Below are 1,136,450 nucleotides of genomic sequence, written 5' to 3' on the forward strand. Positions count from 1 at the left end.
GGGCAGAGGAGTTGGGGGTTAGCGTGGGTTAATGGTTAGGTGCCTGTGTGGTGACTGAGTGAAGACGGGGGATTATTGATGCTGGTCAATCCAATTCCCTTATGGTGAAATCTTAACATTCAAATTGAAATTACGTTCATGTTTTCAACCAGGAAACATCACGCAAAATAAATGCCTAAGTCTAAGGAGGCTGAAAATTTAAAAGTCTAGAATAAAAGGGAATTCTAGCAGCAAATGCAACTAAGTATCAGGACAGATGATATGAAAAGATAAGCCTGGAGAAAGAGGATTCTGCAGTAGAATCTGACAAAGTAAGATTGTACATCTTTTGTTTTACAGTTAGCAAGGCTGGTTGGCTTTTCATCTAACTTTTTATTTATTATTCCAGGAACTCATCATAATATCCAAAAATGACTGGGCTGAGGTATGCAGGTGGGGTCTGAAACACAGCAACACCACCACTCTGCCTTCCCCCTGCCCCCAACTCCTCCAGAACATCACGCAACAGCATCATAGAACCATATGCAATTCAGGCAATCTCCCATGCTGCTTTAAGCCTCTGTACCCATGCCCAGAGTTCCATTCACTCTGACAAGAAATTGTTTCTTTCCCCTCACTCTCCTTCCACTTTCTCCACACCCTAATCACTGTATCTTTCAAAAGCCAGGTTTTGTCCTTTGCTTTCCTGAGTCCCCTCTCACCTGTAATCCCCCGTGATGTCGGTCTATACTCGCTGCTTCATATAATTTTCTGTTTCTTCCCACTGTATAATTATTGGTCTCCTCTTCTAGATTGCAAATTCCTTGAGGCAATACCATACCCTGAATTCCCAGGACCCAGTACAGTCCTTGTCTTACTGATGAACGTACACAGTCTTTGGACTGGTGCATCATGTTGTCGATAGTGTATGCCACGCCTCCTCTCTGTTACTTCATATTACAGAGGATTAAGTCTGCTCTGACATTTTAATTTAATTATTTATGCTTCTGGACACCTCCTCCTTGGTTGTCTTCTGTCCTACTTTAGAAAGATAACTTCCTTCTTGATATAGCCACTCAAAGAGAGAAAGACCAGGTAGATCTGAGGGAGGTTTAGTAAGAATCCCTGTTGCAAAAACCTACTTTTACCACTGATTTTACTGTTACTCCACATGAATTTGCCCAGTTGTCGATGGGATGAATTGTGATGACCACGTCTAGGGATGTGTTATCGTAGAAGGCAGCAGTGACCAAAACTGCCCTCTCACCACCTGGGGAAGGTTTTAAAGGACTGGTGTCTGGCCCCACTCTGAACCTCCTGAATTAGGATCCCATAGGTGGGGCCTGGACAGTGGGCACTTACTCTGAGTAGGTGTGAGCACACATCCCTGTACCTGAGTGGCAACCTTCTTTGAAGTTTTCAGAGTAACATAATAGGTTAGGCTGAAATGTAGCAGAAGAAATAAAATATTTCTAAAATATTAGAGACCCTTCTCTTTATTCTCAAAAGTCCTCTGGCCACCCCCAACAGGAATTCCTCATTTACACCTATTACTCGGAAGGCCATGTATCATCTCCTCATTTCTCCCCCTCACAGAACCTGGAAATAATTTCCACCTCATTAAGCAGGGCAATTATATGTAAGTTTTAAATTTCTCCAGCAAGATTCAGATGATCAGCTAGGTAGGAATTTAACATATTTAGAAATACTGGCTTTCAACTCTGCCTAAACACGGAATCTCCTCAGGTGCTTTTGAGAAACAGCAATGCCTGGGCTCTACACCAGACCAATTAGCACAGAGCCTCCGAGCAGGGCCTCTGGGAGGTGTGGCCCAGGCATCGTTTTTTAGAGCATCCTAAGATGATTCTAATGAGCAGATAAAGTGAAAAAATCACTGTTTTATAACCTAAGAGAGAGAAATACATATGAAAAAGACATAGGAAAATCACAAAGAAATATCTGAAAACAAAAACCAATTATAGGCTTTTCCAAAATTAATAATGAATCAGTGACATGATTAAAGCCAGATGAGTTTTTCTAAAGTAAACTTTATAAAATAACATAGGCTATGCTATAATACAATACATATAATATGCTATAATGTAATATGCTTACTGAAAAATCCATGAAATAAGTTTTGAAGAGGAATATGAAATATAAGGACATGATTTACCAGTAAAAAATGTTTCTTTGCATTTGCCATTTTCATTCAGGGCACTGGTTCTCAGCCCTGGCTGCACACTGGAAGCACCTGACTCTACTGCCAGGGATTCTGATTTAATTGGTCTGGGAGGCAGGCAGGGATTGAGAGTTTAAAAGCTCTCCAAGTGATTCAAATGCACAGCCAAGGTTCAAAACCACTGACTTAGAGGCTGGCAGTATACACACTCACATTTACCTACCCAACCAACCAACCCAAAAGAAGAAAACTGAATAGGGTGTAAATAAATTGTGTGCAACGCATTATATTACTGTCTTTGCTTATGTGTATCTTTGAAATATTTAATAAAAACTTACAAAAGAGAGAATTATCTAGCTTAGGTTTCTCCAGCAAAGTCTTATTTCTATTTGTATATTCTCATAACAAAAGGGAGTTGTGCGTAGGTGGGCAGTGCAACATCCACTACACTTCATGCAAATGCTGAATAAAACTGCAGTCTTAGTTGTTACAAACATTCCATTCAAGGTTTAAATTAGGATCAAATAGTAAAGGAATTTAGACCCCAAAACATTAGATGGACTTAGGAAAGCCTTAGGGTATGCACTCTCTGCAGTGTTGCCAAATAAAATATAGGATGTCCAATTAAATTTGAATGTCAGATAAGCAACAAATAGTTGGTTAGTATAAGTATGTTCCAAATTTTGCATGGGGCATACTTATATTAAAAATTTATTGTTTATCCCAACTTTAACTATTATATTTTTCTTTGCTAAACCTTGCAACAATAACTCTCTGTAGGTCAGGAAGAGACAGAGAAAAGACGGGATTCTCAAATTTTTGAGGTTTTAGGACCCTGGCTACAATCTATGTCCTCCTTGAGATATCTGGCAGTTCAAAGATGTCTCAACTGGGAAAGAAAAGGACTGCTGAGAACAGTAAAGGAGAAGAGGATGTTATAATGAAAGGCTGTCCTATTGGGGAACTTTTTATGTTCACCACAATGATTAAATAATTAAAGCCTTGAAGGCTATCAATAACCACCTCATCAGAAGAAGAGAGGCAAAGTAACCAAGGGACCAATGCAGGAGATCAAATGACCAGACGCTTATCTGACAGATAATGAGCTTCAAGTGTGCTGATTGCAACTATAAATCACCAAGTTGTAAGACTAAGTACATAAACCCTCACATGAGAAAAGTCACCTCTCAGATGGCCCAAAGGGACAAGTCTTCTGGCAGGCCCTCCAACGAAAATACTAATAACAGAAAAGCAAATTGATCTAGACATTCAAGCCCTGCTTTCCACAGCTATGAAAGAAGGGATTTAAAAACAGTTTAGAACACCTTTCAACATAGATTTCTAGATCTGAAAGTAATCTTGCAAATCATACAATTTAACTCCCTCACTTTGTGAGAAAAGGAGCTCATCTTCACTCACCTGACTTATCCAAAAATATTCTCAGAATGCAAACTTGTTTCCTATTCAAAGTAGTCATCAAATATAAAAGGCTCAGATATTTATAAATAAAAATGTAAAACTACATTTTTATTTAGAACAGCAGCAACATTTTAAACTTCAGACTAAAGGCAAGAATTAATTGCTTGACAATTATGAAGATTCACTATGCTTTTGTGGAAGATGCTCCAAACTGGAGGTTGGGGGCAGGGTCTGGCCCTAGTTCTGCCTCTCAATCATCTGAGCTATTCTATACTGTTATGACAGGATCAACTAGACCAGGAGTCCCCATACTTGGAAGCACATTGGAATCACATGGAGAGCGTCAAAAACCACAGATTTCCAGGCCCTCTAGAAATTCTGATTTAGTAATTCTGGAGTCTCTATTTTTCAAAGCTCACAGAGTAAGACTATAGTCCAGAAAAGAATTACAGTCCAGAAATAATTTTTCTTTCACCTATGACATTACCAGCCTTTCCCTGAAAGCAATTTGAAAAAGCTGCTTCCTCTTTTCTACACTTCTGGGACTTTTAGCATAACCAAGATAAATTCCCTGCTTTTCCTTATTAACAACCACTGATTAATTAAAGAGGCCCAATATGTAGAAAGGCCATGCAAAATCCATGCAAACTGGTCCTGAATGTAGACTGTAAGCTCCATGAGGGGAGGGCCACTGTCTGAACACCTAGCACATAGTGGCATGCAGCTTGCTGACTGAATGCTCCGGGAGTGTTTTTGAGTGTTGGGGGCCAAGGTTGCTGGAGGATGTAGCCTGGGGCTCTTCCCATCCTTTCCCTCTTCTTTTATAATTATCTACCTCCCCTGAGGAGGAGGCCACCTACCTCCTCAGCCAAAGGATTCTTAGATTAGTATCCAGAGAGGCAACACCGTATGGTAGGCTTTGGGTTCGGAGAGACTGTGTTTGTAGACTGGAACTGGCACTCGATATGTGTTTTTTGCAAGCCTTCATTTGTTTATCTGTAAGTGGAAGTTCGGAGCATAGGCTGTGAAATCACACAGATCTAAGTTTCGGTACTGGTACTGGCCTCTTGCTAGGACATCTAGCAAGTTACCTAACCTCTCTAAATAGGGTGACCATAAGTCCTGGGTTATGCTTGCTGTCCCAGAGTAATTCTTACTTCCAGAATGTCCTGGATTGGAAAATAAATTATATGTTTCCTTCCGATTCTTCAGCTATACCACTCAGATAAAACCTCGTTATGTATCTGTGAAAATAAATTAGAAAATGTTTCTAAAGTACTTACATGGGGCCTGGCACACAGTAAGTGCTCAATAAGTGTGACCGTTACTACTGTGGAGAGGGTACCTAATTTCCTTCAACTTCGGGTTGCTCATTTGTAAGTGGGGATAATGGTTTTCCTTTGTTTTCATTTATTGTCTTTTTGAATCACTGACATATTCACAAGGCTCAAAAATTCATGTGCAAAAAGAATTAAAGTGAAGTTACACTGCCATTCCGTGGCTGGGAGCAATCATGGTGTCAGTTTCCTGTGTGTCTTTCCAGAGATATTTTCTACATAAGCAGATATGGGTATATGGTCTTCTTCTTATAAACGGTAGCATGACTTAACCCCATTCTACACCTTGCTTTTTTCACTTACTATATCTTGGTGATCTTTCCATATCAGTACAAAAAAGTTTCCTCTTTCTTGTGTTTTTAAACAGCTGCATACTGTGCTGTTACATGGATGTTCCTCGATTTGCTTGGCCAGTACTAGTAGTGTTACACTGAGGCTTAATGTAAGAATTATGAAGCGCTTAGGATAAGGCACTCAATATTTATTATTTATAATTACCATTACCTTTTAGACAAACCTCACATTTATTTCCTTTCACCTGCTCCATTTCTCGAGGCCTTGGGTCTCCCTTTATTCATTCGTTCCAATACAAACCTACTTAGTCTCTACTTATATGTTTGGTTGAAACATGCAAGTTGACTATGCTTACAGATTAATAAACTATGGTACATGCCCTCAGGGAACTTGTTATCTAATGTCTTTGCAGCAATCTATATCCTTTTAAGGATGTCTTACAGGTGGCTAGGGGCATATGAAATAATGGAACATACAGGGGAACATAGGAGGCTCTGGGGATGGGGGCAAGAGATCATTGGTGAGGAAATACAACACTTAGGAAATCAGGTCAAGGGCCTTTGATATAAAAGTCATGTTACTTTTTTCCTTCTTTTTATAAAAGTAATATATAAGCACTGTGAAAATTTGGAAATTTTCCATTTTTCTCATGCATAAATGATACATAGTAAATGTATATTGCAAATACATATGTTTGTATGTATGTGTAATGTATATTTACTTGGCTGAAATAGTCTTAATAGTTTTGCATTAAAATTTTTTTTTACTTAACATTATATCATAAACATTTTGCCATGTCAATAAACAACTTCAGGGACTTCCCTGGTGGCGCAGTGGCTGAGAATCTGCCTGCCAATGCAGGGGACACAGGTTCGATCCCTGGTCTGGGAAGATCCCCCATGCCGTGGAGCAACTAAGCCCCTGCGCCACAACTACTGAAGCCCACGTGCCTAGACCCTGTGCTCCACAACAAGAGAAGCCACCGCAGTGAGAAACCCGTACACCACAGCAAAGAGTAGCTCTCACTCACCGCAACTAAAGAAAGCCCGCACACAGCAACAAGGACCCAATGCAGCAAAAAATAAAGAATAAAATTTAAAAAAATAAACAACTTCAGAAGATATTTTTTAATGATTTTATAATATTTTCTAATATATATGTACCATGATTTAGTTAACCACCTTCCTTATTATTAGACACTTAGGCTACTTCTAATTTTCTGCTATCACAAGTGAGATTTTGTTTTTCGATCTGAGTTTATGTGTGTAATGGTAATAAAATATAGTTCATATTTAAACAATGTTAAGCTCATTTTAAGTAGTGGATAACTTACAAAGTGAGTACATAAAAACTTCAAATTGACTTAAAAATATTATGAATGATTGACATTTATGTGAGCTTGTCTATACACAATAATTAGTCATTATAGTATAACATTTATTGACACTCTGCCATTGAAGAATCACAGTATCTATGGAAGGTAGGAATTACCCACATTTTTCAGGAGTAATAACAGCTGGGATTGGAATTTAGGTCTGCTCACTGCAGAAACCATGCTCTTATGCTATGCTGTCTCATTAACTGTGCATCAGATTAATCGTATCAAAATGTTTATCTACTTTTATCGAAATTATATTAATTATAGGCATATGTTGTCACTTGTGATTTGTTGCTTAGGAAGCATGGTGGTCTTAACCAAATTAGAAGCAAGATTAGAGGTCAAGCAAGGTTTCAGAGAGGATACTGCACTGGAAGTAGCTCTTGAGGCAAAAAGTGAAGGTGTGTGACTCTGCACACAGAAGTGAAAGGTAAAAATTAATAGGACCTATTCACAGAATACCAAAAGCACTGGTAACAACTTTGTTTTAGGTAGTTATAGGAAATGAAACTGGAGAGGTCGAATAGGATGAGGTCTCATAGGACCATAAAAGGCAGGCTACACATTCAAATGTGAAGCCATATGCTCTAGCTATTTGAACATATTCCCATCCTCCTTTGTCCTATACAGAACTACTGATCAAAACCACCATACCAGGGACTTCCCTGGTGGCACAGTGGTTAAGAATCCACCTGCCAATGCAGGGGACACAGGTTTGAGCCCTGGTCTGGGAAGATCCCACATGCTGCGGAGCAACTAAGCCCGTGCGCTACAACTACTGAGTCTTCCCTCTAGAGCCTGCGGGCCACAACTACTGAGCCCGCGCACACCTAGAGCCTGTGCTCCACGACAAGAGAAGCCACCGCAACGAGAAGCCTGCACACCCCAACAAAGAGTAGCCCCCGCTCTCCACAACTAGAGAAAGCCTGTGGGCAGCAACGAAGACCCGACGCAGCCAAAAATAAATGAATAAATAAATTTATAAAAACCACCATACCATGGAAAAATTATTCAATTCCACTAAAGATACTGAATCTCTTCCAGCACTAATTTTCTGTGACTCCTTAAGTTGATAAATTGCAAGATTTATTTTCCAACTAGGAACACATGAAAGATCATTAATAGTCAGAAGATATGCCTCCAGAATCTTCTCTGGGACAAAAAGCTCAGTAAATCATATTGGTGCTTAAGTTTGAATGACAGATATTTTAATAAGGAGTTCTCTAGTTTAAGTGAAAATGAAAGAACTACTGGCTTACCACTCATTTCCTTTTCTAAAATAATAACTTTAGTCAAAATAATACAGACATGATAAAAATACAAGTATTATGGAAGGGCTAATCACAAAAATAAACAGTTTTCCATCCCTCTTTTCCCCAACTCCAGCTGTATTCACTGAAGCGACCATTTTCTTAAAACCAGTTTTTGTTTTTAGTTCTTCTTGTGGGCTTATTTTTAACTCTAAATCAGCATTTTCAAAAAGAGTGCTATTAGTATTTTGGGTGGGACTTGTGTGGAACTGTGCTGTGCACTTTGCATTTTCATCTCCGATACTAAATAAATGCTAGTAGTGCCCTCCAGCCACTATGATACATTTCCAAATCTCTAGAATTGAGAACTACTGCTCTAAGTAATATAATTATATGGCTATATATGTTGTAACATCTTTTTTGGAGTATAATTGCTTTACAATGGTGTGTTAGTTTCTGCTGTATAACAAAGTGAGTCAGCTATATGTATACATATATCTCCATATCCCCTCCCTCTTGCGTCACCCTCCCTATCCCACCCCTCTAGGTGGTCACAAAGCACCAAGCTGATCTCCCCGTGCTATGCAGCTGCTTCCCACTAGCTATCTATTTTACATTTGGTAGTGTATATACGGCCATGCCACTCTCTTACTTGGTCCCAGCTTACCCTTCCCCCTCCCCGTGTCCTCAAGTCCATTCTCTACGTCTGTGGTCTGTGTCTTTATTCCTGTCCTGCCCCTAGGTTCTTCAGAACCATTTTTTTTTTTTTTTTTTAGATTCCACATATGTATTAGCATACAGTATTTTTCTCTTTCGGACTTACTTCACTCTGTATGAGAGACTCTAGGTGTGTCCACCTCACTACAAATAATTCAATTTTGTTTCTCTTCACGGCTGAGTCTATCTTTGATTTATCAAAATTAGACATTTATAAATGCTTACCATGAAAAATGAATATTTAAGTCTCCACATTGCCTGCAATTTTTTGCTAGATTGTATTACTTAAAAAAGAAAAATTTATTCATTTTTGGCTGCATTGGGTGTTCGTGGCTGCATGCAGACTTTCTCTAGTTGTGGTGAGCGGGGGCTTCTCATTGCAGTGGCTTCTCTTGTTGCGGAGCACCAGCTCTAAGCACGTGGGCTTCAGTACTTGTGGCACGCAGGCTCTGTAGTTGTGGTACACGGGCTTAGTTGCTCCATGGCATGTGGGATCTTCCTGGACCAGGGATCAACGCCGGGTCCCCTGCATTGCCAGGGGGATTCTTAACCACTGCACCACCAGGGAAGACCCTGTATTACCATTTAATTTGTTGACCTATATAACCAATATAGGCTAAGTCATTCTCTCTATTCTTCCCTTCTGGAATTTCTATTAGACATTTGTTGGAGCTTCTCATTATACCACTGTGTCTTTTAACCTCTGACATTTTCCATCTTTTAAACTCAATGGGTTGATTCTAGGCAATTTTCTCAGATTTGGCTTCTAGTTCACTAATCTACCTTTGGCTCTAATATGTTGTTTAGTTAGTACATTAATTTTTTTAAAAAGCCTATATTTTTCGTTTATCTTCTGTTTGAAATATGCTTTTTTGTGCACTATTTTTTTCCTTTTTTCTATTCTTTTTACCCCTTTAATAATTTTTTTTTTTCCCCAGTACGTGGGCCTCTCACTGCTGTGGCCTCTCCCGCTGCGGAGCACAGGCTCCGGATGCGCAGGCTCAGCGGCCATGGCTCACGGGCTCAGCCGCTCCGCGGCATGTGGGGTCCTCCCGGACCGGGGCACGAACCCGTGTCCCCTGCACCGGCAGGCAGACTACCAACCACTGCGTCACCAGGGGAGCCCACTCCTTTAATAATTTTTAACACACTTATGATTTTTTTCACATATTTCTATTATTTTCAATTCTTTGGGATGTGATTCTTCTATTTGTTTTGTTTGCTGACACTCCCTTATGGTGGTTTGTAGGTTTTTAAAATTGTGAGCTCATATTAAATGGGAGGGAGGTGAGAAGAGGTTCCCTGTCTCCTTGGGCCTGAGGTCACGTCTTCCTTCCAGATTTAAATGGCATGATCCCATCCCCACACCCCAGGATCTGTATCCCCCAGAGAAACTGCTATGGTTGTGCTGAGTATAAGCTTGCACTTAGTGCTCTTTTAAACCATTTCCTGCATTCTTCTGGCAGTCTTTATTTTAAAGTTAACTACTTATTTAAACATGTCATTGTGTTTTATTCTTTATTTTTGTATGTTTGTACTGAAGGGAGGTCTGTATGACTCAGTTTAGTTCTCCAGGTTGCTAGATGTACTGTTATTATAACTCTGTGAATATAGTTCATTACTGGTTCTATCTGTTGAACAGAAATTACTTAGTTCTTCTTAAAGTCATTCTTCTTGGAGTTTACTGACTACTTGTTTTAATTTGTATCAATTTCTTTCTAAGCCTGGTACAAAGCTGCCAGCCTAGGATTGCATTTGGGGAGTAACACTCTTATTTCACATGTTCCTCCTTCTTACTTTTTACTCTCTTTTTGCTAGAGCACATCCTTAGGCAACTGTTTCAGAAAGGGTACTTGCAAGTAAATTGCCTGAGTCTTTGCAGATCTGAAAAGGTCTTCATTTTACTCTCACACTTAATAATTTTACTGGCAGTAGAATTTTAAGTTCAAAATCATTTTCCCTCATAACTCTGAAGGCATTGCTCCACTGTAGTTTAGTATCCAGTTCAATGATGAGAAGCTTTACATCAATCTTGAGTGACTTTATTTTCTCTTTCAGAAAGTTTTAGGAACCTCTCTGTATCCTTGACTCTGAAATTTTATAATGATTATATCTCTATATAGATATTTTTCCATTCATTTAATGGATCATTTTTATCTCACGCTTTTCCTCAACTACAGGAAATCTTTTCCTAGTATTTTTTTGTCAACTTCTTCCCTTCCATTTTGTTTTCTCTTTCTAGAGCCCCAATAGGCTGAAAGTGGACTTAATGGACTATTTCTCTATGTTTCTTATCTTTTCTAGCATATATATTCCCCATCTCTTTGACATTTCATTGTACATTCCAGGAGATTTCTTAAACTTTATCTTTCAGCTGCTCTAATAAACTAATTTTTATTTTAGCAATTATTTTTAAAATTTATTTATTTAAAATAAAATTTATTTATTTTAAAATTTCAAGATCCTTTTTTGCCTGTTTTTTGATTATACTTTTTCTTTATAGAATTGTGTTTTTGTTGTATGGAAACAATATCTTTTTAATCACTGAGGGAACTCACATTTTTTTAAAGCTATTTTCTTTCTGTTTTTGATAGTCCTTAGATTTTTATTTTATTTTTTTAATTGAAGTATAGTTGATTTACAACGCTGTGTAGCTTTACTTCAGGATGAGGAGGCAAGAGCTGGCCTTCAGGCTAGGGGCACCTCTCTTTTCAAATGCCAGAAACAGAAAGGGTTTACTCTTCAATGCCAAACGCCCAGTCTCTCTGCTTTCAGGCCCCCCTGCTTATGCCTGCTCTCTGTCCTTGCTGACTTCATGCTCAGAGCTTCTTTCTAGAGGGTCACTCTCCCTCCCCTGGTGGTCCTTCCTGATCCTGGTGGTGATCCAAATCTTGGTTCTGTTTCATCAGCAACTTGCCTCCAAACATTTCGCTATCCCATTCTCTTCAGAGTTCTTCCTACTATTTGTAAAATGTTACAGCCATTTAAAAAGAGTTATAGGACAGAGGGAAGGCAAATGCCTGTCCTTAGTCTGTCATCTTTCATTTTTACTTATTTTTTTTTCATTTTGCAAATTGGGTGATTGTGTGCTAAATTTTACATAGTAAACGTATTTTAAATATAAAGTATATATAGATGTATGGAGAAAAATGTGAAAGCATTTATCACAAAATGGTAAACAGAGGTTATGTTTGGAATTGTGGGTAATTTTATTTTCTTCTTGCCTGTACTTTCTAGGATTTCCACAGTAGACCCTATTATTTTCATAACATAATAAAAGTAAGTTTTAAGTGCTGATAATAGGATTGAAAGGTACTTTCTGTTATACTTTCAGAGGAGGAGTCTGCAAACATAGGCGACCCTTACATTTGAGAGGAAAGGTGAGATTTATGTTCAGAGACCTCTGAGAATCCCAGATTTGAGAATACCGCTAATTGAGAGATGGATGGACCCAAGCTACCAGATTTATGTTTTTGTTACATGCTTCACATGCAACCCGAGGAGGCAGGTAATAATTTCTCCACAGCCAGTGACGCATTATCAGGCCCTTTCAGATTTGTTCTCTACTGATAATTGAAACCAAAACCACTACTGCAGGAATCACACACCAATACCACCTACAGGGGCCAGGTAGGTAATGACAATGATTGAAGTGAACCAGGTGAGTCTGTGCCAATCTCAAGAGCACATGCCAAGTCCGAAGTGGTCACTGCTAGTCAGCTCTCACTGAATGTTGGCTTCCATTTTAAACTTTCTTCATACTGAGGTTCGACTGACATATAATGAACTGCACAGATCAGTGTTTGGTTTAATGTGTTTTATCATGCATTTCAGACTACTATGCACAGAACCTTTTCATCATCCAGAATTTCTCCTAGTGGCCCTACCTAGTCAATCCCTGCCACACCCCCATGTCAGGGAGCCTCAGTTCCGATTTCCATCGTCATAGATTAGTTTTGCTCATCCTAGAACTTCATATAAATAGAACATTCAATTTTCAAAGAGAACTTGAAACTGTATTTTAATGAAAACTTTCTTAATTTTTAAATGTTGGAAACCAACACAAATTTTTATAAAACAATATGCAGACCCAACAAATCACACAGGCTACATTCTATTCGCTAGCAATGCAACCACTTTTTGTCTGGACTACAGTATAAACCAAGGATATACATTGTATAAGTTTATTAATTTGCCTCATGATTGTTGGTTTTGGTACTGACCATTTTTGTTTCTTATTGACTAGTGGCATGTTCTTTAAAAAGGAAGGGCAAGCCTAATCTTCAGGGCATCAAGAAAGCAAAGATGGGAAGACTGAATCCCACTCCAGAGCCAACCTTGGGGATAAAGAAACCACAAGGGGAAATATCGGTATCACCTGATTTGATGAGGAAACAAAAACTGGTTAACATCCAGTGGGTGTAACAAACTAGAAACAGAGATCACAGGGCTTCCGTTGTTTTGGCTAACCAGTAAGAAGCCGCATCTTCATTTCACCATAGAAGTATCACATGGAAAAGGCCCTACGAGATCTTCCCCACCCTCCCAGACTCCATCACACAGCCACCCCTTTCTTTGCTGATTTCATTTCCTTCCACTTCCCCCCTCATCACTCTGCTCCAGCCACTTGGACCTCCTTGCTGTTTTGTGTATGTGCCAGGCCCACACCTGCCTCAGGGCCACTGTGTTGGCTAGAAAGCTCCACTCCCAGAAAGCTCCATAACCTATTCTTTTCTTTTTTTTTTCTTTTTTTTTTTTTTTTTTAAATCATCTTTGGGTCTAGTCTCAGGGTCACCTTCTCAGGCCACCTTATTTTAAATATTGCCCAACCAACTCCTCCACTGCCTTCCTCCCAGCTTTCTTTTTCTCCACGGCACGTATCACCATCTAACTCACAATGTATTTTACTTCTTTATTTTCTGTCTCCCCTCCTGCCTTCACAAAAATGAAAGCTATAGGAGGACAGGTGCAAAGCAGAAATTCATTAGACACCTGTTGAATGGATAAGTGAATCAAGGAAGGAAGGAAGGAAGAAACAAAATACCCTGCTAGCTTTGGAGACTGTTGTTAAAAGTGTTCAAGAAAACAGGGACCAGTTAAGAAGATGTTATCATTTCTAATTACCTTGAGGAAGTAAAGATTAAAAAGCAAACTAATGATAATTGAAACCAAAACCTAAGAACCAGACCAACCCTGATTATACTTACTAGCTTCAAAAATTAGATCTGTGGGAGGACAAATGCTTATATATAAACACATAATTGGGTGTTTGAGTTTAGCAAGAATTAAGTTTTTCATTAGATTTAAAGTTATGATGATAAAACCATCTTTTTCTAGCACATTTGTTCCTATCTTAATTCATTTTAAGACGTAGATAAAGAATAAATTGTGAAATAAAAAAACAGCCTGTGCCCAATACCACTAAATCTTTGGGAACAATGATCAGCAATAAACATATAAAACAAATCCAATCTTAGAATTTTTTCTGAGTGCAGCCAGCTCTAGGAGGATGGAGAGTGCGGGGCTGAGCTGAATCTGTGGTTCTCCATCACATTTTTGACTCCAGGTAAGGGCAGCTCTGAGACACAAAAGTAAAGAGCCCCAGAGCCAGTAGCTTTCCACTCCAGAAGAAAATATTCCCCAACCTAAGACATTATTTAGGATTAAGTCGGGCTCTGGGATTGGTCAATGCTGAATTAGACCAAGTATGTCCAGGCTGCCAATTCACCCATGAAGATACCACTCCACGTACTGTGTATGGAAGATGCAGGGAACACGTAGGGATCATGGGCCACAAGCCCACATCTACCAACACATCTACCAACACACAGCAGGTGGGATCCGATTTGCCTAAAGTTTAGAAAACTTGAGAATAAATGTGTGGGAGCTCTAAGACCACTAGCAGAGAGAAAAGAAATTAAGTGTAGCTCCTTGCAATCCATGAGGCTCCTTAGCCTTGTTTTACGTTTCCTTCTTAATGCCTTTCCATCTTTTATCAACTTAGGTCCATTTCCCTTTACTGATCTAACAGTCACACATACACAGTTTTTTTTCTTCTTCTAAGTGTTTTGGGATACGAAGGGCAGTGGGAGGGAAAAAAGGGTAGGATAAAGAGAAATAAATTTCACGGATTACACTTTAATAACTCCTATCTCTAAACTGAAGAATAATTTTCAAAGTGTGAACATGTACAGAATTTACAATGTAATGGCAACAAGATTAGGTCCCAACAACTGATGAAAGTACACAATGTGCTCTTATCTCAGTTCTGGTAACTCGATAGTCTACAACTACTTGAGAAGGTGTGAGGATCATTTTTTTATCTCAGTTTGGACACAGAAGCTCACATTTCAGCAACGATCGATGTGATCATCCTTATCCCTTGCTGACACCTCCCCAACCCCAGAAAGTCACAGATCACCTCTAGGAGAAACTTTCAATAGGCTAGTAAACACTGGCATGGATACCGAGAGAAGAGAGATAATCGTCTCTGGGGACCTTCAGGAACAGCTAATCATTTTAGATGGGCAGAGTTACACCTAATTCAGTCCATCAAAACGAACGAGGTGCCGAGAACTCGCAAAGCATTGTGGGAATATTGAAACCACGAGAAGGCACAGCATCTTCCCTGAATAAATTTAAATTGCTTGATTTGGACTGCTTCTTAGAAAGGTGTGTTTAGGCTTGGTTACCATGGAGTGGACGTAATGCTGGGCCAAGCTACGCATGAAAGCAGATTTTACTGCTTTTAGGTTACACAACCTTAGAATCAGTTCTTAGCGTTTATTTAACCCAGTGATTCTCAATCTTGGCTGGACATTAGTGTTTCCTGGGGGTGTGGGGGGACTTGTAAAAAACAGAGATATCTGGGCCTGCCCCAGACCAATTAAATCAGAATCTCTGACCCAGTGTATACACATATTTTAAATAAACTCTCCAGTTCCATCAAATGCAGGGAACTACACAGTAGTTGAGAACCACTGATCCCATGACACACACTTCATCCATAGAAAAATTACGGTCCAAATAATTTAATTGATTTGTTACTTAACCAAGATCACATACCTAGTTAAGGAGAGAACTTGGATTAAAACCATGATCTCCATTAATTTAGTAATCCAGTTAATGTCTATCAATGACATTCTAGGGTTGTGACCAGTTACCTAGTTGTCACTCAAAGGTAAGATAAGTTAAAACTGGTTCATATCTAAGGATCAGTTAGGTTGGTCCTGATCCAAGTTAAAAGGAGACAGTAAACCGTGATGGTTCTGGCATTCTCTTTCTTACCATTTTCTTCCAAATAGTGCTACATGATATAGGCTTCTGGAAATATTAAGGAATCTTGTAGTCCAGGTAAAATTCATCACTACCTATGACTCACTCTCCCATTTTACTAGTTCCAGGGGCCTCTACTTACCCAGATCCAATGTGCAGCACACAGAGCAGGGGGCAGGGTCCCCAGATGGGAGGTCTAGTGCAGCTCAGTGAAATCCTGATCTGTGAGGCTGAGAGCTGGAGATGGGAGAGCTTGCTCCTTGGCCCTGGGGATAGAAGAAGGAAAGTTAGTCCACTGATTACTGTTTCTTTTTAAAACAATTTATGTCCAAAATATTCTTAATGCTGTCCACTCATTCCTAATACTAACCAACTCTCTCCAAGACACAACCACTGCTATCACAGTGGTTCACATTGAATATGGTAATTATATGATATATCTATCTCCTTCCCAAAGGTGAACTACTAGTATGTGTTGTGTGAGAGTAAGTTCAAATTTTGAACTCAACCATACCCATATTAGAAAAGTTGGCAGGTGATAAACGGTTCTGAATGAGGCATCAGTGCTAAGAGAAAAATCATCTCAGAAACACTTTCCTTGAGAAGAAAAAGAAAAATTGAAAAACGAGATTCATGATGTTCAAGATAAAAGCTGATCTTGAGCAACTAAAAAATTAATAGGACTAATTTGTCTTCAGTCTTTTACAACTAATTATTACAACAATTATTACTTCCCATTCACAGAACACTTACTCAAAAGGCCAGGTATTTATTCCATTTGAAGTAAATTAAAATATATCTACAGTCTGTGGATTTACCCACATCCTTGCTTCATTTCCATTTTCCTCCATCTACCTACCTTCTGACTTATTTACTGCTCCTGTTCTTTTTTTGTTTTTTTAATAAATTTATTTATTTATTTATTTATTATTTTTGGCTGTGCTGGGTCTTTGTTGCTGTGCACGGGCTTCTCACTGAGGTGGCTTCTCTTGGTGCAGAGCATGGGCTCTAGGCGCACAGGCTTCAGTAGTTGTGGCTCGTGGGCTCTAGAGCACAGGCTCAGTAGTTGTGGCTCACGGGCTTAGTTGCTCCACAGCATGTGGGATCTTCCCGGACCAGGGCTCGAACCTGTGTCCCCTGCATAGGCAGGCAGATTCTTAACCACTGTGCCACCAGGGAAGTCCCACTGTCCCTGTTCTTAAGCAAGATACCATGAATCCTCCAAAAGATACACAACATTCTAAATGAGTGTGCATTTTTTCTAGGGATCAAGTCCCTAGCTTTGGCCAGATTTTAAAAAAGGCCTGTCCCCTCCCCAAAAGTCCCCTAGAATACAACTGTTTTCAAGGGTAAAATTGGGAAGCTGATGATGATGTTGATGGCTTCTGGTATCTACAGTTAAAGGTTTTATGAAGTTGGTCTCTGGAACTATCTTTCAAAAGAAGGCTTGAAAGATTTCCTGAAACTGGATCTATCTCCCAAAAGAATGGACTTAGATAAGACAGTTTGGAAAGCACCAGAAATTAAATTTATTCATGCTGACTCTGTCTTCTTTTGTGCAAGATTTCACTAGTTTGAAACCAAAGGAAAGGAAAATCAACATCTAATTTTTCTTGTTGATTTTGACTTCATTAACTTAACGGTAATGCAAAGGCTAAGGAAAACGTACTTTCTTATTTAGTTGTATTACTTAGAAAACCTTTTACTTTGGAATTACTAAAATGCAGACCACCTGCAATGGCACGATAAAATTGCCAAATGATTAAGTTATCAGGGGCTACACATGGCATTTAGCATGAAGAGAAGCCCAGCTGTTTTTGATTTTAAATTGAACAGGCACCGCATCTACACCTTACAAATCAGTCCACTGTTGTTGTTGTTGTTGTTTTAATTACAAAGTTCCACCATCTTCCATTCTTCTGCAGCTCTTAGCAAAGCACCTCATACAGGAAAGGTGCTCAAATTCTTGTTGGATTGAGTCAATTCTTTTGGTATCACTCATAAATTAATGAGGAACGTGTAACTCTGTATAGTTTCAGAGTAGTTAAAGAGAGAAAAAAAAAAAGAAAGAAATGCTACGTAACAGAATTGGGGCTTCAGGTGTTACTTAACAGGCTAGAATGCTTTCCAACAGTGCACTTAAGATATCAGCCATAGCAACCTTACCTACGAATTCTTCCCCCTGTTTCTTTCTAATGCACATTGGCTTGAATTTCTCTCTCCTGCCTCCCGTCCCCTGCCTGAAAGTCTTCAGAAACAAAGAAACACTACAGAAATAATTAGAAGGATTGCCTGGCAAAAACCTATTTCAAATTTCACTTCAGAAAGGCTTATGCATCCTATTGCATGCTTCAAATTCCTCTCCATTTCCAAGCTCACCTTAAATGATACATTTATATAACACTAGAGATTCCCAGTTCTCAGATAAGAAAAAGATGAATCAGTCCACCCTCCACCCCGAAATTGCCATTTTTGTTGTGTTTCCATTCAGGTTTTGAAAGTTTTAGACCCCACATTAATACATAGTCCTCATCACGGGGAGGAAAAGAATCTCCCCACCTGCCTCACAGCCTGTGTGACCGCCGCTTTAGGGTTTCCATCCTGCTTCATCGTGGGTCTGGCCCAGAGTGCGCCCCAGCTAGGCAGTCAATGCAAGCGAACTGATTTCCTGATGAACTGTTTTACAAGTCAGGGCTTTCGGAGGCCATCATATCAGGGCGGCTATTACGGTAGAGCGCCCACTGCTTAGGCCGGAGACTTGTCTTAGGCGGGAGGCCACCACTACCAAATTCTAGGGCAGGAAGGCTCTCAGCAAGCCCTCCGCTCAGGGAGAGGCCGGAGACCCGAGGTTCAAACGTCCCCCGGGCGCCGGGAGGAGGCGGGGAGCAGCCCAGTCTCCGAACCACAGCTCCCCTGGGGGAACCAGAGCCGTCCAAGCGGCGAGCGCACCCCGGCTCCCGGCTTGGCCGGGGGCGGCGCCGGGCTCCAGGAAGAAGACGAAGGGCAGCACCGGGGCTGGGCTACACGCGGCCTGAGGCTACGCACAGCGGGTTAAGGCGGAGGGTTCTGGGCGCCTGAGAGGCTACGAAAACAAAACTGTAAAGACCAGAGGGTTGCGTTAGAACCACAGGGACGCACACGTCCAGTGAAGACGCAAACGTCGGGTGAAGAAGCTGTGCGGCCGCGGCCTCGGGGGGGCGGGTTGGCAAAGGAAGGCGCTTCTTCAGACTTTATCCTGTCAGGGGTGAGAGACGGCCAAGGCGTGGGCACGTCAAATGTTGAATTCGTTTTAGGAAAGGGGTTTTCGGAGAGGTAGAGAGCCCGAGACACAGAGCGGAGCTAAAGACGCCGGGAGAGACGGCGACGCAGCGAGCCCCGTGGGCCCCCGCGGACCAGGCGGGGGGCGCTCCGCGCGCGCCGCGGCCGCTCCCGCCCCGGTCCCGGCCCGCGCGCACTCACCGGCCGGCGCTGCCCGGCGCTGCCCTGGGCGGAGCCGCCGCCCCGCCGCGCTCCGGAGCCGCTGCCGCCTCGACGCCGCGCCACTGCTCCCTAGACCGGCAGTGGAGGCGCGGCGCCCGGCGCGACCCGTAACCCGAGCCCGCCCCGCCCCCCGCCGCGCCGCGCGACCCCTGCGACTCAGAGCCTCCTCTCGAACTTCTAAGGTGGAAGGAAAGCCACACCCCGCGCGTCCAGCCCAGTAGTGCTGCGCGAGCCACACCCACGCTCGTCGCCCGCGGCCTACGGACTCCTCAAGATGGGATTCGTGCAGCAAGCAGAATAGACAAGCGAGAGTATTCAAGCGGGAAACATTTCATTGCTTACTGTCATTTTTTTTTTAATGAAAATACCCTAACAGATATTTCAAAGTACACTCATTATGGAGACTCACGTTGACACAGGAACAATGACAATACTGAATTGACATGCAGTTGTTTTGTTTTGTTTTTGCGGTACGCGGGCCTCTCACTGTTGTGGCCTCTCCCGTTGCGGAGCACAGGCTCCGGACGCGCAGGCTCAGCGGCCATGGCTCACGGGCCCAGCCGCTCCGCGGCACGTGGGATCTTCCCGGACCGGGGCACAAACCCGTGTCCCCTGCATCGGCAGGCGGACTCTCAACCACTGCGCCACCAGGGAAGCCCTGTTCTGTTTTTTAAAGCTTTGACGAATTGCCTCGGATGAACACTACCTGCAAACATGCGCGACAGATTCTTTCCCAGGCATTCGAGTTAGAATTTACAAATCAGCTTTTGTTTTTTATTAAGTAATGCAACATAATATGCAATTTAGGAGAAAGGAATATAAATGGAGGGGAAATGGAGGCTGGAAAGAAGGAAGGGATAAAAGAAGAAGCAAAGAGGGAAGGAAAGAGCCTGTTTTATTTTTAACACCTAGGATAAAAGAGAGCACCGTGGCCAGAGTGCACGAATCCAAGAAGATGAGGGGTAGAAATGATTTAAATATAAAAACTTTCCTCTGGCTTTGTCTTAGCAAGGATTATGGTTGGTTCATTAGGGTCATTTTTTTTTTTCTTTCTGCTTTTGTGCGTTTCCAGAGTGCATACTGTTGTGACACATATGATGAGCTAGCTATTTGGCAGCGGGTCTTAAAGCTGAAAAGCGCGCTTGGAGACCCAGTGGCGTCTGAGCAGAGACCGGGTATCACCCTCGCAGCGCGGGACGGGAGAACTGGAAATTTCCTCTTTACTCCATAGGAGGGCACTCTCGTCAAGAGCACCACACCAGCCTAAGAGTCCTGTGATGAGGAAGTTACTGGTATCTCGGCCTGTGTGTAAAACCAATTTTGCTTTTCTTCAGGCTTTGATCATCTCTGAATAAATCCTAACAGAGTGAGATACTGAGAAGGAATGGGATTCCTGTGACATGAATTTCTATTGTCGTCCATTTGACACTGGTCTTTGCCATTTTAGGAGATTACCTTGTCACACACAGGTCCTGCAGCCCAGTACTTAAACTATAATGTACATGGGAATCACCTGAGGATCTTGTTAAAAATGCAGATTCTGATTCAGTCGGTCTGGGTTGGGCCTGAGATATGCACTTCTAACAAGCTCCTAGGTGGGGCTGGTGGGCCAATTGGAGGACCAAATATTGAGTAGCAACACTGTAGACAGGTGGATTATAAACTATTTTTGGAAGTAGTGCTCAGGTACCTAATATAATAACAATTGTAATAGTAATACTGAGTAACACTTATTCAGTGCTTGGCACATGTGCTTGGCATTGTTCTAAGCACCTTACCTGTATTAACTTATATCACAACAACTTCGTGAGTTAGTGCTATTGTTTCTAGTTTAGAGATGAGTTTACTTTCAGTTTGGTGGCTTGATTTAATTTTTGAACTTGTAGATTAACATTGACCTCCAAAGTGAAAGCTATACAAATGTTAATAGTCAGAGAAATGTCTTCCCTCCTTTGTTCCACTCATGCCATCCAATCCTCCTGGGGAGTAACCAACTTCATGATTTTCTGTCTTATTCTTCCTGGTTTCTCTCCATAAAGCTAAGCAGGTATAGCTATGTGTTCTGTTTCCTCTTCTTTCTTAAAGAGTGACTGTAAATGCTCTTTTGTGCTTAGCTTTTTTCACATCCCAATATCTATGGAAATCACTCCATATCACTTCACAGAGATTATCCTCATCCTTTTTTACAGTTACATAATACTCCATTGTGTATATGTACCACACTGTGTTCAAACACTCATGTATGTTTGGATATTTATGTAGTTTCCAACATTTTATAGTTATATTTTATTACAGTTAGGAAATTTAGAGGAAGACCAAATAATCAACTTCGAATCACCTAAACTATGAACATGAAAGAAATTACATTAAAATTAGGAATGCCTGGGTCTCTTCAGTGTTTAAGGGAGTTGTTTAGTTTTTGTTACGGTGATTGCAGAGGTGGTGAAAAGCGCCTGACTTATAGTATGTCTGTTTTCCATGGATAGTAACATTAAGGGATTCTTATAATAATTTTGCTGTAAGTTATTTTACTGTCTCTAGATTTACTGAGGCAATATTTCTTACACACAGTTTCTGTGCCTTTTTATTATTCACATGTATATCCATATATTATTCAACCAGTATTCTCTCCATAAAAGTCATGTTTCCAGACTTAACTTTTCTTTCTCTGCTGTATTGGCATGGTTTCTGGACACTGGAACCAGGGGCTGGAATAAGGTAATAAGGCCGCTGGAGAGAGGCAGACTTTCCCATTGTCATTGCATGGTCTTCTGTGTCTATAAAGACAGCATCCATTTCCATCCATGTTGGGTTTAAAAAATACTGTAAAAATTCATTTATAATAAGCACCCAAAGGACTAAATAGAAGATACAGTTATGATGACAAGGTCCTCTCACCTCTGAACTGGGATTCTTTCAGTAACAGCTATTTTTTTTCTTTTCCTTCTGCACAATAAACACATAGTCACTTTTTGTATTTACTACTATATTTTGTATGTGAAGCAGTTTGTAGTTTCTCTAGAGAAGTATGAATCCTTAGCAACATTCTTATCAGACAACTTAAAATTATTCCTCAGCTGTTGTCCCAAATCTACCTGTTAATTCCAGTCTCCCAGCTTCTTTTCTTAACTCCAACCCCTCTCCACACTCTGGTCAGAGTGGACTTATCCCGGTGCCTCCTAGGTAAAGCTGAATTTTGTTAGTTTGAGAAAGTACTCCCCTTCCCTCCCTCCTAAGGCCCCCAGCAACCCTGGACCCTGACGTCTCTCCAGGCTGCTCCCCGGCACCCCTCCTCAAATACAAATGAGCTTTGACTCCCCCAAGGAGCCAAGGTGCTTCCCGTCTTTGCATTTTTGCACACGCTGCTCTATTGCTAGAATATATTTCCCCATTGAATCTGCCTGACAAAGCCTATTTATTCTTTTCTTTTTTTTGGCCGTGTCACACAGCTTGCGGGATATTGAAACCAGGCCCCCAGCAATGTGAGCGCCGAGTCCTAACCGCTGGACCGCCAGGGAATTCCCTATTCTTTTTTTTTTTGCTATAATATTTAGATCCTCACATGAGAACAGAAATATGACAAGCCCATTTGTACGCACACAACTCATTCAAGTCTTAACGTTATATTATCTTTTGACTTTTAAAAAAGAAATAAAATATTTTAGATACAATGTCTTCCACATCCCCCACTCTGATCTTATTTCCTCACCCGAGGTAACTACCATCATGCATTTGTATGTATCACTCCCATACATGCTTTTATAGTTTTGCAACGTATGCATGTATTCATAAGCAATATACAGTATTTGCAAGTTTTAATATTTGATAAATGGCATCATACTACATTTATAATTTTGCAACTTTTGTTGTTATCATTAATAGGTATACTCTAAGTTTATCCATTTTCACCACCAATGTTCTATTATGCAAATAAATCACAATTTATCCATTCTCTTGTTGATGTACACTTGGATTGCTTCCCATTATTTGCCAGTACAAATAATGCTGCTGTGAACATTCTTGCACAAATCTCTTTGTGTATACATGTGAGAGTTTTACTATGGTAAATACCCAGAAGTAGCTTCGTCATGCTGTATACACAAATACAATTTTTACTGATATTGTAACATATTCAATGTTACTAATACTATACTACTCTCTACAAAGATTTGTATTAACCGTATTTTCTTATTTTCAGTATTCTTGATGTCCTAGCATCTGGGGTCTTGCTGACATATACAATTTGCTGTCAAAACTATCAACTGGAAAACATTAAAATGAATGGGTACATGTTTTAAGTGATCCCCTCTAATTCTTTCTTTAACCTTGGAACATACGGAAGAGAGTGCTAGTGACAACCTCAGTTTGGGGAATTTTTAAAGTAATATAGGTGTTATTTCTTAGGTAAAATACGTGTGATATTGAATATATTTAAATTAGATATGAGTGTAGTTTACATTAAAATGTACAGTGAATAAGAGACAACAGTGTAGAAACCATGGAAACTTGGCCATACAAATACTTTTTATCAGTTACTAAACTTTGTTTCCTTTACGTCAGTTGAGCCAACAATACTTGAATTCCTACTTTAACTGTGTTTTCAAATTAAATAAACCAATAGATGTGAGTCCCAACTTATGCTATTAAAATTTCGAGGAGATGAATTGGTGGGGAGTTCAAATCCTGTTCTGACGGCGAGACACGTGGATGGGAGCACTGAAAATATCTCAGCCGTAGGCAGGGGGTAGTTCTATGGCACGTATAAGTTACTTGGAAAGATGAGGCTTTGGGAAAAATTCAACCCCTCGTACCAATGAAAAAAATGAAACAAAAATACCACCAAATGGTGAACCAGCAGCAGATAATCTGTGAACGAAGAATCAACAATTAAGATACAATATTTAGAAATATTTATGGGCCACATATGCACCGAATTATACAATATGTCATATATTAGTTAGAAAAAAGAAGGCCTTGTATCTCCAAGGCAATGATTTACAATGGATTTGATACCAGACTCAAAATAAAATTTAACTAAACTTCTCAGTGAGAAGTTTCAATGGGAAATCCAATAATCTCCAATCTCATTGGAGATCATCCAATGAGAAATACTACTGCCACTCAGCCCTTTATTACCTGGGTATATTTTTTTAGCCCTCTGGAAAGCCAACAAATTCAACAATATCAACATATTTATTTTTTTGTTGATGTTAAAAACAAGCAGGGAAAATGTCTCAATCAGCATTTTTATCCTTAACACTTAGCACAGTGCCTGTCAAATAGCAAGTACTCAGTAGATATCTGCTGAATGAATGCATGAGTATTTATTATGAGTACTTATTATGAGTACTTATTATGAGCTAGGAATTACGTCAGCAGCTAACAAAATTTTCAGGAGTTAAATAATTTTCAAAATTCTCTACTGGCTTTTCTTAGTGTAATTACAGAGTGAATAATAGAAAAAAACTGAGTAAGAGAAAAATGGCAACATTGAGAGTGTGGCTTCATAATTGCTATTATCAATGATGAAACAAAATAAAAAAACAGTAAATATATTTGACACTGTTCTTTCCAAACCTGACCAGGCTTACAAATCCTACAGAAAATTTAATTAACAGTAAATAAAGACAAATGAACTTCCAATGGCTTTTGAACATAATTTTTATTTAAGCATGGGCTTTTAGCATGGTTCACCCTAGAGTGCAACCTTTTCGTTAAGTTAATAGAGAGTTCAGGGCTACCGGGCCATTATAATGTTGCTGGTGTTGGTACAACTTCATCAGAAAGGTATGAATATGACCCGCAGGAAAAACAATCCACAAAGAGAACACAATGAAAACATCCACTGTTTCACAAATCACTCTGTTACCACAGACACAAAATGGCAGTTACTGTTAGTAAATCAGCCACAGAACACTTTAAAAGAATCTTTAGACAAGGAAATGGGAATTCCTTTGTGGGAGACAGGGTCTTCATCCACAATTTTTAATTAGAAAATATTTCAAGGTCAGGCATCTTTCTTATCCACAAAACAACGCTAAGCCAACATACATTTCAAGGGGTGTATTAAAGGAGATACCATATCTTTACAACTATCTTCTTGAGTAGGTATTTCAATGAATTTTCTGCAGAATATAAGTAGCCTGAAATTCAGCAGCAAAATATTGCAACATAAGTAAATACAGTGTCAATGTGTTGTTATATTGTAGAAGAGAATACATAAAGGACAAACAATGATAATTTAATCATATGAAACATGATACATAGCTGAAATACAGTCCACTTAAATAGCTTTGTGACCAAGAATGTTAAATACTGTACTAAATGCCATTTTAAACATAAAATCTCTTAAACTTTTGTGCTTAAACTTTTTTTTTCTGTTAAACTATTTCTTATTTTCAATACTGCCACTGTAACTGATATTACCACAGATCACAATTTGCACAGACACATCAACATGAAGACATTTACTTATGAGAAAATAAGTCACTTGTCATTAGTTCACAGTGTGGGAAAGTGGTGTATACTCAGTCTTGAGAAGGGCTTTCAGTTAATCACCAAGTCCTTCACAGAAATTTCCTGATATCAGATGCAGTACAAGATTTAAAAGAACGGAAAACAACACATCACAAGTTGGAAGGAAAAATAAACTTTTTGATTCCTCATGGGTATCGTCTAAGTGACCTTCGTCTTCTGTTGTAGAAGTGCCTGAGCCCATGTTGTCGTGAAAAATTCATCATGTAATTTTGTTTGCGAGTGCTGTTAAAATCAGAAAGGATAGAGGCAGGGGAGGGAAAGGAGAAAGAGCATGTAAGTCCCATCATTGAAAGCACAATCTAGGACCTTAGTCTAGGTCCTAAGTTACCCTGATACTTATTTGACAATTTTCAGGGTTAACAGGTCATGCTGACATTACCACCCCAGGACAGAAGAACTAAAGGCTGACACCTGAATTCACTGCCTTTGGCCTTGAAGAAATCCCCTTCTTTTCATGAGTGAGGTCCAAACCAGAAAAAATGGTAAATTCTCTTGATTCATTGCAAAAGTGGACTGAAACTCTTTGGATCTTTAATTTTATTCTTGAACTCTTTCTGAAAACATTTACTTGGATGGAGTTCATTTGAGACAAAGTGTGTGCTGTACCCATTACCTTATTTAAATACACCTTTAACAAGTAGAAAGCATAATTTGATTCTTTCAGCAAACATTTTCATTTAAAGCTTAAAAAGCAGAAACAAACAAAGGGAAAACAAACTTGTTATCTGAATCAGCTTGACCTTCCTATTTTATGCAGTCTCAGGGGCAAAATAAGGAAGTAAGTTTTTTTCTCAGAAGGTCGGATTCCACTGCCTTCCTCAAACAACAAGCAGCTTGGGTCATATTCTATACACATGGCCTTATGAAGGAGACACCCCACTAAAAAAAGATCATAAAATACTAAGAAAGTATAATTCAATGTATATGTAAATATATGTGTATATATTCCCCCATGTATGTACATACACGTTCATGCATACATACTCTACGTGAAGCTGATAAAAATACTGAAAATGGATTTTAGGAGCCTGTAGGAATATGCACGATACTGGTAGAGACAACTGTTAAAGTTCTGGTATGGAAAATGTAATTTAAAAAGGATCATTATCCATGAGGTCACTGACAAGAATCAGACTCCTTTCACACATGGACTGGAGTGACAACATGTCTCTATGTAGCACTGAAGTGTGGTTTTTAAGTGTGAGCCTCTTAGTATTTTCCAAATTCACTGAGTCTCTTGAATACTGTCTGGTCCTAAAGTCTTTTCCTCCTTAATTTTATGGGAACATAAAATGCGTATGGAGCAGGACAATGTCATGTGATGTGCTATCACCATGAAGGTCAGTCAATATGACATGAACTTGAGTCACGGTGAAGAGGTGGGAATGGATAATTTTGCACCGAGCAGTGTATTCTTCTGAGTTATTAATGATCAACAGACCAGGCAAGGTGTAAAATGATACTGTTTTACCTAGGATATTATACTAACACTTGTAACATACAGAAACCTTTAAAATAGGATTTTCTAGATGTTTGATCATTCGAAAAGAAGATTTATAATAAAATCTCTCAAAGGAAAATGCATAAAGTGAACTTCATCAGATATGTTTAATCAAAAAGCAATAGTATCTGTGCTGAAAACTTGATAAAAAGAAGACATCACATTGATATATATTTTGCAAAATAAAGTGCTAATAACTTTTCACCCTGGATTTCTATACTATAAAAATGCTAACTAGAAACTATAGAATGGAAACAAAATATACTCTGAAGACACTGTAGAGAAAAAGAAAAAAATCAGGTTTCGTCTTCAGGTAGCTTGACTATCCTCCTTGCTCCCCTGTCACAGTTGAAGAAGGAAATGAACGTATCCATTATTCATTAGCTGCTAAAAGTACTAGTTGCTGCCTATGTAAAGTCTAGTTACAAAAAACGGACAACGACCTAATGTACTGAACTAATCAAGTGTCAGGAGAAAGAATCCTCTCACCTCTTTGGTCACAGTAGATTGGGACTGGCACTAGCTGGCTTCCTGCCAGCATCCTAGGACATCTTGTGGCCCTTTCCCTGAATTTCCCTGAGCTATTACAGTGGCCCCCCAAGCTAGCCTCCACATTCTCTCCCCTTATGAAAGAAACACCACTGAAAAGATACTATGAAATACTAAGAAAGTATCACCGAATGTGTAATTGTATGTATGTGTGTGTGTGTATCTTCCCACACATACGTACAATTAATTTTGCGCACCAGTTTCAGCAAACTTTCCCTCAAATGCTGGCTTTATCTTGTTAAAAAAAAACAAAACAAACAAAAACAAAAACAACCCCATTCATAATCCTTGTAAGTCAACTTCGCCAGCTATTTCAAGTCCTCCACATGTTTCACCTTACTCTGTTTTTCAAGTCCTTTCACCCGCTACACCTCACACAGTCATCTCTATTCAAACTCACCTTGAGCCCCTTCCATCTGCCTTATTGGACAATCCCCAACACAGCTTCCTCAAATTTCTACTTATTTTTCAAGTATCACATTTTCTTTCTTGCTCACCCCCTGCAGTAGGGATGTTCCCCCCTCCTGTGAACCCTCATACTGCTCACTTTCTGCTTTGCTTGGAGATGATTTGTGTTCACATCTTGGCTCCCCATGACTAAACTGCGGTGGGTGTCGTGGATGGGCCCCACTCCCTCCAGCCCCACATCATAGCGCTGAGCCTCCTGCCTGACCCCTGGGGGGTCAAGGCATGTTTGTTGAACTTATGGTGACTTACTGATTGGATTCCTGTTGTAAATCATTACTCTTTAACTATAAGGAATAATTGCAAAGTTAAAGCAATGAAAATATTCTGTTGAAAACACATTTAACGATATAAGGTACTCAAAGAGAATTTAAAATAGTTAAAATATCTTACATGGAAAAAAGATAAACTCAGAACACTCAAGATATTTAGTTACCTTAATGTGACCGAGATGGACATGAAAGTGACCTCAATATCCGGGAACAAAGGAACATTTAATTTGAACAAAAGTTGATGTGCATGTTTAATGGCGTTAAAGCAACTTCTCCATATAACTATTTACTTACTATGGACTGATTTAAATTCTTCATTTTTGTATGTGAGAAAATAAATATTAACAGGTTGCAGATCTTTTAATACCTTGATAATCGATCAGTCCAGCTTGGAAGCTGACTTTTACTTTAGGAGGCATTTTGATTCATTGGATACCCTTTAATTTTGAATACATTTTCGTATCAGTAGCATATCTTTGGATCTCTGCGAATGTTGATATGCACTCAGCATTTGCTATAGATGTCTAGTGTTTTGTAGTCACATTAGAAATGGCCACATTTTCAAATCACACTTGAAACTAACTAGTAATTTTGTTATGTAAAGCATAAATATCTCTGGAGACAGTTAAGTTGGAACCTAACAAAGCAGACTTTTCCAGTTCATAAGCTTTTGAAAATCAAGCACCATGGGAAGCTATACCGAAGTGCTGCCTGCTTCGAAGACCATTTAATAAACTGTCATGGTTATTAAACTTGTGGCTTCTAAAATGTCTAAGTTATAGGATTGGGCATTAGGGGAATGTTAAACAAGTTTAAAGATCTCATGCTTATTATCTTCTTTTGTGAAGCAGATCTGAGAGCCTATTTTTGGTTTTGATACATGTAGATGTATAGTTATAGATAAACTTGTAACCAAAATAATTAAGGTGTGGTGGAAAATTTTAAGGATTTATTTCTTCACTGTGATTATAGGGGAAAGTATTTTTATTATAATTCCAGTGAAAGCAGGTAATATTCATCCCAAGGCATATCAACTACAGTACTTGTCAATTTGCTTTGATTCTGAATAGAACTAGGTCCATTTATAAACTCCCATTAATGAGTTAAGTCACTGCAGGAAGGGAGAAGGATGACTTCTTGGAAATGCTAACTTAAATTTCCATTATCACTGAGGGAATTTGGGGACTTTAGACAGCATATGGAATAATAAAATGTTTCCCTGTTTCTGCATAGGAAATACGGATATTGCAAGTTTTTTCAAGAACTAGTGACTGTTCTCTCGAACTGCTCTTCTTCACTGGAGCCACTATCTTAGGTTATTATTATGAAAAAATTTGACTGATTTTTAATTGATTCTAAAGGAAATGGGGAAGATAGAGACTTGGCAGAAGTTAATTTGAACTCACAGAAATTTAGGCATTTTTACTGTTCGGTAATTTATTTTTCATCAAAACAAAATGATACAATAAATAATATTTTATATTAATGCAAAAATAAGAATCCAGTCACTGCCATTATCTTTCAGAGAAATACTGATGAGAGTAGAATGGTAAGCTGCCACTGAAACTAATCAATGAAACTGCCCTGCATATAAAAAAGAAAGTACATTTTACTTTCAAGGCCATGTGTTTTCAGGAGGGCTACATGTAGATTAGTGTGGGCTCATATATCTCACAAATGTAGAAGGTTTCATTTTTCTTTTCCCTGCTGACTGGGGATAGGAATAATATCTGATATTGTGTACCTTGGGGAATTGTAAGGATTAAATGAAAGCTTCTAGTAGAATATGCAGATGTTTAATAAATGATAAACATTTTACCTTCTTTCCTAAGTTTTAAAGTATCTCTATTAGAGAGCAAATGGAAATATATACTTAAAAAGGCCAATCTTACCTAAGGATATCATCTAGAACTCACAAATATTATGAATAAACCCATTCCCTTTTGCCTGTTCGTTTTTTAACTTAGAATAGAATTAAGAAGTCTAGGCATCCTCACTCATGTCCAGCACAAGAGATCTTTTGAAAGACACTGCATTTAATCAAAGCCCCGAGCTCTTTTCCACACATTCCTATGTTCACTTTCCCCTCATAACAAACTTACAAACTGTTAACATTTCAAGAGCACCTAACAAAATCCCAGGCACAGAGTCAAACATTCAAATGAAGGAATGCTGACTGGTACTCTGATCTATGCTCTTGTGCCCCTTATTGTATACATCAGAAAATTACCACAATTTGGCTGAACTCCGAGTTTACATGATCTATAGGTTTCAAGTGTTCCAGTATATTTCAGTATCCCATATAACTTTGTTTTCACAGGTTTTTTTTTCAGTTGCAAAGGTCTTCTACAAAACTTCTCAGTTAACGTAGGTAACACTGATGAAACTATTAGTAAACAGTTCCCCGGAATTAGTAAGAAGACTTACCTTACTCTAGTGGAAAACCAATGACAGCAAATAATGAAATATAACACAAGTTAAAAAATGCCTTTCAACACATGCAGCACTGTGATTAGTCATAAAAGTCTGATCAGGTTTAGATGCGATATAGGATTTTTCATCTCTTTTGAAAATAAAAATTAAAGAAGTTATTTCTTATTCTTCTATACCTAATATATACATATATTTAACTTTTCTATGTAATGCAACATGCAATATTTGCTCATAACCGTATGTCAAGGTACATGTAGCTATAGTACTACATTTGGCATAAATGTTGCATATAAAGTATAAATATGAAAGTAATAGTTTAATAACTACCATTAATTTTATTATTTGATTTTTCAATTATTTACATTTTAGAACATACTTATTCCTGAATATATTAAGGAATGGGCTCTTAAAAATACGTAAGTCCTCTATATCAAACAACACAAATTTAATAAAGGATAAATATGCTTTGCAACAAATGTAATATGCTGTTCTCCATAAATCATTTGTGCCAAAAATGTGACAGTATCTTGATAATGAATACATGAGGGAATGGCCATGATGGAACTCATATTATAAAATCTGATAAATGCCTTTAAGATCATAGTTAGCAGCATATTCATTTCCAATTCTCAGCAAATGTGGTAATAATTCACTTTTTAGTAAATCAGTTCACAAAGGCTGACTCTTTACCGAGCAATTTGCTTTCAAGGTACACATGCAAAAATTGGCCCGCTTCATTGTACACATGACAGGTTGTGACTTAGACACGTACACAGGAAATGTGATGTGTGAATGAAATGCAGAGTTGGGTGAGGGAGATTCTTAGGGTAGAAGGATGAGTGCCCGGCAATAAGACAAAGGATTCCCTTTTATCCTAAGAAGAACCCCACCAGCATGGATCTTGTGAGGGATCTGCCCAAATGTATTCAAAAACATTTACTGAAAAACAAATATTCTACACTAGCCAATGAATTCAGAAAAATTAGGTTTCTGATGCTTGATTGTCAATGACTGTGTTAAGCTGCATCACTCAGACTTTACGGATGAGGACTTTTTGTAAGCTAGTGAGGCTGGAAAAAAGTGATCTGTCAATTCAGTTCATCTGTTCTGTGGCAGATTAGCAAGGGCTTATCATCATGAAGTGCTTTTCATGTGCAGGTTTTATTGAAAAACATCATCAGAGTGGGGAGATTACACTCTCAAACAAGCATAAGGCATAAGTGACTTCGCTTGTTAAATGCTAAAACTGTGGTTTTTATCTTTATGGTGTGGGGCTTATTCTGTATATCCATATTTATGAAACTCAAATCCTTCTGGATGGAGTATTTTAGAATTAAACCATTAAATTAAAAATATATTCTCTATCTTGCTCATTTAGGATGTACTCCTAAACTCTGAAATATTTTCAAAAGTGCTACATTTTTTTCTCATCAAACTCATGTATCTTCTTGGTTATTATGGGCAGTACTGACGTTAGACTCAAGATACCATGCGTGACCACAGTTTTTTCTTTCTAGGAGTTTTTAGCATGTGTCCTTAGTGCACATGCACAAAAGCTAAACTATGGTAATAAAGCTAGATTAGGGCCAATCTTTACTCAGAAAAGAAAATATGTTCTAAAAATGTATACCCCCAACCATTGGTTGCAAAAAACATATTAGTTGCCCTATCTGTGGCATTCAATTAGGCAGGGCTTGTATCTCTTGAGATATGCACCTCAGCCTCCTGTTCCCTCCACACTTAAGGAGTTAACATTACTAGTTCCTATAACTAAGTGTTATTATACAAAAGTATAGTTAATTAGGAGGATATTTTGAATTTAATAGGGTTTTATGGGAGTATTCCACCTCTCCATTTCTAAATATACATCTACTGCAGCAAAGTTATAATTAGTAATATTTGTGAATTGTGACATGAACCTTGGCTGGCTTCTTTGTGCTTTACTTGGTTGCAAGACACTTGGAAAAATTATTATATTTTATTTTTCTGAATTATCTGGAACTTCATTTTTAAGCTCATCAAATGAATGAATTAAAGTAACTGTTTTGTAGAGCTACTAAGGGCATATTAACTAGCAAATGCCTTAAAACTTTTTGCGACTCTTCTGAAAATAAGCAGTTTGAAAGAATACAGTGGCATAGAAATATTAAAGCCTAAGACAAGAGCAAAACATCAAAAACATAGTTCTGAAAATATAATTTCTTTGTACCGTATTTTTTAAACAACTCATTGATTGAACTCAGCTTTATGAAGTATTTCTTCTTTCCAAAAAAGAAGGAAAACAAAGTGACTCCTTTAGTTTTAACGAATTTTAACATATTATATAAATACACACACATATTTATATAAATATATAAAATTTTACGGTTACACGTGTAAAGTTATAATTTAAAATTATTCACCAGAAGACTGAATAAAACTCAAGTCATGCAATACTCTGCATGTGTGGCAATGCTCTTTTCTCATTTGAAATGTTTTAGTGCCCTGAGACTTTGAAACAATCATGCAGAATAAGAGCAGACAGGTGCCTACGTGCTAAATTCTTCGAAGTCTTAAAATTCTGGAGATGGAATAAAAGTGAAGTATTTATAAATACAGATTATTGCTCCAGAAGAATACCAGAAATGCTAGGTTTCTGGTATCTTATATAATCTGACCTTATTCTTGTAATAATATCATGATTCTGGTTACTGCTTATAAAAATTAATACCAACAGCAGGTATACCAGAAGGTTCCCTGGGGAGCTGTGTGGTGAGAACCTCTGAGGCAGCAGGTCAACTCTGTTCTGCTCCCAAATTGTAAAGGGGTTATTTTACACCAGGGAGTATATTTGTACTTCTGACGCCACCTACTCTTTAATCTTAGTACACGGGAGGGAACTGTGGTGATAATATGCCTTTGAAATCCAAAATGGGTAACTGCAATTGCTTGGTTGGATGGGGGGATAAGAAATATCCTTTCAAACACATGACATGTTAACAATTGTCGTATCTACCCAAGGTCAGTATTAGCATCCTGCCTTCTATTGAGGACTGTCAAGCTTTGAACTTTCCATAAAAGTTGGTAATGCTTTGTCAGGCACAGGAAGCCCCATTAATGTAAACTGTCTTGGCAAGAGACTTGAAAGATAAAAACTGGTTATTGACTCTAAATTTGATTCTCAACCAGTTTATTTGAATGAACTGAGGTGCTTTTAAAAAAGACCGATGCTCAGGTCTCACTGAAGGTCAATTTAAAGCAACTAACCCGTAGGTATGGGCATGGACATCGGGACACTCATTGATGCTTCCAAAAGCTCCTAAGTAATTCTGATGTTCAATCAGATTGAGAAGTGCTGCTCTGAAAGGAAAGTAGCCAGAGCATAATGGCTAGAGGGTTGGGTTTTGGTCTGTCTGGATCTCGCTCTCTCTGAACTTACCATACATCATTCGTTTTAGAGCCCAGGTTAGTCTATTCTCCTGGAATAATGCAGTCTGAGGAAATCAAACTCTAAGTAAAACATCAGCCTCATAATATAGATTCAAGTGAGTCTGGACTGTTACTTTAAACTTCAACTTTATCTTATGGAGGCAGAGCCCAGCAAGTTGTCCAAAGCAGCAGAGCGCACAGTGGGAGCTTGTGTAGGAACCGGGTTGCTCTTGGATTTGGGGATTGACATGGATGCCATGCAAGCAGGTGCCTCAGTGAAAACTAAGACGAGGGCTAACTCAAGACTGAAAGATTCAGCTCATGGCTATGATTGAAAGAAAACAAATCTGGTAGGTTTCCTACCAATTAATCACTTAAATTTGCTTTCAAAATGACTGAAATCAGCCAAGGGACTGATTTCGTTTTCGATCTGGTAAACAGAATGAACATTTGAACCTATCTACCGAGAAGATTCGCCTCTCCTTGCCAACCACTTGGAGCCATCAGTCCGAACCCGTCGAGACATAAGCATTCCAGTTCTACAGGAACTAGATTGTTAGAGAAAAAGCAAGTCATCTCACTGTGGAACAGTCAACCCAGTTAGGTGAGAGCGCTGACAACTTTATTCTATGGGAAAAACCATGGGGAACACCCTTGATTTCTTAGGTGCTGGGATCGGTCACGAGGAATCTGAAACCACAAATTCTTTCTTCTCGTTTTGACCATGTCATTAAATGGAAGAATGCCCCAGGCATCTGTTGCTAGGACAGGTGTTTGTTATTGGGCACATGTCCTAGTGATACTCTGTACATAGACCAGTACAGATCCTTTTTCTTTTCAGGATGTCATTCCATTTTATAAGGTAACTCAGATCTGGTAGTAGGCATTGTTTCCCATTTACCTGGAGACTTCTGTTCGATGCAATTTAATTAATATTGTCAAACCCTTAAATAAACCTTTGCTTATTGAAGTTTCTAAGTTATATTAAATTATATTTGGGGCTTTGTTATTTCACTGTTGATTAGAGCTGTAGTTTGCAATTGTGGAAGAGTATAAGCCAAAGTGGTCCCATGGGGGTTTCTCATCAGGGACAGTTCTTACTGAATTAAGGAGCATGCCATATCAAAGAAATTTCAAACCTTTCTGAAATGGACATGAGATGCTATGTATCAGATACTCACAGGACGACCTCCACATGGTCCAAAGCCCATTGATCATGACCTGTTCCATTGTGGCGTGGCTGCCACCAGCGCAATAAAACTCCTTTCATCCGTGCCTCCCTGGGTCACAGATAGAAGGACAGAGAGATTAAACACTAGAACACAGAGAACTTTCTGGTAGGTGACTTCCAGACTTCAACTACAATAGTCTAATCTTAATCAACATAACTTTGGGTATGGAATTTAGATTTGCTCAGGTCATAGTATTCTCCTAAGCAGCATCAAGTGTTATTGGCTACTCAAGGATTTGCAATCCTTCTACATGTCTCTCCCTTCTTCCCCTTGCTCCACTAGTACCTGGAAGAGTCACATCTTTAGTCAACAAATGTGACGTGCCTTCTATGTGACGGGCACCGTACTAGACGCTGGGGTACCATGCCAGGCAAAACTGACTAAGCTGCCTATCCTCAGCAAATTTTTAAACCGGTGTACCCAACAGAAGATTAAAAATGTTGTTTCCTAAACGACTAGAAACACTGGTTACTGGGAGGGAAATATGCAAACACACCCTTGTATTTAATTGCTTTTCTCTCTTCCCTCTCGACCTTATCCTGGCTCCCAGTTGTGCCTGTTGTCCTAATAGAAAACGGTAACACAACTCTGGAGATCTGGATTAGTCTTGGTTCTGCCACCACCTACTTTTGCGGCGCTGGTTCAGTAACTTCACCAAACTCTGTTTATTGTTAGGATCATGTGTGACACCATGCTTTTGCTCTCTGACCGCTTACAGGGGGACGTTGTAGGACACCCTCTGAGCCTGTGTGAAGTCCTTCGGCTGGTGCTGCGCGATGACGTGCCAGGTGATCCCGTTGTTGACACTGTACTGCAGCAGCACGGCCTTGTCCACGGAGTGGGGGCCACTCAGGTCGCTGTTGCAGCTGTCTGTCTGCGATGTACTCCCAATTTGCAAAACAAACATGATTTTGCTGAACAAACACAGGGGAAACCACGTGTAAACAAAAGTCAGGAAGTATTCAAGGAGTTATACGTTCTACTTTTTTATCTTTCTCGTTCCTAAAGTCCATAATTTTCACGTTCATAATATAGTAAAAAATAGAAGCATCCAGTCTTATGACTAAGTCACATAAATAACAAAATTTATTGAACTTATCTTTTACATCATACATATGAAAAATAAGCCCAGAAGGCTGGTGTTCTACACGGTGAAAATTTTGACTTTCAAAGATCTTTTTTCTTCTTATGATATTAGAAATCTAGTTAGAGTATTTCTCCTGAAACACCTTCTGTTCTCTGCAAAGTGATATGGGCCAAATAGGCAGCTGAGGACATGGAGAGGACAAGAAATAAAACCACAGTATTTATGCTACATGCTTTTTACAAATAGCTTCAAGCTGGACAGAATCTGGACAAGGATAAATCATCATGTTTATTTTAGGAAAGGATGTCTGGAGATCAGAGCAGAGGGAAAACTGAGTTAGACGCACAGGCTCTGGACAATATCTGCTATCGTGTTTGAGGTGTCCTTTTGTTTTTCACAGGCATCTTTGCCCTTAGAAGATACAGTTTTTAAACATAGGAAATCTATCCTCGTAAGATTCCTAGTGATTAACAGGTGGTCAAATAAAGAGCCTGACTTAAACTGGTAAATGCATTATTTAAATGCATTAATTAATTTAAAGCAAAGTTACTTGCATGACATGGTGTGCAATCATTAACTAAGTGGCTAGTTGTAGCTATATATGGGGTCAAGGAAGACATCAGGTTGATCTAGATGAGGTACATCTTTTTGGTAGGAAAAAAATTGGGGATGGGTGGACACAACAACTTCTGGCGTCTATGGTTAGTTATATGGTTACTCTACAGGAATTAATTTTTTAATATTTTTATTGTTTATCATATTGAAGGCCCCCCAACCTGCCTTTCTGCCTCTGAAAATACATTACTAATATTAAGCTTCAAGTAAACATCTACATTCCAACTAACCCAACATTTAATTCTCAAAAATACTCACACACTTTTCAGCATTCAGTGAGTAGTCTAGTATTTTGCAACCTTTATAAAGCCTTGGAATCTCTTCTTGATTTACACAGACAATAAGCTGTTTTTGTTCTGGCTAAGGTGGTAGAGCTGGGAAGGGCAGGTGGGGAAGGAACCCTCTTGGGTCTCTTTTTCTCTGTCCTCTCTATTCTGCATTACCGTGCAGCTCAGAAAGCATGTGAACTTTTAAAGTTCCCAGCCATCCAGCCATCGGTCCTCCACTTCCTTTTATAGCTACATATGCTAAATACAGGAATATGTATGTTTGCATTACTACGAATCTTCTTCACATTCACAGTTATATTTACATGCTTGCATATGTTCCATATTAAATTATCTAGATAGATTATTCATAACCAATTATTTATTTTTGCCAACTTTATTGAGATACAACTGGCCTCTAACATTGTATAAGTTCACGATGTTCAACATGTTGATGTGATACACTTATCCATTTCTTATATTTGGCCATTTCTCCAGGCTTATGCCTACATTACCAACACTCAGCCAGTGTGTGTGAAGAGATACAAGGTAATTCTACACTAAATTTAAGCAAAGCATAATTCTGAGTTGTGAAAACATATAATGCTTTTTCATACCAAATTCAGATGATATTTAGGTTTCCACTGCTTAATGACACCTGTGCCATAAAGTTCATGATCATGGCTGACAGCAGACAATGAGGCACTTGTGACTGATTCTATGTCTGGACTACAACCTGGGAGTTGTATTACCTTGCTCGAGTGAGATCCAGAGGTTTGGTGGCAGCTTGCCTTATTTGACAGCCATTAAAATAGAGTGAGTCTCCATGGGCATAGGGTGCCAGCTGCCCACAGCCACTTCCTATCACTCCACCTTGAATAGTCTCCCAGTTTGCCTCAGTGACTCTTGCGGACTCAAAATTATCTTTAATATAACTGGGAAGATCATGACTGAAAACAGAGCAATCATCTCCTAGAGGGAAAGGAATAGTTGCAAAAATTAGCTGGAACAAGCAGAATCATCAAAGATTAAGAACAAGCATTCAATTTCAGATTTAATCCAATCAATTTCAGATTTATTGTAAGAATGACAAAATACCAAGCAGATATAGACTCCCAGAAATACATGTTTCTCTTTTATTTCAGTTGACTTGTGTTGCTGAAAAACACCATGATCTTTGAGTCAATGTTTACTAAAATATGTAGGTGCTAATGTGCTTATTTCTTGTATAAGCCCATTGTTAAAAAACTACAGCATCTGGTTGGGCCTGTATGTTTACCAATGACATATCTCCAGAGGGTGATCTCACCCCGGCATTAGAGACAACCTAATTTCTGGTCCCCTAGCATGATTTTGTAGCAGAAAATAAGTCATGTTCTTGTTCTCCTTCTAGCTCTTACATTTGATGATTCTTGACAGCAGAGTCTATATTTTATTCATTGTTGGATCCCAGCACCTAGCACAATATTGAGCACATATAAAATATTCCATCATGAAGCTGGGATAAATACATGAATAAAAAACTGGAAGTGTCTCTCAGAGACCACAGATCTGAAATATGGGCATTTAAGGAAGGTGCTACTTTAGCTACTGTGTATGTCTTCGCATTTCTCCTTCATTGCAACAGCACGACTTTTCTCAACGTGTACAACAGTTCAAAATCAAAAGGTCATAGCTCTGTTGGATCAGAGAAGAGGGCAAATTCCAGACACCTAGGACTCCTTGTGAGACATCTGATTTGTTCATTTGCCTAAAGTTCACATTCTCCAGCTAATCTACAAACAGACCCAGTTGGTCTCAGCGGTAATGAGACCAGGGGAAAAAGATGGCGGCTAAGTCATTTCTAACCTCAGAGATGTGCAGCGGTCTACATTTACCATACTCATTTCACTCGGAGGCAAGGAAGTAGTATCCACCAAGAAATCTAAATGGATTCTACTCAATTCAAATCGATGGGTTCTTCCATTGTACCCTTGCGGAAGCTATATAATTTGGTCCTCTTTGGATAACTCTCTCAGCTCTGAGAGACAGCAAGGCTGACTGGAAAGGACAACTTGAGTTCTGGTCTTCTTACTGACATGTACTTGCTATGTGACCTCAGGCAAGTCACTTAACCTCCCTGAGCCTCAGTTTCTTTACCTGTAAAGTGGGAATAATGATATTAACCATAGCTAATTTATGGGGACTATCATAAATACTAAATGACTCTGCTGAATGTATTGGTGGATACTGTGTAAATGGTAAAGGATGAGGCAGTGCAAGGATTCACTCAGAAAAGATTTACTGTGCATTGCTATTAGGCTCCAAGGGTATAATGGTAATTGGATAGAGTGAACTTTGTAACATAGAGGCTGAAACCTATGAGAAACATTGCATCAAAAGAAAGCAGGGCTGCAGGCCTTCAAACAGGCTGACATAGCAAGCTCCTGTTAGGAGTTGACTGAATACTCTGCCCCAAATACACAGTTAGCCTCTGGAAATTCAAGCAGTAAAAGTATATTTTTTTGAGTCATGAAGGTTTTTTCGTATGTGACAGAGTGACCTGGGAAACAGAACATCTTGAATTGTCGGCTCCATCTTGGGAGGACAGTGGCTGCTCCTTTCCCGGTCCAGGGAGAAGGAATATTGGTCCAGTATCTAGGGACAGGCAGCCAGGCCAGGCAGAAGAGAGGTCCAGAGTGGAAATCAAGTGTGAAAGGTAGGGGTTGGAGCAGGGAGTTATATGGAAGTTGGAGAATGTGAGGTACCATAGAATATCCTGGGAGGATAAAATCTGCATTTTTAAAAATTCAAGGAACATAGCATAAAATTAACCTTGGTAATTCATGCCAGAGGTAAATATCTATGTGATCAAAGAGTGTATCATCTATCTCAAATCCCTCAGGCCAGAGTTTCTATCCATTTCCTAGCAGCCTTTGCACACATGTTGAGATGAGAACTCCATGGTCTCCTGTGTCAAGAACGACAAAATGGGATTCTGACCTTGGAAACTTTCATCGCAGATGCAGATGGCGCCGGTGGTGCAGTACCCGTGCCCACTGCAGAGCTTGGGGCAAGCCTCTCCGATGTACACGTGGTCAATTGCCCAGCTCTGCTTCTCCGTTTCTTCGCCCTTCTGGATCCAGCGAAACTGGGTTGCACTGAAAGTCCCACAGAGAGCAGAAGGGATCCAGGAGGCTGTTATTTTCCACGGCTACGTCCAGCATCCAGCCTCTGGGAATGGGGGCTATTTCTAAGAAAAGGGCTTCCCAAACTTCTCTCCGAAGCATCCGATTGGTGGAGGTGAGTGGTGTACCCCTCACATTCTAGGAGTATATACCCCAAAAGCCCTGAAAATTTTACGTGAATTTCCTATTCTGTTCCATAATAAACCTATTTTTCCTGTAGTGGTGTATCACTTTCAAATCTTTGAGGAAAATAAATGCTGCTCTAGGAAGACTGTGCTCCATTATATTTACCCTGCAGCTTTGCGTAACCCAACCAGCCTGGCAGAACCCAGAGGGCACTGATTCTGCGAGGAGCAGCACAGCCTTTGGGGGCACAGAACACCGGGGCAGATACGGTGCCAAGTCCAAGTCTCTGGGCATTTGTGACTCTGGACCTGTGATTGAGTTTGGTGTGTGCTGTGGTATTTAATCAAAAGAAAATCTGACGTGTATGAATCATTTACCGACAAGATCCTATTTCTTCTTGGGACATGCAATTGCCATTTAGGGGCATGAGTTGGTGAGAGGAGGGGGAGATGAGGGGAAAGGGTACTAGGGCTGCAACTAAAAGTCTAGCCTCATTTTATCAGTTGCTCTCGCCTCACTGTATGTGCTCTGCCGAGACAGGCAGATGATTCCACCAAGTTGACCTTAGTACGCAACCTACCTGGAGGAGACATGGTCAGGCAGCTGGATGGTGATTCTCTTCCAGCTGGAGCTGTTGACAGCATTGTAGATGGTGGCTTCATGGAACTGGAAGGGGGAACAGCCAATGCTGTTTGAAGAGGAAGGAAGGCATTGGGTCTGAACGAGCTGCCAGGAGTCGGACCTGCAGAAACCAAAAAGGCTGCATTAGACAGCTCTTCAGAGAAGTACATGACCTGTCTTATGTCAAGGGAATGCTTTAGGGCTGGGTTAAATTAAGACATTTTAATGTAACTTTCCTATTTCCTATATATATTTATAATTACAGATAATAAAAAGAAAAATTGAAAACTATCTCATATGAGATAGATCCTAACTCTTTTCAGGCACATTAATATATTCACAGATGACAGAATAAAATGATGGCAGGAACAGAGTGGCATTCTAGCGACTTCCTCCCACTGATATTGTTACAAGAACTACACCTGGAGTCGACTGACAAAGTTCTCTATCTACCCAAACTTTCTCACTATAATTCATTTTTCAAAGTGGTGGTGAGAGGCAGGCCTGCCAGCACCAACAAGGCAAACTTCCTCTGTCAGACTGATGCTCAGTACTGCTACTATGCTTTAGGAGGTGTGACTGTAGCTAGAGCATGTTCAGACCTTTCATTGATCTATATTTTTATTAGGGCTGGTTGAGAACAAGCAACGTGAATAAAAGAGGGTTCTACTTTGAGGACAAACTTAGTGTCTTACTTAACTTACAATGTAAAGTTTGTTGGCTGCCGTGTAATATAACATTGATTTTTCTTGGTTTGAAGGAAAAATGTGAAAATAAGATACGTGTGTGAATTTTATACAAATGAAATTTTTACATGTATACACAGGAACTGCCACTTTTAATACATAAGAATGCTCCCCTGTAAGCAGCTGCCTTAAAAACAGACAAACATTTGAATTGTATATTCTTGTTTGGAGGAAATGTAAAACATTGTTTCACAAACCTTGCATCCTTAGTGTACTCCAACATTACGGAATGAAGGTCACCACAAGAAGTAGCTTCACAACCCACCACAATCTAAAACAAGCAAACAATCGATATGTGTCAGGCTAGATTAAATAATACCTCTCATTAATTAGAAATCCCATCTCTGTTCATTATGACTCTGAAAAGTAATCAAGAAGTATTCAGAGAAGCTTTTACAGAGCAGCCTGCCAGGACACCAAGAACACATTCTTTTGAGCTTTGTTAAAGTCATGCCATTTTGCAAGGAGACGAGAATTAAGGTTAAAAATATACTATTTCTATTTACTTAATTAGTATAACATATTAATCATAAATTTGGGGAAGATAAATTGGTCAAAAGGAAAGCAGTATTTGGAGAATTAAAGGAAAGAAACAAAGTATCATTGGTTCAAAACATTTTCATTGATATCCTATCTTCATTGATGCTACCATTAAATTTTTATTTGTAATTAAAAACAGTAATTTTTAATTACTTAAATTTATTCCTAGTCTTTTTCCATTTCCATGTGAATAAAAGCATTCCATATTATGTGCAATTAAATGCTTGAATCATCAATAATGCATAAATGCTAGAAAAATTTGGTGATTCAAATTTAAGTTCTAATCATCTACTCAATAAGTCCTATTTCAGTGCTGATAGTAGGGAAGGTTAATGCTAAAAACTTTAGACTATACGCTTATTCATAAAACAACCCTGGTTTCAGAGATAGAATACAAAGTATATTCCAACAGTAGAAATGGAAACCAGAACCCATACAAATAAAATGCTGTGGTGCTTCACAGGAAGGAGAGATTGAATCTTATTAAGTAGGTTAGAAAATAGTTCATCAGAAGTGGGAGATCTAAATTATTCCAAATACAAAAAGAAAAGATAATTGTGTGATGTGATAGAGGTGCTAATTGTCACTATTGTGGCGATCATATTCCAATATATAAATGTATCAAATCAACATGGTGTATACCCTAAATTTACACAATGCTATATGTCAAATATATTTCAATTAAAAAAATAGAAAAGAATTCATCAGGTAGAGTGTATGTGAACTGTCCCTGAAGAATGGGGAGAGTCTGAGAGGTAGAGACAGGAGAAAGATATTTGGGTGGGAAAGCACTGTGGCATGTCTGGAGTGCAGCGTGTGGTGTGTTTTGGTCTAAGTGTAGAGTATGTGGAATATTGGTGGAGGAGGTTGGAAAGACTGGTTGAGTTTGACAGACCATGAGTTGCAGTCAAAGGTGTTTGATCTTAATTTGGTAGGCAGTGGGGCGTCATTAAGGGTTAATGAACAGGGGAATGATGGGCTCAAAGCTGTGCTTTGTAAGGATCAATCTGACTGTGCTGTTGAAGACAGGTGGGAGTGGAGAGAGATTAGAAAGGAAAGGACTACTCAATGGCCTACTCATTTAATTAGGGCCAGAATAAAGGTGGTAATAGTGCAAACAGAGGAGATGGGATGGGTGCCAGGAACACTGGGAGTTAGAATTTAAAGGATGTAGTAACTGATTAGATGTGAAAAGTGAAAAGTCAAAGACTAAATTAAAATTTAGAGCCAGTGAATAGGTGACAGGCAGTGCTATCAAGAGAAATAGGAAAATCAGAAAGAGAAGTGGGCATGGGGCAGGAAGATATGAAGTTCACCGTTAGACATGTTGAGTTGAGGTGCCAGTAAGGCAGAGGTGTAGAAATGTACACAGGCTATTAAAAGTACTGAATTGGCTGCTGATGGGCCAGTCAAGGTTGGATATGCAGATTTGGGAGTTGCTCTTAAAGGTGTGATATTTGAAGCCAGAGGATGAATGAAGTTTCCAAAGGTGAGAATGTCTGTGAAGAGAGAAGAAAGCCAGGGAGAAGTACTAAGAAATGCTGATATTTACCAGGTTGAGGGAAGAAGAGGAACCAAAAAGGAGACAGACGTGGATATCAAGAAGGTAAGAGGAGAAGCAGCAGCCAATAGCAAAGAGAATTTCACGAGCTGGAGAAGACAAGGAAAAGAGTGCCAAATAGTACAAAGAAAAGGAAAAATGAGGAATGGGTGAAAGCTGAAAGCTGTTATGGATATGGTGTTTAGAAAGTCTAGGGTGACTTTATTTTTTAAACTTTTAATTTTATATTGGAGTGTAGCCGATTAACAATGTTGTGACAGTTTCAGGCACACAGCAAAGCACCTCAGCCACACATACACAGGTAACCATTCTATGGTGACTGTAAAAATGCAGATTTAGGGGCACTTTAATCATGAAATTTCTGGGGACAAGCTTTTTTTTTTTTATGAAACAAATTGACTTGGCTAGAGAAAATTTCAGTCTCTTCAGTTCTGGGTTGATAGAAGAAGCAAAAGAGGAGGTCCCAACCAACTTAATCAAAAAATGCTCTGATGTGAGCCTGGTAGAGGGAAAGCCTTAAGGGACATGGCTTGGAATTAGGGGTGGTATAACACTGGACATGACCTTGAGCATCCTTCATGTCACTAAGTTAAAGACAGTCCTGAGGGAGTGGTAGCATTTGGGGGGCTTGCCTCACCACCCTACAGTCTCTGAAGGAGAGTTTAATACAGAGCTGAGGAAACCAGAAAATTTGTTTGTTTTTTCAACATATCTCCAGGAATTTTTCATCTTGCAACACTGAAACCCTGTACATAATAAGTCCTGATTTTCCCCTTCTCCCAGCTGTGAATACATTTTTATTATACTGATAAGGATTCTTACTATTAATTGTGATTATAGCACATCTTTTTAAAAAAGGGTATTAGAACTGATCTGTCTCTTTAAAATGATCTAGTAATAAACTGCATTTCTGTAATGCCCCTTTTTAGTGTGTTCTTCAGTAAGAAAGACATTAATTGATATTGCTTTATCTTTCTCTCTAATTGTCTATTAATTACCTCCTATGCCTTCCCTTCCATTCTTCTATATGAATAAAATATGCAATTTTAAGAAGTGAGAGTCCTTTTCAAATCTTTGAGGATTTGGGAAGTTCCAATTGGGCTAATGTACAGGTTCGTTTTTGGAAGTCAGAGACAAAAGAAAAATGGAAAGACATAATGAAAAAGGATAGATAAAGAAACAAAGTGGGCCTTCCCTGGTGGCGCAGTGGTTGAGAGTCCGCCTGCCGATGCAGGGGACACGGGTTTGTGCCCTGGTCCGGGAAGATCCCACATGCCTTGGAGCGGCTGGGCCCGTGAGCCATGGCCACTGAGCCTGCGCGTCAGGAGCCTGTGCTTCTTAGCGGGAGAGGCCACAACAGTGAGAGGCCCGCGTATGGCAAAAAAAAAAAAAAAAAAGAAAGCAAAGTGGCTTGATGTATGAAATAGGCATAAAGAGAAAGTGGTAGAGAAATGGAGGAGAGAGACTGACAGAAAGGGGGGACAGAGACAAAGAAACTAACAGGCAGATGTGCCTATTTGAGCTTTTTATTTCCAAGTTTGGAAAAGTGAACTCAAGATTACATATCTGAGATACAATACAGTTACATTTCTTGCCATGTCCCAATATACTTAGATTTTAACCTGTGTTCAAATAATCCTACAAGATAAAGGTCTTTGTGAAAGATAACTTCTTTTATTGATAAAGTCTCTTTTAATGAATGAAATCAATCATTTCCTTGGAGTTGTTCAAATAAGTATTCTCTCTATACCCCCTCCCTGAAATGTAATGCAGACTCTGGAAGAGCTGCTTCCCCTTACTTTAAACTGCATCATGTATCCTGGCTGTATGATGAGTTCTCTGGAGGAGAGAGCATTGTGAGTCTTGTCCTTCTTTTTATTTGGCCAGTAGAGGTGGAAGGATGGATTGCCACAGAATCCTGCTGTCCTCACTGCATTAGGGTAAAAACTCCAGTTTTCTTCATGGGAAGTGCCTTCTGTTAAGGTAAATTGGAAGCAATATGGCATGTTATTCTCTTGAATTAATTGGTTTAGTGTTGAACTACCTGAATGTCTATGCTCTAGCTCTTTGCTTACTCTTTAAGATTGACTTTTATTTTATTTAATTGGTATAATATACAAATCCAAGATGAGAAATCACATCTAGAAAAGATTATTAAATGCTAGGACAATGATTACTCAACTTTTAAAATGTAATTGCTAGACCGGTAACTTTCACCACTGCAAAATTTTTCCTGGTATACTTTCAAACCAATACAATGTGTATCTCTGCACAGAAATTCCTAAAGAAACAGAAATTATTTTGGGCTACTGAAATTTCAAATTATACTTAGAGCGAGACATTTTGTCTTTAATGAGATTTATTAAAGTCTTAGTTGACATTTCAACATAAATTCTTAGTTGACATTTCAACAAGCAGCCAACCTTGAAGATGTATAAATTATTGGGCAAAATAATAGCTAACATTCGTTGATCAGTAAATATGTGCTAGGAACTCATCTAAAGGCTTTTCATATAGTAACTCATGTAAAGACATAATCAGACAAAAGACTCACAGGAAAGATTGTTCAATGTCTTGTTTCTTACCATCATCAAAAGTGTCGACCAGTTGACTGGGATTGATTTCTGCTCCACCAATCAAAATGTTGTCTAGTGCCCACTGAGCACGCTCTACCCCGGAGACCACAAGTCCATTGCTGATCACAAAAGGCTGCCACCAGCGAAGTCGAGTTGTGTTGGTGAGGGCATCCTCGGGGAGAAGGATGTAGTCGTGTCTGACAGAAATGTATTTCTGATAATCCATCTCATGGAGCAAAGTCCAAGTAATTCCTATAAAGCAAATACACCAAAAAAGTAACATATCTGGAAAAAACACCACAAACCACCAGTATACTGCAGTTACCGTAAATTTCCCAAAGAAATCTTCAGCCAGATAATGAGAACTGATTTCACTGACTTTAATATAAGTGTTCCCCACTTATACATACTGCTTCAAAATGAGGCTGATGACATAAGGGGAAGAAGGGTATTTAGAAATACTTGGCCACAAATCGAAACACTTAAGTAAAAATTATATACTTTCTGCTTCTAAAATTTTGTTCTCGATTCCTATATGCATTATTTCTCATAAATAATGAGAAACACCCATGTTTTGCATGTTTCTGGACAAGAACTCCTAGTATTTTTAAATATAGCTATTATAATTCTATGCAATTTGTGATTTGTTGGACGAATATGAAGCTTCTGTCATCAACTGATAAGAGAGTAGGTGGAACGTTTACGTTACTTAAGAAAACACTTTTTGAATACCCTAAAATACTTCGGGGTCATCTATTTATCTGCCAGTTATTAAGAATGATACCTATCTGCTAAAGCTGATTTTCTAAAGACCTCATGGTACTACTGGCCTGGTTTCAGCTACTTCAAAATAATGAAACAGAATCTTGTTAAAAGTGTGACAGACTCACGAATTGACTATCTTTTTTCACAACTAATGACGTTTTCTTGTAGCTCTTCTATAGCATTTATTACATGCTTGTTCACACAAAAGCTTTTTAAAACACTTTAAAATGTTTTTAAAATTATCTTTTACTTGGAAGACCAAGCAAAAATTTATTTCTTAATTGTATCATTTATAATCAAGCTTCAGCTAAGCATCGTGATTATTTTCTTTATTCATAAAGTTTGGAGTTTATTTTTTTTAATGTGATTTCTCTCTTGTCCCTTTTTGGGTAGATTTTGTATAACACAGAAGTCACACATATATAGAACGTGTAATGCAACTAAGGTCTGTAGCTTTCTCTTTGTGGCTTTCACTATTTGCACTGCCAGGTCAGCAAAGCTTTGCAGGGACTCTGCTGAGGGGCACTGGATGGAATGTGGCAATCTGCTCCAGGGCGTGGCTTTCACCCCCAAAACGTGCCTCCATTGGTAGAGTAGTCCAACAGCACGCCTTCCTTCCGGCAGATGGGCCGATGGCAGGAGGTCATGTTATTCTCACTACCGATGCGCCCCCAGTATTGCAGGAATCTGAACGCAAGCACATATTATCCGTCAGAACAGTTAATTAGAACAAATCGTCTACTCAAGTCCTGGATAACAGCTTCTTCCACACGCGTTCTGGTTCGGGGGCCAACTTACTAAGTTGTGACAAAAATAACAAAAAATTGACTTACTTTGCCCCTCTGAGATCTAAATCTTGGGTAATAGCTTGTCTCACTGTGGATCCCCCAAAATAGAGTGCAGTGTCCTCTGCAAGAATCCCACACTCAGTACAAGTACTTCCACCTTCCAAGGACATCCATAAATCAGGCTTGATTTCTTCACTGTCAAAGCGTTCCTTCAGGAAAGTCTGGAAAAAATTAAGTGGCATGTATTTAAAAGTAACAATTTTAAAGAATAATTATGTAATAGTTAAGACAATACAGAATTACATCTTGGACTTGAAAAGAATTAGAGCTGATTTCAAATGCTTTTCCAAAAGATATTAAAAGAAACCCAACAGGATACATCCATAGTATTCTTTTCCATCATATATTGAAGATCATTTAAACTGCTTAAATAATGTTTAATAATTGGAATTTAAAATCTAGAATCTTAAAATAAAACAATTGTAAAGTTGAGTATAGTAATACTCCTACTGGTAAAACGTTACTTAAGCATGTACTCTCAAAATATACTTATTTATTTATATATTATATAAAAATACTTTTGTACTTTATTTTGTTTCTATGAAACATGAACAAAAATTGAAAATTTAAAGGAGTAAGATAAAATAAAACAGTTTTAGCACTTTCCCCCCAATATTCCCTGATTATCTTGTTCTCCCTGGTAGTACGCGCCCCCGACCTTGGAGATTGATTTAGGAATCCAGAACCCTTAAACCTAATACATATTTTTAAAGTTTCCATACAAAGGACTTATTGACTGGGGGCCCCAAAGAATGTGGTAATAAATTATTAGTCTCACTCTTTTATTTAATTTTTTTTATTTTTGCGGTACGTGGGTCTCTCACTGTTGTGGCCTCTCCCGTTGCGGAGCACAGGCTCCGGACGCGCAGGCTCAGTGGCCATGGCTCACGGGCCCAGCTGCTCCACGGCAGGTGGGATCTTCCCGGACCGGGACACGAACCCATGTCCCCTGCATCGGCAGGCGGACTCTCAACCACTGCGCCACCAGGGAAGCCCCTAGTCTCACTCTTAAGTTGGTTCTTGATGCACGGTCCGCAATGAGAGTACATGCTTCCTTCAGGGGCTTTAACGTTACCTTCAGAGTGTGAGTCAAGTAGCAGTTTGGCCCAGAGTATCCCGGATCACAGATGCACTGTTCCTTTAAGCAGTCCCCATGGCCTCTGCAGTTGTCCAAGCATTCAGGGCCCAGGTAGAAATTGTCAATTGCCCACTGAGTATCTGAGTGCTTCTGATAGAACCTAAACCTTACAGGACTATTGGCAACACAAGAGCAAAGGAGTGAAGAACAAAAGTTAACTTTACTCAGGTCCATTTTCCTGCGAGTATATTCAGTAGTCAAGAGAAAAAACATTTAAATCATTCTGACAAGATGAAATGGGTTAATAAAAGATGTCTTCAGAGTACCACTATCTTTCTAGAAATGCAAGTTTAAAGCCAGTTCAATTTACATTTTAAAATACGTGAGTAAACTTGTAAAAAAAACCCCACCAAAACCACAGTGGAATCTCTATTTCAAGCAAAAGGAACATTTAAAAATGCAAATCCGTAACTATCATAAATCAGGTGGCTTATGAACTGGAGTCCAGTGGCTGTGACACAATTTCGATTCATTAATCGTATTCCTGAAATTGTACAGAAGGTGAATCAATCCTTTGACAGAGCCTTGTCAGCATACACACGGCCCTCAGGTGGTTGGGAAACAGCAACTTCTGAATTCCTCAAAGATAATGAATATTCTCAGAGTAACTGTGCTAATTAGAAGACAATTTTGAAAGGGTTATATATTAAAGGAAAATTTCCCTGAGATTTCAATTTCATCATTGCTCTTCTCTTCTTCTGGGGAAAATACAAGCCTCATAATTAACCTTATATTAAAATATGCCACCCTATTTTGGTGGAAAGAGTTCACAGTGCATGAGGGAACATTCTGGGACGATATGAATGTTCTGTATCTTGTTTCATGTGGTGGTTACGTGGGTTATACAATGGGAAGAACTCACTGTGAGGAACAATTAAAATGTGTTCATTTTACTGAATGTAAATTATACCTCATTATAAAAAACAGAGTAGAGACTTCCGGGAAGATGGCGGAAGAGTAAGACGCGGAGATCACCTTCCTCCCCACAGATACACCAGAAATACATCTACGCGTGGAACAACTCCTACGGAGCACCTACTGAACGCTGGCAGAAGACCTCAGACCTCCCAAAAGGCAAGGAACCCCCCACGTACCTGGTTAGGGCAAAAGAAAAAACTAAACAGAGACAAAAGGATAGGGACGGGTCCTGCACCAGCGGGAGGGAGCCGTGAAGGAGGAAAAGTGTCCACACACTAGGAAGCCCCTTCGCGGGCGGAGACTGCGGGAGGCGGAGGGGGGGAGCTTGGGAGCCGCGGAGGAGAGCACAGCAACAGGGGTGCGGAGGGCAAGGCAGACAGATTCCAGCGCAGAGGATTGGGCCGACCGGAACTCACCAGCCGAGAGGCTTGTCTGCTCGCCCGCCGGGGCGGGCGGGACTGGGAGCTGAGGCTCCGGCTTTTGTCGGAGCACCGGGAGAGGACTGAGGTTGGCGGCGTGAACACAGCCTGCAGGGCGTTAGTGCACCGCGGCTAGCCGGGAGAGAGTCCGGGGAAAAGTCTGGACCTGCCGAAGAGGCAAGAGACTTTTACGTCCCTCTTTGTTTCCTGGTGCACGAGGAGAGGGGATTAAGAACGCTGCTTGAGAGAGCTCCAGGGACGGGCGCGAGCCGCGGCTGAGAGTGCGGAGCCTAGAGACAGACATGAGACGCTAGGGCCGCTGCTGCCGCCACCAGGAGGCCTGTGTGCGAACACAGGTCACTAGCCACACGCCCTTCCGGGGAGCCTGTGCAGCCCGCCACTGCCAGGGTCCCGGGATCCAGGGACAACTCCCCCGGGAGAACTCACGGCGCGCCTCAGGCTGCAACGTCACGCTGGCCTCTGCCGCCGCAGGCCCGCCCCACATTCCGTGACCCTCCCTACCCCCCGGCCTGAGTAAGCCAGAGCCTCTGAATCAGCGGCTCCTTTAACCCCGTCCTGTCTGAGCAAAGAACAGACGCCCTCCGGCGACCTACACGCACAGGCGGGGCCAAATCCAAAGCTGAGCCCCTGGGAACTGTGAGAACAAAGAAGAGAAAGGGAAATCTCTCCCAGCAGCCTCAGAAGCAGCGGATTAAAGCTCCACAATCAACTTGATATACCCTGCATCTGTGGAATACCTGAATAGAAAACGAATCATCCCAAATTAAGGAGCCCTGTGGATGAAAGGCTCTTGGTGCTGCAGCCAGGAGTCAGTGCTGTGCCTCTGAGGTGGGAGAGCCAACTTCAGGACACTGGTCCACAAGAGGCCTCCCAGCTGCACATAATATCAAACAGCAAAAATCTCAGAGAGATCTCCATCTCAACGCCAGCACCCAGCTTCACTCAACGACCAGCAAGCTACAGTGCTGGACATCCTATGCCAAACAACTAGCAAGTCAGGAACACAACCCCACCCATTAGCAGAGAGGCTGCCCAAAATCATAATAAGTCTACAGACACCCCAAAACACACCACCAGACGTGGACCTGCCCACCAGAAAAACAAGATCCAGCCTCATCCACCAGAACACAGGCACTAGTACCCTCCACCAGGAAGCCTACACAACCCACTGAACCAACCTTAGCCACTGGGGACAGACACAAAAAACAACAGGAACTACGAACCTTCAGCCTGCAAAAAAGGAGACCCCAAACACAGTAAGATAAGCAAAATGAAAAGACAGAAAAACACACAGCAGATGAAGGAGCAAGATAAAAACCCACCAGACCTAACAAATGAAGAGGAAATAGGCAGTCTACCTGAAAAAGAATTCAGAATAATGATAGTAAGGTTGATCCGAAATCTTGGAGATAGAATGGACAATAGAATGGACAAAATGCAAGAATCAGTTAACAAGGACCTAGAAGAAATAAAGATGAAACAAGCAATGATGAACAACACAATAAATGAAATTAAAAGTACTCTAGATGGGATCGATAGCAGGATAACTGAGGCAGAAGAACGGATAAGTGACCTGGAAGATAAAATAGTGGAAATAACTACTGCAGAGCAGAATAAAGAAAAAAGAATGAAAAGAACTGAGGACAGTCTCAGAGACCTCTGGGACAACATTAAACGCATCAACATTCGAATTATAGGGGTTCCAGAAGAAGAAGAGAAAAAGAAAGGGACTGAGAAAATATTTGAAGAGATTATAGTTGAAAACTTCCCTAATATGGGAAAGGAAATAGTTAATCAAGTCCAGGAAGCACAGAGAGTCCCATACAGGATAAATCCAAGGAGAAATACGCCAAGACACATATTAATCAAACTGTCAAAAATTAAATACAAAGAAAACATATTAAAAGCAGCAAGGGAAAAACAACAAATAACACACAAGGGAATCCCCATAAGGTTAACAGCTGATTTTTCAGCAGAAACTCTGCAAGCCAGAAGGGAGTGGCAGGACATATTGAAAGTGTTGAAGGAGAAAAACCTGCAACCAAGATTACTCTACCCAGCAAGGATCTCATTCAGATTTGATGGAGAAATTAAAACCTTTAGAGACAAGCAAAAGCTGAGAGAGTTCAGCACCACCAAACCAGCTCTACAACAACTGCTAAAGGAACTTCTCTAGGCAAGAAACACAAAAGAAGGAGAAGACCTACAATAACAAACCCAAAACAATTAAGAAAATGGGAATGGGAACACACATATCGATAATTACCTTAAATGTAAATGGACTAAATGCTCCCACCAAAAGACACAGATTGGCTGAATGGATACAAAAACAAGACCCATATATTTGCTGTCTACAAGAGACCCACTTCAGACCTAGAGACACATACAGACTGAAAGTAAGGGGATGGAAAAAGGTATTTCATGCAAATGGAAACCAAAAGAAAGCTGGAGTAGCAATTCTCATATCAGACAAAATAGACTTTAAAACAAAGACTATTAGAAGAGACAAAGAAGGACACTACATAATGATCAAGGGATCGATCCAAGAGGAAGATATAACAATTGTAAATATTTATGCACCCAACATAGGTGCACCTCAATACATAAGGCAAATACTGACAACCATAAAAGGGGAAATCGACAGTAACACATTCATAGTAGGGGACTTTAACACCCCACTTTCACCAATGGACAGATCATCCAAAATGAAAATAAATAAGGAAACACAAGCTTTAAATGATACATTAAACGAGATGGACTTAATTGATATTTATAGGACATTCCATTCAAAAACAACAGAATACACATTTTTCTCAAGTGCTCATGGAACATTCTCCAGGATAGATCATATCTTGGGTCACAAATCAAGCCTTGGTAAATTTAAGAAAATTGAAATTGTATCAAGTATCTTTTCTGACCACAACGCTATGAGACTAGATATCAATCACAGGAGAAGATCTGTAAAAAATACAAACACGTGGAGGCTAAACAATACACTACTTAATAACGAAGTGATCACTGAAGAAATCAAAGAGGAAATCAAAAAATACCTAGAAACAAATGACAATGGAGACACGACGACTCAAAATCTATGGGATGCAGCAAAAGCAGTTCTAAGAGGGAAGTTTATAGCAATACAATCTTACCTTAAGAAACAGGAAACATCTCGAATAAACAACCTAACCTTGCACCTAAAGCAATTAGAGAAAGAAGAACAAAAAAACGCCAAAGTTAGCAGGAGGAAAGAAATCATAAAAATCAGATCAGAAATAAATGAAAAAGAAATGAAGGAAACGATAGCAAAGATCAATAAAACTAAAAGCTGGTTCTTTGAAAGGATAAACAAAATTGATAAACCATTAGCCAGACTCATCAAGAAAAAAAGGGAGAAGACTCAAATCAATAGGATTAGAAATGAAAAAGGAGAAGTAACGACTGACACTGCATTAATACAAAAGATCATGAGAGATTACTACAAGCAACTCTATGCCAATAAAATGGACAACCTGGAAGAAATGGACAAATTCTTAGAAAGGCACAACCTGCCAAGACTGAATCAGGAAGAAATAGAAAATATGAACAGACCAATTACAAGCACTGAAATTGAAACTGTGATTAAAAATCTTCCAACAAGCAAAAGCCCAGGACCAGATGGCTTCACAGGCGAATTCTATCAAACATTTAGAGAAGAGCTGTCACCTATCCTTCTCAGACTCTTCCAAAATATAGCAGAGGGAGGAACACTCCCCAACTCATTCTACGAGGCCACCATCACCCTGATACCAAAACCAGACAAGGATGTCACAAAGAAAGAAAACTACAGGCCAATATCACTGATGAACATAGATGCAAAGATCCTCAACAAAATACTAGCAAACAGAATCCAACAGCACATTAAACGGATCATACACCATGATCAAGTGGGGTTTATGCCAGGAATGCAAGGATTCTTCAATATACGCAAATCAATCAACGTGATACACCATATTAACAAATTGAAGGAGAAAAACCATATGATCATCTCAATAGATGCAGAGAAAGCTTTTGACAAAATTCAACACCCATTTATGATAAAAACCCTGCAGAAAGTAGGCATAGAGGGAACTTTCCTCAACATAATAAAGGCCATATATGACAAACCCACAGCCAACATCGTCCTCAATGGTGAAAAACTGAAAGCATTTCCACTAAGATCAGGAACAAGACAAGGTTGCCCACTCTCACCACTCTTATTCAACATAGTTTTGGAAGTTTTAGCCACAGCAATCAGAGAAGAAAAGGAAATAAAAGGAATCCAAATTGGAAAAGAAGAAGTAAAGCTGTCACTGTTTGCAGATGACATGATACTATACATAGAGAATCCTAAAGATGCTACCAGAAAACTACTAGAGCTAATCAATGAATTTGGTAAAGTAGCAGGATACAAAATTAATGCACAGAAATCTCTGGCATTCCTATACACTAAGGATGAAAAATCTGAAAGTGAAATCAAGAAAACACTCCCATTTACCATTGCAACAAAAAGAATAAAATACCTAGGAATAAACCTACCTAAGGAGACAAAAGACCTGTATGCAGAAAATTATAAGACACTGATGAAAGAAATTAAAGATGATACAAATAGATGGAGAGATATACCATGTTCTTGGATTGGAAGAATCAACATTGTGAAAATGACTCTACTACCCAAAGTAATCTACAGATTCAATGCAATCCCTATGAAACTACCACTGGCATTTTTCACAGAACTAGAACAAAAAATTTCACAATTTGTATGGAAACACAAAAGACCCCGAATAGCCAAAGCAATCTTGAGAACGAAAAATGGAGCTGGAGGCATCAGGCTTCCTGACTTCAGACTATACTACAAAGCTACAGTAATCAAGACAGTATGGTAGTGGCACAAAAACAGAAATATAGATCAATGGAACAGGATAGAAAGCCCAGAGATAAATCCACGCACATATGGTCACCTTATCTTTGACAAAGGAGGCAGAAATGTACAGTGGAGAAAGGACAGCCTATTCAATAAGTGGTGCTGGGAAAACTGGACAGCTACATGTAAAAGTATGAGATTAGATCACTCCCTAACACCATACACAATAATAAGCTCAAAATGGATTAAAGACCTAAATGTAAGGCCAGAAACTATCAAACTCTTAGAGGAAAACATAGGCAGAACACTCTATGACATAAATCACAGCAAGGTCCTTTTTGACCCACCTCCTAGAGAAATGGAAATAAAAACAAAAGTAAACAAATGGGACCTAATGAAACTTCAGAGCTTTTGCACAGCAAAGGAAACCATAAAGAAGACCAAAAGACAACCCTCAGAATGGGAGAAAATATTTGCAAATGAAGCAACTGACAAAGGATTAATCTCCAAAATTTATAAGCAGCTCATGCAGCTTAATAACAAAAAAACAAACAACCCAATCCAAAAATGGGCAGAAGACCTAAATAGACATTTCTCCAAAGAAGATATACAGAGTGCCAACAAACACATGAAAGAATGCTCAACATCACTAATCATTAGAGAAATGCAAATCAAAACTACAATGAGATATCATCTCACACCAGTCAGAATGGCCATCATCAAAAAATCTAGAAACAATAAATGCTGGAGAGGGTGTGGAGAAAAGGGAACCCTCTTACACTGTTGGTGGAAATGTAAATTGATACAGCCACTGTGGAGAACAGTATGGAGGTTCCTTAAAAAACTAAAAATAGAACTACCATATGACCCAGCAATCCCACTACTGGGCATATACCCTGAGAAAACCATAATTCAAAAAGAGTCATGTACCAAAATGTTCATTGCAGCTCTATTTACAATAGCCCAGAGATGGAAACAACCTAAGTGTCCATCATCGGATGAATGGATAAAGAAGATGTGGCACATATATACAATGGAATATTACTCAGCCATAAAAAGAGATGAAATTGAGCTATTTGTAATGAGGTGGATAGACCTAGAGTCTGTCATACAGAGTGAAGTAAGTCAGAAAGAGAGAGACAAATACCGTATGCTAACACATATATATGGAATTTAAGAAAAAAAAATGTCATGAAAAACCTAGGGGTGAAACAGGAATAAAGACACAGACTTACTAGAGAATGGACTTGAGGCTATGGGGAGGGGGAAGGGTAAATGGTGACAAAGCGATAAAGAGGCATGGACATATATACACTACCAAACGTAAGGTAGATAGCTAGTGGGAAGCAGCCGCATAGCACAGGGAGATCAGCTCGGTGCTTTGTGACCGCCTGGAGGGGTGGGATAGGGAGGGTGGGAGGGAGGGAGACGCACGCGGGAAGAGATATGGGAACATATGTATATATATAACTGATTCATTTTGTTGTGAAGCTGAAACTGACATACCATTGTAAAGCAATTATACTCCAATAAAGATGTTTAAAAAAAAAAAAAAACAGAGTAAAGACAGGAAGGGGAAACGAGGAAATGAGGTTGTGGTGGGTCCCCAGCATCCCTTTCAGCACAGATGAGTCATATGAGATAATCACTGTAATATAAGGCCCCTCACTATTGACGGAGTCAGGAACGGGCATTCTTGAACTAATTTGTACCAACGGGATGCAAGGAGGCACTTGCTCCAGCTCTGTTAGAAAGAAAAGCGACTCTCTCTCTCTCTCTCTCTCTCCCATTGGACACAGGTAAGGATACACTGTGCTCCAGCTTTCTGGAAGTCATCTATGTTCACGAGGAGAACCAGCCTGAAGACTGAGTGTGACATCCGTGTGTGGACAGTGGAGCGAAGAGTAAGAGTAAGAAATAACAATGTCCTTGAAGACACTGTTGAGCTTGTCAATCAACCAATCCTAGAGTCCACTTATCTTTGGGTTTTTTTTCATTATAGATATAATACATTTCATCTTCAATTGAGCCAAATTTAATCTGAATTTGAATGGAGTTTTCTGTTACCTGCAGCTGAAAGTATCCTGATTGTTTTCTAGCATGTTAATTGACTAAGCCCTTTAGATTTGTAGCAGAAAACTGTGAGTGGTCATGTAATAAATGATCTCTAAGGGACTTTTTTTTTTTTTTTTGGCCATGTGTATTCAAAGGATCTATATGTTCTGGTCCTATATCCTAACTCTGTTTTACAAGAAGGATCTTCATTTAGCCAGAAACTGTGATTCATACGGTAGAAGTATACCTGTCATCTTCATTAATGTATCTTTCCCCCTAATCTTATAGTTGAAGGGAAATTTTTAAAAAACATATATTTATTTATTTATTTGGCTGCACCGGGTCTTAGTTGCAGCATGTGGCATCTTTGGAAATTTTTTGTAATTGCCTAAATTAACTTATCCACATACTTTTCAAAAAACAGTTTAATCATCTTGGCTCACTACTGCTCCAGGCTAATTACTTTTCACTGCAGGTGCAGAACATAATGCTTTGATAAGAAAAAAATGAAACCTACCTACAAACTGCATTTGTACAAATAGCATGAAGAGTTAGGATCTGCACAAATAGCATGATGAGCTAGGTTTTGTTCTTGGCTCTATCATGGATTGACAAGGCAGTAATGTGGAAAGCGTAGGATGTACAGTGGACCACAATTTACAAGGTGCATAAGGTAGCATACGTGTTTTCAACTGGCTCCAAGGCCATCACTATTGCTCTGTCCCCATTTTCAGACACTGAGGTATGGACAACGGAAGGGCCTGTCAAGGCCTATCTTGACAAGTCTGAGGATTACAATTTGAGGTCTCCTTAAATTAGCTCATCATGGAGGTCACCAGTTAGAGAACCCTTAGAGTTAGGGAGGAAGAGAGCATTTCATCCACAATTACACAATACTTTCAGGCTGACCACAGTGTCCCTAAACCTATGTCTAGTGCTTGGAACTAGGCTTTATTTTAATTTTCTACTTACTTTCCAACTAAACTTTCAGGAAGTGGGTAGGTGATCCTTTTCCATCCTTTAGTTGGAAAGAATACAGATGGCTGAGAAATACTTCCAGAGCATTTTGGGTCTGCAGGTAAGCACTGAGGGACCAGGTAACTCCAGCTCACACCAAAGTCAGTAGAGTACTGCACGTGAATTTGATTCTGGGTGACTTTTTCAGATACTTTACATCCAACAGAGATCTAACAAACGGAAATGCAAGATTATTGAGGTATTAAAACCATATTACATGTTTCTGCTCTAAAGACTTGGTAGCAAGAAAGTTGCCGATCACTGACAGACAACCACATCTGTCCTGTATTTTCAGGTTCATTATTTGCTCTGCTGATAGACGGCGGAGTTGACATGGTTGTCCAAGGTGACAGATTATAGAAAGTGCCACATATATTGTGCAGGGAGTTTGGAGAGAAGCTGAAATCTGCGCTCCTGCCGTGGCTGGCTGATTGCCTTGGTAGGCCTGGGCCTCCTCTTACAGATTGTTGTTTGTTGTGCTAATGGGCTGGCACTTCTGTTTGGCAGAATGCTCGACCAAGAAGGATTACTAACAGCTTTACCAAGTTTACTGTTTTGTTATACAATTTATGACTCTCAGTAAATCACTTTTAACTACAAGTAAGATGCAATGAAGTAATTACAGAAGGTACTTTCGACCCTAACCCTTTGTTGATGGAGATAGTCATAATGCAACATTTGTTGCTAATACAGTGGGATTGAGGTAGACAGAATAAATTGATTGAAAGAAAATCTTGGCCAAAATTGATGTTGGCATTAATGCTAATCATGCCTTTGTTTTCTATAATTTTCTTTCTCCAGAAACACTGAAATGCTTTTGTAAAGAAAGTAGGTATATAAAAAAAAGTAGGTATAACCGCAATAGCTTTAATCTTCTCTTAAAGGAAGAAAATTGCCTAAATCATATAATGATTTAGACTCAGGGAATTGAAATCAGTATCCTACATTTTTTTTTCCTACATTTTATTTATCAATATTTTGCTCTATCAGTATTTAATCCCAGACAGAAACACATTTACTCTTATGTAAGTTTCATCTTGAAATAGTTCAAAAATAAAATACTTTTAATCATTAAGTTATATATAGTTGGGATGTATTGATATATTATCTTAATATTAAATTTCATTTTTCAAAGTATGTATTAAGTCAATAAAGTATTGTATGATCGTTGTCTCCACAATTTTTTTCATTTTTATATTGCTGGTGTATGGCTATTTATGTAATTGAGGTCATCACATTTTCACCTTGAATTGCATGATCCAGCCTTCAGTGGGGGTCAGGTCATGGGTCACTGCATACACTTCTCTTCCATCGTGACTACCACAAATCATGACACCATCAGGGGAGTCACAGAATCTTTCTACTGTACAATCATCATGGAATAGCCAGTGCTCATTTACTTAAAAAGAGAAGAACAAAAATTTTATGACAGATTTATGACAAAAATACTTTGAAACAAATTTTCACTTTAGGCAACATCTAGAATTATGTTAAGTAGAAATCTCTCTTCTTACATAGCATCCACAGACAAAACACTAATGTAAGCACATCGTTTTAGGAACATGGATACTGAGAGATTGAGATATATCAAGTACCAATACTAGCTAAGTCTACATTTAGAAAGAAAGAGTGTATTGTATGTGTTACAGATGAAAAGCAAAGGAAAATGTATACCCATTTCTTTTTTCTGACAGGTGTTTAACTTTTTAGACAGAATCTAAAGGAGGAAGATTTTTAGTAACATGATAGAGGAAGATTTTTAGTAATATGATAGCCAAGTGAGTTAGCTATTTCTACTCAAATTTTGGTAGTACCTTCTGGGCAATTAAAGAAATTGTAATAGTAAAACTCATAGAACCAGAGAGTAGAATAGTGGAAGGGGGAAATGGGGACTTGTCAGTCAAAGGGCACAAAGTTTCAGTAATGCAAGGCTGAATAAGTTCAGGAGATCTACTGTACAACATGGCGCCTACAGTTAACAATTCTGCATTTCATACTTAAAAATTTGCTAAGAGAGATCTTAATGTTAAGTGCTCTTACTATAACAGAAAAATCAATATTAAAAAAGGGGGGGGCAGGAGGAAACTTTTGGAGGTGATTGATAAATTATGGCCTTTATTGTGGTGACGGTTTCATGGGTGAACACTTATCTCCAAAACTCATCAAATTGTATACATTAAATATCTAAAGCTTTTTGTACATCAATTACACCTCAATAAAGTGATTTTTTAAAAAAAGCTTCTAGGAGTCTAAGGAAAATTTAAGCAGCAAGGTTATGATCTGATCAGTGTAGAATAATCCTATTGTCCCTCTCTCTCAAACACACACACACACACACACACACACGTGTGTGCGTGAGCACACATTCGTGTCTGTCACAATTCCCTTTCCCTTTCGGAAGAGGTGGTTTGTTTGTTTTTTTAGTAAATTTATTTATTTAATTAATTTATTTTTGGCTGTGTTGGGTCTTCGCTGCTGGGCGCGGGCTTTCTCTAGTTGCGTCGAGCGGGGGCTACTCTCCGTTGCGGTGCACGGGCCTCTCATTGCAGTGGCTTCCCCTGCCGCAGAGCACAGGCTCTAGGCACGCGGGCTGCAGCAGTTGTGGCACACGGGCTCAGCAGCCGTGGTACACAGGCTTAGTTGCTCCGCGGCATGTGGGGTCCTCCCGGACCAGGGCATGAACCCGTGTCCCCTGCATTGGCAGGCAGATTCCCAACCACTGCACCACCAAGGAAGCCCAGAAGAGTGTTTGAACATAATGATTTTACCCAGAAAGGTTAGAAATGAAACATATCTGTAAATCTCATCTAATTCATGATACACTTTGATTTCATAGGTCCAACGTTTCTCTGCAGTTTCCTGGTTAGCTCCAGCATTCACAGTGAAGACGAATAGGTGCAACTGGAGGCTTGGGTTACTGTGCAAATCACAGAGTTGGCTGGCCTCAGAAGAGTCAGAGAAGAGACCAAACAATTTAATTGGAATTGAGCCTTCACTAGTGTTGTGTCTTTTTGATTTTGTCTGAGCATAACATATGTCTGTAGAACAAGCAGTTTATCTCCAGGACTCAAATGGCTACCACAATGCCATTATCTGTTAAGTTTTCATTCCATGGGATTTGGAGCTACATTTAGTCCTATAGCACAGATACAGGATTCAAGAATCAAAAGGCACAGAAATTTGAATTCCAATAAGAATACCCTGAGTTTATTCTGGGGTACATATTTTGTTTTATGCTAGAACTCTGCAATCTTGATGAAAAAGGGCTTACATTAATCAGCTAACACCAATTTCTTCCACAATACAATAAACTACTTGTATAAGTAGATATTACACTTTCTAGGAGCACCGTCTTTGCAAGACAAGCAGGAGCTTAATTGTACATCAAGAATTAGTCTAAAGTAAAAATCACTATTTTAGGTACTTGAAAAATACGTATTTGCTTTTATTCGTACAGAAGTTGTACTAAAATTATTCTCTGATCATAAACTCACTTATGTAAACCATTACATAGGGAAAAATAAATGAGTACTTTAGCAAAGTTCTGAATCAGATCTATGTAAGTCTTCTCAATAACCTTCTTGAAAGAGTAAGACTACTTGGAAGTGGTGAAGAACATTTTAAGCTTTTTCTATTTAAAAGGGTGATTTTTATTAAATATCTGCAGTTATACCACTGTGCCATGTGAAATACTAATAAATAAATTAATAAGAATAATTAATCTAAATATTCAATGTTTAAATGATAAAAATTATAACAGAATATTATACAGCTATTAAAATTATATTTTCAAAGATACTTAAGGACAAGAGGAAATGGTAAGGATTTAATTCTAAATGAAAAAAGCAGGCTACAAATATGTATAATTTAAGATTATAATTTTGTTAAAAATACGATTATAGGGCTTCCCTGGTGGCGCAGTGGTTGAGAGTCCGCCTGCCGATGCAGGGGACATGGGTTCGTGCCCTGGTCCAGGAGGATCCCACATGCTGCAGAGCCGCTGAGCCTGCACGTCTGGAGCCTGTGCTCCGCAACGGGAGAGGCCACAACAGTGAGAGGCCCACGTACAGCAAAAAAAATACGATTATACAGAGGCATAGAAAAAAAGACTCTAAGAAAAATATCAAAATATTGATGATGGTTATCTTCTGGGTGATTTTCATTTTCATCTTCATGATTTTCTGTATTTTCTTAATTTCATACTTTGAACATGTGTTGCTTTTAAAATAAAACACTAATAATAATTAAGTATTTTAAGTTATTAAAATTCCTCACATTTCAACTGTCTTCAGCATAGATTCCATTCCTCCAGAAGGTTCTTATCAGTCTTATTATTGTAAAATACAACCAGATTGTCCTTTCTATGCAAGAGGCTACTGCAGAGTTGGACATGGCACAGTCCCACTGTCTGATGAATCTATAGTGGTACAGTATATCTGTTCGATAGCACTTGCAGTGTTGATACGATATGTGTAATTAAACATCACTACTTCACCTGAAGATACCATGTTTTATGTAGTATAACCAAGTATGTGGCATGACAAAGCCATATCCTTAATATACGACACCACTTAAAAAAAGGTGACCAGAATAGTGTCGCAAAATGAAAAGAAGTCGTTAAAAATAAGAACAGCATGGAGAGATCCTTGACAGTTCACTGGGGCACGGTGATACTCCTATCAGGAATGAAGAATAACAAGCATGACCTTGGACACTTCTGAAAACATGAAATACCATCACAAACGCGTCTGACATGCAGCAAAACAAAACACTTGTCCTTGGAGAATAAAAAAATGTCCAAAAAATGTTGGCTTTCTAACCAAAATAAAAAACAAGAAACGTAGAAATGAAAATTTTTAAAAAGAAAATTACCCTGTTAATAAAATTATTGAATGCTATTAAAACAAACTTGCTGGCTTGACCGAAAGAAAAGATTTAGTTACAATGTAAACCAGGAAGGTTGAGAGAAGCAAAAGGGTGACACCCTTTTCACTGTTTCTGTACCACTTGAGAATCTGTAAAAGGTTCCACATTCCACTTTTTGGAAAAGACCCAAATGGATTTTCATTTAGCATCAGTGAAAAATTTACCTGCAGTTTTGTCCTCCATAAACATGTCGAAAGCAATTCTTCCCACAGGGCCAGCATCCGAGGGTGAACGCTCGTGCTGGGGCACTGGGGCGCTGCTGAAGGTGTCCAGCATGACGGTCCTCTGGTCCGCAGACCCTGAGATGAGGACGTTGTCAATGGCCCAGTCGTTCTGGTCCAGGCCGTCGTGTCTCGGCTGCCACCAGCGAAAACGAGTAGCAATCTCTTTAGCGTCAGAGGGGAGAAGGATATTCACGAATCTGAAGAAAATGATGGTTGGGGTGGCGGGGGGAAAGTCTTGTCAAATATCTCATGCGAGGAAGGGATGTGCAACCAGAGATAAGATATTACATGTCACATGGAGGATGAGGAGAGGACGTTAGCTAAAATCGTTTTTAAAAACCACGATAAATTTTCTTAATTTTACAAAGTCTCACAAATCACTAAATTGGGGAAACAGAATGTGAACAAATTCAAGCATCCTGGAACTACCCCCTTGCTCTAACTGTCCCTGGGCAGGACTGAGAGGGACCCTACAGTTTTCTGCTTGTCTAGAGACCCTCCAGATCGGTAGGCATAGGGTATATGCACTTTGGTAGACACAAACCGATACTGACTTTTTTTCTGCCACTCAGGGGCTGGTTTCATCTGTTTCCTTCCCCTGCCACCTTGATTTTATTCCACTCCCATGTGTACCAGAAATTTGCTTGGAATTTGGACACTAGATTGTGGCAGGACATTTGGGTTCTCAGCCTGAGAGTACCAGGATATATGTAATTACTTCATCAGTTCCCTGGTTTGACATCGACTTTATGCTTTATTGAAAACATTATACTTAGAAATGCTGAGTGAGAACCATGGGCTAACAAGCCCAGCAGGCTGCCCCTGACTCAATCACCAAAGACAGACATGGAAACACATGGCTCCACCCTCCAACATGAATCTTAACCAGCTACAAATAAGGTTGGAAATACCCCTTAATCACAATGATGCATTTAAACCTCAGGAAGATATCAAACCCCTTCGAAATGATATTCACAACTCATAAAGTCTGTTGGGGAAAATAATTCCCTGAGGTTTACTCTCTCCTAAAGTCTCATCTTTTTATCCATGCTGATCTACCTCCCTTTACATTCCAGGGCTGCCTCTGCGTGTTAGCACTGCAGTTCATCCTGGGAAGACCCCTTAAGCAGAGGGCTTCAATATGACCCCTGGGTTTTCGTCTTTCACATGGAAGAGGTTTTGTTATTTTAGTTTTGCCTACATACTATCTCCTTGTTGATTTTATGTTCCCTTCTTCTTCTCTCTTTGATGTCTTCCTTGAAGTATAATGACCAGAAGAGTAGGAAGTATTCCAGATGAGGGGCAATCAAAATCCATTCAAGGCCAGGATGTTATTAGTTGGATTTCCAGTACTTGGATTTTAAATACTTTTTAAAAAATATTTATTTATTAATTTTATTCATTTGGCTGCTTTGGGTCATAGTCACGGCATGCAGGATCTTCAGTTGTGGCATGTGGACTCTTAGTTGTGGCATATGGGATCTAGTTCCCTGACCAGGGATCAAATCTGGGCCCCCTGCATTGGGAGTGCAGAGTCTTAGCCACTGGACCACCAGCGAAGTCCCTTAAATACTTTTTTTGATTATGTCCATCATTTTGTGCACCCTTTGGGCCATGATAACTCAGTGGATCTTGGTCTTAGGGAAGGGAAGTGTAGACTGTGAATCCCAGACCCTCAGCTGTGTAGTAACTGGCAGTTTGGAGACCATGGGTCTTTAGGTAAATAATCTTTTCCAAAGTTAATTTCCTCATGCATCTCAGTTTTGAAGCTCACCTCTGCCCCTCCCTTCCCTCTTTTTTTGTATGCTCACCTTGTAAGATCTTTCTATAATTTTTCTCCTTTGAATGGGCATGTTTAATTAACATTTTAAAAAGTATTAAATAACATCAGAAATCTATCCGTTCCTTGAGGGACACACAATCACACTTCTTTATCCAGAGCAACAATCTTTTATCTTCATTTCTCTATCCTGATAAATCCTTGACCACATTTTAAAATCCTTTGGAGTGGAAATTTATCCAAGGCTGCTGAAAAGTGTAAATAAATTATGACCACTGTTCCAGCCTTGGTGAATTTGTTTCTCCTTCAGAGAACTAAAGTGGATTAGACAGTTAGCTTTTACCCTACAGAAACATAACTTCCTTCTCCCTGTATATTATGCTGTTAAAGTGTTCAGGAACTCATATGTGAGAGTCATTATAACTTTCTCCATAAACAGTTTACTTGCCTTGCCTACTATCTCCTACTAATAGGTGAGCACATTTTTTTGCACTATTACACTGTGTACCACTTAGTTTCTATCTGGAATCCTTTATTGGTGTCCAACTTTAATGCAAGTGCAGTATTTAAAACTTCTGCTTATGGCAGAGACGGCTGGCATTTCCTCAATTGCCATATTCCCCATTATCCCTTCATATTAGGAGCCTATCTTTTTAGCGAGGCGAATAATCACCCAGAATAAAGACACCATGCCCAGACTGCCTTGCATCTGGGTGTGTCTCTGTGACTAAGTTCTGGCTATTAGAATGTGAAAGGAAGTGTGGACAACTGTTAGGAAGTGTCCTTAAAGAGAGACAGCACACTGCTCTTGCCCCATCCTCCTGCCTGCAGGCTGGAATGTGGGTCCTCTCAGACCAAAGCGTTGAGTGTGGCAGAAGTACCAGTTAGAAGGAACCTGGGTCCCTGGTCCTGGTGGAGCCGCTGTAGCAGCTCTGGGTTACTTCCTTCTGGATCTAACTTACATACGAGAGGAAAAAACACCTTTTAAGTTATTTTAGGTTTTCTGTAATTCACAGTTGAACATATTCTTGACCGATAGGTTGAATTTAAATTAGCATTTACAAGATTCTTGATTGTTTTTATTTTACATAATTTTTAGCTTGTACCTGGTTTGCCATGCACTGAGATTATCTATGTTTCTCCTTTTATTTATTCTGTTTCTTGACTGGGCTGCAATCACTCCTCCCCTTCCCTCCTTTCTCCTCCCCTCCCCTCTGCTCTGCTCTCCTCCAACCTTCTCTCCTTCTCTCTTTCTCTCCTATATCACCTTCCTCTTCCCTATTCTCCTCCTACTTTAATAAATATGCTCTTTTCCTTTTTAACAACCTTTGGACTTTTCTAATCAGCCACAATTGTTTTTTGCCCTTCAAGAGTATATTCTTAAAAATGACCCATACATTGTGTTTCTTCAGGGTTTTTCAATAAGGAATTTAAAAATAGACTCTAGGCTTCTTAAGGATATTTACATTTTGTGTTTATTTTCTAGCCCCCAATTCTCTAAAATGGAGTGAACACTATATAAACAAACAAATAAATTACTTTTCTGTTTCCACTTTCCCAAAATGCTGTTGAAATTAATTATCATATATTCATTAATTTATATGAGTTTTTACAGTGGATCTACTCATTACTGGCATTGTGATTGTGTATTTTATCTTATTTACGGATTCACAAACTATTTTTTTTTGAAATAAAAACCCCAAACCAGCTGCTTATCTAGCTCAGAAACCTTGTCTTCGTGTTGGTCTCAGAGGCATCCTCTACTGGTGAGTGTGGTCCAGGTCCCCTGTGGTCCCTGTGATGGATTGCTGGCAGGCCTTACTAAGCATCTTCGCTCAACATACTAGTTATAAGAGATAAAATAGAATACAAACCCAGGTTTACTGTACTGGTCATAGAAGATTTCCATTAGCAGGTTCCAGGTAATGCCTCCATTGACAGAATATTCCAAGAGAACACCTTGGTTACGGTTGTTTGGTGTGATCAGGCATCCATACATGAAGTAAAATTGGATAAACTCAGAATTAGTGAGGTTTAGATCCACTGTGACCAACAGCCGACTGCAACCCTAAGGAAAAGAAGCAGAATGCAACAACACGGTGATAAGGAATCGTCATTACAGGTTCTAGGTATTCTCTGGCTTCCATCCTTTCTTTTGCAATACAAGTCACACAGTATTGCAATAATGATTTTCTTATCTCTCCTATTATACTAACTCCTAGTATGGCCTTTAGCATACAGTAGGTACACAGCAAATATATGCTGAACTTTGAAATTTCAGTATTAGAATTTACTTACAAAGGGCAATGTATTCTAAAGAGATTCTCTTCTATTTTCTTCTAAGCAATACGAGAGCTGAAATTAAAATAACTATTCTATATTTTTATTAAATTATTTCTAGCTATTTATAGATATCTTTTAGATTTTTAAAAAGGTATCAGCTATTAACAAAATAGTATACTGAGATGACTATTTTAATATGCAATTTAAAAATGATGTCCAAAAATGTAATACAACTTAATTATGATTAGCAATATTAGTTGTAAGCTTTTTAAACTTTTATAGTTGATTTTAATGTTTTCTATATTAATTCATTAACATAGTCATTTTTTAGTTGAACCTATGAAGAAAACTAGGCCTCTCAGAGTTCCATCTAAGCTAGGAGGAGTACTGTGAACACTGCATTCTTTTTTTTTTTTAACATCTTTATTGGAGTATAAATGCTTTACAATGGTGTGTTAGTTTCTGCTTTATAACAAAGTGAATCAGTTATACATATACGTATGTTCCCATATCTCTTCCCTCTTGCATCTCCCTCCCTCCCTCCCTCCCTATCCCACCCCTCTAGGTGGTCACTAAGCACCCAGCTGATCTCCCTGTGCTATGTGGCTGCTTCCCACTAGCTAGCTATTTTACATTTGGTAGTGTATATATGTCCCTGCTACTCTCTCACTTCGTCCCAGCTTACCCTTCCCCCTCCCCGTATCCTCAAGTCCATTCTCTAGTAGGTCTGTGTCTTTATTCCTGTCTTGCCCCTACGTTCTTCATGACCTTTTTTTTTTGTCTTAGATTCCATATATATGTGTTAGCATACGGTATTTGTTTTTCTCTTTCTGACTTACTTCACTCTGTATGACAGACTCTAGGTCCATCCACCTTACTACAAATAACTCAATTTTGTTTCTTTTTATGGCTGAGTAATATTCCATTGTATATATGTGCCACATCTTCTTAATCCATTCATCTGTTGATGGACACTTAGGTTGCTTCCATGTCCTGGCTATTGTAAATAGAGCTGCAGTGAACATTGTGGTACATGACTCTTCTTTGAATTATGGTTTTCTCAGGGTATATGCCCAGTAGTGGGATTGCTGGGTCGTATGGTAGTTCTATTTTTAGTTTTTTAAGGAACCTCCATACTGTTCTCCACAGTGGCTGTATCAATTTACATTCCCACCAACAGTGCAGGAGGGTTCCCTTTTCTCCACACCCTCTCCAGCATTTATCGTTTCTAGATGTTTTGATGATGGCCATTCTGACTGGTGTGAGATGATATCTCATTGCAGTTTTGATTTGCATTTCTCTAAAGATTAATGATGTTGAGCATTCTTTATGAAACACTGCATTCTTAATCACTGTTGATGATTATAAAAATCCAACATAATATATGTCCTCTTGCTACTCTTGGGCTAAAATACTAGTATATTTCATTGGCACAAATGTAAACTCTAAGGCAGGACGTGGTAGGGCAGTAAAGAACTGATAGTGAATTTGTAGTTTTTAAAAATTAAATGGCCTGTAAAGGGTATTTAATTATAGTATTGGAGAAATTCTACTTTTAAACAAGTCATCTTTGGCAGCAATGCATAATGGCTATAAAGTTTCTCAAAGCAATTTGCTAACATTGCTGCTATCATTCACAAAATAATCTGCTATAAATACACGTGTTTAGTAATTACTAACAATTACTCTTTCTTGGATAATTTACATAAGGGATTAATTATTGTTAATAAATTCAGGAAACTGAAGCTCATTTTCCAGATTTTTGGCTCCCTAAATCCCAAATCTGTTGCAAGCTCAGGAATTTTCAATTAGAGCATCATTCAGGTGGAAGACCCTCACACATTGTGCAAGCTCTCTATCCCAGGCTGGAAATTCGTTTAAGTCCTTTTTAAATGTGTACTTAAATGTGCCTGTGCTGACACGACCCTGAATAATTAAATTGTCGCAGCTGATTTGTGATACGAAAGTGTTGAAAATAATTAGCATTTTCTGATTTGTAGAAAGTTGTGAGTTCACATCAGAGTTGTGCATTTAGAGTGTCTAACTCTGCATCTTGACTTGCCAATTAAACTTCAAAAGAGACTCGACTTTTTGGGAGGGAACTCAGAGGATGCAGAAATGAATAAACAGTAGCCAAACACTAACCCCACTGAAATGCAGAGCCATTCCCGAAGCCACAGCTCCACACACAGTACTTAATTTCCCTCCATTCACAGTCAGCCAGTTCTGGTTGGATGGGGCCCGATTGAAGTTGTCTTTGAGTTGGGTTGGAAGGGAGGTCTGGGGCTCATCACAGTACAGACCACCCCACTGCTCGTCACAGCTGGGAGTGGAAAAAGAGAAAAGAAAAGTCAACATCAAACAAAGCCCCTGCAAGTGTTCTCTCAAATTAGCGAAGCCAACTCCTTTTCCCAGTCCAAGATGATGAAAGGTTAGTTATCTTCACAGAGCTTGCTGGAATTCACCTGCTCTCCTTAACAGTGCTTTAGGTTAGAAATAAGCTGTGAATTAACTGCCTCTAGGCTTTCCTAAAGTAGTGACTTGGGCTTACAGGTGGAGAGAGAAGCAATTTGAAAGAATTTACTAAAGCCCTGTCCCTGCATTACACAGCTCTGGATGGCTGATAAGGAACTGCAGCTACCAAAGTAAACTGGTTGGTCCTAATAATTCATGAAACTGGTCTTTTTCATAGAGACTTTGAGCCAATCAGGAATCCAAGAGGCCACGTTCCAAATAGCAGAGGGTACTTTGGATAGCATCTGCCATCTTTGACCACAGAAGTGAATTCCCTGTTCAATGTTAGAGGAAATATGAATATAGGACTGGGAGGCTCCGGGATCTCAGAGGTCATGCTGGATATGGGCTAGAATCATTAATCAAAGGAAAGACTCCCCAGGTGTACAGGGATTAGTGGAGAAGGAACTGAATTCTCTATCAGCATTTTCATTCATAGTATCCCATCGAACAGCAGTCTTTGAAAATAAAGCACAGAGCCCTGTAGTACACAACACACACACACACACACACACACACACACACACACACTCTCTCTCTCTCTCTCTCTCTCTCTATTTAGATCCTTCCAAAGATACTAAGGCTCTCTGAGTAAAATTGTAGGTCTCTCCATCAAATACACCTGGCAAACTGATCAGGCATTTATATACTTCCTTATGCAAATACCACAGGAATACCATTCAAACCACAAGTAAGGCATATCACTACATACATTCAGACCTAAGTGAGAAAAATACTTAGGATGTATTATTTTCAGTCAGAACATATGAAACTCCTGAACTTCTTCTAATGTCTTTTTCAAGGCTCAGGTATATCACAGAAACATAGAAGAAAATAAAACAAGTCAATTATAACTCAGCCTTCTCCCTACAAGATATTGTTCAGTTCCTACTCTCCAAGCAAGAACAAAGATAGCCATAAACTCCACAGTTAGCTCAAGGTCAGATTTCAGGAAAAATGTATCAATATAACCTAAAGCAGCTTGGAAGTGATTAAAAAACCAGTTTCAGAAAAATTTCCTGGCCAGAATGTGAGTCAGGAACTTTCTGTAAAAGGAAGGAAAAAAACCTACTTACACACAGTTTCCTTGGATGCACCTTCCGTGGCCACTGCACATATCTGTGCAGCCATCCCCGATATAGACATTATCTATTGCCCACGTCTGCTGCTTGTCAAAAGGAGCTGGTTGATGCCAACGGAAACGAGTGGCTTGGGACCTTTGAAGAAAAAGAGAATTATAATGAAGGATGTGGTGGACAAGAGAAAGTGTTCTGGTATGTTTGAACAAGTGCATGGAGGAGTGTTACCCAAATGCACGTACATCCTCACCTGTGTTCTGAAAAATGTATTCATTACGGCCAATTCTTTGCCAAACTTTGATTAAGAAAACCAAACCAAACTGAACTGCAATAGCTTGAGAATATACTGTGTTGGCCGAAAAGGTCATTTGTTTTTTTCTGTAAGATGGCTCTAGTACCGCTTAGCTCTAGTACCGCTTAGCTGTCTTTAACTTCATTTGAAACAATTTTGTTAGATTGTACTGGGACAGCTGTCATATCAGTGTGGCAGAAGGTAGTGGAACAAAGCGGTGAATATGTTGTTCAATAAAGTTCTTGGTGAAAATAAAAAAATGTGTCTTTTGTTTTTACTTAAAAGCTAAAGGAAAGTTTTGGCCAACTCAATATTTTAGGCCAATGGGCTTTCTGAGCCTTGTAAAAACAGACTAGAACAGATACTAAAACTAATGCTAAAATCAGTAGCCTCATGGGACCAGTGAGCCCTGAATTTTGTGTGGAAATCACTGTGGAGGGACAACAGGGCTGCTGCCAAGTTGTATTTGCATTTTAGGAAAAGATGTGTGTCCTTGAGCAGCCATAACCCCTCTGCATTTGAGTCGGGGAGAGGATTTCAACTCCTAAGCGCTCCCTAAGGCCAGACACTTTTGTACAGGAGGCAAACTGGTCAGCATTTATGAGGAATTCTCACAATGAGAGCCTTAGGAAGACTGGGGGTGTATATCAGAAGGATCAGTGAAACCCTAGATAAGAAAATTGGACAGAGAAGAGAGAGGATAGTAAGACTCTGTTAGTAAGGATAGTAAGGATAGTAAGCTCTGTTACTCCCAGACTTATTTTATATTGATTTAAATGCAATGTAAATAAAACCCAAACAGAGATTCTCCCGTTCTGGAGAATATATATTTGCTCATTTGCACAGCTTGGGGGAGTCTTGTTCATAAGGACAAATAAACTTATGTGTTTAGGGACACTAGATGGCAGTAAAATCCAGACAATGCCTGAGGCTCAAGTGAGCTTGAACATTCAAAGACCTTGGAGGAAATAATTAGCCAAAGCAACTCGTTTTATGGATTCATATACTTTTCTCATTAAGAGATATGCTAACCACTTGACTGAAAGATACCTGTTTTAGGCAGAACCAAAGACCAAATAACAGCAAGGATGTAAAATTATCCAACTGAACACATTTATATTAAGTTTAGAAAATAGAAAAGAAACAACAGAACTCAAATCTTCACTCTGAAAATAAATCGTTCAGTTTGATATCTGTTTGCTGAGCAGCTATGCACTCATTTCTCCATAACCTGTCTTGCTCGCCAGCTCCCATCTGTTCGTCTCAGCAGAGAAACGTCTACCTAATACCCTCCTGTCACTTGCTATTGCATTTAACTTCAATTCCAAGCTCCTCCTTGGCCCACAAGGCTCTGCCAGAGCTGAGCCCTCTCCTCTGGTCCCTCAGCCTCCCTTCTGGAGCCCGGCTCCTCCTCTCAGCTACTGAAGCTCCTCCAACTCTTTCCTGCCTTCTGCTGACATGTTATTCCTTTCTGCCTGGTTAACCTCTGTGTGTCCTTCAGGTCTCAGAGGGAATGTCAGGTCTTCATAGAGAAATATTCTTTCAGATCCCTTTAAAAACTACATTTCTTCCATAGCAAATGGTTCTTTTCCTTTCATAGTATTTATCACAACTTTAGTCATATATTTATTTGCATATGTATTTTTTTTTTTTTTGCAGTACGCGGGCCTCTCACTGTTGTGGCCTCTCCCGTTGCGGAGCACAGGTTCCGGACGCGCAGGCTCAGCGGCCATGGCTCATGGGCCCAGCCGCTCCGCGGCATGTGGGATCCTCCGGGACCGGGGCACGAACCCGTGTCCCCTGCATCAGCCAGTGGACTCTCAACCACTGCGCCACCAGGGAAGCCCTGCATATGTATTTCTTAAATGTCTGTCTCTTCCTCAGAAAAGTTGTAAGGGAGGAGGGTTAATATCTTTTTGTTTAACATTATACACTCAGTGTACAGCACCTAGCCCTTAGTAGGTGCTCTAAGGTGCAGTGAGCTGGTATTCTCAGAGTAAGTAATATGAAGATGGCCCCGCTGTGGTTGTGTAACTCAGTGCTCTGCTCATCAGTTAATTTTTAATGACTAAATTTATTAATAGCTATGCCTGGTACATGCAGCAACATCTTATGAATAACATAGTGGAATATCGTATTTCCCATAGTACATCATTACTTGGATTATAATAACAAGTCAACACTTATATACTTATTCTGTCCTTTAGATTATATGTTGCTGAAGGGCAGGAAGTATCTCTGTATTCCTTCAAGGAATATTGTTTTATATCTTCAGTGTGCATAGATAGTGGGCAAGTAATAAGATTTCCTTGTTCCCCTAATATTTTATATATGCTCCATTACCTTTAAAATTTTTTTAAATTGAAGTATAGTTGATATACAATGTTTCACGTGTACAGCAAAGGGATTCAGTTTATATACATATATTCAGTTTTTTATATATATATATATATATATATATATATATAGGGTTGGCAAAAAAATTCGTTTGGGCTTTTCTGTAACATCTTATATGTTCTTTTTCATATTCTTTCCCATTATAGTTTATTATAAGATATTGACTACAGTTTCCTGTGCTATACAGTAGGTACTTTTTTTTTTTTTTTGCGGTATGCGGGCCTCTCACTGTTGTGGCCTCTCCCATTGCGGAGCACAGGCTCAGGACGCGCAGGCCCAGTGGCCATGGCTCACAGGCCCAGCCGCTGCACGGCATGTGGGGTCTTCCTGGACCGGGGCACGAACCCGTGTCCCCTGCATCAGCAGGCGGACTCTCAACCACTGCGCCACCAGGGAAGCCCCAGTAGGTACTTTTAAAAATCTATTTTATATATAGTAGTGTGTATCTGTTACTCCCAAATTCCTAATTTATCTCTCCCCCCTCCCTTTCCCTTTTATAACCATAAATCTGTTTTCTATGTCTGTGAGTTTATTTCTGTTTTGTAAATAAGTTCATTTGTATCATTTTTTAAGATTCCACATATAAGTGATACCATATGATATTTGTCTTTCTCTTTCTGACATATTTCACTTAGTACGATAATCTTCTGGTCCATGCATGTTGCTGCAAATGGCATTATTTCATTCTTCTTTATGGCTGAGTAATATCCCATTGTGTGTGTGTGTGTGTATATATATATATATATATATATATATATATATATACCTCTCACATCTTCTTCATCTATTCATGTGTCGATGAGCATTTAGGTTGCTTCCATGCCTTGGCTATTTTAACAGTGCTGCTATGAACATTAGGGTGCATGTATCTTTTTGAATTAGAGTTTTTGTTTTTCCAGATATATGCCCAGGAGTAGGATTGCTGGATCACATGGTAGCTCTGTTTCTAGTTTTTTAAGGAAACTCCATACTGTTCTCCATAGTGGCTGCACCAATTTATATTCCGACCGACAATGTAGGAGGGTTCCCTTTTCTCCACATCCTCTCCAGCATTTATTATTTGTAGACTTTTTGATGATGGCCATTCTGACAAATCCATCACCTTTTATTAAAGCTCTTATCACGTTTTAATAAAAGTGCCTATTTATGCATAGTTGCCTCTGTTGGATTATTCTCCTTACTTACCATTTTACTGTTGGTGACTCCTATAGATGGGGCTTCATAAACCTTTACTGAAAGAATGTTTAATTGGCAGCAATAAAGGTGGCCAGAAAGAATCAAATAGGAGACGTCTTGAGAGTGGTTGGGCAGGGGCTGGGGGTCAGTGGTGGAGACGGCAGTGATATGATGACTGTTAAAGGTGGGGGAGATCTTCCTAGCAGTTGGGAGATGGCAGAGCTGCCTAGCATGAGGTGGCCCTACCCACGAGAAAGACAAGATCCAGCCCCACCCACCAGAACACAGACACCAGTTCCCCCCACCAGGAAGCATACACAAGACACTGAAGCAGCCTCACCCACTGGGGACAGACACCAAGAACAATGGGAACTATGAACCTGCAGCCTGTGAAAAGGAGACCCCAAACACAGTAAGTTAAACAAAATAAGAAGACAGAGAAACACGCAGCAGATGAAGGAGCAAAGTAAAAACCCACCAGACCAAATAAATGAAGAGGAAATAGGCAGTCTACCTGAAAAAGAATTCAGAGTAATGACAGTAAAGATGATCAAAAATCTTGGAAACAGAATGGAGAAAATACAAGAAACATTTAACAAGGACCTAGAAAAACTAAAGAGCAAACAAACAACGATGAACAACACAATAAATGAAATTAAAAGTACTCTAGATGGGATCGATAGCAGGATAACTGAGGCAGAAGAACGGATAAGTGACCTGGAAGATAAAATAGTGGAAATAACTACTGCAGAGCAGAATAAAGAAAAAAAGAATGAAAGGAATTGAGGACAGCCTCAGAGACCTCTGGGACAACACTAAATGCACAACATATTCAAATTATAGGGGTCCCAGAAGAAGAAGAGAAAAAGAAAGTGTCTGGGAAAATATTGAAGAGATTATAGTTGAAAACTTCCGTAACACGGGAATGGAAATAGTCAAGCAAGTCCAGGAAGCGTAGAGAGTCCCATAAAGGAAAATCCAAGGAGAAACACGCCAAGACACATATTAATCAAACTATCAAAAATTAAATATAAAGAAAAAATATTAAAAGCAGCAAGGGAAAAGCAACAAATAACATATACGGGAATCCCCATAAGGTTAACAGGTGATCTTTCAGCAGAAACTCTGCAAGCCAGAAAGGAGTGGCATGACATTTTAAAGTGATGAAAGGGAAAAACCTACAAACAAGATTACTCTACCCAGCCAGGATCTCATTCAGATTTGATGGAGAAATTAAACCCTTTACAGACAAGCAAAAGTTAAGAGACTTCAGCACCACCAAACCAGCTTTACAACAAATGCTAAAGGAACTTCTGTAGGCAGGAAACACAAGAGAAGGAAAAGACCTACAAAAACAAACCCAAAACAATTAAGAAAATGGTAACAGGAACATACATGTCGATAATTACCTTAAATGCAAATGGATTAAATGCTCCAACCAAAAGACACAGACTGGCTGAATGGATACAAAAACAAGACCTGGGGCTTCCCTGGTGGCGCAGTGGTTGAGAATCTGTCTGCCGATGCAGGGACACAGGTTCACGCCCCGGTCTGGGAAGATCCCACATGCCGCGGAGCAACTAGGCCCGTGAGCCACAACTACTGAGCCTGCGTGTCTGGAGCCCGTGCTCCGCAACAAGAGAGGCTGCGATAGTGACAGGCCCGCGCACTGCGATGAAGAGTGGCCCCCACTTGCCACAACTAGAGAAAGCCCTCTCACAGAAACGAAGACCCAACACAGCAAAAGTAAATAAATTAATTAAAATATTCAGGGGACAAAAAACTTTAAGAAGTATAAGGCCAATAAATGTCTAAAAAATAAAAAAAAACAAAACAAAACAAATAAATAAATAAATGTAAGATTTATTTAAAAAAAAACAAAAAAAAACAAGACCTGTATATATGCTGTCTACAGGAGACTCACTTAAGACTTAGGGACACATACAGACTGAAAGTGAGGCGATGGAAAACGATATTCCATGCAGATGGAAATCAAAAGAAATCTGGAGTAGCAATTCTCATATCTGACAAAGAGACTTTAAAATAAAGACTATTACAAGAGACAAAGAAGGACACTACATAATGATCAAGGGATCAATCCAAGAAGATGATATAACAATTGTAAATATTTATGCACCCAACATAGGAGCACCTCAATACATAAGGCAAATGCTAACAGCCATAAAAGGAGAAGTTGACAGTAACATAATCATAGTAGGGGACTTCAACACCCTACTTTCACCAATGGACAGATCATGAAAATAAATAAAGAAACACAAGCTTTAAATGATACCTTAAACAAGATGGACTTAATTGATATTTATAGGACATTCCATCCCAAAACAACAGAATACACTTTCTTCTTAAGTGCTCATGGAACATTCTCCAGGATAGATCATATCTTGGGTCACAAATCAAGCCTTAGTAAATTTACGAAAATTGAAATTGTATCAAGTATTTTTTCCAACGACAACACTATGAGAGTAGATATCAAATACAGTAAAAAAAATTTTAAAATACAAACACATGGAGGTAAACAATACGCTACTAAATAACTAAGACATCACTGAAGAACTCAAAGAGGAAATCAAAAAATACCTAGAAACAAATGACAATGAAAACATGACGACCCAAAACCTATGGGATGCAGCAAAAGCAGTTCTAAGAGGGAAGTTTATAGCAATACAATCCTACCTCAAGAAACAAGAAAAATCTCAAGTAAACAACCTAACCTTACACCTAAAGCAATTAGAGAAACAAACAAAAAACCCCAAAATCAGCAGAAGGAAAGAAATCATAAGTATCAAATCAGAAATAAATGAAAAAGAAATGAAGGAAACAATAGCAAAGGTCAATAAAACTAAAAGCTGGTTCTTTGAGAAGATAAACAAAATTGATAAAACTATAAGCCAGACTCATCAAGAAAAAAAGGGAGAAGACTCAAATCAACAGAAATAGAAATGAAAAAGGAGAAGTAACAACTGATACTGCAGAAATACAAAGGATCATGAGAGATTACTACAAGCAACTATATGCCAATAAAATGGGCAACCTGGAAGAAATGGACAAATTCTTAGAAAAGCACAACCTTCCAAGACTGAACCAGGAAGAAATAGAAAATATGAACACACCAATCATAAGTAATGAAATTGAAACTGTGATTAAAAATCTTCCAACAAACAAAAGCCCAGGACCAGATGGCTTCACAGGTGAATTCTATCAAACATTTAGAGAAGAGCTAAAACCTATCCTTCTCAAACTCTTCCAAAATATAGCAGAGGGAGGAACACTCCCAAACTCATTGTACAAGGCCACCATCATCCTGATACCAACACCAGACAAAGATGTCACAAAAAAAGAAAACTACAGGCCAATATCACTGATGAACATAGATGTAAAAATCCTCAACAAAATACTAGCAAACAGAATCTAGCAGCACATTTAAAGGATCATACACCATGACAAGTGGGGTTTATCCCAGAAATGCAAGGATTCTTTAATATACAAATCAATCAGTGTGATAAACCATATAAACAAACTGAAGGATAAAAACCATATGATCATCTCAATAGATGCAGAAAAAGCTTTCAACAAAATTCAACACCCATTTATGATAATAACTCTCCAGAATGTAGGCATAGAGGGAAACTACCTCAACACAATACAGGCCATATATGACAAACCCACAGCCAACATCATTCTCAATGGTGAAAAACTGAAACCATTTCCACTAAGACCAGGAACAAGACAAGGTTGCCCACTCTCACTGCTATTATTCAACATAGTTTTGGAAGTTTTAGTCACAGCAATGAGAGAAGAAAAAGAAATAAAAGGAATACACCATTGTAAAGCAATTACACTCCAATAAAGATGTTAAAAAATAAAAAAACAAACAAAAAAACATGGTCCACACCACCCCCCCCCAAAAAAGGAATACAAATCAGAAAAGAAGAAGTAAAACTGTCACTGTTTACAGATGACATGATACTATACATAGAAATCCTAAAGATGCTACCAGAAAACTACTAGAGCTAATCAATGAATTTGGTAAAGTAGCAGGATACAAAATTAATGCACAGAAATCTCTTGCATTCCTATACACTCATGAAGAAAAATCTGAAAGAGAAATTAAGGAAACACTCCCATTTACCACTGCAACAAAAAGAATAAAATACCTAGGAATAAACCTACCAAAGGAGACAAAAGACCTCTAGGCAGAAAACTGTAAGACAGTGATGAAAGAAATTAAAGACGATACAAACAGATGGAGAGATATACCATGTTCTTGGATGGGAAGAATAAACATTGTGAAAATGAGTATCCTACCCAAAACAATCTACAGATTCAATGCAATCCCTATCAAACAGCAATGGCATTTTTCACAAAACTACAACAAAAAAATTCACAATTTGTATGGAAACACAAAAGACCCCAAATAGCCAAAGCGATCTTGAGAAAGAAAAGTGGAGCTGGAGGAATCAGGCTGAGTTCAGGTTATACTACAAAGCTACAGTACTCAAGACAGTATGGTACTGGCACAAAAACAGAAATATAGGATAAAACAAAAACAAAAACAGGATAAAAAGCCCAGAGATAAACCCACGCACATATGGTCAACTTGTTTTTGATAAAGGAGGCAAGAATATACAGTGGAGAAAAGACAGCCTCTTCAATAAGTGGTGCTGGGAAAACTGGACAGCTACATGTGAAAGAATGAAATTAGAACACTCCCTAACACCATACACAAAAATAAACTCAAAATGAATTAAAGGCCTAAATGTAAGGCCAGACACTATAAAACTCTTAGAGGAAAACATAGGCAGAACACTCAATGACATAAATCACAGCAAGATTCTTTTTGACCCACCTCCTTGAGAAATGGAAATAAAGACAAAAATAAATTAATGGGACCTAATGAAACTTAAAAGCTTTTGCACAGAAAAGGAAACCATAAACAAGATGAAAAGGCAACCCTCATAATGGGAGAGAATATTTGCAAATGAAGCAACTGACGAAGGATTAATCTCCAAAATATACAAGCAGCTCATGCAGCTCAATATCAGAAAAACAAGTAACCCAATCCAAAAATGGGCAGAAGACCTAAATAGACATTTCTCCAAAGAAAATATACAGATTGCCAACAAACACATTAAAGGATGCTGAACATCATTAATCATTAGAGAAATGCAAATCAAAACTACAGTGAGGTATCACCTCACACCAGTCAAAATGGCCATCACCAAAATAATCTACAAACAATAAATGCTGGAGAGGGTGTGGAGAAAAGGGAACCCTCTTGTACTGTTGGTGGGAATGTAAATTGATACAGCCACTATGGAGAACAGTATGGAAGTTCGTTAAAAAATTAAAAATAGAACTACCATATGACCCAGCAATCCCACTACTGGGCATATACCCTGAGAACACCATAATTCTAAAAGAGACATGTACCACAATGTTCATTGCAGCTCTATTTACAATAGCCAGGACATGGAAGCAGCCTAAGTGTCCATCGACAGATGAATGGATAAAGAAGATGTGGCACATATATACAATGGAATGTTAGCCATAAAGAGAAACGAAATTGAGTTATTTGTAATGAGGTGGATGGACCTAGAATCTGTCAAACAGAGTGAAGTAAGCCAGAAAGAGGAAAACAAATACCGTATGCTAACACATATATATGGAATAAAAAAAAAAAACCTAGGGGCAGGACAGGAATAAAGACACAGATGCAGAGAATGGACTTGAGGATACGGGGAGGGGGAAGGGTAAGCTGGGACAAACTGAGAGAGTGGCATGGACATATATACACTACCAAATGTAAAACAGATAGCTAGTGAGATGTAGCTGCATAGCACAGGGAGATCAGCTCGGTGCTTTGGGACCACCTAGAGGTGTGGGATAGGGAGGGTGGGAGGGAGACGCAAGAGGGAGGGTATATGGAGATATATGTATATGTATAGCTGACTCACTTTGTTATACAGCAGAAGCTAACACAACATTGTAAAGCAATTATACTCCAATAAAGATGTTAAAAAAAGAAGACAACATTATACAACATAGAAGCTGGTGATTCAGTGTGAATTTTCTGTCATTCATCAGCATTTTAACTTTGGAATGTGTTTTTCTTTCTCTCCTTTTGTTAATTAAATAAATGGCTAAAAGAAAAAAGAACTTGTAATTCCCTTGACTATTTCTCCATGATTAACCCAATAAATATTATGTTTAGTTATTTGGTTTTCTTAGAATAAGACCTTTTCTTTGCAGTTACAGTAGTTGGGAATATCATTGAAATATCTCCTCCTACTCTAAATTTGTTTACCTGCCAAAAGGTACAGACTCCTCCAACCCCATTCCATCACTCCAGTCCTTCCACAATCTTTTTGCCCCTTCTTGAGCTTATCACCATTCCTTTAAACTTCCTGCACACATGGAATAGCTTCTGTGCTGTGGCTAAAACCACCTGGCTTCCAAAGTGTAGTAGTTAATCTTTAAAGCCAGTGGTATCGGCCAGGTCATTAGGGCCAGTAGAAGAGAATGGATCATTTTCAAACTGTGACTTTAAATAGCCAAGTCACACCTGAGCCTTCCAGTGGCAGCTCCCACACCCCACCTTTCTTGGTGGATTTGTGTTACCTGCCCTTCCACTGACTCACTCTGGTTCTCAGGTGACATTTCAAGAATGATGCCACTTGAGTCACCTTTTATTTTTAGGTCTGGGGTTAGTAAAGGAGGAGAAGGAGGCATATTCAGAGTAGGGGCTATGAAATTGATTTTGGCATCTTCCTATTTTTTTCAGCCTTTTTCAAGAACGCCTGGCATCCTCCCTTTCTATTTCTTCTCGGACCATATCTCTTAGGCAAGCAATGAAGATGTAGAACTAATACAGTGGTTAAGCCCATGGGCTCTGGCACCAGACAAGCTGTATTTATTTCCAGTATCTCACTGAAACTGTTCTTTTGAAGGTCATTGACTATCTCCTTATTGAAAACTCTAGTAAATTTATTGTGAAACTTTCTTCTTCTTGACTCTGTGTAGCATTTGTCACTGATTTGATCTATCCCTGCTTGATATTCTATTTTCACTTGGCTTTTGGATACCACTTTATTCTGATTCTCCTTCCCCCTTGACTGCATCCTCCTGGTTCCTCTAATAGCTATTTCCACTCATTCTGCTATTAAATTTAGGGATCCTTTCTTTTTAAATGCTCTCCTCTGGAGAGCTGCTGCAGTTTTATAGCATTGCCTATGACCTCTATGTTCACGCCTTCAAGGTTTATTATCTTCCCCTGGGCTCCAGTCTTCATAGCTCTGTCAAAAGGATATTTCCATCACATTTAATTCAGCATCGTTTGATTAAATCTGCTGTACTGTCCCTCCTGGAATCAGCTTCAGCTCACTCCTCTCTTCTCCTCACCACTTTCTCAGGCTTCAAACCTTAAAGTCATCTTTTGATGTGGGCAAGGGAGAAGAAGTTAGGGACTGAGTTTTATCAATTCTTTCTCTGAAATGTCCTATAATATCTACTTCATCCCCCTCATGTTAGCTGTACCCCAGATCCTTGTTACTATGTACAGTCATTATCACAATACCTTTGTCTTTCTCCTACTTGAGTCTCTCTTTTCTCCCAATTTTTTTTTCTTGGAAGAATTAGTCTCAGCTCAAAACTCACCATAGTTCATTTTCCCTACAAGTCTAAACCCCTTTGCCTTGCTTCAATGCTTACTATAAATTACCCCAACTCTGCTAACAAACGACTTCCCATAACTTACGGATACGAGCTCCCTCTTTAATCAGCAACCTCTGTGCTTCTCCCAGACTCACGTGCCCTGTTCACGTTGTTCCCCTAATTTAGGATGTTCTTTTCCTTACCCACCTAAGTCCTAGCCATCCTTTGAGGCCAGGGTCCATCTTTTCCCGAATCCCTAACTCTGGCATTCAACACTGTCTCCCATCTCTCAATACCTACAGCATTTCCAGCCCATTCCTCAGTGAAGCTCTAAATTTTACTCAGCATGTATTATTTTTAAGTTGTTTATTTTCCCATAATCAGATTGTAACCTCCTCCAGGGCAGAAACTTAAGATAGTGTCCTACCATTACTATGGGCTCACTCTTGTTAAGTTAACTGAGGACGACTTCTTAGTCTGACTGAAGTCTGGTACTACACTTGAGCTATGGTTAACAAATGTGATTATGTAGTTAACTCATAAAAGTAAAAACGACTTACCATTTAGTAAATGTTTACAATGTCCCAAACACTTCCAGGCACATTGATTAGCTTTTTATATGGTAAAAAATATCTTCATTTTTCAGATAAGGAAACTTAAGCTTAGGGACGTGAAATGACTTGCTTAGAAGCTCACAGGGCTGAAAAGTGGGAGCCCTCCACTAAACTGCAATACTTTCTGGTCTTTTTCTTTTCTTTCTTTCTTTCACGAAGATCTAACTTCACCAGTGTAAATGGGGAGGATTAGAGACTATGGTTCTATCTACCCCAATTTATTTAGGTTTCAACAGCACAATGTCTGGAGCACAGTGTGATATATCTTGTGTTTAGTCTCACTGTTGCTTTCCTGATGAAAAGCACCAGCATCCGTTCAGTTTTGCAACTCAGAGACCAGGGAGTCATCTTCAACATTGCCCCTTCCTTCACTGTCCCACATGCATTTCATCATTAAGCTCAATTTTATTGCCTCCATTTCTCTTGAACTTCTTCACTTCTCTTCATGTCTGCCACATCTTAGTCTAAGCTACCAGCAGTCACTGTCTCTTTAAGGGCCTCCTTACATCTACTCTTATCCTCCCCAATTTGTTCTCCAGTTAGAAAAAGCTTTTCTGAATGCAAATCTGATCATGTCTCCCCATCCCCAAGCATTTTAGCAGGTTTCCAGCATCCATATAACAAACCCCTAAATCTTTTTTTTAAATTAATTAATTGATTTTTGGCTGCGTTGGGTCTTTGTTGCTGCACATGGGCTTTCTCTAGTTGTGGCGAGCGGGGTCTACTCTTCGTTGTGGTGCGCGGGCTTCTCATTGCAGTGGCTTCTCTTGCTGCAGAGCACGGGCTCTAGGTGCGCGGGCTTCCTTTGTTTGTGCCTCACGGGCTCTAGAGAGCAGGCTCAGTAGTTGTGGCACACAGGCTTAGCTGCTCCACGGCATGTGGGATCTTCCTGGGCTCGAAACTATGTCCCCTGCATTGGCAGGTGGATTCTTAACCACTGCACCACCAGGGAAGTCCAACAAACCCCTAAATCTTTAGTATGACCGACTCTCCATGGTCTGACACCATCTTACACCTCACTTCACTTTCTCTCTTGGTGTCTGATCCATTCTATCAGCATCTCAAATATGCCTGTTTCTTCCTACTACAGGGTGTTATCTTTACCTGGAACACCCTTCCCCTTCCCCTTCTCCTAGTTAACTCGTATCCTTCCTTCACATCACACTACAATTATTTTCTCAAGAAAGTGTTTCTTGACCTTCTTGACCAAGACAAATCTCTCTATGATGTATAATCTCTTAGCACCATGCAAGTATCCTCCATCAGTTATCAGAGTTGAATTTCATATTTACTTCTCTGATTACTAGTGATTTCTGGTTAATACATCTTTCTCGCGCTAGACTAAAAGTTCCTTGAGGCGGGGCTAAGTTCAGCCTCTCACACGGACCTAGGTAATAATGAAATACTTAAAAAATACTTGTTTAATGAACGGCTTAATGCATGAATAATCACTACTGATGACTACTAGTCATTTCAGTTTGGTTAATGGTTTGATGTCAATTTGTGGACACCCAACCTCGGTTGACTGTTTCCACCACTGTGCCAACAATACTGAGAGCCTAGCTCTGTGGTCACATGATAAGTGAGCGGACAAACTACAATTGGCACATTGTCACAGTCACTCCTAATTCCTACTTAGCTCATAGCTTTAAGTTGTCAGCATCATGTTTGTTTATAGTGAAGAACTACAAACTAAAATCCTCAATTCTGTCCTGGCAGATGACATAAACACTGATGTCCCAGTATTTTGCAGATGTTGAGGCAGTAAGTTCAACTCAGAATAAGGAAGCACCGCACTTAAAAAGCAACTGGATGAAAGAGCAGATATAGTATAGATTAGCTATCTTGAGTTTGAGGCAAAGTGCTCTGAGTCTGGCACATTGTTCTAATGATCTTTGGCGCATGGCAAAGCACAGTTAGAAGGGGGTCTGGCTTGGGTTCCAGCCATGCTCGTTTCTTTCTGAATTACCCAAAGGGCCTTGTTATAAAGCAGTGTTGCCTTTAAGACCATTGTACAACATGAACTTTGAGGGTAATATAATAAACAAACTGCGTATTTTCAAAATGATTACAAGATGAAATGCATGCTCATCAGATTTTTAAAGTATCATTTGAAAGGGTCAAAATTTTTATGGGTATGTGTAAGAGACAAAAGATAGATTAAAAGATGAGGATTAATTATTTTTCTTGAGTAAAAGACTCAAGGGCATAATAACGAGCTGGAGTATATCTTAGAATGTCGTTTGCTTGCAAAATGCTACCATGTTGCTGGGTAATAATTCACAGAATTCATAATGACTTAAAAGACTACCACCTTAATAGAGTTTTTTTTTTCTATTTTACTTATTAAGATCACCTTAATAATTCATGCATGGCAATACCTTTAACGAGCAACAAAATCTCACGTATCTCATTTAAACTTGGCAACTCTGCTGACAGTTGATATAGTCTTGCACCCCTGAGCCAGCAATTGTACAGGAGCCCTAGGCTGTTAGTAAGTGAACCCATCCCATTTATGATAATCCCAGGAAAAGTTAAGTCCTAGATGAACGGCTGAATTTTACGATCATTTGCTAGGAAGATTTATTCATTCTTCATTTGTGGGGAGGTGAGAGAACAATAATGAGCCCAAATTATAACTCCTGTTCCACAGACTGCATTGGTGGCTTTGCTTCTTTCTTAACGGCAGCAACTGATTACCATTTTCTACTTAGATGGTGAAAAGAGAGAGAGGCATGTAACACTATCCCACTAGGCAAGGTGAGTTCTCTGCTTTACTCAAGCAGGAGCGCAAATACAGAGATAGTTTAGACTTAACTTCTCTACCAGCATCTACCAGGCAGTTTTATTAAGACACTGTCATTTCTTAAAGACACAACGAAGGAGCATTTACAATTGTTTTTCACATAAAAGTACATTCCAGGTGATAATTCTCAAGATACTGTTCAAAATAAAATTTCAAAAGCAGACAGTAATTTTAATACACATTTTTATGCTACATCCGTTTATATGATACCACTCACTGCTATATTTACAATAGTCTGACTGACAGAAAATAGACTCCATTTAAATCCATTAAGACTTGTTCTTGGCCTAGTGACTTAAGTTGGAGAAGCTCACTGAGCTGGCCACTATTTCCTTTCATATGCCATTTTAAAAAATATTAGAGTTAAAAGTCAGAAAAGTCCTGGATTTAGGGAAAACACAGGACAATGTCACCACAAAAACTGGTTTCTTTTTTACGTATTAAGGTCGCTTTAATAATTCATGCATAGCAATATCATCAACAAGTAACAAAATCTCATGTAACTAATTTAAACTTACTGTGCTGAAATTGGACATGGCAAATTATATCACATTCGGGTTCACTACATGCAGAAACATCCATACCTGGTGTACGGTGGGAGAGGCAGAGTAATTCTGGTCCATTTGTTGAAAGTATCTGACACCAGGATCCGCTGCAGGTGATAGCGATTGCATTCAACATTGGTAGGCAGACAGTCCCTTACCAGTGGGTGCCATGACAATCCAAGGTCTACTGAGTATTCCAACTCAATAGCTGAAACAGGAAGCATTATTCTGGTTAGAAATACATACCTGCAGATCCAGGAACCATAATTACTTATGTTTTCATATGTTTTAATTTCAATCAAATATCATTTGATTTTCCCCAAATGTATTTCCTGGTGTTATTTTTTCCTCTGTATACTACTAGTGATTATTTTTAACTTTCCATATTAAAATAATTTTTCTGTTAAGGGGATATGATCAAGTGAAACATAAAGTAAATTTTCCTGAATCACTTCTTTAATTGCGAAATTTTCAGAACAATTCTAACAAATCAATTGCTTCACATGCAGTTAAAGCAATAATAATAATAGTTATAATTTATATATATTTATTATTTAATCTAATAGTTATAGGATATATATTGTATAAATACATTATATAAATTAGATATAATTTATGTATTATAATAACTATATTTTGTCTGTTTATTTAAAGGTTAACATACAAATACAGAACGTAATAACCATATGTTATAATGACTACTTTTTAAATAGTTAAAAATATTGAGCAGCCTTCTCAAAATTTCAGCATTCTATAGGGATCCTGACCAACTTATGCCAAACTTTCTCTGGTATAGGTGAAACTCCTAAGAAATTGACAAATCGGGCTTCCCTGGTGGTGCAGTGGTTGAGAGTCCGCCTGCCAATGCAGGGGACACGGGTTCGTGCCCCGGTCCGGGAAGATCTCACATCCCACATGCCGTGGAGCGGCTGGGCCCGTGAGCCATGGCCACTGAGCCTGTGCATCCGGAACCTGTGTTCCACAACGGAACAGGCCACAACAGTGAGAGGCCCGTGTACCGCAAAAAAAAAAAAAAAAAAGAAATTGACAAATCTCTTTTACTTATATATCCTGCTTTGCTGTGTCATGGAATATACTGAGAAATCAGAGAAGCATAAAGAGGGAGCTGAAGGCCATGTAGTTCGTGCCAAAGCAGGAAGTCAGGCTGTGGGTCTTATGGAAAGAGATTTCTTTCTTTCCTTTCTCTTCTTCCAAAACATTCAACCTATACGCTATGTTTTATATTTCTCTCTCTGGTCCCTTCTCAAGACTTTATAAACTACTTCAGCCCATACCTCCCTACTGAAATTTCCTAAGACCATGATTCTCAGTCTTGGCTGCACACTGAAATCGCCTGGGTACCTTTAGAAACTACTGATGCCAAAGTCCCACCTGCAGAGATTGGGATTTCACTCTTGTGGGGCAGGCCAAGGTGCTGGGAGCTTTTAAGTTTCCCAGGGGATTCTCCCATGCAGCCAGCGTGGGACCACTCACTGGTCCTGGTGGCCTAAGTTTCCTGGTGGCCTTTTCTAGTTAAATACAATGGCCTGTCTCAGTCTTCATTGTTCTTGCCCTCCCTACAGCCTTGCACATTATTGATGACTCCCTGGTTCTTGAAACTTTCCTTTCGTTTGGAGGACATTATTCTGAATCTCCTGTCTTATTTCCCTCTGACTTCTGTGCTAACTAGCCCAGCTATGGGTATCTTTCCGGACTCCATTTCTGGCCTTCTATTCTACACCTATCTTCCTTGGGCTTCAACTGTTATCTCTGTGCCCAAATCTCCCAATTTTACATCTCAAAATTGATTTTATTCATTCAGCAAATGTTTATTCAGCCTGGCATTGTCCTGGATGCTGGCATACCGTGATGCACAGTATAGACAAAGTTCCTGCTTTCTACACTGCAAGCCCTCCGCACTAAAGAATACCACCACTTAAAATTGTTTTCACCAAACTAGAGAAAGACTCATCATTGTCCCTCATAAATAAACATCTCTTCTTAACTACCAAATGCTATCAGTGACAATGCTTTTGCACTAGTTTTCTGGGTTCAGAATTTAGAAATTATTTTAGAAATTTTACTCCTTTCTTCTTTACCCTCTATGTTCAACATGTCACCTGGTTTTGAGGTTTGCTTCTTCTTTCCTTTTGGTTTGCAGTGTCTCATACTAGTTTTATCCATGCCCTTTCTCTTCATGCCACGTAATTCAGGTTTTCATCACTTCCTACAGAGACAACCACTGACACCTTTTTGTTGGGATTCTTCTCTACCCACCTTCATTGGCTCCTGGGCTAATCTCCCTAAAACGCACCATGCCAGTCCCCTGCACTTGTGCCCTCTTTTTTTTTTTTTTTTTTTTGCGGTACGAGGGCCTCTCACTGTTGTGGCCTCTCCTGTTGCGGAGCACAGGCTCCGGACATGCAGGCTCAGCAGCCATGGCTCACGGGCCCAGCCGCTCCGCGGCATGTGGGATCTTCCCGGACCGGGGCACGAACCCGTGTCCCCTGCATCGGCAGGCGGACTCTCAACCACTGCGCCACCAGGGAAGCCCTGTGCCCTCTTATTCATGACCTTGTCAAGCACAAATTCCTGTGCCTGCCTTTTAATGCCCTTCTTAATTTGCTGCCAACTCTTCTTGGCCACTTTCCTCTTTCATTTTTTTATTCAGTTCCATCTTTTCAAGAGGTTTACCCAGCCTACAGAAGAAAGCACATGTGACTGGGCTTATGAAGGCAGAGTTTCAGTCCTGGTTCTGCTGCATGCTGAACATGTCATAACTCACCTCCCTGGTCTCTAGATGACTTCCTATGCTAATGAGGAAGTGGGTGTCTAGGACCCTGAAGTCCCTATTTATTTTCAAAATTAGCACTCTACTCTCCTCCGGTAGATGCAAATATTATCTGTTCAGGCTGGTCTGCTCATGGTTTACCCATGGACCAGGAGAATCCCCGCTTTATGCTGCCAGCCAGCCTGGGGTGTCCTCTCTTCCCCATTCACCCTTCAGATTCACTCCAACCATCAATGCCCACTTGAGATTTAGCTTCTTTGTGAAATCTTCCCAAACTTCTTGGACTGGCCATCCATTGGTTATCTCTTCCTCGGCTGAACTCTCATTACATTTTGCATTAGTACCACTCCATACAGCACTGGATTTAGTCATTTATTGGACTCACTTTCTGAAGTATCCCCTCAACTAGACTGTACCTAGTGAAGACAGCCTGTGTATCTTATACTTTTCCAAGTTCCACCTTTACTGACTAGTTTAGTGTTGACTGATTGAGTCTGAAGTAGAAAGAGTTCTTCTGGGCTTCCTTCTTAGATCTGTCCATTAAATTCAAACTAATGGAAATATGAAAAATCTGGATTTTGCAGGACCTTGGAAGTAACCAAGTTCTCCAGATTTTGGACCGCAAGAATCTAAAACATTCTAGTGTGAACATTCTAGTTTGGATCTCTTGGAAGAATAGTGATACAGGGTGATGCAAGACCAGAAGGTCCCCAGAATCCTGAGAGATCTGCAAATTCCAGTGAAGGGTCCAAGTATGCAGAGATGTCAGTTTTTAAAGCTCCTAAGATAGGCTCGTGTGTGTGTGTGTGTGTGTGTGTGTGTGCGTGCGCATGCACGCGTAAGGTATGCATAACCTAGAAGATGCAAACTGGTCACAATCACGGTGGTTTAGAATATGCTATGACCCACGGTGGCAGAAAGTATCAGACAAAACAGGAACAACAAAATTTCATGATTCCTGGGAGATGGAAAGGAGACAATAACTGGACTAATCTAAAGCCCTATGAATTAAAACCCATGTAAATACAAATGTATGTGTAAATCCTATTGCTTATTCTGACATTCTCTATATGACGAGAACCCCTTATTCTGTAAATATGATCCTTAAAAAAATCTGGATTTATAAACGGAGATAAATTGGGGGCTATTGTTTATAAAAAAAAGAAGTCTTCATGGACATATGCTTAAAAATAAGCTCACATTCTGAGGTTTTAAAAAATAAACGTCTAAAACTCAATTTACACACAGCATTTTCAAGAATGCAGTTAGGTTTTGACCGAAAGCACACTTGTGTTTCACTTACAGACTTCTTGGAGGTGTAGTATAGTCCTTTGACAGAGGCAGCCTTGGATGCCCATTTACTCTTCTCTGTCCCTCTACCTGGAAAGGGAATACTTACCATAACAAGAGTCTGTGACCGAGCAGGAGGCGGCAAAATCTATCTGTAGGAATGAATCCTCATTCACAGCAATGTCTGTGGTGACCACATAACGGGTGCTGGCCTTTTCGATGAAGACTAGGGCATCACCAGTAGAGCCACACACAGGCATCTTGGTGCCTCCGGGGTGAAGCAGCCATTTCCTACTGTCCAGAGTTGTGAAATCATCCTCCAAGACTGTATTACCAGAAATATTTCCTCCAATAAGAATCTGAAATATATGTTTTAAAACACAACTTTTCAGTTTGGTTTCGAGATAGGAGAAAGTTCGTTTCTTTTTATTTGTTTGTTTTCATCTGTCAGATCGCTCAGAACTGGCGTTATACAGCAAGCTTAATGTTAGAGGGCCTTTCAGCATGTTCCTGTTTCTGTGGTCTGCTTGCCCACCTGGCAAAAAGCTACAGAAACAAATCGAAAGACTGACAAAACCATTCACAGCCTTCATGGGCCAAATTGTGCCTTTGGAAACTACACGTACCCAAACTGGGAACGCAATGTTTGGCTTACATTATTTTCCATGTAAAATTTCTATTTAAGGACAGTAGTACCCTAAGGCATTTCAGTTCCAATTCTTTGCATGGATTCTACCGTCTGTTAACAGGTTCTCTGAGTTCTTTTTGATATGCGTATTATTATGTATGAAGATCCTTTAGAACTGTCCATAGGGATGTTAGGGAGATTTATTTATTTTTTCTTTAAAGGCTAGGAAAGAGGATTGGGCAACTACTGCATGTGGCACCAATGCTAATTTGCACATTTTCCTTTTCAGAGAATTATAGCCTTGTATCACGCTTGATAAGGTCCCTCTATCCATATGGCAGAATCCTCTTATGAGCAGAACCTGGGCCTTCTGTTGTGTCGTTTGTTTTTATAGGCTCAGGCAGTTGAAGGAATAGAGAATGAAAGGAACCTAAATGCCACATCTAATCTAGCCGTGTGCCCTTGGGTAAGTCACCCAACTGTGGGTACTGGGCTTCCTCTACTGAGCGAGGGGTTGGACTAACTGCTTTCTAAAGCCATATTTAGCTCAAGTGACAACATTGTAACAGTTAATCCTGAAGGGACTGACCTGGTCGATTACCCAGGGACTGTAGAAGTGCCCATTTTCAGATGGTTGCCACCAGCGGAGACGTGTAGAAGCAGAACGGGCTTTCAAAGGTATCTCCAGGGCTATGTACCTGCCCACGTTGCTGGAGTTGCTGAAAAGGAACTCTTGAAGGAGACTCCACGAGAGGCCACCATTGAGAGAATACTGTAGAAGTACAGGTTGGCTCCTGGGGTCTGGAACACCTTTACCACATCCCAGTCTCATGAAGAACTGCACAAATCTGATACGAGTAAAATCTACTGTAGACTTTTACTTGAGTGAAAATTCACACCATTAACAAAAGACAAGTGCACAGGATAATAGGGGGAATGTATAGCTTTAACGAATATCATGATTTACGAATGTCGGAAGCAATTGTTTCAAAGCCTGACTTCCCTTTTTAATGTGAAAGGGAGTTAATACAACGTGAAGTCTGAAAAAGGGTATTCTGTACCCATATTTATATTTGGCACTACTCCAGAGGGGAGAGTCTGAGGGAAGTGAGCATTCACTGCACCCTCTGGCTATTCTATAAGAAGATGGGAGGGGTCCAAAGGCTGTCCAAGTTTGGGAGTGTCTATTGCTATCTATTCAAGATAAATTCGTATCCTTGTCCTTAGTACCTGAAACTGGAAGAAAGTAATCAATGTAGTTTATGCCGTTTATTGGCAAAATCATCCATTCCCTGGTTCTGCCAGTAGTTTTCCAGATCTCATATTGTTGGTTTTGTGAGACACATTTAAATTCACCAGTTGTAGCACCTCCCTGCGAGAGGCCAGGCATCTTTTGCAAGAGGTGTGTCAAACCTGAGCCTCTTTTCTGTGTTTTGCGCCAGGGGCAGGAAAGCATGACTGTGGGGTGGTGGTGGTGGTGGGCTGTGCCAGGCTCTGACTGTTGCTGGGTCTGGGATGGGTGATACTGGCCATCGAGAACTGTGGCAGTCAGCCAGTGGCAATCTTCCCAGCTGGCAGGGAGGTGGACAGAGTGGCAGCAACCAGCTGGGGTGCCAATGAAAACCAGCTCACATGTTATCTTTGGCAGGCGAGCTGCTGGTGCCTGGTCTGGCCGCTGTGCTAGCTGGTAATGCAGAATGAATTTCACATGCAACCCAACACACATACCCAATTATGGATGCGTGTCAAACATATGAAATATATTGGGGCTTACGATAAAAGTTAGCAGTTCCATATATAAAATCATGCACTCTTCATGGGTTCCTCCCCTCCCCCATCTCCACTAACTGGGCATTCATTTACCTCATAACCCTGAGAAAATTGGGATTTTATATGGAGGTCAATATATGCAAATCTTATACAGCATGCTACTGAGATGAGATAAATAATGGAGCTTTTAACATTGGATTAATGACAAAAATACATGGTTAGTGCCTTGTGAAGTTTATATCTATAAAAACAATAATCATTTACAGAGAAACACTTTTAGCACATTGTCTACTTGTATTGGGAAAATGGTTATATTAATTTATAGATAAACCATGTTAGAATTATTTGGAAAAATCTAATAATTTCTAAATTAGAGAACTCAGCTGCCAATGATAAATCTTAAATAAAGAGAAACAAACTACGTGCATTAAAATAGGATGGAGATAAATAAAATCTTGCTTTCTATAACTGTAAAATTATTGTCTCATAGATAAGAGTTGTATTTTCTATGAAGCATGATCAAATTTATAATTCAATAAGTGAAAGATTTAGGAGGAAGAAGAGGATAAATATGTTACAGTGTATGTTAAGATACTCTGAAATGTTTCAAAAGATGAAACATGATTTCTTTGTTCACTGGCAAAAATAGGTCAGGGTTCCATTTTATACATGTTAAACTGTATTTTCTATTTTACTGGCTAAGTTTTTGGCTCATCAAATGATCAAGGGATACACATCTTGACAGGACATAATCCTCTGAGCCAGTTTAAAATGTTTGTTTCTGAGTGACTGTGCTCAATTTAGAAAATGAGTGCTTTGAATGTATGAGCAAATCATTGGAAAGAAATGCTTATAAACAATAAGGCTACACTTTAGATGTTCTTAAATTGCTAGTGGATATAAAATTAACTGTGAATAATTTGTGCATGTATTATATTTCAATTAAGCTTTCTCCTAAGAATGGTAAAGAAATTCTGCATAGTCCAAGTGCTAATGAAATGTATTCTGTAGAAGGTGGATAAAGATGTAACGTTACTTTCTTGAAGTTAAAGTGAGTTAAACGTTGTCATTTCCTGGTCATCCACCATGTAGAAGACCAGGTATAAACCTCTGTCCGTTTAGCTGTGTTTCATTTCTGATCCAGTTATTGTTCAAATCTCTCTCAGTTTTAGAATGGAAATTATATAAATTGTGTCTTAATGGAGTCTTTGACAAGAGAGAAGCTCAGCATTTACAATGGAAGGCCTTGTCCTTGAGATCTCTGTTTCTTTCTGATTTGATTATGTTCTGCTACTTTATATTACAAGGTGGCTCTTCAACAGCATTTAAAAATGATTACCTAGCATGTGATAAATCCAGATCTCGTGTCATCAACATGCGTAAGCCATCTTCATTGAAAAAGAGGTTGTTTCCACTGGAAAGGATTCCACACTTCCGAGATGGCTTTCCACCACTCATTAATAAGAATCTATCAGATTCTAGCTGACCTGAAAAAAGTGGAAAATGTGGTTTACCTATGACCCCAAATACAGTCATATTATTTTTTTAAAGGAATTTAGTAAGTGCTTTGTGCAGTTTTAAAATATGAAGTCATGAATATTGAAGTCATATATTTTGGGGATAAGAAGTCTCTTCAACATTTTAGCTTGTCTGAACTGTTTAACGTTGGCTGTATGATTTAAGGGTCCACGTGACAGAAGGAGGAGGCCTTTTCCTGAGTATCTACGGTCCAGCCAAATTGTTCCCTCCTTCTGCTTCTCTGCACTGCAAAACAAGACACTGGCTCAAGTCAGAGTGGTTCAGCCCAAAATTTAAAAAGGGTAATGAGACCTTTCCACTGGTCTCTTTACTGTGTCCTTGCTACTGAGAGGACAGTATCAGGCCAGTGTTATATAATATTTTAAGAAACACAAATTAAATGGGAGAAATTTCAGTATAATTTAATATTTCCTATTAAATAATGTCTTTCAAAACCAGCTTGCCAATCTCTTTAGATATTCACCTTCGATCTAATTTACTTTTTTGATTGTGGTAAAATGCATATGACATAAATTTTGCCATTTTTACTATTTTAAAGTTAATGATTCAATGGCTTTCAATACATTCACAATGTTGTAAAACCACGTGTTGTGCTAACTAGCTCCAAGAATTTTTTCATCACCATAAAGAAAACCTTGTACCCATTAAGCAGTTACTGCCCATTTCCCCCTCACCCAGCCACTGGTAACCACTAATCTTTCTGTCTCTATGGATTTGCCTATTTTGTGTTTCATAAAAATGGGATCATGACATGTGGCCTTTTGTGTCTGACTTCTTTCTCTTAGTATAATATTTTCAAGGTTCATCTATATTATAGTATGTATTAGTATTTCATTCCTTTTTATGGCTGAATAATATTCCATAGTATTGATATACCTAAACCTAATTCTAAAATATACCTTAAAACCATAGATACATTATAAAAAATTTACAGACAACTTGGGAAAAAGAAAAAATCTTTTTTTTCTTTTTTTTTTTTGCATTACGCGGGCCTCTCACTGTTGCAGCCTCTCCCGTCGCGAAGCACAGGCTCCGGACACGCAGGCTCAGCGGCCATGGCCCACGGGCCTAGCCGCTCTGCGGCATGTGGGATCTTCCCGGACCGGGGCACAAACCCGTGTCCCCTGCATCGGCAGGCGGACTCTCAACCACTGCGCCACCAGGGAAGCCCAGAAAAAAATCTTTTAATCTCACTATCCTAACAGAGATAGCTATTACATTTATTTAAGACTTGCTCTTGTGAGAATGTTTTTCCAGTATTATCAGAAAGCATATCCAATGGATATACAACTAACTGTGAATAATTTCAATCATTAGAGCACGTACATTTTTCTACTTTGTCACGTATCTTCATACATAATGACATTAGATTCTAGGTATAACTGAGGTGCATAAAGTGACAAAAGGCTGCATAATGAGTTGGTGATAAAGCAATGACAAGAATTTATATTTCCAGAAACTTGTTCCTTCTACCCAAGATTAACCCTCTATAGGCATTTCCAAAATTATCATTGATCAGAAATTACATGTGATAGAAAAAAATGGCTAAAATAGCCTTAGTTCTTCTCAATTACGGTCTTGTTCACTCTCACTGACCATTGTTTCAAGAATGGAACCCTATGAAATTCAGAACTAAATGAAGCCTTGGGTGGTCCCAAACGTAATGATAAATAATGAAATATCAGAGTAGAACTTAATGATTACTTCTACATTACAAATTGTGCTTAATGTATACATTCTTTCACAAAACTACATAGATTTTATATGAAGAAATTACCTTCAAAATCATCCTTGAGAAAATCAGGATTTTTGGTGCTTATTTTACAGGTTGGACCTGAGTAGCCAGGATCACATATACACTTGGTTCCATTGATACAACTCCCGTGTCCGTTACACATCTCTTCACATTGAGGACCGATATAAACATTATCAATGGCCCATGTCACTGGCTGAGAGCCAGCAGGATAAAATCCTTGGTACCATCTGAAACGCACAGATCTGGAAAAGAGATACAAGCCCTTCAAAATCTAATCAACACATTAATGTAAGTAAGCACATCTGATCAATGAGCAGTGGGCAGTTACTACCGCTGCACCACACTCAAGAAGTACAAAACATGGTTCAACATTTCAGGACCATAAACTCCATTCCTCAAACTCCAGGATTTTGCCAATAAAGTTCCTGCTTTCTATAAGCCCTTCCCAATCCTAGCACTATGTCGAAGTTCCACTTGAGCTTCCACCTTTTTCTATATTGACTTTTCTTGGTAAGGATTTTTCCATTAAATACTGTCTATGTTCTACATAACTAATCTTTTTTTAATGTAGGTAAAATTCGCAAAGTATAAAAGTAATAACTAACCATTTAAAGTGTACATTTTGGTGGTGTTTAGTACTTCCACAGTGTTAGCCAGCTATCACCTCTATCAAGTTCCAAGACACTTTCATCACCCCAAAGGAAACCCTGTGCCCATTAAGTATTCTCCCCTACACCCAGCCCCTGGCAACCACTAATCTGCTTCCTGTCTCTGTGGACTTACCTATTCTGGATATTCCATATAAATGGAATCATATGCTATATGAGCTTTAATGTCTGGCTTTAGTCACTTATCATAATGTTTTCAGGGTTCATCCATGTTGTAGCAAGTATCAGAATTTCATCCTTTTTTATGACTGAATAATATTTAATTGTATGGCGATATCAACTTTATTTATCCATTCATCAATTAATGGACATTTGTTTTGTTTCCACCTTTTGGCTATTGTGAATAGTCCTTCTGTGAATATTCGTGTACAAGTATTTGTTTGAATACCTGTTTTCAATTTTTTTTTGTAGAATCATAGTGGATTTGCTGGGTCATATGGTAAATAACTCATCCTTTAATTTCTCTCTCTTCCATAATTTTGCTGGAATTTCCATTATTATAGTTACAGCTGGAGGTATTTAAAAGCACACCTATTTGCCTCATTGGCTATGAGCTCCTAGAGGCCAATGCTCATAACTCTTTCTTTTTTGCACCCTTTCACGGTGACCAGTACAGTGTTTCACACATAGCAGATGCTCAATGAATGTTTCTTGAATGTCATTTGTTATGGAAAGCCTTAAAAGCCAAACTAGGGTGTTTTGGATTTTATCCTATTGGCAACAGAAAGTCCCAAAAGATTATTTTAAAGAGAGGAGTGACAGAGTCAGATTTATTTTTAGTTCAATGTCTCTTATTTCTTAATTTCTTTTTAAATGAAACACAGTTTTCCTTTTTAGGATGATTGTCCTATCATGTTGCTGACGATAAGTTAGCTCCTTAGAAATAACCTACATATTTAGGTAGCAGTCCAGAAATAGTTGAGTATATTTTATTATGTACAAAACTCAGTTCAAAGAAAATAGACTTTATTTCAGAGGAGCTAGATATAGAGATGGCATGTGCACTCATAGTTGTACCCTGTGAATCTGTCCAATTTTCAATTATATAGAAACCAAATTCAGAATAGTTCTTTTTATTTGAGAAACAGAAATTAGAAGTCAGTATTAGAAGCATTTACTAGACTTCTAAAGTTTAGCAGATAGTAAAGCAGATGTCCCACATATAATTTTAACCCTAATTTCATTGTTTATATCAAGACTCCAACTATATTAAGCTGCCCCCAAAATGCCAGTTCATAATTAACTTTTATTTTCTAGTACCTGTCAGAGTTTAGTCTTGGCAAGAAGCACTTCCTACCTGTTGAACTTTCAGTCTGCTGAGCTGAGGGAAACGGCTGGAGTTTTCCTTTGAACAAAGCCTACCTCGATTTTGTTTGAACTTCTTATTTATTCAAATGTTCTGAATACAAATGAACCACCTTGGTTGGATATTTATTATTGTTCACCTGTCTTGACACAGAAACTGCAGGCACTATGATAAATGGACTGAAGGGTCTGGTTTCACTGTGGTTCCCAGTCTGCTGAAATCTTATTTTGAAAATTTCTCACTGCCACCCTCCCTGGTGAACGTCAGCATCTGTTCTCCCAAGCCAGTGGTACCCAAAAGAATCTGTTTTTTTAAATGTAAACTTAAAATTTCAAGCACACAGCAGTGTTTTCATTAAATAGGGGTTTTGGTTGACTCATTATGAAACTGCATAAAGCAAAAGCAATTAGGAAGTTTTAAAGACAAAAAGACTCTAAATGAAAAAGACACAAGGGTGATGTGAATAAAATTCGATGGAAGCTCAATACTTATGCTGCAAATGTGAACTGACTATATGTAAAGGCAAGAAACAGCCATTTCTGCACCTGAAACATTTAGTATAGTTTTTTGGTACCTAGTGTCCTGTGAGTACACAGAGAAAGGCAAGTTAAACACGGGTAATATATTTTTTTTAGCATGTAGCACTTGTGCCATTATTATGTACCATGCTGAATGCAAACCAAGGCATGGTTCATTGAATTGGAGAAAATTTAACTTTTGCCTTCCAGCAATTCATGTCTGTGTGGGTCTTAAGAAGAGTGCTAATTGTTTTCCTGAAATAAGGACTAGACAACACTTCTAAGGCAAATTCTTCTCTTTGCAGAAGCAGTTGAAGGCAGTTTGAAAGGTAGGTTTACACCACTGTGAGAGTGGGCATGCCTCCTTAACAGATTTACTTTCCTTTCATAGAAATGAAAATCACATGGAATGTAAATAACATGATGGTTTAAGTTCTGTACCTTTATAATTAGAGGAGGTATATTTCAAACTGACTCCCAATATACCAGTCAGTGAAAATACAGATGTCTGCATTTCTCTCATTCAAATTACATCTCCATGCCTTATGTGTAACCACAGCCTAGTGGACAAAGCCAACTGGTAATGATGCAGGCTCCATGATCCTGGAGCACTGTCCTGGGGTGGGTAGTTTCATTTAGTACCTCTGGTTGGCAGTGACTGTATATCACACGCCTTTAAATCAGATTATTTTCATGTGGGAACTTGCGGAAGCAAGTCTCAACTGTTAAGACAATCTAAAATCATGGCCTTCACCCTATCTTTAGGGTTGTTTTCTATTTAATCTAATTCTTAGCTGAGCAACTGGGAGAAATTAGCGGTCCACTAAAAAGGAAACCTGGAGCTTTTCACAGTACCATAATGATCATGGGTATTGGTCAAAGGAGCCGAAGTGATTGTTCATCCAGCCATTTTCCCCTGCCTGCACTGCCCATAAGCACAGATTTTTGGAATTTATGTTTCTGTTGCAATGCTTGGCCTTCTGGCTGTAGCTGATTTGCTCAGATTTTCTTTTCTAGAAATGTAGAATTAAGAGTTCCAGAAGATGAGAGCTGGAGTTTGCTGACTGACGTTAACATAGCATGATAAAAAGGAGGATCATGAACTCCTTTTGCTGATGCCCCCAAACTTCCTGAGTGGAGTCCATGCTCTTCCCCAGTATTTTTTTAATAAGTTCTTCCACTTTTTCGGTAAGCCTCTTTATATTTCTCTCAACATATGATCTTAAATAACACGACTGATTTTGGATAAAAAATTTTTCCTGAGCTATTTCCCCCTGCTCAATTCTGCTATAGACACGTTCACACCCCACCCCCAAACACCCCAATAGCAGCTTTCCGGTTGTGCTGGCTGAGTCTTCACCTCTATTTATTCCTGGTCTTCAGAGATTCTCCTTGCCTCCTCAGCTGTCACTTCGAAAGAATCTTGAGGAGAAGGGCTTCCCTGGTGGCGCAGTGGTTGGGGGTCCGCCTGCCGATGCAGGGGACACGGGTTCGTGCCCCAGTCCGGGAAGATCCCACATGTCACGGAGCAGCTGGGCCCATGAGCCATGGCTGCTGAACCTGCGCTCTAGAGCCTGTGCTCCGCAACGGAAGAGGCCACAACAGTGAGAGGCCCGCGTACCGCAAAAAAAAAAAGAATCTTGAGGATGTTTTGCTTAGTAATGCTTGTTTTTAAAAAACAATTACATTTTCTAATAGAATAATATCCTGGTGTAATAGTAAGAATTAATAAATTACTTACTTGATAACACAAAATATTAGTATTTAGTAATCAAATTATAAAAATTTTGCTAATGATATGATGAGGAGTGAATGGATTTATGTTCAAAGAGAATGAAGACTTTTTTTTTTTTTTTTTTTTTGCGGTACGCGGGCCTCTCACTGCTGTGGCCTCTCCCGCCGCGGAGCACAGGCTCCGGACGCACAGGCTCAGTGGCCATGGCTCATAGGCCCAGCTGCTCTGCGGCATGTGGGATCTTCCCGGACCGGGGCACGAACCCGTGTCCCCTGCATTGGCAGGCGGACTCTCAACCACTGCGCCACCAGGGAAGCCCTAGAATGAAGACTTTTGAAGATTCACTTTCACCCTTTTGGAAACGTAATAGGTGTTAGCAGTTTTGCTTGAAGACTCAAGACTTCTAATTATGCTGAGTTTCACATCAGGAATGTAAATCTATCTCCATCTTGAAAGTATGATATTAGTACTTCCTTCTTTTTTTGGCATGCCCTTAAGTTTTTATTCTGAGAGAAAAGACAAATTCTGAGGCAGACTGCTTTGCTGACTTCCTCTCTTTGTTCACTTATACTATTAGTTTTATTTTTTTGAACTATACTTTTCATTTCTATTGGAATTGAAGTCCTTTATCTCCAAATAGCTTTTCAACAGAAGAGTCAAATATATGTAACAAGAATGCTGAGAAAGGTTGAAAAAGTAGAAATGCCTGGGGAAAGAGCACTAATAATTTTTTTTTTTTATGAGACACCTGGAATATTCTGCAGGCTTCCGTCCTCCATATGTGCCCTCTCCTTGCACGAAAGACATAGGCAGATGTTCGAAAGTAAAAATTCTAACTGCATTTATATTGTGAGGTAGGGAGCAGAAGGGAGACAGATTATAACACTAGGGAAACCATATTTCTGTTGCTTCCTAACTGATCTAATAAAGACCCATGGGGATATGAACCCCAGGACGGGGTGCTGCCCAGGGTGTGCTCCTTTAAATCTATCTTCAAACTATGAATTAGTAGTATGTCAGTTTCCTATGTTTTAAACATCCACTGATCTACTTTCAGTGGAGAACTAAGGAAGAAATGTAAAGTGAAAATTTCCCTGATAAAGTGGCAAGGCAACCATGACATCACGGAGAAAACTGTGAAATGAGAAGAACATGGTGCGAAGCAGCAGGTCCTTACCCGCAAAGGTGCAGCTTCCCAAAGTGCACAACCTCCCTCCTCCAGCCCTGGGTGGTCCCCGCATAGTAGGTGCTGCTCGGGTGGTGCTCTGTGGAGCACAAAGAGCTGACATGGCTGCTGCTGTGGTAGCAGAGGGGGAGCAGCAGGTGCCAGGTTGCCCCAAAGTCCCTGGAAAATTCCAGTCTGACCGGATCAGCAGAGGAGCTATCAGTTGAGCATCCGACATTGATCTTGGTGAAGAAGAAAAAATGATACAAATTACCTCAGAGCAACAAGCCTTGAAATGATTCACCACTTCATTATTTTCTCGAGAGTCCATTTTCCTGGGAACTGTCTTGCTGAAATACTTAACACCATGAAATTCTGTTTTGCCTGAGTAATACTGCATATTACTTTTAAATAACACTTTTTCATAAAGAACCTCAAAGGGCCTCATAAAAAATTTACTTTCCCTCATTTCATAAAAAGCTAGGAAGTGAATAAGGCAGAGGTTGGCATGGAATTCCAAATTTTACCTTTAGCCCACTTTCACTGCCAAGCCAAGCAAATCGTAAGGAAAAGACTGCTTCCCGAATCCTAACCGTTAGCTTTTTTTTTCAGACTGCTGGATGGAAAGAAGACCTTCTACTTTCCTTCCTGTGATACCTTCAAATAATACCCAAAGTACTGAACATGGAGAATCTTCAGTATGTTTTCAGTCTTAAAACAAACAAAATACAATTATTGTCACTATTTCCCTGGCATAGGGAGAATATTCTCTGAAAGACCTTTTTAACCATGAGGGAAATAACCACTCCACTCCTTTTTCATACTTTCAAGTGAATTAAACTAAAACTTAAATAAAGCATGTGATTCTTTCTATGAAAAAATTTTCCCACTTCCAATTGGGGTCAACATTTTCTTGCTGTCAGAGCAACCAGATATATTTATATAATATTTGTTGTTGTTGAACTTACTCCTCTTACCTTATGATGAGTAAACTATTGACATTTGATAAACTTTTCAGCTATAGGCATTTGTCTCTACCTAGATTCTTCTGATAACTGAACTCTTGAAAGGGCCACAGGGATTACTTTTTATTAACATTTAAAGCATAAATGTTAGAAAATATAACAGAAGGTTATATAAGTAACTTAAAATAAAATCAGAAAATATAACAGAAAGCTTAAAATAGAGAATAATTTTTCCACTAAGGCATCATTTGGTCTCTGACTTTAAGATGAAAGAAACAACTCTAATTTAGAGTATGCAGACAGTTAATCTAGAGCAAATATTCAAGCTTTTTGATGAAATTAGGCACTGTCCAATGGTTGGTATAGATTTCAGCTATGAAACAAGTATCTTCAAAAGTTAATGCGGGGGGGGGGCTTCCCTGGTGGCACAGTGGTTGAGAGTCTGCCTGCCAATGCAGGGGACACGGGATCGTGCCCTGGTCCGGGAGGATCCCACATGCTGCGGAGCGGCTGGGCCCGTGAGCCATGGCCGCTGAGCCTGCGTGTCCGGAGCCTGTGCTCCGCGACGGGAGAGGCCACAGCAGTGACAGGCCCGCGTACCGCAAAAACAAAAACAACAACAACAAAAAAGTTAATGGGGGGCTTCCCTGGTGGCGCAATGGTTGAGAGTCCGCCTGCGATGCAGGGGACATGGGTTTGTGCCCCGGTCCGGGAAGATCCCACATGCTGCAGAGCGGCTAGGCCCGTGAGCCATGGCCGCTGAGCCTGTGCGTCCGGAGCCTGTGCTCCACAATGGGAGAGGCCACAACAGTGAGAGGCCTGCGTACCACACACACAAAAAAAGTTAATGGGGTCCTCCCGGAAGGCCTTGGGGCACAGCGGTCCCACCCCCTGTGCCCAGAATAGAGCCCACATTTCCACAGAGCTGGAACTCCTGGCTCGGGGTCTCTTCCCTCCACTGTCACTGAACTGCCCCGGAGCCTGAGGGGAGGGCGGCCTCACTGAGGCTGCCGGCTCTGGAGGGGCCCCTGAAGCCGAAGCCACGACAGTCCTGGGGACCGCGGGCTGGATCAGTCATCCTGGGTTAAGCCAGCTGCCATGTCATGAGGACACTCAAGCAGCCCTAAGGAGAGATCCATGTGGCAAGGAACTGAGGCCTCCTACCTACAACCGTGTGAGACATGAAAAAATGTTCAACATCAAGAATTATTAGAGACATGCAAATTTAAACTACAAAAAGGTATCACCTCACACAAGTCTGAATTGCCATCAGAAAAAAATGTCTGCAAACAATAAATGCTGAATGGGTTTCCGAGAATGGGTACCCTCCTATGCTGTTGCTGGGATGTAAACTGGTAACAGCCACTAATCAGAACAGAATGAAGGTGCCTTTAAAAGGTAACAATTGAGCTACCATATGATCCTGCCGAACCACTAATGGGCCTATAACCCGAGAAGACCAGAATTCAGAAAGACACAGGCACCCAAACGTGCACTGCAGCGATATTTACAATAGCCAGACATGGATGCAACCAAAATGTCCATCTACAGATGAACAGACAAAAAAGAAGTGGTCCATGTACACAATGGAATATTAGCCATGGGAAAGATGAAACAGTGCCATTTGCAGCACCACAGATGAGCCTAGAGATAATCATACTACACAAAGTAAGTCAGAAAAAGAAAGACAAATATCCGATGATATCATTTACTAGTGTTATCTAAAAAGTGATACCCATGAACATATTTCCACAGAGAAAGGCCCATACAGACTTAGAAAAAGGTGAAAGGAATGGAAAAATTAGGATGTTGGGGTTAACATGCATTTAATAATTCATATAAAATATATAATCAAGAAGGACCTAATGGATGCCAAGGGAGGTTTACTCAACGCTCTGTTAATGACCAACATGGGAAAGAGTCTAAACCTGATTAGATATATGCATACGTATGAATGAACCAGATTCTGTACACATAGAACAAACACAACATTGTAATCAAATTTATTCTGATAAGAAATAAAAATTAAATTAAACAAGAAAAAGAAAAAAAAAGTTAATGGGAATTCCCTGGCAGTCCAGTGGTTAGGACTCAATGCTACCACTGCAGGGGGCATGGGTTCTATCCCTGGTTGGGGAACTAAGATCCCTCATGCCATGTGGCGTGGCCAAAAAAAAAAAAGTTAATACTATTGAACCCTAGCACAATGTACCTTTGGTTCTGCTGATTTTATCTAAGCTTTTGAAATATATAAACGTTTTTCTTTTATACATTATTAGTTTGCTGTCTTGAAAAATATGAGTCCGTGAATATTCATGAAATACCCAGAAATGATAAGAAACAGTATAGTATTATTTTATCTGTAAAATTCATGACACCATGATAAATATTATATAAATGTGCTGGCATGGTATAGTTACATTGACCTGGATCCTAAGTAATATATAAAAATTGTGACTATAATACTACTAGAATAGTATGGTCCTTTTCATTTTTATAATGTTTGAAATAAGCTATTTTGACAATTTCCCATTGTAGTAGGTGAGGAGATTATGTCATAAATAAAGGAGCAAAATTCAGAAATAAACCTTAGTAGAACAATTGGTTCTGCTAATAAAAGTGAATTATGATGTAAAATCTCTTTTGTCCTTGCACAAAAATGGAAAGTCATAACGCATGAAATCATCTGAGATTTTCCTCCTCTTTCCTAGCTTTTGTTCAAGATAAAATTTAAAGCATTTCTAATAGAACAAAATCAAGTACCTCAAATTGTATGATGGTGTTCTCATTCACATTCAGGTCACGAGTAGTAATGGAATGCTCACCAACTTCATTTGAAACAAACACCATAGCTGAATCTTCCTCGCTGTTATACAAGAAAACACCATTTAGGCAAAAGATCATTGTGACCTGTATAGAGCAGGGGTTTTATTTTTACCTTCTCAATTAAGTACTTACGGTGCTCCTTTGGAAGAATATGGGCAATAAAGACCAATGTTACCACCAGGGTAGAAAAACCAATTGTCTTCTCTGGGCCCAAAGTCAAAAGTATCTAGAAGCATCACAGGGTTGTTTAAATTATTTCCATCGATGATGAAGTCATCAACAATCCAGATTTCTTCTTTCTTACCTAAGGCATTTTTGGATAAAGCAAGTTTTTTCAATGGTGAAAATCAGGTGGACATTTTTGCTCATTGGAAGAAAGTAAAGGACAGAGGGAACTCAGTAACAACCGATTAAACAAATGCCTTCTAGACAAAGAAGCACAAACTATGTAAGTGTGTTTACACGGATTAAAGTGTGAAAAAATTAAGCTTTCAGGGCTATTAAATTGACACTGCACGAAGCAGCTTCAGTAATTTCAGAAGGCTGGTAAGAGTCTGCTGCCCTTCCTGTCACAGTGGTGCTATGGACCCTCCACCGCAAGAGTGGGCTTTGAGTTATGCTTTCACGGTTTAGGGGACTCTGTAAGATACCGGCATCTGTGAGGATGGGTGGTCAGCCTGTGGATTTAGTACTGAGTTACACTAACTAGTCTATTCACGGAGTAACTCAGGACTTTTTAGAGTCAACCCATGACTTAGAATCATGCTTCCTTCAGGCTGAAGGATCATGGCCATTATAACACTGGCTTGATGCACAATTTTATTTAGGTGTTAAAAACTACACAGAAGAAAATATTCTGTGTTATATAATACTTTATTTTCCCCTTAAAGCATCTCAAAACTTGTATGTTTAGTTGAAGATATGTGGGGACATACAGAAAACTAGGAAAATCACTCCTTAGGCTGTCAGAATTTGACTCAGCGACTTAGGCAGGGTGTTTAAGGAAGATATAACTGAGCAGATAAGAAGGGTGAGCTCAGTGCTTTTGTAAAGCATTGCTTGGATTTAACTGGAAACAAGGTGATAAGACCATACCAAGCAGAAACAAGATTCCTCAAGGATGCTTTTTCACTGATTCCTACTTTTAGTAGAATTCTTACAAAATATAAAAAAGGATCTGTAAAGAGGAGCCTGTAGAAACAACCTGATGATTTAAATGAAGTCACATGTGCCTCTCCCTCTCTAATCCTATCACTGCTCTAATCCTAGTAGCTTTCTTCCCTTTTCTTATTTTGGAAGCAGTTGGTGAAAACAATGAAGAACAACTGGTGAGCATTCCAAACATAACATGAAGACAACTATCCTCTGGACTGTGAAACTGGTTGCATTTCTTTTTTTTTTTTTTTTTTTGTGGTACGCGGGCCTCTCACTGTTGTGGCCTCTCCCGTTGCGGAGCACAGGCTCTGGACACGCAGGCTCAGTGGCCATGGCTCACGGGCCTAGCCGCTCTGCGGCATGTGGGATCTTCCCAGACCGGGGCACGAACCCGTGTCCCCTGCATCAGCAGGCGGACTCTCAACCACTGCGCCACCAGGGAAGCCCAGGTTGCATTTCTTTTTTGGACTTTTCCTCAGTGATTATACAAGATTATTTTTTCTGTTCACGGTAAATTAAAATTATTTTTTGACTTACTAGTTATAAAGGAAATGTTCAGGTTAAATTTTAGAGATGGAAATACATCTTTCTTATCCATTTCTGTGTTACCTCTGCAAAGAATCTGCTTAATATGACGTCTCTGTGCTTACTTAGGCCATTAAATGCATAATTTGGTAGAGTCTGGTCCTTTATAATCAGTAGTTAGTAGAATTACAGGAAGCAATAAAACATTATAAATTTGTAAAATCCTTCTCTGTAACCGCCATTTGAAAATACTGTTAAATTATACATTCACGTTAGCTTATCACTAAGGCAAGTGTATGTGATAAGAATATTTTATCTCAGGCACTATCTGCTTTGTGTCAGTCCCTCTCACTTTGTCACGGCTTTTGCTGTAATGCTGTTCTATCTCACTAATGAAGTGCCATACTCAGAAGAACTATGGGGACTTCCCTGGTGGTCCACTGGTAAAGAATCCACCTTCCAATGCAGGGGACACGGGTTCGATCCCTGGTCGGGGAACTAGGTTCCCACATGCTGCGGGGCAGCTAAGCCCATGTGCCACGACTACCGAGCTCGCGTGCCTCAACTAGAGATCCCAAGTGCCACAAACTACAGAGCCCATGTGCTCTGGAACCCGCGTGCCACAACTAGAGAGAGAAAACCCGCACGCCACAACTAGAGCGCGCCACAATGAAAGATCCCACGTGCCGCAACTAAGACCCGAGGCAGCCAAAAAAAACCCCCCCCAAAAACAAAAACACATAAATATTTAAAAAAAAAGAACTATGTATTCCTAAATGAATTCAGTAAAAAATGTAGTTACAACTGATGAATACCTAATGGTAGAGCTGGGTTAAATTTTAAAAACCTTCGCTCTGTGACAGTATTTAGCTGTATTTACATCAAGAGAACTTAGGAGTCAAGCCCGAAGACAATACATAGTCAAGTATGAAGATAAAGATATATAAAGCTAAATATTCCTTGCGACTCCTCAGAAGCGAAGCATGTAAAAGGTACTGTGGATAGCGAAGCCACTCAGCTGACAAACCCTGCCTCCACACCTGAGGAGCAAGCATGCTAACGTGCAGCAGTCAGTTTTGATCACAGGAGAACATGTGCATTTTTACCATTGTTATAAGGTTGCCAGAGTCTGAATCTTGTAGCGTTGGTTTGGGCAGTGTATGGCAAGGGAACATTAATGAAAAGTATGTTGGTCATTTGAGGAAAGTAAAATTCATCCATCAGGTGCCAGGTGATTCCCCCATTCGCGGAGAATTGTAATAGAATAGAGTGGGACCTCTCTGGGGTACCTAGAAAGAAGGTAACAGAGGCATGAACACATCATTATAAAAATGGGGAAGTGGTATGATCTTAGACTATTTTTTTTGTATTGATGCATAAGCTGACTTATATTCACATAGACACCTTAGAGTCCAAATGCTTCTGAGGCAACTTAAAGTGATGATGGGTTGGGATTTCTGTATAAATATATCTCAAAACACACACCAAATCTTGCATTTTCACACAATAGTATCTCCCTGTTTTTCTTAGATATGAACACATATCTTTCTGTATTTCATCTAGGAAATAGTACATCAAAATTTTTTTATTCTGTAGGCATCACAGTTCTACAAAGGGCCAAACATTTAAATCCCAGAATACACAGAAAATCTACTTGAGAATTTATTATATCCAAATGGCATTACTTGTCAAGAAAATTAGTTAGTTAATATGAAAGGTCAGAACGACAGAGTTGACTTTTGGGGTTCACCGTTCACATCTGCGAAAGAAAATCCCAAGTTTCCATAAGTTAAATTTCTTAAATTTAAATTTCTTACGGCTAGAAAGAAGTGGTGGAAAAAAGACTCAAGGACATGATGATAAACTTAACTACCACAGGACTAGTATGATTACTACATCTGTATGAAATTATTATAAAACAAGTAGTTATCTTACCCTTATATTAAAAGGAATATATAGTATAGAACATTTGTGAACACTATGTACTCAAATTTATGTTAGCTCTCCCATATAACAAAATTAATAGGCCTCAAATCTGTTACTTCTCTGTGGAGGAGGAATTATACATGGGGAAATTTGCTTGAAGGGAAATAGTGAATTCATACTCATAGAAAGGCTTACCTTTTGCTATAAATCGAAGTGAAAACTGAACATACATTGTATTGGTACAGTCTAGATCTCTTGAAATGAGCATCCTTAGTCCTTCCTGTAAACAAAAACACATATGTTAGGCAATCTCATTTCATTTGCAAAATTATTTTCCTTTGATTTTATACATCTAACTTACATTAGCTAAATGATACATAATGATCAAGAAGCAATACTTGGTCCAGTTTGGAAGGAAAAATTGATCATTTCCCCTTTCAATGGCTTTCATTCCCTATGCCTAACTAACAATATCTCATTGTCTCAACTCCAAGTCACACTTTGCTGTGACTTATAGAAAGCAGTGCAAGAATGATAGCATTACATATCTACAGGCCTTTTTAAAAAACAGCCTCCTTTGATCACAGCATGTTGTGAGAGGAATAACGAGGAAACAGACGGAAAATGTGCCAAGTGCTCCTGCTGGAAGCTGGGAGCTAATAGGTAACTTTTTCAGGGTTCCATAGAGTCTTAGGAACTTACTCATTTGCGTGCTGTGACGGCCCTGGGAAGCTCTCATTCAGGCTGACACAACACCCTCCAGTTGGTCAAGTTAAATAAGGCATAACTAAGCAAGTCCCCAAGCCCAGGCTGGAACCATTCATGCAGAGAAGCCAAGGAAGGCGGAAAGTGATCATATTGGCTTTAGTAATTTTTTCTGCTAATTAACTATTTCTGGTTGCCTGGGATTGACAGCTCCATAGCTTGTTTTCTCCGTGTGTACACAGGGTTGCGGTGACAGCCAGTAAAACAGAACTTCACTATGCAGATGTCCTAGGTACAAACAGGCCTTTCGGTTTCTCAGGTCTGACTCTGAATGAAGTGGCTCTTTGGTGGTGTGGGGCTGTGTGATACTGAGTGGACACTGTCTATTGATTTCTTAATTATCAACTAACAAATACCAAATGGAATCTTAGGTAGAGAAAGCAAATTCTTCCTCTTCTTCTTAACATTTATTATAGAGTACATTCTTCAATAGCTGAAAAATTTTAAATAGGACTGATTTTGTAATAGTAACCATATATTGAGTGCCTACAACATGGTGGGTTCTAAAAGAACCACTTTACTCCTTTAAGAAGCACCTATCACTCCTAAGGGAAATATATTATTATCTTCCTGTTGCAGATAAGGAAACAAAATCTGAGAGGGACAGTAACTTACCCAAGATTGCAAACGTGAGGATAGCAGGATTTGAACTTAGATGTGTCAGATTCTGAAACTTATCCTCCACCCTTTAAGATACCATTATTTTGTTTATTAAATTATTTTTTGGTTTGGGGAGAGATATCCAGCTAATGTTAAATTTAGAATTTGAGAATTATTTGATATGGTAATGAAAAAGCAACTGCATTTATACCCACCCTTGAACTTCACAAAGCATAGATTCAAACTTCCTGGATTAAAGGCTGCTGTGTAAAAGCCTTATATTTCCAGTCTTATTTTTCTTTTATCATAATAACTCACTGCCCTGCTCAGTCCCTGATGCTTGATCACTGCATGTCTTTATATCCTTACCCTCTGCCTCATACACTTACAAACAGAAGGCCTTGGATGTTTTTACAGCTTGGCGCCATGTAGAGGTTAAGCTTATGGGGAAAGGTCACTTCTTCATCTTATCAATACAGTGAAAAAGCTTTGAGGTGGGTAGTTAATAGATCCAGTTCATAAATATCCCTTGACAACATCAAGATAAAGGAATATGATTGTTCTTCCCCCTTGATTATGGAATGTGAGTATAAAATTGTTCCCATGGGTCAATATAAGTCAGCCATAAAAGAACCCATTTTATAGTGTATCTTGTAGGAGCAATTTTTAAAAAATTTATTTATTTTATTTATTTTTGGCTGCATCGGGTCTTAGTTGCGGCACACACGACCTTTGTTGAGGCAGGTGGGATCTTTCATTGTGGTGTGCGGGTTTTCTCTTCTCTAGTTGTGGTGCGCAGCCTCCAGGGTGTGTGGGCTCTGTAGTTGTGGTGCGTGGGTTCTAGTTGAGGTGCGCAAGCTCAGTAGCTGTGGCCCGCGGGCTTAGTTGCCCTGCAGCATGTGGGATCTTAGTTCGCTGACCAGGGATCGAACCTGTGTCTCCTGCATTATAAGGCAGATCCTGCATTATAAGGCCAAGGGAAGTCCCTTGTAGGAGAAATTTTGTTGAAAGTTGGCATGATCTGTAATTATGAAGGTATCTTTCTTTCATATTTAAAATTTTGTTTATAGTTAAGCCCTTGATATTGATAATTGCCCAGTGGAACTGTCATGCCCAGCTTCTGTATATATTCTAGTTCATACAGATGTTTTTTTCTCATCCTCTTCCAGATTCAGTAATCCATTGTGCTAAAAGTGAAGCTATTTTAATAGTGGATAGCACTCCTGAATCTATAAACATTAAAAAGAGCCTATCATTTCCTTTTTCACAAAAGAATGCCTTTCTAGGTCAAACTACAACCTACTGAATGGCACACGCTAAGCCCTCTCTGCATCTTGCAGAGCTGATAGATAATATGTCCAACACATATAATGCTTGGCTGCCCTTGCATTTGGATGGCTACAGGGAACATATAAAAGACTATATGTCTTCCTTGTTTATAGGATCTAGAGACCAGTTTAATTCTACTGCTTAAAATTTTATCAGGTAAAGATATTTGAATCACAGGACTTTATCTTTTTTGGTCTTGTCAACTGCTTCAAGTAGATAGTGGCAATGAGAGCTAAAGTCTCAGACAAGACTTAAAAACATACACACAAAAAAACAGAAGATTCCACCCCGAAATGTCCTGCCTCAATTTCTTTTGGCCCCTTATAGCACTCAGGGACTTATAAATCTCTCTGACCCTTAAAGTGCTTTTTCTATCTCATCTAAAACTTGAGAAGAATTCTGGATTCAAACAAGGATGACAGTCAGCATCTATTAGCTATAATTGAAAAAGTTCCAGGGTGTCTAATTTTCTAACTGTTAGGTGTTAATTATTAAGGATGTACAGAAACCCATGCAGATTTTTGTTAAAGATTTCATTTGCACACCTAGATTAGCCGATTTCCCCAGCTGAGTGAGACAGGATGTAGCATGTATTCACATATGAAGATGTGTCAGCTCAGCACTGTTTCACACAATTGTTTACCAACCCTCTAACCAACATCTAGGTTGAAATACAAAAAATACACTAATGATGTTTGAGAATGTTATTTAACTTGGCTTAAATGTTTGGTTTTCTTAAAGTCACCAACTGGTTGTATTGGTAGGAGGAAAAGAAAGAAAGTGAAAGGAAAAAGCAAAGACCTTCCGTAAAATCAATTAAAAAATATTCTAAGTTAGATACTTAATTACACATAAAATGCTACATTCTAGAAGTCAAGATTCTAGAAGTAGTATATATATAATTTTTACATATATAATTCCAGCAGAGAGGAAAGAAGGTCTGATTACCAAAGCAAAGGAAAAATTTTATGCCTAAGTGATCATAAAAAGTGACTGCAGTGAATATAAGAGGAAACATTTTTTGTTGTTTTTGTTGACATGAGCATATTCATGTTCCTTAAGGACCCTTTTTTACTGAAATATAAATTACATAAAGGAAAGTATCAAATTATGATGGAATTATCACAAAGTAACACAGCTACGTAATTTCCATACAACTCAGGAAACAGAACATTACCAGCAGTCCAGATGGCCCCTAATTCTCTCTTCCAATTTATACCTCATTTTCTTCTGCCCAAACCAACACTATCCTGACTTCTAAAACCATGATATGTCCTAGAAGACAATAACTATATATAAAATAATACATCATCTGAACAGAAATGCATGTGTGTGGAGCAGTGAGTGAAGTAGGGAATTCAGTGGTAGTGAAGAAGAATCTTATCTGACCCCCTTAAAAATGAGCGATGTTCCAGATTTGATGGTTTCACCATTCAGATTCCCCCTCTCTGCACCATATACTTCAGGCCAAAGGTCGGGATGTAAGTTCCCGTTGAAATCATCTTTAAGAATCGAGGGCAGAGGAACGACAGGAACACAGTAGGTTCCACCAAAGCCCCGGTCACACCTAAGAAAAAAATGAACGGAGAAAAGGAATTATCTGTCGTGAGATCAAGAAGCCATCTTTATCTCTGCATTACAAAGAAAGAATCTGCCAGTTTTATTAACTTACACACAGCGTCCAGCATCACAAATCCCTCGTCCTGAGCACATCCAAGGGCACCCCGAGGCCAGCACAACGTTATCAATAGCCCAGGAGTCAGCCCCCATGGTGTAGTTGGCTTGGATCCATCTGAACCGGGTCCTGGGAGAGCTAAGCAAAAACAAACAAACAAACAAACAAAAGAAAACAACCAAAAAAAAAAAACCCACACTTGGTTTGAATGGCAACCTTCAAAGCACAAAAACATTTATTTTAATTCTTTCCCTTTAAAGTGCCCTCTCTGGGTTCCAGTTCCCTCTTTATTTGAGACACTTCGTTTTCATACCAAGTAATGGATGTTGTTTACTCTTGACCCACAAACAGGAGAGTAGAAAACATGCTTTAAAAATATTTCACCATTTCTTTCATACAAGAGCCTCTGAACACATGTGAGATGGGAGAGTTACTTTGAACTATCACTTTATTCTGTGTTTGAACTACACGCAGAACCTTAGTTTTTGCTTTCAGGCTTTTACTACTTTTCAGTACTGGGAAAGAGATTGAGGATGATAAACATGCGTATAAGTTGGAATCTTACAAAGGTCTTGCCATGAGGTCTCTGTTCTACTGCTCCCTAAATGGTTTCTGAGGTAGTAAATGGAAGCCCTATCCAACCTCTGCCTCTATTTTGGTTCCTGAGGGCCTGGCTCCCTTAAAGGTGAAGACTAGAATGATGTGATGTACTCCCATGTTTTTTATTATATTTGCAGTCTGTTATTTGGAATATACTGTCAGAAGACCACTTTATCCAGAAATATGTGCAGCCTTACCAAACAGCAGTCTCTCACTTAGGAACAGATTGCACAGTAGAAATGTGTTAGTTATTTGGAAAGGAGAACACAGCTGACTTGAAGTGGAATTTCAACAGTAAAGTCTCAAGTGCTATAGTTTCCCCTACACAAGTTCTCCTTCAATGCAACACAGCTGCCAGCATGGTGGCTCTGAAACAGAAATCTAGTCACATCGACACTCAGCTTTACACCCTTGAAATGGTTCCCCAACACATGCAATGTCAAGGCCAAACCTCTAATAAATACACGGCCCTTTCATTGTCTGCCCTCTGCCCTTGCCTCGTCTTCCCCTATTGCCTCACAATTATACTCTGATAGCATGGAATCCTTGCACTTCCCCATAAACTCTTGTTTCTTCTGGCCTCTGGGATTCTATTTCGGTTTACAACAGCACATACGCCCCTCCTCCCCAACGAGTGCTTTTCACTCAGACAAGCTCTACTCACTTATTTAGACTCAGCTCAGACATCAGTTCCTCCAGAAATCTCCCTCCGATCTCCCCAAACTGAGTTAGGTAGTATCTCCCTGTGTTTCAATAATACCATTGGGTTTTGCTTCTGCTATCATTTTATAAGATAACTGTTTAGATACCTGTTACCCTAAATAATATATTTGGATCCTGGCATCAACTTATTCATTTTGTGTCAGAGATCTAAAACATAACAGATATTCAATAAATGTTTGTTGAATAAAAATAAAGTGAATAAATGAGCTACAAGTTAGCACTCTTTAAAGCTCTGGGGTCCACAGGAAACTATTTTGGGTTATATACTAAAACGCTTTGATTTCCTGTGTTTGTTTTTTTTTTCTCTGCCACTTGTTTGTGCCTCTCTGAATCCAAATTGAACGAGGAAAATGGAAACCACTGTAAATATTTAACACAGAGGGAATTTAACACAAGGAATTGGATGCACAGTTCATGGCAGAGCATGGGGGCAGTGAGGAAACCAGAGTTTAACAAAGTCAGAAAGCACTACAAGTCCAAAGATGGAGGGACATAAGAGGAGATGAGGTTAGTGCCCAGGGGCCAGTGTCACATGGAAGGACATCTCGGGGAAGCTAGAGCTGCTGAAGTTGGCCAAGATGCACTTGAGATAGAAAGGGAGGGGAAGGAACACCCTGGCTTAACTTTATTTCCACCCTCCAATTTCTTGCCAGTATCTGCTACTCTCTAAATCTATCAGGAAGCCAGCAAACACATGCAGCTGGCAAATGCAGCTTACAGAGGACAATTTGCCTACAATTCAGAGCAGAGCAGTGGAAGGGAGATACAGGGATGTGCGGGGAGCAGCCCCAGGAGGGTACAATCTCTACCACCCACCATAGTACACATTGGTTCCTAGAAAGATCCCCAAATTATGCAAATGCCTAAACCACAAAAGTGGGAGCCTGCTGTAAGCCCTAATATAACACCTGAATGTGATCTGAAATACTGTGGAGGGGAAGAAAGATGTAAAAGGATATGAGCATCCCCAAAGAACGAACCTTTTACTCTTATTCCGGTACTGAGATTAAAAAAAACCCAAACAGGGGCTTCCCTGGTGGCACAGTGGTTGAGAGTCCGCCTGCCGATGCAGGGGACACGGGTTTGTGCCCCGGTCCGGGAAGATCCCACATGCCGCGGAGCGGCTGGGCCCGTGAGCCACGGCCGCTGAGCCCGTGCGTCCGGAGCCTGTGCTCCGCAATGGGAGAGGCCGCAACAGTGAGAGGCCCGCGTACCGCAAAAAAAACAAAAACAAAAACAAAAAAACCCAAACAACTAAGGATACTCTTCCACATGTGATGATTTCACAAACTGCTTCATGTGGATAAGTATCAGTCTGGTTATTGGGTAGATATTTGTTTTTACAACAGTTTAAAAACTGAATCTGGTGGGCAGCCTTCACCTTGCTGAAGAACAGAAAAGTTCAGCCTTGGAAAACTCTCGGAACTCTTAACCACATTTAAAAATTTTTCCCAAGCACCTTGAACTTTTCTTTCCCCCCGGTATACTCCATGCATGATTATCATGAGAGAGTAATAGAATTGCCAAGTGGCATCATAATTATTTTCCAGTTAGGTGATAGAAACCCGAAGTTCTGACATGTAGCCAAATGACAATTCTCACATGGTGGAGAGTGGAAGGTAGACAGTGATCCGCTTCCAATTCTGGAATCTCTCAGAGGTGTAAACTGAACTTTCTGTGTAGTGCAGACAGCCAATGGTTGGAGGAACACACTCTTCGGTGACAAGATGCCAGTCCCTGCCATTGTTCAGAGAATACTGGAGCTGTACACCGTGGGAGTCGCTAAAGGGCTTGCTACAGCCCATGCTCATTTCAAACTGCAAGAAAGTCGATGCTGACACATGAAAGTCCCAGGTCTCAGCATAACGAGGTTTTCCTACAAAAAAGGAAAAGTTTAATGGCAGCACATAATTGTGCTCTTTTCTTATTTGGTGTTTCTGCTCATCATGCTTTCAGTGGCAAACAAAACTCATGTCTTATCTATAGTGTCTCACATGTGCTTTGGCTTTTCATCTCACGTTGACTATTTTTATCTAGTTAGCATAGACTCAGAAATATGGAAGGCTTCTAACTTGAAAAGCTTTACCATCTTGAGACAGGCTAATAGAGAGTCTGCAAATTGTAATACTGCAAATTATGAAACATGGGAATGTTTTCAGATAGGTACTTTTGCCCCACTTTTAAGAAACCTTAGTCATATTATGCATGCCATGAAAGACAGTTCCTGCACAAACTGTTATTGGGCTCACCAAGTTACATTAAAGGACAACACAGGTCTTTACTTCCAAGAGCCCCCCTCAGTGCAGGCAGTTATGCACACAGTTTTGCATTAGAGAATCTGCTTTTGGGTTTTAGTTAATTTAATCCTCCAGTTAATGAAATATTCTCCCTTTATCTGGTGAAAACGTATACCTATGTTTTCAGTGAATATCAGAGCAGTATCCATAGAGAGACAGTCAGTATTGACTTGACCTCCTTGGATTCGATACCAGTTGGCTTGCAGATCTAAAGAGCCATCGAATTTGTCTTGAAACCCAGTTTGCGAGCTGTCGTTCATTCCTATAAGGACGTCATCCAAGGCCCACTGGGCTGAGTGCTTCCCTGAAATCAGATGAATAAAGGCAGTCAGAGAAGGTTCATTATATAGCAATAGGAATATCTTTATGACTGTGGCTTTAAATCAAATTATCTAGAAATCGACAGCAAATTAAGAAACACACAGCACAACGTGGCTTTAACTGGATGATCTAAACGCTACCAGGAAACTTGGGGTGAGCAGTAACTTGCCATGTTGGGGTTGCCACCATCGGAAAGCTGTTGCAGGTGTCTTTGCCTCTCGTGGAAGGTCGATGGAAATGATCTGTGGTTCCAGAAATGACATGAAGTCCAACTCTCGAAGCAAATGCCAGAGTATCCCATTGTCATTTGAATATTGAACAACAAGCCCTGAGTTAAAAGACATAAATCCAGTTACTTAGACAGCTCTCCTAGAGGCAAAAAAGGCAAGGGACAGTATTATTTGAAATGGCAAGACTGCAGGATTGCATCTCATAGGATGAGGGCACATTCATCTAACTTCCAAGGAATGAATTCGTAGACCTGAAGGCTCATCAATTTCTTGACAGTTTCTAATGCACTGACTCCTAGGAAGTGGGGGGAAAAATACATAAGCTCTTTTTAAAGACCACTCAGCTTTGTATGGGTGATGAGTAGGTTGGTAAGGGGGACATAAAAATCCACTCCAGATTACGTATTTGAATGTTAGATTCTGTCCTGAACTTTACAAAGTCTCATATCATTATTATATACTCAGAAAAAATATCTCAATCTCCCAGTACAAAACCAAGAAGTGCTCTTTGCCACCAGTGTACCAGATAGGAAGCACAGCCCAACGTGAAGGTCTGTTAAACAGAACAGAATTTTTACTGGCACTTCACACTTTGTCAGCCCTTGGTCACTGAAGACTGAATAAAGACAAATTATTAAATAGCAAAGCAGAAGAACTCACTCCCATCTGATGGTTCTACCTTTCTTTCTCTACCTTTCTAGTTCTACCTTTCTTTCTCTGTGTCATCTTTCCCCTTCACTTACCCCTTCTACCCCCCCTCCCTCTGCCTGTCACCAGGTGTGATTTAGGGAAATGCATGTTAAAGTTTAAGATACTTCGTGTGCTATTCCTGCTATCTATCCCAGAAAAATTTTTCTTTTAAAAGAGGACACAGGGAAAGGGTAATGTTGAATGCAAAGGAAAAAGTTGCTAATGATGAAATGGTAGGAATCAACAGGATATATATATGATCATTAGCAATTAATAAAAAAATATATTTTACTTGATGTGGGGGGGGGCAGAGGGCTTTCTTGGCATCTATCTGATTGCTATTCTATAACTGTTCCTAAGACTGGCACTGCATATTCATAATTATGACTGGGGATATTGAAGTGCTTTCTGAGTATTCACAGAAATTATGTTCAGTAAAGTTGCATTTGTTATATTAATTTTATTATGCTCTAATCTTTTTGTAATTGCAATAATTCATGGTTCTTACAATAACTTTTTAGTTTCCTCATTATTGACTAACCAGAACATCTCAATCCCTCTGTCATGTTGCACAGCAAAGAGTTTACTAAAATTAAGTTTCAAGAAATAATATGATAAAATATAGAACTAAAAGAAAGCCTTTTAAGGTTAATTGATGTTACATGGAATTACTGTCACCACATCTGACAAGGGGTGATGCCAGAAATAATAATGACTAAGAGGCAAAAAAATTGGAAATCTCAGGAGAATTAATCCTACCATATTTAAAATACAAGAAATCATCGTGTTTGACGAGAGGATAAAAACAGCTCAAAGAATAGGAACTCTCTGGGGAGACAGTATGCTGTGTATGCGTGTAGACATGCGCAGTTGGAGCTTCAGTGGGTGGAGGTGAGACCCATGTGCTGGAGAAGGGAGAGAACCACACCAAAGTTCATGAAGAACACTGAAGCTAGGCTCTTTCTCATTTTTATTCTAGTCAAGGTGAGGAGCATCTGAGAAAACTCCAGTCTCCAACCCTCGATGTTTTCTCAAAATATAGTTTGTCTTGTAGATATTAATTTGTTTGATATGGTTTATATTTAATAACATAGGGGAGAGAGAGAGAGGGAGAGAAAATGAATAATTTAGATAGTTATCTGGGTGACCTATTTAGAAAGCAGATACAGTACGAAGAAATGAAGCGTCACAAGACTAAAATCTCACTGGTGGTCCTTTAGCACCTTCTACTCAAAGTATGGTCCAAGGACCAGTGCTTGCATCACCTGGGAACTGGCTCTACCTGTGGTGTTTTTACATGTCCACAAATTCTTTGACACTCCTCCCATCAAAAGTGAAGCTTAATTCTCTTTTTGAGTGTGGCTGGACTCAGTAACTTGCTTCTAATAGAATATCGTAGAAGCGACAATGTGTGACTTCTGAGAGTACGCCATAAAAGGCGCTTGCACTTTCTTCCCTGCTCTCTCATGGTGGTCTTTCTCTGAAGAAAGTCAGCTGACAGGTAGTAAGGACACTCAAGCAGCCTATGGCTAGGTCCACTGAAAGAAACAGGCCTCTTGCCAATAGCCATGTAAGTGAGCATCTTGGAAAGAGATCCTCCAGCCCTGGTTGAGTCTTTAGATGACTGCACCGTCTTGGCTTTTATCTTGCATACAGCCTCATGAGAGGTCTGGAGCCAGATCCACCCAGCAAAGCTGTTCTTGAATTCCTGACTCACAGAAGCTAGAAGATAACAGATGTTGCTTTAGGCCACTCAGTTTTGGAACGATTTGTTACGCAGCATACCACCCAAGTCCTACTGAATCAGAATCTGCATTTGAAAGCCTCCTAAAGGATTCAGATGTACACAGGAATATGAGAAACACAGCTCAAGAGGTCCATACTCCATTTGGTTTCTTCTTGCTGCCTTTCTCCTCATTAACTTTTTCAGGAGTGTCACTTATACCTTCAGGCAGCCACAAGATCTACAGAGATGAGGGCCCCAATTCTGCAGGACAACGAAGTGCCTTGCAGATAAGTATGAAGGGATGGAGAAATGCAAGACAGGGAAACAGCAATATCCATATTTTATATCAATCGCTGAGCCTCTTCAGCTGTGTCATCTAAACACTGTCCATCTGAATACACCAAGCCATCTTAGCTCATCTACTGAGTGTTTAAGGAACATAAAACATTTTCCTTTTTAAATTACAATTTCATCTACAATCTTCCCAGTCTTATTGAAGATAGCCTAATTTTGATTTTAATTCCAAATATGTAAATTGAGGCTTCAGCTTGAGTATGTAAAAAATTGTGACTTTCATCACTAGAAGAGATTTGTTCAAGGATTTAGGCAGATTTACATTTTAACAACCACTTTTCAATAAAAGACTGAGAAATGCCTGTGGGATGTAAATTACACAGGCAGCAGTGAGTTCAAGAAAATGGCTCAGAGTCGTCCAGAAAAAGTTGTGTTCTTAAAGGAATCCTAAGGGAATAAGCCCAACAGGGCAGACAAGAGCATTTGTAATCAGAGGTTAAGTATAGAGCAGAGCTTCAGGTCAGTAAGTGGATGCTTCCCACTGTACTCTGGCCAGAGTTGGTCTTTTTTTCTCATATACAAATAGGGGTACGGATTTGTAATTTTCAGAAGAGTCATGCACATATGCACATGCACACAGTTGCTACACTGTGCCAACCACAAACTATTTTTAAATAATAATTTTATTACAAGGGTCAAGGACAACATTAAAGTGCTCTACCTCTCCAATCAGCTAGCAATGTCCTGGGACAGGACCCCATCTACCTTTGCATCCCTCAAAGCTCCTGTGTCTGTGTGGGCGGAGAATGTGCTCTAGAAATACTCCTTTGCTTTGAACTACATATTGTTTCCGCAGGGTGATCCTGTAAAAACTTAAATCAGGTTACGTCACTACCTGACCTAAAAGCCTCCAATTGGTTTCCCTGACGACAGTGGATTCCGACCCCACCTCCCTACCACTGACCAGCCAGGTCCTGCCTGACTGGGCCCCTGCCCCTCGCCCCCAAGCACTCCTCGACCTTCACATGCCCCAGGCCACCTGGCTTTCTTTCTGTTCCTCCAATACCACAATTCTTTTCCACCTCGTGGCCTTTGCTGTTTCTTCTGACTGGAAAACCTCCCCTGAGCTCCTCCTGTGCTGGCTCCTTTTCACCCTTTAGATTTCAATTTAAATGTCACTTCCTCAGTGAGGGCCCTCCCAGACCATTCTATCGAAATCTGTATCTGCCCCTGCATAAGTTTACTTTCCATCTCATCAGCTTATTTATTTCTGTCTAGCCCATCAATCTAACATCTTGCTTATTTCTTTTCGTTACCATTGATTTTCTGACTCCTCTTACTAGAAGGTAAGTTCCCTTAAGGGCAGGGCTTCTGTCTGCTATGCTCATCATTGCCCCACTAGTTCTTCCCATCCTGGCATGTGGTAGTCTGCATGTCTTGTCCCCTTTACCACACACTCTCTTTCCTTCTGCCACGTGGCTGGCAACATCCAGAAGCTCCCCAGCAGCTGTTTCATTATCCTGGGTGCTGGAATGAGGACCTCAGATGACCCATGAGGAAAATGCAGCACAAAGGACAAATCCTTTTTGTTTTAACCCACAGAGATTTAGAGGGTTGTTTGTTATTGCAGCATAACCTAGCTCATCATGACTGATGCATCCGTCTTTCAGTGACACTGTGTCGGTGCCACCTAGAACTGTGTCTAGCTTAGAGCAGATTCTTAATAAATGTTTGTCAAGAGATTAGGAAATGCAAAATAGTCTATATAAGTTTCTAGACTGCTGCTTCAGTAAACAGATTATCTGGATAATTACTAGACTAAAAGTACTGAGATACTTAGAAAAAGTCATGGAAGCTTTCAGTGATGATATGGCCAAGGACATTTAGAATTGATGAACAGAGCTATTGGTAGCTCTATTGACTAACAGGTACTATAGTGTTTAAGCCAATATGTTTTACATAGTCATGCCTGAGAGAATAACAAACTTAGAAGCTGCAAAATTCTTCATATACTATTTACGAGGTCAATGTTTGGAGGAAAACCTATCTGAGAAGCTCATGGATTTTGTACCAGGAACCAACTCATATGCGGGGTCCCTTAAGGAATCCGTCATATCTGTAGAGCAACTGAAGGCCATCTATGTATGTTTCAAGCCTTATGAATTTCTTTCAGCACTGAATCATGGAGGCAGAAGATGGTATGGATGCCTAGAGAGAGGAGAGTTCTGGGCAAGGAGAGAGGCAGTGTGCATGGTGGTTAAGGCATAGGCTCTAGAGCCAGCATGAGTGGTTTGACTCCCCGCTTATCTACTTACTGACTGAATGATCTTGGGTAAGTTACTTGACCTCTCTGTGCCTCAGCTTCTACATGTGTAAAATAGGACAAATAATAGTACCTATGGCAAAGAGGTATGGGGAGGATTAAATGCATTAACAGATAAAACACTTGGTACAGTGCCTTGCATATAGTAGGTACTCAGTAAAAGTTCATGTTTATTACTACAAGAACTGCTCCTTCCACCAAAGGATTCTAGTACCCTCAGGATGCTTACGGGCGGGAAGCAGAGTATGATCCGCATTCAGCAATACCCTATGCAAACAAGTTCCTAGACCTAAACCGTGCTGAATGTAAGAGTCTCTGCAATTTCGTTTCCTCCCGTGTAAAGTTATAAAGGAACAGGTTTCCCTGTTTACAGGCTTAAGGATCTGGATGAGGAATCTTAGAGACCAAGGCTCTATGTAGTTACCCACTCACTGATAGAGGAGAGAAGAGAAGGAATGATCTAAGGTAGTGTATCAGTTTACAAAATCCCGGCCAAACTTTGGGAGGAGAAAGAACTAATTTGCTAGTAGTAACTGTAATTTCTATGGAAATATAGCAGCTTACCTTCATTTCTAGCTCGTGGTTTGATGCAGGTAATTCCTGAAGTTTTGCTTCCAATTTGTATATAAAACTGAACGAGTCTGGGGGAAAAAATCCCAAAACACTTCAGTTTACTTACAAATAGATGAGCTCAGAAGAGATTTAGCCCTTTGTATTTTGACACATTAAAAAGTAAAACTCCTATAATTCTTAGGTACTACTTTTAAATTCGAAGGGCATATGACAAACAGAAACTACAAAGATTATATAGTAAGTTAATTCTGCAACCATTTGAAAAAGTTAATTAATATGACCATTAATTTTATTCTGGAATAATTACTGAAACAAAAGGAAACAGTTTAATTCCACTTCATTGTGACAGTCTGATATGATTTAATGAAATCACTGAAATGGGAATTCCTTTAAATTGAGATGATACTATCCTTGGAAACTCAGGAGGAAAAATCTAACATTAAAAAGTTGAATGCTGGGACCTCCCTGGTGGTGCAGTGGTTAAGAATCTGCCTGCCAATGCAGGGGACACGGGTTCAATCCCTGGTCCAGGAAGATCCCACATGCTGCGGAACAACTAAGTCTGTGCGCCACAACTACTGAGCCTGCGCTCTACAGCCCGCGAGGCACAAGTACTGAGCCCGCGTGCCACAACTACTGAAGCCCGCGCGCCCTAGAGCCCAGGTGCCGCAAATACTGAGCCCACGCGCCGCAACTACTGAAGCCCGCGTGCTCTAGGGCCCACGTGCCACAACTACTGAGCCTGCGTGCTGCTACTACTGAAGCCCGTGTGCATACAGCCCGTGTTCCGCAACAAGAGAAGCCACCACAGTGAGAAGCCCGCGCACCGCAACGAAGAGTAGCCCCTGCTCGCCACAACTAGAGAAAGCCCGCACACAGCAACGAAGACCCAATGCAGCCAACAACAACAACAAAAATTGTTAAAAAAAAAAAAAAAAAAGTTGAATGCTGTATTTGTTTAGGGCCAGATAGTTACCTGTATTACTGATTTAGACTCAGATGGTTTAATTTTTCACAACTGACACTCACTCAGTGTGATGTAAACCATGCCTCAGCCCACAGTAAACCAACCTACATGGCAGGCACACCTCTGTGACAAGGACTCAGAAGGAAGGGAAAGAGATCGAAGGCAGAAAAACTATGACACAGAACCCCAGATTTTAGTGAGAAGAAGGTCTAAAAGTTTCAAACATTTCTTTGGTTTCCTTTCTTCCAATTCTAAAATAGTTTGACTAAAAATAAAAACGCACAGTTTTATTTTAGGTGTGCTACTATTTCATTTGCCCTTAAAACTAAGCATTTATTTATTTTACCAGTAGGTGTCAGTGTAGGTATTTTAAATTTCTGGAACAGTTTTCAATAAGTGAATACAAATAAACTTAGATAAATGGGGGTCATGACATTTTTGGACACAGAATTTAAAGTTGAAAAAAATTCTTTGTTTCTCCTGGCATATATTAAAATTAATACCAAATAGTTTTCATAATAACACAGAACTTTAGAAAACCAAGCTGACATATATTAGACACACAGGCCTTGGTGATGACTGTACGCTGATTAATGAATTGGAGTATAAGTTTTGCAGAAACTGCCTATTTTATTATAAAGTTATGCTTTATTTTTATATATCAGAATCTATATAGAGAAACATTACTATGTAAACCCTCAATAACAGAACAGAGTGTTGTAGGTTAGAACACATGGCACGGTAAGTACTATGTTCATGGAGAAGTATACCAATTAACTATTCACCTGATATTCCTGGTGTCCAGAGGGATGGTCCTTGCTTCCCTTTTTCCGGGGCCACTGAAGTACAGAGACTTGCCATCGTTAAGTGTTCCACAGCCCGTTCCAATCTGGCCTCCGGTTATCTTGTACCACAACGGACTGAGCTTCCCCTCAAACCTATCGAACATCTCACTGTGGTTAGGGACAACAGACACACAGGTTCCTTGTGTGGCTTCCGAGAAAAGAAATACACAGGAGAGAGGTTTTGTTAAAATCATGAGACGTTGGAAGTTACATTCAGTGCATGGGCAAAAGAAGCATTGCCACAGGTGTTAGGGGAAAGAAACCACATCAAAATCTGAATCTCCCAATCATCTGTCTGAAATACAGCCATCACTTCTAACATCAAAAACACTATTCTGCTCCTATAATTTTAAATTTTTAAACAGAGAGACATCAGGAACCACACATTTCCATGATTCTTGTTACTCAGAGGATTTGTGTAAACTGAGAAATAGATTTTGTCCACAACAAAATTGGTTCATTTGTTCTTTGTATTAGTGGATCAATAAGGGGAGTTAATCCCAGATTTAAAAGAAACACCCTGAAACCACGAGTGACAGCACTCTCTACAGAAGGCCTGCAACAACATATGTTTGTCTTTGGTCACGCACCAGATGAAGGGCAGAGCACTGAAAAGCTGGGAAGGATCCTTTGAAGTTCCCTCCAGGAAAAATTCTATAAAAAGATTTCGGAGCTTATAATATTTTCTCCAATTTTACTGTTTAATCTCAGCTTCCTTTTTATTTTGCTTGTAGCAACATCCAAGGGTGACTGTGGTCAGAAAATACTTCTCTTGTAAAGTTCTCTTTTGGCAGTCTTGGGTTTATCATTTCATAAGTTGATTTTTACTTTAAATGTATACAATTACATTTTGTATAAAAGCAATGTAAAAAGCACAGGCAGCCAAGTGGTTAAGAGCTCGGCTGCCAGGGTTTGAAGCCCAGCTCCAGCAGCTCCTAGCTTTGTGACCTTGGGAGAGTTACTATACCTCTCTGTGTCTCAGTTTCCTCAAGTGTAAACAGGGACAATAACAGTACTACACTATAGGGTTATTTATTGCTAGAATTAAATGAGGTGAAATAAAAACACCTACTATAGTGTCTGGCATGAAGTACGGACTCAAGCGATGTTAATTATTTTTACTATTAATAATAAATAAATATACTTTAGGAATGAAATTTGTGTTGTCATGCGTTTCCTTCTTAGGCAGTTCAAAACTACAAAATATCTCAGCACCTCATTTGCCTGGGTTACAAATTCCTACAATTAGGACTTAAAGAAGAATAAACTCAGAATCTATTTCCTTGGAAGAAGTGACATGAAATATAGTAACTAGAGACGAATATTTTACAAACAAATCATCAGACATGTCTGCAGCCTTACCGGTATACCCCAGGTCGCAGAAACACACCCCTGAAACGCAGTCCCCATGGCCACTGCAGTAACTGGGACAAGGCTCTGATATGTACACGCCATCCAAACCAAAGGGAGGCACATTCTTCTGTGAGCTGCTCTCTTGGATCCATCGGAATCTGGTCTTACTGTTGGGAAAAACAGCACAGGTGTTTCTTGTACCAGTATCTCATAGCAAAGCACTGAAATACAGAACGTTTCAGAAAAACTCAAGAGAGATTTAATATTTATTTGGAAGTCACATTCACTTGATTGGTCACTTCACCTTCATACGGTGTTTCTCAGATCTTTCTCAAAACTTCTTGATTTTTTTCTTCAGCATAAATATTTCAATATCAGGAAAATCAGATAAAGAAGATTCTGATGGCCAGAAACATATTATATAGGTTTTTGCTTGTACATTTTAAGAGGCTATTTGGGAATCTTTGAAACCATCAAACAGAATGGTCTTTGTTAGGACAAATGAGAGGACTCTGGCTATTTGCCATTCTCATGATTCCGGGAGGACAGAGTCCAGTTCGTACTGACAGCTCTATTCCCACCTGTTGCCTCTTCTTCTTACCTTCAAATCTCCAAGATGCTCATTCTATAAACTCTTAGCAACCAGCTGGGCTGCCAATGAACACTGGTAACTGCCAACAAACAAAAGAGGGACCTGGTCCCAGTGCTTCAAAACCCTGGAACACCAGTGGCCTGGGCTACTGCCCAGTCCTATTTTCCCCACAACAGTTGTGAGGTTGCCAAACTAAAACTTGTCCCAGTTGCTTTCTAACCTTTCCAATCCCTTCAACACATCTCTTTTCTTTTCAAATATATGGAAATCCACACACATCTATAATTTCATACCAAGAAAACACCTCTTCCTTCTCAGTCCTACTGACATTAAAGAGGGAAGATGGATTAGGTTATCTGGATACCAGTTAATTCTGCTGCCAATATTTATAGACTTTTGAGTGAATTCAGTTTCTTAGTAAACAAGAATAAAAAATCTTAAAGATTAATGAAGATTGTCAAAGATAACTGTAGACAAAGGTTCCTTTTCCCCTCTATTATTGTGAAAATAATACAGCAGTATCAGAATGCATTTCTTTCTGGCTCTTCAAATAGCTTTGGTAATTTGGCAACACTGAATCATAACCCTGGCTTTTTTTCATTATTTTAAGTTACCTACTTTTAGCAAATTTGCAAATGTAATTAACGATGTTGTTTTCTAGGTTTTAACTAATGCAAGTCTTAACACATTCCTCATTGTGTCAAGAGGAAGGTGAACACATCTTTTATTTACTTTGGAAATAATTCAAAATATATTGGTCTTATTTTTTAAGGCAAAAAGACAATTGAATTGAAGATTAGAAAAACAGAGCAAAAACAGAAAGGAAAAGAAAAAACTCATGGGCTTTGGGAAAATTCCTCCCAATAAAGTTGTAACATTATTTAGCCTGTGAAGATATTTTTCCTTTCAAAGGAAATAAATGGAATTGATGAACAGCATCTTTTGCCAATTGCTCATAAGAAAATGGTAAGCCCTCTATGCCCCTTCCAGAAGATAAGCTGCATATCTATGATAAAAGAGGAAAACATACCAATTCCCTGATAGAAGTCTTCTTTAATTAGAAGTCATACTTGCCTTTTCTTTTACGATTCTATAATATAAATAGAACCCAGAGAAACATGGATCTATGATTTCCGCCACATGGAAAGTGAAAAAAGGGGTAAGAATAATTTCTTTTCTTCACCTAGGCTCTCTCACCTGGGCAAGATGAGGGCATCTCTCTATCAACTGTTCTGTTTCATGGAAGAAGCAAGTTCAGACTGAGCCCCAGAAGCATTCAGAAAGTTGAAGAATCCCAACTGTAGGTAGAATTCTAGAAGCTTTGGTAATTCGATAGGGAGAGAAGGGTAAGTAAAGCCCTTTGACTCATCTCTGATTCTTGGGGTCCTGTTGTTGTCATTATAAAAATAAAATAATCAAGGTCTGGTCTGGCCAGAGAGATGAGGCACCCTTGTTTGTAGATTCTAAGGCTGCTATAGACCCAAGAAACAGAGTAGGCTGTTAGATACTTGAGAAGGCAAAAGACTTCAGGAGCTCAGTATTAAGGCATCCATATTTAAATAAAGTTTTAAAAAAGCAAAATGACTAATCATTTGATTAATAAGGTGTCCAGGACATGGTGAATTATAGCTGAGAGTCCCAGCTGGACGCCCATATTTCAGAGTGAAAGGGCAAGAGATGGCACCTTTTCCTTCTTCTCATCTTTGTTAGTTGGCTTTTAGTTGGAAGGTACAAATCAAAGCAACAAAGATTTCACTGATCATGACATAAGCAAGCTTTGCTTTATCTCCATTTCTCCAAGTTATGCCTGGTTCCTGATGCCTACTGCTTTTCTGTTCTCTTAGGAGCACAAGCTTGGAAATGAGCACAAGTAATTTAGCAACCTTAGGGCTGCCTGAAGAAGAGGAAGAACTAGTAAGGAATTTACAGAAAAACATAATCATAGACCGTCGGAAGAAGGGAGGAAATAAGTAGGCCGAAGTTAGCTAATAGCATGTCTAGATTCCACATAGTTAATCCTTTTTTTTTAAATAGAGGAGATGTAGCTTTAAAATGATTAATATTATGAATGTGTGTGTGCACATGTGTACATGTGCTATTCATATCTTTTCAAGGAGACACAGCAGAATGCAGAACAATGATTTCTTGCTGAGCAGCACTGAATTTATTTTGGAAAACATTTTAGAAAGGGAGGTGTCTTCAATTAGCTAATCACCTGTTGCTGGTCCTTATTCTTCATTCAACCAGCATTTACAAGTGCCTAGAACATGCCAGGCGGTGCCAGGGCTGGGCACATGATGGGGAGCAGAATTCCTGCATGGTTCCTACCTTTATGATGCCCACAGTCGAATGAGAAGACACATTTAATCAAAGCCCTGCACAAAGAAATGTAAACGTGCAACTCTGATAACTATCACCATTAAGAAGGACATAGAGCCAGGAGAGCATGAGTCTTAGAGGTCTTTGACCTGACAGTCAGGAAGCTCTGGGAAGGTGTTATAGGACGTGATGATTGAGGAAAAGACAGAATTTAATCTTATGTAATTTAACTAGAAATAAACCAGAGTGCAATTCGACTATTCATATCATTGAACAAAACTTCCCCTTTGCCCTGCATGTTCTAGATTAGGAAGAAATAAAAGGTAAGACTCTTTCTCTTTGTTCTCTTCCCCAACTGCCACCTTTGTTCAAAGGATGCCTGAGTGATCAGGAGAACCAGTTTCTACCCCTCTCCCTTCCACCACCACACTTCAGAGGGGTGTTGCATCTGCCTCTCAAACCAGGAAGGTGCATGTGCACCTGCTTGTCCTGCGATAGGTGGTGGTGGAGGAGACATTCTGCAGCATAGTAAGCAACGGTGTTTCTAGCCCTTTCCAGAGACATCGACCTTTTGCATTCTGCACAGGGAGCCTAGAGCAGGCTGAGGGGCGTGCTGTGTGGTTGGGGAGACAGTCAGGAGGGATGTACCAGCACATATTTGCCACCACCAGTGTCTCTCCTCTGTAGGCAAGAACCAAGAGACTTAACATGAGCACAAACTACTCCTTTGAGAAAATCAGCTTCGAAATATTCGTCAAAGAGCAATGTTTTAGTAACTATTACAAGCATGTTGCCTTGTGGCAAAATAGGTCCAAACTTTAACAATTTTCACACTTAGAATTCTCAGCTTTCCAACACTGCATTTGGAGATATCTGAGTTTAACATATTGCAGAAGAAACAACAACAGCTCATTTACTTGGGTTGAAGTAGAAACATGTTTACTATTCTGTAGCAGAGAGCTCTCCATCACAAATGCCATCCACCAGCAAGCTGGACGGTATTCAAATGAACCACGAAGCCAGATGCTAATGAACAAGATTTCTTCTTCCAAAAGCTGAGGTCCAAGAAAATATTGATAAATTGGGAGCCTCAGAATGTTGGCTCACTTTGTGATGTTAAGGACAACCTTTTTTTATTTCTCAGATGTGGCTTTACCAACCGGGTGTTTCCACTCAGCGTCAAACAAACTGCAGTTTCAGATTCAACTTCGTATTATCTGGCTCTGGAGTATTGCACCAGAGGTGTGTTCCTTGGTTCCTGATTCTATTGGCTACTTTCACAGTGATGTCTTCCAGCATCCTGGTATCCTAGTCATTGCAGCAAATATGCAGCCCTTGATGCACTCCGGGTTCATGGCATGCTGCACTTGTCTATTTGGAAGAGATGTGGTTGGGCCACAGTTTCAGAAAAGCATGGGGAAGAGGCAGGCAGTGGTGGAGGAGAGAATTACAAGGGCTGTACTTTACATACCTAGCTTGAAATGGGCAGAAAGCAGGATGAAAGGGCTATTTAGCTGCAAACACAGATATGTTCTTATGGACAGATGTCTCAGAGGATGAAGCCTAGAGGGCAGAACCAACAGCTGAGAAGAACAACAGATTAGGGAGCCACTCGTAGAGAGCAGAATTATCTCAATCAAGAAAACTTTCTTATCCTGGACATTGCTCGTGGAGGAGGGAACCCTAGTAACAACAATCTTGCTAGCTTTCAGAATCCCTATGAGCCAGTGGTTGCTATGTGATTCCCATTCTTTTCTCTCTTTTTGAGTTGGGGTGTCTATTGTGTTTATCTTGTCATTGTCTCACTGTTGTATGTTGGGTAATGGGTGGGGTGGATAACTTGTTTCTTTAGGTCATAGGTCAATGGGTCAAGAGGAGCCATATCCAGGGAACTCTGACTTGATAGAAATCATGAAATCAGTGACTTAGTACCTGATGCTGTGATGAGATGAGCATTTGGGGGTTTTGGGAGGAAAGTGAGTACATCTGCCTGGGGGAGACATGTGAGTCATTAGGGCTAGGACAAAATATGGTAGGTTGTTACAATAATGACCCGCAATGGATCCTACTAAATCTTCTTCTACAAGACTTCCCTGCACTTCTTATCAAAAAGGGGAGTCTGCTTTCTCACCCTCTGAATCTGGACTGGCCTTGTGACTTGCTTTGACCACTAGGATGTGGCAAAGAAGACAGGGTCCTGCAGCTTCTATTTTTGTTCTCTGGGAAACACCTCACTGTGGAAACTGTTATGAATACTGGGATGGATACTGGGATGAAGACCACTATAGAGAGAAAAGTCCTACTAATCCCAGACACTAGTCAATCTACCAATTGAATGCAGCTACATTATAAAGCTTAGGAGAGACCAGCAGAAGAAATACCCAGCCAGTTCCATAAAACCATGAGAAATAATAAACCACTGTTGTCTTAAGCCACTAAGTTTTGGAGAGGGATGTTGCATAGCAATAGGTAACTGTACAAATATTATCCTAGGCTGTACTGAGGAATATGAAAAAGGAATAAAGATGATTTTTAAAAAGTAATGCGTCTACGCATTCCTGATCTTTTTGCCTTCCACTGGTTAAGAGATGACATGGTCTGGAATAGCTGCCTTGGATCCAGAGATAGAAGTTGTGTGTTCAGAATGGCAGAGACACCCTGTAAACTCTGAAGTCCTCACCTGTGGACCATTATGCAAGAAAGAATGGATTTTTAACTTGTTTAAGTCTTGTTAAGCATTTGTATTTGTTACTCTGTTATAGTAGCTGGGCCTGTATCCTAACTAAAGCAGAATGCAAGTCAAATTATTAAATTTCACTAAAGAAGGTCAACTCATCAACTCTGCCACATACACATCAAATCATTTGAGTCCCTCTTTGATACATAACGAAGTACACTGGCATGTAAAGACAAAAAAATTCCTTATAAGTTGACTTGGATCCACTGACTGATAAACCATTTCTTGGAACAGCTGGCATTTAAACATTATGTTCCAAAGTTTAGTAGATTACCACACAAACTTATACATCCTGACCATACTTCTTACCCATTTGGGAAGTCTGTGTACCAAAGTCTAAGGTGTAATTTTTGGAGGTATGCACATCTAAGTACTGAGGGAGGCAGATGAACACAAGCAGCATATCCAGCTAGATGCAAATTTGGTCATCAACTAGGTGAAAGATTATAGACAGAATGGTCTCCACAAACATTAGAAGTAAGCCACTCCTATAGATTTTCTAGCTTTTATCACTGTATCAGTCAGGATGAGATGGGTTGCCAGCCTAACACGCAGCCCCTAATCTCAGCGGCTTAACCCAACAAAAGTTTATTTTTTGCTTATGCTATAATGTCCAGTATAGGTTGTAAGAAAGTCTGTTGATTGTAGACACTCAAGGACCCAGACTGATGTAAGCTTCATCTCAAAAGAGGCTTTCATGAAGCAGAGAAGATAGCAAAATGCACATGAACTCTGAAAGTCATATGTTTAATTTCCACTCACATTTCATTAGGCAATGCCAAACTTTATTTTTTATATAAATTTATTCATTTATTTATCTATTTATTTATTTATTTTTGGCTGCACTGGGCCTTTGTTGCTGTGTGCGGGCTTTTTCTCTGGTTGTGGCGAGCGGCGGCTACTCTTCGTTGCGATGCACGGGCTTCTCATCGCGGTGGCTTCCCTTGTTGAGGAGTACGGGCTCTAGGCGCACAGGCTTCAGTAGCTGCGGCACACAGGCTCAGTAGTTGTGGCTCGTGGGCTTAGTTGCTCCATGGCATGTGGGATCTTCCCAGACCAGGGCTCAAACCCATGTCCCCTGCATTGGCAGGTGGATTGTTAACTACTGCGCCACCAAGGAAGTCCTGGCAATGCCAAACTTTAAAGGGTGTGGGGAAAGTATAATCCTATCATATTCCAGGAAGGAAGTAAGCTGGAAATATTGATGAATGGCACTAATGAGTATCTCAACCATATATTAATTTACATCACCAGCAGTGCCAGTAGTCTTCTTATACCATCTCAGCTCTGCACAGAAATGCTTTGACTGAGTCACAATTGAATGTTATGTTCTAGGATTCAATTAAGAAGTGTCTACTTGAAGAATGCTTCATCTTTTGAAAAACTATAGAGTTAAAACACTGATTTTCATGTTACCTACTCTACCTGACACAAAGATACATATACGTACTATAAAGGTATTCTAGAATACTGAGTGTAGAAATATATGATATATATATCTGATATATATTGTCAGAATATATGTATTTTCTTTCTTTTTACCCAACAATGAGAACCAAATGACCCTATCCCCTGACCTCCCACACTATGTCCTAGCTGCCAGGAAGCTAAGAGTTAAATTTGTTGCCCTATTACTGAAACTAATTTGCTTCAAGTTCTTGATCCATTTATCTTATTCTTCTGTCAATTGATTTTAAATCTTTTTCCCTATTGTTTTAATTATTTACCTTAATGGTCATTTAAAGGGATCTTTTATATTGTAAGATATCTCAAATTGTCTATTTAAGGAGGCATTACATTATCACAAATCTCTATATAGTGAAAGTCTGATACGATAATGCCTTATAACTCCCTTAGCTTTTAAACATCTTTTGTTCAGGGCTGTAATCCAGTGCCCAGAATAGAACTTGGCATAGGTAGGTGGCTCAATAAGTATTTGTTGAATGAATGAATGGATGAGCGAGCGAGTGAACTTTTTCACAAGTATGAGCGTCATTTCCTCAAGAGTCCTTACAGCTAGAGTTTATGAATTCTCTTAGGTTATTGAGATAAATGAGATGAAGATACTGAGATAAATATATGCTCCTCAGAAATGGCAACTATGGCACATAATAAGAATGGTCACTTTACCTGGATGCAAGAGACCTTGGAATAACAATGGTGATTCTCGTCCATTCTTCAAAGTCCCCTGTGTGATACAGGGTGGGCTCACTCAGTTCTCTGGAGTTTCCTTCACATCCTTTGCCTGCAGAAGCTGGGTAACAGCCTTCTTTCACCAGAAACCAGGACATCCCAGCATCGTGAGAGTACTGAAGAAGAACTGGGGCAGCGCTGCTGAATTGATTGGCACACCCAATGTTTAGCTGTTAAAAGGAAAGATAAAATTATACAAGCTTTTGGTTTCAAGTCATCATTTAACAAATTAGGTGCTACAGCCATCAGGGCTCTTTCTACTGAGTTTGCACTAAATTTACAATGATAAGACGTGGGCAACTCAATTCCAACCAAGACCCTTTCAAAGGTTCTGGAAATCTCTGTATAGGCAAGCAATAGGGGATTTTCAATAGAAAGCGGGACCAGTTGCCCATTTTGTGGATTTCTTGAGATTATAGAAGCGAAGAGAGAAGCACAGATGGGACTGGAGTCTTGGACAAAAGATAGGAAGCCAAGAAACTGCTTTTTTTTGCTTTCCCAGACAGAGGGTATAAACAGAGGGAAGCAGACGATAAAGGGCTGTCCTCTTCAGAACATGAAGGTTACTGAAGCTGTCCTCTGCTTTCAGTGGAACAAGCAATTTTACCCTGGTTTCTTACAAAAGCTCAGTAAGAAATCATTCTCAGCTTAGATGAAAGAGCTAAGTTCTTGTCACAGCATCAAATAAGCAATGTAATCCAGAAATAAAACTATTACTCTTCTGTGTACTTGTGTAGATGATTGTCATCACAGGATTAACAATATTCTAAAAAAAATTATAAAAACATGCAACCTAAATCCCAATGCCCTAGCACAACCATTTTTATTCTTGTTTTCTCTTCTAAACTTTATAAAGAAGCATATCAATACCCAGAAGTAGTATTACTGAATCAAAATGCAGAAACACTTTGAATTTCCTATTTATATGTGTTCATTTTGAATCACCTGGGTTCAAATGAATCAGTTTTACACAGCACTCAATATTATTATAATTTTAGACAGTTTCTTTCTAAATTAATAAATGATTGTATTACTGTTTTAGTTTATATATATATATATATATATTTTTTTTTTTTTTCTTTTTTTGCGGTACACGGGCCTCTCACTGCTGTGGCCTCTCCTGTTGCAGAGCACAGGCTCTGGACGCGCAGGCTCAGCGGCCATGGCTCACGGGCCTAGCCACTCCGCGGCATGTGGGATCTTCCCGGACCGGGGCACGAACCCGTGTCCCCTGCATCGGCAGGCGGACTCTCAACCACTGCGCCACCAGGGAAGCCCCTAGTTTATATTTTTTGATAATTGTAAATGTCAGACTCTTTTCCTGGTATTTAATTACATGCTATCTTATATAAATGATCTATTCATATCTTATTTCATTTGTTGGTTGGTGCCACCATAGAATTTTATTGTAAAGACTTTATAACTAAGAATAGTCAAATTTTAAAGAAAAAAATTGAAGAACTCAAAAGAACATAATCATGACCAAAAAATAAAGGACGCAGGAAAGGTAGGCCCATAGGCAAATAACATTGGGTCAGAGTTCAAGGGCCAACCAGCTCATCTTTGTGACTATAAGGTAGCTTGAGCCAGTCTTTCAAAAAAGGAAGACTCCATATTTTCCTTAATTCCATGCTCAGAGCTAGAAAGTGTCTCTCAGAAGGATTTAAAAATGTGGCCAATGGCAATTTTATTGTGATTCATTTCTCCAAGTTTACATAGTTAAATGTCAAGAAAATAAAGACTTGACCCTCTCAGATGCCTGATTACCTTTTGTAACACAAACCCTTTTATTATATTACCAGTTAGTAAGCACAGCCTTCGGTTGGCACGTGGTGACAGCATCCACACTGGGCACACATAGTTATTTAGCTTTTTGTCTTAGACTTATTATCACTGCCACTGTTTCTAAAGTAAGCAAGTCGATGGAACTTTCAGTTCTGTGACATCTTTGTGATTTTTTTTTTTAATTGACCTGCCTCTTAACTGTTGATGTCTTCTAGAATGCAGTTCTTGGTTTTCTTATCTTTTTACTTCATACTTGCATCCTAATCTCATTCACAATCATAATTTCAGATTCCTTCTCAATCCCTATGACTCCCAGATATGGTCGCTCTCAGGTTCTCTGCACAATGTACATAACTACTTCCTGTACATCTGCCCTTCAGCAATCCACAGGCATCCCTAAATCCTATATTTGCAATTTCAGTGACTGGAGGTAGAAATGTGGGAGTCATTCTAGAATCCATTTTATCACCCAATAGGTCACCCAAACCTGTAGACTACTCACCTTTAACATCTTTCAGACCCATCCATTTATCTCATAATCCCAGGCTTCACCTTAATCTGGCCTCCTCATTTCTTACTTTGATGACTGCTCTAGCATCCTCACTTTACTCAACATATGCCCGACAATCTGAGTACTTCTCTCTGCCTCCTCTGCTATCCCACAGGTCCAAGTTCCCATCATCTATTATTGGGATCACCACAATAGTTGCCCAGCCAGTCTTTCTATCTCTGCCTTTGACTCTGCCAGTGTACTCGCAACACAGTCACTGGAGTGATTCTTTTTTATTTTTTTTGCGGTACACAGGCCTCTCACTGTTGTGGCCTCTCCTGTTGCGGAGCACAAGTTCCGGACGCGCAGTCTCAGCGGCCATGGCTCACGGGCCCAGCCGCTCCGCGGCACGTGGGATCTTCCCGGACCGGGGCTCGAACCCGTGTCCCCTGCATCGGCAGGCGGACTCTCAACCACTGCGCCACCAGGGAAGCCCTGGAGTGATTCTTTAAAAGCCTAAGTCAGAGTATGTCACTCTTCTGCTAGCCATTTTATTTAGAGCAGAAGTCAAAGTCTGATCTTATTTTTTTCTACCTGTCTCCCCTTCCTCACTTTGCTCTAGTCACAGTGGCATCCTTCTGGTTTCTTGAACTTTTCCAAGCACACTCCTACTTCAAGGCTTTTGTCGTTTTTGTTCTCTGTGCCTGGAGTGCTCGCTGCATGACTCCCTCCTTCACTTTTCACAGGTCTCAGATTAAAACTTATTTTATTAGTGAGGCTAACTTGACAACCTTTTACAAAATAGTAATTATCCTACACCACCCTAGTCAAACTCTCTATTCCTAGTTATTCTCATAGCCTAGAACTGAGCCCGGAACATAGTAGATGCTTTACAAATATTTGCTGAATAAATGAATGAAGGTACTTGTTGATTCCAGTTTCCCCTCCTGTTAAGTCAACAGAATGATCTTTCTAAAACACAGGTCTGATTTTTACATTCAATGTATTAAACATCTTCCATGACTCATCGCTCTTGGGTTAATATCCAAGTGACTTAGAGTATCATATAAAGCCCTTTAGGACAAACCTTATCTCTTATTTCTGTGGCAAATACTCCAAACTCCTTAAATTTCTGACATTTCCATTCTCACTTGCACTTTCATGTATTTTCACATATTTGCACATTCTGTTCCCTCTAACTAGAATCCCCCCACCCTCTCCACTTTTCAACTGGCTAAGTCTCTGTATTTCCAGAAACTTCCAATTTCAACTCATCCATCCATCCATCCATTTATTCAACCAGCAGATAATTTTGGAGCACCTGCCACATGCCAGGAACTATGTCAGGTACTCCTATAGTATCAGAGGCTCTCTCTACCACAGCACTCCAGCGACTGTAATGCAACTGTTCACTTTTCTGGCTCACTTGCTAGTTTCTGAGCTCCTTAAGGGCTTGGGCTGTATTTCTCATCTCTATATTCCTAGAGCTTAGTGTTGACACATGGCAGGCAGTCACAAAAACTTTACCAGCACCGTGCCTTTTGTAAAAATAACACCAAGTTCTTATTACAGATCCCAAATATACATTAATTATCAATCCCCAAATCACTCATATTACATATCTATTATCAACTGATAGCCACAAATCAACAGTTTTCTGCTGGTGTGATTCGAGAATTGAGACTTTTCTTAGGCATTATGTATTGTTGCTGGTTGTTTAAGTACTTGAAACATTTAGTAATGTTTTCTCTATTTAGATTTCTAAACTTCAGAATACCACCTTGCAGAGTTCAACACCTACACGCTATCATGATTTTGTGACTAATTAATTAGAAAACGTGCAAGATGAGAAAGAGCATATTATTCTGGCAATGTATTTGCTATTGGTGTTATTTTGTTCCCATTTTAGGCAGTACCAACAAATTAATATAGAGTCATATACTGTTATGAGTGTTCTTTCCATGGCAATTTAGCATCAAAATCTAAACAGAGAAGGACAACACTTCACTAATCATCTTATTTATGACTGACTTGTTTACAGACCTCTGGAAATTATATTTGAAGAGCTTCCTGTAAACATCTGATCTCTTTAATAATTCCATTTGTAACTTATTTAGCATCTGCATCCTGCCATTATGCAAGGACCATGTACTTGTGCTGGCTCATTGAAACTGCATTACTTTCAACCCCAGAATTCACCAATGGGATTTTATTATAAACACAATGAAATTTTGATTAGGGTTCTGAAAAGAGAGCTTGTCAAAGTAAATACTTGTTATACATATTGACATGTTATCACAGCACAGAAAACAAGCAGCTTTTAAGAGAACAATGAAAATTAAAGTAAAAATTTACTCAATCAAAGGAAGAGAAATTGTTTGAAAACCCCATAGTAAAAACATAAAATTACTCATGAGTCCAAAAAGCACTAGTAAGCTGAAAAGGAGAACTTTTCCATTACCATTCAGAAGCGTGGGATTTATTAAGTCACAATCACATTGAAATCCTCAAAGTCATCTTTCTTTTTAATTCTGGTAGAGTTCCATGAGCCCTTAAAGAAATACAATGACATAGCCACAACTCCTGGGGCTCATTAAAAACTGACAAGCTGTTTCCCTTATGGGTAGAGCTAAAAAGCTTTGCCATTCTAAGATTGTTGGCAACTTTGTTCAGATGAGTCCCTACTTTACTAGAATATGAATATTTTGTGTTCTTTGTGAATTTCATTTATAAATCTGGAAGATGGCTGCTCCTTAACCTGCAAGAAGTTTGTGCATAAATACCTTAAACTGCAGCACATATCCAGGCTTCAGCGTCAAATCTCGAGTTACTGCAAATCGATCCCCATCTGATTTTCCAAACACCATGGCTGATGGCGTGGCAGAGCAGAAAGTTTCATTTTTAACCATTCCTTCATTAGCCAACATCAACCACACACTCATTTGATTCATAGGGTAATCAAAAGCCGGCTTCTCATAAAAGTTCTAATAGGAACAACACAAACAACACAGAAAGGCAATTTGGTAGCTTTGAAAACAAGAAAGGAATTTTCAGTTCATGACATGCAGGGCCATGTACTACTTGTATTTCTAGGAAAATACAGCAGACTCTCTAAATTAACTTTTTTTTTGTTTTTTAAACTGCCATGAACTTTTTCTCCTGATTATTTAACAACTGAATATATTTTGCCACTGCGTATCTAATCATTTCATAAACACACTAATAATCATATTTAATGACGTGGCCAAACTTTCTAGTCTTGTTTTTTGTTTTGTTTTGTTTTTTTAACATCAAAATAATCTATGAACTAGTAGCATAGAGAGGTAAAAAAGTTAAGTGCAAACACAGAAAACTAAACTACATGTTCAAGTGTCAAGCACTAAATCTTTGGGGGAGTGAGTAGTTATTTGATCCCATCCTCTTTTACCATTCTATGTCTTCTTGGAGTTCAGACATAATAAGAAGTACCTGGGGTAAAGTTGGGTTGACAACTGGGATGATTTGTTTTTGCTTCTCGGACAGAATGATGATGTCATCGACTGCCCACTGGTCATAGCCCTCCCCTGAGAACACAGGCTGCCACCAGTGGAAACTGGTGCAAGGGGTCTTGGCAGCAGCTGGCAGCTCCAGATAGACAAATCTGCATAAAAGCAAATCATTTAGCGTTGGGAAAGGAAAAGCTGTGTTTTTCTTAGCAGCTGTTAAATAACACGAGTAGCAACAAGAGAAAGTTATGTTTTGTTTGATCTCTTGGTATTTTTGTAAAGTTTCTAAGTTTAGACAGATAAGACAAGAGGTTTAAAGTTGTAAGCAAGCTTAGTCCTGATCCTGGTTTTTCCGTTTGGAATTGTATCTTTCGGAGGCAAATATTTCAACTGCGTTTGATCCATTGAACAGTGTCTTTTGACTACTATGACAATGGCCATAATATTTTAAAGAAACCCTTAAGAAAAAGCTGTTCCTCTGTATGTTATTGCATTAAAATAGCATTACAATTTTTTCAAGGCAGTTCTTACTTATTGGGGGAAAACATAAATAAGCATTAAAAATGAAACATATATCACCCATAAGCTACTGCATGGGGTTGGCCTCTGTTAACAATTTGATGTATATCATTAAAGCATGTAATCTTTTACATAGGTGAGATATATGTATGATTCGGTATCTTACAGTTTAAAACTTAACATTATATCATAAGCACATTCTCATGTCAATAAAGTAAGTTCTTAAGATCATTTTACCGTTTATATAATTTTTCATCACACAGATGTGCTAGTATTTATTTCACTTTTCCTTATTATAAATAATTCTGTGATGAAAAATCTTTATGTATAAAGCTTTATGTATACCTCAGTTTATTTATTTAGGGAAGATTCTTAGAAATGGAATTACCAGGTCAAATAAACTGGTCACGTTTAAGGCTCTGGATTTTTCCAAATTCCTTTCTGGGAGGGTCATGATGGTTTGCAGGATGACATGAGAGGACCTGTCTTGCTGCTCCATGTGGAGAGAGCACTTGGTGTTGTCATTAAAAAATGACCATTTGACTGTTGAAAAATGGTATCTTTTTTATTGCCACAGAGGTTGGATATTAATCATATTTTATTAAACATATGTCTTCCCTGTTGTGTAACATCTACTCATTCCTTTTACCCATTTTTCTATTGGGATCTTAGTGTTTTTCTTGATAATTTGTACAAGCTCTTTACAGGAACACTGATCCTCTATTTCTCGTATTTGTTGCATATATTTTCTCAGTTTGCTTTCCTTCTTTTCATTTTTTTTCTGTTTTCTTTGAAATATATGTGTTACATGTGTACTTAGTTTTACATCTGTATGTAGTATATTTCTGTGTAAGCAGTCCTTTTCTTTGTTAATTCTTGCGTTGAACTTATGTTTAGAAAGTTCAGGTCTTTTTCCAAGATCAGATAGCAACCTAAGTGTTTAAATCTTTAACCAGTCTTTAACAGTTTTTGCTGATGTAAGGTGATAATCTAAATAGGTACTTTTCCCCAAGAGCCTACCCATTTTTTTCTAACACCATTTGATTGAATAACCATTTCTTTATCATTGATAGTTGATGTGTCTTTTTTTCATATATGTTTGTACAGATATCTGAGTCAATTTCTGGGTCATCTATTTGGCTTGATTGTTCTATCCATGCACTGGTATCATTCCACTTTAATACTGTAGCTTATACAATATGTTTTAATATTGTGCAGGGCATCCCTCTATATTTTGTCAAAAGTTTAAACTATTTTTGCCAGTTTATATTTCCAGATATAAAGCTCCCCCCCAAAAAGTGCCACTAAGATTTTGATTGGAATAGCATTAAATGTAAATTAAGAGATTTCTTCATATCACAATGTTCAGTTTTCCTATCCAGGGATGCTGTATTATTTTCCATTTATTTGTTTTCTTTTATATCTCTGAAGGAAGTTTTGAAGTTTTATCATTTCCTTTACAGAGATTCTCAGTATTGTTTCTTAAACTTATATTTATTTATGTATTTGCCATCATGGGGTCTTCTTCTGATATCTTCCAATTCAGAATTTCTTAACCAGTTTAGTGTCATAGAACTCTTTGAGAACGTGATGAAATAGCCCCTAAAGAAAAACTCCCTTAAATAAAAATGGAATATCTCTGGAATTTGAAAAAGCTAGTGAATTTTTGTTTGTCTATATAGTACTCTAGTTGCTTTACTGAATTCTCAGTAATTTCCAGATGGACAATGCTATTACTTGGAAAAAATAATTTGAATAGTTTCAAACTGTTGTTTAAACCAGTTTGGCCCCATTATCAATTCCCGTTTGGCCCCATTATCAATTCCCCTTCTACTGTATGGGGGGAATCTCACCAGGCTCCATCTCCCACCCACCATCCCTGACTCTCTCCTTGGATGTTATGACTCTTGTTAGACCCAGTTGCCTCTTCTCTGGTTTCCACCTCTCCCCCGTGTGCCTTAGAAGAAATGCTTTGGGTTGGTCTGTCTGCATATCTAATTGTGTTATATTATGGAGAGTTATGTCACCTTGAAATAACTCAATGTTTTAAAACAACGAACTTATGAACCTTCAATCTACAAAATAGCTCTATTGTAAGTATTATATCTAAAATATATTTAATTTGTAAGAATTGGATATACATATTTTTCAATAATTTTTTTCCAATAAAATAAGGTTCAGTTGTAAAATGCAAAACAGGGATATTAGTATGGTAAGGCCTAATAATAATCAAGGAGATAATAATTATTATCGCACTGGAAGGAGATTGGAGCTGGTTACCTGGGTTTGCTGAAGTCTGAGAAGTACATCTCCGCCAGCAGGTGCCACTGGATGCCCCCATTGTTGCTGTACTGGAGAAGGATGCCCTCCTCTCTGCTGTCGGGCTTGTTGCACGCAGCACTCTCTCCACCGATCTGTATGTAGAACTGGACAAAGTCCACCCAGGAAGTATCCAGATCCCAGCTCACCAACCGTCTTTTTCCAGCCTTTCGGAAGAACAGGAAAATCACAGATTCAATTATCTGGGAGCAATTAGTTGTTTCCGTTTCAAATTCATATGAGCATCCTAGCACTACGTGGAGATGATCTTATTCTCATTTATTGTTGAGAGGAGCAGGTTATGCCATTTAACTGCTCCTGGATCCATTCTATTAGTCTCTACATCACTGACTCCCAGATTCGGTTATGAGATACTTGAGAACTGCTAATTCCACCAAAGGGTACTGAAAAGTCTTTAATAATAAAGCAAAATTCATTTTAATGAAAACACTCCCAGCATTCGCTTTGGAAATCTCCTCCAGGCAGAGTCATGGAGAAGAAAGACCACATACATACTTTGAAATCAGCTGGAGCTGGGTTTGAATCTCAGCCCATGATTCATGCTGTTCACTAGCTGTGTGACCTTTCTGAGCTTTTATTTTCCTCAAAGTTATAACATGAGTAATAATACCTTCCTTACGGTGTTGTGACAATTAGATGAAATAATATGTTACATAACTTGCCTAGCACACGGCATCTCTTCCTGAGGGGACAATCTCTTAATAGATATGCCCCAGCTCTCCTCCTCCCTGGGAATTGAGGTAAAACAGGCAAGACACAAACTTCTTGACAAAAAGAGAGTACTGAAGTCTCTCGGGCTCCCAGTCAGTTTATCTCTTAGACATAGAGAGGGTGGGAGGGATCATTAAATAAGTTTTTGCAACCATTAAATGGTCTCTTTGTGTCTTAAAAATGTTAAAAACTTCCTCAAATCCAGCAACTTGCTTCTTTTGCTTAGTGCATCCCCTGCCTGTCACAGTTCTGTTGTGAGGTATGAGATACAAATTGACAAGGTTTGTTATCATTTCTGTTGTCTCTAAACGGTTTCATGCTAACAGGATTGAAAAAAAGTTTGCTGATAAGATTCTTTCACCCAAACTGATTCTGCCAAAGCTAATCCATGGACTGCACTGAGTGGTCTTAGAGAGTTTCCGAGGAGTTCAATTAATATTTGGGAAGAAAACCTGAGACAGAATACACAGTATAGAGAAAAGCACCCCTCACACTTATAATTTAAACCCTACTCTAATCCACTAAGTTAATTAAGAAAGGGTTTCGGTTATTAGAAGTCACAGGGGAAATACTTGGGGATAATTACAGGAGTACACTGTTACTGATAAATCTAAAGCCAATTAAGAGATTCCAAAATAGACAAGGGTGCCAGCAAAAAGAGAACTGAGGTCAATCCTGAGACAGAAACTCATTTTTTGGAACTCTCAATTTTATGTATGTATTAGAAGAAATCTTAAAATATGCATTTTCAACGTGTTAGATGTGCTTTTCATTTTTCTTGCTGTTAATTTGAAATAGTGTTAAGTGGAAACAACCCAGAGATTATTATAATCTGACCTAGAATTTTCGTGCCTCAGGATCAGTACAGGAAGAATGAATTTGAGAAGAACCTAGCTGGTTAATTCCCACCCAGCAAACTTCTATGAAAACCCTGGCATGTGGAAAAGAGCCAGAATGATAAAGATCTAAGGTGAGGAGAATGATAAAAATCCAACTATCACAATTAAATGGTTGGAATGATTGGTCACTTGTGAAATTCACAAAACAGTGTTGTTCTTCCAGAAGATTATGGTGTTGCTCTATAGAGATTTTGAGAGTGTTTTGTGGGATTTTTTTTTTTTTTTTTTTTTTTTTTGCAGTATGCCGGCCTCTCACTGTTGTGGCCTCTCCCGTTGCGGAGCACAGGCTCAGCGGCCATGGCTCACGGGCCTAGCCGCTCCGTGGCATGTGGGATCTTCCCGGACCGGGGCACGAACCCGCGTGCCCTGCAGCGGCAGGTGGACTCTCAACCACTGCGCCACCAGGGAAGCCCTGTGGGATTTTTTAAAAATGAAAAATATCATACAAATGCTTGGTTTGGCACTGAAGATGTTTTTTCCTAGAGAGTAGTACAAGTCATTTTCTTTTGTTTGGTGACCTGAAATGCTGAACATTGTTTTAAAGGGGGAAAAGAGAGAAAAAGGAAATGGCTCAGGGCAAACTATTTTGTCAGAATTTAGAATCAGATGTTAACACACGGTTTGCAGTTTTTCTACTATACTATGATCAATGTATTTATGTATATGTGTAGATATATATAAACATGTAATATGCGTATACATGTGTTGGAGTAATAGATTAAGGACCTTCTCATTCCTAGAGTGTGGAAAATACCCTCCAATTTCCCCCAGCATTCTAGGTTAAAATGTCTTCAGTGTTTAGATAAAATAATACAGAATTTAAAGGTAACGCCTACAGAGTCTAGAGCCTTTATAACAAAACCTCTAAAATGCTTTATAAAAACTTTACCTTTTGACTTCCATTAAAATCTTCTTTAATCAAAATGCCAGTAGAATAAAAGTCTACTATATTTATTTGAAAATAACCATTTCTTTATAACTTTCTGTTGTTTTCCAATTTTCTTTCATCCATTCATTGATTTCTTTCTTCAGCAAATAATTACCGGTTGCCAGTTATACCAAGCTCAATATCACGTGTTATAAAAACAAACTTGAAAGGAGAGTCCACAGATACGTACGTGCAGGGAGAGTAATAACTTAGGGCTGCAGACCAAGTTCTATCCCTTGTTAAATCCCATTTGGTCATATGATTAATGATCAATGCTCCAATCTATTCAGTCTCAAGGGTATTTATTGATATGTAAATGCCTAACGCAAAGCATGCATTTCTGAGTTGAACATCTTATCTAGAAGTTTGGCTCAGTCAGTAAGACTGTGCATTTTGCTGGGTACTGTGAGAATAAAAATAAAAATATGATCTATACATGTAGGGAACACAATGAGAGGGGTAGTCAAAGAAAGGAAAGATCAGTGTACTCTGCCCTAGTCCCAGAAAGCCCCATGGAAGTGAAACTGAGCAGGACCCTGTGGGGCTTCTGGGCACAAAAGCCTTTCTGTGTGCCCCACTCCTTGTTTGTAGCGAATAGACTCCAGCCTCTATGACCTTCCCTGAGTCCCAAAGGACAGATTCAAACAGTTGTCAATCAGGGAAGGGAGGGTATGCAGAGACAAGGGAGGAACGGCCAAGAAACAATAATGCAGCCTTGGCGCAGGGTTGTGGTTCTGCCTCAAGGGATACACATTAACAATATCTTTTGAGCTCTTTATAGAACTAAAACCCAACAAGTGGCAGATGTCAGCATTCTTCATACCAGAGAAGACCACCTGAGGCCAGATTAAAGGAGCCAGAGAAGCCTATCAAGAGATCACCTGAAATGAGATTAAAAGAGTGCAAGGGGCTTCCCTGGTGGCGCAGTGGTTGAGAATCTGCCTGCTAATGCAGGGGACACGGGTTCGAGCCCTGGTCTGGGAGGATCCCACATGCCGTGGAGCAACTAGGCCTGTGAGGCACAACTACTGAGCCTGCGCGTCTGGAGCCTGTGCTCCGCAACAAGAGAGGCCGCGATAGTGAGAGGCCCGCGCACCGCGATGAAGAGTGGCCCCCGCTCGCCGCAACTAGAGAAAGCCCTTGCACAGAAACAAAGCCCCAACACAACAAAAATAAATAAATTAATTAATAAACTCCTACCACCAACATCTTCTAAAAAAAAACAACAATAAAGAGTGCAGGCCCTGCACACACGCTAATCTTATCAGCAACCCCACCCTTGAACTATTGCTATAAAACTCCTCACCAAATCCTCCTGGGGTGGGACACAGTTTTTCAGGGCAGGAGCCCACTGTGTCCCCCTTTGCCTGGCAAAGCAATAAAGCTATTCTTTTCTACTTCACCCAAAATTCTGTCTCTGAGATTCGATTTGGCACCAGTATACAGAGGCCAAGCTTTCGATGTCAGAAGCAGCAGGATTTGGGCAAAACACTGCAAGGTTTATATGGATGTGAGAGGCCGTGGAAGGCCTAACGGAAAGCAGTGGAGGCTAAGCAAAGAGGGAAATTGGCAAAATCTGGGATGATGAGGAGAGCTTCCTGTTTGGAGCAGAGGACTCATGTTTGGAAAAAGAAAATAAGTTCTGTAGTTAGGGCAGCAGTATTGGAGACTATCCTGAACACTGGTGATGGAAGAGTGACAGGACAGAAGCATGTTTTTAGAGAAATTAATCTAGGGTGGTTTGCAAAGGTCTCAGGAACACTTCCTTTGGGTTATTACCCCTTCTTTACTTCAATTATGCTGGCTGGTGGTAGGTGCCAAATTGTGTATCCCACCTCTCTGCCAAAGGAGCGAGTACATAACTCTGGCCATGCCAATCATATTACGCCATTCCCCGGACACGTGACTGGCCAATCAGAAAGCTTTCCCACATTTTCCTATGGAGTTGCTTATAGAGCTCTGTGGCCATGGTTTCACTCTCACGACGACAGCTGACCTGAAAATAGAGTCTCCTCTTAAGGAGAGAGTTCTGTGGGCATTTGTGTTTCCAGCTCCATGTATCTCTGAGTCAAGTTTCATCTAAGCCCTCCCTGTTTTGATTAGAAGAACCAATTTTCCTTCTTTTTTGCTTAAGCTAGTTTCTCTCACTTAGAATTCAAAACAGATCTGACTGATAACAAGAGAAAAAAGTAAAAATATGATCCTTAGATATTTTGACAAAAATTTAGGGAGAAAGCTGGTTTCGGAGAGGAAGAGAATGATTTTATTTTTGAAATGCTGATTTTGTTAGTGGCAGGGCGTACATATGGAAATATTCAATGATACCAGTTTGAAATTTATTTTCATAAAATGTAATTATGATAGCTAACACTTATAGGTTATTTCTATATGCCCAACACTATCCTTTATTCTTTACCTGCATTAACTCACTCTCAACATCCTACTTTACAGTCGAAAAAACTGTGACACAGAAAGATGTTATAACTCTGCAAGGTGAACCAATTAATTAGTTTTGGAGCCCAGGTATATAGCCAGGTAGCTTGACTCCAGACATAATCTTGAATTAAGTGTTAGAAATATTGATATGTAACCTTTATATGTTTAAAATATCTGTGTGTATGCACACATGTTTACTGGGGTGTTTGGGTAAATATTGGTTAAGGATTCATAATCTTGTTTTAAAATTGATGGTTATGGGAGACACAATCTTTTCATTTCTGCATGATTATACAGTGTACCCAGATCTATGCAATGAATATTGGTCACTTATTGACTATTATCTCTAAGAATAATGACATGGGGATCTTAGATGTCAATGGATAAGAAATATCATTAAATGGAATCCGTCCCTGATTTTCTGTCATTTTCCAGCTTGTTTACTTTGTTATTTACATTTTCTTGTTTACATTTTCTATCTTGTTTACATTTTCTATCTGATTCTTTGTTCTGCACCTGCCTCAAAACGAAAGCTGTACCTATTTTTGCATTTGCATACATTAACTTGTTTTGGATTTCTGCCCAAACAGGTTCTGCAACACATCAGCCCTATGGTATATCACCCACCTTTGTGTACTTGCTATGTGACGTGGAATGGGACATTTTCAGTTGTCCTAGAATTGGTGGCTATAGTCCCTGCTGGAAAGAAGTGGTGCTGGTCACCCCACATTCTAAAGAGAGCTGCCAATAATTAGGGTTGAACACATTGCTCAGGTTGGAGAGCTGGACCTGCTCCCCTCTGCAGTCCTTTCGAAAACTATATGAAGAGATGAACTGGAGGAGGCACGAAGAAAAGAATGTCCTGTCTGGACTGTAGCAAGGGAGGAGAGGAAGGTGGTTCTCTCAGCCACATCCCTCACCAAGCAACACGGGTTATGAGTGTTCCAAGAGAATCAGGCACCTCTATCCCTAGTCGGTATGTACTGATCTGTCTGCTTCCACTGGGAAAGCTGAACCCTGCAAGAAAACCTTCTACTCAGAGCCCCTGTTATGGGGTGCCCCCAAATTCATATGTTGAAAGGTTAACCCTTATAGGGATCGTATTAGGAGGTGAGGCCTCTGGCAGGTAGTTAAATGATGAAGGTGGAGTCCTCATGATGGGATTAGTGCCCTTATAAGAAGAGACAGGAGAAGGCCTGCTTTCTCCCTCTCTGCTCTCTCTCTCCACCATGTGAGGATACAATGCAAAGATGGCCGTCCTGCAAATGTGGAAGCAGGCCCTCACTAGACATTGGATCTGCTAGTGCCTTGATCTTGGACTTTCCAGCTTGCAGAACTGTGAGAGAAAAACGTTTGCTGTTGAAGCCACCCACTCTATGGTATTTTGTTATAGTAGCCCAAGTTGACTAGGACAGTCCCACATCAGCTGATGCCACCAGCAGCCACCAAACTGAGCTGAAATAGGACCTGAGATGTCTGCTCTTGATGTAGAGCTGGCCAGTACCCTAGGAATGGCTTTGCACACCCCTACCTTCACCTTTATTCCTCCTTCCTCCAATCATATTCTTGGGATTAATGGATTGACAAATTGAATAAACATTTCTAGAAATGTTTTCTACATGTTAGGTACCGTTCTACATGATTTACAAGTACTAACTCATTTAACCTGCATAATAACCCTAATGAGGTAGATACTCTTTTACAAACGAGGAAGCCAAGTCACAGAGAGGTTAAGGTATTTGTTCCAAGTCACACAGCTAGGAAGTGGCAGAATCAGACTGAAACAGGCAGTCTGGCTCCAGAGTTGCTGTTGTTAACTTCTAAGCTCCACTACCTCCACCACCACTCACGTCCTCACCCCCAGGCCCGCGTGCTCACACACCCTCCAAAGCCTGGTATGAGAACGGGCCAAGACCCTGCCCCACTCAAAGCCCCCCAAGATACAAGCCTGGCTGGCACTGGAGGAAAGGAAAGCAATGAGCTTTAAATCAGGTCCAAGAAAGGCAGGAATTTTAAACCGGCCTATCTGGATTTGTAGTAAGCAAAGACAAGCATAAAACTATGAGTTTCCCAAATGGAGCTAAGGCATAGAAATTTGACAAAGTTCAGTCAAAAGCAGGGAATGTAGGGAAAAATAAAACTGCGTCATATTTGTACCTTCTGAGTTCAGACAGCTACAACATCAGTCACATATTGAAATAGCCACTGTCCTGATCACTTACTCCTGGCTCTTAGTCCTACCTTGCTGAAATACAGAGATGATCCAGAAGAGATGACTCCACACCCTTCTTCTGGTTTTACAATTTCTCCCCCAATAACTTCTTGCCAGTCAGACTCCCAAGCATTTGGGTTCTCAAAGTCCGACATGATCGTGGAAGGAAGGGTAGCTTCTGGGTGGCACTCAGTGCCTTGGTATCCCTGGTCACACCTACAAGAGAGGAGGGCCGAGTGAACAAGTGATGGACTCCTCTGTGAATGCCACAGCCATCTGACCTGCAACATTTCCTATATCTCACTTTTGTTCGGGTATGGGCATCTGTACTAGACTTTTCTCTACAGTGTAATCTTTGAAGATGGTGGTAGCAACCTTCAGTTTTGCACAAGGGGGAAAAAAGGGATAGAATCCATTCTTAAAACAAATAGTGCTGTAACAGTAGAGATGAGGCATCAAGTAGTAATGAAGGATACAGGCGTGTGTGCACATGTGTGATGGGGGGAGGGGAAGGATCGTGAGATCTTCCCGTAGGCTTAAAAGGTCACATATAAATGTTTGTCTGCTCACCCAACATTTAATTGTGGCCGTGTTTTACAGTTCCTCTTTCTGATTAGATTATGTCTCTTTTAGAGTCTTTAAGTATTCAAGTGTGTTCCTATCTCATCCTCATTAGCGATAATCACCATCTCCCACCGTACACAACCTTAGGCTTCTGGTGAAGTGCTGTAGGAAAGCGTGTAGCAGCTGTTTGACTAGAGCTTTAAGACTATCAAGGGAAGGAGGGGGGAAGCAATAGCAAGGCTCTGTTAACTAACAAAGAGGACTTTGGGGCTAATGGATAAACTCTGAAATTTAAACCCAGGAGGTTACATTTTGAGGTTTACAATCTATGGCTTTATACTTATTGAAATACAACAATATCTTTTACATCTAGAATAAAGACAGAAAGGAGGATCGTTTTCCTTTGGCGATCTCATTATTTATCAGGTGATTCCTATAACTGATGACAGCTGCTGTGGTATGGCTATAAACACACAACCAGAAAAGCAGAGTCAACCAGGCCTCCTGACGCACGTACCTGCACACGCCGTGGTCGCAGGAGCCGTGCCCACTGCACATGTTTGGGCACTGCTGCCCAATGTAAATGCTGTCTAACGCCCACTCGTCTTGGGCAGTGTAATAGCTCTGACTCCAGCGGAAGCGGGTGGCGCTGGACCTAGAAACAAGGCACAGTAACAAAAACAGTATTTTAACTGACATGGGACCGTATAGACAAGGAACGGTGGAGCTCAAAATCCTTCAGAGAACGAACTCTCTGGAACTTGAATTTAGCTGCTAATCATCCACCGTGAAGGAAAGCCTGTTTTGTATATACCTCGATCTTAATTTATTTGAGACTACATTTAATTAATAAATTTGTATTTTAAAGAAAAACACAATATCAGATTTATGTTGTTGTTGCACAGGGATTTGATGCGCGGAAAAGAAAGGAAGTAAAACGATATCTTTTAAAAATAAAAATTTGTAAGAAACTGTCTCTTTCACAGATGAAAATGCACAGTGTTTAACTTAGAGTAAGGCAGTTTCTTAAAATAAACGTATCAGTAGTTATTGGAAGACTTCCAGTTAGCTCTCAATGCAAAACAAAAGTTTTGTTTGGAGGTATGGTTTTGGGGTTGAGGGGATGGGCTACAATGTACTATTTTACAAGTAAGAACATCTGGGTGCTAAATCCTGCTTCTTATTTCTGAAACATTAACTTGCTTAGGTTTCACGGACAAGCTGATGTTAAGTGGAGATAAAAACTTTAAAACAGTCCATTACACATAGAGAAACACTTGGGGCCCTGATTCATCTAAACTACATATAAAGTCTAAAGAAGAGGATGTTTTGAGAGCAATGCCAGGAAGGTTTTCATTCACTGACTACCATAAAAAAATTCTTTTAAAATCACATCATACTTTTCACCTCTAGGAACTTTCAGGGATCCATGATTAGTTCTTTCTGGTCAAAGTGCAAAAAAAAAAAAAAAAGAAAACAAAAAGAATTTGCAGAATTAACGCGCATGCTCAGTTCCATTAATTAAACCCTCCCCAAGTACACTATCTACAGATACGCTTGATCTTAATGGCTCTGAATGATCCATTAAAGTCTACTGCATCAATTACCCACATATTGAATACTCCCTAAGTACATAATAGGCTGTTAAAATCCAGACTAAGCCTTTACTGTTTATTTTACTAACGATCTGTGGCTAATAGGTTGCATTTTTATTCCTAGTAGGATGATTCCAGGATTCACTGAGGTGCATCCACTAGACACAGGTTAGCAGGATATCAGTGTTCTTCATGGTACATACAATGAGACAGATGCACCTCTTCTATGGTAATAGTTTATATTTGTAATCTAACAGCCATCACAATTTTCACAGTCCCATTAAGAAATGTTTTTTAGAAAAGTCTACTATAAAAGTAAGTACATTATCTTAGAGCCCCACAGAAAACAAATAAATTAAGACGCATGCACCACTGTCATTTAAAGGAGAGATGACTATATTTCTTTTAAGATTGATTACAATCTGAGTCAAGTCTAGGGTCACACATATCTAGACGGTGAACTCCTTTGGGGACAGGGATATGTTTTTGTCTCAGTAGTCTGCACAGGAACAGAATAAAGTAAGTGTACAAAAACAGTCTGCTAAAAAACGAGCCGATGAGTGGAGGGACAAGGCCAGGAAAGGGCAGCCTGTTTCTGACTTCTGCAGGTAACAGTGTGAAGAAAGTGCTAGGAGTCAGGCGACCGGTCCCCCAGGACCCTGGCTCTGTAATTTATCAGCTGTGTGATCTTTACTGGACAATTTAAGACTTCAGGGGCTTCTAGTTCCTCACCTCTCAAATAAATAGATTGGGCAATCTGATTTCTAAGATCCCTTCCAGCTCAAAAATGTAATGATTGCTCTGGTGGTTTGTTGACCGAGGTGATAGTTTATTTTCTTTAGAGTCACATGCTTACATGAAACCCATGGCATACATTATTTTGAAGTTTCAAACATTAAAATGGGGTTGGAGGGTTTCAGAACCTGACCTAGATTTCTCAATTTATGCTTCTAAACAGTCACATGTAAACACTCTCCAAATTCTTTTTATAAGTAAATTAATCCTTACATGTACCTATGAACTCTTGAAAAGATATTTCCTTAAGATAAAAAGCTTAAAAAGTGAATTATTCCATTTAAAGTGACAATCCACAGTTTCATGTACTGATGTTAATTAACAGAAAAGAAAGCAAAAGAGGTTGAATATTGGCTTCGTTTTTAGTGAGAAAAAAAAATTAGTTGTGTGAGCAATCTCCAGCTGGTCACATGTGAGAACACAAGGTGTGATCTCACTGATTTGCAGCTGCATCACTGCTAAATATCGCCCTCAATACAAATATTTAATTTGCCAATTTTCTCTTTCTCTCTCTCCCTTTCTCTTTCTCCCTGCCTCTGCCTCTCTCTCAAAACTAAGTATTCTTAGGAGGAAAATCTTGTGTACTTTGGATTGAGTCTGGAAATAGCACTACTGCTGTGTGGATCATGAAATGAAGTTGACCTACATTTAAAATTCAAACTATGGATTCTCAAAGGCAACATAACTTGACAGTCTTTTCTTTATTTGATTTTTTTCCTCTTATCAACTTCTAGACTGAAATAAAATACCATTGAGTCATCTCTCGATAGTTAGGTAACTGAGGAATCAAGGTAAATGAAGTCCGGCTAAATTGTATTTTCTACCTTCAGAGTGACTATAATTACATTTACCCAAATATCCTGAAACTCATTCAGTCATCAGGTGTTGATTTGTTCATGAAGTCAGCAACTGACAGCCGTTTGGGTCTCATTAGGCCCTGTTCTTATGTAAATGTCTCTCACAAAAACAAAATTAATTTTCATTGGGTAACAAATGTTCAGTTCATATACAAAATAATTTCTCTGAGCAGGTGTATACATGTTCAGTATTCCACTCTAAGTTGTCCTATCTAGCATTATCTTCTAAAGTTAACAGATCTTTGACAGTGCAGACCAAATTTGCTCGTCTACGTTCAATTTATAGTTGCATATGCTGGACAATCAAAACAGCAGAAGAAAGATTCACCAAAAGGAATATTGCCTCACACTAAATTGTACTTCCTTGCCCCAATGCTTGGGAAAAACAGGCAATCTGCAAAAGTTTGAAATGCATATAATAAAGTTATCAAGAATGCCAAAGAGAATAAATGTACTTTATCTTTATAGCAGAGCTTTAAAGCATTACAGATCCGAAAACAATGATAATAACCAGTTGAACACTATTTTTTTGAAATACTATAGCAATAATGTTTAGTTTACGTATCAGTCAGTAGAAATGTTAAAATAAATATCCTATTGGGTGGTTTGTTTTTAAGAAATATTTTTACTTTCTTTACCCAGGGCTTTGAGGGAAATCTGGAAAAGCAGAATTCAATTATTTACCTACATGTACTTAAAGGCAAATTGTCAGAGGAATGATCTAGTAGATTTTTTTTTCAGTTTGTAAAAAGAGATGGTTTGTAATAAAACACCTCTTTAGTTCATCAAGGCACACTGAATTGAAATTTATTTAATTTCCCAACATTTAATGAGCACCTCTACAACATGACAGGCTCTGTGTTAAAACTAAAGAGTTTAAGGATCAATATATTTCCTCTCAAGTGCTGAATAAACATTGACAAGAACGAGACCTTTTCTTACTATACTAAAACTTTCAACCTAGTGGTACTTTTTTTTTTTTTCTTTTTCTTTTTTTGCGGTACGCGGGCCTCTCACCACTGTGGCCTCTCCCGTTGAGGAGCACAGGCTCCGGACGCGCAGGCCCAGCGGCCATGGCTCATGGGCCCAGCCGCTCCGCGGCATGTGGGATCCTCCAGGACCAGGGCACGAACCCGTGTCCCCGCATCGGCAGGCAGACTCTCAACCACTGCGCTACTAGGGAAGCCCTATCTTTTAAGCTAAGAAAATAATAATGCTACATACAATCTCAGTGTAAAATAACCTGCAAAGGCTTTTTCGATAAAGGACGATACTTTTTGGATATTGCCTAAACTATATTAATTAAGAATTATAATTTAAAACTTTTCTGGGAACAAAAGGACATCTCTAAAATACACTATCAGTATTATCTTGTCATCATAATTTTGAAATTGTACCCCACATGTCAATGAATAAAAATCAGTGTTTTTTAAATAAATGAGGGTAATATACTTAATGGCAAAATAATGGGGGCAAATTAAATAAAAGAAGCTCAGTAGCTTTGCACCAAGTATGACCAGTATTTCAATTGTTTGATGTGTCGCTTTTTATAATCTTGATAGATATGCTTGGAATATCATTGAAATTAAATAAAAATCTTGATTATATTCCCAGCAGTAGATATAAAAAAGTAGGATGTTAGAAAAAGTAGCAACTTGTTATACAAAGCATTAATAGAGTATCCAGGAAATGGCTCACAGTTGGATATAAAAAAATCTGTGGAAATCAAATTTCAAGCATTTTGTTCCAACCGACATAATGATGAATCCTTAAAAATAATCAAGGAGACATTCTTCTATAATGTAGTAATTCAATCTTCAACTAAAGGAGGTATAATAATAATTCTAGGTAGTTATCTAACCAATTGTTTTTTTGTACAGCCTAACTTACAGAAAATAGTCTGAGAAGGGTTGATTTAGTAATTTTTTTTACAAAAGGGGTCTTGGAAGGCAGATACCACAGAAAAATATAATTTTTGTCTCTTTTATGCTTTTTCTGCTACACAAATCACAGAATCTTAGAATTCCAGAACTGCCAGGGACCTTTTAAGATTGTCTAGTTCAACCTCTTCATCATACACATAAGGAGTCACGTTTGAAGAGGTTAAATGGCTAAAGCATGTAGTCAATTGGTAGAGATTTACTGAGAACTCAGCCCTTCTAATTTCTAGTCAAAGGTTCTTTCCTGGGCAAGCTCATCCTATCCCAGGGTTTAAACAGGACTCATACTATTTAACTTTTCAACCCAAACCTCTTTTCTGAGCTCCAGATTCATAAGTCCAATTGGCTTCTTGACACTTCTGCTCGAGTAGATAAGTATCTCAAACTTCACATTACAAAACCTAAGAAGCACTATGCCTCTTAATTCTCTGCCCTAAATCCACTCCTCCAATCCCTCCCATCTCAGTCAGTGGTATTACCATCCAACAATGTTCCCAGGCCCAGACTTTAGAAACTGCTTTTGATTCTTCCATTCTACCTTAGCCCCAATCTGGTCCATCAACAAGCCCTATTTGATTAAAATACATTTCATAAAAGATGTCTCTTTCCACGTTGTTACTATCATACTCCAAGCCACCTAAACATCTAATGCCTGGACCTCCCCCCTCCCCACTGGAACTGGTCTCCTGTCTTCACTCTTTATCCTACAATCTATTCCTCACACAGGCCTCAGTCTAACATGAAACAATGTAACATTTGGGGAAAATGTGCTTTTCTCTTCCATATTATCAAATGTTTAACTTTCTCCCTAGTTACTGAGGCTTCTGCTTCCTGGGGGATGATTTCCATTGTTACTGAAAGAATGTGAATAGAGAAAAAGAGTGTATATTAAGTTTTTAAAAGCAAAAGAAGGGCTTTGAACCAAGAAAACAGCCTTGCAATCCAAACTGTCTTGACATAAGAGTTTTTAGATTCCTGTATCATTCTCTTTTTTTTTTTTTTTTTTTTTTTTTTGCGTTACGTGGGCCTCTCACTGCTGTGGCCTCTCCCGTTCTGGAGCACAGGCTCCGGACGCGCAGGCTCAGCAGCTATGGCTCACGGGCCCAGCTGCTACGCGGCATGTGGGATCTTCCTGGACCGGGGCATGAACCCGTGTCACCTGCATCGGCAGGCGGACTCTCAACCACTGCGCCACCAGGGAAGCCCTGTATCATTCTCTTTTATATGTCAAACCCAAAGGAACTGGATCATTGAATTTTCCCAAAAAAAGAAAAGTTGAGGCAAAAGGGAGATGAGAAAAAGCCAGGACAGTTTGGAAACCAAACTTTCATTGACTCTATTTTTCAAATAGCCTAGGAATAAAAGAAAGATCTTTTGATGCTGAAAAAAAAGAATGCGTCTTGCCACCTTGTGCTTAATTCTTCTTCATATTCGTCATGCTAAAAGAGATAGAAAAGTTAAAGTGACAGCCATATCTGAAGATGTCATCTCTCACCAAGTTTTCTGGGGAAGAAGCACTATGACTCTTTTCCACTGTGTGAACTCACTGGCATGGTAAATACTTGCTGATGTAAATTCCTGACAACTCGGCATACTTGGAAGGCATTCCTAAAAGAGAATCATGCAAAAATTCAACTCAGCTTCTGTTTCCTCCAGGGCAATATGTTTACTCTCTCAACTCAAGTGAAAAAGACCTTGGAGAAATCTAATGTTACAATCTCAACCATTTGCAACATGAATGCAATCTATAAATTGTCCTTCTGTGAAGCTAAAATATTTGGGAAATAATTTAAATGAGATCTCACAGTGGAATTAAATGTCTTCCAATTCTCACATGGAAAAACAGAAAATGGATTAGGATCCATTTTTTGGCCTGTTAGCATAACATTGGCATTTGGTAAAATTATCCTATTCACTATGTATTTATGCATTTATTGCAATATCAGACCACCAGTATGTATATATAAAGAAGTACATTTTATTCCAAGAAACTGGAATTATGTATTTCTTTTTTAAAACAAGAGATACCATATTCTTAATATGATCTACCTGCAGGTGAAGAGACTTAGAAAAGAACAGATGAAGACATGCTATAGAGAAAGAAGAAAGAGACATTTATAGAAAAAGAGAGCTAGAGAAAATAATGTCGAAAACACCATCCCAGTATATCTAGTCCTGAAGTTATTCCCATTTTTAAATATTTTCAATTGCCCTTTAGTATCTGATAATGCAGAATGTGGCATCCTTATAATCCACTGCTGACTTGATGTCAATTCTGTTACAAATAACATTGTTCCTTTTCAACCAAAACTAAACTTTTAGAATTGCAATTCTTTGCTTCCTGTGTTAAAACGTGAAGGCTACCTAACACAAACTTTAGAAAAAATAGACTTACCTCTTGTACGAGGTGCCAGGTGAGGCCATGGTTGGTTGAATACTCTAGTTTCACCTGGTTGTCCATGTGTGGAGTGTATTTCTGGCCACAGCCCATCACCAAGCTGAACTGAATCATGTAGGATGCTCCTATCTGCATTGATTGTGTTTCCACATAGCGCATACTTGAGGCAAGTTTAGAATCTCCTGTAAAACTGAAAGACAGAGGTGGAAATCAGAAAATTAAAAACAGCAATATATTAGGGAAAAATTAAGCTCTTCGTTTCATATCATACATCAAAATAGTTTCATTTTACTTATTTAAACCTTGCCAAGCTCTAGAATGGATTTTAGTTCATCTAAAAAAGGCAATTTGAAGGCTTCCCTGGTAGCACAGTGGTTAAGAATCCGCCTGCCAATGTAGGAGACATGGTTCAAGCCCTGGTCGGGGAGGACCCCACATGCTGCGGAGCAACTAAGCCCGTGTGCCACAACTACTTAGCCTGCCCTCTAGAGCCCACGAGCCACAACTACTGAGCCCACACACGCCTAAAGCCCGTGCTCCGCAACAAGAGAAGCCGCTGCAATGAGAAGCCCACGCACCACCACGAAGAGTAGCCCTGGCTCACCTCAACTAGAGGAAGCCTGCGTGCAGCAACGAAGACCCAATGCAGCCAAAAATAAATAAATAAATTTATTTAAAAACAAAATCTTAGAAAAGGCAATTTGAAACAATCTGCCTATCAAGGAAGCAATATTTTCTTTTAAGTTAATACCTACAGTTGTCAAATATATTTGAAAATGGGTACTCACTCATATACTGCTCATGAGTATAAACCCTTTGACTCATTTCTTGGAACCTATCCTAAGGAAATAGTCCTAAATTCAAAAATAATTTTATAAAATACGATGAATATTGCAGGTTTACTCACAGTAGTAATTGGCAACAATTTAAATGTCAAACTATAGGGAAAATGGAATGCTTTAGTAAATTGGTATAGTCACGATAGATTGTCCATATTTCAAATATTAATGAAGGTTATATAATCAAATTAACGTGTATGTGAAAAAGTAAGTTTTTAAAAAATCCACAAAATGATGAATGAAGGAAATTCACCAGAATGTTTGCAGGGGCTGTGTTTGATGGTAGGAAATGGGACAATTTAAAACTTCTCATTTTTCTTATTTTCCAAATAGTCTTTAATGCTCAGCCATTAAATACTGAAAACATGATAATGCAGTTCTAATGGTTGTACCTCAACTCAAAAATTCCCATGTCTTACTCGTCTCAATTGAGTACTACGGGATTAGAAACTGCTTGAAGGCCTGCACAATTACTTTTTCAGAGAAAAGTGCTCAAGGAATTTATAACCTACCAGAGGAGATTAAAATATGGACATGTTTCACTGTAGTTAATATGGGTCAATGTAAATATTCCCAGGGCCAGCCACACTGAGGTTTGTCTGCCACAGTACTTGGTACTGCCATTCTGAAGCAGGTCAAGTACCACTGTTCAATGGTAAGGGGGCTTAGCTGACAAAGGAGATAATGCAATACTCCATGAAATCTTTGAGGCACTTAATATTTTTTCTTAATTCCCCTTTGCTGAATCAGCAAAATAAGAAGCTACTACTCTGATTTGCTTCTTGCAGAGTTTAAGATGTTATTATTATTTTTATTTTAATTGTAATTTTTTTTTTTTTTTTTTTGCAGTACGCGGGCCTCTCACCGTTGTGGTCTTTCCCGTTGCGGAGCACAAGCTCCGGATGCGCAGGGTCAGCGGCCATGGCTCACGGGCCCAGCCGCTCCGCGGCATGTGGGATCTTCCCGGACCGGGGCACGAACCCGTGTCCCCTGCATCGGCAGGCGGACTCCCAACCACTGTGCCACCAGGGAAGCCCTAAGATGTTATTTAAAGATGGAATTTTGCTTATATGGAAGATCATCATGGGTTTGGGCTCAAGGCTATAAAATTTAAGAAGCTTTTTCCACACAATGACTAATTACTGTTTAGCTAAGTTTTAAACACTTGAACAACAAATAGAGTAATAAAATGTAAGAGCCCTAATCTCTGCTTTAGTGTACTATTCATAAATGAAGGGAAAATTCTTATTTAGTACTGCTAGGCTTACAAATCCAGTGCTACAACTTGTTTGTTGCTATTATAAAGATGCCCACCAGTTGCTGAGTTAGGCCTATATCCTAAGACAGTGCTAAGCACAATACGCATATTACAATACATCCTTACAATAACTCTATGAAGTAGAAACAATTACCTCTAGTTAACAAATAAGGAAATGGGGATAGTAAATGGTACAGACTCAATGAGAAATCAGCTTTGCCTGACTCCAAAACCTCTCAACCAATACACTATCTCTTTGTCCTTCTGTTACTCTAAGATGGAGAAGAAAAAACACTGTCGTTTTTTAACACTGTAGTTTTGAATAATTTTCAGTTATACTTAATTTAAAAAGCATTAACTTTCTGTTACTATGCACTGATGCTCCGATGTTAGAGATGTAAAACCATGACTGCTGCTATGTGTTAGGGCATACAGGATATGATCTAGAAAATATGAAGCTGTAGGATGCATTTTTTAGCAATATTACAAAATAAATCAACATAGAGCAAAAATAATAGTAAGCTATATAGGCACAAACTCATCTATATAAATTCCAGAGTCTTTAAAACAGGCAAAAAAATCCCAAATGCTTCTCCCTGTGAGAAATGAATGCCGCTTTTTGCTTCAAGGGTTATATCCTTTATGAGAAAGGCAATCAGAGGCAGCCAACTAGGGTTGATTTAACTTTTTACTTTAAAGGCACATATTCCCTGGGCATCTGGTAAAAAAACCACAGAGTGCATGGAAGCACACGGGCTGAACGGTCTACAGGCCACACAGAGGCACTAAAATTTTCTCACTCGTGTCATGTACATTGTCTCTCCACCCCAGCATTTCTGAAATAATTTAAGATTATTTTCACAATCAGCTCCTTTTAAATTCCTCCCTTCTGAGATGGTTTAGTGTCCTGGCAATTCTACACAGATTCAGAAAGAAGTGCTACGTTTTGTAAATAGTGCCTGCACTCAAATTTTGCATAGTAACAAATTAACCATGAACTTGGTTGGAAAGAGGAAGCATTCAAACCTGAGAAGTGTGTGCTCTGTGAGCTACCCTGATGATAACGGCTTTTAAAGGTGCCAAGACACCAAGAAAGAAACAAGACAAAAAGTATAAAAGGACAAGTTAAGAGGCTAAATGAGGACAGTTAAACAGTGACAATAAAATTCTTATTTAGCATGAATGTTTGTTCCACTGGTAATTGTGGGCAGATATTGTTGGGTAGGCTGATCAGCTGCCATCCACAGCCCCTCTCTTCCCCAGTCACCTTGTAGTGATTGGTCTGGGGGTTGCCCAAGTCCATCGTAAGTCTCACCAATGAGACGTAAGTGAAAGATGCTAGGTGGGTATACTCACTCAGCTTTAATATAAGCTTTTAAAAAAGAGACAGATGGAGTTGGCTGGCATGTCCTTTTGCCTGTTGCTCCTACTGTTTTCCTTCCTCCCTAACGGGGCAGCAGTCAGCCTATGAACAAAAATATTCAGTTGGAGCTCTCTTTGCTGAGATGGTGGAGTAGAAGGATGAAGAGAACACGGGTCCCTGACGGCCTTGTTAAGCTGCTTACCAGCCCTGGATTGCCAGTCCTAGGACTGCTTGTCACAAATGACAAATAAGCCTCTTCACTTTTGCTTATGCCACGGTCAGTCTTTTCTGGTTGTTTTTGTTACAACCTAGAGCTGAATGCATTTCTTTCTTTCTTTTTTTTTTTTTTGCGGTACGCGGGCCTCTCACTGTTGTGGCCTCTCCCGTTCTGGAGCACAGGCTCCGGATGCACAGGCCCAGCGGCCATGGCTCACGGGCCCAGCCGCTCTGCGGCATGTGGGATCTTCCTGGACCGGGGCACGAACCCGTGTCCCCTGCATCGGCAGGAGGACTCTCAACCACTGCACCACCAGGGAGGCCCTGAATGCATTTCTGATACACCTGCCATACTTCATGGTATTGCAGGATACCTCTCCTGATGTCTTAATCTGAAGCAAAATAACCCAAGAAGATCACAGACATCTGTGCCTTAAAATCTTTTTCTTTTTTTTGTGCCTTAAAATCTTGACCATTCATAGAACAAGTTCACTCGAATGTTTATGATTTATTCAAGACTGGCTGAAAGCCAAGTGATATTAGGTCTGACGTTTTCCTCCTGAATACTCTGATGTTCATACACAGATGGAATTTTAGGGGAGAGAACTTGAAAGCCTGCAATCCTTTAATTTACAAAACTGCTCCTCTTTGCTGCTTGTCTAAGTCAAGATACATTTATAAAGGCAAAACTGAAACTGAACTTCTCTGTTGCAATCACAGAAACAGAATAAAATTGTCCACATCAGCATTTTGGGGAGAAATTCCGGAGACAGAATGCCTTGGGAATTGGAGGCTCAGTTCTATTCATGTTGATTTGCAAGAGTGCCTCAAAAATAAAGGAACAATAAAAAAAGTCCTGCATCTAACTACAAGATTTAATGAGAGAATAGGGATAACACTTTCCATTAGGACAGGCTTACCTCCCTGTGCCTTTTCATTTCCACCCCTAAGAAGGCTAGTAGGCTCTCTGTTATGACACTGGTAAGTGGACGACACCATAATGTGACTAAGCCTCCTTAGTCGTATCTTAGTCCAGAGTATAGGTCCTTCGCCTCCCCCTTCCTTGCTTAATCTCCGGTACTGCTGAGGATCTATTGTCCTGACCAGGCTGGAAGCCTCTCTGCAGGGAGAGGTCACATCTTGTTCACCACTACATCCCTCACAGCACTCAGAGCCTTGTGCACCTCAAGAAGCACCTGGTGTTAGCGCACGACATCGTGGTTTTCTAACAGCTGGATTATTTCATTTGACCTCTGAGTCAAGACCATTTGGGAGATACCAGGGATCCTCAACATTGTATTACAGAGAGGGAAAACTGGGAGGTTGAGCTGTTGGCCTCCAGGGTCACTCAGTTACTAAAAAGCTAGAAACCAGGTCTTCTGATTTCTACTTTGATGTCCTTTCCACTATGTCATGCCTACCAAAGGCATGTAAAGAATGTTAAATAAAATGAGCACATGAGTGGGGTGTCTTGATGGGAGAGAAGGCAAGTTTTCCAAAACCACAGTTACTTAAATGCTGTAATGAACACAGACAAGGTTTTGAGGTTATCCTCACTTAAAGAAATTGCTTTCTGTGTTTCCCTAGAGCCTCATTCCCATCTCCAGAAAAAAGGCTCTTTTACATGAAAGGCAGATACATCTAACTAAACAGGAGAATACTCAGGCCACCAAGTTCTTTAAAAGCAAATTCATGTAAAACAGCCAAATCACCTAGCGACTGAGCCATTTTTGACAATTGATCCATCTCTTTCAGAATAGTTTGGTAAGTAAACAATGTGGCTGTAGTGTCACTACCCATGGGCCACAAGAGAAGACAACGCACCAATATTTACATTTCTTAGAAATCTAAGCAGTATTCTATCATTTTCAAGAACCCCATGGAATAGAACAGCTCTGCAGAACTCATTTTCAGAGAAGTAGAAGACCAACACAAAGCTGTTTTTAGTCTGATACTATTCGGAAGTTATATTAATTTGCAGAAGGACATGTGAATGAATTTAAGCCTCTCCATCATCCTTTTTTGGGGGGAGGGGGTTTGTTCTTGTAATCATCAAAAAATGTTTACTAGAGTTGACAGAAAAACTTGCTGATACTGTGGAATTAAAGGTGGCATTTAAACTCATTTGTTATTTCTATAATATTATGTCTCAAAACAGAAATAACCATGATTTTAGTGGATTATATAAGTTTTACACTTATTGGAAAAAAAATCTGACATTATAGAAGCATTTTTTTAAAAAATAAAAATTCACAATTCTACCTAGAGATGATCACTGCTAACATTTTAGTGTAAGTACTTCCAGACTTTCTTATGTTTACACACACACACACACTTTTCTTTCTTTTAAAAAAATCATAAAATTGTAATAGTCCTGTTTTTTTCTTTCTAAAAACTGTTTCATTGCTGTCTTTCCAGATCGAAAAATATGGTAAGACACTGTCATTTTTAATGAATAAAGCCAATCTCCAATTATGGAAATCTTTGGAGGTTGTTTCCAGTTTTCACTGTTATAAACAATGCTTCTATAATATGTATCCTTGTATATCTTTGTGTACTTGTCCAATTATTTTCTTAGGATAAATTCCTAGAAGCAGACTTACTTGGTCAAAGCAAAATTTAAAAGTTAGCACTTATTGCTAAGTTGCCCTTCAAAAAGGTTGTACAAAGTTACACTTACCAAAAAATATTAACAACGACGGACGGAGCTGCTGATTCTCACCACATATCAACACTGAACATGCACAATATTTTTCATTTCAGCTACTCTATGCAGTCTTTTAATCTACGTTTATTTGATTACTAGAGAAGTTAACATGCTATTTATGTTAACTATTCATTGCCTATTTGTAGTTTTTTGGGGTTGCCTTTTCATGTACTTTGCCCATTTTTACAGTTGGCATTTATCTTTTCCTTACTTATTTGTACAAGTTCTTCACATATTTGGGAGAAACAGTCTGTCATATACGTTGCAAATAGCCCCTTGCTCCCAATTTCTTGTCATGTTTTGTTTTCAGGGAGGTCACCCCCCCGTTCACAAAAACAAGTTTAAAAATTTCAAGTGCTGGAATATGTGACCTTAATGGGCCCTGCTTTTGGTGTCATGCTTTATTGGTATCTATTAAGTCAGCCTCAGAGCCTAGTTCATAATCATTTTTTGCAAATGTCTAATGGACACATGAAAGGGATTTGTATTTTTTATTTGTAGGGTACAATTTTTTTTCTTTATCGATTAAACCACCCTTGTTATTTACCTCTCATACATTTCTCTAGGTCCTCACCTATTTTTTGTTTGCTTCACCCATCAAGGACTCAAACAAAATATTGACATCACATTCTGGATTACGGTTGTTGTAATTTTCCCTCTGTGATTCTAACGGGTTTTGCGTTATGCTCACCATTCTGTGGTATTCAGGGTGTGGAGGCCCCTGACTTTTCATATTTCTGTGGACATCTATCCCTCATGGCATCGCCTGTGTTACTGGTCTCTAGCCCCAGCTTCAGCCTTGAAGAGTTTAGTGGGGCCAGGTGCGAGGGTCCACCCAACATTTTTTTTTTTTAACATCTTTATTGGAGTATAAATATTTAAAATGTTGTTAGTTTCTGCTGTTTAACAAAGAAAATCAGCTGTATGTATACATATATCCCCATATCCCCTCCCTCTTGCATCTCCCTCCCACCCTCCATATCACACCCCTCTGGGTGGGCACAAAGCACCGAGCTGACCTCCCTGTGCTATGCGGCTACTTCCCACTAGCTATCTATTTTACATTTGGTAGTGGATATATGTCAATGCTACTCGCTCACTTCATCCCAGCTTACGCTTCCCCCTCCCCGTGTCCTCAAGTCCATTCTCTACATCTGTGTCTTTATTCCTGTCCTGCCCCTAGGTTCATCAGAACCTTTTTTTTTTTTTTTTTTTTAGATTCCATATATATGTGTTAGCATACGGTATTTGCTTTTTTCTCTTTCTGACTTACTTCACTCTGTATGACAGTCTCTAGGTCCATCCACCTCACTACAAATAACTCAATTTCGTTTCTTTTTATGGCTAACATTCCATTGTATATATGTGCCACATCTTCTTTATCCATTCATCTGTTGAGGGACACTTAGGTTGCTTCCATGTCCTGGTTATTGTAAATAGAGCTGCAATGAACATTGTGGTACATGACTCTTTTTGAATTATGGTTTTCTCAGGGTATATGCCCAGTAGTGGGATTGCTGGCTCGTATGGTAGTTCTATTTTTAGTTTTCTAAGGAACCTCCATACTATTTTCCATAGTGGCTGTATCAATTTACATTCCCACCAACAGTGCAAGAGGCTTCCCTTTTCTCCACACCCTCTCCAGCATTTACTGTTTGTAGATTTTTTGGTTATGACCATTCTGACTGGTGTGACGTGATACCTCATGGCAGTTTTGATTTGCATTTCTCTAATTAGTGACATAGAGCATCCCTTCATGTGTTTGTTGGCAATCTGTATATCTTCTTTGGAGAAATGTCTATTTAGGTCTTTTGCCCATTTTTGGATTGGGTTATTTGTTTTTTTGATACTGAGCTGCATGAGCTGCTTGTAAATTTTGGACATTAATCCTTTGTCAGTTGCTTCATTTGCAAATATTTTCTCCCATTCTGAGGGCTGTCTTTTCATCTTGTTTATGGGCTCCTTTGCTGTGCAAAAGCTTTTAAGATTCACTAGGTCCCATTTGTTTATTTTTGGTTGTATTTCATTTCTCTAGGAGGTGGGTCAAAAAAGATCTTGCTGTGATTTATGTCATAGAGTGTTCTGCCTATGTTTTCCTCTAAGCGTTTTACAGTGATTGGCCTTACATTTAGGTCTTTAATCCATTTTGAGTTTATTTCTTTGTATGGTGCTAGGGAGTGTTCTAATTTCATTCTTTTACATGTAGTTGTCCAGTTTTCCCAGCACCACTTATTGAAGAGGCTGCCTTCTCTCCGTTGTATATTCTTGCCTCCTTTATCAAAAATAAGGTGACCATATGTGCATGGGTTTATCTCTGGACTTTCTGTCCTGTTCCATTGATCTATATTTCTGTTTTTGTGCCAGTATCATACTGCCTTGATTACTGTAGCTTTGCAGTATAGTCTGAAGTCCGGGAGCCTGATTCCTCCAGCTCCGTTTTTCTTTCTCAAGATTGCTTTGGCTATTGGGGGTATTTTGGGATTCCATACAAATTGTGAAATTTTTTGTTCTAGTTCTGTGAAAAATGCCATTGGTAGTTTGATAGGGATTGCACTGAATCTGTAGATTACTTTGGGTAGTACAGTCATTTTCACATTGTTGACTCTTCCAATCCAAGAACATGGTATATCTCTCCATCTGTTTGTATCATCTTTAATTTCTTTCATCAGTGTATTATAGTTTTCTGCATACAGGTCTTTTGTCTCCTTAGGTAGGTTTATTCCTAGGTATTTTATTCTTTTTGTTGCCATGGTAAATGGGAGTGTTTCCTTCATTTCTTTTTCATATTTTTCATCATTAGTGTATAGGAATGCAAGAGAGTTCTGTGCATTAATTTTGTATCCTGCTACTTCACAAGACTCATTGATTAGCTCTAGTAGTTTTCTGGTAGCATCTTTAGGATTCTCTATGTATAGTATCAAGTCATCTGCAAACAGTGACAGCTTAACTTCTTGCCCGATTTGTATTCCATTTATTTCTTTTTCTTCTCTGACTGCTGTGGCTAAAACTTCCAAAACTATGTTGAATAATCGTGGTGAGAGTGGACAACCTTGTCTGTTCCTGATCTTAGAGGAAATGGTTTCAGTTTTTCACCATTGAGAACGATGTTGGCTCTGGGTTTGTCATATTTGGCCTCTATTATGTTGAGGTAAGTTCCCTCTATACTTACTTTCTTGAGGGTTTTTATCATAAATGGGTGTTGAATTTTGTCAAAAGCTTTTTCTCCATCTATTGAGATGATAATATGTTTTTTTCCTTCAATTTGTATATGGTTTATTATATTGATTGATTTGTGGATATTGAAGAATCCTTGCATTCCTGGAATAAACCCCACTTGATCATGGTGTATGATCCTTTTAATGCGCTGTCGGATTCTGTTTGCTAGTATTTTGTTGAGGATTTTTGCATCTATGTTCATCAGTGATATTGCCCTGTAGTTTTCTTTCTTTGTGACATCTTTGTCTGGTGTTGGTATCAGGGTGATGGTGGCCTCATAGAATGAGTTTGGGAGTGTTCCTCCCTCTGCTATATTTTAGAAGAGTTTGAGAAGGATAGGTGTTAGCTCTTCTTTAAATGTTTGATAGAATTCACCTGTGAAGCCATCTGGTCCTGGGCTTTTGTTTGTTGGAAGATTTTAAATTACAGTCTCAATTTCAGTGCTTGTGATTTGTCTGTTTATATTTTCTATTTCTTCCTGGTTCAGTCTTGGCAGGTTGTGCTTTTCTAAGAATTTGTCCATTTCTTCCAGGTTGTCCAATTTATTGGCATATAGTTGCTTGTAGTAATCTCTCATGATCCTTTGTATTTCTGCAGTGTCAGTTGTTACTTCTTTTTCATGTCTAATTCTATTGATTTGAGGGTTCTCAAAGACTCAAGAAAAATCTTGATGAGTCTGGCTAATGGTTTATCCATTTTGTTTATCTTCTCAAAGAACCAGCTTTTAGTTCTATTGATCTTTGCTATTTCCTTCATTTCTTTTTCATTTATTTCTGATTTGATGCTTATGATTTCTTTCCTACTTCTAACTTTGGGGTTTTTGCTCTTCTTTCTCTAACTGCTTAGGTGTAAGGTTAGGTTGTTTATTTGAGATGTTCCTTGTTTCTTGAGGTAGGATTGTATTGCTATCAACTTCCCTCTTAGAACTGCTTTTGCTGCATCCCATAGGTTTTGGGCCGTCGTGTTTTCTTGTCATTTGTTTCTAGGTATTTTCTGATTTCCTCTTTGATATCTTCAGTGATTTCTTGGTTATTTCGTAGCATATTGTTTAGCCTCCATGTGTTTGTATTTTTTACAGACTTTTTCCTGTAATTGATATCTAGTCTCATACTGTTGTCATCAGAAAAGATACTTGATACAATTTCAATTTTCTTAAATTTACCAAGGCTTGATTTGTGACCCAATATATGATCTATCCTGGAGAATGTTTCAAGAGCACTTAAGAAGAAAGTGTATTCTGTTGTTCTGGGATGGAATGTTTTATAAATATCAATTAAGTCCACCTTGTTTAATGTATCATTTAAAGCTTGTGTTTCCTTATTTATTTTCATTTTGGATGATCTGTCCATTGGTGAAAGTGGGGTGTTAAAGGCCCCTACTATTACTGTGTTACTGTCGATTTCCCCTTTTATGGCTGTTAGCATTTGCCTTATGTATTGAGGTGCTCCTATACTGGGTGCCTAAATATTTACAATTGTTATATCTTCTTCTTGGATTGATCCCATGATCATTATGCAGTGCCCTTCTTTGTCTCTTGTAATAGTCTTTATTTTAAAGTCTATTTTGTCTGATATGAAAGTTGCTACTCCAGCTTTCTTTTGATTTCCATTTGCATGGAATATCTTTTTCCATCTCCTCACTTTCAGTCTGTATGTGTCCCTAGGTCTGAAGTGGGTCTCTTGTAGACAGCATATATACGGGTCTTGTTTTTGTATCCATTCAGCCAATCTATGTCTTTTGGTGGGAGCATTTAATCCATTTACATTTAAGGTAATTATTGATATGTATGTTCCTATTACCATTTTCACTGTTTTGGGTTTGTCATTGTAGGTCTTTTCTTTCTCTTGTCTTTCCTGCCTACAGAAATCCCTTTAGCATTTATTGTAAAGCTGGTTTGCTGGTGCTGAATTCTCTTAACTTTTGCTTGTCTGTAAAGGGTTTAATTTCTCCATCAAGTCTGAATGAGATCCTTGCTGCGTAGAGTAATCTTGGTTGTCGGTTTTTCCCTTTCATCACTATAAATATGTCCTGCCACTCCCTTCTGGCCTGCAGAGTTTCTGCTGAAAGATCAGCTGTTAACCTTATGGGGATTCCCTTGTATGTTATTTGTTGCTTTTCCCTTGCTGCTTTTAATATTTTTTGTTTGTTTTCAATTTTTGATAGTTTGATTAATATGTGTCTTGGCGTGTTTCTCCTTGGATTTTCCTGTATAGGACTCTCTACGCCTCCTGGACTTGCTTGACTATTTCTATCCCCATGTTAGGGAAGTTTTCAACTATAATCTCTTCAAATATTTTCTCAGAGCCTTTCTTTTTCTCTTCTTCTTCTTGGACCCCTATAATTTGAATATCTTGGTGCATTTAGTGTTGTCCCAGAGGTCTCTGAGACTGTCCTCAATTCTTTTCATTCTTTTTTCTTTATGCTGCTCTGCGGTAGTTATTTCCACTATTTATCTTCCAGTTCACTTATCTGTTCTTCTGCCTCAGTTATTCTGCTACTGATTTCATTTTTAATTTCATTTATTGTGTTGTTCATTGTAGTTTTTTTGCTCATTAGTTCTTCTAGGTCCTTGTTAAACGTTTCTTGTATTTTCTCCATTCTATTTCCAAGATTTTGGATCATCTTTACTCTCATTTCTCTGAATTCTTTTTCAGGTAGACTGCCTATTCCCTCTTCATTTGTTTGGTCTGGTGGGGTTTTAACTTGCCTCTTCATCTGCTGTGTGTTTCTCTGTCTTCTCATTTGTTTAACTTACTGTGCTTGGGGTCTCCTTTTCCCAGGTTGCAGGTTCGTAGTTCCCGTTGTGTTTGGTGTCTGCCCCCAGTGGATAAGTCTGCTTCAGTGGCTTGTGTAGGCTTCCTGGTGGAGGGGACTGGTGCCTGTACTGTGGTGGGTGGGGCTGGATCTTGTCTTTCTCGTGGGCAGGGCCATGTCTGGTGGTGTGTTTTGGGGTGTCTGTGAGCTTAGTATGATTTTAGTCAGCCTCTCTGCTAATGGGTGGGGTTGTATTCCTGTCTTGTCAGTTGTTTGGCATGGGGTGTCCAGCACTGGAGCTTGCTGGCCGTTGGGTACAGCTGGGTCTCTGGGAGAGCTTTTGCCGATTGATATTACTTGGGGCCTGGAGGTCTCTGGTCGTCCAATGTCCTGAACTTGGCTCTCCCACCTCAGAGGCTTAGGCCTGACACCCAGCTGGAGCACCAAGACCCTGTCAGCCACAGGGCTCTTGATGTCTGTTTTCCTTCCTGCTACCTTCCTTCTTCCCATCGCTTAGAATCCTTGGGCAGCCATCCTGTCACGGAGTCACCTGAGGGCTGGGTGTTGGGTCTGAGTCATGCGGGGTGCTGGGTGCTCTTCTCTGCTCCAGAGCACAGTGTCAGGGGTCTTGAGTGGCATCTGAGGGCCAGGTTATGGATTCCACCCAGATTTACATCTGGGTCCCCCGTGCAACTTTCACTCACTCCACTCTCATCAACAAACTTTCCTCCCACACCCCACTTCTTCCAGAAGCTCATTCAAGTTTCAAATTCCAAAAATGGTTCAGCATTTTCTCTGTTACATTGCCACAATCACTTCAATGAGGAGTTTAGAGAAAGAGTATGTAAAACATGTGGGGTTAACATATTGTATTCATATGACAGTCTGATTTATTAACTTTCCCCTTGTTTTCCTGACTACATTCTTTCCACCAGTTTCTCAACTGGAGTAATTCTCCATGTAAGAAATTTCTAGATACAAATTTATTTTATGACAATATTTTTTTAAAAAATAAATTTATTTATTTACGTTTGGCTGGGTTGGGTCTTCATTGCTATGCACAGGCTTTCTCTAGTTGAGCAGGGTCTACTTTTGTTGCGGTGTGTGGGCTTCTCACTGCAGTGGCTTCTCTTGTTGCAGAGCACGGGCTCTAGGCATGCGGGCTTCACTAGTTGTGGCTTGTGGGCTCAGTAGTTGTGGCTCATGGGCTCTAGAACACAGGCTCAGTAGTTGTGGCACATAGGCTTAGTTGCTCCACTGTATGTGGGATCTTCCCAGACCAGGGCTCAAACTTGTGTCCCCTGCATTGGCAGGCAGATTCTTAACCACTGTGCCACCAGGGAAGTCCCTGATAATCTTTTTCACTTACTTCAATCTCTAGCTTTGAACAAATCTGGAATTTCTACATGTAATGTATTTTGTCATGTATTTACTCAATACTTCGTTTTAAAAATCCTTATGGATTTCTAAGTGACTAAACCACTCTGTATTTATCTTGTTAGGCTGAATTGGCAATAGAAGATCTTTTGGAATACATGTGCTTTTCAGTATGTATTTCAGGCTCCTTTTATACTTTTGTTCCTAGCATCTGCTTTATTTTGCTTATTGTTACCATTCCTACTTAAAGTACATAGTTTATATTCTTTAGCTTCTTCAGTGTCATTTCCATTTTCTCAGTTTGGAAATTTACACATGGTTCTTTAAGTCAGGACTAACACTTTACTTTAAGCTATATGATGCTTAAATTGAGCTGCTTGGCTGCTGTTTCTTCAGCTTTTACAGAAAGCAGCCTCTTGGCAAACAAAACTCAGCAAAATATTGGACACTTAGTAGCAGTTTTGTCTCAAGGATCAGATAACTTTCTGTGTGGGAGATAGAATAGGGGGGAAACGTGTCACCTAGGTTAGACATTCAGGCTGTTGTACACAGTGGCTGTTACCACAGTTCTCTCTTTATAACCAGGTTGCATGCACGTACACGGGTGCTACGTGAGATTGGCGGGTGACTCGCCTTTGTTGGGAGTCCGGAGGTCCATCTGCACCCCAGTCACCCACCTTTGTCTCCTGTGAAACTAGCTCAATTCTCCCAAACCCTACATGCCAGCAGCTAATTCCAATAACTTAAAAAAAAAAATCTAGTTTTAATGTTTATAGAAATTTAAAAAGTTTACAGAAATTTGTTGGTGAGGTAATGCTTTCAAAGATTTCTGTCGAGTCTCAGCTGAATCTTCTTTTTGTCCACCTAACAGCAGTTTTAGGAAATGTTCAGCAGCTGGAAGTAAACTGCGGCAGAGAAAGGGAAATGTCTGCCACAGTCGTTTCCCTTAAAAGTCAGAGGGGGAGTCAGCATGAAGCACAGCCTGGGCTTCGGCCCCCAAAGAGAAGCAGAGAGAGAGAGGGAGACAGAGGGCCAGAAAGGGGACAGACTATCAGAGAGCGGGGAGATCAAGGACCCAGGGGAAAATAGCTCCTCTCAACTCTCATAATGCTTGCCAGTCTCTTGCCAGGAACCTCTGGGTGTGTGAGTAGTCAGGGACCCAACAAGACTTCCCTCCTCTTCTGGCGGGAAGAGAGGAATCAGAGAAGCTTTAGCTGTTTCCAGCCTCTGTTAATAACTTCACCTCATCTCAGGTCTTTGGCTATCCAGAACCTCCTTCCTCCTGTTATTCTTCCATACTAACTCCAGAACCAATTTTGGTTGAAGTGAACTTACCCAACCCATATTTACACTGCTTATAGTTAGGGCTTGCCTTTTCAACACAATCCTGTTGTCTCTGTCATCCCTTTCCTGTTTCCTTTTGCACCTCACTTCCTTTCAGGAAGGAACACACTGGCCCATGTAGTTAGGCCTGAGAGCCCTGAATGAAAATATTTAGCTTGGAGGGAAGAGGTGAGGCGAGAGAGAAAGATACATGAGGAATCTTTGAAATTCTCTCTTTCTTTATCCTTCCAACTATGTGCAGCCGTACAGTGTGTACTAACTTAGTACTGAAGCAGGGCCATTTTAAGACTTTCATAGGACTTTGACACTTTTAATTTTGGAAACTCCATCACACATCATGGCAAACATATTAAAATGCACCCATGTCTCACATTACATATGTATTTTTTGTTGCAAAAACCTTCAAGTGGATTTTATAATTTTGCCTTTAAATTTTATTTGGCTACTGGTAATGCATGGAATATACATTTGCCTACGATTTCTCAACATACTCAGGAATCTGACCAAAGAATCATTTCCAATAGCATCAAATTTCAGGAATATTTAAATTTAGCAATTAATGGGGTTGGCATATGTTGTGTTTTGTAGATATTTAATTTAAATTTATTAATTTTAGTATTGTAATTTTCTTATCATATTTCTGAAACAATATTCATTTTCCAAGCCCCTGGACTTCTTCCAGTTATCTGGAAAACTTGGAGGCCTGGCACTGAGACTAATGAAAGAACTTCCTAGGAAGAGGCATAGGCAATGCAAAGGTGCTGGGAGAGGAAAGAGCTTGGCTCATTGGGGTAGAGTAGGAAGAATGATGTGGTTGGGCAGGATTGAGTGAAAGGCAGGGAGGCAGGAGAGGCTGACCAGGTCAGGCCACCCAAGGCCTACCACGAAGCTTTGTGAACCACTGTCCATAGAAGGTAACTACCTCAGCCTATTAAGTTTCTTTTTCAATGAGCCAGACATACCTTCAATCTAGATCATGAAAGGCAGATTTCTGTTATTAATTTGTTTAGTGGTACGTTCTCCTACTTCTGAAATCTTACGTAGCCACTTAGTCTAAAGGGAGATTTTTAGGAAAATCTAACTTTGGAGAAATAAATGACTCAAAAGTCAACGGTTTGGACATGAATCTGGGAACATGGCCATTTTATTCATTCCTTTGGCAGGTCCTAAGCCTCTGTTCTCTGATATATATTTTCAAGTGGTCCATCAGCCTGTTCCTTGCAACATTGTAAGCATATGTGGATGACACTACTGGCCTCTGAGCTTAGCTCCTTCTACTGCTTCTCCTATTATCATTACCATCTATGCTCACACAGCAGTTACAATTATATTAAAAATATGATCACATCACTCCCTTGCTTCAAATTATTTACTGGATTCCCGTAACACTTAAAATCCAAAGTCTCTCTGTTGCTCTATAAGGCCCTAACATAATCTATCAATAGTTTCCTTGCTTGCCTCAGGACCTTTGCTCTTGCTGTTTCTGCCTGTAATCATTTCCTTGCACACTTTCACATCAGTGTTTCTTTCTCATATTCTGGTCTCTACACTCCCAGGAAGGTTTCCCTAAACATTTTACCTAAAATAGTCTGACTCTCCACTTATGTCATCTAACATTCCATTCCTTTATCCTCACAGCAATTACCACTATCTGGAATATTATTACAAATTTGTTTACTTGCTCAGTTTTGATTTTCTCCTCTAGAAAATAAGCTCCACAAACAAAGGGCTTTTCTATCTTCACCTTTAGTACCAAGTGCTATACCTTCAGGACAAACAGCACTTGTAGTGCAATCAATAAACAGTTGAATGTATAAATTAGCCTATCAACAAATGAAAAATTTCATGTAATGAAACCCTCAGGATGAAAAAGCCTAATAAATAGGATTTATTTTAGAAACTCATTTATAAATTTATTTGGGGGTATATTCAATTATATTACCAATTTTATAGAGGCACTGATTCCCCTGGGTACTGAAAATACTTTCTTCATAGCTGTTGAAAATAATAGTGACTTTTCAGTTTGTCACTCAATGTATTTACCTTATCTTTTTGCTAAGCTTCCTAATCACTTGCTGAGAAATGGTAGTTGAAGTGGCTCTTGGGAGCCAGTTCACCCCAGCTGACTTTCTTCAGCAGCACAATTTGAGTTGATTTATTATTCTAATAGTTTTTGTAAAAAATAATCCCAAGAAGACTCTAGGCTTACTAATAAACAATTTAAGCTGACAAAATTTCTATGTAAATTATGGGTTGATGTTCAATGAAAGAAAAATCCTAAAGATATTTACTTGGCTATCATTTTTATTCTATAAGCAAATTCATTTTATAAAGGGATAGTTATAAATTTGTTTCTCTTGTGACCTAAGGGATCAAGGCTGTCCAAAGTTTCAGCAGGGCACTAATCCAACCTCTCCTTTGTCAATGTTTACCAATGACACCTTCCTTGTATTAGTATCAGGCAACCTCTTTGACTATTTTCATGAGACCAGTCCAAAGGAATAAAGATCTGCATGTAGAAAAGACTCTTGACTCTTAACCCCTGCAAATACATATTCCTATTTTTAAAAATTAACCAAAAGGTAGCAGAAGAAAAGGTAGATCTCGTTAAAAAGTGTTTCGCCCACTGCTTGCTAAATGTGTATTAGATCTGCCTGTGGGCTTGACAGTCCCCACAAATGCATGTCAGGTTTGTGCAAGCATGAGCTCTGAAGGGATTTTTCTAGGCCAGTTAGGAAATCTTTCTGTGTTATCCATTACTACACATTACTGTTGATTCTTGATGGTTCTTATAATCTAGAAGTATCTTAACAACCACTTTATAGCTCCTATTGTACAGCTTAAAACACATTCCACTCATTGTTCAGTTCTGCTATATTATTATATGACTATTATATAATGCTAAATTATTGATTTTCTTCAATTGGTAATAGAGCCACAGTACTATTTCCTACCTTTTACTGCAAGTGAATTGTGTTTAATTTGTATTATGAGATAAACAGGCTTTTAGGATCCTTTTAGTCTGGGATTTTCCCCTAGGCAACTATTGCTTCTCATAAAATATACAAATTCTTTTTTGTTGTGCATGTTTATAGATGCCCCATGAGATATGAACATACATTTTTTGAATCCAGTTTTATTGAGATATAATTGCCATATGCCATTGTATTAGGCATACAACACAACGATCTGATATATGTATATGCTGCAAAATGATCACTGCAATAAGTTTAGCTAACATCTATCACCTCACAGTTACAAAATTTTTTCTTGTGATGAGAACTTTTAAGATCTACTCTCTTAGCAACTTTCAAATATAAAATACAGTACTATTAATTACAGTCATAATGCTGTACATTACATCTCCAGAACTTATTAATCTTGTAAGTGAAAAGTTTGTGCCTTTTGACTCACTTCACCCATTTTGCCCATCTTCCACCCCCCAACTCTGGCAACCACCAATCTCTCTCTGTATCTATGAGTTTGTATTTTTTTCAAAGTCCATCCATGTTGTCACAAATGGTAGAATTTCCTTCTTTTTTATGGATGAAAATACTCCATTGTATGTATCATACTGTCTTTATCATACATTCACACATCGATGGACGCTCTTGTTATCTCCGTGTCTTGGCTATTGTAAATAATGCTGCCACAAACATGGGGGGGGAGGAACAAATATATTTTCAAGATAGTGATTTCATTTCTTTCAGATACATACTCAGAAGCAGAATTGCTGGATTGTATTTTTAATTTTTTGAGGAACCTCCATAAAGTTTTCCATAATGGCTGCACCAATTTACATTCCCACCAACAGTGCACAAGGATCCCCTTTCACCACATCCTTGCCAATACTTGTTATTTCTTGTTTTTTTTGATAATAGCCACTCTAACTTGTGTGAGGTGATATCACATTGTGGTTTTGATTTGCATTTCCCTGATGATTAGTGATGGTGAGCATCTTTCCATGCACCTGTTGGTCATCTGTACATCTTCTTTGGTAAAATGTCTATTTAGATCCTTTGCCCATTTTTTTTTTTTTTTTTTTGTGGTACCCGGGCCTCTCACTGTTGTGGCCTCTCCCGTTGCGGAGCACAGGCTCCGGACGCGCAGGCTCAGCGGCCATGGCTCACGGGCCTAGCTGCTCCGCGGCACGTGGGATCTTCCCAGGCCGGGGCATGAACCCGTGTCCCCTGCATCGGCAGGTGGACTCTCAACCACTGCGCCACCAGGGAAGCCCCCATTTTTAAAAAAAAATTTATTTATTTATTTATTTTTGGCTGTGTTGGGTCTTCGTTCCTGTGCGAGGGCTTTCTCTAGTTGCGGCAGGCGGGGGCCACTCTTCATTGCGGTGCGCAGGTCTCTCACTATTGCAGCCTCTCTTGTTGTGGAGCACAGGCTCCAGATGCACATGCTCAGTAGCTGTGGCTCACGGGCCTAGTTCCTCCGCGGCATGTGGGATCTTCCCAGACCAGGGCTCGAACCCGTGTGCCCTGCATTGGCAGGCAAATTCTCAACCACTGGACCACCAGGGAAGCCCTGCCCATTTTTAAAATTAGATTGTTTAGGGGTCTTTATATATTTTAGATATTAACACATCAGATATAGGATTTGTAAGTATTTTCTCCCATACTGTAGGTTCCCTTTCCATTTTGTTGACAGTTTTCCTTGCTGTGCATAAGCTTTTCAGTTTAATATAGTTAATATAGTCCCACTTGTGATTTTTTGCTTTCACGGCCTTTGCTTTGGTGTCAAATGCAAAAAAAATAATTGCCAAGACCGATGTAAAGGAGCTTACTGCCTATGTTTTCTTCTACGAGTTTTATGGCTTCAGGTCTTATGTTCAAGTCTTTGATCCATTTTGAGTAAATTTTTGTGTGTGGTTTTGTGTAGTCCAGTTGTTTTCTTTAGTGTTTCGCTGTTCAGTTTTCCAAACACCATTTATTGAAGGGAGTCCTTTCCCGATTGTATATTCTTGGCTCTTTTGTCAAAAATTAATTGATCATACATGGATTTGTTTATTTCTGGGCTCTCTTTTCTGTTCTCTATTGATCTACATGTCTGTTTTTATGCCAATACCATACTGTTTTGATTACTATAGCTCTGTAATATAGTTGGAAACCAGGGAGTATGATGCCTCCTGCTTTATTCTTCTTTCTCAAGATTTTGTTGCCTATTTGAGGGTCTTTTGTGGTTTTTATACAACTATTCGGATTGTTTCTTCTATTTTTGTGAAAAATGCCACTGGAATTTTGATAGGGATTGCACTGAATCTGTAGGTTACTTTGGGTAGTATGGACATTATAACAATATTACTCATTCCAATCCATGAGCACTGATTATATTTCCATTTTTCTGTGTCTTCTTCAATTTCTTTCATCAACGTCTTACTGTCTTCAGTGTACAGATTTTTCACTTCCTTGGTCAAATTTATTGCTAGGCATTTTATTCTTTCTGATGCAATTGTAAATGGAATTGCTTTCTTATTTTTTCTTTCTGGTAGTTCATTGTAAACATATAGAAATGCTATTGATTTTTTGTGTATTGATTTTGTATCCTGCAACTTTGCTGAACCTGTTTACTAGTTCTAGCAGTTTCTGTGGAGTCTTTAGTTTTTCTATCTATAATGATATAATATCACATCATCTGCAAATACAGACTGTTTTACTTCTTCCTTTCTATTTTGGAGACTTTTGTCTTTCTTGCCTAATTGCTCTGGCTAGGACTTTCAGGACTATGTTGAATAAAAGTGGTGAGAGTGGGCATCCTTGTCTTGTTCCTGATCTTAGAGCAAATGCATTCAGCCTTTCATCATCGAGTGGGCTTGTCATAGATGGCCTTAATTATGTTGAGGTATGTTCCCTTTATATGTACTATGTTGAGAGTTTTTATCATAAATAGATTTTGAAGTTTGTCAAATGCTTTTTCTGCATCTATTGAGATGATCATATAATTTTTATCTTTTTTTTTTAAATTTTATTTATTTTTCTACAGCAGGTTCTTTTTAGTTATCTATTTTATACGTATTAGTGTATATATGTCATTCCCCATTTCCCATTTCATCCAACCACCACCACTACCCCTGCCACTTTCCCCACTTGGTGTACATACATTTATTCTCTACATCTGTGTCTCTATTTCTGCCCTGCAAACCGGTTCATCTGTACCATTTTTCTAGGTTCCACATATATGCATTAATATACAACATTTGTTTTTCTCTTCCTGACTTACTTAACTCTGTATGACAGTCTCTAGATCCATCCACATCTCTACAAATGACCCAATTTTGTTCCTTTTTATGGCTGAGTAATATTCCATTGTATATATGCACCACATCTTCTTTATCCATTCGTCTGTCGATGGGCATTTAGGTTGCTTCCATAAGCTGGTTATTGTAAATAGTGCTGCAATGAACTTTGGGGTGCATGTGTCTCTTTGAATTACGGTTTTCTCTGGGTATATACCCAGTAGTGGGATTGCTGGATCATATGGTAATTCTATTTTTGTTTTTCAAGGAACCTCCATACTGTTCTCCATAGTGGCTGTATCAATTTACATTCCCACCAAGAGTGCAAGAGGGTTCCCTTTTCTCCACACCCTCTCCAGCATTTGTTGTTTGTAGATTTTCTGACGATGCCCATTCTAACTGGTGTGAGGTGATACCTCATTGTAGTTTTGATTTGCATTTCTTTAATAATTAGTGATGTTGAGCAGCTTTTCATGTGCTTCGTAGCCATCTGTCTGTCTTCTTTGGAGAGATGTCTATTTAGGTCTTCTGCCCATTTTTGGATTGGGTTGTTTGTTTTTCTAATATTGAGCTGAATGAGCTGTTTATATATTTTGGAGATTAATCCTTTGTCTGTTGATTCATTTGCAAATATTTTCTCCCATTCTGAGGGTTGCCTTTTGGTCCTGTTTATAGACCAAAGCTTTGCAAAAGCTTTTAAGTTTCATTAGGTCCTATTTGTTTATTTTTGTTTTTATTTCCATTACTCTAGGAGGTGGATCAAAACAGATCTGCTGAGATTTATGTCAAAGAGTGTTCTTCCTACGTTTTCCTCTAAGAGTTTTATCGTGTCTGGTCCTACATTTAGGTCTCTAATCCATTTTGAATTTATTTTTGTGTATGGTGTTACGAAGTGTTCTAATTTCGTTCTTTCATATGTAGCTGTCCAGTTTTCCCAGCACCACTTATTGAAGAGGCTGTCTTTTCTCCATTGTATACCCTTGCCTCCTTTGTCATAGATTAGTTGACCATAGGTGCGTGGGTTTATCTCTGGGCTTTCTATCTTGTTCCATTGATCTATATTTCTGTTTTTGTGCCAGTACCATATTGTCTTGATTACTGCAGCTTTGCAGTATAGTCTGAAGCCAGGGAGTCTTATTCCTGCAGCTCCGTGTTTTTCCCTCAAGACTGCTTTGGCTATTCGGGGTCTTTTGTGTCTCCACACAAATTTTAAGATTTTATGTTCTAGTTCTGTAAAAAATGCCACTGGTAATTTGATAGGGATTGCATTGAATCTGTAGATTGGTTTGGGTAGTATAGTCATTTTCACAATATTGATTCTTCCAATCCAAGAACATGGTATATCTCTCCATCTGTTTGTGTCATCTTTGATTTCTTTCATCAGTGTCTTATACTTTTCTGAGTAGAGGTCTTTTGTCTCCCTTGGTAGGTTTATTCCTAGGTATTTTATTCTTTTTGTTGCAATGGTAAATGGGAGTGTTTCCTTCATTTCTCTTTCAGATTTTTCATCATTAGTGTATAGGAATGCAAGAGATTTCTGTGCATTAATTTTGTATCCTGCAACTTTATCAAATTCATTGATTAGCTCTAGTAGTTTTCTGGTGGCATCTTTATGATTCTCTATGTATAGTATCATGTCATCTGCAAACAGTGATAGTTTTACTTCTTATTTTCCAATTTGTATTCCTTTAATTTCTTTTTCTTCCTTGATTGCCGTGGTTAGGACTTCCAAAACTATGTTGAATAAGAGTGGCGAGAGTGGACATCCTTCTCTTGTTCCTGATCTTAGAGGAAATGCTTTCAGTTTTTCACCATTGAGACTGGTATTTGCTGTGAACCCATGTCATATATGGCCTTTATTATGTTGAGGTAGGTTCCCTCTATGCTCACTTTCTGGAGAGTTTTTATCATAAATTGGTGTTGAATTTTGTCAAAAGATTTTTCTGCATCTATTGAGATGATCATATGGTTTTTATTCTTCAATTTGTTAATATGGTGTGTCACATTGATTGATTTGCATATATTGAAGAATCCTTTCATCCTTGCAAATAATTCCACTTGATTATGGTGTATGAACCTTTTAATGTGTTGTTGGTTTCTGTTTGTTAGTATTTTGTTGAGGATTTTTGCATCTGTATCCATCAGAGATATTGGTATGTATTTTTCTTTTTTCTAGTATCTTTGTCTGGTTTTGGTATCAGGGTGATGATGGCCTCATAGAATGAATTTGGGAGTGTTCCTTCCTCTGCAATATTTTGGAAGAGTTTGAGAAGGATGGGTGTTAGCTCTTCTCTAAATGTTTGACAGAATTCACCTGTGAAGCTATCTGGTCCTGGACTTTTGTTTGTTGGAAGATTTTTAATCACAGTTTCAATTTCATTACTTGTGATTCATCTGTTCATATATTCTAGTTCTTCCTGGTTCAGTCTTGGAAGGGTATACCTTTCTAAGAATTTGTCCATTTCTTCCAGGTTGCCTATTTTATTGGCATAGAGCTGCTTGTAGTAGTCTCCTAGGATGCTTCACATTTCTGCGGTGTCCATTGTAACTTCTTTTTCAATTCTAATTTTATTGACTCCTCTCCATCTTTTTCTTGATGAGTCTGACTAAAGGTTTATCAATTTTATTTATCTTCTCAAAGAACCAGCTACTAGTTTTATTGATCTTTCCTATTGTTTTCTTCATTTCTATTTCATTTATTTCTGCTCTGACGTTCATGATTTCTTTCCTTCTACTAACTTTGGTTTTGTCTGTTCTTCTTTCTCTAGTTCCTTTAGGTGTAAGGTTAGATTGTTTATTTGAGATGTTTCTTGTTTCTTGAGGGAGGCTTGTATTGCCATAAACTTCCCTCTTAGAACTGCTTTTGCTGTATCCTGTAGGTTTTGGATTGTCATGTTTTCGTTGTCATTTCTCTCCAGGTATTTTCTGATTTCCTCTTTGATTTCTTCAGTGATCTCTTGGTTATTCAGTAACATACTGTTTAGCCTCCATGTGTTTGTGTTTTTTTAAAGTTTTTTTCCCTGTAATTGATTTCTAATCTCATAGCATTGTGGTTGGAAAAGATACTTGATATGATTTCAATTTTCTTAAATTTACTGAGGCTTGATTTGTGACCCAAGAGGTGATCTATCTGGGAGAATGTTCCATGTGCATTTGAGAAGAAAGTGTAATCTGCTGTTTTTGGATGGAATGTCCTATAAATATCAATTAAATCTATCTGGACTATTGTGTCACTTAAAGCTTGTGTTTCCTTACTAATTTTCTGTTTGGATGATCTGTCTGTTGGGTTAAGTGAGGTGTTAAAGTTCCCCACTATTATTGTGTTACTGTTGATTTCCTCTTTTATAATTGTGAGCAGTTGCTTTATGTACTGAGCTGCTCCTATGTTGGTGCATATATATTTATAACAGTTATATCTGCTTCTTGGATTGATCCTTTGATCATTATGCAGTTTCCTTCCTTGTCTCTTGTAACATTCTTTATTTTAAAGTCTATTTTATCTGATATGAGTATTGCTACTCCAGCTTTCTTTTGATTTCCATTTGCATGGAATATCTTTTTCCATCCACTTTCAGTCTGTATGTGCCCCTAGGTCTGAAGTGGGTCTCTTGTAGACAGCATATATATGGGTCTTGTTTTTTTATCCATTCAGCAAGCCTGTGTCTTTTGCTTGGAGCGTTTAATCCATTCACGTTTAAGGTAATTATCGATATGTATGTTCCTATTACCATTTTCTTAATTGTTATGGGTTTGTTTTTGTAGGTCCTTTTCTTCTCTTGTGTTTCCCACTTAGAGACGTTCCTAGAGCATTTGTTGTAGAGCTGGTTTAGTGGTGTTGAATTCTCTTAGCTTTTGCTTGTCTGTAAAGCTTTTGATTTCTCCATTGAATCTGAATGAGATTCTTGCCAGGTAGAGAAATCTTGGTTGTAGGTTCTTCCCTTTCATCACTTTAAATATGTCATGCCCTCCCTTCTGGCTTGTAGAGTTTCTGCTGAGAAATCAGCTGTTAACCCTATGGGAGTTCCCTTGTATTTTATTTACCATTTTTCCCTTTCTGGTTTCAAAATTTTTTCTTTCTTTTCTTTTTGCCAAATTGATTACTATGTGTCTTGGTGTGTTTCTCCTTGGATTTATCCTGTATGGGAGTCTCTGTGTTTCCTGGACTTGGGTAGCTATTTCCTTTCCCATGTCAGGCAAGTTTTTGACAATAATCTCTTCAAATATTTTCTCTGGTCCTTTCTCTCTCTCTTCTCCTTCTGGGACCCCTATAATGCGAATGTTGTTGTGTTTAAGAGGTCTCTTAGGCTGTCTTCATTTCTTTTTATTCTTTTTTCTTTATTCTGTTGCCCAGCAATGAATTCCACCATTCTGTCTTCTAGGTCACTTATCCGTTCTTCTGCCTCAGTTATTCTGCTACTGATTCCTTCTAGTGTAGTTTTCATTTCAGTTATTGTATTGTTCATCTCTGTTTGTTTGTTCTTTAATTCTTCTAGGTCTTTGTTAAACATTTCTTGCATCTTCTCGATCTTTGCCTTCATTCTTTTTCCAAGGTCCTGGATCATCTTCACTATCATTATTCTGAATTCTTTTTCTGGAAGGTTGCCTATCTCCACTTCATTTAGTTGTTATTCTGGGGTTTTATTTTGTTCCTTCATCTGGTACATAGCCCTCTGCCTTTTCATCTTGTCTATCTTTCTGTGAATGTGGGTTTTGTTCCACAGGCTGCAGGATTGTAGTTCTTCTTGCTTCTGCTGTGTGCTCTCTGGTGGATGAGGCTACCTAAGAGGCTTGTGCAAGTTTCCTGATGGGAGGGAATGGTGGTGGGTAGAGCTGGCTGTTGCTCTGGTGGGCAGAGCTCAGTAAAACTTTAATCCGCTTGTCTGCTGATGGGTGGGGCTGGGTTGCTTCCCTGTTGGTTGCTTGACCTGAGGCAACCCAACACTGGAGCCTACCTGGGCTATTTGGTGGGGCTAATGGCGGACTCTGGGAGGGCTCATGCCAAGGAGTACTTCCCAGAACTTCTGCTGCCAGTGTCCTTGATCTCACAGTGAGACACAGCCACCCCCTGCCTTGGCAGGAGACTCTCCAACACTAGCAGGTAGGTCTGGTTCAGTCTCCCCTGGGGTCACTGCTCCTCCCCCTGCATCCTGATGCGCACACTACTTTGTACGTGCCCTCCAAGAGTGGAGTCTCTGTTTCCCCCAGTCTTGTCAAAGTCCTGCAATGAAATCCCACTAGCCTTCAAAGTCTGATTCTCTAGGAATTCTTCCTCCTGTTGCCAGACCCCCAGGTTGGGAAGCCTGACATGGGGCTCAGAACCTTCACTCCAGTGGGTGGTCTTCTGTGGTATAAGTGTTCTTCAGTTTGTGAGTCACCCACCTAGCAGCTATGGGATTTGATATTATTGTGATTGCGCCCCCTCCTACCATCTCATTGTGGCTTCTCTTTTGTCTTTGGATGTGGGGTATCTTTTTTGGTGAGTTCCAGTGTCTTCCTGTCGATGACTGTTCAGTTAGTTGTGATTCCGGTGCTCTCGTATGAGGGAGTGAGCACACGTCCTTGTACTCAGCCATCTTGAACCAATCTCTATCTTTCATTTTATTAATGTGGTGTATCACTTGACTGATTTTCACATGTGGAATTACCCTTGTGTCTCAGGAATAAATCCCACTTTATCATGGTATATATTCTTTTAATGTGTTGTTGAATTAGATTTGCTAGTATTTTGCTGCGGATTTTTGTATCTATGTTCATCAGGAATCTTGGTCTGTAATTTTCTTTTCTCATGACACCCTTGCTTAGTTTTGGTGTCAGAGTAATGCTGGCCTTGTAAAATGGGTTTCGAAGTATTCCTCTCTCTTCTATACTTTTTGGAGGGCTTTGAGAAGAACTGGTATTAATTCTTAGAATGTCTAGTAAAATTCACCAGTGAAGCCCTCTCTTTATCTTTTGTGTATCTACTCTGAGTTTTTACTTTGTGGATACCATGAGGTTTATATAAAACATCTTACATTTGTAACAGTCTATTTTAAACTGATAACAACTTAAGTCAAATGCACACTAAAGCTCTACATTTTTACCCCCCTCCACCATGTTTCATGTTTTAGGTGTCATAATTTACATCTTTTTTATCTTGTCTATCTGTTAACAAATTATTATAGTTACAGCTATTTTTTTTTTTACTATTTTTGTCTTTTAACCTTCATACTAGATTTATAAGTGATTTACTCACTACCACTACAACATGAGAGTATTTTGAAGTTAACTATATATTTACCTTTAGCTGTGAGATTTACACTTTTATATCTGTTCCTGTTATTAACTAGAGCCCTTCTGTTTCAGCTTGAAGACTGTCCTTTATCACATTTCTTGTAAAGCCCATCTAGTGGTGAACTCCTTTAGCCTTTGCCTGTCTGGAAAACTCCTTATCTCTTCTACTAAAACGAACTGCCAATTCTAATATGCTATGATGACCATACCCTCATAGTTTTACAAATTTTGAAACCAAAACTCTAGATAATATGATAGCAATGTCCTTTTCACCTGTACACTTAGCTAGTCTACTAGATAAGACAGAGGAATGTAAAGGTCCCTTGGTATTATCACTAATAGTATTAGTCAAATAATCTTTAATAAATCTCAATTAAAATAACTCCCTTAGTGATCTTAAAATATATGGAAGAGGCTTTAAAGACTATTTTTAGAACACAAAGCAGACAGAGGTTCTGATTTCAGATACTATGTATGGAAGAAAGGAAAGTACTACAAATAATTAAAGGCAATTCATTTCCCCATGGAAAAATGTGCTCTAAGATGACATATTGTAAAGTGATTTATAGCATATTGACTGTAGTTCTTCTAATGAAAAAACAATTGTCCAAGTTTTCCCTGGAGAACACTCTCAGTAACAACAATCCATGCTCATGAAAAGCCACGAGTTAGAAAATGAGAACCAAATGAACTCTCAGCTGGCAAAAGCCAACAATAATTAATTTAACACCAGTCATTTGTAGAGAACGTGTATACATTTCAAAATTTCCCTTGAGAAAAACAGGTCATTGAACGGCAGAGGCCACATATTTGAATATGTTCAAAGAATTTTAACTTAATAACATGCTCCAAAGGTTTTACATTAAAAAAACCCCTTGTTTTTAGGACTAGGTAGTTATGATAAATAGTTGGTCAATATCATCATTTGAATTTCAGTATCGTAATAAGTGTTTCTGAAAAACATCGCTAAAGTGAGTTCACACTGAACTTGGAACTTGGACTATATATTCTTCAACAGCAGCAGAGAGAAAACGGTGTCATTAAATGGGGCTTTATTCTGATTCATTGGCTAAGAAAATGGGAACAGTTTGAAATCTTCCATGTTGTTTCATTTTAATGAGCAGAGAGCATTTTTCATGTCCTTATTAAAGCGGTTAATGTGTTTCTCTAGTCTCATTATCACCACCAGAGTATAGTCTCTGTTGTTTCATAGGCAAGACAACTCCTTTTCGTTTCAGAGAAGTCAAATTTGATTGCTCACATGTGGTTGTTAATAAAACTCCTATGGCGCTGCTCAAGGTGCCCATGGGGATTGTACAATTATTTATATTTTCTTATGGTTTTCTATAATTATTGTGATTGTACTTTCACAGAGTAAATGTATCTCCACCAATTAAAGCAGTGGTGGGTTAAGAATATTCATCAGACTTGTGTGAAAGGATATTGTTCTTAGGGTTTTGCAAAGCACAGAAATTAAACTGCTGTTATCATGTATTCAACCCAAGTGTTAAAATTAAAATGCTCAGCAACTTTGAAGTTTATCTGAGCAGATGTTAACTATTTACAAAAAAATAAACATTATACAGGACTTGCATTCATGATATGATTCTTTGTTGTATTCAAAGTGCTGGAAAGAAAAACTGCTACACAAACTTGGGGGATAGTTTATGGTATATGACCAATTTGGATTATTGTTAATTTAGGTCAATTTAAAATTGCAGAATCATAAAGTTCCAAGAAATCTCATTTTGCTTTACATCTTTGTATCTTACTTGCTTCACCCCTTTATTTTCTTTGAAGACTCCAGGACTAAGAAACAGCATGCATAAAAATAAGCATCTGAGGCTATCAACTAGAAAACACACAATATAACCTTTCATATTTTGTCATAGAGAAATTTCATTCTATCTAGTTTGACAGTGCTTGCAGCAAAAGTGATCAGCTGTACTTCCATGCAATTAGCTGTCATTTTGATGCTAGAATTTTAGCCTGCTGTGTGTGAGATGTGATTGTCCATGCACAATTCCCATCAAAGGTAATTTTATGTGCAATGGTGTGTAAAATTTACCTTTAATTATGATAAGGTCACTGATGGGTCATTTATGATATGTTCTCGGGAGACAATTGCAGTGAATAGCTTTTGGCAAGATTCATCTGGAGAAATTAAATTGGTCTGACCATGACTCAATAGAAAGTAAAAGACTCTTAGAAAATTATTCCTCAATCATGTTTAAAGTTCTAAAGGAACCCAAAGAGGCGCAGTTTGCACAGTGGTGAAGGTTGTGAGTTTTGAAATTATACAGACCTGAGACTTAACCTAGGATCTCTATGCCTAGAAAGTCCTATCTGATCTGGCTTCTGCATATCTCTTGGCTTCTATTTCTGACATTCACTCCCTCATTACCTGGGCTCCAGCACCGTTGGCCTTCTTCCTGGGTTTTGAACATGTCACGGTCACTAATGCTTTGGGAGTCTTTGCACCACAGAGTTTCCTGTAGTTGTACGCTCTTCCTTCAGATCTTCATGTGCCTGGAACTTCCTGCTCTTTTACTTCCCAATTAGTGTAATGTGTTGTATCCACTCTCTGAACTACCCAAACACAGCCTCCTCGTCTCTATCTAAAGTTGCCACCTCCTAACTAGGTAATTACTATTGTGTCATCCTACTGATGGTCTTGAAGTACTAATCATAGTCTTAAGTTATTTATTTACAGCTTAATGTATAATTAAGTTTGCATATGACGATAGGGAGAAAAAAAATCTAAGAATGAAAGGTATCTTGACTAGGAAATCCCACACTCTTGAAACCCCACTGACATTAACTATACAAGTCACTGGTCCAATATTGCTTGATAAAATGGACTAAAAAGAATATCTTTGGGTTGGAGAAACTTCTTGGACTTTATGTAAGACAGCATGAAAATAAAACATGTGATGAGAAGTTTTTTTAAAGTAGTCATTAGAGTGATTTCACTTTTCACTATGATCATGATGGACCTCCATGAAGGGAGAATACGTTAGTCACTTTAGTTATTAACACTTCTTGAAGAGGGTTTTTATATGTAATGGTGGGAAAATGAAAATTTGAGATGAATAAATATAGTGAAATTTTGTATTTATTTAAATCTATCAGTGTTTTGTTTTTAGTCTTCTTTCCCAAGATAACTTACTTGTAGACATAACAGCAACTTTTCAAATGGTTCATGTTCAGCTAATATTTGTCAACAAACGACTAAGTGCTGGATGGACTGGAAGATCATCTTTGGGTTTCAATCCTTAATGCAAATTGTAACAATAACCACAAGAACAAAGATGAAATTCTTACCAAAGGGTCCAGTCGTGGCCACAGTACGGCTGAACATTTCCAAGGTAGAATCCCAGAGATTGAGTGACCTCCACAAGATTGGTAAAGTCAAGACTAATGCTATTGAAAAGTACAGATGTCATGATAATCTCATCAATAGCCCATACATCCTCTCCCTGGGAAGAATGATATGGTTGCCACCATCGGAACTGAATTCCAAACTGTCTTGCATCATCTGGTAATTCTACAGAGATTATTCTAAAGGAGAAAATAGAAGTAAAAATTCAGATTACTTTGATTATCTTAAAATACAAGCATTTATAGCAGGATCTTTTCTTCCTACAGTATAATATTTGAAAAAATAATTCTCCCACTATGACAAACATTCTTGAGATTTCCAATTTCCTGTCTGACTCCAACAAAGTCTTCTCAACACATCTAAAACTGTGACTTTGCTTGCACTCAGCTGCTCTCAGAAAAGCGAACTCAATAAAACATAGTTGTCAATGTGGCAGGATTTGCCTAAGTCTGGTAAAGGATCTTGGGCAGCTTGTTACACATGTTATACTTTTGGGCTGGTTGGAACCATGGCACTTCCTCATTCCCAAGAGTTCAGCATAGTGTGCGAGGTCACTTGTTGTGTCATGGTGGCTATGACAGTAAACCTGTATCTGACAAATGGGGAAGAAAATTAAGAATAATATCTAATTTCCAGGAGCAATCATTGTACACAGCAGCAAGAACTATATATTAATTGCCACTGCAATGACATCTGCTTGAAAGCTCCATAAATCATAGTACCATGCTGCTCAAATCCGTACACAAGGTGCGATGTGAAACAAATGGCAAATGGAACATTTATCTCCATCAGTGTACAATTATACACCAGGAGAGGTGTTTGCAGTAAACGTACACTGAGGTGACTGAATCTTCTTCCTAGTGAGCAAAGAAAAACTCCCTAAGACAGGTGACTAGCTGGGTAACTTAGAAATAAATTATTTAAAAACTTCAATGTCTAAGGCTGGATTTACTGAGAAATTAGATTGATTTTCATATTTGTATTATGTTCATCTTTAGTTATTACACAAAGAAACATTAAATCACATCTTGAAAATGTAATTTTTTGCATACTGAAAGTTATTAAAAGTAATATCTATTTTTACTTTAAATAATCTGCATATGAAAATATGGGGTGGAATAACACGATTATCACCATTGATTATTTAAACAGTAAAAAATTGGTAGGACTTTTTGTAATGTGAGAAAACATACTTTTTAAATGATGAGAAATCAATGTTCAAATACAGAAATATAAATTAAAAAACATTTCTTAAACTAAAAAGACATAGCTATAACAGGTTTATGATTTTTTTAAGTACTTTCCACAATCTGCTGAATTTTTTTAACCAATGTGAGTTTATTAAAAGAAAAGTACTTATTAAATACTTAATTATTTCAGTAATTTTCACTTTTATTTTCTAAATATTTATTTATTTATTAAATAATTAAATAATATTTAAGTTTACATATCAAATATAGAATAAAATAAACTATATTCAAACTGGCTCAACAATGAAAACATCATGCATTAATTTAATAATTTAATTTGATTAGCATTGTTACTAGAAAATTATAATTTTCTTTTAATATTAATAATTTTAAAAGCAGTTACTGTTCTCGCTGATGAAAATAAATATAATATTAAAAATTAACAGCTGAGAAGTAGAATTTTTGGGGCAACTTTAAAGGAAAATAAAGTGCATATGTGTGTGAGAACAGTAACTGAAGGGCCCAATATTTTCCCCAGCAGAGATGTGAAGACGGTGAGTCTGTAGTCAGACTCTTGGGTTAAAGTATGCACTTTGTCACCTCATGACTGATAACTCTGCAGCTTCAGTGAAGGTATTTAACTTGTATGTGCCTTAGCATCTTCATCTGTGAAACTGGGAAAATAATATCCTTATGGCAAAGTCAGAGACTTTTTTCTATTTTTCACTATTGTATCTTAGCACCTAGAATAGTGTCTGGCGTATAAAAAGAGTACCTTCTTGCTGCATAGATGAAGTACATATTATCAGTATACCCTGACAGAGATTCAAACACAGAGGCACAAGGAGGTTAAAGATTTTCTTTTAGGTTAAGCAGCTTTTAACTGACAATGCCAGGCTATGGACCTAGGGAACATGGCTCTAGAGTCTGCATCCTTTACCTCTACGTTATATCTTGGAGTGGGGTGGGAGTCTCTGCTTTACCACTCTATGCATACTACAGTGGCTGGTTAGAATGGCTATGGAGCCATTTGATCAGAATATTCCTAGATGAGAACCCAGGGACTTAGGTCAACTTTCTGTCTCAAACTTCCTTTTTTGGATAGGTACTAAGCTCATGGATTTCCTGTAATCAAATATAATAATCAAGACAAAAATAAAATATAATTAGACTTCACAATAATTTTAGAATAAGAAACCAAGCCCTATAATTAAGAAAAATCTAGAATAATTTGTCTCACCAAAAATATATAGTTTTATATTAATAAGAATGCCAATTAGTTCACAAGGCAGTCTAGTCAGTTAGAATTAAAAGATTAACTTAGCTATATTTACAGACTTTAACTTTTATTAATATCAAGCAGATAGAGTTCTTTCACTTACTGAGTGAATTATACGTAAGGAAATTATTAGAAATCAGCTAGGAATAACAGTAGTTAGCCAACTATCACATCTAATTTATGGATCACACTTCATTTTCGAGCAACCATGGCAGAAAGGAACAATATGGAATTCACAGCAATTACAGACAGCAATTTATACTGAAGAAAACACAGCAAATGGCTAAAGGCATCAATAATTAACTGCCTCATGGAGAGTTTACATGGTTTGTACTATTTCTCATATAAAACATAATTTAGTGCCTAGAATATATCAAATTCTACTTCTGCCATGTCACCTTTTATTAATATTTATAAGAGAGAGGGGGAGGAGGGAATAGTCTCTTGGACAGAGGCAATATATATAAAATGAAAGTGTTCTTGGTTCCACTACCACGTTCTCCTTTTAAAAAAATCTCCCCTCTGATCTTAATCTTTCAAGCTGTGCACATACCTAATGCTGAAAAGCCACCTTGGTTCTGCTTAGAAGAAAAATGTTGCTGTCAAATGGCAGACAAGATTAAATGTACCTTTGCAATAGTACATTAAATGTATAATTTCTTTTCATATCAACCAAGATTAATTAAATTTCATGCTACAAATTGATTACTGAATTTTGAAGCTGTCCATCCTTGTTAGAAAAAATTGTGTTTTGGGCCAATTTAACTTAGGACAATGATATTTTCTTCATGCTTTCATCATTTTTATTATCACCTTGATTTTTGCTTAATTTTCTTTTAATGCTTATTATGGAGAACCTATGAAATGTTTCTTTGGGATTCATATGTCTCTACTGAGTGAGAAAGTTGAGTTTAGTCTTACATTTACCCTTATAGGGAAAATACTCAACACATCTGGTGCATTCTCTTAAATTTTACAACATATAGTATTTACCACTCATAATAGTTGTTAACTATTATCTCTGTTACATGCTACTTCATCTTCTAATGAAAATAAAAGTTCTCATCTATTTGCAAATACTTAAATGAAGGGATAGCTCTAGGCAGAATTTTAAAGTATATAAACTCTATCATCATTGCCCCTGTCCTTCTGCCATGGTGCCAATGCACACTTCAGTGCCCAAAGTCCTCACTTTTTTTTTTTTCTTTTGCGGTACGCGGGCCTCTCACTGTTGTGGCCTCTCCCATTGCGGAGCACAGGCTCCGGACGCGCAGGCTCAGCGGCCATGGCTCACAGGCCTAGCTGCTCCGCGGCACGTGGGATCTTCCGGACCGGGGCACGAAGCCGTGTCCCCTGCATCGGCAGGCGTACTCTCAACCACTGCGCCACCAGGGAAGCCCTCCTCACTCTTTTTCACATCTTTCCATGATCAACATGTATGTACTTCCAGGAAGGTAAACTGTATTAACTCTTTATATCGGAAAGTGAATGTAAGTCACAGTGATACCTCCTCTAGTGCTATTTTAACTTTCCCATCCTCCTCTTCTCCTGCTATTTTAAAGGAATTTCAGTGAGCAAGTCAATAAGTGTTCTAGAAAAGGAGAGGACTCTCTGGACTCTTCTGAAATTGTATCACAAATACTGATTACCCCTCTCCCAAACTGAAGGATGGCCCTACTTCAAGTAAAACTTAAATCTCACAATTGTGACTATATATTATGAAATATATAAGCCAAAGAAAAATAGAAGTGGCCTGAAGAAAGGGCTTTAAATACAGCCTCCACTCCACCTTTGCCAGGGACTCTATACATGCTAGAAAAACTTCTTTATACTCATTACTTAATTATATTACATGCAAATTGGTCATCAGATTTTATGAGTTATTATCTCATATAATTTATTATAATATATTATCATACATTGCTAAAAATATTTATCAACAGCATTTATAATTTAGTACCATATTAAAATCGTACCTAATAGTTTGCACTATAGTTGAATAAGGAAAGTAGTGTTAGTTATTTTTCTCTTTCCTAGGTATCAAAATATTTCCCTTAGATGCACATTTCAGAATATGAGAATAAATTTCTTCAAATTACCAGAAGCCAGTAGGGCAAATGAATTACAAGAATGCAGCTTTCTAGCTTTTCATTGCAAGAGGCATCAATCTTTGTCCTCACCATCTCTCAATGCAAAAGCATCTGGACTCTTACACCACTTGAATGATGATCTCCCCAGGAAGGAGATATCACCCTTACCATTTTTTCCAAGTGTTTTCCAACATACCTGGGCTCATGATAGTTGAGATATGAATAATGCTCCAAGAGTTTCCAAGTTATCCCATTATCATAAGAATAATGCAATAAAACACCTTCACCAGGCTGGTCAGGGGCTTTGCATGTGCTCAGAACAGACTTGCTCCCCAGCCTCAACGTGAACTGGAGAAACCTAGACACGAATTGTCTAGAATTAGTGTGCATAAACATTTGAAATCATAACATTCATTTTGGCTTTTAAAGAATTTTGAACAAATTTAAATAAACTACTCAAAAGCTGTAGGTTTCCACTCATCCCTCTTCTATAAAATGTAAGTAATTTCACTGTGAGATGTATGAATATATGTAGAAGATGAGGTCACTGCATGTGTTTTGTAGACAGATATATCTATACAAATATAACGGTATGTTTATACATATTTGTATACTACATACTTGTGTACATACAGTTAAAACGCCAATCATTCCTTTGCTGCATTATTTATTAAGCACTGGGGGAAGGAGAGATGTAGAGTAAATCTAATCAGCCTCTGCAAGCTGTCAAATAAATAAAACTACATAAATAATTAACTAGCCCTTGGCTTAAGAACAGTTTTGATGCTAACAGTTCATATTTTAAAAAATCTAGTCAGTCATTAGTATCTTAACGTCATCAGTGAGCCTGTTAATTTATTAAAAACCAGGGCAAATTAACTCTATATAAACTATAAGCTTCCTCCCAACCTGGTTGAAAATCAGAAGATATATATTAGTAAAAAAGAAAAAATTGAAAATTAATAGATCTGAATTCAACTGTTATCTCGTTTCTGTATGTATTCCACCCTGCTTTAACTCACCTGGATTGTGAGCTGTCAAGGAAAGATGTAATTAGCTGACGCCTCCCATCTTTGTTGAAAACCAGGGCCTTACCACTGGCCAAGACACCACAGCCAAAGCTCACTTCAGCACCACGGATAGAGTAAAAGTTATGGTAAGAGGAGAGCCTGGAACTGCCGAAGCTTTCAGAAATAAACATTGGGAATGTCTGGGATGCCATTTCACAAGCTGGGCCAGAAAATCCAGGGTCACACCTGAAAAAGAAACCATGATATTAAATCTTAAACTGTTGGCCCTTTCAGGGATTCCTTTATCCACTTTGGGGATGAGGAAGTCCAGAGGCCAGGACTGGATTGAATGGTAATCAAAGCTCATTCGTCTTTGGAGAATACTGAATGTGAAGACTTGATATGGGAGAAGTAATTGTAAATATCCCAAAAGAATACAGCCTTTGCACAGTCCTGCTGTAAAAAAAAGCTTATGATTAAAACAATAATTCAGCACTCACCTTCAACCAATGCCAGTAATTTATCTGCAAATGCATCTATGCTTGTGCACATTTCCAGTTTAAAATCTTTGTAAAAGGTATATTATATGTATATAATTTTATTCACAATGATGTTCATTAAATTTGTAAAAGAAACAACATAAATAAAATACTTCTATACGATATCTAGAATAAATTTCCTTTATGAACAAATGTAAAAATACACATTCTGTTTTTGACAGTAATTACTGGAAATATTTGGAAAAGATTGGAAACTAGATTGGCATTATAAAGGGAATGTATACACCCTTGACCTAGATAAATGTCCTTAGCAGAACTGTGTTGTCTCTCAGTGGAATTCCACATTAGTGGTGCTTCAAGAAACACACACACACACACACACATACACACACACACACACACACCCCAGCCTGCCTGCTGCCATGTAAGGATGTGCTGTATTTATGTTAGCTGACTAGAATATATATGGAGCTCCCTGAGTCTTCTGTCAGTGAGAAAACTCATCACAGATGACTTAATAATTGAATATCAGAAACTTTCTATATTTTAAGGAGTTTGCTCATCAGGAATTAGTTTCAAATTCTTTATTTTTACTGCACTATTTCTTTCTCACTATATTTACTATGTTTCCCATTATAAAATTAAATTGGTGTCTTTTTGGGTGGGTGGCAGGTTCTCATCTAAGCATTCAAAACACTCTAAAATTTGAAGCAAGCCTTTTATTTTTATTTATTTTTAATTTTTTATTGAAGTACAGTTGATTTATAATGTTGTGTTAGTTTCTGGTGTATAGCAAAGTGATTCAGTTATACATACATATATTCTTTTTCATATTCTTTTCCATTATGGTTTATTACAAGATATTGAATATAGTTCTCTGTGTTACACGATAGGTCCTTGTTGTTTATCTATTATATATATAGTAGAGTGCATCTGCTAATTCCAAACTCCTAATTATCCTTCTACCACCCCTTTTCCTCTTTGGTAACCATAAGTTTGTTTTCTATGTCTGTGAGTCTGTGAAACAAGCCTTTTATAAAGCAAGTGTACCAATGAAGTGATATTATGGCACAACTCATAAGGTTACTTCTTTAGCACTAGTGCAGAAACTGGGATCTATGCTGGCCTCACAGAGGGTCCATGGAGTGTGTGAATGTCCTGAAATCAAATGCCAAATTTTATGTGTATTGGATATTCTTTGGGGGGGGGGTTATAGTTATCATCATTTTATCAAAAAGGTTGCACCTTGGGCTTCCCTGGTGGCGCAGTGGTTGAGAGTCCACCTGCCGATGCAGGGGACACGGGTTCGTGCCCCAGTCCGGGAAGATCCCACATGCCGCGGAGCGGCTGGGCCCGTGAGCCATGGCCGCTGAGCCTGTGCGTCTGGAGCCTGTGCTCCGCAGCGGGAGGGGCCACAACAGTGAGAGGCCCGCGTACCGCAAAGAAAAAAAATATATATATATATACCTATATGTGGAACAATTCTCATGGAAAACTAACCGGAAACTGGCAGAAGAACTCCTATACAGCCAAGGCTGCAAAGAAAGATGGCCATGTAACGAGGCAGGGTGGGAAAAAAAGGCATCAGTTTGGGACCTGTACCTCTGGGAGTGGTCTAAGAGGAAAGGAAGGACTGTATGGTTGGACCCTCACCCTGGGAAGTGAGCCACAGACTGGGCATCCCAGTCCTGGGGGTCCTACATGGAGGAGACAAGCCCCCTTGGCTGCTGGGAGAACAGCTGGGACAGACAGAAGGGCTGGAGAAGCCTAGACTCCACTCGCAAGGAACGCACGGGTGCTGGCTTGCCAACAGACAGGGCAGAGCGAGCTCTGGACCAGTGGCTGCTATCTCGCCGTGCTCCCCAATCCAGGCTAGGTGAACAGTCCGGTCCTGCTCACTCTGCAACATGGCTTGGCATGGGATCTAGGGCAACCAGGACCTGGGAAAAGACTCCATCTAGGGACGCAGAAATGGCCTGGGGTGTGGTCTCGGTAGGGTAGCGGCCATTGCTGCTTCTTACTAAACAGTGCTTCTGAGGCAGCCCAGATCCCCGGTGACAACACAGCTCCTCCAGCCCCCACGCTCAACACACTGTGACCCCCATTCCCGGCTGAACAAATGCTCCAACCCTGCCCACATCACAGCTTGGCATTGGATCTAGAGCTGCCAGGTCCTGGGCGAAAACTTGATATAGGGGCACAGGAGCAGCCTGGGGGGCCTGGGGTTTGGGTGGGGCAATGCGGCTTACTCTGGCAGCACCATGAAAGCAGCACAGACCCCTGATGGTAGTGCAGCTGCTGAAGCCCCTGCGACTGGCTCCCAGCCAAGCAAATGCTCCAGCCCTGCCCACTCCATGCCACAGCTTGGTGCTCGATCTGGGGAAGACAGGTCCTGGGAGAAAACTCGATCTAGGGACAAAGAGGAGGCTTGGGGGCTTGGGGTGTGGTCCATGTGGGGCGGCGGTGGCCATTGTTGCGCTTACACACCCCAGAAGCAACCCAGACCTCTGATGGCGGCTCAGCCGCTTCAATTCCTGCAACCACAAGCACCGAGCCCCAGTCCCAACTGAGCAAACTCTCTGGCTCCGCTCACTCCATGCCACAACCTTGCACTAGACCTAGGAAATGACAACAGGCAAAGGATGCAAACTTGGGTTGCATCTGAGCAGAGCTGCAGATACCTACACAAGCAGCACATCAGACTTCTGTAAGTGCAGTAGCCTCACTTACTTCAGCACTCTCCTCCACTGGGGCAAAGGCCCCAGTGCCAGGAGAAGGTATAACGTACACTTAAAGGGAACAGAGCCAGCTGGAGCCCTACCCTCAGGTCTTCCCCTCCAGCAACTGTGGAGCAGACCCCACCCCTGACATGGCTCCAACACTCATGGAGCAGAGAGGAAGTCCCGCCTCACACCTTGTGCAGGCTCTAGCTCCTCCAGCATCAACAACACCCCCTATCAAGGTGATAGTGGCCAGCAGACCCTGAGGAAAGATGTGGGTGGCATCCATGTCAAATCCAGTCCTCACACCAAAGACACTGGGCACATGCAGTCTACATGGGGATGCTCTCACATAAAAACACCCCCTTAGGCTTCCCTGGTGGCACAGTGGTTAAGAATCCACCTGCCAATGCAGGGGACACAGGTTTGAGCCCTGGTCCAGGATGATACCACATGTCGTGGAGCAACTAAGCCCATGCGCCACGACTACTGAGCCCGCGTGCCACAACTACTGAAACCTGCACACCTAGAGCCTGTGCTCCACAAGAAGAGAAGCCACCGCAATGAGAAGCCCGCGCACTGCAACGAAGAGTGGCCCCCACTCACCGCAACTAGAGAGAGAAAACCCCTGAAAAAAATAATGGAACAGAAATAATTAGTCTACCAGACACGGATTCAAAAATTTGGTAATAGGGACTTCCCTGGTGGTCCAGTGGTTAAGACTCTGCCCTTCCAATGCAGAGGGCGTGGATTCGATCCCTGGTCAGGGAACTAAGATCCAACGTGCCACGTGGTATGGCCAAAAAAAATTTATAAAAGATAAGAAAATGCTTAAAAGTCAAATCACAACTCTCACGTTGTGCATTTAAAAAAAAAGTTGGTAATATAAATGCTAACTGAATTAAGAAAGACTATCAATATAAATGCAGATCATCTTAACAAGGAACTAGGACCCAATCAAAAACAGATAATTCAATTTCTGAGATAAAAAACACTCTAGAAGCAATGAATAGCCAAATAAATAATACAGAAGAATGCATAAATGATCTGGAAGACAGAATAATGGAAATTAATCAGAACAGCAGACAGAAAAGGAAATGAAAGCAACATATGAGATCTATGGGATAATATAAAACATGCCAACATATGCATAATGGGTTCCAGAAGGAGAAGAGAGAGAAGGGGATCAAAAATGTACTTGAAGAAATTATGGCTGAAAACTTCCCCACCCTAAAGAAGGAAACATATTCAGGTGCAGGAAGCACAGAGGGTCCCAAACAAGATGAACCCAAAGAGACCCACACTAAGACATATAATAAAAATGGCAAAAGTTGAAGATAGAGAATTCTAAAGACAGCAAGAGAAAAACAGTCATACACAAGGGAAATCCTATAAGGCTATCGGTTGATTTCTCTGCAGAAACTTTTCAGGCCATAAGGGAGTGGCATGGTATATTCAAAGTCCTGAAAGGGAGAATCTGCAACCTAGGATACTCTACCCAGCCAGATTATCATTTTAAACAGAAGGAGAGACAAAGAACTTCTCAGAGACGCAAAAACTAAAAGAATTCAGCAATACTAAACTTACCCTAAAATAAATGTTGAAGGGTCTCCTCTAAATGGAAAAAGAAGCAAGAACCTACAGGAAAGGGAAAATCCCAATAGGAAAGGAAAATATATAGTGAGGACTGAAGATCACTTAAATAAGCCAGTATGTAGATTAAAAAACAGAAAAATTATAAAAGCAACCATAACTACAATAAACAGTATAGGGATAAGCATGAAGATGTAAAAAATGACAGCCAAAACACAAAATGTGGGTGAGGAGAGTAAAAAATGTAGGTTTTTTAGAATGTATTTGAACTTAAATTATCAGTTTTATCAGTTTAAAGCAACATATATGAACCCACAAATAAAACATATAAAAGAGATACACAAAAATCAAAAAGAAAGAAATTCAAGCATACTACAAAAGAAAATCATCAAGCTACAATAGGAAAAAGAAAAAGAAATGAACAAAGAAGAACTATAAAAACAACTGGAAAACAAGAAATAAAATGGCAATAAGTACATACCTATCAATAATTTTGGAGAGGATGTGGAGAAAAGGGAATTCTTGTACACTTTTGGTGGGAATGTAAATTGGTGCAGCTACTTGGAAAAGAGTATGGAGGTTCCTTAAAAAACTAAAAACAGAACTACCATATGATCCAACAATTCCACTCCTGGGTATATATCCGGAAAAAACAAAAACTCTAATTCGAAAAGATACGTGCACCCCAATGTTCACAGCAGTACTATTTATAATAGCCAAGATATAGAAGCAACCGAAGTGCCCATTACAGATGATTTACATTAGAGGATGTGGTATATATAATATATAAAATGGAATATTACTCAGCCATAAAGAAGAATGAAATGCTGCCATTTGCAGCAATGTGGATGGACCTAGAGAATATTATGCTTTTTGAAATAAGTCAGAAAGAGAAAAATACTATATGATATCACTTATGTGTGGAATCTAAAAAATAATACAAATTAATGTATATAGCAAAACAAAAACAGATTCACAGACACAGAAAACAAACTTGTGGTTATGGAAGGGGAGAGGGAGAGGAGAGAGACAAATTAGGGGTAGGGGATTAACAGATACAAACTACTATATATAAAATAGATAAAACAAAGATTTACTGTATAGCACAGGGAACTAAATAACCTATAAAGAAATATAACTTGCAAAAATACTAAATCACTATGATGTACACCTGAAACTAACACAATATTGTAAAGCAAGTATACTTCAATTAAATAACAAAGTTAACCCGACACTCTAATCTCAGTGGTGACCAATGTCTTGCCTCATATATATAATTTCTAAATGATCAGGTTCAAAGCACTTTTATGATTTTTTAATGATTTTTAAAATGAGTTTTCCATTAATTAATTATTTAACTGGCTAATTAATGACTCTTTTTTGTTTGGAGGACAAGAAGAGAGACTAGATGATTCATTGTTGAAAACTTATCTGTATAAAAAAGACTGTGGTTTCAGTAATTCTCAGGATATCTTATAATTAAATATGATAGGTGAATGACATAATGACTATCCATTCTTGCTATAAATAAATATAATGCAATGCTCCGATGGTGACCGGATATTAAACTGTTTATGTGTAATTTCATACTTCATATTCAACATCATTATTATATAAAATTCTTTATATATCATTTTGAAGACTCAAAAGATTTTCAAAAGTAAGCAAGATTTGAAGTTACATTTAGAGATGATGAATTTTCTTATCAAATCTGTTAATTTGGCCCACTCCAGTTTCCTTGAACATTGGGTCTATGGGTCATTATTGATTTTTATAATTCATTTACAAAGCATGCCAGGAATTAAAATATGACTCATGAACACTAGAACAAGTTTATGGGGAAATACCATATTGAAGACACTAAAGATGGAAAAGGCAGCCATCAAACTATGAAGAATTCCAATTTGTTCACGAATTTACATGAAGTATGCTACATGTGTTCACAATTTAGCCTAACAGAAAATGTATTTATTAAGCAACTTCCACTTACAAAATACGTTTAATATTCTATTACACTTAAATTCCATTTGGAGTATGCTACTTTTAGTCTTGCAAAGACCTTAAAAGCCTAAAAAGGAAATTAAAACAAACTAATATGACCCATGGTTTCAGTAGATAAAGCACATATCAAAAAAGAGAAGTATAGATATGACTCAGAACTGCTTACTTGCAACCATGTCGAGTGCACTGTCCTCTGCCAGAACAGAATTTGAGACACGATGGACCAACATAAACTGCAGGGCAAAAGAGAGCATGTGAAAGATGGCAAAATCACTGGAAAGACGACCAAGAACACCGTCAGCATGTGAAACAATTTTGTGAAGCAATACCCATGAAATCTCGTTCCTTGTATGTATGTTGTGCACAGGAATCCAGATGACATATAGAGTGCTGCGTGACAAGGTAAGTGCTTAGCTACAAATCTGCCAGAACTCTTTTAACTTAAATAATCCTTTCAAGATTTTAATCTTTCATAGCAGAGAAAGAAGGGCCATGTGATTTGGGTTCCTTAATGGAGTCTCTTCCGCTAACGTGATTTCAGGCAGAATATTAGTGCTTCTGTTTTGAACTCTCCACAAAGTTTATATTCTTCAGGTGGAAATAAAGAATTTAGAAAGGATCAATTTGATATATCAAAAAATAAATAGATTATAATTTAATTTAAAAAAACTATAATTTCATTTTCATCTGAGGAAAATCTATACCACGGCAGATGATTGTTATATGTATTTCTAAACATTAATTCATCCTTCCTGAAGTGGGGAGTTAAAATCGGTGGTTGAGCATAAAGTCTTCTTTACAATGCAGACCTTTTTTTAAATGGTGGGCTTGACTGATAATGATCTTACAAACCTAAATTCTAACCTTGGGAATGCTGAGAAAAGGGCCCCTGACTGTCGAATGGTAGGTTCTGAGATACTCAGACTCAAATACATTTAAAGATATTAAACCTTTTGATAATCAGTACAATCAGTAATACACCAAACAGTGTGAAAGTGGGACAAACCAATGAGGAATTAGAGACGCAATGGTTACTGAGACCTCCCGTATTCAATTTCAGGCATAAACAAACTTACTATTCATTATCATTTTCTCCTCTGTCTTGTAATCACAACAAAAGAGTTAAGCAATTCTATTTTTTAAAAAAACTTTCCTGTGGTCTATGCTTCTACAAGCGTTTAATCCCTGGAAGTCAGTTAACAGGTGCAGCTGTTAGGGAAATGAGAGCTAATGAGATGCAAAGCAGGCCAGTGGAAAAACTCTTTCTCAAGGAAACTGTTGGTTTAGGAAGAGATTAGATAGCAGGCTCAGTTGTTCAAAAGGTATTGGTTTTAGGTGACAAAAAACCCTGGATTCAAATTTTAGCTTCACCTGGGAAACTGTGGATAAGTGATTTATCCTGTCTAAGCCTCGGTGTCCCTATCCTTTAAAGTGGGATAATATTCCTTGAGGAAAGAATAAACTAAATGTTTCATGCCTGGAACCTGGCACCATATGGTTATGATCATCATCTCATACTGGAGTCAAGTATCCTTCGCCACCTTCCTGCCCCACCTGCTTTGATGGCTCCACTGGACACCGAGTGCTGAGGAATCAGAAAGGGGTTTCATCCTTCTTTAGCATGGAAGAGTGTATGGATTGTTTTCCCAGCCCTCCTGATTTTGTGGCTGCTGTAGGGTTTGCTCTAAGTCCTGTAAGCGGTTCATTGCATTCTGCGGGGCTGCCCTATAGTGTACCAATGTCATACATCACAAAGTCCCCATCATTAAAAAAAACTCAACAGTAGAATAAGACTTTCCAAGTCGATGAAAAAATTGGAAATAAGAATTTTGTTATCATCTTTCCCTGCTAATGAGGAAGTCATTAGGACTTGCAGTATGAGTAAATGTACAGGCTCTGTTTTTCTAAGAGTGTGAAAAAGATAGTTTTCTTCACTATTATCATTGATGCAATCAAGTTTAAAAAATTAAAAAGTGGTAATAAACATATTGGGCTCTAGGATCTTCCATTTTGCTAAGAATTTCAGGATAATTTCCAATATTGATCTGTTTTTTTCTGTTTGTTTTCTTTGATGTAATTCTGAAATTCCATAGTGAAATGGAGGAGACTTCAAGGGTTCTTTGGCAAGTTGACACACATTTCCCTGGGGAAGGAGTGACAGTGTGTCCTCCTCTTGCCTTTCGAAGAAATCAGAGAGCAGGTTCTGCTTCCGCGAACGCCTCATGTATAGAATAATGTCAGAATTTAAGAGATTCTGCCTCTAGTTCTGCATTCGACCCACACTCCTAACCATGCCTATTCCATGTATTTTTATCTTTTCTCATTCTACTCAAAGCTTGATGTTGGGAACTCAGGTCTTTCTGACTTTCTGACTTAGAATCATGTTGTATTAGCCTTCTTTAGGAAATATAGATATTCTTTTCACAGGCTTATATGACTTCACTTGTGCTCTTAGTTTCCTTATATGCTTTATTTCATTACTGACTTTCCAATTTCTTTTATGATAATTTAAAATAATCTAAGTTCATTATAGGACCATTGAAAAGTATGACAGCAGGAAAATGTCATCCATATCCCATAATCCAGAGGCACATACTCATTCCCTAGAGCTAATTAACAGGTGTAGTAATTCAAATACTATGCAAAATAGTCTACCAATGGAGAAATTCCATCTTAACAAATTCATCCTTAGACATTTTTGCAAATACACTATGTTTGTGTCCATATGTTTATATCCATACAGCTCATCAGGTCTTTGAAGTCTGGGTCTTTTATTAGTCTTCTTTGAATACAGATTGTTTAAAAAATTTACATTGGCTCATCAGCAAATTATCTTGCCTGAAGTTACTCCTGAGTTTCAAGAATGTAAAACTTCTTGAATTATGTATCAATTTTTAAATTTTCAAAAATAACAAAAATATTATTAAGAGATGGAAAATCAGCATGAAACAACAGTGTAGGCTTTTCCTGCTTTATAAAATGGACACAAGTCAGTGGCTATACTACTAAATTTGCTTAAGTATTGATATTTTGTCCTTCCCTCCTTCCCTCTACTTCATTGTAGTATAACTCTTCAGTCAGATTTATATACTCTCTGAAAATAGGGAATCTATGAATCTGCCTGTAATGAGAATTATTAAGAGTTGGCTATTAATAAAAAATATAAGAAATTTACAGTCATGCACTCCAATAGATTAAATATTATCTTTTCTCAGTGCACTTGTCATAAGTGATATTGGCTTTAATGTAATGCAACAACATTGTTTATCAACAATTCACTTAAAAATTAAAGATAACAGGATATTTTATGTATTTCTGAATTTTCCTTTTATACTGTTTTCTGAAAAAGAGGTAAAAGTTTCACTTCAGAAGTTTCATTTTAGAGATGACGTTTCCTGATATGTGGTGTCTGCATCTACAGGAGAAGCATTCCAGATGTTGTGGTAGCTACTAAGAGAAGAATGGGTCTTATTTTAATACATGCAGGATGGTATGTATGTTAATTTTGTAGAAAACATTCAGGGAAAATGTTAGGATATCCCTTGTCATCAACTACAAGTCTGAGTTTCACGACTTTATGCATTTTAAAATAATGTATGTTGCAACATTCTAGCCTCTAATATTGCTGACTCCGCTGTCTTTTTTTCTGATTGTGCATCCCTGGGCTTCTAACGGAATGCAAAGGAGAAAGGGAAGAAAGGGCATTTAATGAATCGCGAGACCATGACTTAGAACGGTGATTAAGTCTGTGCTGATGAACAAAAGCACAGAAAGATGCTACATCAATGGCATGTGATTATGACAGACATAAACTAACCATTATCAATTGCCCACATGTTTCCAAGGATTGGTCCCATTTGTCTCCAGCAAAGTCTGGTATCCCGGGTTAGTGCTGCGTTAGGAAGAGGAATCGTTATTCGGTTCCACCTGCAAGAAATTTAGCACAAAAGAGCTTCTTAGCACAAAACAGCTTCACATCCATGTTCACATCTTTTGAATCTATTTTACATGCTTTTGAAGTTCTAGTCTCTGTATGCTTGAGATAGCACTTAAGTTTGGTAATGAACTCTTTAAATTCACCTGTGGAGTTTGTTGATCTATTTATCTAGTGCTTATCCTGTAAAGTGGCAAGTATTTTACATAGTCATCTTTAATTCTCTTAACAGTCCTTAAGGGGGTGAATCATTGTCCTTAATTTACGTGGAAAGTTAGAGTAAATAGCATTACACAAGTATCAATAGCCGGCAGAACCAGGATTTGAGCCCAGGTTCAATTCCAAAGCTTGACTTTCTTCCACTTGTCTATCTTTTCTTAAGTGAGTATTTTGGCAATAAGACTTATGGCAGTAACTATAGGGTCATCGTATAGAACTTAAATTTATGTAATCCAAAATATAAAAGCCAAATACCTGAAGAGTGAATGACTCTACAAATTGTGATCTTGCATCAGATTTAGCAAAGTTACTGTCTGTTTTAAAAATGAGATCACTACTAAATCAGATGAAAAAGAGAAGGCAGCTTCCTTACCTGTTATGCCAAAAACACTAATCTCAGGCTTACTCATCGACTTTGAGTCTGCAACATGGATTCAGATCTCTTGCTATGTTAGAATGCACTCACCCACTGTAGTTTTCTGAGGAGTAGATCGTGCTGTGGGGAAGGTGCGGTCCAGCACAGATCTCAGGCAAACATTCAGTGTGGAGCAGGGACCAGGAACGCCCATGGTTGGTAGAAAACTCTAAGCTGACACTGATAACACCAGACCAAGCACAACAGAAAAGGGGCAAAGATAACAAATGTAATGAAATGACTCATCTCTGGCGAGGTACATTAAACATCTGTAGAACTACTGTACAAATTAAGATGCTGTTTCCAAAGCATCTTCCGTTCTACTGAAGTCTGACCAGCTTTCAAAAGGCAAGCAGTTAATTTACTGCTATAGAAACAAAATATGTTTTAAAGACAGCGAATGCGAACTTGAGTTTGTGCTCCTGAATCTGATAGATGGCAAGGCAATTACCATGTCTCACACTGCCGTTTCATCCTGTGAATGTCAGACTGACAAAATCCTTAGAAAGGACAAGGGCAACACTTCAGCAAGTGAAACCGAGAAGTCATAGCTCTTGAAGTGCTAATTGATTTCTGTGCCTATTATTACGGGGTCACTAACCAACTGGGGTCAAGCTTTTCTTTGGTTGTTTTTTCTGCTCTCTCAGCAATCTGTCGGAATGGATGGCTGCCACAGCTCCTCCAAACACCTCTGATACCTAAGACCAAGCTCTTAGAATAAAGCCATTTCTAATCAAAATCTATCTAATCATACTCTACATATTAATTGAAGAACTTTTTTCTTCCTTTGAGGGAAAGTGTGTATTTTGTTAATGGATATTTTATTAAAAATTCAGCTGAAAACCTACTGAGAAGTTGCTCTGATTTAATAGCCAGGTCCACGTGTTTATTGTTAATTTGTCCACAGGCGCACAGAATGCGGCTTCCTACCTGTTCCCAGGTTGCTGTGTTCCACATCCCAGATTAATGGAAAACTGTATCATGTGAGACATTGTAGAAGGGAGAACAGGTAAGACGTGGAAAAAATCTATGGCCCAGACATTCCTATTATGTCCTTGATGGTTCTTTTGTCTGAGACAAAATCTGGTAGCAGGAGTCTGAAGTTCAGGATTGATGACTACAGAAACCAAAGATGGAACCTTCAAAACAAAGGAAACCAAAATCACTCATAACCTTCCCTACGGGAGTCTGTGAATTCTCCTAAATTCAATCTTGCAATTACTATGTACATAACTGCTGTTGATTAAGCACCAAGCAATATTCTGTATGTTCCATTTGTAATTTCATGTAGAAGATGCTGGCCTCATGGGGCACTCATTTTAGTCACTCAGAATTCCTCCTTTGCAGACACCTGGAACTCCCTGTGTGTGATCAGGCCCTCTCTACCTGAAGATAAACTGGTTTAAGGTCTTTAAAAGTTACCAAAGCATATGTATCCATTTTATCTACCTTAGCACAAGATAAAAGCAACTTATTTACATTTCGTCATCAGTCTTCTTTTAAAGTGTATTGTATAATATGAATTCTTTGCCGAACTAGGTATTCTGAAAATAGGACTCTAAGTGGACACAGCCAGAGCAAAGAGTTAATCCACGATAACTGACGTATTGATTTGGTCTGAGGCATGCAGCTGCCCAGAGCGGGTGGAACCCTACCTAGTCACAGCTGGAAGAGTGGTCCATTATGAAATCCCAAATGGTATAACTTGGGTGACCGTAGCATGTGGAGTGTACTGGGTACTTTCTTTGGTTGTTCCCTATTCTAGCCTTGATGCTTATCTCCTGTCTTCCTAACTGAAGCTATGAGATGCTAGAGGCTGGCTGTGTTCAAGCTTTTTAAAGTCCCGAAGGTGTCATCAACGTGGAGGGAAGGCTAACTAGTAATGAATGTGTGAGTGTACTCTCAGCACAAATACATCTACTATTAGAAGAGGATAATTTTCTACCTTGTGATAAGCATCACATAATTTTGAAGATGTTTGCAAATAACTAGAGCCAACATCTGTCCTAAATCCAAAGGGCAAATCCAAAGACTCCAAAGACTCAATCTCTGGCTCAAATTATCAAAGAAAAAAGCAAAGGTAATAGCAATCTGTACTTTTACAATGTCTTCTGCCTAGGAAACCTCAAATGCTAAATTAATAGTCACTATGCCTGATGCCAAGTCTGTGAAGCTGCATAGTTAGAGCCACTTTTAGGGCTTTCTTAGGGACGAGAATAATTGTCAGAGTATTGGGCTCCTCCTTATTGTCTCTAATGGGCTGTAATTCACTCCTCCTGATAAAACCTCACTTTTTGTTTGTATCAGGAAAAAAAAGTGAACGCTAAAATAATGTCCATGTCACTGTTTTAAAGAAATGTGGCAACTTTCTGGGCTGCCAGAAGAGAGATTTATCCTCTAGCACGGCATCTAGCATGGTCTTCATGGTTTTGACCTGGACTGGGGTGGGGCCATCTGACACACAGATTGGCATGGGTACCTTATATGAGGAATAGGAAAGGGTATCCAGTGTAATGTGCTCTTTTCTTCCTTCAGTCTTTGCATACAGGATGATATCATTTTCATGAGACTCTCCAGGGTCACAAATCCCTCCTGCACAAAAAATTTTAAGTGTTAGTACCAACTTGCATCCATTAACATGTAAAACGTAGTGTTAAATTTCAGGATAAAAAATAATTATGAAACCCAGATGTCACTTAAGAATGACCCTAAACAAAGGTAACCAGACCCAAAGGAAAAATTTATGAAGATAGTTCAGATAGGCCATGCTAAAGATCAAAGACTTGACATTTGTGAAGGCCAAACTATTTACTTAATGAGATTACTCAAATAATAGTCTGCAACAAACTGTGACTACCTGTCCATATCTTAACTCTCATTAAAGAAGTGTGCTCTGCTTTTTAATAAACCATTACTTCCTTATATTTGAGGTCTTTATAGCCCAAGTTCAGAACCTATTGATTACGGTTTTAAAAAAACTGTGGTGACTCACTGAATCAAGGATTTCTGAAGCAGTGTGTTACTTAAACTGTTGTATGTAGTATCTTTAATATTTTAGCACATATTAGGTATTTGCTTTTTTTTTTTTTTTTAGTACTTAGGAAAAAGATTTTTTTTTTAACATCTTTATTGGGGTATTTGTATTTTAGATGCAGTTCATTTTACATTTTTACTTTTGGTACTTCATTTGATTCTTGGAAGCTATATAGAGTAGTTTACTCTCTATCACACTACTTTATAGTCATATGAAATGATATAAAGTTAGAACTGAGAGGTAGTTAAGATCATCCTGATGATGCAGCTGAATAACAGAGCAAGTACCTGAAACTGAAGATAATTTAACCAGTTGGTGGAAGAGCCAGGAGTTGATGTTGATGTCTCAGCCTTTGACCCTCTATTCTACCGCATTTGGCCAATAATCCTTATTACTGCTGGCTTCTATCAATTGTCTGCTTAACCTGGATTTTAAAGGATTACATGTCTAACCAGAAACCTCTCCCCACTCACCATTATCCTTCATAACAGCACCAAACATAATAGCAGGAGTGGTGATATGTACATGGATTTCCTGGCAAATATTCTACCCCTAAGGTCCAAAATTTATAACATTAACTTTTTATTATTATCTTTTAAAAAGACCCTCTTCCAGTTCTTAAATCAACCACCATCAATGTTAATTTTTATCTACAGGCAATTTTTGTTGCTAATACTCTATGGTGACAAAAAAGCAACCTCAAAAACTCTAGAATAAAGTTACCCTTTAAGAGTTAATCTAGTAAAATCAATAAATAATGCCTGAGGGCTTCCCTGGTGGCGCAGTGGTTGAGGGTCCACCTGGCAATGCAGCGGACACGGGTTCGTGCCCCGGTCTGGGAAGATCCCAACTGCCGCAGAGCGGCTGGGCCTGTGAGCCATGGCTGCTGAGCCTGCGCGTCCAGAGCCTGTGCTCCGCAACAGGAGAGGCCACAACAGTGAGAGGGCCGCGTACCGCAAAAAAAAAAAAAAAAAAGCCTGAGACTCACCATCTGTATAAAAAAATAAAGTGTCAATTACTGCAAGTGTCTGGCTTAACCTCGATCTGGGTAACTGGGATCTGATCCTGGGGAGAAATTACTGAAATGTGATGTTAGGTAAGAAAGCTAGAACCTGACCAGTACAAGAAAGACCATGATAACAGAAGTAACTTGGATGGTGGTATTTGTGAAATCTGTCAGACATATGTAACTTGGCATATAATAAATATTTACTGAGTTAAGTAATCTGAATTGAGAATAGAGAAGCCAGATATAGGGATAATGTAGACCCCATCCTAAAAGATGTTTATTGTTCAATGGCAGCAACCTGTCGAGAAAAATCTCATGGTTTTGACAACTGATATCATATTTTTAGCATTTCATTACATACTTTAAGATTATAGTAAATATAGCAAGTAAAGCCATTCAAAATGACAGTCTGGTGCGGGGGGGGAGAGGTGGGGGAAAGACCTCCATGAAAATTAAATTCTCTTTTTTAAAATGTAACTTTTAAGAATTGACTATTGAGCCCATATTAAAGACTTACCAAAAAAGAACAAAAAAAGGTGAAAGGTCACAGGCAGTGTGGGTTTAAAGCACCACATCCAGAGAGACATAGGAACTGAAACAACAATTCTCTCTAATTTCATTAAAATTTGTTCCCTGTAAATCCTCTCTGCTCTCTCAAGAACAGTTCGTGAACTGCACCTGAGTTTCAGAGAGAACAGAAACCCACATGGGAGGCTCATCCAGCCCAGAATGACAGAAGAAGAAAGTCCAAAAGGAGCCAAGACTTTAAAATGATGACAGACTTTAGCTGAAAGATCCCTCTTGGGGCAATTTATCAGTTCTGTGAAGTTTCAGTGACAGCAGCTCCTACAGAAAGACACGGATTCTTCTTCAGCTTCATTCACTTTGATGTATTGTGGAAAGGTATGACTCAAAGGGCGTTTTGTACAGCAATTAAGGTACAGAAAATTTCAATAGAAACTAGATGGACAGTTAGTTTTAAAGTATTTTAAATCCTGTTTTAAGTAGATTTAAGACACTCATTTATATTAAGAAAGTGATCTTTCTTTTAAATTGACTATGTGCGGGACATTGGGCCTAAAGGGGAGATAAGCCCTGACCTCAAAAAGTTTGTAATTTAGCAAGTAACTAATACACATGTCTAATATACATGAAAGAATGATGATTAGCAGTAAACTGTGTTGTGCTGCCATAACTGCAGTCAAAATTCAGAGAAAAGAGATACAAGTGTAGGCTAAAAGGGCTGGGTATATAGGAGATGCTAAGTAAATATCTGTTGAAGGAATAATAAAGAAAACAAACCAAAAAACCCAAATGAATGATGTATATTACGTTATTTTTGTCATGTTCACTGCATTCTGGCTCTAAGAACAGTGCTGGATACTAGTCCTCAAATAATTTGTGTTGTATAAATGAAAATGTGTGAATGAAGGAAATAGAACTTGAACCAAACTTTGAAAGTTGAGCAAATTTTCCAGAAATGGTAGTCACAGCAGACTGATATGAACCAAAGGATGAAACCAGGAAGACCACGTAGGCAGTGTCTAAGAAGAAAGGAGTGTGATCTGGTCTAGATTAACAATCAGTCACTGATTTTCCTAAGGCACCATACTTAGTGAGGGGTTACTTATAAACTGTCTATCATATCTTAAATCTCTTCCCATACTGTTTTCTTTTCTATCAGCTACCAAACTTTTGAAGTCTTTTCTGTAGAATCCAGTCTTATCCTACCTTATCCTACTGTCATCCTGTCCTAGACTAGCCTAGCCTAGCCTACCCTATCCTATTCTAAAAACACCTTTGCTGATTCTGCTTTCTCCTCAAGGTCAGACCCCATTTCCTTCCTTGTGTTTACTGGTGAACTTCCTGAAAGAGCAGTTCTCAGTCAGTGCCACGTCTCCATTTCTTTTAACTCTATGCTCTTTGGCTTCCCAGGCACCACATCATGGGGAGTCACAGGTGGGCTCTCAGCCCTGTCCTGGTTGACCTCTGACCTCTGTCTCTGTGGCCTTCCTACACTGCTGATCACCTCCCTGTCATCCCACCCCTGAACCACTCTCTTCCTTTCCCTCTTTAGCATAGAACCACACCCTCCTCCTGCATTTCCTTATGCCCTTTCTCAGCATCCTTTGTCTACTCCTTTTCCTTCTACCTATACTTAGGTGAGCGTTCTCCTTAAGGAGTTTTCATGTCCTTTGCTTACTCTGTCTCCTGCTTGGGAGAACACAGCAACTTTAGTGGCTCCGGTTATCACCTGTATGCTGACAACTTTCAAATCCGATTCAGCCCCTGAGTAGAATTTCTGCCTTCATATGGCCTTTCAGAACCCTCAACCTCAACAAATCTAGTCTCAAAATCCTCTACTGCACACTTGATCTTTATTGTGATCATACTTATTTTTGACATTTCCTATTTTGGGAAATGGCACCATTCTTCCAAACATCCAGGAGAGAAATGTGTCCTCTCAAGACTGTTCTCATAGTCCCTAGTCAGTTGGGTGTGAACTTCAGTTGGTTCCTTCTCCAGTTATTCTATCTCTGTCCCCTCCTGCACATTATTGCCACCATCATTGCCATACTTCCTTTGTTGCTTGGACCAGTGCAATAGCTTCCCTAATTTAGGGTTGCCAGCTAAAATACATTGCATGACCAATACTTATACAAAAAATTATTTGCTGTTTATCTGAAATTTAAATTTAAATAAGTCTCCCCCACCACTCACTAAATCTGTCAACCCTATCCTACCTGGTCTTCTATCCTCTAATTTCTGATTATTTCAGTCTTTCCTTCACACTATGCCAGAATTATCTTTCTAAAACAAAGATGAGAATATATTATAGAACTGACAGAAATCATCTGATGGCTCCATGTTGCCTAGAGTAGGAGAATCCAAATTCCTCTGTATGATGTTAAAGAAAGTCACTCACTACTCTGGCTTCAGTTCACTTTTCTATTTCCAGTTTATGTCTTTCCTTTCAACTATACTGGGAAAATCACCCAGCCCCAAACATGTCATATACCTTTATACTTGTGATTTTTCTCAAAATGCTGGCTTAGCTTGAACCTTCAAGGCCAGTTCAAATACCATCTCCTTCGTGAAACTCTACCCTAATCCCTCCACTACAATACCCAGAGCTTCCTCTGCACTTCCATAACATTTTCATTCCATTACAGCCAAACTGCAATCTCTTTTATAGTTAAGTGTTACTTGTGGGCAAGGGCTCTTAAGTAATTTTTATACATAAAAAACCAAAGATATATTGAGTCTTAAGTATTTATTAGACACCATTTTGAAGGCTTTGCATGTATTAACTCATTGATCAGCAACTCTGTGATTTAGGTATCATTATTTTCCCCAGTTGTAGTCTCCATATATGCTAGCTCAGTGCTCTACATTCAATAGGGACTCATTAATTTTTTTAATCGAATGGAGATGCTTTTATTTGGGATAAGGTACGTCAGGTCTATCCAAGTGAATGTTTTCCTCCGAGTCAATATAATTTTAATTGATTAATAATCTGCTTTGTTCTAGAAAGAATTAAAGATGACTTAATCTCTTATATAGAGATGACAATCTCTTATATAAAGGCATCGAATGGTTTGATTTACCGTAATTTACTACTAAAAAATGAAGAATTCAAATATATTTTGTGAAAAATGAACAAAAAGGAAAATACTTAAATTAGACAGGCATATTAAATGTTTATTACAATTTGCCAGGGGGTGAGGGCAGTTCTTAAAGTTTCCCAGGAATCACTCTTAATAAAATGAGAGCCAGTTTGAATTCTAATTATTTAAAGGAATTGAGGTCTGGGTCTTTAAATATACAACTCATTTCAGAGTTAAGGTGAGGATATCCTTATGGCAGGAAGATTATATTATTATATTTTATATCCACAACTTCCCTGTTTCCAAACAGATCATTATTGAAAATGAGGTAGCATCACACAGGCAACGTATTTGAGAGCATGATACAATCTGAAGTGTGCTTTGCCACTCTGAGCTGTAGGAGGTGAGGAATGTGAGAAAAATAATAGGCACTGCAGAAGCCTAGACTTGGAAGTTCTGTTTGTCCTGATGAATTGACATCTTTGCTAGTAAGGTCAAAGGTGGACAGTGTTTATTTCCTGTTTCACTTCCAGGTGTTGCCTGTGCTTTTCCAGTCATTTAACAAAAAGGCATGTGACACCTACTCACATTTCTGGAATGACATCTAGTGAAAGAGTATGTAACTGTGGCTCTTGCTGACGAAAATGATAAATTTCAGAGGACGCCCATTTCAACCCCCTAATTCCTCCTTGGGTATTTTTCTAAACTTTTAAGTATTTATTTGCTCTGCAGTCATCTGAAGAAAAATAACATCTTATAAGCACTTTTTTCCTTTATGTGTTTGCCAACATATTAGAAAGTAGAGAATAGTATTAAAGCAGTAAAAAGTATAATAAATCTGTTTCTTTCTTAGCTTCCTACAACGAGAGTTATGCAATGATGAGATATCCATGAAAACAAATGATTCACCTTGATAATTGTATTTGGGGGAGGCTAGAGGCTTTGGACAAAGGAGTTACTTTGTTCTTAGCTTCTCTCTTGTTGTCTTTTCAGCTATGACCATTGCAGGAAAGGTGGAAGGAAGGTCTAAAGGCATTTTGTCTTTAGGCCTAGTCATGCAAGAACAAGACTAGCTCTTGCACAGGATGGTTCCAGCAAAGCTGGTGTGAGGCAGGTGTGAGCACCACAGACTTTTGCTCAACCAGTAGAACTCATAGTTCATGAATTTTAATTTTATATTGTAGACAACAAACAATCTTACTTCCTCAGGAATAGGTGCTCATCTAGAATTTGCCCTAGGTCAATAAAATTTGTTCAAAATGTACCTACCCATAACAAAGTAAAACCTCAGGTTCCCGTAACCAGTTGTGTCCAGGTAAGGAGTGCATATTTTCCTCTCTCCATCTTTGAGGAAGACCATTGATAAACCTGATTCTATTGTTCCACATTCTGTACCAATGACAGCTCCCAAGATGTCCCACCTTTAAAAAATGACAATCACTACGAGTTAAAATAGTAAGTCAAAACTTTATAGAGTATAACATTTTATTTTTAATGAGGAACATATACTTAGTAATGAATAATTCTGAAATAAAGATGTGGTGCTACAGGCACTTCCCTGGTGGTGTTGTGGTTGAGAATCCGCCTGCCAATGCAGGGGACATGGGTTCGATCCCTGGTCCAGGAAGATCCCACATGCCGCAGAGCAACTAAGCCTGTGCACTGTGACTACTGAGCCTGTGCTCTAGAGCCCACGAGCCACAACTACTGAGCCCGTGTGCCACAACTACTGAAGCCCGTATGCCTAGAGCCCATGCTCCGCAACAAGAGAAGCCACTGCAATGAGAGGCCCACGCACTGCAATGAAGAATTGCCCCCGCTTCCCACAACTAGAGAAAGCCTGAGCATCAATGAAGACCCAATGCAGCAAAAAATTTAAAAATTAAAAAGAATAAGATGGGGTACTACAGATCATGGGTAATGAACAAAGTTTAAAACACATTCCATTCACAATTACAGTTTTTCTGTACAGGATAAGTTTAATCAATACTACGTATAGTTTGTCTACTACATGATAGCCTTTATTCTCAAAGCACTTACAGTTGAGGTGGGGAATCAAATTTGAACTAAGGAAAAAGGAAATCATAAAAGATAGTGCCATAGTATCATAAATACTTGTATGCTGTTTGGCACATTAAAAAATAGTCATAGGATGAAAAGTCATACAAGCTGGAAAGAATCTAGCAAGTTTTCAAAAAGGGGACGGGATTTAAACTGTCAAATAGGTATTTGAATATGTAGGGAAATAAAAATATCTAATATATAAAAACTCTTATATCTCCTTAGTATTTATCTCTGCTCATGTCTAATTTGGCTACCGCTTTTCACACAACTAACTTGCTTACAGACAGAGGAAACTGGGACACACAGAGGTAAGTGGCTTGCCTAAGGCCGACTGCCTGTTCGGTTTTAAATTGAGATATTTTGTTTCTTAGTTCACTGTTATTTTAGTAGTTACAGTTCTAAAGAGGACACTGTGCCAGGACAATTATGTTGAACTGGTTGAGACCAAGACGTTTAGGAAATGCTTAATTTTTTGTCTTTTAAAAGATTATTATCGGGTTTCCCTGGTGGCGCAGTGGTTGAGAGTCCGCCTGCCGATGCAGGGGACACTGATTCGTGCCCCGGTCCGGGAAGATCTCACATGCCGCGGAGCGGCTGGGCCCGTGAGCCATAGCCGCTGGGCCTGCGCGTCCAGAGCCTGTGCTTTGCAACGGGAGAGGCCACAAGAGTGAGAGTCCCGCATACCAAAAAAAAAAAAAAAATTATTATCAATCATTCAAGGAGAAGCAGCTCTTTTTCCTTTTCATCTTTCAAAAAACTTTTTATTGCAGATACTCTCCTTGTGTTACAGTCTTTCAGATTTATCATTTCTTTTCTTTTTTCTTTAATTGGAGTAAAATTGCTTTACAATGTTGTGTTAGTTTCTGCTGTACAATGAAGTGAATCAGCTATTCAAGGAGAAGCAGCTCTTAATAGTACTGGACCACTGTAAGTACCAGGAACCTCTCTCGACTCATACAAGAAAATTTCACACTGGTTCATTGGTCTTTCACCTGCTCCATTTATCCCAATAAAGCCACTCAGCCTACTCCTCCATAAAGCAAGTTAAGGTTATAAATGATGCATATGATGACTCCTTGTAGGCATCCATCTGCTTTAGGGTATTTTTAAAATGAAAAATTAAATTGGAAAAGATCAGATTGTCATGGACTGAAAGAACGTTTTATTCAAGTGAGAAATGAGATTAGTAGTCTTTTTCTCTTATTAGTTGTAAATGATTAACTCTTTTAGATTAATCTAAAGAAATTATTTTCATTGACTTCTACCACTGAGAGGGCTATATGAGATATGATCCAGGCTATACATTTCTTTTTAATCTTTATTTTAAAGTCCAACATATTCAATTTTACTCCAGTCTTTATTTATCCCACTGTAACGGTTGGAAGATAACAAAAGTGAGGTTATTTTCTTTTGAAACCCAAATATTTAAAATCAAAGGCTTGATTTAGTTGGCTCTGAAGAAAAAAAGCAGAGAGAAATCTGAAAATCATTTTGTAGAAGTCTCATTGCTTTAAATAAATTATCTTGCATTTATTAAAAATTCAGTAGGAGCTTCTTGTAGCACAAGCTCATTCTTCGTGAATTTGTATAAACACTGGCTCGAGCTTAGTTGGAGGCAAAGTATCCTTGAGGGGATCCCAGAGCTGCATCAGCTACTGAGGGACCTCAGAGATGCCCTTTCACCTGCCTGGACTTCAGAATCCCTCTCTGTAAGGTTGCAAAGTTATGGTCTTTTCCAAGTACAAAAATGTCATGGTCTCTGACTCTCTCTTAATATAATAATTACATGAAGTAAAATTATAGCACGACCAAATCTTTGAGGCCAGCAGTGGTATTTAAAGACCTCTATAGTTTGGGCAATATCTTGGATGGCGCCACAATTTCCCTGAAAAGGAGTGTTACTTTTCTATGGTTTAAATTATGTTTTCTCCAAGGAAATGTGGTTCTTTGTGAACTGCCTCTGAAGGAATGTCTGCTAGAGGGGAGAACTCTCTGCAACAGAGCAATTTATATTTATCTTTGATGGCTAATTCTAAAAAAAGATCCCTTACATTATTTATTATAAATGCATTGGTATCTATTATTTATAATAGAGTGGGGCGAAGTTGGAACACACAAAAAAGTTTAATAATCAATAAAATGCCTTAAGGCAACTTCGTTCCTTAGAGGTAGAAAGGTCACAATAATATTTAATTTATATTTTAAAGTATGTCCTTCTACTTTCTGTGTCAAAAAGAGAGTTCTTTTTGTAAGCAAAAATAATTTAAAGAAGTTTCTTAGCTGGAAAGCTGATGATTCTCCCTATCAGCTGCTTTGGAATGCTTTGAGAATAAAATTAATTATGTTTGCATTAGCTTATACTTTAATAGTTTTAAGAATGATATGAGAGTATACGTATAACCGATTCACTTTGCTGTACACCTGAAACTAACACAACATTGTAAATCAACTATACTCCAATAAAAATTTTTAAAAAAGAATGATATGAGAGAGTAAAACTTAAATGTTCTCACCAAAAACACCCCAAACAAACAAACAAACAAAAACAGATAAATATGTGAGGTGATGGATATGTTAGTTAACTAGATAGAGGGACTCCTTTTACAATGTGTATGTATATCAAATCACCACAATGTACACTTTAAACATCTTACAACTTTATATGTCAATTGTATCTCAATAAAGCTGAAATTAAGAATATTTTCTTCACAAGCTTAAAAAAAGAATGACGCATATTCTTTGAAGGGCAATCTGGCAGTAAATATCAAAATGAAATTACATACATACATATATATGTATATGTACACATACATGTCTGATTCTCTAATTTTCTTTTAGGAATATCTCAGAAATACTTTAACAAGTATACAAAAATTTGATTATAATATTCTTTGTCTATTAATAGAGGTTTAGTTAGATAAACTGGTATAGTGCCTTTCTGAAATAATGATATATATTTACTGGCAGAAGAGATATTCATAATATATTGTTAAGTTTTAAAAAAACAAGTTGTGGGACTTCCCTGGTGACGCAGTGGTTAAGAATCCGCCTGCCAATGCAGGGGACACAGGTTCGAGCCCTGGTCCGTGAATATCCCACATGTCGCGGAGCAACTAAGCCCGTGCACCACAACTACTGAGCCTGCGCTTAGTACAGCCCGTGAGCCACAACTACCAAAGCCCGCGCGCCTGTGCTCCACAGCAAGAGAAGCCACCACAATGAGAAGTCTGTGCACCGCAACAAAGAGTAGCCCCTGCTCGCCACAACTAGAGAAAGCCCGCGTGCAGCAACGAAGATACAACGCAGTCAAAAATAAATAAATTTATAAAAAAATAAAATAAAATATCAAGTTGAGTATAGTAAGGGAAATGTGACTCTAGTGTTTTTTTTGTATAGCCAGCAAAATTTCTGAATGATATATGCCAGAATATATGCCTACATTTCAACAGTGTGGAGTGGGATTAGCATTGGAGGACTTTTAGTTTTTACTTTACACATTTTCTTTTTTTTGCAAAAGGAAAATCATTTTCAGAAAAAAGAAAGGTATTCAATTTATAATTCAGAATGAAAACTTAAATGATCTCATCATAGGTTGATAAAATTACTAAGAATATGAACATAGGCAATAGAGGTCTTACATTTTAATCACTTTTTTCCCTACAAATATTGGCATAAAAGGCTCTAAAGGGTAGTGGAACATTTCACATTATCTATGAAAATTTATTTATTTATTTATTTATTTATTTATATATTTTTTTGCGGTACGCAGGCCTCTCACTGTTGTGGCCTCTCCCGCTGCGGAGCGCAGGTTCTGGACGCGCAGGCTCAGCGGCCATGGCTCACGGGCCCAGCCGCTCCGCAGAATGTGGGATCCTCCCGGACCAGGGCACGAACCCGTGTCCCATGCATCGACAGGCGGACTCGCAACCACTGCGCCACCAGGGAAGCCAAAATTTTTTTATTATATTTCCCAAAATATATTAAACCACCTAAAGTTGGTGACTTTAGGTTTGAACTAAGATATAGAATACAGCCTGGCTATTAAGATCCTACATTTACCAAATTCATAAGGTTTTTTTTATCTACTAGATATTCTCTGAGGTTGAATAAGTTCATTACATCCATAAGGTCTCTCTCTATTTGGGATGAATTCTCTGATATTTAATATGGGATGTGCCATAGGAAAAGACCCTCCACATTCCTTTATATTCATGAGGTTTATCTCTAGCATGAGTCCTGTGAGGTCATTTTGACTAAAGGCTTCTCCACCTTCATTGCATTTATAGGTTTTTCCTCCAGCATGACAGCTTAGGTGAAGGTAAAGGATAAGTTCTATTTGAAGGCTTTCCTGCATGCACTGCATTTCAAAAATTCTTTTCTTCAATTGGTTCCCCTATATTTCACTCAAATTCAATTTTGCTTTAGGTTTTTATTACATGCATTGTATTTATTTACACTCTTGCTGGAATAACATTAATAAAGAATATTGGCTTCAGAATGGTAGAAAGCACTCAGCTTTCTCACTAATAAGACAGAAATATGACCTAGACTGAGGATGTTTAGAGAAAATGATGTACTGCCTGGCGTATTACAGTTTCAATAAATGTTAGTTTCCTTATCTCCCCCTGTAAAATGTAGTACTATTTTTGTTTTAAAATAAGTGAAAGTGGCAATTCAAATGAACTTCTAAGTTATAATGAGTGTTTTTATTTTTTTCACACTAGAATTAGCAGAGCAGCAATCTTAGACAATGTTGTAGTACAATATGCAAAGGGTAACTGCTTAAACAATTTAAGCTGAAAGAAAAACTGTACTTTCTATCCGTGGATTTTTTGTACAGTTTAAGATTTTGGTTACAAATCTATCGGGGTGCTTAAACTTATTACTTATGTGATCTAAATAGTCAAGTGGGTTTTACTTTAATAATAATGAACATGCCTGTAAAAAAAGAAAGACCCACTTAATACAGTGTTAACTCAGTCTGTCAGTCTATCTTAAATTCACTTACCCTGAATTAGAAGCTTAAATAAAATGCCAGAGGTAACATAATTCTTCTGGGTAGGATAGAGGGAAGAACTGTAGAAAATAGCAAGAAGATGCTCAAACTGTTCTGAAGAGTTCTATGTAATTTTAAAGCCAATTTTTAATAAAAGCATCAACTGACATTGAAGGGGCTATAATGGAGATTGTTCTTGTTGGTCTATATGCAGTTTTGGTTTTCAAGGTATATGTAACATTCTTTGGAACTATCTCCTCAGAACAAGGAAGCCAATATACATTTGTTTTATTGAGTTTATATTGCTTTTTTCTTGGTTTTATTCCAGTGGATAGCATTGAAATTTAAGAAAGACATTTTGAGTCAGTTTCAGGACTGACCCTCTTTTCTAAGCAATGCCATTAAAAAACATAACTAATACTTGTATTTTGGTCTCTTTATAGTAAATCACCTATCAGAGACTAAGTCATGGCTGACCTGAGGAAAACATTATCTGTGCTCAAATTTTTTTCTATAATCTTACATGAGCTGTTTTAAAATATATTTCTTGAAAGAGCTTCTTCAGAACAAATTTATAAAGCAGTTAATAGGGTGTGACAGTAGCAGAGCAGGATTGTTAGGACTGGAGGTTGGAGAGAACTGGAAATAGTCAGGTCAGCAGTCCAGAGACTAATCTCTCTGACCATTGGATAAGTCCTGTTTGCCCTCTGGCATCTTTTCTATGTCTTGCTGGTACGTGGGAGAATTCTGGGTATTCCATCTATTTGTTTTCTAGTATGATAGCAATATTCTCATTATTGGAAAATTGGAAAATAGAAAGAGTAGAAGAAAAAAGTCACCCATAACCATACTACCCCAGAGACAAGAACAATTTCTATTTTACTATATTTCTACTATTTTATATGTATATTTCCAAGCGGTCATGATAATATTATACAGATGGTTTTGTATTTTGCCCTTTTTCATTTACATTAGTAATATACACATTTTCCAGGTTACTATTAACTCTTTATAAATGTGTCACATAATATTTTATTACATATATGCCAAACTAGTCATTATGCCATTCTCATGTTTCAAAATACACAGCTAAATAATTATACTACTTAGCATACTTTATGGGGCTGAGGAATTAATTCTCAATTTCCTAATGCTCCTGAATATGTTCTAGATAACCTGGAGCTATGTTTTGTGAGGTGTCAGAGCTCTGCTTTTCCTTCGTATAAACTCCTACATATTCAGGACTACCTTGTGGTCAGTGTGCAGCAGGTGAACTACTGAGGAAAGACTACAGAAAATGAAACATGCTGAAGAAGTGGGCATCTGAACATTTCAGTGCCAGCAGCCTCCTCTAAAGCCTTCTACAGAAAAATCCTATCATGGGCTAGTGTTATGCCAAGCTGTGAGGAATTAAATCACTTTGGGAGGATTCAGATTTCATTCTCTTCTTTCTGTGTCTTCAGTAAAGAGTGTCCTCTCTTGAAGAGGGAGTGAGTTGCTGTATTCTGGATGCTCACAGGGACAGCTGGTTTGGAGAGGGGAAGGGGTTATTAACCAACTCAAGAATGGCAGTGCCAAAAGCAAAGATGTACACATGCTGCAAATTAAAGAAGGGTTTAAAATTTCTATGAAGGAATTCCAGAACAATTTTAGCATACCTAATCATATGAACTTATTCTTTTATTATTGGAAAATTTACTATGTTTCAAAACAGAAAAACAATCTGTGTAAACAGAAAGTAATCTTAGAACCCACATCAAAAGCAAACCAGAACAAGTAAGACGTCTTTTTTTTTTTTGCAGTACGCGGGCCTCCCACTGTTGTGGCCTCCCCCACTGCGGAGCAACAGGCTCTGGACGCGCAGGCCCAGCGGCCACGGCCCACGGGCCCAGCCGCTCCGCGGCACGCGGGATCCTCCCAGACCGGGGCACGAACCCATGTCCCCCACATCGGCAGGCGGACTCTCAACCACTGCGCCACCAGGGAAGCCCAAGAAGTCTTTTAACAGCTTGCAACAAGTTTACTCTGATCCACTTTAGCACTTCCATGGTTTTAAAATATATCCAATTATCATTTTAACTAATACTGTCTTTTTTAAAATGACATTTCATTGGTTTATTTAGAGAATCCAATGTAGGTTTCACTGGACTATTCAACTTTGTGTTTCTTTCATATCTTATTAGTTACTATGAATATAATTTTTCTTTGAGTACCACTTTGGTCATATCCCATTACCGATAGTAAGCATACTTGGAATAACAACCAATTTTTAAGTCTTCTGATTGCTTATTATATGTCATGCGTTGTGCAAAGTGTTCTTCATATACTGTTGCATAGGAAATTGAGTCATCTGTGGTGATGTGGATGGACATAGATTCTGTCATACAGAGTGAAGTAAGTCAGGAAGAAAAAAACAAACACCGTATATTAATGCATGTATATGGAATCTAGAAAAATGGTACTGATGAACCTAGTGGCAAGGCAGGAATACTGACACAGATGTAGAGAACAGACTTGTGGACACAGTGGGGTAAGGGGAGGGTGGGACGAATTGAGAGAGTAGCACTGACATATATACACTACTATGTGTATAATAGATAGTTAGTGGGAAGCTGCTGTATAGCACAGTGAGATCACCTCGGTACTTTGTGACAACCTAGAGGGGTGAGATGGGGAGGGTGGAAGGGAGGCCCAAGAGGGAGGGGATATAGGTATACAGACAGCTGATGCACTGTGTTGTACAGCAGAAACTAACACAACATTGTAAAGCAACAATAATCTAATAAAGATGTAAAAAAAAAAAAGCCACACACACAAAAATACTCCTTTTTAGCCCTTTTAATGCTTAAATCTGAATTCTACTTTATCGGATTTGAATATCTGAAATTAATATGCCTCCTTGCTTCTTTTGCTGCATTTATCTGGTATACTAGTTTCTCTTCTTTGACTTTCAACTTCTTGTGTTGTTCTAGTTTGAGTCTCTCATAAATAGCAAACATATAGCTGATTTTTTAAAAACCTACTGTGAAAATCTCACTTAATAAATGAATATATCTCACTCAAATTTATTGTGTACTGGTATGTTCAGATTGTACTGATATGTTCCTGCCAAATTGTTTTCTGTTTTCTATTTACCCTGTTTTTTATTGTTTATTTTTTGTCACTTTCCTGGCATTTGTTGGACTAAGTATTCTTTGTTTTATATTAACCTAATACTTTAGAAGTTATGTAGCCTATAAATTGCAAATTTTTTTTGAATTTTTGTATTTTATTTAACTTATTTTTTTATATAGCAGGTTCTTATTAGTTACCCATTTTATACATGTTAGTGTACATATGTTAATCCCAATCTCCCAATTCATGACACCAACACTTTCTCCCCTTGGTGTCCATACATTTGTTCTCTACATCTGTGTCTCTATTTCTGCCCTGCAAACCGGTTCATCTGTACCATTTTTCAAGGTTCCACATATATGTGTTAAAATACGATATTTGTTTTTCTCTTTCTTACTTACTTCACTCTGTATGACAGTCTCTAGATCCATCCATGTCTCTACAAATGACCCAATTTCATTCCTTTTTATGGCTGAGTAATATTCCATTGATATATGTACCACATCTTCTTTATCCATTCGTCTGTCGATGGGCATTTAGGTTGCTTCCATGACCTGGCTATTGTAAATAGTGCTGCAATGGACACTGGGGTGCATGTGTCTTTTTGAATTATGGTTGTCTCTAGGTATATGCACAGTAGTGGGATTGCTGGGTCACATGGTAATTCTATTTTTATTTTTTTAAGGAACCTCCATACTGTTCTCCATAGTGGCTGTACCAATTTACATTCCTACCAACATTGTAAGAGGGTTCCCTTTATTCCACACCCTCTCCAGCATTTGTTGTTTGTAGATTTTCTGATGATGCCCATTCTAACTGGTGTGAGGTGATACCTCATTGTAGTTTTGATTTGCATTTCTCTAATAATTAGTGATGTTGAGCAGCTTTTCATGTGCTTCGTAGCCATCTGTATGTCTTCTTTGGAAAAATGTCTGTTTAGGTCTTCTGCCCATTTTTGGATTGGGTTGTTTGTTTTTTTGATATTGAGCTGCATGAGCTGTTTATGATTTGGAGTTTAACCCTTTCTCCGTTGATTCATTTGCAAATATTTTCTCCTATTCTGAGGGTTATCTTTTCATCTTGTTTATAGTTTCCTTTGCTTTGCAAAAGTTTTAAGTTTCATTAGGTCCCATTTGTTTATTTTTGTTTTTATTTCCATTACTCTAGGAGGTGGATCAAAACAGATTTGCTGTGATTTATGTCAAAGAGTGTTCTTTGTATGTTTTCCTCTAAGAGTTTTATAGTGTCCGGTCTTACATTTAGGTCTCTAATCCATTTTGAGTTTATTTTTGTGTATGGTGTTAGGGAGTGTTCTAATTTCATTCTTTTACATGTAGTTGTCCAGTTTTCCCAGCACCACTTATTGAAGAGGCTGTCTTTTCTCCATTGTATATCCTTGCCTCCTTTGTCACAGATTAGTTGACCATAGGTGCGTGGGTTTATCTCTGGGCTTTCTATCCTGTTCCATTGATCTATATTTCTGTTTTTGTGCTGGTACCATATTGTCTTGATTACTGTAGCTTTGCAGTATAGTCTGAAGTCAGGGAGTCTGATTCCTCCACCTTCATTTTTTCCCCTCAAGACTGCTTTGGCTATTCGGGGCCTTTTATGTCTCCATATAAATTTTAAGATTTTTTTGTTCTAGTTCTGTGATAAATGCCACTGGTAATTTGATAGGGACATTGCTCTGGCTAGTATAGTCATTTTCACAATGTTGATTATTCCAATCCAAGAACATGGTATATCTCTCCATCTGTATCATCTTTAATTTCTTTCATCAGTGTCTTATACTTTTCTGCATACAGGTCTTTTGTCTCCCTTGGTAGGTTTATTCCTAGGTATTTTATTCTTTTTGTTGCAGTGGTAAATGGGAGTGTTTCCTTCATTCCTCTTTCAGATTTTTCATCTTTAGTGTATAGGAATGCAAGAGATTTCTGTGCATTAAATTTGTATCCTGAAACCTTACCAAATTCGTTGATTAGCTCTAGTAGTTTTCTGGTGGCATCTTTACGATTCTCTATGTATAGTACCATGTCATCTGCAAACAGTGACAATTTTACTTCTTCTTTTCCAATATGTATTCCTTTTATTTCTTTGTCTTCTCTGATTGTCGTGGCTAGGACCTCCAAAACTATGTTGAATAACAGTGGCAAGAGTGGACATCTTTGTCTTGTTCCTGACCTTAGAGGAAATGCTTTCAGTTTTTCACCATTGAGAATGATGTTTGCTGTGGGTTTGTCACATATGGCCTTTATTATGTTGAGGTAGGTTCCCCCTATGCCCACTTTCTGGAGAGTTTTTATCATAAATGGGTGTTGAATTTTGTCAAAAGCTTTTTCTGCATCTATTGAGATGATCATATGGTTTTTATTCTTCAATTTGTTAATATGGTGTATCACATTGATTGATTTGCATATATTGAAGAATCCTTGCATCCCTGGGATAAATCCCACTTGATCATAGTGTATGATCCTTTTAATGTGTTGTTGGATTTTGTTTGCTAGTATTCTGTTGAGGATTTCTGCATCTATATTCATCAGTGATAGGGGTCTGTAATTTTCTTTTTTTGTAGCATCCTTGTCTGGTTTTGGTATCAGGGTGATGGTGGCCTCATAGAATGAGTTTGGGAGTGTTCCTTTCTCTGTAATTTTTTGGGAAGAGTTTGAGAAGGGTGAGTGTTAGCTCTTCTCTAAATGTTTGATAGAATTCACCTGTGAAGCCATCTGGTCTTGGACTTTTGTTTGTTGGAAGATTTTTAATCACAGTTTCAATTTCATTACTTGTGATTGGTCTGTTCATATTTTCTATTTCTTCCTGTTTCAGTCTTGGAAGCATATACCTTACTAAGGATTTGTCCATTTCTTCCACGTTGTCCATTTTATTGGCATAGAGTTCCTTATAGTCGTCTCTTAGAATGCTTTGTATTTCTGCGGTGTCCGTTGTAACTTCTCATTTTCATTTCTAATTTTATTGATTTGAGTCCCCTCCGTCTTTTTCTTGATGAGTCTGGCTAATGGTTTATCAATTTTGTTTATCTTCTCAAAGAACCAGCTTTTAGTTTTATTGATCTCTGCTATTATTTTCTTTGTTTCTATTTCACTTATTTCTGCTCTGATCTTTACGATTTCTTTCCTTCTGCTAACTTTGGGTTTTGTTTGTTCTTCTTTCTCTAGTTCCTTTAGGTGTAATGTTAGATTGCTTATTTGAGATGTTTCTTGTTTCTTAACGTAGGCTTGTATTGCTATAAACTTCCCTCTTAGAACTGCTTTTGCTGCATCCCATAGGTTTTGCATTGTCGTGTTTTCATTGTAATTTGTCTCTAGGTATTTTTTGATTTCCTCTTTGATTTCTTCAGTGATCTCTTGGTTATTTAGTAATGTATTGTTTAGCCTCCGTGTGTTTGTGTTTTTTACGTTTTTCCCGTGTAACTGATTTCTAATCTCATAGCATTGTGGTCAGAAAAGATGCTTGGTATGATTTCAATTTTCTTAAATTTACCGAAGCTTGATTGTGACCCAAGATGTGATCTATCCTGGAGAATGTTCCATGTGCACTTGAGAAGAAAGTGTAATCTGCTGGTTTCGGATGGAATGTCCTATAAACATCAGTTAAATCTATCTGGTCTATTGTGTCATTTAAAGCTTGTGTTTCCTTATTAGTTTTCTGTCTGGATGATTTGTCCGTTGGTGTAAATGAGGTGTTAAAGTCGCCCACCTTTATTGTGTTACTATTTCCTTTTATAGCTGTTCATATTTGCCTTATGTATTGAGGTGCTCCTATGTTGGGTGCATGTATATTTATAATTGTTATGTCTTCTTCTTGGATTGATCCCTTGATCATTATGTAGTATCTTTCCTTGTCTCTTGTAACCTTCTTTATTTTAAAGTCTATTTTATCTTATATGAGTATTGCTACTCCAGCTTTCTTTTGATTTCCATTTGCATGAAATATCTTTTTCCATCCCCTCGGTTTCAGTCTCTATGCGTCCCTAGGTGTGAAGTGGGTCTCTTGTAAACAGCATATATATATATATATATATATATATATATGGTCTTGTTTTTGTATCCATTCAGTAAGCCTGTGTTTTTGGGTTGGAGCATTTAATCCATTCACATTTAAGGTAATTATCAATATGTATGTTCCTATGACCATTTTCTTAATTGTTATGGGTTTGTTATTGTAGGTCCTTTTCTTCTCTTGTCTCCCTCTTAGAGAAGTTCCTTTAGCATTTGTTGTAGAGCTGGTTTGGTGGTGCTGAATTTTGTTAGCTTTTGCTTGTCTGTAAAGCTTTTGATTTCTCTGTCAAATCTGAATGAGATCCTTGCCTGGTAGAGTAATCTTGTTTGTAGGTTCTTCCCTTTCATCATTTTAAATATATCGTGCCACTCCCTTCTGGCTTGTAGAGTTTCTGCTGGGAAATCAGCTGTTAACCTTATGGGAGTTTCCTTGTATGTTATTTGTCATTTTTCCCTTGTTGCTTTCAGTAATTTTTCTTTGTTTTTAATTTTGTCAGTTTGATTACTATGTGTCTCGGTGTGTTTCCCCTTGGGTTTATCCTGCCTGGGACTCTCTGTGCTTCCTGGACTTGGGTGGCTATTTCCTTTCCCATGTTAGGGAAGTTTTTGACTATTATCTCTTCAAATATTTTCTCCAGTCCTTTCTCTCTCTCTTCTCCTCTGGGACCCCTGTAATGCGAATGTTGTTGCATTTAATGCCCCAGATGTCTCTCAGGCTGTCTTCATTTCTTTTCATTTTTTTTCTTTATACTGTTCCATGGCAGTGAATTCCACCATTCTGTCTTCCAGGTCACTTGTCCATTGTTCTGCCTCAGTTATTCTGCTATTGATTCCTTCTAGTGTATTTTTCATTTCAGTTATTGTATTGTTCATCTGTGTTTGCTCCTTCTTTAATTCTTCTAGGTGTTTGTTCTTTAATTCCTCTAGGTCTTTGTTAAACATTTCCTGCATCTTCTCCATCTTTGCCTCCATTCTTTTTCCGAGGTCCTGGATTATCTTCACTATCATTACTCTGAATTCTTTTTCTGGAAGGTTTCCTATCTCCACTTCATTTAGTTGTTTTTCTGAGGTTTTATCTTGTTCCATCATCTGGTACATAGCCCTCTGCCTTTTCATCTTGTCTATCTTTCTGTGAATGTGGTTTTTGTTCCACAGGCTGCAGGAATGTAGTTCTTCTTGCTTCTGCTGTCTGCTCTCTGGTCTAATCTATTTTCTTTACCACACATATTTACCCTTAAAGTTTTCTATTAACATTAAGAGTTACCCAAGATCTATATCCTCACTCCAAGCAAGTTAAGAACTTTGGCAGTATTTTAATTCCTTCTTCTTCTCTTCTTGTCAGTCTCCCTCTGGACCTCTCATATTGAGGTCATCTGGGCTTTAATTCCAATTTTTATTAAAAATTTTCAATAATCAATACTTTTTTCAGTCTGAACTACAAGCTTTACTTTTTTCCTTGCTCACTCCTCTTTCTTGAATCTATCATATTTCTCTTGGATTAATTTCCAGGTATACATCTTCTAGTAATTCTTTCAGAGAGCATTCAGGAGTAGTAAACTTTCTGAACCCTGTGTGTCTGAAAATTTTTATTTTTCCCCAATACTTGAATGATATTTGACTGGAGGGGAATGTTATGTTCCAAATAATTTTCTCTCATAACATTAAGATAACTGCCTCATTTTATAAAATTATGCTTAGTGTTACTAAGGAAAGTATTACACAGTGAATCTCATCTAGAAGCTTTTAGCATTTCCTCTTTTTTCTGCATTCTAAAGTTTCTCCCTGATGGTCTAGGACTGGATATTTTTCCATCCACCTTGCTAAACATTTTCTTTCTTCTTCTTTTTTAAGTATTGGGAACTTGTCTTCAATTATATTTTTGAATATTTCATTCCACATATTCCCTCTGACCCTTCCTCCTTTTGGAATTCCTATTATTTCTAATGTTAGAAGTACCAATCTCCCCCGTACACTTTACATTTCTTTTTCTTACATCCAATAACTCTAAGTTTTGGAAAGATTTCAAGACTCAAATTTCCAGCTCATTAATTTGTTCTTCAGCTATGCTAATGCTCATATTCAGAGGGAAAAAAACCATTAAATTTGTTTCAACAATCATATATTTTCATTTCTCACATCTCTATTTTTTCCTCACAAAATCTGTTTTAATTTCACAAATGCAGTGTGCTCTCTTATCTCTCTGAAGGTATCAATTATACTTCTTATAAAATCTCCATTTGTTTATTCTGCTACTTCTATTTTCTCAGCTCTTAGTTCTCTAGTTTGATGAATTTTTTTTAATGGAGTGGATTTTCCTCAGATTTGATGATTCTAGACCATTTGCTTAGATTTGTATCTGCTATTCTTCCTTAGTTTTGGTGTAAAAATGCCCACCAATGGGAGCAGATGTGCCCTTGGGTGGGGGGTACCATAGGGGTCCTGGAGGTTTCCAGTTTCCTGGCATTGCCCTGCTTCTCCATTCCAAGTGTCCACATTCATTGTTTGTTCCTAGGGGCAGACATGCCTGCACAGAAGTGTGTGTAGTCAAAGACTCACCTACTTAGCAATCTCGACAGCAGGACTCCAGAGACCCATCTGATTCCTGTGTTCAGTACCTAGGACCCTTTTGTAGTGTGTCATTCAATATATGTTTTGGGTTATAGTTTCCTCCTTCCATCAGATCCTTTTCTCCTCTCTCTTTCTCTCTCTATTTTTTTTTCTTCTTTTGTGCAACACTTCATAATTCCTGACTCAATTAGGGCACACTCTGTTGTCATTATAGATTCATTTGCTTGTTTTCTGTAGTTTCCAAGGATTTGGGGCAGGTGGGGAAGACTAGAGCACGCTGTGTTGATTCAATAGTCTAATATTCAATTATACAGCCATAAAATATGAGATAATGCCATTTGCAGCAACATGGATGTACCTAGAGATTATTACACTAAGTGAAATAAGTCATAGACAAATGTCATATGATATAACTTATATGTGGAAGTTAAAAAAATGATACAAATGAACTTATTTACAAAACAGAAATAGACTCACAGCCATAGAAAACAAACTTACGGTTACCAAAGGGGAAAGGTGGGGAGGGATAAATTAGGAGTTTGGGATTAGCAGTTACAAAATACTATATATAGAGACTTCCCTGGCGGTCCAGTGGTTGAGACTTTGCCTGCCAGTGCAGGGAGTGTGGGTTCAATCCCTAGTCGGGGAGCTAAGATCCCACGTGCCTTGTGGCCAAAAAACCAAACCATAAAACAGAAACAATATTGTAACAAATTCAGTAAAGACTTTAAAAATGGTCCACATCAAAAAAATCTTTAAAAAAATACTATATATAGAATAGATAAACAATAAGGTCCTACTGTATAGCAGAGGGAACTATATTCAGTATCTTGTAATAACCTATAATGGAAAAGAATCTGGAAAAAGAAAAGGAAAAAAAAGGATCTGAAAAAAGAATATATATATATATATATGTATAACTGAATCACTTTGCTGTACACCTGAACCTAATACAACATTGTAAATCAACTACACTTCAAAAAAATAGTTTAATATTCATTACATGTGTGGAGCTTCTCTAACATGAATACTTTGGTGACAGCAAAAAAACAGATATTTTTTAAAGTTATCTGAATAGTTAAAAACATACAATGTTTTCATTTGGGATGAAAGACAAGTATACAAATTCCATATTCTAGTAATATGTTTTTCTACAAAGCCCCCTCCCACCCAAAGACAGCCTCAGATGGGTGAGATATGGTAGTTGCTAACTAGATGTGTTTGTGAGGTTAAGCCAAAGTTCAGAAAGGCTCACATAAATTAACAGTGTATCTATTTAACTTTCTCTCTTGCTGAAGTAACAGATGTGTCTTTAGGAAAAAGAAAAGAAACTTTAAAATCCCACTTAAAATAAACCTATCAACATACAGCTTTATGATGTAAAAGGCAAACAGCTTTTGCATCCTTGTGATCTGAGATCAAATAATTTGACTCAAATGGAAAGAAAACAGGAATATTTGGAAAGTGGTTTCCAAAAAAGTCATAATGACACTGGCTTTTTTTTCTTGTCATTCATATGAAATGTTTTGAAGCTATTATTAGAGAGGACTGCATATTCTTTTTTCTCTCTCATAATTCTTTTTTTTTTTTTTTTTTTTTTTGCGGTACACGGGCCTCTCACTGCTGTGGCCTCTCCCGTTGCGGAGCACAGGCTCCGGACGTGCAGGCTCAGCGGCCGTGGCTCACGGGCCCAGCCGCTCCACGGCATGTGGGATCCTCCTGGACTGGGGCACGAACCCATGTCCCCTGCATCGGCAGGCAGACTCTCAACCACTGCGCCACCAGAGAAGCCCTCTCTCATAATTCTTATGGGAGAAAAATATAGTTAAACGAGATGAAAATATTATATCCATATTAATAATCTAATTTTTCTGTCTTAAAAGAAAGTGACCTCAAAGCTACAATCCAATCAATTTAATTGGTCACTCTTGAATAGAGTGGGGATTTACCACCTACATTTTATGTCTATTTTAGCATGTGAGCTTTTGATGATAAATTCTGTGGGTGGTGATGGCTGAGGGGAGGAATGAGACAAATATTCAGTAAATCTGGCTGATAAAACACAACAAGAATTTCACTACCAAGTTCCTAATCTGTGTTTCTTTGTCAGCTCGTACCCTAGGTAAAAATGCTTCATGTTAATTTGATTGTGACAGGATTTTTTCCCTGGAGCTTTGATTATAAATTATTATAACAGCTTTCTTTCTCAGATCAATAAAGCATCGTTTGAGAATGCGTGGATGCGGAGAGGGGGCATACACACACACATTCACATACAATGCTATGGATTAAAGCAGCATTTTACCATCATCCCCAAACAGAGAAAACACTAGATAGTCTCATTATCCTTTTATACCTTTTTAAATAATATAATGCCAATGTGGATGAATGGTTCACCAGATGAGAGCACAAATGAGGTAGTTCTGAGGGGGGGCGGTGTGGTCTGATATCCTAGGGGAAAAGCTACAAATAAACCCAAGGTGTGGTTGCTAGAATAATTAAGCTGCTTTTAGAATTAAGGTGAATTAATTGTGTTCTAATTAGAGTGGCACAGGTGCTTTTGTCGAGCACATTATTCTACCTTATCGGAACAGAAATCTGCTGACAATGTCACAGCCTGAAAGTATTGGCCTCTTATCTGTGACCAAAACCTGATATATCTCAGTACTGAGAAGTGGCCAAAGAAACCACCTGAGTCACTGAGCGAATGGAATTTGCACTGATGTTCCTCTGTATCTGTGTTGAATTTAGCTCTTTTTTTAAGCATAAATACTTTTAGTTCATTTTGTTTGTTTTGGGAGATGAATATTTTGGTTTAGCCACAAATTCTCACATCAGTAGTGCTCTGAGATAGCAGAATGTCTGATCTGTTAATTGGAATATATTTTTTGCCAGCTATTTTTCTGGATTAGTACATTAATTTTCTAAAATGTGCTTGGTTTCTTCTAATATCAAATCTATTCCTTTCTAAGCTTAATTCATAAAGGTGTTTTTGTGTGTGTTTGTACTAAGTCTCCACTAATGTTAGTAGCAGAGAGCTGTATGGACCATTAATCCATCCAGTAAGCATTCTTTTGTTCTTTTATAGATGCTTTTTGATAATACAACAAGCTAAAACAAAGAAGAGGGCATTCTAGGAGAGGGAATATGTGGATATGAAGGCCATAGGTAAAAATAAATTGTATCTCTTCCCAAAAGAATAAGAGGACATTAGGACTTCGAGGAAAGAGATAACTTGGTAACTAGCTAGCCAGCTAGCTACATAAATAACAGGAAAGGGTTCACGCATGTATCAGAATGGTACCACTGGAGACTTGTGTTTCTCTCTCTGCTTTAGTGGGATGGAGACTGGGTATCTGGACAACACTGTGGCATCATTTGTGTTCCTAGAGGATGTAGGTCTCACTGAAGAAAATGACCTACAACTGCTGCATAGGTGGTATTAGCTTGGAGAGGTGAAGGAGTGGAGGTCACGAGTCTCTGGTGCTTCAAAATTTGGGACCCTCTCATAGGCAGTTAAGCTCCATCATCAGGAAAGGGATTTGAATTGGTCTTTTATATCAGGGGTCAGAAAGAAAGAACTGATATGGTGATGTAAAGCTGGTGATGGATCTTTTATCTCTAGAAGGTAGGTAAAGAAGACTTGGCATGCACTGTCAAAGTTCTAGACCCCATCAAAGCCCATGGGTCTCTGAGGGGAGTGGAATGAGCCCTATGTAGTACAAGGGCTACAAAGGAAAGCAGCCAGGTTCCTGGGGAGATCCTGGACACGAGAGAGAGGAACAATGGTTGCTGGTCCCTCAAGGAGACACCACAGCCACACTGGACATGGCACTTCAAGAGTGACAGGAACCTTGAAAGAGAAGGTTCTGTGGACTGAAGGGCTTGCGCATCACTGCTAGGCTTGGAAAGGTCAACAGTGCACCCTTGAGGGGGTGGGGTCCCTCAAAGTGTCAGTCTCCTTCAGAGGCTTCCCACAGCTGGACTTCCCTGAGGTGGGGAAGAGCAGGGCTGGGTCAGCTGCTGTAGAAATCTAGCTTTCAACAGTGAGAGACCTTGATGTGGCAGCAGAAGGTCAAGAAGCAGTAGCAGTGGCTTAGGCTGCTGGTCAGACTTCCCTTTTATTGGGTCCAAATGCAGCTTCTGGGCAATGCATAGGAAGTGGGGAACCCAAGAGGTCATCAATAGTGGCCTTCTCTCCCCTCTGACACTTAGAATCCCATCCAATTTTGATGGAATTTGTTGAGATCAGAGGGACGTGACTATCTCAAATGTTGTGTTCTGGGAAAGTTCCTCGTAGTTAAGCACTAAATTATTGCTATTTCATATCCATCATGAAATTACACTTTATGTTAATTTCATTCATCTTCATCATAGTCTTAGAAAACATACACTAAACAGCAGTAAGGACCTGGTGTTATGATTACAAGTGTATACTGCAAAAAAAAAAAAAAAAAAAGCCAGGTGCAAACCAGAGAATTTCTAGAATTTCTTTCCAATTCATACTACCTTATAAATTTTGTTTCTCTGAACCTATTAATTTTTTTCAACTTGAATTTCTGAAAGTGCTACTCAATTAATAGGAAATATCTTAGGGTCACTGGACCCAGAAGAAGTCACATAGTTCAGAATGGCCAGAAAATACTACCACCAAACCATCCTCATTGTTTCAACCTCAACCCCATATTCTTTCTTTAAATATCTCTCAGGGACTTCCCTGGTGGTCCAGTGGTTAAGAATCCCCCTTCCAATGCAGGGGACGCAGGTTTGATCCCTGGTCAGGGAACTAAGATTCCCACATGCTGCAGGGCAACTAAGCCCACACACCACAACTAGAGAGCCTGCACACTACAACTAGAGAGCCCATGTGTCACAACTACAGAGCCCATGTGCTTTGGAGCCCGCACACCACAACTAAGAGAAGCCCACACACCTCAACTAAGACTCGACACAGCCAAAAATTAAAAAATTTAAAAATATTTTAAAAAATCTCTCAAAGATTAAATTTTACCCCCTAAATCAATTTTTACAGATCACAGCCACACTCCACTGAAAATCAGGTAACAGCATCTGTAAATCTCAGACCCCAGGAAGACAACTGAAAGTCTCAATATAAAAGTAGTGGAAAGATTTTATATTCTATACGCATTGAAAAATAAAACACATTTTCCCAGTAAAAGCTGAAGAAACAAAGATGAGATATAAGTGATTCAACTGAAGTTAAAAGGTATTTGCAATCACAAAAATTAGTATGCATAAAAATAGTTGATTACTTAATAAAGAATGTTTAACATAAGTGTACCCCTTTTGGCTTGTCTATGATAAGGATCACCAGTGTTAAGTATACTTTTGCTATTTAACAATATGCATTTAAAATATTTCCAGTGGAATAAACGTAAGTGCTATACACAGCATGGGAGATAACAATTACTTACCCTGTAGGCTGGCTCTCAAATTCTTCTGACCACTGCTCTTGAATATCCTCTGTAGAAAGATCTACATCCCGGGTGGTGGCAAAATTGAACTCACTGCCTTCATTTCCATGGAAATAAATGGAGTTCCCATCTGACTGACAGCTATGCTGTAGATAAAAAGAGAGCACGGGGTGTCTGTTGAATTGGTTTTGTAGCTATATCTGTCTTACTCATGTATAATTAGAGTTTTTAGAAAACTCATTATGTTATTCCCTCTATGGTGGACTCCGAAATCAAAAGAAATTGTTACCTCTTTTTTTTTGGTCTTGTTTAATTCAATTACAGTTTCTCTCTAGCTTATTAAGTTATCACAAAAAAGGAGTCAAGAGGCCATTTGAGCTTTGCCACCTCAGCCTTCAGTATGAAACAAGAATATTTTAATTGGCATAATTTCCCATCTTTACCACAGTCCTTGTTGTGGGAATTAAGTGTGATAATGACTTGTCATATATTTTCAATACTGTGGTTACAGGCTAAATCACACTGACCTTTTCAATATTCCATATATTTCTGGCTTGCCATTCAAGCCTTTCACAATTTGTCTATAAATGGGATATGAGCCGAATAGCTTGCTAATCAAAACATGGAATACAGAAAAGGTCAAAGTAATCCCTGATATGATCATATATTCTCAGCCAGCTTTTGAGTAAAAGTGTCTGACAAGACCTAGGAAGTGCATGATGTCCCCAAGGAGGAGCTCATAAACAACAAACTTTGTTATTCTCCAAAAGAACACCAGGCTTACAAAGAATAAAGAAAAATAATTTTTTGTGATGCTTTTTTTATAACCTACATTTTTTCAGCTTAAAGTGAATAGTCAAAGGCAAGATCCAACTCTGGAGCTGAGTAAACTGAGTATTTAGTTTTAAAAAATATGATAAGTTTTTGCATTAATCATTTTTTGGTAATGTCACACATAGAGAAATGCTAAAAAATGAAAAGACCAAACATTCTTTTAAGTTTTATATACTCTTAAAATAGGAATGAAGAAAAATAACTGGACAGAGAGTATCAGTTGGGCCCAGTGACTGTAAGTTCTGCAGGGCAGGGGTCATGTCCCTGTATTCCAGGTTTTAGCACAGTGCTTGGCATATGGTAGGAATTCAAAAATATTTGTTGAGTAATTCAATAAATGAATAAATGAATGATATGGTTATGCCTTTCAGGTAATTAACTAATCTGTTATGGAGAACTCATGATGTAGTAAGCGTTAAGGAAGGTACTGGAGGGAAGGGGTTTATAAGAGTATAATAATATCCAATCTTTGCTCTACAAAATTACAGTCTAGTTGATATTTATCAAAGGCAGCATATGGAAAGCTAATGAGTGGAGGAAAGTAGGAATCACTGTGTCCAGGGCTCTAGATGTGCAGGCTTCATGTATGAGCAGGTCTTCAATTGGCTTTAAAGGACTGAGAAAAATCCAAGTTGGATGACAAATATGAATAAATTACATAGGTGATAAGTAGGCATAATTTTGAGAATTAGACTGGAGCCTGACCGTAAAGGATCTTTAATGGTAATCTAAGAGATCTCTGCAATATGCCATCAGCAGTGATGGTCTAAAATAGAGCAGTGATGTGTGCAAAGAAATGTTTTATGACTATTAAACTAATTATGGCAGGTAAAATCAATGGGGAGGGATATCAGACTTCTATACTGAAAGAGTAAAAAAGCCTTCAGAAGCTTCCAGAAGTTCAAGAGAATTGGAGCATATGATCTTGGGGGAGTCATTTCACAGCACTAAGACGTAAGGCATACCCACTGGGCCTGCCATCAGCTTAGATAATACTGTAGTGTGTGGCAGGCTTCACCTGCCTGAGGCTCTTCTTCACACCACAATGAGTACAGATTATTCACGGATGTTAAATTGAGCTCATTATATATGATCCTTAACCCAGATACATTGATCAAAACTAGGATTCAGGGCTTCCCTGGTGGCGCAGTGGTTGGGGTCCGCCTGCCGGTGCAGGGGGTGCGGGTTCGTGCCCCGGTCCGGGAAGGTCCCGCGTGCCGCGTGAGCCGTGGCCGCTGGGCCTGCACCTCCGGAGCCTGTGCTCCGCAATGGGAGGGGCCGCAGCAGTGAGAGGCCCGCGTACCGCAAAACAAACAAAACAAAACAAAACAAAAACTAGGATTCAGTTTATTTAGACAATAGATTTTAGAAGTTTCACTACAAAAAGAAAAGTTGTAACTACGTGAAGTGATGGATATGTTAACTAACATTATTGTGGTAATTATTCTGCATTAAATACATCTATCAAAAAACCCCCCAAAACAAAACAGTAAATAGAAACTGTCAAGCAATGACAAACCCAAGGATCCTCTACTACTATGCACTCTGTAAAGATAATGAATGCTAACTAGAATAACAAAGATTACTTTCCTAATAATAAATCCACCGAGCTCTAAATAGTGGTTTTCACAGTTATCTTCCCATTCTGGAATCCTGAACAACTATGGCCTATGTTTATTTAGAATTAATATAAGGACTCTGACACTGATGCAAATGACATTAGGTCACTGTCCAAGGAAAGGGCATATATGAAATATCCATACATGTGAAAACAGAATAATCTATATTACAATTTAAAAGGATATATTTGTGTAATGAAAAGAGTGACTTGCTTAACATAAAATCTTGGTCATTTCTGGCTAAACATCAATTTAATTATTTCCATTTTGATTCTGTTTACCTCAGAATTATTTGTTAATATTTTAAGACTGTGTTATACATAACTATGCTTTGCTACTCTTCCAAGATTTATATTATTAACATATTTGATGCATATTTTAATTTAGTTGAGATAGAAAATTTATGTAAAGAAACACATCATTATGAAACTGAATACCATACTGTTAAACTCACTTTACAAAATTAAAATGAGTTGGTGTTTTAGAAAAACTGAAGTTTTTTTTTTTAAGATTTATTTATTTATTTTTGGCTGCGTTGGGTCTTAGTTGCGGCACACAGGATCGTCGTTGTGGTGCGTGGGCTTCTCTCTAGTTGTGGCATGCAGTTTTTCCCTTCTCCAGTTGTGGCGCGCAGGCTCTAGGGCGTGTGGGCTCTGTAGTTTGCGGCACTTGGGCTCTCTAGTTGAGGCGTGTGGGCTCAGTAGTGTGGTGCATGGGTTTAGTTGCCCCGCGGCATGTGGGATCTTAGTTCCCCAACCACGGATCGAACCTGCGTCCCCTGCATTGGAAGGCAGATTCTTCACCACTGGACCACCAAGGAAGTCCCTTAAGTATATTTTAAAGGATCTTTTTGTTAGTTATTTGGCTGTTACCAAATACATTTGGTAGTTTAGTAGATCATTTGTAATTATACAACTATTAAAAACTGGCTATCAAAAATATATTTTTTATCTTTAATATTGTATCTATATGAAACGATGGATGTTCACTAAACACTGTGTTAATCATTTCATGTATGTTAGTCAAATCATTATGTTGTACACCTTAAAATTCTACGGTGTTGTATATCAATTATATTTCAATAAAACTGGAAGAAAAAAATTAGCTATCAATATACCTTTCTGTCATTATAACTGCTAGCGCCAGCGTATGAAATACAAGTAATATTTACCATAACAAGTATGAAGAAAACAACCTGAAAAAAATGAACACTCATTTTGAGTGTTAACCAATTTTCATAATTGCAAATCTAAAAACTAGTAGGATGTCTTTGCCAAGTTTCCATGAAGGACAGCATGGTATAGTTTTTTACATAGTTTATTTTTATAGGGAAGGAGCTGTTCTTCACCAATTGGCAGTAAGAGGACAATACTCGAAGTCTAAATTCAAACAAACAGGGCAGTGGTTTATAACAGTCAGTGCTGGACTTGCACTGAAACATCTTAACCCTGTCTGTCGAGTTTAGGGGAAGATTCATATTCCACTCTATTCTCTCTTCCCAAATGGGCCCAATGCCCTTTTGGGTGTGGAGGGGGAAAAGTATTGCTCTTGGAATGTTTTCTTCATCATAGTCTTAGTACATCAACACATTGCTAAAGAAAGTCTGTGACAGACCCAAAGCGAACAGCCACAGCTCAGCGTGAAGTGAATCAAATCCCCCTGTCTCTTAGCAGGATGGGGCTGCCAATTTCAGGGCAGCAGGGCCTGGAGATGCACTGAGTGCACACACTACAATGGACGGCTTGCTCTGCTCCCCACCATGCTAAGGAGATCAGGACATAATTTCTGCCTCAGCCATTATGAGTAGAACAGATGTTTTCAAGGTTTGGAGTAAGGGTAATATAAGCCAGCTGGGTACTATTGGGACTATAAAATAGGGGATAGTCTGTGCAAAACTGGTGAATTACTGAGCCATTTGAGCAGGAATGGGCCTACCAAGAAGTTGATTATGTATAATCCTTACATTTAGGAATCCTGGGAAAGATAGGGGGCCAGTCAGGGTTCTCCTTCTGAGGACTCCTGCATCAATTACAAGGCTAGTTAGAGTTTTACATTAATTCTACTTTAGAATTGGTCACAGGGGGCTCAGTGTCTTAGTATTGGACTGGTTTCCCAGATGCTCTCCAAACTAAGAATTTATGCCTGACTACATTCAGATTGAGATAGAGCCCCTGTGCCTCTGCTTGTTTGAGATTGCATCTCTGCCTCTGAATGGAAATCCACCACCTGTGTGGGTAGGGGTGCTTGAACTTTCCCCTAGAACCCAATTCAATTAATTTAGCACTTACATGAGCTGAGGTGATTAAGGTTAGAAAAAACCCCACAATACTGGAAACCAAAAACATTCTTGACAAAGAATGAAAACTCAGTTACTGTCCATCCTCAAGGAGTTTGGGGATTGGAATCAGAAGGCATGTTCCGATGCATTTTCTCTACTGAATGGCTACATGGTTTTGCACAACTCATTTAACCCATCTAGGCCTGTTTCTTAGGCTGTGGAATGGGGCCAATAATATCTATTTCCTAGAGACGCTGTTAGAAGCACAAATTATATTTTATGTGGAAGTATTTTTTTGAAATCTCTAAGTGGTATAAAATAATTGTTATTTTATTTCTAAATATGCACTTTTCCACAAATTTCTAAATATGCACTATTATATTCCCTTTGCAATATATACCCTTGGCAGTAGGTTATAGAGAAATAGAATATTTAAATCTATTTTAAATTGTTTCTCATTAGACTAGTCACTAAAATTCTTCAGATCAACTTAAAACCTTTAGTAAAATGTAAAAGAATATGTTGCACAATACAATATGGTAAAATACTACAAACATTCACTCATTTTCAGGGCATACTGAACCATCAATTAGAACTTTAAAAGTTCTCCAAACTTTGGCAGATTACCAAACATTTTCCTTAGGAAAACTTAATAATGCAAGATGTGTGCCGCCACTTTTCTTACAGATGAAATGTATATCTATGTATTTATGTTAAAGAGCCAAACAAAATGTGAACTGAAAGAATTTCAGAAAATTGCTCAGTGATTTTAATACCCAGCTGTTTTTGTTCAGCATCTATTCAAACTCATGTCATTTGCGAGACAATTAAAATCTAAACAACTTCGTAAGACAGTTAAATGTCTAACTCTGTGAGATACGTGAGCTTTAATATGACAAGAAGAATACTTTGGAATTCAGGGCTACTTTATTTTGAGTATGGTAAAAATATAGCAGGTTTTCTTGAGTAAATGATTACAAATAACATGTGACTTCCTGAGTCTTAGCTTTTTTTTTTTTTAACTGTTGAATTGGAGACAGTTTTAATAACTGAAACGTCCAGCATAAATGAGGGTACAAGAAAAGAAGACTCTATTGGTTAGGATATAAATTGACAGGATTATTTTGGTTGAATAATTTCACAGTATCTATTTTAAAATTTTAGTGTTTAATGCAACCGTACCCAGAAATTCTACTTCTAGGTATCTGTGCTATAGACAAAAATAGCATGAGTGCTTGAAAATATATGTACAAGGCTGTTTACCACAGCATTTCTTGTTATAGAAAAAAAAGAGGACAAATTTCCATAAATAAGGAATACTTAAATGAATTACAGTAGAGCCACATGATGAATACTACACAAACATGAAAAAGAACAAAATTGATCTGGAAGGTGGATGAGCTGCTATCTTAAGTGGAAAACACAATTAACAGAACATATTATCATGTGAGTCTTAGCTTTTGACTGACTTATGGTGAGTATATATCAGGTAATTAAGAATTTATTTTTGGTAAAATAAAGGTATAAATTCTGCAGATGGCTCTATATATTTCTTTCTATCCCTAGCCTTCCTAATTACATTAATGATGATGTTAATTATCATTATTTTTACTTCATTATTTTAGCATTGACCAATGAGTTTTTAAAATCACTTAAATATCATCCTTATTTGTTTCCATCTGTCAATCAAAAATATTTTTCTACTTTGCTGTTAAATGGGTTTCCTTTACTTGAAAAGCAGAACACCCTGTAACTGACAAGAATTTGCCATTCAGAAAAGCATCAACAGGAAACATCAGTGAAAATTCCTCAGTATAACAAGTCTTTGGCCACAATTCAAGATAGCATTTTTCTAAGGCTGCTCCCTATACGCTGCTGGAAATGTTAGTGATTTCACCTCTGTACTTGTAAAAGTACTTACAATTGCCTTCACCATAGTTTAATTAGGTTTTCATCAAAGATGAACACTGAGGCACCCCTTAATATTATCTCCCTGGGGTCTAATGGCCCTAATGATTCTTTCAGACATCTGTAGCCTTACAATTTAGTTTTGACGATATCCTTTTAGTTGGAATGAGTATATTGGGCATTTGGGCAATGCCAGCTTGCAGAGAGCTGGTGGCAGATGGAATGAAATCTGCCTGGTATGCCTTCCCCTCCACATGAGCAGAGAGCCATCCATTTCCTCCATTAAGGAGTTGTCACTCAGCCCACCCAGCTGGAAGACCATTTTTGATAGCCAAGCTGGCTGATGGCAGACAATTCAGATACAAAGCACACTTTAAAAGGAGCTAAAACATCATTTGTAGGAAAATTGAAAATGCACAGCTTCCACCACAGCCAATTTTTTAATGACTGTAATATTTTAAGTGATTATTTTTGCCACTTCAGATTGCTCCTTAGAGAGGAGAGGTTTTTAAATTAAAATCTAGGCAACGCATAACAGTTGAGATATGAGGAGCAGAGGAAAGAGAAATAAGATGAATAAAATTAATTAAAATGGCATTGTTGGCAGAGCCATAAATTAGCCCCTGGTTGGAAATAAAATATATTGGTATAGGAGTTTCTGGATTAAACTGGTATGTATGACTGAGTGACTAGAAATGGACTGATCTACACCCTACAAATCATTGTGTTTCCTAAGCCTTTCACCATGCTATAGCTATTATCATATAGAAATATATATATTTCCTACATCCTGGTTCAATGGTCTTTAATGGTACAGACTTTCATGCTTATAAAAAAAATAGGAAGAGAATGATTTCTCTCATGAGGCAAAATGAATTTCTGTCATTTTCCACACATTCAATTTCTAGGTAATTTAATGCCAGTTAAAAAACTGAAAACTTGGCTATAAACACAGTCCAGGTGCAGGAGGGCTGAAGTGCATTTTCTCTAGTCAACACAATAGATTCAACCACAGTGAGCAAATTTTAGGGAGCTTAAAAAGTGTTTCTTTCTTATTATTTTATGGATTCATTAAGCATTTGAATCACTTTGTACTACGATTCATAAAGATTCAATTCACGGTATATTTTGTAACAAGTGTGTAATTATTTGGCAATAGTTATGACAACTCTAAAATGGCAATAGTGACAGATTTGAATTGGAGTAATGAGAGAAAGAATAACAATGTAAAATTCCATAGGGCAGTTGTTAACCTTGTCTGTAGGGATCAACTTAACTTTCAGAGCATCTGAAGTTTTCAGACTGGCCTCCTCAAATTAAGGCCAAGAATGCCAGGCGCAATGTGGGAGGCTGCAAGATACTGAGGAACAGAAGGGCTGGGGCTTTATAATACAATGTAGTTGGCTTTGAAAATCAAAGCTGTTTGATCTTGGAGAAGCCACTTAACCTCTCTGAGCCTCTATATTTTCATCTGTGAAATGGGGCAATTGTGAGGATTAGATGAGATAGTGTTAAGTAACATGCTTATTCTAAAGACTGATGAATCTTAGGAAATCAGTAAATGCTAATTCCCTTCCTTCTTTCGTCCCCTATCTTCATTCATTTATTTAAAAAACCTTACCTTAATGAGTGCCGCTATGCAAATAATTGGGCTATGTGCTGTGCTAAGTACAAAGATGATGGGTAATGTTACTATGTTTTGGATGTTCAGACAGAATAAAATAAATTTCACATTGAATAACGTATTAACTTAATTAGTGATTAAACGTGTCAGCTTCAGACCATAAACAAACAAGAAAAGGGTGCATAGTCAAGGAGGCTCTGGGGATTTGTTTGGTTATTTTTAGTAGAATTTATCGAAATTATTTGTTTCTGTGTTACTGCCACTCTTGTCATGGTGATTTGGCTCAATTCCATGTTTCACTAATGCTATTCCACATTAATTACTGTACAAATAGGCTGCATTGGGGGGAAATTGTGAAAAGCACACTACTTATGTTTAACCCTTCATCCCCAAAGTACTCTTATTAGCTTAAAATATATTCTGGCTCATTCTACAATATCATGTAGCCACCTCTTGGGGGAAACATGACACTAAGAGCAATGCAATCCAAAGTGAAGAACATCCCAAGCAAAGGGAATTTACAGAGACAGCATGCAATTAACCAAGTTGGAATCTGGCCAGAAAATCATAGGTAACATTCCGATTCTTAATGGAAAAAGACGTGGGAACATGGTCTCGCCACAAGTCTTACTGAGCTCAGGTTTATCCTCATTAGAAAGCCGGTACTCAAATCCCTCAAGTTACAGACCAGATAGTTTCCAGTACAGCGATTTGCAAAGCACATTTCTGGAAAGCATATCTGATTTCCTCCTGTTTGTCCTTACATTCTAAAAAAGGAAAATCACTGAATGGATTTTTTAAACCTTTTTCTGGGGTGCCCAATTCATGGAAGACAAGTTAGGCATTATAGTAGGCAGATACTGTTCTGCCAGGGGATTATATTCCCAAAAAGCACATTTAAAAATAAATTCTGCTTTGAATGTGATCACCCCTTTCACCATTTGTCTTTGACTTTTTTCACTAGCCTTGACTTGTGTTAAGACTACATTTTCAGGCAAATAAATTTACATTTTTTTCATAATTTGGATATTATAACCTTTATTCTCCATTAATGATTCAACAGTTTGTGACAATAGTATTAGACAGGTGACAGCAGAATTCCAGAATGAAAGCTCCGATTTTTATTCAGGACTGGAGATCTGCCTAGTGTCCACTGGGACAAGGAATTTGGCAAATGCATAATGTACAAGAGCTATAAGAAAATTAATAGACTCTCTTGCTCTGACTTAATTCTTCTCCTTAATGGGTTGTTGAGTCACCTGATGGCTGTTGTCTTCATTAGGGCCTTTTGGTGTTTGTTCAACTAGGAAAATTGACACTATCATTGGATATTTATCAACAGTAAATGGAGGAGAGAGGAAGCAGTCTAAGTGAAAGTAGAAATACTTCTAAATTCTGTATACTTAGTTACTCCCAATCCTTGGCACAAATCTGCAAAATTTAATAATTTACTTTTTAAGAAAATTTCTTTTAAATACATTTGAGCACAGCCTATTCTAAAGGACAAACCTTCACAACAGAATCTGTGACATTTAGTACTGATTTACTTCTCAACACAAGTTGACATAAAAGTGTAAAAGGAGTAATCTGGAATTCTTTGCTATCCATACAATGAACTAGGGTAATAAATAGAAAAAGATTAGCAGATACAGGCACAGAAATCAGAGTGGGAAGATTTCTTAAAAATAAAAAAATACGAGGAACAGCCCATATCTCCTAGTGATCTGCACTTAATCTGTGAGTCAACTCCAGAGTTGACAGAAGCCAGTGATTTATGCCTTTGCAAGCTGAGGGTAACCAGGCTAGCTGAGCAGATATGAATATTTATTAACAGTGAGTGAGCAAAGTGTGCTCTCTCTTTCTCTCTCTCTCTCTCACACACATGCAGATATCAAGGAGTTGTGGATGATTCCTGCTTTCAAAATACAAATTTTGGCTGCCACCAAAGATGGGAGTGAACAAACAAACAAAATGAAGCAGCTGCTTGACCAATATTTACATCCATGGCATATTGATCCATCTGGAAATTCTGCTTCATTGGGTACTATTAAAAGATGAAGAAAACAGAAAAAAACAAAAACCAAAAAATCTGCTCATAGCTCTGTCCAAATCATTTGTTCCTGGGTTCTCCTCTGAGTACTTTCCTGACCTTTGCAGCTCTTCTCTCTAAGAGTGAGTTACAGAAAGCAGGTAGCTGTAGCAGCTCCAGCCTGACCCTTTAAAATCCTACATTTAGTGTTTTTCTTTGAACTTGAAATTAAGGACATTTTCAGATTGCAGGATGTGTTTTTGAGGAGTTGGGAAGAGATGACTTTGATGGATTTGTCCAGATGTTTCAAGAATGACTAAGGACAATTAAGCACTAGGTACTCAGGGTCTTCACAGACATGCAATGTTCCCCTACCACAGATATAAAACTTGGAGGATAAGGCCTTCCTCATAGTGCTGGCACCTACAGATGATTCATGAAATGTCACCATTACTACTGCTGCTGCTGCTGCTACTACTTATAATTATGGTTATTATTATTTATTATCCAGTATCCATGCTACTCAATGGAGATGGACATGAGAATCCTACCCAAGGTGAAACATTGATTCTTGATTCTATATGTCTTAAATGGAAGGGGCCAAAACATTCATTTCCCTTAAACCTTGATGACAAAACCAAGACCGTCTGCAATGAGTTGGAGCACCAGAAGTTGCCCTGAGATTAATCATTCCCCCATTTCAGGCAGGAAGAACGTGCCTCCCACTATTAAATGTGGCAAAACACCCACAGCCATCTGATAGAGAGCAGTGCTGTCAGGGGATGGCAGCTGTGGCAGCAACAGCCAATTCTAGCAACTGCAAATGATGGACTAACAGAGTATATTCCGTATCTTTAGAATAGACACAACTGACACAAATAATTCTTGATTAGTTTAGAAATTGTATATAAAAGTAATTTAAAAAAAGGATGCAATATTCTGTAAAAGAAGGAAATACCATCGTAACTAATAATGAAGGCAGGTGTTTCACTGTCAAGTGGGTTCAGGCTCCTTGCCTTGCTGAGTCCACAATGGACCTGCTGTGGAGACTGCTAATGAGGCTGGTGCTGTGGCTAGCTTTCTGACTTGCGGTACTAGACTTATTGGCATTCAGACCCCCACCTATTTGGTTATGAACAGAGGCCTGCTTAGGGATTCATGGGAAATAAAAAAATTATGATGGTAATTAGAAGCACGATAAGAATGTGGTGCCCCTTTTCTTCCACGTGGGCAGGTTCTCTGGGAAAACACTGGAAGCTGAGTCAGGCAAGGCCATGACCTTGTAAAGAGAATGGAGGAGAAACACAGACAGCTGTCTAGGAAGAACATATTAATTCTGTAACCTCTTACAGTCCTCTTCAGCTTACCAATACAAATAAAAAAGTGCAACAAACATAAGGTCGGGTTCTACATTAAAAGCCGATACTGTTAGACATCTACTTCCTATTAATTACTAAAGAGCCAACAGATGGTAATGGCCTTCTACCAGCCCAGGGCAGATTTAAACTGGTGACCTATAATTGCAGTTCTCCAGATCACATAACTCCTTAAGTTAATTACTCCATTTGGTCTTCTATCATTCTGCCCTACTTGAGATAAACAAGGACAGGCTCAGATGAAATGAATTAAATAGTACCAAAGAAATTGAAAAAAAAATCTCAAGAAGATAAGGAAAATATGTACTATGAATGCCAGTGACTCATTTTTATATTTCCTATTTGACCTGCCACCCTCAAACATTATTTTCAACATCAACTGGACACTTTACATACTCACTACTCTCTATTACCTTATTTTAGGAACGGTAGCACTTAAAAAATCACTTGTTGTTAATAAAGGAAACTATTAATATTATAATTACATGAATGTCATTTCAACTTAATTCCAGTGGAAACTATTTCTTATTTTGATTGCCAAAGTTACACCTACGGGCAATACTTGTGTCCAACCTAATCAATTTACTGCATTTGATTTTGATATTACTTTAATGACATATAAGGATGACATAATTTATGAGTTCTGTATTTTTTCGATCGTTATCTCCCCCCACTGTAGCTATCAGCTCAATCCTTTTGCCTTTTACATATTTTTCTCCATATTCACTTCCCTGTAGAGTTTATTTGTTCTCAAAGTTTTCAGTGAAGAGGACACATACTTACTAGTCCTTTATATATGCCAGGCACTGTTCTAAGGGTTTTACATGTATCTTCTTATTTAATTATCACAACATGAGATGGATACTATTACTATCCCTGTTACAGGTGAGGACGCCAAGGAACCAAGAGGTTAAATAACTTGCCCAAAACCACATGGACAATAAACTGTGAAACCAAGATTTGAACCCAGTTAAGCCCATTTTCTTAACAGTTGTGCTATATCCAGTCCCATTCACAATATTTTTAGCTGCCTGCATGTCATCGCTGAATATAAAATTTATTTTCTTTCCCCACAAACTAGAGCTTGATATTTTTTCAGCTTTTCATTCGTTCAATTAGCACAATGTATCATGTACCAATACTGGAGATTCAAAAATGGTAGAAACAGTTCCTGAGCTTAAGAAGCTAACACGCTAAACAGGGAAACAGAAACATAACCACAAAGCAATGTTGTAAACACTCTCATAGATGTATATTTACGGCATAACAGAATGTTGAAATGGAACTAGGTTAGTGTTGGATTTGGTTAAGGTGCCAAGAAAATAGGTAGCAACTGCTCCACATTCCAAAGAGAGGTGATGGACCAACTATAAGGACTTAGCAAAAGAGGCGGTAAAATGGCTTAGCCACTTACTCAAATTGAGAGCACACAAGCCTGAAGCTGAAGTATGTAGGCAGCTGGAAAGCAGAGACATGATTCCTTTAGAGAGGGCTGTTGGTGAACTGTGGGTCACACCCATGCCCTCGTCAGGGGAGGAGGGTACCTTCCCCTTGCCTCAAGCCTGGTGATCAGGACTTCAAGAACACCCCTTGGAAGGGATGCTCTAAAGGCTTAGACTAGTGCCCGGGGCCGCCTGGCAGGTAGCTGGGTAACAAGAGGGCTGCACTTCAAAGTAATTAACTTCTCTTCTCCCAATGATGGATTCAAGGTGAATGTTTACCATAGACTAGAATTGGGCCCATGCACACAAGAGGCAGTCCGGTTTGTCTAAGATCCTGCCCCCAAGGCCTTCCTGGAGGGGCAAGGAGCCCTTAGCAGAAAGAGGCTCAGGTCATGAGTCAGAGGCCCAGTGGCTAGGAGTGGAAGTAGACATGACCTGAGAGATGTATTGGGGAGCTACAGGTGAGAAATCCCCAGTTCTGGTGAAAAGGAGGGGCATTTCCAAAGAGCTTTTTGGTAGAACCAAGAGAGAGCCAGCTTTGATCACTTGCCAGACCAAGGGATCAATAATTCCGGCTTACAGTGTCTGCCTCTTGATTCTTCTCCTGCCTCCTGACCCAGCCCTGGATAGTTCCGAGGCTAAAACTCATGGCGGTTAGCGAGGAGGGAGAAGGAGCTGACCTCTATCTCTATCCCTACTCAGCAGACCTAAGCTGGAGGAGAGGAGAAGCTATGGGCAAAGCTTGGAGTTTGCATTATTACGGTGAACTATGTGGTATTCGTTATGGAATGGAGACTGGTGACTAAAGTGACTGATTGCTTTTTTGGTCTAACAGTAGTCTGGGGACCTGCCTTAGGTTTGTGCAAAAAGGATAGAGATTTAAAAAGCTGTCTGAGTGAATGTGAATGGTCACTAGCGAGGAAGGAAGAATGTTTTTTTGTAGCCAGTCTCCAACCTCAAGTCCTGCTTATTCAACCTCATGGTTATAGCAGCACAGAGAGGAGCCAGATGTTAACTATGCAAAACTTCACCCAGACAATGACATTTGAACTGGGCCCTGAATGATGCTGGGGAATGACTAGGCATAGAAAAAAGAAAGGTGGAAAAGCACGTCTAAGGGGGTGGGAGTGTGAAATTCTGTGTTGTGTTTGTGAGGCTGGCACACAGGGAAGCAGGAGATGAGGATGAAAAGTTAGGCTGGGCCGAGATTGGAAATCGCCTTGAATTACATGCTAGGGAGTTTGGCTTGTCTCCTCTAGGCCTAAACAGGAAGCCATCAAAGGTCTTGAGTATGGAGGGTGCATGATGTAATTTCTTTTAAGGAATGACCATGTCATTTTTTTGTCAGTGGTGTCCCTTTGTATGATCCTTGGCTCCAACATCCTTGTCACAGGAAGTCTGCTACCATGAAACTGTTGATTTCTCTTTCTTTAGTGTCCCCCTGTTCTCACTCTATTTCACCTTCCCTATAGATTACTGCAAATGCCTCTTACCTCCATATGGAAAATATTTTAATACTCCTTTCTCCTTAAGTTCCCTTTAGGTCAGCAGTGGTGGACCAGTAACTATGATTGTGAAAATAATATCAGCTGTTGTAGTGTGGAAGAAAAGGAAGCAACCAGTGCTTGGCCTGAACTTACTAAATTCTGATGTATCAACATCTGTCACCCAGAGAAAGGAATATATAGTACAAATGGAATAAAGCTGGAGTGAGATCAAGAAATATGAGAAAAACAAGAAGCTTTCAGCCTATAGCCAGAGAATGATGGTGAAGAAAATAGGCAGATAAATTAACAAATAGATGATGGGAAGAAACACAGGACCAATAGGGAGCATGTCAGTTTATATTTACTACTTGTAAGAGCAAAGTTATGTGGAGCTGAGAGTAAGAGTTCTGAAGTTGGATTCTGTGTTTGAAACCTGGCTCTGCCACTGGAAAAGGGGCATTCTGGACAAGTTACTCAACATCTCCATGTTCACTTTCCACATCTGTAAAATGGGGCTAATCGAGCAAATTTTTATAGGTTTATAAAGATCAACTATATGAGATTATACATATATAATCTCACACACACATCTGGAAGAGCAAGTCCCTAGAATAATAAGTGAACGATAAAAAGTAGCTGTTCAGACTTCCCAGGTGGCACAGTGGTTAAGAATCTGCCTGCCAATGCAGGGGACACAGGTTCGATCCCTGGTCTGGGAAGATCCCACATGCTGCAGAGCAACTGAGCCCCTGTGCCACAACTACTGAGCCTGCTCTCTAGAGCCCGCGAGCCTCAACTACTGAAGCCCGCATGCCTAGAGCCCGTGCTTCGCAACAAGAGAAGCCACTGCAATGAGAAGCCCGCGCACCGCAACGAAGGGTAGCCCCCGCTCGCCGCAACTAGAGAAAGCCCGCGTGCAGCAATGAAGACCCAACACAGCCAAATAAATAAATAAGTAAATGAGGAAATTGTTCACGTTCAGAGCAATTAAAAAAAAAAAGTAGCTATTATTATTTAACCAAAGGGTATCCTATCTGTGCTTGGACAATTTTCCTTGAATAAACTCTACTTTGTAATGATGCACACTTTTTTGATTGCTGTTAGACTCGATCTTCGATTTAGTTAAGATGTAAACATCTTGGAGAGTTTTAATGAATATAGAAAAGATAACGTATAGGTTGAACAAACAAACACCCTCAAAACTAAAAAGTCCAAAATAAAGCAATGTTCAAAACATGTCCTATGACCAATAGGAACATCGAAATATGCCTTCTAATTGGTTGTATTTGGTTTTCATCTCAGAGGCCACCCGGTAAAGGAACAATATTTGGTGGAGAAATTGCATACAATTTAAATAAACAATTTTTATTTCTAGAACTCCAAATCACTTGGCAAAAGCAATTTTTCATGCTTAAATGTTTGAGCCAAAAAGCAAAAGGTTGGTCATGCAAATGAGTTAAAATGACAAACTCTTAGATTTTATCATTGCACTTATTTGAAATTTTAAAAAGAAATATCAGAGAGACTTCCCTGGTGGCCCAGTGGTTAAGAATCCACCTTCCAATGCAGGGGACGTGGGTTTGATCCCTGGTCGGGGAACTAAGATCCCACATGCCGTGGGGCAACTAAGCCTGCACGCCACAACTACTGAGCCTGCACGCTCTAGAGCCCGCGTACCACAACTACTGAGCCCACACGCCACAACTAGAGAGAAACCTGCACGTTGCAACGAAGAGCCCTCCTGCCACAACGAAAGATCCTGTATGGGGCAACTAAGACCCGATGCAGCCAAATAAATAAATTAATTAAAAGGGAAAAAGAAACATCAGAGAAAAGTTTCTACTTGATAGCCAAAGACCCTTGTATAAATCATTACTACAATGACTTTTTTCTTAGTAGGCCTAGGTAACTAGGCAAGTCTGAAACATGTGATTAGTAAGCTTATGAGTAAGATGAGAGACCACAAAGCAAAAGTATACTCCACACAAAGTTGTAATTTAAGTAACCATTACTATGAAGCAAAACCACACTTCATGCATTTTTATCATGGGTGGTACCAAAGTACAGTGCATTAAGGCACCAAAAAGCTAATTAGATAAGTATAATGATGACTTACAAAACAAGGCATAAAAAGTACATTTATATAGTAACGGGAACTGAGACCAAATAATCACCGATGATTATCACGGGAAAAGGATGTGAATCCCAGGCCCTGAGGTCTCCATGTGTTTCCTGGGTTTCTTCTTGCCAATGTTGAACAGTGACAACAGAAATCTTTCTCTTCATCAAGTAGTAGTGGGATATGACATGGGATATCCTTACAAAGGTTCTTTTCCATACCCATATGAAGGCATCCATGGACTCTCTTTAAAGGAACCTAAGTTTTAGAGTCTTTGTCAAAACAAATTTCCATAAGGTTTCCTGGGTGTTTTCTCATGCTGAGCAAAGATGATGCCTGTTCCTAATGCTAGTCAATTGGTGTCATTTCATCAACTTAAAACAAAACATCTAGAGTTTGATTTGTTAAGCAACAAGTTATTGTGTCAGGGGAGTTTCCTAAAAAGGTGAAGGTTTTCTAAATAATTTGGAACCATTTTGGACCATGTTTCTAGAATTCAAATAAATTATTCAAAGGAGATGAGCATCTTCGATCTTTATATTCTGCTTGGGACTCCTCCTGCGACCTCACCCCCATGCAGCACAGGATATTTTTTTGTACCAGTGAGTCACATTTTAAAAAATTCTCCAATCTGCATCTGTACTTTATTTGTATATACTGGAAACTTCAGAGAGTCCAGTTGAGGGTCTAATGGTATTTTAAAATATTGCCTAGGCACAATTTCTTACTCTACACACTCTCTGGACAGACAAGCTCATGATTTCAATTCTCATTCAAAAGGTTGATAATTGCCAATTTTGGATCTTCCTCTGAGTTTCTGATCCATACATCTAACCTCCCACCAGATGCTGCTTCTTGCCTGCCCCACCCCCCAGGATTATCAAAATCAACATGTCCAAGGTGAATTCAGCTCCTGTAATCCCGTTCCTCTTCCTGTTTCCTGTTTCAACAAATGGCATTGTTGTTGAAACGACGATGCCCAAACCTTGTCCTTGACACCTCCCACTCCATCATCATCTCAGTCAGTCCCCAATCTTCTCCATTTCCTCCTAAAAATCTCTGAATCCATCCATATTTTCCCATCATCTCTCCCCTACTTCTGGTCAATGTGATCACCCATTGGACTACTGTTTGCAGCCTTCTATTTGGTTTTCCTGTATGCACTCTTTCCCTTCCATTCTGTCCTCCAGGCTCGAAGGGATATTTCAAAACTCAGATCTAATTATCTGACTCTTATTCAGAGTACTTCAGCGACTCCCTATCAACTTCAGGATAAAGTTCAAACTCTACAGCAGCTTTCAAGAGCTTTAAGGTTTCATCACTGGCCATATCTTCAGACTTCATCACAAGTCTCAACTCAAAATCTGTTAGACAACTATTTGGAACATTGTCCAAGGCCTCTGCTTTATGCTATCACCTTCCAGCCTTTATGTATGTGATTTATGATTCTAGAAACACTATTCCTCCCTCCTGGCCAATTTGAAATTACCCTTCATTCTCTGCTTGTATCCCTATTCTCCTGGATAGTCTTCTTAATCCCTCAAGTCTGGATTTGGTACTGTATGTTGTATTTCCACAGCACTCTAAACTTTCCCAGCAAATCAACAATGATGCTACTTTGCACATGCATGTTGACATGTCTAACTCCCCCACTAAACTGACAGCCAATGAAGGGAAGAGACATATCTGCCTTTTTGTGTTTATATTCTCTAGGTTCAGCCCAGTACATGGCACCATGGATTCTCAAAAATACTTGTTAAAGGGACAAATAAATGAATGATTTTCCATGCTTACAAGGGAGGGTAAAGTAATATTACCTGTTCTTTTAATAGTGGCTTTAGTAAAACTGTTATCTTTGTACAATTTGGTTTACTGAGCTTTAAGTTTTAGAGGAGAGGAGAAGGAACAAAAGAGAGATCAAACCTTCACTGTAGCTCCTGGGAAGAAAAGCCAGTTGCCCGTGTCTATTGGATCCAGATTATCTTCTAAAACAACTTGTCTGTGAGCTGAGTTGATGACCAGGACGTTATCTAAAGCCCAGCAGGCTTCATATACTTCACCTACTCGGAGATTTTCCTGCTTCCACTGAAACTGGACGTTCTCCCCTTTGGCGTCTTCAGGAAGGTAGAGGATATGGACGATTGTGCTGACATTGGAAGGGGCTCTGGAGAGACGAGAACTGGTGTCACAATAAAGTTCAACAGTGTCCACTTTACTTTTCTTAGAGATCCTTTTTGTTTCTTAATTAAGACTGTGGTTTTCTTATCTTAAAAATATTGTACACATTACAGATTAAATACTAACAATCCCATACCCCTTAAATCTTTTAATACATGCTGATTATTAAGATGTTCGTATTGAGTGATTAAAGTTTAAATAGTAAATGTCTTAATGAGCTTTACGTTTAACACAAGGCAGGCAGTAAGCATATTCAGGCAAGCCAGCAAAGGGATAATTGAAGAGAAAATGGTACACAACTGCCATGGCTCCTGTAAAAAATCAAAGTGTATCCAGCACAGTTTTTTGTGAATGGTAGACACTCAATCTAAAACCATATACTTGGGACTTCCCTTGTGGTCCAGTGGTTAAGACTCTGTGCCTCCATTGCAGGGGGCACATGTTCGATCCCTGGTCGGTGAACTAAGATCCCGCATGCCGTGAGGCCAAAATAAATAAATAAAAGCACTTTAAAAAAAATAATAAAAATAAAACCATATATTTTTTATGATACTGAGAAGAAAAAAAGGAGAAAAACTATAAAATTATCTTAATTTTAATTCTTATTTTGAAATTTTGCATCTATTAGAGATCATTGTATGCTATATGTTTCATAGTCAGTCTTTATGTAATAGTTATTTTATTTCTAGTAACCAGATACATTTTTGTTTTGAAAATGTCAGATTTGCCATGAGAATTAAATGCTCTCATTTTGAATTCTTTAGAATTCCATGCAGACCAGTCTTTAAAAACATGATATAATTTAACATGATTTTTGTATTACATCTGTTACATCTAGGTCCTTTTGCTATATATATATATATATATATATATTTTTTTTTTGCGGTACGTGGGCCTCTCACTGTTGTGGCCTCTCCCGTTGCGGAGCACAGGCTCCGGACGCGCAGGCTCAGCGGCCATGGCTCACGGGCCCAGCCGCTCCGCAGCATGTGGGATCTTCCCAGACCGGGGCACGAACCCTCTCAACCACTGTGCCACCAGGGAAGCCCTGCTATATAATATTTTTATTAGACATTTTATTCTACTAAAGTAGAAACCTGCTACAGTAAAAATGATGGCTTTAGCCAAGATTAAAAGTAGTACTAAAATACAAACTAGTATAGGGCTTACTATAAATCAGTTTTGAAAGGACTAGAGAAAAGCCATATTTTTCACTCACCAATGAAGCACACAGAAATCCGCAGAATTGTCTGTGCAGGTTATGAATGGTGTACCTTACCTTTGGGGGTAATCAATTCCCCTTTCCTTTAAAATATTTAATGATGACTATGTTTTTAACTTCAAAAAGAATTTAAACTAATGAAGATGCTACATTTTAGTTTTAGGAAGTGATTGAAAATATGTCCACTCTGATCACTAATAGTAAATTTGCATTAAATGAGTATGATAGTTTGGTGCCTGGACTAAAATTGAAAGTCTCATTTAGTGAAAAATAAATGGAATCAACTGAGTGTGATCTTTATATCTTGTAATTAAATGTGTACACTCACTATTTGCCATATCAAAAGCGTGTAGCTGTTTTTCAGCAAGAAACGGCACTACAATTTATCTAAACTATGGTGTATAACTATTAAGAGAAAAAATGGAGGCATGAGTAAAACTTCCAATACTTATGCTGCTTTGCTTAAAGCCATTTATATAAATCAGTATTTAATATGAATGCATTTTCATAATAACTACTAGAAATTAGAAGGAAGAGCAAAATGCTCTGTTATAAAATTGGCAAGTGGCACAGCATGTCAGAGCTTGGCTTGTACCAGGTGTCTATAAATAATATCTTATCCTGCCACAGAGGGAGACAATCTATTAAAATCCATGAGTTAGAATCATTTTTCTCAGTTTTTGGTTAGACTAGAGCTTGAACGTGTGAGACTTTTATTTTTATTTGAAATACTACTAGAAACTTTGGACAGATTGGTTTAATATTAAAGACTAAGAACCTAATATTTATTCTTCTCCCCCAAATAAATCACAATTCTTTCAATATGGAAAAATGGTAAGGAAAATAGTGTGAGAAAAGAAAACTGTCACAGAACTGATGGAAAATGTTCTACATGAGTCATGCTAATTTAAGAACTAAACTGATCAGAATAACCACTTAATAAAATTTCAAGGTATTTTTTCCTTTAAATACCTCACCATACCTGAAATCAAGCACCCATTTTGAATTTTATTTTATGATTTAAACTACACAGAAATAGTTAACATAGTTTGAGTTTTGCTAAATGTAATCAAATATTTTCAACCTGAATGAACTTCTCCCTCTTTAAGCATCAACCTAATTTTCTTTTTTCAAAGGAATATTTTTAAAATAAAGAAAATGTAATAAATGATTACAAGTCGCATCACAATTATGATAACAGAATTTTAGAACTGGCCTTAGGGAATTTAGAAGGAAAATGACAGAACTAGAGATTGGATCCAAAAGGCTATTAACTCATTATCATCACAGACTGGAAGGAATTTAGGTGGTAATCTGATATATTCCTAGGCCTATAAACCAGGCCACAGCCAGGCCACCTAAAGAGATGGGTGGTGATGTTATTTTGGGGAGAATTCCATCAGAAAGGTTAGTATCTCAAATGTACTTTTACCAAAAATAAATAGTTTGTTATAGCTACTACTGACAGTGTTAAGTATTGAATGGAAAATGACACTTTTAACAAGCTTGTTCAAATAGAGCAGGTAATAATATGTGCATCAATGTAATTCAACATAATTAACAACCAGAGTACTTTTAACCATGAGGAATAAAGCCAGTGGTAGAATGAAGGTAAACAGGGAAGCAGAAATCCACCTATGTCAAAATTTATGAAGATACTTTAAATGACAACAAACCTAATTTTCTCAAGCTGAATCCAGTCCACAGTATTATTCTTGGCATATGACACAATGATGCAAGGGTCTGAATAACTAAAGCGACATGAACCTGAACCTGTAAATAGCAATAACAATAAATTTCAAAGTTAATACAGTGTAATTACATATTATCCTTCCTGATAAATACGCTAGATAATTTTCTAACCACGTAGATAGTTATCTGATCATTTCCCCATTCTTCTAACTATGCTAAAATTTCTTGTAACCTGTTCTGATAAACATTATTTGATAAATAATTTTAAGAGTTGAAAAAAGGTAAAAAAGGTAAATTTCAGGTCTCTTTAGAAATCCATGAACTTCTAAATTAAATTTCAATATAAGCATTCAGTTCTACGCCAAGAAATATCTAAATATTATAGAATGATTAATATGGATCTTACAAGTTAATATCAATAATGATTTCATTTAATGGCATGTGAGTCATTCAGCTGTATGAAGAATAAAAATAGCATTCTTCTTCTGTGTGTGTGTTATTTAAATGATGAGGCAGTATGTGAGGAACTAAAATACTGCAAAGTAAATTCAAGTACTAAGAATGAGAGCTATTAGAGATATGATTGATATTATTCTACTACAGCCCAACATTAAAGATTTAAAAGAGAGACGTTATGTCCCATTGTGGATATCCGGTCATTGTCTTTCACTATTATTTTCAATACTGGAGATATGACTACCAAAGAAAGTTTTAAAACTCTGATAAGAATTTGTTTTTACATGTTCATTGAATACATACAAGAAAGCACAATTTGACTGTAATATCAAAGATCTTCATAGATTCCGAAACCAGCCATGAAACATAAGCCAGGAGTTTATTGTAACTCAATAGCAGGGTTTTTTATACTATATTAAAAACAAATGAACCAAAATAAAAAGAAATAGCGCAATTTATTTTTAACTCTCATCCATCTGCTAGAGGAGCCCTGGTTTCAGCAAATGGCATCTGTTGATGGTTTTTACATTTGTAGTACTCAGGAGTTCCAAGCTTTAATCAAACTCATTTATTTTATTTCAGTGGTGTTTAGTACAACACCAGTTAGTGTGCAATTGCCAAAGTTGGCAGTGTGCTAAAAAGGCCAAACAGCAGTTTTCCTAGATTTATTCGCACAGCTAAGATGTAGATGGAAATGCATGAGAGAAGGCTACTGAAAGGAAAGTTCCACAGCAACCCTGAGCTCAAACAGAAACCTACTTTATGCCATTTTGATCATTGCTAAGTTCCACCTTTCTTAAGCAGCTGCTTAAAATAAATATCAAACTGTGGCGCCGGAAATGGAAATAGCTAGGATTATGTGAGACAAACTTCAACACCAAGAAATATGAGGTCTGGCAGACAATCTGTCTTTCCAAAAGACAGTTCAAACTAGCCTAAAGAATGTAAATGGTATTTATGTGCTTCCTTTGTGTTTTACACACCATAAGTACTTAAAAGCAAATGTATAAGGTGAATCCCAAAAAAGGAAAGGATAGAACAAATGATAACCAAAAAATGTTCCTTACAGAAGCAATTCGGTGGAAATTATTTACAAATTGAAAAAAGAGAAGGAAAGCTGATAAACATGAAAATAAAAATGTGTCTAAATATGACCCTGATGACCAATATGACCCCTTTCCTGTCTATTTTCTTATGTTACCATCTCAGTGTTGCAAGAATAAGTTTACTATGCACCCATAAAACAAAAAAGGTACCTGGCCAGTGACTCACTTTTCCTTAGTCATTAAACTCTTTTGTACCTCAACTATTAATATCTTCTGAACTCATCTCCTCCTCACTATTGTCAATGGACTCTCAGTAGCTCTTGCCAAAACTTTTTAATAATGATTAGCTGGTCTCCCTGTCTTCAGGTTTACATGTCCTCACCCAGCCCCACTCTTGCCAGTGCTCTTCCTACAAGTGAACTGAATTGTTACCTCCCTGCTTATAATCCTTCAACAATTTTTCAGTCCCTTCAGGAGAAAGCAGTACTTCTACCCCAGTGAGATAATGGTGCACAGTTTCTAGAGATCATATGTGTACCCTGGAAAACAGAACTAGCCCAGGGTTCCCATGTGAAAAGATAGCTCAAAAGCCACAGGGACTCCCAACAAAGGAGTGGACAACTAGAAGACCAGGACTGAGGTGTGCGGTACGAACGGACAGCCAGAGGCGAGGTACTGCCCATGCCAAGGGAACTTCCCCTCCTGGAAGAAGCGCCACCCAAGAGAACCAGTCAGCTTTGGATAGTTGCCTCCCTCTGGGAGCACTCCCCATCAAACTACCATCCCAAATGGTGCCAAGCCAGTGAATAAATGATTCTCCATGCCCACTCCTAATACAGCTGTTCCACACAGACTGGGTGAATTTCTTCTTCACATAAGCCCTTCTGAATTGCAGCCCCACTGTCACATAGACTTCTGTCAACAGAATAAGATTTCCCCTTGCCCAGGTTGACAACGGTTGCTTGACTCTGTCTGTGATAAAGGGAGGAAAGAGTTAATTTACGTCCACGTGCCCAGATGCCTAAGGCCACCCCCACCTCCCGGCCCCCAGATCCTGTGGTGCAGAGCTATCACATACCTCAAAGCACCTCTGATGCAGTGACCAGACAATAATGAGCAGGTGCCACCTACAACAGGTACTTCTTTCTTTCCCCTCTTAAATCGAAGATGTTTAATTGCCAAAGCTGATATTTAACACCAGAAAGGAAAGACAAACCCAAGTGAAAAATGCAAAATATCCTCTCACTTGCAGATCCATTTTCTCTCCTTCAGATCACTTCCAATGTAATTGTAATCCTTCACTCTAAAGTAGTAATTGTGCAAGGATTTAAACAATTGCTGAAGGAGGGAAGATACTTTAGAACCATGGTTATAAAAGTATGGCCTGAGAACCACGATGAACTTAAACAGGTCTAAAAATTCAAACTCTTTCTTTGGTTCTTACCGACAAATGAGGAAATTCCATATATTTTCATTTTGACCCACATCAAGGATACAAGTAGCCTACAAAGTGATTAAGGGTTCCTAAAGTTTGATACTCATAGATAAAACTGATGAACTTCTAGAACTTACTGAGGACCCCCATCTAACAGTCTAGGATATCTGGCTCCAGTGTAGAGCTACAAACACCAGGATTACTGCAATATCCCCAGTTTGGGGGAGGACAGGATATTTTGTATTAAAGGTACCTCATGAATGTTGTTTCCGGTTGGTCTTGGTTGTCAATTCTTGCTTTTAAATTGACAAATAAATTGATAAATGATAAAGATAAACCTACATGAATTTACTGTAACTGTCATTTACATTATTATTAATTATTTAGTCAACCCCACAGTACATAACGGTGGATACTTTTTTCAGCAGCATTTCTGGCCTATTATTGTCTTACAGTTTGTCCTATGGCTTAAGACATATATGCACTGCAATATAACTACAAGCCATCTCTACTCTTCTGCGAAAGGAGATATCTACATAATGCCTTGAAACTATATTGCAACAAAACCACCTTTCATTGATGATGTCCTGAATCTGTGCTATTGAATTTGTGCCTATGAATTTATGCTATTTGAATAACTTGCTCTGCATTATCAAATTATGTATAAAAATACTGGGTTATTTTTTAAATTTTTGGAATTTTAACATACAATCCTATGTCTAAGTTCCTTTTTATTAGGTTAACAATGCACCATGTATAGTTAAGAAAAACAGAGACCCAGACAGTAATGCCCTCATCCTTTCAACCACTGCACCAGTGTTTTCTGCCTTCCTCCTGTTATACTGGATGAAGTGTTTCTGTTCTTACCAATGGTGAACCTTCTCATGTGGTCTAGATCCCATCTTCTCTTGTTCTTTAAGATTTCCCCTCTTTCTCTTGTATCACCAATTTCTGCCAATGAGTTTCCTGGATCATTCCTATTGTCATACAAACATCATAGAAACATACAAAGCATCTCCCATCTTAAAAAAGTTTTTTTTGATGTCACACCCCTAACTTCTGTTCCTTCCAATCCTATTTTTGTTTCCCTTTATAGCAAGACTTCTCAGAAGGGCTGCCCAGTGATTGCCTCCACTTTGTCACATCCTCCGATTCCCTTTCCCTTCCACCCCGAAACTGCTCTTGGTTAGGTGTCTGGGGAGTCCGTGTTGCCAAATCAACAGATCATTTCCCCATATTCAGGTTACTTGACTTCTCAGCAGGATTTGTCCCAGTGCATCCCTCCTTTTTTCTTGCATACTTTCTTCTACCACCTTCTTGATTTTTCTCCTGCTTCACTGACTGCCGCCTCTCAGTCTCTTTCGTTGCCCTTTTCCTTCTTGATCTCAAATTGTTTTGGTAGCTTTCTCTTCTCTTATCTACATTGCCTCCTTTTACTTTGAAGCTTTAAATAATATCTATAACAGATAATACCCAGAATTATATTTTCCATGAGATCCACACTTATAGATCCAACTGCTACTCACCATCTCTAATGGACAACTCAGACTCTTTAAGTCAAAATTAGAATTATTGGTTTTCCACCCCCCAAATATCTAGGATACCCTTTTCATTTCAAATGACACCACCCCAGATGCTCAAACAAAGCACTAGGTGTCATCTTTGGTTCCTCCCTTTGCTTCATTGCCCACTTCCAACCCATCAGCCTGGGAGTTCTGACTCCAAAATATTGTTCAGCTTCTATTCCTCTCTACTGCTACCACCTTAGTCAAGTCAGGGTCATGTCTTGGTGGTTTTCTTACTCCCTTTTTTATCCTCCTATAATCCATTATCCACACAGCAGTAAGAGGTCTTTCAAAAACAGAGGAATCTTCTAAATTGTTTTAGCGATCATGTCATTCATTCGTGGCTTAACATCCTCTCAAGGCTTCTCAGCCCACTAGGAATAAAAGGTTGAGCTCCCTCCGTGACGCAGAGCTTCCCTTGTACCACTTGTCTCGTTTACTGTGTTCCAGACACTGTGGACTTTCTTTCTCCTCCCTGAACACTCCATCTCACGGCTTCCATGCCCCTTCTCTCTGCCTACAACTACACTGATTATGTCAATTTCCTCATACTCTATTCTCCCCTCATTCCATTCATATCTTTCCCCACAGACCACCCCTTGGCTGGGTCCATCTTCTCTCTTGGGGTTCTGTGCAAACATCACCTCCTCAAAGAAGCCTTCCCTGCGCATTCAATGTAAACACCTCCATCCCCCAGGGTCCAATCATCCTCCATCTTATCACTCCATTTTAAGTTATTCATAGTACTTACCACTGTCTAAATTTACCTGTTTATTTACTTGTTCACTTGATCATTGTTCATCTCCTGTTAGAATGCAAGCTCCACTGAAGGAGGAACATGTCTGTCTTGTTTACTACTTGTGTCCTTGGTACCCAGAATAGTGCGTGGTGCACAACAGAAGCTCAATGAACTCTGGCTGGATCATAAATAAGTTTGCTGTAATTTCTCCATTTCTTTGTTTTTGCTGTGTTATATTTATACTAGAAAGGGGAACTATAACCGTAGATCGATGGGACTTAAGGACTTTCGATTTGCCTGAGTTGGGTCAAAGTGAAAAGGCATCTGAGAGCCGTGCTGTAGAATATCTGGGCTGTATGTATCCTTACCACAGATTAACTTTGGTACTGTTATATAGTCAACAGGGCAATAATTCCCCCATGTTAATTAGAAACTGCCCTTAGATGACTTAGATGGTTACAGAATCCAGTCTGCTTTTAGAATAAAAATATCAGAGACAGATTACATGAGTAATTATGGTACATTTTTATCAGCCAGATAAAGTAATGTGAGGAATAATGAGAGCCAGATGAATTATTTTACTTATTAGTAAAGTCATAATGGCCCAGCATAATTAAAAATAAGCAATTTGCAAAGTCATACAAAGTACTCAAAAGCCACATAGAATACCATCCCCAAGGCACATGTTTTGACCTCTCCATCAGGAATCATTTTCTACTGCATTAAAAAAAAAAAGAAAGTTTCTCAAATGTAATGTCTTCTTTTTTTGCGGTACGCAGACCTTTCACTATTGTGGCCTCTCCCGTTGCGGAGCACAGGCTCCGGATGCACAGGCTCAGCGGCCATGGCTCACGGGCCTAGCCACTCCGCGGTGTGTGGGATCTTCCCGGACCGGGACACGAACCCGTGTCCCCTGCATCAGCAGGCGGACTCTCAACCACTGCGCCACCAGGGAAGCCCAAATGTAATGTCTTCTTAATGGTAAGACATTATCTAGTCCTTTCAAGTTGATTTATTTTGTGTCTGTTTGAATATTTAACTAGATTAACACACTGTTCTAAGGGAGAAAACCCACTTTTATGTCTAGGAAGAAACCTAATAAAATTGTAACCTTATAGAAAAATGTTACTCTAAATTGTAATGTTATAAAATCTTTGATGATAGGTACATCTTATCGTCATATAACCTTATCATCACATAGCCTTAAACAGATCTTATTTAATCTTTCTCATCTAAAGGAATTCTATATGATAATAAATTCAATGCTTGTTAGTATTACTGATAATTCTATATAATTTTTTAAACTTCAGTTTTTAGAGTAAAATTCCCTCTGATATAAGTTATCTTCCAGAGAGAAAGTATGTGTAGGGCTTAGGAGAGTGAATGGTGGGGGCAGGCTGCCAGGTTTGCAATCTGGGCTCTGACACTTTTTAGCTGTATGACCTTGGACAAGTCGCTTATCTTTCCTGTGTCTAGTTTCTACATTTGTTAAATGTGAATAATAATAGCAATCACTTCACAGAACTGTTGTGAAGATTAAGGCGTTAACGCATTAAAAGTGCCTAGAAAACAAATCTTGGTCCACGTTAAGAGATTTCAGGGGCTTCCCTGGTGGCACAGTGGTTGAGAGTCTGCCCGCCAATGCAGGGGACACGGGTTCGAGCCCTGGTCTGGGAAGATCCCACATACAGTGGAGCAACTAGGCCCGTAAGCCACAACTACTGAGCCTGCGCGTCTGGAGCTTGTGCTCCATAACGAGAGGCCGTGATAGTGAGAGGCCCGTGCACTGCAGTGAGGAGTGGCCCCCAGTTGCCGCAACTAGAGAAAGCCCTCGCACAGAAACGAAGACCCAACACAGCCATAAATAAATAAATAAAAATTTTTAAAAAAGGCAAAATTCCTTTAAAAAAAAAAAAGATTTCAGGTATGATTCAGTATTTTTGTTTCATTTCATAAATTCATTTACCCCAGAAAAAGGAGCAATTATTTGTTTATGGGCTAAATATTAAGTTGAATTACTGCTTAACAAAGAACTTATGGCACATTTTTCCCCCCATCGATTCTTTGGTTTGGGGCTATTTTCCAGCTCTTTAATGGAAACGCTGTAAGTTCAACCTGGAGATGAAAACTGAGACCCAAGTGAGTAATCTACCTGTTTGTTAGCATCACTGTAAATGTGTTAGAAGGGAAGAAAGTTGTCTACTTGATAAGAAAAAGAAGACACTTTGGGATCAGTATAATGAAATATACTTTATAAGGTCTTTACAATTGCTAGAGTGGAAATTTGATTTTGCAGTTCCTAGCATCCAAAGAAAACAGAAAATCTGATCTAAGTTTTAGTAGTATCCACAAAGAAAAAAAAATTCTAGTAACTCAAGAGAGCAATTAAGGTTTCTATGAGCAGAGAGGTACTACTCTGTGCATGTCCACTTTATAGGTAAGGGCACGGAGGCAAAGAGAGGTTAAGCGATTTACTCTAGACCCAAATGGGATTCAGAATTGGGTAGACCAGAACCCATGCCTTCAACTACTTCACTATACTCCTTCTGGTGCATAAAGCACACTTTAAAAAAAACAGACAAACAGTGCTTCATTTTCACATGGTCAGAACATGTTGGGACAGGCTTTTGTGCTTCTGCTTCTACTCAGGCTCCTGACTTGAGCCAGATGGTCCTTTTTGGGTAAAACCTAAAGGACTGAACCACCTCTAGCCTCAATATCAGGTTTACTCGGGCATCACTTTCTCTGCAGGTTCCCTGACCATTCCCCTCCTGTCCCTGCCCCTGTAGCCAGTCACCCAAATCTGCACACCCTCCACCTGCAAATTTATTGAATCTATGCCTTTATTTTACTTTCACCACTACCTCCTGAGGCCATCTCTCACCCACATCAGTGTGATAACCTCCTATCTGGGCACTCAGAACAAACACAAAAGGTATTGTAAAGAACATTTTTTTGTCATTTGCTTTAAAAATCTATAGAAAGGCATTTAAAAGAGATTTTAAAGAATAGTTGTATTCCAAAGAAGTAAATCCTAACACCTCCCAACTCAGAAAATTTTAACTATGTGGAAAGCATTAACCTGATATAATATTACAATCAGGATTAAATTTAAGATAACAGTATAATCCACATTTGTATCAACGCATTCCATAATATCTTGTAAATCTGTTTCTGAAATAATCATTTTACTATAAGGAAACAATTAATATTTACAAATGTAAAACAGTGCCTAGTACTTCTTATTTAAAAATAAAGAAATAAGAAGAATGGTAAAGCTTATTTCTAAAAGGTTGCTTCCTTTCACTGTTAGAGAGACTCATCACTATGATTCTAAGAAATATTTTTTTGTAATCTCGGTTTGATCTTTGAACCACTTATTCAATTTAAAATTGCAACTAAAACTGGTATCAACTTTTACCCCCCCGCCCCGGGTTCTATTTAAATAGTATCATCCCTAGTATAATTTAGAAAACAATAGATAAGTAACTTTCCACTTTTTTTATAGGGAGTCAGGCCAAGATGATCAATCTAACAGTCAATCAATCAATCAATGAGTCAACCAATTATTAAAAATATTTCTTATTTCTGAGGTACTCAGAAGGCTAGTTATTTTCTCGTGATTCAGTCCCACTTCCCTTGACTTTGGCTGTCATTCAGGAAAAACTAGGAAATGTATACACTTTGAATAGCCTTTCCCACTTAAGAAGTAAAATATCATTTAGAACTGACATTTACATAAGCTGTGTGGTGATCCGTTAGCAGTCCACATGCCTCTTATGTTGGCCGTTCCCTCTGCTGGGCTACCTCTCTGACACAATTCAAGCCTTTGATCAATGGTTACATCCTCAGTGGCTGCCCCCTGGCTGCCTCCAACAAAATGCTACTCCTCATTTGATGACCCCTGATTAATTTTCTTCATTGCATTCATTATTCCCTGACATTCATTTGTTTGATATTCATCAGCATGTCAGCCCTATCAGGGCAAAGATTTTGTTTTGTGAATCCTGTCTCCCCAGTGCCTTGAGAGCTACTTCACACAGAATAGGAGCTCAGTGAATAGTTGTTGAATGAACGAATGAACGAATGAATGAATGCAATTTAGGAAGCACTTTAAACTCTAGGAAGAAAGTCTTTTGGAAATGCAATGATACCATTATTATTATTGTTGTTGTTACTGGCTCTTTTGTAGCATTTCTTTTCAGCAGGATAAGGAGATGGAGGTGATTTATAGCCTCTGTCCACCAGCACAGAGACTGTCACTCTTCTGGGAAAGCTAGAGGGGCAGCACATTTGTTCTCCGATGCTGAGAATTGTTAGGGCAACAACACTGCATGGTTTGGCTGATCCTGCTTTTCTGTTCCTCTACTTAATATCTTTCTCTGATGGCAAAACAGGCTACAAGTATAAATTAGCTACAATTGGATGAATAAATGTATCAAAGGCAACCTACTGTGATATTTCTTGTGGGGCCCCCCTGAACTAAAACAGACAACATCATAACCATATTTTCAGACAAAATGTATTCCTGGTTAACTCATAGTTCACTCTTGTCACCCAGTTCTAGGATTTAGGACTACAGTGGGAAGACATTTAAGAGATCATGAAGATGTACACTCTCACTTTACAAACAAGTTGTCAGGGGTTCACACAGGCTCCACCACTTCCCCAAAGTTACATGACAAGGCCAGTTGGCAGAGAAAGGACGATATGGCCCGACTCCCAATCCAGAGTTCTTTTCCCTTCCCCATTTATATCAACAACAAAAGTTGTTTATCAACAAAAATGAGTCACAGAGACATGGAAATATTCTCAATGAAAAAATACATGGCTTAAAATATCTACATTGAAAAATTTTTTTTCTTATTTTGCATTAATGACTATTATTTACAGGGAATCAGAATACTAGGTGGAGCAGTGTATGGAAATCTCCATGATTCCTACGTATGACTACTGAGATAGGCAAAAGTAACAGAATATTAAATAAAGGGAAGGTGATAGGATGTGATTGGTATTTGGAAGGGAAGTTGAGGCTTTCCCATGAAAGAAGTGTGAAAATGACAATAAGTTTATTATAAGAATGCAAACACATCTTTATCAGTATAACGTCTATAAATATAATGCTCAATTCTAACATGTTAGTGTAGACAGTGGACAGGGCAGACAGAAGTGAATTTACCATGAAGCTCATGGAGCTTAAGCTTCAGGGCTCTGCACTTGGATGAGCACCTTCCAAGGCCCTGGGAGGAACTCTAGCCATGTGTTCACATGACCATGTTTTATAACATTTGCAACCAATTGAGACTGCTGCCTCCATTCTTGACTACTGCCTTACCATGTTACCCTCATGCCAGGTGGTGTTGGAGTGGCCATGGCAGCTTTTGGGATCCATTTAAGGGGAAGTTGAGTTGGAGATATGTTATGTGTGTGTGATACAGTTACATAGTTATGCAGGTCACTTCTATTCCATAGTGCAGTCATCCTCAGCGTAGAAAGAGCTTCTAGGAACATGCCTACCACCCACTGTGATGAAGTACCTATGTCATCATGACTCAAGAACAGTGGTAATAAACTGTTCAGTGAGTGACATCAATTCAGAGTTGCTAAGATTGGTCACTGTGCAAGAGAAGTCAAAATGCCCTGCAGTCTTGTGGTTCATACATGAAAGAAATTAAGACAGAGATTTTTACAATTTGCTAATGATCCTAAAGATGTACATGATATATCAGTAAGGAATTGTGAAGGTAAGATGTTAAATAAATGAAAAAAAAAACCCTCTGATCCACCAAGCTAGAGGCAGAATTATTTTTCTAGTCGCTAAATAAAAATATTATAGAATTGTCATATGCAGAGGCAGTTTAAGAATATGCACCCAAAAGTCGTAAGAAAAGAGTATTTCAGGTAGTTAACAAAGACGTTATGTTATATTTTTGGATTTTGTGATGCTTGTGGTATTGTCAACTTCTAAAGATTTGTAATTTGTTGTGATTTCTTTTCTCATTCTAAATAAATATTCACATTTGTACCTAATTTTGAATGTGTAATTTTGTATTCTTTTCCTTAAAGACAACCTAGCCCTCACCCAAATTGTGTAAGGTTCAAACATGGACCCACAAAACCTAGACCCACCCCTGTACAGAGCATGCCCTGAAGCGTGTTCCTGCACATTTCACCAATGTCTTAACTCACACGGGAGCACCAAGGTCTAGATTACATGGTTCACTTTCCACTCTGCTTAACATGGCACATTCCAGTGACAAATGTATTGTAATGCAGGACAACAATAAAAAGAGAATGAGAAGATATGGTTCTTGAAACTATTTTCCTTCTCTATTACTTCAGGCAGATCTGGCTCAATTAAAATATTCTTAAAAGGAAACTATCACATTACAACTAGATTAGGATGGATGAAATGACTTGTAAGTAATTGTTTGCTTACATAAGAAACATGCCATTCATTTTTGGACTGTGTTGGAGACCACCTGGGTGAACCTCAGGAGCTCAACAAAAGCCAGTGAGAACCTGTACCTTCCAGGATTTACTAAGTGGAGTGTTTCTGTGCAGTGCTGGCTGAGAGGCTCTTAAAGGGCTGTTAGGGTTTATAATGCCAAGAATACACAAGCACGTGAACAAGTACCAATTATGTGCTAATCAATGAAGCCCATATTAAGCACACTGAAAACCTGTTCATTGTGCAGTAGCCCATTAACCATAATGTACATGTCTGGAGGAGATGCTAGGGAACTTCCTAGAGACAGCAAATTCCCAAAATTCACAAATAAACTTCTTCCTTTCTTCTCATCTCTCTTGGGTGGTTGCCATAAAAATAAACAACTTAAAAAATAGCTTGATTTAGTATAAAATCAAGACTACTTAAAAAATAGATATATTAGTCATTTATTCTATTAAGAATTCAAGAGTTACTCCCTTTCTCAAAATAACAGTCATACAAGTCCATAATCCCTTAAGGTAAGATAAACTTCAGGATCCAAATTACTTACTTATTTACTTAATTTACAGATTTCAGAAAGGTAACATGGTAAATATACCATATGTTATGAAACATCCCCAGCAAGGTCTGAGGCAATACCCTATAATGAAACATATTAATATTTCTACAGTGAAATACATGAAGATTCACGTAAGTAGTATAAATAAAGATTATAAATAGCCTTAAATCATTTCAAGTCAGGTTTGGCTGCCAAATGAATTCAGGTCATGGGAGGCTTTGCCATTGCATAACTATTAAAAAAAAAAGGTTTGTGGTTTTTCCGAGAGTTTTTGTATTGTAATATGGAATTACAGATTAGGAATTGTGAGCCTGTGTCTCCAGTAGCCCTCTCTATTTCTTTATTTCTTTTTACTTTTATAGTAAAAGGATAAATCAATTGGTTTTAGTCTCCCAAGCCCAGGGTAGTTTTATTCTTATTTGGTTATGCCCTTCTTCACAAAGCCCCAGACTTTTCAAAGTAAATCAGAACAGAAACAATAGAAGGAGCTACTGCCTCTTGGGGGTTCGGTAGTGGTTGCCGGGAGCAGGCTCTTTCCTCAAAGCTCTGCCTGAAAAACAAGCTGCCTTTTTAAATGTGGCACAGGGCCACAGAAGGAGAGAAGTGATCTCGCAGAATTTATAGATGGGGAAAAGCACTGCCAGAAATCATGCCTCTAGATAGTGGAGCGGGACCCATAAATACTGAAGGCTCGAGGAGTGTCTGGACAGAGCCCTGCTGAGGATTCTTGCAACCCAAGCGCTGCTGCTGCCATTCCTCAAAACGCAGACCTCAGAGACAAGCAGGGTGCCCAGAGCTGCATGGAAACAACAGCATTTGATATAGAAAGATCATAAAGTGATGAAATTGATGTAATCAGGCTACTTAGAACTCCCTGCTAGGACTGGAGCAAATCTTAGCAGATTCAACCCATCCTTTCATCTTTTCAAGGTAGATAAATGGAGGACAGGGCCATTAACTAGAGGTTGTAGTGAATGGAAAGAGAGAAAGAGATGAATGAGGAACTTTTAGAGAAGCTTTTAAAAGCCAGACACTGTCACTCCCAGGGGATTTTACATGTTACTGTAGGCTAAGGCATTCAAAAAAGGGACTTGCCTCATTCTATATAGTGAAAAATGTGATGAGCAACATGAAGATATTGGTATAATAAGCAGTTCTGGCAATTATCTATATTTTTTTCCCCCAGAGAGATTTTTAAGGACAGTACTACTCACTACGGAGAAAAGGCTCATTGTATCCACAAGCACTGAGAAACACAGTAAAAGCTTATTTGCCACCGGGCAATTCTTCTAAGTAATTCTGCCACAAGCAAGTCATGGACCGTTATACAGATGATCAATATTTTGATAGTTGCACAAACTTCTGCTCAAACATTTCACTGGAGGCAGCTGTGCATGTTTATTTTCCAGTAACAACAATGATGTAGAACAATGATTATACTATACTTAGGTTTTTATTTCCTTCATTACCAAGTCTTCCAGAAAAATCCTAAGGGCGTTAGCTCTCCCAGCCCATGGCATCAAAACAACCTACCATAAGTAGAGCAAAATCTTTGTAATACGGCTAGTCTAGAAGAAGTACTACCTAATGCACAGGACCTAAATTGTGACTGCCGGTTTTAAGCAGATAATGCTGTAATTTCCAGGATAACCAGTTTTATATATTTCTTAGTTTTCATGTTTGTTTTATTCCTCTCCTAGTAGAAGAACCTAAACTTTTATGTACCTGTTCATACTATTTTGCAATGTGGCACATCTGTATAAATCTGTTTCATTAGCTTATACATTTTGTAAAAACTGTAAGCAAGTTTGTCCTTCAGCAGTGAGTTAGCTTCTTGCCTGGTTTGCCCTTTGAAGCCAGTTGTTTTGGTTACTTATTACCTTCATGGACCTCAGGTATCCACAGAGTACTTGGATACTGTTCTTGGCTGAGCACCAGTCTCCCTGGCTCCTCTGAGGCATTCTAGTAGCTGCTGTCCCCACATCTAACCCTGTCCACACATCCTGCCATGCAGCACTGCTTCAGGCTCTCATAAAATACAGGCTCAATTCGCCTGGCCTGGGCCTGCACAGAGACAGCAGCTCATGCCTTGATGAAGTTCAGAGACTGTAGCCAAAGGGGAAGCAGTCTGATTTGTGGGTAAGAGGCAGGGAAGGAAAAAATGGTTACTGTATCGGATAATGCTTTGTGGCAGCCCAGGCGGGACGCGTCCTGGGGCTTCTCAGTCCCAAATGACAGGGATGGGAATTGTGACTGAAAGGAGCCCACAGATATTACTTTAATTAAGAATAGTTCCATTCCACACAAGAGGAAATTCTCAAATTACTCTTGGATCTGTCAAGAGCAAGTGAATTCAATTTTGGTAAAATATGATGACCGAAGTTGAGATAAATCATTATTTTATTAATAGAAATTGTCGGTTTAGAGAAATCAACATGTCCAAAATCTTCGGCTGCCCCAAAAGATCAATTAAGCAATTATTTGAATATGAAAATCCAGAATTTATGTCTATAAATCTGTTTTGCCCACCAAAAAAATACCTTTGGGGGGAATTAAGCATATTTTTAAATGAAGAAACATATTTCAAGGATAGTGTTGCAAAAAGGACCATTATATGAAAGTAAAATTTCCATTTTAAGCATCTACTAAAAACTGATATTAAGGATTAAGAGAGGTCAAATAAAGTAACAGTAAAAGAAATCCTAACAAATATTCTATATTTATGCTATACACAGGCTAAAAACACGCTACCTTGAATGAAACTCAAAAAACCTCTCTCATAAAATATAGAAAAAGAGCCAGGTTTTAAAAGCAACTCTTCTTCCCCTTATGCTTTATATTTATTTTTAAAATGAGGCTACTAGTAATAATTTTTGTTTTGACTGACTTTATTAGCAAACAGGCTATTAGATCTGCAAGCCTTTCCTTCTGAATAAATGTGACAGTATGTGATTTATTGTACTTAATATTTTGCTCCTTAGTCACTTCCTTGGCTGAAATTCCCAAACCTCATTAGGTGACTTCTTTCGGTTTACGGCAGACGGACAATGACCACAGGATATAAAATGAACAGCTGTCCTCCTCCCCTTTGTACCTTTCTCCCTTTCATTCCTATTCCCCATTCCCTCACTTCCAAAATATTTGTATTTTTTCCTTTTTCCTGCCACTCCTATAAGAGAGAAAGGGACCAATTCCCTCCTGGTTTATAGAACGCCATGCCATTTCCAACCAATTTCAGGTGCCCAGCCCTTTGCAAGTTCCCTCCCAAGTCCACAACATAGAGGTTTCATCAGATCTTATGTTGAGAAAAACACAAGGAAGACAAATGCAAAATGTGTCAGGCTTTGCCAGGTTCCCTGCTGAGCAGCCCTCCTTCCCTGGGGTGGAGGCCATAAACCAAGCCCTGGTGCTCAGGCCTGGCTCATTTTCTAGGAGGATTGATCCCCACCTTTGGCAGCAGGTGCTAAATAACATCCCTCTCCACCCCCAGCAATCTGGAGACTCAGCATTACCACCCTTGTTGCAGTTCGGGCTTTGACCTTGGTCTCAAGGTCTTAGAATGGCCACTGCCTTATCTCCCTGAAGGGAGCCATCGCTCTAACCTTCCTTGTGATGCTGAGTCTCTGGGGCAGTACCACACCTGCTCTTGTCAGTCTCCCTCCCGAATGATAAAGTCCTGCCTTTGGATCTCCCTCTTTCCTGGACTTTCCAACAGGCTTCCCTCTCACCCTCCTCTGTGGTCTGCACCCCTCCGTTTCTTCTCCCACATGGACTTCCCCTCCCCCACCTCCACCTATTTGATAATAAACTTCTGGAAGGCTGGGCAGTTTCTTAGATTTTGCTTTCCCTACAGTGGATGTATTCACATCCTAAAGATCTGTGATAAAAGAATCCTTGATCAAGAGTCCTTGATTGATAAGAAAGTGAAAACTGCTGGCTCAGACCAGGTTTTAATATTGCCCATGGATTTCATTCAGCATGCCCCCTTGCCTCAGCAGTCAAGAAGGGTCTAGTATTGAGCACCAACATGGAACCTCACTAAATCTCTTTCCTAACCTAAGAATAGAATTCAATTCAGTTCATATTTATTTAGTTCTAGTCGTGAGTAAAATTCTGCCCTAAATACAAAGAGGGATCCTTGTACCCTCCTTAGTCCTCACGGAACATTTAAGCTATAAAGGGTGAAAGTGGATGTGCATAAATGGCCAGAGTATATAAATCAATGCAGAGTGAAGTAGGCATCACAAAGTAAATACAGAGGAAGTAGGGGTTCAGATATAGGAGGATGTGGCAATGAGATGAGTTTTCATGGAGGAAAGACCATTTAATCTATATCAATGATCAACTGCTTGTCATCCTATTGTTCACTGTTTTATCCCTTCTACTAGAACAGCCTTCAATAAATATTAGTGAAACATAGTTATGAATGAATTATTAATATTTATTTTTAAGCCTCATCAAGATGAGTGACAATGAAATAAATATTTCAAAAGAGAAAGGGTACAGTATCTTTCAAACTGTATTTTAATTCACGTAAAGACAACTCTTTAGTTATCAGTTTCAATAATGCAAAGACATAATTAATCTCAACAGTCTTTGCCAGAACCTTATACTTAGTAGCATCTTACAATATTTCAGAATATTCCCCTTTATTACGTAAGATAGGACTTAAGAACTTGGGGTGAGATGGATTTGAAAAATATATAAAGTTCATATAAAGTGGTCTTTTAAATATACATTCCCTAAAAAGGTCAACTGCAGGATGAAGAAGAAGGATAACCTGAATTAAAATCAGTTCCAAACTTTAATTATTAAATAGATAACCCAGAAGTGTTCCATATATAAATATTTCAATTTTTATGTTAATATAGATTCCTGAAGATCTAAAAATCAAGTAATAAACAAATCTTATTTTAATATCTTTTATATCCAAGAATCTTAAACTCAAATAAAACATGTATTTAACCTTAAAAAAGCACATGTGTTAAGCTAATTTTACCATTAAAATTTTCTAAACTTCTGTTTTTATTTATGTATGTTTTGAGCTCAAGTCACCAGAGATTTTTTTAGCCTCATACTCAGAGATTCCCGTGTTTTCAAAAGAGTTTTTCATGACTTCATAATAAATTCCCCAAGGTCTTACTTACTTACTAAGGAAAGTGACTCTTAAAAAAAAGGGAGAGTCTGATTTAGAAATATATCTCAGGATATTCACAACAATTCCTACCAAGATATAAGAGGGCTCAATTTCTCCTCCTTCTGAATTAGCTGTTCCAAGAGTTGAGGGACAGTTTCTCTACTGAATCAAGTTCTAAGTAATTAAGATGTTTGTGAATCAGGCTTGAGGGAAAAACTTCCCCCATGCTAAATGCAATATAATACCTCTTATAAGTGGCATTTATTCATTACATCTATTTGAGAAAGATCTCTTTTCTTTTACAAAGCAATCTTCCAATTCAGCAATGAATACCTCTAACTTTGTAATTTTCTGGTTTTTATTTTTCAAAATACAAAATGAGTAGCTCTCATTTATCTCAGAGACTCGGTAGCATGTACAGCACAAAGGAGAATAATTCAGGCCTAAGAACATTTTCATATCTTAATCTGTAAATATAAAACATTTATGATATAATGCCTTTCCTCTGCTTGAGGTGATTAAAAACAAACAAAAAAGCAGTGAAAAAAAAACCAAATAAACAAAACTACACAGGACTTCCCTAGCGGTCCAGTGGTTAAGACTCCACGCTTCCAATGCAGAGGGCCCGGGTTCGATTCCTGGTCAGGGAACTAAGATCCCACATACCGCAACTAAGGGTGTGCACCACAACTACTGAGCCTGCGCACTCTAGAGCCCGTGCGCCACAACTAGAGAAGCCCATGTACCTCAATGAAGACCCAGTGCAGCCAAAATAAATAAATAAAAAACACACACAAAACCCAAAATTTTTAGGATATTTATAAGTAAAACCAAAGAAAAAAGATACTAACTCTATAAATTATGAACAAATAAAAGATTCTAGCTAGTTCAATAATAGCAAACTGATAAACACATGGATATGTATTTTCATCTACTGGCTTCACTAAAAGCATAGTTTATTGGTGATTCTCTGTTTCCTTCTGGGTCACCTTTTCCATTGACTGAGGTCCTCAGATCACCTCCCCCAAATTTCTTGGCGTGAAATGTCTGCATCATACCAATTTAGCACTTGGCTACATAATATTACAGATGTCTCTGTAATAGTTACTTGTCATTCAGGCAAGAAATATTTATGAGCATCTACTAATTTTGAGTCCCTAGGCTAGGGGCTGAGAATAGCATGATGGACAAGACAGATTTACCTCCTATAGCAAACCGTTCTTCATAATGTATGTTTTTAAATGCTTTACTTTCAATCCCCATTTAGCCAATGGATTCTATTAATCTGAAAAAAAGAGCTGGGCTAAACTGAACAAGCATATTACTTGGCAATTTCTTGTTGAGTGAATCAATGCAGATTTACATTAAGGAAGGGACAAATCCATTCTTAACACAACTGATCTTTCTTAAGGAAGATCACACACACATTAAGAATTAATTTCATTATATTTCTTTATTGCTCAAGAGAGAAAGAGGTCCTTTTTCCGACCTCTATTTCCTTCTTAAAACTCCCAGCTGATGCAGATTAGCTCTTCAGATGGACACAAATGTTGTGACATTTCTCACAGCCACCCCAGGCGGTCCTCCTGCTCTAGGAGAGCACTCACGTTCCCATTTTAAGCCTTGCTTATGTCACTCTACCTCCTTAACTGGAAAAACTTTGTCCTTTCCACTGACTCATGCTGTTGACTTTCAGGGATTCTCCTCTCTAAGAAGCCTTCCTGTATTGCTCTACTCTGCAGGACCTAACACCACGGGGACGTGTACACACGTCCATCTATGTTTATAACAGTCTGGCAATTCTCTAGACGTTTCATGCTCCATATGCATCCAGAGGCTTCTACCACACACTAAACACTGTGAAAATGTTGTTTTCTCACTTTTTTGTCTTTCCATAGTTAACGTTGGCTCATAAAAGCCTAACCAGACAACAAATAGTCAGTGAAATTTTGTTAGGTGCATAATGGATCCAAAGCACTACCAGCACTTCCCTTGGACCGAGGACCCTGCCTGGGAAAACAGAGTTTGGAGGCATCTGTAAAATAGTGGTTTACAAGGGCATCTTCTCAAACTTTTCTTCCTGTCCCAGAGGAAATCTAAAGGAAATGGGTAAATGCCCCTAAGCTTACAACCATAAATTCTACAACTTGAATCTAATGAATCAAGTGAGGATTGTAGCAGATCGATGCCTCAGCACAGAAATGGATATGAAATCTTTCACTGGAATGGAAAAATGAAAAGTTGTTCTAAGAATATTTTAGGACATCTTTCAAGATGATTTAGCTGTTGATAACCTGGTACATTTCAACTTGCAGAACTGTGTTTTCAGGATGCTTTAACTTTAAAATTCATTGGGTTAAGATAGTCTGTATATTTATGTGTGTGTGTGTATTTAGAAAGAGTTGGGATAGCATTGGTGCTACACATTGGCATGATAGAGTTTATTTGAGACACTCCTTAGTAATTCAAGACATTTCTATATGGACTATCTTGGATAACGCTTGTGATGAAATTAAAATGTTTATAAGAGCAATATAAAAATATCAAGACAATAATTTATTCAATTGTGGTTATATAGCCATAATTATGAACATACTTATCATTGAGGCCATAAATAATGACAGAATCCCCTAGAAAATGGTCTATATTACATCTGAATCATCATGATATACAATGAACATTTAACATCCCAGAGGACCCCTTAAGGAGTGACTCTAAATCTGACCATATTTAACCACACTATTTGAATAGATTTGGAAAGTTCCACAAGACACAAATAAATATAAATGTTGAACTGTCTATACACAGTGGGTTTTTTTATAACACACTTAATATAATGTTTGAAGAGAATATGAATTCAGTGGCTACTTGGCTGCGATTGCTACTTTGGTTATTGTGGGGCTTGTGAAGCTCAGGATGAATATACACAATTATGACGTTTCTGGAATTTGTGTATGTGCCCCAGTCTAGTCCTCACACCACACATACAAACAGAAGAATACTACTCCAAGCATTCATCATGAGATACACAGAACCATTTCTGGAAAGTTCTGCCCGCTATGCCTATTTACTACAACACCATACAGCTCATGGTTTGCCACTACATTGTTTCTCAGCCACTTTAATACTTCTTAGTTCCCAAGAATTTTTATTCTCAAAACGCAGTAAGCAAATTCCCCAATGAAGTCGCTAGGCAGTAAATTATAATTTCTTTAACTAAATATTTTGTTTCATTCCCAAACAATGACATGTTAAAATTTCACTTTTTATTCTAAACCTCCCACTCAAAAAAGATTTCTAAGTGTATTTTTTAGTTATAAACTTGACATAGCTATCTATCTATCCATCCATCCATCTTTTTGCAACTCCCTGATTCAGTTACTCTTCCAGTCTTCTAACCTGGTATTCAAATCCATGCTTTGTATAATACAAGCAACTCTCTGGCTCACTGAGCTGCAGCCCTCTGGCTTGTGGGGAAATCAAGGATTCTTGCTAAGTCACATTTTTGGGTCTAGTCTCAAGCCTCTGGGCATGGTGCTTGCTCTGGGTTTTGGGTCTCAGGTACCAAACCTTACATTCTCTGATAAACACACCTTCTTGGTCCTCTTTCATCAGCTCTATTGTTGATGGTAGGGTGCTGTTGAAAGGTGGGGAAATGAATCTATGCCAGCTCCACAGTATACTCTTTACTATTTACAAAAATAGAATTTTTTTTTCCTTTAAGGAAGGATAATTTGATTGGTGCTGGATCTCTGCTACCATGACTAAAATTTAAATATAGTAGAATTGTGAGGCGTATATTTTAAAGAGGATTCTTTTGTGTTCTTTAATTGCATAAAGATATTATCTGAAATTAATATTCAAATAAATACTCAGAATACAGATAAATAAAAAATCTAGCTTATATTTTATATTAATAGCATAATGAATTTAAACACATTTGTTCTGGTTAAGAACCTCTAAGTTACACTAGCCCGTCATGCTAGAGTTTTAAAAATCTGTTTTTGTAGCACCACAACTTTTTAAAAATGAGCTTTTTTTCTGATTATAGAAGTGTTACACGCTCATTATAGAAAATTTAGGATACACTTGTTAATAGATCAAAATTTAGGATACACTTGTTAAGAGATCAAAGAAAATCGTCTTTACCAAAAAACGCATTATTTTGTTTTTGCCAATGCTTTTCTTATGACCACACATGGACTTCTGAATAGTTTGTAAATTGTTATAGGTAATGCTATCAATGTTAGAAGAAGAGTCCAAACCGTAGTCAGGCAGGTTCGCATTTTTACTTACAGAAGCTGAAAGGAGGCAACCTGAGGAAAAAGTGACAACTGCAATACATGACTTGAAGAAAATTGTTCTTAGGCACAATCAACCACAGTGGCTGTGAGAGCACTGATTTGCAGTTAGGACTAGAAGGCTAGTGAGGGAAACAGTCCTTTTGCTAACGGGGGATGCCCAAAGATATGAGGGTGAAGACAGTGGAAAGTGGAGGATGCTGTCTCAGGGGCATGGCTGCTAGCAGTCCTCATGTCATGGAGAGAGGCCAGGAGGTTTCCATGTTAGGAGACCAAGACCAATAAACTAGCCCCCATCTAGAAGGCAACATCTTTCTTTACCTAGAACATTCCCTTTGGAAACTTGTGTTATTTATTAATATACACCTTTGAAAATTCAAATGGAAAATAATATAATAGACAGCAAAACTATAAACACTTGATCAAAAGATACCTGATTTTACTGAACGCTTTGGGTAGAAATTTTTGGCTCTAATACAAAGGCACTTAAAAGAAATACTGCCAGATACAGTCATTTTAAAATTATCTGTGTCTGAATTAAACATAGATTATTTATGTCAAGCATGAAGCCTTAATCGGTTTCTCTGAACCACCAATGATTATCTTTTCCACTGCCATTCAGTAAGAATGCAGGAAATTTAACAGATTTCAATCTTAATCTGAGGAAAACATTACTAGTAAGGTAATTCTGTATAATATAAAAACCCAATACATTCAAAATCCACATGTAAATACCTTTAAGATGTTTCAGATTATTTGGATTATTTTTAAATACCACTTGCTGTCAGAGAGAAGTGAGAACAGGATGTAGCATTTACAATTTTTTTATTTCACTTCAAAAATGTTTTAAATTATTTACTGCAGCGTTAAGACTTACTCTCCTCTAAATCTAAAAGTATTTGGCACCATAATCCTGCTAATACACTATGATTAAACAAACACTTCCAAGTTAAATTGCTTAACTGCTAAAAAACTTACCAATGGAAAACTGGAGGACAGAAGCTGTTGTTGTATTAAGGCCTGTGGTAATCTAGAAAAAGGAATATAACAAAATAAGACAAGATAGAGAGGAGGAGAAAGAGCAGAAGATTGAGGAGGAGGGAGAGTATAAAGGATAGAAAGGAACCATAAACAGAGGTTACGTTTATCCAGCGGTTAGCTTACTTCTATCGACATGTCAGAACACAGATGTATTTCTCTGTGAGATCCTCACTTAGGCACTGCTGGTACATTTCTCAGGGTCCTATCGAAAACTCTTTTTTAGTATAATTTACCAGGCACGTAACACAGTCCCCTCCACTCACCCCACCACCTCCTCTCTGTCCTCATCAACAGACCTGGGGCCCAAGAGAATATCATAAAAAGTGACCAAACAAAAATTGGGACCAAAATTAAGAGCAAATGAGAAGCGTAAGAACGTTTTGAAAAATAAATAGAATTACAACAGGTAGAAGGTGCAGGATATCTTTGGGGGAAGATGAAAATGTTATAAAATTGATTGTGGTAATGGTTGCATAATTTTGTGAATAAAGTAAAAACCTTGAACTGTATACTTTAAATGAATGAATTGTAGAATATGAGGATTATTTCTCAATAAAACTGTTACTCCCCCCAAAAGTAATCAAACTATAGGCCTAGAAATACTCTTCCAACACATTTCTATTATTTTCCCTTAGTTTCATGAAGAAGCATGCCTAAATAGTTTTCCCCCTTTTAAAAAAAGGAATGGTACCTTATTTAATTTTAAATAAATTAAAATTTTAAAAATATTTATTTATTAATTAATTCTTTTGTTCATTCATTCATTCTTTCTATGGAGTAGTGACTTTGACCCATACCAGCTTAAGTAAGATGGGAAATAAGGTTCTCATTTTCAATGACTCTTTTGTTGAGTTTCTGACCCCATAAGGTAAGGAAGGTATGGGATGCCTCCCATGACCGCACCTTATAAAACAAAAAGTGTATAACTGTGTTTTCAACATGGCAGAAGCAGTAGACTTCTTAAATGTCATAATAACATCCTTAGACTTGTCCCTGCACTGTGTTAGCCCCCATGTGATGGAGCCCACAATGCAGAAGAGTCAAGAGATACCCAGTTCATGAATCACCATGGGAATTCGTGGACAAACAGTGAGCCAGCCTCTTGAAGTGCTAGAATTCAGCTGAGATGTGAATATCAAAAAGTTGAATTGCACTTCCCATTTCTACAGCACAATTTGGAAACATGACTGAGCATGTGTTTTAAATATGTGGCTTTAAAGTTCATGAAGAAGCAGAAAAGGTAATAGAGGGGAGGGCAAGACAGCCCATTTTGTAAGTTGTCTAGATATCAGTATAGGTATCAGCTCCTAATTGATTTTAACCATAGCAAAAATCACTAGTGTCAGGATGTCAGGTAAAATTCTCTATTGAAATCTCTCATTATCACAGAATATTTAAGAGAAAGTTGGCCCACCATGCTCGGAACTGTTTCCTACTTCCTTCCTCTCACCAGAGTCGTTAGGGAAAAATGCACTAATAGAATTTTCTTTAAATAACAAAAATACTAGCTCCTTTTCAAGATTCCTTTAGAAAAGGTTAGCAGACATTTGGTGCTGTCCAAAATGCCCAAAAGACATTTGGTCCACTACAAAAAGTCCTTGATATTTGGTCCTGTCCAAAGCAATTTGATGTGGACCAAACAAGCTCATGGATGTTTTGGATAGATCAAACTTCAAGGACCCTTTGGTGTGGACCAAATGTCTTATGAACCAAATGTCTCATGGATGTTTTAGACAGAACCAAATGTCCTGCGAGGTTAAAAGAAATCTGTTTTTTTCCCCGCATAACTTTTAAAGTAAGTTCAACTACTTATCCTCATGGGTGTTCCACTTGGAAATTTTGATCTTAAAGTCCAAAGAGGCACATGGAAATTTTAAAAATTTTTCACAAAATTGAATGAATGCTCTTTTCCCCCTCTGATTTTATGTAACTGAGTAGATTCCCAGATGAGTTATGAAACACTCCTGAATATAAGTTCTTTGAAACAATGGTATGGTATTATATAAGTTAAAAGCACCACGGCTATTGTTATTGCTAGTGCATTAAACAGACCAGAGCGTCTTTGATACTTATGCTGGGGGTGTAATAAATGACGCTTTTGTCACCTGGGTGATCAAGTTTCACAGCCGTGACCTCTGCTAGCAAACAGTAAATCACTTGAAATAGTGCCAAATTTCAATTACATGTGCTAACTGAGGGTGACCCTAGACTTCGATTAGTCATTGATTCCACACTTTTTTTTCTTCACCGGGGAAGCTAAGGACTGTTGACTCCCATTCTTTTACCTTTACCCATTTAGTTTATTAGTAACACTGTCAGCTACGAGAAAGAACAGGAAAGATGAAGAGAAAAAAAAACAATGAAGCATTGCCTATAAAACCTATTCACCTATATTCACATTTGAGTATTATATTTATTATTCTTGAGTTCAAATATATGATTTCAGTCTGCAAAGTTATTAAGTCTTTACATGGGACATTCTGAAAACTAAAGGACCTCTTAAAGAGATTTTGATGAATATTACAGCGACTATGAATGTCTGAGAGAGAACTTTTCCCCTACCAAATCTCACTGCTCTTAAATTATCAAATCAACTCCAAATTATAGAAAATTAATATGCTGACTAAATGAATCTGAATAATTCACTGCAGGCTGAGGCTGTTCATTCTATGCTTCTTCGCTGCAAATTTTCACTTAGTTTAATCCTGTTTTAGCCCAAACTCCTCCTTGTAACTAAAATGCATTTCCAAATATGAGAGAATAATTGAGCAAATATTTTATTTTTAAAAAATGAAGAGTACCATGACTACTTTTGTTTTAAGCTCTGAGAGAGCACATTTTCTCTTAAAGGAGTGGGTAAATGAATTCCTCATTACCTTCATTTCAGACTAGCAAAATGAATCAAGTTAGGTGCCACCCCCTGAAATATGGAGACTTCCCTGAAGTAGTGAAACGTGTGAGGGCTGCACAGCAGAGCAGCAGTGGCAACTGAAATGCGTGGTGTGCCCATGTGTAAGCAGGTACCACCTCTCACTGGCTCTGAGTTTTATTGAAATGAAATAGCCATTTGACTAAATTCACAAAATGGAAATGCTCTTTTAGGCATTTTAAAAAATAAAGCATTAACCTACTAAGGTTCTTTACCTGTGGTCGGTGGTTCTTTGTTTCACAACTTCAGTAAGAATTGGATTTATGAAAAATTTTAAAGGATATTTTTTTAAAAAGTGATGTTTGGGGCTGATAACTTTCATCAGTTCTCACACACAACTGTTTTAACTGGATTCGGTTTTGAAGTGCCGTGCAAATATTTGAATTTTAGTGGACAACAGCATGTTTACTGACCACTGAATTCATCACTTTTCTTTCGATTGATCTTTGTCTTGTAAACACAACTTGGGTACAATATATATTTCTGCTCCTGGGAGGCCAATATGGTATAAAAATTATTGGAAATTAGAAGTTGCCAGTGTGTAAAATGTAGATGTCATCCTTATCTTTGTTAATGTATCTTCATTCTATTCCCTTTGAGTCTACAACACAATTCATCCTAGGAAAATACTTATGATGAAATATAAATCTGTGTATGTTTTTTCCTTTCTTGGATAAAGAAAATTATTTTGAATATTTTCCTTTTTAGTCGAAAGGCTGATCTCACATTAATTATATAACACAATTCAAAACTAGCCCACTGGGTGTATAAACTCTAATGCTAAATAAACTGGGATACAGTGAAACCTTCAGGATTAAATATATTACATGGGATCAAATAAACTAGATACTTCAGTTTCTATGCTACAGACATATGAATTCTGGTATTATATTCTTAGATATGTTTATTTCTTATTAATCAGAAACAAAAAAGAATTTACCAAGCATTTCCAGAAATATTACTGAATGGGTGAACATTCTAAAATAGGCATTTATTCTAAGCTTGATTAACTATGACAAAAATTTAATTTTGTTTTAAGGTTTATAGATAATTAATTCAGTCATGGTACATTATTTAAGATGTACTAGCAAATCTATTTTTTCAAGGAGAATTTCACTACAGAGTCACATTTATCTGCAGGAATGTTATAATATCTTGTTAAGAGTTGAATTATGAGCACCTATTATTTTAATTTGCATCCAATTAACTCTGTTTGTGTTCTAATTTCAACTAAAAACTCTTCAATTTATCAATGTTCTGAAGCTTGTATGTTTAATAAATTAAATTTATTTATTGCCATGAAAGGAGTATTCAAGCAGCATAAAATAAGAACCATGTTATAAAAACTAATTGACTTTCACAATTTGATAACTAAATCTTATTTTAATTACCTAGCAAGGTTTTTTCCTCCTTTTTACTGTGGAAGCCAGTCTTTTGGCCACTTTTTAAATTAATGAATTGGAAACATAACGTGTGGTGGAGGGGTGAAAAACACAACTTTGTTACTAAAAGTTCCATCATAAGGAAGATGTGGGACAAAAAAGGAGAGGCATTGAAACTCAAGTCAAAAAGCAGAAAAGCAAAGCAAAAGAGATGTTGCGAAAAGAAAATTAGATGCAAAGAAACTGAGCTAGAAGTACAACACAACAATTGCTTTTATATCCTTTTTCAAGAATGTGAAATGAAGGTAGTCTTGGTGCCAGAAAGAAGTAGCAAGTGACAACAAAAGGCTCACTAGCCACATGCTGATGGCTAGTGGTTTTATTGCTTTCAATTTAGAATGCTCATGTTTCATTTTACATATGATCCAAGGACTTACCTTTGGCAAGCAAAATCTAATCATCTAAATTGAAGTAACCTACTACTGAACAATTTGGCATAAACCAAAATTTTTAAAAAACTGGTTTATTCAGTGTGCTCTTTCATTTCAAAAAAATTCATTAAAGTTCCTAGGTGGTTAGGAAACAAAGTATAAAAATAATGTGATAAAATTGCTCATCTAATATTTTTGGCTTGCAAGGAGAAAATAAGAAGTGTAAAAGTAAAGCTTTATACAAGAACTTATAAAGACACAAATTATTTAGCTATGATATATATATATGTGTGTCATATATATATGTCATGCCTGTCATACCCATATTTTTAAAAAGGCATATAATCACAAAGATGCCCTATGTTTAATGAGATCCATTGATGCTGCCAGTTTTATGACTGTATTCTTTATTTTTTACATTTGAAAATAAATTAGAAAATCACTGCTCCTAATTTTGAGATATTTGCAATAGGACTCATAAATAATACTGCAAATTTTCATCTGAACTGGAATTGGGTAGGAAAACCTTTTGTTGGCAAAAAGTTCAGTAAAGACTGTATTTGGAATAATGTACATAAATAGCACATACTTACCAATTCTCTTGGACCATATGGCTCACAGAAGGTGACAGCATTGCCATGCATAATTGCACCACACTGTTCTCCAGTCTCACAGTTGTTACATTCAACCCTGTGGGAACACAGAACACAACCTCAGGTTGTGAACTAAGTAGCACAATGTGGTTTATCACTCAGGTAAAGAAAGATGTAATAGTTGTTGTTATTCAGTTGAAATCAACATTTCAAGGAAGATAATGGTATTTTGTATTGTGACATGTTAAAGAAACATAAAAACAAAAGGATTTGAACTTCAATCCCAATTCTTTCAGTTACTCGTAATGGTGGGTAAGTTACTTAACCTCCCAAAGTTTCAGTTTTCTCATCTGTAAAATGAGGAAAATAATATGGACCTAAATATCACATAGTTATCATGAGGATTAAATGAGAGAGTGTACATAAAACACAGAGTACAGAATCAATCTCACAGTAGGCACTTAATGGCCGCTGGTATTATTATCAATCATTACATAATATACTATGCCCAATACAAGTATTTTGCTAATATGAAAGATAAGCAAAGTAATATACACTTATATAATGAACTAAAACCATATATCTCTGAAATCAAAAGGTGTTTTACAAATTTTAAACCTTTTTCTTTTGAGTTATGATTAATGTCAATGTTTAAAATAACTGTCCTTAAATAGATTTGCATGTCTATGAAATATACTATGTAAAAAATAATGGAATCAGATTGTACTTAATCCACATAGTAATATGAAATAAACACAAATTCTAATTCAAGCAAATTTTGGAGACTGAGTTAATGTTAACCTTGTAAATAATTTAATTAGTTGCTTTATTATTATAAAGTGAAGTGGCTAATAAAACCTTAGAACAGAATCTCAAAAATAAATATATTCATGTCTTCAGTATAAATTGATAATATGAATATTCTGGATTTGACTTTGCATATTTACAATAACATTGACAATGATTTGCATCCTGATACTTCAACCTAGAATCATTACATGTACAAAGAAAGAATTATGTTTCCTCAGTCTGAACCTCAAAGCACATGAGAGCTGTATTTCATGCAGAAAGGACATTTTCAAAGACTCACATTCTAGGTGCCAAACATTATTGAAAGGGCACCATGCCCTTTGTTTCTGAAGATCATTGTACCAGGCCCTTTTAGCTGTTTGCTAATCTCAGAGAAAAAAGGGAGCAGGAAGCCCTATTCAAATAGGAAGAAGACAAAAGTGTGAAAAGATACCAGGTAGCCCATAAAGCCAAGAGGCAGAAGCACAATAAGTAAGTAAAAACGTGGCCAAAAAATCGAGGTATTTCCTATATGTGTATTGCATGGAATAAATTATTCTAATCTTTTGAGCTGTGTTCCTATACAAAGGCGATCAACAATGTCAAGAAGCTTTGCTTTTTTAAGAATAAACAGAGAACAACTTCTGATATAGAATTTTTAAAGGTAGTATCTCAAATCTTAGTAGGAGATTTAAATCTTCTCTTGATTACCGTGAAGCAAGATTCTAATAACATGTCCTTGACATTAGAAGAGGCATAGTAGTAGCTTCATAAAGGCAACAAATATGTCTCTTGTTCACCATTTTATGCCTGGCATGCTGTATTCCATAAATATTTGTTGAATGAGTGAATAAATATAAGGCAACTTCATAAGCAGAACTATTATTAGGGCCTGAGATCTAAAGCACTTCAAATAGAACCTGGCATACGTCAAATAGAGCAAGCATGATGTAAGCGTTAGCATAAGTGTTAGCTATTATTATTATTATGGATTTCTACCATTGTCATCCAGAACAGGTATATTAGTTTTTTCCCCACACAGGGAACCTACTATATGAACTTCTTACTACTATTTTTCTATTCTTAAAACTACACATTGGGGCTTTCCTGGTGGCGCAGTGGTTGAGAGTCCGCCTGCCGATGCAGGGGACACGGGTTCGTGCCCCGGTACGGAAAGATCCCACATGCTGCGGAGCGGCTGGGCCCGTGAGCCATGGCCGCTGAGGCTGTGCATCCGGAGCCTGTGCTCCGCAACGGGAGAGGCCCGCATACCAAAAAAAAAAAAAAACTACACAATTTTTCCCAAGGAGTGTGATTATGATAAAAGTACAGAGAAGTAGCACTGAACTTATAGTATGCTTCTTACTTATTGATAGATGAGGATTATTTGGCCTCCAAGGCATTGTGAAATGGCTCAAAAGAAATATAAGCTTTGACAGAGAGAAATTAAAAGATTGTTCAACCCTCACAATGACTATCTGCCATTTTCCTCCAGTGATTCTAAACTAAAAGCATCATTGTTGATGTGAAGTCCGAGGTCTGATATTTGAATCCTCATAGCAATCATTCTCTCTATAAATATTGATCAGCACTCCCCAAATCAACTGTATATCAGAAAAACTGTATCTGTATAAATACATGTATTACAAGTCTCCATCACCTACAGTTTTGATTAAATAGGATTCATGTGCAGCCTAGGCATCTGTATATTGTTTAAAGGTGATTCTAGCATAGGTAGCCTACAGCCTGGCACTCGGGAACCAGTGAATGGACCACAGATGTTTGATGTGTTTGGAGAACCACTTCTATTTTGTGGAATAACAGGAGTTAAAAAAACAATAAACACAAGAAAAAGGAAATCAGATACAGCTTTGTCCCCACTTGGCTCAAAAACCCCTCTGGACCTTTCTTTGTTGTGCTGTATAGCTCCAGAAACTTAGAATAAAATTACAAAGGCACTGGTACCCTGTTGAAACTTAAAGATTCAGAATTACCAGCTATTATTCACTAAGTTGTTGCTACCTGGAGGTACAATGGCTTCATCAAGGACTGATGAAACAAATCTGTTAGCTTCTTGTCAAGGTCTTTTAAATGTCCTTTGCTTGAATTTCTCACAGTATGTCTGGGTTTGTCAACATAATTTATTTTGAAAGCACGTCCCTCTGGGTGGTCAAATCCAACCCACTCTTAGATGCCAATGGTGTTATTTATTCATTTATCATTCATTAATTCATTCTTACAATTAACAACCATATGTTGAGAACCTATAGGCAATATGATGAGCTTTAGTGGTACAAAGACCAAAACAAAAACAGTATTATTTTCTTCCAGGAGTTTATACTCCAGAAGGAAAGGCAGGGAAACAAGCACACAATTGAAATATAGGGTGCCAACGCAATGATAGCTATTTACTGCATCCTATTATGTGCCAGATATTCTAAAGCCTGTTTGAATCTTTCAACTTCTCTATAAGATAGTTTTCAGTGTCCTCGTTTTACTAATAAGAAAACTTCGCTCCAAAGAAGTTAAGCATTTGCTTGAATCCTACAGCTGTAAAGTTGACAGACTGGCAATCTGGACCCAGGACTTGCTAATTCCAACACCCATCACGTTTTCCATAGCTCTTCACTCCTTATAAAAGGAGTACGTGCTGGCTGTGATGGTACCTAACTTAGACTAAGGAAGTAAGGGAGAGCTTCCAAAGGAGGTGGTCCCAGAACTGGTCCTGAATGAGAAATAGGAGTTAGTCAAAGAAGAAAGGTGATGGTGTCATAGGGCACAAGGAATGCAGAGATTATGATACAAGTAAAACTGCTACTTCAGTGTGTTAGTGTGCCTGGAACCACACTGGTACATGAAGAGGGTGGCACAGGATGGGGCTGGAAAGTGGCAGCCAGTTCATGGAAGGTGTCATGCGCCATTTACCAAGTGATAGATACTGCACTAGGAACTCTACAAACAGTGCCTCAATTAATTCATATATCCCGCCTTTATTTTTATCCACATTTAGAGGATGCTAAAACTGAGATTTAGAGACATTAAATGATTGTCCAAGGTTACACAGATTGAAAATTATAGAACTGGGATTCAAACTCCCACTATTTTGCTTCCAAAGTCATGATACGATCCAACTTTTAGGAAAATTACTCTAACAAATAATGGATTAGCGGTAGAAAAGACTGGACTGTTGATATAACACAAGTAGGACACAATAGTGCCTTGAAATAAGGTGGAGATGAAGAAAAGAGTATCACTTTTTAATAGAAACATAATATGATCCACATATGTAATTTTCAACTTTCTAATGGCTACAGTAAAAATAAAAAAGGATAGGTGAAATTAAGTTTAATAATATGTTTTATTTAACCCAGTATACTCAAATTATATTTTAACATGTAATTATACAAAATTATTAATGATATAATTTACATTCTTTTTTCATAAAAAGTCTTCAAATTATGGGGTGTATTTACACTTACAGCACATCTCAATTCAGACTAACCACAGTTCAGGTGATTAATAGCTGCATGTGACTAGTGGCTACCATACTGGACAGCTCAACTCTAGGGAATTACAGGGCTTAGAAACTGACTGCTCTTCTGGTTATGCTGACAACTGGAGATGACCAGCTGACAATGATTATATGTATTTGAACTTCAGGGAAAGCAGATCAGCACTGACAGGACAATTTAAGATATGGCTGAAATCATAGGAGTGCATATTATTGGGGGCCAGGGGGAGAGGGGAGGATATACTAAGTGAGAAAAGTAGAGGTCCAAGAATGGATCCCTGGGGAACAACTATATCCTTAGTCTGGTTTCTGGAAAGCTCCAACTATCATCGTGACCCTTCAGTGTGTATCAATCTGAGGCTATCCCTGCATACTTTTCCATGATTATTGGCAGTGGGTTCATTTCTGTTCATGTTCCTAACAATCCTAATATTTTTGTGCTGCCCATCAAGGTGACTTTTCTAACAGTGAGTCTATAATATGACCTTCCTAATATTTTTTCTACCATTAAAGTTAAGCATTGTACAACCACTTACATGAATGCCATCATCATAAAGGAAAAGAAAAATCACAAATTCATGATGAACACAATGACTCTGATGGAGGCCAAATAATACAAAGGGCAACTAGGAGTCATGGCTTCCCAGAAGGAAATAGTGATCCATTTCAGAAAAACAAGGTAAGTTTTAAAAACCTACAGATGTAAATAAACATCCAAATTTCAAGAACAGGAATTCTTGGCTCATCCCAGAATCTACAGCAATGCCTAAGTGCTCTGAGTGCCTGAGCTCTTCCCTCATATCTTTCTCAGAATGCCCCTGCGTCTAACAAGTTAACTTGGTTGAGTAGGGTTAGGTACCTAACCCCAATGGGTGCTCTCTGTGAATAATACTAGTAGTCTAAAATTCTACTCTTCCCTTATGAGTTGTTCCTAAGAATAAGGGTTCAATTTGCTGGATAATGAGCAGTCCAATTTTCTTTAGGCTCGGAGCAAAAAAAAAGTGCTATTTATTTCTAACATTTAAACTGTGGTCTCCCAACCAAATTTTCTCAAGAAAATGATGGGCTCTGTAAAGTTAGGTAACATATTCTTCAGAGATTGGTGGGAAGAAGAAGTTTTAAATAATCCCAGTTAAATAGACTTTTATTTTTCAATTTAAAAGGAATGTGACCTCCCAGGCTAAGGATTAGAAATGAATTGCTTCTCTGCTTAAGAGTAAAAGTAATACCGAATATTTCTCTAATCTAAGAAAATGTGCCCCCTCTTTTTCTTTTTCTCAATATGAAAAACAGAACATAAGAATCTGACAAATACCACAGCCCATCATACGAATCGCCCACCTCAAAATATAATCTGCCATGAACAGTATGATTAAAAGACAATTTAAGGGAAATGCTTGCTATCCCCGAAGACCAGGCAAAGCCTGAATATATGGAGCCCTCTCTGAACCTATTTATCACATGCTTAGGTACCACATGAATCTCACCTATTACTACAGTTCACAGATCATTGGTCATTCGAGTTAGAGGGCATCTGAAGTATCACCGAGTCTCAATCAGCCCCTGTCATTTTACAAATGACAGAACAGGATTAGAGGCTAGATTCCCTGACTCCTTGTCCAATATTCTTCTTACTCCACTCTAATGCAGCCAAGAAGAGAAAAGAACTCTAATTCTACAAAACTCATGTGCATTTCAAAAACGTTTGTCATCATTTTTACTGTCAGAGTTTATCTGGAAGAGCTACAATGTCTTTTCTTAAAAGTTCTTTTTTCATTTATAGGATAAGGGATTTTGCTTTGCTGATGAAAATGTACAAAAATAAGAGAAATGTCATGGACTTCACAGAAAATGTTCAGAATGAATTCACTGGACTAAAGTACATAATCAAATTCAATATTCCTTTGGTTATGTACATCCTTACATAATTCATCCCTATTTTATATATACACTATCACACTACCATTTTTTCACTAACAAAAACATAAAGGAAACAAACAAAACCATAAAGGAATCAGTAAGGATGAAGGCAGGTACTTGTTGACCAGCACATCTAGGGTCCAACTGGAAACATAAAAGAAAAAGAAATGCTTTGAACCAAGATTTGTTTTTCACTCTAACAAGCTCCTTGGCAGTTTGAAACTTGTTATCTTGGTGTCAATTCTCTGTCTTTGTTTTTTATCATTTAGGTGGCTGTTTCTGTTTAGGAATTGTATGCAATGTGCATTTGTGTTAAAGAGAGCACACTTCTGAAGGTATAATTCTGTTTTTAATCATGACTTTAAAATTAATAGGCTGGAAAACACACCAAAGCCCCTGTTCAGGAGGCACAGAGGAAGCTGGAGTGAAATGTCCCTGGAGTGCCCCGCAGTCCCCATGTCCTGCAGTGACTCACACAGGACTTTCAGGACACTGGCAAGAGGAGGAGGATTAATGAGAAAATTGGGCTCCTTCGCACAACCACAGACTTATGAATGGTTGGTGGTGACATCATGCTGATAACAATAAATAAATAACTAAAATATTATTTTCTCAAGAGCAGTCTCATTATGCAACTCATTCTTCTTTTTAGATCAGAGTGAAATCACTCAGCCTTTAGTCAGTTACTCTGCTGAAACAAGTTAATCACCTGGAAACTCAGTGACAATCAGTTATCATCAAATTCTCATTTGAGATACGTGCTGTTTGTCCCCAAGACCGAGGACATCGTATTATCTATCCATGATTTATTGCCTCTGAAGGATTCAGTGTCTGGTATTCTATGAGTTGGAACTGTCTATTCACTAGCATTTCTGAACAGAGATATTAAAATAATTTTAATATTTGATCTGATTATAAAAAGTACACTAAAAATGGAAAGAGAAAAGAGAAATCTCTTGTAATTTCCTGACCCAAAGATAACAAGTCTCTTCCCCCAGGTACAGCTCACACTGCATGTGCTGACACCATCTCATGTGTGGGCTTGCACAACAAGGCCAGATCAGGGACTGGTGAATCCACCAAAGTAAATAGGACCCTGCCAGCCCTGTGGGAGCTGGGCAGTCAGCTGACTTCTGGAGACGTCGGAGCTCCTTGTAATTTCCACTCAAACCTCAACAAGGAATCAACTATACTCCAATAAAAATTAAAAAAAAAAACCCTCAACAAGCAGAACACTCAACTTTTGACCATATTTTATAGCAAAGAGACAATGTTTTATAGCAGAAAGGCACGACTATTGTGAAAGATCAAGCTTAAAAAAAACCCTCGTGGGCTTCCCTGGTGGCGCAGTGGTTGAGAGTCCGCCTGCCGATGCACAGGACATGGGTTTGTGCCCCGGTCCGGGAGGATCCCACATGCCGTGGAGCGGCTAGGCCCGTGAGCCATGGCCGCTGAGCCTGCGTGTCCGGAGGCTGTGCTTCGCAACGGGAGAGGCCACAACAGTGAGAGGCCCTCCTACCGCAAAACAAACAAAACGAAACAAACCCCTCGTAAAATCCTCTTTTCTTTGTAAATGTGGAATACTTTTAGAAAAACAGCAAGGAAAGTTCACTCTATAAGACTGAGAATAATATCACCTTCAACAATGTCATGCCTTTTTTCTAAGGAGCTAACATATGCTCTAAATGTGAAAATGACAAACTCCATTTATAGCTCATTCTTTCTCATTACTTCTCACTAAGGAAGGTAAGAGAACTCTTCTTATTTCACCAGGGAGTTTAAAAATTTGATCTTTCCTTTGCTAGCAAGTATAATGGCAAATATTATTTGGATTAAAAATAATCGTTCTATACCCTACTACTGCATGCAATACTCTGACCTCCTACTATGCTGAATTCCACTACATACTGCTTGAGGAAATATTTTATCACTTGTTTCAAATGTACTTGACATTTAATTCCATTGAGTGAGTTCTTATTTCTGTCATGTAAAACAGAGCTTAAAGAAGGAAATAATAAGCCTCCAGATTCACACCTTATTTTATTAGTAGGACACCTCCTGGTTAACCTTTCTATTGTAGATGAAGTTTTCCCCAGAGCAATTACATCATGGTAAGAGGAAGGAGGGGGAGGAAGCAAGAGACGAAGGTTAGAGGAGAGTGTAATAATAAGAGAAAAAAGTTATTAACAAAAGAGAAGAGAGAGTGAGAGAGAGTAGAAAAAGGTGAGGTCAAGAGGGAAAACATGAGAGAAAAACTAGAAAAAGATGCACGTAAGATCAGAATATTGGACCATTAAACCCTAAAAATCAAATTATAATTCCACAACCCCAAAATACAGTGATATATTAGAAGTTCTGGCAAAGGTGTGTCATCTGATAAAATATTTATTTTGCCATACTTTTCTCACCTACTCACGATCTCCCGTAGTCACCTGGTCTTGAAAACTTGTAAGGTGTATGTTCCATGTTACATGGGTAAGCCTATTTGGTGATATGTCTTCCAAGTGATCAGTATTACAAAAAAGTCCCTTGGACATCCTTCAGCAGTGATGTGGAGCCTTTGATGCCCGTGGTTTGTGTTCCCCTTCACCCAACACTGTCTTCCAAATCTTACTGCCCATTGGCCTGGTGGACATTGAGTGGATGCACTTTTTTTTTTTTCTTTTTTGCGGTACGCGGGCCTCTCACTGTTGTGGTCTCTCCCGTTGAGGAGCACAGGCTCTGGACGCGCAGGCTCAGTGGCCATGGCTCACGGGCGCAGCCGCTCCGCGGCATGTGGGATCTTCCCGGACCGGGGCATGAACCCGTTTCCTCTGCATTGGCAGGCGGACTCTCACCAGGGAAGCCCGTGGATGCACTTTTATCCAGTTTTTTCCCAGTGACATTGTTCATCAGACTTATTAATACTTTGTTCTGATTACCTGGAAACTCCATTTACATTGTGGTTCTCATACTTGGCTACTAAATGGAGTCCCCTCTGCTGTAGTTCTCAATGGGGGCTCCAAGATACTAAGGAACTTTGAAGTAGTTTTACTCTTCACTTGACTTCTTTTCTCTTATGGGCTAATCTACTAATCACTGAATAAATAAAGCTCCAGCCAGAATAACTCACCCCCGAACTAAATTTCAGTCTTTTTAGAGTCTTTATTCAGATAATTATTTTTCTCAAAGCAAATAAACTTTAATAAGCCAAGTCACCAAACTTTTTGCTCCATTTCTGAATAATTTCTCCAATAAATTTGTATTTTCAAGAAAATATTACATGCAGCAGAGTCTGTGACCTCAATTTCTCTAGTCCTGCAGTATGATCTTTTACATATAAAAATGGAGATGTCCTAGTCTTTTCTTGATTCAAGCAACCCTATGCAATGCCAGCCACAGCTTTTTGGCTTCCTTCGCTGTAAATTGTGGGGCTTTCTGTATGATAAGCCAATTGACAGACGTCTTCATTTGCCATAGGATCTGAGACAACTTCATCTGTGTCTTTCTTCTTGATGTCTCATATCCCTGTCGGCATCACAACTTATTCATCTAAGATGCTTCTTCTGACGAGTGACTCTTGTTCTTCCCTGATCTCTGCTGAATAGAACATCTCTGCTATTATTATTGTGCTGGAGGGGAAACATCTGTTGTCTTCTAGTTGCTATTTGTCATCATGTTTTCTAACAGTCCCAACATTTCCCACTAGAACATCAGAGCCTAGTGATATTACAGCTCTGGATGCCTTCTGTGATCTTCAGGAAACAAGCATTAAAGGGATAATCTGTTAAGCAAAACAAAGATTCCTTCTAGACTTTGTAAGTCCTTAGAGAGTAAAGACACCTCTTAAGAAAACTTAAAATGTTTTTAAAAATTCATTCACTTTTTTAGTTCCTTTAACTCTCTCTCTCCCTCTCGTTGAACTCTTTTTAACCCAAGTTATGAATCAGAAATGTCTCCTATTTCTTAACTTTTCTCACTGTTTTTTTTATTACTGTTGAAATTTTTAAAAATTTATTTATTTTTTTGGCTGTGTTGGGTCTTCGTTGCTGCGTGTGGGCTTTCTTGCGGGGCAAGAGGGGGCTACTCTTTGTTGCGGTGCATGGGCTTCTCATTGCAGTGGCTTCTCTTGTTGTGGAGCATGGGCTCTAGGCGCGGGCTTCAGCAGTTGTGGTGCATGGGCTCAGTGGTTGTGGCTCGCGGGCTCTAGGGCGAGGCTTTGTAGTTGTGGCGCACGGGCTTAGTTGCTCCGAGGCATGTGGGATCTTCCCGGACCAGGGTTCAAATCCGTGTCCCCTGCATTGGCAGGCGGATTCTTAACCACTGCGCCACCAGGGAAGGCCCTGAAATTTTTTATTGAGGTAAATTTGCACACAGTGTAATATATGGATCTCAAGTTTTGACAAAGGTATACATCTATGTAACCCATGCTCCCTCAAGATTATATATAATGTATTAATCACCCCAGAAAGTTCCTCATGTTCCTTCCCAGTCAAGTCCCCATCCCTGAAACAATCACTAATCTAATTTCTAGCACTTTAGATAATTTGGTCTATTATAGATTTCGTATAAGTGAAATCATACAGTAAGAACTATTTTGGGTCTGCCTTCTTTCATTCAACATAATATTTTTAAAATCCAACCATGTTGTTTCAACTATCAATAATTCATTCCTTTTTATTGCTGAGTAGTAGGCCACTGAATGGATGTATCATTGTTTATCCATTCTCCTGTTTATGGGTACCTGGGATGTTCCCAGTTTTGGGCTAACAGGTGTATTTCTTTTTAATTAAAAAAATCAAGATTTCTCTCCATTCATATGGAATACTGGCAGTGTTTATATCATACTAAAATAGTTAATATATAAAGAGAAACGATGGGGACTTCCCTGACAGTCCAGTGGTTGGGATTTCGCCTTCCAATGCAAGGGGTGCAGGTTCAATCCCTGGTCGGGGAGCTAAGATCCCACATGCTTTGGGGCCAAAAAGCCAAAACATGAAAAAAAAAAAAAAAGGCAATATTATAACAAATTCAATAAAGATTTTTAAAAAACTATAAAAATGAGGGGCTTCCCTGGTGGGGCAGTGGTTGGGAGTCTGCCTGCCGATGCAGGGGACACGGGTTCGTGCCCCGGTCCGGGAAGATCCCACATGCCGCCGAGCGGCTGGGCCCGTGAGCCATGGCCGCTGAGCCTGCGCGTCCGGAGCCTGTGCTCCGCAGCGGGAGAGGCCACAACAGTGAGAGGCCTGTGTACCGCAAAAAAAAAAAAAAAAAAAAAAACTATAAAAATGTAGTTGAGACACAAGTAGTAGATGTTTAAGTGAAATGTTGAGATACAGCGTATTTGTAGGTTCTTACTTTCCTTCTAAATTTAGTTATATGAGGTTTTTCTTCCTACCTTTTTTTCTTTTTGGTTGTAGGGCTGTCTCTACAGGAACAAGACCCTACTGATCCCCCTCCACCTTCAGGAGTGTAATCACACTGAGCACACGATAATGGGGAATTGTCAGTAGTGCTGATAAGTCGGTGTTGCTCCATCCACATTCTCTCTCACCCCCTTGGGTTCAATGGCACATTTGAACAGAAGAAGTTACTATTGTGGTTCAGAAGTCTACCTGCATGCAGCCCAGCATCAGGGCAAAGTTAAAGTGGAGAAGCCTCACCCTCATCAAGCCTAAGGTGCCACTATATTCCCATGAAGGGGTTTTGCTGTTGTCTTCATTTGTAACTTTACTTCTCATCTTTCATTCAAGCAAAGCAATCAGAAGTGCCTGAGAGAATGGGAGATAAAGGTCACTTCTCTGGCAGAGCCCCAAAGAGATCTGGGGGGCAAAGAGCTGAAGGAGCCTATACTCTACATCTCAGAGAGGCAGAAGGACCATAGCGGCATGAGAGCACATCGGAGCATCACAAAGACACCCACGGTCCAGGCCCAGGAGCAGCAGAAGTTTTCATGCCCTCAAGCAGGGCTCAAAACAGAGCAATTGCTATGAAGGAGTGGTTAGGACAGGTGCGAAGGCTACCTGTGCGGACCAGTCACCAAAAACTGGATGAGATAGGGAAGACTCAGTGAGCACCTGCAGGAACAGAGGACTGGGGGACCAGAGGTACATCCCCACCCTACCCCTTGCTTTTGAACTAATAAGCTCTCTGAAACTTAGCTACAACACCAGAAAAATGGGACAGGACAAGCCAAAGTTGACTGAAATTAAAGTTTTCACCACTGGTAAAAGGGGGACAGTGAAAAGAAATTAAGTTGGATTATAAAAAAAATAAAGTTTTATTTCTCTGATACCCAAGTTTGTAGACAGAATTCATAACTGTGACACCTGCGTAAGCCTAAACAATTTCTGGAAGGACTGGCAGAAACTGGTAACAGTTGATGCCTCTGGAGGGAGGGAATATAGATCTAGTGTAGGAAGGTTTATTTTTATTATTTTTTAATATTATTGAACTTTTCACCAAGTACATTTAATTTTAAAATCGAATCTAATATTTAAACTAAGCAGAGAGACAATACATTCAATATTGAGTTGGTGTAAAAAAGTTTCTTGGCTCTATTCCAACTGCCGTCATACACTTGGAATAATAACTTGGTTGTTATGTTCATTCATAATAATAGTAATATAATTTTATGTTCCTTGTTTTTTGTGTACAGTCATTTGTACAGAAGATAAGATATTTGGATATCAAAAATTACATGAGGGCTTCCCTGGTGGCGCAGTGGTTGAGAGTCCGCCTGCCGATGCAGGGGACACGGGTTCGTGCCCCGGTCCGGGAAGATCCCTCATGCCGCCGAGCGGCTGGGCCCGTGAGCCATGGCCACTGAGCCTGCGCGTCCGGAGCCTGTGCTCCGCAACGGGAGAGGCCACAGCAGGGAGAGGCCACAGCAGTGAGAAGCCCGCGTACCGCAAAAGAAAAAAAAAAAAAAGTTACATGAAATAAAGTGGAAAAAAAGTTGATTTCATTAGATGAAGTCAATGGAAGCAAATAAGCTGTGAGTGATTAACTTTTAAACTGATCTCTCTCCCGATCATTGCACAGACGAGACTTCAGTTTCATAATTTCTCCCTTTGCTTATCCTTAAAAATTACAAGTTAAATAATGCATATGATGCTTTTCAAATTCCATGGAAGAAATATGCTCATAAAAGCATGTTTTTCTCTTGTAGCAAATTATTGAGTGATTATTAAGTCTCGGGAATTTGTCCAAAAGCAGCAAACCAGGCCTCATGCTTCTTTCTATCTGGTGGTGAGTGGTAGTGGCAAAGAGTTATAAGTTGTCAGCAAGGATTCTCCTTTTCAGTTGCCACAAAGCTGCCCAGTGGTTTCTAATCCCATGAGGTAAAAAAATCAAAGACAATATCATAAGGGACAAAACTCCCATGTCAATATGTATACCAAGAGAACAGAGATGTCAAGAGAGTGAAAACTGCCTATGAGATTCCAAAACAACACAGGACTTTGTTACTTTATTGGAAACATTTCACTGGAATATTTGATTGTATTTGTTTCTAACTTTAGGGAGCTTATGTCTATTTTAAGGGGGCTTAAGCATCTAATACCCTCATTTTCCCCTTCTCTCTGACTCTACTATATTGTCATTAATATATATTCCATATATTATATAATACAGATATATTTAATTTGAAGTCTGTTTTTCGTCCAAATACAACGAGGGAAGACTTGGGGACTCATTTACATAAATTGGCTGTAGAGTATTTTAATAATAATGATTTGGGGTCATATCTGGGCTTAGGAGAGGCATGTAGACCAATGTGCAGATATTCCACAGGAGGAAGAAAGAAAGGGAAAAAGGGAGGGAGGGAGGGAGGGAAGAAGACAGAAAGGCAGGGAAGGAGAGAGAGAGAGTAAGAGAGGCGGGGAGGGAACTGATTTGTACTGAGCAGCGTCAATACACCAGGCGAAGTGCCAGACCTTTTCAGGCTCATCAGACTTTAAAACAATGCTGTTACGACAGTATTTGGCTCACTTTTACTGACAAGGAAACGGAGCTCAGAGTGGTAAAGCAAGCCTTTTGCTTTTCTCAGATACCCAGCTGGCAAGTGGTTAGCTCAGGAGTCAAACCAGACCAGCCTGATCTCAAAACCCCTGCCACCTTTGTTCAACAAAGCCATCTCTCAAATGATGAGAGCTTCATGGTTTTTGTTTGTTTGTTTTGTTTTTTTAATCTTAAAGAGGCTAGATGAAGGAGATTGTGGGCAATAAGGGATAAAGTAAAATTACTCTGAAGCACATTTGATAGAAGACAGAAGTATGTAGCTTTTTAAAGTAAATAAAAGGTTTTTTAAAACATTAGGAAAAACCATAGCATAAGTAAAAGGGACATAAAATCCATAACTTCGGTCAAGAAAGCATCTATCAGATCAGTCATGAAAATGGGTGAAGCAAAATCAATCATGTTTTATTGATTTTAAAAACAGCAGAATTTGGACCACATAAAAGTCACATTTTGTATTTGTCAAGAAAACTCACTGAAGAAAATGAATTAGCTTGACAGAAATGAACTTGCCTTGAAAGAAACAAATCATCTGATAACATTTATACTAATGGGATATAAAAAAGCCAAATGTGAGGAGAACTAGAGAATTTTTCTTGGGTAAAACTAGTGCTTAGAAAATTCTTTTTTTTTTTTTTTGGCTTTTTCTTAAAAAAGATTTTCAATTTATTTTAGGAAATTTATATTTAGGATATGTTCAGAGGGAAGTGAAATTTTGTTGATAAATTATTTCTTTAAATGGCATATCAATTTTAAGACTTTATATCTCTGTCTAGTCTGAATTTTTTGTTTATTTACATTCTCTAGATCTATATTTCTTTCTAGAAAAGACATAAAAAGTTTCTCTGTCTATATTTAAGCACCAACACTCTCTAAATCTGTATGTCATCTTCAACTGTCAGGTCAAGGACCACTTTCTCCAAGAAACTCTCACCAGAGTCATCCCTCCTTTTGCAGAACTGCAGTATGCTATTTGTAATCCTCTATTACACTTAAGGATTTCTATCCTGGATTATAAGCTTTTTAAAAATATGTTTTTAGTGTCTCCTCTACAGAACTATAAGCTATTTGAGAGAAGGAACCACATCCCTTTTTAATGTACTATATAAATAAAATAATTACTGCTTGATATTTGTTAAACAATGAAAATAAGGAAAAGCAAATGAATATCATACTCTGACATTTGAGGATGAAGTGGTTTTATTCTCTTTCTAGTCTTGAGTATCGCTTGGATTTTGGTTGCAACTTGATTACATTAGAGTTTCTAATTTATCTTGAACTCTTAATCATGTACACAAAAACATTTAGCACCACAGAAAATCCACATTCATATATTCTCTCAAATTACGCAGACTATAGGTCTGGATGGATAGTTGCATTTCTTCAAAATCAGCAAAAATACAACAAACTGCCAACAAATTCGTGCATCCATTTATGTGTCCAACAAGTTTCTAATGAATGCATTTTGGTTCATTATTTCTTTGCCCTCCAAAATCCCATGGAGTTGCCCCTAAACAGTCTTGGAAGGAAAGACTGGAGTATAAATGAGGTAACCCAATAACATAGAAGCTATTTGGAAGTATGACTCAAATCATCTGTCATTTTCAGATAAACCATTTCCCTTCTTTCGTTTGGCAAAATGCAATTAATAGACATAGTAAAGCATAATGTTTTCTATGTAAAGAACTTATACAACTGAAAAAAAAAACTGATCACACCGATGGCTTTGAGGGGCACCTAGATTCAGTTCTTAAAGAAGTCAAGAAACAGATATTAAAAAAAAAAAAAAAAAAAAGAAACAGATATTCTTCAGCTCGGTGCTTTGTGACCACCTAGAGGGGTGGGATAGGGAGGGTGGGAGGGAGACGCAAGAGGGAGGAGATATGGGGATATATGTATATGTATAGCTGATACACTTTGTTATAAAGCAGAAACTAACACACCATTGTAAAGCAATTATATTCCAATAAAGATGTTAAAAAAATGAAATAAAATAAAATCACCATGCTGAATTGGAAAAAAAAAAAAAAGAAAGAAATAGACATTCTGCAGGCGACAGTAAGCCCAGTTCCCTAGTTGAACAATTCTCACTGATACCTTAGAGCTAAAGAGCAATTTCATTTTATGCAGTCAGAATCATTTTTTAAATTAAAAAAATTTTTTTTGCATTATACAGACCAAAGTGAGGCATGTTCGTATAACTTACCATATGTTTGGATTCAATTCCTTTTGGTGGTAGGAGTCAAAGTCATCTCGTAGGATAATACTGTCGCTATGAATTTCAGCTAAAAGAAGAACAAAAATTTAGAAAAGGATTATACTAAACAATAGATTTAGCTACGCAAAAGAGTCAACATGCTGCATTTATGAGGAATAACAGTATTTTAAATTAAAACTGGATTTTAAATGAGCAGATGATTATATTTGCTTTGTCCCTAAACTACTAAGTGAAAAAGTAACTCTGTTGTTTAGAAGTCTGGAAACCAGAGCCCCCAAAAAGAACCCTACCAAGGTGTCACCAGGCTGCAGAGGTGGGAAGACCAAGGTCAGCACTAACCTACAAGGAGATGTCACCCAAGACTTGCCCCTCATAGCTCGACACACCCAGAACAAGGTCAGTGTCTAACTCATTTTAGAGCATTGAAGGGAACAGAACATTGTGACTATTTATTGTCAGCTAACATTGCTGGTATTTACTAACCCATTTCCTCTTCTCTTTCCTACTATCCCTCTTGCCCTGGCTTGCTTTCTCTCATTCCCTATGTTCACTCATTTTTTATTTAATGTGTTTCAAATTGTTAACATTTTTCCCCCTTAGAGCTGCACAGGAGAAATTATCTACATGAATAAGTAAAACTCCCAAATAAAGTCATGTTAGAAGTCAGGAAGAATGCTAGGGAACCATCCATAGCCTTAAATATATTCTCATTACACTTGAGATTGTATTAAATACTTATTTTTAAGCTACAGAAGAACTCGAGTCATGCCAAAAGCAAAGAATGTTTTCATAAACTGTAGAGTATGTGATATTTCCACTGAACAGAGGGTGGACAAGTAAAAACAATTTCATGACCAACTACAATGTAAGTAGGCTCATTTTTAAGGTTGTATGAGGAATGATAATTATTTCTACTCAAGTTGTAAAAAATGAATTTAGTGCTCAAAAAACCTCATCTGATTCCCATGGTTTGCTGGGGAAATTTGTTTCAGCTAATATAAATTCTCTGGGTCTGTATAAATTTGTTTGGACTAGTTTACACATGCTTTTCGGGAAAATTAAAATCATATGATCTGATTAATAAAACATAACCAGAATTTTTTATTTTTTTCAAAAGTGACATTTTACCCTTTTGGGGGGGCTCACTTGAATATAATTCACTGAAATCACTGGGTAATTAAAATCACCTCCAAATATCAGGAAGCACACTTCCAAATTCTCTTTGCCACCTGCAGCCATCCTCGCCCTCTTTATACCGGGTATGCCAGCAGGTAAGCACATAACAAAGTCCGGGAAACCAGTGAATCAGCATGTATTGAGAGAAATGGCTGTTCAGACTCGAAGCCTTAGGCCTGACAACAGGGAGGATATGGATTTACACTGGAGAGAACACTGTGATGTCTTCTGTGTGTGGGAGTGATTTAATGACTCCTCTGAGCAATTAGATGCAGTGCCTGAAATGCCTACAGGGTACCGCTCTCTCAAATACCCAACCTGGTCGAGGCTCAGCTGGGCCACTGCGGGTCACCAGCCTGCCTCGGCTGCTAGAAGGCATGCTTCTAAGTGCTTGCGTTCATCTGCCAAAGAAGAGGAGCCCCAAGCTGTAGTATTACATAAAAGTAGAGCTTCTCAAGGCAGATTTTCCAAAGAGAAAAATAAATTAATTGGGTTTATAGGTTGAAAGAGAAAGCCCAAGAGACAAATACTGATCCATCTGCAAGTCCCACAGTGAGAGACATCTGAAAAAGCTGGAGCCAGCTAGGATGACTTCTTTTCATTTTTGTTAAATAGTGTGTGTAGGAAACTGCTTTTAAAATAAGTCTTCACTGTCACCTATGAGAAATTTAACTCTTAAAGATTATTTACTTTCTAGAGATATTTTTTAAAAGGCATGGGTAAGCCTCTATGGTTATTTGTTCATGTATTTATTTCTTTACAAACATTATTATATCATTGACTATATACTTTACAAATATGAATTCATTTAATCCTCATAACAACAATAGGAGGCAGGTACTATTATGACTTCCATTTTATAGATGAGGAAACTGAGGCACAGAGAGGTTAAATAACCTGCCCAATATCACGTTGCTAGCAAGTGGTGAAAGTGAGATAAATCCAGTTGGTTTGGCTTCAAATCTGTGCTATTAAGCACTATACCACCCTGCCTCAAGAACTATGGCCCACTAAGTACATGGCAGAATGAAAAGTTCATGAGAAAAATGAGAGGTGGCAACTTTACATGGTGCCATTAAAAAAAGCATTTAGTTATTTAAACAACCTCATTTTAATTTTTGAAGAAATGGCCAAATTATTTCTCTTTTTACAACCCAATACATATCTCAGACCTGAAATGATCTCAACTCCTCCATACTCATAGCTCCTTGCCCATTGCCTCCATGCTCTACTATTTATGATGGGTAGGGGCTCTGGGGAAATTTCAGCATTAGAACACTGTGTCAAAAGATCACACTCAACAGGATCCCAAGGATAAATGTACTAACACGTTCAAAAGTCCCTCCATTAACCCCAGCTGGGCAGCTGGATCACCTCATAAGGTGAGGTCCCGGGTTCAAGCATAATCTGGACCTGAGTCTGATTTCAGTCAATGATCAGCGAATCAGAGAGGGCAGAGAGTTTCCTCACCTCTGTATCATCTGCTCACATGGCAGAGGACTAAAACAAGTAGATCTAGTACTAAGGTCAGTGACATCGGGGTCTCAAACACTTACCTAGATGCGGGTGCATACTGGCCTCTGTTGGAGCTGGACCGAGAGAGAAGAAGGGAAAGATGATTGATTAGCAACAAGAGCAAAATCCATTAATAAATAATCACAAATTCAGTTACAAAACTTAGTCATACTAAACAAATTAAATGGCTAGATAGAACCTTTTTAGAGGAGTAAGAAGAAAATGCCAATTAACATCCTAAAATAAGACGGCCAACTCAAAGTGAAAAGTAGAACCCCTTACATACAGGGCAGTTATTTATTATGCAAGTTAGTCAGGTATCCCTTGAAACACACAATATAAATGTGATGTGAGCACCCGTTACATGACATGGGCTGTTGTGGGTGTGAGGTGTAGAGACAAAAAGCACCATCCTTGCCTTCAAAGAGCTTACCATCTGGTGGAGACAACTACAATATAGTGTAATAAGTGCTATGGGAGAGTGTTCAGAGGTCCTGGGGTGAAAAGGGGGACAAGGGAGGGATACTAATTCCAGGCTGCCCAGGAGAAGAGGGTTGTCAGGAGGGGCTGCTGAGTTTTGAAAGACTAGCAGGAGGAAGATAGGTGGGGGTAAAGGAGGGGAGATATGCTTCTTTCTGGAGTGAAAGTGAAATGGCATTGAGAGGTAAAAGAGAATGGCCTTTCACAAGAACTACAACAATTTCAGCATGACTAGAAGGAAGTTTAAGAGGAGGGGGTGGAAAAGTGAAGTTGGTAAGATAGAGAGGCCAAGATCATGGAATTGAATGTTAAGCAATTTGGATTTTACCATGGAAGCATGATGATCTCCTGAACATTTATCAGCAAAGGAGTGCATGTTCAAATATGCATTTTACAAAGGGGCACTCTGATAAGAGTTAGGAAATAAGGGACACTGGCCAATTAATACTTTGGCTATGTTTTTTCCTCAAAGGACTTCCAAATCTATGAAGAAATATTGCCAGTTCACTATCTAAAAATTAGAAATCATGACAGATATTTTAAAATCTTTTACATTCATTAAAGAAGAACTTCAGCTGGATATTAAAAAAAATTAGTTTCTATCACGATGGTCAGTGCTTCAGTTATGTTAGATGAAAAATCCAGACTTAAGAGCATTTTAAAACTAGAGACTGATGTTTGTCTTACTGCTGCATACCAACATATTACATATATTGAAAATACTTGTGCTCAGCTGTATGAACTAGATTCTGTGGAAAGTGTCATAGATACAGTTGTTAGAATACACATGCAAATGCTCTGAATCATCACTAGTTTACAGAAATCAAGAAAAAACAAAAAACCCAGAAGAAAAATTTAATGATTTTGTGTTTTACGCCAAAGGTTATTGGTTATGAGGAGTTTTACAAGGATTCACTGAACTGTTAACTCTAAGATTTTTTTGAAACAAAAGGAATAATTGCCAATTACCCAATAACCAATGACAAAAACAAGGCACACGGATGCACGTTCCCTCATTAATATCACACTACATATGTGTGAACTGAACTTGAAGCCTCAAGGAAAGCAAGACTTTACTTGCAAGGTAGTTGAAAACTTAAGAGAATTCATGTTGAAATTGAAACCTCCAACACACAAATAAATAATGATTTTACATATTTTCCTAATATGATCAATATGCAGATTTTAATTGCAATTTTCTAATTGTCTGCAAAAGAACTCCAAAAATATTTGAAGAATTTCTCGTGGATATTGATAATTTGGGAGTTGCTTTTCAACTTATGTAATATTCCTGTGAATCCCATGTTAATAATACTAGGCTGACACAAGCGTAAATGAATTTACTTGAACAGACATAGTTTTCAAACTGACATTTTTTGTATCAAGGTTATTTAACTCTTCTGAAAAAAGATGGACAAATCTTGTCAAGGTGGGTGTGGATATTAAAGGAAAATAATTTTTTTATACTCGACTCAGTTACTGGAAGACCTTTAAGTAGATATGGAATACTTTGATAGGTCAATTCAGTTTTCAAAGGTAAAATTTACAAAATCTTAATACAGGGCTCCCCTGGTGATGCAGTGGTTAAGAATCCGCCTGCCAATGCAGGGGACACAGGTTCGAGCCCTGGTCCAGGAAGATCCCACATGCCGTGGAGCAACTAAGCCCGTGCACCACAACTACTGAGCCTGTGCTCTAGAGCCCGTGAGCCACAGCTACGGAGCCCACTTGCCACAATTACTGAAGCCCGCATGCCTAGAGGCCGTGCTCTGCAACAAGAGAAGCCACCACAATAAGAAGCCCGCACACGACAACCAAGAGTAGCCCCTGCTCGCCGCAACTAGAGAAAGCCCTCGCGCAGCAATTAGGACCCAACACAACCATAAATAAACAAATAAATAAATTTATTTATTTGTTTATTTATTTTTAGAAAGATCTTAATACAGACCAAGTATTCCAATACTTAAGATGTGCTGTAACACTACCATATATAAAATAGATAAACAACAATGTCCTACTGTATAGCACAGAGAACTATAGTCAGTATCCTGTAATAACCTATAATGGAAAATAATCTGAAAAAGAGTGTGTATGTATATATATGTGTGTGTATATATATATGTGTGTGTATATATATGTGTATGTGTGTGTGTATATATATGGAACTGAATCACTGTTGTACACCAGAAACTAATACAACATTGTAAATCAACTATACTTCAATTAAAAAATGTGCTTTAAGTGTAAAATACAGACCAGATTTCAGATAATTAGTACAAAACTGTAAAATATCTCAATTTTTTATTGATTATATTATATTGAAATACTTAGTATTTATATATTCTGTGTGAATTAAACTGCATTATTAAATTTACCTTTTTTTTTTGGTTTCGTTTTTTAAATGGGGCTTCTAGAATATTTAAAATTACACCTGTGGCTCACATTATACTTCTATTGGACAGTTCCAAGCAATAGCTAGGAGGGAGATCTGTACTGTTCATCAGTTAAGGAAAAATTATCACGCAGGAGGTGGTGAAGTCATGGAAGCAGACCAGCATGTCACTCAGAGAGAGAATAGGAAAAAAAAAAAAAGAGTGATATGAAGAGGTAAATGTGCATTTTAGGGACTGGAAGAACAGGAGCTAGCAAAGGAGACCAGGAAGGACTGCATTTCATTATGGATATAAGGAAAAGAGAGAGTTTTAAGAGAGAAGAGGGTTAAAGGAGAGGCCAAAATAATCCTAATAAAGCTGGTATCTACTGAGAACATCCTGTTAGCAAGGCACAGTGTTAAGCAGGGCGTGTAGATGAACCCAGGGAATTTGGCCTCAGTGACAACTCTCTCAACTACTGTACAAACTACTTTTTCAAGAAGGTTCACTGCAAAGACAAGAAATGAGATTTTGTAGCACCTAACAAGGGACTTGGACCAAAGGCATGTTTTTTCATTTGCTGTGTTTCTTAGGATATCATAGTATTTTACCATGTTCAATATTAACTACCTTACCAAAGGGGGTCTCTGTATTCATGGGATAAATTGTTAAGATGGGCAGGAAATAATACTGATATTTGTTAAATGTGTAACTTGAAAAAAACTGGGAAATAAGTTAGTTAAATTAAGTATAAAATTTATGGCAATTATCAGAAATATTTTCTAGTCAGTACAATGGGTAGATAAGTGTAACAAAATGTCTGCAGAGGCATCAATTAAATTACCTACTTGACTTTAAATGACTCTGGTGACTAAGGCCTGGATGCAATAAACAGAATGTTATGTTTTAGTGTACTTTAATCTAAGGAGTCCACCCAAATTGATATCTCCCTTTCCGAAATTTTGGCACATGGCATCTTTCACTGAACCACCTCCAATCTAATCATCGGGAGGGGCCATTTAGAAATGACCCTCTGAATCAGAATCTCTGAGAACGGAAACTCAGAATTTGTATTTTTAAAAACCTCCTCAGCTGATTCTGATAAAAAGCCAGCTTCAAAAACCATTGTCTTAATCCCCATAAAGTTAACAGCTGATTTTTCAGCAGAAACTCTGCAAGCCAGAAGGGAGTGGCAAGACATATTTAAAGTGATGAAAGGGAAAAACCTACAACCAAGATTATTCTGCCCAGCAAGGATCTCATTCAGATTCGATGGAGAAATCAAAAGCTATAACTATGAGACAAGCAAAAACTATGAGAATTCAGCACCACCAAACCAGCTCTACAACAAATGCTAAAGGAACTTCTCTAAGCAGGAAACAAAAGAGAAGAAAAAGACCCACAAAAACAAACCCAAATCAATTAAGAAAATGATAATAGGAACATACATATTGATAATCACCTTGAATGCAAAGGGATTAAATGCACCAACCAAAAGACACAGACTGGCTGAATGGATACAAAAATAAGACCCTTATATATGCTGTCTACAAGAGACCCATTTCAGACCTAGGGACACATACAGACTGAAGGTGAGGGGATGGAGAAAGATATTCCATGCAAATGGAAATAACAAGAAAGCTGGAGTAGCAATACTAATATCAGACAAAATACTTTAAAATAAAGACTGTTACAAGAGATAAGGAAGGACACTACATAATGATCAAGGAATTGATCCAAGAGAAAACATAACAATTGTAAATATTTATGCAGCCTACATAGAAGCACCTCAATATATAAAGCAAATGCTAACAGCCATAAAAGGAGAAATCGACAGTAACACAATAATAGTGGGGGACTTTAACACCCCACTTACACCAATATTCAGATCATCCAGACAGAAAATAAAGAAGGAAACACAAGCTTTAAATGACACAATAGACTAGATAGACTTAATTGATATTTTTAGGCCATTCCACCTGAAAGCGAAGAATACACTTTCTTCTCAAGTGCACATGGAACGTTCTCCAGAATAGATCACATTTTGGGTCAAAAATCAAACCTTGGAAAATTTAAGAAAATTGAAATCGTATCAAGCATCTTTTCTGACCACAACACTATGAGATTAGAAATCAATTACAGGGAAAAAACAGTAAAAAACACAAATACGTGGAGGCTAAACAGTGTGCTGCAAAATAACCAAGAGATCACTGAAGAAATCAAAGAGGAAATCAAAAAATACCTAGAAACAAATAACAATGATAAAATGACGATCCGAAACCTATGGGATGCAGCAAAAGCAGTTCTAAGAGGGAACTTAGAACATAGCAATTCAAGCTCACCTCAAAAAACAAGAAAAACCTCAAACAACCTAAGGTTACACCTAAAGCAACTAGAAAAAGAAGAACAAAGAAAACCCAAAATTAGTAGAAGGGAAGAAATCATAAAGAAAAATGGAGAAAGTCCGCATCTGCAGGCGGACTCTCAACCACTGCACCACCAGGGAAGCCCCGTACTGCTTTTTTAAATTCCATATATATGCGTTAGCATATGGTATTTGTTTTTCTCTTTCTGACTTACTTCACTCTGTATGATAAACTCTAGGTCCATCCACCTCACTACAAATAACTCAATTTTGTTCCTTTTTATGGCTGAGTAATATTCCATTATATATATGTGCCACATCTTTATCCGGTCATCTGTTGATGGACATTTAGGTTGCTTCCATGTCCTGGCTATTGTAAATAGTGCTGCAATGAACATTGTGGTACATGTCTCCTTTTGAATTATGGTTTTTTCAGGGCATATGCCCAGTAGTGGATTGCTTGGTCATATGGTAGTTCTATTTTTAGTTTTTTAAGGAACCTCCATACTGTTCTCCATAGTGACTGTATCAATTTACATTCCCACCAACACGACAGGAGGGTTCCCTTTTCTCCACACCCTCTCCAGCATATATTGTTTGTAGATTTTTTGATGATGGCCATTCTGACTGGTGTGGGGTGACACCTCATTGTAGTTTTGTTTTGTGTTTCTCTAATAATTAGTGATGTGGAGCATCTTTTCATGTGCCTCTTGGCCATCTGTATGTCTTCTTTGGTGCAATGTCTATTTAGGTCTTCTGCCAATATTTGGACTGGGTTGTCTGTTGTGATATTGAGCTGCATGTGCTGCTTGTATATTTTGGAGATTAATCCTTTGTCAGTTGCTTCATTTGCAAATATTCTCTCCCATTCTGAGGATTGTTTTTTCATCTTGTTTATGGTTTCCCTTGCTGTGTAAAACCTTTAAGTTTCATTAGGTCCCATTTGTTTATTTTTGTTTTTATTTCCCTTACTCTAGGAGGTGGGTCAAATCCCTTGTTGTGATTTATGTCAGAGAGTGTTCTGCCTATGTTTTCCTCTAAGAGTTTTATAGTGCCTGGCCTTACATTTAGGTCTTTAATCCATTTTTAGTTTATTTTTGTGTATGGTGTTAGGGAGTGTTCTCATTTCATTCTTTTACATGTAGCTGTCCATTTTTCCCAGCACCACTTATTGGAGAGGCTGTCTTTTCTCCATTGTATATTTTTGCCTCCTTTATCAAAGATAAGGTGACCAAGGCTTCCCTGGTGGCGCAGTGGTTGAGAGTCTGCCTGCTGATGCAGGGGACACGGTTCGTGCCCTGGTACGGGAGGATCCCACATGCCGCAGAGTGGCTGGGCCCGTGAGCCATGGCTGCTGAGCCTGCGCGTCCGGAGCCTGTGCTCCGCAATGGGAGAGGCCACAGCAGTGAGAGGCCCGCGTACCGCAAAAAAAAAAAAAAAAAAAAAAAAAAAAAAAAAAAAAGCAGTACGGATGAACCTAATGGCAGGGCAGGAATAAAGACGTAGACGTAGAGAACAGACCTGAGGGCACAGGGATGGGGAAGGGGAAGCTGGGATGAAGTGAGAGCATAGCACTGACGTATATACACTACCAAATGTAAAATGGATGGCTAGTGGGAAGTTGCTGCATAGTTTCTAAGAATGAGAGACAACAAAAATGTTCCTAAAGAAGTAGGCTTTGTATTTAGAGAAAATAGGATACAACACACATTTAACAGAAGTAAAGGTTTCTTCCAGGTGTCTCTGCATTGTGATAAGAAGACCAGGTCAGATGATGACCACAGATAGACACAAGGGAGGATGCACTGGCAGTGAGGGCCCTGGTAGTTGTCAGAGGGGATCGAACTGGAGAGAGGGGAAGATAGTTTGGAGTGGTTCTGTACCCAGAGAGGTGACTAAGGGGAAGTTTCATAATATGGTCCTGATTTAGCTTCACTGGTGAGACCCATAAGACTATATATAAAGGCTGGACAGAACTTTACACTGTGAGGCACTCACTTTTTATTTTAACACCGAGCTGTTAACAAATCTGGATATTTCTAGATTCACAAAAACGATCAGTTGTACATCTTACACTATAGAAAAAATTCACTTCTGAGAAAAATACCAGGATTTCATTTTGGTTTACACAAACCATTGATTAGTTATGAAATCATTTACCTTCCCATAAATGTTGGGGCAATTCAGATTAATATGAAGTTTCTACCAATAACTTGTAAACTCTCATAAACAATGCAACAGTTAGAGGCGAAACTTTCAGTGGTGTTTTAGAATTAAAGTACAATGATCATGGGATACCATATCTTGCAGTTGGATTTCACTGATCACTCCAAGGAGCTCCATGAGTATTGGCAATGGATAAATAAATCCAACTCATAATTCTGAATATCTATTTATTTTTACTAATCCTAGGCAAGATGACAACATCTATGTTAATAGACGACATAACATAAAGAATAAATAGATTCATGTTTCAAAGAACTCTAGATCTCATTCAAAATATTAGCACATCTTTGTAATCTTTACCCACAAGTTAATGTCACTGAAATCCACAAAAATGTAAAAACTATGTCCTTTGTAAAGCTTGACAACTTCAAGTAACCGGACTAAATTGGAAATTGAACTTAAGTTGTATCTTGATAACTTAAGGAGTATGCCAATGTCATCAAAATGAATCAACTTAGTCAAAACCACAGATATAATATGAAATGCTAAACAGGCAAGTTAAAATGAAGATTATACTTTGCTTAAAAAAATAAAGTAAAAGCAAGCCAACAGAATGCAAGAATCATGATGGCAGTCTCACTAAAGCCTCCACGTTTTTTAAAAGCATGTTTCCAGCAAAGCATTAGCAATGAAAGCATGGCATACTCTGACTTGGTTTTAGTTGAAAAAGCCAAACACCTTTAAAACTTTAAAATTATCAACACAAATTGGTAGCAATTTTCCCAGGAAAGTATTAAAAAATGAGGATCTATGTAATATCATTAGTCAAATATCTCCTGAAAGCAGGTAAACAAGAAAAAAAATGGGGAAACTTTTAATGTTTTTGGTTTTTTTTTTGAGGTATGCAGGCCTCTCACTGTTGTGGCCTCTCCCGTTGCGGAGCACAGGCTCCGGACGCACAGGCTCAGCGGCCATGGCTCACGGGCCCAGCCGCTCTGCGGTATGTGGGATCTTCCCGGACTGGGGCATGAACCCATGTCCCCTGCATCGGCAGGAGGACTCTCAACCACTGTGCCACCAGGGAAGCCCACTTTTAATGTTTTAAGCATAATACAGTCCTTTCATACTAGATAGGTAACAAATGTTCTTAAGAGTCAAAATCACTCATAACTGTGCACTAACAATTTATTTTTCCAGATTCCTTTCAGTGTTTGTGATGGAGCCACTTAAAAGTTATTTGGGGACTTCCCTGGTGGCGCAGTGGTTATGAATCTACCTGCCAATGCAGGGGACACGGGTTCGATCCCTGGTCTGGGAAGATCACACATGCTGAGGAGCAACTAAGCCCATGTGCCACAACTACTGAGCCTGCGCGCCACAACTACTGAAGCCCGCGCACCCTAGAGCCTGTGAGCCACAACTACTGAGCCCACGTGCTGCAACTATTGAAGCCCATGCACCTAGAGCCCGTGTTCCGCAACAAAGAGTAGCCCCCACTCACTGCAACTAGAGAAAGCCCACACACTGTGACGAAGACCCAACGCAGGGAAAAAAATTTTTAATTAATTAATTAATTAATTTTTAAAAAGCTATTTGTCCTCCAAATTCTGTAGTAGGACCTATCCAGGTTATTTGTTCTGGTAAAATACAAAGGTTTACATCAATAATGAATATTCTAGGGCTTTGCTTAGTCAAACATTTTCCTAGATGCTAGGGTATTATTAAATGACCTGAATATTAGGTATATAATTTCACTAATGTTTCATGGGCTATGTAAAGAAGACAAGAATGGATCTTTTTAATTGATAAGTTAATACAGTTGAAAATAAAAGAAACCTGAATTATTATTTTCAGAAGATACTTTAAAATTTCTTTGAAAAAATATATTTCTTGGAGAGCTTCCCTTTTACTTAGCTGTGCTATTCTTGAAATGGTTTATTAATCTCCATGAGTTATAAGAAAAAGACTGGAATTGCCTTGAATGAATACAAGAACTCATACTAATGCAAATGTGATAAAGATAATTATGCCAGGAATAGTGAATGTGAATGATTATTATGTGAAACAACTGTAAAGAGATCCCACTTACAAACAAGACAGTCAATTCACATCATACAGATTGAGGAGGTCTAACCTGAAAAAAAGTAAATTCGGTAGCAAAGTTTTCAAAGAAAAATATGCTTCCTGGTCTCTTTAAACAAGACTATGATTTATCTGTTTAAAGTACAAGTACAAAAAGCATGTACTGACACTTTGTTGAGTAAATGTAAAAAAGCACTCAGCCCACATATGTTAACACACCTTTGTGCTGGTGCTGGTTCTAGAGTTGGCAAGAGTTGAAGTTACTAAGGAATATGTTTACTTTTTTGGAGGGTGAGATATATTTTTAAAAGCTCATTGTTTTCCACTCACTGTAAATTAATCTGACCTTCACTACAATATGAAAATAACCGGTAATCAATCCCTTTCCAAACTTTTAAACACAACTAATGTTAAATATCTATTGTTTGGCACTAGATAGAGTTACTCCGTTAATACTGCCTTTCATTTACTAAATATATTTTCTCTATTATCCCCAATTATTTGGAGAATCTCACAGATTATAATTAATAATTTGTCCTTATGACACTAGCAACAGAGCACTTGCTGAACTTTGCAGATAGTCAAATTCAATGGAAGATCAGAAAATTTCTGTAAACTTCAACAGGAAGCAATTGATTTCATTTGGACCTTAGAGCTCACAGCCATCCTTTTCTTAATTACATTCTAACAGGTTAAATCTTTGGATGTTTTTAGAAAATATCACAAACATGGATCATTATATGGTTTCTCAATATTAAATCGAAGCAGAAATCCTTCCTATCATCAATTCAATTTGTCCAAGAGACAAATTACATGCTGAAAGTAAAGAAAAGCTTCATTTCTTATAAAGCATTTCTGTGTTTATGCTCTTTCAAAGGTTGAGGTCACCAGCATCTCCTGAGGTCACAGCAACCTAAAATAAGCAAAAGAATGGGGTCGCATTTAACTCCTCCAAAGGCTGTTCTTTTGACAAAAGTGTTTTTCTTTCAAATGCCTTATTTTGGAGGAAACTTTTGAGTAATCATGTGACTCCAAAACATATTTTGGCCAATTTGTTCAATAAATTATTCACTGCAAAGGACAGAGATTTCAATATGCTGGGCAGAAAAAGAAAGGAATGTCTGGAAACAAATTGAGGGAGTGGTTAATGAGCTTTGTGTTAATATTATTGATTATTTTTTTTAAAAAGCCTTTGAGTCAGGCAAACACTATAATATGGCGGATGATAGGCATTTCTTACAAATACAGGTATTATGTTATGGGAGCTATAGCTCCTGAATCATTTTAGAATTTAAAGGCCCTAGGTAGTTTTGCCTCAGGTATCTCTTCACCTAATTTGAAATTCAAATGTATGAAACTTCCAAAGCTAAATATGACAAATTAGACACAGTCTGTGAAGTTACCATTTAATGAGCTATGAACCTAGACTTTCATCTCCCCAGGAATAATTTCTTTATTACTCTTTGTATTTTATTGCAATAAAGTACCATTTGACCTTCAAGTATGATAATTAAGCTTCCAAAAATGTTATAAATTTAGAGTGAGAATACTTCTCCCTGTGTTCAGGAATATACTTATGATCAGTATAAAAGATTACTTAATATTTAAAGACAGCTAAATTATACACAGAACCAGCAATATTAGAAAGCATTTTTCTCTTCCCTTCCTCTCCTATATCCCATCTCAATTTGAATTGTGTCTCATAACAACTTATCATCACTCATATTCTAAAATATATGGAATAGGTGCAAAACTAAAATATATCTTTATAACCTACAACTGGGGGAACAGAGCACTCTTTCAGGTAAGACTTATTCTACTAGGAGCTGTCAATAATGAGATCTTAAACACTGAAACTTGTGATTCATTGTCTTGCCATGCTCGTGCCTTCACCTTTTCTAGGGGAGATATTCATATATTTTTTCAAAACTTTGCCTATGTTATGAATAAAATCTTAAGTGAAAGATCAGAATGTAAAACAATATATCATCTGAATTGTTTGTGAAGAGATGGAGATGATATATTCAAGATGAACTTGAAGAGATGAAGTTCATAGATGGGGCAGAGGAGAGGAAGTGCAGCTATAAACTGACCTGTAGCCTGAGCATATATGGCCTTTAAATAGCTTTCAGAGGTGGGAAGAAAAATCATTAGGATCATCATCATCACCAAATAATAATAATAATAACAACAACAGCAATATTAATACTACTACTAAGAAGAACAGGAAGAAGAAGAAACCTTGTTGCTAATGTTAGCAGAAATTTGTTAGAGGTCTACTAATATCTATTCTCCCCTTCTTTTTTCTCACTGGACTGTGGCCCCCCGTTAGAGGTATATTTCTCAGTATCCCCTGCAGCTCCTGAGACAAAGGAATCAAGTTCTGCCCACAGGGAGGTGAGCAGAAGTGACCTGGGTCACTTTCAGAGCTGGGTCATGCCCTTTAAAGGAACGGGCATGATTCTTGGCCCTCTACCCTTCCTGCTACTAGGACATGGCCCCTGGATATGGAAGCTATGTTCTGTACACAGTAGAGCCACTCCACCAGCCCTGGACCATCTACCCCCAGACTGGTTTATGACTGAGAAATAAACACACTTCTAGTCATTTAAGCCACCTGCAGTTTGAGGCACATGCCAAAGAAGCTTCATCTATATTCTAAAAGAGTTATTTCTTGTGGGCTGGGGAATGGGTCCCTATTGGGGAAGGGTATCCTCTCTATCTCAGTCATAATCCTAAAGGCCAGAGTGTAATTTAGAGCTGATAAGACTGTGAGTTCCTGTGAGTAGAGATTTCAATTTGTATATCTCTGCACCCCCATGCCTAGCACAATGTTTGGCACACAGCTGCTCCAAAAATGTTAGTTGATTGGTTACTGATAACATCAATAAGGTATTATTGCTAAAACCATTGCTGCTAGAAAATTCTAACGTTCTAATGCTCTCCTCTGTTCCCTCCCCTCTTAGTTACTTGTACATATGTTATCGTCTTCATTTTACCTTTTCACTTTCCTTTATATACTTAAGGATAAACTGTACAATTCGCCTTGTTCTAAAACAGATGTAAGGCAGCTAACAAAGAAAGGCAATCGAGCAAGACAATAACGTGGGAAAACAGGATAACAAATCAGGGTTGGAAAAATATGTCCAGTGGAGATAAATATGCAAGATGCATGCTCTGACATTTTAACTTTGGCTCTGAAGCTCTAAAGTTACAGAAACTGAAGAGTTGAAAACATGAAAAGCACACATATTGCTCAGGAGAAGCGTGGCTATTTCAGATGCAGAGACTTAAGAGAAGCTTCTCCTGCGGTTTCTTACAAAGGGGACACTGAGTAGTGCAATGAACATCATTTAAAATAACATCCATCCAACTGTGAATTTGATAGGGCTATTCCTAATAAAGTCCATCAAAGCAAAAGGAGCGCATAATGTTTAAGTATGATTGTAAAAAACAGTTATGCGGATATAGGAGGTGAAGGTTGGCTGGCAATTAAAGAAACAATATTGGGTTGGCCAAAAAGTACCTTCAGTTTTTAAGTAAAAATAAAAGACACATTTTTCATTTTCCCCAAGAACTTTATTGAACAATGTATTCACCATTTTGTTCCACTACCTTCTTTCATTTTTCAGGCAACTTCATAATTCCATCGTCCCAAAACTTTTTATCTTTTTGAGCAAAGAACTGTTCCAGGTGCCTTTTACAGTCTTCCAGGGAATTGAAATTTTTTTCCATTAAGAGAATTTTGTAAAGACCGAAATAAATGGAAATCAGAAGGTGCAATGTCTAGTGACTACAGGGGATGAGTCAGAACTTCCCCGCCAAGCTGTAACAGTTTTTGCCTCGTCATCAAAGAAACATGCAGTCTTGTGTTATCCTGATGGAAGATGATGCCTTTTCTGTTGACTAATTCTGGATGCTTTTTGTCGAGTGTTGCTTTCATTTGGTCTAATTGGGAGCAGTACTTGTTGGAATTAATCGTCTGGTTTTCCAGAAGGAGCTCATAATAGAGGACTCCCTTCCAATCCCACCATACACACCACATCACCTTCTTTGAATGATGACCAGCCTTTGGTGTGGCTGGTGGCAGTTCATTTCACTTGCCCCACGATCTCTCCCGTTCCACATTATTGTACAGTATCCACTTTTCATAGCCCATCGCAATTTGTTTTAAAAATGGAACATTTTCGTTCGTGTAAGTAGAGAATCGCAGGCAGAAATATGGTCAAGAAGGTGTTTTTCGCTTAACTTATGTGGAACCCAAACATCAAAGTGGTGAAGATAACCAAGCTGGTGCAAATGATTTTCAATGCTTGATTTGGATATTTTGAGTATGTAGGCTATCTCCCACGTGGTATAAGGTTGATTGTTCTCAATTAATGTCTCAGTTTGATCACTCTCAACTTCAACTTGTCTACCCGACCATGGAGCATTGTCCAGAAAGAAATTTACAGCACGAAACTTCGCAAACCACTTTTGACACGTTCAATCAGTCACAGTACCTTCTCCATACACTGAACAAATCCTTTTTTGCATTTCAGTTGCATTTTTACCTTTCTTGAAATAATAAAGCATCATATGCTGAAAATGTTGTTTTCTTCCATCTTCAATATTAAAATGGCTACACAAAAATTCATCAATTTTGATGTCTTTTTTAAAATGCACGCTGATATGACAGCTGTCACACACAATGTAACAGAATTGTTTCGAATGAAGTTAAAGACAACTAAGTGCTACCAGAGCCATCTTACAGAAAAAAAAGAATGAAGCTTTTGGCCAACCCAATAGTAATTAGATAATTTGTGATAGGTATACCTGCTCTATATGGTTCATCCATTCCTTCAACTAATAGTTGAGTACCTACTAAGTGCCAGACACTGCCAGATTCTGGGAATGTAAAAGTGATCCAATATCTGCTTGATCAAGGGTTTCAAAGGGCAGGAGGAAATACATGTAGAAGTTAACACATGACAATGCAATAAGATAAACTAACTTCAATTTGTAACTATAAGGTGGATTAGGGTTAAAAATACATATGATGGAGGAGGAGAGATTTGAACTGCATCTTTAAGGATGAGTGTAACTTCATCAGTAATATGGAGAAGGAGGTAATGTGGAGTGTATTCCAGGGAAAGAAACTGGCATATATATAAGCTACAGAGATAGGGGACAGGACAGCATGTTTGATGAAGTCAGTGCTTTTTACGGCTGAAGTAGAGAGTTTGGTATTAGGTGAGGGTGGGGAATATGGAGAGAACCTACATGCAATGAGGTTGGAGAGAGGGGCAGGGTCAGATCATGGAGGGCCTTGAAAGCAGGCTAAACTGGGCAAATGGAGGCAGTTATAGGGTTTGAGGCTGGGAGGAAAAAAATGAGGTTTGTGTTGAAGAACATTTTGATAGATGTGTGGAAGGCTTGAACCAAAGATATGGCTGTAGATGCAGAAATAAAAGCATTTGTTTAGGAGATATTGAGAAGATAAAATAAATTGGTTTTAGAGACACTGAGTAGACATGGAAGAAAGAAAGGAATGAGGAAAGAAATATTACCTAGATCTCTGTTTACTGACTGGGTCGAATATGTCACTGACTATAACTGCAATGAAGGGGACCAGTCTGAGGGAAATGTCAAGTTCATTTTAGAATATATTGAGTTCAAGGAATCTAAGGAATCCAAATGTCAGTGCCCAGTAATAATAATGATAGCTAACATTTATAGAATATTTATGTGCTAGCCACAGTGCTATGCACATCATTATTGCACTTAATTCTCACAAGTTCACTAGGTTTCTTCTGGGCATAGAATATTGTGCCAGGCTCTGGGGAATGGCATGGGATGACCAGAAAAGTAGGTACTATTATTTTCCCTATTTTACAGTTAGGTAATTGAGACTTTGAAAGATTACATGGCTAGAAAGTATCAAATTAGAAATTGGAGACTTCACTGGTGGCGCAGTGGTTAAGAATCCACCTGCCAAGGCAGGGGATATGGGCTCGAGCCCTGGTCCAGGAAGATCCCACATGCCGTGGAACAACTGGGCCTGTGTGCCACAACTACTGAGCCTGTGCTCTAGAGCCTGCGAGCCACAACTATTGAAGCCCGTGTGCCTGGAGCCCATGCTCTGCAACAAAGACAAGACACCACAATGAGAAGCCTGCACACCTCAACTAAAGAAAGCCCGCGTGCAGCAACTAAGGCTCAATGCAGCCAAAAATAAATTAATTAATTAAAAAAATAAAAGAAATTGGAACCCAGGGGCATATAGCTCCAAACTCTACTCTCTCAACCACTTTGCATTAGTGACTCAGTAAGCATGAAGCAAATGGACAGAGTTCAGGAGATGAAAATCACAGGTGTGAGTGAGATCACCAGGGACAATGTAAGAAGTCTAAAAGAAGCTGCAGGACAGAATCACTGCCAATCCCAGATTGTATCCATAGGAAGCTCAGGAACTCATTAAGGAAACTGAGAAGGAGTAGGGAAGTCAGGTAGGGTGAGGACCAGAGTCCTTTGGATTGGTTGGCACCTACTGGGTTACTGATGACCTGGAGGATGACTGTTTCCATAGATTACTGGCAGTAGAGGTCAGATGGCGGGGTTAGGAGTGAAGCCTGAGAACACACATGACTCTTTCAAGAAGCTGGAGTGTGAGGGAGAATGATGGCCAGAGGAGTACTCACAGTCAAAGACAGCGTTCCTGCTCAAAGTTGCAGTGGCTTTGGCATGTTTAAACCCTGAGGAGGAGGGGATGGTGAAGAGGAAGAAGCTGACGATATGGGAAAGAGAGGGCGAAACTGTTGACCAAGACCTCAGAGGAGATGGGGGGAATGCCATTCCACTGAGTTTATGTTTTTCCTGTAAATGTATTTTGGACTTTCTCTTTTAGGTTTGGACCAATATATAAACTATTTATGAACAGGATGTGAAACTGCCTTATATTGCCACACATTCCCATGCATCTGGTATAATGTTCCACATATACCCATAGGGGACACAGCATAATATGTGTTACTATTAATGAATTCCAACTCTTACAAACATGATTATGAAAATTTGTATTAATTATTACATTAAACAACTGAACCTTCAATGTAAAACTACGGTTGGATTAATTGGTTGCATGAAATAATACTTCACAAGAGCCACAGTAAAGTTGTAATTTACGTGTGTTTACAACAGCTTTGCTCTCCCCCAAGTAATTATACAGATGCAAACCTAGGCTTTGTCCTCCAGAATGGGGGGGAATCCAGCAGATTACACACCAGCTTGAGTAGAAAGTGTACTTCTATGGGCATCCAAAAGAAGTCAATGTCAAATTCTTGTCAGGCATAAATCTTGGTGTTTTGACTCTGGACTAGATAAAGCTGTCAAGGGGGAATGTATAGAGCCCTGAGAGCTGAAAAGAAGCCTGTTTAAATCTGTGTTCAATCATCTTAGAGCAAACAGCACCAGCCCAAAATACTATTCTTTAGGAAATTAAAAAAGCAGTCAGACCCACCTAGAGCCATTAGCAAGGAATTTTACTGTGGCCCTATGAGTCAGCTCTTCCCCTTAATCTTGTCTGTTGTCAAGATCACTTAGGGACACTTTTTGCCCGCCACTGCCCCAGGAGGGCTTCAGTTCCTTCCCCTGTTGGGTAGTTTGTGAGACCCTGAAGCAAGACTGGGGATTCCTGGATGATTTTACCAGAGCATCTTAATTCAGCTCTCTTTGTTTGTAAATTACAAAACACAGGATATCAGGAACAGCAGTTGCAACTGCTACACTGACAAAATAGCCACAGGGAAACAGATGTCTTTTTTTTTTTTTTTTTTAATTTATTTTTGGCTGCATTGGGTCTTCGTTGCTGTGCGTGGGCTTTCTCCAGTCGTGGTAAGCCGGGGCTACTCTTCATTGCGGTACACGGGCTTCTCATTGCGGTGGCTTCTCTTGTTGTGGAGCACGGACTCTAGGCGTGCAGGCTTCAGTAGCTGTGGCACATGGGCTCAGCAGTTGTGGCTCACGGGCTCTAGGGTGCAGGTTCAGTAGTTGTGGCACACGGGCTTAGCTGCTCCACGGCATGTGGAATCTTCTCGGACCAGGAATCAAACCCATGTCCCCTGCATTGGCAGGCAGATTCTTAACCACTGTGTCACCAGGGAAGTCCCAAAACAGATGTCTTTAGCTAGCAAAAGTTTTATCAATGGGAACATTCAAGTGAAACACATCATTCATTATTTTTCACTTCATCAGTTAAAGTGGATATGGTAAAACCCAATTCTGACGCTTAGTCAATTTTGACTTCTTTAGTCTGAATTAATAAAAAATTTACATTTCAGGATACTGGAAAGACATTTAGTAATACAAGTTACTAAGCATTCAAGGATAGCCAAGGGAAGTTTCTGGTAGATGTGACCTACAATTTATACAATATTTGGGTATAAAAGGTATTCTTTACTTTTCACCAGATTTACTGAGATATAACTGAAAAATAAAAATTGTATATATTTAAGGTATTCAACTGGATGCTTTGATGTGTATACATATACATTGTGAAATAATTACCACTATCAAGCTAATTCACATATCCATCTCGTCACATTAAAAGGCATTCTTACTGGACAGCTAAGAATGTAAAAGAATGAAATTAGAACACTCCCTAACACCATACACAAAAATAAACTCCAAATGGATTAAAGACCTAAAGGTAAGGCCAGATACTATAAAATTCTTAGCGGAAAACAAAGGCAAAACACTCTAGGACATAAATCACAGCAAGATCCTTTTTGACCCACCTCCTAGAGAAATGGAAATAAAAACAAAAATAAACAAATGGGACCTAATGAAACTTAAAAGCTTTTGCACAGCACAGGGAACCATAAACAAGATGAAAAGACAACCCTCAGAATGGGAGAAAATATTTGCAAATGAAGAAACTGAAAAAGGATTAATCTCCAAACTTTACAAGCATCTCATTCAGCTCAATATCAAAAAAACAAACAACCCAATCCAAAAATGGCCAGAAGACCTAAACAGACATTTCTCCAAAGAAGATATACAGATCGCCAACAAACACATGACGGATGCTCAACATCAGTAATCATTAGAGAAATGCAAATCAAAACTACAGTGATGTATCACCTCACACCAGTCAGAATGGCCATTATCAAAAAAATCTACAAACAGGGCTTCCCTGGTGGCGCAGTGGTTGAGAGTCCGCCTGCCGATGCAGGGGATGCGGGTTCATGCCCCGGTCCGGGAGGATCCCACGTGCCGCGGAGTGGCTGGGCCCGTGAGCCATGGCCGCTGGGCCTGCATGTCCGGATCCTGTGCTCCACAACGGGAGAGGCACAGCAGTGAGAGGCCCACGTACAGCAAAAAAAAAAAAAAAAAAATCTACAAACAGTAAATGCTGGAGAGGGTGTGGTGAAAAGGGAACCCTCTTGCACTGTTGGTGGGAATGTAAATGGATACAGCCACTATGGAGAACAGTATGGAGGTTCCTTAAAAAACTAAAAATAGAACTACCATACGGCCCAGCAATCCCACTACTGGGCATATACCCTGAGAAAACCATATTCAGAAAGAGTCATGTACCACAATGTTCACTGCAGCTCTATTTACAATAGCCAGGACATGGAAGCAACCTAAGTGTCCACTGACAGATGAATGGATAAAGAAGATGTGGCACATATATATAATGGAATATTACTCAGCCATAAAAAGAAACGAAATTGAGTTATTTGCGGTGAGGTGGATGGACCTAGAGACTGTCATACAGAGTGAAGGAAGTCAGAAAGAGAAAAACAAATACCATATGCTAACACATATATATGGAATCTAAAAAAAAAAAAAATGGTTCTGAAGAACCTAGGGGCAGGACAGGAATAAAGACGCAGACCTACTAGATGTGTGTGTTTGAAGAGGTTATGCCAAGCAGTTCACAGGCCAATGAGTATACACCCACTCCTGACCATGCCTCCACCGTGATCTGTGCACACTGCGGCACCAGCAGTGGCCACGCTCGATACACTCACATCTGCTTGACACTTGCCACCTTTGTCTTACAAGGGCTCAAAAGTGTGTGTTCTCTCCTGGGTGTTCAGGGAATTAAGGCAGCAGTGGTGATCTTGTTTATTGAAGTTGTAATTCCTAAGGCTTTTTAATGTTGGAGTTTTTAAATTTAAGAATCTACTTGGTAAAATGGAACCCACCTTGGGCTGTGAGTCAGCCAGAGATTTGGATTCTAACCCTGCCACTCGTAAGTGGTGTACAGTTTTGTCAAGTTAACCTTCCTGGCTTTGTTGCTAATCTACACATAAGGAAGCTACAGAGCTAGGATCAAGAGCATACATTCAAATATTAGTCCTCATCCTCAGTCTATACATACCACATACATTAACATTTTCAGCAGAAACTCTGTTTACATGATTCTGAGGAATATGGATTAGGTCTGCAGCTCTTTCTAGACTGTTTGACAATAAAACTTCTTGCAAAAGACTGACTTCTTCCAGTTCCTTTCAGGTTTTCAGTCAATTCTGAAATTGCCGCAATCCTTTGCTTTGATCACCTCTAAGAGTAGTTCACAAAACACTACCACAAAAAAAAAAAATGGTCATGAAGAATCTAGGGGCAAGATGGGAATAAAGATGCAGACTTATTAGAGAATGGACTTGAGGATTCTGGGAGGGGGAAGGGTAAGCTGGGACAAAGTGAGAGAGTGGCATGGACATATATACACTACCAAACGTAAAATAGATAGCTAGTGGGAAGCAGCCGCATAGCATAGGGAGATCAGCTTGGTGCTTTGTGACCGCCTGGAGGGGTGGGATAGGGAGGGTGGGAGGGAGATGCAAGAGGGAAGAGATATGGGGACATATGTATATGTATAACTGATTCACTTTGTTATAAAGCAGAAACACACACACCATTGTAAAGCAGTTATACTCCAATAAAGATGTTAAAAAAAACAAAAACAAAAGGAACCACTACCACATCTGTCTTTAAAATCACCTAATGACATTTTGGGCAATCCCACAGATACCTTCTTGGTCTTTGCTATGTTACTTCCCACTGAGGCCTGCCTGACTTACCTGCCACCCTATTTAAAATTGCAAACTGCCTTTCCCCCTTCTACCCAACTGTGTAATTTTACGCTGCCCTATTCTGAGGTCTTTTTTTTCCCTACAGCACTTGCCACCTTCTAACATGGTATCACATTTACTCATTTATTATATCTCATATTAATTGTCTATCTTCTCCACTACAGTGTAGGCTCTAGTAAAGCAGGGATCTTTGCTCTGTTCACTACCATATCCCAAGATCTAGCTTAGCCTGGCCCATGGCAGGCATTCAAAAATCCTTTGTTGAGTACTGAATGTTAAATGAATTCACTTCTTTATTCTCTACTGCTGGTGAATGAACCTAAGCATCTTCCGCTTTCAAAACAATTGGGAGTATACAACCTGGCACCCGCCTACCCCACACCAGACTGGACATGAGAAAACTCTGCTTCCTCGTCTGTACTACCTTGTCAGCAGAATTCAGCTGGATATGTGTTTATAATTACTTAGGACCTCAGGATTCAAGGTGAAGACATAAAATCCCCAAACCTGATTTATGTCCCAAGAGCATTCAGGGGACTCATTAGTGTTTAGATGGAAATCTGTGAATAGTTTTCAGATTTCTTAACGCAATGATTCATCATTTTTCAACCTGAGGTCAGTGTAGAGAACACTGCTTCGGTGACAGCCACACTGCCTCATGGTGTTCCGCAGCAAAAGTTCAGGGTTAAAGAAGATTTTTTCAAGAAACAGAGATTTTTCAGATGTATAATGTTTAAGGTGATATTCAGCAAACATTTAGAGTGTCTGTTTTATGCCAAGCATTGTTAGATGTTAAGAAAAACAAAAAATTAAGTCATGGTTGCTGGGCTCAAGAAGCTTCAAGTCAGGGTGATGGGGTGGGCATGAGTATTTAAACAAATAATTATAACAACATAGACCAATCACGTTAAGGGAGACAGGCAAGACCTCACACAGGAGAAGACACGGGAGCTGTAATTCAGAATTTTCCTTCAGTTCTTAGAAGTGATTTATTCCACCTGCTTCAGCAGAGTTGTCCCTCCTTCTTCATAAGTATAACCTTATATTTGTTGTGTTTTGGGGAAACATACATTATAACCCAAATAATATAAGCTCACTGTAAAAAAAAATATTAGAAAATACAGATAAGTTCAAAGAAAAAAATTAAATGTCCATAATCTCACCACACTGATCTACTTCGTCTTTTTATTTCCTCCTGGCTGACCTTGAATAAAATTTTGCTCCAGCAAGATGCCTTCCCTTTATCATTTACTGAGCTTGTACTTTGTGCTAGGGATTCTGGAGAGTATGGTCACACAAAGCCTGGATCCAGACCTACTTCTCCATGATTCAAAAGTCCTCGTAGGGCTTCCCTGGTGGCGCAGTGGTTGAGAATCTGCCTGCCAATGCAGGGGACATGGGTTTGAGCCCTGGTCTGGGAAGATCCCACATGCCGGGGAGCAACTGGGCCTGTGAGCCACAATTACTGAGCCTGCGCGTCTAGAGCCTGTGCTCTGCAGAGAACAAGAGAGGCAGCGATAGTGAGAGGCCCGCGCACCGCGATGAAGAGTGGCCCCCACTTGCCACAACTAGAGAAAGCCCTCGCACAAAAACGAAGACCCAACACAGCCATAAATAAAAATAAATAAATTAAAAAAAAAAAAAAAGTCCTCGTAAAGGCTAAATCCAAAAGGAAATGACTGCCTCTTAGCATCATTCTCCCCTCAGGCCTCAAGAAAGGAAAAGCAGCTCCTGACATCCAGGAGCTGGCCTGGCACTCACAGCTGGGCCTTGGTGCTCTTCCAGTGAACAGAAACAATTTCACAGAACATCAGCTTCAGACAAAGCCACTCTGTGATCATGATGGGTCAAGACAGACAAAGGACCACTTTATAATCACATCTGAATGCAAGCACAACCAGAACATTGTCCAACTCACAATATACCATGCATCCCTCTCTCCTGGCTGATAGGAGTAACTGCTGCTTCTTTATCAATTACAGCCTTAGCCTGGCTCTGCTCTGCCCTCCCTATGGATAAGATTTATTGAGATCCCCAACCATAGAATACCCACACTTGCTAATAGCATCCAATCCAGAGCAAAGCCCCACCTCCTTAAACCTGAGCCCAAATTACAAAATATAGGCCCAAATATCATAATGATTCCTTTTATAATTTCCACTTACTGACCCACACCATAGTTCCCAATGATGTACCTTCTCCTATTCTGGAATGAGCACTAAACCCCATCTGTTCAACTCTAGGTGTGTGCCTGATGGTCTTTGTCTACAAGGCAGTGAAAGTCTATAAACACTTTGTGTGTGTGTGTGTGTGTGTGTGTGTGTGTGTGTGTGAGAGAGAGAGAGAGAGAGAGAGAGAGAACGAACCCATCTTTCCCTTGAACCTGCTTTCCACTCGGGCTGCCCTTTCTCTCCTTTTAATCTTAGATTTTTTCAAAGCCTCAACTTTAAATACTTCTCAACTCACAACAATTTGTCTTCCCTTGACTGTCTGACTCCAAACCCTGGGCAACAGCTTTCCAACCTGTAAGGCTTTAACATGCTTAGATGCTCATGTAGTCTGGCCTCTCCCGAAACCATCCTCACTTATAAATTGCCAATGACCTGTTAATTGAAAAATCCTATAGCATTTTTCTTGTTCTCCTCACCATTCTTTTGGAAGCCTCTGTCCCTTTTGAACGCCTCTCCCATGTTGAAAATTCTTCCCTAGTACCCCTATTTCTGAAGCTTGCCCCTTCTCCCAGAGTTCCCTCTTCCGTCCCTGCAATGGCTAGCATTCCACACTGGGCCCCTTCCTCCCTTCTCTGGGGAACTCCCTGGATGAGTACATTGCCTCCTCAGCATCTATATCCTGATGTGTCTCCAAACTGCCTCTCTACTCAGCAGGCTGCTGGAGAGCCCTGTGGGACGGAAAGCAGCTTCCTCAGGCCAACACGTTGAAATCCAACCACTGTACTCCAACTCTTCATTCGTTCAATAACATTTATTGGGTGCACACTATGCACTGCACATCGTGGAAAGCTTTAGAGATTCAGCAATAAAGAGCACAGTCCCTACCCTCAAGGAGCTTATAGTGAACAGCAGACAAGGCATGTGCGTTAATGCTCTTATTACAACACACAATGAATAGTTATCAGATGAACGAATGCATGCTTAAGGAAGAGATTTCTTTGAAAGGCAATGTAATATGAATGCTAATACCGTGGGCTACTGGCCAAACTGCCTGGGATCCAATCGCAGCTTGGTCAATTTCTAGCTGAGTGACCTTAAGTTATTCTCACTGTGCCTTTGTTTCCTCATCTGTCAAGTGCAGATAATAATAGTTCAGGGGGCTGCAGTAAAGCTTAAACGAGTCCATGTTTGTGGAGTGCTGAGGGTGCAGTCTGACACATAGTAGTGCTAACAGTGTTTCCATTTGCATTATTCCTGCGCCTTCAGAGTTATGTCACCATGCACGAGAGTCACCAAGACCAGATCAAGGAGGACTGTAAAGGGGATCAGAGACTTTTTTTTCAGGAGGAGGTAATACCAAAGCAGGGTCTGAAAGCCTGAGCTAGACGAAGAAGACAAGAAGATGAAAAAGGGTCGACCAGGCAAAGAAGACAGGGAGGGTATACAGTACCAATAACACTGGTGATCAAGGGACATGCATGCCAGGAATTTTAAGGAGAAAAGAAAGGATGACAAGAAATGAGGCAGGGGAGGAAAACTGAGGCCAGATTGTAAAGGATTTTCCTCGTATAGCAGTAGGGATTCTACTCTGAAGATGAACTGTTGCCTCCAATTGAGATATTGAAGGGTTTAAAGCAGGGAAATGATAGAATCCTATTTCCATGTTAGCAGCTCTGTATAGAGCACAGAGAAAGTGGGAGCAGGGAAACTAGGGAAGAGGCTAGTAAGCAATTCCCCACAGAGGGGATGGGTCCTCATCTAAGGTGGGTCAGTAGCAATGGGAAGGATAAGAGAGATGGAATCTTCCCTCCTATTTTTTCTTAAACTGCGGTTGACCCTTCAGGACTTGATCCTCGGGATGTCTTTCCTAACCACCCCAGGCGAATCTAGCTACCTCTGTGATCCCAGCCTTCAAGAACAGGAAATGGCTGTTTTTACTTTTATATCCATATTTAGCACTGTGCACTAGGACAGGGGCTTGCAGGGGCTGGATACATGTTTGCAGAATAAAATCCTTCACTGAATGCCTTTTAAGGAAGGGGATCAAGATTACATGCCATCTAAGACATCATTAGTATGTTTTCTGATTCTTTTACTTTTTTAATATGCTTAGATGCAAACTATTATATATAGGATGCATAAACAACAAAGTCCTATTGTATAGCACAGGGAACTGTATTCAATATCCTGGGATAAACCATAATGGAAAAGAATATAGAAAAGAATGTATATATATATGTATAACTGAATCACTTTGCTGTATAGCAGAAATTAACACAACATAGTAAATCAACTATACTTCAATAAAAAAAATAGTTAATATGCTTAGCCAGCAATCATCTTGTAATAAGAGCTATCCTCAAGCTCCACAAGCAAAATTTTTGTTTAAATTCCTTAATTTAATTAAAATCAACAAACCTACCAAGCACGTTGTGACTGAAAGGCATTGTCCTATGGTAGATATATAGAGACTGTCATTTTACTCTCTTTAATACTTATATTAGATATTCCTCATCCAATGCATGGGATATTATTACATGTTAAATTTATGTTATTTTATTTGAGGAGATAATTGACGTTTTAATTAAAAGTGGAGAGGGCCAAAAGAAATATATGTTTTATAGCACCAATTATTTCCTTTATTATTCCTGACAGCAGGAAGCAATCAATCTTGTTAGCATCCTTTCCACCCTATCTTGGATGGATTGATATGATTTCAATTGATCAGGTGCTGTTGAAAAAGCTCAATGTTTTCCTCTGGTCCTGGGCTGAATAGAATTTTTAATAACATCCCAGTCTACCATCATGTAAATCATGGTCATGTGTAACATTACTATTATGTAAGGCATTTTTTTCCCTCACTGGTTGAGAATTTTTTCCCACTGATTTTTCTTGGTTTTTCCTTTTCATTTCAAATGAACCCAATCCCAACAATTCATTTACAACAGAAGAGACTCAAAAACTCAAGGCTTAAAAGAAATCAGCTTTTAGGCAATGATAAATGTCAGTAAAATTAGACATGTCTTTTCCTGACACTATGCAGTTTTCAGGATATTAACGTTCACTGCTATATGGTGTTCTATATTTTCAGTAACGCGAACATTTTTATAGTCTGGAAAAAGATTTACATTGTGGTAGATTTCTTGAGCCTACACAAAGGCTATCACACTTTTGCATTCTCAAAAGTCACAGAATACAAATCTGTTCAAATAAACTAAGAACACTGATAATATATGTGAAACTAGAATTAGAATGGGGTTTTCAGATTCAAGAGTTATTAGGTAAACAATCAGCAGTTTGCCAGTAATGGTCATCAAGTGTCTCATTACTTAGATAAAGCCATATTGGTGATATATATGACTATAAATAACAAATGGTACTTTCTTAAGCCTTTCAAAAATCCACATAATTTTCCTAATTGATGTCTTAAACCCATTAGAGTCTCCTTAGTAGAGAGATAATTAGTAGAAATTTCCTTTACATTCAATAATGTAATTCTTAAGTTAACAAGTTTCCCCCAAAATAGAACTCTGTAAACAAAAATCGATAATATGCCTATGATAATGGTGAAAATGGGATGACATTTTTTTCATTGTGTGCATGTGCATACGTTCACATATGTGCATCTATGAGACTTTGGCATGGGTGAGAGTCTGGATGTGTATGAGGCAGTGACAAAGCTTAATGTGACTACTTAATGTACACTTAACGCATCTGAAATGATGTTGCATCTGAAATTAATAGTGCACACAGTTGAAACAAGCATATCGATACTACATACACGATCATCTATAACACACTCAAATATTAAAAGCTATAAACAAATATTTTCGACAAAGTTAACAAGAAATTTAAGTGGTAAATTACGCAGATGTGTTTTTGTAAAATTCTAAAATTAGTAAGATTTTATATTTACAGGACAACTAAATATAACTCATTAGGAAAAAAAACTATGAAAAGAATATAAATTTTCTCTGGTTTATTTCACTCACACTTAGTATCTTCAGAACTCTACAGACCTTTATCAATAAGTAGTAACTAAATAATTATTAGAGATATTAAGGGGTCAATAATTCCATTTTTAAAGTGCCATGATCAAGTAATAGTCATGAAATGCTTACTCAGTACATAGGACCTACCATGAATAATTTTGACACAACCAATACGAAGAAGTCAAAGATGATTCTTACCTCCTTGTTCACACAGTTGCTGGGCTAAAGCATCTTTGAAGATAATCTGGCCTTTGTGTGTTGCTGTAGCCCTGGAAATGAATAGAAAAAGGTTAATACAAATCTTGTAATATGTGTGGTGATAACAATGTATTTTTAAAACTTTTTTAAAACCTCTTTTTTTTTTTTTTTTTTTTGCGGTACGCGGGCCTCTCACTGTTTGTGGCCTCTCCTGTTGCAGAGCACAGGCTCCGGACGCGCAGGCTCAGCGGCCACGGCTCACGGGCCCAGCCGCTCCGCGGCATGTGGGATCTTCCCGGACCGGGGCACGAACCCGTGTCCCCTGCATCGGCAGGCGGACTCTCAACCACTGCACCACCAGGGAAGCCCTAAAACCTCATTTTTAAATGTTATGTGGATATAATTTTTTTTTTTTAAAAAGTGCCTCTGAAGAGAGATAAAAATGAACAATAGAGTCAAGGCTTAAACCAAGTCACCTGGGTTGAGAATTATCTTCTGATTGGTCTTATTTTGTAAAGATACTGTAACATTTGTGGGCTTATTCTGAAAACTGCAGATGTGAGCAAATCTTGGGTAGAAGAAGAAGTATGGAAAGGATATTTATTAAAATTTATTCTTCAAGAGACCTTTATATAAAATGTTTTGTGGTGCAATAATGATATTAACACTGGAGGAAGATGCTCTTAATGTACATTTTTCTGAAATCAATAGTCACCATAACAGATTTGAGATGGAGAATTATATTTTTAAAGTTTTTTTTTTTTTAAAGAGGCCTATTTGGAACTTTCATAATTATAAAGTCTGTCATAATAAAATACACCTTTTCCCCACTGGGTCTAATTCACCACTTGAAGGAGATGTGCATCTTTTGCTTCCTCTAATCAGAGCTGTGCACATGGACTGGTGAAAAAAATAACATCCTTGCAGCAGATGTATTATTCAATGGTTATAATAGGAACTGTCTTATTAAAGAAAGAATTATTTATGCTTTATATTTGAAGTGTTTTTCCTTAAAAAAGATTCTTTTCCGGCACAAAAGGTATTATTTAAATGAATTTAAAACAGGAAATCATGCCTCTTTAAAAAATTTGATTTCAGAAAATAAGCCATACAAAATCTTTTTAATAACTAAAATATATTAACATTAAATCTCAAGTTTAGTTCTAGCCAAAACCAGCCTAGGACAAAAATAATTTGATTCAGCCATCACTTACTGAAGATGGATTATGTACAAAGCACTGGGCTAGGTCACAAAAGGCAACTTTTGGCCTCTGCAATTCCCCTCCATATGTGCACCCCTCAGTCAACATCTTGCCCTTTGTCCAGCCCAACAGGACCTCATGGTTGCCCACATCCCCACTCTGGTCTCCAGGTGGATGCACACTCCTCCTCCATGCCGCATACCTTTCTGATTTCTATCCCCCACTGAACTGTTACAAGTGTCAGTCCCCCAGGACTTGAGTCTCTGGAAGTAGTCTGATAGACTAAGCCATGATGAAGTGTTAATGGGTGATATTGCTCCAAGCTAACATATTTCAGCTGTGAAACTGAAAATATTATACTTTAACACACACACACACACACACACACACACACACACAATGACACAGTAGTGAGAGTTTTGAATGGTGGGAGGGAAATATAATTGAAGAGAAAAATCACTGGGCAGCTGTCAACTCACACTATATGTGAAGTTTATAAGTGTAATCAGCCCTTGTTGTTGCATATTAATCATTATTGAAATTACAGATAAACAGATGCTACCACTCTCCCTATATATTCACATATGTTTATAGGTTTTCCATTGCTTTTAGCAAGATGAACATGAGAGGAACTAAATTTAGGGCCAATCTAAGCCATAAACATGACCCACAGACTCATCAGTTACAAGCTTTATTTCCAGAGAGAACGTGGAAACTTGATTTACCTAAACACGCTTCATTATTCAAATCTCAACAAGTCAAGAGCTTTTTCTTTTCTTTTTTTTTTTTTTTACAGTACGCGGGCCTCTCACTGTTGTGGCGTCTCCCGTTGCAGAGCACAGGCTCAGCGGCCTGTGCTCACGGGCCCAGGCTCAGCGGCCAAGGCTCACACATGGGCCCAGCCGCTCCGCGGCACGTGGGATCTTCCTGGACCGGAGCACGAACCTGCATCCCCTGCATCGGCAGGCGGACTCTCAACCACTGCACCACCAGGGGAGCCCAAGTCAAGAGCTTTTGAGCTCACATATACTTCTGATAGCAACACGGCAATCATAGATGTATAATTTTAATTTGACATTTACTTTGCAAGGGATATATTTTCTGAAATCACTAACCACCAAGAAAAGTCCTGCAACATACAATGTTTAAATAATTGTTCATTTTAGTTGTCTTCAGATTTTAAGTATATACTATTCCTACAGTAATATTTCTCGTTGGTCCACAAACTTATTATCATTGTGCCAGTGTATGCTCCCATGAACACAAAAAAACCAAAGTATCCAAATAAAATTCATGTCACAGAGGTTTTGCTTTTTCCCTGGATATCAGAGATACTGATATATATGGGTCACTGCACAGCACCTTGTGAATCGTCCATACTGCTTCCTCTATTACTCAGTTTCTTCAGATTTAGAATTTCATTCATGCTTTTACTTCTTCTACTGTGGTTCAGTGAGTGAATTTCTGAGAACTAGAGAACAACTGAAACTGAAGAAACTTTTATCATCTACTCAAAATTTCTTTAGCAGTGGTACTCATTCTTCAAACAAATATTACAGAACTCCGATATATGAACAGGGGAGCCCTGTTGGAAGTTGCTGGATTCCCTCTCCTCACCCAGCATGCTCCCTACCACCCACTCCCCAAAAGGGCCTGGTGCACTTCTCTGGAACACTTGGGAGTTTGAAGTGGAAGAGTTTGAAAACCGTTGAACTAGTCTAACTCTTTACAGTGTATGGATCAAGAAACAGAGGCCCAGGGAACACCTGCTGAAGGTCACACAACCTGTTAATGGCAGATGGAACCTGATTCCAGGTCTTGATGCCAAGCCTTGGATTCTTCCTACCACATCAGCAGTTTTCAAAATGTGCTCCATAGTGGTACCCAGGGGTCTCCATGGGAGTCAGAGGGATGGGCAGCAGGGAATGCTTCAGGCACCATTAATTCAACCAGAGCACCTGGTTCTAATACTTGTTCTAAGTATTTAATGTTGTTTGAAGAAAGGGCTCAGCAGTTCAAAACTGGATTGAGAAACATACTATGTGCTCTCAGAAAGAGAAAGACAAACACCGTATGCTAACACATATATATGGAATTTAAGAAAAAAAAATGTCATGAAGAACCTAGGGGTAAGACAGGAATAAAGACACAGACCTACTAGAGAACGGACTTGAGGATATGGGGAGGGGGAAGGGTGAGCTGTGACAAAGCAAGAGAGAGGCATGGACATATATACACTACCAAACGTAAGGTAGATAGCTAGTGGGAAGCAGCTGCATAGCACAGGGAGATCAGCTCGGTGCTTTGTGACCGCCTGGAGGGGTGGGATAGGGAGGGTGGGAGGGAGGGAGACGCAAGAGGGAAGAGATATGGGAACATATGTATATGTATAACTGATTCACTTTGTTACAAAGCAGAAACACACACACCATTGTAAAGCAATTATACCCCTATAAAGATGTTAAAAAAAAAAAAAGAAGCATACTATGTGCTCAATGTCATTCTCTGAAGTCTTTTGCTTGGGAAAAATAAAAGTAGTAATAATAATAATAATGTGACTGGTAGAGGTATATATAAGGCATATATATATATATACACACACACATACACACACACATGTGTCATGTATATATATAAACCATGCATATATGGTTATTACTATTATAACACATATTATGAATTGAAATTGACCCCCTGCTAGGCACTGTTGTAAGGGTTCTACATAAATTAACTCAATTAATCTTGACAACAACCCTACTAGGTAGATACTATTACCTTCATTTTCCTGGGACATAGATCTATTGTTTGATTTGACTAATGTCATGTAACTGGTGCTAGGCCAGGATTCAAACCCAGGCAGTCTGAGTGCAGAGTCCTCACTTTTAACTGTTAACATTAAATTGTCATTGATCTGGTTCAAAGGTGGGATGGTAGCTTGTGATGTCTTTTCAGAGGGAGAGCCTGCTTTCCAGGCCTGATCTTTAAATTCATGCCTCCTTGAGACTGTGCTCTCGATTCCAACTTTTCAGTACATTTCTCTTGATTGCTTCTCCTACAGTGTTCTGAGTCCTTGGGCTTCCAGTCAGCTCACTGCAGTTCCCTTTCAACTCTATCACATTTCCTCTATCAGCCCCCACATCCCTTGCATCGCTCCTTTTCTCCACCAAATATAAGAGCGCTGGATGCTAACCTCATCAACATTGCTGCGAAAACCCTGGAAGGATACACAGGACACACACACACACACACACACACACACACACGTGTTGACAGATAATCATCATGTACATCACCTTCTTTACAAACCTTTAAATCCCTCAGATCACAGTTTAATATAAAAATGCCCAACCCTACAGTAGGTGAATGGTTAGTGATTTTAAGGGTCTGCTTATTAGCACCTTATCTTTGGGGGAAGAAAGAGCAGAAGCCCAGGTGACCACCAAGCACATAAGTACCGTTGCTTTTACCCATGAATGTGTCTGCTGTACATGCCCCAGGGTGTGACATGTCAAGAATGGCAAGTCTACTTTGAACACATTTAGAGCTATGAAATAATTCATGGTGGTTTACTTACAGAAGCACAGTACTTACTTCAAATATTCTACAGAAATATATATTTATACAAATATATATTTAAATATAATATGTAAATATATAGTTTAAATATAAACATAAATATATACATTTAAATATAAAAATATATTTATGTATTCAAAAATTGCTAAAGTCACAGTAACTCAGAGTCAAAAGTCCCTAGAGGTCATGTCCTCCAATTTTTAACCCATAATATATTTTTCTTTTGTTATAATAAGATACAGCTATGATATATGGTGACAGGCCTATTTGTTTTCAGAATTATATTATGCAATTTATAGCTCTCTTTTAGGAGGACGTCTATCAAATTTGTGGTGCTAATAACTATGTTGGTACTACCTGTACTTAATTTTCCATAATTACCAGTAATTTTTTAGAAGAGTTCAGAAGCTATCCTCATTGTTCACTGTCCTGGGGAGTAGACCAAATTTCTTAAATATAGTTTCTAATAAGTACTTATCTTCTTGGGAGATGCATAGGTTTGTAGAGCAAGTTTGCCAACAAGAATCCCTATTAACTAAGTAATTTTAAAAGTTAGGGGGGCTGTTATGATCTATCATTTGAAAAGCTCCACAGATTCTGCCAAATGAAGAAAGTTCATTATGATCACCATATTCAGAGCTTGAAATAGTCTGAATTTAAAAGAACACGCCATATTCTAGTTTTTACTGCACTCCTAGAGCAACTGTTTGCCCAAGCCATTTAACAGTAAGTATGTATTGTAATGAGGCACAAAGCTGAAGCTCACAGTTCCTGGAATCAGAAAGACCAGTGCGTGACCACAGTGAGCTGCCGCTAACAAGCTCTCTCTCTTCGTACTTCTTTATTCACCTGCGGCTTCAGATTCTCTATATGAGGATAGGGTTAATAATAACAGTTATTTAAAGACAATAATATTCACTCTTCTGATACTTAAAGTCTCTCTACCTAAACGGATTTCAAGCTTCTGGAATAGTAGGAATAATTAAAATTATCTCCCACCAAGGCACCTGTCATAATGATCTGAACATATAAGGGAATCAAAACTATATTTTTTCAGCTCACAATGTGCTTCTATTGTGCAATATTGCCATCCAGTTTCCAAAACAGGACTAAAAAGGGGTTTAAATGTAGTTGCTACAATGCCTACCCAAGTGTACTGTTTCGTTACTTCATCAATCAATTTGCTCACAGATTAACCTAAAGAATCATTTTTAAACCTAGGACGATGTGCTTTACATCTCCAGTGGTGGGTGACTTTCCCACTTTTCTCCCTGATTTTCCAATGCGGTCTGATATGTTCCTGTGTCTCGTCCATTGACAATTGTAAAGGCATTCATCTGTCAGCAACGTGACGTTAATCTAGTGTAATATCAGCGTGCCTGTGCCAACTACCCTCCAGGAAATGTCAATAAATATGTGGAACATGGGAAAAGAGAGAGCGGTCCAAGTTTGGTCAATTTGATCTTCAAAGGAATCAATTCACTTACAAAGATTCTTGACCCCTTTTCATCAGCAAATTACTGTACCTTCTAATTAGGTTGAGGATTTAGCTTGACCATTATTAAAACAAGAAAAAAATACCAAATTATTTAAAACATGTAAAAAGGAGTAATGAATAACTTCAGGGAGAAATTATTTTTATATTAAACTCTCAAACCACGTCAAGGCCATTGCAAAATGATAAAAAAAATGTGGATGTTTTCATAATGCTTTTGCTTTTCAAAGCTTTACTGGGCTCTTTGTTTTTATAATTACATCTTTTATTCCTAAGTCATAGCATTTTCCTTCTGTTAAATGTATAAATACTTTCTCTCCCTCCAAACACAAATTTCAGCCTTAATGTTTTTATGTGCTTATCCAAAAATCACAATGTCTCCATGTTCTTAAAAATCACCAAATATATGAATTTATGATATTTTCTGATCAAGGTATAATTTTCATCAGTAAAACAAAGAACATATAAATAAAATAATTCAAATAGGGTTAGTAAGTTAATGGTTAATGGCAACCATAATGGTTAATCCCTTTCAAGAGACTCAGCAGAGCTAACTACTCAAATTAAGATGTAGCGTGTTGGGCTTCCCTGGTGGCGCAGTGGTTGGGAGTCCGTCTGCCGATGCAGGGGACGCACGTTCGTGCCCCGGTCCGGGAAGATCCCACATGCTGTGGAGCGGCTGGGCCCATGAGCCATGGCCGCTGAGCCTGCGCGTCCGGAGCTGGTGCTCCACAATGGTAGAGGCCACGACAGTGAGACACCCGTGTACCGCAAGATGTAGCGTGTTAATCAAAATAAAACCAGCTAGTTCTATTACTTTGGGAGGTAACTTAACCTCTCCTGATTAATTTCCTGATTTGTTTAAAAAAATAGTAACAGATGATCTTCAAAATTCCTATAAATTCTAAACCTCTATGATTCCATAATTCAAGATTAAGTGAGCACATATGAGCATGTACACACACACACACACACACACACACACACATGCTAGCTGCAGCCTCTATCGAGAGAAGTGCTTCCCAAAATCATGTGGCACAGGTCACAGGTAACGGTGTGCTACAGCAAGCTTGCATCACCTCATGAGAGCTTGTTTTTTAAACAGTTATATTTTTATTTTAATGTGAAATTTAATATATGTGTGTGTGTATAAATGGGTTTTGCATGTATATACTATAACTACTGCAGCTATATCCCCTAACTCATGTAAAAATATAAACTTTATCCTAGTCATTCACGTCAAAAAAGTGAGTCACAGACTTAACCTCCTCATTCATCAGCAAATTCTGTCAATTTTATTTATTTACTCTCCAATGTACCCTTTTTCTCCATCTCCACAGCCATGTTTTAATTCAGGACTTGATAATTTGTCATCTGATAAGCTGCAACGCTCTCTTGATTGGAATCTCCCTCCAGATTCACCCCCATGCCAATGCAGCTTTCACATTGTGCCAGTTTTCTTTCTAAGATCGCTAGAAATCCTTCTGCAGCTCTCCAACATTTAAAGGAGTCTGTCAAATTCCTTAGAATGGCCTAAAAGGTTCTTCAGGTTCTGGTCCCTGCCTGTGTATCCAGCCTCACCTCCCACTGCACCCTGCAACTGAGCCACAGAGTAGTCTTCACGGGTTCTAGAATGCACGATTTATTTCATACCTGCCGAATTTTTTATGTCCTGTCCCCTGTGTGTCGAAGTCTCTTGCCAAAAATCTTTTATTCATACTCTAAAATTTATCCAGGAATCTCTTCCCCTTACAAAACCTTCTTAGATCTCTCAGGTAGCATTAGACACCTTCTCCAAGGATAGCACAGCCTATTTTCTCAGCTCTGACATAGAAGCTTCCTAATTTAAGGTGATCTGACTTGCAGCCCAGCCCTCTCTTTTCACAGTCATTCATATCATAAATTGAAACAACATGGTAAGTAGCAAACTCGTATTCATGACTGCCTAACAACCTCAACTAACACAAAATCAACGTTGATGCCTTCCAAATCCACCAAGACTAAGCCTCTACAATCCACAGTAAAAGGTTAATACTATGGAAAATTAATCAGATTAAAAAGGAATTGATTGCCTGAGTACATGATAAGATGCTATGAATCCACATATCTCTGAACCTGGCAAGAATCTGGTCAAAGGCATTGTCTGTCTTTGAAATTTTAACAACATGCTTAATTAAAACATTAAATAAGGAACTTTCAGTGCTACAAAGGATGCTTTTATCTGTTCAAGGAGAGAAGTAGTTGGTCTATAGTCAGATTTCTGGGATGGAGTATTAGCACTGATATATAAAAATGAAATATTTTTCCAGAAAATTTAACAGGAAACCATAGAAAAGAAAGATTGTTGTATATAATAGGAGTTTAACTTCCATTAAAAAGTGAGCAAGGCAAGGCTTCCCTGGTGGCGCAGTGGTTGAGAGTCCACCTGCCGATGCAGGGGACACGGCTTCGTGCCCCGGTCCGGGAAGATCCCATATGCCGCAGAGCGGCTGGGCCCGTGAGCCATGGCCACTGAGCCTGCGCGTCCGGAGCCTGTGCTCCACAACGGGAGAGGTCACAACAGTGAGAGGCCCGCGTACCGCAAAAAAAAGTGAGCAAGGCATAACTAAAAAAGATTCCATGAAGGATCTTCCTTATCCAACATTTATCATTCAAAGACTTTCAGAAGCGTTCTGCATATTGAATCAATAATGGGAATTCTTCAAAGAGTGAATTCCAACTTTAAATGTAGTTTGAAGTTCCTTGGGAAAAAAAAAGAAAGGAAGGAAGGAAGGAGGGGGGAAAGAAAAGAAAGAGAAAGGAAAAGGAACAACAAGAAAAGGGAAAAAGCAAAAGGGAAGAAAAGTCTGGGCTTACAAGAAAAAAGCCATTTTCTCTACAACTAACATTAGATTTAGCCCATGACAAAAAATTCTCCTAAAGGAGTATTTACAATATAGATTTTAGATGCTTTGCTTTTATACATAGTAATTTTAAAGGTATGCATTTGTATTTTATTTCTATACACAATTTTGATATTTTTAGTGTGTGAAAAGAGATTTCAGGAATGAAAACCCAACTGATAAACTTAGGAGTTTGAATTGAGATAGTCTGGCATGAGACCAGGCCTAAAATCCTAACTCCTTTCCTTCTTTTGATAACTTTTCCACAACAATTTTATGTTTCTCATATCTGGGAGCATCTTACTATACACATCAGAAGAAATTCATCAGCTTCCCAGAAGAGATGTGGGTTGTGACATGACCACCACTGCCTGCCTATGTGGGAATTTGGCAAAATATAAATGGTCTGTGTTCATCTGGCAGTTATGTTCATCTATGGTGTTGTATGCACTCAACCAAATGTAATTGAAACCCTGATTTTCACTTAAAGTATTTTCAATAACACTGCTATGTGATACTGCATTGAAATAAAGAATAATCATTTTGGTGAAAAAGCACTGATAGTTGCAGGATATATAACACTAAAGAGAAGCAAACATTTATCACTGGCAGAGTTTTATCCTTTGTTTGCTTTGTAAATCAACAGCAAAGTGGATTTAGGGAGGGAAGATAACCTCTGAGCAGGCAAAACTATGTTTTGTCTTGTCAGTGTGCAAAAGGATTGCTCTCAACAACTACTAAAAGAAGCAGAGATGCCAAACTTCTCAGGATTGATCACAGAATTTTAAAGTAAGGGAAGGCTGATAGGACTGATTCATGTAGCAAGAAGGATTATACCCAGGTGCCAAACATCTTCCAAAGCTCCCAACTCACATGCCACTTTTCAAAAACTGAATGGAGGAGTGCTGTACACCAAAATGAAGGACTTTTTATTGTCTAAATTCTAAATAGCTTGAGTTTAATCAAGAATTGTTCTGGCTCAGAAAACCACAAGTACAACAAGAAAAGACGTACAACTTTTGTTAATAAAAAGATCATGTTCTGTCTGCCTCCACTAAATAATTATTCACAAACCCTTAAGGATTATGAACTTGATGAGGTGCTAAGGTAACAGCCTGCTTTAGGTGCTCACATTTCTTAGTCTGGCCCTGTTGACATATGATAGGTGCTCAGCAAATATCTTTTGAGTTAATTTGAATTGTGTCTTCTATAGTAGGCTATGTGTACACTAGGCACAGGAATTTTTGTCTATTTATTTTCTTTATATTGTGTTCAGTGCTTGACATATGGTAGCCACGCAGTAAATGTTCATGGAATACATGAATGATTAGTTTGCATTATGATTACTATACAATGTTAAAAGGCTTTAATAAGTAACCATAAATTATGCATAAGAAACACTTAGAGAAAGATGGTTAGGTGATAATAATAGATCGTCAAGATAAACATTACTATAAGCAAGATTTATCCCAGAAATCAGTTAACAGCAAGAGCAATAAAAGTAAATAGGCTAATGTATTTGTTTTACTATTGCAACATGTTTTCATGATGTAACATCTCCCAGAGTATTCTTAAATCACCTGTAATCCAGAAATGCCTTCTAAAACTTCAAAACAAAAATGCTTTTCATACCACCTTTTAAAATCACTAAAACTCATCAAAGAAAAGAGTTTGAGTGGCTTTGCTGCTTTAAACGCCTTTTAACTAAGTAAGCCTGTGTCAACTTGCTTCAGAGGCATCCTTAGGCAATGCAAGGACTAAACTGGTAAAATAGTAAACCAATTCTAAGAAAACCTTAGTAAAAATTGGAATTTTTTTATTCATTGGATAGTGAATTAAGGAGTCTGTATATTTGTTGAAACATTCATGCTAAGTATTTAGGTATCATCTCCGAGGGGACAGATAGAAAAAGTACTAGTTGCAGATACAGAAGAGGAGATTGTCCTAGGTCTGGCGCTCATTATCTACATGAATTAGGCTGTATCACTTAGCTTCTGTGTCTCATTTCTTTAACCTATGAAATAAACTGACTGGACTGGATAATGTCTAAAGTTCAAACAGTAGATCTGGAATCTGAAGATGTGGGTCAGCACCACAACTCAATGGTTTATGTTGACCCTAGACGAATGTTTATTTTTTGAGAGAGGATTTAAAAACTTGCACTACTTCTTGTTCAGGGCTGTGGTGAAAATCAGAAGAAATCAACTCCATGGAAAGACTGTAAAAAATGTGAGGAATTATGATGATAACGTTCTGTCATTTTGGAAAATACTGGCACAAAACTGAAAAAGAATTATGAAACATATAGCCCATAGGAAAAGTCACCCCCTTATCCTCCAAAAAAAATAAAAGGGCTGTAAACTCTAAAATGTTTTATGGCTGTGAGAAAGCTGATGAAAGCTCTAATGAAGCACAGGATTTCTAACCTAGTTAATTAATCATAATGAATTAGAACAATATTGGTGTATTGATATAATACGAATATTCTTGTAAAATCCTGCCAAATTACATACAATGGTTACTTTGGAGGAAACAAGTTATAAGGCAAGCCTCTATCATAGGCAACAGTATTTAGTATTTTTTTCTGTTCTAAAAATAATTTCTGTGTATTATGAAAATTTTAAAATACAGGAAAGTATTAATGTGAAAATAAAATTACTCATATTCATGCCTAGGAGAGATAATCACTATTAACATTTCAGTAAACTATATATAGTCTTCTAGTTTTAAAAATTAGTTTATGAATACAAAGATTTTTAGAAAATTACTTGCCTAAAAAGTAGGTTTCTATTCCTTTATACTTAATATTTATTATAAATAGTTCCTACATCATTAAATATTTTTAGAACAAGACGTTGATAGGCTAAATAATATTCTACTGTATGGCTATATCATAATTTATTTATTATACTATTGTTGGAATTTTGTTTCTGTTTTTTAATATTTTAAATAATAAAATAAATACGCTTTGATCATATCTTTTATTTTTACCTCTCATTTTACTGAGATATAATTGACATGTAACACTGTATAAGTTTAAGAATGTGAACGGTATTAATTTGATACATTTATATATCGCAAAACGATTACCATTTAGCGCATTAGCTAACACATCCATCCTGTCCATAATTATCATTTCTTTTTTATGGTGAGGACATTTAAGATCTACTCTCTTGGCAACATTCAAGTATATGATACAGTATTGTTAGCTATAGTTGCCATGCTATACAAAGACCCCCAGAACTTGTTAACTTTGTAACTGGAAGTTTGTATACCTTGACAAATATTTCCCCATTTCCCCTACTCCCCAAACCCTCGTAACCACCATTCTACTGTTTCTCTGACTTTGACATTTTTAGCATACCTTGCATTTTAAGATGGATTTCCAAGACTGGGAAACTAAATTAAGGGCATAAACATGAAAGCCATAATTCCAAATAGCATTTAAGGAAAGGTACATGTCCCCATCAGCGTCCTAGAGAGCAACCATCCCACAATACCTCTGATGGCAATGAGCATTATCAGTCTATCAGTTTTCATTTCAAAGCTGTCATGCTACTTTTAATTTCCATCCCACTGATTATTAGTGAGGATACTTTGCATGTTTGTTGGTTACATTTTTCAGCTTTGGGAATTATATATTCACGTCCTTGCTAATTTTGCTATGGGTTTTGTTTTTGTATTGTTTTGTTTAATTTTTTGGCCACACCACATGGCACGTGGAATCTTAGTTCCCTGACCAGGGATTGAACCTGCACCACCTGCAATGGAAGCGTGGATTCTTACCCACTGGACTGCCAGGGAAGTCCCTTCTCTGGGTTTTAATGCTTTTCTAATTGATTTACAAGAGCTCTTTAAATGTTAAGGCTATTAATTCCATGCTATATTTGTTGCCAATATTTTTTACGCAGTTTATAGTTAGTCTTTTACTGTCTTTATGATTTTTTTATTTTTAAAAGTTTAAAAATTTTGTGTAATCAAATCTTTCAATCTATTGCCATCTAATTTTTTCTAGCGTTTTCATGCTTAGAAGCTCTTTCCCATTCTAAACTCAGTTAAACAGATGCTTGCATCCATTTTCTTTTGGGAATTCTTTCTACTCATCTGGAATTTATTTTAGTATACAGCCATTCAGTGGGGATTTAATTTTTTTTCATTTATTTTAAAATGTCTTTGCATATTTTATTGGATAATCTTTGATCAACCTATTTATTATGGAACGTTTTCTATATTGTGTTTTCAGCATATATCAGAGTTATTTTCTGAAATATCTATACAGTTCCATTGATGTGAAAGCCTTTGACAATTTTCCACACTAAATAATTTCCACACTAAACTCAATTACATGGATAGACTAATCAGGGACTTGGGAATAATGTTTTCTCATGATTTCTGACTTGATCAGAAATAGACAATTCTTCTATTAGCCATAATTATCATGAAGAGGAAATGCACAGTGAAAATTTCAAATCCACAGATTATGCTTATTTCTAGTTGTTAAATATCAGTTGATTCAGATAATTATAGGGAATAATTCCTATGGCAGTCTGAGAATACAGACTTGTCGGTTGAGTATTTATGTGGGTGAAAAGGAATTAATTTGAGGAAAATTTAATAAATCTGAGTCTTATTCTCTAGAAATATTGTATCAGAGAGTGTCTGGAATTTAGACATAAGGTACAATATAGGGGGCTAAAAAGAGGAAGATGGAGAGAAACGTCTGGCATGAAGAATTGGACTGCCACCTATTTCTTTTACCTTATACACATTATCAAGAAATTGAAAACCAACAAGGCTAAAAAGAGGATCCTGAAAGCTTCCAGAAAAAAGAAATAAAAGAACTTTCAAAATAAGAGAAGAATTGCCTCATTTTCATGCACTCAATTACAGCACTAGACGCTTTCAATATTTTCAGAGAATATTACTTTTAATCTGCAATTCTATTTCTAGCCAATCTGTCATCAAAAATAAGGAATCAAACATTGTACCTCCCATGTATACTTTCTCAGGAAGAAATTGAGAAAGTGATCCAGAAAAAATGACAGTGTAAATTAAGAAAGAGAAAAAATCATTAATCCAGGAAAAATAAAAAGTTGTTCAAGAAAGAAAAAAATTTATAATATACCACTTGGTTCTGCAGTGAATAATATTTATATAATTATTGATTGAAACACTGATGACTGATTTTATGAACTATGTGATATATTTATACTGAGAGGATGTGGGGGATAAAAGTTGTGTGTTTGGGGGGTAATGATGTAAAAGATGTATATCTTCATCTACCACAATGTGAAGTAACTTGATTTAAGTATAATATTTAAAAATATAGATACGAATACCAGAAGGAGCAGCAAAAAATGATTACAGTGACTTACTCTGGGAGCACTACCAGGAGGAGTAGAGAAGGAAAGTCTTCCTTTTTATTATGAGTCTTTTCCTATTATATAATACTTAAAACTTTTTTTGTCAAAATAAAATTTCATTTAAAAAGAAATTAGGGGCTTCCCTGGCAGGGCAGTGATTAAGAATCCGCCTGCCAATGCAGGGGACACGGGTTCAAGCTGTGGTCTGGGAAGATCCCACATGCCATGGAGCAACTAAGCCCATGCACCACAACCACTGAGCCTGCTCTCTAGAGCCCGCGAGCCACAACTACTGAGCCTGCAAACCATAACTACTGAAGCCCACGTGCCTAAAGCCTGTGCTCCGCAACAAGAGAAGCCCCTGCGATGAGAAGCCCACACGCAGCAACCAAGACCCAATGCAATAAAAAAAAAAAAAGAAAGAAAGAAATTAGTATCAAAGCAAGCAGAAGGAAGAAAATAATGAAGATTAGAGCAAAAAATGAATGAAAAATAGAATAGAAAAACAATAGAAAAAAATCAATGAAACCAAAAGTTGGTTCATTGAAAAGAACAACAAAATTGACAAACCTTTAGCTATACTAATCAAGAAAAAGAGAGAGACAGAAAACAATTTACTAAAATCAATAATGAAAGAGGGGACACTACTATTGACTACAGAAATAAAAGAATTATAAGAAAACACTATGAATAATTAATATCAACAAACTAGATAACCAAGATGAAATGGCAAACTCCTAGAAAGACATAAAGTACTGAAACTGACTCAAGACTAATTGAAAATCTGAATAGACCTATAACAAGTAAACAACTGAATTGGTAATCAAAACTTCCCACAAAGAAAATCCCAGGTCCAGATGGCTTCACTGGTGAATTCTATAAAACGTTTAAAGAATAATTAACACCAATCCTTCACAAACTCTTCCAAAAAGTAGATTAGGAGGGAATACTTTTCAAAACATTCTTCAAGGCCAGTGTACTAAAACTAGACAAATACATCACAATAAATACAAACTACACAAATATTACTTATGAATATGGACACAAAAACTGTCAACAAAATACTAGCAGATTGGAATCCAGCAACATATTAAAAGGATTATACACTAAGACCAAGCCAGATTTAACCCAGGAATGCAAGGTTGGTTCAATATACAGAAATCATTCAGTATAATACACCACATTAATAGAAAAAAGACCAAAAAATGAATGATCATCTCAATAGATGCAGTAAGATAACCTGACAACTTCTAACATCTTTTGATGATAAAAATCATCCAACAGGGCTTCCCTGGTGGCGCAGTGGTTGAGAATCTGCCTGCTAATGCAGGGGACACGGGTTCGAACCCTGGTCTGGGAGGATCCTACATGTCGCGGAGTAACTAGGCCCGTGAGCCACAACTACTGAGCCTGCACGTCTGGAGCCTGTGCTCTGCAACAAGAGAGGCCGTGATAGTGAGAGGCCCACGCACCATGATGAAGAATGGACCCCACTTGCCACAATTAGAGAAAGCCCTCGCACAGAAACGAAGACCTGACACAGCAAAAATAAATATATTAATTAATAAACTCCTACCCCCAACATCTTCTTTAAAAAAAAAAAAATCATCCAACAAACTAGGAATACAAGGGAACACCTTCAACCTGATAAATGTCATCTGTGAAAACTAAGAGGTAATGTCATACTTATTGGAAAAAATGAAAGTCTACCCTCTAAGATTATGAACAAGACAAGAATTCTGTTCTTACCACTTTTATTCAACACTGTAATGGAGGTTCTAGCCTGGATAATCAGGCAAGAAAACGAAATACAACGGATCCAGATTGAAAAAGAAGAAGTAATGTCATTGTGAATGACATAATCTTGTGTACAGAAAATCCTAAGGAATCCACAAGAAAATTATTAGAATTAATAAGTAAGTCCAGCAAGGTTGCAGAATAAAAGACCAATATACAAAAATAAGTTGTTTTTCTATGCATGCTTAATGAGTAACCTGAAAGTAAAATTAAAAAAAAAACAATTCCATGTACAGGACCATCAAAAAACCCAGAATACTTAGGAAGAAATTTAGCAAAGTAAGTGCAAGTCTTACACATGACAAGATACAAAACACTGTTGGAAAAAAACAAAGAAGATCTAAATAAATGCAAAGAAATCCCATGATCATTGATCAGAAGACTTAATATTGTTAAGATGGCAAAAATAACCAAATGAATCTACAGATTCAACACAATATCTATCAAAATTCCAACTTGGTGTTTTCTAAAAATTTTGCAAGCTGATCAGTGGAATAGAACTGAGAGTCCAGAAATAAACTTTCACATTATGGTTAATTTATTTTTGACAAAGGAGCCAGGACAATTCAATGAGGAAAGAGGTCTTCTCAACAAATGGTGTTCAGTCAACTGGATATCGACTTGTAAGAGAATGAAGTTGGACCCCTACCTCACACCATATTAAAGAAATTAACTCAAAATGGAATACAGACTTAAATGTAATAGCTAAAACTATAAAACTCTTAAAAGAAAGCATAGAGGTAAATCTTTCATGACCCTGTATTTGGCAATGCTTTTTAAAATACAACATGGAAAGTGCAAGCAAAAAAGAAAATAAATAAATTGGACTTCATCAAAATTAAAAATTTTGTGCAACAAAAGATACCATCAAGAAAGTAAAAAGACAACCTACAGAATGGGAGAAAATATTCACGAATCCTGTATCTGATCAGAGACTTGTATCCAGTATATATACAGAACTCTTAAAATAGTAAAAGAGAAATAAACCAATTTTAAAATGGGCAAAGGATTTGAATAAACATTTATCCAAAGAAGACATCCAAATAGCCAATAAGCACATGAAAAGATGCTCAATACCATTCTCCATTAGGGAAATAAAAAAAAAAAAACCCAAACTGGGTTACGCTAGACCTACAGTAGGATGGTTAAAATAAGAAAGACAGACAACAATACGTGTTAATGAAGATGTGGAGAAATTGAAACCTCATGTATGCTGGTGAGACTATAAAGTGCTGTAGCCATTTTGGAAAACAGTCTGTCATTTCCTCAAAATGTTAAATATTGATTTACTGGATGACACAGCAATTCCATTTGTAAATGTATACCCAAGAGAATCGAAAACATGTGTTCACACAAAAATATGTACACAAATGTTCCTAGGAACATTATTCACAATAGGTCAAAGGGGAAGCAATCTAAATGACCATGAACAGGTGGATGGCTAAATAAAACATGGTATATACATACGACAGAATGTCATTGAGCCATAAACAGGGATGAAGTACTGTTGCTATAACATGAAACTTTCAAGGGTGAACCCTGAAAATGTGGTAAGTTTAAAAAGCCAGCCACAAAAAGCTAGATGTTGTATGATTCTATTTATATGAAATATCCAGGATAGGCAGGCATATTCATAGAGACAGGAAGTAGATTAGTGGTTTCCAGGGGATGGGGAGATGGGGAATGACTGCTATGGATGCATGGTGTCTTTCTGGGGTGATGAAAATGTTCTGAAATTTTTGATGATGATTGCACAACTCTGAGAAAATACTAAAGCCACTTAATCGTATACTTTAAAGGGATGAATTTTATGGTATGTAAATTATATCTCAATGAAGCTCTTATTAAAAAATAAAATTGAAATATATTCTAGAAGGTAGACAAGCTAATAATAGATAGGCATATAATCATTAAGGACAATCATGAGCGTTTTGGGGTTACTTCTGTTTTCTTGAGAATGATGTTTTAATGGACAAAACGAAGTGTTTTGTTGCTTGAAACAACCAGAGAGCAGAGGTAAATTAGTATTTTTTTTAATGCTGCCATCCTTCAATGCTTCATTAAAAAGAATACAATAGGTGGCCCAAGGAAACTATAAAGCCTCAAACTGCAACCAAATGTCAATTAAACCCAAGTTTCATTTCTGCATATTATATGCAACTTTGAGCCCAGGGAGAGAATAATTTTTCTCTTCCAATGTATAAGTAGTGCTTCTCTTACCTGCCTCAGTACACATTTAGATGAAAGAAAAACACATTAGATTACTGATGTAATGATTAACTGAAAGTCCCCTTAATTGTCTAGCATACTTACAGCAAAGCCCTTTGGCCCGATTCAGGCAACTACAACTACAACTCTTACAAGTACATTCAAAAGCAGTCATGTGTACCATTAAAAAAAAAAAAGAATTATACTATTGAAGTAAGCACAATGAATGCTTAGGATGTTGTCTGGATGAAGGCTGATTTTTTTCTGTGCCCTTCTCACCTAGAAATACACTCCTTTAGGTCAATAAAGAACCATATTTGGACTGAATCTCCTAAGTGTTTCAAGTAAATTCCAGTACTGCTGGGTGGCTGGGTGGAGTGTGCAAGTGGGATTCCTGGTGATGTCAACAGTTCTGTTACTAGTGAGTCTGATTTTGGAATAGCACAAATTTCAGCACAAATCTAACAAGAACCATTTACTAGCCTAATCAGAAACAGTCAGTGGCCCCAGTGAGAAATATAAAATCACTGCCAAGTGTAAGACTCAGGCAGGTGCATTTTTAGGGCAAGCAAGGGGAACGGGAGATGGGAATGGACAGTAAGAATGGTAGTGGTCATCATGGGTAGGACAAATGAAATCTTGCTAGACAGATAATTTTTTTTTATTTTAAGGGTGTTTAAAAGACTGATTCTAAACCATCTAGATTAGTGCTTTCAGAAATCGGAAGCTTTAAAAATATACAGGGCTTCCCTGGTGGCGCAGTGGTTGAGAATCTGCCTGCCATTGCAGGGGACACGGGTTCGAGCCCTGGTCTGGGAAGGTCCCACATGCCGCGGAGCAACTGGGCCCGTGAGCCACAACTACTGAGCCTGCGCATCTGGAGCCTGTGCTCTGCAACAAGAGAGGCCACGACAGTGAGAGGCCCGTGCACCGCGATGAACAGTGGCCCCGCTCGCCGCAACTAGAGAAAGCCCTCGCACAGAAATGAAGACCCAACACAGCCAAATAAATAAATAAATTTAAAAATATACAGATTACCAGGTCCCATCCAAAAATTAAAAAATAAGATAGATAACCAACAAGGACCTACTGTATAGCACAAGGAACTCTGCTCAATATTCTGTAATAACCTAAATGAGAAAAGAATTTGAGAAAGAACAGATTCATGTAATACATGTATAACTGAATCACTCTGCTATACACCTGAAACTAACACAACATTGTAAATCAACTATACCACAATATAAAATAAAAATTTTCAAAAAAATTTATTCAGAATCTCTGGGCAGAGGGCTCAGGCACAGGTGATTCTACTTGTAGCCAGGCTTTAAAACTACTGGTCTGAACAGTTACACTGCTGTACATTTTTCCTTATGAGTCAGAAATGTTTCGCTCTCCCTCTTAGTAACATCTGGCACTGTGGTAACAGCCATCACTATCAGCAAATTATTTTATTCCGTCTTTCTCCAACCAAAGACCCTTTAGTAAGGATTAAAATGTATCCTGCTGATCCCGGCAGGACACTGCCCCTCATTTCTCCTCCATTTTTCAATGTCTTTGGTTTATGGGAATCACATGTATATTTCACTCACAACATTAGCCAGAAAGAGTAATTTTTCAGTGAAGAGGGATTCCCCTATTAACCTAAAACTGTATGAAATGCTGTATTTTTAGAGTTGTCTCCAGTATAGTCATTCACAAGCTGGTGTATAGGCAGGATTTCTCAATGTCAGCACTACTGACATTTGAGCTAGACAATTCTTTGCTGTAGCGGGTTGTGCATGGTAGAATATTTAGTAGCATCCCTGGTCTCTAACTACTAGATGCCAGGTATGACCAAAAAAAGTCTTCAGACATTGTCAAGTGTCCCCTGGGAGCATAGGCAAAATTGCCCCAGTTGAGAATCACTGGTGTATAGGTTTGTAAGAACTCAGCCCATATCAAAATTATAAGATTCACACTGAACCTTCTGTTTACCACATTGAATATCATCCATTTTGACATTTATACAAAGAAAAATATTTCAGATTTGGCTTATGTCTAGGAGTTTAATTATATATAATATCCTCTAATGCCAAATAGAATTTTCTATTGAAGTCAATTTCTGCGGAACAGTCATAACTGGTTTCCTCCATTGCTCTGGGCAAAAGAGAAAAGTAAGATCCGACACACATTCTGCAGTAGATGTCTGTATAAATGGTCCTTGCTGGCTCAAACTAAGTCTCAGTTCTAGGAAAATTGTTCTGTCTGACTCACATTTTCTGTGACTTTACTCTTTGATTAACACAGCCCTTGGGGTTGGGGAAGTTGTAGTGGGTAGTGTTTTTGTTTAAAAGCCCTTTCCTGGAATTGAACACGTTGTTAGAGAAAACCCAGTGTGGATAAAAGAGAGTTCATGAAAATATAAGGCATAAACATTAAAGTTCAAAGTCAAGAACATACCACAAAGGCCAGGGATTCCCTAACAGAGCAAAGAAAATTGAGTAAATTAATCAGAAAATCAGGTATTTTACAGTGGAATTACGTGAGTCAGCATATTTTTCCTCCCTTTGCTAGGAAGACATGAACAAATCATCCAATTTCAGGAACTTAAGCTAAAAGAAAGCCTTCACTGCAAACAAAGGCAGAGCCAGTATAGTCAAAAGTGAAAAGTAAGTCATGGAAAATGAATATATTAAAATTCCTCTGGAATTACAAGGCACTGCCCCCTGACTAACAGCACAAAAATGATGGCCCATCATAATTTTGCCCATTATTTGAATTACATTCTGGGTAAAGTAGCAACAAGGAAGACCATTTTGACACAGCTTGGGTTCTTATAATGTCATTCTCTGCCTTCCTGTGAATATTCCATTTTTGTATAATGCTGAAGAAATCACATTTTCATTTTTCTATAGTTCATTATGGCTCATTGCTGTAGCAACTGCCAAACCAGTCAATTTGTACAAATAATAGAACAAGCTTCCATTGTCTCTCATCTGACACAGCGCCAACTAGTCGGGCTACCTTTTCCAAGAGGGAAATCATGTTTTTAAACTCTTTATCTAATTTTAATGTCCCTGGAGTCATACACGGTAAATTCTTTTGGAACACTGAACTGAGCGTTATGTACTCAAGCACTTACCCCTTTAAATTAGGTCATATAAAGACTACTGATTTCCATGTTGCCATTATACAAAGGACAAACCCTATATGAGTATTTGAAAGCCCAAGTGAATTTGTTTTCCTTCTGATATTTTAAAACAGTGGCAATTTAGTGACCTTGGTTGTTCTAAATTATCCATCTCCCAGCACATCAATTAGTGTTTGCTTAATTCAGATTTCTGGAACCAATCACCCTTCCCTGAAGAGGAAAAAAATGGCTGTGTGCTTCTTGTTTTGCAACTTTAATTCTCAGCTTGGTTTTTGTCTTTTAGCATCATTTATTGCAGTGAGAAGAATAGAATCAATCCTCTTACACTGGATACAAGTCATAGCATCCAAAATGTACAAAATAGAAACATTCAATGGTTAAATAAGCTAAGGGTCTGTAGAAAGCAAATGGGTACACAGCTATAGGGGCATCCTTACATACCTACATGATATGACCTGCATGCCTGAAATTCTTAAATAGAGATTTATTCCTTTGAATAGTAATTGATCTCTCTATAAGGTCCCTCTACTTTAAATGTTTTATATGGGGATTATTTTAGACTTATGGAAAAGTGGCCAACATAGTACAAAAGAGTTCCCATACACTCTTCACTCAACTTCCCCTAAATGCTAACTCCTCACATAATCCTGGTACATTTGTCAATACTTAGAAATTAGCATTCAGATTTAACCAGTTTTTCTGATAATGTCCTCCTCCCGCCCCATAAGAATCCAATCCAGGATACTACATCATATTTGGTAAGATCTCTTGTAAATATAAAAATTTCCAGGCAGTGTAATTTATTAAATTACAAACCAACTCTATTATGAACTCATTTATTATATAAATTTTCTTCTGGAAGGAAAAGATAAGGGCAGCATAAAGATCCTGGGCATGTGAGGATACATAAAGGAATTGTGGAAGGAAGGAAACGCTGCCAAGAAAGGAGGAAACAAATCAAAGCTTTGCAAAGACATTCAATTTTGCCTGGGGCAGGCCCCCGTGCAGCTATGTGTAATTAGCGTCCTGGATTACTACATCTGACAAACTAATTTTCATTTGAGAGAAAACAACAAATCATTAATTATGGTAATAAGTCATGGATTAAAATCTTTGTGTGTGGATTCTACATGCTCTGTGATTTGTGCCCTGGGTCCGCCACCATTCTGCTCCCTCAGCCTTTCCAGCTCCTCACTCCTGGGAGTCCTGTGTGAAGACATCTCTGATTGCCCAGCCCTGGACAGCACCACTCACCGACTCTGCAGAACCAATTCAGAAGGAACTCTGCTACTGGGCATAGCAAATCCTCCCTGTGATGCCCTTAGTAGCTACAGTCTTTGTTTTGACAGCTACTTGAAAGCAGAGATGTCCTTTAAGAAGCAGCAAAGTGTTGTCATTAAGTGCCTGAGCTTTGGGCTCAAATTTGGGTTCAAATCTTAGCTACCACTCAATAGACTTAATCTTGGGCAAATTAAATAACCTCCCCATACCTCGATTTACTCATTTATAAAATAGGAGCAATAATAGAACCTAGCTATCTTTTGGTGGAGATGAAATGAGAAGATCCCCATGAGTATGTAGTCATCCCTGACACCCATAAGGTTTATTTCATCCCTGTTCTTAAAACCAATCCTGGAGTTAGGCAGGACAAAGGACATTGTTTCAGAAGTAGGGTCTCAGGGAACAGCCCTGATTCTTGGGAACCCATGTTGTTCTCTATATCTCCTTCACTGTCAGGCAGATCTGGGACCCTTTCCTCACACGAACATCCCTCCTTCTCTCCCTTCCACACTGACTCAGTGGACTTCAGACTTCCACCTAGGCACATGCTCTAAGACCTCCTGGTTATAACGCCAGGCACTACTCCAGGCACCAGGGATAAAGCAATGAACAAAAGACGTTTTGTGCCCTCAAGAAGTTTACATCATAGTCTCCACAGCTAGAGTTCCAGATGCAAACCATCATTTCTCTAGGTTCCCAGGGTTGGCTGCCCAGATTTGTCATTGGGCTCCAATTAAGGGAAACTCCAACGTTAGTGTCCCTTGGTCTGTGCTGTCCCCTGCCTGACGTAGAACCTCTGGCTAGTCTCTGCCATAGAGTCAGTGTCCTGAGCTTTGGTGTCAGACCTATCCCCTCCTTTCTACTTGCTTTCCACATCTCATGGGTTGCTGTGACCACCACACCTAGTACAGAGTTGCAATTTATTAGAGCAATAAAAACATCCATGGGGCTACAACCTTACTATTAATAATAAACAGTGTCAGAATTATCCACCTTAAGTAAATGGTTTATAGATTTAAATACTTTGTACCTCCAGGTTTCTTCAATCTTGAATGGGAAACACTTGGGGAATGACAGCTGATGATATTTCTACTTTTAAATCATGCATTGTCTATCAATAGTATGCATTTTAAATGAATATATCTGATTACATATAAAGCAACTATAATTAGAACTATGGCAAAGTTATATTGTTGAACAAATTGTGCCTCTGTGGGGAGAGACCACTGCTTCTGGAGTACATGCTGCTCTATCAATATTCCTTTATTACCTATCACATTTACGGCCTAAGGTCTGCTTTTAGTTCCTCTAACCACCTAACCATTTCCTACCTCAGGACGTTGGCATGTGCTATGCAATTACCTTTGGAGAATTCTCGTTGACAGGCTCAATCCTCATCATTCCGGAGGCCTCACCTTTAACACCTTCCTCAGAAGAGGCCTTCATTACCTCCCCGACTAAATCAAATTCCTTGTTATAGCTGCTCATTATAGCTTTCGCTCCTCCTTTGTGGCATCTGTCACAACTATAATTATTTTATCTGTGGGACGTATAGTAGAGTGGTCAAGAGAACTGAATGCCTGATTTAAATCTGATTTCAGTACTTATTGGGGTAAATCACATGAATAAATGACAATTTCTCTGTGCCTCACCAATAACAGTACCTACCTCACAGAGTTGTGGTTAATTGTTAGCTACACTAATTATGATTTAATATAACAACAACAACGACAACAATAATAATACAAGTTCTATGGCAGGGACCAATTTTGTTTGTTCACTCGTATACTTCTAGGGCTTGGCATAATCTATGGCACATAGTAGATGGTCAATAAACATCTGATGAATTACTGAATGGATGAGAAACAAAATAAATAAAAATCAAGTTTCTTCTTGGTCAGGGTTTACTGTTTAGAGGGAAAAGTTGCTAATGCATGAAATTAAGTAAGAAAACAAAGGCAAGAGCAACATGAGAGATCAATAACTTTCACAAATTCAGGGAGAAAAAAATAAAAGAAATAATTTATCCCACTCAAAATTTAGTCACAGGTTCTTGAAAAAACTTTTTAGAGAGAAAAAAGGAACAAAAATGATCATGTGTAAAAAATTATCATTTTCAGTAAAAAAATACAATGAGATATGATCAAATAAACAAGTAACATTGATATTTGCCTTATATGATGTTATGCATACATTCCTTAGCACGTATATGAGGGTGTTCAAATATTAAGAGCACAAAGGAAGACTGCTAGTTAAAGGAATAGTATTGTAAAATAAATCACAATCCTCTAATTGGTCTTTTTCTATAAACTTGGATTTTCACATATTGGATTTAGTCTTAGACCAAGGTTCACCAGAATTTAAATTAATTTAAATATACAAGTGCTATAAAAGTCACATAAATTTAAGATACCCAAATGTAAAATTTTGAGAAGCATTTTGTTTAGTAGCAAAGGATAATATTAGCACTGTGCATTAAATCCCTAGGAAAATAAACTAAGCTTCTAAGTACCAACATAATTGCAAGTCTTCTTAGGAAATCAGAGTGCCAGTTCCATTCAAACACTTGGATTAGCTTCAGGAATAGGTATATAACTACATCTGAAATATCCAAGCAGGGATTTTGAAAAAGTGTACCTTTCATATAAAGTGTAGATACAAGAATTCCTGCAATGCTTGTTTTACTGAACAAAAATAAAGCCTCCAAAGTAACCACGGTCACGATAAAGCTATTTTAGGAGTGCTGGCACTTTTTAAAATGAAGTAAACCAACAGCATTTGGTTCACATGGTAATATATCCTATAATGAGTTGTTTTCATATTTCCAATCAATACGTAGGAAGAACATTCCCAGGCCCAGTTTCCAAGTGAGTTTAAATTTGGGTCAAAATGGAATCATCCACACAGATATATGAACACCAAAGTTTTGAGTCTCTCTTGTGGGTCAAAAAAGCTCACTTTTTTCCTAAAACCCTTTCCAGATTTATGATTATAGGACTAAAATACTCCATCTTTATTCCTACTCAAACTCACACTTTATAAACACATTCCCAGTTTCTGCTTTTTCACCTGCTATTTCACTAAAGGTATTTGTCTTTTGTTCATACCAATGACTCACAATGATAATGATTAAAACACCTATTAATATATCTAGCACTTTTAAATACATCTTAACTCTTTACTTATTCCATTCATTGCCTTCACTTAATGCCTCTTCATATGCTAGGTGTCTTTAATATACTTAGTGTTCTCTCCTCATATAATAAACTCTTATACGTTGAGGTAATTAACACTATGGGATAATAAAAGACACCTGACAGGAGTGACGATAATTGAAAAATCATGAGAATAACTCCATGACTTTGCCTAGTGCTCCAATAGTTGATTCCAAAAATATTTATTCTTTGGCACCTTCTAGATGTAAGGCTTTATGCTACATTCTATGGGGCACAGATACACAAACCTCGTTAAATTGCTTCGAGATTGCAGCTCGATATCTAGTTTCTAAGGCTAGAAGGAACTTAGAGACATGTACAATTTTACAGGAACTTCTGCAAATTATAATGGGTGAAGATCATTATGAGACCTGACGACAACTTTGACTCTTACATTTCCAGGACAATAGGAACAGGCAAGATTATAGATCTTAGGATGCTGTCATTTTTTTCTTCTGCTCCTCTCCTAGCAACAGATGCAGTTATGGGAAATGCTTTAGATATTGGGGTTCATTAGCTATTTTAAAAGGTGGAAACTTTTATACAGGGGGGAAATCTCACCCAAAACAATCTCAAGGCTATGAAAACCATTGAGAATCTCTGAGTTCTGTGTCTAGGGGGAAAACTGCACCCAAAAATATCTCAAGGCTATATGAAAACCATTGAGAATCTTTGAATTCTGTGTCTAAGATCTTCAAATGATGTGTAATCAGAAAAAAAGCCCTCCATCACGTAATTAGCTTTACCTTCACTCCTGCCGAGGGAGACAGAGTCTATCACACCCATTTATTTCCCCTTCTTGTATGGGAAAAAATTTCCTACTGTTGGAATATTTTTAAAATGTTCATATCTTTATTTTTGAGACTTGTGTCTGTTTACTGACAGTTTTGCAAAACTTGATTCCGTTTGGGGGTTAAGAGAAAGGTTATTTCAAGGACATCTAAGAATAATTCTAAATTACGTCTAACTCAACCATCATGATTGATAATGGAGGCAAAATATTAATGAGGCAAAATCTCAAATTTCATCAGAAGTTGCTAGACAGCTTTCCTATTTCAAATAGAATGTCACTAAATAGTCGTCTGAAAAGAATCCCATAATTTATGCTCTGAATCTCTGACAAATTAGGAGTAATGCCTGATACACTATGCAGGTCACAGCCTGTCAGGTAAGCATTTCTTACTGTGTGGCAGCGACAATGCATATATTAGCTATGTAAATGTGAAATCTACACAAAATTTCCAGGTTAGAATATATTTAAAGAATATGGTCATAAATAATGCGTAGTAATACCAACCCTGATTCTGCGACGTCTGGGCATCCACGAATTATTTACAAGGAATAAGAAGCAAATCTTTCAGACAGATCTAATGAACTAATACATGACATCACTAAGAAATAATGCAGAAACTAGTGATAGGTTATTTCTTGCTAACAAATGAAACTCCTAAATCTTAAATATTAGTTGCCAAAACAAGTTAGAAAACAGCATCCCAAGTTACTCAGTGCAGAGTGGCTTTGCATAACGCATTTTCTCTCCATTCTTTTATGAAAGTCACATCCAGCCAAGATAGTTTTAATTTGGGGGAGTGAACAAATGGTCATGGATGAAAGAGCAAGTTTGCTGATCCAGTGGTCTAGCAGGGACTTGGCTTTCATGAAAGAATTTAAGGTTGAGTAAAATAATACCTCAGGGTCAAGGAGTAATTCAAGGTCTAAGAAAAAAAAACTAGACTTTGCCCTTGGTTTTGTAGCTAATAGTCTGGGCGAATGAATCTGGGCAAGTAGTATAACTTGTCCAAGCACCAGCCTTCATCTGTAAAATGGGAGCAATAGCTGGCCTGCCTATTTCACAGGTTGAGATGGATATCAAATAAGGCAAACGATATGAAAGTGTTTTGTAAGCAGTAGAAGACTCAATACATGTAGAAAAGTAAAATCTAAATCCCCAAGAATCAATGTTTTTTCCAACTCTAGATACATGAGTGTGCATGGCACATGGATACATAACTGTGGGCACACATGCATAAAAACATACAAAAGGCATATGTGCTATCAACTTTCAAATTTGTAAAACAGTCATCAATATTTGAATGCTACCTCCATTTTCAATGTTCTACTCCTCTGGTCTAAGTATTTAAAACAATGTACCATGGTGTGTGTCAGAGGAAAGAGCGGGTCCACCCCCCAAATACTTCTGAATATGCCAGCTAACTTCCAGCAATTTGGATTTTTTAAACCATTTTTTAAAAATTAAAGTATAGTTAATTTACAATGTTGTGTTAGTTTCAGGTATACAGCAAAGTGATTCAGATATGTGTGTGTGTGTGTGTGTGTATACATATTTATTTATTTATTTATTCTTTTTCACTACAGGTAATTACAAGATAAAGAATATAGTTCCCTGTGCTATACAGTAGGTCCTTGTTGTTTATCTATTTTACATATAGTAGTGTGTATATGTTAATCCCAAACTCTTAATTTATCTCCCCTCCCATCCCCTTTGGTAACCAAAGTTTATTTTCCATGTCTGTGAGTCTATTTCTGCTCTGTAAATAAGTTCATTTGTATCATTTTTTAAGATTCCATATATAAGTGATCATATGATAGTTGTCTTTCCCTGTCTGACTTACTTCACTTAATATGATAATCTCTAGGTCTAATCTAAGGGTTCTTCTAGTAGCCATTGGTCTGATGACGGCTTAATCTTGGGGGTGTGAAGATTGTTCGCATTTTCCTAGGTCACAGGCTCTTTTAACTTATCAAAATGTGCTTTAATTGGTCACACAGTGACTTTTAAAATGAAGAATAAGCCAAAATGGTTGGTTTTTTACTTAAGGGACATGCGGATATGGTCACAGAGGTGTCTAGAAAAATGCTGGATAAGCAAAGAGGAGCTGGAAGGGACATGGAATGTTTTCCCAAGTGTTTTTCTTATCAGATACTCCATGGGGATGAACACTGACTCACTATAGTTAATAAAAGTTTTTATTTTTCAGCTCAAAAGAAAAAATATGTGGAAGAGAACATACGGATTCTGAGTTGCTGAATAAGGAAAAATCAAGAGTATATATCTTCAGGGAAATTTTACCCATCTTGAAAAAAATGCCCTACTTATTGATAAAGAAAATATAGTATGTATTTTTCGAGAAATTTAAATAAAGTCATGCTAGTGTTTCAAATGAAGTCATAATACTACAATATGTTTTAAAAATAGAGAAAGAACCAAACATTTTGCTAACATCTGAGGTAAGTGCTAGATAACCAGTGTATCTATAGTTACTGGAGAGAAGGAAAAGGGGACTTCAGTTAAGCCCACTGGTTAAAGTAATTATCCTTGGTATCAAGAGATAATAGAGCTCCCTGTAAGTACTTTCTTAATGACAGCCATAAAATATAATTTGCCTCTTTCACATTCTAAAAAAAGAAGAAAAACAAACCGTGAATTGAGTAACCATCAAGAGATTCCTAAAAATAATCTCTTTTTTAAAAAACACAAAAATCAGTTTGTCTTTTTCTTGGCCTTAAAAATCAAGTACCACTGCAACCAAAGCCTTAAGAGTCAGTATAATCTCTTCAGGATAGATTTAAGTCAGGAAAAGTATCTCTTCCTTAGTATCCTAAGATCCAGGCTCAACCATTCAGTTAATAAGTACTTCCTGGCATCTACTGTGTTACAGGCTCCAGCAAGTGCTAGAGATAGACAAATAGTAGGCAGCTTTCAAGTGAAAGATCTCACAGACTAATGGAGAGAGACACATGAAATGACAATTATAACGGAATGAGGTAAGTGCAAGGGCAGCACAAAACAAGGACTTTTAATCTGAATGGGGACACTGAGAGGTGATAGCTGAGCTTAGTTTTAACTGGTAACTGAGAAGTCGTCAGGTTTTAAAGATGGTGGATTGAATGCAAACATCAACTTCCACTCCTTCCTGAAACCTCACTAAAACACAGTACAAGATTTTAGACAAAGGCATAAACCCAAAGAGCCAAAAAGACAGGAGAGGTGACAACAACATCAAAATTTGGGAAACTGGAAAGCAGATGGATGAGTTGCAACTAACCTAGCACACACTGAAACACTGAATCCAAAGCCAGCAGTGGAGTAGGCTGAAAGAGACTCGGAAATTAGTAGCACTGGACACCTTCTGAAGTTAGAAACTCTTCGTTGAAGTCCTGTTTAAGAAGCTTCTTTTAAGAGTGCCTCTCCTCAGTTCTACATAGCTCAGTGACAGGCCCTCATCATACCAGCAGAAGACTGGAGGTTTACTCTACAGAAACCCTAGGCACCTTTGAGGCCAGAGCACCATGCTGCAAACAGGAATAAACAAAAGTTTACTACTAAGTGAGACCCCCAGCTTTTTTTCCCTTCTTGGCTCCCATAACGCTGCAGACCAGGTGTATACCCTCCCTCGAGAGACTGGAAGATCCTTTTTGTAAACTCTGACTTGCCTGAAAGAAAAATCTAAAGATACTAAAATCTGAGACCCTCAGGGAATTAGCCAAGCCAGATAAACCTACAGTGAAAACAACTACCACCAACCTCTCTCACTACCACCCCTACCCCTCCTCACTTCCCCCACAGAAATTCTGGGTGATTTTATAGGGTCCTTTAGCCAAAGATCACAGGGCTTTTGAGGAAATTCCCCATTATGAAAGAGAGAGCAAACAAACAGGCAGAAAAAAAATAAAGAAAATAGATTACACATACCCACAAAGGAAAAAATGGTGCAGTTAAAATATTTCTATAAAAAATGGAAAGATTCAAAAGGAAAAATGTATTAAAAATTTGAAATATTGGGGCTTCCCTGGTGGCGCAGTGGTTGAGAGTCCGCCTGCCGATGCAGGGGACACGGGTTCGTGCCCCGGTCCGGGAAGATCCCACATGCCGCAGAGCAGCTGGGCCCGTGAGCCATGGCCGCTGAGCCTGTGCGTCTGGAGCCTGTGCTCCGCAACGGGAGAGGCCACAACGGTGAGAGGCCCGCGTACCGCAAAAGAAAAAAAAATTTTTTTTGAAATATTATAGCAGAGCTGAAAGGCCAATAAAAGATTTGGAAGATAAAGCTGAGGAACTCACTCAGAAGGTAGAGCAAAAAGACAAAAAAGATTGAAAATAAGAGCAAAAAGTAAAGAAAACTAGATGGTTTGTCCAAAATGTCAACTGTCAGGTAGAGGCATACCAGAAGGAGAGTAGAGAATATGGGGATGGGGATGGGAATGGGACAAATCCTCAGTGACATAATTCAGCAGAATTTCCTAGACCTGAAGAGCAAGAATTTGCAGACAGAAGAGCCCAGTGAGGTTCCAGTACAAATGAATAAAAACAGAACCATAACAATCTATATCATCATGAAATTCCACAAACCCTAGAAGTCACATAACTTTATAAAGAAAAACAATTTTTCAAGAAAGGGTCAAGATTCAGAATGGCCTTGGTCTTCTCAAGCTATACTGGGGGCTAGAAGGTACTGAAGTATTGCCTTCCAATTCTGAGGGAAATATTTCCAATTCACAATTCTATACACAATCAACCTATCAATCAAGAGGTAGGATTAAGACATTTTCAGACCAACAAAGTCTCAAAACTTTGTTTTTTCTACTCAAGAAATTACCAGAGGATGCTCTCCTCCAAACAGCAAAACCACAGTGACAAAAGTGGAGGAGGGCTTGCAGGGAGTATATCAAGAAAGAGGAATATGTAAAATAAAGGAAACCAGAGAAGCAAAGCAAGAGAGAGAAAGAGGAGATTCCAGGGTACTGGCTGTGCAGCCAGCCTAGGGAGTGGCCAGTCCAGATTAGAACAGGCCAGAAGCCTCCAGGAGATTTCTTTGAGAAGTTTAAACTAATGGAAAACCTAATGGGTTTGATTGTGTTGAGAGAAGGTTTCACAACTAGGGAAGAAATACATACTCAGAAAAGAAAGCAAATAAAAAAACAAGGAAATTATTAATTCTGGGGAAAACAAAAACTTAAGCTGGAAAGGAAAAGAAATTACAGTACAGTATATGACTCAGCTGTGAACGGTCTTTACATAATCAATACTATAGACCATTACTATTGGTCCAACCAAAATCACAATCCAGTCTCCCAGTGTAGAGAGTCGAGAGATAATGCTTAAAACTGGAAAACCAAGAATTGGCAAAATAAGCATGCTATGTAGAGATATGGAGGAAAATTCTAAAGAATCAGCTAAAAGAGGATTCCTGTTGTGACCTCAGACAGCAGAAACACACACGTCAGGAAATATGTGACATTAATGACTTCCTCGGTAAGCAAAAACAGACTTGCAAAACAAGTCAGGTTTTCTCTTATGTGTAGTAAAACCTACTCCTAAATGATACAAATTCCGGTAGATACTGTTTACAGAAATTCACTACTTTTAATAAATCGTTAATCTCACTGTTCATACAAGAAGGAACTACCTCGATTATCCTGCTGTTACCAATCCCCCTTCTTTAGTAATTTTCCCCTCTGAGGCACCCTATTCCCCAATTCTCCTACTTTCCTTCCCTTCTGCTGACATGCCCGAGGCCTCCTCTGCTCTCCTGGGTGCATTTACTCTGCCCTTTGCCCCAAGCGTTATGAAATCAATTACTTATTACACTACTAAGTAACAGTCATTTCCTCTCATTCTTTTGTCAGTGGGGCCTTGAAAGCAATAGCTCATCCATCTTCTTTTCAGAGCAAGGCCCAAATAAGTGGATCTTAAAATCATCACGACCTCAAGCTAGGTCTAATCAACTGGAACGAAAGGAAGGAGGGGAAGACATTTGTGTCAGTTTCTTGCATATGTTGGAATTATTTTCTTTGGCAGGAACATATCACATTCTTTCTTTGTGACAGTCAGCAGAGCTGATTACAGGGCTCCACAGCGGGCCAGTGATGAGGCTCGACAACCTGGCAATCTCGCGATTATCCCAGCGCCCTGTCGCAGCACAGCTGGAGTCAGATTACCCTTCTCTTTGGGAGAAAAAAATCATGTCTTCTGCATGGATTACAGTGCACTCACAGTGTTTGGTTCAAAGAATAAATATCGGGCATTGTAGCAAGGATAACAACAATGCCAGTAAAATTCTCCTGACACTAGGAGAGCTCACTTTTGTCACCCTCTTTTTTTTTTTTTAGGAAACTGACATATCTTGATTTCTAGTTTCTGTACAGTTTGCTTCCAAACAAGCAAGGGACTGACTTTCCTTGCAGTAAACTGTAATATTTTCCTTTTCTTGGGCTGGACTAACAAGGAAAGATAAACAGGCCTGTCCTCCCATAGTTAGTTATTTTTAAAATTATTACTGAAAAGAAATTTTAAGGCTTAAAATAAAAACTATTTTGACACAGCATGAATGTTCAATTTTTTTTAAAACTTGTGCAAAAATAGATTAAAAAATAAACTGTAGTTATTAATTCACATTGAACTACCTAAATAAAGAATATACACGAATTACAAACTCAGAGCAACTGTTTTTTCATTATACTTCTCTTAGTGTTACTTTCTAAAACATATCCCACTGGTGGGGCAACAATAGAAACCAGTCATACCTAAATCAAAATAAATTGCATTTATCTGAAAAATGACATAGTGTAGAGCAACCTATTATTTTTACCTGGTGCATAGAGTCATATGGAAAAGCCTGGATTTAATCACAAGAAGTACTGTAAAATACATTTGTGACATCCTCTAACCTAACTCATGCCTACATGAGAGATTGGTACATCTTATGAATTAAACATAAGTCCTGATTTATGTTCAGTTATCCCTCATATCAAAAACTACAGTAGCAGAGCTCTGTCACTGTGAATTCATTTAATGATATTGATGAGACAGCCAGCACAGAGACTGAAAAGTAACTGCCAGTGCATAGCACGGCCCTATAAATCACTCCTGAAGAGTGGCTGAGCAATAAATAACAAGTCATTAATTCACTGTAAGTTATGCTAAGAAGCTCAAACTACATATGTACCAGGCTGTAAATAAACGTCTCTGGTACAATATTTGGAACAGGCAATGTCTGGCATTAAAACAATTTTATAAGAGCAAAAATTCATTGAGCAGAATTAATTCACTGTGAATTTCCCTTAGCAGACATAACACAGAATTTAAAAAAAAAAAAAATCAACCCCAAAACTTCTTTCATCCAGAGTGAAACACATTTCAGGTATTAAAATCCAATGGAACTTTTTTTAGTGCCCCAAATTATGAATCTATCCCATGAGTGATATAATGGTTCTGCCATAAAGCCCCTGAATGAGCTAATAGCATTTCTGTAAATAATAAACTGGTAAGAATGAGGCTAGTTATTCAAATGGTTTGCCTTGTTGCCTCTAGAGGATCAGCAGAAAATAGGTAGCTCTTTACTACTTTGCTTTCTTAGGTGAGTCAGAAAACGTTTTGAGTTCAAGTGACTTTCACTAACCTCTTCCTCACCCACCAGCTCCCACCTCGTGAGAGCTCTCCAGCTGCTCTTTCCCCCTAGCCCTCTAGAAACAGGCTCTCAAGCTGCCCAAGGGGACACCATCTGGCCGCACCCGGCCCTTCCGACCTTTGTGCAGACCCCAGGGCCATACAACTGTCTGTCCTGCCTCCTCTACTCAGACTCCTGCCTCTGCCACTTGACTGCTAAAGAGTCTTTCAAACAAATTCATTTCCAGATTTATTCTTTCCAGGTAATGAGTGTACAATTTAATGGGAACAGTTAGAATAGAAGCCTAACTGAAAGTGGTGGATCTAAAGATGAGAATCTCATGCACTACTGCAGACAGGTAAGGGACATATTTTGAAGGAAAAGAAGCCTTTTTTTGTAGTTTGTAGCTGCCTAGCGCTGGATTTTCTTGGGCTTGCATACATATAACAAAGACTAATCTTTCCTTTTTCTTATTGCTTTGTAATCTGTAATCAAGGAACTCTAAATGAGGTCTCATCAGCAAAGACTGTTAATCTGATCCTTTATGCAGAATCTGAATACAAGGGTCCTAGATACAGTATCATTTTAACTATATTGCATTTCAAGCTGATATCTAATTTTCTGCGTAAAATCACCTTACGGCGATCTTTTATCACCATTGCATTCTAATTCTAACTTATCTAATATCAGTTTTTAAATGACTTCCTCCCTAGATACATCTGCTTGCATTTTTCAGCTTCAATATTGTTGTTATTTCCCGACTATCTCTAACATTCTCTAGGGACCTTTTGAATTTTGTCTTCTCACTGGTATTTAGTTACAAACACTTATCCATTTAGCATCATCTGAGAATTTAATTAACTTAACGTTCTCTCTTGTTTCAGGTCAATAATGAGGATGTTAATATAGATGTGACATTAGTCTCCCTGGAAGGTCACTGGGAACCTGTTCTCTTGCTACACACACAGCCAATTATCCTCTATGATCCTCTGACCAGTTGTTTTGTTTACTGTTATGTGGTTACATCCATATCCTTGTCAGTCTGAAGTAAAACTGCATGGGAACTGAGAAAAGATAACAGACTACAGACAACAGACTGTAGACTACAGACTTCATGTCTTTACAGTTACTGACACCCAGGAATATCAAGGAGGCATACACTGAATCTTTATGATTTTCCCTAAATGAATTAGGATAATGCTAAATAGAAGTAACTTTGTCTCCAGATAAGGAAACTGAAGCAGAGACGCCAATGACATCAGAACTTTAACAAGTCAATCTGATTACTTCTGTCTTCACTTTTTTTAAAGGGAGGATACATAGTATTTTTAAAAGCCAGTATATACATGTATACAAAATGCTCCATTATTTAGACATAGTTGGAAAATTGGATTTTCCACATAAGCAAAATTTCCAGATAAGCCCAGAAAAATGAAGCTTATGCCATGAGCATAGCAAGAAAATCTGACACTTGGAATAGTAGTAATGTATCAGGAAGAAGGTCTTTGAGGAAAGGAGGAAGATTGAAGATCTCCTTTCCCTGTATTTTTCTCATCTTTTTTTCTCTATTTTTCTACCAGTTTTGACTCCTTCAATGAATCAGAAGACCATGTCGTTTCTTGTATTTAAATTTTTTCTTTTCCCTTTTTTCTCCAAATAGTGGTTTACCTAAACACACAAAATAATACTTCTTAATAATTTATTAACCATTACCATATAAGTGGACTCCAAACTGTAATATTTTAAAGAGGGTTTTTTTTCTTGTTTGTTTGTTCTGCATTTACATATAGTAATGATCAACTTCGTGTGGTCATTGGAAAAGCATCAGTTAAGGGCCCATATTAGCCCAGGCTAAACCTGAGTTGCAGTCCTGCCTCTTAGTAGCTGTATAAACTAGCTGCGTAATGAGAAAGCTATTTAAGTACCCCAAGTCTCTGATGCCTCATCCATAAAATGGGGATAATAATACTGCTTATTTCATAAGAGTGCTATGAAGATTAAATAAGAAGAATGAGGTGAAGGGCCTAGCATAGTGGATGACACACAGAGAGACACCTAGGGAATCATGTATTCTTAAATAAAAATAAAGCTGCATAATCTGACAAAAGATTTTCTTCTGATTTGGAAGTTTGTTCTGATTGACATTTAAACAAATGAAGATTAAATTCTATACATTTATGAGTTAGTGCTATATATTTAACAAATGACCTTATTGGAAATAATAGTTACCTGAAACTGAGCCTGTCCCAGAAAATCCAGGATATAAATCACAGTCTATGTAGATTAATAAATCCAAATAAAATATCCCCATTTTCATCAGTAATCAGGGATCAGTATTGGGTTTAAGTGTAACTCCTCACTGTCTTTGCTGCATTGTTAATATGTGAAGGAAAGATGGAGAGCAGAAGGGTGGAGTTCAGCCTGCAATGCCCTCTGAGGGACCAGAGGACCAATGAGCTGAAAGATCAGCATGGTGTGGTGAAGGGGGAAGGAAGCAGAAGCCTTGGGTTCTACTGCAGGCTGTCATCATCTAGCTTGGTGACACTGAATTAATAACCTCTCTGGGCCTCAGTTTCCTCACCTTTAAAATGAGAGTTTAGGTCTTTCTAGCTAGTCTTAGAACTTGAAGTTTTTCCATGCTAAGAAAACTCTCCTCTTATCAATAATACAACTTCTTGGTAATGTTTCTAAAAAGGTAGCTTTATCCAAGTTAACTTACACACCTTTAATTATCCAGAGGAATGGCCAGTTGAAAAGGCAATTAGGGATGGAGGAAAACGAGAAAGAAATTGTTGTAGGATTTTTCATTGTCAACTTTCAGCTGCCCAACTGTCATGCAAGCAACTTTATATACTGAAAAGATTTGTTCATGAAAGTGACTGAATTTGTAGTAATGCAGACAAATATTATTACAGAGCTATTTCTGACTTGGTTTTGCAATGGAATTATTTTCCATTTTCAAATATTTATTCGAGAAATTCAACTCAGCCATATCATCATATTTTTGTTAATATACGACCTTGTAAACTTTTACACATTTCATGATAACATACAAAAGTTTTACTCTTTCCAGGTAAACAAAATAAATCTTTGCATACGTGTTGAAGTTTCTAAGACAGGCAGCTGGGTGGATGTCTTTAAAATGTAATTTTCCTTAGATTTTAAGTAAAGTCATGAGTTTGACTTGATACATCAAATGAAAAGTAAGTTATCTATGAAAATTTAAGTATATGAGTATCATTACTGTATTTACTACAGTTTTATTAATTGAACCATTTGATTTACCAATAATTCATACTTCTTGGCCAAATACTGTTATTGTGACACTTTCACACTTAAAAATGAAACTTCCACTTGTGGATTAGCATTATTGGTGGTGGGAAGTCATTCCTGTGAACTGGCAGAGGTGCAACAAAAGTGCCACAAAAATAACAGCTTGGGTAGTTACTTTGTAAGTTAAAATTTTAAACTCAAAGACTAAAACACTGGCACACCAAAGTACGTTACTTTGAAAATCTCCATGAGAAAACAGCAATTTTTTTTAGAGATACTAATTATCCAAGGCCATGCTCATTCCCAACACTGCTGTACTGAAAAGCTCTGTGTAAACGGATCTGAAACAACAAAAATGTATTTCAAAGGTGTTTGATATATAAATCCCCTGATAAAATCTTTCATTAAAAACACTTTGTTTTTAAGTTCAATCATGTTATAATGGCTCATAAGCTGAACTGTTATACATCAAGTTCTCCAAAACAGAATAAAAGGCACTTCTGTATGCTCTAGAATTTTATCTTTATTTTCTCAATGTAGAATTAGCAAAAGGGGGCTATAGCTCTCAAGACAGGTATCATCATGCTAAAAAAATTTAAACCACCCTTTATTTTGCATAAAAATATAAAAAGATCAGATGCAGAAAGTTATCTCCAAAACAGAAAAAAAAGCTGTCTTATAGTCGCTTTCCAGAGACTTCTTTCTCTGAAAAGACACACACACACACACACACACACACACACACACACACACACTTGCCAACGTCTTTCCATCAGGACTGATATCATATAGACTCCATATAAATATAATTTTATCTGACACTGCAACCACTCTTCCTGGGACTGCTGCCTGTGAGACCATCACTCTCTTCTCAGTGGCACTTGAGGGGCTTCCCAGAATTTGGAGGATCATGGAAACCACAAGAACCCTGTCTGAAGTTGGAGACAGAGTCCACGATTGCTTCTAGGGTCTACCTCTTGGAATAAAACTGATAACTCACATATCATCATTTTGTAATAACAGCTGAAATTCTATTTCCTCTTACATTTCTTTAATTTGTCTGCACATTGATACCAATTTTGTCACTCTTCTGCTCACTCATGTTTACAATATCATCCTACAATTTATACACATGAAGTCAGCACTTCATTCCCTGGAAGAATCTAGCATACCCATAAACTTGAATATTTCACTGTGAATTCTCACTTCTAGGTGATTTATACGTCCGTGTACTGAGACCAAGGGTAGACAGACATCCAAAGCTGAAGGCCATGGTTCTAAATATGTGGCCAGGCCCTCTCTATTTGATGCAATGCCTTGTTTTTGATATAGCAGTTGCAGAGATAAAGGTGAAAAAGGCATTACCCAGATGAAAAAGACATTATTTTACAGATTATTCTACATGGTTAAAATGGTCAACATTAATCATGCTCACATTTGTGTTTGTATAATAAACTATGATGTCTAAGAATCAGTCTGTAGGATTTCCTTTGGGAAAAGCTCAAGGATATTTATATTAAGAATTTACTTTCCCAGTAAAGACTAATTAGAATATGGAAGAAGGGATAGACAATGACAATGCTATAAAAAATATAATTAAGAAATAGAAAAGTGTATGTGTCATCACTCATGACAATTTTAAAGGCTCTACTACGGGCCTATAACCATTAAATAATTAAGAATTTAGAAAGTGAATATTTATATAATATAATAAAGCCACTCTCATTTATTAGTGAAATTTACATTCTGTATGTTTTCCTTACACAAGAAAAAATGGGAATGTTACATTCAAATTATACATCTGAAATAACAAAGATATTTAAAAATATATAAACATTAGACTAAGTGGCTCAGTCACTACCAACAAGTTAGTTGCAAGGCTATGCATTCCAGGGAGCTTTGGGAAAGGGACTGAATGTGTTGTTTTCAACTGAATTAGTTTGCTTTATAAAACAGACATTTAAAAGGCATTTAACAATGGAACAAAAAATATTGCAAAGTGAGAGACGATGTTTTCTTTTTTTTTTTGAGACGATGTTTTCTTAAAGTGATGACTAGATAGAACAATGATAAGGAAAGTGACATTTATCTTAATCTATCAATAACTATCAAATATTATTCTATAGAACTACTACTGTTAAAAGTTGAAAAGTTAACTACAGTAAGTCTTTGTGATGCCAGCCTTAGTACAAAAATCATATGATGTTATTTTAATCAGGTTGACTTCACAGCTTAACTTTTCATTTTAATGTAGTTGACTTTATAGTTTAATATGAAAATAATATACTTTCATAATTAGTAGTGTGCAAAGAGCATTAACTATAAAGTTGTTCATCATAAAGCTGTTACAGTAGTGGACACTGGAAACATGCAAAATGTCCATAAACAAGGGATTGATTAAATACATTATAGTACAGCCATATAATAGAATACTATCCTGATAATGTTGTAGATGGATGTTTATTAGGAAAACATTTACAGTGTAACACTAGGTTTAAAACAAAGCTAGATTAGAAAATAGAATGTATGACAGAACCTCAATTTTATAAAAAATAAAATTGAACACATATATAAATCTAGAAAAATATACCCCAATATACTTAGTATTCTTATTTGTGAGGTAGTAGGAGCATGCATATGTGTGTGTGTGTGTGTGCATGTGTGTGCACACGCACGCACGCATGCAGGGGCACAAGTGTCAAGGTGCATGTATGTGTGTATACAAACATAGGTATTCACCTAGCTGTAGTTTTAAATGCTTTCTTCACTACATGAGCATTGCTTTCACAATTATAAAATAAAATTATTTTAAAACATTTAAAAAGAAGTCGTTTTTATTGTCAAGTTTAAGAAAAACAAAGCCTGTCTGCAGCATATATTTATTTACTGTCATTCTTTTAAATTGTAAGTCCAAATCAAGGCATTTTTGCATTCTCACTCAAACATAAAATACAGAAAGCCAAAAAAAATTAACTTGACATTTTTACAAAAAACAGTGTCTGAAACAAACAATTGGAAGGAAAAAAGGATATATTCCAAGTATAACGCTTGGATTAAAAAATATATCTATTTTTTAAAGTCCGATTTGAAGTTACCAAAGGGCAATATGGAGTTGAAATTACAGAATAAATACTCCTTGAGAGAAAACTCTGATTCCCTTTGATCTTCAAAGAGGTCATCTCATGCTCCAAGTGAGCTGTTGAGAAATCTCCCCTTGCTATTTATTTGTATGGGATACCTGATTGCACAACATACCTAAGATCCATTGTACAAAAATTTTAAAACCTATGTTTCAATGGCAAAATATAACATTTTAAAATCAGGAATTATTTCTCTTGCATTGATGATTTACTACAGTTATTTATATTCTCAGTTTCTTCTAATAGATTTCTATTTTCCTGTAAGTCCATAAATATTGCTTTAATTCCCTGTATCCAAGATCTTTAAACAGAAGCAGACACTAAACCCATTCTATTTATAAATTCTGATGATATATAGATAACATAGATTCAGTTGTTCATCTATAAGATATACAATATAAAGATCCTTGTAAAACTATCCATTTCAACATATTTTTAAAAATTTCTCTACTATGGCATTTATTACCAACTAGAAAGTCTGAAAAATATCAAATATTTTATTTTAAATTTTAGAGTTAAATGTTACCATTTAAAATGCCCTGAGATATATTTACTTAGATTCTTTATCAAAGTATAAAAATAGTAATAGCATTTAACTTTAACACCAAAAACTAATGAATGTCATGGTTGGTATAATATTTAAAAGACTTTATGTTTTCACCTAACATGATTCTAGGTACATTTTTCTGTTCCATTTTTCCCTCCCCCACACAAAATGATTCCATGCCAAATCCCTTAAATTCCTCTTTTGAAGTTTAAAATTAATTCCCATGGTTACTCTTCTATAATCTCCCATCTTTCTGAAAATACAAAATATGCTCATACTTTTTGAGAAATCAGATGAAATCCCAAATATCCTATGAGTATGTATTACGCTTTTAAAAAGAAAAACCACACACTCATTCTCTAAAAAACTATTCATCAAGGAATATAATTCTGTAATTAATACAAATGAGGTAACAATTTGCTTTAAGTGTCCATTCATAATTTTAAATCAGTGTTAAATTATAAAGAACTTCCATGGAAATACACAAGACATATACATTGATTCTAAATGAAATTCATTATAAGCAGCTCTATTACACTGAATGGCAAATGAATTCTTAGTAATGAGGCACTTGATGTGTTACCGAGAACTGGGATTGACAAGAAAAGCACTTAGCTCACTTTCTAATAATATTATAGCAAGTTACTGATAAAGCACCTATATTTTTCAATTTGGAAGAAAAACTTTAAAGAGGATGATGTTTTACCTAACCTTTTTAATATAGTCTGCTTCCTGTACAGAGTTTTCAAAGGTTTTGCTCTTTTATAAGCTCATCTTGCCCATACCATCAGAAGTCTATAAGAGCAGATGCTGGAATAATTAAAAACCTATCACTATAGACTCTTCCATCACATCACAGACTAGGAAAATGAAGGCGATTTATGGGTGCCCTTGTCTCACTTTATCCACCTCTTCATGGTTGAGGTGTAAGCTTTAATGTGCATCCTTGCACCTCTCCTCCATCAGGAAGCCTGTCTCTGGGGATCACTTGCAGAAAATAGGACACTGAGTCCATAATTAAAGTAATCTCTTTCCAGGCAGATGCTGCAGTTGGCTCTGTTATCACATATTACAAAAGCCATCTTGAGGGCTATAAAATGTGCAGCAAATAGCTTTGGAGATGAGAAACAGCAATTTTTCATTTAATTTTGATCCATAGACATGTAAGCACTGTGTTGCTACTTTTTGGTTTTAAGCCAAATAACTATTATGGTTCTGAGATGAGCCAGGCAGTAACCAAAATTAAAGAATACTTTAGCTTTTATCCTCAAAGTGAGGAAAGCTCTTTTGTAACCATCTTTGCACTTAGCAAATAAGGATGCCATCTCATATCTGAGCATTAATGCCTGCAGGCAGATTTAGAAGAAAGGCTTATGTAGCTTAGCTTTACAGCCATACTTTCAATATATTTGCTTAAGTTAAAACCAGGGGTTGATTAAGGGACCAACCATCTTATCTCCTTTGCAACTACAATGTACATTTTTAATTAGAAGCATTTCTACTGTTTATCTTTCGTATAATATTTTAGGGCATTGCTCTTTGAAATACATGTCAGCCCAGATAACTAATATGTTCATATTATTCATAATCTCTTCTATAAATACCAGTAGTGGAGACAAATGGTGGAGATTTGACTAACACATTTTTGTTTCCAGCTTACGACTTGTCAGTGTGGGTAAGCAAAACCTGATCTCAATATTGTGAGGTGCTAAATGGAGATGGAAATAATTTTGTTTAATATTTATTTCTCAGTGTTAAACATGACAACTTCTCAATACGAACTGATTCAATTTTAAAAAAGGTGATCTTAGAACTCCAGAAAATATTTTTATTTCCTCAAACTGCTTTTTTCTTTTTAAAAAAAATTTTAACAGCAAAGTTTTATGTAGACTTGGGCCTTTCAAATTAAAATGTCATACCAGGGTATATGCCCAGTAGTGGGATTGCTAGGTCGTATGGTAGTTCTATTTTTAGTCATGTACCACAATGTTCATTGCAGCACTATTTACAATAGCCAGGACATGGAAGCAACCTAAGTGTCCATCGACAGATGAATGGGTAAAGAAGATGTGGCACATATATACAATGGGATATTACTCAGCCATAAAAGAAATGAAATTGAGTTATTTGTAGTGAGGTGGATGGACCTAGAGTCTGTCATACAGAGTGAAGTAAGTCAGAAAGAGAAAAACAAATGCCGTATGCTAACACATATATATGGATTCTAAAAAAAAAGAAAAATGGTTCTGAAGAACCTAGGGGCAGGACAGGAATAAAGATGCAGATGTAGAGAATGGACTTGAGGACACGGGGAGGGGAAAGGGTAAGCTGGGACGAAGTGAGAGAGTGGCATGGACATATATACACTACCAAATGTAAAATAGCTAGTGGGAGGCAGCCACACAGCACAGGGAGATCAGCTTGGTGCTTTGTGACCACCTAGAGGGGTGGGATAGGGAGGGTGGGAGGGAGACGCAAGAGGGAAGGGATATGGGGTTATATGTATAGCTGATTCACTTTGTTATACAGCAGAAACTAACACAACATTATGAAGCCATTACACTCCAATAAAGATGTTAAAAAAAGAAAAAAGAAAAAAAACTATGAAAATAAATAAATAAATAAAATGTCATAACATAAAGTCAGATGCCACCAGTACATGCCTGGAAGTTTAAATAACATAGTATAAACCCTAATTTTCTAACATGATCTTCTGGTACTTTTGTGCGTTAAGGCATTTTTTCATTCATGTATTCATGCATTCACTCAACCATCCAACAAATAATCTTTAAAGAATTTTTTTGCTCAAATAATTTTATAATACTACTTGCAAGTGAAATATTAGAAAATATGTACTCAGTATTCTGCCACCTCAAAGCCAATTTTCAATTTTACATGTTTCTTTCAGCTCTGTGTATATGCATGTTATTTTGTTTTTAGGTAATTACTTTGTCCCTAGCATTATTAACTTTTGCTTGCTTTGTCTGATATTAATATAGTAACACCTGTAAATCAACTATACTTCAAAAACCAACTTTCTTTTGGTTAATATTTTCCTGGTATGTCCTTTTCCTTCTCTTTCCTTTTAATGCTTTTGTGCCATTATGTTTAGGTTTGTCTCTTGGAAGAAGTATATTGTTGGATTTTTGAAATTGCCTTCTGAAAGTCACAGCATTTTAGTTGGTGAATTTAATCTGTTTACATTTATTGTAAGTATATATGTGTGTGTATGTGTGTATATACACATACACACATATATATAATACCTACATGCTTATGTTATCTTATATTACATTTCACATTCCGATGCTTTTTATATTTGCCTTTTCTCCTTTCTTCTGGTGGATTAAGTTTTATTTAATCCTTTCCCCATCCCATCCCCTATTTTGGAAGTTACACACTTATTTCTGTTCTATACATTTATGTTTCTAACAATCATCCTTAACTAAGCCTTCAGTCTTCTTCCAGAATAACTGGAGGACCTTAGAAAATGTTAATACTGATTTCCCTTATACACTGATGTTGCTTAGTATTTTGGTTATTCTTTGCCTTTAAATTCTATCCTAAAATAGTTATTGCTTTATATTATATATATAAATTTATTTGTATATTCAGTGTTCATTTAGAATTTCTAACATGCTTACCAATGATTATTTATTATTGGGTCACACCATAATTTCATGCATCCTACACCTTCTGAGTTTTTCTTTTTACTAAAGCACATTCTTTTAAAACTTGCTTTAAAATGATGTCTATGTAGTAAAAACAATTAAACCTTATTTCTTTGAAAATGTCTTTATTTTGTTTTCACACTTGACTGATAATTTATGAAGGTACAGAATTCTGGGAAGATAATTATTTTCCATCCTCACTTCGAAGATACTGTTCCACTGTCATCTGATGTCTCTTGCTGCTGATGAGAAAACCACTGCCAGACTAAATTTACAGGTTATCTGCTTTTTCTTTTCAGTTGTCTTTGAGATTTTCTCTGTCTTTGACATTCTGAAGGTTCACTATGATCCATATCATTGCTAATTTATTTTATTTATCTTGACTAGATTAAAAAGTTTCATATCTTCCTTAATTCTAGAAAATTCTCCTCCATGATCTCTTGAAATATGCTAGTCTTCATTCTTTCTATTTTCCCCTTCTAAAACTTCTATTAGATGCTAATTTATTAACCAGGTGTTCTGTACCAGGACAAAAATGTAAAATTAGACTCCTCCCAAGCTGAATTTTTGTTTCCCATGAGTGACTTATTTTTACCAAAGGCTCCAGTCAAATGACAAGCTTCTTTGCTGTTTTCCCAGATAGAGTTGGATAATATTTTGATACTCTAGGCTTCATGTAATAGGCCCAGTTCCTGCTCCCTCTCCTCTCCCATCTCATGGCAATAGCTACAGGCCCCACTCAGGTTAAAACTCTAGACGTGGGACCTATATCCAGGATTAAAATACCCATAGGCCACCACAATGTGGGCTGCCACTTCCTGATCCAACTCTGATAGCTCCCTTTTTTCCCAGAATTGTGTGCTTTCTTTTTCTTTCAAACCAGTTTTTTAATATATTTTAAATGTTTACTCATTTTATCCGAAATTTCTGTGTGATTTCAGCGGAAAGAGTTTTTGCCATGCCAGCTCAGGGTTCCATGATGCCAAAAGTCCTCTGCAAACATAATTTTAATGTGCCTGAAGTTGTAAAAATAACTTTTTTATGATTTTGTCATTTAATATTCTAAGCATCTCCCAGGTTGCTATACTGTCTTCCATAATTACTATTTTAAAAGTGACATAGAGTGGTAATACAGAATAGTAGTTAAAAGGACATGTTTTGGATCAAAACAAACCTGTCTCTGAGCTCTTCAAGTTCTTCCTTCAGTAATGATTCTAGGAGAGGAGAGGAATTTAGTAGCCTGCCTGGTACACAGGTACTCACTAAATGGAAGTTGCTATTTTTACTACTACTATCATTATCATCATCATCTTCATCATCATCAAATGGTATTCCAAATTTCATTGTCACTCATTTTCCTATTAATGATGATTAGCCTTCCAGACCAGTTAATTTTAAATATTAGGTACATGGTGGTAGATTTTCATGGCATAAGGGCATAATGGAAAAGGCTCAGAACTTAAAACATTATGGCAGTGGATGGGGGGAGTGGTGGGTTGGCAAGGTCAGAGCAGGAGCTGAGGCCCAGGGGTGGGGGCAGAGAGAGCCCAGGGCAGCCAAAGAGTAGCTCTGAGGCCTGAGCTCTGTATGGGAAGGTAGCCAGAGGGAATCCTCACCTGTCACACTTTGCCTACCATTGCCCACAAAGTTAAGGACCATAGAAATTGCTGCACTGACAAAAAAAATTAAAATGAACAGTTTGGTAACTAGCTTTTTACATATAACTGCCCTACTTGCTCAGGTTAGCAGTTATGGTAATTCAAGTTCATAGGACAACTGCAAAATCTTAGCTTTACTTTACTCCTTTTGTATGTCCTTTGAAGTACATGGTTACATTCTGTAAATGTTAAGATAACATTAGAGGAAAAAATAATTCATTTGATCCTCTAAATCAGTGCTGTGCACTAGCACTTTATTTTTTTTATTTTTATTTATTTTTATTTAACATCTTTATTGGAGGATAATTGCTTTACAATGGTGTGTTAGTTTCTGCTTTATAACAAAGTAAATCAGTCATACATATACATATGTCCCCATATCTCTTCCCTCTTGCATCTCCCTCCCTCCCACCCTCCCTATGCCACCCTTCCAGGTGGTCACAAATCACCAAGCTGATCTCCCTGTGCTATGCGGCTGCTTCCCACCAGCCATCTAGTTTACGTTTGGTAGTGTATATATGTCTATGCCACTGTCTCACTTCGTCCCAGCTTACCCTTCCCATGCCCCGTATCAAGTCCATTCTCTAGTAGGTCTGCATCTTTATTCCCTTCTTGTCCCTAGGTTCTTCTGACCATTTTTTTTTCTTTTTTTTTTTTTTTAGATTCCATATATATGTGTTAGCATATGGTATTTGTTTTTCTCTTTCTGACTTACTTCACTCTGTATGACAGTCTCTAGGTCCATGCACCTCACTACAAATAACTCAGTTTCGTTCCTTTTTATGGCTGAGTAATATTCCATTGTATATATGTGCCACATCTTCTTTATCCATTCATCTGTTGATGGACACTTAGGTTGCTTCCATGTCCTGGCTATTGTAAATAGAGCTGCAGTGAACATTGTGGTACATGACTCTTTTTGAATTACGGTTTTCTCAGGGTATATGCCCAGTAGTGGGACTGCTGGGTCATATGGTAGTTCTGTTTTTAGTTTTTTAAGGAACCTCCATACTGTCCTCCATAGTAGCTGTATCCATTTACATTCCCACCAACAGTGCAATAGGGTTCCCTTTTCTCCATTCCCTCCCCAGCATTTACTGTTTGTAGATGTTTTGATGATGGCCATTCTGACTGGTGTGAGATGCTAGCACTTTCTATAATGATGGAAATGTGCTAGATCTGTGCTGTCCAATACAATAGTCACTAGACATATGTGGCTAATAAGAACTTGAAATGTGGCTACTGCAAGTGAAGAAATGTATTTTTAATTTTATTTGACTTTAATTAATTTAAATTTAAGTAGCCACATATAGTTACCACGTTAGAAAGTACAATTTTAAACAAATTTTAGAATATGTGTGTGTGTATATGCACATATGTGTATGTATATACATATGTACGTATATACACATATAGCCACATGTATATATATACACAAATATACATCTGTATATAAATATACATATAATGTATATTCAGATAAGTCACAGAGGACAAGATAAGTTCTTTAAAAAATTCTTATCTGGAAGAAGCAATCAAAATTTTATTTCATATTTGTAATAATGTCTTAATATTCAGAGATTTTACTAAAAGCAGAATTAAAATGCTTTTGCTGGTATGTATTATCCAAGTGACTAACTATATTGGCAAACTGTGGAGTTGTTGTTGCCATGAGAAAAGCTTATTTACCTGTTTCCCAGACATTTTCGTCATCACTACTTTTGACTGTGTAGGCAGTTTAATGAAAAGGAAATAATTTCACGTTTGGAGCTTCTAAAACTGGTTCCATCAAATTCTACTAATAGAGAAATAACTCAAATCTCTGCCCACATCTCATTTAGGAAATTTCTGTCAGATATTGAGAACTCCTAATAATTGTAATATGTAAAGCTTTTAGATTTACTGATTTCGATCTTTCTGCTTTCACAAGTGTTCCGTGTGTTTTCAAGTAAGAAGTGCCAAGTGGAGTTGTAATCCCATCTAAACCACAAGGCCTTGTAATAAGAAGCATCTCATGGATTCCAAACCTCAGTCCATTTACTTAAGTACCCTCCACAAGGTATGATTCCATTACAGGAATGGAAGGGATGAAGGGAAGGACGGATTTGCCACATAGTTTTGTTTTGTTCTGTTTCTAGACTTAACATTAGGAAAAACTACTATTTCTATATAAAAAGAAAAGAAACAAAAAAAAATCACTAACAACTACTGATATTTACTGTGGGACAGAATTTCATAGATGCAGGTCCATCTTTGGGCCCTAGTTAGAAATACTTCATTACTGAAGTAGACAATTTTCTCACTATAAAGCAGTTCTACTTCTCTGTTGGTCTTAAGGTTTTGATGCAAAGAAAAGTGTCATAGTGAGATTCCAGTAGATTTCCCTAATATACCCAGTGCCATTTACACAGAGGCTTTTTACAAGAAGGAGACACAGGAAGGGAGAGAGGAGACAGGAAAAAATGAAGGGAATGGTTCTACTTTTTTAATATCTGTAAATTTTTAAAAAATATGTTGTATAATTAATATAACAAAAATAATTTCTTCACACCTTCCTGGTGATTAATGGATATATTTTATCTCAACATTTTACCATACTCCCTAAAATTAAGGATTAAATCCCCAGGAAGCACCTTGACCTCATTTACCAAAATGTTGATAAATAAGAACACACATTAGTCCCTGAACTTAGATTATCTCCTTGTCCAAGCCTAACTGGCTATTTAACTCTGATGAAAAACAGGCCTATGGGGAAATGAGAACTATCAGGCTTCTAGCCACTCACTTTTAAGGGTAGATAATTTTTTTTTTTATCCTGTCATTCAAAGGTATGTTTTTGAGCATCACTGAAATCATTGTCTCAAGTTGGGGAATGTCTGTTTAAAAAAACAAAACTGGACCATCAGAAAAAAATCAACACACTTATGACTTAGGAGATAGATGAAATTCCTCCTTTGTAAAACAGCATAGCTGGTTTTATCAAACAGTGTGGATACGATCATTTCAGCCTTCCATGAGCAGTAATTTATCTTTGCAGTAAGCTATGCATAACCTACAAAGTAAAATAACATTTCTGTGTATCAACTGTTAGCATCCTTATCTATAGGCATGAATGCACTCCCCATAAATGCACCCATGGGCAAGTTCCTGATCTTATTTTAAATGTTTAAGTAACAAGGCAAATATCTCCAGTGTTTTCTTCTGATTGATGGGAATAAATGGGCAACCACGCTATCTTTCATGGGAATCATCCAGAAAGACTAGAATGGCTCTCATCAAAAATTAAAGGCATCAGAGATATACTCAAGGCAGCATTTCAAATCTCTGCCTCAGTATTACTTTGAGCCTGTTCAGTGTTCAGAAAGTACCAGTGTCTTCAATCCTCTAAAATGATTTTTTGTCTTCTTGCTAGTGTACTTTTAAAGCCTCTCTAGGAGAATCTTCCTTTCAAATATCAAATGTTCAAATATGGTCCACCTGTATACCTCTTTGCTGCCCTGAGTTCAATTCTTTGTTGTTGCTTCAGTATCTTAAATAGAACATTGCTTGCTTCATTCTGTTCTCAGTTGTGAAGGAGTTCACTTAAGGTTAAATCAGCATTAATTTAGGCACAAATCTGATCTTCTTTTTGTTCCATTTTTATTCTAATATTATCCTAGCATCTGTCCAATCAGTTTAACTTAAATCTAACAGTATTCAATTTTGCCTTTAATTCACACATTCTCTCCCTCTATGCAATCCCCTTGTGACAAGGGATGGGTATAATCAGGACCCAAAGAATGAACCTACATCATACATATCAAGATCAGGCCTATGTTTGACATATGAGTCTACTGTGTTCTCCACATTTCAGAAGTTTAAATCATTGCCTTAGGATATTTGAATGAGTTAGATAATATTATAATATCTCATACAGAGATAGATTTCAAAATGAGGATAGGAAACACATGTTGTCACGTTAAAAAGTTTGAGAAATTCTGATACCCCATTAAAAACTCTAATTTTCATCATATCAATATCATGGGTATTTTATCCTATAAAATAGGTGATGATTTTAGAGGCAAATGTAGTAAAGTGGCAAAAATCACCTGCTTGAAACTGGACTGTCTTCTAAATCCAGGCTGTGTCAATCACTAGGTGAGTTATGTTAGGCAAGTTATATAACATCTCTGTACTTTGATTTACTCATCTGTAAACTGAGAAAATAATAGCACTTCATAGAATTACTGTGAGAATAAAATGGGTTAAAAGATGTCAACTACTTAGAACAGTGACTGGTGCGTTGTATATTTTCAAAAATATTAATGAATTTTGCAGTTGTTATTTTATGGCCTTCTTTTCTTTTTCTTGTTTTTTTTGCGGTACACAGGTCTCTCACTGTTGTGGCCTCTACCGTTGCAGAGCACAGGCTCCAGACGCGCAGGCTCAGCGGCCATGGCTCACGGGCCCAGCTGCTCCGCGGCATGTGGGATCTTCCTGGACCAGGGCACGAACCCGTGTCCCCTGCATCGGCAGGCAGACTCTCAACCACTGCACCACCAGGGAAGCCCTAGCCTTCTTTCCTTGTTAGTTTCTCACTAACTTTTCGGGTTAGAGGCCCTGAAACTAACTTTCTCACTAACTTTTCGGGTTAGAGACTTCCTTCCATCCTTTCTTCCCTCCATCCCTACCTTTTCTCCTCTTCCTCCTCATCCCCCCCACCCTCTTCTTCTCCTTCCTCTTCCCTCTTTTCTCTCTGTACCACCTCCTGACCCTTGGGAATTTTTTTTTTAACTTACATCCAAAAACTTCAGATAATTAAGCTTACTAATCATTAAAGACTAATCAAATACAAAAGTAAATACAAACTTACTGTCATAAGATCTGCATACTAAGCAGATCTCTGGATGAACTTATCACTTAAAATGTAAATGTCATCAACTGGTGTCAAAAAACTAATGACAAAATAACTTCAGTTATTATTTGATCCATTTGATATATCTGTACCAGTACAACCAGCAACTTAATCCTCAGGCCATCCTCTTCTCTGTGTCTCTCACTTGATTATTTTTAATGGGAAAGGCAGTAAAAAGACAGTCCAGGGAAGACCTTCAAGATGGCAGAGGAGTAAGACGTGGAGATCAGCTTCCTCCCCACAAATACATCAGAAATACATCTACATGTGGAACAACTCCTACAGAATACCTACTGAACGCTGGCAGAAGACCTCAGACTTCTCAAAAGGCAAGAAACTCCCCACATACCTGGGGAGGGCAAAAGAAAAAAGAGAGACAAAAGAATAGGGACGGGACCTACACCTCTGGGAGCAAGCTGTGAAGGAGGAAAGGTTTCCACACACTAGGAAGTCCCTTCACTGGTGGAGACAGGGGGTGGGTGGGAGGGAAGCTTCGGAGCCATGGAGGAGAGTGCAGCAACAGAGGTGCAGACGGCAAAGTGGAGAGATTCCCACACAGAGGATCGGTGCCGACCGGCACTCACCAGCCCGAAGGCTTGTCCGCTCACCTGTAGAGCCCATGCTCCACAACAAGAGAAACCACTGCAATGAGAAGCCCGTGCACCAAACGAAGAGTAGCCCCTGCTCTCCACAACTAGAGAAAGCCCGCGTGCAGCAACGAAGACCCAACACAGACAAAAATAAATAAATATATAAATAAAAAAAGTAAAATACATTGTCATAATTGTAAGATGCCATCAAATGTAAGACGCAACTTTAGAGATACCAAAATGTAAAAGAAACTTCTGTATTTTAGAATCAATGAAATATGTCATTAGTTATTGAGAAATATTTATTGACTATACTCAATATTTTGTAATAACCTATAATGGAAAAGAATCTGAAAAGGAATATATATGTAATATGTATATATGTATGTATGTATATATATATCTGAATCACTGTGCTGTACACCTGAAACTAACATGATGTTGTAAATCAACTATACTTCAATAAATAAAAATAAAGCAAGAAAAAATATTTATTGAGGACTTTCTATTATCTATAGTTCAGTATTAAGAACTATTAGATATATAAAAATACCTAACACAGTCCCTGACCTTGGGGGATTTCAAACCCAGTTAAAAAAGAAAAAACACATGTGAAAAATTAAATAATGATATGAATTAACTAATGATATGAAAACCTCATACAAAATACATTACAAAAGCATATAACCCTGGTTGAATTTTAATTTCTAAAAACTAATTCTCCCTACCTTAAAAAGTAAAAGCTTTAGTTTTGGAAGTTAGAAAAGAGAGAATCAGAGTATATTTATATTCAAATGTCATAGGTGGTTGTTTTATTTTATCTTTGTGAAATGTTTACATTAATGTTGAACATTAGCAATCCTCTTCAAGTACTACTGGGCACATACTAATTATAGATATTAACTCTTACATATACCTCTACTGAACACATAATAAATACTGTAGTAAGAAACAAAGGTAAGAAATTGCAAGACTTTAGTTCAGAAAACTTCAAATGAATTGTTCAGTGGTCCACGTTCAATCATCAGTTTTCCTGTACTCTCTCACAAACTAATTAGGAAAAGAGATCAACAAAAACATCTTGCCCACATAGGAAGCAACTACTCTATGTAAGATTCAACATAGTCATGGCTTACAATAAGCAGAGACTCAAACATTTATTAAGAATGCTAAAAAGTGCAAATTGCATCATCAAAATTTTATTATGAAATACAAGTGAGGGTGTCTAAACTTCTTTGTAATCAGTAAAAATTACTTCTAACCAAACTGTATTTTTTTTACCAACTGCTAATAAAACACTGTTTGGGGCTGACCTAAAATACCTACATTATGCTTTCCAAGTCACTTCTGACTATAATTTGGTTTCCAATATTACTGATACCAAAAAGAGGATACCCTAGATGACAGATATTTTTTTTAAAAAAAACCTGAGAACTAAAAATATATATTTCTCCTCCTACCATAAATCAATACTAGAATGACAATGTATTAAACTACAATGTTTCTCAGACTTCTCTGGTAAGAATCACCTGGAGGGTGAGTTTAAAATATAGATCCCCAGACCCCCTCTTCTGGAGAATATGATTCTCTGGGACAGGGAATTTGTATTTTGGCAAATTCCCCAGCTAATTATTGTCAGAGAATGTGTGGATAAAAACACTAAGGTAATACCTTTCCAGTACCTTGGTTATTTTTTTTAATACATTAATGTATAAAAAAAAAGAAGCATTAACAGATATAAAAGCACTGGGACTTTGAGCACTTAAAACCAGTTGATTTGGAGGAGCGCAAATCAGACATATCAAGAAAAAAACCCCAATATTTGTCATTTTCAAGATCCATTTATCTTTTATAGGTAAGAAACTATATGACAAACCTTTCTAAGTATTTAGCAATGTACTTCTCTGCTCTTTTTTTTAATGTTTATTTATTTATTTATTTTCTTATTAGTCATCCATTTTATACACATCAGTGTATACATGTCAACCCCAATCTCCCAATTCATCACACCACAACCCCCACCCCTGCCACTTTCTCCCTTTGGTGCCCATACGTTTGTTCTTTACATCTGTATCTCAATTTCTGCTCTGCAAACGGGTTCACCTGTACCATTTTCTAGGTTCAACATATATGCGTTAATACACGATATTTGTTTTTCTCTTTCTGACTTACTTCACTCTGTATGATACTCTCTAGATCCATCCACGTCACTACAAATGACCCAACTTCATTCCTTTCCATGGCTGAGTAATATTCCATTGTACATATGTACCAATTCTTCTTTATCCATTCATCTGTCGATGGGCATTTAGGTTGCTTCCATGACCTGGCTATGGTAAATAGTGCTGCAATGAACATTGGGGTGCATGTGTCTTTTTGAATTATGGTTTTTTCAGGGTATATGCCCAGTAGTGGGATTGCTGGGTCATATGGTCATTCTATTTTTAGTTCTTTAAGGAACCTCCATACTGTTCTCCATAGTGGCTGTATCAATTTACATTCCCACCAACAGTGCAAGAGGGTTCCCTTTTCTCCACACCCTCTCCAGCATTTGTTGTTTGTAGATTTTCTGATGAGGCCCATTCTAACTGGTGTGAGGTGATACCTCATTGTAGTTTTGATTTGTATTTCTCTAATAATTAGTGATGTTGAGCAGTTTTTCATGTGCTTCTTGGCCACCTGTATGTCTTCTGTGGTGAAATGTCTATTTAGGTCTTCTGCCCATTTTTGGATGGGGTTGTTTGTTTTTTTAATATTGAGCTGCATGAGCTGTTTATATATTTTGGAGATTAATCCTTCATCCGATGATTCATTTGCAAATATTTTCTCCCATTCTGAGGGTGGTCTTTTCGTCTTGTTTACGGTTTCCTTTGCTGTGCAAAAGCTTTGAGTTTCATTAGGTCCCATTTATTTTTGTTTTTATTTCCATTACTCTAGGAGGTGGATCAAAAAATATCTTGCTGTGATTTATGTCAGAGTGTTCTTCTTATGTTTTCCTCTAAGAGTTTTACACTGCCTGGTCTTACATTTAGGTCTCTAATCCATTTGGAGTTTATTTTTGTGTATGGTGTTAGGGGTGTTCTAATTTCATTCCTTTACAAGTAGCTGTCCAGTTTTCCCAGCACCAATTATTGAAAGACTGGCTTTTCTCCAGTGTATATCCTTGCCTCCTTTGTCATAGATTAGTTGACCATAGGTGCGTGGGTTTATCCCTGGGCTTTTTATACTGTTTCATATATATTTCTGTTTTTGTGCCAGTACCATATTGTCTTGATTACTGTAGCTTTCTAGTATAGTCTGAAGTCAGGGAGTCTGATTCCTCCAGCACCGTTTTTTTTCCCTCAAGACTGCTTTGGAGATTCAGGGTCTTTTGTGTCTCCATACAAATTTTAAGATTCTTTGTTCTAGTTCTGTGAAAAATGCCATTGGTAATTTGATAGGGATTGCATTGAATCTGTAGATTGCTTTCGGTAGTATAGTCGTTTTCACAATATTGATTCTTCCAATCCAAGAACATGGTAGATCTCTCTGTCTGCTGGTATCATTTTTAATTTCTTTCATCAGAGTCTTATAGTTTTCTGCATAAAGGTCTTTTGTCTCCCTAGGTAGGTTTATTCCTAAGTATTTTATTCTTTTTGTTGCAATGGTAAATGGGAGTGTTTCCATAATTTCTCTTTCAGATTTTTCCTCATTAGTGTATAGGAATGCAAGAGATTTCTGTGCATTAATTTTGTATCCTGCAACTTTACCAAATTCATTGATTAGCTCTAGTAGTTTTCTGGTGGCATCTTCAGGATTCTCTATGTATACTATCATATCATCTGCAAACAGTGACAGTTTTATTTCTTCTTTTCCAATTTGGATTCCTTTTATTTCTTTTTCTTCTCTGATTGCCATGGCTAGGACTTCCAAGACTATGTTGAATAACAGTGGTAAGAGTGGACATCCTCGTCTTGTTCCTGATCTTAGAGGAAATGCTTTCAGTTTTTCACCATTGACAATGATGTTTGCTGTGGGTTTGTCATATATGGCCTTTATTATGTTGAAGTAGATTCCTTCTAAGCCCACTTCCTGGAGTGTTTATCATAAATGGGTGTCAAATTTTGTCAAAAGCTTTTTCTGCATCTATTGAGATGATCATATGGTTTTTATTCTTCAATCTGTTAATATGAGGTATCACAATGATTGATTTGTGTATATTGAAGAATCCGTGCATCCCTGGGATAAATTCCACTTGATCATGGTGTATGATCCTTTTAATGTGTTGCTGGACTCTGTTTGCTAGTATTTTGTTGAGGATTTCTACATCTATATTCATCAGTGATAGTGGTCTGTAATTTTCTTTTTTTTGTAGTATCTTTGTCTGGTTTTGGTATCAGGGTGATGGTGGCCTCACAGAATGAGTTTGGGAGTGTTCCTCCCTCTGCAATTTTTTGGAAGAGTTTGAGAAGGATGGGTGTTAGCTCTTCTCTAAATGTTTGATAGAACACACCTGTGAAGCCATCTGGTCCTGGACTTTTGTTGTTGGAAGATTTTTAATCACAGTTTCAATTTCATTACTTGTGATTGGTCTGTTCATATATTCTATTTCTTCCTGGTTCAGTCTTGGAAGGTTATACCTTTCTAAGAATTTGTCCATTTCTTCCAGGTTGTCCATTTTATTGGCATACAGTTGCTTGTAGTAGTCTCTTCGGATGCTTTGTATTTCTGCGATGTCTGTTGTAACTTCTCCGTTTTCATTTCTAATTTTATTGATTTGAGTCCTGGCCCTCTTTCTTCTTGACTCTGGCTAATGGTTTATCAATTTTATCTTCTCAAAGAACCAGTTTTTAGTTTTATTGATCTTTGCTATTGTTTTCTCTGTTTCTATTTCATTTATTTCTGCTCTGATCTTTATGATGTCTTTCCTTCTGCTAACTTTGGGTTTTCTTTGTTCTTCTTTCTCTAGTTCCTTTAGGTGTAATGTTAGATTGTTTATTTTAGATTTTTCTTTTTTCTTCACATAGGCTTGTATAGCTATGAACTTCCCTCTTAGAACTGCTTTTGCTGCATCCCGTAGGTTTTGGATCGTCATGTTTTCATTGTCATTTGTCTCTAGGTATTTTTTGATTTCCTCTTTGATTTCTTCAGTGATCTCTTGGTTATTTAGTAACGTATTGTTTAGCCTCCATGTGTTTGTGTTTTTGTACATTTTTCCCCCTGTAATTCATTTCTAATCTCATAGCGTTGTGGTCAGAAAAGATGCTTGATATGATTTCAATATTCTTTAATTTACTGAGGCTTGATTTGTGACCCATTATGTGATCTATCCTGGAGAATGTTCCATGTGGACTTGAGAAGAAAGTGTAACCTGTTTTTGAATGGAATGTCCTATAAATATCAATTAAATCTATCTGGTCTCTTGTGTCATTTAAAGCTTGTGTTTCCTTATTTATTTTCATTTTGGATGGTCAGTCCATTGGTGTAAGCGAGGTGTTAAAGTCCCCTACTATTATCGTGTTATTGCCTATTTCCTCTTTTATAGCTGTTAGCAGTTGCCTTATGTATTGAAGTGCTCCTACGTTGGGTGCATATATATTTATAATTGTTATATCTTCTTCTTGGATTGATCCCTTGATCATTATGTAGTGTCCTTCCTTGTCTCTTGTAACATTCTTTATTTTAAAGTCTATTTTTATCTGACATGAGTATTGCTACTCCAGCTTTCTTTTGATTTCTATTTGCAAGTAATATCTTTTTCCATCCCCTCACTTTCAGTCTGTATGTGTCCCTAGGTCTGAAGCGGGTCTCTTGTAGGCAGCATATATATGGGTCTTGTTTTTGTATCCATTCAGCAAGCCTGTGTCTTTTGGTTGGAGCATTTAATCCATTCACGTTTAAGGTAATTATTGATATGTACGTTCCTATGACCATTTTCTTAATTGTTTTGGGTTTGTTTTTGTAGGTCCTTTTCTTCTCTTGTGTTTCCCACTTAGAGAAGTTCCTTTAGCATTTGTTGTTGAGCTGGTTTGATGGTGCTGAATTCTCTTAGCTTTTGATTTCTCCATCGAATCTGAATGAGGTCTCTGCTGGGTAGAGTAATCTTGGTTGTAGGTTCTTCCTTTTCATCACTTTAAGTATATCATGCCACTCCCTTCTGGCTTAGAGTTTCTGCTGAGAAATCAGCTGTTAACCTTATGGGAGTTCCCTTGTTTGTTATTTGTCATTTGTCCCTTACTGCTTTCAATAATTTTTCTTTGTCTTTAATTTTTGCCAACTTGATTACTATATATCTCGGCGTGTTTCTCCTTGGGTTTATCCTGTGTGGGACTCTCTGCACTTCCTGTACGTGTGTGGCTATTTCCTTTCCCATGCTAGGGAAGTTTTCGACTATAATCTCTTCAAATATTTTCTCAGGTCCTTTCACTCTCTCTTCTCCTTCTGGGACCCCTATAATGTGAATGTTTTTGCATTTAATGTTGTCCCAGAGGTGTCTTAGGCTGTCTTCATTTCTTTTCATTCTTTTTTCTTTATTCTGTTCCCCAGCAGTGAATTCCACCATTCTGTCTTGCAGGTCACTTATTCGTTCTTCTGCCTCAGTTATTCTGCTATTGATGCTTTCTAGTGTAATTTTCATTTCAGTTATTGTTTTGTTCATCTCTGTTTGTTCTTTAATTCTTCTAGGTCTTTGTTAAACATTTCTTGCATCTGCTCGATCTTTGCCTCCATTTTTTTCGCGAGGTCCTGGATCATCTTCACTATCATTATTCTCAATCCTTTTTCTGGAAGATTGCATATCTCCACTTCATTTAGTTGTTTTTCTGTGGTTTTATCTTGTTCCTTCATCGGGTACATAGCCCTCTGCCTTTTCATCTTGTCTATCTTTCTGTGAATGTGGTTTTTGTTCCACAGGCTGCAGGATTGTAGTTCTTCTTGCTTCTACTTTCTGCCCTCTGGTGGATGAGGCTGTCTAAGAGACTTGTGCAAGTTTCCTGATGGGAGGGACTGGTGGTGGGTAGAGCTGGCTGTTGCTCTGCTGGGCAGAGCTCAGTAAAACTTTAATCTGCTTGTCTCATGATGGGTGGGGCTGGGTTCCCTCCCTGTTGGTTGTTTGGCCTGAGGTGACCCAACACTGGAGCCTACCCGGGCTCTTTGGTGGAGCTAATGGTGGACTCTGGGGGGGCTCACACCAAGAAGTACTTCCCAGAACTTCTGCTGCCAGTGTCCTTGTCCCTTGGTGAGCCACAGCTGCCCCCCGCCTCTGCAGGAGACCCTCCAACACTAGCAGGTAGGTTTGGTTCAGTCTCCTATGGGGTCACTGCTCCTTCCCCTGCATCCTGATGCACAGCACTACTTTGCATGTGCCCTCCAAGAGTGGAGTCTCTGTTTCCCCCAGTCTTGTTGAACTCCTGCAATCAAATCCCGTTAGCCTTCAAAGTCTGATTCTCTAGGAATTCCTCCTCCCGTTGCCGGACCCCCAGGTTGGGAAGCCTGATGTGTGACTCAGAACCTTCACACCAGTGGGTGGACTTCTGTGGTATAAGTGTTCTCCAGTTTGTGAGTCACCCACCCAGCAGTTATGGGATTTGATTTTATTGTGATAGCACCCCTCCTACTGTCTCATTGAGGCTTCTCCTTTGTCTTTGCATGTGGGGTTTCTTTTTCAGTGAGTTCCAGTGTCTTCCTGTCAATGACTATTCAGCAGTTAGTTGTGATTCCAGTGTTTTCGAAAGAGGGAGTGAGAGCATGTCCTTCTACTCCGCCATCTTGAACCAACGTCCAGTTCCTTGGTTATTTATCAGCATCTTCCAATTTTGTTTTTGGTTTGGGGAGTCCCTGATTTGAGGCTGATCACCTCTGCAGACTCTGGACTTCCTGCAAAGCTGAGGACTAGATCCAGGACTCTGCATGCTCATAACAACCCTTTTCAGGAAATTATTACTAACCTTATATAATGGGTGGGAAAATTAAGTCTCAGATTCACTTGGCCCATACCATGTATTTTGAGGGCACCCCCCAAAAAATACCTACATTATTTATCAGAAGAGAATACAATTTGATATCCCAGCAACAGTGAGGCCATAAGCCATCAAATATCATTTTAAAACAGGTTAAATGAGTAACTATATCTATTTGGACATAGGCAGTTCTGTATTGCTGGCATAGATTTAATTTGTGTTCTTTCAAAAAAGTAATTCTTGTTTTAAATGAAGAAGTTATGCATGGCAAGAATTTAAATTACCCTAACAAGTGCCAACATGAGTAAGATAAAGCATGCCAAAAGAGAGAGTCAGAGCTTACTATTAAACTAAAGAAAAAGACAACATTGTACATCAGATATAGCTGGCCCTCCGTATCCCCGGATTTTGCTTCCATGGTGGGTTGAATCTCTGGATGAAGAAACCACAGATACAGAGGGTCTGCTGTACCATGCCGTTTCACATACAGGACTTGACCATACATGGGAGGTCCTAGAACCAATAACCCCCACCCTCCCAGGATACAGAATTCAAAGGGCATTTTCTGTGAATTCTATGTATAATTCCTTGAGCCAACTGTGGAGGAATCACGAAGAAATAAGAATTTGCCCTTATCCAATCTAATCTAATAGAAAAGGCAAGAAATTAACTCAAATAAATATAGAGTAAAATATAGTCAGCATTATAATAGAGTTACAAGCAAAATGTGACAATACACATCACTTCTGTTGCTGATGTCTTAGAAGCTTTACAGAAGATTTTTTAAGAATGCCAGCTTGGAGAGAGAGGCATGGACATATATACACTACCAAACGTAAGGTAGATAGCTAGTGGGAAGCAGCCGCATAGCACAGGGAGATCAGCTCGGTGCTCTGTGACCGCCTGGAGCGGTGGGATAGGGAGGGTGGGAGGGAGGGAGATGCAAGAGGAAAGAGATATGGGAACATATGTATATGTATAACTGATTCACTTTGTTATAAAGCAGAAACTAACACACCATTGTAAAGCAATTATACTCCAATAAAGATGAAAATAAATAAATAAATAAATAAAAAGAATGCCAGCTTGAAGAAAGAATAGGAATTTAACAATTGAATTTGAGAGAATAAAGCGTTCTAGGCTAAGGGAAAAGCATGGCGAAAGAGAGGAAGTCATGGAATGTATAGGGAATTGTGGGAAGTACTGCCAATTTGTGCCCATCAGGAGGTGCAGGCTATGGGAGACGAGAGAAGATGATCAACAGCAAGATTTGGAAGAACCTTGAAACCAATGTCCAAGGGCTGGCCTTTAGAAGGAAGTCTTAGGATATCCAAGTTTTGAGCACTTGTGCCTTAGAAAGATTAACTGGACAACAATGTGCAAGATGGACTGGATGGAAAATAGGCTGGAGGTGAACAGACCAGTTAGGAAGCTACTGCAATAATCTTAGCAAGAGGTACTGGAAGGAAAGGGTTCAAGTGTGAAAAACTTTCTGAGGGAGAAAATGATGGGATTAAATGTCAACCACCTGGGTGGGATGAATCTCACGTTTGCAGCCTGAGTAACCCAGAGCAGTGGTCCCCAACCGTCTTGGCACCAGGGACCGGTTTCATGAAGACACGGGGGGGTGGGGGGAGATGGTTCAGGCAGTATGCAAGTGATGGGGAGTGATGGGGAGCAGCAGAGAAAGCTTCGCTCCTCACCCGCTGCTCACTTCCTGCTGTGCGGACTGGTTCCTAACAGGCCGCTATCAGTCTGCGGACTGCGGGGGGTTTGGGGACCCCTGACCCAGAGGATAGGCAGAGAGAGAGTAGATAATCAGTGATGTGATATAAACCCTTGACATTCAACTGTGTATTATTAAGGGAGAAGAAAAGGTAGTGCTAAATTTTGGAGTATGCAGGTTTTATGGGATTTTGTTGTCTGAATAGAAGGTTGGAATAGAACACTATTCAAGATGAATTCCAGCTCTGTTTCACCTGACTGCCCATAGAATAGCTGTTTCTGAACTGCCTTTGACCTTGTTCCATTGGCCTACTCGTCCATTCAAGAAATATTTAGTAAATGCTTACTGTGTGTGCAGAGACTGTACTAGACAACTGGGGCAAATCAGTGAACAAAATAGAAATGCATTCTTGCCTTCAAGGAACTTGCATTTCAGCAGGAACAATCACACAATAAATAACATACATGATTAAATAAATGAAGTATATCATGTGTTAGAAGTGAACAAAGGGCTATGAGGGAAAAAAGAGACGACTAAGAAAGATGAGAAGCAGTGATTGTAAGGCAAGGGTAGGGGAACAATCTATATTGAGAGATGTCACAAGTCACAGACTTTGAACCGTAGTTCAGAGTTTATCTAAGGATGCTGTTGGGACATTGCTCACTACATTTCCCTGTTTCCTCTTAATGAAAGCAAAGGAGAGATTCAGTAGGTTTCTATAGAGTTCTGACTCCTTACCACCATGAATCAGCTAACTGATCACATTTTCCTCTTGGCACTAGTGGCTAGAAAGCTAAAAGCTAAATCTCTAATCTGTGGTCTTCTTCTAAACCATGTATGGAGCCTCACAGCATTTTTTTGTACCTGTTTTCATCTTATTTTCTGAATATCATTTTCCTATTGCCTTGATTTCTTCACATACTTTTATCTTATTGTGTATTTTAATCAGCTAAAATCCAATTTAGATCTCCTGAGGTATAAATAAATATGCAAAAATAAACTGCTAAAATTACTTTTTTTTTTTTTTTACAGTTTTGGCCTCTTTTGACACCAAAATGAGAGGCTTTAATGTTAAATCTGTTAAAATAATACATTTAAATAGTGACTGTATATGTAACCTCATGAGAGGTATATTTGTAACCTAGCCGGACCCTATGGGGCCTTCCCAGGACAGACCACCCCATGTGCTACACCTGTCTCTTACTTGTAGAAAAACTTTAGCCTCCTAGGCCTTCCCTGAGTGCCAAAGCATAAATTTAACCAGAGAAGTAAGAAAATACGGAAACAAAGGCAAACAGCCAAGCAAGACAAAATTATAATAGTTTAGTCAAGGACCTTTAGTTCCTCCTCAAGGGCTACAGATAATATTCTGAGCCATGTCCTCTGAGCTGCTGTGTAGATACTGAAACCCCCACCAGGTGGTTAACTGTATGCTGCCCACAAACACCTTGACCCCACACCAGCTGGAAGCAGAGGTTGATAATATCAACTCCTGTTTACCTCGCCATCAACCAATCAGAAGAATGTCCATGAGCTGATCACGTACCCCACAACCCTCTCCCTCACCCTGTCTTTAAAAAACCTTTCCCTGAAAGCCACTGGGGAGTTCAGGTCTTTTAAGCACTAGCTGCCTGGACTCCTTGTTTGGTGCCCTGATATAAACACTGTACTTCCCTTCACCACAAGCTGGTGTCCACAGATTGGCTTTACTGTGTGCAGGCGAGTGGACCCAAGTTTGGTTTGATAACACATTTGCCTTCTGTACCAGTCACAGACATTTTGGGTACTTACATGAAATTCACACAGCCTGTGCCAGCAGGTGGAGCAATCCAGACGAAGCTGAGGTTGGTTGTGGGCAGATGACTCACATGAGAGGCCACCACACTGCACATAAACTGGTTACCAAACTGGTGGTCAGACATGATCCCTGACAAACAGAAAGGAAGGGAAGTTGTTATAAAAACAATAAAACAAAGTCCTTAGGATGGCATAATAATATTTTCTGGACATTTTTCTTTTATGTTAAGATTCAACATGTTGTTTGGTTTCCCTGTAAGTTATGCAATTTTCTACTTCCTATTGTCAGAAGGAAATGAATCATTTAAAACATTATTGCTAAGGAGCAATCTACTATATATTGCTATAGTATTTGCTTCATTTTGATTTTGTTGACTGGTCTTTGCCCATCAACAAAGACCACCAGGAACACGGTATAACAAGGTTGGATTTATTGGAAGTGTTTGCAGCAATGGAGACCAAATACTATTGGGAACTTGGAGGTATCTCAGTATGAGGATGTTAGGAAGAGCTTGTTAAAATATTTGGGCTTGTGTTAGGTTATTTTAGAGAGTAGGGTGATCAAGCTGGCCCAGGAATTTCCTGATTGTAGTACTGAAAGTCCTGCATCCTGGGGACCCCCTCAGTCTTGTTGGGGAGGTTCCAGGTAAAGGTGGTTTTGCCTCTGGATTTGGTACTATCAGAAAGTGGGAGCAATTTTATCACTGAGTATCTTAATTTTTATCTATGAGACATGAGGAATGGAGTAGGGCTAAAGCTGAGATCGATAAAAAAGCAGCGGCAGTCATGTTAGCATGGAGAGGGGATGTTGGTCATTTTTGTGGTTTGCACAATGTTCTTGCTTTTTTTGTCTGTGTTCAGGCATGATTACAAGGTGATCTTGTTTTTGTCTCAAACCACAACTGTCTCAGAGTGGATGACCTATGAAACTGCTCATGTTCAACACGAGAACATCATGGCCTAGCTGAGTACCAAGTCAGCTCCCAGCTGAGCTATCAGGAGATGCTTTTTTCCTTTTTTAATAAGGTGATTCTCGTATGTTTACCTCAGATATAAAATATTAATAGATAACTCAACACTAAGAAAATGAATAACTTGATTTTTGTAAATAGGGAAAAGATCTCACCAAAAAAGATATATAGATGACAAATAAGCATACAAAAAGATGTTCAACATCATATGTCATTAGAGAATTGCAAATTAAAACAATGAAATGCCTCTACACACCTAATATCCAACAAAAGTCCAAAACACTGATAATTCCAAACGCTGGTAAGGATGTGGAACTACAGTAACTTATTCATTGCTGGTGAGAATGCAAAATGGTATAGCCATTTTGGAAGACAGTTCGGTGTTTTCTTACAAAAATAAACATACTCTTACCACATAATCCAGAAATCACACTCCTTGGTATTCACTCAAATAAACTGAAAATTTATGTCCACTCAAAAACCTGCATACGGATGTATATAGCAGTTTTATTCATAACTGTCAAAACTTGGAAACAACCAAGATATCCTTTATTAAGTGAATGGATAAACTGGTACATCCAAACAATAGAATATTTTTCAGAGTTAAAAGGAAATGAGCTATCAAGCCATGAAAAGACATGAATAAATAAGTGCATAGTACTAAATGAAAGAAGCCAATATGAAAGAACTACATGTTATATGATTCCAACTATTTGACATTCTAGAAAAGGTAAAATTATGGAGATAGTGGTTGCCGGGGTTAGGAGGGAAGGAGGGAGGTATGAATAGGCAGAGCACAGAGGATTTGTAGGTCAGGGAAACTATTCTTTATAATATTGCAATGGTGAATACACAACACCAAGAATGAAACCTAATGTAAAGTATGGACTTTGAGTGACAATGATGTGTCAGTGTAGGTTCATTTGCTGTAACAAAGATATCACTGTGGTGCAGGATGCCTGGGAGGTTGAGGGTGGGGTGGGTGGTATATGGAAAAACGTTTTACTCAATTTTGCTGTGACCTAAAACTGCTCTAAAAATAAAGTTTATTAATTAACAAAACACTACCAGGAGTGGTCAGTTAAATAAAAAATTAATTTGTTGGCTTTGTGAACTTGGGCAAATGGCTTACTCTCTCTGAAATCCAGTTTCCCTGTCTTTAAAATGAAAACACATGTCCACTCCACCCTAAAGTTATTGTGAGAATTAAATGACTCAATACATATGACAGCATCTGGTACAGTAACCCTGTATGTGGATAGGTGCCCTGCCTACATGTCATCACAGCAGTTCACACATTGCTCCATCATACCCTGGACCATCTCTCCAGGGAGTCTATGAGGGACTAGGTCTTTAATCTTTATATTTCAAGCGACTATCACAATGTCTGGCACATCACAGATACTCAAGAAATATTTTCTAAATAAATACAAGAATAATTTAACTATAAAAATAAAAGACAATGTAAATTATACATGTTACCTCAACTAATGAAATAGAATCTTCTAGAATAGCAAGTTGTTCAGAATAGGTCATACTGGCCAAAGAAATAGAACAAGTCTATATTTTGACATATCCTAATGATGTTACTTTTCTCAAGTGTATATATATATAGGTATTTTTAAAGCTGTATCTTGAGACAAAAGGATGAAAGTCATCAAGCCAGAGAAACCACAAGGTTAGAGAGGATGACAGACTCCAGACTCCCAAGGAAATCACAGAGTGCTGAAGGAGACTCAGTAGTCGTGACTCAGGAATTGCCACTCCCCTCTGGTCGGGCAAAAAGCAGGGATCCAGTGTATGGAAAATGATACATCTGCAGGAGTCAGCCTGGCCAAAAATGAAAGCAAAAGTTCCAGCCACAATCATGTGGGAATGGAAATGAATCAAACAAAATAACGTTTCAGGGTCTCAGAGTCTTGCTAACAGAATGCATGTTCAAATATCTCCTCACTCCTCAAAGCTCCTCTTAGAAAGTGAGTCATGTCTAGACTGCATATTACTTGACAGAGTTTTATAAGGTAGCTATAGAGTTGCAATTGCCTAATTCCGTACCCTGGGTAAATACCCTACAGGACGACATTCTTGCAATCCAACCGTCTAGCACAGCAGTTCTCCAACTTGGCTACACAGAAGCAACACCTAAAGAGATTGAATAAATACTGGTTCCCAGACATTCTGAGTGAACCAGCAGAAAAAAACAGTATTTACAGAATCCCTGTGTTGCATCAAACACTGGGTTAGGCCCTATGGAGGTACACAGAAGAAATATAGAACATTGTCCCTACCTTGAAATGACTTCTGCTGGGACGAGAAAACTGGAATAAACTAACATTATAAACAGAACAACTAGAAAATAAGTAAGTGCTAACTGCGTGGTATTTGCGAAAAATACAAAAGAGGAGAGAAAGAGTGATTAATGTGGACAATTACAATAATGACAACGAATGTTTATTGAGCACTTACTATGGCCTGACACTATTCTAAGCGTTTCATGAATATTTACTTGTTTAAGCCTCTTAACAATCCTATGCAGTAGGAGCTGTTATTTTCTCTATTTTACCCATGAGGAAACTAATATGATGAAGATAAATACTTGCTTACAGTTATACAGCAAGGGCAGTATAGCCTGGATTCAAACAAGCATCCTTGCTGCACAGTCAGAAATGGCACTGTAGACAACAAGGTCCTACTGTATAGGGAACTATATTCAATATCTTATAGTAAACTATAATAGAAAAAGAAAAAAATGACTGTTGAAGAGGGAGACTGGAATTGAGTTTTGAGGGAAAAACTAAGATTTCCCATATTTGTTTTTATGCACATGAGGCAGGAGAGTATAAGCACGAGATCGTACCCTCAGCTCTGTCACCCGCCGCTGCATGACCTTGGTCAGGTTGCTCCCTCTCAAGCTTCAGTTCCAACATCTATAAACTGCTGGTCCATGATCTCTAAGACTCCTTTCAGTGCCTTAGCTCTCTGAGTACAATTTAAATGAACAGAAGAAAGATGGGAGGACAGCTCACAAAGGCAGACATAATGAGCAGAGGTACGCATATAAAATGAGAACAAGGAGGAGAGCAGTCAGCATCAGCTTCCAGTGTTCTGTGAAACACAATTTACTGCATCTGCCACAGTGATCTCCTTAATGGCTTCTGTGTCATGAAAGACATATGCCATCTAATATATGTGATTTGGAAACCTATTCTTGGATAACTTTAATTTGAATTTGATAATGAATTTAAATTTACGATGGTGCTTTCCCTTGCTGCATGCTGGATAATAGGATATATATATTGAGTTTTAATATTACTTGAAAAAGGGAAAATCAGATCTATGATAAAAGAATTTAATTACACTGTGTATCTCAGGGAGATATATACATATAAAATATATATGTGTGTAGTGTAGCTATAATAAAGATTTTATTTTCATTGTTGTGGCTATGTGTAAACTTTCATACAAAAATTTTTTCTGTGGAATTTCTTCCCCCGAAAAAGAAGCTATTCTTTTCCAAGAGAACTGGACTATGAGAGAAAGAAAGCACTTCAAGAAGTATGGCTCTCTTTGTCTAACTTTGGATGAAGAAGTAAAGGGTATCCTTCAATCTGTGAGGTTCTATGAGACCGATAACTGTCCTGATAGATTTTAAAGCGTTTACGTTATAGATACATTTTCCTTTTGAATATTGTGTACACACATTTGAAAAATAGGAATATTGACAATCTAACTATAATTTCTGAATCAAGAAATAACCAAGGTAACTTTTTAATATAACTCTTCCTTTGACAAAGTATGAGTGTTTTAAATTCATTAAATTCTTCAAACCATTGGATATCTAATTTAAAATTATCTAGCACCTGTCTTCTTAATCAAAGTTGTGGTTAAAGGATAGGAATCTATGCCAGAGCTTCCTTTATCCACATTATACTTCTGCAAGATTAGGCTCACGATGTCTTTAATTGTTCTAAAGTTGCTTCCATGATCCCTTTTAAGACAGTGATACTCATTTCTGTGCCTTCCGGGATGTCATTTTCCTTGACAAGTCTTCAGTTATTTTAAGTTTGTGACTAAACCTTGTATGAACTCCATTTTCCCTCAGGAATACTCTTCTATGCTTTTAATGTGCATACCTTGAGTCTTCAGAACTTTAACTAGAATTTCTATGATTCCCCCATTTTGAAAATAAAATGTACACATCCTCATAAAAGTGTAGGCTATTCGCTTCCAAGAAACACCCTAAAGATGCTATTACCAAAAATAACCAATGTACTAGGAAAATTACACATTCATGTTGGGTTTATTCTATATTTTATAGATTAAAGACGTGGATTACTAAAATCGGTTCAGTTTGTAATTTGCCATAGTTAGGGTTAAAGTGGGTAGAAGCATGTCCTGGTTTTTTCATGTGATTCAAGAACTAAGATATCTGTGGATGGGATATCACGAAATAAAGGGAAAGTACATTAAGATTATAGATTTTTGGTTTGTGATAAATGTAACCTTCATATATAAAAATTATGAAATCTTAAATATTTTATTGTTTCAAACACTTTCAGAAAGTATGGCAGAATATTTTGTCAGGAAGTTTATTAAATTCATTAACTTATGTCTGTATAAAAAGTGTAAGAACAGACAAATATTTAAGATGATTTGTTTCCTTTTATTTTCATCATTTTCTCTTTGTTTCAAAGGGATATCTAAAGGCTTACATGAGTTAATAAAAAGTAGACTGTTCTGAAAATGTAGTCTGGAAAGTTAGTGTTATATTTTAAGTGAAGAGAGAAAGTGAATTATGGAGTTCCTTTATGTCATTCTTTAATCTTTTCATTTGATTCAAATATGAATAACTGTTTACTTGCAGAATTTGACTTGTCTATTATTTGCCTTCTTTGCTAGGTCAATGTACACAAATATTTCAACAAAGCTAAACATGATTTTATATGCTGAAAAGTAATCACCGAACTTCCTGAAAACATACTTATTGCAGCTTATCTGTGAAGTACCAGCCTGATGAAAATGGATATGAAAATAATAGCTTTCAAGTAGTGATGCAAGTTAATGAAAAGTATGGGCACCCACACTCACACATATGCACTGGGTATATTTAACTTTTAAAGCATTGATTTGAAGGCATTTGGTTTCAGATTTAGGTCTAGAAGGAAAAAAGTACGAAAACCTTTTAAAACTCTTTCTGGAATTGTATGTCTCTGGGTATACATTAGAAATGTATGAGGATCCATGCTATTCCCATACGTCTTGTTGGTTATACACAAAGAACTTATTCTAAGTCAACCTGATTCTTTCCTCACTCATGCAGTTACAAAGGTGAGAATTCTTGCTTTTGCCTTCCCTCTTCATCCCTCTTCCGGCACTACTGTTTATCAAATGCCCTCTCTGTGCCAGGTGTTTTCCCCATGTTATTACCTTACTACTATTATAGAGGCAATAGAGGGGAAAGGTTGAGAGCACAGACCCTGGAGGCAGTCTGCCTGGGTTCAGATCTTTGCTCCACTACCAAGGAATTGTGGAATTTGGGGCAGGTTACTGAAACACTGTTCCTCACTTTCCTCTCCAGGAAAATGGAGATGATAATAATAGGGTGGCTCTGAAGATGAGATGAATATATGCACATAGTTAGCACTCTATGTGTTAGCTGTTACTATCATTCCCACTTCAGAGATAAATGAGAATTATCAAGAACCGGTGGATTTAAGTGACTTTCCAACACTTAAACAAGTGTTGATAACAGAGCTAGTGAACAGCACTGGAACACAGATCCATCTTCTATCTTACACTGTCCACTGGATTCCTCCCTCCTTGTGTCCATAAGAGGCAGTACCTCAATTCCGGGACAGACCCCTGTGTCGATCCAACCTAAATCCAAATCCAGTGATGAAATGCAAACCATCTGAGAGTGAGCATGAAGAGGGCCCCTGCTCTAGGAACAAACTCAGGTGCTGTCCTCCCCCCACCCCACATTCCAACCCTCTCTCTCCAAAGATGTCAATTTCTTATCAGACAGTTTTTGGATAACCTTTGTCCTCTTGCTAGACACATCCCTGAGTTAGGTACAGACGTGAGTGAGACATCTTTAGGTCAAAAGTGCTCCCCTAAGGGGCAAAGCCATCCAGTTACACTTAGGTCTATGTGGCCACCGAGTTTGACAGAGCAGCATCCTTTCCAAAGAGCTATGTAAAGTCTGCACTGTATTTAACTGAAGCTCTCTGATCCACTGTTTCAAAGCATATCTCTGCTGCCTTTCCTCCTAACACTGCATACTCTGCCTCCCCTCTTAAAAGTTGCTTGGTGGTAGATAATCTCTACACGTTGTCTGCCCCCAGCCTTTCCAAACTAACTGCACCATGCTGGCTATGTGTCCAGAACTATACTCCCCTCCTTTTCACTGCTGCACTTGACTGAATCTAGATTTCCCCACACTTGGTCCTCACTTCATATTGCATTCTTCTATATTCAAGTCTCATGAGCGTTGGTCTAGTAGGTGGAAACTAAGTTGCATGCCTTCACCCTAGAAAGGAAGTATGAAAATTCTATTTGGGGACGGTGGTACTAACAATATGGGAAACTGTATAGAAATGGTGGCCAATCATAGATGCCTTATGTCTACTTCAGAGGGCAATTTCAAAGTCTATAAAGTTCTGGATTTCTTGATCCAAAAATAGCTAAAATAACTGATAGTCTTAAAAGACCACAGCTTTTAGGACTATTTCCATGAACTCTACATTGAGTTCTTTACCCTTGACCTTGAACGGGCTTTCTGTCACAGGAAAAGTACTGCTCATAGCAGTCAATCTATTTGATGGACAGGAGCAAAAGCTCCCCATACCCTTCCTGCACAGCCTAATAGATTTCCCCAAAAGTCACATAAGGAGAGAAGATGTGCCTCTGGTTTCTGACTCCAGAGGTGTAAATCTGGAATAAATGACAGAGTTCCTGCTAAAGGAGGAACATCAATGAGCCAGCATAATATTTATTATCTCAGCTAAAGTACACTACCTACCTAGTCTTGGAGTCACTCCAATCAATCATCAACTCTTTCTGATGTTACCTCAAAATTTTTTCAACTGTGTCCCTCTTGCCTACCCTTCCCACCATGGCTTTATTTCAGGCTTTCATTAGCTCTTTTTTTGACCAGTGCCAATAGCTCCCAAACTGGTCTCTGTATTCAGTTTTGCCTCCTCAGGTTAATTCTCAGTACAGGTATCTTTCTAAAATGCAAATCTGATTTTATCATTCTACTGATTTAAATCCTTCAGTGCAATCCAAACTTGACAAAATTAGTCCTAAGTACTTCAACATGAAATTCTGTCCTCTATCTAACTGGGCTCATCTATCATGACCCTTACTCAAACTTCATACCCTACAAAACCAAACTGAATATAGTTGTATGTACTTATCTCTGGCTTTGCTCCTGTTCTTTCTGCCTAGACCAGGGGTCAGCAAACTATGACCCACTGGTCAAATCTGGACTATGGTCTGTTTTTGTATAACCACTGAACTAAGAATAGTTTTACATTTGAAAAGTTGTAAAAAAAAATGAAAAACATGCAAAAGAGACCTACTGTTATAACCTGAAAGGCCTAAAATGCTAACTCTCTGGCCATTTACAGAAAAAGTTTGCTGACCCTTGACCTAAAGTGCCCTTTCTTCCTCTGGCTTGGCTAGACCATTACTTTTCACTTAATACACACAAGATCATAAACCATCTCCTCCACAAAATTTTCCTGTACAATTCCTCCTGTATCCAAGGTTAATGTTAGGAACATTTGCATGTTCTCATAATACCCAGAGAACTGTTCTGTTATTGAAGTACTCATTGCATTACAGAGAGTTATCTGTCTTCCCAATTAGATAAGTTAGTTATATTATAAATTATTTTATCTATAAAAATTTATCATACGCACATAATAAATGTTAATGGAATGAACTTTGCTGCATAAAGGCATTGCAATTGACATCATATGGTATTACAGTAATTTAAATGATAGGAGCTCTCCGTGGTACTGGAGAGACTCTGCCTACAGCTTCTTCCCATACAATGCCCAGAACCTTTATATTTTGTGTTTCTCAGTTACCTTCACCAGCCTCTATCATGACTTCATGACTTTGTCTGCTACTTTCTAGTCAACTTTCCATAGAATCCTAACTAACTCTTGTCCAACTCTCTTCTGCTCCAGTTAACTGTACATACCTTTTTGGTCACGGCATTTGGTGTGCACCAGATAGCCATATACTCACACACAATTTCTAGCCTCTTTGCAGTTCAAGGGCCCATGTGAATAATTTTGACCAACGGGATATGAACAGAAGTGAAGTGTATTATTTCCTACTTGAAGCACAGAGCAGAGACTGTGAGTCCTCTAGCTTCCTTTATTCCCTTGCCTTGATAGCAGTGGAAGCCACACACTGTGATAGTATAGCCACAATATGGAAATACCTTAGATTGCTGAGTCCCTGCATGGAGGACAACTACCCTGAAGAGTCTTCAACTCCTATCAGACTATTGAGATAAGCTGCAACTTGGGGGTTAATTTGTTACCAAAGCAAAACTGAATTTCCCTGATTAATACATCCTTTTAATATAACTCTTATCACACTTCATTTAATTCTATTTCCTTTATTAAATTTTAAGTTACTTGAGAAAAGTGGTTTGGTCTTACATTGATTTTGCACAGCATCAGTCAATAATTGTTTGCTAAATGAGCAGACTTCTAAGTCTGCTTTCCTCTTCTCCATAGTATTTCCTACTGTCAAAAAGAACAATAATCTGTTTACTTTACAGCAGTCAAAGGAAAACTGTGATGAATGTAAGCTGTATAGCAGTAGTCAAGAGAAAGGACTCTAGAGCCAAACTGCCTGGGTTCACGTCCCAGTTCTGCCATATGCTAGCTATGTCCTTGTTAAATTATGTAAACCCCCTGTGCCTCAGTTTCCTTACACGTGAAATATGGAAAACAAACAATATTACCCATCTCATCAGGTTACATAGTTAACGCATGTAAGTGTATAGAACAATACCTAGCCCATAATAAATACTACATAAATGTTGGCTTCTTCTACCTCATTAAAACTTCTTGTTAGGGGCCCTAAATTTCTATCCATGTCTCTAGAAACTTACAGAACAAAGATATATTTTTCTGGTAAAGACATTTCATTCAGTAACTTCAGGCTTTGTTTTCTTACAGAATTAACTAATAAGTTAAAAAATATTAAATCATACAATATAAAAAAATTACAGCTTTGTAAAACATTATAATTATGACAAGCACTTTATCTATATACATCATAGTGGCAGTTTATGTGCTGTAAGAAAGCACCGTCACTTAATGAATGAATTGATGATCTATATTTCATCACGTTTTCAATTCTACTGATTCCAAATCAGATAAAATAAATATCAATAAATTTTTAAAGACAGACCACAAGGAAATTGCTTTCAAATATGATGTATACTACTTTCATTTAAATTTTGTTAAAATTCATACTCCACTGAGGCAATAATTTGAATATTCTATCAGAAAAATGAGTTTTTCATATTCCTCAAGGCTAAATGACTGCAAAGTAGTCTTAGAAATTTAAAAATTCCTTTCATATTTAAAACATATTAGAAGGGGGCAGAGTCAAGATGGCAGCATGGGAAGACGCAGAGTTCACGGTCTCCTCACAACTAGGGCATCTGCTGGACGCTGGTGGGGGACCTCGAAGCCCAGGGAGATGGGAGGAACCCCAAAGCGAACCGCGTGCGGGATCTTGGTTCACGAGCCGGGGGTCAGGCCAAAGCTCCTGCAGTGGGAGCTCTGAGTCTGAACCACTGGACTAACAGAGAACCTCAGACCCCAGGGAATATTCATTGGAGTGAGGTCTCCTGGAGGACCTCATCTCGGGACCAAGACCCAGCTCTACCCAACAGCCTACAAACTCCAGTGTTGGAAACCTCAGGCCAAACAACCAGTAAGACAGGAACACAATCTCATCCATCAAAAAAAAAAAAAACAATGAGATGGCAAAAAAATATCTCACAAATGAAGGAGCAAGGCAAAAACCTAGAAGACAAAATAAATGAAGAGGAAATAGACAATCTACCTGAAAAAATTCAGAGTAATGATAGTAAAGATGATCCAAAATCTCGGAAGTAGAATGCAGGCACAGATTGAGAAAATACAAGAAATGTTTAACAAAGATCTAGAAGAACTAAAGAACAAACAAACAGAGATGAACAATAACTGCAATGAAAAATACACTGGAAGGAATCAGTAACAGAATAACTGAGGCAGAAGAACAGATAAGTGAGCTGGAAGACAGAATGGTGGAAATAACTGCTGAGGAGCAGAATAAAGAAAAAAGAATAAAAAGAATTGAAGACAATCTCAGAGATCTCTGGGACAACACTAAACACACCAACATTCGAATTATAGGGGTCCCAGAAGGAGAAGAGGAAAAGAAAGGGTCTGAAAAAATATTTGAAGAGATTATAGTGGAAAACTTCCCTAACGAGGGAAAGAAAAGAGTCACTCAAGTCCAGGAAGTACAGAGAGCCTCATACATGATAAACCCTAGGAGAAACACACCAAGACACATATTAATCAAACTAACAAAAATTAAATTCAAAGAAAAAATATTAAAAGCAGCAAGGCAAAAGTAAAAAAATAACATACAAAGGAATCCCCATAAGGTTATCAGCTGATTTTTCAGCACAGACTCTGCAGGCCAGAAGTGAGTGGCAGGATATACTTAAAGTGATGAAAGAGAAAAACCTACAACCAAGATTACTCTACCCAGCAAGGATCTCATTCAGATTTGATGCAGAAGTCAAAAGCTGTTCAGACAAGCAAAAGCTAAGAGAATTCAGCACCACTAAACCAGGTTTACAACAAATGCTACAGAAACTTCTCTAGGCGGGAAACACAAGAGAAGAAAGAGACCCACAAAAACAAACCCAAAACAATTAAGAAAATGGTAATAGGACCATACATATCGATAATTACCTTGAATGTAAATGGATTAAATGCCCCAACAAAAGACACAGACTGGGATGAATGGATACAAAAACAAGACTCATCTATATGCTGTCTACAAGAGACCCACTTCAGACCTAGGGACACATACAGCCTGAAAGTGGAGTGATGGAAAAAGATATTCCATGCAAATGGAAACCAAAAGAAAGCTGGAGTAGCAATACTTGTACAGATAAAATAGACTTTAAAATAAAGAATGTTACAAGAGATAAGGGAGGACACTACATAATGATCAAGAGATCAATCCAAGAAGAAGATATAACAATTATAAATGTTTATGCACTCAACATAGGAGCACCTCAATACACAAGGCAAATGCTAACGACCATGAAAGAGGAAATCAACAGTAACACATAATAGTAGGGGACTTTAATGGCCCACTTACACCAGTGGACAGATCATCCAAACAGAAAATAAATAAGGAAACACAGGCTTTAAATGACACAACAGAACAGACAGATTTAATTGACATTTATAGAACATTCCAGCCAAAAGTGGCAAAATACACTTTCTTCTCAAGGGCACATGGAACATTCTCCAGGACAGAGCACATCTTGGGTCACAAATCAAGCCCTGGAAAATTTAAGAAAACTGAAATCGTATCAAGCATCTTCTCTGACCACGACGCTATGAGACTGGAAATCAATTACAGGAAAAAAACTGTAAAAAACACAAATACATGGAGGCTAAACAGTGTGCTACTAAATAACCAAGAGATCACTGAAGAAATCAAAGAAGAAATCAAAAAAATACATAGAAACAAATGACAACAAAAACACGAGGACTCAAAACCTATGGGATGCAGCAAAAGCAGTTCTAAGAGGGAAGCTTATGGCAATTCAATCTCACCTCAAGAAACAAGAAATATCTCAAATAAACAATGCAACTATACATCTAAAGCAACTAGAGAAAGAAGAACAAAGAAAACCCAAAGTCAGTGGAATGAAAGAAATCAAAAGTTCAGAGCACAAATAAATGAAATAGAAACGAAGAAAACAATAGCAAAGATCAATAAAACTAAAAGTTGGTTCTTTGAGAAGATAAACAAAATTGATAAACCCTTAGCCAGACTCATCAAGAAAAAAAGGGAGGACACAAATCAATAAAATTATAAATGAAAAAGGAGAGATTACAACTGACGCTGCAGAAATACAAAGGGTTTTAACAGACTACTACAAGCTGGAGGAAACATACTCCCTAACTTCAAACTACACTACAAAGCTACAGTAATCAAGACAGTATGGTACTGACACAAAAACAGAAATATAGATCAATGGTACAGGTTAGAAAGAACGCAATATGGTCACCTAATTTATGACAAAGGAGGCAAGAACATAGAATGGAGAAAAGACAGCCTCTTCAATAAGTGGTGCTGGGAAAACTGGACAGCTACATGTAAAGAATGAAATTAGAACACTCCCTAACACTATACACAAAAATAAACTCCAAATGGATTAAAGACCTAAATGTAAGATTAGACACTATAAAACTCTTAGAGGAAAACATAGGGAAAATACTCTTTGACATAAACCACAGCAAGATATTTTTTCACCCGCCTCCTAGAGTAATGAAAATAAAAACAAAAATAAACAAATGGGACCTAATGAAACATAAAAGCTTTTGCACAGCAAAGGAAACCATAAACAAGATGAAAAGACCACCCTCAGAATGGGAGAAAATATTTGCAAATGAAACAACGGAAAAAGGATTAATCTCCAAAATATACAAACAGCTCATGGAGCTCAACATCAAAAAAACAAACAACCCAGTTAAAAAATGGGCAAAAGACCTAAAGAGACATTTCACCAAAGAAGACATACAGATCGCCAAGAGGCACATGAAAAGTTGCTCAACATCACTAATTATTACAGAAATGCTAATCACAACTACAATGAGGTATCACCTCACACTGGTCAGAATGGCCATCAAAAAATCTACAAACAATAAATGCTGGAGAGGGTGTGGTGAAAAGGGAACCCTCCTGCACTGTTGGTGGGAATGTAAATTGTTACAACCACTATGCAGAACAGTATGGAATTCTTAAAAAACTAAAAATAGAACTACCATATGACTCAGCAATCCCACTACTGGGCATATACCCTGAGAAAACCATAATTCAAAAAGAGTCATGTACCACAATGTTCATTGCAGCTCTATCTACAATAGCCAGGACATGGAAGCAACCTAAGTGTCCATCGACAGATAAATGGATAAAGAAGATGTGGCACATATATACAGTGGAATATTACTCAGCCATAAAAAGAAACGAAATTGAGTTATTTGTAGTGAGGTGGATGGACCTAGAGTGTGTCATACAGAGTGAAGTCAGAGAAAAACAAATGCCGTATGCTAACACATATTTATGGAATCTAATAAAAAATGGTACTGATGAACACAGTGGAAAAATAGAGCAGGAATAAAGACGCAGACATAGAGAATGGACTTGAGGACACGGGGAGGGGGAAGGGGAAGCTGGGGCGAAGTGAGAGAAGCATCAACATATATACACTACCAAATGTAAAATAGATAGCTATGGGAAGCAGCAGTACAGCACAGGGAGATCAGCTCTGTGCTTTGTGATGACCTAAAGGGGTGGGATAGGGAGGGTGGGAGGGAGGATTAAGAGGGAGGGGATATGGGGATATATGTATGCATATAGCTGATTCCCTTTGTTGTACAACAGCATTGTGAAGCAATTATACTCCAGTAAAGATGTATTTAAAAATAAAACATATTAAGAAAAGAAAAAGAGATAAAACACAGCTGTTTTAAAATTTATTATAATCTATTAACTCAAATTTAAGCAAAGCATACTGGTGTGACTAAAAAAAATGATGCTGGGATTACTTGAATATACACTCACTTGAATGTTCACCAGCAAGGTTCTTAACAAAGCAAGTTATTGGCTAAAGCTAAATTTAAATTTTTTCTCCCCTGTAGTTTTCATTTATTTTTAATAAATCATGCCTACTTGAAGCCTTCGAAGTTTCTTCTTTACGTACAAGTTATACCATTCCAAGCTTCAGTTTGAATGATTATGTTTCCATTGTATGGCTTCTTTTAGGCTTTATGTAAAATATATAATCTTTAATGTGAACTTGTAACCATAAGTCTTATATTGCTGGTAAAGTTTACATCATTTCCAGTTTGTATTCTTTGAGAGAAAGAAATTTAATTTTAGGTTAGGAATTATCTATCTACAGTTTCTAACTGAAAAGGCAATCACCTAAACATTTTTTAAAAGAATCCATTTGTATACCTCTATTCATAGTTGGGAAGGAAATATTAGAATTTTTATATTTTTACATCAAATGTGTATGTTCTATAATATACAAAGTAGGTAAGTACAGGAGTATATGTACAGAATTTAGAAATTAAAAGTAAATAAATAGGAAAATAAATAATTATACATTCATGTTCAAAAATTTTACTAATAGAGGAGTCCAATTAAAAGAAAAATTTTGCTATGCTTGGTTTAGAGCCTTCACTAGGTCAGGGAGGAAATTAAGAGATTTAGTGTGAATAACTGTCTCTCTTGTGACTTTCTGACATCAGGGAATCATCAGACTCTTAACTTATTCTCCTTTGGTTGGTAAGGAGATACAAATAGTGATGGGAATAAGGACAGAAAAGGCTGTGATTTGAGCCCATTGCTGTATTTTTCAAGGGAATGTAAGGCGAACATGTCAGGGGAGCATACCAGAAGCCTGAAATCAGCAGAATGTGTTTCTGATTAGTCTGTTATGGAATTATGATCTACCCTGAAGATGCCAGATTTCTGCCAACAAAAGTTAAAGATTCCTTGAGGGCTTAACACAATGGAAGACTCATGCACAGATATTGGTAATACAAAGCAAACTACTCTAAGGATCATTATTTTGTGAGCCCAAAGGGATAGCAAATGCTTTGGGGACAGAATCAATAAACAATGACAGCAGCCTTTCAGCTTGGTTTTGAAAGGGAAGTATAATTCTGGAGGGGGGCTTGTTGCGAAAGGAACAGCATGCTCGAAGTGGAAAAGTGCTGGGAGAACAAGGAGAAGTGGGAGTGGCTGGAATACAGTGCCGTGCATAGCAGGCACAAGGCGGGGGAGGGGGAGGGCTGGAAAGGCAGTCGAGGCCAGAAAGGAAGGCCCTTGAATGCCTCACTTAAAAATTTGCACTGCTGCAGGCACAATGAAGAGTGATTACTGGAATTTTGTATATGCAGAAGGAAATATTAAAATGGTAGTGGTGTGTAAAATGGATGGGTACAAACCAAAGAGCATAAAGGACAGTGCCTGGAAAATTACTGCAAGAGATCCAGCAAGGCATGAGAAGGGTTGGAATTCTGGTGTTAAGAGAAAGGTTTTTCTTTGAATTCATTGCTTTATGCCTGGTATTAGTGTACTGGGGCTGCTGTGACAAAGTATCACAAGCTGGGTGGCTTAAAACGACAGGAATTTATTGTCTCACAGTTTGGGAGGCAAGAAGTCCAAAATCAAGGTGTCAGCAGGTTGTTTCTTTGTGAGGGCTGTCAGGGAAATTTTGTTGATGCCTCTTTCTTAGCTTCTGGTGGGTCCAGGAGTTCCTTGATCTATAGGTACATCATTCCAATCCTCCACTGTCACATGGCATTCTCCCTGTGTCTCTGTATCTTCTTACAATTAGGACTTTATAACACAACTCAAATAAATGTAGAGGGTCATGAGGAACTGCAGTGCTCTCACTCAGAGAAATATGTTTGTGATTAGTGTTCTGTGACTCAGGGTTAGGTATTGAGGCAATGCTTTATTAAGATGCTACCATATAAGAATAACTCATTTTCTAAATATTGATTGATTTTACAATTCAGATTTGCCTAAAATGCAAAGTATAACAGAATGTAACATCACATAAAATAATGAGGGGTATTACTTAGAAGCGTGGGCAGCAGGAGGGGGAGAGATAATTTACATCAAAAAACAAATATATTGACAAAAAGGTCTAGAAAAAAAGTTCTAGATTTGCAATTGGAAACTGCATGCAGGAGTCCACATGACTTTTTGAAATTAATATGTATCTTTACAGAGAGGTAACCCATTGTCATCCATACAATTTTTTTTTTAATATTGAAAATCACTGGCTAACATAAACTCTAAAAGAACATATAAACAGTTACAGTATAATGATAATCAAACATTTCATTAAAGACCTTCAGACAGGAAGAAGTCATTTGTACCTAGCAAAAGTTATTAGTAAAAACTATCCTAAGTTTACTTGCCAACACAATTAATTACACTACCCCCCCCCCGCAATACTGCCACCCCACCCAACATGTTATTGATGAGAGCCAGGCAGAGTTTCGGCTTACATGACAATATGATTCTTTACAAAGATGTCACAAGAGGTGACATCAAGATCTCTTTCTAAAGACTGGAAATATGACTAACTAAGCTATCATTGAATGTAAACTTTAGGAATTTTTTTTTAAGCAATGAGAAGTTCTCTATGAAAGACTGAGATTGCATTTCATGAAAGAGTGTGGTTGCAAAAAGCCCACCCACACTGTCCAGTTTTTAGAGGAAGTTTATTTGGCCTCTTTTAAGCAGACTGTTTTTTTCCTTTCCATGCAAATTACAGGGGTGTAATAGTCTCACCTGGGGGTATAGGGATTTACAAACACAATTCCAATTACAAGGAACAGGATTTGCCCACGTAAGGGCCTGCTCAGAGGGCTTCTAATTTGTAGTGTCCCACCCCCACCTCCGCCCGAGGCTAAGCATAATTCTATCCACATATGGAGAGTGCGTGGATGCCTGTGACCAGTGCACCAGGTGGGAGGCTTGGAGCTTGCAGTCAGGGAGGCTGAGCAGATGATTTACAGCTGACGTCTAAGAGCTCCATAGAGAACCTCCAAGCACTGCACTAAATGCCGCCAATCAGACAAACCCGGTGGTGGCAAATGGGCTTGGCATTAACAACAGAAATAAAATATGCTAATCAGTTGTTCTGCTCCAGGAAAACAGGTCACCAGGGAAGCGGTTGGGAGGGAAGCCACATCTTTAAGGATATGCAGAAGTTTTTGGTTAAATTTCGACATTTATCTCTAGTCATGACTTCACTAATATTTCTACCTCATTTACGACCTACTAATGTTTTATGCAACTACCCTCTTCAGCAGTCTCCTTGGAAATCTTCAAATCCACTTCTATGGTACCAGCAGCTACCATAGCTACCAGCGGCTACAGCAACTGTGGCATTTAAAATACGTATAACATGTGTACTTCATTTTAAAATATCCTCTATGGGATGCAGTATAGTGTAACAGTTAAGTACAACAGAGTCAGCACTAGGCAAACTAGGTTCAAATCCAGTCTCTGCCGTTTAATAGCTGTGTGATCTTCGTCAACTTAAAATCTCTAGGCCTCCATTTCCTCACCTATAAAATGGTAATGTAATAATAACTAATTTTTAGAATTACTGAGAGAATTAAATGAGTTACTATAAGCATAGCTCTTGGAATGGTACCTGGCACACAGTGCTCAACAAACGTTAGCTACTGTAATTCAGTACACTGTTCACCTTTGACATGATAATTGCATTCTTAAGTATAATACTATAAAATTTGAGTATTCAAGCCAAATACTTTGATGGCTTATAGTGGGGTCTAGGAGTTAGAAGTATGCAGAAATAAGAGGTAATGGGAGCATGGTGGTTTTTTGTAGTTGTAATTATATAGTTACAGAGCCTAAACGTCATGAAAACATAAAGTATTTGATTAAACTTAGACTATTCACAAAAGCCTTTCCTTTCTGACCTGAACCAGCACTGTCATTAGTGTATCCCTTACTGGATATCTTTATTGCATCACCTTGATTACCCATTGCTTTATTACACAAACACAGAGACACTCCAACAATGTAGCGATGGTGCTCCCAAAGCTTTTATTCTTCATTATAGCAAATGTTGACGATGTGACTCAAATTTTATTTACTAATTAACTGATCCTATTATGTCCAACTGGCCTTAGAAATGATTACTAGCCCCCTAGGAAAAAAAATCCTTGTATGTTTTATTACACATAATGAAGACCTGAGCCCAGGCTTGCCAAAGACAATAGAAGACTGGTGATAAAAGACCTCAATTCTATATTTTCAAGTCTTCACAACTGTGGGGCAGTCATTGAGATTGCAGCAAAAATTTGTGGTGCAGTCGCTGAGATTGTAGCAAAAATTTGATCCTTTTAGCTTTAAAACTGAAGGGTAAAAAGAGGGGAGTGGATAGAGGGGAGGGGCAATAGAGGGGTAGGGAATTAAGAGGTACAAACTATTAGGTATAAAATAAGCTACAAGGATATATTTTACAACACAGGCAATGTAGCCAATATTTTATAATAACTATAAATGGAGAATTACCTTCACAAATTGTGAATCACTATATTATACACCTGTAAGTTATATAATATTGTACAGCAACTATACTTCAATTTAAAAAAAGCTGAAGGGTGGAAAAAAACTGGCCAGTTGAAAGGATAGAAAAAAGTAGAGAAGACTATAGAAATTATCAGATTCGTTTTAGTGAGAAAAAAATGCATGTTTTGTGTACCTTTTGAGTGTGTGCAAAAAACCCTGACACTAATGCTACTCAAAAAATGGCCACTCCAATTTCACCATGATGATGCTCTGCACTTTTGGTACCTTTAAAGGTTTCACATTTAGTCTTACAAATACTGGATTATATATAATGTAAGTATAATGTTAATTGAATTTTTAACATGGCGCACAACGTATACAATTTTATTTGATTTCCCCTCGTAAAATAACTTTATGGCAACTGAACTTTTTTTCACAAAACCTAGAGTCCTAATCTTGATTTTGTTTCTGTGTCAGATCTATAGCAAGCTTCCCAAAATTGAATAAATGGAGCACAAAACATAGTGACAGAGGTTTTAGGATTTGTCTGACTTGCTTTCAGCTCACTGAGAAAAGATTACAGAGCGAAGATAAGATATCCAATGTTAAGACACTGAGACCACTTCAGTTTTTTTTAAATGTGCACAATGACAACAATTAACATTCCTCAAATCCCCATGAACAAAATGTCAAAAGCAATATAAGTAAACCATTAAGCTATATCCTCTAAAGGCATTAGTACAATTACTTATTTTATTGGCTTTGAAGATGCAAGCCAAGCCATGACAAACTGAATTGGACATATGCTGTTCATTATATCATAACTATAAATGGAAATATTTATATTTCCCCAGATGTTTCTATCAACAGCAGAAGGTAATTAATTATGACAAGACTAAAAAATAATAAGAACAAAAAAAACACCGAAATAACTTTACACTCCCCTCAAAACACTTAATATTCATCAGATTATGAAATCTGTGAGGCAAATACTTCAACACTTCTTTGCTATGTTCCCTAAGGGATTAAGGTATTTAAGTTTTTATTTTAATTATAATGTGTAGCAAGCCAATTATTATACGGAGTAAGTCAGTGAATGGGATCACACTGCTTTATGGGTCCTGTGATAGTACTGAGAAATGAATGTTTAGATGCTGGAAAACATGTAATGAGGAAAAACCTGTTGAAGGAGTCTCTGAAGTGATAAGAGTCTCATTAGGCTAGAAATAATAATAAGAAGAGTAAGAGCTACATTTTTTTTTTTTTTTTCCGGTACACGGGCCTCTCACTGTTGTGGCCTCTCCCGTTGCGGAGCACAGGCTCCGGATGCGCAGGCCCAGCGGCCATGGCTCATGGGCCCAGCCACTCCGCGGCATGTGGGATCCTCCCGGACCGGGGCTCGAACCCGTGTCCCCTGCATCCGCAGGCGGACTCTCAACCACTGAGCCACCAGGGAAGCCCAGAGCTACAATTTATTGATGCTTACTCTATTACCTGCACTTTTTCCCCCCCAATAAATCCTCACAACAACTCTGTGAAGTGGCAGCGTGGTGTGATGGAGCTGGCTTATACAGGCTACAGAACGCTGCTGATTGAAGCTGAATGTCTCTTCCCAACTCTTCCCAATTCAGTGACATCACACTGGTAGCTTGAAACTGGCCATGGTGTGAGGCTTTACATCACAGAAACTGCCACATTATACAAATCAAGATTTCTTTTCCCCCGGAGAGTGGGTTCTTAAACGTTTACCAGCACACCACTGACAATAGGTATGATTATTCCCATGTTACAGAGGAGGCAACTGACACTTAACATGGTTAAGTAATTGGATCAAAGTCACAAAATTCAAGCCTGAGATTTGCCTCAAAACAATCCAGTGGGAAAAGGGAAAATGAGTGATGTTCTGAGTTTGATGATCGTTGAAACTGGGTGACAGATGCATGGGGGTTCCTTGAGCTATCATGTCTAGTTTTATACTGAGTAAAATTTTCTACAACACACACACAATACTGACACTTGAAGTAACAAATCAATTTAACATAATAAGTCACCCACTGAATCAGAAGTTGAAGAGGTAGGATTCAGTAATCTTTTTTAATGTCAAAAGTTGATAAACACTGCTTTACACTACTATTTATTTACAGGAGAAAAAAAACCTAGAACAACCCAAATGACTATTAATAGGGGATGATGAATAAGTATGGTACACACAATGAAGTACTATACAGCTATAAAAAAGGAACGACAAATGTGTCTATACATTACTATTGATCGGTGTCCTACAGATATTAATTTTTTTAAAACAACATAGATATAGAAATTATGTATGTATATTTATGTTTAGATTATTGTTATCATTATTTATCTATGAGGGGGAAGAAGATATACAGATACAGACGTTGATACAGATATACACAAATAGAGAGACATTTGTTTATATTATAAAACAAACAAAAAACCCAATAATTTTTTAAATGATTACATAGAGGGGGAGGAATGAAACACAAGAGAGAAACTAGACTTCTTAGAATAAATCTTGTTTTGTGGATTCTATAGATACTTTTAATCATGTGAATTATTTGTGTAATTCTGAAACAAAATTAAATAAAAAACAATCTCTAATCATCGAAAGTAAAATTAAGCATATTAATTAACTGTATATTTACTTGGTGGCACAATTACAGAGAAAAACTCTGTAATTTTCTCACACATCCCAGCAATTCTCTGGACACCAGCTGGGTGTCCCACAATTCAACTCAATTTTGACACTATCTACCTGGAGATAGCATCAGATCCCACAGGTTAAGGGTCAATCCTATAAAGAATGCCCTCACTCTGCCCTGACTTCACATGCCAATTGCCTATGCTTATCACCTATGCTTCTGGAACAATCAGCTACAGATTGGAGGTTCCAAGAACCCCTCCTTGGACTTCAGACACTGGTCTCAAGTCCAGGTAGTTACCTGTACTTCTCAGTAACTGGCTACAAATCAGAGGTTACCAAGACCCCCTCCTAAGGTTTGATTTATTTGCTAGGGCAGTTCACAAAACTCAGAGAAACATGTTACTTACTAAATCACCAGTTTATTGTGAAAGGATATAACTCAGCAACAACCAGATGAAAGAGACGCATTGGGCAAGGTATGAGGAAGGGGCACAGAGCTCCCAGGCCCTCTCCAGATGTGACAAATTTCCACCTGGAAGCTCTCTGAGCCCTGTCCTTTTGGGTTTTTTATGAAGAATTCATTACACAGTCACGACTGATTAAATCATTTGCCATTTGTGATGATTCAACCTCCAGCTCCTCTCCCCTCTTGGGAGGTTTAGAGGGGTGGGAAGGTTTACTGAAAGTGCCAACCTTCTAATCACATGGTCACCTCTGCTGACAAACAAGCCCCATCCTTAGGTTACCGTAGGCCTTTCTAAAAATCACCTCATTAACATAACAAAAGACATTTAAATGGCTCTTATCGCAGGAAATTCCAAGGGTTTTAGGAGCTCTGTGCCAGCAACTAAGTCAAGAACAAATATGTATTTCTTATTATAAATCACAATATCACATATGCAAAAATAAAGTCAGATTTTGCCAGTAGGGGACTCATAAATTAACTCAGTGGTTACCCCTCAGGTTTAGCTCCCTCTGATTATAACTCTAAACTCTCTTGGATAAGACCAAGACACAGGAAGTCCAAGAAGCAAAATGAAATATAACAAGTACAAATTTTCTCACTAAAGAAGGAAAACCTAAGATTTTTCGGGTAGTACAAAAAGGTGATCTTTTTGGGGTTTTTTTTAACATCTTTACTGGAGTATAATTGCTTTACGATGTTGTGTTAGTTTTTGCTGTACAACAAAGTGAATCAGCTACATGTATACATATATTCCCATATCCCCTCCCTCTTGCGTCTCTCTCCCACCCTCCTTATCCCACACCTCTAAGTGGTCACAAAGCACCAAACGATCTCCCTGTGCAATGCAGGATCTTCCCACTAGCTATATTTCGTTTGGTAGTGTATATACGTCAATGCTACTCTTCCACTTCGCCCAAGCTTCGCCCTCCCACCCCATGTCCTCAAGTCCATCTTCTATGGCTACCTCTTTATTCCTGCCCTGCAACTAGGTTCATCAGTACAATTTTTTTTTTTAGATTCCACATATATGCATCAGTGCATTTGTTTTCCTCTTTCTGACGTACTTCACTCTGTATGACAGACTTTAGGTCCATCCACCTCACTACAAAGAACTCAGTTTCATTTCTTTTTATGGCTGAGTAATATTCCGTTGTATATATGTGCCACATATTCTTTATCCATTCATCTATCGATGGTCACCTAGGTTGCTTCCATATCCTGGCTATTGTAAATAGTGCTGCAATGAACATTGTGGTACATGACTCTTTTTGAATTATGGTTTTCTCAGGATATATGACCAGTATATACTTTCATCAGTAGTGGGATTGCTGAGTCATATGGTAGTTCTATTTTTAGATTTTCAAGGAACTTCCATACTGTTATCCATAGTGACTGTATCAATTTACATTCCCACCAACAGTGCAAGAGGGTTCCCTTTTTCCACACCCTCTCCAGCATTTACTGTTTGTAGATTTTTTGATCATGGCCATTCTGACTGGTGCGACATGATACCTCATTGTAGTTTTGATTTGCATTACTCTAATGATTAGTGATGTTGAGCATCCTTTCATGTGTTCGTTGGCAATCTGTATATCTTCTTTGGAGAAATGTCTATTTAGGTCTTCTGCCCATTTTTGGATTCGGTTTTTTGTTTTTCTGATATTGAACTGCATGAGGTACTTGTAAATTTTGGAGATTAATCCTTTGCCAGTTGCTTCATTTGCAAATATTTTCTTCCATTCTGAGGGTTGTCTTTTCGTCTTGTATATGGTTTCCTTTGCTGTGCAAAAGCTTTTAAGTTTAATTCGGTCCCATTTATTTATTTTTGTTTTTATTTCCATTTCTCTCGGAGGTGGGTCAAAAAGGATATTGCTGTGATTTATGTCATAGAGTGTTCTGTTTTTCTCTAAGAGTTTGATAGTGTCTGGCCTTACATTTAGGTCTTAAATCCATTTTGAGTCTATTTTTGTATACAGTGTTAGCGATTGTTCTAATTTCATTCTTTTACATTTAGTTGTCCAGTTTTCCCAGCACCACTTATTGAAGAGGCTGTCTTTTCTCCATTGTATATTCTTGCCTCCTTTATCAAAGATAAGGTGACCATATGTGTGTGGGTTTATCTCTGGGCTTTCTATCCCGTTCCACTGATCTATATTTCCATTTTTGTGCCAGTACCATACTGTCTTGATTACTGTAGCTCTGTAGTATAGTCTGAAGTCAGAGCGCCTGATTCCTCCAGTTCCCTTTTTCTTCCTCAAGATTGCTTTGGCTATTTGGGGTCTTTTGTGTTCCCATAAACTGTGAAATTTTTTGTTCTTTCTGTGAAAAATGTCATTGGTAGTTTGATAGGGATTGCACTGAATCTGTAGATTGCTTTGGGTATAGTAATTTTCACAATGTTGACTCTTCCAATCCAAGAACATGGTGCATCTCTCCATCTGTTTGTATCGTCTTTGATTTCTTTCATCAGTGTCTTATAGTTTTCTGCATACAGGTCTTTTTTCTCCTTTGGTAGGTTTATTCCTAGGTATTTTATTCTTTTTGTTGCAATGGTAAATGGGGGTTTTCCTTAACTTTCAGATTTTTTATCATTAGTGCATAGAAATGCAAGTGATATCTGTGCATTAATTCTGTATCCTGCTACTTTACCAAATTCATTGATTAGCTCTAGTAGTTTTCTGGTAGCATCTTTAGGATCCTCTATGTATAGTATCATGTCATCTGCAAACGGTGACAGTTTTACATCTTCTTTTCCGATTTAGATTCCTTTTATTTATTTTTCTTCTCTGATTGATGTGGCTAAAACTTCCAAAACTATGTTGAATAATATGGGTGAGAGTGAGCAACCTTGTCTTGTTCCTGATCTTACAGGAAATGGTTTCAGTTTTTCACCACTGAGAATGATGATGGTTGTGGGTTTGTCATATATGGCCTGTATTATGTTGAGGTAAGTCCCCTCTATGCCTACTTTCTGGAGAGTTTTTATCATAAATGGGTACTGAATTTTGTTGAAAGCTTTTTCTGCATCTATTGAGATGACCATATGGTTTATATCCTTCAGTTTATTAATATGGTTTATCACATTGATTGATTTGCATATATTGAAGAATCCTTGCATTCCTGGGATAAACCCCACTTAATCATGGTGTATGATCCATGGTGTATGTATGTGCTGTTGGATTCTATTTGCTAGTATTTTGCTGAGGATTTTTGCATCTATGTTCATCAGTTATATTGGCCTCTAGTTTTATTTTTTTGTGACATGTTTGTCTGGTTTTGGTATCAAGGTGATGGTGGCCTCATAGAATGAGTTTGGGAGTGTTCCTCCCTCTGCTATATTTTGGAAGAGTTTGAGAAGGATGGGTGTTAGTTCTTCTCTAAATGTTTGTTAGAATTGGCCTGTGAAGCCATCTAGTCCTGGGCTTTTGTTTGTTGGAAGATTTTAATCACAGTTTCATTTCAGTACTTGTGATTGGTCTGTTTATAATTTCTATTTCTTCCTGGTTCAGTCCCAGAAGGTTGTGCTTTTCTAAGAATTTGTCCATGTCTTCCAGATTGTCCATTTCATTGGCATAGAGTTGCTTGTAGTAATCTCTCATGATCATTTGTATTTCTGCAGTGGCAGTTGTTACTTCTCCTTTTACATTTCTAATTCTGTTGATTTGAGTCTTCTCCCTTTTTTTCTTGATGAGTGTGGCTAATGGTTTATCAATTTTGTTTAACTTCTCAAAGAACCAGCTTTTAGTTTTATTGATGTTTGCTATTGTTTCCTTCACTCCTTTTTCATTTATTTCTGATCTGATCTTTATGGTTTCTTTCCTTCTGCTAATTTTGGGTTTTTTTGTTCTTCTTACTCTAATTGCTTTAGGTGTAAGATTAGGTTGTTTAGTTGAGATATTTCTTGTTTCTTGAGGTAGGATTGTATTGCTATAAACTTCCCTCTTAGAACTGCTTTTGCTGCCTCCCATAGATTTTGGGTCTTCGGGTTTTCATTGTCATTTGTTTCTAGGTATTTTTTTATTTCCTCTTTGATTTCTTCAGTGATCTCTTGGTTATTCAGTAGTGTACTGTTTAGCCACCCTGTGTTTGTATTATTTACAGTTTTTTTCCCTGTAATTGATATCTAGTCTCATAGCATTGTGGTCGGAAAAGATACTTGATACGACTTCAATTTTCTGAAATTTACCAAGGCTTGACTTGTGACCCAAGATATGATCTATCCTGGAGAATGTTCCATGAGCACTTGGGAAGAAAGTGCATTCTGCTGTTTTTGGATGGAACATCCTATAAATATCAATTAAATCCACCTTATTTAACGTATCATTTAAAGCTTGTGTTTCCTTATTTATTATCATTTTGAATGATTTGTCCATTGGTGAAAGTGGGGTGTTAGAGTCCCTACTCTTATTGTATTACTGTCGATTTCCCCTTTTATGGCTGTTAGCATTTGCTTATGTACTGAGGTGCTCCTATGTTGGGTGCATAAATATTTACAACTGTTATATATTCTTGGATTGATCCCTTGATCATTATGTAGTGTCCTTCTTTGTCTCTTGTAATAGTCTTCATTTAAAGTCTATTTTGGCTGATATGAGAATTGCTACTCCGGTTTTCTTTTGATTTCCATTTGCATGGAATATCTTTTTCCATCCCCTCACTTTCAGTCTATATGTATCCCTAGGTCTGAAGTGGGTCTCTTCTAGACAGCATATATACGTATGGCTCTTTTTTTGTATCCATTCAGCCAGTCTATGTCTTTTGATTGGAGCACTTAATCCATTTACATTTAAGGTAGTTATCGATATGTATGTTCGTATTACCATTTTCTTAATTGTTTTGGGTTTGTTATTGTAGGTCTTTTCCTTCTCTTGTGTTTCCTGCCTAGAGAAGTTCCTTTAGCATTTGCTGTAAACCTGGTTGGTGGTGTTGAATTCTCTTAGCTTTTGCTTGTCTGTAAAGGTTTTAATTTCTCCGTCAAATCTGAATGAGATCTTTACTGGGTAGAGTAATCTTGGTTGTAGGTTTTTCCCTTTCATCACTTTAAATATGTCCTGCCACTCCCTTCTGGCTTGCAGAGTTTCTGCTGAAAGACTGGCTGCTAATCTTATGGGATTCCCTTGTATGTTATTTCTTGCTTTTCCCTTGTTGCTTTTAATATTTTTTCTTTGTACTTAATTTTTGATAGTTTGATTAATATGTGCTTTGGCGTGTTTCTCCTTGGATTTATCCTGTATGGGACTCTCTGTGCTTCCTGAACTTGACTACTTCCTTCTCGATGTTAGAAAGTTTTCAATTATAACCTCTTCAAACATTTCCGCAGACCCTTTGTTTTCCTCTTCTTCTTCTGGAACCCCTATAATTTGAATGTTGGTGCATTTAATGTTGTCCCAGAGGTCTCTGAGACTGTCCTCAATTCTTTGCATTCTTTTTCTTTATTACGTTCTGCAGCAGTTATGTCCACTATTTTATCTTCCAGGTCACTTATCCGTTCTTCTGCCTCAGTTATTCTGCTATTGATTCCTTCTAGAGAATTTTAAATTTCATTTATTGTGTTGTTCATCATTGTTTGTTTGCTCTTTAGTTCTTCTAGGTCTTTGTTAAACATTTCTTGTATTTTCTCCATTCTATTTCCAAGATTTTGGATCATCTTTACTGTCATTACGCTGAATTCTCTTTCAGGTAGACTGCCTATTTCCTCTTCATTTGTTTGGTCTGGCAGGTTTTTACCTTGCTCCTTCATCTCCTGCATATTTCTGTGTCTTCTCATTTTACTTAACTTACTGTATTTGGGGTCTCCTTTTCACAGGCTGCAGGTTCATAGTTCCCGTTGTTTTTGGTGTCTGCCTCCAGTGGGTGAGGCTGGTCCAGTGGCTTGTGTAGGCTTCCTGGTGGAGGGGACTGGTGCCTTTGTTCTGGTGGGTGGGGCTGGATCTTGTCTTTCTGGTAGGCAGGGCCATGTCTGGTGGTATGTTTTGGGGTGTCTGTGAACTTCTTATGAGTTTAGGCAGCCTAAAATCATAAGCCTGCTAATGGGTGGGGTTGTGTTCCTGACTTGCCAGTTGCTCGGCATGGGACCTCCAGCACTGTAACTTGCTGGCTGTTGAGTGGAGCTGGGTCTTAGCATTGAGATGGAGATCTCTGGAAGAGCTCTTGCCAATTGATATTATGTGGGGCTGGGAGGTCTTTGGTGGTCCCATGTCCTGAACTCGGCCCTCCCACCTCAGAGACTCAGGCCTGACACCAGGCCAGAGCACCAAGACCCTGTCAGCCACACGGCTCAGAAGAAAAGGGAGATAATATGAAAGAAAATAAATAAATAAATAAATAAATGAGTAAATTTTAAAAAATTATTAAAATAAAAAAATATTTTTTAATAATAAGGAAAGAAAAAAAAGAAGAGAGCAACCAAACCAATAAACAAATCCACCAATGATAACAAGCGCTAAAATGTATACTAAGATAAACATAAAAATCATAAACAAATCAGTCGCAGATAGCAAACCCCAAGTCTACAGTTGCTCCCAACTTCTACCACCTCAATTTTGGGATGATTCGTTGTCTATTCAGGTATTCCACAGATGCAGAGTACATCAAGTTGATTGGGGAGATTTAATCTGCTGCTCCTGAGGCTGCTGGGAGAGATTTCCCTTTCTCTTCTTTGTTCGCACAGCTCCTGGGGTTCCGCTTTGGATTTGGCCCCGCCTCTGCATGTTAGTTGCCTTCAGGCATCTGTTCCCGCCCAGACAGGATTGGGTTAACGCAGCAGCTGATCAGGGGACTCTGGCTCACTCGTACAGCAGGGAAAAAGGGGTATGGTAGTTATAGTTGGAATCTGGGGCAAGCCTGTGGCAGCAGAGGCCAGTATGACATTGCAATAGCCTAAGGCGCAACGTGTGTTCTCCCGGAGAACTTGTCCCTGGATCACGAGGCCCTGGCAGTGGCGGGCTGCACAGGCTCGCGGGGGTGTGTGGATAGTGACCTGTGCTTGCACACAGGATTCTTGGTGGCTGCAGCAGCACCATTAGCATTTCACGCCCGTCTCTGGGGTCTGAGCCGATAGCCACGGCTCACACCCGTCTCTTGAGTTTGTTTAGGCAGTGCTCTGCCTTCTGTGGGCAGACAAGGAAGGAATCCCCTCTCACACACCCTGAAACAATGGTCTCTTGCCTCTCAGGCAGGTCCAGAATTTTTCCCGGACTCCCTCCTGGCTAGCCGTGGTGCACTAGCCCCACAGGCTAGTTCACGCAGGCTGTGTTCACGCAGCCAACCCCAGTCATCTCCCTGGGATCTGACCTCGGAAGCCTGAGCCTCAGCTCCCAGCCCCCATCTGCCCCAGCAGGTGAGCAGATGAGCAGACAAGCCTCTCTGGCTGGTGAGTGCTGGTCAGCACCAATCCTCTGTGTGGGAATCTCTCCGCTTTGCCCTCTGCACCCCTGTGGCTGTGCTCTCCTCCGTGGTTCCGAAGCTCCCCCCCCCCGCCCATCCCCCATCTCCGCCAGTGAAGGGGCTTCCTAGTGTGTGGAAACTTTTCCTCCTTCACAGCTCCCTCCCAGAGGTGCAGGTCCCATCCCTATCCTTTTGTCTCTGTTTATTCTTTTTTCTTTTGCCCTAACCAGGTACGTGGGGAGTTTCTGGCCTTTTGGGAGGTCTGAGGTCTTCTGCAGCGTTCAGTAGGTGTTCTGTAGGAGTTGTTCCACATGTAGATGTATTTTTGACGTATCTGGGGAGGAAGGTGATCTCCATGTCTTACTCCTCCGTCATCTTGAAGGTCCCCTCCAGAATGGTGATCTTTTGGTGTATGAATGTGAAAATGCTTGGCTGTCAGTAAATATGAAATATTGCAGCACTGAGTATTTCTACTCGATTATGGCTGATACATAGACTTCAGGAAGATGAAAGGCAATGATAACTGGAAATTAATTTTAGTTATTGTATCAGTCATCCTACTGTGGTACTGGTCTCCATTTATGCCTTTATCTATCATCCATCCATCTATCTTTCATCTATCTTTCTATCTACCTACCTCATCTCTCAATCTCTCTTTCCTCCCCCAGGCTGGCCAGTCTCTCTGTCTCTTTCACTCCCATGCCTCTTTCTCTTTTTTTTTCCCATTCCTCTTTTATGTTTCCACCTTTCAGGTGCCCTAACTTATGGTTCCCATGTTTGGAGCATGGAACATGACAGGTCCTCACTATATTCCTAGTGAAATAAAGAATTAAAGTTTTGCTTTATGAACTCTTCATCTAAAGTGAAACATGTGATGATTCCTAGATAAGGGACCAAGGATGAAGGGGATATGACTGAAAGGCAGAAAGGTCAGCAGTAGTGAAACATAAAGTGGAGAAGGAACAGAAATCTAAGCCTTGGGCAGCCTTAGGCACCCAGGATGCTCTCTTCCAGCAGATAGGAAGCAAGGAGCAGATGGTCTAAAAGATGGTAAAAATGTTTATCTGATCCAAAACAGTCAGCAAATCAGATAATGGGCACATCCCTTTCCCCCAGTTGAGGAATGTAAAGATTTACTTAGGGAGAGCCACATATTTGAGTGAACATCTATTCAAGTTCACATCAACACTTACTGGGGAGTGAGAATGTCCAACAGGCTAGGGACCTGAAGAGCTGAAACAGGCCAAACACAGAGAGGGTAAAAGGAAGAAAAGATTTAAGAACTCGGCCATCTGCTATTCAAATAATAAAGCCCAGCAAAAGAGACTGAAAAGAATAAGCAGCAATGTGGGCCACCTATAATGAACAGTTTGGCAACTATGAAAAAGAGGTGTGTCATTTGGTGGGGGGGGGGGCACGCTGCAGGGCGTGCAGAATCTTAGCTCCCCAATTGAACCCGTGCCCCCTGCAGTGGAAGTGGGAGTCTTAACCACTGGACCACCAGGGAAGTCCCAAGGTGTGTCATTTTGAATGAAGGTATTAAGATGCTTATGACTCTAAGAAGAAAAGACACAAAGCATAAAAGCAAAAGGAATAATAGTGATTATAGTCTCTACTGAAAAGACAACCGTGACACCATGTACCATGTGAAAGAATCAGAATGTTAGAGCCAGAAGTGGCCCTGGAAGCATCTGATTTAATCCTCTCCTTTTACAGATGAGGAAACTTGGGCTCGGGCAGGTAAAGTGATATGTCTAAGGACACAGAGATCATGAGTGAGAAGTCTGGGGTTAGAACCCAGGACTCAGAGGCCCAGACTGCTATTCTGAAAATCACACACCCCTGAAAAAGGGGGAATCCTTTTAATGGCCTGACATTTGTGTTCTCTTTAATGGCCTCACATTAGTGTTCTCTTTTCATGGGACACTGACTCTTAGAGTTTTGAAGATTTTTTGAAAAAGCTACAGAATGGGGCTTAGAGTGGGGGCATCTAGAGGGTGGAATACAGAGGGTGGCAGACTGCTCAGTGGGATTAGACTAAATAAAACATTCAATATTTATATATCCTATATCTATAGAGTGATTTTTTTCAAGGTGCTTTTCTGTACATCTTTTCAGCTGAATCTCCTTTGAGACTGGTAAAAGCTCCATTCTTCAATGAGGACATTCCACTCCAAGACAGTACAGTGGAGTCACATCTTACATTTCACATAAGGTAACATCACTTATAAGCAATATTTTCCCTTTAAAAGTCCCCTGAGTTGCTCAGCATTGGAAGATATCACTGTTTTGTTGGCTGAGCACTGAATGTGGTAGTTGGCTTACATGAATGTGATATGTTTTGCAAAACACATGCATCCTTAAACAATAAAGTTACACTGAGCCCGGGGGATGTTCACACTACTGAAGCCATGAAGAACTCAGGCAAACTGAAGCAACAGCAGATTGACATCTCATATTTTGCCTCCCCTCAGAGGTATATGCTGTTTGGATGGGAAGATAGGTAGAATCACTTGTACCATTTATTTTTATTCTTCCTTCTGTCTCTCTCAACTATAGTAGAATTCTCATAACAAACATATATATGACACTACTCCACTCTAAGTGACTAACCCAAGGTCACAAGGCTAGTTAGTGTTAGTTCAGGCTCTTAGGTATATGATATCCTGAAAAAAGTTAATGAAAAATGTATATTTTCAAAGGTAGAGAGTGGAAATCCCTGAACTTGCAGTCAAGACACCTTGATTTAGTACCCACATCTGATGTTTGAAAGCCATGGAACATTAGTCAATTTGCCCAACCTCTCCATATTAGTTTCTTTACCTGGAAAAGGGTTAATATTACCAATCTTTTAATTATAGTATGTTATATGGATCAAATGGAAAAAAATGCCAGGTAGAATATTTTGTAAACAGAACAGCCATAACAAATGCAAGAATTATTGTTATTTAAAAATATCAGTTGCTGTCTTGGAATTGATCCTGGAAATGTGATAAACTTCTCAGTCTATTACTAGAAGCAAGCAGTGAGCACTATTTCATCCCACGTGAAAGAGCACAACAACTTAAAAAAACAAACAAACCATGATTAAAGTTGGCAAAAACATATCAAAACAGATTTGCTTTGTCTTCCTCGTTCTCCCATCGAATCAAGGTTTATTTGAAAGACCCACTACAGGGCATGTTTAATAGCAGGTGTGGGCTTGCTTCCTTTTAGGAATGGATGTAGCTTTGGTAACCCAATTTATTAAATGTGCAATTTATTATATTTTTAAAAACTAGATATTTGTGATTGTACCCCTGAAATCATTTAGACCCCAGTAAATCAATTAGATAACCAGAGTAGATATTACAAAGTAGTTATTTTTCTCTTATTTTCATATTTTAAGTCAAAAAGAGAAGTGCTGTAATTGAATTTAATCAGGCATTCCTACCAGTAAAATACTTTTGGAACATGTACCACAGTACTGGGTCTTTATTTTATAAAATATATACACTTATTACTGCACTATTATATTTTACACGTTATAAAATACATAAAATTAGAAATTGTAAAAGGATAGGACAATGACAAAACTAACAGTATAAAAACATAAGTTCTAATATTTTCTTCACATCATCCAGTGGATCATCTTCTCTGCCCCCTATGACATACACATAGCCTCCCCCATCCCCTGACATACACACACGAGGGACATAGAACTAGATTGTTTTTGTTCATTAATTAATTAGAGAAGGAATTATTATCTATCCCTAATTACTAGCTTAATACGTCAACAAATTTCACCTATTAAACAAAACAAGGTGATACATATAGTTGTATTTTAAAATTAAATAACCCCAACCAAAAATGAGAACTAGTTAACACTGAAATTAGACTGCTTCAACCACACAACTGTACCTGAATACATGTTAAATATTACATAAGTTCCGCAGCAGGTAGGTAAGTGATAGTTAATATTTACTTGAAGCAATTTAACTAAGCATTTCTGTGTGGATCTTGTCACAAAATAAACATTATTTATGTACTCTTATTGTTGCACTGTGTGCATGAGGAAGTACCTTCATCTAAAAGAGAAACTCGATAAACCAGACCATTCATATTTCCCAGTTTGATAACAGTACCCCACAAGGTCAACTCTTAAGAGAAAGATAGTTCATTATATTGCCTTACTGAAAAAAAAACAACAAAAAAAACTCACATACAAGTTTGTTATGTGTACTTTGGGCATGAAAATAGAAAGTCACAGAAGATTCTATGTTACTTTTTTGTTTTGGAACATATATTACAAACCATTTAAAATGTGCTATATCAAAGTGGCTGAGCTTTCTATGCAGCTATCACACTTAAACAAAAAAAATACAATTTAACAGAGAATATCTAAAAATATTTCCTAGGAGAAAATCAATATTTATTCCACTGAAATATCTAAATTAATTCTTGGCTCAGAATTCCTACATTTGAATGTTATTTAATAAAGAATCTTTGGCGCTGTTCCTGATTTGGCATATTTTCCTCTATGTCATCTTGAAATTTAATTTCCTCTTGACTGCGGGAGGCTATAATGTTTAGTAACTATGCAAGTAGATACACTATTGATTTCATTTTACAGAATAGCAAGGGGAAAAAAATCTACCAATTTTCTTTGTGTGATAAAACAATGTGTACCAATTGCAAACTGCCTAATTCATAATCCAAACCAGAGCAGACTCCAGGCAACGCTGTGAAGTCAGCCAAATTCATCCACTGCGTCCTCCCACCTCTCTCTTCAATGCCTTTTTTCCTCCTGGCGCCAAGTGCTCTTCCGCTCTGTCCAAGTGCTTGACAAAATTCAAAGCACTATTTTAAGAAAAAAATTTGGCCCTACCCAAAGGCACCCCTAAGGTCACCTCCATACACAAGTGGGATGGTGTTCCATATGGATACGGATACAAAGAGAGTGCCTGAATTTTCATAATGAAATGCCACCTGCATCCCTGTAACCTAAAACACGCAGATCTCTTTTTAATCAGAAAATAGGATATCAGGAACCAATTTGAAAATTCAGCCTCTGGCTGACCAAGCTAAACCATCTGAATTTAAAGAAAGCTTATAAGGGCCATGTTAATATCTTTAGGCATCCTAAATCCTATTTCTGGGTTAAAATAAACTTAAAAAGCAAAATAATGTTTTCAAAACCTACCTCCACAAAGCAATTGATTAAAGGTATTTTATTAAATTTTATTTTATAGAAAATGTTAAACAAGGAAATGCATTTGAAGATTATTTCTGTATCATTTCAGAACCTTAATCCATAAGAAAGTGTCCTTAGTTAAGTATCTATATCATAAAATCCCTCCCAGAAGTCAGTACCAGAGAAAGTATGTTCATCCAGATCACCCTCCAGTATCCAGACAGAACTAGTTAACAATTACGTTTCCCTTTTTGCCTGGTATGTTATGGAACTCAGACTTAAAATCTCCCACTATGATTTTGGATTTGACTATTTCTCCCTTAGGTTTTGCAGTTTTATGAATTTTGAGACTCTGTTAAATGGTGTATACATACATATTTAAGATCATTACAACTTCTTACTGAATTGCACCTTTTATCCTCATTAAATGTTCCTATTTATGTTTTGTAATAATTTTTGTCTTGATATTTTGTGTCATATCAACATAACCACACTAGTGGGTTTTTTTTGCAGTATGCGGGCCTCTCACTGTTGTGGCCTCTCCCGTTGCGGAGCACAGGCTCCAGACGCGCAGGCTCAGCAGCCATGGCTCATGGGCCCAGCCGCTCCACGGCATGTGGGATCTTCCCAGACCGGGGCACGAACCCACGTCCCCTGCATCGGCAGGCGGACTCTCAACCACTGCGCCACCAGGGAAGCCCCACACTAGTGTTTTATGTGTGCTGTTTGCATAGTATATTTTTTCCATCCTTTACTTTCAATCTGCTCATATTTTTCTATTTAAATGGCACCTCTTGCAACAGGATATATGTGGATCTTAATTTTTATATCCAGTCTAACAATCTCTGCCTTTTAATTAGAGTGTTTAGTCTATCTATATTTAATGTAATTATTGATACAGTTAGGTTTAAGTCTATCACTTTTTCACTTGTCCCTTTGGTTCAGGGGAAAGTAATAACCTTACAAATTTTGTGAGGTATGGAATGTGAAGTTTAAAGATGTGAAGAAGCCAAAAAATGTGAAAAAGGATGTGTAAAGGGGCAGGTGTGAAGTGGTATAATAAATAAGCATTTGAAACCTCACATCTTAATGTAATTAGTTTTTCTTCTTTCTTTTATTTTAGGATATTACAAGGAGAAAAAATCTACTGTATTTTATATTCACCCACTTTTACATCATTTTCAGTTTTGTTCTTTACACCTTCTTTATTTCATACAGATCCAGGTTTCCACCTACTATTATTTCCTCTTAACTGGAACCGTGTCTTTTAGAATCTCCTGCAGTGCAGATCTGATGACAATGAATTAGTTTAGCTGACACTTATCTGAGAATATCTTTTTAAAATTTATTTTGAGGATATCTATATTGTATATAGAATTCTGGGCTGACAGGTTTCTTTTTTCCTTTCCTCACTTTAATGATGAGATTCAAGTCTCCTGGCTTCCATTATTTCTGATAAAAAGAAAGCAGTCACTCTTACTTATCTTTTTTCTCTGGCTGCTTTAAAGGTTTTCTTTTCATCCTTGGTTTTTAGTTGTTTGACCAGTGTGCTTACATATTAATTTCTTTGTATTTACATCACTTGCAATTTGTTGAGCTTTTTGAATCTGTAAATTAATGTTTTTCATCAAATTTGGGGACTGTTTGGCAATTATATCTTCAAATATTTTTATGCCCAACTCTCACTCTCTTCCTCTGGAAATCCTATTATTCATATTTTAGACCATTGGCCCACAGGGCCCTGAAGTTTTTCTTCAAACTTTGTCCTATTTGATGTGCCAATTGACTAATTTCTACTTTTGTCTTCAGATTCACTGACACCTTCTTCTGCTTATCTAATAAGCTGTTAAGCTGAACCAATGAATTTTTCATTTCAGTGGTATTTTTCAGCTCTAGAATTTCCATTTGGCTCTTTTATTACAATTTATACTTCTCTGTCAAGATTCTATGCTAAATTCACTAAGACCATGTTTTCATTTAATGCTTTAAACATATTTTCCACTACTTCTTTGTACATTTTTATAATAGCTGCTTTAAAGTCTTTGCTAAATCCAACAGCTTGGCAATCCCAGGATTGATTTCTATTGACTGCTTTTTTTCTTAACTGTGGTATGAAGTAAGAAAAGACTAGAATTGAGAAGAGGAAGACAGAAGAGCAAAACAACATTTCAGTGACCGCTATGTCTCTATAATAATATCTGTTCCTCTTTGGAAGGGAGGGTGATCCCTAGCTTTATAGTCTGGCTTCTTCATTTGTATATTTCAACATTTCTACATCCCAAGATAGGGCAGTAACAAGAGGCTTTAAGTAATAGAGTCTATGCTAGAAATAATGTATCCATTTCTACCAGTATTAGAAATTAAAACAATGAGATATAATGCTAACTCAACCATTTATTACTGACACTGCAACAATATATGAACTTTTTTTTTTTTTTTTTTTGCAGTATGCAGGTCTCTCACCGTCGTGGCCTCTCCCGTTGCAGAGTACAGGCTCCGGACGCGCAGGCTCAGTGGCCATGGCTCACGGGCCCAGCCGCCCCGCGGCATGTGGGATCTTCCCGGATCGGGGCACGAACCCGCATCCCCTGCATCGGCAGGCGGACCCTCAACCACTGTGCCACCAGGGAAGCCCGAACATATTAACAGAAATTTCAACTGTCTTAGAAGACCACATTTTGAAATATTGTCCAAATATTAAACACAGGTTGGTTCTATAATTAAAAGAGTTTTAATGTGCTACCGTGCCAAAAAAGTGGTAGATATTAATTGCAATCTAAGCAAACTTACAATGCCTTGTTAAAACTACAAAGTGGATATAAACCTGTGACTTAACTTCTTAAACGACTACAGCAAAAAAAAATACACACAAGACAGAAATTTTTTCCAGGCATAGTCTGGAAATGTCAAAAATTGCAACCAGTTAAAACTCAAAACCCTGAATCTCTCTTTTATAATTGATGGTTGGAAAGCACCTCAGGTCCTTCTAAATGAAATTTCCTTGGAGTAAGATGATTCTGAAGAGATCCAAGAGACTTAGGGCATAATTCATATTTTAAGTACATGTGAGAGGCAACCCCCAAGAGTCTATGTACCATCACATACAAGCCACTTTCTAGCAAGCATACTTGAAGAAGCATTCTAAAGAGAACACAACAACATGAATTCCCACAGTAACCATGATGTTCTTGTTGCAGTATAGCTATTCCTTTGTTTGATTATGTACTCCTAAGGGACTACTGATTCTAGTTTCTGTCTCTCACTTTCTTTAACAATTGGCCATTACTGATACTTTTTTAGGGTTAACTTGTATACGAAGACTGGGGAAAAAAAGGCATTTCATTAGGGATTCAACTAACATGAAATGTCAGGATATATCTTTTTTTATTCCTCTAAATATATGTTTGCTTCACCTCCTATATACATATACCTATGAAAGGTTGTATGTAAGGGCAAGCCCACACAGGATAAAGATGTGGAGTATTAACTTTGGGATTTACTATACCGCTGAAAGCTCTGAACACAAAGATTTTAAATGACTATTTTCCCTACTCCCAGTTACCTCCTGTCCTTCCAAAAATATTTGATTATAAGCTTTTATTCATGCTTAAATGTATACAGAAGTACAAAATGGTATTTAAGTTATTACTATTATTAAGTTCTTATTGCTTTTGTACCTTTTCTTGACATTAGTAATACTTTATATTATAATTATGCTGAGCATTAAAAGGATAAAACCTGATGCCTGGTTGATTTTACTTTCACTGTGTGAACTAATCTCCATCTAAAAAGTTTAACAAAGTGCACTCTTCAGAAGCATACCATGTGATACTTAATGTTATCTGAAAAAAAATTCTGATTCAAAATATGAAAAGAAAATCAAATCATATGCTAAAATTGTGGCTATTTAAAAAGACTCCTTGGTTAAAAAAAAAAAAAAAGATTCAGGCTTCAAAACAGAAATTACAAGGTTTCTCTCGTGGCGCAGTGGTTAAGAATCCACCTGCCAATGCAGGGGACACGGGTTCGATCCCTGGTCCAGGAAGATCCCACATGCCGTGGAGCAACTAAGCCCACGTGCCACAACTACTGAGCCTGCGCTCTAGAGCCCATGTTCCGCAACAAGAGAAGCCACCACAATGAGAAGCCTGCACACCGCAACAAAGAGTAGCCCCCGCTCTCTGCAACTAGAGAAAGCCCGCATGCAGCAACAAAGACCCAATGTAGCCAAAAAAATAAATAAAATTTAAAAAAATAAAATAAAATAGAAATCACAAAATTAGCTACCTTTACTTACTGCTTTAGCACTTGGGAAGTTTCTAGACACAGAAAGTCTAACTCAAGGTCATTGACATCTCTGTACCACTAAACCCTTTCTCAGGCTTTATTTCATTTGACTTCTCCACAGGTTTGACCTGCTGACTTCCTCTCCGCTTCTGGAAATGCTCTCTTCCTTTGGCTTGTGGGATACCCAACCACTCTGTCTCTCCTACCTCTCACCTGTCTCTTCCCTGGGTCTTTTGCAAATTTCTCTCTGCCCCTCCCGTAAGTATCAGTATTTCTCAGAATTTAATCCACTCTTCTCTTTTCCCTTCCCCCTCCCAGGGTGATCTCAATCACTCCTATGGTTTCAATTGCCACCTATGGAAAATAGCTCATTCCCAATTTATATCTTGAGCCAAAAACCTTCCCTGAGTTCACTATTATTGCATGTTGGACACTTTCATTTGAATATCCCAACACTGTTTGACTCAACTCATTGTCCTTGATTGTTTGAATAAAGACCGTCACCTCCTACCCAGGTCAGAAACCTGAGCGTTAGCTTTGACGCATCACTTACCCTCAGCTCCATCTTCCTAACCTGTGGATTCTATTTCTCTAAAATCTCCTATAGATGCTCTTCTCTCTGTTCCCTCAGTCATCACTGTGGCTTAGCCCCCATTACTTCTCCCATGGGTTACTGCCAAGAATGTCTCTCCTCCATTCCTGTCCTTCTCCAAATAACCTCCATATCCTGTGTCCAGAGTGATCTTTCTAAAACGCAAATTGGTCATGTGACTTCCTTGATAAAACATCCTCAAATCCAGACTCCCCGATATGGCCCATAATGTTCTCTCCTACCTCCAGAATCAGCCTATGCCACAGCCTAGAATATCCCCCTCCTTCCTGATCCCTCAATTTCACACACACAGTTAAGCAGCCTTCCTGTCTAGCTAAGAAGAAGCTTTGCCCCTTTTACATGCTCCCTTAACATTTACATGCTCTCTGACCTTTGCAACTCTGCACAGCCAGTTTACCCTCAGATTAGGATTGCGACTTATTCAACACTGTTTCTCTGCTGTCTACTTTGGTAAACATTTATCAAATTGTTGAATGTTTATCAATTGTTGGTGTTTGCCCCCCTCTTCTCTCAACTTTCAAGTACATACACCTTGAAGCTGCTCCATTCATGAGAAATGACTCATGCAGTAACGTGACAGAGATGCCTCTGCCTACTTTGAAGACAAGAGTAGGTAGAGGTCACTAGAGACTCCCACCTGAGGGCAGCCTAGAGGTGGGTGAATGGAGCTCCTCCAACTGCAGTGTCTGACACACTGATGGGAACGCATGACAAAATTTCCTGCTTCAAAAATTTTAGCTATAGGGCTTCCCTGGTGGCGCAGTGGTTGTGAGTCCACCTGCCAATGCAGGGGACATGGGTTCGTGCCCCGGTCCGGGAAGATTCCACATGCCGCAGAGAGGCTGGGCCCGTGAGCCATGGCCGCTGAGCCTGCGCGTCCGGAGCCTGTGCTCCGCAACGGGAGAGGCCACAACAGTAAGAGGCCCACGTACCGCAAAAAAAAAAAAAAATTTTAGCTCTAACAGATCATCAAAACTGCAGAATCATTTGTGCCCAGGATGGGAGTGGGATATTCAAATACTAGAATTCAATAAAGAAATAATACTGAACTTATTTTCCTGTCTTCAAGTAAGGTAGATTCACAAAGCCCTTTCAAAAATATAGCCAGGGGCTTCCCTGGTGGCGCAGTGGTTCAGAATCCGCCTGCCAATGCAGGGGACACAGGTTCGAGCCCTGGTCTGGGAAAATACCACATGCTGTGGAGCAACTAAGCCCATGTGCCACACACTACTGAGCCTGTGCTCTAGAGCCTGCGAGCCACAACTACTGAGCCCACGCACCACAACTACTGAAACCCATGCACTCTAGGGCCTGCGTATCGCAACTACTGAGCCCGCGCACCTAGAGCCTGTGCTCTGCAACAAGAGAAGCCACCGCAGTGAGAAGCCCACGCACCGCAACAAAGAGTAGGCCCTGCTCACCACAACTAGAGAAAGCCCATGCACAGCAACGAGGACCCAACGCAGCCAAAAATAATAAAAAATATATATAGCCAATACTTTCTAATAACTATAAATAAAGTAGAACCTTTAAAAATTGTTAATCACTATATTGTACACCTATAACTTATATAATATTATACATCAATCATACTTTAATTAAAAAAAAATCTTTCCAAATGTTTGTCTCCATCAGATATATGCTTCTGATTACAGATTAAACCCAGATTCATTTTCTATTATTTACCTCTTTCCCTACAAGTGGGCAGATGGTCAGGCTTTGACTCTATTATTGGTCAATTTTCAAACACTGGACTTGAAGTCAAGCCATAACTCAGGCTTTTACTAACAAAATGAGCCTCAAGCTGAGACCCCAATGCTCAGCAAGGCAAAAGAAAATAGACATGTCTAAGCTATCTTGAATTTCAAGCCATTTGCAAAATATCATCAACCATATCCTCTTCAGACATGCAAAGGAGTATAACTTTATGGTTAAGAGACTGAGCTCTGCAGTTAGAGACACCCTGAGTCTATGCTCAGCTCATTGTCTGTCTGATTTTGGGCAAGTCACTCAAACACTCCTAGCTTTAATTTTCACACAGATTATATCTTTTCCAAAGCATTTTAAATAGAGTATGAGTAGTTGAGCTCATACATGCAAAGCACTTAGCTACCTTCAGTAAGCTTGCTACCATTCCTTCCTCTTCTCTTTTACAGGTCAGGTCAAGCAGAGATAACTGGAGTTAGCAAGGAGGGGTAAGGGAGAACATCTCTTGGTTTTTCATGTTCTGATATTTGCATTAAGTGCTATGGGATTGGCCACGACAGTGAGGGAACCAAACCATACCTCCCTATTCCTTTGGAAGGATGGTGCACCGTATGCAGACCTCTGATGTTAAAACATTTGTTTCATTTTGATTCAAAGGGAAGAGAATGACTTGCCAAAACACCAACGACTATACGTCATGCAACACGTGAATTTCTCTGACAGGTGTCTCCATTCCCAACACTGACCAGGCCAACACTAGCTAGAACAGATGGCCCAGCTGGCAGCATATGCATTTTCATCTTTTTGCAGTTTCTCACACGTGTGATGGGGTGGGTGGGGTAATGCAGTGTTTTCTAATGTTTTGATAACCTTGACTGCTGTTTTTCCCATGGGCCAATTTTGTCTTGGACATATTTCTAATTTTAATATTTGACAACTGAAGACACTGAGAGGAAAAATAAAAAATGCTTTTCTAAAAACTGATCCTCCATACATGTTATCACACAGCTGGCTCCTTCCCAGACTTCATTAATTTCCTTTCCCTTGAGCCATTTTTCCCACCTACATATCATTGCAATGTTTATCAAAATATCATAAAAACTGCTTCTAAGCATTTTCCACAAGCTGTAGTTTAATACAATAGTGTATTTAAGTAAGACATTCACCCTTTTCTGAAATAAAAAACTATAATAATATATTTCTTCCCAACAGTAGCCCACCTGTTCTTCATCTTTGTTACTTCCAGACTATAAACAGATGGCTGATTTAACAAGTAGGCAATTTTAACATCCACCATCACAAGCAGAAAGGTGGCATAGCACATCTAGGTAGAAAAGCTTACACATCCTAGGTGCAATTTATAAGTAACTTTTATTTAGAACCTGAAAACCGATTTAAAACACAGATTTAGAATTTTATACATGCAAATACTTCACATCTTTTTAAAGCTATTTTTACCTATTCTTTTATTTTTAGCTCAGTTGTGATGTAGATCATGAATCTTTACCACTATAAAGCTACTATTTCAAATGTAAGAAAATTAAGACACCAATAATTATAAGCTGCATATATACAATGTCCATTTCAGTAGTCAAAATTCAGAGGAAGAATCCTCCCCCTACCATCATTATCACTATAATCGTTGTCATCACCATCATCTTACATAGTGGTTAAGAGCACAATAGTTAAGAGTATGAGCTCTAGAAAGTGAGATCTAGGTTCAAATCGCTTCTCCTTCCCTTCCTAGCTGTGTGACCTGGAAGAAACTGCTTAATTTCTCTGAGCTTCCAATTCTCTCCATCCCCAACTCCCTCTACTACTGTTCTTTTCTCCTCCTTCTCATTTCCTTACTTCCTATTAAGTGCTCAATCTATTGTAATTTGGCTTCTGCTTCTACTAAAAGTGGTCTGAGGTCACCAACTACCAGTTCTCATTGCTAAATCTAACAGACACTTCTCATTCCTCATCTTCTTCGACCTCCTGAGACCACTTGATCTTTCTGGTCATGCTGTCCTTTTGAAAACTCCCTCCTTTGATTTCTGTGATAACCCTCTCTCTTGGTTTTGTTTCCTTCCTTTACTTGCTCCTTCTGATTTCCTATAAATTCCTCCTCCTTAATAGACCCTTAACAATTGGCACCATCAACATTCTCTGCTTTGGACTCTTTCTCATTCAACAAACATGATCCTCTGTAATCTATCCCTCCTTACTTCTGTAGCCTCAGTTCCTACAATTAACCACATACTTTTATTTCCGGCCCCCTTCTTCTGGCCTCTTCATGCTATTGATCTACTAGAAGCTCCCTGAATGCCTCATATTATATACTATTTCTCAGTCTTCCATATATTATTTCTTCTTTTTTAAAAATGTTTCTTTCTCTTCCCTTCCCTTGTCCTTTGTCCTTCAAGGTTGCTTGTTGGTTCAAGCATCACCTTGTGCTCCAGCCATCCCAGCTAAGGCACCAGATTTGTGAGTGAAAAAGTCAGTTTGGATGTTCCATCCTAAAGAGATGTGTCATAGAAAAGAGACAAATTTCCCCATTAAGCCCTACCCAAATTACAGAATCATTAACAAATAAATGATGGTTATTATTTAAGCAACTAAGTTTTGGGTGGTTTCTTAGGCAGAAACAGATAAACAAAACACTCCCAACCCACTAAATTAAAAGCTCCTCAAATGCAGAATCATATCTTGTTGATTGTCTTCAAACCAATACATTCCCTGATTCGTGAAGGTCCCATGAATGAATGAATGAATGAATGAATGAACCAATCAACCAACTAACTAACCAGTCAGCCAGTCCATCAATCAAAAGTCCTTAAATTTAGTATTTTTCCTTTGTTTTAATTAAATGTTTCTTTGAACGAAAGCACAACAAAATGGGAAGAGGGAAAGATAAATGAAAAAAAAAAACTAATGCTACTTAAATTCATACCCATGGAGGACCCTCCCAACTAAAGCGCTAGCTCTGATCTGCTTCTACAGCTACAGTCTCACTTTTTCTAGTCCTTACTACATAGGGCCACTCGGGTATGTCCCCCTCTGTTACCTCAAACTGAACTTTTACAAACCCTCCAAACCTATTTGATCATTCTGGCTGTATTAAAATAATTGTTCATTCTCTAAATATAAAAGTTACCTTTGACTTCTACCGTCATCTCCTCAACAGTATCTCCAGTCTCTAGTTCCCACCAGTTTGGTTTGGCTACTTTTAAAAAATTCATCCCAAGGGCTTCCCTGATGGCGCAGTGGTTGAGAGTCTGCCTGCCAATGCAGGGGACACGGGTTTGTGCCCCGGTCCAGGAAGATCCCACATGCCGCGGAGCGGCTGGGCCCATGAGCCATGGCCGCTGAGCCTGCGCGTCCGGAGCCTGTGCTCCGCAACGGGAGAGGCCACAACAGTGAGAGGCCCGCGTACCGCAAAAAATAAATAAATAAATAAATAAAAATTCAACCCTTTCTTTAAAATCCTTCTGTCCCAGCCTAGTTCTGACTCTCATCATCCCACCTCTCTCACTTATATGTGGAATGTTAAACATAACAACAATGACAACTAAAAAACAACAAACAAAAAACTCCAAAAACCCTTGTAGAAAAAGAGAACAGACTTGTGGTTATCAGAGGTGGGGACTGGGAGGAGGAGAAATTGGAGGAAGATGGTTAATCCAGTTATAAGATAAGTAAGTATTAGGTATGCAATGTACAACATGATGACTATAGCTCACACTGTTTATGATATACAGGAGAGCTTTTAAGAGAGTAACTCCTAAAAGTGCACATCACAAGGCGAAAATTTTTTTTCCCTTTATTCTTTTCTTCTTTCATTTCTTTGTATTGTATCTATACGAGAAGATGGATGTTAGCTGAACCTATTATGGTAATCATTTCACAATACACGTTAAGTCAAACCATCATGCTATATGTCTTAAACTTAACACAGTGATGTATGTCAATTATTTCTCAATAAAACTGGAAAACAATGGTTATCTCAAAAGGTGGCACTTGATTAGTGTGGCCTAATGTAACATGTGTGCTCCCCCCAAACCAGATTATATGGACAATATTTTATTCCTCTCTAATATAACCTGTAAAGTATTGAACATTGCTGAATATGAACCAAAAAATACAATAAAATAGTAAAATGCATGGAGAGCCTTATAGTTGCATTTCCAAGTCACAGGTGTGTCCAACGTAAAGGTCTTTCATAAGCTAAACATTTAATGTAAAGCTAATTAGGTCATTTGTTTTTCGGAAGAAATGGTGATTATTTCAATAGCCATCTGCTCTTGCAAAAACAAATTACATTATTTGCAAGGGTGAAAGTAAATAGATCTTAAAAATAATTTCCGTGAAGTGACTCAATATTAAAGCCTATTATTTAATGAGTTTTATTCATGAGCAGTGCTATAAGAATAGGTGAGGTGATAGATGATGTTTGCAGTGAGGAAGCAATTTAAACTTGGTTTTTGTTAGTCTTAAAAACCAAAATTAAATCAATAGACAAAAGGAAAGAAAACAAAAAGTTGGAAGCCCAGCTCTTTGGTATACACAGCCTCTGTTAATAGGATAGGGAATTCATTATCCATATCAAGAGGAAATGGACAAACATTTTATGCCTGATAAGATTTTTTATTTATGCATTAAATTCTTTAAAAGATACCAACTGAAGGATATTCTTCATCATGGGAAGTTTGGAGAAGGGATTTATCCATATGCTAAAATCTATCAAAGCTATTTCCTGAGTCTGTACTAACAGACGCTAACCCCAATTAGCCTTTCTCAATCAAGGGATTATCTTTCATGTACAAATTAATTCACATCTTGATTTTTAAGCTATGGTGAGTTATTTGTTTTGTGGGAACATAAAAGTCATTTTGATATTCAGAACAGCAAAAAAAGTAATTCTAATTAAGCAAATCCTAAAATGTTATAACCTTATCTAGGAAACAGCTATGAAATAAGGATAGCTGTTTATGGACTAACAATTGTGATAACAATTCAGGTCACCTAAACTTACCACTCCCTAATGAAATGTAACATTTCCCTGTCATTGTAAGGATGTATCTCATCACCAGTGACAATTCTATACCCACAAGATATCTGTCTTCATATTAGGTGCTATGGAGTTTATACTAGGCAGCTGTCACCCTTGAACAAATTACTAGCAATCTAGTGGCAATATAAAGTGAGCAAGGAGAAAATAAGAATTGGAATAAACTATGTAGCAAAACAATATACAAATAAAGACAAAGTAATAAAAAGGACAATGTGAGGACCAGTACTAGGTGATTTTCTGCTTCATGCAAATGTTGTTTATGTCCAGATTTCTATTAAGGGATCTTTATTCATTAACAGAATAGTTACTCCACAACCTCTGATTGTTCCCATCCCTGGGTCCTGGCAATGATTTAATTGCCAAAGATAAAGCATATCAGTCATGATACAAGGTAGCCACTGAAGAGTTGGTGGAACTCAGAATCCACTTCCTCTTCTAACTTCAATATTTGACACCCCTGACAACCTCACAGTTTATACAAATATTGGTATTGAATGGTGAATAGTTATACAGAAGTGAGGATTAGCTGAATCCCCTATGACAGGTCTTAGGTGCATCTAGGTGAACAGAAGAAAACTGCCTAGCCATTGCACCTAAAATGGAGAATGGAGGAGTCTGATCCTGATACAGTGTACAAGAACAAACCAAAAGGTGAGTTGCAAGAGAGCTGGAAGCTTGCATGCATGGGAGAATATTAACCCAAATGTTGACAACTAGTAGGGAAATTACCTAGGGGAGAGCCAAAGTGCTAAGAGAGAGCTACATCTCCTATGCAACAAAAAGTCAAAAGAAAAATAAGTGGAGTGTGTAACATAATTACGCTTTGTGGTCTACTCGTTGTGGCAGTCAGGATGGGAGGAAGGGATGGTGAACTAAGAGCTGGATGTTGTATGATTAAGAGCTTTCTGTGGTCAGACGAGATCAACAGAGTCTAGACAAGAAGACATGCACAGAATGTCATATGCAGAAGAGGTGCTGTGTCTTTGCTCTAATTAAAGTGTTTTGGTGTGTACATGGGTGTCACTGGCGGAAAGGAAGATGAGTGGTTGGATATAATGAAGAAGCACCAGAATCGGGAAAGATCTTCCATTTCCTTACCCTTGCCTTTGACAGTCTCAGAAGAGTTCTAGGAAGAATATAGTCATTTCTCACCTTATACATCGACATAATATGGCAAAATAACTAGGGTTGAACTAGCCCACAGAATTCTGCAGAAAACTTTCAGTGGTATGGATCAACTGTGCTCCTTTTGTTCCAGAAGCTAGTGGTAAAACAGTAACTACTCTCAGGACTCCAGCATTTTCATTGCCTTACCCTACCCTGGAGGGGTTCTCTATTGCTTCCAGATATCCCAGGACATGATGAGAGTTCTAAGCTTACCCTCTGGTCTGTCCGGAAGAAATCTCATACAAATCTTCTTTCCCTTAAATAAAATCACCTGGCCTCTGAAACTGATTTCTGAGCTCTCCTATACCAGCTCATCTAAGAAAAAATATATATAACCTGAGAACCTGGAATCAAACAAGTATTTATGGAGTGAGGGTATAGAGAGACCTAGAGAGGAATCACAAGGAACTGCTGTGGCTCTTCCCACCTCATTGGGGATTTTCAATAGCCTCTTATCACAGATGGGGCCTTAGAACAGGATCTCTGCGGCTGGCCATTGAAAGCCATAGAGAATCCCAAAAGTTGAAGCAGAAACTGCTTTAGGGTTTACATTTCCTTGATATTACTCCATTGATAATATTTGGCATTGCCCAATCCCACTTAATCACTTAAATTTTCTAGCGACCACTTATTTAACCTCATGCTAAAGAGATGGTCTCATTTTCTTTATCCATCCATCCACTGATGGAAATTTAGGTTGTTTTCATATCTTGACTATTGTGATAATGCTACAGTGAACATGGGAGTGCAGATATCTCTCTGAGATCCAGACCTCAATTTCTTCGGATATCTACCCAGAAGTGAGATTGTTGTATCAAATGGTAACACTATTTTCAATTTTTTGAGAATCCTCCATACTATTTTCCATAGTGGCTGCACCAATTTATATTCCCACCAACAGTGTATAACGGTTCCCTTTTCTCTACATCCTCACCAACAATTTGTTCTCCTTTTTCTTTTTCATTTTTTTCTTTTTTTTTTTGCAGTATGCGGGCCTCTCACTGTTGTGGCCTCTCTCGTTGCGGAGCACAGGCTCCAGACGCGCAGGCTCAGCGGCCATGGCTCACGGGCCTAGCCGCTCCGCGGCATGTGGGATCTTCCCGGACCGGGGCACAAACCCGTGTCCCCTGCATCGGCAGGCGGACTCTCAACCACTGCGCCACCAGGGAAGCCCCTTTTTTTTCTTTTTAATGATAGCCATACTAACAAGCATGAGGTGATAACTCAGTTTTGAATTGCATTTCCCCAATGATTAGTAATGTGCAGCACTTCTTCATACAATGTAATATTATTCAGCTTTAAAAAAAGGAGTTATACAGCAGAAACGAACACAACATTGTAAAACAATTATACTCCAATAAAAATATTAAAAAATAAAAGTTCCAGATTTGGAGGGGAAAAAAAAAAAGAAGGAAACCCTGTCATTTTGACAACATGGATAGACTGAGAGGACATTGTGCTAGGTGAAATAAGCCAGAGACAGAAAGACAAATACTGCATGATCTCTCTTGTATATGAAAGCTAAATCTCAAATACATAGAAGCGGGGGTAGAATGATAGTTATCAGGGGCTGGGAAAGGTGTAAATGGGAGGTGTTGGTCAAAGTTTCAGTTATACAAAATAAATAAGTTCTGGAGATTTACTGTAGGAAAAAAAAAAAGGTCTGAAAGTATAGTAAGAAGATTCTCTAGCAAAGCCATTGCTACCCTACTCTTGGCCTCTGCAGAAAGTAGACCGATATCCCCTCCAGATGTATGAAGCCCCATAGCCCCACAGCATGGTAATCCACAGGTGCTTTTTCCTGGAAGACTAGCTCCTGCACCAAAGCACAAAAACTTGGCAAGCACAACAGAAGCCAGATTTCAGCCCTACTTAGCAAGAGGCTTTGGGTAAAGTACAGACTGCTCAGCCACTGTTCACAGAACCTCTGTTCTCCAGTTTCCAGCCACTTGTCTTATGTCTCTAGTGACTCTTACTGACCCACCCTTATCATTCTGGCTTTCTGGTTCTCAGACCCCCGGGGACTCCTGATGTTCTCATTTGGCCTGCTGGCCACCGACCCGCAAGCCGTGACCTCTGCGTGCCGAGGACTCATGAGTTGCAGTTCCTTCTCCTGATCCCCTGTCACCCAGCCCTGATTATGACAAGAGACAAAAGGCAGAGGCCAAAACAGCCAATTACACAAGTTTATATTTATCGAGGGTGATAATGTCTGGAGTAGAGAGACAGTTTATACCATCGTTTAACTATTCTAAGCATGAAGATCTCAGTCTGCGTTAGAAGGTGAAAACAATCTATACTTCATGCCATGTAAGTAAGTGAAACACTCTTGCTTTCTGACCTCACACCTTTAGGAGGTTATTAGCTTTGCTGGCCGCTCTTGAGCTACATGGGAATGCTGCTAGCAAGTAGGCAGCCGATTACACCCAAGGAGAGCACTAACGACAGAGGACTGAGGGCCATCACCCTTATTTCTCTTTTGAGAATGCTGCCAAGAATCGAACATGTAACTTATGAGCTAAAGTGCACAACGCATAGAAAGTATGAAAAGCCATATAAAATTTTATACTTCTGAACATCAAGAGGGTTTAGTGAAGAAAGGCCTGGTGAAGGAGGCCCTTTTTGCTTTTCTCATTCTTCAGTCATTACTGACAGGATCAGGCTTAAACGGAGTCAGAGGCTCCCCCCAAGTCAGTACATCTTTCCAGGAGTTATCTTATTCTCTCCACCTCATGAAGACAGATTAAGAGAGAAAGAAAGAGAGAGGAAGACAGACAGAGAGAGGCAGGCAGGCAGACACAGACAACAAATGGGGATGACTTTCTAAAAATTGGTGAAGGTTCTCTCAGATGGGTACCTTTTCTGCAGCTATCTACAAAGACTCAAGTGCTTCCTCGTTGGAGAGGAATGAGGCACTATTAGATGCACTAACCCCCAAATCCTTGTCTAACGGCCTGGCATAAGAAACATTTTCCCAGCCTTCTCCAAGTAGGTAGGACCGCACAGAGTTTGTGCCAGCGAAAAACGTGACCTTTCTAACACTGACTTAGCTGGCACTTTTAGGGTGGGCTTCTCTAAGCTCTGGACAAGAAGTTACCACAATTCAATTCTATTTTCAATTCTATAACTTTTTGTTGATGTACCCTTCAATTCTCTTTTGTTTCCTTGATTTTACACCAGTCCCTTCCATGGCACTTCTGGCAATAGTTTGGGCACTCTGCTGGCCCCTGTGCCTCTGGTTTTCCTCTCCCCGTGTCTTTTATGCACTGCAGCTGTACCCATGTCTTGGATCTGCTTGGGCACAGTGGATGGCACTCAGAACTGTTTTTTAATCATTTTTCTTTCTAGTTAAATGAGACTCTGTCATTTCATCTCATTGTAGCTTTAGCACAATATGTCTATCAACCTGTAGAGGACTGTCTTTGGGATCCACACTGTGAGACTCTATTATGGGGAGACCAAGACCCTTTTGGTATTTAAGCAATCAAGCTCCCTAAACACTACAGAAAATGGTATGATCCTTGAGTCCCATTCTCTCTCCGAATCAAGAAATGGATAGTAGCAACTGAAAGTGAAATTCCATCAAAGTCTTTATTTGCTTGAGAAGAAATTAACCACTGATCTAACTGAGCCGTCCTTCATGTGGCTCTAAAAAGTCTTCCTTAGCCACTCTGCCTGAGTTAGAATAAGAAGTGCCCTTGCATCTTGAAAACAACATTGTGTTCAGTTGAGACACTTTCCAGCTTATGTTAGTGGGATTACGTGCCTGACACTGGTTTGTAAATTGTAGCATATCCTACAAATGTGCTGATTGGGATGGTGATTCTCATCTCATTGTGCTATATGTGGTAAGTAATGTTGCTGGTGAGGCAGGAGACTTATCTGCAATGGGTGTCCAGTGACTTTGCATCAGGCTCAGTAGTCTTCCCTCTAGCACTACATCTTACAGCCTTTCCTCCCAGCTCTACAGCGAACTCAACGCCAGTCACTCCGTGGCAGCAGTACTTCAAAGGATACGTTGGACCTTTCCCTCACCTGGAATTATTCTACTTGTGAAGTATTAGCTCCTCACATCCCAACTCTGACCAAATGCTCCTCTTCTTCCCGTTCTTACTACTTTACCCCTACCTTGTTGTTTATTCATTAGTCATTTATTCAACAAATACCTACTGCCTTTACAACCTCATCAAGCCCTCTGATTCCTTTACTTCTCTTGCTAATGCCCATGTTTAGGACTCTCCAGGTCTCAGCTGCTTTCTCAACCAGTTCAGACCCACTGTGCATCACGTCATCTGAACCCTGGACACTCTCTCACCAGCACCTTAGCTTCCCTTGCTTCAACCCAGGGGAACAGAGTGAACGAGAGGAAGGAAGAATATAGTGCAGTGGAGTAAAGGGTAAGAAGCATCTCACTGTCCGCCAAGAGTCATGCTCCCCCTGACACAGGACAGAACTGTTGCTGAGAAGCAGCTGCCCCATCTAGAACTACGTCGTCCAGTATGCCTCCTCCCAACCTCATCGTATCCAGGTGAAGCCATATGACTAGTTTTCACTCAGGGAATGTGAGTAGAAGTGATGTATCATCCCTGGGCCAAAGCAGTTAAGTAACTGTACCTTCTTTACTCTGCTTTCTCTCTTCTATCAGCTGGCAACTGATGCCCAAGGTAACCTTAGAAGCCTTAAGAAGATAACAGAGCCTCTGTCAGTCATTCAGGTCTGAATAAGCCTGTGGAGCAAACCCTCCACATTGACCAGAAACACCCACCATGGACCGATACACAAGTTAGGAAATAAATTCTCTAGTTTTAAGCCACTAATATTTTGCAGGTATATATGACAGAACCTAGTGATTCATTAGCAAATTTAAAGGGTGAAAGCAGAGATGGGAAAACAATCATTGAGAGTACATGTTATATACTAGGTAGTTTATCTCTATAATTACACTCAGTTTTCACCACAGCCATGTGAAGATTCATTTTCTAGATGTGTATTAGGGAACTGGGGTAACTCTTTATAAGATCACAACCAACTCTTCTCAGGTTTGTTTTGAAGTCTTTAAAAATTATAGAGGACTAACACATTTGTGATATTTTGTACTTTGGAATGCATAAGGTATCTCAAATATTTGAAAGAAAAATTATGAACAAGGAGCATAAAACCTTATTCAATAGTTTTAAATATACTTTAAAATATACTTTTATAATATATTTATTATTTTAAAATGTAATTTGGGCTTCCCTGGTGGCGCACTGGTTGAGAGTTCACCTGCCGATGCAGGGGACACGGGCTCGTGCCCCGGTCTGGGAAGATCCCACATGCCATGGAGCGGCTGGGCCTGCGAGCCATGGCCGCTGAGCCTGCGCGTCCGGAGCCTGTGCTCCGAAGCGGGAGAGGCCACGACAGTGAGAGGCCCGCGTACCACAAAAAATAAAATAAAATAAAATGTAATTTAAAGTATACTTTTTTTATTCACATTATGACCAATCACCTGACAAGGTCTCACAATTTCAGCCTTTCACCTAGGGCTGCCATTTCTCTGCATTCTTCTTGATGTGCCTTCATAAACTGCTCTGCTCCTGACATGCTGTAAATATGGGCCACGCTCTGCTTGATTATAAAAAAAAAAGCCAGGAACCTAAATACTATCACTCTGGACAATCCAAGTGAGTAAATGCTGCTTACATAATGAGGGAAGGGATGAGGGGACAAGAGTAGAAAGTGAGCTCATGCCAACATAAAAGACACACTGAAGAGAGGAAGAAAAGTGGGGGCAGGGAGGAAAGAAGAGAAATACAAGACTAAAGGAAGGATAAAAAGGAACAGAGAATTGAAAGAAATGAGCAACCACTTAGAAGCAGAAGCACAGAAAATAAGTAAAAGCACTGAAAAGGGGGACTAAAAGGAAACCAACAACAAAATGAAAAGGCAACCCACTGAATGGGAGAAAATATTTGCAAATGTGGTGAGGAGTTAATACCAAAAAATATATAAAGAACTTATACAACTCAATAGCAAAAACAGAAAAAAACCCCGATCTGATTTAAAAATGGGCAGAGGTCCTGAATAGACATTTTTCCAAAGAAGACATATAGATGGCCAACAGGTACATGAAAAGATGCTCAACATGACTAATCATCAGGGAAATGCAAATCAAAATCACAATGAGCTGTCACCTCACACCTGTCAGAATGGCTATCATCAAAAAGATGAGAAAGAATAAGTATTGGCGAGGATGTGGAGAAAAGGAAACCCTTGTACACTGCTGTGGGGATGTAAATTGGGGGAGCCACGATGGAAAACAGTGGAGACATTCCTCAAAAAATTAAGAACAGAACAACTGTATGATCCAGAAATTCCACTTCTGGGTATAGAAAATGAAAACACTAACTTGAAAAGATATGCACAACCCTATGTTCATTACAGCATCATTCACAATAGCCAAGATATGGCAACAACCTAAGTGTCCATCGATGAATGAATGAATACAGAAGATGTGATACATATCATATATAAATAGTTATTATTTAGCCATAAATACATATATATACATATAAATATATGTTATCATCCATAAAAAAAGAACGAAATCTTGCCATTTGCAGCAACATAGAAGGACCTTGAGGGCATTACACTAAGTGAAATGAGTCAGACAGAGAAAGACAAATACTGCATGATCTCATTTACATACGAAATCTAACAAACAAACAAACCAAGCTCATAGATGCAGAGAATAGATCAGTGGTTACCAGAGGCAGGGAGGCAGGAGTCAGAGAAATGAGCATTTCTGCCATGAATGTTATATTGCAAATCTGGGGAAATGTAGTCAACCTATCAAGAGTGCAGTATTTCATTGTCCTCCTTGTTCTAGAAGCCAAAACCTTTCCATCCCTACAGAGAAACAAAGCATCTATGTTGAGATACATGTTTTTTGTTCAATTAATTTGAGATCGTCCTAAAGACTTTATACTGTATTTTCACATGCACAAATCTACCCATTAGTGCTTTCTGGAGAGGGATGGGGGGTGGGGAAGTGCAAAATAAAGACTATTGGCTATTTCATGTAAAAAAATGGGGCAAAATGGGTGAAGGGAGTCAAAAGGTACAAAGTTCGAGCTATAAAATAAATAAGTCATGGGATGTAAGTTAGAGCATGGTGACTACAGTTAATACTGTATTGTGTATTTGAAAGTTGCTAAGAGAGTGATCTTAGAAGTCCTCACCACAAGAAAAATAATTGTGTAACTATGTATGGTGACAGATATTAACTAAACTTACAGTGGTGATCATTTTACAATATATATAAATATCAAATCATCATGTTGTACATCTGCAACTAGTATACTGTTATGTCAATTATACCTCAATAAAAAAGTAAATAAAAAACAAATGAGTAGCCACCTAGAAGCAGAGGGAGAGAAAATAAAGCACTGAAGAGGGACTAAAAATAGGAGTTAAAAAAAAGAAGTGGGGGGTTTGCCTGGTGGGACAGTGGTTGAGAGTCCGTCTGCCGATGCAGGGGACACGGGTTCGTGCCCCGGTCTGGGAAGATTCCACATGCCGCGGAGCGGCTGGGCCCTTGAGCCATGGCCGCTGAGCCTGCGCGTCCGGAGCCTGTGTGCCACAACGGGAGAGGCCACAACAGTGAGAGGCCCGTGTACCACAAAAAAAAAAAAACACTTAAATCTTAAGCAGTGTGTATTATATACTTGGCACTAACCACTCATTCACTAGTCCAAACGAAAAAACTTAAAATATATTTAAAAGCATGATACTATTTAATAAAAATATTAACTTTTAAAAAACGGTTTAATCTATGCATTTTTTAATTCTTTTGAAGAGTAACACAATGGTAACTTCTGCGGTAAGAAAAACAAAGAAAATTGGGAGTCAAGTTTTTATTTTCTCCTTGGTGAATCTCCAGCTAACCATTTCATGCACTCAAGTTCTAACTCTAATAAGCCGAAAAACACAGAGGAAGCTGTGGCCCAATTTCATGAGGATATTTAAAGGCTGAGAAAGCCCATGCAATTATTAGGGTCAACAGAAAAGCACATTAATAAAGCTTCAAATCTTATGTGTTCGCAGCAGAATAGCAACCAGCAGTTGGAGTTTTTAATATTTAGAACCAAAGAAACTAATTCTTTAATGTAATGACAGTCCACTTTAAGCACCGTAACGCTAAGCCAAACTCACAGTTTTAACTCTACTCATGTTCTGCTCTGTCTCAACGATGTAATCTTTACATACTGTGTATATTTATTTATTTATTTTACAAGAGAAGTTCATCTGTAAACTTTCTTGACCAACCTTGACTTGGCACCAACTCATCAGTTAATTAACTGTTAACAGATTCTTCTAGACATGACTGCTACACAGATATTTTATCTTCCGGTTAATTAGTAATTATGCACTGGCAAGCAAAACAGTTGTTTCTTTCCAATTATCCCAGAACTCAGTAATTATTTAAACTTGGCTAATTAGCATTAGAGGGCTGTACAGCTTCTGGGCAAATTGTGTTTGATAATCCCTATTAAAATATACATGGTGGTTGTTGACTTGTAACAAGAAAAAAAAGTGGCAGTTCAAAGGGTATTAGATACAGGACCAGGCAAACGGACCCATTAAAATTCCCCCAACTGCTCTAATGAGAATGCCAAGGGTCATTTCTGCCTAGTTTACCATCTGTTTGGTTTCTGGCATGTGTCTCTGGTGTGAAGGGAGTGTCCTGAAGCCCATTTGGCTTATCACAGTGTAATCCAGTAGTCTGAAGCAATTTCAATTGTTTATAAAGTGGCATATTAAAATCAGAAGGCTACACACATGAATGGAAAACTTTTAAGTATAAAAATGCTGCCACATGGGCTTCCCTGGTGGCGCAGTGGTTGAGAGTCTGCCTGTCGATGCAGGGCACATGGGTTCGTGCCCCGGTCCGGGAAGATCCCACATGCCACGGAGCGGCTGGGCCCGTGAGCCATGGCCACCGAGCCTGTGCGTCCAGAGCCTGTGCTCTGCAACGGGAGAGGCCACAACAGTGAGAGGCCCGCGTACCGCAAAAAAAAAAAAAAAAAAATTGGCAAATTTATTACATGACCGTCGTATTTACTATCAAAACCCACACAAGTACTGCGATTCATCCTCTCCCTAGTCCATGCCCTCTGCATGGGACTGACTGCCTTTTAACAAACTATGTTGTTTAGTCATTCATAGAAAATAAACAATAAACATATCTAACCAATTTCTTTTAACTGACTTAATACCTGTACTGATAATGTCAAACAATAGGGTTTCTATAGTTTCTTTCATAGGCACGTGTAGATGTGCTAAGTATTGGAGGAAGCAAGGTGAACACTCAAACTGTGTGTGTGTGTATGTATGTGTATATATAATCCACATACAAATATATATGTATACATACAGATATATATATAGTCGTTTCAGTTATCCTATAACCATTTTCTCATGCCATTAAACATTATACAAAAATAGAATTTTAATGGCAGCATATTATTCCCATTAACACTCTAACATATTTCATCATTCCCATGTTATTGGGCATTTAAACTACTTTCAAATTTTTTCTATCAAATAGTGTTTCGGTGAATAATCATATACATCAAACTTTGTCTACATTTCTGGTTTTTTAAAATTTATAATAGATTTCCCCAAACTAAAAGAACTATGTCAAAGTATATGAACATTTTAATGGTTCTGTTTACATATTGCCACTAACCCAGTATACACCAACATCAACAATAAATAGCTATTTTCCAGCATTGGTGTCAAAATTAAATATATGTGAGTTTAAACACCTTTGCCAAATTAAGAAATATACCTCAGAATTGCTTTAATAATGTATTTTTAAAGGTATGCTCTATTTTTATTTATTTATTTACTGTATACTCTATTTTTTTAAGCCGTGCTGGGTGGCATTTGGGATCTTAGTGCCCCAACCAGGGATAGAACCCATGCCCCTTGCATTGGAAGCATGGAGTCTTAACCACTGGACCACCAGGGAAGCCCTTAATAATGCATTTTTATTAGAAATGAGTTGAATATTTTGCTCACATTTATTGGACGCCTGTCTTTCTTCTTTTGCAAATGGTATGAGTTTGTTGTTTGTTTTCTTTTGGTTGCCTTTATCACTAGGGCAAAATGTTTGTTCATTTTTTAATCTTTAAAAATTAGCATTTTTATTACACTAGCAGTTCTTAGCTTTCAGACAATTAGAAAGCAGAAAGGAAACACATTAGATGTTCTAAGATTATACCATCCTTACAGTCCAGGGATTTAAAAAACCCACTTAGTCACAACGCTCTATTCTTTAAAACAGTGCTTCCCAAACTGTCCCATGCAAAACTAGCTCTGAAAGATGTAAACAGATATCCTTTGGGAAAAAAAGAACTCCATGCTAACATAACTTTTTTAAAGTAAGCTTATTATATGCTGTTCTTGAAAATTCACAGTGTGAAAAAGTTCATTAGACTTAATGATGTGACAATAAAAATACTGATAATCCAATTCTTAAAATGGGTCAAGGCCTTGAATAGACATTTTTTCCAAAATATATAAATGACCAATAAACACGTGAAAAGATGTTTAACATCATTAGTCATTAGGGAAATAAAAAATCAAACCACAATGAGATACCACTTCATATCGACTCTAAAAAGAAAAAAGAAAATAAGCATTGTCAAAGATATAGAGAAATTGAGACCTCATATATTGCTGCTGGGCCTGTAAAATGGTGCAGCTGCTATGGAAAACAGTTTAGCAGCTCCTTAAAAAATTAAACATAGAATTACCATATGACCCAACAGTTCCACTCCTAAGTGGAATTTTAAAAGAATTTAAAATATATGTTCATACAAGAAACTTGTATATGAATGTTTATAGGAGTGTTATTCATAATAGCCAAAAGTGCCAAAAATGGAAACAATCCAAATGTCCAACAGATAAATGAATAAATAAAATATGGAATATCCATACAATGAACTACTATCTAGCCATAAAGAAGAATGAAGTACTTCATCGTTTAATACGGTTCAATATGGATGAACTTGAAAACATGTTAAGTAAAAGAAGCCAGTAACAAAAGGTCACACATATCATTATTTCATTTATATAAAATGTCCAGAACAGGCAAAGCTATAGAGACAGGAATTAGATTAGTGGTTGCCAGGGGATAGGAGGAGGGGGGATTTGGGACTGACTGTTAATGGGTATAGGGTTCTTTCTGGGGTGATGGAAATGTTTTCAAGTTAGTGGTGATGGCTGCAGAACACAGTGAATGTACTAAGAATCACTGAAGTGTACACTCTTAAATGGAAAGTTTTATATTATGTGAGTTATAGCTCAAAAATAAAAAACAAACAAAAGCATATTAAAGATTTTAAGAAGTACTGTAACTTTCTTTAACCAGCCATATTCCAAGCTTTTTTACTCGTTACCCACATAAGACCTATTAACATACCATGAGACACTAATGTTTTCAAGAAACAGTGTGGGAAAACCTGCTATTAACACAATATTTTAAAATTCATTCTAAGATGTGGCTATCATCTCCTTGTTAAAAAGAGAAAAACAGCAAGAAAGAGAAAACGGAGGGGAAGGCTAGGGGCTTAAGGGATAGACTTCATCAACCTCATCATTATTCTAGAGCTGGTCATTTGTCCCATTCTCCAGAAGCAGAAAGCCAAATCCCAACTGAATTCTTTTATTAGTAACAGATTTCTCTCCATTTTTATTATTATTGTTAGAAATGCTATTGGATCATTGAGGTTAAAAGTCAGGTTAAAAAAGAATCATCTCATAATGCAAATAATTATTTTAAAAAGAAAACAATTAAGGATAAATAAAACATCTTTCCAGAGCCTGATGTCTGATAGCTCCATTTATTTTACTTTTAACTTGCTATTTACTAGAGTTCATGTGGAGCGGAACTTTCTGAAAGAGAACCAGAAATAACATAATTAACTAGATAATAACAACAACATGGTTCTGATGTATGAAAACACATAGGAAGAAAAGCAGGAGGAGAGCTCAGTCTGGACTTTTACCAAAATATTAACAATTTTTGCTATTCTGTTTTCCAAAATGGCAACTCCCACACTATCAAGTATCTTTCCATTCAGACATTTAGAGTCCTGAAAACAGTAATTTGTTGTGTGCTTGCTTCAGAGAGCAGCCTACATGTCTACGAGGCTACATGCAAAACTCAGCATCAGAGGGTTGAATACAAACCACAACAGAAGACAAGAGTGAAAACAGAACTGGCATTTGGTGAAGTGCCTTTATTGGACTCCTACATCTGTTTTCAGATTCACATGTTGTACCCAGAACTATTTTCTAAGCAATGCCAAGAATTTACTTTCACTTTTTTTAATACTTCAAAGATAATTATCAGAATTATTTCTAGGAAGTAAGAACACCGTAAAATTATTTTAAGTTGTTCTCAAGTTTAACTGCCAGGAAAGAAGAGGCCAACCTTACTCATGAGTATTTATAAACCAATTACTGTGAACATGAAACATAAACTCATTTATCATTACCTGGATACCTCAAAAAAGGACTGGAAAACCTGAAGAGGAAACTACATTACAAGCAAAACGACCACTAGACCAGTTGTTTTAAAGTTTATTCCCTTAAGCATATACTCAATCTTGTCTCCGGTTAAAGTGGACAGCATACTGTGAAAAGCCTCACTCTTACAGAAAATAGTTATCTCTTATTAGCAAAGACGCAGGATTCCTAAGTGGTTTTAAAACTTATTGTTTAAGAAAAAGAGAGAAAAGTATTTCCAATTCTGCTTTTATCTAGTGAGGGGTAAGACCTCATTTACAGAAACTTATTTTCCAGAATTATTCTTAAAAACTTGGGCATATGAGAAAGTACCCCATGACCTAGAGTACTAATGACCAGTGCTCTATCCTTTTCGTTAGGTGCTCAGTCTTCAAAGCAAATATCTTCTTTAGTAACAAAAATTAGGTTACACTTGCCAAGGCAGAGGAGTCTCTTTGCCAATAATTTTTTAACACTAACAGGCAAAATTATAACAGAACAATTCGAAATTCATAACTTACACAGCATAGTGGCAACTTCTATTAGAATCTGCTCTAAAAATGTGACTTTACTGATGTTCTTATTTATGAGCAGCCAGTTTACTCTGTTCCTGAGCACATGGATTTGAGTAAGAATAAGAAAGAGAATGGAGCTACAAGAACTCCTCTTCTTTAGGGATACATTTTTAAAGTAACTGCAGTGGTTTCTGGGCACATATCTTATCAGGGCTGAATTCCTCTACCTAGAATCTGTGGACTGTCCAGAGAAAATAGACAAGTAAATTATTCAGGAGCTATGAAATGGATTGAATCATAGGTCAAGTGTTGGGTTTCTTTTAGGTTTTTTGTTTGTTTGGTTTTTTGTTGTCATTTGTTTGCTGTTTGCCTAAAGGAAAGAAAACAAGGGACTTAATAACTTTTAAACTAACATCTACCATTTTCAATTATGTAAAAAAAAGTGTTAAAGTTATGCAAAGGATTACACATATATACCAGAAAACCTTCCTTAATCATCTCACTTGATGTACTCTTAGACTATATTCCCAAGAAATTATAGAATCACCATTTTTTGTAAAGATCTAAGAGATAAAATTAGAACTTAGCTGTCACATATCATTCAGACTGACTTGCCCTATGATATGAAGATGAACTGGATGATCTCTTGACATTCTTTCTACTCTCTTGATCCTATAGAAGGCACTTAATCAATCACTCTTCTATCTGAAGGCACTGGTGCCTGCCACTTCCAGGAGAGAAAGGAACAAAGTAGTAGGCAGGATAATAAATTTCTCCAGGATCTCTGATGATACAATATACATTTGTTCCTTTAGTCTTAAATGTCTGTCCAGATGTATAGACTTATATATACATATACACATTCAGAAATACACTCAAACTTAAAGGCAATAATATTCTCTCCCTCTTATCCATACCTGTCCACTTGTGCACATACATGCATTTACTAATGTCAATGCTAGTAAACAGTAAAATACCCGATGAAGCCTCAAAGATTTTTCTTGGTTTATTCATTCAATAAATATTTATTGAGCACTTGTTATATGCCATGAGAGTGAAGGTAATAACAAGACCATCTCTCGTCCTCAAAGAGGTATAAAGGTTTTTTAAACAAGTAAATTCAGTAGATTGTTAGAGATGTCTAGTAAAGGTCACAGAGTGTAGCATGGAGGAAGGAGCAGAGAGTTCCATGAGGTGGGGACCAGGGAGGAACAGAGAGGAGGTGAGTGAGGACAGAGGCCCTAAAAGATGGCAGGATGCTTGCCCAGCAGACAGAGCCAGAAGGAATTCTAAGCAGTATCAACAACGTCTAAAGCAGCTGGGATTTTGAAACTGTGTGTGGGTTACTATGATTGCTACACAGGTGTGTGTGTGTGTGTGTGTGTGTGTGTGTGTGTGTGTGTGTGTGTGTGTGTGTGTGTGTGTGTGTGTGTGTGTGTGTGTGTGTGTGTGTGTGTGTGTGTGTGTGTGTGTGTGTGTGTGTTTTAGTCAAGGCTTTTTTGGTTGTAATAGAAACCAACTCAAGCTGGCTTGGTCTGTAAGTGGAGTTTAATGACAGGCTATAGACCCGGGTTTGGATTATGGCTTTGCAACTCCCTGTGTGTGACCCTGGTCAAGTTACCTGCCCTCTCTGTACCTTAGGCTCTTTACCAACAAGATGAGCATAATTATAGTAGGATTTTTGTTAGGATCAAAAGAGTTAATACCTGCAACACACCTGGCACATAGCAAGTGCTTGATAAATGTTAACTATTTTTAATTGTTTCTTAGAGCCCAAGAATATCTGAGCCTGGTGGGAAGAAAGGCTAAAATAAGAGCCTGCAAAGCTCTGATACCCCAGGCAGCGTTCTGTCTCTCTCTTCTTCTCCTCTCTCTGCACGACCTTCCTCTGAGCCACTGTGGAGGAAGGCTGCACAGGGCTCCCAAATATTTACATGTGCCTTGATCCAGCTCATGAATTGTTGAACTGTGACTGATGAGTCTTAATTCCAAATTCCTGTACTAGTAAATTTGAATGACTCAGCTTAGCTTGTGTATCCCGTGGTTTAAACTGAGGCCAAAGGGATAGGATAAAAACATGCCACAGTGGCCTATCTCCCTTAAATGGGAGAAAGGAGGGCAAAGGAGTAATTTATCTTGATTTCTAACTATTTTCTGGTCTGAACCATAGAAAAGGTGAAGCTATTTGCATCTTCAGAGCTGTTAGAGCTGCTGATGAGTTATTTAAGGATTCTGGTGGTACTTCAGTTTGCATCCTCCTTGAACTTTTCCAATTTGCACAGTCCTAACTCCTTTTAAGAATCTGGACACTACCAAATATAGTATATCACTTAAAACTGTAGTATATCCATACAATGGAATATGATCTAGCCATAAAAAGGAATGAGGTACTGATATATGCTACAACATGGATGAACTCTGAAAACTTCATGCTAAGTAAAAGAAGCCAGACACAAAGGGCCACATATTATATGATTCTGTCTACTTGAAATGTCTAAAACAGGCAAGTCCATAGAGACAGAAAGTAGATCAGTAGTTGTCAGAGACTAAGGGGAGGAAGGAATAGGGAGTGGCTGCTAACAGGGATGGGGTTTCCTTTGGAGGTGACAAAATGTTCTGGAATTGGATAGTGGTGTTCATTGCACAACCTTGTGAATATACTAGAAATCATTGAAAAGTACACTTCAAATGATAAATTTATAGTATGTGAATTATATTTTTTTAAAAAGTATCTGAGACTGTATATGATGTCAGAACACCTGGTTTTAGTCTTCACACCTACACTCTCTCTCTTGCAGAGTCACCACTTGCCCTTCCTAAGCTTTGTCTCCTTACCTATACATTGGGGCAGGGGCTGAGCCAGGCTCTACCCAAGGTACATTTCAGCTCCAAGTTCTATGGGTAAGAAATTGGGTGCAGGACTTCCTTGGTGGCACAGTGGTTAAGAATCTGCCTGCCAATGCAGGGGACACGGGTTTGATCTCTGGTCTGGGAAGATCCCACATGCCGCAGAGCAACTTAAGCCCTTGTGCCACAACTACTGAGCCTGCGCTCTAGAGCCCACGAGCCACAACTACTGAACCTGCATGCTGCAACTACTGAGCCCCCGTGCTGCAACTAAGCCTGTGCGCCTACAGCCCGTGCTCCACAACAAGAGAAGCCACTGCAATGAGAAGCCCACGCACCGCAACGAAGAGTAGCCCCCACTCGCCGCAACTAGAGAAAGCCCGCGCAGCAACGAAGACCCAATGCAGCCGATTAATTAATTATTAATTATTTTTAAAAATTGGGTGTATTTCCCCCACTCCAAATTAATGTCACCTCCCACTTTCATATCTTCTGCCACTTGAAGCATCTTGTCATTCTGTTTCCTATTTCAAAGAAAGAATTCTCACTTCTTTCTGAGTGTTTAAAAAAAAAACACCTATTTTGAGCATATATACAAGGCAGTTGAATAGATAATCTCACTTAACCCACCTAACAACTTTGTGAACTGGCCTTTCTTATCAACCTCATTCTACAAATGCAGACACTGAAGCTCAGGGAAGGAAAGTATGTGGTCCAAGGTAGGAAGAAGCAGGGCCAGGCATACAGCTGGAGCTGCCTCACTCCAGAGGTCACGTCATGGCCCCTGCACTGAGCTGCCTTTCTCCACTAACTCCTCCACTTGGCCCAAATCTCATGTCCCTCAACATTTTCTCTAGCAATTTGTCGATTAATGAATCCAACAGTTTTATTCATCATGCCCATTACTCTAGTAAGTGATTCTTTTTAGTGATTCTTTTTAGATTTAGGAACTGGGAAATATCCCTGAATTCTTTGTCATATGTCAAATGCAAACTATATAACAGTATTTCTTAATCAAGGTAATGCTGGCATACCCAGATGGAATGAATAAAGAACAAACTTAGTCTAATACCCTATAAAGAGGAAAAATTAATGGCGATTTCATCTCTTGTCAACTATGCTCTTTGTACTATTGACTACAGTAATTTGTTTAATTAAATTATAGTCTTCGTGTTAATTATAGATCATTTACCATACCCAATAAAAGATCATGCTTCCAATCCCTCAATGTGTTTAAAATTCCTCAAGTATGTTACAAAGCATTTCTTTGTAAAGAGACAGACAAAATAAATTTAACAAGATCACCTGGGTAATTAAACTTAATTGCAGCTAATAAATAAATACCACTACTATACAGGATGTTATTTAATGAAGTTGCTAGTGGCTGCCCCTTCTTTACAGATATTATGGCCTAAACATGTGTATGTATTCATAACACGTGTATGTCTCAGTCACACAGACAGGATACCTAAGACTGAGCTACAGTTAATGTCCAGGGATGCAGTGGTCCTGGTGATACTTAGTAAAGTTGTAAAAAGTTCTAGTTAGTTTTAATGTGAAGGATATCCAAAAATTAGCTTAAATAGACCCTATGTTTTTATTCTTAGTGACAATAAAACAAAGTAGTAACAAAAGCTTGCATTCTGGAAATGAAAGATTAACATACAATCTAAATCCACTGGTAAAGTACACATTCTTATTAACTAGTGACCAATATAAGATTTACTAAAATTTGAAGTCTTAAAATATTTACTTTGCTTTGTAAATCTATCCCTATTCATCTAAAGTTAGACTGTCATATCACACTGGAAAAAAATCAGATCATTAAGTTCTAATACTGTGCTTCAAAGATAATGCTGAAAATATTAAATTTTTATGGTAGTTACTTAATCTACTAAAAACATGACAGGATTGACTGAATCCAAGAACATATCATGGATCTGTTTACTACATTTTCTCCCCAAACTTAGATTCCATCAAGTCTTGCCCTTTTAAGAGTTTTATAAATTAACAAATGATTGGCTCTCAAATGGCTAATTATTACAGAAAAAATAAATGAAACACATAGGCAATTATAAAGGTTTACGTGAAAAACTGCTAAAATGGCTGATGTATTACCTGAGTAAAATTATCTAGGAATTGCAAAGCAATTTATGCAAGGTCTAACAAAAGTTTAATTTATGCATGGTCTAACAATTTGAAGTGTGGCTGCTACCCATCAGACGTGCAAACCTGATTCTCAGGTTTTAGAGAGCCAGAATACCAAAAACTGAGTAATATGCTTTTAGAGCCAGAATACTAAATATTGAGTAAAATGTATTTCAGTGTCTGGAAAAGGAACAATTTTTGTATGAAAGGATATTCAAATAGCATTTCACTGAGCAACCATAATAAGCCTTGAAGATTTATATGACTGCGCTGGAATTCAGTGCCAAAGACAAGAGGGAGGCATTTTTTTCTGGGATACACAAAGAGATACCCGTAATTAAACATCACACTTCCCTAGAGCAGCATGTTTTCTTATACTGACAAGCAAAATGAGGTATTTAAAATCATGCACTGCTGGCATACAGTCATCTTTTGCATAGCTATTGTTTTAATGTATTTCTGGCTATTAGGCATGTGTCTATTTTTGGTCAGTGAGGTATGATTTAAAGAATTCTGGTTTCCCATAAAAGGCTGTAGTTATGTTAGTGGAATTACATTTATACCACAGTATCTTAAGGATAATTATGGCCTTATTTTGGCTGGTCATACACACATTTTATATTCAAAAGAGAGTGGCTATAACTTTAGTGTAATCAGTATGATTAAAATTAACTATAAGCAGAAAAAACTTTCTGAAGTACCTTTTCAGACTCAACTATATGTTTTACTTTGCCTTATTTATCACAGCTAGTTAAACATATCACACACTAATTCCACGACATATTGGGAAAATGCCAAACAAGTCATGTTTGCTTAACAGTCCATCAGTTAAGTCAGGGCCTAATGATAGATTATGTATTCAATAATTCTTTTGTTCTAGATCAAAGAATGCCACACTACTTCAGCCTGATCCTACTATAACTACTAAACTACAAAAAAGCAGCAATTCTGTTACATGTTCTATGTCTTCTATAAGACTTTTCCTCTACTTTCTCACCTATACCCTACTCAAATTGAATTTTTTCTGTTTTATTTAAATTATAAAGAATACATTAAACTTAAATACCCAAAAACTTAATGTACTTTTGTTTCCAAAAATGACCATTTACCTACAAAGACATTTAATCTTCTTCTTTCTATTCTATTATTTATGAAGATTAACTGTTTAACAATATTCAGGTATATTATTTTATTTTTGTACATCTTTATTGGAGTATAATTGCTTTACAATGGTATGTTAGTTTCTGCTGTATAACAAAGTGAATCAGCTATACATAAACATATAGCCCCATATCTCCTCCCTCTTGCATCTCCCTCCCACCCTCCCTATCCCACCCCTCTAGGTGGACACAAAATACCAAGCTGATCTCCCTGTGCTATACGGCTGCTTCCCACTAGCTATCTGTTTTACATTTGGTAGTGTATATATGTCCATGCCACTCTCTCACTTCGTCCCATTTTACCCTTCCCCTTCCCTGTGTCCTCAAGTCCATTCTCTTCATCTGCGTTTTTATTCCTGTCCTGCCCCTAGGTTCTTCAGAGTTTAATAAACTCAAAATGGATTAAACACCTAAATGTAAGGCCAGACACTATAAAACTTTTAGAGAAAAACATAGGCAGAATACTCTATGACATGCATCACAGCAAGATCCTTTCTGACCCACCTCCTAGAGAAATGGAAATGAAAACAAAAATAAATAAATGGGACCTAGTGAAATTTAAAAACTTTTGCACAGCAAAGGAAACCATAAATAAGACGAAAAGACAGCCCTCAGAATGGGAGAAAATATTTGCAAACGAAGCAACTGACAAAGGATTAATCTCCAAAATATACAAGTAGCTCATGTAGCTCAATATCAAAAAAACAAACAACCCAATCCAAAAATGGGCAGAAGATCTAAATAGACATTTCTCCAAAGAAGATATACAGATTGCCAACAAACACATGAACGGATGCTCAACATCATTAATCATTAGAGAAATATAAATTATAACTACAATGAGGTATCACTTCACACCAGTCAGAATGGCCATCATCAGAAAATCTACAAACAATAAATGCTGCAGAGGGTGTGGAGAAAAGGGAACCCTCTTGCACTGCTGGTGGGAATGTAAATTGATACAGCCACTATGGAGAACAGTATGGAGGTTCCTTAAAAAACTAAAAATAGAACTACCATACGACCCAGCAATCCCACTACTGGACATATAACCTGCGAAAACCATAATTCAAAAAAGAGTCATGTACCACAATGTTCACTGCAGCTCTATTTGCAATAGCCAGGACATGGAAGCAACCTAAGTGTCCATCGACAGATGAATGGATAAAGAAGATGTGGTACATATATACAATGGAATATTACTCAGCCATAAAAAGAAACAAAACTGAGTTATTTGCGGTGAGGTGGATGGACCTAGAGACTGTCATACAGAGTGAAGTAAGTCAGAAAGAGAAAAACAAATACCGTATGTTAACACATATATATGGAATCTAAAAAAAAAAAAATGGTTCTGAAGAACCTAGGGGCAGGATAGGAATAAAAACACAGACGTAGAGAATGGACTTGAGGACACAGGGAATGGGAAGGTAAGCTGGGACGAAGTGAGAGAGTAGCATTGACACTACCAAATGTAAAATAGATAGCTAGTGGGAAGCAGCTGCATTGCACAGGGAGATCAGCTCAGCTCGGTGCCTTGTGACCACCTAGAGGGGTGGGATAGGGAGGGTGGGAGGGAGACGCAAGAGGGAAGAGATATGGGGAGGAGATATGGAGATATATATATGTATACATATAGCTGATTCACTTTGTTATACAGCAGAAACTAACACAACATTGTAAAGCAATTATACTCCAATAAAGATGTTAAAAAAAAAATGCCAAGTGACCAGTGGGAGACCTGAGAATTTGATTATGGAGGTCAAACTACCATCAATGAGCTTCAAGTTCAGAAGCCTCTTCAGACTCTGCATCCTAGGGTTGGTGGTCATGGGAAGACTACATGCAATTTAAGCTAATAAAAATACATTCTAATTAAGTGAAACTGCCTTTTTACAGCTTTCAAAGTCACAACAGAAAATGTCTTAAAGCCTAAAACCCTTAAAGAAAATGTCTTTAAATCATTTCTAACAATTTTCAATTGTTAGTTGTTTGTTTGGTTACTAGCTAAAATCTGAGGCAATATGATACATGCCTTTTATATGTTCTTTCAAAATGTGTTTATAATATACTACAAATGATATTTAATGATTTTTCTCATTTAAAGGCTCCAACTTGGTAAACGATGGTTATTTCATGCAGCCAAGTCCTCTCCAATCATCTGGGTCTAAAAACTTCAGAAAAATTCCACCTGAGACCTGTTTGTGTCTGTGTGCTTCCTCCTCACCCCCACCAAAGGAAGTATATGCAAGTCCTGGAATGAGACTTCAGGATTCAGCTCAGACTTCAGCAGCAGCTGCTTCAGGTATCGAGATTTATAATTTTGGAACACCTAGTTTTACTGAGTATTTTGCCATTGTCATCAGCATTTCATAGATGAGGAACTTAAGCTTAGAGAAGTTAAGCAACGTGGCTGAGGCACATGCCTAACGAAGATCGGGGTATGGATCTGCAAGCAGGTCTGCCTGACTGCACGGCCCACTCTTATCCCCCCCTAATATGTTCCTTCCAGTCCAGGCTTGGCTGATGCCAGCCTGCACCTGAACTCCTTCCGTGCCTTGTCACATCAGACCTTTAACCACAGAACAGTCTTTCTGCATCCACTGCTGGACCCGACAGTTTGTTCTCCACACTGACACCAGAGTGATCTCCTCAGCCCAAAACCCTCAATGGCACTCTCTGCTTAAGATCTCGAACGATCTGGCCCTGGTGTCCTCTCCAGCCTTATCTCTTGCCCTCTTGGTTCCAGGTCAGCCACTCCAAGGTTTTCTTTCCATTCCTAGAACACAGCCAGCCTCTTCCCACCCTGAGGCCTTTGCATCTACTGTTCTCTTCTTCAGGTATGCTGTGTCCCACATTCCACAGACCTTTAGGGAACTAATTCCTACTCATCCTTCACATCTCAGCTCAATACCACTGCCCCAGGAAAGCCTTTCCAAACTACATGTCATTTTACTCCAGACTAGATCTCCTTTCTCTGTCACGCCCTTTCCCAGCACTCAGTACCTTTCCTGCCTAGCCCCTAGCAAGATTTACTATTACATATTTACATGGTTATTTAAATAATGTCTCTCCCATTTAACTAATGTAGATGAGTGGTTCTTAAAACTTAGTGTGTATCAAAATCACCTGGAGTCCTTATTAAAAAGTGATGCCTGCACCTCAGCCCCCCAGAGTATCTGATTCTCTGAGTCTGGAGCAAGGCCAGGAACTCTATATTTACAAGTTCCCAGGGATGCTGAAGATGCTGGACCCTGGACTGATCCAGTACAGTGGTTCTCAACTCTGGGTAAACATTAGAATCACCTGGGAGCCAATGCCAAGCCGGGCTCCCAGAGGTTTTGATTTAATTGGGTTAAGGTAGAACCCAGGACATCTTATCTCAAATACTGCATACTTATCCTAAAAACGTTTTTATCTAAAATTTAAATGTAACCAATGTCTTGTACATTTTTATTTGTTAAATCTGGTAACCCTACTTGGAAATCCTATTGTAACATAACACGTAGTATGTTATATATTTATGTACACATATTATATATATGATTGTAAGCTGACCTTTCACTTCTACAGAGCACAGAAAGGGTGAGGCTAAAAGAGTGGAATTTTTAGACTTAAATTTTTTTTCTTAAGGATTAGACCTTACAAGTAGTTAACAACAGATTATAAAAGCTTATTTGGTATCTAAAATGGGGCAAATCCTCAATGTCAAATAATTTTAACAGGATTATTAAATGACTTCTAGGTTCCTTTAAGCCCTGAGGCTGTGAACCTCATCTTGGGCCAGCAGGGTAACAATGCAGCCTCAATATTATTGCTCTGACATCAAGCAGTGAGTTATCTGGGCAGAGCTCTGCTGGGACTCAACATAGATGAGATGTTCTTTCATATATCAAAAGTAGGTAAAATTTATTTATTTAATAAGTATCCCAGAAAAAATAAAACGTTGAACACGTGGCTGCTTTAGATAATGCAATTTTGTCTTTCTCACATCAATGGAGGAAGTCTTGTGCAGTTTTCTAATCTTAGAGTAGGATCAGTGATTTCATGTCTTATATAAATTGATATGTTAAATTTGCATTTTTGATGCTGTAAAGGGTCTACTTAATTTCAGCTCGGCATGTTTATCGAATTATGGGTAAACTATAGATTTCCAAATCGAGAATCCTCTGTGATCAGTGACCATCATGTAGCCTTCTGCCTCTCCACTTAAGTAACCCTCCAGGTCTCTGGTTTAAGGACAAAGACTCCATATAAGTATTTCACATATTAAATCACATTATTTTATGAATAGTCACAGAATGTAATCATTTCAACAATTATTGCTATCTTCCACTGTGTGCGATGCTTACTTGCCAAACAATGTGACACTTTTCATCTATTCAGGATTTTAAGAACTGTTTATAAAAACAGGCTACTGAATAGATGCATGGGCATCAGAATGAATTCCAATTTCAGCAACCTAAATGACAGAACACAGGAATCTACTCAAACCCCATAGGACCAAGTGTAATAGCAGTAGTACACGGAGAGAGGGTAGAAAGACGGTAACACCAAGCTCATGGTTGGTTGCATATTTACATGATTTATTTCAATTCACCTAACTTCAAGCAAACACACAAATATCACTTCAGATTATTTTTTCTGAAATAATAAATGTCAAATACTTTTAAAACAGATATTTCAAAAAATAAGACCTGTAACTGTATAAAATGTAGACAGTCATGGGTTTCTTATGTCAGGATAGCTTACCAAATCCAAAAGCACTGGACCCTCTGATGCTCTGTGAAGCCCGAACACTTGTAGATGTGTATAGTCCTGTCACCAGTAAGCCATCAAAGAAGGTGCTTGTTGAAATTGTCACTGAAATACAGGGGAAAAAAAGAAACCTTAATTAATACAGTCAGAATAATGAGATACATTTCTGAAGTGTTAGACATTGTCAAAACAATCTTTACTCATTATTAACAAATTATTTTTATACTATCCCTACTCAGTATTTTCTTTATATTAGAAATTACAGAGGAGGAAAAAGAAAAAAACAAAAGCTCAGAACTCCAATGTCTGTAATTGCTGGTCCTAAATTTAGTACATCAGTCCCACCTTTCTGCATTCATTTACACTTTCCCTAGCTATGTGCAAAATCATTGGAAAATAATGTAGTACTGAATAGTCAGTTTCTCCACCTCCATCACCACCCCTGAAGGCAGTCAAAGGCATTGCTGGAGTTTTGGCACTGTGATGAAACACTCTTATTTATTTTAATATTCAATACTGTGGGGAACAATCTTACATCAGCTGAAAGCAGAATAGTAAGCTGCACTGCATTTCTTATTGTTACTCTATGTTTCATAGATGAGTCCCCCGGAGTCTTTCCACAAAAGCGGACTAATTTGCATGAAGACAGTCAGCCCTTCTCCCTTTGAGAACAGGAAAAGAAGACCACTACATGCTTTAAGTTTTAGAACAAAGTCTACAAGAGGAGTCCAAATGGTTTTACAACCAGAAAATCAGGATGTTCCTGGGGAAAAAAGAGTCAAATTAAGTGTATCTTGTACACTACTCAGGTTTGGCTTATTAAAAAATTGTATCTTGCTCACCACCCTAAAAGTTGATCATAATTTCCTCCTTGACATAATAATTTTTTCTCCTGCATTGCCTTTATTACATCAAGATGAAGGCATTTGTAGGAAGCAGCCAGGAGAAGGTAATATTATTTTGGTAGTACACAGTACAAGGCTGTCATAAATGCTTGCCGGCAATAAGGAGAATGACCAGAGTGACATTAACTGTGATGAGAATGTTTAAATTAAACTCCAGGAAATCCAGTAAGTAGAGTGGAATGGTTTGAAACATCCATATTATAAAACATAAATAAGACACATGTATCAACAGAACAGCCTGACATCATGCTACCCCCAAAATGGCATTGGATGTTGGAATAAATCATCTCCGTATCCTTTAATAAGATAATAGCTAGTATTTTGAGTGCTGGCATATAAACCACATGAAAACCATTCAGCAGGGCACTGAGATAAGTAGTTTACATGTATTATCTCATTTCATTAACAAAACATCTCTATAAAGGGGGTACTGTTATCATTCTCAGCATACAAGTGAGGAATCTGTGACACAGAGCAATTAAGAACTTTGTCCAGGACCATGTGATGACATTGGAACCTTTTTGATGCTGTTTACCTGGCTTGTCTCCCATTTTCTCCCTGCCCTACACCTACCACCCCCCACCAAATCCCAAAGTGGCAAAGTGGCCGTGGCTAAATTTTTGTTTAATAACCTCTTTCCCACATTATTCACATGCATTATGAGTACTTGAAAAGCAAAATGAAAGCTACAGGAGTCAATATCACCGTTACTAGTGAGGAAGAGGGCCAAAGGCAGCCAGGAGGTGTCACCTATGGCACCGTGGGTGAAGCCCTAGGCCAGATAAGGGATGAGATCTGGTACTGGGCCCTCATCTACTGCTCCCTGTTCTCCAGCAAAACCACTTCACCTCTCAGAGTCTAAAGTTCCTCATCTGTAGAGTAACACCCTAGTCGTCGGCCCCCTGTTTTGCTTATCCCAGATTCCCACAGATGGTTGTATTGCTGCCTTCATTCTTTGGTTCAGTGAGGTAAAAAGTGCTTAAACTGCTTCTGTGCCCCATCCAGGAGGTTGAGAATTAGGTTACTTCCTGTTAAGTTGCCTATACTAACCACTGAACTCAAGTGCTGTGTCTCAGATTGTCCTTCACAGCAAATCAGACCCAAGCTGCAGAGTCTTACTGTGGACCCACGGGACCTCGCTTTTACCTACTTCCTCTCAATCCACTCCACTCTACTCCAGCAAGATCGCACCAATCCCACGTTAATGCACAAATGCAGCCCCTCTGGACTCCTCTGCATTCCTTTATGCTTCTACTCTGGTTCCTGTTTCCAAGATTCTGAAAAATGTAAGGGTTTTATGTGTTTGGGATTGAGGCAAAACTGAATTTGAGTCTCACCTCTTTCTACCTTTGTCCAGGGTGTGACCTTAGCGTGAGTCATGGACTCCCCATATACAAAAGGGAATCATAATACTATCAGGTCTACTGTAAGAAATAAAGACAAATACATATTATCTATCAATGTATCTAGATCCTTAACACACGACCATGAACACAGTAATGAATCAATAAAAGTCAGTTACCTTTCCCTGCCCTTTTTCAGACCTGGAAGCCCTGCTTTGCTCCTCCCTTCCTGAGAACTGGGGTCCTGTACAGACCTCCTGGCACCTCCCTCGCCAGATGCCTGGGTATGTCCAATCATTGGACTACCCACATCTGAGTCCTACTGCCTGCCAGGATTCTCCATGTACCCTTCCCACCCACTACTTCATTTCCAACCACAGTCCACTCAAGTCTGAGCTGTGATCTCAAATGGGCCCAAGATAAATGAGTATCCCCAGCTTGTGATTAGTTTAACTGTCTTTCCAAAAGATACTCTTCAAGCATCTGTTCAATGCTAATTTAAAACAGACGCTAAACACTCTCGGAGAAGTGGCTGAGAAAGAAAAGAACCATGCATGGCAGCTCTCAATTTTTCTTCTACTCAGCTATTCAGCTCTGGCCTCAAACAGCTATGTCCCTCCCAGCAAAACATAAGCCCTGCCATGTCTACCATGACAATTGATAAATTCAATTTATTGGTGGCTTGCACATATCTAGGGAAGTTTCAATAGCTTAGAGATGTACATCTAGTAAGCTATCTGGGTGGCCTGTGACTCATCTGGAAACTGAGCATGGCCAAGGTCTACTGTGCCCCTTAGATATCCAGCCAGACTGTTAATCCTTTCCAGACCTCCCCCTCTCACCTACCACCCAGTGCCTCTCCAGACCCAGAGGATGAAGCAAATTCTATCTTAACTCTTCCACACACCGTAAGAGGAGCCTGCTTCAGATCAGTTCTCTTCTTTACTTAGATTCTTGGGTGCTGAAGCAGCAAGGTCTAGTGAAAACAGCCCATGAATAAGAGAACTGGACTTCATTCCCAATATTTGCTATGTCAGACTGAGCAAGGTTTTCTCTCTGCTTGGTTCTATTCCTAGTAGTGATGTGATTACCTATTATTTGGTAACCTCAAGGGCAGGTGGGCTTAAATATGCGAGAAATCGTTTCTAAACATTAAATGACTTGGAAAAAAAAAGAAATTCGTAAGAAAAACACTTACTACTCTTAGAGACTCTTGGCTTTAAATACCTTCCATAAGCTGACTACTCTCAAATTTCTATCTCCAGTCCAGACCTCTTTATAAATATACTCCAGATATATATCAAGTTTCTGCTCAACACCCCTGCTTGGATGTCCGCAAGACGTCTCAACTTCAACACGACCAAAACTGAACACCCACTCCACCCTGCAAACCTGCATCTCCTGCAGCCTTCCGCAGCTCTGCTGATGGCAGCACCGTTGTTCCTGCTACTCAGGCCAAAAACCTCTAAGTCAATTTTGGAATCACCTTCTCCCATACCCTGAATGCAGGTCATCAGTAAATCCTGCCGGCTCTGCCTTCTGATCATATCCAGAATCTGACCACTTACCACACTGTTCTGAGCTACCATCATCTCTCCCGTTGTTGCATTAGACATCAATCTGGTCTTCCTGGTTCTGTCCTCTCTCTACAGCCTAATCTCAGTGTAAGAGTCAGAGGAATTCTTTTTAGACATCCAATCATGTCACTCCCCTGCCTATAACTCTCCAATGCTCTCAAAGTCTTTACAGTGGCCAACAAGGTCCTATGTGATCTGCCTCCGTGCCATCTCTGTTCCCATGACCTTCTGCTTTCCTCCTGACTCACCCCACTCCAGGCACACTAGCCTCCTTGCTGTTATTCAGATATGCCAAGCCTTTGCACTAGCTCTTTCCTCTCTGCCTGGGACTCTCTTTCTGCAGATATGTGAAGGGCCAATTCCCTCACCTCTTTCAAGTCAACTCAGATGTCACCCTCTCAATGAGGCCTGCCTTAACCACAGTATTTAAAATCACAAACAGCCCCCCAGTCCCCGGTCTCTACAATATCCACATTTCCAATGCCCCATATTTTGTTCTAACTTCCTCACCCCCACTTTTTTTCTATAATTATCACCTTCTAACACTGATATATTTACTTAAAGTATTTTTTGTTGATTATGTTTATTGTCAGTCTCATTCTGTAGAATGTAAACTCCATCAAAGCAGGTATCCTGAGTGTTTCTTTCAGTAATATATCTCAAGTACCTGAAACAATTCCTGATACTTTTGGGTGTTCGATAAATATGCATGGAAATATTCATGAATAGCTCATTCATAGAAAAGTGAAGCCAGGTTGTCTTATCTTCAACTTGTTTCTAGAGGAAAAGTATGTTGTGAATCCCAGACTTTGCCTGTCAGATGAATCCCACTTGGAGAAGCCACATGGGAAAAAAAAAAGAACAGAGAAAAATTGGCTATTTCTATATTTAAAACATTTTCCACAGTGCAAGACAGATCAATGCAGATGGAAACTGACTCAGAGACCAGCCAAAGACATTTGTTAAAATGGCAAACCAACTTCAGTATACATACATTCTCAGATACTGTATGTTTATAGACATCATCTAAAGAAAGAGTTCCCTGTTAAAAATGAATTGATTATCATCTATTTTTCTGCCTAATGGAGTTGGGAATTTACTTTTTAGGGAAAAAATGAGATTTGCCTTTGGAAAAAGTCTCCACTCTTGACACTGTGGAGCAAGCATTCCCTTTCCTCCTCTAAACAGATGTAATGCATAATCCATACGTGAACTGGTTAGAAATTGGTCTCTGTTTTCAAGAAAGAGGAAATGTTGCTCAGACTCTTACGGAATTAAAGAGATATCTTCTGGGCACCAGGTCCCTTTTACTCAAAAAGATAATCGGTCTAACTTGTGTATTTAAGAAACACCTGACACAGTTTTGATTCCCTGCTAGCTTGTAGGAAACGTCAGAATGTCTGCAGCCCACATGTTTAAATCGACGAGAGCACTGGAGCAAATCCATGAGCAATCTGAGTAAGACAACAAAAACTTTACACCAAGGCACTTTGACTTTGAAACAATGTGAGGGACTTCCTTCTCTCTGCCCTATTCTCTCCCTTTCATCAAATGTTTCCTCTTATCTCTACCTGTAGCCCCCAGTTAGTCTGTCAGGGTTTCCTAAAAACACGCACACACACAAAACTCCACAGAAACAAATAATTATTTCCGACATCGAGGCTGCTCAGTGTGGTGCTCTGAAGCTCTCTTTACCTGTGTAATTCTGCATCATTAGCTTCTGCAGAATTCGGTTTTCCTTTGGGGCCTCTTCCCTCATCTTACCTTCTGAGATTTTCCTGATTCCTTCCTACCAAGCGTCATAGGATCTCCAACCTGCACTGACTCTTACTCTACCTACATGCTGCATCTTGACTTCCCTTCTTCTAACTCCACTGGGACTCACCCTCCAAGCACTATTTTAGCTTCTCTACTCTTAGCTCATCACTTGCATCCACCAACTGCTGCCATCCAGGCAACTGGAATAAACTTCTTGAAAGTGGAAGGGTGATGTATGACAAATTAAAGGAAAAGTTTACTATACACAGCACTAATATGGCTACTGACAGAAAATAAAATTGAAGCTCACATTTCTGAATGTAAAATTATTTTAATATGCATATGAACTAGAAAGAAAACTTACAATTTTCATGGTCATAATATTTGGCTCAAGTTGATTAAATATAGATACCTGTTGTCTACTATTTTAAATAAACTATACATGAATCATAGGATTGCATATGTGGTAGACAAAATAGATATACTAATTGCAGAATGTAAAATACATAGTACTAATTCAGATTACAGCGATTTTTGTAAGTTTCTGATACCCTGATTCAGAATGGTATAGTCTCAACAGCATAATTTAAAATGTTCCAAAGCTAATGTCATTTAAAAACGTTCCCTTTAAAAATATTTGTATATGAAACTACCTTTTTGTAAATAGAAGTTATAGTTAAAATATGTATACTTGGGTACATTAGCATGGAGAACAATTGCACAAAATATTTATATTTGAACTGCCTTTAAGATAAATAACTGTTAGGAATACCTGTATCTAACTGATATTTAACTAGCCCAGTTGATAAGCAAACCCTTCATTTTCTTTCCAAGATTATCAGCCAAATGTTCTAACTAATATGCTAAGTAGGGAACAAATAATATTTTAGCAATTCACTTAAAAAGAAATGTATTATATGAATAATTGCTGAATCTAGGTAGGGGGTATACAGATGTTTGTTGTGCTAGTCTCCTTTGTTTCAGGAAAATTTCATATTAAAAAGTTGAGGGAAAGAAAGGAGTTTAGTATAAATACACTTATAAATGCACTTAGGATGAGCAAACTAACCCAAACAGTAAAAATGCACTGCAAGGGCTTCCCTGGTGGCGCAGTGGTTGAGAGTCTGCCTGCCGAAGCAGGGGACACGGGTTCGTGCCCCGGTCCGGGAAGATCCCACATGCTGCGGAGTGGCTGGGCCCGTAAGCCATGGCCGTTGAGCCTGAGCATCCGGAGCCTGTGCTCCGCAACGGGAGAGGCCACAACAGTGAGAGGCCCACATACCACAAAAAACAAAACAAAACAAAACAAAAAAACAAAAAGCACTGCAAAGTACGTAATACATTCAGACTTTAAAAACTGTATACCTTCTATGAGCCAAGAGCTGTGTTAACACTGTAATTTGGGTTTTATTAAATAGGAAAGCAAAAAGAGGTATTTAGAACTAGTTCCCTATTGACAAAATGTTTATAAAGTCTATCTGATATCCTAACAACTCTAGTTATTTTATGCAAATTTATCGCCACCGTGGTATTGGAGCCACCAGTTACCCACTTCAGACAGCAACGGTTTATGTAAAAATCATCAAATAATAATGTAATGACTTTAAATAGGTAAACACTTACTTAAAGAATTCAGTCTGCCTTATGATCTACTTCTTTCCATGGTTTTACAAATTTTCATGGTAAATTTATAAAATTCTTCCCCAGAAGACTTTTTTTTTCCTTAGAGTCAATTTTTCTATCTTTTATATTTTCACATTAAACTGCTGTATGGAGAACTAGCTACTTTAATTATAGAGAAAAAAAGCAATACATATATTATGGATTGCAAGTAGTATTTTGAACCTATCAGTACATTTTAGGGAAGAAATAAAGCAAGTATATTATTACCTATGATCAGAAAGCAAATGTGTCTTATCAGATCACATAATTCCCTTGTTCAACAAACATCTCTAGCTTCCTATCATTCACAGATTACAATCTTATATTCAGTGTGATTTCAAAGTCCTTCAGGTTGTGGCCATAACCAGTCTCTCCAGTCAATTTTCCCCATTTCAGCTGAAAACACCCTTTGATCCATTTAAACTAGAACATGTTCTTTACTTCCCTCTCTCCTTCCTTCCTTCCTCCCTCCCTCCCTTCCTCCCTCCCTCCCTCCCTCCCTTCCTCCCTCCCTCCCTCCCTCCCTTCCTTCCTTTCTGGCTGTGTTGGGTCTTTGTTGCTGCGCACGGCCTTTCTCTAGTTGCGGCAAGTAGGGGCTACTCTTCGTTGTGGTGCACGGGCTTCTCGTTGCGGTGGCTTCTCTTGTTGTGGAGCACGGGCTCTAGGCGTGCGGGCTTCAGTAGTTGTGGCATGCAGGCTCAGTAGTTGTGGCGCACGGGCTTAGTTGCTCCCCAGGATTTGGGATCTTCCCGGACCAGGGCTCAATCCCGTGTCCCCTGCATTGGCAGGTGGATTCTTAACCACCGCACCACCAGGGAAGCCCTCCTTGCCTTTCTTTAAAGGGTACCTTCACCTAGAATGACTTCCCTTGTTTCCTTTTGTTAAAATCCTACCCATTCCTCAGGCGCAGGCTCAAATGCCATCTCTCTCATGAAGTCTCTTCTGACCTCTTAGGGAAAGCTCCCTCTCTCCCCTCCGTGACCCCATAGCTCTCAAAAATATGGAATACTTGACACATTCCACCTTCCACAGAGCCTGGTCCACAGGAAGAGCTCAATCAAAGCTTGTTAAATTCAGGGCTTCCCTGGTGGCGCAGTGGTTAAGAGTCCACCTGTCAATGCAGGGGACGCGGGTTCATGCCCCGGTCTGGGAAGATCCCACATGCCGCGGAACAGCTGGGCCCGTGAGCCATGGCCGCTGAGCCTGCGCGTCCGGAGCCTGTGCTCCGCAACGGGAGAGGCCACAACAGTGAGAGGCCCGTGTACCAAAAAAAAAAAAAAAAAGCTTGTTAAATTCAACCATACAATATCCAAAAGAAACAAAAATACTTATTTGAAAAGATACATGCACCCTAATGTTACTAGCAGCATTATTTATAATCGCCAAGACATGGAGACAACCTAAGTGACCACTGACAGATGAATGGATAAAGAAGCTGTGGTATATCTATACAATGGAATACTACTCAGCCATAAAAAAGAATGAAATTTTGCCATTTGCAGCAACATAGATGGACTTAGAGGGCATTATGCTAAGTGAAATAAGTCAGACAGAGAAAGATAAATACTGTATGATATCACTTATATGTGGAATCTAAAAAAATACAACAAACTAGTAAATATAACATGAAAGAAGCAGACTCACAGATATACAGAACAAACTGGTGGTTACCAGTGGGGGAGGGGGAGGGGCAATATAGGGATGGGGGTGGAAGGTACAAACTACTGGGTGTAAGTTAGGCTCAAGGATGTATTATACAACAGGAAAATATAGCCAATATTTTGGAATAACTGTAAATGGAAAGTAACGTTTAAAAATTGTATAAAATTTTAAATAAATAATTTTTAGAAATTCAACCATACAGAAATATTTGTTACAACATAAAATAACATAAAAATAAAATATCACTGAGAATATAGTATAGCCAATGTAACTAAAAGTGTAAAATCTCCATCTCTTCTACTGAAAAAAGGGACCAGTGTTATTCATTGAGGAAAGTGAAAATAGAGGTTCCTCCTGAATGGAAACAAAAATAAAAATCAATGCAGTATTTTTACTGTAGTGCTCAAAAATCAGAAATATCTAGGAAAATTTTTGTTGAATTTTACATTTAACTGTAAGAGTGATTCTTTTGCATATATGTACTTTGTGCGTGAATATATATATGTGTGTATATATATATATATACATATTTTATGTACATACCAAATTAATCTGATAATTTTGTCACTAAGACACCCTTATCCTCACTGTGAAGCTACTCTGCTATTTCCTCAAATAAAAAATAAGAAGGGATCAAAAGGCTGAGGAGGTTGTACATATCTCTCCCACATCTGTGTTAAATTGGCAATGAGCTTAGCACTGGGAGTCTATGAATATGGATTGCTGGGTTGTGACAGCTCAATGAAAACATGATGTAGCCTTACAATTCAATTCTTATCAGTGGCTCAAAGAGTACCTCTGTCTTGAAATGACTAATTACAGAGTCAGTTATTATCTATTACAGCTTCTATTAACTGTTCCCAACAAGACCCTAATACCATTCTTCCAGAAAATCACTGTAAGATGAAAGTCTGGAAGAAGATAAATTTAGACATTTAATGCTGTTTGCATTTCATCCTAAAGCTTCTGGCTTACAAATACTCTATGGGCAATTAAATTTTGATCACTTCAAGCATATTCCATTACTACTTTATACAAAAGACCTTTAATATGCGCAGAAAAGAAACATATTTTATAATAACTGAAATGATGTTTCCATCTTTTTCAAGACAACAAACATAGGAGGACAGCAACTTGCAAAAATGCTGAAATTAAGTATTAGTGATGATGCACCTATTGCAAAGAGTTTCCATTTCTTATTTTTATATATTTTGAAAATGAAAAGCACCAGAACTAATACTGTCAATATTAAAAAAAAAATGTTGCCACATTTTGCCTTATGAACAGAAACTCATTTGCCTTTGAATACAGAACAGATTAAAGAGCCTGAGGAACAAACATAGTACTCTAAAAATGAAATCAACTGAGTTTATTTGCCACAAAATTTCATCAACAAGGTGTGTTCAACTACTGACTCTTCCTTAGTTAAAGTGCCACTAGCCCTGGTACCAAATAGAGACCATCTAAAAATACATTATAATTTACATTCAAAATGTCTATAAGAACACAATCCTCGAACTACTTCTCATTACATATATTAATTCCATTATGACATGGTTTTATGTGGTTTTCAAATGTTAAGCCAGCCATTTCAATAACATCCCCAAACCAACAATAGCTGAGAAAAAAAATCCCAGTAAATATGTAAAAGAAATGACTGGGGGTCAGGATTCACTGAGGGAGTGCATGAATCAGTAGCAGTGAACTAAACACACAGATCTTAAATAATGAGACCACAAACAAATAGACTCCAGTTAGCCCTCTGTGAGGGGTAGAGAGAGATCACCCATGCCTTACCTATGTGCTCTAACAGCTACTCAAAAGAGGCATGATGAGGAAGGATATGGCTGCCCACCTAGTGTCAGTCTCTAGAGAAGCAATGCTAAATGAACCTCACTCACCCTTTCCTGCTTCCCTAAGTCTCTACTAGATGGCTGACCTAGCACATCTCTAAGAGCATTTTACCCTCAGATTTAAGTCACCTCCATCCTCATCATCATCATCCTCATCATCACAGCTAAACAATATTTGAGCACTGTATGCCAGGTACTGTTGTAAGTCTTATAAGAATTAACTTATTTGATCATTTCAATATCCCTAAGAAATAATTACTATTAATATACCCTTTTACCCATGAGAAAACTTAAACAAAGTGGGGGTGGGTTAAGAACCGCACCTTACGTGGCATGTAAAAGGTGGCTCTAAGAAATGGAAGCCATGCTCCTTTTATCCTGGACACACTGCATTCATCTCCTGGAAGAGCTGACACAGTGGCAGGGCTTGACCTTCTCTTGGAAGGCACTGCTACGGTGGTACTCCCAAGCCCCAGGTGCATGGGTATAGTCCTGGGAGTATGCCCAGCAGGCTGATCTATGGAATGCATTTAACCTGACATCTGCTGTACCAATCATCACAGCCCTTTAAAAAAAAATTATTATTATTACTCCTTTTTTTCATTTTATATGGCTTTGTACTGTTCCTTGGGGGACAAAGGAGGCAGAAAGAATGGCTTCCCCAGAGGACTAAATAAATGCAGGGTGATGGAGGACTAAGCTAAAGATCACAATAAAAAGGTCAAAGAGTCCTGGATCAGCCCACCTCTGAAAACAGGGGGAGCACGCCCTGGCAAATGCCCTCCCACCTTTGTCTCCATCTGAAAGGAGACGAAAAAGTGAGTATGATCTGGGAATTGTGACAGGTGCAGGGAACCCATTATATGCAAAATTTAATGATGTACTAAAACATTTTCGAGGGTCTGTAAAAATGCTCTTTGCTAGCTGGAAGAGGGATCCAGCATCTCTGTGGAAGACTATTATGATATATTTATTACAGACTCAGAGATTCAGCTGAACCACATGTAGTCTCTAAGTCTTATCTTCCCACACCACCAGTAATAAAAGGAGAGCCACTGAGGTTTTTCCCTCTTTTAAATTCTTCCTAGGAGATAAAACGGATGTAGTCAAATGTGTTTGTGAATTTATTATTTTAAAATTAAGCCCTTTGGAAGTAAGTTTAAATGACAGCATTTGGTGAATGTAAATCTTTTGTTTCTCCATCCCTCCACATTGCCTTTCTCTCTCCTTTATGCCCCAGGGCTGTCTGTCTCTCTCTTCCTCTGTCTCTCCCCATCTCTGTCTCTCTCTCTCCTCTCTCCTCTCTCCTCTCTCTCTCTCTCTCTCTCTCTCCCCCCCCCCCCGCCCCCTCCCCCACTGAGCATTTCTGAAAACACTAACAATCAGGGTAGAATCTCACATATCTTATTTAGGTGAAAACCCTTCCCGAGACTTGGAGACCTAGGTCAGAATAAACACCTGAGATGAGATCCTGAACAGTATTTTTGAAACCTCCTTAAAACTGTTCAATCTATGCTAAACACAAATTCTTAATTAGTGATCTTGAATATAAAGAAGAAAAACATAATTTTACATTGATTTACCCTACTTTTAGTCCCAATTGAAGTTAAAGCAGTAATGATTTCTTTTTGTCATCCATTTTTCCCTTTCATAATGTAATTCTGAAGTTTTAAAAATTCCTACAAATAATGATAAAAATCTTTAGTTTCTAGAACCAAAAATACTTATTTTTTTCTTTATAACTAGCACTTTATTATTATAATTTAGAGAACTGTTGCCAAGAATTACTGGTATTTGTGATTTATCTTTGCCCTTATTTTTCATGTATTACTTTTATATGAGGCTGGATGATACTTATACATGAAAATTTCATATTGTTGGCCCTGCACTCGATAAATTATTAAAGTGATGTGAATAGGAAAGTGGTGTTCAGATTTTCAGCAATTTTTATCCTTTTGTTCTTTCTTTTTTAAAAGAAAGACTACCTTGTCTATAACTCACCATAACTTTTTAAAATTTAAGCAAAGATTAACCTTAAAAGAAAGCATTTTGGGGGACTTATTATCCCCAACCTTCTCAAAGAAGTTCTAAGAAATTTTTTCTTTGACATATGGATGTTAATTAGTTTTTCCAGGCTGGAAAAAGTAAGCCTAGTAATTCTCCTAAGCACATATACAGGTAAATATGTTATAATAAAATGCACAGATGCTTAGGGAATAAACACATGTGTAATTTTTTTTCCAATATAATCAGGTGTTTAAAGCCTTTACACAATTAAAAAGCCCTGTAGTTATTTTGTTTTTATTACTCTATCTTGGATTTTTTTTTCTTTTTATCATGAAGTCCCCCCCAATTCCTCCAAAATGTGGTTTTGATTGAGCGTAACTAAAGAAAATTTGAACTCATGTAACAAATTACAGAGTGTCCAAAGGTGTCCAAAACATAAATATATATTTTTATTTGCAACTCAACATATTGATAATATATTACAAATTTTCAACATGGTACTCATGTGTAATGTATCTTTATATGTTATGTGACAGAGATGTATCATACATCTCTTATGCTTGTAAACTGACAAAATCAACATTAATAACCAATAATTAATAGAACTCCTAATAGGCATAGTTAAACTAAATGTAGCCGTAAAATTACTGCATATTTTTAAAGGGCATTTCCATAGTACTCTCGTTTGGCACTTCTGTACGTTCATTTCAATTCACTTAGCTAATTACAAGCAACTGTGCTAACACCAAAGCATCCATTTAAATACACGCTGAGTTTATTACACATATGACACACATATGGAAAAAATAAACTCTAAAACTCTACAATTAACTTAGGACAAATAGAAAACTCTCATTTATAGTCATACCTAGTGTGTGTGTGTGTATATGTGTGTGTGTGTGCGTATGTGTGTGTCTTGCCCAACTCATTCATTCATTAAACAAATATTTATAAAGTGCTACTACTTAATATAATATGAACCATCTTATATGTTTATAAAAGCATTTGAATAATTGTTCTTGTCCGTCTGCAGAATAATCTTTATTCCATATTTCAAAATCCAAATCATAAAATCCAAAACTGCTAGCATTGAAATTCACAAAATAATGTTAGGTAAATGATGTGAAAGAGAAATGTTCACGTACAGGCACAGCTAGTTGCTCTTCTAATAAGCTACAACTAAATGCTTTTCTAAGAATTTTAGATAAGAATAATAACTAAATAAGAAAATAATTTAAGTGACATTTACATTGATAGATGGTATCTGATAGTTCTTTGATAAATTATAAAAGGAATAAATACATAACTAATTTATATAACATCAAATTGTAATTACATATAATATTTCTCTTATGTGTAAAATGGAAAATGTCACACTTTATACTTTACAACGTGGCATTTAGTATCGTGAGTCTTAAAATCCTTCTTAAAATAATAAAATCTCTTGTACTTTAGTATAAATTTGCATTTTCAATACAACCATAAGACAGTTTTTCCAAAGATGGAGATAAAGAAAAACTTCAGGTGTGAATAATTATTAAGAAACGTCTTAAGGCTTATGAATACAGGAAAAAGTTAAGTGATTAGTTATGTAAAAATTGTTTAAATGAGAGGAGTCTGCAAAGGACTAAATGTGTTTTGCACCTGTGGTATTCCTTATTTTCTGATGTAGGATTTCTAAGAAAATCTTAATCTAGCCTTAGCGCATACTTGTTTTTGATCTGTTGGGGTGTTTTTCTTGAGAAAATTGATCTAAATTCTTAAGTTAAAGACTTGCCATAAAAAACTAGAGTTGGATGAAAGACAAGCTTGCATATAGATACATTTTTATAAACTTGTACATCTTGTTGGCAAGTATTTGTATACAGAAAAGCTTATCTAAGATAGAATTCCAAACAGAATTCAAAATATCAGTTACAATATCTATTCAACATGGATGGACCCATATTCTACAAGTGCTAACTAATAAAATTACTACTTTTTAGTCAAATAATTGAGCATTTGGTAGAACCATGAGCCAAACTAAATTCTCCCAAAGATTATTTTACTTTATTAACTAAAACTTTCAATCACCTGAGAAGTTTGCTAAAATTCAGATTCCTGGGTCTCCTTCCTTCCCCCACTTGACTCCCCCAGGGATTCTGATTCTGTAGGATTGATATAAAGCCCAGGAATTAGCATGTTTAACAAGTGTCCAACCCGGGTAAATTCTGTGTAGGTGGTCCTAAAATAGACCAATTACAGTGATATGAAAAGTTCCAGATTAGAATAGAATCTCCAGTGAAGGCTATCCATAGGACTAAAAATTATAATTGAATTGAACTGAAACTACATTAAGAATTCCACTACACTAAAAAGTTACTTTGCCTTTTATTATACTGCAGCTTCCTCCTAGTGCAAATGATGTTTAACAAAATGAGGATGTAATGGGACACCTGTTCTTAGATCTCATGGGTGCCAGTGACGTTTCTCTCACTGATAAGGATAGAAACAAATCCAGAATAAGGATTAGCGGCCAAGGCAGTAGATTAGTGGTGAGGACTAAAGAGCAATGTCAGAGCCTGTGGCGACCTATGTGGCAAATGGAGACCCCACTGTATGTCCTGACTGGATTAGTAACAAAGAAAAGAAGCTAACTATTTCCTGAATTTGGCAGGTATACCTTTAGAGAACATTTATTTACCCAATGCTACAGAGGTTATGAATTCAATACCAACAAAAATAAGGGGGGAGAAGGTAGGGAAGGTTAAGTAAGTGTATCTTGTAGGAAACCCTTTCTGGGTACTATGGTGCACCCTCTCTTTTCTGATTGCTAGTAAGTCATTAGAATTTCTAGAATTTACTAATGGAGTAACATGAGGTTAAAGGTCTACGGTTGCTGGAATCCCTACCATCAGAAGGAGTCACAGTACTTCTGTTATCCATGAGACAGAGAAATAGTGGCTCAGGAGCCACATGTGTACGTTTTTCGGTACCACGGCTGGAGAATTGAGCCCATGTCCAGTGTTAGGTGATCTCACTGCCTCTTTATCTACCTTGAGCTTCAACTCTTCTCTAAAGGTATGTGGGTTCTACATTTTTCATTTGGAATAGGTGGAAAAGGTGAAAACATAATTTGGATAGCTAGACTTTCCCACCATTTTCCAACATCATACAGTTCATTCTTGTAATTTATGTTCTAGGAAGACACCACAAACACTGAATTAGCAAATACTGAGCCACTGCTCCCAGGGGACAGACAGGGTTAGGTTTCTTTGAGCCTCAGGTCACAACATTTTCATCAACTCAAAATTACATAACCTTGTTTTAAGTATGCTTCTGTTTAAAGACAACCTTATTTAATAGGTATTATTGACTCGTTAACATTTAACTTAGGGCCAACACACTAGGACTCATACCTGAGTGAAACTTACCTAACACACGTATTTTCCCTACATCACAACTTGCAGCACTTTGGTACTACCACTTGGGAACCATTTTAAACAGCAAAATTGCCAAGAAAAAGCACAAAAATGCAAAAGGTGGCACTAAATAGACTGTAAAAAGGACACTCGTTTACAGTATGAGGGCTGAAACAAGATGACAGAGGATTCAACCTCAGCTGGGAAAATGCAAGCCTGGCAGCTCCGAGAATGTCTGCAAATGACTGCAAAAGTGCTCCAAGCATGGATTTGGGGGATTACAAATAAATCTCGGCAACTAGGCAAAGTTGCAGATATGGAACCTGCAAAAAATGAATACTGACTATATCATCTGCCCCAAGCCAAGGGCCATCCCACTGCTTATTCCTGCCATACAAAGTACCACAGACTGGGCAGATTAAACGACATGCATTTCCTCACAGTTCTGGAGCCTGGAAGTCCAAGATCAAGGTGTCAGCAGGTTTTGTCTCTTCTGGTCCCTCTCCTTGGCTTGCAGATGGCCACCTTCCCACTGTGTCCTCCTTTGCACACATATGTCTGTGTCCAAACTTCCTCTTCTGATAATGACATCAGTCATATTGGACTAGGTCCCACAGAGACCTCATTTTAAGTTAATAACCTTTTTAAAGACCTTTCTCCAAATACAGTCTCATTCTGAGGTGCTGGGAATTAGGATTTCAACATATTAATTTGGAGGGGGACACTATTCAGCCCATAATACCATCAACACCTCTCTAACACACATCACTTTTCTCCAAGCTTCAGTTCACTGCAGCCTTGGACTTCCCAAAAGCACTCTTCAGAGTATGCGTACTTGTGTGTATCTCTCTTGACTTTTTTCAATGCTTTTTGAAATCTGAGCTGATCAGGCTGTCTCCCTTTTATTTCTCATTATAACAAGTTACAATTTATCATCAGAATCAACAGTTTAGAGACCCCTGTCCCTCTTGGGTCTTATAAAATTCCCTTTTGGAGTCTGTGCCCAAGGGATCAGACTCCTCAAACAGTTTCTCTGCATCTTGAACACTTATTATATTAGGAGGTATACCAAGAATTCACCAGAATTCTATCCAGGCAACCACAACCTGCCTATAAACTGCGTCCCCAGGCTTTCCTACAACTCTAGCCTCCTGGATACCTCTGTATTTCCAAGAATGTGAACCCAAGGATTGCTTTCCCAGTTTCAGGCCTTTGTTCTCACCATTCTCTTCACCCACAACTCCTTTCCTCTCCATCTCTCCCTGCTGAAATCCCTCCAGCTCCTCAAGGCCTCATCTAAATGTCCCTGCTTCAGGATGCTCCTACAATTCTGATCACCAGTTCCAATGTGTGGGGGGATTTTCTCATGCCACCAAGCAATTCTCCAACACCACACCAACTGGGTGCCCTACAGTTCAACTCAATTCTGACCTGTATACCCAAAGACAGCATCAGATTCCACAGGTTAAGGGCTCAGTCCCACAAGACTGTCTCTCACTTCAGATGCCAATCACGGGTCCAGGCTGTCACCTCTGCTTCTAACCAAAGCACTTATCCAGGCATTATACACCCAAGGTCCCCACAACCCCCCTCCTTGAGTTTGATTAATTTGCTAGAGAGGCTCACAGAACTCAAGGAAACATTTTACTAACTATTGATAGATTGCTGGTATATTACAAAAGATATTAAAGGATACGAATCAACAGCCCGATGGAAGAGATGCTGAGAATGAAGTATGTGGAAGGGACATGGAGCTTCCACGCTCTCCAAGTATCCCACTCTCCCCAAATCTCCACATGTTCACCAACCTGAAAGCTCTGCAAACCCCATCCTTTTGGGTTTTTTATGGAGGCTCAATATATAGGTATGATTAATGAAATCATTGGGCATATGTGATTGAACTCAATTTTCAGCCCCTTTCCCCTTCCTGGAGCTGTTGGGGGTGGAAGGGAGACTGAAAGTTTCACCCCGCTAATTACGTTGTTGGCTCCACTGGCAACCTGTCCCCATCCTTAGGTGCCTTCCAAAGTCACCTCACTGTAAAAACAAAAGACACACTTATGGCTCTCATCATTTAGGAAATTCCAAGAATTTTAGTAGCTGTGTGTCAGAAATGGGGATGATGAACAAATATATATTTCTTATTATAAATCACAATATCATCTCATGCCTAATAGAATGGCTATTATCATGAAGGCAAAAAATAACAAGTGTTGGCCAGGATGTAGAGAAAAGACAACCTCTACGCACCATTGCTGGGAAAATAAATTGGTGCAGTCACTATGGAAAACAGTATGCAGACTCCCCAAATAATTAAGAATAGAACTGCCATAAGATCCAGTTATCCCACTTCTGTGTATTTACCCAAAGAAAACAAAAACACTAACCGAAAGAGATATATGCAGCCCTATGTTCATCACGGCATTATTTACAATAGCCAAGATATGGAAACAATCTAACTGCCTATGAACAAATGAATGGATAAAGATATATATACAGAATATCTATTAAACCATAAAAAGATGAGATCATGGATGGACCTTGAGGGTATTATGTTAAGTGCAATAAATCAGATAGAGAAGGACAAATATGATTTCACTCATGTGTAGAAGATAAAAACAAACAAAAAAACAAAATAAATGAACAAAAATAAACCAAACAAAAACAAACACATAGATACAGAGAACAGAGTAGCAGCCACCAGAGGGGAAGGGGTGTGTGGGCATACAAATGGATAAAGGGGACCAACTATATGGTGACAGATGGAAACTAAATTTTTGGTGGTGAGCATGCTGTGGTGTATACAGAAATAGAAATATAATGTCATACACATGAAACATATAATGTGCAAACCAATGTTACCTTAATAAAAAACAAAATTTTAAAAAATCACAATACCACATTCTACATCCATTCAAGCCTTCATTCTCCCTCCCGAGAGCCGCAATCACTCTCAGCTATGTGAAGCTTGCCACCTTCTACCTTGAAATATTTATGTGTATACATCTGATATCCCTTGATAGGTTATAAGCTTCTTGGAACTAGTGGCAGTGATTCATCACATCCCCATACCACTGAGCACAATCCCTAATAGATTAAGAGCAAGTGTTTTTTAAGTAAAAATGCTCTGCTTTAAGCAAAAATTTGAACTAGAATTAGGTGAATACAGTTGAAGTCCGCCATGACTACTCTATCTTGCTTTTCTGCCAGCTACGAGAACATCACCACCCATGTCTGCCATCTGGATGCTTTACTGTTGATTCTCACAGGATACCACACCTCTGCTTCTTCCCCTGATCCTACCCCAAAGTTCTCCAATATGCTTCCACCTTCCACACAGCACTACTCCCCTCCCTTATACGCAACTCTCTCAGAAGTGGTCCCTGAGGCAAGGCAGAGGGACAGAAGTGAAAAGAAGCGATACAGGGAAGGGAGGGCAGCCAACAGAAAGCACATAAGCTATCATCGTGGGCAACTGAAACTTAATCCTGTGGGAAAACTTCGGGAAATAGTATCCAATACTTGCCTCAACATTATCCCCCTTGAGGGTGAAGGGAGCTGGGGTACTTATACACCAATTCCTGTCATTCACTGGAAGGGCTGCTCCTGGGGGAGTCTGTTCCTGCCTGCAGTGCACATGGGCAGGAGTGAAGTGACCTTCCAGAAAAAGTCCTCTGGCTCAGAGATGCAGATTTTGCAGTTAGAAGCATGCTGGAGCACAATGAAATGGCAAGGTTTAAGGATATGGACAGTGGTGTGCTGCTAAATGTGTGACAACTGCTTCTCTGGGGCAAAAAGATCCTGGTGTTTTATTATAAATATTACAAACTCCCACCATGGCTGATGTCAAGGTACCAGCTGCTACCTCACTGAGCACTGAATTGGGAAGGGAAACAGCAGCACACCATTACTCCACCATTGGGTATTTTCCCCATAGAGATGCAAGAGATATAAACAATAATAAAACGTAGTAAAACAATTAGGAAGTGATGAGATCTGAGTATATATTACTATTGTTTTTCATATTATTTACATATTGATAATTCTACAAAATTTAATTTTCAGTAATCACTGTGCTTAACACCTGGCTCACAGAATTCCTGAAAATGTAACACACGGCATTTGTGAGGGGATGGTTTGGGAGGGCACTAAAGTCTCACTTGCAGTCTGTTCTTTTTGAACAAAATATACCCTTTCTATACTGTATTCCAACCATGCATTTTATTCTACCTGTAGGGCAATGAGCAGAATTGTTTAAAACTCCAGGTGGCCTGGGAGCTAGCTGGAGATGGGTCCTCCTCTCCTCAGCAGGAGAGGCTGCACTCAAGCCCAGATTCCCATAGGATGAGGGGCTTCCTCCCCCATTGGAAGCTACAATACTCCATGAACCCCAACGATTTCAGAGGCTGGACAGGTAACTTTCCAGACAACTCTGGTTTCTGACTGCCTGGCCTCAAGCAGACTGATTATTCCGCCATTGGCAAGATTGCTTTTTTACTCTCTTGCTCTATAAAAAGGGAAAACCACAAGGGAGGGGAGGATTCCTCCACTGAAATACAGACCCTGGTCCCTGCCTACATCTTCTTGGGATGATGAGACACAGCACAAACTTTCTACCTGTGGCTCTTTGTCCTTTAAGCTTTCTCAGTAATGCCTATTTATTAATCCAAACCATCAATCACATTGTAGAATTTGTCCCAAACCCTTCAGGATAGTTGGTGATCACAAAGGGATCCACCTTGCAGGACACTTCCAAATCTCAATATAGCTAGGAAATAAACTGTTGTCTAGTATTAAAATTTCATATTCACTCTGTGTATCTTTTCCACTGTGGTTCTTTCTACTTCACACCTGGTTAAAATTGTAAAATCTATCTTTGGGTTTTTTTGTTTGCTTTTCAGATTTATGTAAGCATTTGTCTCCCACTTCCTCATATTCAATGAAAATCACACACCTGCTAGACACATTATTTCTTGTCTCCATGAGATATACTTTATCCTTTGCCAGGAGCCCATTATTCTCGTAGCTTAACCATAGGCAGAAACCCAAATCCTGTTTTTCAATACTTATCTATGTAGCCAGATGATCATATCCTATATTCCTCTTTCTCTTCCAAATTCAGCTCCCCAGCTCAGAATCACAACTTCCAAAGGTGATGTGGAGGGTACGTATAATCAGTGCGTCCATCAAGCACCTGGAGCTGGAATATATAATATTGTGCCCACACACTGACAGACATCAGCCTCTCCTCCTGTTGCTAGGCAACCATGCTGACTGGCAGCACATGCGTGCTCCTACTATTCCACCTGGTGGCGGTGGCAGCACTTATTCACTGGCTCTGGGGTCAGAATAGCTGGCAGCAGCAGAAGGCACTTCACTAACTTGGAACTCCCACTAAACTCAGACATAAAGGGATTTCAGGATGGTAATGAGAAGAATGTTCACCACACCTGCACCTAAGGAGAAGCACAATCTCTGAAGAAGCAACCGTCCTGGGCGGGATCCCATACAGAAGAGCATTTTCACCTATTTGCTTTTAACACATAACCACCAGTGGCTGAAATGCAGAGCTATACAAATCTCCAATCACAATGGCTACACAAGAAGAGAAAAGCCATCAGCATGACTCGTTTATTTCTCAAGCCTAACACAAAAGAGTGCTCAGTAAATGTTTGGTTATAAGTAATGAAATTTCTCTCTCTCCTAAGTATTTATGTTAAAGTATATTCTAGTTTCCCTAGTTCCTGGGTTTTTAGTTGGTCTATAACCATATTTTATAAGTGATCAAATGTCCTCATCTTTTGCCTCTAAACTACTGCCTCTCTTCCTTCACTTCCTATTCACTTTTCAATTAACTGCAATCTAGCTTCCACCTCATATACTCCACTAGAACAGCTCTCACTAAAGTAACTACTGACCTCCATGTTGCTAAATCCAATGGCATTTCCAGTTCCCATCTTACTTGACTCCTCTGTACCACCCCACCTTTTCTTCCTTCTGTCTCTCTGAGCCTCATTTGTTGTTTTTCTCCTGCTTAACTGGAAATTTCTTCTCATACTTTTTTGGCCAACTGTTCCCAACCTCTAAAGGAATATACTTTAAGGTTCTGTCCTAGGCCCTCTCCAATTCTTATTCTATCTCCTATGTCCCGGCAACATCAGCATCTTCTTTCATCTACACATCAGCGGATCCCAAGTCTTCCTCCTCTAAGCTCCAGTAGATCCCCCTAACTCCAGACAGCTACTTGGCATCACCACCTGAATGTCTCAAAAACATTCAAACTCAACCTGTCCAAAACTGAATGCATAATTGATTTATGTAACCAATATTTAGTGAGGACCTACTATGTGCCAGGCACTGTTCTGGAGCTGAGGGACTTCATTGAATGAGACTGAGCCCCTGACCTCAGGAAGCACAAAAATACTCTCCATTCTGCCATCTCCAATTTGATTCTTTCTCAGTGTTCCCCACATTCCTGAATGGTACAGCCGTACAACCAGATGCAAAATACAAGGACTGGAATCATTTTTAACATCTCTATCTCTCTCTCGGCTCCCCACACACCCAGTTCCAATACTGCCAATTTTCCCTCTTTGATGTCTCTGAAGTCTGTCCATATCTCAGCTCTGGTCATCTCTCTATTACCTCCCTATTCCAAGCTTCTATCATATTCACGTTTATTGCTTCAACCACTTCTTAACTGCTCTTTCAGCATTCACTCTAGCTCACCTCCCTACACAGCAGCCAGAGGGGTCTCTTCAAAAGGTAGATGTGATCATGGGACCCACTCATACCCCCAGTTTAAAACTTCTCTTTAGCTTCTTTTGTTTCATTGGATACAGGAAAAAACCATAAGCAATGGTCTACAAATCCTTGCTTTAAATGCAAAGCCTCATCTTGAGAACAATATATCCCTTCCCTGTCTGTTCTAACCACACTTAATTTCCCTTCCTCCCATCACAGTATCAGTGTGCCTGCTGCAGCTCCCTTTACTGGGAACCTTCTTACACACACATACACATAGCCTCTAAAGGGTAAAATTCTATTTCTTCTGCAAACTTAGCAGATAAATCTTCCCGAATTTTCCCTATGTTCATTCAGTTTACAACTATATTCTTGCTCTGAACTATTTCCATGGTTATCTGTCAACCAATGAAAGTCATCAAAGGTCAGCAGAGGATACTTACAATCTTATGTTCCATTTTTGCCCTTAAAAAAAATTAGCTACCATGTTCCATCTCATGCTTTTCCTAATACTTCTAAGATAATTGTTCTAATTATTCCCTTTCTCCCCTGTGGTTTTCAATATCTTTTTCATCTTTATTTTATCCTCCTTGCAGATATGTTAATTGTGTATCTATTGTCCTTAACCTCAAATCTGGTTTTGTAAGGAAATGACATGTACATAATAAATAAACATATGAAAATGTCTGATGGAAGTGAGCACTGAAGAGATATTTAATTAATCAATTAATTGGAAGTCAGAAAACCTGGTCTCTAATCCCTGCTCACACTAACTTCACTAGGAAAACCAATTCATTTTTTTTTAAGATTTTTTTGATGTGGACCATTTTTAAAGTCTTTATTGAATTTGTTACAATATTGTTTCTGTTTTATGTTGTGGTTTTTTTGGCCGCGAGGCATGTGGGATCTTAGCTCCCGACCAGGGATCGAACCTGCACCCCCTGCACTGGAAGGCGAAGTCTTAACCACTGGACCGCCAGGGAAGTTCTTATTTTTAAAATAAGAAGATTCTAGAGAGACTACAAACTGGACACCTGCAGGCCAAATGTGGCCATGGATATGTTTTGTTGGCACAGCAGTGTTTGAATAAACTTTTTAACCTGGTGCCTTTAGGTGGGGCCTACACCCTCTAGTTTGCACAGTAATTATCACTTCCTTTCATCCTAACCCTGATAACTTCACATAGGTACTGCTGGCCCTGGAACACCGGGTTTGAGAACCCAAAAGATTATATGATCTCTAAAGTTCCTTCCAACTGTAAAAAATCATTTAGGCCCTTATTATACAGGAAATCTTTATGAAATAATGAGAAAAATTGAATTTGGTTTACATCAAAATGTAGAGCAAAGAATAAACAACAGGTAAAGCTCAAATTTAACATCCAGGTACTCAGAGATACAAAAAGTATTATGCCAAATTATTTCCAAAAGAGGAAAGAATGGCTTAAGGCTTATAACACCTGGAGATCAGAATTCTAGCACAGGGATTAAGATGCACATGTTAAAATGACCTCATCCTAACAGGCTTGGAGCTGCAGGTTATTTGTCCATGTTACATAAAACACAGCACAATCTGCCAGTGCCCATAGCCTCTGCTCAGTAACAAGGCTCAGAATAGAACCAGAGGCAAATGAAGATACATTTGGCAATGAGAAACAGACCTCCCACCTCACCCCCACTGACTCTCACTTCTGTGAATGGATTCTTTCTTATTTTATTAAAATTCCACTGCATTCATGCAAAAGCTACTTTAGAAAATCCCGAGTTCCTGAAATTATAAACACTTTGTCTCCCAGATATGGTAACAAACAAAATCAAAGGTATCTTTAAAGGCTGAAACAGCCAACTATAAAGCCTTTGATATGTATAATTTTGATTTCAATTTACTTACAATCCTCCTTAAATTTCAGGAATGGACACAGATTTTTCTCTAAAAGAGTTATATGGATGCTTTGAAAAAGTGCTAATAAAAAGAAAACTTATATCATCACTTTCCCAAATTTTTATGAGCTAAAAAACACATTATCCTTAAGTTTTATAAGCTTTAATGTCCCAAAGAAATTTGAAAAAAATAAATGAGTAATTTTGTAGCTTTATTTTAATTTCTATATAAAATAAATTAAAAAATAAATTACCATGTCCAATAAACATATGAAAACATTAACCTCGTTAATAAACAAAGAAAACCTAAACAGTGGTCAGATATCAATTCCTGTCTACCAAGAAGGCAAAGATACACACACACACACACACACACACAGATGAAGAAAACACCCAATATTGGAATGTGGGCACTCAATAAACTCTGGTGGAGTTTGAGGAATATGTAGTAACATGGGAAATACTTGGCAATAAAATGTTAAGTGGAAAAAGCAGGATGGCAATCTCTAGATATAACAGCAGGATCCCAATCTGTTTTTAAAGTATATTTATAAAGGCTCTACTTGCTGATCTGGGTGAAAGTTATACAGGTGTGTTCAGTTTGTGAAAACTCAATAAGCTATACATTTATGCTATTCCTTTTTTTGGGGGAGGCATGATATACATCATTAAAATATTAAGTGTTGATTTATTATGTTTTATACAAATGCCAGCCAAAAAAATGGAAGGAAATTCAAAAAAAAATTTTTAATCTCAGTATTTGCCTTGGTAATTTACTGGGGTTGGAAGAAGGCCTATCTAGAAAGCAAAAAGGAGCTATAGCAATTAAATAATTTATATGAATTTTTTAGAAAACTATATGGTATATGTTGTGCATTCAAAACTGTGAGAATCATTATCGAACCTTTAAAACTACCATTGAATAGGACTTGAATTCTTACTGAGAAGGAGGTTATTGAAAGCAATCACTAAAAACTCAGATTTGGAGAGGATACTATGCTACCGTTACCAGCCCCTGCTCCACAGTTATCACTGCTTACCAGCAGCTGCTATCATTCCCACACTCATCTCCTGATGTGGATCCCCCAACCTCTCATTCCTTACAGCACCCCATAAAGTTCTAGGGCTAAGACTGTGAGTACCCTGAGGCATAAACTCTCATCTGATCCCTGATGAGATAACCAAATCTTAAACCTTAAGGATAACCAAATTGCTTTAATTTGTCTCCAGATTCACTTGGTGATGGGTGTCTGGGGGATAGATTAGATAATGGGTTTAGAGAAGAGATATCTGAAACCAAAAATTTCCACAGCTGATTTTGTTAATAAAGTAATCTTACAGGATATCAGCTGTGGGTAATGTTTCCTTCCTTTGTAAAGCTCTTATCTATTATCTACACTTTGACGGACACTTTGGATTCGATCCTAGCTAGGAAACTTCATTGCTAAATTAATAGTAACCTCTTTTGCCAAAGGTCAAGAATGAATTAAAGTTAGCTTCTACTCAATAAACATTCAAGGCCCAAATCTTCCTCTCTGGGAAACACTACTCCCTTGGTCGCCTCCCCTTCCCCTCCTGCCCCCATACCATCAGGTCAAAACTATCCCCACAGAAGAGATCAGCCTTCCGTAACTGTCACCTTGGGAGAGTTCTCATACAGCTGAAAAAGAGAAAGACACACTGAAATTTCTACCGCATTTACTCTGACCATAAATCTCAGACCCTCCTGTGTTTCCTCTAAATGGTAAACTAAAACACTTTTAGATACTCTGGAACTTATTAAGACAAATACATGTTGTCAAGATTGTCCAAAGGGCATGGAAGAATTCAAGCTGTTTCTTTCCTTTTAAAGGGGATGGATTGGCTTTTTCCTCCTTTAGGCAAACTCACAAGTAAAAACCCCATCTAGAGCTAATTGATTTCTTCTCTTATCTGGAGTGCCTTTCCACTTTATTTTTTTTTTAATTCCATTTATTATTTTTAGTCTCTATCTCCAACCATACCTAGCCAGATGAAAATTATTTTCCACTTATTAAAACTAAATTATACTTTTTTCTAATTAATAATGTAATGCCTACTCATTCAAACTTTTGGAATTAAAAAAAATGTTTTTAAAAATATTAAGTCACCTGAGGGACTTCCCTCGTGGTCCAGTGGGTAAGACTGCACTCCCAATGCAGGGGGCCTGGGTTCGATCCCTGGTTGGGGAACTAGATCCTGCATGCATGCCGCAACTAAGAAGCCTGTATGCTGCAACTAAAAGATCCCGCATGCCACAAATAAGACCTGGTGTAGCCAAAATAAATAAATAAAATTTTTAATTAAGTCACCTGAAATACCATTACCCAGAAATCAACACTGTCAACATTTTGTTCCAGGCATGTACAGAGGGCCCACTATACTATGCCATTTTATAAAGGGACTTCAGCATTTGCAGATTTTGGAATCCACTGGGGGTGGGGAGGGGAACCAATCAGATACTGAAGGGTGACTTTATGTACAATTATAACATTTAACCAAAGGACATTTGTCCACTATTTCTCTGATAACCAAAGAGCTCATAACCATCTTAAAGCTAAAAAATTACAAACCAAGCTGTGAATTTACTGATGATGCTACCGATTGTTTCAAGCATTCATAGAACACTAGGCCAATAGGACAAAGAGAGAGAACTTGCCAGGCCGGAGTATCGCTTTAAGTAAAGTGATGTGTGCACATCATAATTTAAAAATATAACTATATAGAGAGAGTATCTGGCTTAAATAGCATAGTTAAGGCTTAAAATACAATTTGATTTACTACATGTAACTTACACAAACATTCTAAGCATATGTCTATTCTAAAAAGCAAAAACTAAATTAGTATCTTATTAAGGGACACATTTGTTAACCCAGTGATTCTCAAAATTTTCTCTATAGAATACAACCTATCTAGAAATCACCTCGGGGCTATGGAAGTAATGCAGATTTTCAACCCTTATCAAAGAGCCAAGAAAACAGAATTTCTAAGCACTAAGTGGGTGGCAGGGAGGAAGACCTGGGGAATCTGCATGTTTAATAGGTACTCCAAATGATTCTTAAAAGTGATAAAGTTGAAGAACCGCTGCTTTGTCTCATAATTAATAGAAATGACAACTACAGTTGTTTTGAGAATCAAACAGATTTACATTTTTTGGTATACTTATAAAATATTAATAAACAGAAACCCCAATTAAGTAGAGTCAGGAGACCAGAAGGGGGAGCTCTTATGTTCTGCGATCACAGCAGAACCCAAGAAGAAGAGGAAAGACGCCTGTTCTTCCTGGCAATAATTCTGCCAAAGAAAAGCCATGGACTCTGTTTAGGACAGCCCTCCCAACCTCCTTTTCCCCTCTACGAAAGAACTTTCCTCTCCATTTTTGCTGGGGACTTGCACAAGGCTTGCCGCGGTTGCAGACCCCAAATTGCAATTCTCTGCTCATCCCAAATAAACCCATTTTTGCTGGAGAAATAACTTGCAGTCTATTTGTTTTAGGTCAACACACTTTACAGACTTGGCTAGTGATAACTGCACACTTAATATGATTTATTTATGACAATGACTTTCTCCTAAATAGAATACAATAAATATGTGATGAGATCAAAAGAATCCTATCACTGAAATCCTAATTTTCCCCTTTCGAAAGAGAAAGGCTTCTCTCTGCTAGAAAGAAGGCAGCTTTAACCTTGGTCATGATGGATGTTAGAAGGGTAGGTACCAAATGGGAGATAAGATGGGACACTGAACACAACTTGGATTAAAACTGTGAAAGGTGCCCTGAGCCAGAAACCCATTTCCTTCCTCAACACCAGCTTGCTCACATAACCATACAAAGCTTTGTGCATGAGATTTCACGAAGGGGAAGCCATGATGTTTAGTGGCACAACAATGGAAATTCAATGAGATCTTCTGAGGCTAGTCAGTACTCAAGTTAGAGGTGCACATTTTGGGAGAATATAGTTAGTCCTTAAGACTAATTATACCAGCTGTAGCACTAAGTGCTGTGTGAGTACCAAAAACTAAGGAAGTCTTAAAAAGTTCCTTTCAGAAGTGATAAATTGGAAATTACTACCCCCCCATTTCCATAAACAATGGTTTCCTTAAAATTCAGAATCTTTTCTAGATGGCAAGATATTGTTGGACCCAGTCAGACTAGTTTAAGGCTTCAGTGCCACACACTAGCCAAGTCCAGACCCTGGGGATTGGATGCTTCTGTGAACAAGCAGGCGTTGGAACTCCTGAGACAGACCAACTGTCTCCAGACAGGTGAGAAACTCTTTTTTTTTTTTTATCTTCGTAAATAAATTTTTTTAAATTTTATTTATTTTTTTATACAGCAGGTTCTTATTAGTTGTCCATTTTATACATATTAGTGTATACATGTCAATCTTACTCTCCCAATTCATCACACCACCACCACCCCCCACCCCGCCGCTTCCCCCCCCTTGATGTCCATACATTTGTTCTCTACATCTGTGTCTCTATTTCTGCCCTGCAAACCAGTTCATCTATAGAGAAACTCTTACTGCAAGAGATTGGAGGTAAACTGTGCTAAGTCAGGTCAGTGACCCTGTGGTTTTAGTACTAATTAATGGCAGTAATTCTTATTAGTAAATTAATTTATAATTCTTAGTAAAAACTCTGATTTTTCTGCCAAGAATTACAAAAGTGTGGTGGACAGTGACTAGGGGTCTTAGGTCACATCTATAACTTCGCTGAGCATAGGCTGGGAGGCGTGCTCTGACCCCAGGTTCGCTCAAGGATAAATACTGCGGCGAGTCATCTGCCAAGGGGTGGCACACCAAGACTTGGAGCCCAGAAACAACCAAGTCCAATTCAATTAAGGGTTGATTTAAGTCAGGAATTAACACTCTACTTGGATTACATCATGACCATCAAGGAGTCCCCTGAATTCTCACTTGTGGTGGTGCTACTCAGGGCTGAAAAGGAAAGGGAGGGCACTTTAGTGACCATCTTTCAAGTGAGGACTTAAGGAAGTCAGACGTGATACACCTAGGGCTCAGTCTCTTGAAAATGAATCCCTGAGTGGTGCAGATTTGCAGGTTCTCAGGTAATGGGCTGAGCGGGCTTTCAATGTGGCAAGGTGGCCATAAGTGAGAACCTTTAGCCACTCACCCCTGGGGTTTGCAGACTCTGGTATGAGCAAATAAACACTAAAGACACTTGACACTAGCCAAGCTTTGGGTGCTGGAAATGGCCCCATGCTTGTTTCAGTTTGGAATAATAGGGCCCTATAACCTTTTTATTAAAGGCAATGGAAGGAGAGTCCTCCATGGTTGTTTCCTGAGAAGTCGAAATTCCCAGCCCCCAGATACTTTTTCAAAAACCTATGGATCCCCCTGTAGTGCCTATGGTGGCTGGCAGTGCCTCCAGTTCACCCCTAAAATAGAAGTGCAAGAATTCCATTAGGAGTTAAGCACACTCACAGAAAGAGAAGACGAGTTGCAAATAGCAAGGATCTCTGCACTACACTCAAATATGAGGAGCTCCCAGGGTGCTGGGGAGCTCTCCAATGGCTGACCAGGGGAAGTACACAGGGCAGAGCTGACTGATGTGAGAAAGTTCTTCCCCACCGCCAACCCTGCCTAAGAAATCCTATAATTGTATTACTTTACTAGGATCAGTCTTGATCATAAATACTCATAATCCATCATCACAAATTGAGGTTATACAACTACAGACCTCTCAGACATTTCCCAACAGCTAGTCCTAATCTATAGAGAAAACAAGTTCTCATACATAATAACACTTCGGACCTCAAACCTGATACCTTCTCTCCAAAATGCTCTCTCTTCCAGCCCTTCCCTGAGCCAATGGCTGCTCTGCCTGCAATTCATATCATAGCTGCTTTTCCTCAAGGAAGTTTCCCTAATTGTCTCTGACAAGGTTGCAAGCTCCATTAAATATTCCCACAAAAACTCACACTCCTCCAGCTTAGCACTTACCACACTGTAATTAAGTTGTTTGAGTAGTTATTTGTTTAATCTCTATTCCACAACAGACCATGGGCTTCATGAAGCCATGACAGTATCTTATTGCTGACTGTTAACCAGTGTTGAGCATATAATAGCTGCTGAATAGTATCTAATAAATGCATAAAAGAGCAACTAAAAATTAAAATCAAGGTAAAGTTATCACTACAATACTTTCACATTATTAAGACTATGCAAACTTAACGTCAACTATTACTTTTTTCTTTCTTTTTTTTTTTTTTTGCGGTACGCGGGCCTCTCACCGCCGCGGCCCCTCCCGTTGTGGAGCACAGGCTCCGGACGCGCAGGCCCAGCGGCCACCGCCCACGGGCCCAGCCGCTCCGCGGCATGCGGGATCTTCCCGGACCGGTGCACGAACCCATGTCCCCTGCATCGGCAGGCGGACTCTCAACCACTGCGCCACCAGGGAAGCCCTCAACTATTACTTTTAAAGATAATTAGGCTTAAAATGTTTAAAAGATACTGTTAACCTTTAATTTTTCATTCTGCTCTAGCTTGTGAAACAGCAAACAAAAAAAAATGGTGAGAAGTTCAAAATAATATTTACCTAAAATAAAATGAATTATTTTGTAAACTGGGCCTGCAAATAAAAACGGTAACTAAACTGTCCTAGGGTGACCATGGTTCCAGTTAAATAATATCCAATCAAGGCAAGATATGGGTATTAAACATTCATAAGCTGCTCAGAATATTATGAATTAATCAGTGCTTCCTCATTTAAATATTTAATATTTAATGCTAGTGCTTCTACAGTCTCTTGAAATTATTATACTTTATTATGTCTTACAACTGAATAACAATAGAGTTGATATATAATATCTGAGAATTCTGGTTATGGAATCCATAGTACATTAAAGAAAAGCATGGTTGTAGTGCATTAAGCTTTTGATGAAATTCTCAACACATGTACCTCAGATGCAAAGAGATAATAATGACAACAAAAACACTCGTGGTAAGCAACAGTAAGTGCTTATGGGATATGACTGCCTTTCATCCATGATGAATTATTTGTAGAAGCTTACTAAAAATCTGGCTTTCATGAACTCCCCTAGACAAATGTAAGTGGTATGCTAAAGACATTTTAGATATTACAAAGTATTTGTGCTTGCCATGTTAGTCTAGCAAATCTTCTAAACACTAGCTGTGGCAATAGAATAATAATCCCCAAAATGAATTCATTCATTCCAAGTCCTCTCAGCCATCTTAAAAGTAACGTCAGCATTTAAAAACTCAAGGTAATAGCCATAAAGTTTTATTCTTATATATACTCTATCACTCAGAAATCTCAAGGACAGTAACTGTGACTCACTGTATCTTACAACACAGTCAGTTCCTTTAACCCTATCAGACAAGCCTCTTTGTGCATCAAAAACAAAACAATGGTGACTGTTAAGGGTGAAACTGTGTACCTGCCTCCCTGCCGCCGCTGCCCAGTTCATATATTGAAGTCCTAACTCCCAGAACCTCATACTGCATCCTTATTCAGAGACACGGTCTTTACAGAGGTAATCAATCTGAAGTGAGGTCATGAGTGTGGGCCCTGATTCACGATGACTGGTGTCCTTACAAAGAGAGGAAATTTGGAAACAGAACCAGACATGCAGAGAGGGAGCACAGTGTGAGGAAACACATGTAGAAGACAGCCGTGAACAAGCCAAGGAGAGAGGACTGGAACAGATTCTTCCCTTACAGCCCTCAGAAGGAACCAATCCCGCCCTGGGGATTTCAGACTTTGAGCCTCCAGAACTGTGAGACAATATATACCTATTGTTTTAAGTCACCTAGTTTATGTTACTCTGTTACAGCAGATCTAGAAAACAAACACAGTGACATAAGTAAAATATTGTGTATTACAAGAGAAATATTTCATTCATAAGATATAAAAAGTCAATTTCCCAGTGAAGCTGCAATTTGACTCTAGTGCATATCTTAACATGAGATCTCAGCATATATTATATATTATTAAATATTACTGCTTACAGTGTCATGTTAGTGGGGAGAGTTGTAATTGCTATGGCACTTGTTCCTCTGAAATTCCGTTTTCCACACTGATATAGATTTTTACCATGACATTGTCTTCATTCTTTTCCAAAATAAACTATTTAATTTCTGTCTATATATCTATAGCAAAGCTAACTACAGCAAAGAACAAAGTATAAAATACGGCCATTTTCACCAGATGAATAACACTACTTTTCACTGAGTAAAGCAAATTTAGAACAGATACTCAAATGCATTAATAAGTATATCTACAAGTACACTAATGCCTAGCACTGTTGATGCCCATGACCATTATAATCATTAATGCAATAAGAATATTCAATAAGGGACTTCCCTGGTGGTGCAGTGGTTAAGAATCCACCTGCCAATGCTGGGGACACGGGTTCTAGCCCTGGTCTGGGAAGATCCCACATGCCGCAGAGCAACTAAGCCCATGCACCACAACTACTGAAGCCCGCACACCTAGAGCCCGTGCTCTGCAACAAGAGAAGGCACCGCAATGAGAAGCCCGCACAACGCAACGAAGACCCAACACAGCCAAAAATAAATTGATTTAAGAAAAAAGAATATTCATTAAAACATTTGAAACATTTTAAAACTTTTAATATCTGCATTATTTTGTTTGGATGCCTTACACTAAAACTACATTTTTGTGACTGGAATCACATTCTCAGTATTCTAAGGAGTCTTCTATGTAAAGAAATACTTGAGGAATATACACACCCATATATATACACATATATATATATATGTGTGTATATATATGGGTATGTATATGGTATATATATATACATATACACACACTTCCTTCTTTATATAATGTGTGTGCATATATATTTAACTTCATTCTATATCAACTGATTTTTTAAAAATAATTTGGGCATTTCATGTCGCGTCTGCATAAGTTGGAATGTATTAATACATTCATTTTAGTTAGTTTAATAAGTTTTAATTCTCAAAATGCCTGTGTATGAAAAATCGAAAACAGGAGCATTATTCACAATTAAGAAATCTCCACTGAGTGAAAAGTAGTTTCCCCAAGATCGTATTTCAAAGGTCAAATCTGGGACTAGCCTGTTCATATGTGCGGAAGAAGGCCAGAGATATTCTAGATTACAACCATTCCTTTCATTATTAGTGGACAAATTAACTAGTGTTATTTTAAAAATATAAATTTGAAAAGAATATTTTCTTTGCGCCTCTCACATACTCTGTATCTAACATTTAGCCACAGATGCAGACATTCTGTGGGCTACGTTTATACTTCTGTATCAAAATGCTAAGCAAAGCGAGCTATATCAAGCTTTCAGCTCACATGTTTTAAAGAAAATAATGTTTTCAAGACATAGTCAGATTTACAATTAACAGTATAGTTTACTAAGATCCTATAATACATACCACATTCTAAAATAAAATTTCAAGAAATGTATGGAAAAGTAAAACTACTAATAAATTAAGTCATGATAAATTATTCATGATAAACTAAAACATGAGAAAATTTAGCAATATGAATTTAGTTATCCAGAAAAAAGGCATGTAGAACAATGAATCTAGATATGTTTTTTTAAAGTGGCTCTTGAGCGTTTGCCCCATATTTATGCGAACATATAAGATTTTAAAGTAAATACCAAACATTTCAGTCAAATCTTACTAAATGATTTTAACCTCTGCTTCATCTAGTTATTTGAAGATATTTCCTAGTGCCTTCTACTACCAAAAAAAAATTGTTAATCTTTTTTTTTTTTTTTCACTTAAAAACTCTTGATAAATGCTTTTGGCTCTTAAAGGACAGTTATCATGAAAACATTTCATTTCCAACACTGTATACTGCCATGATGATTTATTCCTGTTTCTGTATTAAAGAGGCTGCTAAACGTTATTGAAAATACAACTTGGGTAAATAATATTGAAATGTTGATGTTCTGCAAACAAAGAATCTCCAACGCTCTGTCACTATAATTACAGCTGATTTTTTTTTTAACCAGTGGGTTTCCCAGTCCTATCCCAAGTCAACCAGCAATCAAATTTATTAAAAATCTGACACCACCTGCACCTTTGTCAGCTTACCAACTATTAAAAGTCAAGTACCTTTAACTGTAAGCAAATAATATCTATTTCAATACACTGTCTTTGGATTATAGCTAAATGAAATAAAGAAGGAGGAATAATATCGTAGAGAGTAAACATGGTATTTTTGAGGGGAAATAAAGTACTATGTTCTTTAATTTAAATCTTATAACTGCCTTATCATTATATAATCACTACTTTGAATACTGCACATATTGCCAAACCACAGTCCTAATAAGACAGACTTGGCAGGGTGGGAGTCAGGTTCATCTCAATTTTTCTACAGCAGCCTGCTCTAAGGAGACATTTCCTTCACTTGTGTACTTAGCCTGAACTTTCCTCATCAAATCCTCCAACACTCCTTACCATGAAAACATGCTCATTATCTCCTCTGGGGTGTGTTTATGTGATTTAGTTCTCACAAGCATCTGTATTCTAGGCCCTTTTTGACTTTTGAGCCCCTAAATTTAAAAATCTAATGCACTTACATGCACACGTTCAGACACCAGTTCCAATCTGGCTAGTGAAACATCCTTTCATTGTAACAATTGTCAAGTTAATCTGAAAGAAAATAATTTAGATTTGGTATTATTACTATTTATTGTTTTTTCTGGGCTTGCTTAAAACAGTGGTTTTGTTGTTGTTCTGTTTTGTTTTGATTTTAATTATTTTATGAATTTTAAGGCAGTTAAAGGGTTGAGTACAAGAAGTAGTGAGAACCTCAAGTCTGATTCTTCACTTCATCCTACAGTCTATTTGCAAAGTCAGGAAATATAAGAAACAGATTTTTAAAAGTATGTTAATTATATACAACTCCCTACAATTCTTTTTTTAATGTCTGAATTTTAGTTTGTTTTGCTTTTCGTTTTTTACTGAGGAATAGTTGATGAACAATATTATATAAGTTTCAGGTATACAACATGGTGATTCACAATTTTTTTTAACTTATTTATTTTATTTATCTTTGGCTGTGTTGGGTCTTCGTTGCTACGTGGGGGCTTTCTCTAGTTGCGGTGAGCAGGGGCTACGCTTTGTTGTGGTTGTGTGGGCTTCTCATTGCAGTGGCTTCTCTTGTTGCAGAGCACAGTCTCTAGGAGCACAGACGTCAGTAGTTGTGGCAGTAGGCTCAGCAGTTGTGGCTCACGGGCTCTAGAGCACAGACTCAGTAGCTGTGGCACACAGGCCTAGTTGCTCTGCGGCATGTGGGGTCTTCCTGGACCAGGGCTCGAACCCGTGTCCCCTGCATTGGCAGGCGGATTCTTAACCACTGCACAATTGGGGGAGCCCAATTCACAATTTTTAAAGGTTATACATCATTTATAGTTATTATTATTATAAAATATTGGCTATATTCCCTGTGCTGTACATTAATCCTTGTAGCATATTTATTTTATACATAGTTTGTACCTCTTAATCCATTCCCCTATATTGTCCTTTCCCCATTCCCTCTACCTACTGGTAACCACTAGTTTCCCTATGATTCTTGACTTTGCAAACACACTGTATAATATGCTTTTTAAAATAAATTTTAAAATAAAATTACTTTAGTTAAAATTTTTTAATAAATTTTTAAATAGAATAAATTTACTTAAATTTTAAAATTACTTAAATTTATTTAAAATTTTACTGCTTTGGTACTTAAACAATTATCATGAGTTAACAATTCGTTCTCAGCCCTTTTCCAGTTTCCAACTAAAATGAATATTTCTCCTGATATATTTCTATAAATCTTTCTTTAAACACATTCTCTGTGTCTCTGTACCTCTCTCTTTCTCTCTCTCTTCTGATGTAAACTCAACACTATAAGAAAGTCTCTGGGGTCTTGAAATAATGTCACTAGAGATGACTCCAAATGCATAAATGGAAACATGAGGAACTAGTATCATTTCTATATAAAGCTTAGGGAGATATGTACTAAAAAAGCATACACAGTAGCTGTTTGCATTCAAAAGTTCAGGAAATGTTTTAAAAGTCATATTATTGAAAAGTAAAGATGATGAGCAATATCATAGTGTCTCTGACACTTACACAGAAGAATGAAAGAAACAGTCTGATAAAATACCTTTTTGCCTTTAAAAAAATTTCACCCTCAGTAACTGGGAAAATGGTATTTTAACATGGAAATGGGCTCTGGCCTTAGTTTAAGGTGTCTTCCCCTGCAAACCCTTCGTTAGATGAAGTCACACCCCTCTATGATGTCACAGCCATCACTACATCCACTTCCCAGTGGGCCTTCTGGTGGAGACCAATCAGCAAAGCCTGGTTTCTCCCTTCCTCTTTCTCATTCTGTGTGATGAGCCAAGTTCCAAGATTCCTGCTGACTTCAAAGGGAGATGTGCTCCAAGATCAGCACCATAGGGGAAAAAGTCAGTGCAAGAAAAAGCTCCCAAATAAAGACAAACTTGAAAGTATCCTAAACTCACATTATTGCAAACAGTTTATTGAAAAAAGTTAAAATATTGCCCTACCTAAAGCTCACAATAATGATTTGGAGGGTTATCATTTTTTGTTTGGTTTTGAATCCACATGCATAGTTTATTGCACTTTGCCAGAAAGCATCAACAGGGCTCAGGGCAACTTAGACAATGAGATTCAATAACTAGCAACAGATAGTTTTCTCCACCATTTCACTAAAAGCAGTTTGAATGTGCTCTTGACAAATCATGTTTTGGCAGTGCAGATATTTTTGAGGCATTGCTTGGGGGAAACATACATACACACACAGAGAATTTTATAGAAAAATATTAAATATATCGATCTAAATATCTAATGGGAATGTAATCTCAACTAGCAGCTACAGTGAATTTGTTTTGGTAAAAATAAATGATCAAAACCCACTAGCTTTATTTAATTTATATCCTACTCTTATCTCTTCTAATTGTTACATACAGTTGCCAAGGATACTACGGCAAGGATAGGCACCTAACCGAACACTTTGGAAGAGAATGATGTGAGTGTGTATGTGTGTTTGTGCACAACTGTGTAGGTGTGTGTACATGTGAGCATGCGTGATTTACTTACTCCCACTTTCCTTTATTGGGAAAAAAGGAAGTTCTTCATATGTCCTTTCTGACAATCTACCGACAATCATTTTCCAACTATAGGCTATCTGAATTAAAGTGTGAACTGATACAGAACAAAACATGAGATACTAGAATTCCTACATACTCTTGAGACCAAGTTCTGGCATGGACTATATAAAATGAACAATTAGACTTAAAATCAATATTGCATAAACAGATTTTATAATTAGATTATCAAAGTGGTAAAATCTGCATAGGCAAGAACCAATTTTTATTTTCTGGTAAACTATAACAGAAATGACAAGGAGTTATTAATCTGGATGTAGGCTAAATCATCATTATTTCAAAAGCACACAGACAAAAGTGTTGTCACGTATATTTAAGCTAATTTTTTTTTAAGGACAGTAATTTCAAGAGCCTCAGAAAACAAAATCAGCAAGATTGAGGAGAAAAAAAAAAAAAAAGCTTTTTTAGCTGAAGAAAAAGCTAAAGGCTATCTTTTATAAAAGAGGTTTTAGCTAATGGCAGATCATTCTGCTCATCAAACACAGGAAAGGATGCCAGCCAGCAGCTGTGGCCTGGTGTTCAGACCTTACAGGTATCAGCAGTTCTATTTTTTGAATAGCATATTATTTGATTCAATCTTAACTGGGTTCCAGTCATATCTTTGCATAGCTATGATACCTTGGGTAATCCAACCAATTTTTCTGGACCTTGAATGATTTAATAAACATAAAACGGAAGTACATTCAATGACATACAAAATGTTCTCCAGCTCAAAATCTCGTATGACTCTCTGGCGTTCTTATGAAATATATTAATATATTACCATGAACAGTTACTGAATTCCTTTCTCTAGAAATTAAAACTGAGTAAAAATAATCAAATGTCTTTCTGCTTGAACTTAAGGTTATTTTCTCCACCAGCAGAGGAATAGATATGACTTGGTAATTCCTTATGATTCTATACCTTCCAAAGTAATCCTACTCAGTGATATTCAGTGTGTACTTTCAACCTGAGGACTCAAAAGTTTCTCCAATTTTAGAAAACTCTCTGCCATTATCCCTCTGAATATTGCATCTGCCTCATTTGCTGCACTCTCTCCTTCTGGAACTCCTGTTAGATGTAGCATAGTGTTGTTGCTACATTCTGGGCTCAGGTTCCTGCAACTGGTAGAGATTCAGGCCCCTACCTACATGTACGGCAGGCTTTCGCTTCTGTTTCTGCTCAGGCAACCTCTTTTCTCCCCCAAGAACCAGGATAAGATGCTCACTTCCACGTCACATGTCAAATCTAAAGGGTGGGCAGAGATTTTCTAGTACTCATGTGGAACAGGAAAACCACATCCCAGCTTTGGGCCTTATACTGAAAGCTCAGGTCGATCTTTCTTTTGTGGTTAGAGACGTTGACTCAGAGCTAAAAATCTCAGCACCTAAGGCATGTGTTAGGTCCAGATAACCTTGTGGCCTACAGTAGCTTCTCTTCTTTCTAACTACTGTGGCTACGGGTCCTTTCTTGTTTCTGGTACCTGAAGATATCCCCTAGTTTGCTTTAGAGCTCAACTATGTACTTTAAACTTCTTTCTGTCATATTTTATCCAGCATTTAATATGTTTGGAATAGCATCAGGGTTTTGCCAGGTTAATTCACCCTCTACCTATTGCTATAACTACATTCTACACAGACAGTAAGGTTCTATATCCCTGGTGGTCCCTCAGGCACATTAAAACATCCAGTTGCACTGTCAGTTCTACTTACTACATTGCTGTTAGTCATCAGTCTACCTTGTATCTAGAAGAGCCACTACCTGAAATGAATAGATTTCCTGAAAGACAGGAGACCATGGTAAAACTGATTTTAACGTTAGAAGAGTTCAGTAAGAAAAACAAGGTCACAGTGTTGCTGAATCAACCTCCTGCAAAAGAAAGGAAAGGCCAGGATAAGGCCAAACACAATTTAAGAAGTTTGACAAAAACTGTGAGTTTTAATCAGCAAGACATAAAAGTATATCCGTACAGAATGCTTTTTGGGTATAATAATAATTAATCTTATGAGAAAAATCTCTCCTTTGGGCTAGTTTTCAAAACTTTTTAATTAGGAATCATACTGATATATTATAATCTTTGGATAGAAGCTTGGTTAACAAGGAGAAGATAGGAAAGTGTGTTAGACTAAAACACCGTGTGTACATCTTCTCCCAAAAGGGGTCATTAGTAAGGATTTAAGAAGGCTTAGCGGTGCTAAAATTTCAATGTAGACTTGAAAAGGAGCTAGATGGTAAGGATGAAGCTGTAGAGGGCAAGAACTGTTGGACTGAACCAAAAGAAAGAAGAATGGGATCACTGGAATGTTAAAAGAGAACTCTCCTGGCAACTTTACAACTTGTGCTTAGAAATGACAAAGACGAACATGGAAAGAAAAACATAGGGGAGGGGATGAATGGATGTTCTTGGTGTCTTGGGATTCTCTAAGCCAGACAGAAAATTAACACTTCATATCTGGAGCTGGAAGCGGAAGCATAAACACAGGTAACAGGAGACTAAGAAATTTGCCATAAAGCAGGAAAGAAAACTGGCAGTGTGCAGGAGAGGATAAATGACTCATGTTGCTGAGGTATAACTGGAAGGGCACTGGGCTGTTTGACTTGGCTTTGTCAAGCCATTCTCATTGGAAATATCTCTGGAATTCAGTTCCCTTGAGTTAAAAAAAAAAAGCGTTCTACACTGAATCTGTCTCAAGTGAAATAATATTTTTTCAAACTTTTCTCAGCACTCCAGTAGACAATTAATACATTTAGGAAAACAAGTTCTTTTTATATACAGTTTGCTGAACAAAAGTGAATGGAGTTACAAAAATTATCTCAGGGATTAAAACTAAGAGAATGAGTCCTTGGTTTTTAAGGACTTTGATAAAAAGTTCTCTAATTCTAAGAAGGTTGATTCAACCATAATAACAGTCCTTTACATGTGTGTAACACATCATAAAATACTGTCACACGTCTAATTTAACCTCCCTAGGAATCTTGCAATATAGGGAAAGTGGAGATTACCTGAACTCTTTTGCCCTTTTGTGTAGCAAGGCCCAAGGAATTCAAATCACTCACCCTGGTTGCATGCTAGTGCAGGGGTCCCCAACCCCCGGGCCACCGACTGGTACCGGTCCGTGGCCTGTTAGGAACCGGGCCACACACCAGGAGGTGAGCGGCATGCTAGCGAGCGAAGCTTCATCTGTATTTACAGCCACTTCCCATCGCTCTCATTACCGCCTGAGCTCCGCCTCCTGTCAGCATTATGGTGAGTTGTATAATTATTTCATTATATATTACAATGTAATAATAATAGAAATAAAGTGCACAATAAATGTAATGTGCTTGAATCATCCCGAAATCACCCCCCACCAGTCCATGGAAATATTGTCTTCCACAAAACCGGTCCCTGGTACCAAAAAGTTTGGGGACCGCTGTGCTAGTGCACACAAGTATGAAAATATGCACACACAACACACAGACACAGACACAGACACACACACACACACACACACACACACACAGCAGGGCCTTGGTGTGATGCCTGTTCATCCCACTTTTATCCCAGGCCCTTTGTACTCCCCTACAGGGTCCCTTCCTCTCCTGAATGCATCTGCATTAGTTTTATACGTCTTTGAATATTTCCAGATGAGTCTTTTTAGATTTCACAGTCATTCCTGAATGTTTGCGTGACAGAGGGGAAATACATTAAATCTGCAGAAAATCCACCTGAAGGCAAAATATGTACCTTAATGTAGATTTGACAAAGCATTAGTAATAGTCTGAAGGATAACAACATATAGCCCAGCTGTCCCCCGAGTATTGGAAACACTAGACACACACACTGGTCAAGTACCAACACAGACTTGGACCCCTTCAGACTCTCCTAGGAAGACCCCACCACTCCTAAATTTGGCTCTCCTGACCTACACACCGTAAGAATACAATGTGTGTCTGGGAGGCCCCAGAGGGCTGTATGATGCCTAACTCCTAAATTTACTGGCCCTACTGATGTAGCCCAAGGCAAGCAATTTAAGCTATTTGTGCCCCAGGTCCTCACCGACACAATGGATAGAATAGTATCTACTGCATTATGTTCATATAAGGATTAACTAAACCAAGATAATGCACATGAAGCACCCAGCAGTGTCCACGATTAAGAAGTCAATGAATATTCCCCTCCCCTAAGAATAAGTCACTTTTCACTGGCAATTTATCGAGGGCATCAGTCCTGTCACAAATGGGACCCGGTGTCAGTCACTGTTCCAGAAACTTTCAAAACCTTGTGTAGATTTGGTATACGACTTGCACTATTTCGAGGAGAGATAGTAAGATCCATGGGCTGAGACTCCTGAAATAAAAGGTAAAGTCTGATTTGTGACTGATTTTCTGCAAGTTTAAAGAAAGTTCACATACCACAGAATGCTTCTGTCCAACATGAATGGAGCAGCTTCACGGGTAGTTTCCTACCATTCCCTGTTCTCTCAGCCACCCAACCATCCCCCCTCCCAGCAAAGATCACATAGTGGGAAAATCTCCACTGTTGTGAAGGTCTCAGTGAGTTCGATATTTCATTGAATATCTGTGTGTGTGAGTGTGTATGTGTGTGTGTGTGTGTGTGTGCGCGTTCATCTAAGTGGGGAGGTATGAAAGATCAAACTGATAGAGATTATCAGAATGTGTGTCTGTGTGGGTGAGTGTGTGTGTACTTTGGGTCAGATATTATGTTTGGACAAATGAAAGACTAGGGTCAGAAATAGTGTCTGTGATTAGCCATACACAAGGGACTCACTATGCAGTGGCTCTCAAAATAATCCTACCGAATCAAAGCTAAAGTATCTGAGCTTCTCCACTGCCAAACTGAAAACTGAAAAACATCAGGAACAGTAGACTTTGTATTTTAGAAATAACCAGAGCCCTAGAGATATCTAGTCCAAGAAAGGGATATCCGAGCCTATTTACTTCCCCATTCTAAAGACAAGAAAATTGAGTCTGATTCAAAGATGTGTTCAGAGTTCACAAACCTCCAAACATCAGCCCAGTTATTTTTCCATTAAATCACGTGCTGCTCCTCTCCTTCCTGCACTACTTACAGAGAACTCCTATGGACTTCTTCTAACCACACTCACACCTTATGATCCCATTTACATGCAGATGGCACCAATATTTATATTCCCAGCCCAGACCCCTTCCCTGAATTCCACTTTTGCATCCTACTGCCTACTAGAAATCCTCACATATGTGGCCAGTAGTTCCAAACTAAACGTATCCTAAACTGAACTCCGAATACGATGCCCAAACCTCCTCTTCCTGAAGTCTTCCCCATCTCAATAAACGACAACTCCATTCCCTGAGTTGCTCAAGCCACTACTCTTCAGGCCATCGTGAAGTCTCTCTCTCTATCTCTCTCCCCCACACACGTTATCCTCAACAAATTAAACTACAGTACTACTCTGGTCCAACTCATCATCATTTAACAACTATATCGTTACAATAGCCTCCTAACTGGTCCCTGCTTCCATTCATGGCCCTCTGCAGTTCAATTTCAATTCAGCAGCCCAGCAGCTCAGAATGATCCTTTAGAAAGAAAGTAATTAGATGGTATTGCTCCTTGGCTCAAAACCCTCCAAAAGGTCTCCATACATTCAAGTCCTTACAAAAGCCCATGAAACTCTATAGTATCAGCTCTGTCCTTTCCCCATTTTACTAACCTCCCTCTACTATCCACTCCCCAGACACACTATCTACCCTTGCTGTGACTCAAATACAGAGGCAGGCTCCTATGTCCTTACTGTTGTTTCTGCCTGGAAAGCTCTTCCTCTAGACAGCTGCAGAGCTCACGCCCTCATCTTCAAATCTTCACTCAAAAGTCAGCTTCTCAGGGAAAGCCTTCCTCCCCACCCCTACCTTCAAAGGTTCCCTAGCCCCCTTCCCTGCCTTTTCTTCTCCTTAGCTTTATTTTCTTCATCTATATTTTTCCATTTACATATCTTCTTATTTTCTGACTCTTCCATCTTGGCTATAACCTCCATAAGGTTAGAAAGTTTCTGGTGTATTAGATGAATAAATGAATAAATCAATGAATGAAACAGTAAAATCTTCTCTAAATAAAACTGGTTCCCAAAGCAGGACCAGAGTGACCAACTGCTAAGAAAAAACTAAAGCATATATTAAATGTGCCTATATATCTTCATTTATATTTGTGCATGAGAATGTCTATGCCAGTATATGTGCACGTGTGTGTTTACTGTGAAGATTCCTATGAATAAGCAAAGTTAACACTCTGATCTGGCCCCCAAAATCCTTGTGTATATATATAGAAAAAAGTACTGTAAGTTGTTTCCCAAAGATTAGAAATGGTAGAGCCATGTAACTAATAAAGAACACTGCTTTAAGGTGCCTTCCTCAAATACAGGCTCACTTTACTCTTCAGAAATAACTATCAAGCTTGGGCAAGCTTTTATGGATAGTTGGTATTTTGGAGCTAAGTGAACACAAGAGGGATATGTAAATTGTTAGGGAAGATGAATTTCTTTAAGCATGAATGTGGACTACATATTTGGTCAGCAAAGTGCAAATGAACAGGGGAATTTAAAATGCTGCTTGTGCAGGAAGTACAAGATAGAAAATATGTCTGATTATAGACTCTTGTGTTCTCTGCTAAGATAAACATGATAAATTTGAGAGAATACAGAAGTAAGAAGAAAGATATTCTACAACTGTTCCAGGTCCTGATGAAGAACCAACTCATTTTTTTCCCAAACTGTATTTTTTCAATATACTTTAAATGTTAAGGAACTGAAAAGTCATCTTTAAAATTTACAGTTGGCAATAGCTATCTCAAAAATATTTTGATCTATTTTTCCCTTACCTGTGGAGCAACTAAACTGAGGCCTAGAAATCACAAACTGATGAATTTAGGTCCCTACCCACCATGTTTTCTATCATTCATATGCTTGTGGCAGCTAATAAACAATAAAATGGGCAAGATGAGACCAAAAAAACAGAGAGAGAAGAAAATCTAGCTGATTGGGTAATACATTTACCAGGTGCCAGGTAATTCACTCATGCATAGTGGAAAATGGTGTAGTCTTGTAAGCACAAGAGCAAAGCAAACACAAACAGCAGATGCTGCTGAACTAGTTTCCGGGGTTTGTTTTTTTTTAACTTTGCTTTGAGACATACACATCAAAAATAATTCAGGATTGTGAGTCCAAGCTCTAGAAATCATTCACCTGGGTTTGAGGTCTGCTCTACCACTTAATAGCTCTACGTTTTTCATGCCTCAGTCTCTCCATGTGTAAACTGGACATAAGAGTATCATTTCAAAGAGCTGTGAAAATTAAATGAGATAATGTATATAAAGTAATGAACAAAGTGTCTATAAGTAACAAGCATGAAGTAAATATTAGCTACTTTTTAATAATGGTGGCATTTAAATTCTGAGTTCCCCCGAACATGTCTTTCTAACTGGAAGGGGTCTTTCCATCTCTCTTTTCACCACAACAAAATAAAAGTAAAGCTCTTATTTTAAATTCTTTGACATAAATCGTAGCAACGTTCTTTTGGATCCATCTCCTAAAGCAAAGGGAAAAAAGCAAAAATAAACAAATGGGACCTAAGTAAATTTAAAAGCTTATGCACAGCAAAGAAAACCATTGACAAAATGAAAAGACAACCTACTGAATGGGAGGAAATATTTGCAAATGATATGATAGATAAGGGGTTAATACCCAAAATATGTAAACATCTCATACAACTCCTTATCAAAAAAACAAACGACCCAATTTAAAAATGGGCAGAAGATCTGAATAGACATTTTTTCCAAAGAAGACATACAGATGGCCAACAGGCACAAGACACGATACTCAACATCACTAATCATCAGAGAAATGCAAATCAAAACCACAATGAGCTATCACCTCACACCTGTCAGAACGGCTAACATCAAAAAGACCACAAGCGTTGGTGAGAACATGAAGGAAACACTTGCACACTGTTGGTAGGAATGTAAATTGGTGCAGCCACTGGGGAAAACAATATGGAGATCTTTCAAAAAAGTAAAAACAGAACTACCATGTGACCCAGCAATTCCACTCCTTGGAAAACAAAAACACTAATTTGAAAAGACACATGCACCCCCATGTTCACAGCAGCATTATTTACAATTGCCAAGATATGGAAGCAACCTAAGTATCCATCAACAGATGAATGGATAAAGAAGATGTGGTATATATATACAATGGAATGTTACTCAGCCATAAAAAAGAATGAAATTTTTCCATTTTGCAACAGCATGCATGGACCTGGAGGGTATTATGTTAAGTGAAATGAGTCAGACAGAGAAAGAAAAATACTGTACAATATCACTCGTGTGGATTCTAAAAAGTATAATAAACTAGTGAATATAACAAAAAAGAAACAGACTCACAGATATACAGAACAAATTAGTGGTTAACAGTTGGGAGAGGGAAGGGGGAGGGGCAAGACAGAGATAGGAGATAGAAGTACAAACTACTGTGTATAAAATAAATAAGCTACAAGGAAATACAGTGCAACACAGAGAATATAGCCAATATTTTATAATAACTTTAAATGGAGTATAATCTATAAAAATTTTGAATCACTATGTTGTACACCTGAAATTAATAGAATATTATAAGTCAACTACACCTCAATTAAAAAAAGAAAAGTAAGTCTTATTTGAAAACATTTAATCAGGAGTTGGGGTGGGGGAGACCTTCCCAAAGTTCTCTCTCTTCCTTCTGAAAAACCTCCCTTCCTCCCTCCCTCCCTGTCCTTCTCCCTCTCTTTCTTTCATTTTTCATTTCTGGATTGTTTTATTTAATCTCTAATACATTCACTTATCTACACTTAGTTATAAAAAGCAATATCCTGTAATAAACAAAACACCTGTAACAAAAGCTACTTCCCTACTCCCCTTTATGAACTCTCATCCTCCTCAGCGTCCACCACTATCCTTCAGCTAAACGTCCAAACTACATACTGGCTCCCTCCACTCCTCATAATGGCCCTTATCCCCTAAACTCCCTCCCATACATTCCTCTCAACACACACACGAACACCCCTTTACAACTTACCAGACTCTCTCCTTTCTCCTGTCCCATTACCATTCCCATCTTTCCCTGCTGCCTCCCTCTCTTCATTCCTATGCCTTTCCAACCACCACCAAGTGTGGTGTGCCTCCACTCACAGCTCTGTGCCACAAACAGGTGGTCTGCCACAAAGTCACTGCCCTGAGGCACCTCACCACTAGGAGGTTTTAGCTCTAGAGAACACAAAGTGTTCACAGAAACACAAGAGAGGACACCTCCCAAAAGACATTTCATGGCAGATGTCTTTGGATACTCCATTCAGAAGTCATCGTAAGTGTGTGTGTACGCATGTGCGTGTGTGTGTGTGTGTGTGTGCACTAGATAGATGGACTAATGAATTCATGAGTCTGCCACTACCAAAACATAACAGTACAACTAAGAATTAGGCTGAATGTCACAGAATACACTTTGAAATGATAATCTAACCAGAAAGGGTAAAAAAGTAAATTAGAGTAAAAATTTATAACTGTATTTTTATAATAAAGAAAACGATTATGATTACAGCTGATAGAAAAACTTCTGAATGTGGCCATGAAAATGAAGCAAAACCAGCAATAATATAAAATTCCTAAGGACATGATACCCTAAACCAATGAAGACAGTGGGGTGAGGCTAAGAAAAGAGTCCAGCTTTGGGCTTCCCTGGTGGCGCAGTGGTTGAGAGTCCGCCTGCCGATGCAGGGGACACGGGTTCGTGCCCTGGTCTGGGAAGATCCCACATGCCGCGGAGCGGCTGGGCCTGTGAGCCTGGCTGCTGAGCCTGCGCGTCCAGAGCCTGTGCTCCGCAACGGGAGAGGCCACAACAGTGAGAGGCCCAAGTACCGCAAAAAAAAAAAAAAGAGTCCAGCTTTCTCAGGTAGGTTAGAGACAGAAACACAGGGAATAGGAGGCAGAAGTCAGCCAGTGGTGGGAACAATAAGACGATATGAAGAGACTGAGTGACACTGCGTCTGTCTTACGTAGGATATTTTCTCCCTCTCTCTAAAGCCTTCTGCTTGAGTCCTTTTTTTTTTCCTCCCCATTCTCTTTTCTGTTATGTCTGTCTCTCTCTGCTCCTTCTCTTTCCTCTGTCTTTGCTTTACCCTCTCTTCCCACCCAGCTCTTTCTCCATAACTAGTGGCAATCATAAGGCAGACCCTAAAACTAGATGATGATGATGATGACAATAATAACGACAGCAACATTGCCCTACATTTCTGTACCACTTTACAAATTACAAAACATTTCCACATAATGATCTGCCACCCTCTCAGGTAAGTAAAGACAATATTTTAATCCCCAATGAATAAACAAAGGCTTAATGAAATTCACGACACAGGTTCTCTAGGTTAGGGGTTTTCATAGACATTATCTCTTTTTTTATTATCAATATAACCTTGTGGATACAAGCCCACTTCAGTACACTGGCTATCCCTAGGCCAGTCAGGTGGGTTGTGGGTGAGAGTAGCATTGGTTGAGGAAAAAAGAAGTTTTTTACATCTCTGTTGTTTTATTCCTTTTAAAAATCTAAGCATATGTGGCAAATATTAATATGTGTTATATCTAGGTGGCAGTGCACTGATTGCCTTTTTTTAAACATCTTTATTGGAATATAATTGCTTTACAATGGTGTATTAGTTTCTGCTTTAAAACAAAGTGAATCAGTTATACATATACATATATCCTCATATCTCCTCCCTCTTGCGTCTCCCTCCCTCCCGCCCTCCCTATCCCACCCCTCTAGGTGGTCACAAAGCACCGAGCTGATCTCCCTGTGCTATACGGGTGCTTCCCACTAGCTATCTATTTTACATTCTGTAGTGTATATATGTCCATTGGTTTGACATCTAGGTCTCAGGTACCAGCACTCACTACTAAGGACTAGTTGGTACGCTGTGAGAAATAACTGAGGAGAAGCAGAGGAATCCACTATGCGACAGTAATGAGTGGCTGGCCCCACTCTCAGATGTCCCAGCAGAAAACTAGTGTCAACAGAGCCACCAAAACCCCTTTCCCTGCACAATTATTTAGTCCCTCCAAGATTAGATGGGATCATTGCTCTAAAATGATTTGAATGAAGTCTCTGCAGCTGCAGTGTCATCACTCCTAATGTAGCCAATTCCAAACTGTGCACTTTATTAAGATGAAAAACAAGGAAGGGCTTCCCTGGTGGCGCAGTGGTTGAGAGTCCGCCTGCCGATGCAGGGGACGCGGGTTCGTGCTCCGGTCCGGGAAGATCCCACATGCCGTGGAGCGGCTGGGCCCGTGAGCCATGGCCGCTGAGCCTGCGCATCTGGAGCCTGTGCTCCGTAATGGGAGAGGCCACAACAGAGAGAGGCCCGCGTAGAGCAAAAAAAAAAAAAACAAAAAACAAGGAAAAGGTGGGGAATTGTTTTAAAAATTAAATATATAATGTAAAGAAGAGAGGAGAGAGAAAAAAGGAAATTAAAAGTATGAAATAAATTTAGAAAGGTAAGTAAATGTAAAGGAGAAGAAACTAAATCTCGTCAAAGATACAACAAGGCAAAGGATATTATTGCTTCCTTGTTCAAATATAATCTAACCATCTAGTAATTCTTTTCACTAAACTATTTATATAATTCATTTGCAGATGAAGAGGCACTAGACTATTAAGAGCCAGTTAGAAGAGTTGGAGATGATCAACCAAAAATACTAAATGATGTCAAACTTTTATATGCTGCTTAAAAGAAGAATTAAGGATAAAACCTCATAACATTTAAAAGAATTTGATATGAATTGTCATGGTTTTATTGAAATATAAAAAGCCAGGGCTTCCCTGGTGGCGCAGTGGTTGAGAGTCCGCCTGCCGATGCAGGGGATACGGGTTCGTGCACCGGTCCGGGAAGATCCCACATGCCGCGGAGCAGCTGGGCCCGTGAGCCATGGCCGCTGGGCCTGCGCGTCTGGAGCCTGTGCTCCACAACGGGGGAGGCCACAACAGTGAGAGGCCCACGTACCACCAAAAAAAAAAAAAAAAATACAAAAAAAAAGCCAGTCATACCAAATTCAACTAAAATTTCAGAACGATGGAAAATAAGCTGACCAATTTAGTTTGACATTTTATAGGTTTCAATACCTCTCTGTACCTCCATTATCCCAATCTTAAATTGAGAATACCAGTACCTACCCCATATGATTCTCCTATGAATACACGAGGTAATTCCATAAAGGGGTTAAAGAAAAGCCCAGCACATGGTAATAAGAGTTCAATTAACTCTGATGTTGTTTTTGCTCATATATGTGAGTATTCCTACCATCCCTGTTCTCCCATCCATAAAATGGAGGCGTTTGCACTCACAAAAGACATGCTTCTAAGATGAATAAGCTGGGGTTTTGAAACCCCTCCAATTCAAGTATTCTAAAATTTCAGTGTTCTATTTATGCCCCAACGACCTGTTGGAAATAAATTTTTTTTCAGCAAGATGGAAAATTAAGTTGTTGTGACACCTTTCTGGTTTGCATGCAATCTGCCTTTTTCCTTCATCCTGTCTTATTCATGTTCAAATCTTTAAAAATGCTTCCTAAAAATGGAAGAAAATCGACCCCCCAAAAATCTGTAAAAACTTTCAGAGAGTTCAATAAGATGCCTACATACAAAATATATAAAAATCAATAACATTCCTATATACTAGAAATGGTCGATTAAAAGATGTACTGTAGGGCTTCCCTGGTGGTGCAGTGGTTGAGAGTCCGCCTGCCGATGCAGGGGACATGGGTTCGTGCCCTGGTCCGGGAAGATCCCACATGCTGTGGAGCGGCTAGGCCCGTGAGCCATGGCCGCTGAGCCTGCGTGTCCGGAGGCTGTGCTCCGCAATGGGAGAGGCCACAACAGTGAGAGGCCCGCGTACGGCAAAAAAAAAAAAAAAAAAAAAAGACGTACTGTAAAAGATCACTTGTACTATAGAATAAAATACTTAAGACTTAGTGGGAGAAAAATGTTCTATTCAACAAATGGTAGTGGGGAAAATGGCAGAACACATAGGAAAAAATTAAATCAGTATCATTCTTCCCAGACATGAACGAATTCCAACTGATTTGAGAGTTTAATGTAAAAACTAAGCTACTAGGAGAGAGAATTTAAGAACGTTTTTGTAATCTGAGGGTTCAGGAAGCTTTTTATATGCATGACACTGAAGGTAGAAATCATACAACAACAATAGCAGGTAACGTTCACCAGCTTATTATATACCAAACATACATCATCTCAATGTTGTTATGTCTCTATAAGTCTTCCTTTTAGATATAAAGAAAGGGGTCTTAGAGACGTTAAGTAACTTTCACAACAGTGTATACAGCCGATCTTCATTATCCACAGATTCCATATTTGTTCATTCATCTGCTCTCTAAAATTTATTTGTAACTCCAAAAGCAATAGTCAAGGCACTTTCACAGTCATTCAGATGCACAGAGTGGCAAAAACTTTGAGTCACCCAACACGGACAGCCCAAGCTGAGGTCAAACAAGGCAAGTCTCTGTCTTCTTATTTCAGCTTTCATACTGTAAACAAGTATCCTTTTCAAGATCTATTTAGCCACATTTTCACATTTCTGTGCTCTTTTTGGTGATTTTGCTGCTTGACATGGCCCCCAAACAGTGCTGGAATGCTGTCTAGTGCTCTTAAGAGGAAGAAGGCTGTGATGTGCCTTACAGAGAAAATACGTTTATGCATGGATTATATAGTGCTGCTGGCCATGAGTTCAATGTTAATGAGTCAAAAATGTATATTCAATAAGGTATCTTTAAACAGAAACACACATAAAACACACATAAAAGGCTATGTATTGATCAGTTATGAAAATGTGACCACAGGCTCACAGGAACCTAACTCTATGTTTCCTCTAGGAACCACAGTTTAGTATTTAATTCACTGTTCCCAGAGATGTGATAGATATAACTATCACATATAACGAGAATCAACTGTAAAAAAAAAAAAAAAAAGGTAGCAGAGCCAGGACTAGAATCCAGGCATGTCTGATTCCAGAGACCACACTACTAACATACTGTCATTCTCTCTCTGAAAACAGAAAACCACGGATTGGCTTGACTACACAAAAATTAACAGATAAAGGACAAACTGGGCAAAAAATACGTGTAACATTTATTACAAACGAGTACTAACATCCATACAAATTTCTTCAAATAAATATGAAAAGGGGGAACTTTAAAAAAGAAAAATGAGTAAAGGATCTAACAGATACACACAAAGGATCACACATACAAATCAGTAATGAGACACACAAAAAAGTATTTGACCTCTCTAATAATCAAAGAAGTAAAGATAAAATAATTTTAAAATACTACTTTTCAAACATATAGGTTTGTCAAAGACTAAAAAGAATTATAGCACCCAGCATTAGTCTGTGCATGCGGACAGACTGCTGTACAAAGTGTAAACTAATATAATCTTTTTGGAGGACAATTTGACAGTAGGTATCAGTATTTTCGTGTTATTAATAAATTTTGAACTGGAAATTTCAGTTCTAGTTACTTATACTGTGAAAGTACTTGTTGACATCAGTGAATGATAAACATGAATGAAAAAAAATGCTCTTTGAATGTTGTATTTATTAACCCAAACTTGAATATTAAAGGAAATTAAGGGGGCAGGGCCTAGGCGGGGTGAAGTTCAAGCATGGAGTGGGCCTCTGCTTAGGACCTGGGCAGAAGGGGAGAGGCAGCACGTGGAAAGGGGGGCCTCCGGAGTGTGGAGTTCCAGAGTTTGGAGAGTATCAGATGAGGAAGTAAGACAAAGAATCTAGGTCTGGAAGAGGAACCAAGATGGCGGAGTAGAAGGACACGCTCTCACTCCCTCTTGCGAAAACACCAGAATCACAACTAGCTGCTGGACAATCATCGACAAGAAGACATTGGAATTCACCAAAAAAGATACCCCACATCCAAAGACAAAGGAGAAGCCACAATGAGACGGCAGAAGGGGCACAATCACAGTAAAATCAAATCCCATAACTGGTGGGTGGGTGACTCACAGACTGGAGAACACTTATACCAAAGAAGTCCATGCACTGGAGTGAAGGTTCTAGGCCCCACGTCAGGTATCCAAACCTGGGGGTCCGGCAACGGGAGGAGGAATTCCTAGAGAATCAGACTTTGAAGCCTAGTGGGATTTGACTGCAGGACTTCAACAGGACTGGGGGAAACAGAGACTCCACTCTTGGCAGGCACACACAAAGTAGTGTGTGCATCGGGACCCAGGGGAAGGAGCAGTGACCCCAGGGGAGACTGAACCAGACCTACCTGCTAGTGTTGGAGGGTCACCTGCAGAGGCGGGGCAGGGGGCTGTGGCTCACTGTGGGGACAAGGACACTGGCAGCAGAAGTTCTGGGAAGTACTCCTTGGCGTGAGCCCTCCCACAGTCTGTCATTAGCCCCACCAAAGAGCCCAGGTAGGCTCCAGTGTTGGGTTGCCTCAGGCCAAACAACCAACAGGGATGGAACCCAGCCCCACCCATCAACAGTCAAGTGGATTAAAGTTTTACTGAGCTTTGCCCACCAGAGCAACAGTCAGCTCTACCCACCACCAGTCCCTCCCATCAAGTCTCTTAGATAGCCTCATCCACCAGAGGCAAGAAGAACTACAATCCTGCAGCCTGTGGACAAAAACCACATTCACAGAAAGATAGACAAGATGAAAAGGGCGAGGGCTATATACCAGATGAAGGAACAAGATAAAACCCCAGAAAAACAACTAAATGAAAAGGAGATATGCAACCTTCCAGAAAAAAAATTCAAAATAATGATAGTGGGGGGCTTCCCTGGTGGTGCAGTGGTTTGGAGTCCGCCTGCCGATGCAGGGGACACAGGTTCGTGCCCTGGTTCGGGAGGATCCCACAGGCCGCGGAGCGGCTGGGCCCGTGAGCCATGGCCACTGGGCCTGTGCGTCCAGAGCCTGTGCTCCGCGGCGGGAGGGGCCGCAGCAGTGGAAGGTCCACGTACCGCAAAAAAAAAAAAATAATGATAGTGAAGATGATCCAGGACCTCGGAAAAACAATGGCGGCAAAGATCGAGAAGATGCAAGAAATGTTTAACAAAGACCTAGAAGAATTAAAGAACAAACAAACAGAGATGAACAATATGACAACTGAAATGAAAACTACACTAGAAGGAGTCAATAGCAGAAAAACTGAGGCAGAAGAACGGATAAGTGACCTGCAACACAGAATGGTGGAATTCACTGCTGTGGAAGAGAATAAAGACAAAAGAATGAAAAGAAATGAAGACAATCTAAGAGACCTCTGGGACAATATTAAATGCAACAACATTCGCATTATAGGGGTCCCAGAAGGAGAAGAGAGAGAGAAAGGACCCGAGAAAATATCTGAAGAGATTATAGTCGAAAACTTCCCTAGCACGGGAAAGGAAATAGCCACACACGTACAGGAAGTGCAGAGTCCCACACAGGATAAACCCAAGGAGAAACACACTGAGATACATAGTAATCAAATTGGCAAAAATTAAAGACAAAAAAAAATTATTGAAAGCAGCAAGGGAAAAACAACAAATAACAAACAAGGGAACTCCCATAACATTAACAGTTGATTTCTCAGCAGAAACTCTACAAGCCAGAAGGGAGTGGCATGATATACTTAAAGTGATGAAAGGGAAGAACATACAACCAAGGATTACTCTACCCAGCAGAGACCTCATTCAGATTCGATGGAGAAATCAAAAGCTTTACAGAAAAGCAAAAGCTAAGAGAATTCAGCACCACCAAACCAGCTCTACAACAAATGCTAAAGGAACTTCTCTAAGTGGGAAACACAAGAGAAGAAAAGGACCTACAAAAACAAACCCAAAACAATTAAGAAAATGATCATAGGAACATACATATCAATAATTACCTTAAACATGAATGGATTAAATGCTCCAACCAAAAGACCCAGGCTTGCTGAATGGATACAAAAACAAGACCCATATATATGCTGTCTACAAGAGACCCACTTCAGACCTAGGGACATATACAGACTGAAAGTGAGGGGATGGAAAAAGATATTCCGTGCAAATGAAAATCAAAGGAAAGCTGGAGTAGCAATACTCATATCAGATGAAATAGACTTTAAAATAAAGAATGTTACAAGAGACAAGGAAGGACACTACATAATGATCAAGGGATCAATCCAAGAAGAAGATATAAGAATTATAAATATATATGCACCCAACATAGGAGCACCTTAATACATAAGGCAACTGCTAACAGCTATAAAAGAGGAAATCGACAGTAACACAATAATACTGGGGGACTTTAACACCTCACTTACACCAATGGACAGATCATCCAAAATGAAAATAAATAAGGAAAAAGAAGCTTTAAATGACCCAATAGACCAGATAGATTTAATTGATACTTATAGGACATTGCATCCAAAACCAGCAGATTACACTTTATTCTCAAGTGCGCACAGAACATTCTCCCGGATAGATCATATCTTGGGTCACAAATCAAGCCTCAGTACATTTAAGAAAACTGAAATCATATCAAGCATCTTTTCGGACCATAACGCTATGAGATTACAAATTAATTACAGGGGAAAAAAAGTAAAAAACACAAACACATGGAGGCTAAACAATACGTTACTAAATAACCAAGAGATCACTGAAGAAATCAAAGAGGAAATAAAAAAATACCTAGAAACAAATGACAATGAAAACACAATGATCCAAAACCTATGGGATGCAGCAAAAGCAGTTCTAAGAGGGAAGTTTATAGCAATACAAGCCTACCTCAAGAAACAAGAAAAATCTCAAGTAAACAATGTAAACTTACACCTAAAGGACTAGAGAAAGAAGAACAAAGAAAACCCAAAGTTAGCAGAAGGAAAGAAATCATAAAGATAAAGATCAGAGCAGAAATAAATGAAATGGAAACAAAGAAAACAATAGCTAAGATCAATAAAACTAAAAGCTGGTTCTTTGAGAAGGTAAACAAACTTGATAAACCATTAGCCAGACTCATCAAGAAAAAGAGGGAGAGGACTCAAATCAATAAAATCAGAAATGAAAAAGGAGAAGTTACAACAGAATCGCAGAAATACAAAGCATCCTAAGAGACTACTACAAGCAACTCTATGCCAATAAAATGGACAACCTGGAAGAAATGGACAAATTCCTATAAAGGTATAACCTTCCAAGACTGAACCAGGAAGAAACAGAAAATATGAACAAACCAATCACAAGTAATAAAATTGAAACTGTGATTTAAAATCTTCCAACAAACAAAAGTACAGGACCAAATGGCTTCACAGGTGAATTCTATCAAACATTTAGAGAAGAGCTAACACCCATCCTTCTCAAACTCTTCCAAAAAATTGCAGAGGAAGGAACACTCCCAAACTCATTCTATGAGGCCACCATCACCCTGATACCCAAACCAGACAAAGATACTACAAGAAAAGAAAATTACAGACCAATATCACTGATGAATATAGATGCAAAAATCCTCAACAAAATACTAGCAAACAGAATCCAACAACACATTAAAAGGTTCATACACCATGATCAAGTGGGATTTATCCCAGGGATGCAAGGATTCCTCAATATATGCAAATCAATCAATGTGATACACCATATTAACTAACTGAAGAATAAAAACCATATGATCATCTCAATAGATGCAGTAAAAGCTTTTGACAAAATTCAACACCCATTTATGATACAAACTCTCCATTAAGTGGGCACAGAGGGAACCTACCTCAACATAATAAAGGCCATATATGACAAACCCAAAGAAAACATCATTCTCAATGGTGAAAAACTGAAAGCATTTCCTCTAAGATCAGGAACAAGACAAGGATGTCCACTCTCACCACTATTATTCAACATAGTTTTGGAAGTCCTAGCCACGGCAATCAGAAAAGAAAAAGAAATAAAAGGAATACAAATTGGAAAAGAAGAAGTAAAACTGTCACTGTTTGCTGATGACATGATACTATACATAGAGAATCTTAAAATTGCCACCAGAAAACTACTAGAGCTAATCAATGAATTTGGTAAAGTTGCAGGATACAAAATTAATGCACAGAAATCTCTTGCATTCCTATACACTAATGATGAAAAATCTGAAAGAGAAATTATGGAAACACTCCCATTTACCATTGCAACAAAAAGAATAAAATACCTAGGAATAAACCTACCAAGGGAGAGAAAAGACCTGTATGCAGAAAACTCTAAGACACTGATGAAAGAAATTAAAGATGATACAAACAGATGGAGAGATATACCATGTTCTTGGATTGCAAGAATCAATATTGTGAAAATGACTATACTACCCAAAGCAATCTACAGATTCAATGCAATCCCTATCAAATTACCAATGGCATTTTTTACAGAACTAGAACAAATCATCTTAACATTTGTATGGAGGTGGAGACACAAAAGACCCCGAATAGCCAAAGCAGTCTTGAGGGAAAAAAACAGAGCTGGAGGAACCAGACTCCCTGACTTCAGACTATACTACAAAGCTACAGAAATCAAGACAATATGGTACTGGCACAAAAGCAGAAACATAGATCAATGGAACAAGATAGAAAGCCCAGAGATAAACCCACGCACCTATGGTCAATTAATCTATGACAAAGGAGGCAAAGATATACAATGGAGAAAAGACAGTCTCTTCAATAAGTGGCACTGGGAAAACTGGACAGCTACAGGTAAAAGAATGAAATTAGAACACTCCCTAACACCATACACAAAAATAAACTCAGAATGGATTAGAGACCTAAACGTAAGACTGGACACTATAAAACTCTTAGAGGAAAACATAGGAAGAACACTCTATGACATAAATCACAGCAAGATCTTTTTTGATCCACCTCCTAGAGTAATGGAAATAAAAACAAAAATAAACAAATGGGACCTAATGAAACTTAAAAGCTTTTGCACAGCAAAGGAAACCATAAACAAGACGAAAAGACAACCCGCAGAATGGGAGAAAATATTTGCAAACGAATCAATGGACAAAGGATCAATCTCCAAAATATATAAACAGCTCATGCATTTCAATATTAAAGAAACAAACAACCCAAACCAAAAATGGGCAGAAGACCTAAATAGACATTTCTCCAAAGAAGACATACAGATGGCCAAGAAGCACATGAAAAGCTCCTCAACATCACTAATTATTAGAGAAATGCAAATCAAAACTACAATGAGGTATCACCTCACACCAGTTAGAATGGGCATCATCGAAAATCTACAAACAACAAATGCTGGAGAGGGTGTGGAGAAAAGGGAACCCTCTTGCACTGTTGGTGGGAATGTAAATTGACACAGCCACTATGGAGAACAGTATGGAGGTTCCTTAAAAAACTAAAAATAGAATTACCATATGACCCAGCAATCCCACTACTGGGCATATACCCAGAGAAAACCATAATTCAAAAAGACACATGCACCCCAATGTTCACTGCAGCACAATTTACAATAGCCAGGACGTGGAAGCAACATAAATGCCCATCTACAAACGAATGGATAAAGAAGATGTGGTACATATATACAATGGAATATTACTCAGCCATAAAAAGGAACGAAATTGAGTCATTTGTTGAGACATGGATGGATCTAGAGACTGTCATACAGAATGAAGTAAGTAAGAAAGAGAAAAACAAATATCGTATATTAACGCATGTATGTGGAACCTAGAAAAATGGTACAGATGAACCAGTTTGCAGGGCAGAAGCTGAGACACAGATGTAGAGAACAAACGTATGGATACCAAAGGGGGAAAACCACGCTGGGGTGGGGATGGTGATGGGATGAATTGGGCAATTGGGATTGACATGTATATACTGATGTGTATAAAACTGATGACTAATAAGAACCTGTAGTATAAAAAAAATACAAAGAAAACAACTAATACTAAACTCTCTTTGGGTTATTTGTATGGAAATATGCTAATATAAATGTTTCAGACATTACATGAAATTTCTAAAAATCTTATATGTTCTGGTATAATGTTATAAGTCATAATTCTAGTTATTACTTTAAAATGTATATCTCAGAAATAACTAAATTTCCTTGTCAATTGCATTATTGTGAACTTTCATCCAATCTTTAACCATGGTCATTTTTAAGTCTTTTGTCATTTACAGACAGTTCTGGGTGTACTCTGATGCTTTGCAAAAATGTTCCTATGAAAGGTTTTCATGTTCAAGGAATTCATGGAAAAGACTCTGACAGGTATAGGTTTCTGGTAACTGACTATACTGCTGAACTGAATGAATAAGCATTTTCAGAACTCTAATGGACAAATGATGAATTCATAAAAGTGCTAACAAAAGATCAAGATAAAAAAAATTTAATTACATGGGAGTGAGTGAACTGATGAGGATGATTATAATTTTTGTGACTTTCTGTTTGAATAAAAAAAAAAAAAGAAATCAGGAACAGTGGCTACCTTTGAGGGAGTTGCGCCTGGAAAAGAAACATGAGAGGAACTTCTGTTTTCCTGGCAATGTTTTGTTTCTTGATCTAGATGTGAAATACACTGTTCATTTTATGAATTTGCAGTGAGTTGTACACCTATGCTAACTTCTCTGTTCTGTATTATTTGTCATTAAAAAGCTAAAGAAATGACAAAAAAAGGAAGGAAATCCTGACATACGCTAGAAAACAGATGAAACTTAATGACATGCTAAGTGAAATAAGCCAGGCACAAAAAGACAAATACCATGTAATTCCATTTATATGAGGTACCTAGAGTGGTCACATTCCTAGAGACAGAAAGTAGAATAGCATTTGCCAGAGACTAGGGACGGTGTGGGGTGGAATGGGGGATTACTGTTTAATGGGTACAGAGTTTCAGTTTTGAAGGATGAAAAAATATTCTGGAGTTGGATGGTAGTGATGGTTGCACAACCATGTGAACGTACTTAAAGCCACTAAACTGTACACTTAAAACTGTTAAAAATGTTAAATGTTATGTATATTTTACCATAATTAAAAAAGTAATTAAAAAAAAAGAATCTAGGTCTGCCATTTTACAGTGGAGAATTTGGATAATAAAGTTGTGGAACGAAAAGATTTTGACAGAAGTTCTTTTTTTTTTTTGGTAAATTCTCAGGCTGTTGCCTGGGGAACTAGAGCAGGCCAAGTCTTAGATTTGCGATGAGTGGGCACTGGACTGAGGATGTATGGACAAAGTAGAATGCAGATTATTTGCGTTTGGACAGTAGTCATGAATAAAAATATGAAAAATAAGTCTCTATGCTGAGTTAAACAGGACAGGTTTGTATGATTTTAGGTGAAAGGAGGTCAGTCCTATCTCCCGTTTGTCCTCAGTCATACAGTGCACTCATCAGAGGCCACTGATTCTTTTTTTAGTTAATTAATTATATACTTTTTATTGGAGTAGAGCTGATTTACAATGTTGTGTTAGTTTCAGGTGTACAGCAAAGAGAATCAATTATACATATACATATATCCACATTTTTTAAGATTCTTTTTCCATATAGGTCATTACAGAGTATTGAGTAGAGTTCCCTGTGCTATACAATAGGTCCTTATTGGTTATCTATTTAATATATAGTAGGGCATTGATTCTTGTGTGATCAACAGAGCCATGGGATTTTCCAGTGGGGTTTTACATTAAATTTCTATATGTTTTAGGACATAATTTTGCTCATGTTGTCTCCTAACATTTTATATGCAATATATGTAGTGCTACCCACTGTTTGTTACTTGTTACTGATTTCTGTCATACTTTCATCTAACCTAAATGTTTATACAAGTGAAGAAAAGAAGCTCTATAATATGGGAATGAAATGAGGGAACCTCTAACTGAGGAATGATATGTGTTTCTTAGAAACTATGTGTGATCATAGAATTTCTAGGTACTAACAACTTAGTAAGTTTCCTAGAGTTTGACTGTGATGACCATATTGAAATCCATAATCTTATCCGTACTTATCGTTCTTTTTTCCCCCTTAATTTATCAAAGTGGCATAAAATCACAATTCTAGTGTTAACTGTATTTTGACTTTTTTAAAGGCTGGTACAAACAAGATTTTTTTAGAAATTCAAAAAAAAAAGGGGGGGAATTAAGTACAGCTGACCCTTGAACCACAAGGGGTTAGGGGCACAGACTCTCCACTCAGTCGAAAATCCACGTAAAACTTTATAGTTGGTCTGCTATACCCATGGTTCTGCATCCGCAGATTCAACCAGCCTCAGAACACGTGGTACTGCAGTACGTATTTACTGAAAAAACTCCACACATAAGTGGACCCATGCAGATCAAACCCATGTTGTAGAAGAGTCAACTCTGTATTTGTGTACATCCATACAACACTATATAGCCACCAAACAAAGGTGAAGCTCTGCATTTATTGCATAATACTGAAAACACAAGCTGAGTGAAAAAAAGCCGACTGCTAGATATAATTTGATCCCATTTGTGTCTGGATGTACATACCCAGACAAAACACATGATTGCTTACAAGTAAGAGATTCGATTGAGAGGTTAGTTTCCTCTCTCACACTGGAAGGGCTCAGTCCTCAGGACCATATCAAAGAGGATTTCATTGCCTCACACACTAAACTTTCTAAATTTTCCTACTGAGTAATCCCTAGAATTACAGGGCAAAGAGGTAGAGTACTATCCCACTGAAATGCACTGACAGGATTGCAATGCAGGTGAGGTATGGGCAGATCCCATGTCACAACTGCTGGCATCAGACACCTGACTTCTGTTTAGAATAGAGGGGGCAGTCAGCCGTTGAGGACTCCTGATGTTTGACACCACTAGATTTAGGAAAAGAAAAGGCCATGATGAGACGCAGCATCACTGTCAGACAGAGGCTTACAGAAAAAGGGTAAAATGAAGTCTGAGAGTAACAGGAGTAGCTTGAGAGCTAAATTAGAAAGAACAAGAAACCTACACACTTTGAATTTCATATGTGTTCACTTTCTGGTTTATTAATATTTTCTTGGATAAAAAAGGTAGCTGCTTCACACGCTGCTAATGTATGTAGGCATAAGATAATATATATGTGGTACAAGGTTAGATAGAAGTGCTTTATTAGTGGCACTCAAAAAAGGTACCATCAGCAAAAGAGTAAATTCATGATGTCAGCAATTTCTCTGATCCAGTGGTGGCTCACAACTGAGAATATTAGAATCCCAAAAAGAATTCTATGCAGGAGAGTGAACTAAACTCTGCTGAAAAAAGCAAATGTCCCCTGAAGGCTTAAGTAAAGGCATCTGGCATTTGCACTCAACCACTGCAGTCAGTAGCAATAATTCAATCCATATGGTACATGGGACAGCTTTTTCAAGAGCATTTTGAATAGTGGCTAAGACAAAGCAGGTAATGGCAGAAGGTTACTGTATCAACAGAGAGTGCTTTTGTGGTTCTCGGGGAGCCACTTGCTCCACAAGAAAAGAAACATAAACAAATGAGATCAGTGCACTAACAATGCATGGAGTTATGATAATCCACAATTTTAAATAAGATAGGGAAAATATTTATGTAAATATTTATCTCATCTTTAAGTAGGAAAAGACTCCCCAAGCACAAAAGTAGTATGAGAGAACAAAAGAAACAAAAATACACCTGTTTTCATAAATTTACTAACATAATCTGCATATAAAAATTCATGACAACCTGAGGGAAAGAATTTTGCCAAATTTGGAAAGATGTATAAAGATATTCACTATAGTGTTTATAACACTGAAAACAAAATGTAAATGACAAAAATGTCAAACATTTATAAATTATGCTATAGCCATTCAATAGAGTATTATGCAGCTATTAAAATTATATTTTTTTGAAAAATATCAATAAAATGAGCACATAATGTTAAGAGAAAAAAGATTATAAATCCTTTTTTTGTAAATATAGATCTATTTACTCACAGGAAAAAAATATCAGCAAGTGTGTGACAATAATAATACCTAACATTATTTTCTGTGCCAGGCACTGTGTTGCTCTTTATAAGCACTGTCTCATTAAAGTTTCATAACAAACCCATAAGCCAGGTACTATCATCACTGCTATTTTTCAGAAGGGAAAACCGAGACACAGAGAGGTGAGGTCACTTGCTCAAGGCCACATAGCTTGAAAATGCAAAGTCCAGAAACCAACCCAGCTTGTGTGCTGTCTGCCACCACAAATCCCTAAGAGCTAAGTCTCCTCTGATTTCAAAGGCTTATAAATTAAAGTATCCATGTATCTTAGAAATACAGTGGGGAAAAGAATTTTCAATCTTATCTATAAGAGGAGCAGTTCTCACAACTCCTGGAAACGTTCATGTTGAAATCCGTAAGTACGGAACCTCTGATGCTGTCAACTTACAAGGTATCAGTAAATAAAATGTAATGAAAAGCCAGAATTCTCAGCTGCTGTTCCCTTCATATATTCATCACTGCCCAAATAGATTTCTCTTAAAAGATGAAATCTTTTAAGCGAAATCTTTTGTTTCATTTTTTGTGTGTTTTCTCTAACGTCGGTACATATCTATTGAGTGCGGAGCCAAGCTATTTCGGTCTCTGTTCTTCCCATTATTTATTCCCATTCAGATGAAAATTTAAATGCAAACTATATACCCATTCATCAAAATTGCTTCAAATTTATTTATGGTACAGCACAGAGGAGCTTCTGGGAATAAGAGCTTCAAGTCTATTATAGTTTCTATTAATAATTCTAGTCACTAATTGCTATGAGAACTTTTCTGGATATGCTAACATATAGTTAAAGAAAAGCCAATCCAACAGACTACTATAAATAAAGTTGCATAGTCTCACAAAAGTCATGAGAATTTTGTAAGTTTGGAGGGTGGGAAAGTAGAAACACAGTTTTTAGATTTTTTTAAAAATTGTTATCATGGATTCAAAAGCCCAAATTGTACTCACAAACATATCTTTATAAATTATCTTCCTGATTGCTTTAATTATTTTGGAATATCACTTTCACATAACAATTTTAAATGTAACTGAGATGAGACAGGATTCTCAAGTGCTACTTTTGCTCATTGATTCATTAAGTCAAAATGTATAATTAAGTGCCTGCTATGTGCCACGCACTATCCTAGGCACTGGAAATAGAACAGCAAACAAAACAGACAAAAATCCCTGCCTTGTGGAACTTAAAGGCATTATGCTGATGGTCACAGAAAGCAAACAAGGTAAAGAGTAAAATATATAGATGATGATAACACCTATGAAGGAAAACAAAGCAGTCCATGGGGATACGGAATACTGGGGAGAAAAGAGGACAAAGCTTTAAGAGTGTGGACAGGGAAGAACTCATTGAAAAGGGGACATCTGAAGACACACCTGAATCAGGAAGGGAGGGAGCATGGGGCTATCTGGGGAACAGCATGCTAAAAAGGGGAACAGAAAGTGCAAAGGTTCTGAGATGGGACTGAGTCCCACATGTGTCTGAAGAACAAAAAAGAGGCCCTCATGATTTCAGTGGAAGAGTAAGAGGAAAGTAGTAAGATATGAGGTCAGAAAAGTAACAGAGGAGGCAGGTGCTATGGGGCCTTAAAGGCCACACCAAGTACTTTCTCTTCTTCTTAAGGAGAAGGGGAGCAACATAAAGAACGGATACAATTACAGAAGATTTTATTGTTCAAATTCAGGCAATATTTTTGGGAAAACAGAGGCAGACCAGAGTTTCTCCAGGCAACTTGGTGGATTGGATGGTTGTCCTAGGTATGGAGCAGAGGGTTGGTTTTAACCAAATCACTCCAGCTGCTGTGTTAGGACCAGAATGAAGGTGACAAGCATTGAAGCAGGAGAAGTGATCAGGAGCCTGCTGTAATCCACGTGAGAGAGGGTGGTGGCAATGGCAGATTCTGGGTGTGTTTTAATGTAAAGCCAGCTGGACTTAGGGATGGATCGGATGTGGGATGCTAGGGAAAGAAGGTCTGGGGACTGAACAACGGTAAGGACTCAGTTGGCAATAATGGAGTTGAGGAGACTCGAATAGGAGCTACTTTGGGGGTGGCAGGGTGAGGGAAACAAGAAGCTCATTTGTGGGTATATTAAGTTTGAGATGCCAATAGACATCCAAGTGGAGATGCTGAGTGGAGAGTAAGACACAGGAGTTCAGGGAGTTGTGAGAGAGTCACCAACATGTAGACTGGCACTTAAGGCATCAGAATGGATGGCATCCCTAGGGAGACAGGGCAGATGAAAAAGAGAAAAGGAGAAAGGACACAGCCCTGGGTGCCCTGACACCACAGAGTCAAGGAGAAGAAGAAGAAAGAGCAAAGGAGGACTGAGAGAAGCATTTTGACATCTTCCTAGTGAATATCAGGATGGTTTGTCTACAGTGATGCATGAATGCAGAGACATGCACTCACTAATTTACCTTTGATATTCCCTCGCAGGTCACTGAATGTTAAGATCCCTCGGTGTTTGAGGTAAAGAGAAAAGTATACACATCGCAGTGAATATGGGTGTCTTGTACAGGGATAGGCAATCTGTGCAGCTTTGAGAAGAGAATCAGACACTTTCACAAAAACACAAGAGCATGATAAGTCACTGTTAGGTTGGATCTACATGCATAACAAAAAGATAATTCTGCCCTCTGCCCCTCACTCCCCAAAACATCACTAAAATCTTCACATCTGATGAAGGGTGCTATAGTACCCCAGAGAGCACGGCTTCTCCATGTGGCCTGTGTTGTCAATACCTTGCTACCCCAGAGGTCATTTCACATTTCACACCTTTTTTTCCTTAAACGTATATCGTGAATATTGTGGCACTCATCTGTTGTTTCTGCCTGCCTTACACCTACTCTCCCTTCTTTGGGGTAACAACACCTCAATTCTGCTTCAGAGAGAGATACCCCTCTGACCTCAACATCCATCTCATGGGATGGCCATACCTCAGGTCGGCCAATGAGACTTGTGGTCCCAGGAATTAGAATTCAGCGACACAACAAAGGAAAGGAGTTGGAGAGGATTCATCCAAACTTTGGGGCCAGAAAAGCTGAAAATCAGAAAAAAAGCCAGAAAGTTTTAAAAAGTCAGAAAATCATGGTTCTTACCACCACGATTCCTTTAGCAGTTGACCACTCCCTGCTCCTTGATACACTATCATCATTTCTAAATCTAATGTTTGGATTTTCTTTCCATTCTGCAAGTTAACCCACCTCCTATTAATGAATCCCTTTAGCCCAAGTTAGCCAGAACTGGTTTCTGTGGCTGGCAGCCAGGGTACCCTGGCACACCTGCCACTCTCCAAACTGTACAGCTCTGTGGTAGCTCACAATAAAATGCATAAATCTTCAAGTGGGTCCATTTCTCAACGTAAGTAAAAATAAAGGTTTAGAGGCTATCATAAGCAAAATAAAAGCTTAAGAAATTGTTTTATTTGGTAATATTCCAATAACCATCCTAAATTCTGGTTGTAAATCTTTTACTGACAAATCTTTCTAAGGAGAAACATTCTTTTTATTCACTGGAAATACTTATTTGTCTTTAACTAATCAAATTAATAGACTTTTTGTACCAGTTTTTTCTACAGGATGACTATCAAGCATGTACCTCACTCAAGATATCCTACTCTTTCATGTTTGCAGAGACTCCGTGTTTTTCATTATGTTGTAGAAACACATAGGAACCACTGGCATAGCTGGGACAGGACAAACTCTTCTAAGCCGTGCAAAAATCATTCAGCAATGCGGGTCAAATCAATGAGTATTATTTTAACAACTGTGAAGCACTTGATCTCCAGAGCATCTTCATTTTACTTCAATGAATACAGATAGGTATCCCTTGGGTACTCATTAGTGATACCAATTTTGTATTTTAATTTATTGTAGTTTTCTATATGTTAAAAATATTTCACAATTTATTTGGGATTGAAGTGTCTGCCTCACAGTTTCTGTTAAAAGGCTGAAATAAAGCACTCATATTTGAGAGAAAAAGTCTCAATAGTTTAATACCTGCATCAAGTCAGATCACCCCGTAAGCAGCCTCTTGGTTTCCTACACCACCCTGGAGGCTCACAGATTTGCCATTAGAGCTACAGCTAGGCACAGCTCACAGGCGAATGCTAAAGGGAGAGATGACCTGGTGTGTCCCGCCTGAGGAAACAAATGATCTCTATGTGGACCTTCTCTACAGTTTTTGATAATAGCTTTTAAAGGCTACTGTCCTTTTGTTAATGTCCAAAGAAGCAAATTTTTCTCTCCTAGTGAAAGCATGGGCCTCCTTCAGGCCCTCTGAGAACCTCCATGAGTTCCATACAGGAAGCTCCTACCCTGAATCTGTCCTCCACCCTCTGTTTTATTTCCACCAGGGGTCTGTTTTAGCTTCCACCAGGGTTCAGTGGCTCTCAGTTCAGATCTGATGTCAAACTCTGGGATAAACTATAACGGTGACAAATCAGGAAACATTGGTATTACTAACGTAATTCACCTTGCCACCTCACCTGGTTGCCAGAAAACCTATGGCTGACCTTTGCCCTCCTTGGCAGGAGGTGAATTAATTTGGGAACAAGGGCAGGAGAGGATGCTTAGCCCTTTTCTTCTCATTCAAAATAAGCTCAACAGAAAGTGATTTTTATAAGTCTGATCCACGTATGAAAAATAACCCTACAAAGGCGAGTACAAAACAAACGTTATCCCACTGGTGTCACTATCACTGTGAGAACAGACCTCTGATGAGCGAGGTCAGACACTGCAGGATGATCTGGCTTGTCACCCGGAGTTTCACCGTGTACCCCATCACTCAATTTCACAGGCTCTACCTGCCAACAGATAACACTCACAGGAATTTCCTAAAGAAAGAAATACATTACAAATAGATGAACGTCAATGAAAATCTTTTTAAATGTCTCTCTGCTTAAATTATAGTTCTCCCCTTGTATTCATGTCCTTCTCAAGTTCTATTAGTGAGTCAAAGAACAAATTTCCTATTTACTTGAAAATCTTCATTAAAATTACATTCATCAAAATGTTAAAAACAAATTTGAGCAAAATTTGCAAATCACTTTCTTATATTTGTATTTGTGGTGATACTTTGAGAGCATGTTAACTCCCTTAGGTCAACAGTATACTAAATGATATCTTTGCTTTGTGCTTCATCTGGAAGGTGATGTCTAGTCAAGAAATATTGAGGACTGTACAATTCTGGCATCGTTTGGCATGGATATCATCCTTCTGGTTTGATTTTGCAATCTTTATTTTAAATGACGAAATTAGCTTTTACTTTTCCTTATTTTCTCTTTCTTCAAACGTATTTTGTTATTTCTTATTACTATTCCTTTCTTGAAATAATTGTCATTTCTAAAAAGAAATGCATACCAGTTAAAAGTATGGATTCTGGGGCTTCCCTGGTGGTGCGGTGGTTGAGAGACCGCCTGCCGATGCAGGGGACACGGGTTCATGCCCCGGTCCGGGAAGATCCCACATGCCGCGGAGCGGCTGAGCCCGTGAGCCATGGCCGCTGAGCCTGCGCATCCGGAGCCTGTGCTCCGCAACGGGAGAGGCCACAACAGTGAGAGGCCCGCGTATCGCAAAAAAAAAAAAAAAGTATGGATTCTGGAGCAATACAGACTGGGAGCACTCCTGCATGACAGCTTTATGATCTTGGGCAAAATACCTTTCTGTGACTTAGTTTCTACATCCACAAACAAAAGGAGGATAATACTACCTACCTCATGAGGTTGTTGTGAGAATTACATGAATCAATATACGTAAAGCATATAGATCAGTACCTGACACATAGTAAGTGCTACTCTAGAGTTTGCTATTGTTAATGTTGTTGTTATTAATTTATGCATAAGTTCTTGGGTTACCCTTTTAAAAAAATTGTTGATAGTATCAGTGCTTGGAATGGGAATGTGAACCCACTTCTCTAAAACTGCCTAAAACCAACTAATTTTCTTATATTCCTCCATCACCTTCATTGGACCTATAACATTTTTTTGCAGGATGAGGATGCAGGAAGTGTTTACATGAGAAAAGGAAGTAAGAAAATATCTGGAACCATGATCATAGGATATTTCAACATTCATAACAAAGGTGGCCTAAACAAAAAGATTACATGTTCCTGAAGGTAAGGCTGAGGTGCCTGTTTCCTCTGTCGATATGCAGCAAGCAAAAGAAATGACATTATTGGATTTGGTCCTAGAGGCTGAGCCAGACATAACAAACAAGGTTAAGGTTGGGGCAGAGCTCACATTCACAACCATGTCACACATCTAAGTATTTTAAGTGTCAACAGGATTTACATATGGTGATACTGCATTTTTTGAGAGATAGGACTGACAGGAAACAAAGTTCATAAACAAACTCACTAGCATAAATTGTCAGTTATAAGAAACTCCAGAAATTGGAGGTCAGGCACAGGTTACCTTCTCAAAACATTACTAAAAAGTTTATATAAAATGCACTATTTTTGCCACCTGCATAAGTAGCACATCTTGAAGGATATTCTGAAAATATATTATCAAAAGTGTCTTAGAAAGTATCCTAGTTCCATCAAGGTTACCAAATGCAATTCTATGGGAGAACCAGAGCAGTTCAGAGCTTGATACAAGAATTGTGACTGACTTAAAGAGAATGTAAACTGAGTCATTTGTGTGTTCAGAAGAAATGATTAGGATTGCACTCAGCTGCAAATAACAAGAACCTGACTGATTTTTCTTATGATATGAAAAGTCCAGAAGAGGTATTCCAGGGCTGATACAGCCACTCAAATGTATAAATAAAGACTCAGTCTCCTTCAGAACTCCTGGTCCACCATCCTTAGCATGGGACCATTATCCTCAAGGTCACAAGATGGTTGTACCACACCCTGCCTGGAAGAAATAGGTAAGGGAAGAGCAAAAAGTATTTGCTGAGTCCTTTTAAAAATCATCTTTATTGGACTTCCCTGGTGGCGCAGTGGTTGAGAATCTGCCTGCCAAAGCAGGGGACACGGGTTCGAGACCTGGTCTGGGAAGATCCCACATGCCACGGAGCAACTGGGCCCGTGAGCCACAACTACTGAGCCTGCGCGTCTGGAGCCTGTGCTCCGCAACAAGAGAGGCTGCGATAGTGAGAGGCCCGCGCACCGCAATGAAGAGTGGCCCCTGCTCGCCGCAACTAGAGAAAGCCCTCGCACAGAAATGAAGACCCAACACAGCCAAAATTAAATAAATTTATAAAAAAAAATCATCTTTATTAATTAAAACAAAAAAAATCTTTCTAAAGACCCTACCCGGTAGACTTCCACTGCATCTCACTAAATTACATGGCAGGGGAGCCTTGGAGGTAAGCATTTTTAACTAGACACACAGTTGTTCTCAAAATCAGTTAGTAAGAAAGGGCGTTTTAGTAATCACTGGGCAGACAACAAGCAATGCATGCCACATAATGAGGCATTATAGAATCTAGAAAGAGGACAGTGTTCCTCCAGTACAATCTAGGGAAAATGCCAACCAGCCCCGCTGACTTGGATTGGATGGACACGCTTTCCTAGGTGCTGGAATCTGCCACTGAGATGATCTAACTCCATGCTGCCAAACAGCCTACGAATAGTATTTGCCCACCCATATAAACTTTGATACAGTGGACAGAATACACTGGTCAGCCAATGCCTTTATCCTGACAAGGATATGTTTTATTGTAAATGAACTAGCCTTCTACTTCACCACCTAACCATGTGTGGATTTAAGTTTCCTCAGTCAGCCCCTGAGGGGTGAACTATGGGTTCACTATCAAAATCAATTTCTCTCATTTCTAGTTTTGTTGAAACAGTTTTGTATTTTAAAATTATTTTACACGGGGTTGTAGACACATATATTGTAGGATTTAACAAAATACATTAAACTGATGTTATTTACTTATCTTGGCATCTTTCCTAGACTACCACCTAAATACACAAAGTTTGGTTATTATCACGGCCATCAACTAAGGAAACATACTCAATTTAGGAACAGGAAGGTCTGACTTTGGAACTGGCTAAGTTAATAAAAGTTTTGGTTAGACTAGAACTACACTCATCAACTGTTTAATGCTAGGCAAGTCATATCTATTTTGTCTGGGAAACACTTTCTGATCATACATATCTGGTGACAAGGAGACTTTTTTTTTTACTTTTGTGACCCTCCTTAATATACTCAGTTTGGAATTTCCCTTGAAATGGGCCACATGTTGACAAGGCACAAAATGAACAGGCACGGGTAAAGAGCTCCTATCTGTATATCCAATGCTTCAAATATCCTTATCTAATGCTGGGTGACTGTACCAGATGATAATAACTACTATCTAATATATGCATTACCTTATTTAATAATTGCAACCCCCAAATATGGATACTGTTATTTCTACATTAGAAACGAGGAAACTGAGGCTAGGAGAGGGTAGGTAACTTGCTGAAAGCACACAACTAATAAGTGGCAGAGAAAGGATATAAGCATGGGTCTCTCTGCAGCCAAAGCTTGAACTCTTCTCACTACATCACTGTGCCTCCCTAGACTTTCTTTTTAGTATAAGTCTGAGCTCTCAGCCAAGGAATCTTTGAATTTTTGAGCTGGAATAGACATTAGAGTTCACAGGTACAAAACAGTAAAATATGTCTTATTGAAGAAAGACTGCAGAACATACCCCAGAGCAACACACCTCCCTTCTTGACTCCCAATCTAGTGTTCATACCAAGTCCCCCCACCCCCTTTTCGACCTGTCTGTTAAGTGCCAGCTACCTAAAAAGGTGGCATCACTATTTCATAGCTATGCAACTGTTACAAGTCTTGGCAAAGAGACCAGCAAGTAAAGGAGATAACTTGAGGTGACTGTGGTGATGACAGAGACAGCCCTCATGCATTTACTAGAAGAGTCTCTATGCACTCAAGCATTCAAGACATCTCAAAATTGAGCTGCCTTTTAGATTCAAGCTAATTCAGTGTGCACTTTTCTAAATTCTACAACTCTCCCTCATGGTGTATATATGTGCTTCCATGCACAGACTTCTGATTCTGCAGTTTGACCCCATAGCTGGCAGTAAGTAGCTAACTCAGAATTAAACAGCTACTGGCTTGAAAGTTCTTCTAAGAGATTTTACAGTATAGGAAGAAGAGCCTACTTTCCCACCAGGAATAACTAACCCATGATTTTTAAAAAGGGCACGTGCATGTCACAGAAAGATGACATTAATTTTTTGAGAGAAATACAAATGCCTACTCACCCACTTTTATTATTGTAAACATCCAATCAGTACAATATATACTGATTATATAATATATACATATATATACACCAATATTTTTCAAGGGAAAAAAAGGGGTAGAGCTGGTGATAGGAAATCTGAAGAGAAGAAAGAAAAAGAGAAAGAATTGAAGGAGCAAAGGAATCAAGTTGTGAAGCAGAAAAGAGGAAGGAAGAGGAGAGGGAAGACAAGGCCCTGTGACATGGAGGAAAGGAGCAAAAGAAGAAGGAAAATGAGAAAATTTAGGAGGAAGAGAGGGGTCATGGGAGAAAGAAGGTGAGATACAGGTGTAAGGAGAGAGGGGCAGAGCAGGAAAGGCAGAGAGAGACGATTCTGAGGTAAGGGTAGCACTTAATGGTAAACTATTATCACTCCTTCTTCATGTAACTTGGTATGTGGGCACCGGCGTACATCAATAACCAGGGCTATTCGAAACACTCATGAGTTCTTCTATAGTTTCAAGGAATCCTTTAATCAATAAAATTTAATTTATTTTGCTTTCCAAACAAAGTTTATGTTTCTAAGGAAAGCTAAATTAGCATTAAAAGATAACCTGAGTTTTCAATGTTTACTTCAGAACCTCAGAGTTCCTATAACTATCTCTTTGTGGCATTCAAAAGCTATCTAATTACCTTAGCTTTGTTTCCTTGAATGATTAGAGCTGCCTTAAGCCACAAATCAACATCTGTACATGTGTAGTGACCCTTCTGCACACCCCCAAATCCAGTTGCTACACTTAGCTCCTACAGAAATCGAATAAAGAAGGAAAAAATGTGTGTAGTTTTAGAGAAGCACACGAGTTTCTCTAAAATAATTGGTTATCCTGTAGGCACAGCATTCAACCCTTCAGAAGCTCTGCCTTCAATGAGATTGGCATGGCAGGTGACCGTGGGGAAAATTATTCTCTAAGCTACACAACTGACACCTAAGTGAGATTACCTCATGTGGAATTTCCTGAGAGCCAAGAATATTTTTTTTAACACACCACTCTTGTGTTTGAACAGTCATTATGAAATCTTCATATTTGAAAATTCAATTCCAAGTTCTGAAAATGTGTTTTTAATACTTCTTTGTTTAAGGCTGATAAGATTGAAATTATACAGTTTGGTTATTTTATTCAATATAAATAACTCTAAAATCGGTGGGGTAGGGGTGAGGTGGATTAATCACCCAAATTATTCTTGAAGCCAAAATATTTAGATAAATGAATTTTCCTTTTCATATGTATGTTATGTCATTACCCAGACATAGTTTAAAGCCCTACGTGAACATGTCCATTCTAACCAAATGCACTGAGTGCAGGGCTATCCATTTTTTCTATTTCCATATGGCATAAAGAACTTTTTAAAAAAGAAAGAACTTTTTTAAAAAAAGGAAGAACTTTATATTTTTGTGTGAGAATATATACAAGATTTTTTTTTAAATGCCAATGTTCAAAAAGCACCAGTAGCTCAATTTATTTATGCTTCTCTAATGTAAAGGCTATCTGAAATATATTTCAAATATATATGTATCAACAACTTTGTGAAGGTTAAAGACATAATAAATAACTGTCAAAGTGTCATTTGAAGTCATCGGAGGAACAATTATGGCTTAATATGCAACATATCCTAAATAACTGATAATGTAAGGTTCCCAGATCATCTATAGAGTTGACCAATTCCAGAGAGGGAAAAAAATAAATCAAAGATAGGTTTTAGATATTGTCTTTTGAATGAAACTAATTTATGAAAAAATTTGAAAGTCAATAGTATTGACTTTAAAATCTTGTGAAAATATCTATCACTCACTTTTAAAGATGAAAAGACAAATTTATTAGAATAAGATGGTTCTGTAAAAAATATACTTGTATGATTACAATGATACAACTTTCTTATTTTACTCTTTAACATTTTTAATGAAATTAAAAATAATAGTTTAAAATAAAGATTCATAAAAATTGGAGGAAAATATTCTAATTAAATAATTTCTAGTACTGTAGTGCTGTGACTGAAGTAAGAATACCTGCCTAAATTAGATGTTTCCAATTATGATTCTAAAGACCTGATTTTTTTAGTGTATGACTGGAATTGAAACTCACACAGGGAATATATATTAAAGCAATATTTATATGATTTAAGAAATGATCTGAACCACATTAGTAAAATATGTTTGAAATAAATTGTAGAGAGTGAGATGAAATATAAGACAAGTAGAGAAAAATGCTTTAAATGTTCAATTTTCAAAGTCATATGCAAGCAGGACACAGGTGCAGTTCACTTATAAACTGCATTCGACAAATGATTCTGAGTTTAAATATGCTGATTCCAGAATCAGAGACATATAAAAAACAAATATCCACTCACCCGATCAACAAGCCAGTTAGTTACCTTAGCAATAGCAGATAACTTTAATTCAAATTTTTTAAAAAAATCATTCCTTTGAAAGGAATTTAATCTAGAGTATATTACCAAAAATCATGTCTTGTTCTTGAAAAGTCATTATATTGCAACTGCCTTTGAACAGTGATTTTTAATTAGCAACCAGTTGATTCCAGAACACATGTATGTATAATAGGAACAGTGGCAATTCTTACAACAAAATACCATAAATACTTTATCCTGATTATATCTTTTTTAGGTAAACATTCTGTTTTAGCAGTTGAAATTGATTTCCCCACCCACCCCACAATAGGATTAAATAAATAATAGAATGAAAATGTAGCACAAAAGGACTACCAATAGTGATATTGGATTTACAAAATACAATCAAATCCCCTTTTTAAAGCACCATGCTTTATTAACAATTCAGTTCTGCTTAAGACAATTTTTTTCCCTCAATCAATATTTTAGAGCATATTTTTCACTGTAATGGAACATTTCCCCTACCTTCTGCCACCTTAATAAAGGGGATTCTCATCTTTTTAGAAATTCAGATAAATTGTCTCACCAAAGCTCAAGCACTTTCCACAGACTCATTTACTTATGCTTGGCTTTCACAGATAATGTTTTCTCTTATGTCTGACCTCTCCTTTTTGATGGTGACTGAATAAAGCCCATCTTGTGAGTAGGTAGGTCCTCATTACAGGATTTCAGGGTTACCTAAAAGTCTTTCTATCTCAAAATATATTATCTGCCTGCTCAGTGATGCCAAAATTCTTTTAAACAAAAAGGGAAAAACATCTTTCCATAGTTGTAATTAAGATTGTGGGAGAATATAACATTGACAAGTCACAGTCACTACAAATTGGTTGGGGGAGGAGTTTTAAACAAAAGCCTGAGGAGTGGGGGTCAGGAAGAGGGATTATCAGAGGAAAGGAAAGGTGCAGACATCAACTCGACCTTTGCATGTTTCACAATACTGCCCCAGTCCTTAGGAGAAGGAGCAGTGAACAGCCAGGTGTGGCTGGGAAAGAGAAAGGGCTACCTGACTGGACCATCTGGGTTTCCATTTCCTATTTTCCCATCATTTGCAACTTTCTGCCCCCCCCCAAAAAAAAAACAGGGCCTGGAAATCATGTTATGGAAAGTGACCATATTTGGGGATTTGTGCAAAAGAGGGAAATTCTAGGAAAAAAATGTTCTGACCCTGAGACTTTTCTAATTCAACATGATATATATATACATATACATATATATAACCTCTTATTGCTGAGCTTCTAAACTGCATTGTACTCATCATGCAAAGACACCATAGTTCATTGTGACCAACGATGTCATCTCAAGAAAGTCACAGACAACAGATTTTAAAAGCTATAGGAAGATGACAACAGAGGTACCAAGTGAACGAGTGACGAGAACTAGCAAAAGTAACCATGCACTGTTTACAGAGTTGCCAAAACTGCAAACAGATGGATAGACTACTTAACACTGGAAATATCTGACAATTCTGTAGACACACAAATTTCAAATTCTTTTGTATTATATTTTCGTTGCTTTTTTTTTCAAAAGATTTTCAACAAAAATCTCTAAATAAATATGACACGTACAGAGACCCATGATATTGAACTCTGATATTTGCTTCTCCATTTCATATTCTGTCTCACAACACAAGTCTCAGAGGGCAGCTGACACAGCCTGGTCTACAATCATGTCCTGTGTTAGGTACCACTGTACATCTCAATGCATTCCTTTAGGTAAAAAAGTTAACAGCCATTAGCTGCACACAAAAACCATTCCCTCAAATGCTGACTTCGATGTAAATCATAGATAAGACTGAGTTTTCCTAACATAAGTGTTACATTTTAGAGATTTGGAAGATTACAAATAAAGTCTCAAGCTAATATTTTACATATTTCTTGGTTTTAAAAAAATTTGGCTGAATAACCTCCTACTTTGGTCTCCTATAAAATGAGCTAATACCAAAGTATATTAGGTTAAGTTTTCCTATCAACAGTTCAATTCTTAAATAGATGTTACATAATTAATTTGTAACATTAATTTCCAAAAGTCTAAAAGAAAAGGAGACACATGTAAGCACCATTTCATTTTTAAACATTTCTTCTACCTGTAGAAAATTTTACAAGGAAAAACTCTTACTGAAGGCCTATAGCTACAGCCAGTTTCAAAATCTAAATATTTGACAAAACAGGTTAACAGGAATTTAAAATCTTACAATAACCATTCTCAAAGTTTATAATAATAATTCGATCTTCTTAAACTTACATAATAAAATTTCTCTACCTTTTCTGGTGATAGAAGAGGTAGAAATTGAGACTTTCCCACACAATACGCAACTTGAAGTATTACACTGTATTCTTACTCTCTATCATTCTTTCCTTTTCTGACTTAAGATGTGATTATGGTCAGTCTTAGGCTGACTTATACTTGCTAGCTTTATAGCAAAAGCAAAGGCTATGTCATATTTTGGTATTTTTAAGTTATCTATGCTGGCACCTTACAAAGGATATGGAAAACAGGAAAAAAAAAAAAAAGCCTACGTGTTATCACAGGTCTTCCATCACAACCTGACAATCACACCTTTTAGCCCAGCCTTGACTCACTTACCTACCACTCTCACTTAGAGCTAATAACAGGCAAGCACCTCTACTAAAGGTCACACTAAGTGACAAGCTCAATCAATCAGTCTTTGGGTGAGGTCTGGGTTGCCATCATATTGGCTGGTCCTTCTCAAAAGATTCTCATGAACTCAGAGAAACACCAGACCATTCTTGGAAAGAGAATACAATAAGCATTTTAAAAGAAGGGACTAGTTGCAGAAATTTAATATTCCAAAGTCTAAAATTCCAACCGAATTAGACTCCTGCTCTACAGACAAGGCTGACACCATGCCACAAGAAAGTTGTAAAAGCACTACTTTCAATCTCTAGAAAGCATTTATTTAGGCTAAACATTTTAAAGCAGATATGAAGGACTTTTTAAATAGAAAGTTTAAGGATTCTTATCATTTTTATATCCATGTTTATCTGAAATGCCAGCTGCTCCGTGGATTATCTCCTGCTATACCAATAACTGTTAGCCTACAAGAGATGGAAACTATAATAGGAAATCACTAGACAATAGTTGGGTATCAGTATTTTTGCCTTGAAATTCTAATTAAACAGTGCCTGTCACCGCTTAAAAGCTCCATAGAAGTGAAATATTCAGGAGTTCCAGCGGAAGTAATAGAAAATAGACAATATCTTATTTTCCCACATACTCGATTTACCAGCTTCAAATATCAAAAACGCACGCACTACAGAAAATTCTCTTGCTTGCAGCTAAACTGTCCTTCTTCGATCATGTTTCATTTTGATGAAGGACTCCGGAATGATCCTTTTTTAAAAGGTACCTTTAAATTATAAGGAACTTCCAGTCCCTACCTGGAAATTAAAGCTGTGCAGATTAAAGACATAGTTATTAAGAAACATCACAGAGATCATTCTAAAAACAAGTAGCAGGTTACAAGTAAGAGAGGACTCAGAAAAAAGCACCATTTCCTGACATTTTAAAAGCCACTTTTAAAAGAACAGAGTGCTGGAAGCAGCCGCTCCCTGTCAGGAGGGTTGTCTGACACTGAAGGAAACGAGAGGGACCCCTGGCTGGGGAGCAGCGAGAACTTTGCGGCGGGCCGGCGGGCGACGGCGCGGGGCGGCCGCGGGCCGGGGCGCGTCAATCTGTCATCAGCCGGTCCGCAAAGCCCAGCAACCCCCGGACGCCCTTCAGGGGGAACCCGGAGCAGGACAAAGGTCTGGAATCCAAGCACTCGGGTGAAGGAAACAAGATGCGCGTTTTCATTCAAGTGTCAGCTGCCAGAACCACGAGGGAGGAGGAAAGACCTCAAGAATTCTCTGGCGTTTCTCACCAGAACCGGCTCCTCACCGGGAGACGCGTGAGGGGAGTGTGTGGAGTGCGGGGGCGGGGGGCGAGGGGGGAATAAATCCCAACTCGCCACTCTATCCCCCGGTAACTTTGTTTTCTCTCCCTCCTCAGAGGTAATGTTGAGGTAAGGGTTGTCACGGTTCTTGGTTAAACGGCCCCTTGGAAGAAGGAAAGGGACACAAATCTGCGCTGGGCGGCGAGCGCGGAGATGCTGTGGTACCTACCATGGTATTCTTGTCCCGGTACGTAGTAGGTGGGGTGGCCCGCAATGTGCAGGGAAATAAGCACCTCGCCCTGCTCCCCATCTCCTTCCAGCTCCCCGTGGTGGGTGCACAGGAAAAAGAAGGGAGAAAAGCGGGGGTAATAGCCCACCGCGGCGCGCACCCTCAGCGTCGCTCCCAGCATCAGCGCCAGGAGGAAAGTCCGCGGCGCCCAGCCACTGCGCTCCATAACGCCGCTGCCGCCGCCGCACACCCCGAGCGCCGCTCTCTCATTCAGTTTTGGAGGCGCCGGGACGAAGGAGCCGCGTGGAGAGACGGCGAGAAGGCGGCAGAGGGAGCAGAGAGGGCTCGGGCGCGGAGCCCCGCCGAGAAGTTCCGCGGGAGACGGCAGCTCCCAAAGTTTCTTTGGGCCGCGGGAGCGCGGGGCCCGGCTGCGGACGCCGAGAGCGCGTCGGCCGGTGCCGCGGTGCGCCGCCCAGCCGCCGCCGCCGCCGCCGCCTGTGCGCGACGCCCCTCCGCCAGGCCTGGGAAAGCGCCCGGCCCACTCCACACCTTCTTAAAGCCCGGGGCGCGGAATCGCCCCCGCCGCCGCCACACGTGCCCCGGCCGCTCCCCCGCCCCTCCGCGCCGCGCGGCGCGCGCCCGCCCGGCCCCCGCCCACTCGGGCTCGCTCGCCGCACCTCGCGCTGCGCAGGGCTCACGCCTCCGCGAGGCCCGGCGCCTGAGCCCAGTTCTCACACTGAAGGGCAGATGAGGGAATGCGAGTCGGTCGGGTTGGGGGAGGGGGCTCGGGGCCACGAGGTACGGGAATCTGCACGGAGGGACTTAAACGCCTCAGAGAGAGAGAGAGAAGGAGACCCTCCCGCCCAGCTGTCCGGAGGAGCAAAAGGAGAAGACAGTCCCTTTTGCCCCTCAGATTTCCCTCCTTTTTCCTGAGAGGAGACGAGGGGGAAGTAGAGGGGCGGTGGGGACTGGAGCGGGCGCCGGCTTCTTTGTCTGCGCCGGCTGCGCCCCGCGCCCCTTGGGGCTCGCCCGCCTCGGAGCCCCCGGCGGCCCGCACTTGTTCCGGGGATCCGCCCGCGGCCCCGAAACGCGAGGGGCCCCTGCGCTTCTTTCCCACCCAGGCCTCGAGCCTCTCCCGCTGGCCCCCGCCCGGCTCCTCGCCGCAGCGACCGAGCCTCATCTGTAGCCGGATTTAAAATGAGATTAAGCGAAAGTAGAACTGGCAGCCTCCAGTGGTGCCTGGAAATGGTGATTTGTGCTGCTTGGGTGTGGGGAATTGTGTGGCGGGAAGGGCTGGCGGAGCTGAGCCCCGACAGGCGCTCTTCGCTGGACTGTTCTATTATTCATTGCTGCTGGGTTCTTCAGGCGGAGATGGTTGTAATTTTTTAAATCGGTGTTTATTTCCTTTAAATGTCAGCTACGACCAATGTCCCTGAAATGGGGGGAGGGGAAAACGTCTGGAGAGATGCTGGCAGCGGTGATTGAAGTGGGTGGTAATGAGCTGCTGCACAGGAGGCTGCGGGGAAGAGAAATAAAAAGCACGTTTCTAACCGAGGACGGCTGGCAGGAGCCCTGCGGCATCCGGAGATGGGGGAGCGGGGTTGCCAGGTTTTAATGCCTCTCCCCACCCACCCTTGGCTTGCCACCAAGTCCAGATAAACCCGCACGTACAGAAATGAGTAGATTATAAAATTGGAAGGGATGGTGTCTTTGCCTACATTGGGGGGACGGGGCGGGGGAGGGGGACGGGGGGAGTGCGAAAAGACAAGGGGAGTCTTTCCAAGGGGAGACCTCTGTAGTCACTTCGTTGCAAAAGGAAGAGACTGGTTGTTTTCCTCTTACCCAGGCCGAGTTCAGACAGGTAGAAGGGCCACTTCTAGCTGCCTTCTGGTTTCCCTTCCTTCAAAATCCGCCAGGGCTCAACTGTTGTATATATTTGATGTAACAATCGTTACCGCTGCAGCTCTGTGCTGGTGCAGGCTTTGGGCCGTAGGCAAGTCACCTCATTTAATCCTCACAACACCCGGAGAGGCAAATGTGATCCCCATTTCACAAAGGAGGAAACAGTCAGTAACAAAGGCTGGATGCGAGGCAGCCTGGCTGCTGGCTACAAAGGCTCTCACCGGGACCTGCCTTGCAACCATCCAGGGCAACCCTAGCTAGACTAGGGAAAGCCACCACCACCACCTTTTCCCCGCAGGCAGGCGATGCTGCCTCAATTACAAGACACTCGCCCGCAGCTGGCAAGGCTGTTACCACCTCTTCCTGTCCCGTTATGTGACTAAATCCTAAGTCAAAATGAATCACTTCTAGAAAGAATCCAAAACTATTGAACATTTTTAGCTAACACTTTAAAAATGTTTACTATATGCCAAGTACTGTCCTAAGTGCTTTACATATATTGACTCCTTTAATCCTCATAACCCTATGGGGAAATTACTGTTAATAGTACATTTTACATATGAAGAAACTGAAGCACAGAGAGGTCAAGTAACATGTCCAAGGTCACACAGCTGTAATTGTGAGAGAGCTGTGACTTTGTCTTATTTCAGAGTCCCTGCACTTAACCATGGCAAACCGCTGTAAGGAATGAATGCCTCTTGTTGCTGTTAGAGGGATGGGATGAGAATTATTCTTTAACCAATGTTGGATTACCTCATTTAATTCTTACATTGGCCTGTGAAGTAGGTATAATTATCCTCATTTTTTAGAAGATAAAGTTGAGATTGATACAAGTTAAATAATTTGTCAAGGGCACTCCATAAGAAGAGGAGCCTGGGATCAAATCTGGCCATGCTTGATCCCAAGGTCGCTGCTTTAAATAAACCGTAAAGTAAAGTAGTAAAGCACTGATACTTGGTCCAGGTCACAATTGCACTTAATTCCCAGAAGGTCCCAAGTTCCCAGGAAGTCCCCCTCTTTTCACTCTGTAAGAAATATTCTCTTGTGAATCTCTCACCATGGCTTTCTTGACATTCAATTTATGTGACCAAGTTTATTTTCCAATCTTCCCCTTTTTTGTGCTTTCTTAACTTTTACAGCATGACTTCGCTATGTGCATTTGGGTGACTTTTATACTCTGAACTACGCAGGCTCGAATCTGTGACTACAGCCCTGTGGTTGTTCATTAACAGGCATAGAGACTGTTTAAATAATGCCCTGAGTGGTGTTGAGCTGCTTAAGAAGAGGGTAAATGCTTGTACACTCCACTTAGCAGTCCTTTGGACTAGCATGTGTACCTGTGCCCTTACAGTAATAGAAGCCCAGGTTCACACATCTCTGATACCTTCTTCAGGGAATCCAGTTCAACTAATTATTATTAATACTTTTTAATAATCTTTTATATTTTAAAAAATTAATTAATTTATTATTTATTTTTGGTTGCATTGGGTCTTTGTTGCTGTGCGTGGGCTTTCTCTAGTTGCAGCGAGCTGGGGCTGCTTTTCGTTGTGGTGTGCAGTTATCTCATTGCAGTAGCTTCTCTTGTTGCGGAGCACGGGCTCTAGGCACACGGGCTCATTAGTTGTGGTTCGTGGGCGCTAGAGCGCAGGCTCAGTAGTTGTGGCGCATGGGCTTAGTTGCTCTGCGGCATGTGGGATTTTCCTCGACCAGGGCTCGAACCTGTGTCCCCTGCGTTGGCAGGCGGGTTCTAAACCACTGTGCCACCGGGGAAGACCAATAATCTTTTTTAAAATGAAGGAGGGCTTCCCCGGTGGCGCAGTGGTTGAGAGTCCGCCTGCCAATGCAGGGGACACAGGTTCGTGCCCCGGTCCGGGAAGATCCCCCATGCCGCGGAGCGGCTGGTCTCATGAACCATGGCCGCTGAGCCTGCGCGTCCGGAGCCTGTTGCTCCGCAACGGGAGAGGCCACAACAGTGAGAGGCCCAAGTATCGCCAAAAAAAATAATAATAAATTAAAATAAATAAATAAAATGAAGGAAAATTACACAACATGGATATAGAATCACATGGGGAACAGCATCTTCCTAGTGAAAAGTTCACTTTAAGTCCCACAATAACGTGGCAAACTGGGTTACAATTCAAAACTTCCAGTTCCTAGCTCGTGTGCTAACCCTTAGATCTTACTTCTGTTTAGTGAGCCATAATAAACATCTTGAGGAATATTTGTCTGGTCCACAAAATCTACAAACCTTTGAACTAATGGAAAAATAGAGACATACTCTTTAAGAAAATTTGGTTTACATCCAAAAAAATCTGCAAAAAAATAGAAGGTGATGTCAGGGTGAAAATGAGTGAATCTGTGGGAAAGGGAGTTTAAAATGGGGTAAGATCCCTTTTTAATTAAAAGAGCTTTGGAGAAGCAATTAGTCTACCAAAAAATTACATTTAAGCATCCAGACTATAAATTCATTTCTTGCTGATAAGTAGAAATTACTGACCAGCATTTGAATAATCTTAACACAATGGAAATTAAATTATATACTATGAGATCCACAACTTTCAAATCATTGGAAGATGATGACTCTAAATGAAACACAAAAAAGCTGTTAAATTACATGTTAAAGTTGTAAGCATTCATTCACTGTCTGCCTTCACTGATTTTTTGAGTCAAAGTATCAAACGTTTTGGTGTGTATGAGAAAGTGAATCTCTACTCTTATTTACTATGTAAAAGTCAAATAAAAAGTACATAAAATCAAAAAAGTATATACATATGGAGATGGTGAAATCAGTCAACTCTATAGGCTCCAAAATGGTAATAAAAGTTCAAATGACATATGTATATGTATAACTGATTCACTTTGTTATAAAGCAGAAACTAATGCACCATTGTAAAGCAATTATACCCCAATAAAGATGTTAAAATAAATAAATAAATAAAACGTATGAAAAACTAAAAAAAAAAAGTTCAAATGAAAGAAAACCCTTCTTTAGATAGCAGTTAGTAAGCTTATAAAACCTACTACCCATAAGATGTACAATCTGAAGACACTGAGGCTCTTAAGTTAAAAAAAAAACAAAACAAAAAACAGTTAACTAAGTCTTTAGGGAATGAAACCACTTGGAAAGGTGGGTTATTTGAGGATTGGCTCTGATATGCATGTCTTGCCAGAACAAGTTACTTAATGTACCCCAAGTTAAAATACTAAATAATTAAGTCATGGGTCAATAAAAAAGCATTATACTATAAAATTTCTAAAAGAGAAAACAATTCAACACTAAAAATCCCTTTTTTAAAGCTTCTCCACTTCCAGGGATTTACACATGCTGTTTCCTCACTCAGGAATGTCCCTCGTATTCCTTGTGCCCTGACCACACTCCTGCAGCTTTCCCCTCACCCACCTCACTCCTCACTTGGATGCTATCACTTCATCCTCCAAGTCTCAATTTACATGTTTTTGCCCTTGCCCTTTCCTGACCTGCCTCTCCCCCCAACCTAAATTAGTTCCTCTATAACTAGATTGTTATATAGGCCCTAACAACAAGTAGCTATTTAAATTGAAATTAAACTAAATTAAAAATTAAGATGGCAAGAAAAAAGAGAACAGTGGAGGCTTAACTGAAAAAGAGGTCAAAGCTAAGATCTCCCAGTAGTTACTTTGGTAAAAAGTAGTGGGGAGAAGGAGGGAAAAACATTTCAGGCCAGAGCACCTACATGGAAGAAGAAGCCTATGTGAAAAGGAAGGTGGCAGATTCAAGTCCTGAAAGAACATCAGTGCAGATGGAGTAAAGATTATCCAGGGAGACTGGTCTTGCCCTAGCATGGACAGTGGCCAGACTGGGCAGGGCCTTGTCAACCATACTGAGGATTTTGGTCTTTTTCCTGAAAACAATGGTGAGGCATGGAAGGGATTTTGAGCGGGGACATTCCCTGGTCATGGTTTGTTTGTTTGTTTTTAAGGTCATCTTGGTTCCAGAGGGGTGAATGGACTGGAGAGCAGTAAAAGTAGATGCAGCGAGAGGATTAGAAACGTGGTGCAAGGAGCTCAGGTGAGAGATGGTGTTCTGGAGAGGTGATGGAGAGAAGAGGATGGAACTGGGAAGTATGTACAAGACAAGTACAGGACTCGGTGATAGACTGGGTTACTGACTGGATAGGGCTGGGGGGAGAGAGAAGGGCTGAAGATGAATGATGCCCAGCTTTCAGTCTTTTGAAGCTTGGTGACTGTTGCTGTGCGATAAACTATTTTTAAAATATTTTTATTTATTATATTTATATATATTATATGTTAGTATATTTATATATTTTAAAATATTTTTATTAAGTAAATATTTAATGAAGTATAACATATGCAGGAAAAAGTGAACAAATCTTAAATGTAGAGCTCAACGCATTTTCACAAGTGGAACATGGCAAGTAAGCTGCATTCAGAGAACAAGAGCAGGAGGGCCTATGAGTCTGAGCCATCAGTCTTCCCCAGGCATGGAAGGGATTTTAGGCAGGGATGCAATATGTCTTCAGGATGGTTAGTGTTGCATGTTTTAAAACTTTATCTAAATGGAATTATACAATACATACGATTTTATATCTGGCTTCTTTGGCTCGGCATCATGTTTGTAAGAATCATCCACATTGTTGCATGTATCAATAGTTTGTTCGTTCTTATTACTACATAGCATATGGGGGGAGGGCTATCACAATGTATTTATCGTTAATGGAACGGTTGGCTATTTTCAGATTTTGGCAACTATGAAAAATGTGGTTAAAAATACTCTTGTGCCTGTCTACTGGTAAACATATGCATACATTTCAGTTAGGAAAGGGAGCCGTTGGATCATGGGGGAACCTCTTTTGACACACTGCCAAACTAGTGAGATATATAGAGAAATCTTTAGAGGTGAAAACGAAGTGAAAGCAAGAATCCAGAGATAAGCTAATGAGTATCCAACCCACCCAGGACTCTGTGACATCTCTCATTTCAACAAACGTTGAACTTCCATTTTGATGGCCAAATGAGGTGTGGAAACAGGAGATAAAGCTTAGGGCCTGCCCAAGGTGGGAAGAATGATAAGACAGTGCTACTCAAAGTGGGGTTTGCAGATCGGTCTACAAATTATCTGTTGCCAGTCCATGTTGAGATGTGTACAGAAATTGAGAGTGTTTGGAAACTTTTCTAGGGATTTTATAGTGCAGTAACATCCAAGCAATATTCCATTTTTCTTGTAACTAATTTTGATTATATTTTATTAAAAAAAAAAAAAAGTACCTGCCTGTGATGGCTCACAGATAGTTTGTGAAGCACTGTGATAGGAAATTCATGCATAAAGCTATGACCCATCCTCAAATAACTAGACCCTCAATGGTAAGGTGAACTAGAAAAAAATTTCCTCATTTGTCTCAGTCTTAGTGGAGAGTAGTGATGTCAGGGGAATTCTCTCACCAAAATGTGAAACCATAATCTGGTTCTCAAGAGTTTGTGGCCCAAATTCATACATCATTTTATTTCAAAAACCTCAAGCCAAAAATTAATTTTAAGGTGGTCCTGGGTTGAAACTGCTTCCAGGCCCTAGAAGAAATAAATTTGAATTTGCCTCTAGGAAGAAAAAAACCCATTCCTTTAAGTCAGGCTTCAAAGAATTACAACAGATAAAGATGCATAGGGGACTTCCCTGGTGGCACAGTGGTTAAAAATCTGCCTGACAGTGCAGGGGACACGGTTTTGATCCCTGGTCTGGGAAGATCCCACATGCTGCGGAGCAACTAAACCCACGTGCCGCAACTACTGAAGCGCATGCACTCTAGGGCCCATGTGCCTCAACTACTGAGCCCTCGTGCTGCAACTACTGAAGCCCACATGCCTAGAGCCCGTGCTCCACAAAGAGAGAAGCCACCGCAATGAGAAGCCCCTGCACCGCAACAAGGAATAGCCCCCGCCCACCACAACTAGAGAAAGCCCGCGCAAGGCAACTAAAGAAAGACCCAACGCAGCCAAAAATAAAAATAAATAAATAAATAAGAATGCTCATAGCAATATTGATATTAATAGCAAAACCAAAAAATGGAAAACACCTAAATATCCATTAATAGAATAATAAATAAATGATCTGATCATACAATGGAGCAAAGGTCCTTGCTTTTCTTTAACAGCTTCACTGAGGTTTAATTTAAATACCATAAATGCTATCCATTTTAAATGTACAGTTCAATGGTTTTTAGTATATCTACAGATTTGTACAACATCATCATGATCCAACTTTAAAACATTTCCATTATGTCAAGAAAGATCCCTCATGCCCATTTGCAGTTAATCCCATCTTCTTCACCCCCAGCTCCAAGAAATCACTAATTTACTTTGCATATATAGATTTGCCTTTGCTGTAAATTTTGTATAAATGAAATCATAAAATTTGTACTCTTTTAGATCCGGCTTCCTTCACTTAGCACATTGTTTTTGAAGGTCATCCATGTTGTAGCCTGTATCAGCAGTTAGTTCTTTTGATTCTAAAGTATTACTCTAATATATGGATAGATCCATTCATTCTTTGGCTATTATGAACAATGCTGCTCTGAACATTAACATACAAGTCTTTGTATGGACATACATTTTCCTATCTCCTGGGTAGATGCCTAGGAGTAGAATTGCTTGGGAGCAAATGTTCTTAACCTTGTTTGTGCGAAGGACGTCTTTGGCAGTTTGATGAAATCTACGGACCTCTTCTTAGAAAAATCTTTTCAAAAATTTAATGCCTTTAAATATAATATGTAGGTTTATAAAGAAACAAATTATATTGAAATATGGTTATTATCAGCATACTAAAAAAGTTATACTAATATATGTATTTTTATTAGCCCATTAATTAATTAGATATAGCAGCAAGATAAGCAACTACCAGTGTCAAAAATTAATGGCCTGGGCTTCCCTGGTGGGGCAGTGGTTGAGAGTCCGCCTGCCGATGCAGGGGACACGGGTTCGTGCCCTGGTCCAGGAAGATCCCACATGCCGTGGAGCAGCTAGGCCCGTGGGCCGTGGCCACTGAGCCTGTGCGTCCGGAGCCTGAGCTCCGCAACAGGAGAGGCCACAACAGTGAGAGGACCGCGTACCACAAAACAAAACAAAAGAAATCTTTCAACAAACAAAAGCCCAGGACCAGATGGCTTTCACAGGTGAACTATATCAAACATTTAGAGAAGAGCTAACACCTATCATTCTCCAACTCTTCCAAAACATAGTAGCGGGAGGAAAACTCTCAAACTCATTCTATGAGGTCACCATCATGCTGATGCCAAAACCAGACAAAGATGTCACAAAAAAAGAAAAACTACAGGCCAATATCACTGATGAACATAGATGCATCACGCTGATGCCAAAACCAGACAAAGATGTCACAAAAAAAGAAAAACTACAGGCCAATATCACTGATGAACATAGATGCAAAAATACTAGCAAACAGAATCCAGCAGCACATTAAAAGGATCATACACCATGAGCAAGTGGGGTTTATCCCAGGAATGCAAGGATTCTTCAATATATGCAAATCAATCAATGTGATACACCATATTAACAAATTGAAGGAGAAAAACCATATGATCATCTCAATAGATGCAGAATAAGCTTCTGACAAAATTCAACACGCATTTATGATAAAAACTCTCCAGAAGGTAGGCATAGAGGGAACCTACCTCAATATAATAAAGGCCATATATGACAAACCCACAGCCAACATTGTTCTCAATGGTGAAAACTGAAACCATTTCTTCTAAGAACAGGAACAAGACAAGGTTGCCCACACTCACCACTATTATTCAACACAGTTTTGGAAGGTTTAGCCACAGCAATCAGAGAAGAAAAAGAAATAAAAGGAATCCAAATCAGAAAAGAAGAAGTTAAAACTGTCACTGTTAGCAAATGACCTGATACTATACATAGAGAATCCTAAAGATGCTACCAGAAAACTACTAGAGCTAATCAATGAATTTGGTAAAGTAGCAGGATACCAAATTAATGCACAGAAATTTCTTGCATTCCTATACACTAATGATGAAAAATCTGAAAGAGAAATTATGGAAACACTCCCATTTACCACTGCAACAAAAAGAATAAAATACCTAGGAATAAACCTGCCTAAGGTGACAAAAAACCTGTACGCATAAAACTATAAGACACTGTTGAAAGAAATTAAAGATGATACAAACAGATGGAGAGATATACCATGTTCTTGGATTGGAAGAATCAACATTGTGAAAATGACTATACTACCCAAAGCAATCTACAGATTCAGTGCCATCCCTATCAAGCTACCAGTGGCATTTTTCACAGAACTAGAACAAAAAATTTCACAATTTTTATGGAAACACAAAAGACCCCAAATAGCCAAAGCAATCTTGAGAAAGAAAAACGGAGCTGGAGGAATCAGGCTCCCAGACTTCAGACTATACTACAAAGCTACAGTAATTAAGACACTACAGTACTGGCACAAAAACAGAAATATAGATCAATGGAACAGGATAGAAAGCCCATAGATAAGCCCATGCACATATGGTCACTTTATCTTTGATAAAGGAGGCAAAAGTATACAATGGAGAAAAGACAGCCTCTTCAATAAGTGGTGCAGGGAAAACTGGAGAGCTACATGTAAAATGAAATTAGAATACTTCCTAATACCATACACAAAAATAAACTCAAAATGGATTAAAGACCTAAATGTAAGGCCAGACAGTAAAAGTCCTAGAGGAAAACATAGGCAGAACACTCTATGACATAAATCACAGCAAGATCCTTTCTGACCCACCTCCTAGAGAAATGGAAATAAAAACAAAAATAAACATATGGGACCTAATGAAACTTAAAAGCTTTTGCACAGCAAAGGAAACTGTAAACAAGATGAAAAGACAACCCTCAGAATGGGAGAAAATATTTGCAAATGAAGCAACTGACAAAGGATTAATCTCCAAAATTTACAAGCAGCTCATGCAGCTCAGTATCAAAAAAACAAACAACCCAATCCAAAAATGGACAAAAGACCTAAATAGACATTTCTCCAAGAAGATATACAGATTGCCAACAAACACATGAAAGGATGCTCAACATCAGTAATCATTAGAGAAATGCAAATCAAAACTACCATGAGGTATCACCTCACACCAGTCAGAATGGCCATCATCAAAAAATCTGCAAACAGTAAATGCTGGAGAGGGTGTGGAGAAATGGGAACCCTCTTGCACTGTTGGTGGGAATATAAATTGATACAGCCACTATGGAGAACAGTATGGAGGTTCCTTAAAAAACTAAAAATAAAACTACCATACAACCCAGCAATCCCACTACTAGGCATATACCCTGAGAAAACCATAATTCAAAAAGAGTCATGTACCACAATGTTCATTGCAGCACTATTTACAATAGCCAGGACATGGAACCAACCTAAGTGTCCATCAACAGATGAATGGATAAAGAAGATGTGGCACATATATACAATGGAAAAGTATTCGACCATGTAAAGAAACAAAATTGAGTTATTTGTAGTGAGGTGGATGGACCTATAGTTGTCATACAGAGTGAAGTAAGTCAGAAAGAGGAAAACAAATACCATATGCTAACACATATATATGGAATCTAAAAAAAAAAAAAAAAAGTTTATGCTGAACCTAGGGGCAGGACAGGAATAAAGATGTGGTCGTAGACAATGGACTTGAGGACAAGGGGAGGGGGAAGGGTAAGCTGGGACGAAGTGAGAGAGTAGCATTGACATATACACACTACCAAATATAAAATAGCTAGTGGGAAGGAGATGCATAGCACAGGGTGAACTCCTCGGTGCTCTGTGACCACCTAAAAGGGTGGGATAGGCAGGGTGTGAGGGAGATGCAAGAGGGAGGGGATATGGGGATATATGTATGCATATAGTGATTCATTTTGTTGTGCAGTGGAATCTAGCACAACACTGTGAGGCAATTATACTCCAATGAAGATGTTAAAAAAATAAATTTTCTTTAATTTAAAAAATAAAAAATTGACACTATATATTAGACGCTAAAATCAATAAAAGCAAAAAACTCAGGTGACTACGAACTGGAAAAAAAAAAAAGATAGAATGGAAAGTAAGACCAGGTATGCCTAGCCTAAACGCAATACATAGATTGTCTCACTGTGTGTATACATACGGTGTGTGTCTTTGTGTATGAAATACACACTTTGGGTGTCTCGATAAATCACACAAGCACTTTAGCTCCAATACCTTCCTCTGTAAAGTGGGGAAAATACCTCCCCAGGAGATTACTGGATATGTATTAGTTATTAAAACACTTTGTAAGGAAAATATCAATGCAAATTTAAAGTGTTAAGCATTTAAAAAAGATAATTAATGGCCTTACTCTATATTTCAAGGTCTCTATGTTAAGCATAAATGTGATATGGAAATATCTGTGATTTCTAATGGTGATCTAGTCACATATTACTATGGTTGGTTGCCTGCTTTATAACTGAAGGAATGCTAAACTTCAGTTATAGGTTGGTGAAAATTCTATTTCATAGATTTCTTCCACCCCCTACTGGGTTCTTAACCTATTAAAAACTTGAAATACAATATTATACTGCAGTGAAAATGAATAAAGGAGAGATACTTATTTCAATATGAATGAATCTCATAAATATAGTGTCTAATTTAAAAAGTAGCTGGAGAAAATATATACTATTGTACCACTTATGTAAAGCTTAGTTACCTGCTAAATAACACTATTTGTTGTTTGGGCATTCATACATATATGGTAAAGCATGAAGGAATGCATGGGAATGACAACAAATTCAGAATAGTAATTACCTCTAGGACGGAAAGAGAGGGATTTGTCCAAGGAGGGAAAAAGGGGGCTTCAACTTGCAATGATATATTTCTTAGGGTGACAGGTACATAGGTGCTGGTTATATTATTTTATATGTTTACATTTTATGTTTCCAGTGTATTTCCATATGTATGAGATATTTCATAATCAATTTTTAAAAGAATGAATTAACTTTTAAAAACATGTAATTGAAGAAAAATTAAAGCCTTTACTTAAATATCAATTATAATATTCAAAATATTAATGCCCCACGTATGACTAAAATACTTTGCTATATTCAAAACTGTGAAATTCAAAAATGGAAAGTGAAAATATAATAACTTTTTTCTCACCTATCATTCCCGGTTAAGAATTTGTTTAATTTTTGAAACTGGCTTCAAAATGCTTTTAGTTATGTTTAATGTTCTTTCTCTTTATATTTTCTATTATTTGAGCTCCTAGGACTTTCCCAAGACATCTTTTCCAGATAACATTTAAATTTCATTACACTATTATTTGTTGATTAGAGCTGATAGAACCTTTTGATTGTAAGCAATGCAGACCCCAACTCAAATTAGTTTAATCCAAAAAAAGCTATTACTGGTTGAGAAACGAAAACATCCAAAGGAAGTTCTGGCTCTGCGCACATTTTAAGTAACGCTACCAGGACTCCGTTCACTCTTTGTCTCTCAGCTCTGTTCTTTCCTGCAGAGGTATCACTCTCAGGCAGACCCTCTCAACATGGTAGCCCTTGGCAAGTTCAGACATACTTTATCATTACAGGATTGTGTCTCATGGATTGGCTTAGGGTTGTGTGCCAGTCCCTGAACAGTTACTGTGATGGAAATGCTGATGGTCCCTGTCAGTAGAGTGGGTAGAATCAGGCCCGCCAAACCACACACACTATGAGAGAGGAAGGGGTGGGTCCCCAAAAGAAAATGTACCAAAAGAAGGGAAAGTGAAAGCTAAGCAGAACAAACAACAAATGTCCGCTGCATCAACCGAAACGCCTTCCATTGTTTGGCAGCGGAGGTTCATTCTGGTGTCACATATTTCTCTAGTAACTACAGCATGTCTGACAATATGTCTGAATGGATTCTTCTGCTTAATGACAAGAGCTGATCAGTCCCGGTTTTCAGGAGCAGCATTCGTGGTAAGGTAAATTTTAACTTGATCAAGAAAAATCTGGACCATTGTAAAATAGAGGCCAGGAGTCTCATGTTCCATAAAATTTAATAATAATAACAGTGTTTTCTATATATCAATATAGAAAACCTTGACACATCTAGGCTTGTAATCTATAAGGCATATTTTCTGAGCACATGACCTTGCTGGAAACTTTCACCACAAAAAAAAAAACATTATCTTAGAATTCAACAGCTATTAGCAGTGCTCATAAAGTAAGTTTTCTCTAACAGAGAGGATACAATTATAGATAATATCTACCCAATTTCTTTTCACAGTATTCAAGGAAATTTTCTAAGGAGATTCTCTACTTATAAATATTCCTCCCAAGGAAACAGGTAGCCAGAATTTTGCTTTTCAGGGGTTAAACTGAGGGAGATTAATAAATACAGATTCATTAAGTAGTGTTCACCTACTGTATGCCAAGTAACATGCTAAGTCCTGGGGATATAAGAGTGAAGAGAGACAGTCTAAGCTCTCAAGGAGTTTGTTGTTTAATGGAGGAAACATACAGGCAAGTAATTATAATATAGTGTGATAAATAGTTTGATAAAATGAATAATTTTCATTGTGGTATTTAGAATTGAGGTTCAGCAAGAAAAATAATGGAAAAGGATCACAGGTGTTGGGAATGCTTCAGTGGGGAATAAATGTCTTAGGGGAGACTTGGGCTAAGTCTTAAGGACAAGTAAAAATTACCCAAGTCCAAGGAGTGGGAGTGGAAAGGGCAACACAAGCAGAGTAAACAGAAATGAGCAAATAAGTAAAGATGTAGGCACTTCCTGGTAGGCCTTGAGAAGTGTACCTACTAAAATGTATCTGTCAAGGACCCACCGAGATTTTATTCATGTAATTGCAATTAATTATGTCTTTAAAACATTTTTAATAGGTTAATATTCCTGGGGCTGGTTATGGAAGAGATATTAGTCATCTGCATCTTAGTGTCAATTAGTTTAATCAGTTTGCTGCCCTAACACTTGGTTTCTATCAGGGGTCAGCAAACTTCAGTGTAAAGGGCCAGATGGTAAATATTTTTGGCTTTTCAAGCTACACGGTTTCTTTTCCAACTACTCAGCAATATAGTCGTACTGTGAGAGCAGCCATAGGCAATACGCGACCAATGGACACGGCTTTGCTCCAACAGAACTTGATTAACCAAGACCAGCGACTTGTGGTAACAGAGCTGTGAGTTGAACCAAGGGCTTAGGATTCCAAAAACAGTGCCCTTCCTAGCCATGCTGACCCCAACAACAAACTTTGAACTCTGAATATCTGCCTGAACAGACAGCCCTTCCCCCTCTCTTAGTTTTCTCTCAAAGAGCCACCACTCAGAAACTGTATAAGAAATTCTATCTCAGTTTGGAAGATGGTGCTGAGGAGAGACGGGAAACGCCGTCCATCCCTCCTTGATTCATTCCCCCCCTTGGAGAGGAGGAGGTAGGAATCCTATACAACTAAGTGGCTTCTCTTGTTCCAGGGGTACACCTCCCTTTCAAGTTTATACTGTAAAGTATCAAGAGGTCCTCCTCGCCGGCCTGGCCTATGCATGGCACGCAGATGTGCACAGAAGTAATTTTGGCTTTGTGCAGATTACAGTGAACATTCCATTCCAATTCTGAATTTATCTCCCTCTCCTAGCACCCTACCCCAAATATACTAAATCATAGTTCGGGTTTAAGCCTAAAAGCCTATTTGACATATTACATCGCTGAAATATAGTACTATTCCACTGCTAAAGTTCTGTTAAGTCTCATGGTCTTGGACCATGAAACTCATTCTGAAAAGAATAAAAATATTGAAGGACTAGGAATCCCAAGCCTTTTGGTAGGGGAAAAAAAAGAATAAAACTAGCTACCTTTAATAATTTATTTCTCTAATGCTTTATCCTCATTTGAATTTGAGAAAATCTTAAAGGATTCAAGGGGACTTGTTCATGCCAAACAATTTATCTCTATGAATTCATTTTTTGTGCACTACACATGTCAGAGAAACACACACAATAATGCCACCATTACTTGCCAAGTGCATGAACTTTGATCTCAAATGGGTCATGGGTCAGTTTCAAACAAAGCACTAAATGTGAAATGATAAGCAACTTCCATGCCTATGATATTACGAGATTTTATTTTTCACATAGTGGACACAATGGCATATTTTTGTCTTTATTTTTCAGTTAATGACTATAATGCGGATATTGCTCAAAGCCAGAGAAGGTCTAACCATTTTGTTGGAGACAAACTTCTCAGCATTATACAATCCAGTCTAATATATTTTATTTCCTAATAGTTCAATGGACATTTCATTGTTCATTGATATTAGAGGATTTAATGAGAGAAAGGCCATTGACAAACTTGCCTTATAATTGAAAATCTTAACATTTTAAGAGTTATAAAACCGGTCACTATTAAAACACGGTTTGCCAAAGTTGCTGTTGAAGCTGCAGACACTAACGTGAAAAGTAATAATAATAATAATTTTTAAAGTCTTGCCTTGGCCAAATTCTCTATCATTTATATACTTCATACAGGAAGTGTTAAATATCACACATTTTACATTAAATTTGAGGCAAGGTATTTATAACAAGACCAATGCTGTAGCTTCAGTATTAAGATAAGTAAATGAATCTGGACCCAAAACTAAAGGTGCTCAAATTCAGCTAATTTTGTAAATAACTGAATTGTCCAAATAGTGTGATCATAGCATTAGATTTGGGGATCATAACCAATTATCTCTAACGAAACCCCCAACCCTTTTGCATGAACTTCTAGCCTTGTGGTTCTGATTATTCTAGAGGACTTGTGAGGTTTTTTGTTTGTTTGTTTGTTTGTTTTTATGAGAACCCACAAACCGAAATCCAATAATATACTTCTTACCCAATTTAATAAGCCTACTAACTGTAAGTTATACGCTCATTTAAAAGAAATGGTAGTTATGATTACTTTTTAAATATTATTTTAGCACTTTATGAATTATATATATGATAGTTTGGCCAAATTGAAGGCTTTAAAATCATTCGCGTTATTATTATTTTGCACTGGCATGGGAAGCATGAGCGGCAAATGTGTGTAACCATGCCTTAATGGTGATGGGTTTTGTAACTCTTAAAGTTAGATTTCTCAGTTTTAAGACAGATTTCGTTAATGGCTTTGCTCATATTATATTTTTTAATAAGAATTTTAATGACATTGTTAATAAGAGATTCTTAATAAGACATTGTTCCTCCTTTCTGGAAGAACTCCTAGTTGGTTCACCAAACTACTGCCTGCAAGGTGGGCTTACAAGTTTTAAAATTCAGTTGTAAATATTTATTCTGGATAGTCTTTATCTGAAGTGTTTTTGAAATACTGATGATGACAAAAATCTCCTTTCACTTATAAGAGTTTAGAACTTAAGGTACACACAATAATCACAATAATGTAAATCACTAGCTGCTCGTTTTTTTCAGTAAAGGTAGCATTCAAGTCAAAGGTATTCAACAACTTATAACCTTTTTCTGTGCAGTATGATTAATTTTACATCTTTGGGGTGTCACAGGCTGAGAAAGCTGGCAAAAGACTACATTTTATGCTCTTATAATGCATAGTTCTCAGGTATTATGCTGAAATACTCCCAGAGTTATCCATGTTTTAGATCGACCATAATGTATTATATACAATATAAGGGTTGATTTCCTAACTCTCCATTACTTTCGTGAAAATATAGTCTAGCCGCCCTGCCTTATTTTGCAGAAGCTCCTCCACTGGGTGAGAATTGGTTCTTCCAAGAGTCATTTAGAATGCCTGAGAGAGGATTTTCTCCAAGAATGAGCAGTTCAGAGGTTCCACATGAGGTGAGGTCAGAAAAGCTTCCTGGTCAGAAGGTCCAGAGAGCAGACGCCCCACAGGGAGGACACCACATGCCCCTCTGTTTAAGAGATCCACGTTCTCTGACCTGGATGGACAAGGTGATCCATGTACAGGGTGACACAGGCTGGTGAGTTATTGGGATCAAGCAGCTTTGCATGCTGACACTAAAGCCCTAAACTTTGCGTGTCAACAAGCAGCCCTTTCTGGGAACTCAGTGATGGGCTTCCCCACAGCTCTTCTTCCTGCCTCTGTTAATCATTGAACTCTCTTTTTCTGAATTTCAGAATGAGCCATGGTTTTAACTCTAGGGTGGCCTGATAAAGGTCATCAATGGCCTGCCCTGGGATTTCCAGGTCAAAGGAAAAGAAAAAAAGAGGGGAAAATGACAACGACTGCCAACTTAATAGAGGTCTGTGACAAGTGTTATTGTTTGAAAAATAATGTTGACCTCAAAATGACCTTCAGTACAACTGTGCTCCCTGCTCCTAGATAAACGGAGCCTAGACTAAGCTATAACATCTAAAGGTAGGATGGAGCTTCTTTTATCCACCACATTTGAGTTTTGCTAATATTTGATGTATATGACTGGTCTCGATCGGGACAACTATTGTCCTGATCTCTATATAAAGCAACTGGTTCACTGAGATTTAAAGTGAGCATGTGTGACAGATTCTCTAAGAGAGGAAATCACATGTAAATCCTCAAAGACTTTGCAGGCTCTGGCTTAGTGACTGTACCTCCCAGTATTTACTACTGATAAAACTGGGCATGATGTTATTTTCTTGGAGGCATTTATTTTGTTACAGTCATTTTAGGCATCTGAAGGTCAGTATTCTTTGGAGAGCTTGAAGCCAAAATGATGTGTTTTTTGGGGTTTTTTTCCATAGCCAAATTAGATACAAAACAAGGAAATCTGAAGTTAGGGAAGGAGAAAATCACATTTCAAAGATTCAATAATCAGAATAATTTTCCTAATTATCCTGGCAGATGAAATTTTAAGACCTCATATGAGAGCAGAATATGTTAAAGCAACATGTGTTTTTTATGGTCAAATATACTGTTTGACCTAATTACTAAATTTAAATATATATTTATATATAAGCTGAAGTTCAGAGATGGAGAAAGCCCTGAGGTCACATCTTACCACGTACCAGGCAAACGCTATATGATCACCCAAATTCCAGTGAGCTGTCCATTGCTGCTGAATTGTATTTTCTAAGTTGCTTATGATTTAATGTTAAAGTATTATTTCTAAGTTGCTTATTACTTAATGTTAAATTATTAAACAAAGGTCAGGGAAATAAAAACACAATAAGTGTTCAGTAGATGACTTAGCAATCCAACAGCATAGTTTTACTAACATTGGTACTATAGTATCAGGCCATAAATTTTATATTTTCATAACATTCTATGATTGAGAAAACATTTGCAGACACAAGCACTCATTTTATTTAGTCCTCAAACTGAACCTATGAGGTTGGTATTACCATTCCATTCTCTAGATGCAGATGATGAGGCTCGGTGAGTTTAAGAGTACCCAACAGAGATTCACTCATTCCAACAATTATTGGTTGACTGCCTACAACGTGCCAAGCATAGCTAGTAAATTAACTTGGACTTAAATCTAATAACTAAATCTACTGTTGGAAACATGGTTTCAGTATCTTCCTCAACATAGAAAAGCAGGCAGCAGCTTCTAAACTATTCGAGTTGCCATCTCAGCACTGGGCCAATCTACTACTGACAATCTGATAGCTAGAAAGCAGTGGCTTTATCTAATGCCTAAAGTACTAATTATAGACAAAAATTGTGAGATTGAGATGAGAACCACCTACCCCCTTCCCACCACAGGCCTTTCTCTGGACTTACTCTCCTCTCTGCCTGTGTGCCTGTGTCCTACTTTTTCCACTTCAATTAACTTTTCTTTGAAAAGCAATCTGAAAAAAAAGTAGCTTCTTTAAGAAAAAAATAAAAAGATAAACACAATTTTTAAAAAATACTGAAAAAGAGAGATTTAAGCACTGATATGGAAGGATTATGGAAACTGTGGGGGAAATCTGTGTAACCCTATGGAAATAAAATTGAAAATAGAGGGGGGGATGTGGTAATTTTCCAGCAAGATATAAATAACCAAAGTTAGCCTAAAAAAAAGAATGAAAAACTAAACAGAGCAGTAATCATAAAAAATAACTAAAAATATATCTTTAAGAAAAGCTACAGACCCAGGTAGTTATACAGATATATTTAGTCTTAAGAAACTAATGATTCATGTCACCTAATGTACTTTAGCTCATAGAAAAATGCATGAATCTCCATTTTATGCAGATAGCAATGTCTTATTAACAAAACCCAGTGGAGAGTACAAACCAGAAACTTATAAATCAGTTTTGCTTATGAACATAGATGAAAAAATCTAAGTAAAATATTATTAATCTAATCTACCATTAAATGAAATGAGCAACAATTTGAGTTTATTCTAGGCATGCAAGGATAGCTCAATATTCTTTCAAGATAATTCAGTATAAAAATGAATATTGTTATGAATGTAACAATAGTATACTAAAATGAGATTTATCAAAATTTACCATCCATTCCTAATTTTAAAAACCTCCAAATAAAAAATAAGTAAAAGGAAATATGACAGAGACTGACACAAACCAAAAGCCAACATCAAACTAAACAGTAAAATGCTAAAGCCATTTCTAATGCTAAAGCCATTTCTATTAAAATCAGGGACAGTGCATAATGTCCACGTCAACATAACTAAACATCATTTTAGAGCTAATGTATTAGATAAGAAAAAAATAATTCATATAAATATTGGAAAATTTAAATATTATTCTTTTTTGAAGGATGTGGTTATAGACATAGAAACTCCAAGAAACCAATTTAGTAAGTTAATAGTATAAAAAAATGAATGGATTTGAGGTAATATACAAAAGCACTTAGTTTCTCTTTATACTGGCAATAACCAATAGAATAACATAACATAAAATAACAGACAGAGACATCATTTATGAGATCATTAATTATGACAAAATATACATGAAGAAAAATATAAAACTGTACTAAAGAACATAAATCAAGACCTGAACAAACTGAATGATATACCCTGATCCGGAATGAGGAGTTTTAACATCATAAAATCTTATATTTCCAAAATTAATATGTAAATTTAATTCAATTCAAATATAGATATTTTAGAGCTGAGTAACATTTTAAAGGTCAATTGAAAGCATCCAAGAATAGCTAAGAAGACTCTGAAAAAGAGAATTGTGATATGGGACTTGCCTTGTCAGATATTAAATGTAATATAATGCTTCTGTAATAAAATAGTGAGTAAAAGAAAAACCACAAAGTATAGATAAATGATAAATGACAAAAGTAGCATTCCATTCATAAGAGAAAGTAGAGCTTATTTAATATATATAGTGCAAATATAGTAGGCTAGTCATCTAGGAAAAAAATTCAAACTCATTTCCCTATCTCATTCTATATACAGAAATAAAATATTATTTATTTATTTATCACTAATTATTAAAGAAATGCAAATCAAAACTACAATGAGGTATCACTTCACACTGGTCAGAATGGCCAAGATCAGAAAGTCTACAAATAATAAATGCTGGGGAGGGTGTGGAGAAAAGGAACCCTCCTACATTGCTGATGTGAATGTATATGGTGCAGCCACTATGGAAAAGAGTTTGGAGGTTCCTCAAAAAACTAAAAATACAGCTACTATACAATCCAGCAATCCCACTTTGGGGCAGATATCTGGAGAAAACAATAATTCGAAAAGATACATGCACCCCTATGTTCACTGCAGCCCTATTTCAATAGCCAAGACATGGAAGCAACCTAAATGTCCATCAATAGATAAATGGATAAAGAAAATGTGGTATATTTATATATACCACATTTATATATAAATTTATATAATGGAATATTACTCAGCCATAAAAATGTATGAAATAATGCCATTTGCAGCAACATGGATGGACCTAGAGATGATCATACTAAGTGAAGTAAACCAGACAGAGAGAGACAAATATCATGTGATATCACTTATATGTGGAATCTAAAAAAAAAGAGATACAAATGAACTTATATACAAAACAGAGATAGAACCACAGACGTAGAAAACAAACTTATGGTTAGCAAAGGGGGGGGCGGTGAGGGATAAATTAGGAATTTGGGATTAACATATATACACTACTATATATAAAATAGTTAACCGACAAGGACCTACTGTAGAGCACAGGAAACTATACTCAATATTTTGTAATAACCTATAAGGGAAAAGGATCTGAAAAAAAAAAAAAAGATATACATGTATGTATAACTGAACCACTTTGCTGTACACCTGAAACTAACACAACATTGTAAATCAACTATAATCAATAAAAAAATTTTTTTAAATGAGAATGTAAGACTATAAAAATACTTATTATAACATTATAGTTGCAATTAAGTTATGGTATATCCATTCTAAGTAATTTTGTGTAGCTGTTTAAAGAAAAAAGTAAGATTTATATTTGTTATTTTTTAGGAATGTCCACGTAATGTTATGTGAGAAGAGAATTGCCAAATAATGTAAAGAGTATCTTCTTATTTTTAAAAATCAGACATTATAAGGTTTTGCTTTTATCTGGGCATTGAGAAAGGCTGTTAATATGTTTCCCCTGGGAGTAAAATAAAAGAGGTGGGTATAAAGGAAAACAGTATTATCTTTTAAATATATGGATTGTCCCACTTGAAAAAATTTAATTAGAAACTAAATATATAAGTGAAGAAAATTTCTGGAAGATACCGAAAAGTGAAATTTGAGTATGCATAAGGGAAAGAAACTTTTCTGTTTGTACCCTTTTGTACTGTTTGAATTTGTTTTTTGAACAAGGAGCATGTATTCATTTTTAAAAATATGATAAACTAATTCCAGTGATTGAAAGTAGCTTAATGTAACCCTTAAAGGAATATTTAAATTTTAATGGATGACTCAGGACTTTTTATCTAGGAAGGATAAGTCTATTTCAAATAGATCACCAAGGCCAATAGGAGAAGAACTCATCAAAACATACCATACAGACCCATTAACTTGGTCTACCTACTCACAACTCCTTTCAAGTATTCTTGAACTTAAAAACTTTGCTGTCAGGATTCCAAGGAAGCTGGGAGGAGAACATTTAGTATTAGAATAATAATCCATGAAATGTGGAGAAAAGAGGTTGGTAAACATATTACATACAACCATTAACACTATTCATATCACCCCACCATGTCATTTTTGTACCAGCTCGGTTAACAGATTGGAAAGAACCAGAAATCCTTATGTATCAAAATTATTTTTTGTTTACATGTCTCAAGGAAACCTAAAGTTGGTGATTGCATTTTACAAGAACACTGTGAAAAGCCATCTGTAGCTAATTTTATGTGACCAGCAAGAGGTAGATGTTGATCACACAAAGAATAGATGGCAATACTGAGAGAATAAATATTCTGCTGTTATTCCTGGGTAAGTCCAACAGGCAGAAATTACAATAACTAATAAAAGAAAAAATCAATTACTTTTATAAGTCATGCTATAATATCTGAACTGGTTGGATGTAGGGAAGCACAAAGAAAAACTTAAAAGTTATTTATTACTTGTAAGTCCTCAAGTTCAATTTTCCTCTTTACATTGTCTTAATAAATTACACATCAAATAAATATCACTGAAGAAAAAAAATAAGTAAAATGAGAGTTGAATGTCAGGTTGAGTAGAAAATTTTAATTGGAGAATAATGGTCCTTGTGATATGGATGACATTTTTAAGTAAAGTTATCACTTCCTTTCTCTCTCTCATCTCAGTCCCCAACACAAAGTGATAATTGCTTTAAAAGCAAAATACTTCTTGATACACTGATAGGTATTTTTTTTCCCAAGGACCATAAGTAGCAAATTTCAACACCTGATGAATTGCTATTTCACATCTCACTTAACAAATTCGAATAGGCAGCTAAAAATCTCTTACAGGATATTCATTTATCTCACTTCAAAATGTTTGAGGTTGTAATCTGGCCCAGAAAATGGAGCAGAAAGATCAGGAAAGGGAAATTATATAACTGTCGTCACAAATAATACTCTGTTCTTCTGGAACTGAATCATAGCATTTTCACCATGAATACCTATATTTCCTTCTCAGGAGAAATAATCATCAAAAATTTAGAAATCTAAATAAAATATAGACAAACATTGCACTTCTACATGTAATCATTGTGAAAGAGTTAAAAATATGAAAAATATACAATACATAAGTTTTTTTAACAGAAATGGAATAAACACCTGCAACATTCATACAACAGACAGAAGATAATTGTGGTCAATTATATTATACTCCTACTCCTGAGAAAATATCTCACACTCCAGGAAATGAGTTCTGAGATCCTTCCTGTATGTGGTAATATGTCCCAGTGAGCCTTATTGTCTATTAAATGCCCTACTTTCACACAGTCTAAAAGTGAATATGCATTTTTATTGATTTTTATGTACCACACCTTCAGTTCCAAACAGACTTAAGATAGCTTTAAAAGACACATAAAGTGCAACAAGACCTCATAAATTAAAAGTCTGAGCAAAGGAGAAAGGAAAATATGGATGGGAGCATGAATGGAACCAGAAATAAGGCCAAAGAAAACATGTTATAATAACATCACTCTTGCTATTCATGGGCCACAGACTTGGTGCTAAACTCTCTAGCAGTGACTGAGAAAAGGAAGACATCAAACTCTAGCATATCCTTATGAAAGGGAAAAGTCCTAATGAACCTTCAGCATTGGCTTAAATTATTTTATTTGTAATAGTAGTAAAAATACAGTAACAGAGTAGATCTAACTCAGAGTACTGACTATAATTTCAGTTACAATGCTGAATTCATTATATATATTATATCATTTAATTCTCATAAAATCTAGTAAAGTAAATAATACTATTAGCCCTTTTTTATAGATCAGGAAACCGAGGAACAAAGAAGTTTTTTAATCTTGCCCAGGATTAAAAATACCTAGGTATAGGTGTTCTAGCCCATACCTAGTAAGGGATGAAGTGAGATGTTACTAAATGTGTACCTAAACAAGGTAAACATGCTATGGGCTTATAGTTTTTATATATTCATCCACATGAAACAAATTTGATTAAATATAAACAAAGCTACAAAAGTAAGCCAGCTGACAACTTTAATTTTATGTGATAAATGTTCTTTGAAACTGAATCCTGCTTGTAACAGTAATATGGAACTGAGTGCTAAGGTGAAAGTCCATTTACGTTTGGCATGCTACAAGTTGATGACTCAATTCTCCCTCCATTTTTCTCTAATTAGACTACTGAGAAATCTAGTTCATATGGTCTGTTGCGATACTGTCTGGCCTTCCTTTGGTGAGAAAACATCCTCAATGTGTCAAGCACACCAACGTTCTTTTAACATTCCTGGCAACTATTCAAGAACTACCACTTGGGGCTTCCCCGGTGGTGCAGGGGTTAAGGATCCGCCTGGCAACGTAGGAGACACGGGTTTGAGCCCTGGTCTGGGAGGATCCCACATGCCGCGGAGCAACTAAGCCCATGTGCCACAACTACGGAGCCAGCTCTCTAGAGCCCACGTGCCACAACTACTGAGCCCGTGTGCCACAACTACTGAAGCCCACACGCCACAACTACTGAAGCCCGCGCGCCTAAAGCCCGTGCTCTGCAACAAGAGAAGCCACCGTAACAAGAAGCCCACGCACCACAACGAAGAGTAGCCCCCGCTCACCACAACTAGAGAAAGCCTGCGTGCAGCAACAAAGACCCAACGCAGCCAAAAATAAAAATAAATAAATTAAAAAAAAAAAAAAAAGAACTACCACTTGGCATCAACTCTATTGGGGGCGGTTTTCACTTATAAGATACAAATGATCCAAAATATGCTTATATTAATTTTTTTCCTAGAATGTCATTTAAATAAAAACATGATATTTAAGTATTCTTGTAAATAACTCTCAAGTTCTCTCTTTTGGGAAACACCGTTTTTGTAGAAACATATTTGACCATGTTCTTAATTTTAAAAACAAACAAATTGCTCATGTATTACTAATTTTCATACTAGACAGTTATTTCTCGTGGGAGGGACAATATAAAGAGGGCAGTATGGAATTAAAATAATAATGCTTTTGGCACTTCTACAAAAAGAAGATAAGGATCTTGAAGTTAGAGTGATGACATCACACTAATGGGAAACTCAATAAAAATAACCATGATGTTCTGGTTTGATTTGAGGATATATTTTTAAATAGAGGGAAGCCAGGTTTGGGGAAAAAAGTTTATGGCAATGAACTCAGAGATGTCAAATACCTGAATTCGTAAATCATATGTTGCTGGTTGAATACAGACCCATAGGCTGTATTTAAGAAGCTCTTGTATAGAAAGCTAAAAAGGCCAATAAGGAATTGAACCTGAAAAGGCACAATCTATCTCTATTCACAGATGGGCTGAGAGAATATTCTTTGGAAGTGTGCCATCCAAGAATGTATATTTATATAATGTCCTTAAGCTTGGAGATCAACAAAACCTTAAAGATTGATTATTATTTCATTTGTTTCCATTTTCAGTACTGTTAACAGTTAGGATACTTTAAAACAGACTTAAACAATTATAAAATGTATTATCTCACATAATAAGAAGTCCAGTGTAGGTACAGCTTGAGGGTTAGCTGATTTAGAATCTGCAAGAAGTCTGGGCCCCATATTCTTTCCATCTTACTGCTTTGCCTTCCACAGTGTGGACTTCTTACAACAGGTTTCCCTAGGGATCAGAGCATGGGCGCCAGTAGTAATAAGGGTACATGATTCCTCATTCATATCCAGCAGAGAGCAAATGAGAGTTTCTCCCTCAGTTATGCAATAAGAGTACTTCCTTTCAGTCCTACTTGGCCCAACATAGGTCTCATTACCAAAAGAATGCCACGAGCTGATTGCTTAAGCCAGGTTACTTAACCAATTCAGGTAAGAGACATTAGATCACCACAATTGCTTTACACTAGTTAAAGCCCATCTAGGGGCCGGGCTGGGTCACATTCCCTTAAGTCACATGGGTTGCATTTTGTGGATGCCTGCATAAAATCAGAGTTCCACTGTGAAGGGGGAAGCGGGGATACGAAGCTAGGTAGACAACTGATCTGCTAGCAATAAAACCTTTTCCTAAGAATGTCAAGGCAAAACATTTAGCATGGTGCCCTGATACACCTTGGATAGACTATAGGGGGCAGTAGTGGCTCAGTTCTCAATGGATTTCTACCGTGCTGTAGTGAGGGACACTTCTCCTGGAGAGGTGTTTTTCTTCAAGAGTCAAATATCACTTGCTATCAGTAAATCATAACTGGTATTTTCATCACTGAAAATCACAGCTGCTTGGAGTTGAATGCATAGGAATAATGACTTGTTCCTTTTATCAGTATCGCATTATACGGCCTCTCTGCACCTCTGACTTCACTAGCAGAAAACTGTTAGTAAGAACAGTTTATGCATTTGATTAACATATTTTTCCTACCAACCGTTTGCCTGCTATATGCTATAGAATGAGTGAACAGATACTTCTATGTAAGTATTCTATACAAAGCAGCATGATTAACATTAAACTCAAATGTTAAAAATGTTACAAAGATAAGCTAACAAACATGTAAACTTCTGATTTAATCAGGAAGACCTCTTGGCTGAGTTGAACTCTGAGCTGGAGATGAATGAAGGGCAAGATAGAGGGGGAAGGTTTTCCCGATAAGCAGGCTAGAGCGGACAAAGAAAGAATGCTGAGCAGGGTGGTGACTATTGGGGAAGACAGTAGTGGATGGGAGGAAAAAAGAAAGGACCATGGGACTAGTTCACTAATAACTCACATCAGATTCTGAATTACTGGGTAATGAGAAACCTAATGGAGGACACAGAAATAAAACTAATATTTGTTCGTTGCCTAAAATGTGCCAGACACTCTGTTGGGTGCTTAATGTATTTATTTATCTAATCCTCACAATAACCTAGCGAAGTTTTATCGTTATCATCTTCTTTCTATGGGTGAGAAAACTGAGGATCAAAGATGTTAAGTAAATTAAGATCACACAGCTAGTAATTGGCAGAAGAATTTTAGTCAAATCTGTTTACTCCAAATCCTGCGTTTTCCCACTGCCTAAGGTTGTCTCTGAATCTTAGCATTCAGAATTGACCACAGGCTCTTAGAGGAAGACCTGGGAGAGGGTACCCCAATAATCTAAAAGAGGAGTGTGGTAGCTAGCAGACAGGGTGTGAATGAAATTCTTGATTATGTAGATTTAGATGAAATAATGTACAGGTTACTCACACAAATCTGTGAGGCACAGGATTCTAAAGTAACTCTAGGTTCCATGCTTGTTTAGTTGGTCAAATGATTCTGCTTCCAACCAAAATATAGAAGACAAAATGTCAGGAGCTGATTGTCACTGCTATCAAGGATAGTGATTGGGCCAAGTAACATCTGAAGGATATTGTTATGTAGCCCCATGGGTTATATTGCACAGATCTCTCTCCCTTAGGGACACAGCTAAATTCAAATTTTCTTAACAAGTACTTAGTACCCAACCCACTCAAAATTTGTTCTAATCTGGAAAAGAATTGAGTCGAATCTCCCTTTTTCTTTTATACATTAATGATATAAGAAAGATATTTAAAAATCTAAATTATCTTAGTCTAACATTTAGAGTCTAAACAAACCGAGTATTGTTTAAGGTCAACTGACAAAGAAAACAAACTAGAGGGTGAACATTCACATTACAGTATAGCACTCCATGAATTAGCAAGCTCTCCTTGTCAACTTTAAGTGCACATTCAACTCACATTCTAATCTCATATCCTCTTTTGATTGCATATGTTACAGCTGAGGTTGGTTTACAGGTTTGTTTTTCTCAATAGGGAATTTCATGGCAGAGGTTCTGTTATTTGCCTCTTAAGAAAACCTCTTTAGTCATTTAAGATGTGCATGGTAAGTGCTTGTGGAATGACAGCATGTTTGTTAAATGCAAATGTAACATTTTAAATTAGTACTATTGGAAAGGAAAGAGCTCCTGGCTCCTCTGCTTTTTTGCTACATGACTCCAAACAAGTACTTTAACACTCTGAGCGTTATCAGTGATGCCTGCTGAACAGCGCTGCTGTGAAGACAAACATAGTGATGAATGAAAAAACACCTTATAAATATTATTTATTTTATTAAATAAAGTTACAACTGTGCAAATATTTTAGACACCGTGCTGTTCTACACCTTAGCCATGTCAATGAGTCAAACCTAGATAATTTACTCTGAAGAGCTGATAGCAAGTAAAAGACATGTTCTGTAGTCCAATTGTGCTATAAATTCAGACTGGCAACCCTCAGAAGATTCCTTCTTTCTACTGTACTGAAGTGTAATAATAATAAAAAATGAAAAAAGATCCGAGAAACTAATACATGCTTTCTAGAATATCAGAGTTGTTTTTTTCCCCTTTCCCTTATCTGTTGACATTCCCTTGAGCAAAGAAGCTGACTATTTTTTTAGATTTTTGCAGTACATCCACTCTGTACAACTCAAGTCAATGATCATGTAACTCCCAAATGAGTAAGTTTTGGACTAAAAACCAATGTCAGTGTTAAAAGTATAAGATATAAAAAAAGATCCCATTAGGGGAAGAACAGGCGGACACAAAGAAAAAGAATAATGGGGGTAGCTAAAAACTATTGCTTCAGTCTCAGCTTGGAGGTTGGGAAGGTAGGAGGAAATAGAAAAAATCAGAACGGCCATAATTCTAGAGCATCCAGCAACAGTTCCTACGATGGATTCTAAAAATGTGATCCCCTCAGATGCACATCCTCTTTCAATCCTCCATTCTTCTCAAATCCAGGGCAAGAAAGTATGTTGTCCACATTGTCTGCAAGAGCTACTTACTATGGTGCTGGGGAACCAACAATAAATGTAGAATTAGTCAAAGGTCCACGTTGTTTGCATGCAGGTCCAGGCCATACTACAAAATCCCTACCCATGATCTTGCCCTGAATCCTGACCAATGGACACAGAAAAATATAAAGGAGGGACTGTGTATCAGAAACCTTTGGCTGCCATGGTCCTGAGATTGGCAGCTTTTCTACCATTCGCAAATGAAGTGGGCAACAAATTCAACTAGACATTAAAACAATCAAATTTAATTCGGGGGAAATTTTTAATAGAATCTGGGGATTTTATTAAATATTAAAATGGTTCTCTTGAAGATTTGTTATTGGGCTTTAAAGGCTTGACTGAGGGGCTCCCTCCCACTCTCTACCCCCACCCTGAGGGTGGTTATTCTGTTCTCAGTTCATTGGGTAAGGAAATACAATAGACCATGTTCAGAGCTCAAGTCGGGAGTCATACAATCATAGGAGTGAATCCGATGTACCTACTTACTAGCTGGTGGTGTTCAGGAAGTGACTTCACCTCACCATGCCTCAGTTTCCTCATGTATCAGTAGACATAATAATAGTTCCTGCCTCACAGAATTGCTGGGAGTGTTGCTGAGCTCTGTGAACCATTAATATTAAACACATTCCATGTCAACAGAGTAGGAAATCAAGGGGCTACAAGTTTCGGAAAATATACCTTGCCCTGAAATCATACACCAGCGTGTGGAGCACAAAGGAAAGACGTTTGGTGAGTCTCTATCAGGAGTTACTGGGTGGCTTCGATCTGTTATGGGAAGGAAACAGAAGTGACGGCCCCTCCATTTCCTGAGAAGGGCAGAGAGGACATAGGCTGCCCATATCTGCACCTCCTTGAAAGGATATTTGTCTGAGCAACAGATTGTTTAAAGTTTTTGCTTTTAACTTTTAAAGCTTTTGAGGGACTGCTTCCAAGTGTGCTTTACAAACTCTGAGCCAGCCCTTGCCTTCAGGGGGTTTGAGGGAATGGAGTTTTGGACTTTGGGGCTTAGCAGAACATTAAAGGGACTGTACATCTCTTTTCTTATGCAGCCCCCAGGCAGGGAGGATCATCTCTCATTTTAAAAAAGCTTTCATTTTTCAGGGCCCCTTGGCACCTCAGATTCATTTTACATCTGAGTTTTATAGCTGTTACTTATTTATTTTTTTGGTAGTCTACATTTATCTTTTTTATGTTTTTGTTTTCCTCTCTCTTTTCAGGTGTTGGTTTTTGGGAATGCACTCTGGGTTAAGGAGCCAGCTAACACACACTAACGACAAGAATGTCCACTGTAAGCTTTTTAAATTGATGGATAATAGATCAGCAGACTACATTTAAAAGTCTTTTAAAAGACTACTTTAAAAATTATTTTTCAAAGTCAAGGATACTGTACTTTAGTCATTTATTTTAACACATGTAATTTAAGAAATGTCAACATGTGGGTTGTTTTTAAATCCTTTTATCTGAGGCTCTCTAAATAAGCTTTTATTATGGTGAGCCCATGTGTCCAACTCACTATGTCAAAAACAGAGGTTCCAAGAAGCTAACAGAATTACCCAAGGTCATTTAATAAGTTGTAGCCAATCCAGACATGGAGTCCAAAACCTTTGACCAGTGCAGGGTCCTGTGTGTGCAACAGAATGACTGAAAATTTTTTCAGACATGGAAATTTTCCCATTCCCATGCTGCAAGAGTCCATTTCAGGAATCTGGGAAAGAGCTCAAGGAATATCCATTGTTATACATATTATTTTTAATAATCCTAAGGCTGGTCGTTCACAGACCACACTTCAAAACCTGTATCTTTAAATCCAGTTCAAATCTCTAAGACAGTGAGTCTCAAACTTTGATGTCAGGAACAACTTAAACTTTTTAAAAATACTAAGACTCCCCCAAAGCTTTTGTTTTTGTAGGTCAAATCTATCAACATGTATTGAACTAGAAATCTGAATGGAGATGTTTAAAAAATATTTACATATAAATTCATTTAAAAATAATAATTCTGTTACATGTTAACAAGCACATTGGTTATGAAAAATAACTATATTTTCCAAAATAAAATAAAAATTGGTGGGAAGAGTGGCAGAGTTTTACATTTTTGCAAATCTTTAAGACTGGCTTACAATAGAAAGCAGCTGGATTCTCCTATCAGCTTGTCCATTCATTCTGCTGCCATATGTTGCTTTGGGTTGAAGTATATGAAGAAAATCTGGCCTCATACAGATACTTAGATAGAAAAGGATAGACTAGTTTAGTAACCTTTATATATAATTGTGGATATTCTTCTTTGATACTATAGCAAAACTCAACAGGTGGAAGTTCCTTAAGGGTTGGTTGCAATGTGGAATCTGAAACCCTATCGGTGAACTTTTCATACTCTCTCACATTAAAATCCACTGCTCTCACTTGTATTTTGAATATCCTTTTACCTATTCTGGATTTCATAACATTATATATTATTTGGAAAATAACATTTGGAAAAAATTGTTTCACAGAGTTATGCAGATCTTCCACATTTTGACATATTTTATTACACATATTTTTAAAAATTCATATTCATTAATATCACCACCAATATTGTCAGAAAAGTCATTAAGTATTGAGAAGCTGTCAAGCTTACAGTGGCAGATATGAATGTTCCAGAATCCTAATTATCACTTGGAAACTAGAATTTTATCATTGGCAATAAATATCTAAAGTTAGAACCTAAAACCAAGGTTTACTTGGTTCATTTTTGCAAAGTGTAAAAAGCCATATTTTACATGCCAGTTGTTCTTTCACATTAAAATTGTGTTCCATGAAAAAACGTGGCTAGTTCAGCTCACAAATCAAACGATTGCACTATTGTTTTACCTTGAGACAATCGCTGGACTTTAGTGCTTTATGAGCTCTTTCTGTTTTGTCACACAAGTTAAAAAGACATGTTCTCAAAGATCGAGATAGCATACAATTAATGATTTTTATTGCTTCATCAGGGATGTTCTTAACTGAGACTAGTTTGTTCATTTGTTTAACTGCAAGTGCTTAATGGTGAAAGATGAGTACTTGTGCAATTTGGTACTATTACCTTGGTTTAGGCTCAGGTACTAGCAGCTTGCTTTTGCATTATCAAAGCAAATATCAACATTGCAAAAAAAGGCAAAGAACATCTTAGTATTTTTTTAAAACTAGTTTTGACCTTGCAGATCTCTGAAAAGGTCTTGAGGACCCCAGGGTCTGTGGATCACACTTTGAGAACCACTGCTCTACAAAAACTGTTTGGGGGCTTCCCTGGTGGTGCACTGGTTAAGAATACGCCTGCCAATGCAGGGGACTCGGGTTCAAGCCCTGGTCCGAAACGATCCCACATGCCACGGAGCAACTAAGCCCATGCGCCACAACTACTGAGCCTGTGCTCTAGAGCCCGTGAGCCACAACTACTGAGCCTGCATGCTGCAACTACTGAAGCCCACGTGCCTAGAGCCTGTGCTCTGCAACAAGATAAGTCACCACAATGAGAAGTCCGCACACCACAAGGAAGAGTAGCCCCCGCTCGACGCAACTAAAGAAAGCCTGCGTGCAGCAACGAAGACCTAATGCAGCCAAAAATTAATTAATTAAAAACAAAAACAGTTTGTGGGACTTCCCTGGTGGCACAGTGTTTAAGACTCTGAGCTCCCAATGCAGGGGGCCTGGGTTTGATCCCTGGTCGGGGAACTACATTCCATATGCATGCTGCAACTGAGTTCGCATGCCACAACTAAGGAGCCCACCTGCCGCAACTAAGGAGCCTGCCTGCCTCAGTTAAGGCCTGGCACAACCAAACAAATAAATATTTTTTAAAAAAACAGTTTACTATTATTTTATATATAATCCAGCCTGGAAAATAAAAACACAAATTTAGCAGGCTGCTCTTATCTTTATTGGCTCATCTTCCCCTGAAGAGGAGATACAATGATTACCATTAAATAACCCATCAGTCCCATGAAGCCATCTTTAAAAATCATGTGTCCTTCTAGAGCTGGCAAGCTAGGAAGTATGCAATGAGATGAAAACTCAACACCATTTACAGAGTGGATGATAACCCAAGTGTCAAATGATGGTTACAATGTATGGAGGGTCCACATGCTATTGTTTCACTCTTGGTCCAATACAAAATGAGGGATTATAAAGAGTTTGGGGTGAGTTTAGGTCACAGTGGCTCTTGAGGCTATGTCATCACAAAGGCAAACATATTCCTTAGCTATGCATGCACTGCATACCATAAGCAATAAGGAGAAAACCTTCACCTATTGGCATAAGTATTCTGAATATTGAGGTTAAGGGAATTGTTATAGAAAAGATAATAATAATGTGATGCGGGAGAAAAAAGTAAATTTCCCTTTGCCCCTTAGGTGTTCATCTGCCAATGACTGGCTGTTACCCTTGGATGCCTTTCTCATTTCAGGCCACAAGATGGAAAGGAGCTTCCAACTCAGAGTAAAATTTGAATAGGCTACACAACTGCCTTCTAGCTATAACTTTCTACATAGCCCAAACTGCTAAGAGCCTTCCAGTTCCTTCCATCTGACACAGTTTACCATACCCGGGAAACTTTCATATGTATTTTAGAAATTTCAGGATGCTTAATGATTTTTCAACTAGTTTTCAGCTATTATTGCCTTCAGTCTGTGGGTCACTGGTTTGGAGAGAAGGTACTGGATAACAGTGCTTTCTCATCTCCTCATTAACTAGTTGTCTGACCTCGAGCAGGTCTCCAGTCTCCCATCTCATATGTATAATGAGGGAGCCTAAACTCTAGCATGCACAAAATCCTGGAGCTGGAAGGTCTTCGGAGAATAGTGTCTACTTCAATCTTCTCTTTGTTAGAGCAAAAATAGCCACTGCTAATTTACCACTCACTATAGCCAAGCGTTTTCCTACGTGTTTGGTACATGTTCACTCACTTAATAATTAGCTTATGAAACAGACAGTTATTGATATTATAGTCAGTTCTGCTATAACATGATGCATGTGTTCCAAAAAATCACCAATCTATGCATTGAGATATAATACACAAAAACTTTTCAGTGGCATATTTTTAAAAAGAGAGAAACCTAATAAAAATGGTAGCACAGTTTTATAGATGTGCAATAGTTAAGAAATACATAATTTTACTACAATAAATACACAGTTATACAGCTGTGCAATAGTTAAGAAATACACAATTTTACTACAATAAATATAGCACTTTACCTTGAAAAAGACCTGAAGCTTGCTTGTGGCGGTGAGCACCTGTACTCTCACCTTGCCACCCTATGTGCAGATAACTAAAGAAATACAGAAAAAGAGTGAGAGAAAAGATAAAGAGAGAAAAAGAACAGAGAGGAAAATACAAAATAGGCTGAGAAGAAAGGGGGAAAATTAACCAGAGGGGAGGGTGTCAGACTGTGGACAAGAGAGTGGAGCCAAGTTCTTGTGCCCCGTTCCAGACATAAAGTTTGCCAGCAACCTGTTTTAACAAGCCCTCAAGGAGATTTTGCTCCACCCCAAAGTTTGAGGAGCAACACTGTTAGGCAAGGGATGATCATAATAGGCAGAGAAACTCTCAGTACTGGCTACAAAGAGTAAAAGACTGTGTGATCTAAGGAATGTTGGCTGTCAGATGATGAGAAAAAAATCAGGTTAAGCATAAGATCAAACACAGGTCATGTCGATAAAATGTTCTCAGCACAGAGACAGTTTACTTGATAAAAATATGTTGTTTAGGGGTTTCCCTGGTGGCGCAGTGGTTGAGAGTCCGCCTGCCGATGCAGGGGACGCGGGTTCGTGCCCCGGTCTGGGAAGATCCCACATGCCGCGGAGCAGCTGGGCCCGTGAGCCATGGCCGCTGGGCCTGCGCGTCCGGAGCCTGTGCTCCGCAATGGGAGAGGTCACAACAGTGAGAGGCCCGCATCCCGCAAAAAAAAAAAAAAAAAAGAAGTTGATTATTTGACAATCTACCGTTAAAAGCCAATGTTTATATGAACATAAGAAAGCAATGATAATAAAATAGACCGAGGGGATGGTTGAAAATCATTACTTTATCATTACTTTGTAGAGTTCTGTGACTATAAAACCCCAGTTTTACCGTAAGATGGCAAGAGTAGTCACAAGCCACACCTCATGGAACACAGTATTTTCCTACCTCATCCTCCAGCACATCCAGCTGAAATATAAAGCACAAGAAATTCTGAAATCCAATTTGCCCCACGTAAACTTAGAATATGGTAGCTTTAAATGGGTTATAAGGACTGGATTATCTCTTTTGTGAATACTTCAATTAAATAATTCACTTGTAGAACCTCTTTGAAAGTTTGTTATAGAGAAATACAAAACCTCATCCGTCTTTCTCATATGTAGCTGCTGATTAGTAGTATTATCAACATTTTATATCAGAAAGTGCTTTTGGCTGCAAGGGAGAGAAAACCCCAATGCAGAACAGTTTAAGCAGTAAGAAAACCTAACTAGGAGCTCAGAGGTAGGGCATCTCCAAGCTCAGCACCTTAGGGTTCCAGCTCCCTGTGCCCTCCTTTGCGCACTACCTTCATCTTCCGGCTGGCAGCAAGATGGCTCCAGCTGTCCCCATTATCACATCCAGGCTTGACAATATCCAAAGGAGAAGAGGCACCAGCTCTTTCTTGCAGCTCTTTTTTAGCAGTCTCCCAGAAACTCCCCAGCAGACTTCCCCTCTTGTCTTACGTCTAGAATTGGGTGACATGCCAATTGTGGGTCTTATTGACACAATACACACTAGATATCTTCAGCAGATCTCTGGAGATTTATTCTGTTAAGAAGAGTAGACTTTGCCGGATTCATGGAACCTTAGCATCCTAAGTATCCCTGGGGCGTTTGTCAAGTAGAGTTGGCATTTAGGCATTTTTATAAAAGTATTGAATATTGTCCCTTTTTCTGTTAATAAAGATACAGTCAGTTACAGTAAGGGTAAGTGTATAACTATGACTAGCTCAGACTAACCCTATGGGGTGGTACAGATGTTGGAAAGTCAACCACTATTATCACTACAAATAAGAATCTCCACTAACATTTACTATGTATACTTTCTATTGTGCTAGGGATTATGCTAAACCCTTTGCATGTATTATATCAGTTAAAAATGAATCCAGAAGGTATGTACTTTTATTAATTTCATGTTACACGTGAGGAAATTTGGGCTGAGGTTGGTGAATCACTTCAAATTACACATTACTGAGCTAGGACACAAGCCTAAAGACTACCCCAAAGCTCGACTCCAAGGACCACTCTGCAGTATGGAGAGAACACATTTAAAATTACTTTGTAAATTTAAATGTACAATTCAAACATCAACCCTCATACACTGTTGGTGGGAATGTGAATTGGTGCAGCCACTGTGAAAAACAGTGTGGAGTTTTCTCAAAAAACTAAAAATATAACTACCATGTGACCCAGCAATTCCATTCCTGGTATGCATCCAAAAAAACCAAAAAACTAATTCGAAAAGATACATGCACCCTAATGTTCACTGCAGCACTATTTACAATTGCCAAGGTATGGAAGCAACCTACGTGTCCATCAACAGATGAATGGATAAAGAAGATGTGGTGTATATGTACAATGGAATATTACTCAGCCATAAAAAAGAATAAAATTTTGCCATTTGCAACAACATGGATGGACTTGACAGGTATTATGCTAAGTGAAATAAGTCAGAGAGAGAAAGACAAATACTGTATGACAGAAGCCCCCAACCTTTTTGGCACCAGGGACTGGTTTCATGGAAGACAATTTTTCCACTGACTGGGGAGGTGGGCGATGGTTCAGGTGGTAATGCAAACGATGGGGAGAGGCACATGAAGCTTTGCTCGCTCGTCCGCCACTCACCTCCTGCTGTGTGGCCCGGTTCCTAACAGGCCACAGACAGGGGTTGGGTACCGCTGCTGCATGATATCACTTATATGTGGAATCTGAAAAATGCTACAAGCTAGTGAATAAAACAAAAAAGAAGCAGACTCACAGACATAGAGAACAAACTACTGGTTACCAATGGCGAGAGGGAAGGGGAGAGAGGCAAGATGGGGGGAGGAGATTAAGAGGTACGAACTATTGTGTATAAAATAAGCTACAAGGATGCATTGTACAACACAGGGAACATAGCCAATATTTGCTAATAACTATAAATAGAGTATAACCCTTAAAAATTGTGGATCACTAAATTGTACACCTGTAAGTTATATAATATTGTACATAACTATACTTCAATTTAAAAGAGATTACAATATAATTACCAGGCAAAAGTGAAAATAAAAAAGACTATTATCAAGGTAAATATGGCATAACCCTCAGCAAAAGGGAATGGAAAGATGGAAGAGGAGAAGAGATACCAAGTAAGCTTGCCCTGTTGTGTTAAATGCATCCATTCTTTCAAGCTCTAAAAGTTTAAAAGAATCTGTGTGACTTCTGTGATGTCACGGATAAGGGCAAAAGTGCCTGAAAACTGGAGAAAAGCAAATGCCTGAATTTTCAAGGAGTGAAAAAGAGTAGAGTAGATTGTGAGCCAAATAATAACAGCTGACATTTATTATGAAGAAATATGCCTGGAATTGTTCCAACAATTTTACAATGTAGAATTATTATTCTCTGCATGTTATAGATGAAATACTGAACTCATGGGGTTTCTAAAAGGATTAAATAAGTGGTTAAATAAGTAAAGTATTTAGAATAATTCCTGGCACATAGTAAAACCCTCCATAAATGTAGGCTATTATCGTTATGCAGAAATCAAAGTTCTCCTCTTTATGCCTGCAGTGTGTCATCTTTATTTAATCTATATTTATTTAATTTATAAGTATCATCTGCTTTTCTAATCTTTTTATTAGCAATATTTTACAGCAATACTGTGTATCAAAGGAGAGTGCAGTGTTGGTAGATTCATTCTGCAGGTCAAGAAACAGAGGCAAGCAAATTAAGCAATCGATGTGACATTCTTTGGTTGGGTTAGTAGTTGAAGCAAGGTTAACTCCACTAACAATAGGACACAAGGGTGCTTAACGCTCCTCTCTATGACTCACCAGTGTCAACTACACCTGAATCCAGCCTCTTCAGCAGTCTGGGGCCTGGGAGCTGAATTCCTCAGCCGAGCTTAAATTGCTGATTTGTTATTTACTGAACTCTGCTCTTTTTCTTCCCTTTGTGTTTCTGGCCGTTGTCTGCAAGTAGTCATAAAAGTTTCATATAATGACAGGTAAGGGACTAGGAAAAGATGCAGGCATATGAAATCTGACACTCAAAAGATGTATTTGTCTTGCAACATGCTTCAAACAAAGCATTTTCCTGGGCATTGAAACAATAATAGTGGAAGAAACCCAGCCCCTGCCAATAATGCTAAATCATTTGGCACAAGAGTTATGTTGCCCACCTCATAAAAATAGGTGTGAGTTTGGTGATTAGACACACTTTAATAATTGGAGAATGAAAAATTTTACAGATTCTGAGGTGTGAGGGCAGCGGTTTTATTTATTGATTTGGACCGGAATTTAGATCTCTTTCATTGCGGGTCTCATTAGCACACAATTCCCACTAGGTGGCTGCAACAAATCTCTGGAGATTTATTCTATTAGGAGGAGCGGACCACGCCAGATTCAAGGACTCCTAGCTTTTGCAGGTTTCTCTGGGACGCTTATCAAGTAGAGTTGGCATTTAGTCATTTTTATAAAATTACTGAATATTTTTCTTTTTCCTATTGGTTAAGGTATTAATTATGAATTCAATTCCTTTCTCTTCCCCTAATTTTAAATCACTCTCATTGTCACCTCAAATGTATTTGTTTACTAATGCAATCGAGAATCGTCTGACAAAGCAACCCATACAACTGATCCCCCGATATGTGGATACTGTATGTGTGTAACCATGATCTGTACAACGCAAAATCAAAAGAGGAAAATTTAAATTTCCCCCTGATGTGAATTTATATAATTGAAACCAAGAAAGTAGGTCCTTTAGCAGGGAAGAGACTGTTGGGTGGTCCTACTCGTGGCTCTCTTCACCTCCTGCCCCTCAGACTGGAGGAGTCAAAGAGCTGGCAGGTAACCTGGGAGTGATGGTAAAAGTGACCTATCTACTCCTTCAACCACAGTTAAGTAATATAGTATTCCACCCCACCTAAGGCCCTTGGGTGGCAAAGGTTTATGATTGACTTTCTTCACCTATTTGTGTTGTCTCTGATTTCTACTTTTAGACACAGGGCCTTACTAGACTCTCAGGTTCTCCTGATGACCTCAGTTATCAGAAAGTGTTCCCCTGGGGCCCTCTCCCTGGGCCTTCTCTTGTCTCCCTCAAAAGTATCACCCCCAAACGACAGACCTCATCTTATGTTCTGCTTCTGCTGATGGTTGTAGTCACTCTATCTACCGTCAAGAGGCTCTAACGCCCTAGGGGAGAAAGTGAGCTTCAAATCCTTTGAGTGAATAGAAAGAAGGAAGAGATATCAAATTGAACTGGTCTAAGAGTGAAAACACCTAGCAAACATTCAAAATAAAACCCCAAAAAAACTCACATCCCAGGGGATAATTCCCTTTAGGATATCTCCTGCATGCAGCATGACGCATTAGTGTCTGTCTCCTTCCCTTCAGTTACATTACAAATAGCTCCTTTCTATTCCCCCTCCAAGCACTAGAAAGAACAAGGTGCCATGATGGCATAAATAGGGGGATGGATAAAGAGAAAAGATAATTCTTCCTACAATATTATATCACTTTAGGAATCCCTACCTTAATGTGCATCATTGACTACAAAACAATTTGCTTTATTGCAACATTAAATGTATGTTATGTCCTTTTTCTACATATACAAACACATATGGGACAGAATAGAAGTTTCTGTGTGGGAGTATGTGCAGATTTCCTTCTTCCCCTAGTCTACCAAAATATCCTGTAATTTCCAGGTTATTCCTCATCCCCTTCAGTCTTGTGAAGAGGATGAGTTATTTCTCACTGTCAGAGATGCTAACTTTATTTACACAATGAAGGGCTTAGAGAGAAGTGAGGTGGTAAGAGAAAGTAAGAACACTTTTTTTTTTTTTTTGCAAAGTTCAAAGGAAAAGGTGGCAGAGCAGATGTAAAGAGCAAGGGCAATGGATAGAGAACTATATATTTGTATTCCTTTCAGCTTTCCTTGTAAGAGGCAAGTAAGGAATGGAATTCCTTATAAAGTATTTTTGGCTATTAACTGTGCTTTTTCATTCATATGTTTAAAAACAGCTTTATTGAAATGTAATTCAAATATCATGCATGTCACCATTTTAAAATGCACGATTCAGGGCTGTTTAGTATATTCACAGAGTTCTGCAACATCATCATTATTTAATTTCAGAATATTTTCATCACCCAAAAAGAAACCCTGTACCCACTAACAGTAACTCCCTATTATCCCCACCCCCAACCCTTGCAACTATAATATACCTTCTGTTTCTATGGATATTCTGGACATTTTATATAATGGAATCATACAACATGTGCCTTTTGTTACTGGCTTCTTTCCTTAGCATAATAATTTCAAGGTTCATCCATGTGGTAGCATGGATCAGTACTTCATTCCCTTTTATGACCGAATAATATTTCATTGTGTGGATATAACACATTTTGTTTATCTATCCATCCATTGATGGGCATTTGTTTCCACTTTTTGGCTGTTATGAATATTGCTGCTATGAACATTTGCGTACAAGACATATCTTTCCAATTCTCTTGGGTATATAGCCAGGAGCAGAAATGCTAGGTCATATGTTAACTTTATGTTTTGAGAAACTGCCAAACTGTTGCACTATTTTACATTCTTAACAGCAATATAACCAATTTTACCTTTTTACTGTCCATCGTTTAGACTATAGACATCCTAATTGGTTCATAGTACTATCTTATTGTGACTTTGATGTGCATTTCCCTTATGTCTAATGATGTTGAGCATCATTTTAAGTGTTTGTTGGCCATTTGCATATTTTGTTAGGTGAAATGTCTATTTATATCCTTTGCCCATTTTTTAATTGAAGTATTTGTCTTTATATAATCTGGATACAAGTCTCTTATCAGATATATGATTTGCAAGTATTTTCTCCCATTCTGCGGACTGTGGAAAGCTTTCAGCCTTTCACCATTAAGTATGATGTTAGCTGTGGGTTTTTCGTAGATGATTTTCATCAGGTTGAGGAAGTTCCCTTCTATTGTGTGTGGGTGTGTGTGTGTTTATCGTGAAAAGGTGGTGCAATTTGTCAAAAATTTTTTCTGCATCTGTTGAAATGATCATGTGGTTTTTGTCCTTTATTTTATAATATGGTATATTATATTAATTGATTTTTGTATGTTGAACCAGCTTGCATTCCTGGGATAGATATCACTTGGTCATGTTGTATTATCTTTTTATATGTATTTAGTTTGCTAGTGTTTTACATATATATATATATAATCCTCATATATATATGTGTATATATATATATATATTCATAAGAGATATTGGTCTGTAGTTTTCTTGTGATATTCATGTAATTTATATATCAGGACAATACTGACCTCACAGAATAAGTTAAGAAGTGTGCCCCCTCTTCTATTTGTAGGAAGTGTGTGAAGGATCGGTATTAATTCTTCTTCAAACATTTGGTAGAACTGACCAATGAAGCCATCTGGGCCTGGGAGTTTCCTGGTGGGAAGTTTTAAAATTACTAATTCAGTCTCTTCACTTGCCATAGATCCCCTCAGATTTTCTATTTATTCTTGAGTCAATCTCAATAATTTATCTTTCTAGGAGATTGTCCATTTCATTTAGGTTATCTAAATTGTTAGCATGTCTTTTATATGCCATGCACAGTTTCAGACTCTAGGAATAGGGGTAAGCAAACAAGACTCTACCTTGCCCTTATGCAGCAACTATTCTCTCATAAGAGAGGGAGACGAGAAGTAAAAAATAAGTTCTATAATATAAAACATGAGGTCAGGAAGACATTTGATTATAGAGTACAGTTTAATAGATGACAGCTTACCAACCCATTGGACATTATATTCCAATCGTAAGTTAATAAGTTAATAAATGAACATAACATGTTGGTTGGATACCTACAAGGTTAAACAGATTCTCATAATGAATTTCCTTTCATATACCAAACCCATATAATGAATAAATTTGCATATGTATTTTATTTTTGAAATTAAAGTGGTCCACAGAGATATTAATTGGTCAATAAGATAATTCATTGAAGGGAGGGACAAATCAAGTCAAAACAGCTGTTTTCTTAAATGGCTAGTTGATTTGGTGGCACTGAATCCCATCATACAGTTTATGTGAAGTAGTTTATCAGTGGTCCCCCTTCAATTTAGTCAAAATGGTGCCCTACATAGATATAGCCTTGCTGAATGGGAGGCCATCTACTTGATAGACTGTATGTACTCTACACTTGTATCATAACAATCATGATTCAGAGCTCACCTCAGGACCTTGGACAGCATGTGGGTAAGCTCTCTCATGTTAGCACATGCAAAAACATTAATTTTAATTACTAAATTATGCTAAATTCTTTATGAACACAATATCATTATCCATAATGACACTGTAAGGTAGATAATATTATTTTCATCTTTTTACAGATGAAGAAACTGAGGCTCTGAGATACAAAATCTTATAGCTAGTAGGTGGCTGAGATGGAATTTGAACACAGGAAATTTGATTCCAAGCCAACATGTTTTTACCACCGTATTATCCTCCCTTACAAGTAACAAATTATACATGTAAAACGTCTTGCTTTGTCAGTTATTTGTGGCTAACCTCACCTCCTTCAAGTTACACTCATTAACAAAGAATAATGGAGAGAACAAGTCAAAATGGCTATCTTCTATCTAAACCACTTCTTAAATATCTACACATCCTTATCCTTGTTTGCATCCTCAGAGGCAGCATTTGCATAGACTTCATGAGAAGACACATTATGCTAGAACTTGTGATGAACTAGGATAACCCTGAAAGTAATGGACAAAGTCAAACATTAGCAATTCTTAGACCTGCAGAAAATCTATGTGAATTTAATGGTACCCTAACCCTCTTCAACTATCCCAGCATGAAATCATCAGCTTTTTTCCATTAAAACGTTTAACAAAAAGATTCAAAATACTGTACTTAATTATCTACAACATATATAAAATGGAATAAAAGTCACTCAAGCTATGTGTTTCTATATATATATATATATATATATATATATATATATATAGTACAGTGGTTCACTGCTAGTATTTTGGTCCCTTGGAGTTTCTTAGAAAACAAAGATGGGGTGACTAGAGTATTTCTAGAACAATTATGAACAGTCTTGCTGAATGAAGGCCTGCTCATTTATTGTTGCTCTTTACTTTTAACAAACTCAAAGTCTTTTATAGCAACAGAGAGGAGATTCTTTCCTAAAAATATTGAAAAACAACCCTCAGTATACATCCACCTTCAGATACTACTGGTAAGCAAATGAATCCAACTTCAAACATAAGGACTAAAACAAATTGAACAATCTGATGTCAAGCCACTTCTTGGGACTCTTATGTTGACAGTCTCACTTCTACTTTAAAGCAAATCAAACCCTGTGACTCGGTCAAGTGTATTGTGCTTCCATTGCCTGTGTAATTCACAATTACCATAATAGGGGCACTCGTTTCTCTGGCTGCATTATGACAAACACATGTGATGAATGTGTGGGGGAATGTTCACAAGCACCATCAGTCACTGTCTGGAGATTTATGATCCACATATAAGATCAACGGCCTGGTGATCTTCTACTGCTGAGCGGCACCATCTATCTCCACCCAGAATCTTAAAGATTTCTTGGATAATCTTGCAGGATCATCTTTTAAGAGGCATTATCAATGGCCTCCAACCCCCCTTTTCTTAAATTTTTAAAAATATTTATTTATTTATTTATTTTGGGGTGCGCTGGGTCCTCGTTGCTACAGGCAAGCTTGCTTTAGTTGCATCGAGTGGGGGCTACTCCTCGCTGTGGTGTGCAGGCTTGTTGCGGAGCACAGGCTCTAGGCACGCGGGCTTCAGTAGCTGTGGCACATGGGTTCCAGAGCACAGGCTCAGTAGTTGTGGTGCACGGGCTTAGCCACTCCGCAGCATGTAGGCTCTTTCTGGACCAGGGCTTGAACCCGTGTCCCCTGCATTATCAGGCAGATTCTTAACCACTGAGCCACCAGGGAAGCCCTCAACCCCTTTTGACTAAAGCAAAATTGATATAAGAGAGCTAGCCAGTGAGTCTCAGAAATTAAAGGACTTATTACAAATAAATATCCTATCCATGAAAATAAGCTTTTACTAACAGGTTTAGCAAAGGGGGAAAAAAAAAATATATATATATATATATATATATGCTCCACAATATCTGAGGATTAAGTTAGACATGCCAATACCTACTCTGCTTATAGATTTAAGGATATAAAATGTAAATTCTGAATGCAGTAGGACTGCCTTGCTAAAATCAACCACCACTGATTTGAAAGGTGGCCTGAGAGCTGCACTTAACTACAGTGACGGAGACCATGCTTACCAAATACCCATGTGCTCTCTCTATGGTAGTGCCTTTAAAAATTATGCTGGGTATACAGTTCTTGGGATACTCTTTTCTAAAGATCAGCCTAGGGACTTCCCTGGTGGTCCAGTGGGTAAGACTCCACACTCCGAATGCAGGGGGCCTGGGTATGATCCCTGGTCAGAGAACTAGATGCCACATGCATGTCGCAACTAAGAAGTCTGCATGCAGCAACTAAAAGATCCTGCATGTCACAACTAAGACCTGGCGCAGCCAAAACAAACAAACAAACAAATTAATTAATTAAAACTGGCACAAAAACAGAAACATAGATCAATGGAACAAGATAGAAAGCCCAGAGATAAACCCATGCACCTATGGTCAACTAATCTATGACAAAGGAGGCAAGGATATACAATGGAGAAAAGACAGTCTCTTCAATAAGTGGTGCTGGGAAAACTGGACAGCTACAGGTAAAAGAATGAAATTAGAACACTCCCTAACACCATACACAAAAATAAACTCAGAATGGATTAGAGACCTAAACGTAGGACCGGACACTATAAAACTCTTAGAGGAAAACATAGGAAGAACACCCTTTGACATAAATCACAGCAAGATCTTTTTTAATCCACCTTCTAGAGTAATGGAAATAAAAACAAAAATAAACAAATGGGACCTAATGAAACTTAAAAGCTTTTGCACAGCAAAGGAAACCATAAACAAGACGAAAAGACAACCCGCAGAATGGGAGAAAATATTTGCAAACGAATCAATGGACAAAGGATTAATCTCCAAAATATATAAACAGCTCATGCAGCTCAATATTAAAAAACAAACAACCCAATCCAAAAATGGGCAGAAGACCTAAATAGACATTTCTCCAAAGAAGACATACAGATGGCCAAGAACCACATGAAAAGCTGCTCAACATCACTAATTATTAGAGAAATGCAAATCAAAACTACAATGAGGTATCACCTCACACCAGTTAGAATGGGCATCATCAGAAAATATACAAACAACAAATGCTGGAGAGGGTGTGGAGAAAAGGCAACCTTCTTGCACTGTTGGTGGGAACGTAAATTGATACAGCCACTATGGAGAGCAGTATGGAGTTTCCTTAAAAAACTAAAAATAGAATTACTATATGATCCAGCAATCCCACTACTGGGCATATACCCAGAGAAAACCATAATTCAAAAAGACACATGCACCACAATGTTCATTGCACCACTATTTACAATAGCCAGGTCATGGAAGCAACCTAAATGCCCATCGACAGATGAATGGATAAAGAAGATGTAGTACATATATACAATGGAATATTACTCAGCCATAAAAAGGAACGAAATTGGGTCATTTGTTGAGACGTGGATGGAACTAGAGATTGTCATACAGAGTGAAGTAAGTCAGAAAGAGGAAACAAATATCGTATATTAATGCATATATGTGGAACCTAGGAAAATGGTACAGATGAACCGGTTTGCAGGGCAGAAATTGAGACACAGATGTAGAAAACAAATGTATGGACACCAATGGGGGAAAACAGCGGGGGAGTGAGGGTGGTGGTGTGATGAATTGGGCGATTGGGATTGAGATGTATACACTAATGTGTATAAAATTGATGACTAATAGTGACCTGCTGTATAAAATTCAAAAATTAAAAAAAAGAAAACACCTAAAAAAATAAAGATCAGCCTACACTTTCATTATGTATTTCCCAACCCCCTTTGCAATTAGGTTAGGGCCATATGATTAAATTGACCAGTGGGCTCTGTATGTGTCCCTTCCAGGCAGAGGCATGTAGGAGCTGGTATGCCTTCTCCATCACTCTCTTCCCCAGCGGGGGCAACCTTGAAGAACATGCACAGGTGTCATAGAAGATGGAGATCTCCCTGGCCAACACTAGGCTGTGATGAGAGTGACAAATAAACTTTTATTGTGATAAACCCCTGAGATTTCAAAGCTGTCTGTTGCAGTTAATTACTCTGAATAATACAGCCACAAATAGATGGCATTGAGAATTCTCACCACTGAGAACAAATCTTATTTTCACTGCCAAATTGGGCATAAATCAAGAAAGAAGTTTTTCTCTTATCAAAGGAGTTAAAGAGTTCTTGCAACTATTCTAGTTCTATGGTATTGCCTTTAAAAATTATGCTGATCACAAGGTTCTTTGGGTACTTTTTTCTAAAGATCAACCTACACCTTAATTACACTGTGAGATATGTAAAATAAAGATTCTGCCCAGTTATTCCAGTCATATTAGTAGGCTTGAAGAACAACATCTAATTCCAATACCCTGGGCTACATGTCCCAGGGGCTTCCAAACTACGGTACGCCATCACCCCTGCAAGAGCTTTAATGTCAAATACTTCCTTGATCCATCTTTTTGGGCTGGGACCATCATATTAACTGTCTGCTTTCAAATGCAGTATGGAGGGGGTGGCCAAACAAGAAGGGCAGAGGCACCCAAACTTTTAACGAGCTGCCATCCTGAGCTACCTGCCCATAAAGAATGACTTTTATGGAGAAATCTCATTGTTATTCCAGAAGGCATCTGTCACATTACCTTAGCCACAATGAGTGAAGCACAATGAAGCAACTTTTTAGAAGAAGACCTTGGCCATAAGCTACATTTGGTGACCCAAATGTAGCTTATGTAAGGGTTGTAAAAGACTGTCGTGTAAGTAAGAATACTGCCAGTAACTCATCAAAGGAAATCATACTCCATGAAATACGACTAAGATGTCTTGGTCAAAAATATATGTCAACTTCCTAAACCTACTCCAGATGAAGAAATCTCTATTTTAAAAGATGTCTCAAAATGTTTCCCCATTATTTGCTGAATTTGTGTGTGTCTTCTTTTCTTCCATGATGACAGCCTTACTGCTGCGTTAGAGTAGACAAAAGGGGATTCCTGACTCTGTGTGCGTGGAGGACACAACTAGGCTGGAGGGGGAGGGAACACATGTGACTAAGTATTTCCCCCTCCATTGGTTTCCGTCTTTGTGGAGAGACATCCATTGCAAAGCACACCTGGAATCTCTGACCCCTTCTTCATCCCCAGGAAAGGAGGAATTTCTTATCTGCTTATCTGACTTTAGGAGCAGGGACTGTGGCTCTGCAGCTTAGTCCCTCCTTCCCCTCTTTTCTCTTGGGGTTTGTCTGGTTGCAGAGAAAATGTGCCACAAGGTAAGTTAGTGGCAAAGGCTCTGCCCCTGCAAGGGGAGGTCACCGTTTTCTTGTGCTACCTGCGATGGATGGATAAGTTGGTCAAATTCTGGGGTTCAGCATTAGGAAATTCTCTCTGGTTACACACCTAAGTTACATCCTCCAACTCAACATTAATCGGCAATAAACCCAATACCTTTATCTTCATTTGCTTGACTCCTTTATCTCACAGTTCAGGACTTGGCATGGGGGGAGTTGTATGTCAACCCAAGACAAAAATTCACCATCCGAACTAAGGGGATTTGTCTAGAAGACAGTTTCAAAGTCCCAAATGGGCCATAAAGTATTCAGATTCTCTGTATTAGTCAACTGACACCAACTCAAGCTAGAAAGGGAAGTGGGGAGGGAATGGAGTTTTTACGTGAAGATACAACGATATTTCATTGAACTCAGGACAGAAAAGCTATTGGACCTTAAAAGGGAACAGGAAACAGGAAATGTGAGTCCAGCTGGCTTCACTCCACCTCTTATCTTGACATCCCTCAACTTGCCCGCCTTTCTCTTTCTCTGCTTCTCCAGACCGCATGGGGTTTTATATGTGTGTGCGTGTCAGCAAGGTGTCCACACTGATCTCATCAATTGCAGTCATGAGGAAAAGAATCATATAGACCAATATGTCTACTGTATCAATAAATCAATAATGTAGTTATCAGCTAAGAGTTAGAAATGGGAAACGGCTGCATGGGGGTTGGGGGCTAAGAATATAGTGTAAAATAGTCAGATGGGAGAGAGGGACTGGAAATTAACTATAACAGCACTGGTAGTTGGTGCTGAGGGTACCTGTGAGATTTGGGGTCCAGTACTTAGAGACCAGTCATCCCAGCTGCAGTTGTGTCCCCAGTCATGAACAGCTGCTGATGTGCAGACACAGCCTAGGAAGAGAGTGGAGTTTAACCTGCACCGTTTTGTCAGGTGAGTCAATCAGAGGAAAAGAAGATGTTGATGGTATTTTCTCTGCTATAGGTAATGCTACCACTGTTCCCTTTTGGCTACCACTTAAATACATTCTTGTAGAAGCCCCCTGACTTGCTCTTCTAATCTAGGTCAATTGCTTTCCTGGCCTGCTACAGAATTCTTCTCCTGGGACTTCTTTTTATTGTGCACCCAAATTAGTGCCACCATTTCTTGCATCCTACAACCCCTTTTGAATTACTTTCTATCTTATTTTGTCAGAAGAAAATTCTTTAGAAGGAGTATTTTATATGTAAATTTTCTGAGGCTTCATAGATCTAAAATTGTCTTTATGTTACCATGACTGTTAATTGATAATTTGACTGGGTTGTAGAATTCTAGCTTGAAAATTATTTTTCTCAGACTTTTGAAGGCATTGTTTCATGCCAGTTTGATTTTTATTCCTTTATATAATGACTTCTTTTTCTTCCATGGAAGTATTTAAGATATTTTATCTATCCTTGAAGTTCTGAAGTTCCACAATGATATGTTTATTTATGGGTCTTTTTTTCATTCATCCTTCTCAGAATTTGGTGAGTAAATTCACTCTTAATTTAAAATAATTTAGTTCAGATTAATACTAACTTAATTTCAATACTATATAAAACCTTTTCCCCAATATATACATATACCCCTTTTTTCCTCCCTCGGTCTATTATTATCATACAAATTACATCTTTACATGTGTGAGCCCATAAACATAGTTTTATAATTATAGTTTTATAATTATAGTTTTATAATTATAGTTTTATAGATGTCTTTTAAAACAGAAGAGAAGAATTAGGAAAAAGATAATTTCAATCCAAAGATTCATGTCCTTTTAGCTCTGAGAAATTTTCTTCTATTATTTCTTTGATAATATCTCTTTTTTTCCTTTCATGAACCTCATACTTGTGAGATTTGCCATCTCTCTGTATATTTACTCTTTTATCTCAACTCTTCTATTATTTCATCAATAACGTCTTTACTTTCCAAGAGGGCCTTCATGTACTCTGATTACTCCTTTTCTATAGTACTTTGTTCTAATTTATGGATCTATTATATTTTATTAATTTACATAGTAACACTTGCTCCTGCGACAAAACTCAATATGTTAAAAAAACGCATGGTGACAAGATCTCTCTCATCCAGTTCCTAGCCCTAGAGACAACCTTGTTATTAATTTTTTATGAACCCTTGAGAGGTATTTCATGACTTTAAAAAATACACGTACTCTTTAAAATACATTTTGAATCTCTTTGAAAATATAACTTCAGTTTTACTTTTTCCATTCTCTTTCCTAAATTATCTCACATTTATTGGGGATCAGATATTCTCTTTATCTTGAACTTTTGATTTCATGATTCTGGATTTCCTCATATGATTCATTGTCCACCCACATGTAAACATGGACTAGATTCTTCTTTTTTAGGTAGCAGATACGGATTTTCTCCTGTTGCAAATGTTAGCATATTTTCTTGCTCATTTTCACCCCTGAGTAGAAAAGCTGCCTAGGAGCTCTCTTTATGTGTGTTAATGGTGGTAGAGAGGGAGTAGAAGTCATCAATACAACTAGAATAAGTGGTTGAGAGTTGGTCTGTATACTGATCAGGTGAATGAACAGAGGCCAGGCAAGTCTGCTCTATGTATTTACATAGAATCCCAGTTAATGCCATGTTTTCCATCTCCCTTCTCACTCCCACATCTGCCCCTGCCAACTCCAAGTTTAGAGTCCCTCTGGGTTTTGCTTAGGAGCTCAGTTCTTTCCACACTATTGTCCTTCTTTGCATTTACACAGAACTGTTTAGGACCATAGTTCCCACCAATTTGTAGCTGTCATCAATATCTTCCACCAGATGAAATCTCTCATCTGCTAGTGGTTCCCTCTAGTACATTATCTTTGGAAAAAGTTCTGGGCATTGGTAAGTAATGCAGTTCAATACACCAATCTAGCCTGTAATGGCATTTGTTTAGTAACATAAAAGTAGAGCCCATGGTGGGGATGGGTAGTTCTCTACAGAAGGATATTTTTTAATGTAAGGAGATTGTCAGTCTGTTCTTGTGGGTTTAGAGACATGTTTTGGGGGAACCCTAGAACAGAGGAGGGAGAAGAAATGCTGTTTTTATTCATTTGTTCCTACATCTTCCTCCATTTGCCATCTGGAAGACTGGTGTTTTCCCGAGAGACATCTGGTAACCCTGTCTGTTCTGGGGTTTCTCCTTAAACAATAAGGAAAATGCACTGTAGTTATTACTTCTTCCTTATGAATACAGCATCTTGCAATGGCTGCAGCACTTTGGATATTATCATGGTTTCATCTCCTTGGGAATATTTCTCATTTCCTATTTTGAGGTGCATTGTTTTCTTCTTCTGATAGAAGGACCTCACTCATCTAGGCTTCTAGCAACACTATAAAATTAGAAGGAAAAAAAAACTTCAGAAGTGGCAAAACAGATGATTAACAGCAACGCCGTGGCATTATTAAGTTAAGGATATCATGCTGTTTACCCATTCACACATGCTTATTGATTTAATGTTTTGCAAATTTAGACCTGTTCAGTCTCAGCTGACATGCAGGTGCATATTCCAACCAGACTGATATTTATGCCATAAGTGAGAAATAACTTGATAATTTATGAGTGGTGAAACCCAAAGTCGAACAGGTTTTCCCTCAGGAAAGGAAAAAACACATGTGGCCCATTTTAGACAACTCTTTTCTTCAGTTTTTTCATTTTAAGAAAGTCCACACTGTCTGGTGGGGTTGTCGGAGGGAGAATTATGCAATTCAGTCAGCCCACGTTTTCTTTTACAAAGAGTCTCTGAGAGAAATGTGCCTGAGTGACGGATTTTTTTTTTTTTTTTTTTTTTTGCTTGCTTGCTTTTTCTCTACGTCTGTGCAGAGGCTGGACCTACGCTAATGAGGACAGCCTGGGAGTTCAGCGGCCACATTTGGGATGTCCAGGGGTTGTCACTAAGTGACTGGCCCATGGAAATGATATACTGAGGGAATAATTAGTAAAATAGGTCCTGGGCAACATCTGATATGAGCATCTCCCTTTCTTATATGCCCCGTGTTTGACAAAATAGCTAGAGATATCTGTTTCTTTTTTTTTTTTTTCTTTTAAACTAGGGATATGAATTCGGTTACAAAGGGGCAAAGGAAGTTTTTCTATTAGAGAAAAGGGCACGTATCAGTTTGGGGAGGAGAGGTTAGGGGAGAGTTGCTTGAAGGTCATCTTGGAAAGACACCCAAACACACTTGAACACAGGCATACATACACGCTTGCACACGTACTCATACTCTCACATATGTGCTTAATGATGAGAAGGATGGGGAATTCTGAAGGTAAAAAAACGGGGCGCCAGCTCGTCAGTCCCCTTCTCCACAACCTGGCTCTTCTTTCGTTTGGAGAAGTCTGTGGCCGCTCAAGTGCCCCTGAGCCATAAAACGGATCTAAGCTTGTGTCAAAAGCTGCTTACCCTCACAGCAGCATGGATCCTTCAGAGACCATGGGCTTCAAGGCAAGATATAAGCTGCTCTGGCTTTGTTCTGCCACCATCATGGAGACAGGACCGGAAGGCAGGAAGTTGATTCAAAGACTAAAGCTGGAGAAGTGGGGAAATAGAGGCATGCAATAGTCACTGGTCCACAGTAATTCTGGAAAGCAGGCAGGCACATGTTAATTTCTTGTGGAAGCCCAGTTCCGCTCCTTGGGAATGATTTTCTGTTGTTTTTGGTTCTTAGTTTAAGCTTATGGTGCTTCCATCAGAACAGTTCTCTTAAATATTCTGTGAGCTCTCCATGAATTCAGTCCTTTTAAGAAAGCCACAACCTCAAATCTCTATAAGATAAGCTCTCTTCTACCTTAGAGTCCTTATGACGCTGCTGTGTGACAATCCCTTAAGATTCTAAAAAGCCCCATTGCATAACAAGAGTCTGTGAGGCATGCTTTAAGATCTTTAGAAAAACTTTTGCCTATTTGAAAGTCTCTGAGGTGCCACCTTACATCTTCTGAGGTTTTATAAAAGGATCCTAGTGGCCCATCCTAGATTTGGTCTTTGCCTGGAAGCCGTTTCCTAATTTGAGAGTGGTCTGCCATCTTAACAGATTGAGAAAAGACATCTTTTATGTTCAAATCTAAAAAGGCCTGGCTTCTTTATATTTCTTTCAATTTTCCTTGAAACTGAACAATTACTGTATTCGTTTTTTATTTCTGTGCAACAAATTATCACAAACTTAGTAGCTTAAAACAACACAGATTTATTATCTCAGAGCATATTTTAGCTGGGTCCTCCGCTCAGGGTCTCACACGGCTAAAATCAGGCAGCTGTTATCTAGAGAAAGATCTGCTGGCAAGCTCCTTGAGGTGATGGAAGAATTCATTTCCTTGAACGGTGTAACTGAGGTCTCTATTTCTTCCTGCTTTCAGCTCCTAGAGGACACTGTCATGTCCTTACTCTGTGGCCCTTCCAGAGCCTTCTCACACTTCAAGTCTCTTCACAGAAAGGGACCACTCCCTTTTAGGGGCTCACCTCGTTAGGTTAATCCCACTAGGATAACCTTCTGTTGATTAACTCAGAGTTAGCCGATTAGGAACTCTAATCACATCTGTGAAATCCTTTCTGCCATATAATATAACCTAATCACGGGTGCCACACCAGGAGGTGGAGATCATGGGGGGCTGTCTTAGAATTCTCCCTGCCACAGTCATTTTTGGTTCATCTCTCCTCTCCCATTTCACCATAGGTAGCTAAAAACCCAAGCAGAACCATCCAGGCTCTTCATGGAAATTTCTTCGCTCATCATCAAGTTTATTATATTTTCCATTTTCCACATTCAGTTACTGCATGAAAAGGGCCCCCTTTTCTCCAGCTTCTAGTTATTTTTACTGTTTCCTTTAGCTCTTACTGAAAGTTTCCTTGGAGGGTTTTAGACTTCCGCTAATGCTTTTTTCAAGCTCCTTTAGGTTTTTACTAACATGCTCCTTGTATCCCCTCCAACTACCATGAACCATGAGATGCCAAAGCCAATGATATGTTTTGGGGTTTTCTTATGGCAGCAGTACCAAAATCAAGTATGAGTACCAAAATATGCATCATTTTCCCACAGTTGTATAGCAAGCCACTCTAAAACTTAGCTTAAAGCAACAATTTTTTTTTTTAAGCTCACAAATCTGCCGGGAGAATTCTAGACATAGGTCTGTGTTTATAAACCAATTAACACATAAGATGAGATGAGATTGCTCTGTTACCTTAAAATTCTCTGGGCTAGGGGTTCTACTTTTTAGCCATTAAAAATTAGTTGTTTGGACCAAACTTCCCACTGAGAACTAGGAAAGCTGGAACACATACACATACATACACACACACACACACACACACACACCCCAAGGCAGTAAAAATGTGTGGGGAAACATCTTAGGGAGAGGGAGGAAGCTGAAAGAGGTGAGTCTGGCATTTGGTACCACTATCCTTTCAAGAGACATGGCATTCTTACAAGCAGTAAATGAGAAGCTGAGCAGAACTTTAAGCAGACATAGGTCTAGGCGGCAAAAACTGAAGCTCAAGGCTTTCTATAGAGCAGGAATCTACTTATAGAGGTGAGCTGGGACCCCAAAGCGATATACACTGGAAGTACAGCCCTGCCAGATACTGACATCCAACTTCTAAACATTTCAATTTCTGGTTATAAGGTGATCTGGAGGCCCTAGCTCAAGACCAGATTCCAAAAGTAAAAGAAAATTCTCACTGAAGGAAGATAACATTATCTAGAACTTCAACTTCCTCTCCTTTTTTTTTTTTATATACAGTGTCTCGCACCCAATCAAAACTATTTTGGCATTTGAGAAGATAGTACTTAACCAAAAGCCAAGATAATAAAACATATGATAGATATTTATTATTTTGCCTGATGGAGTTATCAGACATGAACTTCAAAATAATATGTTCAAAGAACTAAAAGAACAAAACAGAGAATTTCAGCAGAGAAATAAAAAGAATGCAAGAGACACTTTAGCTGGTAAATCCTCATATTAATAGTAACTGATATTAAGAACTTGATGATTGATACACTTGACGCAACTGTCATACATAGAAGAGTATGCCCAACAACTGCAGCACCATTTATCTAAATTGGACATATGCTAGTTCATCAGCTACTCTAACAAATTTCTTAAGATTAAAATTAGAGAGTATATTCTCTGACTACACTAGAAATAAGTTAGATATCCATAATAACACAACCACTGAAGAAAACTAGAAAATTCCCATATGTTTGGAACTTCAACAATATACTTCTAAATAATCCATGTTACCCAGAAGTAATCAAAATGGAAATTAGAAAATACTTGACCTGAATGATAATGAAAATCGAACATAGTAAGATTTGTGTGATGAAATGAAAGCAGTGCTTCCAGTAAAATATATAAATGTCAACATACATATTAGACAAGCAAAGGGTCTTAAAATCAGTGATTTAAGTACCCATCTCAAGAAGTTGCAAAAATAAAATTAAATGAATCCTAAAGTAAGTAAAAGCAGGGAAATTATAAAAGCAGAAATTACTTAAAAAGAAAATAAATAGAAAAGAGAAATTAACAAAACCAAAAAATTATTCTTTGGAAAGACTATGAACATCGACAATACCTTGGCATGACTAATCCATGAAAAAAGAAAGAAGGCAAAAATAACCAATAATAGAAATGAAAAAGGGATATTACTACTGGTCCTCTGACAATAAAAAAGATAATATGAGGATATTAGGATTATGATGAGAGATTTGTAATTTTAGATAAAATGAAAAAATTCCAAGAACACATTACAACTGACACCAAAAGGTAGAAACTGTCCAACTGGTTCTAAAATCTATATGGAAATGGAGAGGGAGGAGGGGGAATTGGATGAAAGCAATCAAAATGTACAAACTCCCAATTATAAGACAAATAAGTAATAGGGATGTGATGTACAACATAATAAATATAATTAACACTCCTGTATGTTATGTATGAAAGTTGTTTAGAGAGTAAATCCTACAAGTTCTTATCACAAGGAAAAAAAATTGTTTTCTTTTTCTTTTATATTGTATCTCTATGAGATGATGCATGTTCACTAAACTTATTGTGGTAATCATTTCATGATGCATACTAGTCAAATCATTATGCTGTACGCCTTAAACTCAAACAGTGCTGTATGTCAATTAAATCTCAAAACTGGAAGAAAGAAAAGGTAGAAATTGACCAACGGGTTCTAAAATCTATATGGAAACAGGGAGAGCTAATAATAGCTGAGATACTTTTGAAGAAAAAGAACAGAGTTGGGAGGAGGCACACTACTGAATATCAAGACTTGTTCTAAAGCTGTTACAATTGAGATGGTGATACTGGCACAAGGATAGACTAGTAGAGAACTGGAAGAGGAAAAAAATCCAGCAAAAGACCCACCCACATATGACACTTGACTTATGTAAAAGGGGGCACAGCAGAGAAGAAGGGAGAAGACGGTCTTGCAGCAAATGGTGCTGGGACAATTGGACACCCACATCAAAGAGAAAACTGAAAATAAAATGCAGAAGATAAAATTTGACTGTTCCCATGATCATGACAGGAAAAACCTCTAAACAAAAACACAGGAGTATATCTTCATGACGTGAGATTGGTAAAGATTTCCTAAATGGAACACAAAAAGCACTAGCCATAGAAGAAAAGATAAATAAATCAGAATAAATTAAATTTAGGAACTCCTGTTCCTAAAGTAAAAGGAACCAATAGGAGAGTGAAAGGCAAACCTCTTCAACTTTGTGGGAGAGGATGTTTGAAAATCATATAACAGACAAGGGACTTGAATCCAGAATACGTAAAAATAATTTCTATAAATCTATAAGAAAAACATAGATAATCCTAGAGAAAGATAATCAGATGGCCAATAAGCATATGAAAAGGTACTCAATTTTATTACTAAACAGAGAAATATGCAAATCAAAACCCCAATGAAATACCACTACATACCCACCAGAATGGCTAAAATTACAAAGACAGACAATATCCAGTCTTGGTGAGACTATGGAGCAACTAGAACTCTCATGCCCTCTGGGGAGTGAAATTGGTGCAATCATTCTGGAAAAATGTACATTACATGTATACATATCTTATGACCCAACTAGTCCTCTCCTAGGCTTACACTGAAGAAAAATCCTTGCTTATATGAGCCAAAAGACACATATGAGAATATTCACAGCACCATTTTCTGTAAGAGCTAAGAATGAAAGAACCATAAAAACCAAAGTCCTATGAACCATCATATGATACATACCATGTATTTTAATCATATAAGAACAAAGAACATGGAGCAATGACAATTAAGGTGCAACTGCCACACATCATGGATGAACTTCACAAACATAATGTCGGAGCAAAATGTCACCCTCCCCCCAAATATATATACATATATTGTGTGTGTATATATATATATATATTTTACACATGTATAAGTTGGTACCTAGCCAGAGGTGTCAGGGAACCCTCTGCTAATCTCTGGAGATTTCTCTTTACAACTTCCTCCTCTATGATACTCTGCTCCACAAATCCCATTCCATTTTAGCCTGCCAGAACCCACAATGAAACCTTCAGGTTCTGTTAGGGTTCCCCCTGGAAAGAGCTTCCAGGGAAGCTGGGGCAGTTGAAGGGTTCACCTCATTTGTTTGTCTCCTTCCATGGATAAGAGTCTTGCAACGGCCTGTTATCTAATGTCTAAAAACCACAGTTTCATATATTTTCCCCAGTTTTCTAGTTATTTACAGCAGGACCACAGTAAGAGAAGTGCAAATATTTGGATTCCACTCCTGGAAATTCTGATTCAAGGTGAGACCCTGGTATCTGCATTTTGAAAAAAGTATATAAGTGATTCTACAATGTAGTTCCCCAGTTGTCTATGATGAGAAGAAGGCCATTGTCACTAACTGACAGGCCTACGGTTCCTTATTTGAAATACTGACGGTCACATTTACATACACTAGTTGCATTTAAAAATTAGCATATATTATCATTTCAGTTAGTAGGTATTTATATATGTATGTTATTTTATCTCTACTGGGCATTCTGACTCTATGAATTTGGATTCTGAAGTGAAAATATATTCACCATTTTAAAGTATAGAATCAAGCTTTGCTGGCGTGTATGCTTAATTATTTTAAATCATGTTGGATATCCCTTTACAAATGACATCTCTGTTCAAGGATTTTTTAAATGTATTGATCTTTTATCATACACCATGGTTAAGTGGGTTTATCTCATGAATGCAAGGATTCTTCAACATATGCAAATCAATCAATGTGATACACCATATTAATAAACTGAAGGATAAAAATTATATGATAATCTCAATAGATGCAGAAAAAGCTTTCTATAAAATTCAACACTTATTTATGATAAAAACTCTCCAGAAAGTAGGCATAGAGGGAACCTACCTCAACATAATAAAGGCCATATATGACAAACCCACAGCCAACATCGTTCTCAATGGTGAAAACTGAAAGCATTTCCTCTAAGATCAGGAACAAGAAAAGGTTGCCCACTCTCACCACTGTTATTCAACATAGTTTTGGAAGTTTTAGCCACAGCAATCAGAGAAGAAAAAGAAATAAAAGGAATCCAAATCGGAAAAGAAGAAGTAAAGCTGTCACTGTTTGCAGATGACATGATACTATACATAGAGAATCCTAAAAATGCTACTAGAAAACTACTAGAGCTAATCAATGAATTTGGTAAAGTAGCAGGATACAAAATTAATGCACAGAAATCTCTAGCATTCTTATACACTAATGATGAAAAATCTGAGAGAAATTAAGGAAACACTCTCATTTACCATTGCAACAAAAAGAATAAAATACCTAGCAATAAACCTACCTTAGGAGACAAAAGACCTGTATGCAGAAAACTATAGGACACTGATGAAAGAAATTAAAGATGATACAACCAGATGGAGACATATACCATGTCCTTGGATTGGAAGAATCAACATTGTGAAAATGACTCTACTACCCAAAGCAATCTACAGATTCAGTGTCATCCCTATCAAGCTACCAATGGCATTTTTTTTCACAGAACTAGAACAAAAAATTTCACAATTTATATGGAAACACAAAAGACCCCAAATAGCCAGCGCAATCATGAGAAAGAAAAGCAGAGCTGGAGGAATCAGGCTCCCTGACTTCAGACTATATTACAAAGCTAAAGTAATCAAGACAGTATGGTACTGGCAAAAAAAAAAAAAAACAGAAATATAGATCAAAGGAACAGGATAGAAAGCCCAGAGATAAACCCACACACATATGGTCACCTTATTGTTGATAAAGGAGGCAAGAATATACAGTGGAGAAAAGATAGCCTCTTCAATAAGTGGTCCTGGGAAAACTGGACAGCTACATGTAAAAGAATGAAATTAGAACACTCCTTAACACCATACACAAAAATAAACTCAAAATGGTTTAAAGACCTAAATGTATGGCCAGACACTACAAACTCTTAGAGGAAAACATAGGCAGAACACTCTATGACGTAAATCATAGCAAGATCCTTTTTGACCCACCTCCTAGAGAAATGGAAATAAAAACAAAAATGAACAAATGGAATCTAATGAAAAACCATCAACAAGACGAAAAGACAAGCCTCAGAACGGGAGAAAATATTTGCAAATGAAGCAACTGACAAAGGACTAATTTCAAAAAATATACAAGCAGCTCATGCAGCTCAATAGCAAAATAAACAAGCAACACAATCTAAAAATGGGCAGAAGACCTAAACAGTCATTCCTCCAAAGAAGATATACAGATCACCCACAAACACATGAAAGGATGCTCAACACCTGTAATCATTAGAGAAATGCAAATCAAAACTACAATAAGGTATCATCTCACATCGGTCAGAATGGCCATCGTCAAAAAATCTACAAACAGGGCTTCCCTGGTAGTGCAGTGGTTGAGAGTCCGCCTGCCGTGCAGGGGACGCGGGTTCATGCCCCAGTCCGGGAAGATCCCCCATGCTGCGGAGCGGCTGGGCCTGTGAGCCATGGCCGCTGAGCCTGCGCATCTGGAGCCTGTGCTCCACAACGGGAGAGGCAACAACAGTGAGAGCCCCGCGTACCGCACAAAAAAAAAAAAAAAAAAAAATCTACAAACAATAAATGCTGGAAAGGGTGTGGAGAAAAGGGAACCCTCTTGCACTGTTGGTGGGAATGTAAATTGATACAGCCACCATGGAGTACAGTATGGAGGTTCCTTAAAAAACTAAAAACAGAACTATCATATATGACCCAGCAATCCCACAACTGGGCATATACCCTGAGAAAACCATAATTCAGAAAGAGTCATGTACCACAATGTTCATTGCAGCACTATTTACAATAGCCAGGACATGGAACCAACCTTAGTATCTATTGACAGATGAATGGATAAAAAAGATGTGGCACATATATACATTGGAATATTACTCAGCCATAAAAAGAAACAAAATTGAGTTATTCGTAGTGCGGTGGATGGATCTAGACTCTGTCATACAGAGTGAAGTAAGTCAGAAAGAGAAAAACAAATACCATATGCTAACATATATATGGAATCTAAAAAAAAAAAAAAGGTTCTGATGAACCTAGGGGCAGGACAGGAATAAAGACCCAGACGTAGAGAATGGACTTGAGGACATGGGGAGGGGGAAGGGTAAGCTGGAGCAAAGTCAGAGAGTAGCATTGACATATATACACTACCAAATGTAAAATAGATAGCCAGTGGGAAGCAGATGCATAGCACAGGGAGATCAACTCGGTGCTCTGTGACCACCTAGAGGGGTGGGATAGGAAGGGTGGGAGGGAGACGCAAGAGGGTGGGGATATGGGGATATATGTATACATATAGCTGATTCACTTTGTTATACAGCAGAAACTAACACAACATTGTAAAGCAATTATACTTCAATAAAGATGTTAATAAATAAATAAATAAAATGTATTGATTTTTTTTTTTTTTTTTTTTTTTTTTTTTTTTTTTTTTTTGCGGTACGTGGGTTTCTCACTGTTGTGGCCTCTCCCGTTGCGGAGCACAGGCTCCGGACGCGCAAGCTCAGCGGCCATGGCTCACGGGCCTAGCCGCTCCGCGGCATGTGGGATCCTCCCAGACCGGGGCACGAACCTGCGTCCCCTGCGTCGGCAGGCGGACTCTCAACCACTGCGCCACCAGGGAAGCCCTGTATTGGTCTTTTAAGAAAATCGCTGAGCTCACTTACATATGGATTCTGTAATGTGTAGCAGGTTTTAGATTACGCAAACACACACACCATAACTTGCATACACTTATGTTTTTAAATATTACAATAGCATTAATAGCTAATATTTATTGAGCACTTATGTGCCAGGTACTGAACTAAATTCTTTATATTGATTATATACTTTGAATTTCAAAACCACCATAAAACGTAGGTCTTGTCATGATCTCCTTTTATTAGGTTGCTATCTTGCCCAATGTTAGGCAATGAAAAGGTGTACAACCACAAGTCAGCTCAAGTGTTTGAGATTTCAAACTGTGCTTGTAAATACTATGCTACAAAATCCATGTAGAATCAGAAAAATTCCCCCAATATTTTGAATTAAAGTGAAACGGTGAAGGAATTTTGAGCAAACTTTCTTTTCTCAGATTAATAAGATTTTTAAGTTTACCTCTTTTATGGAAAGAAGTAGAGTAAAAAATTGGCAAATGGGAATTTTTCTAATGATAACCCTTTTCCTTCAAGTAAGCAATGACCTTTCAAGTCAATATTTACTATTATTGATTGAAATCTAAACATACAGTTAAGTTCAACTGAAAAAGGAAGTTTTGCCATATCAAAGAACTTTGATACAGATAAAGAAGAAAATGATTAATCCTGGGGGAATCAGAACTTTGCTCCCATGTTTACCTGCAGGTGAACGGCAGCAGACACTTTATCAAAGAAGAGTCATTAAAAGGAATCAGCAATTTCAGGAATCTCTTGAATCAATGCATAGCTCTCCCCTTGTTTATAAAAGCCCATTTGTCCCGTGCAGACTGGCTGCGTTCTATGCAGACATCTCACAGTACCACACAGTCTCTGTTCAATAAAGCCATAAAGGCTGAACTCAAAATAGTTCAGCCATCAGGTAAGGTATAGTCCCATCTCCAAAACAAAGTCTCTTTTATTAACTTTCACTAAAAACAATAAGGCAGTCTGTGCATATGTGCATCAGAGACTGCCATAAAAGGAAAGGGCAAGGGATAATTTTCTATTATTTCTGTGTCCGTTCTTTGTGGGTTTTTTTAAGATACACCACCTTCCTCTCCTTTGCCCTTCCACACCCTAAAACATTTGCCTGTTTCATAAAACTCAGTTAAAAGAAACTTAGGTTAATTGACTCCACATGAATAGAAATGGTATGCAGGTTTCTATAATGAACATTTAGGATTGTTCATCTTCTTCACCTCTTACAGCAATTGCAAAGTGAGAGACACACCGGCCTGGAAGTCTAAGGAGCACCTGTTTCATTTACTCATGATATAACTTGAGCTGCTGCAAAAATTGCTTTTGCAAAAAAGATGAAAAATGATAAACAAGCTCCTCTTCCCAGAGCCATAGTAGTTTATCCATAACTATCACTTCATAAACAGTTTCAATCCAAGTCTCATCTTTTGGTGTCTCAGAGGAAAGACTTGGAAACATGGTAGGAAAATGCATGCTTTGGCTCAAACTACTTGGACTTGGATCCAACACAACCACCTACTAGCTGTGTAATCTTGAGCAAGTCACTTACCCATCCTGTGCCTTACTTTCTTATTGGGGAGTTGGGAACAATAACAGTACCTGTCTCATGAGTAGGCATTTTTTTGGGAAAAATTCAGCCATTTTTTGACTGTTCTCATGGTTATTGTGGTGATGAATTCTCTCAATACATATCTATTTATTTGAAATAGGATAGACACTATCTGATAGTTAAGAAATCTCTAGATCAACCATATTTGCAATATATCCTAGCTAATTTCATCCAGCCTCAAGACTCTTTACAAATCCCTCCTATATACAGACTCTTCCATAACCAGGTCCTTGTCCAAAAGGACCTCATGCATATTCCTCCAAATTCCAGAATTACTGTAGTTGTTGCCTGGCTCGCTGTTGTGGTTTATCACCTACTGTTTTGTATTCTCAATTATACTTCTTTTTATTTATGAGTTGTCTTCCTAACAAGACTGTGAGCTACTCAAAGGTAGAAACTTTAATAGTTCTCTGATTCCTCTCTTATGCTTAGCAGCAGCAGCACCTTCTCATCATAATATCTCCTCTTATCTCTTCAGCTAAGGCAATCCCCCCAAAGGGCTGACAGCACACTCAGCAGCTGGGGTAACAAATCTTCATTTCTGATGGGGGCCTGGGTGGTACATCAGAACATCCACTATAATATTCAGGACAGTGTTAGTATAATAACCATAGAAGGTAGGGCCAGACCTTCCTGCACTTGGGCAGAGATTTTCTTTCTGTCCTCTGTGAGAGTGTTGGGTGCAGATTTTCCTAGGGAGATGGATTGGGTGACCTCTGAAGGTTGACCTTATTTATTATCAGCCTACGTATGAATCAATAGCAGTTGAGAGGCTTCCTTGGGCAAATAATGATTGCCCTAATGAATCAAAATGTCAATGCTAACAAAACCTAAGTATCTGTTTGAGCACCCCTGTTCAATTACAGGTCCAAGGAATCCACCAATGATTCCCTTCCCCAAACCACACTCAAGAGAAGCTGAAGAAGAGCTCGGAGCTGGCTCTAAACCTCTAAAAAACAAACCAAAACAAAATAAAAATTATAAGAAACTCTTGAGAAATAGAAGTGGCTAGGTCTAGGGTGGGGTAGATGATGGGGCATGCTCTAAAGTCCCAAATGGGGATAGGCTGGCAGGGAATTTTCTAGTTGTGTTCTTTTCTCTTCCCAACATTCCCTGAGCAGAGATCATTGCCTCCTCTGCCATAACCACAGAGCCCTTAAGATAGTATCTTAGACGCTTTGGAAGCTGCAGAGATAAAGAATATCAGGTCTCAGGGCAGATGAGCGGGCAAGCACCTGAGCAACCTGCGCTTCCTCAAAGCACCCTCAGCAGCTTTAGCAATGGCATCCTTGAGTAAAAGCAGTTCCTGGGAAGAGGGACTGAACTCCCAGGGTAGAAAGGATGATGCAAGGGTGACTTAATCCTGGATTTCAGCACGAGGGTCTCTTCACCACGGGTCATTTCCCCAAAATCATTTGGTATAGAACTCACCATCTTCTAACTCACTTGAGGAAATGCTAACCAGGGTCTAATAAGCTTTTGCCCTTCTCTCCAGGTAGACACCACTAGCTGAATATATAAGCCAGGGTTCCAGCGGAAAATGGTGGCATATTCAACCTGATAATTTGAGAAAACTTTAATATTAAACTATTTATAGTTATGTAGGCAGCATATAGTGCTAGCAACAGACCTGAAAGGAGTTAAGAGATATTAGAATCACAAGGAGAAAGTTGGGATTCTGATCTTCAGTCAAGGACACAGCCAACACCATAGGGAGCAAAGTGAGAGAATAAATACACTTGACCTCACATTCTCCCCTCCCACCATTCTCCTGATGGTTCTTCCCAGTGGCTGAACCCAATAGGAAGCCAGAGGGCAAGGGAACCTGTTGATGTTGTCTGTATAGGTCAGTCGTAAGGGATACTGAGCAGGGTGGGAACAGATGGTGAGTGGATCTGGAGGGATGAACGGAAGACCTCCAGAACACAAAGTTAGCTGATGATCCCAAGGAACAAATAATGAGATATCTTACAAGGACAAACACTATACAATGAAAACAAATACTGAAAAACTTGCACCAAAAAAGCAGAATTAATGTAACAAAGATTTTAAATGAATAAAATTCAGAGATATGGGCTTCCCTGGTGGTGCAGTGGTTGAGAGTCCGCCTGCTGATGCAGGGGGACGTGGGTTTGTGCCCCGGTCTGGGAAGATCCCACATGCCGCGGAGCGGCTGGGCCCGTGAGCCATGGCCACTGAGCCTGCGTGTCCGGAGAGCAACGGGAGAGGCCAAAACAGTGAGAGGCCCACGTACCGCAAAAAAAAAAAAAAAAAATTCAGAGATATAAGGAGGAATATTAGAAACATGAAACAGAGGAAAGCAGTTATGAAAAATAGGTAACTGAACATACTGTGATGGAGAATAATACAATAAATGGGTTTAACAGCAGAATGATTATAGTCAAAGAACAAATTAGTGAGGTGGAAGACCTTCCCACAATTTTGGGTGTCCAACCCTTCCTTGGGTCCCTTGAGTCAAAGTAAGTTGCCTCTCTGCCTAAGCTAATTCTGTCACTGGCTACCACACTAACATACTTTAACACTGCAAAGCTTATTGTGACTAACAAATGAACGTAGATTATGAAAAAGAAGATAGTACTAAGAGCTGACATTTATGGAGGGCTTACTCTGTAAGTACAGCACCGTTTTAAGTGCTGTAAGTGTCTTAACACAGCCCTCAACAATCTTAGGAGGTAGGCTTATTCCCTTATTCCCATTTTACGTATGAAAAAACTGAGACACAGAAAGGCTAAGAAACTTATCCAAGGTCACACAGCTAGTAATCAGCAACGTCAATATTCTTAACCATTGGGACATGTTGCCTTATATAGAGTAAAACACTATAGGTATGTAGAGCATTATTATCATTTGGAAGAAATTAACATAAGAATTAGTGTCCATGTTACTGTTATTAAATAACTATTCTGAGATATGGGTTTGTTTTTTTTTTTTAATCAGTATCTCATATAGAACCTTTCAAAAACTATTCATGACATTTGGTACTTCTAACCTATGATTTCAGTTCTCTGACTTTAAATACTTCTATTACCTGAATCCAAATTAACTTTTACAGTGGCCCCAGTTTTTAGGGATGATTGCTATCAGTATTTTGGCTTATACAGCTACAGAGCCACATACAGTGTCTGTCGCTCTGTTATGCTCCCAAAGGAAGAAATGTTCATATTCTGATGTTTTATTATCAGGAAAGTCAGTAAATGATCTACACAGAGTTCACACGATATTCATAGAATGTGATCGCATCATCTGAAATACATTCAGAGTCTCACTATTGAAGCTGTAAATCAAAAGAACAACACTTGTGCTGCCTGGTTCTCCTTGCAAGAGTATCTCTAAATTCATGTTAAACATATAAATGACTTTCTCAAGATTAGCAAATCAGATTCTGGTGAATCCCAATGCTTATCGAATTTATTCCCAGCAGAGGTTGGAAAGTTGCAAATTAAGTTTTCCACCCCTTCCTCTTAGCCCTCCCTGCAGAAGAATGAAGGACGCGTCAACTTTTTGTTAAAGGAAGTACTCAAGGGAGAGAGGCTTTTTCCTTCAGGCTATCCACTCCCTGGTGTCTGGTTTCCTACAGAGTGCTAAGTATTGGTAGAAATCTGTTAGATGGAGTTTGTGCATTGGGCATCCTTGTACAAGGAACAGGAAATGAAATTACCACGTCATTTCACATAAATATCAAGTTGTCACCAAGAAGGCAACAACCTGTGCCAACATTAGATGTGAACTAGTGACTCCTAAGGAGCATGATGGCTTTCAATTTAAGAAAGGTTATGAGATGGGTGAGGAAACCAAGATGGCCAGAAAATACTTGTTTCTCTTGCAGTATAATATCTGAAATTTCATGGTTGGAGTTTCACTCCTTAGTTTCACATTTTGATAGGTTATTGAATTGCAATTAATCTAAGGAGAGGAGACATTTAAAATATTTTCAATTCTTTATTATCTTATTGGGAATGAGTTGCAGATCCTATGCTGTATGTTTTAGAAATGGAAATAAAGAATAAGAATGTACCTCTGGAAGGAGCGATGAGGGACAGGAGCTTAGAACACACCCAGTGTTATCCAACTCCTGTCTTGCACTGCTATGTCTGACTGGTCAGTGTCTCACTGGGTCACTCAGTCACTGAACCAAAGGGCAATCGGAGGGGCCTGGCCACCCCACAGGAGTAATTGGGACGAATTCTTCCATAAAGAGGAAATCACAGTAGGCCTCAAGTCAAGTGAAAAGGGAAAGGGAGCCCCTGATGACATTGTGTTGTCCTTGGTAACAACGAGTTAGATGATAAGCCAACACGTTTGAGCAGCCATAATGAAGTAACTGCTCTGGGCAAAGTTCTACTTGAAGGTGGTGAAGAAAGAAGAATGGAATTAAATAGAAATAGAAGAACTGGTTGCCCTCGTCCTTTGAAAATCCAGGAAGAAAAATCATATAGACACACAAAACAAGGAACAGCAATTCAAAGCAACATGTCTGTTACTTCAAATTGGTAGAACAAAGGCAAAGAGTATGTAAGTGAAAGTTGGATCTGAGCAAGATTGATCAGAGAGCACTTCCTGCAGAAAAGCTCCGAGCCTCACCAAAAGGTAACGTCAGACATAAGGCAGCAGGGAAGAGGTCATTCCCAGGTGTTTTTATTTCTTAATAACTGCCCAATATGTACAAATGAGAGTAGACATTGGTTACATGGGCCTCTGGGTTTCAATTATGCTGTTAGAATACAGGCAGTTCTTCAATGAAACAAGCCTCCCACTGTCACTAAAACTACTAATGTAACTATGGATTGCAGTCTGAAGACTGTCCTAATAAAATTTTTTCCCTGCAGCTTGGAAAATAAAGTTTGCCATCAAAATAATTGTTGCTTGCTATTATCATCTAATCCTGAGCAGCCCTGAAATTTTTCTAAAAAGAATTTTAATAGGAAATTAAAGCATGTCTTAAATTTATAAAATAAAATAATGACGGTTAACAATTGACTTATCATAAAATAATGGATTTTGCATTTGTCATAATTGAGTGGTGACAGACATTCCAATCTCTAAAGATGCAGTTTTAAAATAGAAATCACTAAATTCTGTATAGCATTTTATAAATTATCTCTTGCTTCTAAAAACCAACCCACAAAGTATTTACTACGTGACTACTGATGAAACTTTAAGGAACTTTTTTTCTTCTTTTCCCAACTTTATTTCACGACAAATTTCAAGTAAAGTTGAAAAAGAGTAGAGTATATACTCAGATGCCCCCCACTTAGACTGAACCATTGTTTTGCTAACTTTGCTTTATTTATACATATATAAAAATATTTCTCTCTTGTTGAACCATTTGAAAATAAGTTGCAAACATCATAAATTTTATCCTTAAATATTTCAGAATTTGTCAATTTAAAATAATATTCTTCTTTTATAGCCATAATATCATTTTCACCCTAAGAAAATTAGAAATTCTTCCCTAATATTGTCTAATATTTAGACCACATCTAAATTTCCTCAGTTGTCCCATAAAATGTATTTTTTTGTTTTTTTATTAAGATATAATTCACATACCATAAAATTAACCATTTCAAAGTGTACTTTTTAGTGGTATTATTATATACCATTATCACTATCTAATTCTAGAATATTTTCATCCCCTCAGGGAAATCCCTTACCCATTAGCAGTCACTCTTCTTGCTCTCCTCCCTCCAGCCCTGCCAACTATTCATCTTTCTGTTTCTATGGATTTGCTTATTCTGGACATTTCATACGAGTAGAACCATACAATATGTGGCCTTTATGTCTGGCTTCTTTCACTTAGCACAATGATTTTAAGGTTCATCCATGTTGTAGACTGTATCAGCACTCTATTTCTTTTCATAGCTTAATAATTCATAGCTGAAAAATAAAACTCCATTGTGAGGATATACATCTTGTTTATCCATTCGTCAGTGGACTGGACATTTGGGTTGGTTCTACTTTTCAGCTTTTGTGAATAATGTTGCTATGAACATTAATGTACAAATTTTTTGTGTGGACATATGCTTTCAGTTCCTTTGAGTCTATATCTAGGAATGTAATTGTTGGGACATATGGTAACTCTAAGTTTAATATTTTCAGAAACTTCCAAACTGTTTCCAAAGCAGCTGAACCATTTCACATACCCACTTGTAATACATGAGGGTTCCAGTTTCTCCACATCTTCATCAACACTTATGACTGTCCATCTTTTTTTTTTTTTTAACATCTTTATTGGGGTATAATTGCTTTACAATGGTGTGTTAGTTTCTGCTTTATAACAAAGTGAATCAGTTATTGTCCATCTTTTTTATCATAGCCATCCTAACATGTGTGAAATGGTATCTCATTGTGGTTTTGATGTACATTTACCTAATAACAATGATGCTGAGAACCTTTTCACGTAATTATTGACCACTTAAATAGATTCTAGGAACACTATTCAAATTTTTTGCTCATTTTAAAATTAGGTTGTCTTTTGTTGTTGAGTTATAAATGTTTATTCTGGATATCAAACTTTTATCAGATATATGATCGGCAAATATTTTCTCCCATTTTGTGGTTGAACTTTCACTTTCTTGATGCTATCCTTTCAAGCACAAAAGTTCTCATCCTTGATGATGTTCAATCTATTTTGTCTTTTGTTACTTGTTTTTTGGTGCCATTTCTAAGAAACAATTGCCTAATCCAAGGTCACAAAGATTTACCTCTAAGTTTTCTTCTAAGAGTTTCATAGTTTTTGCTCTTACATTTAGGTCTATGATTAATTTTGAATTAAAATTTGTATATGGTGTGAAGTAGGGATATGACTTCATTTTTTTGTACATGGATATCCAGTTGTCCTAGCATTATTTGTTGAAAAGACTATTCTTCCCCATTGAATTCTCTTTCACCCTTGTCAAAAATTAGTTGACCATAAATGTATGGGTTGTTTTTGGACTCTCAATTCTGTTCCATTGCTCTATATGTCTAAACATATGCTAATTTTATGCTAGTCTTGACTATTGTAGCTTTGTAGTAAGTTTTGAGATTGTTGCGTGTTTCCTCCAACTTTGCTCTTCTTTCTCAAGATTGTTTTGGCTATTCTGGGTTCCCTGCATTTCCATATGAATTTTAATATCAGCTTGTCAATTTCTGCAAAAAAGACAGCTATGGTTTTGATACAGATTGTGTTTAGTATTTTTAAAACTTACAAAGAAAGTGATAGCCAATATGCTTTTCTAAGCAAAGAGGCTTTTTAAGGACAATCACTTTTGACTATTTTAATTGTTTCAAAGGACTAAATGCAGGGTATTTATTCTCATTTTTAAATAACTTCATTCATTTTGAAAAAAAATTACATTAAATACATGCAAAACTGAATTTCAAAGGGTGTTCATGAATAAAGATGTTTGCTGCCAAGTAATCTACAGCACTCTTACCAAGAGCTAGTGCTCTTTAATCAGCAACTCTTTTTTAAAAAAAGATAATTTTGCAAGGGATTTTTTTTCTTTTGAAGAAATCTGATTGCTAATTATTAAAGAGAGTACTACATAACTCCAAACAACTAAGTGAGGAACAGATTGAAAGATGAATTTTCAGAGAATGAAAATTCAAAAAGCAACCACCACATTTCAATCTGTTGGTATAAGCTCTTAAAATGCTACTTCATAGAAGACTGATTGCCTAGGAGTTCAGTTAGCAATACTGTCAAAGAAAAAGATTTAAAAATGCTTCCCCTTACGAGTTTGGTGCCATACTCGTGCAATTGATTTTTTCACTGCTCTTTATCTTCCTCAATGCCTCCTCATCACTTACCCCACCTTCTCTTCACTGAGTGCTTCCTTTTGGGGGGAATTTCAGGTATTGATTTTTTTTTTTTTTTTTTGCAGTACGCGGGCCTCTCACTGTTGTGGCCTCTCCCGTTGCGGAGCACAGGCTCCGGACGCGCAGGCTCAGCGGCCATGGCTCACGGGCCCAGCTGCTCCGCGGCATGTGGGATCTTCCCGGATCGAGGCACAAACCCGTGTCCCCTGCATCGGCAGGCGGACTCTCAACCACTGCGCCACCAGGGAAGCCCAGGTATTGATTTTTTAAAGTATGTTAAAATAAAATACATTATTGCTTAAATAATTTATTTTCTTACATCCAGGTCACTGATAACCCATTCTACACCAAGCTCTTGAGTTACATCCTGGAAAAGTAGCAAGGACCTGGCTGGGGAGTGTATGGATCAATTCAGGTGGGTGTGCACATGAATATCAAGGTAGGATGCTATTCACCCTCCACTGACTATACAACAAGACAGACTTAGGTGTAAAATTTCCTAATAATAAAAATGTTTTGGTACTTCTAAGACAAATTCATCTTCAATAGGACTTAAGCTTGATTAGACAAATTAATTTTTTTCTATATCAAATACTATGTAATAGAAGAAATAATACTCAAATATATATGTCATAACTGTGAATTTTGCCAGCTGCAAAATTTCATATAAGATAGCTTCTTCATGGATTATATGAGGCAAATTTTAATGTCAAAGTGGCAATTTTCAATCACTCAGTTTGCTTCTGAGTTACCTACCTTCTGTCAGAAAGTCTGTTCAGAGAAGGAAATTCATCTTAATACAACTAAACAGGAAATGTACATAGTGAGGTAAATCTAATAAGAAAACTCAAGTAGCATATTCCAAAGCAAATACAAGTGATATTTTTCTTACCTAGTATTTTTTTTTTCTGCGGTACGCGGGCCTCTCACTGTTGCGGCCTCTCCCGTTGCGGAGCACAGGCTCCGGACGCGCAGGCTCAGCGGCCATGGCTCATTCGCCCAGCCGCTCCGCGGCATGTGGGATCTTCCCGGACCGGGGCACGAACCCGTGTCCCCTGCATCGGCAGGCGGACTCTCAACCACTGTGCCACCAGGGAAGCCCCTTACCTAGTATTTTTAATTCTCTGATCCACTAGCCTCCATGTATTATCCTAAATTACCAAAAGTTGAACATATGTAGATTTAATGTGTTTGGGCTTCAAAAGGTGATGTGTTAAGTCAAATACCCACTCACACAAAGATACATTCACCCTCACTAGTTTTACTGAAAGGTTTAACCTGCCAGTTGGGTGCAGTTTCTGAAAATGTCTTTGCTTAGTCTGGTTTGAAACAACTCAAGCCTGGGCTCTCCTTGCTTCAAAATCCTTGTAGAAAATTACTGCAATAAAGTATAATTTTCCAAAGAATTGGGATTATAATGCTTCCATATTTTTAACTTGTAATTTGGTATTATTAAAGAATGTACTCTATGAAAGTAGCTTTGAAATTATTTTTTTACTCTGACACATATAAAAAAATACATTTTACATTGCAAATCAGTACACACAGGAGTACGTGTATGTGTGTACATGTGTGTGCGTGCAACAACAGAAGTTTTATGAAACAATACTTGCCCTTACTACATGCAGTGCATTCTGATATTTTCTGTTCTATTTCTTTAATTTTGTAAAAATGCTGAGTAATCCACCCAACTGATTTCACAATTCAGTAACGGACCCCAACCTTCAGTTTGATAAACACTGTTTAGAGAGAGACAGTCTTATCACATCAAAGTAATCCAAGAATCGAACCTCAGTTTGTTACCTGATAATCCCAGCTTTGACTCAGCTGCTACCCCACTCTGAGTAACAGAGATGGCTTCTATTCTTCCCTGTTTTCTTTCTTCTGTAATAGTCTCAGATGCCACATACTGCAGGCAAACACAAACATGCCAAGAGATAAGACTAAGCAATCATGTAGCATCAGTCACAGAGTTTAAAAAAAATCTCTCATCTTGAACATAAAAATCTATAAAATTGGTGATTATGTAATCAGCAATCAAGAGAAGGGCAAATATTGAAGGAGAAATAGTCCCACGAAAGCAAAACACATATAACGTTCTACAGTCTGCCTCCCTCTAGACTAATTTTTTATCCTCTGTCCTTCCTACTGTCAAATTTTTTGCTCAGTAGGTAGAATACGGTCGCCTCCTTTGCCCTAATGTCTGCTTTCTTTTCCAGAAAGTTGCTTTTTTCTCAGACTCATGGCACCCTTCCATGCAGTCTCTCTCCATCCTTCTCTAGCATTCTCTGAATAATGGAGGCTCTTTTATTCAATCCAGGGCACTAGCTCTCACTTGACTCCTCACCCACTAATCAATCACTCATTGCCCAAGGATTCCCAGTAAACTCTGGCTCCCCTTCCTCCCTGACAGAACATCTTTTCAGCTTTCATCAAACAAAGGCACATGACTACATAGCCAACCTAGATAAGAACAACACAAAACAAAAGAGGGGTTTAAAACTTTTTTACTTCATTACAGACAATGTCGTTGTCTATTGGGTAGATATTAGCCACTGTATCTACCCAGCATAAGACAAAGATTTGATTTGATATACCCAGGGACTAGGTGGAATTAATTTAGCCATAGGGAATTCCCTGCCCCAGCCCTGGCCAGCGAAAAATTCCCTTTAGTGATCTTGGCCTTTCTGTTTAACTGCACATATCTCCTTGCTAGTGGGGCTGTGTCACTGTTAATCTTCCATCTCATCACTTGTGGTTATTGTTAATTATTTGTACTTTTCCTTCAGTGACTCTCTTATTACTCATATGACCAAACTAAATACAAATTAAACTTGTAACCTAGAGTGGAGTAGAACTAGACCAGCAACTTTCTGTCCAAAAATGTTGTTTCAGCATCTGCCATCTCATCTTTTTGGAAGTCATATTTTATATCATCCCATCTAAAAAAGATGGACTAGATAACATTTAATATCAGGTGACAAAGCTCAACAGAGAAATAACCTGCTTGACTCTTTTTACTTTATTGTTTTTCCCTGATTTTAACTAACAGATACCTACATATATATTTTTTCCCCAATATTATATAAAGGTATAAAGATAAAAGTGAGAATCAACCATCATTCCACCACCTAGAATAACCACCGACAACACTTTGGTACATATCCATGGAAATGTTATTCTCATAAATATGTCACATACACATTAATGCAATATTTAATATTTTAGAGAATCTCAAAAGCAGTTCCTTTTGGGTGGTTGGACGAGGCATAATTTTTTTCTACTTCTTTACCTCTTTCTATGCTTTGCACATTTTAAAATAATGTCCATGCATTGGTTGCAAATCACAATAAAAGAAAGTAAAAAACTGAAAAGACCAAGCGAGGGGCTACCGTGAGGAGAGATGTCATGTGGCCAGATGGAGGTTGGGGCAGGCAGGGCACAGGCATGGGAAAGGCGTGCAGGTGGGACTGGGGATGGGTGTGCAGAGGAAGGAAGCCCCAGTTGATCACACCTAATTCTCAGTTCCTGCTGTTGTTCTCTCAGAACTTTCACACTTGGGCACCTTCACAGTCACTTGCACATATGTTTATATTTCCCAGGACTTCACTAAGAGCTGATAAAAAGAAAATTACCTAGATCTTTTGCCAATGTCAAGAAGTGAGGAATAATTTATATGTTTCCCCTTAACTTCTGCTGTTTGGATCATTATGAAAAACTTTGCTCATAGATAGGATGTAGCTGACAGGAAAGATGTGATGATTATCTGTGCTCTCTCCATCAGGCTTGGAGTGGAGGAAGTGCACACATCTCTGCAGGCCCGGACTGACTCCCCATAGGCCACTATTGCCATGCAACTCTATTAAATTACACTCCTTCACCAATCCCAGGAAAACTGCCCTCTTTCCCTAATGAAGCATCTATCACCCTTTCCACACTGAATCTACAGCCCACTCCCTCTCCTGCACCTTCATATCTCAGCCCCATCCATCTCTTCCCTTTGTTTTACTCTAGGAGGGAGGCATGTTATATATTGCTTGTGTAATGCTTTAATCATGGATTATGGGTTGCTTTACAGCTCCCCGAATGCCTTGGCAAAGTCTCTATATAAATAAAAGTATTATTATTAAAGTCAATTAATCAGAGGCACAATTCACTTTTCAGTGTCTGAAACCTTACTGATGCAGAAAAGGCTTCTTGTTCACCTCCAGTGAAACAACATTTTTGGGAATCAGTAATATAGAACATGGGACTACAGAGGTCCTTAATTAGATTGTGCTTTGCACACACATATGGATGCATTTCTTTTTGTTGACCTGTTAAGGATCAGTGATTGATCAGCAGTGAAATAAGACACGCTACTGAGTAATTATGTTTAGGAAGTGCTAGTGAGGCTTGTCACATAATTTGCAAGCTATTTTAATTCATACTCAGCAGAAGAAAGGAGAAGCAGCTCCATGTATAATAAGAAATCTCTCACCCACCTCAATTTCTTTTGATAGATTCTCTGTCTGGAGTAGCTAATTCTTTTTTCTTTTTTAATTTTAGTAAACTTTTTATTGAAGCATACATATACATACAGAAAAGTGCACAAATCATAAGTGAACAGCTTATTAAATTTCACAATGGAAACACAAAAAAAGTACTACTCAGCTTGCCGTGGGAAGTGGCCTCAGTTCCGCCGGGGGCAGCAGTTCCACCATCAAATACACCCCCGACTCCTCCTCCAGCAGGAAGAGCTATAAGCACTGAAGCCCTGCCTTTGCCTTGGTTCCACAATGTCTCAGGCCCCCTCTCAGCTGCATTGCCCTCTCCTCCAGTTCCTTCTTCTCTCCTGCTTCCTACTTCTTTTACTCCTTGAGTTAGAACTGAAGTTGCTGAGAGCCCTCATCTCCTCTCTGCCAACACCTATTCCACCTGAGCTTCCATTGCTCACTATCAGAAGGTCACCGCCTGGGTCCTACGCCACAACGGGGCAACTCCCCCTTGCTTTCCACTGGCCTAGGAATTCTCCATCATACAGGCGCTGGGTCCTCCCTTGCAGTGATCATGAAAGTACAAATGGCTAGTTCTGTGATGTACAGGGTCTGTATCCCTGTGATGTTTCCTCTGCTCTTTGCCGCTACGATTGCTAAATAAAGCAGATTTATAATATTAAAAAAAGTACTACCCAGCTCAAGTGATAGAATATCATCACTCCTAAAAGGCCACCTCACACCACCTCCCATTACTACCCTTACTCAAAAATAATCCTGACTCCTGTCCCCAGATTAGTTTTGCCTGTTTTGGATGTTTCTATACATGCAGTCACACAGGATATAGTCTGTGTCTGCCCAATGATTTGGTTTTATGGTACTTAGGTTTTTTATTTATTAAGTCCCTGCCATGAGGCAGGAATCATATTAAGGACAGGGACTATAAAGACCTATTTGTGGTGGCGGGATGAATTGGGAGATTGGGATTGACATATATATGCCCTAGTAAGTATAAAATAGATAATAAGAACCTGCTGTATAAAAAAATTAAATTAAATTTAAAAAAATTAAAAAGACCTATTAGAGACAGTCCTTGCCCTTGACAGCCTTTCCGTTTTGGGGAATGGGGGAAGACAGACCTGCACACAGATGGAGGCGGGTAACTGCCAGTGGGTCTGTGAAGGAAGACAGCGGGGCTCCAGGCGGATGGCCTTCAGTCCCACCAGGGCTCAGTAGGTAGATTAAAAGACTTCTCAGACATCTATCTTGATACCGATTTTAAATTTTAAAATTATCTAGGGACTGGAAGACAGAGTAGGACGGCACAGTAGTGGTATTCGGGCAAGTTATTCTGAGGGCCTCCCTGGTGGTTTCTGGGTAGGGTCCTGCCTTTTTAGTTCATTCCATCCCTCCTCCCTTTCCTAGTTTTTCCACTCCCTGGCCTCCTTAACTTTCACCTCCTCTCAACTCTCCTCCTTCCCTCTTTCTTGGTCTCCCTCCCATCAGAATCTGGAGGATCTTCACCCACATCTGCTCTGGATCTTTCTCTCCTGACTTTACCCTTGCTTCCAGGCTGAGCGGAGACAAAAGACTGGAGCCTCGGCGCTCTTGAGGCCCACAGGTTCTGCTCCCTCACCTTCCCACGTAGGCTTCCTTAGGGTTAGTGTGTTCACAGCACTGCTGGCAGCTGAGGACTGAGCAGGTGGAAGGAACACATAAAGGGAAGGATGGATGTAGGTGGAGGGTGAACAGAGGGATGAGCAGAACCATTTCAATCAATTCTTTCTGGTTTCCCGCTTTGACTCCCGGGGTCAATCAAATTCAGTCTGGCTGATTTAATATTTACTGTGCTCCTTGTACCATCACCAAGCACTATTCAATTTCAGGTGCTGAGGTGGCACAGTTAGAGTCTTGTTTCATTTTGGCTCCAGCAAATCCATCCTTCTCTCCGAAAACCCAAAAGGTGGTTTATGGGGATTGCTCGTCGACGGAGGGGTTGCTGCTCTTGTGTCTCCTGCCAGAGGGATGTTGCCTGTTCTGTGTCAGTAGGAGACCATTTAAAACACCAGCAAGGGACCTGGACCTCCTGCTTCATCATTATGCCAAGAATCCCCAGCCTGTATTTCTTTTTCAACTGATTCTGACAGGTTGGTTTTTGTATTTTGCCCACTGGCAGCCTAAATTGGAAACTTGGCTAAAAATGAACTGGCTGAAGTTCAATCCAGACAAGATGAATGCCCAGGGTTGGTAAACTATAGAAATTGGAAGAGATACCCTGGTCTCTCTTTACACAGGGTTTTCCACAAGGGGATGATGGAGGAAGGAATGTCAGAGGAAGGAATGGGACTATCATTTGGCAAGTGTTATATTGTGTTGAGGCAGAGTAGTGGGATGGTGGACATTAAAAGGGCTTTGGATCAAACCATCTGAGTTAAATCCCGGCTGCATCAACTAGCTGGGTGACGTTAGGCAAGTTGCTTCAACTCAAAGCCTGTTCTCCAGTCTGTCGTTTGGGATGGTAACGCAGGCCTCAAAGGTGAAAGGCTGCAGTCAGCTGGATTATGCATGTGGAGGGCCTGGTGTAAGGTCTGGCACAGCTCCTCCAGAGAGTTGTGTCTTTACCTCTTCTGGATGGGATTCTGTTTTTAAAACCAGAGGATGCTGATGTCAGGGCCCTAGGCTAAAAGCCAGAGTTTTTGAAGGGGCTAGATTTCAGGTCCGATTGAAGTTAGGTTTCAAAAGGGGCATGGTTGAAACTCCAAAAATGTAGCTCTTCGGTTTGCATTTCCGTTGAACAAATCTTACAAAATGCCAAATGTCTACCATTCCATGACCTCCACAGCAGAGAGTATGTGTGTGAGGATCTTCTGGTCTTGGTGAGCTGTCACCAGAGTCCAGATCCTGAACCACAAGAGGTACTCCTGAAGAATTATCTTCTTGTGCTTCTTCGAGCTGGGAATTCCAGTAAAACTTGGAAATAATCATTTAACCCATAGAGCAGCTTAAACTGCTTAAACTGCCATTGGGAAGTAAAATCCACCAAATAAGAATCAATGGCATATAGACATTGATATACATATTTAATAGATGATATGGTATGATAGCTTGCTGGGATTATTTGTTATTGTCTCAAGGAAAGTATGGGAGAATTACACACATGTATCTTCTGTGTAAATGAAAGTATAATATTTTTATACCATAAAACACTTATTAAGAGCCTGTATTATACCTGGAATCATGTCTCATGATAGACTCACAGATGGGAAAAGATACAGGCCCATCCCAAAGGAGGCCACAATCCAGTGTTTGAATTCATGGCTCTTCAGTGTAGTTTTTACACACAATAAAGAGAAAAGTTTCTCTGAGGAAGCACATTTCTGAAGTTATAATGGTAGAAAAAAAGATATGAGACCAAGACAACTGATTCCTTTTTTCTCTTATATGCTACATCCCCATAGCTCAGGAAATCTTGTTAGCTCCATCGTGAAAGTATATAACTAGACTCTACCGACTTCTCACCACCTCTCTTGCTACCACCCTAGACCAAGTCATCATCATCTCTCACTGGGAACAGCCTCTTAACTGATCTCCCATCACACTCTATTCTAAACACAGTGGACTGAATGGCCCTTTTAAAGCCCGCCACCCCTACACTCCTGGCCCTATGCTCTGTAGTTTCCTATTTCACTCAGAGTAAAAGCCAAAGTTGCCCCAGAAATCCAGGTTGCCATTCCCTCTCCAGCTTCGTCTCCAATCACCTCCCCTGGAGCACCCTGCTCTAGTACACTGGCCTCCTTGCTGCTCCCTCACCCATCCTCCCAGCTACCCTAGCCCAGGGTCTTTGCACTAGCACTTCCCTCAGCCTGGACCGTTCTTCCCCCATAAAGCGACATGACTAACCCCTCATCATCTTCAAACTTCTACTCAAACGTCACCTTCTCAATGAGGCTTACCCTTACCACAGTATTCTAAATGGTCACACATACACACATACCCCCAACCCTGGCACTCCTAACTTGCATTTCTGTCACTGATTTACTGTTTTACATTTGTGTAATTTGCTTGCTTATTATATGTATAGTTTATCCTTCTCCTTCCACCAGAATGTAAACTCTATTTTTGTTATTTTATTCACTAGTGTATCCTAAGCACCTGGAACATTTAACAATACGTTTGTTAAATGAACGATTAATCACATAACCAGGGTAGGCACATACCTTAGAAGTAATCTGACCTCTCCCATCTGATACCTCAAACTTTTCAGGAATTGTGCATCAAATACAAAAACTGAGAACGATCTGTATTTCTATGCTCTAAACGAAGTTCTGCTAAGAGTGCACTTCTTGGCAATGGATTAATTTACACAGTTCAATTTGATTTCAACCACTGGATCTAAAATTATCTGCAGTGAGGGACCCTTTTAATTTTTTTAATTAAAAAAAATTTTATTGAAATATAGTTGATTTATCATGTTGTGTTAGTTTCAGGTATACAGCAAGGTGATTCAGTTTTATATATGTTCTTTTTTAGATTCTTTTCCATTACAGATTATTACAGGATATTGAGTAGAGTTCCCTGTGCTATACAGTAGGTCCTTGTTGGTTATCTATTTTATATATAGTAGTGTGCATATTTTAATCCCAAACTCCTAATTTATCCCTCCCCTGCCTTTCCCCTTTGGTAACCATAAGTTTGTTTTCTGTGTCTGTGAGTCTACTTCTGGGGACCATTTTTTTTAAGAGAAAAAAATACAATCTGCAGTAGACCAATACTTTTAAACATTACAGTAAAAAGTATTACAAGAAAAGTAAAAATAGAAATTTAAGAATTAAGTTAATAATAAAATATAATGTACTACTATTATGTTCAATGGAAATATAATTATCAAAATCCTGAGCATCTATTCTTTTTTTTAATTTTTTTATTTTTGGCTGTGTTGGGTCTTCTTTGGGTCTTCATTGCTGCATGCGGGCTTTCTCTAGTTGTGGTGAGAGGGGGCTACTCTTCGCTGCGGTGGGCAGGCTTCTCCTTGCAATGGCTTCTCTTGTTGCAGAGCATGGGTTCTAGGTGCACGGGCTTCAGTAGTTGTGGCACGTGGGCTTCAACAGTTGTGGCACGTGGGCTTCAGTAGTTGTGGCACATGGGCTCTAGAGCGCAGGCTCAGTAGTTGTGGCTCATGGGCTTAGTTGCTCTGCGGCATGTGGGATCTTCCTGGATCAGGGCTCGAACCCGTGTCCCCTGCATTGGCAGGTGGATTCTTAACCACTGCACCACCAGGGAAGTCCCCTGACCACCTATTCTTAATTTCTATTCTTACACCATGGTTGGCAAGTAAGAACAGTTGGAGAAACATGCTTTGAGAAGCACCGGACTAGACTCTGCTTCAGAGTTCACTCTGCTCTCCTGCCCTCCTGAGGCTCTCAGCATGCCTTTCCCCTTGCGCCCTCAGGTTAACAAGGTTGGCCTTTGTGTTTTGCTAACTTTGTCCACAATCTCCCTCCAAGGAAGGCCTCCAGAAGCCTCCTATAGAATCCTTGCACATTCTAGTTTAACAGAAGCCTAGTGAGCTGATCTTTGGAACATACTGATAAAGCCTTATCTTTCCGAAGTCTTTTATTCTTCTGTTGGGGAACAGCAAGGCCACCATTTTCAGTTGATTTTATAGTTGATTATGCTCCCTGTTACTAAAAACATATTTCTTAAAATGCAATATGTTTAATACAGTTTGTATATATGGTACTTGAGAACACCTAAAAATAAGTCAAAAATTTTATCCATATCTATGAATGTAGTGGGGCAATATAATCCTTATTTTACAACAGTTAATAGTCTATTGCCTGGTTACAGTAACACTAAGAATTGTATCTATTAAAGAGATGTGACCATTTTAAAACTGCTGAAAAAGTGTTTTGGGGGATGAAGTTGAAATATAATTCGGAAAATAAAAGAGGTAGTAAACTCATATTTTTCTAGACATTTAAAAACTCTGATACATGCAACAGAGTTCCCATTTCAGTGTGCAGCAATTTCTCCCCTTAACAATACCCTGACTGAGCTTCTGTAAACTTACCAGGCATTTGTTTTCAGTTTATGTACCAGATTTCTCCATGGAGATACATCCATAACATGAAGGCATTCAACACAGAACATGACATGCAATGCCTTTATTCTGCTAGTTTAATTAATGCCGTGACAACTGCCTGGCAGAGACGGCAGTGCAGAGGAGGCCTCTGTAGCGAACTGCAGATTATAAGCAGTAAGAAAACCGTCAAACTGTTCCTGAGATCCAGCATATCAAAACTCGAAGCTTTTTTTGCAGCATCACTCGAGATAAATTCCAAGGAGAACAAGCAACTTGAAAAATTGGGTTGTTTAGTCTAACAAAGAAGAAAGTCAGTAATGATACAAGCCGTCATTTTTTACGCATTTCAGATTTCTAGAAAATGGTTTCCCCACCTTAAAACAAAATTCTGAAACTAATATAATATTGCAAATCAACTATACTTCAATTACAAAAAATCCTAATATCCATTCAAGCCATATAAGTTCTCAATGCCCTGAATACTTTGCTTGAGGAATTCGAGTTTCTCTCCTCCCTTCAAGGGGGATATTGACCATCAACACGGGGCTGGGTATAGAGGTGAACCCGACAAAGTCCCTGCCGCCATGAGTGAGCCGGGGGCAGACAGTGAATGAACCATCAGATACAGGATAGGAGGAGGATGAATGAAGTGGAGGTGCCATTGCACACAACAGGGTCAGGGAAGGCCTCTCTGATGTTTGAGCTGAGACTTCAGTAAGGGAGGGACTGAGACCACTAGGGAAAAAGTGTTCCAGGCCATGGGGGCAGCAAGTGCAAAGGGCTGAGGCAGGAGCCTGTTTGCTGGGCTTGAGAAAGAGCAAGAGGCCGGTGTGGCGGGAGCAGAGGGTGAAAGTCCAAAGCGGCTGGAGCTTAGGTGAGTGTTAGCCAGAGGCCCATCACGTGTAGAGCGCCATGAGGGTTTGTGAGTCTACGAAACAAAGGCCTCTTTCATATAACAAATGTCTTCAAATGGCCCTTTTACTCTCTTGTAATAAAAACGTGTAGATAATATAGCCTTCACTAATAATTTAAAAAATTAATATAATGCCCCAACTCCAGGAAGAAGTAGAAGGCCTACAATAAAATAATTCTTTCCCAGCCATACCAGAAACTATAATGAGTTAATAGGATCCTTGCACCTGTATATCAAATCACTGTGCATCTGACAATGGACTGATACCAGTGTGTTGGCAACTCAAGAGCATCATGTTGCCGTATAGAGATTTTCTGAAATGGCAAGTACTCTTGAAGAGTTCTGAACAAAACGAAGTACAAACATTCCCTGAGGTATGCAGCAGTTGCATTCTTGGATAATTAGGTATGTGGCAAAAGCCTGTAAAAATTAGTTTGCATTTATGTGTAAAATGGACTTAGGATCTAGGCTTGAGTCATAATTAATAGATTTCAGGACTTTCAGAGGTCTTCCTGGATGCAGGACACTTTTGCGTTGTGGGAAACTATTCTGAGCATCGTACAATGTCTGGCATTCCTGCCCCACTCACTAAATGCCAGTAGCACCTCCACATACTTCCCATAAGCCCCCCAGTAGACAGTATCATCTCCTTGGAAACCACTGTGATAGTCCACGACAGCGGCTTTGGGTTTTACGAGAAGGTGTTGGGGGTTTTGAGCATGGATACAGACCAGTGCTGTCCCACAGAACTTTATATAATGATGAAAATGCCCTATATGTGCCCTGTCCAATAACATGGTTGCTACCCACAGGTGGCTACTGAGAGTTTTAAATGTGGCTGTGCAACTGAATTTTTACTTTTATCAATTACTTAAATTTAAATAGGCACATGTGGTTAGTGGTTGCCATGTTGGACAGAACAGTTACAGATGATATAGATTCCTGAAAACCAGTTTTTTCTTTTGTAGTCATCCCTCCCCACCTTACTTTCATGATCATTTCTTCTTTATTCTGTGGATATAACCACATTTGAAAACCTAACTCCTTGAAAGAGTTGGACTTGGACCACTGCACTGTCACTTACGTAAGGGCTAATTAAGTAAAAAATAATGGGGCCTGATACCCAACACCTCTTACCAAACATGGGCTAGCAGTGAGCTGAGCCCTTCCCCCAAATGAAGAATGTCTGACCTGTAAGCGAAATCACCTGAGGGACTAAAGTGTTGTACGAACCTGAGGTTTAGAAGACAAAGCTATAGCACAGTGAGGACTGAGAATGGGAGAATAACAGGGGAAATGAAGACAGAGTTAAAGGGGCCAAGACAGGAAGCAGAATGATGCAAGAGAACAGCTTAACCTGAGGAAGGGGGTGGGCAGCCTTTAATGTAATGATACAGTATGCTCAAATCAGGGGGCAGTTATCTCCCTACAGTTGCTGTGAACTGGGTGGTGCGACTCCAGTTAGGTGAACTTCCTTGCCGACTGGACCCTCCTTCACTCATCCTGAAGAAGAAAGCATTCCTTGTTTCCAGACTTTGCTCAGCTGTTTCCTCGCCTTAAAATCTTACCAGGTCTGCAGTGTCCTGGCTACATGCCACCGCCTCCTCTGTATACTGTCACCACACAATGGACTGTCACACACCACACATCCAGTTGGATGAATCACCTTCCAACTCCTTCACTCTGTGTGCCTCTATCACAGCATTTACCCCAACCAGGTGAAAAAAGGCCTCCCCTCACTCCCCGAGTGGATGTGACCCTCCCCTCTCCTGAACACTTTGACCCTTTCCTTGGTCATAACGTGGTCCCGTCCCCCTCTGCAGAGTGCCTAGCCAAAGTGGGTGCTTGATGAACAGCTGTGAATGGGAATTTAGCTACTTTTCCCCTTAGCAAAGAAGAGTCCTTAGGTGTTAGGCGTAATAACAGCCCCCCCAAAGGTGTCCACATCCTATTCACCAACACCTGTTAATATGCTGCCTTACATGGCAAAAGGGACTTTGCAGATATGACTGATTTAAGGATCTGGAGATGGGGAGATTATCCTGGATTATCTGGGTGGGCCCACTGTATTCAGAAGGGTTCATAAGGAAAGGAAAGGGGGAGGCAGGAGAGGCAGAGAAGGAAATGTGATGACAGAAGAGGTCAGATTCAGAGAGGAATTTGAAGAAGCTATGCTGTTGGCTTTGAAGATGAAGGAAGGTACCAAAGCAAGGAATGCAGAGAGCTTCTAAAGCCTGGAAAAGTCAAAGAAACAGATTCTCCCCTAGAGCCTCCAGATGAACTCAGGTCTGCCAACAGGTGAATTTCAGCCCAGTGAAACCCATGGACTTCTTACCTCCCAAACTGTAAGACAATAGATCTGTGCTGTTTTAAGCCACTAAAGTTGTAGTTGTTAACAGCAGCGATAGGAAACTAATACATCCCATCTGCTCTTCAGCTATCAGAGGGCTCTCCCTCCAGGGCATGTGAGCTCCAGGGCAACTTCAAGGACTACTACTTTGAACTACACCATTGTCCTCTCAGCAACGAGGCATGCCCACTGCTCGCCCAAACTCCCAGGTCCTTCTGAGTATCTCCAAAGGGGCAGAGACACCTCCCACCCTACCACCACCGAGACCAAGGCTTGCTCACTGAGGAAGGCCCTATTTAAGGAAAGTCTACACTTGAGAATGAAAAGTTTTCACTTAATACATTGATAAACCCAGAAATGTTTCCAAACTGTGTGCCCTGAGTCTGGGCAGAGGTGGGACCTTCCTAGCATAGCCTTTGGGGTATCAGGGAGCAGGCAGCTTCCTGCAGAGGAGCTAGTATCCCGACAGTGCTATGTGCAGGTTAAGGAGGCTGTCATTGACTTGATGTGCTCCCAGAATTCCCTGACCCCCATCACAATCTACTGGCATTGCCTGTCCAGTCGCCCTCCTTCCTGCTGGAGCAAATGCCTGTGGGCGCAGGGTCCGAGTCTGTCTTATTTGCTGCTGCATCTCCAGGCTAAGCATGTTACCTGGCTCGTAGTGGACACTGTACACTATGTTGAGTGGATGAAGCCACTACCAGGTGTATTGCCTAGTATCAAAGAACTATCTAGGGGGCTTCCCTGGTGGCGCAGCAGTTGAGAGTCCGCCTGCCGATGCAGGGGACACGGGTTCGTGCCCCGGTCCAGGAGGATCCCACGTGCCGCGGAGTGGCTGGGCCTGTGAGCCATGGCCGCTGAGCCTGCGCGTCCGGAGCCTGTGCTCCACAACAGGAGAGGCCACAGCAGTGAGAGGCCTGCATACCGCAAAAAAAAAAAAAAAAAAAAGAACTATCTAGAACCAGCACTCATGGGCAACTCAGAAAGGCACACTAGTGGGGTCTCCTTTCTGGGATGCACCCTTCAAGCCACTGTAATCTGCCTTTTACCCCTTTCTAGTCTTTGTGATTTGACAGCTTATATTCTTTCCAGTGGACATTCTCTTCATTGGCATCCACGACCCAAATTTCTCTGGTGTTTACTTGGGCCTTCCTTTTCTTTTCACTATTCCTCTCCGCAGGGTTTGATCCATGGTCAGGACTTCAGCTGCCACCCAGAAACTGATGACTCCCAAATCTACCTCTAGCTTGGAATTTCTCCAGAGATGCTCAGCAACTTACAAGTGCCTGACAGCGGCAGAACAGTCTTGAACAATACAAAGTAATAGATGACAAGGCCCTAAATCATTTAATAAAGTCAAATGGTTTTCTGGCCTTGTCACCTAACAAGGCTGGATATATTACCCTGATTTTTCAAACAAGTTCCTCACTCGAAACTGGTTACCTTAATTCTATATCTCATTTAGGCTTCTGTGGACATAAACAACAACTGTTAAGTAAGCATCCTCACTTAAAAAATCCTTCATCGAACAATAAGCCAGAAAGATAGTCACTGATTCTCCTAATGTGGGAACAGGTAGAGGAAAATTCTGAAGGAACGGAATCAGCAGGAATAATTACATGTCCTCCATACAGAGCCCCACACCCCGGCCCCAAGCATAACCTACTTGGACAGCTACTGTTCCCCTATGTGATGATAAAGTCAATTACCTGCTCTCCATTACCCAGCATATATTTTGGCATTACAGTTTCCCGGGTCTTCTTGCATTCAACACATACATATTCAGTAGACCTGGTTATAAAGAAACTGTCTATAAGCAACATCTCTGAATTCATCAAGGATATGGCTGGATGATCCTTTAAGTAAGTGACTCTGCCAGTTGGAGAAACACTCTGTGATGGATGTTCCCATCTTTGTTTTGTTTTTTTTTTATTAATGTGAATTTGGTTGTTATTTGTTTGTATCAGTTATTTTCCACCTGTAATATTTCTCTTCTGTCCATTTATAATTTAATTTTACTGCTGCTGACACTGATTTGTAACCAGAATAATTATCAAATGTCATGAATGCACCATTAATCCCAAAGAGAACATTTACAAACCTAGTTCACTCACGAGTCCTAACCTAAGCCCCAGCCTCCACTGAGCACTCCTCAACCTTCAGTATGCTGCTACTGAATTGCCCTTCTATGGGATTAATATTTTAATCAATATACTCCTGACGTATTAATTTATAATAACTAGTTTGGGAAAGGCTTTATTTCAGATGATTCTTTAAAAAATAATAGCTAACAATTTTTCTTATTCATTAAGTTTGTGAATCTACAGATACAAGGCTAGGATGTTCAAGAAATAATTTTCAAACTCTTGCTGTGTTCTTAATAAATCCATTACATCGTCTCAGCATTACAAGTCATAGATTTTTTTTTTTTTTTTTTGGCTGTGTTGGGTCTTCATTGCTGTGCAGGGGCTTTCTCTAGTTGTGGCGAGCAGAGGCTACTCTTCATTGTGGTGGCTTCTCTTGTTGTGAAACACGGGCTCTAGGCACGTGGGCTTCAGTAGTTATGGCACGCGGGCTCTAGAGCGCAGGCTCAGCAGGTGTGGCGCACAGGCTTAGTTGCTCCACAGCATGTGGGATCTTCCCGGACCAGGGCTCGAACCCATGTCCCCTGCATTGGCCCACGGATTCTTAACCACTGCGCCATCAGGGAAGTCCTAAGTCATAGATTTTTAAAGTAGTAAATTATGCTCAACACATTTTCTTCCTTTCACTCTCAGCATTTCAAACAGTCAGATTCCCATGACAACTGAACCCCACAGGGTCCCCACTGGCTGCTCATGACTTATTGAAAACCTAGCTGAGATTGACTGTGGGGTCACAAGCTTCAGCAGAGGCCCCTCACCATGACCTAAGTATTTCCAACGGGAAAGAAGACATGCCTGGCTTAAACCTGTCAGCACGCTCACCCCCTCCCCGTACATGAACTTTCTGGATTGTACTCCCCCTCTGGGAGAGTAATCAAGAGCAAAGCTTCAAATGAGAAACAGACTAGCTCCTCACCACAAACATTTTGAGGCCCCTTAGAATACAATGTAATGCAAATATGCTGACTCTGCATTTGGCAAAGATAAACTAAGAGACCCTGAAATTGATGGCTGTGGTGTCTGCAGTCCCATTAACTAGGATTTCAAGGTTTATCTCAAGGATACAACCTGTGACATATGCAGTTGCTAGAGAACACAGTATTGAAGATATACTGACCAACCTAGCCTCACTAAAATTGTAGCCATGGTATAATGGTACACTATGGCTTGGGTTTGAAACATGGCTCTGCATCTTGATTAGCTGTGCCTTGGAAATACCTCTTAATCCCTCCAAAGCTTTGGTTTCCTTACGTACCTCCCTGCAGATTTACTGAAAATATAGCAGGGTTTTTAGAAGTGGCAAATTTAAACCTAGCGTTTTCTTTTCCCTCTTTTTAATTTTTGCTTTTATATTAAATTTTTTCACTTCTACTCTATTTTATTCTGTTCTATTCTATTATTTTATTTTTACCACTGAGCCAGTGATACTCTTTGACTCAGAGATTACTTATGGTCTAGAACAAAGAATCATTGCTAGATTTGAGGGTTTTTTTTTCTTTTTGAGGTAAAAATAAAAACATAATAGTGAAGTGCATAAACTGCATAACTCTGTAGTGTACAGCTCAATTGAATTTTTCTATACACCAGTGTAACCACCACCACCTGGATCAAGATACAGAATATTGGGACTTCCCTGGTGGCACAGTGGTTGAGAGTCCGCCTGCCGATGCAGGGGACGTGGGTTCGTACCCTGGTCTGGGAGGATCCCACATGCCGCGGAGCAGCTGGGCCTGTGAGCCATGGCTGCTGAGCCTGCGCGTCCGGAGCCTGTGCTCCGCAACAGGAGAGGCCACAACAGTGAGAGGCCCGCGTACCATAAAAAAAAAAAAAAGATACAGAATATTTCCATCACTCCAGAAAGTTCTATCATATCCTCTTTAACAACACAATCATCACCACATTTGGAGGTAACCACTATTCAGATGACCATGAATTAGTTTTTTCTGTTTCTGGTTTATTTCACTCAACATAATGTCTCTGAGATTTATCCATGCTGTTCTGGGTTCTAAGAACATACAATTTTAAAATTCTTTCTCCTATTGATAAATATTTGGTCATTTTCAGTTTTGACTATTATGAATAAAGCCACTATGAACATTCTTATACACATCTATGGTGGGCAAATACACTCAGAAGTTTTGAGCATATCGCCTAGGACTGGAATTGTAGTGTCTTAGTCTGGTTTTGGTATCAGGGTAATGGTGACCTCATAGAATGAATTTAGGAGTGTCCAATCCTTTTCAATTTTTTAGCATAGTTTGAGCAGGAAAGGTATTAGTTCTCTGTTACGTTTGGTAGAATTCTCCTGTGAAGGTGGCTGATCTTGGACTTTTGTTTGCTGGGAGTTTTTGATTTTAAATTACAAATTTGGTCTGTTCAAATTGTCTGTTTTTAATTGATTCAGTCCTGCTAGGTTGTTATGTTTCTAGAAATTCATCCATTTCTTCTAGGTTGTCCAACTTGTTGACATACAACTACTTGTAGTATGCTCTTATGTTTTTTTTCATCTCTGTAGTATTGGTTGTTATTGCTCCACTTTAATTTCTTATTTGGGTCCTCTCTCTTTTCTTATTGGTGAGCCTGGCTGAACGTTTATCAATTTTACCTTGTAGAAAAGCCAGACTTTGGTTTCACTGATCTTTTCCATTTTCTTTTTTTTTTTTTTTTGTCTCTATTGTATTTCTTTCCTCTCTGATCTTTATTACTTCCTTCCTTCTGCTGACTTTGGGCTTTATCTGTCCTTTTTCTAATTCCTTTAGGTTGTGGGTTAGGTTGTTCATTTCAGACTTTTCTTATTTCTTGAGGAAGGCTTGTATCACTATAAATTTCCCTCTTAGAACTGCTTTTGCTACATGTAATGGGTTTTGGAGAGTTTTAGTTCCATTTTCGTTTGTCTCAAGGTATATTCTGACTTCTTTGATATCTGCATTGACCCATTTATTTCGAAGTAGCATGTTGTTTAGTCTCCATGTTTTTATTCTTTTCCCTTTTTTCTTTCTGTAATTGATTTCTAGTTTCATACCACTGTAGTTGGAAAAAATGCTTGATATAATTTTTATCCTCTTAAATTTGTTGAGACTTGTTTTGTGGCTTAGCATGTGATCTATCCTGGAGAACATACATGTGCATTTAAAAAGATGTGTATTCTGATGTTTTTAGATGGAATGCCCTGTAGATATCTATTAAGTCTAACTGGGCTATTGTGTCATTTAAGAGCACTGTTGCCTTATTAATTTTCTGCCTATGTATGTGTTTTTCCCTTTCAGGACTTTGAATATATCATGTCACTCCCTCCTGACATTCAAGGTTTCTGCAGAGAAATCAGCTGATAGCCTTATGGAGACTCCTTACTTTTCTCTTGCTGCCTTTAGAATTCTCCCTTTATTTTTAACTTTCACCATTTTAATTATATGTCTTGGTTTGAGTCTGGGTTCATTTTGTTTGGGACCCTCTGTGTTTCCTGTACCTAGATATGTTCCCTTCTTTAGGTTTGGGAAGCTTTCAGCCATAAATTCATCAAATATATATTCAACCCCTTCCTCTCTCTTTCCCTTCTGGGACCCCAATGATGCAAATGTTAGTACGCTTGATGTTGCCCAGAGATCCCTTCAACTGTTCTCATTTTTCCTGCTGTTTTTCATTTTTTCTGTTCTGAATTCCATTATTCTATTTTCCAGATAACTCACACATTCTTCTGTACCATCTAATGTGCCATTAATTCCTTCTAATGTGTTTTTCATGTTATTGTATTCTTCAGCTGTTTCTTTTTATATTTTCTAGTTCCTTCTTAAAATTGTGTTCATCTATTCTCCCTAATTTCTTTAGCATTATTACTAATGCTTTGAACTCTTTATCTGGTAAATTGTTCATCTGTTTCATTAGTTGTTTTTTCAGGGGTTTGCTCTTGCTCTGTCAATTGAAACAAATTCCTCTGTCTTCTCATTTTGTTTAACTTTCTCTGTCTCTATGAAATTAGGTGAAACAGTTACCTATTGCAGTCTTGAAGGAGTGTCCTTGTGTGGGAGTGACCCTATACAGTCTGCGTGTGCCCAGTTACTTTGCGGGAGAAGCTGGATCTGATGTGAACATGAGTCGCATCTTTCCCCAGGATGTGCAGGCAGCTATCACATTGGTAGAAGGGGGTACTGGAGATAGAGGGGCGAAGGCCAGAGGAGGTGTGAGCCATGACTTCTCCTCTGCTCAGTGGCCATCACTGCCCTATCAGTGAGAGTTCTCTTTAATTCCTCATTTGCATAGAGGTCTTTTTTTAAATCATAAGTGGATCTTGTCAAATGATTTTCTGCATTAAATTAATCGTGTGGTTTTCTTCTTTAGTCTATTGACATGGTGAATTATATTGGTTGACTTCTGAGTGCTAAATCACAATCCTGAGAAAACTCCACTTGGTCATAATGTATTATTATTGATACTTTTATACAGTTGCTGGCTTTGATTCAGTAATAATTTGCTGAGGATTTTTGTGTCTATCTTAATGAAGGATATTGGTCTGAAAGTTTTCTTGTCCTATCTTTGTCTGGTTTTGGTATCAGGGTAACCCTGGCCTTGTAAAATAAGTCAAAAAGTATTCCTCTTCTATTTTCTGAGTTTGTGTAGAATAAGTATTATTTATCCTTTAAATAATTATTAGAATTCTTTAATGAAGAATATGGCTATTCAGGTTATCTATTTCTTCTTGAATAAGTTTTGGTTGGCTGTGTTTTACAAGGAATTTGTCCAGTTCGTTTAAATAATCAAATTCATGGGCATTCAGAATATTATCTTTCAGTGATTACCTTCTATCATATGGTAATGTGTGTGTTCTTTTTTTCTTGATTAGCTTGACCAGAGGTATCAATTTTGCTGATCTTTCCCGAGCAGTAGACAGATTTTCTTCTGTTCCTTTAGCCACTTCTTCCAAGGACTATCAGGGTCTCATCTGCCACTTCACAGCTTTCTCATCGTCTACTCCTCAAATTTCTCCCCTAAGAGGCATTCTAGTGTCAGTGTTGAGTGAATACATTTTTTCATACACACTATATAAGTATTAGAGATAATGTATATGAGTTGTCTATTACAGTGTCAAGCACATAAATGTTCACCTGGTAATTATCACCATTACAATCACATAGTTTTAACAGTGAAAGAGGAAAAGAAAAACAAATGTCCACCTCAAATGGCAATATGTGTCCAGTAATCCCTTGAGCTTTTTTCCTCATCTTCCTTACTCAGGTAGTTCTTATTTACTGTTATGTAATGATGGACCCATATTTATAGTTTTAATCATTAGGTAGGCCTGTCAGTTTTACTCTGTTCTGCCTCCTACAACTTTCTTACTAATGAATTGTTTATGATGGGGATTAAAAGAGAGTCAGTGCAAACCAGTCCAGCATCTGGAGCCACAACTCCAAACATGTCCTCTACTGAGCATGATTCAGTGGTGGACTTATCATGATTAGGGTAAAAAAACCACAACACAAGACAGATGGATATTTCCAAGAAAATTTAAAAAAAGCTACCAAATATCACACACTTAGATATACTTAGAAGGAACCTTTATTTTAATGATGAAATTCAGCATATTATTTTTTTTTTTTCTTTCTGCGGTACGCGGGCCTCTCACTGTTGTGGCCTCTCCCGTTGTGGAGCACAGGCTCCGGACGCGCAGGCTCAGCAGCCATGGCTCACGGGCCCAGCCGCTCCGCGGCATGTGGGATCTTCCCGGACCAGGGCACGAACCTGCGTCCCCTGCACTGGCAGGCGGACTCTTAACCACTGTGCCACCAGGGAAGCCCAGCATATTATCTTTTAATTAATTTTTACTTCTGAAATGGAAAGAATGCAAATTCCTAGTAGTAAGAACAGCTCTAAAAGAATGGATTTTGGAAATTAATTAACATAATCTGTGAACTCAGTATTTACAGGTCATTTTGTCTTGGCTGGGCATCACATAAATTGCTATATCTAAATCTATGACCCACTCACTCCATTCCTGTCATTTTTCTTTTTAATGTTGCAAAGACTTTTTGAAATTTTAGTATTAAATTTAGTAATTTAGTATTTGCAATTTCAGTATATAAAAAAAGAAAATTGCACTTTTATCATGAATCCCTTCTTCCTATGGAAACAAGTAACTGAAGGTTCCTTACAGTTTAGAAGCAACTCCCCAGGGAGGGGGGTTTACCTTCTAGAGGGGCTCTGAATGCTCCTAGGCAGAAGCTCAGTGGGAAGGTAGTTTTCTGACTCAGAAGAGCTGGCCATAATTCCTTCATGTACACATTTCCCTCACAAATTCCCATTTAGATACTGACAACCCCTGAATTTTTATCTCCAACCTGGGCTTCCACCCTGAACTCCAGATTTATCTAACTGCCTTCTTGACATTTCCAATTTGATACCTAACAGAAATCTCCAACTTACCACGTCCACACATGAACTCCTGATCTTATCTCCCCTACACACTTCCACATGTTCACGTTAAAAACCCTGGAATCATTCTTGACTCTTTCTTTCAAAACTGACACCCAATTAATCAGCAAATCATGCAGACATTTCTTTTAAATTATATCCTAAATCTGGCAACATGTCACCACCTCCACTGTTAACACCCTGATCTGAGCCACCATTATCTCTCACTTAGATTTTTTAATAGCCTTCTACTTTTCTTGCTTCCACTCTATTCTCAATATAGGTTCCAGTAATCCTTTTCAAAAAAATCTAAACCAGATCATGTGACTCCTCTGCTCAAAACTCTCCCCATCTCACAAAGAATAAGAACCAAGGTCCTATATCCACTCTATTTTAGATTCTTTTTCCCATATAGGTCATTATAGAGTATTGATAAGAGCTGTGTATTACAGCAGATAATACTGTGCTATACAGTAGGTCCTTATTTGTTATCTATTTTATATATAGTAGTGTGTATCTGTCAATCCCAGCCTCTCAATTTATCCCTCCTCCCACCCCCGCTTCCCCCCTGGTAACCATAAGTCTGTTTTCTACATCTGTGACTCTATTTCTATTTTGTAAATAAGTTCATTTGTACCATTTTTTTAGATTTCACATATAAGTACTCAAATATATGCCCAGGAGCAGGATTGCAGGATCATATGGTAGGCCTATTTTTAGTTTTTAAAGGAACCTCCATACTATTCTCCATAGTGGCTGTATCAATTTACATTTCCACCAACAGTATAGGAGGGTCCCCTTTTCTCCACACCCTCTCCAGCATGTATTGTTTGTAGACTTTTTGATGACGGACACTCTGACTGGTGTGAGGTGATATTTCATTGTAATTTTGATTTGGATTTCTCTAATAATTAGTAATGTTGAGCAACTTTTCATGTGCTTTTTGACCATCTGTATGTCTTTGGAGAAATGTCTATTTAGATCCTCTGCCCATTTTTTTTTTTTGCGGTACGCGGGCCTCTCACTGTTGTGGCCTCTCCCATTGCGGAGCACAGGCTCCATATGCGCAGGCTCAGTGGCCATGGCTCATTGGCCTAGCCGCTCCACGGCATGTGGGATTCTCCCGGACCAGGGCATGAATCCATGTCCCCTGCATCGGCAGGCGGACTCTCAACCACTGCGCCACCAGGGAAGCCCCTCTGCCCATTTTTTGATTGGGTTGTTTTTTTTCATATTGAGCTGAATGAGCTGTTTGTATATTTTGGAGATTAATCCCTTGTCAGTCGCTTGTATGTATAACTGATACACATTGTTGTACAGCAGAAACTAACACAACATTGTAGATCAACTATACTCCAATAAAATTTTTTTAGGAAGAAAGTTAAAATATGCAAATGCAATGAAATATTTACAACCTATTAAAAAAGAACCAAAGTCCTTCAATGCCCTGCAAGGCTACACATGACCTGGCACCCATTACCTCTCTGATCCCATATCCTACCAAGGTTGTCTTTGCCTCCTGTATTCCAACCATATTGGCCCCCTTGCAGCCAGAACTCCTGTGCTTTGGAGGAATGGAGAAGAGATGTTTGATGAGGGTATGTGTACAAGAAACAGTCTGTCACACTAACTCAAATTTTTAAAAACATAAAATATATTCCATCTGCATTCCATATTTTTATTTTCAGCCTATTATGCTCTGTGTGGTGATTTAAAGCATGCTTGCAAATTCTGTGACACTCCTTTTATCAAGAGGTGGGTATAATAATTCCCCTCCCTTTAAATAAAAGGAGGACTTAATCACTGCCTTAATCACAATACTGCAAAAGTGATGCTATGAAACTTCTGAGGCTTGATTAGAAAAGGCCATGCAGCATCTGCTAGTTTCCCTTGGCATGCTGACTTTCGGAACCTCGTCACCATTCCATGAAGTGGAGAGAACACATGAGAGACCATGTGTAGGTATTCCAGGTAGGAGCCATTAGCCAGTGTCAGCCTCCAGACAAGGGTGAGGAAACCAGCTTTCATGTGACTCAACTCCAGTCTCAAGTTGCCCCAAGGGATACCACTTTGAGCCAAGCTCTGCTCAAACTGCAGAGTCATGATCAAAATAAATGATTGCTGTTTTTGCTTTGTCATCCAGATATAGGTAACGGAACATCCTGTTTCCACACCATTTCTGATTTGTATTTCCACAAATTAGCATCTACTTCACTGCCCTCCTCCGTCCATACGTCAACTTTTGTCTCTCTCCCCTCACTTTGGTGCTTCTTTTGTTCTTTCTCCCATTTTATTATGATGACAAGCATTTTAAATAAGCAATTCTACTGAAAGAGACATATTGGCCACACATATTTGAGAATTGGTTTTTGACGTTATAGCTTTGAAATATACTGCTTTTCATTATGTTGATGTGGTTTCACATCTTTATATACTTGGATGTAAGTGATTTACAAAAAAAACCCAAAACCGTTGTCACTTTAAACATTTTTGATGAAATACCAAACTTAAGTCCTACCAGTCATGTTGCACAAGGCTGCTATGAGAATCATTAATCTTCACCTGATCTGTCCTTTCTTTCTCAATATAAAAGACACAATTACCCCTTTTCTTTAAACTACCAGAACAATATAGTAACTAAAGTAAATATACCAAAACTTTTACTTACAGAGGCTATCTCTGAATGTTGTTAACTGGTGATTTTTACTTCTTCATGATTGCCCCAAATTTCCACAGTAAACATGTGTTCCTTTTATAATAATTAAAAACACACTTTTAAATTATGTATAACAGCATTATAAAAAAAATTCTAAATTGTTTTCTCTTTAAACAGGGGTGGGGGGTCTTCTCACATTCTGGTTTTTTTTTTTTACAGTTTAACCCAGAACTTTTATCATCAAGAAATCAGGCGACCAGTCCAGGCTGCAGGGAGCTGTGGGCAGTGTCCTCTTCTGTTCAACATTTCCAAAGTTTTATTCTTACCTAAGCTGGGGAGTTAGCTCTCCTAGTCTAGTAATCTAAGAAAATTTCTTTTTATTGGTAAATGTTTTATTTCTCCCACATAACTTTCAGTTACAATATCACAATTTTAAAAAATAGATTTTTTAGATCTACTTATTTTTCTCTGTAGGTCACTTCAGCTTAATTATTATGGTTTTACACACAGAGGCATTTGTAGCAGCTGCCTGTTTTATCCTTCCTCAAGCCATGTGGCTCTTTCCCATGTCTTTCCATCCTCTCGATGACTAGGCTTTAGTCATCAATATTTTTCAATTAAAAAAAGAAAGATTGATGTAGAAAACAGCAGGGGTTTCTATTTCAGCATCCTTTCTCATGGATGCTTACAGGGTTAGTGCATCTCTGTTCCTCTAAGGATCTCTTCATTTCCAGCTGGATGAATCCCATGAACTAGGATGGCTGAATGTTCCTTCCCAGAGAAAGTGAACCTAAAGTGGTTTCAGAAATTCTAGGGTACACATAAGCCAGTGCAATGCCTCTATTATTATGAAAGTTGGTCCAAAGTGATAAAATCATGTGTTTGGATCTAACATTCTCCACAGAACTAAGACGCTAAGTGGGTCTGGTTTTTCCTTTTGGGACCAAATACTAAATGGGACTTGGCCCAGGTCTCTTATTGCCACTTCTTATACTGAAAGGGATGGGGTTTATATGAATAGTGGAGAACTCTTATTTGAAAAAATAAAATTAACCTGCAGTTCTGTGGTGAGTTGATTAGCAATAGTTATGACCACCTTCTCAATTTATTTCAAGATGGTTTCTCCCTCACTATGTCCAGAACAGTTTTCACCTCTATTCTGGTGACCCCTACATTAATGCTTGGCAGTAACTCTGATCTCTAACTAGATCCAGCTACACACTTGACACTCCACTTGGATAAGCACCTCAATGGCACACGTTCAAAACTGAACTCACGATCCTCTTCATCCCACAGACCTAGTCGTTCCCTCAGGATTTCCTATTTCGAGGAATGGCTCTCCCAATGCTGATAGCACCTGTTGTCCAGGACAGAAATCTGTCTCCTTTGTCCACTGCTGTATCTCCTACTCCTACTCCTACACCCAGCACAATGCCTGACACATAGATGGTACTTAGTTTTTTGATGAATACTGAATAATTTTATGGGAACTCCCATTAAATGGGACTCTCAACTTCCTCAAAGACCAATGAAACTGATTATGGTTTATCCAAAACCCCAAGCGAATCTCTACTGCCTCTAAAATCCAGACTCTTTTCTCATGCCAAAGCTACCACTATTTACTCAAACAGCTGAATGCCTCCTAAAATCCCATCATTATTGTGCATCAACATGCAGTTAAATGAATGAATTGATTATAATTTTCTCTGCTCTACCAAATTTCTACTTCTCAAACTGTGCTTCATGAATGTGTCACTGCTGGAAAATGAACACTAACTGTGCATTGAGGGCATTTAACAGCAAATTTGAGTGAAACGTTGATATCTTGAGAGGAAAGATTTCTTTGAGCTCTACCAAGCATTTCTGAAAGCAAATTGTGTCAGCAGACTGAAATTACATACAAAATTATCTAAACTATTTTACATATGATACAGTCACACTTTGTAGGAGATGCAGCTTTCAAAATGTAGGGGATGAAGCTGAATAATATCAACCTCTGGTTAATTACCTCCAATCTAAGTCTCTGCTCATGGAAAAAGGCATAAGATGCAACTATGGTACTCAATAGTGTGAGACTTCAGGCAAAAGCAGAGGATGCTATTACAGCCCTGGTCACATACATGGGCAGTTGTGGCATTTCATCTACTATTTTAGAGACTCTCTGAGTACTTAATGCGATAAGGGATGCATTATTCCTGGACTTGGTCCATTACTTTTCTTTTCTTTGCATAGTACAAGCAGAGTAGGGCATACCTTGGAGTAACAAAGGAGGCTTCTTCTTATGCTGAGCTTTCCTTGCTCCAGACCACCTTAATTACATTAAACAGTTGTTGGTTAACTAAATCCGTCGGAGGTATACCACTACTTGTACAGCCATCACACCTTGAGGGCAAACACTGTAACTCCTCAGTCACCTGCTCTCTGATTGATCATTCTCAGTTCATGCTTTTGACTATTCAACAAGATCCTGAAAAATAAGTAATGAAACCTACATGTGAATTAGAACCCAGTAGAAAATCCTTCAATTCTAAAAATAAGAATCCAAGGTATTATGTCCATTTGAATAATTCAAAAATTTTTAACAAGAAGTTTCCTAGATAGGATTAGGTAAGAGTACCTCTTCTCTATTTAGTTGGAATGTTGTCACATTCTGTCACTTAACTCCTTTCGAGGTCACAAATATTTCATGATAATAATAATAGCTAACATTTATTGAGCACTTACAAAGTGTCAAGTACCTTACTTAGATCGGAGTTTCTCAACTGTGGCACTACTGATACTTTGAACCAGATAATTCTGTTGTGGGACATGCATTTAGGATGGTTAGGAGCATCCTAGGTCTCTACCCTCCCGTACCTCACAACCAGTTGTGATAACCAAAAATGTCTCCAGAAATTGCTAAATATTCTCTGGTGGGCAAAACTGCCTCCAGTTGAGATCTACCACCTTAAATATATCAACTTATTTATTAATTCTCTAAACAGCTGCATGAGGGAAGTTCTACTTTCCATTGTATAGGTGAGAAAACAAGAGGCACAGAGAGATTCAATAATTTATCTAACATCACACAGCTCCTAGAGATACAGCTGGTATTTGACAAAGGTAGTCTGACTCAAGAGCCCCAGCTCTTAACTGCTGCCCTAGAGACTTGACCCCTTTTTGACTTTTTAGGGCTTAATGAAAAGAGACTTGTTGGATCAGAATCCCTTCCAGAGTTACTGAAAAGGAACTGTTTCAGCAATGAAGACTGATTCAGGGATTGAAACTGACTTGAAAATAAGAGGGGGAATAAGGTCTCCTCCTTACTATGTATATCTGAGTCATGGTAATGGAAAGAAGACATTTTTAAAATGGAGGATCAACCATGTATAAAAAAATCTAAAATCCCACAGCCTGGGAACTTTGTTCTTCTACCACCTAAATCATTTTTAGATCTAGGTAGAATAGATGCTTAATATAATTTAGACACCTCCTCTTTTAACAGAAATATCTGGCCCACCAGCCAGCATCATTATCATCATTAGATTCCCTCCTCTAATTGGAGATTTATATCTTCCAATTAGAAATTTCATTTGCAGATGATCCTTGTTAAAATGCTAATATCCACATTAAGCTCTGTTAGTCTTCGTTTAAATAAATTAATCAAGTTAGTGAGTCATTTAGCAAGCCATTAGTAAGTAAATTACAAAACATAAAGTTCTCATGGCCCAGTCAAAGACAGGGAAAATCTGGTTACAAGGTGTTTTGCCGGGAAGCCATACATAGGGCTGGTGGCACAGTGTGGGGCAGTACAAGATAAGCAAGGTGCTGGGTCGGGGACAGGTGGCCAGCAGTGAGAAGGCAGGGAGAGTCACATACAGGAAACGCTGCCTCCTTTCTGTCTTCCCCAGTTCCCTATTTGACAATCTCTGTCCCCCCTCATATTCCAGAGTTCTTCCCTCAAAAGGCAGATTGGTCCCAGGCTATCCAAGAAAGCTGCACAGCAGACCTGCCACTTTATAGCAAACTATGAGGGGCTGAAAATCCCCGAAGTGCATTGCTCTTCCTTGAATCAGCTACTCAAACTGCCTTCTACTTGAATGATACACAGATTTCTACGTGCAGTAAGCCTAAGCCTGAATTTCCAATGCACATGGCTTTCCCCTGGTCCTGGCTTCTACAAACATCTGTGGAACACAAAATTTCACCATCTTCCATGGGACAAGAGACACAGGGTGAGGGTGCTCCATGCTATCTTGTGTAAGGCAGACAAAAAGGAATTTCATTCCTTCTCCCCCTACTCAGTACCTCTAAATAAATGCAAGTAGACAACCACTCGTTTTCTTCGATCCAGAAAGTGTCAGTCACTACATTAAAAGGCTTCCTATTTGGGGGTGCCTATTGTGAGAATTTTTCTTCAAAAAGAGAATGAAAGAATAAAATGCAACTGAAATTTAAACTAGGCTCCGTAATTAAGCACTTTAAAGCTGCTCAAAATAATTTTCAAGCATTTACATGCTAACAGAAAATGTCTTAAAAAATATGAATAGACAAGAAAATCAGACCCACGGTTCATAACTGATATAACAGGAAAAAATTTTATTGTGGAACTATTAAAGGCCAATGATTAAAAGAAGGAAAGAAAACCATCATGCAGATTAAAAAGCTATGTTGGGTAGTTAATTGCAAAAGTAACCAGATAAACCTCACCTAAGCATACTGCAGTTATCAAGTAGGCTTAGAGGTGGAAAGCTGCCCTATATCTGATCAAACTACCTTGCCTTTTGAGAAAATCAGCGTGAAAGATAAGCATATGCGAACTTGGATCTTAAAAAAAAAAACAAAAAACTTCTACTTATTATATTTTGCAACTATGATTTTTTAAAGTGGTGGCCTTAGGAAAATCTGCTTTGGCAAGCAACTGCAGAGGCTCCTGTGGAGAGGAAGTGAAAAGACTGGGCTTATATACAAGGGCTGCTGGCACGTTCAAAGTGCAGGGGATAGTTCACAGAGTAAAATGTAGTCCTAAGTAAATGGGTTTCGGGCAATTTCAGTGTTAAGATAACATCATTAAGAGTAGAACAGATTGTGCTCAAACCCTGCTGTTTATAATTAACACGTTCCTTCCAAATACTCCAGGGTCCCTGGTAAATAGTCTTCTGCTCACATTCACCCAGACCAATCAGAGTATTTTCATCAGATTCCATGCTGGGCCAGCACCTGTCTGGACAAATCCAATAGAGCCAAAGAACTCCTCTCCCTGGCCAACTGAGTAGTTGGATGAACACAGCTTGGCTTAGTCATTGTCACAGTGTCCATATGGCTTTGAAGCTTGTTTTCACAAGAAATCATACAAGTATTTTATTATGTCAAAGTTCACCGTCCTATAAACAAAAACAGACAGTATGTTAGCATCCTCACTGCCCAGACTGCGCAGCTTCGTATGTATGATTCTGAGAATCACATGCAAAATAGTTCACAACTATTGCTAAACAATCCTAAGATACTGTCAAAAGCATCATGACAGAATTGACATTATTTTTTTTAATGTCACTAGAAACAGAGTTTCTTTAAAAAGTTTTTTTTCCCCAACGGATAAAGTTTGCTTTTCTAAAAAAAGGAAACGAAGTTAGAATTATCCAACATTCTGTATTTCAGTTATACTACAGAAAGTTTGTATTTCATCTGAAAGCTATTTGCTTTTTGTCTAATAACCAGAATAAAGTAATTAGAGATGCAGAAGTATTTAAATCTTCTTTGCTTTTGAACATTGTTTATCTTCCAAAACACCTGTTTTATCATTACATAATGCATAGCTCATCTGTCCTCATTTGTAGTTTTCATTCTTTTCAGTCTTTTAACACTGGCTGACCTGTGTGTGTATTGTAACTAAATCTGTATGATACAAGAATACGATACAACAAACAGACGATGTGAATGTATATTTTTGTACTCTGATGGCAGGCAGAATAAAATAGCAGGAGACAGAGACATATAATTATTTTCCTTTCTCTAAACTCATTCTTCACTATAAATATTCAGACTTGGAGGTTTATTATTTGAATAAATGGTCAAAATAATTAGATATAATGATCTAGCAATAAGTATAAAATTAAAGCCTTAAAGTATTCAATTCTACAAAAATAATCATCCATGTGAGAACAGCCTTTAAAGATGCACTAATTGCATGCTCTTATTTATTAAACCATCATCAATTAGTGTTTTTGTCTATCATTTTGTAATACACTTTCTAAAAAAGTTTCTAAGCAAATGACTGACATATCAAATATTTTTAAAAATCTGGAATGGGGAACTATAGATACTGCTTATGAAAACACATTTTAAAATAGCTCAAATGAGATGCTATGGCTATTGTGGTACCTAATGATGGAATGAAGAGTACTTTAATTGTTTCATTACAATAGTGTCTCTTTAAAGAACACTAAAACTTTCCAAATTGTATAAAAACACTGTCAAAACAATTCTGTTATCATTAGCAGTAATAAAACAACTAAATATAGTTACTAAAATAAAAACTCATCTCAGGCATAAAGACACAAAAGTTATGGTTATTATACCATAAAGCTGTTTATTTTTATGTCCTTTTCTTTCATTCAACTCTAGAGCCTCACCAAATTTACTAGTAACAAGGTACCACTAACAAATCATTTTTAAAAAAATCATGAAAAGATTTTTCATGATTGGTTGAAAAGATCTTTTTTAGAGGATTTTAGAAGGAAACAGACATAGTAGGCTATTTTTAATCATAGGTAAAAAGGAAGGTTGAATTTGTATATCTCTCCAGGCACATTTCCCCACAATGATTTTGGGTCTTAAGGTTATAAACCTAAAGTAACAAGGTAAAGTGAACTTAGTGTTAAGTAAGTTTTACTGTCTTTTGGATTTTTTTCTTTCTTTCTTTCTTTTTTTTTTTTTTTTTTTTGCATTGAGTGGAAAAGAAAAAGTTTAGAAGAAGCTAAGATGAAAACAATTAAAATTCCAACATTATGGGACCAGAAGGCATTATGTGATAGACTATTACAAAGCCATATAAAATGATCAATATGAAGCCATAACTACAATATTAAGAGAGGTAAGGAGAAAAGAGAATTGCAACTATGTTGTGATAGCTACAGAGAAATGTTTGTATAATGGACTAGTACTAGAACATAAACAAATGAAAATACTGTGATTTGTTAGTGGTAGGACTCCTCCATCTTATCTAAATCTATTTAACACTGCAGCATAATTTATGCAATAAATTTTTCTTTTTAGAATGAATGGACTGACTTAAAAATACTACGCAATTTACACTAAAAACACTTAAACACTTAAAAACACTAAGCATTTAAAGGTTCACTACATTCCATTTCTCTGCTTTGCCACTGGGAAGTACTCAAGTAAACTGAATCATACAGTTAAGATTTTTGGACTTTTAAAAAAACTAAATTAGTTGTGAAAAGAATATGTAAGATCATTCCTCTAAGAAACATTTACTGCCCAAGATGTATGACTACCTTTCTCTATCATCCTTCCATCCCCCAGTATAAACAGGTGACTTACCCAACTGATCCCCACATTTATTTTAAGACACAGCAGAATTTGATAGAATAACCACAGGGCAACATCAAAACTTAAATCACACATTCCAAAGATAGTTTTTAAATACTACAGGAGATTCTCTCTCTCATAGAACACAAATAATTATTTTCTAAAGTAAGCATCTAGAAAGAAATAGGATAAACAAAAATAATGTTGGTGGCACTCTGCCTAGGAGTAATTCTTAAACCAGAATTTAGAATACTTTAATACAAGTTAATTACATGCCATATATCTAGGGATTTAATTTTGCCTTTATCCTTTTATTTCACTTTGTTGATGCTTCTACTACATTGAAATACTTTTTTCTCATGGGATACTATTTTATTTCCTTTTACTTTTGTAGGCAGTTTGAGTTTTTCATTTTTAGCTTGGTCCTTCAGACAATTTGCAATCATACAACTTTAAGTTGCAATCTTAAGTTATTTTGTAGTGTCTACCCACTGACTGTGGAGGGAAAAAATTAGAAACTTTAACTACCGTCAACATTAAGAACAACCCAGGGACAATATTTAATACACTTCTTGTCATCTGTCCTCTCCCATACTCTACCTCCATATTCTGTGCTCCTTTCTGGAACCAGCCTCCTAATGCTTCTCTGTCCAAATCTTTCCACTGTTCCTTGGTCAAGAACATTCTCTATGTCCTCTACCTCTTCCATGAATGAATGGTTTTTTCCCTCTTCCAGGCTTAACTGAAAGTTGGCTCCCCATGAAGGACCAAGCCTCTTCTTCAGATCTTTCCAGTGAGGTTAGACTCTACTGCAGCCCAGGCAGTCCTGGCAGGTGGGCTCAGTGTCCCTGTGCAAAAAGCTCTGCTCCTCTGAGTCTCAGACCATTCCACTAACCACCCTTTATCCCCCTGTCACCACCTCTTAGTCAGCTAATAATGCAGCAGCCCGTTCAGTCTTCCTCTCTATTCCAAGATCTACCTCAGCTTTAGTGACTTCCCTGCACACTATCCCTCTCTCTTACCTCCAGTGGAGACAACTAGTTTACAAACCTCTCTTCGCTTTCTCCTGATCTACAAATAATTACTGAGTATTATGTGCCAGGCACTGAACTATTAGCCCTCTATTAGCTTTACTTCCTTCCTTCCCTTCCTAGCTTAGACTCCATGGTTTGTCAGTTCAAGCATTCATCTGCTAGCATCCACGGAATTCACCTGGCAAAATCCCAATCCTATGTGATTTCAATTACAGCCCTTTGCTGTCCCAGTACCTGGCATATGGAATGCTGTTGGAGAAGATCACAAGTTTCACAGATTGCTGCCACTGTAAATTCAAGGTCAGGAACCTCAACTGGGCCCTCAACACTAGCATCAAGTTGCTTTCCTTGTCAGCACTTTCTCCCATTCCCCACAGCAGCTATTTCAAATATCCATATTCCTCTCAAACTGCTAGTACTTCTGTCCTTAGTCTCAATATTGCCTCCTCCTTTACAGGCAGAATAGAAAACATCAGATCAGACCTTCTTCAACTTCTTGCCACCAAATCTCCCAATTCAGCTCCATTTGAATCCACCTTTTCCTCTTATTATAATGCAAAGGGATTCCCCTCTCTCATCTAAGCCTACTTCTTTAACTAATATTTCTAAATCCCATGTTCTACACCTTTTCAAGGACTTTGTGCTTTAAATTAATAGCTCTCTTTTGTATCATTAACTCTCGTTCTCTACGAGTTCTTTCCTATCAGCATTTAAATATGCTCAAATCTTTAAAAAATAATTACCTGCTCACAACCCCACAATCTGGTTAGTAGGTAACAATCCTCTCTCCCTCTTTATAGCAAAAATATTCTAGAATGTAGGCACATGAGGATAGGATACAAATCTGTTATACTTCTTGCTATATCCCCAGAGCCTAGCATAGGGATTATAATGGACAACACAATAAATCTTAAGTGAATAAAAAGCATCCTATTTACTGCATCAACTTTCTTATAAATACTACTTCAATGCCCTATAACCTGACTTCTACCTCACTGTATCCCTGAAAGTGTTCTTGATAAAGTTACATATGACTGCTTTACCATTAAATCAGATACACTCGGCCTGATTTCTTGGCAGCAACTGACAATTTTGACCATTACTCCCTTGCCTTAGGTTTTTCTACCTTTCTTGTATAATATACAACTTTTTATATAACTGTTTTATCCACTTGAGCTTGTATCATGAGTGTTTTCCTGTGTTTTTATCCTTCAAAATTATGATTTTAAATAACCGCACAATGGTTTTTTTGTAAGAATATATAATAAATTACTGATCCATTCCCTTACCTTGGATATTCAGGTTGTATCCTGTGATCTCATTGTTCATTCTCTGCCACGGGTGTCTGGAACTAGGGCTACCTACTTCATCTTTGCTAACTATCCTCGGGATCTCTGATCTCCACCAAACCTCAATTTGGAATGAAACTCTGTCTCCTTAGTAGCTCCCTTCTTCTTGTCGCCCCCAGAGTCAAGTCCACAATTGTTCCCTTTCATCTGAAGTTTTACTACTAATCATGATTTTTAAAAAACATGCAATACTTTGGACATTTGGCATATATTAAGTTTAAAGTCTTGTGCTGCGTTTGAGTAAGGCAATGACTGACAGTCTCTGCTCTGAGTTTCATGGACTTATACTGTAGGGAGGAAGTTCTAATTACTGAATTAATTACTTACGTAAAATAATGATAAGTCTCAGAAGATAAGGGGACCTGTATAACTGTTTATAGTGTGTGTGTGCAGGCATGAGCGATGGGAGGTCATTGTATGTTTGAGATGGCTTCTTCAAGGAAGAGACATTTAAACTGAAATCTAAAGGTTACGCAGCAGTTAGCTAGATAAAGGAGAGGAGGGGTTGGGAAGTGCTGCATATGCAATGAATGGTGTTATATGAAGAACTGAAAACAGCCTGAGCGGTTAAAGTGCAAATACCTAGGGGAGAAGATGTGCGTGGCAAGTATGGCTGGGCATAAAGGCCGGGGCCGGGTCACTGGGGCCTCGCCGGCTATTTTAAACATTCTGTCTTTTATCCTAAGAGTTATGGGAAACTATTGATATTAAAGACTTTTAAGTAGGAAGGTGATATTAAATTTTTATAAGATCATTCTGGCAATAGTGTGGACAACAAATTATAAGGGAATAAGAGTAGACAGAAGACCAATTAGGAAGCTACCAGAGAAGAGATGATGGTGGCCTGGTCTAGAGGGCTAACAGAACAAATGACAAAAGTGAATGAATCTGAGACACAATAGGAGGGACCCAACAGGCTCAAAAGGACTAATGCTTGGATACTGCGAGTGTGGGAGTGAGTGTGGGAGTGAGAAATGTCAATAATAACTCCCAGGTTTCAGGCCTGTGGAACATGGCAGACTGAAGTGCTAGTCGCTGAACCAGGGAACACTGGAGGAAAGCTGCATCACTCCTTGTTTGCTGGCAGGCAGAAGCAGAGGTAGGAAGTGCTGAGTTCAGCTTTGTAAATACATTGATATAGGTGGGAAACATCCAATAAAGGTCAAGAATATTAGAAAAAAGGTCTGGCCTTTAAAAACTGGGGAGTAAGATTAGTGCATAGATAGTTGTTGAAGCAGGGGTAAAGCTAAAATTACCTAGGAAAAAATATAATATGAAAAGAAAAAAGAGCCAAGCCTCAAGGACCAGCTACATTTAAAGGTCAGGTGGATAGGATACGCTGGCAAATGAGCTTTAGAAGAAACAGCCAAAGAATAAATATGAAAACCAGAAGACTGGAATCATGGGCTTTAGGGGAAGAGAGTTCTGAGAGACAGAGAGAGAGAGAGGTCAACCGTGTTGGGTGCCTGAAAGAACAGAACAGATAGTCTGAGGACTACAAAAGGTTCTGGTGAAAGGGAGGAGACGGAATTCAGAGCAGAAGTGGAAGAATCCACCTTAGACAGTAAGAGGATCCCAACCTACTGATAAAGGAAAGACAGAAGATGGGCACCAATGTAGGTAGCTGAAGAAGTTCTCAACTGATAGTCTCGATTTAGCTCTGTGAAACAGTGAATACTGAACAGAGTGAATACAGACATTAGAACTTGTGGTTTGAACAGAGTCAAGAATCTAGGTTGAAAAGAAACCTATGAACCACATGCTCTACTGTTCAGTACATGAGATGGAATGGCTGGGAGGCTGGTAGAAGATAATCAGTCATAAGGAGAAGAGGAAAATTGAGCCAGATTGCAAGAGTCTCAAAGAAACCCCCATTTTCACAAGAAACTGGGGGAAAGTAACAATCTAGAAATGGCACCAAGAAAAAAGGATAGCACTTAAAGAGCATCCAACCCTGAGGGACTGGGGTTTGAGAAAGTAAGAAGCTACCAGTGGGATAACTCTAGGGAAAGTATCTCCAGGTAAGAATCAGGTTTTCATTAAGGCAGTGACAGAGAATATTAGGGAAAGATAGAAGGATGGGGGAGGGAGGGAAAAAATGGCAGGTTAAATCATCAGAAAAGAAGTACAAAAACATCACTGGGATGAGAAGGTGGATGAGGGCAGATGTGGAAAGAGGGAGGTGACTATTCTTTGGACACTGCCCATGGAAAGTAAGAAAGAGTAAACACATGTAACAAAGCAAGTTAGAGTTCCCAAGTTCTATGGCAAAATTCCAGGTCTACAATTCCTGCTCCCTTCTGAGGTTGTAAATGGAAGTGCACTTCTCTGGAAGTGTTTAATATCAATGATGCTGTGGATTAAGCAACACACAGTTCAGTTCGGTTCACTGCATATTCATCATATGGGGCACTCACAAACCTGTCCTGTATGTGATTATGATGGGGCAGAACTCAACACATACACAGTCATGACAAAATCCCTGAAGTAAACATTCAGCATTCAAAAGTTATGCCTTTGACAGAGGCTCTTAAGATACAGAGTTTTAAATACCATTATTTAGAAACAGAAAGTTCCTGCTTTATGGTCATGTGGAATGCATTCCAAAAAAGTTTCTGCTCAATTTCCTCCGTGTAAAAGTTTGCCCAGTTTTATCATAACAACACATTTCAAAACCCTCATTTCAAGTTTCAGAGTCTACATGTCATCAAAATGTCTCAATACCTGCTTCACAGTATCACAGAACTTTTAATTCAGAAGAGACTTTGGGGCAGAGGCTGCCAACCTGTGGACTTCAGAAACTTCAAGAAACTGTAAAATTCATTAGAGGAGATCTGCAAATCCATACCTATGTCAAGCACTGGTTTTAGGCTGAATAATGTTCCATGCCTATATATTATTAATTTTGAAATATACAAAAATACTTCCATAATTAATTTTAAAAGGATTTTAAAATGGAATCATCATATTCAAAAAGGTTGGGAAGACACTGCATTATGGCTTGTCTTGTTCCACCTACCAGGCTACCCACACACTACCTCTTCTACTACAAGTCTTGACAAACTGTTATCCAGTTGCAACCATAATGGCTGGAACATTTTGCCTAACAGCAAGTACACCTCTTCATGAGGAAACTCGTTACATTTTTAAATAGCTTTCATTTTGACAGACATACTTTCCTCCCTTGAATTTCTAATGCTCTAGAATTATCGAGAATTAGTTTCATCCATTTTGCACATGACAGCCTCTGAAATACTTGAGGTGGTTACCATATCCTTCCTAAGCCTTTTCTCTCACACCTTGCCCCTCACTCACAGATGTGACATGGTTCCTCATTCTACTACTCTCTCCTCCTGCCCCCTCAGCATGTACCCATTCATTAATGCCCTCTTTTAAAACTCCAAGCACAGCACAGCATACCACATTTGATCTGCCTATGGCAACACACAGTAGACCTATTATATCCCTTGAACAAGACACCAAGACTTTTAAAACCCTGCAGTCATCTAAAATACTTAGAACTTAAGCCAGGTCTCTTCCATCTTGTTTTAGTACCTATGAGGTTTTTTGTTTTTTTAACTGAGGTAGCAATGGTTTTTAACATTATATAAGTTTCACGTGTAATTGTATTTTGACTTCTGTATACACTACAGTACATACTAGGTTTTAGTAGTCAACTGCCCATTAAATCCTACCTTGCTACTATGTGACCATTATTCCAGTCTGTTAAGGTCTCTCAGAATCTTGATTTTTTGCCATATAACATGTTAGCTAATTCTCCCAATTTTATGTCATTTGTAAATTTGATGAGAGGGTTCATTCTACAGTGAAACTTATGCATTCTTGGCACTAAAATGACCTTTTCTTGCTTAAATGACTAACGACATTACATTAGAAAGAAGATTAATTTTTATATTTAGTGTATCATTTACATAATTCAAGACATTTAAGTTAACCATTATTCTACACTTACCTAGCAATAGCTCTGATGAAGTCCAGAGATACTGTGCATTTGTATTTTGGTCCATCAAGCTGATCGTCATGGCCAACCAGGGTTAATAGCTGAAGAGTCACTAAAGAGGTAATCTAAAAATAAGAAAGCATTTTTATGAGAAAATGGTTTAATCAGATTACATGATGCCCTTGTTTCTGAAACATTTTATACTTTGATAAAGATATATAACTGAATTCACAAGGACATCTGCAAAGAATATGACTACTTTGAAATTTGTATATACAAATTTGTACATATATGCTTAAAGTCTTAGTTAAACCAATGATCAACCTTTAAGGACTCCACTAGAGACAAATTTATTTCATTTAATGACACACACATGACTGCTAACCTTTAAAAACTATAAACAAAGGACATTCTTTCTCTCTATAAAAAATTTATGAAGTTTCTATCTAAACAGCTCAGAATAGCAAATCTGTACTCCCTTGAGAATTGAGCAGTTAAAATGTGAAAGTGGGCCTTTTTCAGAGTTGGGTATCTGGTTAGGTAAGAAATACATCCTTCAGACCTGGACTTAGTCTTCTTTTAAAACTGATCACCAACTAGGTAGTCAGGAAAACACCGGGTGGATTAATACTGGCAAAAGCAAAAGTGTATTTTGACAGGTCAAAATCAAAATAATTTCACATGCATAAGGCCAACAAAAGTGTTAAATGCTCTGAAATCCAAGAAAGAAAGCTGACCCAAGAGCTGAAATTCTTTGAGTAGCCCATTCTCTTCTCCCAATTTTATTATGCTGCAAAGACTCCACTATGTTTCCCATTACAATTTTTAAATTTTATTATTATTATTATTTTGGCTGCGCCACGCAGCTTGCAAGATCTGTTCCCTGACCAGGGATCAAACCCGGGCACGGCAGTGAAAGCACCAAATCCTAACCACTAGACCACCAGGGAACTCCCTCCCATTACAATTTCACAGGGAAAACTGTTATGCAGTGTTCAGTCAGCTGTCATTACTTTATAAACAATTTTTTAAAATGAACACATGGATAGATTACCACAGTATTTTATGTATAGAAAATACTACATTTAGCAAATATAAAACATTTTTTCAATTAGAAAAACAATTTGTATCAATAGATCGAAATATGAAGCTCTGCATTCAAAAGGCTAAGACTTTTAATTTCTAATATTACAAATTACATTTTTGTCTTTCAAGACAAAAATGTCTTGAAACTTTTTTTTAAAGTAAATTTATTTAATTTTTGCTGCACTGGGTCTTTGTTGCTGTGCACAGGATTTCTCTAGTTGCTGCGAGCGGGGGCTACTCTTTATTGCGATGAGCAGGCTTCTCATTGCAGTGGCTTCTCTTGTTGCGGAGCACGGGCTCTAGGCACGCGGGCTTCCGTAGTCATGGTTCGTGTGCTCTAGAGCAAAGGCTCAGTAGTTGTGGTGCGGTTGCTCCGCGGCATGTGGGATCTTCTCGGACGAGGGCTTGAACCAACGTCCCCTGCACTGGCAGGCGGATTCTTAACAACTGCGCCACCAGGGAAGTCCCGAAACACTTTTTATAGATGTTCTATGTGTTGAAAAGAACATGTATTTTGAAGCTTAACGTTACACTCTCCATTCTACATATATTTATTAGATCAAGCTTGTTTGTGTTGTTGAAATCTTATAAACATTTTTTATCTACTTGAGAGAGGTACTAAAATTCTCCCCTTATAAGAAGTTTGCCTTTTTCTCTTTATAATTGTTAGTTTTTGCTTTGTATTTTTGAATCTGTGTTATTTGATGCATAAATTTAAAATTATGTTTTGCTGACAAATTAAATCTTTTCATTATTATCTAATGGTCCTTTTTTTCAAAAGTAATGGCTTTGCCTTAAAGTGTGTTTTTTTTCTAGTATTAATATACCTATATCAGCATTCTTTTAGGTGCTTATCTTTTTTCCTATGTACTTTTCATCATTTTACTTTCAGGTTTTGTATTTTCTTAACTTTAGACAGTGCTCACATAAACAACATGCAGTGTGATTTTCTTTTTATAGTCAGTCTAACAACAGTCCTTTTGGCTGGACTATATACTCCACTTGCTTTCACTGTAAAGATATTCTAAAATTTTATTTCTACCATTATGTCAAGCTTTCTATTTCTCCTTCTATGTGTCTTATTCCTTTCTTGCCTTCTTTTTTTGCGGTATGCGGGCCTCTCACTATTTTGGCCTCTCCCGTTGCGAAGCACAGGCTCCGGATGCGGCCGGAGGCTCAGCGGCCATGGCTCACGGACCCAGCTGCTCCGCGGCATGTGGGATCTTCCCAGACCGGGTCACGAACCCATGTCCCCTGCATCGGCAGGGGTGGACTCTCAACCACTGCGCCACCAGGGAAGCCCTCCTTTGCCTTTTATTGAACTGAATTATAATATTTTGAGGACTGCCCTGGTGGTCCAGTGGTTAAGACTCTGTACTTCCAACGCAGGGGGTGTGGGTTTGATCCCAGGTGGGGGAACTAATGTCACACATGCCGTGGGGTGCAGCCAAAAAAAAAAATTAATCCCCACTGAGATGTAGACATTCGAGAAAACACTTGAAAAAGATAGAAAAAAGGTATGAATTATAATATTTTTTCATTCTATTGTTTTACTCTATTACCTTGGAAATAGTTTTATACTCTAATTTCCATTTTAATTTTTTCTTTGGCCCCCAAGCTATTTTAGAATTCTTCTTTAATTTTCAACTCATAAAGTTCCTCTAGTATTTTTTTTGATTTTTTTTAAGGGGGGGATATCACAGAATATGGTCTATATACTACCAATCCTTTGAAATTTGATGAGAAAGCTGGATTCTTCAGGGGGAAAGAAGAGGGCACAGGGACACGAATGCCACTGTGGCAAAGAGTGAAACTGACCACAGTGGTCACTCTGCCTGTCCTGCCTGCCAAGCCCCTTCCCTCTTTGTCCCAAGAATGTCTTCAGCTGATGGCAAATGAGTGAAAAACATGCCCACAAAATGGGATGACCCATCATAGGCAAACAAGGTGGAGTGAGACAAGAGTTTTCTCTCTTACTTATACACACACTTATATCCTATCCTCCATTTTGCCTCTTGGACTGCAAAGCCTAAAGTATTGACTATGTGGGCCTTTTACTGAAAAAGTTTGCCAACCTCAGCATTAAAAAAATTGCTAGATTCAGATAATTAATTTAACCAATGTAGAAATCGAGATGTTCAGTGACTTGTCCAATGTTCAGTGACTTTAACCAATGTAGAAATCGAGATGTTCATAGGCAGACAAGGTGGAGTGAGACAAGAGTTTTCTCTCTTACTTATACACATACTTATATCCTATCCTCCATTTTGCCTCTTAGACCGCAAAGCCTAAAGTATTGACTATGTGGGCCTTTTACTGAAAAAGTTTGCCAACCTCAGCATTAAAAAAATTGCTAGATTCAGATAATTAATTTAACCAATGTAGAAATCGAGATGTTCAGTGACTTGTCCAAAGTGATAATGACTAGATAATGACAGAAACTTACTTGACTAGGATTTAGGTCTCCTAACTACAATTCCCAAACTTATGAAAAGCATGACTAAAATGCGATCATAGCTGAGAGCTAACTTCTAATAAGTTGTATTATAATCTTGCCTGAATAAAGAATGTGTTAAAAGAATGAGGATGATCTGTAAAAAAGGGAGTGTTCAAGAGAACAGACCTGTCAGTGTGCCTCCAGCCAACAGGACCAAGGGATCCTTACCCATTAACTTGGAAATCTAGTATGTGCTGTAAGTACTGTGGAGGTGTAGTTGTCCAGCTGTCATTCTGTTAATGATTTTCTTAGTAATGTTTTATATGCACATATGAGTAAAGTTGATGAACAGGTAAAAACGTGTCAAGTTACTCAGCATTTTTATAAATGTGCTCCCATTTACCTAGTTTAGGAGTTAAGTTAAATGAAACAGAAAATTAAGTTGGCTGTTAAAAATTTGTGAAATAGGGCTTCCCTGGTGGCACAGTGGTTGAGAGTCCGCCTGCCGATGCGGGAACGCGGGTTCGTGTCTCGGTTGGGGAGGATCCCACGTGCCGCGGAGCGGCTGGGCCCGTGGGCCGTGGGCACTGGGCCTGCGCGTCCGAAGCCTGTGCTCTGCGGCGGGAGGGGCTGCAGAGGTGGCAGGCCCACGTACCGCAAAAAAAAAGAAAAATGTCTGAAATAGTATTGTGCTCATTAAATGAGGTCATCTGTAAAGCAACTTAACACAGTGCCTGTAACACAGTTAGTGTTCAATAATATGAGCTACTATTTATATTATTACCATGTATTAGCACTATTTTTTAATTTCAAATTTAATGAATAGCTTTCTTTTCTAACAGCTTTTAGAACTGTTAACTGTTAGAAAACTTTTCTAACAGTTTTCTTTACTGAAAACTCACTATATTTTATCTGAAAACAGTTTCACATATATATATATCCTATAGCTTTCTGAATAATGAGCCATGCTTGTTTAGAAAATAAAAAATAAAACTATCTGCAGATTTAAAATATCTTTATGAGATTTATAAATATTGACAACAAACTATTGGTTACCTGTGGGGGGAGAGAGAAGAGGGGAGGGACAAGAGTAGGGAATTAAAAGGTAAAAACTACTATGTATAAAATAAAAAATAAACTACAGGATATATTGTACAGCACAAGGAATATAGCCAATATTTTATAATAACTTTAAATGGAGTATAACACCCCAAAATATTAAATCACCATGTTCTACACCTGAAACTAACATAATATTATAAACCAACTATATTTTAATTAAAAAAATACTTCTGAACAGGTCAAGAAAAGTAATGTGCACATATATAAATTACTTTGGAGAAACACTCAATGTGTCAATTTCACCAGGAAATGATGTAGATTAAAAAAATGAGTTGACCAATAAAACCTGTATGAAAAATATAACAAATTAAAAGTTATATGGCAGATTAGACCCAGATGTAGAGAAAATTAAGGAATATGAGGATAGTTCTGAAGAAATGATACAGAATGCAAACTAAAGAGGTTAAAAGAGAAAATATGAAAGAGGTTAAAAAATAGAAAAGACAAAGTGAGAAGATCTAACATATTCCTAATCAAAGATCAAGAAGGAAAACAGAGATGGAAAGAAAAGGGCAGAAGTAATACCTGAAAAAACAATGGATGAAAATTCATTCAAAAAGATAAAAAACACCAAATCACAGAATTAAAGGACCAAATAAATATAAACAAGGAGAAATCAAAAGAAATCCATACCTAGACACATCATAGTGAAAGTACAGAACACCAAAGATAAAAAGTTCTTAAAAGTAGCTAGAAAAGGAAAAACAGATTATCTTCACAGGAATGGCAACTGGACTGACAGCTGTTCTAAGAACAACGATGACAGATGATAATTGAGAAGCTAATTAAAAAAAAAAAAATGGTGCCAGGTACCACAACAGTAACAGAATTTGCTGTTTTCTCAGGTTTTGTTTTTTTACTTTTTTTTTTTTAACGGAGTGTGCTGGATGTCTCTATAATTTTGTTCAGATGCCTGCAGAACCTGGAAACGCTGTTGCTGCTATTGATGCATAACATACTGCTATTGGTCTTTTTATATAAATAAATAAATCTATCTATCTACATATATATATAATTTGAATTTTTGGAAACTTTAGCTGTGCTGTCAACTTTGGAGAAGTATCCCAGTTGTACCGTGTTGGGTTGGCATTGTACAGAAATCAACAGCCATATTGGTCTAGAAATGTTAAACATAATTTTTTCCATTTGTACAGGGGTAATGCACTGTATTAAATATGTAAGGTCTTATCTACATCGGTTTGATTACAGAAACTAATAAAGTATTCTCTAAAAAAAAAACAAACAAAGAACAACGATGAAAGACATAGAATAGTGGTGTATTTTCAACATACTGAAGAAAGTAACTGTTAACTCAGAACCGTATGGCCAGAAAAAACAATCGTTTAAGACTGAGAATGAAATAAAAGGCACATTTCCAAACTAAGAACAACCAAAGGTTTGCTATCAAAAGATCCCTATTCACTCAAATTCCTAAAATTACCTCCAGGTGAAAAGTAAAGGAATCCAAGTTGGAAGGTCTGAAGTGCAAGAAGGAATGAAGAACAAAGAAACTGGTAAATGTGATGGTAAATCTAGATTAATTTGCCTGTTTAGGTGATAACAATACTATATTATGGGTTTAAAAATAGGATTAAAGTGCACAATACCAGTAATACATAAATTGGGAGTGGACAAAATGAAGTTAAAATGTCCAAGGTCCTATGGTATCTGAGAGAATAAAAGTACTCACTAAATTTTGACTTTGATAAATATGAATGTTGTAATAGTTACAGTAACAACTAAGAGAATAGAAACAAGTGTATGTACTTCTAAATTAGAAGGGGAAACCTGAACTAGAAAAATCCAAAATAAAGTAAGAAGAAACAAAAATAGGTAAGACAAATATAAAGTATAAAACAAGATAATAGATATAAACAAAATTACATTAGTAATTATATTAAAAGTTAACTAACTTTTGCAAATAAAAGGCAAAGATTAAGTGACTGAAAAAATAAATCCAACTATATACTGTTTAGGAGAGATACATCTAAAACAGAAGAATATGGGAAGGTTAAAAGTCAAAGGACAAAATGAGATACATGAAGCAAACTAAAGAGAAAGAAAAATGATGGTGTCTTCATGCAGACAAAAGAGAATTAAAGAGAGATTTAAAGAAGGGCTCACTTAGTAATGACAGAATGGAGGCCCTGAGCTCCTATCTCTCACAAGCTGAGTGGCTTGAGACCTTTACTATGAAGGGATGAGACACAGAACAGGATGAACAGCCAAGGAATAATGGAATCTTTGGGGGAAACTGAGTACTGCTGCAAGTCAGGACAAACTCATTTTCCTTCCCAGTTTAGAAACAGGTAGGGATCATGATGAGAAAGTAGGTCTGAAAGTTTAATGAATGGGAGGCTACATAGAAAAGAGGTGACATCGTCTCCTATGACAAAATATACTCATTAACTTCATTCCTTTCTATCTTTCTACCAGGAATTCATTTGCTAAAGTAGGTTAGTAATAGACAGTTGAAACTCACAGATTAATCTCCCTTTATTATTAAAAATAGATTTCTTTATTAGTTCTTTTTCTTTTAATATAGAAGACATTACTTACATTTTACTTTCCCACTGGTATTTCCTTATACTATTTCTTATAACTTCTACTTTCCTGTGATTCAAATACTCTCCCATATTTAATTCAATTCTTTAATCCAAACTGTATGCTATATTTACTCTTCTTCCATTTTCTTCATAAACACAAAACCTTTAATCTAGTTAAGTTAGAATTTCAAGAATATTTTCAGATATCTGTCTTATTACTTTTACCATATTAGTTACAGCAATTTACCAAAGGCAATTAAGTTGAAACAGACAGTCCCTTGAATCACTTTCAGTTCTACCAAGATTCCATGATAAATGAATCACATAAATTACACAAAGGATATAGTACCACTTTAAGATGTAGCAGTCAAAAAGCATTTCCAAAATATTAGTAAGATGACTGCTCAATTTGTTGGGGGGTGGGAGGGTAGGGTCTGATTTAGGAGAAACTTATACACAAAAAATCTAAACCAAAGTGAAAACAATTAAATTGTAATGTTATTTTTCACATTAAAAAACACTAATTTCAGAGATTTTTTTTTTTTTTTTTTTTTTTTTTTTTTTGCGGTATGTGGGCCTCTCCCTGTTGTGGCCTCTCCCGTTGCGGAGCAAGGCTCCAGACGCGCAGGCCCAACGACCATGGTTCACGGGCCCAGCCGCTCCGCGGCACGCGGGATCCTCCCGGACCGGGGCAGAACCCGCGTCCCCCACATCGGCAGGCGGACTCCCAACCACTGCGCCACCAGGGAAGCCCTCAGAGATCTTTTACTCCTTGAACTTACCATATGAACAAAACTAACATACAAATACATAATTTAGGAGAATGTTACATAAAGCAGTGTACAAATACCAACAACTTAAAAGTACTTTGCCAGTTTATGAAAATAATGTGGAGTAAAACTGAAAAAATCAAATACAAAGATTAACTTATGGGTTCAACATTTTGAATCTCAAACATATTAATTTATGCCTAGATGAAAAATTCTGGAAAAAATATATGAAACTTTTGGAAAATTATTTCTATACATGTATAAGTACCAGAATACCCACCTTCCTCTCCATTACTGAATCCTTAAAATTATCTAATTTTTATTTCCCACTGCAGAGCCATGAAACTCTTGAGGACTTGGTCTAGGTACTGTGCATTCAAAGATGAATAGCATCATGGAAAATACTGATTTACTTCCTTGCCCAACGTTAAATGTTCACGACAAAATGATGAGGTCACATCTGCAGGCTGGCATTAATGTCTAAATATTTTGATATGGTCAGTAGGAATATGGCAAAGCCTGTAGACAGTAAGGGTACTCAGGACCAGACTCAGTTTTGTATTTGAGTGTGTGCAAACGTAAGATAGAGGTGGAATCAGAGTCTTTCTCATCTGCTGCAGCAGCCGAGGATTTAGTAACAAAGAAAACGACACACAAGGGTCACTACTGTTGTTAAGACCCCAAATGAAGGAAGCGATTTAGTTCCAGCAAATAAGAATTAACTGGAATATTTTGCAGGCTATAAAATTGATGTCTTAGAAAGATTTAATCTTTGTTGGGGAAAAGCTCTGTAAATAATGGCAAAATAAATTTGAATATTTTGAAATCTTTTTTAGCACTGTCCAATTTACAGAAAGCTTTTCATCCAATTGAGCTAAAATAACCCTAAAACATATTTCATAAACAAATACTAACAACAAGCCTAGCCAGAAGAAAATATATCAAAAAAAAAAAATACAGGAGGACTTCCGGTCCAGATAACATGGCACAGATTCATATTTATGGTTCTTCCCTGCTAAGTGCAACTATAAACCCTGGAAATAACCTAAATAGCAACCAAAGGACTCTGAAAGGTGGAAAGAGGAAGGCAGACTGCTTAAGGACCCAGGAATGGAGGAATAATGTAGAGGCAGGAAGTCTGAAGAATCCCCAGCCAACAGCACAAGGTGACCCAGGCTCAGCATCTCCTGACACCCAATCCAGAATAGAAAGCTACCCAGGTAGGCTTATTTCTCTCCTGGACTGAACAGGAGTCCTGCCCAAAGGCTGAAAGTTGTACGTTGTGTATCTGGCAAAACTATCCCTCGTGAATGAAGTGGAAATAAAGACATTCTCAAATGAGGGAAAACTAAAGAATCCGTCACTAGCAGACCTACCTTTGAAGCATGGCTAAATGGAGTTCTTTAAACAAAAGGGAAATAATAAAAGAAGGAACCTTAAACATCAAGACAGAATAAAGAACAACGGAAAGAGCAGAAGTATGGATAAAGTAGACTATCGCCTCATGAGTTTTCTAAATCATATTTGATTAAAAACTGACACCATCTGATAATCAAGACAATGATATTTAAAAAGTGGGAAAGTTAAAATAACCTAAACGTAATTAAGGTTATCGTATTTCATTGGAAGTAGTAAAACATTGATACCACTTACAGAACTAAACATGCAATTACCATATTACCCAGAAATTGCACCCTTTGGGCATGTTCACACAAAAACCTGTATATGAACATTCATAGTAGTTTTATTTGTGACAGCCAAAAACTGGAAAGAACCCAGATACCCTTCAATGGGTGAATGGTTAAACAAACTGTATATTCCATATCATGGAATACAACCCAGCAGTAAAAAAGAATGAACTACTGGTACATGCAACAATTTGGATGACTCTCAAAGGAATTAATTATGCTGAGTGAAAAAAAAAAAAGCCAACCTCTAATGTTACATACTGTATGATTCCATTTATACAAACTCTTGAAATGACAAAAATTTTAGAGGTGGAGATTAGTGGTTGCCAGGGATTAGAGGAACAGGCAAGAGAGAGGTGGGTGTCATTATAAAAGGAGGGGTCCTTGTGATGGTAGAACTGATATTATCGACTGTGGAGAGAGATACACAGACCTACACACAGAATAAAATTTCAAATAACCAAATATGCACAGACATACACAAAAATGAATATATGTAGAAGTGGAAAATTTGATTAAGATCAGTAGATCGCATCAATGGCCATTTCCTGGTTGTGAAACTGGGTGAAGGGCATGCAGCAAGAAAGAGCCCTTATTATCTCTTTCAACTGCACATGCATCTACAGCAACTCAAAAAAATTTCTTGATTAAAAAATAACACTGCTAAAATACACAAAATATAGAGGGCTTTGAGAAAGACCTTATAAACTGCCAGAAGGCATTTTATCTCAAAATATTTAAGGACCTATGAAGTAGATACTTAAACCTACTCATAGAAATAAAAACATTTTTTGACCTTTATTTACAGGGATTTTAAAGAGACTATTTGATAAAATATTGTTCAAAGTGGGCAAGTGTGAGAATATTATTTCAATATTGATAGGTCACTGGGGTGAGGCTATATGGGTTTTTAAAAGTTCATAGATTACAGATTTTCCCACTGAAAGCCAGATAATTAGTTGTGACTTGTGGTTCAGCCACAAGGAGGATTTGTAGCTGCTGGTTTCATGCTGTGAGCCCATAAAAATACCACAATGTTGCTCCAAACCTGTGGCTAGTACAACTTATCACCTCCTCTAAAGCATAGAAGGATTACAGCAAAACTGCTATTATATAAATCCCAACCTCAGTGTTCTACATTTCCCCAAATTCTACCTTTTATTTCTATTTTTTTCAATGGTGAAAGTTTTGTTTTTGTTTGTTTGGAGGCTACAGCAACCAAATGCACTTCAAAACTTATTAAATACTAAAGTGTTCCACTATAAAAATTATTATGAAATAAAATTATGAGCTAGCCCATCAGGACTGGAATCCTTGGAGATCAATGCCTCATTTCACAGATGAGAAAACAGACATCATAAAAGGATGACTGGCATTATCAGCCCCTAGTCAGTCACCCCTAACAAATTAATATGTTGGACATGTTAGCAGATGTTTCAAATTATTAATCCAAAAGTCCCAATGAAAAAGAATATAACATATATACCATGCAAGAGGTTTACTAGAAAACATTTTAGAGTCGTGACACACTTTAAGTACTTAATCCTAAGAATATTTAACATATTAAAAATGCTTAGCCAAAATAATGCTTCATTTTGGGTGCTCATGAATATTAGAAGGTGGTCTGCCAAGACTATGACTACTGTAGTAAAGATCCCAGTCAGTGCTTTTATCTTTTCTGCTACTGCTCTTCAAAGTTCCTGAGAATGACACATATGTAACTGGCATTCACTCCTGAATGGTCAGTTCTACTGAATATCAGTGACCATGGGTAATTAGTAGTATAGGGAGTGGAACTTGTTATTGAGTCCAGGTTCTATAGTTTAGATATAGACATCGACAGTTCTGTATCTACAGGCTATAGATATAGGTGTTGTACTAGGCACTTTATTTTATTTTTTTAACATCTTTATTGGAGTATAATTGCTTTACAATGTGTACTAGGCACTTTGATTCCTTCAGTCCTCACAACAGCACAGCCATGAGTTAGGCTCTTTATCGAGAAAAGGAAACATCTTCAGAGAGGTTAGTAAATATTCAAGATCACTGAGCTAATAGTGGTAAGAGTTACACTGGATTTGAATACCATCTGAATTCAAAGCTTATACTCCTTACACTACCCCAAAGGGAGATGCAGAATATAGGGAAGAGATCATCTTACTGAGACAGACTAAGGAAAGCATTACAGAAGAAGGCACCAATAAGGAAAAGTGAGTAAAAAGACAACTCTGAAAGCATTTCACAATGAAAGGGGATACTGTGAGTCTGCTGGAGGTTAGAAACCCAGCAGCAAAGGCACTGCAGATAAAACAGAGGAAAAAACTTAAATGAAATTGTAGCAAAAAGGATAAAGAAGTATCTCAACAAAGGCAAATGTCCTGCCCCAGGGATACAGGTAATAGCCTTAAGAATTAACAATCAACAATCCTGTGAACAAAATTATCAGATATGAGAGGTCTGATATTACCAAAGTAATATTAATGTGGAATTTATTAACCTTATGACATTTAAACTTTTCATAAATCAAACTGCATATTATATTAGACATAAAATTACTGTTTTTAAGGTTTAATTTTTAAAAGATAAATTAAGGTGGAGGAAAAAGCACAATTTCTTAAAATCTGAAATTATTAGACAACACTGAAAATGGTATCCCAAAGCAAAACTTCCTATACATTTGTGGATTAAAGATAATTTACCAAAAAAATTCATGACTATAAATCATACAAAATATATAATAGTTGAATAAATTAAAAGTTAGCATACACATTAAAAATGTTAAAGCAAAGATATGAAAAGGTCTTTCCTGAAACACTGGAATAATTGTCAAGAAATACCATTTTAATTACCTAAGTAAATTTAAATTTCTGTGGGGAAATTATTATTCCTCTTCTTGGTTTCTATTACCTGTAAAGACATATTCCTTTGCCAATAATTTTCAGACTTTAGGGAAGTATACACTGTTTTCCACAGCTGTTTTTGTTGTCTATTGTATCAAGCTCAAATTCAAATGAATGAAATTCAACTGACAAAAAATTAGCCTAGAAAATGGGTTTTCTTTTTCAAAGTGAGGGTTTAGATTTTGTGCTAGGAAATACAGAATAAAGTTTAAAAATAAAGTTGTACAAAAAGTCAGTCTCTTTACCTCTAAGTTTTAGCCATGTTTCCATTGATGTTTCTCCTCAAAATATAAATTCTGGTTTTTACTCCTTGGTTTAAAATCAACAAACAAAACTAAAAATCTGAAGCATCTTACTATCAAAGAGAATAATATTTCCGTAGTCTTTATACACACACACACATATACATACATAAACATATAAATGTAACATATTGACACTAATTAAAGGATTTTATTTTACTTTAGCTTAAAATAATCAGTCTACCTAATTCAAAAGCCAAAATATTTATTTTTTTCCCTCTAGCACCTATGTCATGACTGAGGCATTCACAAAGAAAAATAAAAGCTAAAAACCTCCTTAAACATAAAATGTTTTAAAATTTACATCTTTAATGGGGTTCTACAATATTTGCTTAGTTAATCTTTGCTCTGTGTACTATTATGTTCTTTGTTCTCATCCATCTAGGGGATGAGCTGATTATTTATGTCTTAACAATAGGAGTTCATGTACCACAGGGAGGATTTTTTTTCTTAATCCGAGAGGCAGTCACTAACAAGCTTCAGCTGGAAGTGCTTGATGTTAAAACAGTGTGAACCTGTTCCTGGGCTAATAAACTATGTTCTTTCTGCCAACAAAAGGAAATCAATTTACAACTGTAATTAAATTTTAACACGCTCATTATTTTTATACTTTCATAGGTTAGTATATATGTCAACTGATTTGTGAAATATCCTATCCTGCTTGTTTTGGAAGAGCTTTACAATCTGAAACATTAAATTATTTAAATAAAAAAACATGTCGGTGTATGAGGTCCACCCAACCCAACAAGCAACACATTTGATCTGATTTCAGGCAATGTGATAATTCATGAACATATAGCATATATCAAGAAGAGTTCAACCGACATTTTTATGCATACAAAGGAGAGGTGGTGAGTGCAGCAACGAAGGGAGGGAAATACTCTCTTTTATTTTAACTTATTTTAAAGTAATTCAACTTAAAAATCATCACAGTGGGGCTTCCCCAGTGGTGCAGTGGTTAAGAAACCACCTGCCAATGCAGGGGACACAGTTCAAGCCCTGGTCTGAGAAGATCCCACATGCCGCGGAGCAACTAAGCCCGTGAGCCACAACTACTGAGCCCGCATGCCACAACTACTGAAGCCCATGCACCTAGAGCCATGCTCTGCAACGAAAAGCTACCACAATGTGAAACGCACACCGCAACGAAGAGTAGAGCCCGCTCGCCACAACTAGAGAAAGCCTGCATGCAGCAACGAAGACCTAATGCAGTCAAAAATAAATAAGTAAATAAATTTATTTTAAAAAAAGCATCACCGTGAATTTGTATTAAAAAAAAGAGCAGGGAACGGACTGTTACTCTTCAAAACACTCAGATAAACAAAAAGTGATATGAATGTTTATACTTAGAGGAACTAAAGATAGCACCTCTAATCTCTGGAACTTTTTAGCATACAGATGACTGCAGATCTTTAGTATCCAGGAAGACCTTAACTTCATGCTTAGAAGAATGGGAAGTCATTCATTCAATGAGTGAATCCCATGTTCAAGGCACAGTGACAGAGACACAAAAATGAAGACAAAGTCTGTGCCTTCAAAGAATTCAGGGTATCAGGTGAGACAAACATATAATACAATGGCAATAACACAATATGAGTGCTATACTAGTGATACGGATAAATCCAATTACCTGACTTTAGAAAAGGTAATGACTAATAGGAAGGGAGGCAAAATGTGAATTCACTAAGAAATGGCATTTGGGGGGTGGACCACGAAACGTAAAAGAGAGTTCAACAGTGGGGAAGACGGCATATGTAACAACACAACAAGGCAAACGGGTGTGCTTTCAGCGAGGAAAGCACCTTACTGTGAATGGTGTACAAGATGAATAAAGACAGTGGCAGAAAATAGTGCCAGTCTCTGAAGGGCCTCACAAGAAATGCTATGAAATGTAGACTTGGTTCTGTAGATAACGCAACTCATTAAAAAAGCATAAGCAGAAAAATAAAACCATATTTATTTTTTAAGATTTTTGCTGATGACTGTATGCAAAATGAATTTGAAGATGTCAGTGTCAGGGAGACCAGTTAGGACAGTGTTGCAATGATCTAACTAAGAAGTAATGAAGCTGTGGATTTAAGGCAATGGCAGTGGAGGTGGGAAGACAGGAATAAGTTTGAGACATTTGTGTTTAGGAAGAAAAACAGACTGGGCTTGTTGAACAACTAAGTGAAGTGAAAACAAAAGAGGGTTCAGAGACAATTTTTCCATTTAACTAAACTAAAAACTAGAAACTGTATTATCTTTGTTTTTCTAGTACCTAACATTGTGCACGCCATGAAGTATGTGCTTAGTAAAGGATGAACAAGTAAATGACAAGTTTTGAAACCTAGGTAAGGCTGAAAAAATCACAGGAAAAGGTTTAGGGAATACTTGGATATACTTGGTTTTGGATACTTGGTTTTGGATATATCAGGTGTTGATAAACATGGCACATTCAGGTCTGATTGTTCTGTTGGCAATCTGGGTCCAGAGATAGAGAAAAAGGACTAGAAATACAGAATTCAAAAGTTATCAGCAAAGGATTTCCCTGGTGGTCCAGTGGTTAAGAATTGGTCTTGCAATGCAGGGAAAGCCGGTTCGATCGCTGGTCGAGGAAGTAAGATCCCACATGCCCGCACACCGCAACTACTGAGCCCGCACGCTCTGGAGCCAGTGTGCCACAACTAGAGAAAAGCCCACACACCGCAACAAAGAGCCCGGGTACCGCAACGAAAGATTCTGCGTGCTGCAGCTAAGACCCAACACGACCAAAAAAATAAATCAGTAAATAAATATTAAAAAGAAAAAGTTATCAGCATACACATAGCATTTGAAGCCAAGGGAATACATAAGACACTCCCAGATAAACCTAGTTCCCCTTCTTATTCCTAATTATTGGAAATTCAGCTCTCCACCATTATTCAGTGGCCAAGGTGAGAGAACACCTTAGGTTCTAGAGGTGACTTGGGAACAAGGACCTTAATTTCTCATCTAGGGGAAAGGACAAGGACTTGGTGTAGCACTAGCTCATGAAAAATGTCCACTATGGGCAGATGAGGCCAATATCCTCCAAAGGACTCGGATTAGTTGTGAGCTGACAAGGAATCAGGACAATTTCTCATTGGAAACCCCCTTAAGCATCAACATTTCTTTTAATCAACTTTTTACAGAGTATTTTAAAACGTAGCACACATTTCCATAATGTAGATTTTTTCCAAATCATTTAACTCCTAAATTGTTCTTACTAAAACTCCTATCCTCATTAAAACAATCCAGTCATAAAGCTCTAAGGTATGCATTTGCCTATATAGTCTCTGTACTAACAGATTTACTTGGATAGTCATGTATAAGCACATACCCATATAAATTTTTTGTGTGTGCTTTCAGCAAAATATTTGCAAAGTCAAATAAAATTTATTGGTGTTCAATATTTTTCCCCAAAAATTGTGAATAAAGGGTATACATTTGGTATATTTATTAGAAAGGTAGTCATAAAATATTGCCTACAAAAGGTTCCAAGATATTATTTTATTCAACAGTTGAAAGCATAATTTATGCAGTATATCTACCCCTTAGGCAGTATTTTACATGTCACCCTTAAGCAATGGTTCCATTTCTCTAGAGTTCAGTAAACATGCCTACTGCTGGGCTGATACATTCACAAAGGCAAAGTGGTTACACTGAAGAAATTTAACACCAGATTTAGGGAAGACAGGAGAAAGGTAGGGGTAAACACTGTCCTTTTACAAATGAAAATGAGAAAGATTTTATCCCTGGGCAACAGAGTAAAATATACTTGTGCTTTTTATTACCCTTGGTTATACTTAGTATTCCTTACAACAATAGTGCAGCTGGTGAAAATCTTAGTTCAGCTTTACTCTTTCCAAATATGAAGCACAACAAAACGGTTTTTAAAAAGTCTCCTGAAATAGACACCTACTACAGAGTGGTCTGAGAGGCAGAATGGTAATACATCCACACCAAGGGTAGTAGGAGATTTCAGAATCTAATTTACTGCACCAGTGGAGACACAGCATCACGATGGTAAGGTTCTTCCCTGCTAGAGAAGAGCCCGCCTCTATCAAACAGCACCCCTGCTGACCTATTCATCAGCAAAGTAGGCATTAAGTAAGGCTCTTGCACTATCTATGGAATGGAATGCCTCACAATTTCAGTTGTCGTTAAGAAAAAAACATAGTAAGATTATTAGAAAACGTTAGCATTTCGGATATTTCCTGTGATTTACATAATATACCTTAATGGCATCAAGCATTTCAGTTGTATATTATAGAGACACTGGAATGCTGCTACAAGTCAAATGAAACACAGAAAAATTGCAAAAGAAGAGCTTTTCACATTTTCTAATAATCTAGTAACCAGGGAATTTGTTTTTAGGAAAACTGCCCCTTTTGTTCACCAACTTCATTATCTATAAACTAATTCTCATACTTAAATCACTTCGTATGAATATCTTATATAGCTAGATTTTAGGATATTACGTTTCATATTTACAAGGTTCAAATTCTTATCTAAGCAATATATGCAAAGGATAGTATTTCATCAACTATGATTTCTGAATTTCCGTGATTATCATTTGATAAATATAATTACCTTTTAAAAAATATAAACCAAACAACTATAGTTTATATAATACACAAATTTTTTAAGATAAAGATGTTTTTATAAGTCTATAAAATGAGTTTATTTGGTTAAAGTGCTTTTGGTTAAAAATCTATAAAAGTAGTTTGAAATACTGCATATAAAAGAGTGACATAATAACTTTTAATCATAAGGTATCTGAAATGCAGCCATGTAACTTTAAGAAAAGCCACTTAGTTTATAATATGCTATGCATAATACACTACTTATTGTCCATAACTTAAGTTTCAAGTTTTAACTGATTGTTTGATACCAATGTCATAATTTAATTATTAACCAAATTTAGGTATGACATAGGCATCAAACAATTGTGCTCCATAACACTAAGTTCAAGGAATGTCAGAATGAAAATTTCAACAAGTAGGTTTGTTATTTTACTTGGAAAAAGACATTTAAATATCTATATTATCAAATATCATGGACTACTGAAGTGAAAAATCCTGTTTTTATATATTCACTTTACAAATTTAAGTATTAGTTTTCACTTCAAGTATTTAGGTATTAGTTCCTTCAGCACGAATTAATTTTTTTTTTTTAACTCTTGTATAATCTGGAAGTTGCACACAATACTAATGAAGGGCAGAGGAAGCCACAGACTGACCATAAGGTCCTTGAGGGCAAGAACTGCATTTTCTTGACTTTTGTATTCTCTTTACATAACACAGAGCATGGAACATAATAGGCCCTTAATAAACATCTGTTAAATGAAATTTTAAGCAAAGAAAACTTTAATTCCAACTACGGGAAAAAAGATCAATACTGACTGTGAATTTGAAGCTTGAATTAAATTACATTTAAACACTTTTAATTAAATAAATACGGACAAAATCCCTTCACCTTAAAAAAACCTGAAAATTATATAAATGTTCTATACATCTACCTATAGCTGAAGAAAAATGCCAAGTCTGTTTTTGGTTGAATACATAAATGTAACCTGCCCTAAAATTTATAGCAAAAACATCTTCCTACAGCTATAGTAAACTAGAGATTAAGTGTCTACTTCAAAAACTTCCATACGTAAAATAACTAAATCATTTTGCTTTCTGATTAATGATAAATTCATTTCAAAAATACCAAAATAGGGCTTCCCTGGTGGCGCAGTGGTTAAGAATCCACCTGCCAATGCAGGGGACACAGGTTCAAGCCCTGGTCTGGGAAGATCCCACATGCTGCGGAGAAGCTAAGCCCATGTGCCACAACTACTGAGCCTGCACGCTAGAGCCCACGAGCCACAACTACTAAAGCCCGCACACTCTAGGGCCCGTGCTCCACAACAAGAGAAGCCACCGCAATGAGAAGCCCACGCACCACAATGAAGAGTAGCCTCTGCTCGCCGCAACTAGAGAAAGCCCGCGTGCAGTAACAAAGACCCAACACAACCAGCCAAACAAACAAATAAAATTATTTAAAAAACCCAAAATAATTAGTTTAAATATATCCTTACCATAAACCAACACTTAAAAGAGCAAAAAGCATAAGGTTAACTAAATGCTATTACAATTAATGCAACACTTGTGGGAAAAGATCAAGTTGATTTATGACTAAAAAATTAAACTGATATAACAAACGTAAGACCAAATATATTCTAATATATAGTATCATGATGTGAGTTCAAAAGAAAATGGAAATGTGTATTTTTGAAAAAATATATATATTACTACACTTTGCTCCATAATGCTTATTTATACTCTTGAAAATAAATTTAAAAGGACATTTTAACTTAAATTTTTTTCTTATTAAATTATGCACAAATAGGAAACAATTCAGAAATTAAATATTACTGAAAAATACAACTTGTCAATTTGGTACACAGAACTAAAGAACTATGCTCCTTTTCTCATTTTTCACTTGTTTCTTGCAATTAATTCAGAGTGCACTGTTTCTTACAACTAATAAAAAAGAACTTATTATTTTAAACCTCCCAAACTGTAGAATTACAGTGAATTACCTTCAAGAGTAATTTCTCAAAATGCTAACTGATCAAATAAAATCAATAATAATATGTGATATATGTGTAATTGAATGTCCTTAACTTTTTAAAGATAATTTTCCTTTTAAAAGTCACTTTAGAAACCTGTACCAATAATTTCAGAAATAAACTCTTCAGCAATTTTATCCTCTGGGAAAATATACAGCAATATGGCTTAATATTTCATTTTATTTTAATTTTATTTTATTTATTTACTTATTTTTGGCTGCGTTGGGTCTTCGTTACTGTGCGTGGGCTTTCTCTAGTTGCAGCGAGTGGGGGCTACTCTCCGTTGCGGTGCGTGGGCTTCTCATTGCGGTGGTTTCTCATTGCGGAGCACGGTCTCTAGGTGCACGGGCTTAGTTGCTCCGCGGCATGTGGGATCCTCCCGGACCGGGGCTTGAACCCATGTCCCCTGCATTGGCAGGCGGATTCTTAACCACTGCGCTACCAGGGAAGTCCCAATATTTTAAAATAAATGATATATCTGACAATCTTAAAGAACTGTTCTCCTACTGCCTTCACCAAACTACAAGAGTATGGAGGGGGTAGGCCAGGTTGAGTAAGAGAAGATACAGAAATATCAAAACAATGAAATAAACAATTCAAAAGTTTCCAAACAATTTATCATTTTTCTTCAAGACAAAAAAAGATAAATTAAAAGCATAACCTGGTTTTAATATACTTTTGAAAAAAAGGCAATTCAATATCTTTTAAAGATGATAAATGGTCTTCAAAAATGTATCTCATAACTAACTTTTGAAGGTAATACCTACACAAATTACCATTTCTTGCTTATAAATAAATGGTATTCTATTTATATTCTACCACTTATAAATAAATGGTATTCTATTTACATTCTATTCGTGCTGACAGGAGAAAAGAATGAAAATACCAGAATTAATGATTCCTCATTCATGAAGTTTAGGTATATATAGAAAGGCTACATTTATTTTATTTGAATGAATTTTTTTAAATGACCCATGATCATGAATGTAAAATTGTATAAGGATTTGGATAAGATGAAATTATCTTAAAGGTCTAAGAAAAATTTAAAAACTATATTTCAGTTCAATAAATTTGAGCATTAACCTATTGTAAAATGTTAAATGTGCTATTATTCCTTTACTTTTTTATGAGACTAAAAAGTTAATGAGTAGAATTTTATCTAAAATTTAGTAAAGAATAAAGAAATTGAGAAGGATGCCAACTACAATACACTACTATTACTCAACTATTATGAATTTGACTATTATTCTCAATTGGACTTTTAATAATATTAGAGATTCCTTAAGCTACTATTTTTATAACTTCATGACAGAATAGATTTAAACAGATTTAAATGAATGTGATGGAAATAAAATTTTGCTTCAAAAGGATTTTGAATGTATATACCACATTTAATCAATTTACTATATGTGAAAAATTATACATAATTATGTAACTGGTAAATGAAGCTATAAAATAACACATTACTGTAAAGCAAATCCTTAAAACAGTTGCAGTTAGACAAAATGAATAGAAAAATAATACTTTACCATCTCATATAGACATATTATAACCAATAAAAAGCAATTTGGTTCCAGGTGGAAAATATTCATGCAAAACAATTCCTTACCAATTTTATTTACATTTTCATGAAAGTGTAAAAGTGTGAGCGTGCGCACATAACATTAAATATCTTCAGGCAAATTTGTTTTGCAAATAAACTAATGTGTTAAATTAACAAACAGCTCTCTCTAAATATCAAAGACAATATTAACAAGTAAAGCTAGGTTTTCCTGCTCATTTTAAAGCTAGAATGCAACAATATTGCCATCTAGTGTTCATATCAAGTACTTCCAATACAAATGTGGTCATATTCTTGTTTTGCACTTAAATTAAGTGTGTACAGGTTAAATACAAATTGTCATTCCTATGGGCAAGAGTACAGTTTTGATGGATAAATAAAAGGAGAAAAACAGAAAAGGTCACTAAGAGATAATGGGAAGAAAAAATATAAGGCACGTAGGATAAATACCTTTCTTTTGGATGCAATTTCTGCCACATTTTGTTTTTAAACATGGTATATGTTATCTGATTTTCTTTGGTACTCTACTGACCAAACAAAAGTAAAGGTAAACTTCCTAGGGCTAGTTATACAGTCACCCCTCAGTAATTGCTGGGGATTGGTTCCAGGATACCACCCACCACGCCTCCATACCAAAACCCAATGTTGCTCAAGTCCCTTATATAAAACAGCATAGTATTTGCACATAACCTATGCACATCCTCCCATACACTTAAACCTTCTCTAGATTACCTATACTACCTACTACAATGTAAATGCTATGTAAATAGTTGTAAATTCTATGTAAATACTTGCCAGTGAGGCAAATTCAAGTTTTGCTTTTCTGAACTTTCTGGATTTTTTTTTCCTGAATATTTTCAATCTGTGGTTGGTTGAATCTGTGGATGCAGAACCTACGAATATGGAGGGATGACTGTAACTATCCCTTTGTACCGCCCCCCGGCCCCACCTTTATGTCCCAAATGAAATCACTGAGATCAAGTCCTAAATGATTTCTCATCAAATAAACATAAGTTCATTTAAAGCAGTGTTTTAAATATACAAAATTTATTTTGATTACTGCTAGTTAGAAGAGATAAAGAATAAAAGGACTGAGGTTGATAACACTGAAAAGAATTTAGCTTCATTAAAAATTAAGATACATTTGGGGCTAAATTGTTTTAATTACAACATTATAGGCATTATTGAAAACAAAGACTGGTGACATTGTTCATCTATAATCAAAGCCTCAGAGTAGCTAGTAGATCTCTAAATCAGCAGCCTATCATTATTTTTGATTGTCCATCCCTATAAACCTAGACCTGCTGCTAGGAAATGCTCTACCAATGTTAGGTACCATATGTAAGGTGTGACATGTGGTGGTGGCAGTATTAGTACTGGATCAGAACTACAATGACTGCTACTACTGCTACAGTATAACCCCGCTTACTTTCAACTAATCTGGTGTGACACTTCACAACTGTGTCTTGCTTTTTTTCCTAGTCCCACACCTTTGGTCATATTATCCTCCCTCTTAGAGCTCTATAAATTCTATCCATTGGAAACAAGATGTCAGCTAATTTTACTATTATTTTTCCTTTTTTATTTACTCATTTTTGTACAACGAACATGTCGTATATAAATTAGAAACATTTAAAGAAAAAAATCCTACTGATTCTCTATAGCCCGGCCCCATTTTTCACCTTTCCTGTGATACCTTCAAGTTCTCTACTCTTGTCCAATCCAAAAGTGATCTCTTTCTACTCTAAACTTCTCAGCAGCACTATCTAGCATTCACTTACAGCCTTACAATATTACTTCTATGTACATGTTTTTTTATCCCCCTCCCAGAATAAATTATAAGCTCTCTGGAAGAAAGAAATGCACATTTGTTATCCTTCTTTGTGTCTCCCACAAACATAATTTTTGGGCACCCAAGAAATATTAATCACATGTGATACAAACACCTTTCTGCTCTGTTTAGAAGCACTGTCTCCTTCACTTCCCTAGGCTTTAATTCTCAAAGATTTACTCATTTTGTCATAGTGGGAAAATCACTTAATCTCTCTGAGGCTCAATTCCTTACAATAAAGATCATAATACCTGATGTCTATTTCAGTTATTGCAACAGCAAAAACAAAACAAAAACCTCACGTTATATGTAGAAAGCTACTAATAAAATGTACAGTTTGACTAAAAATTAATTTCAGACAAAAGCATTTAAATATGTATATACACATGCATACACACACACACGGCAAAAAAATCCCTGTAATACAGATTAAAACTGAATTAGATTTTTAAAACTATCAGCATTAGGGCTACCATCCACTTACTCATCTAGCTAGTTATTTACGTAACCTAATAACTCACTAGACTACTCTTCTTCAAAAATGTAATAAATGTAGACACAATTTTCTATAAAGTTGACTTATATAAAAATTATCTAACTTTAATGTCGAGCACACTGAGAACATAGCTATTTTTGGTCCCCAAAGACTTCTTTAAATGAAGAATCAAAAGTTACTATCACGCATTAGATTACAAAGTCTAATATCCATTCAGGAACCAAATTTATTTGAAGTGAATTAAAATGTAAATGCTATTATTTACATGTTTTTCAACCTAAAAACATATACATAAAATAAAATGCTCACTGAAACATCTGAGGTGACTGCTTTTCAATAAATACTAGTTACATCATTTGGTTTTTCTTCTATCCATTCATACCATGTGCTAAGTGCTGTTTTTCTGGACCATTTAAGAAATCTACTGTAACTGCATTTTTAACAAATAGGTTTTTCTTAAATGTCACCTAAAAAAAGAACCTTAGCTACTTTATAAATGTCTTATTTCCTATTTTTATGCTACTGCTGCCATCTAGTGAAAATTTTAAGAACTTAATCATTTTGGAAAATACATCATTTTTTAAAAAATGCATACTGTCAACCTGCAAAGTATATATATGAGGAATAAGAATATTATGGATTATTTTCTTATAAATACATTTCTAAATTTTTTCATTAAATTATATTTCTATATTATAATTCATCAATTTAATCATGAAGCCACTTTTTTATTTAATCAGCAAGATAATTATAATCATTTAAAAATTCCTTTATTGAGAAAAGAAAAAGACCAGAAACAACAAGTTGTTTCTGTCATCAAATTATACCTTTAAATATATGCAATTCAGTAACACCCTCGAAAATTGCATATTTGGAATTTCAATTACTTACCAAGGACGTTGTTCATTATATAGTTAAATTAGTAACATATGCTGACCAAAAATCTAAATGCCTGGAACTCTACTGATCAAATTACCTGAAGAGTTCCATAAAGGTAAAGATGATACATAATAACCGATCATTAACATTACCTGGGAGAAGATATTTGCTGTTGGAGCAACTCTGCTATCCACAATACTATATAATATTGCTAATAATCTGTCTAGTGGAAACGGTTTTGGTCCGAGGAGATGATTGCTTGTCTATAAGAAAAAAAGATCATGGATTTTCTTCTTACAGCAGAACACTCACTTTCTGCACTATAAATTCCAATAACAACATATTTACATTGTATATAGTTCCCCAAATAGGCTAATAAATCTAACTTGCAATCTCTAAAACTTTACCTGATATGATCATGATTTATCTTTCAACATTTTCTTCAAGATGTTCTGATTTACATCAACAAATATTAAAGGACTCACAAGTTACCCAGTCTAGGCCCGAACATCACCCCTATTTTGCTGTTGTAACCAGATGTTAAGTGACTTAGCCAAGTCATTTGTCAAGACAGTGTACAACCAAAACAAGGGTCTAGGCCCTAACTCCTAGACTAGAACTTACTACTAACTCCTCACCATTCCTCTTTGTGCCACTGCCTGAAAAATGTATTTGTTCAACATTAATAGTTCTAAAAAGATCAGTTATAGTAAATACTAGCTTAGAAAATGAAAGCAGTGTTTCATAGTATGTGAATAAGCTGTCAGTCAGAAACAATGTAAAATTTATTAAAAATTTTTAAGATTGTAAAATGTTCATACTTGTCTACAAAGTCAATGGTACAATTACTTGTCATTAGAAAACTGCAGTGCTCAAGGGTCTATAGATAATTAGATAATTCTATTAGATAATTTTAGTAGCAATGTAATAATTTAAGTACTCTATATGAGCAAGGGCAAATAAAATGAGAAGCTTTATTTACAAGCATGGGAATAACTATTTCTTTAAAAGAATGACTGTAAGTAAAAAAAAAAACCTACTCAGAATTACAAAATGAAGTATTTACCTCAGCTATTTATATCTAAAACATAGTTTAGAAATCATTTTCCAGGTCTCAAAGTTTATATGCTTTTCTTATTAAATACTTCAAACATTTAGAAAAGAGATTCATAAATACCAATGCAACCACCCAATTTTATCACATCCAAACATTATGCAATTTGTACAAAAAAAGCATTAGATCACATTACAAACTGAAGCCCCCTTGCATCCCTCCCACATACCACTCCTCCCCTTCCCTCCCTAGAAGGAACCACCATCCAGAATCTGGTGTTTTTATCATTTTCATGACAATTTTTAAACTACTACTGCTATATATGTGTCCATAAACAATATACAGCGTTGTCTGCATAATCTAATATCTCAAATAAATGATATCATTTTGGACATAGCACTCTACCAAACTGCTTTTTTCCTTCAACATTGTTTTTGAGATTTATTCATTTTGATACATGTAGCTCTAGTCCATTTTTAAATTACCCTACAGAATTCCATTTCATGACAAATCAGTCTACCCTAAAAAATTAATCCCCATAATTCATCACAAAGAATACTGTGATGGCCAATTGTGTACATTTCTCCTTGCACACGTGTGAACTTCTCTGTGGGAATGCGAACTTCTCTGTGGGAATGCTCGATTAAAGTAGGGGGCAGAGAATGCTATGTGTTCATCAAACCTGCTTCTTCTTGAGCACATAGGAAGACTACATGTCTCAGTCTCTCCTGCAGTTAGATGGACGCCATCCGATTGAGTTCTGGCCAACAGAATATGGGTGGCAGCGATGTGAGCTACTACCAAACCTGGCCTTTCAAACCACTGGATCCTTTAGTCTTCTTTACCTTTGGTGACAACTTAAGAGGCCACCATGTTTCACTTGACATCACTATACCACCATAAAAAAGGCCCACATAACTCATATCCAACTGTGTCGTGAGCAATATATATATATATATACATATGAGCAATACATATATATATATACATATGAGCAATACATAACTTTTATGTTAAGCCACTGAGGGTTAGGGAGTTTGTTTTTCACTACACCACTGTCCAATCTATCCTGATCAATGTAAAGTACGTTCACATATTAACTTTATTAGGTATGACCAACCTGCAGAATACGCAGCCTCTTATTCTTCCATATTATCACCAACACTTGGAATCATCAGACATTTTTTTAGTTTTGCCAACCTCAGAGTGTAAAATAATACCTCAGTGTTGTTTAAAGTTGCATTTCTCTCATTAGTGAATGAGGGTGATAATCATGTTACATTTGTTAGACATTTCCAGTTCCTTTTTGTATCGTTTTATCCATTTATCTACTGAATTTTTGCCTTCTTCTTATTAGTTTGTATGAGCTTTAAAAATCCTAGATACTAATCATTATCAGGTGTATGAGTTCAAGAACAGTGGTTAAACATCAAGGTAGGCTTTGGATTCAGAAGTCCTGGAATTGGATGCTGGTTCTACCACATTAACTATGTATTCTTGGGCAAGTTACTAAATTTCTCTTTAATATTCAGTTTCCTCATCTAGAAAATAAGGACAATGATAGCAACTACATTTATTAGGTCATTGTGAGAATTAAGGAAGATCATATGTGGAGTTTAACAATGTTTGGCTTATACTGCTCAACAGCTTTTATTATCATCATCATGATATACTTGTTTATATGTATTTTCTTTTCTACACAAATGCCTTGAAAACAGGAGATGTTTTATTTACCTTTTTCACCCCTAGCACTTGGGATTGTTAGTTAAATAAACGAATGGATGAAAGGATAATGAAGGAAATTGTATTAGAGGGAAGAAAGAAAAAAATAAAGGTAAATGTTGAGCTATCTAAATGGAACTGGTGTCCCTGTCCTCATTAACACTTAGAAGTGAATTGAGGTTAGTAAAAATTACCAAATTCCTGAAGTGTTGGGAATAAAGTGGGAGGCAATTCAGGCTGAGAATCACACTGTGAAATGCTGCTGACACTTTTCTGATTTTCACTTTTTATTTTGTGATTAGAAAACACATTTCCAATTTAAAATTAAAGTATTCTAGTGCCATGGAGGGCATATGACATTTATCTTCTTCACAGAACTGATTCTGTATGCTATAAATGCAAACTGGCTTCCCACCTAGAGAGAAAGCCAAAGTGTGAGAAATACCTCACTAGATTCGCTATAGCTTATTAGACAGAATGTACGAATGGAAGAAATAAGCGAAAAAAGAAACCAAATAAATGAGATAAAATGGAATGAAAACTGGTATCAAGCCAAACCAAGAAAAACAGAGATGGGAAAATAAACTTAGAGTTATAGATATTTATACCAGAAAAACTAAAACTAGGAACAATTAAAAGAAGTTTAATTGTGGGGAATGGGACTATGAGTGAGGAGAGGAAAAATGTTGCTTTTTCACATAAACTAAGTGGCAGATAATCTGGTATCACATACATGCATTAGGTGAATTGAAAAGCAAAATCTTAAAAAATGAGTGTCAACTGAGGATATACAGAGAAAAAGAATTATCAACTGAAGATACATAACAGATTTAAAACAACTGTTATGATTATTATTCGTGTGGTTTGCTTTTAATGTTTGATGCCCTAATTGAGAGCTTCATGAGAGCAGAGACAATGGTTATTTTGTTCTCCACTACGTCCATAGCATCTAGCAGAGTGCATGGCATAGAGTAAGCATTCAATAAGATTTCAAAAAGAGAAGGAACAAAAATACAAAGAAAGTACTAAGCGTACACAGATTTTAGTAACTAAGCTCAGATTTTAAAATGACATGAACCAAAGACAAAAGAGGCTAACACAAAAGTCAAATCTATAAGAATAACATCAGAAGAACTAGGGCTCACCTAGACTAAAGACAACTTCACAGTGTCTTTGCTCATACGGTTCCCTCCGTCAAGACTGTCTTCCTAGACTTGTACAAATCCACTCATTCCACAAGGATGGTCTAACGTGCCAGCTCTTTCACAGTCCTCACTGATCAGCACTAATATATCTCCCTCTTCAACATTCTTAAATAATTTTCTCTAAAGAATAAGGCCTAAAATTTTTAGCTTTATGTTCATTCTTTGGTTTCCTTCTTTCATTCATTCAATTTATTCATTTGTGCAATAAACACCCACCAATTACCACCAAGTGCCGAGATAACAGAGGTGAAGAGATGGGCTTTCTTCCTTTAACTGGTGAGTAAGGAAATTCCTCGACAGTTTGGCCTCAATTAATTTTTCTCTGAAACTCACCATACGCTCCAGTCAATTTCATTATTTCTTGTATATACCCTATACTATCTTACCTCTGTTTCTTGGCTCAAATCATTTCCTCAACTAAAATGTCTTCTCCTCCCATCTTTGCATATCTAATCCTCACCATTCCTGAGTGCCCACTCAAAATGCAAGCCCTACTACACATCCTTCCCTCCCTACCTCAGCCAGAAGTACTCTCTCCTCCTACCCATCCTTTATGACCCAAAGCAACTACATACATACGAAAGAGGGTACAAAATCAATGATCTGCCTATAGTGGAGAGCCTAATCAGAGATGTCTCAGTGAAAGGGCATACTAGAAAAGTCTTTCCATGCCAAGCAAATGGATTTGGTGAGGAAATCTGCCTGCCAAACCCTAGCTCTGTGTGAATGGGAGAAAAAAGGCTTCCCTGAGACTTTTAACTAGAAGCCAGAGCTAATGCTGATGTGGGGGCAGAATTCACAATAGCTTTGTGGTCTGCAAGTCCCCAGGCTGAGAACTGAATTTCAAATGATCCCAGGTTACCAGTGTTCACAAGTGCTTGCAGAGAAGTACGTGTAAAACCTTTCAAAGGAACACATCTCAGGCCTCAAAAATTAAAAGACTAAGTTCAGCCAACAATTAAAAATAATAAAATGTTCAGGAAACAGGACATTATGTGCCCAAATCAGCAAAAATAGAAAACGTGGAATTAGACTAACAAGGACTTCTAACACTGAAATATAAGACACAGAATATTAGTTTTTTTATGTTAAAGAAAAATATGAATAGGAAAAATATTAAAGTGATCAGATAGACTTGAAACGAACCAGTAAAACTTCTGAAGATTACACATAACATTACTGAAATTACAAAACAAATTACCCAGAATATAGCACACAGAGATGAAAGGGAATGAAGAATATAAAGACTTAAAAAACACAGATGGTAGAGTGAAAAGGTCTATCATAAGCCTAACCAGTGTCTCAGGAAAACATGTCAGAGAGAATGGAGGAGAGGCAATATTTGAAAAGTTAATGACTGAGAATTTACGAGAATTAAATAAAGGCATCATTATTCAAATTTAGGAAGCAAAACTAATGCCAAGTAAAAAGAAATTCAATCCCAGATACACTACAGAGAAACTGTAAGAAGACTAAAGTAAAAGGAGAAGAGAACTTGAAAGCAGCCAGAGAAAACAGAGGAATAACACAGGAATAAGAGACTCACAGCAGTTTTTTTTTAGCAGTAATAAAGCCAGAAGACAGTAAAATAATGTCCTCAATTCAGAAGTGTATACTGAGCAAAACTGCTTTTAACAATGAGAGTGAGAAACAAAACTCACAGCTTCTATAGTGCAAAGTTTACAGTTCTAACTTCTCTATCTTCTGCCAGGAGAAACCGCAGTGGTTAAGATGTACAAGAGAGCTGAACACTCTAAATGCTCCTTTTGGAAATTTCAACTTGCCCCACACCCCTACCTTCAAAGTTGCTTAGTGCTTCTAATTCCTAAGCTTTTCCAGATTCCTTGGGTCAAATCAGCTTCTTTTGGGGGTTACGTTTCAGCCTTCTCTGATGTGCTCAGTCACCGACATATCTATCTACTAGTCAATTCCAAATTTTATAGATCTCTCATCTGCTTAGTCCTTATTAGTTTAACCTTTTTAATTTCTTCAATGCCATCTTTGTGGTGTTTCAAAGGGGAAAGGAGGAAACTAAGCTATATTTAATTAAAAATTCCAGGGTGACCTTTTTCATCTATTAATTCACTAAAAAAATTTTGTGAACTACCTTTTATCTCTAGAACGAGCTCACCTGAATTGTGCCTCCCCAATCACTGTATCCAACATAACAAAATACTACTACAGCATTATGATGGTACCATATCAATACAAGTAACTTCTTACATCCAAATGACTATGTAAATGCATACAATTATGCATTTATCAACTTCCTATAATATTCTAAATTTGTAAGTTTTTCCCATTAAAGAAATTACAACATAAATACCTTTTCATGTTTCTTTAGAAAGTTGGTTTTCTTGATTTTCCCATGATGCTGCAATTAAGCAAAATAATTTTTAAGATGAAAGATAGTATTCCACAAAACCAGAAAGCATAATTTGTTTAAAACATGACACACATAAGAGTAACTTATGTATCTTAGGCTTTTTTATTTTATTCTATTTATCACCTAAAACATCACCTTAAAATACCAACATATTTTAGGCTTTTTAAATCAATTTTGATTGTATACAGGATTACTTGTGCATGTAAAGAAAGAGGTTTCAAAATAAAAGTGATATTTCCTAAAAGAACTTATATTGATTTATTACAGCACATTTATTTCTATAAAAACAAAACTTCCAAAGATAAACGGGTTTTCAATTCATTCTGTAAGGCAGGCTGTCAATTCGCATAAAATTGAGAGCATTTAGTTAAGCACTTGGGATTCAATAGTAGGGAAAAAATATAGATGCAGTCCTTGCCCTCTTGAAACCAAAGACTAGTGGTAGAGATAGGCAAAAAATAAACAGACAAAAATGTATTATATTTAATAATAAATCAAACTGCATATTATTTGTTTTCAAGAAGAAATTCTAAAATGAGATTTCTCCAACTAATATACATGCAGAGAGCCTCCTGAATGTTCTGGATAATGATGTATGGAGTACATGATACTATAGTAGGAGCTTCAGAACAATAAAGGAGTTACTACCCTTAAAATCATTCCCATCTCTCGTATTTTTAACAAAACCTTAAATTTTTTTAAATGTAGAATTATTACCTAAGGTATACCTGAACTCTTCTGTGAGACTACCTACTTCACCCATTCAGGCTGTGATCTTAAAGTGAGAAGTCAAAAATAAATAATTAAAGGGGGAAAAAAAAAAGAACAGGTGGAATTTAAGCATGTAGAGATTGGAGAGGAAGGAATTCTAGATGGAGAAACCAATGTAAACAAAAGCTTGGGGAGTTGGGAAAAACAGCTAAGTTCTGGAAACAGAAAAGTTAAGTTTGAATTTTTTTTATTAATCAGCTTGTAATTGGACTTGCTCAGGATGTGTAGCAAAATATATCTGGTTGCAAGGATAACTTTCACCCACTTGACATAATGCCTTGGTAAGAGAGTGAGTGTTATAGGGAGAACACCACACAGAGCACCCGAGTTCACTCTGGAGGAGAGTTGGTGTTTGCTTAGGTGGAAGGTGATTGAGGTAATGGCTCACGCATCCTAAAGAAACCCTTTTGGGAAGTTTAAGTGTGAGGAATGCTCCACTGATGGATAAAGTTCTGAGGGCCTCTAGATTTTCTTATCAACATTCATTTCAGGAATATTGTTTTTTGCTGTCATTTTCAGACTAATTTGTCTTTCAAAATTCAGCAAGCAATGCTACCCCCTCCATGAAGCCTTCTTTCCTCAACACTTCCCTGCAAGTTGTTTATCATATCATGCTTACTAGACACTAATACCACCCCTCTTTTTTAGCCTGTCTGCTCCAAGACTGTCCCCACCCCAAAAGTGGCACTCACTCACCCCCAATATCCTAAAGAAAGTTCTCAAATAACACTGTTGACTGGCAAAGGTCAAGTGAGAAATAAAGAATAAATGATTAAAGGAAAATAAACAAACAAAATCTTTAAAGAATGAGCCCTAAATACATATTTAGCAATCTCTTATTCTAATCTCTATCCCTTACAAATTTACAAGTGTTGAGGAATTTCAAAATATTCCCTAGATCTGCAAAAATAAAGTGAAAAAGAAATAATCATTACCTTAAGGAAAAACCTTTTGTCAGTTCTTGCTGGATTATAAGAAGCGAGGTATGCAGCAATGAGAATAAACTTAGAGTAATATGGAAGTTCCACGTGAGTATATGCCGAGAGACCTAGATAACAAAATACTTTTATGAAGGTATTTAACGGGCTACCATTAGATTTTAAGTATCTCTTACCTTTTCTCACTTATCTTTTGACTTCCATATGGTACGCTCTAGTCAAAAGATTTTAAAGTGCCCTGAGCTTAAAGTGCTATGATAATGACGGTGGTGGGGAAAACATTATTGTTAATGATATGCTCTGCTCATTCTGTTATTTTTGTTTGGCTCCGCCTCTTCTAAAGTCCTGCCCTTCAAAGCTACACTCTCCATTAAACCTTCCCTGATGCTCCCCTACCACACCAAAAGAGAAAATTTGTCTCTACTGTGAATTCCTACTTCATGTACCTTACTTACGATCCACATAAATTTATACCTTATAAAAAGAATTAATTAAACGTAAGTGATATTTCTTACTAAGCTACAGTGTTCACTGAAGGAGCCAAGTCTAATGTTTTTTTTGTATCCCTACAGTACCTCGTACAAATAACTGAATGAATGGATAAATAAAACAATAGAGTCAGTCAAGCAGCAATGATTTTTATGGAAAGGGAAAAAGGAATCTGATATTTACTGAAATATCTAGTATGTGTAAGGTGCTTACGTAATGATTACATGATGTGCTAGGTGCTTTCCTTAAGCATCTCTGAATCTCTGCAGTAACTTAAAAGTAGATATTCTTTCCATTTTAGATAAAGACACTGAGTTGGGCTCAAGGCCACATAGGCAGCAGAGCAAATTACTGCAGATTTTTTTTAAACTCTAGTATCTATTTCTTTCCATTACAACACACAACTGAAAATCACTTGTATGGTACTTCAAGCATTTAAAAACCAAAACAGGGACTTCCCTAGTGGTCCAGTGGTGAAGAATCCACCTTACAATTCAGGGGAAACAGGTTCGATCCCTGGTCAGGGAACTAAGATCCCACATACCGCAGGGCAACTAGCCTGCGCACCACAACTACTGAGCTTGAGCGCCTCAACTAGAGAGCCTGCGTGCCACAAACTACAGAGCCCACGCACTCTGGAACCCAAGCGCCACAACTAGAGAGGAGCCCGCGTACTGAAAGATCCCACATGCCTCAATGAAGATCCCGCATTCCACAACTAATTCCTGGCACTGCCAAAAATAAATAAAATAAACAATAAATAAATCTTTAAAAATAAATAAATAAAAGTTAAAAATAAAAACCGAAATGGAATCTCAATACCACTTCATTTCATACCACTTCCCCCACTGACCCAACTAACTGGCTACTGACTCAACTTTTAAATAAGAGTATTTTAGATGGTTGCTTTACTTTTTTTTAAAGTAAAAGTAAAGTTGACCCATACGGGGTGGGGGAATGTTGGGGGCACAGACACCCCTCTCCTCCACAGTAGAAAATCTGCATATAACTTTTGACTCCCAAAAAACTTAACTAGTAATAGCCTACTGTTGACTGAAAGCCTACTGATAAGTCAATTAACACATATTTTGTATGTTATATGTATACCTACATATATATTATGCATTCATGGCATACCTAACTTTTTCTTAATTTTTCTGATATTTCTAGGCTATGCAGTTCGTCTGCCAGTTTTTTCAAATTGTTGTGTATCTCCAAAACATTTTCCAATATATTTATTGAAAAAAAATCCGTGTATAAGTGGACCCATGCAATTCAAATCTGTGTTGTTCAAGGGTCAACTGTAGTTTTGTTGGGATAAACCCAAAGTAACAGTTTCTTTAAAGAAAACAAAAGCACAAAACTTTCAAAATATAACCAAATGAAATGCATCCCCCAAACTACATTAACATAAAATTGAATTTTATTATATAACTCATGAAATACATATATACTGAGATAAAATTAGGTATACAATTGATTGTTTTAACACAAGCATTTAAAGAAATATAAACTGCTTGGTTTTCACATGATATAACCCAACATGTAGAAACTGGTATTCAAACTTCTTCCTATTACATTGGTGTGTTGCTTAAAAGAAAATCATTAATTAAAATATCATGGTAGGGAATTCCCTGGTGGTCCAGTGGTTAGAACTTGATGCTTTCACTGCTGGGGCCCAGGTTCAATCCCTGGTTGGGGAACTAAGATCCTGCAAGCTGCGTGGTGCAGGAAAAAAAAAAATCATGGTAGCTTGCAAATTATCTTTTATAACACTACTGACTGATGCTATCTTTAGTGTTAACTTAATATCTTGATTATTAGTAATCAATTAAAGAAGTGTCTCTGGTAATTGTCTCAACACTTCCTTTGATACCTTTCAGTTGTCCTGGATCTGTGTCATCTTTCTGTAGCTTTTCCCACTGTGAACTGAAAAAAAAAAGAAAGAGCAATGATGGATTGAAAACATATAAAATCAATGTACTGCATTTAAAACAAAGCCGTAGAAAAACTAAAACTTTTTTATTTAACAAAATACATTTAATTTCCTCATAAATAAGACAAATAACATATACATGTTCGTACCTCTACAAAATCATTTAGTGTATATTAGAACAATATAAACTTATATATCAATGCCCAGATGTTGTATTTTTTAAAATCTCTTTTCCTCTGATCATAATTATAAAGCTATCAAAAAGCACCAACAAATAAATAACATCACCTACCATACAATAAAACTCCCAATACTCCAGTTATCATATTAAATACAATTGTTATACACCACTTCTGAACTCCATAACAATTTCTTTAAGTATCATTACATCAGAAAACTGAGGCCCACAGGTTAAGTTGCCCAAGGACACTCAGCCAGTCAATAACACAAACTCTGCAGGCATTCTACAAGGATTCAGCTCTTAGTTCCACTACCAGGGAACAAGGTTGGAGACTTTTTCATAATCTGTCCAAAGTGCTTATAAAAGCTATAAAACCAACATATATTCCCAATAACAGTTTGTTGAGTGAGCATCTAACCTTCTATAGCTTTACTCTCCTTTTCTTTATTCTGCTTAACCCAATTATTATTATTATTATTTTGGTTTTTTTTGTTTTTGCGGTGTAAGGGCCTCTCACTGTTGTGGCCTCTCCCGTTGCGGAGCACAGGCTCCGGAAGTGCAGGCTAAGCGGCCATGGCTCACGGGCCCAGCCGCTCTGCGGCATGTGGGATCTTCCCGGACCGGGGCACGAACCCGTGTCCCCTGCATCGGCAGGCAGACTGTCAACCACTGCGCCACCAGGGAAGCCCTGCTTATCTCAATTATTTAATCTCAATTAGAAAATATGAAATATGTGATGATTATTATTCTTTAATTTAGTAAAAATTTTATTATACACAGGTGAATGGAGGTTGGGGGTAGCAGGGAAAACAGCTGAGTCATTTACTGTGAAGAAACTTCAAATGGACCAGGAGATATCACCAGGCTTAGAATGCCATTTCTCTACTACACTACTGGAGAGTCTCACTGGTCCTTTATATCACAGTGTTACAAAAAGGTAACTAAGGGCATTATATATGCTATTATTATAAAGGAACAAAAACGCAAACTGCCCTAAATACCAAAATTTTTTTCAAAAAGACAAAGAAAATAACCACATAGGAAATTCTGCAAATTAATACAACAGTTAATAAAACATATATATTTCCTATCAATAAATATAAATGGGTGTACCCCATTAAAGAAAAATGTTTTCAGAATGCCTCGGTAAGGCAGGAGGTCAAATTAGCAATGCTTATTTCTGTGTTCTACACCTTTCTGTGAAAAAAACATACTAAAGATTATATATTAATTGCATATATAAAGATGTTATGTTACATATGCATACTTGTAAAAGAAAATGAGTACAAATCAGAAATTATATAGGTGGTTAGGAAAAGAATGAAAGGAATAATGGGGTGTGAGACTTCCTTGAGTATTTTTTAATAGTTTTAGGTTCTGAATTATTCTGACACCCTCTTTTACCTGTACAGCAAACAATGAGTTTATTCTACTTTGCCCTTTCTCTTTCTCTTCTTTTCCCATTTTTTAACTTTGTAACTGTGTTATTCCCATCCTTGCATAGTATGTAACATATACATAGTGTTCTTCTATCCTCATTCCCATCTTTTCATTTTGAGCTAAAATTAATCAAATTTGGTGATCATTCCTTTTGCTAAAGTTTCCCCAGTCATCTCCATTGCACCAGCACTGTCACTAGCAACTCTTCAGGAAGTGTTTATGAGTATAGTGTTCCCTGTGTTCTCACATGTTTAAAACTGTTTTTCTATAGCCACGATACCTGCATGATAGGTTGGCTAGATATAAAATTCCTTGGCTTACACATCCTCTCTCAAGTTTCTTGAAAATGTTGCTCACTTGTTGTCTTGCTTTATTACAGATTCACTTTCCTTTGTAAGTGACATATTTTTGCCTTAATTTCCACCCCTTGCTTCATTCTTCACCACCAAGCCTCCAGGAGATGCCATGTCCTTCCAAATCACCTCTCCATCTCCCCTCAAAAACAGTACTTTCCCAAATCTGCCTTGTTAATTCTTGTCTACATACTCTTGAAACACTTCCTTTTGATTCTTCAGTAGCCAGTGCTCTAATCCTTCGGGTCTCACTTGTTCTCAGTATTATCCCACTCAGGGTTGGACTCTCTTTCTGGAGGTGATTCATTTGTATTTCATCACTACAAGTCGACCCCATCCCCTGTCCCCACTGTCCTCTCCTCTTTTCCTTATAGTCTTTGCTTAACTTTTCACTTCAGCATAAGCCCCAGGGTTGGCTTTGCTGGCTTCAGTTATTTATTTCACTATTTACATATAAACTGAAGTTTACAGTCAGCTCTGTAGACTCCTAGTCATATTGCAGGCAAGGGTTATGAGTGATTTTATTTGCTTTCCTTACTGACCTTGTGGAGAGAACTTGATTTAGGTGACCAACACTATCCTATGGGAAACTGGAAGTCCTTCTATTACTATGTAAGAGTCACTTTAACAAGCATCCAAATTTTTCTACCTTTAGAAGATCAGATCACAAGCTTTTCTATTCTGTGACTTCCAAACATTCTCATTAATTATTAAAAAGAGGAATAATAATATCTTTGTAATGTTTCTACTTATTTAGAAACTATTATATTCTTATAATCAGCTAATTAAATCAAGCACAAAGTATAGAATAAGGTATTCATGAAAGAAAAATGATAACAAAATTGATTAGAAAGTGAAAAAAGACAAAAGCGTTGATGTTTTTAAATTTCCTATGTTGCTTTGTAATGTAGGCTAAACCTAACACCTATAAGGCACTTTATTATTCACAAATCATCTTCACATATATTATTGAAATCTTTTAAGGACTGTTAGAAGAGGGATCCGAGGTCTAGAGGTTTTAGGTGAATTGCTAAGACCTCATAAGGCAGAAAACGGCTAAGCTGGAAATCAGAACTATGTTCTCACTACTCTATGTCTGTGCAACCATGTCTCCTAAGCAGCTTCATTACTATGAAAGTCTAATAACAGACAAATGTAGATTTATGACTTGACTTATACGTTTCTTTAATAATCAATTTTTTATTATACCATTCAAATATCTAACATAAATATAAAAAACAAAGCTGAAACTGATTTTCCTGTAGCTTTCCAGATTTAAAAAAATTAGCAATTATTAGAAATATGCCTTGTGTAACATACTGGCTAAAAATTGTCTGTCCTTCCCAAAATAATAAATGATTCAAATCACAGGAGTTTTTGCCCAATGTGAAGAAGGTAAAGGAAAACATGTACATTTTAGTGAATATCCCAAATATAGAAAAAATACATATACTAAATAGAAAATTACCTTGATATTTCCCTGAGATAAACAGTTTGCATGGCTTTTTTCAAATGAGGTTCAATATTTCTCCAGAGTTTGCGAGTATCACGTTCACTTGCTACTCCAAAGAGAGAAAATTTCAATAATTTAGAATTACAGAAACTTTTTTCAAAAGAAATATTATTATAGTAAAATTATAGTTACCTTCTCCTTTAACAACAGGTTCACAATATTTAGGAAAATTAAGTACTGCCTACAAACAAGGAAAAAAAAGAGAAAAAAGCACTTATCTACCACAATTAAATATTATTTTTCAAGTAAAAATTTTATTAGAATTCAGGCAATTTTATTTCAATATAATTGGCTCAAGTAAAATGTTATTATAGTTTATTACTACAACAATAAAACCACAATTATCAATAACAAACAACAGTAAAACAATATGTAAAATATTCCTTAACTGGCTAAATCCTGCCTAATGTATCAGCCTCTAAATATAAAGAAATATAACAATTCCCAAAGCAAATTTAAAAGCACATACATAGGGGCTTCCCTGGTGGCACAGTGGTTAAGAATCTGCCTGCCAAAGCAGGGGACACAGCTTCGAGCCCTGGTCTGGGAAGATCCCACGTGCCATGGAGCAACTAAGCCTGTGTGCCACAACTACTGAACCTGCACTCTAGACCCTGCGAGCCACTACTGAGCCCACGTGCCTAGAGCCTGCGCTCTGCAACAAGAGACGCCACTGCAATGAGAAGCCCGTGCACCGCAATAAAGAGTAGCCCCTGCTCGCCACAACTAGAGAAAGCCTGCGTGCAGCAACGAAGACCCAACGCAGCCAAAAATAAATAAATAAATTTATTATATTAAAAAAAGCACATACATAGAAAAGATGCCTAAAAAGAATATTCTGCAGATGATTTACTAAACTCTTAAGAAATATGCCACTTACAAACTTTAAAACAAATAATAATATCCATTTGAAGGAAAAAAGACAACATATATTATCCTATGTTCTACATACTCAGAAAAATAGAACACTATACTATTTTTTCTCCAATGCTTAAAGATCATTTCTTATATTTATTAGTATTACTAGTAGTAGTAAAGACTTAAACCATACTTCAAGCTTCAAGTTTATGAATATGATGTAACAACATAAAAAGCTGTAACCTCATCCCTAAATAAAATCATTCCTCAGTGAAACCCAAAGGACTTTATAAAAACCATGTTTAAATTTCACATTTTCTTTTCCTACTAATAGTTTCTCTAAATAATTCCTCCTTCTTGCACTTTATAATCTACTTTGAAATGGCTGCCAGCACAGATTCCCACAGGTTTCAAGGACATCAGTGCTAAGGAGTAGAAGCTACAAGTTATTTCCCAGGAAGGACAATGGATGAGTATTTGCTCCTGACTCCATCTCACACTGAGACCGTGCACTGACCCTCGCTCCTCTCTGTAAGCCCCCCTGTTGTCATTTCCCTTGGGCACCAGGAGTCTCAGACATTCAACTTCCAGAGAGATGTTAGTGATGAGCTTGAACTAGAACAGCTTGTCTTCTGTTTTTTTCCCTACTCAGAAGATGCTTGAAACGTACAACTAAATCAGAAGAGGTCTAAAGTTTAAAAGTTCCAAAAACATACTAAATGTGAACAATTTTAAATGGTCATTTTCTCCTACATTCTATCTCAAATACACACTGAATCCCTCTAAGTAATACTTTTCAGACCGAAGAAAAGAGCAAAGCAAAGAAAATGTACCAAGAGATGTAGAATCTGTTCCTTTGAAAGCAACTGTTTTCTAGCCTTAGATATATTACCATTTTCTGTTACATGGAGATAAGACCTTAAGTATTAATAAAAGGTTCTAAAAGTGAAACCAGATATTCTTGCCTCCTCCTTTTCAGATCCCCACAACTAAAGTAGAAAGGTAAAAATTAAATAAAATATGAAAATTAAAGTAAATACAATTATTTTCCAAACTGCCTATGAAGTGTAAACAGCTATTCTAATGTTTTTAACAACTTTTTTTTTTTTTTTTTTTGCGGTACGCGGGCCTCTCACTGCTGTGGCCTCTCCCGTTGCGGAGCACAGGCTCCGCAGGCTCAGCGGCCATGGCTCGTGGGCCCAGCCGCTCCGTGGCATGTGGGATCTTCCCAGACCGGGGCATGAACCCGTGTACCCTGCATCGGCAGGCGGACTCTCAGCCACTGCGCCACCAGGGAAGCCCTTAAAAACTTTTTAAAGTAATCTTTTATATAACTATTCAAAGTAATCCTTTATATAAATATTCAAAGTAATCCTTTATATAAAGATTACTAACTCAAGGTCAGTGGCTAATGAAACACCTATATAAAGCTTCTGACAATATTCAAATTCATCTAGATTCCAGACCACTATCAATACATACATTAACCTGAAACAATCTGTTACAAAAAATTAACAAAAAGATATAAAATTGCTTATTAAGTTTTCACACCACCTTTCTGTTAATCTTCATTTTAATTTTAATAAAGTTAAACATTTTCTGCAATTAAAGAAAAGAGAAAGGAGGAAATTTAAAAACACTCCTAACGACGTATGAAAAGAAACAACTAAAAAGACAAAGGTTTCTGATCAGGTCAAAGTTTGTACTAACCCACTGACTTCTACATTCTTAGGGTGTATTTGCTCCCAAAGGCCATATCCAAATTTCCAGAATAAATTTTCAGCTTCTAGCCTATCTCACACCCTTTCTTCATGGAAAAATATTAAAAGATGTACTTTTTTTTTTAAGCAAAATGAGCACGGACCAGATGCCGGAGCTCCTTCAAATCTCGACAGACGGTGTAGAAAACTCCAAGAAGAATGTTAATGTAGGCAGCATAGAAATCAGCCGAATACTCTGGAGGATGATCATGGGATAGAATCTTTTGAAGGTTACCTGTTCACAGGACACAAATGAACAGAAATGACTGACCCATCACCCTAGTTATATCTTCTAGCATTTTATAACAAAGGTTTAAACAATAAATACAAAGGCTCAGCAATTATTAGGAACAATGAAACAGTTACAAGATTAGAATGCAAAAGTAATACAAGTTTTGAAACTGAGGTAAAAGAATTATGAACCTAACATTCTAAGAAAAATTACTAATTTTACTCAAGACAAATACGAAGCAATGACATCTAAAGAAAAACACAAGAACCTTATAACAGGCAACATGAATATCAAGGGCAAAAAAATAGTATGGATTCCACTTATTTTTCTAACAATTAAGTAAATCAACTAGATAAAAATAAGCGGTACTACATAAACTACCACCAAACTGGAAAATGCTCATTTTTTGTAAAATGAAAAGAACTCATGATTTTTTTAATGAAAATCTTCATCTTTACTATGTCATTCCATTTTTATAAAATGTGTTTTCTTCCTACAACTTTGGTGTCTTTATTTCTCTTCTACCTTAAACTCCTTATACAGTATCACATGTTTAGAGTCCTAAACTTATATTTTATCCTGCTAGAAATATATTGTAGAAGCACAGTTAAAACTAAAAAGAAACCACCTATTATTCAAAATTTCCCGGTTATAGCACATAAATCAGTCATTCACTCATTCCTTATTGCAATTCCCTCTGACTTCTTGATGCAATGGTCTCTTTTAGACTTCTCAGTTAAGAGCTCTTTGAACATGACTAGTACTTTAAGCCCAGTTCCATAGGATTCAAGACTTTCACAATACTTACAAGTGAAAATTCTCATGGGATGTTCTGATCGTGTCAATTTCCTGTTGTCTAAGAATCCCTTTAAGTGAGTATTTTTACCATGGATACTCTCCCATTTACCATCAGCCTTTGATTTTAACTACTGTCTTATTCCTCACAGTCAGTTAGATATAGGTACATAACAATAGATATGGCCTATCAACAGATACTAATATACAGAAATTTAGAAACAGCTACATTAATGGGATCTTTTAAACAGGGCAGTTGGCCAAAACCAAAAAAACAAATAAACAAACAAGGGCCAAAAAAAATTTCAAAGCCTATTCTCATGCCTAGAATGTTATCCTGAAGGAATTTCAGATAGAGACTGTTACTAGATCTGTATTTTAATATCACAACCACTGAAAAAAGATACACAAAGTCCAAAACTTGACTTTGGAATCTATGTATTTTTACATGTAATAGGAGTTTTAAATTTAATGTTACTAAGCTTTTTAAAACAAATATTTGATACACTAAAAATTTCTGAAGGTGCCTTAAAACTTGGAGATAAAGATATTTATATATTGTGTTGGCCAAAAAGTTTGTTTGGGTTTTTCCATAACATGTTATGGAAAAACCCAGAAAACCCCGGAAGAACTTTTTGGCCAATCCAATAAAAGCTGACAAATAACTGGATAGATGAAAGAAAGAAGAGAGGGAGGCAAGGAAGAAAGGGATCAACGGTCAGACAGACAAACATACATAGGCAAAAAGGTGGTCTCTAAATGCATGGATGAGGAAACCTGGAAACCAGTTAAGTCTCCAGCTTAGACTGCACTCCTAAGCTCCTCCTGACTCTCTTCTTGGTATCCCTTCCAGGTGACACTCAGTACCTCCTAAGAGAGTTGATTATATATGACCACTGGCCCACTTCAGTTCTGACTAAAGTCTTCTAAGAATTAGAACTCTCACTGGGTTGCAACAAAAGTAGAACAGCTGCTTAGTTATACAGGCTACAGACAAATTCTCAGAGTACAACTCAACATTAAGGAAGCCATACCAGCTCTAACAGTCAAACTTACTAAAAATCCCATCTCTAACAGAAAGCTGAAAGCAGTGTACTAGCAGGTAATAAATCAAGGGAAGGAGAAAGCACTTGATGGGTCCCCTGCTGTATTAAAATTTCACTATCAAAATACGGTCTAACACACCAAGAACCATTTCTAACATGGAGAGGGACTTCTGCTGCCAGTCATGAGGGAGTAAGAGGGTCCAGAAATACTCTCCTATAAATAACTAAAAACTGGACAAAATATAGAAAACAATTATTTTCAGACATCACACAATAGGCAACAAAGGACTGTGATACATGAGAAAAGTGAAATGAGGTGAGTCTTACCATCAGCCAGGCTTTCTAACTAGAGGTAATTTTAGAACTGTCGTACAGGAGAGTTCCAAAAGGAGCCCATTAATCTCAGTGAGTTGATAAGACAGAGATCACAGAAGAGAGAGCTAAGGTAGCTAGAATGTGCAGGGTAGAATACATGAGAAAAGGAAGCTATGCAGAGAAAGAGCCCCAGAAATCTGCCTAGATGTTGCCCTTGGTTCTTAGCTGAATAACAGTACTTATATGCATAGAGTAAAACCTCAAAAGGACAAGCAAGAACACCTTCTGGGGAAAAAACAATTACTGGAGAGCTGTTAAGTCAAACAATTTCCAGAGTTCAGACAGGGCTATAAACTGTTCATTTTGCCACCAGTAAGAATGGAGAAACTATACTAAATACATGGGGCATTCAGCAGAGAACCCAAAAGGACTATATCTTAGAAGTAGAGCTAAAATTAGCCCTGGAATAAAGGCTACTCTAGACCCTCTCTCCAAAAGAGCTTAAAAATAATCTCAAAAGGGTCACATGTACCTTCAAGTGATTTAAATGCTTAACTAGAAAAGAAGTCCAACATGCAACAAAAAATTTAATACCTGTCATTCAATCAAAAATTACTAAACACATGTGAAAGTATAATGGATACCCATAATAGAGAAAAATTAGTCAATAGAAACATCCCCACAACGAAAGAGGTAGTAGAATTAGTAGACAAGAACATTAAAACAACTAATATAAACATGCTCATATGCTCAAGAATATAACGGAAAACAAAAGCATCATAAAATTGGTAATGAAAATTCCACTGGGTTGGATTAACTGCAAATTAGACACTTGTAGATAAAAAGGTCACTGAACCTGAAGACACAGAAACAAAAGCTATCCCAAGTAAAACACTGAGGACAAAAAATGATGTAAAATTTAAATAAATAAATAAGAGATTCAGCAGGACAGTATCACGAGGTCTAACATTCATGTAACGTGGTCCCAGAAAAAGGTGTGGGGAGCAGAGTCGGGGGGAACAACAGGACACAGATAAAATATTTTTAGAAATAATGGCTGAAACTTTTCCAAAGTTAAAACTATACACTCACATATCCAAAAAGCTCAACAAATCTCCAGCAGGATAAACAATAAAAGATATTTTCCACCTTGCCTTTTTATTTCTGTAAAGCCCAAATAGTAATATATTATAAGGTTTATAATAAATGTATATGTTAAATGTAGGACAAAAATAGCACTAAGGTTGTGAGGTGGGAAATTTTAAGTCATTGAGATTTTCAGATTGTTAACTAGAGAATAACTTAACTTATTCCGATTGATTCAATAACTAAACCAAAAACCTGATCAACTGCACTATAATCCACCTGAAGAAAAAAAAACAAAGCATTACCAAAAGATGAGCAGTCTGCGTGTGGGAGAGGGAAAACAAGAAATCCAAATTAGGGCCCTAGTGATACTGCTAAGAGGAAAGAGTGTCCTGAACATCAGATACCATATTTCTACAGATGACATATGTACCAAGTTATGATGGATGACTTAGACACTAAGATTATCCTTTTGCCCTGGTTCCATGCTTACTTATTCTGACTATAATTTGGCTTATCAATTAATGCTTCCTTTTTGAACGTTTTTTTGTATGATTATGATGCTTCTGAATTATTTTAAAAAAACCTGATATGTTAAAGGCTCTAAAATTTAATAATCAGATGAACTTGGCTCCACATTATACACTTTTCAAAAATCTATTAGCTTAGGGCTTCCCTGGTGGCTCAGTGGTTAAGAATCCGCCTGCCAATGCAGGGGACATGGGTTCAAGCCCTGGTCAGGGAAGATCCCACATGCTGCAGAGCAACGAAGCCAGTGCACCACAACTACTGAGCCTGTGCTCTAAAGCCATGAGGCACAACTACTAAGCCTGCATGCCACAACTACTGAAGCCCATGCACTGCAACGAAGAGTAGCCCCCACTCGCCGCAACTAGAGAAAGCCCGCGCCCAGCAACAAGGAAAACACAGCCAAAAATAAATAAATAAATTCATTTTTAAAAAAATCTATTAGGGCTTCCCTAGTGGCGCAGTGGTTGAGAGTCTGCCTGCCAGTGCAGGGGACACGGGTTCGTGCCCCGGTCCGGGAAGATCCCACATGCCTCGGAGCGGCTGGGCCCTTGAGCCATGGCCTCGGAGCCTGTGTGTCCGGAGCCTGTGCTCCGCAACGGGAGAGGCCACGACAGTGAGAGGCCCACGTACCGCAAAAAAAAAAAAAAAAAAAAAAAAAAATCTATTAGCTTACACTTTCTAAAATTAGCACGGTCACTTTAATTATTTAATTATGTCCTCAAATTCTCTCCATCTCTGCTGCTTTGTATCCTTATTTTTATAAAATTTAATCAAATTCTACAATTCATTATAGCATACTTTAATTTCAACTTCACTTGAATACCAGCATTTTTTAATAACTTTTCACTAAAATGGGTCATGAAAAACTTTAACATCTAATGGTCACAAGAGAAGTACAAAGAAATTCTTTTTATGAAATCCTTTGATTTATTCATTTTCTTCCTACCCTTTTCTCTTCTCCTTGTGATTTTTCATATAAGAGGAGCTATTAAAAATTTAAGGGTTCCCTTCATCTGTTTTGGTTTCCTTTTTGTTATCTCAATTATCAAAGGCAGGAGGTGTTACCTGATCGCTGTTCTTGTGAAAACAGAAAAAAATGTGTTGATCTTAATAATGAATGTTTGAGCTGATCAGTTCACAGGGATAGTGTTTCAAGGTCAAGGAATGTTATTTTTTCATAGCCTCTAGTCATCTTATGCTTCAGTTATGATCTTTGAATCTGAACTATCATATTTGCACAGTAACAGCACAGTATTAATCTACAAAGCTACTCAGCAACAAAAAAACTATTGTATTCTTCCAAAGATAAAAATTATTAGGATCTATGAAATTTAAGATTAAACACAAACCAAAAAGAAACAAGAAACACAAGGGCTAGCACAGTTGCTACTGTAAGAGTTACAGTAATGAAAAATGAGATTTATAAAATCAAAAGATACATTCCACATAGTACTTAACTCAAGTACATGGTATATAAAGATTTCAGTACAATTTTAATGTGCTTTGCCAATCTAAACAACTCACTTGTACGGATGTAATAATCCCACTTATATATACATCTTACTGTAGTGACTAAAAAAATGTGAAAATACACCTTTATTTACAAATATGTGAGAACTGCTCTTTCAAAAAAACGTTAATTATACAAGAACAACCTCTGTAAGTGCAGAAATATAAATAATATTTTATTTAAGATTGGCAGCAGACCATAATAGATTAAAACATCCAAGTATTCCCATTTGAACATGCTAGCTTAATCTTTCAAACAACAAAAACTATTTTACTGAATATCATTTATCAAAACAATGTTTTCAAATTTACCTATGCTATAATCAGGAAAATACAAGACAAATGGCTCAAAGCATCCAGTATTTGGACGAAACTTTTCCCAAACAATCTCGCTGAGAAAAATAACAGTCACATTTCTGTCAGTCTGTAAAAGAGAGATAAATAAAAGTAACTTTGCATTAAAAAATCTTAATCAGAACACTAATTCCATTTGAATTTTTCTTTCAAAAGAAATCCAGCAAAGTTCCAACATATAACAAATTATTTGCATACTAATAAGCCATATTTAGAAAACCCAATCAAGAAGCTCATCCTTGTATGCAAATTTTCAAACATAATTACTTAGAATTTCCATAAAACTTTTAGGTTAATCGACAATTCAGTTACCCATGAATACTAGGACAGTCACACAACGACTAATTTTATAGAAATTAAGAAACACATCTGCTTGAACGATTAAGACAAGAACTTTTTATGGAAATTTTCAAAGAAATCACATGCTTTACATCAATAAACCAAAAAAGACAAAACTTAACATCTCTCGTGATTAAAACGGCTATAGTACCCAGAGGAAAAAAAATATCAGTTGCATATTTTAATGTATATTCAAGATGTTGAGTATACATTAAAAACACAAACAAGTGTGAGTATCCAAAATACCAGTGTTAAGTAAACAGAAAACTTTTGAAATATATGTAGAAATTATAATTAGTATTCCAAAAATAACATTAAGAGAACAAGCTCAATGTGTATGTTATCCTTCTACAGAGTGGCCACAAATGCTAATTCTAATGCTAGAATTTATCTATAGACACCTGGCATTCTCAACACAAATTTTAATATTCCCATGTTCTTTTGGACCTCTCCCAAGTTGACAAAACAAGACATATTTGTTTTGTTCTATAACTATTCTTAGGACCCAGTCTCATACATAAATTACACTATACTTTGATGGTGATTTACTATTTACTGATTTCTAACTTATGTGTAACCTTATATTCCAATTTTCATTATTTAGAGAAATATACTTCTGGCTAACAAAGATAGCTGAGTTCAATAAATTAATAACTCCACAGAAAATGTAGCATCTTTACGAAAGAAAGGAAAAGATTTTTACTTTCAAATGCTTTTTGTCTATTAATTTTTAAGAATCCTTCAATTCATTTCCATAGGGATAAAAAAGTATGCTCTAAACACAATCTTGATTACAAAGCATTGAGTTGTTTTTGCTTTAAAATATGATTACCCAAAGGAATTTTATAAAGTCTGTTAAAAAAAATACTGAGAGGTTAAAAAAAATAGAGGCATTTATCAGTCTAAAAGGATTTTAAGGACTTCCCTGGTGGCTGAGTGGTTAAGAATCCCACCTGCAGAGGACACGGTTTCGATCCCTGGTCCATGAAGATCCCACATGCCGCTGAGCAACTAAGCCTGTGTGCCACAACTACTGAGCCTGCACTCTAAAGTCTGTGAGCCATAACTACTGAGCCCACACACCACAACTAATGAGCCCGCGTACTGCAACTACTGAAGCCCATGCACCTAGAGCCCATGCTCTGCAGCAAGAGAAGCCACCACAGTGAGAAGCATGCACACCGCAACGAAGAATAGCCCCCGCTCGCCACAATTAGAGAAAGCCCACACGCAGCCACAAAGACCCAACACAGCCAAAAAAACAAAAAAAAGTATATTAATAATAAATTAAAATATATATATTACAAAATAAATAAATAAAAGGATTTTAAGTTGGGTAATGTTCTCATCTGTTCATCTGGAAGTACTTTCAGTGTACAGTGATATCTATCATAATTTAAACTTCATTTTAGTCTGATAAGTAATATAAAAAAAATGTGAAATGCTTTTGCTATATTTCTCTTAAATGAAATACACATTTAAAAATCAAATATGCTTTCAGAAACATCAAAACAACAATTTTCTTTTCTGATGGAGTTGAGCTTACTATGAATCTTTTCATTTTCTTCAAATAACTTCCATAATTAAAACTAAAAAAAAGTGAAAGGCCTACGTACTGTGACAGGATGCATGATCAAAGGTCTAAGTACTGTGACAAGATAAAAACAGTGGGGCAAGTTTTACTGGAAGGGCGAGAGGACAGCAAGAATGCACTCTGGCTACCAGAGAGGGAGTCCTTGAGCAAAACAATGGGAAATAGTGGACGGATTTATGCAAACACACACAAGAAAAAATAAGTAAAAAGAGAGAAAGAGACCTTTACTCAATGAGGATGGGTCCCTGATGTCAGTAGTAAAATGCCAAGAGTTAATCCATGTGGGAAAGGCTAGACTGCATGAGGAAACTTCCACAATAAGTCACCAACAGCTACACTTACTCTTCTCTTGTCCTCTCCACATCTGCCCCTCAAGACTATTACTAAAAGAGGATTTTAGGAGTCAGCCTCAGGCACACAATGATTTCAGTGGCAATCAGTTGAGAACTTCTAGCAGTTTCTCAAATTTGAGTAATATACTTAACTTTTCAAAGGTGGAAATGCTCTAGGCACTGTCTCCCCAAATATTCACTTAATTATTATAATGTTCCTTAATACTTAAATAATACAGACATAAAACTAAGTAAGTATAAACTATTTATGCTCAAGGTACTTATAAAGTCATAAAACCACATATTTTTATTTATAAGTTAAATATAAAACTATAAAACCAGTAAAATTTAAATTGACATTATCTGAATATAATGAACATTACTGTTTTGCCTAAACTAAATCTTTGCTCACTTCATGAATATGGTACTAACAGGAAACAGCCACAGTCCTTTTGAGTTTAGCATTCCTATAGCAACTAGTATTGGTAAAAACTGAATTCTCTCACCAATTTCCTTTATTCAAACCACTACAAACTACTGCCTGTTGTTGCCATCATATTACTATTTGGCTTTCACCTGACATATACATAGTCAGTCTCTCCCTGTTCTTTTCTCATTAGGCCATGACAATCACAGTAGAATTAGTGTTTCAGGGCCAACACAATTTTAAGTTGAAACACAAAGCTCATTCTAAAAACTGAGCGGCTATGAGACAGAACATCAGATGATCCAGAACAGACCTATCATTCTTTAGATTACTGAAATGAAAATTTTAAAATTCTTGCAGACAGTTCAAAGTCTAGCCCATCTCCACAATTTACTCTAGCAAACACCTAAAATCCTTTAATAGAAAGCAGTGTTAGCCACTTCACAATCAAAAATAAAAGCTAAAATAGTTGAATAAGTCTTATTAAATCACAAATTGTTTTAACTTTGAAAAAATCCTCAACTTCACATGTAATAGAGAAATGCATATCAACTTTATATTAAGAGATTATTTCTCACCTATCAAATTAGCAAAATGAAAAAATGTGACAACACAGTTCTACTGATTAGGCCATAGGGGAAAAGAATTCATTCATCACTTACCAATTCTTGTAACCTAAGAAATCCAGGTAAAAGATATGCTTCCATATCTCTTAGATACTCTGCTTTATCAAGAACCTTATGAAAAAAAAAAAGCAGTGTCAAAATTGATTTTAAAAGCCCTTTAGCAAAACAGTTACATAATATAATGCAAAATTATCTGAACTTCCCATGTTAAAAAAAATGGAACTTATGAATTAATTTTTTAAACAGTATTTACATTTGTGGAAGACATTTCAAATAGGTCAAATAAGTTAAAAAATGAACTACTAACAAAATGTTTCAACACAGATTTTAGAGAATGGGTCATAGTTATACTAAAATAGGTTTGTTTTAAAGATATACCATCAAAAAGATAATGAATGAAGATGCTCTAAGGACCTTTTCTTATAGGTATACAAGAAATAAAACTATGTGCATTTTTAATTACATTTAGTAAAAGATAAATCTCTACCACGTACCAATAATTACAAAGCTTTCTGACCTGACCTGAGAGATACAAGAAAATTCTGAATTTCATCATATAAAACTTTTCTTGCTTGAACTTTGTAACTCGATACTAAACCCTGTTTAACTAGAAAACCGATCATGTTAAGAAAGATTTTTTTTTTTTTTTTTTTTTTTGCGGTACGCGGGCCTCTCACTGTTGCGGCCTCTCCCGTTGCGGAGCACAGGCTCCGGACGCGCAGGCTTAGCGGCCATGGCTCATGGGCCCAGCCGCTCTGCGGCATGTGGGATCTTCCCGGACTGGGGCACGAACCCGCGTCCCCTGCATGAGCAGGTGGACTCTCAACCACTGTGCCACCAGGGAAGCCCCAAGAAAGATTAAATTTTTGTTCAGTGTTATGATAATGCTACTGGGATTATGTTGCAAATTATAATCATTTAAATTAGGAATAAAATTAAAATGCAGGGAATATATTATTTCCCTGAATAGTCCAAATTGTTTTTTATCTGTTTTACTGATTAACAGATAGCTTGAAACAATGTATGAGAGTAATCAACTTAAGATATTTCATTCCTAATTCATTTAGACAAAATAAAGCTAAAATTATCTACCACTAAAAAGATACAAATTAGTTTCTCCACTATGTATTCTCAATTGCAGTTTTCCCATCAATTTCCATTTTAAAACTCTCTAATACATGACACAGATTAATTCAAATAAACTGGTCCATTTGTATGCCCATTTTAATGCAAAACACAAAGCTGAAGCAATAAGTTAATCGTTCATTCTTCTGACTGGATACAATTAACCAACTGTAATTAATGCTTTTATGGTATTTTAATAAATGATCCTTCTTCAAAAGCAATTATCAGTGCCCGCTTCAGCAGCACATATGCTAAAACTGGAATGATACAGAGAAGATAAGCATGGCCCCTGTGCAAGGGTGACACGCAAATTCGTGAAGTGTTCCATATTTTTGCTAATTCACTTTGTTATACAGCAGAAACTAACACACCATTGTAAAGCAATTATACCCCAATAAAGATGTTAAAAAAAGCAATTATCAAATAACTAATATTCAAAGAAGTTAACATTTTAATTCAGATTCAAACATTTTAAAAATAATTTACCTGAAGGTATTCTAATAGACTTGATTTGTAAGCTTGTTTACTGACTAGAAAACATCCTCAGACATCTTTCTGCATTATTTCCTAAGTGCTGAAACTTACCAGTTCATATATTAGCTAGCTGAACGTTCTACGATTTACTCTAAATAATGTTCTATGCTAAACACCTGCAAACTTTTCCACCCTAATGTTTAGTCATCTAACAAATAACTTATCGAATGCCTACTTTGATCCACTGGGCCTGAAAAGTGAGTTGGGTCCTACTTATTCCTCATGGCTCTTTGCAGAATATTGATTCTCCCTCTTCCCTAAAGACACAACTTTGAAACTCTACTTGTTGGAGTCATCCAACACTCTGGGGTCATTCCTCCTTGGTCTTTAAATATTATAGCTTCTGACTATCACATCTCTAATATAACTCCTGTAGTTTTGGATATTTCAAAATCCACATAAATGACCTCCTTCTGATATGGTAGACTCATTTCCTTAAATCCCTCTCTCCACCAGTGATCTTGTTGCCTACGCTACCCAGTGAAAGATCAACTTATTTCCTACATCACTGGTTTCTGAAGTGTAGTCTGTGGCCCCCTGTGAGGTGAGGGTAGGGGGGTGTGCTGTTTCTGATACTCTTTCAGGAAGTTGGTGAGGTCAAAACTATTTTCATAATAATACTAAAAATTTATATGCCTTTCTCATCATGGTGACATTTGCACTAATGGTGCAAAAGCAATGGTGGGTTAAACCAGAGTCGTCTTAGCATAAATGAAGGTAACAGTGCCAAACTATACTAGTAGTTATTAATTCTTCACTATGTACTTGCTCTTAAGAAAAAAAAATTAGACTTTTGCTTCTAAGATGGAATAGATGCACTTTTTCCTCTTCCTCCTAAGTAAAACTAAGAATCTTGAGTATTACATATAAAACAAATGGGGCTCTGAAAGGTGGAAAGAAGGAGGCAGACCAGCTAGGGACCTCAGGACCAGAAGAATGACAACTCACTTCAGAGGGTGAATTGTCTAAGTTGTCTTTTTGCCTCACATATCCCATTTGTCGAGCTGAATCAGCCGGCAACACAGGAAGGCCAAGCAGCACAGACCAAAAGAGCCCCAATCAAAACCTTACTTTCTCTAGCCAAAGGACCAGGAAAGGGGCAGCTTAGAGAAACTTCCAGGACTATGCACTCTCCAAGTTTTCTTTATAGAGGACATCAGTACATCACTGATTTCTTGTCTCATTTCTTTTTTTGTTTTTGTTTTTGTTTTGCCGTACGCGGGTCTCTCACTGCTGTGGCCTCTCCCGCCGCGGAGCACAGGCTCCAGACGCGCAGGCTCAGCGGCCATGGCTCACGGGCCCAGCCGCTCCGCGGCATGTGGGATCCTCCCGGACCAGGGTACGAACCTGTGTCCCCTGCATCGGCAGGCGGACTCTCAACCACTGCGCCAGCAGGGAAGCCCTTGTCTCCTTATTTCTTCATCCCCTAAACACTGGAGCACCAGAATACTCGGTCACTGGCCTCACCTCTTTTCTAACTCACTCACTCTCTCGGTGACCTAATCCTGTCTCACAGCTTTAAGTACTACTACTGTATGCTCAGAAGTCCAAAATGGTATCTCCATGTTGGACCTCTCTTGACCTCAGACTCAAGCATCCAAGTGCCAACTCAACATCTCTACTTGGACTTAACATGCCCCAAACCAAATTCCTCATCACTCCTTCTCCCCCAGCAAGACCCCACCTGCTGCAGTTTTCTCCACTCGGATAATGACCACCTTATCCCTTCAAGCGCACAAAAACTTTTTTTTTTGAGTCATGCTTGACTTCTTTCTTTCTCTCCTCCTCCACACTCACTCTATCAGAAAATTCTGTCAACCCTACCTTCAAAATATATCCAGTCCATATCTTACCATATCCATTGATACTACCCCAGTCTAAGCCAACATGTTGTTTGCCTAGATTAATACAAATGCTTCATAACTAGTTGTATTAGTTTCCTAGGGCTGCCATAACAAAGTACCAAAAGCAGGGTGGCTTAACCAACAGAAATTTATTATCTCACAGTTCTGGAAGCCAGAAGTCCAAGATCAAGTTATTGGCAGGGCCATGCTTCCCATGAAGGTTCTAGAGAAGGACCTGTATCAGGTCCCTCTCCTAGCTCCTGGTAATCCCCTGCCTTGTGGCAGCATAACTCCAATCTTCATGTGGCATTTTCTCTATGTGCGTGTCTGTCTCTAAATTTCTTCTTTTTATTAGGACATCAGTCATACTGGATGAGGGGCCCAATCTACTCTAGTATGACCTCAACTTAACTAATTAGAACTGCAACGACCCCATTTACAAATAAGGTCATATTCTGAGGTAGTAGGGGTTAGAATTTCAACATACGAATTTTTGGAGGAAACAAATCAACCCATAACACTAGCCTGCACTAGTGTACTCTTGTACTCTTCGTCTGATTCTCAAATGAAGAATCAAATGTACCTGTACCCTTCATTTGATTCTCAACATTACCCCTCTCCCCCTTACTTAAACTATATTCCAGCCAAAATGGCCTCCTTCATATTCTTTGAATACACAGGCATGCTCCAGTCTCCTCTGTATGCTCACGTAAATCTCTTTGCTTGGAATACTCTTTTTTCAGATATTTTCATGACTTGCCCCTCGCTTCCTTCAGGTTTCAGCTCAGTTATCATCATCTCAGTGAGATCTTCTCTGCCTTCCCACTTAGAAATAACTAGCCTCCCCCGCCCAGGGGATTCTCCCTTACTCTAATATACCACATCTGACATACTACATATTAACTTGCTTACTACATATCTTCCTCAATTAGAGGAATTAGCCACAAGTGGGCAGACACTATTTTGTCTCTGTTCCATCTCCAGTATCTAAAATAGTGCCTGGCACATAAGAAGTACTCAGTAAATATTTGCATAAATAAATGAACAAAATTAACATGTGGAAGGAACTGTTTTACACATTTAAGGAGATGCAAGAATGCATAAGATGTGGTCCCTTCAGTGAGTATAAACTTAGCCATTATGAGAAGGTATTATATTAAATTTTAATTTCAATTCCAGAGATAATCATTTTTTAAAATAAGGTTAAGGTGTTATAAAATCTCACTAATGTAAAACACATTATATATTTTCAGTTGTCTGCTAGTTATTTTCACATTGATGTAACAACTAAAACTTGAACTTAGCCAACCTAAAATCAAACAATTCATCTTTCCCAGACCTGCCCCATATATAATTGACAAGTCTGACCTTTGCTGTCTCTTCCATTTATTCTTTTCTGCATCTTCTGCCCCAACTCTAGTCCAGGCCCAAATTTCCTCTAATGGAAACAGTTACAAGAGCCTCAAAACCATCTAGCCTATGTCTTTCAATCCCCTCAAATTCACCTATTCAACATGCCTTCGTAGCAGTCTTCCTAAAGCATGTTTGTTGCTCTAGTCTTCACTACGTCCTTGCCTCTCACTGCCTAAGAAATGAAATAAAGCTTGTTAGTATGGTTTTCAAGACACTCCCTGATCTACCCCCACCCACCTTTCTACTCTTCTTTCTCTTCCTTCATACTTTAAACCCACTAAGACCAGGCTACTTGGCATTCCCTGGCCTCCATTCCCATCTGTATGCCTTTGCCTAATTCCCTCCACAGGAAATTCCTCTTCTTCAGTTTCTTCCTAATGATACCCGAATCATTCTTTTGGATCTATCTCAAATGTTACCACCTTATGAAGCCGTACCAGATGTGCCTGAATCAGTGCTTTGCATATCATGGTTATTACTAATCACATTCTATATGTAGTCATATGTGAGTACGTCATAGCTCTTCTACTAAAGTGAAGCTCCCTTTAGATAAGAACTACATCTACAGACTCATAGATAAGAGAACAAACTAGTGGTCACCAGTGGGGAGAGGGAAGGAAGGAGGGGCAACATAAGGGTAGGGGATTAAGAGGTGCAAACTACTACATATAAAATAAATGAGCTACAAGGATACATTGTACAGCACAGAGAATATAGCCAATATTTTATAATAGCTATAAATGGAGTATAACCTTTAAAAATTGTGAATCACTATGCTGTACACCTGAAATTTATCTAATGTTGTACATCAACTATACATACCTCAATTAAAAAACTATACCTCAATTAAAAAAAGAAATATATCTAAAACATTTTTATGTTGCATAAGCACCTTGTACAATGCACTGTACACAAGTCTCAAAAGAAAAATATGGAAATTGATCTAATAAATCAGTTTTCAAATAAGAGATGATACTTACAATATATACAGTCTGATCCTTGAGACTTTCAGCTTTGGTTATTTGTTTAAATAAGCGAACGAAGTCATTAAATGTTTCACAGGTTATTTGAGTAGAACATTCACCCTCTGAAGAACTAAGATGATTCAGCTTGTTTAAAATTTGTTCCAAAAGCAGCCTCAAGGTAAAGCATTCAACACAATTCACAAAGACATGTGGAAGCTGAAAACAAAAACCAAAAAAGTGTAAATAGAAAACACATATCCACAACAACGGCTCTGCTGGATATCCGCCATTTGCCCTTCTAAATCTATACCCCACCATTCTCCAAACTGCTCTGTGCCCCAGGAGGCTGACCACTACAGACTGCATCGCCCAGACTCATTTTCTAGCTCTTGCTCGATTCAGCCAAGGGGAAGAACCAGGAGACAGAAGCAAAGTGGTAAGAGAAAGAAGGTGAATATTCATTCCCTTGACTCCCACCCCCATCCCACAGCTTGACAGTGGCTGCATCTTCTATCAAAGGCAACAGCTCGAGTTGGGCAGCCTCTCATCAAAGGCTACACCTCTTGCTGGGGCCTGATTACAGCTCCTTCCTGTGCCATTCAGGTCTGAGAGAGGTAAAGGCTCTCAGCACATCACCATCCCTTATTGGTTCCCTTAACATTTCTTCAACCTTTGTAAAATATTATAGTCCCTCCATTAAACACACTTTAATTATTTGAGTTTTCATTTGTTTCCTACAGGGATTGAAAGCAAACCTGTATTTCCCGCTAAAGAATTCTTACAAAGAAACCCAAGAACATGTGAATGTTAAAATTCTTAGTGGGAATTTCTTACTTATAATTTTAAAATAATATTTTTAATCATGGACACACCTAAACCAAAAAAACATTTTTAAGAGTTAAAAACCAGAGTAATCCCCCTATAAGGACTTAGAACTAGCTCTTCATTTAGAGAACTATCAAAATGGAGGTAATTCCAGAAGTAACAAGGAAAAAAAAGATTTATAAATATAGTCTGTTCTCAAAATGAAATCACAAAAGCAGTACTGATCACTCAGAGGAAGACAGCGTGTGGCATCGGGCACAAATAATGGAACCTATAACTATTTTTAACGACATTCTATAAATCTCACCCAGTAAAGAGGCTTTTCTTTCTCAGAGTAGCAGTGTAACTAAGGCTACATTATAGTTACTTAGGCACAATTTCACCAGCATTTTCTAACCTCCCTTACCCCCACTCCTTTATGAACTACAGTCCACAATAGCTCTGTTAAGACTGTGTTTACTGCTACCTGTGTGCTATCCATGACCTTTAATGGCAGCATATTCTAAATGTCTCTTTGTGTACCTATACCAAAAGTGATGATAATTATCATTACAATGTTTAAGCAGCAACAAAAACCAAGATACATTAAAAAATGAAATACAGCCCTTAACTATGGAACTTCCATATTCAGTTTTCATGCTTTTATTCAATATAGATATTTTTGGACACTTCATGCAGGGAGGTCCAAATGCAAATGCCTGAGCGAGGACCTTGTACACTCAGGTTCTGAAGCCTGGTATGAACCTCAGGCATCTGTATTTTAAAATGCACAGGCAAACTTCAGGATCAAAGGCTAAAATCCCTAAGTTGATGTATGCCAAGAACTGTGCTGGGAATAACCTCAAGAAACAGTTTCAAGCCAGGGAAACACAAACATTTATCACAGCTGAAAGGGATAAATATTACAACAGAATTAAGCACAGAGTGCTGAGGCTGCACAACAGAGGGGCATCTAACACCGCCTAGAGAGCCAAAAAAGGCTACCCAAAGTGTAAACACAAGAAAACATAGCAAAATAAATAAGCATTTGCCAAATAATAGGGTAGAAGAGTTGGAGCGAATGAGTACAAGAAAGCCATTCCAAGCAGTATGTGCCAAGGGTTGAAAGTAAGAGACAGCAAGAACTGTAAAATAGTTCAGTATGCCACACAAAACACACATACTCTGAGCTAGTTAGGACCGGGGGTAGCAAACTACAGCCTTTGGGTTAGCAACCTGTTTTGATATATACAGCCATGCCCATTTAGATAGACACGGTCCATGGCTGCTTCCACACTAAGGAGGAGTTGATTGGTTGTAATATAAAGTACCTGGCCCGCAAGCCTAAAATATTTACTATCTGGCCCATAAGAAAAAGTTTGCCCATCCCTGGCTTAGGATATGAAACAGGGTGTGGCAATAATCACGAACAATAGCAGCTAAACTTTATTGAGTGCTTACTATATACTAAGTATTGTGGTAAGCACTTTTAATGTATTAACTCACTGAATTCTCACAATTCCAAATGTTGTCACTATTAGCCCTACTCTTCAGATGCGAAAGCACTAAGGGGTGAACCCAGAAGAAGAACATGAGTCTGCCAGACTCTATCTCAAATTCTTAGGCATTACGTTAAGAAAGATAAACTGAACTCAGTTCATGAAGGGTCTTATATATCAGGCAAAACACCCGAACCTTTTCCTAAATATCTTATTTAAGATTTTCATGGACTAGCTGCAGGGTGGAGAACAGACTGCACTTAGGAAACTGTTGTAGAAATAAATGAAAGAAATAATGGTAAATGAAACTCAAGTAGCAGCAATGGCTATGATTCAAGCTACATGGAGTCAAGACATTAATGATACAGAATCAACAGGATGTGTTTACTGTTCAATTTACTAAGAGAGTGAGGATAAAGAAAGAGTAAAGAGCAAGTTTAGACAACTGTGTGAATGGTGAAATTCACTGTTAGAGGCAATATGGGAAGAAGGGTAAAGGTGACATATTTAGTTTTGTACTTGTGGAGATTCAGACTTATCAGTATCAATATTTCAAATATGTACAATAATGGAGAAGAAACAGATTTTAGTATTTTTAAAGAATGTATTATTATGTGTGTTTTCCCCCAAATATTATCATCCAATGAAAGTTAGAGTCATTTGGCTCAACTTAAAAAGTACATTCTAACATCAAGGCTCAAGTTATTTAACAATGCCTTCTGAAGCTTACAGTCTTTGAAGGTCTTCAACAAAAAGGTGGTCAGAAATGTTTTATGTAGAAGATATTCCTTCAGAGAAAGGTAAACTAAATATCTCCCAGATCCCTTCTATTTCTAGGAGTCTATGAATAAAAATCAATTAACACTGAGTTTGGGATATTCTTACCTCTAAAGTTTTCAACAAAGTTTGTGTTACATAGGTCTTTCCACTGGCAGTATGTCCATAAATAAAAATGGATGGAAAGCTGAAATGATGTCTCTAGCAGAGAAAAGACAAATATCAGTCTGCACGTACAAAACAGAAAATAAACATTCATCAATTTGTGACAAACTTTTCATGATAAAGTAAATTATTCAATCCAAATGATTTCAACAGTGAGCATTTAGTGGATTCATCATTATACCTCAAACCTACTTGAATTCAACTCTACTCTTTCTCAAAATTTCTGGAAAATCACATTTGGCCTATCTATTATATATGATATATTACTATACATATATATATTCAACCCTTTTTATTATTATACAGGTTTATATATATAAATGTTTGTATTTTCAAATTTGAGAGATTTAACAGATTTTTCAAGAATGATTTTGACCATACTTCATTTTTTTCTTAACCCTTTTTTATAGAATCTAAGCCCACAGGCTGCAACTTCAGTCTACATTCTAAAGCTTTTAAACTAAGCATATGTAAACACAGGACTAGAAAGAATTTCAAGAGTCCTCTGTTCTAAGGAAAACTTACAGGATAATTCTGAATTATGCTTAGATTTACCTTGGCCTAAATGTGTACATTTCATCATTGTTTTCAATGATCAAATCTACACAGCATATATTTCAAAATACATATTCCCAAGATTCTCCTGAAGTACATTATGAGTCAGCAGCCTAGAGAAAAGTAAAAATTGTCAAACACCCCTATATTGGTCTGGTCAATACTACAAATATGTTTCATTCATTCAATGAACACTAATTAGACAGCTGCTAAATGCTGAAAACCATGATGCACTAAAGAGTACAAAAATCAGTTAGAGATAAAACCTGCTTTGGAGGAATTCACATACACTTAAAAAATAATTATAAGAAAATTGGATGATGCAATTTCCGTGAAAAAGTAGAGTCTCTATGATCATCATCTACCACTACAATAGTACAGTTGACGCCTGAACAACACAGGTTTTGAACTGCTTGAGTTCATCTATACGTGGATTTTGTTCAATAAACATATTCGAAACAATTCTGGAGATTTGCAACAATTTGAAAAAACTCACAGATGAACCACGTTGCCTAAACACATAGGAAAAATTAAGTATGCCATGAAGCGTAAAATATATGTAGATAATAGTATATCCTTACAAAGGCATACGGTGAATGATATTTAATATAAAATTAATAATGTGTTAGTTTTCTGTTTTATAACTTGCTCCCAAAGGATTACATTACCATACATACCATATGGTATGTCTGTGCCTCCCAGCCTCTCCCCTCTTTCTCTCCCTCTCCCTTCCTCCCTTCTTCCTACCCCTCCTTCCTTCCTATAATTGGAGAAACTGTGTATTAGTCTATCATCACAGGTAAGTGATTTTTCAAAAAAATGTAACCATGTGTTTACAATACTGTATTATGAATATGACTGGAATACTGTATGCCATGAAACTTTATAAGGGTTCATTCATTAGTATATAGGTAGGCTACCATGAAGGAATTCTATCCATAACAGAAGGCTACCATAAAGCAATTATATCGCTGCTTCTTTGTTATCAACGTATGAATCATTATACCTGTAAATAGATATGAATTTCTTTTTCACATTATCTTTTCATTTTTAATGTCTAGTTAGTAATATGTATAACAAGCCCAGTGTTTTGTATTATTAAGACAATATTGATGTAGATATTGACAGACGATTCATCTTATAAACAAGGTAAACTAACAGTATTGATAAATACAGTATAGTACTATAAATTAGTTCTCTTCCTTATGATTTTCTTAGTAACATTTCGTTTCCTCTAGCTTACTTTATTGTAAGAATACAGAATATAATATATATAACATACAAAATATGTGTTAATTGACTATTTATCGGTAAGGTTATTAGCAGTTAAGTTTGGGGTGAGTCAAAAGTTACACACTGATTTTCAACTCCACAGGGGGTCAGTACCCCCAATTCCCACATTGTTCAAAGGCCAACTGTAGTCACAAACATTTATTACATTCTAGCCACCAAGTTACAAATTTCCTTTTAGCAAGACAAATCAGGAACTCAGATTTATACAGGAAAATACTTTCTAATGGCAAATGCCCATGGCAAGAGCAGCCCAACAGATTAAAAATGGATGTTTCATACAGATTCTTTTCTTAAGTTTATACATAACTCTCTTGTAAATTAACTGGCTCAAAAATTCTGTAACAAGAATTAAACGCATGCTTGCTGAGCATCTCTGCTAATACAATACTATATTTCACCTTGAAAGAGAAGCACAAGATATCCTTCAGGACACTTTTCCAAGCTACACTAAAACTCTCCTTTCCTGGAATCCCACCACACTTACCTGCATCCACTATTTGGTGCTTAATAATATTCCACCTTACATCATCTTTTCTACTGTTAACTAGAACTGTACTGAACTCTTGCACTGTTATTTAACGTTTCACCTTCATAAACCTAACATAAACTGTAATAAGCCAGGATCGGGCACAGTGCCTGGAACAGAGAAGGTGCTTACTAAATATTTATTTGCTGAATACATAAATGAATCTGCTAAGAAATATGAACCAGTTTTTTATAGATCTTTGCATCTCCTACATGCACAGCACCTTACAGAAAAGCGCTATTAAAATTGTTAAATATGACTTCTTCCTGTGATTTACACCAAATTGATATCACTCATCTCTATTTACCAACATTCATTTTCAGGAGGACCACTTCTGTTTGTAGTGATCTGGGTTTGTCTACTCCAGGGAAGGAATGCATAAGGTACAACTAAGAAAATGTTTCAGTGATAATATTGATAACTACAATTAAAAGCATTATAACTGAGCTTCCCTGGTGGTGCAGTGGTTTAGAATCCGCCTGCCAATGCAGGGGACACGGGTTCAAGCCCTGGTCCAGAAAGATCCCACATGCTGCGGAGCAACTAACTGGCCCGTGTGCCACAACTACTGAGCCTGCGCTCCAGAGCCCTCGTGCCACAGCTACTGAAGCCCACGCACCTAGAGCCCCTGCTCTGCAACAAGAGAAGCCACCGCAATGAGAAGCCCCTCACGGCAACAAAGAGTAGCCCCCGCTCGCCGCAACTAGAGAAAGCCTGCGCACAGCAACGAAGACCCAACGCAGTCAAAAATAAATAAATAAAGTTAAAAAAAAAAGACCCAATGCCTTAAAAAAAAAACTGATATTAAAAAAAAAAGCATCATAACTAGAATACTGACTGAGGGTGCAGTCCCTGACCTTAGTTCCCTAACTAATGTGCCCCTTTAGAAGGAGGGTGGTACTTTTCTAATACTTCACAGGCCACCCCAGACTGCCACCCAGGTAGTTGGATGAAAGCAGTACTTATGAAAGCAAACCAGAGGTGTGAGGGAAGAACGTGAGTGTGACCCTAAACTCTCATTTACTCTCCTTACAGATGAGATCCAAGTGTGATCAATTCCAAGTCTAATTAATGAGTCTGAAGCAAAAGGCTCACTAAAGGCCACCAGAATATAATCAAAAACAGATTAAGTATGGAATTGATGAATGCTACCTCCTATGGAAAGGACTCCGCAGCAGTGTTCATCCAGAGGAAACATTTAACCTCTTCTCTTAGGCATCACCTGAACTGCTAGTCAAGAAGCCTAGACTAGACCTCTTCTGTGCTTTAACAACGCTGGAAAAGCCGCTTAAGTTTTAAACCTGAAGCACCGCGTTGGCCCTCACAGGTCTTGACAACTACCCATCCACACAGAACTTACACTAACTACCTCACTGAAACGTGGGGACTCACTTTTGAATAAGTAACACTGGGCAATCACATCTGTTGTATAAAATCCTGTTCAGCTGGGGTAAGAAGCAACTTCGAGTAGCTACTCTGGACTAACACCCTCTCAAAACCGTGGCGTGCGTAAAATATCACGTCCTGGGCCAACGAGCCCTAGTGCAGGCCGGTCCTTCCCGTGCAGTTTAAGAGACCGCTCACAAATTACTTTGGGTGAGGAGTGGGAGAGACCTATAACACCCCCTACCTCAACGCAAAAGACGGTCTACAGCCCCTCAGTCAGAACGAAAATTTAAAAATTGGAACATGTCGCAAGACCACGGAATTGTTTGCCTCCGGGATTTGGAAGAGAAAAGATAGCTGGACTACAATACCTCTCCAAACAGGGACTGCAAGGTGGACACTTGGGACTCGCGACAAAGCACCGTGTTTTCCAGGTGAGGCATGCTGGCGGTTACCAAATCACAGAGCAGCCCGCGGCCTCACCCACGCTCGGGTCTCCGCGCTCTCGCCGGAAACCGGACTCTCGGGCTTGTGGGAGGAGCCAGCGTGGCCGTGCGTCCGCGTGACGTCAGCGCGCAAGAGGAGCGACGGACCCGCCCTAGTCTTCCACAGCCTGAAGCGGTAGGGCTCTGAGCGCCGTAGAGGGGTTTCTGGTGCCCGCTTTGTGGGGTTGGGCGTCTTGGGCTGCGGCGTTTGCCACCCAAAGGTCGAGAGGGGGATGCAGGGATGGGCGAACAGAGAAAGCGCTTGAAGGGGCTAAGGGGGCCCTGTGGGCTCCACTAAGTCGAGAACCTGTGGGTTCGGCTTTTCCGCGTAAAGGCCCCAAATTTAGAAACCGTAAGTGCTGCGGAGCTTTGTCGTGTAGCCCCACCCAGGAGGGGGAGGCGGTCGTGGAGCCGAGGCCCGCCTCCTTACAGGGACCTGAGGAAAGCGGGCTCAGATAACCAATATTCACAAAAGCTGCGGGTTTTTTTCCTGAGGAGGGTGTGGAAAATTGGCGTCCGGTGCAAAAAAAAGACTGATGGAGTCGAATAAACAACTTGGAATTACTAGTCTTACTCCAAGCCTGAAAACAGATCTGGAAATGCCTCTCCCTCCTAATGGGAGGAAGTTCTAGTGTCAGTTTCTGAGGGCAACAAGAGTGAAAAATAATGCTACCTTTAGCACAAGGCTTTCCGTTTATTTGTTCGCGGAACGCGAGCTAGAAACCAGACGCTAGAAGATTCTGGAAATAAACAGATATAGGAGTAGACAGAAATGTATGGTGAAAAGAGGGTTTGGGATCCTGAAGCTGCTGGGTTGGGGCCATTGACTCAACAGAGAGACCTTGGAAGAATCATTGAAACGTTCATTTTGAACTTTAACTTCTTTATCTATAAAAGAGAAATAATAATAGCTGGGTTATTGCTAGGGATAAAAGATTATATACTTAGTGCCTGATGTACATAGATTTAAGTCATGGATATCAGAATCAGAATCTTGTATTTGTGATAGCCAAAAGGATCTTTTGGTAATCGTGGTCTCCTATAACTTATCCGCTAGTCAAAATCATATATTGAAAGCAATTCAACTGCAATTGCCTAAGTACTTTAAGAAAGAATTATAAAGGGTACAATGGCACCATCCATCAAATCTTTTAGTGTTTCTTCCTAAGGGAAGCTAGCCCTTGACCACACTCTCAAGACGGGGTTATACATTCCCATAACACTGTATTTTTATAATATTCAACAAAATTATAAGTAAATTATCTAAATGTTAGTCTCTGTCTCTAGCTGCTTTGTGAGGGCAGGAAACCTTGTCTTCTTCACAGCTCCATTTTCAGTGTATACTGTACTGGCTGGTACATACCTAATAAGCAGTCAGTAAGTAATTATTGACCTGAGAGGAAGTGCCTTACTGCCTGGACAGGTGTAGGGAAGTTTCTCAGAGGAGGGAACTGGGATGCTGAGACTTAAGAATAAGGGTTCAGGGCTTCCCTGGTGGCGCAGTGGTTGAGAGTCCGCCTGCCGATGCTCCGCAACGGGGGAGAACAAAAAGACAAGCTAAAGACATAAAAGGGACAAGTAGGCAATCATATGCCAGGGACTGGCAAGTAATTTTTAAGAATAAACCTAGAGTTGCAGGAGGTCAGGCTGGGGCAAGTGTATGTTATGCTAAGAGGATTGGACCTTATATAGGCTGCAGGGAGCCAATGAAGAATTTTAGGCAAAGAAGCAAATGACAAGACTTGACTTTTAGGAAGTTCCTTTTGGCTACAGCATGGAAAATAGAATCAATTTGACTTGTTAAAAAAAACTATTGCAAAGTTCTAAACAATAAATGATAATGTCCTAAACTAAAACAGTGGGAAACAAGGTGACAGGGAATGGCAATTAAGGTTTATTAAACATAATGTGGCAGGCACTGTGATAGATACATTAGCCCATTTAAACTTTGCAGTATAATAGATTTGCAAACGGAAAAAGTAGCTGAAATTTATCTTACAAGTAGTGTATACCTGAACCTAGGTTTGCTTCACTCCAAAGTCCTAAATCTTTCTACTACATCATACTGGGAAGAAGCTGAATCTGAGAGAGATTTAGAAGTACATTTAATAGAAATCAGTGGCTGCTTAAATGAGATGGAGGGGGAAGTCTTTGAGAGTAACGTTTAGGTTTCTGATTTAGCTGATTTTCGTCTTTGCCAGTAATAAAATCAAAAATAGGAGCAGGCTTATAGATTTGGTGATATCTATACAGGATTTAGTTTTATCTTTAGGACCAAAGTGAGTTTCTCACATTAAATTTAAAGTGTCTACAGGATAACCAGATAGGTCCAGTGGAAATAGAATCTGAAGCTCCCAAAGAGAGTGGCCTAGAGAAGGAGATACAGAAGTTATCACCACATAGGTAGTTGAGCCAGTCCTCTGGATAAGATTACACACAGAGAATACATGTTTGTTACACATTAAACCTGCAAATAATCCTTTAAAAAATGTAATAGTAGTAGATGAAAGTTGTTGCTCAAGTACTGTAAATTATTCTTTCCACAGAAAGAATGTGTCTTCAAAAAATATCCCAATAGTAAAAAGCTCACTGAAATCCTTTACAGCATATTTAATAGCTGTAGTTTGGGGCCAGTTGTATTAGAACTCAAGTTTTAGTTGATGGAAAAAATCAGGAGAACCTACAATCACAAGTAGATTGTTTCACTAGGTTTTCCACTTATCGGAATTAGTTTTATAAACCAAAAATTTGGGTAATACATATAGCGCTAGTTTAAGGAGTATGAGAAAATAATGTGGGAACGGTTTCCTATAGAAAAGAAAAAGTGAACACATCACAAGCCATGCATGACCAATAGTTATGCACGAGGGATGTTTTAAAGAGTCCTGAAAATTGCCAAGTCTATCAATATGAAACATAAGGAGCAAAAAGTATAGTTTTTATGTGTTAAAAGGGTCTTTAACCATAATTTTAATCTTTTAAAGTTAAAACATTAAGCAAATAACATGAAACAACAGGAAAATTTATTTTTTATAACAAAGCTCAAATAACTTGTTTATAAGTGTTTATGAACCAAAAAAAGTAACCTAATGAAGCTAACTTTATTATCTTTATTTTTAATTTTTTAAACAATACCTCTGTGCTCTTTTAATCTTTGGTTACTTATTCTGTAGTTTTTAACTTAATGATTTGTTTACTAAACAAACATAGAAGCTTTAATCCTAAAATACTCGGTGATAAAATGGGCTTTCAAGTTAATTGTTTTTCAATGCCATTTTGAAAGTCAGGTTTACATTGTGAGGTACTGGCATTCCAGGACTAATAAAATATAAATTGTTTAAAAAGTAATCAAACAGAAAGAAAATCTTTAATAATGTTGTGGAACTTAGTCATGGCATCAGATAAACTAGCAGTAAACCCAAATATAGATGGAAAATCTCAAGAAGATTTTATTATAGCAAATTAATCTAATTCTATGAAAGTAATTCCGGTTCATCCCCCTGCTCAAATCCTTCTCATTTCCCCTGCCAGCCAGATCCTCACAATGTACAAGACCCCATAAAACCTGCTCCCCACCTCACCCTTTACTTTGCTCACCTCATGTTTTGCTTCTCCTCCTTAAGCTTGCTCTCTTTCAGCCACACTGGCCTCCTTGCATTCTCTGGGCTATGCTGGGCATGCTCCAGCTTCTTGTGACTCTGCTCTTGCTATTCCTCCTGAAATCCTTTTCTCAATTTTAATTCGCATGGCTCACTCCTGATCTCCTTTAATCTCTGCTCAAATGTCACCTTACTAAAGGAGCCTTCTTTGACCACTTAAGTCTGTGCTGTCCCCCATTCCCCTTTTTTTCTTTATTTTGATTCACAATACTTATTCACAGTACTTGTCATCTACATATTTTACTTGTTATTGTCAGTCTCTCACACTAAAATGTAAGGCCTGTGAGGAGCTCTATCAAAAAAAGTTCCTGGTGCATAGTAGGCGCTCAATAAATATTTATTGAATTAATGAATGACTTCACTTATCCCAAATGACTAGCACGAGCTCTGATACAGATTACGTGTTTAACCACATTTGGTTAATGAAATGAATTACTAAGGAAAAACTACTGAAAAATTAAAACACTAAAAAAACCCCAAAAGTTCTAGTTTTAGTTGCAATGATGATTGTTTTCTGTGTCTTTAAATATGGCATCCCACCCTTATTCAGCAGTCTGATTATTGTAGTTTTAGCTACTTTGAAGACTACCCGAAACCCAAAAGAAAGAATGAAATGGTTGTTGTGCAAAAAATAAATAAGCATATAAATACATAAAATTGGGTTAAAATCCAGGCAATTTACTCTGAAATGAAGTTAACTTTAGGTCTTTTGGACATTTACTCTTAAGGAAGTTTGAATGTGAAGGACCAGCATGGTCTTTAGAAATTGGATAATGTATCCTCAGTACCATGTTAGCCATTTGTGAAAGTCCCCCCAGGTGGATGAGGACATTGTTTAGGGTATTATCTGAAAATAAACCAAATATTGACTTTTTTCTAAAGTAAACATATTTTAATAACATATAAATACTGATTAAATAATAATTACCTATGTTCACATATTCTTATTAGGAGAAAACATGGAGTAGATCTGAAAGCAATGTCATACTTGGGCAGATTGCTGTGTTATTTTATGTACCTTCTCTAACCTTAACTCTAATTCAATCTAAGCATGATGTCCACCTTTCCTGCTCCCTCCATTTACCACCTGGGATAGGCAGAATAATGTCTTCCCAAAGATAGCCACGACCTAATTCCAGGACCTGTGAATATGTTAGATTACATGGCAAAGGGGAATTAGGCTGCAGATGGGAGGAGGTTATCAGCTGACTCTGAGATGGGGAGATTAGACAGTACTTATCTAGGTGGGCCCAGTGCAATTACAGGCATCATTACTAGTCAAAGAGAGAGGCAGAAGAACCAGAGAGATGGCAGTGTGAGACTTGGTCTGACCTTGCTGGCTTAGAAGTGAGAGGAATGGGGACAGGAGCCAAGGAATGCAGGCAGCCTCTAGAAGCTGGAAAAGGGAAAGAAATGGATTCTTCCCCAGACCTTGCAGAAAGGAATGCAGCCCTGCTGAAACCTCGAAATGAGTGAGACTCATTTCAGACTTCCGACCTCCAGAACTGTAAGAAAATAAGTTTGTGTTGTTTTAAGCGACAAAGTGTGTGGTGATTTGTTACAGCAGCAAAAGAAAACTAACCCTACCTATTATATGAGAGTTCATTCTGATCTTTTTGCTAGGATAAAAATTTATATGTACTCCAGTGATTAGTACATTCGGCCCTCTGGATCTGCAGGTTCCACATCCGTGTATTCAACCAAGCTCAGATTGAAAATATTCAAAAAAAAAAAAGGGCTTCCCTGGTGCCACAGTGGTTGAGAGTCCGCCTGCCAATGCAGTGGACACGGGTTCGTGCCCCGGTCCGGGAGGATCCCACATGCCGCAGAGCGGCTGTGCCCGTGAGCCATGGCCGCTGAGCCTGCGCGTCCGGAGCCTGTGCTCCGCGAGGCCACGGCAGTGAGAGGCCCGCGTACTGCAAAAAAAAAAAAAAAAAAATTCCAGAAATTTCCAAAAAGCAAAACTTGAATTTTCCAGTCTCTGGCAGCTATTTACACAGCGTTTACATTGTATTAGATATTATAAGTAATCTAGAGGTAATTCAAAATATATGGGAGGATGTGCATCGGTTATATGCAAATACCACGCCATTTTATATAAGAGACTTGAGCATCTGTGGAACTAATCCCATGAATTCTGACGGACTACTGTACTCGTATTGATTAGTTTCCATAGTAATCATGTTTGGAAACAACCCAGGGATATTACGTGACTAAAATGGATACTTCTCCCTTTCATCAAAAGTGAGGGCCATAATACAGTATACTCTGAAGTATAATAACTTTTTTATTGCATCAAAATTATTGAACAGCTCTATTAAAATTACACCAAAATATAAAATGCAAAAAATGGTGGAAATTCAAGGAAGAGTTGACAAATCCACTACTACAGCAGGGGATTTCAACAGAGTCTCTGTAAATTACTGTTAGGTTAAGAAGACAAAAATTGTAAGGATATAGGAGATTTGAAAAAAAACATAATTAACAGGCTTGATTTACCACATAGACATCTTTCTAAGCACATGCAGAACATTTACTTAAGTTGACCACCATGTACAAGGGTATAAAACAAGTCTAAACAAATTTTAAAGGATTGGTATCATAAAAATCATATTTCTCAATATAGATGTCAGCAATCAAAATAGATGTCAGTACTTAAAAGATAAAAAATTCATAGGTTTGAGAATTCAAAAACATGCTTTTAAATAACTCAAGTTAAAGAAGAAATATCATATTTTTAAAAATATTTAATACTGAGTGATAACAAAAATAGCACATGTCAAAACTTGTAGAACGCAGTGAAAGCTGTACTAAGAAGGAAATGGAGCCTTAAAAGCTGGAAATTAATGCTGAATTCAACTTAAGTAGTAAGACTTAAGAATAAACAAAAAGTGTAGGAAGAAGGAGAAATAAAGATAAAAACAAAACTTATTAAATAGGCAACAAATATCAAATAGGGAGAATCAATAAAGCCAAAATTTTGGTTTTGAAAAAAGTTAACATACCAGAGGTACAAATTAATAATAAGTGGGAAAGTTTTCATAAATAAGTATACAGCTAAAATTACAAAGAAAATACTATCGACAAACTTTATGCTAATAAATTTAGTTCTATGGTCTGAATGTTTGTGTCCCCCTGCCCACATCCCATCACCAAATTCATGTGTTGAAATCCAAATGCCCAATGTGATGGTGTTAGGAGGTGGAGCCTTTGGGAGATGCTTAGGACATGAGGGTGGAGCCCGCATTTTGGGATTAGTGCTCTTATAAAAGAGGCCCCACAGAGATCTGCAGCTCCTTCCTGTGCACCTGCAATTCCGAGTTGGTCTCTCTACACATCCTTGCCTCTGCTCCAGAGACAGAATGCTGCTTTTTGTGACTTGGTACTTGCTTGTCTGCCTGGAGGATGGTGGAGTATCCTCTGTTGTCCATTTCTGCTTCAGGCTTAGGCGGGCCATGAACCTCAGGAGTGGTTTTTTTCTCAATAAACCTGTCCTCCCCATAGCAGCTAAACTCTGCGGTGTGTCTTTGGGGGATCTTGTGTGGGAGAGTATTTCCTGCTCCATTTCTAGGAGTAGAGGGGTTTTCCTTTCATCCTTCTCCAGCTGTAGTTTTAGCTTTTCACATGCACCGTGAAGGTGACAGGGTTTGCTGCCTTTCTTCCAAAGGCTTAAAACTTTTGTTTTATACAGAACAAGGGTCCAGGCAGTGCTTTTTTTCAGTTCCTAATGCCCAACATTTCTCAAAGTTCATTTTCCAAAGGAGAGGTGGCCACTTCCTTTCCTGTAGGTTGCACCTCCAAGGGAGGCTTTCTCTGCTCTGCCCCCCATCTTCCTGGTGGGCATCCAGTAGGGGTCTGTGGAGATGAGCCTGTGAGTGAGTGTGAACTCCCCTTGTGTCTGTGGCTCTACGTTAGTCACAGTCAGCCTTTAACAAATTATTTAAAATTTTAGCTGAATGTTTTTGCCTGCTTGTATGACACCTATCTTACCCCCACCTCCTATTTTGCCACAGGTGAGTCAGGGCTCCCATCCCATCTCTCCTTGGAGGAGCCTGTCTTTCCTGTTGCCAGGCTACTTGGTTTCCCTGTGATCTTAGCTCTCTGATGGGTTACAGAAAAATTATTTTTTTAGTTTATCCTGCTTTTTTTGTTGTTAGGGTCTTTCCATATATTATGCTCTTTCCATAATTTTACAGTCTAGATAGTAGAGTGGAACTCAACTAGTTTTTTTTAAAATCCAAGCTCACGTATGTTCTCTCATCTCATTTTCCTTTTAACTCACCCTTCCTGCCCTTGGTTTGAACCTTCCATCTGAAAGCACTTTCATCATTGACTTAGGCTGCGTCTTCTAGGAAACCAAATCTAACACATCTGCCTATCTTAAGTGCAAGCCCCAATGCTATGAAACTCCCCCAATTTTCTCAACAAAATTTTCTAATCTCTCAAGTCTCACAGGATTTATCATTTACACTTGTTATAGCCCCTAAAACTTTCAACCTTGTATTATGAATATTCGTGCCTATGGTTTTTCAGGCACCAATTGGATGAAAATACCCAGATTCATTTATTAATTCCTTCATTCATTAGTCTAGCATTTATTGAGGACCTATCCCCAGAGTTCTGGAGGAATGAAGTGTGACCAAAAGAGACATTGTACCCATCCTTGTGAAAATTGGAATCTAGCAGGGAAGACAGGCAGTGAAGATGTATTGATTTGGCCAAAAAGTTCCTTTGGGTTTTAAGTAAAAAGACACATTTTTCATTTTCACCAAGAACTTTATTGAACAACGTATTCATGGTTTTGTTCCACTACCTTCTGCCATTTTTCAGGCAACTTCATAATTCCATCTTCCCAAAACGTTTTTCTTTAAATTAATTAATTAATTTTTAGCTGCATTGGGTCTTCATTGTTGCGCATGGGCTTTCTAGTTGCAGCGAGCGGGAGCTACTCTTCATTGCGGTTCACAGGCTTCTCATTGCAGTGGCTTCTCTTTGTTGCGGAGCACGGGCTCTAGGTACACGGGCTTCAGTAGTCGTGGCATGCAGGCTCAGTAGTTGTGGCACACGGGCTTAGCTGCTCCGCAGCATGTGGGATCTTCCTGGACCAGGGCTCGAACCTGTGTCCGCTGCACTGGCAGGTGGATTCCTAACCACTGTGCCACCAGGGAAGTCCCTTCCCAAAACTTTTTATCTTTTTGAGCAAAGAACTGTTCCAGGTGCCTTTTACAGTCTTCCAGGGAATTGAAAGTTTTTCAGTTAAGAGAATTTTCTAAAGACCAAAATAAATGGAAATCCGAATCCATTGTCTGGTGAATATGGAGGATGAATCAGAACTTCCCAGCAAAGCTATAAGAGTTTTTGCCTGGTCATCAAAGAAACATGTGGTCTTGCGTTATCCTGATGGAAGATTATGCTTTTTCTGTTGACTAATTTCGGACGCTTTTTTTCAAGTGCTGCTTTCAGTTCGTCACACTGGGAGCAGTACTTTGCTCAATTGTTTGGTTTTCCGGAAGGACCTCTTAATAGAGAACTCCCTTCCAATCTCGCCATATACACAACACCACCTTCTTCGGAAGACTGGCCTTTGGTGTGGTTGGTGGTGGTTCATTTAACTTGCCCCACATTCTCTCCCGTTCCACATTATTGTACAGTATCTACTTTTCATGGCCCATCCCAATTTAAAAAAAAAAAAAAAAAAAAGAACGTTTTCATCACTTTTAAGTAGAGAATCGCATGCAGAAATACCGTCAAGAGAGTTTTTTTCGCTTAACTTATGTGGAACCCAAACATCAAAGCAATTAACATAATAACCAAGCTGGTGCAAATGATTTTCAATGCTTCATTTGGATACTTTGAGTACGTCAGCTATCTCCCGCGTGGTACAACGTTGATTGTTCTCAATTAATGTCTCAGTTTGATGGCTTCAACTTCAAGTGGTCTACCAGACCGTGGAGCATCATCCAGCGAGAAATCTCCAGCAAGAAACTTCGCAAACCACTTCTGACACATTCGATCAGTCATAGCACCTTCTCCGTACACTGCACAACTCTTCCTTCTCCGTACACTGCACAACTCTTTTTTTTGCGTTTCAGTTGCGTTTTTACCTTTCTTAAAATAATAAATCATAATATGCCGAAAATGTTGCTTTTTTCTTCCATCTTCAATATTAAAATGGCTACACAAAAATTCACCAATTTTGATAAGTTTTTTCAAAATGCACACTGTCACATGACAGCTGTCACAATACAATCTAAGAAAATTGTTTTGAATGAAGGTAAAGACAACTAAGCTCAAGTAGAGCCATCTTATGGAAAAACCGGACGATCTTTTTGGCCAACACAATAATTAGGTTACTGCATGCTACAAATGCCATCTTATTAAATAACAATATTAATATAAATACTTACAAAATGAATAAATGAGTAGTTGAATAAATGTGTTAGTAATAACCCCTTCTCCACAATTTTTTCCCTCTTCTTTATATTACATTTAGCCTAAAATATAATGTGTCTTATGATTCCTGTCACATTATTGAGAATTTCACTGTATATAGCCCCAGGGAATATATTTCACAAAACTTTTTCTTTGATAAATGGCCAAAAAGTACCTCTTTGTAAGTGTTGGGTTTTCATTACAGGACCACAGTTTTCAGTGCTTCATACTCTCTGAGAGCTACTAACATATATTAGAAGTCTTTTTTAATGTTCCACTGAATAGGACCAATATTTTGAAATTCACATTTACTCAAATTCATTTCAATGACATAATTTGAAAAATTATGCCACAAAGGAGAAAGAAAGTAATAAGGATATGTAATGAAACTATATTCAAAAGTAATTTATGTCATGAAATATAAGAAAATCCAATATCAGTGTGAAATTAAATCAATATTAAATTGAAAAAGCAATTCAGTTACTTTTCCACTGCAATAGCCAGATCCGTTATTTTTACATTACTTTTTATTAAACTTTCAATATTGCATTTCTGAGGAAAATTTATTGGATAGGCTAATTTAACACTTCTGAAAAGACATTATATTTACTTTTACTAGTGGATATTCATGATTACATTCTTATTCACAAGGCAAATAATGAAGCATAGGCTCTAGAGTTAAACAGACTTGAGTTAGCACTTGGCTCCAACACTTGTTAACTGTGACCTTAGGCATATTACTTTTCTAAGCCTTTTTTCCTCTCATCTGTAAAGTGGGGGGAAATAAAACCTACCTTACAAGGTTGACATCTCTGTATCTCCAGGATGAGTTGATCCCCACTCATATTGAATTTCCCCAACAGCCTAACTGTCCTTCATTACAATGCAAGCACCACAATGTAAGGCAGAGATATTGCTGTCTTGTTCAATACGGTGGTATCTCCAGCTCCTAGAATAATGACTAGCATGTATAAGGTGCTCAGCTAGTATTCATCAATTAAATGCATGTGATGTGTTTAACACAGTGCCAAGCACATGGAAAATACCCAATAAATATCATTATGACTGTAATTATCTTGTTGATTAATTAGCCTGACCAAAACCACATTTATCTTTCCCTGCTGCTCCCATAGTTGTTCCATCTCAGTAAATCGGCATTACATTTTTTTGGTTGCTTAGGCCAACAATTTTGAAATCATATTTATTTTTCTTTTTTCTTAATACCTCACAAATCCATCATAAATCTTGGCTCTATCTTCAAAATATTGTTGGGAGTCACTCCTCCATGGGTCTCTCAAATTTCTGTATGTCTTATGAGCAAGACACTGACTGCCCTTTTTTCAGGACTATCTCCTCCAGGATGTTTAGCCAGTAAACAGCTTTGGAAGGTATAGTGTCTCTCTCTGGAGCAAAGGGGCAGCCAAGCTTTCTGTCCAGTATGATAAAGATAATACCTCTCTCAGGAGTAAAGTGCAGGCATGTTTACTACTCATTATAAAAGATCCAGGTTCTCCAAGCTCAGGGTTTCCTTTCATGTAACCCACTGCATGGGTCTGTGGATATTGGGGCTTGGGCCACTCACACAAAAATGCTGTGATTAGGACATAGCATCAAAAGTGCACATCATGGAAGGCTTCCTAGAGAAAATGACATGATATAAATGCTGAAATATAAGTAGGAGTTAGCCAGTTGGATTAGAAGAACGTGTAAAGGTCCAGTGTTAGAAAGAGCATGAAAATATTAGAAAAGCCGCAGATGTTTCAGCGGAGCCAGAGTGTTGTGTACAAGGTAGAGAGAAGGAAATGGAGGAGGAAGGCTAGGGGAGCATATAAAAATAATTTGAAGAGGTAAGAGTGTCCTGGGTATAAAAGGTCATGTATGCCATAACATGGAGTTTAGACATAATCTTGAAGATTATAGGGAACCATTGAAGGATTTTGAGCATGGATCTTTGCATCTTGGAAAGATCACAGTGGCAGCAGTATTGAGAACATTAAACAGGCAAGATTGGAAACACAGAGACCTTTTAAATCTCTGATTTAATAAACTGGCTTAGAGTTTTTGTGAAATTTAAATAGGGAATGGCAGAAGCAGGGTCAGATAAAGATTCAAATCTTGCAAAAGTTGTGATGTTTTCAAGTTTCCCCCTGTGTACTTCAAAGAAAAGCTATATTAAACCATAAAAATATTTGAAAGGAAATTCAGTTATGTTCTGATATTGTCTTATGTTGAATATAATCTTTTTTTGATATGTCAAATATTTTTTCTAATTTATTTTCCTTTTAAAAAAAATTCCAGGGCTTCCCTGGTGGCACAGTGGTTGAGAGTCCGCTTGCCGATGCAGGGGACACGGGTTCGTGCCCCGGTCCGGGAAGATCCCACGTGCCGCGGAGTGGCTGGGCCCGTGAGCCATGGCCGCTGAGCCTGCGCGTCCGGAGCCTATGCTCCGCAACGGGAGAGGCCACAACAGTGAGAGGCCCGCATACCGCAAAAAAAAAAATTCCAGGTATTTTAGAGAAATTATTGGTCAAATATCAAGGGAGACTTCCTCCTACTTGTCAGGATGTAAATTAATTACCTAGTTTGAAAGACTCAGAACATTGTGACAGAAATCAAAGAGTTCTTTACTTAAAAAAGGCTTTTTTTCATTTCTCTTTAACATTTTCTTTAAATAATAACCATGTATTATCTACACACTTGTTTCTCAGTTCTCTACTGGTGAGATTTCTCTCTTGGAACTGTCTCATAGTTTTATTAATGAATGCCTCTCCTGTCACAGAAATAGCTGATAAAATGATGCCCGTTTACAGTTAAACTCTGGACCTGATCTGGTCACTGATTCCCTGGGTTGGGGCAGGTGCATTCAAATGAAGTGCCTCTCTCTTTTATATCTGAGATGATTGACAGTGAGAATGTCTGAGTACAACTTTTCCTTTCTTAATTTGGAGCACTGAAAGGTGGGCTTCCTCTATTTTTTACTAAAAATTTACTAAAAATATTACAAAGTAACAAGTATGTAAAAATTCCCATGGCTGAGAAAGATAAGGTTTTGAAGAGCATCTAATATTTTAATATCTTACCCTTGCAGTAACATATCAATTGTTTCTTGGGAACAGGGCAGGGCAGATCTTTGTCTTCTGGTGTCCTTTCATCAAGTTCATCTTTTTCTCAGATGAGGGTAGAGTTCTTAAACGACAAATAGCCAAGAGTCTTGGCTGGCAAGGTGAGAGTTTCTGAGGGCTCCCTGGGACCCCATACTCTGTTAGTGCCGTGATCCTGTGATGAAGTTAGATAATCCAACATCAGGAAAAGGATATGAAGAGAAATACAGATTAGAGAGCTATTCAGATGGTAGAATTGACAGGTTTGTTTGGTTAAAGAGAGGGAAAAGACAACAATGCCTGTCAGGATGCAGGTAGTGGCCATCACTGAGGTGAGAAATACTGGGGGAAGGGGTTTGGGGAGGACAGAGAAGATGAGTTCTGTTCTGGGCAGGCAGAGTTTGAGGAGCCTGAAAGACATCCAGATGGTCATGCGCAGTTGGCTCAATGGTTCTGGAGTTTAGAAAACCACTTGAGCTAAACACTCAGATTTGAGAGTCATTAACGTCTAAATGGCAGTTAAATTCACGTATTAAGTGAAGTCATTCAAGGAGCATGGATAAAATAAGACTAAAGAAGGGGAACATGTATGTCTAAAAACTATCTACATTCAGAAGTGAGCAAACAGAACAGATTAACAGATTGAGAAGGCAGCCAGAGAGAGCACAGGAAAATTAGGAGTGAGGAAAGAGATGTCATGAAACTAAGAAAGGTTCACAAAAGAGAATAATCAGCAGTGCCAAATGCTCCGGAGGTCAAATGAAAAACACACAGCATGTATGATATCATATATGCTGCTCTATAGACTACGTTTTTCCTTACAAGATGCTGCAAAGATTTTTTTTTCATTTCAATAACTGAAGATCTGCACTGTAAATTTAAATAGCTACATGTAGCTGCTACATAGAATTCAATTGAATGGGTGCACCATAATTTAGCCAATCACCAAATGAACCTTAAAATTTTCCCAATTTTTGCTTTTATAAAAATTGTTATGAATACCTTTGTATATACATCTTGACATGCATTCACATATTTCCCTATGTTAAAATCCTAGAATTGGAATTATTAGGTTGTCACCCATACCAGCCCCTGAGAGCTGATCCTTGCCTTGATTTTTCTGTGTTTGTTACAAAAGCACCTGGTATTTGACAGAGATGTTTTGCAGCTGTGCTTTAAGAGATAGGCATGGTCAACCGCCCTGAACTGGCTCTGACTTGACCACAGGAAAGTACTTGCGCAAAGGAGAACTAGGTGTGGCTAAAGGTTACCTACGCTTCATTACTATGCTAACATTTCTGCTCAACGGGGGGATCTGTACTCTGCTAGGCCTTAAGAAGTGTGTGCAAAGAAGCATGTAGGACTGCAAATGCCCCAGCTGCTCCTGGAAATGTCTACCCCTTTCCTAGAGCCCTTATGACATCTTCCTCCCTTAAAATTCCCTTACTCCCTTCCGTACCAGGAGAAGGTGTTTTTAGAGCACAAGCTCTCCCTTCACCATTCCTTAATCAATGAATAAAGTTATTGCTGTGCTATACCGAACCTGGTTTCATTTGATTGGCATTTGTGACTCCAGGCAAAGAATCCATTGAGGGGTCACCGACCCCTTGGGGATCAGTAACACAGTCAAAATATCTACAGATTATTTACCAAATTGCCTTCCAGTAATTTGCTCCAATTAGCTAAACTTAGGATTTCTGAATTAAACCAGGGAGACTGGAAAGGGGTGGGTAGTCACAAGCTAGTAATGCCACCTGATTCTGGGCAAAAGGAAATGAACATCCTCTCTAGAGAAAAGCGCCTACGGACAGAGTCTCCAAGGGTGAAGATCTACCAATCCTAGGGCCTGCTGCTGCAGGATAAATTGCTGCACTGGCCAAATAGGAGGCAGCAGGCATGCCCTCCCCATTCTTGAACAGTATGCGGGAAGCCGAGGCACATTCTCCGAGCCTGAGGCTGCACCATCTGGAGTCAGCAGGCCAATTTAGGAAAATCCCTCATTTGAGTGCCTGGATTGTCAAGGAATGGTGTGTTTCTGGCTCTGGGCAGGTATTTGCAGGCAGCTGCAGCTGTAGGGTAGGGAAGAAAGCCAGAAGACTTGATAGAAAAACAAGTTGCCCTGGGGCTGCGTAAATGGGAAAGAGAAAAAAATAGAGCAGTTTTTAGGGAAAGAAGCCCTCCTAGAAGGTCAGCAAAGAAGGAAGAAAGCCTTGAAGAAGACAATGAGGTAGAAGGCCCTGGGGATGGGAAATTTGATTCCCTCTAGGGATCAGGACCTTTGAACTTGCCATCCAAATGCACAGCCTCCCAGTCAAAGAAGGTGAGGGTGACCAACCCACGCCTCTACCCAACCACCCACCCAGCTCTAGGGCCGCCCTGCAAATCCGGGCCAGTCCAGAGCCAGAGGATCACCTTGCTGGTTCGGACTGTTAGGACTAGAGGAGGATGAGGGTGGGGCTTGGTCATCTATGCCCTCCCACCGTGACCCCTGGGGTTGCTGATGCTGAGGGTAAGGGGGCAGGTAGTACTCCACTTACCGCACTTAGTTTGTGGATTTTTTGCTAAACCATGAGAGTTCATCACATTGCCGCGCTGATGGCTTTTACAGTGGAGGGCCAAGTCTAACCAGAACGCAGTCCGAAATGGGCAAGAGTGGGTCGGACATTAAGCGAGCAGTCTCTGCCCTTGGCCACTCTGCCCTGGCAGAAACCCTGGTTACCAGGGAAAGAGGGCCACAGAGGATGGCTGGAAGGAAGGACGATTCAGACAGATACCAATGGCTTCAGCTAGCTCTGCAGCTACTCGCCTCTGCCTCTAGATGTCGCCCTTGGAGTCAGAATAATAACTCCTGGATTCCCTGAGAATGTCGGACTCCAACAATAGGACATGGAATCTATTGTACCTTGCTCCTCAGGGGGGATGAGAAACCCTGACTGATTGAACTTAGAGACACATCCCACCCCGAAACTGAAGGGCTGTAAGGTGGGAGTGAGTGGCAAATAACTGCTCTCTCTTTCTTCCTGTCTCAGATATGTAGGAGACCAGAGGTTAGCAACTGGAATTATGCTACAGTAACTGAATCATCAGAGACTGAGACTTCTGAGACTCCAGAAGTCTCTTTGTTGCCTGGACAATAAACTAGTTTGGGTCAGGAGCTACCTCCAATCCCCAAAGAAGGTGCTGCAACTTCTTATTGACCCCAAGACCTCCAAGGTGCTGGACAGCTGAGTTTCCCAGAAAACTCTCTCTAAATAGCGGATACCTGCATCATTACTTCCTGGAAACTAAGTCATCTGTGTTTGCCCCACTGAGATTATTCTCATGCTTGCTCAATAAAAAAAGGAGAGGGGATGAAGGGGGTGTCTCTTCACACCCACAGAGCCCACAGAGATGTAGATCTCTATGCGGTGGAGGAAGAATTGAGACGCTCAGGTTCTTGCTTGGTATCCTTGGCTTGTGAGTGTCCCCCCAGTGAAAGCTGTTTCTTATCACGTGATACTGCAGAATTCACCATTATCTACTTTACCACACTGTGGAAAAGCAAAAACAAACAAAAGATCATAAAAACAGCCGGAGAGAAGTCTAACAAGAAATCACAAACAAACTGACAGCAGACTTCCTACTCAACAATGAATACCAGGAGAGGAAGAATATTTCCGAGAGCTTAGAGAAAATATCTATCTCAAATTGTGTGCCAAGAAAACCTTCTTTCACGAATGAGAGAAAAATAAATTTCTCTTGATAAGTAGACACTTAGAGAGTTTGTCACCAATGGATCTATACTTAAATTACACATAAAAGCTGTACTTCAAAAAGAAGGAAAATTATATCAGAAGGAAGGTCTGAAAATGCAAGGAGCAATGGTGAGGAAAGAAAGTGGTAAACATAGCTGAATCTAAAACACTGTCTGCAAAAAAATAATAATAGTAATAATGTCTAATTTAAGGGTATTAGAAAAAGACAACTAAAACATGGGACAAGAATGACATGCAAGGTGGCAGGGAGTTGACAGGAATCTAAGTGTTCCAAAGACCTTTTTCAGAGGGGAGTAAAGTTAACATATTAACTTTAGACTTCAACATATGTTGTTCTTTAAATATATTGCTTTCTATAAATCGCGTCTTAACTTCTTTCCAAAAGGAAAAATAAAATGTACATCTGAAAACTTAGGAAGTGTATAAAGTGAAAATGTCTCCTTAATTCTGTCATTTATGCTCTCCACATGGAATTTTTTGATTACACATGCACACACACATGCACACACACATGCACACAAGCACAATCAATTTTTTATTTTATTTTTTATTGAGGTATAGTTAACTTACAATATTAGTTTCAGGTGCACAGCATAGTGATTCAAAATTTTTATAGATTATACTCCATTCATAGTTATTATAAAATATTAGCTATATTCCCTGTGCTATAAAATATAACCTTGTAGCTTATATATTGTATACATAATAGTTTATACCTCTTAATCCCCTACCACATCTTGTCTCTTCCTCCTTCCCTCTACCCACAGTAATCACTAGTTTGTTCTCTATATCTGTAAGTCTCTTTCTTTTTTGTTATATTCACTAGTTTCATTTTTTTAGATTCCCACATATAAGTGATAACATACAGTATTTGTCTTTATCTGACTTGTTTCCCTAAGCATAATATCCTCCAGGTCTATCCATATTTTTGCAAATGGCAAACTTTCATTCATTTTTATGGCTGAGTAATATTCCATTGTGTGTGTGTGTGTGTGTGTGTGTGTGTGTGTGTGTATACACATGTTCTTATCCATTCATCTGTTGATGGACACGGTTTACTTCCATTTCTTGGCTGTTGTAAATAATAATGCTATGAACAATGGGGTGCATGTATCTTTTCAAATCAGTGTTTTCATTTTCTCCCCAGGAGAGGGTATATATCAAATCAGTGTATAAAAAACAGATGAGCATCATGATCAGTGACCAGTCACATCACTACTTTCAAAGTCTGTCTGTAATTTGTCACTGTGCACTTGTTACTAAGTTCAAATACAGACAGCAAAGTATGTAGTTGTGCTGCCTTCTTGTCTCTCAGTGATAACCCAACCCACATGACATGACATTTTACAAAAATGAATACTCAGAAGAGGGAATTGGTCACCAAAGATGAAAGTGCAGCAAAGAAATGAAAAGTGATAGCATTGGAAGGGAAATGTGAATCACTATGAATGGAGTTATATAAGAAATAGCTGTGGGTATGTTGACAATGCCACCATTCAAGAAACTCTTGACATACAACAGAGGAACTTTGTGAAGGTGAAGGCATTGACATAAATAAAGAAAGTCGTTGTAATGAAAAAAAAAATGAAGATGTCCCAGAGAAAGTGACATTGGCAAAGATCTTCACCTTAAAGAAATGCTCAGGAATATTTCACAACATTGATAGCACAAAGGATGAAAGTCAATAACATTTTTACACACTAGTAATAAACAGTATAAAATGTAATTAAAAAAATTATTTGCCAGGACTTCCCTGGTGGCGCAGTGGTTAAGAATCAGCCTGCCAATGCAGGGGACACGGGTTCAAGCCCTGTTCCGGGAAGATCCCACATGCCACGGAGCAACTAAGTCCGTGGGCCACGACTGCTGAGCCTGCGTGCCACAACTACTGAAGCTCACGTGGCTAGAGCCTGTGCTCTGCAACGGGAGAGGCCACTGCAATGAGAGGCCTGTGCACCTCAACAAGGAGTGGCCCCCGCTCTCCGCAACTAGAGAGTGCCTGCGCACAGCAATGAAGACCCAACGTAGACCAAAAAAAAAAAAAATTATTTGCCAAAACAACAATAAGTTCCTAGCAATAAATCTTAAAAAATAAGGCTTTTAAGGACCTGTGAGCTTATCACTCTAAAAACATATAGTACATGTACAAAAACTTTTAATTATTTGGTCCCACCTGCAGTCGCTTGGGAGCAACACCAGGAAAATCCTCAGGGCCGCTTGCAGGAAGACCTAGGGGTTGGGGAAGCAGGATGCGAAAAGGCCTGATATGAAGCTGGATGTATGTCCAATCAGGGAAGCCCTCAACCAGGTGTTGCTCCTCTTTCACAACACCTTCCAGCCAGACAACGATGGAATGATATCTGAAGAATCTACTGGTGGCTTCTTTATATGGGACATACTACGACATCTTGGGAAGCCCTTCCTAAATCCTAAACACTCTGAATATATGATTACTGAGGTTCATCCTTCACCTGTTTTTTTCTCAAAGACATAACACTATTGAATGGTGCCAGTCATGGAGTATAATTGCAGTTATGGAAGACTTTGTTCAAGGCACTTTGTACGTATTTATACTGCTATTTGCTGTCAGCCCAGCAGCAAAGAACACAGATCTACTAAGTGTTCAAAGCATTCCCACTCCCGCATCTAGTTCCTGCTCCAACATTCCAGCCCAAGCCAAGAGGACACAGACGGGTCAAGGGTCTCAGGTAGAAACAAATGTAATTGAATGGTTTGTTTTGAGTTATATGGAGCCACACTCAGGCTCTCACCTTTACCCCATGTCCTACCTCTATTTTTGTCCTACTGGGTCATCCCAGAATTTTCTGAGAGGAGATTCTTCCTCATCAAGAAAAGAGGAGAATAAAATGGCTGGGTAAGGAAGAAATATGGAGAAGTGAAAAATGTAAAATATAAGGCATAAAAAATATAAATCAAACCATAGGTATCAGGAGTGAGATAGCAATATATCTAAAAAAGCAGCCAAGAAATAGAGAGAGAGAGAGAGAGAGTTATTGGAAAATTAATGATGGCAAATATGAATCTACACCCTCATATATACAAAATATTTACCTTACTTTATTTTTAAAAATCTAATTTAGGATGAGTTTGGTCCATGACCAGGTTGACAGAAAGCTCAATCTCAATCACACTGGAACCGCCCTAACCCCACCCTAATCTTATGAAGTACTCCAGGGAACTTACAAAATAGTACGAGTGGCACTTCCCATCTTCAGTCCACCCTGAATACTATTAATATTCATATTATCCTTGCTAGACCTTTGAAAAGCTCTTCTACTTCTTGGGCATGTGAATATTTTTGACCTCTGATCAAAATCAGAATGCTAGGTGGTGACTGTCTTATCTTGGGCTGCTATAACAAAGTACCATAGACCGGGTAGGTAAAGAACAAAAATTTATTTCTCAGAGTTCTGGAGGCTGAAAATTCCAAGATCAAGCTTGGAAGATTTGGACCCTCCTCTTGGCTTACAGATAGCTGCCTTCTTGCTGTGTCCTCACATGAAAGAGAGAGAGAGAGAGAGAGAGAGAGAGAGAGGGCGGGCTCTGGTCTTTCTTCTTCTAAGGACACCAGTCTCATCCTGGGGCCTCACTCTCATGACCTCATCTAAACCTGATCAGCTCCCAAGCTCTACCTCCAAATACCATCACACTGGGGGTTAGGGCTTGAACATGTGGGTTTGGGAGGGAGGTACAAACTTTCAGTCCACAACAGTGACCATGCAGTCGACCTCCCACCCAAGTTCTGCCACCTTTCCCATTCAGCCTTAGGTCCCCACTCCCTGTGGAGCCTGCTGACCTCCAAATACTTCTAAGTCTTTAGAAAATCCACTTTCTGTCTTTCTGGCTCTCACCCCTCAAAATCATCCACTTCTCTCCATTTCTTCCTAATGTCATCTCCTCAAGGATTTCAGCCTTTTGGGAAACAAATGTCAGAAGAGGAGGTTGCCTATCCAGAGGCAAAGAAACATAGAGGATCTGGGGGATTGGGGAAAATGCTGAGAGAAAAACACAAATTAATACCTTAACAAATTATCCTTTCACATTAAAAGTCAAAGAAACCTTGTGTAATCTCAGCCAGGCTCAGCACCTTGATTAGGCAACAGACCACATAGGAATTGGTGCCTGCACTTCCCAGATTTAAGAGAAAAGCAGTAATGAGTGGAGACCTCTGATCAAAATCCCCAATTCACAGTGTTCCCAATGCAACAACCTCAGCAGGTGACTGGCCAATCTTAGATAAATAGCCAGGTTCTGCAGTTGGTACCCAATGCATTACATATTAGCTATTGTCTACAATGCATGTCTAAAATCTAGAAAGCTTGGAAAACTGAAAGTGTTTTTGGTAATCATTTGGGAACAATATCTGGTCTGATATTACTTAAAAGTCTTCATAGTCTTCATTTGCCTTATTTCATGTGAGTAGTCACATGTTTTGCTGGTAAGATAATAAATAATGCGCTGGATAATAGGGTGTTGTCTCAGACTTGCAGGGGATATTAAGTAGTATATGACCCATGCACCATATTTTCTTTATCAAATCAGAAACATTCTGAATTCCAAAAGATTAAGCCACAAGGGTTTTAGAAAAATGATTGTGGAAATTGTATACTTGGATCTTACTGGCTCATGCACAGAACTGTTCCACAACAGACTCCTAAAGTCACTTATTTCCAACCACAGGGACAATATAACATTGAGCAGATGTGCAGGGTAATCACACTTGAGGTTGATTAACCTGAAGGCCTGGTCTGTCCTGAGGGCAGACAGGGAGCAATGAATCATGAGGAGAGGTAGCATGTGGCCAGGGCTACCTGACTCTCTGTGTGGTGTGTAAGTCTGCTGGGCAAGGAAGCAATAAATCCAGGATAGTAATAACTCCCTCTCTGTGGCTGGGCTTTATTTGCACACTGGGAACTAAATTGGAAGCTGAAGCTTTGTTCTATGTCCTTGAGATGGAAGTGAAGCGTAGGAAGAGACGGGAGTGGGCAATTGCTGTTAACCCAGCCTGAAGCTTGTTAGCAGAAAGGGAGCTTTGGGGGAACACAAATCTACGTCTTGCGACTTATCAAGGGGTTTTACCAGGTAGAGACCACAAGCTTATTAGACCTCAGTTTTATACGACAAAGAAGATGTAGTTGGGGAAAAGAAAGCAGTAAGGAAAATGAAATGGGAAGGCACTTCAATAGGAAATGGTTTATTCCTTTACACGAGGAGACCAGGGGTAATACACAAAGAGGAAATTCTTTAAGAGGTAAAGATGCAGGCAAGAGTCCAAGAAAATCAAGAAGAAAAGTACTTTCAACATTCATGGGCCTCCTTGCAGCTACTTCACAGTATGAAAAGACATCCAGGAGTTATTTTCACAGTTTGAGGAAGCATCCATAATGTGAAGTCTTTTTTGCATAATAAAACATAAATATGAGCTGGTTCAAAGACTTTAGTATACAGAAGAGGTGGAAATAAGTAAATAAACAAGTATAATTTAAAGTTATCTGTCACAACATGTAAGAATCTGGATTCACATTATTTTTTGTTGACTGGCCTGAGATGAATGGTGCCATGTAAATGGTAATAATGACTAATAAAGATGTGCTATCACTATTCCTAGTTAGCCTTATAGAGAAATAACACTCACCAATGCATCAATCAACTTTTCTGCGTGCAGACACCCACAGTCTGGTCTGCCGTCATAACAGACTCTTCTTCCCGAAAAGTCAAGGCTCAAGGGGAGGAGTGTGGAAGTTTAAAAAAATAAATAAGTGCAAGAAAGTCAGATGATTAAATTTGATTTGTGACATTACAAGCAGTTCTGGTATCCTGAAGCGTCACATTTCGGTTCTTACCTGTGTCAGAGCGCAAATGTAGATTAGAGATGTTAGACAAGTGATAATACAATGGCCTCAGTGATCTTTCTTAAGTAATTGTTTCTTGCCTAAAAATTTCATTCTGTGTAGAAAAGGCATATTTCTCTCATTAATAAAAAACCTACAGAGATAAGTCTCATTCCCCCTGCAGATTTTTGTCTACCTTCCTCTTTAATATGCTTCAGGATAATTCATTAGTTTGTTCATTGTTTTTCACAGGAACACTAACGAGACTAGCAGACTCGAGATCATTTGTCTAGGAGGCTGATGTCTTGGTAAGTTTTCATTATACTCCGATCACTCCCACCCTTTGGTGGAAAATGCAGTGTTATGGGAGAGCTGCAAAGATGTTGTATACAAGGCCTTCAAATGCATACATTCAATTCATCGTTCTGGGGGCTCCAGGGCAGTGGCTACAGAAGGGAGAAATATGCGTAGCATCTGTTCTCAAATGATTGATGAAGACCTTCGGGGAGGGATGCATGGGTACAACCAAGTAGACAGAATAGGGGAGGCAAAATAGTAGACAGTTTTACACCCAAGAAAATAACTATTTTTGAAATGTTAGAGTAGCCTGTCAGCCTTGACATTTTTTTTTTTTAGATTTGGAGGAAACTGGGGTGAGTAATTACAGGCAGTGACTGTCCTTGTCAAGATATTTCTGTAATTAGAGAAATACACAATATATCTCATTTAGAGGCACCTCAAATAGAGCCATGGGGACAGCCATCAGTTGGAAAAGGTTCATAAGTTCGGAACAGTCAGGCAACGGTACTGAAGCTAAAAGCTGGCAATGTCCGTGACAGGAGAGGACATTCTGTCATCCTAAAGCATGGACCCTGCTTGAAAGCAAATCTGGACAGAACAATCCGGAAAGAGAAACAGTTCTTGGAATCTGCAGTCAAATTGAAGGGAGGGCACAGAGGAAAAGCCTACTAAACTTCTGTGCATTAAATAGTCATTTTTAAATCCTATTTGCTTTAAGTTAATGGAATAAAAAGTAGTTTGGAGGGGAGGAGAAAGATTCTTTCTTTAGACTCATAACACAGTTGGAATCCATTTTTGCTCAAGTGTAAATCTAATGAAATGGTTGAAGTGAGGCAGCTCACTGTCTAAGCAGCCAGTGCCTTTATAGGCATCAAGCTGAAATCTTAACTGCCACACAATTTGTAAAAACGAGAAAACTTCACCCATGAAAGATTGTAGGAAACAGATATGTATGAATTAAGGTGCTAGTTGGAGGGACATAATCTTCGTTGTTTAATTTCATAAATAGAGAAGCAGTTGGATGCAGCTGCCCTCTGGCATCTGGTCCAGATTTATGGGTGCCCAAACAGACATCTTGAATTCTAATGAAGACGTGTGGTCAGAATAACTGATTGCACAATCTTGTTACGTGTGGTTTTTGTTTTGCTTTTTTAATTTAGAAATATCCCTCTTATTCTTACCACACTAATGAGAGGAGCTTAAGAAAAAAACATATATTTATATTTTTATGTAATCACATGCTTAAACAGATTTTCAGAATATATAAGAAGTCTAAGGAAGTTTGTTTCCTCTAAAACCAGGTAACATAGTCTTCCTTCTTCCTTCTCTGCTTCCTTTATTCCACTCTCCTTTCCTTTGCATTTTATATTTAGGATATGAAATCTCTGTAAGTGAAATGTGAGAACTATGTGAAAATTAGGCTAAAATGGAAAGCTTTATTTATTTTGTTTAAGAAAGCTTTATTCATCAGCTTTCTTAAACAGATAGATGTGATTTTTAAATACTAGCACCATATCTTAGTCCAGATGTAAGAATAAATTTTTAAATTAATTAATTTATTTATATTTTTTTGTTGCTGCACGTGGTCTTTATCTAGTTGCTGTGAGCGGGGGCTACTCTTCATTGCAGTGCGCGGGCTTCTCATTGTGGTGGCTTCCCCTATTGCAGAGTACGGGCTCTAGGCACGCCAGCTTCAGTAGTTGCAGAATGCGGGCTCAGTAGTTGTGGTTCACAGGCTCTAGAGCGCAGGCTCAGTAGTTGTGGCACATGGGCTTAGTTTCTCCGTGGCATGTAGGATCTTCCTGGACCAGGGCTCGAACCCGTGTCCCCTGCATTGGCAGGCGGATTCCTAACCGCTGCACCACCAGGGAAGTCCCTGGATGTAAGAATAATTTTAAAAGTCGTGTCTATAAAGGAAAACCAAAGTATTATTAAGATGTCAGCTGACTACATTGGAGTAAAAGTATCTGCCCACATGTGTAAATTTTCCCCTTCTTATTTAATGTTCAGTGTAATGGAGTCCAGTTTTCATTCCAGCTTGAGCCAATGATATCATAACCAGCACTCAGTGCTTGAGCGTGGAGAATGTTACTTGATCACTTCTCGTGTACTGGGTTTGAAGAGGGACAGACTAGAGGCCAAGAGATCCATTAGCATCTCACTCAGCTCAGTTCTTGAAAGTGTGGCTCTCACTCCTATAGGCAATGAAAATGCACTTGAGAGCAACATTTCAGGACACAGGTGGCACATGTGTATTCTGGTTTGCTGTCTAGCTCCTCTCACCTATCATGCCAAAGGACTATCTTATATCAACCAGGGAGCTCATGGACAAGTACTAATCACTGAACCCCACTTTGCATGCCAGGCAATGCTTTAAGGATGGGTGGCCTTAAGAGGCTATGTTTACTGGCCTATATTTAGGCACAGTAATTAAGGAGGTCAGGGCTCAGAATTCTGGCTCTAGACAAGAGGGGTCATAATCAGCATTATACACTGTTACACACATGCTTTTCTAAAAGGCCAGACTCCACAGGGAGCCTTCCTCAGAGACCAGTTGCTATACTGATAAACATCTTAGATGAGCTCACCAGAATAATAAATACAACTTCACCCAGGCAGATAGGAGTAGACTGTAATCTCAGTTTCCTTATCTGTAAAATAAGCATAATAACCGCTCTCCAGGCTGCCTGACAGTTTCTTGTGCTAGCTAAATGAAAACTTACGAGTTCGCTTCATAAAAACTAAAGCAGTAAGCCAGCGATCTCAGCCAAGTAGCCCAGAGACATGTTTGGTTTGATAGAAGAATGTGTTTCATGTTCTCTAATTTGGGTGCCTTCAGGTGAATGATAGTCCCCAGCAGGTTTAACACCTGGTATAACATTAATTTATATAAACTGCCTGACCCTAAAGGCTTTTGACTTTATAATTTTGCTTATGCAAATCTAAGATATTATTACTAACAGTGAGAAACTTCTACTATTACAATGGTGCATGCATCAATGTCTAATAAATTATAAATAAATCTCTTTCTATATCAACTGTAAATGCACCCCATCTGACTATGAACTCACTGAGGAGAAATGTAATATCTTATTCATTATCATATCTCCAAAACTTAAGATACTGTCTGGGCATTGTAAACGCTCATTAAGTATTTATTGGGCCTAATTGAGACAGATGGTGGGGAAACTGGGTCATTGTAATAGGGTAGATGTTAAAGAGGAGCAGGATATGGAAACACAAAAAAAAGGAAAAAAGTTCTAGAAGTATAAAAAGTGTTGGGCCTCCCTGGTGGCACAGCAGTTGAGAGTCCGCCTGCCGATGCAGGGGACGCGGGTTCGTGTCCCGGTCCGGGAAGATCCCACATGCCGCGGAGCGGCTGGGCCTGTGAGCCATGGCCGCTGAGCCTGCGCGTCCGGAGCCTGTGCTCCGCAACGGGAGAGGCCACAACAGTGAGAAGCCCGCGTACCGAAAAAAAAAAAAAGTGTGGAACTTAGTGGTCAAGTAGAAATTGGGCTTCACTCCTTTAAAGAGAAAAGAACAATATTAAAACAACAAATATTGAGCACCAAGGGGACACTGGGACACATGCAGGATAGTTTAGACTCCAGAATATGAGGTTCCGAGAAGGGGAAATGGAGTAGGTATTTTAAAGACAAAAAACAGAACAGGGTCTGTCACATAGTAGGAAAGCCCATCTGAGTGTTGCTGCTTGGTGGGCAACACCTGAGCTTGTTGGCTAGGCAGGTACTAGCCTGGCTGGAGGTGCTCTGTTGCATATGTTAGGATTAGGATTTAGGATTATGACGTCAGGTGCCTCTGCCGCCCACGTAAGATACGTGTCTTTGATCTGTATGCAAAGTGCCCAAGTTGGGGTTTTGTCACACGGTTCTGTCTGCACAGGTGGCCGGGTCATTGTTTATCAGCCTCCAGTCTTTCTCCTTCCTTTAGCTTCACATCAGCAATTCACTAAGGTCTTTGCTCTCCCTCAGTAGTGTAATAAGCCACAGCCGGGACTAGAGTAGACCTTACATGTGCCATACCCTGGACCATTGGTCTAGATGCATTTTGGCTTCCAGACTGCAACTTCTTCCTGCCTCAACTCTTATTCCATTGGGTCTGTCTCTCCCTTAGATCCCCTGATTGTTTTTCAAATTGAATTAAAATTTCAACTCCAAAGACTCATGCTCATCTTCCCATGGAAACCTCCTGCTTCATTCATTCATGCCTACGCATGCCCTTTCTTCCATCAGGCTGTTCCTCATACCCTCATATGCTTCGTGAGTCGAGGTCTATTCTGTTTTTCATTTGCAATGGTTTTCCCACTTTTCTTTACCGATCATTTGTAGTTTTAATTTAAATTAAATATTTTACTTTTGCAATGTGGGCTTCTGTGTGGTTTCATGGAAGTTCTGGCATAGGAATGCATTAACTCAAAAAGTCATTGCCCCAAGCATGGCCTACTTATCTGGAAAAATGGCCTTGTCATTTTGGAAAGGACACACATCCTATGGTGAGAAAGGGAAGGGATTCCTATTTATTTTGGCCATCCGTAAGAGGGTAGATGTAGCAAAATTGCCTCATCTGAAGCAGAGGTCCGTGAACCAGGGCCTGTTGGTCACGTTCAGCCTGCTGCCTCTTCTTGTAAATGAGGCTTTACTGGAACACAGCGACATCCATTCTTTCACATATTGTCCATGGCTGCTTTCATGCTACAACAGCTGAACTGAGTAGTTGTAACAGAGACCATATGGGCTGCAAAACCTAAAATTAAAATACAGTGTCCAGTCATTTACAGATTGTTTGCTGACACCTGACCTTGAGTTTTCTTGATAATCTTAGCTTGTCTGGTCCCCTCCATTACTTTGCAGCCTGCTTAAGCCCGTACCTGTTTCCCTTGCTGCAACTTGTAATACATTCCACACAAGGAAAGAGTTTAATTTCTGATTGAATGACAAGCATTCATGCAAGAAACATTTTTTTAACATCTTTATTGGAGTATAATTGCTTTACAGTGGTGTGTTAGTTTCTGCTATATAACAAAGTGAATCAGCTATACGTATACATATATCCCCATATCTCCTCCCTCTTGCGTCTCCCTCCCACCCTCTCTATCCCACCCCTCTAGGTGGTCACAAAGCACCAAGCTGATCTCCCTGTGCTATGCAGCTGCTTCCCACTAGCTATCTACTTTATATTTGGTAGTGTATATAAGTCCATGCTACTCTCTCACTTCTTCCCAGCTTACTCTTTCCCCTCCCTGTGTCCTCAAGTCCATTCTCTACGTCTGCGTCTTTATTCCTGTCCTGCGCCTAAGTTCTTCAGAACCATTTTTTTTTTGATTCCATATATATGTGTTAGCATACGGTATTTGTTTTTCTCTTTCTGACTTACTTCACCCTGTATGACAGTCTCTATGTCCATCCACCTCACTACAAATAACTCAGTTTCGTTTCTTTTTATGGCTGACGTCTAAGAAACATTTTTAAGTGCACCAAATGAGCAGGAAAATCCAGAGATGATTTATATTTTATGTGGTGGAAAGGCTATTTCCATGCCTTTTCTTCTCAATACATTGATTCTTTTAAGTTTTACTCCACAGGGGCACCATGATAAAAGCATCTCAAACTGTTGAAAAATTTTCAGGAGACATAGCCTCTTTGAGGAAGAGGACTCTGGTTCACTGCACAGCCGTTGTCCTACTGCAGTGTTTGGCACAGAGGAGATGCTTGACAGATATTAGTCAAATGAGTGATGAATAAATGAGCTTCCTCTTCTGCAAATAACTTTATTTAAAATATGTTGTTTGAAAACATATGTAAACTTGAATTTCACAATGTTCATAGCTAGACAGTTAATTAACTAACACACAGGCATATGTTTGTTTGGAGAATGCCAACATATTTTACAGGGAGATCATCTAAAAAGCAAGCACTGGTAAAAGAAGCCCATCAGGCCAATTCTCTGTGTTATGAAGACCCCTCCAAATAACAGTATGATGATCAAAATGAACATTGGCAGCCTCCATTTAAAAAACAGGTTGTGTTTCAGAATTACATTTGTAAGTCAAGACTTTGACTTACATTTCCTCATAGAAACAATCTTATAAGGAATGGCTAGATTCTAGTCCAAAGAAACCATTGTGGCAAGCAGGCTATGTTTGGAGGAAAACAAACCTGGGTTCAATCAATCCTGGCTATGTCACTAAACAGCTGACTTGGGCAAGTTATTCTCCGTTGCTGAGCTTCTGGGGTTTGTTTTTGCTTTTGCTTTTGTTTTTAAATCTGTAAAGTGGGAAAAAACAACACAAGGATTTTGGGGAGAATTAAGTGTCATAATAATATACATGAGTTGACTTTCACAATTCCTGGCACATATTAAATATTTTAAAAATTTAGTTTCTCTTTTGCTAGGTAGTAGTGAAATTTATATTTGAAACCCTTCCTTCCTTTCGGCACTCCTCTTTCACCTCTAGTACCCTCACCCCCCTAGAGATCAGTGATTTAAATCCTTTTCCAGGTCTCTCTCAGTTCCCAAAGTACTCCAAGCCCCAGAATAATTAAGTCTCGTTTCTCTAATGCATCTGATCTTGCTCAGGTGTTAGAAAGAAAGCAATCTGAGTGAATTTCCTTACACTCCAGGGTTAATGGCTCACCATTCTTTTACTCTCCCAAGATTGTTAACGTTTTCCAAAGGGACTACTAGATCACCCAAATGAATGTCTAGCAGTCGAATTAAAATGCAGGCAGAGGAGAAGTGCCATTCCATTTCACCTATTAAAATGATCTCCCCACTTGTCACCCTAGTGGTGAGGTGGGAGGCTGCTGCCGGGGTCAGTTCTTCTAAGTCTGGGTTTTTGTGGATAAAGAGGTCTGGAAACACCCTGAAATTGTACATGAGTAAACAGAGGTACATTGTTCTGGGGAGAAGGTCTTCAGCTTTCATCAGATCCCAAAAGTGATACCTCGTGACTCCAGAATGGTTAAGGATCTCTGCTCTAAACTGTACCTGATTTCACAGTTTCTCCCCTGCCTGTACTTCTGAACCCTTAGGTACTCTAAACACTCAAGTTCTGATTGTCTTCACCACAGGAATCTGAGAACTCTTAGTGACTGAGCAAGGGGATGGCAGGCAGGATATGAATAGCACTGGCTATTTTCTCCATAGGAATTTTTTTTTTTTGCGTTACGCGGGCCTCTCACTGTTGTGGCCTCTCCCATTGCAGAGCACAGGCTTCCGGACGCGCAGGCTCAGCGGCCATGGCTCACGGGCCCAGCCGCTCCGCGGCATGTGGGATCTTCCCGGACCAGGGCACGAACCTGTATCCCCTGCATTGGCAGGCGGACTCTCAACCACTGCGCCACCAGGGAAGACCAACAGGAATTTTTTAAGACATTATTTTTCCTTATAAAAGTGAATTCTCACTAAAGACAATTTAGGAATTAAGGAAAAATGGAAAGAAAAAACAGAAGAAAAGCACTTGTTCTAAGCATATGTGCAAATTGCTAGCTGTGTGATTAGCTTAGTTTCTTCACTTATTATTCTAGAATTTTTACTTAGTTTATTTTTTTCAGAACTCATAAAACATTTATTTATTGAATGTAGAAGAACATCGCATTAGTAAAACAGGATGTGGTAGAGATTTCATATACTATTCAGAATTAGTGTATTTTTTCCAGCTTTATTGACGTATTATTGACAAGTAAAAATTGTGTATATTTAAGGTGTACAACATAATGGTTTGATATACATATACATTGTGAAATGATTACCACAAACCAGCTAATTAACACATCCCTCACCTCACATAATACCAACATCATATGGTTGTCATTTATGGATAAAATACAGTTCTGGCACATGGTTGGCACCAATAAATATTAGTTATTTTGTTATTCTCATACCTGGGTTTCATTATAAGATCAAGATCGAGACTTCCTTCCCTGGTGGTCCAGTGGTTAAGACTCCGTGCTTCCACTGCAAGAGTCACAGGTTCGATCCCTGGTCAGGGAACTAAGATCCCACATGCTGCATGGCACGGCCAAAATAAATAAATAAATAAAAATTTAAAAATTAAAAAAAAAAAATCTAGTTAGTGATAACTACATTTCAGCTATTGTGGAGATTAAAGATACACCTGTATAACACTTGACACATAGCTATTATTATTTTGGTTATTAGTATCGTTATTATAACACTTTATAACTATAACTTTAATACCAGCACAATATCCCATTGATATGAAGGCACCGTCTTTCACTTAACCATTCCTCCATAGCTGGCATGTAGGTCTGGAAACATCCTTGGTCCTTTTGCAGGGAGAGGGGGCAGCAGCTATATATAATTTTGTATTTAGGCTTATTTCTTAGTATATAGTCCTAGAAGTGAAAAGTAGTGTTCAAAGTACTTTATTTTTAAAGGTGATCTTACTTAAAGTTATTTTAAAATATATTCATATTTTAATGATTTACTATATGTTGCCAAATTAGTTTTCAAAATTGTATGATATCACTTATAAGTGAAATCTAAAAAATAATACAAATGAATGTATATGCAAAGTAGACACAGACTCACAGATATAGAAAACAAACTAGTGGTTACCAAAGGGAAGAGGGAAGGGGGAGGGGGAAATTAGGGGTATAGATTAAGAGGGTCAAAAACCCCAAAACTGTTGCAGCAATTTGCCACTGGCAGCAATGTACAAAAGATCTACTTCACATCATCTCACCAGCAACAAATACTGCTTTTAAGAATAATTTCTCTTAATCTGATAGGAAAAATGATATCTTGTAGTTATTTTAATTTATAATTGCCACTTATTGATAACAGAATTTTTTTCCTACCCATTTGTTGACCACCTTCAGTTATTCTTTTGTAAATTGTTTAAATGCTTTGTTCACACATTTAATATGGTCTTAATGTTTTTATTATCAACCTCTACATCAATTTTCTTTTTTTTTAGAGATTTGTCAGTTTAATAGATTAACCCAAAGAAAATAATAATGTAATCACACTTCTGTAGGTGCAGAAAAAGCATTTGCTAATAATTAGTACCCAGTCGTAGTTTTTGTTTTTATTTTTAATTTTTTACCGTATTTACATAGTAAGAATTAGGCGTTTGTTTTGTTTGGCTAATATTTTACCCCTACTTCTTATTTATCTTTTAAGTCTAATGGAATGGATTTTTAAAAGTAAATTTATTTATTTTATTTTATTATTTTTGGCTGTGTTAGGTCTTCATTGCTGCGTGCAGGTTTTTCCCTAGTTGTGGCGAGCGGGGGCTACTCTTCAGTGCAGTGTCCATGCTTCTCGTTGCGGTGGCCTCTCTTGTTGCAGAGCATGGGCTCTAGGCACGTGGGCTTCAGTAGTTGTGGCTCACGGGCTCTAGAGCGCACACTCAGTAGTTGTGGTGCATGGGCTTAGTTGCTCTGCGACATGTGGGATCTTCCTGGACCAGGGCTCGAACCTGTGTCCCCTGCATTGGCAGGTGGATTCTTAACCACTGTACCACCAGGGAAGCCCTAGAGTGGATTTTTTAATGGCCAAAGTAATTTTTTTAATGTAGTTAAATAATCCCATTTTTTCCATCCATGTTTTAAATTTAGTATTCCTCCTCCTTCCAGAAATATCCCATTCCCAGTTCTAGTTGTTTTTTTTTTTAATGGTTTGAAATTTGTATGCGTGGCTCTAAATATACCTTAAACTTATTTTGATGTATGTCTGAGAAGTAAGAGTCTAAATTGTGGTTTAAATTACTAACTCAGCATCTCAGACCATTTATTAAATAATCCTCCCTTTTCCCAATTAGATGTATCATTTATAAAATGGTTGCCTAAGAGGCAAGGACCAGTGGTAGAGTTTAAAATATGGAGGGTTCTGAAAATAAATTTTTATTTCTAGAGGTCCCAAATGCAACTACCTGCAGGGATAGGCAGGTAACATGAAACATAAAGTGACTGTGACTATGGGGTCTGGAGCAAAGCACAGACTTCCTGCCCTTCCTAAAGACATTCAAATTCAAAATGCTGGATTTGTCACTTTCCTTTTCAAGTGAAAAATGAGAAGAGAGAATCTTCCTATGTCACTTGCAATGTTTAGGCATATTTTATACTGAAAAGTAAAGAAACCTATATGTTTAGAGATAATGAGTTGAAATTAAGGGTTTTCTTAGACTCTTAGTCTTAGAGATGTTCAGGATTTTACCTTCTACAAGGTCACAAAAATGTTCTACCTGAGACCCTGCGCTGACTGAAGAGTCTTCAGGCCTCTGGGACTTGCCACCCCTCTGATACCCCCTAATCCACCAAATTTTCTGGAGTCTGTGATCAGGAAGCCAAGAAGACTGGGTATGAAGTTATCCATTTTCCATGTGGCCAACCCTGAGCCACATTTCTCCTGGGCCTGTGTCACCTGGCAAGTTGTGCTCAGTCACAAAGGGCAAATCTCTATCCTGATCAAATTGGCCTGTGTATCAGACCTGAGATAAAAGAGAGGGGCTTGCCATGACTTTACAAAGGACAAGTCATTCTACGTTGCATAAAATGTGGAGAGTGCCAGGGGAAACCTCCTGAGGAAAAACAACTTCAAACGGAAAGACCAAAAACTAGAAGGAAAACCGCATGAAAAAATATCTCTGTTGTCTTGCTGATATTGGAGGATTAGGGGAAGGAACATATTTACCTGATTGGAATGCTTAAGCAAGTTCCTTTATTCATTCATTCAACAATTATTTCTTGAGCTGCAACAACTGTCCTCGCCTGTGGTATGGGAGATAACAGGAGAGAGTATCTAATTTTTTTTCTTTAGGTGGTAAAAATGTAACTGGAAGATTGACAATTCACAATATAGTGATTGTTTTATAGGGAGTATCTCAAGGTTTGATGCGAGTCAGAAGAGGAACGTCTAAGTCTGGCTGGGAAATAATGGAGGCTTTTTCAGAGGATGACGCTTCTGCGCTAATACTTGAATAGAAAAGAGATTGTCATCACTGACTTTCCAGGGCTTTATCTATTTGAAACTAGGTGCCGATTATTAGCAATGGAAGAAGTACTTCCTCTCCCAAATCCCCAATAATCAATACTTTAGTGAATTTCTTTTTGCTTATATATTATTTTCTTTGTATTGTTTTATTTTAAATCAGAATGTGTATCACATAAGAGTCACTTCAGCTGCATATAACAGCCAAACCAAATTAGCAACATATCAAATTTTAAAAATCATATGGGGGAGGGATGGATTGGGATTTTGGGATTAGCAGATACAAACTATTGTATATATATTCTTTTTCATATTCTTTTCCATTATGGTTTATTATAGGATAACAAATATAGTTCCCTGTGCTGTATAGTAGGATCTTGTTATTTATCCATTCTATATAATATATATAGAATGGATAAACATATATATATATATATATACACACACATCACTTGGGTGTACAGCAGAAATGAAAATTTAAAATTGTAAATTTTTAAAAATCATAAAAGTGGCTTCAACAAAATAGGAGTATATATCTTTGTACTTCTTTCTCTTGTAAAGAAGTCTGGAGGTAGGAAGGTTAGGGTTGATATGGCAGCTACGTGGTTGTCAGGGGTCTTGGTTTCTTCTGTTTTGCTGCTATATCATCCTTGGTGTGCTGTTTCATGGTGCAAGATAGCTGTCAGAGTTCCAGCTCTCACACTTCAGCCAGCAGAAAGAAGGAAGGGAGATGGAAAGAGAGCTCTCTCTCCCTTTTAAGGATATTTGGTTAAATTCCATAGATAATGCAGTTTATGTCTCATTGGCCAGAACTTCATCACAAGCTTAGAACACGTGGCAAGGGAGGCTGGGAAATGTTGTCTTTTATCTAGCTAACAATGTGTCAAACTACAAATTGAGCTTGTTACTGAGGAAGAAGGGGTGAGTTGATATTGGGGGGCAACCAGCAGTATCTGCCACAGATTGTCAATTCTTCTGGACTTGAACACATACTACCTGAAGACCACATCACATCCCATAGCCCCAGAGGGGCAGCCTGGTGGAGCAAGGCCAGTAGAGTAAAAGTTTTGTGAAAAGTGGATTCTGTAGGAAATAAGTTTGGGAAAAACTGTGTTACAAAGTTAAACAGGTTTCTTTATTGCAAGATTTCTCAGAATCATTTATTTGCTAATGTCCATTAGGCATCTCTAAAGGGTCCCAGGGGAGCTCTATAACAAATTTCCCAAATATATTTAACAAGTAAATAATTTATTTTAAAATATCATTTCTTCCCAGGAGTTTTTAATGGGCTTAATGTTCCACAGGACATCTTTTGAGTAATGATGATCTAGTGGAAAGATTAGGGCTTTGCAGCCAGACTAAGATATAGTAAATCCCTGCTCTTTTGCTTACTAGTAGTGTATCTCTTGCAGGTTGCCTTTGAATATAAAATAAAGTAACATTAGAATTAATCCAAGTTTAGTGCTGGCAAATAGCATGCATATTTTTTTAATATAAAGAGACTTTAATTTTTAGAATGGTTTTATTTTTTTAATTTATTAATTTTTAAAATAAATTTATTTTATTTATTTATTTTGGCCGCGTTGGGTCTTCGTTGCTGCACACAGGCTTTCTCTAGTTGCGGTGAGCGGGGGCTACTCTTCGTTGCAGTGTATGGACTTCTCACTGCGGTGGCTTCTCTTGTTGCCAACCACGGGCTCTAGGTGCGCGGGCTTCAGTAGTTGTGGCACGCAGTCTCAGTAGTTGTGTCTCGCGGGCTCTAGAGCACAGGCTCGGTAGTTGTTGCGCACAGGCTTAGTTGCTCTGCGACACGTAAGATCTTCCCGGACCAGGGCTCAAACTAGTGTCCCCTACATTGGCAGGCGGATTCCTAACCACTGCACCACAAGGGAAGCCCAATAGAATGGTTTTAGATTTACAGAAAAATTGAACAGCTAGTGCAGGGAGTTCCCATATATCTTCTTTATCAAGTTTCTCCTATTAGTAACTACATTAGTATGGTACATTTGTTATACTTAATGAACTAACATTGATGCATTAGTATTAACGAAAATCTATCATTTACTCAGGTTTCCTTAGTTTTTACCTAATATCCCTTTTCTGTTCCAGGATCCCATCTAGAATACCACATTACATTTAGCTGTCACGCCTCCTTAGGTTCCTCTGAGCTGTGGCAGTTTCTAAGATGTTCTTTGTAAAAACAAAGAGTTTTAAGGAGTTCTGATCAAGTGCATTGCAGGATGCCCCACTATTGGAACTTCTCTGATGTTTTTCTCATGATTACATTGGGGTTATGAGTTTGGGGGAGGAAGATGACAAAGGTAAAGTCCATTTTCATCATACTGTGTGAAGGGTACATGCAATCAATATGATTTTTTTTTTCAATATGATTTTTGACTGGTGATGTTGACTGTGATCACCTGGCTGAAGTAGTGTTGGCCAGGTTTCTCCATTGTAAAGTTACCCTCTTTCCCCCCACTTTTCATATTGTACTCTTTAGAAGGAAAATCTCGAAGTGAGCCCACACATAAGGAGTGGAGTTACGCTCCCCCTCCTTTGGGGTGAAGAAGCTCCATCACTTATTTGGACTCCTCCTGCATGGGGGATTTGTCCCTTCTCACCAGTTTGTTAGTTTATTTATTCAATCACTGATTTATATCAGCATGGACTCACAAATACTCATTTATGCTTTGGGTTATAATCCAACAGTATTTTGTTGCTCAAATTGGTCCCGCTTTGGCCATTAGGAGCTCTTTTACTTGGATTCCCTGCCGCTTTGACATAACCCTATTGATATGGGTTGTTTTGTTTTACGAATTTCCTTACTTTCTGGCACTGCAAGATGCTTTAGGCTTACCTTCTAATATTTCCTGCCCCAGTTCTAGAAGTCCAGTCCTTGAAACTATCTCTTCAAGGGTCTCTGTTCCTTTCATCGGAGAATGGTATTAGGAATCCACACTGAGTGCTAGATGTGCCTGTTGCTGTAGGAGTGTCATTTCCTCAAGTCTCTGTCAGCTGACAGACCAAAGAAATATATATGTGCATACTAACCCACGCATATACACATATCTGTAAATATTTCTATATATAGCCATCTTAAGTATATGAAGTTAAACATGAGTTCTTAATGATGTTTCCAACTTTACTCCATCACCACAGGATCATTCTAGCTTTCTCCCCTTGCTAATCTGTAAATTTCTACAACAGCAGTAAGAAATCTGGCTCCCACCATCTGCCATTCATTTACTTAATTGTCTAATTCCAGTGAACATGTATAGTAATCTTTGAATTGTTAACCCGTACTCCTGAGGGAAACAACTTCATAGACTAGAGTACATTATTTATGCATGGTTCCTTTTGCCTTTCATCTTACATTCATTTCCAAAGTTACTGAGGTCAGTACCTTTCCCTGGACTCCATTCAGTGAGGTTGTTTCATGCATTTGTAATACAATTAGATTTTCTTGTCACAGTCTGCATTTTTCCTGGGATCTTCCAACCTCCTAAATGATTTTTTTTAAATTTATCTACATCAAAAGTCACTCTTTGTATTGTAGAATTCTGTGGGCTGTGACAAATGCATAATGTTGTGTATCCACTATTACAGTACCACACAGAATAGTTTCACCACGCTAAAATTCTCCTGTGCTTCATCTATTCATTCCTTCTGTTCTCCCTTGAACCTCTAGCAACCACTGATCTTTTTTTGTTGTCTCTATATTTTTACCTTTTCCAGAACATCATATAATTGGAATATAATTACAGAAAATCATATAATTAGAATCATAAGATCTGTTCATACTCACGTCTTTCACTTAGAAATATGCCTTTAAAATTCCTCCACATCTTTCTGTGGCTTGATAGCTCATTTCTTTTTATTGCTGAGTAATATTCCATTGCTTGGATGTACCACAGTTTGTTTACTCATCACCTATTGAAGGACCTCTTAGTTGCTTCTACGTTTTGGCAATTATGAATAAAGCTGCTATAAATATCCCTGTGTGGGTTTTTGTGTGGACATATGTTTTCAACATGACTGGGTAGGTACCTAGGAACACAATTACTGGATCATATGCCAAGACTATGTTTAGCTTTGTAAGAAACTGCCAAACTGTCTTCCAAAGTTTTTATGCTATTTTGCATTCCTACCAATGATGAGTGAGTGTTCCTGTTGCTTCACATCTTTGCCAGTTTAGGGTTGTTTAGTATTGTCATTTTCTTTTAAAACTTCACCCATGCTAATAGATGTGTAGTGGTATTTCATGATTGTTTTAATCTGCAATTCTCTAATGACAAATGATGTTGAGTATCTTTTCATATGCTTATGTGCCATATGTATACATTCTTAGGTGTTTACATCTTTTGCCCAATTTTTTATTGGGTGGTTAGGTTTCTTACTGTCGAGCTTTAAGAGTTCTTAGTATACTTTTTTTGAAAATTTTTATTTTAGTTGGAGTAGAGTTGATTAACAATGTTGGGTTAGTTTCAGGTGCACAGCAAAGTGATTCAGTTATACATATTCGTGTATCTATTCTTTAAGAGTTCTTAGTATACTTTTGACAAAAGTTTTTTGCCAAAAGAGTATAGTCATAGTTGGGATGTATGCTTTTTATATACAGTTAATACTGTCAAGAATTCTCACTAAGTATTGTTGATTAGTATTGTTCAAGCAGATCACAGATAGCTATTGACTTTTTTTTTTGCGGTACGCGGGCCTCTCACTGCTGTGGTCTCTCCTGTCGCGGAGCACAGGCTCCGGACGCGCAAGCCCAGCGGCCATGGCTCACGGGCCCAGCCGCTCCGCAGCATGTGGCATCCTCCCGGACCGGGGCACGAACCCGTGTCCCCTGCATCGGCAGGCGGACTCTCAACCACTGCGCCACCAGGGAAGCCCAGCTATTGACTTTTAACATAATTATTTTATTCTGAAATTTATCTAATTATCCAGGCTTTTCTAATTAATTTCTTCTAAGTATTAACTCTTCCATTCACTAAAGTTTTTTTTTTTTTCTTCCTGTAGAACAGCTAGAAAATAATATAATCTATGTGTAAGGATAAAGACTGGCTGAAATTGTATGAGTAATAGCAGGGTAAAATCAGACCTCCACCTCCAAAATAATCTAATTCTACAATATTCGGTCATTAAAAATAGGAAGATAGAATTAGAGTAATCCAAAAAGTTCAAAAAGGCATTTAAAAAATTGCTTTGCACAGATAATAATAATTTCACTATAGAGCCTTCATTGTAAAGTCAAAGGAATAGAGAATAAATGGTAAAAGTCCAGGAACAGTTGATAGTGGCAATTAATATTCATAACAACCATCATATAGCTATAAAATATTACTGGTTGTTATAGCTAGTATATAAAATCCAATTGACTTCCTCAGAATTAGTGTAGCAATGTCATTATAGTCTGAAATCATGTTGTAAAACTGTAATCATGCTAGCCTAAATAAAATGAGAATTTGCACCAGAAAAATTCATCCATTTACTTACATTTTGCATTTGACTTAACTCAAATGCCTCCTATCTAAATTGTACATCACATAGTCCAATCAGTACAAGCTTAGTAAGAAATGGAAGCATCAGCCAAGGTTCCATCTACAGGATATCATAGAAAATGCAAAGCTGATCTATTGTGGGACTATCTGGTTAACAAGAAACAATCCTATAGGCTACTTTCTGGGATGGGGGACATGTAGGATCAAGGTCTCATAAGGCAAAGCAAAATACAGAATCAAAGGTGTTCGTTAATTACTTCTTTTGAGTTGACTGGATGGAGTAAACTGTATGGTTCAAGTAATGCATTAGCATTCTCATTTGTACATGACTTTATAGTTTTTTATGCACCAAATCAAATGAAAAAAAATGTTGAAATAAAGGCTCTCAAAACAAGGAATTAAGAGATTTGGCTCCAAATCCAAATGCCACTTACTAGTTGTGTAAACTTGGATTATAATGTTTAAAATTGTGAGCTCTGGAGGCCAGCTCTCGGCCTTGAATTTTCTACATTTCTTTCTCCCCCAGTTCTTCTCCCTTCCCTCAAGTCTACCTGCCTTCTAGTTTCGTTCCTATCAACATGTCCTTTAACTTCTTTCCTCTCCCTCCTGTTTCTCTCTCTTTCATCTCTGCCTTCCTTTCTTCTCCTTTTTTCTCCTCTTACTCACTGTTCTCCTCTGTCTTTCTCCTTTCATTTCTGAAATATATTCACAAGTTGACCTTTTCAGCCATTCTCCAAATGTTATTAAAATAGTTAAGTATACACGGTTTCAGGTCTTTCGTTAATGTTTTTGTTTTTCTTCCTTACCACTAAAAACTCATGTTACAGAAGTCAATTATGGAAGTAGCTACAGGCAACAGAATCTCAGAAAAATGGAGAAAATCTGGAATGGGCTATCTGAACTCATTGGACCTGGTGGCTCCTAAAATCCAGCTAATAAAAATAGGTAGATTCTGGCATCACACAGCACACACATAGTGGCAAAAGAGCTAATTAAGTTAGGTAATAACAATTAACACCTACAGCCACATGGAATAAAATGCCCATTGAAGGCAATACTTTGAGTGACCATGTAGCTGCTACCATAGAAAAAAATAGGAAGGTTGTGAGGGCCTTAAGGGCTGTAGGATAAGCTGTTTGCTTCTAATTGCACTGGGTAGCTTAAAGAAAGAGAATAAAAGCCTCAACTTATTAAATTCCCAGCTCACAGAAAACCATGGAATGTCCGTAGTTAAGACATAAAAGTCTCTAATCAAAAGTAATTACAGATTATTCAACATAGTACTGGAAGTCCTAGCTACAGCAATCAGAGAAGAAAAAGAAATAAAAGGAATACAAGTTTGAAAAGAAGTAGTAAAACTCACTGTTTGCTGATGACATGATACTATACATAGAGAATCCTAAAGATGCCACCAGAAAACTACTAGAACTAATCAATGAATTTGGTAAGGTTGCAGGATACAAAATTAATGCACAGAAATCTGTTGTATTCCTATACACAAACAATGAAAGATCAGAAAGAGAAATTAAGGAAACAATCCCATTTACCCCATTGCAACAAAAATCATAAAATAGCTAGGAATAAACCTACCTAAGGAGGCAAAAGGCCTGTACTCAGAAAACTATAAAACACTGATGAAAGAAATCAAAGATGACATAAACAGATGGAGAGGTATACCATGCTCCTGGATTGGAAGGATCAATCTTGTGAAAATGACTATACTACCCAAAGCAATCTACAGGTTCAATGCAATTCCTATCAAATTACCAATGGCATTTTTCACAGAATTAGAACAAAAAATTTCACAATTTGTATGGAAACACAAAAGACTATGAATAGCCAAAGCAATCTTGAGAAAGAAAAATGGAGCTGGAGGAATCAGGCTCCCCAACTTCGGACTATACTCAAAGCTACAGTAATCAAGACAGTATGGTACTGGCATAAAAACAGAAATATAGATCAATGGAACAGGATAGAAAGCCCAGAGATAAACCCACACACTTATGGTCACCTAATCTATTAGAAAGGAGGCAAGAATATACAATGGAGACAAGACAGCCTCTTCAGTAAATGGTGCTGGGAAAACTGGACAGCTACATGTAAAAGAATGAAATTAGAACACTACCTAACACCATACACAAAAATAAACTCAAAATAGATTAAAGGCCTAAATTTAAGATGGGACACTATAAAACTCTTAGAGGAAAACATAGGAAAAATGCTCTTTGGCATAAATCACAGCAAGATCTTTTATGACCCACCTCCTAGAGTAATGAATATAAAAACAAATATAAGCGAATGGGACATAATTAACTTAAAAGTTTTTGCACAGCAAAGGAAACCATAAACAAAACGAAAAGACAACCCTCAGAATGGGAGAAAATATTTGCAAACGAAACAACAGACAAAGGATTAATCTCCAAAATATACAAACAGCTCATGCAGCTCAATACCAAAAAAACAAACAACCCAATCAAAAAATGGGCAGAAGGTCTAAATAGACATTTCTCCAAAGAAGACATACAAATGGCCAAGAGGCACATGAAAAGATACTTAACATCACTAATTATCAGAGAAATGCAGATCAAAGCTACAATGAGATATCACCTCACACCAGTCAGAATGGCCATCATCAGAAAATCTACAAACAATAAATGCTGGAGAGGGTGTGGAGAAAAGGGAACCCTCTTGCCCTGTTGATGGGAATGTAAATTGATACAGCCACTGTGGAGAACAGTATGGAGGTTTCTTAAAATACTAAAACAGAACTACCATATGACCCAGCAGTCCCACTACTGAGCATATACCCAGAGAAAACACATGTATCCCAACGTTCATTGCAGCACTATTTACAATAGCCGGGACATGGAAACAACCTAAATGTCCATAGATAGATGAATGGAAAAAGAAGATGTGGTACATATATATATAATGGAATATTACTCAGCAGTAAAAAGAAATGAAATTGGGTCATTCGTAGAGACGTGAATGGACCTAGAGTCTGTCATACAGAGTGAAGTAAGTCAGAAAGAGAAAAACAAATATCATATATTAACACATATATGTTGAATCTAGAAAAATGGTATAGATGAACCTATTTGCAAGGCAGGAATAGAAAGGCAGATGTAGAGAATGGACGTGTGGACACAGTGGGGGAAGGGGAAGGTGGGATGAACTGGGAGATTAAGTTTGACATAAATACACTACCATGTGTGAAATAAATAGCTAGTGGGAACCTGCTATATAGCACAGGAAGCTCAGCTCGGTGCTATGTGATGACCTAGTTGGGTGGGATGGAGGGGGGAGAAAGGTCCAAGAGGGAGGGGATGTGTGTATACGTATAGCTGATTCACTTCACTGTGCGGCAGAAACTAACACAACGTTGTAAAGCAATTATACTCCAATTAAAAAAAAAAAAAGACTATCCAAAGCAGAAAATCAATCAATAAATAAATCTTATGACTTTCAAAAAAAAAAGTAATTACAGCATCACATACCAGAAAAATCAAACTCAAAATTTGATTCTCTCGATTGTTTTTTTATAACAGTTGAATTCATGACCAAGCCTATTCTCTTATAAGAACGTTAAGGGAAAGAATGAGACCCCAAGAATGGGAATTTATGGGAAGATTTGAGTGACTCAGAGTCCTCCAGAATCCCAGACTGCCCCGAGGCTCCTCAGGGAGAAGCACCACCGGCTCCTCTGCCTGATGCTCCTCCTGCCTCATGTGAAGATCCTGTGATTATCTCACCTCAGTTTCCTTGCAAAAGGAAGGTGATTCTCCTCCTGCCACTTGTACCATCTCCCATTGTCTCCAGACCTTTTACCTGTTCCCAGTGAGCCCAAATATAAAGTCAAACCCAAGAGTCAAAGACTCACACATCAAAAGAATTGCCAGGGTTTGCTAATTTGTGCTGATGAATGAAAGGAAGAAAGGAAGGAAAGATGGACGGAGGGAGGAAGAGAATATGTATAGTAATAGATTCTAAGAGATAGAAAAAAGGAGGGGGGATAAATAATTCTAGATTGGGCTACATTGATCAATATGAGTGCACTTAACAGAGCTTCTGGATTAATGTTTGAGAGAATTACATGGGTATTATTTGCTTGGTCGGTTGACTAACACCTAGGCTCAGCAGTGGCTACTGTGAATGCTCACCGAATCCCCCTGTGATGGCCCCTGGACCAGCAGGTAGACAAGGTGACCAACCTGAGGCTGTCAGACAACTTACTTCCTCTGTCAATCCAAGGCTTACTCAGTGGGCTCATGGAAAACATAACTAACTCCACCAGGGTCAGATTCTGTTGCTTGCAAAGGAAAAATCTAATATGACATTCATCTTTAATTTAAAAAATTAAACACCAGGTGTATTAGTGAGGGTTGTCTAGAAATCAGAACCATTAGGGTATCATACTATTATGGAGGATGGCAAGTCCAAAATCCTCAGGGTGGGCTGAGAAGCCGGAGACTCTGGAAAAGCCTATGATAGCTTTCAAGTTCGAAAGCTATCTGCCACAGAATTCCTTCTTGCTCAGGGAGGTCAGTCTTCTTTTATTCAGGATTTCAATTGATTGGATGAATCCCATCCAAAGGAGCCCACTCTGCTTTACTCGAAGTCCACTGTCATAAATAAAAAGTTTAAAAAAATGCTAATCTCATCCAAAACATTCTCACAGAAATATCCAGAATAACGTTTAACCACAAACTGTGGTCCAGCCAAACTGACACAAAATTAACCATCACACCAGAAAAATAAAACTCTTTATCAGAATACTGAGAATCTGTATTTTAAATTAAGAATTATTTCTTAATTCTTAGATGTAACTCAAGAAGTGAATGACTAAGGGCAATGTAATTTGAATCCAGTTTAAAATGTTGAATTTAAATGTACCAGAATTCCCTACTATATACTTTTCTAATTGCTTGTTCTAATGATTAGTGGTTAGAATTGGAGGGCACCAGTCTATCATGCTTACTCCCAGTTCTTTTTTCTCGGTCAGTATGCTTTATTCAGAGCTTGCAAGCAGGTAAACTTGGTATTCATGGCACACACCTAAATAGAAGCCTGTGAAAGATAATGGGTAAACATTAAGATTCCAAAGTTCTGATCCATAGGGTCATCAGGCTATTGATCTTGCTTGTTTATATTTGTCTTGCCAATTGAAATCCTATGATATGTCACCTCAATGTGTATTACTAGACAATAACTGCAAAATCACAGAATAGGTCATCTACTTCAGTGAAAGGCAAACAGATAAAAATGATTGAGATTTAGAGAACGATTTTTTCCCCTGACAAATGGAGACTTAACAGTGAAAGCATATTCTTTTTATTTAATTCAGTCAAGATTACTTTTTCGTGATATTAGGGTGATAGAGGCTCCACAGATAATACTCTCATAAAATTTCTCTACCAAATATATACACTCAAATGAGATATAAAAAGAATCAGTGAATTATTCTGTCGAAAGCAACTTTTTTATAATAAAAATCTGCAGAAAGAGATAAATTAACTCTATGCATTATTATGTAATTATTTCACCTCCCTTGAACTGAGAATTTCAAGGACTCTGAGAGCCGGACAAAAAGCTATTTAGTTTCACTGAAGGTTTTATAAGTCTCCCCTTTAAATCAAGCATGGATTTCATGTTCAAGATGATTATTACTTAGTGACTCACAACAGGAGGTTCTGAGTCACTAACAGAAGTGGTATACTAAACACTAGTTACATACCAGGCTTCCCATGTCAGAACCTACAAATGCTCCCCAATCCTGCCTTTCCACAAGCCTGACTATTCTAAAAAGTGTCATAGAAGTGCATATATAAATTCATCTTTCCTGGTACAACACCTAAGAAAACCAATAACTTGTTTATTATTTCAAATCATCTCAACAGTTAAGTGATAGAGCTGGGTAAGGCACAGCCAAACATCTGTATCTACTTTCGGTTTGTAAAATACCTATGCAATTTGTGGCTCATGCAGTAGATGGCAGTGTTTCAAAACTTCCTCCATTTGCAAATCAGGACGATTGGATGATTACCTTTAATCAGGCTATTTATATTATATGTAGATGAGGCTCTGCAAAACAGTCATGCTTTGATTCTCACATTTATTATTTCCTGGGCAAATGCTAAAAGGCAATGAAACTTGAATTAACAAACATTTTCTGTGTACTTTAGAGGTTCCAGGAGTTACTTGAGGAGTGCATGGAATTCCCTGTGCCTCAGGAACAGGAAAAGTCAGGGTTAAATTATGTTAATAACGGTCATCAGCAGAGACTAATCGAGCCCAGATAACATTAAATGTGTTTTTAAAAGAACCTAATACTGGAATAAGAGTTTATATCTTAAATATTGGGCCTTCAATAACCCCAGGAGAGGAGAAATGATTCTCTCCATTGAAAAATATTTCTGACACTCGGATTTGCACTGGAAGTCTTTAGAAAATGCTTTTGGCTGAGTATTGTGCAGCATCAGTAATATGTCTGTTATTTATTTTCATTGACTATTATAGACTTGTATGCCCCTGGCTTAAAACTTCACCTAGAAGCAGTTATTTAAGCTTTGCTTTTTTTTTTTTTTTTTAATCACTCTGTTTACCATATAGCTACAATGGAAATAAAATTTTCTCCATTTTCCCCCAAAAGAGGTGGAGGTTCCTATACTTGGAGGAAAATAGTTTCTCAAAGGCTAGTAATAAACCCAATTATCTCCTGATAAATGAAGCATTTTGTGGAATCCACTCTTCTCCAACTTTATATTTTATTGTCCTCCAACACTTCCTGAATGCAGAATATTCAACAGCCAGTTATGGGGAGTGATTCTGGAAACTCTGCTTCATATACACCCAGTATGTGTTTTTCCCATTTTAGATCAATCCCTGTGTCATGCTCTTGGCTCCACTTCCTCCTGCTTTCTGAGGACTTTTGTTCCATTAATTATCTATTTTATCTTCTGTATCCTCAACCTTTCCTTTTTCACTGGCTTCCTCCCCTAAGCCTAGAAACATGCTCAACCTTGTCCATCCTAACAAAAATTAAAATTAAATGTCTGTCCCTTGATTCAAAACCTCATTTTGGTTATTGCCTGTATCAGTCAGCTCAGGATGCCATAACAAAATACCATAGACTGGGTGGCTTAAGCAACAGGAATATATTTTCTCACAATTCTGGAGGCTGGAAGTCTAAGATCAGGGTTAGGTTCTGGTGAGAGCCCTCTTTCTGGTGGCTTGCAATGGCTGCCTTCTCTCTGTGTCCTCACGTGGCAGAGAGAGATACCTCTTCTTATAAGGCCACTAATCCCATGATGAGGGCTCTGCTCTCATGGTCTCGTCTAACCCTAATTACCTCCCAAAGACCTCATCTCCAAATACCATCGCTTTGGGGTTTGGTCTTTAACATATGAATTGGGCATGGGGGGACACAAATATTTAGTCCATACCATTGTCCCATTGTCCTTCCTTTGCGACTTTTCAGATAGCATTTTGGAAAGAACAACGTTGGCTATCTGCTGCTCTTCCTCATCTCTCATTTTCCCACAACTCTCCACAATTTGGCTTCTGTCCTCATAATGTGACTGAAATCACTTAGATCACCAGTGACCTGCCTATTAAATCCAAAGATTCCTCTTCAGTTCTTATCTTACTTGATCTCTCTTGAGTTGTTCAATGCTGGTGATCATTTTATTTCTTCTTGGCTTCTTCCTCTGGTTTCTATAAAATGATGCTGTTTTCTGTCTCCTAACACTCGAGTTTCTTCTACTCAGTCTCCTGTGGATTGTCTTCCTCAGGGACCCCCAATGTCAGGGTTCCATCCTTGGTGTGCTCCCCTTCATAGTCTATATCTCTCCTTCTACTTACTCCCGTGTCTTAAATATTGCCTCTGTGGACCTCTCTGCCATGATGCAAAGGGAGCTCCTTGCCTTGCCAGGCGACATGTATCATTGACCTAGTTAATTAAATAAGTATTTTCTCAGGAATTGAAATCTGCCTCCTTACCGATTCTGGGGGGTTTTGTTGTTGTTGTAGTTGTTGTTGCAGCAGCAATATAAAACAAATATGTCCTCTCACTTGTCCAGGAAAACTCTTAAAATATATTTCAAAAGCTTTATGATGGACTTTCTTAGTTTTCTCTTATCAACACTAAGTAGTATATTACTTTCCATTGTTCCTCAATAGGTATGGTTTCCAGGATGCTCCAGTCACCTCTGGATACTTCACTGTTTGTCAACGTCTTTCTTAAAATGTGCCACTAAAAAAAATCAAATATAATACTCCATAAGTTAAGGAACTGATTGTCTCATGATTTGGACACTATTCTTTTTAAGATAGGATAATGTTCTATGAGATGTTTTCATGAAAAACAACCTGTCTCCAAACCACACTTCCAAAGCAAACTTTTTTTTAATGAAAAATACATGAATTATCACTTATTTCTATTAAATTTCACTCTACAGATTTTTAATCCAATATTCTAGCTACTAGAAATAATAAATTGTAATGTGGAATCTATTGTGTAGTTTCTTTCTGTTCAATAAATCATCATTCCTAATTTCACATTCTGAAATTTGGATAATTTTGCTTTCTGGGAATTTATCCAAGTCACTGAGATTGTTGAACAGGATGAAGTCAAGGAAGAGCTTCTAACACGTTATTGAAGATGCTGCCTCCCTTGTAGAGCTGAGTGCTTTACTCAGGATTTGCTCTGGAAGAGGGCTGACCCACACGCTGTCATTCATAAGCACCAGCTGTGTTTGTGCAAGCCGCCATAACTCACCAACCATGCTGTCATGTCAACAACCCATACATGAAGCTGTTGTGGAAATCTTCATCAAATGTGCATTGAAACTTGAGATATGTTAAATGTCTATGATGTTTCTGTGTTCCACCAAATCTTAAGTCATATGCAAAAAGGAAAAGATTAGTTTAATATTACTGTCTCACTGAAATCATTTTTATAGCCAATGATCACTACACTTTCTATTAAATACTCTGTTATCATATATCCAAAAGTTTTCCCTTGTTCTTGATTTTTATTTCAATTTTCAAACAAATTTTAATTTCCCTTCCCCTTTCCTTTCCCATTTGTATACTTGCCTTGTGTAGTCAGGACAGGTCACTGGCCAGAGAGAATTCCTCTGTTAGAAATTTCTTCATTGTTCTGGGTATTTTGCTGACACATTCCGCATCATGGTTCATTACAGTGATGGGAAACTCTCTATAGCCTAAAAAATATAGATTTCTCCTCTGAAGTAGGTCTTACCATTGTGTCACTGGAAAGTCTCTGAAGATATTAAAAAACTATGCTTTTCTATCATGCCTTGCATATGAGAGCCTCCCAAGTATGTTAGTGAGATTCAAAGTGTGATTTTCATTCAGTATTTTAATCCCAGACACATGAATATAACATATTTCAGGAAACTCTGATTAGCTATATCATGGGTTTATTTCGCACTGTTGCAAACATTCCAAACACTTTGATTGGAGTATAAATCCTTAGCCTCAAGATTTTTCCACATTCCAAAATATTGCCTCAAAATTGATGGTTGAGGAGTCATTCCTCTCAATTGTCACAGCTTCCCAGAAACATCTTAGCCAAGCATATGCACATGTATAAATGCCATCACCTTTCCATTTTGCCTCTTCTTGACTTCCCCTGATTTACTTGTCATCAGGGCCTTACCCAGCAGGGCATACTACTCTAGCCTCTCTCTCTCAGCCTTCTGAACACCTACTACCAGGCTGTGTTCCCCCTGGAGTTTCTCTTTTACTGTCTCTTGCTCATCACTAACAACCTCCCATCCTCACTGTTGCTGGTCTATCTTTTATCTTCCCAAGCCTACATAATCAAATGCCATAAGCAGCATTTGCAGTTAGATTGAACCTCATCTACTCCGAAGTTTAAATCTTCCAGGTGTTTGCCCTTGATTTCTAGCTGTGAAATGAGACACTTTGATTCCTGTGAAAAGAATTTCAGGTCAGCAAGTAGAAGTAGGTTTTGCTTTGGGTGGGGGAGTTATTTTCTTCTGCTTCTGAATCAGATTATGTCTAATGTTGGCCCCGAAGTCATTTATTTAGGGTGCCTGAGATAAAGGAGAGCTTTGTCAGAATGGGCAGTAAGTCTAGGCCAATCCCTTAAAACAATGATTTCAAGAAAACTACAAAGCAAAAGTTTAGGGAAGAAAAATAAACACATTATCCCCCCTCCCCAAATCTGGTCATATGTAGCAATTAATTTGACCAGTTATGTGATTCTTAGATTGACAGTTACCTTAATCTACAGAGAGGTCCAACACAAGGAATCACAAAAGATCTCTAGGGTAGAGTGAAAACTGAAGTTACCATTCAACATCTAGAATATTCCAAAGGGAATCAAACAACACATACTTCTTTTATAATTTGGGGAACTGTGATTAAGTCCCTTAAGAACACAATAACTGCATTGAATTATACATTTGTTTCACAAATCTCAGGAATTATGAGTTATTCAATAGCATAGTGAGCAACACTTGACCACAGTTGATTCTATATGTCTGATGGAAGCACAAGTCTCACAGGAGTTCAGTGGTAATTTCTGAGAAAATGATTAAGTTATAGCTCTCAGCAAGATTGGCTGAGACAGAAAAATGTTGGTCCCTCTGGCAGGTAGCCATGTTGAAGATCAAAAGATGACTCTTCCAACCAAAAATTAGGGTTCTACTGTAGCAGTCTACATAATGAGAAACAATTTGGTGATTCCCCATACAAGACCAATCTTATTCAGGAAAGAGAAAGGCCAGGAACTATGAAAACAATCTTTCTTTTATAAAAAATTAGTCTACCTCTCAAACTGATTCATCATGAAAAATGCAGTATCTCATCTGGAAAAATCAAATCTGAACTTTCAGCATTTTAAAGAGGTGGTACATCAGTCAGGCTGACATTAGTAGAAGCAGAATTAGTTGGTTGCTCAGAGGTAAAACTAAAGGAAAGAAGGCCATATAAAGTATTAATGTAGATTTTCATAGGCACAGTGAGGATCCATGCTTATTACATATAAGGTACAGGGAAGGCTAGTAACTTGAAGTACACTATACTATTATGATATAGGGATAACTAGGAACTTCATATTTGTTTTGGTTTATTCATTTTTGGAAAAGGAAATAAAACCTAGATTGCTGGAATTTCTGTAGATCTCACAAAATTTTTCTGCTTAGACATTTTGAACAAATATCTCTAGAAATAGCCTTCCCTAGAATGGTAGTGAGAAGCTGCACCCGTAGATATATTTATCTTCATTCATTTACAATGGCATATCTTCAAGGAAATTGCAACTGGAAAAAAGTATGAAATCCATTATATAAATACACAAGTCCAGTTTCAGCGAAACTGGTGTTCTGTCAGAAGGTAGGAAATTGTCTAGTGATCAAATAGAAATGAACGGATCACTTGTGGACATATCTAATTCCACTTACTTAAAGCAGATGGCCTTCTCAGCTCCCCCACGATCACTCAGTATCTTCCTCCTCCCCAACTAGTGTTAACATCCATAGATTTTTAAAGGTGATGACCTACTTAAACTGTTTCTGTTGCTATGGTGTTAACATTTGCACTATCTTTTTCAGAAGTGGTCCAGGAGTTGGAATGTAGAGGTTCTTTAGACCTAAACCTCATGGGAACTTCAGGATAAGTAACTTGGCATCTCCAACCTAGCATTAAGATCAGATAGTGCTGATCTTACTTAAGAATTTACATTGTCTTCAAACCAAAGCTGTGGCTTATTGGGAAACAGCAGCAGGGACCACAAATTGAGTGGCTATCAGAAGGCTGTTGAAAGTTTTTAGTAAAGGAAGACCATGAGGCAAGGAGCACATATTTTATAAGATTCAAACTCTGCAAATGGCAGTCTTCCCTAGGGTGTTCCTCTGTCCTGTGCGGAAAGAAGAGCTGATCACAAACGGACGTTTTGTGTCCATTTGTGATCACACAAATCAGATGGGCTCATGCACTCAGGAAGTAGCAATAGCAGAAGCAGTAGCAGCAGTAGTAACGTGAATGTACGGATTTGAATGCTGGTGTCTGTGTGGTACTTTACGTAAACTTACTAAAGAGGTACATCTCAAGTTGTGCATGAAGTTTATTCATTTAAGAAAGTGGCATCACAGGAGTATTTTATCTTTCAATAAATCTGTGCTCTCCTCCGATTTAAAAACAACCTAATGTTCTCAGTAAAAATCCCGTATTTACATAGGAAAAAGCCCTATTTGCATTGGGTAAGTGTTCAAATATGGAATATCATGGCAGATGACGAGCAGAATAGACAAGTTTGATCCATAATTCCCATAGGCATGGAATCAACATTTTCACCTCTTGAAAGGATAAAAGGAAAAGGAAAAAATATATTTAGCAATGTCCTGGCATTTGCTATTAATTGTAACTTAACCCAGTTGCATATTTAAGAGCCGTTACAGTCCTTCAAGATTTATGTAACACAGCAGTATGATTTATTTACAAAGAGTTCCTTTGATGTGCTCTTTGAAACAGTCCAGTAAAGTCATATCTCTTCCATCCAAATAACATTTGATTTGAATTCCAAATTCAGTCCTGGAAAGGAATGCAGGGAGTCAAGTGCATTTGCTTTGGACATGAGCCATGTGCAGATCCCAGGCCTCTCAGAACTGATGTCAGCTCCTCTGTTCCCTCTGGGCCCAGCAGGTCTCCTGAGGCTGTTTTCTTTATCAGCATGGTACCCTGCATGGTGTGGACACTGTGACTTTCCACAGTCCAGCATCCAATCCCTATCCTGTCATTTGTGTCCCAGTTTCGCTCCGTAGAATTGTACTCTCACCTTCACTGGATATAGACTTGATGGGTATAACAATCGAGACATACTGCCATCTCCTGGTCAAGGGGTAAGACTGTGACCCAAATTAGGTCATCAGAAATTTTCTTCTGGGATTCTGACTCTTTTTTTTTTTTTAACATCTTTATTGGATTATAATTGCTTTACAATGGTGTGTTAGTTTCTGCTTTATAACAGAGTGAATCAGCTATACATATACATGTATCCCCATATCTCCTCCCTCTGCATCTCCCTCCCACCCTCCCTATCCCACCCCTCTAGGTGGTCACAAAGCACTGAGCTGATCTCCCTGTGCTATGTGGCTGCTTCCCACTAGCTATTTTACATTTGGTAGCATATATAAGTCCATGCCACTCTCTCACTTCATCCCAGCTTACCCTTCCCCCTCCTCGTGTCCTCAAGTCCATTCTCTAGTAGATCTGTGTCTCTATTACTGTCCTGGCCCTAGGTTCTTCGTAACCACTTTTTTTTTTTTTTATTCCATATATATGTGTTAGCGTACGGTATTTGTTTTTCTCCTTCTGACTTACTTCATTCTGTATGACAGACTCTAGGTCCAACCACCTCACTACAAATAACTCAATTTCGTTTCTTTTTATGGCTGAGTAATATTCCACTGTATATATGTGCCACGTCTTCTTTATCCATTCATCTGTCGATGGACACAGGTTATTTCCATGTCCTGGCGATTGTAGATAGAGCTGCAATGAATATTGTGGTACATGACTCTTTTTGAATTATGGTTTTCTCAGGGTATATGCCCAGTAGTGGGCTTGCTGGGTCGTATGGTGCTTTTATTTTTAGTTTTTTAAGGAAACTCCATACTGTTCTCCATAGTGGCTGTATCAATTTACATTCCCACCAACAGTGCAAGAGGATTCCCTCTTCTCCACACCCTCTCCAGGATTTATTGTTTGTAGATTTTTTGATGATGGCCATTCTGACTGGTGTGAGGTGATATCTCACTGTAGTTTTGATCTGCATTTCTCTGATGATTACTGATGTTAAGTATCTTTTCATGTGCCTCTTGGCCATTTGTATGTCTTCTTTGGAGAAATGTCTATTTAGACCTTGTGCCCATTTTTTGATTGGGTTATTTGTTTATTTGATATTGAGCTGCATGAGCTGCTTGTAAATTTTGGAGATGAATCCTTTGTCAGTTGCTTCATTTGCAAATTTTTTATTTTTTTTTTTCTGGTACACGAGCCTCTCACTGTTGTGGCCTCTCCCGCTGCGGAGCACAGGCTCCAGACGTGCAGGCTCAGCGGCCATGGCTCATGGGCCTAGCCTCTCTGCGGCATGTGGGATCTTCCCAGACTGGGGCACGAACCCATGTCCCCTGCATTGGCAGGCGGACTCTCAACCACTGCGCCACCAGGGAAGCCCCGTTTGCAAATATTTTATCCCATTCTGAGGGTTGTCTATTCATCTTGTTTATGTTTCCTTTGCTGTGCAAAAGCTTTTAAGTTTCATTAGGTCCCATTTGTTTATTTTTGTTTTTATTGCCATTTCTCTAGGAGGTGCATCAAGAAGGATCTTGCTGTGATTTATGTCATAGAGTGTTCTGCCTATGTTTTCCTCTAAGAGTTTGATAGTGTCTGGCCTTACATTTAGGTCTTTAATCCATTTTGAGTTTATTTTTCTGTGTGTTGTTAGGGAATGTTCTGATTTCATTCTTTTACATGTAGCTGTCCAGTTTTCCCAGCACCACTTATTGAAGAGGCTGTCTTTTCTCCATTGTATATTCTTGCCTCCTTTATCAAAAATCAGGTGACCATATGTGTGTGAGTTTATCTCTGGGCTTTCTATCCTGTTCCATCGATCTATATTTCTGTTTTTGTGCCAGTACCAGACTGTCTTGATTACTTTAGCTTTGTAGTATAGTCTGAAGTCCGGGAGCCTGATTCCTCCAGCTCCATTTTTCTTTCTCAAGATTGCTTTGGCTATTCATAGTCTTTTGTGTTTCCATACAAATTGTGCAAATTTTTGTTCTAGTTCTGTGAAAAATGCCATTGGTAGTTTGATAGGTATTGCATTGAATCTGTAGATTGCTTTATGTAGTATAGTCATTTTCACAATGTTGATTCTTCCAATGCAGGAACATGGTACATCTCTCCATCTGTTTGTATCACCTTTAATTTCTTTCATCAGTGTCTTATAGTTTTCTGCATACAGGTCTTTTTTCTCCTTAGGTAGGTTTATTCCTAGGTATTTTATTCTTTTTGTTGTAATGGTAAATGGGAGTGTTTCCTTAATTTCACTTTTAGATTTTTCATCATTAGTGTATAGGAATGCAAGAGATTTCTGTGCATTAATTTTTTTATCCTGCTACTTTACCAGATTCATTGATTAGCTCTGGTAGTTTTCCGGTAGAGTCTTTAGGATTCTCTATGTATTGTATAATGTCATCTGCAAACAATGACAACTTTACTTCTTTTCCGATTTGGATTCCTTTTATTTCTTTTTCTTCTCTGATTGCTGTGGCTAAAACTTCCAAAACAATGTTGAATAATAGTGGTGAGAGTGTGCAACCTTGTCTTGTTCCTGATCTTAGTGGAAATGGTTTCTGTTTTTCACCATCGAGAACCATGTTGGCTGTGGGTTTGTCATATATGGCCTTTATTATGTTGAGATAAGTTCCCTCTGTGCCTACTTTCTGGCGGGTTTTTATCACAAACGGGTGTTAAATTTTGTCAAAAGCTTTTTCTGCATCTATTGAGATGATCATATGGTTTTTATTCTTCAATTTGTTAATATGGTGTATCACATTGATTCATTTGCGTATATTGAAGAATCCTTGCATTCCAGGGATAAACCCCACTTGATCATGGTGTATGCTCCTTTTAATGCGCTGTTGGATTCTGTTTGCTAGTATTTTGTTGAGGATTTTTGCATCTATGTTCATCAGTGATATTAGCCTGTAGTTTTCTTTCTTTGTGACATCTTTGTCTGGTTTTGGTATCAGGGTGATGGTGGCCTTTGGGATTTTGACTCTTGAACTGAGACTGATACAAGGAACTGGCCTATTCCAGTGATCAGTGATAACACTTTGAAAAGATTATCCATTCGTTCTTGTTACTGAGGTCCCCAGACTGCTCTGGCCCCTGTCCTCACTGCATATTTGCTGACTTGAATTTGCAAGTCACCCCAACAACACTCTTTCTTTTCTTTTTTCTTTCTTTCTTTCTTGCTTGCTTAAATTAACTTCTCTTTCTTTTTTTTTTTTTTGCCTCTAGACTGCAAACAAAGACCCCTACTCACTGAGCTATGCCTCTCAGCCTGTAAGATCTTTCTCTTTGGAATATCTGTCCCCAAGGCCAATCTTTCCCATTTACTCTGCTCTCCTCACAATCTCTAATTGACACCTGGTGAGTGTCCGAAGGACTGCAAAGTGGAGATTCTTCAAGAGAATATAGTAAGGAGAGGAAGTGAGATGAATAAGAATTTTAGTTACAAATATTTAGTATTTTAGATGTCAGATTCCTTTTTTTCTAAGATTGGAGGTACTTCCTTACACATCTGAACCACTGATATACCAAAATTGGGTCCTACTTCATCAGCAATTCAAATAAAGATGTTCATTATCAACCATCAGCAATTCAAATAAGCACCTGGCACCCCTCCAGAGAACTCTGCACATCCTACTGTTCTCAGGAATGGCTCCTGCTTATTTCTCTCTAGCAAATTGTGTAAAAGGAGGCTTAGGTGGAAGACTTCCTTCAGGGATTTCCTGGAAACCACCTTGGTGAGAGCCAACTGTACCCCCTCAAAGCCTTCTTTTTTCCCACCCTTTGTCCTATACTTTCTTGTCCTTCAAAGTCTTCCAGCTCCAATTCCATATTATTAACTTTTCTTAACATCAAGACTTCTGATTTAGGGTACAGAGGGCTCTTGGAGTCTTTTTTTCCAGAGACGTTGTTTTCCATTAATTTCTAAGTTCACTTCTTTTTCTTTGTCTTCTTCATCAACCTCTTTGACATTCCAGTATGTTTTCCAATGATGTTGGAACATAGTAAAACTTCTCTATCATATTGAAAATAAAGAATATATAAGTCCTCATTGCAAATCTTAAAGAAATGTTCTTTAAACTGTTGATCAAAATTCATTTGTAGGTTATAAAATCAATTTCGTAGATTGTGTCCAAGATTTTTTTTAAATAAAATTGTATAGAATAAAGTAGAACTGAACAGAAAATATCACAGTACTTCACTCATAATAATACTTTTTTAAATGAAAGTTTTATTTCCATAATGCATAATTCATAGTGTGGTCTCTTTGTACTAGGTCAGGACCCAACTGGGATGTCTGATTGACACTATCTCCTCTCCTCTTCCACTCTTTGGGAAGACTAGCATCTCTGCCACAACCTCCACCTTACCTTGAAGCCTATTGAAGGACGCAGTATGTCACTTACAAGATGGTATAAATAGTGTGGTCTCTTTGTACTAGGTCAGGACCCAAATGGGATGTCTGATTGACACTATCTCCTCTCCTCTTCCACTCTTTGAGAAGACTAGCATCTCTGCCACAACCTCCACCTTACCTTGAAGCCTATTGAAGGACGCAGTATGTCACTTACAAGATGGTATAACATTATGAGCTTTGTCCTCCAAGCTCAGTAAAAAATTTGCCAATATAGGGGATGAGGGGATTTGGGAAATCCTCTTTCAAGACAAAAATCTGGTTAGCAAAGGTATAATCTTGCTGCCTAATCCCATTTTCATGTCAGAAGCTGAATCTCACAGTGTTATCATGTTCTTACTCTGCATTCTTTCTTTGAAGTTCCTAATTTCTCAAACATACTCTTTCACCCACATTTGGATATCCAGGCTCAATGGAGTGAAGGTTAAGTACCCAGGAAGGCAAAAGAGAAAAACACATTCATTTAAGAACTATTATTAGGTTATACATATAAATGCTTTATGCAGTACCAAGCTCATAATAAGTGTTACCATGCATCTCTGAATGACAGTTTTGACTTGATGGCCTCTAAGTTCCTATATAACACAAGATTCTCTCATTCTAAGAACATCAGTACCATTTCCTCTTTGAACACCCCCACCTAACACCCTCTCCACCTTCCCAAGGGCCAAGTGCCCTTCTGGTGTTTCTATTGAGGTTTCTTTCTTTGGTCAATGTCCCATCTACTGCTCTTTGAGAAAATTGTTCTAAATAACTTTCCCTCTGTGCATTGATATCTGCTTCCAAAGGCCCCAGCAGCTAATGGGATAAACTCATCTATGCTAACCTCACGTCAGTTTTCCTGCTTTAGTGATTCCCCTTAGCTATTCTTCACTCTCTTTCCCTAACCCTTACCCAATCCTCAGTCTCCCTAAGTTCATTAGGAAACCTTTCCTCCTACTTCATTGAGGTTCCTCCCTTCTAACTCAAATCATTGAAATAGCCAAGGTCCTTCTTGCTACTTCTGCCCCTCTTTCTCCTAAAGGCTGAGCCCTCTACCTAGACTCAAAGTCTCCTGCCACCACTCTCCTCTGTATGCTCATTTTCTTCCTCTCTAGTCATTTCTTTCTCTGTAGACATACTAATAATGACTTTCTAGAAAATTATCCTCTACAACTACCCTTTCTTTCCTCCACTTCCAAATTTCTTGGCATTCTGCATTTTCTGTTTTCTTCTCTATCAATTCCTTCTCAATTTGTCTATTTTTTAAAAATTTAATTAAAAATTATATATTTTAAGGTGTACAACATGACGATTTGTTACACATAGACATAGCGAAATTATTACTACAGTCAAGCTAATTAACGTTTCCTCACATAGTTACTGTTTGTTTTTTTTTAAATGAGAACACTTGAACTCTACTCTAGTAACAAATTTCCAGTATTCAGTACAGAATTATTAACTATAGTTATCATGCAATGCATTAGAGCTCTAGACTTATTAATCCTACATAACCTCAACTTTGTATCCTTTGGCCAACATCTCCCCACTTCCCCCACCGCCCATACCTGGTAACCACTGTTGTACTCTTTTCTTCTGTGTATTCCACTGCTGTAGATTCCATATATAAGTGAGATCATTCAGCTTTTTTCTGTCTGTGTTTGGCTTATTTCACTTAGCATCATATCCTTCAGGTTTATGCATGTTGTAAATGGCAGAATCTCCTTTTTAAAGGCTGAATAATATTCCATCGTATGTAAGTATGTATATATATATATATATATATGTATGTATGTATAACACAATTTCTTTATCCATTCTTCTGTCACTAGACACTTAGGTTGTTTTCATTTCTTAGCTATTGTGAATAATGCTGCAATGAAAATGAGAGTGTAGGTATTTCTTTGAGGTATTGATTTCATTCCTTTTGGGCATATACCCAGAAGTCGGGTTGTTAGATAATATAGTAGTTCATTTTTTGTTTTTTGAGGGAATTCCATACTATTTTCCGTTTATATTATAACCCACTGAGATATGAACACTGTATACTGAAAGGTCTTGTATGACTTTTTTTTTTTTTGCAGTACGCGGGCCTCTCACTGTTGTGGCCTCTCCCGTTGCGGAGCACAGGCTCTGGACACGCAGGCTCAGCGGCCATGGCTCACGGGTCTAGCCGCTCCGTGGCATGTGGGATCTTCCCGGACCAGGGCACGAACCCGTGTCCCCTGCATTGGCAGGCGGACTCTCAACCACTGCGCCACCAGGGAAGCCCTCAAATGACTTTTCAGTTGCTGATCTTTTCAGTTCTCATTCTACCTGATCTCTTTATAGCATTTGATGCTGTTGACCGCTCTTTCTTGAAACTTCTTTCTTCCCTAACATGTTAATTAACACTTATTCATTCAGTGAATTTATTGAGTACCTACTACATGCCAGGCACTGTTCCAAAGCTGGGATAGATATCAGTGAAACACAACAACAGCAAAAACCTCTGCCCTCATGGAACTTACTTCTTAGTAGTGGTGGAAATTTTGGCTTCCTGGCTTGTATAAGACTCCTCCAAGTTCTTTCAGAGTTCTTCAGACTTTTTTTCAGCTTCACATTCTCTGTTCCTTCTTTACATGGTTATGCTCTCCCATGGTTCCTCCCATGGACCTCTTCTCTTAATGCTTTGTCTGCTCTCCCAGTGTGATTTTGCCTCATCTCATAACTTCAATTTCCACCTACATAACATTAACAATCATGTTAATATCTCTGTCTTTATCATCAGGTCAAACTTCTAACTACATTGGAAATGTCTACTGGTATGTCCTACATGATCCTCAAATTCTAGTATATAAAATAAGATTAATAATCCTTCCTCCCAAAACATTTTCACTCCCCTGAACTGGTTAGTAGCAACACCATCTACATGGACCCATTAATTAAAAGTTTCAAGTCAGCTTTAATTTCTTTTCAATCAAAAATTTCCATCAATTTCATTTACTGAGGGTCCTTCTCTATCTTTACTTTCACTATCTGGATGTTGGGTCTCAAATCTTGCCAGTTGTCCTATTGTAACAGCTTTCTAACTGGCCTCCTTGTCACTCTAATGTCCGATTTTCACACTGAAATCAGAGTTCTGTTGAGACAGAAATCTGATCATGACATCCTTTGGCTTAAAAATGGCTAATGGCTCCTCACTTCCTATAGGATAAAATCCAAACTCCTCACAGAATACTTAAGGTCTTTCAGAATCTGTATAAACCTTGTTTCCCACCAAGATGCCCCACCCTTCTACTGGAGCCACACCAAATTTCTGGCTCTCACATCAGCCAGTTTTGGTGCATGTCACTCTCTCTGACTGAGAAAGGAGAAGATAAATGATCATCACCGAATGTCCACTATGTGCCAGGCATTGTGCTATCTACTTCCTCCTCCTGTACTCCTAGAAATTTGTTATTTTTCCAATTTTGAAAATGAGAAAATGCATGCTTAGAAAAATTTTAAAACCTTGCTCAAGTTCATGGAATGTTTAAGAGCTAGAACCAGGATTCAAACTCTAGTCCTTGATTCTAAAGCCCAAGTACTTTTCACAAAATCAGGCTGTGCTCTGGAACTCACTCTGTCTCTGTCCTTCAAAATCCGGTCTAAAATGCTATCTCCTGGGATTTCCCTGGCGGTCTGGTGGTTAAGATTTGGTGCTTTCATTGCTGGCTTCTCTCCCTGGTCAGGGAACTGAGATCCCGCAAGCCGCGTGGCAAGACCAAAAAAACAAAAGCTACCTCCTCCATGAAAATTTTTCTGACTCCCAGGCAGAGTTAGTCATTCCCTCCTCTGAGTTCGGGTGCCAGAGTGTACACCTCTCTGTGGCAGTTCTCGTGACACTGTATTGTAATTATGTAAGCATCTGCCTTCCCCTCAGCCTGTGGGAAAAAGGCCACATCCAGTTCAGCAGGGAGGCCAGCTGGGGAGGCGGAAACAGCAACTTGCCAAAGGAGTTGAATCCCGTTTCTGTTATTTATTAACCATGCAACTTTGGCCAATTTAATACACCTCTCAGAATTTCTTCACCTGCCCAATGGTGATCATAATACTGTAGGCAAGGTTTCTGGAACATAGTGGGCTCTCAGTAAATGTTGGAAAAAAAAACTTGTAAGAATATTTGTAGTCCTTTCAAGACATAAATTCGCATTTCATGGGATCTTCCACAGAACTTTAAAACTGGGGTTTGGGGTATTTGTGGGAGACTGGAGGGAAAGGTGGTTTTGGGGGGGGCAGAGCATACCGTTTTCCCCTCACATTCCCACCCACATATTTTGGTATCCCCAGTGCTTACTTTAGTGGGATAGGCCTGACCTCTTGTGGAAACTACTTATTCTTGGATCTGTTTAGCACCTCTTCATGAGAGCCAGAAGCCAGCCCTGTGCTAAGCAGGTGTTGAGAACATACCCACTGATTGACTAATTTGTTAATCGAAAACTCTTAGCTTTATAAAGAAAAAATAATGTGTCTTTTATTGTACATTCGTGGAAAACACTCAGTAATAGACTTTGTTTAACAAAATGTCTTTAAAAAAATGTATCCCCTAAATCTCTTCCATAAAACTAATTATTGTGTTTTAATATTTATGGGAATCTTTCTAAGTAGATTGGAAAGGATTTTGCAAACAGATTTATAACCTATATAGTGTGTTCAAGTCAATTAAAGTAAAATTCAATGAAAATGCAACCACCTCCGAAGTAGGGTGCAGCAGATGTTTAACAGCTCACAGTGACACCTCACAGCAGTGTAAGTTAAGCAGCAGTTGATGAATGAAAATGAAGAATTCCATTTTCTATTTAAGCTACAGGAGCAACAGAGAGAAGCAGAATGTAATTATCCAAATTAGAAATTTTCTGTGACACTGAGGTCATCAGCTCTGCTATTCACAGAAGGGCCAAGGGATATTTATCGATCACATGCAGCGAAGAACACTGCTTTACGTCTCTGCTGATGGACAGCCCCCTCAGGCACATGGTCTCCAAACACTCCAGCGATGAAAATTCATGACAAAGATGGGGAGGTGCTTCAAGACTTCAAAAAGGCAATCCCTCACTCCTGATTCTCTTACCCTTGGGCTCAAAATAGGGCTTGACCACCAGCTTGTCTACTGAGTGACACAAGCAGAATACAATATTAGTGATGAAGCCATCGTGTATCTTTTTATCCAGTGCAGTAGGGATGTTACTGCTGTTCAACTCGATCCTGAGTCTGGGTGCAGTGGAAACATTCTGACCTCTTCATGCTGTGATTTTCACGTCCCCTGCTGCTGAAGACTAAGGGATACTGAGGTGGGTCAGGATTTCATCTAGATGTAGAGCTGTGATTTGAAGAGAGTGACTACACAATATCAAAGCAACCTTACAAAGAGTAAAAAATATCAACCATGATACTGAAACATGCCTGACCAGAGAACTGAATATGTTTTCCTTTCTTCTAGTCGTGGGTTTGTTCTGCCTCCACAAGCTAGCTTAATCGTCCTGCACGTACCAACCATACGCCAATATAATAATATTGCATTTAATTTAAACACTGGATGAAATAAGTTTCCAGATAGAAATGAAAAAGAACAGCCTCTTGACTTCAGTTTATGTGGAACTGAATGATAATTTGACTCAGTTTTGCCTTAATCTGATAGAATTCTAAAATTAGAAACAAGCAGAAACATGTTAATGGATTTGTTGCTGGGTCAAATTTCTATATCAACTAGCCATCGTAATGTTATTATTTAATTCATTCATTTTGGTAATGGCTGCTTGCAAACAACTTACTGATACATATAGAATTCACAATTACTCTGTCCCTACGTGCTGCAGAAAGGACATCTCCATGGTCTGAAGGAGAGGGAGCCAGCAGTTTCTGTTTTACCTCTAAATCACAGTCTATTTAGATGTTGTTATAACAATTTTATCTAATAAGAAATATAAAAAAGGCTGCTTAGGTATTATCCTATGACCTCACCTCTAGCCTATGGATTGCGGGGATTAAATACTGAGATGTTTTCCACCTGTGTAAGAAAGATGGCAGTCCTCCAAGAGGTTTATATGCACCTGATTTTCTGAGGATTAAGCAATACAAATCAACGTGTTTATTACATACTCACTGTGTGCACAAAACTGTGCTGAGTACTAGGCAGATATAAGAGGAACACAGTGATCTCTTGAATCTTTACAATATCTCAGGGATCTAAGGAGATAAGAAGGAAAACTAAGAAACAGGGGTCACACAGAATATGTATGGTAGAACCAGAAATCATGTTAGAACTTCTTTTAGTCTGGGGCTGCCCCTCAGAAGCAGAGTTTTGAATTAGCTCTTAAAGATCTCAAAGGGTTTTCAAGAACAGACATAAAGAATAATAGGCTAGTGGGAAGCAGCCGCATAGCACAGGGAGATCAGCTCGGTGCTTTGTCACCACCTACACAGGTGGGATAGGGAGGGTGGGAGGGAGGGAGACGCAAGAGGGAAGAGATACAGGGACATATGTATATGCATAGCTGATTCACTTTGTTATAAAGCAGAAACTAACACACCATTGTAAAGCAATTATACTCCAATAAATATGTTAAAAAAGAAAAGAAAAGAATAATGGAACCATGAAAGTCACCTTCAAGACAGCAAAGGAAGAATCATTCCTGGTCACACAAAGGGGAGACTAAATTTGGAGGCCAAGGGGGAGGCTGTCATTTGTCTCCAGACTGAGATTTCTTGTGTCAGCTGACAAACTTGATTCCATCAACAGCCTCCCGCTCCTGTAACTGCCAATCCTCTCCCTAACCATTGGGTCTTTCTCAGCACAGAATCTGATCCACTCCTGAAGTCTAAACTGATCCTATAAACAAGCAAAATCTTACCTGAAGCCTGAGCAGCCTCTACCTATTTCTGTATCTCTCAATCTTTCTCCTACCCTTCACGGCCAGCCTCAGAGAAGGAATTGTCTGCATTGATTGCCCCTGCTGGTTTATCTAAGTCTTGCCTCAGGCACTAGCAACCTGGCATCAAGCTACTGAGATTGTCCTTTCAAGACCACTAATAACCACTTTCCTGTCGTTCAGCTCAGTGCTGCAATAATCCTGGGGACGGTGTCCTCATCTTGAATGTCTCTCTTACCACTGCCCCCATGACACCACCCCTTCTAATCTTCTCCCCCATCTCAGACCACCTATTTGTGGTTCGCTTCACAGGCTCCTCTTCTTCACCCACCTCTTCAATATCATTCTTTCCCCAGACTCTCTTCTTGGTCCTGTCGCTTTGTCAGTCTTCCAGAGCACCATGGAAAATGGAAATTATCTGGAACTCTGAGACAGTCATGTGGGTTGGAACACTGATTCTTTCACTTATTAGCTACGTGGTCTTGACCTCTCTGACCCTCGGTTTCCTTGTCCTCCGTAAAATGGAGCTAATCATGCATAACTCACCAAGTACTTGTAAGAAATAAATGTGAAACCATAAGTAGTGAGAGAATCTCAGATCTGCCACATGGTATGTGCTCATTAAATGTTCATCCTCCATCTACCACCTCTGAACCAATAATGTCTTAATTTACGTCTCCAGCTCAGACCCTCTCTCAGTGAAGGTATGTACCCCATCGGGGCCTACAAGTCACCTTAGATCCTATCTTCTACCTCACTCCTAGGTGGGGTCGCATTACCCTGAAAGGTCTTGAATCCATTATCCTCTCATTTCCCCACTACGACTCCAGCCTCACTCTGGAGCATCTTCATCCTCTATCTGGACTCCTGCAGTAGTCTTCCAGCTGGCCTCCCTCCCCTCATCCCCACCACTACCCCGCAACTCCATCTCCCTCCATAGCTACCATCGGGAGCATCTTCCCTACTGGAAAGCCTTCACTGGCTCCCCATGGCCTAGAGAACAAAGCTCACATCTTTGCATGACGTACTGCAAAGCCTCGGAGGGTTCATCTTACTAAAACTTTCACCTTTATTTCCAGCTCCTTTCCACAGATATCCTGCCCTCCATTCTTAAGGATCTACTAGTAAGTTTCCTAACTCAACTCTCCTTACATTCTCTCTGCCGTTTACACGCCAATCCCCCTGTTGGATGTACTCCATTCCCTCTTGTTCATCCTTCGAACCTCAGCTTAGTTATCACCTTCTCTATGGAAGAATTATTCCCTAATATTTCCCATACTTCCACCCTTTTTTCATTGTTCAACTCAACAATGTTTATTGCTTTATTCAATGAATACTTTTTGGACACTGAATTAGTTACCTATCACTCTATAGCAAATTACTCCCAAATTTAGTGGTCTAAACAGCAACATTTATTAAACAATATTTCCCGTGGGTCAGGAGTTTGCATACAGCTTAACTGGGTTCTCTGACTCAGTCAGGGTCTCTCACAAGGCTTCAGTTAAAGTGTCATCTAGTGCTGCAGTCATTTTTTTTTAACATATTTATTGGAGTGTAACTGCTTTACATTGTTGTGTTAGTTTCTGCTGTATAACAAAGTGAATCAGCTATATATATACATATATCCCCATATCCCCTCCCTCTTGCGTCTCCCTCCCACCCTCCCTATCCCATCCATATTAGGGAAGTTTTCAACTATAATCTCCTCAAATATTTTCTCAGTCCCTTTCTTTTTCTCTTCTTCTTCTGGGACCCATATAATTCAAATGTTGGTGCATTTAATGTTGTCCCAGAGGTCTCTGAGACTGTCCTCAATTCTTTTCATTCTTTTTTCTTTATTCTGCTCTGTGGTAGTTATTTCCACTATTTTATCTTCCAGGTCACTTATCCGTTCTTCTGCCGCAGTTATTCTGCTATTGATTCCTTCTAGAGTATTTTTAATTTCATTTATTGTGTTGTTCATCATTGTTTGTTTGCTCTTTAGTTTTTCTAGGTCCTTGTTAAACGTTTCTTGTATTTTCTCCATCGTATTTCCAAGATTTTGGCTCATCTTTACTATCATTATTCTGAATTCTTTTTCAGGTACACTGCCTATTTCCTCTTCATTTGTTTGGTCTGGTTTGTTTTTACCTTGCTCCTTCATCTACTGTGTGTTTCTCTGTCTTTTCATTTTGCTTAACTTACTGTGTTTGGGGTCTCCTTTTCACAGGCTGCAGGTTTGTAGTTCCCGTTGTTTTTGGTGTCTGCCCCCAGTGGGTAAGGTTGGTTCAGTGGCTTGTGTAGGCTTCCTGGTGGAGGGAACTGGTACCTGTCTGCTGGTGGATGAGGCTGGATCTTGTCTTTCTGGTGGGGAGGACCGCGTCCGGTGGTGTGTTTGGGGTGTCTGTGAACTCTCTGCTAATGGGTGGGATTGTGTTTTGCAAGTTGTTTGGCATGGGGTGTCCAGCACTGGAGCTTGCTGGTCATTGAGTGGAGCTGGGTTTTAGTGTTGAGATGGAGATCTCTGGGAGAGCTCTCGCTGATTGATATTACATGGGACCGGGAGGTGTCTGGTGGTCCAATGTCCTGAACTTGGCTTTCCCACCTCAGAGGCTCAGGCCTGACACCCGGCTGGAGCACCAAGACCCTGTCAGCCACATGGCTTCCAACATGGGTCCTTCTGGCTGGTGTGGCTTGTGCCAAAAGGAGACCAAGTTTGGTTCAGAAGCAAAGGAAAGCTTTATTCCCAGATTAAAGAATGGAGAGGTGTGAGCTCAAGGTCTAGAGCACACGCTCTCCCTACAGGTGGTCTGCAGTCATTTTAAGATCCAACTGGTGAAGAATTAGCTTGCAAGCTCCCTCATGATAGCAGGATTGGGTTCCTGGAGAGCTATTGGACCAAGAGCCTCAGTTTCTTGCTGGCTGTTGGTCTAAGTTTATCCTTAGTTCCTTGCCTCTCCATGTGCCACACCACAGTATGGCAGCCTACTCCATCAGAAAAAAAGCAAGTGAGAGAAAGAGAGAGAGAGAAGTTACAGTCTTCTATAGCCTGATCTCAGAAGTGACATCCTCATCACATTTACCATAAATTGTTCATTAGAAGCAGACCACTAGCTCTAGCCCACATTCAAGGAAAGGGAATTGCACAAGGGCATGAATCCAGGAGTGGGAATCATTGGGAGCCATCTATGAGAGGCGCTAATTACTGGACTAGGTTTCTCCTGCCATTAAGGAACACCCAGTCTGATAAGGGAGGGAGATGTGGGTCCAAATAGTTGCAGCAGTCTGGAAAGTGCTGTGATAGAGTAGTACATAAGTGCATCAGTTAGAAAGGTGCTTGGCTGCAATTTATAGCAAGTCCAATTACAGTGGCTTAAACATACAGGATTTTAGTTTTCTCACCTTATATGAAATCCAGAGGCAGATTATTACTGCCATCGGTTCAGTGACCCTCAACAGAGAGGTTGAGATCATTGTAATTTTCTCCATCGTTAATTCATGCATTTCTTGCTTCTGCATGACTCCATAATGGCTACTGCACCTCTGGGTATCATGTGTAGTGTTAAGGCAAGAAGAAAGGGATGGGGTATTAGGCTTTCTCCTCCTAGAGCTTTCTGTTTGTATTTGGGAAGGATGCTCTCCTCAGAAGATTTTCCCTTGGAGGCAATGAAGTGTCAATTAAGAACATGGATTTTGGAGTCAGACTTACCAGGTTCAAACCCCACCTCAGCCATTTATAAGTTGTTTGACTTTGTTCATGTTACCTAACTGACCTGTATCTGACTTTTCTCATCCGTAAAATGGCTTTACCAATTTACTTCATAGGATTATTGTGTGGATTGAAGCTTTAAACTTGTATAAAGATCTTAGCACCTGTGTACACTTCATGTATCTTGTCGTATTATTAATTTTGTACCTTTATCCATTAGCCAGAACTAGGTCACATGCCTACCCTTAGAAGGGCCACTGACTAACAGGAATGAGATTATATGGCTGTTTTGGACCAGTGATTCATACCCTAGGGCTGGACAGGGACCTACCTACCTACGATCAAGGAATCCCACCTGCCAGCTGAACAAATTGGGCTCTATTATCAGGGAGCAAGGTGGCAGAAGGTAAAAAGGCTGTTGAGAAGGCACAGGTGTCTTGGAAACTGTGGTAGGCAGAATAATATTTTCCCCAAAGTATCGATGTGCAAATCCCTGAAACCTGTGCGCATATCACCTTATATGGTAAAAGAGACTTTGCAGATGTGATTGAATTAAGGATTTTGAAATGGGAAGATTTTCCTCGATTATTGGGATGGGCCTCATGGAAAAACAAAGGTTCTTATAAATGAAAGAGAGAAGCAGGAGAGGCAGAGGCAAAGGATGAGGTGTGAAGCCGGAAGTAGATGCCACAGTGATGTGATTGCTGTCTTTGAAGATGAGAGGCCAAGGAATGTGGGCAGCCTCTAGAAGCTGGGAAAAAAAAAAGGAAACAGACCCTCCCCTGGAGCCTCCAGAAGAAATACAGCTCTGCCAACAATGTGATTTTAGCTTAGTGATACTCACTTTGGATTTCTGAGCTTCAGAACTATAAGAAAATTAATTCGTGTTGTGTTAGTCACTGAGTTTGTAGTAATTTATTATAGCAGCAATAGAAAAACTAGTAGAGAACAGGAAGGTGGAACCCCAACTCTCTCTCTTTTCTACTTGCATCCTAGGCTCATCTTCACCATAGCACTGTCCCATCCCTCTCACAAGACCAGGAAGTCTTTAAGGGCAAGAATGGTCTTGTTTCTTCCTGTATCCTCAAGGCCAAACACATTTTATGACACATAGTAGCTGACACTTAATTGAATGTTTTTAAACAAATAAATGGATGAATCATTAAAGAAGTCTCTCACCCACTAACAATTTGTTAAGGATTATAATAAAGGAGATAAATTAAAATCAACTTCTAAACTCAATCAGCAAAGGTAACTGGATCCACAGCAATACAGAATACATGGGACAGGATTTTAGGACACCTGAAAAGAAACATGAAGCGTCCTAACACTACATGGTGTGGTGTGTGTGTGTTTGGGTGTGTAAACTGCTAACACCTTCCTTCCTATGGTGGGATAAAATTACAGGCAAATAGAGAGTGAGAGGGAGACAATACCAAAAGCCAAGAAGGAAAGGGAAAATAGACTCTTCAGATCTCAAATAACATTTTACCACAGTAATTAAAATAAGAAGCATTCCAATTAGGTAAGTTTCCCCAAACTGAACCCATATGTAAGAATTTAAACTATTGAATATGTTACCAATATTGCTGCTAGGTTACAATATAGGTGGTTTTATGAATTGATAGCTTAGTATATTAATCACTCCCAACTGGAAGCGACCATTTCTTCCATGAAAATCACAAAATGGAAAGTTTGTTTACTTCAGCCGCCAGGCTGCTTAAAAACTACTGGTTTTCTACCAACTGATGCTCCAGCAGATCTTCAACCTCTTCAACACGGAGGACAGCCGTGCTGCCTGGAACAACACTCTCCTCCATAAACTTCCCTCTAGCCTTGATCTGAGGCTGCACCGACTGGAGCAGATGAAAAAAGACAATCTGGATTGCTGCCATTTGGGACTTGCTGCCTGGGAGTATTTCTGCGGAATCCATCTCTACCTGAAGGAAAAGGAATACAGCCCCTGTGCCTGGGAGGTTGTCAGAGTGGAAATTGAAAGGTGCCTTTCCTAATGTAAGAATCCTCGAAGAAATGTCCACAAATAAAGAATATATTTTTTTAACATCTTTATTGGAGTATAATTGCTTTTCAATGGTGTCTTAGTTTCTGCTGTATAACAAAGTGAATCAGCTATACATATACATATATCCCCATATCTCCTCCCCCTTGCGTCTCCCTCCCACCCTCCCTATCCCACCCCTCTAGGTGGTGACAAAGCACCGAGCTGATCTCCCTGGGCTATGCAGCTGCTTCCCACTAGCTATCTGTTTTACATTTGGTAGAGTATATATGTCCACGCCACTGTCTCTCTTTATCCCAGCTTACCCTTCCCCCTCCCCGTGTCCTCAAGTCCATTCTCTACCTCTGTGTCTTTATTCCTGTCCTGCCCCTAGGTTTTTAAGAACAATTTTTTTTTTTAGATTCCACATATATGTGATAACATATGGTATTTGTTTTTCTCTTTCTGACTTACTTCACTCTGTATGACAGACTCTAGGCCTGTCTACCTCACTACAAATAACTCAATTTTGTTTCTTTTTATGGCTGAGTAATATTCCATTGTATATATGTGCCACATCTTCTTTATCCATTCATCTGTCGATAGACACTGAAGTTGATTCCGTGTCCTGGCTATTGTAGATAGAGCTGCAATGAACACTGTGGTACATGACTCTTTTTGAATTATGGTTTACTCAGGGTATATGCCCAGTAGTGGGATTGCTGGATCATATAGTGGTTCTATTTTTAGTTTTTTAAGGAACCTCCATGCTGTTCTCCATAGTGGAGTATTAAAATAATATTTTTTATACTCATGGGAGGAAAAAAATACTGGTTTTCTTAAACTGTTACTAATAGGAATTTTAGACAAGAACTGTAACACTTTCAGCTACCAAACCTGGGATATCAAAGTTACTTCCCATCTGTTGTGCATTTAATTCATTTATTTAACTCAAGCCACTTTAAATTCAGTTGAAAATCAGGAATAGTTACACTTAGCTGAAGAAAAAACAACACCTCTAATTATTTATAAAGGTCATGTTCATAGTCTTATATTGCTTCTTACACTTTTCTTTCTCTAATTTTATTACTCAAAAAGAGGAGGTATTTGGTTAACCAATTTAAGTTTGGTGGTGGTGGAATTGGGGAAAAGATTTTATGAAAGCTAGAAACCTTTTTATTTATGAAAGACAAAGTTGATTTCTGAGCCCAGACATTGAGGAAATCAGCTTGGTTTTATTCCTGCTTTCCCATCGGAGTGCATCCCACATTTGGGTACAGATTATAGATTTGTCACAAAGGAAGATCCCTTCTCATTCCACTTGGGAAATGCTTCCTGTAGGACTAGAGATTTCTGAATAATGGGAAGTGGAGTAGTCAGTATATTTGTATCCCAAGGTAAAGCCTGGGCCCTGAAATCTGATACAAATCTAGATTTGCCACTTACTGATGACCCCCACTGCGTCTCAGTTTCCTTCTCTGTAAAGTGAGACAATGATAATAATAATAAAACATGTATCATAGCGTTGTTGTGGGTTTGTAATTTATTGATTCATATAAAATGCTTAAATAGACCCTGATTTACAGAAGGGCTATAGTAAGTGTTAGCCCTTATTATAACCTGTGGCAATTCTGAATGACCTAGTGATTACTCACAGAAGTTCTCTATAATTTACTTAAACAAATCATGGAATGTTTGAGGTGGAAAAAAGTCTTAAAACCCCCCTGGTTCAATGCCTTCAAGCCCTCTCGACAATCCATCTTTTTCACACAGTACTCAGAGTGATCTTTCTAAAATGCCGACGTGATCAAAGACTCACCCTCCCCAATGTAAAGACCAAATTGTTTTACCTGGTTTAATGCTCTAGCTGCTCCCCTCCCCACATCACTCATCGACGATTCCAGTCTGTTTTGCCAAGATCTCCTCTACCTTGGGCCTTCTCAGGAGCTGTTGACTTGCCTCAAACACCCTTCTAGTCCTCTCACTATTCTAACTCCTGCTGAAATCAAGGTGGGGCCCCTCCTAAGTGCTCACAGAGGACTCCTGTACTTTCGTCACCAGCACTTACCACACTATCCTGCTGTTGCCTCTGTCTGTATCCGGCTACGACCCCCACTTCTATGATGGGAAGGATCGTCTCCATCTTCTCCATAACTTTATCTTCAAGACTAAGTTCGGTGCCTGGCATGTAGTAGGTGCAAAATATTTGTTTTGTGAATGAATCAATAAATCAATGACTTTTTCACCAAGTTACTCAGGGCAAAAATGGGCTTACAATTAGAGTCTTTCTTCCATAGGCATTTAATCAATCTTTTGGACAAATTGGAAAGACTTTGTTCAGCAGTTATTGAAGTTATCAGAAGAAATATTTCTCCAAATACCAAACTTAAACATTCTTATCAAAGAAAAAAGCCCCAGGATTATATTTTAGATTCACTCTATTTTTTTCTGCCTATTCTTCACCTCAACTTCTCATAAACATGAACATGTTTTCATTTCTGGATGATTTTATTCTTCCCACTTGACAGGTAACCATCTTTTTTTCTTTCTGTGTGTATGTTTAATGGAGCTTAGATTAACACAGATATTTTTGCTTGACAGCTTCAATTTCTGAAGCTTCTTATTATAACCAAACATCTTTAATTTAATGCTATATCAGCCATTAGGAAAGAAAAACTTTTATGATGGGGGAGTGTATGTCTCATAGTTACTATTGTGAGAAAGAGAATAAAAATAATTCACCTGATCTCACAAATGTGCTGAAAGTTTTACTTTAGGCAAAGACTGCCTCTCCCCTGTGCAAGGATTGAAGGGAGAGCCTCAGAGGGTCTGATGCTATGTATAAGCCATTCCATTCAGCCTTCACATCAACTCTGGTGGAGGGAAATGGGACCCCGACACTCTGCATTGCCAACAACGCCCTTACTTGTCCTCTTTATCCACAGGCACAGACTGTCCTGCCCGCTCTGCTTTAATAATCCCGAGACTAATTTCATTATGTTCATCTCTGTTTACTTTAATTATTGGTAGAAGCCCAGGATGCCTCTCCTCCCACCCACTCTAATTCCCAAGCAATTCTGCACAGCTTCCTTTTAGATTCTACTTCACGCCTTTCCTTTCCACCAGCAATCTGAAACTCGTGTTCCACTATAAGAAATTCTCCTCTGTCTTCTCTGAACATTTCCTTCACCTTCTTGCCCTCATTAAAAGGTGGTAATCCCCTCAGGCCTCTGCTTCTGCTTTGGTCCTCTCAAATGGAGGCTGTTTTCTCTCCCACACTCCTGTGCAAGTGGGATTGCAGGTTGCCCTAGCTCCTCATTGTCTTTTGTAGATGGTAGACCATTCTTCCTCTTTCCTCCCTCCCACAAAATACCAGCTTAGAACTTTGAGTCATCAGAATCTACTACCCACTACCTCACTGGTTGACATCACCCACCAACTCCCCCTCATTATTTAAAGACTTTACCTCAGGCTTTATTTAAGGTTCAGGTTGCCCATGAAACAGACTCTCAGTGAGATATTTGTATGCAGGAGACCTATTGGGAACTGCACTATGAAACAACCCTTGTAAAGCAGTGAAGGAAGCAGGATTTGACTGAGGAGAAATTGATCCATGATGTAGCTGCAAGAGAAGCTCATTTCAGGAGAAGCAGTGGAGTTGGGATGTTCCTTCAGATTGTCCCCAGTTGATGGAAGGGGGCCAGGACTTTGTACTTCATCATCACTTTCACGCTGGAGTTTGTGTTCTCAACCAAGGCTTCCAACATACTTAGCATTTCTTGTTCAACCAGTCTGATGAACATGGTCTCATTGATACATGGATACAGTGGACCTATGTGATATTCTACAGAATGTCCAGATGCTCTAGGTCCTTCAGACTATGACAGAGAAAAATAGAGTTAATATAGCCCTGGATGAAGGCATAAATTGTACTGTGGTCTGTGCCACATTTATATAAACTACTCCTGATTCTTCTTCCTGATAGGGATGAAAAAGAATGCATTTACCAGATCAGTGGCTGCATACCACATACCTAGGCTGCATTAATCTGCCCCAGCAAAGATGTAACATCTAATACTGCAATTCCTACTTGGTTGAGTTTGCAGTAATCTACCTTCATCCTCCACAATATATATTTGATTTTGTAGGGACCAAACTGCTGAATGACATGAGAATAAGATGGGAACTACCACCCCTGTATCCTTTATATTTGTAAGAGTACGAGTAATCTTGGCCATTCCCTCTGGGAGGGACAGTATTTTCTATTTATTCTCTTGGCTGGGGGAGAAGAACTCCTGAAGGCTCAGTCCTTCTGTTACTGTTGAATGCTCTCACCTCCAGAAAACTCACCTCTGGTCTCTATGTGGAGGATTGACTGAAAATTTTGTCTCCAGAGGGGCAGGCAGCCCAGTGCAGGGGCAGGAATTGCAGCCCCAGCTGCATGTCAGACTATTTGTGATATCAATTCTAGAACTGGCCATGGTATGTATCCATTACTGTTAGGTCATAGCCTGGCTGGATTAGAAGATTTATGGATTTAGAGAGGGTAGGTAGATGAAAGAGCCAACTTGTGGAGGACTTGAAAGCAACATAAAGGAAGTTGCAATTGATCCAACTAACAGTGAGGAAACCCTGGAAATTTGTTATGCAGAACAATGAGTTGATGAAAGCAGGGCTCAATGACATCAATATCCTGGCTGCAAAAGGAAAGGAACATGGCAATCAACTGGGCCAAGTATGATGGAAAATATTACAGTAACAGAGGCATGAAGTGATAGGGTCATGAACTAAGGTGTTAGCTGTAGGAACTGGAAGAATGAAATAGAAATAAGATACATTCGAAAAAAGATTTAAAAGATCTTGATAATGTAATAGGATCAGTGGATGGAGGAAAGATAGTTATTAAAAAGCGATTCCACCTTTTCACCCTGAGTGATGGAGGAATGCTATTTTCTTGAAGGTAATTCAGAAATGAAGGAGGGGGTGGAGAAGAAAAGGGGGACATTCAAAATAGAGGAGGATGAGCTTGCTTTGGAAATGTTGAGTGTGAGTTGATGGTAGAATATCCTGTTGGAACTGTCCCTTAACAATTGTAAATCTGAAGTTATGGATTCAGATAAGCATTCAACAAAACTAGAAATGTTTAAACCTATAAGAGAACTCTTTTACTGAGATCAATTAGAATATAATTGATAGGTGCTATAGTGAAGAATGACAGTGGTAGTTTTTAAGAAGTTATAGAATGTTTGTGAAGTTTACACCTGGATAATATTTGGAAACATTATGTCATATCCCCCCAAACCTTGGTCCCCGCCCCAAACACATACACGCAGCATTTTCCTGTTCATTTCCTCCAGTAGACTATGTGCTTCATTGCCTAAGGGAGAGTAAGGGGCAGGTAGAAAGTACAAAAGTGGTTTATAGGACCCAGTAATCTAAAAGCATAAATCCATTAGAAGTGGTATAAGCAAGAAAAGTGGGCTGAAAGAAACAGAAGGGAGAGGGGGTCTCCCTCAGATTAAACGAAGACACTCTTGGGATGATGGAGAGATGAGAAACCTATAGGTTTCTTTATGCTTTATTTCCTGATAGCACACAGGGACTGCTAGACCCCAGAGAGAAATAACTGGATGGATTTTCCAAGGCAGTGGTGCTCAACCATGGCTGCACATCAGGTAAAATCTGGAGAGAATTTTTTGTTTTTTAGTTTTTATACCAATACCGGAGTCCACCTCCAAAGATTCTGATTTAAATGGTCTAATTTGGGCCCAGGAATAGGTATTTTTCAAAATCTCTCCAGCTAATTTTTATGGGCAAAGTTGCTGGTCTAGAGCAGAGTTTCTTAGCCTCTGCACTATTAACATTTTGGATGGATAATTCTTAAGTGGTGGGAGGGGCGGGGGACTGTCCTTGTGTTGTAGGATGTTCAGCAGCATCCCTGGCCTCTACTCACTACATTTAAGTAGCAACCACCCATTCTAGGTTGTGACAGTCAAAAATGTTTCCAGATATTGCCAAATGTTCCTTGGGGACAAAATTGCCCCAGTTGAGAACCATTGGTTTAGGAAAACCGTAAACTCTGAGGTTCCTGGCCTCATCCATGAGTGACATGAAACTGCAGAGAGCTGGTGGACCTGTAGGACACGGTGGCCAACTCAGGGGAGATGACTGAAGACATGAGCATTGCGAACCAATGACTGATGATCAGAGTATCCTCCTGCTTCTTCTCAAGCCTAGTACTACTCATTGTGAAAGCTTCTGAGGTCTTGGCACAACTTAGAGGTGGGGATGGAGGATGGGGAACTGGAAGAACTCCAAAGGAATTAGCGTGGAATTTCCTCCCAACTTGGTAGTATGGGGGTTAGAATTAAAGATGAAATATTAAAAGAAATTCATCTGACGCAGACAGCCTGTGCCCTCTTTCAAAGAACAGAGTAGTTTCTGTGGTGGTTTACTATACCCAGGGCACCATGTGATGACTCTGCAAGCTGTGTCCCCTGAATCCCTTCAAGGGCCTGCTTCTTTTGAAGTGAAATTTCTGAGGTTTGAAGGTTTGATGCCTCTTGGTTTCCAGAGACAAATGAACTGAGATTGAAAGTGTGGAAAAGATGGGAACAGAGCTAGTTGGTGGAGCTGTGACCAGAGCAGAAGTGGAGCCAGAGTGGAGTCAACAGGTTGCCTCAGGCACTAAAGTTACTTTGGAGTCAAAGCAAGTGGGTCATGGGACAGTAGCAATACCTCCTCCTTCTTCCAGTAGAAGTTGGAGCTGGTGTGGCGTGGGAGGTAAGCCACTTCCATGATCTGTCCTCCTTACTAGGACCACAGCCTTTGTCCCATCAGTCTTACCTAGCTCAGTTCTGGAATATACTAGGAAAACAATGAACTTAAATGAATCAATCGGGTATTCAAAGAGTTTACCTCCCAAGTACATTCGCATTTTATAGAGGACTCTTTATGGAATTAAGTATTTATTCAGACCTACCTTCCTTGGACTTTAAAACAAATGAAAATGCAGACCTGAAAAGAAGTAAAAAGCAAATTAAAAAATTTTAATTTATGTTTAAACATTGACAAGTTGACAAAATTGTAGGGAACTGTCAGACACATTCTGAGAGAAAGCCTGGCCCCAAAGAGGTAAGGAAAGTCACTGAGCCCCAACGCTGCTTGAGGGCATTTGCCAGTGTTAGAAAAGATACCAAGAAGCTTGAGTTTGATTCAGCAGCCTCAGGAGTAGGGAGACAGAAATCAAGTTCTTTACCAGAAAATTCTGCTAAACGTTCAATAATGAAATATTTCAATGATGAAATAAAGCGGATACAAACTCTTCCAAAGAATAGAAAGAGGAAACATTTTCTGACTCCTTTTGTGAAGTTAGTATATCCTTGATTCCAAAACTCAACAAGGATTGTAAGCAAAGGAAAAATAGAGGCGAATCTCAACACATGAAAATAGTTGCCCAGGAACTAAAAACCCAGGAATGTGAGATTGGGTTAACATTAAAATCAATCAATGTAATTCATCACAACAAAAGATTAAAGTAGAAAAATCATGTGATCAACCCAAAAGATGAAGAAAATACAGCCCAAATGTCCATCAACAGTAGAGTACAATGGAATACTATACACTAATGGCAGTGAGTTAACTATAGTTAATTATTACAACGTAAATGAATCTTACATATAATGTTAGCAAAAGAAGGAAAACGTTAAAAAAATACCTATAATTCCATTTATATAAAGTCTTTTAAAATAGACAACATGTAATTATATTGTTTAGGAATGCATACACAGCTGATAAAACTATAAAGAAAAGAAGTCGTTACTGTAAATATCAAGAATGCTGTTACCTCTGGGAAAGAGAGAAGGGGCTGTTAATTGGATAAGATAAATAGAGGATTTGGGGGAGTGCTGTCAGGGTTTTATTTCTTGATTTCAGTGATGGTTTCTCAGGTGTTTACTTAGTAATTACTGTAATTGTTAAACATTATTTATGGCTTATGCACTTCTAAATATGTATCTTGTATTTCACCCCCCCAAAATTTTTTTTTCTAAGAAAACCTTTCATGACCCACAGAAATAGAGCTCTAATAGTGGCATTTCAAGCACCATGTCTGACAAGTATCAGAAGAGATATTTTTGGGTAAAGTAGGCAGACTCATCATCCCTTCAACCACATTAGACACCCGATTTATCTCTTCTGCTGCTCAGATGGGCAACCTTGCCCTCCACACTCTACCACACTAGCCTGGAAAACCTAGTCCTGGTCATTTATGCAGGAGTTTATTGATTTAACCATAATCTTTCAGCACTAGCCAAATCTGTTGTTTTATGATTTTATATTTTGTGGTTAGTTCAACCATAACACATCATAAATTTAAATTGAAAGCACAGTAATTATTTTCATGTCTTTTAAAAAATTTGAATTACACAAACCAGTGAACATGATCCCAAAGCAACTAAGATGATTATTCACGCCTTGTAGTTTTTCTGGTTATGCGTCATAAGAAATAAGAAATAAAATACATCCAAAAAGTCAATAATAGAAAATAAAAACACAAAACTTATTATTTTTTTTGAATGATAGCAACAGCTCATCAGTGAAGAGCCTGGGTGTTGTCATGGCAACAGTAATACAGGAACGTGAACCTCTAGCCTCCAAGTCTTCTTTTTCCTTTTTCTAGTACTGGCACTAAATAATAAAGAATGGTCCCAGACAATGTGTAAAACCCATAATGTTTATAAATTAGTCTCAGTAAACAGATACAACAACCTTGAGTTTCTAAACAAATAACATGCTGATGAATGTTAAGAGAGTAGAGACATCTCTGATGAATGTACAATGCATCCAGGTCCCATAAAATAAAATAATAAGCATATGGTTGGGTTTACTGGTGGCCTCTCCATATCGGGCCTGATTAGCATGATGTATACATTCCATTGCTGAATTTTGCTCTATCCTTATTACACTTTACTGTAATATCTCTCATTTCAGCCCTCCTATATAGACTCTCATCCATGATCTCCAATCAACATACACTATCTGTTGTACAATAAATATGTAGTAGAGGATACTGGTTAAGATAGAGTTTGGGACCAAAGAGACCTCAGCTCAAATTCTAACACTCTCACTCATTTATTGAGCAGTCTGGGGTGAGTTACTTAACACTTCTAAATTTCAAATTCCTCATCTGTAAAATGGAGATAACTATAATTATAATCCCTCTTATAGGGTAGTTGTGAGACTTAAATGAGCTAATGTGTGTAAAAGGACTTAGCGCAGAACCTGGCATACATTAAACACTCTAAATACTAATTTTTTATTATTATACATGAAATACTGTCTATGGCCTATAATCATAGATATTTCAAGAAGTTTTTTAAAGTCACAGAGAAAGTTTTCAGCCACATTTTTTCTACTTCTGTGTCTGTTCCTGATTTAGTATGATTTATTTCTCAGTTAATACTTGAGAGCACTATTCAGAGACCACGCAGCCAGGTTTCCTCTGTAGCTCTCACTGCGCTCTGATGCTTCTGCTTGAGCCCAGTCTCAATCATAACTAAGAGTGGCAAGTTCTGAGAGACAAGGCTTAGTTTAACTCCTGTTTTGGCTGTAGTTTGGTAAGTGAGATAAATAGAGGGTATAAGCATGTCACGTCTATGAGTATAAAAAAATAGGAGATCGGGCGACAGCTGGCAAAAAGCTCAAACCAATAACGATAATGTGAGGTGGCAATCCCACAGCAAGAATTAGTCCAAAATGTGCAGAAAAAGCTTGGTAAGGTCTAATGAGTAGAAGCAGAATTACAGTAAGGCTTAGAGTGTCCACTCATTCTCCTGTAGAAGGCTAAGAAAGGTCATAACCAGCCAACTAAGGTCACAGTCATTTGGTTGCAGAGCTTTTAAAAGTATAACAGAGTAGGATTTGGAGAACAAAGGGTGTGTCTTGATCTCAAAATAAAATCTTTACCATCAGCTAACAGCTATGGATTCGGGGTATAGACTTGAGCCAAGTCGCTTGCCGTAAAATAAAATAAAATAAAAAAATTGAAGTATAATGTACATACGGAAGCAAAGTATTCTGTGCACAATTTAATGAATTTTCACAAAGTGAGCACACTCATATCCCCAGATTTAGAAACAGAACATTATCTACCTTAGGCCACTTCCCAGTCATTACTGCTTTCAGCAGTAACCATTTTCCTATCCCCGTCAATTAGATCTGCCTATCTTTTAACACTGTAAACAGAATCACACAATATATACTTCCGTCTTTGGTTTCATTTTATCAACAATATTCTTGTGAGACTGTGATATTGTGATTTACAATAAGAAATATATATTTGGTCTTCAACCCATTCCTGACACACAGCTCCTAAAACTCTTGGAAATGCCTGGTAAGAGCCCAAAAGGTGTCTTTTGTTATGTTAATGAGGTGACTTCTGGAAAGTTCTTTGGTAATCTAAGGATGGGGGCTGGTTGCCAGGGGAACCAACCATGTGATTAGAGGGTTGGAACTTTCAGTCCCACATCCCCAATCACAAGGGAGAGGAGAGAGGCTGGAGGTTGACTCAGTCGCCAATGGCCAATGATTTAATCAATCAGGACTACAGAATGAAGCCTCCATAAACCCCCAAAAAGACAGGGCTCGTAGAGTCTCTGGGTTGGTGAACACACGGAGCGTCTGGGAGAAAGCAATGCTCCTGGAGAAGGCAGGGCAACTCTGCACCCTTTCCCCATACCTTGCCCTGTGTATCTCTTCCATCTGGTTATTCCTGAGTTATATAGCCTTTTATAATAAGCCAGTGATCTTGCAAGTAAAATGTTTTTCTGAATTCTGTGAGCTGCTTTAGCAAACTAATCAGACTCAGAGAGGGGTTCGTTGGCCCTTCCAGTCTATAGCAGGTAGGTCAGAAGCACACATGACAATCTGGACTGGCAACTGGTATCTGAAGTTGGAGACCAGGCAGTCTTGTAGGAGTGACCCCTTGACCTGTGGGATCTGATGCTATCTCATCAGACGCTATCTGTAGATAGTGTCAGAATTGAGGTAAATTGTAGTGTTTGAGAATTTCTTCTTGTTGTGTGGAACTGCCCCTCCCCCCACACACGTTGGAATTGGTGACCAGAACCTTTAGAGACTCACCCATGTTGTCTGCAGTTGTGGTTTGCTTATTCTCATTGTTATAGAGTATTCCATTGTATGAATATTAAATAAAAATTTAAAAATCCATTTACTGTTGGTGGGCATTTGGGTTATTTCCATTTGGGGAGTTTTACAGAGTGGTGCAATAAACATTCTTGTACGTGTCTTTTGGTATACATTTATACAGAATCCCCTGCATTTCTGTTAGGGGACATACCTACGGGTGGAAATGCTGGATCACAGAGTATGCAAGTGTTTAGCCTTAGCAGATACTGGCAAACCAGTATCTTCACTTCGACAAAGTGGTGTTGCCAAATTGCACTCTTGCCAGCATAATATGAGACTTTCAGATGCTTTTCATCCTCACTAACACTTGGTATGTCTGTCTTTTTAATTTTAGCCTTACTGAGGGGTATGCGGTGGTATCTCACTATGGTTTTAATTTTTATTTTCATTTTTTAAAATTTATTTATTTTTGGCTGCACTGTGTCTTCGTGGCTACGTGTGGGCTTTTCCTAGTTGCGGCGAGCGGGGGCTGCCCTTCGCTGCAGTGCACGGGCCTCTCATTGCGGCGGCCTCTCCCGCCAGGCGCGTGGGCTCAGTATTTGTGGCTCGCGGGCTCCAGAGCGCAGGCTCAGTAGCTGTGGCGCACGGGCCTAGCTGCTCTGCAGCATGTGGGATCTTCCCGGACCAGGGCTCGAACCCGCGTCCGCTGCATTGGCAGGCGGACTCTCAACCACTGCGCCACCGGGGAAGCCCTATTTTCATTTTTTTTTTTAACATTACCTGTTTTTATTTATTTTTATTGAAGTATAGTTGACTTACAATATTGTGTTAGTTTCAGGTGTACAACAAAGTAATTCAGTTATATATATACATTGTTTTCAGATTGTTTTCTATTATAGGTTATTACAAGATATTGAATATGGCTCCCTGTGGTATACAGTAAATCCTTGTTGCTTATCTATGTTACATATAATGATTTGTATCTGTTAATTCCATACTCCTAATTCATCCTTCCCCTCCTCCCTTTCCCCTCTGGTAACCATAAGTTTGTTTTCTATGTCTGTGAGTCTGTTTCTGTTTTGTATGTATTCAATAGATTCATCACACTGAGCAGGGTTGTTCTTCACCTGGTGAACTTGTAATAAAACTGCAACAAACCTGAAGACAACAGAAGTGGGAAGGGGAATGTTTTTTTTTTTTTTTTGTCCTACCTGGTTACATGGAGATCTTTCTTGCAGCTTTGGTTGTATAAGAGATCTTCCACTACGTTTCTGCTGGTTTTCTGTGAGATTTGTTCCACATGTATGTTTGTGGGAGAGGTGAGCTCCATGTCCTTCTACTCCACCATCTTAATCCCTGACTCTGGAAGGGGAATGATTTGATATGGTGAGAAGTAGTCTTAAAAATTGTAAACTGACTCATTTCTTTCAAGATTGTTTCACACACACCATCTTTCCCTAAGGGTCATGCAGAGATGGGCCATCTAGAGTGAAACTGGAAGCAATGAGTCATGATACATACAATGCAAGCATTGGACTTACTGAGTACTTTTTATGGCCAAGCACCTGTTCAATGCTTTATGTGAATTATCTCTTTTAACCTCCCCAACAATCCTCCAGAATGGGTACCGTTTTGTACCCATTGTACAGCTAAAGAAACTGAGCCTTGGAAAGAATAAGTGATTTGCCCACAGTGACATAATTAATAAATGGTAAGCTAGGATTCAAACCCAGGTAGCCAGGCTCAGGATCTGGCACTCTTTATTCACAATATACTATGCTCTCTTTGCATCCTGTCAGTAGACATTTAACGTTTGAGGGGAGACTGGAGCAGGGCTTTTCAAGGTGTACTCCAGAGAGAAATTAGTTATATGCCCCCTATCACAAACATGATAACCTTATCAGCTTAATTAGCAGCCATGTTGCAGAGAATCCACGAAGTTCCTCAACTTGCATATATCTAGTAAGACACATGCCACAAACATGCAAAAGTAAAATCAAGACCCTAAACAATTCCAGACACTTTTGTTCAGAAGAGATGTCGCTGCAAATTCCTTTGATCAGTTATTTCTATTATCCTTGTAATAATCTTTTAGCTGTTTCTCTACCAATCACAAAATTATCATTGGCTTAAACCCTGTATCGCAAAAATTAGAACAAGACAATTTAGTAGATTTAAATAGCATAAGATAGGAAAGACTAAAGAAGAATAAAGGAGTGGACAGAAATAAAGTATAGAGTTGGGATCTAGACTGGGTGAAAAGGCATAAATCCTTTATATTACTATGATTTCTCTGTGACTTTTTAAAACTTATTTTATTATTGAAGTATAGTTGAAACTTATTTTATTATTGAAGTATAGTTGAATTACAACGTTGTGTTCTTTGTGATTCTTTTATGTGCTGTTTTGATGGTTGCTTTGCTCTATTCCGTTATTTAAATGGTTGATTGAAAAACACTTTATGAGTGACCAAATATTCATTCTGATTTAGTGATCTCGACAACCTAATCTGGATATCTTGTCACTTAAGTATGAATCTCTTTTGCTATATGTTGCAGTTATCTCTTGATGTGTAGCAAACTACCCCAAGATTTCCTGTCTTAAATCAATAGCAATCATTTATTGGGGGGCAGGGCTTTGCTGAGGTGGCTCATCACTGTTCCACATAGTACAAGCTGTGGTGGCTCAACTGGGGGCTGCAGGGTCCATTTTCAAGGTGCCTCCTACACTTGATGCAATATGGTGCTGGCTTTCAGCTGGGAGTTCAGACAGGGCTGTGGAATGGGGGGTCTCAGTTCTTCATCTTGGACTTTCTCGTGGCTTGGTGGCTGAGTTCCAAGTCTAAAAGTCTCAAAAGAACCAGGCAGCAGCTGTTGCCTTTTATGGCCTCAGAAGTCACATAGCTTCATTTCTGCTGTAATCACATGCCTTCCTGGACTCAAGAGGAGGGAACACAATTAGCACCTCTCAACAGGAGGAACATTAAAGCCACACATTAAGAAAAGCATGTGGGATAGGGAGATATTATTGTGGCCAGTTTTGGAAAGTGCAACCTGACACACTGTATGTGTTCATTCATTCATTCAATAAATATTTATTGATCACTGGATGAGGAGTTAAGTTGTCAGTGGTGAGGAAAAATATACATTTACTATCTGGTGAGAGAAGTAGGCATTATTCAAGCATCACATAAATAGATATATGATTATAAGTCTGATAGATAGTGCAAATAAGAGATCATGAGGGAGTATAAGGAGGTCTAAGAGGTCGGTAAAGTCTTCTTTCTGGAAGAACAAATAAGAGTGAAACAATAAGGTTGAGAAAGTTAAATTTCTCCAAGAGCATTCCATGCACAGGGAACAGCATGTGGAAAGGCCCTGTGGTAGAGGGACAGGAAATAGTAAGAACAAAGACATGAAGACCTGTGTGGCTGAAGAAGTGAGTGAGAAGGACAGAGTCAAATAAATTGAGGCTGAAGAGGCTGGTAGAAGCATCCAGACCAGGCAAGAGCATGCTAAGACATTTTGCCTTTAGTCTCAGAGAAGTGAGAAGCCACTGAAGTGTTCTAAACAGAGGCAATGGCCTAATCAGATTTGCATTTCAAAAAGTACGCTGTCCTCAGTGTGAAGAATAAATGGGAGACGGTGAAAGCAAGGAGAACAATGATGTGGCTATTGCAGTAGTTCAGGCAAGAGGTGATTAATAACTTAGCCTGGTGGTAAAGCAGGAGAGAATTGAACAGATTCAAGAAATAGATAGGAAATCCTGCATTTATTTAGGTCTCTCCTGAACCACTGGACTCTGGTTCCTCTAGAGTAATGGGGGTCAAATCTTTATAACCTTTGAATCCATACCACTTAGCCCAGCATCTGGAATTTAAGAGATAATTTAACACTGAGTATTTGTTGGATGAATGGATGATGGATGGATGGAGGGATGAATAAGAAAATGGGCACATCTCTCTTCAGTTCCAAGTTCCCTAGTTCTTTCCTGCCTTAGTGCCTTTACTGGTTTTGCTGCCTCTTCTTGTAACATCTTCCCTGCTTGTTCTCACTTCTCTCTATCCCCTCATCAATCCATCCCTCATCAAGGGAGCTTTCTTGGATTTAAGGCTAGTTAGAGGCTTCCCTTCTGTGCCTTCAGAATGCACCTCTATCCGATGTTGGAACTTACCACAATGCATTGCAATACTCAATTTGTCTCTCTTTTACCTGATAGTGTGTGCCTCCTCAGTCAGGGACTGTATCTCGCTTACATCCATAACTCCAACAATTAGCGCACTGTACAAACTACAGGAGGCACTAATTAGTATTTGTTTATGTCAATGAAGGAAGGGAATGAATCCGATGTTTATAAGACCCCCAAATACAAAGGTGTCAGAGCTGACATTCTGTGGGGGAAGATTAGGAGTACAACTAGTCTTCTTCCCCAAGGGGTTGCCATTGCCTCTGCCAATGGAAGAGACCAGAAAGTTGCTGGTGAGCTGTCTTATTTATTTATTTTTTTAAGACCTCATTCTTTTTTTTTTTTTGATCTTCACTTTTTATTTTTAATTTTTTTTGGCCATGCTGCACGGCTAGCGGGATCTTATTTCCCTGACCAGGGATGGAACCCACGCTCTCAGCAGTGAAAGCATGGAGTCCTAATCACTTTACTGCCAGGGAATTCCCCAGTGAGCTGTCTTTGTTCCCTGCTCTCCCTCCCCAGTGTCCAGCTACCCCTCCACCCCGGCCAAGAATCTGCTTCAGCATTTGAAGAAATACTCAACTGAGATTTCAGAATTCTCCATAATAAAACACAGTAGGAATGAATCAAGCCTGAAAAATTGTTAAAAGCAGGGGTTTTCAATGAAAAAATTTATTAAGTAGAATACCCCTCCCAACAGAATAATTAGTTGGAGCACTATTTCATGCTTTTAGTGAGGACACTAATAAAATATAAATGCTCATGAAACTGCAGAATACTGTCAGGTGAAATGTGTAATGATTTAGGCCAGTGCTTCTTTTTAAAATATTTTATTTATTTATTTGGCTGCACCAGACCTTAGTTGCGGCATGCGGGATCTTTAGTTATGGCATGTGGGACCTAGTTCCTTGACTAGGGATAGAACCTGGGCCCCCTGCATTGGGAGCATGGAGTCTTAGCCACTGGACCACCAGGGAAGTCCCTAGGCCAGTGCTTCTTAAACTGAGATCCACACAACACATTCTTCAGCATTTTTGAGTTCTGTAGGAGAATTTTTAATTAGATGCTAATTTAAAAGTTAATACAAACGTATTTCAAATTATCTGATACACTTATTGTCTGAAAGACTGCACTGACGAACAGTTTTAGATCAGAGGAGGGCTCCATATTTATGATTGCATTTATGCTGAGGGATCCACCAAAGAGTTTAGTTTTAAATGTGTTGGTAAGAATGTCCAGCCCTACTACACATCCTGATGTCAAGAAGATAACACTTATCCCACAACTACTATTACACAACTCTTATTAGTTTCAAATACAGGAAAAAAATTTCACTCTTCTTTTTTACAGTGATAATTTGCAATTGAAAATCATTTTCATAGAATAAAATGTTGATTTCTTATTTAGTGACTATGATACTGTCATTTGAAAATGGTACATAAAAGACCTGTACTCAGAAAACTATGACACTAATGAAAGAAATCACAGATGACACAAACAGATGGAGAGATATACCACGTTCTTGGATTGGAAAAATCAATATTGTGAAAATGATTATACTACCCAAAGCAATCTACAGATTCAATGCAATCCCTATCAAACTACCAATGACATTTTTCACAGAACTAGAACAAAAAATCTTAAAATTTGTGTGGAGACACAAAAGACCCCAAATAGCCAAAGCAGTCTTGAGGGAAAAAAACGGAGCTGGAGGAATCAGACTCCCCAACTTCAGATTATACTACAAAGCTACAGTAATCAAGACAATATGGTACTGGCACAAAAACAGAAATATAGATCAATGGAACAGGATAGAAAGCCCAGAGATAAACCTATGCACTTATTGTCAACTAATCTGTGACAAAGGAGGCAAGGATATACAATGGAGAAAAGCCAGTCTCTTCAATAAGTGGTGCTGGGAAAACTGGACGGCTACATATAAAAGAATGAAATTAGAACACCCCAACACCATACACAAAAATAAACTCAAAATGGATTAGAGACCTAAATGTAAGACTGGACACTATAAAACTCTTAGAGGAAAACATAGGAAGAACACTCTTTGACATAAATCACAGCAAGATCTTTTTTGATCCACCTCCTAGAGTAATGGAAATAAAACCAAAAATAAACAAATGGGACCTAATGAAACTTAAAAGCTTTTGCATGGCAAAGGAGACTATAAACAAAATGAAAAGGCAACCCTCAGAATGGGAGAAAATATTTGCAAATGAATCAATGGACAAAGGACTAATCTCCAAAATATATAAACAGCTCGTGCAGCTCAATATTAAAAAACAAACAACCCAATCCAGAAATGGGCAGAAGACCTAAATAGACAACTCTCAAAAGAAGACATATAGATGGCCAAGAGGCACATGAAAAGCTGCTCAGCATCACTAATTATTAGAGAAATGAAAATCAAAACTACAATGAGGTATCACCTAACACCAGTCAGAATGGCCATATCAAAAAATCTACAAACAACAAATGCTGGAGAGGGTGTGGAGAAAAGGGAACCTTCTTGTACTGTTGGTGGGAATGTAAATTGATACAGCCACTATGGAGAACAGTATGGAGGTTCCTTAAGACACTAAAACTAGAACTACCATATGACCCAGCAATCCCACTACTGGTCATATACTCAGAGAAAACCATAATTCAGAAAGAGACATGCACCCCAATGTTCACTGCAGCACTATTTACAGTAGCCAGGACATGGAAGCAACCTAAATGCTCATTGAAAGACAAATGGATAAGGAAGATGTAGTATATATATACAATTGAATATTACTCAGCCATAAAAAGGAACGAAATTGGGTCATTTGTATAAATGTGGATGGACCTAGAGACTGTCATACAGAGTGAAGTAAGTCAGAAAGAGAAAAATATCGTATATTAATGCATGTATGTGAAATCTAGAAAAATGGTACAGATGAACAAGTTTGCAAGGCAGAAATAGAGACACAGATGTAGAGAACAAACATATGGACACCAAGGGGGGAAAGTGGGAGGGGGTGGTGGTGGGATGAACTGGGAGATTGTGATTGACCTAATACACTCATATGTATACAATAGATAACTAATAAGAACCTGCTGTATAAAAAATAAATAAATAAAATAAAATTTAAAAATTAAAAAAAGAAGTAAATGATACAGTACACCAGAATAATATTGTGAAGTAATAATACATAATAGAGTGGTCTTTATGTGTAAAGTCACTCATTTATTCTTTTGATATCTGCAATATGCCATGTACTACCATTCTATGCTTTGGGGACACAGCAGTGAATCAGAAAAAGTTCCCGGTCCTGTGGAGCTTACATTCTAGTGAATGATGTCTAAGCACCAAGTAAAGCCAAAGCACATTATGGTCCAACTGTGCAAGGGAGAGTTTTGCAGTAGTTTGGAGGGAGAAAATTGGTGAGATAATCGAGTTGCTATAGGGCACATTGTAGTCCAGGCATTGCAGCCTCTAAAAAACCTGTGCCAGATCAACCATGGCCAAATTTATAGTGAGAGAGGACTTCTTGAGTTGATCTTGTCTTTATGCATATCAACTTGTATTAGTATAAGTGAATAAATAATATTTAAGAAGAAGATTTTCATTAGGTGGTATTTTAAGTTTCTCAATTGTGTCCTAGAAATGTTCATTTGAATTTTATTAGTTTGGTGATTTGACTATATTTAATTTGTAGATGACTTTTGGATTGATAATTGTATGAGTAGGTTTCAAAAGAAGTATAAGAATAGGGACTTAATTAAACTTAATTTGGTAAACAGTTTTATTGAAGTATAATTTACATGCCATAAAATTCAAGCATTGTAAATGTGCAGTTCCAGGATTTTTTTTAGTAAATTTCTACAGTTGTGCAACCATCATCATAATCCAGTTTTAGAACATTTAAATTTCCCCCCAAAGTTTTCTTGTGCCCATTTGAATCAATCCCTGCTCCCACCTCCAGCTGCAGGCTATCACTAATCTACTCGCTCTAGGTATTTTCCTTTTCTGGAAATTTCCTATAAATGGAATCTTTTGCTCCTGGCTTCTTTATCTTAGCGTAATGCTTTTAAGCTTCATCCATCTTGAAGCATGTATCAGTAGTTTTTTCATGTCTGTGGTTGAATAAATTATGTTGTACAGATAAAAACACATTTTGTTTATCCATTACCAGTTCACAGACGTTTAGATTGTCTTCTAGCCAGTCTGACAATCTCTGTATTTTTATTGGAGAGTTTGGTCCATTCACTTTGTTTTTGTTTTTTAAGTTTAAAATATGTACATCATTACATAGAATTTTTAGAATTAAACTTTTTATTTTGAGATAATTGTAGATTCACATGCAATTATAAGAAATAATACAGAGATATTCTTGTGTACCCTTCATGCAGTTTTCCTCCAGTTGGTAACATTTTGCAGAACTATAGCACTACAGCACAACTAGAATATTGACATTGATACAGTCAAGATAGAAAACATTACCATCAATACAAGGATCCCCTCCCAATTACCTTTTTATAGCCACACCCACTTCCCTCAGATACCCACTCCTTCCTTAACACCTAACAGCTGTTAATCTGTTCTCCACTTCTATAATTTTTTTTATTTTAACAATGTTATATAAATAGAAGCACAAAGTATGAAATCTTCTGGGAATTCCCTGGCCGTCCAGTGGTTATGACTCCACCCTCCGACTGCCAAGGGCCTGGGTTTGATTCCCTGGTCTGGGAACTAAGATCCCACAAACAGTGCTGTGTGGCCCCCAAAAAAGTATATACAGTAATCTTCTGGGATTGGCTTTTCTTCACTCAGCATAATTCATTCAAGCTACTCCATGTATCAATAGTTTGCTTCTTTTTTGAAATTGCTGAGTGATATTCAGTTTTGTTTTTTTTTTTCTTTTTGGCTGCATTGGGTCTTCCTTGCTGTATGCGGGCTTTCTTTAGTTGCGGCAAGTGGGGGCTACTCCTCATTGCAGTGCATGGGCTTCTCATTGCAGTGGATTCTCTTGTTGCGGAGCACGGGCTCTAGGTGTGTGGGTTTCAGTAGTTGTGGCTCACGGGCTCTAGAGCGCAGGCTCAGAAGTTGTGGCGCATGGGCTTAGTTGCTCCGCAGCATGTGGGATCTTCCTGGACCAGGGATCAAACCTGTGTCCCCTGTGTTGGCAGGCAGATTCTTAATAACCAGGGAAGTCCTGATATTCAGTTTTGAAGGACAGCTTCCCTGGATATAGACTTCTTGATTCACAGTTATTTTTTCTTTCAGCATATTGAATACGTCATCCCAATGCCACTGGCCTCCATTGTTTCTGATGAGAAATTAGCCATATATTGTATTGTTCCAGTGTTCCTATGAAGTGTTTTTCTCTTGCTGTTTTCAATGTTTCCTCCTTTTCAGCTTCAGCAATTTAACTATGATATGCCTAGATATGGATCTCTTTGTGTTTATCCAAATTGGGATTTATTGACCTTCTTGGATATGTAATGTTTTTCTTCAAATGTGGACAGTTTTGTGCCATTATTTCTTCAGATAAATTTTTGCCCCTATACGGGACTCTCATTACACATCTTTGGTACACTTGATATTGTCTCACAGATCTCTGAAGCTCTGCTTATTTTTCTTTAATCTTTTTTTTTGTTGTTGTTTTCCTCTATCTTCTTCAGATTGGATACTTTCTCTTGATTTATCTTCAAATTCGCTGTTGCTTTGTGGTATCACATCAAATCTGCTGCTGAACCTATCTAATGAATTTGTCATTTCAGTTATTGAATTTTTCAACTCTAGAATCACCATTTGGTTCTTTTTTGTAGTTTCTACTTCTCTATTGAAATTTTCTATTTGTTATGTAATAGTTATTATACTTTTAGGTAAGTCTTAAACATGATTTCCTTTCATTTTTTAAAACATATTTTTTAAATTTATTTTTTTATTGATCTGTAGTTGATTTATAATATTGTATTAGTTTCAGGTGTACAGCAAAGTGATTCATATATGTATATATTTCAGATTATTTTCTATTATAGGTTAGTATACGATTTTGAATATGGTTCCCTGTGCTACACAATATATCTTTGTTTCTTATTTACTTTATGTATAGCAGTTCATTCTTTTGTATGGCCGAGTAATATTCCATTGCATACATATACCACATCTTCTTAAGCCAATCATCTGTTGATGTATGTCCAGGTTGCTTCTATGTATTGGCTATTGTAAATAGTGCTAGCTATGAACATTGGGGTGCATGTATCTTTTTCAATTACAGTTTTCATCTTTTCCAGATATATACCCAAAAGAGAGATTGCAGGGTCATATAGTAACTCTATTTTTAGTTTTTTAAGGAACCGCCATACTGTTCTCCATAGTGGCTGCACCAATTTATATCCCCATCAACAGAGTAGGAGGGGTATCTTTTCTACACACCCTCTCCAGCATTTATTATTTGTAGACTTTTTGATGAAAGCCATTCTGACCAGTGTGATACCTCATTGTGGTTTTGATTTACATCTCTCCAACAATTAGTGATGTTAAGCATCTTTACATGTGCCTGTTGGCCATCTATATGTCTTCTTCGGAGAAATATCTATTTAGGTCTTCTGCTCATTTTTTGATTAGGTTTTTTTTTTTTTTGATATTGAGTTGTATGAGCTGTCTGTATATTTTGGATATTAACCTCTTGTTGGTGTATTGTTAAAACATTTTAAATAGGTGCTTTGAAGTTTTTGTATGCTAAAACCAATATTTGGGCCCACTGGGGACTTCCCTGGTGGTGCAGTGGTTAAGAATCCGCCTGCCAATGCAGGAGACACGGGTTCAATTCCTGGTCCAGGAAGATCCCACATGCCCTGGAGCAACTAAGCCCGTGTGCCACAACTACTGAGCCTGCGCTCTAGAGCCTGCGAGCCACAACTACTGAGCCCGCGTACTGCAATTACTGAAATCTGTGTGCCTAGAGCCTGTTCTATGCAACAAGAGAAGCCACTGCAATGAGAAGCCCGCGCACAGCAATGAAGAGTAGCCCCTGTTCGCTGCAACTAGAGAAAGCCTGTGCGCAGCAACGAAGACCCAACACAGCCAAAAATAATAAATAAATTAAAGAATATATATATATATATAAAATAAATAAAACACTATTGTGTCAAAACAAACAAACAACATCTGGGCCCACTCAAAGTCACTTTCTACTGACTGATTTTTCTCCTTAGTGAGGGCTAGACTTTACTATTTCTTTGCATGTCTCTTTCTTGTTGCTGTTGTTGAAAACTGAGCCTTTTAAATAATAAATTATAGCAACTCTCGATTCTCATTTCTCCCTCCTGAGGCATTTTTTTTCAGTAATTTGCTAGGACTTAGCTTGCAGAATCTGTTTCCCTCATGGTGTGTGGCTGCTAATATCTCTGCTCAGTTTTTATTATTAGTTTTATATTTATTTTTTAGCCTGCCTTCCTAGAGTTTTCCCTTAAGTGTGCATAGCTTTGTGGTCAGGAAATGATTTGCGTAGAGACTGTGCTCAAATACATCAAACCTGTAAGGCTTCAATCCTCTGACAATGGATTCCTCCAGCATTTCTCAAGTCTTCCTCAGCTTTTACTTTCCATCAAATCCTTTTTTGTCTCCTCTGAATGTGCATGTCATTCCTTGGCCGGACGTGTGTGGAGAGCTTATCTAGCTTTTCTATGGCTCTCTCATTTCCAAGGTATCCCTATTGGGCCTAGGTTCAATCCCTGGTCAGTAGATCTGTCCACGGTGGGAAGGTCATTCTTCCTCCCAGAAGTCCCTGATCGGGTAGAGTCAGGATGAAGGGCTTTCATAAGGCCCAACTGTCTTGCCTTAATCATAGTCACTCCTTGAGTGGGAGTCCTGCAAGCCTCACAGCCGGAAAAAAAAAAAAAAAAAAGACCAGTGAGTGGGGTGAAGTATTTATTCAAAATGAAATAGTCTACAGCCTTAAAACAAAAATCATATATGCATATAGTCTTCCCAGGAAGTTGAACTGTTTGAAAAGTAAGTTGGTATTAAAGTTTTATCAGAGGATGGATGTGATGGATTTGATTAAAGTTCTTAATTTTTCACACATTTGTTTCCTGGTGAAAGGATTATATGCCCCCAGCACTTTCACTTTTGGCTTTTTGTTATGACATGCTTTGGCCAATGGAATATGAGATGACATGCCGCATGCTATATTTGAACAGAAGTTTTTAGATACAGTTTTATAATTTGCCTTAGCCTCTTACACTTCTGTCCTTATGCCAAAAACATGCCCCAGATAGGAGCTGCTCCTTCAACTTGGACTTCAGAATGAGAATACAAGCAGACCTGCAGTCAGGTTTACTGCCTGGACCTTGGTTAGCCAACCAACAACCATTGTGTGATGTGGGTTAAAAGAAAATGCTTGTGTTTATAAGCAACTGAGAGTTTGGTTTGCTTCTCTAGCAAAAGCTGACTAAAATCGGCATGAAAATGTGCCCCTTCGATAAAAGTACTGAATTATCAAGATTAATATTTTTGTGTCACTATAGTAGTAAAAGGAAGCATCTGGGTGGGTTTTCTTCACATTTAGAGGGGTGTTTGGGACTATAAGACTTAAAATATACAGTATGTGGCTTGGGGGAGAGTCTCACCAAGGCCGAACCTGAGATTTGAGAGACTCAAGTGATTGCCTAGTAGGAGAGACAAGTTTTGTGTATAAAGATGCCTTTAGCAGGGAATTCAAGTAGCAGTTTCAAATATGAGCCCAATACTAAAAATACAAGTGTAGATGTTCCAAATGAAAATGTTGATTTTCAGTCAAGGTGCATCTTGAATGGGAAACTCCGTGAAGCAGGTTCAGAATGAATAGCAGAGAGAATTCATTTTTTTTGAAGATCAGGAAGACCAATCAGCACTAACTTGAAAGAGAACAGAACCTACATACTGAACTTAAAACTTTAATATAATAGCACTCCATGACGGGCTTAAAAAATCCTCCCTCAAGTGATGGTCACGTTTTCATAGTATTTTACTCAATGGAGGTTACTACTTACCTTCAGACAGAATTGTTCTGAAATCCTCAAGGGCTTCAAAGGGTTAACAGAGAGATAGCTCTTCTAACATAGGCTGCTGGAGGTGTTCAGCCTTATAAGAAAATAACCTATGGTTTTAGCTGGTTCTGGAAACATGAAAAGAACTTATAAAAGGGATAACTCTTACACATAATCCAATTCAAACTGGAGGAAAAAGGTCAGGAAAGAGAATGAATGATATTTCTATTTCCCACTTTTCTCTGTATGTGGAGTTCCACATCTCATTGCAAAGTGGTATAGACCAAGGTGTAGTGAAATCAGAGCCTTGTGATCATTTGATCTTGATTTGTATGGGGCATTGAAACACTCCATCCATCTGATTGCCAATGCTAACCTAGTGACTAAGAAATGTTTCATGATTTCTGTAAAGCTCTTAAAAAAAAAAAAAAAAGGATTGGGGGAAAGGCAGAGGGAAACCCTTGGTGAGTGAAGAGAGCTTCATTTTTAGAATCTTTATATTCTGGAGTGGGATCTAATATTGGCCCTAATCATTGATTAAGTAACAGATTTTAGAAATCACCTTTTTCTCCATTTTCCAAGGTCATAGCAATGACTCCCCTGAATACTAAGTACCCACTGCCTGAAAAATTATAACAATCCTCAGAAAAGATTCTCAATTTTAAATAAAATGTTTGCATCATCAGAGTCTGATATCTCTTGTTAGATCTCACGTCATTTTTTTTTCAAGTACTGCGTTTTATCGGTTTTTTTTGCAAAGTCATCCTGGAATAGTCTTTGTAGAACAGAATAGAATTTTACTGCAGAAAGGGACCTTAGAATTCCTCTGATGTCCCTTCCCTCTTCATCACCATAATTCTAGAGATGAGGAAAGGACCCCCAAGAGCCTTGGTTTCTCATGATTAGGTGAAGACGGTGCTGGGTTTGGATCCCAAGTCCCTTGCCCTCCAAAACATTTATACTCTCCCAAGCCGTCACAGATTAGTTTGGGATCAAAACATTTAGTCCTTTTACTCACCAGGAATCTTTTGAGTAGTGTTACACAGTCCAACTATTCTTCTTCTGTTTTCTCTTTTATAGTCCTAACATTAAAACACAGTTTGGGGTAAAACTGGGTCTCACTACTGACCCTTTGTGGCAGTAAGAGAAAAACATTTTTAACAGTGAAGTTTGAGATTTGAGTGCTCAGTGTTTCTAATTTGATGCTGTCAATGCCACTGACTTCTACTAGTTATTTAGCACATATGAATCATGTTATAGTTTCAAAATACTTTTCTATCAATAGTAACTTCTTAGCATGAACCAGGCTAGATTTATTATTTCCTCTTCCCCCAAACAGCTGTCCTGGTCACATCACATTTGATGAATGTAATTAGTTGCCCAGATGCTTAGCTGTCTGAGCTCCTAAAATCTGCATGGTGCCAGACTAAAGCTTTAGATTAAGGATAGGGACAGTCTTATCTCTGGGGTTTCTGGTTGCCAAGGGCAAGGTTGGAGATGGGCAACGGGGGGATTTGGGAAGAAATAGAAGGACAATCTGCATTCATCGATGGCAACTGAAGAGTACATGTATTCCAGTTCTTCCCTGGTTCCAAGAGTCTTGGGAGATCCTGCTTCACCCTGGAAATCTTTTGTAGTGCAGGGAAGGATAAAAGTGGGGAGAAAGGCCATTGGAAGGGTTCAGTACACCCTTGACTGACCCCTCACCTCAAGGAGCAACAACTCTGATTCTCACGGGGAAGGGGTCACTTTAGGTCAGCAATACACCAACACTGGTCTGTTCCTAGTTGCTGTTGATAAGAGGGGACACCTTGAGTGTGTCCCTTGGCATAGTGATACTGAGCATGAACCCAGAGGCAATTCTAAAACTGAAATAAGAATAAGTCTCCTTGGGCACGACTCAAATAGAAAAGCTCTTTGAATCACGACATTTGAATCTGAGTCACTTGCCAGTCTTTTCTTGGTCCTGTAAAGTCAATTTAAGCACTGAGACCTAAACCAGGCTTTTTGATTCTCAGCCTTTCCCCTCTCAGCAACCTTCCATCTCAACCACCCTAGGGGATCAGTAAGATCTCTTTTAGGCACTGATTTTAAAGAAAGACCACTTTTTTTTCTTTTTTTTTTGCGGTACGCGGGCCTCTCACTGCTGTGTCCTCTCCCGTTGCGGAGCACGGGCTCCGGATGCGCAGGCTCAGTGTCCACGGCTCACGGGCCCAGCCACTTTGTGGCATGTGGGATCTTCCCGGACCGGGGCACGAACCCGTATCCCCTGCATCGGCAGGCGGACTCTCAATCACTGTGCCACCAGGGAAGCCCAGAAAGACCACTTTATACAAGCAGGTTTGGGAGATTTGAGGGCTTGGAAGAGTCACTAGAAATTACTGTCAGTTCTTGCTGTAAAGCTATCTCTGCCCCTGGGACACATGGCCTGCCAGATGGCCCCATAAATCCAATTACCCTCACCTTTCCTCTTCCTCCTTCCATGTTAAAACACTTCTGATTTTCTGATTTAACAGCAATTTCAGGGGAGTTAAAACAGATGCAACCTAACAGAAGTCCTGACCCTCCATTGCCACCAGTGCACTGACGGGGCATCATCACGAATTACATTTTTAGAGACTTGCAAGTGTTATATTGGGCTGGGTCATATTTAGGTCATCTTCCCTCCCCCTCCCCCTCCCCAATCCCTCTGATTTTTAAAAGACCTTCTGAGAGTCTACAACCAGATTTGTGAGAAGTTCTTAGTCATCGTCTAAACTTTCAGGTCTCATGCTACTGTTTAACGCTGTCCTCTTGACTTCCAAAGTCCTGCCTCGTGGACCTTGAACTTCACGCCTGTAGGAAAAACTGAATGTAAGATTCCAACACTCACCCTTTTAAATTCTTTCCCAGTTTCAATCCCTTCCTTAGCTTCTGTGTCCCACATCCCTATTTCCACTATCTCCCCCCTCTCCCCATACAATCGTAAATCTTCAGGTTATTAGATGAGGGGCATGGTTGGTCTTCACCACTTAGGGTGTGACCCCTCTTCCATATAATAGCCACTTATGTAGTCGAATGCCTTTTGGAGCTTTCCTTCCTTGGTCCCCAGTAGCCACCCCTCCAAACCGAACCATTCTGAGTGTTCTTACCTCTTCCTGCTAACTTCATGTTCTACCTGGTATCTCACGTGTCTCACTGTCCTATTAAGAAGCTGGGCAGATTGGGCATAATGGCAAGACAATGTCAAGGAGCTTACGTATGTTTCTGCGTTATAATAAGGTGTGTGATTAAGTGTAGATTTAAGGGTCAAATTCTAACTGAACTCTCTCCCTTCTGCTCAGAGAATTCAGCAGTCATATGGTTCAAAATGGCTTGTTACCAAAATCTGATGCTGCCATTGAACATTCCGGTTTCACTGCTTTGAGTAGGGGTTACACGTTTTATATCAGAGCCAGAAGGAACCAAAAAAGTAACAAATAGAAACAAAGAAAGGGAGTTTGAAAGGCAGGGACTGTTAAAAGAGCAACAGAAAGACTGCAAAGTGAAAACATTAAGCTAAGGAAACAGCACAAAGTGCAGGCGTGTATAACAGCAATGCCACATGAAAATGTAAGGGGTTATATATGGATAATTTAGAGGAAATTACTCTGAAAAGAACTTTCTGGTTAGTTGGACAAGGAACAAAAACAACTATCTGCTGTCGTCGTAGTATCCTTAGCACCCAGCCCAGTGCTGCCAATGAATATTTGTATAAGAATTAGAACACTGGCCAAAATACCAGATGTTTTCAGAAAAACTATACATTTCGGTGACACAGCCACTTCTATGCCCCACAGGCCCCATCTATGGCAGGGCATCAATAGGCTACAGTTCATGAGGCTGCATGGGGGGCGGGGCGGTGGGACGCGAAGAGGAAATAAGCTCTGCTGAGCTGGTATGAGACCACCCTTGAGGTGTGCCTTTTACGTTATTGTCTGCCAGTTTCCTGGCCAACTTCTGTCTCCACCTCGTCGACCCAAGGCCACCGAGGAGTTAGCCGGGGGCGGTGTTCTGTGGTTGCCACTGGGAACCTCTGGGGGCACCACGCCTCTATTCCCTTGGCGTCTCTCGCCTTCACCTGCCGCGCTGCCCCTCGCGCGTCTGCAAAGATGCAGAGGTCGAAGCACATTGCCGTGCGGTGCTTGAAACGCTCTCAGAACGAGCCTCCGGCGCCCGGCCACTAACACCAAACGGGATCCTGGGATCGCCTCTAGGATCCCTGTGGGTGCTCCCGCCTCCTCCTGAGGTCCCCCCTCCCCAACTCTAGGCTTGCGTCCCCGGCCCACGCCCGCCACTTGAGGGTCGTCCCCCGGTCGCTGAGGTCCTACGCGCCGCTGGGCTCGCGGCGTGAAGGGAGGCGGAAGGCGGGAACCGAGGGGGGGCGCCCGAGGTCGCGCGCCACGCAGCCCAGCGCGGGATTTGCCGCCTTCAGCTGCAGCAGCTGCAGCGGCGGCGGCGGCGGCGGGAAGAGGGGCGGAGGGCGGTGAGGAGGGCTGCAGCCCGGACCAGGAGGGAGGGAGGGGGGCCGGGAGGCTGTGCCAGGCGAGCCGGAGGGGTGCTCGGCGCTCCCCCGCCCTCCTTCCGGGAGCGAGGATGCAGACTCTGGAACTGGCGCTGCTGGGCTGAGGCGGAGGCAGGGGAGTTGAAGCGCGCGCGGCTCGGTGAGTGTGTCTCCTGAGCGCGGAGAGGCGGGGGGAGGCGGAGGACGAGGACGAGGAGGAGGAGGAGGAGGAGGAGGAGGAGGAGGAGGGGGAGAATGCCCGGAGCTGCCGCCGCTGCCGCCGCCGCCGCCGCGATGCTCCCGGCTCAGGAGGCTGCCAAGCTGTACCACACCAACTATGTGCGGAACTCGCGGGCCATCGGCGTGCTGTGGGCCATCTTCACCATCTGCTTTGCCATCGTCAACGTGGTGTGCTTCATCCAGCCCTACTGGATCGGCGACGGCGTGGACACCCCGCAAGCCGGCTATTTCGGGCTCTTCCACTACTGCATCGGCAACGGCTTCTCTCGGGAGCTGACCTGCAGGGGCAGCTTCACGGACTTCTCCACGCTGCCCTCGGGAGCCTTCAAAGCCGCCTCCTTCTTTATCGGCCTCTCCATGATGCTCATCATCGCCTGCATCATTTGCTTTACCCTCTTCTTCTTCTGCAACACGGCTACGGTGTACAAGATCTGTGCCTGGATGCAGCTCACCTCCGGTGAGTGCGCGCTCACCTCCGCGGAGGCGGGGGGACTCGGGGCGCTCGAGCCGGGGAGGGACGGGAGTGGGAGGGACTGGGAGGCCGTGCGCTCCGCTGGGGGCCGAGCAACTTGAATCCGCTCTGGCGGGAGCCCTTGGAGGCCGGAATCCCCGGGGTTCCCCAGCCTCGACACCAGCGCCTCGTCCCGGGGCTTTCGAGAACCTCCAAAGTGTGGGGCACGCCGCCCAGAGGGACGCGGTGGAGGCAGGGCGGTTGCTGGGCCGAGTCCCCTACGAACTAGAGATGGGGAGAAGAAGCGGGGGCTCAGGGCGCGAGCTGAGGGACTAAACGGGAGCTGGCAGCGAGGCGAAAAGCGGATTTGGAGTGATTGTAGTGCAGGGAGGGTCAGCCTGCTCTGTGGCTCTCTGGGACGGTTTCAGTCACCGCTTCTTGAGGGTGGTTGAGAGCTGGAGTGAAGTTGCTTGTCCCGGGAAGTTATAAAATTTTTATCGTCCATTTGGAGGTGAAGAAATTCGAATTCCGTTTTGGGTTTTACCCTTTTAAGAAAAAATGTAGCTAAGAATATTCCTTCGCAATTCCCCAATGTCACGTCTTCAGTTTGCTTCCTTGTCAGAGCAAAGGTCCTTCCATTTCATCTTTAAACAGAGAAATCTTGAGGGAATCAAGATTTCTCAAGATCTCAGGTTTGGGGAAGTGGCTTTAGGAAGATGGGCAGAGAGGAAAGCTTGTTTCATTGGTGTTTCTGATCACTCTTTGCCTGTGGATGATAGATGGTTGCTAGCTGGAGAATATGAGAGTACTTTTTCTGAGCATCAAAGTTACTTTTAACCCAGAAAGGATGGGGGTGCATTTCCTGGTGGCTTTGGAGAATCCTGAAACAAAACTGACTCCTTTCCCTACCTCCCGTGATCCCGATTCCCTTTCTGCTAGTCACCTTGGGTGCCCTGCCTTCTAAAGGCAGACTCCATCCTCCAACACTTGACACCCTCCTGTTTTTGTTTTGATTTTATGGATGGTCTGGTTGTGAAGGGATATAGGATGTCTCAGGCAGCCACATTCTCATGTGTATTTTGTTTTATTTTGTAGTTCTCTTTCTTAAAGGTGTTACCTTCAAGATTTTGTAGTTTTTCCTATGCTTGGGAAGGTTTTCTGGGGAGTAGGGCTTTGATCCCTGAGTTTACCAGAATGTTGCAGGACGATTAAGTCCTGAAGGGGGCCGGACAAGAGCATTAAGTTCATGATCTTATACTGCTAGTTTACTGTAGGAGAAGCTTGTGGGAGAATGAACTTGTTTGGAAGTATTTGCTTTGTATTAAGTATGCCTCAGCTGGTTTTGATTTGCCATATACCGTGAACATGTGCACATGAGAGGCAAGAAATGTACACCAGTAGAGAACACACCCCCCAGAAAATATACCATTATTCTTCTGAAATATGAGTTTTCTGCTTTTCCTTCTGTCCTTCCACCCCCAGCTTCTTGAAGCACCCTCCCCCATTTTTATATATAATGTTGTCTTTTATGGCCATTTCAAGAGCAGACTAACTTTGAGATTTGGAATAAATTCATATATTATTGTTGTTCTTGGCACTTAGATCTGGTTTGACTTTGAAGATAGCAGGACGTTGAGGATGCAGATGCTTTAGAAAAAAAGAATTGACCCTGCACAGCTAATTTTAATTTTTCTAAGTTAAATGACCTATTTAGACTGGTGATTCAAATTAGATTCTTTTTCAAAGGCCTGAAAGTAATTTGCAGGTGATTTCTCAACATGTTATAAGATATTTTATTTTTGTGAGATTTTGTGCTCTAAACCAAAGTTGTTGTTGTTTTAAAAAGGAAAGAAAACTATCTTTGGTAAAAAATTACCATTTTGAAGTTAATACAAACTGCAACTATTACAATGTTTTTTTCTTTCCTCTTCCTGGAATAGAGCACACAAAAATCATTTATTCTGCAGTAGTGAAATATGATGTCATGTTTTCATAAATTTGACATCAGTATACTGTCCTATTTCCCATATACCAATGTAAAATGTAATGATAGCCTTTGTACTGATGAAGATATAAGGACATTTACTTCATTTTCGGAGAAGTCCAGATGCCTAAGTCTCTGGCGTACTTTAAAAATCTTTATTTTCAATTTATTTGGTATTTTATTTCTAGGTAAACCACAGAAGGACATAATCTTATTTATTACTGAAGTATATTAATTAAAAAAGAATTGATTATGAATCAAAGTCAATTATATTAAGAGTTAAAGTCAGTTTTATTCACAGATGTTTTTAAAGGATGGGATAAAGAAGGTATATCTGAAGAAAGTCTTGTTTAACGTGCTTTTAAGGTGTTTAAAGTCTCATGACACTAACAGTAAATTTAACATAATGTATTGTAAGTTACTGTCAAAGTTTAGTTTCTAACCTTTAGGCTATTTCTTTTTAATGTTAAGAAGGCTTCTCATAATTTAAGTGTACCTAGGCCTCTCAAGTGTAATTTTCTAACTATTAAGATGAGACTTAATGTGCCGTTTGCTTGAGACTGTTTAACCTTCATTAGAAGTCAAATGATTAAGTTGTGTATTTAGTTATCTAAGCATTTTACTAAACCTCGTATATCAGAGCCAGGTGGAATATCCCATATGAAATGATACACTAAGATGATGAAGCAGGAGACTTTCTTGTGGCAATACAACATCAAGAATTATTCTTTTTATGATTCTGAACAATGAACTAGAAAAAGTACTTTATTTATTGGACCTGAAAATGATGTTGCTTTCTACCTAGATGTGCAAAGCGCACATAATTAATGGTGCTATTATGAACACCTGCCCTCTCCGCGCTCTCCCCTCTGAATCATTAACCTCAGTGGAGTGAAACTACAGAATCAGGAGCTAATATGTCACACTTCTTCCAGATGTAATCCTATACTTAGGGACTATGCCAAACATAAAGACTGAAGACAGAAAAATAATGTATAAAATAAATAATAACAATTAGAGATGCAAAATTTCCCCAATTCACAGAGAGACAACTTCTTGAGAATAGAGATGTTTCTTCTTTCTGTATGATTTCTCTACTAATAAGAAAGAGGTAGATCTGTACTTGTCAAGCAGGGCAATAAAGTACAGATTTTTTTTTTTTTTTAAATCAGGATGGCAAGGGGCTTTTGTCTTTCTGGGAGCTTGACTCTCTGCTTTCATGTATTTGTTTTCAAATCAGTATTTCAGTCTGTTTCCAAGTCTATTAATAGCCAAGATTCATAAAGGTGGGGTTTTGTTTGTTTTACTATCAACCATGTCTTAAAATTTTTTTCAGAGACGCAAGTTTTACCCATTATAGGCCAATGAAATCTTTTATTTTTTTAATAAGCTAACACATTAAGGCAGAATTTAAGGGTTTTAGACATCCACCACAGACTTTTTGGTGGAAAACTGCAGATGAGGAGGTACTTGGTTTCATCTGTGAATAAGGGGCACCGGATCCAGTTAGATTTCCATATTTGGTAGGGATAAGATAGGAGGAGGGGGTTGCATTCACCAGATCCCTATCCCTGGTCATTCTGAGTGTACCAACAGGAAGGGCCACCAAGATGGCGAGGCTCTGTGGCAAGGGTTAAGGGCTGAATTGCTTAGTTACCTTCCCCAGCCTCCCAGCCTTAGTTTTCCCCAGCTCTTTTTAATCAGCTTGTTTTCTTAAATTTTATACCTTTGTCATTTAGTTGAGATGAGAGTCACCTGAGGTAATTACTGCATTTCTTAGCCTGCAGGAAGAGCCTTGGCAATGTTGTACCATTCTCTCAGGGCACCTTGCTCTTTTCTTATATATCTTATCAGCATTTGAGATTACAAATGTGTTTGTTTGTTTATTTGTTTAATGTCTGTCTTTTCCAGTATACTGAAAGTTCTTTAAATCCATGTCTGTTTTTCATATAGCATAGAGGTCAAGATCATGGACACTGGAGTAAAAAGATGTGGGTTTGAACCCTGGCTCTGCTACTCATTGACTGTATGACCTAGGGAATTAATTTCTCTGTACTTCAGTTGCTCATCTGCAGAGTGAGCATATAATTGTACCTACCTCAGGAGATTAGTGCAAGGATTAAATAAGCCAAGGTATACAGGAGAACAGTGTCTGGCACAGAGTAGGCAAGCAGTATAGTTGTGTTAGGTAGGGTTACTGTTCTTATGTTATTATTACTACTGTATCTTGGCACACAGTAGTACGTATATGTCTGGCACATAATAGGTGTTCATTTTTATTGAGTTAATGAATAAAAAAATGATTAATGGCATGAAGAATGAAAAGAGAAGGAAGTGATTTAAAATGTCCCACATGCCATGTTGAGAAGTGAATACCATATACTTTGAAAGCCATGATGCTCATCTTTCTCATTGGTTTGTGGCATCAGCAGTAATTGCACTTAAGGAATTCTTCCAAAATTCTTTGATGGCAGTGGTTGTGACTTGACAGCCTAATTTATGATGAGCTTATTCCCAAATGGAGGGTTTTTCTGATGCATAGGTAATGATCTTTATTACAATGCTAGGATATAATTAATTATATCTTAGGATTCAGCAAAATTTCCCTTACCTTTTAGTTTCTCATGGAAAAAAAATCATGTTATTCAAAATGGAGGTTTTATGTAAGGATCAAAAGGTCAGGCCTTTCTTTCATAATAGAGGGGACTCCTGTTCCAGGTTGGGTTTCCTTGCACGCCTATAGGAGCAATCTGGACAGGAGAAGAGGATATGTCTTCCAGGTTTTCCTTTCTTCTTTCTGGGCGTCAGAGCAGATGTGCTCTTCTTGGACATGCAGGCTGGCTCAGATGGGTGGCCCAGCATGTGCAGAGCTCTGATGGGGAACTCTGAAAAGAGGACAAGGTCTGGATTTACTCAAGTTCAGGACCATCATCACCAGTTCTTTATCTGGGTGGTGCTGAGCATGTGAGAAAGTGAGGTCTTGCCTCTAGGAGCTGCTAATCCATCCTAAGTTCAGAGTTATGGAATGGCCCTGAAGAGGGTTTTTTCCTCTGCCAGTGCATTTCAAATACTCCCCCAGATTGCAGAGAAGAATGTGTACTCCCAGGGAAGGCAGTTTTCATTTTCTTACAACACATTTCACTTATAAGAATTTTCGATTTACCAAGCCAAACTTACAAGAAAATGATTTGAAATGAGAATTTAGAAACTGTTTTTTTTTTTTTTTTTTGCTTTTATGTAGTATGACAAGGACTATGACAATGAAGAGATGTTGGAAAACATATTAATGTGAATATCAAATGATTTTTATAACAGTGAGATTTTAAGTGAACATTTGTGAAAAATAACAGACCCCGTATAGCCCATAGGTATATTATTAGGTGGTTTATTTTCTTGGTGTGAGGCTTCACATTTAACGGCTTTTTTCCATTGTAAAAATGTTAAAAAGGTGCTTATATGCATTTATAGATAATATATATATACACATACATACATAACCAGAATATGGTATCAGGTGCTTAACATGAAAATGATTATTTAGTGATTGGTGCTTCTGTTTGGTGTGATGATATCATGCAGTAAAGAGAATCCAGGTGGCCAGGCCAGTATGTTACATTTTATGTACATACCTTAGAAATCTTAAAAGTGAGTAAAATTTTATATGAAAAATACCCAAAAAATAAAAAACCCCAAACCCAGCAGAGCATACAGCTGTTGTTGCTGCATGTGGCTCAATGCCCTTCTGCATGTGGTGTGAGGAGATAAACTATGGGAGAGGAGTAGAGAGAACTTCAGATCGCACTGGCATGAAGCAAAGAACACTCCAGGAGAATTCTAATTTGGGGGCTTCATAGCATGATAACTGGGAGAGTTTTAAAGTGCAATTTCCATAATATATTTGAACTTTGGGGGTCAGCACCAACTTTAATTAATGTGATTTTTCCTTATAATGAGTCAAGTGGAGTTTTTATTTGATATGAGGAAAGACCAAGGTGCTGACCTTTATTCTTAATAATAACAAGAAGATATTAATAATGACAGAAAGCTAAGAGGCTAAGAGGCTGGTTCACATAGCAAATAGTAGGTAAGTTATTTGATGATTTAAACATAAAGCTGTTATGAAAAGTCATTAGGGCCTTTTGAGGAAGGAAAGAAACAACACCCTCCTCCCCCAGCATCCTAAATGTTTACATAACTAATATCATGCAGCTCTCAAATTATAATTACGATTCTGTGACGCCTGTACTGCACAAGGTCACAGCGCCATCCATAGTTAAATTGTCCTAACTGCAATCTTGAGCACATTTCTCATTGCTTCTGCTAGAATAAAACAGAAGAATGAGTAGCTTGCAAGAGGAAGATAAATAATTTTTTGATCAATATAGACATGAACCATATCTAATTACTATTGAGCAGGGTGAAAAAAGAAAGCAAACTTTTTTGAAATGGAGTTGCTGGCATGGAATTGCCAGAATGGGTCTCTCGTGCCTGGATTCTGATATCATTCCTAATGAAACCAGGTCTGCAGTAGTGTAGGGACTGTCTGTGTGTCCTTAATAGGAGAAAAGATCCTAAATGATAGGCTGTGTGAAGTTAGTCTAATTGCATGAAATTTTGAGATTATGACTTATCAATGAAAGGGCTAGTGGAAGAGTAGTGAAAGGTAGCGAAATGAATAATAAATAGTTGTAGATCAGAAAAGAGGCCTTAGCTCAAAGGCAGACATGCAGAACTTAACTAATCAGAAAAGTTTCACACTAGAAAATGATGGCAAACAGGAGCTTGAAGGGAACTCAACTTTGGCTTTAGTACAGAATGCATCATAGCCCCGTTTACTTAAGTGTCTGGAAACTCCTGCGGTGGGGTGCTTTGTATGGCCTTTTTTTGGTTTCAATGAAGATCAAGAGTGAGGTTGTAAAAATCAGAGTGGGAAATGTGTATCATCATTGACAGGAGGCTCAGTATTTGAAACACAGGCAAATAGATCCAGATGTGAAGAATGACAGGGACATAGAAGTGTGACAGCAAAAATAAATGAAGTATGAATAGAGAAGACATGAAGAAATTCAAGGTTGAAAAGCCTGTGAAATTTGATAACATCAAAAGCCCGTTGAATTTGATATCATCAATGGCTTAAAAATGTATTGACACAGGATAAGCAGAGAGCTGGAATATGCATTACAGTGCAAAGCTGTGTGCAAATCCCAATTGTCAAGAAAGAAAAATTATGGATCCACCCCCCTGTAGGAAGTTGCAGTAGATTCTAAAATCAAGCTATACAAAGAGAGAGATGATAGAGGTTCTTGTATGGCAGATGCAAACATAGAGGATTAAATAAGTCAACCTAAGAAAGAAAAGGTCATTGTAAAATTTGATAAATAGCATTCCTCCAGTTTCTCTTTGAAATTCCAGTTCCAGATTGTGAAGCTAAATTGATTTCTATAATGCCTTTACAGTGAGCATTTAGGGTAAATATATTTGCGGAGCATTTTAAGAACATATATAGTTATAAGCTAGATTAATTGAATTTATCTAAATTTCAGATGATTAATAACCAGCAATATTGTGGTCTGTGTAATGCTACATATTATTTAACTGAATGTCCATGTTTTAACCAGTTGACTGGACCAGATGTAGTACTGACTAGTTGGCATTTTTAAAAAACCTTCATAGAGAAAGAATTGCTGTACTGTAGCATTTTACAAACCATGGTTGGTGACCCTTTGATAGGTCATGATATCAGTTTAGTAGATAATGATCAGCGTTAAAGCTTGGATTAAAAAAGAATACAAAATGTGAATGCAATGCAGATAATAAGGGTTTTGTGAAAACTTTATTTCCTAAAATATTTACATATGTGTATGTGGACTAGATTGCAATGTATTGCTTACTATGGGCTGTATTCAAAATGTGTGAAAGATACTATTCCAGAGAAAAGATGATGTAGTATGAATTTAGAAAAATAATTACCTCTTGTTTGGAAAACTGTGAAAGTTTGCACCAATTCATAGGTAATTTTGCATTAAAGGGTAGATTAGGTTTTTACCTATACTTAATCTAAACAATTTGAGACATTTTTCTTATCTCACTTCCATTAATGACTTAATGCTAATGTACCCCAATTAAATTGTGGGTTGAATGAAAATAAGAATTATTTTTTCTAGATGTGATTTGATTGACCATTTATGTGAAAAAAAATGACATGGTCATAAAGCAACAATCTGTCTAAGCAAACATTTAAATAAGTATGATTAACCCAGTGCCAAGTGAATATAGACTCACAGGCTTTTAGAAGTTGGAGGGATATTAAAAATTATTTAGCAGTCTCCTCGTTTCCTCGATAAAGAAATAATAATGGTAAATACTATTAAGCAACTACCATTTGCAAAAACCTTAGTATGTTTAGTTTGTATATTTAACCTTCACAACAAACCTACAAGGTTAGAATTATTATATACATTTGCATATGAAGAAGTTGAGGCTTAAAAAATTGTTCAAGGTCACAGAGCCAGTAAATGATTTGAACCAAAATCAGACTCTCCCCGGTCTGACAGAATATTTTGCGTCTGAGGCTGAGAGAAATTGTCTTGCCAAAATTACACCTTGATAGAGTTGAAACTAACACATCTGATTCCCAGTGCAGTGCCTTTTCTATCACTTTCTTTTTCCTCCTAACTTAAATGTGCATTTGCAACATTTTGTATCAACATGAAAGGAAGGATCTGGTATTTACAGGGAAGATATCTACATGTTTATCAGGCTTCCCTCTTCAAGCATACTTAGGTGTGATGAGGTACTCCTTGTCCTATCCTTCTCATTTTCATAAGCTAGAGCCTGAGTGGTTCTTTACCCACCTTGTCCCCTTGGTTATATCTCAGATCTCCTTGCTGTTATTCTTAGAGTGTGAATTCCTGTAGGAATGTCCACATTACTGGCTCTGTGTCATCCATTTCTGCCCTGCGTCAAATGTAGAAACATTCTTAATAGGTTTGCTTATTGATGGCAATGGTGAAGGTGGTGATGGTAGACAGGATCACCAGGTCACAGACACAGTTCCAGAAAGGGTAAAAATAGACTTGGGCAGCTTTTGGAGGCATTAGGGAAATGGGTGTAGATTTACATCATGACTTGGCTGCTTATTGGCTGAATGATTTTGGCCAAGTCGTCTAACTACTCTTGACTTTCCATTTTCTTGATGTCATTTTTCTAAAGTTAACATAATTGTATTTTGGATACGTAAAAAGAGGCTGTAGGTTATGGACATTAAAAACATATCATCTGCTAACCAAGTGTTGCTGTGCCTTTATCAATAAAGTGAATATTAGGAAAACCGTCAAAGACAGGGTGAAATTAAAGGAGGAAGCAAGTAGGGAACAATTATAGACAGATATCTAGAGTTAGATTTCTCAGTATAATGAGACTTTAAATAAAAACACCGGGACTTCCCTGGTGGTGCACTGTGGTTAAGAATCCGCCTGCCAATGCAGAGGACACGGGTTCGATCCCTGGTCCGGGAAGATCCCACATGCTGTGGAGCAACTAAGCCCGTGTCCCACTACTACTGAGCCTGCACTCTAGAGCCCAAGAGCCACGACTACTGAGCCCACATGCCACAACTACTGAAGCCTGCACGCCTAGAGCCTGTCCTCCGCAACAAGAGAAGCCGCTGCAATGAGAAGCCCACGCACTGCAACGAAGAGTAGCCCCCGCTCGCCGCGACTAGAGAAAGCCAGCATGCAACAACGAAGGTCCAACACAGCCCAAAATAAATGAATTAAAAATAAATAAATAAAAACACCTATGTTCTTAGGATTATTGAATTAATGCATGTAAAACACTTAAAACTGGACCTGGCACACAATAAGCACTCAATAAACGTTAGCTATGATTGGCATTGTTGTTGTTATTACTACTACTAAAGAGAGCAGGGCTGGAGAAGTGGTTAGTATTCAGAAAATTTAGTAGACAGAACAATTGGACTCACAATACACAACTTAAAGAAGGATAATTTCATTTCACAACCTGTATATGCCAGACCTACCTCATTCTGAGGATCAAGAAAGATAATGGCTGTGAAAGCCTTTTAGAAACTGCAGTGTTATATAAATGCTATTGTGATTCTTAGAATAAATTTTGTACAGTTACTAAGAAAACACCATATTCAGTTAAGAGTTTAATTTTGTGTTGACAGGGTCTAGCTCTTCCATTTTATTTGTCTACAGCAGTGACTCAAAAGTAACAAGAATATATTTTGGAGATAATGTTGAAATATTTAATAAGTTCAACTGAACTAACCTGAAAAAAGAAGCCATGTTTTAAAGGCAATGTGGACAAGACAATCTTCTGATTGTGTCAAGACCTAAGCACTTAGGCATTCTTGTTAAGTTCCCCCCCACTGACAGAGAAATATCAGGTATTACCCTCTTCACAAAAGAAAAATTGAATATTCTCTATCTCTAATAACACCATGTAACAGGAACAAATCAGAAGAAGCATTTTATTCTGTGTTATTTTACAGGTAACTGTAATATATTGAAAATTAGGTTTCTCAATATGTGAATCTGTGAATCTTTTTCCTCCTAAAGAAAATAGTGATTTAAGATTCTCAGATTTATACTCAAATGAAGATTGTGTTGCTCTGTTTTTCATTAGCATGTTAATTCCTTGTATTTCTTTAGCTTTTCTAAAGAAGGCTTTAAAAAAGCTCAACATTGTTTCTTATTAATAGTCTCCTTTCAGAGTCATGTACCAAAATGTTCATTGCAGCTCTATTTACAATAGCCAGGAGATGGAGACAACCTAAGTGTCCATCATCGGATGAATGGATAAAGAAGATGCGGCACACGTATACAATGGAATATTACTCAGCCATTAGAAGAAGCGAAATTGAGCTATTTGTAATGAGGTGGATGGACCTAGAGTCTGTCATACAGAGTGAAGTAAGTCAGAAAGAGAAAGACAAATACCGTATGCTAACACATATTTATGGAATTTAATTAAAAAAAACTCATGAAGAACCTAGGAATAAAGACACAGACCTACTAGAGAATGGACTTGAGGATATGGGGAGGGGGAAGGGTAAGCTGAGACAAAGTGAGAGAGTGGCATGGACATATATACACTACCAAACATAAAATAGATAGCTAGTGGGAAGCAGCCGCATAGCACAGGGAGATCAGCTCGGTACTTTGTGACCACCTAGAGGGGTGGGAAGGGGAGGATGGGAGGGAAGGAGATGTAAGAGGGAAGAGATATGGGAACATATGTATATGTATAACTGATTCACTTTGTTATAAAGCAGAAACTAACACACCATTGTAAAGCAATTATCCTCCAATAAAGATGTAAAAAAAAAAGTCTCCTTTCAGGTTTAAAGTCATCAGCTTATTGTAAAATGAGAATATCCATTTGTTATGACTGCATCTATGACTATGACCCAAACTGCTGGATTGAATAATGAACAAATGAACATTCTCTGTTCTACATAGTATCAAGATCCCTTTGGTGGTGAATATCCAGAGCTGAGGTTGACAAGAGAAATTATTAAATAAGCATTCTGGATCAGACCATTTGCTTCTAGAGATGCTGGTGAAGAGATGCTGGTGAGCACTGCTGGGCAGCCTCCCAACTGCATCCTGCAGAGGATGGTGAATAGCTCTGCTCTTGCAGACCTCTCAGTCTGTTGGAAAGGGCTCTCTAGCAAGATGAGCTGGGATGGGGAAATGGGCCAGGATCTGTCCAGCTCTGGTTCAGTTTCCTGAAGACCCCTCCATGCACTGCAAGATGGGCTCTAGAGGGAGCTCCAGCCCTGTCATCTTCTCAGAACTTTCCTTTTTATAGGGTCAGGTCCAGAGTCATTTTCCCCCTGACACTATGTGTAAGATAGCATTTTAGAGCTTGGAGGGCGGAGGATAAAATATGAAGGCTGAAAAAGAATAGGCATTCATCCAAAATGCAAGCAGTAGACGGGAACACTCATTTACCTATGAGGAAAAAGCCAGCTCCTCCTGGACTTTTTTGCAGTCCTTTGCCTTGATATAAATTCTTTGAAATTACTCTCTATAACTTATCTGACTTGTTAAGAAGCTGTTGTGACTTTCCACTGACCTACTCTTTTTAGAGGACTCATTGGGATGGTCTTTCTCCCCTCTGAACATTTTGGCTCTGGTTTCTCAGCTTGAAGATGGACACTTTGGAATAACTTGGACATCCCCGGAGAATTGGCAGGTCACTGGAGACCTGCTAATAGTAGGTTACTGTAGAATTCAAAAGAAGTTGAGGCATACAGAACTGCAGGATTCTAAATAGCTGTTTGATCTTGGTGGTCATGAATGATGCATTATGGTTGCAGGTTGCATCTCTGTGTTACTGAACCAAACTTGGGTCCACTCACCCACTCGAAGTAAAGCCAATCTGCTGACACCAGGTTGTGGTGAAGGAAAGTGCAGTGCTAACTGTAGGACGCCAAGCAAGGAGTTCAGGACAGCTACTGCTCAAAACACCTGAACTCCCTGACGGGTTACAGTAAAGTATTTTTACAGGCAAGGTGAGGGAGGGGTGTGCATGTGATCAGCTCATGCACAATTCTCTGATTGGCTGATGGTGAGGACAGGGTGGTGTCACAGGTTAACTTTATCAATCCTTAGGCGCCAGTAGGGCTGGGGGCTATGTGCTCATGATCATCAAGTAGTTAATTTCTTCCATTTGGCGGTGGTTTTAGCTCTGTAAAACAACTCAGGAAATGTGCATCAGATATTATCTAGGTACTTCAGAGAGGAGCTACTGCAGAGGATATGGGGGAGGGGTCTGTCCTGGGAGGATTCCATAGGGTTCTGCTTGGTTACATCTGCAGCAGCCTGAGCATGTTTTGAAATTAAAAAAAAAAAAAATGTAGAATTGGAAATACCATTTCTTGGGAAACTTTAGGGACTTTGCAGAATTTAAAAATAATGTTTACAATAACTTAGAACATGGACCCCAGCCATAAGCAAGTAATGCTTCACATGATCAGAATGAAAAACTGGGCACCTAATTTCGTTACTAGTGCCTACTTACATATTCCAGTCTCCATTTCCTTAAACACAACAGTAACAAAAAAGAGAATGAATGAGTGCCTGCTATATTCACACATACCTTTCTCCACTGGAAGCCACTCAAAGAACACACAAATTCCATTCTTTTCTTTTTTTCTTTAAAAAAAAAATGGAACCTGAACTCAGTCTGGTTTCTATTTTGTCTTTTTGGGAACCAGTACAGAAAGTTCTTTAGAGGAAAACTTTCAAAAAGCACACTTCCCTGCTCAATATCAAGCCTTTTTTTTCCATCTCGTGCTCAGAAAACATTCTTTTTAATCCTCCTCAGAGTTCCCCCTCGTTAGCGCCAACGTTCCACTCTGCCTCCAGTGCCCTCTAAAGTGTCTGTGCCTGAACAGACCAAGCAGAAAATCTGGAACTGTCTGGATATTGTGGTTCAATAGAGCACACTAAACATTGCTGTGGGGTCTCTTAGAATTTTGGGGCTGAATTTAACGTGCATGGAACAAAGGGGAAGAATTCTGCAATCAATGTGAGTTCATTTGATGAAGGCTGTTCCTTTCCTTTGTGTACTGTTAAAGAATTGATTTTTTTACAAAAGGTTTCTAAAAGACCAACCTAAAGATGCGGGAGGTGGTCCCTTTACACTGAAGTTTTAATTGTGATAGATTTACTCAGGAAATAGAATGTCTCATATATAATTTTTTCTCTCTAAGTCTCACTGGGATGTGAGCAGTTCATTTGGAATTTATTCCCAAATGTGTTAAACTATGACGTAAGTTTAGTGTAGAAATATGACGTATATGAAGGCAAGCATGAACTTGTACAATGGAAGATAAGGTGATTTAAATTTCTATTGTAGTTACAATGTTATTTAGACTAGCCATCATTCTGGATTTGTTTAACATTTGCAGAATGAATCATTGTTTCAGTTCATCTGCAAACATGTTATGAATAATATGTTTTATATTGTGTGTATGTGCCTGTGTGTGTTTGTGTATAGAGTTTAAAAACAATAATGAGCATTTGTGTATCTGCTATCCACTTTCCTGGTTATAACCACCCAGAGGTAGCCACTTCTCTGAGTTTTGTGTTATTACCCTACATTCCTTATAGTTATATCACTAACGTATATATTCTTGAGTAACATGTTGTTTAATTTTTGTCTTTTTCTGTTTTTAAAGGAAATGTTTTTAATATTTCACTATTTACCATGACATATACTGTAGATTTTTTTTGCAAATACTATTTATTAGGTTAAGGAAGTTCTCTTGTATTCCTACATTGATAAGGAGTTTTTAGATTGTGAATATATATTGAAATTTATTGAATGAATTTTCTGTAGCTATTGAGGTAATCAAATGACTTCCAACTAGTATATATTGATGAGATGAATTACAATACTGGATTTTCTGATTTGAAATATTGCATTTTTTAAAACAAAGCCAACTTTCACATACATTGTGAGACTCAGCAGTCTCTAATATTTTATTTATTATTTTAAAAGTATTTTCATGAGTAAGGCTTTTGTTTTTTTGCATTGTCATACTGTCATTATCTAGTTTGGGTATCAGAGTTATGTAAAATTCATAAAAGTATTTGAGAAGTCTCTTTCTTTTCTTTGAAAGAATTTGTGAACCATTGGAATTACCCGTTCCTTAAATGTTTAATAGAATTACCTTGTAAAAGCGTCTGGGCCTGGTGTTTCCTTGAGGAAGATTTTAAACTACTGATTACATTTCTTTAATTGTTATAGAATCATTCAGGTGTTTCATTTCATCTTCAGTCAGTTTTTAAAGATATATTTTTCTAAGAATTTGTCCATTTCATCTACCCTGTCAAATTTACTGGCATAAAGTTGTTCATTCTATACTCTTAAAATCGTTGGAGTTGTTCATTGACATCCTATTTTCTTTAGATAAATTTTGCCAAAAGTTTGTCAGATTTATTAGTCTTTTTATTTATTTATTTTTAATTTTTTAAATTAGTCTTTTTAAAAGAACCAACTTTGTTGTTCTTCTCCATTACATTCCTCTGTTCTATAGCATTGTTTTGTTTTTGGTTTTTTTTGCGATACGCGGGCCTCTCACTGTTGTGGCCTCTCCCGTTGCGGAGCACAGGCTCCGGACGCACAGGCCCAGTGGCCATGGCTCACGGGCCCAGCCGCTCCGCGGCATGTGAGATCTTCCCGGACCGGGGCATGAACCTGTGTCCCCTGCATCAGCAGGCGGACTCTCAACCACTGCGTCACCAGGGAACCCCTATAGCATTAAGTTTTATTTTTTATTTCATTTCTTCTGTTTTCTTTGGGCGTATTCTTTTGTTCTTTTTCTAACTTCTTAGTTGGTTACCGAGCTCATTGATTTTTAGCTGCTACAAACTTACAGAAAAAATGGCTTATCCATAATGAGACTTTTGAAGAGATCGTCTTTAAAAGTTTTTATTAGGAATTGCATGCAACCATCTCAAGTATGACATAAAATGAAAAAATATATACATTCATGAAAGAAAGTTCGAGTTACTTTGAAAATATTTACAAATATTCTAATGGCAGGTTTATACAAATTCATTATATTTAATATTGGATATATATTCAATATATTTAATACTTTATAATTTATTTTTCTTATATAAAGTAAATATAATGAATGTTTTTGCAAAGTTACATATATGCTCCCAAATACTCTCCCATTTATTCTAGCAATTGATATTATAATAATTTCATTTTTGATGTGTATCATAGTATGAAAAACATGAGAAAAAACCCTCACCCACTAAGGGTCAGTTGATGCCACCAAGGTCATTGTTAGCTTTGGTGTTCAGTTTCTTCTCTGAAATTTTTCTTATCTGTATGGATTTCTCTTACTTTACTATTGCTAAGCCATGCACATTAAAAATATTTTTGAAATTTTATCCAGCATTTTTAGGTATTCTATTTGGGATATTTTGTGGGGGTGCGGAGGGACATTTGATCTGCCATGTTGCCCAAAATGTAAATCCTATGGATAATATTTAGTTGACATTGCTTAGTTCTATGACCACGTAGAACTAAACTTCAAAGTTCCCAGTCAGCCAATTTATGCCATTGCTAAAAGGGGTAGATGATTGGAGAAGTGTAGATTGATGCATGCAAACCAGTTTTAATTTCTGAACCCACTGCTCGAGACTCATGAATCTCCTGTGGCAAATTAGCATCATATTTTTCTAAGATGAGCTATATATTAGGAGCAAAGAACTGAAGGTCTCCACTTCCAATGACATATGCATGTAATGTAGATTTCTCTTAGTTTTTTTTTTTGACCCGAATTTTACTTTTTTTATTAGAATTAAAATCTTAAGGTGTGGTATTTTAGTTTCTCTTTGTGTTTTTTTTCTTTTGGTTTGTTTGTTTTTTCTCTTAGTTTTAATATAAAAGTACCAAATTAAATAACAGAAATACTGTGATTGAGTTTTTAGTTTTTCTTTTATTCTTTCATTTATTCATTTATCCTTCCTTATTGTGTGCCTGTTATGTATACTAGAGACGATATGAAGACTAAAATGCTTTCTAATATTAAGGATCTCTTTGTGATTGGTTTTCTTCTCAGGATTGGAAAGAATATTTTATTACTAAGAAGAAAAACATGGAGGCAGCTCTGTCATACTAGATGAGTGCATAAGCTCTGAAACCAGAATACCTGGGTTTGTGTGGTGGCTGCTTCATTTACAAGGTCATTGTATGACCTTGGACAAATTCTTTAGCCTATCTATGCCTCAGTTTCCTCATCTGTAAAATGAGGTTAAAAATAGTACCTTTCTGGGCTTCCCTGGTGGCGCAGTGGTTGAGAGTCCGCCTGCCGATGCAGGGGACACGGGTTCGTGCCCCGGTCCGGGAAGATCCCACATGCCGCAGAGCTGCTGGGCTCGTGAGCCATGGCCTCTGGGCCTGCACGTCCAGAGCCTGTGCTCCGCAACGGGAGAGGCCACAACAATGAGAGGCCCACGTACCACACACACACACAAAAAGTACCTAAGACACTCATAAATGTTAGATATTAGTATCACCATTATGATGGCTGTGTCATCATCATCACTCTAGAAAGGCAGTCCCAGAAGAAACAAAAAGAAGTGTAAAGAGCACAGTAGATTGCTGTTCTATAAAACTCCCACATGACCTCAAAATTTTATTTCTCTTTTAATCTAGAAAAGGAATCTTGTACATTTTGAAGCTGTCAATTCATTGCTACTCCATTTTTTGTTGGGTAAGCTTAGCCCTTTCCATTCTAGGCCTTTGTGAGGATTTTATGATAGTGAGAGGAGAACAAAGAAAGATGTGGAACTTCCCTCAAGTGGATGCCCTTTTAGCCCTCTTTTTGGGTTTGAAGATTGGGATCTGTAGAATGACATCATGAGGGCTCGGACAGGAAGTGTAGCAGTTAGCAATTTATCTCCTTGCGCCCTTCTTACTGGGAGCCTCCCGAGGACAGGGATCATGGCTGTTTTATTCACCACTGCATTTAGTGCCTAGGATGCTTGTTGTTTTAAGTTTGCTTTACCTTCCAGTGCATTAAACGTATGCCACAGTACAAAGTTGTATCCTAGGAATTGATCTAAAGACAATTTCACAGCTCTTTTTAGAGAAGGGGTCAACATAGGGATTTCCCCACAGAGTCAGTGCAACTAGAGATCCTACCACTTCTGTATGATTTAAGCTCTCCTTAAGAAAACAGGTCCTATTTTTTTTTCACGTTTCAAAACAATGAACTATGAACCGAACTTGATTATGCTTTACTATCTTGTGTGTAGGAATATGGAATGACACATTCTAAATGGCTCACCTTGACCAGAGAAATTTGGCACTGAACAAATAGATGTTTTATTAAAATCAGATATGTGGGCCCTATGCTTTGTGATTTTTGACCTTTAACACAAAGAATGAAAATGTTACAGAACCAAGTAAACATTAACATATGTGAGTATAAACCTTGTTTTTAAACAGACTGTTTTCCAAAAGAAATTCTTTTAGTTCTCAGCCTTCAAGGTAATGACCATAAAATCTGAGAGTAGAGCAAGATGGGATGATCTAGAAGACAAAGGAGGAAGACAGAAGAGAGCAATACAGTTCAAGGAGCTAGACAGATGGGTCTGTCATGTGACAGAGGCAGGAGTAATCTTCTGTGGTCTCTGCCATCCCTGCTTCAGTTACGGACGTTTATATAATGGTAGCAAGAGGAGAGCTGATCGGGTAAAGTCTAATCAGGGAGCAAAATAATCTTTCTTAATCCTCCTCTGCCCCATCCTCCTGCTCTTCTTTTCAAATTTGGCTTGACATTCAAATTCTCTGGGAAGGAAGAAAAGCATGAGTATATAAAAAAAATAAAACCTGTAGAGGTAGGGAAAGAACATTTTATTTGGAGGCTCACAAAAATACACAATACTGAAAAATTAATTCAAGCCTCCTTCAAAATACAATAACATGTTTGCTGCTTCCTAGGGCAATAATAAAATGGTGTCATAAGCTATCCTTCATAATCCTGTTTTTCTATAAAATAATTTTTTTACCTTTTCATTGTTATGAGTTCTTAGAAGACATCTAAATAAACCCTCAGAAATAAGAAAGATGTGTAGAATCTTGGGTGTAAAGTAGAGATGGGAAACTGGAGAAAATTGTTGGGAAATGAACTGTTCTCAACGATAAACCCCAGACATACAAGGGAGCCCTTTCATGATATTGCTCAGTTACATTGTTCACAAGGATTATTTAAGAAGATGCTCATTGTCTTTGATTTTGAAATGACTTTGTGATGTCTGGCTGCTATGGTAACTGCTCTTTTATTAAAGAGTAACATTTACAGTCAATTAAAATTGTCAACTTGTTGGCATGCGATTCTCGATTTCCCTTACATTTACCCTATTTTCTGACTTATCACATATTTGATATAATCTTACTTTCTGGAAATGCCTAAGTTTCCCTTTGTTTATTTATATGTTAGATTAATATTGCTGTTATGTCTCAATAAGGATTCAGTGTTACTGCAAAGCCAGCTCCTTTTGCCTGCAATAGTACCACTTACTGAGAGCTCACTATGTACCAGGTACTGTTTTAGGGTACTGCATTTTGCCTGATTTAATTCTCACAAAATCCTGTGGGTGCTGCTACTGCTGTCATTGTTATTATTATTACCATTTCACTAATGAGGAAATGGAGGCACAGAGAGATTAATAAATCGTGTCTAGGATTATACAACTAGAACTGTGCTGTCCAATACAGTAACCTCTAGTTACATGCAGCTAGTTAAATTTAAATTAAACTAAATAAAAAATTCAGTTCCTCAGTCACACTAGCCACACTCGAAGTGCTCAGTAGGTCCACGTGGCTTGTGTCTACTCTATTGGACAGTGTAGAACAGAAGATTCCTATCATGGCAGAAAGTTCTGTTGGGCAGTGCTGTCGTGAAGCCAGGCTTGAAGCCAGGTGGTTTGCTTCCAGGGTCCACACTCAGAACTGCACTGAACTATCTTATTTTCCCCCTTCCAGTAACAATCAAGGGACTGGTACCAAGAGTCTATGTGTTGATGTTAACCTAAAGGATAAAGGGAAGACTCATGACTAAAGATGGAATGGGACATTTATTCATTCATTCCACAAATATTTATAGAGCCCCTGAGGAGTGACAGATATTGTTCTAGATGCTGTTGATGGTGCAGCAGTGAACCAGACAGATGGATTCTCTGACCTCACAGAGCTTACATTCTGCTGGGGGCAGACAGACACACACAACTAAATATATAATATATCAAATGCAATAAGTGCTGTGGAGAAAGCAAAGCATGGTAAGAATGATGATGGGGAGTGCTGATGAAAAGTCTTTCTGATGAGACCCTATTTAAGAAGAGACCTAGGAGAAAGAAGACATAGAGAGGTGGGAGAGGAGCAAGCCAGGCAGTGGGAGTAGCAGTGCAAGGGCCCTGAGGCAGAGATCAGTGGGTTCAGTTAACCTGTTCAGTGCCACATAAGATGGCAGGCATCCACAGAAATTCCTTCTCTTCCCTGTTGTCATATCTCATCTCTTCAGCCTTTCTCACCCTTGGTGTGATGTCATCTTTCTTTCCCAGTTTCTGTACATTTTCCTTTGAGCCAGATATTATTGATTTTATAGTTTGCAGACTTTGCAACACAAAGCAAATCTTGACACCCCTCTATGATTAACCTTGTCTCAATGGGATTACAGGATCATATTTGTTGGAAAAGTCTTTTGGCTTTTCTTGGCCCCCTCCCGCCAATAAATATAGACAAGCCTACCAGATCAGAAGTTACTATATGTAAAGCCAGGCTGATAAAATACTTCTTAGAAGAAAATTAATGGGGGGGGAGGAATAAATTAGGAGTTTGGGATTAACATATATACGCTACTATATATAAAATAGATAATCAACAAGGACCTACTATATAGCACGGGGGACTCTACTTAATATTCTGTAATAACATATGTAAAAAGAATCTGGAAAAGAATAGATATATGTATTTATAACTGAATCACTTTGCTGTACATCTGAAGCTAACACAACATTGTAAATCAACTATACGCCAATATAAAATAAAAATTAAATTAAAAAAAATTAAGATGAAAAGAAACTAAATCATAGTCTAAAATTTTACTCCTGGAATCAACAGACTTATGATTTTAATTGTTAATTGTTAATAGTTTCATCAAACATAGAAAATGAATCCCAAGTCTCTGAGTAAATTTAAATTTTTTAAGACAGCCACCTTGACACCCCCTAAGGATACATTCAGCTTCTCATTTGCCAAGTATTTGGAAAGCTTTAATTCGTAAGGCAGTTCCTAGGATTTCCTGAGCACCCTCCCTTCCTGACTATGGCACTGTTCCTTACATCCTGTAAGTCCAAGTCCATGCTTTCCTTTTCTCTAAGATCTAGTACAACTGGATGACTACTCCCCTTTCTTCTTATTTGTGAGGACAAAGTAAGTTGATGAATTAATATAAAGTATTACTTTTATATTTGTATTCCAAGCAATCTACATGTAAGTTACTTTTACATGTAAAATTCTTTGAATACTACCAAGTACATGCTAATAGCTGTTATCATTATTACCCCTAATAGTCTATTCCCTTTCTCTGCTTTGTTTAAGCAGGTCTTGTCTCTAGCATACTACCCTTTCTTGCTGTAGCCCACCCATGTCTTCCATCCTGCCCCTGTACCCGACAACTCATACACGGAACATGTCTCCTTTGGTGAGCACTGATTCTCCTCCTAATTCTCCTCATCTATCCTGCACGTTTCAGGAGTTCCTATACCCTGAAAACCCTTTTAATATCCTGTACTAGGGCACTGTTGAGATTTCACCTGTTTATAACCTAAAGGGAAGGCCTCAAGGCAGAAGACAATAAGCCTGTTTCTCCAGAGGTGGAGCTTTCTCCAATCTTTACCCTCAGTGTAGGGGGGATCATGTGGGCCCCAAACCAGGACTCCAGCCACAAGTCTGGGTCCAGTGAGTGTGGGCAGGATCCAGGTAGAACCAGCCACATGCTCCTGGCTAATCTTCCAGTAACAGTTGGGGTTCCCAACCCCATTTAAAAACAATCTAAAAAAGCTTGAAAGTTGGCAGCTGAGAGGAGGTGAGTCTCCAACTGCACTGGATAGGCGCCTGATTTCCGTGGGGTGCCTGTGAGGGCTACGCAGAAAGGCTGTGTTTCCTCTTCTGTTCTGGATGCCTCACAGAGGCTTGGAAGGGGTTGAAATGTACTGATTTCTGTTTGCAGTGGATTTGTGAGGAAGCACTAAAAGCTCTGAGGAGTTCAGGAGAACAGTTTATATTACATATGTATGTAATATATATATAATTTATATATGGGTATATATGCACATCTATCACACTGTCACACTATGGGCCACTCTGTGAGGAAGGGTAAGATAGATATGCAGCAGGAGACAGTGTTGGAGGAATTCACCTTTTAAAGCTACCTGAGCTTATAGGCAGCGGCACTGAAGAGGGGGTAAATTAGGGTGCGCCGTGCTGCCAGAGATGTTCGATGAGACTAAATGAGGAACATAATATGTGGGAGGGATCACAGTTTTCTCAGAACTTCTGTCATTGAATCACATTAGTTTTTTTTTTTTAACATCTTTATTGGAGTATAATTGCTTTACAATAGTGTGTTACTTTCTGCTTTATAACAAAGTGAATCAGCTATAGTTCTTTTTATCTATGTTTCCTCAGGCCTTAGTTTGGGTCTGTGTCTCTGATAGATACAGTGATAAATTATTCATTTGTACAGTATATACGCAGAGAGAGAAGATTCTGGATGGAAGAAGTATTGGCAGAGTGAGAGTAATTCCTGTAAGATAAAGGATAATCCTTTCAAACTACCTAAAATCTGAATTATGTCACCTTATTTTCTTTCTCAATGCCTGGTTAGCCTGGAGTTAAGCTGTGAGCATCAGTGCCTAATAGAGCAGGAGCATGTGCTTCAAAGGGTGCGCAGAACCTGTATAAACTCCCAGTGATAATCGTTGTGGCCATTTAAGGAGCCCTGGGATATAATGACGCTGTGCTGGGTGCTTTATATGTGGCACCCTGACTTTTCTTAACAGTCCTTCAAGATAGATTTTGTTATTTGCTGATGATGTCCCTGAAGCTCAGAGAGGTTATGCCCCTTGTCCACAGCCACCGTGGTAAGTGCAAAAGCAAGGCTTGATTCTGTCTCTCTTCTTTGATATATTTTTTCTAGTTACTCCCTTTTTTCCTCATTTCCCCCTCCCATTGCCTTCCTCACCCACTGACAAACCATTGTAAGGAGTCTGAAGTGTATCCTTTCGATTGTATGGATTCTTGTAAAAAAAGACTTCTCTTTTGTGTTCCTCTATTTTTAATTTCAGTAAATGGTATTCTGCTATAGGTTTCTGTCTCTCTTTGTTATCCATGTATCTACTTAAAACTTTTTGCTGTGCAGCACCAGGTTTTGAAGATCCACCCATTGGCTGTAGGGACTTCTGGTCCATTGTTACCGACACCTGCACAGTACTCCACAGTGGTATCCACCATATTTCATCTGGTGACACCCCGATTGCCTCTAGGCCTCCACCCTGCACTGAGCATCTTGTCCACATCCCTTGATGAACCTGTGTGGAATTGTTTGGGAATTGCAGGACTGTAGGGCACACACATGCTAACTTCGACTGTTTTGGGTCAGTTTGCCATTTGGGCAGGCCACTCCAGTCCACATGTCCACCTGCAGGGCAGGAGTGCTCCTGGACCCTCTCATCTCCACTGGCATCTCCAGTTTTCTCATCTTTTTGTAATTTTCTAATTTTGGTCAGTCTGTATGTGTAATGTCATATCTCCTTGTTTTAATTTACATTTCTCTAGATTTTTAATGGTTTTAAAAAATCATCTCTTTATATGCTTGTTAGCTGAAATTTTTCTGCTGTTAAACTGTGTTCCAGTTCATGGGGTGAAGTTCATGGTCAGAGCTTTGCCCATCTCTCTGTATAAGCATTGTCCATTCAAAATATAATATAAGCCACATATGTAATTTCAGATTTTCTAGTGGCCACATTAAAAAAAGGTAAAAAGAGACAGGTGAAATTAATCTCAATAATGTATCTTATTAACTCAATAGATATGTTTTTGTTTCCATATGTAATTGATAAAACAATTGTTCATGAGATATTTAATATTCTTTTTTCCATAATAAGTCTTCAGAATCCTATCCGTATTTAACAAAGAAAGCACATCTCAGTTCGGATGCTAAATTTTCAGTGACTGAAGTGAAATGCCACTTTGTACAAGTAAAGTTTTGTTTAACAGAAAAATACTTTACATTGTTTATAAAATTTTAGATATGTCTGATTATTAGAAAGCCCTTCTTATATTGAGCCACAATCTGCTTCTCTCTAATTTCGACTCATTTGTCCTAATACTGCTTTCCACGACCACACATAAAATGTGTAATCTGTCTTTTTTTTTTTTATTGGAGTTCAGTTGCTTTACACTGCTGTGTCAGTTTCTGCTGTACAGCAAAGTGAATCAGCCATACGTATACATATATCCCCTCTTTTTTGGATTTCCTTCCCATTTAGGTCACCACAGAGCACCGAGTAGAGTTCCCTGTGCTATACAGTAGGTTCCCATTAGTTATCTATTTTATACATAGTACTGTATATATGTCAGTCCCAATCTCCCAATTCATCCCACCCCCTGCCTCCCCCTTGGTATCCATGTTTGTTCTCTACATCTGTGTCTCTATTTCTGCTTTGCAAATAAGATCATCTATACCATTTTTCTAGATTCCACATATATGTGTTAATATACAGTATTTGCTTTTTTCTTTCTGACTTACTTCACTCTGTATGACAGTCTCTAGGTCCATCCATGTCTCTGCAAATGACCCAGTTTTGTTCCTTTTTATGGCTGAGTAATACTCCATTGTATATATGTACCACATCTTCTTTATCCATTCATCTGTTGATGGACATTTAGGTTGCTTCCATGTCCTGGCTATTGTAAATAGTGCTTCAGTGAACATTAGGGTGTATGTATCTTTCTGAATTATGGTTTTCTCTGGGTATATGCCCAGTAGTGGGATTGCTGGGTCATATGGTAGTTCTATTTTTAGTTTTTTAAGGAACCTCCATACTGTTCTCCATAGTGGCTGTATCAATATACATTCCCACCAACAGTGCAAGAGGGTTCCCTTTCTCCACACCCTCTCCAGCATTTTGTTTGTAGATTTCTTGACGATGGCCATTCTGACTGGTGTGAGGTGATACCTCATTGTAGTTTTGATTTGCATTTCTCTAATGATTAGTGATGGCGGCACAACATTGTGGATGTACTTCATGCCATTGAACTGTATGCTTTAAAAATGATAAATTTTATGTGATATGTATTTTTACCATTATTAAAAAATAATCAAATGTTATTGTCATTTAACAGTGCTCCGCATAGCCAACTGCAGAGGGCCCAAATTGGAACACACCTGTTATTGTGGGTTGGTTAGGTGTAATTTAAAAGTGCCAATTTGTTGTGTTTACCTTTGTTTAAGCAAGGGATTCAGGTCCTTGACAAGGGGCAGCCTCAGCTCCCTTACACACTTGAGATGGACATTGTTCAAGCCTATTGTTCTGAATCCCCAGCTTATAATGTGAGGGCACAGGCAGGCTTTGCTTAGACAGCTTGAAAGCATATTGAGTAGTAAAGATAATACAGAATTGGGTGGCTTTCACAGAGCCAGTGATGAAGATCTGCAGATACAGGGAGCTTCTGTTTAGAGTGTACCGACTGGGAAGACGGTCATGAATCTCTGGGCTGTCAGAAAACTGAGGTTTAGCTTGGCTGTTGTACTTGGGTTCCTGGGAATATTTTACTGCCATGGCTCTTTTCTTCATAGTAAATGCTTTTCAGGCTCGCTTTTTATTGGGAACTGTGATGTGTGGGTCCTTTCCTCTGTGTATAGCATGAGCTCTCACTTGCTGTACGGTGGATGTAAGCATAATGATCCTTTTGCAGTGGTGACAGTTCAGAGAAATGTTTTTCAAATTTGTTGCTACTGACAGACAGAGATGAATTCCTAGCTAGAGTTATGGATCACCAAGAAAATGGGTTCTGACAGTGCCCTGGGGCCAGGGAGTAAAATGGGCCTTCCCTGGAAGAGGCTGCATGGAGCATATGTTCAGAGATGACGTGCAGAGCCACACAAAGAGGGCCAGCTCGGGATGTCCTTCTGTTCGTGTTCATGCTTCTTCCTTCTCAACTGGAAACAGCACATTGCATGTCTAATGTTCTCAATACAGAGATTTCTCCTTGGAAATATTTTCAGGTTTTTTAGAAGCAACGTTAAGTATTTGAAGTTGTGAAGGAAAAATTTATTTACTGGCATAAGCGGGACTTCAGACAACTCAAAGAATCTTTGGGAGGTCCTATGTTGGGCTACCTTTATGTCATTTTTACAAGTTGAAAATGAAATTTAAAAGTTACTATTAACCATCATATATGCTGATTTCATAATTGCTGATTTCAGCATTTAAAAAACAAATTTTAAACAAAATAAATTTTTTGAGGTGTGAATGTTCCCATCCTTAACGACTCAGTAAACATATAAAAAAGCTAAGTACAATTTGATGTGGTCCTTTCCACAAAACTGAATCAGCAAACTTACACATCTCAGGCCTCCTTCTGTTTATTCAGGTCTCTGAGTGCTGCACGTGGGGACCTAGCAGCAGCTTTATACTTATAGAGGGAGAATTCTGCCCGACTGTATGAACCGTGGCCACCGTTAAGGTCCAGGCTTCAGGCTGGCCTATCTCTAGGGGACACCTTTTGAAAGATGATTATTTGAGTATGATGTAGTATGTTGGATGTCTAAGATGTGCAAGGCACTCTTTACACATGATTTTACTCTTTCTTTTTTTTTAAATATAATACAAATATTTTTTCTGTCCTTTAATTTCCAAAGTGCATTCATTTACATTTGACTGACTGACAGTACATGAATATTCTTTTACAATAGGCCAGGACATCTATGTCAGAACCCTTTTTTTTTTTTTTTTAGATTCCACATATATGTGATAGCATATGGTATTTGTTTTTCTCTTTCTGACTTACTTCACTCCGTATGACAGACTCTAGGTCCATCCACCTCACTACAAATAACTCAGTTTCATTTCTTTTTATGGCTGAGTAATATTCCATTGAATATATGTACCACATCTCTTTTATCCATTCATCTATCGATGGACACTTAGGTTGCTTCCATGTATTGTAAATAGCGCTTCAATGAACATTGTGGTACATGATTCTTTGAATTACGGTTTTCTCAGGGTATATGCCCAGTAGTGGGATTGCTGGGTCATATGGTAGTTCTATTTATAGTTTTTTAAGGAAACTCCATACTGTTCTCCATAGTGGCTGTATCAATTTACATTCCCACCAACAGTGCAAGAGGGTTCCCTTTTCTCCACACCCTCTCCAGTATTTATTGTTTGTAGATTTTTTGATGATGGCCATTCTGACTGGTGTGAGGTGATACCTCATTGTAGTTTTGATTTGCATTTCTCCAATGATTAGTGATGTTGAGCATTCTTTCATGTATTTGTTGGCAATCTGTATGTCTTCTTTGGACAAATTTCTATTTAGGTCTTCTGCCTGTTTTTGGATTGGGCTGTTTGTTTTTTTTTGATATTGAGCTGCATGAGCTGCTTGTATATTCAGGAGATTAATCCTTTGTCAGTTGCTTCATTTGCAAATATTTTCTCCCATTCTGAGGGTTGTCTTTTCATCTTTTTTGTGGTTTCCTTTGCTGTGCAAAAAGCTTTTTAGTTTCATTAGGTCCCATTTGTTTTCTGTTTTTGTTTTTTTTTTTTTTTTTTTTACGGTACACGGGCCTCTCACTGTTGTGGCCTCTCCCGTTGTGGAGCACAAGCTCTGGACATGCAGGCTCAGCGGCCATGGCTCACGGGCCTAGCCGCTCCGTGGCATGGGGGATCTTCCCGGACAGGGGCACGAACCCGTGTCCCCTGCATCGGCAGGCAGATTCTCAACCACTGCGCCACCAGGGAAGCCACCCATTTGTTTATTTTTGATTTATTTCCATTTCTCCAGGAGGTGGGTAAAAAGGATCTTGCTATGATTTATGTCATAGAGTGTTCTGCCTATGTTTTCCCCTAAGAGTTTTATAGTGTCTGGCCTTACATTTAGGTCTTTAATCCATTTTGAGTTTATTTTTGTGTATGGTGTTAGGACCTGTTCTAATTTCATTCTTTTACACGGAGCTGTCTAGTTTTCCCAGCACCACTTATTGAAGAGGCTGTCTTTTCCCCATTGTATATTCTTGCCTCCTTTATCAAAGACAAGGTGACCATATATGTGTGGGTTTATCTCTGGGCTTTCTATCCTGTTCCATTGATCTATATTTCTGTTTTTGTGTCAGTACCATACTGTCTTGATTACTTTAGCTTTGTATTATAGTCTGAAGTCAGGGAGCCTGATTCCTCCAGCTCCGTTTTTCTGTCTCAAGATTGTTTAGGCTATTCAGGGTCTTTTGTGTTTCCATACCAATGGTGCAATTTTTTGTTCTAGTTCTGTGAAAAATGCCATTGCTAGTTTGATAGGGATTGCATTGAATCTGTAGATTGCTTTGGGTAGTAGAGTCATTTTCACAATGTTGATTCTTCCAATCCAAGAACATGGTATATCTCTCCATCTATCTGTATCACCTTTAATTTCTTTCATCAGTGTCTTATAGTTTTCTGCATACAGGTCTTTTGTCTCCTTCGGTAGGTTTATACCTAGGTATTTTATTCTTTTTGTTGCAGTGTTAAATGGGAGAGTTTCCTTAATTTCTCTTTCAGATTTTTCATCATTAGTGTATAGGAATGTAAGAGATTTCTGTGCATTAATTTTGTATCCTGCTACTTTACCAAATTCATTGATTAGCTCTAGTAGTTTTCTGGTAGCATCTTTAGGATTCTCTATGTATAGTATCATGTCATATGCAAACAGTGACAGTTTTACTTCTACTTTTCTGATTTGGATTCCTTTTATTTCTTTTTCTTCTCTGATTTCTGTGGCTAAAACTTCCAAAACTATGTTGAATAATAGTGGTGAGAGTGGGCAACCTTGTCTTGTTCCTGATCTTAGAGGAAATGGTTTCAGTTTTTCACCTTTGAGAACAACGTTGGCTGTAGGTTTGTTATATATGGCCTTTATTATGTTGAGGTAAGTTGCCTCTATGCCTACTTTATGGAGCCTTTTTATTATAAATGGGTGTTGGATTTTGTCAAAAGCTTTTTCTGATTTTGAGGTGATCGTATGGTTTTTATCCTTCTATTTGTTAATATAGTATATCTCATTGATCGATTTGCCTATAATGAAGAATCCTTGCATTCCTGGGATAAACACCACTTGATCATGGTGTATGCTCCTTTTAATATGCTGTTGGATTCTGTTTGCTAGTATTTCATTGAGGATTTTAGCATCTGTGTTCATCAGTGATATTGGTCTGTAGTTTTCTTTCTTTGTGACATCTTTGTCTGGTTTTGGTTTCCTGGTGTTGTTGGCCTCGTAGAATGAATTTGGGAGTGTTCCTCCCTCTGGTATATTTTGGAAGAGTTTGAGAAGAATAGGTGTTAGCTTTTCTCTAAACGTTTGATAGAATTCACCTGTGAAGCAGTCTGGTCCTGGACTTTTGTTTGTTGGAAGATTTTTTGTGTGTGTGTGGTACACGGGCCTCTCACTGCTGTGGCCTCTCCCGCTGCGGAGCACAGGCTCTGGATGCGCAGGCCCAGTGGCCATGGCTCACGGGCCCAGCCGCTCCGCGGCATGTGGGATCCTCCCGGACCAGGGCACGAATCCGTGTCCCCTGCATTGGCAGGTGGACTCCCAACCACTGCACCACCAGGGAAGTCCTGTTAGAAGATTTTTAATCACAGTTTCAATTTCAGTGTTTGTGATCAGTCTGTTTATATTTTCTCTTTCTTCCTGGTTTAGTCTTGGAAGGTTGTGCTTTTCTAAGAATTTAAGCATTTCTTTCAGGTTGTCCATTTCATTGGCATATAGTTGCTTTTAGTAATCTCTCATGATCCTTTGTATTTCTGCAGTGTCAGTTGTTACTTCTCCTTTTTCATTTCTAATTCTGTTGATTTGAGTCTTCTCCCTTTTTTTCTTGGTGAATATGGCTAATAGTTTATCAATTTTGATTATCTTCTCAAAAACCAGCTTTTAGTTTCATTGATCTTTGCTATTGTTTCCTTCACTTCCTTTTCATTTATTTCTGACCTGATCTTTATGATTTTTTTTCTTCTGCTAACTTTGGGGTTTTTTTGTTTTTCTTTTTCTAATTGATTTAGGTGTAAGGTTAGGTTGTTTATTTGAGATGTTTCTTGTTTCTTGAGGTAGGATTATATTGCTATAAACTTCCCTCTTAGAACTGCTTTTGCTGCATCCCATAGGTTTTGGGTTGTCGTGTTTTCATTGTTATTTGTGTCTAGGTAATTTTTGATTTCCTCTTTGATTTCTTCAGTGATCTCTTGGTTATTTAGTAGTATATTGTTTAGCCTCCATGTGTTTGTATTTTTTACAGATTTTTTCCTGGAATTGATGTCTAGTCTAGAGCCTTGTGGTTGGAAAAGATACTTGTTATGATTTTAATTTGCTTAAATTTACCAAGGTTTGATTTGTGACCCACGATATTGTCTTTCCTGGAGACTGTTCCATGAGCACTTGAGAAGAAAGTGTATTCTGTTGTTTTTGGATGGAGAGTCCTATAAATATCAATTACGTCCATCTCGTTTAATGTATCATTTAAAACTTGTGTTTCCTTATTTACTTTCATTTTGGATGATCTGTCCATTGATGAAAGTGGGGTTTTTAAGTCCCCTACTATTATTGTGTTACTGTCAATTTCCCCTTTTATGGCTGTTAGCATTTGCCTTATGTATTGAGGTGCTCCTATGTTGGGTGCATAAATATTTACAATTGTTATATCTTCTTCTTGGATCGATCCCTTGACCATTATGTAGTGTCCTTCTTCGTCTCTTGTAATAGTCTTTCTTTTAAAGTCTATTTTGTCTGAAATGAGAATTGCTACTCCAGATTTCTTTTGATTTCCATTTGCATAGAATATCTTTTTCCATCCCCTCACTTTCATTCTGTATGTGTCCCTATGTCTGAAGTGGGTCTCTTGTAGACAGCGTATATACAGGTCTTGTTTTTGTATCCATTCAGCCAGTCTATGTCTTTTGGTTGGAGCATTTAATCCATTTACATTTAAGGTAATTATCAATATGTATCTTCCTATTACCATTTTCTTAATTGTTTTGGGTTTGGTTTTGTAGGTCTTTTCTTTCTCTTGTGTTTCCTGCCCAGAGAAGTTCCTTCATCATTTGTTGTAAAGCTGGTTTGGTGCTGCTGATTTCTCTTAGCTTTTGCTTATCTGTAAAGGTTTTAATTTCTCTGTCAAATCTGAATGAGATCCTTGCTGGGTAGAGTAATCTTGGTTGTAGGTTTTCCCTGTCATCACTTTAAATATGGCCTGCCATTCCCTTCTGACCTGCAGAGTTTCTGCTGAAAAATCAGCTGTTAACCTTATGGGGATTCCCTTGTATGTTATTTGTTGCTTTTCCCTTGCTGCTTTTAATATATTTTCTTTGTATTTAATTTTTCATGGTTTGATTAATGTGTTTCGGTGTGTTTCTCTTTGGGTTTATCCTGTATGGGACTCTCTGTGCTTCCTGGACTTGATTGACTATTTCCTTTCCCATGTTAGGGGAGTTTTCAACTGTAATCTCTTCGTATATTTTCTCAGACCCTTTCTATTTCTCTTCTTCTGCAATTCCTATAATTTGAATGTTGGTGCATTTAATGTTGTCCTAGAGGTCTCTGAGACTGTCCTCAAATCTTTTCATTCTTTTTTCCTTATTCTGCTGACCAGCAGTTATTTCTACCATTTTGTCTTCCAGGTCACTTATCCATTTTTCTGCCTCAGTTATTCTGTTATTGATTCCTTCTAGAGCATATTTAATTTCAGTATTTGTGTTGTTCCTCACTGTTTGCTCTTTAGTTTTCTAGATCCTTGTTAAATGTTTCTTGTATTTTCTCCATTCTGTTTCCAAGATTTTGGATCACCTTACTATCATTACTCTGAATTCTTTTTCAGGTAGGTTGCCTATTTTGTCTTCATTTATTTGGTCTTGTAGGTTTTTATGTTGCTCCCTTGTCTTTGTCTGTAACATATTTTTTTATTGTTTCTTTTTTTTTCATGGGTTGTTTGGCCTGAGACATCCAGCACTGGTATTTTCAGGCAGTTAGATAGAGCTGGTTGTTGGTGCTGAGATGAGGACCTCTGGCAGGGCTCACTGTGATTGATATTCCCTGGGGTAAGGTTCTCTGTTAGTCCAGCAGATTGGATTCGGAGCTCCCGCCACAGGAGCTCAGGCCTGACCTCCGACCTGGGAACCAAGATCCCTCTAGCTTTGTGGTGTGGTTAAAAAAAAAAAAAAAAAAAGGAAGGAAGAAATAAAAAAAAGCAGTATAGTATCAAAGAATAAAAAATAAAATAAAATTAGAAAGATAAAAAATATATTAGGAAAAATAAAACTATAATTGAAACAACTCCAACAAGGTAAAATGAAACCACAGCAGAGAAAAGAAAATAAAAGGGGGAGGGGGCAACAAGCCCAAAGGAGAGATCACTTCCAAAGTATAAAGAATAAGATAAAATTAGAAAAATAAAAGATTTGTTAGGAAAAATGAAAATATAAAAGAATCAACAGCAATGAATCAACAAAGTAAAACAGAACCCCAATCTAAAATAGGAAAAAAGAAAAGAAGAGAAAAAAAAGCCTTGGCTATGGGGGTGGAGTTTAGGTGGGGAGGGTGGAACTTAGGCAGGTGTGGGGATTTAGGGTGGGTTGGGACCTAGGCGGGTGGGTGGGTGATGTTTGGACATAGGGCGGGGCTAGGCAGGGCAACATTCAAGCGTGGGGCAGGGCCTATACTTAGGACCTGTGCAGAAGGGGAAAGGAGGGCCTCTGGAGCCTGGAGTTCCGGAATTTGGAGGTCGGGCCCTGAGTGAGGGTGTGTGGGTGGAGTTTAGGCCCAACTCGTTGGAGGGGGTCTCAGAGGGGGGTCTCTGAGTGTAGAGGTAGGGCCCTGGGTGGGGGTGTAGGGGTGGGGCTTGGGCTCTGAGCAGCAGGAGGGAGGCTCCAGGGTAGAGGATTAGGCCTGGGAGCCCAACAGGCTCCCTGATGCCTATGTGGACAGGGAAAGCGCTGCCCCGTTCCCTTCCGTTCCTTCATGCCCCTCACCCACTGTCTCCCCTAGGGTCTCCCCTGTCGCCGCTGTACCCCTAACGGTGGGTGGGTCCCGCTGGGTGTAGGAACTCCTCCCCTCCCCCAGCTTCCCCTTAGGGGTGCTGGTCCCAGAGGTCCAGCCTTTACTTTTGCTCCCCCGTCCCTTCCTCCCACTCCCTCAGGACCCACACGGCTGGAGGGGGCCTTGGTGGGCAGAGGATCAGGCCTGGGATCTCAACAGGCTCCCGGGGGGCCCAAGTGGGCAGGGGAGACCTGGCCACGCTCCCTTTTGATCTTCTGCCCTCCCATTGGTTCCCCAATTTCCCCCTTTGAGCGTGGGATCCCTTCCCCTCCCCAGCTGCCCCTGAGGGTCGCCGGTCCCATCCCCCCTCCACTTTTCCTCCCCCCTCACTCCCCCCCACACCCCACATCCTACGCGGTCACTGGGGGTTCCTCCCATCCCCTCAGGTGTCCGTGGTCCCCCACTAGTGCCTGGTAGGTCCCCTAGTTGTGAGGAGATGTGCGTTCTGCGTCCTCCTAGTATGCTATCTTGACTCCGCCCCTCTGCATATATTTTAAAAATCTCTTTATTTCCATTCCATCCTTTTAGCTGAACTTTATTAATACAACATCTGCCCTTCTTGTATTCCCCTCTCTTGTGGAAGGCATCACTATCCAGTCACACAAGCCAGCTCTCCTTTGTCATCCGCCTACCAACAGCCATCAAGTGCTAACAATACAACTTCCTAAATCTCTCTGGAATTGATTTCTTCCCCATTAGAGTTCCCTTTTGCAAGTCCATTTCTTCATAAGTCTGACATGTGAGCTCTTAATTGCTGTGCCGCAATTTTTTTCTTCAGTGAGTGGTCGTAACAGCATCAGTTCCAGCTTATCACCCTCTGCCTCCATGTTGAATATTTGCCTTTCCTCTGATTTTACTTTTTCTAACAGTTTTGTGCGCTATGCATCGTATCATAAAACTGACACTCAGAAAAGTGAATAACTCCCTCAAAGTCACACTGATAGTGTCAAAGTTGACTTCAAACCCAGGACAGTCTGATTCTCAAACTCTGTTACTTTGCTCTGCACCATTCATTTTTTTTTAAAAATTAATTAATTAATTTATTTTTGGCTGAGTTGGGTCTTTGTTGTTGTGTGCGGGCTTTCTCTAGTTGCAGCAAGCTGGGACTACTCTTCGTTGCGGTGCGCGGGCTTCTCATTGCAGTGGCTTCTCTTGTTGCGGAGCACAGGCTCTAGGCACGCGGGCTTCCGTAGTTGTGGCACTCGGGCTCAGTAGTTGTGGTGCACGGGCTTAGTTGCTCCGCAGAATGTGGGATCTTCCTGGGCCAGGGATCAAACCTGTGTCCTCTGCATTGGCAGGCAGATTCTTAACCACTGCACCACCAGGGGAGTCCTTGCCTTGCACCATTCTAGCAAGGTTTTTAGCCACAGAGCTAATGTCTGAGTCTGTTCGAACTGCTATAACAAAATACCACAGACTGGGTTGCTTATAAACAACCAAAATTTATTGCTCACAGTTCTGAAGACTGGAAGTCTAAGACCAGGATGCCAGTATGGTGGGGTGAGAGCACTTTTCAGGGTCACAGACTTCTCCTTGTATCCCTACATGGTGGAAGGTGCAGGCAAGCTCCTGGGGCCTCTTTTGTAAGGCAGTAATCTCATTCATGAAGGTTCTACCCTCGTGAATTAAGCACGTTCCAAAGGCCTTGCCTCCCAGTGCCATCACCTTTGGGGTTTAGGATTTCAACATATGAATTTTGAGAGGGACGTAAACACTCAGCCCATAGCATCTAGTCACCAGAAAACAAGGCATAGAGCACCTACAGTTTTAAAGGAGACAGGGCAATCCAGGGGATGTTTCCTGATAGAAGACCAGGGCAATGGCAAGTGATTTACTTGAAGAGTTTCTGTTCTCTTAGAAAACACACCTTAAGCATAACCTCCTCTCTGGAGCCTTGTGTTCCCAGGTGTCATGTCCTACAGTTAACCACACCCTCCCCAGTGCTGGCTGTACACCCGCCCATGTGTCTATAGTCATACTTGTCATCATTTATGGTGTCTGGCACAGAGCCTGGCATAGAATTTAAGACCTGAATGAGTGTGTATTGAATTAATCAGGTGAAGGCATCCAGGTGCATCTTGGACGAAGGGAAGGCCAGAGGGAGACTGGGCAGGGGAAGTAGACCAGGGACGAGCTAACCGGACTTGAAGACAAGCCACCAATTTCTGTGCCTGAGGATGGATCAGCTGGCACCTGAAACATAAACGCAATGACAGACTTGAAGATAAAATCCAGCCTTTCCATTCATAGTATTTTTAGCTTTAGGGAAATTGATTTCCACAGTGGATATATATTTTTTAAATAAGTGCTTTCTGTTTGTGTGTGTGTGTGTGTGTGTGTGTGCACTTAAATATTTACATACATTCTTGCCCAAGATGAAAACAATGAAAGAGTACAGAGAAAGACTTCAGGGAGAGTGAAAAATGGGGAGATCATCTGCTCTGTAGACTCAAAAATCCCCATTTTGGCCTCTAAGCTAATAACTGGGCAGCTGTAGAGCCTGGGGGCCAAATCCCTCTTGCTGTCTGTTTTTGTACAGTTCTACAAAAACTGAGCTAAGAATGATCTTTACATTGTTTAGTGGTTGAAAAAATTAAAAGAAGAATATTTATGACTTGAAAATTGTATGAAATTTAAATGTCAGGGTCCATAAATAAAGTTTTATTGGAACCCAGCCACGCCTATTCATTTATGGCTGTTTTTGCTACGAGAGCAGACGTTGAGTAGTTGCAACAGTGACCTTATGGCCCACAAAGCCTAAAATATTTACTCTCTGGTTCTTTGCAGAAAAAGTTTGCCAATCTCTGCTCTAAGCCACAGTAGTGTCATCCCCTTTTAAGGCTGGTGGGAAAACAATAGCATTGTTTCAGGAGCCTTCTAGCAGAGCAGACTGATCGCATTTATAGATTTCTATTGATTTTTATGGTGCAACTTTAATGTGTGTTGGCGTGAAGGGCTGGAATAATTGTACATTGTGAAGGTACATTCTAAATAGCATCTGGAAAATCTCTCATGATTGACCTGGGTAAAAGAACTTTAATTTTTCAATTGCTTTTGAACTTTTCCATCTGAGAGTGGGCACTGAAGAGAAAGGGTGGGATGGGTAATAGCAGCCCTTTGCCCCACACTACCTCACAGGCTGCCGTGAGAATTTATGAGATAATGTATCGGCAGTGTTTGTGCTTCTTGAGGAAATGCGGCGATCAGTATAAGACATTACTTTTAAGGGCACACAGAGGGCCCTGAGGTAATGATCTTCATCTCTGACTCACATAATAATAGGTTTCTAGTAAAACAATTCAGATTTGATGATTAAATGTGTGTTTGTAATGCGGCCAAACTAGCACAGAAATCTTGGAGCCATGAGGGAGACTGTTGTTACTTCAAGATACATAAATCTGTCTTGATTTGTAGAAAGACAGTTTTGGGGAGGCGCTCCTGAAAAATAAAAGTGAGGAGCAGGGAGATTAGGAGAAGGAAGAGGAAAAGCCAATAGAGGGTGTTTTCCTGGGATCAAATCCAGGCTTTCTATTATATCTCTTCAGGGATGGTTAACCTGTGGACAACCTGGACTCCATCTTCTTGGGACCCTCTGAGGCTCTGTGTAGAGTAAGCCTCGGATTCCTAAGGAGGTTGGAATTAGTTGTGCCAGGACCTTTGCCTAAGTAATTTTGTTTAATTCTGAAAAAATCTGGGAAAAAAAGTATCTTTAGTCACATTTTACAAGAAACCAAGGAGTTAGTATAAATGACATAAAGTCGCCTAGCTGGTAAGTTTTAGGCCAAGGATACAGATCCACGTCTGCCTGACAGCCCCGCTCATGCTTTTTCCTCTATGCTGTGTAAGAATAGAATTGCCTCCTACTAAAATTTTACGTTTTTAATTTGTAATGTTGGGAGGATGAGTGTATGTTGGGAGGTTATGTTGCAGTAACAAATAACCCTCAAAATCTCAGTGATTTAACCACAACTTACTCCTCTCACCACATGTCTGTGTGGGTGGCAGGGTGGCTTCATGTGGATAGCGTCCTCCCTTGGGGATCCAGGCTCATGGGGCAGCCGCTATGGTGGTGCTGGCTCTAGGGTGAGGCCAGCGAGGCACCACTGGCACTCACTCTCAGGGCCGTACAAGAGCCAACCCTGCATTTACATGACCCTGGGGATGAGTGTCTCCTACGTTTTATACTATAGGCACCTCGCCTCGTTTACCATAGTTCGGTCCAAGGGGCAGAGGGAAGAGGGCTTGGTGAAGTACATGTAGCCTCTTAAAGCTTTCACCAAGGGTTGACATGCTACTTCTGTTCACATTTCATTGAAAAAGTGGGAAGGACACCAGATGTTGGTGAACGATAATAGAGTCTCCCAGAGTAGGCTTGATTTAATTGATTTTCACAAGTTTCCTCCTTTTCTTGTTAATAGGTTAACTAGTTTAAGCTATTAAGGAGGTCATTATGGCTTGGAATATATTTAATTCAGATGTTGACTTTCCTATGTGGACTCATGAAAATTCAGAGAAACCAAGTGCTGTAGCTGAAGGCGCCTGTATTTCAGTCTTAGAAGCAGAGTAACAAGGAGGATGTTCTGTAAAAGTTCCTGCCCCCAAATCAGCAGCCCAAACCTAATCTTGGGATTTAGCTGTTTCCTAGATGGCCTGGAGACAGAGGAGACAGACAGGCAAATATTACTCAAAGATTTTTGTATTGAACATGTAATAAGAGCCTTTGGCAGTAGGCACAGTTTGATAATATTACAGCATGATGATGGTGGGGGGCTTGTTTGTGAGTGGTTGCCCTTTTCAGCATGTGTTCCAGCAGCTCCTTTTGTTGTGGGCTGCATTTTCTCTGTGAGCTGGAAACACAACCAAACAGAATAAATGTAAAAGGAACATTAGCCACACACACAAACACACACAGCACATGCATTTTGAAGAGGTTTTGCCAGAAGAAAAATGGCTTTGAACAAGTAATAGCAAAGCTGATAGTAGATATTAGATCTTTATGTCTGCTTAGCACTGTTCAGAAGTCCAAAGAACCCAGATCATCTACCAAAATTCTACTCTTGTCTTGGGGGCAAGTTCTAGAAGTGGAAAATGGTGCGGCACAGTCATGATTAGAATTTAGGTGTTGGAGAGAGCAATGTTAGGAGGAAGGGAATCATCAGAGTTGTAGCATCCTTGTGTTTAGGTACACTCACACATGCACAAATTATGTAACTTTGCTTTCTTCACTTGTAAGATGAAACTGGAGGAGAACATTGTAGCTCGAAATTTGGCAATGAAAATAAAGCAAGGGATTGTAAGTTTAGAGGGACAGCAGGACTGAGAAATTTCTTTTTAGACTAGAAGAGACTTCAGAGTATTTGTACTTAGACTGAGAGAAGGAGTTAGTTGAGAGAGTTACTGAAGGTGCAGGAGAAAGAAAATTTCTGCTGTAGCAAGGTTGTGAAGGAGGTGGGAGAGAGTGACATCAGGAGATCAATGTGGAAGATTCAGTCCAGAAAGGTGAGACAGGCTGGAGCGGGGCCACAGTGGGTGGAGATACGGGTAGTGAACAGGGTGAGGTGGCGTCAGGAAGATAAAAGGCTTCGTGCCAGCTTGGTCATCTGCCTAGGATATGTGGGCAGGAAGGGGAGATGGACATAGTAAGGAGTAGAGAAAAAGTTTGGAACAACTGTGTGGAGCGGAATCAAGAGAGTTACCAAGAGGGGAATAGAAACATTTTGGAGCACCTCAAGGACTCACATGAAATTGAACAACAGGAATGGTGGTGTACTCAGTTACCACATTTTTCATACTTTGACACACAAGGACAAGGGTGGAGGGAGCCCGAATGGAAGACGGGGCCACCTTGGAATGACTACCCTTGGCAACTTGGCTTGGGAGAAAAACAGAAGAGTCTGAAGTTTTCTGTGGTCTCTATGAGGGAGTAGAGAAGGATCACTTGGAAGGAGAGGATGTCTTGAACACGCAGGAAACACTGGAGGCAAAACAGTACTCAGCCAAGATGCTCTAAGACCCGTGAGTGGTTGAAATAGAGTGGAAATTACATTCTCTTTTTGAGAAGGTTGAGGAATAGGGAGGGCAGAGGACTTGACTATGAGCCCAATAAGGCCAGGGCCAAAAGTCTCTTTTATTTTGATATCCCAGCCCTTAGTATATCGTCGGGCGCAGAGTAGATGCTCAGTCGATCTTCTTGGAAGCAAAGTAAGCTATGCCGTCTATGATGATGGCAAAAGATGAAATCAGGAAAAAATTTCTGCAGTGACCAGGCTGTAGACCAGAAATGACACATGAAGTTCTCATCTCATTCAGAGGAGATGACCTAGTTTCTCCTGCCAAGTACCCCATCCATGGCTTTCCTTTCCTCTCTTTATGACTGGCTCCACCATAAGGGGTAATTTCCCTAACTATACCAGCCTTGCCTCCCACTTCTATAGGAAGCTTTTCTGCTCTCACCCTGATACAAAATTATATCCTTCTGCTTGCCTGCATGAATACATTTTATGGTCATGGCTTCTTGATAAAGAGTCATTTCAGGAGATTCAGTAAATATGTACAGAGAAATGAGAACTCAGCTAACTTATGTTAGAGATGGGTGAATCCATTTGTGGATTGTTGAATTTTGCAAAATAGCTGGGAAAGAGAAAACAAATCAAACAGCCAGCACTGCCGAATGTAGGTTTTTTTTTCATTTATTTTGCCAAGTGTGGATGGTCGTTAATTACATATTTATGAAATTACTTCATAGCTTTGTTGTGAATGTCCTGAAGCATGTTTTCTAAATGTAATGAAGTCTGGACTGCCTGGGGCCCTCCTGCCCCATTATTTTGCTATTAAAATTTATCTGAGAAGTGGTTTAAGTTTGCTCTGGAGTTTGTGGGTTAATTATATTGGGGTGCATTTAGCTAGGTTCTGATGATCAAACTAAAATATCAGAGAGACTTTTTTAATTTTTGAGAGGGTCTATGAAGTTTCTACCTTTACTGGATACAAATAACATGTTTGATCATCAGAGAGAACTATTTCGATGCTGAGTTCTGGGAGCCTTATGGGCTATAAATGTCAGGGTAGCCCTTTTATTTCCAGCTTGGAGATTAAATGCCCTGTATTTAAGTTGTCACCTGAGTGAACATCTTCCTCATTCTCCTGTTTCCACATTAGTGAATTGGTGTGTTGTTACACTCAAGCTTTGTCTTAAGATGGGATTCAACTTTAACCCCTACCTAGTATTAATGTTAGGTCAGATACAATGGGCTGTTTATGGTTTGAGGATATAGATTATTAGATTTTAAGCAGGTCGAAGAGGGAGGCTGCTGTCATAATGATGACCACAGTAAAATATAGTGGAATTGGAAACATCAGCACAATGGATATGTGTTTTCCAACTTGGAAATTCTAGAGCTATTCACATCATGTTAGAAAAAGTATGTTTTGGTTTATTTGTTTGTTTTCGTTTCTGGCTGCCCGGGCAAATAAAATTGAGTTTTTGTGACTTGCAGATGAAAGTGGCCGTTGCTGAGGGACTGATGGGACTTAAGGAGGGGAGAGTATCCCGCAGGAAAAATTTTTTAGAATTTCATCTAAAGATACAAGGAAAACATTTTATGTCTGTAATGATTCATTTACTAGAAGTAGCTATATCCCCAGTGCTTACTTTCCCCCTTGTACTTCTGAACTTTAAGCCTTTAGCCCAGAGCACTTAGAAATTTGTCATTGTAATTCTTTGGCTATCATTTCTTGCCTGGGAACCCAGCTTTCCTCTCATTGGGCATTCAGTGCTTTGCTCGGTTGTTTATCCATACAGAGCAGTATTGAGTGAAGCTGTCAGCTGGTTAGCAGGGGGCATGTGATGTAGGTATACTGTGGAATTCAGGAGGGCTGTATTAGGACACCTCGCCAGGCAGCCTTTGCTGTGGGTCCTGCACTTTATTTTCCCCAGCAGGACAATTTGGGTTTGAATAACATTTTCCTGTGGTTAAAACCTCTGTCCAGCTTCTTTTGAAAGAAAATGTGAGGGAGAAAGGAAGAAAGGGACCTGAATGGTTCAGTTTGGGACTTTCAAGTCTCCGATTTTAGCTTAGCAGGAAGTTGCAGGACCTTGGCCAAGGCAAGATGCTTGTAGACACTGACCTACCTGAATGGGGTGGGGGAGGTGGGGACCCACTTCTCTGGTTTGCAGTCTGTCCCTTTATGCTCAACAGCACTTCCGGCCTTTCATTTATTTCTTTGTTCCTGCCGCTGCCTGAGTCTTTCCTCTCCTTTCCTGTCCCTGACTCCCAGCCCCAGTATCTTTGCCCTGTTCCGAAATATGGTTGGTGTGTGTGTGTGTATGTGTGTGCGTGTGCTGTTTTGTTTTTCTTTGCATAGCACTCCCACACCAATGGTTCTGCGGTTTCGGTATGGATGCCTCCATACCAGCCTCTTAGAAGGGCGTGGCCAGCTTGTTCTGCACTGATACCTACTATGTGCCAAGAGCAATGTACATACAATGTTTAATTTGTGGTAGAACAAAGTAATATAATGTAAGAGTTAACACTTACATAGAACTTACTACGTGCCTGGTGCTATTCTACACACCTCCTACATATTAACTTGTTTTATATTCACAGCTACCCTATGAGGGTTATATCTGTCAGGTCTATCTAGAAGACAGAAACCATACCATTTTAATAGCTTTGTTAGGTATAATTTATATACCATAAAATTTATCCATCACAAGTTTATGGTTTATAAGTTTACATCATAAGTTTACATAAGTGATTTTTAGTAAATTTATAGACGTGTGCAATTGTCCCCATAATCCAGTTTTAGGGCATTTCCATCACCCCCCAGAACTCCCTAGAGTCTGTTTACAGGCAATACTTGCTCCCATTCCTAGCCTCATGCAACTACTCATTTCCTCAATATCTATATAGATATACCTTTTCTGGATATTTCATAAATACGGAATCCTACAATCTGTGGTATTTTGTGTCTGGTGTCTTTCACTAGCATAATGCTTTTGAACATCACACACGTAGTTGCATGTATCGGAAGTTCATTTCTTTTCATTGCTGAGTTGAATTTTATTATATGGTTATACTGTTTTTGTTTATTAATTCCCCAGTTGATGGACATTTTACATTTTTTCCAGTTTGAGTATTATGAATAATGTGTGGGCATATGTTTTCATTTCTTTTGGGTAGATACCTAGGACTGGAATCACTTGGTTATATGGTAAGTTTATGAATAACTTTTTAAGAAACAGCCAAACTATTTTCCAGCGTGTATGTACCATTTTACATTCCTATGATCAATGTGTGAGAGTTCCAGTTTCTCCATGTTCTTGTCCATACTTGGTTTTATCTGTCCTTTTGACTATAGCATTACTATAGTGTTTAGTGGTATCTCATTGTGGTTTTGATTTGCATTCTCAAAAAGAATAATGATTTTGAGCACTTTTTATGTGCCTACTGGCCATTCACTTATCTTATTTGGTAAATTATCTATTCAAGTCTCTTGTTTGTTATCTTCCTAGTTTTGAGTTGGAAGACTTCTTTATTTATCAGATACATAATTTGCAAATGTTTTCTCCCAGGCTCTAGCTGGTCTTTTCCCACGTCAATTATTTTAATAGAGAGAATTTAATATGAAGAATTATTAACCATGTTATTAACCTTATGTGTTAACCATGTACTGAAGAACTGAAAAGGCAAAAAAAGAATGCAAAAGCTTCATGGAGGCACCCGCTGCAAGAAGTAGCAAACACCTCTAAAGATGGAGGAACAAAGGGAAGAGGTTAAAATTATAAGGCTTAGATGCTTAGAGAAGGAGCTCGGTCCTCTAAGGAGAGGATGCTGCCCAGTTGGTGCTGGTGTCTATGAGGGGATACAGTGAAGCTAGTTCTTGGAGTTGGAAAAACTGCAAACTGGAGTTAACTGCAGCTACTGGAACTAACTGCCACTAATGGGAAGAAGAAGAAAGATTAGGGCAACTGAAAGGAAGATCAAGAAGTCCCTCTTTCCTCCTCCAGCCTTCCATTCTCTTCCGCCCCCCTCCCCCAACATTGGCAGAGCCAAAAAGGAGGATAATGACGAAGTAGAAACGTGGCTTGCAGAGTCCTAGCCCCAGCATCAAAGAATAGAGTATAAAAAGGAGAGTTTGTAGTCTCCCTTCAAGACAATAGCTTAGGGACTTCCAGGGTGGTACAGTGGTTAAGAATCCTGCCAATGCAGGGAACACGGGTTCGAGCCCTGGTCCGGGAAGATCGCACATGCCACGGAGCAACTAAACCCGTGTGCCACAACTACTGAGCCTGCTCTCTAGAGCCCGCGAGCCACAGCTACTGAAACCTGCGCCTAGAGCCCGTGCTCCATAGCAAGAGAAGCCACTGCAATGAGAACCCACGCACTGCAACGAAGAGTAGTCCCCGCTCGCTGCAACTAGAGAAGGCCTGGGGCAGCAACGAAGACCCAACACAGCCAAAGATAAACAAAGAAAGTAAAAAAAATGAAAAAAGAAAATAGCTTAGTGACCAGCATGTGTAGGTGGTACTGTTATTCCCTTTTAACAGATGAGGAAACTGAGGAACAACGAAGTAACTTTGGCAAGATATTCAAGCTGATAAGGAACAGAGCTGGGATCTGAGCTCACACATCTGGCTCCAGAGTCTGCCTCTCTCATCCAGCCACATGTTTTCATAAAACATATGATTTGCAAACAATGCTCCTTCCTGTTTTGAACTCTTGGATCTTGGTGGTTCTGTGGTCTTGTCAGTTGAGAAAAAGCTACCATAGTTCTTCTGAATTCTTGAATGCATAAGAGAATTATAAAATTCTAGACCCTAATGAGAGAGACCCCAGATGGTGAGCTTTGGCTCCAGTCTTCAAAAGAAACCAATCCACCTGGATTATTGCTTTTTAAAAAATAACTCTGTCTCTCACTTTCAACTCTCCACTTCCTGCAAGATCGGAATGGTATACTAACAAGGGCATATGTTTTTTTCTCCCCCAGAATGACCCACGAGGGATGGGAGAATTTGACATTAGAGGAGAATCATTTGGATATGGTTCTCTCTGAGGGAAACAGTCTAATTCACTTGATTCTGTGTTTTCCAGTTGATTATGTCTTTCTCTCCTATTTTTTAGTTGCTTTCTGGTTCTCTTTGTCTCAGAATATGGTTCACTGTTTTCACTTTGGACTTGAACTTGATGCTTTCATTCCTTAACTTGCAAGTTCTAGAGTAGTGATATTACCATGACTTTCCCCAACTGAGAAATTAGGCAAAATTTCCCTTTTTCCAGGTGACTCACAGTATGAATGCTACACATACATAATTGGTTCATAGGCTGTGTGATACTTGTATGCTTAGAATTTGAAAGTGACATTAAAGAATACTTATAAGAGTACAGGAACATAATTTTGCACAGACAAAATAGTGTTGCAACAAAATAAAGTGAGCTATTTCGCTTTATTTTGATATGTACATAGCATATGAATGTTCCCTGATTCTATGAATATACCTGTAGGATTTATCCAGACCAAAAGTCTGAAGACCAGAATTATCTCACTTCACATTGAAAACATCAGAAAGGATAAAAAATTTTGGTGGGTGAATTGCTAATGGCCAGTTAATTCCTTTTTTCCTTTCAGTGAAAGTTGCAGTCCATTTAAGAATAATCTAGCTCTTTCAGAACCATTTCCTCTTTGGTGATAATTTGTTCCTCTTCCAAACAGCCATTAAAAACATTATGAATTCAGCCAGAGTAGTCAGGACCTAAACATGACTTTAGTCTTTGCTGGAGGTACTCAGACGTCCACCCACAACATAAAAATCCAGCCTCTAATGGCCTGGGCAGTGGTGAGGAAACTACTTTCTCACATTCACTTTGACTTGTATGATTTTTTGTCCTTTTCTGGTCAGGGAGCCTGTGAAATGGAAATTCAGGGTTGTAGGTTCTGAATATATGATGTTGCTGTGGGACCAACAGGAGCAGTAAATCTAATACTTGCATCTGAGTTTTAGCCTAGTTTTTTTTTTTTTGTGGTATGCGGGCCTCTCACTGCTGTGGCCTCTCCCGTTGCGGAGCACAGGCTCTGGACGCGCAGGCTCAGCAGCCATGGCTCACAGGCCCAGCCGCTCTGCGGCATGTGGGATCTTCCCCGACCAGGGCACGAACCCGTGTCCCCTGCATCGGCAGGCAGACTCTCAACCACTGCGCCACCAGGGAAGCCCTTAGCATAGTTCTTGATACAGCTTTGACTTCAGTGTTTACAGGATGCTGTTCACATCCTAGTCATCCTAGAATCAGCTGGTTGTGATTTTAGTATACATTAACCAGTGAATGGTGGATAATGAATTAACCCAAATAAAACACTCCGTGCCTGTCACTGACTATACTTCTGAGTAAAGGAAAATATCTGTGGCTTAAACATGCAAAAATTTTTTTCTTGAGAGATGCTTTTTAAGAAAAACACTTCCACAGGCAAGTAAGTCTGTGAACGGCTGCACGCGTTCATCCTCTACTAATGATTCATGAAGCGCGCTAACCTATTAAAGGTTCTGAGAAGTCCCACAGTACATAATGCTGGTGAACTCTGTTAATCCAACATGTTCTACTTATTCGACTGTTAGACCTTTTCCTCCATGTAATATCTAACGGAATAGTGTGTCCACTGGCATATTGTGCTTTAAGCAAATTTTTCAAGACAACAAGGTGCTTGAAATTTACTTGGAAATAAGATCAAAGAAAAAAAGTCTTATTTGCACAGTATCACATTTCAGGAAAAACTGTGAAATAAATGAAATGAATTTTTAGTTGGATGAACCTAGGAAACACTTGGTTCAAAAGTATTATATATGTTTTAATATTTCTGAAATTATTTTTGCTTTCTATTTATTGATGGTGTGTTATAACCTGCTCCCAAGCTGGGAATAAACATGTCTTGAATATCTGTTGATTTGGAGGGTAATTCTGTTATCTATGAATGGATATTAAAGCTTCTTTGTAGAATAGGTATGGGGGTGGGTGGGAAAACTGGAAATTAAGACACAGCACGAGAAGTACTAGGTGGGGTTTGTCTGGGGTATTAGAAACACACAGAGCCCTGCCTTGATCTAATGGGATGGTCTTGTAACCAATTCTGATGAATGGCATCAGAGGGACTAACGCTACTGCGAATAGTTTTGGAGCCTACTAGAAGTACAGGTTCCTCCACCAGACTGTGAGCTTCTTAGGATGGTCTTTACGTGTGTGTTTTTTTTCTTTGTCTCTTAGATCCTAGCACAGTGCTAGGCACATGATAAACAGGAAATTATTTTTTTGAGTCTTTGATGAATGACTAGAATTGGAAGCAGAGTGTTTTGACCCCACCTGTCATTAGGATCATTTTTTTATCCCTTACTAATGCTATTTGCTTTGAGCAAGAAATACAAACTATTAGTTTATTTAAAGTTCAATTCATAATGAATTTTATCGGTAGAAATAAAAATTCAAAGTGAAAATGAAAGTGATAAACACTGCACATGGTAACATTTGGTATGTTTGGCAAACTAGTTGTAAGACCAAATCTGTTTGGTAAAATTGAAATCTGTAAAAACTGACCTGGGGAAAATTGGACTTGATGAAAAGTAATCAAAGTAATATAAAATTAACACGACTCAAAATTACACGTGGCTAAATTTCTTATTGGCTAAGAGTTCTTGACAGCATTTACATTTGTAAGACTTGACCCCAGAAAAAATAAATGGATTTGGTAGAAACAATGTGTGCAAAGGAAACCTCACAGCCACTATCGTGGGTCCTCCTCTTCAGCAATGGGTTTCTGGAGGCAAGCCTGCACGGGCTAGTATTTTTCTCACTTTATTTTCCAGAGCATGCATCATTACAGCTGTCTAGCAATCCTGCATTGTCTTACCATTATCATAGCTGCCTGCCTTCATCTTCTGTGTTAAACTATACACAAATAAAAAGTATATATTTTCAGGTAGTGCTAACTGTGATGAATGAAGTGTAAGGAAGTTTTCATATAGAACTTTTCAGTGTATCATCAAATGCCAAGAGCCTGCAGGAAGGGAGATGCTAGATGAGATCTCTGAAGCCAGTCATCTCCCCCAGTAGGGGCAAGGGTAACACTGGAAGCTGTCTCCTTTCCATTCTTCTGATAATATCCCTGCTGCTTTTCTTGGGATGTAGGTTGTCATGGTGATAAGATAGGGCTGAACTGGCAGGGGGTTGTGAAAAGTTGCAATATGAGAAGGAATTTTTGCTCTATAAAAGCTTTTGTCAAAATGTGCTCCTTAGTTGGACATCAGGAAGAAAATAAAGTTGGTGAAGTGTCTGCAGGGCAGTCTCTCTTACTCTGGGCTGGCAGGGAAGCTGTGGCTATACTCCTCATTGCTAGAATATATTGGTGAATTATGCTATTTTAGTCATCTTACCAGTAGTATTTATATATCTACAATTCAGAATATGTAGTTTTTTCCTTAGAAGTTCTAGGAGTCCTGAAAAGCTAGTTAGCATTGTTGTTGGTATGTAGTACACCTGAGTTATGACTTTAAATTTTTGATATATTATGTAGAAAGCTTACTTTTCTTGCTGGAAATTTTGCTTGGTAAGGACGAAAAGGAAATAGCACGAATTGGCTACATTTCCCCAAATATCTGGGGAAATGTTTCCAGTTCCCAGCTAACTCCATTAGGACTGCAGGAAGGTCGGATATATCCCCGTTGTTGTGGGTGGCAGGGGACTGGATTCGCCGTGACATCTTCTAAAGTTCCATGCCTTGTTTAATCACAGGATGGAAGGGAGGAATTTGCTGACTCACCTCCCATCCTCTGAAGGTGCCTGATTTAAACCATCCTCAGGAAAGGTGACCCAGAGAGGGATCACGGGGTGCCGATAATGCTGGATACCTCTTGCAAAACACACTTAATGGTTACAGTGTCCTTTTGTTTCCCTGCTTATTTGTTACTTGGAGGGAGACATAACTCCATTCTTTATAGGAAAAGGAAAGAAATCAGGTTTTGATGTGTCACCAAGCACACATAGGTAGGAGGAAAACGAAGAGTTTAAGGAATGAAGCATTTCAAACCAAATGCTTTGGAAAAGCATCTCTTCATCACAATATCTTTATTTTTTGGAATCAATTTTTAAAGAGATGACAGAAGCCTAATTGCTTGGAATACTTAAAACCATCTATTGGCTTTTCTGAAGAATCAACTCGCACCTGTGAGAACTGGGTCAATTAGCATAAGTTGACTCTTTCACCATTTTCTGTGACAGTTGGCAAAACAGTAACTGCGCCATGTTTCACCTTTATCCCCACCCCAAATCATTGCAGTGTCTTCTCAGCATTACATAACCCCTGGGAAGGACAAATCTGCATATTAAAATATAATAATGCTTTCTGAATTTTCCTGTGTCTTCTCAAGAATAAGAGCTAAGTTTTTATTTGCCTTCAACTTAGAAACCTAAACTTTACTTCTCTGTGGCTTCTTCAATTCTTGTAAAAATTCCGTCTTGTGAAAATAAAATGGATGGAGCACTGCACTAGAATTCTGAGCTTTCCTGAAAGAAATTTACTCTCAGCTTAGTTTTTTTTTTTTTTTTTTTCGGTACGCATGCCTCTCACTGTTGTGGCCTCTCCCGCTGTGGAGCACAGGCTCCTGACGCGCAGGCTCAGCGGCCACGGCTCACGGGCCCAGCCTCTCCGAGGCATGTGGGATCTTCCCGGACCGGGGCGCGAACCCGTGTCCCTTGCATCAGCAGGCGGACTCTCAACCACTGCGCCACCAGGGAAGCCCCTCAGCTTAGTTTTTAAAAAAAATATCAACTCTTTGGGGGTATAATTTTCATATAATAAAATGACTTACTTCCAATGTACAGTTGAGTTTTGACAAACTATGCACCTAACTAACACTATCACAATCAAGAGGTAGATGATTTCTATCACACCCAGATCTTTCCTTTCGCCCCTTTGCAGTCATTCCCCTCATCCTTGACCTAGGCAACCACTGATCTACTTTCTTTCATTGTAGATGAGTTGACATTTTCTTGAATTTCAGAGAATTAGAAACCACAGTGTGTACTAGTCTTATGCTTCTTTTGCAGAGCCTGCTTTTTAAATTCATCAAAATGATTGTGTTTATCAGTAGTTCATTTTCTTTCATTGCTGAATAGTATTCGGTTGTATGGATATACATTTGTTTATCTGTTGATGAGCATTTATGTTGTTTCCAGGTTTTAGCTGTTATGAATAAAGCTACTATGAGCATTCATGTACAAGTCTGTGAATGTACATACTTTCACTTTTCTTGGGTAGATACCTAGGAATGGAATTTCTTGAACATAGGGTAAGTGCATGTTTAACTTCTAAGAAATTGCTAAACTGTTTTCCAAAGTGGCTGTGTTACTTTACATTCCTACTGGCAACGTATGAGAGTTCCACTTTCTCCACATCTTCATCACACTTGTCATTGACATTGCTTTGAATATAGCCATTCAGTGGATGTATGATGGTATCTCATTGTTTTAATTTGCATTTCTCTGATGAGTAATGATGATGTTAAGCAACTTTTTATGTGCTTCTTGGCCACTAGTATATCTTCTTCAATGAAGTGTCTTTTCAAATCTATTGTAAGAGTTTGGTGTGAGAGCTCTTCATATATCCTTGGTACTATTCCTTTGATATATATATATATATAGATCTTGAATCTTTTCTCCCAGTCTGTGAATTGCCTTTTCCATTTTTCTTAATGGAGTCTTTCGAAGAGTCCAGTTTATCAATGTTTTTCTTTTATGCTTTGGGTTCAATTTATTCTTGTCTCCCAACATATCATCTAGTATATTGCTCCTGAATTCTGAAACCAAGCACCAATTATATCAGGCAAGAGTGCTGACTTTTATTTTATAAACTTAGCATAGAAGTTTTGAAAGAAATAGTGCCAGATGGCCCGGAGATACAGACCTTGCTCCTTCTTGCCAACTCAGTGCAACCAGGTCCACTTCTAGGGCAAACTTGTAAATCCAGATTGATTGGCAGGTCCCTGAAGCTGCTGCATGACAGAGCCAGGTCTCCAAATTGATACCTCAGGGAACTTGAGGTAATTTGGGGAAACCTTCCACAGTTCCTGGGCATTCCTAATTGAAGGCTGGCCTGAGCCAGACCAAACTAACTGCCGATGTTGGAGTATTTCCCTTGTAAGTTTGTAAGTGTGCCTGTCCATTATTGATGTTTCCTCGAACATGAAAATGGAGTCCCTTCCTTATTCCAAGAGGCTAGTAAAGGGGTTTCTTAAGGATCATGATATATCCGAGAGAAGTACCATATCTGAATAATAAAGTGCTTCTTTTTTAAAATCTTGGACTAGTCAACTATTTTAATTGTCCAAGTAAGGAAGCAGGACATCTGAGGAGGAGGGTGGTATAATAGACACATTGGCTAATGGACTTTCCTGTAGGTTCACCAGTTAATGAATGCTTCTAGGACAAGATCTAATAGAGAAGAAAGCCACTGAACTATCAGGGAAGAAGTCACAAAAGTTTATGCATATGTGTAGATCCATTCTGAACTTTAGGGGAAACAGAAATTGTGGGTAAGGGGATGATCTGCTATGTAGAGGAAGCAATGGATGTGGTTGAAGCCACAGTCTGTGACCCTCAGTTACAGTGCTGTCCCAGGTTTTATGAAATCTCATGTTTATCATGATGGGAAATGCCATATTTGTGTATTTATTGGACTGGTTATATGAAAATTCTCTGACTAAAGCAGAAATACTGAATTTTGCTGATGACATAGATTTAATGGGAAGAATACTTTGTGTGTGTTATTATAAATCCTTATCTGTTTCATTATGATACATATCATATTCTTATTAGTAAGCATAGTGGTTAAGAGCACAGCATCAAACATCCAGAATGATTGCCTTCCCGTCATAACTCCATCAGTTACCGGCTGTGCGACCTTGAACATGTAACTATATCTTCTCTCAGCCTCAAGTTTCTCAACTGCAAAATGAGGATATAACAGGACCCATCTTATAGAATTTTCTTGTGAAGATTTATTCAGATAATCCATGTGCACAGCATATGGTGAGTCCTTTAATAGACATTAACTATTATATTATTTAAAATAATATCCTTGTATATATATATATATATATGTAGAGAGAGAGAGAGAGAGAGAGAGACAGACAGACAGACAGACAGACAGAAAGAGAGAGATGAAAATTAAGAGTTGTTAGAGGTGGAGATGAAAAACCATAGTCCAGCACATGGTAATTGGTATTTCTAACAAGGTTCCAGAAGAAATGGAACATAAGCAGAATTCATAGATATAAATAGAAGAAAATGTTCCAGGGCTCAAGAAGACCTGAATCTACTGAAAAAATTTTCAGGAAAAATTAATGAAAATAGCTGTAGTCTAAACATATCTGTGTGAATTTCAAGAGTAAAGTAAAATTCTGGCAAGCATTCAGTAAGGGAAAGAAAAGTTTCCTACAGTAGAATAAAAAGTCAAGAAGTCTTAGACATCTCCATAAGATGAAGACCATGTGTCAAAAGAATTTTAGGAGAAACATTTGTGACTGAGGAATTCTAAACTCTATATGCCTGAAAAAATCAGAAAGACATTCTCAGATTTAGAAGGGCTTAGAAAATATCTCATTTTTATATAATCCTGAAAATTTTCCTTACAGGCATTCTCTAGCTAAGAAAGAAATGAATAAAAACAAAGAAAACAAAAGAGGGGAATTCATGTCATAAACGGAATAGCTGAGAACATTGAAATCAGTTGTGCAGATTTAATCCTTAATTGTTGAAAATTTGTTTACTGAGAATGTAATTGTAATAAATAATTCTTGAGAGAAAATAAATACTAGTTTATTATTTATAAGCTTGTTAGAAGATCCTGAATTATTTAAAAAAATAGCAAGTGTGAGGAATAGTAAGTAGAAAGTAGTAAATATGTTCATTTTTTAACCTCAAGAGAGGGAGTTGAAAAGTACTGTTTCACTCTCCTGCTGATAATTGGTGTCATAGGCTCAGTGTGTTTTTTAAAGCTGAAGGATACTTATAAGTAGAATTAGAAATAGAACTATACCTTCCAAAAAGCATAGAGACTGCAAATAGGCATGTATAACAGGGGAATTTTAAGGCATATAAGTTATACTGCAATAAAGTTGTTTTTCTTTGCCATGCCGAGCGGCATGCAGGATCTTAGTTCCCCAACCAGGGATTGAACTGTGCCCCCTGCAGTGGAAGCACAGAGTCTTAACCACTGGACCACCAGGGAAGTCCCAAGCTGTTTTTAAAAAGTATTAAAAGAATTAAATATAATCCATGTTGCAAAAATAGACTGTGAAGGAAATATTAAAGTACTATACAAAGTAAAAAAAGTATAAAGCAGGATGACAAGATTAAAATCCAGTGTTCACATATGACTATATTCACATAGGACTGTAAGTTAAATTGGGTGCCATTCCTTTACATGCTGACTAAGATTTACAGATCAAGTCGATTAACAAGAGAGTTCAATGAAATACTGTAAGTAAGAGCCGACTTAAATAGGGTGACTCAAAAAGGTCTACTACTGCTGAGCTTCTAGCATTTCTGCCGTATACATTAAACATTTTTCTTTTCCATATTTCCATGTCATGCTATTCATAATACATAAAGATTGATGACCATTATCTCTTTATTGTGGACTATACCCACCTAATCTTCTTTGCCCCATTTGTTGTTTGTTGCCTTGCATCATGTTTCTTTCCTCTCTTTCTCCTCCTGCCTTCCTCCCTTCTTTCCTTCCTCTGTTCAACATGCAGCTATTGAATGTTTACTGTGTATCAGCCACTGCACTTGTTCTGGATATGAAGTTGTTAGTAAAACAGTTACGTCTTTACTCTCATGGAATTTAGAATCTAAGGACAAATTAAGATTCCTCTTTTCACTATTTGCCAATCAGTCTCTGCTCATGCATTAATATAAAACATTTTTATAAATGAATAATGGTAAGTAGGTTTTGACTTTAAAAAAATATCCCCCCCCCAAAAAAAAATCCAATCTCCTTCATTGAAAGCTTGGTGTTGGGTGAAATATTACTGCTTCCACTGGAACAGATGTACTGGAATGATGAGAGACACTCATTTGATTAAAAATACCAAAGATTGGCATAAAAATGTCAACTCTTATTCATCATTTGAGCAAGCCTTAGGAAAGAAGTTTTGAGGCGGGCAGGAGTGTGTTTTGTTCCCCACCGTGTGTCTCTAGACTCCAGTCTGAGATACTTAGCTCCTCCTATCTCTGCATACATTCATCCTCTTACTATATTGTAGCTCCTCTCAATTGTCTAGGGCGGTGGTTCTCAAAGGGCTTTCCCCGGACCAGCAGCATCAGCATCACCATGGACTTTTGTTATAAATGCACATTCTCAGGTCCTATCCCATCTCTACTGAATCAGAAACTCTGGGGCTTGGGGGTGGCGGCAGAAGTTTGTATTTAACAAGTTCTCTGGGTGATTCTGATCTGGCAGGCCTCAAACTTGCTGCACATTGGAATCACCTGGAGAACTTTACTAACTCCTGCTGAGTGGGTCCCACCTCCAAAGACACTGGGTTTAATTGTTCTTAGATGTGGCCTGAGTATCAAGAGCTTTGAACTTGTTTGTGAAGAGAGGTTTGAGTATCACTGACCTAGACTTTTGCAGACCATTGTTCTCTTTCTGCCCCACATCTGACCGTAGTTTACATATTCTGTGTCCCATTTCCACATGCCGGCTTCATTGAGATCTTATTGTGGGGAGATGGTATGCAAAGCACATGCCTGGGCTTGGAGGCAGATGGCCCTGACTCCTGCTCAGGGCTCTGGCACTTACCTGCTGTATGATTGTCAGCAGGCTACCTCACTTCCTTACGGTTCAGTTTTCTCATCTGAAAAATAATAATCAAAATACTCGTTACATTCTTACCATGTGCCAGCCACTCTTAAAGGGAGCTTATCTGTAATAATTAATCTACTGCTCACAGCAGTGCTCTAAGTACATTATTTGCCCCCTTTCACAGATGAGAAAACCGAGGCACAGTGAGGCACTAGGACATGACCGAGCCAGGCTTGAAGTCCAGTTAGTCTCCTTCTACAGCCCATGCTCCTGACCACCATACTATAATGCCTCATCATAATGATAGTAACAGTTGGACCTGGGGAGAGTTTTGGGAAGATCATATGTAGTAACAGGATCATATGTAGTCACAAATGTGATAAAACCCTAGTAGTACTTTAATAACTGTGCTTTTGCTCCCCTTTCTTTTCTCTTGTGAATTGTGTATGTTTTAGTGTCAGTTCTAATTGAGGCTCTTGTCTAACCCAGTGACAATGGCATGGAGGTTTCAAGTGCCAAGACAAACTATGGCTGGGGTCTTGGACATAGGATTGTCAATATCCTTCACAAATTAGCGGCTTCTTAATCTGTTTAGACATAGACTGGCCTTGTCAATCATCATTAAAGTTAATTTTTAAAAACATACATGCTGATTGGCCCCTGTGAGTGTACTTCCTCTAACCAGATGTTCAGATAGTTGAACCAGCATTTGAAGATCTTCAGTCTGACAGTTTATGCCCTAAGATCTTAGCATTTCATTAGCATTTGCTGATGAAATACACAGCACCTGGCTTCTCTTTCAAAGTGTTTCTATGAAGGAAATGGTCTTTTCTCCTAAAGAGCAACATTTAAAATTCATTTGATTTCTACATGGAAAAATGTTGCTCTCAGGAAGCCTGGACTTTGTTGTGAGTTTGCTGCTCTTTTTGACAGGTCTTTAAAGTCTGAAGGTAAGATTACAGGAATTGCTATCCTGTTTTTTTAAAAAAAGCTATAAATATGCAAGAAAGCAGTGGCACTCTTGTCTCTCTTTTCTCATCGGGGGAATGGAGAAAGTCTTATGGACCCTCATTAAAGGTTAGTTTTGAATCTTGAATGTCAGTAGGGCTTGTTGCTGGGTGTCTTGTGGAATTATTTTTGAGCATGTCATCAGTTGTCTGACCTCTAGCTGTAGCCTCTTTCAGCACTCAAGAGGGCATCTTGTGAATTCAGGAAGTGTGGTAGACATGAGTATTATTCACTTGACTTTTCCATCTGCAACCTATGTGGGTGGGAGAGATGGAAATGAGAGACATTTTGAATAATTAGAGCAGAGTATGTGGGGAGAAGAGTATGTGGGGAGAATAAGTTAAATAGTGGTCAATAATGATGGCAAAGGAAACTAAATGAAACCAACCACTGAGGGTGCTGAGGATGGGAGAAGGAAAAGACCTAGTGAATAAGCGTGTCAGGAAATGTTATCAACTCCAGGGACTGAGGGAGATTAAAGAAAAGATTTAAGAATAGGGAGATCAAAGACTAGACAGAGGGTAAAGGGGAAAAGAGAAGGATCAAATGTCTTTTTAGACAGTTATTTGGACACCAAATGTGATGATAACCTGTTCGATGCAGATATAATAAATACAAAACTGAGTGGCAGAATCAAGATGTGATGGTAAAATGAGATGCCTCCTGGAACTTGGGTTGGAGCAGCTCTGTTAAGTCTGTATGAGGGACTTGAATGAAGCCAAAGTAAGACTAAAGAATGAACATATCAAAAGAGGGGTCGTCGGGCTTCCCTGGTGGCACAGTGGTTAAGAATCCACCTGCCAAGGCAGGGGGCACGGGTTCAAGCCCTGGTCCGGGAAGATCCCACACGCCGTGGTGCAACTAAGCCCGTGCGCCACAACTACTGAGCCTGCGCTGTAGAGCCTGCAAGCCACAACTACTGAGCCCATGTGCCACAACTACTGAAGTCCGCATGCCTAGAGCCTGTGCTCCGCAACAAGAGAAGCCACCGCGATGAGAAGCCCGTGCACTGCAACGAAGAGCAGCCCCCGCTCACTGCAACTAGAGAAAGCCTGCACGCAGTAATGAAGACCCAAACGCAGCCAAAAATAAATAAATAAATTTATTTAAAAAAAGAGGGATCGCTCAGAAATGGCACATATTAAAAGGGGAATCAGTGAAAAGGATCTTGGTGAGAACCATTCAAACTTTGCCCGGGAGAGGGAAGTCTTTTTGCATCAGAAAAGTAAGGAGCAGTTGGGAACTTAAATCTTAGTTACATTTTGCACTGAGGAATTCTACAGGTGACAGAGGAGTTCTACAGGTTCTAGAGAAGTTGGGCCTCCAGTTTTCAGGCTGCCTTCACTCTTACTGCTGGAATTGATCTCTGGTGGCCTCAGCCTGCAGCACCTTGAAGCAGGAGAGATTGAAGTAAGGCCACAGCAGTGAGAGCCCTGAATCCTAGCCACTAAACCAGTGGCCAGTGACAAGGCCCTGGCTTGTCAGCTTTGTAGAAATGAATTCCCACAAAGAGATGGAAAGTAGTGAAACATGTAGAGTGTTTATCAGGAGGAAAAATGGTATATGTGAATAGACTCACATGGGTGGACTCAGAGAGAGAGTTGCGCCCTCGTGGTAGTTTGAATCGGTTATATGGGGCAGTTCTTCTGGGTTTCCTTTGGCCAGTCATCTTGCTTTGCCTGGTTCTGAGACCGTATTTAGTTTATCTCAGGGTTCTCCCATGTGTGTGCGCACATCTCTTAGCCAAGATGGATTCTAGTAAAGAGATCTATGGGTAGGTTGACATCACTTACTGTGGGGTGACACCCCCTCCCTTTTGACCTCTGAGGAGCCTTTCTGCACATGTGTAGTTGGGAAGGTCTCCTTGACCTCGTGAATGAGAACTATGTGGTCTCTTATCTGGGCAGGGCTTAGCTTCTCCTCCTCTTCATCTTGGTGTATCTGCCCTCAGGGGACAAACTCCAGCCGCTCAGCCTGGGGCTCATCAATCTCCTGCCTCAGAATGGTCCACTTGAAAACTTGAGCAGTTAGATATTGAATGTCCAGCTTTCTGAAGTTGGGGCTGTAGGCCTCTGCCACTTGTGGAACCACTTTCCCAAACCCTGTCCCCTTCTTACTCTTCTCAAGCTCAGGGAAATCATGTTCTACCAGGTCAGACCACTTCCTTTTCTTGTTTAAGCATTCATCTTTCTCTCTCTATCCCAATTGGGGCCCTGCCAGCTTAACTCCTTGCTGGGCCCAACTTTCCAAACAAAGACTGGTGGTGGCCCAAAAAAGTACGAAGAAGATGTTTATTCCCTCCCTTTCTTTAACCTCCCCGCTGACTCCCTCCTCCAGGTAAAAAGGGTCTTGGGTCTTTTATGGTGAGATTACCTTTCCATTATTTCTAGTCTCCTAAAGCAACAGGAACAAGGCAGAAGCTAAGTTTTAATAGATTCTCAGACCTCAGTAGCCCAATATCATTAAAAATTTGTGTTTTATAACAATTCTTATTGTCCTGTTTCTGTGCTCCCCTGGCAAACATCTCAAAAGGATTTATCTTTCCATCTAGATCTACCTACAGGGAGAAAATTCACTAGACCTGCTGATATAATTATTGTGGTCCTCATGGTGTTTATAGTTCTTATTGTAAATTAATAAGTTGGCTTTCTGATCTCTCTGAGCTGCGTTAATGAGAAGCTGTCTGAGAGGTGTGGCCCCACTTATGTGTTGACAGACTGGCTTTAAGCTGAGTCTGCAAATCCGAAGGCCAGACTTGGCACCAGGGTAAAATCACCAAGATAATGATTGCCTCTCTAGAAGGCAGCTTGGTAGGCTGCCAGCCTTCCTTTCTTGGTAACACTTGAACTCCTGGGGAGGATGGACATTCATCATTTATGCATGCATTCACTCATTCATTCATTTATCCACTCATGTACCAATTCACTCATTCATTGCTTCAAGAAATAGAGGGAGTTTTACTTTAATGCTAGGATGAGCTAAGGCAACTGCACTTTCTTACCTACATTATAATACTGTGAACTATAAGTTGTTTTACATTGAAGATTAATGCATCAAATGTCATGTTCTCATTTTTGTTACTTTTAGTAGAGGAGTAAGTTTTAAAATACTTATTTTTTAAAGTTTGAAGGGGGGAAGAACTTTGGGAATGGACCTCTAAAAATTACATCTCCATGACAGCAGTGAGAACACTGACAAAGTTTATCAAAATCAACTTTTTCAGAGCTCTGGAAACTAACCAAAGGCTTACAAAAATCTGAAAAACATTTATTAAATAAAAACATCTGAATCTCATTAAGAACAGTGAGCTTTATGGCATTTTTACTTGTACTCATCCCCCTTCACCCAGCTCTGTGGTAGCCTTGAATACTAGCAGCCTCACAACAATTGTAGTTGTGAAAACCAGCAACCTAGTAGCCATTGGAGAGGGCTAACAGGTTTGGAACTCTCCAAAACATCCTATCTCCAGAGTATTGTCATTACTTGACCTTTCCCACAGTTCCCTGAAAAAGCTATATTCATAGGGCACTGTCATTATTTGACCTGATTTGGACCTCCCTGTCTAGGAAAATCACTATCCCTGAGGAGTGTGTAAAAAAATAATCGTGGTAATTACTTAATATTACTGCTGCCTGAAGCTACAGTGCCAACTAGGGTAAACAAGAACCTGGTCAAAAACTTAAAAAGAAGATGTGAGAAGTAAGATGTCCATAGGAGTTTTTGAAAAGCTCTGCCATAGTCTTGGGGATATAGAAGGCTACATATATGTGCAAGGCTATGATCATGTCAGGAAAGACCAGAGAATGTCATAATTTACCATGTCTGGCTGATTTTGAGGCTCTGTAGAAGCAGGAAGTGAAGGCACCAGGCAGAGTTATAAACTTCTAGTGTGTTGCAGGTGTGCCCCAATATACACACAGAGCCCCTCAGTAAAGGCTGGGAAACTAAGTTCAAGGCAATTAAGAAAATCCCTGTCCAATCATTAGCTGACCATTAAGCTAACTGAGCAGAGAATTCTGTAGCTAGAAAGTCTGGGGTACAGACTTTATAGAATTAGTTCAGGAAAGTCACTAAACAAACAAACAAACAAACCAACAACAACAGAAAAAAGAGTAACAACAAACTCTGTATGGGGATGAGAATCTGATTTCCAAAGTTGCCGCATTATATTACTTATTTTTTTTTTTTTTAAACATCTTTATTGGAGCATAATTGCTTTACAATGGTATGTTAGTTTCAGATTCACAACAAAATGAATCAGTTATATATATACATATGTTCCCATATCTCTTCCCGCTTGCGTCACCCTCCCTCCCACCCTCCCTATCCCACCCCTCCAGGCGGTCACAAAGCACCAAGCTGATCTCCCTGTGCTATGCGGCTGCTTCCCACTAGCTATCTACCTTACGTTTGGTAGTGTATACATGTCCATGCCTCTTTATTGCTTTGTCACCGTTTACCCTTCCCCCTCCCCATAGCCTCAAGTCCATTCTCTAGTAAGTCTGTGTCTTTATTCCTGTTTCACCCCTAGGTTTTTCATGACATTTTTTTTTTCTTAAATTCCATATATATGTGTTAGCATATGGTATTTGTCTCTCTCTTTCTGACTTACTTCACTCTGTATGACAGACTCTAGGTCTATCCACCTCATTACAAATAGCTCAATTTCGTCTCTTTTTATGGCTGAGTAATATTCCATTGTATATATGTGCCACATCTTCTTTATCCATTCATCCGATGATGGACACTTAGGTTGTTTCCATCTCTGGGCTATTGTAAATAGAGCTGCAATGAACATTTTGGTACATGACTCTTTTTGAATTATGGTTTTCTCAGGGTATATGCCCAGTAGTGGGATTGCTGGGTCATATGGTAGTTCTATTTGTAGCTTTTTAAGGAACCTCCATACTGTTCTCCACAGTGGCTGTATCAATTTACATTCCCACCAACAGTGTAAGAGGGTTCCCTTTTCTCCACACCCTCTCCAGCATTTATTGTTTCTAGATTTTTTGATGATGGCCATTCTGACTGGTGTGAGATGATATCTCATTGTAGTTTTGATTTGCATTTCTCTAATGATTAGTGATGTTGAGCATTCTTTCATGTGTTTGTTGGCACTCTGTATATCTTCTTTGGAGAAATGTCTATTTAGGTCTTCTGCCCATTTTTGGATTGGGTTGTTTGTTCTTTTGTTATTAAGCTGCATGAGCTGCTTATAAATTTTGGAGATTAATCCTTTGTCAGTTGCTTCATTTGCAAATATTTTCTCCCATTCTGAGGGTTGTCTTTTGGTCTTCTTTATGGTTTCCTTTGCTGCGCAAAAGCTTTTAAGTTTCATTAGGTCCCATTTGTTTACTTTTGTTTTTATTTCCATTTCTCTAGGAGGTGGGTCAAAAAGGATCTTGCTGTGATTTATGTCATAGAGTGTTCTGCCTATGTTTTCCTCTAAGAGTTTGATAGTTTCTGGCCTTACATTTAGGTCTTTAATCCATTTTGAGCTTATTTTTGTGTATGGTGTTAGGGAGTGATCTAATCTCATACTTTTACATGTAGCTGTCCAGTTTTCCCAGCACCACTTATTGAAGAGGCTGTCCTTTCTCCACTGTACATTTCTGCCTCCTTTGTCAAAGATAAGGTGACCATATGTGCGTGGGTTTATCTCTGGGCTTTCTATCCTGTTCCATTGATCTATATTTCTGTTTTTGTGTCAGTACCATACTGTCTTGATTACTGTAGCTTTGTAGTATAGTCTGAAGTCAGGAAGCCTGATTCCTCCAGCTCCATTTTTCGTTCTCAAAATTGCTTTGGCTATTCGGGGTCTTTTGTGTTTCCATACAAATTGTGAGATTTTTTGTTCTAGTTCTGTGAAAAATGCCAGTGGTAGTTTCATAGGGATTGCATTGAATCTGTAGATTGCTTTGGGTAGTAGAGTCATTTTCACAATGTTGATTCTTCCAATCCAAGAACATGGTATATCTCTCCATCTATTTGTATCATTTTTAATTTCTTTCATCAGTGTCTTATAATTTTCTGCATACAGGTCTTTTGTCTCCTTAGGTAGGTTTATTCCTAGGTATTTTATTCTTTTTGTTGCAATGGTAAATGGGAGTGTTTTCTTGATTTCACTTTCAGATTTTTCATCCTTAGTGTATAGGAATGCCAGAGATTTCTGTGCATTAATTTTGTATCCTGCTACTTTACCAAATTCATTGATTAGCTCTAGTAGTTTTCTGGTAGCATCTTTAGGATTCTCTATGTATAGTATCATGTCATATGCAAACAGTGACAGTTTTACTTCTACTTTTCTGATTTGGATTCCTTTTATTTCTTTAGGTGCAAGGTTAGGTTGTTTATTCGAGATGTTTCCTGTTTCTTAAGGTAAGATTGTATTGCTATAAACTTCCCTCTTAGAACTGCTTTTGCTGCATCCCATAGATTTTGAGTCGTCGTGTCTCCATTGTCATTTGTTTCTAGGTATTTTTTGATTTCCTCTTTGATTTCTTCAGTGATCACTTCGTTATTAAGTAGTGTATTGTTTAGCCTCCACATGTTTGTATTTTTTACAGATCTTCTCCTGTAATTGATATCTAGTCTCATAGCGTTGTGGTCAGAAAAGATACTTGATACAATTTCAATTTTCTTAAATTTACCAAGGCTTGATTTGTGACCCAAGATATGATCTATCCTGGAGAATGTTCCATGAGCACTTGAGAAAAATGTGTATTCTGTTGTTTTTGGATGGAATGTCCTATAAATATCAATTAAGTCCATCTTGTTTAATGTATCATTTAAAGCTTGTGTTTCCTTATTTATTTTCATTTTGGATGATCTGTCCATTGGTGAAAGTGGGGTGTTAAAGTCCCCTACTATGAATGTGTTACTGTCGATTTCCCCTTTTATGGTTGTCAGTATTTGCCTTATGTATTGAGGTGCACCTATGTTGGGTGCATAAATATTTACAATTGTTATATCTTCCTCTTGGATCGATCCCTTGATCATTATGTAGTGTCCTTCTTTGTCTCTTCTAATAGTCTTTGTTTTAAAGTCTATTTTGTCTGATATGAGAATTGCTACTCCAGCTTTCTTTTGGTTTCCATTTGCATGAAATACCTTTTTCCATCCCCTTACTTTCAGTCTGTATGTGTCTCTAGGTCTGAAGTGGGTCTCTTGTAGACAGCAAATATATGGGTCTTGTTTTTGTATCCATTCAGCCAATCTGTGTCTTTTGGTGGGAGCATTTAGTCCATTTACATTTAAGGTAATTATCGATATGTGTGTTCCCATTTCCATTTTCTTAATTGTTTTGGGTTTGTTATTGTAGGTCTTCTCCTTCTTTTGTGTTTCTTGCCTAGAGAAGTTCCTTTAGCAGTTGTTGTAGAGCTGGTTTGGTGGTGCTGAACTCTCTCAGCTTTTGCTTGTCTGTAAAGGTTTTAATTTCTCCATCAAATCTGAATGAGATCCTTGCTGGGTAGAGTAGTCTTGGTTGCAGGTTTTTCTCCTTCAACACTTTCAATATGTCCTGCCACTCCCTTCTGGCTTGCAGAGTTTCTGCTGAAAGATCAGCTGTTAACCTTATGGGGATTCCCTTGTGTGTTATTTGTTGTTTTTCCCTTGCTGCTTTTAATATGTTTTCTTTGTATTTAATTTTTGACAGTTTGATTAATATGTGTCTTGGCGTATTTCTCCTTGGATTTATCCTGTATGGGACTCTCTGTGCTTCCTGGACTTGATTAACTATTTCCTTTCCCATATTAGGGAAGTTTTCAACTATAATCTCTTCAAATATTTTCTCAGTCCCTTTCTTTTTCTCTTCTTCTTCTGGAACCCCTATAATTCGAATGTTGGTACGTTTAATGTTGTCCCAGAGGTCTCTGAGACTGTCCTCAGTTCTTTTCATTCTTTTTTCTTTATTCTGCTCTGCAGTAGTTATTTCCACTATTTTATCTTCCAGGTCACTTATCCGTTCTTCTGCCTCAGTTATTCTGCTATTGATCCCATCTAGAGTACTTTTAATTTCATTTATTGTGTTGTTCATCGTTGCTTGTTTCATCTTTAGTTCTTCTAGGTCCTTGTTAACTGATTCTTGCATTTTGTCCATTCTATTGTCCATTCTATCTCCAAGATTTCGGATCAACCTTACTATCATTATTCTGAATTCTTTTTCAGGTAGACTGCCTATTTCCTCTTCATTTGTTAGGTCTGATGGGTTTTTATCTTGCTCCTTCATCTGCGGTGTGTTTTTCTGTCTTTTCATTTTGCTTATCTTACTGTGTTTGGGGTCTCCTTTTTTGCAGGCTGAAGGTTCGTAGTTCCTGTTGTTTTTTGTGTCTGTCCCCAGTGGCTAAGGTTGGTTCAGTGGGTTGTGTAGGCTTCCTGGTGGAGGGTACTAGTGCCTGTGTTCTGGTGGATGAGGCTAGATCTTGTCTTTCTGGTGGGCAGGTCCACGTCTGGTGGTGTGTTTTGGGGTGTCTGTAGACTTATTATGATTTTGGGCCGCCTCTCTGCTAATGGGTGGGGTTGTGTTCCTGTCTTGCTTGTTGTTTGGCATAGGATGTCCAGCACTGTAGCTTGCTGGTCGTTGAGTGAAGCTGGGTGCTGGCGTTGAGATGGAGATCTCTCGGAAATTTTTGCTGTTTGATATTATGTGCAGCTGGGAGGTCTCTTGTGGATCAGTGTCCTGAAGTTGGCTCTCCCACCTCAGAGGCACAGCACTGACTCCTGGCTGCAGCACCAAGAGCCTTTCATCCACAGGGCTCCTTAATTTGGGATGATTCGTTGTCTATTCAGGTATTCCACAGATGCAGGGTATATCAAGTTGATTGTGGAGCTTTAATCCGCCGCTTCTGAGGCTGCTGGGAGAGATTTCCCTTTCTCTTCCCTGTTCCCACAGTTCCCAGGGGCTCAGCTTTGGATTTAGCCCCGCTTGTGCGTGTAGGTCGCCGGAGGGCGTCTGTTCTTTGCTCAGACAGGACGGGGTTAAAGGAGCCGCTGATCCGGAGGCTCTGGCTCACCCAGGCCGGGGGGTAGGGAGGGGCACGGAGTGTGGGGCGGGCCTGCGGCGGCAGAGGCCGGCAAGACGTTGCAGCCTGAGGCGCGTCTGTGCGTTCTCCCGGGGGAGTTGTCCCTGGATCCCGGGACCCTGGCAGTGGCGGGCTGCACAGGCTCCCCAGAAGGGGGGTGTGGATAGTGACCTGTGCTCGCACACAGGCTTCCTGGTGGCGGCAGCAGCAGCCTTAGCGTCTCCTGCCCGTCTCTGGGGTCCGCGCTTTTAGCCGCGGCTCCCGCCCGTCTCTGGAGCTCCTTTAAGCGGCGCTCTTAATCCCCTCTCCTCGTGCACCAGGAAACAAAGAGGGACGTAAAAGTCTCTTGCCTCTTCGGCAGTTCCAGACTTCTCCCCGGACTCCCTCCCGGCCAGCCGCGGTGCACTAACGCCCTGCAGGCTGCGTTCACGCTGCCAACCCCAGTCCTCTCCCGGCGCTCCGACAAAAGCCGGAGCCTCAGCTCCCAGTCCCGCCCGCCCCGGCGGGCGAGCAGACAAGCCTCTCGGCTGGCGAGTTCCGGTCGGCCCGATCCTCTGCGCTGGAATCTGTCCGCTTTGCCCTCCGCACCCCTGTTGCTGTGCTCTCCTCCGCGGCTCCCAAGCTCCCCCACTCCGCCTCCCGAAGTCTCCACCCGCGAAGGGGCTTCCTAGTGTGTGGACACTTTTCCTCCTTCACACTTCTCTCCCGCTGGTGCAGGACCCATCCCTATCCTTTTGTCTCCGTTTAGTTTTTTCTTTTGCCCTACCCAGGTATGTGGGGGGTTTCTTGCCTTTTGGGAGGTCTGAGGTCCTCTGCCAGCGCTCAGTAGATGCTCTGCAGGAGCTGTTCCACGCGTAGATCGCCGCATTATATTACTTAAAATGTCCATTTTTCAACCAAAAATTACAAGACACACAAAGAAACAAATAAGCATGGTTCCCACACAAGAAAAAAAAAAGCAGTCAATGGAAACTGTCTCTGAGGAAGCCAAGATGTTGGGATTACTAGACAAAGACTTTAAATCAGCTATATCAATATATTCAAAGAACTGAAAGAAACTATATCTATAGAATTACAGGAAAATATGAGGATGATGTCTCACTAAATAGGGAATATAAATAGAGATTATAGAGATCTGAACAGAAATTTTGGAATTGAAAAATACAATAACTGAAATGAAAAATTCACTAGGGGGCTCAAAAGAAGATTTGAGCTGTCAGAAAAAGAAAAGCAAAACTGAAGCAAGCACAATTAAGATTATCCAGCCTGGGCTTCCCTGGTGGCACAGTGGTTGAGAATCTGCCTGCCAATGCAGGGACACGGGTTCGAGCCCTGGTCTGGGAAGATCCCACATGCCGCAGAGCAACTAGGCCCGTGTGCCACAACTACTGAGCCTGCGCGTCTGGAGCTTGTGCTCCACAACAAGAGAGGCCGCGACAGTGAGAGACCCGCGCACCGCGATGAAGAGTGACCCCCGCTCGCCGCAACTAGAGAAATCCCACGCACAGAAACGAAGACCCAACACAGCCAAAAATAAATAAATAAATAAATAAATAAAATTAAAAATAAAAAAAAGATTATACAGCCTGAGGAACAGAAAGAAAAAGAATGAAGAAAAATTATCGGAGTCTTAGAGACCTGTGACATTATCAAGCATATCGATACATGCATAGTAGGAGTCACAGAAGGAAAGGTGTGAGAGAAGAAAGCGAAAAACGAGGGACAGAATATTTCAAGAAATAGTGGCAAACTTGCCCCCAAATTGATGAAAAACACCAATCTGAACATACAGGAAACTCAGTGAATTCCAAGTGGAATAAATTCAGATGTTTACACCTAGGCACATTATAGTCAAACCATTGAAAGACAAAGACAAACAGAATCTTGAAAGTAGCAAGAGAAAAACAATTCATTTTCTACAAGGGATCTTCAATAAGATATACAACTGACTTTTCACTGAAACTGTTAACTAGAAGGCTGTGCAATGACATATTCAAAGTGCCCAAAGAAAAGAATGTCACATCAATCCTTCACAAATTTATGTAAAATAAAAAAGTGAATATTTCCCAACTCCCTCTATGAGAGCAGTATTACCCTGATATCAAAGTCAGACAAAGACATCACAAGAAAACTACAGACCTATATCCTTTATAAATAAAGACACAAAAATCCTCAACAAAATACTAGTGATGTAATATATCTTATTGATAGAATAAAGGACAAAAACAACATGAGCATTTCAATAGACACAGGAAAAGCATTTGATAAAATATTCTTTCATGATAAAACAACAACAACCTAGGTATAGAAGGAATTCCTTCAACCTGATAAAGAAAAATATGAAGAGCCTTCAGCTAATATCATACTTAAGAGACTATTAAAAGCACTAAAAGACTGAATGATTTCCCTTTAGGATCAGGAACAAGACAAGAATGTCCACTCTCACAACTGCTATTCAACATCCTACTGGAGGTTCTAGTCAGGGTAATAAGGCAAGAAAAAAAAAAAGTTATCAGGATTGGAAAGGAAGAATTAAACTTTCTCTATAAATGATCTTATATATAGAAAAACCTAAGGAATCCAGAAAAAAAATAGAGCTAATGAATGAGTTTATCAAGGTTGCAGGATAAAAAATTAATATACAACAATCAGTTGTATTTCTGTACACTAGCAATGAACACTATAAAATGTGTGAACACTTGAAAACGTAATCAAGAAAACAATGCCATTTTTAATAACATCAAGAAGAAAAAGTACTTAGGGATAAATTTAACAAAAGAAATTTAAGACATACACTGAAAACTAGCATTGTTGAAAGAAATGAAAGGACTAAGTACATGGAAAGGCATCCCATATTCAAAGACATAATATTGTTAATATGGCAACACTCTCCAAAGTAATCTACAGACTCAATGCAACCACTGTGAAAATCTCAGTTTGTTTCTTTGCAGGAGTTGAAACATTGATCCTAAAATTCCTGTGGAAGTGTAAGGGACTGAAAATAGCCAAAATATCTTGAAAAAGAAGAACAGAGTTAAAAGACTCACATTTCCCAATTTCAAAACTTACTGCAAAGCTACATTATTCAAGACAATGTGGTGCTAGGATAGGAATTGACATATAAATCAGGAAATAGGATTGAGAGTCCAGAAATACTCTTATACATCTATGGTCCACTGATTTTTTTAAACAAGGATGCTGAGAGCATTTGGTGGGGAAAGAATAGTCTCTTTAACAAATGGTAGTGGAACAATTGGATATCCACCTGTAAAAGAATGAAGTTGGACCTCCTACCTCACACCATATACAAAACTCACAATAGATCATAGACCTAAATGTTAAAACTAAAGTTATAAAATTCTTAGAAGACAGTATAGTTGTAAATCTTTCTGTCATTGGGTAATGGTTTCTTTGCTATGTCACCAATAGCACAAACACAAGAGAAAAAATAGATAAATTGGATTTCATCAAAGTTAAAATAAAAACCTTTTGTGCTTCAAAGGACATGAACAAGAAAGGGAAAATACACCTCCAGAATGAGAGAAAATATTATTTGTTTGTTAAGGGTCTATTTTTAAAGAACTTTTATAACTCAGCAATAAAAAAAATAAATAACCCAATTTAAAAACAGGCAAAGCATCTGAACAGACATTTCTCTAAGAAAGATACACAAATGTCCAATGAACATATGAAAAGATACTCAGCATCACTAGTTATTAGTGAAATGCAAATCAAAACCATGAGATACCACTTCACACCTACTATGATGGCTAGAATCAAAAAAATCAGATAATAACAAGTGTTGTCGAGGATGTGAAGAAATCAGAACTCTCGTATACTGCTGGTGGGAATGCAAGATGGTGGAGTCACTTTGGAAAATAGTCTGGCAGGACCTCAAACAATTAAACATAGTTACCATATGAGCTAGCAATTCCATGTCTAGATATATAACAAAGAGAAATGAAAATATATGTCCACAGAAAAACTTGTAGATGAACGTTCACAATAGCCATAAAGTGAAAAAAATAGTTCATCAAGTGATGAATGGATAAACAAAATGTCACGTGTCCATATAATGGGATATTGTTCAGCAATAAAAGGAAATGAAATACTGATATACGCTACAACATGATGAATATTGAAAACATGCTAAGTGAAAGAAGCTAGCCACAAATATTACATATTATATGAAATTTCCAGAATAGGCAAATCTTTAGAGACAGAAAATAGATTGTTTACTGGGGACTATGGGGGTAGGAGTGGGGAGTAACTGCTAATGGTAATGATAATATTCTAAAATCAGGTATTAGCAATGGCTATACAACTCTGTGAATATACTAAAAACTTATTTGTATACTTTAAAAGAGTGACTTGTACAGTATGTGAATTATATCAGTAAAACTGTTTTGAAAAATTCTGGTTCAACATTTCGGCAAAGCAAACCAAAACTCTACCTAGTACAGTAGTTCTCAACTTTTAGCATACATCAAGTCACCTGGAGAACCTTATTAAAATGCATATTCTGGTTCAATAGGTCTGGGGTGGGGCCTAAGATTCAACATTTCTAATGAGCTCCCAGGTAATGTTGATGCTTCTGGTCTTCAAACTAATAGACTTGCAAAAAAAAAAAAAAGTCTGGAAGGATAACTTCAGAAATATCAATTAATGGACCTAGTGATGTAAATTTAGGTCATTTAAATTTTCTTTTTTATACCCTTCTAAGTTTTCTGATTCTTTGAAAGTTCTTTTTTTTTTTTAAGTAATCAAAAAGATGTAAATAGCCATTTCTAAAAAGGAAAAGAAATCCTCTGCAAGCATGTTATATTTATTTTAGGCTAGTGTTAGTTTTCCATCTATCCTACATTTCTTTCAGAATTCCTTTCGTAAAGAAGTTATGGGTGAAAATCAAAGTATATATATTCATATTATTATTAATTTTATATTCCTTTTTAAACATTCTGGTTAGCATTAATAAGTCGATTGAAGTTAATTAGTTATAATTACTAGCCATCATCTTCTAAGGATCAACACTGCCATATGCTGTGACTAGTTCTTGCCCAGAGAGCTAATTTTGTATTACAATTACCCAACATTTACTATATGTCTCATTGCCATGAAAGACACCAAAGGGGAAGAGATTCTAAAGATTTGATTTTTAAGGAGCTTGTAGTTATTTTATTAAGTACTGGATAGCTTACTAAATTACAAGGCTCATTTTAGCATGATCAACAAACATGGAGATTTAAAAATTAACTCTAGTTTTTTCCTAAATACATGTGTCCACAGTCCATTAAAAAAGCTGACTTCAGAGCTGTTTAGTTGTGGCAATAGCTGGATTCTCCTGTCTGCTCACATGCTCCATGTTCTTTTAGTACATTCAGTGACTTACCTGTGTGCCCAGCCAGTCTGCCACTTAGTGTCACTTGTATCATTATAGGCAATAATTTTTTTCTGAAACTGGCAGCCAGTTTCTTTGCCACCTACTCTCAGACTTCCTCCTCCACTCCTACCCCAGAGACGCTCTCCATAGTTTTTATCTACTTAGTTATCAGAAGGACCCACTGACTGACAGGAGAGGCAACAGTTAGGAGACATGGGAGTAATTGGACAACAGGTGGAAGAAATAAATTGCCTGCCACTGAGATACTTTCTTCTGCATTTTTCTGTCTCAGTTTCCGCTCGGTCTCAAATATACTTTATGAAAATAAATTTCAATACTTTATGAGAATAAATTTCCTCAGCCTGGATTTTTCTAAGGCACCAGGTGATTTCACATGTTGGATTAAGTCATAATGAGATTTACTCTCTATTTCCTAATGTTCATGGTGTTCATCTACCTTTAGATCTTATAACACCCTCAAAAATAAAACTTTGCTTTTTATAAATGTGCATTTACTAATAAAAGCTCTTTCTGGCTAAAAGGGATAGAAATAGGCAAGTAAATTTAAAACCCAAAGGGGATCCAGATTGTCTTACTGGCCTCAAGAACAAGAAGGCAGGTAGGCCTGAAGGAAGGACATATTGGAAGAACACCAAGGCCCCTCTTCTTCATTCTTCTCTCTCTGTAGGGCCCCTTTCCTGCCCTTGGGTCCACATAGAAAACATGGCAACTCCATTACCTCTGTTAACCTGAAATAATAATAAACTGCAAGACATTTCTGCAGCAAAGATGGGTTTATTTGGGATCAGCAGAGAAGTGCAATCAGGGCCTGCAACCATGTGAGCCACATGCAAGTCCCCCAGCAGCAAGGGAAAGGGCACACTTTTATAGCGGGGGAAAAGGAAGTTGGGAGGGCTCAGTAAACAAAGAGACCATGGCCTTTCATTGGTTGAGTCCTTGCCAGGAAAGAAGAGGAGTCTTTCTTCTTCCTGTTGGACTCTGTTATGGTCACAGGGTGTGAGAGCTCCCCCTTCCGGTTTCCCGACTCTATTTAATTGAGGTTTCTGTTTATTAATTTTTTGTACCTCTGAGAAAAAGTTGATAAGATTTCAACTGACTGAAAGCAGAGGGTGTAGCCAGCCAGCGTAGAGTTATAATGCTATAAATCTGAATTCCTCAAGGGAAGGAATGACAGAGCTATTATATAAAAGGTTCATCAAAGCTCAATCTAGGGAAATCAGAGGCATCCTCTTTTCACCAACCCATACTCTTCATTAGATCCCCTATATTTCTACAATGAAATATGGTACAAAAGCACAATGATGAATAGTTAAGAAAAAGAAAGGTGAAAAATATGCAGAGATTTTATTCTTTTTATTTTATTTTTTTAGTTGTAATGTTTGGCTTGGTTGGGTTAAAAATCATTAGATTAATATATCCAAGGAGTCCCAGTAATAATGTGGAAATCAGAGAGGACTGACAATAAAATGAAATACAAAAATAAATTTATTAGTGCATAAAGAACATTTTTATAGAGTTTGGGACATATTTAATTTAAAGTAATTAGTAACAAGTGAAATTTCCAATAAAATTATACAAATTTCATTAAAGTAAAAATTATAGACTATAATTTTATATCATGTAATATTCTCATCTTAAAAATTACTCTAGAGCTGTAACACTAAGAGTAGAGAATCTTATTATTGTGTTTTTGGTTTCATTACCCAACAAATCATTTCACCATGTTCCTCTTAACTTCCATTAGTTATTTCACTTAAAAAATTGTTTTTACAGGCTTACCTCAGAGATATTGTGGGTTTGGTTCCAGACCATGGCAATAAAGTGAATATTGCAATAAAGCAAGTCACATGAATTTTTTCGTTTCTCAGTGCATATAAAAGTTATGTTTACATTATACTGTAGTCTATTAAGTGTGCAATAACATTATGTCTAAAAAACGTAATACCTTAATTTAAAAATAATTTATTGCTAAAAAATGCTAGCCATCATTTAAACCTTCAGCGAGTCATAATCTTTTGCAATAGTAGCTTCAAATATCACTGATCAGAGATCACCATAACAAATATAATAATGAAAAAGTTTGAAATACTGTGCGAATTATGTGATACAGAGACACAAAGTGAGCAAATACTGTTGGAAAAATGGCGCCAATAAATTTGCTCAATGTAGAGTTGCCACAGACTTTGAATTTGTAAAAAAAAAAAAAATGCAGTAAAGCAAAGCACAATAAAAGGAGGTATGCCTGTATATGAATCTCAATTAATTTTTGACCTTCTCACCACACACCACCTAAGAAAACCTGGGGCCCTGGGAATTCCTGGGAAGCCGTGGCCATGCTTACAGTGGCAGCGTAGGAAGAAACATGTAACTGTTGATCAGAGAGTTTTCAGCCACTTCATCACATTACCCCCTCATTTCTGCCAAGTTACAGAACTGCCCTTTCTGCCTTCTCTGAGAGCAGTCCATCCTTCTTCTCCCCCTGCACATACCTCATGGTATGAAAAGAAGGCACATTTCTTACCCTCCAATAACCCACTTATTCAGCAAACACAGAGCATCTACGATTTGAAAGGCAGAAGGAGGGGTGTGAGCAACCAGAAAAGAAGCAGTGTCCTAGACCAAGTTGCTTTGAACTAAACCAAGGAGTGTTTAGTTCAAAGGGAGCTGACAATGGACTTGAACCTTGAAGGGAGAGTGGGAATTCGATAGTGAATAGGGACTGGGCATTCCATGTTAAGAAAAGGGCCTAAGTAAAGGCTCCTGTACGTAGAAAGTTTATCTTGAGCCCCATGGAGGTGGCAAAAACCAGAACCACTTCAACAGCTTCTCATGATAGATAGACAGGGGAAGCCTGCCCAGCAGCTGCCATATCCCATTCCTCACTCTTAATCTTCTTTCCTTCGCTGGCAAACTTCTCTTTTCCCTCCTTCAGGAAACCTTCCCCGACAAAAAGAGTGTCTCCTGGGTGCTCTCATCCAAGCTACATGTCACTATATCACAGCTCCTATCACACTGTTTTACTATGATTTGTTTGCCTGTTTTTTTTCCCCTTGCTAACATTAGCATCTTGAGAGCATGGGTTAAGTTCTTGTCTGTTTCGATGTCCCCAGTACCTTCCATAGAGTCTGACATATAGTGGGTGCTTAAAAATGGTTAATTTCCTTTCTATTGACTGGGCTTATAGTCATAGTGGGGGTAAAAACACCAGTTTGCTGGAGCTTCTGTGAGCTGCTGAAAGATGGCAAGGAACTGGGGGGTAAGAAGTCACTTCCTTTGGAATTTTCTGAGGGATGGAGAGTTTCCATGAGCTGGCCTAGAAGCTGCTAGCCCTGCTGTCCTCTCACTTCCCTGGACATCCTAGGTCCTCAGGTGGGCGAGGCCATGGTGCAGCTCCATGATGCTAGGGTAAGCATCTAGGTACCAAGTTGTTTGAAATCAGAGTGAATGTTGGTATTTTGTGCAGTTTTAGTTTTGCTGGGTAACTTAAGATTTTTATTTATTGTTTATTTTTGCTCAAATGATGTTTTCCCACATCTCTTCTGTCACTGGGTGAGATCAGAGTAAACTGTTTACGAATTCCATTGTGTTTTTCTGTTCTTAAGGCAGTTATGTTACGCTGAAGTGGCTACTCCAGGTACCCCAGCGTTTGTATGGAGGGCTATAGAAAGACTCCATGAGAGAATTAGAGCTTGACCTGCCATGTGTTTTTACAGATTGATGTCTTTGAGCAGTCATCCAGGGTCAAGTTACTTATTGAAGTTCAAAGAAGAAGACATGTATTCTCAGATGTGGTGATGGACACAAGAAGTGTCTGAACCTGCCAATTAACTATTGTTAAAAAGAACAGTCTGGCATAAATTATACTGCAACTGAAGTTGTATGTGGTGGAGTTTGTCCAACATTTAATGGGAGAATATAATTAACCCTATCTGGTAGGTCAATTTTTTCATCTGCCTAGGGGCATATTCTTTTTTTTTTTTAATTTTATTTTATCGAAGTGTAGTTGATTTACATAGGGGCATATTCTTAAGGTTATTCATCATGAAAGCCATTTGGTTACCATTTTACTGAAGAAAATCAAATATTTTACATCAGGCATACAGAAGTTCCTTAGTTTATGAGTTATGCTTGAAAAATTCCAGATTTCAATTACATTACATCTGATTTTTACCAGAGTGCATAAATATTAAATGAAAAAAGATCTAGACATTTGACCTCAAAGGCAATATCATTTGTACTCAACCAAATTAACAAACTCAAAAACCCTTTAACACTATCTAAACTGTCCCAGCTTCTTAAAATTTTTGTGAAAACGACAGACATTTAAAAAAATTTCTCAGTATTTTCAACTCAAAAATTTTACCTCCTCCTTCTGAAAACCTTTCATGAGAACTATTTATGGGTTTTCCATTTTACATCATTTTTATAAATACCCCCTGTTGGTGAGGACAGCCACCATCTGTAAGGGTTTACTGAACTAACCATGTGCCTTATTACACTGCTGTAAATAATTTAGAGCTATGAATTTTATATTGACATCTGCACTGGAGTCCTATAAAAGTAACAAAATGTATAAAATTTTCTTGTTTGTTACATGGAGAGGAAGCTCTAGGGCCAGTTGTAGTCTGGGACTGGGCCCCAGTCCTGGGCTTGGCTGTCATTGGTAAGGACTCTCAGCCCCTATATAGTGATCGGAAGTAGCACAAGTAATGAATTATGTGTGGAGAAAATAGATATTCTCAGGCAAAAACTCTAAACTCAATAGAACGTGGCTCTTATAGGCTCATTCCTAGTATTTATCTAAAATTTTGTTTATAAAGATTCCTGAAATTCTTAGAGGAAAAGAAAATCTTAGAGAAAATATTATTTTTGTGCATTTTCCAAAGGATGGAATATTTTTTTTGTTATTTCACTATATTAACAATATACTTATTTCCTGTTTCTCTTCCTCTTCCTCATTTTTCTTTTTTTTTATTAGTCATCAATTTTATATACATCAGTGTATACATGTCAATCCCAATCGCCCAATTAATCACACCATCCCCCCCAACCCCGCCACTTTCCCGCCTTGGTGTCCATACGTTTGTTCTCTACATCTGTGTCTCAATTTCTGCACTGCAAACCGGTTCATCTGTACCATTTTTCTAGCTTCCACATATATGCGTTAATATATGATATTTGTTTTTCTCTTTCTGACTTACTTCACTGTGTATGACAGTCTCTAGATACATCCACGTCTCAACAAATGACCCAATTTTGTTCCTTTTTATGGCTGAGTAATATTCCATTGTTTATATGTGCCACATCTTTATCTATTTGTCTCTCAATGGGCATTTAGGTTGCTTCCATGACCTGGCTATTGTAAATAGTGCTGCACTGAACTTTGGGGTGCATGTGTCTTTTTGAATTACGGTTTTCTCTGGATATATGCTCAGTAGTGGGATTGCTGGATCATATGGTAATTCTATTTTTAGTTTTTTAAGGAATCCCCATACTGTTCTCCATAGTAGCTGTATCCATTTACATTCCCACCAACAGTGCAAGAGGGTTCCCTTTTCTCCACACCCTCTCCAGCATTTGTTGTTTGTAGATTTTCTGATGATGCCCATTCTAACTGGTCTGAGGTGATCCCTCATTGTAGTTTTGATTTGCATTTCTCTAATAATTAGTGATGTTGAGCAGCTTTTCATGTGCTTCTTGGCCATCTGTATGTCTTCTTTGGAGAAATGTCTATTTAGGTCTTCTGCCCCTTTTTGGACTGGATTGTTTGTTTTTTTAATATTGAGCTGCATGAGCTGTTTATATATTTTGGAGATTAATCTGTTGTCTGTTGATTCGTTTGCAAATAATTTCTCCCATTCTGAAGGTTGTCTTTTCATCTTGTTTCTGGTTTCCTTTATTGTGCAAAAACTTTGAAGTTTCATTAGGTCCTATTTGTTTATTTTTGTTTTTATTTCCATTACTCTAAGAGGTGGATCAAAAAAGATCTTGCTGTGATTTTGCAAAGAGTGTTCTTCCTATGTTTTCCTCTAAGAGTTTTATAGTGTCCAGTCTTACATTTAGGTCTCGAATCCATTTTGAGTTTATTTTTGTGTATGGTGTTAGGGAGTGTTCTAATTTCATTCTTTTACATGTAGCTGTCCAGTTTTCCCAACACCACTTATTGAAGTCTTTTCTCCATTGTATATCCTTGCCTCCTTTGTCATAGGTTAGTTGACCATAGGTGCGTGGGTTTATCTTTGGGCTTTCTATCTTGTTCCATTGATCTATGTTTCTGTTTTTGTGCCAGTACCATATTGTCTTGATTACTATAGCTTTGTAGTATAGTCTGAAGTCAGGGAGTCTGATTCCTCCAGCTCCGTTATTTTCCCTCAAAACTGCTTTGGCTATTAGGGATCTTTTGTGTCTCCATACAAATTTTATGATTTTTTGTTCTAGTTCTGTAAAAGATGGGGATTGCATTGAATCTGTAGGTTGCTTTAGGTAGTATAGTCATTTTCACAATATTGATTCTTTCAATACAAGAACATGGTATATCTCTCCATCTGTTGGTATCATCTTTAATTTCTTTTGTCAGTGTCTTATAGTTTTCTGAATAGAGGTCTTTTGTCTCCCTAGGTAGGTTTATTCCTAGGTATTTTATTCTTTTTGTTGCAGTGGTAAATGGGAGTGTTTCCTTAATTTCTCTTTCAGATTTTTCATCATTAGTGTATAGGAATGCAAGGGATTTCTGTGCATTAATTTTGTATCCTGCAACTTTACCAAATTCACTGATTAGTTCTAGTAGTTTTCTGGTGACATCTTTAGGATTCTCCATGTATAGTATCATGTCATCTTCAAACGGTGACTATTTTACTTCTTCTTTTCCAATTTGTATTCCTTTTTTTCTTTTTCTTCTCTGATTGCCATGGCTAGGACTTCCAGAACTATGTTGAATAATAGTGGTGAGAGTGGACATCCTTGTCTTGTTCCTGATCTTAGAGGAAATGCTTTCAGTTTTTCCCCATTGAGAATGATGTTTGCTGTGGGTTTGTTGTATGTGGCCTCTATTATGTTGAGTTGGGTTTCCTCTATGCCCAGTTTCTGGAGAGTTTTTTATCATAAATGGGTGTTGAATTTTGTCAAAAGCTTTTTCTGCATCTACTGAGATGATCATATGGTTTTTATCCTTCAATTTGTTAATATGGTGTATCACATTGATTGATTTGCATATATTGAAGAATCCTTGCATCCCTGGGATAAATCCCACTTGATCATGGTGTATGATCCTTTTAATGTGTTGTTGGATTCTGTTTGCTAGTATTTTGTTGAGGATTTTTGCATCTATATTTATGAGTGATATTGGTCTGTAATTTTCTTTTTTTATAGTATCTTTGTCTGGTTTTGGTATGAGGGTGATGGTGGCCTCATAGAATGAGTTTGGGAGTGTTCCTTCCTTTGCAGTTTTTTGGAAGAGTTTGAGAGGATGGGTGTTAGCTCTTCTCTAAATGTTTGATAGAATTCAGCTGTGAATTCTGGCCCTGAACTTTTGTTCGTTTGAAGATTTTTAATCACAGTTTCAATTTCACTACCTGTGATTGGTCTGTTCATATTTTCTATTTCTTCCTGGTTCAGTCTTGGAAGGTTATACCTTTCTAAAAATTTGTCCATTTTTTCTAGGTTGTCCATTTTATTGTCATAGAGTTGCTTGTAGTAGCCTCTTAGGGTGCTTCCTATTTCTGCGTTGTCTGTTGTAACTTCTCCTTTTTCATTTCTAATTTTACTGATTTGAGTCCTCTCCCTCTTTTTCTTGATGAGTCTGGCTAATGGTTTGTCAATTTTGTTTATCTTCTCAAAGAAGCAGCTTTTAGTTTTATTGATCTTTGCTATTGTTTTCTTTGTTTCTATTTCATTTATTTCTGCTCTGATCTTTATGATTTCCTTCCTTCTGCTAACTTTGAGGGGTTTTTTTTCTTCTCCTTTCTGTAGTTCCTTTAGGTGTAAGGTTAGATGGTTTATTTGAGATTTTTCTTGTTTCTTGAGGTAGGCTTGTAAAGCTATAAACTTCCCTCTTAGAACTGCTTTTGCTGCATCCCATAGGTTTTGGATCATCGTGTTTTCATTGTCATTTGTTTCTAGGTATTTTTTGATTTCCTCTTTGATTTCTTCAGTGATCTCTGGGTTATTTAGTAACATATTGTTTAGCCTCTATGTGTTTGTGTTTTTTACGTTTTTTTCCCTGTACTTCATTTCTAATCTCATAGCGTTGTGGTCCGAAAAGATGCTTGATATGATTTCAATTTTCTTAAATTTACTGAGGCTTGATTTGTGATCCAAGATGTGACCTATCCTGGAGAATGTTCTGTGCACACTTGAGAAAAAAGTGTAATCTGCTGTTTTTGGATGGAATGTCCTATAAATATCAATTAAATCTATCTGGTCTATTGTGTCATTTAAAGCTTGTGTTTCCTTATTTATTTTCACTTTGGATGATCTGTCCATTGGTGTAAGTGAGGTGTTAAAAGTCCCCCACTATTATTGTGTTACTGTCGATTTCCTCTTTTATAGCTGTTAGCAGTTGCCTTATGTATTGAGGTGCTCCTATGTTGGGTGCATATATATTTATAATTGTTATATCTTCTTCTTGGATTGATCCCTTGATCATTATGTAGTGTCCTTCCTTGTCTTGTAACATTCATTATTTTAAAGTCTATTTTATCTGATATGAGTATTGCTACTCCAGCTTTCTTTTGATTTCCATTGGCATGGAATATCTTTTTCCATTCCCTCACTTTCTGGCTGTATATGTCCCTAGGTCTGAAGTGGGTCTCTTGTAGACAGCATATATATGGGTCTTGTTTTTGTATCGATTCAGCAATCCTGTGTCTTTTGGTTGCAACGTTTAATCCATTTACGTTTAAGGTAATTTTTGATATGTATATTCCTGTGGCCATTTTCTTAATTATTTTGGGTTTTTTTTTTTTGGTAGGTCCTTTTCTTGTCTTGTTTTTCCCACTTAGAGAAGTTCCTTTAGCATTTGTTGTAGAGCTGGTTTGATGGTGCTGAATTCTCTTAGCTTTTGCTTGTCTGTAAAGCTTTTGATTTCTCCATCGAATTTGAATGAGATCCTTGCCAGGTAGAGCGATCTTGGTTTTAGGTTCTTCCCTTTCGTCACTTTAAGTATATCATGCCACTCCCTTCTGGCTTGTAGAGTTTCTGCTGAGAAATTAGCTGTTAACTTTATGGGAATTCCCTTGTATGTTATTTGTCATTTTTCCCTGGCTGCTTTCAATACATTTTCTTTGTGTTTAATTTTTGCCAATTTGATTACTATGTGTCTCGGTGTGTTTCTCCTTGGGTTTATCCTGTATGGGACTCTCTGCACTTCCTGGACTTGGGTGGCTATTTCCTTTCACATGTTAGGGAAATTTTCGACTATAATCTCTTCAAATATTTTCTCTGGTCTTTTCTCTTTCTCTTCTCCTTTTTGGACCCCTATAATGCGAATGTTGTTGCATTTAATGTTGTCCCAGTGGTCTCTTAGGTGGTCTTCATTTCTTTTCATTCTTTTTTCTTTATTCTGTTCTGCAGCAGTGAATTCCACCATTCTGTCTTGGAGGTCACTTCTCCGTTCTTCTGCCTCAGTTATTCTGCTACTGATTCCTTCTAGTGTATTTTTCATTTCACTTATTGTATCGTTCGTCTCTGTCTGTTTGTTCTTTAATTCTTCTAGGTCTTTGTTAAATATTTCTTGCATCTTCTCAATCTTTGCCTCCATTGTTTTTCCGAGGTCCTGGATCATCTTCACTATCATTATTCTGAATTCTTTTTCTGGAAGTTTGCCTATCTCCACTTCATTTAGTTGTTTTTCTGGGGGTTTATCTTGTTCCTTCATCTGGTACATAGCCCTCTGCCTTTTCATCTTGTCTATCTTTCTGTGAATGCGGTTTTTGTTCCACAGGCTGTAGGATTGTAGTTCTTCTTGCTTCTGCTGTCTGTCCTCTGGTGGATTAGGCTATCTAAGAGGCTTGTGCAAGTTTCCTGATGTGAGGGACTGGTGGTGGGTAGAGCTGGCTGTTGCTCTGGTGGGCAGAGCTCAGTAAACTTTAATCCACTTGACTGCTGATTGGTGGGGCTGGGTTCCCTCCCTGTTTGTTGTTTGGCCTGAGGCAACCACACTGGAGACTACCTGGGCTCTTTGGTGGGGCTAATGGCAGACTCTGGGAGGGCTCATGCCAAGGAGTACTTCCCAGAACTTCTGCTGCCAGTGTCCTTGCCCCCACAGTGAGCCACATCCACCCCCCACCTCTGCAGGAGACCCTCCAACACTAGCAGGTAGGTCTGGTTCAGTCTCCCCTGTGGTCACTGCTCCTTCCTCTGGGTCCCGATGTGCACACTACTTTGTGTGTGCCCTCCATGAGTGGAGTCTCTGTTTCCCCCACTCCTGTCAAAGTCCTGCAATCAAATCCCACTAGCCTTCCAAGTCTGATTCTCTAGGAATTCCTCCTCCCATTGTTGCCAGACCCCTAGCTTGGGAAGCCTGATATGGGGCTCAGAATCTTCACTCCAGTGGGTGGACTTCTGTGGTAGAAGTGTTCTCCAGTCTGTGAGTCACCCACCCAGCAGTTATGGGATTTGATTCTACTGTCATTGCGCCCCTCCTACCATCTCATTGTGGCTTCTCCTTTGTCTTTGGATGTGGGGTATCTTTTTTTTGTGAGTTCCAGTGTTTTCCTGTCGATGATTGTCCAGCAGCTAGTTGTGAATCTGGTGTTCTCACAAGAGGGAGTGAGAGCACGTCCTTTTACTCTGCCATCTTGGTTCAGGGCCCAAAGGATGGAATTTTTAGAAATGTATTTGGCATAACATTTAAGTTAATATTTTCGTTAAATAAGAATAGCAAAATCAATTTTAGCAGTGTTCAGAAGAGCAGAAAGTAAGTTGTATTTACCACATAGAAAAGGACAATGGAGAAGAAAAAAAAAAACATAACATCTTGAATGATTTAGAATTTGAAAAACAAAAGCAGAAACCCTAAACTCAGTTTTATTTAAGGAAGAGGAAGCTACCCAGTGCCAGATATTTTTCAGAAATTCAATTTGGAAAGGAGAATATTTGGAAAATACAAGTCAAGACAAACTAGATTTATACTAACAACAGCCATAAATAAACTTATACATTCTCTCTTTTTGCTTTTGGTATTTGAGTGGCTCAGCTGTGGATGTTTCATTAAGAGAAAGATTCAGAAAATTGAAGCCAGAACCCAGTGAAGAGAAAACAAATAGTAGAAATTATTAAGGGAACAATGGAATTAAATTACAGGGAGAGATTAAAGTAGCAAAGAATGTCTAGCTTTGCTTAGAAGTGACTCAGGGGAGTTATAATAACAGTCTACAAACATTTAAAATGTGTAAAACACCGAGAGAAAGAAGAATTATTTAGCATGATGCCGCATGGGTATAATCAAAAATAATAGGATAAACTCAAAAAGGTTATCGAAAAAAGATTCCAACCAGTGAATTCTTTTGGATGACTGAATATTTACTCCTACTGGAAGTGCGGCAGGTTTTAAAACAGTGAGCTCTCTGAGCAAATAAAACAGATATGGTCCTCTTAGTTATTACTTACTAGTTTCTTCACTTGGGGGAGATCCCACAACCTAATTAAAGTAAAGTTATATGAAAGTTTAAAGTAGGGAATTGGCTTGCTTAGCCAAGGGCTTGTGACAATAGACTTTGCTTATTCTGTTCTAGTTCACCGTATCTGGCAAACTCTTTCTTTGAGACTCAGCTTACGTATTGTACTGGAGAAGGCTTGGCCACACAGGCGAGGCGTGGGCGTTTGAGCTGGGTCCTCCTGAGGCGGAGGGAGGATGCCTGCACCCTAGCGCAGAGCACAGTGTGTGGAATCTGAGTTTACTTGTCTATCTCCCCCGCTGGACCCTGGGCTCCTTCAGGACAAGGACTGTGTCTTACTCATCTCTGTACCCCTGGTACTTCGCAAGGCCCTGTGTACAGAGTAGGCACTCTGCAAAATTTTGCTACCTGGAAGAATAAATGAGAAAAAGGTACAATTAATGATGGAGCTATTCAACTTTTCTCCTTTCGAGGGCATCACTTTGGTCTTTGGATACATTTTTAATTCTCAGATCTCTTGACAACGTTTTTACAAATGTGCTTAAAGATATCTTTGGAGGAAAAAAAATTGAGAAAGATTATAAAGTGAACCTCCAGGATCACTCTAGAACTGACTGCAGTTTTGACGGCACAGGGGATCAAAGTATGTCCTTTGTGAGCCTAGGTGCTCGGTCTCTCTTATTACGAGACAGAAAGCCTGTAACAGAGGTGTCATTCCTTTCCGATGGCTAGAAACAAGGTTGGCACACTACAGCTACCTGGCCAGATCTGGCCTGCCACCTGGTTTTGTACAGCTTATTATCTAAGAATGATTTTTACATTTTTATATGATTGAAAAAAATCAAAAGAAGACTATTTTGTGATATGTGAAAATGTCACTTCAGTGGCCATAATCAATGTTTTTACTGGAACACAGCCATGCTCATTTGTTTACATATTATCTGTGGTTGCTTTTGTACTACAACAACATAATTTGAGGAGTTGTGACAGAGATCATTTGGCCTGAAGCCTCAAAGATCTGTCTGGCCCTCTACAGAAAAACTTGGTTGATGCTTGCTCTAGAGAGATAATAGAGTTTCACCATACTCTCGAAAAAAATGGTATCTTGTATCTTGCTCAATAAACTAAATCTTTAAATAGTTATTTTAATGAGATCACTCTGACAATTATTTTTGGTTTTCCTACTTTCTGTAATATGGGTGAAATAGCCATGCTTAAATTTGAAGCTAAACATTTTAAAATTTTCAAAATAAAATTACATTGAATTAAATTTCTTTGGAGTTAGACTCTTAGCCAAATTCAACAAAGATTTAAAAAAATGCTTATGTGATTCATTAGAGATCAATAACGATTTGATTATAGGTCCAGTTTTGCTGAAGTAAGATTGTTTGAGAAATGCACGCTATATTTTAGAGAGAGTATTTTGAGAGGTAAAGTCTGGCTTGAAAATCAAGGTTACTGACTTTTGACTCTGGGTAGTAGCAGTAAATCACCATAGTCACCTCTCCAGTCTTAAAAGGAGTCAGAATTGAGCCATAAAAGTGTAAGACAAGCTGCACTGTTCAAATGCGTACTTTGTCTCCATGGTTTTCTGACTCTCTCTGTGTCAGAGAAGAACCTTTTTAGGAGGCAGAGTAGCTGAGCTCCATGAGTCTGAATTGAAAAACTCAGGTGAGTAGGTGGCACCTTTTCTTTGCTGGAAACCAGCTACCTGTGAACCTAGCTAAATATTTATTGAAATATTTTGTATTTTTATCTTGTGTTATCCTGTTTTACCTTACAGGGACTCTAAGTTCCTTGACTGCATAGCTTAGTATCCCTGTAGTGCAAGTAAAAATAAACTTCTCTAGAATTACCAATACAAAGGAGGTGGAAATTAGGTTGTTCTCAAATTTGTTTTTTCTCCCTGGTCTTTTGTTGATATTTGGCAATTAACTGATCAGAGCCATCAAACCTACTCAACAGGTTCTTACACTTACTTTAGTTACTTGAGTTTTTAAGGAGGGGTGTGTGGGTGAGTGTGTGTGTGTATGTGTGTGCGTGATTTATGTATTTCTAATAAATTCAGGTGGGTAGTTTTTCAAAATAGTATTGATCCTATTTGTGAGATCTTACTTTTTATACTTAAGGTAAAATCGTGATGGGATTTATCAGTCTACTTTTCTAGTGGTTAGAGTTTTGAGCCTAGCAAAACAATTTCAGTACTACAGAATTATAAAATGAAGAAAATAATGACATTTGAGGTATTATTTTCTCCTGTTTAATATTTTATGGTATAAAAACTATCCTCCCTGCACTTTTACTTTTTAATAATGTAGAATTGACAGGAAATAAAATGTTTTTCATTGCTGACTTCAGTAGTACATTTAATATTTAATTTATCAGATGAGTGCCAAAGTAAGAATAAAATCCAGGTGATCAACTCTATGGTAATGGATGGAAAGTCGGGTTTTGGTGGTGAGCATGCTGTAGTGTGTACAGAAGTAGAAATAGAATGTTGTGCACATGAAACTTATAAACCAATGTTACCTCAATTGAAAAAAAAACACAGATGTTCCCAAATAATGACAGATAACATTTACCAGGGAATTATTTTACACTTGGCATTCTCCTAAGTGCTTTACATAAAATTTCTCTCTTTATCCTGTCAGTAGTCTAACGAACTAGGTACTGTGATTATCCTCATTTTATAAACTGGGCAATGAGAAGGTAAGTAACTTGTCTAACACAGTAACAGTGGATTCAGGATTCAAATTCCAACTGTTTACATCAAAAGTCCAAGATTTTAACCCCTATACTATATTGCCTCCCAATCATTATCTTCCTGGCAACTTTTTAATTATAAATTTTGTTTTTAGATCTGGGACAAAACAGAACATTTAAAGCATGGATATGTTTGAGAAGATTTCAGTTCAGCACATATTAGTTGAGTGTTTATTGTATGTTAGACCATAGGCCAGTGGCATTCACTTCTTATAATTCCCTTTATTCCTCACAAGAGCGCTGAAATGTAAGATTCATAATTCCTGTCTATAAAATAGGAAATGGAACCTTTAGGAGGTTAGCAAGATTCCCTGACTTAAACAGGTGAAGTGACAGCTAGAATTCTAGCACAGAGTGACTCATTTCTGGATGTATCTGGCTAAGAGTTTCTTTTTCCTTTATTGTCCTCTAGATAAGGAGTCATAACTTTTCACAAGTATGCTGTCAAATCGTAGTCATTCACTAATTTAACACTTTCCATTTATAACGCAGCCACTCTCCACCCAGACCCTTGCCAATTGGGAGCTTCCTAGTGAGCTGGGACCCAGCTGAATGGAGGTGTAATTGTGCTGCAGATATATTCCTATTTGTATGGAGACTGTGAGTCCAAAGATCGTAGACTTGGATCAGCAAAGCATCCTTCCAGGCAGGGGATAGAGGGAGCATTTTACCTTCAGAATGCAGGCCGAGTTGGACATGTTAAGAGAACAGTTTCATAGCCGACACTAGCAGCGATTGTCCAAGGAAGGGTCAAAGAGATAACCAATATGTATTGCTGCTATAAACTGAATGTTTGTGTCCCCACAAAATTCATAGGTTGAAACCTGATCCCCAAGGTGATGGCATTAGGAGGTGGGGCTGTTGGGGGCTGATTAGGTCATAAAATAGACCCCAGAAAGCTCCCTCATCCCTTCTACCATATGAGGACATAGCAAGAAGACAACCGTCTACAAACCAGGAATCAGCCCTTACCAGATGCCAAATCTGAGGGTGCTTTGATCTTGGACTTCCCGGCCTCCAGAACTGTGAGAAATAAGTTTCTGTCATTTATAGGTCACCCAGTTTATGGTATTCTGTTATGGCAGCCCTAACAGACTAAGACAATTGCCTACCACTAGTTGCCGGGAAATTCATATATTTTCCATCTTTGATTCCTCAGAATCACCTAGGATGTTGTTATAACTGTCTTCACAAATTGAGACCATGTTTCATTTAATTGACACATGTATTAAAGTCAGAGGGTGAATAACATTCTCACAGTTGTGTAGTAGAATTCAAATCCAGGTTGTCAGACTCCAGAGCCCATGATCTTTCTACTGAACTAAATTTGTTCTTCTTGAGAAAGACACGTGTAGGTGTGCAGAAAGAAAATGTGATGTCATTGCTCTCGCACGGAAGCCAGCTCATATCCGGTGTCCCAGGTGACTGACTGGGAAGTGCAGTGGGGACAATAGATACTCACTGATCTCTTCTTGTGGCCAAAGGCTGTGTGCTAAAACCAGTGGGATTCAAAAAGACATACAGCACACACCCTGCTTTCAGGGAATCTATAATTTAGGGAACATTCCAGGGTACCCGCGTTGTCTGTCTTTCTGGAAACCTGTGCTTGTTAACCTGTATCTCTTTGGTCATGAGTTAGAAAGGCCTTGGACTTTGGAGTCCAAGATATGGATTGGATTCCTGCTTGGTCGCTTAATAGCTGTTGGATGATGGTTACCCTCAGGAACCCTTCTGAGGCACAGTTGCTCTGTCTGTAAACTGGGCATTCACAGGACTTACCTCATGAGGTTGAAGTGAGGGCTCAATGACATCTCATGTAACCACGTCTGACCCTCTGTGGGATACAAGAATTACTCCTCCTTTCTTCAGGTTACTCTCACTTAGATGCTAATTCTAAAAGATCAGGTCACTCTGCTAGGTTCTGTGGTTGGTGGAAGATTATAAAGCATAATCCCTGCCCTTAAGTAATTTAAAGTTTTGAGGTGATAGTCAAGAACAAAAATAGTTTTAAAAGTAGATAGGATAAGTTCTATAAGAAAGGCACAAATACTGCTGTGTGGATCTTATGAAGCAAAAGAAATGGAGAATGGGGAAAACCTTGGTGTCACTGGGGTGTGACTGAGGTCTTGAAGGATGTTTAAGATCTCAACATGAGAGATGGTGGGAACAAAATCAGTAGAGATCAACTAAGTTCTTTGTGCCTCATTTCCCATTCAGGGTGAAATAATTTTATTTAAATTAGCACACTGTCTTTCATGGCAAACCATCTAGAAATTTTAAGTAAAAGTTGGATGACTAATAACTCCCCATTTCTTCCTCTCCACAGCTCCTGGCAACCACCATTCCACTTTTTGATTCTATGAATTTGACAATTTTAGATACCTCATTTAAGTGAGATCATGCAGTGTTTATCTTTCTGTGACTGGTTTATTTTATTTACTGTAATGTCCTTGAGGTTCATTCATGTTGTCACATATTGCAGAATTTTCTCCTTTTTAAAGGCTAAATAATATTCCACTGATGTATGCCACATTTTCTCTATCCTTTCATCTGCTGATGGACATTTAAGTTGTTTCCACATATTGGCTATTGTAACACTGCAGTAAATGTGAAAGTATTAATATCTCTTTGAGAAACTGATTTCAGTTCTTCTCATAAATAACTGGCAGTAGAATTGCTGGATTATATGGTAGTTCTATTTTTAATATATTGAGGAAACTCCATACTGTTTTCCATAATGGCTGCACCATTTTGCATTCCCACCAATAGTGTACAAGGGTTTCAATTTCTCCATTTACTCAACAACACTTGGCTTTTATTTTTGATGGTAGCCATACTGTTGGGTGAGAGGTGATATCTCATTATGGTTTTGATTTGCATTTCCCTGGTGATTAGTTGAGCACCTTTTCTATACCTGTTGCCCATTTGTATGTCTTCTTTGGAGTTACTAATCCAAGGGCATAAAGTTTCAGTTAAGCAAGATTAATAAGATCCAGAGATCTGCTGTACAACATTTACCTATAGTCAACAAGCATGTGTTGTACCCTCAAAAATTTAAGAAGGTAGAGCTCATGTTAAGTGTCCTTACCACAATGAAATAAATTTTTAAAAAAGAGAAAATTACGTGACTTAAATGGAAGACAACAGATTAAAAGGGCAAGCAGATAAAAATACAAATGTAGAAATGTAGAAGCCTGGGTGGCGGAGGAAAGAAAAGAAGAAAGAACTAGGAGAGAGTAATGTAAGTAAAGTCAAGGGAACAAAGACTTTACAAAAAGAAGACACAAAGTAGAAGGTGACCAATTAGTGTAGTGAGGGCAGAGGGCAGATATAAGTAGTTAAAAACTAAATGTGAAATGAAGAGCCTGTAAAATTGTTACAGATGGGAAGAGAAAGGGAAGTAGCTGGGGGCAAAACAGGATTGCTACTCTGGTTTTTAGATAATATAATCATGGCTGCCTTATAGTTTTCAGCTTTTCAAATTGAGGATTATGGGCTGATCATTCAAAAAATTTAGTGTACTTTTTAAAGAAATTTAATGTATTTTTTCAGATACATTAAAACGTATGAGTATTAAATTTAAATTTAATTAAAAATTTGGGACAGATTTTCACTATCCAAGTCTAAACTCATCTGAGAATAAAACTTAGTTTTGACCTAGGTAAAGCTTAAAAGAATTATGATTTTTAATTTATTTTACTTTTGCTAAATAAAGTAAGGAAGCCCAATAGTCTAAAAAGTGGCTATAAACTAATAAAAAGGTAGATTAACCCACAGAAGCAGCTATGGTATAGTTTGATTCTCCTCAATCCTTAGCTGCATTATATATTTGAAATAAAGTAAGAGTAACTTTTTTCTTTTCCTGATTAAAAGCAGAATCTTTAATCTCTCCATTATAAGCTTTAAATTATGTCCTCTAAGTGCTGATGTATAGATTTAATTTCTAGGATTAACATAATTCTTAACAATAAAAAGTGTTCATTTCTTTCATCTTAAAAAAAAAAAAGGTGAACAACCAGTAAGTGGCATAGTCTAGACTTGAACCCATGTATTATTATCATTCTTAATCCAATGATTTCCACTTTAGCATACTGTCTATCATCTAATTTCACTCTCTTTGGGACAGGACTACAATTAGATAGTTTATGGCTTGTTTTTCTTTTGAGCCCTCTCCCGAGATGGGATGGATCAGGAAACCCAGAAATTCCCTGCTTCACATGGTTGGACTATTTGCTCAGCCCAACTAACCCAGAGACATGGGAGTGGGACTCTTCTTACCCAATTTTATTATCCAACACAGTTTGCAATGATTAAGTCCATTCTTTTGATCTTTGAACCTTCTTTTCTGGCTTTAACAGTATTTCTAATCTATGCCAGAACAGTATGTTTGAAATGTATTTTTTCCATTTTTGTTATTTCAGAATCCCTTTGTTTTTCAATTTCAGCCAATAGTAGGGTCAATTTTTGAGCTACCTTGTTCTTGTGGGAGCAGTTTTTCGTCAGACTGGATTTAACTTTAACTTTAGCTTTCACATGTGAATTTGTGGTGTTTATACATACTAGTTGGTAATTTACTCACTGGATCTTCAGATATCTGGAATAAATTTGATAGTTTTCTGTATCCCCCAAATATTGATCAATATTGGACACTACGATACAACTCTGGTGTTCCACCCTGGTGTCATATGAATTGAGCAGAGTATTATTGGAAATAAGCCCTTGAAACCAATAAGGAAGCTATTTGGCCAAATTCATTTTATCATCACAACTTCATAATGTCGATCAATAGAGTCTATCTCAGAAATAGCAAATAGGTTACACTCCACATGCCAGTTCTGAACAACTGGATAGTGCCTATCTGGACACTCAAGGCAGAAAAGTCTGAGACATGTCCATGCTCACTGGGATGAGCTCTGTGATAGACGAGCAATGCCTGCCTTTTGTGCTGGTGGGGAGAAGTAGGACAGAAAAGGAGTGGCAGCACGAGTGGAGTAATCCTCCAACCTTGTTGAAAGAGAGGATAGCTCTCAGACCCTGCTTCTTTGTCAGAAAACCAGAAAAGTGGCCTTCCTCCATTTGATTTGATAAAAATCTATCAGAAAGTTTAGAACTGTGTGTGCGTGTGCGCGTGTGTCTGAAAGTTATCAAGTCGTACAAATATGAAGGAGTATTGGGTGAACCCTTGGTGTTGCTCTGATTCTCAGAAGATTTGTTTTTGTTCAAGACTAGACTTTAAAAAAAAATAAAACATTCTAGACAATGCTGAAAAGTTAAGAAAGGTTTAAAATCTCTCATGATCTCATTACCTAGGGATAAGTACTGTGAGCACATGTTATCCTACGAGCAAATTTTAAACATTTTCTCATTTGTTCAATAGTCTTGAAAATAAAATGAATGCATACTATTTCATTGTATTTAAATGATTAAAACATTTAACTATTCCCTTTTTTTTGGATGTCCAGGTGATTTGCTATTATAAATAACGTGACAAATATCTTTGAATATAGATCTTTGCTTTTATGTTTGACGATTTCTCTAGACTCCTAAAAAGGGAATTAGTGCGGTATTATAGATGAGCAGGCTCTGGTTACAGATTATCAGATTTCTTTTTAGAGCGGTTCTATCAATTTGTTTTCCTGCCAACTTTGGTGCGATTTACACCTCTCAGAAAGCAGTGCACTGCTGGTGTACCTTCTTTTCTCATGCTCTTCCCCTCCTCGCTCTGGCTCCTATAGTTTTCTGGGTGTAAGAATTACAGAATGAATGCAGAGGGAGGTATCCAAAGAGAGGGGTGGTGCCGACACTTAATGACCATATACAGCAAATTCACGGCAGAGAGATGGTACAAAGGTTTTTTGATTCATTCTGGGGCTGGATTACTGAGGCCAGGGGGCAGGAAGAGTGGGGGCAGAACATCTGTCTGTCTTCTCAAAGTTGTTAGTATTATTTCAATGGGAAGTATATGGTAGGTTCCAGTTCAGATTCTCAGTTCAACTCCACTGGCCTGTTTCCTCCAAATTTCGTGGTAGTACCCCAAGTTTTGTTTTGTTTTGTGTTTTCATGATTTAGCTGTGTGTGTGTGTGTGTGTGTGTGTGTGTGTGTGTGTGTGTAGGTATCTTAGAAGGAGCCTGAAAGAGGCTGAGTCAGGGATTGACAGCCAGATGCTCTTTTTTTTTCTTTTCAGTATTCATTTCCTTCAGTGCATATTCATTAACTTTGATCCTCCCTAGCTTTATTGTGATAGAATTGACAAAATAACCGTGTGTTAGTTTAAGGTGTATAACAGATGATTTGATAACTGTATATACTACGAAATGATTACCACAATAAGGTTAGTTAACACATCTGTCACCTCGCATAATTACCTTTTTGTGTGTGTGTGGTGAGAACGTTTGAGATCTACTCTCTTAGCAAACTCCAAGTATATAATAAAGTACTGTTAACTGTAGTCACTAAGCAGTGTATTGGATCCCCAGAACTTACTCATCTTATAACTTGAAGTTTGTACAACCTCTCCCCATTCCCCCGTCTTCCAGCCCCTCATGACCACCATTCTACCTTTTTTCTGTGAGTTTGACTTTTTTAGAGTTCACATATAAATGAGATCATGTGGTATTTGTCTTTCTTTTTCTGACTTATTTCATTTAGCATAATGCCCTCAAGTTTCATACACTTAGGTTGTTTCCATGTCTTGGCTATTGTGAATAATGCTGCAGTGAACATGGGGGTGCAGATATTTCTCTGAGACAGTGATATTTCCTTCAGGTAAATACCCAGGAGTAGAATTACTGGATCATATGGCAGTTCTATTTTTAATTTTTTGAGGACCCTCCATACTGTTTTCCAGAGTGGTTGCACTAATTTACATTCCTACCAGCAATGTGTAAGGGTTCCCTTTTCTCCACATCCTTGCCGACACTTGCTATTTCTTGTCTTTTTGATAACAGCCACTAACAGGTGTGAGGTGATATTTCCTGATTATTAGGAAGAGCACTTGAACAAAACCAGGAGACCTGATTCCTTCACTAACCAGCTGCATGACTTGAACAAATTATTTAACTTCTCTTTGTGTCTGTATTATCCATTGAAGAACCTAACTTGTCCACAGGGTTGCTATGAGAATCAACTGGATAACATAAAATAATGAATGTGTAAACAAGTTAAAAGTTAACATAAATTTAGTGAATAAAGGGAATAATAATCCATAAATTGAAATGTTGCACCATTAAACTGACCAACCAAGTCATTTTTGAGTTATAACACATCTTATTAAAGATTCAAACAAGGTCATGAAAAGGACATAAACAGTATATTATTTTGCAGCAGAGAGACAAGTATGTGTGATAATGTACTTAATATTGTGTTGATTAATATGGATGATACCAAGATAATCACCAAACAATCTTGATAACTCTACAGGGAAGCAGCTAAAAAGGATATTAGTAGACATGTAAATTAAAACAGTTGAAGGATGGATTGGCAAAGCAAAATGTCTAATGCTGATGTATCTTGAGCGCCTCAATGTGATTCTGAGTGATTTTCAGAAGTGATTCATTTCCTCAATCGTGTAAGAGTATTATAGAACCCAACCAGAAATTATTTTAATGGAAAATATCTTCTGTGCTTTCAACACTGCAGAATAGAGAAGGCATACTGACTGTGTCCTCATAAAAGTAGACTCTTTCCAAATGGATTACTTTCAGTGAGGGTATTCTAACTTAAGATGTAATATGAGCTTAGCTGTATGAAACATAACTCTGTTCTCATGCTTGATCAGTTGGTTTTGAATGTGTTAACCTCTCAATTTATGACTTACAAGTTCAGCTCTAGGTTCCAATAGGTTTTTTTAATTGATAATAATGTTGATCACTTATCTTTATATGTGAAAGGATTAACAAGAGAATAGATAGCTATTGTGCCATTGGCTGTATTATGAATATCTTGAAGTCATTACTCAGAATGTCAGGTTATTTTGGCTAGATATATCCTTCACAGGAGAACAATGGAAAAGGCTTATTAGTGTAACTTTTTGACAAAAGGTGGTAGGAGGGAAAGATAATTTTTTTTTTAAGAGCATATACTCTATTTCCTCGAATTATTTTATTTTTTTTTAATTTTTGCTGTGTTGGGTCTTCGTTTCTGTGCGAGGGCTTTCTCTAGTTGTGGCAAGCGGGGACCACTCTTCATTGCGGTGCGCGGGCCTCTCACTATCGCAGCCTCTCTTGTTGCAGAGCACAGGCTCCAGACGCGCAGGCTCAGTAGTTGTGGTTCATGGGCCCAGTTGCTCCGGGGCATGTGGGATCCTCCCAAACCAGGGCTCGAACCCGTGTCCCCTGCATTAGCAGGCAGATTCTCAACTACTGCGCCACCAGGGAAGCCTGGGAAAGATAATTTATATAGCTTTTGTATGTTTTTGGAATTTAATAGTCTTAATTCTCTGAAACATACAGGTAACATGTATGTCCTTCAAGGACCCTCCCCACTCTTTCCTAAAAACACCCATCATAGACCTAATTGAGGCTTAGAAGTAACAGTTTCAGAACAATGGAAATAGGCTGCCCTATTACATTCTACTAAAAGTATTCTATAGATAAGGACTCTTCTGCTAATAAATACCATTTTTTTCCTTTTTTTCTTTCTATTGAAGTATAGTTGATTTACAATGCGTTAGTTTCAGGTGTACAGCAAAGTGATTCAGTTGTACATACATATATATATATATATATTTTCAAGTAGATACCATTTATTTATCAGAGGTCTGTCATTAGCATGTTTATAAGGAGATTTGCACCGGTCACCTGCCTTCTTTCTTTCCAAAGTGCTTCATCCCCTTCTGGTCCACCCCACAACCCATGCACAATAACAGAAGAGGATGGATAGCAAACCTCCTCTTGATCTACTTACTACCTGCAAGCTTAGAGGAAGAAATGGTAGCTACTGGTCTCTTTGCAAAATCAACTACTGGCTTAGAATATGTCAGTTAAAGGAAAGGAAAGGGATAGGCTCTGACTTATTGCCACCTGCAGATTCCCTCCTCATCAGACCAGTCAGGTTGGTGGCCAGCATCAGCCAGCAGAGTGAGGCCCCAAATGGTGCTGACCAACTTCTTCCCTCAAATGAATTTGATGTTGTTAAGCCAACATTGACATAAAGGCTGTGATGTATGTGTCGCATCCTTACATTGTTTGCCTAAGAAGTGCCTGTTTCTCCAGTTGGCCCTCATAATTTGGTTCTTTTCTGAATCCTCAACATCCACAAATAATTATACTAAGGTTTAGAAAGCACTTATTTGTCAGGTACTCTTGCAAGGTCTTTTTATATTAGTTCATTTAATTCTCAGAACAACTCTGTGGGGGAGATCCTATTTTGTAGGTGAGGCAACTGAGGCACAGAGCAGTAAGATAACTTGCTTAAGGTCACATAGTCAGGGGTAGAGTGGGAATTGGAACCCAGGTGGTCTGGCTCCAGAGGCCATGCTATTGAGCAGTGCACTCCTGCCTTCTCCAAGAGAAGTTGGCTCTGTGTTCCTCACCTCTGGTAGAAGCCTTCTGGGATGCCCCAAATGGTGGTGTGTTCTTCACTACAAACAACGTTTACTCATAGAAATACCATCTCACATTGTTTTTAGTATCTTAGGGTCATTGTTTATGACTCTTTTCTATTCCCATCATTGTCAAACACCAGGCAAGGCTTCCGATTCACAGGATCACCTTTTGCTAGGAAATTTTTTTTTTTTAACTTCCCATTTGACCCACTGGCCAGATTAATTTCTTTTCTGCAGAAAAAGTGATTTAAAGTATAAAACTCTCTCGATTATTAGAAAGACTTTAAAGAAGTATAATATTACAGTAGAGATGGGCTAGTTAAATGAATCCCTTTATCTCCTTTAAATGTGGCACGGCATTTCTCCATTATTACAGTGAAAGAGACCTGTATCACACAAGAGTTTATTTTTTCTTTGGAACCTGTTTGTTGGCATTTAGTGTGAATAGTAGGTGGAGAACCATAGTTATACCGAAAATGATTAACCCTCAGTCACAGCAGCTTTCATGTTTTATCCATGTGAAAAATATGCTCTTAATTAGAATTTCCATTTTGCATTTTAAGAAACATACATAGCTTCAGGAATAAGAAGAGGAAATTGCAGCTGATGAGTTTTTCAGGATCCATAGCAGAGGAATTTCTGTGTGGTTTTCTTAAAGGATCCCGCAGAAGGAGAACATTGTTAGGCATTTCATAGAATTTCTTCGGAGCCTCTATATTCTGAGCAAAACATGATTGTGTCCCAATCTGAGGACAGGTAACTCTGAAATGAAGCCCAGCTGGCCTGATATTTTTAAGAAAATTGTAAGGGAGACACTATGTGCAATCAATTAAATTGTTCTTTTTCCCCCTTTCAGAAGACAGAAACAAATTGTAAAAGCAGAGTTGCTGTCGAGAATGTAAATTGGCTGGAGTATCTCTTTATGCTGTTAGATTTATGCATAAATTGTAGATGGCACAAAGTCGTATTGACCTTCGCAGCTAAGCAGTGATCCAAAACAGGCTCGTTGCATTCAATTTCATGCTGCCAACCAGCCGCCTTAACGCTTCAGTTTTGAGGGTTGAATTCTCTTACTGATTTAAAAAGAACTTTGACAAATTCAGATAATGTTGCCATCTAAAATTTTTTATCCACCATTTCAAATGAGTGTGTTTCCAATATTTAATAATGGCATTGCTCAGGATGTGTTTGGATTTAATGGTTGTTAGCATTTCTTCATGAGTCAGCCTGAGAAGAAAACAAGTTGCCCCATATCGTTATACCACTAGTGAATGTTAACTCTGATTACCATATAATTGAGATCATGATGAAAAACAATGAGTGCAGAAATGGATTTAAGAGCATAACTTTTTATTCATCAACTGGTGTCAGTTTGAGCAGAGCCAAGAAATTGGAAATCGAAACAGAAAAGTGGGAGAATAAATTCTTAATCCTACATCAAGGACACTTGTTAACTCATATAATCATTAATAATTTAACCATTCAACAACAACTATTTGTTAAGCATTTTCTGTTTGTGATGCCTGTGCTACGTGCTAACACAAAATAGTTAAGATTCACTTTGACTTGAGAGCTTGGTTGAGTGGCTGTCACTCTTAACTATTCTGTGAATGATGCGTGATATGTTTTTTTTCTTACGACCAGAGTGGTAGATGGATTCCCTATCCCCAAACACTATTTTGAAATTCCTACTAAGAAAATAATAAATTATAGTACCAGATTGGAGGCAGACTTTGAGTCATTGTTTCTTTCCTTCTCATTTCTTCCAGAAGTTTTGAAAATTATATAATAATATGGAAGACAATTATGAAAAATTGATAAAGCAGAGCTATTCCCTCACCCCAACCCCAATATAATATTCACCTAATTTCCAGTTTTCGGCTACCTAAGAACATATTTTCACATGCTTACAATCATAAAACACATTCTATTTTCTATCCTACTTTTTTCATTTAATGTGCTACATAAATATATTTTTAATTAGTAGATTTTTGGGGAACAGTCTTAGATTTACAGTAGAATTGGGCAAAAGTATAGGGAATTCCCATATTACCTTCACCCCCTGCCCCGACAGTTTCCTCTATTGACTTCTTGCATTTGTGTGGTGCATTTGTTATAATACACTTGATGAGCCAGTACTGATACACTGTTATTAACTACAGTCCACAGTATACACTGGGGTTCACTCTTTGTGTTGTACATTTGTTCTTCAATTGATGAATGGATAAACTCTGGTACATCCAGAATATTATTCAATTATAAAAAGAAACGTGTTATCAAGCCAAGAAAAGACATGGAGGAACCTTGAATGCATATTGCTAAGTGAAAGAAGTCAATCTGAAAAGGCTGCACACTGCGGGCTTCCAACTCGATGACATTCTGGGAAAGGCAAAACTATGGACACGGTAAAAAAGATCAGTGGTTGCCAGGGGTGAGGTGGGAGGGAGAGATGAACGGGTGGAGCACAGGGATTTTTAAGGCAGTGAAACTATTCTATATGGGTAGATACATGTCATTAAAAATTTATCAAAACCCATAGATACATAAATATTTTTATACTTCTAAATAGTTGTATAGCATTCTTGGTTGAAAGCAGCAGAAATGCAGCTAGTTTAAGTAGAAAAAGAATTATTAAAGGACATCAGATAGCTTCTAGACTTTCCAGGAGGTCGATAATTGGCTAGAGAGCCCAAAGCAAGGTCCCAGTCAGGTCTCCAGCATGAGGAGGAAGCCACCAAGCACTAGACATTGAAGCTTGCACTGGAGACAGACTGGCACAGGTTGGTAGATACCACCTGCCAAGGGTTGCATTGTGGCCCCCCGAAAAGAGAGATTAAAGTCCTAACCCCCAGAAGGTGACCTCATTTGGAAATAGTTGCAGATGTAGCTAGTTAAGATAAGGTCCTACTGGAGTAGGGTGGGCCCTTAGTCCAATATGACTGATATCCCTGTAAGAGGGGAGAGACGCACAAGGAAGAGATGGCCACATGAAGATGAAGGCACAGAGTGGCACCAAGGATCACCAGCAAACATCAGAAGCTAGAAGAACCAAGGCATGATTTTCCCCTGCAGGTTTCAGAGGAGGCGTGGTCCTGCCAACACTTTGATTTTGGACGCCTGGCCTCCAGAACCATGAGACAATACATTTCTGTTGTTTTAAGCCACCTAGTCTGTGGGACTTTGATGCAGCAGCTCTAGCAAACTAATATGCTCCTCACACCCGAATCACCTACTCACTGCCCTCGCTGTCTCCAGAGAGAAACCCTCCCTGGCCCCTCTTTCTGGCTCGCCAGCTCCTCTTTAAAGCATGGCAGGGGCATCTGAGCAGTGACTTCTAGGACATATGCCCATGCCCTAGCTGCAGGGAAGGCTAGGGAAATGAGGAGCTGGCAGTTCCTGCTTCTAGAGCCTCTCAGTGAAACTCATAAGGTATGGAATTCTCCCAATGTTAGGAAGGAGCTCAAATGCCAGGCAACCAAAAAGAATGACAAGAGTCTGATATGATTGACTTTATAATTATGAACTTTAAGGGCTGCATAATATTCCGTCACGTTGATGCTATTTCTAAAAAGGTTTTTTCTATTTTTACGGGCAGTCACAGTAACTTCCAGATTGCTCTTATTTTATACAGTAACATATGTATGCCTATATGTTTTTGCTTCTGTCGAGCCATGTCTTGAATGGAATATTACAGCCTTCATGACTCCAACTACATATTCATAGATTTCTTTTCCAAGACATCTTCTCACTTTATAACTTCACGGATAGTATACGTGTGTGCCTATTTGATCATAATCCCAGGATTCAGTGATTTTTTTTAAAAGTTTCTTTGTATTTAATTGGTAAATACCTTAAGGTTGCTTTGATTCACATTTACGTATCTTTAGAAAGAATAAATATTTTTCCACATGTAGTTTACATTTTGCATTTCTTCTGGTCTGATTTTATTGGGGCCTTGCCGTTTTTTGAAGGACGTATTTAAACAAGCACTTTTTAGATATTAGTATTGAGAGGCATTAAGTTGCTGCCAGTGTTTTTGCTGAGGATCAATCAAATTGTATGTGAAATAGCTAAGAAAACAATCCTTTTTTTCCAAGTTACATTAATTAAAATATATGAGGAAGTCCTATCCTTATGGCATGCCTAACATGCCATAAAATGCTTAGCAGTGCCTGACCCAGGGGAAGTACACTGATGTGCTCAGTAAAATGTCAGTAACTACTAACTTTCATGTTATTTTTATGTTGTGGGTATTTTCTATTCTTCTTAAGGAAAGTAAAATCAAAACTTTATTTACTCATTGCTTCAACAAATATTTCCCGGGGGCAAGAGACTGCACCAGGCACAGTAGATAATTCAACAATGAACATGGGTCAAGTGGTTTTGAGTTGAGTTAAGAAATGAGAAAACTTGCCAACAACTAAAATACATTGTCATAAGCCTCCTAAAAAAGAACTGTGATACAATGTGATAAACCTCCTAAAAGTGATACAGATTTTCTTAGGATTTTAGAGAAGGGAGAAATCACTTCAGAGCAAGAGTCCAGAAAGCTTCAGAGAAGGGAAGGATTTCACCCTACCCTATAAGAGTGAGTGTGATTTCAATGAACAGAGGTGGAGTGGAGGCATTCCAGGAAGCGGGTATGGCATGGGGAAGACATAGATAGGAAAGCATAAATCATGCCCCAAGAATGAGAAATAATTAGCGATATTCTAGCTAAAAGATAGTGAATCCCTTCCACTGTGGCAGGCACTGTGCTAACTGTGCTCTGCACGTGCATTATCTACTTAAATCCTTAAAGCAAGCCTACCAGACAAATACCATTATTGTTTCCATTTTATTGATGAAAAAAACCATAGCCCAGAAAGGTTATGTAATTTACCCAGGGTTACACAGCTACAAGTTATGGCGATCGTAGCTTGAATCCTTATTTGTCTGACTCCAGAGCCCAAGCTCTTTACCGTGTGTGAGAAAATTGCTTCACACAGTAAGACTAGCAGATCCAATTCGATTGCAGTTTAGAATGCAAGTTGGATAGTGATGAAAGAAAACAGAAGAAGAGGTATACTGGTGAAAACGTATGGAGGGTGCTTAAGTGTCAGGTGAAGAGGTTTGAACTTCATTTAGCAGGGACTAGAGTGCCATGGGGGTTCTGAGCAGCACAGTGACAGGTTCAGAATGTTACTTTGGAAGGGCAATCTGGTGATATTGTATAGGACTTTTTGAAACAGAGATACTAGAGTTAAGGAGATCAGTTAAAGAGAGAAATTGCCATTGGTGAGGTAACCAGAACTTGAAATACAGCTGAGAGATTGATATAGAACAGTTGAGAATTGGAAAGACGTATTTCTGAGATGAGTTAACAGAATTTAGTGACCCATGGAAAATGGGGAAAGGGAAAGAAAAGGAAGAAGTCAAAGATGGATTTGCGTTTCAGATCTGGATGACTGGAGGATTATGATACTACTAAAAACACAGATATAGATGTTAAAAGGAGAATGGATTTTAGGGAGAAGATTATAAGCTTGACATTAGACATACTGATTTTGAAGTGGATATCTCCAACAAAAAGTTCAAAATTCAGAATTAGAACTTGGAAGAAGGATGAAGTAAAGCTACAGGTTTGGGGGTTCCCTGAGTGAAGATTTTAGTTGAGGGCAGTAGCTATATGCATTGGCTGAAGTTGTGGAAGAAGATGAGAGGGAGACTGGAAGCTCAGGAATATCACAGTGAGGGGGAAAGAGAGAAAAAAAGGGGCAGGGAGAAACACAGAAAGTAACCGTCTTCTCTGTGTTTGTTTTTTTAAAACATCTTTATTGGAGTATAATTGCTTTACAATGGTGTGTTAGTTTCTGCTTTATAACAAAGTGAATCAGCTATACATATACATATATCCTCATGTATTCTCCCTCTTGCATATCCCTCCCACCCTCCCTATCCCACCCCTCTAGATGGTCACAAAGCACCAAGCTGATCTCCCTGTGCTATGCGGCTGCTTCCCACTAGCTATCTATTTGACATTTGGTAGTACATATAAGTCCATGCCACTCTCTCACTTCATCCCAGCTTACCCTTCCCCCTCCCCGTGTCCTCAAGTCCATTCTCTATGTTGGCATCTTTATTCCTGTCCTGCCCCTATGTTCTTCAGAACCATTTTTTTTTTTTTTTTTTTGAGATTCCATGTATATGTGTTAGCATACGGTATTTGTTTTTCTCTTTCTGACTTACTTCACTCTGTATGACAGACTCTAGGTCCATCCACCTCCCTACAAATATCTCAATTTTGTTTCTTTTTATGGCTGAGTAATATTCCATTGTATATATGTGCCACATCTTCTTTATCCATTCATCTGTCGATGGATGCTTAGGTTGCTTCCACCTCCTGACCATTGTAAATAGAGCTGCAATGAACATTGTGGTACATGACTCTGAATTATGGTGCTCTCAGAGTATATGCCCAGTAGTGGGATTGCTGGGTCATATGTAGTTCTACTTTTAGTTTTTTAAGGAACCTCCATACTGTTCTCCATAGTGGCTGTATCAATTTACATTCCCACCAACAGTGCAAGAGGGTTCCCTTTTCTCCACACGCTCTCCAGCATTTATTGTTTGTAGATTTTTTGATGATGGCCATTCTGACTGGTGTGAGATGATACCTCATTGTAGTTTTGATGTGCATTTCTCTAATGATTAGTGATGTTGAGCACCCTTTCATGTGTTTGTTGGCAATCTGTAGATCTTCTCTGGAGAAATGTCTATTTAGGTCATCTGCCCATTTTTGGATTGGGTTACTTGTTTTTTTGATATTGAGCTGCCTGAGCTGCTTGTAAATTTTGGAGATTAATCCTTTGTCAGTTGCTTGATTTGCAAATATTTTCTTCCATTCTGAGGGTGGTCTTTCCATCTTGTTTATGGTTTCCTTTGCTGTGCAAAAGCTTTTTAGTTTCATTAGGTCCCATTTGTTTATTTTTGCTTTTATTTCCATTTCTCTAGGAGGTGGGTCAAAAAAGATCTTACTGTGCTTTATGTCATAGAGTGTTCTGCCTATGTTTTCCCCTAAGAGTTTTATAGTGTGTGGCCTTGCATTTAGGTCTTTAATCCATTTTGAGTTTATTTTGTATACAGTGTTAGGGAGTGTTCTGATTCCATTCTTTTACATGTAGCTGTCCAGTTTTCCCAGCACCACTTACTGAAGAAGCTGCTTTTCTCCATTGTATATTCTTGCCTCCTTTATCAAAGATAAGTTGACCATATGTGCATGGGTTTACCTCTGGGCTTTCTGTCCTGTTCCATTGATCTATATTTCTGTTTTTGTGCCAGTACCAGACTGTCTTGATTACTGTAGTTTTGTAGTATAGTCTGAAGTCAGGGAGCCTGATTCCTCCAGCTCCGTTTTTCTTTCTCAAGATTGCTTTGGCTATTCGAGGTCTTTTGCATTTCCATACAAATTATGAAATTTTTTGTTCTAGTTCTGTGAAAAATGCCATTGGTAATTTGATAGGGATTGCATTGAATCTGTAGACTGCTTTGGGTAGTAGAGTCATTTTCACAAAGTTGATTTTTCCAATCCAAGAACATGGTATGTCTCTCCAACTCTCTGTATCATCTTTAATTTCTTTCATCAGTGTCTTATAGTTTTCTGCATAAAGGTCTTTTGTCTCCTTTGGTAGGTTTATTCCTAGGTATTTTATTCTTTTTGTTGCCATGGTAAATGAGAGTGTTTCCTTAATTTCTCTTTCAGATTTTTCATCATTAGTGTATAGGAATGCAAGAGACTTCTGTGCATTAATTTTGTATCCTTCTACTCTATCAAATTCATTGATTAGCTTTAGTAGTTTTCTGGTAGAATCTTTAGTATTCTCTATGTATAGTATCATGTCATCTGCAAACAGTGACAGTTTTACTTCTACTTTTCTGATTTGGATTCCTTTTATTTCTTTATCTTCTCTGATTGCTGTGTCTAAAACTTCCAAAATTATGTTGAATAATAGTGGTGAGAGTGTGCAACCTTGTCTTGTTCCTGATCTTAGAGGAAATGGTTTCAGTTTTTCACCATTGAGAATGATATTTGCTGTGGGTTTGTCATATATGGCCTTTATTAAGTAGAGGTAAGTTCCCTTTATGCCTACTTTCTGGAGGGTTTTTTTTTTATCATAAATGGGTGTTGAATTTTGTCAAAAGCTTTCTCTGCATCTATTGAGATGATCATATGGTTTTTCTCCTTCAATTTGTTAATACGGTGTATCACATTGATTGATTTGCCTATAATGAAGAATCCTTGTACTACTGGGATAAACCCCACTTGACCATGGTGTTTGATCCTTTTGATGTGCTATTGGATCCTGTTTGCTAGTATTTTGTTGAGGATTTTTGCATCTATGTTCATCAGCGATATTGGCCTGTAGTTCTCTTTCTTTGTGACATCTTTGTCTGGTTTTGGTATCAGGGTGATGTTGGCCTTGTAGAAGTAGTTTGGGAGTGTTCCTCCCTCTGCTATATTTTGGAAGAGTTTGAGAAGGATAGGAGTTATATCCTCTCTAAATGTTTGATAGAAATCGCCTGTGAAGCCATCTGATTCTGGGCTTTTGTTTGTTGGAAGCTTTTAAATTACAGTTTCAATTTTAGTGCTTGTGATTGGTGTGTTTATATTTTCTCTTCCTTCCTGGTTCAGTCTCGGAAGGTTGTGCTTTTCTAAGAATTTGTCCATTTCTTCCAGGTTGTCCATTTTATTGGCATAGAGTTGCTTGTAGTAATCTCCCATAATCTTTGTATTTCTGCAGTGTCAGTTGTTACTTCTCCTTTTTCGTTTCTAATTCTACTGATTTGAGTCTTCTCCTTTTTTTCTTGATGAGTCTAGCTAATGGTTTATCAATTTTCTTTATCTTCTCAAAGAACCGTCTTTTAGTTTTATTGATCTTTGCTCTTGTTTCCTTCATTTCTTTTTCATTTATTTCTGATCTGATCTTTATGCTTTCTTTCCTTCTGCTAACTTCGGGGTTTTTTGGTTCTTCTTTCTCTAATTGCTTTAGGTGTAAGGTTAGGTTTTTTATTTGAGATGTTTCTTGTTTCTTGAGGTAGGATTGTATAGCTATAAACTTCCCTCTTAGAACTGCTTTTGCTACATCCCATAGGATCTTGGTCATTGTATTTTCATTGTCATTTGTTTCTAGGTAGTTTTTTCATTTCCTCTTTGATTTCTTCAGTGATCTCTTGGATATTTAGTAGTGTGTTGTTTAGCCTCCATGTGTTTGTATTTTTTACAGATTTTTTCCTTTAATTGTTATCTAGTCTCATAGCATTGTGGTCGGAAAAGGTACTTGAAACAATTTCAATTTTCTTAAATTTACCAAGCCTTCTTTTGTGACCCAAGATATGATCTTTCCTGGAGATTGTTCCATGAGCACTTGAGAAGAAAGTGTATTCTGTTGTTTTTGGATGGAAAGTCCTATAAATATCAATTAACTCCATCTTGTTTAATGTATCATTTAAAGCTTGTGTTTCCATATTTATTTTCATTTTGGATGATCTGTCCATTGATGAAAGTGGGGTGTGAAAGCCCCCTACTATTATTGTGTTACTGTCGATTTCCCCTTTTATGACTGTTAACATTTGCCTTATGTATTGAGGTGCTCCTATGTTAGGTGCATAAATATTTACAATTGTTATATCTTCTTCTTGGATTGATCCCTTGATCATTACGTAGTGTCCTTCTTCGTCTCTTCTAAAGTCTATTTTGTCTGATATGAGAATTGCTACTCCAGCTTTCTTTTGATTTCCATTTGCATGGAATATCTTTTTCCATCCCCTCACTTTCAGTCTGTATGTGTCTCTAGGTCTGAAGTGGGTCTCTTGTAGACAGCATATATATGGGTCTTGTTTTTGTATCCATTCAGCCAGTCTATGTCTTTTGGTTGGAGCATTTAATCCATTTACATTTAAGGTAGTTATTGATATGTATATTTCTATTTCCATTTTCTTAATTGTTTTGGGTTTTTTATTGTAGGTCTTTTCCTTCTCTTGTGTTTCCTGCCTACAGAAGTTCCTTTAGCATTTGTTGTAAAGCTGGTTTGCTGGTGCTGAATTCTCTTAGCTTTTGCTTGTCTGTAAAGGTTTTAATTTCTCTGTCAAATCTGAATGAGATCCTTGCTGGGTAGAGTAATCTTGGTTGTAGGTTTTTCCCTTTCATCACTTTAAATATGTCCTGCCACTCCCTTCTGGCTTGCAGGGTTTCTGCTGAAAGATCAGCTGTTAACCTTATGGGGATTCCCTTGTATGTTATTTGTTGCTTTTCCCTTGCTGCTTTTAATATTTTTTCTTTGTATTTAATTTTTGATAGTTTGATTAATATGTGTCTTGGCGTGTCTCTCCTTGGATTTATCCTGTATGGAACTCTGTGTGCTTCCTGGACTTGATTGACTATTTCCTTTCCTATATTAGGGAAGTTTTTGACTCTAATCTCTGCAAATATTTTTTCAGTCGCTTTCTTTTTCTCTTCTTCTTCTGGGACCCCTATAATTCGAATGTTGATGCATTTAATGTTGTCCCAGAGGTCTCTGAGACTGTCCTCAATTGTTTGCATTCTTTTTTTCTTTATTCTGCTCTGTGGTAGTTATTTCCACTATTTTATCTTCCAGGTCACTTATCCGTTTTTCTGCCTCAGTTATTCTGCTATTGATTCCTTCTAGAGTATTGTTAATTTCATTTATTGTGTTGTTCATCATTGTTTGTTTGCTCATTAGTTCTTCTAGGTCCTTGTTAAATGTTTCTTGTATTTTCTCCATTCTATTTCCAAGATTTTGGATCACTTTACTGTCATTACTCTGGATTCTTTTTCAGGTACACTGCCTATTCCCTCTTCATTTGTTTGGTCTAGTGGGTTTTTACCTTACTCCTTCATCTTCTGTGTGCTTCTCTGTCTTTTCATTTTGCTTAACTTGCTGTGTTTGGGGTCTCCTTTACTCAGGCTGCAGGTTCGTAGTTCCCGTTGTTTTTGGTGTCTGCCCCCAGGGGTATGGTTGGTTCAGTGGTTTGTGTAGGCTTCCTGGTGGAGGGGACTGGTGCCTGTATTCTGGTGGATGAGGCTGGATCTTGTTTTTCTGGTGGTCTGGACCACATCTGGTGGTGTGTTTTGGAGTGTCTGTGACCTTATTATGATTTGAGGCAGCCTCTCTGCTAATGGGTGGGATTGTGTTCCTGTTTTGCTAGTTGTTTGGCATGGGGTGTCCAGCACTGGAGCTTGCTGGTCGTTGAGTGGAGCCGGATTTTAGCATTGAGGTGGAGATCTCTGGGAGAGCTTTTGCCATTTGATATTATGTGGAGCTAGGAGTCCTCTGGTGGACCTATGTCCTGAACTTGGCTCTCCGACCTCAGAGGCTCAGGCCTGACACCCGGCCGAGCACTAAAACCCTGTCAACCACACAGCTCAGAAGAAAAGGGAGAAGAAAAGAAAGAAAGAATAAAATAAAATAAAGTTATTAAAATAAAACCTAAAAAAGGTTATTAAAGTTAAAAAAATTAAAATATAAAAAAAGTAAAGAAAAAAAAGAGAGCAACGCAACCAAAATACAAGTCCACCAATGATAACAAGTACTAAAAACTATAGTAAAAACAAAGAAACAAACAAAATGGACAGACAGAACCCTAGGACAAATTGTAAAAGCAAAGCTATACAGACAAAATCACACAAAGAAGCATACACATACACACTCACAAAATGAGAAAAAGGAAAAAAAAAATATAAAAGGAAGACAGCAACCAAATCAATAAACAAATCTACCAATGATGATGAACTCTAAATACTAAACTAAGATAAACATAAAACCAGAAACAAATTAGGCACAGAAAGCCAGCCCCGAGTCTATAGTTGCTCCCAAAGTCCACCTCCTCAATTTGGGATGATTCGTTGTCTATTCAGGTATTCCACAGATGCAGGGTACATCAGGTTGATTGTGCGGATTTAATTCGCCGCTCCTGAGGCTGCTGGGAGAGATTTCCCTTTCTGTTCTTTGTTAGCACAGCTTCTGGGGTTCAGCTTTGCATTTGGCCCCGCCTCTACCTGTAGGTCCCCTGAGGGCGTCTGTTCTTCGCTCAGACTGGACGGGGTTAAAATAGCAGCTGATTATGGGGCTGTGGCCCTCTCAGGCTGGTGGGGAGGGAGGGGTACAGGATGCAGGTCGAGCCTGCGGCAGCAGAGGCCAGCGTGACATTGCAACAGCCTAAGGCACCCTGTGTGTTCTCCTGGGGAATTTGTCCCTGGATCACAGGACCCTGGCAGTGGTGGGCTGCACAGGCTCCTGGGAGGGGAGGTGTGGATAGTGACCTGTGCTTGCACACAGGCTTCTTGGTGGCTGCAGCAGCAGCCTTAGTGTTTCATGTCCGTCTCTGGTGTCCACGCCGATAGCCCCGGCTCCTGCCCATCTCTAGAGCTCGTTTAGGCAGTACTCTGAATCCCCTCTCCTCATGCAACCGGAAACAATGGTCTCTTGCCTCTTAGACAGTTCCAGATATTTTCCTGGACTCCCTCCTGGCTAGCTGTGGTGCACTAGCCCCCTTCGGGCTGTGTTTGCGCAGCCAACCCCAGTCCTCTCCCTAGGATCTGACCTCCAAAGTCGGAGCCTCAGCTCTCAGCCTCCACCCGCCCCGGCGGGTGAGCAGACAAGCCTTTCGGGCTGGTGAGTGCTGGTCGTCACCAATCCTCTGTGCGGGACTCTCTCCACTTTGCCCTCTGCACCCCTGTTGCTGCGCTCTTCTCTGTGGCTCAAAGCTTTCCCCCTCCGCCACCCGTTGTCTCCATCCGCGAAGGGCCTTCCTAATGTGTGGAAATTTTTCCTCCTTCACAGCTCTCTCCCAGAGGTGTAGGTCCTGTCCCTATTCTTTTGTCTCTGTTTTATCTTTTTTCTTCTGCCCTACCCAAGTACGTGGGGAGTTTCTTGCCTTTTGGGAAGTCTGAGGTCTTCTGCCAGCCTTCAGTAGGTGTTCTGTAGGAGTTGTTCCATGTGTAGATGTATTTCTGATGTATCTGTGGCGAGGAAGGTGATCTCCGTGTCTTAGTCCTCTGCCATCTTGAAGGTCTCCTCCTCTTCTCTGTGTTTTGATGGCATGAAAATGTGATCAAACTGGACTAGAGCACCAGAAATACCCTGGCCATACCCTTGACAAGTTCACTCTTATCCTCAGACTCCAAGTGGAAAAAAAAAAAAAGTTCAGAGAAGGCAAAGAAAGGCAGAGGGACACTTACTAGTAGAGAGCTTTGGCTGTGACCCCAGGAAGAGTTCCAGGGGCCCAGACTCGGCCACAGAGAAGACCGCATCTGCCTTGGTGGATAAACCTTAAGAACCCAGAAGCAAAGCAAGATGGAAAGCACTTTTCTGGGCCTTCTTCCAGGAGTTACAGCCAGACCTTCTTATTGCTTTTGCTACACAGAAAGGAGAGAACCGGACAGGGCACAGTGGTCAGCAAAGTGTCCATGGCAGCCTTCCCTCCCTTGCAGGTGGAGTGCAGGCAGCAGACATAAAACAGCTATGATAATCCTCTGCCTTTTAGTTAATAAAGAGACTAGACAGGTAGACAGGTAGGTAACAAAGAGGCTTGTCAAAGAAGACGAGCTGAGAGAGATGTGGTGGTAAGTGTTGAATTCCGTGTAAAGATGGAGGAAGGTGAAAATTGGAGACAGGTTGCGTTTAAGTTATGTAAAATTTAAATTTAGATGGTTGCTTGTAGCCTTCCAAGGGATGGATTTAGTAGCGCAGTGGCTTAAGGCATATTGACAGGGGTGAAGAACAGTCAGGTGGGAAGCATGGAGGAGAGAAGTCGTGGATGACACTCTGGGGTAATTTGAGTTGAAAGGAATGAGAGAGATGGGCCAAGGGTACAGCCAGACTGAGACATTTGTGCTTGTTATTGCATCTTGTTTGAAAGATAAGAGAGACTGTCAGAGAGAGGAAACAGCAAATGTAGTAAGTTTGTGCAAAAGAGAAACACACTTAATGAAGTAAGGTTCTGGAGGACATGGGAAAGGATAGAATTAGAAAAGGATTTATCATTGAAATTTTTTTAAAAAGGAAGATGCTGTGGGTTTTAAATATAAGTGTAGTCTTAAGGACTGGTGAGCACGAATAGCTTTGCTCCAGTAGATTTAAGGAAGAAAGAAAATATGTAGGCAGGTTTGGGTGAGGGTAGAGAAGAGAAAGGGTCGAAGTTAGTCCTGACCAGAGGAAAGGCTTTGGGGCAGGAGAAAACTGGGTGTGTTGCAGATGGCCACCTGTTAGCAGCTGATTTTTATGGAATGATATCAGAGAGTTAGGAGTCAGAAAGGAAAGACTCAAAAGAGCACTCTGGGAGAAGGAAATGGACTGAAAATGTGAGATGAGGTAGATGAAGATCACATATACTGGGGGAAAGTCACATAAAAATCTCCTTGGGAAGAGGCCATGAAAATAATTTCTTTCTGCAGCATCTTGAACTAGAGGAAATGAAGTCTTACTGAGAATTGGAGAGGCTCAGCCAGGGAAGCCAGAGAGAAGATGCTGGCTGTCAACACTGGAGATTACATAATGCACTGGAAGAGAAAAAGCTCTACAGAAAAATAAAAAGGGGGAAGAATAAGATAAGCTGCCAAGACATAGAGGAGGAAGAAAAGAATTTGGAAATTGTTCAGACATGGAAAGCACAGATTGCCGTAGTCCTCCTAGTGATAGTCTCTCTAATTTCCTCCTCTCCCAAAATAAATTAAGTTGGGCTTCATGGCTTATAGAGATTCATTTATCTTCAACTAACTTTTATTCCAAAATTGTTACGCAAGAATTCTAGAGTGAAACTTGAATGGAATGGGCTTGAATCCCAACTCCATCATGAATTGTCTATATGACTGGAGCAAGTTACTTCATCTCTGTAAGCCTCAGTTTCTTCACCTATACAAAGGGGATAATAATGTAATAGCTATCTCATGGTGAAGATGAAATATGGTATTGCACCAAAAAAGGGTTACAGAGCCAGCAATTTGTACACATTCATTAATATTCCCTGTCACCCTGGTGATGGTGATGGTGTTGTAAAATACATTGGGAATTCAGAGATGAATAAGATGGAATTCCTGTACTCAAGTTCTCAGAAGCTATTGGGAAATATATTAATACCTTTGAGTGAATCAACAATTATAGTAAAATTAATTGATTCATTGACACATAGTTACTGAGCTCCTTACAGTGTTCCAGGTGCTGGGAATATATTGGTGAATGAAACATGCCAACATTCCCTGCCTTCATGGAATTTGCATTTTACTGAGAGAAAGAAAAAGTAAGTGTTAGAGTAAATAAGTCAAGTCCATTAGGAAGGAGGTGGCATGTGTTATGAGAGGAAAGGAGGACAAGCTAATGGTAACGGAGACCAGGCTGGGGAGAGGTGGTGGAAGTGCCAATTAAAATAGAGGTTAAGGGTAAAGTAGGCCTCATGGAGCAAGATGTTTGGGGGTTGTGATGGGACATTTATAATGAAGTCATCAGAGGGGCTGCTGCTTATGGAAGCAGAGAGGTGGACCATCTAACTTGGCCTGGCCATGGAGAGAGGAAAGGCTGAACTAGAAAGGGCCAGCAGTGGTCAGAAAGGCTGGCAGAACAATGGAAAACAGTAGGGAGGTTCTTCAAAAAATTACAGAGACAAGCAATTCCAATGCTGGATATGTACTCAAAAGAAATGAAGTCTCTATCTTGAAGAGGTATCTGCAACCCCATGTTCATTGCAGCATAATTCACAATAACCAAACATGGAAACCTAAGTGTCCATGGTGAATGGATAAAAAGAATCAGTATATGTATGCAATGGAATATTAGTCATAAAAAAGAAGGAAATCCTGCATCATTTGCAACATTATGGATGAACTGTGAGGGCATTATGCTAAATAAAATAAATCAGACAGAGAAAGACAAATACACTATGATCTCACTTATATATGGAATCTTAAAAAAAAAAAAAAGCCAAACTCATAGAAACAGAGAACAGATTGGTTGGTTGGGGGAGAGGTTGGTCAGAGGTACAAACTTCTGGTTATAAGATGAATAGGTTATGGGGATCTAATATACAGCATGATGTATATTATATGTACATTGATGTAGTTAACAATATTATATACTTGGAATTTGCTAAGAGAGTAGAGTTTGCAAGTTCTCACCACACACACACAAACTGTAGCTTTCTGAGGTGATGGATGTGTTAGCTAACCTTATTGTGACAATCATTTTGCAACATATACAAATATAAAATCACCATACCGTACACCTTAAACTTATATAATGCTATATATCAGTTATACCTCAATAAAGCTGTGGGGAGTTGGTGGGATAGTGGCGCAGGAAGAAAAGCCAGTAGCGAACAGATCTGTGAAGAAGGAACAATGGTCTGAAATGGGCTTTAGCTTTGTTTTTAAAGAGATAATATGATGCATCCTACCTAAGGTGCTTTCCTGAAATAAAACATAGCAAAAAACACCCCAAAACAAAAATCACTCAATTAGTGCTTTAGACAAGAAAATATCCTATAAATGCTTCTTTCCCTTACAAAAAAAGGGGGAGGTGGGGAAGGGGACTGTGGTTTATAGTGTTTTCATATTAATTTTCTTACAACTATGACAACTTTACCAAGCATGTGATTTACTGGTATCATTCTAGAGAAACTGGTTTTCAGGTTTAGCTGTCTCTCCATAGACACTTGCTCTGCAAGAGGTGGCAGAGCCCCATTTGGCGTGAGGTCCTTTTGCTGGGAATCAGAGAGCTGTCTGTCATCATTCACAGAAGTGCTGCTGAATAAAGGGACAGAAAGAAGAAAGGCTGTCCACTGAGGCACTGAGGAGCTCTTGCAGGATCTGCACCAGGACTAGACAGTCTTTCAATTCATTTCAAAAGGCTCACGGCTTTCCATTACAGAGGAGGTTATATCAGACCAAAGAAAGATAGATAAAAAATGTGTAAAAAGTATAGACGACCTGAATAAACAATAAATCCAAACAATAAATCCAAATATTGCTTAATGTAAAAGGTCAGTCAGCCAGGTCTGGAGACATTCTTGGGCATCACAGCTGGTTGGAAGAGAAGCTACTGACATCTGGTAGTTAGAGTCTACCCTAGTGGTTAGAGGTCAGGAATGCAGCCGAACTGCCTGCAGGGCACAGGACAGCCTCCACCACAGAGAATTATCCAGCCCAAAGTGTCAGTAGTGCCCAGGCTGAGAAACCCTCTGATAGAACCTGGCATTTAAGCTGGGGAAAGGGAGACAAAGACATGAAGTAGCGGAGGGGCTGTAAAAAATGGTGCAATCGGTAGATTGTAGGGTCCAGTAAGGGGAAAGGCGTGTTGGAATCATGGTAGCAGAGGAGATGAGATGGAAAGCAGATGTGGGGTTGGAGACTGGGGATTCTTGGAATGAGGATTTTGGATGGGGGTTGTCCAGGTATTGATATTGACAAAGGATGTTTGTATGTCACATACACATAGACGTGAGCTTGAGTGTTTATTCCAACATGTAGTAATTTGGTGATCTTTGTTAACTTCTCTGAGAATAAGGTTTTCTTACCTGCAAAAAATGGATGTGTGCCTCATTTGCCTGTTACACATATTGAATGAAATAGTGTATGTAAGCTCTTAATATAGTTCCACCAATAGTGTATGTAAGCTCTTAATATAGTTCCACCTGGCACATCTTAGGTGCTCAATAAATGTTACATCTTATTATTGCTCTTATGGTGATGATTAGAAAGACAACTGTGGTTATTTGCTATCTTGTCACCTGAGGGGAAAAGAAATGAAAGAAAAAGAAAAAGAGTTTAGCTGAAATGCTTTTCTTAAAGATTCAGCTTTCTTCTTAGCTCTAATATCACATCTGTAGGTGATTAATTATGTTACTAATTTCTTTTTTCAGTAATGAAGTTGTTTTTATACTTTCACAGTTGGGAATGCCTGAGGGATTCTCTTAACTCTGGGAGATGATTTGGTGAAATTATTTCCTAGAAGGTTTTTCTGAAGCTTTTTCATGTAGAGGACTAAATATGAAGTATTTCTTCCATCTTCTCATTTTTAACCTTTTACTTACAAAATAGATACATTCTTATCCTTTCCCAGCTCTCCCTTATACTGGGCTGAATATTCTTAAAATAAACTGTTACACATAGAAGATAAAGTTCAGGGAAGCTTCTGTGTCTTTTTTTTTTTTTTTTTTTAGCGGTACGCGGGCGTCTCACTGCTGTGGTCTCTCCCCTTGTGGAGCACAGGCTCCGGACGTGCAGGCTCTGGCCATGGCTTACGGGCCCAGCCGCTCCGCGGCACGTGGGATCTTCCCGGACCGGGGCACGAACCCGTGTCCCCTGCATCGGCAGGCGGACTCTCAACCACTGAGCCACCAGGGAAGCCCACTTCTGTGTCATTTTGACTGTTTTTCCATCAACACTACCCATTACTTTTATTCACAATGGCAAAATTGTAACTTAACACCCATAAAGTAGTATAAAATGTTATCATTGCCCCGTTGACTGATGCAGTGTGCCACTAGTGTATTTCCCAGTTTATTGGCATGGCATTTTCTGTACACTGTCCATGTAAGCATTTTATTCTAATATATGGAGGGATTTCAATTTTAATTTTTCTTGCTTCTTAAGGATTGAAATTTCATTGGTTGACTTGTATGTGATATTCCTATTATTCCTGTGTTCTACACTATGTTCCAAAACATAGTGAAGCTCTTAAGAAAATGAAGTCAGGGTTTATGAAAGGGACCAAATTAAGAGCAGATCAGAGAATTTAAAACTAGACGTGCCAGGGGTAACTTTGTTAGTTCTCTATCTTACATCCATTTTGCTACGAATTCTCTTTCCCCAAGACATCCTTTATTCTTTGGACCAGCCTCATGCTTTTATTTACATTAGTGGGTTAAAAAAAAACCTTTTTGATGAATGGCTTACCATTGAACTCCACACTGCCTTATAATTAATTTCTGTGATCTTTCTCCTTTACTAGATGCAGTTCTTTGAGAGAAGAGGAACTGTGTATTATTCACTACTCTCACTGCTGCCCCAGCCAGCCCCCAGCCCAGTGTGCAACACATAATAAACATTCAAAAATCATATTGAAGAAAATTTAAATGATGAATAATTAGCAAACATTTATAAGGTACCTACTGTGTTCTAGGTACTATGCTAGGGATTCAAAAGCATTGTGTCTCAAGGTGTTCAGGGTCTATCTAGTCAAATCCAGCAGAGACCTCGCTATTGTCAACTTTCAGTAATGTTTATGGAGAGATGGAAGGCAAGGTGGAAAAAGGGAGGATGGGAGAGAAAAAACAATATCCTTGAATATGTCAAGGAGACCAGTCCAGTTCTCAGATGAAACCTCTGTGAACTTGAAAAGCTGGCTTTGTAGATGAGCGAAATATCATTATTCCTGAACCTCTTCCAGACTATACTAAACTATCTAAGTAAAAGGGTTTGCTAAGAACTTCGCAGGTAAGCAGCCATATAGCTTCCTTCCTACTTCCTAAAGGAAGCAAATTATTCTTTTAAATATGTTCATGGCTGATATAAAAATGAATGGTGCCGTTAAGTCAGAAAGAGAGAGACAGGTACCGTATGCTAACACATATATATGGAATTTAAGAAAAATGAATGGTGCTAGTGTCAGATCATTCTTTAAAGCAGACCTGGCAGGGTCTTTGCTTGAAATTATTTTGTCAACATGTAGTTTGAATTACTGTATAAATTTGAAAGAAGAAAACCACATAGCTTAAAAACATTCTATGATCAGGTTTTGTACTTACGTAGCCTGACTTTTTTCCTGGCTGATTCAGTCTACATTAGGGCTCTTCTTTGCTGTAAGTTGAAATCATTTGCACTCTCTCCATCTAGGGTTATAAGCAGACCGGTGGTTCATGTGGAATCAGGAGTTTTAAACCCGATTTCAAATTCAAATCGTCTAGTTCTTCAAGTACTTGACATTTTTGTATGCAGGGTCATGAACAAAGTAGCTTGGATTGTTCAGTTCAAGCAACCACAACTTGAAACACCTCATACATCAGTTTTGGCTGTGATGAGCATCAGTAATGAGGACTGTCACCCAGTAGTCCCAACTGCTTGTTGCTTGTTCAAAATATGAAAGCTGAGGTTATGTAGCATATGCCAGGATAGAACAAGGCTAATTACAATGAATGGAAAGCGTCATCCCAGTAAAGCAGCAGATGACATCTCAGTGGCATAGTGCATCAAGTAGGTAATGGTAACATTTCACCTTGCTTGTTTCATTTCTAAATGGTCATGTAGCCCTTTGGAGCTGCGGTCATATCATGCTGCCTTTGCCTAACCTTATCCTAAATGACGGCCATCTTGTACATGTCTGTCCACATTATGTTAAAATCTACATATATAACCTGGTAGTGTGATCCCATAGTGCCAACTTTTTCCTCACTTAGGAAGAGACAATAGAACAATGCATGTATGAAAACAGGATCCTAACATCATCATTAATTAAATTGTTCCATCATATCTAAGAATGCATGCTACTGTCTATGCAAAGTTTTTGGAGTCAATATCCTTTTTTCAAACCTGAGAACAATTGAATCTTCTTGATGACTTAGGAAATAACAAAAGTAGGCATTTTCTTTTCGGGTTTGATAATTTAGCCAGTTCTCTCGCCAGTATCTGTGTATGTGTGGTCGACACATTAACAGTTGCTGTCCTGATTATATTGACTGATTATATTGTCTAATTAATGTTGAATCTAAAATTTTTACTTAATCACAGAGCTTCATATAGTACTAAAACGTCTACCTCAAGCCCAAGTCACAGCTTCTGGCTTGTCACTTATGACCTGTCTTTGTGGAAATATTAGAATTAACCCCTCAGTGTGCTGGGAAAACTGGACAGCTACATGTAAAAGAATGAAATTAGAACATTCTCTAACACTATACACAAAAATGAACTCAAAATGGATTAAAGAACTAAATGTAAGACCAGATACTAAAACTCTTGGAGGAAAACATAGGCAGAACACTCTTTTGACATAAATCACAGCAATATCTTTTTCGATCCACCTCCTAGAGTAATGAAGATAAAAACAAACTGACACAGCAGTGTAAAGCAACTATACTCCAATAAAAAAAAAACAAAAAGAAAACCAAAAATAAACAAATGGGACCAAATAAACTTAAAAGCAGGACTTCCCTGGTGGCGCACTTGTTAGGGATCTGCCTGCCAGTGCAGGGGACACGGGTTCGATCCCTGTTCTGGGAAGATCCCACATGCCGTGGAGCAACTAAGCCCATGCGCAACAACTACTGAGCCTGCGCTCTAGAGCCTGTGAGCCACAACTACTGAAGCTCGTGTGCCTAGACCCCATGCTCCACAACAAGAGAGGCCACCACAGTGAGAAGCCTGCACACTGCAATGAAGAATAGCCCCCGCTCACCGCAACTAGAGAAAGCCTGCGCACAGCAACGAAGACCCAACGCAGCCAGAAAAAAAAAAAAAAACTTAAAAGTTTTTGCACAGCAAAGGAAACCATAAACAAAGAGCAAAGAAAACCATAAACAAAGTGAAAAAAAACCCCACAGAATGGGAGAAAATATTTGCAAATGAAGCAACTGACAAGGGATTAATCTCCAAAATATACAAACAGATGATGCAGAAAACAAATAACCCAATCAAAAAATGGGCAGAAGATGTAAATAGACATTTCTCCAAAGAAGACATACAGATGGCCAAAAAGCACATGAAAAGATGCTCAACATCAGTAATTATTAGAGAAATGCAAATCAAAACTACTGAGGTATCCCCTCACACTGGTCAGAATGGCCATCATCAAAAAGTCTACAAACAATAAATGCTGGAGAGGGTGTGAGAAAAGGGAACCTTCCTACACTATTGGTGGGAATGTAAATTGATATAGCCACTATGGAAAACAGTATGGAGTTTCCTCAAAAAACTAAAAATACAGCTCCCATATGATCCAGCAATCCCACTCCTGAGCATATATCTGGAGAAAAATATACTTCGAAAAGATACATGCACCTCAGTGTTCATTGCAGCACTGTTTACAATAGCCAGGACATGGAAGCAACCTAAGTGTCCATTGATAGATGAATGGATAAAGAAGATATGGCACATATGCACAATGGAATACTACTCGGCCATGAAAAGGAACGAAATTGGGTCATTTGTAGACATGTGGATGGATCTAGAGACTGTCATACAGAGTGAAGTAAGGCAGACAGAGAAAGACAAATATTAAATCATATCACTCATATGTGGAATCTAAAAAAATGATACAAATGAACTTATTTACAAAACAGAAACTGACTCACAGACATAGAAAACAGACTTATGGTTACCAAAGGGGAGGGAGAGGAAGGGATAAATTAGGAGGTTGGGATTAACATATGCACACGACTATATAAAATAGATAATCAGCAAGGACCTACTGTAGAGCACAGAGAACTCTACTCAGTACTCTGTAATATATATGGGAAAAGAATCTGAAAAAGAATAGATGTATGTATATGTATAACTAAATCACTTTGCTGTATACCTGAAACTAATACAACATTGTAAATCAAATATACTTCAATTAATTTTAAAAAGAAATTAACCACTTAGTATAAAATAATTTTATGACTCTAGAAAGTTTTATTTTATAATTATTTTCATATTTATTTTTTAAATTGTTTAGAAATGAATAACAAAATATGTTTCCTCATCCAAAAGTCTAGCTTTCATATGATATAAGTATGTTTTTTCTGACAGACAAATATATTATTATTTTAAATAACTCAGTTGATAGGAAGATATCTTTGGAAGCTTTCCTTGTGTACATATACTAGCCTCTGGGAATTAAATACTGGTGTCAGGGCTAGGTTTAGAATTTGACCCAAAAGAAGCAAGCAAAATGCTTGCACAAAAAGAAAAATCCCTCTGATAAACTGAAAAACATTATAAAATCAGTAAGTACCAGTGACATTATCTGTTGTTCTTCTTGGTTATAAGTATTTCTCATTTTATTCAGAGATGTATGTTTTTGTTGATGAAATTGTTGGTGTGCAAACATTTAAAAATTAACCCCCCAAAAGGCAACTGGGGTCACATCTGCCCTATTTTAAAACAGCAGCCTAGATTTTTTTTAAATATAGAAGGATAATGTATCAAAATATTTTGTGTTTCATCTTGCACAAGAGTGGGGCAAGTTTTCACGCTTTCCTATAGAAAAAGTTGTTAGCATCTATTAATGTGCTCCCAGAGTCTTCCTTCAGCTTTCTGAAGCAAACAAGGAGTCCCTTCTGAAACAACCAAGGGATGGACATTTTTCCCTCACATCCTTACTGGGTACTCTGAAATAGATTTGCTCTCCCAGCTAGAAGTTTGTATGTTAACCATCCTTGACGTTACTTAAACCAAAAACAACAACAACAAACAAACAAAATAGCATAGAAAATACCAGAGCAAAATAACAGCCATTTAAAGATCCAGGAAAGGCCTTCCCTGGTGGCGCAGTGGTTGAGAGTCCACCTGCCGATGCAGGGGACATGGGTTCGTGCCCCGGTCCGGGAAGATCCCACATGCCACGGGGCGGCTGGGCCCATGAGCCATGGCCGCTGAGCCTGCGCGTCCGGAGCCTGTGCTCCGCAACGGGAGAGGCCGCAACAGTGAGAGGCCCGCGTACCGCAAAAAAAAAAAAAAAAAAAAGATGCAGGAAAAGATCCAGAGCCATACACTCGGGTATATTTGTGTTATTCCTTAATTATTTCTTACAAAAAGGTTGGAATCTCAGCACTGCCACTTGGGCTGTAATCAGTACAACTCAGGCAACTTACTCTGATTTTATTTTTCCTTATCTATAGAGGTAGGGTAATAATACATAGCAAGGTTGTTTGGAAGCTTAAATGAAATTATATATGTATATGAATTTGAGACCTGACTGAGGCAAATCAACAAAGAATAATGTAGGTAGACTTAGAAGTTCAATCCAGGAAAGAAAGAAAAAAGGTGCCTGAGGTGGACATGTGGTTTATGAAAAGCAACGTGCCTGTTGATGTTTGAACTGCTTTGAAGACAAGGCTTTTGTTCTACTTGAGATACAGAAGGACAAAATCAAGGAGAAACAGCTCAGTGCTCCTCGGACTGCTCTGGCCATTACTCCTGGCAGGGCTTCAATACCAATTGAATGTGACGGTAACAGTCATTTAGAAAACAAAAAGGAATAGAAGAGACAATGGAATCAAGATGGGAAAGAAATTAAATTTAAGGCATTCTTTTAAAAGTCTGGTTTGCAGAAAACCTCCTTTCAGTCTTTGTCCTGTCTGCTTTCAAGTTGGAGTAATTGATGCCTTATCGAGGAGACGTCTATTCTTTGTGGAAGCTAATGAAGACATTAGAGTAGAGATGGACCAAGACAAGGACTTAGCCAGCTCTTCTAGGGCCTGTTGCAGCATCCTGTGTGAATGCAGATTGGGGTTCTGATTGAAATTCATGTTTATGTGGGTTCATTTTTAAGCAAAGTGTTCTCTTTGAATTGGCTGCTAGGAAGCTCAGCACCCCCCTCCGCCCCATCTTTGCAAGTGTGTAAGGTGTGCATGCTGTACATCTGATGGCTTAATTTTCCCCCTTTCAGTTCCCCTATATCCTCATTTGCTCATTTGGTTTGTATGTATTTCAAAACCACCTTAAATCTATTTTGTGATGATACATAAAATTTAAAATGCTCAATTCCTTCCCATCTCAGAAGCCCTCCCACAACCCAGGATTTCACCTGTCTGTGGTTTCCCCTGTCTGTTACATAAAGGTAATTTTTACAAGAGTTTTCTGTACTTGCTCTCTGTTTCTTCGTCTCTTGCTCACTCCTAAATCCACTGCTGTCCGGCTTTAGTCCCCACTACCTTTCTTAAATTGATTATCCAAATAGTCAAGAATGACCTCTTTCAGCAGACACCTCTCAGGCTTTCTCATGGCCTCACTGCTATAATTGTGCCATTGTTACTGTATTCATTGCTGTCGAATTTTAACTTAGCATTATCTATAGGTTTCTCCAATGAGGCTCTCTCATCCTTGTAGCCCTCACACCGCCTTCCCCATACCATGGTGGTATCTTCTGGTATTTAGAACTGGATTGTTTTGGGCTATATTTTTTTCTGTTTCTTTTCTTTGGTCCTTGTCTTTTTAGAGGGTAGTACATTTTAAAAATTTATTGATCATTCTTATTTTCTGTATCTCTTGCAGGATTCCCCTGAGTTTATTTCTCATCTTTTTAAAGCACTTCCTCTAAGAATGTTTCCAAAGTGGGCCTTTGGGTGGCAAACTTCCTAAGACGTTATCAGCCTGAGAGCATATTTATTTCACCATCACATGTATATAATAATTTTTGGACATAAAATTGTAGGCTCAAAGTTTTTCCCTTCAGTACTTTAAAATATTACTTTATTATCTTTCTGCATCCAATTTTTTCTACTGGGAGATACGACTTCATTCAGATTTTTATCCTTTGGAAATGATAAGCTCTTTCTTTCTTCAAGGCTTTAGAGTTTTCTCTTGGCTTACATTTCACTATCATGCCAATCTCCTTGGTTTGTCATCTTTTAGTCCTAGAGGTTTAAAGGGGAGAAGTGGAGGAATAAATGTCCCAGGGGTCGATCTGCTTCACTGCTGTACTCTAGCTCCCTGCTCCACTGGGCTTTTGGGTGCCAGATGTTGTACCACAGAAACAGGCTGGTTTTTGTGATCTTGCATGGCAGTGCTGGGTGGAGACTAGAGCAGAATTTAAAAGCTTTCCCTGAACCTCTTCTCTCATTGCACCAGACTGCACTTGACCTTGCTGATTCATGACAGCCTTTGGTTTCCCTGGGACTTTCTCAGTTTTTATGTTACTGATACTTTCGTCTGTGCAACCTCTAGCTTCCGTGATTTCTCCAGGGTTGATTTGGCGGAAGGAACTCAGCAACCAGGTCTGGTTCGTCATCTTGTCAGAATTGGAAGACTCCCTTCAGCAGTGTTTTACACAATTGACTCATGCCTTCTTCCTAAAACACTCTTGCCTTACTTTCCTGATAGTACATTTATGGGTTGCTTCTTTTTCTTCTTCTAAGAGTCCTCTTCTGCCCATTCCTGTTCTAAGTCCTGCTTCTTGTCGTACTCCACATCCTCTGGAGCTGATCCCATGTCCTTTAAAACCTCAATTAGCACGTACATGCTGAAGGTACCTCATGATCTATTTTCAGCTATAGGCTCTGCTGTACTCCAGACTTACATAGCCAGCTCACCAGTGGACATGACCAGCTAGATGCAAAACACATCTGAAAAATCAGCCTACTCCTTACAGCCCCTCCTGGGTTCTCTCAAACTGTAAGGCCTCCATTTAACTTTCAAAGCCAGAATCTGATTGTCCTTCTTGACTTCTCCTTTACAGCCCACATTTAATTAATTATCAAATTCTGTTGATTCTGCCTCCTCAACATATCTTAGACTCATCTCCTTTTCTCTATTCCTACTTTAAGCCTTAATCTAGGCCACCATCATCAATCACCAGTGATGTAAATGACCGTCCTAACTGTTCCTCTCCCTCCCTCCCTATTCCATCCTGTACAGTTGGAGTGAAACCTTTAATTCAGCCGTTCTCAGACTTTTTGATCTCAGGCAACCTTTGCATTCTTAAAATTTGTTGAGGGCTCCAAGGACCTTCGTTTCTGTGCTATGCATAGATATCGATATAGATAATTACTTTATTAGAAACTAAAACAATAAAATTTAAAACACAAGCACATCAGATCAGTGATGTCATCACTCATTTTGTAGCCTCTGGAAAACTCCACGGTACACAAGAGAATGAGAGTAAAAAAGGAAAACAGTGCCTTACTATTAGTATGAAAATAGTTTTGACCATACAGACTTCTGAAGATTTTAGGAGTGCCCTAGAGCTTTGTGGACCACACTGTGGGAACCACTGCTTAATTTGCTCATCTGAACCCATTGTTTCCCATTTTCAGTCACTTCATTGCCTTGCCATGGTCTCTCAGGATGGTGTCTGAAAGCTCCAGCAAGATATACAAGACCCTTCATGATCTGACCTCTATCTGTCTCTCCAGACTCACCTGCTGTGATGTCCCTACTCTGACCTCTGCTTCAGCCAGGCTGACAACTTGCCAGACTCAGCACTTACTCTTTCTTCTCCAGGCCATCACTCCTGCTTTCATCTTGGCCTGGAATGCCTTGTGCCCCTACTCATTCTTCTGCTTGTCTTCAACTTTGCCTAAAACCTTCCCTGAAAACCAGGCCCCTCCTCTGGTTTCTTTGCACTTAACCCCATTTTAACATTTCCCCTCTTCTTTTGTAACTGTTGTTTACTTATGTCTCCCTCAATGGACTATAAGCTCCTTGCGTCTTCGTCATGGCTTTTCAGCACAGTACCAGACACAGAGTAGATGTTCAATAGCATTATTGAATCAGTGGATGAAAAAACAGATGTAAAGGGCTTCCCTGGTGGCGCAGTGGTTGAGAGTCCGCCTGCCGATGCAGGGGACACGGGTTCGTGCCCCAGTCCGGGAAGATCCCACATGCCGCAGAGTGGCTGGGCCTGTGAGCCATGGCCGCTGAGCCTGCGCATCTGGAGCCTGTGCTCCGCAACGGGAGAGGCCACAACAGTGAGAGGCCCGTGTACCGCAAAAACCAAAAACAAACAAACAAACAAAAAAAACAGATATATAGTAATATAAGGCATTTTTAAATGACTTACATATTTTTCTTTTAGATGCTTAGTAAATTGGCATCTATTTATGGTTTTCTATAATGTGTATTAATTCACCTCTTTTGTTAAAAAATTCCAATTTAAAAACACTAGTAAGATATTAGTTATGGATACTACTGGGTATATGCTATGGACCAACTTAATTGATGGTTACGGAAAACTAGCTGCCCCTGATTGGGTCCACCTTCCCCCGACCAACCAGGAAATGGGTATGGTGGGGCTAGGGCATAAAGAGAAGCAGTTCCGTGTGTGTGACTACTTTCTTGACCACCTAGAACTGTGGAATATTTGCCTGTGGGTGATCTTTCTGCTCCAGCAATAACTTAGCGTAGGGTCAGAGGAGACACATGAAAATTGCATACAAAAGCTTTTCTGCATATGTCAATTTTTCTGGGAAGGGGATGCATAGCTTTCACCTTTGAAAGGGCTCAAGGATTCAGAAAAGCCTAAGAACCACTTTACAATTAATGACTTGCTTTTCAGTGTGTAGTGGGCTATTTTATTTCCAATGAAGAAGAGTGAACTTAGGTGTGAGATCAATCAGTGTCTCAGGTCCATTTTATGATGGCATATTTATACGTACTATGACTCTGTGAGACTTCTTTATTGAATTTGTAGAGTTCTGTACTGTATGTAATGTAAAGTGAGGATGTGAGTCTAAATTAGACAGCTGCTGTGCAGATAGACTTGCAAAGTGATTAGAGGCAAATTCAGACCTAAATTTTCAGGTTAATGCTAATAAATCACGTTCAAAATAGGCTTATGCTCAGAAAGCTATTTTGTAAGATCAGATTTCAGTTGCTGATCAATCCTTTAGATAGATAATCCTTAAAAACCCATCAATATGTTTCATATAGATACTGATTAATAATATGATTCATTTTATTCGGTGTTTATTTAACTATTAATTTATTAATATATTATAAATTATTTATTAAGTATATTAAGTGTTCATTAAGTGTTTTGTTCACATCTGGGATATATCTTTTTTGCTAAAGATATAATTTTCTTATTTGGTGACACCACAACATTAAAGCAAAAGAAAAGTAAACATTTAAAAATGAAAATGCATGGAAAAAAATGGGATTGAATGCTTTCCATAATATTCTTTTCAATATTCATTTATTAAAAGGCTTTATACTTTGATTTTTTTTTCCTTCCATATTAGATTTCTTTACTTATTTTTATCACCCCTCCCCACCCAAGATATACACACTGGTAGTCTTTATGGTTAGAACATATTCTGGATTTGTTAGAGCATAAAGTGTCCTCAATCAATGGCCCCTTGGTTGGATTATTTAATATCTTTTTTCTTTTTCTCTATTTTGAAAGTTTACCTCCAGAAAGTCTGTTTCTTATTTAATTCCTATCAGTTTTACATTTCCTCCTGACTGATTATTTATAGACTAGCCCCATGGCCTGTGATTCAACCTCATAAAGTCAACTGTGTTACTTATGATTCTCAAACAACAAAAATAAGGCCATTGCCAAGATCCTAGAAGAGAAATGACAAAGGTAATATTTGATCTAGGAATATGCTTTGGATTTACATTTGAATATGAGGATTCTGGTGTTTTGAAAATTATAGTAGTAATAACAATAAAAGCATTTCAAATAGTAGCTGTTATACACACTTATTATCTTCTAGACCTGCACTGGGCAATATGGTAGCCCCTAGCCACATGTAGCTACTGATCACTTGAAATGTGACCAGTGCCACATGTTGAAAGGATAATATTTTGGAGATATAAGGTTAAATAAAATATATTATTAAAATTAGTTTCACCTGTTTCTTTTCACTCTTTTAATGAGGCTGCTAGAATATTTCAAAGTTATATAAGTGGCTTACATTATACTTATTATATGAAGTTATATAAATATTGTTATAACAATTTTATTATAACAATAACATAATAGTGTAATAATATTATACAATAATATTTTTATATAAAGTTACATAAGTGACTAGCAATGGTCCAGGTACTTTATATGCATTTTAATCTCATTTAATCCTTATGAGGTATATATTTTTAATATTCTCATTTTTCATAGAAGGAAACTGATAGATTAAATAGCTAACCTAGGGTTGTCTATGGTAGGACCAGTACACAAACCCAATTCGTGCTCTTAAGCAGTAGTCTCTAAACTTCTTGATAGCATCCCCTGTCAGTTCTTTTTTTGCCACCAGTGACAGCAGTGTGATTGAATAGGATTCTTTATTTATTAAAATCTTGGTTTCTTACTTTGTGATGGAGTAGTTCAGTGGTCTCATTCATTTTTTTTTTCTTTTTTCTTTTTTTTTTTTTGCGGTACGTGGGCCTCTCTCACTGTTGTGGCCTCTCCTGTTGCGGAGCACAGGCTCCAGATGCGCAGGCTCAGCGGCCATGACTCACGGGCCCAGCCGCTTTGCGGCATGTGGGATCTTCCCCGGGCCGGGGCACGAACCCGTGTCCCCTGCGTTGGCAGGCGGACTCTCAACCACTGTGCCACCAGGGAAGCCCTCTCATTCATTTTTAAAATGCATGCATTTAGTGGATCTGATGGCTGAAATATAGACCTCACAACAATATGTACGTCATATGAAGGGCATCATTGACTGACTGCATTTACTAAAGCATGATGTTCAGTTTTTTTATCCATTCATTAATTATGCAAAGGCTTTTACTGAAATTCAGCTAGTAAATTTCTATTTCTCTTCATGTCTTTAAGTTGTTCTGGCGCACGAATTGGATGATGTTGTAGTTTTATATTATTAAGTGGTTCCTATGAAAATTCTTTGTTAGAAAGATTTTAAAACAGGTTTAGGACTTCCCTGGTGGTGTAGTGGTTAAGAATCCGATTGCCAATGCAGGGGACACGGGTTTGAGCCCTGGTCCCGGAAGATCCCACATGCTGTGGAGCAACTAAACCCATGCACCACAACTACTGAACCTGCATGCCACAACTACTGAAGCCCACACGCCTAGAGCCCATGCTCTGCAACAAGAGAAGCCACCACAATGAGAAGCCCACACACCACAATGTAGAGAAGACCCCGCTTGCGGCAATTAGAGAAAGCCCGTGTGCAGCAACGAAGACCCGACACGGCCCTAAATAAATAAATAAATTTATTTAAAAAAAAACAGGTTTAAAATGACATGAAGCTTTTTAGAGGTGACACACATAATTTTTATGAAGAAAAAAAATGAAAACATTTCCATATGTTATTTTTTTAAATCCATGTTTAAACATTTCCATGTTTGTCTTTTAGATATTTCTGCTCTCATTGCTAAAAATGACACCTTTGCTTTGAAGAGACAGATTAAGTATAATTATATATTTTTTTCAAAATATCTGCTATGTCACATACTTCTTGTTATTACAGAGCAATTTGGAAGATTTATAACACTTGTCCTTTGTCAGAAAATGTGCAACATCTTTACATTTGACAAGTTTCTTCACTTCTGTATTTTGCCACAAGATACCAGAGATGAAACAGTTTTTATGGTTAGCAACAATCTTATTTTAAAGTATTGTAAAGATTCTACCAGGCTCTACTTTTTAAAAAATGTTTGTACAAAATGAACTGCATTGATGACACTGTTACATTGTGCACCTTGGCTGCCCTTGTAAGTGGCATTAGCTTGACTGCAGTGAATGAATTTTGTATCTGGTGCTTTCTCTGTAACCTGACCTTGGAAATATTTTCTTTAAAATCCTAATTTAAAAAGTTATTACACTGGTTATACCTGCATAGATTTTCCATAAAACATGGTTCTCACCAAATAATTCATATACTATGTGCATATAGATTCTCTGGTACATCAGAGGCTCATGAAAACAATTTTTCATGATTTTGTCATTGAGGTGTAATTTGTGTATAAGGGGAATTAGAAATTATTTAAAACCGAATGATAATTGAAGACACAACATATCAATTTGGGAATGCAGTTAAAGCAGTGCTTAAGAGGAATTTATAGTTTCAAATGCTTGTATTAGAAAGGAGGAAGGCACTATAGAGCACAGGGAAGTATATCCAATACCCTGTGACAAACCATAGTGGAAAAGAATATGAAAAAGTATATGTATGTATATGTATCTATAACTGAATCACTTTGCTGTATGGCAGAAATTAACACAACATTGTAAATCAACTATAGTTCAATAAAGTTAAAAAATAGAAAGGAGGAAAGGCTTAGAAATCCGTGATTTATATTTCCATGTTAAGAAGGCAGAAAAAGATAAGCAATTTAACCCAACAGTAAGTAGAAGAAAGGAAATAATAAATTAAGAGTAGAAACAAATTAAACAGAATGCAAACAACAGAGAAGATTAACAAAGCCAAAAGTTAGTTTTTAAAAACACTGACAAAATCATTAAATCTCTGGCAAGGCTTTTCAAGAAAAAAAGAGAAAATGCAAATTACCAATATCAGGAAGGAAAGGGGATATCATCAGAAATTTTACAAACTATAAAGAATACTAAATAATATGAACAAGTATATGCCACTTCTATGAAATGGACACTTTTTTGAAAAACACAATTTATCAAAATTGACACAAGATGAAGTAGAAAATATGAATAGGTTTATGTCTATGAACAACGTTACATTTATTAACAAAAATCCCCTCACAGAGAAAACTTCAGATCTAGGTAGTTTCACTGATGAATTTTATCAAAGAATTAAGGAAGCTATAATAATCTTATATAAACTCTTTATAAAGCAACAGCAGCAGCAGAAGAAACACTTCCTGACTAATTTATGAGGCCAGAATAACCCTGGATACCACAGTCAGGCAAAGGCATTACAGAAAACTGCAAATGAATATTGCTTATAAACATAGACATAAAATTCTTTTAAAATTAGTGAATCAAATCCAACAATACATATAAAAATATTATATATACATATATATATATATATATATATATATATATATATATAACCAGCTGGGCTTTATCCCAGGACTGATTCAAATATCAAACAATTTTACTTACTGTATCAACAGACTAAAAGTTGAATATCATGTGATTATCTCAAATGATGCAGAAAGAGCATTTGACAAAATTCAGTGTCCGTTCATGATTTTAAAAAAATTAACTGTCAGTAAACAAAGAATAGTGTAAACTCCTCAATCTGGTAAAGTGCATTTACAAAAAGCCTACAGCTAAAATAGTGATGATGAAAGTTGAATACTTTCTCCTTCAGGTCAGGAACAAAGCAAGGATATCTACTGTCACTATTTTTATTTGACATAGTAGTAGAAATCCTAGCCAATGAAAAAAGTAAGAAAAAGAAGTAAAACAAAAATTGGTAAGAAAGAAGTAAATCTGTCCCTAAATATAAACAACATGATGTACAGAAAATTCTAAGGAAGCAACCACAATCTTAACCACCATGACAAAACCTACTGAAACTAATATGTGAGTTTCACAATTCAAGGTCAGTATATAGTACAAAGCCATAAACTTGTCACCCATAGAGTATGGTTTTAAATGAACCAAAGTATAAGTTTGGCCATATGAAATTTTGACCTACTTGAACAGAGATTATATGGAAAGCCTAATAATAAGGGGAAGGAAAATTTGAGTAATTTAAATTCCCATATAGATAACACATACATGTGTACATGCATACATATATACATAAGCAAATGACATTCAACCTACAGTTTATATATCCTCTCTTCAGACACTCATCAAATTGAAGAGAACAATTCATTAGCTTGTTTTCTCTCTGTCCCAGCTTCTCTCAGAGTGGCACTAATTAGCACAAAAATGGTTGGGGGAGGAGAGGCGTAAGGAAAAAGGAAGAGAAGTTGCATAAACTGTGATTGTATGTTGACTGAATTAGAATGCTAAGTAGAGAATGCAGAGAAGATCATGACCAGGGTGACCTTCTGATTGGTTCAAGGCATGTGAACTATGGAACTCTATTTCTAAAGAATTGTGTGACTACATAGGTTAAATGTGAATCCTAAGGAAGACTGGGTATCTACTTGTAGGATATTTACTTACACTAATATCTGATTTATGACTAAGTCATGTGAGTGGTTCCTTTCAATTCTTTTTTTTTCTTTTTTAGTTTTTGTTTTGTTTTGTTTTGTTTTTTGCGGTACGCAGGCCTCTCACTGTTGTGGCCTCTCCCGTTGAGGAGCACAGGCTCCGGACGTGCAGGCTCAGCAGCCATGGCTCACGGGCCCAGCCGCTCCGCGGCATGTGGAATCTTCCTGGACCGGGGCACGAACCCGTGTCCTCTGCATTGGCAGGTGGACTCTCAACCACTGTGCCACCAGGGAAGCCCTCTGTTTTAGTTTTTAAAACAGCTTTATTGAGGTATAATTGATGTACAAAAAACTGCACAAATTTAATGTATATAATTTGATGAGTTTAGACAGATGTACACAGCCATAAAACCATTACTACAATCAAGGTAATAGACATATCAATTACCTCCAAAAGTAGTTCCCTTGTGCCTCTTTCTTTTCTTTCTCCCTTTCTCCCTTTTTTCCTTTTTTTCTTTCTTTCTTTCTTTCTTTTCTTTCTTTTCTTTCTTTTCTTTCTTTCTCTTTCTCTCTTTGTTTCTCTTTCTGTCTCTCTTTCTCTTCCTGTATATAGTAAGAACGTTTAACCTGAGATCTTCCCTCTTAATAAATTTTTTAAGTGTACAATACAGTATCATTAACTATAGGTACTATGTTGTACAACAGATCTGTACAAGTTAGTCATCTTGTGTAACTGAAACTTTATACCCATTGAACAACACCCCTCCATTTCCCCCTCCCCATAGCCCTTGGCAACCACCATTCTACTCTTTGATTCTATGAATTCGACTATTTTAGATCCCTCATATAAGTTGAATCATGCAATATTTTTCTTTCTGTGACTGGCTTATTTCACTTGGCATAATGTCCTCCAGGTTCATGCATGATGTCACATATGGCAGGATTTCCTTCTTTTTAAGACTGAATAATATGCCATTGTATGTATATACCACATTTTCCTTATCCATTCTTCCATCAATGCACATTTAGGTTGTTTTCATATTTTGGTTATTGTGAATAATGCTGCAGTGAACATGGGAGTGCAGACATCTCTTTAGATCCTGATTTCAGTTCTTTTGGATATATACCCAGAAGTAGGATTGCTGGATCACATGGTAGTTCTATTTTTAATATTTCTGTGGAAACTCCATACTGTTTTCTATAGGGGCTGCACCATTTTGCATTCCCACCAACAATGTACAAGGGTCCCAGTTTCTCCATATCCTCACTAACACTTGTTATCATTTTTTTTGATAATAGCCATTCTAACAGGTGTGAGATAATATGTCACTGTGGTTTTGATTTGCATTTTCCTGATGATTAGTGACTTTGAGCACCTTTTCATATACCTATTGGCCATTTGTTTGTCTTCTTTGGAGAAACGTCTATTCAAGTCCTTAGCCCATTTTTAAATGGAGTTATTCGTATTTTTTGCTATTGTAGGAGTTCCTTATATGTTTTAGCTATTAACCCCTTATCTATTTCAATTCTTTTTTTAAAAAATCCTAGCCTTATTGTAATTCTTCTCCATTTCAGCCTATGTATATAGACATTGACATGAAGCTTTGGTACAAGGATTCTTGCTTTTCAAAAGATAGAAGGAATGACATTATATGTTGAATTGAACTGAATGATAAATTTATGGAGGCTGAGGGAAAATACATATCTAAAAGAGTAGATTGCTAAGGTTTTGTGAATCATTATCTTTTCATGAAGCAGTTTATATCTAGGAACCTAGATTTGTAGCCTACTGGGTAGAATCTAGGTTTTTAGGTTTATGATTCTCTGAATATTTCTTCAGCCAGATGGTTCTGCAGGCTGAGTGCCATCTGACCAGGCAATGTTAGATTATTTAATTGTGTGTTTATTAAAGCTTGCTCTTTCTGGCAGCATATTGTACCTTTTTAAAGAGTCTCCTTGGCAAACTGCTGAGTTTGGGGCGGTGATTGTATTTTTAAGTGTATCACTGGGGCTGCCAGAGATCACTCCTTACTCTCTAGAATGCCAAAGAATAGGGCTTCCTTATCTTTAGATCTCACTGTACTCCTGCATAGATGCCTTTGATTTTTAAGCCTGATCCTGTATTTTTGTAATATTTGGAGTTGTCCTTTGGAGTGATTGTCATAAGTGATCTAGTGATTGGTGATTAAACCCTGAATCCCCTCATTGACTTGGGTTATCTTGGAGACTAGGAAGAGTTTATACCTAACAGTTGGTAACCTTGTCAGGACCCCATTTTCAGAAAGTGTAGTTAGGGTGACTTAAGAAGAGGAAGATCAGTGTGGCTGGTAGAAACGGGAGATTTTGTGGTCTTTTGTAGCCACTGAAGAGGGTGGAAGACAGGCAAGACGTAGCCCTAAGCCTTTTCCCAAAGCAGAGAGCACAGCAACACACAATACTAGCATTCCCCAGCCCTGCCCATCTACCAGGATCATACCCACCCTGGATGGCACAGCTGGGGGTGATTTGTCAGAGGAGACAGGAGGAGTCCATGACCATTATTTCCAATGCATGGATCTTGGGCCTCCAAGGTCTGTGTTCTCCTGTGAGCTCTGATCATTTTGTGACTGCCCATCAGCACTGAAGGATACCAACACCATCAGACATCTTTGCATGACTCCCTCGACCTACCAGGTCCACCACTCATAGATGAGGCAAAGAGTCCAGAATGTCTAGAATTTAAAAAGACCCTCCATATCAGTCATGAGAAAATTCGAAAGCATTCAAGATGAAAGGAGTGGAGGCTGGCCCCAGGTGCTTCTGTGTAACCGTTGCCAAGGACGTGTAACTGTAAAATTCCTTAATCTCAAAGCAGCTGTGACTCGACCCCTGGAAAGTGGTCTAAGTGAGGAGTGTGTAACCCCACCCCCATTTCGGTCTAAGGCTGCTCTACAATATTCTGCACACCCTGATGGCCTATACTTCTGTAGGTTGTTCGTGAAAATGATTACAGAGATGTTCTTCAGTGGTCAGAAAAAGCAGAATGGACATATTTCTTTTGGAAACTGGAAGAGAGTAATAGAGGAACATACAGAGAGGACAAGAAAAATTATAATGATAAAAAGATGTTATCAAAATCTAGCATCTTAATGGACTTATTGAAATGAAATGTAGATTAATGCAGCATTCATCCCCCCAAAGTTGACTGATCATCACCATATAAAATAGGTTGCTGGCAAATTAACAAAACCTTTGGGCATTTTAGAGAGAATAGGGAAACTGTCATTCCACATGCAGTTAACTACTTACTCAGAAAATGGATTCTTTCTTCCTTTCTCAGGTGTGATTCAGAGCAGGAGTAGAGAGACAGATACCAGGGGCCATTTGTAACCAGCAGAGCAGCCGTGACATGCCTGCAGCGTGACTTCACCATTCATTTAAGGAGATCCATGCATGGCGATTCTGACCAGGTGCACGTTCCTATAGAAAGCAAACAATAGCATTGGGTATTTTGTGTTGTCAGGACAATAATGTGTGTGTGTCAGTAAAGTGAGTGCTAGGTTATGATTGCTCTGAAATCCATTGAACTAAGTGTTACTTTAATTGACCCACTTTGTGCATGTGTTAGAAGACACTCCTCAGTATTTTGAGAGGTTTGTTGTTTATGGATTATGTTTAAAGGAATTTTAGAACTCTTCATTGAAGGTTCTGGGTACCTCCACTGTGTTGGTTACAGAATACCTTCTGTCCACGTAACATTATTCTTTTCCAGTAATTCTTAACCATGATTTCTAAGTTGCACTGAATTGTAAACATTGACTGGCAGGACCTAACGACAAGGAACCTGATTTGAGTAGGTTGATGATTCTTTTTAAAGAGTACCATAGATGTGGGGACCTTTCAGATATTTGTTAATTTGAATATGTTCTATAGTGGATCTGAAGTTTTGTGTTGCCTAGGCAGTTTTTGGTTTGTTTTTGGTTTATAGTAGTTATTGTTTTTATTATTTTTAAATTAATTTTTATTGGAGTATAGTTGCTTTACAATGTTGTGCCAGCCTCTGCCGTGCAGCAATGTGAATCAGCCATACACATACACACATCCACTCTTTTTTAGATTTCCTTCCCATTTAGGTCACCACAAAGTACCGAGTAGAGCTCCCTGCACTATACAGCAGGTCCTCATTAGCCATCCATTTTATACACGTATACTTTTATTTTCTTACCTGAAATTCTTCTGCATCTTTTTTCTTTTTAACATCTTTATTGGAGTAAAATTGCTTTACAATGGTGTGTTAGTTTCTGCTTTATAACAAAGTGAATCAGTTATACATATGCATATATCCCCATATCTCTTCCCTCTTGTGTCTCCCTCCCTGCCACCCTCCCTATCCCACCCCTCTAGGTGGTCACAAAGCACCGAGCTGATCTCCCTGTGCTATGCAGCTGCTTCCCACTAGCTATCTGTTTTACATTTGGTAGTGTATATATGTCCATTGCCACTCTCTCACTTTATCCCAGCTTACCCTTCCCCCTCCCCGTGTCCTCAAGTCCATTCTCTAGTAGGTCTGCGTCTTTATTCCCATCTTGCCCCTAGGTTCTTCATGACCATTTTTTTTTTTTTAGATTCCATATATATGTGTTAGCATACGGTATTTGTTTTTCTCTTTCTGACTTACTTCACTCTGTATGACAGACTCTAGGTCCATCCACCTCACTACAAATAACTCAATTTCGTTTCTTTTTATGCCTGAGTAATATTCCATTGTATATATGTGCCACATCTTCTTTATCCATTCATCTGCTGATGGACACTTAGGTTGCTTCCATGTCCTGGCTATTGTAAATAGAGCTGCAATGAACATTGTGGTACATGACTTTTTTTGAACTATGGTTTTCTCAGGGTATATGCCCAGTAGTGGGATTTCTGGGTCATATGGTAGTTCTATTTTTAGTTTTTTAAGGAACCTCCATACTGTTCTCCATAGTGGCTGTATCAATTTACATTCCCCACCAACAGTGCAGGAAGGTTCCCTTTTCTCCACACCCTCTCCAGCGTTTATTGTTTGTAGATTTTTTGATGATGGCCATTCTGACCGGTGTGAGATGATATCTCATTGTAGTTTTGATTTGCATTTCTCTAATGATTAATGATGTTGAGCATTATTTCATGTGTTTGTTGGCACTATATTGGTCATCTGACCAAGATGTGGCGGTCTTGTGTATTTATTTGTTCCTAGGACACTTAAGTGTCTTATTTCATTAATACACAGCTTGGTGTTTTATGGAATTGAAAAATCAATTTCACAAGCTTCAGTGTATAAGGAAATGGTATAACCTGATGGATAAGAGCGTTGGCTCTGGAATCAGCCTCCTTGAGTCCAACTGCAGCTTCCCTTCTTACTAGGTGTATCCTTGGGCAAGCTACTTAATCTTTCTAATCTTTGGTTTCTTCATTGTTAAATGGGGATATTAAAGAGTATCTACCTTACAGGGTTGTTGTGAAGATCAAATAAAGTAATACACTTAATACAGGACCTGGCTCATGGTAAATGTTCAGTAAACTTTTATCATCTCATCTATTAATGTTCTCACAGGCTTGAGAAATGGTACCTGCCCCTAGAGTTAATTTTCCCTTCTCTGGTTACTGCATTTCTTTTAAGGAAGTGACACAAAACAGACTTCTAGACTAGTGCCTCCTTTTTTATATAAATACCTTTTTCATTTATAACAATCAAATATGTATCTAGGCAAAGTTGAAGATATAAGACTTGGAAACAGTTAATTTCATTCTTTTATATGTCTTTAAAAAAGGGGGTTTTGCACGTTGTCATAGTCCACCAATTTTTTGGATCCCACCTCCCTTAATATCTCTCCTGCGAGTTAATAGCAGCAAAGCAAGGAGAGAACCAAGACCGTTTTTTCTGTCCTTTGGTTTAATCTGAGCCTCTTGACCCTGATCCATAAAGCAGGATATTTCATCTTCTGCAGGAGCTGCTAATGAAAGTCAAGTGTTATAAGATGTTGTTCTTATCACCAGGAAGGTTTATTAGTTAATGCCTTCTCAGAGGGACACAGGGTAATTGGACAAAGCTGGATATTTATTTGATAAAATGCCTTGTAGGTCAGTTTCTATGAATTTTTCCTCAAGAGGACTGGGAATTATCCCCAAAATGAAAAGAAATTCTTTGGACTTGAGAAGTAATTTTCAGTAGAAATTGACTTCAGGGCAATCAGTTCTGTTTGTGTTTTCTGCTCTCTAATCACTTAGAATGACATCTTATGTTGTAGGAGGAAGAGGGCAGGAGCAAAAACAAAGATAAAAACATAATCAGTGAAGGTGGGGCCACCAGAAGATCATGTGGAACTATCTATGTTCTTTCTGTATCTATAAACCCTTTCTGTAGGAAGATCCTTCATCAGAGCTATTTGTAGATGACAGTTTTATTTGGCACACATATCACATTTAGGTCTCAGCATCTTTAGAGTTAATTTTTTTTTCAAATTTTATTACCTGTTTTTTTTAAACTATCAGTTACAAAATAACATGCTTGCTTTGATTGGTTCATACTAATAGATCAGTATTATAAATTCTTAACTGTAGGAGAATATTAGTTTTCAGGCACAAAGGTAGGAAAACTGTCTCACGTTAGGGACAGTATTGAAATCTGTGCTGCATTTGGTGCTGAGTACAACTTTATAGTACGTTTTGTCCTATTTCTACACCTTTTCCTCGCGTATTATATAATTGAATATCAAATTGCATTGAGCTTGGTTCTCAGATTGCAAAGTGTGGGGACTTGACCATATTGTTGGGGTAAACACTAGGGAAAAAAACTGCATTCATTCTCTAAAACCTCTGATGATAACTTACTTTAATCTGCAGTGAAAGAAAGGTTGTAAGATTCCCTCCCCAGTGGTCTTTGGGATTCACTCTGTGAATACTGAATTTAAAAAGACAATACTTTCTCTAACTGGTCAACCATAACACTTATTTTTTAAAAATTTTTAATTGAAATATAAATGATATACAATGTTGTGTTAGTTTCAGGTGTACAGCAAAGTGATTCAGATATATATATTTATATATATATTCTTTTTTAGATTCTGTCCACTATAGGTTATTACAGACATTGAGTATAGTTCTCTGTGCTATACAGTAAGTCCTTGTTGGTTATCTATTTTATATATAGTAGTGTCTATATTTTAATCCCAAACTCCTAATTTATCCCTTCCCCATTCCCCTTTGGGAACCATAAATTTGTTTTCTATGCCTGTGAATCTGTTTTGTAAATAAGTTCCTTAGTATCATTTTTTAAGATTTTTTTAGATTAGTGTTTCAGTTCAAAACACTTACTGATCTAGATGAGCGATTCAAATAATTACAAGTTTCTCACCTTCAAGAATTTTTTCATCTAATGGGTGATACAAGTCAAAAAGCCAGTTAGGTTCTTTAAAAATCAAGGCCACCAATGGTCTCTAAATCTTCAAGTCCAGTGACATTTGCTTAGTACTCTTTTCTTTAGCTCTTAGCACCAATGCCTGATCCTCATTTGGGGAACCCTAGGCTGATACTCCTCTTACCTTTCTCACTTCTGTGTTTCCTAAATAGAGATTTCACCAAGATTCATATCTTAGGCATTTTTTTCTATTCTCTCTGAAACATTTGTTTTTATAAAAATGCTTTAAAAACATTACTTTATACTTTTTTCTTTTTTCTATCTGTTGATTTAAATAAATGAAAACATCCACTTATCTGAAAGTAAAAGTTTGGGACGCATGTACGATATTAAGTTGAACCATATAAAATTACTGTTTTTGTAAGTCAGAAATGGTCAAATATCGGCAGTTTTCTCTTTTTCTCATATGTTATTTGCTTTCTCTATTACTGTGTAGGAAATCCATCTTCTGTATAAATTGAGATGTGATTTACCTTTAGGCTTTCCAATACATTTTAATGAAAAAATTCTCATTTTCAACAAAATTGATTTATTTTAATGTTATATTTCCTCCTCAAGTCATGTGGGTAACTTCCATTATTATTAATATGGTTCACATATTGCAAAGGAAGATGGCATCCTTCGGTTCTTTCTCAGTAAAATAATTTATTGGAGTCACAGAATTAACTGGTAGACTTTTTGTGCTCCTGAAGAGTCTTAAATGACAGGGATATTCTTTTCTTTCGTTTGCTTTTCCTCAGGATACAGTTTATCCATTCCTGGTTGCAGTGCCAGAATTAGAAATAACTGTAGCCAAATTTCAAGGTCTCACCCTGTAGCAGGTTCATCTCGTTCCTTGGCAGGCACAGACAGTGCTTTATATGATGACTGTATAATTACCCAGTTTTGGTAAACACACATTATTTAGCCAGTACAGCAAAATGACTCCTTCAGAGCCATTACATTGCAGTTCATCAAGTAAATAGTGATTTAGCCATTTTCATGAAAAATGTGTGTTATTTCGTTGATAGCCTATCAAGCCACAGCATTAAGCTAATTCCCTATCACCCTTTATGAGTATTTTGGAACCTCTCTTTAAATTTTATTTATTTATTTTTGCTGTGTTGGGTCTTCATTTCTGTGCGAGGACTTTCTCTCGTTGCGGCAAGCAGGGCCACTCTTCATCGCGATGTGTGGGCCTCTCACTATCGCGGCCTCTCTTGTTGCGGAGCACAGGCTCCAGACGCGCAGGCTCAGTAGCTGTGGCTCACGGGCCCAGTTGCTCCGCGGCATGTGGGATCTTCCCAGACCAGGGCTCGAACCTGTGTACCCTGCATTGGCAGGCAGACTGTCAACCACTGCGCCACCAGGGAAGCCCTGGAACCTCTTTTTGAAAACCATTCCTGTACTATATGAACACTGTACAAGGCTCTATTTCAATGTGAAAATCACTTAGTGTAATTGTTTTTATAGTTATTTCTATTATGAACAGTCTCTCAGTGTCAGAGATAGCAGGACACAGTGCCCGGACTATTAATGTGAATTGCTTTGATAGAGAAGAAAATAGCTTTGATTACCTTTAAAGAATGGGAAGAAGTGATTTTATAATGTTTAGGCCCTGGCACAATTTTTATGTGATCATTTAAACCTGGAATAACTTAATGACAGAAGTATAAAACCCATTTAAGAAGATATGCTGAAGTGTCTATCACTACTGTTTGAAAGGAGGTGTGCACTGGCTAGACTGTGTTTTAATACTAATAGAGTTCGTTTCACAAACAAAGATGCCTTTCGGATTAAAATTAAGATGATGTCCTTACTTATCTTTCAAATGGATTCATTTCCTTCTGGATGAAATTACGGTGTGGGGTTTTTGGTCTCTCTTCCTGGGGAATAAGCATCAAGAAGTCAAAGATAAAATTCCACGGAGACAGTGGTGAGGAATCTGTGCTCGTTTGTTTTTGCAGTGATGCATCGTGCAAGGATTTCTAACGAAGCAGGGCATTAGGTTGTAGATGGAGTGCCTGCCCACTGTAATGATTTTTTTTCCCCTGAAAGGCAAAAATAGCTGCCCTGCCACACTGTGCTGCTGGGCTTTGATGGAAAATGCCATGCTGTTTCTTCTCCTGATGGCATGATAACATACACTGAGTACAGGTGTGACAATCTAAGTATATTTAGAAAGCCTCTGCAGGGCACAGAAGTGGGGAATTAGAATGGAGCCATGCAAGGACTCTGAAATGGAATCCCACAAGCCACACCAGGACTTGCTGCATTCAATAACTCTATGAGGACAGGGTGAAGAATAAGGTCTTGATTGCTCCTCACATATGTGGTTCGTATCTCAGTGTGTCTTTTTAGGCCTTAGCCTGAAGGTTTACCTTAATCCATTTACATTTCCAAGAAAAGTCCTTCAGTCCATCTTGCTGAAGTCCATGTGTGATTGAATCAGGGTAGAAAACTGAGTTTGAGGACACAGGGCATCTCTTCATGGTGCTTTCCCATCATCCCTTGTGGTGATAATGGCCTCAAACTGCCTTCTCACTCCAGTTAGTGACTCTAGGCTATCTTCCCTAAGAATGTGAAATGTCATTAACGTTTTCCATCTCAGGTGACCACTTGCTTGATAATCGGAGTTGTCTGCCTGGATTCTCTTGGTAGGTGACACATGAGGAGGATAGTTCCTTCACATTCAACTGCTTCCCTCAGCTCACACAGCTTTCTGGTTTTGTATTTACATTTTCATCCCTCAGTTGAGTGGACATATTCAAGGAAAAGGGCCAAAAGAAACCCCCCTCCTAATGGTTGGATACTGTATGGCAATTTGTTTTCTGTTTTTTTTTCTTTCTTCAGAAACATCTGTGACTGATGACTCTCAGGGGAAACAAAAAAAATCACCCAAACTTATCTGAGAAATCTAAAGAGTAGTGAGAGGCAGAGAACAGAAAGAAAGAAAAAAGTTGTTTTGCTTATGGATTTTGGCATCACAAGTGCCACCCTTAGCATTAAAAGGCCCTTCCTGACTTCTGAATTTTAAATAGTGCCTTCTAAAAAACAGTAGTGGGAAATGAAGTTACCCTTCTAGTTAGGAACAAAAAGAGAAATGGCCGCTGGCTGTGTGTTTACCCTCATGGCTTCCCTGAGGATGTCCTGTCTCCATTCTGCAGAGAGCTCTCTCTCTCTCCCCCTCTCTGTCTCTGTCTCTCTCCCTCTGTCTCTGTCTCTGTCTCTCTGTCTCTGTCTCTGTCTCTGTCTCTCTCTCTCTCTCTGTCTCTCTGTCTGTCTCACTCTGAAAAGCCTTCACTAAAGAGACAAAGCAGAGTGGAAATGAATGTTTCAGGCTCCTGTAAACCCTCCTTTACTTCTTCCCTTCCCCTTCTGTCCAGGGGGATCCTCAGAGGTGGGAGGCTCATAATAGGTGGACCAGAGCCCTGAGCAAGGAGCCCATAACTCCTCCTAAAGACCCAGTGGGACTAGGACAAGAGAGAACTGAAAGTGGAATTGAAACTATAGATTCAGATTTTGCTTTTCCGGATGTCATATGCATGTAATGGCTAATTATTTTTTTTTATGGAGGGTGTCAGGGAGAGTGTCTCACGACTCATACAGATTACTACTTTCATTGATAGAATGTCTTCCTGGTGATAAGCTGGCAAGGCTGGAAAGTGTACTTGGTTGCCATGTTCAAAGTTAAGACAGCTGAAGGAATTGGAGTCAGTAAGGCAAGCCAATCAATCATAAATTGATTAAGCATGTCTAATCTGTAAAGTACTAGGGTATGAGGGAAGGAGGAATGCCTTGATGCTGGTAATGAAGAGTTTTGTTTTTTTCCTGTTTGCTTTCTAGTGCAATAGCTTCTTTTGATTTTAAAAGTACTATATATGAAGGCAAACAATATAGAAAAAGTATGAAGAAAGTAAAAACTAGTAATCATTTTAGTGATAGATAACTGTCAACACTTGGTTAAAGCACCTTTTTTCTATGCATAAATATATATGATAAAATTGGTTTTAGAATATATATTCTTTTTTTAGAATATACTATGTTTAAAATATTTTTATTGTGTTGGCAATAATGATGCATGCTCATTGTTTAACATTTTCAAATAATATAGTCAAGTACAAAAGAAAGACAGTAAAAACTTCCCAAAACTATCACCCAGACATAGCCACTGCTAACATTTTGGTGTTATTTCCTTATAGTCATCTCTCCATGCATACGTAGGTATGGATTGATTTATGTGACTTTTCCACAAATGGGGCTGCTTATTTACTCAGAGTGTGACATGGCAACTTCTCACACAAGACATCAGTTTTAATGACTGTGTTGTATCTTAATCTACAGATGAATTTTATTTTACTGTGGCTTTATTGATGGACATTTAAGTTGTTTACAGTTTTCACACAGTGGTACAGGAGGCATCCTTGTACCTTTTTTTTTAATACTTATTCTTTCTTTTTTTTATTTTATTGAAGTATAGTTGATCTACAATGTCATCTTAGTTTCAGGTGTACAGCACAGTGATTCAGTTATATATATTATATAACTGAATATATATATATATATATTCTTTTTCAGATTCTTTTCCCTTATAGATTATTACAGAATATTGAGTATAGTTCCCTGTGCTATACAGTAGGTCCTTGCTGTTTATGTATTTTATTTATTTATTTATTTATTTTTATTTTTTTGTGGTACGCGGGCCTCTCACTGTTGTGGTCTCTCCTGTTGCGGAGCACAGGCTCTGGACGTGCAGGCTCAGCAGCCATGGTTCATGGGCCTAGCCGCTCTGCGGCACGTGGGATCTTCCCGGACCGGGGCACAAACCTGCGTCCCCTGCATCGGCAGGCGGACTCTTAACCACTGCGCCACCAGGGAAGCCCTGTACCTTTTTTAATATGTTAAATTTCTTTATATAGTAGATATTAACCTTTTGTTTGTTATATGTATTTCAAATACTTTTATGATTGGTAATTTGTCTTAAAAATTTACTTAATAGAGCCTTTTGAATTGTCCGGTTCTTGATCTGAGACTTGCTTGCATAAAAGAAGAATTGCACTAGATCAGCTAAACAGGCAAGGAAATCTTTATTCAAGACTATTGTAATAGGGCAGAGATACTGAGCCCAACTTCACTGAAAGAAACGGTGGCGAATTTAAGCACTAGAATGAGCTAGTGGAAAAGTACTGGAGGACTTCTGGGATGGGAGGAGGTTAACTAATGTGATTTAGGACATCTGTGTTTGCTAATTGGTGCTTCTTGATGTCAAGTTCCTACCCTCCCACAAAAACTAGGAGGTTGGGGTGGTTATCTTTCTTAATGACTGTATTTTGAGGGGATGGCTCCCAGGCCCTTGAGAAAGATATTCCTGGATTATAGCACACCTCCATCTCAAAGAGGAAGAAAAAGAATTCACAATTGCAAGTTTTCTAGAGTAAACACCCTAAGAAAAGGGAAATTTAAAGGGCATATAGTCAGGAAGAAACCTGTCTAATAGTAAAGCTTAGGGGGCTGTTAAGAGTGTCTTGCTTGATAATATCCATCTCAGGCCTAGGGAAGGTAATCAAGGCAAGAGATGGGGGAGAGATGAATAGCTTCAACTTTTCCATTTACTGGTTGAAGTACTTTTCAGGCAGAAGCTACGACTTAAATTCATGTCGTGTGTGTACAAAGGGTTGTTGAAGTAAAAGGAACATGGTGTGGAGCGGTATCAGTCAGACCATAGGTACAGTCAGACCCATTGCTTGTCCTCTGAAACACTCCACCAAGGTCAGGCAGTCAAAATCTATGTTGTAAGATTGGTTCTCACCTCTGAGAAATGAAAATTATTACTATCCTTGAGCAGTCAGCACTTGGATTCTGCTGGTTCCTACTTGAGTAAACTCATCCTCACCTGCCACAAATTGTACCTGTCAAGGGTATCCATAACATAGGGAAAAGCAAGAGCCCTGAGACATGCAGGCCTGGGTTCTAATCACAGTTCTGTTATTAGTACCCTGTAGACAAGTAATTTAACCTCTCTGAAGCTCAGTGTCCTTACCTGTAAAATGGGGTTAATAACTCTACTTAAGGTTTTGGGGATAATTCAGTGGGATCATGTATGCAGAATGCCTGGTCCAGGTCCCTCACATAGAATGAGGTCAATTAATTTTTGTTCCCTTCCCTATCGTATTGTCTCCCCAACTCATTAATGCCATCCCCCTCCTTTGATTAAAAGACATGAGGGGCATAATTGCCTAACTGTTCAATTCTTTAGTTCCTATATTGTCCATCTATAAAGGTATAAATTACTTGGAAACCCTATCCTTTGGTTTCATGGTCTAGTCTGTACTGTGTGAATGATGAGTGGAAACCAAATGAAGTGTGTAACCTGCTTATTCCTTCTTGCCTTATTAGCTGTGATCAATTGGCTAGTCTTTTCCTTGTGTGTCTGTCATTTGCCTCAGAGCCTCCTGTGTTTTTCCTTTATAGTTTCGTTTAATCTTGATGCACAAACTAGGTGTGGATTGCAACTTTTCACTTCATCGCCAATATCAACATTGACTGTAGGCAGCCCTGTTCACCAAAAATGGATCTTGTGATTTCAAAATGCACAATAATTAGCATTTTTCTTTTAATGAGTTACTGGTGATGAGACAAGTTAATTGAGTCACAAAATGCTTATCTCAGGTCTATAATGTGCAAATCAGTTGATTCACAACTAATTGAAAAGTTTCTTATCTGGAAATTTGGACAATGTATGGCAAGCACTTCCAAAAACAGAATCTAAAGCTCAATTCATAAAAAAGAGGGACTTAGATTTTGAATTCTATATATTAATAGTTATTTCTCTCAAACTGCTAAGAATTAGCAGCTCAAGATACTGACCAAGTATACTCCTTATAAGATTGTACAAATATTTAGCTTATTTGTAAGAAAAAAATACTCAAAAAGTCAGAGCAACCTCTATTTTCAGAAATCATTGCATGTATTATTCAGTGACAATTAGTTTATTTTTTTTTAAGGGTTCACAATAGGAATTTAGTTGATTATGAAGTTTTTTGGTTTTGTTTTCTGTTGACCAACAGAGCATTAAGCACCTACGTGCCAGGAGCACTCTTGTTATCTGTCTGTTACTGCGATTATAGACTCAATTTCTAGTGAGTTGACTATTACAGTTCTGCATATATAAATGAAAGTGTCTTTTGCAATTTTATGTACTCTTAATAAAGAAAGAGTATAAGTTTATATTTAATTTGTAAAGTATTTATACAATGTGATGCTTTATGTTTTTTGTAAGCTCAAAAATTATGATGAAATAGTTAACTCAAGACAGAGCCATTAAGATGCTCTCAGAAGAACTTTGTGTTTACCTGGAAGATTGAAGGGTGGAAGGGGGCAATGCAGAGATAGAGGACTAATGCTATACAGCTTTTAATAAACTGATATTTAAAAATTGAAACAATGATGAGATATATGTGTGTTCAGACTGCAGTTTCAAGAATAAAAATATTCCAATATGTAAAAACTACATCTGGAGATGTTGCCAAAGTTTTGGAAAGAAATATACAGGGGCTTCACATTTTAGCTTTAAATACTTTACGATTGTTTTCAGCTTTTATCCCCAACTCATTTTTAAAGGGGTCTCTCTTCTGCTGTATTTTAAAAACCTTGTGTGCTGTTATTGGCCTGTTTGCTCTCAGCTGTCCTGTGCACTGCTAGGTCCCAGCACTCAGACTGTATTTCTCGCATCCCATTGTCAGTGGGCTTTCCATTAGGTTCTGCTAACAAAGGCACTGTTAGGGGATTGGGAGGTAGGGAGGGGCTGATTTCCAACAGTTCAGGAGAGGTAACAGCATTGTTGGCTTTGGCCACGGGGGTGGGGTGAAAGCGGGTGTCTGGGCAGCAGGGCTTTCAGCAGCAGGCTCCTGGGCTCCTGCACACGCAGCCAGGCTACAAGGACAGCCAGAAACATGCAGCATGGAACCTTGGCCCCAAGAGTGTTTCTGCTCCTCTCGCCCAGGGTAGCAGTTAATCTCTGAGTAACTTAACCTCGTCTGCCTTGGCTTCTAAGGTGCTTCCAACACCTGTGTAACCAATTCCTCTGTTAAATTTCTTCTTTTTAAAATATCTAGAATGGTTCGTGTTTTCGGATCAGTTCCTAATGCACTGTGTTCATTCCCACACTCAAGTGTCACTTGTTACCTGTTAATGTGTCCAAATCCTAGTATGTTAATGTACTCTGGGAATTTAACCTGAAGCAGCAGATTTAAACCCGAAATACAATTATAGCCTTGGGCATAAGACCTCATTCTGAATCTTTTTCAAAGAAGCCAGTATAACAAGATGGAGTGGGCAGAAACATTGGTCTGAGGAGATCAAAATTCCTGGTGCCAACTGCCCCCACTGACCATCTAAGGAATATTTCATTTAATGTATGGCTGTGGAGAGTGTAGAAGGCAAGAATTTATAGGGATCCAAGTATTTTCATGGCTGGTTCTGCCGGGCTTGTTCCTGGCTGCATCACATCTCCCCCAAGCTATCACCTTGAAACCTGGCCGAAGGAGAAGCGCCCCATTAGTGACTGGCACTGGAGAGGAGATAAATGCCTCGGGGTCTATATATTTGTCTTTTTGTGCCTGGATTAGTAATGCAGTCTAACATTTGAGCAAGATATCCTTCTTTTTGCATGTTACTTTGCAGGGACTGTTAACCTTAATTTTAAAAAAGAATCCATTTTTATTGCTTAAACAAATTTACCCAAAAATTGTATCAATGATACCTTTACCCAGCAATAATTTACATATTTGAAAATTTACATCTCCTTAACTATTGCTGTTGAGAGTATGCAAAAACAGACAAACAAAAATATTTCTAATGTTGTTGGAACTTGTAGGTATGTTTCTGACGTGTCTAAAAATACATAAATGTGCTTTTAGACAATACTTACATCTTTGTCCTTCCCCAGGCGAGCAGGAAATGTCAACATTGGAAACAAGAGAAATAAGTGGACTGTGTTACCATGCTTCAGACAGCTGTGGGCATGTCTTAGTGCATTCAGGCTGCCCTAACAAAATACCACAGACAGGGTGGCTTATAAATAACAGAAACTTATTTCTCACAGTTCTGGAGGCTGGGAAGTCCAAGGTCAAGGCACTGGCAGATTCCATGTTTGGTGAGGGTCAGCTTCCTGATTCATGACAGTGTCTTCTCGCTGTGCCCTCGCAGGGCAGAAAGGGCAAGGGAGCTCTGTGGGGTCTCTTTTATAAGAGCGCTAATCCCATTCATGAGGGCTTTGCCCTCATAATCAAATCACCTCTCCAAGGCCCCACCTCCTCCTAATGCCATCACCTTGGGGGTTGGGATTTCAACATAGGAATTTTGTGGGGGTACAAACACTTATTCTATAGCATTATACTAATTATACTATTAAAAATACCTAGGTAGTTTGGAAACAATATGCTCTTCCACTGCTAAAAAGTGACCGTTGCTTTTTCAAATTCTACAGAGTCCAGTTATGTTCCCATATTGTTGTCAGTTCTTGCTCAACCACAGCTCTGCCGGTATTTCCATCAGTTCTACTCGATGGAAGCAAACTGGCTTTTATGTGGTTGTTTTGTCATCAGTCCAAGACTTTATGGGTAAGTGGAACTGGGTGTTTGACCTAGCTCTAATCCCTGCCTGTGGATTAGAAGGGATTTCAGCTGGAGTTAAAATCTTCTGATGAGAATCAAATGAAACCATGTTGTAGGACTCCACATGTTCCAACAACATAGCATTTGCCCAGAATCGTCATCTAACTTTTGGTTCCTGTTGCCATTTTTTTTCTTTCTCAAGAACCATATACCTGACGCTTTCCTTTAGTTCTACATTCCTCCCTCTAAGATGCTCACCACTGTAGGAATAAACCCATCCTAATGATTCTCCAAGGGTCACCTCCATTATTAACATCACATACATTGGTGCCCCTCTTTCCCAACATTCTCTCTAGAATAAAATGTGTTTTTTTTTTTAATTTTTGTACTTGTATCTCTGAAGTCCAGTGGTGTCTAAAGTTAGTGGAAAGTCAGAAAAAGACAGTCATGAGTGTCTTAAGTGGTGTCAATAAGACTCATTGTAAAAATGGGCGGGGAGGTGTTCCTTGCCCTACCTGTCTCACATGGTTGGTGTGACAGTCAAACAGGAGTAACTAGGATGCAGTAAGGGGTAATGGGTAGGACCTAGGATTGGGGAAGGGACAGAAAACTTTAGCTTAACTCACATCTCTGCAACTCAATAGCATGGGGTCTCCTTGAGTGTATATTTCTTCGACGGTCATACAGGAATAAAAATAATTCCTACCCGTCCATTTCACAGAAGTGTATTAGGAGCAAATGAGATATGGTATATGAATATAACTTGTACACTGTAAAGTGCTAAAAAATGTATGTTATACAGGCTTATCTCTGTTCAGGAAAAAAGTGGCAAATTGACTCTGCTGGGTTAATCCATTTCATTATCCCTGTATTAGATTGTGTCGCATGACAAACACGCCATCTTCTGTTATTTGGCAGGTGGCATATAGACGCATATCCAATTTAATAATATTTCTTGGGTTGATTTCTCCTCACCCAATCAAGAAATTAGATACATTTGGACAGGAGCATATCTGAGAATAGATAGTTGAAAACATGGACTGGCAATAATTGAGAATTTGCATTGAGCAAATTATTAGTTTGAGTATTAAGTCATTTGGTTTCTTTCTTTCTTCCTGCCTCTCCCCCTCCCCACTTTATGTTCTTCTTCCTCCTCTCTACCTCCTCCTACCCCCACTGCCTCTGTCGTCTTTTCTCCTCTCTTCAGTAGAGTGTTTACCATGTCTTTCACTTGTAGACTGACCCATGAATTTCCTTAGTGTTCAGTGTTTTTGTGTTCCCATAACATTAGCAGTAGGGGGCAGGTCTTTGTGCAACTTTCACCCCAGAGAGATGGCTTTGCCAGTTTTCAGTGCACTTGAGATATTTTAAAGAGAATGATTTCGTATAGAGAGTTAGGTGTTTACAAAATTATTGAAAGGGCTGGAGGAGCAGAAACCATGTGGACAATTGATTTCGAGGTTAAACTATCATAGCTGCAATCCAGAGGCCAAGAAGTACAACTGCTCTCCCTCCCTGCCCACCCCCCAGCCTCAGTTGTCTTGCATCCTTGAAGCTGTGACTGGACACTGGCATATGGAATCCAGTTACTGAGGTTCTAACGACCTATGTTGCCAGCAGAGGCATCTCATTGGCAGAATGTATATTGCATCCAGAACCCTAGCTTCTAAGAAGTCTAGAAATGTAATTTTTAACTTCCCAGCTTTTACAAGAATGGGGTGAGAATGGAAGCTATTGCCAATAACTTCAGCTTGGGAGGCTGGCTGGCTTATATTGCCAGGTCATCCTGAAGTTTTCAGAAACGAAGAGGGGGAAATAATGACTTTGGGTTATAGAAAACCAATCAAGTGGATGTATCATTTGCACTCTCACAAGTTGAGAGCAAAGATGTGAAGATCTGCTCTCAGACTGAGAGTTGTATAGGCATGTTTCAACATGGAGCAGTTTTCATGGAGAGTGACATATTACCCAAAGTAGGAAGGACTTGGGAAACATTTCCTGCCTTTAACCACTGAGGTGCTTCCCAGGCAAGAGAACTTTGATTCACTCAGCTCTCGTGTCATTCATTCCCTAGGAGACTCCAATTTAACAAGCTCACATCAAACCTTTGCCCTGTGGATGTATGGATGGTTTGATCTAGCCTCTGGTCACTGGAGTAAATAAAATGAGTGCCGACAGCTTCAGAGCTGATGGATTTATTTCAGAAATGGCTGCCGCAGATCCTTACAAGAGCTATGTAGAAACGGAGAAGTGTTGTCATGCAGGGGGGCTCAAAGCAGACCTCCATTCTGTTCCCAGCTCATCAGTAATGTGTTTTGTGCAAGTAGAGAAAGGATAAGGTGTTTTTAAACCCCTGCTACCTTTTGTGCCCTGACCTGTGAAATCAGCACGCCTGATGAGGTAGCTTTACAGCGCTATGCAGGGGGATTCATTTTGTGAATATTTTCTGGGAGGCGTTAACTGGGAGTTGTGCCGAACTGGGTTTTGTTTACTTGTGTCTCAGTGAATTAGTTTATTTTTTCTTAGTGAATTAGTTTATTTTTTCTTAGTGAAAGTCTCCTCCCCAAATAAATAGCTTATTAATGATTCTTAATATTATTTACTAGGTTTAAATAACTCATAAAACTTGGTATAAATCTTCTTCAAAGGGTGGCCATGTGACTGAGGTAGACATTAACTGAAAATCTGCATTTTCCATCAGTTTTCCTGCTCACCCCATTTGAATTTAGCTCTTGGCGATTTCAAGGACTCCTGATGTTTCCCCCTTCTAAATTACCTTTAACAGTGGTAGAACTCCGTTCCCTAATAGTAAACATTAAGTTTTGTTTCTTGTTTTCTAGAAGCTCATGAAAAATGGTTATCAGAGAAACTTTAACCAACTCAAATCAATGTAGCATGTTTTTGTTGTTACTGGTTAGAGAAAGGTGACATTTCTTAACTTTCAGAGCATGAATGAGGTACAATCACTGTCCTAAATGTGAGACGAATAATGTATTAATATCTATCCCTAATCTAACATTCCCTTTGAGCACAATTATAGCACAGTTATGGAAAAGTGTAGGGAAGTAAGTGGCTGAATTTAGAACGCCACATTCTAGAATGCCCAAACCCCAGGTGAGCGTGCTGTGTGGGGGTCAGATGTTAGGTGAGAACATGCATTGCTTTGTACTTCTTTCTGAAAATACAGAACAGTTGACAGGAGGTTGAAGAATGGACCAGCTGGGAGATACTGAGAAAATGGATATTGTTGGGGTTTTTTTCTCTCTCTTTTCTTAGTGTCTGGCCTCATATTTTCAAAAGCAAGAAAAGGAAAAATGGTCAATTAGAGTAGTAGTCTTAGTCAGAACTGGCCTTTGTTGATGATTGCGTGCTGCGTCTCGTGTAGGATAATTCTGAATTTGAGAAAATGAACTATTTCACAAATGGTTTAATCCATATTCATCCTCTTATTTTTACTACCTACTCATTCGTTGTGAGCCTCTATTTCCCACATGGTCCCAATCATATAAAATACCGTGTGTAAGACAGGATTTTAAAGCATTTGTAATATCTCAGCTCAACTAACCTTAGCTGAGAGAGCAGCTCATCTTTGTGACCCTCTTCATGCCTGGCCCGGGAACAGTCCCAGCATGTTACGCTTACGCAGCATTCTTAGTGCTCCCTCTGTGGAACCACAAACAGCTCTACAAATACTAATTTGCTGAACTCTGATAATGGCCCTATTATTCCCTGTTGTACAGATGAGGAGACTGAGGGACAAAGAGGGTAGGGAACTTGATCAAGGTCACATAGCATACAGACACTTGTTATTGACACTCCTCATTCATGCTTTCTCTTCATAGCAACTCCTCTGGCTTTTGCATCTCTTCCCTTTCATTCCAACCGTCATCTTCATAATCTAAATCCTGGTGGGACCTTTTCTGTCCAGTCTACATGTTGCATCTAGGACTCTGCCTTCCCACCAGTTCCCAGCCCAGTTCACAGAGTGGTTATTTCTATCCTTTGTCTTGTTGAAGCTTTCTCAGTTTCCAGTGAGTCCAAGAAATCTCAGCTTTTCTGCAAAGACATCCCTCACCAATAAAAAGACAATTTATCTTTATAAACATGGAAGTCCCATGATTTTCTCATTTGTTATATTCCTGATGCATGATCATTATTCTATATACAATAAGACAATTAAGTATTTCTTTCCAGAGGGTATGCCCAGTTATTTTGGTTTATTTTCTATGTGTTTGTGTTAATGGTCTCTTAGACTCTAGAAGTCAGGAAGAGTCCTTGTAATTCAGTTCAGAGCATCCCATGCAATGTTCTTAATAAGTATCTTTGACGGCAATGGTAATAGTTATTGACGATGACAATACTGAGTTGCAGGATGAGAATGTGATGTTTTATTGTCACTGTTGAAACAAAGTGATGTGGCTTCCTCCTTGTTTTTGTCTTATCTTCCTCTCCCTCCTCCATTATTTTGACCGTTATTTTGACCATATTGTACCAGCCACTGTTATAAGTTGTTTCATTTAAGCCTCATCACCAGTATAAGGTGGATATCATTACACTTGTGTTACACATGAGGAAACAGATGTTTAGGTAACTTGCCCTAGTTTGTATATGGCAATGCCAGGTATCAAAATCAAGACAATGGCTTCAGAATCTATGGTCTTGACAATTACTGTATAGAGCTTATAAAAACCTTGATCAACCTCAGATAGAAAGTTCTCTACTCTGTGACATTAGGCAAGTTACTTATATAAACACTCTATGCCTCATTTTTCCTGGCTACATTTTATTTTTATTAATAAAATGTGAAAGCTGCATAATACAATTTCACATTTAATACTTCTCATTTAGGGGGATTAACTCATGGCTCCTCATGGTTATAGATCCAGAAATGCAATTCTTTTCTGGTACAGAAGAAACCCATCTTTGCTGGAGAAATAACTGACAGTCTGTTCATTTTAGGACAACACTGTGTGACTGACAGGGTCTTGGTGCCCCGGCCGGGTGTCAGGCCTGTGCCTCTGATGTGGGAGAGCTGAGTTCAGGACATTGGTCCACCAGAGACCTTGCGGCTCCACATAACACCAAACAGCGAAAGCTCTCCCAGAGAGCTCCATCTCCACGCTAAGACCCGGCTCCACTCAACAGCCAATAAGCTACAGTGCTGGGCATCCTATGCCAAACAACTAACACGACAGGAACACAACCCCACCCATTAGCAGAGAGGCTGCCTAAATTCATAGTAAGGTCACAGGCACTCCAAAACGCTCCACCGGACATGGTCCTGCCCACCAGAAAGACAAGACCCAGCCTCATCAACCAGAACACAAGCACCAGTCCCCTCCACCAGGAAGCCTACACAACCCACAGAACCAACCTTAGCCCCTGGGGGCAGACACCAAAAACAACGGGAACTATGAACCTGCAGCCTGTGAAAAGGAGACCTCAAACACAGTAAGTTAAGCAAAATGAGAAGACAAACAAACACACAGCAGATGAAGGAGCAAGCAAAAATCACACCAGACCAAACAAATGAAGAGGAAATAGGCAGTCTACCTGAAAAAGAATTCAGAGTAATGATAGTAAAGATGATCCAAAATCTTGGATATACAATGGAGAAAATACAAGAAACGTTTAACAAGGACCTAGAAAAACTAAAGAGCAAACAAACAATGATGAACAACACAATAAATGAAATTAAAAATTCTCTAGCAGGAATCAATAGCAGAATAACTGAGGCAGAAGAACGGATAAGTGACCTGGAAGATAAAATAGTGGAAGTAACCACCACAGAGCAGAATAAAGAAAAAAGAATGAAAAGAATTGAGGACAGTCTCAGAGACCTCTGGGACAACATTAAACACACCAACATTCGAATTATAGGGGTCTCAGAAGAAGAAGAGAATAAGAAAGGGACTGAGAAAATATTTGAAGAGATTATAGTGGAAAACTTCCCTAATATGGGAAAGGAAATAGTCAATCAAGTCCAGGAAGCGCAGAGAGTCCCATACAGGATAAATCCAAGGAGAGACACGCCAAGACACATATTAATCAAACTATCAAAAATTAAATACAAAGAAAAAATATTAAAAGCAGTAACGGAAAAGCAACAAATAACATACAAGGGAATCCCCATAAGGTTAACAGCTGATCTTTCAGCAGAAACCCTGCAAGCCAGAAGGGAGTGGCAGGACATATTTAAAGTGATGAAAGGGAAAAACCTACAACCAAGATTACTCTACCCAGCAAGGATCTCATTCAGATTTGACAGAGAAATTAAAACCTTTACAGACAAGCAAAAGCTAAGAGAATTCAGCGCCACCAAACCAGCTTTACAACAAACGCTAAAGGAACTTCTGTAGGCAGGAAACACAAGAGAAGGAAAAGACCTACAATAACAAACCCAAAACAATTAAGAAAATGGGAATAGAAATATACATATCGATAATTACCTTAAATGTAAATGGATTAAATGCTCCAACCAAAAGACATAGACTGGCTGAATGGATACAAAAACAAGACCCATATATATGCCGTCTATAAGAGACCCACTTCAGACCTAGGGACACATGCAGACTGAAAACGAGGGGATGGAAAAAGATATTCCATGCAAATGGAAGTCAAAAGAAAGCCGGAGTAGCAATTCTCATATCAGACAAAGTAGACTTTAAAATAAAGACTATTACAAGAGACAAAGAAGGACACTGCATAATGATCAAGGGATCAATCCAAGAAGATATAACAATTGTAAATATTTATGCACCTGACATAGGGGCACCCCAATACATAAGGCAAATGCTAACAGCCATAAAAAGGGAAATTGACAGTAACACAATAATAGTACGGGACTTGAACACCCCACTTTCACCAATGGACAGATCATCCAAAATGAAAATAAATAAGGAAACACAAGCTTTAAATGATACATTTAACAAGATGGACTTAATTGATATTTATAGGACTTTCTATCCAAAAACAACAGAATACACTTTCTTCTCAAGTGCTCATGGAACATTCTCCAGGATAAATCATATCTTGGGTCACAAATGAAGCCTTGGTAAATTTAAGAAAGCCGAAATTGTATCAAGTATGTTTTCCAACCACAATGCTATGAGACTAAATATCAATTACAGAAAAAAAAACTGTAAAAAATACAAACACATGGAGGCTAAACAGTACGTTTACTAAATAACCCAGAGATCACTGGAGAAATCAAACAGGAAATCAAAAAATACCTATAAACAAATGACAATGAAAACACGACGACCCGAAACCTATGGGTTGGAGCAAAAGCAGTTCTACAAGGGAAGTTTATAGCAATACAATCCTACCTTAAGAAACAAGAAAAATCTCAAATAAACAACCTAACTTACACCTAAAGCAATTAGAGAAACAAGAACAAAAGAACCCCAAAGTTAGCAGAAGGAAAGAAATCATAAAGATCAGATCAGACATTAATAAAAACGAAATGAAAGAAACAATAGCAAGGATCAAGAAAACTAAAAGCTGGGTCTTTGAGCAGATAAACAAAATTGATAAGCCATTAGCCAGACTCACCAAGAAAAAAAGGGAGAAGACTCAAACAGAATTAGAAATGAAAAAGGAGAAGTAACAACTGACACTGCAGAAATACAAAGAATCATGAGAGATTACTACAAGCAACTCTATGCAAATAAAATGGACAACCTGGAAGAAATGGACAAATTCTTAGAAAAGCACAACCTTCTGAGACTGAACCAGGAAGAAATAGAAAATATAAAGAGACCAATCACAAGCACTGAAATTGAAACTGTGATTAAAAATCTTCCAACAAACAAAAGCCCAGGACCAGATGGCTTCACAGACAAATTCTGTCAAACATTTAGAGAAGAGCTAACACGTATCCTTCTCAAACTCTTCCAAAATATAGCAGAGGGAGGAACACTCCCAAACTCATTCTACGAGGCCACCATCACCCTGATACCAAAACCAGACAAAGATGTCACAAAAAAAGAAAATTACAGGCCAATATCACTGATGAACATAGATGCAAAAAATCCTCAACAAAATACTAGCAAACAGGATTCAACAGCACATTAAAGGTTCATACACCACGATCAAGGGGGGTTTATCCTAGGAATGCAAGGATTCTTCAGTATAGGCAAATCAATCAATGTGATACACCATATTAAAAAACTGAAGGAGAAAAACCATATGATCATCTCAATAGAGGCAGAAAAAGCTTTTGACAAAATTCAACACCCATGTATGATAAAAACTCTCCAGAAAGTAGGCATTGAGGGAATTTACCTCAACATAATAAAGGCCGTATATGGCAAACCCACAGCCAACATCGTTCTAAATGATGAAAAACTGAAACCATTTCCTTTAAGATCAGGAACAGGACAAGTTTGCCCACTCTCACCACTATTATTCAACAAAGTTTTAGAAATTTTAGCTACAGCAATTAGAGAAGAAAAAATAAAAGGAATCCAAATCGGAAAAGAAGAAGTAAAACTGTCAGTGTTTTCAGATGATATGATACTATACATAGAGAATCTTAAAGATGCTCCCAGAAAACTACTAGAGCTAATCAATGAATTTGGTAAAGTAGCAGGATACAAAATTAATGCACAGAAATCTCTTACATTCCTATACACTAATGATGAAAAATCTGAAAGAGAAATTAAGGAAACACTCCCATTTACCATGGCAACAAAAAGAACAAAATACCTAGGAATAAACTTACCTAAGGAGACAAAAGACCTCTATTCAGCAAACTATAAGACACTGATGAAAGAAATTAAAGATGATACAAATAGATGGAGAGATATACCATGTTCTTGGATTGGAAGAATCAACACTGTGAAAATGACTATACTACCTAAAGCAATGTACAGATTCAATGCAATCCCTATCAAACTACCAATGGCATTTTTCATAGAACTAGGACAAAAAAATTCACAATTTGTATGGAAACACAAAAGACCCCGAATAGCCAAAGAAATCTTGAGAACGAAATACAGAGCTGGACAGTCCCACTACTGGGCATATACCCTGAGAAAACCATAATTCAAAAAGAGTCATGTACCACTATGTTCATTGCAGCTCTGTTTACAATAGCCAGGACATGGAAGTGACCTAAGTGTCCATCAACGTATGAATGGATAAAGAAGATGTGGCACATATATACAATGGAATATTACTCAGCCATAAAAAGAAACGAAATTGAGTTATTTGTAGTGAGGTAGATGGACCTAGAGACTGTCATACAGAGTGAAGTAAGTCAGAAAGAGAAAAACAAATACTGTATGCTAACACATATATAGGGAATCTAAAAAAAAAATGGTTCTGAAGAGCCTAGGGGCAGGACAGGAATAAAGATGCAGACGTAGGGAAATGCACTTGAGGACATGGGGAAGGGGATGGATAAGCTGGGACGAAGTGAGAGAGTAGCACTGACATATACACACTACCAAATATAAAATAGATAGTGGGAAGCAGCCGCATAGCACAGGGAGATCAGCTCAGTGCTTTGTGATCACCTAGAGGGGTGGGATAGGGAGGGTGGGAGGGAGACACAAGAAGGAGGAGATATGGCAATATATGTATATGTATAACTGATTCACTTTGTTATAAAGCAGAAACTAACACACCATTGTAAAGCAATTATACTCCAATAAAGATGTTAAAAAAAAAAAGCTTCTCATTTGGATTCATACCTTGAATTTGAATTATATTAGGAAATGTGTGTAGATGCTATGAGAAATCTTACACTGAAGTTGGATCATTAATGCTTTGACTGAACATTTTACTTAATGTAAAATTTTCATTACTTGGTGTTAGTAAATGTGTACTATTTTAGTCACTAAAATTGAGGAAAACAATATAGATCAGCCTGTGCCGCTCATGAAGTTTATATGCTTTCAAAAGGGAAAGATGAGAGGGGGAAAGAAGCTACATTTTTAGAAATGCAGCCTCACACTCCATGAAATGGGTAATATGAAGTACTGTCCTTAAAAGCTACTTCAATCTATTTTTAATAACCTTTAAACACTACATGTGTTTTTTAGAATTTTAGAAAATATAAGCAAGCAAATATAAAAAATATGACATTCGTACCACTCAGAAAGCATCACTGTAGCATTCTCCTGCATATGTTTCCAGATCCCTTTGTATGCAGGTATGTCTATGAGTATTTGCAAATATTCATTTTTAATTAATCAGAATGTTATCCTATTATGCCCACTATTAAGTAATCCGTTACTTTTTCAGCCAATGACTTCCATTTCATTTAGGTAAAATTTCATCTCATCTAAATCAAGTCCATATTCATACTTCCCTAATGGACCCAATATTTTTCTGTACACTTGGTTTGTTTAAACCAGTATTATTATAGTTGGTTGTAGTCCCTTAAGTCTCTTTTAATTTAACACAGTCCTTTTTTTTTTATGTCACTGGCTTGATAACAAAATGCAATTTCTTTGTAAAATGTCACAGTTCAATCCTTGATTGAGGATTTTGAACTTGATCAAAATAAAATTTGATGTGGCATTATAGGAACCTCCTTCATTAGATCCTTCAGGAGGTGGAGAACAAATATTAATGATCCTAATAAAAGAGATTTCTAATTTCAAATAGCTGTAATTTTAATGAAACTAAGATTTTCTCCTTTGTGGAACTAGAGGCAGTGAAATGGAGAACTGTTTTCCGAGAAATGGCTCAGAATTATACTGACATATTCTATGAAATATAAATCCAACCAACATGTGGTCTGGAGAACAACTACCAGAACCCTGTAGGGAATAAATACTTATTTCAAACATAAGTTTTACAACCTGTTAAAATACTTTCCTGTGCAATTTATGGTTGGCCTTTTCTAAAGTTTTAATGACAATAAAGATTTTCTTTATGCGGATTATTCCCAGGTGGACTTTTCAGTGGAACACCCATGCACCCCACATTTTTTTTTACTTTTATCTAATACAGAATGAATAGCAAATGACAGGCAAGTCAACTAACATTATAAAAGCTTTAACACAATTGTGCTTGGTTCTTATAATCTTTCTGTCTCATCAGTTGATTCCACTATTTGCCAAGAAAACAGGTATTTATTCACTGCTAACTTTGTGCCTTTCTCTTCATGAATGTGGTGGGGAACTTGAGCTCTGGAGTCAGAACAGCCTGGTTTTGGGAATTCCCTGGCGGTCCAGTGGTTAGGGCTCTGCACTTCCATTGCAGGGGGCACAGGTTTGATCCCTGGTCAAGGAACTAATATCTCGCATGCCACATGGCGTGGCCAAAAAAAATCCTGGTTTTAAATCCTTTCTCTACTGTGTGACCTTGGGCAAACTACATAACCACTCTGTGCCTCATTTTTCCTGGTTGTAAAGTTAGAATGAAACAGTCTCTATCTCATGGGGTTATTGTGGCGATTAGACTAGATACCCATGCAGAGCATTTAGAAGAGTGCCTGGCACATAGTAAGCACTAAATAAATCTTAGAGTAAATTTATTTTAGAAATTGATTTTGACAGATGGCATATAAAGGCACTCCTCTGAAAAATGTTCCTTGATAGTCACCCTTCACTAAAAGAAACAAGAAAAAAGTAAAATATTTATTTGGGGTAAAGAATTTATAAAGCTGTGTGGAGTACACACCCTCCTTCTCCCACCTTAGACACACACAGACAGACACGCACACAAGCAGTGTGTACTTTTGCTCACAAGCTCACCATGCTTCCCTCAAACCTGCCATGTCAGGGAGCAGAAAGACATACCACGCCAGGAGGCACATGTGATCTACTCAGCAGAGAGTAATGTAAAATAAATCCTAAGACCTCTTCTTCTACCCACATTCACCATAGTACAAGAAAATCATTCCAGCCAGTTTAGCTCATCCCCTGTCTTCTGGAAGGTGCAGATATAAGTCATCGCTGAGCAATTAGAATTTGATCTGCTTCTAAAGACCTTCAGAGAATGTCTATTTCGGGATTCAGTTCAATTCAGTTGGACAAATTTTTGAGTATTATGAAAAGGCACTGTGCTAGGACTAAGGTGAATAAAAAGAATAAGAAAATATCCTTGACCTCAAAGATCCTGTGGCTCGGGAATAGGGGATGTAATAGCGGAATAAAATACATGCTGAAAAGACACAAGGAAGGTGTCATGGAGAGGCTTTATTTCCTGTTGCAGAGAGTGGGTGAGAAGCACATGCCCAGATAAAATCATAAAAGAGATAAAGGCACAGGGATCTAAAAATAGCATACAGTGTGTGGGGGAACAGTGGGATGTCTGAAGCACTGGGTACTGAGAAAAAAAGACTAGAAATTTAAACTGGGACCAAATCATGGAGGGAACAGAATCCTTGCAAAGAAGCTCAAACTTCATGTTTTAGGCCATGAGAGTCACTGCGGGGTGTCAAGATGAGAAGAAACATGATACGATAAGTTTAACCGTTATTTTTCCATGAGAATTCTTCCTTATGTATAAAACACCCCTTGTAAGCTATAAGCTTGCTCTCAATATGACGTTTTTGGTACAGATGGAAAACCATTGTTTCTAATAATATCTAAACATTATTTCCCACTTTTATTCTCTGAAAATTATGGGAGTAGTGATAATCAATAGAAGCTTGGGAGTAATGGTGCAGATGGAGATTCAAAAAGATGTGACCCATTATCATCAAAGGAAACCACTAAATATTTTTAGTTAACCATCCCCTACATCTGTCCTGGTGGTTTTAATCTTTTAACTAATCCAGAATTTTTTGGCATATCACTTGAATACTCTTGTTTTTTGGTATATTAAAAATCGTGTCTTAACAGAAAAGGCTCTGTGCTCAAGTATGTTTGTGAAATGTATATGCTTATAATTCCATTTTGGTCACTTAACAGTTCACAAAGTCTCTGAGAAGTCCTGCAATGAAGGAACCCATTTAATTTTGTTCAGTGCTAAATTTCAAAACATAGTAGTACACACTAGTTTTTCTCAAAACAATTTTAGGAAATGCTTGTCTAGATGCCATGGCTAGAAAATAGTGAATGATTTGTTTTCTATTCTTTCTTGAGTGGAATACATGAAATTCATCAATTTTTTTTTGCTGTTAATTTTTTTTTTGCCGTACGCGGGCCTCTCACTGTTGTGGCCTCTCCCGTTGCGGAGCACAGGCTCCGGACGCTCAGGCTCAGCGGCCATGGCTCACGGGCCCAGCCGCTCTGCGGCATGTGAGATCTTCTCGGACCGGGGCACAAACCCGTGTCCCCTGCATCGACAGGCGGCCTCTCAACCACTGCGCCACCAGGGAAGCCCTGCTGTTAATTTTTTAGCCTCTTAATTTTGAGAAAAACTCTTAACACATATTGTCACTGACACTAGTCTCTCTTAGAAGTAGTTTTTCTTCTTGCTTAGAAGTATAGCATGTCTTGAATCTGTGCCTACTGAGCTTAGAGAAAGTGGAGTGGTAATGTGTTTATTATTGAAAACATGTATTCAATGTTCTCCCAAGCATTTTTCATTGACAGACATCTACCTTCTTCCATGTAAAATGGGCATGCCCAAAGGAGCCTCTTTGTCAATTGTCATAGAAAAATAAAACAAACGTAAAATCCCATCAGAAGATTTTCTGACTTGGAGGTACCGCGCAGGAGATGTAAAATATCAAAATAATGTGACAGGACTTTCCTGGTTAAAGGATTGGGAAACTAGGTTTCAGATGATGTTGACTGTTGATATTGTTCCTGACTTTTGTCACCCCTTGCGTATTATAAGATCTGAATGTCGGAGGAAATGGGTGTATATAAATGACTTTCACTGGAACCTTGAAATGACTCTTTAGTCTCCTTCATTTTATTGCTAAATGGAACAAAAAGGAAAAGAAAAGTTTTAAGGGGATTATTTTCACTCAAGTCTTCATGTTAGATAACTTAGAAATAAATACACTCCGTCGGTGCACACATTTGGAGCAAAATTAACTGTAAAGCAGGAGAGGGGCCATTTGATAAATTACTGTTGAACATTTCATTGTGATCCTGGTCTCTGTAAAACATAATTTCTTTTAGGTACTTTCATTCATTTCTTCGCTCATTCAGTAAATAGTTATCAAGTGTTGGCATTGTACCAAGCATGGTGGTATCGATCGGCATAAGCTGATGAGCAGAGCTGGTATGGTCCCTGCTCTCATGCAGCCTGCCATGAAGAGAAGATAAACATTAATCCAATAATCACACCAAAGGGTGGATGATTATGAACACAGCGATGCATTTTACAGAAAGGAATGCTGCCCTACAAGAGCATTTAACAAAAGAACCTAACACGTGAAAGAGGACTTCACTGAGGAAGTGACACTTAACTGAGATTTGAAGGATGACCAGGAACTCACCAGATGAGGAGGGGGAAGGAAAAGCTTTCCAGACTTATGAACAGCTTATGAAAAGCCCTAGACTTATGAACAGGCTTATGAACAGCTTGTGAAAAGCTGGTCCATGTTGAGCCCAATGCCATGGGGAATAATTACTGAACTCTCCAAAGCCCTCTCTATATTTTGCATGGAGGAGAGATCACAATGTTAACTGTGAGTGCTTTGTATATAAATTCTTACCTTTCTGTTTTTATCCATTTTTAACTGTGACGATATAATATTTTTAAAGTTAAAAGTTATAAAAATCCTCATGAATCAAAATGGGCTTTTATTAGATTGATAGTTTTATAGGAACCCTTTTATGATGGTCCATTATCTTAATGAAACTTCTGATTGGTTGAGGAATTATTTTAACTTCCATAAAATTACCTGGCGAGGGAAGATGTGCGATCTGTTGGTTTCTGGTGCTTCAGTCACCAGGGATTCCTAGAAGTCACAGCTTCTGAATGAGTAAGAGCGAAGGTCATGGACCTTGAGGCAGTTTTGGTATTTGCTTCTTTAGTCCTTTCTCTTCTCTCCACTGCTCCACTCACCTGGACACAGAGAGTCTTAACGAGGCTTGGAGTCCTCCAGAGGGACAATGGCAGGGGTGGGGTGTTGGGAACAACCAAGGCACCTCAGCTCATCTTGATCCCTCGCTGGCCACTGGTTTACCCTTTTACATGTTCTTGTAACACCCATGTCCCTGGTGTAAGGGTCCCATGGAGCAAGAATTTGTCCTCTGAGTGCTGTTTACAGGTGTGCTGCATGCATTCTGTCCCTGTATCTTAAATCTCTCTCTTAGTGAAACTCAGGTAGATACTTAACGGCTACTAAGAAAGGACCCTTCCCAAGTTTCAGGCACTCCTTGGTATGTTGCTGCACAGTTAGCTCTCAGGTGTTAGTCTTAACTCCAATGCACAATAAAGTGCCCCCTGGGGGAAACAGGAATGTTCTGTGGGCATGGACTGAGGATGGGGTGGTAACTGGACAACATTACCCCAGAACCAGATCAGGGAACCATAATCTGGTTAAAATAGATTTTTTTTTCTTTTTAAAAAAATTTTATTGAAGTATAGTTGATTTACAATGTGTTAATTTCTGCTGTACAACAAAGTGATTCAGTTATACATATATATTCTTTTTCATATTCTTTTCCATTGTGGTTTATCACAGAATATTGAATATAGTTCCCTGTGCTCTACAGTAGGACATTGTTGTTGGCTAAAATAGTTTTTGGGTTTTTTTAAAAATCTTTTTGGCAGTGCTGTGCAGCATGTGGGACCTTAGTTCCCCAACCAGGGATCAAACCCACAACCCCTGCATTGGCAGTGTGGAGTCTTAACCACTGGACCGCCAGGGAATTCCTAAAATAGTTTTTGAGAGCTATGCAAAGTGACTGGTGAAACCACACATTTGTGCTGTCCTGGGAGATTTCCCTCCACTGTTGACAGAACCACTTTCAAGGACTAAGTGGTTGACCTTGCAGTCTAGGCTGTGCCACTGTGTAGTAGCAGCTGTTGGTGCCGTGTCCACATCTGTAACGCTGCTCCCACCTGCCCCTCTCACTTCATAAGTGTGAGCTGCTATGGACTCACACTTGTACCCTTCACTGGAGAATTGCCCCTATTGAAGGGTAATTGCCCTGCCTGACCGGTTACACACTTCCCTCCCCTCGGGGCGGGGGGGCTGTAACTGATGACTGATTGAAACGGGTACAAAAGCCCAGCTTCTTTTCTTTAAGGGGAAAGAACCCTGTCGTACCTGCTCTTCTCACTCTAGAACTCCCCAGGTGACCATGCTGAAGTTACATTTCAGTTGACCGACCTCCTTATTTTATCTCTCCCGTCATCTCCCTCCTTCCTCACTTCCTTACAAGTTTGTCTCTTGAGAACACTCCTCATAAATGACTTGCAAATTACCTGGCTCATGCTCTGCTTCTAGGGACCCAACCTAAGCCACACTGGTGGTCCCAAAACCCTCTTGTGGAGCCAGACTGTCCCGATGAAGGGGCTCCGGAGGGTTGCTGCCAATTGTGTATTTGCACAGATGGAGCCTCTTTCAAGCCTCTCTTCTCACCCTGAATAGGTGTCCCGGCAGTGGTGTAGTTAGCAAAGCTCTTCTTTAAGTTGGGTCTGTCCTTTTAGGCTCTTAGGTGTTTGCACTCCTGTGACTCTCTCCTTGCTGCAATGTGCGTAATAGACAGAGTGAGTCAGTCATTCGTCATGAAAGAGTCTAAAAGAAGATACTGCCTTTCTGAGCTTTGCTTTTCTTTCTTTCTTTTTTTTTAATTTAATTTGTTTATTTTTGTCTGCGTTGGGTCTTCGTTGCTGTGTGTGGGCTGTCTCTAGTTGTATTGAGCGGGGTCTACTCTTCGTTGTGGTGCACAGGCTTCTCATTGCAGTGGCTTCTCTTGTTGCGGAGCACGGGCTCTAGGCACGCGGGCTTCAGTAGTTGTGGCACATGGGCTCAGTAGCTGTGGCTTGTGGGCTCTAGAGCGCAGGCTTAGTACTTGTGGCGCACGGGCTTAGTTGCTCCGCGGTATGTGGGATCTTCCCACACCAAGGCTCGAACCTGTGTCCCCTGCACTTAATCACTTAAGTGGTGAACCACTGCGCCACCAGGGAAGCCCCAGCTTTGCTTTTCTTGTTCCTTCTCCTTACCACCTCTTCAAACCCTAAAACAGCAATTGCTTGCACCTCAGGAACAGTGAACAGATTTAGGACCCAAAAGGCAGCTGGCAGGTTGCCCAGTGTGCCATCTGCCATCCTTCCCACCCCAGTTGTGCCTCCTCTTGAATGGCAGCTCATGGACTGGCTGTGGTCCAGGCTGAGGAATAGAGAAGTTCTGGTAGATACGCTCGCATCATTCTTCTAAGAGCCAAGTCTCCATCGGGTTTTAGTTTGTTGGACAGTGTTTATTATCTGCCCATAGGGAAATGTACACCAGAGTACAGGAAGTATGTTGGATGCACTTTATGTCCTGATGAAATGGACACATGTGGAACCACATGGATACTCTCAACCTTGGTTTTGCAAAGAGATTGGAGTGTTCGTAGAACTGAGCTATTGACTCCAAAAGAGATGGAAGTCAGTAAGTTCTGTGAAAATGTGCTCACTGTGATCAAAACAAATGTTTGAGGACCTCTCCATTCACTGATCAAAGGACAGGGACCAGTCATTTCTTCTCACTCTTACTCCTGATTTGTTTTGCAAGGTTGATTCTGTTCCCATAGATGCCCTTCTTGTCCTAAAGTAGGATGGAAAACATTTCCAGCAAGTGGTGATGCTTAATTAACTGTCGATAAACTGTTTGGGGGTGCTGAGATTAAACAGGAAAGGTATGGATCACGATGACTGCCACTCTAATTTATCATTTTATAACTTTTATGTTCAATTGTAATGTCCTTTCTTTTCTTAACCAGAGAACAAGGTTTTTACATTGATGATTCACAGACTTTTAAAATTGCACAGAAAATTTTACCGTTTTTCTCCCCTAAAAATGTATATACTGTAAAGTAGATGTAAAAGTAAATATGTGGGCGAGATACCCTTGACACATTTTGAAATATTTGTAGTTCTTCCAAGTAACTCAGTAAAAAAATCATAAATTTGTTATTTTGGACATGTAGTCATTTTACATAAGATATTGATTCAAGTAAACGAGCAGAGTTGGCTTATGTGGCAGCTTTATTGATGTGTTTCTAAACAGTATCCTTGAGATTTTCAAGTCTTATTAATCATAATAGGCTTGGAGATTAGAATTTTTAATTCCTTTCCCCTTTCCTCTCCTTCAACGATTTGGGGCTCTTTAAGTTCTTATATCTTTCTCTATAAAGAAAGCTCATCTAGCTGTGGAAGTAGACTCAGATGTGCAGTGCTGGTGTTTCCTTTCTACCCTGTCTCCATCGATTTACCTTTTGCCTCAGCAGTTAACTAGGAATCCTGGCAATACTCTACTTCCCCACAGAATATACAGTTGGGGGAAATGGAATGGAAAGTGATCACTTGCAGCTAAGCTTCAGGGGATCTTTAATGTGTGCATACGTGTATGACTCCCGTTGTCGATCATGGTCTATTCCAGCTGAAGTTCCACATTCGTATTCCTTTCTAGGTATTTTCATTTAGCATTGCAGGTAAAGAGATGACCCTATCACGCTTGGCAAAATAACAAGAACTTTTCCATGTACAAAAACTCATTGTAGACTGAGAGGGTGTAGGGGCTAGACATAAAAACAGCAGCCCACACATTCCTCAGGGTGGGCAGGGAGATATTAGAGCTCTACCAGATACCTGCCGGGGAGTATCACATCACAGTGAGGGAGAGCCTGCCGCTCAGGGCTCTCCCACCATCCCCCTTCAGTGTAGGGGTGGGGGCATAGAGGCATAAAATTAAAGTACAGAATTATAATCCTTTTATATTTAAGTTATTTCCACTGTAGTCTGTATTTAATCCAAATTAAACTTTCTAATACTATTTCCAAAATAATCAATAAGTTTTCTCATCCAAATTAAAATGACCAACACAGCACCCAAAACAGAAATTTTCCAACTAGAAATGTTTTATGTTTACCAATTTCATTCCATCACATGTAAACATAAATATTCTCATTCAAAAGTCATACAAAAATTACGTTTATATTCTAAGAAAATGTGTGTGTGTGTGTGTGTGTGTGTGTGTACCAGTGTTGGGGAAGTTTGTGTGGTAAAAGATAATTGCCTTTGAATGTTTCTTTCCTTTAGTATGTGCTTATTCACCAGGAGTTAATTTATTTTAAAAATTATTAATTTTTTTTTTCCGTTCTTGCATAAATTCTCAACTAGCAGATGAGAACTATAGGATCATTTGAATAACAATGCTGTTATGAATTGGATTTTATTTTAAAATGTTGGTTTTGCATTTGTGCTTCATTAAGTGATTGTTCCTCTTTTCTTATTTACAAGTAGTTAACAGGAAACAACATCAAAATTCCCATAATAGAAACAGGATAGTAACGTTCTTGAATCACTGGACTTTCCTGGGCAAAGAGGATACTGACTTGCCCCAAATTGTTTACTGACTCGTTTTAGGGAGAATGTTTCAGTTTCCAGCTGATTAGCTCTGGAATGGATCCATTCAGAGCATGCCTGAACCTAGGATCAGACCATAGACCATACTGAATTTACTGAAGAAATGGTACCTTGCAGGAAGTATTGGGCAATAGCTCTGTCTTCAGGCTTTGCCTGGCACATGCTAACTGTTTTGTTGGCTGTGCTTTCCATTTGGAAACTTGTATGGTTACAACAGAAGAGCTTAATGAGTATTGTATAATAATACACATTCAAGCCATATGGTTCTGCACAGATGCAGAGAACAAACGTATGGACACCAACGGGGGAAAGTGGCGGGTGGGGTGGTGGTGGGATGAATTGGGAGAGTGGGATTGACATGTACACACTGATGTGTATAAAATAGATAACTAATAAGAACCTGCTGTATAAAAAATAAATAAAATAAAATTCAAAAATTCAAAAAAAAAGACATATGGTTCTGGTTCTTAGGTAAATTCTACGAAAATGTATTCTGGTTTCAAATTCATTTATAACTACCATGTCCACTAATTTAAAGGATCTGTGACTTGTGAGAGCCCTCAAGTTTCTTCCTTTCCTATTTAAGATGTCTGTATATTAACACCCTGTCCCCCTTCCTTTCTGTCTTAGAGGACGATGTAGATGTTCACCTATTCCCTCCACTTGCATCTTTGCTCCCATTCCCTCCTGCCTCTTTGAGGGCCTTCATCAATCCATCATTCCTCCTTTTCCACCAGACCCTTCTCCTGAGTCTGTAAAGAGGGACTCATCTCACTAATCCTAAAAGACGAAGCATCAAACCTTCACTTTCTCCTTCAAGCAATTCTCCTTTATTCCTTATGTATTTATTCTTCCATTTTATTGAAAGAGTAATATATGTGCCCCGTTCCACTTCATTTTTCATATGCCCTTTAACCCTTTGTAATTGGCTACTGTTCCCTCATGCCCTGGGATCTTGAAGGTTTCCAGTGAAACCTTCCCAAGTCTTGTGCTCATCTTCCCCATTCTCTCTGTAGAATCTGACTCCCACTTTCTGGGAATGTACTCCACCTTGGACAAAGGACTTTCTCAGGTCGCCTTGGACTTCTTTGATTGCTCCTTCCCCATCTCCTCTTCCTCCCCCACACCAACCTCCAAGTGTAGGTGTGATTTTTTTTAATCTTTGGCTCCCTTCTCCTCCCCCTAACGCTCTCCACCTCTGAAATGTCACCCCATAGCAGAGTTTTAGTGTCTCCTCTGTGTGATGACCTCCTGGTTTAGCTTTCAGTACCCATCCTCTCTCTCTAGAACTCCTGCCTCTGAAGAGCCTGCAGGGCTTTTTCACCTAGATGTCCCCCAGACACCTGCAAAAGTGAACCCTCCAACCAATGCATCAGACCAAGGCGGCTCCTCCTGCTGTGTTCTTACACCTGCTGATGCTCCCACTCATCTCTCCAGTCCTGGAGTCACGAGGATCAGCGCTGACTCCTCCCTTTTCCTTAACTCCATTGTCAAGTTAGTTTTCAGAGGCTGTTGGTTTTAATTCTGCAATAATTCTTGCAACTGTCTTTTTTCTTTGTTCTTACCACCACTATCCAAATTCAGCCCCCTCCATTACTCCTCTCCTGAGCTATTACAGTCACCTCCGGACTGTAATAGACTGATCCCCTCTCCTGGTCTCTTACTTTTCTCCACCATCGTAGAGACCTATGCTCTACAATGGGGAGCTACTAGTCACAAGTGGCTCTTGAGCACTAGAAATGTGGCTAGTCCCAACTGAGATATGCAGTAAGTGTAAAATGCATACCTGATACTGAGTACTTAATACTAAAAGAATAATGTAAACTACCTTAATAATATTTTACATGAATTACATGTTGAAATTATATTATGATATACATTAAAATTAGTTTCATCTTTTTTGTGGTAACTAGAAATTTATTTTAATTTTAATTGAAATATAGTTGACTTACAATGTTGTGTTAGTTTCAGGTACAGTAAAGTGATTCAGTTATACATATATTTATAAATATACTTTTTTTATATCCTCTTCCATTATAGGTTATTACAAGATATTGAGTATAGTTCCTTACACTATACAGTAGGTCCTTGTTGACTATCTGTTTTATATATAGTAGTGTGTATATTTTAATCCCAATCTCCTAATTTTATTCCTCTCCCCCTCCCCTTTGGTAACCATAAATTTGTTTCCTATGTCTGTGATCATTTTCTGTTTTGTAAATAAGTTCATTTGTATATTTATTTTTAGATTCCACATATAAACTGTATCATATCTGTCTGGCTTATTTCAATTAGTATGATAATCTCTAGGTCCATCCAGGTTTCTGCAAATGGCATTATTTCATTCTTTTTTATGGCTGAGTAGTATTCCATTGTATATATGTACCACATCTTCTTTATTGATTCATATCGATGGATACTTAGGTTGCTTCCATGTCTTGGCTATTGTAAATAGTGCTGCTGTGAACCTTGGGGTGCATGTATCTTTTCGAATTACGGTTTTCTCTGGATATATGCCCAGGAGTGGGATTGTGGGGTCCTATGGTAGCTCTATTTTTAGTTTTTTAAGGAACCTTCATACTGTTCTCCGTAGTGGCTGTACCAATTTACATTCCCACCAAAAGTGTAGGAGGGTTCTCTTTTCTTCACACCGTCTCCAGCATTTATTGTTTGTAAACATTTTGATGTTGGCCATTCTGACCAGTGTAAAGGGATACCTCATTGCAGTTTTGATTTGCATTTCTCTAATAATTAGCGATGCTGAATATCTTTTCATGTGCCTTTTGGCTATCTGTATGTCTTCTTTGGAGAAATGACTTTTTAGATCTTCTGCCCATTTTTTGATTGGGATGTTTGTTTTTTTGATATTGAGCTGTATGAGCTGTTTGTATATTTTGGTGATTAATCCCTTGTCAGTTGCATTGTTTGCAAATAAGAAAATTATAAATTACATATGTGGCTTTAAGTATATTTCTATTAGGTAGCACTGTTATAGTACATAGTGAGGCTTATGTTTTTTTGCTCAAAAAATTTAACAGCATCTCATCACCACGAAATGATATTGACAATAGAAGCAGTAACTAACATACATTATTTTACAAAATGCTTTCAGGAAGTGCCTCCTTTAGCATCAAATCTAAATCTTTTAGTTCAACATTCCATGCCCTGAACCATCTGATCCCAACCTATATTTCCTATGCATTCATTCACTCATAACAACAGATACGCATTATTGCCCTCTGTTCCTTGCTTATACTCTCCATGCCTCAAAACCGTGCCTGCCACATACAAAATTTTATTTTGTTTAAAAACAAAAATAAACAAATGGGACCTAATGGAACTTAAAAGCTTTTGCACAGCAAAGGAAAGCTCATACCCTTGTGTTCCCATCCCTCTTTGTTTATAATGTTCCATGTCCATATCCACCACCCCCCCATAATAAAATCTTCCTTGCTTCTTCCATGCCAGAAAAATGCCCCTCAGCTCCTTTAATGCTCTGTGTGGTATATGCAAATTGCTCCATGACCCTCAAAAAGATCATGCTTGCTTAATCCTTTTGTCTTTCAAAATCCATAGCAAGAAGCAGAAGCTAAGATTACGGTTGGTTTCCCAATCTGTCACCCTGTTTTCTTTACACTTCAGTCTCTCCTAGGGTGTTTCTCTGGTTTACATACCTCCTCTTCACAGAAGGCTCACTCCCTTCCTCTTCTACCCCTATCAGCCAGCTAGTCACTACCTTTTTGGATTTTCATGGCACATTTATTTGAACAGTGTCTCACTTCATTTTGTTCTCAGAATGTGCCAGACACTGTGTACATTATCTCATTTAATCCTCACTTATTACTTCACTTTGGAATGATAAACTAATTGTCTGAAATCACAAAGCTCATAAATAGAGGAACCAGGATTTTAAACAATATTTGGAACCTTGCTGGTTCCAAAGTCTGTGTTTAGCCATTAACCTGTTTTACTTCAGCTTAAATGTGATTGAATACATGCCCTTGAATATGTATCTCATCTCACTCATCAGGCAGGAGTAGTGCTCACCCCCTGGGCCCAGCATAGAGCAGTCCATCTAGGGTGTGAGTACAAAGCATTCCTGGAAAGGGAGGGAGGGGAAACCTAGAAAAACTTTAGTCTCAGTTCTTATAAACTCTCCAGTTCTTATGAACGTTCCCAAACTACTTTTCAGATATCATTTCTGCCTCGTTATGACATAAAATTAAAGGCCTAAGTGAAGAACAAGGTCCCTTTTGCTCACTCTATCATTCCTGCCCTAAGCATCTTCCTGTCTCCCTAGAACCAGGAGAAATCGTCCCATGGACTATTATGTGATTAGAGACTGTGGTTGTTATAGGTGATTTGCTGGGTAGCTGAGCAGCTGAGGGTGTGAGAATGGAAGAGAAGATGATCTGATTACCATTATTATGGTCATCAAGTGTGATTGACAAAGCAAAAAACAAAAGCATTCTTCCCACAGCATGTTTTGTGCAATTACAAGGTTTACTTGTGTGTCAGAACAAAGCCTTGCTAATTCATTTCATAAAGAAGATTCTTAGGTTTCAACCCCAAAAGTAAAATTTCCTTTTGAACATTATTAATAAAAAATACACACATATATGTATTGTGTATATATGTATATATATTATATTTATATATATATATATATATATATATATATATATATGGTAGAACCAAAAAAAAGCCAAGTGGAACGTACATTAGAAGGCTTTGTCTTAAGGTTGCCCACTCTCACCACTATTATTCAACATAGTTCTGGAAGTTTTAGCCACAGCAATCAGAGAAGAAAAAGAAATAAAAGGAATCCAGATCGGAAAAGAAGAAATAAAGCTGTCACTGTTTGCAGATGACATGATACTATACACAGAGAATCCTAAAAATGATACCAGAAAACTACTAGAGCTAATCAGTGAATTTGGTAAAGTAGCAGGATACAAAATTAATGCACAGAAATCTTTTGCATTCCTATACACTAATGATGAAAAATCTGAACGAGAAATTAAGAAAACACTCCCATTTACCACTGCAACAAAAAGAATAAAATACCTGGGAATAAACCTACCTAAGGAGACAAAAGACCTGTATGCAGAAAATTATAAGACACTGATGAAAGAAATTAAAGATGATACAGATAGATGGAGAGATATACCATGTTCTTGGATTGGAAGAATCAACATTGTGAAAATGACTCTACTACCCAAAGCAATCTACAGATTCAATGCAATCCCTATCAAACTAGCAATGGCATTTTTCACAGAACTAGAACAAAAAATGTCACAATTTGTATGGAAACAGAAAAGACCCCGAATAGCCAAAGCAATCTTGAGAAAGAAAAACAGAGCTGGAGGAATCAGGCTCCCTGACTTCAGACTATACTACAAAGCTACAGTAATCAAGACAGTATGGTACTGGCAAAAAAACAGAAATATAGATCGATGGAACAGGATAGAAAGCCCAGAGATAAACCCACACACATATGGTCACCTTACTTTTTATATAGGGGGCAAGACTATACAATGGAGAAAAGACAGCCTCTTCAATAAGTCCAGGGAAAACTGGACGCCTACATGTAAAAGAATAAAATTAGAACACTCCCTAACACCATACACGAAAATAAACTCAAAATGCATTAAAGACCTAAATGTAAGGCCAGACCCTCTCAAACTCTTAGAGGAAAACATAGGCAGAACACTCGATGACATAAATCACAGCAAGATCCTTTTTGACCCATCTCCTAGAGGAATGGAATTAAAAACAAAAATAAACAAATGGGACCTAATGGAACTTAAAGCTTTTGCACAGCAAAGGAAACCATAAACAAGACAAAAAGACAACCCTCAGAATGGGAGAAAATATTTGCAAACGAAGCAACTGACAAAGGATTAATCTCCAGAATATACAAGCAGCTCATGCAGCTCAATATCAAAAAAGCAAAATACCCAATCCAAAAATGGGCAGTAGACCTAGATAGACATTTCTCCAAAGAAGTTATACATATTGACAACAAACACATGAAAGAATGCTCAATATCATTAATCATTAGAGGAATGCAAATCAAAACTACAATGAGATATCATCTCACACTAGTCAGAATGGCCATCGTCAAAAAATCTACAAACAATAAATGCTGGAGAGCGTGTGGAGAAAAGGGTACCCTCATACACTGTTGGTGGAATGTAAATTGATACAGCCACTATGGAGAACAGTATGGAGGTTCCTTAAAAAACTAAAAATAGAACTACCATATGACCCAGAAGTCCCACTACTGGGCATATACCCTGAGAAAACGATAATTCAAAAAAAGTCATGTACCACAATGTTCATTGCAGCTCTATTTACAATAGCCAGCACATGGAAGCAACGTAAGTGTCCATCGACAGATGAATGGATAAAGAAGATGTGGCACATATATACAATGGAATATTACTCAGCCATAAAAAGAAATGAAATTGAGTTATTTGTAGTGAGGTGGATGGACCTAGAGTCTGTCATACAGAGTGAAGTAAGTCAGAAAGAGAAAAACAAATACCGTATGCTAACACATATATATGGAATCTTAAAAAAAAAAACAGAAAATGGTCATAAAGGACCTAGGGGCAAGATGCGAATAAAGATGCAGACCTACTAGAGAATGGACTTGAGGACACAGGGAGGGGGAAATGTAAGCTGGGACAAAGTGATAGAGTGGTAGTGTATATATGCACCTATATGTACTACCAAATTTTAAATAGATAGCTAGTGGGAAGCAGCCGCATAGCACAGGGAGATCACTTTGTTGTAAAGCAGAAACTAACACACCATTGTACAGCAGTTATACTCCAATAAAAATGTTAAAAAAATAAATAAATAAAATGAGTTTCTGGGAAAAAAAAAAGAAGGCCGCTTTGTCTTCATCTGTGAGGGTGAGCAGATGTGCCACTTTTAGTAAACAGCCTATAATATGCAATTTTTGAGGTGAAATCTCATTTCTCTTCTTCTTCTGTTACTATGGTTACCACCCTACAGAATTCCTGCACACACCAATAAAAAAAGGAGGAAAGGAAAGCACAAACATAAATTTCAATATTAACGTCCTTCCCTAATTGTGCAAAACTGGATACAAGATATGCTAGGGTGTGGAACGTGCTGGTCATTCTTCCGTCCAATGGTGCCCACTGCTAGGTACCTGCCTGGAGCTGGGTTAGAAATCTCTTCACTCTGATGTCCCAGTGTAACCCATCAATCCCATCTCCACTGCCACCAGGGAAGGCAGCAGACACCCCGGGGTGGACAGGCAGCACCAGAGCCCTGCGTGGCTCATGTTGATAACAGAGTCTGGATGCCTGAGTCACAGAGTCCTAACCTGTCTTAGGTGGCACAGACACCAAGTTAGAAGCCAGGATCCAAAGGCCTGTGTTTTAAGGAAGACAGAAAAACTAGGCATGTGGGTGAGGCAGGCATCGGTGCCCAAGGCCCAAATGATTGTTTGCCAAGTTTCTTTCTTTAAGGCAGATTTATCTTTGATCCTCAGTTTCCTAATCTCTAACAGGAGGACAAAAAAATAATACTTGCCCCATAGAGATATTGTGAGGATTAAATAAGATTTAAATAAGATAATCACCATGAATGTATGCTGTGAACTCACAGTACTATAACATGCTGTTTTTCATCATTGTGCTTATAGTTGCTACTCTGACAACAAAATCAACCGTGACTACCATTACCGGGAAAAAATCCCCATATGTTCTATCAAACCACTGGGCCCTGAGGCTTCCTTGTTACCCACCTCTGTTCCTTATTCCAGATGCCTTATCTTTGCACTAGAAGATAATTTGTACAAGATCTTTTAATCTGCAGTGAATTTTAATCCTCATTTGTTGCGTTCACTTATGCTTCACTGTCTACACATGGAAACAATTTTTAATAAAATTTTCTTTTCCCTTGGCAATAAGAACGCTTAGACATGCCAGCTGTTAGGGTGAAAATGCATCCACTACCAATTCTGAGCTAAAAATAGAACATTTAAGTAAATTTTTAAATGGAAAGATGTATACATCTATTTCTCCTTTGAGGACCAGTTCCAAAAATGTTCAATGAATTTCCTTCCATGAGGGCAGTGGGTCTAGGGTTTGGACATGGACATTCCAAGTACAGCAACTCATGGAGGGTCAAATTTAGGGAAGCAGGAATGAAAGTCATTTTTTGCTCCAAAAGTGATGGCATAGAACATGGTTAGAAAGCTTCTTGATTGCCTTAATCTTATTACTGAAGGGAGTAGTGTCATCTTAACCACTTTATGGGTAAAAGAAGGATACAAGGGAAGATAAGAGTCAGGAGACATGGAATCCAGTCTTTACTTTGCCATCAACTTGATGAGTGATCTTAGGAAAACCACTTAACCCTTGTTTACCTGTTTCCTCATTTACAAAATGAATCAAAATTTCCCTACTCATCTTAACAGAGTTCTTGATATAAAGTGATTGATGTTGATGTGCTTTGAAAAAAAAATTTTGTAATATATCTCAAACCTGCATTATTAACATTTTTGTTAATATTTACTCTTAATGGAAGAAGCCCGTTATGTTTACTCTGAAGTATGACCCAGCTCTTATCCTTTGAGTAACTCTCTTAATATCACCCTGGCAGTTCCTGTTGGAAAGTCCTTCCACCAGTTAGTCTCAGTGGCTCCCAGGCCTTTGGAGAAAGGCCTTCAAAAGAATGAGGGAATTATTTGTTTTTGTGTAAGCTTTCAGTGCACCGATATTGTGTCATTAATTACAGAATGTTTTCCCTCCCTGAAGAGGCCTAGTGAGTAGTAATAAGATGAATTAGCTCAATCTGTTACGTTAATTTCTTTTTGTTGGGAGGTTTAAATCATTAAACTAATGATCTCATCCCTATTTTGAAGCAAGATAATAAACTGCATACAGTTATAATCACATTTAACCCCTAAACTGTACAAAGTTTCGTAAATTGCTTTAAAAGATTCCATTGTATTTTAATAGTGCTTTCTTAATAATAGAAGAAAAAAGAAAATACTGCTAGAAATATAGAAAATAACAAAATGCACCAACAGATTAGAAGATGTTTTATAATTTTTATTTTTCCAAATGCAGTAAATGTATTATTCTGTTAAAGAATTCTTTAACAGAATTCAGTTATAAAGATGAGCATAGTACATGTGGATGGGTAAATATTGGCTATACACCATCCCTGATTGGATGGCTGTTTCCAGGACTGATTCAGTCCTAGAAGAAATGGGAATGTGGGTAAAGACTGGTGCCTCAGAGATTCCACAGGTAATCCTAGCCTTATGACAAAGTTCTTCTGAGGTTTGTTCTTCTCAGAGATACTTGAGGGTACTAGACAGGTTCTTGAAATCTGTATCAACAACCTGCTGATTTTATCAATATCTTTGTGATCCCTTCTAATCAAATGGAAATCAGTACTAGATATTTTGAAATACAAAGTGGAAAGAATTTGCTACAGCCTAGTTTGAGATTTTATAAAGTATTGCTTGCTAAATTTTGCTTTATAAAGCTGAAACTATGTTAACATTTCACCTCTATGAAGGTAAGAAAAAGATAATTAGTGAATATATATAATAATATATTTATATATGTATTTAAAATTGTATGTATGACAATTTCATTACTTAGCCTTTTGTACTCTGATGGGGGATGAGGTCCTTGTAGGTTTTGCGCTGTCTCTTGAATCCATCCACCTATGTTTCCTCGTTCCTTATGGACTACCTTGGGCTTTCATCCTCTCTCACCAGACCATTGTAATTAGCCTACATTGGTCCCCCTGCCTCACTTCTTTCCCTCTTCTACACCCTTTCCTCCCCACGGAAGAATGAGTGGATTTTCTACAAACAAATCAGATGAACTCACCAGCCTACAATTCTTGAGCAAATCCCTGCCCGTGGAATAAACCCTCTCTTCTGTTCAGATGTGACCGTGTGCAGCTCTCTGAATGGTCTGTGCTCCTTTATGTCTCCCAGCCTCTTCTCCCAGGAATATTCTTTTTGACCTTTCAAATGCCTTGTCAGCCTTCAACTGACGTGTGTCCCTGAGATACCCTCTCAAACCTGCCCCATCTAACCCTACACTTCTAGCAGCTTTACCCTCTAGCTTACCTGGCATATAGTTATCTGGTCTATACACTTGTCATTTTATATTGCAACTTTGTATTTACTTCTTGCCTCCTCATCTTTATCATTAATATATCCCCACGGTTTATCACAGTGTCAGGCAAAAGTGCTCAGTAAATATGTATTGAGTGGAGGAAGGAAAGAATAAAGAAAGGAACAAACTTCTTGATTTGGTGTATCCTTATGAACTTCAAATATTATTCCTTGGTTAATCACAAGTATATTTGCACAGACGCTTTACGAAATTATAAGCCAATACCGTATACCACTTTAATGCTGTTTTTCTTTCAACGACATTCATTCTGCTAATTTAAAAGCTATTAAGTAGGATAAAGCCTTCAAACCCAGCCAACTAAACTGCTCCAGCCACTTGGGAGCAGTTACTGCTCTATACAATTGCTAATGTGGTTTAAACTGAAGGCAGACATTTTTAAATTTGAAGTTAAGAGCAAATAAGATGTGAATAAACTTTGGAACTCCATCTAAATGGAATTTTTTGCTTGTGGTTTTATTGTTGTGAACTGTAGAACTGAAGATACATACTCCTATCCCTTAATTGTAAGGACGAGTCTTATTGACAAGCCACTCAATCCTTCTCTTCTGGAGGTTTGTGGCTGTATTTCCCAAACCCTTCTTGTCTCTGATGTCTACTATTAAATACCGTGAGTTCAGAGGTTCTGGGACAGTTGACCTGCCACAGCCTAAGGCTCAAGCATGTTAAGAGAAGTAAAACAGAATTCTAGAAATGACAGATTCCCATTTGAAATAGAGGGAAAATGAAAGGTTGTAACTCAAGGAAAATCTCAAAGAAAACCAAATTTATTCTGCAGCTGTACTGTGCTGGGAATAGAATTAACTGAAAAGAATTTTAAAATAATCAGATAGTGGTCTGCTTATTGTAAATGCATTTGGTCAAAGGGGTGAAAATTAGACTCCTAAAGATACCTATAAAGAAAATGATTCAGTGAAAATAGACATGAATCATCAAACCGTCACATATCATTATTGAGATTTTATGAATATTGAAACAATTTGTTCAGAATTGTTCGTGTCCACCAGAACAGTAGATCTTGTATTCTAACTGTATAACACATTACTTTCTATATTATATATGAAATATAATAGTGCAAAAACAGTTTATTTGCTAACATCTGAACTAGTTAAAACCTGTCCTCTTTATCCTATGGTTTGGAATTTGGAAATACTTTTACCTAAAAAGTAGGAAAGAAGTCAGTTTTTAATGCTTTAGTTCTTAAAAGAGATAATGCTTACCACCAAATTAAGGAAAAAATGGTATGATACTCTTCTTATTTGAAGTCATAAAGATGTGCAAGAAAAGACCACAGAAACAGTGTCCACGTGTTGGCTAAGCCATCTGCCTAGTGGGTACTTACAGATCTCTTGACTCTGATGGCATGAATGATAGATAACTGCTCTACATTAAGATGACAGAAGATTGTACCTGTTGTCCAGGGTGGGTCGAGGATGCTGTGCTCTGCCTGTCCCCGTCACATACATTACCTCCTGAGGTACTTGGGTTTGCTCCTTACCAGGAAGGTGAAATGCACTAATGTAGTGTAACTTGTCTAAAAGTGACTTTCTAACCCTTACAACTCAAAGCGTTTCTAATAACATGTATTTTTCCAATGCCAGTATTGAGGGCATAAATAACATTTCTTATTGTTTATTCAACTCTATTCCATACTAACTGGTTTATAGGATGATTCTGGTAGTTCTAGTTTTCAGGGCATTCTGTTTTAAAATAATAATACTCAGTTATGTCTGAGTCTTTAGAAAAGGTCACTCATTCACACTGTCAGTGGTAGTATAAATCATTTCAAATTTTCTGGAAGATAGTTAAGAAATAGTTACTAATGACCTTAGAATTCTGCAAACCCTTGACTCAGCAATTTGCTTCTGGAAATTTATATTAGAAATGTAATTATATATGTTTGTAAATCTTTAGTTATATAAATTCTCATCACATGTTTGTAAAACGGAGAACCAGGAACAATTTAAATACCCCATATAAGGGATTGGTTAAATAAATGAAGCTTAATAGGATAGTAGAATACTATAAAGCTATGAAAAGATGTTCACACGTGATTTTAAGTGGAAGGATCAGGTTAAAAAATAGAAAGAACAAAGATCGCCTGTTTTGCTAAAAACAAACATATATACACGCGCATGCACACACAAAGAAAAGACTGTAAGGATTTAGCTCTCTCTGGCTTATGGAATTATACGTGCTTTTTTATAGTCATCTCCTTTGCTCACTATTTTTTTCTGGATTTTCTATAATGGATGTTTGTTTATTTCATAAAAAACAAAAAATATTTTTATGTGCTCAAGGCAATTATTTCCAAAATGTTTTCAAGTATTCTATTTCATAGTTTGATAATTTCCATATTTAAAAAATTTTTTTCTTAAGTCTGATATTTCTTTAGCACATGCATGTAAGCCCATTTCTTTTCATTAGGCTCTTGTTTTTGTTTTTGTTTTTGTTTTTGTTTTTTTTTGCGGTGCACGGGCCTCTCACTGTTGTGGCCTCTCCCATTGCGGAGCACAGGCTCCAGAGGCGCAGGCTCAGCGGCCATGGCTCACGGGCCCAGCCGTTCCGCGGCATGTGGGATTTTCCCGGACCGGGGCACGAACCCGTGTCCCCTGCATCAGCAGGCGGACTCTCAACCACTGCGCCACCAGGGAAGCCCTAGGCTCTTGTTTTTTATGTCTTGTTTTGTTTTCATTCGGTTGATAATGGAAATAATTCTTCAGCACAATGATCCTGCCTGTACTTGAAGATAGTTGTTACTGGTTACTCGTTTTTCCTCTCCAGGCCTATAAAGACCCCCTTCCTTTCATCTTTCTTTGGGAATCGATTTTCTGTTCCTTTCATCTTTATTTGTTGTTCATCTCTGACTGTTCTCTTTCTTCATGTAGAATTTAAAATGCAGTGACAAAACTAGAGACAATCATAGAAAAGTGTAGCTAAGACAGACTATAGTGGAAGTAGTTATCCTTAACCCTTAGCTCTTCATGAACATGATATGGGTTTTTTCATAGTCATTGTTAATTGTGTATTCACTTTATAAACAGTTAATATTTCCCAGAATTTTCTCTTTTCAATGTTAATGTCTGCTGTTAGATTTTTGTCCTAAATGTTTTCTCATTTATATGTTTACACTTACGGCATTAAAATGCATTCTTCTGATACTAAAATATCTCAAAAATATTAAAGTCATTTTGAATGTGGTCAGTGGTATTAAGAGCAGTAACAACCCTTCTGATTGAGAATTCTCCACAGATCTGTAAGTGCATTCCTGATTCTGGGTCATGAATGTTGAATACAAATACAGTGGCCTCAAAAAAAGAAAAAAACAAATAGAGTGGCTCAGGGCTGATTCCAAAACATACCATATCACCTCTTCCTCCATGTTCCTTCCTTGATTCAAGTATCTGCCCCCATTACAAGAGGGCAATAAACACCTTACTTCCTACCTTGTTGATGAGACATGGTGTGTGATGGATTAAAACCTTTACCATATTTCAAGATAAATTGCTTGAGTCACTATTGCTTTGTTTTTGCTGTGTGGTATTGGTGTAAAAAGAAATACAATTGACTCAACGTGCTTTGTTCTTCATTGAGTTACTGTGGCAGATTTTTGTTGGCCAATCCTCAGCCGTGACCTGATGAAATTTTCCTCGTCTTCAAGAATTGCAAAGTCACACTGCTTATATGTAGGAGGTAGTGCATCAAAGCAAAACTCTTCAACATTTACAATTGTACCGGAGTGGCCCTGGCCCTGCAAATCAATAGTCAGATGGATGAACATTAAAGAAAAAATATATATCTTTTCTGTCCTGTGGGATGTAAATCATACAACCAGTGGAATTTGTGTCTTCTAACCCCATGATTACATTCAGTCATGAACAGGAGAAAACATTTTCCCTGGGCTACATTTATTTTTAAAGCTGTCACATTAAAATGAGATATGGAAATGAAAAGCTTTCATGTTGCTGATGTTGAAGAGCAAATTAGAAGTAAATGATGATAATTACAAAGGACAACTGTGTGTTCTCCTGTATATGCCTAGAGATAATGAGAAAGCAGAGGGTAAAAAGTTGAAAATGGTTAAGATGGAGAATGGTGAGCTGTCGGTGAGCTCTACATGAAAAAGGCTTAACAACATTAATGGTGTTGGATGTTGTGGGGAAAATTGTCTGAGCATGGATGACTGAGTTGTTTTGTTCAAGGGATGAAAAATTAAAACTCTTTGGGAATATAGCAATTGGCCAATTATCATATATATAAAATATATTTGTAAATCCCTAAAAGATAAGCACACGATGATGAATGATGATAGTAGAAGAACCTAAGCAAGTATTCAAATAAGAATAAATACAATTAATGAAATTAGTCAGTGTTACAATTATCAGAGGATGTTATTGTAATATAAAAGCTAATCTCTCTTAACCAGATTAATGAAAAGTCTTTAAAAAGTTACTCTTCTCCATTTTCAAAGATCATAGTTGTAGACCAGTTATATAGTGAAAAGACATCTTGTACATATCTCTTCCTCCAAAGCCAAAAACTGGAGTTGATTACACATAATATGTACACATTTCTTTGAAAGTGAACTTCACATTCAATTTGCTGGAATAGCATGAAAACTGACTTTGTAAGGAAAATATTTTCTTTCTCCTCAGAGAATGCAGAGCACTTCCCATATATATCTCATCATTAAACTCCTACTCATGGCTCAGGAGTCAGCTTATATAAATCTACTCTGGCAAGCCTTGCCTGAGCCCTCAAGGCTCCTAAGTGTTCCCGTGACAGTTGCTGTGCATATCATGTTCCCTGCCACTTAACCCATGACCTGTTCACTTATCTGTCTCTACCACTAGACTGTGTCAAGTCCTTGAAGCCGTATTATACTCACTGTTGTATATCCAGAGCCAACTTTGTGTCTAACACTAATAGTTGTTCATTAAATACATATACACTATATCACGTGGGCCTCAATTTGATCCTAAAAGGTGTAGGTTCAGATTATAATCCCTATTTTATAATGAAGAAAATGAGATTCTGAGAGCTTTATGATTTGGACAGGTCATATTGACAGTGAAAAGGCTGTTGTTTAAACATTTGGTCACAGATTCCTGGATTCAAGATGGTGGAGTAGAAGGACGTGCTCTCACTCCCTCTTGCAAGAGCAGCAGAATCACAACTAACTTCTGAACAATCATTGACAGAGAGACACTGGAATTCACCAAAAACGATACCCCACATCCAAGGGCAAAGGAGAAGCCACAATGAGATGGTAGGAGGGGCACAATCACAATAAAATCAAATCCCATAACTGCTGGGTGGGTGACTCACAAACTGGAGAACACTTATACCATAGAAGTCCACGCACTGCAGTGAAGGTTCTGAGCCCCGTGTCAGGCTTCCCAACCTGGGAGTCCAGCAACAGGAGGAGGAATTCCTAGAGAATCAGACTTTGAAGCCTAGTGAGATTTGATTGCAGCACTTTGACAGGACTGGGGTAAACAGAGATTCCACTCTTGGAGGGCACACATGAAGTAGTGTGTGCATCGGGACCCAGGGGAAGGAGCAGTGACCCCAGGGGAGACTGAACCAGACCTACCTACTAGTGTTGGAGGGTCTCCTGCAGAGACGTGGGGTGGCTGTGTCTCACCGTGAGGACAAGGACACTGGTGGCAGAAGTTCTGGGAAGTACTCCTTGGCGTGAGCCCTCCCAGAGTCTGCCACTGGCCCCATCAAAGAGCCTGGGTAGGCTCCAGTGTTGGGTCATCTCAAGTCAAACAACCAACAGAGAGGGAACCCAACCTCACCCATCAGCAGACAAGCAGATTAAACTTTTACTGAACTCTGCCCATCAAAGCAACAGCCAGTTCTACCCACCACCAGTCCCTCCCATCAGGAAACTTGCACAAGCCTCTTAGATTGCCTCATCTACCAGAGGGCAGACAGCAGAAGCAAGAAGAACTACAGTCCTGCAGCCTGTGGAACAAAAACTGCAGTCACAGAAAGATACACAAGATAAAATGGCAGAGGGCTATGTACCAGATGAAGGAACAAGATAAAACCCCAGAAAAACAACTAAATGAAGTGGAGATAGGCAACCTTCCAGAAAAAGAATTCAGAATAATGATAGTGAAGATGACCCAGGACTGTGGAAAAAGAATGGAGGCAAAGATCAAGAAGATGCAAGAAATGTTTAACAAAGACCTAGAAGAATTAAAGAACAAACAAACAGAGGTGAACAATACAATAAGTGAAATGAAAAATACACTAGAAGGAATCAGTAGCAGAATAACTAAGGCAGAAGGACAGATAAGTGATCTGGAAGACAGAATGGTGGAATTCACCGCTGTGGAACAGAATAAAGAAAAAGAATGAAAAGAAATGAAGACAGCCAAAGAGACCTCTGGGACAACATTAAACGTAACAACATTTCCATTATAGGGGTCCCAGAAGGAGAATAGAGAGAGAAAGGACCTGAGAAAATATTTGAAGAGATTATAGTCGAAAAGTTCCCTAACATAGGAAAGGAAATAGCCACCCAAGTCCAGGAAGCACAGAGGGTCCCAGCCAGGATATACCTAAGGAGAAACACGCCAAGACACATATTAATCAAATTGGTAAAAAATAAAGACAAACAAAAATTATTGAAAGCAACAAGGGAAAAACAACAAATAACATACAAGGGAATTCCCATAAGGTTAACAGCTGAGTTCTCAGCAGAAACTCTAGTAGCCAGAAAGGAGTGGCATGACATACTTAAACTGACAAAAGGGAAGAACCTACAACCAACATTACTCTACCCGGCAAGGATCTCATTCAGATTCGATGGAGAAATCAAAAGCTTTACAGACAAGCAAAAGCTAAGAGAATTCAGCACCACCAAACCAGCTCTACAACAAATGCTAAAGGAACTTCTCTAAGTGGGAAATGCAAGAGAAGAAAAGGACCTACAGAATCAAACCCAAAACAATTAACAAAATGATAATAGGAACATACATATCAATAATTACCTTAAACGTGAATGGATTAAATACTCCAACCAAAAGACACAGGTTCGCTGAATGGATACAGAAATAAGACCCATATATATGCTGTCTACATGAGACCCACTTCAGACCTAGGGACACATACAGACTGAAAGTGAGGGGATGGAAAAAGATATTCCATGGAAATTAAAAGAAAGCTAAAGTAGCCATACTCATATCAGATAAAATAGACTTTAAAATAAAGAATGTTACAAGAGCAAGGAAAGACTCTACATAATGATCAAGGGATCAATCCAAGAAGATGTAACAATTATAAATTTATATGCACCCGACATAGGAGCACTTCAATACATAAGGCAACTGCTAACAGCTATAAAAGAGGAAATTGACAGTAACACAATAATAGTGGGGGACTTTAACACCTCACTTACACCAATGGACAGATCATCCAAAATGAAAATAAATAAGGAAACACAAGCTTTAAATGACACAATAAAACAGATAGATTTAATTGATATTTATAGGACATTCCATCCAAAAACAGCAGATTATACTTTCTTCCCAAGTGCACAGGGAACATTCTCCAGGATATATCACATCTTGGGTCACAAATCAAGCCTCAGTAAATTTAAGAAAATTGAAATCATATCAAGCATCATTTCTGACCACAATGCTATGAGATTAGAAATGAATTACAGGGAAAAAAAGGTAAAAAACACAAACACATGGAGGCTAAACAATACATTACTAAATAACCAGGAGATCACTGAATAAATCAAAGAGGAAATGAATAAAATACCTAGAGACAAATTAAAATGAAAACATGCCAATCCAAAACCTATGGGATGCAGCAAACACAGTTCTAAAAGGGAAGTTTATAGCAATACAAGCCTACCTCAAGAAACAAGAAATATCTCAAATAAATAATCTAACCTTACACCTAAAGGAACTAGAGAAAGAAGAACAAACAAAACCCAAATTCAGTAGAAGGAAAGAAATCATAAAGATCAGAGCAGACATAAATGAAATAGAAACAGAGAAAACAATAGCAAAGATCAATAAAACTAAAAGGTTGTTCTTTGAGAAGATAAGGAAAATTGATAAACCATTAGCCAGACTCATCAAGAAAAAGAGGGAGAGGACTCAAATCAATAAAATTAAAAATGAAAAAGGAGAAGTTACAACAGACACTGCAGAAATAGGAAGCACCCTAAGAGACTACTACAAGCAACTCTATGCCAATAAAATGGACAACCTGGAAGAAATGGACAAATTCTTAGAAAGGTACAACCTTCCAAGACTGAACCAGGAAGAAATAGAAAATATGAACAGACCAATCACAAGTAATGAAATTGAAAGTGTGATTAAAAATCTTCCAACAAACAAAAGTCCAGGACCAGCTGGCTTCACAGGCAAATTCTATCAAACATTTAGAGAAGAGGTAACACCCATCCTTCTCTAACTCTTCCAAAATATAGCAGAAGGAGGAACACTCCCAAACTCATTCTACGAGGCCACAATCACACTGATACCAAAACCAGACAAATATGTTGCAAAAAAAGGAAACTGCAGGCCAATATCACTGATGAACATAGATGCAAAAATACTAGCAAACAGAATTCAGCAGCACATTAAAAGGATCATACACCATGATCAAGTGGGGTTTATCCTAGAAATGCAAGGATTATTCAGTTTATGCAAATCAAGCAGTGTGATACACCATATTAACAACCTGAAGGATAAAAACCATATGATCATCTCAGTAGACACAGAAAAAGCTTTCAACAAAATTCAATACCCGTTTATAATAAAAACTCTCCAGAAAGTAAGCATAGAGGGAACTTACCTCAACATAATAAAGGCCATGTGTGACAAACCCACAGCCAGCATCATTCTCAATGGTGAAAAAGTGAAACCATTTGCAGTAAGATCAGGAACAAGACAAGATTGCCCACTCCCACTGCTATTATTCAACATAGTTTTGGAAATCCTAGCCACAGCAAACAGAGAAGAAAAAAATAAAAAGAATCCAATTCAGAAAAGAAGAAGTAAAACTGTCACTGTTTGCAGATGATATGATACTATACATAGAGAATCCTAAAGATGCTATCAGAAAACTACTAGAGCTAATCAATGAATTTGGTAAAGTAGCAGGATACAAAATTAATGCACAGAAATCCCTTGCATTCCTATACACTAACGATGAAAAACCTGAATGAGAAATTAAGGAAACAGTCCCATTTACCACTGCAACAAAAAGAATAAAATACCTAGGAATAAACCTACCTAGGGAGACAAAACACCTGTATGCAGAAAACTATAAGACACTGATGAAAGAAATTGAAGATGATACAAACAGATGGAGAGATATACCATGTTCTTGGATTGGAAGAATCAACATTGTGAAAATGACTCTACTACCCAAAGCAATCTACAGATTCAATGCAATCTCTATCAAACTACCAATGGCATTTTTCACAGAACTAGAATAAAATATTTCACAAACTGTATGGAAACACAGAAGACCCCGAATAGCCAAAGCAATCTTGAGAAAGAAAAACAGAGCTGGAGGAATCAGGCCCCTGGACTTCAGACTATATTACAAAGCTACAGTAATCAAGACAGTATGGTACTGGCACAAAAACAGAAATATAGATCAATGGAACAGGATAGAAAGCCCAGAGATAAACCCATGCACATATGGTCACCTTACTTTTTATATAAGAGGCATGAATATACAGTGGAGAAAAGACAGCCTCTTCAATAAGTGGTGCTGGGAAAACTGGACAGCTACATGTAAAAGAATGAAATTAGAACACTCCCTAACACCATACACAAAAATAAACTCAAAATGGATTAAAGACCTAAATGTAAGGCCAGACCCTCTCAAACTCTTAGAGGAAAACATAGGCAGAACACTCTATGAGATAAATCACAGAAAGATCCTTTTTGATCCACCTCCTAGAGAAACGGAAATGAAAACAAAAAGAAACAAATGGGACCTAATGAAACTTAAAAGCTTTTGCACAGCAAAGGAAACCATAAACAAGATGAAAAGCCAGCCCTTTGAATTGGAGAAAATATTTGCAAACGAAGCAACTGACAAAGGATTAATCTCCAGAATATACAAGCAGCTCAGGCAGCTCAATATCAAAAAAACAAGTAACCCAATCCAAAAATGGGCAGAAGACCTAAACAGACATTTCTCCAAAGAAGATCTACAGATTGCCAACAAACACATGACAGATGCTCAACATCAGTAATCATTAGAGAAATACAAATCAAAACCACAATGAGGTATCACCTCACACCTGTCAGAATGGCCATCATCAAAAAAATCTACAAACAGTAAATGCTGGAGAGGGTGTGGAGTAAAGGAAACCCTCTTGCACTGTTGGTGGGAATGTAAATTGATACAGCCACTATGGAGAACAGTATGGAGGTTCCTTAAAAAACTAAAAATTGAACTACCATATGACCCAGAAATCCCACTACTGGGCATATACCCTGAGAAAACCATAATTCAAAAAGAGTCATGTACCACAATGTTCGTTGCAGCTCTATTTACAATAGCCAGGACATGGAAGCCACCTAAGTGTCCATCGACAGATGAATGGATAAAGAAGATGTGGCACATATATACAATGGAATATTACTCAGTCATAAAAAGAAACAAAATTGAGTTATTTGTAGTGAGGTGGATGGACCTAGAGTCTGTCATACAGAGTGAAGTAAGTCAGAAAGAGAAAAACAGATACCATATGCTAACACATATATATGGACTCTAGAGAAAAAAATGGTTGTGAAGAACCTAGGGGCAGAACAGGAATAAAGATGCAGATGTAGAGAATGGACTTGAGGATATGGGGAGGGGCAAGGGTAAGCTGAGACGAAGTGAGAGAGTGGCATTGACATATATACCTACTAACTGTAAAATAGATCGCTAGTGGCAAATAGCAGCATAGCACAGGGAGTTCAGCTCAGTGCTTTGTGGCCACGTAGAGGGGTGGGATTGGAGGGTGGGATGGAGACGCAAGGAGGAGTGGATATGGCGATATATGTATACGTATAGCGATTCACTTTGTTATACAGCAGCAACTAACACAACAATGTAAAGCAATTATACCTCAGTAAAGATGTTAAAAAAATAAATAAATAAAATAAAATAAGGTTTGTCTATTTTGTACGTTTGCCTAAATTTAGCCATTGACCTATGTGACAGCCAAAAACACAGTTCCTGCTACACTGGGTGTGTACATCGCTGCTGGCAGTGAAGAGGTTTTGTTCTCTTAACCATAAAATTAAAAAGTATGACTTCCTTAGGAAAACTAGTGCGTTTGGCCAGAATGTAGCCAACAGCTCTCACAATCTCTCTGTTTATAGCACTGCCTTTCATTCTCCCCCTAGTTTCCTAAGGCCAGAGAACTCCTTACCAGTGTTCATATTCTCGCAGGACTCACAGAGGGCGTCCACGCGGTAGACACACACAGGAAGCATAAGGGAATCCACTTCTGGATCCTCAGTGTCCATACGTACTCCTTCTAAAACTCATCTACCAAAGACAAGACTTGCAGTCAATATGCTGAGCTGTTATGCAGGTTCTTCTTTCCCACTTCCTGTTTCATTATCACTCTTTTCCTGCTTTACAAAACAAAGTCTCTTTCAGCCTTCCAAAACCTCACTGTGGTAAACTCCAGAATGTCAAACAAAAGAACAACTGGAAATACTGAAGTTGGGTAACCTCCCTTAATCAAAGCACTTAGGCAGGGCATGTGTCTTCCCTGTCTTAGACACATTGCTGTTACAGGCCAAGCATGGTGTTACAGGCAAGTATGATTGTCCTTGTTGAGATATTCTGGATCCCATAGTGATGGCAGTTTTTCTTTAATGACCTCATTGTTTCCATCCTCCACTATTATCAAAGAATGCATTGCTCCTGAGGGAGCGTTCTTTCAGAACAAAGCCAACAAAGCATAAAATAAATAGTGAAGGTGGCAGCGCCTTATTTAATTCTTACAACAGTCTCTTAGCAGGGCTCCACATCCTATTACCCTATTACCCGTCTATCTGTGAATTAAGAATCCAAAGTGAGGTGGCTGTCATGGGGATGCGTATTAACGCATTTATTAGAACGGAAATACTAGGCCAGACCGTTTCTAACGAAAAGTGTGGTTGTCAAGCCAATTGTTTAACAATAAGGGTTGCTTTGCCACTTGCGTTAGGTCAAAGACATCTAACATAAATTGAATGAGCCGGATCTGCAGCTGTGAAGTTTTGACAAAAATTTAATTGTCATGTTATTAAAAATTCTGTTTGCAAACGAGTTTTGAAATTAACAATATTTTTCCTTCTCCAACCATTTCTGAGTATACTGAGTTAGATAAGATGCCTTTAAGTGAAAGAGAAACAGGTTTAATGAATAGTTGTTTGAAGAATCTTGGTAACATCTTTCTGGTATACTTCCCAGAACCTGATAAAGTTAATGACTCAGCGAATAAGTATCAAAAGCTTTTACAAGATGAGTTTCTGTTTTCCAAAATGAATTAAAAGTTGCCAGAGGTGGGGAATGGTGGTGGGTGAAATGGGTGAAGTGGGTTAAGTGATACAAGCTTCCAATTATAAAATAAGTAAGTCTTGGGAATGTAATATACAGCATGGCTACTATAGTTAATATTACTGAATTGCATATCTGAAAGTTGCTAAGAGAGTAGATCTTAAAAGTTCTCATCACAAGAAAAAAAATTTTAACTATGTATGGTGATGGATGTTAACTAGACTTATTGTAGTGGTCACTTCACAAGATATACATTTACCAAATCATCCTGTTGTACACCTGAAACTAATATATGTCAATATACCTCAATTTAGAAAATGAATGAAAAGATATAAGCATTAAAATTATTTTAAATAATTATTAATATTAAATTTAATTGACTAAATTTATTTGACAAATAATTTTAATGAAATTAAATTATTAACTAATTTTAATAATAAATCACCAATGATTTGGGGCATATAACTCAAAATTTGTTCAAATAATTGGTTGGCATTCCTATAATACAATCCCATCTACTTATTTATATGAGCAACATTTCATAGTATATGTCTATAAAAATGAAAAATAGGAATCAAACTGATAATGAGCCCTTTTCATTCCAATAATAAATATCAATATAGGAATGTATAAGCTAGATCAACAGCAAGAGTAACAAACCATTAAGAGCTGCATTTCCAGTAGCATTTTACTTTGATAATTTATCAAAAATTTATAATCTACATGTGTTGTTTTGATCACTTGTATACTACTGATAATATTTATGTATTACTACTAATAATTATAATTTCTTCATTCAGAAGAAAATTTAAAAAATTTTTGCCACCTGATGGTAACAGAACATTTTTTTTTAATTCTAATTTATATACTTTTTTGTTTATTTGTTTCAGAGAACTATGATAGAGTAATCAATAAAAGGTTTCCAAGGATGAAAATATAATATGTTTGAATAATAATTAGTGGAGTAAGTGGAAGGCAAATATAACTTAAAGGAGTAAAAGAGTGGTATAAAAATTTGACAAAGAGTTTGGGTCTAGTTCTATTAAATAAATGATAATGGATTATCCAGTCTGTGCTATTTAAATTCCGTTGGGTATGTTTAAAAGGGCGATATTAGGGTTTTGTTTTAGAATGTTAATATACTTCCTTTATACCTGTTTAATTTTATAATAAATTACTTTAGATGTTTAATTAAAAAATGGGCACAGGGGCACATAGTTTTTCAAAATTTGGAGGGGCTGGGATATATGAGCAAAAATGTTTTGAAGACCCTTGTCTTAGAGCTTTCTTTCTCTTCCAGCAAAACTCTCTTCCTCCTGTTCCCTGAGGACCCTCATTGCTCCATAGCAGGCTGATATGCTAACACTCACTTTGGTGTGGGTGACTGTTAATCAGTTACTCTTCCCAAAAGGAAGAGTTCTGTACAAGGGCTTCCTGGAAATAATGATGTAACCTAAAAGAATGAGGTTATAGTGAGAATTTTCAACCAGACACAAAGGCATTTGAAGGAAGAGGAAAGGTCCCAGAACTTATATGGGTGTTTTGAGATTTGCTGGGCCTTCTCTGATTGCAGGTAATACAGGATGGTCAGGAGAGCCCAACCAGAGAGAGGGGAGCCATTGGCAACTTCATGGACCAAATTGAATTTTGGCTGAACTCATGATTGAGAAACTTAAACTCACTAGATATGTGTTGCTTTTTATATTTTAACCATGATATTTCTGATATTGAATGCTCCAGTATATATATATATATGTATATATGCCCAAAATAAGATTGAAACTAGTTTTGGAGTAAAGGCAGGAAACCAGCACCTTTAAAAGAAGCTGATCATTTGCATTCTTGGGTTTGTTTGTTTGTTTTTACATTGCATTGACTCACCCCTCCCCCAAATGAGCTCTGTGTCAAGAAAACACCTTTGATTTTTTTTTTTTTTCTGTTTCAAAAAATCAGATAAGCAGGCCAAGGTCATGGCTTTGATGACTGTGTTGACTGTTAATTTTATGTTACCTGGGAGCCGTAGACAATAACTGATACAGGAGAGACAAGCCAGCTGGGAGCCGTAGACAATAACTGATACAGGAGAGACAAGCCAGCTGTGCACAGATGCCTCCAGGTGCTTCTGGGAAATGACTGTAGATATCGTATTGAGGGATGGTTAGGAGCATCATTTTTACAAGTGAAGAATTAGAAATTATACATGGGGTTGTCCTTGACACTCATGGAATTCATCCTGCCTATTTCTGTGGACTTGCACGATTGTCAAGGTCTTGCAGCATGTCTCCCTGTAGCCTCAGGCTTAGCCTAGTGTTTGTCAGTGTTTATTGAACTGAATTAAACTGAATTGAGGACTCCTGATAGACTCTGACCCATGGTACTGCTCAAGAGTCTTATAATATCTTATCCGCAAGAAAAAGGCGTGTTTTAATTTTAGAACACTGATTACTGTGCTACTTTGGATAAAGACCAAGAATAATGGGGACGTTTTAATGCTGAGTCGTATTTGGCCCACAGTTCAGATTTCTTCCAAAATGTGTAGGTACTATGCCTCCCCTAAAGTATTCTTTCAGCCCTGTTAATCCCTTTTTTAGGCTCAGCAGTTTGCTTAAAAAAAAAAAAAAAAAAAAAAAGGTTTTCATTCTTTTTTTTCTGATTTGGCTTCTGTAGTGCTTAAACCACTGACAAATTATATATACCCAGTATTTCTGCTGTAATGTTGGCTTCCTAGAGAAGCAGACTCTGCTGTGGCCATATGCATCATCATGGAAATATGAGAAAGTGGTGCTGATTCAACAGCTCCTTTAGCTTGCACTGGAGTTAACAACTCCCCTTAAAGCAGTAGTGGGTGTTTGTTTCCCATTCGAGAGTTGAGCTCCTCGATGTGTATCACACATCTTAAATCTCAATATGCTGTTCACTGTTTTAGCTCTCAAATCATCCCAAGAAAAGCAGTTCCCCTCCTTTTCAAACTGCTCATGTCACCATTTCTACATGTACTAATCCACTCATAGTGGAACATAACGACATCAGGCATTGGAATTCTGAAGACTAACGGCATCAGTGTAAATATATATGATAAATATTCAAGGAGCCTTCTAGAGCCTCCTAAATGTATGATTTTCGTGGACATTATTTTACTCTAGGGTAGTGAGGATACTTTTGGAAGTGACGGAAACCCAAGTCAGTGAATTTAAGCAAAAGGAGAAAGTATCCTTCTCTGCTGCAAGAGCAGCAGAGAAGGTTACTGAGGGATTCACAAGATTGGAAGAAGACCTTTAAGAAATCAGGTCTCAGGGACTAGTCCAGAGGAATTGCCTCCAGCTCTCTGTCTTTATCTTCTCTTGACTCTGCTTGTCTCTCCTTGGTTGTATCCTGCAAGTAGGGAGGTTCTTCCCATGTGTGGAAAAGAAGGTTGCTGGAAGACCCAGATTCATTCCTTCTCAGATAGGCAACCCTAGTAGAAAGAGAGCATCTTTTTCTCAAAGTTCATCTATCAATCCAAGAAAAGATTTGAATTGCTCCCACATGAGCCCTTTTCCTACCCCTCTAATCAAAGTTTCTCAACTTTTACTTTGCATAAGAATTACCTTGGGTACTTTTGGAAATTCAGATTCCCAGACACCACCAGCAGAAATTCCAATTTCAGTGGTTAGGAAAACCACATGAAATGGGGAAGAGGTGATTTTCCAAAACAAAGGGACAGTAGCGAAACAGACACAAAAAAATATATCCGTTAAAGAACTTTACTTAGGATTTGTGATTCTATGAAAATGTCAACAAGCTTCTTTATGGCACAGCAGTGATACCATAAAAAGATAGAGGTGGACAAAAAATGCACAGGCTTTTGTATGAAAATGTCATAGTAGCCCTCAGCTCTCTAGTTACAAATGACAAATTCATTACCTATTTACTTAAGTAGTATAAGTAAGTAATAGCCAGTGTCAACCTGAGAACTGTGACAGTGATTGATGTTAATCAATGATTTCTTTAAAATGGTGATTGCTATGTTCTGATTGTTTGTGTTCCCCCCTCCAAATTCATATGTTGAAATCCTAATGCCTGACTGATATTAGGAGGTGGTATATTTGGGAGGTGCTTAGGTCATGAGGGTAAAACCCTCATGAATGGGATTAGTGCCTTTGTGAAAAGAGGCTTTGTGAAAGAGGCTCCAGAGAGCTCCCTTTCCCTTCCCACCATGTGAGGACACAGCAAAAAGGTACCAGCCGTGAAACAGGAAGATGCTCCTCACTTGACTATGCTGGTGCCTTGATGTGGACTTCCCAGCCTCCAAAATTGTGAGACATAAATTTCTGTGGTTTATAAGCTACCCAGTCTAAGAACAATTGGTGAACAATCCTATTAACCCACTTGAGAAATGTTATCCAGACTTTTGTTGACATTGCAGTTAAGACTTTTTGGTGCACTGACATCAGAGGCCAGGAAGCAGTTTTAAGATCTCAGATAGTTCTGATTCTGTGGACCCACTAGTAATACCATAGGATTCTTCTCAGCAAAGACAGACAAACCCTCATTCAGTGGTTTTATTGAGTAACTGTTAAGTGAGAGGCAGTATCCTATGATGAGGAAGACTCTCAAAATCCCTACCCTAGTGGAACATACATTCTAGTAGGGAGACAGATAATAACTAAACACACACCTATGTAATAAAATGCCCAATAACGTTAAGTGCAATGAGGAAAAATAAATCTGGGTAAAAAGAGTAATAGAGGTTGCTACTTCAGCTGAAGGGTCAGGGAAGGCCCTTCCAAGGAGATGACAGGGACAAGGGTCCTCCAGAAAGAGTGATAAAGAAGATACATCAAATATATTGGGTATAACACCCTCTTCAGTGAAAGTAGTCATCAAGCACTTCCCATATCCTATCTGTGGGTGACATTCCTCTTTTTCTACAGAAGGCAGAAAATCATATTGAAAGATTTGGCCCACGTTTTGAGGGCCAGACTAATTGGGGAGGTGGCAGGAAAGAAGCCAGGCAGATTCTTCAGCTGGCCTAGACAGTGGCCTGGTGAGTCAGAACAAGCGTGGAGAGTATCTGTGTAGGGCTATTCCAGAAAAGGCTGAGTCAGCACAGAGGATGCGGATACTAGGTGGGAGCCTAGCGTCAAACAAGTCAGCCTGGGGTAAACTAACCAGGGCAAATCTGAGAGTGAGACTCAGGCAGCATGAGTCAATCTCTGAAGGGCGTGTAGACATGACAAGAGAAGTGAGGATGGATGTGCAGGTACAAAACGGCTATGAGAGAGTACGGCTTTAGTTGCTTCTCATCCAAGAATGTGTCTGTGCCGTGATTTTATCCTCCCAGCCTAAATGGTCCTCAGTACAGCTTCTGTTGGAATGTTAACAGTGGTGTAACATCTGAAGGGGGCTCTGACATATTAGGAAAGAAAAGATGATGCAGCTGAATAATCATTTATGGTTGCAACTCCAAACTTGAGACTTGGGCCTTTAGTTCTAGATATAAGTCATTTGATATACTGTAGAAATGAAAACAAGTGAATTCCCATAGACCTACAGAAGATGAAATACTGGTTCTATTTTCCAGTGACTCAAATATAGCCCAAATCACTTTGCACTGGAGGCCGTGTGGCCCTTTATGGCCACAAACAGAAAGCATATGGCCTAGAGACTACTTTCCTGCCCAGCAGTGATATTTCCAGTTCACCCAAGGCCCACCCCAGATACAGCTGTAATTGGCAGACAGCCAGCGTGGCTGGCGGTGTGCTTGTCCTTGTAAAATTGAGCGTGACAAGCCAATGAGGGGTAGAGCCATGCCTGCTGTAAATATATTTAGAATTCAAGAAAAATGAAGTGTAGATTTGAGCATTTGATTTGTGATGCTCATAACTATTCATTCATTTCTTAACCATAGTTTGTTAAATTTAACAGTTGTGTGACTCCGAATCCACAGATGACAACAGCAAAATATTTTGGGCCATAAATTACTAGCTGCTTTAAGAAAGGGGACTGATTTAACAGCGTGTTGCAGAGTAGTAGCAGAAGCACTAAAATCTGTCCTTCTACCTCCAAGGGTTTTGTTTTAAAGGTTTGGATTGCAACAATAAACATGCTTTTAATTCCTCACCAGGAAAGCAGGTCCACTGTCACAGGCAATCATTTACTTGTCTTGTAATAAAAAGTAATTTATGATATGCAGTATCGATTTACATTTCTGCTTTCTCTCCATGGCAGGAGCATAATGCTCCTCGGTTGTGCTGGTAGAAAGTGCTTTACAATTATGTAATGTCTGAAACGAAAATATTGGCTGTATTTTTAAAAAATCAATGAAAGTTCTGGAAGTCATAACACAGTCTGGAATGAGTCTGAGTTACAAAGTCTTAAGTCAGCCCTGAAGGATGCCCACTTAACATTTGCTTCTTGCTCTAAACCACTGATGTTTAGTTTTACAACAATTATTGCATCTCTTTTCATTTGATTTTACTTCTGTCAGTGTTGAGTATTCTTTTCTTTCCCTCTACAACCCCTTCCTCTTCCCAGAGGTCTCCAGGCTAATCAGCTCACTTTGTCAGCTAAGAACTTCAGGGAGTAGTAGCACTCCAGTGAAGATATAAGCAGCTCTCACAAGCCAACAACCACAACGTCTGTTAACCGCTAGATAAAATAAGAGTTGGCAAGGGCCGCTGGGTCTGAGCTGATTATTTTCCTAGTGGGAGGGTTAAGCTTCTGCTGATTAACACACTCAGGATCCCAATTAACTTTGTGGCATGATGCTAACATGATTACGTCACTGGCCTTGAAATGAGACTCTTAATTTCAGAGATGCTTCAAAGGCAATTGTTGTACTTTTTCCTGGAGGCTGAGACCTTCACAAAGACAGCCTGGCCCACCTGCTGTGTGCAAACATGTCTTTTAGGATTTCCCCAAGGATCACAGCTAGATGTATAACGAAGGGATCCATATGGGGAATGATTTATGTAATGGGTAAGAATAGAGGGCCACCAACTCAAGAGTACGGGAGCTATCATATCTCTTTATTTTTCAGTTACAGTTGAATTCTGACTGTGATACACCGCATTTTGCTGGACTGTAACCTCAGCTATCTGTAGGGCTCTCCCCACCATGGTTTTGCTAAGGTTCTAAGGATGGTCCCCCTGGCCATCAAGCATCTGTCCCCACGTTATCCCAGCCCATGTCATCAAGCGCATTGATTGATACCTTTGGTTTGACAATGGGCACAAAAGAAACTATGTCAAGGCTGGGAGTCCTGGGCTTTGATTTCTCCTAGGTTCTACCAGTTCTTCTTGGTACTGTCAGGGACTAACTTACAGTTTCTAATTCCCAAGAGACCACACACCTCTCTCCTCCTTCCAGCCTAGATAATGTTTTTAGCCTTGGAAAATCTTTCCCTTTCTCCCTATTTCCAGAAGAAGCATGCACACGAGACTTCTCTTTCTTCTTCCTCTGGCCCTGGGAAATCTATTTTTAGCTTGGGAAAATCCTTCTTTCTTTATGTTTTCCTCACAAGTACCCCCATCTTCTTATACCCCATTACTCTCAATGGACTTTTTTTTTTTTTTTTTTTTTTTTTTTGCGGTACGCGGGCCTCTCACTGTTGTGGCCTCTCCCGTTGTGGAGCACAGGCTCCGGATGCGCAGGCTCAGCGGCCATGGCTCACGGGCCCAGCCGCTCCGCGGCATGTGGGATCCTCGCGGACCGGGGCACGAACCCGTGTCCCCTGCATCGGCAGGCGGACTCTCAACCACTGCGCCACCAGTGAAGCCCTCTCAATGGGCTTTTGCTTCTGGAAATAAAAGCCAAGAAAAGAAGTTTCTATAGGCAATCTTTTTTTCTTTCTCCGAAGGGGAATAGGAAATAGAAAATATAGGGTGAAACTCGTAACTTACTATCACAAAAAAATTATCCTAGCGTAGACACATACATTCTCAAAGGCAGATGCCTGATTGATTCACTTTTGCACTGGGTAAACAGACAAACAAAAACACTAGGCAAAAGGATCTGCAAATCTCATGCATTGAGTAATTTATGAATTTGTCACAGTGTCCAAGGTAAAAGAGAAACTGAGTTTAGTTTAATGTGTCAATGAGGAGAAAGTGAAAAGAGGATCGGCTTCCCAGAAATCTTCCAAGGAACCTATGATTGTCATGCCTCCACTTACAAATTAAACTGTTTTACTTATATGATTTTATATATAATGTAGTGATTTTTACAGTCATCTTTTGTCTATTAGCATTAGACAAATCCTCTACATTATAATGTTTTTTTAAATAGAGATACATGTTTATAAACAGAAACACCAGAAAAAATGAACCTTCTTGTGACCTTTGACTGCATTGGACATGAGTGACCACTCTTTTTTGAAACTCTCTTCTCCCTCAGACTCCAAAGAAGCACTTTTTCAGGGTTCTTCTCCTGCCTTTCTGATATTTCCTCCTTGAAATCCTTCAAGAGGCTTTTTCCTTTATCCACATCTGAATACTTATCCATGTACAAATCCAGGCTTCCATTCTTGGTCCTCTTTTCCCTTCACAAGGTGATCTTACTCTCCGAGTTTTAACCACTAACCATCTGCTAATGACTCATCCCTGCTGAGCCCGCTGAACTTTGGACCCTTACATCCAGATGCACGCTGGACACCCCCATTTGAATGTTCCTTAGCACCGCAGGCTCAACAGTGCCAAAGTAGAATGCCTCATTTTCTATCCCACCAACCTGTACCCCACTTTAGGGTTCTTTTTATCTTTCACAAGGTTGTAATTTCCATTCCTTCTCCTTCATCTTGACCAGTCCACTCAAGCACACAAAACTAATACCTATTCTAAGTAGTTGCTACAGCTGCCCCAGATTTATTCCCTATTTCCTTGTTATTGCTCTCATCCAACTGGCTCTGGGACTCCAGGTTTTATTACATTTATTACTTCTACCCCTACCAGCTTGATCATCTTTGGTCTCCCTTTTTGCTTCTTGGACTTCAACTTCTCTTTTAATATTTGACTCTGCTCTATCTCTCTGATTATGTTGTCCCATGCAATCTTGGAAGAAACTCCCTCAACTAGTTTCTAGGCTGCCCTCTGCTGGTGAATGATGTCCTGACTTCCAGACTTGACTTGAAGTCTTGGGTCTTCACTTTCCTTCACCTCCTCAAACCGCTAAGCCATCATTGAACCTGCTCTGGACACTCCTTTACACCCCTGCTGACACTGCCTTAACTTAAACCCTCATCTCTTCTTCCCTGGATTATTCAGACCACTTCTATGTGGTTCCTAGTCTCATATTTTGTTCCCCACAATCTAAAATGCAGTGCTGATTATTCCTTTGCTTGAAACTCATCAGCAAATATTTGCAACCCTGACATCTCATCAGAAAAAAATTCCATGAACTGTTTCAAATATATTATTTTGGCTTCAACTCTGGAGAGGGTAATTCAGTGGATTTGAGACAGGGCTTTGGCATCAATGTGCTGAAAGAGCTCCTTGGGTAACTCTGATGTGCGGCCTCCTTAGCATGGCCCCCCAAATCCACCATGGCTGGCCTCTACCCACATTTCCATCTCACCTCCTGCTCCAAAAGAGCTGGAGGTTATCTCTTACCTTTCTCTACCCTGGGGTCTATTACAGTCTTGAAGTTCAGTGGCATTGACTGGACAATTGCAGGACGACAGCAGGTATTATCAAAGAGCCACAGCTGTTTTTGAGGTCATTAAGTACCCTGGAGCTACATTTTAAGAATTCCTTTGCAATTGTAATTCAGTGTACTCCTTTTCTTAATTCTATGTTCAGTGCTATTTTGTAGAGTACTAGACAAAATAATTCCTCACCCTACTTGGTATTTACACCTTTAAAGTATTTGTAGACTGCTTTTATATCCTCACTTAGTCATCACTGAACTAAGCAGTATGCATTTTGCTTCCACACTGTTAATTTAGAAATCAGTTCCTCTGTGAGGTGGTAAGTTTTCCTGAATTATTCCATTCTTTTATGCCATTTTTAAGCTATGGTTTTTCTGCTTTGAATAACTAGACTGTAAGTCCATTGAGGATGGCAATTATGACGACTTCTGCTTCATTGCTACCTCTTCCGTGCTTGACACAGACCTGGGAATAAAATATTGGGAGGGGAGGAAAGAGTCGATTTACCAAGACCGTAAGTCCTGACTCTTCTTTCTGTCACTTTTTGTCCTGTTAACCTGTATTTAAGAAGGTCATTAATCCTACCACCAGGTGTTTTAGGCATCAGTATTTCTCTGATTGAACTGCAAATGAGTTATTCAAGATGCATAATTCTTTGGTAAAAGAGAAAACCTAGGAGAAAATGGCATACTTTGTGTTATTTTACGTCTCTGGGAAAGGATTGATCATATCATATAACTTGATGAGAATTGCCAAAAATCCAAATGATGCTTCTGTTAAGCAGTGTGAATTGTCATTCTGGATCTGTATTGCAAGAAGTTGTATTTGGCTACAACCCAGTGAAATGTACCCAAATGCAATTTCCAAGGCATTCAGAATTGTACCCTTCATTTGATTCTGTGCATGCCCATGGAGTAGCTGGAACATATTCATTTTCTATTACTGAGTGAAGTAATTCAGGACCCACTTCAATAAATCCTTGTTAACTCATAGACACCCTCCCCACCAACAGTCCCCTCAAGGGTCCGGTTCTGTTCTAAACATGGGTTTAAGTGGAAAAGGGCCTTTACCAGCAGAGGAGTAACCCTTGAGCCCAGCAACAGTGAAAGCCACAGAACACCTAAATTTCAGACAGGGAACCCTGAGATTAGATGTTAGGCATATTACCAAAAAAAAAAAAAAAAAAAAAAGCCCTGTGCCAGTGGAAGAACGTATCAAGATCAGGCTGGCCTTTGAGAGCTAAGGAACATGGGAGAAGCATGGGCATCCAAAGAGACAGCAAAGAAACGATGCAGAAAGAAGAGAGCAGGGAATATTAAAAACAACAGGGATAACAAGCTATGGAAATCATAAGCTTGTTGTGGATGTTGGGGATGGGAGCCTGGGGAAGAAAGAAAAATTATGCCATTGGAAAGTAGGAAGCACGTGGCGTCAACACACATGTTAGCAGCCCCCAGAATGAGCTGTGTGCACCTTAGCACAGTTATTGAAGCTCCGCTGTCTGGAGGGAACATCACTGTGCTCACAGGGACTCCTTAGCCAGCTACCTCGTCTTCCTGTGGCCCACACCACCTACACCTTCGTCCATAGCCATGGCTGCAGAGAGGGCATCACAGATAATTCATAATTGTAAAGAGGACCCCATCTCAAACCAAGATAAAATGGCACTTAGTTTTCCTGTTTAGCAAAGTGCAAATGTGTATAGTACATTTCTAAAGAGTCCTAATTTTAAAAATATTCTGAATAGCGGTATGCTTGTGTTCCTCTCTCTCTCTATTTTTTGTGTATCTGTTACAGGTTTTTGAGTTGTAGTTACCATGAGGTTCATATCTGTTGACCTATGACTATATCTAATATCTATCTCTAATGAAGCTGGGAGATAGCTGTAACCCCAAACTGCAATAAATGAAGGTGGAAAGCAGATGAGTGTGAGAGGGCAGTGAAGTCAAATTTTGACTGATTCACATACTTTTCAATGGTTGACCCAGCCTGGGACTGGGTCACGTCAACTGGTTGACGTGCCTGGGAATACTTGCGATTTCCGTCTCCAGGTCAACTTGAAAAATGTTTTCCAAGTACAATTTCCCAGACCATTACCTCAAGTCGTCCCCTAAAGTAGGAATGAATAATTGGCTCTTTCTCTTTGTCAATTAAAGTCGTTCTGTCAGAGGAAGCTATTGATCCAATCTAGGGTGATCTGATCTCGCTCAGGAAACATGAAACATAACTTTTGATCTCTGCTTCCTCGTGTGCTTCCCCTCCAGTGGCAGCCTCAAAATTTCTATTTAATTTAATCCTTTTACACTGATGATAAGATGCCCCTTTCGTGTACTTCCCTCTAGCCAGCCTGTACTGGTTATTTCAGAATTGTAATAAATTAAGCTTGCGTTTACACAAAAACTCTTCCACTAATTCCCTTCAAGTCAAGACATTTATAATAGAACACACCAAAAGCTACCAAAGAATGTCATTAATGGGCAGTAGCATTAGGCTTAAATGACCATCTTTTAATCCTATCCTTTTTTGTCTATATTCTTTCCTGTAGTCCTTGATATCAATAGTTTGGACTATGTAACCTCCCAACTCTGGTTAACCATTTTTTTTTTAGGTTGCGGAAGATGCTTCTGTCCCTCAGGATGGGAGGCTAAAAAGGAAATTTAACTGCTGAACCCTTGCATCTTCTTTAATGAGCCTGGCTGATCTTTAACCCGAGCAATTGGTGGTCCATCTATTCAGGGGGAGCTTGACTCCTGCAGTTGTTTGGCTAGCGTCACAGAAGGCATTTCAACACACAGCCTCCATCTGGTCACTGATGCTTGCTAATCTAAAAAGAGACTTGGGGATGTGGGGGAGAGTGACATTTCCAGTTAACAGTAATTATTTCTAAAAGCTCTCGGCTTCTTTTCACGTTCCCTTCTCCTTCTGGCACTTCCGTTTCCCATGGAGGACTTTTAGAAAATGAAGTTATCACCAGAATCTTTAGACTATTTATAAGAAAGATATTCTTGTGCTAAATTTCCTCAGCTAGGCAACTTTGGTTTTGCTTTTTGGTTGTTTGTCTGTTACCCACCCGACTCAATTGTTGTGGGTTCCAGCCCCAGTTGTTTATTTTCCTGGGTACATTGCCCATATCTGACGCACATGTAATGAAACAGGGTGATCTCACTAAGCCTGCATCTGAACCATCACCCAGCCTCTCCAGCTGTTTTATCTGTCCTGATGGGTGATAAAAGTTGTGCATGTAAATCTGTGATGCATTTGTCAGTTTTAATTAACATGGATAAAATGGTTGAATTCCCTACTTCATGGATGTGGACATTTTGAAGCTCGGATAATCATATATAGATGGAGGATTACCATCAATGGCTTTTGCTAACTTAAATCAAGACAGCACTCTCAAAATGTGGTATATACTTGCAATGGAATACTATTCAGCCGAAAATGGTAGCTTTGTGAGTGATGGATATGTTAATTAGTTTGATTGTGCTGATTACTTCACAATGAATACATATATAAAAACATCAACTTGTATACCTTAAATATATACAATTTCCATTTGTTAATTATACCTCAACACAGCTGGAGAAAAAGAGAGAGCTCTCTTTCCCTAATTGTCTCTAATGCAAATGAATGAGAGAAATTGGAGAGACTTACCTAGGATATGTTATACACAGCCCTGCCTCTAAACAGTTGATTCCTTTAGAATCCTTGCCACCAAGGTCCTCCTTGGATAGGTAAAGACTATTTTGAAGCCGGGGCAGTTCTGGTCATTGTCTGACTGTCCAAACAAGCTGTAGGTCACAGTGAATGAAAGTCAAGGCAAGGCTTCTTCTGCAAGAAATAGTCTCTACTGAGCCCTGCTAGAGAAAATAAAAGTCAATAACTCTGGATTTTAGTTCAGTGCCAGTTAGTTCTGAATTCTGCCACAAAGACCTTACTTACCATGCACTATTATGTTAATTAAGCCTTGAAGTGCCCAAGCCATGAATCACCACTGTATAATCACCACTGTATAATCAATGCTAAATTTTTAAACATAAATAACCCTTCCTACTCCGCAGAGGTTTTGCAAATCTGAACACTGTGACAGCTAAAGGGAAGCTTGTAAGAAACGTGTTCTTAGATCAAAGCTCAGGAAGCCTAACTGTGTAAGGTTCCAAGATGCTAAAAATACATTGACACCTAGGGATGAGTGTGGCCTGACCGCACAGAGATGAGTTACAAGAGCTGGAGCCCAATTTAGAAGAGTGTCTTTCAGATGTCTTTTATGGCCATGAACATTTGTCTTTGAACACAGAACCATACACACACAGGGTATTGGGGGAAAGCATCAGTGCATTTTCAAATGCCATTTAAAAGGTGCTCAGAATAAAGTGTTTTCACTGCCTCATCATCCACTCCACATGGTGGCCGTCCACCGCACAAGGCAGAGGTTTGCCATTGCTGGGTTCAAATCCTGATTCTATGATGTTATTTTTATGAGCATGAGCAAATTTCAGATCATGAATAAAGAGTGAGGAATGTGGATTGATAAAGAACAGCAGAAGTGGGTATCATGGACAGAATAATAGCCTCCCAAAATGTCCACAGCCTAATCCTCAGAACCTGTGACTATATTACTTTACATGGTAAAAGTAACTTTGCAGGTGTGATTAAATGTAAGGACCTTGAGATGGAGATATTATCCTAGATTATCCAAGTGGGCTCAATCTAATCACAAGAATCCTTAAAATTAGAGAACTTGTTCTGGCTCAGGTCAGAGTCAGAGAGAGATGTGACTATCGAAGAAGGGTCAGAGAGGTGCAGCATTGCTGGCTCTGAGCATGGAGAAAATGGGCTACGAACCAAGAAATTCAGTTGGCCTGTACAAGCTGGGGGGGAAAAAAGTAAACAGAATCTCCCTTAGAGCCTCCAAAAAAGGAAAACAGCCCTGCTACCCCCTTGATTTGAGCCCAGTGAGACCTGTGTCAGCCTTCTAACCTACATAACTATGAGGTTATAAATTTATGTTATTTTAAACCACGAAATTTGTGGTAATCTGTTATGGCAGTAATAGAAAACTAGTAGGGCAGGTATTCCCAGTGGAGGCAGTGGAATATCCAAAGCAGGAGTCACTTCAACCACTTGATACAGCACACATTTATTAGATGTCCACTATTTACCTGCGAGGTCCTTTTCTACAGAGGTGAGGAGATGCTGCTAGTTGCAGCCTATATAACAACACTTCCCATAGGTAGACTCTGGAAGTGACCCAAGAAGTAAAGTAAGTGAGGAGAAAGACTCCCTCTGATTTGGACATAACTTAATTTCTACAGGCTGACTTTGGAGAAGGAGTGGAGGTTTCCAGGCAGGGAGGGGTGGGAAGAGCGTATTGGGTGGGTGCATACAGAAGCCCATGGGCCAAGAGGGTCAGGTCAAGGAAGAAAGTAACCTAGTCTGGTTGGCCTGGAAACGAGATCAGTGGGTCTCAAAAGCTGGTCCATGATGAAATCTGCACCAGTTTTCTCAGAAATAAGGAAAACAAGAACAATGTAGTGAGTCCTTTCATGAAACTAAATTCAATCCATTTAAATTCTTTTCTTTTATCCTGAGATTATATTCTTTTCTATTTTTCTGAAAATTTCCTTTGACAACGGGATAGTGGGATGCTTGGTGCTGTTATTGTTGTTGAAATGTCGTTACCTAGAAAAATAAAGTTGGCAAACTTAGCTGGTTTTCTTTGTGTGGGTGAGCTGAGATTGAAAGTGGAGGTCCCCGATCTATGAAATGTTGAAGTCTGGAAGGCAGAGTGTTACGGCAAAGGATGAGTTGGGGTGGGGGTCATAATAGGAGATAATGATATCCAGCTGGAGAGTTAGAGGAGCTAGACTTATGCAATGCTGACTGCATACTAGGAGTGTGGGCTCTAATCTCTTCATAATAGAGTTGATGAAAATATCATTCAGTGACGTTCAGTGCTGTGTTCTAGGCATTGTGTAAGGTGTGGGAAAATTATGTGGTATGAGACGAGAATGAGATTGTAATACATCTTACCTGGCTAGAGTGGTGGTCCATGGAGGAAAGTAATCAGAAACTGTATTTGAGGGGATGGGAGATAATATTGAAAGTGTGGTTGGGAAAGGGACAGAAAATTCTAGAATAATGGTTCTAAACCACAGCCAGTTTTCCCCCCAGGTTATAGGGATGTTTGGCAATGTCTGGAGACATTTTTGCTTGTCATCACTGGGTTTGGAGTACTCCTGGCATCTAATGGCGTCTAATCAATGCACAGGACAGCATCCCACAAGAATAAATTATCAGGCCCCCATGTTAATTGTGCCCAGGCTGAGAAACACTGCTCTACAGGAAGTTAGTTTCAATATAATAAAATAGCAGAGAACTGCTATGCATTCTGGAGTAAGGTATTACAAGATCAATACAATGTTTGAGGAAGGAAAGAAATGAAAATTTATTGACAACTTTCTATGTCAGGCATTCTCACATGCAGTAAATCCTGATTCACCATCATAATGATCCTGGGCATTAGTTACTATTTCCTCCCTCTTACAAATGACGATGCTGAGGCTAGGGAAGGTTGTGATTGGCCTGCATCCAGTTAATGATTAAGATCAGATTTGAACTTGGCTCTGTTCCATTTAATCATTCACCAAGGCCAGTAAGTTATTGATCATTCCACTTCTGTCCATCCCCACTGCCACCGTCTTTGTTCAAAGCTGCCGTTATCTGTTGCCTGGTTTACTGAATGCAACAGCCTCCAACTGGCTTTCCTCTCATCCCTTCTCCTGACTATAGTCAGAGGGAGCTTTCCAAAGAGTGCTCCTGACTTTGTCTCTTTCCTGCTTAAAACCCTGTAGTGAGGAGGCACTGGCAGTTTCTCTACTTCACTGTGCTGGTGCTTGTTTTCCTCATATCCACATCCTCCCTGCAGTACACACACACACACACACACACACACACACACACACACATACACACACACACACACACACACACTCACTCACTCACACCTCTGGCTAACTCTTGTTCTAGTTCCTTCAGAACTCACTTTTAGGGATAGAACTCCTCTGATCCCCAAGACTGAGGCAGGTGCCCTTTCCACGTGCTCCCATGGCACCCGTGCATATCCCATTATTGCCTTTACCACCCTTTGCTTTAGTGGTTCACTTATTTTTCTGCCTCTTCCACTAAAGTGTCAACAACTTGAGAGCAAGGACAGTGTGATTTCAATAACACATGCACATAGTAGGCTCAAATGATACATGCTGAATGAATGACCCCCACCATCACTCTGTGTGAATATTGAGTTGGGTTCAGTATTCTCCACAAAGGAGGGCCAGATAAAAGTCTGCTTTCTTCTCCTAGTCACAAGGTGATGAGGATCTTGAATAAGATTTTGACCAGGGGGAAGGAAAGAGGAGATATGAAATACACAAAAGAAACAAGTCTATAAGACTTGCTGACAGACTGGCCACGTGGGAGAGTAGAGAGAGATTACTGAGAAGGATTCATAAGTGAACAAGTGTGTAGGACCAGGATGCTAACGTTGTCAAAATACAGAAGCATGCTCCTGCCTTGTATAATCTCAGCAAATGTTAAATGAATAAGCTTGAACATTTTTCTTTAAATTTGAGAACCATCTAAATAAAACATAGATGGCATTTAAAACCACAGGAATAAATGGGATCTCCTAGGGAGAACATCTAGCAAGGAAGAGAAAGGAGCCTGAGATGAAGCCCAGGGAACACCAACAGTTATAGGTCTTTAAAGGAGGAGGCTGGGAAGGCAATGAAAAAGCAGATGCCAAACAGTCAGAGAAAACCAGAAGTGAGTGCATGCTGTGAAAGACAGCAGAGGAGAGTGTTTGAAGAAAGAAGTGGTCATCTCCGTGCAGTGCTGCTGAGACACTGAGTAAGATGAGGGAGAGAAGTGACTATTTCACAAAGCTTTCCTTCCTGATAAGGAGAAGTACCAGGAGTGTTAAGAGACACGGAGAGGTCAGAGATGACAGCTTAAGGGGAAGGTGACTTGGTTTTTTGAGGCCCCAGTTCTAGGACCTGGTCACAGAGACTTGGCCTTAAAAGTTTTCATTCCTTGTATCATTTAGATTTTGTTTCCCTAAACAAGATAAGGCAATTCAGCTAGTGAATATTAAAGCCCTCCGCTGGTCTGAGTGGTCTTGAGGAGCCATGAGTACTTAATCAGTAACTGTAATGGAAGGGCCAGTGTGGAGGGATCCCATCTTCTAAAGAACAGAAGCAGTTTGGGGACTGCCATAAAAAACCAGAGACCCGATCTCAGACCTGGGCTGCTCTTTGAGACTTCCCAAATTAGTCCTGTACAGAACATGCTCTGATAGCCAATTCTATTGTTCGACCTTTCCCCAAATGGAATCTTGGATAAGCGGCCCTGCCCAGACAAGTCATGGTGCTCAGTCAGGCACTGCCCTTGCCTCCTCCCCAGATGCACCCATTCCCAGGTGGGAGGCTGCTGGAACCACCCCAGTGCATGGGGGAGAAAGGCGACCACTGATGCTGCTTCCTTTCTCACTGACTTTTCTCAGTGCAAGAGCTCTTTTAAAAATACCTGCTGAATACCTGCTAGTCAGAGTTTTCAATTTATTCAACCCCCAAAGGTGGGTGAGGAAGCGCAGAATTGTCTGATTTTTATTCTTCTAGCTAATCTAGGTGCTGTTTAGAGAAAATGGAAATAGATCAGTAAATGATACTTCAAATGCTGATGGTCATAAAACACCACTAATAACTGGGATTTCAGTCCCTTCCCAGTGAATTTTATGATCCCACTTTTAGAGAATGAAAGTAACGCCAATAGTAAACTCAAACTCACATTTATAGGTTTGGAGGAAGATGTGTATGGCTCCAAAGTTATCTCAGGATGTAAGCTAACCACACACACAAGTCACTGTGTAACAAGTGGTGGTTAGGCAAGGGACAAGATTATAATTTGCCTTCACAAAGACAGAAATTTGGAACATTATAGGGTCAGATGCATTTTGATGGGACATCTGTTTTCCTGTCCCTCAGAAATATAACATTTTCTTTTCCCATTAACCCTAAGCCCTGAAGTCATTTCTCTTTCAGTTCTTTCTAGGACAACCAGGAGTTTTAGCTGAGAAATGATGGGTTAGAGCTCTTGACAAACAAAAACACCCTTGCCATGGGTCAGTTCCTTGCCACTCCATCCCTTCACACTGCAGCTATAATTATCTGAAAAGATAATTTCTGAAGAAAAGAGGTCTGTTTTTATGTGGTAATTGGAAAGTGATTTGAGGATGAGTGTGCAATTGTGAAATTCTTTAAAATGAGAGGTCCTCTTCCTGCCCCTCACCAGAAGTGGAGCTGTTGTTATAAATCAGGCTCTGGAGAAACAGAGGTTTAGCCATTTGGAAATGTATCTGGCTTAACTGAGCCTCAAATATAGGATTTCTGGGTTAGCTACATCAGATAAAACCTGACAGTTTGTCCATTGCTACTTATACCAAAATGGATACAGCCTCATCTCATCTTGAATTCAAGCCTTTGTGTTCTTATTTCCCCCTAATAAGTTCTCAAATCATTTTTACCTTTGAAAGTTGTCCAGTTCCTTCTTTGGTTTCATTAGGGACAATTGAATAATGTGAAAATTATTCCCACATACATCATTCTTGTAAAAATGCATGTTCTCCACAATCACTACCTTTTTAAAAGATTGAGGTGCAATTAACATGTAAGATTATATTAGTTTCAGGTCTACAATGTAACAATTTGATACTGTGTACACTGCAAAATGATCACCACAGTAAGTCTAGTTACCTTCTGTCACCATACAAAAAAAGGTTTTTTCCTTGTGATGAGAACTTTAAAGATTTACTCTCTTGGCAACTTTCAAATATGCACTACAATATTATTCATCCCTATGACTTATTTATTTTATAACTGAAAGTTTATACCTCTTGACCTCCTTCACCCATTTTGCTCCTTCCCCAAACCCCTTGCCACTAGCAACTACCATTCTGTTCTCTGTATCTATAAGTTTGGTTGTATTATGTTCTGTTTGTTTTTCTGGATTCCACATATGAGATATCACATGGTATTTGTCTTTCTCTGCCTGACTTATTTCACTTAGCATAATGGCCTTAAAGTCCATTCCTATTGTTGCAAATGATAAGAATTCATTCTTTTTTAAGGCTGAGTAGTATTCCATTGTATATATGTACCACACTTTTATACATTCATCTACCAATGAACATAGGTTGTCTCCATATCTTGGCTATTGTAAATAATGCTGCAATGAACATAGGGGTGCATATATCTTTTCAAATTACTGTTTTCATGTTCTCTGGAAAAATACCCAGAAGTGGAATTGCTGCATCATGTGATAGTTTTATTTTTAATTTTTTGAGAAATCTCCATACTGATCTCCACAGTGGCTGCATCAATTCACATTCCCACCAACAGTGCACAAGGAATCCCTTTTCTCCATAACCTCTCCAACACTTGTTATTTCTTGTCTTTTAGATAACAGCCATTCTAATAGGTGTGAGATGATAGCACATTGTTGGTTTGATTTGTATTTCCTTGATAATTAGTGATGTTGAACATTTTTTCATGTGCCTGTTGGCTATCTGTACGTGTTCTTTGGAAAAAATGTCCATTCAGATCCTTTGCCAATTTAAAAAATTAGCTTGTTTGGGTATTTTTGCTATTGAGTTTTATGAGTTCTTTATATATTTTGGATGTTAACTCTTTACTGGATATATGATTTGCAAATATATCCTCCCATTCGGTAGGGCTTTTCATTTTGTTGACAGTTTACTTTGCTGTACAGAGGTTTTTTAGTTTGATGTAGCCCCATGTCCTACATGTTTATTTTTGCTTCTGTAGCCTTTGCTTTTGGAGTCAGATCCAAAAAATCATTGCCAAGACTGATGTCAGGGAGCATACTGCCTACGTCTCCTTCTAGGAGTTTTATCATTTCAGATCTTGCATTCAAGTCTTTAATTCATTTTGAGTTAATTTTTGTATATGATACAAGATAGTAGTCTAGTCGCATTCTTTGGCATATGGCTCTCCAGTTTTCCAAACGCTATTTATGAGAATATCCTTTTCCCGTTGTATATTCTTGTATCCTTTGTCATAAATTAATTGACCATATATCCGTGAGTTTATTTCTGGGCTCAGTATTCTGTTTCATTGATCTATGTGCCTGTTTTTGTGCCAGTACCATAGGGTTTTGATTACTGTAGCTTTGCAGTATAGTTTGAAATCAAGGAGCATGATACCTCCATTTTTGTTCTTCTTTCTCAAGACTGTTTTGGTTACTCATGGTCATTTGTGGTTTCATACAAATTTTAGGACTCTTTGTTCTAGTTCTGTGAAAAATGCCACTGGGATTTTGATAGGAATTGCATCAAATCTGTAGATTGCTTTGGGTAATATGGACAATTTAACAATAGTAATTCTTCCAATCCATGAGCAAGGACTATCTTTCCATTTATTTGAGTCGTCTCAATTTCTTTCATTAATGTATAGTTTTCAATATATGGGTCTTTTACCCCCTTGGTTAAATTTGCTCTGTATTTTATTCTTTTTGATGCAATTGTAAATGGGAATTTTTCTTAATTCTCTTTTTGATACTTCATTGTCAGTGTATAGAAATGTAACAGATTTTTGTATGTTTGTTTTATATACTGTGACTTGACTGAATTTGTTTACTAGTTCTGTTTTTTGGTGGAATCTTTAGGGTTTTCTATATATAAAATCATGTCATCCACTAATAGTGACAGTTTTACTCCTTTTCCCATCTGGATGCCTTGTATTTCTTTTTCTTGACAAATTGCTCTGACTAGGACTTCCCATACTATGTTGAATAAAAGTAACAAGAGTGGGCATCCTTGTCTTATTCCTGATCTTAGAGGAAAGCTTTGAGCTTTTCACCACTAAGTATGATGTTAGCTGTAGGCTTGTCATATATGACTTTTACTATGTTTCAGTATGTTCCCTCTATATCCACTTTGTTGAGAGTCTGTTGAATTTTGTCAGATGCTTTTTCTGCATCTATTGAGGTTATCATATGATTTTTATCCTTCATTTTGTTAATGTAGAGTATCACACTGATTTGTGAATACTGAACCATCCTTTCGTCCTTGGAATAAATAGAGAGGAACTACAAAACAGCCAGAAAACAATTAACAAAATGGCAATACGTACATACCTATTAATAATTAATTTAAATGTACTAAATTCTCCAATCAAAAGACATAAAGTGGCTGAATGAATAAAAAAAAAAAACTGACCTATATGTTGCCTGCAGAAGACTCACTTGGAGTAAGGACACACAGAGACTAAAAGGGAAGGGATGGAAAAAGATGTCCTACACATATGGAACCAGAACCAGGTGATGAAGAAGCATACTCTTCGTGGACTCTGCATGCCTGCTGGCTTTAGCAAGGCAGCTGGAGAGCACAGGGCCGGACACACTTGCCAGTGCTATCAAAGTTGAGAGAGGGCATAAAAATGATGCCCACCAGTGCCTCCGTCCTTGAGGAGAGTCCCATCAGGCCCCTGTTCCTCCAGCAGACACTAAGATTAACAAATGAATCTCCTTCACATATAATCTAGTCACTTTTCAAATTGCTGATTTTGTGTTGGTCCCCAGGGTGAGTGAGTCTGCACACAAGATCTTTAAGAGAAGTCTCAGTTCCCTACAGCTCTTTGGGCCTCCTGGTCATGAGCCCCATTGGTTTTCCAAACCAGATGTTTTGGGGGCTTATATCTCCATTGCAGGTCTGAAGGGTTAGGTGCTTAATGTGGGGCACAAACTCCTTGCTTCTCAGAGAGAAACTCCAGATGTGTGAGTTTCTTCCTGATTGTGGGTCACCATACCTGGGGTGGGGTTTTTGACAAGACCTCATCTCTGCCTCTCCTACCTATCTTGATGTAGCCCTTTTACTGTTTGTTGTGAAGGAGCTGTTCAGCTAGTTTTCAGGTTTTTTTTAAAAAAGGATTGTTTCATGTGTATCTGTAGGTTCAGTGTATCTGTGAGAGGAGGTAAGTTCAGGATCTTCCTATGCTACCATCGTGGACTGCCTTTGGTTCCTCTTTTTTCCATAGTCACTGCCTTTTTATTTTCATCTTTGTCTGGCTTTGTTATTTGTCACTGAAGAGAAAGATCAAATGTCAAATAAACTTTATCAAATGGTATCAGCCCAGCTCAACTCTAAGCTTTTTACTTCTGAATGGCCTGCTCTGGACCTCTTTTCTGATGTTCATCCCTGCCACTTTCCATCACTCCCTAGATTCTTGTGCTCCTCTAATACTGACCTCCAGAGAATATCCAGGTCTTGTTACAAGTCAACTCATCTGCATCTTTCCTGCTTGCTCTGAGTAGAGTATGAAGAAGGGCTCTAATCTTTCAAGGGCTTTCTTCAAGGTGAGTTTGATCGGGTTGGCTCTGGTAGAATACTGTGGAAGCCACCACCTCCCGTCCAACTGTATGGACAGCCCCTAGAAATGTCAAGGGGACTAAGTTTAGCCCATTGTATCTTTCCGACCAGCGGCTCCTTCCTACCACCCTCCAAAGGGTCCCATAATTGGAGCGCACTGCTTCAGCAAATCTGTTTGAAAAGCCTAAGAACAAGGACATTACACCATTGGCCTTCCTGGGTCAGCCTCCTACCTCTACCAGGCTTTCTTCCACTGGGGCATTGCAAACTGAAAAGGGTACAACAGGCAAGCACCACTCTTCTACATGGAACAGGCAGGCATTTTTCTTTCTTCCTTAACTTGTGTGAAAATCTTCAGACACTGAAACTTAGTGGATTGTTGGCTGCCTATGAGCCCACTGTGAGCTAAAACTCTTACAAAGGATAGTACACACACACACACACACACACACACACACACACACATTGCAAAGGAGGAAAATTTTGGCCTGATATTAGCAAACTAAATTTTTGTTTCAGAAGCTGTTTCTGAGCTATTGTGGTGTGTTTCATTCTGACATAACTTTCTGAACCACAGTGTACTTAATGGGTCTTTAGTTGATGCACACTGTTTGCATCCTGACTTTGAAAAAAATATCCCAGGGAAAGGACCTTGGAATTTGATTTAACACCTCTTTTGTAGTTTGTATTTAATTTTATATTTCTAGTGGAAATACATGAATCCACAACAAAATATTTAATCTAGCACTTTTGGATCAGTAACTTTATCTTTGAAATTCCCTTGATACGTAGCCAAGACTCATTGCCAACTATTATTAATCACACATTGCATAGTGAAGTTTAATAAGGCACCAGATAACAAATGCAGTTTTGTGTGTTGAGAGGTGAGGGGGAGAAAAAAGACACTCAAAAGAAAGTCAAGTAATGAAACTAGTAATTGACATGAAGGCTGATCTTTTAATGAATGGTTTCCTCCCTGTAATGAAAGTGACAATGTAGATTCCTTTCATTGTGGTACAAATTGTTACTATTGCTAATATCCTTAATAACACATTGAATTAAAGATCCACTGTAGCTATAGAGGATCATATAGGGAAGTCATCGCCTACAGTAAATTCTTGAGTCCTCCAGAAGCTGCATAACTGAGTTATGAATGTTTTTATTTTGGATTTGGAGGTCTGAGCTCAGATCTTGGCTCCATGGCCTGGTCTCAGAAAGCTATGTGACCTTAGTCATTTTTCTGAGCCTCAGTTTTCTCTTCTGTAAAATGAGGGTAATAATCTGTACCTACCTCACAGGGTTGTTGACAGGATTAAGTGAGAAAATGTAAAGTTTCTAGCACATGTATTAACAAGAACTCAACAAATGCTGTCTTTAAATAAGTATAAACTATGCCAGTTAATTCCCCTGCTTCCAGATGGAATTAATTTATTCACCTGTCTGTGTTGATGGCTGCATTGGTGACTTCACAGTACTTGAGGGATATATTGCATTTCTTTTTCAGTAGTGTATTCCAGGGGTTGGAATCTGGACTTGGAAGCATGAGAATTATAACGGGTGTGAATGATAAATAGTGACGTGGTTCTGGGGTGATCCTTCAAGGTTGCCTCTTGAATATAAAAGCAGTTTGTATGCATGTGTATCTTGTATAAATAAATCATGATTATTGATGATGGTAAGAGTAGACAGGATTCCTCAGTCGTCCAAAGGGCCATGTTCCTGCAAACTCCTCTCAGCCTCAAAAAACTTCCAGACGGTACATTGACCTGCAAGTTCATTGGCCTTTCTTATTCCATAGGACATGAGGAAAAGTAGGAGAATGAAGTGGAGATTTATACCTTTCCAAGTTCCAGGAGCCAGAAAAGCTTATGGAAGGAATATTTGGGCAATCCCTCTTCAATTTTCATTTATATCAAATGCATCTAATAATAAGCAATGTGACAGCCAGCTAGAGTTCAACATTTTAGAAAAAATATTTTCATTTGCTCTCACAGCAAATATCAGCAAATACAATTTAAATCCCAGCTATTCCAAGTCTGGAAAAAAAATGGTATAATATAACATTATTTTTCAGAAATATAAAATACATCTAGGCAACTACGAGAACATACACACAGTTAATTATTACTTAGAGATTAAAAGCTCACTACATTTTTTAGAGTGTTATTTTATTCTGAGTAGTATTTTCATCCTATGCTTAAACTAAATAAGAACCAAAATGTCTGAAACCAATATTCTTTTAACCATAAAATTCTCTTTCCAATAATTGATGCAGTTTTCCTCTCAGTCTTGATTACTTGTTTTATTGTAAACATTCGTTCTCCAGTTGCATGTCTGTGTATGAACACATAAATAGTTCTGTGTTATAAAATGAAATAACAGAGGGAAAGGAGCAAATGGAGAGCTCCAATAATTATAAATTTGTATAATCGATGTATGTCCTGAAACTTAAAAAGAAACTGGTGATTTTTTGAATTAATCATTATATTTGTAACTGCTTTTTGTAGAAGATTCCCTTCTCTAAGTGTTCCAATAGGAATCCCTGCCCAGGAGAGATATAGTTTGGCCAAGCTTGCACTGGTTAGCCAGCCCAGGAGAGTGGTAGGAAGAAAGAGGTGCCCATACCCCTTTTATGTGTCTTCCTGTGAGAGAGACACAAAGCCGCAGTTCTCTGACAATTAGCACCACCACGAACTGGCAACCAGCCCTGGGAAGAAATGAGGCAGCTGCTATTGTTCTTGCCTTCCTACACGAAACAGCTAGACAATAGCTCAGTGCCTTTATCTTAAGTGTTTGATAGAGTTGTGAAGTCATTAAGGGATTCTTAGAGCAGAAGTGTAGAGTCAGGAAATATTCAGGACAACTGGACTTTACTTCCACTTTGAAGAATCCAGTTGTTGGACCTGTGGGGAAAAGAGACCTCTATAGGTTGAGATGGGAGTTAATAAGATCTAAACAGGGAATAATGGGAGAACCTGGTGCATTGGTGGAAAAAGGAATACATAGCAAAGATGATTTTAAAAGTAGTGTGAGAGTCCACACTTGATGTAGTAATCAAGGTGGGCTGCTAAAGGTTCTGGTTCAGGAATGATACTTTCTAGACTTTACTATATTTCAGACATTGTTCTATTTTATAAGAGTGTGTGTGTGTGTGTGTGTGTGTGTATTTAATCATTTTACCCATAGTACAATCAAATGAAGTGGATATTGTTAATCCCCATTGTATAGATCAAGACATTCAAGCACAGAAGGTTAAGTAAACTGCCCTAAGTCTCATAGCTAACCTGTGATGGAGTTAGGATTTGAACCCAGGCATTTTGTTCCAGACAGTATGGTGCTCTTGGAGGGAAATGCGGAAAGGAACATGAAGTGTGGTGATCTTCTGTCATTGAGCTCAGTTTAGTGTAAGGGAATGAGTAGGAAATTGGTTCAGGAAACCTGAAGACTCTTGATAAAAGTAATCTTGTGCAAGTGAGAGCTCAGTCTCCTGCCATGTAAAATGGTATAAAATGAAGGTGGAACTGTTTTTAGTATTCTTCAAGGCTAGGCACAAGGTAACTATTATTGCTTGGCACAAACCATCAAAATTGATTAAAATAGGGCTAGAGGAGTCACCAGCCTAGTATTTTTTCAGGGTACACCCACCCCACCCCCCCGTGCACACACACACACACACACACACATATGCTTACATATACATACACATTTGGCATGAACTTCCTCTACCCAAATATGTGTTGGGACGGTGGGAACCCACAAGGGACATTGCTTTCACGGTTTTGCTTTCGTAACAGGCAGATAATGAGAAGGAAGAGATGAGACTAGAAAAGAAAAATTATAAGATTTTTGATTAATCTGAGGATGTCTTTACACAATGGAGAACAATTTGCTTAACTTCAGTATCTATCTGGAGACCTTGATTATTTATAGTTCCACTTATTATATACCAGGCACTGTGCTGGGTGGACACTGCCCTCCTGGAATTTACAGCTGAGGGGAGGACAGAGATGTTAACCAATAAATATGATAAATATTCTGGATGTTATATCATATGCCTGTAAAATGGACAATGGCGACCAAAGGGAAGACGAAATCATTTCTGCCCTGGAAAGAGGAATAGAGGGTGGGGCAGAGCTGTCAGTGGTGGCGTGATTGGGGAAATAACAGTTCAGGGGTGAGGAAGAGCCTGCAGACAATGTGGGAAAGGACATTTTGTCCAAAGGCACACAGTTATATCACAGGTAATTTGAATGACCACAGAATGAATGAGAGTAAAACAGAATAAGAGGGAGCTGGAAACCATTGGACAGAAAACCAAAAGCCTTGTTTGCATGGCAGGTTTCTGGACTTTGTCCCACAGGCCATGAGGAGTCATTGGGATTTTAAGCAGCAAAGGATCCCGGTCAGCTGTGTGTCTTTGGAAGGTCACCCTGACCTCGACTCTCACAAAAGGAACAAGATTACCAGCTCTATTTAAACCTGTGAAAATGATTTAAGTTTCTTAGAGAAAAGATAGACAAGAGGAGCAGAGCATTATTTTTATGATTTTTTAACCAGTGAGAAATTATTCTAGATTTCTCTTTAAGGCTATTTGTCTAAGAAGTTTTAGTCATCCTTGATACCTCTTTTTTTCAATCACACACTTCATAAAAAAAGAATAAAATTCCTTCAAAAAATGTTCTTATCTTCCAAACAGTTTGAAAGCCTCTCAAAATTTTCCAGAGCTCTCCTAACTCTCTCTCACCAGGTTATATTTAGCTCAGCTATAGACCTTGACCTTTTCAATAGACTTACAACACGATACACTAACTGGAACATTTCTTAATAGACTTGAATAAGGTTAGTGGCCCCAGCTCCGGCCTTGTCCACACACACACACACACACACACACACACGCATGCACACACTCATTCATGTTTTGGAGTATTTTGAAAAACAGCTTTTAAGCTGGTCCAGGGGAAGACAGATGTTTTGAGATTTTGGTAACAATATAGGTTTTAAATAGTCTTTATTTCTTTGAGCTTAGGGAAAGCATAGATTTGCATTTCTTTTTTTCATAGGAGACTTTTGTTTCTGTTTGAATAATGCTGGCATGTTTCTGACAGCTATAGATTTTGAATAGCTCACCCTTGGGTTCTATTTCTCAGGTATGGTTTGGTTTGTAGGCAGGATGTGTATGCAGAGATTGACCTGCAGGGGTGTAGTTTTCTTCCTAGGAACATGAACATTCCCTTCCTCTCTGTCCCCTTCCCTAATTTTGCTGCAATGTTCCTGTGGATAAGTTTTGCTCAGGAAGACCTCTCATGTTGTCACGGTACTTTGAATGCAGAATCAAGTTGTTTTTTCACAAATGCCTCTACTCTATTACTTATTATTGTAGTATTCATAGTAATAGTAATTACAGTGTTGATGACAAAGTGGGAAACCGAGCATGCCCTCCTGACCCTTGGCAACACAACTATTCAAAAATTTACCTAAACTTGGCAATCCTATTTAAAATAAAGGTATTGGTTATTCTCAGGAAGAAAAATAAGGGAAAGCTGAATAATCAAGCGAAACGCTGGGTAGTTCTTTCCCAGGGAGGAGTGTGAGAAAAGGAAGAAAGACTCCTTTTAAAGCAAACCAGCCTCCAAGAGGAAATTCTTTATAGCAACTTGGCCGGCGGGCCATTTGTTCATTTCATGGTGTGCTCTGCTCATCAGCCACCTTATCCTCTCCAGAACTCTCAGTTTCACAGTGTGGCACTTCCTGCCTGCTTTTATGCAGTACTTAATTAAGCCTTGTAGACCTTTATTCAGGGAGGTGGAGGTTGAAGGCGTGGTCTCTGCTGCTGACCAGGCTGGGTTTGAATCCCAGCTTCACTACTTACTAGCCATATGCCTTGGGCAGTTTACTGCCCATTAATTAACCTCCTTGTGCCTCAGTTTCCTAATCTGTAAAGCCCTGCCTAGATAGGCCACAGGGATTAAAGTCTTCCACAGCAACATTGGAAAGGTATCAGGCAGCAACTGAGTGAGCGAGACCTGAGCCAAGTAATCAAAATAAACACTAACAAGACCAGCATGAGTAGCCAGGCTCAAAAAGAGATCAGCACCATGGACAGCTCCATGCGAGCCGGGCTGTGAGTTCCTTTTCCAATAAACGATGGTTCCCTTTCTGACTTAGCACTGTAGTGATTTCCTCCTCATTGATTAGGGCTCACCCTGTCCATGGTTATGCTGTTCGAGATCTTCCAACCTGACAGATGTTGCTGAGGGCACTGTGAGGAGGAGTTAAGTTTCCTAGGTGTGGAGTAGGAATGGGAAGGCATCTCCTTCTCCCCTCAGAAAATTTAATTTGGGGACTTACTATCGCTTTTGCATTAAGCAATAGAGGTGTGAATCAGGGTTGGAGCTTAAAAGGAACAAATTCAGTTCTTGGCCATTTCTAAGCAAGTGCATATATTACCTGTAATTAACCTATGTTAGGAACTTTATGTATCTGTATATTTTATATTGAAATATTTTTAAGTGTAGTGGGTTTTTAAGCTTGCTGCTTGTTATCTAATGAATCCAATGAAGAAAATTGCTATCTCCTAATTTCCTTCTTTTTTTAATCTAGATTTTTTTAATCTGGAAATATGAAAAAGGGATAAAGCTCATACGTTCAGATCCCGGTTCGGCCTTTTATTAGCTGCGTGACCTGGGCATGCTACTTAACTTCTCTGTTTTGGCTTTCCCTCTTTAAATGAAAATATGAGTGGTACATATTTTGTGTGTCATTTTGAAAATTGGATGAATTAGTATCCATAAAGCACTTAGAATTCTGCCTCATTAAACATTAATCTGTATTATGATTATTTACATGTTAGAGGTTACATTATTATTATTTACATGTTAGAGGTTACGTGTACCTCTCCACACCTTAAGCTCAGTGCATAGCTTTCTACCATGTTATTTTGATCCTGAATCTAAACTAAGAATTCAGGTCTTGTTGTATAGATGTTTTACAATATCCTTGCCCAAGAGAAACCACATTTCACATTCTTAGAGTTCACACCTTTTGAACTGAAGCCAGAGTTTGGCCTTCAGATTAATAACTCAGGGCAGAAGGCAGCCCACAGAAACTGTGTTGTGAGACACAGAAATATGCTCTCCACTGCTGCTTTGCCGCTTTTCTGTCTATTTTGATAAGTTATAAAGGACCCAACATCCTCAACCTAGATAGAGTTAGGTCCTTTCTTAACATGGGCGGTGGGGTGGGGGAAGGAATGAGTTGAGACCACTTGCTACTTCCCTAATCTTTGAACATTTTTCAGAAAATTTTAACCCTAACTCTCCTGGTTCAATATGAAACTGCCTCTAGGTCCAGTGAATTGAGGAGTATGAATCTAAAGTGTTAAGTGGCTTAATGTCACCTTGTTCCCATTTCTCTTTTCAGTTTAACTTTTCTTTTTCTGTGCCTTACTGATCTATGTCATATTCTTCATGAGCCTTAAGGCAACTTACAAATTAAAACCACAGAATACTGAGATTATTTCATACCCTACAAATAAGCAAGTCCCATCTGTTGCCATATTAACATCCCAGCTGTTATTGACATTTCATGCTGAGAAGTAAACACTGGAACTTAATCAGTCCAGGCTTGGAAGAATCTTCCTTTTCCAGTAACCAGTGTCTGGCCAGATTAGAGGCTCAGGTGTTGACTGTGTGAATGTGAATTATTGTGGATTCATTCTGATTTATTGTGTCTCCCAGTATTCGCTTGTGATGTCTGTTCCAAAGTCCTTTCCATATGATACCCAAGGTACTTCATGATGTGGCTATTTCTGGCTGATGACAATTCATCAGTAAAAGATCTCTGATCCTTTGCACAATGCTTTATATTATCCATCAGTCTTACAATGAATCATCCTTGTCTATTTCATTTTGATAACCAGGTCAATATTTTTGGTTTTTGTTTGTTTTTATTTTTGAATGTTTTTACCTTTCTTAGTTGATTTGACATTCTTGTCTTCGTCTAGGAAAAGGATTATAATAACATTATAATTATTTTCATTAATATTTATTTTTCTTATCATGCATTCTAGGTGATTTACAAATCTGACTTGTCATCAGTTCTACATCTTGCAAGGCACCTAACCAAATTGCAAGCCAACAGCCTGATTGGAAGATCCTTGGGTTATATTTTATCCCCTTCAAGTTTAGCATTTTATATATAAAACTCAATAAATGTAAAGAAACCATCTAGCTAAGCAGAAATATTAAAACTGACATTCAGCCAAGGACTTAATGATTGTTAGGCAAATGGAGTTGCAATAATTGACCTTCCTGTCATAGAAGATTCCCAGTAGCTATAGTAATAGCAACCACTTATAAGCTCTAATTTATCATTAATAAGCAGTATGTGCTAATTATGTCAAGCGTTATACTAAACACTTCACATATAATATCTCACTTGATCCTTCCAACAATCCTATGGTATGGCTACTATTATCCCATGTAAGAAAGAATAGAGAGATGAAGTACCTGGCCAAAGTCATACACCAGATAGAATCAGGATTTACACCTATATTTGTCTGGCTTTGTGTTCATAATCCCTATGCTATGCACTTTATAGCCTCTACTTTTACTGATTGATGTTCGGATGTGTAAGTTACAGTCGCAGCTTTGCTTGTCATAGTCAAGACTCAGTAATTCTTGATGTAATGATACCACTTTTAGAAAATCCTTCCTTGCATTACAAAATATACCACTAAGATAGGTAAAATAGCCAGCGTGGGAACTGAAGATATTGAATCGTACTTCATTCAACTCAACAAATATTTACTGAGGGCCTGTGGTGTGTAAGATATAAAAGCTGGTTATTGCTAAGGATAAAAAGATATTTGAATAATAGAATAAACTCACCTAGATACCACATTGCATCAGATCACCTAAATAAAAAATGTTTTTATATGAGAAAGAAACAAAACAGGCAAAATTAGACAGAGAGAAATGTGTTCTCCTGAACGTCTTTCAGACTCTCTAGTCTGGTAATGTTCTAAGACCCAGGCAATCAGATGTGACTGTGCACCCAGTCCGTTTCAGAAGGCAGTGGAGCTGAGGATGGGAAGATGGGCCTTGAAATAACAGACACTGCAGAACTCTCTGGTTCTGAAGCCAGGGAGGGCCAGCCCATGATACCCACCTTGTGTCCATGTAGGAGAAAAGTGTGCCCAGATTCCCAAAGTGGGTAGAAGAGTGGTGAAGACGGCACCATCTTCCTTTTGGTGCTGGACGCAGAGGCTTGGATGCTGGCTGTGTGGATGTGAATTATCCACGCTCACTGCTCCCATTAGCAACAACTCTCCGGTAGTGATCATGAAATATAAGCGGATAGAAGTCAGTGATGGAATCTTGTGAACGTGGAAGATTAAATGGCAATGTGTGGCCTGCATTTATCTGGAAAGTCATTTTGCAAATGGCTGAATTTATCATCAGTAGAAATACTATTAATGAGTTAAAATTATAGCTAGCTAGTAAACTTTAGAAAAGTACGAGTAAGTCTTTGAAATCACCTAAGCATTCAAACATATGAGACATATTTTTTTTTTTGCGGTACGCGGGCCACTGTTGTGGCCCGTTGCGGAGCACAGGCTCCATAAGCCTCCATAAGCGCAGGCTCAGCGGCCATGGCTCATGGGCCCAGCCGCTCCGCGGCATGTGGAATCTTCCCGGACCGGGGCACGAACCCGTGTCCCCTGCATCGGCAGGCGGACTCTCAACCACTGTGCCACCAGGGAAGCCCGAGACATATTTATTGAAAAAATGTTTAGTCCTGTGGAGATAACCTTTTACAGTGTTGTGACTCATAGATATTTTGAAAGAAACTAAAGCCCTCCAGAAAATCATAAATTGAAGTCCACCTCCTGTTCAGAAAGCTCTGTGCTTTAAATCATGCATTTAAGAGACAAATGTTGAAGACGAAATGCTGCTATTTACTCGAGCAGTCTTTAAAGAACTGTATTTAAGAATCAGGACTAAACTGGCCTATTAGTTAAATTGGTCTAACTTTTCCAAAACAGGTGTGTTCAGTAGATATGAGGAGAAGTAGTTGTAAGAGAGGAGGAAAAATGAAAGCTGCGTCAATGTTTAAATCCTGGGAAGATACTAATTTAAAATACAAATTCCTTATTGCTTGGCACTTTAATGAAAGCCATTCAGCAAATGCATGCACTTCATCCAAATGAAGATAGATAGTAGTTATGCTTTTATTTCTCAAGTTTCCCTATGTTTACATAAATGGCACCCTGCTTTATCTTCCTGTCTCGATATAATTTTCAATAATCTTGCCTTATGACCTGTCACTTTAAAGATCAGTTCTGGGGCAAGGGTATGTCTTATGTGGCATCTTGATTCATTAGAAACTATGATGATAAGTGGCTTTTATACAAAAACCAGGTCTGTACTGGTATAGAAGACTTTTTAGTCTTTTCTTTTAGTAGCCTTTATATTACCAGTCAACAGATACTCTGGGCTCCCATTCTGGGGCAACTGCTGATGAGTGATGACCGTTTGGGACATTTGTTGACCCGTATGTGGTAGGGTCAACAAGTGTGGGGCACTATTAAGGCCCACGGGCATCCATGCACCAAAGGGAAAAGGTATTTTAACTGGAAGTGCTAAACAGAGGTAGGAATCAGGAGGTAAGCTCTAATCAGTTTGGTGACTCAGAATCTACCTTCTCCCTACACTTAACACCTACCCTCAGCTTCCACATCTGGAAATAAAAATACCCTGACTTGTCATGACAAGTCTTTTTATTCATGTTTAGAAACTGAGTTGTCAATCATACACTTTATACAAGAGCTTTCAGGGTTTCTTTTTAATATTAAGGAGGAAAAAAGATGGATTTTTGAGTAAGATCCAAAGATTACGCATATTATTAAAACTGAGAGATGTGGAGAGGGCCACGACAGGGCCCAAAGCTTCATTCTGATCTCTTTCCCACTAGTCAACTGATGGCCCTGGAAGTCGTGCCTTTCTTCCCCAGAGATGACAGCAGGGCAGTTGTGCACCTTATCTAATGAGAATTATATTTGTATTTTTCAAAAGGAAAAGTTTTGAGGAAATACTACCTGAGAGGGAGTCGAGTCCCCTCTGTGCCATTTGTTTCTTCGTTTATCCAAGCACCAAGGAAAACTTTATCTCTTACATGCAATTTTCCATTTCATAACTATGTTGTATGAGGTACTTCATAAGGAGAAAATGTTACAACTTTCAAGTGAAACTAAAAATTCGCCTTGATCTTCTGTTAGGATTTCTCTTCTCCAGGTAATGTGCTTGTAGCTCATCCCTCACACATTTTGTGCCAGTATTCCCCAATGACTGGCGTAGTTCTCAGCAAACTTGGTTTCATTTGCATTGCTTCCTCTCAAACGGTTATGTAATTTCTATATTTTGTATACAAAAGTCAGCTTTTTTTTTTTTTTTTTTTTACTAATTGAAGCAGAATTTTATTGATAGAAGTGTCACCCTCTCCTTATAATTAAAAAATAATAATAAATTCCTGGCCAGATCTTACATGATTGCCCAGGAAAGGAATTTGGAACATGAAGTCTATGGAGAAGAATTAATTTCCAAAGTGATCGTTTCTTTTCGGGGCTGGGGCAAAGGTGTAGTTTGATGATGGGGTTGGGTGGGGATGCTTTATTTATTTATTTTTTAACATCTTTATTGGGGTATAATTGCTTTACATTGGTGTGTTAGTTTCTGCTTTATAACAAAGTGAATCAGTTATACATATACGTATGTTCCCATATCTCTTCCCTCTTGTGTCTCCCTCCCTCCCACCCTCCCTATGCCACCCCTCCAGGCGGTCACAAAGCACCGAGCCGATATCCCTGTGCCATGCGGCTGCTTCCCACTAGCTATCTACCTTACGTTTGGTAGTGTATATATGTCCATGACTCTCTCTCGCCCTGTCACAGCTCACCCTTCCCCCTTCCCATATCCTCAAGTCCGTTCTCCAGTAGGTCTGTGTCTTTATTCCTGTCTTACCCCTAGGTTCTTCATGACATTTTTTTTTCTTAAATTCCATATATATGTGTTAGCATACGGTATTTGTCTTTTTCTTTCTGACCTACTTCACTCTGTATGACAGTCTCTAGGTCTATCCACCTCATTACAAATAGCTCAATTTCGTTTCTTTTTATGGCTGAGTAATATTCCATTGTATATATGTGCCACATCTTCTTTATCCATTCATCCGATGATGGGCACTTAGGTTGTTTCCATCTCTGGGCTATTGTAAATAGAGCTGCAGTGAACATTTTGGTGCATGACTCTCTTTGAATTTTTGTTTTCTCAGGGTATATGCCCAGTAGTGGGATTGCTGGGTCATATGGTAGTTCTATTTGTAGTTTTTTAAGGAACCTCCGTACTGTTCTCCATAGTGGCTGAACCAATTCACATTCCCACCAGCAGTGCAAGAGTGTTCCCTTTTCTCCACACCCTCTCCAGCATTTATTGTTTCTAGATTTTTTGATGATGGCCATTCTGACTGGTGTGAGATGATATCTCATTGTAGTTTTGATTTGCATTTCTCTAATGATTAATGATGTTGAGCATTCTTTCATGTGTTTGTTGGCAGTCTGTATATCTTCTTTGGAGAAATGTCTATTTAGGTCTTCTGCCCATTTTTGGATTGGGTTGTTTGTTTTTTTGTTATTGAGCTGCAACAGTCAGCTTTATATCAAACTAAGTTTTTAGGTAGTACAGTCTTTCACTTAACTTTTGTGACAGCGGAGTTTCTAAAGTGACTTCTAGTGATTGAGAGACCATGCATATTTTAGAAGATTCTGTAATTTTTCCTTTACCAATGAGTTCAATGACTTCTTCTCAGTAATTATGTCTATAGGCACGCACAGGCAATAGAGCAGTTTAATCATAGGAACGTTTTAGACCCTCTGAATAAATCAGTCACTCTCAGGAGACGCCGCTGACTTGATGAGCCTTCAAGAGCTTCTAAAGCAGCTTTCGTTCTCCTTGGTTATGCCCACATTGTATCAGGAGATGTGGGCATTCTTACATTCTTCTCTCTGAATGTACTAACATCCCCAAAGCTGGTGTGTCAGCCCATCTATGGCATCAGATGAGGATCTGGACAAGTTTTACGTCAAAACCAACAGATGCTAGGACAAAAGCATTCCTCTAGTCGCAAAGCTATGTTTGTCCATTCTTCTTTGGGGGAGGCTCTAGCGTCCTTTTAGACAGTATAAGAAAGCTCTTTTGTCAGAGACCAGCCCACAGTGAAGAAAGTGACTGGGGCTAGTAGTGAGGGAAGGGGGATTCTTTCCTTTTAGGTTGTATCGTGAAGATGCCCCACGGACCTAGTGCATCATTCCACATGCTCCTGTGGATCCCTGCCTCATTCTGTAGAGGGCATACCTTCAGTACAGACAGACAAGCCCAGCTGTTGAACTAATTGTCATGCCAGCTGTGTTTTCCTGTAGACCCTCCCACCCCTTCCAGACCTGAGATACTTTTCCTCCTGTCCCTCTAAGCCCTGCACCCTGATACATGTCTGCTGCTCTCTCAGTCAGGTCTCGAGGTACCAATGATGCCTTCCCAGGAGCCATGCTTTGCTCTTCTGTAGGTTCAAATATGTCAGGGTGGAAGGGGCCCGAGGCTAATACTCTTGTTTAAATTACCCTCCCCTTCAGTCCCCACACCCCTCATATGGACCCTCAAGGAACCCTGGAGACAAATAGCTTCTAATAGGATCCCTAATAGGTGAATCCCTGGGATTCACCGGGGGAGACTTTTCAAACTCAGGCTCCACGGAGAGCAAGTGACTTGGTAGATGCAAGATGGAACTCCCAAAGCAATTCTGGTGTGCAATCCCGGTTAAGCATCTGATATCATGTAGCACTCTTCCTCTTGTGCTAAAGGTACTTGTGTTTTGCTCATCTCCCTCACCAAACTGTGAGCTCCCTGGAGGCAGGGACCATGTCCTATTCTTCTTTGAATCTTATTATTTATCCCATGGTAAGTACTCAGTATTTGTAGAAGAGATGGGAAGTTATTCAGCTGAGAAAGCCAAGGCTGGTGAATGTTAAATGACTTAACCAAGGTCACATATGAATTTCTTGCACAGTTAACACTAGGGCTCTGATCATCTTACTCACAGTCCACTCTTCTTTCTGTTATTGCAGGACTGACATCTTACATTTACCCTCTAACCTTAGAGTATCTATAGGGCCTCTCTCTTGTAGACCTAACTAACCCCTGATTGCAGCCTGTATGACATGCTAAAAAGCATACTGCCCATCTGGCAGCTTCCTTTTCCTTTCTGGTTGTTTCTGTCTTCTTCCCACCCATGATATAGTGCAGATTCTTGTCTCCCAAAAACACGCTGGTGATTCCCTGCCGAAGGCCAGAGAAACTAGGATTCATTTCCTAAAACGTTATGAATCAATAACTAAACTTTTCAATCAGTTCCTTGGATTGCTGTTAAGTTTTCCGTGACTCTATTCCTTGAGATGTAAAACAACATAATGTTATTAAAAAAACTAGTGGGCTTTTTTTTCAATCTGAATTAATGGGGAAAGAAGCTTTGTTTTGACTGAATATTGAAGCACATATTCAACATACATGAAAGTGACAGGCTAACATAAGTATATTTGAACAACAACAGAAAAGATCCCCCTGAGAATGAATAGAGTTGGTGATTAGCCTTCATTAAAAGATTCAATACCTCTAATGTCATATTTTTATTAAATTATGTTTTTAACTCATCTTTTATGTTGTGGCCCTGGATAGATGTCCAGCTGTAGACAATATAGTGATTGAAGAACAGAGATTCAGAGGATGAAGTCTTCCTGTGTCCTTACCTTCCTTCCTTGGGCCATGGTATCTGTTACATTTATCCCCAGTGTAGCACCCGTGACATTGTACTACAAGTATTTGTTTTTATGACTGTGTCCTCTGCTAGACTCCAAGGAGCATGAGGACAGAGTAATGTCTTATCTGTCTTAATATCACCAGCATCTTGCTGATATACAATAAACACATTCAAATGAATGAATGACATTGGACCTGCAAATTAAAGGTAAATAGTCTTACTTTCATGGCAAAGGTAGAAAGAATTACACATGATTGTCCGCAACTTCTCATTCAGTCATCTCTTAATAGAAACAATTGTAAGTGCAGTATTCATAACGACATCTAACATTTACTGAGGGGTTATTATGTGCCAGGCACAACGCTTAGTCTGGGATGTTATGTCATTTAATTCTGACAACAGGCCGTATGAAGGAGATTCTTTTATTTCCCCTATATGCATGATACAAAATAGGCTTAGGAAAGTTGAGTAACTTGCCCCAGGTCACATAGCCTATAAATAATGGAAATAAGATTCGAACAAACTCTAGTTTCTGTTTGAAACTGAAACTAGAAACTATCTTCTCAAGCACTGTGCTCTACTGCCTTCCATCCCCTGCCACCACCCAATTTTCCTGATTATCTTCAAGGATAATCTTAAGACAAACTCATGAGAATCATAAATATTTGCTATAGCAGAGACATGACTCATTGTGTTTTGGAGCATAAGAGTGTTATATGAAAATGTTGATTTCTCCAAAATGTGTTTGCTCTTACATGTTTAAAGTGCTGGCTTAAATTAAATCAGACTGTTTCTGTGTTATGAGAGCTCTACCTTCCACAAGCCATTGGAAAATAGTGGGATGGGTAAAATTTATCATTACAGAGTAAATACCCAATCAATTTTGATTGATTGATTGATTGACTGAGGCCTTTCCATTGCTACCTTCTGCCTGCTCTTGTCAGTCCTGCCCCGCACTCAGCATCATCAGCATTGCTCACACCCCTCGTGATGGTACCACACTTCGGTTAGAGCCTTATTACAAGAAAGCTTCACCCGAAAGAAGGATTTTCTACGGTGGAATTTCAGGAGCTCAACTGGCTATGTCCCCAGTGACGCCACTGTCTACTCAGCCAGGATGTTAGGTAGACCTGGGTTCAAGTCAGAACTTGGGCCTGATGGTATGATTTGCATTTTTTATTTTGTCACAAGCCAAAAAAGATGGAGCAATTTTCTTGAATTTCAGTCTCCTTGATAAATGGGCAGATGCTATATCTGAAGCAAATGTATTTCCAGTACCTGTCCCTGTTTATCCTAGAATGAACGCCTAGCAGCTGCACTGTCTCTATCATCAGTTTCCACTGATGATAATAGATATCACTATCTAATAGATAATAGATATCACTGATGATAATAGAATTGCTTGGAATAAACTCTACTGCTTTCTTATGAACTTTTATATGTAAATATACACCCTACCCAAATAACCCTGATTTTCCTTCTAATAATCATTCTGGAAAATTGGCTGTGCTTACCTTGTAAATAATCAGACATTTTCACATGACTCAGACATCCTGCCCTCAGTGTTCACCTGGTAAAAAGGGCTCTTTTGGAGAACTCAGCAAATGTAAATAAGAGTAGCATCTGAATTAAAACGTTACTTTGATTATATTTCATACTCTTACTCATACTCTGCTTAAATTCATCTTGCCTCAGTATTAAAAACCTCTTATGAACTCCTTGAGCAAATTCATCCTAAATGGTTTATGATGTCAGTAATTCATACTTCTCATTTTTACGTGATACCCTGTGTCTACTTTAGACTGTATAATAAAAAGGCCATGAAAAATTTAAGAATTTGTCATTTCATCCAGTCAAGAGACCATAAATGATTCTCCATTAAACTAAACTCTTTCCTATGTTTTTTTAATCTTCAGTCAATGGAAAAAGATGAGGTATGGAATGAAGTTATGTGTTTCAGCACAAATCAGAGAATCTTCTGTTTGGAAGGAGCCTCAAAGCTCCTCCATTCTCCATCCTTTGCTTCCTCACAGTGCAGATGCCTCATCTCTGAAGTCCTCGGCCCATGGTTCCCAAGTCTTTCCTTAAACACATTTAGTGATTAGGAGCTCACTCCTTTGAAAGAAGCCAAATCCACTGAGGAGTGGCTCAGGTTATAAGGAAAATGGTCCTTGAATAGAAACAAAAATCTGCTTCCCTGTTGTTTCCACCAATTAACCTGAATTCTGCCTTCAGAAGAAACACCACCCCACCATATTCTCCCACTCACCACCCATCTCCAGGAACGCTTAGTTATCTGCAGACAACCAAGTCTTCCCAAGGGTAAATATGCTTATGCTCTCATTCCTTCCTCAGAGGAATGGTGCTTACTATATTGACCATCCTGTTGATTCTCTGGATGTACTCTATTTTGGTTTTTAAAAAATCTTTCAAAAATTGTATGTGTTTTTATTTAAAAAAAAAAACTAACAATATGCCATATGTAAAGTAGAATATAAAAACCTAAAATCTTGAACACTCCTCCCACCCAGGGATAGCCACTCTGAGTCATTTGGTGGATTGGTGGATATTCGGGCTATCAGTCTGGCTGAAAGTACTGATTTTAACTGAGTAATTCTATTCCTTTCAAGAGATGTACCACTTGAGTTTTGAAAAAAAACAAATCTGTCATATAAAAAAAATGTGGTGATATTTTCAAGTATTTTCCTCACAGATTTAAATCTATATTTTGTTATTTTAAAAAGTTTGTAAAATAACACACAATTATAATTTTAGGCTCATCTATGGTCTACCTATTAGAGATGTGGCTTTGGAAGCAAGAGAGAAATATGGAGTTTGATTCGGCAAGTGATCAAGTCTGTTTTAGCTCAAAAGAATATTCTAGAGAAGAAGAATTTTACAGCCTCATAGATTCAACTGGGGGTGCTAAAATCAAGCCTTTTAGGGAGATTTCCTTTTCTTCAGACACTGAGAACATTCATAATAATGTTGTCCAACACTTTTTATATAACCCATTGTCACAAGTACATTTGCTATCTTTCTTTGGAAAAGGTGATCTAACGTTTTATATTTCTGCTGGATAATTTTGCAAAAGAGCAAAAAAGATACTTTCTGCTCTACTAATTAGTGACCTCATAATAGCACATATTTCCTAATAGTGCTTTACGTCTAAGGGTTAATCTTGTACAGGGATTAAAGTAGATCAGTGTTTTCCTAAATCTGGAACTTCACCACTGGTGTTTCAGCAGATGATTTTAGGCATTTTAGGGACTACATTGAATACGTTGAACCGTAAGTGAGAAAAGTATTTCTTTAATTACTTTTAATTCTATTAATTAATAGAAGAACAAAGTCTCACGTTGGTCTCTAACATTAACGAGTTTCCTTTTACATAGAAAGAGCAGGTCTTGTCAAGCACAGCTTTTGGCCAACCACAAGATTTAGCTAGAATTAAATGAAATTGTTTTGTTTTCATTGTATTTACATTAATAGTTATTAATTTACATTAATAGTAATTATATTTTTGGCAATTGATAATTCATTTTCCATTAAAGTTAGTATAGGAGGTTTCCTTTAAATGAGTTCATTTAGTGAAGAAAGATGAGTTGATTTTAAAGAAAAATACTAAACAAATAATGCATTTGTTTCTGAGAGAACTGAAACGGAACACATACAACAGAAGACTTCTCTTAAAAAGAGGCTAAGAATATTTTGCTTATTACTAATTTTTTAAATTTGAGAGTTGGAAGTAGCCTTAGAGGGGATCCAGTTTCCCCAGTTCAGCAAATCAGAAAACTAAAGCCCAGAGAAATTGTGCCTAACTCAGTTAATCACCAAGCCAGAACTAAGTATTAAGACCTCTGCCTCTCAGACTATTCCTCTTTCCACTACACCATTTTCCTCTTGCTTGTAAGACTTCTCTTTAAGGGTTTGCATGAAGTCTATGAGATGTCCCTAATTACTTTGAAAAAAAAATAATCTTGAAAAGAAATTTGGAGATTAGGTTATTTAAGGACTACAATAATAGAAATTGAGTATGACTAGCTACACGATTCTGACTGTAAAATTCACTGAAAGTGTTATGTGCATTTTTAATATATTATTGACAAATAAGCCTATTTTTAACATGTGGGGAATGATAAAATAGCAGACAGTACCCCCAGACCTTGGAAAAACAGAAGCAAGCAAGCTGCCTAGGTCCCCATGGCAGGCTTCTTCACGTTACCCTTGAAACACAAAGAGGGAAACTACCTCCCCCTACACACAACTGTTCTTTTTTTATATATATATAAATTTATTTATTTTATTTATTTATTTTTGGCTGAGTTGGGTCTTCGTTGCTGTGCATGGGCTTTCTCTAGTTGCAGCAAGCAGGGGCTACTCTTCGTTGTCATGCGCTGGCTTCTCACTCTGGTGGCTTCTCTTGTTGCGGAGCATGGGCTCTAGGAGCACGGACTTCAGTAGTTGTAGCACGTAGGCTCAGTAGTTGTGACTCACGGGCTCTAGAGCGCAGGCTCAGTAGTCATGGCGCATGGGCTTAGTTGCTCCACGGCATGTGGGATCTTCCCTGATCAAGGCTCAAACCCATGTTCCCTGCATTGATAGGTGGATTCTTAACCACTGCACCACCAGGGAAGCCCCACACAACTGTTCTTGATGTGTTGTTCTTGATGTGCTGTTCTTGAAAGCATTGTCTCCAAAACTTCCAAATAGAAGGGGTTTAAGGGAGGCCATCTTTTTGGAATGGGTGGTTAAGTAATTTGTCTTGCAGCCAAGATTGCAAAGACACTGTTTATATTTAGACTGTATGTTCATTTTGAGTAGTCTGAAGAAGAAAACTGATGGTGATTATAGGCAGGCTCAAGTACCACCAGTATCCCTCCAATGCTAGGCATTGCTATTCATTTTTAAGCTTCCAGATTGCCTTCCTGTCTAAACGAAGCATAGATTTCCCTGCCCCACCACCATTGTAAACATAGGTCTTCCTCCCAGGACAGACCTGCGGATCCTCTGTCCTGTTGGAGAAAGTTGCTGTCCTTTTTGACATGACTTATACTGTTTCATGGACCATTTATTCCCTAGTGCCCCTTAGTCAGCAATCTTATACCTTGACCTCCAGGTTCCTTGAGAAACAAACAAGTTATGGCTATATCCACATCATGGCTAAGGCTTAAAAAGGAGAATGATTAGTGCCAAATTTCCAAGAGCCATCAATCTTATCTGCCATCACTTCCTAGGGGTCTTTATTGTATTAATGTCTCTTGACAGTCTCTTACTGCGTCCTTGTCCACAAAGAATCTGTCTCCAAAGATTCTCTGCTTACCATTCCTTGGGCCCTGGGCTTTAGCTTAATCTTCTGTTTGATCAGTTGCCTTCTGATGACTCTTACCTTTATGAAGCACGTCTAAATCAATTGAATTGTATAGCCTTAGCTTTCCTGTATTCCATGAAAAGGATCCAGCAGTTAATTGATTTATTCATTAAATACACATTAGCTGAACATTAAACATGAATCAGGAACTGCAGTTCTAAGGATATAAACATTCAGTTCTTGCCCTCAGGAGAGGGACATATTTTATAAATGGGAGACCTAGACATATTAAATAGATAATCAAAGACAACAAGCTCTAGGAGAAGCTATGGGAGTGTTAGAGAAGCAGGTGGCAGCATGGGGGTGTCAGGGAGAGCTTCCTGGAAGAAGTCACTCGTAATCTGATTCTTAAAGGGTAAGTAGGCATGAAATAATAATTAGCGAGAGAAAGGTATCCAGGCAGAAAGAACAGCATAAGCAAAGGCCTGAATGTAAGAATCAGCACAGACAATATAGAGAATTTCAACTAGTTCAGTGCTTGGGAGCATAAAGTATTAAGAGGACATGAGTGGCTAGGCAGTCAGTGGAAAGTTTCAAGCATAGGAATAGTCTAGAAAGATCACTCTCACTAAATAATGAGATGTGCAAAGCTGGAATTAGAGAGATAAGTGAGGAGGCTGTGGCTGTAATCTGAAGAAAAAATTATAAGAGCCTGAACTAGACCAGGGAGAAGAAAAATGTAAGAGCTATATAAGACTCAACATAAGCAAGACGTTGTGATTAACTGGTCTTGGGATATATGAGAAAGAAGCAGTCGTGAAATTAGGACTCCAATTCTAGCATAAGGTTTGGGTAGATGGTGACACCCGCAACGGGGGAGACAAGAAAGGGGGAAAGCTAACTTAAAGGAGGAATGAGTTTGGGAAAGGAGAACATCACCACCAGCTTGAGATTCAACAGGAAGGTTCAGTATTTTAAGGGTTGAAAGGTGGCCATTAGATTTTGCAAGCCAGTGCAGGAGGATTTAATAGGGTGGGAAGTGGGGCTATGTGTGATAAAAGCCAGATTGCAGTGGGCATGCATATGAATGGGAAGAAAGAAGTAAGGGTGTATTTGAGAGTCTGGATGAAAAGGGAAGAGAAAGATGAATCTTATAACTAGAAGAAAACAACCAATGGAAAGAAAAGAAGAGTGGTAGTGATTGAAGATAGGAGCAAGGGGTAGGGAATGGCGGACAAAATATGGTTCTAGATTTACTGGAAAAGGTATGATCAAGGGCACAGATAGAGTACTGGACTTGACCCATTTCATCCTCTGAAACTTACATATGCATATGAAGATGAGTTGTATGTACATAAATTTGGGGGAAATTAAGGGGAACCTGAAACAGGAAGTTGCATGAGATCATGCCCACTGGCCCCTTGTGAGGTGAGTCTGAGATTCCATTTGCGGGGAGAGAGGAGTTGACTGAAGACAAGTAAAGAGATTGATGGGAGATACTTCTCTGGGCATTTGTAGGCACTTGGGAGGCAGGGATATTAATGCTGAGCCCAGTTAGCAAATAAAGGGCCAGAGTGGTTGTCCTAGTTTCAAAGCCATCCCAGTAGGTGGTGGTAGCAGAGAAGCTGTGATGGGGTGGGAGGCAGGGGCTGGGATGAAGAAGGAAGGAGAGAATCACTCTCCCTTGTTTCTGAAAATGCTAATGCCCTAGGAGAGGGCAGTTTAGTTGAAGCTGCAGTGGGCAAATTAGACCTATTTTTATGGTGATGTTTCAAATATCTGCTCTCAGTGTGTGTGTGTGTGTGTGTGTGTGTGTATGTGTGTGTCTGTATTAATGAAGAACCAACAGTTGAGTTTAATGTTGTAGGCTTCTGGTCCTCCTGTCTTTATTCAGACCCCTTCTTTCCCTGGCTCGTCCTGAGTCCCCTTCTCCTGGATCTAAATTTGTTCTGTGATTCTTAACTCCCAGCAATGTGAAAATAAGAGCTTAAACCGATTTTGTTCTGATGCCTGCTGTATTTTAACTGATGTCAAAGAAAAGTATTTGATGTCCAAGAAAGTGTTTGAACTCTAACAGTTAAAATTCAGGCATCAGGGGCTTCCCTGGTGGCACAGTGGTTGAGAGTCCGCCTGCCGATGCAGGGGACACGGGTTTGTGCCCCGGTCCTGGAGGATCCCACATTACGCGGAGCGGCTGAGCCGGTGAGCCATGGCCGCTGGGCCTGCGCATCTGGAGCCTGTGCTCCGCAACGGGAGAGGCCACAACAGGGAGAGGCCCGCGTACCGCAAAAAAAAAAAAAAAAGTGCTAATGGGAAGTTGGAGATGGAGTTTATTCAGCATAATGTGAGGCATACTGAGCTGTGGTTTCTGTGAGTGGTCACTCTCATTATCACCTTGTATTTTCTAGAAAACCATCACTGTGCCCGTTCTGTCCCAAGGCCCCTAATGCATTCTGACATCTTTAATAAATACTTAAAGCTTTTCCACAGTAATACAGACTCTCTTTTTCCTCTCAACCATGGTGAAGTGAGAAAAATACATTTGGGTCTGTTTCTTTATGGAAAAACAGAAAGAAATTCTGGAAGGAAATTCTGTCGGCTTATCATCTTCTATTGTGGCATATATAGAATGTCAGGAAGAATGGTACCTCAGATAAAGAAATGCAATAAAGGACAATTATTTAAGGAATTTTTCTAAGTCGCTTAATATTGGTTGTTTGTGTCTCAGGTGTCAAGAAAAGTTAAGGCAGCTAGCTTTTCCAGGGAAGAGGTTTCAGAAAGAGTCACTGTGATTTATGTTTGAAGATTCACAGTGTTACAGACTTGTTCTCAAAAGGCTTCCTCCGGGCACGGATAACTCCTAGTGAGCCCCCCTTCTGAGAGGCCTCCATGGAGCTGCCTTGTGATGAGCCCGCTTCAGTTATAATCCTTGTCACTTTCCATCCCACTTCATGAGACATTTGAACACTGGGATTTCTCATCTTTCACAGACCGATTCTGCCGTTAGTCACCATATCCACACTCCTGCTCTCCAGCCAGGGATAGCCTCTGCCTTTACCTGTGGGTTCCAGGCCTCAACGCATCCAGGAAAAAATGTTCTGAGGATCAAATAAAGCATCTGAAAATATTTTAAAGCCTTAAAAGTTGATATTGTATTCTATTACATTATATCGTACCAAATCATATTGTATTATAATCTCCCATTTTGCACTGCTAACCTTGCTTCAGCTCTCCTGGTGTCCAGTCCTTAGCATATATTCTTGGACCCTGCCCATCAGTACCCCCACCTCTGGCATGATGATGCTGCTTGGCAGTACCATCAGTAGGGACCACTCTATACCTTACCCTTCTCACTCCACATTTAGGTATGTCCCTGAAAAGATTTAGAATGGATAGATGGGCAGATCAGCAGATAAAGTCAAAGACAAACTGAGATACAGCTAAGAGTGGTCACTCAAAGACCATACTTGGCTACTCCTGAGCTTAAAGCAGATTTACATTTTGAGTCTCCTAATTTGAATTTAGAGCCCTGCCACCAGTGTCCTGAAGCATCCCCTTTTTTGGGCCAACTATTTGAGCATGTAATAATGCATTTTAGAAGCATTTGAGAGGTCTACTGGGCTGAACTACGTTGCCTGATCTTAGCTTATGCTTATCTTTTCCCCATATTCTAGAGGCCCAAGTAAGTCAGCCAATCAACGTTAGCCCTGTTGTCATTATTGTGCACTTGCTTTTAGTATGTTATAGATATCTAAATTACTCCATTCAGTAGTTACTACTGAATTAGACCAGATTAGAATGCCAGTGAAAAAGATGAGGCCCACCCATAATATTATCCACCCATTCAATACAATAAATGCTTACTGAACACCTACCATGATCAGGGAACTCTGCTCACAGTGGGGACCCAGTAGTGAGTTAAGACAGTGTTTTCAGCCTCCTGAAGCTGATTGTGTAGCTAAAGTTAGAGCTAGAGCTTGCTTACAGAGCATGTTATAGCTCTTGGGGGTTCAGAATTAAATCTTTTTACTATTTAGTTGCAAGATTTTCAACTCAAAACTCAGCTTTTTGTAATGAGGTACTTACTTAAATAGTTAACTGTTGATGTTAGATTCTGTGCTATAAGACCTTTCAACATTCAGTCCTAAATTGAAAGGTGAGACACCCAGGGATATACTGACAAAGACTCCCAGAAGATTTATAGAAATTAAAACACTCACTCATCTTTAGTCAAAATAAATTCTGAGAATCTTTTCATGCTTAATAAACTTCTTTCAGCTGACCAGTCATGTTCCCTCTGAAGTGCTGACATATGCAAATTATCGGTGACTATTTTGTGAAGCCCAGGAGCACAGTCTGTCACAGGTGACAACTGCAGTATATCTTATTTTTTTCTTTTTCCCAAACATTTTATTATGAAAATTTTCAAACATAAGAAAAGTTGGAAGAATTGTGCAGTAATCACCCATGTACTTGCCACCTATATTCTAGAATTGTTAATAAGTTTGTGCTTTATCATATATCTTTCCATCTATCCATCCATCAATCCATCTTACTTTTTAGATATTTCAAGGTGAGTTGCAAGCATCAGTGACTTTAACACCTACACAGTTCCCCATGCTTATCATTAACTAGAGTTCAATATTTCATTATAAAGTACAAATCTTAAGCATATCATTCAAATGCATGCCCCCTGTAACTCGAACACCTATAAAAATGTAGAACATTCCTATCACCCCAGAAAGTTCACCCATACTCTTCCCAGTCAGTCCTAACTTCTATCGTCCAGAGCATCCACTGTTCTGATTTTTTCCACAACAGATTAATTTTGCCTGTTCTAAATCTTCATATAAATTGAATGAACTCTTTTGTGTAAGGCTTCTCTCACTCAGCATAATATTTTTCAGATCCATTCATGTTGTTGCATGTACCCTAGTTCTTTTTATGTTGAGTAGCATTCCTATGTATGAATGTTTGTTTACCCACTCTCCTGCTCATGGACATTTCAGTTATTTCCAGTGAATGAACATTACAAATAAAGCTGTGATGAATGTTCTTGTACATCTTTTTGTGGATATTTCATTTCCCTTGTGTAAGAAACTAAGAATGGAATTGCTGGGTCACAGGGTAGGTGCATGTTTAGTTTTATAAGAAACTGCCAGAATGTTTTCCAGAGTTGTTGGACCATTGCACACTCCCATCAGCAAAGTATGAGAGCTCTACATCTTTACTGATATTTGAAGTCATCAGTCTTTTTAGTTTTAGCCATTCTGAGGGATGTGTAGTGATACCTTACTGTGGTTTAGTTTGCAAATCCCCAAAGCCTGGTGATGTTGAGCACTTTTTCATGTGCTTATTGGCCATTCTTATATCTTCCTTAGTGAAGTTTTCATTCAAATATGTTCCCATTTTTATTGATTTGTTTGCCATTTATTTTTGAGTAGAAGATTTTTTTATGATCTAGGTGTAAGTTCTTTGTCTTACACATGTTTTATAAATATTTTCTCCCATTGTGTGGCTGGCATCTTCATTTTCTTAACAGTGTCTTTTGATGAACAGAAGTTTTTAATTTTGATGAAAATGAATTTATCAGTTTTTTAAATTTCATGCATATTTGCTGTGTCCTGTCTAAGAAACCTTTCCTACCTTCAGCTTATAAAGATATTCTCCTATCTCTCCTTCTAGAAGTTTTATAGTTTTAGCTTTTATGTTTGAAGTTATAGTTTTAGCTTTTATATTTGAGTCTATGATCGATCTCAAATTAATTTCTGTGTATGATGAAGTTTACTTTTTCCATATAGATATCCAGTTGTTCCAGCCTCATTTGTTAAAAAGACTTTCTTTTTCTTATTGAATTATCTTGGTACATTTATCAAAGCAAATAACCATATAGGTGTGGGTCTGTATATGGGCTCTGTATTCTGTTCCATTGATCTATTTGTCTATTCTGATGCCAAATGCTACACTGTCTTGATTAATGCAGCATAGTAGGTTTTAAAGTAGAGTATTGACGTCCTTTAACTTTATTCCTCTTTTTCAGATTGCTTTGGATGTTCTAGATACTTTTCATGTCCATGTAAAATTTTAAATTATCATGTCATTTTTACCAAAGAAGGCCTTGATGGGATTATTATCAGAACTACATTAAATCTATAACCAGTTTCAGGAAATTGGTATCTTAACTACACTGAGTCTTCCAATCCAAACACATAGTATGTCTCCCCATTTGTTTAGTCTTCTTTAATTTCTCTTGATAGTGCCTTGTAGTTTTTACTAGAGAGGTTTGTACATCTTTTAAAAATTTATTCCTCTTTTCAGATCCTTTTTTAAAATTTATTTTGTGTTTTTTGACACTAATGTTAATAGAAATGTTATTTGATTTCATTTTTCATTGCTAATATAAAGAAGTGTTATTGGATTTTGTATGTTGGCCTTATAACTAACTTACTAAGTTCTTATTAATCCTAATAATATTTTATTTTTTGAGGTATAGTTAATGTACAATATTATATTAGCTTAGGGTGTACAACATAATGATTCACAGTTTTTAAAGTTTCTATTTCATTTGTAGTTATTCTAAAATATTGGCTATATTCCCTGTGTTGTACAATGTCTCCTTGTAGTTTATTTATTTTATAAATAGTGGTTTATACTTGTTAATACCCTACCCCTACTTTACCCCCTCCACTGGTAATCACTAGTTCTCTATATTTGTGAGTCAGGTTTTTTTTTTGTTATATTCACTAGTTCATTTTATTTTTTAGATTCCATATATAAGTGATATCATACAGTATTTGTCTTTCTCTGTCTGACCTATTTCACTTAGTGTAATACCCTCCAAGTCCATCCATGTTGTTGCAATGGCAAAATTTAATTCTTTTTTATGGCTGAGTAGTATTTTGTTGTGCATATATACCACAACTTTTTTATCCATTCATCTGTTGATTGACACTTAGGTTGCTTCCATATCTTGGCAGTTGTAAATAATGCTGCTATAAACATTGGGGTGCATGTATCTTTTCTAATTAGTGTTTTCGTTTTCTCAGTTAAATACCCAGTAGTGGAATTGCTGGGTCATATGGTAGTTCTATTTTATGTTTTTTAAAGAAACTTCCATACTGTTTTTCCTAGTGGCTGCACCAGTTTACATTCTCACCAACAGTGTGCAAGTGTTCCCTTTCCTCCACATTCTCAGCAACATTTGTTATTTGTGTTCTTTTTGATGATAGCCATCCTGACAGGTGTGAGGTGATATCTAGTTGTGGTTTTAATTTGCATTTCTCTGATGATTAGCGGTGTTGAGCATCTTTTCATGTGCCTGTTGGCCCTCTGTATGTCTTCTTTGGAAACACGTCTATTCAGTTCCTCTGCCCATTTTTTAATCAGTTTGTTTGTTTTTTGCTGTTGAATTGTATGAGCTGTTTATATATTTTGAATCTTAACCCCTTGTTGGTCATATAATTTGCAGATATTTTCTCCCATTCAGTAGGTTGTCTTTTCATTTTGTCAATGATTTCCTTTGCTGTGCAAAAGCTTTTAAGTTTAATTAGGCCCCATTTGTTTATTTTTGCTTTTATTTCCTTTTCTTTAGAAAACAGATCCAAAAAAATATTGCTGTGATTTATGTTAAAGAGTGTTCCACCTATGTTTTCTTCTGGGCGTTTTATGGTTTACAATCTTACATTTAGGTCTTTAATCCATTTTGAGTTTGTTTTTGAATGTGGTGTTAGAGAATGTTCTAATTTCACTGTTTTACATGTAGCTGTCCAGTTTTCCCAGCACCATTTATTGAAGAGACTGTCTTTTCTCCATTGTATATTCTTACCTCCTTCATCATATATTAATTGGCCATAAGTGTATAGGTTTATTTCTGGGCTTTCTATTCTGTTCCATTGATCCATGTGTCTGTTTTTGTGCCAGTGCCATACTGTTTTGATTACTGTAGCTTTGTGGTATATCATGAAGTCAGGGAGTGTGATTTCTCCAGTTCCATTCTTATTTCTCAAGATTGTTTTGGCTGTTCAGAGCTCTTTGTATCTCCATATAAAATTTAAAATTATTTGTTTTAGTCCTGTGAAAAGTGACCTTGGTATTTTGATAGGGATTACATTAAGTCTGTAGATTGTCGTGGGTAGTATTATCATTTTAACAATATTAAGTCTTCCAATCCATGAACATAGTATATCTTTCATCTGTTTTTGTTGTCTTCAATTTTTTTCATCAGTGTCTTATAGTTTTCAGAGTACAGGTCTTTTGCCTCCTTAGGTAGATTTATTTCTAGGTATTTTATTCTTTTTGAGTGATGGTAAATGGTTTCAATCAAATGTAATTTCAAACAAATGTAAATTGTTTCCTTAATTTCTCTTTCTTATAGTTCATTGTTGGTGTATAGAAATGCAGCAGATTTCTGTGTATTAATTTTGTATCCTGCAACTTTACCAAATTCATTGATGAGCTCTAGTAGTCATTTTGATGGGGTCTTTAGGATTTTCTATGTAAAATATATCATCTCCTAACAGTGATAGTTTTACTTCTTCCTTTCCTATTTGGATTCCTTTTATTACTATTTTTTCTTCTCTGATTGCTGTGGCTAGGACTTCCAATACTGTGTTGAGTAAAAGTGATAAGATTGGGCATCCTTGTCTTGTTCCTGATCTTAGAGGAAATGATTTCAGCTTTTCACCATTGAGTACGATGGTCACTGTGGGCTTGTCTTATATAGCCTTTATTATGTTGAGGTATATTTTCTCTATACCCACTTTCTGGAGAGTTTTTATCATAAATGGATGTTGAATTTTGTCATAAGCTTTTTCTGCATCTGTTGAGATGATCATATGATTTGTATTCTTCAATTTGTTAATATGGTGCATCACATTGATTGATTTGCATATATTGAAGAATCCTTGCATCCCTGGGATAAATCCCACTTGATCATTGTGTATGATCCTTTTGTTGTATTGTTGGATTCAGTTTGCTAACATTTTGTTGAGGATTTTTGCATCTATGTTCATCAGTGATATTGGACTGTAATTTTCTTTTTTTTAATATGATAATATTTTTGTCTGTTTTTGGTATCAGGGTGATCCTGGCCTCCTAGAATGAATTCAAAAGCATTCCTTTCTCTGCAATTTTTTGGAATAGTTTTAGAAAGATAGGTGTTAACTCTTCTCTAAATGTTCAGTAGAATTCAGCTGTGAAGTCATCTGGTCCTGGACTTTTGTTTTTTGGAAGTTTTTTTCATTATTGATTCAATTTAATTACTGATAATTTGTTCATATTTTCTATTTTTTCCTTGTTCAGTTTCACAAGATTGTACTTTTCTACAAATTTGTCCATTTCTTCTAGGTTGTCCATTTTTTGGCATATAGTTGTTCTTAGTAGTCTCTTATTCTTTGTATTTCTGTGGTGTCAGTTGTAACTTCTCTTTTTTCATTTCTGTTTTATTCATTTGGGCCGTCTCTCTTTTTTTCTTGATTAGTCTGGCTAAAGGTTTATTAATTTTGTTTATCTTTTTAAGGAACCAGCTCTTAGTTTCATTGATCTTTTCTATTTTTTAATCTTTATTTCATTTATTTCTGCTGTGATATTTATGATTTCTTTCCTTCTTTCCTCCTGACCTTAGGGGTTTTTGTTCTTTTTCTAGCTTCTTTAGGTATAAGGTAAGTTTGTTATTTTAGACTTTTCTTGTTTGCTGAGGGAAGCTTGTATCACGAGAAACTTCCCACTTAGAACTGCTTTTGCTATATACCATAAATTTGGGATTGTTGTTTTTTCATTTTCATTTATCTGCAGGTATTTTTTGATTTCCTCTTTGATTTCTTCAGTGATCCATTCGTTGTTTAATTATTTTTTAAATTAGTTAATATCTTCTACTTAAATAATTATGCCATTTGTAAATACAAAGAGGCTTTTTAAAAAACTTTCTTTTCAGTCTATAAGCCTGTCATTTATTTTTCTTGTCTTATTGCACTGGCAAGTCTCCAGAAAAATATAAGCAGTGACAATAGACAGCTGTGCTTTGTTCCTGATCATAGGGAATGTATTCTACATTTCTCCACTGCATATGATGTTATCTGTAGTTCTTTCATAGATACTCTTTACTGGATTAAAAAAGTTCTCTTCTATTCTTATTTTGCTAATATTTATTATGAAAGGGTGCTGAATTTTGTCAAATGCTTCTTTGTACCTATTGAGATTATCGTATATGTCTATTTTTGGCCTGTAATATGGTGAATTACATTGATTGATAATTTTGCTAAGGATTTTTGCATTTATTATATATTATTTTTTAATAAAAAACTTAAAATCATTGAGTAGGTGGTCTGGCACTCCTGGAGCCATTTCAGAGAGTATATGGATAGGTGAGGTTTTAAAGTACTGCCAATATAGACTGGTCCAAATCGAAACATTGCAAGCATTCATTTTCCCCCCTTTAGTCAAGTAGCTATGTAGAAAATAGAGATCATTGACTAAATCTTTATTAATAAAGTTTTGACATGATTTTATTTTGTTTCCTAGCAATTAACTAAAATACCATCTAAATGTAAACCAACTGGTAGGCCATTATACAGTAGTAGAGTTCAGTTGTTATTTATCAAATTAGAAGACTAACCAAGGTAAGAAAGTCTCATTGAGTTCTTAATATGGAATCTTGAATATTTTCCTAAAAGGAGTATGCTTATATTATCACTTCAAACAAAGAGTAAAACTCATAAGTCATCAAAATAAGAAAGAATCACTAGATAGTAGTACTTAAGAGGAGAAACTCACTGGTCATAGTGGTCCACAGAATAAACATAAGTCAGCATAGTAGCTCAGTGAATTCAACAAATCTAAATCAACTAAGAAATGTGGAGTAGGCTTACCAACGTAGGTGGCATCTTTTGGATTTTATTTTGGTTTTATGTTTTATGTTTATACTAAAGCCTTATGCACATACATGAAGTGGTCCATCACACTGTGGTCCCTCAGTGGCTCCTGAGCCTCAGAGGCATTTGCCATGATTCGCACTTTTTCCTCTCTCACATGCTCTCTCCTTCTCTCTACTACTAACAATCTTGTGTCATCTTCTACCTGTCCTTCCTTTCCTCTTTTTATTATCTGCCCTCTGTCTCCCCTGTACCATGGGCCTGTCACAGATTCTTGTGGCACCTGGTGACTCCCACAGGGACTACTTTGCCTGAGGGGATATCTAAGACTAAAAGGATTCTACCCAAGAAAATGTTTTAACCAACTCTTGGTTCCTCTAAAAGAAGATGTTAACATTTACCAGGAACAGGTCTTACTTTTGTCAAGATCTTCATGGGGCTCTTCAGCATTCTCCATCACCTCCCTCATCATTTTAATCCATAGCCACTGTATTTGAATATGATGCAGCTAATGCTGGAAATGGAATAAGGCACTGGGGAGAAAACGACACACACACACACACACACACACACACACACACACACACACACATACACATACGCTAACCTGGCTTTGTCTCTGATAAGGGATGAAGAGAGCAGAAGCCTTTGCATGTGGAGGGTTTTGGCAAGTTACATTATTCTACAGTTTATCAGCTGATAACTTTTGCTGCCTCAAAGTCATTGTGTTCTCCCAAGTGAAGAACCTTTGGCTGAGCCCTGGAAATATACGTGCACCACAGAAATGAAAAGTTATTAAACCAAGACTGCAGGGGAATGCAGAGGAATGTTCTGTTTGTAATTCTGGGGGAAACAATTTAGAATGCACTTTTTAAGGCTTAACAAAATTACTTAAAATCTTGCAGGGAAACAACCAGCCTTTTTAAAATCTTGTCCCAAAGGATTTCATTTATCTTTCAGATCTAGTTGCTGCAAAATACTGATAACACACAAATTCTACGAGGTATTAAATCTGCATCTACCAGTGGCTTGCTGAATTAATCAAATTATCTTAAAGTTAATGCAGCCAGTGAGAAGAGTTTAATGGTATTCAAAACCTTCACAGTAATAATTACCAATGAAGAGGGCCAGTCAGTTGAGAATTAATGTGAAAAATGAATAGAATGAGATTGCTGGGTCATATGGTAGTTCTATTTTTAGTTTTTTGTATTTGTTTTTTTATTTTTCTTTTCGGTACGCGGGCCTCTCACTGTTGCGGCCTCTCCCGCTGTGGAGCACAGGCTCCGGACGCGCAGGCTCAGCGGCCATGGCTCACGGGCCCAGCCGCTCCGCGGCATATGGGATCTTCCCAGACCGGGGCACGAACCCATGTCCCCTGCATTGGCAGGCGGACTCTCAACCACTGCGCCACCAGGGAAGCCCTATTTTTAGTTTCCAAACTGTTCTCCATAGTGGCTGTATCAATTTACATTCCCACCAACAGTGCAAGAGGGTTCCCTTTTCTCTATACCCTCTCCAGCATTTACTGTTTGTAGATTTTTTGATTATGGCCATTCTGACTGGTGTGAGATGATACCTCATTGTAGTTTTGATTTGCATTTCTCTAATGATTACTGATGTTGAGCATCCTTTCATGTGTTTGTTGGCAATCTGTATACGTATGGCTGATTCAATTTGTTATAAAGCAGAAACTAACACACCATTGTGAAGCAATTATACTCCAATAAAGATGTTAAAAAATGAATAGAATGAAAATCTGAATTAGGATATCAGAACATGCATAAATTGTGGGGAAGTTGAACCATGAAAATAAACTTCATTTATGTTCATTTGGAAGGAGGAAATAAAAGAAGGTGTGTTAGAATTTGAACTTAGGGAAACTTTAAGAATTGGACAGTTCTAATGGGGAAAGAGAAAGAGGAGTTAATGTTGGTGGGAAAGCAACTTAGAGAATATTGAACATTATTTCTTCTCACATCTGCTTCTTCCATCTTTTAGAGTGCTGACAACAGCTTTTATAATTCACCTACTACTTCCACCCACAAGTTTCTCCTCCCTGGTTTCATCTTTACACACATCTTTTCTTTCTTCTCTGTATATTGAAGAGAAGAGATAACACGGCATATAAATTATTGTTCCTGCTCAAAAAATAATTGATTGTACAAAGTATTACAAAGTAGAAAGTTGAGATGACTTAAATTACATTTTCTTCATCTCGCCTTACCCAGAATCCCTTTCTTAAAAGTTGGAAAGGTATGTTTTTTTAAGGGAATTTAATTTAAATATTTTATTAAAATTTCCAATGGGTGTAAACATCTTAAACATTTTAGAATTAGCATTATCTACTCATTTCATTTTTATAGAAGGCAGTCAGAACAGATGGTATAGTAACTTTTAAAAAAGTGATTGGTTCAGTAAACAGATGTGGGTCTCCTGTGTTATATATCAGGCAATATAGGGGTGTTTTATAAAAACCTCTTCTAGCAGAGCACTCTCACCCAATCTGTAGGCCCCTGATGAGTCCACTCAAAGCTACTGGAAGAGCTGGTAGGCCCGTCTGGGAGTATGTGAAATGTCGAACAGACCCTTCTTTCAAATGTACCCTGTTGAAAGATGATATCCATGCTCTTTTCCGGTTCAGAGACATAAAATTAGGAGGTTAGTATGTATGAGTATGAAACAAAGAGGCAGAGATTGTTCCTATTGTGATGCCAAAAATAATACAGAGAGAAATGCTCATTGAGCTATTCATTCATTCATTTAGTCTGCTTGTATTTAGCACTTACCATGGTACAGGCACTATGATATTCACTTGAGGTACAGAAATGAATATGAAGGTGGCCCCAGACAGGAGGCCTCTGTCTAGAATCCAGAGATATCTATGTTAACCAACAAATGCACACATTATAGGTGCCATGATAGAAGGGTATAGAAGGGCATCCAGAAAGATGAGATCAGAGATGTGTTCAGAGTTGAGTCTTACAAGATGAGTGGATGTTCGACTGCTTGGCAAAGGGAAGGAGGCAGAGGAGACAGGTACAAAAGCAGCCTGGGGCCCCATGAAATGGCCCACTTGTGGAAATTACGAGCAGCTACGTTTAATCAAAGAGTCGAGTCTCTAGGGGGTTGACAAGTTGGAGAACCAGGTATGTTCCAAATTATGAAAGCTCTCTTCAGCTCTGCCAAGGGTGTGGACTTTATCTGGTAGGCATCTGGGAAGGTATTAAGCAGGAGTAATAAAATTAGAGTTGATAGTTATGAAGATTACTTTGGTGGTATGAAGGAAGACTTAAATATAAGGGAAAATTTTCAAAAATATTTATTTTTACCAGAAATTAAACATTCAGCAATTGTATTGCAAAAGTCATATGGGTAACATGGAGGGCAGGTCACAACACTCACCACAGGCCACAGAGGCCTTGCTTCCTGCTGGTTCTATCACCTTCCCCTGGGAGCTCTGAGGCTGCCTCACTTCCTGTTGCTTCTCCACCACCACCCTGCTCAACGAATGTATTCATTTATTCAGTGAGTGCTCATGTGCCAGGCCCTACGATAGGTCCTGGAGATAGTGAGACAAAAATAGCTTATGGTCCCTGCCCTCAGGATGTTCACTGGGGCCATCCCCAAATGTCCCTCTGGAGCCAGACATGGTCCATGAAGAGTTGTAATCTCACTCTTTCTCATGTAGCCACGCCTGACCTTTCCCTCCACCTTCCCAAAGTCAGACTCATTTGTTGCAACATCATCTTCGTGTGCCAACTGAAAAGTGAAAAGATGCACTGGGAATAGCCACAGTGACCAGTTCCATTTTGAGAGTTGCCATTAACATATACACAATATGATATTCAAAACAGATAACCAACAAGACCTACTGTATAGAACAGGGAATTAATACACAATATTTTGTAATAACCCATAAGGGAAAAGAATCTGAAAAAGAATAGATAATATATGTATAACTGAATCACTTTGCTGTACACCTGAAACTAACACAACATTATAAATCAACTATACTTCAATTTTTTTAAAAAAGAGAGAGAGTTGCCATGAAGGGAAGGGTAAGAGGGTTGAATAAAAGGACTCCTAATGGTCTACTAGTGAGCCAGAGCCTCATACACCAGTTTAAAAGGTGACTCTGTTTTTCACAAGATTCAATTTGCAAAAAGTTCTGTGTATCACTCTGTCATTAAAGGATTCAAAACCTTCAGAAGCCCATAATGGACTTTTAGGTTAACATATTAATTATTGTTTCGGTAGGTAGAAAAACCATCCCCTCAAGCAAAGCTCAGAGCACAGACTTGATTACATAAGCCACTGGCTCACTTAGTATTCGAGAAAGGTAAAACTCATAAAATATGGTGTGAGGCCCATTTATAATAAAAACCCTCCAGAAAGTAGGCATAGAGGGAACTTAGCTCAACATAATAAAGGCTGTATGTGACAAACCCACAGCCAACATTGTTCTCAATGGTGAAAAACTGAAACCAATTCCACTAAGATCAGGAAGAAGACAAGGTTGTCCACTCTCACCACTATTATTCAACATAGTTTTGGAATTTTTAGCCACAGCAGTCAGAGAAGAAAAAGAAATAAAAGGAATCCAAATCGGAGAAGAAGTGGTAAAGCTGTCACTGTTTGCAGATGACATGATACTATACATAGAGAATCCTAAAGATGCTACCAGAAAACTACTAGAGCTAATCAATGGATTTGGTAAAGTAGCAGGATACAAAATTAATGCACAGAAATCTCTTGCATTCCTATACACTAATGATGAAAAATCTAAAAGTGAAATTAAGAAAACACTCCCATTTACCATTGCAACAAAAATAATAAAATACCTGGGAATAAACCTACCTAAGGAGACAAAAGACATGTATGTAGAAAATTATAAGACACTGATGAAAGAAATTAAAGGTGATACAGATAGATGGAGAGATATACCACGTTATTGGATTGGAAGAATCAACATTGTGAAAATGACTCTACTACCCAAAGCAATCTACAGATTCAATACGATGCCTATCTAACTACCAATGGCATTTTTCACAGAACTAGAACAAAAAATGTCACAATTTGTATGGAAACAGAAAAGACCCCGAATAGCCAAAGCAATCTTGAGACAGAAAAACGGAGCTGGAGGAATCAGGCTCCTGGACTTCAGACTATACTACAAAGCTACAGTAATCAAGACAGTATGATATTGGCACAAAAACAGAAATATAGATCAATGGAACAGGATAGAAAGTCCAGAGATAAACCCACACACATATGGTCACCTTATCTTTGATAAAGGATGCAAGACTATACAATGGAGAAAAGACAGCCTCTTCAATAAGTGGTGCTGGGAAAACTGGACAGCTACATGTAAAAGAACGAAATTAGAACACTCCCTAACACCATACACAAAAATAAACTCTAAATGGATTAAAGACCTAAATGTAAGGCCAGACACTATCAAACTCTTAGAGGAAAACATAGGCAGAACACTCTATGACATAAATCACAGCAAGATCCTTTTTGACGCAGCACCTAGAGAAATAGAAATAAGAACAAAAATAAACAAATAGGACCTAATGAAACTTAAAAGCTTTTGCACAGCACAGGGAACCATAAACAAGATGAAAAGACAACCCTAAGAATGGAAGAAAATATTTGCAAACGAAGCAACTGACAAAGGATTAATCTCCAGAATATACAAGCAGCTCATGCAGGTCAATATCAAAAATAACCAAACAACCCAATCCAAAAATGGGCACAATGCCTAAATAGACATTTCTCCAGAGAAGATCTACAGATTGCCAACAAACACATGAAAGGATGCTCAACATCACTAATCATTAGAGTAATGCACATCAGAACTACCATGAGGTATCACCTCACACCAGTCAGAATGGCCATCATGAAAAAATCTAGAAACAATAAATGATGGAGAGGGTGTGGAGAAAAGGGAACCCTCTTGCACTGCTGGTGGGAATGTAAATTGATACAGCCACTATGGAGAACAGTTTGGAGGTTCCTTAAGAAACTAAAAATAGAACTACCATAGGACCCAGCAATCCCACTACTGGGCATATACCCTGAGAAAACCATAATTCAAAAAGAGTCGTGTACCACAACATTCATTGCAGCTCTGTTTACAATAGTCAGGACATGGAACCAAAGTGTCCATCAACAGATGAATGGATAAAGAAGGTGTGGCACATATATACAGTGGAATATTACTCAGCCATAAAATGAAACAAAATTGAGTTATTTGTAGTGAGGTGGATGGACCTAGAGTCTGTCATACAGAGTGAAGTAAGTCAGAAAGAGAAAAACAAATACCGTATGCTAACACATATATATGGAATCTTAAAAAAAAAAAAAAAGTGTTCTGAAGAACCTAGGGGCAGGACAGCAATAAAGACACAGACATAGAGAACAGACTTGAGGACACGGGGAGGGGGAAGGGTAAGCTGGGACGAAGTGAGAGAGTGGCATGGACTTATATGTACTACCAAAAATAAAGTAGATAGCTAGTGGGAAGCAGCCGCATAGCACAGGTAGATCAGCTCAGTGCTCTGTGACCACCTAGAGGGGTGGGATAGGGAGGGTGGGAGGGAGAAGCAAGAGGGAGGAGATATGGGGATATATTTATATGTATAGCTGATTCACTTTATTATAAAGCAGAAACTAACACACCATTGTAAAGCAATTATACTCCAATAAAGATGCTTTTAAAAAATGTGGTGTGAGGGTAAGAAGAGTCACTAAATGAAAAGAAATATTATTTTATAATGTTTTTTCTATTTTGACCCTTGTTATCATAAGATAACAAGCTCGTGCAGAAAGCCCACTTGAGTAAGATATCTGATATCCTGACAAATCTTTCCTACTTGGTTTGGTAAATTAAACTGTAGAAAAAGTTGTGCTGTACGTGGAGAGAAGGGAATCTTATGTTTTGGACTACCTTGAACATGGATCATTTGCCACAGTTTCAGACTGTTGTAATCTGCAGTACATATGACTAAGTTCACACTCAGTGGTGTAGCTTCCCCTTGAGTGCTCTCAGTTTGTGGAGAACATCTTCAGAAATCTCTTGGCCAACTTCCTGGGGTCAAGTTGTTCTAGTGGCATGAATTTCTTGGAAACTGATTCTTAGCAGTGTGAAACAGTTCCTAAAGGACTTCCATGTCGTGCTTTATAATAAATGGAAACTTCTCTTTGAAGCTGCCATGGACCTCACAGCATAGCTTCCAGCAATGAAAACTCATAATCATAACCTTGAAGGTTTCATGGTAACCTTGTCCGCTTTGGCAAAGGGCTAAACGGCCCATGCTGTTCCATCGTTAATTAAACAAATGTTTATTGAGAGCCTACTGTGTGACAGGCACTGTTCCATGGGCTGTTTTCTGTGCCTGGACACCCAGCCCCACCTCCATCTAGTCATTCTCCAGGTCTCTACCTAAACATCAGGGAAAACTTCCCTCAATCCTCTTGACGAAGTTAGGATTCCTGATGGATGCTCTTATAACCCTCCACATCTCTCCTTAAAAACATTGAGCACCATTAAAATTTTGAAATTTTTTCTGTAGGAAAAAATTTTTTCTGTGGGATTGTAACATCAATCCCAACGTCTAACCCATATCTGAGTGCTGAATAACAATGTTGGTTGAATTATAGGAACTCACAAACACTATCTCTTCTATTCTTCCTGAAAGCAGCTATAGTCATCTGCCCACCTAAATTCATGCAGAGTCTAAGTCACAAAGCTATAGCATGATAAATGGATATATAAGATGTCACAGCCAGTAATACTTTGCTTAATGGGAGTAACATTCTTTTATTAATTTACATATTTAGCATGTTAAGGCATTTCTTTCCATTTAAACTTCTTTTTGAGTAATTGTTCTTTCTTTTAACTATTTAATTCAACTCATTCTTTTTGTGAATATTCATGAAAGCTGCCTTTAGCGTTAACTGCAAAATGAAGTTTCCACTTCCACTCTTTACATTTCAAGTTTCAATACACCTGAATCGTAAAACACTTTAGTTAAGACTTGCAGATGCATCTTTAAATTCATCTCCCTTGATTAAAGGTAGTTTGCAGGCTTCCGATAATACAGTCGTACCAGAAGAAATTAAATGCTTATTTTTCTCATTAGATTATTCAAGTCTACTCTACTTTACTCCACTATATAAATAGACAAGTAGAGCCTGCCTGTAGTGAGATATGTGGAAGAAAATAAAATGTGGTTACTTACTTGCATTAATTCAGAGGAAATACAATCTTAATTAATTAAAGTCTGAAATAGAGTGAATTTTTAAGGAACTGGCATTATCTTTGCTAAAATTCTGACTAGAATTTGTCCTCTTTCCATCAATATATAAAATTGCTTTGTATGTTGACAATACTGGCTTCCGCTAGCATTGTGATTGCCCCTTTTGCATGTATGTGAATGCTTCTAAAGGACTTGAAGGCTGTGCTTTTCTTTAATAGATAAGTATTCTCCCAACTGTGTCCACTTATTATTTTTAAAGATAGTAGAAGAGGAAACTTTGCGCTTGCTCCCATTGGAGTGATCACAAGTTGAGAATTAGCCACCCAGTAAGTGAGAGTGATTTCTGTAGATTTCTTGTAGTTTATGTGCTTGTCAAACCCATACATGTAGAATCACTGTTATCACCACTAATAGTTGGTTTCTGTCACAGAAGTGTTTTATATTTACTTTCTTTTCATTTTCTTTGGAATAAAACTTGGCTTTCAAGTTCTGTTTTGGAAATACACTGTTTCTTGTAAGTGTAACTGAAGTTCTTGGACTGGCTGTAATGGAGGTAGAAGTAGTAGGACAGAGTAATAATGTTAGATGGTCCTTAATTGGTCAATGAATCCTCTGTCCTCTCTTTAGAGGGAGAGCAGCATTAGGCTTTGAGAGTAAAAGAACCCACCACATGTTTTATCCATTCCCTTCCTCATTCATTCAACCAGTAAAGAACCTTTTCTATGCCAGAGACTATGTACAGCACTGGGGATATGAGGATGAACCAAGCACATATCACTGTCTAATGAGGGAGATGTCAGAAATTTAATACTTGAGTACACTGAAGAAGGTCTGTGATGCAGATGTGCACCAGGTATTAAGGAAGCATCACAGAGGACCTACACCAGGCTTCTCTTCCTTGCAGCAGTAGTGTGGAAGGGCCAGGGACCTGGTCTCTTGTTTTGCCATTCAGTCAACCAAACATCAGCAATGGCTGATGTGAGGCCACTGGATAACCAAAGTCTAGCTCTGCAGGCAGTCCTGAGCTGCGCTAGCTTCAAGTTTTGTAAGAAGCCCTAGACCTCTTAAACCCAGACACCACCCAGAGCTTCCCTGGCCCTAAAACTACAGCCCCAGGGAGCACTGTGGCATTGGCCCTTTGGCTCTGACCCTGGCCAGGCTTGTAGACTCCTTATCCTATGCCAGGAGCCTCAGATAAGGACTTAAGCGTCTTTGCCCTTGGCCTGATGTCTGTGTAGGGTGATGAACCCATTCTTCCTCTCCACTCTTTTATTTTGTGTTTAACCCTTGTAATTGTAATTCCTGGCCCACTGACTCACAGTTACTGTTGGGGAGTGAGGGAAGAGGAAGGTATCTGAATTCACAGAAGAAGAACTGTTCAGTAGATTTTATCACCATACCATTACTTCACTATTTGAATACTTTCTGAGCTGGCTACTTTTGAGAATTAAACCCTCATTCTTTCCATTCAACAAATATTTATTGAGATATTGAGCTCTGTTCTGTGGGGAGTACAAACACTCAAAAGCATGAGGAACTGTCTTTCATTCTGTACACTTTCCATGTCACCAAGCTGATCTATGACTGGAAGATTATTCTTTCAGCAGGTTCTAATAGGACCTTTATTGTTCAATCACGCTGTTACCAGAGCCATTGAAGGCATCACTTTGATTTTGATGGTGGTGATGACAAAAAACTCATATTTCATAATGCTTTTCACTTTTACCATTTTCCAAACTATTATCCCATTTTATCCTCACAGTGAAGAAGTAGATAATACACATAAAATCCTCTTTTTACTGATAAAGATTTAGAGGCACCAAAGACTGATGTAGTCACTTAGCTCATGGTGAAACCAGGAATAGAGAGCCTCCTGCCTGAACATACTCTATAGTTCATAAGGGGCTGTATTGTTATTTCATTCATTATTCACAGTTTCCCCGTGAGTTGCAATTACTATTCTTTTACAGATAAGGAAACTGAGGTACATAAGAGGGGATGTAGCTACCCAAGTTCATGCATATTCACCTCCAGCTAAGAGGTATCACGCAGCTAGTTTGGACCAGGCACTGTGCTGAGTGTATTCATATATAATGTCTTATCTAAATCATAACAGTCTGTGAGGTAGGGACCACTATCCACATTTGCTGGACGAGTAAACCAATTAATTGCCCAGGTCTCCATTTACCGGCTGTAGAGTCAGTTCTGAAATTCCTTTTCTAATGTTCTTTCCATTAAGCCAGAGGTTCTCATTTTTTTTCCATCTCCAGTCCATTTACAAGCAGAGCACATGCTCATTGATAATCTCTCTTCTTACACCACAGAGATTTTTCATAAAGGATTTGGTCCCCTAGGAGATAGATCAGAAACTCTTGGTAAAAGCAGGTGGTGAGGAGAGGGGCATTCAGGAGAAAGGGCGGTTTAAGACTCTTCCCTTCCACATTAGCAACTAAACTGTATCTCTTAACTCTTGTTATAGTCTTTTTATTTATTTATTTTTTTTGCGGTACGCGGGCCTCTCACTGTTGTGGCCTCTCCCGTTGCGGAGCACAGGCTCCGGACGTGCAGGCTCAGCGGCCATGGCTCACGGGCCCAGCCGCTCTGCGGCATGTGGGATCTTCCCGGACCGGGGCACGAACCCGCGTCCCCTGCATTGGCAGGCGGACTCTCAACCCCTGCGCCACCAGGGAAGCCCTATAGCCTTTTTTTTTTTAAGATCCAACTTAATTTTGTCCTTTCAACACAAATTTATTGAGTACTTAACGTGTGCCAAGTGTGCTCTAGGTACTGAAAATACAGCAGTGAACAAAATCTATGCGGCCCCTACACTCATGAAGCATATATTCCAGACAGTGACAAGTTCTCTGAATGAAATTAAACAGTATGATGAGATAGACATCGAGGCGAGAGAATGACTGCTGGATAGGGTGGTCAAGAAGTCTTCTCTGAGTGGTATGAAGGCCAGGAATGAATGGCAAAAAGCAGCCACCCCACGCGGAGAGCTAGAGTCGGGTCTTGGGCATTTTCTTGCCTACAGCTGGCACTGGCACTGCTCTCCCTCATCCCACAAAGGCATCAAGCATGAGCTCAGACTACTCAACTCCCAGCTCGGGCCAGAATGCCAAGAGCACCCGGCAAGGCTGGTTGTCACAAGCCATTCTCTATGCCAAAGCCTGGAGCTGGCTCTGGTCCACATGACCTGGAATCACGACTGCTCTGCACTTGGTTCCATGGCTCCCCCCACCCATAGGAGAGCTCATTCCATCTTCAACAAGGGTGGGAACCTACACAGAGAGAGCCCCTGACTCACATGATAGCTGACTTTCAAAATGTCAGTTTTTTAGAAACTGAAAAACATTCACATCGGAGGTTTATTCTTCTGTAAGCAGTTTGTCTTTGTTAAGGACCCAGATTCTTTTCTTTCCTTGTCCTCTGAATGGAACTTAATATATGAGCAGGAGACAAGGCAGCTAGTGGAGCCGGTGGGAACTAGAAGATTCTGGAAAGCAACTTGGCTCATGAGTCCTTGCTTGACATGTCTATACCCAGTGTCCTGTAATTTTTACATATAACGTGACTGGCAACTACATTTCTATTCGGTTTTTATTACAGAGGAAGGCTGAGTGGTGAAGTTCTGCATAATTAAATCTCAAGGACACAGAAGCAATGGTGCCTTCAGAATGATGTCAGTAGAAGTGTTTCATACAAACCAATCACTGAAATACATTCGTCTAGGACTCACAGTGAATGGAAACCAAGTTTATGTTTGTATAAAAGTGAAAAATAAACTTTAAACTATAACATAAAAGGTCGGGGATGGGGTAAAGGAGTTGATGACCTTTGGGGAGATTTTTCAAATTATTCCATTCTCTCCTTGTAAAAAACTGTGAAACATATCCTGGGGATATGACTCCTTTGACAATAGTCATTATACTCAGCTCTGCTACTCGTGGTCTGTGTTAGAGCAGAAAGCAAGTTCTGGAACTTACTTGAGGAGAGTTTTTCACAAAGCCAACCTTTATATAAATTATAACTCGTAGAAGCTGTCAGGCCAAGCTCAGGATCTGCACAACCTTTGCTGATGACCCCAAGTTAGAATTAACACACCCTTACCATTCCATGATACTTGCTGTGTCTACAGCGGGACCTCCGCATTGCATTGAAATTACTTGTAATTTGGGTTGTCTCTCCCATCTCAATGTGAAGACAGACAGATATCTTTCACCTTCATAGCCCCACAGTGCCTTGTACATAGATGCTGAAGATTTGTTGAGTAAAATTTCTTGTATTCAGACCCTTAGACATTTCCTCATTTTTTGCATTGATGCATTTGGACAAAATTCTGAATTTCTAAGATAAGCTTCTCAAGTGGGACTTGGACGCTAAATCAGTTTATTCATTCCTTCAGCAAGTATTCATTAGCATGTACTCTATTGATCAGCTTACCTCTCATAGATTTTTAAATACATACTTAAATATAACAGTTACCATTTTGGAAATCTGTGTAAGTCCTGATGATTTAATTTTAAGGTTTTTATGACTTAAAATGCTTAAATGTCTAATTTGAATCTACCTAAGTTGGCAGGAGCTCTGAAATAAGCTCCACCAGGATAACAGAAAAAAACTGTGTCTGTCACTATGATATATATATTTTTTAACTTCTCGGGAAAGCAAGTAGCAGGAAGATCAAATTCCTCCAATAATGGATTTTTCCACTCAATTATTCAGCTGTCGAAGCTGCTGGGCCATGCAGAACTGGTTTCAAGACTGTTCCACTGCCAGATGAAGCTATCAGGACTGTCAGTCTCCAGGGAGCCTGTGAATTATTTCAAAATGGTCACAAATGACCCTAAGAATTAAATGGACTTTATTGGGGGGAAATAATTATTTTCCTACTGGGATTTACCAGCCACCTCCTTCATCCTTCAAGGTTCTGAAACGTCTCTCAGTAAACACAATTCTGTTATTTTCAGCTATCTGTACAAATTATCAATAACTAAATACTCAAATAACCTGGGTTTTGGCAATGTAACTGCAGAAACTATCCTTTTTTTTTTTAATCCATAAGAAAAATTCTACCCTATCAAATAAGGTTCTTAAACCTTTGACTGACAATTCTCAATCAAAATAATGGCTTTCACTTTGTTTCATGAGGACAATCATTTTACCTCCCTCGCCTTTCTAATAATCCGACTTTCCAAAGAATTACCTTCTTAGTAATGGAATAAAGAGAAATGAAAAGGTTTCTCCTATTAAGGCAAGTGAGAAAAATTGTCAGTTCCTCTGATTCCAGTGACAGTGATAAGCATGTATATTAATTTTCTTAATGGCTGTCCGAGCTGTTTTTGGTTAAGTTTCTTAAAATCATGCTCATTCATATTATAACTACTGCAGTAGTACAAACTTACAACTTAAGAATGCTGGCCACAGAGTAATGAGTGAAAAATATTTTATTGATATGTACTTACAAATTACACATGCACACACACACACACACACTCTCATACACACAGAAATTCCAAGGTCTACTCTGATTTGATAATACTGACTGTGAAATTATAAACTCACAAACATCAGTAAGTGATATTTCATATAAAAGAAATCTTCACTTTAAGAGCCTCAAATCACATTTTTGGTGTTTCAGTTTACAGATAACTTTCAAGAACATCCCTGATGCATAAAGCAATATTTACCATTATTGCTACAACTACAGAAAAAAAAACACCAGGCTTACTTTCATATTAAAAGAGCAGAAAATTCAGGTCGTTTTTGAAGCTGGTCAAAATAAAAATGACAGTTACTAGAAAGAAACATCATAAAAAATATTAAAAATCTACCACAGATTTTTACAGGCTCTTACTTTTAAACATAAAGGTGTTAGTTAGAGGGAACCAAGAACACGTTTAGATGACAGAATTTAGGGGCTCATAGGGACTGGAAACATGTGGTATGAACCACACCCCCATCACAATTATCCACCTTTACTGATTGGGTTCCTTCAGCATGGTTGGCTTTTTTTTTAATATATATAAATTTATTTATTTATTTTTGGCTGCATTGGGTCTTCGTTGCTGCATGCAGGCTTTCTCTAGTTGCGGCGCACGGGGCCTACTCTTCGCTGCGGTGTGTGTGCTTCTCATTGCAGTGGCTTCTCTTGTTGTGGAGCACAGGCTCCAGGCACGCTGGCTTCAGTAGTTATGGTTCACGGGCTCTAGAGCACAGGCTCATTAGTTGCGGTGCACGGACCTAGTTGCTCTGCGGCATGTTGGATCTTCCTGGACCAGGTCTCGAACCCATGTCCCCTGCATTAGCAGGCAGATTCTTAACCACTGCGCCACCAGGGAAATCCCATGGTTGGCTTTTGACCAGATGGTAGTGAGTGAGATTTGGAAATAGGAAGACAAACAGAGATGTCGGAAAGCAGTATTGCTTTTATCATGGTTTGGGTTTTTTTTTTTTTTTTCAAATTCATCATTTGGTCATGTCTACAGACGACAACTAGCTTTGTTGTTTTAAACAGGCTAACAGGTGTCTAGGGCTGACTTGCTTTGACTCTGTATTTGAAATCCTCCATCTTTGTGAGCTTGGAAAATCATGTGTCCTCTTTGAACCTCAGGTTTCTGTAAAAATGTAGAAAATGGAGTTAATGATAATACTGCTCCTGCCTGCCTAAGAGGGTCAAGTGAGATTCTATACAATAAGGGACTTTGAAAATCACAAAGCACTGCACAAATGTATGGTTTCGTTCTAATGGTCTCAGGAGAGTTGTCTGCCTGAAATGAACCAAGAAATCCCTGAATCTTAACTACATGCAAAAGTGGTATTCAGATCAGAGTCACTTGTATGTCTGTGAAGGGCTTTGCAAAGCTCCCTGTGTGACGTCCGCTCTATAAACCACCATGGCTAGGTCCAGCAAGACTGAAGATTGAAGCCTCATGGCAGAGGGTCAGCACCCACAGGGGGTCAAGCCTGAGACCAAAAGCATGACGTCTGGCATTTAGAAGCACACCCACATTTCCTTGAAGTGAGAATGAAGAGTAAAAATACTGATGCTGTTCTAGACACTGTGTCAGTCCTGTAGGAAGAGGTAGGAACCTCTGGCAGTAATCTAACCTTTTAAGCAAATGCATTCAAGTCTAGGCATGGTGATTAAGTCAGTCTCATGCAGAACAGAATTTAAAAAGTGAATTCTGCTTGATCCACGTAACTATGTGAGCAAGTTACGTAACCTCCCTGTGCCTTGGTCTTATCATCTGTGAAATGGAGATAGTAATAATGCACATTTAATGGGGTTGTTAAAAGGATTAAATAAAAAAGCACTTAGCTAAGCAACATAGTGAGTTTTCAATAAATGTTAGCTACAATTAGTTTTTTTATTATCTTAATTGGGATTTAAACTCCTATACTTCTGTTGGTCCATCTATAACATAAATGTAAGCAACTACTCATTTTCTGCAAGTGGAGAACTTTTTCAGTAATTGAGATATATCTTGAGATACTTAAGTAGATATTTCTTTATCTAAGTAAATAATATTCAAAATAAATATTCTCTTTGGTTTAAGAGGCTGGGCACATTCAGGGGTCTCAGCTTAAAAGAGTAGGAAGAGGCACAGAATCACCAGTAATGGAAATGGCACAGAGGGTGTAAAAACCCAGGAGAACAGTAAAGTACATTTAAAATGACAATATTGGTATTACACAGTGCCCAGAAAACAGTTACGCATGCAGCTCCTGCCAAGCTTGTTTGCCATCACTTCCTAAATTTGGCTGGTAAGCAAGGAAGACATCTGGAAAAATAGTTAAAACAGTGTCTAATTAGTTTTTAAATATTTTAGTTAAAAAATACAGTAATTAAATAATGCAATTCTGAGGATAAAAGGAAGAGACTATTCTGGGAAGACACGATATTGCATTCTCAGACATTGCCAGTGGAGACATTTAGGGCTTGTGAGGGAAACATAATTATTTCTTCTTTAATTTTTCATAATGAAACTATTCAAACTAACAGAGGTATGAAAAATAATATAGGACACATTTTTCTGACCACTAAAATTAAAGACATCAACATTTTGCCTTAATTCCTTCACAGAATTATTGCTAAAACCAAAATTGTATCGAATTTCGTTAGCTGATCCCCATTCTAGTACTGATTCCAGTTGGCTGTATAACTATTTTCTGTGACTAGAGATACAATACAACAAATTAAAACTTGGGAGTAAATGTTAGATTCTGAGTTGTAAATAAGAAATCCTCCTTGTATCCTGAATCTTCTGAAAGACTCACTAAGTATCTGGGCATCTTTGATTGAATTAGTCAGTGTTTTTTTTTAATTGACTAAAGCAAGCCCAACCCTCTATGTTAGGTGGTGTGATTTAAAGGACCATAGAGATCCTACTTACTCGATAACATTTTTCTCATCAACCAGCCAATTCCCCTGTTGGTCAATTGGAAATCTAATTGCAACTCACTCCTATGGGGCCTATATTAGTTTGGGTTCTCCAGAACCAATTGGAGACACACACACTCCCAAACACATTAAGAGATTTACTATAAGGAATTCACACTCCTTCAGGGATGTCCCAGAAGGGGGCTATAGTGTTATAGCTCTCCACTTTCAGATGATGCCTACATAACTTGCAGAGCCATCTCTAAACCAGGCTCCAGTCTTCTCTCTCTGTCAGCTGATCAGAGGGAGCTCCCCATATAGTCATAGGTACAGGCTGGGAGAGAGAGGGCAGTGTAGCAGGTGTGGGGACCATGGGCGTTTGGGTCAATTCTTCGTGTAATTCACTTGTCCTTTCAGGAACTGCTGAAGCCCAATCACATATATTCCACTGCTATTTGATGATGGAGTGTTGCTGTGCACACCCACCTTCATGACTTGGTGGGACAGATAACACCCAGTTCATGATGGACAGCTCAGGTTGCATGGGAACTTGGTGGCCCATGGTTCAGCCTCCACTCAGGTCCAGTAGCCAGCCAAGGGCTCTTCCTCAAAAGGAGAGTACAGTTAACTCTAGAACAACATGGGTTTGAACTGCTTGGGTCTACTTTTTTCAATACATACATATCAGTATTACAGTACTACATGATCTGTGGTTGTCTGAGTCCACGATGCAGATGTTAGTTGAATCCATGCAGATCCATGGATACACAGAGCCAACTGTAAAGATACACAGGGGTCTTCAACTGTGCAGAGGATCAACACCCTCAACCCCTGCATTGTTCAAGGGTCAACTGTCATTGCTTTGCTCCAAAATCCTAAAGGCCTGCACTGCAGTTCACCCATAGGGACCTGCCAAAGGCTCCTGACAGCACCCCTACCTGCCACTGCCACTTCACGCGCCATTGGTTCTGCTGCATCATATGGCCAAGCAGGAGAGCAGTTTGCACAGCAGCCTGGACCTGTTGCAAAGCTTTTTTTGTTCTCAGCCCCACTTAAAACCAGCAACTTTTTGGATCACTCAGTAAATGATCCAGAGTAACACACTTAAATGAGGAATTTGTTGCCTTGATTGTAGAAGGGGGCAGAAGCAACAACTTATGCTTCACCTTAAAAAGTGAGGGGGCATCCCAACATGTGCCTCACTACTGGACCCCTAGAAATGTCAACAGGGTAGAAGGCCCCTGAATTTTTGTCAGATTTATTTCTCCCCCCGTCACCCAAATGTCTTGATAATAAGTCTAGAGTGGTTTCTACTTCTTGCTCACGACATCCAAGCAGCATATTTTCATCAGTGTAATGGACCAGTGTGGTATCTTATTGAAGGAAAAGGCAATTTACATTCCTGCCAACTAAATTAAGACAGAGGGCTGGAGAGTTGACATACACCGAAAGCAGGCAGTGAAGGTATATTGCTGACCTTTCAGGTGAAAGCAAACTGCTTTTGGTGGTCTTTACCAGCACTTATCACGAAAAATAGCATTTGCCAGAGTGCTAGCTACATACCAGGTCCCAGAGAACGTGTTAATTTACTCAAGCAATAAAACCACATCTGGTACAGCAGCTGCAGTTTGAGTCACCACTTGATCAGGCTTACAGTAATACACTGTCATTCTCCAAGATCCGTCTGTTTTCTGCATAGACCAAATAGGTGAGTTGAATGGAATGTGGTGAGAATCACCATCCCTGCATCTTTCAAATGCTTGATGGTGGTGCTAATCTAGGCAATCCCTCCAGGAATGCAGTATTGCTTTTTTTTTTTTTTTTTATAAATTTATTTATTTATTTTTGGCTTCATTGGGTCTTCATCGCTGCGCAAGGGCCCTCTCCAGCTGTGGTGAGCAGGGGCCACTCCTTGTTGTGGTGCACAGGCTTCTCACTGCGGTGGTTTCTCTTGTTGCAGAGCACGGGCTCCAGGCATGCGGGCTTCAGCAGTTGTGGCACATGGGCTCAGTAGTTGTGGCGCATGGGCCTAGGTGCTTCGCAGCATGTGGGATCTTCCCGGACCAGGGCTCGAACCCGTGTCCCCTGCCTTGGCAGGCGGACGCTCAACCACCGCGCCACCAGGGAAGCCCCAGTATTGCTTTTTATTTACTATTTTCCTGGGTAGAGGCAGTACTCCCGGCTTCCACTTGGCCTTTTCCACCATAATATTCCTCATTCCATACGTCAGGAAGTCAATGTGTGGATTCTGCCAGCTGCCGAGTATATTCGTTCCAATGACGCATTCTAAAGTGGGGGAAACAACAATGGGATGGATTTGGGGACCCACTGGGTCCACTGTGAGATAAACCTGAGCTGAAAATCTATTGATCACCTGATTGATCACTCCGTAAACCCCTCCTCCGACTGGTGGACCACAGTGACATTTTGGATCTCCTAGAATTAGTGTCAGTTCAGAACCAATGTCCTGTAGCCCCCGAAAAGTTTATTTCTTTTTTCCCAATGCATAGTTACCTTGGTAAAAGGCCATAGGTTCCTCTGGGGAAGACTAAAAGGAAGATTAATAGTCCAAATTTGGGCAGAACGCCAGGGTCCTTCCTCAAGGGGGCCCAGCCTCTCCATCATTCAGGGGATTCTAGATCTGTAAACTGGCTCAAATCTGGGAATTGACTGAGGTGCCATAATTTTTTTTTATGATTTAGGTTGGACTTTTGTCCACTTGACCTAGAACTTTTCTGCTTCTAAAATCCAAGTATTTAGTAGAGTCCTATCTATTTCACTTCTGTGAATACCGTGAACAACTAACCAACACTGCAGGTTTGCAGAACCCGACTGTTATGACTGCTGCCTTGACTCTGTTGTCCATGATGATAACCACACCTACCTTGCCTTTGGCGGTTAATGCTGCCGCTTGGCCCCTGCCACCCTGGAATCTAGCTACTCCCACTACATTTAGGTTACTGAATTCAGGGACTGCAGTCCCCACTGTAAAGTCTGGCCTACATTGAAGAGCAATCACAGAGCTCTTCAAGGATGCTGGAGCACCCCTCACAAGTTTATTTTTCACGGTAGTGGTAAAAGATATGTCTTTTGGACCCTCCCAGGGTGGGTGAGTAGGTCTTAAACAACAAATCAACTCTAACGTTCCAATCTCCCTAAGCTTATGAATCCTTTCCTCTACATTAAACCGGTTTGCACACTGTGAGTCACCTTTTGATCCATGTTTCAGCCAAACAAACAGAATTCTTTCTAACTACGCAAGCTGCAACATTAAATGCAGAAACTCTGCTTAGTGAGCTCCTATCAATAAATTCTGTCTGATCCAGCTTTATGTCCCTTTCACCATTATCCTACACCTCAACATTCATTCCCACACGTGTTCCCCAGATTTCTGTCTATATAAATTAGAAAACTCAAGTAATTCTTTTGGCACACTCCTCATGGAGCACACTTCATACCTCACCTTTAGGTGCCTGCTGGGACTTGAGTCTAGTTGTAGGTCTAGAAGCAAAGAGTGGTAAAGATGGGTCCTAAGGAGAATCAGCGTTGTCTTGCATGATAGCTACCTCAGTGGACGTCATTACAGTTCCCTCAGGAAACCTAAGGTTAATCCCCTCAGAAGGGGATGAAAAGGCTGGTACCACTGGGGGTTAGGAGGCTGTTTGCATTGGGAGTAGAGAAGCCTCTTCCACTGGCAAAGAAGACCCATCAGTGCAATGTCCCCAGCTTCAAAAGGGTCTTCCCACATGCCCCCATTCCAACTTACAGGATCTCATTCTTCCTCAGTCAATGCCCCCACTTTAACAGTAGGCTGGGAGTTTAACTTGCATTGTAATTCAACCAATTGCAAAATGAGATTCTGCATTTGATTTTCAGCAGTCTCAGCCCTGGGGCTGCAGGAGAAGGGTTTCCTTCAGGGCACGCATGGAAGCTTTCAGTCATTTTATGTGGCATAAATTGGAGCTGGGAATTTCAATTTGTGAGCTCATCCTTTTCTTTCACCCATTTGTCAAGACACATTAGGAGCAACTAGCCAACCTCATACTAATTAGATTTCCAAAAATATTCAGAGGTATCAAATACAGAGTCACTTAGCTTCTTACTTCTTGTAAGTGATTTGATTAGGGGTACCCAGTGGAGATATTTTGCACACCTCTTTTGTCAGGTCACACCGTGGACTATCAGTAACCTTGTTACTACTGGAAACGTCATTAGCATCTTTAAATCTAATCAGATTAAAAAGCCAATTCCCGAAATCCCAGTAGGAATTCAGAAAACTCTTCCTTAAAATTCTTCTCCTCTGGAACCACTCTTAGTCTGTATTAGTCTGGGTTCTCTAGAGAAGCAGAACCAATTATATATATATATATATATATATATATATATATATATATATATATATATATATATATATACAGTCCTCTCCAATGTGAGTGGGTTTCATCCAGCCCATTGAAGCCCGTGTTAAAAAAAACGGCTGCGTAAGTAAGAATTATTTTATATATATATATATAATTTATTATAAGGAATGAGCTCACATAATTATGGAGGCTGAGAAGTACAGGTAAACCTTGAATCCTTGAACACTTGAACCACATGAGTTTGAACTGTGTGATCCACTGGCACGCAGATTTTTTTTCCATAGTAAGTACTACGGTACTACATGATCCAAGGTTGATTGAACCTGCAGATTCAGAACCGCGGTTACGGAGGAAACTCTGATACAAAGGGCTGACTAAATTACACGTGGATTTTCGACTGCGTGGAGGGTCGGTGCCCCCAATCCCCACACATTGTTCAAGGGTCAACTGTACAAGATTTGCAGTTGGCAAGAGGAGACCCAGAAGACTCAATGATATAGTCCCTGTCTGAGAAGGAGGGCCTGAGAATCAAGAGAAATGATGATGTAAGTTCCATTCCGAGTCTGAGTTCCAGGGCAGGGGAAGGCTTATGTCGCAGCTTACAGACAGACTGAGAGAGAGAGTTCTTTATTCCTCAGCCTTTTATTTTACACAGGCCTTCAACGGGCTGGATGATACCCGCTCACACCGGGGAGGATGAGCTGCTTTATTCAGTCTACCGATTCAGATGTCAGTTTCATCTAGAAACACCCTGACAGACACACCTGGAAATAATGTTTAACCAAATATCTGGGCATTACATGACCCAGTCAAGTTGACACATAAAATTAACCATCACATAGGTGGATGAGAAAAAGTAGAGCGTCTCTCTCAAACACACACTCAGTTTAAATGCCATTTCTGGTTGTCTGGAACAACCTTCTAACCATCTTTTCATTCGCAGAGTGGCATGAATCAGTTGAGTCCTATGAAGCAATGAGAGGCTGGACTGGTAATTTTAAAATGCAGGGGGACAGGAAGGGTGAGAAAATAAAGCAGCTCTGAGATGTATGGACCAGGAAAGGTAGACATAGGCTGATAAAGGAGTTGGGAAAAACCTAGGATGATGATTTTAAGTGTTGGGTGATGGTAGCAGTGGTGGTGAGGATAGCAGATAAAATTTATTAAATGATCATAATGAATTAGGAAGGTAACATAACACTAATTTTATTTAATCATCAGAGCAACCATATGAGACATGTACTATTACTGTCTCCAGTTTACAAATAAGGAAACTGAGACTTCTGGAGGTTAGATCCAAAGTCACAGGTCAGTTACAGAGCTGGAATTCCAACCCACCATGTGATACTGCTGGAAGGAGACATCAGTACCAAGCAATACAGGCTGCACGGGGAGAAATCCAGGCAGAAAATACTCCAGGGCACACATCATCCTCTGCACAGTTTTGCCTTAGCTAGTTAGAGGAAGGGTATATTTGTTAGAACACTTCAGAGTGTCTGAATTAAAAGGCAAACAAGGAAGACTAGTCTCTGATGTTTAACTCAACTCAGAGAAGTTGGCAGTGAGGATAGTTGATTGCAGCAAAAGAAAAAAAAGGGAAAGGGTAAAAGAGAAATAGAATCATCTTTGCTCAATCACCCCATTCCCAAACTTGAAATTAATTATAGAGGAGAAGAAAGAAACATGGGGTCAAAACGAGATAGTTGATTAAAAGGCAGAATATATTAGAAAAAAAATTTAGATGGGTTTGTGGGTAGGGGTAATAATAGAATAAGAGTAGTTATAAGAATATGAATTAAATCCCAATTTAAATGATTTGAAAGAAAGAATACAAAAGTGCTGAGCTTTGTACAGTAGGTAATGCAGTCCTGGGCTGCCTTGTACACTTCAGGCTGGTGTGTAGGCTCTTCGGGAGCATGTCATCTACAACTAACATCAGCTTCTGAGATAGCAATTTGCCTACAGTAAGTATTCAGTAAAATATTATCACTCTAAAACATTGAATTGGATAATTATCACAACAACTACTGTTCCGTCATTAGGCTGATTTTGTTCTTCTTTTGGAGTTACATGGTGTCAGAAACATTAGGGAACTTAATTACTTAAGTAGGTTTGGAAATTCAAGACCAGAGATTAAGAATATAGACTTTGTAATCGAACCAGGTTTTTAATCCCAGCTCCTCTGCCTTTTAGCTCTAGGACTTTAAATATGTTATTTAATCCCTCTGAGCCTCAGTTTCCACATATGTGGACTAGTGCTGATTTTAGCCAACTCCCAGGTTGTTGAGGATTGAATAAAATGTGTCAAGTATTATCCTGATGCTTCAGTAGTGATGCTGGATGGATGGATGGACTGATGGATGGATGGATAGCCAAGAAGCAAAACAAAACAAAACAACGAATGCCTTAAAAAGAAATGAGTGCACTTACAAACACCAAAGTTTAGAATAAAGAGAAATCCCTCGCTAATAGCTGCTAGTAGTTTTAGAAGTAGTTGAATGCCCACACAGTGTGTTTGGGCTTCTAAAATGTGTCTGTTAATTAAAACGCTTAAAAAGAGTTCTCGATGAAAGCCCCACAGGCACCTGTGTTGAGATCTAAACCTTCCTGCCTCTCAACTGATGAATCGTGTAGTTTTGGGCCAATACAGGGAGGTGGAGGGCTGTGAAGGATGATGACGCTGCTTTGCTTAGAGAGACTGGCATTTCATTTTCCTGACTGCCTTGCCCAGTGATTCTCTTCCTCCTCCATAGGCTAGCTTTGAGAACCCAAATGTTGTGAATTAAACTGTGGCATTAATCATAGCTTCTCTGTTCCTGAATTTTTCATATCAGTGTTTTCCCATACCACACTCAGCTCTCAATGTTTATGACTGAGAGGTGGAATTGGAGTAATCCATTAGGAAACAAATATGCAAAGAAATGTATTTAACAGTCATAGTGCTTGTAATGAAAACTCCTCATATGTGGAATCCAAAGAGGTCAAACTCATAACAGAGAATAGAATGGTGGTTACCAGGAGCTGGGGGTAGAGTAAATGCGGAAATGTTGGTCAAAGCATACAAACTTTAGTTATGAGATGAATAAGTTCTGGAGACCTAGTACACGACATGGTGCCTGTAGTTAATAATAATGTATTGTATACTTAATACTTGCTGAGGATGTAGGTGTCATATCTTCTCACCACACACACACACACACACACACACACACACGCACACACACAAGGTAACTATGTGAGGTGGTGGACATGTAAATTAGCTTGATTTGTGGTAATCATTTCACAATGTATATGTATGTCAAAACATGTTGTATACCTTAAACACGTACAATTTTTGTCAATCATACCCCAATAAAGCGGGGCTGGGGTGGAGTCAGTACTAAATGATGCCAGAGCTCCAGAACTTTTTAAAAGCTCAGTGCCCAGCTGGAAACTTCAAAGATCAGCTTAGGGCAGATCTAATTTAAAGGCAACTTGAGCTATTTAAGAATTTTTGAGAATAAAAACTCTATTGCCTTGAATCCTAGAATTGTTTTCCTGTGTAACTACAAATGAACCTCAATGCCCTTTAATTGCTGCTGTCAAAGGAAGGGATCCAGGTTTTGGAAAATGATCATGCTTTTGAAATTACCTCTTCAGAACCCATAGGAAGGCTGAAAGTGGCCAAGGTTGATAAAAGGTGGTGATAAAGAATAATTTATCCCTTGTTGCCTTGCATACCTATCCCATCCTCAACACCACCTACCCTCCACTCATCCCCCATCAGCATTTGCCTAGATAACTCCAACTTTCAGACCTGTCTTAATCATCACTTCCTTTGTGAAGTGTCCCCAGCCACTCTGCCACTCAAACTAGATTAGGTTGTCAAAGAAAAATTGCACCAGACAAGTTGAACTGGCAGGGAAAACTTTATTCAAGACTATTGCAGTAGGGGAGAGATTGAGCTCAGCTCTGTTGAGAGAAAAGGTGGGAGAGGTTTCAAGCACTGGAGAGAGCTAGAAAAAGGTTGGTGAATGTGATTAGACCATCTGTGTTTGCTAATTGGCACTTAAGTTAGGCTTCTATACCCCCTCACCACCCAAACTGGGAGATAGGTGAGCTATCTTTCTTGATGATTACACTTCAAAGGGATGGCTCCTAGGTCCTTCAGAAAGATGTTCTTAGGTTATAAAACTGGCAAGAGGTTGGGAGAAGATCTACACCTCCAAGTGGCAGAAAAAGAATTTACAGTTACAAGTTTTCTGATGTAAATCTCTAAGAAAAGGGTGATCTGGGACCTATAGTCAGGAAGCAACCTGTCTAAAGTTTAGTCAAGTTAGGGGAACATTAGAAACATCTTGGTCAGGGTCCTTCTGTCTGTTATATGCTTTCATGGCACTTTCATAATAGTTTCTCCAGTTACAACTACTTGTTTGGGCTTCTAAAAGTTTGTGAATTTACAAGCTTAAGAAGAGTTCTTTTTTTTTTTTTTTGCGGTACACGGGCCTCTCACTGTTGTGGCCTCTCCCGTTGTGGAGCACAGGCTCCAGACGCGCAGGCTCAGCGGCCATGGCTCACGGGCCCAGCGGCTCCGCGGCATGCGGGATCTTCCCGGACCAGGGCACGAACCCACGTCCCCTGCATTGGCAGGCAGACTCTCAACCACTGAGCCACCAGGGAAGCCCAACAACAGCGTTCTTAAATCATAACACAAAATACAGGCTTTCACTTCTGCCAGGACTATCCTGTGGTGGCATTGTAAAGACAACAAAAGGTAATTTACTGCTTTACAGATTTAATTGGTTCCTTCCAAAGCTTCAGACTTGGAAGAGTTCTAATAATGACATCTTACATTTCTTTTGTTCTTCCTAGATATAATTCATGTTTACATAATGCTGAAACACCTGAATGCAAAGAAAACAATCCAGTTAATAGCTTTATGATTTTTTCTAGATAATATCTACTATCCAGATATTTCCCGATACCTGAATCCCAGGGACACATAGATGTCAAGAAATAATTCGATGAATGGCTTGCCTTTCATCCAAATGTTCTAACTTCAAGTAATCCCCAGACTTACTACTCTGTGGCTTCAGTAATGATTTCAAGCTGACATTTTAGAGTTGTAAGGTTTTCTTTAACAGATTCATGACAATAGTAATCCCATATTTTGCTGAAGACAAAATCCGAGCCAATGTCTGTGCATGTAGAGAAAATTGGCAGTCTTCACATCCTGTGTCAGTTACAATACTTTTCCTGCCAAGCAACAGAGAATGAACTCAAAATAACTTAGGCCTTAAGCTTTGACAGTAAGGAGTCAAATTATCTCACTGAACAAGAACTCATAGGTGAGGTGGATCCAGACACGTTAAATCTGCAGCGTAACATCATTGCTGTCCATTGTTCATGTTCTTCCAGGTGTTCTCCTTGTCCTCAGGACCCAAAACTGCCTCAAATCCAGACACTGTGTTGAGGGAGAAGGGACATCTTTTCCTACATGTCCCTTTTTATCAGCCAAGGAACTTTTCACAACAATCTTTCACATTACATCATATTATCTGATCATTTGTGCAGGCCTAAACTAGTCACTGGCAAGAAGAATGAGACTATGGAAGAATGAATAACTAGGATTTCCCCTAATTGGATGTCCATATTCTGCCAGCAAGGAAGGAGGGAATGGCTTTGGGTATTCTGACATCCCTATTCATATGCACCTATTTTCTGAGTGCCTACTTTAGAGACAAGGGATAGAGCAGTGAGCAAAACAGATTAAGCCCTGCCCACATTAAGCTTATGGTCTAAAGGCAGGAGATATATAAAAATTAAAACAGAAGCAAAACAAAAAACAAGTAGTCAAGGAGATAAGTGCCTCAGAGGGGGAAAAGGAAGGTAAAGGGGCTGGGGAATTTCTGGTTCTGAGGGCAGTGTGTGTATAGGTGCCTGTCTGGGTAGAAGGTGGGAGATATTGCTGTACTATATAGGGCATTTGGGGAGGACCTCACTGATAAGGTATCATTTGAGCAGAGAGTTGGGATGTACTTCTGAGTGAGATGAGAAGACATTGGAGGGTTTGAACAGAGGAGTGATGTGATATGACTTAACATTTTTAGAAAATAGACAATAAGTGGGCAAGGCCGACAGAGGAACACTCTGAAGAAACCATTGCCGTATTGAGGTGCGAGACGATGAAGGCCTGGCCCAGGGTATTAGTGGAGGAGGAGAGAAGTGGTGGCATTCTGGACACATTTGCTGATGGAGGATTGGACATGGCATGTGAGAAATAAAGAGAGTCAAGGATGATTCCAGAGACTTTGGGCTGAGCAACCAGGAGGACAGGATCACCATTAACTGAGATGAGGATTGTCCAGGGACCAGCCTCAGGGGAATAGGGCCAGGTTTGGATACTGACCATTGGACTTAGCAACATGGAGATCATTGGTGACTTTGACAAGAGGAGTCCCTTTTGGTAGAATGGTGAGGATGGACACCTCATTGGAGCACCTGCCTGCTTCTGAGGAATGGGGCTCTGCGAATGGCAACTTTATGTTATGAAAACTTAAGTAGTGAAAAGCGAGCCCCTCCATAAACACTCTGCCCAGAAATGTGTGTTGGTAAAAGTCATGCCTGTGCTGCCAAAATACTTGATATTTGCAGAAACGAATAACACATCCTGAAATTGACATTAGCAGCTTGCACCATTGTTCAATGGTTTGGTAGTGGCGGTACTGTTGTTTTAACAGGGGTTCCATTTTCCCAACACCTTCCCTCCAACGTCATGAGCAATTCCATTATTTTCTTCTGTGTTACCCATTTTATTCACCATTATATCACAGAACCTAGAACAGTGTCTGGCACAAAGTAGGCTTTCAGGGCTTCCCTGGTGGCACAGTGGTTGGGAGTCTGCCTGCCAATGCAGGGGACACGGGTTCGAGCCCTGGTCTGGGAAGATCCCACATGCCGTGGAGCAACTGGGCCTGTGAGCCACAATTACTGAGCCCGCGCTTCTGGAGCCTGTGCTCCGCAACAAGAGAGGCCGCGATAGTGAGAGGCCCGCGCACCGCGATGAGGAGTGGCCCCCACTTGCCACAACTAGAGAAAGCCCTCGCACAGAAACGAAGACCCAACATAGCCATAAATAAAGAAAAAACAAAAAACAAAAGTAGGCTTTCAATACACATTTGTTGACTGAATACATGTTTATTCACAAAAGGACTCTCAGGTATGACTGAAATAAAGGATTATGTTCAGTCCTCGTTTGCTGGTTTTTTCCCAGAATCTCTTTCTACACTAGCTCCATAATATAGCTGTTCCTTTTTTTTTTTATAACCAGAAACGTTTTGCATCTTGGCTTCTTACTATAATATTTAATAACTGCTTCTGCACTTTGATAAAGATTATGTTTTATAAACATGAAAATAAGTGAAGAATAAAGAAATTCTGTAATGTAGAGAACAGACTTGTGGTTGGCAAGGGGGAGGGGGTTGGGGGAGGGATGGACTGGGAGTTTGGGCTTAGCAGATGCAAACTATTATATATAGAATGGATAAACAACAAGGTCCTACTGTACAGCATGGGGAACTATATTCAATATCTTGTGATAAACCATAATGGAAAAGAATATGAAAAAGAATATATACACACACACACACACATATGTGTAAGTGAATCACTTTGCTGTACAGCAGAAACTAATACAACATTGTAAATCAACTCTACGTCAATTTAAAAATTGACCCAAAAAATTCCGCAATAAAGAAACTAATACCATCAGTGCTCCAATGAACAGATGCTTAACAACCCCATTTTATGCAATGTTTACTCTGGGCTTTACAACACAGGCTCATATAATGCTTATCACAACCCTATGGGGAAGGTACTATTATTATCCTCCCCATTTTACAGATGGGGAGATTGAGGTTTCAGGATGTTAAGTGTTTTGTCCCAAGTTTCATGGCTGGCAAGTGCCAGAACCAGGATTCAAACCCAGGTAGTCTGGCTCTGGACTCCACGTTTTTAAACACCATGCTTGGCTGCCTCTATCTACCTCCTTTTTAACCTACCTCTTCCAACTCATTTTATGTTGTTTGATCATCTCAGCTTTACTTGTCTTCCCACTTCTTAATGAAACACTTACTTGGGCTATGTCACAGACCTAAATAACCTAGAGGAACATACAGTTACCGAACCCAGGTCTGGCTGCTTGCTGCTCGAAAGCCAGTTCTCGAGAGATAAGTGTTGGTAGGAAAGGAAAGGTTGCTTTATTTCGGAGGCTGGCAACCGGTGGGGATGGTGGACGCCTGTCCAAAGGCTGACTCCCACCCCCGACAATCAGGGGGCAAGAGCTTTTATAGACAGAGGGAGGGGGCTACATGCAGAAACAATTCAGTCAGCTTTGACAGTCATCTTGAAATTGGTCATCAGTGGTCTGACCAGCGTTATCTCAATTGTTTTAGGTGCAGTTAATCTTCAATTCCAGGGTCGGTTTGTTTCCACTTCTTTGAGGCCTATTCTTGGAATTGTGGCAGCTTATATCATGGCTACAGCCTGGTCATCATGTAGTTAACTTCTTCCACCTGCTAGGGGTTTCAGTATCTATAAGACAGCTCACAGGATATGGCTCAGAATATTATCTATAGCCCTTAAGGAGGAACTAAAGGTCCTTGACTATGCTTAATGACTAAACTATTATTATCTGGTCTCCTTTGACCGTCTTCCTCTGTTTCTGCATTTTCTCACTTCTCTGATTAAACTTATTCTTTGACTAAAGTTTTTCCACAGACAAAAGGCAGGCTGAGGACATGGGGGGCAAGGACCATAGGGTCCTGCTCCATTTCAATACCAGTTCTTTAAAAAATGGTTCTTGTTTTCAGGGGAGAAGCTCTATACTAGATTCTGAAAAGGAAGAGTAATGTAAAAATCACTAGGTTCAGATTATTTGATCCAAATGGGAAACTTCAGAGAGGTCACATGAGAGCCGAAGTCCCACAGCCCTTAATGGTAGAGCTGGGACTAGTACACATATATCTTGCCAGCTACTTTGCTGAGGTTAGGGATGGTATCTTCATCGAGTTCAGAATGATGTGTAATCCCCTTTCCACTAACAGAGTAGATCACTAGAATTCAGGACAGCTGAAAGAATAGGCCCCTTGGTAGCTTCTCAATTCATCCCCACCTAGTGAGGGATGAAACCGTCAGTTGTGGTTGTATCAGGAGCATTGCTCAGGCTTAATGCCCTCCCTTTGGGCTGCAGGAGAAACGAGGCAGCATGCTGTGTGTACTATATGGAGAGTGGGAAACTGGAGAGGCTTTTTAAGACTGTACAAAGGGATTTTTTTAGATATGAACGACTTCAGTAAAAATAGTACACAGTTTCTCATATGTAGTCACAACTTACAAGTCTCTTTTGTCAGTATTAATGTTTATTTCTGATACTATTTTTAGACCACAATGTGAAAACTGTTTTATCATTAATTCCATTGCTTTTTAAAAAAATCCCTTCTCTGTACTTCTGCTACTTTTCATGTACTCCTTTTACCATGACTTTTTCTAAAATTTCTAGGGTAATGCCATTGGTATTTTAATGCTACGTATCAGGTTGCAAATTGTAGGCCCTTGTTCTTGTTTCGGAATTTTTTTGCCTGTGCTTGCCATATTTCTTTTATAATTCAATTAAAGTTTCTATTAATTTGGAATGATTTGAATGAGAGATATTCTGGTTAATAGAATAGTACATATTTATTCTAGTTCGTAGAATGCAACATATTTATTAAATCAATAGGCTGAGGTATCAGTTTTCAAATAGTTCAAATTAAATATACTTAACCACTTAATGTTCATTAATTTATTCCTTTAATCAGAAAATTCACATTAGCTGAATCAAACAGCGTTCTAGATACTGGGAAAATAACAATGTCATAGCGTCACTATCCAAGGAGTTTGTGGTCTACTTGGGGAGCTAGACAAGTATCATACAATATGTCAGGTGTCATATGGTGTGGGTAAGAACACAGCTCTTAGGGGACCTTCAGACAAACCTGTGACCCAGCCTTGGGAAATCAGAGAAGCAGGCAAATCTTGTTAAATATAATTTGATTTTGGAAGATTCAGAGGACACTTTCGGATCTAACAGTGCTTTAGACATGTTATTAGAAACAGTTACCACTCTATCATAGATTCATAAAAGTGTTTAAGAGCTTTAAATGGGACAATTATGCATAAACCCTTTTGTCTATATAGATTGTGTTACATATTTTTTGCTTCTACCTCATCTTTTGCTTTATTGTCAAATTGTGCGACTTTGGCTTCCAGTTTTGGCATTTATCACTGCGTGACAGTCTCTGCTTTCTTCCTTCAAGTCTGTGATTCTTTGAGTATGTTCATAAATCAACATTCATTTCATTTCTGCAGGGACTCCTTATCAGTTTTAACCCCTTGTCTAAGCCTCCAACTAGGTCTTTTGTTACACACAGCAACTCTAGCCAAATAGAAATACCTTTCATCTTTAGTGTAGCACTTTTTCTTCCCTGCAGTGATTTTCCACTTCTAGTTGCATAATGGCCCAGACTCATCACCAAGGATCTTGAAATGGCAATACTTCCTGTGTGTAGGAGCCCAGTTTAGGGGTTTATGATTAACAAGAAGGTTAAATGACGTACCTGACTACTTTTTGTAGCCAGAGAGCAGATACAGAGAAAGATATAAAGCGATCGTGACTGAGGTTGACCTTCAAATGCCCTCAGGTCCAGGAACTTGTCTCATTTCCTTCCTCAGAGAGAAAGCCCTTTCCTCAATCCTCTACAGTATACATCTCTACCCCCTTTAGGGAAAACCCATCCTCTGCTCACAGAAGTTGGCTCTGTTCAGGCATTTGTCCTATATATCCTCTCTTACACAGGCAATCCAAGGGACAAAATGAGGACTAGGGTTTCAAGTTTCTTTATCTTCCAAATCTGTGGACCCATCCCCAGGTCTCCCAATTTTCAGTCTGCAACCCTACCCATAATCCCATGACACCTGTCCTGCCCATGCAAAAGTCAAATGAGATCTGGCCCTGAAAATTAATTTAGGGGCTCTTGAGGTTTCGTTGAATTGGGGTTTTTCTCTCTCTTGATGGATTAATAGAAAACTGTAATATTCCACGAGAGATGTTTCACTGAAAGAGTTTGCCACTCACGTATGCTCATGTTTTTGTATGTGGCCTTTCTTAAAAGCACAATGCTAATATGTGATTTCCCAGAGTTAACACATTTGCAAACTGAATTACTGCCCAGTCCATCAGATTCATACTAAAAGAAGCAGCTGCTTCTGTAATGAATGACAAATACCACTGAAGAGTGAGCTGGGCAAGAGGGGGCACCTAGAACTCCCATACAGAGGTGATGACATTGACACCTTTCCCTCCATGAAGCTGGCAGATCACTTAATCTTACTGCCAGCTATGAAGATAATGACAGACTAGGGAATTGTTCTCTCTCTCACAAGGGGGTTGTAACTGGCTTTTTAGTTGCATCTGTAAGTAGGATAAGAGATGGCAGCATGTACACTCCAACTTCAGTTCTCTTATTTTATCATAGAATGTTAAAAGGAAGGAGGGCAGGAAGAGAGGACCACTCCACTTATGGAGGTCACAAAACTTTAGCTTTATAGCAATTTTGAACTCTAGGTCCCCAAAGAATTTTTTTTAAATAGACCTCTCATGCCTAGTCTTCTGGTCTTTTAGTAACCCATGCTGACACCAAAAACATCATCTCCTACCTACGAAAAAATACTCTTCCACTTGAGACAATAAAGCATATGTGTTTACAATTTATTAAATTCCCTCTATTTCTACTTACTGTGGCATAAACAATGAATCCCTCTGAGTGTTGTAGATTGTGTTTTCAAAGACGGCTGAAACAATATCCCTCATCCCACTAAAAGCTTTATTGAGATATAGTTTACATACCATAAAATTCACCTAGTTACAGTGTACAATTCTATGGTTTTTAATAGATTCATAAGTGAACAACTATCACCACAATTTATTTGAGAACATTTTTATTACCACCCCCAAAAACCTCATACCCCACAGCCCTAGGCAACCACTAATCTACTTGCTGTCTCTATAGGTTTCCCTATTCTGTACATTTCATATAAAATGGAATCATACAATATGTGTTCTTTAGTGATGGACTGCTTTCACTTCAAGTGAATGAATGTTGTTTCATGCATCAGTACTTTATTTTTATTGCCAAATAATATTACATTGTATGGATATACCACATTTTATGTATCCATTCAGCATTTAGTGGACATTTGGGTTGTTTCCACTTTTGTTTTCTGCTGTTATGAATAATGCTGCTCTGAACATTATATACAAGTTTTTGTGGGAGCATATGTTTTCATTTCTCTTTGTTATGTACCTAGTAATAGAATTGCTGGAGTACATGGTAACTCTTACGTTTAACGTTTGGAGGAATTAACAGACTGTTTTCCAAAGTGGCTGCAGCGTTTTATATTCCCACCAGAACTGAATGAGTGTTCCAATTTCTTCACGTCCTTACCAACAGTTGTTATTATCTGTCTCTTTTACTATAGCCATCCTAATAGGTATGAGGTATTCTCTCATTGTGATTTTTATTTACATTTCTTTGATGACTAATAACACTGAGCTTCTTTTCATGTGTTTATGGGCCATTTATATACCTTCTTTAGAGAAATGCCTACTTAAATACTTTTGCCCATTTTTAAAATTGTGTTATTTGGATTTTATTATTGAGTTGTAAGAGTTTGTTATATATTCTAGATACAAATCATATATATGATTAACAAATATTTTCTCTTCCCACATGCTCTTTTGCAATGTGACTGACGTTCCTCTTTTAATCTGGGCTGACTCTTTGGCTCATTTGACTGATAGGTGGCAGAAGTGACTCTGAGCATCTTCTGAGTCTGTATCTTAAAAGATCTTCAGACTATGCCTTCAAATTTAGAAAAACTTCCCCTGGGAACCTAGCTGCCATGCGGTGAGAAAGCCCAATAGCCATGCGGAGAGGTCCACATGAAGTATAACTGAGGCCTCTGGCCAACACCTCTAACTGAGCTCCCAGCCAAAGTCAGCACAAACTGCCAACCATGTGATTGAGGCCATTTTGGACCTTCTGGGAAATCCAGCACCCCAGTCAATGCAATGTGAAGCAGAAGAACCATGCAGATGAGCCCTGTCCAAATGCCTGACTCAGAATCATGAGAAAATAAGATGATGTTATTTTAAGCCACTAAGTTTTGAGATAGTTTGTTCCACAAAATTAGATAACTGAAACACTGGGGAAGTGACTGTGTTTAGTTCAGAAATAAAAGGTTATATTTACTTAAGAAACTTCCTTTAGAAAAGATGACTTTTTTGGTGTTATAATTTTGACCCTAAGTCTTGAATATTGTTGATGCCAGAGGTTTTTCGGGCCTTTATGCTACATCACTTCAAATTTAAACCGAATATCCTGAGACTTTTACACACATCTGAAAGTGGAGCATCCACTTTTAAAAACAATTCAGGATCCAGTTTGTGGAGCTGTAGCTGTGCTCGACAACCCAACTACTAGCTAAGTAGCTAATATCGCGAATCAGAGGCTTCCTCTAATTAACCCCTGTTGTTTGTATATAAAGGAGGACCTGCTGAAAATCAGGACTTCCTATAGAATTTCAGCTATTCTAATAGTCAGTCACGGGTAAGTCACTTCATCTCCTTGGAACTTATCTTCCTCCTGAGTACCGCAGACTCCCCTAGGGTGTGTGATGGTGCTTCAGCTACACTTCCAGGGGGAAAAAGGGGTGAGAAAGGAGGATGAGGCCAGTGGGTGGGCCTCCTCATCACCATCCCTTCAGCCAAAGCAGCTCTGCTTCTTTTTACTTAAATATTGGAATAAAGAAGGGAGTCATGATTTTGAAGTATTGTTATTTTGAAGGAAGAGAGAGAGGGTGGGTGGATGGATGGGTGGATGGATGGATGTATGGATGGAAGGAAGGAAGAAAGGATGGATAGATGGATGGATGGGTAGATGGATAGAAAGATGGATAGAAAGATGGATAGAAGGAAAAATAATATTCTTTGAAAGACTATTTAGTGGTATCCCTTCAACTCAAGAAAAAATGAACCATCACAAAAATGGTAGGTTGAGATTTATGAGTGGTGTGCTTTCCTTCTTTCTTTCCCTAGCGGAAAAGCTGGATGTGTCTTTAGTTTATCATATAGGAGAGACATTTATCTCCAGAGATTCATTAAAGAGCAAAAGGAGAATAAATCTGGGTTCAGGCATATAAACTTGAACTTTCTGATCAGGTGGGATGTTAATCATTGAGATGGTTTATAGATAGTAAGCATTGTGTTCTCACCTCCTTAAAGATTATGAAGAATTAAATATTCATTTTCCCACAGTCGTTTAGGTGACAGTTATATGTAGAGGGCCCTTCCTGCTTCTAATTTATTAAAACATCTCTGAAAATCATACATAGTCAGATGAACTCTTCACTAAGATGGTCCTTGCATTAAGTCACCTAGTTTTAAGTATCATGCCATTATGTAAAAGACACTAATTACATTGAATATGCTGTCCTTCTTCACCAAAGAAAATGTGTGAAAAAACGTGACCATTCTGAATTAATTATGACAGTTATTGGAAAACAATGACTATAATGACATTTGGCATTTTGTGGCCTATCACATAAAACAGGCAACTTAAACAACAAACTTACAATATTGCCTTTTTATTCTATAAGCAAAATGCTGCCCATCTCAGTTCCACAGTACAGGAGACCAAAATCCTCCCATTCATGACCAAAAGTCCAGCAGCAGTAATAAGCATGGCATTCCAGCAGAGAGAGAAGCGACACTTGGAATTTTCTCTCTTCACAGCGTCTACCATACCTGCCTTAATTTTGTACCTCTATATCTTATCCATAAAGGAAGGATAAGACCATATTATCCTTCTTACCATTGGTATTTCTGTTGAGACTAATATCACCAGGGATTTACCATGTGAACAGCAGCCTCCCTTACTCATTGGCTGTCCTCCATCTCCAAGTTACAAACAACTTTCAATCGCCAAGTGGTCAAAGGCCCACCTAAACCTGAAATTTTAAGGGGGAATTTTTACCAATCTGTGAACTCTTCCCTGGGGTCCTTCATGAACTGGATATGACTTTATCAACCAAATACAATCAAGTTTACCCATACAGAGATGGTGATGTTTAAAAGGTTCACATGGTACTCGCATCATGAAACTTCTTCAAAGTTTCTGAAATAACACCCCAGCCAACCAGCTGTCATCTTCCCTCCCGTGGCCCTGCCAGAGCCAATTTGCCTTCTAGGCCTTAATAAGCTCCACTTTCACACTTGGCCTATATTCAGTAAGAATAAACAACACAAACGTACTGTAGTCATTCCTTTCATATAAATAAGACACTAATATTATGGGAAAAACATCCTCCACACCCATGTAATTTTTTCACTGTAATCAAAATATGCACTAGCTCCAGGGCCTAACATTTTAGACCTGAGCGCCCGTGTCTTACAAGATTGCTTTCCAGAGAGGGTGGTATGTGTGACTCATTATCAACTCCAAAGACATGTAGAGCTCTGAGCATCAGACTTCCTCCCTCTAGAGTCCAGCTGTTCACAGTTACAAGTGCCACTATTAGAGGCAGAAGGTTTCAAACTTGCATTCTGTTTCTTCAGTTTCCCAAATAAGAATCTACAATAAGCTGAGTTGCTCTGATTTGCATAATATCCTTTCTTTGTCCTTTCATTTAGGCACTTTAAAATACTTACGTCCCATCCATCCCTCTTTTTATGGTCCTCTTTGCTGTGATCTGGGGTCCCCAGTCTAGTATGCACATCTATGTAATTTAGGATTTTTGACATATGGATTGCTGGACATGGATGCAAAACAATTTGAGATATTGTGAGGTACTTGGATGTCTTGGTTGGGAACATCCAGAAACTACATTATTTAGTTGATGGAGCACCCCTCCTGCTGCTTTTATAACCAAACTTGGTTGTTATGGTAAAGAAAGGGACATCTTCAGGAAGAACTAGAAGACAATATTGTAATATTGGATGGATCTGGGGTGAGCAGGCTTCTCCACAAAATTAGGTCTCCAGTTCTTCCAATGCAGAGACCTCCTGATTTTGCTTGCCTTTCATGAAGATACCATTCCTTTCATTATTTGTACTGAATGTTCCTGTGAATAACAAACTAGGAAGAGTACAGCACCTAGGACAGTTCCTTGCATACCTCAGCTGCTCTGTGTTGAGAATCTGAGATTAGAACTCTGAATTTCTAAAATGTGATCCACAATCAAACTGCCAGCCTATGTTGCCTCCAAGGCAGAATCCAAAGACAGCACTTTTGCCTCATGCGGTGTTGTGGGGAGAGAGTTACTGAAAAATCTAATGTTCTTGCTCTGCAGTTGACTGTTGCTCTTGCAATAATGGAGATCAGGAAATAATTGTAACCATGAATTATCCAAACCAGGTGTCTAATCCATTAAAGGTAGTAAATTTATGACCCTTTTCATCCTGAATCATCAGAGTAGGCAAGGTTTCTAACAGTCCTCTGGGGTCAGGGAAGCAATGCCCTTAATCTTGAATGTCACGGTAACTCCTGAATGCCTTAGATGGAAGGGCTTGTAGAGCAGAAAGAGGGAAGCACAAGTCTGAGGTGTATGACAGTGATAGCTGTTCTCTTGTCCATTGAAAATTAGATACACATGGCTCACTCCTGTCTATATCAATGCTGATAATTGCGCATGAGTATGAAACCTCATTGGAGGTAATGTTGTATTAGGTACATTACTGAGCAAACTTTAAATAGGACAGTACTTTATTGCTGCAGCTACTACCCTAGACTAAGGCTTTCTTAAATCACTGCCATATTCAGCTAAGATAAAGCACCAGAAACCAAAAAACAGCACTGCCCTGGAATACATAATCCTCAGATACTGGCAAATCAAGCTGCAGAATTTGACAAACAACAAAAATCCAATGCTCAATGGTTTTTTTAATCTGATGATGTATGAAGGATCCTCTTATGTTTATAAAATATCTCTTGGGGAGATATCAGTGATGATGTAAATAATATTTACTCTGAGATTGTGATGCTAGAATATTAAATTTGGTTAATAAATCTTCCCTTGTAGTTCCATCAGGTGAAAATTGCCGAGGATCTCACGGCATGTGCAGAATTGCTAAATTATTGCAACCAATGACAGTGTTTTCTGATCACTGGAAATAAGTGGCCGTGTGTGTGTGTGTGTGTGTGTGTGTGTGTGTGTGTGTGTGTAGTGAGAGAGGGAAAGGGAGACTCATATTACTGAGATTCCCTAGAGCTAAATTTAGACTTTTTCAGTTGAAATTAAATGAACGATTTTTATCGGATTTTTCTATGTAATTTTAACTAAAGGTTAGTTCTTTTTAAAGAAATTAAGAACTGACCCCAGTTCTACTCTTACTGATTAATAACGGTGTCTTTGGACATTTAGGCCACAATTTTGGGAGGCTACACCTTAAGTGGGAATGTTTCTTGATATCAGATATGAAGCAGATTTCTCAAATTCATGGGATCAATGACTGTCCTCAGCACCAGTTATATTAACATTCAGATATCTTGAAAATGTTCTTTACTTAAGTGTCTGAGAATATTGCTAAATAAAATACCATCTTGCCTTCTGTCAATTAAATTTTGTTTGGATTTTATTCCTTTTGTGTAATTGTAATACTGCCATTTAAGCCACCAAAAATATCTTATATGTGTTACCTGCTGATGACTGGAAAAGTTCTTCTCTCCTTTGCAATGTCAGTGTTCTCCCTTATTTCTGCTGACATATTAGACCTGTCTCACTCACTGCACTTTGTATTCATAGAAGGATGCTCTTGACATCACTGAGGCTCATGTGCTTTCACATGGTGATAAAGACTGATGAGGGATCAGCAGCTCCTTACTTATTGCGTATTCTGGAAAGTTAGTTGCTGGCTTTGTCACTGTTCACAATTCTGCTTATTTACCCTCCAGAATTTGTGGTCCCACAGTTCAAAATGATTTACTTTGCCTCTGAGGGCCACAAGCCAGGTTGATTAGCTTCTGCAGTGTTTACAGTGTAGGTAGCAGCACCTTAGGTCTTCCCCAAGAAGTCTTCACCACATTTCTTTGGCCTGCCCTTTCCATCCCCACGTGGAATCTGGCAAGCAGGCCTTATGTTATCTGTCATTTGTACATTTCCAACCCTGCAGAGCTGATGCTACTCCAAGCCTGGCTTCAGTGCTGATAGAGTGGCTATGTTCCAGCTCACCGCTTGTGACTCAGACTTTCCAACTGATACATAAAAGGTGTTGAGGAAACTATTTAAGAAGCTACTTATAGTAGCTATAGCCAGTCTGTATCCCAGCCATACTGTCCCTTAAACGTGGTTTCCCCTACTCTGTAACATTTAGCTGACTCTTCAGCTTGACACAGTGTTGATGCTACATTGGGATGGGGTTTATTTCTGACCACTACTCTTAAGTAGGAAATGTATAAACTGGACCATGTGCATTGCCTCAACGTCACATGTACAACAGAAACAGGACTGGTTCTGAGGAGGAAAACAAGCATTCAAGAAGGAGGTAACCACAGAAACACTGGAAGCTGGAAGACAATAGAGAAATGCCTTCAAGATACTGAAAGAAAATGATCTTTAACTGAGAATTCTACATCCAGCCAGTCTATCATGTAAACAGAAAGGAAGAAAAAATACATTTTTAGACATGCAAGCACACACACAAAAAATTTGTCTCTCTGCACCATTACTCAAGAAGTTACTGCAGTATGTATTCCACAAAAGCAAGGGGAGTGAACAAGAAGGAGGAAGACAAGTAGAGATCAATACAGGAAAGAGACGAAGGACACCTCCAGTATGAGAGTGAAAGGAAGTCCCAGCATGCCATCTCTGTTCCAGGCCAGAGCACAGCCAGCCAAGACTGGAGCAGGAAACTAGAGGACCCTAGGAGGTATGTCTTCAGGAGAGAGATGGACCAGTAAATTAATGACAAATTTGACCACATTGAAAATCATACTGAGAGGCATTTTATAGAGCTGTTGGAGGTTGTGGGAAACAATCAGATGTTCCCGCAAAATGAGTCAATAAAAAAGGAAATTAGAACTTCCCTGGTGGCACAGTGGTTAAGAATCCACCTGCCAATGCAGGGGACACGGGTTCGACCCCTGGTCCAGGAAAATCCCACATGCCGCAGAGCAACTAAGTCCATGCGCCACAACTGCGCTACTGAGCCTGCGCTCTAGAGCCCACAAACCACAACTACTGAGCCCGTATGCTGCAACTACTGAAGCCTACGCGCCTAGAGCCCGTGCTCCACAACAAGAGAAGCCACCACAATGAGAAGCCTGCGCACTGCAACGAAGAGTAGCCTCACTAACGGCAACTATAGAAAGCCCTCACACAGCAACGAAGACCCAACACAGACAAATATAAATAAAATTGTTTTTTAAGTTTAAAAAAAGAAAGGGCATTATTAGCTATATCAACAATAAAATGTAATTCTAGAAAGGAAATGGAATCATATTAACTTTCTGGTTCGGCAGTGAACAATGCTTACATAATCATAATGAAAACACTGAATACATGTGGACCTAACCATAATTATATTGGGAGAGGGGGAAGAATATTTACCTATCACAGAGGAAATTAAGCCTTTTTCAATAGTCAGTGTCTAAAGCAGATGTGTTAAGAGGTAGCAGGATATGTATATACTTAGAAACATGGAAGTTAATGCAAGAAGAAACAGCTCAAAGAGTTGAAAGGGGTTACCTCTGAGGGATGGGGAAAATATTTATGTTTGGTCTTGGACCATATTACATGATTTTAGAAGCGTATTTGCCCCTTATATGATGCTTCCTTAGGTTGACTCATATTAAAGACAGGTCTTCTTTTCCTAAGTGAACATATCCTGTGGGTGGAGGAGCAAAGATAAGGCACACTGGGCTGAAAGTAGGACAGGGAATAAGTAAGTGTGTTCGCTGTGTTTTGGTGCCACACTTTTTCCTAGCCCGTCTATCTTATTTCCAAGTGGGATGCCAAATATCTTGAGAAATAGCAAAAGTAATAAAAGTGTGAATGTCAAAATAAGCCAGACATTATTTTTGATCACCAGCAATGCACAAGATAGAGAAAGCGGGCAAGACCAGACTTTAGACCATCAGCCAATGAGTTAAATTAGAAACACAAGTAGCTTCACTTGAATGGGACCATTGTGACTCCCTCCCTTAATGCACCATGGAGAACATAACATGGTCAGTGAATTATGTAGAGAGGACACACGAATGAGCTAATTTTGTTATGAAAGAGGATCCACCTAATTGCTTGTGCAGTAATTACCTCTCAGTAAGTATCCTTCATTTGGTCCATTTTCATTTGAGGTAAACTTGAAAATCAGAACTGATTTCTTCTGGGGAAAGGGTAGTATTCAAGTGGATACCTCTCTTTCTTGGCTGTTTCTTTTAAGTAAAAGATGAGAGGGTTTTCTCTGGTGACCAGTCACTCTATTTTGCTGATGTGCTCTGACCTGTGGTTTCAGTGACAAATTCCTTCTTAAATTGAGTGGGAAGGGCTTCCCTGGTGGCGCAGTGGTTGAGAGTCGGCCTGCCGATGCAGGGGACACAGGTTCGTGTCCCGGTCTGCCGCGGAGCGGCTGGGCCCGTGAGCCATGGCCGCTGAGCCTGCGCGTCCGGAGCCTGTGCTCCACAACGGGAGAGGCCACGACAGTGAGAGGCCCGCGTACCGCAAAAAAAAAAAAAAAAAAAAAAAAATTGACTGGGAAAATCTTTATATGAAGTGAGAAATAGGAGAGATTATAAAATGTTTGCAAGACTACTCATTCACATCCTCAGAAGATTAGGTTCTATCTGAACTTTCTTTTTTTAATGTTGTACTTCTTTTTTATTGAGATATAATTGCCATAACATTGTGTATCTAAGAACTTTTAAATTATTAGTATTTACAGGCATAGAAAAAAAAGATCTCCTTATGAAAGTGATGGTTTTCTGTTCTCTGCACCTCATTAGGCAATGTTTTTGAAGTAATACGTAAATGATGAAAAACAACCCAAGTTTTGTAACCAGACATAACAAAATAGACACTAAGAATAATAAATCTTTTGGTGTTGCTCTTAAAGATTCCTTGGGAGCCATATTTAAATTGCTTCACACTGAGATTTTCTACTGGCCCATAACTTACAAGTTTCACAAATTGGTTTATTTTCTATTCCTCCCCTAGAGGAATCTGGTTGTTCAGGAATAAATATGGTAGAGAACAAACATAAATAAAAATGTTTCCAACTGTAAAATTTTGTTTTACTGCTCGCTTCAATTTTCAGAGCACAGTACATCTCATGTTTACAAAATGAAGCCTCTCGTTTGTGAAGTTTCTCTCTTTCTCCTCCTTCTTGTTAGTCATAGGTAGAGGGGTTTTTTCCCCTCCGTGTGGAAATAAAAACCACTTTTTACCCCCTCCCACATTCTTCCCCATAACCTGGTCCCCCAGTCTCCCACGCAGGGCGTGATAAGAGAGGTCTGGGGAGCATCCTGCTTCCACCCTCTGCCACACCTGATTATAAGACACCCGGTGGAAGTCTCAGCTCTGGAGGTTTCCTCTTCACCAGCTGGCATTCTGAATGCTAAAAGATTATCTAACTATAGCCCAGCAACTCTCTCTCGAGCGGTTGTTTTAAAAATCTTGTAATACGCAGTGACTTTTCTTTCGTTTCATGAAGTTAAAAGCTTACCCCCTTTTCAGTCCAACTTCAGCGATATTTAACCAAGGTTTTTTTTTTTGAGTTTATTTGCTTATAAGGTCTTTTGATTTAGATGTTTTTTTTTCACATAAACTCAGGTTGGTCTTTACTCTGCAGAGGGGGGCATGAATGCCCGCAAGAATCTGATGTCTAAACTTCTGATAAAACTGGCTCATCAGGGAGGCATTTGCCCACCAGATCTCTTCTGTTGGTGGAGCCCTGACTTCTTCACCTGGCTCTGTCTGCTGGAGGGCAGCTCCCCTGGCCTCATCTCCTTCTGACTCCTTCTCTACCAAGTTCCCACACAGGAAATAAAAAAGGGACATGGTAAACAAAATTTTCTCTGAGCCTTCCATAGCCTCAGTTTTCTTACTTTTAAAATGAAGGTAACAATAGTACCTACCCCACATAGTTTTTCTTAGGATTGAGATAATCCATAATATTCGTTATTATTGTTGTTTTCTTAACTCCTGCTGCTGCTACTGCTACAGGGTTTGCTATATATGGAATAATATATGTTCTGTATACCTTATATACATCATGATTATCATATACATTATGATTCTTCTGGATAGAGTTTCTGGAAAAGTTCCTAGAAATTTTTACATGTATCTTGCCATCGCCAGGGTAAAGCAGGAACAGTGGGAGACACTGAGTGCCCCATGTAGAGCGCTAGGTCAGTAGTGCTTGACCCTGGTCACACGATGGACTCACCGGGAGTGCTTTACAAACTACTGATGCTGGACCCCACACCTGGAAGTATTCAGCTGTTTGTCCTGGGACACAGCCTGGGCCTTTTGAAAGCTCCCCAGATGATTCTAATGGACAACCAAGGCTGAAAACTCTATTTTTGTTTAAACTTAGATTCAAAATCCACCTGAACAAAATCCAGCAAGGGGCTCTCTCTTCAGTGTATAGCTTGTAAAAATGCCAACGCAGAGCCCATTCACAAAGGAATGCTCCACTACTTGTAAAATTGCAGAATTTTCCTGGGTAGCTATTGAACTATGATCTTATCCCAGAGAAACCCTGAGAAATCTGCTAATGAGCTCTTATAAGCGAATGTAGTTCAAATCCAAGCACCATTAATGGATGTCAGCTACTAGTTCTTTGCTGAGTGTTACCTGTACTAGGAGACTGTAGCCACTGATAAAACATTTCCCATTTTTTAATTGATAGGAGTCAAAGTAACTTGTCATTGATTTCACAGATTAGTCAAAATACTAACTATCAAGTTTCTCCTTCATCACCAAATATTTCACTGATGCAGTCCTAAGTTACAATTGCCATTTCTGAGTCTTTCTAATAGGCTTGGGCACCTGTGTCTGTAGAATGGTCAATCCCACAGTTGTAGGTGCAAACTTCACTTGTCTTCCCTATACTCTCACCTAGAGCTCCTGCTCACACACCAACCCAGGTTCAAACTGCCAGCAATGTGAGAGTCCTTTACTAACTTTCTTTAACCCAGCTGTTCCCAAGAAATCTCTTTTTTCACACTGCGCATAACGCAGGTATATCAATAGTATTGGGTGATAAGAAAGCAGACACACACACAGAAACACTCACACATACACACACAAAGCATGGGTGAACTGGCGGCATCCATGCCCACTCTTGGGAAAGCAACATCTAGAATAGTATGAATAGAACTGGGTAGTGGCATTTTCTTCATCTGCCAAGCTGAGTGCTTTCTTATGGTCAAGACTCAATTTTCTCGGTAGAAAGGCTCCTTGATATCTGCAGTGCGTGACATCCAGCAGGAGGAATGACTTTGTCCTTAGTCCTTGGAGCCCTGCTCAGGGCTGTGCTCAGACTCTCCTCCCCGGTCAATGCCTGCTGCTGCTTCTACGGACACTCCTCCACCCTCCCGGCCTACCAAGTGTCCATCAACTCGCCCAGTGGTTTCCCAACCCCTGCTGAACAGAAGAATCACCTGGAAGAGTTTTAAATTACAGGAGGGCCCAAGTCACACCAGATCAATCAAAAAGCAAAAAACAAACAAACAAAACCCTCCAGTTATTGGTATTTTTTAAAACGCTCCCACGTGGTTTTGATGTATACTGAGTGTTTCAGACCACTGAGCTACTCATCCGTTACCCCATGGCCTCTCCCCTCCCCACCACCCCTCTACAGTTCCCAGAACTTGCGTCTGCTCTGCTCTCACTATAAAAACATTCCTACCATAACAAAGAGGCAAGCACCCAGGTTTTTCTGTTGTATCAGGATAATCTGGATTCTCCCTACTGCACTGCACGTGCGGAGGCAGGCTCTGCTTTGCTGCTTTTACCCCGACACAGCAGCCCCAGTACTCCTCTTTTCAAAAAGCAAGGCACAAAAATGAATTACGAGCAAAACTGCGCCGGGGTGGCTGGTGTGCATATAATCCAGACTTTAGTGATAGAATTAGCATTTGAAGCAAGAGCGGTGGCACAGAAACATCCCTCAACCTATGGTACTCAGCAGAGGGAACATGCCAGAGCACCCCATCGCTGAGAAGTCCCAAAGGTACAGCAAAGGCTTCTTTTCCAAAATGCTTGTTTTCACAAAATTTATTTTTAGCATATGTTTTGCGAATTAACTCCACTTTATTTCCAGGTAAATGTGTACACACCTGAAAAAAACATTGAATGAGATATTGATTTGAAGGGAGAACAGACCCCCAAAAGCTCTCCTACTAGTATTAACTTCTATATTTAATTAAAGTTCAGTAGTTTGAAATAGTTTTCTTTTTCAAATGGCCCCATTTCTCAATACTTAAGCCAATTCCCAATAAGCAGTTCTCCGGTGGAACATGGTACCTGGTGTCCAGGTTTAGAGCACATTTCCAATCTGGGTCCATCCAGCTCGTTTCCCTTCTCATCCAGCCAGGGAAACAAGTAGGCACTCCAGTGCCCGTGGCCTCTTCCAGAACCACATGTTCTTCTACTCAGGCCAAGTCTTCCACCCTGAACGCTTCTGTCAGAGAACTGCCGGGTAAGCGTTGCAGCCTCAGTTGAGGAAAGCCAGGGCCAGCTTCGAGAGTGAGTTGGCTTAAACTTTCCCATTGCTTTTTGTGAGGCAAAGTCAGTGTTTGAAACAGCATAACTCACAGGTGAGACCTCTGACTCTGGCTTTAAATCTTGACTTTCTCAAATCTGTGAGCAGGCATTTTACTTAACATACCTGGGTAGTATCCACCTCTGTAAAACAGGATTGGCTTTTTGTAGGGATCAAATGAGAGAGTATGTAAAGCCCTTAAACTCAATACCTGGTAAGCATGTAATTCATGTTCATTATTGCTATTGTTAGGTATTTAAGAGCATTTTTTTCTTTTTTCTTTTTTTGCGGTACGCAGTCCTCTCACTGTTGTGGCCTCTCCCGTTGCGGAGCACAGGCTCCGGACGCGCAGGCTCAGCGGCCATGGCTCACGGGCCCAGCCGCTCCGCGGCATGTGGGATCTTCCCGGACCGGGGCACGAACCCGTATTCCCTGCATCGGCAGGCGGACTTTCAACCACTGCGCCACCAGGGAAGCCCTAAGAGCATTTTTTAATTTGGAAGATATTTTTAATTTATTTTTTTAATGAAGTATAGTTGATTTACAAAGTTGTGTTAATTCCTGCTGTCCAGCAAAGTGATTCAGTTTTATATATATTTATATATATATATATATATATATATTCTTTCTTTAATATTCTTTTTCATTGTGGCTTATCACAGGATACTGAATATAGTTCCCTGTGCTATACAGTAGGACCTTGTTGTTTATCCATTTTATATATAAAAGCTCACATCTGCTAACCTCAACCTCCCACTCCATCCTCCCCCAACCCTGTCCCCTTGGCAACCACAAGTCTGTTCTCTATGAAATTTGGAATATTTGGGGGGGGTTTTTTCATATTATTGTGGAATTAATATAGATCATTTCATACAGAAGCACTGACTGTATTAGTTTACTTTTGATTGCAAGAAACAAAAACCACCTTCATCTTGCTTAAGCAAATTGGATTATTATAAAGATACAGTGATGTTTTATAAAATTCAAGGATGGGAATGCAGCCTGGAAAGGCCTAGAGCCAGGGACCACTCTGTGATTCTCATCTCGTTCTCTGTGCATCTGCTTCCTCCTTTTCTTGCTAAACCAGCTTCATTTCCTCCTTGGTCACATAGCAGAACTTAGCTACCAACAGGTAACAGGCCAGCCACCAAAAGAAATGAAATTGGTCTCTCTCAATCCCAACCTTAAATTTCTAGATACAGGTCTCAGATTTTCTCAAGGCCAGTCACTGAGGCCAGGGCAAAGGAATGTTTATAAAATGGTCACTGAGCATCTACAGCTGTAGTATATGGGCCTAGGGGAAGTGGAAGTTCACAAGAAAGAGATGAAGAAGGTCATTAAGCAACTTGAAAGACACAGCTAATCTGCAGTTTAAATGATCATGGTTCATATTGTGAACGAATTATATTGTGAGGAGAAAATATTTTCCATCTTAAACACAGCCCTTAGAACTTGAACTTCTATAACGAAGGTTTGCATACTTCCAGGGACGATCCAGAATGTGACTGGTAGGAATCTCCCTGGAAGTATAATTTTGCTAAGCAATTGGAGATGGGGAAGAATTTTATGTAATATTAAAATAGACATAGTTATTTGTACATATTTATTTGTACAAATGACTAAGTTGTAGGTGGGAACAAACATCACAAAGGTGCCAACTCTCCCTAAGTCATTTTGTAAATTTAGCCCAATCATAATAAATAAAGGTATTAAGAGCCCCCCCCTTTTTGAACTAGATAATGTAATTAGGTTGAAATGAAAAAATAGACAAGCAAGAATAGTCAGTCAAGTTTTGAGAATGATCACTGATGGGGAACTAGCCTCCACTAGATTTTATAACATTATAAAGCCTTAACAAGTAGAATGGTGTGGCACTGGTGCATGAATAAGCAATCCGACCAATGTAATCGAGAGAAAAGTCTAGAAATAGACCTTGATATAGATGGAATTTTTGTATATGATCAAGGTATATTGCAAATCAGTGGGGGTGGACTAGTCAATCAGTGGTGTTGGAACAACTGAGTGCAATTGGAAAACAAAAACAAAATTTGACTCACATGTCACACCATACAGGACAATAAATTAGAAATTAAAGAATGAGGCCATGCATGGACATATATACACTACCAAATGCAAAATAGATAGCTAGTGGGAAGCAGCCACATAGCATAGGGAGATCAGCTCGGTGCTTTGTGACCACCTAGAGGGGTGGGATAGGGAGGGTGGGAGGGAGACGCAAGAGGGAGGAGATATGGGGATGTATGTATATGTATAGCTGATTCACTTTGTTATACAGCAGATACTAACACACCATTGTAAAGCAATTACACTCCAATAAAGATGTTAAAAAAAAATGAATGAGGCCATGAAAATATAAGAAAATGCCAAAAGAATTTTTATATAATGTCAGAGTAAAAAAGGCCTTCTCATTTGTGACTTAAAATCAAAGTGCAATAAAATAAAAAATTCGTATCTTCAAATGTATAAAATTCAAAAAACTTCTAAGCTGCAAAAAAACACTTAAAGCAAAATCAAAAACAAACAACAAACCGGGGAAATATTTGTAACTCACATCACAGACAAAGGGCTAAACTTATCAATTATATAAAGAGCTCCTAGAAATCAATAAAGAAAAATAAATCAGAAGGAAAACAGGCAAAAGATATGAAAAAACACATCACAAAAAGAAATTACAGCTGGCTTAAATGAAAAGACTTTCAACCTCATTCATAAAAAGAAAAATGAAAATTCAAATTGCACTGAGATGCCATTTTCACCTATCAGATTAGAAAAACTTCAAAAACCTAATAACCCATTGTGTTGGTGAGGCCATGGAGAAATAGACTTTAATATGTAGCTTATGAAGAACAGATTTGCTTAAATTTCAATGAATGAAACATAACAATATCTAAAAGCTTGCAAATGCACACATCTTTTAACCCAGTAATTGAAGTTCTAGGAATTGAACTTACAGATGTGCGTGGAAGTCTATAAAATGTATGTACAAGGTTATTCATTGCAGCAAAAAATTAGAAACTAAATGTCCATCAAATTTGGGGCCAGTTAAACGACAGTACATATATGCAATAGAGTACAAAGCAACTGAGGGGCAGGGGGGAAGCAAGGTGAAGAATAAAGTGTATTGTATGCTATAATATATTTTAAAGGGGGTTAAGGAATATGTGTGTGTGTGTACATGCACTTGTATTTACTTGGTTATGCTCTGACATCTCAGAAAGGATAGACAAGTGACTAAAACTTGATGTGATCTCCTCAGTAGGAGCATAGTGATTTCATGTTAACTTGTCCAGACGTTTTATTTCTGAGCCATGTGCATGTAATCTAGTAAAAACTTTCCATAAAGACATCTTATTTTTAAAAAGAAATACGTTTTTGCTTAAGTTTTAAAAATAAAACAGGATAAGGAGTCTTTTGGCCTTATCACATGAACTATAATTGCCCAGTGAAAAGAATTTTTATAAAATTCCCTGGTGAGTGCTATGTTCCCTCTGAATATCTCACATTAACTGTGTTCCTGACAAAAAGAGAATATGAAGTAACTCTGCGGAAGAAATAATTTATGAATACAGCAAAATGTTTCTAAGGGAACCCTGTCTAGCTCCTCTTGTGATATAAGGGCACTCTCCTGACGTTTCTGCTCCACGGGGGTAGATTTTCCATACCACTGCTCTTCGGAATCAGGATCTCTCATCCTCAAAATGCAGAGCAGTGCCTGGTGGAGAGGCTTCCTCATAACACTCCAGGCACCATGGCTCAGGGGAACATGAGGGCTGGGTTTGCCTCCAGGCACCACCTCTTACAGGTCAGGGAACCAAAAATAAGGTACTTCATCTCTCTGAGCCTCATATTCCTTGGTTATCTAAGAGAGGGGTAATAATGCTGTTGGGGAGTAAAACCTTTCCCTCTACCCTCTTAGGTTCTTTCCTGGGGCCTGTAAATTCAACTGACAAAAGACTGATTGACAGGAGAAAAGAAATATAAATGTATTAATATTTTTCATGCATGGGAGTTCACAGATAAAAAGTGAAACTCGAAGTGGTTAAGACTCAGGAGCTTATATACCCTTTTTAACACAGGAAAGAGGGTTTGGGCTTCAAGAAATGAAAAACTGCAGAGAAGTAACTAGGAAACATCTAGGGGAAGATAAGGGTTGTTTTAGTAAGATTTGTTTGTGGAGACTCATCTCAGTGCCAGCTCTCATCCTAGTGCAGGAAAAGGGGAAATTTACGCCCTGTTTTTAGGCAGATAAGAAAAGGGCAAAGAACTCTTCTTGTATCTGTTGTTTCTTAATTGCTTTCAGTTCAAAGTGATCCTTATGTCAGAGGGCATATTTGAGGATGGCATATCCTGATCCCCTTCAATGTCTATATGAGGCTTAAGTAAATTTTGTACAGCAACAACCCCAATGCCAGGTGTATTGTAGGTGCTTGATAAATCAGTTGTTCAATTTATAAACATGTATTTTAAAGAATCTGTTCACTTCCACTTGGGTCACCAAGGGCTCTAAGTTTTATTTTCTGTAGCACACTCTGGAACATTCTTTAAATGATCACCAGTATCATTGTAAGTGAAGAAAAATAGTGCTATGTATGTATACAATGAGGAGTTATGATTCAGAGTTTTATTTCTGTGAAATAGAATATAAAAATTGTCAAACAGAGAAAAGAGACCTGAAACCTTTTGGGTTTCACTAGAAAAACAGATTCTAAAACTCAATAAGAAAATTGTTTTAACTGGGATGACATTCCAAGTTTACTTGTAATATGTATTCTACTAAAACAAATTAAATGGGCAGGCACAAATTGAAGCTGTCCTAATCAAAGGTAAACATAATTATAGGGGACTGCACTTTTGAATGTTTATATAACCTAAATCATTAGTCACTAAGATGATTTTCTGCAAGTATAATACAGTTAGAGTACAGCAATGAGATCTGAATTACCAACTCACTGTTAATAGAAATGACACCATTTATTCAGTATTTAGCAAACTTCTATGGAGTACCAGATTCTGGGCTAAGTGCTACAACACAAATATGAATAAGCACAGTGCCTTCCCTCCCCACCAGCCTCAGGACCCCCCATGGAGTTGTGAACATGAGTATCTTGATTCAGTCAACTGAGTACAATGGCGGCTGTTAGAAACAGGCATTGATTAACCCGGAGTCATAGATCCCATCCTCTGCCCAGTGAAAGGGATCAGAAATCCCGTTGGCATACCCAGGACAGACTAGGAGTCTTAGGGGAAGTCTTGATTATTTACTTCTTTTCATTCAGGCTAATGAAAGCACAAGTCTCCCTGTTTTTTTTACTATTCATAATATAGTTGCTAAACTGTACAAGTTGTGAACCTGGGTTTTTTCAGGAAGAGGGAATTCATTTGTTTGGACCAACTCTAGAAAGCTTCCTCCTTAGTTCATAAAGGCTCATGTCACCCAGAACACCAAGTAAAATGGTCTAAACTAAGTAAGGCTGACATATGTCAACTTAGGATTGGACCTTGGGTAGCTGAGTTTGGCTTGAGCTAGTGGTTCCTGCCCAAGGAATGTATCCATTCAGCCTGCAAGGAAATAGAATGAAGTGGGGCTGGAATTATGAATATGAGCTCTACAGGCATCTAGGAAGAGTCTGGAATAACTTGTTAATTTGGCTTTTCTGTTGTTGCATTGGTTCTTAGCACATATTTGTAGGGTTTACTATGTCAAATATTCATTTTTCAAGTGTAGTTGATTTACAATATTGTGTTAATTACTGCTGTACAGTAAAGTGATTCAGTTACACATACATACATATATATATATATATATATATACCTACATTCTTTTTTTATATTCTTTTCCACTATGGTTTATTGTAGGATATTGAATATAGTTCTCTGTGCTATACAGTAGGACCTTGTTGTTTATCCATTTTATATATAAAAGCTTACATCTGCTAACTGCAACCTCCCACTCCATCGCTGAGTGGGAAACAAACACCAGTCTGTTCTCTGTGTCCATGATCCTGTTTCATACATAGTTCATTTGTGCCATATTTTAGATTCCACATATACGTGATATCATATGGTATTTGTCTTTCTCTTTCTGACTTACCTCACTTAGTATGATAATCTCTAGTTGCATCCATGTTGCATTAATTAGAAATTTTGTTAGCTTCAAGTAGCAGCACCCTCTACTAGAGTGACTTAAACAAAGAGTTTTCTTTTTTCTCATGTAACATTACTGGAATTTGTTTCAACAAATCTGCAAGGCCAGTGCAGAAATCTCCTTGATTCTCTGGTCCTTTCCTCATAATCACTGGATGGCTGCTGTAGTTCCTGCCATCTTTTTCATGTTCCTTTAGAAAGAAGGTTGAAGAGGAAGGGGCAGCATCTATATCAAGAAAGCAAGTTTCCCAGGAAGCCTACAGCAGGCCTCTTCTGGCAATTCTTTGAGCCAGAAAGGGAAAGGGAGTTGGGATGGGAATGAGTCAGCCAATCACCAGAGTCTGCTATATACCCCTCTCATGGATGCAATGGATGATATTGAAATTAGTGTGCAAGTGGACTCACATATCTACTAAATAAATCGACTCATATCAGCAGTGATATCTGACTTCTGAGGAAGGCTTCTACTGAACTGATGGAAGAGTGAAGTATCTTCTATTTCTATTGTATATTTATATGTGTGTTCTCTACTTTCTTTACCGAGTAGCTGGGCCATTTCCATCTGACAGATCAAAGCATCAATATAATTACCCCTGAAGGACCTCTCCTAGGTAGGAAGCCAGTGGCAGAAACACGAGTCCTGGAGTGTGTGTTGTTCCGTTTCCTGGGCTGCTTCTACTTGTAACAGTGACAATAACATCTCTGTGTACTGAGTGCTTCCTCACTGCCAAGCACTGTGCTCAGGAGTGAGCTTGCCAGGGATGCCTCTCGAGCCTTTCAATCAGCCATATTTCCTTAATTTCAAGGCGAGGCCCTTGGATGATGTCTACATTAATAGTTTCTATCTGCAGACCCCTACCAAAGGGAAAGCTGTTATTAAATTAATGAAGTATCTTGCCACTGGTGGTATCACAGAATCAAGGAACGGTGGTATTATTCCCACGTGAGCACACAAAGCTGGTAAAGGTAAAGTAAGGTTTGGTAACTCAGCCTGTGTCACCCAGCTGGAGACCTGACTTGTCTGTTCCTAGCCCTGCACCGCTTTATTCTACTCTTCCCTAGATTACCATGGTTCTAGGTAATAGAGTAACAACCGTGTATAAAGCGCTTACTTTGTGCCAGGCACTGAGTAAGTGCTGGTCATAGAGAAGCCCATTTCATCCTCAGAATAGCACCCAATGACTACTAGTACTAGCGCTTACTAGTCCTATCAGGAAAACAGGCTCTAAAAGTAAAGCTGATTGCTTAGATTAAACCCAGGTTGTCTGATCCCAGACACCATACTCTGCATGATAATGCAGTAGTGGCTCTCAGAGTAGCAGGTGGGGATGTTTAATTCTGCTGTATGAGACATGTCTTGTCAACTCTCCAACCCAAACCATAGGGAACTCCGTGGACATACCCTGGCCTTCTGTCCTTTGAAGGGCTCCTCCCATTTTTCTTCACTCCTTGTGCTCCAGTCAAGTTGAACAGAGGACAGAATCACTTAGGCACTGCTTACCTCACCTATGATCTAGGAGTTGAGAGAGGATTTGACTGTTTTGAAGAGCAAATAGGTTAGCTAGCAGAATTCACTTTATTGCATTAATTTGGAGAGTGGGGAAAGGCTAGGATCGATGCTAGGAATGACAAGACACTTTGCAGGCCCCTTCAACTCACAGTGTGGAGGGTGTATTTGGGGAATAGAGACAGGCAAATGAACAAAATAAAACAGATCTTTCCTGGAAGCTTTTGGAGCACAGAGAAGGGTACAAGCAACCCTGCCTGGAAGAATCCAGGAGCACTTTCCAGGGGAGGTGGCACTCAACAGCAGAGGATGGGAGAGGGGGCTCCTAGTAAAGGGGTAGTGTTTTCAAGAGCCCCGAGGAATGAAAGAGCATGGAGAGCTGCAGGGTCCAAGGGGCAGGGCCTGGCCCGTAGCAACCTCTCAGCCAGTATCGGTCACTTGGAAGGCGATTAGGGTGAGGGAGGGAGACAGGAGACCAGCCCAGAAAGATAAATTGTGATGTTGCTGCATTTAGGATTTTGATGAACTGAATACAGTCTCTTGCTGAGAGAGCACGCATCTGCCGAAGGCGCTTACTCCAGGGAGGAGGATGCGTTTGCGTGTGACTAGCACAGAGATGTGAGTCATGGAGAGCAGCAAGAACAAAGGTGCCTGTGCATCCCAGTGGAGCCGTGAGCTTCTGGGAGGGATCCCCTTGAGGTGCTGTCCCAGTATCACTGAATCTAGTATCTTGTACTCAGAGGTGTGGTCGGTGGTTCACACTGGCAATACCTGGAAGCTTGTTAGAGATGCAGAATCTCAAGCCCCACCTAAGATCTGCTGACTCATTCTGCACTTTTAGTAAAATCCTCAGGCGACCCACGTGCCCCTCAAAATTTGAGAAGCACTGATCTAGTAGACAGGGGCAAGAGAGAATTTAACCAAGAGGTCTGTTTTAAATTCCATCCAAGAATGAGTCCCAATAGAAGGCTTTTACTTGAGGGGAGACAGCAACTAAGAGTCAACATCTGCCCATGTAAGAGCGACAAGGCAGTCCAAAACGCCAGGATCGGATGCCACGTGCTCAGGCACAGTGATCTGGAGAAGGTGTGTGTAGTAAGAGGCTGCCATTAAGCCACCGAAATGGGAAGACACAGTTTCTCCAGGGACCAACTGAGCCATCCTCTGGGGTGGATACACACGTCCCCAGCAGCCTCAGAAGATGCTGGACAGCACACAAGATGGGGCAACAGAGACACTTCTGCAGACAGCTCCCAGATAACAAGGGTGACGGCAGAAATCGTCCTCACTGCTGCTTTCTTCTTCCTTAGCGAACAGTCCCTTCTAATGGGAGTTAGCCAGTTAAATGCTTTCAAGACTTAATGAATCTGGAATAGTAGAGAAACATTTCATACAAGGCTAATAATGGCAAAGCAGAACTATAACAAGCAAAATTCAATTATTCCATTCAGTTTGCTGAATGCCTTACTGAAAGCATCGTTTTTGTTACACCTGAGTGCCCCTAGAGTTTGTAACCTTCAGAAAGAGTTAACAGCCCGAAGAGAGTGAGGTCTTCAGTGCTACAAGCTTCTGATTACCCTTTCTCTTGTCAACACACACACACGTTTGGTTGCGGGGGAGAAAATCCACAGTGTGGAAAGAGAGCTGCCCTTGACACTGTGGAGAAATGCAAAAGAGGTCCATGGCAGGAAAAAGGGACAAGATTGTGAAAGCTAAGTAGACAATCACTTAAGGTGATTCAAAATTTCTATGGGGCATCAGTGAAACTTCTAAAAGGAATGATTCATACTGTCAAAGAGAGACTGGTAAAAAAAAAAAATCAGCCTCTACAGTGACTTACTTCGATAGAAGTCTGTCTTCATCTCAAAGGACTTGTAAGGATCTGAGTGTATTCGTGTGATAGGGTCACCTCTGAGTGTAGTACTGGAGTGAGGCAACAGCTGCCGTGAGAATAACCAGACTACGTAACACCCCATGGGGAGCAGGACAAGGGTGAGTTGAAACCAAGCCACTGAGGGAAGATCTTTGAATACGTGGGAAACAGGCTGCCCTTTAATGGGCCACATGGAAAAGCATGGTCCCTGGTGATCTTTTTCCCTTCCATGAGCTAGAATCCAAGCCTCCTCAGGCTCTAAGACTGGTAGAAATTAGAACAAACCCTTGACTGTCTGGGTTCCATATTGCCATTATTCTGAAATAAAGATTTTAAGCCATAGGTTATCTGGCTGGAATGCACTGTGAGCTATGGGAACCCAAGGATTAAGCATCTCCAGGAAAACATGTCTGTGTGCAGCCCTGAGCCCTGGGGCCTTGCCACCCGCTCCAAGGTGCCTCCTCACCTGGCAGTGGCTCAGTTGCTCACCCCGGCACATGCCCTCAGCAGTGCAGTTTGTGAAGGGAAGGGAGGCAGGGTGCCTGCCTTTGTTTTTCATGCAGGCAGGGCTGAGCTGGATACGAGGGATCCAGCATCGTCATTTTTTCATAGAAGTGTATGACAGTGACTTCAGCCAGGTCTTCTTCCGTCTGCACCGTGATGCGTGTTGGGTTCTACTCTGTATGCCTCCAGCATATACCACCACTTTGATCTTGCCCATAAAGCACGTCAGAGCACGTGCTCTGGAATCACTGTCGCCCACTAGCAGTGAGACCTTGGGGAAGGTAGTAACCTCTCTGAGCCTTAGTTTCCTGATATGTGAATGGTGATCATAGTCTGACTCATAGGTAGTTGTGAGGATTAAATGCCATCACCTATGTGGACTGTCTAGCATGGTTTCTCTGACCCATCATAGATGCTCAGTAAATGTCAGCTACCTTGTCTATGTCCACCAAATGATGGAGAAGTTTTGTGATAAGTTGGGGAAAAGGAGCAGCAGAGAGGTATCTGAGTTTCTAAGCTCGGCAACTAGGTAAATGGAGTTGCTTTTAACTGAGAAAGGAAATGTAAGAGGAGTAGGAAGTTTGAGAGGAAAAGATGTCCAGAGACACTTGAAAAGATGAATAGATATCCAGGGACAGTAGATGGTATTGGTTGTGAAGCCATTAACAAGGGTGTACAGCATGTGGAGAAAGGGTTAAGGAAAAGGCTTGGGGATTGCCAACATTGAAGGGTAGATTGGAGAACAGAGAGCGAAATAGGAACAGAACCAGATGATGGCAGTGCCCTGAATTCTTGGGAAAGTTTCAAAAAGAAGATCTTTTATGGGGTCAGATGCTGCAAAGGCCTGGGAGGAAAAGGATGAAAGGAGACCGCTAGGAGGTCAGTGGGGACTTTTTGGAGATAGCATCCTGATTGCTGGGGACCGAGGTGTGGGTGGGAGGTAAGACCTTGGAGGTGATAAGTGAGGGCCACTTGGATGAGGGGTAGAAGTTCTGGGAGGTGTCAGAGAGGAAGCCAGACATTAGTAAAAAGCAATAAAGACTGATTTTACTCAATAACTACTATAGTATAGGGAAGAGAGTCCAATGTAAGCCAAGTTCAATTTTGTTCTGTGCAGAGGTGATTGGTGGTTTAAAGGTAGAAGGAGGGAGTAGGCAGGGGGAATGATTGGGGCTCAAGTTGGAAAAGTGGAAAATTACAAAATGCAGGTAAAGGCGTTGGTCAGTGTAATTAGGCCATCTGGGTTTGCTGTCCGATGCTTATCGGAGACAAGGGTTCTATCTTCTGGTGTTGGCTGGAACAGACAGTAAATTCTTTTGGGGGTCTTGAGCTTTCTCAGGCATGAACTTAAGAGTGGATGGGGGACATGGCCTTGAGCTGTAAGAAACTGTGCTTAAGTTGGTTCAGGTCTCTTAGTGGAGCCCAGGGTGGATGAAGTCATTTATGCAGAGTCTGCAGTCCTTATAGGCCAAGGTTGAGGCCTCGTCTGGAAGAAGGCTCAGAAGAGCCTGAGTTTGGTCAAGGACAGAGTCTTTCAGAGGAGCCAGGGTCATGGAAACAAAGATATTTCTAAGCCGAGTGGAGGGGTGCAAGAGAGAAGAAAGATTGAACCAGAAATTGAAGATTGGGTAAAAAGCACAAATGATGGAATCCCCAGAGTGGAACTGAGGCACGGAGGGACCCTAAAGTCCTTTAGTGGCAACATTCAAACCAGGGATCCGCAAATTTTCTCTGTAAAAGGCTAGATAGTAAATAGTTCAGGCTTTGCAGGCCCCATATGGTCTCTGTCAAATATTCTTCTTTTTTCAAACATTTAACAATGCAAAAGTCATTCTGATCACAGCAAAACGGGTTGCAAGCTGGATTTAACCAGCTGCCACTTGCTGACCCCTTTACTAAGCTCTGCTTTGACCCCATACGTGTGTGGAGGTTGCTCTCTTTACCCCTCAAATTAACGTAGAACGCTTTGACATTCCCCCTGCCTGTGGGGACTTTCTCCTGCAAAACATTCACCTGCAAAATTTCATCCCCTCCTCCCGGCCAAGGAAAAGAAATTACAGCCTCATCTACTGGATGCAGAACTAATTTGTTGCTTGGCATCCCCCCAGACCCTCAGGCCCGATGCATTCTACCAAGCTGCATGCCTGCAGCCTCCATGCAGAGCCAGGCGATGTGCCTCCCTGGAGACTGCACTTTTTTTGCCCACTACTTAAGCTTAATTGGGAGTAACTTCCTGCATGACAATGCTCACATTAAAAATATCTTCGGATGGTACCTCAGGTCTGCCCATTCCCTCCGTGCCAAGAGATTCCCTACTTGCTTCCAGAGAGAAACCACAAGTAAGCAGTTCCTCTCTGATTGCAACTCCACCTGCAATTTAATTAGTAGGTTTCTTAGTCAGTTGCATTGTCTAAGAACAGGAACAGGAAAGCAGATGTGATAGCTGTCCAGGGCATCATGCTGGTACTTCTGCCTTGTGTCCTTGGCAGAAAACCCAACGGCTGACCAAAAGGACTTGCTCCTTTCAGCTAATGATAATGTCTGAGAATGTCTGTTTGTTTGTTTTAAACATTCGAAGATGTTTCCAAGATCAGAGGATTTAGGTGGGCTGCAGTGAGTAAATGATTTCCTGAATCTTGTACCCTCTGAAGTGCACCTCTGAGAAAAGCAGCATGTGATAGTGGGAATGTTCCAATTTGAGAATCAGACTTGTATTCCAGATTCAAATATCTGTGTGAGCTTGAGCAAGTGACCTAACTTTTCTGAACCCCAGACCTCTCTTCTGTGAAATGAGGATAATCGTGCATACCTTGTAGGATTATCATAAGGATTAGACATAATACTTGTCACCTTCCAAGTGAGGCATCTGACACCCAGAAAGCACTCAGTAAATGGTTGTCATAATATTTGTAAGGTCCCAGAGTCCCATTTCAGAACATATCCAAAGAAGCTAACTGTGTAGTTTCTTCCAAGTGCATCCTATGCTTCTTTCCATCTCTGCTTCCTTTTCTGCCTCCCCCAGCTGGACCAGGAAGCCATCCGTGAGTGATGACAACCCTTGTCCCACTCCAGCTCTCCCACACGTACATGCGGTGCTGTGTAGCTAGCTTTGGCAAAGTGCGCTTCCTGCGTTTCTCTTGCTGTTTTTCCAATTGGATGGTTTTTGTTTTCTCACTCCATGTTTGTTCTGTCCCTTAGGTTTTCTTGGTCCAGGGTTCTACATCTTGTTTCTTCTCTCTCTCCTCTCAGTGCATGGCTGGCATCCTGTGAATGCATTTGACTGATGATTAAAAATGGAGAAACATGATTGTGTAGCAGATATCTGGGTGTGCGTCGGGAATAGTTACAATTGACGATGTTATATTCCAGGAATGACAACTTGTCAAGCACAACAGCAAATAAATATTTTGACAGGAAATAGTGTTTGGTATGTACTTTGGAGTGACAGCCCTTGAGGGCAAAATTGGGGATACTCAAAGGGCCAAAATGAAATAGTGAATGGGTTTTATTATAAAACACAACTGTTCGGTGGACTAAGACCAAAGACAGGTATTCCTTGTGTTGAATTGTTTGTGGCAGGAGATTTTGTTGCAAGAAATCAGCAAAATGCAAATAGAGGTGGTACTAATAGGATACCTGGGCGCAGTGCATCTTTTCTTCCCATGGGATTTAACCTATGTTGTATTATCTTTCTCCTGCCCCTTCTTATCTTCCTTTGAAAGACAGCCAACCATTCACTGTTAGTTTCCTTGGTTACCAATGACTTTTAGTTCTTCATTTGTGGGTTTCTGGTGTTAAACAAAGTATCTCTGCTTTTGTGCTGCATTGACAAAGGTTAGAACTAGTGATATGCTTTTGTCTCCAGAAAAGCATTGCATTTTGTTTTTTCAATAAAATGAGTACAGTAACAAAAAAGCAGAAAATGACTAGTAGGGGTTTTCTTTACTGGGGAGGTTTTATTTCTCTCATTACAGATTTCAGAATTGAGACATTTTATATAAAATTCTATATAATCAATCTGGTTGTACAAAAAAAACCAATTTGAGCTTCTCCGCCTAAATAAAATAAACAAGATGACTGCCGCTAATTTTTTTTTTTTTGATTTGATTCCCTCCAACATCCCTGAAATGGCTAAATGTGTTTTGTTTTTTTGTTTTTTTGCTAAATGTGTTTTATATGATTCCAGGGGAAAGAAAGTGAGATGGGAGTTAGGGCGTGCAGGGGAAGAGCCTGTTCCATAGAGGCCTTTTTTTTTTTTTTTTTTTTTTTTTATGATTACCAAGCGCTGTTCTACACAACAATGAGTTCGAATGAGTTTAACCCAAGTGCATCCATTAGTCTGGTGAGGCCTTGTGTAGGCCATAAAGGAGGGTAACGTGAGCTGGAGTGAGTCTTGCTGGGAAATAAGTGCATGTGGACAAATCTCGGGGCTACTTTCAGGGATGTGACACTGATGACCCGCTGCTCCCAGCCCCACTTCTTCATTTCCTTTGATGCTGCCTGGAACCTAGTGACCAGATCTCCTGGCAGAGGCAGATGTAAATCCTACATGAGGAGTTGACCTACAAGGGCATCCTCCCCCTTCATGCTTCCTGAAGAGGGTGGCCCTTTGGACATTGCTCAGCCTGAGAAGGCCCTGCCCACAGGAGACCCACTGGCCATGCACCACAAGATACCTCTGTCCACCGTCCGCACAGCGTTCTCCTCCTACCTCCCAGACTTCTTCAGGACTCCCTGAGCTGAGGAGGACCAGTCTGACCAAATATCTGCTGATTGTAAGACCATTTACAATCACACTTTATTTTCCTGCTAAGACATCACGTGGATATTCTAATTCCCCATCTGGGCATCTTTGCATTCTACTGCCCTTTTTTGAAAAGGTCATGGGTGTCTACCACGTCCCTTTGGAGCCCACGTTAACTTACATTTTCTGAACTTGCCGTTGTCCACAAGTCCAAACCTCAGAAAAATATGCCTGGCCAGAACCAAAGCCCTGGCCTCACATTTGCCTTTTTTTAAGGGTAAGGGTAGGAGTTTGGCTGATTGTGATGACTCACTTTCTCCACATTCCCCTTTTTATTTTTTTTCAATTATGCATAATCTAACAGAATATAATCTAACATAATCTAATACATGCTGAGCAATCTTATGTGTATGCTAATTAATTTTATGAATCCCTCTTCAAGTGGTTCTTAAGCATCAAAATATCCCATCATCAACATGTTTTCCAACTCTGCATAATTTAAAGGCAGTAGCTGTTGGCAGAAGCTCCCCTTTGAAGAATTCAGACTTAATGAAATGCTGCCAAAGGGAACCCTGCTTCCCGAAGGCATGCTCGGCTAAGCCTGCCTATCAATACTTTCAACTGTTCTAATTCATGTGTAACTAATGACATTGGAAAGGCAACGTTTAAGTTTGATCCTTCAGGCAGCAAGTCATTGGTTGAAATTCCTTCTGAGGATTAAAAATTAAATCTAGGGTTTTTTTTTTTTTTTTACATTTCTGTTGGAAATACTAGTGTTTAATTTTAATAGTTATTAGTTACTAAACATCTAGTATTGGCAGAGATTGAATCCTCATAGCAGCCCAGCAAGATAGACAATAATTTCTTCACTTTACTGAAGAAATTGAGAATGATATTACTAATTACTTTACCAAATGCATGAAGGTGCCCGAATGTGAATACAGATCTGGTTCCAAATCCCACACTCTTTCCGGTATAATTGGCGCTCTCTCTGTGCATTTCATTCCCACCCGCCCTTCTGTCCGTTATCTTCCTTCTCTGGAGCTTCCTTCCTGGCCTCTTACAGACTTCCCCTTCCCCAACTCACAGGTCACGGCTTTAAACTTTTTCTTCTCCACTGTACCGAAAACTTCCGCAATCACAGTCAAGATGAACTGCTTTAATGATAGTAAATTCTAAGTCTTGACAGTTGAATAATATCCCATTTTATCTGGCTACTAACTTGCCAGTAGAAAGCAATTACAGTGATATGTGGGCCCATTTAATCAAGTGTTTTTCCATAGATACTAGTACAATTATTTTCAATGCTATGCCTTTGGCAGAAAAAAAAAAAGGCCATAATATTAAATCATAAAGTGTTCACTGGAAGAAAATAATACATGATTTCAAGTAATATTATGGAGACCTCTCAAATTTCTTGCTGTCTTGCAGTTAGAATTGCTTGGTATTTAATGCTGACTTGATCAAAAAATATGCATATAGCACTTTATGCACCATTAAATATATTTGTGTATATATATATATTATTGTGAGTTCTCAATTCTGACTTCTTTTGAATATCGAGTGCATTTCTAGATAGAATGAGAAGAAAGACTTTAGGGAAATACATTTCCCCATATATGTACACACACATCTTTCTGATCTTTTTTTTTCACTCCCAACTTTGAAAACATGCTGACTTAGTCCTTTATCTACTCAGTGAGTCTGTGAAATCAGGTTAGTTCATCTCTGAATTGCTCAGAGTCACTATAGATGACATCAGTGGTTCTCCATCTTCAGTACTTGGAGTACTTATTAAAAAGTCACCACCTTGGGCTGCACCCCAGATTCAAACTCAGGGTGTCTGGGTTGGAGCCCAGGGATCTGGATTTTTGACGAGTACCCCAGATGATTCTGATACAGGTGATTCCCCAAACTCTACTTTGAGATAAACTGGAAGAGATATAGAACTAGTGTAATAAACATTACCTTACTGGATTCTCAAGGCAGGCCTATGAGATAGAAATTTACCAGTGGAAAATCTGAGATTCAGTGAGGTCCTACTACCTGCACCATCTGGTCCCCTGAGCACACCACGTGCTTTTGTTTGGTTTTTTTTTTGCGGTACACGGGCCTCTCACTGTTGTGGCCTCTCCCGCTGCGGAGCACAGGCTCCGGACGCGCAGGCTCAGCGGCCATGGCCCACGGGCCCAGCCGCTCCGCGGACGGGGGCACGAACCCATATCCCCTGCATCGGCAGGCGGACTCTCAACCACTGCGCCACCAGGGAAGCCCACACCACATGCTTTTGCACATGACCTCGCTGTGTCTGGAACCCCGTTCATCCTTCATGGCCCAGCTCTGGGCGGGCAGAGTGCATCATCCGCTCCTTGCCTTTGGCTTGCTCTGATGGTTTGGTGTGTAAGTACCACATTTCAGGTGTCTGGTTCTACATCTGTCTGTGCTCCCACAGACTGTCAGCTCCTCTGTGGTGGGCCTCATCTCAGATACCCAGTGCCTCCCTCCGTGCCTGGAACAGAGGAGGTATTTCTAAATAAGGCACCCAGGTTGTAGAGCCAGGATCTGGACCACCATCTTCTGTCGGCCCTTCAGTGCTCTTTCCTTCTCACCAGGAAATTCCAGGCTGCACCAGCAGGTCAGGAACTTTCAGATGCCAGCCAGCAGTGCTCCATAACACACAGTATAGCCACATGTTTTTTCTGGATGCTTCTGATGACCTGGATCCACGGTGGTAGGGGAATTCTTAGTAGGATTAGGGGGTGGCTTGAGGCCCTGAAAGAGACCAAAGTGACTACTTTTCAACACAAAAATTGAAACCGTTAACATGGGTATCTTAGTGCAATGTTCTAAATAAGCAACTGAACGCAATGGTGCTGCTTCTTAAAATTTCAGACAGTAAAATCAGGAAGAATTTGGGTGGCTACCATAGAAAGCTATCTGGCTTTGGTCTGGATTAGCCACAGTCCCTATTTCTGAGCCAACTAGCTCTAATATTAGAGAGAAAGAGTTACTTAGAAGTGGTCCCCTGCTGTGCCCTGCTGGCCCACTGCCCCCAGAGAAGGGCCTCATTGTCACTTTCTTCTTAATAATTATGAGATGTTTCAAATTGATTCCTTTCCTTGGCCTTCAAGTTTCCCATAGCAACCCTTTTTGTTTAATTGAACCCAATGTACAACAAGTGATCCCTTTACCATCTGCTTTGTCAGCACAACCAGCCCAGCTCTGCCCACCACCAGTCCCAGGCTGAGATCTCTTTCCAATCGATTGTAGCTTGGGCCAAAAAAAAAAAAGGATTTTTTTTCCTCAGTCAGTATGGGGGAGAGTGTTAGTCATACCAGGCTGCCTGTTTGTACTATGCCATGTTGTCTATTTCTATCAACTAGATGCAAATTTAGCAGAAGGTACATGATTTTCATGTCAGAGTGGGTTAGAAAGTTGCTATATAAACAACCCAATGTGAACTTCCTAGTCACCTTCTGTTGTATGTGGAGGCATAAGGAACTAGATTACTCTCTAGTCAGTGTCAATTAAATCATCCTTGAAGACTTTCATCTTTGCCTTGAAGGTTATATTAATAGCCACATTTGCATAGCTCTTTCCTTTTTCAAAATCTTCCACGTTTGGCCTCACCACATCCCTTTGGGTTGTTCATCTCTTCTTGCATAACACATTCATCTCATCTTGCATAACACATGGAAGTCAAATGGTTTTCCCAAGGTCATACACTCCAGTGTACACCATTTCTCTGGTCTTCTTTTCATTATGCTAGAGCACATCCCCTAAAACTAGATGCCACACGTCTCCCTATTATACCTACGAATGTAAACTCAGATGGACTTAAATCTTAAAACTGCTGCTGCTGCTGACTGGCATTGTGGTCATGGAGACACCACATTTCTATTAGTACAACTAACTTTCTTAATGAGATGGATGCCTCTGTATTGAGATCACGCAAGCACTGATATCAGCCAGGCTTAAGGATGGTGCAGTAATGGTCCATGAAGTTGCTGGACCCAGAGCACAGTGAACCTAATTAAGATGGTGTCAAAGGAAATTCAGGTTCCTATGAGGTGGTGATGGCAGCTGGATATATAGATGTAAACTACACACAGAAATCTCCTTGGCCTCCAGAAGCATCATTCTACTGGTTGAGTGGGAAGGTGGTCCTAACCATTCCACCCGAGTGCCCTCTTCCCAGGAGTCTGTAAATAGTTACAACATCCATGGCTATATTTCTAATTGAGCTAACTCACGTTAGACCACCGTTTGAGAAAGCAGGCCATCCGCACTGCCCTTCTCTGAATGACAGGCAATTAATTCAGGAATCCAAAATGCCTATGTTCTGACTTTTTGTCTCGTTTTCTTGGTTGAGAGGAGAAAAAGATATTTGTATGTTATTTTGGGATGGAGACAGGGAGAAGTACTTGGTAAATCTAAAACGTGTTTCCCTCATAATATATAGATACCAATAACTGTGGTAGCAGGACACGGCTTGTGTTTATGGTTCAGTTCTGGTGATATATTTGAACTGAATCATCTTACAGATAATTATTATAGCAGAAGTATATTAGCACTCACTATTTACCTTCACTGCTCCAGGCTCTTAAAATAGTCTATCTCATTGAATACTCCCAAAGACCCAATGATGTAAACACTATTATTAATTTCCATTTTGTAGATGAAGACACTAAGCACAACAACCTGAGTAACTTGCCCAAGGTCACACAGCTAATAAATAGAGATGTCTAGAGTCAAAGTTAGGGAGCTTGGCTCTGGAATCAACTCTCTTTAACTAGGTGCCCCGTGGGGTGTGGTAGGCGACACTCAACTCCCAGGGCAATGAGGATGCTTTATAGGCACTTAATGAATGTTTATTGGAGGAATTATACAAATTAGTGAACAAAGGAATGAATATTCAACCATCTTGCAAAGGAAAAAAGGAGTTTCTTCTTTTGGGGGTTGTAAATGTTGACAGAACCTCTTGGTGGAGTCTATCTTCCCAAATATCGGATCAGAATACTTTAATAACAGCAAAAGCTCTGTATGATTACCATTAGATCATCAGTCTTTAAAGTTTTAAATCAAAATGTATGATTTTCCAGAAAGAGTCTTTAGATATTTTGAACTGATTCTCTCAGTTACCTCTAATAAGTCATGCTCCTCTGTGTTTGAAAATATTTTCCTTTTCACCACAATTTATTTAAGTCCCAGTTCCTCATGTAGCCTTTCTTCACAAATCCAACCATGATTGGCACATTTTTTAAAAAATGGTTATTTGAATGCCTATTTTCCAAATGTTAACTTCAGAATATAAAATAAAATAATAGCCTTAATCACAAACCCAAGAACTGGAAGGTTCAACCTCTCGAGTTATAGTCAAACTTGTTTACAATGCATGTGAATTTGAATCTGAAATTTTTAGGGATTTTTTAAAACAAACTATTTTAACTATATGCTAGAAGACAAACTCATACACTGAGAGAGAAGACACATCAGAAGTAATAGATATCCAACACATAGAGAGGATCTTTGTGAATTTTTCTTTTTTCCTCAACATCTTTGGGCAGCCAGTGTTAGCATTCCAATCCAGGAAGAGTGGAACTTTTATCTGAAGGGATTCAGCTAAAGAAAACCACGTATCAGTTCTGGCTGGAGCTCCCTGTCTGAAGTAGGAGCCAAGGCTCACCCATTCTTCGCTGAGCATAGATCCAGGCTGTGAATTTCAGATGAAACATGGCTACACCATCTGGTTGCAGAATTCATATACAACATGCAGAATTGTAAAGAGTCATATGCCCTGCTAGTAGCCTTACTGTCATAGGAAAACCAAGGAGAGTTAGAGTATATGCCAAAATTTTCCAGGTTACCATGTAGGAGATCAAGTTTAGGAAACTACATATTTTATGTTAAAAGAGAACAACCAGAAAACTAAAAGAGCTGGAATTTCATGGTGTATTACCTAGATAAATTTGTATTTACTATCACAGAATGCCATGATTCTAGAATTGGATCCATGTAAACAAGAGGTCTTTGGAGCTGGATGTTCAACTATTCGGTCACCCAGACCATATTTATTCACCTTGTCTATAAGACCAACAAAAATTTGAAATAGGCAAAAGTTATTACTGCATGTGTTTTCAGTGTTAGGTGACATACTAGCTAGCAGAAGTGCCTGGGGAGTATCTGATTTTGTAGGAGTGTGTTCCTTTGTTTAATTTGCTATTTACTGTTGATTAGCAGATAGATAATAACTCTTAGAAAACTAATAGTGATGGAAATGACTCTTGTCTGACAGCAATCCAAGGAATTTTGTCCAGTAGAGATAGAAATTAATTTCTGTCCCATAGAAAAGATAAAGTTTACATTTTTATTGCCCAAAGACATTAGCCAGTTTTGCACCAAATTTTATTTAAGCATTCTTTCTTTCAGCCATATAAAAACTTTGGCCTTCCAATTCTCCTTGAACATATGGTAAAACAATACAAAAAAATTTTTTTTGATTAAAAATTTTAGGATGCCTCAAATACAGAAGTTTATTTCTTTCTCACTCCTTCAGACCCCAAATGGGTATGTCTAATCAGGTACTTTTCTTCCTCATGATGATTCAAGAACACAGGCTCCTTTCATAGTCTGTCTCCAATATTCCCCATGGCAAGAGTTGGCAACTTTTTTCTTTAAAGGGCCAGAGAGTAAATATTTTAGGTTTTGTAGGCCATATAGTCCCTTGCCATTCCTCAGCTCTGTAGTTGTAGCACAGAAAGTAGCCATAACATGACTAAACATGGCTGTATTCCAATAAAACTTTATTTACAAAAACAAGTGGCAGGCTAGATTTGGCCCCCAGGCTGTATTTTGCTTACCCCTGTCCTTAGGTCTCAGAATCTTCTCAGAAAATGTATAGAACACAGACACTCTTGGCTGAGTCATCTTGCCCTGAAAGTGTCACACATCACTTCCATTAGTGAGAATTAATCCAGGGCTTCACCTAGGTGCAGGGGTGCCTGGGAAATGTAGTCCCTGGCTGGAAAGTCTGTTCCTGGCTGGGAAGTCACTTCCTGGCAGCACCTCTGTCTCTATCATGGAAGAGAAATATGAGTCCTTGATAGACATTTAGCCGTTCTAGCCACAGATATATCATACTCATAGCTACTATTCTGCTGGTCCTGTTAAAGTAATGAATGTTGAGTTTCAGATTCTTAAAAGCCATACTATTTCATGGAATGAACTTTAGCACTTAATTACTAATTTACTAGTTATGAATTTCTTGCCCCAGACTGCTATTATAAAACTAGTTTTCAAAAGAGGTAATGGACGCACAGGCTCAGCGGCCATGGCTCACGGGCCCAGCCGCTCCGCGGCATGTGGGATCTTCCCAGACCGGGGCACGAACCCGTGTCCCCTGCATCGGCAGGCGGACTCTCAACCACTGTGCCACCAGGGAATCCCAATAGGTCATGTTTTTATTGAAACATTTTTGGTTATCTTCAACTGTAGCATCTAATGGAAAGTGACGGTTTGTGTATCTGTAATTAACTGGTGGCTTTTCTGTATAGTTTTCATCAGAACACTCAGCAGGTGGGTCCATCCATGAAGATTGGACATTGAATTGTTTTCCGAAGTTAAAGTATTTTCTTCATAAGATGAGGAAAATATGGTTCAGAGCTTTAAAAATCAGGTTCTAATTATAATAATCCGTTCATTTAAAAAATACAACCATATTGAGATTTGTTTTAATTGTAAAAAAAACCAAAAAAAAATTCCAGGAATTTCTAAACTGTAGTATCCATGGTAACTTTGACTTGTCCCTGTACAGAAACTCTGCTTTGCATAACTACAAAGCAATTATATCAAGACAGAGTTGTGTCCAAGGCAGTAAGAGCTATGAGTATAGACACCCTAATTCACATGTATCTGTTGTTCATAACTTGAAAGAAAGAAAATGTGATTTTTTTTTTTTTTTAGTGAAGCTTTACATATGTTTTATCTCTGCTCAAAGGTGAGTTATTTCAGATGCATGAGGAAAGAATGACCTATCTCTAATGGACTCGTGGTTGAGGAAAGAATTGATTTTCTGCCGCTTTGACTTTTTCCAGTGCCTAGATCGACAGGTGTCTTCCTAATCTCTTAACTATCAGAGAAGACTGGGTGGCTCAGTTTGAGGTGAGAAGGACTCCTGCTGCTGAGCTCTGTTTCCCATGTGGAGTTCCTCTGGGCATAAAACCATAGATTCCAAATGCATTGCAGATGTACCTTGCTTTATCTTTACAAATCCTGTTTGAAATATTCCACTATAGCTTCTAAATGATTTTAGGTGAAACCTTTTTAAAGGTGCAAATTTCCAGTGCAAATATCTCCTCCTACAATTATCCTTTCTTGTGGAGAAAAATCCTTAATTGGCTTACACGGCACCCAGTATATATGAGCACATAAAGATGTTTTATGGTGGCGATGCCACATTCTTATAATCACAAATCACTGTCATGCTCCCTGCCTGTATTAAACATCACATGCCATGGGCCATTGCTGTCACTTTATAGATTTGACTTTTCAAGGCTCACAACCCAGCGGCTACTTCCATCCTCCAGGGTGCTTATGCCTTTAATTTAAATTAGCTGCCCCAGCAGGATCAACGTCATCTGGGTGATGAACTTGTGGTCAGATTAGCCAGTCTTCCTCCAAAGCCTTGTAATTGGACCAAATATCAGCATATCAAATATTAGTTAACCACTTAGTGTACAACCTTGAACTTGTCGAAACAGCCAAAGGTAAATAGTAACGAAGGTTAACACGTCATTATATTTGCAACTTACAACTTAGTAATTAAAGAAATACAAGGAAAAGCTATGGACTTTTCCACTGTATGGTTATATAATGATATCAAATTCTGGCTTCAACACTAGTTATGTAAACGTGAACAAATTAATTAACCTCTTCGAGTCTGTTTCATCTGTAAAAAAGACATTAAGAGTGTGCATTTATTCAGGGCCCTCTAGGTGCTAAGTACTGAAATAGCTGGTCTACATCCCATCCGTTATTTAATTTAATCCTAATAACAACCCAGAAAATGTTATTATACACGTTTTATAATTTAGTTGGAGAATTGGTGTCTGATTTTTTTCTCTACTAATATCAATGTTCCTATTTCTTTCTTTTTTTTTTTTTTGCAGTACGCGGGCCTCTCACTGTTGTGGCCCCTCCTGCCGCGGAGCACAGGCTCCGGATGCGCAGGCCCAGCGGCCATGGCCCACGAGTCCAGCCGCTCCACGGCATGTGGGATCCTCCTGGACCGGGGCACGTACCCGTGTCCCCTGCATCGGCAGGCGGACTCTCAACCACTGCGCCACCAGGGAAGCCCTTCTTTTGAAAGAATTATTCTTTCCTTCCATTACTTTTATTGATTATGATGGTAGTACTAAAGAGCAATTTATAAAAGCAAGTGGGAGAGTGTTGAATTTTTTTGTAATATATTCTCCCTTCTTAGAATATTCACTTTAATTCCCAAGTGCACTTTTGTTGTTGTTGTCGCTGCTGCTGCAATAGTTACTCATGCAAGCTTCCTACTTGATGGGATGTCTGCAGGGCTGACATCCAGCCAATAGGCACAGGAAGGGCCAAACTGATGGGTCAGTGGGTTGGTTTTTTTCTGGCCGCCTCCCTTGTGACTCAGCAATACCATGTTAACAAGATGTTAAATGTTTTGAATATCATCCCAGGATAAATGATCTGGGCTCACAGAGTTCCTCTCTTCTAGTTGCACTAACCATCTTGTTTTATAATCTACCTGCTATGGTATTTCGCCTTTTTGGCTCAGGATTTCTTGGGGCCAAAGTCCATATCCTAATTCATCTTTGGGTTGTTGATTCCAAGCACAGTAGTTGGCACAGTGAATATGATCAATAAATGTTGGATGAATGAATAAGTGATTAAGAGTGAGTGACATGAAAACAAGGCTCAGAGAAATGAATAATCTCTTCAAGGTCAACTGCTAGAAAGTGGCAGCACCAGCTCTGACTCTTCTCCCCACATTTTATACAGTCGATGAAAGAATCAGCATCATAAGATCATGATGTAGCTAGAGTGTGCCTAGCACTTAATGGGAACTCACAGGTTGCTTTGCTCCCCTTCTCTACCAAATTATTGTTAAGTATCTCAGTCCCAAACCTGTGTTTTCGAATCACAACTCAGTCTAGTCTTGGTGTTTGTGAACTCAAGAGAAGCACACCTTTTCAGTTCATCATGAACCCTCGTGGAGTTTGTGCTGTTTTCCTTCACCTTTCTTCTTCTCTCATTATTTTGGTCAATCCCAGGAACGGCTCCCAGTTGCTGTCCTCTTCTTTAGAGCACCTGAGCCCTCAGGGTTCCTGTGTGTTTTTCTTTACCCAATCAGTAAAGGAGAAAATGTGGTCATTTCTCTGCATGACTCTCCCAAGGCTGTTTTGATTTCGAATTTGAATGAAATAACGTTCCCCCCTCTTTCACTTGACCATAGATGTTAATCCCTTGCCGTGATAACTCACTTACTGATGAGTTTACATTTATGTACAAATCCATTATGACATCTGGGACACCCCCTGCAAATTCACAGCCTGAATTATAGATCCTCTACGTAGGATCTATATCTTAAAAAGGCTGGGAATGACTTGAATTCTGAACTAAATCAGACTTTATTTTTTTTAAACACTTGAGCAAAACATAAAAAGGGTTTATACACGGGTCCCAAGTGACTTAGCCACACATAGTATGAAGTTCTTGGGAAACACTAAGTTAGCATTATCTTGTTGGTTTGCCTTGAGAAGCTCTGAAATAGAATATTAAGTATAACATTATTTGCCTTTATTTGTTATATGTTCTCGCCTAACACTTTTTGGAGAGTTTATTATTGTAGAAAGCAGATATGGTGGCTGCCTGTCATAGCCTCCCTGGCTCTTGGAGGAATGTATACAGTGTTATTCCATGAGTAATGTACTGGGAAACAACTGTCCTGGGAGCAGAGATCACATTGAAAAGAGAGCAGAGTCAAAACCTTGTCTCTGCTATGCAAAGAGAGCCACGTTGGTCTCTGAGTGGCCTGTTGGGAGAAGTTGCAGATTTTGCATGGCAGTGTAATGCCGTGTTTCACTGGATGACAAGACATGCTTGTTAAGTTTGTGACCTTCCAGCACTTCATATTTTCAGCTTTTAAAATGTGCTCACAAGGAAAAGCTTACCAAAAATATAGGTGATTTTAACCTTTCCAAGAACCATAATCTTGTCCATAGATTTACCTAATTTTTATGTCTGTTTAGCTGTGGGTAAGCTTTGTAAGATAAATAATGTCTATACATGTTTCAGCTGTTTAATGAGTAATCAGCAAAATCTGCAATACATCCCTCTGGAACGATGTAACGACTCTAGCTCTGAGTAAACCGGAAGTATTTGCCCACATGGCAAATGATCCATGTTAAATGTAAATCCTTTTTAGTGTTTAACGTCAGTTCTCATAAGCAGGTGTATTATGATGAAACATGTACCAGTTCTGTCATCACTGTGATCTTTAAAAATCTGCATTTAACAATCTAATTGAGGAACTAAGTTGATTTTTTATTTGCCAGAAACCAAGCAAAATTAAACGCAATAATTTCAAGAGATTTATGGTAAATGAATTTGAGGTATGGATCTTTCAGGTCTTTTTTTATTGCTTTTCAGTAAAGAAAGGCACAAGAAAGAAAATACTCAACTCTCGTGTTATCTCAGTGCTGCTACTGCAGAAAAGTGACAATGCTTGCTTGTGTAAATTTATGGCTTACTTTCAAAGCTTCATTCTTGGCTGCATGTTGAAAATGTGATGAAAGTTAATAGAGGAGATGAAATTTTTTTAAAAAATGAATACTCTACAAGAAAGTATGTGTGAATATTAAATTTGAAAGGGGAAAAGGACTTTGTAAGGCATAAAAGCAATGAAATAAACTATAAGGAAAAAAGACTGACACACATGACAGCATAAAATTTTAATATTTCTATGCTTCAGGGGATATCATAAACAAAATTTTAATGCAAATCAAAATTAGTAGAAAATGTTTCCAATGAAGGGTAAATGTATCCCAAATATAAATCATTCATATAAACCAATAACAGAAACACTAAAAACTTGAAAGAAAAAGGAATCCATGATCTGAACAATTCAGAGAAGAACAAATAGAAATGTATTCATTAAACAAAACAAACAAAGTAAATCACAGTAGAAGCAATAAGGAATCCCAGGGATTAGGAGGCTGTGTGCCTCAGAAGATGACATTTGAGCAGAGAGAAGAGAAGGCACTCACCATTTGGACATCTAAGAGAAGAACTTTCTAGGAAAGTCAATAGGAGCTGCAAATGCCCTGAGGCAGAGAAAACTTAGTGTCTTCAAAATAAGAGCCACCAGAGTAGCTGAGCAGAGTGGGCAGAAAGGACAGCAGTGGGCAATGAAGTCAAAAGTGCAGCAGTTAGGAAAAGGTCCTGCAGGGTCTTCCTGCTACTCCCTGCCTTTGCTCTGAGTGAGATACGAAGGCTTTGGGAGTTTTGAGCAGAAGAGTGACATAGTGTGGCTTAAGGTTTAAAAGGATCATCGTTCTGGTTGCTATGTAGAAAAAAGCTGGGGAGGACGAAGGCTAAAGCAGAGAAAGCAACTGAGAAGCAATTGCAACAATCTAGGTAGTATATGAAGCTAGCTTGGACTACGGTGATAACAAAGGAGTTGTGAGAAATAATCAAATTTTGGATATATTTTGAAGGCAGAGTCAACAGGTATTGCTGAAGGATCCAATGTGGGGTGTGAGAGAGAGGAGTCTCAAATGACACATGTTTTTTTTGACCTGAGCAGCTAGATAAGTAATTTGAAGCATGAGGGAGTTTGTGGGGATAGCTGGTTTGGGAAGAAAACCCAGGAGTTCCCTTTTAGACGTGTTATATTTGAGATGTCCCTCCAAAGTGATTGGATGTATGAGTCTCAAGTCCAGAGGAAAGGATGGGACTAGAGATGGACACTGGGAGTCCTCAGAATGTGGGTGTTTTTTAATAACCTGAAACCAGATGAGGTGATCTTTGGCTAGGGGCTGAAGAGGGAGAGGGAAGGAAAGTTGTCTGAGGCTGAGCCTAGGGCTCTCCAACATTATGGGCCAGCTGATGAGGAGGAACCAGCAAAGAAGACTGAGACCTTTGGAAGAGTACAGTTTTTGTTGTTGTTGTTGTTTGTTTGTTTGTTTGTTTTTTCTGCGGTACGCGGGCCTCTCACTGTTGTGGCCTCTCCCGTTGCGGAGCACAGGCTCCAGACGCGCAGGCTCAGCGGCCATGGCTCACGGGCCCGGCCGCTCCGTGGCATGTGGGATCTTCCCAGACCGGGGCACGAACCCATGTCCCCTGCATCGGCAGGCAAACTCGCAACAACTGCGCCACCAGGGAAGCCCGAAGAGTACAGTTTTTATGTGGTCAGATATGTCAAATGTTTGCTTCATGAGCTCTATTGCTTTTATGCTCACTTAGTCATTTTATGTTTACTAACTGTTCTCTATTCTAAGGACATTGCAAATTAAGTCTGAAGGCAAAAACCAAGATCGGGGGAAATTTTCAAACAAAAGGTTAGTATGCCTGATACACTTAAAAACTCAAAAATATCTGAGAGGAACACTAACACTTCAGCGCAGAAAAGGATTATACATATGAACAGGTTTGTGAAGTCAGGAAGTCATAGCCTTATGTTTATCACCTTTTTACTTAAAAAAATTCATCATTGGCTTCCAAAGGAGTGAAAAAAATTTTTAAATATATCTAATGTAAAAGCAAAGATGTAGTAAGAAGTCATCAAGAAACTTCTCATATCATGCACATATTGTTTTCTGGTAGAAGATATTTTACCAAGCACATCTGGTATTTTTAAAAATTATCTGACAACCACATTGGATGAAGCAAACCATCTCAAGAATACCATTGGTAAAGACTTGTAGATGTTTAGCCTCAGTAATATATACATACATATGAATGAAATTTAATTTTTCCCTTACCAAAATGGCAAAGAACACAAAATAGAAAAAAAAATCCATAGTTGACTAGGAGATAGAGACATGGTCTTTCTGAAACAATGTTGCAAGGTTTGACAAGTCGTATACATTTTCTGGAAGACAGTGTGTCAATTTGTATCAAATATACACTACCAAATGTAAAACCGATAGCTAGTGGGAAGCAGCCGCCTAGCACAGGGAGATCAGCTCGGTGCTTTGTGACCACCTAGAGGGGTGGGATAGGGAGAGTGGGAGGGAGGGAGATGCACGAGGGAAGAGATATGGGGATATATGTGTATGTATAGCTGATTCACTTTGTTATAAAGCAGAAACTAACACACCATTGTAAAGCAATTATACTCCAATAAAGATGTTAAAAAAAAAAGCCTGAAAACTTGGCATACCTTTTTTTTTTTTTAATTTATTGTATTTATTTATTTTTGACTGTGTTGGGTCTTCGTTGCTGTGCACGGGCTTTCTCTAGTTGCGGCGAGCAGGGGCTACTCTTAGCTGCGTTGGGCGCACGTCTCATTGCAGTGGTTTCTCTTGTTGCAGAGCACAGGCTCTAGGCGTGCGGGCTTCAGTAGTTGTGGCGCACGGGCTTAGTTGCTCTGCAGCATGTGGGATCTTCCCGGACCAGGGCTTGAACCCATGTCCCCTGCATTGGCAGGCAGATTCTTAACCACTGCGCCACCAGGGAAGCCCCTTGGCATACCTTTGACTCAGCAGTCCCCACCTTAGAAATTATGATCCTAGAAATGTACCCAAAGTCAGCAATAAATGTGTTTTTTGATATAGAGTGCAGATATATACATATATTTATTTTTTTAAACATCTTTATTGGAGTAAAATTGCTTTACAATGTTGTGTTAGTTTCTGCTGTATAACGAAGTGAATCAGCTATACATGTATCCCCATATCCCCTCCCTCTTGCGTCTCCCTCACACCCTCCCTATCCCACCCCTCTAGAGGGTCACAAAGCACCGAGCTCTTCTCCCTGTGCTTATGCGGCTGCTTCCTACTAGCTATCTATTTTACATTTGGTAGTGTATATATGTCAATGCCACTCTCTTACTTTGTCCCAGCTTACACTTCTCCCTCCCCGTGTCCTCAAGTCCATTCTCTACGTCTGCGTCTTTATTGCTGTCCTGCCCCTAGGTTCTTCAGACCATTTTATTTTAGATTCCATATATATGTGTTAGCATATGGTATTTGCTTTTCTCTTTCTGAGTTACTTCACTCTGTATGACAGACTCTAGGTCCATCCACCTCATTACAAATAACTCAATTTCATTTCTTTTTATGGCTGAGTATATATTGTATATACTGTATATCCATTGTATATATGTGCCACATTGATGAGGGCAAAGATTTAACTATGAGAGTGTTCACAGTATCCATAATTGGGGTGGTGAAAAGTTGGGAACATGATGAACAATACAGAAATATCTGTATGATAAAATACTATGCAGCAATTAAAATGATGTCATGGAAGTAATGACATAGAAAAATGCTTCTAATATAGTGAAACTCTATAGCCTATTTCTGTTTACATATGCCTAGAAAATAAGTTAAACAATATGTTCATCTCTGGGTGGTGTGGGATAAATGATCTTAATTTTATTAGATTTGCCTGTTTCAATTTTTCTGTTTTATATTTATTAGTTACATTGGCACATGGAGCAATTGCAGAAGAAAAGGCTAGGAATTTTTCATGGAAATAGCACAGAAGCAACATACTAGGGCAGCACATCCTTTAGAACTTTCTACAGCAATGGAAATGCTCTACACCAGTGCTAATGCAGCAGCCTCATGTGGCTATTGAGGACTTGAAATGGAGCTAGTTCAACTGAGAAACAGATTCTTCAATTTAATTAAGTTAAATTTACAGAACCAGAATACAGATAATGGCTACTGTATTGGACAGTGCAGTTCTATGGCATGGGGCATGGAGGAAAGGATCATCAGACCCTGTTCAGTAGGAGAAGAGACAAGATCCAGAGTAGACGAGATTCAAGACTATGAGCCCCTTTGGAGTTAGGATCCCATCAGTTTCCTAGGAGAAACTGGAGGTTTAATTCCATCTCCACTGTATAAAATTCATAGATGCACGTAATTTAGGTATAAATTAACTGTTAAGTAAACCATATAGAGTTCTCATTCCATG

General features: G+C 38.6%; 3 protein-coding genes, 1 long non-coding RNA gene and 1 other non-coding gene across 11 annotated transcripts in view; 3 read left to right on the forward strand and 2 right to left on the reverse strand.

Moving 5' to 3' along the window:
• Positions 1 to 24,951: 24,951 nt before the first annotated feature.
• Positions 24,952 to 547,364, reverse strand: RELN (reelin). Of its 4 annotated transcripts, none has more exons than XM_060304789.1 (65): positions 547,124 to 547,364; positions 468,385 to 468,495; positions 396,503 to 396,638; positions 332,719 to 332,789; positions 305,850 to 305,882; positions 303,106 to 303,184; positions 286,682 to 286,778; positions 281,284 to 281,335; positions 258,601 to 258,697; positions 255,448 to 255,688; positions 236,809 to 236,954; positions 215,885 to 216,036; positions 209,444 to 209,556; positions 207,895 to 208,103; positions 207,016 to 207,144; positions 206,214 to 206,323; positions 202,563 to 202,629; positions 195,595 to 195,828; positions 194,769 to 194,930; positions 189,956 to 190,192; positions 159,041 to 159,233; positions 158,141 to 158,253; positions 151,976 to 152,113; positions 150,924 to 151,110; positions 143,649 to 143,854; positions 140,833 to 141,004; positions 140,148 to 140,348; positions 135,027 to 135,259; positions 127,258 to 127,415; positions 125,836 to 126,043; positions 124,075 to 124,151; positions 118,417 to 118,575; positions 118,042 to 118,230; positions 117,232 to 117,505; positions 114,304 to 114,444; positions 114,021 to 114,198; positions 110,133 to 110,217; positions 109,118 to 109,300; positions 106,464 to 106,635; positions 106,269 to 106,371; positions 102,553 to 102,782; positions 97,170 to 97,390; positions 95,193 to 95,340; positions 92,673 to 92,931; positions 91,565 to 91,814; positions 87,414 to 87,582; positions 71,871 to 72,011; positions 70,426 to 70,603; positions 67,872 to 68,065; positions 64,158 to 64,414; positions 60,312 to 60,466; positions 59,023 to 59,237; positions 49,699 to 49,876; positions 48,609 to 48,784; positions 48,356 to 48,462; positions 47,020 to 47,262; positions 46,234 to 46,409; positions 42,531 to 42,604; positions 41,547 to 41,708; positions 40,656 to 40,813; positions 38,426 to 38,645; positions 36,422 to 36,619; positions 35,655 to 35,753; positions 31,060 to 31,065; positions 24,952 to 26,067 (listed from the first exon to the last, which is right to left on the reverse strand). In XM_060304789.1, exons 1-65 carry the CDS (start codon positions 547,347 to 547,349, stop codon positions 25,971 to 25,973), a joined length of 10,383 nt encoding a protein of 3,460 aa, XP_060160772.1. In that variant the 5' UTR covers positions 547,350 to 547,364; the 3' UTR covers positions 24,952 to 25,970. The 4 variants fall into 4 exon arrangements, with proteins under 4 accessions (XP_060160772.1, XP_030690191.2, XP_060160770.1 ...); XM_060304787.1 differs by lacking the exon at positions 24,952 to 26,067 and adding an exon at positions 34,938 to 35,021 and having other exon boundaries at positions 31,060 to 31,195; XM_030834331.2 differs by lacking the exon at positions 31,060 to 31,065.
• Positions 547,365 to 647,791: 100,427 nt separating this feature from the next.
• ORC5 (origin recognition complex subunit 5) lies at positions 647,792 to 720,545 on the reverse strand. Of its 2 annotated transcripts, XM_030834332.2 has the most exons (14): positions 720,396 to 720,545; positions 716,208 to 716,300; positions 713,035 to 713,235; positions 707,175 to 707,249; positions 703,779 to 703,890; positions 698,057 to 698,187; positions 695,467 to 695,515; positions 695,290 to 695,380; positions 691,788 to 691,840; positions 689,420 to 689,532; positions 687,654 to 687,701; positions 681,499 to 681,609; positions 657,122 to 657,234; positions 647,792 to 648,598 (listed from the first exon to the last, which is right to left on the reverse strand). In XM_030834332.2, exons 1-14 carry the CDS (start codon positions 720,465 to 720,467, stop codon positions 648,553 to 648,555), a joined length of 1,308 nt encoding a protein of 435 aa, XP_030690192.1. In that variant the 5' UTR covers positions 720,468 to 720,545; the 3' UTR covers positions 647,792 to 648,552. The 2 variants fall into 2 exon arrangements, with proteins under 2 accessions (XP_030690192.1, XP_030690193.1); XM_030834333.2 differs by lacking the exon at positions 681,499 to 681,609.
• On the forward strand, positions 708,491 to 708,597 carry LOC115840925 (U6 spliceosomal RNA). The gene has a single exon (XR_004034628.1). It is a non-coding gene; the product is annotated as a U6 spliceosomal RNA (small nuclear RNA).
• Positions 720,546 to 720,593: 48 nt separating the features above from the next.
• On the forward strand, positions 720,594 to 737,975 carry LOC132597797 (uncharacterized). The gene is made up of 3 exons (XR_009565128.1): positions 720,594 to 720,645; positions 732,899 to 733,106; positions 736,731 to 737,975. It is a non-coding gene; the product is annotated as an uncharacterized lncRNA (long non-coding RNA).
• Positions 737,976 to 819,033: 81,058 nt separating this feature from the next.
• LHFPL3 (LHFPL tetraspan subfamily member 3) overlaps positions 819,034 to 1,136,450 on the forward strand; it is a 533,932-nt gene continuing 216,515 nt past the window's right edge. For all 3 annotated transcript variants that reach the window (XM_060304791.1, XM_060304792.1, XM_060304790.1), the window contains exon 1: positions 819,034 to 819,475. In XM_060304791.1, the coding sequence (XP_060160774.1) occupies positions 819,034 to 819,475 (442 nt within the window). The remainder of the gene's footprint in view (positions 819,476 to 1,136,450) is intronic.

The sequence above is a fragment of the Globicephala melas genome, chromosome 9, assembly GCF_963455315.2.
Source record: "Globicephala melas chromosome 9, mGloMel1.2, whole genome shotgun sequence".
In the NCBI taxonomy this organism is placed as follows: domain Eukaryota; kingdom Metazoa; phylum Chordata; class Mammalia; order Artiodactyla; family Delphinidae; genus Globicephala; species Globicephala melas.

Excerpts from the sequence above, each read along its gene's own strand:
- RELN (XM_060304787.1), bottom strand. The coding sequence starts at position 547,349 with ATGGAGCGCAGTGGCTGGGCGCCGCGGACTTTCCTCCTGGCGCTGATG. Across the intron at positions 281,336-286,681 it reads CATATGGTCCAAGAGAATTG|ATTACCACAGGCCTTAATAC; the intron begins GTAAGTATGTGC and ends TCCTTTTTCTAG. Across the intron at positions 60,467-64,157 it reads TATGGAGGACAAAACTGCAG|TAAATGAGCACTGGCTATTC; the intron begins GTAAATTTTTCA and ends TCTCTTTTTAAG.
- ORC5 (XM_030834332.2), bottom strand. The coding sequence starts at position 720,467 with ATGCCTCACCTGGAAAACACGGTGCTTTGTCGCGAGTCCCAAGTGTCC. Across the intron at positions 695,516-698,056 it reads TGAAGGAGCTCCGGCATCTG|GCAGTACTTAATTTTCCTAA; the intron begins GTCCGTGCTCAT and ends CCTTGTTTGTAG. Across the intron at positions 657,235-681,498 it reads CAGCAAATATCTTCTCCCAG|ATTACCTCTTTAGTGACTCT; the intron begins GTAATGTTAATG and ends TCTTATTTTTAG.